This window comes from Trachypithecus francoisi, unplaced genomic scaffold (assembly GCF_009764315.1).
Source record: "Trachypithecus francoisi isolate TF-2019V2 unplaced genomic scaffold, Tfra_2.0 Lachesis_group15, whole genome shotgun sequence".
NCBI classification, from domain to species: Eukaryota; Metazoa; Chordata; class Mammalia; order Primates; family Cercopithecidae; genus Trachypithecus; species Trachypithecus francoisi.
Window position 1 is genome coordinate 88,422,182 of NW_022681460.1, and position 1,153,433 is coordinate 89,575,614.

The following is a 1,153,433-nucleotide window of genomic DNA, read 5'->3' on the forward strand; positions in this document are numbered from 1 at the left end:
ATGGTTACCCTACAGAGCAAAGGAGAAGCAGAATGTTGAGAGAGGAGAGGAATAGGTGAATGTGGATATTTCTTTTATGTTAATTTCCTGGTTTATATTTTGTTCAGGTAATAGTAGAATTTAGACTTTACAAAATGACATTTATATACTGTATCCAGTTATTAGAAACAATGATACATTTATTTCTGAAATAGTCATTAGGGATATATACTGTTTTACCTGACAGTTTCCAGTGCTAAAGAGAAAATGATTAAAAAAAAAAAAAAAAAGAACCTTCAACTTTTGAATAAATAAAAAGACTTTCTTTTAAACATTTACACTAGAAACAAGTCACTTACAAGAGTGAATGAAACATTTCCCAATGGTTGTCCCATGATGGTCCTTTTGTCATTGACTTTAATTTAAAAAGACTAGCAAATATACATGGATTAATCTATACAATAGAAACCTGGAAGATCACAGATTAAGAAGAAATTAAGTGAATGTGTGTACATGTGTGGGCATTTATAATATTTTTAAAAACCTGAAAAACAGATAAGGTGACAAGAATAAAAACAGGCAGCCGCATAATGTGTCAAATGTTCCATCTCTTTTTAATGATGGGCCTTTCATTTTCCCAACTATCTTAAAATAATAGTTAGTATATACATCATAAAGCATATTTTGAAGAAAAACATTGAGAGTTTTACAGGGAGAATAAAATGTACTTTACACATATGGAATAGTTGATTTACTCTTAATATCCATACAAACTTATCAAGTTTCAGGCATTTGTTTTAAACAAGTACAGCTGAGCGAGTACCTGAAAATAAATATACTAAGCTCATGGACTAGAATTACACAATACATTTGCTACAGGCCACAGGAGGTAAATTGGTGATACCAAAAAACATGCATGAGGAAGCCCCATGAGCCCTTGTCTGTCTTGCTCATCATTTTGTAATAACTCCCTGTGATAATATGGGTAACAAAATGGGCACCTAATAAATATTTCTGAATGAAAATAAAATACATAGGAATTAACCAAGGAGATGAAAGACATGTACAAGGAAAACTATAAAATTTTGCTGAAAGAAATTAAAGACATAAAAAATAGAAACTCATCCTATGTTTATGGAGTAGAAGACAATATTTTTAGGATAGCAATACTACCCAAAGTGATCTACAGATTCAATACAATCCTATCAAAATCCTGATGATACTCTTTATAGAAATAGAAAAATTCATCCTAAAATTCATATGGAATATCAAAGTTCCCTGAATAGCCAGAACAGTCTTGAAAAAGGAACAAATCTAGAGGAGTCACAGTTCCTCACTTTAAAACTTACCACAAAGCTACAGTAATCAAAACAGTGTAGTACTGTCATAAACAGAGAGAGAGACCAATGGAAGATATAGACCAATGGAATAGAACAGATAATTCAGAAATAAACCCTCATATATATGGTAAATGATTTTCGCAAGAGAGCTAAGACGATTCAATAAGGAAAAGAGTCTTTGCAACAACTGGTGCTGGGAAAACTGGATATCCACATGCAAAATAATGTAGTTGGACCCTTGTCTAACACCATATACAAAAATTTATTTAAATGGATCAAAGACCTACATTTAAAACCTTAAGAAACTATAAAATTTAAGAAAAAACACATGGCAAAAGCTTTATGACATTGGATTTGGCAGTGATTTCTTGGATATGATTTTAAGGACACAGGCTACAAACCAAAAAACAGAAAAACTGAATTTTATGGAAAGGAAAAAAAATTGTGACTAATTAAGTGAGACAATGGATTTGTCAATTAACATGATTTAATCATTTCATACTGTATGCATATATCAAAATATGTTGCCTACCACAAATATATATATAACTTTTATTTGTCAATAATATATTAAGCTGGGTACAATTTTTTAATATATATTTTTAAAGACAATATCAGCAGAGTAAAAAGGCAACCTACAGAATAAAATATTTACAAATCATGTATCTGATAAGATATTAATATATAGAGAACTCCTAAAACTCAACAGTGAAAAATGAACAATTTGATTTAAAAGTAGGCAAAGGACATGAGTAGACACTTCTCTAAAGAAGATATATAAATGGCCAATAAGTACATGAAAAGTGTTCAACATCACTAATCATTAAGGAAATACAAACGAAAACTTACATTGAGCTATCACCCCACACTTGTTAAGAGGGATACTACAAAATTTTTTTTTTTTTTGAGACAGAGTCTCGCACTGTCACCCGGACTGCAGTGCAGTGGCATGATCTGGGCTCACTGCAACTTTCGCCTCCCAGGTTCAAGAGATTCTCCTACCTAAGACTCTCAAGTAGCTGGGATTACAGGCCCCGCCACCACACCCAGCTAATTTTTTTTTTTTTTTTGGTATTTTTAGTAGAAACAGGGTTTCACTATGTTGGCCAGGCTGGTCTTGAATGACTGACCTCGTGATCCACTCACCTCGGCCTCTCAAAGTGCTGAGATTACAGGAAAACTTTTTTAAAAACATAGAAAATATGTTGACAAGAATATGGAGACATTGAAACTCTTCTGCACTGTTGCTGGAATGCAAAATGTTATAGCCACTGTGGAAAACAGTATGGCAAGTCCTCAAAAATTAAAAATAGAATTACCATATGATCCAGAATTTCCAAATTCTTGGTATATACCCCAAATAATTGAAAACAGAATCTTGAAGAGATATTTATACACCCATGTTACAATAACATTATTCACAATAGCTAAAACATAGAAGTAACTCAAGTGTTCACCAATGGGATGAATGGAAAAGCAAAATGTGGTACATGCCTGTAGTCACAACTCCTAGGGAAACTGAGGTGGGAAGACTGCTTGAGGCCAGAAGTTCAAGGTCACCCTAGGCAACATAGTGAGAGACCACATCTCTAAAAATATTTAAAGAAAAATTTAAAAAGGAAATATTGATGTATGCTACGACATGGATGAACTTTGAATGTGTTATGCTAGATGAAGTAAACCAGTCACAATAATACATATACCGTATGATTCCACTTACATGAACTAAATAGAGTAGGCAAAATCATAGAGACAGAAAGTAGAATAGCAGTTCCCAGGGGCTGGGAGAGGAGGCAATAGGTAATTGTTTCATGAGTATCGAGTTTCAGTTTTACAAGATGAGAAGAGTGGCCGGGCGCGGTGGCTCAAGCCTGTAATCCCAGCACTTTGGGAGGCCGAGATGGGCGGATCACGAGGTCAGGAGATCGAGGCCATCCTGGCGAACACAGTGAAACCCCGTCTCTACTAAAAATACAAAAAACTAGCCGGGCGAGGTGGCGGGCGCCTGTAGTCCCAGCTACTCGGGAGGCTGAGGCAGGAGAATGGCGTAAACCCGGGAGGCGGAGCTTGCAGTGAGCTGAGATCCGGCCACTGCACTCCAGCCTGGGCGACAGAGCAAGACTCCGTCTCAACAAAAAAAAAAAACAAAAAAAAAAAAAAAAAAAAAAAAAACAAGATGAGAAGAGTTATGGAGAAGAACGGTGGTGATAGTTGCATAAGATTATGGATATACTTAACACCACTAAACTGTACACTTAAAAAGTGGTTAAGATGGTAAATTTTATGTTATATGTATTTTATCACAATAAAATAATTGGAAAACATTTCCCAGAAATAAACAAACTTGAGAAAAAGATAATAGATTAAACTGTGACACACTCATAAAATTTAGGGTTAATGTTTGTAAAACACATATTTTGTAGCAGATACTGGGAATATTGATATACACAAAGTCTATGGAACAGGCATAGTCTGGTGGAGTGATAGCCATATCTGCAGATTATTACAATCTAATATAATAAATTATGATAGAGGCTCATACAAGATGCATTGAGAGCTGCATAGAGGTGCATACAAGATGCAATGAGAGCTGCATTAGTTAAGATTACGTGAGCGGCTATAATAGATAAATTTTGAAATCTGTGGTTTAACACAATAAAGGTTTATTTCCCACTCTCACAATGGTCCTATGCAGGAGTTACTGGTTGAGCAGCTCTCTTCTAAGGAGACTCAGGGGGCCTGGGCTCCTTTCTCTAACAGCTCTACCTCTTCAACATGTGGTTCCTGAGACCTCCTTGAGAGGGTTCTTTAGATCAGCCACCTGAATGTGGAAAACAACAGGGAAAATCACAACTGGGAGGAATTTACCCTCCAAGCCTGAGAGTGTACACATTGTTTCCATTCACCTTCTGTGGCCATTTCAAACAACAAATGAGCCTGGGAAATGTTTTGCTCTGTGCCAGAAAGGAGAAGAAATGTGTTTGGTATTCTGCAGCACAGTCTGCACAAAAGTAGAGAAACAAAGGGAAATTTCACGGGGGCATAAATTCTTCTAGCTCTTGAAAGATAAGGCCCATTTTCCAGGTGAACAATGCATATCAGAGCATTTCAGGCAGAAGTAAGAGAGTGTGAAAAGACAAGGAAACACGTACAATGACAAAAGAGCAGTCTGGAGTATCGCTGGGAGAGTTGGTTGTTTAGTGTGGCTGGAGTGTAAAATTCAAGGGTGGTAGGTCGTGAAACTTGAAAACTAGCAACAGGATCATTTAGCTCAACTCCACAAAACTTACTGAATACTATGTTACATATATTTTAAGGGTTTGAAATGAGGGAAAACATTAATAAGAATAAGTGTCATTTCTAAGGAGCTTCCAGTTTAATGGAGATCACAAAAAAAGAGAATCTTGTTTTTAAGGAAAAAAAAAAAGGTGAAGACTCTCTCTATATATTTTTTAAAAAGAATCTGTAGGACTTTGTGTCTGACTGGATGGGAGGTGGCAGGAAGGATAAAAAGAATAGAGAGATGTACAAAATGACTTTCATAGTTATTTCAGAGACTGGGTAGCTAGGAGAGGGAATAAAAGAATAGAATTCTGAGGGTGGGTAGGATCAATTAGTGAATGAAATTAATTGTTAAAGATTTGAGCTCCAAAAACTTATGGAACATTCACCTTAAGACCAGCAAGTCTTAAAATTCATATACATAGGTGTGATTAAAATTTGCTGAATCAATCTCAACTGGAATCGGGCTCCATCAGTTGTTTCTGTGTCTTCATTCTATTTGTAGCATCTCATGTTTGAACTTCTTCCCAGTTGGGCAATAAAACATTTTCTAATTCTATAACTTAAAAAAGCAACCCTCCTTAAAACTTCGTTTAGTTGTCATTCCATTAAACAAAAGACTTAAAAATTAAAAAATATTTTAAAAAGACATCCTCACCTCCTCTGTTGTACATCTCTGCCCTATCACAAGAGTGAAACTGCTTTCATTGTATGTCATTATATTTTAACTGATGAAATTCATAGATTATTTTCACTAAGTCTATTAGATTTATCTGAGAGTATGACACTGATCATTCTTTGAGACTTAAAAAATTAACCAGGCACAGTGGTGAGCACCTATAGTCCCAGCTGCTAGCGAGACTGAAGCAGGAGCATTGCTTGACCCCAGGAGATTGCAACTGCAGTGAACTGTGATCCCACCACTGCACTCCAGCTGGTTAACAGGACAATATTTCATCTCTAAAATTAAAAAATAATAATATAAATAAAAAGATAACACTATCTCTTACTTTGACTTGGGTGAAATTGCTCTCTCCTACTGTTCTTACTGATTCTTCTCAGTTTCTTTGGATGGCTCTTCTCCCCACTTCCATAATTGGCCATCTGATCTTCTGTTTCCAAACGGCAATCTCACATCTCTGGCCTTAGCATGAACTTTGTCAAGGACTCTATTACCCTTAAGCAGACTCAGTGCTCAGGTTCCTCCAGAGGGAAGCAAGTGACCCAAACAAATGAGGAACAGGTATGCACACATACTGAATGAAGAATTGGAATCATGGCCAAAGTAGCTGCTCCTCAGTTCCCTTTGATATTTGTTGTGTCAAGCAAATTTATTCTTTAAAACTCAATTTTTTATTTTTATGTAATATGTTAAAGTAGCCCATTTATTAAGATCTATTTAGGAGGGAAAAAATACACAATCCATTTTTGCATAACATCATGGATATATTTTATACTACATAACAAATCTCTGACATAAACAAATGACTCTTCAATTAATGTTTATTATGCTGACCTCTGTCATGACCTCTGTACAGAATCAGAGTTCCAGCTATAAACTGGATATATCCATTTTGTTACCACATAGGTACGTCAAATTCCACACACTCAGGCCGGGCGTGGTGGCTCACGCCTGTAATCCCAGCACTTTGGGGGGCCAAGGCACGTGGATCACGAGGTCAGGAGATTGAGACTATCCTGGCCAACATGGTGAAACCCATCTCTACTAAAAATACAAAAATTAGCCAGGTGTGGTGGTGTGTACCTCTAGTCCCAGCTACTCAGGAGGCTGAGGCAGGAGAATCGCTTGAACCCTGGAGACAGAGGTTGCAGTGAGCCAAGATTGCGCCATTGCACTCCAGCCTGATGACAGAGCAAGACTCCATCTCAAATTTTAAAAAAATAAAAAAATAAAAAAATTCCACACACTCAGCATTGAGATATGTGGAATCTGGCAAGTCCAGTTTCTAGTCTCTTCCTGAAATTTGTTTTAGGACATATTTGAAAAACATATTTCAAATCTTTCATATCCATCACTTTCATCTATATGTCAATAATAAAGTCTAAAGGTAATAAGCTAAATTCAAATCTCCAAATGACAGATGCAATTAGATCATTTCAGTGTATTGAACCATCCATACATAAGAATAAATAGTAATAGTATATGCAGTAAGAAATATAGTAGGCAGTTATCTTCTATTACTATTACTATGTAAGGCATTGTATTAAAAGTTTTACATGTGCCGGGTGCAGTAGCTCACACCTGTAATCCCTACACTTTGGGAGGCTGAGGCGGGTGGATCACCTGAGGTCAGTAGTTCCAGACTAGCCTAACCAACATAGTGAAACCCCGTCTCTACTAAATACAAAACATTAGCTGGGCATGCTGGCGTATGCCTGTAATCCCAGCTACTTGGGACGCTGAAGCAGGAGAATCGCTTGAACCCGGGAGGCAGAGGTTGCAGTGAGCCGAGACCACACCACTGCACTCCAGCCTGGGCAACAAGAGTGAAACTCCATCTCAAGAAAAAAAAAAAAAAAAGTTTTGCATGAATTAATGAAAGAATCCTCACAACAAGTACAGCAGAAAAATAATAATTATCCCCAATACATACACGAGCAAGTAAAGACTCACATAACTTCCTAGTTTGGTCTTAGTGATAAATGAATAAGTTCTGATGTTATTATTTGACTTCACATATCCAGCCATGCCTAAACCTAGGAAACCCCTGTAACTTTTACTTGAGGACACACCATTTTGCTTTTTTTTTTTTTAATGAGTTCAGATTGGAATTATGTCACTTCAAATTAAGAGAGGCCTAAGAAATACACCTTGGAAAAATAGGTACCTTTTACAGAGTACCTGAAGTAGCCTGGCATGAGATATTGAAAAACTTATGAATCAATCACAGGTTAGGAAACACCAAATGATCAATGCCCCCGTGGAAACCATTCTAAGACACGTTGCTTATGGTGTGTTACAGATGAGGTAACCACCACCCTCCAGAATATCTTCCTATATAGAACTTTAGTTCCAAGGGATAAGGGAGACAGCAGTGGGTAAGGGGCAGGGAGAAAAAGTGGATAACCCTTGTTGATTACTTGAGAACAACTTAAATTCCTCCACCAACTTTTCTACCGGTCACTGCCAACATACCCATTTTAATCTATTTGTCAGACACAAAAGGGCATGTACAAACAATTCACAAAAGAGAAAATAATTGCATAACCTCTCTCGTAATGTAAATGCCAAATAAGGCTAGTTGCCATTTTTCAGCTATAAAACTTGTAAAATCATGTAGCAATCCTAGTGCTGATCACAAAGTGTTGTCTAGCTTTCTTCCTTTTTGGTACATGGTGGATTTGCACTTCCAGGCAACTTGTAAGTGGGTGAAGCCAGATGACTTGTTATGACTAATGGGATTGTGAACTAAGTGATATTTTTTACTTCTGGAAAAGAACATTGAATAGCAGATGCAAAACCTTATACAGCTCTCCTGCGTGGGATTCCAGAGAAAGGATGATAGAGAACAGAGCACCCATCTAGCTTGCAAAAAAATATGTAGTTTGAGCAAGGTATACATCTAAGTTGTTTTAAGCCAATGAAGTTCTGAGGCTGCTTGATACTGTGGACGACCATAGCCTATCCTGACTGAAATTAAATATAAAAAGTGACAACAGCCTATTTTTAAATACATTTTAATTTAAATAAGTTTTAATGCAAGGTGGATTAAAATGTACATACTTATGTCCCATTACTGGCAGGATAAATAGGGGGAAACTTTGAAGTATACTTTTGCAGGATGTCCTAACAGATAATTTTTTTTTCTCCTGATAATATATCTCAATATAAAAAGGAAAAAGGAAAGAAGTATTAGCACTGATAACAAAAGTTCTGTTTTCAAAGAAGTTCAGAGACAAATTTATTTTAATAAATTTCCAGTACATTCTAAGTTAAGAGAACCCACTCTGAGATCAAGCCCTTGATTATGAATCCATTCTCCACATCTTTTTGGCTGTCATCTCACAATATTGGGACTCACAAAAAATGGGGCTCACAATATAACCAAAATTAATTGGACAGAATAAACACTTAATAAATATTAGCCACTAATAGTGTAAGACCTTATATTCTGTCCCCCTGCTTGTTCAAGGCTACATGCTCTGTCTTAATTCATATATTCGTTAACTGATACTTCATTTATTTATATTAGTACATCATTACAAATTTATTTTAATTCTATCCAGTCATTTAGGAAATAGAGCCGAATACTGCTGAAAGCATTGTTGAAAAACAATCTTTCCTCCATGTTCAACTTTGGGATAACATCAAAATATACTTTTACTACTAACAAAAATGACAAAAGGTATATTACTAACAAAATACACTTTTATTACTAACAAAAGTGATTGGAGACTATGACTTAGACACTGGCAGCGTGAACTTCTTGAGACTTCACCTCTGAAATGAACAAATTTTCCCCTTCCCTTCTGTCCGTAAGTACAGTGAGAAAGCGGCAGACCCACCACACTGTAGCAGGGTCTGTATCAAAGGGTAAACAGCATACAATACATCCCTTCTCCCAGCACATAGGCTCAAGAAAAAGAGAGGAATAGGCTGCGTTGATTATATCTAACTAATCCTAAATCCACCAATCAGGTAACTTTCTCCTTCTCCTACGAGTAGGTGGATATGAGGGCTGGATCGAGACTAGGGATGTGACCCCAGTGTAAATCCTTCCAAAACTACTGTTGAATGCTGACAGAAGTATCTCACTTAAACACCAAAATGGGTTTTGAGTTTCCTCAGCAGCTGTAGACCTGGATTTTTTTATTACTGGATGCATGTGGTTTATCATTCATATTGATAATTCTAAAGAATTAAAAGAATCACACAAGATAATCAACATATGTTCCCATTAACTTGTTTCTTTTTTTTTTTTTTTTTTTGAGGCGGAGTCTCGCTCTGTCTCCCGGGCTGGAGTGCAGTGGCCGGATCTCAGCTCACTACAAGCTCCGCCTCCCGGGTTTACGCCATTCTCCTGCCTCAGCCTCCCGAGTAGCTGGGACTACAGGCGCCCACCACCTCGCCCAGCTAGTTTTTTTATTTTTAGTAGAGACGGGGTTTCACCGTGATGGTCTCGATCTCCTGACCTCGTGATCCACCCATCTCGGCCTCCCAAAGTGCTGGGATTACAGGCTTGAGCCACCGCGCCCGGCAACTTGTTTCTTAATACATCCTGTTTCTTTTCAACCTAATGTAGGGCTCTCACCACTTTCAGTACTTAATCTCCCTCCCTCCCTCTCTCACTCCCTGTCTCCCTCCTTGGCCATTTGTTTTTTGAACATGCTGTTTAGATCTCTGGAGTGAGCACATGAAGTCAATGAGTTCTTTCTGTTCAAAATCATTCATAGCTGTTCACATTCACTGCCCTAGATTAGATAATTCCTCCAGAACAATAACTAACCCTGGCTTGAATTTGATGTTCTGCCTGGTTCTCTTGAAATATGCTTCCATTTGTTTATGCCTATCTTTGAAGTTCCGATTTTCTCATTTTTTGAGCATTTTCATTCAGGACACAGGACTTTCTATGGTGACTCTTCACCAGTAATAGCTTTGTCCCCTCTAAACCCATATAGCAATTCTTTGAAGAATTTATGATGCTCTTCCCCTCTCAAACCTATTCATATTTTCTGTAACCATTTGGTGTAGCTGCCTGATCATCAAGGCATGGTCCACTAGGTGCTCTTCATATATATATACACACACATACATACAGGAGAGAAGAGAAAGTAAATGGATCCCAAGACCCATTCCTGCCCAGAGGATGATATTAGTGACGTAGGACAACCCCAAATTTGCTTAAACTTTCAGTTGTCTTTACTCCTTCATCAAAGATCTAATCCAAATCAGCGTGGAACCCTCAATCACATATCAAATTCTATTTTATGTAGAATTTGGAGATTTTTACATCTATCAATTTAAGCCTTAGGGCATTTCATTAGTTAGCAGATGGTATGCAACATGATAGAAAGTGCATTAGATAAAAAGTAAAATTAACAATTATGAGAGCTTTGTGTCATGTTGTGCTTTTTATTTGATTGTTAGAGGCATTCATTATTTGTTCAAAAGACCCAAAGCCTTTAGATTTCAAGACTATTAGAAGAAACTCTGATTTACTAGTTTAAATTAAAATGTTTTTCGAAGGCAAATATAGTAAATCATCTTTATTTATTGAAATCAGGTGGTAGTACATTATATTAGCATATGTATTTTTGAATGTTTGAAATATTTTATAATAAAAATAGGTTATTTTTTAAATTCCAAACTTGAACACAGTCAACCAACAAGATGTTAGGTATCAAGGAGATAATTATACCCTTTTCCCCTCCCTAGTTCAGAAACAATTGAGAAATCGATGCAGAAATCAGATGAAGATTACAGTGTCATCTTTACTACTTGTGAAAACAGCTTGGAAAATGTTGCGTTAGCTCTTTGGCCAAATGGCCCTGCCAACCCTGACTCCCAAAATTGACTCTCATATCCAGACCCAGGCACAGGGGCACTTGCAGAAGAAAAGCTCTTCCACATGAGAGAGAAGGGCCTAAGTGAACCCTCTCTGCAGGGAAACAGATCTGAAAATATGGGCACAGACTGCTAACATGAGTGGGAAGGGGCCGGAGAGAGGTTTCTGGGGTACTGGAAATGTTTTATTTCTTGATCTGGAGTGATTTCATGGGTTTATAAATATGTAGAAACCCATCTGTATACTTAAGATTTGTGTATTTTTGTGTATTTCCCCATATGTATTAACCTACTAGCATTGCAATAACAAAATGTCATAGACAAGGAGGTTTCAACAACAAATTAATTTTCTCACAATTCTGGAAGCTGGAATTCCAAGATCAACATGTCAACAGGTTTGGTTTGTCCTGAGGTCTCTGATTACCTTCTCACTGTATCCTCACAAGGCCTTTGTTTATACGTATCCCTGTGTCACTTCCTTCTCTTATAAGGGTGTAAGTCATCTTGGATTAAGGTCCCACCCTATAGGCCTTAATTAACTTTAATTATCTTTTTAAAGGCCCTATATCCAAATACAGTCACATTGTGAGTTAAGGCTTCAATGTATGAATTTTGGGACAGAGTTCAGTCCATGACACCATTTATATGGTAAACTGTACTTCAATAACAAAAATTTTTTAAAAAGCAAATGTTCATAAAGAGTTCATTTACATTTAATGTAAATGACGAGACTGAATTTACTATATGATAATGCATTAGTCCATTCTCACACTGCTGTAAAGCTACTACCTGAGACTGGGTAATTTATAAACAAAAGAGATTTGTGTTGACTCACAGTTCCACATGGCTGGGGAAGGCCTCAGGAAACTTACAATCTGGCGGAAGACAAGGAGGAGCAAGAACCTTCTTCACGTGGTGGTAGGAGAGAGAAACAAGCGGGAGCAGGGAAACTGCCTTATAAAACCACCAGATCTCGTGAGAACTCACTTACTATCACAAAAACAGCGTGGGGGAAACCACACCCTTGATCAAATCAACTCTCTCCCTCAACACGTGGTGATTACAATTGAAGATGAGATTTGGGTGGGGACATAGAGCCAAACCATATCAGATGACTTTAAGAAAACCCATTCTTTCCTGAGAAAACTGTGGGAAAAGAGTACAAGAGAACTGGAAGCCTATGCAAAAGAAGGAAGGTGACAGAGGGACAAGGGAGGGTCAGTGAGAAGGGGAGATCTGGAAGCAGGGAGTAGCTTTTCCTGCTTTACAAGTAGGATTTAGTTTGGGAACGGCCAAAATCCTCTGTCTGGGGCCAGCTGGTGGACCCAGATGGGGCCCATCACTTCCAGTAATAGAGAGGGAGAGAGAGAAGAGAGAGGAGAGAAGTGGGAAGTGGGTGTGGGCTTGAGGGGAAAGATTGGGGACAGATGTGAAAGAGTAGTATAAAAATGGTAAGAAAGAGAGAGGGAGAGAAAGAGAAGAGGAAAGAAGAGGAGAGAAAAGGAATAAATATGACTCTACAAGAGGTAAACACATGGCTTAAAGTTAAAGGAAAAAAACTCTGGATGCCAGATTCCTGGGTTCATGTCCCACCTCAGCTATTTAAGAGGTACATGACCATGGTAACATCACTTAATCTTTCCATGCCTCAGTCTCTTAATCTGTCAAATGAAGTAAAGAATACCTGAATTATATGATCATTTACAGACACAAATGAGCTAATATATGTACAGTTAGCAAATGTCTACTATTATTATCACTCAAGTTCAAGGTTTCCATCTAGGATTCAAGAAATAAACAAGAAATGACAACCTGCCTCTGGGAAGATTCAGCAAATGTGTACAGCCTGGGAAATAGTCTGTTCCTTTTTCAGTCCCTTGTTTGCTTTTCCAGCTGGGCTTAGGGTGTGTATAGTTACGGCCAACTCTGAACATAGCAACCCTAGAAAGATTGCTCAGCGTAGCTGTGCCGAGGTGACTGGTATATATACAGTAGTTCTCATGTGATTTTACTTAAGCCTGATATCTCCTACCATAGACCTAATTTTCCATCTAGGAAATGTTGATATCCTGCCGTTCCATGATAAGGCTAAGTGAGAAGTCTGCAGTCCTCAAATGTAATTTTTCTACATGAGTTATCTTGCTTGATTTTTTCATTGAGGCAGCCAAAAAAATAAATCCAGCAAAGACAATTTTATTCCCCTCCACTTCACTGTGATGCAGGTTGATAGACCACACTAACCCCTAAGGAGGATCATTTCTGAAATGTGAGAATGCAGGTGTTTTGCTTATTTTCTACATGGGCACTTTTCTCTCTGCCAGTGCCTGTCTCCAGAGATGACAGCACTGCAAAGAAACCGGGAGCTGAAAAACCACAGGTAATGTTTACTGTGTGCATTTATTAAAAGGTGTTAACAACTAATTGCATAGCATCACCCACTTAAACACATTGCAAAGAGTATTATTACCATGAGTCTGAAGAATGCTTCCCTGGCATAGATTTTTAATAGCTTTTAAAAATAATATGGTCCTATAGGAAATGCCAAATTTGTGGCCTCATCCAGTGCATTTGGGAGACAGGATGTGGTTCAGCAGTTATGGGGGTTGCCTTGAGTCATCTATGGAGACAAATGTTTCCATGGTGACCTTCCCCATGCATTCAGTGTGAGGCCTCCATATACTCATGAGGATTAATGACATGGCATTAACACTGATAATCATAATGAAGAGAGTTGTCTGAGACTGGGGCAGCCCAACCCTGACATTTTCAAGGAAATAGGATGGAAGAATTTAACCAATGTGTAGAGGAAGAAAATATTGAACTACAAGGAGAGGAAATCCATTTCTTCCTTTTTTTATAGAATAATCTTCCTGCCAGAATAGAGTCTGCTGCTGACAGACTTCTATACTCTCCCCTCTGAGAATTCTCTTAATATTACAACAGAGTGGGGGTGGAAATAAATAACCCCAAAAATGTTTCACTGTATGTCAAAAGAACCAGGACTAGAGAATAAGGAAAAGGCACAGACTTAAACTCTACTCAGTTGTCTTATTTGTTTGTTTATTTAAATACCTTAAGATGTTCCTTAGGAAATCCTTTTAGGGAAACTCGTTTTACTGAGATACTTGCCTATTCTATAGCTTCATGGCACTACTTTTTTCCCTTCAGGGAAAAAAAACATTCTTTTCACATTGTGCTAATAGCAACATTTTATTTTAGCTCACAGAGATGTGGGGCATTGTACGAACTGATAAAGTGAAATGTTAGGAGCCTACGATCTAATTCAAATGCCAGCCTGGGTACAATTGTAGACACAAAAAGAGATTATTACACTTTCCCAGAGAAGGACGCAGATACTCATAGGCTCACAGAGGATTGTGCCTTGTGATTTAGTTAGTTGTTTGCATGGTTATGTCTTTTATTAAATTTCAAGATTCTGTAGAGCAGGAACTTTATTTTATTCACCTTTGGGATAGCCAGCTCTACCCCTAACACACACACACACACACACACAAATATACACAGGCACACATATACACAAACATACCTACGCACACACACACACACATACACACACCCCTAGCATCTTACTTTATATCCCACACACTGCGTTACTACCTACCTCTTAAATGAGTGGATTTCATCAGCAATGTAAAACCTCAAATGAGACAATTAAGCACTTGTACATGAAGTTTTAGAAACTCATATAGTCAAATTATAATGGTTTTTAAAACTATGTAACACTGTTTTGCTTTTTTAAATGTTTAGACAAGTGCATTTGACACAAATGCAATAAAACCTGAGAGGCAGTAAATGAAAAAAAAATCATGAAAAAAAAAATCAAGAGACTCTAAAGCAGCTGGACTATTCGGGTTGATTAAATGATGTCTGCAGAATGCTGATGACTGGACCTACTCTGGCATTTGTTAATCCAGCAAATATGTACTGAGTACCTATTTTAATAATTATTTGCTCTGTGCCAAACACTATCCCAAGTGCTTATGCATATTAACTTATTTAATCTCTCCTAAGAAGTAAACACTATTATGAAAATATCTAGTTTTAAGGAAAGTAAACTGAAGTAGGAGTAATTTCAGTAGCTTGCCTAAATTCACGTAAATAGTATGGAGTGGAGTTGTAAGCTGAACCAAGCAGGCTGACTCCAGGTCACAAGTTCTTAACTGCTATGTGATAATGTCAACCCCTGGTCTAGTAACTGGGGATACAACAATAGTCAAACGGTACATACATCTTCTTGCTTTTCATAAAGCTTGGAGTTTTGAAGTGGAGACATGCTTAAAACCACCAGTTGCAATCACAAGTGGCAAAGTGCCACAAGGGACAAGGAAGGGACTCTAGGAACAGGTTAGTGCAAGTCATTCTAACCTAAAGATTATGAGGCTAGTCATAATAGGAAAAGGTACAGACAGTGAGATAGGCAAGCACCACTTTCGTACTGACCTTGTTTTCTATTTGTCTTTGATGAGGAGGTATGCATAACTCGGCCAGAGATATTGAAGGAAGGAACCTTTCCAAATGGTTCCTCAGGTCAGCTGACGAACTTTGAGAGACATACCTCTGGGAAGCAGAAAGTTAGCATCTGACTAGAGAGACGCGATCACACCAGCTTGAAACTGTCAGCATGGACTGTTGGGAGGGACAGTGTTTCCAAGAGGCCAAAAGTACAGAGAGAACAGCACAGTCAACAGAAGATCCTGATAACCTTTGCTAAGGTTATAGTGAGTGCCATGGATATGAGAAACTTTGGGGAACTGGGTACCTGCTAAGAAGGTGTCTCTAAAAGTCAGTTTAAATCTCAGTGATTAATTAAACATTTTTATGCCTCATTATAGTAGTTAAGTACTTTCTATGTACCAAACTCTATGGTAAATCTTGGGAGAAAAAATATTATTATTATTGTTATCCTGATCAAAGTTATGACGTGGAAGAGCTGGCATAGGAACCAAAACCTAACTTATTCCAAAGCCAGTTCTTATGGTACTGTGGCTTGTGACCAAAATTCTTGCTGGGGTTTGCAAATGAAGCAAGTTAATACCCGTTCATAAGTAGGAACTAGTGACTCATTGGATCTGAGTGGAGAGCTTGACACAGAATTACCCTACAACTCTCAGAAGTAATTTGTCACTTAATGCCACTGATGCCCCTGTACAAAGGGTGAGAGTCAAATCTATGAGGACACACTAGAAACAAATGTAAGATTTTGTTCCCATTTCAAAGTCTGTATGAATTTCGAGTCTTGGTTGATTAGATTATTTCATTCAACATTAATTCTGGCAGGATATCTAGGGACAGGGCAAAGTAGTAATCAGGAGAAGAGCTAAAACTGAGGAGAAACACATTTTAAAATGTCAGGGAAATGGATACACACAGATATCAAGAGAATGGACATAAATATTGCAAGCTGGGAGTTGTAGAGGCCCCAGCAAACAGCTTCTGGATGATCAATAGAAATGCAAGGGGAAAAGCAAAATGTGTGCTCAAACAGGGAAGCTATGAGAAATTGTCAGGAGAGCCAAAGAAATGGAGAAAGTAGAGAGGAGACAAGGCAAGACCTATAGCTGGGTCTGAACCCTGGCCTGAGGCAACTTGCTCTCGTGCTACTAGTTCTTGAGTTCCTTGTCCCCTTGCTGAGAATGAATGAGCCATGGCAGGGTACCATATATGCTAAGAACACAGGGCAGTAACCAAGAGTGAATCAGTGGGTGAGGGCAGGAGATGATACAGCTGAGTTCATCAAAATGGTTAGTGGGGATACAAAAGCGCTGTTGCAGTATTTTTTGCAAGTCCACCTCAAGAGGCCAAAATATTTTCGATGAAAATGCCATTGGTTTTTACAAAATGATGACTGAAAAATTATTATTAAAACATTTTGAGGACTAAGAGACCCATTTGCAAGCCCAAAACATTAAAGCTTTCTAGGACTTTCCTTCTACACCTTTGGAACTGCTTTAGGACTTGCTTTCTAGGACTTTCCTTCTACAGCTTTGCAGCTGCCTTAGGACTTGCTTTCTGAATCATTTCCTGACCATCACTCGTTTCATGCTCCTCTAACATACCAAAAATGTGGCATATTTGGGCATCATATGAAGTACATATTGGATTAGGCATCTATAGGTACATTACCCATTTCCTAAATTGTACCTTTATGTTTGATTACAATTACTTTGTGGCTTATCTATTAATCTATCCTGTATCACAGCTAGGATTGCTAAATACAGCGAAAAGGGATTCTAACATCCTTTATAAAATATGGCAATGCTTAACTAAGTATATTTTCAGTTCCAGGCACAAGTCTATTTAATTATACTATTCCTTTTGTAAGTTAGGTTGAACATAATGTTATTTTACTCAAATAATGTACTTCACTACTTTGAAAATCTATACCTCAATGAGTTTCTAGAAGAGCTCTCTAAAACTAACCAGTTCACTAATAATGTGGTCCAAAAATAACTTCCTTATTTTAAAAAGAGGAAGTATTTTTGTCACCTCTAGTAACTTTTGGTGGTGCTTTTGGGAATTACAAAGTAAGAATTTCTTTCCCTACGTGCAAACCTCTATCTGCAGGTTACTGCCCTTGTCCTTGGGGCTTCTGGCTGGCTTATTACAGATTCGACATATCGTCTGTTGTCCTTTTGGTTCCTGTCACTGTCTTCTCTTTTCCATTCTTTTTCATGGTATCTACTTGGTTCTGGAATATCTTTTTGGTTGCTTTTTCCCCTTTGTACAAAATGTTGTCTCGTTCTTTGAGCATTTCAAAAGCCCTCTGCAGTGACTTGAATTTAAAGAAAGCTGCAGAGTCGTAGCTCAGTGGAAAGCTTAGAATGACAGTGAAATCCCTAAACGGGACTATTCTTTCTGAATAGGTAAACCTACAGATAAAAGCTGTCTGCAGCTGGGACTGTGTGCCAAGACAACTATCACTGGAATGCAGAAGAAATCAAAAACATAAATAAAAAACAACCTTGGTAGAAAGGACTCAAGTATTAAATTGGTGCCAAGGTAGAAACCTGGAAAAGGCCAACTTCATCGTAGTTGGTTTATCATCCACAGGTAGTTTGATATGGTGGAAGTTTGCTTTGTCCCAGAAATGTCATCCCCATGAATGCAAGGATGCTCAGCAAGAAGCTCTAGGCCAGCTTAACTTCCTGAAAAGAAATGAAGGTCCCTAGGCATCTCTCTTTGATTTTCTTCTTTTTATACAAGGATGCTTGATTTTTTATTGGCAGGTTTTTTCACCAGCAAGTCTTCGGAGTAGTCAGTTTCAATTCTGAATTTCTCCCCCTCCTCTTCTCATTCTTTCATGGACCACAACTTCACAGAATCCCCACCTTTTGCTCCTTTAATCCCACTCTACCTGCTATTTCAGCAAATTTTGACCTCCAGTTGAATTCTGCCTGACATACTTGCATAGTTTCTCTTCTTTTTCTTTTTAGTTTACGCCATACCCTGGGTTATTACTTGTTTGCAAGACTGGGCAAATCCCAAATCTAAATTTAGTAGCTACACCCAGGCTGCCAAAAACATTCGAATAAAAACCTTAAAAAACACTATACAAATGTATGGCTAATGCTGTTAAAAATTCATGTTCACCTCCTCAGCAGGACCATCCATGCTGCTGGGCAATTCTTCTATGTGTTCCTCTTTTAGCTCCCTCAACTATGAGGCGCGGATGTTATTTCAACTTTTTGCAAAGCTTTGCAATCCTCTTTATCCATCTATGCCCTATTTTTTTCTTAGAATATGCCTTTGTATAAAGAAAAGTGAGGCTCTCTGTAGCACACTAGACTACAAATTATTTCTATCTACATGGTACATCACCTCCTTTCTATCAGCCTCAGTGAAAAAGCACTCTTTCTAGTGCATTTTATTTGGTCACCCAGTTTCTGGCTTTCCTTCAGATCACACTACCGTGCTTATTTCTCTTAATTTAGCAGGAAAAACAGTCTCTCAAACATAGAATCCTTTTTAACTACCTTCTCTGCTTTCTCCTTTATTTTGCTGTTAAAAAAAAATAGCCTTTACTTGCAATCTTCCTTTCCCCACTCACTTCTTTAAATTCATATTAAATATAATTTTTTAATCATCATTAAAGGAATGCATGCACCTATTTTAAAATATCTACATTGGAAAATACCAATTTCCAGACATATCTCTGCACACTCTCCCATTTTGCTACTATTTGGCCCATCTTTTTAACTCTTAGACCAACAGAACACTGTCATTTTAATGTTTCTCTCCGCTACTGGATGCATTTTTTATTGCCTCTTTTGCATAAGGTTGATTCTCCAGTTTCTGATAGAGGGAATGAGCACTCTGAGTTCTCATATATCTGAAAACGTTGCTGTTTTACCCTCAGGCTTGAATGAAAGGTGATCAGGGTATGATTCAGTGATGAACAGCTGTTGCCCCGAGAATTTTGAAGGCATTACTCCACAATCTCTAGCATCTAATGTTACTACTGAGAATTTCAATAGTATTTCAATGGTATTCATTTATATGGTCAATTTTGAAGTTGATTTTTGTATAAAAATTTTCCAACGTACTCAAAAGTTGCACAAACAGCAGAAAGAATATTTTCCTGAACTATCTGAGAATAAATTATCAACCTAAAGCCTCAATACCTGACTTCTTTAGTGTGTATTTCCTATGAACAAAGACATTTAACATTCTTTTACAGTAATAAAATGCAGCCATCAAAACCAGAAGATCAACACTGATGCAATACTATCACTTAACTCTTGTAACTCTTTAGGCCACCTCTTTGAGTCCTATTCAAGTTTGACCAGTTGTTCCAACAAGACTTAGATTTAAAAGCTCTAGTTCAGAATCACCCCTTGCAGGTCTCTTTAGTTTTCTTCATCTGGAACAACTTCTTCGACTTTCCCTTGACTTTTATAACCTTGACACTATTGTAGAAGACAGGTCAATTATTTCATGGGGTTTCGCTCACCTTGAATTGTCTGATGTTTCCCCATGATTAGATTCAAGATACATACTTTAGGCAGGAATACCACAGAAATGGTGCTGCAGCCTTCTTAGTATATCATAATAGTTTTTAAATGCATGGTACATATATTCCAATTCTTTTATTTTTAAGTATTTCTGGATCATTACATTAAGAGTGTATCTCATGTAGACAACACATAGTTGCTGTTGAACTATGAAGATAAATCTGTGATCATCCTTACATACCTGTTTTTCCTCTGGCTAGTAGGGCTTAACACATTTGTTAAGCAAATAATAGTCCTTTGTTATCTATAGGTCAATCTTTAAAAATAATTCTTTTACATATTTGGTCCAGTTTTCTAATTATTTACAGAAAGGGGGCAATTCTATATTAGTTACTTCCTCATGAAAGAATGAATTTGCCATTCCATTTCTCAAATTCTTGTATGTTGTACTTTCATTATCATTCACTTCAAACTGTTTTTTAATATTTCTTCTGATTTCACCTTTGACCCATATATTAATATTATTTAGAGTTGGTTATTTAATTTTCAAATATTCCAGACTTTCCTAGACAATGTATTTTTTTCTAATTTACATCCATTGTGGCTAGAGATTATAGTCAGCAATACTGCAAGGTTTTAAAATTTATTTAGACATGTTTAGCACATCAACTACATTGGTGAATGTTCTATGTTCACTTAAAAAGAATGTATATTCTGCAGTTGTTGGATGTATTCTGTTGATGTTAGTTAGACGAAAGTATCTGATATTTTTGTTTTGACATTCCATACACTTACTGTTTTCTTTGCCTGGTTGTTCCACATTCATGAGAGAAAAGTGATATAATTATTGGAATTGCCTATTTCTATTTTTGGTTCTGTCAAATTTTGTGGGTTTTTTTTTTCATTGAATTTGAAGCTCTGTTATTAGCACATACACATATATAATTGGTTTTAATTTTTTAAAAAAATTTTGTGGGTACATAGTAGGTGTATATATTTATGGAGTACATGAGATGTTTTGATACAGGCATGCAATGTGAAATAAGTGCATCATGGAGAATGGGTAATCTATCCCCTCAAGCATTGATCCTTTGAGTTACAAATAATCCAATTATACTGTTTTTATTTTAAAATGCACAACTAAGTTAGTACTGACTATAATCACCCTGTTGTGCTATCAAATAGCAGGTCTTATTCATTCTAACAACAATTTTTATACCCATTATTCATCCCCTCCTCCCTTCCCAGCCTCGCGCCACTCATCCCAGCCTCTGGTAACCATTCTTCTACTCTCTATGTTAATAAGTTCAATTGTTTTGATTTTTATATCCCATAAATTAGTGAAAACATGTGATGTCTGTCTTTCTGATGTCTTTCTGAAAACATGTGGTGCCTGATTTATTTCACTTAACCTAATTATCTCTAGTTCTATCCATGTTGTTACAAATGACTGAATCTCATTCTTTTTATGGCTGAATAGTACTCTGATGTCTATATGTACCACATTTTCTTTATCCATTCCTTGTTGATGGACACTTAGGTTGCTTCCAAATCTTACCTATTGTAAACAGTGCTACAATAAACATAGGAGTGTAAATATCTTTGGTATACTGATATCCTTTATTTTGGCTATGTACTCAGCAGTGGGATTGCCAGATGATGTGGTAGCTCAATATATATATATATATATATATTTTTTTTTTTTTTTGAGGAACCTCTTAACTGTTCTCTATAGTGGTTGGACTAATTTACATTCCCACCAACAGTGTACAAGGGTTCCCTTTTCTCCACATCCTTGCCAGCATTTGTTATTGCCCATATTTTGGATAAAAGCCATTTTAACTGGGGTGAGATGATGTCTCACTGCAGTTTTGATTTGCATTTCTCTGATGATCAATGATGTTGAGCATTTTTTTATACTCCTGTTTGCCATTGGTATGTCTTCTTTTGAGAAACGTCTATACAAATCTTTTGCCCATTTTTTTTTTTATCGGATTATTAGATTTTTTTTCCTGTAGAGTTGCTTGAGCTCCTTATATATTCTGGTTGTTAATCCTTTGTCAGATGGGAAGTGTGCAAATAGCTTGTCTCATTCTGTGGGTTGTTTCCTCACTTTCTTGATTGTATGCTTAGCTGTGTGAAAGTTTTCTAATTTGATGTCATTCCATTTGTCTCGTTTTGCTTTGGTTACCTATGCTTCTGGGGTATCGGTCAAGACATTTTTGCCCAAACCAATGTCCTGGAGATTTTCCCCAAAGTTTTCCTGTAGTACTTTCAGAGTTTGAGGTCTTAAATTTAAGTGTTTAATCCATTTTGACTTGATTTTTATATATGGTGAGAGATAGAGGTCTAGTTTCAATTTTCTGCCTGTAAAGATCCAGCTTTCCCAGCACCATTTATTGAAGACACTGTCCTTTCCTCAGGGTAAGTTATTGACACTTTTGTCAAAAATGAGTTCACTGTAGGTGTGTGGGTTTGTTTCTGGGTTCTCTATTCTGTTCCATTGGTTTATGCATCTTTTCTTATGCCAGCACCATGCTGTTTTGATTACTACAGCTCTATAGTATAATTTGAAGTCAGGTAATGTGATTCCTCCAGTTTTATTCTTTTTGCTTAGGATAGAGTTGGCTATTCTGCATGTTCTGTGGTTCCACGTAAATTTTAGGATTTTTTTTCTATTTCTGTAAAGAATATCATTGGTATTTTGATAGGGATTGCATTTAATCTGTAGATTGATTTGGATAGTGTGGCCATTTTAACAATATTAATTCTTCTAATCCACGAATGTGAAATATTTTTCCATTTTTTGTGTCCTTTTCAATTTCTTTTATCAGTGTTTTATAGTTTACAGAGCTATGTCACTTCTTCAGTTAACTCCTAGGTATTTAATTGTATGTGTAGCTATTGCAAATGGGGTTGCATTTTTATTGCTTTTTCACTTTGTTCACTATTGGTATATGGAAATGCTATTCATTTTTGTATGTTGATTTTGTATCCTGCAATATCACTGAATTAGCTTATCAGTTTTAATAGTTTTCTTGTGGGGTCTGTAGATTTTTCCAAATATAAGATCATACAATCTCAAACAAGAATAATTTGACTTCTTCCTTTCCCATTTGGATGCCCTTGATATCTTTCTCTTATCTGATTGCTCTAGCTAGGACTTCCAATACTATGTTGAGTAACAGTGGTGACAGCGGGCATCCTTGTCGTGTTCTAGATGTTAGGGGAAAGATTTTCAGTTTTTCCCCATTCAGTAGGATACTAGCTGTGGGTCTGATGTATATGGCTTTATTATTTTGATGTATGTTCCTTCCATCCCCAGGTTTTTTAAGTTTTTATCATGTGGTGGTGTTTAATTTTATTAAATGTTTTTTCAGCATCCGTTGAAATGATCATATGGTTTTTCTCCTTCATTTTGTTGATATGATGTATCACATTGATTGGTTTGCATATGTTGAACCATTCTTGTATCTCAGGGATAAATCTCACTTGGACATGATGAATGATCTTTCTTATGTACTGTTGAATTCTGTTTGCTAGTATTTTGTTGAAGATTTTTGTATCACTATTCATCAGATATATGGATCTGTAATTTTCTTTTTTTTAATGTGTTTTTGTCTGATTTTGGTCTCAGGGTAACCACTGACCTTGTAGAATGAGTTTGGAAGTGGTCCCTCCTCCTATATTTTTCAGAATATTAATAAGAGTATGAGTAGAATTGGTATTAGTTCTTTAAATGTTTGATAGAATTCAGTAATAAAGCCATCAGGTCTGAGGCTTCTCTTTACTGGGAGAATTTTTATTACAGCTTTAATTTCATTATTTGTTATTGGTCTGTTCAGGTTTTGGATTTCTTCGTGGTACAATCTTGCTAGGTTGAATGTGTCCAGGAATTTGTCCGTTTCTTTTAAATTTTTAAATTTGTGGGCATATAGTTGCTCATTGTAACCACTAATGGTCCTTTGAATTTCTGAAGTATCAGTTGTAATGTCTTCTTTTCCAATTCTGATTTTATTTATTTGGAACTTCTGTCCTTTTTTTCTCAGTCTACTAAAGGCTTGCCAATTTTAACTTTTTAAAAAACCAACTTCTTGTTTCATTGATGTTTTGTATTTTTTTTTTCACTTCAATTTCATTTATTTCTGCTTTGATCTTTATTATTTCTTTTTTTCTGCTCATTTTGGGTTTGGTTTGTGTTGCTTCTGTAGTTCTTTAGGATGCCTTATTAGATTGTTTTTTGAAGCTTTTCCTCTTTTTTGATGTAGACACTTATAGCAATAAACTTGCCTCTTAGTATTGCTTTTGCTGTGTCTCATAGGTTATGGTATGTTGTGTTCCTATTATAATTCATTTCAAGACATTTTTAAATTTCCTTCTTAATTTCTTTATTGACCCATTGGTCATTCAGCAGCATATTGCTTAATTTCCTTGTATTAGTATAGTTTCCAAAATTCTTCTTGTTATTAATTTCTAGTTTTGTTCCATTATGGTCACAGAAGATGCTTGATATTATTTCAATTTTTTAAATATTTTAAGACTTATTTTGTGATGTAACACATGGTCTATCCTTGAGAATAATCCATGTGCTGAGGAAAAGGATGTGTATTCTGCAGCCATTGGATTACATATTCTATAGATATCCACTAGATACATTTGGTCTATAGTGCAGATTAAGTCTGATGTTTCTTTGTTGATTTTCTGTCTGGAAGATATGTCCAATGCTGAAAGTGGGGTGTTGAAGTCTCCAGCTATTATTATATTGGATTCTATATCTCTCTTTAGCTCTAGCACTTACCTTATATATCTGGGTGCTCCAGTGTTCATTGCATATATATTTAAAATTATTACATTTTTTGCTGAATTGACCCCTTTATCATTATATAGTGATCTTCTTTGTCTCTTCTCAAAGTTTTGGTCTTGAAATCTATTTTGTTTGATATATGTATAATGACTCCTACCTTTTTATGGTTTCCATCAACATGGAATATCTTTTTCCATCCTTTTATTCTGAGTCTATTTTTTAATAGGTGATGTGTGTTTCTTGTAGGCAAAAGACCAATGAGTCTTGTTCCTTCCATTCAGCCAGTTTATGTCTTTTGATTGGAGAATTAAGTCCATTTACATTCAATGTTATTATTGACAAGTAAGGACCTACTCCTGCCATTTTGTTCATTGTTTTCTGGTTGTTTTGTGATCTTCTCTTCCTTCTTTCATTCCTTCCCATCTTCTTTTAGTGAAGGTGATTTTCTTTGGTGTTATGATTTAGTTTCTTGCTTTTTATTTTTTGTGTCTCCATTGTATGTTTTTTGGCTTGAGGTAACCATGAAGCCTGCAAACGCTATCTTATAACCCATTATTTTAAGCTGATAACAACTTAACACCATTTGCATAAACAAAGAAACAAGCAAAAAGAAAACAAATAAAAAATCTATGCCTTAACTTCATCGCCCACCCCATTTTTAAACCTTTTGTTGTTGCTATTTATATATTATTGTACTGACTATGTCTTGGGAAGTTGCCATAGTTATTATTTTTGATTGGTTCTTCATTGAGTCTTTTTACTTAGGATAAGAGTAGCTTACACACCACAGTTACAGTGTTATAAAATTCTGTTTTTCTATATACTTATTAATACCAGTGAGTTTTATACCTTCAGGTGATTACTTATTGATCAGTGATGTCTTCTTCTTTCCATTGAAGTACTCCTTTTACCCTTCTTGTAGGACAAGTCTGATATTGATGAAATCCCTCGGGTTTTGTTTGTCTGAGAAAGTATTTATTTCTCCTTCGTGTTTGAAGGACATCTTCACCAGATATAGTATTCTAGGGTACAAGCTGTTTTCCTTCAGCACTTTAAATATGGCACATCACTCTCTCCTGGACTGCAAAATTTCCACTGAAAAGTCTGCTGCCAGACTTATTGGAGCTCCATCATATGTTATTTGTTTCTTTTTTTCTTGCTGCTTTTAGGATTCTTTCCTTACCCTTGACCATTGAGAGTTTCCTTATTAAATGCCTTGAGGTAGTCTTTGGATTAAATCTGCTTGGTGTTCTATAACCTTCATGTACTTGGATATTTATATATTTTTCTAGATTTGGAAACTCTCTGTAATTATTCCTTTGAATAAAACTTCTACCCCTACCTCTTTCTCTACCCCATCTTTAAGGCCAATAACTCTTAGATTTATCCTTTTGAAGCTATTTTCTAAATTCTGTCAGCATGCTTCATTGTTTTTTATTCTTTTTTTCTTTTATCTCCTCTGACTGTTTATTTTTTAATAGCCTGTCTTCAAGCTCACTAATTCTTTCTTCTGCTTGATGACATCTGCTATTAGGAGACTTCGATGTATTCTTCAGTATGCCAACTGCATTTTTCAGCTTCAGAATTTCTGCTTGATTATTTTAAATTATTTCATTCTCTTTGTTAAATTTATCTGATAGAATTTATCTGAATTCCTTCTCTGTCTTTTTGTGAATCTCTTTTTAATTTCCTCAGTACAGCTATTTTGAATGCTCTGTCTGAAAGGTCACATATCTCTGTTTCTCCAGGATTGGTCCCTGGTGCTTTATTTAGTTCATTTGGTGAGGTCATATTTTCCTGGATAGTGTTGATGCTGTCAGATGTTCTTTGGTGTCTGGGCATTGAAGAACTCAGTATTTATTGTAGTCTTCACTGTCTGGGCATATTTGTACCTGTCCTTCTTGGGAAGGCTTTCCAGATATTTCAAAGGGCTTAGGTTTTATGATCTAAGCTATATCTGATTTAGGAGTTACCTCAAGCCCAATAACACTGTGGTTCTTGCAGACTCATAGAAGTACTGCCTTGATGGTCTTGGACAAGATCCAAGAGCATTCTCTGGATTACCAGGCAGAGGCTCTTGTTCTCTTTCCTTAATTTCTACCAAACGAACATAGTCTCTATATTCCAAGCCACCTAATGTTGGAGTAACACAAGCACCTCTGTGGCCACCACTACTGTGACTGCACTGAGTGAGACCTAAAGTTAGCACAGCACTGGGCGTCGCCCAAGGCCTACTGTAACCACTCCCTGGCTACTGCCTATGTTCACTCGATGCCCTGGGGCTACACAATCAGCCAGTGGCAAAGCCAACCAGGCCTGTGTCCTTTTCTTCAGGGTGGCAAAGTCCCCTAGGCCCCACATGGGTCCAGAGTTGCAGTCCAGTAGTTCAGGGACTAGAGTCAAAAATCTTAGAAGTCTGCCTGGTGTTCTATTGTACTGTTGCCGAGCTGGCACTCAAACCACAAGATACAGTCCTTCCCATACTTTCTCCCCTTTCCAAAGGCAGAGGAGCTTCACCCCATAGCCACCACCTCCCCAGGCCACAAGGAGTACTGACAGACTATCTCCAACGTTCCCCAAGGGCTCTAAGTCAGCTTGTGGTGAATGCTGCCTTGCCTGGGACTTACCCTTCAGTGCAGTGAGCTCCTCTGTGGCCCAGGGAAGGTCCAGAAATGCTATCCAAGAGTCAAGTGCTAGAATCAGGGACCCCAAGAGACCACTTGGTGCTCTACCCCCCTGTGGCAGTGCTTGTACCTAAGGTGCAAGACTTTACTTTTCCCTCTGCTTTTGTCAAGCAGAAGGAGTTTTGACCCATAGCCATCCAAGCTAGCAAGATGATGAAATTCACCTGAAGTCAGAAAGTCTCAGAGACTCATCCAAGGCCCAAGACATAATACCTGTGTATCACTAATGGTCATTCAGGGCTCAAAGGCTGTTCAGTTAGCAAGTAATGAATACTGCCAGGACTGGGTCCTCTCCTTTAAGTCAGTGGGTTCCCTTTTGGCCCAAGGTATGTCTAGAAATGTCTGGGATCTAGGGCCTAGAACAAGGGCCTCTTGACTCTGACCATTCTCCATCCTGCTGTGGCTGAACTGATATCCACATTGCAAGACAAAATCCTCCCCACTCTGTCCTCTCCTCTCCTTCAAGTGGAAGAAACGGGTCTTTTTTGGAGAGACTTGTGCAGCCTAGGGTTAAGGGAGAGCTGGAGGTGTCTGGCTCAGGGAGTGCTAGCATTACTCTACCCTGTGCAGCCCTGCCCCAGCTGGTGTCTCAGTATGTACTGCACCTACCCAGTCCACTGTTCTGGGCCTAGTTCAGCACTAGGACTTGCCTAAAAGTTGCCTAGACTGCCTTTCAAGTTTATTTGGAGACATAGAGCATTGTAGCCCTCAGTGTCAAGGTTTGCAAGAACTCAGGTTTCAACTGTTGGGATCAGCAATTCCCCTCTGGCTGGGGCTGGTTTAAATGCTTCCTTTGTGGATGAACATCAGCTAAGTTTGACGTGATTTTCCTTTCTGCTCTAACAGAACAGCACTGAGTTCAATGCCTCACAATTGCTGTATTCTCCTCCCTCAGCACTGAGAGATGCTCCCCACACCACACTGCCAGTTTCTGTGGGTAGGGAGGAAGCCATTGGGATTCAGGACTGTTTTTTCTATTTCTTCCGTGTCTCTTTCAGCAATAAAGTTAAAACCAGGTACTGAGTTGCTCACCTGATTTTTGATTCTTCTGAAGATTTTTTTTTCTGTGTAGATAGGTGTTAATTTGGTGTTGTTGCAGGGTAGTGGGACAATCGTTAGAGCCTTCTATTCTGTCATCTTGCTCCATCTTCCCACATATATAATATAAGGAAGTTATACTTCCTTAATGAATCAGCAGTTTATTATTATGGAATATTCTTCTTTATATCTAATAATACTCTTTGCGTTGAAGTCTATTTTTTTCTGGTATTAAAATAGGTACCCCATATTGCCTAAGTTTATTGAATGCATGCTATAGTTTTTTCCATTATTTTCCTTCAATCAATCTGTATTTTCTTAACAAAAAGTTTTCCTCTTATAGACAGGATATAATGGGGCCATACATTTTTATCCAGACTAAAAATCTATATATTTTAATATAGCTTAAGCCCAACTTAATTAATAACTATATTTGTTATAAATAGATTAATTCTCCCCATTAAGAGATGGAAATTCTTAGCCCAGATTTTAAAAGTCAAGACCCAACTATAACTTGCTATTTCTTTTCTGTTTGTCTCACCTGTATTTTTGTTCCTGTCTTCCTTATTTTCTGTCTTCTTTTAGGTTAACTGATGTTGTTATAAAATATTCCTTTGAATTCCTCTGTTGGCATTTTAAATATACATTTTTTACATTATTTTTAGTGTATGCCATAGGGTTTACGACATTTATTATTAAGTACCACAATCTACTTACAGTTAATTTTATAATGCTTCTAATAAAGTACAAGAATTTTGAAAAATAAGACTTCTGTTTATTTACCCCTGTCCTTTTTGCTATTGTTGTCATATATATCATTTCTACAAATATTTCCTCAATCATATAGTTTTGGTCACTGTCATATAGCTTTCAGAAAAAATCAATTAAGGGCCAGGCATGGTGGATCACACCTGTAATCCCAGCACTTTGGGAGGCCGAGGCAAGTGTATCCTCTGAGGTCAGGGGTTCAAGACCAGCCTGGGTAACATGGCAAAGCCCTGTCTCTACTAAAATGACAAAAAATTAGCTGGGCATGGTGGCAGTTGCCTGTAATCCCAGCTGCTTGGGAGGCCAAGGCAGGAGAATCGCTTGAACCCGGGAAGCAGAGGTTGCAGTGAGCTGAGATTGCACTACTGCACTCCAGCCTGGGCAACAAGAGTGAAACTCTGTCTCAAAAAATACTAATACTAATAATTAATTAATTGAATACAATTTTTTATTTAATCACATATTTACCAAGCATTGGTGAAAAGGACTGGAAATATGGGGACCGAAGCACAGATCCTGAACTCTGTAATCTACCCTTTTTCTTTACTTTTTTTCATTTCTAAGGCTAGTCAAGTGAAGCAATGGGGGTAGAGAAAGAATGAAGAAATCTGTAACTGGTTGTGATCAATTAGTTGTAAACATTACTGCACTTGGGTGAGCCTCATCTACCCTTCTTGTCATCCCATGCAGAAACACAGGTTCTCTCTCTCTGTTCCATGCTTCCATTTTTATTCCACCTTAGTGGAGACTTTGTCAATGAGAAGCAAAAGCTAGATTCTGAAATGTTTTATTTCTATTTCTTTAAATATTCAGTGCATTCTGTCTAAATGAAAAAATATATGTCATATTATTGCTCTTGCTTAACTTTGTTGATTCTTCCCCTGACCATATTTTGTGGTCTGAAATCCAAACTCTCTGTCTTGTTATTATCCATTAACTAGTCCCTGCCTCACTGATATGCCTTTCTGCTTTAGCCAGACTGCACTACTTGTCATTTTCCCTGAATTCATCCTTCAGTTTCTGGCCCTCTGGGTCTCCCTCTGTAGGGAGAGCACCTTAATCTGTTAGACTATCTGGCAAAAAGCACCTGTGAACACTCAGTTCAAGCATCATCTGCACCTATAAGCCTTCTGGTTCACCACCTGCCTCCCAGATAGGAAAATCCCTACCTTCCACTGGGCCTCCAGCATGTCCTGCATATTCTCTTGTCTTTGTTCTCTTAACATTTAAGTGCACTTATTTGTTTACCTGACCTTTATGAGCATTTTTAGATCATAGAACATACCTCTTTCCTCTTTTTTTCCCATGTTTCTAGCACAGTGCTGGCACTGGAAGATACTGAATGAACAAATGACTGTTTGGCTGCACATACGAAGGAAGGAAGGAAGGAATATAAAAGCTTGTATATATTAAATTGTAGTGGATAATTTTAAGGTGATAAATATTTTAATAAGGAAGCAACATCTTAAACGGGATAAGTTAAATTGAGATAAAAATGTAGGGATTATCATGAAAATGGAGTAAGAATTGACCAAAGATCCTGAGATTTCTAAATATAAACTGAACTCTGTGTACATATTTTTCTTAGGAAATATAGATTAGCGTGTAATCTATAGATGATCAGCATAGAATTTCCACTGACAGTTGACCAAGCAGAACAGGCCAGAATGAGAGTTCAAGGGAAGGAATATCTTCTCTAGACAGATAAAATGTAAATGTGCTTAATCATTTCAGAAACTGGTAGAGAAAGATTTAAATTCCTAAAAAATTTAAGTCCAAGACAGAGGGAAAACAAAATAGTCTTTTAGAAATCAGTGTTTTAATGATGAATAATTTTGACCAATTAAAGTTTAGACTAATTGCTATGGTGATTTTGGAAAAGAATGAAGCTAATGAGTTTCTGAATGTCAACTGCAATTTTTGAGTACTTTTAATTTGCAATCTTTTTATCTAATGGACAAAGCACTGAAGACTCCCTCTAAATGTATTCAAACTGCATTTTGGTTTTTACAGCTGTATTTTAGTATAGGAATTATATTTTACTGTAATAACCACTCTGTTTTTTGGAAGTAAAGTCTTAGAAGGTCTCCTTTAGGAGTGTCAAATCATGCGATCTCTCAGATTCCAAAAATAACTGTGCTCAACATTGTGCAGGATAAGAATCTGGCCTGATACACTAATCCTACAATCTAGAGGAAAATAGTTGACCGATTGCTTGACCTAGCAAATCATTTAGATAACTCTGCTAGGAGCATTGGCCCTGTCATTTTTTTAACATAAATTTTTGATTCATATCAATTTTCACTGAAAGAAACTTTGAAGAGAATGCCTGAAGATTCTGAATTCACTATAGTTTAAATGTCTGTCTCAGGTAGATAGAAGGCAATCCTTTTATTTCTTCGTTTTTGCAGAGGCAAGTAGGTAAAATAATAATAGTGATATTTTGTCTTTTCCTTCTTGCTTTTCTAGATATTAATTACTATAAATGTAAAAGTATAGCACGACTACCTATATGTAAATCTACTTCTGTCTAGACATTTACCTGAAGATCAATAGTTAGAAATCCATACAAATGATGTGCATACATAAATAATTGTTGTTTATCCTCACACTTTAGGATTTTGCAGTTCATTTGTTAGTATTGATGTCTACAGAGAAAGGAGTGAAATGACACTACAAAGCCTAATGCACCAATCACATGAGCCCAATCATACATGGGAGAGAAGTAACAAGCTGATTCTCCTCGTTTTCCTGCCTGCATTTTCCCTTCTTGATTTTTTTAGTACCAAGGTAATATTTGATATTGGAGGGAAATGCACCAAAATATAAACATGAAAAGGAAAAAAAAAAAAGGCATCAAAACAAGGGTGACTTCCTGTGTCTGCATTTCAGATTCACCCTGCCAATTATTTCAGGCCCAGGAAACTCAGAGACACAAAGTTCGTCTACTTCAACATTATTTTCCCTTTAGTTGTCAGGATGTCAGACAACATGAAAATAAACACAATATACATACATATATATATATATGCAATATTTTATTTAGTTAATGTTTTATTTGTTCAACATTTGCTAAATCAAACTGCTGTAGAAAAATACTTGCCTTGTGATTTTGCTTTCTTTCTCTACCCTGCAGCTGAAAGACTAACGAGAAATACTACTAGTTCTGAGGCTTTTAGTTAACATACTTTGGTGGACTGGTTTAAGAGCTTTGACCTTTTCCTGCCTAGCCCAGGGGCACTGATCTATGAAATCAATTGTGCTTAAGATATACACATACACAATACAATTAGTTTAGCTGAGCGCTAGAACGCATTAAATTTAACAAATGATATGTAGATAATGGTCCATATTGTCTACAGATCTATTAAGATCAATTATATCTAATTATCTGTCTTTTACTATAAAGATTCATGTACTTTTTCCTCCATCAGTATTTGAGGGGAATACACAAGTTTTAAGGAAGAAACAGTAGCCCTCTCCAGTAATAGCTGGTCATCAGAGCAACAGTACCCTGAAGTGATACCTCTGGAATTTCTCAACATAGCAGCTCAGTATATAGAAAAATATTCAAAACATTTTTCTGTAAACATTTAAAGAATTTTAAAATATTATACCACGAGTATCTGAATGATAATTTTATATTTTAGAAACGGAAGAACTTTAAAGATTTTACAGACAAGCCTCTTCCTTTGATATAAGAGAAACAGGCTCTGAGAGCTGAAATGACCTGTCCAAGGTCAAACCTTGAGCTCCTGAAGGAGCCAGAAATAGAAAACAAAGACTTCTGGTATGAGATGGATTCATCAGGCTAACTCCTGTTGAGATGTCAGAATGTTTTCATTGTCTTTTTAAAATCTTACTTTATTCTCAGCAGTTTATGTTTATAAAAGCAGTCTTTAATGGATTATTTCCTCACCAACTCTCTGAAATACAAACTTCTATTTTCAAACTGCAGGATTTTCTTTTCAATAAAAAAGGTACTTTCTGTTGAAGACTTACGGGTTTTGTACATTATGAAAGAGTAACTTCGCCCTTAGGCGTCCCGCGTCCACCGATTCCTCATCTCTGGTAGCGGCATCGTTGGCTGGAGTCAGAAAAATAGCTACAAACTTCCTAGTACATGAGAAGATCTGGCTCGACAAATTCAAATATGAAGATGCAGAAAGAAAATTCTACGAGCAGATGAATGGGCCTGTGGCCAGCGCCTCCCGCCAGAGCTTGGCCCCGGGGCCTCCAGCGGCCCCAGTGGAGACCACAGCGAGCTGGTACTTCACATGGCCAGCCTGGAAGCGCAGAACCAGAGCATGCGCGGCGTGGTGCAGGAGCTGCAGAGGGCCATCTCCAAGCTGGAGGCCCGGCTGAACGTGCTGGAGAAGACAGAAGAGCTCGCCCGGCCAGGGTCCACAGCCCCGCAGACCCAGCACATGTCTCCCATGCACCAAGTGGAGCTCTCCCCGCCCCCCAGCAGAGGATAACGAGAACGATGACATTGATCTGTTGGCAGCGACAATAAGGAGGAAGACAAGGAGGCAAGGCGGCTGCGGGACGGGAGGCTGCGGCAGTACACCAAGAAGGCAAAGAATCCCTCGCTGGTGGCAAAGTCCTCCATCCTGCTGGACATCAAGCATTGGGACGATGAGACGGACATGACCCAGGTGGAGGCATGTGTGCGCTCCATTCAAGCTGGATGGGCTGGTGAGCGGGGCCTCCAAGCTGGTGCCCATGGGCTACGGTATCCGGAAGCTGCATATTCAGTGTGTGGTGGAGGACAAGATGGAGACAGACTTGCTGGAAGAGGAGATCACCAAGTTTGAGGAGCATGTGCAGAGTGTCGACATCACAGCTTTCAACAAGATGTGAACTCTGAATGTGTGTGTGAGGCCTGCCACGATTAAAAACAGACCGGCCAAAAAAAAAAAAAAGAAAGGAAAAGAAAGAAAGAAAGAAAGAATAACTTCGAATTCGGAAATTTATTTTAGAAACTTAGAAATACTTGTTGACTTATATGTCACTTGAAACTTAATTTGCCATTCAAGATGTTCATTCATCAAGGATTTAGGAGCACTTCATTAATTTCAGAAGTTTATCCAGGTGCAATGTGTAATCCCAGCACTTTGGGAGGCTGAGGTGGGTGGATCACTTGAGCCCAGGAGTTAAGAGACCAGCTTGGGCAACTTGGACCCTCTCTCTACTAAAAATAGAAAAAATCTAGCCAGGTGTGGTGACTGCACCTGTAGTCCCAATTACTTGGGAGGTTGAGGTGGGAGGATGACTTGAGCTGGGATGTGGAGGTTGCAGTGAGTGAGCTGAGATCGTTCCACTGCACTCCGCTTAGGTGACAGAGTGAGACCCTGCCTCAAAAAAAAAAAAAAAAAAAAAAAAAAAAAAAAAAGAAAAGAAACGAAAACCAAAAAACCAAAGTTTACATTCACAAATGAAACACTGGTGTTTGTTTTTTCCCCCTCTCCTTTTAAAGTCTAGTTTGTATTTGATAACAAGTAGAAGATTAAAAACTTAGTTGGGGGAACAGATCTTTTAAAAATAAGAAAGCAAATGACTATTCATATTCTTCAGGTGTTTTTATAAAAGATTTAGAGAAGCAGTCCCAAATATGTATTTCTGTCAACTGACTGGGGCTCACGGGCTTGATTTGCGCAGTAGTGGGTTTTTTTTTATTGTTTTTTAGACGGAGTCTCGCTCTGTCGCCCAGGCTGGAGTGCAGTGGCGCGATCTCGGCTCACTGCAAGCTCCGCCTCCCGGGTTCACGCCATTCTCCTGCCTCAGCCTCCTGAGTACCGGGGACTACAGGCGCCCGCCAACACGCCCAGCTAACTTTTTACATTTTTAGTAGAGACAGGGTTTCACCGTGTTAGCCAGGATGGTCTCCATCTCCTGACCTCGTGATCCGCCCGTCTCGGCCTCCCAAAGTGCTGGGATTACAGGCGTGAGCCACTGTGCCCGGCCACATCTTAACAAATACTATTAGTTTAATTTTGGAAGAGTATTTTGTTGATTATGTAGGACATTTTGTCTAGTGATTTATCAGACACTAAGCAAATATTAATGCAAGTTAATTGAGAATATTGTCTGACACATTTTAGTGCTACAAAATTTAAAATTTGATATTTTAAAATGCATTTATAGGTGCAAATGCCTTACAATGTACTGAGAGTCTGTAATGAATCTAATAAACACTATAGATTTAAAGATTAAACCATAGGAGATCAACAAGGCCATCAAAAGGCCCTCAATTAACAAATATATTAATTGATCTTCCTGTATGGCCCAATTTAATTGGTATTCTCTCTCTTATAGAGTAAGCAGTGAATTACACACACACATACACACACACACACACACACACAAACTAGCCTGGTGTTCTCTATTGAGATATATGCACAAGTGACTGATGTAAACTGAATAATTGTCAGCCCCTTCCCTATGTAGAGTGTCTCCAGTCATTGTTCAGTGCCAGTAGCTGCTCTCCATGGGATACAGCTTTGTATGGAAACCTCTAGTCTAACAGTTATCATGATGCTTTTTATCATGATCACAAAGCATTTAATTGCACAGAGCAATGTAGAAAACAGAGTCTAGGTCAAGACAGATCATAATCTAAGACAGCACTGATGTGGGAAACAGAACATATGCAAGGAACAAAATAATAAGCAACGAATCATTATAAAGATAAAACTTAGTAGTTTCATTGTATTCCTGTTCAGGGTAAATGCATTTTGGACAACTCACCTTTGATTGTTAAATGCTTCATAGGGCCATCAGGTGATATCATTTCCTCACTGAACTTTAATTACTCCAGAGATTATACTTTCTTCGCACTGCATCATTGGAAAAAGAAGTGTGATGGAATGGAGAATATACTGAAAAATAAGGAAATACAAGAGTTCTTTCTGTACATGAACAGTACATATACATAGCTAATTACCAAAGAACTTCTCCCCCTTTATACAGTAAGGATGACTATAATCAACAAGCATTTCTTTATTTCTTTAAAGAGCTAATTAAAAATATAAGAACAAAAATCTTTTGGAAAAGGATAAATAAGACAAAGAAATATAAACTCAAGGAAACAGTAATAGCAATGATGATACTAATAATAAAGAGTCTTTCCTTTTAAATCTTACTGTGATGCCCAACTTCTCATGTTTTTGTAAAAATCCTTTGGCACTTATCAACAAATCTGTGTTCCAAGAAGAAAATAATAATCTGGGCAATTTTCAGGTATTTATATATTACTATGACAACAGGTTATCAAAAAGAGAGAAAACTAGGTGGGAATTTAACTTTTTTCTTGGGATGTTTTCTGAAAAAGACTAATATATTTTAGTACTTAAAGCCCAGAATGACAGAGTCAAACAAAATATATCAATATGAAAACTGGCAAACATTTTAAAGGCTATTATTCTGTGATAGTGAACACCTTAGATTTGTGTGTGTTTGTGTGTGTGCTACTTAAGAGGAAACAAAATAATTGTGATTATCAAATGAAAAGTTTGCCCTGAAATAAGGATTGTAACGGTTATAAGCTGCTAAGTTTTGCTCAAATTAGTCTCAATTCTGCTTTAGTGCAACATAGGGTTTGCTAAAAATCTCTATGCAATACAAAAGAATACAATAAAAATCATAGGCCTTGGAGGATAATACTCAAAACATTTGTCAGTGGAACATTTATAGAAAGAAGGAGCTAATATACGTTAGCATACTTTTACCATTCATTAAATGATTAAAAAATACATAAATACTAGAAATATGGCACTTTATCTTGAAAACCACCTGAAGTTTGTTTGTGGAAGAGTTGCAGTTTGTATTAATAATAGTGAACTGGTGGAAATGGACAAGAAGTTGTAATAGTAGATGTGCATGGGCTGGGCCACTGATTGTCCTTGTAGGGTGTGTGTGTGTTTTCTGTGTTCTTATGAGACTCAGGTCAACTGTGAATGGTTTCTTGCATTCACCTAGTTGGTCTAGCAGATGAAGTAGTGCACAAATAAATGCAAATTTTGCCTTACACTAAATTTGTTTCCCAATGTATTAATTGCATTGAAACAGATTCCGATTTTAAAAATCATTATAGCAGAACTGACTGTCTTATGTTGGTTGTATTCAAAGTTTTATTGGTATTTACCAGAATATAGTAAGAAAATAATTTATCTGAGGCTCAGTTGTTTGACCAGACAAAATCTCAAATAGTAAGTAAATGAAAGTAAATGGGCCTGTCAAACCCACATGTAAACCAAAGTATAATAGTGCAAATAAGCATCAGACCAGTGGTTTCTAAACTTCAGCATGATCAGAATCAATGGCAGTGTTCATTAAAACTCAGATTTGCCCCATCCCCAGAGTTTCTGTTTCAATATTTGCATTTCTAAACATTTCCAGGAGATGCTGATGCTGCTGGCCTGGGAGAAAGAGCCGCTGATTAGAACTGATTGAGAACCACTCAGACCATACTAACTACTGCTGAAAGCAGTTTATGACACTGTCTCAGACTCACAAAAGCAAGAAAATAAGTTTTCATCATGGTTACCAATGAGAATGTGATTTTTTCTTCAAAATGATCCCAATAACCTTCTTCTAACTTTCTCTGCTCCATTGCTAGTAGTAAAACAGACAACAAAAAAATAAAGACAAATTTAATATTTAGGATCAGTGAAATGTGGTGGGCATTTTGATTACCTCCAAACAAGTCTTTGTCACTGTTCATTGTATAGAAACCATGCATTTGCTGGAAGAGTTGACCTCTTCCAGGGGTGCACCTTGATTAGAATAAATCAGGTTAATCTCATTTACCCCAAGCATCCATGATTGATTCCTCCAGAGAAATATTTAGAACTTCAATTCAATGGCTTGAGTAGCAATTCTCTCTTTCTTTTCTATAAACCTGAATGGAGAAACAGGTCACTTCAGAAGTTGCTGGCAGGCGTTTTATAACCATAGAACAAGCCAGACCTAGGGCAAAGCTACAACTGCAAAACCAGAGCTAAAAGAATCGCAGGGAAGTAGAGCCAGATTCTTCATTGATCAAAAGCTGAAGCCCATAATACCACGATAACTTTAATCATTTTCACTTTTTAAGCCAATTTGAGTTGGGTTCTCTGTTGCTTTAACCAAAAGTAAAACAAAGAGAAAACAAACTCCTACTTAAAAAGGCAGAGATAAAGCCAAGAAGAGATGAGAGCTAATAAATAAATCAAGCAACAAGCATATTGGGGGGGATCCACAGTCTCCATAGAAATCTATTGATAAGCTTTCTACTTAAAGTGAACTTTACCTATTTGTAGATGCAAGGACTAACCAAGATCTTGCTAATAAGAGTTCTGAAACCAACTATCAGCAGTTCCAGGTAGTAAAGCCTGGATAAGCCACCAAAGGGATCAAAAGACTCAAAACTGTGAGGCTGCAAAGCATTTAGAACAATTACATATGAAAACTAATCCCACAACCCCCTAGTAAGACCTCCAGTATCTGTACAGAGAATGAATGTAGTCTCCATTCCTAAGTGCAGTTAGCCATTCTTTTTTTTTTTTTTTTTTTTTTTTTTTTAAGATGGAGCCTCACTCTGTTACCCAGGCTGGAGTGCTGTGGTGCAATCTTGGCTCAGTACAACCTCCACCTCCCAGATTCAAGTGATTCTCATGCCTCAGCCTCCTGAGTAGCTGGGAATATGGGTGTATGCTACCACGCCTGATTAATTTTTGTATTTTTTAGTAGAGACAGGGTTTCTTCATGTTAGCCAGGCTGGTCTCAAACTCCTGGCCTCAAGTGATCTGCCTGCCTTGACCCCTGAAAGTACCAGAATTATAGGTGTGAGCCACCAAGCCCAGCCCAGTCTTAATGTCTTTTGTTCAACTTCATAAAGCCTCAAGTACAAGAATCTTTCTAACCTATTATCACACACAGACACCTGGACTGAGCATATCCTACCTATCACAATGGAGATTTGGGACAAAGAGTGGACAAAACTAGTCAGACACTTAACTTCCTCCCAACTTTCAAAATCCCACCTTAACCAGAGTTACTTTTGACTGAATGTGCTCTATTCTCACCAATAGAAAACAAACAAAAAGCAGAGTCATGGGAAGTTAAAGACTTTTTAAAAACATAGATTTGATTTGTCAGTTTGCCTATCAGAAGAGAAATTCTTTCACTGTCATCTTGTCTCAGTGCAAATTAAACCCTAGTTAACCAAATGCTAAGTAGAAAGAGCATGATCTTGGGAGTGAGATAAAACTGAATTTGAAATCCCACCTCTGTTATTTGCCTTTCAGCAAATATTATCTTTCTTGAGTAGCAGATTGCTCATCTGCAAAATGGGGATAATATATAATTTATAGAGAGTTTTTGTGTGACAATTAAAAAAGATAACATGCGGAAAGCACCTCAGTGCCTGCTACATAATACATTCACAATATATGAAAATTTCCTATCTACCCCTTACCCTGAATACCTCAATGACCCCCTAGAACAAAATACAAAAAGCTATATTTAGGCTATATTTAGGTCAGGCTTTTGGTGGAAGAAGACACTCTGAATCCTATTGGCCATAGGAGCTTTGCAGTCATTCCTGTATTGGAGGGGTTGTCATCTTGAGAGTATCCCAAGCAGTACTGGGCAGAGCACCCTTCACTGAGAATCCCCTGGCAAAGGAAACCATAATAATAGCCGGGACAAGGTTCAGGTATATACAAAAGGAATAGCAATGAGTTCTCTAGAAAGCAGATTCCTATACAAAGTGTTTCCTATTAACAAAAAGGCAGAAGCTTTTGATAGGCCACTTGAGCCCGTTGATTTCTGACAAACAGCTTTCACATTTGGCACCAGGAATGAAACCTGAGGGCAGAGTGTGTCCATGAAAAGTAAGTCATCAAACAATGAAGCTGCAGGAAAATTATAGGACATTCTAGGACTCATTTATCAACACTGTCTCCTGGAATACTTCTACGAGGCTGTTGAAATTGTGGTCCAATTTACTCCTGCTTGCCAAATAGTAATAATCACAAACTGCTGAGTATAAGAAAAGGGAGACCTTAACAGCTTTTGCATATACCATTCCTGCTGTCTTTTATGTAATAAAACCCTCACTATTGAAAGCTCTATCTGTCAAAAATAATGTACATTTCCAGCAATATATTTACAAAGTATGTATTAATGGAAGGGTGCTGGAGCTCTGTTTTGTTTTGTTTTTCTAGTTGTTTTAACCTTATTTTGGAGGCTGAAATGTACATTTTAAAACCTTGTCTGAATGACAGGTTGACTTAAGAAAATTGTAGAAAATACTCTGAAAAGCAGAGTGGGTCAGGTAATAGTTTTATGGTTTTACTGCCTGCCACTGTCACCTCATTGTTCAAACTGTATACCTGGGTATTATTTAGAATATATAATCTTATGAGAAAAATTAACTTCATGGGAAATTAATTTCTAAAGCATTTAAAAATCTCTATTATATTTACAACAAATTTTAAAATTCCATTCACCTATAAGAATATAGAAAGATTAAAGAAAATATTTGTGTTCAGCATCCACAGTTGATTTTTCCAATGAACACAGTTGGATTTTCAGTTGGATTTACCAACTAGATAAATCTGGGCAGATAATGCAACAATTCCACATCATCAGGTATGAAGATTAGAGAGGAATCAGTAATTACCACACAGATCATTTTGAAAAACAAATAAAATAATAAATATAAAAATCTTTTCCAAATTTAAAAGTACTAAGGTAGTTTTGGAATTTTTGAATATTCTAAACTCAAGCATTAGCTCTGCTACTTACACCAGTGGGATCTTGAGAAGTAATTTACTCTGTCTAAACCCAAGTTCTGCATCTGCACGCTACAAAAAAACAATAATAATGCCTATCTTATGTATCTTACAAGTTACTGTGAAATACGACAAAATTGTATTCTCTAAAAGAGCATTGTCAACTGTAAAATCTTCTAAAATCCTAAATGAATAGACATTCTTGTTATTATGAAATACACTTTGAAAAAGCCCTGGGGCCAGGCACGGTGGCTCATGTCTGTAATCCCAGCACTTTGGGAGGCCAAGGCAGGTGGATCACCTGAGATCAGGAATGCAAGACCAGCCTGACCAACATGGTGAAACCATGTCTCTACTAAAAATACAAAAATTAGCTGGACATGGTGGCAGGCACCTGTAATCCCAGTTACTCAGGAGGCTGAGGCAGGAGAATCACTTGAGCCCGGGAGGTGGAGGTTGCAGTGAACCAAGATGGTGCCATTGGACTCCAGCCTGGGTGACAAGAACAAAACTCCATAAAAAAAGAGAGAGAGAGAGAGAGAGAAATAAAGATAAAGAAAGAAAGAGAGAAAGAGGGAAGGACAGAGAGGAAGAGAGAAACAGAGAAACAGAGAAAGAGAGAGAAAGAGAGAAAGAACCCTCTCAATTACACTAACACAAATTCTTGGTAGAGAGACACTTCAGTTATATGTACTGTATTATAAACTCTGTGAAGTTAGGGATTCAGACTTTTGCTTATTGATGCACCTTTAACTCTTAGAACAATATCTGATACAAAGCAGGTATTCAATGAATATTTGTTCAATAAATGATAGTGTAAATATATAGAAAATATATTGAAGTTGATATGTTAATAGTGACAGGTTGGAAAAAGAGATAATGATCTGAATGTTACTGAGAAATCAACTGACAAGGAGAGAGGAATTTTTCTGGAGGGCAAGAAAATAATTTGAGAGAAAGCTGTGGATTTTTATTCCATGATTTACATTGGGAAAGAATAGCCATATTACACTTCCCTAGGGGCCAAGTAATACATTGATTTTCTTCCACATATGTGAGACAGGAAACTAACCAATGAAAATAAACTAGAAGCAACCATTCAGCAAATGAGATCATCTCAAGAAAGAATATGTGATGCGCTTGCTCATGTTGCTACCCACTGGCCTCATACCCTACATCTTCCTCTGCCTCAACACCTAAAGTTCACTTAAGTAGTCATTGTTCATATTAATTATTGAATTCTCAAAGAAAAGGTAAATTATATTCAGTTTTGTCGTTATTAATACAGAAAAGCATGGCATAAAATGTTTTCTAAATACTCCCTACAAAAAAGAATCATTTCTTTTTTTTTTTTTTTTTTTTTAAGATTGGGCCTTGCTCTGTCACCCAGGCTGGATTACAGTGGCTTGACGATAGCTTACCACAGCCTCCAATTCCGAGGCTAGAGCAATCCTCCTGCCTCAGTTTCCTGAGTATCTGTGACTACAGGAATGAGCTACTGTGCCTGGGTACTTTTTATTTTTATTCTTTTATATTTTGTAGACACGAAGTCTCACTTTGTTGCCCAGGCTAGTCTCAAATTCCTAGGCTCAAGCGATCCTCCCATCTTAGCGTCCCAAAATGCTGAGATTACAGGCATGAGCCTCTGTGCCCAGCCAAATCATTACTTTTTAAAGTTGTGACATTTACGTCTCCTTTCTTTCAAACATTTTAGTTAAACATCTATTATATGTTAGGAAATGTATACAATTCAAAGAAGAAATATATATTCTCCATATTGTAATGGACTTTCAGTGAGAAAGATTAAACCTCTTTTTCAAAATTATTTTATCCAGTTCATCTGTATTTCTAGACCACCAATACTTGTATATCAGGTTCACTTCCTGTAAAACTAAAAACAACCAAGTTATATTCATGAATTCTTTTCTAGTAGCTTCCAGTGCACATTTTAACCAAAATATTATAATTTTTCATTTACTTTTCTTTTTCCCCAACAACTACACTGTGAGTTTATTAGAAAATAAACATATGCTTTGTTTGACTTTGTTTCTCGAATATGTAGCATGGTTTCTGGTTATAGACATTAAATAAATGCGGAAGAAAGGAAGGAAGGAATTGATGAGGGAAGGGAGGAAGAAAGGAAGAAAAGAAATAAGGGAGCAAGGAAGGTGGGAAAGAAGGGAGGGAGGGAGATCAAATCCATGCAAATATGTGTCACAGTCTAACCCAAAATGACCACATGAACTGAACCTGGAGAATTTTTAATAGAACTAAATAAATTGACTGCAAACTTCACTAGAGATGTAAGAGCATACAAAAGGAAAAGAAACTAGGCAATGGAGGTAAGTTTTGAACTGGGAATTGGATCGTGTCTACCTCTACGCTCAAGTTAACCTCATGTATTTTCTGTCACAGCCTACTTCCTAACACAAGTCAGAGCCAGGAGAACTCAGATTTCCATTGCCAAACCAAAGCAGAACCCTGTGGTTGTTACCTCAGTAGCGTAAGCAGGAGGTGGGCAGTGCTAAACCATCCTCTCTTTGTGTTTACCTTTTGGCCTGAACTATCTGGATAACTGGCTTAACCTTTCATTTTGCCTAGAATGTGAAGAACTGTAGGACTATAAATAGAAATGTGCCCAGTGTTAACCCACAGGGCCAATCTGTTTATTATAACTCACCTCCACATTCAAAATAAACAATAACCGCTAGATAATGACTGGGAAGAGTTCTGCTGAAATTACACGCCTGCTGCTTCCAGACTTGAGAAACAGAAACTCAAAAGTGATTTACAGGAAAACCAGAGCACAAATAAAAAAAATGTAGCCTAGTGCAGTCGTACAGAGCAGGTTTTACTGGTGTCGCTGCAATCTTACTACTACATTATGATAGTGCTCTGAGGTTCTGCACCAAGGGCATGCCCCTCTGGAACTGGGGTGACTTCTCTCCACCGTCCTGTCCCAAGGGAGCATTTCACATTAGTATCTGTTAGGACAGCTGGAAAGACATCATTTTACCAAAATACACTTTTGTTATTAAAAGTTATGATTGTGCCTTCAGTACAGCTCGGCATGTGGTGTGTCAGCTTTGCTGTGCATGATTTTCCTATTACTATTCCAGGAAAGCTCTCTGTCAGGTGACTGACTGCAGGGTAGGAAAAAAAAAGTGTAAAAGGAGCATTCTAACTTATAGCCCAGAAGATTAAAATAAGAAGAGGAAGAAAAGATTAAAAAAAGAAAACAGCAAGAAAAACCTGAGATCCCATGTCTTCCTGCCCCTTAGGAAAGGGTAATGTCTACCTGATTGTGTGGCTTAGTTTACATATGCAACACTTATTTTAAAGCCCACATGAAAATAAATTGCTGCACCCAAAGAAAATTTTTTTTTTTTTTTTTTTTTGTTGAGACGGAGTCTCGCTCTGTCGCCCAGGCTGGAGTGCAGTGGCCGGATCTCAGCTCACTGCAAGCTCCGCCTCCCGGGTTTACGCCATTCTCTCGCCTCAGCCTCCCGAGTAGCTGGGACTACAGGCGCCCGCCATCTCGCCCGGCTAATTTTTTGTATTTTTTTAGTAGAGACGGGGTTTCACCGTGTTAGCCAGGATGGTCTCGATCTCCTGACCTCGTGATCCGCCCGTCTCGGCCTCCCAAAGTGCTGGGATTACAGGCTTGAGCCACCGCGCCCGGCCAGAAAATTTAAATGTACTTAAAATGTGGATGCTTATTGCCAAATTGCACTCCAAAAAATTGCTTTACTTTTATGACCCCTTCAGTCTTCACCAAACTGCGTGTGAGTCATCCTCCACACTGGCTGGTGTGCATCTCTGGAACGCTCTTTCTGCCCCCACCACCCTCTCCTGGCCACACCCTTTTTCTCCCTACAGACTTAGCTTAAATGGTCATTACTCAGAGAGACCTTCCTTGAACTTTCTGCTTGAAATACCTTTCTGCCCTCCTGGGGATCCCTATGTGATTTCTTCATCAAAATTATTACATATTGTAACTACTTAATTTAATTCCTTGCTTCCCTCTATTTCTTTCAGTAAAATTTAACCTCCCAGGAGAAACATATCTTCTGTCTTGTTAATCATTGCCTTTTCAATACCTACCTCACTGCTTGACACATATTAAGTGACTGAATTATTTTGTTGAATGAATGAACGATACGCACTGGTATTAAACAGAATAGAGTTCATTTATGGGTCGTGCCATTTCTATTAGTCCATTTTCACACTGCTGATAAAGGTATACCCGAGACAGGGTGATTTATAAAGAAAAAGAGGCTTAATGGACTCACAGTTCCACATGGCTGGAAAGACCTCACAATCATGGCCAAAGGTGAAAGGCACATTTTACCTGGCAGCAGACAAGAGAGAAAATGAGAGCCAAGCAAAAGAGGAAAACCCCTATAAAACAATCAGGTCTCCTAAGACTTACTCACTACCACAAGAACAGTATAGGGAAACCACCCCCATGATCTAATTATCTCCTACCAGATCCCTCCCACAACATGTGGAATTATGGGAGCTACAGTTCAAGATGAGATTTGGGGGAGGACACAGCCAAATGATATCACCCTTTGTTTACTGCATTATCTCGAGAGAGTTATTTACATCCCTCAATTGTTTTGCGTTCTTTCATTTGTAAAGTAATAGTATTTCTAACCACATAGAGATTCTGTGAGCATTAGATGAAATAATGTTAAAAAGCATTATGTCTAACAAAAAAGAATTGACAATAGCAATCTATGATTATTATTGCCTAAACCAGGAAGAGGGCAGGAGGATGAAGTGCATGAGTGAATCCAGCTAGGTTCTTGCTGGGACTTGTATATGGGAAGTGAGGCAACTTGAGTTTTTGATTGCCAGTTTCTTGGAAGCAGAAGACCACCACCTACTCAGCCATGATTTGCCTATAGAAAGGAGAAATTGCTGAGGATACTTCTCCCTGAAGATATTTAAGGGATAAGATTTCCATAAATTATCTTTATTTAACTCTTTCTGAATCCTGTAGTGTCTTCTTTCTGTAGCATGTGCCTGCAAGGAAGCAACTATAAAACAGTCATGAAAGGAATAGGAATTTGTGCCCAACTCCATCCTACCACCACTTTTCCTCCCATCACTACATAGCTAGAGAAGTGTAAAGGTTGGGAGAAAAATTCTGAAGCAGAGTAATGAGTTGCTCCATTGTCTTTAGGAAGGGAGCCAAGAAATCTGATGGAGGCTCGTATTTGACTTGTAACTCAGGGATATAATTACTCCATTGGAAAATGTAGAGAATTAAAAAAAAAAATTAAACCTAAAACTTGCTTTTTTTTTTTTTTTGAGAAAGAGTCTCCCTCTGTCACCCAGGTTGGAGTGTAGTGGTGCGATCTCAGCTCACTGCAGCCTCCACCTCCCGGGCTCAAGTGATTCTCCTGCTTCAGCCTCCTTCCAAGTAGCTGGGACTACAGGCACATGCCACCACATCCATTAATTTTTGTATTTTTAGTAGAGGCGGGGTTTCATCATGTTGACCAGGCCGATCTCAAACTCCTGACCTCAAATGATTCAACCACCTCGGCCTCCCAAAGTGCTGGGATAATAAGCATGAGCCACTGTGCCCAGCCAAAAACTTCTAATTTATATGTAAACTACCGTCACATAATTAAAGAATCTTTTGGTGATGAATTCCATTATAAATCATCTAAGTAGAAATTAAAAGTGTCACAAGAAGAATGTAAACTTTATTTTAATTTTGAAAAGGTATGCTCATTATCATTTAGTAACCAAAATAAAGTTAGCACAAATTTTTAATTTTTATTTAGCAAAACTTTTAAAATAGACCATTTTTATTGAAATTGTCCAGGAATTTGCTTAATTTTCCACTGTTGTTCTGTGGAGCTCTTATCAAACTATGGGAGGTAAGCTCTATTTCATATTCTACTCACAGGTCTACAAGGTTCTTGATAGAGCTCAGATAATTAAATGACATACTAAGGTCAATATTTCCACTGACAGTAGCTCTGGGTCTGCCCGAATATCCAAAGTATTTGGAGGTGGGGGTAGGCAGTGTTTGCACTGTTCTTTATGGACAGAGCACTTTGATTTTCCTTGAAGAGGCTTCTCTTATAGTCCAAGGAGTCAACTTTCGGCTTCTACTAAGGGGCCTCTCAGTCATAACATATCCAACACTCCTTTTTTATTATGCTTATTTTGTTACACTCCTTTTATGACCCTGAGATAAAACGGATGATTAATGCAACCTACCAACACACATAATTTCAAGAAAGGAAGCAAGGAAGGAGGAAGGGAGGGAGGGAGGATGCCCTAACCATACAATTTTAGAGCCATAATAGGAAAATAATTTAAAATAATTTACATTTCATCATGTAAGGACTTGTGTACACTAGAAGATGTATAAAATTTTCAAATGCATGTGCCTACAGGAAATGAATAAGATATAATTTGTGACAAGTGAGGTGAATTCATTTTGTAGAAGCCTAGGAAAATGAAACAGCAAACATGGGCATGAACACTAGAACAACAACTGGTGTTAGAAAAAATATGTTATAGGCAGAATAATGCCCCTACCAAAAAATAACCACACCCTAATCCTTGGAATATATAATATATTATATTATGTATAATTATGTTACCTGGCAAAGAGAATTTAAGGTTGCACAGGTGGAATTAGGATTGTTCATTGGCTGACCTTATAAAGAAAGATTCTTCTGGATTGTCTGGGTGGGCTCCATGTAATCATGAGGGTCATTAAAAGTGGAAGAAAGACTCAGAGCCAGAGAAAGAAATGTGGAGAGAGAAGCCAGGTGAGCGTGCTGCAGATGAGAGAAGGGCACGGCTCACCTTTGCTGGCTTTGTGGTTGGAGGAGGCCACACACAAAGGAATGCTGGCAGCCTCTAGAGGAAACACAGGAAACAGATGCATCCCTAGAGCCTCTGGAAAGGGACAGTGTCCTGTCAAAACCTTGATTTTAGCCCAGTGAGACCTGTGTCGGACTTCTAACCTGTAGAACTATCAGGTAATAAATGTTTGTTGTTTTAAGCCAAGTTTGTGAAGATTTGTTATGCAACAATAAAAAAAAATTGATGCAATAAGTAAAACAGATGAGTATTAATTCTATGATAAAAGAAAGAGGGACATAACCTTAATTGAAGTACAGATGATAAGTCAAGACAAATGACAAACTAACATAAGGGAGGAAAAGGAAATATAATACCCTCACAAATAAGCTGAGCTTTATAAAGTCAAAATATTTCCTTATATCACTGCGTGGAATGAGACAGTAACATATCATGACAGAAGGCATAGCTCATTTCTGGAAAGCCTACTATATGTCAAAGCATATATTAGGCTTTGGTGCTTAAATCTTGAAGTATATCTAATGAAGATAGGGAATAAAGGATGAATTAAGAGGAAATATAAAATATACAAACAGCCCACCTATAAAATAAGAATCTATAGAGAAATTGTAAAATTATCCTCCAGGACATTTATCTGAGTCAGTGTGAAGAAGATTGTCAACCCCAAATTATATAAATAATTTCACTGTGCTCTTTGCACAGCAGATTAATTTATCAATGAATTCCAGAATAAATAAAAAATACATAAGCTAAAAAATATGAAATTTTTTAAGATTACCTTTACTAGTGAGATGTAATAACATCCCTGACGTTGCTGTTTCACTGTTTAATGACATCCTAAATCTGTTAAAAATGAGCCACAAATCTCCTATTTAATATATTTATATGTAACAGCTACAAATGTAGACCAACACAAGTGACTTGTTGAGATGCCTCAAATACCAGCACCAGAACTAGGGTAAACCTAGGAAGCTCCTGGGACAAAAATATGTAAAGAGGTACTTACATGATTCCACGGGTGGTTGATTCCTTGAATTTTGCACTTTGGTTACCTCACTTGCCTCACCCTAATTCGCGTACTGTTAACATAGTTAATGTGACATTGTGATGTCATTTTCCAAAATGGTGAAACACTGTTTATAAAATTTGAAACAAAACATGCTTTATTTGCACTGAAGCTACAAGCCTAGAAAATTCTTGAAACGTTCTTAATTTCTAGTAATGTATTGTTTTTATTACCAACTTCTAACTTAATTGTCTTGTGAAAGAGCATGGTTTTTTAAGGGCCTGTTATATGCTTTCTGTGTCTTCAATAGAACAATGTGTATTATGCAATTGTGGTATGCAGAATTCTATGCATGTTGATTAAGTCAACTTTGTTGAGTTTATTTTCATCTCTTTTATATACTGGCTTTTATTTTCTTCACTTTGACCAACTAAAAATTAAAGGGATGTATTAAAATTTCTCATTTTGATGTTGGATTTATCAGTTTATTTCTATAGCATATTTATGGACTTTTGTTTCATATAATTGTAAACTATTGCATTAAGTATAAGCATGTTTTAAAAGCCTATATCATTGTGGAGTGCTCCTCTCTATCTCTAATGATTCAGTGTTATTTTATCTGGTCCTAACATACCTACACCTGCTATTCTTAATCGACATTATGTCCAAACTTTGATTGTTATTATGTTTTAGCTGAGCCTTTTTCTATCTTATTACAGCCTACTTCCAGCAATATTTTACCACTTCACATATAACACTTATATCTTATGCTCTTATATCTCCATGTGTTCCCTCTCCACCTTTATGCAATTGATGACATGCATTTTAATTTTGGCTAAGTTATAAATCCCCCAAAAGCATTGTATAACTTTTTAAACCATCAATTATCTTTTGAAGATATTTTGATGAGAAGAAAAATTATTTTATATGTACCTACAGTGTTATTTGTGGTTTTCTTCATTCTTGTGTCTAGATAATCTGAAAAATCTGTATTTTCACATTATTTTTGAAATATATTTTTGCTAATCATAGAACACCTGGTGCACACGTTTGTTTTTTCCCATAATTCTTTAGAGATGCTGCTCTACTATCCTCTCAGATTTGTCAATGCAAAGTCTCCTAGCATCCTTATCTTTGTTTCTCAGTTGTAATATCTATTTTTTTTTGCTCTGATTTCTTTTAAGATTTTCTCTTTATCATTCACCTTAAGCAAGTTGATTATATGTAGGTTTATGTCTTTTTTTTTTTTTTTTTTTTTTTTTGAGATAGAGTCTTACTCTGTCACCCAGGCTGGAGTGCAGTGGCACCATCTTGGCTCATTGCAACCTCCACCTCCCGGGTTCAAGCAATTCTCCTGCCTCAGCCTCCCGAGTAGCAGGGATTACAGCTGCTACCAGTCCCAGCTAATTTTTGTACTTTAGTAGAGATGAGGTTTCATCGTGTTTGTGAGGCTGGTCTCAAACTCCTGACCTCAAATGATCCACCCCCCTCGTCTTCCCAAAGAACTGGGATTACAGGTGTGAGCCACTGTGCCCTGCCAGGTTTATGTCTCTTATACTTCGAGTTCATTGCTTTTCTTTGAGCTTGTGGGTTTGCAGCTTTCATCAGATTTGGGAAATTTTTGGCCATTATTTTTTCAACCATTTCTCTGCTCCTGCTCCTTCAGAGACTACAATTACATGTGCATTAGAAAACTTGAAATTGTCTCAGAGCTAACTAGCACACGGTTCATTTTCTTTTTAAGTCTTTTTTTCTGCTTCTTTCATTTTGGATAATTTATATTGCTAAGTCTGTAAATTCACTAAACTTTTGGTTTTTTCTTCAGTGCTTGGTCTGCTGTTAATACCACTTAGTGTGTTTTTCATCTCTGAGACTGTAGTTTTCATCCCTAAAAGTTCTATTTGGTTCTCTTATATCTTCCAATTCTCTTAATATCATGTTCAATCTTTCTTCTGCTATTTTTAGCATGTAGAGTTTAAGTATTTTAATATTCTTGCCTGGTAATTACTACACTTTATCCATTCTGATTGCTTTATCAGTTCTGATTGACTGATCAATTTTGATGAACTGATTTTTTTTTTTTTTTAAATGAAGTCTCACTCTGTTGCCCAGGCTGGAGTGCAGTGGTGCGATCTCAGCTCACTGCAAGCTCCGCCTCCCGGGTTCACGCTATTGGATGCCAGGAGTCGTTAATTGCACCTTGTTGGATGTTGAATATTTTGTATTCTGAAAGTATCACGAGCTTTTTCTGAGATGCAATTAAGTTACTTGAAACAGTTTGACCATTTGGTGTCCTGCTTTTAAGACTTATTAAGCAAGAACAGCACCATGTTTGGTCTAGGGTTAATTATTCCCCACTGCCAAGACAAGATCCCTTACCCAAAGCCCTGTGAATTGTGTGGTTTACCAGCCTGCCTCGTGGGGAACAAGCACTTCCCCCCATTCTGGGTGAGTGCTGAGTCATGTTCCCTTTCATCATTTTGGGTAGTTGATAATTGATCCCTCAATTATGATTGAGATTTTTTTCTTCAAATACATGCACTGATCGGTAATTTGCTGAATATTAAAGGGCAATTTTTCTGTAGTTGTCCAGAGTTTTATCTGTGTGTGGCTATCTCTCCTCTGGTGCTTGAGTTGCCATGTTAACCTTAGCTGCATTCTTCTTCCTGGATTCTTAGCTTCATCTCCTTCACTCAGGGAGTCCGCTGGTCTCCACTTGGGTTTCCCCTTCTGATGGCCTGGAAATTCTCTTGAAGAAAATCAGAGGTCTCACCTCATTTGTTTCCTGTCTACCAGGGATCACAGTTCTGTGTTGTTTGATGCCAATGCCTTGAAAACTGTTCTTTCCTATATTTATCCGGTTTTTCAGTTGTTTCAGATATAAGGGTAAATCTGTTTCTATTGCTCCATGTTGGTCACAAGTGAAGTCCACATACTTTTTAAACAATATATATTTGTTTTTTTTAATACTCAGTTTTTCAATAATGAACTTTACACTAGTGAATCTAGTCTATTTACATTAATCATTATTACTGGTATATTTGGACATATTTCTCCAACCTTAACTTATTTTTTGGTTATGTTTACTTTTTCTATCTCTTTTCAATGCTTTCTCCTAAAAAAAAAAAAAAAGTTACTCCCTATTAAGGCAAGAAATTGGCAAATTGTTAAGTTCCTTAGTTCTCCACAAAAATCCCCATGACTTTTTTTCCTAGACTTTTAATTCTGTATTATTATTAATATTTTTCCTCTTTTTATTTGACTTTAAATAAAGGGCCAAGACAAGAACAAACTTTGCCAATCTAGTCAATCACCTTTTATTCAAATATCTTTTGCAGCATCTCTTGAATTTTTCTTTCCTCTAACTTTATCCAAAACTGTTGTCTATGTGAGTCTCCGCATGGCAAACCTGTTGATGCTTTCCATGCTTCCGAATACTTTTATTATGCTGACATCTCTGAAGACAATTTGGCTTGATAGGAAATTCTGTATTTTAAATTATTTTCCTTCAGAACTTATAAAATATCCCTTCATTATCTTCTTGCGTATAGTATTTACTGTTGAAAAACCTAACGTCTGTCTTACTTTAGATTCTTTGTTGGTCTTCTGACCTGGAAACCTTTATATGTATATATGGTATGAATTTGGCTATTCACTCCTGTTTTGTAATCTTTCAAATATCTTCCTTAGTTTTAAATTCACAATCTGTCTTACTATTTCTGCTATATGGATAGCTGTAATACAGAATATTGTTTAGAAATGGCTGTGCTCCTTAAATGTCCTGCTGTATTGTTCTACGAGCTCTTTTTCACCAGGACTGGGTCCCAAGCTTTGCTGCTCATTAGAATAAGCTGCACAACTTTCTTAAAATCCTAAAGCCAGGTCCTACTCCATAGAAATTAAATCAGCATGTCTAGGAGTAGGAGCCAGGTATCAGTGTTTGTTAAAGATGTCCAAGTGATTCCAATGGGCTATAAAATTTAGAAACTGCTTCTCTAGGAGTGTCAGCCACACTGTCAGGCAATGTGTATTTTCGAATGTGTCAGCCCAATGTGTCTGACAGTGCAAGTAGGGGATTGATGACTCTTAAGATGAAGAGCCAGAAATACCAAAATATCCTTTTTCTTCCCCACCCCCAAAATCACAGGTCAAGTCTTCACTTTCCACTCTTTACTGCCCTAAATGGAATCAGCATTTGGAGGACACACACCTTAGATTACAATTCCCTATTCCTAGGTTGTGAGACAACCACTTCAGAATCACCAGGCCATACCCTAAAGCAATTAAATCAGAAGCCGTTAGAATGAGACCTAGGCATTAGCATTTCTTAAAGTTCCATTGATAATTTCACTGTGCAATAAGATTGAGTAACACTGTCCCAAGAATTTGGAGAATGAGGGGCAGAAACACACGTGCTTGAGGTCAGATTGTCTCTATCTGTTTTTCGTAGCTCCTCAGAAGGAAAGAACCCCTTTAGTGCCCAGAATTTACTCCTGAGACACTGGGTTAAGAATTCTGAGTGGGGATTTGGAGTGGGCACTGTTTGTCACAAGATAATGGGGGTTAAGAAGAGCAGGAACAGGACTCCAACTGTACTTTCTATTTTATTCTCTGTTTTATGGGGTGGCATCCTATCCAAGCAAAAGTCACCTTCACACACACACTCACATCCTAAAAAATTGTTGAGAGGGCAATAGTGTGGGAATACCCTGGGATTTTATCACAATGCTCTTCACTGACCTATTCTACTTCCTAAAGTTTAAAAATAGAAGATGGATCTAGCAGTTGGGTGAGGACTTAGTTGGGTTGAAATTAACATCAAAATCAGTGCATATTAAAACGTTTCCAAATAATAAATAAAATCAAAGCTTTGTACATTATAAAAAACAGAGTTGAGCTCTGAGTTCAGATGAGATTTTCATGACTTTGAGTATTTTGTGGGGCATTCGAAAATCATGTAAAATGTGGGACAAAGAATTTTGTTATATAGAACTGCCCTGAACACTGTAGGAAATTAATCAGCCCTGGTTCCTGCCCTTCCCCCAAATAATAATAATATATTGTGTCAAAATGTAAAGAGTGTCAAAAGCTCTGATAAATGTGAACCCTTTTCTAAAAGCCACTGAAAGATGTTAAAGATTTTTAAAGAAGAAAGATGCAAGGTTCTATTGAACAGTAGTAAATGGGACTAGGCTATCAGTTTCTTAAGGGAGGCAACATTTGGTATCAGTCTACTATTATCAGAAATTAATGAGGAACATGGAAAATAGTAGACAATAAATATACAGGTAGACAGGTGATGAGTGGAGAGAAAGAGAAAGAGAGAGAGAATATAGTTGGCAGGAATACCATTTGGGGGCAATTATAATTATTTAGTTAATTTTTAAATAAGGCCCAAACTAAAGTAATAATAGAATAATGAGAACAGGACAGATGAGAAATTTTTTTAAAAAAATAATCAATAGGTCCTGTGAAATAGTGCAGTGCTGTAGCTAGAACATTAATTCTGTTGCCCAGATAATCACTGACTTAGGCAATAATTCCTTTAAGCAGAAAGAAGGCACAGTAATACAAGTTCAAATATAAAGCTACTAAATTCTTTGTACAAGGTATTCATAGTTTCTCAAACATGTGTCTGTCTTTTTTGTTGTTGTTTGTGTTTGTTTTGTCTTGTTTTGTTTTGAGACGGAGTCTCACTCTGTCGCCCAGACTGGATTGCAGTGGTGCGATCTCAGTTCACTGCAAGCTCCACCTCCCGGGTTCATGCCTCTCCTGCCTCAGCCTCCCGAGTAGCTGGGACTACAAGCGCCCGCCACCACGCTGGCTAATGTTTCGTATTTTCAGTAGAGACGGAGTTTCACCGTGTTAGCCAGGATGGTCTCGATATCCTGACCTCGTGATCCGCCCGCCTCCACCTCCGAAAGAGCTGGGATTACAGGCGTGAGCATGCCTCTGCTTTTACATTACACAGGAGCACACTCACATATATAATAAAACATTAATAATTACCTGCTCAGAGGGGCGGAGCAAGATGGCCGAATAGGAACAGCTCCAGTCTCCAACTCCCAGCGCGAGTGACACAGAAGACCGGTGATTTCTGCATTTTCAACTGAGGTACTGGGGTCATCTCTCTAGGGAGTGCCGGACAATCGGTGCGGGTCAGCTGCTGCAGCCTGACCAGCGTGAGCTGAAGCAGGGGAGGCATCGCCTCACCTGGAAGCGCAAGGGGGAAGGAAATCCGTTTTCCTAGCCAGGGGAACTGAGACACACAACACCTGGAAAATCGGGTAACTCCCACCCCAATACTGTGCTTTAAGGAAACAGGCACACCAGGAGAATATATCCCACACCTGGCCGGGAGGGTCCCACGCCCACGGAGCCTCCCTCACTGCTAACACAGCAGTCTGCGGCAATCGATCCTGGGGGAGGGGCGCCCGCCATTGCCGAGGCTTACGTAGGTAAACAAAGCCTCTGGGAAGCTCGAACTGGGTGGAGCTCACAGCAGCTCAAGGAAACCTGCCTGTCTCTGTAGACTCCACCTCTGGGGACAGCCCACAGCTGAGGTCCAATCGGGAAAGCAGCGGGGCCGGTGCAGAGGCGAACGACTCGGTCTGACAGCTTTGGAGAGAGCCGTGGATCTCCCAACGCGGAGGTTGAGATCGAGAGAACGACAGACTGCCTGCTCAGGTGGGTCCCTGACCCCTGAGTAGCCTAGCTGGGAGACATCCCCACTAGGGGCAGTCTGATCCACACCTCACAGGGTGGAGTCATCCCTGAGAGGAAACTTCCAAAGAAGAATCAGACAGGTACACTCGCTGTCAGCAATATTCTATCTTCGGCAACTCTGCTGCTGATACCCAGACAAACAGGGTCTGGAGTGGACCTCAAGCAATCTCCAACAGACCAACAGACAGTCCTTCTGACTGTCAGACGGAAAACTATCAAACAGGAAGGACACCTACACCAAAACCCCATCAGTACGTCACCGTCATCAAAGACCAGAGACAGATAAAACCACAAAGATGGGGAAGAAGCAGGGCAGAAAAGCTGGAAATTCAAAAGATAAGAGCGCATCTCCCCCTGCAAAGGAGCGCAGCCATCGCCAGCAACGGATCAAAGCTGGTCAGAGAATGACTTTGACGAGATGAGAGAAGAAGGCTTCAGCCATCAAACTTCTCAGAGCTAAAGGAGGAATTACGTACCCAGCGCAAAGAAACTAAAAATCTTGAAAAAAGAGTGGAAGAATTGACAGCTAGACTAATTAATGCAGAGAAGATCATAAACGAAATGACAAAGATGAAACCATGACACGAGAAATACGTGACAAATGCACAAGCTTCAGTAACCGACTCGATCAACTGGAAGAAAGAGTATCAGCGATTGAGGATCAAATGAATGAAATGAAGCGAGAAGAGAAAACCAAAGAAAAAAGAAGAAAAAGAAATGAACAAAGCCTGCAAGAAGTATGGGATTATGTAAAAAGACCAAATCTACGTGTGATTGGGGTGCCTGAAAGTGAGGGGGAAAATGGAACCAAGTTGGAAAACACTCTTCAGGATATCATCCAGGAGAACTTCCCCAACCTAGCAGGGCAGGCCAACATTCAAATTCAGGAAATACAGAGAACGCCACAAAGATACCTCCAGAAGAGCAACTCCAAGACACATAATTGCCAGATTCACCAAAGTTGAAATGAAGGAAAAAATCTTAAGGGCAGCCAGAGAGAAAGGTCGGTTACCCACAAAGGGAAGCCCATCAGACTAACAGCAGATCTCTCAGCAGAAACTCTACAAGCCAGAAGAGAGTGGGGGCCAATATTCAACGTTCTTAAAGAAAAGAATTTTCAACCCAGAATTTCATATCCAGCCAAACTAAGTTTCATCAGTGAAGGAGAAATAAAATCCTTACAGATAAGCAAATGCTTAGAGATTTTGTCACCACCAGGCCTGCCTTACAAGAGACCTTGAAGGAAGCCCTAAACATGGAAAGGAACAAACGGTACCAGCCATTGCAAAAACATGCCAAAATGTAAAGACCATCGAGGCTAGGAAGAAACTGCATCAACTAACGAGCAAAATAACCAGTTAATATCATAATGACAGGATCAAGTTCACACATAACAATATTAACCTTAAATGTCAATGGACTAAATGCTCCAATTAAAAGACACAGACTGGCAAACTGGATAAAGAGTCAAGACCCATCAGTCTGCTGTATTCAGGAGCCCATCTCACATGCAGAGACATACATAGGCTCAAAATAAAGGGATGGAGGAAGATCTACCAAGCAAATGGAGAACAAAAAAAAGCAGGGGTTGCAATCCTAGTCTCTGATAAAACAGACTTTAAACCATCAAAGATCAAAAGAGACAAAGAAGGCCATTACATAATGGTAAAGGGATCAATTCAACAGGAAGAGCTAACTCTCCTAAAATATTATGCACCCAATACAGGAGCACCCAGATTCATAAAGCAAGTCCTTAGAGACCTACAAAGAGACTTAGACTCCCATACAATAATAATAGGAGATTTCAACACTCCACTGTCAACATTAGACAGATCAAGGAGACAGAAAGTTAACAAGGATATCCAGGAATTGAACTCATCTCTGCACCAAGCAGACCTAATAGACATCTATAGAACTCTCCACCCCAAATCAACAGAATATACATTCTTCTCAGCACCACATCACACTTATTCCAAAATTGACCACATAATTGGAAGTAAAGCACTCCTCAGCAAATGTACAAGAACAGAAATTATAACAAACTGTCTCTCAGACCACAGTGCAATCAAACTAGAACTCAGGACTAAGAAACTCAATCAAAACTGCTCAACTACATGGAAACTGAACAACCTGCTCCTGAATGACTACTGGGTACATAACGAAATGAAAGCAGAAATAAAGATGTTCTTTGAAACCAATGAGAACAAAGATACAACATACCAGAATCTCTGGGACACATTTAAAGCAGTGTGTAGAGGGAAATTTATAGCACTAAATGCCCACAAGAGAAAGCAGGAAAGATCTAAAATTGACACTTTAACATCACAATTAAAAGAACTAGAGAGGCAAGAGCAAACACATTCAAAAGCTAGCAGAAGGCAAGAAATAACTAAGATCAGAGCAGAACTGAAGGAGATAGAGTCACAAAAAACCCTCCAAAAGATCAATGAATCCAGGAGTGGTTTTTTGAAAAGATCAACAAAATTGACAGACCGCTAGCAAGACTAATAAAGAAGAAAAGAGAGAGGAATCAAATAGACGCAATAAAAAATGATAAAGGGGATATCACCACCGACCCCACAGAAATACAAACAACCATCAGAGAATACTACAAATGCCTCTACGCAAATCAACTAGAAAATCTAGAAGAAATGGATAATTTCCTGGACACTTACACTCTCCCAAGACTGAACCAGGAAGAAGTTGAATCCCTGAATAGACCAATAACAGGCTCTGAAATTGAGGCAACAATTAATAGCCTACCCACCAAAAAAAGTCCAGGACCAGATGGATTCACAACTGAATTCTACCAGAGGTACAAGGAGGAGCTGGTACCATTCCTTCTGAAACTATTCCAATCAATAGAAAAAGAGGGAATCCTCCCTAACTCATTTTATGAGGCCAACATCATCCTGATACCAAAGCCTGGCAGAGAGACACAACAAAAAAAGAGAATTTTAGACCAATATCCCTGATGAACATCGATGCAAAAATCTCAATAAAATACTGGCAAACCGGATTCAGCAGCACATCAAAAAGCTTATCCACCATGATCAAGTGGGCTTCATCCCTGGGATGCAAGGCTGGTTCAACATTCGCAAATCAATAAACATAATCCAGCATATAAACAGAACCAAAGACAAGAACCACATGATTATCTCAATAGATGCAGAAAAGGCTTTTGACAAAATTCAACAGCCCTTCATGCTAAAAACGCTCAATAAATTCGGTATTGATGGAACATACCTCAAAATAATAAGAGCTATTTATGACAAACCACAGCTAATATCATAGTGAATGGGCAAAAACTGGAAAAATTCCCTTTGAAAACTGGCACAAGACAGGGATGCCCTCTCTCACCACTCCTATTCAACATAGTGTTGGAAGTTCTGGCTAGGGCAATCAGGCAAGAGAAAGAAATCAAGGGTATCCAGTTAGGAAAAGAAGAAGTCAAATTGTCCCTGTTTGCAGATGACATGATTGTATATTTAGAAATCCCCATCGTCTCAGCCCAAAATCTCCTTAAGCTGATAAGCAACTTCAGCAAAGTCTCAGGATACAAAATTAATGTGCAAAAACCAAGCATTCTTACACCAGTAACAGACAAGCAGAGAGCCAAATCAGGAATGAACTTCCATTCACAATTGCTTCAAAGAGAATCAAATACCTAGGAATCCAGCTTACAAGAGATGTAAAGGACTTTTTCAAGGAGAACTACAAACCACTGCTCAGTGAAATCAAAGAGGACACAAACAAATGGAAGAACATATCATGCTCATGGATAGGAAGAATCAATATCGTGAAAATGGCCATACTGCCCAAGGGATTTATAGATTCAATGCCATCCCCATCAAGCTACCAATGACTTTCTTCACAGAATTGGAAAAAAATGCTTTAAAGTTCATATGGAACCAAAAAAGAGCCCGCATTGCCAGGACAATCCTAGGTCAAAAGGACAAAGCTGGAGGCGTCACGCTACCTGACTTCAACTATACTACAAGGCTACAGTAACCAAAACAGCATGGTACTGGTACCACAACAGAGAATAGACCAATGGAACAGAACAGAGTCCTCAGAAATAATACACACATCTACAGCCATCTGATCTTTGACAAACCTGACAAAAACAAGAAATGGGGAAAGGATTCCCTATTAATAAATGTGCTGGGAAAATTGGCTAGCCATAAGTAGAAAGCTGAAACTGGATCCTTTCCTTACCCCTTATACGAAAATTAATTCAAGATGGATTAGAGACTTCAATGTTAGACCTAATACCATAAAAACCCTAGAAGAAAATCTAGGTAGTACCATTCAGGACATAGGCATGGGCAAGGACTTCATGTCTAAAACACCAAAAGCAACGGCAGCAAAAGCCAAAATTGACAAATGGGATCTAATTAAACTAAAGAGCTTTTGCACAGCAAAAGAAACTACCATCAGAGTGAACAGGCAACCTACAGAATGGGAGAAAATTTTTGCAACCTACTCATCTGACAAAGGGCTAATATCCAGAATCTACAAAGAACTCAAACAAATATACAAGAAAAAAACAAACAACCCCATCAAAAAGTGGGGAAAGGATATGAACAGACATTTCTCAAAAGAAGACATCCATACAGCCAACAGACACATGAAAAAATTTTCGTCATCACTCGCCATCAGAGAAATGCAAATCAAAACCACAATGAGATACCATCTCACACCAGTTAGAATGGCAATCATTAAGAAGTCAGGAAACAATAGATGTTGGAGAGGATGTGGAGAAATCGGAACACTTTTACACTGTTGGTGGGATTGTAAACTAGTTCAACCATTATGGAAAACAGTATGGCGATTCCTCAAGGATCTAGAACTAGATGTACCATATGACCCAGCCATCCCACTACTGGGTATATACCCAAAGGATTATAAATTACTCTACTACAAAGACACATGCACACGTATGTTATTGCGGCACTATTCACAATAGCAAAGACTTGGAATCAACCAAATGTCCATCTGTGACAGACTGGATTAAGAAAATGTGGCACATATACACCATGGAATACTATGCAGCCATAAAAAAGGATGAGTTTGCGTCCTTTGTAGGGACATGGATGCAGCTGGAAACCATCATTCTTAGCAAACTATCACAAGAAGAGAAAACCAAACACCGCATGTTCTCACTCATAGGTGGGAACTGAACAATGAGATCACTTGGACTCGGGAAGGGGAACATCACACACTAGGGCCTATCATGGGGAGGGGGGAGGAGGGAGGGATTGCATTGGGGAGTTATACATGATATAAACGTTATGCACATGTACCCTAGAACTTAAAGTATAATAAAAAATAAAAAATAAAAATAAATAAAAAAAAAATAATAATAATTACCTGCTCAATTTGTATATACAAACAAGGCTTTATCTCATTCACATAATCAAGCTACTAAAATCCTCAACACTTGCAGTTTCCACAATGAGTCTGTTGTTAGCTGTTATTGAATGAGCAGTATGTGTTGTATATTTATAACAATTTTAAGTTGTTTTCCTAATTTTACACTTTACAGATGTAGATTTTGACAATTCTCTTTGGAATGATCATGCTTTAAAAACAGGCACTGCTGGGCAGATTGCCTCATACCTGTAGTCCCAGCTACTTGGGAGGCTGAGTTGGGAAGATCGCTTGAGCTCCAAGAGTGGAGGCCACAGTGATTTTTGATGGTGACACGAAACTCCAACCTTCGTGACAGAGTGAGACCCCGTCTCAAAAACAAAAAACAAACAATAGGTGCACATATACATTGTTAATTACGAAAATCAATAATATGTATATTTAAAGGAAAGCCTAGGATGTGGCAAAAGAGTTTGAAGGATTTTAGATATAAAGGATATTTCTTCAGAATGTAGAATAATGTAGAAATGATTTGAGTAAATATAACAGTTTGAGATAACAAAAATCATTGGAGAATGGGAGATTACTGGATTAGGGAAAAAAAAAAGAAAACAGTCAAGAAAATTAAAGACAAGGAGGTGATAGATATCAGAGCAAAGAAGAGGAAGCTCTTAATCACTGAGAACTAAGGGCGAAGACTGGGCGTAGTTTAGAAAGAAAAGCAGAGAGGGTGATAGGCAGCTTGAAAAAAAAAAAAGAGAGAGAGAGAAACAAAAATGAACAGAAGGCTGGTCTTGATTGGTGGTAATTTGAACACCTGGTAGAAGGATGTAAAGAATATGGGCTTACTGAGGAAAAGAAAAAAAAAAAAGCATAAAAAAATTAGTGAAAAGAAAATAAGTAACCAAAGAGATGTTAGTAAAATTAACGTTATTCTGTAGAAGTTATTGAGGGAGGCAACGGAATAGGTGGCGTGCTAGCGAAATGATAACTGAACTCAGAAAAATAAAATAAATCACTTAGAGAATTCAAAATACAACAAAACTCAAAAGGAGGACACAAATCCTTATGACACGTTTTCATATCACATTTCCAATTAGCAAATTTATTTAATATATCTCAGTCCAGAATGAATATAGGCTTTCAACAGTGTCAGAACAAAAGTACCAGACCCTGACATGAAACAGGGGAACCTCTGCCTGTGCTCACAAATCAGATGGAAAAAACTAAATGATAGCAACAGGTGGGAAATAAACATTAATATTAAGGAAACTGTGGGAAAGAGTTGGATAACGGGACATTTCTAGCACATTTGGTTGGCAGGGTCATCAAAATGTGGCAGTTTGACCTTAGCACCACCCACCTCACCTTCCTTCCCTTTGAGGCCTTCTAACCTCCCAGGTTCGCTGCATTCTAAGAGCTCTATCTCTTTTCCCCAACGCTTGCACTTGGAGTGATCTTCATAGATAATCTCCATTAAAATATTAGCTGACAAGACATTAATATGTTTTGCATTTAAACAGAAAATAGTTGTTCAAACCCTTTTAGAAACTAGACAAACACATCAAATACTGGTGTTCAAAAAAGCAGCTGAAAGGATTTAACAATGTCAAAGATGCTGGCCTTGGCCAGCCCCTTTCATGCCTATCTTTAAAAAAAAAAAAAAAAAAAAGGTTGTAGCAACTCAGACCTGTCATCCCTGCAATCTGGGAGGCCAAGGCAGGTGGATCACTTGAGCCCAGGATTTCAAGACCACCCTGGGCAACATGGCAAAACCCCATCTCTACAAAAAATAAAGAAAAAAAAATAGCCAGCCATGATGTCATGTGCCTGTAGTCCCAGTTACTTGGGAGGCTGAGGTAGGAGGATCGTTTCAGCTGGGGAGGCTGAGGTAGGAGGATCGTTTCAGCTGGGGAGGCTGAGGCTGCAGTGAGCTGTGATCGTGCCACTGCAGCCTGGGAGACAGAGTGAGACCCTGTCTCAAAAAAAAAAAAAAAAAAAAAAGGAAAATAAAGAAAAAAATAGAATATATGCCATGCCCTTCCAAAGGAATATTTTATATCCCTATAATGTAGAGGAATTTGAGGAGATTTTAATTAAATCTAAGATTTCTCATCCCTCATCACCCCACATTCCTGATTTGTTTATCATAAAATTAAGGCATCTGCCCTTACTTTATGGAATTATACACAGCAGGAAGAATTCTGACATGATGGACAGTTTTCTAGGAAATAGGAAAAAAATGACTAAAAGAGGGAGATGAGGTAGAATAGATCAGTGTGGGTAGAGAGAACATACATTTTCCAGACTAACAGCATTTTAGAAACTAAATTATTTTGAGGGTTTAGTTAACTGTCAAAATGTAGAAAATGGAAAATAATTGGAACAAAGGGGAAAACAGCCTCAGTGGTAGAAAAGCAAACAGAGATGAAATGCTATTGTAATAATAATGTTTATGTTGTTTTAAAATAACTTACTGACAGCAGAAACTGTAAAATATTTCTTCCACTCCATTCTCTTCTTGCATAGTTTGTGCCTCTTATCTGTTCACAATGGCAGATAAGCTTGTTCCCATCACATGAGTAATTGAGTGTGAACATTATTTGAGCAAATAAGGCTTTCTGCAAAAAAAGGTGCCGTATTGCTTATCAGTGGATACTATCACACACACGCATACACAGACACACGGCACATACACAAAATTCAGATAATAGTTTGTGAAATTGATTAGAGTCTTTTATAAACACCCATGAGCTAAGTATCACAGAAGCTCCTCCTGACAACATCTAAAGAGAAACAACACAGTAAACCTACAAATCCTGAGATTTGACAAGTATATGTAAAACACTGATTTCAGATAGTGTTGTGACCTCTAAACACTGATTCTCCTCTATTTTATACTTCTCCAATGACACATCTGATTTTAAAAAATAAATTACATATACATAATTATTAAATTGTTTGGAATTGAATGATCACTTTCTTAAAGATATTTGTGAAGTTATAATCCTATATATTATTCTAAAATATTGCTCTCAAATGCAGTTTAGGTTGATTTTTTTTTTCCTACTACTAACATAGTTTCAATCTCTCCTATTTTTCCAGGACACTGTTTCTGATTCTTTCTCTTTTTTTTCTCCTGCTTTTTTTCCAATGTTGATTCCCTCTCCTTGAAGTAGTGTACCATCTTTTAATTATAAGGTTCTGTTTCTATCTTCTTCCCCTATTCTCTCAGTCTAATCCATGATCCTCTCTGGATCATCTATGTTTTGCTCTCTCAATATTAGGGAATTCCTAGTAGTTATAAGTAGGTTACCACAAAAGTAATTGTGGTTTTTGCCATTAAAAGTAATGACAAAACCGCGACTACTTTTGCACCAATGTGATAACGTTGCAAGCTGATTCTGGATTGTAATAGGCTGGGGTGAGAATGCAAAAGAGCAACCACTAGGGAAAAAGGCCAAGCGGGTTAATAAGTTAACAGGATTGGTACTAAGATCTCCAGCCCTAAAATTATGTGAAGCTTTCACTCAATGGTCTGTTTTATATTTGATGATTCTCTGCTTTGATAATTGCTCAAAGAATGCTTTTAAAAGAGAACACCAACTGTACTAAGTAGTTGATAAGGTGATTGTGTTAGTCTGTTTGCATTGCTAAGGAATATCTAAGACTGGATAATTTATAAAGAGAAGAGGTTTATTTGGCTTATGGTTCTGCAGGTTATGCAAGCATGGCACCAGCATCTGCCTGGCTTCTGGTGAGGCCCAGAAAGCTTTTACTCATGGTTGAAGGCCAAGGGGAAGCAGATGTGTCACATGGGAAGAGAGGGAGCAAGAGAAATACCAAACAACCAGCTCTCACCTGAACTCATTACCAAAGGGAGGACACCAAGCCATTCATGAGGGATCTGCCCCCAAAACCCTAAAACCTCCCGCTAGGTCCATCTCCAACAATGGAGATCATATTTCAATAAGAGATTTGAAGGGGACACACATCCAAACCATATCAGTGATAATGCACACGTTGCAATTTGTCTTTTCTGAACCTCAGTATTTGAGGAAAGTCAGAATGAACCTTTTTATTGTAGTACCATTTATTCACTTTAATAATTGGGTGCTGGGTAATTATCCTCTTGAATCTTATACAAAAGTAGTTGATACATCTCTTCTAGAACAGACTGTTCTCTCAGCATTGCCTGCACTCCCAGCCAAACTGTGTAGTATTAGGGCTCTAAGGACCTTAATACGTAACAGAATCTTTCTTGGGTAGGAATAATCTCACTTGACCAGAGGATACTTTACTAGTTTTCTAGTTATTCCATAACAAATACCACAAATGTTGTGGCTTAAAACAACAGAAATTCATTGTCTCATAGCTCTGGAGGCTAGAAGTCTAAAATCAAGAAGTCAGCAGAGCCACGCTCCCTCTGAAGGCTCTAGGGGAGGGTCCTTTCTTGCCCCTTCCTAGATTCTGGTTGTGGTTGGCTATCCTTCAGTTTCCTGGGCTTGTGGTAAAATAACCCTAATCTCTGTTTCTGTCTTCTCATAGCCTATTCCTATGTCTCTGTGTCTGTGTTTTTTATCCTTATAAGGACTCTAGCATTGGGATCAGGGTCTCCTCATATCCAATGCAACCTCATCTTAACTTGACTACATCTGCAAAGATCCTATTTCTAAATAAGGTCACATTAGTAGGTATCAAGGTTAGGACTTCAACATGTCTTTTTTGGTGACACAATTCAACTCATAACAAATTTCTTTCCTTTTTATTTCATTTGAAATCACAGTGATGAATTATCTAATACGATGTTATGTACACCGTTGATGTTTAATTCACAGCATTTGATTTCAGTTGCTGTACTTATAATGCTTTTTAATATTAGCCATTTTGGTAATAGTGATAATAATAATCATCAGAGAGAAAGGGTATTCTGCTTTCATCTGTAAAACACAAGTTGAAATACATGTTTTAGTAATGAGGTCTTATATGTTGCTCAAATAATAATTTCACTTTATTTTTAAATATATTTTTCGAAACACAACAACCCATATATGAATGTTACTTACAAAAAGTTACATTGAACTCTGCTAAAATATCTGGGAGTTAGTTGAGTTACTATCCTCCAATGAATTAACACTGCTGTGAAACAAAGTAATGTAACTCAGATTTCCCTTGAATGGAGAGCAGATGTAAGATCTGAATATTCAATAACCAATGAGCAGAAAGGGTAAACCTCTCTTTTATTTGCTTCCATTAATTGTGCTCATTAAAGTTAGAACTCCCACCATGAAAATGACCTGCAGCTGTGTTGTGCTTGTTGCTGTTGTTGGTGTACACTGAAAATACTCCAACAGAGGGCACCAAGAATTGCTTGTGATCAGCACGCCCACTCAGTTCTGTCACTTTGGAAGACTGCAGACAGCATAACTAATAAAGTTATTGTGCTCTTGTGTAAGAATAATAACATGTTTGAAGACAGTGTATTAACCCTGTTGTAAAGTATTGATTGTACTCCGTAGTAAAGGAAATGAAAGAACAAAGATAAAGTGTTTTTAATTCTTACCCTGTTTGCTCTTGCTTGTTTTATTCCATTTCAATTTACACCTTTATTCAAGAACACTAAAAAATGTATCACCCGGCCTCAGAGGCAGTTTTATTTTTTATACACAGTTTTGTAACAATTTGATGCTTTGAAGAACAGATGTATAATCTAACTTAGAAAGTGATGAATAGGAAAGATCATCCAATCTCAAATAGCTGTGAACTCCATTTGCTGTGTTTACTACTACAGAAAAAAAGGAAGAGAAGGAGAAGGAAGATGGGAGGAAGAGGAGAGGGAGAGAAAGACAGAAAAGGAAGAGAAGAGAGAAAACCAGTAATGGGGAACATTGTTATTTCGTTTTACTGTTTGTTAAGATTTTTATTGATTGTGCCATAACTGTACTAAGTTATAACTCTGATTGTAAACTCCTAGAGAATATAGGAATAAACAAACAATAAATACTTCCAAAATCCCAAGTTTGAAGTCAGAAGTTTTTATGTGCTAATCCTCATCAAGGACTATGAATGCTAATAATATGTTCACGAATATGAATATTGGTGCAAACCAGTACTCCTTGTATATAAGGAGAAAGTTCTTTGAAAGGTGGAGTATGAGAAGCAGGAGTAATTAAACTTATTTGGATTTTTATAATTGAAAATGGGAAATTTTTGAAATTTATGTTTCAAACTATATAATTTAAATTTATAACACTACTCTACTCCCTTGTTACCTTATTACATATAAAAATGAAACATACCTGAAAATAGATAATATGTACACATTAAGTGCCTCTATATTCAACATGTCTGCAGAGTATAGCTCAAGAGTGTTGATGTGTAAAAATAAATTGAATTCCTGGTAAATGTAAACAATGTACAAACTTTAAAATTGAAAAGTTTTTTTAACAAAAAAATTATGACAGGATAATGCACCACATAGGCAGATGATGGATATTTCACACATTATTTATTAGATATGAACTAATATTTTAAAATCAGATAAAATTATCCTTAATTGCTAATGAACATTACTTAAAATCATCCTTATATGGTGATCTAGTAAGTACAAAATCAATCACCTTTTCTGAACCACTTCTTTTAAAAGCAGAGTTTCTATAATTGCATTCCCGTATTTTTCTCTTTTCTGTCACTCTCTTTCTTTCTCTCTATCTCTTGTCCTTCTCTCTCTCTCTTTGAAGACATATCTGTAAAGACACTTGGCATCTCATCAGCAAAAACAGCAGCTGGAGAAAGGCCTTCCTACGTGCTCTGCCAAAGGAATTGCAAGTTTAGGTGGGGTTTTAATAGAAATCAAGGATTTACTGACATAACGTAGATTGCATGCTTTCATTCTATCTGTTATCTGTGCCTTTCTCTTTTAATGGAAATGAAATCAATTATAGAGCAGAAAAGATCAAGTTTTTCATTGAAATTCCTGTATTATAGTCCATGAAGAGATAAAAACTGACAAATACATATATAAGGTAGGCATTTACACCTCAGATGACAGTAGTTCCACTTAATTTCTATTTTTAAATTTTGTAGGAAACAAAGTAATGCAACTCAGGCTCTGTGAAAGCTGACCCAAGCTAAGAAATCAGCAACATCATACATAGATCGGGGACTTTTCAAAACAATTATTATTACAATTAACATTTTCTTAGAACTACTAATAGTCATCTGCTTTTTTACATTTCTTTTCTGCTTTCTTTCTTTCTTTCTTTCTTTTCTTTCTTTCATCTTCTCTCTCTCTTTCTCTTTCTTTCTTTTTCTTTCTTTTTGAAACAAGGTCTCACTCTCTCACGCAGGCTGAACTGCAGTGGCGTTATCACAGCTCACGGCAGCCTGGCAGTCTTGGCTCAAGTGATTCTCCTACCTTGGCCTTCCAAACAACTGGGATTACAGGCATGAGCCACTGCTTTTACATTTCTAATTTGGTTAATAATTTATTTATTTCATACATACCTCCATAATTTGGACTTTAAAAAATACAAACTAGACAAACATTCCCTGAATCCAGCCCTGAAGATTTCTTTCCCAAGGTGCTGACAATTCCTCAGTGTGCAAGTACTCTACAGACATCCTGCATGCATCAAATGTAAACAACAGTTCAGCACATTAAGAATCAAACCTATAACCAGAAAGAGAACTGTAAAAATATCACACTTCGTAGAGCTCTGTTGAATATATGGGATGTGGGCATTATAAAGCAATCAATTTACACTGTGTTTTATTCAGGACTAACTATAGGATCATAAAAATACATAGAGAGAGCTTGTCTTATCTGTCAAAGTCAGCATTCATATTAAAATAACTTCTTAAAGTTTTAAATTAAATCATATTCCTTATGGTAATTTTAGGAAACAGGTTTCACTCAAGTATGGTAGATTGAACTCTGCCATTTACTTCCACTCCCCCTAGCAATGGAAGTAATAGAAAATAATGCTAATAAAGAATAAAAGCGTAAGGACAAGAGAATTAGAGAGAAGATAACAGTGGACAAGAGATTTGAACAAATTTTAACATTTTCTTAGAACTACTGGTAGTTATCTGGCAAGAGATGTGAAAAGTAGATGGAAGAGTGGTAATCAAATTGTCCAAGCAAGATGAAATCTGAGACCTACAAAGGAGAATACTGAAAAGGAGCTACCTGATTCACCCTTCCAAATCCCAGAAAGACTAGGAACATTGAGGTCTGCAGTACTGGTGCAGTCCCCAGTATGCCATGGAATCCTCTGGCACTCAGATTACTGCCTCTATGGCAGCAGAAAAGCTTAGGTTTGGTCATTGAAATGAAGGCATTGGATGAAAAATGAAATCAATTAAGTGAAAGGCTAAATGTTGAATAGTTCTAACTCCCACCTCACTAACCACCAATTCTTCCATTGCCAGTGTCCAAGAACACCAGCATTAAATCCCAACACATCTGAGGAAAAACCTCCAACATTTAACACAGAGAACAAAACACAACGTTTGATCGTTTACCCTCTCACCAGGAGCATATGGTAATGCCTGTTTTTTCCCGTGCCCTCTTCAATTTTGGATATTTGTAATTATTTAAAACGTTTGTCTTTCAAGAGTTGAAAAATATTTTATTTCGCATATATTAATTTCGTAGATTATTAATGACATGAGGCATTTTTTGTTTTTATTATTTGTATTTTTTACCCCCGATTTGCTTTTTAAATGCTCTTTGTCCCTTTTTACAAGTGGATTAGTCATCTTTCCAATAGATTTGAGAATTCTATAATGGGTATACTTGGTATATCCTTCATAATAAAAATCATAGTATCAAAAACTAACTCCTACATTGTCCTACAAAATATTCTTACTATCAGTTTTTTACAACAAGAATTGAGGCCGAGTGTTTATATCAATCATCTAAAGCCTAAAAAGCAATAAAGTGGCACAGGTGGGATCCGAACCCAGTTGGTTTGACTCTAGCCTCTGCTTTTATTACCTTGCGTTCTCTGAAATATGAGTTATTCATCTTATTCTCCAATCTGTTGTTTATTTTCTGAACTTCGATATTGGCAAACTAGCTGGTTTATTGCTGTTTGTACAACTAATTTTTTGGTATTCAAATTTGTCCATCAAATGGCTGAAGTTGTTTTCCTTGTGGGTACTGCTTAAAGGAAAAAAAAAATAGCAATTTTCCACACCAACACTATATCAAATATTTTCTTATATTCCTCCCAATAATGTTATAATTTGATGCTTTTCAAATTTACTCTTTATATATATTTTACTTTTTAATATAGCCCATTTTCAATATCATTTATTAGATAATTTAGCACTTCCTCATTGGGCTTAAAATGTAATTTTTTCCTACGTTCTATGTAAATGTTTACTTATATTTTCACTTTTGGTCTCAGTGAAAATAATTTTCAAACTCAGGAAGTTAAAACCTACAAACCTTGTAAGAAGAAAATTCAACAAGCCTATACTCCTGTGAACATGACAAATAGTAGAATTAAACTTACTGTCTCTATCTTTTGAAAACTTTTTCAAAATTTTGAAATAATTACGGATTCACAGGAAGTTGCAAAGAGAGTACAGACAGATCCCGTGCACGTTCACACAATTTCCTCAGTGGTTACTTCTAACACAACGGTAGTACAATATCAACTAGGAACTTGACATTGGTGTAAAGGGTGTACATGTCTATGCCATTTTATTGTATACATAGATTCATGTAATTACCATTTAATCAAGATACAGAACCACTTCTTCACTTTAAAGACTTCCCTCCTGCTATCCCTTAATAGTCACATTCACTCCCTTCTCCTCACCATCCGTGGGCCTTAGTAACCATTAATTCACTCTTTACTTCTGTAATTCTTCATTTTGAGAATGTTAGATAAATGGGACCATATGCTATGTGACCTTTGAGTTTGGTACTATAACTCAGCATAATACTTCTGGGACTCATCTGGGGTGTCATATGCATCTATGGTTCATTCGTTTTTATTTCTGAGGAATATTCTGTGGAATGGACACACCACAGTGTGTTTAACCATTCAACTATTGAGAGACATTGTGGTTGTTTCCAGTTTGCGGTTATTACAAATAAAGCTGCTATAAACAATCATGTACAGGTTCTATGTGCACATAACTTTCATTTCTTTGGGATAAATGCCCAGGAGTGCAATTACTAGTATATATGATAAGTGTATATAGTTTTTCAAGAAGCTGTAAAACTTTTTTTGACAATGCTCTAGTAACTTGTGAAAAAGACTATCCTTCCTTCATTTAATTGTTTTTGCATTGTTATAAAAAGTCTTTTGGCCATACTTGTCAGGACTATCCATGGATTCTCAATTCTATGCTATTGATGCATATGTCTATCCCTCCACTAACACTACACAGTCTTCATTAATTTAGTTATATATATCTTGAAATTGGGAAAAGAGATTTCTCCCATTTCATTCTTTTTTTAAAAAATTATTTTAGCTTCTTTGCCTTTCGATATGAATTTAGAATAATCTTGTCTTTAAAACTAAATCTTGGCCGGGCGCGGTGGCTCAAGCCTGTAATCCCAGCCCTTTGGGAGGCCGAGATGGGTGGATCACGAGGTCAGGAGATCGAGACCATCCTGGCTAACACGGTGAAACCCCGTCTCTACTAAAAATACAAAAAACTAGCTGGGCGAGGTGGCGGGCGCCTGTAGTCCCAGCTACTCCGGAGGCTGAGGCAGGAGAATGGCGTGAACCCGGGAGGCGGAGCTTGCAGTGAGCTGAGATCCGGCCACTGCACTCCAGCCCGGGTGACAGAGCAAGACTCCATCTCAAAAAAAAAAAAAAAAAAAAAAACTAAATCTTGATAAGATAGGATTTTGATAAGAATTGTGCTGTATTTGAACATCGGTTTGGCAGAATTAATGTCTATTGTGTGTTAAGACTCTCAATCCATGAACACATTATATCTCTCCATTTATTTAGAACTTTTAAAATTTCTTCTCTTCATTTTGTAGTTTTTGGCATACAAGTCCTGTACATGTTTTGTTATGTTTACACCTAATATTTTTAGTGATTGTAAATGATGAATTTCTAATTTCGGTGTCCATATAGTCATCATTTTGTGTAGAACATCATAGCATCGCTAATATTAAAACATTTATTTATCTTTTATTTGTATGTTTTAAATTTCCTTTTCTTTTTCTTTTTCTTTTTTTTTTTTTTTTTTTTTTTTTTGAGACTGAGTCTCGCTCTGTCGCCCAAGCTGGCGTGCAGAGACGCGATCTCGGCTCACTGTGAACTCTGCCTCCCGGGTTCACGCCATTCTCCTGCCTCAGCCTCCTGAGTAGCTGGGACAACACGCGCCCTTCACCACGCCTGGCTATTTTTTTTTTGTATTTTTAGTAGAGACCGGGTTTCCCCTTGTTAACCAGGATGGTCTGGATCTCCTGACCTCGAGATCCACTTGCCTCGGCCTCCCAAAGTGCTGGGATTACAGGAGTGAGCCACCGCGCCGGGCCCTTAAATTTCCTTTTCTTAGTGTATTGACCTGGCTAGAACTTCCAGCACCATATTCAATAGCAATGGTGAGAGCAGACATAGTTGCCTTGTTGCTAATTTTAGGAGAAAAGCATTCAGTTTTTCACCCATTAAATGTGATGTTTGTTATAGGTTTTCTGTGGATATCTTTTTATCAATTTAAAGATGTTCCCTTGTACGCTAACTTTCCAGACACTTTTCATAATGAATAGGTGTTGAATGTTGTTAAATATTTACTGTATCAGTTGATAAAATTGCATGGTATTTCTTCTTTAGCCTGTAAATATTGTCTAATGGATTGCTCTCTTCAAAGAACTAGATTTTTCTGCGCTTTTTTTTTTATTTTTGTGTTTTTAATTTCGTTGGCTTATGTTCTTCTCATTATTATTTTTTATTTTTTCTTATTTCCTTCCTTTTGCTTGCTTTGAGCATATTTTTTCTTGTTTTTCTAGGTTCCTGAGGTAGAAGTTTAGATTATTAATTTGAGGTTTTTTCTTTTCTTTCTTTCTTTTTTTTTTTTTTTTGAGACGGAGTCTTGCTCTGTTGCCCAGGCTGAAGTAGAGTGGCGCGATCTTGGCTCACTGCAACCTCTGCCTCCTGGGTTCACACCATTCTCCTGCCTCAGCCTCCCAAGTAGTAGGACTACCACATCCGGCTAATTTTTTGTATTTTTAGTAGAGTCGGGGTTTCGCCATATTAGGCAGGATGGTCTCAATCTCCTGACCTCGTGATCTGCCCACCTTGGCCTCCCAAAGTGCTGGGATTACAGGTGTGAGCCACCGCACCCGGCCTCTTTTTTCTAATACCATCACCACTAAGTATCCATGGGGTATTGTTTCCAGGACCCCCTGCAGATACCCACATCCACAGATTCTCCAGTCCCTTTTATAAAATGGTATAGTATTTGCATATAACATGCACATTCTCCCAAATCCTTTAAATCATTTATAGATTACTGACAATACAAAATATAATGTAAATGCTATGTTGTTATACTGTATTGTTTAGGAAATAAGGACAAGAAAAAAAAAGTCTGTACGTGTTCAGTACAGATGCAACCATCCTTTTCTTCTCCCACAAATAGTTTAGATCCAAGGTTGGTTGAATCCATAGATTTGGAACCCATTAATATGAAGGGCAGGCTGTACTTGCATAAGCATTTATTGCTGTAAATTTCCCTCTTACGACTGCTTTACCTATGCCCCACACATTTTCAAATGCTGTTTTTCATTTTCATTCAGTTCAATGTATTTTTTATTTCCCGTGAGACTTCTTTAACTCATGAATTATTTAGAATGTGCATTGTTTAGTTTCAAGTTTTTGAATGTTTTCTTATAATCTCTTTTGTAATCAGTTTCTAGTTCGAGTTGATTTTTGTCAGAGAACATACTGTATATGATTTCAATTATTTTTAATTTGTTGAGATTTGTTCTACGATCCAGGATATGGTATATTTTGGTATATGTTTTGTGGCATTTGTAAAAAGTGTATATTCTGCTGTTGTTGGGTAGAATGACCTATAAATCTCAATTTGATCTTACTGATTGGGTGCGTTGTCGAGTTTTTCCAAATCTCACCTAGTTTTTCTCTAAGTTATTGATAGAGGGGGTCAAAAACTCCAAATTTGATTATGGTTATGTATATCCTTTCAGTTCTATGAGAATTTGCTTCACATATTTTGCAGCTCACTTTCCAGTAGCATTAAGATTACTGTGTCTTTTGGTGGATTGACCATTTTATCATTACATAATGTCCTCCTCCATCTCTAGTAACTTTCTTTGCTCTGAAGTCTATCTGATGTTAATATAGCTACTCTTGCTTTTTAACAAATTGATTTATATGGTATCTTTTTTTCTATCCTTTTTTTTAACCCACCTATATCATTGTATTTGAAATGAGTTTCTTGTAGACAGTATAGTTAGGCTGTATCTTTTTATGTATTCTGTCAATATCTGTCCTCTGTGTGTGTACATAACTTAAATTTCATGTAATTATCAATATAATAGAGTTTAACCCTGCCATTTTAGTTTTTGTTTTCTGTTTGTTGTCTCTCTTTTTCATTTCTCTGTTTTCTTTTCCTATTTCTGTAGATAACTTGAACATTTTTAAAACATCTATTTTGATTTATGTATGATATTTTTCAGTGTATTTCTTTATACATTTTCCTTAGTGACCATGCTAGGTATCACATTATATATCCATAACTTATCACGGCTTACTAGTGTTGATATTTTATTTGATTGAGTGAAGGGTAGAAACTTTACCTCTCTTAACAACCCTTCACCCATTTATAATATACTGTCTTAAATACTTTCTCTGCATAAATTTAGAACCACATCAGTCAGTATAATAATTATTGCTTCAACTGTCAAACACAATTTAAAAACTCAAGAGAAGAAAAATTATTACAATTAAACATTCTCTGTATGTTGTTCTTTCTTTCTTGCTGATATTTTAAGATTTGTCATTTCTCATTTCCTTCCTGTTAGGAAAGTTCCGTTAGCCATTATTTGGGCATAAGTCTCCTGGAAAAAAATTCTTAGTTTTTCTTTACCTGAGCATGACTTTGTTTCCACTTTATCCTTGAAGGATATTTTTGCTGAATACAGAATTTCCGGTCGACAACCCTCTTCTTTAACACTTGAAAAATGTTGTACTATTTCCTGTAGTTTTCATGGTTTCTGAAGATAAGTCTACTCTGGTTTGAATTTTTTTCCCTACGGTTAAGCCTCCAAAAATTTTTCTTTTTCTTTAGTTCTCCTATGTTTGACACTGATGTGGCTTTGTCTGAATTTCTTTGGGTTTGTCCTGATCAGATTTGACTCATCTTCTTGAGTAACCTATGTCTACTTTAAAAATTAAATGTGTAGTCAAAAACTTTCTGACAAAGAAAGCACAAGTCCTTGATGGCTTCACTGGTGAATTCCATCAAGCCTTTAATGAAGACATAATATTAATTGTCAGAAGAATAGCTAATAGATGGTGGACTTAATACCTAAGTGATGAGATAATCTATGCAGCAAACCACCATGGCACACATTTACCTATGTAACAAACCCGTATATCCTGTACATGTACCTTTGAACTTACCTTTGTACATGTATCCTTACCTTTGTACATATATCCTGTATATGTACCTTTGAACCTTCTTCACAAAAGTGAAGAAACAAAATCAATTGTCCACAGAGTCTCCTAGAAAATTGAAGAAGGAATACTTTCCAAGTCATTCTATTTTAGCAATACTATGTAAATAACAAAGCCCAATAAATATTTATGAGAAACATAGATAAAATAATTCTTAATAAATGTTAGTGAAATTGAAATCAGTATCATGTAAATAAGTTAATGTAATTCATGATATTAACAGACTAAAAATGAAAAACTCTGTGAATATCTGAATAAATACAAAAACAGCATTTGCCAAAATCCAACATCCATTCCTGACAAAACCTCTCAATTAACTTGAAATAGCAGGGAAAGTTTTACTGGGGGCAGTAGTACAAGCCTGTAGTCCCAGCTACTTGAGAGGTTAAGGCAGGAGGATCGTTTGAGCCCAGGAGTTTGAGACTAGCCTGGGCAACATAAGAAGACTCTGTTCCTCACCCCCAAAAAGAGAAAAATCATCTAATGAGGGCCACAATGTACAATTAACCTACAGCTACTTAAAGTAAAACACTGAATGCTTTCAGATTAAAATACAAAATGATAACACTACACTAAATGGAGAAAGACAGAATTCTTTCTCCCTAAGATCAGAAACAAGGCTATGATGTTTCTTGTCATTGCTACTCTTCGACATTATACTGAAAGTTTTAGTTAGCACAGTAATGCACAAAAAATTAAAGGCATCCAGAGTGGAAAGGAAAAAGTACAATTATCTGTATACTCAGGTGATGTGGTCATATAGAATAAATATTTTGAAATTTATTCTAAAAATTACTAGAACTAATAAATTAGATTAGTAAGTATAAAGTATACAAGCTCAATGTACATAAACAATTGTTTTTCTATATGCTGATAATGAACAATCAAAAGTTGAAGTTGTAAAATACCATGTACAATAGGATAAAATATAAAAAACAATAAGGAATAAATTTGACAAAAGTCATGCAAGAGCTGTACACTGAAAACTTCAAAATATTGCTGTGTGAAATTAGAGACCTAAACAAATGAAAAGATATACTATGTTCATGGATCAGAAGCTTAACATTATTAAGATGTCAATACTCACCACATCTAGATATAGATTCATTGGGATTCTAATAAAAGGTACAGCAATCTTCACTTTGTAGAAATTGACAAATTGATTCTAAAATTTATCTGGAAATTCACAGAACCTGGAATAGTCAAAACAATTTTGAGAAAGAACAAAGTTGGGAGAATTACATCACCTGATTTCCAGATAATATAAAGATATAATAATCAAGACAGGGAGATAAAGATAGAAAAATAGATCAAAGGAAGAGAATACAGAGTCTGCAAATAAATACACATACATATAATCAATTGTGTTTTGGCAAACATGCAGAAGGAATTTACTGGAGAAAGCATACACTAGTCCCCCTTTTTCCACAGGAGATACATTTCAAGACTCCAAGTGGATGCCTAACTCCATGGATAGTGCCAAACCAAATATATACTGTTTTTTAATATATACATACACACACACACACACACATACATACATATATATATATATACACCTATAATGAAGTTTTAATTTATAAATTAGGCAGAGTAAGAAATTAACAACAATAATGAATAATAACATAGAATAATTATAACAATATACTGTAATGAAATTTATGTGAATGTGGTCTCTATCTCTCTCTCAAAATATCCTATTATACCATACTCACCTCTTTTTGGAACTTGGTTTACCATGGGTAACTTAAACCTCAGAAAACAAAAGTGTGGATAAGAGGGTATTACTGTACTCTCTTCATCAAATGGTGTTGAAAAAATTGGATAACCATGTAATATTATAAGTTAACCTCAATCCACACCTCATTCCATATATGAAAAGAAAATCACAGGCCTAAATATAAAACCCAAAATTATAAAAATTCTAACAAGACATAGTAGAAAATTTGTGACAATGGGTTAGACAAAGATTTCTCAGATTCAACACTGAAAGTATCATCCATAAAGCAAAACAAAAAAATTAAAAATGGGAGTTTATCAAATTAAAAACTTCTGCTTTTCAAATGGCACTGTTAAGAGAATGAAAAGAAAAACCAAAGACTTCAAGAAAATATATGCATATTATATATTTAATAAAGGGCTTTTATACACAATTTATAAAGAGTCATCAAATCTCATAAATAAGGAAAAAACAAGCATATTAAAAATAGATATAAGCAAAATAAGGCTGGAACATCTTTTATGCAAGAAATCAAGAAGGTGCTCAAAAACAAAACACAATCCTTCATTGATGGAATTGTGTCAAAGAAATACAGGAACCAACTGAAAGAGCTCCCACTAGTCAAAGCTGGAACAATTTGAGCATTAACAACAACAACAAATTAGATTACTTAAAGAAATATAATCCAGAGTGTAAAATAAAATTCCGTCTATCAGTTTCTATTGATATGAATAAATGATCAAATAAATAATAGAGGGAAAGAGATGATAACTCTTCTGGGCAGAAGAATTCCAAATAATGTATGTAATTACTTCACCCTCAGGGAGGGTGAGCATAACTTCCCATTCATTAGGTGTGGGATGCACACAGTGACTTATTTTCAAGAAGAACATTATGGAAAGAAAAAAAGAGAAGGGTAACTTTACGGTGGACAAACTTGACAAATACTACCTTAATTGAGTGATCAAGGTTCGTATTGACAGTGATAAGTCAAATAGATAGTATAAATTCTTAATATGATATGATGAAAATGGAACTTTGCCATTGTGGTCTTCCTCCCAAACAACTGTAATCCCAGTATAACTATTAGAAAAATACCAGAAAACTCAATTAGAGAAGCATTTTACAAACCACCTGATCTGTACTTCTCAAAACTTGCTAGGACCATCAACATCAAAAACGGAGACTGAGAAGCTGTTACAGACAAGGGGAGCCTAGGGAGAAACAACTGAGTATAATATGGTATCCTAGATGGGATCCTGAAAACAATATAGAAAATCAGGTAAAAACTAAATAAATATGAATAGAGTATAGATTTTAACTAATGATAAAATATCAATATTGATTCATTAATTAGAACAAATGTACCATAGTAATGTAAGATGTTAAAGGAAACTAGGTACAGGATATATGAAAACTCTTTGTACTATATTTTCAGTTTTTCTGTAAGTCTAAAACTATTCTAAAAACTAAAGTGTATTTTTAAGAAATGGGTATAAAATTTGAATAGACATATCTCCAAAAAAAGATATATAGATGAAAAACCATCACATAAAAAGATCCACACATCATTAGTCATTAGAAAAACATAAATAAAAACCATAAATAGATACTACTATATACTTATTTGAATGTCCCCAACTAAAAGGCTGACCATATCAAGTGTTGTTGAAGATGCAGACTAACTGGAAGTTTCATAGGCTCCTCATGGGAATGTAAAGTGGTCTAACAGCTTTGAAAAGCAGTGTGGCAGGTTCTTGGAAATTTAAATATACACCTACCATATGACATATCTATTCTACTCCAAGATATTTACTCAAATGTATGTCCTTATATAGAAATGTTCACAGTAGTTTTATTTGTAATATCAAAAACTGGAATAAACCCTAACTGATTCATGAATAAGTACATGGATAAAGAAATTGTGGCATATCCATACAATGTAATACCACCCAGCATCACAAAGAAATAAATTCCCAGCGGACTCAATGCATGGATGGATCTCAAAATAATTATGCCAAATGAAGTCAGTAAAAAATCAGAAGTATATAGTGTATGATTCCATTTATATAAAATTCTAGAAAACGCTAATATTCTATAGTGACAGAAAGCAGATCTGTAGCTGCCTGGGGACAAGATGGGGAAAACAACCAGGAGGGGTGGGAGAAAGGGCTGACAGAATCTTGAAGAAACTTTTGGGGGTGATAAGTATGTTCATGATCTTGATTGTGTTGATGTTTCCACAGGTGTATACATATGTCAACATTTCTGAAATTGCTAACTTTAAATTTGTGCAGTTATTGAGCAGTATTTTATCATTTCTCTGAGTTAATTTGGAGATTATACCAAGATAGAAAGGTTCTCTTTCAAATTCCTATTTTTTCCATCCATACCAAATGTTATTAACATATGATCTCCATTTGCTTAATTGATATAATCATATTATCACTTGATACACAGCTATTCTTTTTCTTTTTTTTTTTTAGGTTAATGGATGTTTATTTTATACTTTGGGTTGTAACCAAGTACTATCATTTTGTTACTCAAATTTTTCCAGCTTTGGATGTTAGAAATTCTTTTATTTATTTATTTTTTTTTAATTTTTTTTATTATACTTTAAGTTCTAGGGTACATGTGCATAACGTGCAGATTTGTTACATATGTGTACTTATGCCATGTTGGTGTGCTGCACCCATCAACTCGTCAGCACCCATCAATTCATCATTTATATCATGTATAACTCTCCAATGCAATCCCTCCCTCCTCCCCCCTCCCCATGATAGGCCCCAGTGTGTGATGTTCCCCTTCCCGAGTCCAAGTGATCTCATTGTTCAGTTCCCACCTATGAGTGAGAACATGCGGTGTTTGGTTTTCTCTTCTTGTGATAGTTTGCTAAGAATGATGGTTTCCAGCTGCATCCATGTCCCTACAAAGGACGCAAACTCATCCTTTTTTATGGCTGCATAGTATTCCATGGTGTATATGTGCCACATTTTCTTAATCCAGTCTGTCACAGATGGACATTTGGGTTGATTCCAAGTCTTTGCTATTGTGAATAGTGCCGCAATAAACATACGTGTGCATGTGTCTTTGTAGTAGAGTAATTTATAATCCTTTGGGTATATACCCAGTAGTGGGATGGCTGGGTCATATGGTACATGTAGTTCTAGATCCTTGAGGAATCGCCATACTGTTTTCCATAATGGTTGAACTAGTTTACAATCCCACCAACAGTGTAAAAGTGTTCCTATTTCTCCACATCCTCTCCAATACCTGTTGTTTCCTGACTTCTTAATGATTGCCATTCTAACTGGTGTGAGATGGTATCTCATTGTGGTTTTGATTTGCATTTCTCTGATGGCGAGTGATGATGAGCATTTTTTCATGTGTCTGTTGGCTGTATGAATGTCTTCTTTTGAGAAATGTCTATTCATATCCTTTCCCCACTTTTTGATGGGGTTGTTTGTTTTTTTCTTGTATATTTGTTTGAGTTCTTTGTAGATTCTGGATATTAGCCCTTTGTCAGATGAGTAGGTTGCAAAAATTTTCTCCCATTCTGTAGGTTGCCTGTTCACTCTGATGGTAGTTTCTTTTGGATACACAGCTATTCTTATTGCATTTCCATAATAAAGATAAAAGTTCATTACAACTGTTTTAAATAGGGCAATATTTATGTACGTTTAACTACCATGTGGGAAAAAAGCATTGTATTTCAAGAGAAGGGCTCCATATGCATCTAAATTCCTTAAAGATAATATTCATTTGAAGGAAGGAAGGGAGAATGAAAGGGAAGGAGCGAGGGAAAGAAGGTGAGAGGGAGGAAGGAAGGAAGGAACGAAGGAAGGGGGGAGGGAGAGAGGGAGGGAGGGAGGGAGGAAGGAAAGCTCTAACATGGATCAAAAAACGTACTTTATTGCAGTAATAACTTGACTTCTGAAATCCCACATGTAGAAAATATAAAATGTTTTCTTTTATGATCAAAGAAAGGAAATATAAATGCTCTAGATATGTATGAGGTATGGTCCTAAATAGGAGTTAAATGGACCAGGACAGTAAACAATTACATGATTCACAGAGCAGGGTGGCAGAGCAGTAAGGGCCATCTATCAAAAACTTTTAAAACAGCTGGATTATGGTAGAAAATCACAGGACTTTTAGCAGTTCGTATACAGTGATAGGCATCTGCTGTTTGAGATGTGTTGATGAAATAAAACGCATACATTTAGCATTCTGTTTCCTTCAGTAATAAGGAATCGTATCTTTTCTTTTTTTTGTTTTTTGTTTTTTTTTTTTTTGAGACAGAGTCTTGCTCTGTCACCCAGGCTGGAGTGCAGTGGCCGGATCTCAGCTCACTGCATGCTCTGCCTCCCGGGTTTACGCCATTCTCCTGCCTCAGCCTCCCGAGTAGCTGGGACTACAGGCGCCCGCCACCTTGCCCGGCTAGTTTTTTGTATTTTTTAGTAGAGACGGGGTTTCACCGTGTTAGCCAGGATGGTCTCGATCTCCTGACCTCGTGATCCACCTGTCTCGGCCTCCCAAAGTGCTGGGATTACAGGCTTGAGCCACCGCGCCCGGCCGGAAACGTATCTTTTCAAATGGATACTCCTGTTTGCTCTCTTGGTGTTTGCCCCTCCTCTCTAACAGAAATAACTTCAATTCTACTTGTAATAATTCACAAGATGTCCTGAATTATTAACTCCTGATCAATTTCTAAGCACAGCTGACCTTTAATGAAATTCAAATTACTGAATCTTTAAAAATAGAAATAAAGAAAAAAAGTTGAGTTGAAACAAGAGCAATTCTAAAGGAAATCCAAGTCTACAATTTCTCCTGAACTCCATGGGTCTAGATATGTAGCAAAGTTAAGAACTTTTAGAATTTTAAAACAGTGTTGTAGTACACATACTATAGATTATATACATCCACCATGATGAAAGACATGTTAATTTTTGCATGGAAATGTAGGATTACCCATAACTGTGCAAAATAAGAGATTAGAAATAACCTACTGTTTAGCTGTGGCAGGTTTGCCATCAAATGAGTTTCAGAAAAACTTCTAGTATTCATATCATTCTGGATTTCAGATTTGCAGACAAGGCTTTGTGAACCTATAATTTTAATACCTTAAGAAGAGAAGAAAGTCATAACATAAAGCTGGAGAAGTTTAAACTTTTTTTGAAAATGCATGCATTTTCACAGATTCCTTTAACTTTAAAAGTTCTAATAATATAGAATTACAGCTAAGAGTTTCACTGTCATGTTTCAATTTTGTTTTTCCAGGGTTTTTCCAGAATGACCATGTAGTTTCTGAAAAGTGTAGCCATGGATTTATGAAACCAATATGTATATTTTGTATGTTTTATTATTTATTATTATTTATTTTTTAGAGACATGGTCTCACTATGTTGCCCAGGCTGGCATCAAACTCCTGGGCTCAAATAATCCCCCTGTTTCAGTCTCACAAGTAGTTGGGACTACGTGCATATGCCACCATTCCTGGTTACTTTGTGCATTTTAAACTAACAATTATAATCAAATAACAGCTGGCCTAGTTAGTGGTTTGAAGGGGAACCAGACGACAAAGAATATAGATGAATTAGTGTCTGTCTACCAGTGCTGCTATTTTTACAGAAAACCTTTCAAGAATTATAAATGGTGGTGTGTTAGGCAGAATTGCAAGAAATGTAATATAACATTTCAGATAGTATATTTAAGAATACTTTTATGTATACTTGCTACACTATATTTAAGATACCTTACTACGTTTCTTTTACATTGGAACCTCTTTTTGATGCTGTGATTAGGTCTATGTAGGACAACCTTACAGATAAGACTGTAATACTGAAATCTTTCAGGTCTAAAGCTTAGTACATTGTATCGAGGCCCAACTACTTGCTGTTACGTCAGAAACTTGTTAATAAAATAAATAAGAAAGAAATCCAAGTGTTTTTCATTCTGATGAATAATGTACTAGACATTTCTTTTTTTCTTTTCCTTTTTTTTTTATTATACTTTATGTTCTAGGGTACATGTCCACCACGTGCAGGGTTACATATGTACACATGTGCCATGTTGGTATGCTGCACTCATTAACTCGTCATTTACATTAGGTATATCGCCTAATGCTATCCCTCCCCGCTCCCCCGACCCCACAACAGGCCCAGGTGTGTGATGTTCCTGTTCCTGTGACCAAGTGTTCTCATTGTTCAGTTCCCACCTATGAGTGAGAACATGCGGTGTTTGGTTTTCTGTTCTTGTGATAGTTTGCTGAGAGTGATGGTTTCCAGATGCATCCATGTCTCTACAAAGGACACAAACTCATCCTTTTTTATGGCTGCATAGTATTCCATGGTGTATATGTGCCACATTTTCTTAATCCAGTCTGTCATTGATGGACGTTTGGATTGGTTTTCTTTTTCTTTTTTTTTCTTTTTGAGACGTAATCTCACGCTGTCAGCCAGGCTGGAGTGCAGTGATGCAATCTTCACTCACTGCAAGCTCCGCCTCCCGGGTTCACGCCATTCTCCTGCCTCAGCCTCCCGAGTAGCTGGGACTACAGGCGCCTGCCACCACGCCCAGCTAATTTTTTGTATTTTTAGTAGAGACGGGGTTTCACCATGTTAGCCAGGATGGCTCAATCTCCTGACCTCGTGATCCGCCCGCCTCAGCCTCCCAAAATGCTGAGATTACAGGTGTGAGCCTCCACACCCGGCCAATGTACTAGACATTTCTATGTGTGATGGTAGAAATTGTTAGCCCAAGTTTCCCTTAAATTAAAATATGCATCTATTTTTTCAATAGTTTCACTTAATTTTAGCATGGTTTTAATACGTAATTAAAAAATATTGATAAAAAAGAAATACTCGGTACACAAAGTAGTTTGAGTGTCCAGGCATGGTGCCTTACACCTGTAATCCCAGCACTTTGAGAGGTCGAAGAGGGTGGATCACTTGAGGCCAGGAGTTTGAGACCAGCCTGGCCAACATGGTAAAACCCAGTCTATACTAAAAATACAAAAATTAGCTGGGCATAGTGGCGCAGGCCTGTAATCCCACCTATTCGGGTGGCTGAGGCATAAGAATCGTGTGAACCCGGGAGGCAGAGGTTGCAGTGAGCCAGAGATTGGGTATTTATAAAAGTAAGATATTTTTAGAATGTTGCATTCCTATTCCTACTTCTCAGCAAATAAGAACTCATGATATTCTGTGAATCATCTAATGAGCAGATCTTTCTCTTCATTTTGTTAACATTCTTTCCCTCAAACTTCAAAATATTTACCCATATGAAGAAACAAAATAATTATGATTAACTTCAAAATGTAGTAGACAAATAGCTTTCTCTCAAGCATCATTACCTAAGTATTAATAGTTGGGGTGGAGAAAGGAAGAGAGGAGCCGGACGCAGTGGCTCACACCTGTAGGCCCAGCACTTTTGGAGGCCTAGGCAGGCGGATCACCTGAGGTCAGGAGTTCGAGACCAGCCTGACCAACATGGAGAAATCCCATCTCTACCAAAAATACGAAATTAGCTGGGTGTGGTGGCGCATGCCTGTGGTCCCAGCTACTTGGGAGGGTGAGGCAGAGAGAGTTGCTTGAACCCGGGAGGCAGAGGTTGTGGTGAGCCGAGATCATGCCATTGCACTCCAGCCTGGGCAACAAGAGCGAAACTCTGTCTCAAGGAAAAAAAAAATTTAAAAAGGAAAGATTACTATGAAAACCACAGCAACAATAAAATCACTTTGTTTCAGGCCCCATGTGAAGTTGTTTCACATACTATTATTTAATCTTCATCACCATTCCTCAGATATGTCCTCTTAAATATTTTGCAGATAAGTTTAAGAAATGTAGCCAGGTTACAGTCATGCACTGTTTCTCTGTCTCTGGATTGGTAGCTTTTTCTTTGTGTCAAACTGCTTTCTTTTTTCTTTATTCTGTAAAATATTAAGGGTGTAGAGTCATCTAGATATTTTTCTTAGGCATTGGTAGAATTCTCAACTAAATTCTCCACTAAAAGCTCAAAGTATACAGATACTCCCTAAAAGTTTCAGACAGCAAGCCTATCCGATTATTCCAGAGCTGTACGAAGTAGAGTATAGGAAATTGAATGAGGAGCTCAAACACTTCATCTGTGCGATTATCTACACACAGCCAGTCTTCTAAGTGGATTTTAGCTTTAAATATAACCTAATCTGCAATCTGGGGTTCTTGATGCCCATCATCTTTCTGTCTCCCTGTTAGTTTTGGGCTTTCTGAGACTGAATGAAGTTGGAAATGCTTAGGAAGCAGAATCTCTGAAATATAATTATGCCCTATTGCAACCTGTATTTCTGTCTCTTTGGCCAGAATGTTCAGGCAACTGCAAGTAGTGCCCAGATGTTTTGGGACATTTGATTAGCAGGAGTTATTCCTCAGAAAGTGTGAGGGATTTATTTTGAGATGTGTGCTGTTACTCTGACTGCTGCTGTAAAGCTGTGTGTTGTTCTTTCCTTTTTGCCATAGGAGTACTTTATAATTTCAGTAAGATTCTCTCTGCATGAAATAATGTACTTTAATGTAGATTTCCTATAGCAATCCTCAAATACTTCTCTGTGGGATTTTACGTTTCAACCCATTCAATGTACTCATATCACTTTTAAATTCATTTTTACTTACGTTTTTATAACGTTCACCCTGACTAGTAATTTTAGCCTTACCGTAGATATTTTTTGTCATGTTCTCTCTAAATCTTAAAGTCCCAGAACTCTGAACCATAAGGCAGAACGTGCTCTTCTTCTTGGACCCTAATTCTAATATGGAATGACAAGTCTTAGATTATAAAATATTAAATCAAAATGAAAATTTTCTTCAATGTTAACATGATTAGATTGGCTTAAAAATCAAACAGACTACTTTTTGCTAACTTGCATTACAGTCTGGCTGGAGGTAGAACAATATTCTGATTTGGGTATAAGCTACATACATATATTTTTCCAACTCCTGGACTGGTTCTTTCGGTTTAAGCTTTTAAATTCTAATTCCCATTTCAATAAACTTTATTGGCATGGCAAGGAATGCAAGCATGGCTAGAATCCATAAATTATGTTTGTGACTTTAGGGCAGCAGGCTTCACGGAGGTAATAGGATTTTTTTTCTTGCCTCTTCATTTTCCAATAAGTAAGGGAAATGGAAGAGAATATTTTAGTCCTAGAAAGACAGGACAGAAAAGAGAAAAAATGGATTTCTCAGTGGGGCTGCTTTTTGAAGTGAGCCATGAGCAGGAAACAAACACTGTCTTTAAAGAAATAAAGAAAATCTCAATTCAATATTTCATTTCAAAATAAAATGTATATATAGGAGAATATCCAGGTTCTGTGAGGTCTGAAATGTATACAAATTTGTGGATCCTTTTTAAGAAAAAGAAATTAAAGTTACAAATTCAAAATGAGATTAATAGTATTTAAATTCATAAAAGAAATGACAATAAAGTAAACATTTTTTAAAGCTGACAAAATGAACATTACAAAAAATCAAGAATAATATAATTGCCTAATAATTGCCTAATATACTTCTTTAATACTTTTTCGATGGCGTTTTTGGTTGCATACCTTTGGTCACTTTATTATATGACAATCCTGTATTTTCTATAGCAGCAAAAGAAAGATAATTCAGTCTGTCTTCTAGCCTGATAGATCAAAATATGTTTTAAACAAATGATAGTTTAGAAAACTTTCTTGCAGCTTCACAATCCATTTTCAGTAATATCACATCAAGATTCCTCTATATGTTGGCACACATAAAATATGTAACTTTAAAAACAGACATGCATGGTGTTCAATGTACTGCTATAGATTTGTACCCTATCATCGCAAGAGTTCTATACATTCTATTTTGCATAGTTCCCATCTCAAAAAAGAGAAAAAAATGTGGTTCATTTATAATTGTACCTGCTGCATTTTCCTGACAGAAGAGGACTTCTATAAAGGGAAGAGTAGTCATCTCCCCTTTAATTTCACATGTTTAAAGTTTGGAAAAACACTGACTAGGTCCTGGCTCATTTCAAACCTTTCTCCATCACCTTTAGACCTCTAGTGCTAATTACTGTAGAGCACGTGCATATAATGATACAATCTCTGGTCTTCTATCTTCAGATCATGACATTGGGTAACTCAGCACAGAGTATTTCTGGTAAACATTTCTGTATCCAGACAACCAGAAACTTAAGTATACCTAAAACTGCAAACCATTAAAATTCTTTCCATTAAACTGAGGTTCCTCAACCTGAAACTACTGACCTTTGAGGCCAGAGAATTTTTTGTTGAAGGAGGAGTCATTCTGTGAATTCCAGGATGTTTTGCACCCTCCCTGTCCTCTACGCACCAGAAGCGAGTAGCTCCCCTGACCACTGCCCCGGTTGTGACACCCCAGAATTTCTCCAGACATTGCTAAATGTCTCCCAGGGGGCAAAATCACCCTCAGTTGAGAACTACTGTTTATACAAATCTCACTACAGTCCCACCTCATCTTATTAATTAAATACCAAAAATGTCCACCACTATTCTCATACCTAAATATGGCACAGGAGAAGTTAATGAGGAAAGAGACAAAGTCTTTTTGCAGGTACAATATCTTTATTTGCAAATTTTACCAAAAGTATATGATCATACAAATACATTGTTAGGGCTTTCCCAGAGTTTTGGAAAAGGGTCCAAAAGCCAAGACCAACTTTCTTTCTCCTCCAGCTCTTTCATATTGACAGGTCTTGCTGCCTCTAAAGATACTCACTTCAAATTTCCTGGTCTAGACAATTTTATCTTCCCCTTTAGGAAACAACTGAAAATTGTAGTCATAACATTATCAAATTTTAAGTTCTCTGGTACAGTAAAGTGAAACTTGAGGAGGTAAGCTTTGAGCCAATGAATTGAATTCTTGTGACAAACAATAATTGAGTATACTGAAATAAAAAGTGGTGATCTACTGGTCAGTGGCTACAGCCTGCACTGAAGTGGAGGAAGGCAGTTGGTGTAATGTCAGACTCCCCAAATTGCAGGTACAGAATATAGTAACCTCCTCTGATCTCTTCTACACACTGCCATCACATTAATTTTCTTAAAACTAACCTGCTTTGAGATAAGTTTGATGACTTCCTGTTGTGTAACAGCCAAGTCTACACTTCTTGTCTTGGAATTTAAAGCAGTTAAGATCCTCCTGCAATCTGGTACCTTTCTCCCATAATTAATATTAATTATGTATTAACATCATTCACCCTATTTTACAGACAAGGAGTCTGAAGCTCACTCAGTTAGGAAAAATATTGCCCTGTGAGACATTTTTACAGATTTACATCTGGCTCAGCAACCTGTAATCACCCTTGAATTAAAGGTAAACAGTAACTTTATTTTGGTCTCCAGATCATTCCTTTCAGTCCACAATAACTCCAAGCCATGGAGTCGAATCTGTAAAAGATCTTACTCAAGTGATGTTGTATTTTTTCATTATCTCTGTATTGTTGGTGGGAAGTGGGGAAGATTTTCAAGTCCTTCATAACCAACTTCATGCTTCTAGGAAAAAAAGGAATTTTCACTGTCAAATAAGAAATAAGTGTTAAACTGAGAAAACATATTCCTTTCCTGCAATGTTATGTTTCCCAAACATAGTTGACAATGGACTCTTTTTTTCATGGAACATTATATCACTCGATACTAGTATTATTTGGAAAACAGTTCAGTGAATGCTGGTATAGTGGTAAACACATGAGATTTGGCACCAGGCAGTTTTGTGGTCAAATCTTGGTTGAGATCTTTACTAGCAATGTGGCTGTAATAAAGTCAATTAACCTCTCTAAGCCACTGAATCTTATCTGTAAAACTGGGATCAAAAAACCTGCACTAGAGTATTATTATGAGGTTCAAGTCAGTACATAGAAAGTACCTTGTACAGTGCCTTGTACATACTCCATAATTCCCCTCCTATTAATGTTTGAGTGTGTTATTTGAAAGGGCCTTCGGAGGCATAAATCTGAAGCCACAGGGAAGACATTTATACTGAGTTGTAATTCTATTCATTTTTACTTAATGTGTGTTGATTGACTTTGTAGGGAGAAAGAAATCTGCCTAGATTCGTTGAACCCTATGAAATCTTCAATAGCTATTTGTGTGAAAATTGCTTGGCTCTATAATAAGCAAACAAACAACCTTTTTCTAGTAGAGAGTAATTTGCCGTTATTTAATACAATCTTACATGAAATAATAATCTTCTTAGCAAGGTTATATACCAAGTATTAACCGTGGTTGTGTCTGAGTGGGTAGGAGTTGTGATGTTTTACAATTTTATTTTCTAATTTTTCTATAATGAACATGTATTATTTTTATAATAAGAAAAAGAGTTATTTTAAAAATTTCAAATAATAAAACCCTGAGTTTTTTTAATGTCAATGCTCCAGTACTGCTTAGGCTTCTAGTAGGAGGAGATAGTGTCTACTTAGATAGTACTATACACACTGCAATGCTTCAAAGATATAAAAATAATAATAGTCTTTAGAACTAAAAGAGATCTTAAGGATCATCTTTTCTGGAGCTTTCCTGTGAAATATGCAAATTGGATTGCTGGGTGTTTAGGGTACCTGTGAGCAGTTAGTTAATGATAGAACCGGGACTCCTGTGCTTTTCAATATGTTTATGTGTAACAAATACAGAGCTGAGGGACTGGGAGAAGGAATTGATTAAAAGGAATGTTGACAATTCATGCATTGTCAGTTTCATTATTCATACTCTAATTCCATCCGATTTATCCTACTAATCTGATCCTAACTGCCTTGTTTCTTTGCCTCTTAAAACAAGTTCTTAATGGCAAAAATTTGAAATGTTATAGTCCGTCTTACAATTCTCTCATATCCCATTCTCTCTTTAAAATTTTCTTCCAAATACTAAATCTACCTCTTCTCCCCTATCCATAATGTCTTATACTATTCTTGGTTGCTTGAAATCTCTACCTCAGCTCTCACTCAAACTCTTTCCATTTCAGCGCGTTCATAATTCTAGTTATTTTTCCCTGCTTCCCTGGCTCTGGCCAACTCCAAATTACACTCCAAGATTTACCTAAAATCTTTGGTCCTCTTTTAAGCCTTTACCCAATGTCCAGGGCAGTGTTGGCGGTTCCTCCATGCAATTATCACTTATTACAATTACAATTGTATTTCTTCCCCCAACGGGCATATGAGTCAGACAAGTCTTATTCATTTTAGAAACAAGTTAACATATAACAGGATGCTAAGTAGATAGTGGCTGAAGAGTGAATTAGCCTCCCCGGGGTAGCTCATCTCTGCTAGTTATTTAAAGCAAAATGATATGATGAAATAATTTTAACTGAGATGTAAATGACTGATGGACCCTCTGCTTTGTCCTCACGGGGTCATTTGGATGTCTAAGACACATAAAATGTTGGCATTTTAGGCAAAGTGACTCTGGAGAGTGCCTCTAAACTCATAATACATAGGCAAACAGGTCATCTTGGTACACAGACAGATCTATACTCAAAGTATAAGGCAGCTGGAATAGCCTGGTACAAGAAACTAGTGAGTTAGCAGAAGGAAAACACTGGGCAATCCTGGGAAGGGATTGGGAAGTTGGAGGAGAGAGGGAGAAATGAGAAAACCTGGCTGAAAACAATTAGTATTAGGAGTCTTAAAGCAGTAACTGACAACAGGGATGTAGGACGGTTGTGTCTTATAGAGAATTGGTCACTAAACTGCTCCTTCACTATATTAAGTTAAATACAGCAGCTTCTGTGGTTGACATCAGAATAAATTACATCCTCCAGTTTCACATTTCAGTAGCAGAAACTGACAACCCAGATCCCAAATTGTCCCCATTAGAAGTGAGAGAAACAGATGGGAGGGGAATAAGCAGAGTGAAGATATTTGTCACCCACTCTTGCTAGAAAATGACAGGAATTAATTGCCTCTTCATCTGTGTTTTCACAGCAGGTTGTTTGTACCTCCATTGTGCCTATCATTTTTGCATTTATTCCTTTTTTTTTTTTTTTTAACATAGCATTCTCCCTGTTTGCTGTACTCACCATTAGATGGTAACTTATGCTTTTGGAGGATGATATCCTGCATGCTATCTTGGTACGGGGGGTCCAGGCATTGCCCAATATAGAGCATTATAAATAGGATGGAAGGGATGGCAGATGCAGAGAGGAATTGCCATACTAGAAAGGTATGGGTTAGTACAATGTTAGTGGAAGTGGGGGCGGGGGGGGGAAGTGGGTAATTGGATGAGTTGGAGTATGGGAAACTGGAGGTTGAGGGTTAAGAGAAAAGAAAAGGAGATGATGATGTCAGACCATTTGCAAAACCTGGTTTCAAATTCACTCACATTTTCTGTGATTATTGTGGAGAGTTTTGCAGAATCTAGTGTTTCAATTTGTATTGAAGTCGTCAGGGCCAACTTTTCAATTTATTCCACTGCTAAATAATTAATCTGCCCCTTGGGCTCTTTAGTAAACTGATCAGCAGCTGGGTTGCTACTGGACAAAATATCTCTGTGATGGATCTTGTCACTTACCACCAACTCAGATATCATTTTTCTTTGAAAAATCGTACCTTTGGATTTAAATCACATAATTAATATCTTTTAAATGCAGGAGTATGCTGCAATAATTTAAAGACATTTCTGATGGCATACCTAGTCTCCTCAAGCATGTCCATGTGCTATGATTTATAGATTCTGTGTCTACATTTATTCTTATGCACAGTTTTGGTAAAAATTTGGAGAACCCAGTTGGTCATTCTAAACTCTTTCTCTCATCAAAACTCAAAGATAAATGGCAGAATGTCACATAGAACCGAGAGATACTTAAAAGCTAGTTTCATTTTGTGATTTAGAGATGAATAACCTTTGATTACATTTTAACCAATAGCCTTCAAAATGCAGAAAACACTCTTGCTCCCATTTCACCCTAAATTGTTAATTCGCCACTTGTTTAACAGGTAGTTAATAAGCCATGCTTAAGGATTCCCTCTGAAATCTTGGATAAGACACCCTACCCTCCTGTGACCTGGCATTTTTCAGCCAAAAAGATTTAAGAAGTAGGAAGGCAGAATCTCTTGATTCATTCTGTGAATGTATAAAACTGAAGTACCAGCCGGGCTTGGTGACTTAAGCCTGTAATCCCAGCACTTTGGGAAGCCGAGGTGGGTGAATCACAATGTCAGGAGTTCGAGAACAGCCTGGCCAACATGGTGAAACCCAGTCTCTACTAAAAATACAAAAAATTAGCTAGGCGTGGTGGTGGGCGCCTGTAATCCCAACTACTCCAGAGGCTGACTAGGAGAATTGCTTGAATTCGTGAGGCAGAGGTTGCAGCGAGCCATTGTGCCACTGCACTCCAGCCTGGGCGACAGAGCAAGACTACGTCTCAAAACAAAAACCTGAAGTACCTGTTTCCTTGGGATTGTTTTCATTATTGGTCTGTAGAGTTAGTTCTTGGTTAACAAAAATGAAATCAATACATTACAATACAAATAAATAGAGAAATTAAAGCGAAAGAAAAACGAGGGTAGAATAGTAAGATAATACCATTGGAAGTTCAGTATATAACAATGCAGACCAGTAAGTCATGCACAATTACTGTAACTACAAATTTAGATCTCAGTTTCCTAACAGCCAAAGTGTAAAAGGAAACCCAGATAGCTACACTATTATTTATAAAATATAAACACCCCGGATTTTGAAGAGAGAGAAAGATATATATATATATATATATATATAATATATATATATATATTTTTTTTTTTTTTTTTTTTTTTTTACACGGAGTCTAGCTCTGTTGCCCAGGCTGGAGTGCAGTGACGGGGTCTCAGCTCATTGTAAGCTCTTCCTCCCAGGTTCACGCCGTTCTCCTGCCTCAGCCTCGAGAGTATCTGGGACTACAGGCGCCCGCCACCACGCCCGGCTTATTATTTTTTTTTGTATTTTTAGTAGAGACGGGGTTTCACCGTGTTAGCCAGGATGGTCTCGATCTCCTGCCCTGTAATCCACCCGCCTCGGCCTCCCAAAGTGCTGCGTTACAGGTGTGAGCCACCGCGCCCAGCTGAAAAATTTTTTTTAATGTATGAATAACACATTCTTTTCTTATACTGAGTTAAAATGTTACTTTTGATAACATTGTTACATTGAATCTAATCTTGGTTTGGGAGCAAATACAATAAAAATCCCTCTTTTTGCTGATATTTTTCAGATATTGCAATATTAATTGTAACAATAGCAATTATTCTTTCTAGACCATTTATAGGTTTTACTTGTTTGTTTATTGTCTGTCTCCCTCCACTAGAATGTAACTGTGGGCAAAGATTTTTGTCTACATGGCGCCCTGTTATGTAAGCAGTATCTAGAATAGTACCTGGCACCTATGAGGCACACATTTACCAAATGAATATTTACCAAATAATTTTTGGTAATATTTACCAAATAAATGAAGAAATAAGGTTGTGTGGGGCAGGCTGGCAGGAGACATATCTTAGTCAATCCACCCTGAAATAAGGGTGTATAACCAGTAACTGAATCCTAGGGCCATCAATCTGATCATGATTTTTTACTAAGGTATTTTACATTGAAAGACAGCATAGTGAATAAGAGATGTGAACTTAGCTTTCCCTTCTTGAAGCTGTCTAGGAAAGGGGAAACCTCAAATACTCTGAAATCTAAGATGACTTACACCACCCTAAACTGTTTTAATATGCAATCTCACTTTATCCTGGATGCCTTGGATTTATTTATTTGTCATGTATTTATTTATTTATTATGGAGACAGGATCTCTCTCACTGTGTCACCCAGGCTATAGTGCCATGGTGCGATCTTGGCTCACTGTAGTCTCTACCTCCCTGGCTCAAGTAATCTTCCCACCTCGGCCTCCCAAGTAGCTGGAACTATAGCCATGCCTGGCTAGTTTTCGTATTTCTATTTATTTATTTATTTTGATAGAGATAGGGTTTTGCCGTGTTTCCCAGGCTGGTCCCAAACTCCTGGGCTCCAGCAATCTTCCCAGCTTGGCCTCTCAAAGTGCTGGGATTACAGGCATAAGCCACCGCGCCCAGCCCCTGATGCCGTGGATTTAGACGCAAAGCTCTCAATCCTCCAGCGGGTACTGAGTTCTGAGTATCACACAATGATTTATGAAAATAAGTCTTCAATATCTCTAGATGTAAATGAATGATGTTAACGGCTGTTTGTTATGCATAAATGATAATATTTCCTATTCAGACAGAAGGAAGAATACAAAAAGAAGGAAACCAGTAAGTCTGCATTCTTGATTAGCATTAGAGCCATAAACAAGAAAAATATTAGAAATAGAATGAAGGAAAAGATGGACTTCAGCATCTTAAATCAGAACGATACTTTTAAACTATTCAATGGCCATAGAAATTAAGATTTTCTTTCTCTGTTCAATCATTCTTAAGCCTTCTTTCAAGGGATTTCTTCCTTCATTTTCTTAAAATTCAACATCTTCTCCTGCCAGACTTCTCCAAAGCTACTTGGCTTTAGAAAGTCTACTCATGCATTCATTTCTCAACTACAGTTAATTGAACAACTATGTGACCACCGTTTTATGGGCAGGGATATAATGATAAACAATACAGAATCCTCAACTTCCATGACATTAGAATGACAGTCCAGGAACCAATGAAACAAAAGTTTGATTTTTAAAGAGGCAATGATCCTCGCATTAATGACCAACAGACTCATTATGACCTACACATGCAAACATGCACATGGGATGACATGGGTTGTGGTCCTTGTAGAATATAGAGGAAATACAGTCTCAGCTTTCTAACAGCTTACAATCTATAGAAGACATCATAATGAGAGTTATGACAAGGAAAATGTCAAATTTAAATGATGACTAATCATCAAAGTAACTATGGACAAAGGTTATCTCCTAGTTTATGTCTTCCTCTGATGAAGTAATATAATATCAAACTAATATATGATTGCTAGCATTCATAGCAAAGGAACTGTAATAGAATGCTAAGAATTGTTTTCACTGTGAATACAGAGAGGACTGAAGATATATTCAATATGGTTTTTATAAATTTGCTATCACAGTTTACCTTTGTGGAGTAATACAATATATTCTTACCATTCTAAATTAGTGTTTTTTGAAACAGTGTATTTTTTAAGGGTACAGACTCTGGAGTCAGAGTACCTGGATTTATAGTTTAGCTCCATCATTTACTTAAGCAAACTGCTTAACCTATTTGAGCAACAGTTTTCACATCTGTAAAGTGGCTATAACATTTTAAGGATCAAATGAGGTGATCCATAATACATATTAGCTTTGGATTGCTGTTGTAACAAATTACTGCAAATGTAGTAGCTTAAAACTACACAAATTTATTGTCTTTCAGTTCTGGAGGTCAGAAGTCAGAAATGGATTTCGCTAGACTACAGTCAAGGAGTCAGCAGGGCTGTGTTCCATCTGGAGGCTCTAGGGGAGAATCCATTCTCTTGACGTATCCACCTTGTGAAAAACACTTGTATTCCCTGGCTTATGGCCCCCTTCTCCATTTTTCAAATAAGCAGTGTAGCATTTCCTCTCTTCTATCCTTACATCTTCTCTCTCTAACTCCAACTCTGTTGCCTCCCTCTTGTAAGGACTCTTGTGGATTACACTGAACTCATGCAAATAGTACAGGAAAATATTGCCATTGCGAGATCCTTAACTTGATAACATCTGCAGAGTTTCTTTGGCCTGTCATGTGACATAGTCACAGCTTCTAGGGATTACATCATGGGTATCTTTTTGAGAGTGGAGGTGGGGAATGTTGTTATTATTCTGCCTACCACCCCCTGGAAAGTATTTTTAAATGTTAGCTAATATTATTTATTATGTACATTCACATTGTTCATCAAGCTTCTGTAAGATGTGTACGAAACAGTTAAGTGGCTATTATACATCAGGTGGAAACTGAAATAAAATTATGTTTTGACCAATTCAGCCTCTGATTCTTTTCCCAGACTGTTTTACTTGTTGTTCTTTGACTTTCTGCTCAGATCAGTGGACCATTAGTTTATATCAGCTGTAGTTGTCAACAAGTAAAAAAGTTAATTGACTGTTTCATTATGGCCCCAAAGAAATTGCATGTGATTTTAATACTCCACTGTGCTCGTGCAGCTATTTCTTAATGAACTCTTCTCTGGGCTTATTTAGACAGTTGCGAAGCTTTAAATGCTTATAAACTGATGTTATGAGAAATCTGTTGTGTACTTTATGCATCTTCCAACAAGGTTTCTTAGGTGATTAAAAAAAATTATCAATAAAATTGAGAATTCATCCCTAGGATGGACAAGTGTTCAGTCAATGAGAGGCACACCTTGGTCAGATACTAACAGCCAGCTACTTCCCAGAAAGCCTGTTTAAGGAAGAAGTTCAAGCTTCACAAAGTGGTTTACCCCTCAGGCCTTTTTTTTTTTTTTTTTTTTCCTGCCTGCGACAACTATCACTTTCTTTCAGATCTAGCTCAAAACTAGCCATATCCCAAAGTTTCTTCCTTCAGTTGCACTTCACCATGACTTAATACTTTGTTTTCTACTCCTTCACATTTAGGGTACATATATATGCACACACACATATACATACATACATATACATACATATTTATTTATTTATTCATTCATTCATCTTCCTCTTCCCTCAAGTGGTTTGTTGTCTCTTATTTTTATTTTTTTATTTTTGCCTGTTAAACTCAGATGTAAACTACTAATTCTCCTGTATCCCCCACAGAGTCACTAGCACTGTGTTGTGCACTTAATAAACGCTTGCAAATGACAAAATGAATTCTTGGCCTTGGTTAGAGATGACTTCAGCATGGAAATGAGCCCCTATGTTTGTGTGTAGGTTTTAATGGTTCATTTTCTTGTCAGACTTCCCCTGGTTATGAATGCTGTGGCAGCATCAGCAGTATAAAGGGAGGATTTTATTGGAGAACATTTGGAGGTTTAGAAAAATCTCCAAAGCTTTGGAAGCACCGCATCTTGTGTTCAGACTTCTATTTCTTTCTGTCTCAAGACCACAATAAGCAGAGAAGAAAGATGGCAAGATCCACAGGGTTCCATATGTGAAGTCAGCCCCCCAGCCCCACTCAGAAGTAGGTGGGAGGAGGAAAGGAGCATAATCATTAGAGAATTTATTATTCAGCTGTGTTAATTCTCATCAGGCTGCAACTTTGCATATGAGTTCTTAACCCCACAAGATGTATTTATTATTGAATGCAATGATATATTTAATTAGTTTTAAGTGATCCTCTTTCCTGCTTTTTACTAAAATAACAAACAACAACAAGAATTCCCCATGATAATTTATGCATTCAGAGCAAAAGAATTCGAACAGGATTCAATGGGAGGCTGTATAGCCAGTACCTTTATACCTCTTTACCTATAGTGAGCCACGAAAAACATAATACATTTTGGTGGGCATAGAAAATACTCACTAGTATAAAGGGAGAATAAGGCACCATTTATTGTCCCAGAAAAAATAATTTGTCAAACACATATTGGGTTACTGTGAAGACCAGGCATTTTTTTCCCTCAGAGTTTATTCTTCTATTAACATCATTAGACTAGGTTTTTTGAAAACGGGGAGAGGCTCACCAGTGGGAATCTACCAGCTCTGGAAGTGACTGTCACCGTCCCTTCCCTCCACCTCAATCCAATTCACACTTTTATGATTGGCTTCCTTTTTGACCCATGCTTGTTAATTATATCCAGCTGTAGGCAAATTGCTCTTCCAAATTGGCAATACTGAGCTCTCAAGCTGCTCACATTTTCTGCTTCCCTTGATAAAACCTTTGGAGCATGCATTTTCTTGACTAGTGTTTCTGAACTAATCCTCAGTTATGGATATTTTAAGGGTTCAAGGGACTTGCAAAATAACCCTGGTTGTGAATACAATGTATGTCTTTCCATCTGATCAGAAATTACCTAAGACCATATGGAGAGGAGAATTTCCTGAGAAATGCAGGCAAGTGGCATCACTATTCCTCTTTTTCCTGCATACCCTGTTGTCAAGGTCTAAGACCCTAGCTAACTGGACAGGTCACAGTGCAACTCCAGGGAGGAGTTAGGCTTTGTTCTACAATCCAAGGTTCCAATGCCCATCCAGGATGATAGCTTTTAAGGGTATGACAAGCACATTTTTCCACTCTGGAAGTCCCTGCTCCATTCGTGGGCTTTATTGTCAGAAATTCCCTGTCCCTCTTGTCCCCGGGGATTCTCTTGACAACACACGCACCCATGCAAGAAGTTTCCTGTAAGAAAGTGCTTATAGGTGTGTTTTTCTTCTTTCAAAGAGAAAATAGAAGCTTATTTCTACCTACCAGGTCAAGAGGCTCTGCAAGAAGAATTGGCTTGAGGATTTTGACACCTGACTCAAATAAAAATTTTTAGAGATAAGAATTAGGTACATAGGAATGGGAAGAAAATGAGATTTAGAATCTGAAGACCCAGGTCAGAGTTACAGTCCTGCTATTAGCCAGCAGCATAACCTTGGGCAAGTATTTTAATCGCTTTAAGCTTTGGTTTTCCTCCTCAGTTAAGTGAAATTAATCATACCTGTCTTGCCTCCTTCACAGAGTTGGAGTGAGGATAGATCATGATCTATCATATTCAGGTGGGTGAATATGCTTTACAAACTAAAAAGCATAATATAAGCAATTAGTTATTATTAATAAGCTGAGAATATTACCTAATTGCTTACAAATACGTGCTGTGTGTACACTCATGATCTGCCACTGGGTAAATAAAAAAACCTTGCTTCCGCTCAATGCAAATTTGTGGGTAGTCCTTCAGTGAACAAGGAAAATAACATTTACCAGCTGTTATCAACCAAGCCCTTTCATTTCTATACTTTTTTTTTTTTTTTTTTTGAAATGGGTCTCACTCTGTTGCCAGGCTGGAGTGCAGTGGCACGATCTCGGCTCACTGCAACCTCCATCTCCTGGGTTCAAGTGATTCTCCTGCCTCAGCCTCCTGAGTAGCTGGGACTACAGGTGTGTGCCACCACGCCCAGTTAGTTTTTGTATTTTTAGTAGAGACAGGGTTTGGCCAGGATGGTTTTGATCCCCTGACCTCGTGATCCACCCACCTCAGCTTCCCAAAGTGCTGGGATTACAGGTGTGAGCCACCGTGCCTGGCCTGATGTCTATACTTACAAGCAAATCTGCAGCTGTACAAGAATATATATATATATTTATATGTATATATCATTTAATCCTCTAAAAACATTATTACTTCATTTTCACGTGAAGGAAATTAAGACACAGTGGTACTAAATGTTGTTTAAGGCAATGTTCCAAAATTCTGTTCCCTGGAGCCCTGGTCCTGAGACCTACTCCTCTATTAAAGGGTTCTGTGGTCCAAAACTGAGAAACAATGCATATTTTTCCTTCTCCAATAGACTTATAGTGCACAATACCATCTTGGAAACCATGGGAAAGATCCTACAATAAAGAAGCTTGCTATATTGAAGAAATCTGTTAAACTTTGCTCAGTCCAGAGTTCTCCAAGCTAATTTAATCTTGAGGCTGTATTTTTGAATTATACTTATTTAAATCTGATAGAACTGGGATTCTTCAGAAAACACTTGCCGAATGCAGATCTAAGGTTATGATTGGAGTTAGTGTGTGGTAGATCTGCAATCAGAACACAAAGCTGTCCTCTTTCAAAAGGAATACTGTAACCATATGCCAAAACAGTAAGAAAATAGAGAAGAGCTGCCATAAAATTTTAGTATACTACATCTATTGCTAATTATATTAATATTATGTTTTGAAATTTTTTCAGCGTTCTTTTTTTCTTGGTCATAGTACACAGACTTTTGTATTCTGCTTTTGTTTATTGTTGTAAAATATACATAGCATAAACTTTATCATTTTGCCAATTTTTGAGTATATAGTTTGGTGGCATTGAGTCCATTCACGTTGTGAGGCAACCATTACCACCATCCCTCTCCAGAACTTTTTTATCTTTCTAAACTGAAACTGTAATGTCTTCTGATTATTTTACCAAACATTTGATCATAATCATTTTTCCATCTTGCAATTTACCCTTTTGTCATAACTTTCATTTCTAGTGGCTATGAGATATTCTACTATATAATGCTTATTAATCTGTCTATTGTAGAATATTTGTATTCTCCACTTTTTTGTAAACGATAAAAATCTTACTGTAAATAACATTTTCATATTTTGGATTATTTACTTGCAATAGCTTCTAGATGAAAGAATACGAAGATTTTAGTGATTTTTAATGCAGGCTGACTTTTTTTTCAAAAGTTTAACCAAATTTATACTTCTATTGATTCATGTATTCATTTATTCTTTCAAATAAACAAAAATCTACTGATTCCAAATATTTGCCAAGCACTTAGCTATGTAGAAGACCCACAAGGTTTCTACTCAAGCGATTTCAATCCATACTGGTCGGCATTAGTTATGCACAAAAGGAATAATGTACTCACCTAAAAGTTGTATTGCATTCTTTTGATTTTTAGTGAGAAAGCGTCTGTGTTGGTTTGCTGATTTCTTTTGAGAATTTCCTTTCTTCTCTTTGCATTGCCTCCCCCACTTCTCACTTAAGTATGTGTCTTTGGGTAAGTCTACTTAGTCTATAACCTTGTTTCCTTATTTGTCAAATGGGAATAATAATTGTACCAAAGTCTTCAGAATTGTTGTCTGAACTAATGAAACACTGAAAATCTTGATGTCTCAATGTGACATTGTATATTCTAAGACTAGAGCCTAGAACATTTGAAGAACTTTCTAAACATTACCTGCTATTATTACTTCCATGATAGAGAAAGTAATAAAGTTTCATGAAATGAATCTTCTATCAGCTGTCCCCCAAAATGGGCAAGGTAAGAATTGTGTGTACTTTGTCCTGGCACTGTGTGAAAATCTTTAAAGAAGTTTTTTGTTTGTGTGTTTAAACAAACAAATTACCATGTCATGAACTTCTTTTACATTTCTTACAAGAGTAGAACGGATGAATTAGTATATAGACGGTAGGATTTTGTTTGTTTTTACTGGGACAAATTGCTGCTAAATTTTAGGAAGTTCTACTGTCCTCAAAAAGAAAAATATGTCCCTCAGTTTTTTGTTACTTGGGATCTAGGAATGTTCTCTAATTAAAGAAATGGAATGGTGATGGTGTGCTGAAAGGTATAGGTTAATGAGTTAAAAAAAAAAATCTACATCGTACCCTAAGGAAGGATGAACTTAACTATGTTGAACTCAATTGACAAGTGTTGGGCTAGTCTGTGTGCTAATGAGCAAGCTACTACTCTTACAGAATTTTTAAGTCTCTTCTGCCTGATATGTATGTGTGTATAATATGTATATATACATGTATATATTTTTGTGTATATTTATTACGTTTTTATTTCCACAGGCTCTGTCATAAGTCTGCTCATTAATAACATATATTTGATTAAAAGAATATGGGGTTTGGTAAATTATGTGAATGTTATATTAAAATGAATTTCACATTGTCTTGATTTACAAAGGCTAAGATGTCTGAGAAGCTGACAGATGTCAATCAACAGACTATTGTTTTAGCAATTGTACATAACACATAAGAATTCTGAATCAAAGTTATGTTATTCAATTGTGACCATACCTATTTTTTTGGGATAGTTTACCAAAATGAATAAAGTATGTACCATACAGTCTTACCATAGAAAGTAAGGCAGGGTGGCATATGGCGAAACCACTTCAAGCTGCTGAAGTAGTTAACTGTGAAATATTTTACTGTCATAATATAGCATTATTTTCTGCCAGATGAATCATTTCAAAGAAGCTGTTTTCATGGTCAGTGTAAAAGTCCTTTTGTTAAATACTTATGCCTTAACTAGCTACTAGATATAAATACACACACACATACACACACACCCTTTCCTACCCCACCAGACCTAGGTGCAGGGAAGGGATAATAAGCTCTGATGCAGTTCTTAGGTGAGAAGTGGAAAGGGGCCGGAAGGTTTCAGAACAAGCAAAGTCAGTGAAGCAGAGTAAATCCAAATACTTGGCAAATGACAAATAAACCAGAAAGGAGACACGCCAGCTGTTCACGCTGGAAAGTTACCGATTGTTTATTCTGGTTCAAGTTTTATTTATTCTATGAATAAGGGACAAGTTTTCGATGGGGGTGGGGTGTCTTATTCTTTATTACAAGAATAAGGAAAGGGGAGTTTTCAAGGCGGGCGGGTGTTTCCTCAGGGCACTTCCACACTCCCCTTTCTATCGGCAACCGCTCGGGGGGGATCTCCACCTTGGGGGCGGAACCCCAGGACGCCTCTCCTCGGAGTGCAGGGGTTTCTCTGCGCGCGTCGTCGGTCGTCTGGCCGCACGGCTTACCGAACTCTCGCCTCTCAAACTCTGATTTCTGGAACAGGACAGCGAGCTGCGCCAAGTCCCCTTTCCCGCCCGCACCCCCCCACCCCACCCCGCGAGCGGCGGCTGGCGGCGGGGCTCAGGCAGCTAACAAAGGCGGCGCGGGGCGCGGGGCGCGCGGCCGGCGCTGGCGCGCGTCTCTCCGGCAGGAGGCGGCGGCGGCGCCGCGCCCGAGCCCGCATTCCTCAGAAGCGCCCGGAGCCCGCGGGGCGACGTCACCCCCGGCTCCGCCCCCGTCCCTCCCCGAGCAAAGTAACTCTTGACTAACAGGAGCAGCCTCCGCCGAGCATGGAGAGCTGCTGCCGCGGCCGGCCGGCGACGCTGGCGACGCTTTCGCCCCAGAGGTAGTTTGGCGACCGCGAAGAAGGAAAACGTGCGGGCGGGCGGCTGTTCTCTCCCCGTCCTCAGCCCGCGAGGCCCGGCCCGCGCCTCCGTCGTGGATTTCGCGGCGATCCCCCCGGCAGCTCTTTGCAAAGCTGCTTGAAACTTCTCCCAAACTCGGCATGGATACGGCGGCGGCGGCGCTGCCTGCTTTTGTGGCGCTCTTGTTCCTCTCCCCTTGGCCTCTCCTGGGGTCGGCCCACGGCCAGTTCTCCGCAGGTGAGTGGCCGGGGGGCGTCCCCGACTAACGCCCGGAGTCCTGGGCTCACGAGGGGCGAGCCAGGTCCCCGCCAGGACTGGGGACAAGGATCGTGGGGAGCTCTCGCGGTCCGTCGGGGGTGGGGCATACAGGGTACAAGGAGGGCTGTCCCCAGAGTTCGTGCCAGGTGGGACGTGGGACACCCATTGTTCCTCTCCGAAGCTCGCTCGGGGCGCACGCTGGCACGGTCGAGCCGGAGACTGTGGGGACCTGCTGGCTTCGGCATCTCGCGTGGCCTGCGCCGGGCTAGTGGGGAAGAGAGAAAGAAAAAGTAGTTACGACTCCGGTGACGGCGCTCTGTTGCTTGTGGTGCGGGCTTGTTGCTGTCTGCCACTTGGGTGTTTAAACAAATTTCCCGGGAAGCCATTGTCAGAAATGTGGAGATTCGAAGGGACTGACCTCGGCGCGCTTTGCCAGGTGCTTTTTGTCCCGGGAATAACCTCCGCTGACTATTGTCTAACTACTTCCCCGTCCCTCCCCGAGTCCCATTTCTCCTCCCCCAGCGCTGGGTTGCTCCTGGGCTTGCCCTGTGCGCTTGGGCACTGCCTGGAGCATGTTCTGTGTGTGTGTCGGCGGAGCCCTGTAAGATGTGTTGAAATGCGGTTCTAAGGACCCACTCCGAGCGTTCATGGGGATCGAGGTCTGGGCGCCCGGCGGAGGGAGCCTGACTCGCGCCTGGGAGCCCGCTCCTCGGGCAAAACCACCGCCAGGCTGGCCCCGCGCCCCCCGGATCCGGCCTGGGGCTGGAAGCGGACTGTAAATGACTGCCTTCCGCCGGGGGAACCCAAAAGGAGACATGTGGAGCGTCTCGCAGTAGCCCTGGGCGTTTTCGGTCAAGCGGCTCAAAGAAGTACGTGAACCCTGGCTTTCCCGGTCCCGCCCTCTGTTCCCCTCCAATTTTGTTATCCTTCATGTAGGTTGGTTGCTTCTTTCGTTCTCTCCTCTGGGTGCTCTGAAGTTTCACCAGGTGGACGCTGGGGAGCGGGCTCCCAAGCACTTGTCTACCTCCCGCCTGTCCTGACAACTTTTCTGGCCAACCTACCCAGCTTAGCTTGGCTGGCGAGCGCATCCGCTGCTGGGGTTCGCGGTGCAGATGGAGACGAAGAGGTGGCCAGAGGGTGATGGAGAAGACGGGAAAAGCGACAGCCGCGCTCCTGGCTGAAGCCGCAGGACGCAAAGAACTTACTTAGTACCTGACAGTTTCTCACGTTGTTGTGGCTGCCCTGTTTCCTGGAAATAAACTCAAATTGTTGTTTTCTGGAGTAATCGTTTATTTCCCTTCCATTGCCCTCTTATCCCCGCCCCCTTTAGAACTCTGTAAAGGGAGTTAAACAACAGATCCAGGTGGCAGCATGTGTCGTACATTCAGGCAGAGATTATGAAATGGCAGCATGCAGAGGAAAAGCCCTGTATATAGGTGATGTACGCAGAGGGTAACAGCTCTGTGCAAAGAATGATCCGATGATTTAATTGAATTCTTTCTGGAGTAAGCATTACTGCATGCATCTCTGACATATAATGCCCGTTAGTATTGAAACCGTGCTTGATGTAACTCATTATATGCAGGCAAGTTGGAGTGAGTATTGATTTCTGAACAGTGTTTGTCACTGCACCGAGAGCCTACGCTTGAAAAGGCTTGTAGTTTGTTAATTGAAAGTTTGAACTCTACCAGTTGCATGATTAAACTTACATGTATTCAAGAGTTGCAACTATTAATGTCGCCACAGCTGATGGATATATTTTCAGCAGTAAAGAAACTTTTCTTTTTCTCTTTTTAAATGTTATTTACCCTTTAATTAACAAGTAAATATTACGTTTCCTCCAGCTGAATGTGCAAATGAGCTTTTTTGATACCTGGAGTTTAGAATGTACAATAAACAATTGTGTTCTTAGATATCTAGTTCTAAGTACTTTAACTAAATATGCCTGGCTTTTCTTTAGTGACAAGCATAACATTTGATATTATGTTGTATATTTAATTAATATAATGTGCATTCCTGAAAAGTACAGTAATCACACGATTGCATCTCAAGATTTTGCCCGTTAGGAATGTATGCCCAGAAATGAATGTCTTTTATTCCCAGAGTTTAAAGTCAGATTGTGGATTTGCCTTTCTTCACAAATTATAAGTTTGTTTTGTTAATACTTCCTTTTTTCTGGCTATCATAAATCATCTGATTTTTTTGTCATAAAATTCTATGGCAGTCAGATTTGTTGCAGACATAGATTAGAGATGTATTAGAGATTGGAGGCATATTCTATTTTTCTGTTTTTTCTTATATGTTACTTTAAATAGTGAACTTTTATTCCTTTTGAGAAATTTAAATAAACACACTTTAAAAGTTCAAGACAAATTCATGTTGAGAATTTAAAAATATCTTAAGTATGTCTTTCAAATAATATTCATTGAGATCTGTTTATTTTCTGATATCATGTGGTCCCTAATGTAGTAAGCTTCAAAAGCAAATTTTGAAAGGCTGAGCATTGAAAATATATGACATGTGTCATATACTTACTTGGTTTTCTTTGTTTAAACCAAAAATGCAAGAGTGTTTTCATTATTGTGACTTTTTTCTTAGCTTTTACAGTTAAAGTGTAAAACTGCTGCACTGTGAGCCTCTTTAAAACCAGAACTTTCTGTAAATCTCAACTCATATATTCTTTCAGTTTCATCTCTCACTTAAAATGACCCCCATGTCATATCTGAGGAAACCGAGGCATAGAAGAATAAAGAAGTATTAAAGTTTATTCACTGGGTTGTATAGCTATGATATCTTGATATCATAATATAAGAAAGTTTTCTGTAGGACTTAGATGACTGACGAAACCAGATGCAGGTAAGGTGATTTGGAAACTCAGCTTTCTCATCTGTAAAATGGAGATAATAACACCCGACTTGACCTTTCCACATGGTTTTTATGATTAAATGAAGTAATTTATGGGAACTAGCACTGTAAATCGCAAAGCATTGTGCAGCTATCTGGGGTGTAATCATCAAGTGCCTTAGTTTTGGCTTTTTACTGCTTCCAAACTCTCTCTCCAGTAAGTGCAGGCTGTTTAGGATTTGTGTGTGTGTGTGTGTGTGTGCACATCTGTGTGTTTTCACTCAGCCAGTCATTCATTTTAATTGTTGTTAAACATAATTATTGTTAAACATAAACATACTAGATTGGCCAGACCATAATTTTGTCATCACAATGATCGATTATCCTTAATTTTTTTTAAAATTTACCTTGCATAAATCCTTACTTGAGTTAGACCCGTGGAAGAGTCACTATTAACATTCCTAGTGTTTCTAACTACAGAAAAAAATTATTTTTAGTCAGTTTCTTTAGCTGTTTGTTTAACTGTTGGTTCAGCTTTTCAACTCTGTGTTGAGAATAATATGTAGCTTTTTAGATGCAGTCTTATCAACGACCTAGAGAGGGACCATTGTCTCTCTTGTATGATAGGAGCCTGGAAATACAGCTCAAGATCCTGCTTTGTCTATAGCTCCTGACATGTCACCCTGTTGATGTGCACTCACCTGATCCTTAGTACCCTGTAACTCATCTAAGCAGCACCTGAGCAATAGCTGACTCCTTGTTGTCTCTTTATGTGAAATTAATTTCTCTTACACTTTTTACCTGCTCGGAAGGTGTATTGGAGCCAGCTTGCTTTAAGGTTTGCCTGTTAGTTTTTTTTGGTTTTGATTGGCTAAATATCCCTCAGTCCTTCAATTCATTAAAACTCCACATTCTAATCACTAGCAATCATATGTAGCTGGACATTTCCAGAACTGTTTTTTCTCTCTCTAGTCCCCTTGTATCTGACTGTTGATTTTCCTAGATCGTGAGATGTAGTTTTGTGTCTGGCCTACCCAGATGGAAAGAGGCAAGTCTGGCTGCTGTTTGGACATTGGCATGTGTACTGCTGACAGCTCTCTCTTTGTGTTCATAAATGTGAATTTGAAAAATAAATCAACCCCTCTGCCTCTCTGCCCCCTCCCACACTCCCTCCTACTCTTCTCTAGCAAAAACAGAGCCCCACATACATATACACAAGATCACAGCCCTTTTGGTTTTGCCAAATATATTTTAGTGCTGTACATGTCCTTAAGAACTGGAAATATGACTCATCCACTAAGCTAATGCCAGCATTCCCACCAACTCTCATATTTCTAGCATTGATGGTTTGTTACAGGTTTTTCTGGCCTTTAAAGGAATATTTAATTCATGTGATATGATTCCATATAGAAAAAGTGTGTTGGCTACTAATATTTTTAAAATGCAGTGTACCAGGTCTACTCAAACTGGTATTAAAAACAGTGTAAATCATGCTAAGTAGGGATCTATGCTGCTCCCATTTCCCCTACTTGCTTTTCATGGAGGGCAGGAAGAGAGATGCTGGACGATTGAGAGCAGGAAGCATCAAGAGAGTTTACAGATTGTTCTTAAAGACAAAACAAAGAACACAGGGATTCTGTGTGTGTGCACGTGTGTGTGTGTGTGTGTATGTGTCTTTGATCTTTTACTTAATTTTTAGAAGAGGAAAAAAAGTCCTATTTTTGGCTTGTTTATTGAAATCAGCCTTTGCCTTTGCCCAAACACATTTATTTCTAGTTCTGTCAATGTAAAAATTTCCCTCTGTGTATTCCTTTCAGTCTTTATGCTTTGATCATATGTATCTGGTCTGTGTTCCTTTATCAAATGGTGTTTCTTTTTGCCTAAAAAGATGTAATTGCTTTTGAACATGACTTGTTTTTTTAATCAAAACTCATGCTGTTTGTCATAGTACTAAAAAAAAAAAGTACAAGACACCAATTCATGATAGGTCTTAAAATAGTATTTGATAACAAAGTAAGTGAATAATACATTAATCTGGCTAATTTTTATTTCAAGTGAAGCAAAAAGCAAATGTGCGTATCCATGAACTAATCTTTTAATGTCACAGAATGTTCATTTGTTGCTGTCTCTGAAAGTCTTTGAGTTCCCTTTTATAAATGGGGATAGACAATTTCAGAACCATATTGCTTGATATTTTGAGATAAGTGAGATGAGTTACATACAACTATGCTTTGGAAAACTTAAAAAATATTATGATGTTTGACGTCATTGTGAACTCTGAATAGTCTATAAACTTCACACTCCACATTAGTGCAAATGTGTTTTGTGAAAATACTCCTAAAGAAATGTAGTTTCACATAAAAGGTTTTTAAAGTTTCATGAAGATTCTGTTGCGGGAAGTATGTTTATTTTCCTTTTGTATTCTTTTTTTTTTTTTTTGAGACGGAGTCTTGCTCTGCCACCCAGGCTGGAGTGCAGTGGCCGGATCTCAGCTCACTGCAAGCTCCGCCTCCCGGGTTCACGCCATTCTCCTGCCTCAGCCTCCCGAGTAGCTGGGACTACAGGCGCCCGCCTCGTCGCCCGGCTAGTTTTTTGTATTTTTAAGTAAAGACGGGGTTTCACCGTATTAGCCAGGATGGTCTCGATCTCCTGACCTCGTGATCCGCCCGTCTCGGCCTCCCAAAGTGCTGGGATTACAGGCTTGAGCCACCGCGCCCGGCCTCCTTTTGTATTCTTGTGGGAATTCTTTTGATCTGTATTTAATATTTTAATAATGAAAACTAAGTGTATGTAATTTTAAAACTTAGTTTTGTGAGTTTTTTTTAGATTGTTGAGGTTCTGGAAAACACTGGGCCTGGGATCTAAGGATCACATTGATCCTCTCGTGGAACATTGCCATTTCCCCACTTAACTCTGGTTGAATTTTTTGGCATTCTCCTTTGTGTGTTGATAATCCATAAAAATTACAAGTGGCTTATTTTGTCACTTAACAGTTGTTTTAGGATCAAATTAAGTTGTCCTAAATGGACTAATCCGTGTTTCCACTTAATATGATTATTGAGCTCCGATAATGAAAATGATGAACAGGGCAGTGCTGGCTGAATCCTCCAACAGGTGTCATTCTAGGAATTGTTTTAATAAGGGGAATTCAGAAACAAGGCCAAATAAAATAGTGTGTAGTGGAGTTATTGTTTGTATTTATTTTGTTGGGAAATGTGAAAGATGTAAGTATGTAGTCCCGTGTGTGAATACACACACACACACACACACACACACACACACACCTCTTAACAATGCTAGGACTTAGTTGTAGAAACATTTAGATTAGAAGGAAGGTAAGGACATCTAGACATCTAGAGATGGTATCAAAACTCCATACTTACGTTTTTGAAAAGAGTAGTGACAATAGATCATTACTTTATTTCATAGATATAGAAACAAGAGGAAAATAAGCTGTATATAATCTATACTATTTACTATGCTATACTGTTATACTTTAAGGATAAAATAATAAATCTTTCTCCAGATTGGTGTCTATTTATATAAACCCTTCCCAGTGCAGCCTGTTCCTTAACCAGCTGCTCATAGGCCGATTCTCCAAACGTTGTTCAAGGCTGCAGCTGACCAGCCACAGAAATTCCCCTAATCCTTGTTGGACAGTGGAGGTGACCTAGCAGCTGCTTAAGTGGCAGACTGGCAACAGTTCCTTGATGTGATTTTTCTTAGGTCATTCAGTAAATTCAAGAGTAGAGAGGAAGGCTTTCTAGGCTCCTCACTACCCACCCAGGGATTGATGCCTGATTGCTTCATGGTCATTGTATTCCTCGCTGCAAGGTGTCCTGGGATTTTGTGGTTCATGGACCAATATAATTAGCATCATCTGGAAACTTGTGATGATCTGTGATCATCTATCAGAGCCACCCCAGATTTACTGAATCAGAATCTGCATTTTAATTAAATCCCCAGGTGATTTGATGGAAGATTTAATTCTGAGAAACGCTGCTCTAGGACAAAGAAAGCTCAGCTTAAAAAGATTGTCACATGCACTTTACTGTAGAATTTCAAGAGGATTGCAAAAGGATTAATTATAACCTGTAATACATTTCCTTGGATTTTATATTTCTTTTTCCTTTCTTTGTCTCTTTCTTTTCTTTTCTTTTGTTTTTATGGAGATGGAGTGTCGTCCTGTCACCCAAGCTGGAGTGCAGTGGAACGATCTCGGCTCACTGCAACTTCTGCCTTCTGGGTTCAAGAGATTCTCCTGCCACAGTCTTCCAAGTAGCTGAGATTACAGGTGCACCACCATGCCCAGCTAACTTTTGTAGTTTTAGTAGAGATGGGGTTTTACCATGTTGCTCAGACTGATCATGAACTCCTGAGCTGAACTGATATTCCTATTTCAGCCTTCCAAAGTGCTGGGATTACAGGTGTGAACCACTATGCCCGGCCCCTGGAGTTATATTTCTGATCAATATTTGCTTGAGTATTATTTAGCATTCCAGACACATCAAAACAACAGTACTATAGAAGTTTTTTAAAAGAATGCTCAGACGATTTTGAAAAAAAATTTTCATAAGAGACTAAAAATAAGGCTAGTTTTGGTTATGAATATTTTGTATAAGAATATTTAAAGATAAACATACTCTTTAAGGAACCAAACATGCTATATGCAAATCATTTTTAGCATAACATTATGTTGATACAGGAAATACTATTCCCTCTGATATTACTAGTAACAGTCTTTTACTTTATAATTCTCTTTTTCATCTAAGTGTTATTTAAGATCTTTGTAATAAGGAGCTCATTTATAGGACAGTCAAATTTAATGAATGGGAGTTAGTAGGTAGAATGCATTAAATATAACTGGTGTTCTTTTTATTATCTTTTGTGCTCATATTTAAGAACAAATTCTTGTCAGTTTTCTCAAGAGAAAAATTATGATGTAATAGACAGTGTACACTATTCATGTCAAAACACAATTTTACTTGCATTTTATAGCTTGCTTTAGCATTCTTTTAGAAAATGAATTTTCCCAGAAGACCTAATTGCCTTCTTATTAATGAGCCTGTAAGTGTTTTTTGTTATCCATTTACTATTCTAAATGTGTCTACTTGTGCTAGCTGTTTCAACAGTGATGTCTCTGATTAAATCACAACTGTTATTTTTTTTTCCATTCACTAGTGATTCAGAAAATACTGGCATAATGACATGGTTATGGCAGAGACTAATAAAAAACAAGAAGTAAAAATTAATATTCACCCATTACGGTTGGCTGTATCATGAGATCAGAAGCTGGAGTTTGGGATAATAGCAACATTCTCTACATTTTTGATACTGTAAATAAAAGTCTGCCTAACCTATATTGTCTTAAATATAAAATATATAATTTATTGAATTAATTAACTGTAAATCAGTATAATTTCCGTATGTACTTAGTTTAGACACTGCCGTTTAAAGAAAGAGGTTTAATAGGAGACTGATCACTGTTAGAGGAGAAGTAGTGATGGGGAAACTCTGAGAGAGCACTTTCATATATCTTCAAGAGTTTTACAGTTACTTTTTCTAATTTTACTCCAAATTCTAGAACTTGTCTTTTTTACTAGTCCTGCTTTTATTCTTATGAGCAATAATTAGGTTCATTTATTTTTTTACATGTTGGAGAAGAGAGCTTTTCCCAAAGCAATTGCAAAAATAACAATATGAGCTGGCATTTACTGAGAGCCCATGACCTGCTAGGGCCTGTGATCAGTGTTTTACATAATTTTAAATCCTCACAATATCCTTTAAGATGAGGATCATCTCCATTTTACAAACTAAGGCCTAGAGGGTTAAGTAATAACTTGTCCCAAGTGGCTATGTGAGTCACTGGTAGAGTCAAGATTCGTTAATGAATGTACACAAATGTTAAAAGATTAGGCATTTCTTTGGTTGCATCTTGGCAGAAAATGTAACCCAGACTGGTTGCAACAAAAGGTGAATTTATTTGTCTCTCCTAACTACAATTCAGGTGGAGCTTGATTTAGAAGTTGACATAATTCCAGAGACATGATGTTTCTCTGCCTGTTCAGTTTAGTTCTAGGGTATTCCAGGAGCTTTTTAGGCTCCATACAGAGGCATGATGGCTGTGGCAGCTCCCACCCGACAAGATCCCAGGTTCAAGTCCCTTAAGGAAATGTGAATTATCTGCTGCTTGCAACTGATAAGGCTCTAAGGTTTACAGTGATTGAATCCAGTAGATCATGTATCCAGCCATTCAATCTGAGGCTCTGACTGAGGGGAAGTTAGTGGTTGATTGGCTTAGCCCAGGGTTTATAAACTTTCTGATGGGGAAGAAAGAAGGTGGGAGATGATGGGGAAGAGACAGTGGGATCAGATGGTTCCCTGTTGGGGACTACTAGTTGATCTCTAAGTGGGAAAGGGTGGAAGAGAAAGAGAGGAAAGAGGCAATTTGTGTCTGACAGGCTTGTATACATTTACAGATCACCTGTTTTTAATCTGAGAGTATTTGTTGGCTTTCCTTTTAAGGACTACTTTAAAGCATGAATTTATATTATTTCTGTTATTTTATTTTCCTTGCCTCAGTATTGAATTAGTCTAACATTAAAAATTCATAGAATTTGGTGTTAAAAAAGACCTTAGAAATTAATGACCCCTTCATTTGACATAACTTGCCCAAAGTCACACAGGTAGGAAGAACTTGAGCTCAAATTAAAGATTTTAATGTATAGGTTAGTGTTCTTACAATATATATATATCATATACCAATGTATTCTATATCTCTCTCTCTATATATATAATTTTCCTTAAGAGTAATCTATGTAGATAATTCTCATTTAAGATTAAAAAATTTTGGTTTGTATTCCAAATTTCTGAAACAATATTTCCAAATATAAACCTGACTTAATGATTGGATTTGAATAGTAATTGAATCCAATTGAATAGTAATTGAATATAAGGTGATAATATGTCTGTGAATGCAGGAGACCATCTTGGATAACTGCTTGGTTTTCAGATATCATGACAGAATTTATATATGTATGCATGTATAGGTGTTTGCATGTATGCATTTATTTATTTTTAATAGAAAGCAAAGGGTAAAGTAAGCTATGGTAAATGATATTGACACAGACAAAACCTACTAACTCTACTATTTTTGAAAAGCTCAAGAGATGATGGTGATTTTATTTTTAATTTTGATCTTCTAACCTCTGCTGCCTAACTTTATTATGTATATTTGAGCAACATGGGATATTAGGAAGAGTTGCTATAAGAAATATCTTGAGGTACTCAGTAATGAATAAAATACAGAGAAGTAGCAGCTGTTTGCCTAGCTACCTCCTCTCCTAATGAGAGATTTACCCAGGCTGTTTTAGTCACATGTTAGTGCTAGTGGATTTGACTGAGGACCATGGCTGTGCCAGTTGAGGCCAGAGGATAGTCCCCAGGCACTTTAAAGGTCTGTAATGGCCCTTCAATGGCCAGGGCAGCTGGCCTGGCACATAGGGGTGAAGGCAGTGGTTGAGAAGGAAGGTTTACTGACTTCATCATGCTTCTCTCTGTCACTGGAGGCTTGTTTTCATACACTTTTTTCTATTATCATAAATAACTTATTATAGTAACTTATGACTCTTTTTCTGTCTTATTTATGTCCTTATGTGATGACTGTCAGTCCTAAATGATGAAGTTTGTAATAATTTGCCCTAACCACCTGGTCGGTTGGAGCAGATTGCTATCTAGTGTTGACTCATTATGCCCCTTTAGCTAAACCAACACTTAAATGCTCACGAAATATATGAATGAGGTGAAGGAGCTGGCAGCAACCTACTTCAGAGCCAAAGCCTTTGGAGATCTATGCAGGAGGCTGTTGAATGCCCAGAGCATTGGCCTTGCTGCAGGATGACTTGTGTTCCAGTCTTAAGCTCTGTCACTTTCTGAGATTTGGGAGCAGTCCTTTCTGCTTGATCCTCATTTCTTTATCACCAAAATGAGAATATTACAATGAAGAATGACTTTAATGTCTTGTCTAGTCTACTGAACCAGACACTTTTAAGGTGAAAATGAATAATATATGTGAAAGTAGTTTTATATTTGTAAACTACCATAAAAATGTAAATTTTGTTAGGAATAGAAACTTTGACGATAAGGAAAGTATTGCCGAAGGCACAAAAAGTGTATATGCTGAAGAATGGAAATGAAAACAATAAATGCTTCATATATTTGCATGTTTAAGTGATACATTGCCTCTCAGTGTTGGGGAAGGTGGTATAATAAAGAAGAGTGAGCATGCTTCTTGTGAATAATGGGTGATTCTGCAATCATGTATCAAAAAGTGCAGTCTCCCCCCCAACTTTTCTCACATATATGTACTTCCTATGTATGTATAAATAAACTTTAATGCTACCAAGTAGTTCAGTAGCCCTCCCATATCTCTGGGGGATACATTCCAAGGTGACCAGTAGATGTCTGAAACTCATATAGAACCCACCCTTATATATACTATACTATGTTGTTTCAATTGACAGTGGAAATGGCTACTGAGTGACTAACAGGCAAGTGGCCTGTACAATATGGACACACTAGACAAAGGGATGCTTCATGTCTCAGGTAGGATGGAGTGAGACAGCATGTGATTTCGTCACGCTACTCAGAATGGTGTGTAATTTAAAAGTTATTTATGTCTGAAATTTTTTTGTTTTCTTTAGACGGAGTTTCGCTCTTATTGCTCAGGCTGGAGTGCAGTGGCATGATCTTGGCTCACTGCAACCTCTGCCTCCCGAGTTCAAGCGATTCTCCTGCCTTAACCTCCCAAGTAGCTGGGATTACAGGCACCCACCTCCACCATTCCTGGCTAATTTTTGTGTTTTTACTAGAGACGGGGTTTTGCCATGTTGGCCAGGCTGATCTTGAACTCCTGACCTAAGGTGACCCGCCCGCCTCAGCCTCCCAAAGTGCTGGGATTACAGGTGTGAACCGCAGAGCCCTGCCTGAAATTTTTCATTTAATATTTTTAGACCACAGTTGACCAAGGGCAGCTGAAACCACAGAAAGTGAAACTTTGGGTAAGGGGGTCTACTGTATTTGTATTTCCTCCAGATATTCAATATAGATTATGTGATTATAAAATAAGTTGTTAAAGAAATGTAAACATGGTTTAAGTACTTATATATATCGTATCTAGAAAGCTGTGTGTATACTTTTTTCCTTTTAAAATTTTTCGTGATGAGCTAGAACATGCTCTTGTCATCAGAGCTGTTCTGCACACGATTCTGATGAGGTTTATATTCTTTGATTTATTCTTTGACTTCATGTGTCTTTGAACACCTTCCTATGTGCCCATGCTGTGCCAGGTTTTGAGTGTGCTGGCAAGTAAGCCAACAGGAACTCGTCCCAGTGCCTGGGAAGCATTTATAATGTTAATGACTTTTAAGGCATGGTACTATTTGCTTCACTCCCCACTTCTAGTGATTCACAAATGAAGGGTGGGGCTTTTTTGGTAACTGACCATATATTTTGTAACTGACCATACTCCTGAGATGTGGCAAGTATCAAAGCTCTGTCTGTCTCAGTTTGCTGATTCACTTCAGAACTTGCCTAGGATAATTCTAGTCCCTCTGTAGTCTTTCCATGGTCTTGAAACTACTCAAACAAGTAAAAGCCTACCGAAAAAGAATTACAAAAACATTGCCACAATGATAGTAAAATTCCACCAAGTGGAATTTCCCGAAAGTTGAGTAATCCGAAATGTAAACAAAGTAAGGCAGAGGAGAGAGCACATTTGTTTTCTGGAGGTTTGCTGTCACTAACTCTCCCTCTGGAAGCAGGATCGGGAAGATTGGTGGACAGCCTCTTAGACTACGGTGTATGTCAGTATGCATTTACAACCTGAACATTCACATGCAGAATCCTTGGTTGTTTGGCTGCAGAATCCTATTTGCTCTGACCTGCAGCTGCTTATGAACTGCCTCTGTTGCCTGGACTTTGATCAGCCCTCTCCCTGCTATTGCTTCTGCAGCCCATTGCCCTGTGTAGTAGGCATCGACAAGAGAGGGAGGCCAGTGGCTGGCAGAGTCCTATCATCCAGGAATGAGGGTGGGCTATGACCATCACCTAATTGCCCTGGCACCTGCATCCCATAAGGCACTTTTTGGTCATTCATTATGAAGGGGACAACAGTAGTTATTTAAATACACTCATGGTCTTACCAGGAAATGGGGATTTTGAACTTCAGTCTTAAAGGAGGCCCACATGGTCTCTAGTGTGTGAATTAAGGAGAAAAAAGCAATTTTGGAGAAGTGTAAATTTTTTCTAAGCCAAATTAAAATTACCAAATTACATATACCCAAGGTTCAAATATAGAAATTTAAAAAACTATTTTGTGTTAAGTCACTGATATTTTATGCCCATTTTATGTTTAAGTAAAAGAATACTTATCAAATGCTGATCTCCACACATAGTATAGAGCATAGTGTTAAAGAATGCGGACATTGGGACTTGACTGCTTGAGTGAGAATATATGTTCCAACCTGTTATTACTACATGATCTGACCACTTTCCTTCAGTTTCCACATCTTCAAAATGGGAAAGTACCCATTTCAGATAGAAGTTTTGAGAAATATTGAGTTACAGTGCTTAAATGAGTGCCTGACACACTAATAAAATTTGTCTATTTTAGTTATTATTGTTAATGAAATTGCCAGTGTTTGCAGAATATCTAATCTCACGCTGTTATCTTTTAAAATTTCTAACTACATTATCTTTTACTTTAAAATAAAACCACCAGATAATAGATAATAGGAAGCCTGAAGTAAATCAACTCAGTATGCTGATAGCAAAGACCACAAGCATCACTTTATAGAATATAGTCCAGTGTTTATGAAAACAAGAGGCAAATTTATTCTTTTATTCTGTCATCCAGGCTGGAATGCAGTGGTGTGAACATAGCTCTCTGCGGCCTCAACCTCCTGGGCTCAAGCAGTCCTCTTGCCTCAGCCTTCAGAGTAGCTGGGACCGCAGGCGTGCGCCACCATACCTGGCTAATTTTTAAAATTTTTTTTTGTAGAGATCAGATTATTGCCATGTATAAAAACCTACCCAACATCTTTGGAAAATGCATTTAAAATTCTCTAGGTGGGTTGAGGGAGGTGGAAAGTTTTTGACCTACAAACAATTTCTTACCTTCTAGAACGATTTAATCTCAGATGATAAAATATGAAAATTCTAAATTGGGAATAAGGTTAAAATAAGAATTGACCAGAAAGTGGAGGAATGAAATCTCTGCCACTCCAAGCAGTGCCCATCCCAGTAAGTCCTATCTGGGAGTAGCACTCAGATTTAGAATGAGATAATTAGAATTAATCAACAAGATAAGAGGGATCTCTTTAATGCCTAAGAATGTTGGTATATTGTTTCCCCAATGGTTATAGAATGAGGAAGGAATATCAGTATTGCTTCTGTTTGCATTTGACACATATGCTAAACAAATGCACTGGCCTTTAGAACATGTGTTTATGAATTCTATATAACATTTTTCTTTTTCTTTTTCTTTTTGAAGGTTGTCTAGCTGTTTAATTTTCCTTAGTTCACAAAGTAATGAGGTAGTTTCAAATCTGTTTGAACCCCAAGACTTTTTCAAGCTGCTGTCCTCTGAGTAAAGCCACTTAGTCCTGGCACATGGTGGAAAGGTCTGGCTAAAGTTGTGACAATTATTAGCTCATTTGCAGAATTGCTCTTTGGCCTGTCAACACAGAGGAAAACCTTTCCAAACTTTGAGAAGGATTTTGTGTTTGACTCGAGCTTTAGATTTCTTTTATTTTTCCAACTTTTTAACACTATCTTTTCTAGCTTTAATTGACACAAACTTCTCTTTTCTTTGTGTAACACTTGTGCAGTCCAGATATTAGAAATCCCTGTTAACTTTCTTACCAGAGAAGCTCTTTGCACTGCAGGCTGGAATCTCACTGAGATAATGTCCTTACAATGTGCTTACAGTATTTGCAACTTTGTGTTCTGACTGGATGCTCCTACTAACCTAGGTCTTCTTTGTGATTGTGGTGGCAGCAACTGTCTTCATAAACTCATCTTCAGTTATTTTTTATTTTGTGTACTTGTTTATTTTTTTGAGACAAAGTTTCGCTGTTGTTGCCCTGGCTGGAGTGCAATGGCATGATCTCGGTTTACTGCAATCTCCGCCTCCCAGGTTCAAGTGATTCTCCTGCCTCAGCCTCCCGAGTAGCCTCCCAAAGTTCTGGGATTGCAGGTGTGTGCCACCACTCATGGCTAATTTTGTATTTTTAGTAGAGATGGGGTTTCTTCCTGTGGTCAGGTGGGTCTTGAGCTCCTGACCTTAAGTGATCGGCCTGCCTCGGCCTCCCAAAGTGTTGGGATTATAGGCATGAACCACCGCCCGGCTACTCATCTTCATTTAAAAATTAAATTTCTTAGACTGGGAGTGGTGGCTCACGCCTGTAATCCCAGAACTTTGGGAGGCTGAGGTGGGTGAATCATGAGGCCAGGAAATCTAGACCATCCTGGCCAACATGCTGAAACCCCATCTCTACTAAAAGTGCAAAATTTAGTTGGGCGTGGTAGTGCACACCTGTAGTCCCAGCTACTCAGGAGGCTGAGGCAGGAGAATCGCTTGAACCCAGGAGGCAGAAGTTGCAGTAAGCCGACATTGTGCCACTGCACTCCAGCCTGGTGACAGAGTGAGACTCCATCTCAAAAAAAATTAAAAAAAAGTAAATTTCTTAAGTTGTTATCATTTTGGTGTACTGTTTGACCAGATTCAGTCTTAATAAAAGGAGCATTAACAAAACTTCACAACTTCTATGGCACATCTAAATTTAAATATGAAACAGTTCTAAAAGTAGGGATGTGTACATGCTTGTCCTGGACCCCAGAATCATGGCTCACTTATTATTTGGAAAGCAGACTGCTACATATGTTCATCACGATAATACCTAAAGGATACTGAATCAGAAAATGAGTAACTGAGAATGGGAGATCTATATAATGAAAACACTAGATAGTAGTATGCTTAAATATGATAATGTACATGAGAAGCCATAAATTTTAACCAGTGTGATTCAGGCCCTGACTTTCAATCTATTTGCACTAGGGTATTGGACAAACCCACAGCCAGGAAAGGTGAGCGCCGAGATTGCCAGAAGAACCCAGGTGCCCTGATTGCTTACTCCTTAGGCAGCATTTCAGATTTTGCAAAGTACATTGTGCCCTTTCCCAGCTAATTCTTATCAGGAATACAGATCCCAGGTGAAGCCTGCTAATTGCTTTGAGGGCTGTTATTTTTACCTTTAATTTAGGTTCAGGAGTCTGTAGGGGCAATCCTTTGAATTTCTCAGTTACTTACTGTTCACTGAAGTATCCACTTGAGATCTTTCCTGGACTCCACACTTTGTTCACAATTTGGCACACCATTGGCTGAAAGTACTCTATCCTTGCTCTTTGCTCATTGACAGTTATACTACAGGCTGCTTCCAGTTGCCAACACATTTTAGAAAAGCATATAATTTTGTTAAGAGTTTTTCCTGTTGCTTTCAAATGTAGTCAAGTAAAGGGTAGGGGACAGAGAAGGGGCAGGATGTCATATCAGCATTTACCTTTCCAGAGGCTAATGCTTTGAAAGAATAAGAGGTGTCCTTTTTGGTGAAGACTCTTATTGTTCTTGTCACCTAATTTATTGGCATTACAGTTGCATCACATGTTGTCTTTTATGTGAGCAATGACAAACAGGATATATCTATTCTGTACACTTTTGCATTTATGACAGAATATCAAATATAATATCCTTCAAAGCTTGTTAAAACAAGTGATATCAGTCTGAGTTGTTAATATGGTCTTGTTGGCAACACCTTATTGGGGCAGGAACCATTGATTTGTGCATTTATAGGATTGATTACTATCCCTAATAAAGTTAGTCTGGTAGGCAAAAATAGCAAGCCCTTGTCTCTACACACACACAAAGATAATAATAACCAGGCATAGTGGTGCATGCTTGTAGTCCCAGCTATTTTGGATGCTGAGGCTGGATGATTGCTTGAGCTCAGTAGTTAAAGGCTGCAGTGAGTGATCATTGGGTACTGCACTCTAGCTTGTGTAACGGAGAAAGACCTTGTCTGTAAAAAAAAAATACATAAAGTTAGGCTGGTGAGCTAGTGGTCTCTTCATTCAGCAAAATATGTATGACAGTTTATCTGATTTCTTTCATGTTAGTTTGGTTAAGTTAATCAAATAGTAAATGCATGCTCATTGTACCAGGCAATGTGTATAGCACAGAGGGCAAAATGATGTAGTTGACTAAGTCCCTGCACTTAATGACCTTACAGACTATTTAGAAGATCTAGAAATAAGTAAGATATAATTAAGAGTGGGAGGTACAAAAAGTACCATCCGGCCATCGATTGACAAAATCCTTATGAATGGGCACAAAATGTACTTGGGAAAATGAGGAAGTAATAGTCATGGTGGTAATGTTTAATAATCCGCTCTGAAGCCAAAAAGTTCAGGTTTTTGTTTGTTTGTTTTGAGATGGGGTCTCGCTCTGTCACCCAGGCTGGAGTGCAGTGGCGCGATCTCAGTTCGTCGCAAACTCTGCCTCCTGACTTCAAGTGCTTCTCCTGCCTCAGCCTCCTGAGTAGTTGGGGTTACAGGCATGTGCCATTATGCCCAGCTAATTTTTGTATTTTTAGTAAAGATGGGGTTTCACCATGTTGGCCAGGCTAGTCTCGAACTCCTGACCTCATGATCTGCCTGCCTCAGCCTCCCAAAGTGCTGGGATTACAGGCGTGAACCACCATGCCTGGCCAAAGTTCAGGTTTTAGCACTTGTCAGTTTCCATGGTATAAATACTGCCACCATGGCTGAATTCAAAGCACCAATGTGACATCACTGAACACAAAATTAGGAAGAGATACATGGTAACACACTCTTATTTAGTATTTCCACCATACGGATACAAGAGAAGTAAATATCCTGCAAATATAATTAATAGTAATATAATTAGAAAGAGATAAGTTTTGATTTATTACCTCTGTTTTTAATATAATTCATTTAACTGTAAGTTTATATAATTTAATTTTAAATAACAGTTGTGACTAATAACTGGCCCACAAAATTCCTGAACATTTTAGCAACTGACTTTCAGGAGCTGGTATAGGCTGGTTTCAGCCCACTACTCCATGGCTTATAATTTGGGATATGGGTGTGAGGAATCCAGTGAGATAATCCTCTTTAATTATGGGATCTTTCTATAACACTTTCCTAATGGAACAGTTTAGTGTAAGAAAACATGGTCTGTTTTGAAATTCCTGGTGGGGTTTGGTTATCAAGAAACTTTAGGTTCATTGGTACAAAATGTTGATGTCAGAGGCTTTGGTGCATCCACTGTGGAGCTTGATTTCAGGAATAAGTCCCCAAGAAGAAGACTGTTTTTCTGTTTAACTCAAATTTCCCCACTGTACAGGATTGACTCTCCTTGGTCTCAGGTATTGATATGACTATTCAAGCTCTCTTTAAGGCCTGTTAACTTGAGCACTGCTAGGACTATATAAAAGATAAACTTTTCAGTGTCTTTGAATTATGGACATTTTTCATGCTAAACACCATATTTCCCAAATACTACACAGTAGGTAGTGCGTTTTCAGCAAATGTTGCTTGTAAGTTACTACATAATCTTTGTACTAACAAACCTATTGTGGCTCACAAGAACACCCAATATTTAAGTTATTCAGAAATATTGGAAGAATCAACATGTCAGTAAAAGTAGGTAGATTTTCATCCAATTCTGATATACATTGCCACTTTGATGGAATTTTATTTTGGGTGTATGTATGTGAAATTGTTAACATCTACAAAATATACATTATTAAATATAAAGCATGTTTTTTCATCTTAATACTGCATTTGAGCTTTTGATGTAATCATCTTTTATCATTATTTTCTACTGAATTATCAGTTACTTGTAAGCAGTTATTACTATTTGTTAGCTAAAGTTACTTTTGATTATTTCACTTAAATTTTAAAATTCTTTCATTATTTAATCTCTAGTAGTGTTAGAAAAGTGGAATGTTGTTTTAACATACGTTCTTATAATATTTGTTTATGTAGGACAAAAATATTTCATGTTCCAAAAAATGTCATGTAAGATTAATGTAGTACTAATTGGAAATTCCTGTGCTCCACATGCTTTGTTAGGCTTTGCCCACAAAAAACCTAGTGTCTAAAACTAAGATATTCACATTTTAAGGTATATTGTAAGAAAGTTCTCGAAATGGGCAGGTTGTGAATATGTTGTATATGTATTTTTTTCCCTTTTAATGGGAAGGGTGTGTGTGTGTGTGTGTGCGTGTGTGATTTGAGTTTAGTAATATATGACAAAGTGCTGACAGTCCCCAAGTGACCTATGACTTATTTTGGGAAAATGGATTTTCTCCATATGATTTCTCTTTGTATATCTTATATAAAATCTTTTATCTTGTAGTTGGAAAAAAATTTACTTTCCCTTATATATGAACAATTTCAAGAATTTGGAAGCATTCCAAACTTTACAGTTTAAACATAGATTTCAGACTGGGCCTGGTGGCTCACACCTGTAATCCCAGCACTTTGGAAGGCTGAGGCAGGTGGATCATTTGAGGTCAGGAGTTTGAGACCAGCCTGGCCAATGTGGTGAAACCCTGTCTCTACGAAAAATAAAAAATTAGCTGGGTGTGGTGGCACGCACTTGTAGTCCCAGCCTACCTGGGAGGCTGAGGCAGGAGGATCGCTTGAATCCAGGAGGCGGAGGTTGCAGTGAGTCAAGATTATGCCACTGTACTTATCCCAGGCAACAAGGTATAGACTTCATAACAAATATTTCCCAGACTGTGCCAAACAAAATGTAGATGATTAACTCTTCTCAGTTAGTATAGTCCTTCTCCTTGAGGAAACTGAGTGGGAGAAGACATAGAGAAAAATCATATTTAGAAATAATAAAGCTGTAGTACTAAGTTGATTGGAAGCTTTGTTTTCTGCACTTAAATGGTTATATAATAGGAAAAGACATATGTTCATATAAACTCTCAGGGACTTACTTTAAAAAATCAATCTCTACTGTATGACCTGGGGTCAGTAGATGTTAAACTCAATCTCTTACCTTTATGCCTATAATACTTTAACAATTAATTGATATTCAAAGTGATGGCTGAATTAGCTAAGCATAATCAAAGATGTAATTATGCTAGGTAAATTGTAATTCATAAGGCTGGAAAGCTTACCAGTAGTGGCCACAGTGATTGAAATGAGACTCCCCCCTCAACATTCCCCCCAAATTTTCAGTTAATCACATGATTATATTAACGAGGATGACCCATTTTAGAGCATCTGTTTTTGACAGACAACTTCTAATTTGTATTACTCTGTATTTCAACATTCTGTTTATTCAGCAGGGCCTGATAAAGATTTTTAGTTTATTTCTCACTATATTTAGCTACTCCTTCACTGCAGCCTGATGACATAATGACAACAATACATGAACATCAGGATTTTACCTGCGTCTGCATCAGACACTGAAGCCATTGGTATATGTTTCTCTAGGCTGTTTACATGTCTTGCCTGAGTATTTCAGAGGTAAACATTGTATCCCTTTTGAATGTTTTGAGTCCACCAACCTATAGGGATATAACTTTAAAAATTATTTTCAATAACTAACATTTTAGTGTTTACTGGTCCTAGCATTGAGCTAAGTATCAGCTCATTATTTTCAAATTGTATGTAACCACCCATTTGGTAAGTACTGAATTCAATTCAGTAGGTAGCAACCAGCTTAAGGAAAAAAACAGACCAACCATGAAATGAATATAACAAAAACAATAAAAAAGATAATCATACATTTCGTAGAGGAAGAGAGAAGTATTGTTTCATGAAACTTTGGTTTTAATGGAATAGATTTATATATCTTTATGTGTCTGTGTACTGAGTCACAACGCAAAGAGAACTTCTAATTGTGGGTCCGGCCAAAAATGTGGGAAAGCTACTATACTTCTTTCATACAGTGTTCACTATAAATCCTATTCACACAACTTTATAAGCTCCAAGTTTATTCTCTTAACTATTATGTCGTGGCATTTCCTGGTACAGTGCAAAGAGCACAGAGTTTGCGTAATTTGGTAAATGAGTAATTTAACTTGTATTGCCTGTTTCCTTATCCTCAATTCATGTATAATTTGTAGATGTTCACAGGGTTGTGAGAATCCAACTGGGTAATTTATGTTGGATATTCTTTTCCAAATTGAGCTACACATATGTAAGTTACTATGATTGTAATGCCTTGCTCTTTGGCTCTTCAAATACTAATTGACTACCAGGTTTGACTTGAGAAGACTGGATTGTCTTTTAAAATATTTTTCGAAACTGAAGATTTACAATTCAGTGTTTCACTTGTAGAGATCAGTCCTGTTGAGTACTTTTTACATAGTCTTTTGTTTCTTCTTTATGACAGGATGTTGTGAATAAAGCTAAGGTTTTTTTATTTTTTATTTTTTATATTTACTTTTCCTATTTTGGTGTTACTCTTGACAAAAACAATGGAAGGCAAATGTACTTTGGACATACCTGTATGAACTCATTATTCACATTTGTCTTCAAATAAAGCTGCATATTGATTTTAAAACAAAATAATACTATGTAAATAAAACTTAATTTAAAATTTATGTTGAAATACCCATGGTGATACTCAATGGAACATCGAAATAATTTTGACGAATAAAAATATATCCAAGACTTAAAAACGACAACAACAAAGGAACAAAAAAGATACACAAAACCTCCAACCAACTGTAAAACTTGTGAGTAGAGCTATTTCAGTCATTGAAAATAGCTAGCAGAGTAGCTGTCTGCTGTCTGTCTTCTCTCTCTCTGCCATTCATTCTATTTATCTATCTGTGTGTGGGCATCCAGCTGAGTTTTTTGTCAAGATAATATGTTTTTGTTCCATATTTATTCTGTGGCCTAATTCCAGAATATAATTATAAAAATGTAATTTTGCATTTTATGTATCAGTGTGGCATAACCTTGTAATTCAGTATATATCCTGAAAACTTAGAGTTATGCACATTGTCATACTTAGATATATTTCTCAACCTTTAGAGGATCAGACAGTTATCTGGACAGAGGAGCATTGATGCCACTGTTCTCCAGCATTCCCTTAGCCTCATTTTGCTAAAAGCAGAGGAGTACATTGGGATGCAAATAAAGCAGAGGAAGGGCTCTTTGCCAAGTGCTGTTTATTGAACTGAGTAAATGTCTCCCCCATGGGTTGGAGGGAGCTGGTTCGTTTAAGTGGGCAAGAAAAGCCAGTATTCTTCCAAGTGATGAGGTTTCTTAAATAAATATTTCAAATGTAGATTCTCTGGGCTGTATCAATGAGAGGCAGGCCTAAAAAGTCCCCTCAGTATCCAGGAGCCCAGGATGGAAAGGGCTCTGTTTTGAAAGTGCAAACTGTCCATAGTTTGGATGGGAGAGTGCTTGTAATGGAAGCTAGGCTATGACTTGTCTTTTTAACATTGTTGACAGAAAAAGAATGTTAAGGAAGCAGGATGACTACAGTTTCAGGGGATTTATTTACAGCTCCTAAGAAAATTAATTTTTTTTCACAATTCAGACATAAACAGTATGCTAATAGCAAGGTATCTACATCTACTCTTGAGAAAAATCCTTTAGGACGTATTTTAGTCAACATATTGTTAAAACTACTTATTGTTAAAAATACTTCATAATATACACAACTTATTATTTTAAAATGTTCTGCAATTCAGATTTTAAAGTGATTTTTAGTCCTCTCACTCCACCTCCAGTTACTGAGATTTTACTGTTTATTTGATAGCTACATCTAATAGAAAGGGAAAAGAAAAAAAACCTTTTTGATAGGTGATAATTACTTAAAATTTGGATTCAAATTAAGAGAACAGAGCTCATCAAAATATGGATGTATTAATACTGGGATGTGTAATAATGGGAGAGAAGATATAAGAATGATGGAATAAGAAATTTTAAAAGAGGGGAAATAGGACGAATTCAATCAAAACAAGGAAGCCAAGGTGTTTAATGGGTGACCTTCTCATTTTAATGTTTATCTGATTGAAATTTGACATTTTCTATTTACTCATTTCAAACTAAGATAAAAATCTCAAGTATTTAGAGCAACCTATTTTCAGTCTAGTTTGAGTTCAAATTATTAGTATTATCATTATCATTATTATTATTATTATTATTATTAAAGACAGAGTCTCCCTATGTTGCCCAGGCTGGTCTCAAACTCCTGAGCTCAAGGAATCGTCCTGACTCAGCCTCTAGAGTAGCTAGTGTATTAAGTGTGAACCACTGAGCTCAGCATAAAATGGTTATTTTTAAAGTATATATAGCCAGGCATAATTAAATTAAAAATAGTTTAAAAGTGAGCTTAATGTTACTTATTTCCTCCTCTTCCTGGGATCATAAAATTATTAATGTTAAAATTAGTGTTCTGTTACTGACTGGATAATACATGTTTATTTTTTCCCTCTAATGTGAATACTTGCTGGTAGTATATCATATAGCCATCTTCAATTCTAACAGTTGACATAAGGCAATTTATAAGTGATTAATCACATACTATTGTGCATGTGGGAGGGTTTTGGCTTGGAGTTATTTTGTTTACTTTTTGGATGTTATTTATTTTATAAGTAACTTTATGTTTGTTACCTGTAATGTTTTACTGATTCCAGAACCACTTGGCCTTCTTTGGTTTATGTAATGCCAAGCACAATTATATTTTGAGTAAGATTTTGTGAGAAAAATTATATTTTTCTTGGTTTATAAATAATTGTATTATGAGACTAATTCTAAAAGCCACACCTGAAAATGTCACATTACAACATCATTAGTTTATTATAGCTTTGTAACACTTTTGCTTTTCGTAAACCAAGAAGCAGTTAGAGTTGGCTTATACAATATTTGTTAAGAAGATAATAAATCTTACAGGATGCTAATAATTTTAAAAGCTGCATATGTTGTTACTAATGATCAAGCTGAAAGAAATTATATGATTTCAAACATGACTGTCTTTCTGATCGTTCAGTACAGGACCATGTAAGGATAACATCTGGACCTGATCTCACATCTCAAGGTCTTAAAGTTGTCACTTCACTTTGGTTTAATATTTTATCTTAAAAATGGTTATTCATCAAATATTCATTAAATGCTAACCATATTTACAACATTCTGTGAGGAATCATAGGGTTACAAAGTGTATGACAAAGTCCTTAGATATAGTATATAATAATCAGAGGAGGAATTTTATAATTAATATTCTCTATTCTCTACTTTAGTACCGGACTGGGTTTTAGGACTAGCCCCCATCCCGCTCTACTTTTCTACCTTAAGATTTAGGAAAATGTTTTTTCTGATAATCACGTTGCTGAAATCTAAGATGGACTTCCTCATCAAGTTTACTTTTTTTCCTCGAGATTTTGAAGGACACTGTCAATCTTCAGCTGGATATTGAGCAACTTCACTGTGGCATACTTTAGGGATTGAGGTCATAGTCCTTTTCATTGTGGACTTTTCTTCCTGGACTTTTACAGTCTAGGGTAGATGGATGTGAAACATATACTTGTCAATATGTAATCCTAAGTTTGGAAAGTCCAGAAAAAAAATGTAGGGGGTTTAGAAGAGTGTGTCTTACCCAAGGAGTGCATAGGAATTTTGACATTAGGAAAGCTTGGCAGGAGATACAAGCAAAGAATCCCACCTGTGTGGAGACTGGAGCGAATGCAGTGCATTGCAGCAACTGAGAGAAGCCCACCTACCATGGCGGGGGAAGAGGCTGTGAAGGAGAGTCTGGTGAGAGTGGCCAAGGCTTCAGGTAAAAGCCAGAACATGCAGGACCTTATAAATAATGGTGACGACTTTAAGGAAAAGATATGATCAAATTTTCATTTTGTAAGTATTGCCCTTAGCATAGTGTGATATAAAGGGTTTGGAGTGGTCACGTGGATTTTGGTGAAACCAGTTAGGAGGACATTGTTGCAGTCTAAGTGATTGTAGGGTGAGAGAAGTGTCCAGGTAAAGGTATTTTGAAGGTGGGAGTGATGGAGCTTGCTGGTAGATTTGTGGGGACTTAGTGAGAGGGAAGGATGAGAGATGCTGCCTGAGTATTTTGTTTGAAATGTAACATTTAAGGAACATTTTATTTTAGGCCCTTGCCTCCACGAGGATTTAAAAACAAAGTTGTGTATTACCTTTTCCTTACAGTTTACATAATTCCTTTTTTAGGCAACATGGCTATACATTCTTTTATCTTTTCCCCAAAATTACTTCTCTTTATATTACGATTTACAGTATGTGTCTATGTACATATGCATTTGTTGAAAATGTAGTCATTTAAAATTCAGTTCTAAACAACTGGGTCCTTACCCTAGGCACCTTTCTATATTGATTCTCCTTTAACTTCCTTGAGTGATAAGCTTTGCTGTTTTTGTAGTTCTTTGCCTATTCACTTTCTCTTCTTTAGACTGTGTATGAATGGATAGATACACAAACTCACCCACACAGATAGTTTGTTTTGAATTGCACAGAGTTGATGTATAAGGAGGAAATATTTTAAAAATTGTTATATTTTCTTTAATGGTTTGTCTTAGAAAATGAACACATACCTGAGAGTTGGGAACTGAGATTTTTTTTTTTTTTGAGAATCCAAAGGCTTTACAGTGTGACTGCTTACTAATGTCAGAAAAATAGCAAATCAGCTCTCACTTTCTCCCCTATATTTTCAGGGCATTATGACAGTTTTAATGTGAGTTGTAAAATGTAGGGAGGTATACTCTAATTATCTTTCACGCACATAAATCAAGTTTCAGTCTCTTTTGGAAATGTTTACTAGAAAAAACATCATGGGCAGATTTTAAAATGCTTTTGGATTGCATGACGGCGTGGTGCCACTTCCATTGAAGTCTTGTAATATTTTATTTTCCTTCCCAAAGAGTCAAGATAAATCCTGTAAACACTTTTTCTCCTTTTGTTGTTTTGGTTGTACTATTGTGTTTGGCTCTAGCCTTTTGCCCCTGGGGAAATAGAAGTGTTTTTTCTCTTCAGTGCTCCTGCTGAGTTCTCCAGCTGTTGGGCAGCAGTTTCAAAGTTGTTCCCTATTTACACACTGCAAGTCTGGCCAATCACAAAGCTTCCTACATCTTATCTGAAGTATAGTATACTAATTTCAGGGATATATTTTGTAGGAAAATTGTTATCAAAATTTACTAGAATGTAGCTTCTTTTATCTTTTAAATTTAAAATCTAATTTAGCTAAAACATATCCTTTAAAAATGGTTATGGTGAACGTCAGCATAACACGTAATCTTATAGAAACTAAAGCAAATTTATCAATTAGCAGGTTCAAGTAACTACACTTTTTTTTTTTTTTTTTTTAAAGATAAATGGTCTTGCTACATTGCCCAGGCTGGAGTGCAGTGGCTATTCACAGTTGAGGTCATGGCTCATTGCAGCCCCAAACTCCTGGGCTTAAATGATCCTCCTGCCTCAGACTTCCACAGACACCTGTTCTAGTAACTACTCTTTATCTATTTAACATTAACCAATGTGGTAAACCACTAGTGTGTACCAGGCACTATGTTACACTTAGCTTAGGTTTTGCTCTCTAGGAGCTTCAGTCTGTTTGGAGAAATGGACATGTTGATAAATGTTATAACTCACATAGGAATGAAGTGCTTCGAGAACACAGATGACAGAGTTACTGACTGTATCTGGAGAAGTTGGATAAAGCATCATAGATGTGGGGACAGTTACCTTTGGAGTTTCCAGATGAAGAGATGGAGGAAAAGTGCCTTGATGACACCAAGTCACCCATTGTGCTTGGTTACCACGTGGTTAAAATAAATCATTTGCATTTGGTGATTTCTAAACTCTCTTGCTGGTAGATTTTTTTTTGACGTCTATGAATTGACCACAGTGTTCAATGAATTGACCACAGTGTAAGTATAGTTGTTTCTCTGTGTGTGTGTGTATATGTGTATGTGTGTGTGTATGTGTATGAGTGTGTGTATGTGTATGTGTGTGTGTGCGTATGTCTGTAGGGGGCGGGGGGTACTTCTAACTGAGCTTGAGACATTCGTATGTGATAAATTTTTAAAATTTGCGGTTTTAATTTCCAGTTTTCAGTGAATTTTGGTCAACAGAATTTGCTCTTGGGAAAAAGTAAAGGAGGTGAATGCTGACTTTCTTTTTTAATAGAAACAGCCAACTCATTCATTCATTTAACATATATTGTTGAGTGCCTACCATGTGCTAGATACTGTTAGAGAGCAATAAAAATACATATTCCAGCTTCTAAAATACTTACATTTGGGTGGCATATGGGACACTACACTCTGGATTGGAAGAAAATATGGGGTATGGGTTGCCACAAAAATTAGCAAACATCAGTCTCTCCTGCCCTCTCCAAAAACTACGAGGGGGCTGTCCAAGAGAAGGGAGAAAGCAGGTCTAGCCTTGGAAAGGCTAGGTGGAAAGTGTGACACTAGCAGGGGTTTTTTTGGAAGGCAAGGGTTTCCATATGCAAAGATTGGGAGATGGGCCACTTCAGCTGAAGAGAAAACTTAAGACTATTTTTAGGCCAAACAGTCCAACTTGAAGAGTGGGTTATATTCAATAGAGTAGTAGGAGATGAATTAGATACTGAGTATGAAAATAACCACTATGAACTTGTCCTCATGCCAACTGCTGTGGCAAGTGTATTTACTTATTAAATCCTTCAAAAATCGCGTAAAATAAATATTATTGTCTCCATGTTCCAGCTTCTTTAGGGCTCATGTGAGTTCAAACTCAGGTCTGTCTGATATAGAAATACTTGATCGCAACCACCATAATATATTGGAATTTTCATTTTTGGATGGTTAGGCTACAAGGTTCTGTTGAAAATTTTGAGTAGGCAATCGCTTAAATATGTACAGTGTAACAGTATGATGAATCCCATAATAGTGTTAGATTTGGGGTATTCTGGGAACATGCTGAAGAGGCAAACTACTCAGTTGGGGGTGGATGGATGGGATTTGCCTAGGAAGGTATATCAGCATTGAGACCAAAGACATACAGCAGTTACCAGAGCCAATGAGGAGGGTTTTCTTGGTAGAGAGGGCAGCATGTGAAGGGCCCAGAAGTAAAGCACTAGAAACTGCTACTGGTGTCTTTGAAGATTCTGTAATAGAGATGAATGTGGCAATTTGTTGGGGCTAGATCACAAAACCCTTGGGTGTGATGCAAGGGAATGATGACTTTATCATGGAGGCAATCTGATGATGGAAAGGGTTTTAAGCAGATAGGCAGGGGAGTGATAGGCTCAGACTTCCACAATTAGAAGATTATGTTAAATTCATTTAAGCAAATGTGAACAGTAGTGAATCAGTTCCCAGGGGAACTTTCATTGCCAAGTATTCTTCCTGCCTTGAAGATTAGCCTGTTAGTTACCAAGCAGCTTTCATTTTTAGTGTCTGTGCTTGTGGTCGGTAACTTTTGCTGCTGTTGTTCTGCTGCCATCCGCCATTCCATTCTCCATCTATCACGCACACAGAACCCTGACCAGGATCTTGAAGGGCGATTGAAAAGGTAACAGGAGAAAAAAAATGATAGATAAATGTAAGCCTGATGTTTGTTTTAGTGGCAGATTTTGGTGTTCACATGAGTACCTGAGCCTGTCTAAATTAATCTTATGTTCTCATCACAGTCTTCTGGCTCGAGAATTGGCCGCAGGTAAAAATAATTGGAAATTATTGGTGTAGCCGAAACTGCATTACAGCTGCCAAGTGTGGATACACGGGAGCCAGGCTGCTTTTGTCTGCTTCCTCATAAACATTCTTTCCGCATTCTTTATCAGCACATAATCCTGAGACACAAAAAGCCTTTGTGTCCCACTGGGAATGTGAGAAAATCAAAGCTATCTATTGGTTTTGCTCCTGGTTAGGAACCACTAACACTTCTATATTAACCACCCAGGTTTTGAATCGAGATAGATGTTATCAGCAAGATGTGTCCTTCATTTTCCCTAAAGATATCACTGTCGCAATACAAGAAATCTTAAAGACAGACTGCAAATGTCTGTTTTCATCCACCTGATGCTGTGATTTGTGGATACTTGTTAGATATGTAAATTTAATGGAGCATAGCCTAATAGTAAGCATTTATATAGAACTTCCCATGTGCCAGGCACTTGATGTATATTAATACATCCAATCATCACCACAGTCATATGACGTAGCTATTATTGTTTTATACTGTTTGTTATACATTGGATTGTGTTCCCCAAAATTCATATGTTGAAGCCCTAACCCCCAGTGTGATTGTATTTGGAGAGAGGGCCTTTAAAGAGGTCATTAAGGTTAAATGATGTCATAAAAGTGGGCCCTAATCTACTATGACTGATGTCCTTATAAAAAGAGGAAGAGACTCCAAGAATGTGTGTTCACAGAAATAAAGACAGAAGAGCAGAAGGTGGCTATCCAGAAATCAAGGAGAGTCCTCAGGAGAAACCAGCCTTGTTGGTATCTTGGTCTTGGACTTCCAGCCTCTGGAACTATGGGAAAATTAATTAATTATTTAAGCCTTCAAGTCTGTGATATTTTGCTCTGTTGGTCCTAGTATACTAATACATACACATTTTACTATGTGGGAAAATGAAGGCACGGAGAGGTTGAGTGACTGGCCCAAGGTCACACGGCTAGAAAATGACAGAATTAGGATTCACACGTGGGGAGTGTGATTATGGAATCAATGCTGTTAATCACCATGCTGTGCTGCTTCTCATGAAGATAGAACTTCCCAGTATTGGGGCCTGGGTGGTATGACCATATACTGCCTCTGGCATTTTTCCTCCCCTTATTTTCTGAACCCAGCTCTCTGCGTTCTAGTATATAATACTCATGAACTGTTCACCTTGGGCTATACTGTGTAGGAATGATGCATCTGCAGAATCCTTTACTCTTGTCATGGTTGGCAGTTTGCTCTGGCTTGAGCAATTTCATGGCTCAGAATGAGTAGGGTCAGCAAACACTGTTAACATTTTTCTTGTCATGAATTAACTTTTCAAATAACAGCAAAACTCAGCTTCATTTTTTTCCCCAGCTTTAGTCTCATCGATTCAGTTGAAGAATGCTTTTGTAGTCTATTTTTGACTGTCATCTTTTGGAAAAGAATTTTTTTTTCTTTTTTTGTGAAGGGACAGGGAGAAAGAAAGAGGAGAGAAGAGCAGTTGTTTGTGTTAAAGTGACCATGTTAATACCTATGATTGGTCTGATGAATTGAGCACTTTTTAATTACTTAAATATGTTTAATATGTTACATTTTTAAAATAGTCTTTAAAATGTAGTAGTGTTTTTTGGTAGACACTTAAGCTTCAGCGTACCCGAGGAAATGATACAGATGTAAAAATGCAATACAATGACCATTGAGGGTGAGTAAGTGTGGGAAGCCTTCCTGAAAATGTAGATGCAGAATGGATTATACTGTATACATATCTACATTGGGGTTGACCTGGGAAATTATAAAAAGTTTATTTCTGAGCTCATGAAACATTTCCTACAAATTTAAAGTTGTGTCAGTTGTATAGGAGAACAAAACTTATAATGAATACATAGACTCTTTTCCTGATCCTCCTTTTAATGAGGTAATTAAATGAAGAACAGACAATGTATATGTGGCCATGTGCCTTTCATATAGTGTAATTTAATGCAGATACATGGGCACATATGAAAAGAATAAAATTAGATTCTATTCATTTTATATTTTCCTTAATTTTATATGACTGAGAGAGTTATATGACAAGTATTGTTTAATTTCTGAAACCACGTTACCATCACTTTAGTTATTATGATTCAGGCCTGAGCATATGCATCATTTCCAAGTTAAGTTTGTTCCAGCTCATGGATCAACCCATTATCTGCTCTGCTTGCAGGACTCTTACCAGGATAAGAATAAACAGGAGAATGCATTCAGCTTTACTCTTAACTGTGAAAATAAACATAAACTGCCTTTGGAACAATTTATGCAGTTTTTCTCCATCATGAAACCAATTTGTTATCTATTTCTGCATATTAGTAAAAATGTGTTCCATATTCAAAATAAAATATTTCTCTTTATATATTACTTTATTCAATACCTGAAGGTGCACTCCTCAACTTATGGCACTAATATTGGTTGCTGTGGAAATGTTTTCAGAAGTTTATGATTTGTGGAAAGGGTACTAGAGAATCACATGAATTATTAATTATTTTTTTAAGTATGCTTTTTTCTCCTATTAATGGTAAAAATAAAGAAATGTAAATTATGAGGAAAAGAGATTATTTTAATATACAGTAGAGATTTTTTCTTTCCCATTAGAGATCAGTGGCTTTGTAGTTTTTTTTTTTTTTTTTTTTTTTTGAGTAAACTTATCCTACTTTTAAAAGACTCTATTGGTTGGTACAAGCTGAAAAAATATTTATTGCATTTTCTTCATAGTTGAAATTTACTTTTAAGAATTCCCTTTAGGTTTCAAATAATTAAATGACATTTAAATTTATTTATTGCAAAACTTCAGTACCATTATGCCAACTTATGTATGACGCTTTTCTTCTTGAACCATACGCCTTTACTACCTACTGCCAGAAATGCTAAATACAGGCTTATTGGCAAAACTAACCATAAATATGGAGGTTTTGCTGTGAGCGCTCCAGTAAGCAATTTTAGTATGTCATTATCCAGCATATTCAACAAGAAAGGTGAGGTGGAACCCTTATTTCAAAGAAAATTATCTGCTGTTGTTTATGTTAGAAACAGCATATTCTATTGGCTCCTAGGAAGTAGGCATCTGGCTTGTGAATGCCCCGTATCTATTCTCCATTCTGATAACAGCATCCAGATTTTGCTTTGGGAATTGTGATGGTTAATATCCAGTGGCAACTTGATTAGAATGAAGGATACAAAGTATCCTTCAATATGTGTCTTTGAGGGTGTTGCCAAAGTATATTAACATTTGAGTCAGTGGATTGGGAGAAGCAGACCCTATATCTGGGTGGACACCATCTAACCAGCTGCCAGCGCAGCTAGAATGGAATTAGCAGACTTGCTGAATATTCTGGCCTTCATCTTTCTGCTGTGCTGGATGCTTCCTGCCCTTGAACATCAGACTCCAAGTTCTTCAGCTTTTGGACTCGTGGACCTACACCAGTGATTTGCCAGGGCCTCTCAGACCTGTGGCCACAGACTGCAGGCTGCATTCTCAGCTTCCTTACTCTTGAGGTTTTGGGACTAGCTTCGTTGCTTCTTAGCTTGTAGGTGGCCTATTGTGGAACTTCATCTTGTGACTGTGTGAGTCAATACTCCTTAGTAAACTCCCCTTCAAGTATACAACTATCCTATTAGTTCTGTCCCTCTAGAGAACCCTGAGTAATACAGGAATCTACACCTCATTGAATGCAGTTTTGGGGGCAGAAAGGTTTGATATCTTTTCTTACTAGTGATAAGGGTCTCATCCGACCGCTCCTGTTAAAGAAGGCAGGTTAACAAGAGAAAAGCATAACAAATGTATTTAATCAAGTTTTATGTGACCTGGGAGTCTTATGAAATGAAGACCCAAAGACCCAGGGAAAACTCTATTTTTATGCTTAGGATTGATGAAGAATGGACACTCCCTCATCACTCTGTTACTATTACATCATTCCTTTTGTGAACACCTGTCTGTTCTTTCTTCATTCTTCTTGGCCTTTCTGTAGTATTGCTTCCTCTTGGGTATGCTGCAGGACTCCCCCCTGGAATGAGGCTCTTTAGGGAAGGATGGAGAAGGGAGAGGGTGACCTTTCTGGGTTTTATGGCCTGTTTTGGAGGAAAGGAGTTGCCTTGGGGAAAACAAATTTTGTTTTCTATGACTTGCTTCAGGGGAGATAGAGGGATAAGAGACAGAAGGGTGGCAGAAAGTCAGAACAAGGCTTTGTTTCTGAGGCTGTTTTTGAGGCCTTCCCAGTTTCCCAGTGTGCTAGAGTGCCATACTTCTGTGTCATTTTCTGAAGCCCAACACTGTCTTGGAGGGACTTTCAGTCAAGGTGTCCTGCCTTCCTTTATCCAGGAGGTGGGTTCCTGAGCTACATCAGGAAAATATGAGTCCTACTTCAGAAAGCCATCCTCTCACAGGTAGTGAATATTGTAAAATTTAAAATGTGAGTGCTCATGGCATGCAGCTTTCCTGCCATGTGAAGCAAGCAGTATAAGCGAATTAAAGAGAGGAACTGGAGGTGCTCTGCCATGTTAAAATTCTCTGGTTCAGTTGTTGTTGAGAGCTAGCTTCTTTCTTGTTTATCCTGCAGTTTAATTATTCAACATATCCTTTGATTCCACAAAATACATTTTTTCTTTTTTCTGAGCTAGTTTGAGTTGAATTTCTGTCACAACCAAAGTGATCTCTATGTCAATTAAAGATTTTTTCTGTGTTCACATTCAGAAATCCCTCCCTCCCTCCCTCCTTCCTTCCTTTTTCTTTTTCCTTTCCTTTACCTTCCCTCCCTCCCTCCTTCCCTCCCTCCCTCCCTTCCTTCCTTCTCTCTGTCTCTCTCTTTCTTTCTTTTCCTTTCTTTCTTTCGACAGGATCTGGCTCTGTCACCCAGGCTGGAGTGCAGTGGCATGATCTCAGTTCACTGCCACCTCCACCTCAGCCTCCCCAGTAGCCGGATGCTACAGGCACATGCCTCCACACCTGGTTAATTTTTGTATTTTTTTGTAGACAGAGTTTCACCATGTTGCCCAGGCCGGTCTTGAACTCCTGAGCTCAAGCAATCCTTCAGTCTTGGCCTTTCAAAGTGCTGGGATTACAGGCATGAATCACCTTGCCTGGCCATATTAATAAATTATTTCAATAATTATAAACAGAGTATAGATATAATTTTGTTTTCTGCCTTTTTGAAGTAACGTGATTTTTTTCCCTAAACTTTTTCTTTATGTTTGTCATAAAAAGTCTGTATAATATATTAATTGATGTCATAGTTTCCCACTGTACCCATGTTACTAATAAATACTTGGGATTTCCAAGCAGAAGAGGGATGTTGACAAGGTCCAAGAATAAACAGAATGGTGCTTCTGCTGGAACTATGTTATTAGGTAATAAATTAACAATAATCAGACAAGCACCCCCTTTTTATTAGTTTTTTAAACTAATTTAACTAAAAAACTGTCCACCCCTCTTTATTATTATTTTTTTAAACAATTAAAAATAACAGAATTTTGTGCATTTTTAGTAGTATTCTGTGGGTTAATTTTAACAGCTGGATTATTGAGAAAAGGTGAAACTATTTAATGAACATACATTTTAGAATTCAAATAAAATTGAACACAAATGTAAACTCTGCCAGTCACTACTTAAGTGGTATTAATTAAACAATTGTTTGCTTCTTGGTCAAAATGAGGATAGCTTGTCTTCAGACTTTGTTATAGAAATGAAAAGATGGTATGTAAATTTTAAAAAGTGTATTTATCTAGAAAGACTGCTGATTATTCTTTGTTTCTACAAGTATTTTTCATAGAATCAGACATTGCTTGTCTGATTATTATTAATTTATTACTTAATAACATATTTCCAGCAGAAGCCCCATTCTGTTTATTCTTGGACCTTGTCAGCATCCCTCTTCTGCTTTGAAATCCTTTCTTTGGTGGTGATTGCCTTCAATCTTGGTCTCCTTAGAAGAGCTACTCCATCGCTCTTCCACGAGCTCTTCCTTCATTCACTGGCATTCCTCATGGGGACAGCAACTTATCTCTGTGTCTCTTCATGACTGGGAACTTGCCTTTGGAATAACAGTGATTGTTATGTATTAGGCATTATCTCTCTCTCTCTGTGTGTGTGTGTGTGTGTGTGTGCATGCATTTTCAATGAATGATTTACTAGGTAAAACATTTTAATGATACAGATCTATATAAGGTTACATTGGTATGGGATGCCAGGAAATTTTTCCATTCACTCTGTTTTCTTCCCAGTGAAAGAAATGGTTGAAAATCTGATGGCAGCAGAACTACATGAAGACTAAATAGCACAATAGCTGGTTACTTGCTTAGAACCTGATGATAAATTTGTGATGTGTACTAATATAACCAATTGTTCTACATTTAGAATGTCATTACTTAAGTGATTTTAAAAGTGATTATGGGTTGATTGCCACAAAGTCATAGGTTAACATTTTTATAGACAACTAGGTATTTCTGATAATTTTCCTAATCATACAGTTGAATTGTAATTATATAGCTTGTATTTATTTGCGAGTAGCATGAAAACTTCATATAATTTACATTTCATATATGGACCTCATTCTTCCTTTTCACTGTGGGTTCAGAGACCTCAGTCTAATGCATTTGATCCCATGTGCCTCTTGTTGAGACTGTCTGCTTGTTAAAATGGAAATTTAATTTTTATGATGTTTGTATGTGTTTTGAAGCAAATTAAAATTATAGTAGTTAGAGTTGTGGATTTGATTTGCATTTTCTGAAAGGAAAGGAAACTATTGAGTTTAAAAATGTGATTTGATTTGAACAAACTATGCTAATTAAATTTATTTTTGAGGACACTATTAGCAGAAAAAATATAAATTGGTGCAATTTTCCATTGCCTCATTTTGTATTTCAGGAGTATAATTCAATATTTTCTCAACACTTTGTTTTTAAAATAAAGCATTAACAAAATTTCAAGTGACTTATTTGTGTTTTAAAAGTTTACTTTATAAAAGATTAGTCAGGAAATAGTTTCTTCCCTAGTTTACTTGTAACCATGGGAACAAATATATGTAACTATTATCACTTGATTACTGGCTCAACAACAATGAAATTAGCATCACAAACTCAGACTTATTCAAATTTGTTGAAGCTAGTATAAAGCCTGTAGGTAGAAATTTATTGAAGGTTAATAATTTACTTTAAAAGTTAAGATTACAAACAGGATTGAAATTAACTTGTAGCAAGCATTATGTTTTCAAAATAGTTGTAATTTTACTGTTAGGAATTTAAAATCTTGCTAAGCATTTATCATTAAGGCTTCTAGAGAAGGAAGTAAAAAGAAGGGTTAGTGGTACTGAAACCTACTATTTTTGAGAAATCATAGGTTTGCAAAAAGATCACTGTACTTTAGTCTGTCTTCAGCATAAGTTAGGACCAACGGTGACGAATAAGTCCATTAATACCAAATGAGAAAAAAGGGGGATTTTTGTTTGTTTTATTTGATAAACATGGTAACCATAATATGGTGTCTATCTAGGATTTATCAGTTAATTATATTTGAAGGGCACTTTGATCGGTAGCTAGGATATGTTTCTGAGGAATTAAGGGAAACCAGGGATGCATAACAGAACCACGAAGAGGGGAAAATACTTTGGAAAGGAAATGACTGACCCTGGAAATTATTAGGACATCCTGCCCAGGATGTCATTACTAAATCTGTGTTCCATTATTTTTATGAAAAGATATCATCTATACACACCAGAGGACAATGGCAAGTAGACATAATTGGGCTGTGAACATTTCATATCACGTTAGCCCAGTACTTTTAATTAGCGTTTCAGTTTAATTATAGTATAATTCTAAACTTGTTGCAGGCACTGACAATCTGATGAGGGTGTGCAGAGATTTTATTTAGGACAGGTTAGTTCTTCATATCAAGGGATACCCATGATTGGGTGCAAAATGACATTGAATGCATTGTGTAATGTCTGTGATCTGAGATTAAGGAAATGTGTGAGTTCCTTTAGTCACATTAGAGATCCATTACTACTTTTTGTACCTTCCCTTGTTCACCTTATGAATACATAAGTCAGGTTCAATATTACTACACTTAACCTATGCAATTTTATAATATCAGAGGGAGAAGAAGATGAAAAGGAAATGAAAAATCAAAATTAATATTATTTTTGAGTTAAATTATTTTTATAAGAAACGTGCTACTTTTTGCTTTTAAACACAAAGTAGCAGATGTAAATGAATTAATAGGATAAAGCAAGTTGCTAGAAAAAAATACCTCTCATTGGAAGTAAAATCAGAATTATGTTATTGAATTAAATTATTTTAATGAAAGACATGCTGCTTTTTTGCTTTTAAACATTTGGAGTGGTTGGAAACAAAATATAAATGAATTTGTTGGATAAAAAAGGTTGTAGAAAAAATCCGACTTTTGTTGGCCTTGATAATGTAATAAGGTACTACTTTGCTCAAACTTTTGAAAATAAATAGATAAATTGCTGGGCCCAGTGTTGGTGGCATTACTACACTGTTGAGCACTTATGTCTAAATATTTAAGAGACATTCAGATTGGTATAATTTTATTTCATTAAGAATCATGCAGCTAAGGAAGTTAGCCCTTAGTTGGCCCAGCTAAGAAAAAAGGACAATGTTGATGCATCAAGTGGTTTTATGAGCAGGATACCACCTGGTTCCGTGCTCTGACTTCATTTGTTGTTGTCTGGAATAATGAGAACTCTTCATTGGCTTAATGCCTTTGCTTGTAAGAGACAGATGCTATCTGATCCCTCCTGTCAGAAGAATTCCCAGAATAAGCCATTCAACCAAGAACAATTGGTGTCTTGTTGATTGCAAACAGTAGAAGAGGGAATTCTCTGTATTTCCTAGCACCTTGCTTTTTTGGTTGGTGTGTGTTCATCAGTAGCAGAAACTGTTCACTGACCAACGAACTGAAGTGGCACATAGGTGGCTTTTGAGGCACTTTTCTGTGATTTGGCTGTTACTACTTTGAGTTAACTGCTCACTGTCTAAGATGTCCACATTGCTACTTTACTTTTAGCCTTTCCATTGAGTCTGTTTCTTAAAGTGTGTTTCTCTTCACCTCTTCTGCTGTATACATTTTATTTTAAACAGGTCTCTGTTTCTTGTCCTGCTTTTCTTTCTCCACCTCCTTTTCCTCCCATGTCTCATGTCCACATCTCATTCACAGGCAGGGTTTTCTTTAAGGCCGCTCCCATTTTGGAGTAGCTTAAGCAATACGATGTGACTAAGAACAAATACATTATTACAGTGCCATATGAACTATGAGAAATGTAAACAGAGACGCAACTCTGAGATATATTTCCAAATTCACTGTAGGCTTGGGGGGATATTACAGCCCTGTCTATTTCACTTGTACTTCACATCTTAAAAGATCTGGGGAATGTTTTCCAACATCATTCAGCACAGTTCTAGGTCTCATTAGGGCCAGCAGAGTCAGTTTTCTTGTTTGAACTGCTAGGGGCAAGTCCTAAAAACAAACGACAAAAAAGAAACAGTGTAAATTGCTAATTTGTGTTACTGCCTGAAATCCATGCAAGCAGGATTCATTCATTAGTTCTTATTTATTTATTTTTGGGTTAGCATATTTGGTTAGAACAAAATTCAGTTCTGAGAAGAAAATGTACAGTAGCCAAACAGTTCATTTTAGAACCCCCCTTCATTTAGTTAACAAGCCTTTGTAGTGTGCTTGTTTTCTGCAAAATGCTATCTATGTAGGCCTGGAAAAGATAAAATAACTCTAAGACCCAATCCGTTGAAGTATGTAAGTCTTGTTGGATACTCTTAAAATGTATATTCTTGAAAATTCTTGGTAGAGGATGAAGACTACCTATCAACAAGTTAACAATATTATAATTATAATATTTTAAATCAGAATATCTCCAAGGCAACTGAGGAATGATACTGAATCAGGTCAAGAAAGAGGGAGGTAGATTTATAACTGGAGAAGAAAAAGATGTGGAAGGGATTCTTAATGAATTAGGAGGTATTGATAACACAATCCCTGCAATACAGTGTTACAGTATTGCATGGGGAAACAGACATCATTGTAATAGGAAAATAATCAATTAGTTGGTCACTTAAAGAGTGAGTTTCCATTCATTTATCTCATCTTAGTTCATCATCTCAAAATCTGCATTGGTTAGTCTCTTGGGGAGTTTTGCAAGTTGTAGACATCCATCAATGTTAAGCAATTAAAATGCAGAGGATTTGGTATGCAACATTGCAAATACGAAAAAAGATATACAATTTCATATTCTAAATCCTGGCAATGAGGTAAGGTAAGTGGCCAGCTAACAGTTGAACCTAAATAATTGGCTTTGTATTTCATGTTAACAGCTGAATAAAATTAAACACTTTGTATGAATGAAGAAAATACATTTTCAAAATTCCTTCAAAAGATAAGGGGTAATTTGAGCTTTTATTATTATTTTTTTCTCTGAAATGAGAATTGAAAATGCAAACCTGTTTGGCTCTTTATGGGTCTTACAGCTTGTTCTCTGGGCTGTAATATGTATAAAAGTAGAGGACTGTCCAGAGTGTGGTGTGTGTATCAATCTAGTAGTGGGGTTAAGTTATGTTCGTAAGAGCGTGACAGAGAATGACTTAGGGAAGAGGGGTTATAGCACTGAGTGATGAGAAGTGAATCTGGAGAAGCAGTGAAAGTATTTTTAATGGCTTGAATAGTACAGTGTAAGATTTTAGGTTTTGTTCCCTGTGATGTATGAAGACTCAGAGTGGGCCTTGGCCATGGGTGACTGATGTGGTATTGGAAGCATTCTGATAAAATGGGCAGAACACTGGACTGGAAGTCATGAACCCTGGGTTTTGTAGCCCTGGCTTCACATCCAAGTATGTATGTAAACTTGTGGAAGTTAATTCACCTTTTTGAGCCTTAGCTTTTCATTAGGAAAATGAGGGTGTTAAACTGCTCTGTAAGATGCCTTACCTGTTGTGTGAGGTTATTCTGTTAATTCAGTACTAAGAAGAAACTGAAGGTGTGTGGGTGAGCTAGGGACTAACTAATTCATATGTGGGGAATAAGGACATGAGCTGGAACCACATGTAAAATTGAGGAGGAAGGGATAGAGCAGGGAGATATGGTGGAGGTGGAAATGGTGGTTTGTTAGGGTGAATGTTGATAAAGAAGACAGAGTCACAAATAACTTTAAATTTATGAGCCTAGGGGTTTGGGGGGACAAAAGTAATACTGAGGGAATTTAAGAACACTTGCTTATTGTTGGGGGAAGAAGAGCTCAGGTTTTCACATGTCCAAGTTTAGTTGACATGTGAGTGAGATGTCCTGCAGGCATCTGGAAGAACAAGTGTGAAAGGGGAATGAGAGAGGTCAGGCCTGGTGATGACTCCTGGGTTTCAGCCACAGTCAGGCTGTCATTAGAACAGAAAGCGAATGAGATCAATGAGCTCACTGAGGAAGGAATCAGGAAAAAGAATATTGGCATAAGGTGTGCTATTGGAGTGGTAGTGGGGGCAACGCTTTCGTGTAATTCAGAGCCAACATGTGTGAAGTTAGAAGTCAAGGGCAAACAGTTAGAGAAATGGGAAAGGCAAAGGGTATCTGAGAGGCTGAGAAAGCCACTGAGTTTAGTTACGAGATATAGTAAGTGGATTCTGGGCAACTTCCTTGAGCTTTGAGCTATTTCTTGAATATTGAAGTGAAAGAAATAATTTTGTGGAGAAAATGAAGATTATAAGAATAGAGTCCTTATTTTAACCAAAAACCAGAAGTTAGATATTCTAGCAAGTAGGAAAATAGTGTTAAGTAAAATTCAAGACACTTAATTTGTTTGCTGTGAGAAAAGAAAAGCTTTTCCCCCCTTTTAATCCTGCTTTCAACAAGCAATTAACTATCCCCTCTAATTATTTCTCTTTCAAATCCTACCTATACTGCTTTACCATCTATCCAAGTGAAGCATCTCTCTTAGGAAAGCAGAGAGAGAAAACCTATGTGTGAAACCTCCTCCTTAATACTCCTATTGCGATAAAAAATGTACCCCTTCCCAACCTGTTTACTGCAAAGAGGCCCTGTGCCAGCTTGGTGTCATCACCACCATCTGAAAACACTATGTGTGAATTAAGATGGATTTTGTTACAGTGGAATTTGGACATTGACTGGGATTGAGTCAACATGGAATTTTCTAACTCCGTTTAGTTCATACAGGCTTAAAGCAAGACTCACAGTGATCTGCATGAGGATGGCCAAAATTACTGGGTTCCTCTCCCCCTAATTTTTAGTGTCACAGTCATTTCAGAAATAAAGTGCAGATTTTTTTTTTTCCTTCTGAGACATTGAATTAGTTGCAATAACTTTGTACCAGAATCGTACAGTTTTATTGATGCTGGGGAAGTAAAGCCCTAGTGAACTGGGCCATTGAACACACTATAAACACTGTGGCAGGACAATAAGTTTTCTGGGCTAGTCATTAAGCACCCTTTTTTCAACTAGAACAATACCAGCTACAGTCTAGTAGAGTCAGTGTTTGCTGAGGCTTTATTCCAGCTTCAAATCTATCCCCCTGCCCGCTGAGAACATTTGGCTTACTTTGTAGCTCTCTAGGGAGGAGTGGGAGCCTGGGTGCACTGGGTGAGGAAGACTCAGCCAGCTGGATGGCTAAGGTAAAGTTGGTATGGAGCTGATTGCTCAACTCACCTGTGAGTCCAGGAAGAGGAAGTACTATAAGGAAATTTGTATCTTAGGAATTTTATTTTCTAGCAATATATCTTAACCTACATCTGGAGACGCTGCTTTATTTGCCTGTAAATTAGCAAAACTTTAATATCGTCTTACCAATTTTATTTTTGTATCCATAATACTGCTTTTCTCTGATATGGGCAAGTGAAAAGGAAAGTAACTGAAAATGTTCTGCTGATTAGCAAACACCCAAGGCATAGTCATCTATACTTTTGCTAAAAAACAAACAGAAAACCCCCAAAACTCACATGTATTTGAAATCATCTCTTTCTGAGAGTGGCAGAATATCATACAAATCCAAAATGGCCTCTGTCCATGGTCTTGTTTTGTAACATTGTTTTGTTTGCATTTGTCAGCATGAAGGTCATGTTAGGGTTACCTGAATATCTGTATTGCACTCTCCTGTGTGGAGAGAAGACCGAAGAAGGTTAGAGCAGTTCCAGAACTAGCACATCAATTAAAAGTACCAAGCAGTACTTGAGGTGTGGTCAGCTGCAACCTTTTGCAGCCACCAATACTTAGGCACAGTGATGGGTCCAGAACAAATCCAGTGAGAAGGCAAAAAAGGAAGGTCTCGTGTATTTGCTGGTATTCTATCAGAAAACAAGAGTTAGGAAGGAGCATGTAAGTAAGGCATAAAGGAGTCCATGAGCCGTAAGCAAAATCACATGAATTTTTAACTCTTTGATCTTTGTTCTACTTTTTTCCCCCACTGAATGGTAGATATCAGAACGCTATCTCCAAAGATTGTCTGAATTAATTAATTCCCAAGTAGGCAGGAATACCACACCCTCTCTTTCAATGAGTTTAAATGACGTTCCACACATTTGCCCTAAGTAAGGTGATACTTAAATTGTATCTTTACACTTATTGTGCAGTTCCTATCCTAGGCCTCTTCCTATCCTATCCTAGGCCTCTTCCTCTTCCTATCCTAGGCCTCTTCCTATCCTAGGCCTCTTCATTTTGGTGGCATATGGAGAATGATGGCTGGAGGAGGAGTTGTTAAATTATCCCCAAATGCCTCAGAGTTGAACACTGTTTCTTCTTTCTGTCCTATGAAAAAAGATGGCTTTTAATTATGATCTTTTTAAAATCAGGTTGGTTTTTTACTAATGAAAAAAATTGTCAGTGTTTAAATTGTATATTTGAACGTTTTCTCTCTACATTTTTTAAAATCACAAATATCAGCTACCTGTTACGCAGTTTTTCATTTTCATTAGTCTTTTAGAATGAACTAAGTAGTCGTCTTTTCTTTGGTGCTTTTAAATACTATTAGTTGAAACATGCGGTTATTCTTGAAGTTTAGCTTTTGAACTTAATTTATAGGGTACAGAAAAGAGATTACAACTTTGTGGTAAATGTTGAATGCAACCATGAAAACAATGTTACCTTTTTTCAAGATCTCTTGCCTAGCTATAATACATCTGCTAGTTACTAAGTGTAACTGTGTATATTTTCTTTAATAGACTTTGTTAGCTTCCCGAAATAAAATTAGCTTGCTTTACTTGCCATAAATTTGTTACTTTTTCTAAAATTTAGTTCAGGGTAATTTCACATCAAAATGGGTAAACATTTTTATCCTTCTTGGCTTTCATGATTGCTCTGACTTCTTCATAAAATTTGGAAATCACGTTTTAACTTGTTATTGCCTCTTTATTAAGTGCTTGGAAAACACATGGAAGCCCTTTTATTTTACAAACTGTGGTAACATCCTAGTAAGATTTTATTCTTTTTCACTCTCAAGATTGATTTTTTCTTTTAGAAAAGCAATTTAGAAAGTACCCATACTTGTTGAAATTAGTCATCATCTAGATCTTAATATCACATATCCTAAGTTCCCCACTAACTATTTGCAGATTTCCAGGACTTAAATATGTGCCGAACCTGAAAACTATGAATGTGTTTGCTGAATCAAACCAAAATGAAATTGTTTTCTTGACTATGAATGAGACTAAATAATTTTAAAACACTACTCAACCACTGTAAAAAGAGTGTTGAAATAAAACTAAATATATATATGGTATACACTTACTGAACTAAGCCTGCTTTATTAAAATGACTTTATGATTCTCCAGTGTATTGTTTATACATATTCTTTCTAAAGATTCATGCTTAGTTGATAATTCATACTGCTTACATATTTTTGGATTGGTTGACCTCAGACAACAAGGATGGTTTCCAGCACACAAGACATTCTGAACATATCATGAGCAAGATGCTACCCAAGACGTTTTCTTTGTTTTCTTAAATATTTAACCAACAAATAAAAAGAATATATATTCAAGGTACTAATATGATGATTTGATATACATATACATGTCTAATGATTACCACAATCAAATCAATTAGCATATCTATCTTCATCCAGAGTTACCATTTGTGTGTGTGTGCCAGGATATTGTTGAGGGTCTGATTACATGACTCCAGTAAAAATGATGGAGATAGGCTCCTGATATGAGGGGAAAAGTGCTGTAAACACAAAGGCTACCTCATAGGGTGAGGGTGTAGTTCTTGGGCAGCAGAAGTAAATCTGTACTGTGAATGTCCTCTTTGAATAATTACAGAATGACATGATGACTTACCTATAATGGAAAACTTGTTTTGGTAAGATATCCTTTCTAAATGTTTTTTAAGAAAAAGAATTCTAAGTGCTGAGTTCGAAGACTTAGTAGAATGCTATCGATAGAAGGATTTTAGTGTCAGTATTAAATACTGCACAAATACTTGACACTGAACATCATGTGTAGTGGATATGGCCATATACTGTCTTTTTTAAGGAAGTGCCATCTGTTTTTTTCTCCAAAATAAACTTAACATATTTTTCTCATTAGTGAAATGATGGCTCTCAAATAAACATCCCAGCCCAGTTCTTTGTGCTTCAGCCCAGCCTGTGCTTCAGATTTATCTAAGACCATAATCCACAGTGATGCCCAGGAGTACCTCAATCTCAGCATACTTAAAAGCAGTTGTATTATTTGTGCCCAAGATTGTTTCTTGTGAATTTTGCAGAGTTTTAGTTACCTAAGCCTGAAACTTGCTGGTTGACCTTGGTTCCTCCTACCTTCCTTACATCAAATCTTGCACTGTCTCTTTAAAATCTCTCGTACCTGTGCCTCCTGCATTTTCCAGTACTGCTGTAGTTAAGATCTTCAGAGTATCATTCCTAGACTGTGGCAGTAGTCTCCTGTCTTCCGCTTTGGTTGCACAAATAACCTCCCCTAACCAATGTATCTTTCACTGTTCTCTCAAAGTGATCTATCTGAAATAAAAATCTAATCATGGGAGTCCTGTCTTAAATGTTCACTGCCTCCCTATTGCCAATAGAAAGTAGCTTTACCTCTTAAATATTTTCTATGTGCAAGGCACTCTTTAAAAATATTATATTGTATAATCCTCACAGCAACTAAATAAGGTACTTACCTTTATTATCACCATTTTACAAATGAGGAAACAAATACAGAGAAAATAAGTACCTGGCCCAAGGTCACATGGCTGATAATAACAGGGCCAGGATTTGGCTCAAGCAGTCTGATGGTAGATGCCCTGTGTGTAAACACTGTGTAATGATGCTTCTAATTTCTTAGCTTCCCGTAAAGGCAGGGTTTGAAATTCAAAGTGAACCAAGAGAGGATGGGCCCATTTTATATCATCCTATACCAATGAATGTGGCCTACCTTGCCACATTGTGTAAAGGCGATTGTTTCACATTTTATGGTATAAACTTAATGCTGAAAGGCAGTAGTTCTTATCCCCTGAGTTGGTACAAGTACTAATGGTTCTTAAGCTATTTATTACATTGTATGGCTTCAGTTTCAGTTGAGACATTGGGTGGTTTTAGATGTATTCGCAACACTCATACGTGATCTATTCCTTTTAGCAGCATCTTTTCCTGCCCTTGTGTTGTTGACAGTTTGGGGCATACGTTTTGCTGTAGAGAAAAAGATAATGACAGTGAGCATTGGTATGAAGTTATTTCCCTTCTTGCTTCTGCCTGAGGCAGTTGTGAGTTTTCAGTTGCAGAAGTTCAGAAAACTTTTATATTTTGATGAACAGAGCCATTGAAAACTTTATTTCTTGAAGTTAAGTTTGATTTGAGAAAAGGAGTATACAGATACTTATATAGCCTTATTTTGGCAACTCGTTGCCATTTATTCAGTCCACAGATTGTTCTAAGCATTTATTTTATTTTCTGAGGTTATTGTTTTTTCTCCTAGGATCAGGTGAGTTAGGAAGATCATTTTTTTTTTCCATTGAAGAAGGTAGTGTTTTCTAGGACACAGTTCAAACTCTTGTGAATGCCTTAAGTCAGTTTCTAATGTTTCTTTCATATGAGAACCCTTCTTCTATTTGATGACAGCTATCATGTCCCATGATGTCACCTCTGCTTTAAATAAACATTCATGTTTCTCTTACAACATGACTTTCAGGGTTTTTTTTTTTTTTTTTTCTCACCATCCTGCTCTCCCTTTGAATTAGGAGACTCGAGGGTATGATTGAATATGGTTAATGTTACCTAGCAAAACACTGGCAGTGATCTTACAAATAATTTAGTTATCAGTCCCTACACCTTGTTTTATTATTTCTTGAGCCTAAGACAGTGGTTATTGCATGATGATCTGTGGCCCTCTTAGGTTAAATGGAAAGGAGTGATTCATGATCAGACTAAAAATTCAGATTATACAAAATATGTCAGGTTTTGTTTTTGTTTTACTTTGTCTTTAATGTTTGTTTTCTGCTTTGTATTATAGAAATTGATGCTCATTCTAGAATGAAAACAATGAAGTTTCAAAAATGTAGCTTTTTAACACAGTAGTAGCTTTACAAGATAGGTTTTGTATGCTGATGAGCAGGAGATTCTGGTTATCTGAGTCTTGAGAACATTTGTTCAGGCATTTTGTATTCTGAGAGACTAAGATCATGGAAATTAAGAGTTTTGAAAGTTCTCAAGTTCTCTGAAGGATCCTTGAAAAATAACTGGGAGGTGAGTCATTTAATATTTCTGAACATCTGATTTCTGATCATAAAAATGAATTAGGACAATTATCACTTAGCATCCATAATAGTAAACATTGATTTGGAAAAGAGTCATCATTGGATATGAAATTGGAAGTAGTAGAAATTTGACAGAGAGCAGGATATTTGCATGGTCTTAAAGCACCTCCCTACAGACATTTTATTAATTGCAAGCCAAAAGAAATGGTAACCATATAGTGGAAAAACTGAATGTCAAAATTAATATCACTGAGGGAAGGCAGACAGATATCATGTGCCTTCAGGTATGATGCTGTAAGAACACAAAACCACTTTTGTAGCATTCCGACAAAATGCATTACCTGAATCTCATCATGAGGAAGTATCAGACAAATCCAAATAGAGAAATTGTCTAAAAAAATGCCTGGCCTATATTCTTGAAGATGGCAGTATCATGAAACAACAAAGGCTGAAGAACTGTTTTGCATCAAAGGAGATTTAGAAATGTGAGTTGCAACTAAATGCCATTCAGGATCCTGGGTTGAATCCTAGACTGGAAAGTATACTTAAGAAGGACATTATTGAGAAGATAGGCAATTGAATATGGTCTGTGAATTATATCAGGTGTCTGAAAAATTTTAAAATAAAATAACAAATAAATATTTTAGAATTTGCAGGAAATACTGTTGTCTCATGCAACAACTACTCAGTTCTGCTGTTGTTCACACTGTTGCCACAAATAATGCAGTAAAGAAGGGGCATGATTTTGTCCCAGTAAAACTGAATAGATAAAATCAGGTGGTAGACTAGATTTGCTTCACAGGTTTGCCAAACTCTGGATTATATAATTGTAGTGTATCAATGTTAAGTTTTCTTAATTTGGTATCAATATTGTGATTACGTAAGAGAATATTGTTACAGTTTGGAAATACATATTATTGAATTATTGGGAGTTAAAGAGCAAGTTGTATGCAAGCACTCTCAAGTTGTTTTGAAAATATGTAGAATTATATGTAATAAATGGTAAATAGATGTAAAGATGGGAAATACATAATAGAAGATGTTGAAAATTGGTGAACTTGGGTAAGGGATATTCAGGAGTTCTTTGTGTTATTCTTACAACTTTTCTGTAAATTTGAAATTATTTCAAAATAAAAAGATAACAAATTCAGGGAGTTCCCTAAACTAAATGAGGGGGGTGTCAAAAATTCAGGGAGTTCCCTAAACCAAATTGGGGGGGTATCAAAAAACAAAACAAACAAGCAACACACAAGTGCACACACTCACTTGCCGCATTTAGCTCGGGTGCACCCACCTGTGACATCACGAACCATGTGAATAAACAGAAGCAGCACAACCAGGCTTCTGCGGCACTATTCTAATAAAACACAGAGTTCATGAGGAGAAAACCTCAAAGAATCCAAGAACAGATTAGAAGCAAAAGCTCAGCAGAATCACCTGATTTCGCTTGGCTTTATCCTCTCTGGAGGGAAGAAGCAGCCTTGGAGAGACAGCAAGGTGTGGCTGTGTTGCTGTCAACTTCTACTTTGCCCTATTTAACTGTCTCCTTCATCTCCCCATTCTCCAGCCTCTCCTCCTCCCCCTCTCTTATCCTCTCTCTCTCTCTTTTGTTTCTGCAACTGCCTTTTTTCAGTCTTCTTATTTCTTTGGCTATGTTTTATCACCTGCTCATAAGCTGGCACACAGACTTATTTCTTCTGCTATGTTCTTATTATACATTAGCTCAATTAAAATAATTGAAGAGAAACCATAATCGGCGTGACGATATTCAACTCATTTGAAACCCAGCCCAAAATACAGTATGAAAATACCCAGTGTTAACCTCATACACACTCCACATATACATGTTGGGCCATTAGTTTGTGATTAAAAATAAAAAGGAATGTGTTTTATCAGTGAGTCCATTTGCCTGGTCCATTTCACAGCCAGGCTACATTCTCTTTATTGATTGACCTGCTTTTGTTGTGTTTTTTTTTAAAGGTTGTTTTGTATCTAGTGAATGTATTTCTGATTTAAATTTTTCATTACTTTATAATTGCTTTCCTTTAAGACTTCTCTTTTCTCCTCTGTAATATCCCTGTCCATCTCTATTGCCCCAAACTCTTCCTGGAAAGTTTCTATCATTATTAGATTTTTTCTGGAACAGGATTGTTTAGCCTTTTATTCTCAATTTCCCTAATAGCTAGAATCTTCTGCCTATTCACTTCCCCCCCATTCATTTCCTGCGTCAGTTTCTACTTCCAAATGTCTTGAAAAGTAAAATTTTATTTTGTCGATTAAATGTAAAAAGAATCTCACAGTACTTATATCAGAAAACTGGATGCCCTGTAAAATACCTTGACATGTGGCATATTTATAACAGTGGTTGGGAAAATGTTGAATATATATATTTTCTGACTGTTTTCAACTATTGGCCATGACTGTCATTTACTCCCAGGAATATTAAATTCATTTAAAGCCCAGAGAACATTGTTGCATAAAATTTACTTTTAAATTATGTCTTTGGTGATATTTATTGAAGGCATTGTCATATATTCTAAGAATATTTTGATTCTCTAACTTATAGAAGGCAACCTAGCTCTTAATGTAATGTGATTTTAACGTTCCTTGTCTGGTTTATTTTCAGTTTGGTGACTCACTCTCTCCTTTAAAAAAAAAGAAAGAAAGAAAGAAAGAAATTCACTACATGGTTAAATGCAGTGAAAATGTATACTATAGTTTCTTTTTCTTTCTTTCTTTTTAACTGTAGATGTTAAGCTGTATATCGCAGACTTGTAATAGTTTACAGGAAAGGCTTCTTAGCCATAAAAAAGAGATATATTGTTTCTTCATCTAGATAATGCCTCATTGAACCTGTAAAGTCTGTATGTTAAGACTTACTTAAAAGAAAAATTCTGCACAATATTGATTTCTTTTTTTGTCTTCCCTCTTCTGACTAGAAAAAAGCTGCAGGCAAGTATTAACTGAAACATTCTCTAACTTTCAGCACCAAATTCTCTTACTTGAACTTAGTGTTTTTGAAAGACGACAGAAGTGCTGTAGTAAAGCAGAGACTTTGTTAGAGACCTAAAGTGAAAGGCACTAGGTTATTATGAATAATTTTGTGAACTTACATTGGATTGATTTTAACATGACTACTTTTTTTTTTTTTTAAAGAAAGCTCATTGGAGGTTAAGAAAACAATTTCATAGAAAAAGTCAAAGCTCAAACAACACTTCATGATTAGCATTCAGGACGCAAAAACACTTGAGTATTCTAGAAAACCTTAGAATATTCCAATAAACTCATATATATATATTTTTGAATATATATATTTATAAGTGTATATATATATGTATTTATGAAAACTGAGACCCAAGGATGAATAGCTAATTGTTTTAATGGAGTCTGAAATAAACCATGAGTTCCCCCTCCCCAACTACAAGTTATATAAGATGGTTAGTTTATTATTCTGCTTAGGAATAACAGGATGTATAATGTTTCCATTGTTGTTAGTTTGTTGTTTTGTTAGTTGTTGAAGTATGTATTATACTAGTTTTCTATGGCTGCTGCAACAAATTGCAACAAAGTTAGTAGCTTAAAACAACACAAATTTATTCTGTTACATTTCTGGAGGTCAGAAGTCAGGTGAGTCTCACTGAGCCCATAAAAAGGTCTGCAGGGCTAGGTTCCTTCTGGAGTCTCTAGGGGAAGATTCATTTCCTTGCCTTTTCTAGTTTCTAGAAGTCACCTGTCTTTCTTGGCTCATGGCCATTTTTCTCTCTCTTTAAAGCCCACACTGTCATCTGTTTTCTTTTCTGCCCCCTTCTTCCACATTTAAAGACACTTGTAATTGTATTGGGTCCACCTTGGTAATCCAGGACACTCTCCCCATCTCAACGTTAGCTGATTGTCAACCTTAATTCCCCTTTGCCATATAACCTAACGTATTCAAAGTCCCAGTGATTAGGATATAGACACTTGTGTGTGGGGGGCATTATTCAGCCTACCACAAATCTAATCTAAATATTCACATTAAAATAAAAATAGGACTTGAAGCAACCAAAGGCTTATTTGTTTGGAGGCATAGGTATCAAGTTAACTTGATCGTTTTGCTCTTCTGTTTCTTCTCCTATCCTCAACCCTCTTGCTAGAATATCTCTTTAAAGCTACTCCAGGGTGTTAGTAAATAACAATAATATAGGAAATGGTCAGCATTTTGTTTCATTGGATTTGAAATGGATCTCTATGTTGGACTATACATTATTTTGGAGGTATTTTTAGGTTATTGGAAGCTGAGTGCATCAAGCATGCTCTCTTTGTGTGCATTCTTACTTTATTAATTTTAACAGCAGCTTCCCTTGGCATGCATCTACAGCTAAGTACACAAGATAAACTTTCGTTTCTTGATAGATGGCTTAATATATGCTTTCTAGCTAGATAAAATAAATGGAAGAAAGCACTTCCTTATAGTAGTCATTTCTGTTTCTTCAAGGTTAGATACTGGTTTGTTTTTGCTCATCTGGCCATGGATATAGTGATCTTTTTTTCCTACAAATGTGAAGAGTACATTTATCATTGCTATCAAATAAATACTTTGTTTCAAAAAGTTGTGAGATTTCTTTATCGATGGGAACTTCTGTGGAAAAGAAACTTACCCTATGTTGGTGAAATTGAATACAATAAGTTTTTTTTTTTTGGAAAAGGTGTTTAATGTGCATGTTGAATTTCCCTGGCTTGGGGCAGTGTTTTCATTTGGTACAGAGATTTCAGGAAATTATTTCTCGTTGAAATAGAAACGTTGGAATTTGTCAAAGGGTTAGAGAAATCTCTGACTAAAGCAAAGTGCCAAATACTAGTTAGGTTAGACATAATTTAGGAGAAAATAAAACAGAACCAATAGAAATTTGCTTCTTGGGTGGGCGGACATGTATAAAAATGAATTACCAACAAGGAGGCAAACTTTGGGTGCTGTCCACAGAAGTCATGGAATTGCTGGAGGTTTTGGTGGGAAATTCTTTTTTGCAAATCTATTTTAGAAAAAGTTTTCTACTCATGAAAATTTATATCAAAGATAATATTTAACAGTAGTATAAACTTGAGAACAGAAAAGAAAAGTCAGTCTAAACAGAGGCAAGTTGCTTGAAAATAAACATTACTGGTAAGAAATGTTATTGTATTGTATTTTCAGGCTCTTAAATGAAGGCCCTAATAAACTTCCATTGAAGAGTTTAGTTAACTAAATACTTGAAATTCAGGATTTGTGTGATGCTGCCAGACTGAAATTTTGTCTCAGATTGTGTGTGTATATGTGTATATGCGTACATGTTTAGTAACATATGCGTATCAGCCTGTTAATATTCCTACAAAATGTGAGCCCCAAATTAGTTTGTACTGATGGCTCAATCAGCAGTTGAAGTGTTGCCCTCTCCATCGTCAACTAAGATTTCTCTAATCAGAATAGTCTTTATTTATTTATTTGATAAGATTTTGTGTGTCCACTAATTGCCATGCATTATGCTAGATGTTAGATGTAGGATACTGAATATAAGCAAATGTGGTCCTTAACCTCATGGAGTTTATAGTGACACACAAGTCAAGAAATCAATTAGGTAGTTGGATATATAGGTGTAGAGGGCAAAGGATTATGTCTAGATTATGGACTTCTAAGAATTTTAATGGGACAGTTACATTTGCTTGTAATTGAAGCTATTGATCCTAAGGAAAAATTTCAACATTTAATGGCCAATGAGAGGACTATGAATTTGCAAAGGAAACCTACGAGTGGCCAGAAAGATTGGAATAAACTAGTAGGTTTACATAATGGAAGCCAAGAATGTGAGGAGAAGTAAGTGATCACCGGTATTGAATTTTGCTGAAATATCAAGAAGAGTGAGGACTGAAACCATGCATCACGTTGGTGATATGAAAGTCATCAGTGACCTTAGACAAATTGGCTCCAATGACACAGATCTGTAAGTTTTCTTACGGATGGGATGTAATTCTTCTGGGAGCTGATATCTAAACTCACTGGAAGTGAACATTTGCTGTTTTGTAGAATTCTCATCTATATGCATGGTTTACTTTCTTCTTTTTGTATGTGATATTTATCTTACCCTCTCAACATCAAACTGAGTGACATTAGCAAAATAGGATTTGCCACTGTTAACACTGTACTGGGCCAGTTCAGTGGCTCCTGCTTATAACTTTAGCACTTTGGGAGGCTGAGGCAAGAAGTTTGAGACCAGCCTGGGCAACGTGGCAAAACCCCGTCTATACAAAAAACACAAAAAAATTAGCCAGGCGCGGTGGTTCTCACCTGTAGTCGCAGCTACTTGGGAGACTGAGGTGGAAGGATTACCCTGGGATGTCAAGGCTCTGTAGTGAGCTGTGACTGTACCACTGCAGAGCCTTGAAGACATAGTGAGGCTCTGCCTCAAACAAACCAACAAAATGCAGTTTACTGTCTGCTCTGATATAAGCATAATTTTCTTTAATCCTCATGTCCAAAATATAATAGCAAAAGCTTCTTTTGTTATTTTTAGTATCATTCAGTTTTAGTTGATTCTCAACTTCAGTCTCTGATGTTTTTTAAGGGTTTATTCATTTATGTATTATTATTCTCTTACATTTCATTTAAAATTTGTGTATATTAAATACCTTAGATGAAAAATATTCTGTGCATTGCTTTGAAGCATACTCTTCCTTTTCTGTTGATTCATTTTCATTGTATATTCAATTAAAATGAGCCATATTGTATGCTGTATGCAATATTGTATATTGTAAAATGAGTACTCACAAAATCAGTTTTTCTCATCCCAAATTAAACTAATTTATTTTTAAATGTCTAAATATCTGGCCATGCCTACTATCCCCCTTTCTATTCTATTAGGAACCTAATTGTCTTGTGTTTCTAGACTGCCATTTCAAAGACCTGAAATGCATCTACTCACAATTGTTACCCTGTGCCTGTAGGAGGCTCTTGTACATTATGCATAGAAAGTGCTTCAACTGTAATTGCTTTATTTTCTAGATTAAGAAAATCTATTTGTTAGAATATTCATCTTTGACATTCTTGCCTATGCTATTGTCTTATTTAAGCTTCAGAACTAATTTGCTTTGCACTTAGTATGGATTGTCTGACACATGAATTAACAGGTAAAATATTGTATATCCAGTGTGTTTTTTCTTCTATTAGCTTTCTTTATCTGTAATTGTGGCATTGACAAAGACTTGGCAGTAGATACTATGAAGACAGATTCAGCCAAGTAAACTGACAGTAGTTGCTACAAGAAAACATTCAGAAAAAAAAATTTAGTAATTTTTTCCCTTAGTCTGAGTAACAACTGTCAGGACTTGCTTCATAGGCAGGCAACCAGTGCAGTGACACAGGATCCCAAATTCAGAAGAGGGTCCACACTTGGGGTTTAATATCCTGTTATTGCTGTCTTGAAATTTTTATTAATTTTATCTTTGATTTTGGTTTTATAAATGAAGCCCCATGAGACAATGAGCCAAGAGCTTGAGGCTTGGACCCTCTGCTCACATATGGCCTGTCTCCCATGCCTCTTGCCTTCCTGGGGTGGGTTCTTGGCTACCCTATTCTGCTGCCCCCACCCATCCCAGGGACTATCTACCCTCTGCTCCTAGTGGGAGCTTGGCCACAGGTGTGGGGATGGTTGAGTTTGGTAAGTGTTTACTGAATTATGATACAGGGCCCTAGGCACCTGTGAGTGTCTGTAGTCACCTCATGGATAGTCCCATGCCCAAGAGAGCTTGTCATTCAATAACAAATAAAAAATAATGTGACAAGTTGAGAGAGACACCTGGGGTGAAAGATAAAGGAATTATTTTTCCTGGTGTTTGAATAAAAGGCTTGCATTTTCATTTTGTTCTGGACAGGTGACAAAGTGGGCCCTGACAATTGTTAATAGTGAACCTAGTGCCTGGAAACAAACTACACCTTTGGAACTTATTGATTGGTTTCCATAATTTTTACATTTTTTTAAACATGGTATATGAATAGATTTGGTTGTACTTAGAACCCTAAGGAATTCCCAAATGTTTTATAATAAGAATTGTCTTTCCACAGATCACATTGTTTGAAATTGAGCTATTTATATCCTTATAGTAGTAACAAAAGGAATTTGAATTTAAAATACGGATTTGCAAAATTAATATCAAAGTTTTACAATTATTTTTACCCTGAAATTGTTGAAAAAACGCAACTTGTTTAATTAAAATTCTTCGTGATCTTTTAAAATTTTCATTTTATTTCATGAGTTAGTATGCGAAGACTTTTTTTACATAAAGCTTTTCTATATCTTCACTGCCTTTCCCTGGGTCCCACGTTCATTTCAGCCTTGCCTTTACCCTCAATTGGTTTAACTTACCCAACTGCTCTTGTTGGAAATTATACATTTTATTTGACTGCTTTATTGTAGGACATATTTGCATTGCATGAGGACTTTGAATACATCAGAGTAGTGCAGGGTTGTCCTTGGCAAAATCCCAAATCTTTTTTCAGAGCGAAAAACAAACCCAAGAGAGAGAGAACAAATTGTCTTTAATCTTTCCATCCATGGCCTTTGTGACCTCTGTTATTCCCACTCCTGTAGACCTGCAGTGTTTTTGTTGTGTTGTTATTGTCTTTTTTTTTTTTTTAAACTCAGTGATCTTATTTTCTTCTAAATTAAAAAAAAAAATAGCATTGTTGTTCCGGCTCGAATTTTCTCCTTTGTCACAAGTTGGAAGAGTTGGTTATGCTGGTGTTGCAGGTAGTCACTGGGGAATGTGCTGGAGCTGTTGTGTGACCATCTGTTGTATTTTTTTTTTTAAACTAAAATAAAGCCTTTAGAGGGCTCCTGGTGAAATATATAATAACATGTTAAAATTCTTAATTTATTACTTTTGATGTAGTGTTCTATTAGCACAGCAGATTTCAGAGATCTACTTTGTTGATTTTTTCCAAATTAACTTTTTCCTTCCTTTTATATCTCCTAAGGCAGATCATACAAATGGATATTTTGGGTTGTTAATGCACTCTTTTCTTACCCAAAAGTCCTAGGGACCTTAAGTAATTTACTTTGCCTTCTGTGCCAGCTTTCATCTAGTTTATGACTTCATATTTTCTTTCCATCTAGAGACTAAGCTGCCTGTTTGACTTAATAGTTGAATTTATGACTTTTTACTTGACTTCACAGTTGAAGCAACTGTTTAGCTATATAAAGAGATTTTTTTGTGTGTATTTTTTATAATTTGGCTCATTGCCTAAAATATTATGCAATAGTGAGTAGGTGCTTTGCATTCCAGGCATAATTTAGTTTATCTAAAAGTTTGTCAAGTAATTCATGGAGGAATCATTTATTTAAAAGTAAAGTTTGGCCGGGTGTGGTGACTCATGCCTGTAATCCTGGCATTTTGGGACGCTGAGGCAGGCGGATCGCCTGAGGTCAGGAGTTCGAGACCAGCCTGGTCAACATGGTGAAACCCTGTCTCTACTAAAAAAAAATACAAAAATTAGTCAGGTGTGGTGGCATGCACCTGTAATCACAGCTACTCGGGAGGCTGAGGCAGGAGAATTGCTTGAACCCTGGAGGTGGAGGTTGCAGAGAGCCAAGATTATGCCACTGCACTCCAGCCTGGGTGACAAGAGTGAAACTCTGTCTCAAAAAAAAAAAAAAAAAAAAAAAAGTAAAGATTGACTTTTATGGAGAAGGCTGAGTTATTTTGTAGAAACTAAATAAAATTTGAATAAAATACTTCAATCTCTCACTTTCTAATAGCTATGTTAATTTTATGTTACCTAGAAAGGTACATATCTTTAAAGTATGAATTGTTTTGTATAAAACTACTTAATATAAAATACCAATGTTATAGAGCTAAATGCTGATAAGGGGGTCTTGAATGGTTGGTAAACATTGGATAGATGTGGCATTAAGGTGCATTTCACAGGTAAATTGAAACCTTTGTGGTTTGAAGAAGTGAATGTACATCACAGGCATTCAACATGTGTAAGCAGAGACCCCCAGTTCTAAACTGGTTATTAACCCTGGGAATAGCACATTGGAGGCTGCCATGTGATCCAGACACTAGCATCAAACAGACTTAATTTTAACTGTTGTAAGAGAGACGATGGATAGTATAAACAAGCAGAGAGAATATAGGACCAACTTGGAAGGGCAGTGCTTGACTTTTCTAGTTGTGAATAAATTCTGAAACTTTTCTTCCACACTTTATCTGCATTTGTCATATAGGGGGCATCACTTTCTAATGTACAGTTTTTTAAATGTTTTACCTTTTGTGATGATATGTTTATTGAGGACAGGCATGTATTGTTCCTTTTTTATAGTCCTCTTAATAACCCAATTAATTAATTTTCCAAATGTCATGCACGGTGTGATAGGTGTTTTCAGTGCAGCTAGATGTGGGACTAAAACATATTTAATGTAGAAATTAAAATTTACCTATTTTTGGCTGGGCACAGTGGCTCCCACGTCTGTAATCGCAGCACTTTAGGAGGCCAAGGTGGGCAGATCACCTAAGGTCAGGAGTTCAAGACCAGCCTGGCCAACATGGTGAAACTCTGTCTCTACTAAAAATACAAAAATTAGCTGAGTGTGGTGGTAGGTGCCTGTAATCCCAGCTACTTGGGAGGCTGAGGCAGGAGAATCGCTTGAACCCAGGAGGTAGAGGTTGCAGTGAGCTGAGATCATGCTATTACACTCCAGCCTGGGCAACAAGAGCAAAACTCCATCTTAAATAAATAAATAAATAAATTTACCTATTTTTTTTCCGTGATAGTCATCCATATTCTACTCTGTTTTCACTTCATGTTCCTCATCCTTTCTAGCCTTTCTCATCTTTCTCTGATGTCCCTCCACTCTCTAGATCTATTTTGAGCCATTAAAATATGGGTAGTCTGAATTGAGATCTGTAATAAATCTTCAGTTACATCATTGGTATAAGAACAAAGGAATGTTACTATCTCGTTAATTTTTATATTACTTACATATTGAAGATAATATTTTGGCTATATTAGATTACATAAGTATTAACATTAATTACACATGATTTTTCTTTTCTAAAATACAACTTACTAGCAAATTTAAAATTATGTCGATTTAATTATATTTTTATTGGAGAATGCTAGAGTCTTTATTGATTTTTTTTCTACTAACTGTCTTAGGACATCTTTTTGCCTATTCTCTTCTGCTCAAAAAATATTTTCATGGGGGTCTGAAATTAGAAGACTGACAAATCTAGTCAAGCACAGTGGCTCACACCTGTAGCCTTGGCTACTTGGGAGGCTGAGGCAGGAGCATTGCTTGACAAGCGCAGGAGCTGGAGTATAGCCTGGGCAACATCGCAAGACCTTGTCTCTTAAAAAAGAAAGAAAAGAAAAAAGTACCAACAAATCTTCTGAAAATTGTCTTCAAAAATGATAGATGTAATATGAAAATGTTAGATGTGATATTATTCATCAGTGATGCACTGATAAATGCAGTCACAAACATGCCAAAATAAACTAGTCAAAATAGACCTTATTCTATATAATTCCAGTTACATATGAAATGTCTAGAACAGGTAAATCTGTAGAGCTGGGAAGTGGTTGCCTAGGAGAGCAGGGAAGAGGAAGTGAGAAATGACTGCTAGTAGGCACTAGGTTTCTTTTAGGAGAGAGAAATGTAAAATCAGAGAGTGGTAATTGTTGTACAACTCTGAATATGTTAAAAGCCTCTGAATTGTACGTTTTAAAAGGATGAATTTTGTGGTATGTGAATTATATCTTAATAGCAGTTAAAACAAATTTGCCTTATCCTTTATTAAAATCAATTTAACTTTCCTAGAATTTAAGTGTATGTTTTTGCTAATGTCAATAGTGACCAGGTGCTTTCATCTTAAAAAATGAAAAAAATAGGTCAATGTGTGCTGAAACTTTTGTAAGCAGTTAATTCCTTTTTAAAATTGATGTGTGTGCAAAATTTATTTCAATGCAATTTTTCCCCCAAGGGTACTTGTTAGGCAAATGTATTTAAGTGTCCTTTTAATGCATTTTTTAGCTTTAGTTTATTCCTTTATTCCTCAGTGATGTTCCAACATCTGATGAATCATGGCTTTTCATTAGGACATCTGGATTTCACACAGACACACACACACAAATTACAAAAGATAAAACATTTTTCACAAGGTGGTTATACGTATCTATACTACAAGTATATAAATATGTATTTTTTTCTAACAAATCTTGACAATACAGGGGTTGGTGTGCTGAAGAGAAACACTTTGATTAAATTGGTCCATTTTAAGAAATGAAAGAAGGTGAATGTAAAGGAGTATTTAAAAAAATAATTTCTTTTCAGCTTCGTTTTTTTCTTCTACTATTCTTCCTTAAAGATGGCTGTAAACTGGAGTATCTTAAGTTAATATTGTTTTTATATTTACACTTCTAAGTGTTCATTATTTTATATCTGTCCTTCATTTTGAGATGGCTAATTTTAACCTTTAAAATACATATATAAATAAACCAATGTAAAACTAATATAAACTTTGATCAGCTTGACCTTAACTAAGCAAATAGTGGAGAAGTGAAAGTTTCTTACAGAAGTTTAATGTCTTAAAATGGGGAGAAGCCTTTTGCTTTCATCTGCTCCATCAGCTACACTGGGACAACAGTTGTATCTCCATTAAATTAGGTGTGGTTTGATTCTCCAAAGTAAATAATTTTCTAGACACTTGACTTATGTCAGTGACTTAATAGGGAAGGAACACCCCCAAATTGGCAACTCTGTTTGTCTTTAATGATTACTTCTTTTGGAAAGAAAAGGGCATTCTTTCCTTTTTTTTTTTTTTAAAGACAGGTCTCACTTTGTCGCCTAGGCTGGAGTGCAATGGTATGATCACAGCTGCTCACTGCAGCCTCAACCTCCTGGGCTCAAGCGATCCTCCCACCTCAGCCTCCTCAATAGCTGGGACTTCAGGCATGCACCACCATGCCCTGCTAATTTTTTATTTTTATTTTTAGTAGAGATGAGATCTCACTGTGTTGCTAGGCTGGTCTCCACTTCCTGAGCTCAAGCAATCCTCCCACCTTGACCTTCCAAATGCTGGGATTGCAGGTGTGAGTCCCCATGCTCGGCTGGAAAAGAGCCTTCTTGATGATTTTCAAACCACACCTGGGACATGCAATGAATCTATAATCAATAATGTATTATGACTCTCCACTATTGATATGGTTTGGATCGATGTCCCCACCCAAATCTCATGTTCAAATGTAATCCCCAGTGCTGGAGGTGGGGCCTGGTGGGCAGTGATTGGATCATGGGGGAGTTTTCTCATGAATGGTTTAGCACCATCCCCCTAGTGCTGTTCTCCTGGTAGAGTTCTCCTGAGATCTGATTGTGAAAATTGTGTGGTACCTCCCCAACTCTTTCTCTTGCTCCTGCTCCTGCCATGTGAGATGCTGAGTTCCCTCTTTGTCTTCTGCATGATTGAAAACTCCGTGAGCCCTCCCCAGAAGCAGATGCTACTGTGTTTCCTTCCTACTAAGCTTGTGGAATCCTGAGCCAATTAAACCTCTTTTCTTTGTAAATTACCCAGTTTCAGGTATTTCTTTATAGTAATGCAAGAACAGGCTAATACAACCTCTTTGAATTTTTTCCCATTGATTATAGACAACTGTTATCTTCATTGTGATGTTATTATCCTGATAGATAAGTACCATGATTGCCTTGTTTATTAGAAATGGCATCCCATGAAGGTTTATTACTTGAAGGAATGTAAAGAATGATAGCAACAGACTATGAGCATCTTCTTGCATTCTACAGAGGACAGGGCCAGACTTCTGGCCTGTGCTGTTTCACTGGTTGAAATGACTACATTTGTAGTTGCTGTGGGTGTCTGTGTTTTAGTAGCAACTTGGGGTACAAAGATGTCAAAACCATCACTTCAGAATTCACAGGTGATCCACAGAGATCCAGGTGGTGGGAGAATGGCTTTCAAGGTGAAACTTGGTGAGGTGGAACAAGGTGCCCTAGTGGTTGTGGGTTTCTTGCCTGTCTTCCTTTTTTCTTTTGTCCCATTGTAAGCAGTGGGCATAAAAGCTGTGGGCTATAATGAACTTTGCCAAGTTTTGGTACCATGCCCTGACCATTATAGAAGCCCGGTGTATTAATTTAGTGTGATCATATAACTATAAGAAGATGTTTTTGATATATTGGATATTAAAACTTGAAGGAACATAGAGATAATGAAATTTATCCTACTCATTTTCCAAATGAGGAATCTGCCAAAAATTCCCAACACACTTACCATTAATCTTTTTCTTCCTTTGCAATAGATTCGAGATACTTTCAACCTATAGTACTCATATTTAAGCATTCCAATTTTCAAGCCATGAGGATGGCTTTTAAAGTGTGTATATAATTTCTGTGTCAATGAATGTATTTCCAAAATTCTGTGAGCTTTAATAATAGAAAGAATATTTGAATGGCCGTGAGAAATGTTAATCGTTTTGTGTGAGTGACTTTTCACTGGTGACAGAGATGAGTATAAGGAGAAGAATAAGGAGAAGAGCATAATGGATTTCCTTCACGTACGTAAGCAACCAAATACACTGGAAAATGCTCTGTTGTTCTCTCAAATGGTACAGTTTCTTTTTTATTCTTCTAACTTTATTGAATTTTAATTGACCAATTCAAATTGTATATAGTCAAGGTGTACATCATCATGATTTAATGCATATATACATTGTGTAGTGATGTCTACAATCAAATTAATATACGGTTCACCACACAGTTGCCATTTTGAGTGTGTGTGCACGCATGTGTGCATATGCACACGCGCACATAAAAAGGGCACTTAAAATCTGCTTCAAATGGCATGGTTTCTTATTATAAGCAATTAAATGTGGTAGACATTTATTTCAAGTCATATTATACAAATGTATAGTTTATACTCTTCTGAGATTATATTTTAAATTTTTTAGTGTAGCGTTATCTTCCATATATTCTGGATTTATGGCTGCATACTCATATTTGTAAGGAGAGTGTCATCTTTTTATTAACTTCTTTTATAATAAAGTGAATAAACCAGCTGGCTTAATCTTAAGAATAAGCAATCCCTGTCAGATGATTGACTCTTCATCTGCTCTGTGTGTACTGGCCCTGTTTCCTTTTTTTGCCCCAAACATTTATGTATTTCCTGATTTTTAGTTTGGGTGGAGGTGGGTGGGGAGATCGATTTTGTTCTTACTATTCGTCTTGACGGTTTGTACCACTAAAGTAAGAGATGGAGAGAAATTTTCTGAATGCTCAAGTCCCTATGGAGACCATAGTGTTGACTCAGTAGAGAAAGTTGAGAATACAAATCGGGAGACTGATTTTCTTGCCTTCTCTACTATTTGTACGTTTGACAGTATAAGGTGTTTGAGGGCAGTACATGTGGAAATGTTAAGGAGTTAACATTAATAGTACCGTGGCTAAACAGATGGCATAATTAGCCCGCAATGGGGAAGAACAATGTTTTCGTGTTTGAATAAAAAGGGCACACTGTAGGGGGTAGAATAAGAGGTTCCAAATGACAGTACCTTATGAAGATCAGCCGAGTGACAGTTTTCATGATTTAAGCACATATCTGTGCATGTGTGCACATATATATAATCTCCAGACTTACTTTTATCTAAGTAAACTCTTGTCATTTTTAGGAAAAAAATTATCTGTATGTGAATGCATAAATGACTATTAATTCAGCTTAGTCTGGGAGACGTGGCTAAGTATTGTGGAGGATGCAGAAAAGAATTTGGTCTTTGTATTCAAGTAGTCAGTTTTCTGAGACAAATTCGTAAGCACAATGGCAAATATAGGACCTGGCAAAAATGTATTGCAAGTGATTAGCTATATGATTACTTAGCCAACTCCAGTATTCTTCATAAGGGAAATATTTTTAGTAAGACAGAGAAAGGAGTTGATGGACTAAGTGTGTCTGTCTCTTCAACTTATTCAGTATTGTTACCTACTTCTCTATGTGGAAAGAGGTTTGCTTTTGTCAAATCTGATTTATTCTGGACTTGGTTATAGATTTTTATGCAGCACAAAAAATGATGCAACAAGCAAAAAAACATAATCAAGTGAATAAAAGAATATGGTAAACTTTCCTGTTTGTATACTGAAAGTATTTTCCATAGTAAATTTGGAAGTTGAAATTGGTTGTATTCTGTGCTATTTAGATAGATATGACTCAAATTTTTATAGTAATGTAAATTTTGAATATTACCTCATATTTTGGCTGATTATTAGAGAGATATTTGCAGATTTTCCCCCTTGTCAGCCCATCTGCTCCTATGGTACAGTCATAATGCAGAAACATTGACATCTCAATTATTTCCATGGCAACAAATTGATGTCAGGATCCTACATTTGACTTCACTGCAGGACCAAATAGGATTTGGATTACAGGGGTGAGTTGGGAGTTGTTATTGAAACACAAGTCTTTAAGAAAGGGAAACAGAAACATTTTGGGAAATGTATTTTTCAAATTTAGACTTACCTTTAAAGAGGAAATTATAAAACCACACATGAAGTGAATAAATGAATGATCTTCTCTCTTTCTATATGTAAAAAGACAATGAAGGACATTTGCTTTCTCTGTGACAGTTGCAAGTAAAACTTTGAATCTGATCTAATGTTTGCTTAAAAACCGAAAAGACCCAGGCCGTTGTCCATAGTCCAAGTTCAGAACTATCATACTTTTAGTTAAGTAATGCATATGAATAAAAGTATATGTAATTATGTAATCTCTGTGTCTTTTGTTTAGAATATGATAATTATAGTTATCTTATCTTCCATACTTGAGGGACTGCATTACTTCAGAGTGTTTTGGTACTTTGCCTTCCTTTTTTTATGTCATTTTTGCTGCATTGAAGAGTATCTAGTATTTTATTAGTTACTCCTGATATGGTTTTACTCGTTTTTTATTACTCAGGGTAAACAATTAAATTTGATTCCTACTAACAAACTTTGTTGAATCTACAAATATTTCTGATACTTTTTTGTTCTGTAACCCTTGGTGTGTAACTTGTCATATGGCTGGTCTCATATTCAAGTGCATTTGGACTTCTGCCTCCCTGGTTAGAATATGAAGACAGGAAGTATGTCGTTGTTATACTCATAGTGCCTGGCACATAGTGGGTACTTTAAGTTTGTTTGTTGAAAAATAGTTATGATCTCATAACAAGAGTTTGTCAGGGCAGATTTTTAGAGTATCGATGATGTCACCCCATTCCACTGCTGAATCTTGAATTTTGCAGGGTTAACATTTTGATTTATCTGTTTTGAGGAGCCTGATTTATGATAAAACAAACTGAAAAGAGACTGACTTATCATGAATAATTGGTGATAATTCCCTGATTCTGTCTATTAACTTCTTTCGATGACTGATTTCACTCTGGGAGATCACACTGTAGATTTTTTTTTTTTTTTGAGACGGAGTCTCGCTCTGCCGCCCAGGCTGGAGTGCAGTGGCCGGATCTCAGCTCACTGCAAGCTCCGCCTCCCGGGTTTACGCCATTCTCCTGCCTCAGCCTCCCGAGTAGCTGGGACTACAGGCGCCCGCCACCTCGCCCGGCTCGTTTTTTGTATTTTTAGTAGAGACGGGGTTTCACAGTGTTAGCCAGGATGGTCTCGATCTCCTGACCTCGTGATCCGCCTGTCTCGGCCTCCCAAAGTGCTGGGATTACAGGCTTGAGCCACCGCGCCCGGCCACACACTGTAGATTATATGGCTCTTAGATGAACCAGTCCTGGAATTAGGTGTTCCTAAATTACGTATTCAAAAGGGTTGTGGTTGGCTGTACAAATTGTCTCTGGACATTTTTTCTATCCAGGTACCTGATAGCCATCTCTAGGAGGAAAGTGTTTTCTAACTCTTAACTGTGCTGGACAAATACCACCAAAAATTATGTCCTTTCCTCTTCTAAAATGACTTGTATATCTTCACCCTCCCATTAATTATTACTTAAGACATTAGAGTGTGAATATTATAAATTTATTTATGACTGTTGGTCTCCCTATTAAAACAAGAGGGAAGGAGAGGGAGAGAAATGTGCACTAACTTGCTTCAAATCACTCTCTGAAATAAGTGGAGGAGCTGAGATTTGAATCTGATTCTGGAGTCAGGTCACTTGCTACTGGGCTCATATATGGATTGATAGATCATCTTTGAAGTAGGATGTGCTGCTTATGCTTTAATTTGAACTGTTTTTAGTATTAAAAGGGGAGCGTCTTTCCAAATTCAGAGCGTATCTCACTGTAGCCCTAAGTGGGAATGGTAGTTTTCTACCTGCAGTATACCTGCTTTCAAGGTCAGGAAAGCAGCGAATTAACATGAGACTAAGAAGAAAATGAGTGTATTTAATGATAAGAATTTTTAATGAGATTTCAGATAAGCAAATGTGCCCATTTTGGATCTGTTTAATTTTTTTTTTCTGTGCAACTTAATAGCATGCAGTAAAAACTTGCTAATTTAGATGACTTATGGGCAACACCTGTTTGAATTAACTGAGTGAATCACGTAATTTTATATAAAATAAGTTTTATTATTTTTCTGATACATAATTAACATCATTTAGGATCTAGAAAAACTAAACTTCTGGGTTACTTAGAATAGTTTGTTTTATATGCTGTTAATTGCCTTTTAAAATATTTAATATTTTCTACTTAAGAGATTGACTCTTTGCAAAAGGCTTTTATATACAGTCCTACATTTAATCCCCACAGGAAACCTTATTTTTCAGATTAGTCAATTTGGAGTGAAACGAGAACAGTAAAATAATTTCTTCAGGACCAGATGGCTGGTTATATAATTCTATATCAAGTTAATATAGCTTTCACAAAGTAAAGCGAAATAGCTCAGTAAACTTATTGTGAGCAGACCTGCATTTCAAGAAATATTCAAGGATTTCCTTCAGGCAGAAGGTAAATGATACCAGGTGGAAATATGGATCTACTTAGAACAGCGCTGAGATACCTATATTAGTAAATGTAACATTTTTTATTAGGTATATCTCTTTAAAGGATAGTTAGTGACTCCTGACAGGTATGGGGTTTCTTTTTGGGGTGATGAAAATGTTCTGGAGTTAGATAATAATGATGGTTCTATAACCTTATAAATCCACTAAAATTCACTGCATTGTACACTTGAAAATGGTGAATTTTATGGTATGTAAATCATATCACAATACAAATAAATAACAAATATTTTTAAATAATGTATTGATAAAGCAAAAAGATGGCTGGTTAGCATTAGCCTGGCCTAAAGCCTGTGCATTTGGGATGTTTCATTATTACATCACAAATCTTTGCTGTTTAGATAACTCTCTTAAATTTTCATCAAAGTTTGCTTAGCAGCATCTGAACTGTCTTAGTCTGCTCAGGCTGCTATAACAGAATACCATAGGCTGGGTAACTGATCAACAACAGAAATGTATTTCTCACAGTTCTGGAGGCTGGGAGATCCAAGGTCAAGGTGCCAGTAGATTTGGTGTCTGGTGAGGGCCCTTTTTGTGGTTCATAGACGCTGTCTTCTGGCTATGTCCTCACATGGCTGAAGGGGTAAAGGGAGCTCTCTGGGGTCTCTTAAAACTAAAGGTTTTACCGTTCATTGAAGACCGTTGCTGTTGCTTTATTCCATTAAGGGTTGCAAAATGGGGGTTTTCTTATTATATATCCATATATTACTGTGTTTTGTGTCTTTGTCTTATTCTTCCTTATCCATAGAGTATCTGGAATTATTTTCTATATAAGAACTTTGCTTTACCTGCCAGGGCTATTTGGTTACCTGGAACCACAATTTATACTGGCAAGGTGGAACAATTTTCTTCCTTATGTACCAGTTTTCAGCATACTAAGTTGGTGCCCTGCATGCATCATAGTTTTCAGTTTCTCCATGTGATTCTTACATGCAGCTTGGGTAGAATAGCACCAGTATAGAGCTTGGATACATCCCAAATTCCAAAGTTTTATTACTTCTTATAAAAGCACATTTACAGGGTGGCTATTTTGTTTTTTGCCACATTATATATCCTCTTGCCAGACTTTATTAGAGTATGTGGATTTCTTTCGAAGCATTTCTGTAGGAGTGTTTTGGGAGGTGCTTCTTTATATTTGTTCATCTACAAACTAAAGTAAATGAATTGTAGAAGAAACACTCCAAAGGCAACCAAAAAATAATGTTAACATTTGTTCAGGATTTATTTTGTGCCAGGCTTTGAGCTTGGCCCTTTACAATCATTAGCTTATTTACCCTCATAACACCTCATGAGGTAGGTAATCTAATTCCTCATGCAACAGAAGCTAAAATTTATCTACTTGTCTGACGTTATGGGTCTAGCAAAGGGTTGGGTTGGAGCTAAGGGGTGCAGGGGTTGGGGCTAAGGGGTGCAGACATTGGGAGATCCAGAGCCTCTGCAGTGAGTCCCAATTCTCTGCTCTTCTCAGAGTGGGGTATTTCACATGTCGAATCTCATACCCTCTGTAGATCTGTCTACTTCCATTCTGAGACAAAGAAATGGAATGACTGTTTGTAATATTCAGATTCTGCCATAGGAAAATGTAACTATATACAGTTGTCTACAATAGTGGTATTTTGATTAGACCAATATAGCTAGCATTTTCAAAATGGTTATAAGGTGATGGGCACAATGCTATTTACGTACCTTCATGATAACATTTAATCACTAAATCTGCAGGTTAGCTGTTATTAACTCTGAGGAAATAAGCTTAAGGAAATTGAGTGCTCAATGTAACACAGTGAACTTGGAACCAAAGTTCCTCTGACTATGTAGATCTTTATGCTTAATCACATTATGCTAACTAGGCAGAGGAAGAGTTCATAGGAATTAAGAGTGTTTGGAGAGTAGCCATCTCCAGAAGCCAGTTTAAGGTTGTTTTCCTTCCAAAACAGGAGACCTATATAGCAATAACAACACAAATTTTATACAATATGACCCAATTAATTACCTCAATATGAAAACATGGTCATATCTCTATAGTGTGCTTGTTTTCATTTTTCAGTTCCTCCCTGGTGTTGGACAGTGAAGGAATAAGGTGTTGACTAATCATGATCAGTTCGGAATTTTGCTGTGATTTTTCAATAGATGTTGCTCATTATTTGGAAATGAACACTCAATAAAATTCCTTGCTGTGTCTTGCATGATTTGCCGCATTATCACATTCTAGAATGTGAATTTAAGAAAAGTAAGCTTGGATTATTTTCCCCAGTGATTGAAGCTTAGGTTGTATAGGTATATAATTTTACCATATCAAAATATTTGATAATTAAAAGCTTATAAAGAGAATGTAATGCATCCCTAAAAGCCTCTTTGGAAGTGAAGACACAGTCAACAACCAGCAATTTATTAACTGGGGAAAAAGTACCTAATGGACTTGTATATATTTTAAGTGAAAAGAAGAGAGGACTCAGATGGATGACCATGTTTAGTTACAGGGGAGGGTGACCTTCTCTATGCGAACTGGGAAATACAGAGAAAGTGAAAGGAGACCAAAATGAAAACACATGAACTAAGATGAGCTGAGATGAATGGTGGCACTGGAACTGTAAGAAGCATTTGAACAGGTAGAACAATGCTGGAGACTTTAGGAGAGGGCTCAAGCTGCCACATGACCTGTCCTCAAATAGTTCTAGAATGACTAGCATATAGTTTTACAAGACTATAAGCAACTTGAGGGCAAAAATAAAGTATATATATCTTCCATCATGAAGAATACACATGGTGCTTGGCATTTGGTAGGTTCTCTTTATGTGTATATATGAAAAGCATATTTTCATCTTATTAGAGGATTGTGGTAAAAATTCTATTGAAAACCATGCTATAATGTAGACAGCTAGACTTAGTTTGGTGGTTTCCAAACTTTTTGGTCCAAGTACCCATTTATGCTCCTAAAATTATTACTGACAGTCTAAAATAACTTCTGTTTATGTGGATTAGGTCTATCAATATTTACCATATAAGAAATTAAAACTGGGCCGGGCGCGGTGGCTCAAGCCTGTAATCCCAGCACTTTGGGAGGCCGAGACGGGCGGATCACGAGGTCGGGAGATCGAGACCATCCTGGCTAACACGGTGAAAAATCCCGTCTCTACAAAAAAAATACAAAAAACTAGCCGGGCGAGGTGGCGGGCGCCTGTAGTCCCAGCTACTCGGGAGGCTGAGGCAGGAGAATGGCGTAAACCCAGGAGGCGGAGCTTGCAGTGAGCTGAGACCCGGCCACTGCACTCCAGCCTGGGCGACAGAGCGAGACTCCGTCTCAAAAAAAAAAAAAAAAAAAAATTAAAACTGAGAGATTAGAAAACCGATAATTAAATATCCATTACATATCAGCATAAAATGAATTTTTGCAGGAAATAAAACCCCTACATTTCCAAAATAAGCAACAAACAAATTTGCTGAGAAGGCTTTTTTTTTTTTTTTAACATATTTTGCAAGTCTTCAATTTCTACCTTATTAGAAGACTAAATTTTTGTATCTCCGCTGCATTCAACCTAATAATATTTTGTTTTGTTTGAATGTATTAAAAAAAAGCTCACCCTACACAGATATGTGGTTGAATAAAGGAGGTGTGTTTTATAGACTTTTCAAATAATTGTGTATATCCTTCTTTGATGCTATACCAAAACTCTGCAGATTATAATTTAAGAGTTTGAATCAGACTCTAAAACTTTGTCAGTGAGCAATTTGTACTGTTTTGTTAAAATACATTGGTGTTTTTTGTAGTTTGGATGGATCTTTTACCTATGCATGATTTGGTAACATCATGTATTGGTCATTTGGAAAATACCAAGTCACTAAGTTATTTAGATGTTCCCCACATTGGCATATTTCGTTATGTATCAAACAATCTGATTTTTAATATGAAAGCATTTTGAGAGTTGGAAAGCTGTCAAGCTCAGGATGGTGGATTAAATTTTTTAGTATATCGTTTTTGGCTTAAAAGCTCAAATTTTATCATTGGCAACAGACATTGTCAGTTATTTTTCTTGTGGTGACAGGCTTACTCCTTTTCTCATAAATGTTGGTCATGACCACTTGGGAAGAGTTTGTCTTCAGTGAATCAGTCAAGCAAAAATGGTGTGTCATGAAAAGAGTGGCTAGTTCAGCTCGTATCTCAGTCTCTTAAGTGCTTTCGTTGAGATAACCAACCCATCTTATTTTGATATGCAATATTAAAATGACATACACAATGATTGTGATTTTAAAAATTGATTTTACAGGTTTATCAAAGATGTTGTCAGGTGAAACTACATTCTATTTACTATGATTGCATGTCAGTGAAGAGTAAAATGACTGCCAGTAAAATGTGTTGCCCTTGTCTTGATTCTTGCTAAAGGAATCAACAGTTTTACCCACCAAGAGTTTCATTGCACCATCAGTGGAAAAGGTAAATAGTGTTTTAACATGACATGGAAATAGTTTTGACCTCACAGAACCCTAGAAGGGCCCTGAGAAACCCTCACTTTGAGTATCCTTGGTTTGGGGCAGGGGAGGTTATTGTGTACGATAAAGAAATTACACTTGTATGTAAAAAAAATTCTTTTGGTATATATTTCTAAGAGTAGAATTTCTTCCATGCATTAGAACAAGTGGTTTTGTTTAATTGATTCATTAACAGCTTTGAAAAATTAAATTGCTATTACAGAGAAGAGGATAATTTGTTTTTAATTTTCAAGTAAATTAAGTACAATAATGCCTCACAGTGAATTTCTTAATAGTGATCTTGTTCATCGTCATAACTGTGTGCACATCCTTAGACACAAATATGGTTTAAGCAGGTGGCATATTTCTCTTCACTGTCAAAGTATTAATATCATTTCTCTGCTTATACAGTTATTTATTTATTTTTGTTGTTGTTGTTGTTGAGACAGAGTCTTGCTTTGTTACCCAGGCTGGAGTGAAATGGCATGATCTTAGCTCACTGCAACCTCCGCCTCCGCCCCAAGCCGGGGTTCAAATGATTCTGGTGCCTCAGCCTCCTGAATAGCTGAAATGACAGCTATTCATAGTGTGCCACTATGCCCGACTACTTTTTTTTTTTTTTTTTTTTTCATTTTTGGTAAAGACGGGCCTTCACCATGTTGGCCAGGCTGGTCTCAAACTCCTGGCCTCAAGTAATTCTTCTGCCTCGGCCTCCCAAAGTGCTGGAATTATAGGCATGAGCCACCGCACCCAGCCAACTTATAGAGTTCTCTGTCTGATTTTTGTGCTACTATAGTTTTATCTCACAAAGTAAGCATTTGGGTAAAAATAGCCTAAGTGTGAATGTGTTAGACTTTTCAGTTACTGAGTTAACATAGCACCTAATTCACATGCAAGTATCCTACCCTTGGTTAATAGTCAATTTAAAAAATTGCACCTTAGGAAAAAAAAAATCATTGTTTTTACCTAGAGAGCAGAGATGAGATTATTTTCTTAGAATTTCTGCTGGGACTTTCTACTGTTGTATTTTCCTCTTTGTTTTTTTTATCCAGGTTTCCCTTTGGAGAAAAAAGCAACATTTAAGAATGAGGTAGAGCCCTGAAAAAAAAATGCCCTTCTAGGTGTGTTAAGAATGGTTATAGAGATTGATATTAGACACCATGAGTGAGCAAAATAGTCAATTCTCATAAAATCATACATGAGTATAGGTATTGAGCTCTTTTAAATAATATCAAGTGATATAGATGAAGGAAGAAAATGTTAAAAGAGTTTTAAATAAGACTTTTTCAGTGGTATACAGTATGAGATTTGTGAAGCCCTTTCCAGATGCATATGTGTTTGCTTATGTTTAAAAAATCACTTTAGTGCAAACATTTAAACACATGTTATAAAACTGGTGGGCCGGGCACGGTGGCTCACGCCTGTAATCCCAGCAGTTTCGGAGGCCGAGGTGGGCGGATCATGAGGTCAGGAGTTTGAGACCAGTCTGACCAACATGGTGAAACCCCGTCTCTACTGAAAAAAAAAAATTAGCCAGGTGTGGTGGTGGGTGCTTGTAATCCCAGCTACTCAGGAGGCTGAGGCAGGAGAATCGCTTGAACCCAGGAGGCGGAAGTTGCAGGGAGCCGAGATCACGCCATTGTGCTCTAGCCTGGGTGACAAAGCGAGAGTCCGTCTCAAAAAAACAAAACAAACAAACAAACAAACAAAAAACCTGGCCTGGCATTGGACAGTAACACATAAGAAGCTGATTTCATCTTTGCCACTTAGAGAAGACAAAATATTTTGTTAGGTAACCCCTCTTAAATGCTCTGCTTGGCTAGTACTTATTGTGCTTGGTCTGTGATTAAAGTTGTAAATGGTATTCATAATTTCTTGTCTCTATCTCATCCCAGATTAGAAAATCTTTGATTCCTGTTGCAAGAAGCCAGCATCTTATTAATACAAAGCCTTGTGCATAAATTATTTCCAGTAATTATTTAGTGCCTAATATGTAGCATGTTTTGTGCTGAGTGCTGAGGATAAAAGAGGAATAAGGTAAGATCTTTATAGTTTAGCAGAGGAGGATGTGAGTGGGCAGAAAAATGTTATGAGTTCTATAATAGGAATATGTATAGGGGAACTTGGTTACAGTTCAGCTTGAGAGAGGGTGTGAAATGAAAAGACCAAACATTCTTGGCAGAACAGCTAAACAGGTGGAATTATAAACTCAGATGAGTTAATAATTATAAGTAGCCATCATTTATTATCTCTCTAGAACTCCAGAATCAAGGTTATAAAGAATGAATAGTTCTTTATTTAGTTCAGAAGCATTTGTGAAGTATCTATAGCATCTGTAACGTGGCAGACCATAGGGACGCTGGCATGAATAGTGGGCCGTCATCTACTGGGATAGTCAGTATAGCGTGTACATGCGTTAGAGGTGAAATGCATAAAGGGGTGTCTAATATGGCTGGTGACTGGCCATGTGAACAAGACGTTTGCGTTTGCCACAACATAAAGAAGGATATTTCTGAGTCATGAAGTATTTTATTATGTTTATTTGGCCCCAATATTTCCAAATAAAAAGAGGCCTTTGCTTTTGTGCTACAGGCGTTTCTTATGTTTAGGAGGCATGGGCCAGGTGCAGTGGCTCATGCCTGTAATCCCAGCACTTTGGGAGGCCAAGGCAGGTGGATTACAAGGTCAGGTGTTTGAGACCAGCCTGACCAATATGGTGAAACCCCATCTCTACTAAAAATACAAAAATTAACTGGGCTTGGTGACGCATGCCTGTAGTCCCAGCTACTCAGGAGGCTGAGGCAGGAGAATTGCTTGAACCTGGGAGGCGGAGGTTGTAGTGAGCCAAGATTGCACCATTGCACTCCAGCCTGGGTGACAGAGTGAGATTCCATCTAAAAAAACAAACAAAAAAAAGGTATGATTTTGAATCTGCACACTGAAAAATGGCCACAGCTTTCCCCCTACTTTAATCACTCATAATAGATTAAGCATGGGTCAGATCTCACCACTCATTAGCTATTGGGTCCGACCACTAATTATTTAGTGGGTCTCTAGATCAGTTATGTAACATCTCTAAATCTTACTTTCTTCTACTGTAAATTAGAGATAAAAAAAGTAGCCAACTCCTAGTGGTTTTGTGAGCATTTAATGAGATGATCTATGTAAAGTGCTTAGCATGGTGCCTGACGTATGGTAGAAGCTTGTTATATGTTAGCTATTATTATTTCCCCTTAAAGTACTTTAATAAACTGCATATCATTTAATCTTCAAAATAACTCCAAAATATGATTTTTCTTATTTCACAGGTCAGGTAGAAATCTTGGCATTCTTACAGGGCTCTTCACTACCAACAAAGATAACAGCTTGCTTATTCAAACGAGGAGCTGCTTTTAGTGTTGGTAATGATTTCATAGAGAGTGAGGCTATCTTTTTTTCATTAGAGTGGGATAATAAACATTTTCTAACCCCCTCACCATGTGCAAAGCACTGCGCTAAATATTTTAGAAATAAGAAACTTGAAACTGGAATCATCCTTGTCCTTAAGAAGCTTACACTTTAGTATGATAAATAAGGTAAATATTTAAGTAACTGTGCAGAATATACTGTATAGTTTGGGAAAAAAAAAATGTTCCTTAGCTTTGTCTTATTTAAGCTTTAGATATTCTGAGGGATAAAAAAGCACAATATTGCAGTTGTTAGAAAAGACCTTTGTTAAAAAGCTGTTTTGAGCATTTTTCCCCTACTGTTTTCCTTAGTTTTATTTGCAAGCTGGAGCAGGTATTAAAGATGAAGTGTTCTGGTGGGAGCGGTAGCCCAGAGCGCTTGAAGCATTGCTAATTTCAAACCTTGTAATTTAGTTAAATTGAAACATAACTGCATTTAGATGAATGGGCTGCTAGTTTTCCTTCCCAAAGCAAACATGCCAACCTCTCATTACTTCTTGTCTGTGCTACAGCTTCTGTGCTATTCAGATCTGCTCGTTTACACATAATTGACATGTAACAGTGTCACAGATTTTTTATTTTGCAAAAAGAATTTTTAAAAAATTAGGAATGCTTTCCATAGCTTGCCATATCAATTATTCTACATTTTGAAGTGAGAATGAGAGAGTGATCCAGAAACTTGGTGTTTTTGTGGAAAGTGGTTTGTACAGTACTTGGCTCATGCTTTTACAGACCTGGGAGTAAGTGACACAGTAGGTCTGATTACAAATACAGTTTATCTTCATTTGGAATCCATGACTTCTATTAAATTTAATTACTTCCCCCGTGGCTTCTATTAAATTTAATTAATTCCCCCTGCAGCTGGCATGGTAGAGGTGCTGCTGCTAAATGAAGGTGATTGCTAATTGAGGGAGTTTTCTGAAAGAGGTTTTACCCTTTCTCTTGTTTATCTGGAAATTGCTTATCCAGTCAGACATCTCAGAACATTAGTGAGATGTGCAGGTTGCAAAGTCATAGGTGAGTTCATCATCATTACTTAGAGAATAGTAGATTTTTTTTTTCTTTTTCTCTTGGATCTAATTCTGCAATTAACGTGCCTTTTGGTGGGAGGCCAGTGTAGGATTCTAAGTGAAGAAAACTGGCCCAGTCTTAACCTGTACAAGATGGAACATGTTAGGCCTTTATACACATGGAATTTTCTAGCAATTCTATCGAGGTTAACTATTGCTCAGTTTCAAAAACATAAGAAAACAGGCGAAAGAATTCAGCATCCTGAGCAGTTTATTACTCATCCAATAGTCATTATTTGGTGCACTCCATCAATGACAGTAAGCAGTCTTATTGTTAATATGGTTTATCTGGTCATACAGCTATAATGATAATGTAAATATCAGTATTCATTCCTAAGGCAAAACAAGAAAACTCAAAACATTTAAAAAAAAAATCAAATACATAATTGCCATTGCTTTGCTTCTAAAAGTTGGTCAAATGTTAGGAAGAAAAATGTATACTATAATTAGAACTACAGGCATTTAATGCATTTTTATTCTCATCCTTTTATATATATATATGTAAGTATATATATGCATATATACTTTATGTGTAAGTATATACATACTTTATATAAATTACCAAGTCTCAGGGAAGCTCTTTAGAACAGTGTCAAAAGGGACTAATACAATAGATGATGCCTAAAGCTGAAAAGTCACGAAGCAGCTATATAAGCATATTATACACATATACTTTATATGTAAGTGTATTATATATATACTTTCATATATATGTAAGAAAGGATGAGAATAAATACTACTATATAGTATTTATATAATATACTATTATATATAGTATTTATACTATTTATATATATAAAACAGCAAGAACCCATCTCTACTATTTTATATATATAAATTCCCGTCTATTTTATATATAAATATATTTTATATATGCGCGCACACACACACACACACACATATATATATATAATAGAAGAGATGGGTTCTTGCTGTTTTGCCCAGCTGGTCTCCAACTCCTGGGCTCAAGCTTTCCTCTAACCAAAATGTTGGGATTACGTGCCTGAGCTACCGCACCTGGCCCTTTTATTCTGTAATAGCAAGGAGCTCTCATTTTTTTGAGCATCAGTGTGTGCCAGAAATTATATGTATACTATACACACATACTTTATATGTAAGTATATTTATAGTATTGTATATAAATGTGGAATATATGTACATTAATTTTTCTAGCAGTCCAATAAAGTATTTTATACATGAAGAGTTGAGATTCAAATTCTTATCTTTTCCCTCAATAATTTCACCTGCTCATATAAGTGGTGCATGAAAATCCTGGCTTTGGAGGAAGATCTATTGTTCTTTGAACGGACAATAAATACTCTTTTGGCAACAAGCTCCTTAGGAAGCTACTTCCCTTTTCTTCATAATTTCATTTCCGGTTTTTCTACCTTTCTGGACACTCTGCTTGGCTCAACCTGGGAAGTCATTATCTCTTACTTACCATCTATAAACTCATTCGTTACTCTAAATTTATTACTCCAGTCCTGAGCTCTCTTTGAGCCTGTTAAAGAAAACCAGAGCTGGACAGTAGTTAAAGCAATAAAAAACAGATTTTATTCAGGAACTATTGCAATAGAGGGAAAGAGAGCTCAGCATATAAGTGGGCTTACTTCTGAATACAGCATGGACAAGTGGGAATTTATAGCCGCAGAATTAGGGTCAGGGTTAGTGAATGGAAAATTACTAAGAGGAAATCTCAGAGGATAAAGGGGATTCTGGTTAGACAGACCTAACAGGATTCTTGCTAAAGGCAAGCCAGAGTGATGAGAAATCACTTGGGGTTGGGAGTGGGGGGAATGAGGAATTTGGTTAGATGTATAATAGGTTGGAGGACTCTCACTAAACTGATAGGCAGGATTTTGCTAACATTGGGCTATTCAGGTCTGGCATACTTGGGGTCTAGTTGAGAAACGGACTTAGAAGAGCCTGAATAAATTCTGGTCTAGGAAGGCCGGGAGCGGTGGCTCACTCCTGTAATCCCAGCACTTTGGGAGACCGAGGTGAGTGGATCACAAGGTCAGGAGTTCAAGAACAGCCTGGCCAATGGTGAAACCCCATCTCTACTAAAAATACAAAAATTAGCCAGGTGTGGTGGCACGCACCTGTAGTCCCAGCTACTCATGAGGCTGAGGCAGGAGAATTGCTTGAACCTGGGAGGGGGAGGTTGCAGTGAGCCAAGACTGTGCCATTGCACTCCAGCTTGGGCAACAGAGTGAGACTCTGTCTCAAAAAAAAAAAAAAAAGAAAAAGAAAAAGAAAAAAAAAAATATCTGGTCTAGGAGAGTGTCTCTGTCAAGCCCCAGAACCTTTCACTCATTCCATATCTCCATTTGCTTATTTCCCAGGCATAGCAAATTGAAATCGTTACATTCCTGTACAAATCTGTATTTTCTTCCTCCAGCCTTCCCTGCCAGCTTTGACTCGGTTAATGATTGATATCAGAAACCTGGGAGTCATAATTCTTTCTCTCTCTCTGCCTCACCTTCAAGTATTAAGCTCTATTTAGTTTAATAACAGATCTTTCTACTTTATTGCATTTCACCCCAACCTCACCGTCTTAGTCTATGCCACTTAGATGACTATACTTGCTCCCTAATTTGGTGTTCCCTCAAATCCAGGGTCCAGATAACTTGTCCCTTTGGATTATAATTATGATAATTTTACTTTTCTTTTCCCACTTCGTTCCTCTTCCTCTTTCCCCTTTCCTCTCTTCTTTCCTCCTCGATTTTTCTAGTCTCCGCATCCATTATTCCCTCCTTCTTTTCTTTTCTCCATTCACTTCCTCACCCCTCTTCCCTTGTCTCCTTCTTACCTCTCCCTCCTCCAGGTACCTTGCAGATAGAATCATAAAGACTTGTGTGTTTCAGTAAACTGTGTTGCTTATTACTGATTTAGACTGAGCATATTTATAGACAGTGTACTGATAACCATGTGAAATTCCAAGAAAATTATGTTTTTCAGAATGACCTCAATGTTCCTGTCTGCTACCATTTTAAATAATTAATCTTATTTTGTTATCTTTGTGAAGTGTACTGTGTTATCGTGTTATTTTAACATGATTTGTCAGCTTTATTTTAAGATGATAATCAATTACTAACGTTCTGAACTTTAAAGTTCTGATAAAAGTACATATATGTTTGTGCTTCACCAATGCTATCCAAAATCAAATTCCTTTTACAATAAATCTTAGTTTTTCTTCTCAACTGGTCATTAAGTTTCCTGATTATTCTTTAGCTGATACTGTATTAATGTACTGGCTATGTTAATTACAGCCATGAAGATGCAAGGGTCCATCGGTGAATGAATTAGACTTTTTTCCTTAACCCTTTATATGCCTCTGACTGTCCTCAGTTGTTCTGCTCAGGACATAGTAGAGGCTGCATAGTACAGATTGTGCTACCATTTTTGTACAAGTTTAGTTTAAATATACTTTTCGTTATATATGAGGACACACTTTTATTCTTTGGAAGCTCACCACTGTGTGGGAGAAACGAGATAGGTGTTTGGTAGAGTACAAGTATACAGGACCAGAAATAATTAGGTATGTTTTATGGGCACTGGTGGCCAGTTTCCTACATAGGAGGGCTTATGGGTGGCCGTATAGTTGTAGGTGGGAGGGCCATGGACTTATTTTGAAGCTGCATTTGATTACATGCAAATGTTTACTTATTTGAAATATAGTTTGCCTGAGGTGAGTATGGGGTCTAGGGGGAGGTTAGAAGTTGGACCATAGATCTCTAGTCAATGCTGATCCCACCACCATTGAAGGAAAAGAAGGAGGACAGAGATAAAATGATGAAAGAGGGAGCTACAAAAGGAGGTAGGCAATGTATTGAAAAATGAGGTGACTGGTCCCAAAGCTAGAAGGATTTAACCTGACAGAGTGGAGGGAATTCGGGGAGGAAAGTCTACCAGCTTTACTTCATTCCAGAACTCTTTTGCATATTTAAACTTTAAACAAATGTACAGCTCTATTCAGAATTTTGTAAAGAACATTAAAAAGTATTTTGAAGACATGTCTACCAGTATTCGTCTTTACTTGTCTTTTCTGATATTTATTCAAATATGGAGTTAACGCCTGAGATCTGACTTTTGATGACTCCTAGGTCGGTCTGAGTTTGGAAGTCAGAGGTCTCTGGAGATTTAGTTTTGCTTGTTATTTACATGTTGGGCTTGTAGCTACTGAGTGTTAGTGTCCGCTGTGGTCTCTTCTGAACCGTTTTTCTAGGCTTTTTCTGATGGCTTCTCTTTAGAATGAGAGTGCAGACCATTTGTGCTTTCCTTATCTTTTGTTATTACTGCAGTAGTGACCAAAACCAGCTGTCTAGCTCTCTTTCATGTGTAAATCATTCTGTATATATCCTCTTAAATTACTAATCTTGTGGTTGACTCTTAGAAGTGAATCTTGTGAATCCTTGTTTGCGGACTATGTTATACTTTTGCTAGTTTCATGGAAGATAGATCTGACTCCCAAGCTTATGTTTATTAGCCTTTTTCTGCACTATTTAGAGGAGAGACGAGCTGGGAAAGAATGAAAGGCCTTAATGTAAGGCCTAGGTGAGAGGGGCCTTGAGGGCGGGCCCTGGTCCTTGACATGAAAACCAATGCTGTTTGCCAATTGTTTTAATTTTCTAATCTTTGGGTTTTTTTTTTTTTTTTTTGATTAATAAAAGAGCACTTCAAAGACATTTAGACCAGGCTAAAATATCTCTTTATTGGTTACTTTTGTCTAGTAGAATGTTCTCCCCACAACTGCCGAAAGTTTTCATTTCGCATCATGTTTTTTCAAATAGTACTATTTACAGACTAATTTGGGTGATTAAGTCTCCTTAGAAAACATGGAATGCTTTTCAGAAGTTTAAGTGGCTACCCAAAATTCATACTGTTAGTAAGATATGAACCATTTACAGAAAAGGAAATATAAACCTTTAAGCAGATTTTAAAAATGAGGCTTAATAATCCTTATAACAAAGAAATGCAAATTAAAATAATAAGAAATATCATTTTTTTCACCTCTAAGATTGGCAGATATCCAGAAATTTGATGTAGCTCTTTATTAGCATAGGTTTTGGAAACAGTAATTCTTATATGCTATTGTTTGGTGCCTAAGTTGGAACACACAATGTAGGGGTAATTTAGTACCATCCATCAAATACAGATGGGTGTATCTAACAACACCTTCCCTGGGAATTTATTCAAAATGTCTACGTACAAGATGTTCATTGCAGTATTTTTTTTTAATAGCAAAAGATTGAAAAGCCACTAAATGTCCATCAGCATGGAACTACTTAAATCAATTGTAGTCCATTTATACAGTGGATTGCTCTCCAGCTGTTAAAAAATTTAAAATAATGAAGCAGTTCTTTCTTTATATACTGACATGAAAGGTCAAGGCATTTTATTAAAGATAAAAAATAAAGGTGTCTGACAGCACATATCATGTACTACCTTCTATTAAGAAGGAGAGAAATGACATATATTTCTACTTGCTTGTGTACATACATACATGCTTACAGATATACATAGAAATTTAGGATGGATTCACAGGATACTAACGGCAGCAGTTCCTTGCAGAATGGGAAAATTTCACTATATTGCATTTAGTATGTTAAAACAATTTTTGAAACATACAAATATATTTTAAAAATTAGATTTAAAAATGATACTTTAGCATGAGTTAATTACAGTGTTTCCTTTCTAACACTCATCTGAAATCAGGCAGAAAGACTTTTGATTGAGAAAGAAAGAGGATCTAACCAATTGCAGAGCATTGAATCCTTAGGTGAGGCAAGCTCTCATCCATAACCTACCATGAAGACAGTTTGGAACCCTTGAGAGATAAGAAATTAAGTAGCAGGAGCTTCGCAAGACAGTGGAGGTGAAAAGATACCAAAGGCTAATTTATACCACAGTTGTCTCTGGGTAAATATGGGGATTTGTTCCAGAACCCCCTTGCTTATACCAAAATCCATGTATACTCAAGTCCTACAGCTGGTCCCATGAAATCCACATGTATGAACAGTTGGCCCTCTGGATATGCAGGTTTTGAGTCTCACAAATACTGTATTTTCTCTCTGGTTGGGTTGAAAAAAAAAATCTACATATTTGGACCTGTGCAATTCCAGCTCTGTTGTTCAAGGCTCAATGGTACTTTGAATATTTTCTTTTTTTTTTTTTTTTTTTTAATTTTTATTTATTTTTTTTATTTTTTTAATTTTTTTGTTTGTTTTTATTTTTTTTTTATTATACTTTAAGTTCTAGGGTACATGTGCATGACGTTTATATCATGTATAACTCCCCAATGCAATCCCTCCCTCCTCCCCCCTCCCCATGATAGGCCCCAGTGTGTGATGTTCCCCTTCCCGAGTCCAAGTGATCTCATTGTTCAGTTCCCACCTATGAGTGAGAACATGCGGTGTTTGGTTTTCTCTTCTTGTGATAGTTTGCTAAGAATGATGGTTTCCAGCTGCATCCATGTCCCTACAAAGGATGCAAACTCATCCTTTTTTATGGCTGCATAGTATTCCATGGTGTATATGTGCCACATTTTCTTAATCCAGTCTGTCACAGATGGACATTTGGGTTGATTCCAAGTCTTTGCTATTGTGAATAGTGCCGCAATAAACATACGTGTGCATGTGTCTTTGTAGTAGAGTAATTTATAATCCTTTGGGTATATACCCAGTAGTGGGATGGCTGGGTCATATGGTACATCTAGTTCTAGATCCTTGAGGAATCGCCATATACTTTGAATATTTTCTACAGGCAGCTAACTCAAAGAAAAGGAAAAGATAGGATGGGATATTCTTCTTTCTTATCTATTCTTCTGCTTCTAGTATGAGTCAGAATGTAAATCACAATCAGAATGTGAATGTAAAATAATAGCTTGGAAATAGCACATGGTTGAGGTCCATTAAAGACCAAATATATTTAATTATCTACTCTGGTCCCATTCAGATGTTTAGAAGTCTATCTATCTATTTGCAACTGCATTTTCACTTTTCAAACTTTTGGAAGACTAATTAGGGACAGCGTATAATTATCCTCAAGGTCACGGATTGTCATTCATAGTAATTGGTAGGCTTTACTCCTCGTGATACTTTCTCTTTACCCCAAAGCACAGATTTTTGAATTCTAAAACCATAGCAGAAATCATGAATAAAGCATTTTGAAGGAGATTCTATTATCTGAAACCTACTGTAATTTTTTCATTCTTGAATTAGTTCTATGTACTAAGGATTATTGTTTCAAATTACATTAGTGGAAATAGTTTTCCATTTTTCTTAATGAATTATTTTATATAAAAAATATATTGGCCAGACTCTGTTCTTAACTGGGGATTCAATGGTGAATCAAAATTTCTGCACTCATTGTATTATTTGTCGTCTTTTTGGATACAGGTGTTATCTACCCTGCTCATTCATATCCCCCCAACCCCTTTAGTAATTTCATTGTAAAATATGTGAAGCAGGAAGGGGAAGGGGAAGGGGAAATGTATAACTGTTCAATCAATTTTGCTCCTAAATGTTTGATTCCCATCTAATGAAGAACTTATGACCATTTAGTAGAATCCTGATCTTCTAAGGAATTTTTCCATTTTTTAAAAGCAATTCTTTGATCACTCCAAAGTACTTTCTAAGCAAATCTCAGTGTTTCCTTGGTATTATTCCACTGTGTAATGGAAAGAACCTAAGTTTGGAGTTCTGATTGGAATACTGATCCATCACTGAATAATTGTATGGTCATTTTTTTTTTTTCTCTAAACTTCTGTTTCAATGAGAAAGCAAAACCAGTTCCCAGAGTTCATGCAGATATTGGAAGTATCTTTTTTGTACCAGGAATACTAGGAGCTCTCTGTAAATGCTGACCATTATTTGGTGATTAATTCAGAAGCAGCTGATCAGTAAGAGCTTTAGTGGTACTGTATTCGGCAGTGTGTTCAGGTTTCAGTCTTGCAGCCTGAACTCCTTTGTCTTTAGGCTTTTCTCAGCCTAACTTGGCACCTGGGGCAGCTCTAGTTCACTGTTTGTATCTTTTTGTAAGTTGATACTCGATTGCATCTGAGGTGCATAACAGCTCTTTGATTCGATCCCCAAATCAAAAGAGGTAAGATGAAGGCAGATGAAGAGAGCTAGAAGTAGTTAGTTGGACAGAAGAAGAGAGATGAATGCTGACTGGCTCTCTCTTCTCCATTTCCTGCCTGTGGCAAGCAGCCAGCTGTTTCCTTAATTCAAAATTCTGTGTGCCCTGGCAGTGATAAAGTGGATTCTGTAAGAATTCCCTACTGGCGATTGCCATTTCAAAGAAGAAACTTACAGTAGAATTATTATGGTTTAGAGTGTTACTGTGTGTATAAGAGTAGGTAGAATGAAGAGCCAAGGGTTGGCATCCATTCAAAAGTGGCACGCAGAATCTTCATTTATTCCTTTACTCCTTAGCAGAGTTAGAGATGTCAGTGGAAGTCACCTACCGACAAGACTCTCTTTCAGAACCCTCTGTGATGTTAGGTGGGTTTGACTGAGTGAGTCAGCCCCAATGTATGCACAGTTGACCCTTGAACAACACGGGCTTGAACTGCATAGGGCCGTTTATATGCAGATATTTTTTCATGCAAATGGTGATTGAAATTGCAGTATCCCGGGATGGGAAATCCGTATATGGGGAGAAGCAACTTTTCGGATGTTCAGGTTCTTCAGGGCTGACTGTGGGACTTTAGTATGTGCGGATTTGGGTATAAGCTGGGATCCTGGAACTGATCTCTCCTGCATATGCGAGGCATGACTGTGTCCTCTTGAACCTTGACCTTCTGGGAATTGTGACAGCTTCTGGCCGAAGGTGGGAGCTGTTTCCAGTTCCATGTATTCACGCTCCTCATGGTCCATTTGCTATGCTATACCTCGGTACACCCTTCATCAGCCCTGCCCATACTTTTATTTTGGGTGTGCCTTCATTATTTCTCCGCCTGCTACTCATTTCGTTTTGTCTCATTCTTTCTAGCAAGAATATCTTTATTCTGTACTCTCCTCCTGCTTTGGGTCAGCTTAATTATGGCCTAAATAATGGCTAAGGCTTTGGAGTCCACCTGTTTGTTTAAAAATATATTTAATTATGTAATTTATTTTTATTTATTGTGGTAACGTCACTGGAAAAGTGTTCATGTCCCAGACCCCAAAAGTGGGTTCTTGGATCTCTCAAGAATTCACGGCGAGTGGCACAGTATAGTATAGTGAAGGTAACATAGTTTATTAGAGACTACTTAATTACAGAGTAGGGTGTCCTCAGAATGCAAGAGGAGGCACACCCCCATTTCAAATACAATGCTTGCTTATATAGATAGGTTTTTATGTACTTTATTATGATGGTTTGTGATTAGCTTGTGGCAGGCTATTAGTATTGTGACTTTCTTATGTTACTCTTATCTTTAAAGCAAAACCTAGTCTCAAACTAAGAATGATTTTTGTTCTTAAAGTACTAGGGCATTTCCATAAGTTCTGGGTCTTATACAGTTAGTTAACACTATTAACTCAGTCCCTCAACCATGAATATCTTGTGACCAAGAGTGCTGAACCCCAGGGAATGTAACCCAGCAGATTTGACTTTTCCCCATCTTTATTCAAGATGGAGTCACTCTGGTTAGGATGCCTCTGATAGTAGGAACACTTAACCATCATCAATTAAAAACACAAGATTTCCCTCTTAAACTATTTGTAAGTGTACAGTACAGTATCGTTAACTATAGGCACAACGTTGTACAGCAGATCTCTGGGCCTTATTCATCCTGCATAACTGAGGCTTTATACCCATTGAACAGCAGCTCTTGTTTCCCCTTCTCTTCAGACACTGGCAGGCACCATTCCATTTTCTGTTCCTATGAGTTTGACTATTTGGATAATTCAAAGCAAAATCATATCAGTCACAGAAGGACAAATACTGCCTGGGTTTTAATCCCTTTCCTATCTGGTGATCTTGGCAAGTTACCTGGTACTCTGTGCCTTTGTTTCCTATAAAATGGGAGGCTAAAATAAAATAATGCATGTGAAGTTCTCAGCATATCAGTTTAGAAAAAAAAAAATCACTCAACAGTGATTGTTAGCTCTTATTATTTAGCTGCCACTGCACCTTTTAATTTAAGTCCCATAAATAATCTCAATTGATGAAATTAGTGTCAGTATATACTCAAAGCATAGAAAAGAAAAGTTGTTTTAGAGAAAGTAGCTTTACACCAATTTCTAAAGTAAGCGACAACGTCAAAAGTTGTCTTTAGAAACTATATGTGTCTCTGAATATTCCTCCTCCACAAAACTTTCAAATCTGATTTTCTTTTAGCTCCAGTAGGTGAAATGTATTATAAAAGTTTCCTTCAGTTGGATTATTTTACTTGTTAGTATAGTTTTAATTGCTAGTATGGTTAATTTATTATTTTCCAATCTTAATACAAAAATTTAAAACTACAATTTAAAATGAAATTTAAACTACTTACCAGTCTTTTGGGGGCTACCTTGAGATTTTAAAACAGTGCTTTGGAAAAATGTTGGTTGAGACTCAAACAGCAACAAATTATCTTTTTTGATTGAAAAAAGGGATTGATTTTTTTCATATCTTTTGTTGCTTTACCTGGGATGCTCACAAACTTTTAAGAGGTAAAATTGTTGCGCTATATATACATATATATATATATATATATATATATGAAGATATAAAGATATATATTTTTTTCTCATTCTCATTTTGGCCAGTTGACTGAATAATTTGGTCAATAAGTTGAATTCTTTAATTAAACTACATCCTGTTATAATGCCAAAATGTTTATTTCTAGTGTGGTTTATCTGAGAACTTATTTTTTTATTAGAACACCTTTGATGACTAGAAAGCACACAACAACTTACTTTCATTATAATTTCTGAGTTGGGGCTTTTCTGAAAAGTTTTGTCCAGCTTCACCCAGGGGCCAAGCTGTTATCGTCATGCCTTGCTCTCCTGCCCTTTATTCATCATCTCTTTGTGACTGGTCCCTTAAGAGAAGTCTCTAACAGTTCTTTGGGTTAGCATTTTTCTTTCAAGTAACAGATAAGGAACTGCTTTAAAACCATACACCAGAAAGATAGAAAACTATCATTTTCTTCTCCTTTCATCAGCTGACCCACATTGTTCTGTGCGACTCTTGGTCTGTGCCCAGCCTCTTCCTGGGTGCTGTAGTAAATTCAGATTTAAACCACTGGCTAGTTATGTTGAGATGAATTCCATATCAAGAAAAAAGTTTCTTTTTTAAATTAAAAAAGTAATTCCACATTATTTTTTTCATCCCCAAAAGATCAACTAGTTTAGGGGAAGCTGTTTAATTACACATTCATTTGACTTACAATTTTAGACCCTGTCAGGATGTCCATTGCAAATTAAGATTTTGAAAATTATGAAATTTGAAATTGTTTTAAAAAATTGTAGAACCTATTTGGGAGCATATCCAACCTAGCATTTTCTTGATTTTTGTTATAAAGAGAGCAGACTGGGGAGGCTCACATATGAGGAATATTTAAGCCAGGCTCCCTCCCTCCCCCCTCCCTCCTTCCCTCCCTCCCTCCCCTCTCCCTCCATCCCCTCTCCCTCCCTCCCTCCCTCCCTCCCTCCCTCCCTCCCTCCCTCCCTTCCTTCCTTCCTTCCTTCCTTCGTTCCTTCCTTCCTTCCTTCCTTCCTTCCTTTCTTCCTCTGTCTGCTTACCTGCCTGCAACCTTGACCTCCTAGGTTCAAGTGATCCTCCCACCTCAGCCTCCTGAGTAGTGGGGACTACAGGCATGTACCACCATGCTCAACTATTTTTTTATTTTTTGTAGAGACAGGGAACAGTGGCTGACAAAATAGCCTTGCTGTTTTGCCAAGGCTGGTGTTGAACTCCTGGCCTCAAGTGATCCTCCCACCTTGGCCTTTCAAAGTGCTGGCATGAGCCACTATACCCAGCTAAATTCCTTTCCTGAAGTGAAATAATTCTATTTATTCGAGTTTATTCTGGAATGGACCAGCATAAAAAAGATTCTAGTACTTTAATTTTGATGCTTAGTTTTTTTTTAAACTAATTATATTTATTGAGTTCTTTGAGTGCCGGACACACTCCACATTTGTGGTCTCATTTAATACTTCAACAATAATATATGAGGCGAATTCTATGACTGAGTCGTATAGTGAATAAATAAACTGAGATTTCAGAAGGGTAAGCAGTTTGTTCCAAGTCATATGGCTATTTAGTGTTGGGATCTGCTCTGCTATTATTCACAGCTATATTCAGTTGCCCTGGGTGTTGTGTATCTTTCCAAAAACGTTGAAAGGGAGGTTCAGAAGTATTCAGTTATTTGTATTATGAGTCATTTTGAAACGGAGTAGAAAGATCATTTAGGAAAGTCCCATATGCCTTCTTGTCTGTCTATGGCTAGTTGCTCAGGAGAAAAGTCCACAATTATACAATTGTACTCAGTGATCATATTATTTTTTATCTACCTGCCTCATCAGAGACGTTGTGAATTGTCCCAGAGACAAGATAATCTTTTTGTTTCCATTCACCTGGGCTATTTTGGAGGCTAGTTTGTTATCCTCCTGCAGGAGTAATTTTATCCATGTAGTTCCTAGACTGTTGTCTAAATGGAAACAAGGTAGGTTTGTCAGCCAGTGTTGCCTAATGATGGCTTTAGGATAAAGTATCTTATCCCATATTAGCCTAAGAGATCTCTGACTTGGGATTTGGGGTGATTTAATACAAAATCATTCAAAGATTTCTTTCCGTCTTTTCTTTATGGTTTTTGGACTGCATACCTATGACTTTCTCTCCTGTGCTCAAGTATCTTCTTAGTATCTATAAGTAAAAGTTACTTACAAATGTCTGTTAAAAAAAACTCTTAGAGGCTGGGCATGGTAGCTCACCCCTGTAATCCCAGCACTTTGGGAGGCTGAGGCAGGAGGATTGTCTGAGCTCACGGGTTCGAGACCAGCCTGGACAACATGATGAAACCCTGTCTCTATCAAAAATAAAAAAAAATTAACCGGGTATGGTGGTGTGCACCTGTGATCCCAGCTACTCGGGAGGCTGAGGTGGGAGGATCACTTGAGCCTGGGAGGCAGAGGTTGCAAGGTGCTGAAATCTGAGATTGAGCCACTGCAGTCTAGCCTGGGTGACAGAGCAAAACCCTGCCTCAGAAACAAACAAACAAACAAACAAAACACAAAAAACCTCTTAGAAATGCCCTGGAATAAAAAGAATGAAATCCTGTCGTTTGCAACAGAATGGATGGATGTGGAGTTCGCTGTGGTAAGTGAAATATGCCAGGCACAGAAAAACAATATCACATGTGGGAGTTTCCAAAGTTGATCTCATGGAAGTAGAGAGTAGAATGTTAATTACCAGAGGCTGGGAAGGGTGTGTGTGGGTTGAGGGGTGGGGAGAGGGGATGAAGAGAAGTTGGTTGATCAGTACAAACATACAGTTAGATAGAAGGAACACGTTCTCGTGTTTGATAGCACAGTAGGGTGACTATAGTTAACAACAATGTATTGTATATTTCAAAGTAGCTAGAAGATTTGAAATGTTCCTAGTACAAATAATGGTAAATATTTGAGTAGATAAATATCTTACTTTGATCAATACATGTTGTATACATGTATCTAAATATCACATGTACCACAAATATGTACAAACATGTATTAATACAAATAGTTCAAGGAAATATGATGGAAATTGAATAATAAAGAATAAAGGATAAACTATTTAAAATAATATTAAAATCAGGGTAAAATAAACTATAGCTGCAAAATCATAAGACAATTAAATGAATATACCTGGATTAAGGAAATAAAATTTAATATAATAAAACTACTGAATAAAAATTAATAATAAAAATGTAAAAATAAAATTGAATAAACTACATTGAGTTAGGGGTGTGTGTGTGTGTGCGTGTGTGTATTTGTGAACACAACGTACCTGTATGGTAGGGGTAACATTGGTTTAGATTCATTTTGTACTTCATACCTGTGTTCAAAAGACTCAACCGAGCCCTTTGTGAGGATATTTTGACTTTGAAAATCTGGAATTGATGACTCACTTAAAATAGTTTTATCTTGGGACTGAAACAGGGACATAGGCATATTTTTGTATGATTCACATCAGAGCTGATAATCTTAATGGTTTGTAATGGGCTTAAATGATTCTACAATTTTATATAAAGCATGTTAAATTGTCAAGGCTCATTACTACATAACTATAAATGGACAGAGTTTTATAATAAGAAAAATGTACATTTGTTTAGCCATTGTCTCCTAGGAACTTCTCTCTATTATTACATTATTGCATTTGCAAAGACACCAAAGGTGCAGTTGGATTTATATATTGCAGTAGTAATTCCTAAAATATTTAATTTATATCAGGTTTTTAAACTTGAAAATGGAATCTATTCAAAATATATCCGAGTATTCGTACAATAAGAAGTTATCACAGTCTACCTATTTTGTAAATGAGGAGCAGTGTTTATTTTTCATTGGGGTTTTTGATTTTCTGTTTTGAGCATTTAAAACAAAATCCTTTGAAAATAGTAGTTGGTGATCGCAATGGTTTATGACAATTTTATCAAATTGTATTAGAAAACTCTAAGGAGCTGTGTTTTCAACCGTGCTTTTTCTCCTCCTGTCTTCCCTCCCTTTTTTCCTCCTCTTCCTTCCTTCCTTCCTTTCTTCCTTTTTGCATTGAGATAAGAACTTAAATAATATTACATCTTTCCACTATGTCTAAAAGAGTTGGAGGTGGAGAACAGTACATTTTCCATGAAAATGTCAGCCTGCCACATAGCTCTGCCTAGTAGCCAAACTGTTACTCATTTGGATTCTCTCTTGGCTTTACATTTGGAAACAATATTAGGTACTTATGATTGAAAAGGAGATCTCATGTTGAGTTTTATTGTGTTGGATGCACTTAAAGGAGATTTTGTAAAAGACCATTGCTTCATTAAGAACGGAAGAAAGAAAAACAAACAATTAGATCCAGCAAATGGTAGGATTTTTGATAGTTTAACATGACCATGTCTTGGGCATTTTCAGTTCATAATGAGGCTTGCCCTAACTAAAATGGCATTTCATTTCTGTTGATATGCTCTTGACATTATTGGTGACATCTGCTAAATTGTAAACTATCTATATATAGTTTACATACATATGCACATATATAGTATGCATATATATAGTTTACACATATATGTACATATATAGTATACATATATATACTTTACACATATATGTACATATATAGTATACACATATATAGTTTATATATGTATATATTAAATTGATTTCATTCTTACATCATCAGCTATGACCACCAGTTGAGCTGGAGAGATTGGAATCTAGTGTTTTATTTATTAAAAATGACGTTTTCAGACTGCTTAGCTTACAAAGATATTTTGTATTCTTTTTCAAAATATATTTTATTTATCGTGGATGCTTGTATTTTTTTTTTCAGTCTTTCATATAATTTTATTTTCTTCCTTCAACCATAATAATATGATATCCACATTTTGTCTTAACCGGTGGCTCTGTAAACACAGGCTTATCCATCCCACTTACAGGCAAGGGAAATGCTGCTTCTTGAAATGGTCCCACCATGGACCCTCTGGTCATCCAACCCAAGTCGCCTGGTTTTATCTTCACTCTACCGTGAGGCCACTTCATTGAATCTCATCCCAGACTTTAACTTTTCCATGGCTTCCATGATTTTGCCATGTTTTTCACATAGAGTGTGTCTGACCTTTACTGCATTGCCACCACCTTTGGGACCTTGAGCCTTCTTGTCAGCACTGTCACTCCCAGAGGCTGCTCCCCCTTTCCCCGCTTTTCCAGAACCACTTTTTCCTTTGGGCGGCATCTTGGAAGCTTGTTGTTGAACTCTGAACTGCTCGGATGCTTGTATTTTTAAGGCTACATATTTATTTAAAATTTATGAAGAACCCTGGAAAACATTCCCAACACAATACAAAGTCTACACATTTGCAAATAATTAAGAATATTTGGCCGAGCACGGTGGCTCATGCTTGTAATTCCATCTCTTTAGGAGGCCGAGGCAAGTGAATCACTTGAGGTCAGGAGTTAGAGACCAGATTGGCCAACATGGTGAAACCCTGTCTCTACTAAAAATACAAAAATTAGCCATGCATGATGGTGGGTGCCCGTAATCCCAGTACGCAGGAGGCTGAGGCAGGACAATTGCTTGAACCTGAGAGGCGGAGCTTGCAGTGAGCCGAGATCACACCATTGCACTCCAGCCTGGGTGACACAGCAAGACTCCATCTCAAAAAAAAAAAAAAAAAAAAAAGAAAGACAATTTTAAAAATCACGCGTTGACTCATAAAGATTTCTCTAAATGTTTATGTATGGGATGTGCTTTTTCTTTTTGGGAGACACCAGATATGTTCACGTCTCCAGGTTTCTGCCTGAGGGTGCATGGTGCCAGTTCAGAATCTAGCACACAGTAGGCTTCCTAATCCAAATTTTCCTGAATTAATGTCTCATTTTTCCTTACGTGGCTTGTTTTTTGCTAGGACAAATTCCTGCTTATATTTCAACGTCAAATCTTAAAGTCACCCTTTTGTGACTTTTCTTGTTCATTTTTTTTTAAAGCAGAATTAAATTTCTGTATGTGTGTTTTATACACTCTCATGCCAGCGCATAAGCTGCTTCATTCGTTATCGTGTCCTCTCTGTCTTTTCTGCTATTATTAAAGGTAGGTATTATATTTTAGTCTCATTGTATCATTAGTACTTAATATATTCTCTGATATAGAATGAACACTTGATAAATGCTTGTTCCATCAAGTAAAGTCAAAGACTTCAAAAGATGACTTGGGAGGACAACTAGCATCTATTGATTTCATAAAATATGTTAGTATCTTAATTAGTTACTTTATAATTCAATGCCCATATAATCTTTTAAATAATCTTTGGAGACCCAGCAGTTTGGGAGGCCAAGACAGGCGGATCACGAGGTCAGGAGATCGAGACCATCCTGGCTAACACGGTGAAACCCCGTCTCTACTAAAAAAATACAAAAATCTAGCCGGGCGAGGTGGTGGGCGCCTGTAGTCCCAGCTACTCGGGAGGCTGAGGCAGGAGAATGGCATAAACCCGGGAGGCGGAGCTTGCAGTGAGCTGAGATCCGGCCACTGCACTCCAGCCCGGGCGACAGAGCGGGGCGACAGAGCGAGACTCCGTCTCAAAAAAAAAAAAAAAAAAAAAAAAAAAAAAAAATCTTTGGAGAAAGAAGACACTATGTCTATTTACAGTCGAGGAAACTAAGGAGCTAAAAAGTATAGAATTAGGTTTTCTCCGCATCTGTCTCCTGTCAAAGCTGTATTAAGCTGCTTCCTGAGATTTTGAATTTCTATGGTTTTAGAGTCATTTCTTTCTTAACTAATTGGTAAGTGACTTGGTGGAGTGTACAATTTTCAAAACTAAGTTTCTTCCCTTAAATTCCTCATATTATATAAGCGTGCTCATTCAATATTCATCCATCAAGGTGATTCTATTATTCCCACAAGGAACCATTTCATCATCACAATTCCACCGAAAATCTCTTACAAACTGCTGAAATTTTCATTCTGATCTTTTATAAATAAAATTTCATGCTGAATAAGTGAATTCAAAAATGATAAAATGCCTATAGTTTAAAATTAACTTTATATTGCATTGATCATTATACAAATACATCTCATTATGGTTGATGTTCTCAGTCTATTTGATCTTTATTGTAAGTCTCTCAAGGTAGAAATTATCTAATTAATAATGCTCACTTCACTGAATAGAGTAAGTTTACATTCTGAGTCACTAAGGCAAACTTCTAGAAGAGCATCTAGAATTTTCTTTTTTAAACATAAATACCCCTTTACAACATTTCTCTGCTCCCATGTCTTCCCACTGGAATGCAATGGAATGCTTTGTAAAAAGATATATATTTTATGGATTAGATGATGGTGAAGTTTTTAGTTGTCAGATTTTACTTTGCTATAACTTTGGAAGTGGGACTATTACCTTTGTTTTATTGTAGTCTAATTAATAGGACAAGACCAGGAAGTATGAATCTTTATTTTTATCAAAAATCCAAGAAGATTTTTATATTGGCTATTAGCTCAGTTGCTTGGAATAATGTATTAGTCACCTGGAGATTATAGGCTTATCACCTGGTGGACCATAGCTTGAATTCTTTCTTGAGCAATCTTTGACATAGCCCCTGTCAGCTCTGTCACCAGGGAGGTAGGGCAAGGCTATGAGGATGGAAGTATACATTAATTAGCTACTTTGGAAAAGCAACTCGAAGTTCAGACTTCATGACCGTAGAATTCTAAGAATTTCCAGTTGGAAGGTACCTTAGGGTCATATGTTCCTGTCCCTCCTTTTAAGGATAATGAAATTGACATGCACAGAAGCTAAGTGACTTACCCTAGTTTACTAATAGCATAGGTTGGATTTAAGGTCTTAAATTTTCTTAACAAATGTACAGATCCTTCTTGATTTATGAAGGGATTACATCTCGATAAACCTATCATAAATGAAACATATTGTAAGTTGAAATACATTTAATACACCTAACATAATGAAAATTACGATCTAGCTTAGTCCACCTTAAATATGCTGAGAACATTTACATTAGCTTACAGTTGGGCAAAGTCATCTGACACAAAGCCTATTTTATAATAAAGTGTTGAATATCTCATGCAATGTATTGAATACTGTATTGAAAGTGAAAAGTAGGATGGCTGTATGATGGCTGTATGAGTACTCTAAGGACTGTTTATACTGAATATATATCACTTTTGCACCACTGTTAAGTAGAAAAATTGCAAGTCAACCCATCACAGGTTGGGGACCCTCTGAACTCTAGTCAGGATAGATAATTGAAATTCATTCTGAGTATTCAGTTGTTTGTAGGTTAACTTGTTGGTGTAACTTGTACTTGCTGTTAGTTTGTTTGGAATGACTGTTTACCACAGATCTTCACATTGACATATTTCTTCCAGTCATCCCAGTTCCTCCTCCCCTCTAGCACTCTGTATGACATTCCTAGATCTAACTGCCATTGCTTGTGGAACGTAGACTCCATGAACATTTCATTGTTTTTGCTGAACTCAGTATACTTAGAACAGTATCTACATTTACTATATATTTATTGAACAAGTTGAAAGAATAGATAATGACAGGCTTTAAACCTTGCTAGTCTACTAATGATGCGCATCTTTAGGTTGCTGTAATTGCTTTCTCCTAAGCTGGGGTACAATGCTTAGCCATGGAATCCTGCTATAATTCTGAGCAGCTAGTTCTTCAGTTGAAGAATGGACTCAGTCTTATCCCTGAGTGAGTAACTCCACTGAATTCTTAGGAAGCAGACTTGTCATTTCACAGTGTCCACAGATTCTCATATGATTTCTTATTTCACTGTGCATGGAAAGGATGATGCCACATGTTTTTTTGTTTGTTTGTTTTCTTGTGTTATTTTATTTTATTTTTTTGAGACGGAGTCTCTCTCTGTCACCAGGCTGGAGTGAAGTGGTGTCATCTTGGCTCACTGCAATCTCTGCCTCCCGAGTTTAAGTGATTCCCCTGCCTCAGCCTCCCGAGTAGCTGGGACTACCAAGCGCGCACCACCACGCCAAGCTAATTTTTTGTATTTTTTAGTAAAGATGGGGTTTCACCATGTTGGCCAGGATGGTCTCGATCTCCTGACCTCGTGATCTGCCCGTCTCAGCCTCCCATAGTGCTGGGATTACAGGCGTGAGCCACCGTGCCCGGTCCAAACGTTTTGTTTTATATTGTCTTGCTGATGGTCGTGGTTGGTCGTGGCTGTGTGGAGGTTACATGGAGGGAGGGCTTAAGGAGAAGGGACTACTTCTGGTGTGGCAGTCATCCAGGAATTGAAGACGATATCTAGCTTTACTTTGAGGAATACAGAAGTAATTAATCCATTCATTAAATGTATTTAATGAATGGATTAATTAAATCATAAAAAATAAAAATAATGTTCATATGTTACATTGTCTTTCTCCAAGAGGACATACTTCATTTGTCTGGGAAGGAGCACAGACATTATTGCTTTCTGATGTTGTGACATATCTTCTGTTTGTCAGCAATGGCACAAAGAAGTGTGCTTATTGATAGGGTTAATAGGAATGGCTCTTCAGCCATGAATGTAACTGCACCATATTTCCTGTGTTCCTAAATAGAAGGCAGGCAAGGGAGTGGTGTGGCTTAGAGTTTGGGATCTGGAGTCAGACTGCCTCAGTTAAAATCTTGGAACTATCATTACTGGCTGTGTGAACTTGGCTAAATTACATAACACCTCTTAAAGTATTCTTGTTTGTGGAGGTAATTATGGTGCTTTCTTTAAAGAGTTGTTGTGAGGGTTAAAAGAGATAATGCACACAAAGCACATAAGCACTCTCTGGCACATAGAGTGGCACTGAGTGTTAGCTATTACTGTTATTATTAATAAATCAATGCTAGCTCTACACCTTTAACATGTGCCTATTCAGTACTAATGCACATTAGAACACATGATGGGGAACTACATTAAAGGAAGATCATAATCTTTCAACTTATTCATGTGTTATGTTTTGAAAAGAGAACTTATGCCTCACCAGTTGCAGTGCTGGCTGTGTGGAAGAGTCCATTATCGAAAGACGGAAATTGAAGAGTACCAGGAAAAGTCAAGGCCCTGAAATCTTAAGTCTTATCAGTTTTTTAAAAAAGTGTTCCTTGATAGTTTTTACTTGAGTAGGGACATTATATATATAATTTCAGGCAAATCAAGAAAAAAAACTTTATAAGTCAACCTTATGCAGAAACAAATGTTTTTGTTTCACTTTTCCCACCAAAACATGGGTTAGAGAAAAGCCATTTTAATTACAAATGACAAGATGAGTGGCAAGATGTTCAGTCAAATGTTAGAAATACAATGTTTTTCATTGAAAATGTTACATCTTGTTCCTGTATGATTTTAAAGTTTTTAAAGATTTCATTCATTGTTTTCAAAGCAAAGAGCATTTGAAGAAGCTTTGTCTGTGAAGGAGTCCTGAGAGAGTTAGAAGAAGTTATAAGGATTAAGCTATATTTGAATTTTTCTGTTGGGTGCTGAGAAGAATAAAATGATAAGGTCCAGATGATGCTTTCAAAGGGATTATGGGATTGAATAAAATACTGTAAAAATAGCTTTAATAGAACAGTAGAAAGTGTTAGCTAATGAAAGAAAAATAGAATCAGTGTTCTCTGGGAGATGTTACTTCCAGCGACAGACCTCAAGGGGAGCTTTTAAAATGATATTTGAACTAGGCCTAGAAAACAAGTGAAGTTGATAAATACTGATATGAATTGAAGGCACATGAGGGAAAGGCATCTTCAACAAGTGACTTGAATGTGCAAGGACTAGAAATCAGAGGAGTAATTATGGGAAGAAATCAGAAGAATAATTGTGGGAAGCAGAAAGTCATAGTTTATTTCACCAAGAATACTAGTCCCAAGAGATAACATGCACACAGAGGTTTCTATGGTGATATTAGTTTTGGAAACATTGGGTACTATATCTGCCTCCTGGAAAGTTTTCAAACATTACAGATTAAAGATTCTGAACAGTCTTCTAGTAAGAAAATGTATTTAATGTTATTTATGCTAGTTTATTTAATTATGAAACCCTCTTTTTAAGCAAAATACATAAAAATGCTATGAAACAATTTATTGCCGATGCTGATTGCAAAATGTTAGCCTGTAAAGGTAGATGGAGTCAAGGTGGTAGAGTGCCTGAACATCAGAGTGAAGAGTCAGTGGGTGGATCTATGGAAACTTTCTCGTGAAAGCTTCCCAGATATATGGATGAGCCATGATCTGGTGTGTTTTTTAAGGAGGGTTAATCTGGAGACTGTGTGTGAGATGGGATGGATCAGAGACTTGGAGGAGATTTGTAGGGATGCATCCAATCGTAAGTCTTTTTTAGTAGACTAGGCTTGAGGTAACGTTGGTCTAACCTGGGATAGTTGTGGTAGTAGTAGGAAGAAAGTTATGAAAGGAAAGGAGTAGATGGAATTAGAGACTATTGTTCTAAGTGAAGTAACTCAGGAATGGAAAACCAAACATCGTATGTTCTCATTCTTATGTGGGAGCTAAGCTATGAGGATGCAAAGGCATAAGAATGATACATTAGCCTTTGGGGACTCGGGGGAAAGGGTAAGGGGTTGCGAGGGATAAAAGACTATACATTGGGGCCAGGCACTGTGGTTCACGCCTGTAATCCCAGCACTTTGGGAGGCTGAGGCAGACGGATCACCAGGACAGGAGATCGAGACCATCCTGGCTAACATGGTGAAACCACGTCTCTACTAAAAATACAAAAAATTAGCTGGGCATGGTGACACATGCCTGTAGTCCCAGCTACTCGGGACTTGAGACAAGAGAATCGCTTGAACCCGAGACGTGGAGGTTGCAGTGAGCCGAGATCGTGCCACTGCACTCCAGCCCGGTGACAGAGCGAGAGTCTGTCTTAAATAAATAAATAAATAAATAATTTTTTAAAAAAGACTACACATTGCGTATGGTGTACACTGCTTAGGTGATGGCTGCATCAAAATCTCAGAAATCACCACTAAAGAATTTATTCATGTAACCAAACACCACCTGTTCCCCAAAAACCTATGGAAATAAAAAGAAAGAAGAAAAGAAAACAAAAAAAAAAAAAAGGAAAGGAGGATAACTGGCAGTTCTTTGATGTTAGTTGTATGTGACTGATACATGGTTTTTAGATTCTTAAATGCATTTTTTTTTCACATTTTAACATATCTAAAATCAAGAAGTTTCTTAGCATTAGTCACTGTTTAACTATCAGCGTCCTTCATTCTTAATGGCGCATAAAGTAAGATTTACTGAAATATTGTTGTTAAGGATGTTTTTGAGGTAAAGCAATACAATAGTCTGAGAGTGACTTGGGGCTTAGCAGTTTCTAACAGCTGTTCTCTTTTCTGGAAGAGAAGTGACACCACAAGAGTATCCTCCAGCCTTTGGGCCAAATGAGATGCTGATTTGGATGAGAGAAAAAGGGTGAATGAACATCAGAACCAGAATTCCCTCATGACTTTTCCTGTTCTTCATAGGCTTTTTGACTTGTCAGTAAAAGAGAAGGAATCTTTCTGAACTTCCACATCTCACTTATTTTCTTACTAGCCTGATTTTATACAGCGTTGAATAGTGTAATTTTAAGCAAAATGCTGCTTTCTTGAGAGATGTGGGCTTCAGCCTTCATCTTCCAGATATTAACTTGACCAGATAAGCAAGCCTGAACTTCCTGTCTCAAAATGACTTTTCCACAACCGATATTCTTTCTCTGCACTATATCTTTGTCTGTAGCTGTAAAAATTAACCTTTAAAATTTTTATTTATTTATTAATGTTTTAAGAGACAGAGTCTCACTCTGTCACCCAGTCTAGAGTGTAGTGTTGTGATCATAGCTCACTGCAGCCTTGAACTCCAGGGCTCATGTGATCCTCCCACCTCAGCCTCCCAAGTAGCTGGGACTGCAGGCACCTGCCAGCATGCCTGCCTTTTTTTTTTTTTTTTTCTTTTTTTACTTTATGTAGGGACTAGGTGTCTCTCTGTGTTGACCAGGCTGGTCTTGAACTCCTGGCCTCAAGCAATCCTCCTGCCTTGGTCTCCCAAAGTGCTGGGTTTATAGGTGTAAGCCACCATACCCAGCCATAATAAACCTTTTTTTTTTTTTTTTTTTTGCACCACATATTATTTGCTATAGTTCTCTTAAGAGTCAATTAATCTATGTTATTTTTTAATTTTTTATTTATTGTATTTCTTTTTCGAAACAGACTTTCGCTCTGTCACCCAGGCTGGAGTGCAGTGGCGTGATCTTGGCTCACTGCTGCCTCCACCTCCCGGGTTCAAGTGATTCTCCTGCCTCAGTCTCACGAGTAGCTGGGATTACAGGCAGGTGCCACCACTCCTGGCTAAGTATTGTATTTTTAGTAGAGATGGGTTTCACTGTCTTGGTCAGGTTGGTCTCGAGCTCCTGACCTCATGATCCGTCTGCCTCTGCCTCCCAAAGTGCTGGGACTACAGGCGTGAGCCACTGCACCTGGCCAATCTATGTTACTTCTTAAAAAAGATTCAGATAAATTGAAATATGTGTTTACTATTATACATTATGTTCTTATGGTCTAAAGAACTCAAGAAATAGTTTTAAAATCGAGAATACACACGCTCATACACATACATAAAACCTAAAACAAAACTCCCCTGAACAAATGTAGATTCAACAAAATACTATAAAAAACCATAAAACATATTCAGTATAGAATTCTTAAATTGTTCTGACATATACATTTTTTGTATACCTGCGCAAATGTTACTGGCATTAAACTAATGATCCTATTTTCTTCTTCTCAAAAAAAGTCCTAGAAATCTGCTTGTGGTGGCTTGATGAAGTTTAGTAACTTCATAGAAGGTCAAGCTTTTAGAAACTTTTCCTTTATTATTTTTAGATTGTTAATGTGGCTAGGTCATGAGAAAACTCTGAAAATAGTTTTCCTTCATTGTTAATCACAGTTGTTGCATTACTAACCAGTGGTCAGATCCTGCACTAAGAACGAGAGACTAAAATTACAAATAGTTTCTTCTTTTTTAAATCAGAGATGCTGGACTTCCCAAATTTTTGTCAGGCAGATATATTCATTTGATTTTAGGTGCTTAGAAAAAGTTTATTCGTGGACAGAGTTTATAATTGCTAGAGATAGCTGAGCCTGTTTTAAGATGACTGTATGCCCATTTTGAGTTTGAACCACGTAGATTAGGGAGCGAAGAAGAGTCATTTTGAAAATTTTAGTGTTAGCTCAGTACTGGTAACTCACCAGGTTATTACGTTAGACATTTCAACCTCTTCTATTTTTTAATATTTCTAAACATCAGAAATGCTCATTTTATATATATATATCCATGAAATGTTGAAAACTATTTTGAGTTCTTTGGGAAAAAAGCATTCTCCCATGCTGTAACAAATGGTACCAATAATGTGAATCTTTTGATTATAAACAAAGATCAGACTATTTGGTAGGGAGAAAGGAGTATATTGGAAAGGTACCTGGGAATCTAATGAAGTCCAAAGATGAAGTGAGTAAAAAACAAGAAGCCATGGAGAGCTCAGGAATGCAGGCTGACCTCTGGAACAACTAGAAATGGGACACAGATCTCAATGATATCTTCATCTCACTTCCCTATTTCTCTTTGTGTGTTGGCTTCATTGTTTTCTTCTTTTTCTCCATGCGGTGGTATGACCATTGAGTTTCCTAGTGATTCAGCTTTTCACAGTAGAGTTATATTTGTTGGGAGAAGGTGGGCGAGAGTGAGTTTTTACTGATTAAAGATAGCACAATCAGTTTTTCTTCATTGTTAATCACAGTTGTTGCATTACTAACCAGTGGTCAGATCCTGCACTAAGAACGAGAGGCTAAAATTACAAATAGTTTCTTCTTTTTTAAATCAGAGATGCTGGACTTCCCAAATTTTTGTCAGGCAGATATATTCATTTGATTTTAGGTGCTTAGAAAAAGTTTATTCGTGGACAGAGTTTATAATTGCTAGAGATAGCTGAGCCTGTTAATATTTCTAAACATCAGAAATGCTCATTTCTGCAAGCATACCCATGCATGTGCACACATGCAGAAACTAAAATATTAAATGCATACCTGAAATAACATACTAAAAATGTGTGCATGAGGAAAAATAACGCATCATGAAAAATTAAACATAACCTTTCAACAACACAGTTTGAAAATACACAACACAAAAATACAGTTGTAGGCAGAGGGATCTCCCTGAAGAAATACAAAGCAGCTCTGTTGGCTCCTGGTTGCTGGCCAGGGCTCTTAGGTGGATGAGCCTTTGTATGTTGTTTAGCAATGTGTGTTTCTTACTTGAATGGACGTAGCCTCATGAATCATGAATTGTTAGTTTATTAGAGTAATGTGTTCTTATGAGCCGAACCAAAACATTAACAAAACTCAAACGCTTTTTACACCAGAAGGATTTTAAGAACACAATTTTAGCTTCTTTTAGATTGATTGCAGAACTCGAAGAAATATTATTTCATGATAATTCCATCATTTATAATTAACTCCTCTCTGCCATTTGTATGCTGATCCTTGTAATTCTGGGTAAAAGAGAAGAGCAGTACATTTTGGGTATATTGTGTAAGGTGGGAAGTGGAGAGGTGCTCTCTTGCGGAGTTACCGAGTCCTTCCTTCCTGAAATGAATTCTGATTCTGGAAAAGTGAATACTCGTGAAGAGTCATCTTGAATGATTTGTGAAAAATCTTGTTCTTATATTCAACGAGTTTTGAATCTTTGTCAGAGGAGTATTACCATTAGATTGAAAAAAAGGAAAATAAACAAATAATAAACACTTTAAAAATCTCCCTATTCTCTTATTCTCACTTTTAGGAAAAGAGACTGACTAATATCTTCTGCCACAAATACCAATGTTCTTAAAAATATTTATGGGACTGCTTTTGGCAACCAGCCCTATTTTATTTTCATATCCCCTTTTGCTCCCGTCTTTCCAAATTCATAAACTCCCAAATTGTACTTTCCAATTTTATTCCATGTGGTAAGATTTTTTCCCCCCAAACTTTATTGCTTTATGATTTTAAGATAAAATATTCTAATACGTTTCTTTACCAATTGATGTACTAAAAATACAGTGAATTTTTACTTGTTTATAAATGACATTAGGAAAAATATACCTGTCAGATTTGATCAATGTTGATTTTAAACAATATACAAAAGAAAGATTGTGTTTTTTATAAACAACTAGAAGCTAATGTAGGAAAGATGATATTGATGTTTAAGACATGCTGGCAAACCATAACATATAAATATCAAGTAGGCTATTTTACCAGGGCACAGAAGGTCTCCTCCAAATACCAAACTTGAATTTCATCATTTTATCCAGAGTTGAAATTGATTATACTGAGAATAACTGCTTAATTTCTATCTTTATCTCTGCCATTGTTTTTTGGTTCAAATCTAAGCTTCATGTTACACTGTTCTCCAGATACACTGTGTGTCTTTTTGTCTATACTGTCCCCACCACTAGAATGTCCTTCTTCAGCTTTAGTTGACAAAATCTTGTATGTTTATTCTTAGTACTGTCATTTTCATAAGTTCTTCCTGACCGTAAATGGCAAATGTAAAATTCCTGCTGCTCTCTAAATGGTCACATCACTTGGCTTGTACTTTCTGTTGTGTTAATAATTACCACGAGTTGCTTGGGTTGTCATTATGTATTTCTATGCCCAGGCTTCTCCAGGGAGCTCTAAGCATTCTGGGGGCAATGGTAAAGTCTCATTCATCAAAGCATGTTCCATATACCTAAAGTAAGGTCTGGGATTTAGTGGGTAGTAATTAAACATTTATTGATTGAAAACCAACAGTTGAGTCACAGATTAAAGAAGAAAAAATAGATATTTTAGTTTTCTGCTTGCAAGAATTTCATGCAAAATTGTGCAAATAATTCAGTTTAGAGCTTTGGGTTTATTTTATTGATTAATTTCCCTATGCGTAGAGAAAAGGATCATTCCAGGAATTTTAACCTCATTGAGACAATTTATATTTTTTCTTTCAATTTGATTCAGTTATTTGGGATGACTATTTTTCTCAACACACTTTATAGCCAAAGACAATGTTCCCATTCCTTTTTGGGGGAGAACAGGTAACACATTTTAAACAAAGTGCAAGGAAGGCTGAATACACTCGAAATAAGTTTGGAAAGGTAGTAGTCTAAACTCACAACATAGTAGATCTTATACATTTTCAATGCTTTACAGAGCTAGAGGGGATCATTACAGTGAAGTATTTCTGAGCAGGGATAGGCATCAAAAATAGGGGTGGAAAAAAAAAATGATGTAGACAAGAAAGTGGTTGAGATAAGTTCAGAGACACCTAAGCAACATTTAAAATTTGGTGGAGGTGTGATTTGTTCCTCAGTTTCCCCCTTGCTGCTTTTATTAGTGTTCTGGTCCTGAGGAGGAGGCTCAGGATCTGCATACAGTGGACATATGCTTATGGTAGATGCTTTAGGATAGTGGTCCACAACCTTTCTGGAGCCAGGAACTGGCTTCATGGAAGATCGTTTTTCCCCGGAAGAGGGTGAGGGGTTGGGGGGCTGGTTTAGGGAGGACACCGTTCCACCTCAGGTCATCAGGCATTAGTTAGATTCTCATAAGGAGCTCGCAACCTAGATCCCTCACATGTGCGCTTCATAATAGGCTTCACACTTTTCTCAGAATCTAATGCCTCAGCTGATCTGACACACGAGGCAGAGTCCAGGCAGTAATGTTCATTTGGCCAGTGCTCACTTCTTGCTGTGCAGCCCGGTTCCTAACAGGCCACAGACCTGTACTGCTCTGTGACCTGGGGATTGGGGACCTCTGCTTTAGGACATGCAGAACAAGTTTGTAATGAGGACTGGGACCTCTAGTTCAAACCACATTTTTCCTAAAGGTAACATTTTATTTGGAGTATTTGGAATTTTGAGGTGAGGAGTGCGGGGGGTGGGGTGGTTCGAAGGAACTGTGATTATGTTACAAATTAAACCTAATGAATTTTAGATGGTTAGACCTTTATGATAAATGGAATTCATAAAGCTAGCATTGGTAAAAATACATATCAACTTTTTGATGAGATACAGTGTCTAATAGAATGTTAGCATCTATCTTTGCATCTAAAAATAATTTAAAAACAAATAAATTCACTTGCACGTAGGCATTTTTACCTCTTTCATCTCTCTGTATATGGGTGGGAAGTAATGTGATACATTGCCTAGAATGTCAAGAGTGTGAGAGGAACTTGACATGGTTGCCGAGAATGTATCTGGGAATTAGACATGAAAAGGACCACGTTCCTTTTTCTTCTCATACCATGTAAGTAAGATTCCCTGTGGAATTCTGCTTGTTTCTCAGGGAGGAAAAGCAAACTCTGAGTTCCTGGCAGTATTATTAGCCATGAGAAAATTAAGGACAAAAATACCGTGACAAAAATACCGTGATGATCAAAGACATTTTCTTGTTATTAAGCAAATCGAAATAGAAGGCCCAGCTTCATTGCCTAATTATTACATGTTAGTGAAGTCAGAATGATTTATAATAGTGATAGACCCAGAAAGAACCTTTAATGACATGCCAACACATTAGTTTTCTTGTATTAAAGTGATCTGTACCTGTTGACATTATTAAATGACTCCCATGCTTTCCATTCTAACATGATTGCTTTTGAATTTGTATTATTAACCATTATATTTTTTTATGTACAAATAGTGTATAAACTTCTCTTTGGAGGTTCTGATATTTAATGGTCTATTCTTGGGAAAGGTTGCAGTGAGAATATTATGATCCATAGGGCAATTCTGAAATTACAGTTAGTGCTCTATTGTCTTCCTAGGCATGACTTTCATAGTGGCTTATCTTGTCCTGGTCTTTTAACTTCTTGGCTCTCTTATTCCTCACACATACCGTGTTTCTTTAATACCTGACTACTTGTTAAAACTAATGAGATTGTTTTGAAAATGTAAGTGTCAGCCCAAGAAAAAAAAGGAATTACTTCCCATGGCATGTAAGAATAGTATACAAAAAAAGGGGAAAATATAGATTTTAGATAAAATGTCCTACTTTACAGTATATATATACACATAAAATTATATAGATAATTATCTGAGGTAATTATAATAATATAGCGATATTACCTATATAATTATAGAATTATTATATCTATATAATTTTATTATATATAATTATTATATCTTTTATGTGTACAGCACAACACCAACAGTAGATCTGGTTTTAAACCTGAGTTAGTTTAGCTCTTTAACAACTCTTACCCAGACTATTGCTATCACATCTTTAAATTTTGTTTTTGTCCCTGTGGATGGCCTTCTACCGTCTATCCTGTATACTATTTTTTATATGTTAAAACAAGAATCTCACTGATGTACCTCACTACAAGGCAATCCAGGACACTCAGCATGGTATAAAAGCCAGTTGTTATTGAGTGTTGTTTACCTCTCCAGTTCTTATCTTAGTATTCCACTCTTCAACTTGATCCTGCTCATCAACAAAGTTAATGCTGCGTTAATCGTTAGTCATGCTGCTTTTGTACTTTTGTGTGTGTGTGTGTGTGTATGTGGTGATCGCCATTCTTCTTGCAAAAATTAGTTAATATGTCAGATCTTCTGTGAAGTCTTTGTTGACCATCCACCCAAGTGTAAGTGCTTATTAACCATGTATCCTATTGCTGCCTGTACACATGGCATATATTTCTCATAGTGTAATTATTTACTTCTATTTCTGTAGTCCTGTTTAGGACAGCCACTTTTCATCTCTGTGTTCCCCAAATTGAGTATAGTACTGATACTTTGCTAAATGTTTATTGAATTAAATTATTTCCCTTAACTAGATTTAGTGAGCTCTGATGTCACCTACAAATATATTATCAGCCCCAAACATTTAATCTCAACCATCAAAAATTTTGCACAACCACCATTTTTATCATATATATAGGAATGGATTTTTTTTATTTTATTTTCAGTTATTTTGAATAGTAATTTATTTAAGCCTTCCTATGTGTCATGGACCCTGCTGGTTTCAAACAGATTACTGTGATTGAGTGAATAAACATCAAGAATCTTTTATAGAGGGATTTAATATTATTGTAATCATAACTCTGGCTGGATTAGGGTTTGTTTATCATGCCATTATCTTCAACAAGGCTCATCTGCTGCCTCTTGGGTTCAGGTGCTGCTCAGTGGCTCCAGCCTGTTCTCTCTGAAGAGAGGAGAACTTAATAAATGGACATTATCCTCAAGAGTCATCTCTGCCAGAGGGCTTGGTGGAAGTGATTTGGGAGAATAATGTGTGTGTGTGTGTGGTTTTTTCTCACTGCATATCTCAAATGGCATGTTTTTCACCACTGAAAATAGGAAGATGATTCTTTTGTGTTTTTAAAAAATAATAGCTAACTTATTCATTAAAAGAAAAAGCATTCTTAATTGTGGCAATGGTTTTGTGGCCTTGGACATTAAGAACAAGTTATATTTTTATATGCTTCCTCATCCAGATTTTTCTCAAGATTAAAAACTAAGATTCCTAGAGAAAAACCTTTTTTTCTTTCAATTTTCACAAGAAACCTTGCCATTGGAGAATTCTGAGATCTTTGGGAGGAGCTTTGTACAGTGATCTATAGGCAATAGCTCTTGACTGTGTTTTCTGCCAGATTGTGCCAAACCTTGAATCATATAAGCAAGTGAGTGCAAATTAAAGAAATTTTATCAAAAAAAAAACCACACAAGATTACCTGATTTTGTAATACTTCCCTAATCTAGACTTATGCTTCTGAAGAGTCCCTGCCATTTCTTCATTCCGCGATGTCATCAAGACCCCTGTTACTTTTGTTTGAAAAGTACACAAGTTTTGGAATCAGATAACACGTTTCAGTTCACCAATTAATAGCTATCTGACCTTGGCCAAATCAGTGAACTGTTCTTTAAAGCAGTTTTCTGAGGTGTAAAATGAGAACTTTTTCATTGACCTTGTTTGTAAATATTAAATGAAATTGAATGTTTATATTAAATAAAATGTTAATGTTTTATATCAAGTGAAAAAATGGAAATTAATATTCATAAATATTAAATAATATATAACTTAAATGAAACATTTGTAAATATTAAGTGAAGGTACCACCTACAGTCTGAACACATAGTATGTGACTTAATAAAACTGTTTAAGTTACTTTATGAAACAAGCGTTTGGTTTCACATATTCTGTGTATCACACTTAGTAAAGCTTAGAAATGGCATTGTTACATTAGATCAACTGGACAGAACAATAAAAGAACAAGTCTCCAGAAGATAAGGTTTTACAAATAAGTGGTGGCAAGGCAATCCAACTTCTCACCTATTTGACTCATTTTTTTAAAAAATTAGGTGAATGATACACAATAGCTGCTCTAAATTTTTTTCACTCTGAGGTTATTTCATTTGTGCATACTAGCAAAAAATGTTTAAAAAATCAAATCGGTTGACAGAGGGAGCTTGAATAATTAAACATTGCAGAGTGGTGTGGTGTGCAACAGGGAAAGAACTGCTGCACTAGGAAGAAGGGGTCCCGCGATGGAGACACTCATTTACTATGAGTCTGAGAAAGTCAGTTCACCTTGGAGAGTCTGGGGTGTGAAAAGAGGCTGTGATACCTTTCCTATCTGGAGATAGGGAGCTGATTCAGGTAAAATCTTGACATTCCTTCTGGTTCTGAAACTTTAATACTAGGAGTTGGAGAAAATGCGGACTTTTTCTGTATCTATTTATTTACTATTGTAAGTATATTTAGAATGAATAGGATCTTGCCTTAGAGTTTGGGGAGTAATACATGGAATTTGTTACTCCATTCAGTCCTTAAGAATCTACTTTTATTTTTCTCCCAGTTGTGACCCATGAGCTATCAGAATTCCAGTACTATAGTTTCTCTTTTCTTTTAGTGATGTATTAACTACTGTTAGTCTTTTTTTAAATAGGGTTATTAAGGTCAATTAAGTAGTAAAGAAAGAAAAAATTAGAAGTAGACATTGGTTTGAGTAAGAAAAAGGCAACAAATTAAACCATGTTTTGAAAAGTTGGATCAGTATAGGAAGGTAATCCTTATAAAATGGTCATTCTAGGTAAGCATCACATATATACACCCGTGGACTTCTTACTAAACTGACCTAGGTTGTGGTGACTTGTGCTTAAATGATTCTTAAAGTCATTTTCAATTCTGATTTCTAGTGGTTATGTTACATTCAATAGGGTGTAGCCTTTGGAAAGATCTAATTTCTCAAACGTGCTGTGCCATTCCATCTGAATAGTCCAGTGATTTCAAAGACACCGCGGAGGAATACCATTGATATCAGAGAAGTCCTGCCCTTTCTTAAGGTGAAGAGTATGAAAAATATCCAGGCAGATGCAGAGAGGCCATCTGTCTTGAGACTCTAGAGGACATTCCTATACTGGGTGGAGAATTGTACTAAGTGGGCTTGGGAATCTTTCACAACTCCTCACATTTTTTTTTTTTTTTCATTTAAAATAAGTGATCATTTAGAATAAGTAGAACTCTGCATTTTCATTGAAAACTAGGATGGAATTCATGAAAGAAGGGGACCAACGAATGTTCTCTTCTGCAGTGGTCTGTGCAGTACTCCACGCAGACAAACACTTGACAAATACCCTTGATATTTCCTTTGTCTTCCTTTGTGGGATTGCTTTGAACTCTACAGGAGACAGTTTAGAAAATCATTGCCTTGTCCTGCTTTAGGGATACGTAGGCGGGCTTAAATACAGATACCATTCTCAAATAGCTGGTTCTAGTAAACTAAATGCCTTTCCTGAGGAAATATATGGGTTGTAGATGCTGAAATAAACTAGGTTAAAAATATTTATTACACAAAAGAGATGCTAACTGAAAGAGGCATGCATCTTTGTTCTCCCAACAGTTTCTCACTTGTAAATGGCATCTCTAAAGGGTTGTCCAAATTCCTAGTGTGGGCATGTAGAGTAGACAGCTGAGTCACAGCTGCTAAAATGAGACCATGCGTCCCTCCCGCTCGTGAAGGGAAGAAATAGGGAGAAAGGAGTGAAAGAGAATTAATGCCAACAGCTTACTTAAAATTCACTGGGTTGAGAAGTCTATGAGATTCCTGGGCCAACAGGAAGCCATTACTCTATTATGTGGAGTGTCCAAAGCATGAAATCTGCCTTTCCTTAGAGAACTCTTATCATTGGCCATAGTTTGTACAAAAATGTATCTTCTTTCTCCAGAGGTCTTTCCTGTATTGCAGGAATGCCAGTGTTCTCTGACTTATGATATGAGGCTGCTGGCCTTCCATTCTAGTTTGCATTTTTGACTTGGTAATACCTGGCCTGCTTGTTGACTTTCTCCTGAAGTTTCATGTTTCTCTTCCCCTCGCAGTACGTATTTCCATGCATCTGAAAAGAAGTTTGGAAATGCCAGCTTTGCTTGGGTTTGAACTATGGCTTGGTGCCTTACTAGCAATGAGACCTTAAACAAATTACTCAAGTTCTCCCTACCTTAGTTTCCTCATCAATAAAATGGGAATGATAATAATGCCCAATTTTTTAGGTTGTTGTGGGGATTAAATACATCGTTTCATATTAATGTACCCCCTACTAAGGTTTGGGGATTAAATGAATTGTTTGGATTGCTTAGAACATTGCCTGGCATGTCACCACTCTGCCATCAATGGCTGCTGAATATCCTGTATTGGAAGTAGCATTGAAGATGATTGGAAAGAGATATTAATTTACCAACAAATTAACACTCCATCTCATAGGAAGAGCACTAATAAATTAAGATCTGCTCCATATCACCATTACTAATATTGTTTTAGAAATTTTTATGGATTTAAGTAATTTTACACACATACAGAGGAAAACAAACAGTATTATTTAGACATTATGAATTTATACTTAGAAGGCCCAGTAGCATCAATTGTAAAATTACTAGATTTAGATCATTAGCAAAATGATTAGAGACTGCAGATTTTCAAAAAGAGGTGACTTTTCCAAATATCATCAATAAACAATAAGAAAGTATAATGTGGGAAAGGCTAGAAATAAATAGAAACCAAAATATTAGCACTTACTGCTTCTGGTTTTTGGGAATATATGTGATCTTTTAAATAAATTTAAAAAGCCCTATTGTTTACTTAGTACTTACTATGTGCTGTGAACTGTGTTAAATACTTTTTGTATTTTAAAAATAACTATTGGCCGGGCGCGGTGGCTCAAGCCTGTAATCCCAGCACTTTGGGAGGCCGAGACGGGCGGATCGCGAGGTCAGGAGATCGAGACCATCCTGGCTAACACAGCGAAACCCCGTCTCTACTAAATAATAGAAAAAACTAGCCGGGCGAGTTGGTGGGCGCCTGTAGTCCCAGCTACTCGGGAGGCTGAGGCAGGAGAATGGCGTAAACCCGGGAGGCGGAGCTTGCAGTGAGCTGAGATCCGGCCACTGCACTCCAGCCTGGGCGACAGAGCGAGACTCCGTGTCAAAAAAAAAAAAAAAAAAAAAAAAAAAAAAAAAAAAAAAAAAAAACTATTGATTTTACACTTCATTTGTGTTCTGACCAAATATTTTCATTAATCCCCTTTGAGATCCATAAAGCTTTCTGAGTTTTGTGAATTGTAATGCAGCTAAAGATTATAATTGTAAAACTGCATTCCAAATGGCACGTATTGTGATTTGCTGCTGCTTATAGCTGCTTGAAGCTGTCAATATGTAGAGAATAGATTTGATCTTAGGACTGAAGTAAAACTGCTCTCAATTTAGGAATGAAAATTGTTAAGTCCCCACCTACTTTCTCTGTGGGAAAAGATGTTTCTATTTTCTGTGTGTGTTGATATTTTCTGTATTTAATGTAGATAGTAATGTTGACTAGTTTACATCTAACTCTTATTCCAGGTAACAAGGAGATTTAGAAAAAATACAATATGGCTGGCACCCTGAGTTTTTGGAGAGCTTAACTTTGTGTCCGAAATGCTTAAGAAGAAGAATCTGTTCATTTACTGTGGTTGTGATTATGATTATAAACTTAAGGCTGGTAGGCTGAGCATGGTGGTTCATGCCTGTAATCCCAGTACTTTGAGAGGCTGAGGTGGGTGGACTGCATGAGCTCAGAAGTTCGAGACTAGTCTGGGCAGCATGGCAGCATCCTATCTCTACAAAAAATACAAAAATTAGCCAGGCGTCATGGCATCCACCTGTAGTCCCAGCTACTCAGGAGTCTGAGGCAGGAGCATCACTTGAGCTCCAGAGGTTGAGGCTGCAGTGAGCCAAGATCGTGTCACTGCACTTCAGTCTGGGCTACAGAGCAAGACCTTGTCTCAAAAAGAAAATAAACAAGCAAACTTAAGGCTGATAAGGAAGTTTTGCAACTGAAGGCCCAGCCTCAGCCAAGTGACTAGGCAGGAAGTCAGCTCTCACCCTCACTTACCCTGCAGTTCCCCTCCCCTGTGACTTCTACACCCGTATTTTATAGTACTATAAAGTTTTCTTTGACTCACACAGTTCTCACTTCACCCTTGGAGATGCAATTAATACCATTGAGTCAGATTCAGTAGACTTTCACTCATTGCGCTGTTAGGGTCTTTAAAGAAATCACAAATACTCCAATTTAGGACTGCCTGTTGTGGAGGTTACCACAGCCCGATGCAAGGCCACATGACAGATCATTCTTAGAGATTTTTAATGTTTTGGTAGAAATAATATTTCTTGAAAACATGGCTATGTTATTGCCAATATCTTCCCAGCAAAAAGTAGTTTTTGTTTCTTTTACAATATGCTCAGAATATATGAAAAACAAATCTTCATATGAAACATAGTCAATCCCTTTTATAGATTACTAAAGGGAACTGAGGGTGAACTGCAGAATCCTATAAATGGATGATGCTTGTTTTGGGGGGTACATTTACTTGTTGACCTGATCACAGCAGGGAGAGGGTGCACACATTTCCTTCTAGATACAGCAGTCTTTCACTGGTTGGAGGTTAAAAGCTGTTGAATAATAACCCAAATACATTTCATGAAAGAATCTTAGACAAATACAATTACTTGGAGTATCAGCTAATTGCTTGCTCTATACATGATTTTCATGTCTTCCTCCAGCGTGACTTCCTCCATGTACCTTCTCGGTCTGAGTAAAATCTGTGGTAATAACCAAATTGTAGACTAAAATTAATCATAATGGTGAGGGCTAAAAGGAGAGGTTAGGAAAGAACTTGACCCTGGATGGTATTTTCTTATTTTTCTTAGTACATTTAACATGTGTATTAGTCCATTTTCACGCTGCTGATAAAGACATACATGAGACTGGGCAATTTACAAAAGAAAGATGTTTAATGGACTTACAGTTCCACATGGCTGGGGAGGCCTCATAATCATGGCGTAAGGCAAGGAGGAGCAAGTCACATCTTATGTGGAATGGCAGCGGGCAAAAAGAGCTTGTGCAGGAAAACGCTCCCTTTTAATAACGACCAGATCTCATGAGACTTACTCACTATCACTACAACAGCATGGGAAAATCCTGCCCCCATGATTCAATTACCTGCCATCCGCTCCCTCCCACAATACCTGAGAATTCAAGATGAGATTTGGGTGGGGACACAGCCAAACCATATCAACATGTGACTTTACAAGTTGATTGTATTGTAGGCCACTAATTGAAAATGCTATTTCTAGGAACAGATTTTATTTTACTAATGTCAGGCTATGAGTAAAAATATTGAATTAAATAATGTTATGATTAATAGTAGGTAGGTAGTCACAGTCATAGTTCAAACATTTCATAATGAAAAAATATATATTTACGTCTTCTGGCAAAGTTATAAACCTATCCCTTCCAGATAAAGCAGCATCAGAAACACTTATGATGTGTCTACCTCGATTACACGTAATCTATTTTGCATTCTGATTTTATCTTCAGAGAAGGCCTGCAGTTACTGAAATGATAAGTGAAAAGGAGCTAAGTTATGTAATTAGATGTCAGGAGAATACTAGGAAGTTATACTTATAGCCATTTTTAAGATAAGTTTATTGTTGGCTGACTTAAAAGGCTATTGGTGTAATCAATCTTATCTTGGATAGCTTATCATAAAATGTTACTTCCCATAAGTAGTTTCCCTGCATTTATTTTCTTAATCCACTAAATTGCTAGCTGAAAGAGTTCATGGCTAGGAAGGGATACTTTTATGTCACAGATCTCCCATGGCACTTTCTTCTTTCCATTTTCGTCACTGATTCAACGTCTCTTTACCTCTGTAACATCTTTGGATCTTTTTATTCTGTCAGCAGTTTGGCCAGATAATTGCTAGATCCTATGTTATTTCTTAAAATATGCTTTGTCTTAATCAATTGATAATGTTGAATATTCAGATTCTCCACATGAATTATTATGACATCTTACTGTTATTCATTAGTCCAAAGTTTGAGGGTATATTTGCAAGCCATTTGGCTCTCGGTGCCCTTCAAGTCTGTTCTTTCAATTTTTCCCTGTAGCCATTGGGTTCATTAAAAAGACCGATAGACATTTTGCTTTTGTTTCTCGCAGTGTTGGTAGCCTTAGCTTGTGTCTGTAGGACTCAGGACTAAACATATGCCAACATTTATGTAGGGTAGAAGTGAAAGTGCTGGATTACAGGGCAAGCATGTTAACAACTTTGCTAAATGAAACCAAGTTGTCCTTAAACAAAGAAAGTGCCAGTTGTCCTTCTGTTGTTATCTCCTCTATGATCAATACTACATATTATCAATCCTTTGCTTTTTTGCAAATGATATGGACAAACTTTTCATTTTCATTGCAATTTGCCCTTACTCGAATAGTGAAGTTGAGAGATTTTTTTCCTAAGTTTATTGGAACCTTAATTAGGGGTAGTTTTTTTTGTTGTTGTTGTTGTTGTTGTGTTGTTGTTTTGAGACAGTCTCACTCTGTCACCCAGGCTGCAGTGCAATGGCATGATCTCGGCTCACTGCAACCTCCACCTCCTGGGTTCAAGCTATTCTCCTGCCTCAGCCTCCTGAGTAGCTGAGATTACAGGCACCTGCCACCATGCCCAGCTAATTCTTGTATTTTTAGTAGAGATGGGGTTTCACCATGTTGGCCAGGCTGGTCTCGAACTTCTGACCTCAGGTGATCCACCTGCCTCGGCCTCCCAAAATGCTGGGATTACAGGCGTGAGCCACTGCACCCGGCCAGGCAGTTTTATTTTTAATAATTGCTGGCCAGGATGTCCTTGTCAGAAACACATTGTAATAATTTATTTTATCTATTTTTAGTGACTTGAATATTTCAAAATATAAGGTATGGCTTGAGATGAGAAGTGAGTCATGAAAGCTATAATACTGCAGAGAAGATACCAGACTTCAAATGCTATCTTGATACTGCTAGTGCTTTTAGTCTATTCTGCAAATCTTATTTGCCAGCTTTCCTCCCCCATACTTGAAATTTAAAAACTTCTGGCTTTTTAGATTTTATTCTGAAGGACCGTGTTCACCTTTTTCAATAAACCTTACAATTTGGTAGATTTAAACTTGGTCATTATGTTTTGGAGCAAGGTCTGGAGGGAAAATTAAAAGAAGTTGAATAAATGAGTTTTATAATACTTCAGTGAATCATTTTTTCTTCTTCTTCTTTTCTTTTCTTTTGACATGGTCTTGCTCTGTCAATCAGGCTGGAATACAGTGGCGCAATAGCTAACTGTAGTCTCAAATTGCTGGGCTCAAGAGATCTTCCCGCCTCAGCCTCCCAAGTAGCTGGGACTACAGGTGTATACCACTCCTCCTGGCTAATTTTTAAAAATTGTTGTAGACATGGGGGTCTCGCTTTGTTGCCCAGGCTGGTCTTGAACTCTTAGGCTCAAGCAATCTAACCCCTCTCTCTTCCCAAAGTGCTGGGATTACTGGTGTGAGCCACTGTGCCTGGCCCCAGTCATCTAACTCTGATGAGATCAGGATATTTCAAGTCTGGAGATCTTTTCATACATACGGTTCTTAGGAACCACGAACTTTTGATATACTTGAAACAAAAGAAGGTTAACTTCTTATCTCCATTAAATTGTTGCCTATGAGTTGTACAAGCTTGATCTAGATGTTTTCCTAACTAAGATACTAACTAATGATGACTTAAATGTGCATAACACTTAGCTTCTAATATCATAGGATATTGTGGAGAAATTTTCAAATTAATTGGCACACGTTCTACGTAGTAGTTGGAAGTAGAAATCAGAAGGTCAGTCCAAATAGTTTCTTTGTTGGTATAGAAATGAAAAAATGAAAACACACACAAACTTGAATCTTAGTGAGATCCAATGTAAAATTTTATTCACCATTCCTCCCCTTTAACACTGTCTTCGTTGGGTTAGAATGGCCATTGACTTACATGTCACTTAAATGTCTGTGCAAAGCAGTGGTTTTTGCTGCTTGAGAAATCTTTATGTGGTGATACCACTAAAAGGTAACTATATGCACTCTCCTGAGGGAGGAAATTTGAGGCGAGTTACTGTGATTCAGGTTTCAGCATGGATTTGGTCAGAAGCTGGCACTTTTAAAGATTATCTTAAAAGTTTCACCAAAACTCCCTTTAAAGCCCAGAGTGCTGTCTTTATGAGAAAGGGAGCAAAGGTCCTCTACATCCAGGGTTCTGATGTCAGTCAACATCAACAAAATGATTTGCTTGTATTTGTGTGAGTGGCTTGTTTGTTCTGGACCAGACAGAAGGCTAAACTGACATTAAATTATGCTTAGAATGAGAATAACTGCATCCAGTAGCAATAGTTAATATACTGGTTGTAATGAGGATGATATCCAATTATCTATTCTAACTGAAGAAAATGACAGAAAAAACCATCATTCTTTACTCTTAAGAATTGTGTTTTAAGAAGTTTGAAAAACCCAAACATTGGCCCATACACCTTCTATGTTAACCTAGTCTAGAAACATTTTGATATGCAAGGGGTTTTATATTAATGAAAAATGTGGGGAGATAAAGTTTTATATATATAACTTTATATATATATATAAAACTTTATCTTCCCACATTTTTCATTAATATATATATATTTTATATATATATGCAATTATTATTTTTGAGATGGGATCTCACTCTGTCACCCAGGCTGGAGTGCAGTGGTGTGATCATGGCTTACTGCAGCCTCGCCCTCCCAGGCTCAAGTAATCAGTCTCCTGGGTAGCTGAGACTATAGTCACGCTTCAGCATGCTTGGCTAATTTTTTTTTATTTATTTTTTGTGGAGGTGGGGTCTCCCTATGTTGCTCAGGATAGTCTCCAACTCTGGGCTCAAGTGAGCCTCTTTAAAAAAGTGTTCTTTTTTTTTTTTAATTTCAAGATGCATTTTAATTATTTACATAAATTAATTGGTTATCTATTTTCTTGAAGTGTACTTCAAAGTCCTAGAAAACTTAATTGTTGACCTCCTTAAAATGTAGGTGAGTATATTTAAATTTCATTTGCCAGTCTAAAGTCAAACTTTAAATTCAACCCCTCAAAGCAGGCCTTTGCCCTTTCTCTAGGAGGTTGGGTCATAGAATTCTGTTTTACATCCCTTCATAAAAGAAAAATGATCTGTCTCCCATCATGCTTGAGCTAAGTCAGGAGCAACTACTGAAATAAGCTAGTGTGTGTCTCATATGGGTGAAGTGGAGCCCACCAGTAATCAATAATCTCTCCAGGAGAAACAAAACAAAACAAAGATATGTTTAAATGTGAGCTTGGGTGGTTTCCAATTTTACCAAAATGTAAATATGGCTTCAGTTGAGAATTTTATTTTTCACTACATTTAGTCTCTATTACTTTGTTCAATGAGTTTCTCTATTGTGTATCTAACAGTAAGCGAAAAAGACCTTTTACTGGAATAGTTAAAAGTATAAAAAATAGGAAAAGAAACAGGTAAATATACTCACTAATGATCTTTGGGAAAACACCTGGTTTATTCTACAGTTTGTGCAAGGGCTGCTGCAAAAATAGTTAGAACAAAATTGCTTTTAATGTTTCTAAACATAGAAAATTCACTGGTTTATACATGTTTTAGGCCGAGGTGAGGTGAAAAGTGAAGGATCCCAAGCAAGAGTGATAGGACAGTGTTAATGATCATGTAAATTTTCAGCCTTAAGTCACCCTATGTAAATTTATTTGTAGAAATTTTAATTAGCTAGACTTTTATAGCTTTTTCCAATAAAGACCCTTTCCTGTCTGTGATATCAGAGATGCCTGAGAGACGTTGATGTACTATATGGTTCAAAGTTTACCACATTTTTATTCTCATAGGATGCAGCACCAATATGCTACCAAATGGGTGGAATGGGGAATACCTTCTCTTGAGGTTGTGCCCATTGGAGGCAACTGTACTGGATAATTCTGAAAATGGCTAACCCTGCCTCACTTTTAGGAGACACTTAATGTAGTGTTTAAGAGTAAAGAACCCATTGTGCCTAAGTTCAGCCCCTGGCTCTGGTACTTTCTTGCTCTGTGACTCTTGGCAAGTTTTATTTTTTCTGCTTTGGGGTACTTTTCACTAACATGTTCCTTTTACATTTTCAAAAACTCTTTTCATCTGTGAAATCATTTCTATGGGTATTTGGCATGTAATTAATTACCCATTAGTTCCATAATGAGGTTGGATGAAGTCACATACATACTGGCAAACCTGCCCAGATCTCAGAGGCTTATTTTTGAATTCCAACTTGTATCTGAGACCTAAAGCTTAGGTAAGATTTGGATTGATCACACTTCGGGATCCCCTGCTACAATGGATGTGGGGTTACTAGTATTTAAAACAAAGGACTGCTGCCCTTTTTCCTTTTAATAGCTGCTTCGTTGATTTACCTAACTATTCTTCATTTTATTTCATTTACGGAAAGAACACTGAACTAGTGAAGCACAGTAGGAGATAACTCGCATGCATGTATACATGTATATGCTAGGGCATGAGGTATTTCCTACTGTGGTCTTACAAGCTTGAAGCATTTGGACTGGAGGCCCTTGAAAGTGTCTCTAGTTCTCACTTTTTCTAATTTCACTTTATTACTCATACTGCTTGCCAGCCAGACAACTGATTTGGTTTCAGATGTAGCACTATCATTTCTGGTTCAGTTGCTTGGCTGTGGCTCACCACTACTCTTAATATGTGAGAAAGAAAATATGGAGGTGATGCAGAAGTTAAAGATTCTTGGTTGTAAGCTTTTAAGCAAACTATATTCTGCCTACGGTTTAAGATGAGAGTGATCTAAACCAGGGGTTGGTGAACTTTGGGCCAAATTCAGAATGTGGCCTGGTTTGTGAATAGAATTTTAATCAAGTACAGCCATAGCTATGCCCATTTGTTAGGTATTCTTTGTGGCTTCTTGATACGATGACAAGATTTTTGTAGTTATGACAAAAATGGCATGGCCCACAAAACTGGAAACATTTACTACCTTGCTTTTTGTACATGAAGTTTGCTGACTCCTATGCTAAAGGGAGGTGTTTATTGACTGTTTGAAAGTATATATGATGAGTGTTCAGGTAAAACTGATTTTGGCAATATGGTAATATTGCCTTTATATAAACTATCTTTAGTCTTTCTGTGTATATTAGATGGAAACCATATTTCTCTTTTTGTTAAGGGCTTAGCTGTTAAATATGTGCATCTGTATAGCATATACAGAATAAACTGGGTAGAATAAAACACGAAAAATTAAGGATGCTTTTTTTTTTTTTGGAGACAGAGTCTCGCTCTGTCTCGGAGGCTGGAGTGCAGTGGCGGGATCTCGGCTCACTGCGAGCTCCGCCTCCCGGGTTTACGCCATTCTCCTGCCTCAGCCTCCCGAGTAACTGGGACTACAGGCGCCCGCCACCAGGCCCGGCTAGTTTTTTTGTATTTTTTTTTAGTAGAGACGGGGTTTCACCATGTTAGCCAGGATGGTCTCGATCTCCTGACCTCGTGATCTGCCCGTCTCGGCCTCCCAAAGTGCTGGGATTACAGGCTTGAGCCACTGCGCCCGGCCAAGGATGCTTTTTTAACCAAAAAAAAAAAAAAAAAAAAAAAACTGTGTTGGGTGTTACGAGTTTGACATGCATTATGACTAATCTAACACCACTGTGCTATAACTGTTATTATTTTGATTGTACTGGGGAGGAAATTGAAGCTCAAAGAAGTAAAATATGAAAGCTATGGATGTATTTAGCCATTACTCCAGGCTGTGTTTAGATATATTGTCTCTCTTCTGTCACTTGCACGGATGATGTATGGCCCATACTTAAAATTCTTTCAGCCTTATTAATAGAGATATAAGGGATTTTAATATTGTTTCTCTGTAAAGATGAAGGGGGTGGAATTGAACTTGTTATTACACTCTGGTTAGTTCAGTGAAGATTATTTAGTTGGAGTAGAGCATCTGCTTCGAATAATATACAATTTGAATAGAAGTCTTACTAGCTAAATAATCTTGGATTATATAAACATATATTCTTGGCTAGAGATGGAACTCTAGGGATGAAAAATTAGATAATTAACAATTGTGTTTGAAGTGAGTTCTCTATCATTAAGAGCGATTTCTGCCTATCAATAAATAATGGATCTGGATTTCCTGAAATGTGTCTCTAGTTCTTTTTCTTTAATGAAGGAATTAGACCTAAATAATATTTTCACACCCTCATTAACTACAAGCAGGGCAAAGGATACTTTCAGGATCTCAAGTGATTATTATTTAAAGAACTCCTATTCATAAATTTTCTGTTTTCTTCTAGTAGATCCTCTTTGGTAATGAACCAGAGCAATGTGTTATGACCAGTGACTCATAAATATGCCCTTAAAACCATTTGTTATTTGTATCGACTTGGAATTGTTCCTGTTTTAATTTCACTACTGAAATTGGAAAACAAAACTGTTGCTTGTCATTAGAGCAGGTATAAAGTACCTAAATATTTATTTTGGTATGCCAGTTTTTGGTTTGTATCTTCAGTATTCCCAGAAGTGTAGAGTTAAAAGGAAAAAAAAAAAAAAAAAAAACTATTCAGATATGCCAACATGTTTCAGAGGAAAGATGAACTTTATTTAGGACCATTAATTTCTGGCTGGGCTCAGTGGCTCACGCCTGTAATCCCAGCACATTGGGAGGCCGAGATGGGCGAATCATGAGGTCAAGAGATTGAGATCATCCTAGCCAACATGGTGAAACCCTGTCTCTACTAAAAATACAAAAATAATGGGCATGGTGGCATGAGTCCCAGCTACTCGGGAAGCTCAGGCAGGAGAATCGCTTAAACCTGGAAGGCGGAGGTTGCAGCGAGCCGAGATCGCGCCTCTGCACTCCAGCCTGGTGACAGAGTGAGACTCCGTCTCAAAAACAAAAACAAAAACAAAAACAAAACCCACTAATTTCTATACTTCTGTAAGGTGTTTTTCTGGGAATAAACTGTGTTACTCAGATTATCAATAGAACTGCATTTAAGATATTTAGTAATTTTCATTCTTTTAAAATTTTTGTGAAATATATTGGCTTTTTTTGTAATGAATTTTGGAGATCGTTAAATAGATGACAAAGTTAGTTTAACTCAGTATTGCATGTGTCCTAATGTGACATGTAATTAATCTTTCTCTGTGTCCTAAATGGAAGAAAGATCATTCCGAGTTGATAATCACTTACATGAGCAAAGTTATGTATCACAGCTTAATTCACTATTGGAGAAGGTTAATTTGTCCATTTTTGAGGATCATCAAGCAACTTTACTAAGGATATTGTATTTTCCAACATATTTTGTTTTGGACTTTCTTTTTACTTGAAAAAACTACATATATTCCAAAAATTTAAGAAAATGCTTTGTATTTTCAGCTAAATAAAGCTTGTTCTTTACAAACAATAAAGAACCATGAAAGATAATTCCATTTTGTTTCTTGCTACTGTACTCAGTCAGAAAATTAAGAATCTAGAGGTGCCATGAAGGGGAGAATGTGGAAGATCCTAGACAATCTTTTAAAAGAATGTCCTTCACAGCTCTCCGGTGATCTACTGACTTTTCATTTTTCTTCAGTTCAACTTTGTTTAAATTAACCTGAACCCAGGTTTTATTGAAAAGTTTGACTTCAGAAAGGACTTAAATTTAGCATTCATTTTTTTCCTGATTCTACAGAAAATGTCTCTAGTTCCGTGTTCTGTCACAGAACTTTTACCCTCTGTTTAAATAAGCACTCAAGAATCTAAATGCCAGATGTTTAGGCAATATAGTTTTGGGACTGGGGTACTTACTTTTCTTTACTTTTTATGTTTAATCTTTTTGGTGTCTAAAACTACTTAGTACCACATTTTTCACCGAGCAGTTTAGGAATAAAATGAAATTCTGGCAAGTTCAAATCAGCTTGATTTTTATTTTTAGATGAACAGGTTGCCAACCCCTTAAGTGGCTTGCTATCACAGAAGCAGACCATTTTGGTGATAGATCTGTCCCTTAGTTGATTGATTGGAGTAGAGGAATTAGCAATCTGTGACATGCTCTTCAGAAGTAATTTTCCTCCAAAGGTCAAGGAACTGTGGTCACCATTTCTCTGGCATGATTTGCAGCTACTCATTGTAGCCTTATCACCAGTAGCAAATGCAACAGCAGAAAATGGAACATTTCCGTGCTCATTTTTCTTTCCCTCTGCCTAACTAAATTTCTTGAACACCAATTTGGTATTACCTCTTTCTGTTCTGCCATCTACCATCCAGCTCAGTGAAACTTTAAATTCATAAGGTATGTTTTAATTTATGAATTAGGACCTTCCTATGACATTTATCTTTTAAATAGATTTATGTAATACTATACATAAAGATGTCTTGAACTCAAGAATGTGTATTGAGGACTGTGTATAACAGAGGACTTGGTGTTTAGACCTTTCTAGTGAGTCCTAAATGGTCAATAGGAACTGTATATGTTTGAATTAGTTCAGGATATGTTATGCGCTGCTCTCTGTTACAAGGTTGAAATAAATTATTTTCCTCTGTTTCCCTCCATTCCTCTTTCAACTCTACATGGGTTATTACCATTTTTTTTTTTAATGTGGCTTGAATTGCCTCATACTCTTTGATAAAATCTTTTAAAGATTTTAATACAGCTGTAGAACAAACTCTAAACTCCTTTTTCTGACATCTAAAATTTTTCGTATTTACTTGTTTCTTCCTAGTTTCCTACATATTCTGGATGCTCATTATACAGAATTATTTGAGATTTCACAACATATGATGTACCCTTAAACTTATATGCTGTTGCTCTTGCTTTTCCTCTACTTTTAATCCCATTTCCATTCTGGGTTGCCTCTGTTTGGTATATCCTTCCTCATATTCACTATGAGTAACTCAATGAAACCTTCCCTAAGCAACCCTAGTGTGGGTAGCCAATTCTTTTGTGTTCTTTGGAATTTTCATCATATGATTATCCCACAAAACACATAGTATTTATTTTGATATATATGGCTCCCGTAGTTTGTCTCATTTATTAGTCCAGTATTATTATTTTTGTATTTCCTATCGTCTACTCCAGTATACTATATTTGCCCTTAACCTCGAAATACAAAATTGTTTACAAAAAGATTTGCAAAAGATTTATTAATATGCTATATTTTACACCTCTTGGATTATACCTTGTTGTAAATTAGAAATTAAAAATTATTTTGAAAGTTTTCTTGTTACTCAAGTCAAGTAGACCAGTAATAATTTTCAAGACTCCTTTGACAAATTTCAGATAGGGAAGGGATGTGCAACAAATAGCAAGGGTTGACCCACTTATTTTGTACAGCTACTCCTAGTTGTTATTGCTAATCAGAATCCTGTAGTCTAAAATTAACAGTGGCTATGAAGGAGAGCAATTAAGGCCATTTGTCTTTCAAATGAGTCAATGTGGGTCCCGCTGGTAGTTTAAATTTATATACAGAGGGCACTCACACTATTATAAAGGGTAATGGGGGCCCTGAAGGCCTGTGCTACAAAGCAGTAAATTATTTTAGAGTTTGATAGCAAATTATATTTTGAGAAAAACATTCCCCTTGCTATGTGAAGATACATTTCCTAGCAACCTGTTTTCATTGATTAATTTTAAATTAAAAAGTACATATTTTTTAATGAGAGCATTTATAAAAGGTCTATTTTAAGCATATTTAAAAGACAGTATTAAGCTTTTGAGTTCTCGAGTTGGGTTGTTTTATAGGATTTCTGTAGTCATAAGAGTGATTCAAGAATACGCTCAACATATTCTCCTTTTGGAAAAGATTTTAAAGCTTATAGTGCCAACATGACATCTCTGATGTTTCCTGCTTTGCCTGTGACACTCACCCCTCTCTGTCATTGGTGAGGAGTGTAACTTTCACTCATACTCAGATTACCAAACTTTTGATGAGGAAAGTAAATTCCTTTTTTTACAGGGAAGAATTTACAGCATTGGGGTTTACTACTCCTTAGTCTGTTGCTTGGTCAGATAATTCACTGAGTTTCTTCACAGAGATCCCCATGGAAACTAAACAAATAAGCTATTTGAAAGGAGACAGGTTATTGGTTTTTCTCATTAAACCCACTGCTGGATTTTCATTAGTTCTAATGCATTTTCTTTCAAGATGAGACATATAGGCCAGTTCTTATTTTCATGATTTGAATAAACTAAATATGTTGAGTCATGTGTGCCTGTACACATCAGCTAAGAAGCAAAAATAATCCTTCTACTTTTGCAATACAATTACCCCTGAAAATTAAGGCAGAAAAACCATGACTGATGCAAAGGGAAAATGCTACCCCCATTTAAAAAGACCAAGTTATTAAATAAAGTAGGAGCGGTGAAAGTGATTATAGGCTAATCTGATTGGTTTTATGCTTGAGTCACCCCCTACCTTTTAAATCATAATTGTGTATGAAAGTAATCTAAATAAAGCATGAAAGATGTCACAGACCTCAAACACTTTAGACCCTAAAAAGCTTTATGTTTCATTGGCTATTATGAGATTTCAGATAGTTCTTTTAAAGCAAAGATGTTGGTAAAACTTAAATTATTTCACCTCTTTGAATTTGCATTGTAGAGAAGACAACTTTCACTCTTATTCTTCCTCTACTTCTCACCGCTAAAGTTATTAAAAATGATTTAGACTCTAGGTGGTTTGTGAGGCAGGAGAATAGGGTCTGGAGGCAGGGAACCTAAGGCTGATTCACCTGACGTCCTAGAACTAAATAGAAAGGAAAACCCCAACTTTCCGGTTTCCCTTTGCAAACTTCCTCCTTTTCTGAGTGGTGATGGAAAATTGAAAGTACCTCTGATTGGTTGCAGAAAGTACTGTAAAGTGTTGATTGTGGGCCACCACTTCATTCATATGAGGTGAACACCAAGTGGCCAATCGGAAACCTCTAGGGAGGTATTTGGACCCCAGAAGATTCCGTATCCGGGCCCTTGAGCCGCTGCTCGTGCACTCCCACACTGCCGAGTGTGTTTTCATTTTCAGTAAATGTCTGCTTTCGTTACTTCATTCTTTCCTTGCTTTGTTGTGAGTTTTGTCCAATTCTTTGTTCAAGACGCCAAGGACCTGGACAAATTGCAGTCAAGACCCTCTACCAATAACACTTTGTATATTTCAAGAAGCCTGACTTATGCATGTATCTTCTATTATTTTTAATGATTCAAAATCAAGATTATGAGTAACATATTATATATATCAATATAACATTTCCTTCTCCAGAGCTTTCATTATGTTTGGAAAATCTGTTTAGAATGTAACATTAGTCCTCTTTTCTCCTAGGTGGCTGTACTTTTGATGATGGTCCAGGGGCCTGTGATTACCACCAGGATCTGTATGATGACTTTGAGTGGGTGCATGTTAGTGCTCAAGAGCCTCATTATCTACCACCCGAGATGCCTCAAGGTGAGAGTCACTCTGTTTAGTCAATGTTAGGGGAACAGTTTTGCAGTGTCTAGGATTTTCTTATTTTAGGTGTAACAACAATAATTTAATGGTTATAATAAGCTAAATTGCTATGCTACTGGATCACATCTAAGAGCCTTAAAGTATTCTCTGCCTTTCCCTTAATAACTTTCTATAATTCTGTATTCCTCAAGAATCCTCACTATACGTATACTTTGTTATTTCTGTCTTTGAAAAAAGAGATAAGTATTAGTGTTTTTTTTCTGTTTAATAAAAACCCAAATGACAAACCAGAAATCAAAAAATAAAAAAAAACAGAATAAACAAAAAAAAAATCCTTTCCAAAAATATCTTAAATGTGGGATCAGCTCTTTTCATCGTTATTCAATTAAATTATATAGGTTGGCTCCAATCAGACTAAAGGGAAAGAATTTTATTACATTGTAGGGAGGGAGGTTTTGTCTTTCTCCCAGTGGTCATGAGCATGCCAGTGACTCTGAAGGGAGGCAGCATGGAGACAAAAGTGTCTAATGGAGATCTTTTATGTGGGAATTGTAGAGAAATAGGGGAAAAATCTGTTCTTTTTGTTTGTTTGTGTTTTGAGATGGAGTCTCACTCTGTCACCCAGGCTGGAGTGCAGTGGCCTGATCTCAGCTCACTGCAACCTCTGCTTCCCAGGTTCAAGTGATTCCCCTGCCTCAGCTTCCTAAGTAGCTGGGACTGCAGGTATGCGCCACCACGCCCAGCTAATTTTTGTATTTTTAGTAGAGACGGATTTCACCATGTTGGTCAGGCTGGTCTCGAACTCCTGACCTTGTGATCTGTCTGCTTCGGCCTCCCAAACTGTTGGGATCACAAGCATCAGCCACCGCGCCCAGCATCTTTTCGTTTTTTACCTTACTTTGTTATATCCTTTGATTTAGGGTTTTGCGAGATAATATAATTTATAGTTGTTTAAGCCAGTGTGCAGTGTGTTTCATCTTACTTAGGAAAAACACACGATTAACATAGGATGTCATTATTTACATACCATTTCATACAATATTGGACTAATAGTTGTGCTTTTCAATTCTGCATGTTAATCTGGAGCAAATTCCAAGTTCTATGCATATATGCTTAGCAATAACATTAAATTGTAACATTGAAAATGTAAACAGGAATTTAAAAATACAACATGAAAGAGAATAAACTCTTTTCCTTCCAATATTTAGAAAGAAACAAGAATAGTACATGGTACATAATTATATATTATATATAGTCAGGTATATATAATATATATCATTATGCTATTATATAATATAACGTGCTGATTACTTAGTACTAATAATTTAGGTTTCAGAATATGTTTTAGTATTTTTATTATGATTAAAAATGGTTTAGAATTAATTTTTCTACAAAATGAGTAAGGCCTTCTTGAGTGTGAATTTTAGATACGACAATTTTAGACATGGCCATTAGAAGTGAAAATGTCAGTTTTGATTATTGAGAGTGAAAATTCTATCAGCAACGTCCCTGAACTTGCTGATTAATATGATTTAAAAAAACAAAAAGTGAAAACACCAACAATAAACAATTTATCACAATCATGCAAAGCAAATAAAACAAAACCTAAAAGTTACATTTCTAAATGTAATTATTGGTTTGTACATGAATATGGTAAATATTTTCTTGAAAAAATGTTTATTGGTTCCCCCGTGATGTGTACTTTTATAGTAGAGCAAATTAAATTTGCTTTTTACTCTGAATTGTCACTTTCCGCGACTGAGTAGGCAAATGGTTATTTTTGAGGCTGAACTGAGCCATAATTTCCTTTGCAGAGGGAAAACTGGAACTGTGTAGTTGACACTCTTTGCTTCTTATATTTGACCCCTACTTTGTCAGCAGACTCATTTAATTTTGTGCCTAGATTTGTATTTTTTCTTTCAAAGGTATGTAACCTTATTTTCCTGATGCATTTTAATTAAACTACTGTAATTTTTCACCTGAATTTTCTCTGTGGTATATTTAGACTGAACTTTTCATATAAAATTAAAGGGGGTGGGCTGGGATGCACACATTTTGAATGTTTATCATCATAGAATAATAAGAAAGATGTTGATTTATGGAAATGTTACCATTGCTAATTACCATTGATGGTGGGTAATGAATAGTTGAAGAATTACTGCTCAGATGACCTTGTTGGCTCACCTTTGATGAACAGCTTAATCGGTGGTTACAGTACAGGATGATATGCACAGAAAATGAAAGCATTTGAAATTCAGCCATATCTTCCAATTAATAGTACATTAAGTAATTAATCATGCAGAGGAGGGAAAAAGGTCACGGCCACTTTGCCGAATGAAACGTGTTTAGTCTTCAGAGAGGTGAGAGAAAGCACTCATGTATATTCTTCTTTTAGTCATCTCTTTTTATAATAGATGCTATTGTTTTCATTTTCCTTCTGATATTCCTTTAAAGTGCTGACTGAACATTCCTTGCTCATAAATTGGCATAAAGGAGACATTTAGATTTATCATACTAAAATGTTATGATCTTTTTATTGTCATATAAATTAGCAAGCATGCTTATTTTCTTTATGTACTTTAAAAACACACACAAAAACAAAACAAACAAAAACCCCCAAATGTTTGGCAACTCTATAAAAGCTGGCTCTCCAAACCTAACTTGTTATTGAACTGTGTGATACTCGGTGCTGTTAACTGGCTTCCGTTTATTGACCTTTTTGGACTAAAAGCCAAGAGTGAGAGAAAAAAGACAGGATGAATAAATAGAATGAAAGAAGGTTGAAGAAGGATAGTAGAGAATAATAGACAAAAAGAAAATTGTTTCTATTCATGAAGAGATACAGTACCATCAATCATTGCTTAAAATGCGCCTGTAGTCCCAGCTACTTGGGAGGCGGAGCTTGCAGTGAGCTGAGATCCGGCCACTGCACTCCAGCCCGGGCGACAGAGCGAGACTCCGTCTCAAAAAAAAAAAAAAAAAAGTTCTGCAGCAGTTCCTACTTACTACACAGTCCCACATACTAGTTTGGTCAGATTACAATGATGATGACTGAAAGGTCTGCCAAATAGAATAAAAAATAGCATACAAAAGAATAAGTACTTCGTAAGACAGTTCTAATATCCCCAAATCATATGAAATTATGGGCACCTACTTAACTCAGTCATCAAGGAAATGCATATTTAAAACACAGTGAGAAACTACTGTACAATCAGTGGAAGAGTGAAAATTTTAATTCCAAATGTTGGTAAGAATGTAGAGTGAGTAAAACCCTCTGATACCACTGTTGGAGCATAAATCTGTACTACCTTATGACCAACAAATCCATTCTTGGGTATAAGCCCAGCAGGACTAAGTATACATGTTCCCCAAAAGACATGTGCAAGAATGTTGATAGCATCAGCATTCATAATAGTTCCAAGCTGAAAACAACCCAAATGTCTGTTAGCAGTGCAATGTATAAATAAATGATGGCATATTCATAAGGTGGAATATTGTACTGCAAATAAATGAAAGAACCATTGCTTTATACAATAATATGAATGAATTCCACAAACGCAATCTTAACGGAAAGAAACCAGATGCAAGAGAGTATATATTGTATACATTTATATAAATTATGTAAGTTTCAGAAACAGGCAAAACTAATCAATGATGTTAGAAATCAGCATATTATTTACTTGCAGGAGTGTTTGGGTAATGATAGTTAGTGTTTGTCAGGTGGCATGAAGGAGTCTTCCAGATGCTGGTGATACTCTGTTTCTTCATCTGGATGGCATTTTACAGTTTGAGGTGTGAAATCTGTAAAAAGTCATTGAGCTGTGCAATGATGAGTTGTGTACTTTTCTTTATGTATCTGATATGTCAATGTAAAGTGAAAAAAAAAAAAAACCAGTGCACACAAGCCTGGGAAACTAAAATAAAAAATAAAATGTCATGGATTAGAACAAAAGATATAAAATAGAAATCCTCAAATGGGTCCAAACTTCTTGTTTTCTTACCATACTGGATTCTCTCCTCCCTACTAAAAAATCACTGTGTTTGTTGATATCTTTGTATGGGCCTTGTGTTGTTCTCTTCCCTCTGCTGAAATATTTCTGTGTCTACTTATCCATTCATCAATCTCTTACCCATTCTTATTGTGTCTACTCACGTTCTACTAGCTTTGAGAAGATCTTCCTGACTGGCTTGAAAGTCTATTTCTTCTATCCTCATATCAGAATATGCGGCCCACTGTACTATGTACTACTTAAATTGTAACTATTTTTATAGTATATTTCTTACATGTCCTTCTGTCCATTAGACTATATGAACAGCCGGGCATGGTGGCTCATGCCTCTAATCCCAGCATTTTGAGAGACCAAGGTGGGTGGATCACGCAGTCAGGAGTTTGAGACAAGTTTGAGCAACATGATGAAACCCTGTCTCTACTTAAAATACAAAAATTAGCCAGATGTGGTGACAGTGCCTGTAATCCCAGCTACTCAGGAGGCTGAGGCAGGAGAATTGCTTGAACCTGAGAGGCGGAGGTTGCCGTGAGCCGAGATCAAGCCTGGGTGACAGAGAAAGACTGTCTTTTTTTTAAAAACAAACAAACAAACAAACAAAAAAAACTCTTATGAACATAGACCATTTTTTTGTCTTTTATTTCTCAAAAAAAATTTAATTTTTCTTAGACAAAAATGTCAACTTCTGTAATGTAAGTTTTAAAATATTTTTGTCAAGAATTAAACAAGCTCCTCTTGTTAGAAAATTATTTGAATTAAAAAATACCCCATTTACCAAACATTATATTGAGTTGAGATTTTTATGTAATTAGACCTTCACATAAAATTATTAAGCTTTGACCTTTGTCTTTATGAATATTACCTATCTATTTTGGATACACTTAAATGTTGTTAATTCTACCAAAAATTAAATTTTTTTTTTTTGTCTTTTTGTGTACTCTTTTCGTATTTCTTTCTCTCTTCTTGTTTTTGACTTTTGCTTGCCAAATCCCGATCTTCTGTTCCTCAGAAATCTATTGCATGTGCATTTTCGGAACCCATAGAGAATAAGAGCTGTTGCATGGAACTAGAAATCGTTCTTTGATCTCAAAGACATGTACATTCTTGACCTTGTTTGTCAATATTTTTTATGCTTATGACCTCATGAAGCAAACATATTTGACCATTTTACTATATGTTCTGTCCTAGATCTGAGAGTAGGGATTGTGATTGATGTCTCAATACATTTATCTTGGACTGTAATTACAACTGCTTTTTATTTTTAACAGGTTTTTGTAAAATGGCTAATTGAATTTTAGTTTAGAGTCTCTAGAGAACTTATTTGATAGTATTTAAAATTATGACTGAATCGTATCCCACCTTCAGTCTAGTGTTTTCACTGATAATAATGAAAATAATTGTACAGGATTCTTTATTTAAAATGCACACACTATATATATATATATAGTAAAAAATGAAAGCCCTTTGTCATTAAATTAATCTGAAGATTGAAGTAAGGAACCAGTCCTCCTCCCTTATGAAACTGAGTGAGTTCTGATTCAGTAGTTTAGGGCCACATGTCTGTAAGTGTTTTTCAGAGAAGCTACCCTGATGGAGCCAGGGGATTATAAAACAGATAATTCCAGTACCATTCTTCAATTATTTATTTGGAGAGATTTAGTGCGCTTTTTTATTCAGTGGGGAGCATGTATGAGTCACATGATTTTGTACCTGGCTTTCTTCTGATAGTGTGATTAAGTGAAAATTAAATAAAACATTGGTGTCCATAATTTGATTCATACAATAAAAGGTATAGGTAACATTATTTCAGCTAAGTTTTCTAAGTAATGATATTAGTCTCTTAGTTTTATAGAAGATTTAATAATAATTTAATTTAGTAATAATTTGTTAAAACAATGTTATATATGCCATGTAACACATTTTAATACATCTGAGAAGAAATTTCAAGGAAGTCCTTATGTTAACTTATGCTTGCTTTCTCTCTGGGAACAGTGATCAGTTACCAAAAGTAGTGGATCACTGTGACTAATATTTTCATCCCCCATTATAGATGATTAATGAAAAAGCATATGTTTTTTACAAAGTCGTAAAGGCCAAAAATCTCACACAGCTGAATTAACAGAATTATTTGACAGTCTATCTGCCAGAGAGAAAACATGGCAGAGAGTGGTAGAATAAAGTTCTGTGCATGTAGTATTGGCAATGAATATTGACTTGCAATATTATGGCTAGTTTTGTATTAGAAGATTGAGAAAATCAGGCCAAAATGTTGGTTTACTTTCTTTTTGTCATATACTTAGCATTGTCTGTTAACACAACCAAAGAGAGTGTGTCTGTGAACATGTGCAATTGTCCTAAGGGGAACTGAGAGATCTGGTGGTAGTAGGGAGAGGAAGGGCTTAACATGAGGCCATTAACACGGATGGGAAAACCTCCAAAAGTACTGCATATAGGTGTGAGATTCTAAGGAGCCTGAAAACTGCAGAGGTTTAAAGCTGGAAGGTTATGTATCATTCAATGATTTCAGATTTTTTTTTTTAAGTAATAGAATTCTTTTTTTAAAAAATAATATTTTCTACCGCTTTAATATTTAAAATCAATCACAAGGAATGAATGGTCCTGGAACTTACTTGTTTTATAATCCTGTACCTTCTCACCATCTACCCCTTTCTCTGTACCACCCTGGCTCCATCCAGGTGGCTTCTCTGAAAAACGCCTAGAGACGTATGGCTCCAAAGGGCAGTTTGAAAACAATGATGTTGCAAACTCAAGCACTTTTAGATAAGCATCTCTGAGATTAAAGTACTTACTACTATTAGCTACCACTTACTAGTCCCTTACTGAGTTTTACTATACTAGGGACATGACCATGTCTCCTTTAATCCTTACAAGAGCCTGGTAAAATTGTAGTGGAGTGACTATCTTCACAGCATATCTACCAGAGACAAAACATGGCAGAGAGTGATAGAATAATTGTCACCCAGGGACAGAATTGGAACTTAGATCTGTCTGTCTAATATAAAAGTTACTCTTGTTCCAGTACCACCGTGCTCCATCATTATAGTTAAGTTGATAAATTTCCTTGACTTGGGCATGGGCATTTATTTAAATCCACTATATAATGAGCTATATAATTTATTTCATTTAATCCAGAATGATCTTCTACCACTTCATTTAAAATATTTCTTTCCACCATTTGAAAGCTTTAAATGACTGTTTCTTACCCTTCGTGGGAAATGGAATCTGAGACTTGCTGTTGTTTGGAATTGCTGCCAAACTTCAGGATTTTCTCTATGATATTCTCATCCCTTGGGGAGACACTTTGCCCTTCCTTTGATTTACCTGTATGTTATTTTTAGTTATTTGATAAGCACTTGCTGCATGTCTGTTTAAGCAAACCTTTAGAAACACACATATTATCTGCTGTCTCATTAGAGCATGTATGGTAAAAGAAAAGATCGTGGATGAAAGGAATCAGACTAAAGTCTAGGGTTTGAAAATAATTTTAAGTCTTTGTTTGCGGTGAGGTATTTTAGGATGAGAATTATGGGCTTATTTTGATGTGCTCTTCCAAACCATGTTATCAACTGGCTATTGATGCTTTTGCCCTCTGCACAGAGAAGATAGTTTGCCACATTTGAGTTGCTTATTAAAAACAGTGGGAGTTGGAAGCAGTGCAAGGTGAGAGAATGAAAGGCTGTAATGGACTACTTGAAGGGTGAGCCACTTAACGAAGGCTGGTTTTTAATGTAAGGACTATTACCCTCGCGGACATAAATGCAACATGAAAAATGTCTACATTACAGTGGACAGAAATGGCATGCTGAGACTGGAATTTTTTCTTGATATTTCAGGCACATAATGCATCTAAGTTAGATATGTCCTAATATATTTCAGGGGAAAATAACAGCCTAGAATTAAAAAAAAGAAAAAATAATAATATAGGTGTCAGTGCTAGAGAATTTCCAACCTCCTAGATGAATTAAGATAAGAATACACAGCAATTTCAAAGACTATATAGTCACCTTTAACATATACCTTAAAATCAATAGATAGTCCAAAGACTCAAAATTACTTTTCCTTGGTAGCAGTGTGACTGAAAATAACAGTTACGACCTTATACTTCTCCTCTCCAAAAATAAACTTGACTCAAGATAGCTAGGTACTATCTCAGTTTAAAAGCTTATTATCTTTCAAACACAAGAAGAATGCCAGGGAAATACATACACACACACACACACACACACACACACACACATACATACACCAAAAACAAACAAACGAACAAACAAAAACCAAGAGAAGGTAAGTAACTAGGAATTATTAAAAATATATATGATATTAATTATCTCATATAGTTAATGTGAAAATATGGAGTTATGATTATATATTAGACTATCATTATATATAAAAGATGCTTTAAAATCTTGGAAGAATGTTAGTTTTCCAACATAGTTCCTGCCAAGAGTACTATAGTATGTTTTAAAGACCTCTACTCCCTCCCCAAAGAGGAAATTATTGGCTGGGATATATTTTTCAATGAAAAGTGCACATCTTCTAAATTTAGAGCATATGACAACTTAGAAATGCTCACAGCATCATGGAATCTCCACCTAGCAATGCTGATTGAAAAGATGCTGGCTTGCTTTTTCTAGGTTTGTGAGAATAAAATTAAATAGGACAGTTTTACAAACTTCATCAGGCTGGTTATGTATTTCTGTATGTTCCTCCCACCTCAGTTATTTAAGAGTTGGAGATTAAATAGGAAAGTAGGGTGGCAAATTTCAGTATTCGAAAGTTATGTTTTGAGTGTGGGATTTTTATCCATGTTAGGTCAGACTTATTGGATACTTAAAAAATGTTTCTCTGACTCCTTCTGTGTAATCCCAAGCATTTAAAATATGTCATTTCACTTAATTCTCCCAAAATGCCTTTGGAATATGTATTCACATCATTCTGTAGATGAAGGAACTGAAGTCAGGTGAGCTTAAGTAAATTGCCAATGGTTTTATGTCTTGGGAAAGGCAAGGCTAGGAATCTAGATATGTAGAGACAGAGGATAAGGATTTAACCTTTGAACTTTATAAAACAAATATATGTAGAGATCCTTCTTTAGAGACTGCAGCAAAAAGAATCAGGGCTGACTTGAAGGGGTGGCAGAAGTTGTATCTCTTATGCTTTTTCCAGTGCAGGTAATGGGAAACACAACTAGACACGTGTTTCAACCGTAAGGAAGGCTGCTTTCACATAACAAAAGGTCCAGAGTTGGCTTATTCAGTGGCTCAGTGATTTCATCAACAATTCAGATTTTTTCTTCTCTCTTTGCTTCTCCATTCCAGTAGGTCATCTTTTTACCTGAGGCTATCTCCCTTTAAAGGTCTAAAATCTATGGCTATTCCAGATACAAAACTCAGACACAACAGTATCTTGAAGAAAAAGAGGTTCTTAGTTATCTCCTCCTTATGTCTTAGACGTATCAATAAATGAACACAAAAAACGTTTCTGGGATACTCTTTGATACAGATATGGTAGTATAGATCTGTAGGTAGAATTTCAAAGCGGTGGGATTTAGAAGAATGCATAAATAAAGCATTTATTAAAACAACATTGTGTTCTCTAATGTGCAAGCTTGTCTAACCCGTGGGCCACATGCTGCCCAGGATGGTTTTGCATATGGCCCAACACAAATTTGTAAACTTTCTTCAAACATTATGAGATTTTTTTGCCTTTTTTTTTTTGTAAGCTCATCAGCTGTCATTAGTGTTAGTGTATTCTTCTCCTTCCAGGGTGGCCCAGGGAAGCCAAAGGATAGGACACCCCTGCTGTAATGCTTTGTTCAGCCTAGCATCAGGTTTCCCTTAATTTCACACATTTACTGCATCTGTACCATGAAAAGCAGAAAATCTTCCTACCCCTAGTAAGCTTACCTTACCTTTCTAACCTGCCATTGTTACTCACAAGAATTTTTCATTCTCTCTTGTTTTCCTTATGATTTTTATGACATGGAATAAATACGGGAACATACTTTATTTAAAAAGCTCCAAAACTAAGAAAGAGTCAAGTGTTATACAGTGTGTATGTGAATGAATATATGCTAAAGATAGATTAATTTATTATTGGGGTAACCAGCAGGCTAGTACGACTGGTTCAAAAGATTATAGGAATAAGGGAAACATAATCAGTGAAAGAAAAAATGGTAGAATAAGATTCCTAAATTTTATACTAAATGTCCAATAAGACAATCAAAGTGAAACCGTGAGGCTATCTTTACTAACAGACAAATCATTTTCCTCTGTACTAGACAAAATTTGTTTGCATTATTATAATGTATCATTTGTGTTGCTATAAATGTTTTACAAGTTAAGTCTTTTTTCACAGAGTTGTAAAATATCTTAATCAGTGGTATATAGTGACTCTGATGAAGTGACATACTTTTAAATATTATCTAATCCTTTGGTGAAGGATATATAGTCATTCTTGTGCTGGGTCCCAAGTTTTGAACATTTTTTCTTAAAACTTCCGCCCTAGGATCATAAATATTATCCAAGGATGATTCTTGTTAAAAACAACAAAAAAGTGATCTCCTTTAGTTTTTGTCTGATTTATTTATTTATTTATGTTTTTATGTGTGTATTTATTTATTTATTGAGACAGAATCTTGCTCTGTCACCCAGGCTGGAGTGCAGTGGTGCGATCTTGGCTCACTGCAATATTCGGCTCCCGGGTTCAAATGATTCTCCTGCCTCAGCCACCCAAGTCGCTGGGATTATAGGCATGCACCACCATGCCCAGCTAATTTTTGTATTTTTAGTAGAGATGGAGTTTCACCATGTTGGCCAGGCTGGTCTCAAATGCCTGATGTCATATGCTCTGGCTGCCTCGGCCTCCCAACGTGCTGGGATTACAGGCATGAGCAACTGCACCCAGCCTGTTTCCTTTAGATAGGTGCAGCAAGAAGTGTTTATTGACATAAACCTTGTAGTAGGATTGAAATATCCAGTGCCACTCAATATTAAACAATTAGTAAGAGTGGAAAATTAACATCTATTTGAAGACTTCATTAGAAATCTAGAATTGTGTTTTCAGTAGCCTTTATTACTTCAGAGTATTTTAAAAAGCAAATCTTGGTTTATTCTTCTTTTCAGAAGCTTAGGAACCAATTCAAAATAGCCATCTCCTTTAGGAGTATTTCCTTTGAAGTATTTATAAATGTGGGTGAATTCCTTCCTCTTTTATGTCTCCCAAATCATCTGAGCTTCCTGGCTTGCCAGGGATTGACCATTTCCTCTCAGGCTAGGACCCTATAAACTCAGACTAGGTAGACTAGGTAACAGACCCAGTTACTGGGAGGGCTCTCTATAGGTATTGATTGATTCCACATATGAAATATACAGCCTTTATCTCTTTGGTAATCTTATCATATGTGTTTTAGTAAAAAAGTTCTTAATCAAACAATTTGTACAGTTGATTTGTCAAACTATATTCTGTTTAAAAAAAGGCCTCTTCTTAGTTATTTATCAGTTAACTGCCATTGAAAGAAAAGTAGAAAAAATGTATTACTGAATATCTTAGATGTAATTAGAAGTGGATATCAATTAAAGAACCTTTATTAAGTCAAGGATTAAAGTTAAATCAACATAAATGAAAAGCTTTATTATTATACATACCAATCAAAAACACAGAACATTAAAAATATACTGAAAATCTCCCAAATAATCCGAAATTGATTCACCTCATGAGTTCATTAAGTTATATTTAACTAATTATTTATTTCATGAATTTGGGGGTTACAGTTTATTTCATGAAGTCATCAATCCCAGAAATTCTGGCTAAGTAACCTGATATATTCTGGCTGATGTGTAGGTGATGTCAGCTCTGAAGCTTAGACCCTTGAGGCTGGTCCTTGAAGACATCAAAGTTAGAAGTACCTGATCTAGTGTTTTCTATTGAGGCCAGTATTCAAGGATTTAATTTGTGGAGCCTAGAGTTGATAGCAGAGCCTTCAGGCAAGTATGGGAGGAATGCAGAAACCACCTGCTGAATGACTGAATGATTGTGATTAATTTATTATGGTAATCAACCGTATCACACTAGGAAAGAGAAAAATTCTCTATCAGGATATGACTTACTATTTAATAAGTATTTGGTTAACAGCTCCTCTGAAAGTAACAATATATGGACAGTGACTGTATTAACAGCTTGCCATGTTCTTCCTGTAAATTGAATTATTTTGGACAAAGATTTTATATTACCTGAAAAAAATTAATTCACAGAAAGTTGAACTTCTCTGATTTGAAGCTCTTTTTTATGCAAGCCTTATAATGGTGTTGAGCTAAGTAAAAAATATGGAACATAACAAACAAATTTAATTACTTTTATTGTTCCTAATCTTATAAGGCAAGGAAATGAACCCCTGTGGTTGTCCAAAGACCTATAGGAAATCACAAAGGCAGATTAGAAGAAAAGACCTCTTGAAATTTTTATTTTTTCTGAATTTATTGTTTTATCATGCAAGGAAGAATCAGAAGAATTATCACAGGAGATTGATCACTTGATTAAGACACGTGCCTAAAAATAAAGAACAATACCAGTATTTTAAAATTATTGTTTATGATAATATTAATTATATTAATATAATAATTAATTTTAATATTTAAACATAAAATAGAAGGTAACACAATGATAAGGAAACTCAGCTCTTCCAAGAAATAAAGTTGTCTTTGTTTTTAATCATCAAAACCATAATAAAATCAACTTAATGTGTATAATATTATCCTGGAGAGATACCCAATCTTTCCTCAGATTAAACAGAAGATTAGGAATAATTTTTTGTGACCTCTTTTTAAGAAGACACTGAAAATACTAAGATCAATTTGTTATTTTAACAGAGAGAAAACGTAATTCCAGTCTGTCATTAATATAATATTTGACAATGAAAGCTTTAAAAATTTTTTTCTGGTCACCAAACAATTTGTTTCATGATTGCCTTGTATTCAGTGCATTTCTTTAAATTCATTATGTTCTGCACACATTCCATTTGTAGTCACTGTACGCTTTTCAAAATACCTATGCTATTCTGATGTTTTACTAACTGTTGTATTCGAATGTAACTCACAACAAACTCTTTCCACTGGTAGTTTAATTTACATCAAGCTTATTCAACCCATGGCCCACCAGCCACATGTTGCCCAGGATAGCTTTGAATGTGGCCTAACACCAGTGTGGCCTAGGGCAGCCAAAAGGTTGGACACCCCTGATTTACATGTTATATAGAGTTTTTGAGTCATAAGTAAAAATAATTTCTCAGGAAAAAAATAGAAATATTGTCCAAAAATCTTTGTATTGAGAGGTATCTCTATTAACTTATATGTTGAGAGGTATCTCCATTAAATTTGGTTTGTAAACCAAGAAAAGGTTTTTATTGATGAAAATATGGACAAGGGCAACATTTTTTGGGCTATCGTGCGTATGGAACCTATCAACTAGAAGTCCACCTTCAACTAGTTGTCAAAGTGAATCTTGAATGAGAAAGAATATTTATTAGGAAGGGAAAAGTTAATTTGAAATTGTGTTTTTGATTTAATTGTTGGTAATGAGCAAACCTAAAAAGGTAGGAATTTATTTCCTAAATTAGCATCCAAAGCAACAAAAACATTATCCTTCTGAAAAGTTTAAGAAGTAAATTCAATAGTAGCTGTATAAAGCAGTTGGGTATTTAATTTTTCTCATGTTTCTAGTATATTACTTTATATAGGGCTAAGATATAATTTAACCTAACATTTTATAGAAAATAAAAATGTGTTTAAACTGTCAATATTTTTTCTGAATGTAATCTACTAATGATTTTGACTTATTACTTTTGTGGCTACAAAAAATGATACTTAAAACAATGTTAAAAGGTATGCTATTGTTCATGAGACCACACTGTTCTTGACAATAGAATTAAGAAATTGATGCTTAAGGCCGGGCGCGGTGGCTCAAGCCTGTAATCCCAGCACTTTGGGAGGCCGAGACGGGCGGATCACGAGGTCAGGAGATCGAGACCATCCTGGCTAACACGGTGAAACCCCGTCTCTACTAAAATATACAAAAAATTAGCCGGGCGAGATGGCGGGCGCCTCTAGTCCCAGCTACTCGGGAGGCTGAGGCGAGAGAATGGCGTAAACCCGGGAGGCGGAGCTTGCAGTGAGCTGAGATCCGGCCACTGCACTCCAGCCTGGGGGACAGAGCGAGACTCCGTCTCAAAAAAAAAAAAAAAAAAAAAAAGAAATTGATGCTTAAAATTAAGGATACGGTGAAACAATACCACCATTCAGTGTTGTGCAGTTTAGCACTGTGTTTGGCACATGGGCCTATGATAAATAACTGTTTTATGAATAGCTCAAAAGCTTAAAAATATAAACATGCTTCTCTTAACTTTCTTCTTGAAAGCATATCTTAACTATGTTGGAACTCAAGTTATTTTTGAATGAATACATAAATGGAATGATAAATTTACATGAAGGAAAAAGGAGTATTTTAGAAAATGATTTGAATTTAACTGCTCTTAATGTACTATACTATTGTAAAATGGCCTTTTGAAGCTTTTTAATGTAGATGAATGAATGGGATGAATCTGGTCAAGAGGATTGACTGAGTGGGTTTAATTCCAGCCCTGTATAACACTATAATAATATTCTACTGATAGTGTTTACGTTTTTTTCCTGCATGTTATGTGAAATATTTAGAAGTTTAGATCTTTGCCCCAGTATTGGAAGATTATATTTTTCATGTTAGGTCTTAGAGTTAACCTTTGCTATTAAGGATGTGATTGTGACAAGAACATCTTGCTTTATGTAATAGGCATTGATTTTGATTTTTTTAGACTAGATTATTCAGGCATATTCATTGCCATTGGAACCAAGAAACAGACTCTTCTTAGCTTAGTAGTGACTATTTCTTCTCTTCTCTTTGACTCAAAATTAAAGTCAATGAAGAAAAGCCAGTGGGAAGAGCTGACTGTTACCATATGTCACATTCCTTATCATAAAGTCTTTCTCCCTAGTAATAAAATTTATATAAACCCTTAAAAAAATAGGATGACATTGATGTTACTTTCTTATTTTTGCATGCTGAGCAGTTTTGGTTTTTTTTTTTTCTTTTTTACTGAACCAGGAGCAGTGGTACAAAAGTTGTTTTGAAATTGCAAATACTCTACATCTATGTTTAGGAAGTGGACACCTATAGGTCCCAAGAAATCATTAGAGTGGAAGAAATAAAGAGAAATGGATGGTCAATAAAAACAATTTATAATATTTGCCTGGGTGTGGTGGCTAACACCTGTAATCCCAGCACTTTGGGAGGCTGAGGCGGGAGGATCACTTGAGGCTAGGAGTTTGAGACCAGACTGGCCAACATAGTAAAACCCCATCTCACTAAAAATACAAAAAAAACCCAAAAAACAAACAAAAAAATTAGCCAGACATGTTGGTGTGCACCTGTAATCCCAGCTGCTTGGGAGACTGAGGCAGGAGAATCTCTTGAACCCGGGAAGCAGAGGTTGCAGTTAGCTGAGATCATGCCACTGCGCTCCAGCCTAGGTGACAGAGAGAGACTCTGTTTAAAAAAAAAAAAAAAAAAAAAAAAGGATAATTTTCATATAGGTTTTCTTTATGCTGCTTTTAAATATTTACTGTCCATTTTTAAAAGGATTTTAAAGGACATGATTATATATAGTTGAAAAGGTAGTATTCTATAATAGAAGTCATAGTTCTTTGTGCTCAATTTTCCTAGTATTTTTACACACAAAATCTCCAAACTCAGCATATCATATAAACCATTTTGGTACTAGCACCATTATAATACTTTTAACGTTACTGAAATTGATGTTTTCTTTTCTTTGCTTTGCTTTCTTTCTTTCTTTCTTTCTTTTTTTTTTTGAGATAGGGTGTTGCTCTGTTGCCCAGGCTTGAGTGCAGTGTCGCAGTCATGGCAATCCTCCTACCTCAGCCTTCCTGGCAGGTGGGACTATAGGTGCATGCCACCACACCTGGCTAATTCTTGCATTTTTTGTGGAGATGGGGTTTTGCCATGTTGCCGAAGCTCGTCTTAAACTCCTGGGCTCAAGTGATCCACATCAGCCTCCCAAAGTTCTGAGATTACAGGCATGAGCCACCATGCCTGGTCTGAAATTAATTTCTGTTAAATCTGAAAGAGACCCCAGAGATTATCTCTAGACTAAACTTTCCTTTTACAAATAAAGAATAGTGTGGAAATAGGCAAACTGACACGGGAACCTGAGTAACCTGAATTTAAATCTAGGTTTTATTGCTCGAGATTTGGTCATGACATATAACCTTTCTGAGCTTCCATTTTCCCATCAGTAAATTATGAATAATGACATTTTTCTCTCTGTCTCTGTAAATGTTGTTGTACCAGTGAAATGAAATACAGTGTGCAGCATCTGGTAGTATCTGGGATGTAGCTGATGGTGAATGAATACTATTTGCCTCCTTCCCTCTGGCCCAAGGTGACATGGCTGATTAGTAATCTCATTAATCTATAAGAAATCGATTTGAATTCCTTTCACTTTTTTTTTTAAAGTGAGGAATGAATTGCATTTTCTCATCACAATTTTTCAGTAGCTCATTAGGAATTATTTTATATCCAATTCTGAAAATTACCTTTGTTACATGATTGCTCAGTGAGTACAGTTGCTTTGCACTCTAACACATAATGGTATCTAGAAATGATTTTTACAACAAAGATATAACAATGAGGTATGGAAATAGTTTGGGAAAAGGTTTATTATTTCTCAAGTCTTAAGACTGTTTTTATGTAGTTATTCCATGTGGGTGATTGAATTGCTTTGTGATCATTCTAATTAAAAAATTTTCTAATGAAATACAACCTTTTACCTTAAATTTTAGTTAATGTTGACAACAACAGCTGCAGTCTATGATGTCATAAGGCAGAGGAAGAAGTTCTGCAACAACATTTAAAGCTGAGACACTGGAAAAATTGTTAGAAGTATCTCACACTGCAAAAACACAAGCAAGCACCGGCAAATACCTAGATTTGGAAAAAAAATGGGTCTCAAACTGTCTGATAGAGTTGGTCATATTTTTAAAAATCTGGATATTCTATTGCACAAACAGATTTTGGTTTTATGTCTTACAGTAGAACTTGTAAAGATACTTACTTGGATTCTACATATTTGAGTAATTTTTTAACCTGTTTTCAGATGTTTGGGCTGTGTCCAGATTGTTAGCTGTGAATTCTTATTCTAAAATGAGAAACCTGATTAGGTTGGCTGTCTTACCTATGCCTTGGTTACCTCTTTTGAAGAATGAGAGAAGGATAAGTACTCTCTGCTCCCTGTAGGTCTCTATTACATAGTATGATAATTAATGTGTTTTCAGTTACTTTGTATGTCAAATGCAGATTCTTTTAAACCTGCAGCTCCAGAGATGTGTTTAGAGAGTGTATAAACCCTTTAAAATTATAATATTGTGTATATGTGTGTGTGTGTGTGTGTGTGTGTGTGTATATACTTGGAATATTATGCTTGGAAATGATATATGCTTGAAAAATCACATACCTTCCTACATACAACCATATACAAATACACACACATACATATATTAGACACAGAATATCAGAATAATCACACAGAATAGTAGCACAATTCTATAGAGTACAACACTGAACAGGTCCCTAAGGCACTGTGGAGGGGGTGGGGGGTTACATTTATAAAGGGAAGCAAAACTCCCACTTTGCTCATCTCCTAGTCTCCTATCTTGTGCTGATGCAATCAAAGATGATACTTTTTTTCTACAAAGTCTCCTCTGCACCCTTTTAGTTTTATTTTCATCCTTTCAAGGAGAGTTAACTGTATCTAGAGTTTAAAGGATTTAAAATTCTTTATTCTCAAAGAATTGTAGTGTGAATTTTTTTCTCTCCTAAGACTAATATCTGTAGGTTTTTTCTGTTATTGATAAACACATCTGTTTTGTGTCCCACTTGCTATACTATTGGGATGAAAGCCCGTTTGCTAAGGTTTACTTCCAGGCTGAACAGGATTTGGAAAATCCCCTTCATCCTTTTTCTTCCATATACTTACCTATTGTCCATGGGAATGCTTAGATAAATTACTTTGAGTATTGTGTTTTTCATTTCCTGCAACTTAATGTTGATTATTACAAATAAAGCCATAAGTAAAAACAAACCAATGAGCACACAAATATTATTAAACAACAAAATATTAGATAGCAAATATTATTAAATAACAAAATAAACACTGAGAGAGTTTGTCGTCCATTCCTAAAGTGAATGCCCTGGAAGATCAAGGCTTTTTCCCTCTGTCTAGCCAACTAGTGTTAGAAAGGAACATGTGACTTACCAAATATTTCATAAGTCTGAGAGTATGTTCAACTTGTAAAGGATTTGATATTTTGGGGAATATAAAATTTTGTTCCTTTTCTTCAATACCTTATGAAGTAAAATAATGCAACTGAAGCATTTCTACCAACGAACTTCTTATTTTGGAAGACTCAGGCTCTAGACTCTACCACTTACATCACATGATGTGGACAGATTGTCCTCTCTTTCTTAAAGGTAAAATCAAGACTTTCCTATTTGTCCTTCTTTTCCCAGAAAGTAGTTGTAAGGACCAAAATAATACATGATTGTGAACAAACTTTGAAAACAGTGAAAGTATGTTTTTATAATCCCATGAAGTAACAAGAGTACTGTGTTGGTAATGTAAATGGGTTGATACTTGGATCTTTAATTATTCCATGTCATTTTACTAGTCAGCACTTCAAAGAATGAGACTCAATCACATGGTTCATGGCAGTGCATCATATAACATTTATTCGATTCATGATATTTTATCCCATGACTATAGGTAGTAATGGCAGAGTATAGAGATAGAGTAGAAAGGAAGAACTAGGTAAACTGGAGTATGAGCAAATAAAGTAGCTGAAATTGGGGTCACCAGTTTCCGAAAAGAACAGGGAGTAGGACATTTTCTTCCCTTCCCTGCCCTGCCCTGCCCTGCCCTTCCCTTCCCTTCCCTTCCCTTCCCTTCCCTACCCTCCCCTCCCCTCCCCTCCCCTCCTCTCCCCTCTCCTCCCCTCCCCTCCCCTCCCCTCCCCTCCCCTCCTCTCCCCTCTCCTCCCCTCCCCTCTTTTCTTAGTAGTGTCTTGAATAGTACTTTACTGTGATGGACATTCAATAATTAAAATAGCTTCTTAAAGTTTAATCTCTAAGGTCATTTTAACCATAGCAAGTAACTCATTTTGTTATTTTCCATCTTACTTGAACTTTGCATGGGGTAACAATTATATTGAAGTGGAGATAAAAGTAGAAGATATTTATGCATACTTGTAAAAACAGCATTTATAAGAAGAAAATAGATGAAAGTAGGAAGTGACAAAATTCTGCCTGTAAAATTTATCCAAAAATGAGATACATATATATTTTCAATTACATGGCATATTTCACATAGTATTATTTAAAATTATTTGACTTCTTTGAAAGATTATGCATATACATTAGCAGTAATCATTTTAGAATCTAATTTTTATAGTCAGATTCCTGAAAGGTGTTTTTCTCAAGACTCTATTTGTATTTTCAGTGGAAAGTTTTTTCATGCTTATTTTTTATTTTAACATTTGTACATGTATATGAATGAAGTGAAAATGAATTAGAAAACATGAAAATTATACGTGTCTCATAATCAAGAGAAAAGCAACATCAATCTTTTGATGTCATTTTTTGTTACCTCTAAGTCTATGTTTGTGTGCGTCGTTGTTTGTATGTACATCTCTGTGTGTGTCTGTGTATATTTATATATGAAATCATGACCAGATAGCAGGCCTAACTTATGTTTTACTTAATTATATTTGTTTTCTAGTTTATAAATGTAATAACTTCTTAATTACATTAGAGATGAAAGTAACTTATGGTTTATATTTATTGAAATATAACTTTCACCTTAATATTTGTGGTTAAATTCATTCTATTTTGTGAAGATTTGTGAAACACAGCCTACAAAGCAAACCGTGATCACCGATTACTTCTGAAATATAATTCTTGACTATTTGGAGTTAAGCAGAGCAAAGAAACATGTACTCTTTTTCAACATTAAGAAAGAAAGAATTTTAATGTGTTTAAAATTCAACCTACTTTATATGCTTGTAACAGTCCTGAAGTTGATTAAAGTCTGTAGAGTGAATGAAAATTACATGTAGTTCTCATTTGAGTTGACCTTCCATGTTAATTAGGACATGTTTTTTTCATTTATTTTGTAGTTAAGAACATTTTCTTTAGCTAGTAAACTTTGATTCTGTTTGATTCTGGTTTTTTTTTTTTTTTTTTTTTTTTTGGTTGCTTCTTGCTTTAATGAAGTTGATCACTTTCATATCCCTTTTAACTTTTCTCAAGTTGCTGAATATGATTTTGAAATACAAATCAAAGTACTATGATGAAGAAGATTTAGGCATTTCCAGTTATCTATTACTTACAAGTCAGTCATATATTCATTTAGCAAATATATGTTTAATGGCACATGATATGGTTTGGCTCTGTGTCCCCACCCAAATCTCATCTTGTAGCTTCCATAATTTTCATGTGTTGTGGGAGCAACCTGGTGGGAGATGATTGAATCAAGGGGTTGGGTCTTTCCCATGCTATTCTTGTGAGAGTGAATGGGTCTTACAAGATCTGATGGTTTTAAAAAAGGGAGAGTTTCCCTGCATAAGCGCTCTTTGATTGCTGCCATCTATGTAAGATGTCTTCCTTGCCTTCCACCGTAATTGTGAGGCCTCCCCAGCTACATGGAACTGTAAATCCATTAAACCCTTTTTCCTGCATAAATTACCCAATCTCAGGTACGTTATATCTTTATTAGCAGTGTGAAAATGGACTAATACAGTAAATTGGTACCAGGAGTGGCGTGCTGCTGAATAGATACCCGACTTGGAAACGCTTTGGAACTGGGTAACAGGCAGAGGTTGGGATAGTTTAGAGGGTTCAAAAGAAGACAGGAAAATGTGGGAATGTGTGGAACTCCCTAGAGACATGTTGAATGGCTTTGACCAAAATGCTGATAATGATACTGACAATGAAATCCAGACTGAGTTGGTCTCAGATGGAGATGAGGAACTTGTTGGGAACTGGAGCAAAGTTGACTCTTGTCACGTATTAGCAAAAGACTGGTGGCATTATGCCCCTGCCCTAGATATTTGTGGAACTTTGAACTTGAGAGAGGTGATTTAGGTTATTTGGTGAAAGAAATTTCTGAGCAGCAAAGCATTCAAGAGTGACTTGGGTGCTGTTATAGGCATTCCATTTAAAAAGGGAAACAGAGCATAAAAGTTTGGAAAATTTGCAGCCTGACAATATGATAGAAAAGAAAATCCCATTTTCTGAGGAGAAATTCAAGCCTGCTGCAGAAATTTGCATAGGTAATGAGAAGCCGAATGTTAATCACCAAGACAATGGGGAAAATGTCTCAGGGTATGTTAGATGTCTTCATGACAGCCCCTCCCATCACAGGATCAGAGGGCTAGGAGAAAAAGATGGTTTTGTGGGTTGGACCCAGGGTTCCCCTCCTCTGTGCAGCCTAGGGACCTGGTACCCTGTGTTTCAGTCATGCCAGCCATGGCTGGAAGGGGCTAAGGTGTAGCTCTGGCTGTTGCTTTAGAGGGTGGAAACCCCAAACCTTGGCAGCTTCCATGTGGTGTTGAGCCTGCAGGTACATGGAAGTCAAGAATTAAAGTTTGGGACCTCCGGCTAGATGACCACAGAGGATGTATGGAAATGCCTGGATACCCAGGAAGAAGTTTGCTGAAGGGGCGAGGCCCTCATGGGGAAGTGTGCTCTGCTAGGGAAATGTGGAAGGGAAATGTGGGGTTGGCGCCCCCACAATGAGTCCCTACTGGGGCTCCACCTAGTGGAGCTGTGAGAAGAGGGCCACTGTCTTTCAGACCCCATAATGGTAGATCCACTGACAGCTTGCATTGTGTGCCTGGAAAAGCCACAGACACTCAATGCCAGCCCATGAAAACAGCCAAGAGTGGGGCTATAGCTTGTAAAGCCGCAGAGGTGGAACTGCCCAAGACCATGGGAACCCATAGCTTCCATCAACATGACCTGGATGTGAGACATGGAGTCAAAGGAGCTCATTTTGGAATTTTAAGATTTGACTACTCTGCTGGATTTTGGACTTTCATGGGTCCTGTGGTCTCTTTGTTTTGGCCAATTTCTCCTTTTGAAAGGTTGCATTTACCCAATGTCTGTACTTCCATTGTATCTAGGAAGTAACTAACTTGCTTTTGATTTTACAGGCTCATAGGTGGAAGGGACTTCCCTTGTCTCAGATGAGTCTTTTGGACTTTTGAGTTAATGCTGAAATGAGCTGAGACTTTGGGGGACTATTTGGAAGGCATGAGATTGGCATTGAAATGTGAAGTTGTGAGATTTGGAAGGGGCCGGGGATGGAATGTTATGATCTGACTCTGTCCCCACCCAAATCTCATTTTGTAGCTCCCGCTCCCACAATTCCCACGTGTTGTGGGAGGGACCCAGTGGGAGATGACTGAATCATGGGGGAGGTCTTTTGCATACTGTTCTCATGATAGTGAGTGGGTCTCATGAGATCTGATTTTTTTTAAAAAAAAGGTTGTTTCCCTGCACAAGCTCTCTTCGCCTACTGCCATCCATGTAAGACATGACTTGCTTCTCCTTGCCTTCTGCCATAATTATGAGGCCTCCCTAGCCACATGGAACTGTGTGTCCATTGAACCCCTTTTCCTGCATAATTTACCAGCCTCAGGTACGTCTTTATCAGCAGCATGAAAACGAACTAGTAGAGTATGTGTGCCAGGTATTCTTCCAGGCCTTTGGGCTAAATCCATGAACAAAATAGACAAAATTCTTTGCCCTGAAAAAGCTCATACCTTGATCATACCTTGATGGGGAAGAAGATAATAAAACAGTTATCGGTAAAATATGCAGTGTTTCTAAGTACCATGGAGAAAATTAAAGACTTAAAAAATGTGGAGGAGTATCCATGCAGTTATCTAGGGGAAAAGCATTCCAGGCATAGGGATCAGCAAGTGGAAAGTCCCTGAACTAGGAGCATGCCTGGCATTTGAGGAAGAATAAGATGACCAGTTTGGTTTAAAGAAAGAGTGGAAGGTGTCATCATAGAAGATAAAGTCAGCGTAGTAATAGGGGACTGATTGTATATGGCTATTATCGGGACTTCACAAGGTTCTAAATGGAGTGACACGATTTTATCTTGGCAGGGTTATACTGAGTGCAGGATGTGGAGAGTAGACATTGGGATGGGGCGAGGATGGAATCAGGGAAACCAGCTATTAGGCAGTTGTGATAATCCAAGTCAGAGAAGATTATAACTTGGGGCCAGGATATAATCAGAGATGGTTATTAAGTATTAGGGTAAATTGAATTTGCTGATGGATTGGATTTCTGATATGAGAGAAAGACAGGAGTCATGGATGAGTAAATATTGTTTTAGCCTGAACACTTGGAAGGACACAATAGTCATGAACTGACATGGGGATGAATGTGAGAGGGGCAGATGTTTGGGAAGAACAGGAGTTAGGTTTTAGATATGTTAAGTTTAAAATACGTAATTGATATGCATGTCTGATTATTAGGGGAGAGGACCATGCTTGGGATGCACACTTGGGAGTCTTTATTGTATAGATGGTGTTTGAAACCATGAGACTGGATGAGATCACAATGGTATAGGTACAAATAGAGAGCAGAAGACTTGCAAGCACTGACACATGCATATTACTCCAGTCTTTAGAGTTGAAAGATTTAGAGAAATATACAAAGGAAACTAAGCAGTAATGGACTGTGCCATAAAAGGAATATGAACTATATTGGCAAATATATCAATAAATTTTGAGAATGATTCAGGTGAACTTAAGAGTAGAATGATTAAACATCTGTCTACCTTTCTATCTTTATCAGTGAAAGAAGGAAAATTAACAAACAAGTTGTGAGATTAATATTAAAATGCATACTGGAAAGCGACTGGAAAATCAGAGGATGGGGGCTACATCTGTGTTTCTGAGGTCTTTTTCCCCTTTCTTGTTTTATGTAGTAAGAAAAATAGAATATAATTAATTGCAATGTAAGATAAAAGATAATCAAATATTAATAGAAACAGTTTTGTTGCTCAGGATAATAACTACTGCTAGTACTGAGACTAAAGGGTACTCATAGGCAGGCAAAGATTTGTGTTATAAACAGAAATTTGGAGTGATCACTACCACAAGGGTGAATGAATGATAGAGAAGCCTGCATTCTAGACCACTGTGCATAGATACATATTGATCGTATAGTTACCTTTAGCACTTTGCAATGTTATCTGTTATTATTAGCATAATGAAAAATCAGAATACTAGGCCTAGAAGAAAAGATAATTTCAAACAACTTTGAGGCAATGTTGTAAGACAGTTATGAAACACTTGTTCTCGAAGCTGACTGCATTTTAGAAAAACCGGACATTCTTTATAATGGACTAATGCCACACCCCCAGAAACTTTTGTATGTTTGGTTTGAGTTAGGGCTAGTATTTAAAGTCCCCTGGTTAATTTTAATGTACAACTAATGATAAACATCAACGTAATGGAAGCCAAGGCAGTGTGTGTGAGGATGTGTGTGTTTTGTGTCTACCATTTGTAGCACTTTGTGTTGCAATAGGTTATCCTGATTTTGTTTGTAGATTATTGCATATGCATCTGTGTCTAATTGGTATCTGTGTGCTGCACATCAAAATGTGAACTAACATAACTTTGCAAAGAATCAAGTCCAAGGACTAAACCTTGCAATTGTATTTAAATAGTATATAGAAAAATTCTAAAAAGAATATGTGACCACTAGGAATAAATCTAATTGGTTAGTTAGCAGTTTTAGCACAATATCTTTGATAGGACCTTACATGTGCCACATAGACTTTGTGCTTTTACTGGGAAATGCTAACTAAAAAATATATTGGAATGTTTCCAGTCTTAGGTCACCATTTTTTTCTTTTTTTAATTACCTCCCTCATTAGTTCCCAGTATTACGGTGTATGGTACATTCACATATACACACACATACTCAAATATACCAGAGTACTCTGTTCTGTTCATTTCCTCATTCCATTTTTCTCTTCAAAATGTGGCAGGGCAGAATGAAAAAACTCAGGACACTGACTTACCAGAAATGTGTTTGTGATGTGCCAAAAAGTTAGACACTTTTCTGAGAGCTAGGTAGGGTTCTTGTCCATGTACTATGGAGTAGCCATTTATACCAGTCATTCATGCCTGTAAGAGTATCATGTGTGGGCACTTAAAATACAACATAATGAAAAAATAACTGTCCTTATTATCATTATCTGTCCTCAACAACCTAAAATCAAGTATTAATAGGAAAGACCAACTACAGGTATTGACCTTATTTACCCTTAGGTTTCTGGCCTGCTTTTCAACTCTTTGGAAATTCTTCTTGAGGATTAAATGAACAATGTATACAATGTGCCTAATGTGCCTCTGTCACTTTATCTTTGGTTTTTCTGATACATTGAATGTTGGAATAAACTGAATCCTAATTTTTGACTTGATTCTTTTGTTCCTGAGTGTTCTTGTGGATGAACATGATTTTAATTACCACACCCAAAACATTAAAAAAATCTTTTCCTTTCTACAGATTCTCCCTCAATTCTACTTCTTCACTTCTAATTTATTTTTATCACCATTTCCTGGTATTCTTGTGCCATGCTTTTGAGGTCCATTCCTTTGTTATGCTATAGGCAACTGCTAGCAGACCTATTTCTGAAAAGCACTATTTGACAACTTAAAATGAAAGTCTTATAGTCAGAATTTGGAAATAGAATGAGAATTTGGGCTTACAGCTAGGGAAATCACTAAGTTGATATGAGAGAAAAAGGACTAACTGGAAAGGACCAAAATAATGGACAAATATGAGTCAACTAGGCAAATGTTCATTTCATGCAGTTGTGTGCCTCAGAGCTCCTAAATCTCTAAGCAGCTTTTCTTGTAGTAAAATGCCATTGAATTTATAGCTTAAGCAGAGTAATTAAAAAGTTGAGAAATTGGTGATGAAGAATGAAGTCTGGAATGGCTTTTCTCTCTGTTTCTCTGTTTTTTTTTTTTTTGAGACGGGGTCTCACTCTGTCACTAGGGCTGGAGTGCAGTGGCACAATCTTGGATCACTGCAGCCTCGACCTCCCAGGTTTAAGCAATCCTCCCGCCTCCCCTGCCCTCAGTAGCTGGAACTACATGTGTGCCTAATGGTGCCTGGCTGCCTTTGGCCTCGCTTTCTTGAGATTAATACATTTATTTGTTTTTCAGGAAAGATAAAGATGGTGGTTGGTTGGGTGAGTTAGTAGTTAGGGTGCTTTCAGTATCTTAGAGTTGACTCTACAACCACAGTTGGAAGGAAGGAGGCTCTTTAACCAAGGTATGAACTACAGTTGAAATATGCTGATGAAGTGTGAGAATGACAGCAGCAGATTGTAATGGATTTTGAAGTGTTCCAGGTTTTAATAGTAACTGATAGTAGATCTATAGTTCAAAACCATAATGACAACATTGGAACTGTAGTCAAAATACTAAATCTAGATTGCATTAAAACCTTTTATGAGAATACGTAAAATTAACATATGCTAACAAGCTATCAATTTGAGTTGGAAATGCTTGGCAGTAAAAGTGTTTTTTCATTTGATTGATACTGAAGTAGCCGTTTGTTTTTTACTAACTTCATATTATGATACAGATAGAGGCCACACGGATGAAACAGATGTAACTAATAAAATGAATTGACAGTATAATAATTGTAAAGGGAAAGAATAGAAGACAAAGCAAGTGTTTTTTGAGTTTTTTTGCTGATTGGGTGGTGAGAGTGGAAGAATGTGGGAAAGCATGGTATACTTCTTAGACAAATCCTAGTATTTCTGTGTATTCAGTTTCATTTCACTGAGTTGTCTGATTGTAATTGAGTTGTTCATATTGTTCTCTTGAAATGTTTTGAGGCAAATGACATCTTCTAAGAATTCAATTATAGTGAAACAATAGCCACAAGACATGGCAAACTTATTGCTGATGTTAACAAAGGACAAAAAGGGAAAACATGATTTGTCTTTAGTAGTGTTAGTGCTATTGCTTGGAACCAAATATTTACAATTATTTGCAAGGCAAACAGATTTGACTTTAATGATGAATTTTGGTAATAAATCATGAAGGGAATCTTTTAATCTTTGAAGTAATAAGCTAAGCGTGCTTTTTTTGTGAGGTGAATTGACTTTAAAGAATGGTAATAACAAAAGTCTAAAACAAATTTATAATTGATGATTTTTGATAGGACTTTTATATAAAAATTTGAATTATTGTGTGATAATCTTGAATTTAAAACCTAACAGTTTTACTGGTAGAAATTTTTTTATGAGAAAAGTAATGCCCATTAAAAATGCCAACATGATATGATGAATTATCTTGATGTTAAAAGGGCACTGCTTCATGAATAATATTACTATGAAAAAATACTTGAGACCCTAAAGGCCTATAAAGGAGAAATATTTTATTTAGGAAATGAAAAAATATATATCAGAGGATATAGCTTAGGGAACCCTAGTTCTATTGCCTATTTTACTGTTTATTCTGTAGCTGTGAGCAACTAATTTAACCTTCCAAAATCTTTTCCTCATTTGAGTAAGGAATGAATAAAACTTTCCAGCTACATCAATAACAGGGATGCCCTTGTGGATGATGATGTTTATAATTTAGTATATTAAGCTCTGTGGGTGGAAGGCAAGCACTACAGTATGAACACAAGCTGTTATTGTCGAACCACTTTTTGTTTTAATACTTGTTTTAAAAATATTTATTTTGATTCTGTTATGTGCAAGGGAACAAATGATATGTCCTTTCTGTAGACTCTAAGCCTCTGAAATGCAGCTTTCATTTCTTGCTCATTATTGTATCTTGTCCATTAAAACTTTGCTTTTAATCTTCTACATCGTAAAAAATTAACAAATGTGGCCGGGCGCGGTGGCTCACGCCTGTAATCCCAGCACTTTGGGAGGCGGAGGCGGGCAGATCACGAGGTCAGGAGAGCGAGACCATCCTGGCTAACACGGTGAAACCCTGTCTCCACTAAAAATACAAAAAATTAGCGGGGCGAGGTAGCGGGCGCCTTGTAGTCCCAGCTACTCGGGAAGCTGAGGCAGGAGAATGGAGTGAACCCGGCAGGTGGAGCTTGCAGTGAGCTGAGATCGCGCCACTGCACTCCAGCCTGGGCGACAGAGCGAGGCTCCGTCTCAAAAAAAAAAAAAAAAAAAAAAAAAAATTAACAAATGTTTCTTTAGACCATAAATATTTTGGATGGTTTCGAGTTTTGAATGGTTTCAACGTTTGAATGGTTTCTCTTACAAGACTGTCAGCTTTAGAAGAAAGGAACTTCTGTTTGCTACTGTCCTCTTACCTCCCATCGTTAGAACAAAGTGCTCAGTTCTGGAATAGATGTCCTCACAAGCATAGCTATAGAATATTCTTCAGAAACATGGCACCCACATCTTTGTGGCATATGCCATGAGAGCATTTACTAAAATATGAGAGAAAGGATATAAACTAAATAAATTTCTAAAGCTTTTAAAAATTGCTCAACTTTCATAATCCAGCTTCTCAATACATGTGAGTCCAGAAGACAGTAATTTCTATAAATATATTAACATTTAACCTACTAAATATAATTCTTTGAACATGGAATACAGCTAAATTTCTTTACATATTCTTTTGTATGTCAGGAATTTAAGAATAAAGAATAGTCAATTTTCACATGCAGTATTTTGTTTTACCAGGTAAAAGGCTAAATTAAACTCCTGTTTATCAGACTGGGGTCTGATATATTTTTAATGTCTTGTAAAATGTCTATATTGTTTTTGTAAAATGTCTATCTATATTGTTCTTATATCTGAGGTTTTACCTAGGATTCCCTGCTTTTAAATGTTATTTACATATGGAATATTTTCATTTTCTCTTCAAAGCTCTTCAAGGTTAAACTGTACTTTGGAAAAGAGCTCACTCTCTATAATCATTACTGCAGTTCTCAAAACTGCCACCTTTTCTTCAGGAGTATAGAAGTGGGAAATGATTCAGTAAAACTTCAAGGAAAGAGTGGTGGGACAGTAATGGGGAAATATCAGTATATAAATGTACTTTCAGGATAACTTCTTTCCCTTGGTAAAATGTGTAGTATATCTTTTAAAGGCAGGAAACTTGACTTGTGAGGTGATGGTAGAATTTAAATTGCATGCAAAGCCAAGACTCTTTAAAAGAGCGTGAATTAAGTCAACTATGAAGTTTAGCTCTTGGGTGATTTTGTGGTTATTGCTGTTTTTTTTTTTTTTTTAAAGAGTGAAGAGTTTTATTCTTCTATAGACTCTGAATAATGGAAAGACTTCCTGGTGCCTGAATTTTAAGGACCATTATTGTAGTCTATAAGTGTATTGTACTTTGGAAGTAGAGAGCTGTAGAAACCTAGTCCAAATGCCTTACTTTACAGACATGGAAACTTAGTTGCAGAGAGGTAGGAATACTTGCTTGGGGGACAGCACATAGCTACTTGGAGTTAAGTTGACAATTGTCATGGCTCGCCCTTCACTCTAGGTTTTGTGGTCCTAAAGAGTTAAAGGAAAATTATTTCTGACTCAGATACTCCTCATTCCAGTTAGTTGCAATCTGGAGTTAGTAGCATTTATTTTGTGTTAAAAATAAATTGGAAGTGAGTTGACAGGAATGATAAAGCTTCATTGGGGGAAAATTAGGATTATTCAAAGGAAGCTCCAAGTAGTCAGAGGAAGCAACCGATAAAAAGCAGGATCTTGGTCATTGGCCTTGTCACAGATTTGTCTGCACTTTGACGTTTTTTTCTTTTTTAACAGAGTAGTTTATTGTTAAGATATCTCTCCTTTTATTAGAATTCTTCTTACATGAATTGATTTTGTTTTGTTTGTTTAAATAGAGTGAGTACTGATCATGGCTCTATCCGTTTCTTTTCATCTCAGTTCCTTCTTCAGTTTATATTCTCTGCTCTCTGTCACCCTAAATTTATTCTTTAAATTTAGTCTGTGCTTTCTGTTGTCCCTGTGTATGAACCTTTGCTTTTCATGTCTATATTTCAGTGAAATTGGGACCTGTTAATTTTCTGACACCTGTAGATTTAAATCCAGTGACTTACAAAATAAACTCCGCAGTTTTGGAATGAGAGGACATCTGTGCATTTTGCCGTATTTTTTATTGTGACCATGGGAAGGGTATGTATGCACATTAGAGAGTCAAATTTCAAAAATTAAGTACTGGATTTGCTTCATGTAATTGCTTTATAAAATTGAACTAACATTGTAAATCATTCAAGTGAGAATATTTTTTTCCCAAAGGCTCTCTCAAACTCTCAAGTAGGATATTACTGTGTAATTTTTATAGTAGTTAATGGTTTCCATTTCGGTACTGCTATTATGTGCTAAGAAACCTGTGTTTGATGTACGGACCTAGTATTAATGAGGCCCAAGTTAGTGGTTTGATTTATATATGAAACAATTTAGAAGGAGAAATGCTCTCTATCTCCATACTTAATATTATCTTTTATTGTAATGTTGGCCTTCTGCCAACACTTGACTAGGAGATTAGTCAAAGGTCAGAGGTGATCAAACTTGATGGTTTAGATTCTTTTGGAAGCTAAAAAAGCAAACTGTGCGAGGCCCGTCCTGAGACCACTTAAATTTAAATGAGGGCCAGGGTATTGGTGTTTTTAAAAGTGCTCCAGGTTATGTCAGGTTGGATAATATTGGATACATTAGGTTAAGTCACTGAATTTGTCAATAGTTGGTTTTGAGGCTTCTACTACTTTGGGCCCAAGTGGATATTCTAATGGCTGGTTTTCCATATTCCTTGGATTCTAGAATCCTGTGATATTGAAATACCTCTTTAAGTAAATGCTGACAAATTGGTTAGAATTAAATGGGGAGGGTTTGGGATGGAGTCCTGGATAATTCAGGATCGCCAATTGTCTATGTTGGAAAACCAGCATGCAGAATATAGTAGAACTGCATTTAAATTAGCCATGCATCAACAGATATTTATTAAGGGGCTACCATATACCAGGCATAGGGGTTAGAGAAGTCAACAGAGTAGTAAAATATTCTTCCCTTATGGAGTTTACATCCTTAAAGAAGGTGGCACTTAGAGACCAAGGTAATATAATGTAGTAGGTCCAACTCAGCTTGCTTCCCTGCAGCACTGGGACTGCTGAGCATCAAATGAGAAGTGTGCTTGGTGTTGGGAGCATATTTCTATGAAGACATCTATCTTCTAACACCAGAGTCATCCTCTGAATCCAAAGAAGTGAATACTGTGAGAGGTGGGAGGGAAGTAACATAATGAAGGGAATAGCAGATCTGTGTTTGCAATCTGACTTGCATGCTCATTAAATCTAAAAGCAGGCAAACTGTCACCGTGATTCTAATTCACTCTCTTTTCTGTTTCATGAACCCATGCAGTTGGTTTTATATATGTTCAATGCACACTTGACATGCCTCTACATCCTCCTTGTGTATTAATGCTGTAAATATGTAAGGCATTGTTGTCACAGTCTCTGAGATCATAGACTTGATTCATTTCTCAACTCTGTATCCCGAGGTGGATAAATTACCTTAATATTAAGCGTTTCTTTACTCAGCAATAAAATGGATACTGTGATATCCACTTTGTAGTGGTCTTTTGCATGTTTGAGATGTGTAACCCTTTTAGTCCAGTACTTGATAGAAATAGATGCTTAGTAAATGGAGATGTTTTTGTTAGTATACGAAGAGCCACAATTTTTATTTAATACTTAAAATTGAAAAATAGAGAAATTATTAAAACTTTAACATACTACAACAGAAAAGATGTGAAACATGTTTGTGTACATTCTTTCATTTAGGGTTTAAAGGTTTTAATTAAATCTGTTGTATTAGTTGAAACTTTCTTGGATAACTACAGTGTTTTTCCTTAAGGGATCCAAGTTTTCTATTTTGCTGTTTTCCAAAAGTATCATCTAACACCTACAATTTAGTTCCTAAAGAGCTAGTTAGAGTGGCATAGTACTCCCAAAAGTATCTAAGGCTTGCTTCATGTTTGTGCTTACCTTGTGCTTCTTTGTGTGACCCTTTACTGACAAGTTTTCCTAATGGTCAGGGCTAGTTCCTCAGGAATATTCTATGGAAAGGCTTCTCTCTCTTCTACTAAAATAGTTCATTCCCTGTGACTTATCTGAACTTAGAGGAAATCTGGCTCAGTTGTCACCTAATGTTTGCAGAAAGATTCAGAGATTAGTAAAACATGAGTCTGTGTTGCTTGAGACTGTGTCACAAGTATTACATCCATAGCACTTCTGGGAGCATTTAATGAGCATAGTCAAGAATACCTTAGCATTTGGATATTAAACCTGATTAGGTTTTAAACCAGTCTTATCAGGGTTTCCTTGTTACTAATTTAACTTAAACATTGCATAAAATCATTGGCTTGGAAACCATTCAACTCTCCAGCCAGGAGAGGTACCTGTTCTCTGTGTTCTAAAAGTTCAAAGACAAGGCTGATATTGATAACAAATTATGTAATAAACTCATAAATCCAGTCGAAAATGCTATCATTAGCTGAAGCTATGCATACCATGGCTGGTGGGCATATAAGATTGAGGAACTTATGGCATGTTAGTATGAATGTTCACTTGACTAGAAAAAAATAATCCCACCTCCACTTCATATTGATTATAAAAGACTTTGGAAGGCCTTTTATAGTCTAATTTTTTATTCTCTGGAAGTATTTTTATTATACCACTTCATTTCTTTTCAGTTAAATATTACCTCAGCCGTTCTTTCTCTTATCTCTTATTCAAATGATATCAAATCTCAATGACATTTCAGGCACTTAAACTTTAAACTCAGAAATGACTTTTAAACTGACCAAATGACTTTGATTGTTTATGTCTATAAAGATATACATATGATTGCTAGGAAAATTGAATATACAGACAGTACCCCTAACAAGAGCCTGAATTTGGCCTATGATGTTTACAAGTTTACAAGTGTTTATTCACATCTACTTTGTGTGGTATATTGTGCTAGATTCTGTAGGACACTTCCAAGAAATTAGAAGAGTTTGAATCACAGTGCTCATTAGACCTTCTTTGCCATTTTCAAAATATATCTAATGCAGATATATGCAGATATAGTCTACTTTACAACCCTATTCTTAAATTTACTATAGTAAATTAAAGAATAATACAGAAATTAAGAATAATACAGAAATGTAGAATTAAGAATAATACAGAAATATAGTTTATCAAACTCATACCATAACTGGGAAAAGATGAAGTCATTGATTATATTATAGCACTGTTTAGATAGACAAGATGACAGGAAAAGGAAAGTTTTAAAAACTTGATTCACAATATTAAACACTTCATGGGCCTTTGGTTTACCCTACTAGGAAAACCAGTGTGCAGGAGAAAGGTTGTGACTATTCATTACTATATTTTTCTTAAAAAAGTACAAGTTTAGGCTGTGTTTATATATGTGAAATCCTAGGTGACATTAATAATTATCCGTATACTTTAAAATACCCAAGCATTGCTGCTTAGGAGGAGGTTATTTATTTATTTGTTTGTTTTTTTGTCCGTTTAATGTGTTTGGAAGTAGTCAATGATCATTACTGTTAATAAAGCTTACTTAATGCCTCACTAAGGCCTCTGCTTTCCTTTTAAATGTTACCAATAGCTTAGCAAGACTTGGGAGATATTCATGACAATGAACTGAAGTGTTTGCAATCAGATTTCAAATCAGTTATATGTTTCTCAGTGTATGTTTTTATATATAAAAATTATTCAGTAAGTGTAATGCAAACTTCTGTAACTAATTGGCAAGTTTAGGTAGGGATCATATGTCCTCCATAACGGGACAAGATAGAAAACATTAATTGTTCGAATGCCATTTGCTTTTAAGAAATATATTAAAATTTGAAACTTAAAGTTGAGAATGTATAAGAAAAATTATGCCTTGAAGAAACTCATCAGGACTCAGAATCACAATTTCATTAGAAGTTTGTTATATATCACAGGGTAAAAAAAGTTTTCATGTTGGGTAATATAATTTTATAAAAATTGAATTATAAAATTTGAGTATGGTTTTTTTTGGATAAATGGCTATGTAACATAAAATTTTAATAATAAAACCCAAAAGTTCAGGTTTTGGCTGTGCTAATTACTAACTCTATGGTTTTGGTTCTCTCATCTCTAAAAAAATGAGATAGTAAAATATCTATTCCTTCTACTTTTGAAATGTAGCATCGACTGATATGGTGACTAACTGTGGATGTACGTATAGAAATGCCATTTGGAAGAGCGTCTTCTGTCAAAAGCAACAAGTAAAAAGAGAGTGCTATAAATCTGAGTTCTGGGCCTGAAAGTAAACACACAGAAAATTTCTCCAAATAGATTTACAAAGGAGGGCCTTCCTTTTTGATGGGTTTTAAAAAACTGTTTGAGTTGTTTTGAGAATGTTTTTACTTTGCCATGATTTGATTTGTCATTAGTGGTAAACCTAGTAGATAGAAATGACTGATCAGCAAACTGATTCCCAGATGAAACAGAAATGATGTTTATGTCTGTTTCCAGTGAGACTGCAATTTATGAGCCAAGACATAGGGGTGTGAAGGAGATTTGCAGACATGCAATATGAATGGAAGCAGGTACTGTTTTATCAAGTAGTTTAGAACAGACCGTTGATAGGGCCAACTCTTTGATTGTGAAAGGTATTCAAGTCAACTTAGGTTAAATTATATTGTAGTTCCTAATTAACCATGGCATTCAGGGACAATGACAATTAATTATTTATGTTATGTGCATAGCAAGTCATTGGGGGCTGTGTACTGTGTAGTTACCCGCAAACTCATGCTGACTGAGGCTCTACATTTTGTGGTTGCACCATTTGGAACACAGAACTTTAAATTAGTGGCAAGAAAAGACAGTAACTGGAGAACCTTCATGGGTGTTCCGAAGCCTTATATAAGGAAGTAACACATGTCACAGCTCATAGTCACAAGTGACATTATACCATCTAACTGCAAGCAGGATGAGAAATGTGGGCAGCAGACGAGTGCATCATCATGTGTAACACAAAATAAATGTTGCAAAAGAGGGTTTCCTACCTCTTTCTACCATTTTAAGTTTATAGAGTTAAGATAATTCAAGCCAATATGACTTACATTACTGTATTTGCAATGATTCTTTTTCTTCCTACCTTGGCTTCTCTGTTTTGGTAGAACTTCAGTTCATGAGGACCTATTTCATAATAGTCAAAAATGCATCAAATTCTAATTTATACTGTGTCATTGGCACATAGACATCTCTCTTTTGGGGAAAGTATTTGTACTAGGCTCTCTTTGTTGAGAAAATTTACACATATTTATATTTATATTCTGTACTTTTATCTCTTTGCAATTTATTAAAGGTGATCTATGCCTCCATTAACCAATGCTATTTTATTTTATATGAGCCCTTTTGAAATTTTAATCTAACATTCAAATTTCATTTCAGCAAACTGGAAATTCAGGGGTCCCTCATCTGTCTTTTTCAAGGTAAAAACTAGAATTTCTTTTGTGCTTTAGCAAAAAGCTGGACAGCCAATAATTCTATTTGTTGGTAAATGAGGAATCAAGGGTTGTATTTAGAATTCACTTTTCCTTGTTTTGAAATCCTCTATAGAATAGTATATACTTAAAATGATCTTATTATATCTGTGTGTCATAGATTTAAAGACAAATTGAGTACACAAATTGATAAAATTTGGATATATATCCTTGCCAAACCTCATGTTGAATAGTAATCCCCAGTCTTGGTGATGGGGGCTGGGTAGGAGGTGATTGTTCATGGAGACAGATCTCTCATGAAGGGTTTAATACAATTCCCTTGGTGGTGTCCTCACAATTGTGAGAGAGTTTAAAAATATGTAGCACCTTCTTCCTTCCTCTCTTGCTCCCACTTTCATCATGTAAAATGCCTGCTCCCCTTTTACTTTCTGCCATAAGTATAAGCTCTCTGAGGCCTCCCCAGAAGCCCAGCAGACATGCTCAGCACCATGCTTCCAGTATTACTTGCAGAACTGTGAACCAGTTAAACCCCTTTTCTTTATAAATTACCCAGATTCAGGTATTTCTTTATAATAATGCAAGAATGGCCTAATACATAAAGTGTTCCTTTTTGTGCTGTAAGATATGAAAGATAAATTTATATCAGTGCAAATCTGGTTTGTATCATACTCTGTTAACTTGTTGAGATAGTATAGTATATGATTGGGTGAGAATAAGCTGGAAACTGGAATGTGCTATTTGCACAACATTTGATTGACAAAAATGCCTTTATTTAGATGAATTAAAGAACTTTTAAAATATATTATTTAAATGTAGTCATGTGCCACATAGTGATGTTTTGGTCAATGATAGACTGCATATATACAATCCCGTAAGATTAGACTACTATATTTTTATAGTACCTTTTCTATTTTTAGATATATTTAGATATAAAAATACCATTGTGATGCAGCTGCCTACAGTATTCAGTATAGCACCATGCTGTACAGGTTTATATTGTAGGAGCAATAGACTATATCATATGTAATAGACTATACCTATTGTATAGGTTTGTGTGAGTAACACTCTATGATGTTTATGTAATTAACACCCTATGATGTTACACAACTACACAACTACAGTGACATTCTTAGAAGCTATCCTCATCATTAAGCAACTCATGACATATATGCATTTATTTGTATTAACTGAAATTTATACATTTTATAATTTAAAGGATCGTCCAGTGTGCTTGCATAGAGTCACACCTGTGCTGTGAAAAATTATAAACAAAGTAATGAAAAGTAACTGAATACTGTTTGTTTTTTAAATATAGAAAGGGAAGTTTAGTTACACTGAAGAAAACAGGTAACTATTCATAGGCACAAACTGAAAATGAGGAGAACAGATTCTCTCATAGGTGAATATTTTTCTTTCCTGAGATAGTTGTTTTATATGTATGGTTTTGCCCAGGGACTACCCAAGTATAGAGTTTGTAAATTGAATGGTTGCAGTAGTTTCTGGAATCCCCACAAACTGTGCTAAATATGAAATGTTCTAAATGGCTGGAAAGCTAGTCCTTATAAATTTAGATACTCAATACTTAGACATATTTATTTCAAGTAGTTAATGATTGTTAATTTGCTCTGAATTCTTAAGCGTAAGAAAGCTATAATGGGGCAGTGGGAGACCGATATCCCATTTTCATTATTTCAAAACAATGAAATATAACGTAATTGAAATTATATTATTTCTGAATTATGACACAGGTTATTTCATGTTACTCAGGAGCTCTGTTTGGTAGTATTTACATAACTGAAACTAAAAGGAATTTTAATGCTAGCGGTGCAATGTTGAAAACAAACTAAGGCTAGTTTTGATTGTATAGGGTGTGGAATAACATTGTCACCCCGCCCTTTTTAGTTTCCTAACTATTAATTTCATCAATGTTTATTTAAAAGCATATAAAAGTTTAATTGATGCGCATATCAACATGAAGGGAGTCACATATTGGGTCCTGGATTATGAACATTTTGCAGAATTAGTCTAGGAATTCTGCTAAGGAAAGTAGAAGACATGGAAGAATGGGTTTGGAGGTGAATTACTGGCTTCATATTCACTGTACTTATTAGGTTAATACTCTTTATATGCTTCTCAAATGCTAATCAGCGATTTGCCTTGACATTATATAATAGCAGCTGTCATCACATCTCAATGTTTTGTGACTACTTTTTTGGCTCCAGTTGATGAAATTTCAAAGAGATGGTGTTCAGTGGGGAAAAGTGTTGGAAATCTGTGCCCCATACTGGGGCATGATTTTAAGAACGTTAGCGTCTCATCTGAAATACAGAGATTAAATGAGGATCAAGTGAAATGATAATGTGTCAAGGTTTTAGTACTCTGGCCTTATAAATATTAGGTCAGTTGTTACTTGTTTTTCTCACTTACAGTGAACAGGTCCTGGGAAAGAGGAGGAGTTAAAGTTTCTTAAACTTTGATACATTTTTGTTAGAATGTTATGATTTTATGAAATGATCTCTTAAGCACTGTCATTCTCAAAAGATCATGGGATGTCTTAAGTGCTTTTTTCTGTTACAAAAGCTTGATAAAATTCAACTCTGAGCAACAACAAATATAAAATTGCCTATAAAGAGAACTAGTTTTTATTTTGAAATAGATGTTAATTGATGAAGGCCTTCTAACTTGCATCACTCAAGAAGCAGTGAATTGAACTAATGCAGTGGAAAATGCCTGTGAAAAAGACCAGCATTCCTTTGACTCTAGACCAGAGGATAATCCCACCTGAGCAAGCTACTGAATTATTGCCATGTACCCTATGGCTAATTATTCACTTATTAATTGAGCTAGTAGGCAAACGCTCTTTCACAGATGTGTTACGGATTTTATTTTGTTTTATTTTATTTTATTTTACTTTACTTTACTTTATTTTATTTTATGAGATGGAATTTCACTCTTGTTGCCCATGCTGAAGTGCAATGGCACGATCTTTGCTCACAGCAACCTCTGCCTCCCAGGTTCAAGCGATTCTCCTGTCTCAGCCTCCCAAGTGGCTGGGATTACAGGCGCCCGCCACCACACCTGGCTAATTTTTGTATTTTTAGTAGAGACGGGGTTTCATCATATTGGTCAGGCTGGTCTTGAACTCCTGACCTTCGGTGATCCGCCTACCTTGGCCTCCAAACTGCTAGGATTACAGGCGTGAGCCACTGCATCTGTCCGTGCACTTTTTTATTGAACTACAAAAACAAAAAGGTAATTTTCATTTTTGGATTACTATTAAATGTTGTCAAACTTTAGGGAAAATGGAAGTATACCACTATATAGAGAATAACGTTATGTTATACTAAAAGATAGAAAATACTGCCTTGGCTGGATGCGGTGGCTTACACCTGTAATCCCAGACCGGGTTTTGCCATGTTGGCCAGGCTTGTCTTGAACTCCTGACCTCAGGTGCTGGGATTACAGGTGTGAGCCACCGGGCCTGATGGAAATTATCCTTTATAACAGTCAACTACTGGGTTGTATGGTTGCCCTTCAAAGATCCTATGCTACATTTGAGTGCCAATATCCTGGAGGAGTCTGTATCTTAGTGAAAGCAAGGGCAAATAAGGTATTATCTACAGTATACATCCTATTTAACTGGCTGTCATGATAGAAACCGGGAGCAATAAGTATCACATAAGTAAAAGCTGTTATCACCATATATATCATTCTCCCCACTTTTCTCCTTCTGCCTTCAAATCTGAGCAGTCTATTATAATTTTAGGAGCTGCTCTTCCTAACTGAAATATGTTGCTGCTTTCCAGCTGCTGCCTGCAGATACTTAAAAACTGAAACAACCCTTTCATTTCCTATTATCTTTCTACCAATCCATGTGCTGAGATAATGCACTGGATATTTTTGTCATTCAGCTGAGCAAGGGTTGCATGATTTATCAAGATAATTATTTGCTTTGAAACGGCAGACTTAGAAAGACATCTCTCTTCTAGGTATTCTGCTACTGAAGGTGGCACTGCATTATTAAGTTATTGTACTATACTGTCCAGTGAGAATTTTTGGTGGACAAAACCTCCCAGTGTTTGGAAAATACTCAGAGCTCTGCTCAAGGTTCTCCTTTTCATGTTTTTCTTCTTACTGTACTGTGTCTGAAACTTTGGGATGCATGACCCCATCTATTAAAATTTCACTGTGGTTGGAGCAGTGTTTTCGTTCAGCTGCACACTGTTGGGTTACTCTGAATAGATAGCAGATATTGAACTCTTCAACTGCCACAAACCCCATGGCCCATGGTGAACTGAAAGCAAGGGTCTGTATGCAGAAGGGAGTGCAGGAGCACTGCCACCCCTCACCACTGATGGTGTCTGAATGGGATTGTGCAGCCTGGCCTGAATATACCCTCTCCTTCAGGGCCAAGCACTATTATAGTAAATTGTGGTTATTATAAGTCAAATGGAATTGGGTCTCTGGTTTATCATAATTGTTTTGAATTTCATTTGGCTGTTCTGACCTCTCTAACTTGTGAAGGAGGTAGCCAATGTTGATGTATTTTAGTATTAAAGTTATAAAAATATATCGAATTTAACTTTGGGATAAGCTCATGGATCTGAAGTAAAATTGTCATTGATACAGCTTCGTTGAGTGGGCCTATCCTGGGTAGATGCTAATGTTTTTCATGGAAATTTGCTGTGTGAGTAGGGATGGCAAAAGGGGTGATTGAATGATATAATGTCTATATAGCATCACTACCACTTACTGTTAAAATACAGCAGCATGTTATCTATTTACAAAGTGAGGATGTGTCAAGTTTCTAGAAAGGATGCATTGATGAAAGTAATGGTGCTAGGAATGGAAACACTGTAGCTTTCATATTTCTATCATTTTGAAAAACAAAGACAGTTGCTCTTGATTATGAATGTTTATAATTATTTGGGTGGTGTTGATTTCTTCTGGCTACAAAGAGCTAACTAGTCTATAAATATAAATAGACTGAGGCTGGGAACAACATGTAAAGTGACAGTGGCCAGAAATGCTAAATCCTTAAGACTTATAGTGGAGCTAGATGTGTGGGATCTGGAGTCCCCGCCTAGGCCTACGATATAGGTCTCCTTCCCGTGTCTCTCTCCTGCTCCTGCCTTTCTTGCCCTCTCAGGGAAGTGACTATTTCCTACATCATGTTATACAACTTGTAAAAGGCAGTTGGTAATCAGAGGTCTATGATCTCTGTATTTGTTTCTTCCCTGTGCTTAATATTGTGATATCATATGAAACTATTAAAATCTGAACTCTGATCCATAGCTGATTAAACAGTTCCTGAGATATACCTACTGAGTGAGCTGGCTTGAAACTCAGATTTAAAATAAGCATAATAGTAGCTAAATGTCTTTGTTTCACTAGGTAATTGGAAATACAGGCAAAAGAAAAGGTGAAAGAGAAAAGTTTTCTCTGTTTCTTGGTTTGGGAAGGATGGATCCCTGTGCTCTGTCTCATCTTAATGGACTTCCAGCCTCCATCCTCATTCTTAAATTGTGTCTAGAAATTCTCTTTTCTACCTCTCTTAAGCTTCCCCAGTATTCAAGCCCCAGCTCCACCATGAAGTTCTGCCTTTGTGTAAAGTTTTGGAGTTTATATTTCTTCTGCTACTTCTTTGAAATAGCATTGCTACAATTGTAGAACTAGAGAAGTTATATGCTATGTTAGAAAAAGCATAGGACTAAAAGTGGACTCAGGGGCATGGCTTATTTTACAATTTCTACTCTGATCCTGGTTGTCTCAGTGACATAGAATGAATAAAATAGTTCCAGACCCCTGTTTTTCATACTAGTTTGGAAAGTGATCTGAAGTAGAAATGTAAATTTATGCATCATCAGAATGAATTGATGGCTGAAGCCATGGGGTGTGAAAAATTGTCCATGAAACATTGCAATTTATGATATGAGAAAGAAAAGAAACCTAAATGAAAGCCATTACTTGCAGGATGGACAGAGGAAGAGACCTTCATAAGGAAGTTGAAGAGGATCATCAGAGAAGTAACAGGAAAAAGAACAATAGTTGTTTCGTGAAGGGCATGGGGGGAGGGTTTCAAGAAGACAGAAGAATTGGCAATAGTTCTCGTTGCTTTGGAAAGATACAGTAGGATGAGAAATGAAAAATGTCTGATAGATTCATTAATTAGGGGCTCATTGGTGACTCTGGCGAAACTAGTTTCAGCTGTCGAAAGGGGCAAGAATGAAGTTGCAGTGATGTGAACTTGCCATGCAAATGAGGAAGTCCATTGATTATACCTTCAATAAGCTTAATTAAAGAAGGGAGAAAGAGTAGATCTGGACTTGAATTGTTGTTGTTGCTGTTGTTGTTAAGGTGGAGGAGATTCTATGCAGGGGCCAGATTAGTCAAGGGGGTAGAGTAAAGAAACAGGAGAGGAGGGGGATAATTGATGTGGGGAGAGGGACTGGAAGAAGATAAAAGGAAATGAAACCTTGCAAATAGACAGAAGGGTTAGCCTTAAACAGGACAAGTAACACCTGGGACCTAGACGTGTCTCTATTTGGCTTAAGTTAAATATATTGTGTATAGACTGATTTTCCGTTTACTTACTTTCCCCAAAGCTATTTGCTTTTTAGTTGTCTCACTGGTTTTTAACAATTTCAGAGAAGGATGGGTTGAAAATGACTAAAGGAAAACTGCACTCAGCAGCATTCTTAAATTGTGAAATTCTGGTAGAAAATATGTTTATGTGTAGAAAAATTGGAACTTTGGTAAAGAATATTTTTTGAAAAATTTACTTGAATCTTCTTCTTTATTCCCCAGTTTCTAGAATTTTACAGTGTCTATGATACATGCACATATACCCACAGGCATGTGTGTGTATATTATTATTATTCGGTAAAGAGAGGCTATGTTACACACAATAGGCCCTCTACAAGTATGTATTGAATGTGTGTTAAAGGCACAAAAAAACATTTTTTTCTCTGCATAAGGAAGGAAAAGGAAATTAAAGGACTGACTTAATGTCAAATCTTAAGTATTTTTATTCTACTATTTTAAATTTCAAATAATTTAGATAGCATGGATAGAAATTTATTTTTTGGTAATCTTTGATAAAATGGTTTGCTAGGCAGCTTCACCTTTGTTCTCACTTTTGGACATTGCGTAATTACTGAACTCAGTTGTTCTGCATGTAGGTGTAAGAAAACTTTCATCTTCACATCAGAATATTTGGATTGTGAATCACATTTAAAGAATGTTTAAGTGCTGTAAAACAATGAAGTCAATATACCCTTAAGGATTTTAGAGTTAGCTGTTACCATAAGGGAAACCAGCTTTTTTGTTTCTGCGAATATAATTGTAACTCTCCAGTAAAGTGTTAACATTCATTAAAATTTTTACTAGATGAGTGCTGATTTCTGTAAAATATTTGCTGATGAAATAATTTCCTTTAAAACCATGCTATAATTTGCATGTAATTAGTTCAATGTGACCTTAAACAGATAAGGGCTGACCATTGGAGGCTGAAAGCATGTGTGATTAAAAGTTAGTCTAGATGAAAGTGGCCTAGGCTTGAATGTGAGCTTCATCATGTATTAGCTGTGTAATCTTAAGCAAGTTAGTTTATATTCCTATGCTTCATAGTCCATGTAAAACAGGAATAATACTAGTGCCCTCATACTGTCATAAGAATTGGATGAGTTAGTACTTATAAAATGCTTAGCACATTGCCTTACTCTTTCTAATCGTGTTAGCCATTCTTATTGCCAGTTATATGGATGCTTATGTTAGGTGGTTAAAGATACATGAATAAAAATACAACAAATTTAGAACGTGTTTTGTAAAGAAATGCAATTTATAAGAATGAGTATTTTAGGAATACAATTTTGTTTGTGGGGAAAAGAGTATTTCCATATACAGAAAAAATAAATATGTTAAAATATGAACATTTTATCTCTGGGTGATGTGATTATGAATGCTTTTAATTTTCTTATGGTATTTTTCCTTTTTTTGTATTTTCTGTAAGGATTGCATGTTACCCTTGTTAAGTATATGTATCAAATGTTATAAAATGATACAGATCTTCCCACATATGAAATATTTGGACACTAAAAGCAAAGTAAGGAGAATAGGTCTTTTTACATTTCACATGCAATTCCCTTCTAATAAACTGAAGCAGTTTCTGGATTTAATCAATGAGTATAGTAATTAAATGGGCATTGTTAGCAGATTTTACATTCTGAGATAACGTTCTTTTACCATAACATTTTTTGCCACCCTGCAGTACAATTTTGAGATGGCTTATCCTGATATCTGTAGGTATCTGTTCAAGGAGTGAAAGCCAGAATTTTAGCATGGAAATTGCTGAGTAAAGAAGAATAAAATAAAAAAACATAAAACAAATCACACCATGTATAAATGAAATTATTTCTGGAGGGTTTTTTGTTTGTTTGCTGTTCTTTTGTTATTAACCATAGATAATCATGGAATGATTTTAAACTCCAGCATTTCTTTGTGTAGTATTTTTTCACTAGAGTTCAGTATTAATATGATTATTAATACCAGTGTGATTGTGTTCTTTTCAGGCTTATTTTTATATTTATTTATTTGTTTATTTTGAGACAGAGTCTCTCTCTGTCGCCCAGGCTAGAGTGCAGTGGCGCCATCTCGGCTATCTGCAAGCTCTGCCTGCCGGGTTCACGCCATTCTCCTGCCTCAGCCTCCTGAGTAGCTGGGACTACAGGCGCCCAACAACACGCCCTGCTAACTTTTTATATTTTTAGTAGAGACAGGGTTTCACCGTGTTAGCCAGGATCGTCTCGATCTCCTGACCTCGTGATCTGCCCGCCTCGGCTTCCCAAAGTACTGGGATTGCAGGCATGAGCCACCATGCCTGGTTATGAGAGTGCAAATATATCACAAACACTCATCAAATCTCTCTAGTTATTTACATAGGAGGAAATAGGGAGGGTAGGAGGAAGAACTTTTTCCTGTGAATGTTGATATGTACTAAGATATGATCCCCCAGAAAATCAAGAGATCATATACTAGTAAGTATATGAAATAAGGACACACATGTGTTCTTCACTTGTGCTGTTTCATTGAGTCATACCAGTCCCCTAACAACACAGTCTAACTTTTAGTTACCATGATATGTTAACTGTGAGTAATTGCATGAAGGACTAACCTTATTCTTAGGTCTTCAGCCCAGAAAACACTACATAAATAACAGATGTACATCATGATCAGCGACTAATCACATAACTGTCTGCAGTCTGTTAGTGAGTGGTCACTGCTCATTTGTTGTTCGTGTCATGCGCAGACAACAAGCATTTACTTGTGTTGCCTCTGTCTCTCAGTGATAAGCTTACATGAGATTTTATAAATATGGGTAATTTACAAAGGAACTGGTTGACAAAGATGAAAGTGAAGCAAAGAAACACAAGTGATAACTTTGGAGGTAAAATTTGAATCCAACCTAAATGGACTTACAGAAGAATTTACTGACTAAGGAAATGTTGACTATCCTGCCATTCAAGAGACTGTAGGTATGTGGCCAGAGAAACCTAGTTAAGGTGAACTTATTCACATAAAGAAGGAAAGTGGTTGTGACAAAAAGGAAGAAGATGTCCCAGAAGAAGCAGCACTAGTAAAATATTCAAATTAACCTGTGGAGATGTTTCACAACATTAAACATGTAAAGGATTAAATGCTAGAGGCTTATTATGACTTAGTAAGGAATATGACAATTTTCTGAGGCATAAAATATATGCTAGCTTCCTTGTGGTAAATTTAACCGAGAAAACAAGGGTAGCATTATTCAAACTACTCTTAATTTTTAAATTCAATTTTTATTTCTGAGATAATTATAAATTCACATGCAGTTATAAGAAAGAATACAGGGAGTTTTTGTGCACTTTTATCCATTTTCCCTCAAATATTTTATATTTTGCATTAACTGTAGTACATTATCACAACTTGGAAATTGATATTGATAAAATATGACCTTATTCAGAATTTACCAGTTTTATGTACAGTCACATGTGTATGTGTATTATTTCCAGTTTCATCATGTGTAGATTCATAGTAACTACCACCATGATCAAGATATATAATAGAATTTTTTTTTGTCACCCCAAGGATCCCTTGGGCTACCTTTTCGTAGACACAGCCCCCTCCCCTTGTTCCTTCAGAACCACTCATCATTACTTCCCTGTAATGTCGCAGTTTAAGATTGCTATATAAATGGAATATATATGTGTGTATATGTATGTATGTATACTGAATGTATGTACTATGTACCTTTGGGTTCACTTTTTTCAATCTAGATAATTCCCTTAGGATCCGTGGAAGTTGTTATGCATATTAATAGTTCCTTTATTCTACTGAATAGTATTCTACTGTATGCATTATTTGTTTAACTGTTTTCTCATTGAGGGACATTTTTGTTGTTTCCTTTTTGGCTATTACAAATAAAGCTATTAAAACACTCGTCTACATGTTTTTGTGTGTACAAAAATTTTTATTTCTTTGCAATAAATGTACAAGAGTACAGTTGCTATCTAGCATGGTAAATACATGTTTAGTTTCATAAAATACTGTCAAGCTGTTTTTTCTAGTGGCTGTACCATTTTATATTCCCATCAGCAGTGTATGAGTAATCCATATTCTCGGCATCTTCACCAGCATTTGGTGCTAGCACTGTGTTTTATTTTAGCTGTTCCAATAGTTGTTTAGCGATCTCATTGAAATTTTAGTTTGCATTTCTCTAATGACTAATAATATCAAATATGTTTCCATGTGCTTGCTAAACAACTGTGAAATGTCTTTAGTGAAATGTCTGCATTTGCTAAATAAATAGTTTTTTTTAAAGTATTGAGTGTTCTTTTATTGATGGTTTTCAATATTTTTAATGTTGTGTATTTCAGTATAGTAAATAACTGTGAGTTTCATTGTTTACCTCATTTCTGTATACATTTGTAAAAAATGACAGTTTTTTAGTGTTTTGACAAAAATTTTCAAAGGACATTGAACAATCTATTTTATTGCTTATTACAAAGATTTATTTGCACAGTTTCAACTGGCATATTATTTTCATATTCCTACACTACTGAGCAAAGTGAAGACTGTTTGCAGTCATTATAAGATGTTATATATGCTTTGTTAGGGGGTACTGCTGTGGAAATTCATAGCCTTTGAGAATTTGATGACTCAATTGGGATCTGTATATGAATAAGAGTTGTCCAGGCAGAGACAGAGGGGAGGGTGGTCCTCCATGCAGTGGGAACTACATGTGCAAAGACTTGCAGGAATGAGAGTACATGGCACTTTAGAGGAAATAAAAAAGTTCAGTATGGCTGCAGCATAGACCAAGAAGGTCAGTAGATAAGCTTTGAAGATAGGAGGGGCAAGTCATAAAGACATAATCTAGGTTAAATACCTTATCTTTATACTAGGGCCAAGGAAGAGGCAATCAAATCCGGACTGTACAGTGATCCCTCTAGCTGCAGAATGGAAAATAAATTATAGGATAGTGCAACTAAAGCACTTAATATGTTATGGTAGTGTTTTACATTTAAAGTTGTTTTGTGTTTATGTTTGTTTTAGAGTTTCTGTTATTTTTACTAATGGAATATTTCTTTTTTTTTTTTTTTTTTTTTTTGAGATGGAGTCTCGCCTGTCGCCCAGGCTGGAGTGCAGTGGTGCGATCTCTGCTCACTGCAACCTTCGCCTCCTGGGTTCAAGTGATTATCCTGTCCCAGCCTCTTAGTGGCTGGGATTACAGGCGTGCGCCACCACGCCTGGCTAATTTTTGTATTTTTAGTAGAGACAGGCTTCACCATGTTGACCAGACTGGTCTCGAACTCCTGACCTCGTGATCCACCTGCCTCGGCCTCCCAAAGTGCTGGGATTAAAGAATTGAGCCACCACGCCAGGCCTACTAATGGAATATTTCAAATGGGTATATACTAATCAGAAGGCTCAATACAAACATGTAAAACTAACTGGAGTTGAGCTACATTGAAGAAAATTGAGATGGATGACCTGGACCCCAGAAATCTGATTCCCTCTTTCAACATCCAACCAGACCTTGACCCCATCCCTCTAAACCCCTACTACCGTGTTCCTGGCAGGCTAGAGTGGACTGCAAGGAGATCCTTTGTCATTTCAACTATGACGTTTAGCTTTTATTTGTTTCATGTAAGTTTCATTGCACAATTTCATTTTTGAAAAGATTCTCCATGAACAAAATATTTGAAAGTTTTTGCCCTTAGGGTTTTGGGAGTTCAGACTGGTAAATTCTAATTTCAAGAAGGGGAATTTTAGACTCTGGGGTACATTTTTCGTAAGAACTAGGTGAGAAAATGAACTAGCAGGAACATTCATTTAATCAATTTACTTGTGAAAATTACTTGAGAAGCTGATGATCTATACTTCAGGATATTTTTTCTTTATTTTTGAAACTGAAAATCTTTAACCTTTTCAGTTATCTATCAAATATTCCTTCAGATATTTAAGGAATTATAGTGATGATTTTCTCTCTCTTCTTTTTGTCTGAACATGTCCTGTTTAAATTAGCAGTTCATTTTTTACCACATAATACACACTAACCTCCCTGCCTCTATAAAATAAGAATACTGTTGATATGGATTTGCAGACGTCCTTCTCCTGTATTTATATCACCACCACTTATTTTGACACAGTAATGCCACCTTTTATTTACTTAAAGTGCCAAGATTAGGTTTAAAATCTCATTCATCAGGCCCTTGCACTTCAGAGTAGAAGGTGGTAGAAGTTAGAACTCCAAGACTGAATGAGTTATGTTTCGTTTGTAGACTGAGGGCTGTCTCTTTTAGATTCCTGGCTAATTTCAGGCTTTGTCTCACTGTTATGGTTCAGCACCTAGCAAAGTATCAGACATACTTGTTTATAGAGGTACTTAGAAATTGAAGAAGAGTTGAAGTAAACTTTCATCACTTTTTTTTTGGTCAGCTTCTTTTAGGTTAGAGGACTAAGAGTGTGACATTAAACTGGAGATAAAGACTCATTTACTTGCTCTAAAGAAGTTAATATGGTTTGCACATTTAAAGATCTACTAGCTGACAGGTAATATAAGCTTGCTTAGTGATAATTTTTCATTTTAAGAGTAAATATTAAAGTGTGTTCAAATCCCACATATTTTGGCCTTATGGAAGTATAGGCCCAGTGTTTGCATTACTTTAAGTTATTCTAGAGTAACTAGAAATGCCAATTGTTATGTTGAATTTTTCTTTAAAAAACATTGGCCTAAATATTTACAAAGCACTGTGTAGGTCAAACAAAACATATCTGGGGGCAGATTGCACCTTTCATCTATCTGTTTGGAGGCCTTGATCTAGCATACGCATTACTGGAGTCTATCAGTGGTTGTTGGATTGATGAAGACCTTTCTGTACACTGTATACTTTACCCTCTGTTTTCTTTTCCCCTTTTCCTTTAAGGGCATTTGGTGCTGTTGGTAAGTCTCCTGTCCTTCAGTTTTAACAAAATTACCTTCCTCTACTTCATCTACTTTTGCACTCCAACGTATATAATACCTGCTGATTGCTTCTTACAAAACACTGAAACCTTTAAAATTAAGAACACTTTCATATCTGACCCTGATTACTACCTTTAATACCTTCTACCTTGCTGTGAGCTAGCCTGTGGGTGCCCTGTAAAAATCTAGTGTCTTTGATCCTCCAACTCCTTTTTCTGGCCTGTTATTTCTGGTTCCCGTGCTGTTACTTGGAGTTTTTATTTCTCTCATTCTGCCATCCCCATCAAGTGAATGCATGTATCAGTCCATAGACATGGACTTAGTACATAGTTTTCTTAGTATGGATTGCCTCTCAGTGCTGCTCCACGTTCTAAAACTAGTGGGTGGATTGCCCATATGTGCTAATTTTCCTGGGACAGTAATGGTTCATACCTGTAGCCTGGGAATATTTATTAATAGTGCCCTATTTCTCTGTGCAAAACTCTGTGTTTTGCTTTGGAGGAAGACTTATATGGTCACCTGACCCATGAGTCTTCTATAATCATTAAAGAGTTTCCACAGTTGGCAACCTTGCCCAAATCCCAATGCTTAAGTAGATTTTAAATGCTTAAAATTTCCTTATTACCCAAGTAAAACAGAACAAATAGACTATAATGCCTATGCCCTTTCAACAGCACTTCTTTTCATCAAAATTTTTCATGTATTTTACAAATAAAGCCCACGATAATTCTTTTTTATTTTATTTTATTTTTTTGGACAGTGTGACTATACTTCTTTCTCTCCCCTATAACAGAATCAGCTTCTGAGGATATAATGGCTTGTTTTTAACTAAGGTGGTAAGGCAGCAGCAGCTCTTTACCTAAAATGTTGCAGTGGGCATGTCTCACCTCACATTTCATTTGCTCAATTATTTATATTTGGTACAATAAAAGAAACGATAAGGCAGAGATCACGAAAGCATTAAACTACAACGAATTTCTGTGTTTTCCTGTTGATATAATCTCTCATTCATCTGCAATTGTACATTCAATTATAAACCACTATACAGGGAGATTTAGTTCTTGAAAAAAAAATCTACTAGGGAATATTTATGGGCAAATATATTTCAGTGTTTTATTTCCTGCTTACACTTGATTAAATGAATATGCAGAAGAGGTGAGGAATAGTAACACTCCATGATTTTAGGTTTGCTATAGTTTATTTTCCATTGCTCTAGATTGACAGTGAAGTGTTGTTCATGTTTGTGGACTTCAGATTTGAGTTCTTTAGGATTCTCTTGGGAATTTTGTCTTATGCCTTATTCATACTTCTTTTCATGATTTTACCTTCATTTCTTTCTTTTCCGGTAATTGCCTTCTTATGTGGAATAAGGGAGGGCAAGTATAGTATGGAAATCTCTGTTTGCAAAAGCCCTTAGCAATTACTAACATTCTTAGATAGATGAATTTTTATTTGCTTTCTTATTTAATAAGGATGCAATCATTTCTATGCTGTGGTGCCTACATATTTTTATTCATCGGTAGCCAAATTAGTGATTATTTTGCTTATCAGTGTTCAACAGGAAGTTTGATTAACTCCACCTCCAATTTAGAAGTTAAACAAATTGTCATGGAGCTTTCAAGTTTTCGTACATATCTTATTAGAGAAATAGCTAAAAATACTTAATAAGTAACTGAAAAGTAATTCTCTTCAATTTGACTATTATATTGGATTATATTTCCAGTAAAACTTCTCAAAGAATGGAAATAGGGAAAAATAAAAATCGATCATATGTTTGTTAACAAATTAAAATATTTCAGTTTACAAAAGGAAACTTGGATTGTCATTCTTACAGAAATTATTTTTGTAAACTTATGGCTTTAGTATTCACTATGAATAAAATGCAATAAACTTAGTTTTTAAGTGCAAATATATTTTAAAGATTTGGGGAAGGGTTTTTGATATGCTACTATAATGAAAAGAAATTATTTTAATATATCTAACAACTATTATATTTGCAAGTGAAAGCCACTTTTTATTGGCCTAGAGATGGTAGATACTGAATTCAAAACTTCATCTAGTAGTCTCCATCCAGATTTGACTAAAATAGCTCATTTTTGGCAGAATTTTACAGTTTGGAGCTTTGCTTAATCAGATTTGTTCCTTAATATTGCATTCTTTCATATACTGATTTGATTAATTGGAAAATTTATTTGTGTTTTATATAAATAAGTACATACTTGGAAATAATGTAGCCTCATTTCATGTTTCTATAATAATAATGCGTTAATGACTTTTGAATATTATTATTCTCCACAGCTTTTTATAAAAGTATATGTGTTATGTCAAAGCTGCAATAGATAATCTATACTTGAAAGCCATATCTTAACATTTTTTTGTCATATCCTTGAGGTAATTGACATAATCTGATTCCCATAGGTATTGTATTTCTGATAAAGCAAGATTTCAAGAACTTAGAATAAACTTTATGAACAAAAAAATCAACGTATTGATGTTGCTATTTTATGGAATATTATGATGGTTGTACTTTAAAATTTTAATTACAATGTAGAGATTGGAGTGTTATAAATATATAAAATGTAGGAAATTTTTAGATTTCTTAAAAAGTTTATTTCCAGATAATTTAACTTAGTAGCTCAATTTGTAATGGGTTGGATATTAATGTATTTCTCTCTTTTAAAACCATATTTTACACAAGGAAAAGAACAGTAAGTGAGCTTTAAAAATATCTGAGATATTAGATTGCTTTACCTTGTATTTATCTACTACTGTCCCCTTCCCCTCATACACACACTCACATGGGGACTTCTGCAGTTTAAATGAAAAACATAAAGGTCCCTGGTATAGGTATGACTTTCCTGCTTCTTAAGAACATATAAACGAACAAATGAAAACAAATCAACATATCACATTGACCCTTCTTCACTGTAAATTCATCTCCAGTTTCTGCAAGTTTAGAGGACCCTAAGATGCTGCAATTTATTTAGTCCATTCTTTCATTGCCTGAATTAGCAGTATTTGTGTGATGCCATATGATAAGAGAGAATAGTCCTATGATAATATTCTCACAGTCTCAAGAGTATAGAATTCCCTGACTTAGCATGTTTACAAGGCCCCTCTTCTCACCTCTCTTCTCCGTGTTCCCTCTGATCCCGTCAAGCTTGCTGGTGAATCACACAGGTTTCTTTTGCAGTCAGAGATCAAGGTTAAAATATAAATTTGTATTATTGTTTCTAGTGAGATAACATATTATTCATTTATTAGGAGCTTTATTGACTGGTGTAGGATCTCAATCCAAAACATTTTATAAATTAATATGAAATAGAATAGTTTTCCTTTTCTTTTGCTGGCAATACAATGCAGATTCCATGTCTCTCAGTAAACAGGCAAATCTTAGTGTTTTTAGCATTTTAATCAGTTAAAGTATTGTCACTTAAGATCAGACTTTTGTTGCATGTAAATTATGTTTTCATTCCTTTCCTATTTTTATAGGGATAGCAAGCATGAGATTGTCATTTGTTGTAGACTTCCTATGTGTCAAATCTTACGTTTAGTGCTTTGCTGATGTTTTGCAATATATTCCTGATGGTAATCCTGTGAGGCAGGCTGTATTATCTGTGTTTGACAGATGAAGGGGCTTTCTTTCAGAACGGGGAAACAACTTGTTCAAGAGTGCACATTTGACAAGGAAGGATCCAGTAATGAAACTGGTTTGGTCTTACTCCATTCGTATTGAAGGGAACATTTACAAGTTACAAGCTGTATAAATGTTTTATCTTTCTTTAAGATCTGCCTGTTTACTGAGCGAAATAGAACTTTCACTGGATTAATTTGTTAGGAAACTAAAAAATAAAGTAATTCTATTTCATGTAATGTATAAAATATTTTAGATTGGGGATTTATATCAGACTGTTAGTAAAGTTTTATTATACTATAGAAATTGGCTGAAAACTTCAACTTTTAAAAATGACAGGATTACTTAAGATCACACAAAAATAAAAGACCGCTTCTCAATTTTCATCTTTATCTGTTTCCTTCTTTAAATTTCCTTTCTTTAATATTAATATTTTTTCTACATGTCACAAATTCTGTGCTTTTCAGATTTTTAATCTATAAAATGTATGGCACAATCAAATGATCTCCCAGGTCACTAAAAATCATAGAATTCTGTGAGATTGTGGCCACTCAGAGCATGGCAGGGAAGACATCAGTAATATAATATCCTTGTATCCTTCTTTTCTTTCCTGCTTCTGATTGTTATTCATTGGAAATTTTTTTCAGAAAGCAACTCTATACCAAGGTGAAAGGAGTTTCTTTCTTGCAAGATAAATAAGACATTTACAGCCTGAAATATATACCTTTTAAAATATAACTTAAAAAAATGGATACAAGAGATATTAAGAAAAAACACCTACCACTTTCCTTGTAGTTAAAGAAGATTGAGTGCTTCTATTTTGAGGATTGGACATATTTAATTCTAATGGAAATAAGGCTTATACATTTAGGTTCATTATCTCACAGCATTTGGTATAACACACAAGGTTTCATTAAACACCTTAATGGGAAACAAGATGTATCAGTGAGAAGGGATACAAATGCATGTAGTATATATTCTCCTTGTATGGTGATGAGCACCTATATTATCTCTCCAGCCTGAGTTATGTACTGAAGAGGAATTCTGGGCTACACTGGAGGAGAAATAAATCGGAAAATATTCTTGCTTCTCTTGAAGCTAAGCTTCACATCATAACTTAATTATTTCTGTCTCAGATGTTGGGATTTTCTCAAATGTCAGTGATTCAATTAGCCGATACTTATTGATCCCTGACCCTGTCTTTAGTACAATGCTAGATGCTGTGGTTTGAAGTAGTACAGGGTATTGCCATCAGCAAGATGACTTGTCTTCTTGAGGAGATCGTGAACATACTCAGAATAATTAAACAGATGACAGGATGAGAGCAGCTACTGTTTATTTGATACTTACATTATGCCACTCTCAGAGATTTTGTTTAATATATGTAGTGGGAACAAAAGTGCATCTTTTTGCCTGCATCTAAATGTGTAATTCCCTTTGGTGTCATATCAGAAAAAGCATGTATATTCCATATTAAAAAGTGCTTAAAAGAGCATTCACTGAAGACTCCCTCAGATGTATGTGTATGAATGCATGTATCTATGAATTTATGTTTGAATATATGTATGATATATAATAAGTGGGAAAACGTGCTTAAAAAAACTCTGACTTCTCAGAGTTCTACATCACATAGTAGTTACTCTGATTTTGTGCATCTCCACCAAAAAAAAAAAAAAAAAAAAAACTTACTTGGCTTTTATTGAGACCTACTTTGTCCCCCTATTCTCTTACATTTAGGATAATTTTCTTCTGTTCCCCAAGTAACTTTTTGCCTTTTATCATATAATCAAATTGTTTTTCTCTAGATTAATTAAAAAAATTTCCCACCGTTTTTTCTTCTTTCTACAGAGGTACCAACAAAAGCTGAGCAGTGCAGACAAAAGTCCTCTTTAGAAGTGAGGGGTGGGCCAGGCACAGTGGCTCATGCCTGTAATCTTTGGGAGGCTGAGGCAGGCAGATGGCGTTAGCTTGGGAGTTCCAGACCAGCCTGGGCAAATGTCAAAACCCCATCTTTTCCAAAAATACAAACAAATTTGTCAGTATGATAGTGCGTGCCTGTAGTCCCAGCTACTTGGGAGACTGAGTTGGGAGGATCAACTGAACCTGGGAGGTGAAGGCTGCAGTCAGCCATGATCACCATGATCTGCCGGGACAACAGAGGGAGACCTTTAAAAAAAAACCATGAGGAGTCATTGGAGAGGGTGGATAAAAGACTAAATAATCATAGTCTAATTTTGTCGAATCAGGCTGCAGACAGCCTACATTTTAGGGTATCATCTTATGTTTTACACTATTTTGATAAACACAGATCTCCAATTGTTAGCGAATTCAGCATAAGAATCTTGATGTAACTTGAGTTGACCTTTGAAAGATGAGTATGATTTCATTGACTAAATGGTGATGGGAGGGTTTCTGAGAGTGGGAGCAGTATTAGGTGGATGGTGAGAGGATGGCATAAGAAACATACTCACTTTGGTGCTATTGATCAGGATATAGCCATTTACCCATTTAGAATAGAGAATCCATGTGAGAAAGTTTAGCTTCGTTTTGGGTGAGAAGACCAAGGCAGTATTGCTGAGATATTAGAAGCCAAAGCACATTCTATCAAATGTTTGGAACACTGGATGGAATAAACATGTTCTATGTATGGCCCCAACATTCCTATAAGGCAGATAGTATTATCTCTCTTTTACAAATAAGGAACCCAAGTCTATAAACAGGGAAGTGTTATGAAAATCACTTAACTTATAAGTTATGGTACCAGGATCTGAACCAAGGTTGATCTGACCCCAGAGTTCATTCTCTTAGCTATAGGCTTAGAAAAACATACACAATTGCAGATGTTTCTTAGCTTAAGATCTGTCCTGTTTATTTCAGCTGGACTTGGGAGATATAAGGACTTTGGATTTGTATATTTTGTCAAGCAACTAAAAATGCAAACAACTCTGGTTCACATAATTTATAAAATGTTTTTGGATAAAGCATTTAACAGCTGACTTTCTATTTAAATTCCTCATTCGAATGGAGTTTGTTAATAGAACTTTAACTGTGCTATAGACTATAGTTAACCTTTATGAATAATTTTTTCTTTAAATTTATTCATCTTCTAGTTCTTTATTTTTGTCTTTAAATGCTAGCAAGCCTTATGATACTCTTATTAATGATAACAAACTATCTGTTGATTCTTTTTTCTTTTCCTTTTCTTTGAAATGGAGTTTCACTCTTGTTGCCCAGGCTGGAGTACAATGGTGTGATCTTGGCTCACTGCAACCTCTGCCTTCTGGGTTCAAGCGATTCTCCTGCCTCAGCTTCCAGAGTAGCTGGTATTACAGGTGCCTGCTGCCACACCCAGCTAATTTTTGTATTTTTAGTAGAGACAGGGTCTCACCATGTTGGCCAGGCTGGTCTTGAACTCCTGACCTCGGGTGATCCACCTGCCTTGGCCTCCCAAAGTGCTGGGATTACAGGCATGAGCCACCATGCCCAGCTGAATCTTTTTTATTTTCATATAGATGTATATATATCATCTGTCTTACTACATTACGATATCCAGAACAACATTAAATAAAAAAGATAGTAGACATCTTTTGTACATTCTTGATTCTAAAAGAAATGTTTGTGAATTTTCACCAATGAAAATGTTAAACTAATACAGTTTTTGGTAGCTATACTTTTTCAGAATAAGAAAGATTTAATTCAGACAGTCTCTACCCACCCCACCCAAAAAAGTTTCTTCTTTGAAAATTTTCTGTAATAAGCCTGTTCTTTAATTTTTAAATTGTTTTTTAGAAATGAGGCCTTGCTATGTTGCCTAGGCTGGATTTAAACTCCTGGGCTCAAGTGATCCTCCTGCCTCAGGCTGTTAAGTAGCTGAGACTACAGGTGTGTGCTACTATGCATGACTTAAAACTGTTCTTTAAAAAAAAATTATTTGTAGATATGTCTTTTGAATTTATAATACTTTTTCCCTTCGCTCTACCCTTTTAATTTTGTTCACAATATAGATTTTCTATTTTGTTCTAAAAATGGGAATCAATTTACAATACATTTTTATATAATTTATGAACACGTATTAGAGAGCCAGCACACAGCTATTCAGGGTGGTGGATGGGATGGAGGTATGACTACATAATGAGCCTTTTTTTTGGTCATAACTGTGTTTAGTTTAAATACTTCAATACTGAGATAAAAAACCGGTACCTGGCTTTAATCCTCCTTGGATCTGGCTTAGCAGTCAATTACAATTGACCAACTCTATTCACAATTTTATGTATAATTGGCTTTCGGGGCTTTGGTGAGGTAGAGTAGGCACTTACAGATACCTTGGTCTTTGTAACAAGTAGAAGCTACCTTCATATTAATTATTATTATTTAATTTCTAGAACTTAAAACAATTTTTTTTTTGGTGCTGAAACCTGGGATCTATATCTCTCCTCCCCTCCCCTCCTCTCCTCTCCTCTCCTCTTTTTTGAGATAGAGTGTCAGTCTGTCATCCAGGCTTGAGTGTAGTGGTAAGATCTTGGCTCACTGCAACCTCTGCCTCCCAGGCTCAGATGATTTGTCTGCCTCAGCCTCCTGAGTAGCTGGGATTACCAGCATGTGCCACCATGCCCAGCTAATTTTTGCATTTTTAGTAGAGACGGGGTTTCACCATATTGTCCAGGCTGGTCTCGAACTCCTGACGTCAGGTGATCCACCAGCCTCAGCCTCCTGAAGTGTTGGGATTACAGGCGTGAGCCACGATACCCGGCCGTATATACCTTCTTGTACCTTCCATTGTTGTGCAAATAATTCAGAGTTACTTATCGCAAAGATAATTGACTGCATAGCAAAGAGAAATAAGGAAAACTGACTCTTGAGCTCTAGGAATGCAAATATAATTATAAAATCAAGTCCATGACAAATAAACCTATATTCTCCAGGCAGTAAGTCTTACGTTGCTGTTCTAGGTGAACTTAAATGAGATACTAAGCTTCCTGGTAATCAACTTGAAAAGGAATCATATAATTAGTTATTTAATTTTCACTTTACTATTTTAAGGGAAGGAAAGCCTTTCCTAGCATCAAGTTGTAAAGCTGCATGCAAAGAGAAAGGCATAGAAAATAAAGTGATGATTCTTTACATGTTTTAAGGAGGTGAATCCCTTGAAGCATCTTTTTGAAAACATGTTTTTCTCCAGAAAAATTAAAGAAAGTTATGGATTTTCTTTCACAAATTTTTTTTTTTTTTTTTTTTTTTTTGAGATGGAGTCTCACTCTGTCCCTGGGGCTGGAGTGCAGTGGCCGGATCTCAGCTCACTGCAAGCTCCGCCTCCCGGGTTCACGCCATTCTCCTGCATCAGCCTCCCGAGTAGCTGGGACTACAGGCGCCCGCCACCTCGCCCGTCTAGTTTTTTGTATTTTTTAGTAGAGACGGGGTTTCACAGTGTTAGCCAGGATGGTCTCGATCTCCTGACCTCGTGATCCTCCCGTCTCGGCCTCCCAAAGTGCTGGGATTACAGGCTTGAGCCACCGCGCCCCGCCACAAAAATTAATTTAGGCCTGTATAGACATAATTTTATTCCAATGTGCCTTTTGGACTTACTCTTTTCTTAATCTACAGTTATTGGTATTGTATGTGACAAATTCTCTTTGAATCTATTACCAAGTGAGTGAAGGCAATGCTTTTCAAACTACAGTGTGAATGCAGAATTATCTGAGTTATATGAAGCTTTTTAAAAAGTTACATATTTTTACTTTATGAGTCTAAAATTAATATACATGTACTTAAGATAATCATTTCTTAATTATTGAGAAATACTTCAGAGGCATTATTTTCATTTGTGTTTACGTTACATTTGCTAAGTGAAAGGATGAATTGTATCACATTTCAGAGAACATATAGAAAAAAACAAACATGTGGCAGTTAACACATACCATAAGCATGTAAAATTTATAATAAGCTGTGAAATACCAGTTGACATCATATTGACTTTTTTTAAAGCACAGATATTGTGCAGTTCCTGATTTTGTACATATTAACTTGGAAAAGTTTACTAACAAATATAGTAAATATACAGAGAACTGTTTTTATTAAGCAGATTTAAACTTTTCCTATTATTTTGGAATGCACTATTAAATTTATTAGTCTATCAAAAGCATGAATCAGTGGCTAAAAATTAGTATTAAAGAAAAATAACAAAAATTATGATGACATTAACTCAAATGATATTTCATTATGATTAAAACCAAAAAAATCAAACCTAAAAGTGAAATGTAAAATATAACACAAAGAAGTACCTATTTGCTACTCTTAAATCTATTTGCATTTTTGGTTCCACAAAACATCATTTTATATTAAATAACAAAGGATGCTAATTTAAACTGTATTGATTTTATACATTTGTTGTATGAGTAAACTTATGGTATGTTAATACTCAGATATTTATCTGTGCAAAGTTCAACTTAACACTGCGGTCTGTGAGAAAGTTTTCTTTTTCAAAGCTTGGGATTTTACTCATGTTTGAGAAACATTGAATCAGGAGTTTACCCTTAAACTCTAAACTCTTTCCTGAAAGCCCATGGGGAATTAACAGAGCATGCTTTCTTGTACATTTAGAGGTTGTTAAGGTGAAAGTAATAATGCTTACCCAGTTGCTGGGTCTGCTAGAATGGGGGGATTCCATAAGGAAATCAGTTTACTGAGACTGGTGTCTGAAAGAAATGTTCATCAACAGAGAAAGTGTTGACGCCCTGTCTGGTTGCCATGTTTATGCTATGGGCCATATGGTTATATTCTGAGAGTTAGGACCAGTGAACTCTTAGCTATTTTTAAAAATTTGATAGAGATCCAAGAAATAGTTTACACTTACACGAAATGACTTATTTTAGAAGGCTGTTTTAGCCAGCCTCCTAAAATCCAATGCTTCTTGAAGTTTTCAATAAATCTTTTAAGTTTGTCTAAGAATCACATTCCTCAGACTTCTGCATCTTCTTTTTGCTTAGCTCCTTAGCAGCTTGCCCCTCTTTCACCACCACTCTCTTTTACTGGTTTTATTTTGGATGGGGTGGGGTAATTTTGACCTTTGGATTTTAGTCCAAATATTGACTCTGGGCAACTAGAACAGTGGCCAAAACTACCTCCATTACTAACCCTAAAAAACTTGGTTGTGGAACTGCTGCTACCTATAAAAGAAGAATCAGTGTCCTGTGGTATTATTGATGTCCCTTGTGGGACCTTTTCTAAGTCTCAATAAGTCCTTAGGGTCAAGCTGTTTCTGGAAGCCTGGCAGAAAGTTTATCTGCAGCAATTTGTCACCGTGAACTTACTTGTTAGATTCTCATTTATTTACTTATGTTCATTTTCTTAGGTACAGAAGGATTTTTTTTTTTTTCTGTGTTCCAGGAAGCAATTTTTGCCAAAGCTACTGTGGAGAGGAAAATTATGATTGTGTTTCAATCACAATTAGTTCCAATTTTGCCTCTCCAGACACATATGTCAGCTTGTCAGTTTTTCTTCCCCCAAACACATTGTCTTTTAAATTGAATGCTGATCCGGATAAATATATAATACACCCAAAGGAGAATTTTGGTCTTATATTTGGGAAAAATACATTAGTAGATGGCTACTCAGATTCAAGATGTGTTTAGTGAGGGTCGACAGGTGAATATGCTTCAGATACCTGAATTAGTTACACGGGCTTGTTAGTGCAAGATTAAATGGCTTTAATTTAACCGCTGATAGATTCTGTTGTGGGTTCCTGGAAGTCACCCAAATTGTTAATCACTATTGAAATAACATTTTGGTAAAAAATAAGAAAATTTATTATTGTAAAAGTTAGCTATGTAAGTTAGAAGTTTAGAATGAATTTCATTTCCCTTGTCCTCTGTAGTATTTTAGTGAAAAAAGGTTTGTAATCAGATTGCTACATTCCATGCTCCATAATAAAATACAGAGAAACATTATTTTGATAAAGTAAATTTACTGTGTTATATTTTATTTATAAAATATTTAAGATTTTTTTGAAAACTTCAAAAGCAAAAAACATAATAGCATTATGGGGTTTATATGTGTAAATGCATATGTAGATGATTTACAGATATGTTTGTAGCATCTTTGCTGGGATGTCTCAACAAAATTAATTCCTCCCTTCATTAGAGTGTATTTGTTATTTTTGTGTATGGCAGTTTTTCCCATATTTGGTGAATCTCTTGCCTTACGAGTTTTTATGGCCCCAGAAAGAAGTAAAAAGCTCACCTTTTCAGCCATCTTTAACTAGGATATCAATAGGTGACCAAATCACAATTCAGAATACCTATAAGAACATTGATTAGGAAGCTATTTAGTAGGAGAAGGCATCATAAAGATTTCATTCTGCAGAGAGGGGAAGCATAGACTTCTAGGGACGGCAAAGCACAGGACCCAGCCTGAGTGCTGGGAGAACGTTGTCTGCACCCAGCAGTAGGTGGGGGGGGGGGGGTAGGGATATACTTGGGTTATTATTTGGGCTTCCTAATGTTCTTTAATACTTTTTTTTTGCTTGTTTTTTTTTTTTTTTCTTTTTTTTTTTTTTGAGACGGAGTCTGGCTCTGTCGCCCAGGCTGGAGCGCAGTGGCTGGATCTCAGCTCACTGCAAACTCCGCCTCCCAGGTTCACGTCATTCTCCTGCCTCAGCCTCCTGAGTAGCTGGGATTACAGGCGCCCGCCACCTCGCCTGGCTAGTTTTTTTTTTTTTTTTGTATTTTTTAGTAGAGACAGGGTTTCACCGTGTTGGCCAGCATGGTCTCGATCTCCTGACCTCGTGATCCACCCGTCTCAGCCTCCCAAAGTGCTGGGATTACAGGCTTGAGCCACCGCGCCCGGCCTTTTTTGCTTGTTTTTGTTGAAAGTGATACAGTGGATTCTGCTGTTTACATTGAAGAACTTGAACTGATCTTTCTCCCAGACTTGATCTTCATCCAGTGTACCATGGCTCAGGGAATGGCACACTATTTATTTGGTTGTAGTAACAAGAAATGTAGTTGTACATTCTGGATACCTGTCTCTTGTATATCCTGTGCATCACCAATTTTGCTGGTTTTACCTCCTATGTAGGTCTTGATTGACTGCTTCACATCACCTCCATCATCTATTACTATATTTAAAAACATTTTTCTTCTATTGACTGCCGCAGCTACTATCTTCCTGGTCTCCCATACCTACTTTGCTCATCATTCTATCACTCATCTGTTTTATACATTGTGGCCAGAGTAATTTGCCAAAATGAAAATCTGACTTGTGATAGCAACCTTCATCTCATTCTTTTCTGTGTTTAACTATAACTTTTAAGATAAAGACAAAACTGTTTATCGTTGCCTGCAAGTCCTGCTTGGTCTGTTTACTTCTTCCATCTCTATCGTCATCTTCCCCATTTTCTCCTCTGCAGCCAAACTTCAGTCTCTTATACTTGGCCCTCTTCTAGGTCTTTTGCATAAGTGGTTTATTCTGCCTGAAATGATCTTCCTAATGACTCTCTTTCATTCTTCAGGTCATAGCTCAGACATCACTTTTTCAGAGAGACTTTCTCACCTTCCTGAAGAGGTCATATCTCCCCATTATATGATTTCATAGCCAGACTGTCTTGTGTAGAGGTCATCACAGTTTTATTTGACGCACATTTTGTTGATGGTTTGATTACTCGTGTGATGCTGCATCCGTGCAGAAGAAGCCCCATGAAGGAAAAGTACTGAAATAGTATCTGTTAGAGTACTTCAGATTCATCCTCATGGGTTTTCCATGCAATTTAAACAATCCTTTTGCCAATGAACTACTTGTTCACTTTGATAGGTGGCACAGTATAGGAGCTAAGGAAGATAAGTTTAATGTTAGATTCAAATTGAGATCTGAGCAGGTTACTTAACCGTTTTCCACTTGACATTTTCCTGTACAATATTTAGCACTTTACATATTCAGTAACTTTCTCACTGGAGGATTGGTTGAATTAAATATTTTTACTGTCTTAAGCTATTCTTTTAATGATTTATATGCCGATAAGTCACCATCAACACTTCCATTGATGGAGTATTAGCTTTCTGTAGATCACTACACAGAAAGGCCTAATGGGAGGTAATAGCCCTTAAGAAGTTTACTGCTGAGCTTGGAAAATTCTACACATTCTAACAAATACAAAGTGGGAAATGTAAAGTTTGTTAATTAACTAAAAAGTTGTATAATTGGACATAAGAGGTGATGAAGAAGGTAGGAATAAAGGTTCTTAGGGGAGAAAAGAGAATACAAGCTTTGCAAGATGGAGGGGCAAACCAGGCAAAAATGCTTATTTTCTTATTGTTATGAACCATGAACTGCTATGAGCTATGAGTTCATGCTGGTGGTTCATGGCAAGTTAGCATGGCATGGTTTTTATGGGCCAAGTTTGTGAGGATTTTTGAGCACCAGATGGAATGTGTGGTTCTTACCTGTGCTTGAGCATGCAGTTAATTGCTTCAACCAATAGAATTGTGTTGTTACTGGTGAATGTGTGTCACCATCACTGAAGCAATCACTACTAGTTCATAGTGTTTGCAGAGTTTAATCGCTGCTTGTAGGATCACTGTAAAGCAAAAGAAGTTTTTGTTTGTTTATTTGTTTGTTTAGTTACATAAACATTTCTCAGGGAGATACTTGATAATATTGTAGTTAGAAGAAGAAAATGTTTGAGATATATTCTTGCTCATGGTTATTCTCAAGGGAGAGAAATTTGATCCTGTCTGTGTACTTGAGTTGCATCCATTTAGCTTAATAAATGTTAATGAAAACCTGAAAGTATATCTCAATAATAGATTGAATGATGTGACAGTGAAAGTTTTGAAACTATTGAAAGTTTCTTCTTCCCTCCTATAAGAGAAAAATTACCTCCCATTTTCCCAGCGCCTTGGGGTGGGGGAAGGACACCTGTGCTTGATTGTTGGTCTGAGATCTAACTGTTACTTGTTTTGGCTGAAGTTGTTTTTTATTTTAGTTTCCACAGTACACCCCAGAGGGAAGCTTTAAAAAATTAGTGTGGGAACTAAAACTCTACAATTTCTCAATGTTTGTGTTTACCCATTGAGCCTTAAGTTAGCATTTATGAAAACATTAAAGTACAATTCTCAGTTGCTCTCAGGGCAAACAAAACAAAACAAAACAAAAACACAATTGGAATGGAGGTCACTTGCATCCTGCAGCTTTTCTGGTTATGTTTAAAAGGAATGTTTTGTTGAAGGAATATCTTCGGGTGATTGTATTTGCTAAGATGAAGTTGAATTACTTGTGTGCAATAATCAGAGAAGTATTTGCGTGCTCTTCCTTTCCTCATTGTTGTTCAATGTGGCATTTCAAAATTGACCAGGTATGTTTTGGCCACTTTTTAAATTTTGATTTTTCAAAATAATAACTGCATTGCCAGCACTGGAAGTAGAATAGCTTATCCCAGAGACCTGAGATGTGATTTAATATTATACTTTGCTCAATTATTGGGGACCATTAAATAATTCATTAAAGCTGATTTAAGTTAATGTAGACTCAGGGGACTTTACAAGGGTTTCAGGTTTTTTTTTTTTTTCTTTAAGTATATATTTTATACCAAAACCTTGAGGTATAGGAGATTATCTTGTGACCAAAAGCACCTGTCTCAAAATTTGAGGAGATGACACCATTCGCTTTTACTTTCTTGTATCCTAGGACCTCAGTTACTTTTATTATATTTGTATGGTTTATGAAGCTACTGGTGAGATGAAAAATAAAATAACCCTGTTTTCTCTACCGCCCTGTTCTCCTCTTTTCTCTCTTATCTTCCCAGAACTTAACATTTTAAAGTGTAAGCACTTATTTCATCTCTTTTTCCTTCTACTACTTGAGCTCTTTTCTTCATTTTGCTATGCTCAGTCTCTCATTTTTGTTGTTGTTGTTATCATTCCCTTTTGCTTTTATTTTCCTTTTCTTGTCTTAGAACCTCTAAGGCAGAACTGTTTCAAACAAGCAGACTGATTTTTGGTTTAGGTGATACTACTTTGTAAATAAAAAAATGAAAAGATGTTTTTCCTTTGACGGTTCCCACTTCTGTAATCCTCTCAACAATCCTCTCAAACAGTGCTTTTATTATATCTCGACATTTATCTGTTCCAGGCCTCCAATTTTCTTCAGTAAAATGGTAGAGAGGAGATGTGGTGGAAAGGGACAGAACGTGGCTGTTAATTTAGGCCTCTGACTTCAGAGCCTGAATTCTTAACCATTTCTTTTGTTTGTTTGTTTGTTTTTGTTTTTGAGACAGTGTCTCACTCTGTCTCCCAGGCTGAAGTACAGTGGCATGGCCTTGGCTCACTGCAACCTCCGCCTCCTGGGTTTAAGCGATTCTCCTACCTCAGCCTCCCAGGGAGCTGGGATTACCGGTGCCCGCCACCATGCCCAGCTAAGTTTTGTATTTTGAGTAGAGACAGGGTTTCACTATGTTGGCCAGGATGGTCTCGAACTCCTGACTTCATGAACAGCCCTCCTCAGCCTCCTAAAATGCTGAGATTACAGGTGTGAGCCACCGCGCCTGGCCTTAACCATTTAATAAACAGGTATCTGCTTTCGTTTGGATAATGGGCAAGATTATATTTTTCCTTCCTTTTGAATATTTCATGGAGTGTCTTTTATTATAATTAAGAACTTTAGTGGACTTAAAGTTTAATGAAGGAAGAAACTTCTTTGGTGGCCAGTTGAACTGCCCCTGTGACCTGATTATCCTTGTTCCTGAGAACTGAGTTGAAAAACTTTGTTCAATCTGAATTCTTCTCTAATTGATCATTACTTGCCATTTACTTATTTAGGAGCAGTGACCATTGTTACAGTTATAAAATTGAATAGTTACAATTGTTATTAGTTTTGAGTCACAATAAGGTCTAGTTGTTCTTCATGTACTTCTTGTACTAAAAGTACTTTAGTTCTTCTAGGTTATAGTTGTCTGAAAGGTGGGAACTTTCAGAATAATAGACTAGTTGAGTTGGAAGGAAACTTACATCATTCAGTACAACTACAGGCATACCTTGTTTTATTGAGCTTTGCTTCATTATACTTTGCAGATATTGCATATTTTACAAATTGAACATTTTGATAATTCTCAGAGTATTTCATTTTGTGTAACAAAATGTAACATTTTGGTAATTCTCACAATATTACATACTTTATTATTATTATTGTATCTGTTATGGTGATCTGTGATCAGTGATCTTTGATGTTACTGTTGTAATTTTTTCATGTAGCACGACCAGCTCCTGTATAAGATGGTGAGCTTAACTGATAAATGTTGTATGTATTCTGACTGTTCCACCTACGGCTGTTCCCGTCTTTCTTCCTCTCCTCAGCCCTCCCTGTTCTCTGAGACACAACAATATTGAAATTAAGCAAATTAATAACCCTACAGTGGCCTGTCAATGATCAACTTAACGGAATAACTGCAAGTCACTCACTTTTTTTTTTTTTTTTTTTTGAGACGGAGTCTGGCTCTGTCACCCAGGCTGACTGCAAGCTCCACCTCCCAGGTTCTCGCCGTTCTCCTGACTCAGACTCCCGAGTAGCTGGGACTACAGGCGCCCGCCACCAGGCCCGGCTAATTTTTCTATTTTTATTAGCGACGGGGTTTCACCATGCTAGCCAGGATGGTCTCGATCTCCTGACTTTGTGATCTACCTGCCTCGGCCTCCCAAAGTTCTGGGATTACAGGCATGAGCCATCGTGCCCGGCCGCAGGTCTCTCACTTTAAATCAAAAGCTAAATATGATTAACCTTAGTGAGGAAGGCATATCAAAGCTGAGACAGGCTGGTAGCTGGGCCTCTTGTGCCTGTTAGCCAAGTTTCGAATGCAAAGGAAAAGTTATTGAAGGAAATTGGAAGTGCTACTCCAGTGAACACCCAGATGATAAGAAAGTGAAACAGCCTTATTGCTGACATGGATAAAGTTTTAGTAGTCTAGATGGAAGATTAAACCAGCCACAGCATTCCCTTAAGCCAAAGCCTAATCCAGAGCACGGCCCTCAGCATTGAGGCAAGACCCTCTACTAGCAAAAAGATAACGACTTGCTGAAGGCTCAGATGATTGTTAGTATTTTTTTTTTTTTTAGCAATAAACTATTCTAAAATTAAGATATATATTTTATATACCTTATATACCTTTTTTTAGACATACTATTGCACACTTAATAGACTATTGTATTGTGTAAACATAACTTTAATATGCACTGGGAAGCAAAAAATAAAAATTTGGTACATTCAGACATAATGTGACTACTGAGTAGAATGTTTTGATTTTGATAATATTCATTTATATGGAAATCATAGACGTGTTGTGCGCTCATTCTCTTTAGACCTTCAGTTCTGGTCTTTAATGTTTAACAGTGTTGAAGTGTATCCAGACCAGGTGGGAATTGTTAGCATGATTTTTAGTCTTCAGGCAGTTTCCAGGGACCACAGGCCACACTACCTTCTCTTACCTTTAATTGTTCATTTCAATCTTGGATATTTTGAAAAGGCGAGTAATGATTACAAAATTGGCCACAGGACAAAGACTTTATTGCCTTTTGGGGTCATGTTACTCTGATTGTTTTCTCTTAAGTTGCTTTTCATTTTAACAGCTGCTTCTCAAAACTTTTCACTACCCTGTAACATAAAAGTTATGCAGGTTGGATAGCTGTTAGGAGAGTGCTATGATTTCAGACATTGGAGAAATCTTAAAACAAGAGTTCTTAAACTTAGATCTATGAGTCCTTTAAAATTGTTGGTGAAGTAAGTGTGTGTGTTTCTGGGAGTGGGCGTTGAGGCAACAATACTTTAAATTTACTTCAGATTTCAAAGAAAGAGTGAGAGAGGGAGGGTTAGAGAGGAATAGAAAGGATAGGACTGAGAAAGAGGCCTGACTCACATTGGGATGAAAGGGATAGGTAGAGTAGTGAAGGGAAGGGTTAAGAAAGATCATGAAAGTTAAGTGCCATTAAGTTGGAAGTTTTTAAAAGTACCATCCTTTAACATTGTCAACTCATTTTTAAACTTTGAAAGTGTTCTCTTCGTACGTTTTCTAGTTTTATTTTCTTTACTGTTTGTTGGAGGAAGGAATGAATATGTCTAAAGGAACACGTATTGAGGACCCATCTATTCCTCTTGTCAGTGTGGCTTGGCACATCATGGAGGCAGTCTTGTTTAGTCTGCACACTGGACCTCAGTGGGGTGGGCACTTCAAGATGAGGAAACAAGACAGAGAGAGGTTAAATTATTTGCCCAGGATAGACAAGTAAATAGATATGTAGGAAGTAGGGAAAACTGGAGTACTGGAAGGTACTGGAAAGGAACTCAAAACCTATTATAAAATTAGCCACTTTGAAATAGGAAACAGATGGCACTAATCCTTTTAACAATTTATGACATAGGTTTCCTGTGTCATAAAGATGAAACTAGCAATTTTCTTTGTCAAAGTAATGGCCAAGTACTTGCATTTTGTCTCTCTAAGATATAGTAGGGGAAGGGAATTAAACTATAGAACAATGCTTGGCCAAGTTTCTAAATCTTAATATGTAGCGGGTAAATTCCATGAGGACACTCGCTTCCTAAGAAGGAGAAATGTGCTACTTTCTACTGAAACTTTCATTTTAGTTTTTCTGTGTTGCCTGAAGGTTTTTAGAAGCTATTATTTGAAATCCATACATTTTTCTGTTTTCAAATGTAAGCTGGCTACCTAGAACACATACAAAGCACTTCTTCAGAGATCAAGAGAAATTTTATCCTTCAGACTGTGAAGGAAACAGGTTTATATTTTTACAAGGCAATGGGAGGGACATTTTAAGGAGACTAAAGTTGTTGGAAGGAGACTCCTACAAAGATGCAAATTCAGTTCATTTGTTTTGGAGTTTGGGGGGAAAGTTTACTTTTTCTTTTTCTGACATTTTGTAATATTTGCCTCATACTGTCTTAGAAACAAACTGTATGATGTAGGGATAGACTTCATTAGAAGAGAAGCATCCATCTTAAGAAATAATAGAATGTAAAAGTTTGAAGAATTAAACATAGACTGTACAAAAAGTGATGGCACTGATGTCCGTTTCACCAAATGAGTGGAATATTTTAGGGTTATTCTCAAGATTGAAAGCTTTGCTTATTATCATTTCAAATTTTACCTTTATTTTCCTCTTTAACGATCTTTGAAAAAAAAATACTTAAAAAAATGTTTTTGCTTACCTTCAGTGGAGCTTGCCGAGTTTACAGATTACACAGCCCCTCTGTTAGGGGCTGGCGAGGCCAAAGAGGTTTCTAATCTTAAAAAGCTTGTACTAGGGTTCTGGGAATGCACAGATAGATATGGTATATTTTGTACATAAAAGAGCATTATGTAAGTGCTATGGGAATGCAGCGCAGGAAACACAAATACATAGTTGTCCGACTTTTTTATAAAACATTCAACTTCAAACTGAAAACTCCAGACCTTGTTCTAGATTTTTGGATGAACAACATACATGAAATCCCAACTTTTCATGGAATTTTTCAATTAAGTAAACTATTTAATTCAGTAAGTGGCAAGTGCTATAAAGCATATAATAAAAAGTGATATGTTAGAAAGAAGCTTGGAAGGAACTACTTTATTTAACTGACCTAGGAATGCTTCACCAATAGATGAATGATGAAAATCAACCAGCTGAGGACAGAGCATTTCAAACAGAGGAAGGTCCAGTGCATGGAGACTGAGACAAGCATAAGCTTAGGTGTTTTTTTTTTTTTTTTTTTTTTTTTAAAAAACAGAAAAAGCCCATTGTATCTGGAACATCTTATGTAAGGGAAGAGAGATGTAAGAAATAATGTTGGAGAGGAAGGCAGGCACTAGATCATATTGAAGCTGAGGGGTGGGGCTAGAGTTTGGATCTTATTCTCAATGCAATGTGAAGATGAGAAAGATTTTAAAAAATTAACCTGGCTGCCTATCAGAAACGGTTGTAGGGCTAGTAGTGTGGAAATCATAAAACTTGCTAAGATTCCATTCTATTTGTCCTCCTGAGAGGTAATAGGAGTTTGGTAAAACTAGTGATTATGAAGAGACATGAATGGATTGAGGGGAGAGCTTGGAAGTAGAAACAATGAGACTTGCTAGTTAATTAAAAGAAGGGAAAAATCAAACTGATTCCTAGTTTGATTACTGAGTCCTTAGTTTTAATAATTGGTTATATTTGTTGCCACTTAATCAGATGAAAGAAAGTGGTGGTGGGAGAAGAGGCTTGAAAAAAGAAATGAAAAGATGAAAGATATGAAAAGGTGGGTAATGGCATTGCCTTCACCACAAAGGTAATAGTAACAGAAGTACTTAGAGACATTAATTTTATAATACAGAAAAAAAAAATCACAAATGGGCTGAGACCCAAATAGTGATTTCACTTGTCACTCTTCTTTCTACTTAGAGATTCTGATTATTGCTTCTTAAGCTGTCTGGGCATGAAGCAATATTATTGTATAGTGTCTTTAGTTTTTTTATACCAACAGTTTCTGGCATGTGCTTTGTTACTACTGGGAAAATCTCACTCAATGCCAAGAGCTAGCTGTTTTGCACAGTGCGTTGGTGCTTTGGTAGCTATTCAAAATGATCTTCAGAACACATAAAAATACTTTTCTTATGAGGATAGAATATTACTTAGTCCTCTGTACTCTTCTACTCATACATAACAATCTGATTCTCTGATGGTGGGAGACTAGAGTGGAAGAAAGCCCTTTGTGATGGTTAATTTTATGTGTCAGTTAGACTCAGCGATAGGGTACCTGGATATTAGGTTAAACATTATTTCTAGGGATGTGTGTGTGTGTGTGTGTGGGTGTGGGTGTGTATGTTTCTGGATGTGATTAACATTTGAAAGATACACTGAGTAAAGCAGATAGCCCTCCCCAATGTGGGTGGGCCTCATCCAATCGCTTGAAGTACTGAGTTGAATAAGGAGTAAGAATTCCCCCGTGTCTGACTGTTTACAAGCTGGGACATCAGTCTCCTGCCTTTGGACTTGGACTCAGATTGGAACTTACACCATAGGCTCTCCTGGTTATTGGACTCAGACTTGGACTTGAACTGGAATTTATACCATTGACTCTCCTGTTTCTCAGGCCTTTGGGCTCGGATTGGAATTATACCATCAACTTTCCTGTCCTGAGACTGGACTTCTCAGCTTCCACAATCATATGAGCCTATTCCTTATAATAGATCTCCTGATATATATATATATATATATATATATATATATATATATATATAGTGTGTATGTGTGTGTGTGTATGTTTATCTATATACTCCTTTTCTCTGGAGAACCCTGACTAATATATCCTTTGTACTAGGATAGAAAATTTCAGCTTTTTTCATCTTCATTCTTCAGGCATCCAACACTCCGGTGAAGGATTTTGTTTTCTAACTGATTTTATAGAGTACGTCTTTATACCCTGCAGAGACTGAATGAGTGAAGTAGACTGAACATAAATAAAAGCACTAATAATGTTCTCATTAGAGCAGAGTGATAAAAAGGTTTATGTATATTAAAATATAGGGTTCTCTACATGTGATCCAAAGATCTCTGTAGATCTTCATACTCTTTCAGGTGATCCATGAGGTCAAAATTGTTTATCAATAACACTGAGGTACAGTTTTCCTTTTTTCTCTTTTATTGTCTCATGAATAAATAGAAGAATTTCCCAGAGGTTACATGATGCATGATACTACAACAGATTGAAAGATTAAGTAAAAACGAGAATCTAATTGTCTTCTATTGAGACAGACACTAAAGAGATTTGTAAAAAGTAAAACAATGCTTATCTTCTTGCTATCTTTTTTTTGTTTATTTTGGGAAATGGTTATTTTTCATGAAAATATGATAGTAAATTATGAGATCATTGCTAATCTTAAACAAATTATTATTTTTGAATTTTTTCCATTTTAATTTCTAATGTGGTCAATATTGATGTAACTCAGAAACAAAAGCTGCTGGATATCCTTAATATCACAAGTATAAAGGGGCCCTGAGACTAAAACATTTGAGAACCTTTGTTTAATAGAAGATTTCTTATGTATACCAGCGTGGCTCTGACAAATACATTAAATATGTACTTCCAAACATTATACTTTTTCATTAAATCCTTATGTTTGAAAGCAGCATAAACTAGTTTCATTTGTTTTTCTTTTGTTGTTGTTTTGACATTTTCTGGTTATATATCTCACATATAGTTAAAGCTACTGCTGCCTCAATTGTTCATGTTATTAAATAATGTCTTTGCCTCCTCTTTCAATTGGTAATCTAACTAATCAAGTAACAAGTGTTTATTAGACTTCTATTGTATGCAAAGCCCTTGTTAGATAGGGTGCCAGTTATCAATTTATTGCCCCGGAGCTTAAAATTTATCCTTCATTACCTGCTCTGTGATAGCAGCACTTGACCCTGTAAAGCGGTTCTGCTTTACAACTGGCGCAGTGTTAACTTTTGTCAGTAGAGGGCACTAGAGAGACACTTAAGAAAGAAGGAACATCTATTCTTGGTTGAATTGTGATCCTAGGGTTGTTTTTTGTTGGTGGTACTGCACAGTGGACAGAGCTGTGTGCATGTAGCAGACATAGTCCCTCAGTGAGCTTGTAGCACCAGACCTGGCCTGGTGACCGCCTTGCTGTGGCACACACATACCCCAGGCCTCATGCCACCCTACTGCAGGGAGAATGTGTCCTGTTTCCCTTGCTTCCCTAGAGCAGGACCGGCTCTGGCCTGTGGGACCCAGCAGACTTTATCATTTCGTGAGCTGCAACTGCACCTTCTTTAAGGAAATCTCATTCTCAGCAACCTCCCCGTCTACACTGGTTTCTTTCTTGGGTACTTTGATTATTCTTTAAGGTTTTCTTTACAGCTTTAAAGTTTCTACCTTCTTATAGGTAGTAATTCTTTATATTACGTTTCCACTGTTAAGTTTACTGTGTGGCTTCTCTCTTCTAATTGGACTCTGAATAAATCAGATGCTTTCTAAGAGAACATAATTCCCCTTCTGAGGTTGACAAATGATATCCATATAAATCATTTAAAATTGGCACAAAGGCAGTGTATAATTGGGGGCCAGAATTAGACATTTAGAAACTATGAGACAGTTCGAAGAAAGAAAACTAGCATGATGTGTGGAGAAAATAGTGAGGGGTGTGTCGGACTGGAGAAGGTGGTTTGTGAAGAGAAGTGGGAGGTAAAATGACCAAAGTTACTTTGGGATAAGATCATGGAAAGTTGTGAATACTAAGCAGAGAAGTTGAAATTTTACTTTTAGTTTATAGGGCACATTCAACAGATTTTGAATAATAACTGACAATACAAATATTATGTTAGTGTACTAAAGTATACCAACACATACATATTTAAAGGAGTTTTAGAAGAAAGTATGGAAATCTATTTGTAATTAATTTTCTTTACTATTAATTGAATTTCCCATGTAAATACCTTATTCATAGAAGTGTAGCTTAAAGATAAAAAATCACTAATATATAAAATCCATAGGGCATTATATATTCATCTAGATACTAGATTATGTTATTTTCCTTGGCCATTCTTCTTAGTAAAAACTGCCATTTGTTTTAAGTCTTCTCTGCCTTTCTCTTTTTTGGTGAATTGGAATAAGTAGTACTCAATTTTTGTATTGTGTGTTTTGAATGCCAAGATGCTGTTAATCTGTAGGATACAAATAGGATTTATTTTTAAAAGACTAAAATTACCCACCTGTGTTTGTTTACTAAGTATTTATCATTATTCATTTGATTTTCCTCTTGTACGATAGTATTCGTGTAGTCTGTTTTAATAAAAAAGTGCAAATCTAATGCCTATTAATTATAGAACTCTCAGAAACTGTACATATGCAAAAACTTTTTTGAAAACCTAGAAGACAATTACAGCTCACCAGATAATATACCATTAAGATTTTGCTATATATTTTTCTAGTCATATGTACAAGTTTATGTGTGTGTATATGTGAATATACACACATTTACACAGATGTATTTATTTAAGTTAAATATGCATTTTTCATAAGTGGGTTTAATATTTTACAACCTGCATATTTTACTTAACACATTGTAAATGTGTTCCATAAAATGTTTTAAAATAATATAATTCTTAATGACTGCATTATTGTTCATTAAATTGATTTACAATAATTTTGCAAATTACTGATTATTGAATATTGAGAATACTTAATTTGTCTCCATTTTAAATAGTGTAATGAGTTAGGCATCTTTTAAACCTGTATCTTTTACACATATCTGATGGTTTATCTAATATACATTTGTAGACATGAAATTCCCAGACCAGAAGGCATGTATCTCTCTCTTTTTTTTAAATATATTTTAAGTTCTGAGATATATATGCAGAACCTGCAGGTTTGTTACATAAGTATACATGTGCCATGGTGGTTTGCTGCATTAGGTATTTCTCCTAATGGTGTGTGATGTTCCCCTCCCTGTGCCATATGTTCTCATTCTTCAACTCCCACTTATGAGTGAGAAAATGTGGTGTTTTGTTTTCTGTTCTTGTGATAGTTTGCTGAGAACTATGGTTTCCAGCTCCATGCATGTCCCTGCAAAGGATGTGAACTCATTCTTTTTTATAGCTGCATAGTTTTCCATGGTGTATATGTGCTATGTTTTCTTTATCCAGGCTATCATTGATGGGCATTTGGGTTGGTTCCAAGTCTTTGCTATTGTGAACAGTGCTGCAGTAAACATACGTGTGCCTGTGTCTTTATAGTAAAATGATTTATAATCCTTTGGGTATATACGTAGTAATGGGATTGCTGGGTCAAATGGTATTTCTAGTTCTAGATCCTTGAGGAATCTCCACACTGTCTTCGACAATGGTGGAACTAATTTACACTCCCACCTACAGTGTAAAAACATTCCTATTTCTCCACATCCTCTCCAGCATCTGTTTTTTCCTGACTTTTTAATGATTGCCATTCTAACTGGTGTGAGATGGTATCTCATTGTGGTTTTGATTTGCATTTCTCTAATGACCAGTGATGATGAGCTTTTTTTTCATATGTTTTTTGGCTGCATAAATGTCTTCTTTTGAAAAGTGTCTGTTCATATCTTTCACTCACTTTTCAATGGTGTTTTTTCTTGTAAATTTGTTTAAGTTCCTTGTAGATTCTGAATATTAGCCTCTTGTCAAATGGATAAATTGTAAACATTTTTTCCCATTCTGTAGGTTGCCTGTTCATTCTGATGATAGTTTGTTTTGCAGTGCAGAACCTCTTTGGTTTAGTTAGATACCATTTGTCAATTTTGGCTTTTGTTGCAATTGCTTTTGGTGTTTTATTCATGAATATCTCTTAAAGGTCTTTGATGTCAAATTGCTCTATACAAAGGTTGAACTTAAACAAATAAAAAGCATATACAGTTTTCTCTGTCTTGAATGATATATTTGAGAACTCTGTTGCTCAAGAGACTGTAAGGAATATTCGTAAGGCCACTTTAAAGAAGTTTTAATTAAAAGCTAGTACATTGTATGTGTGGGAACATAGATGTTTTATTAAGCCTTGAGATAACTAAACTCTTGTTAGAAATCTGAGGAATTAGTTAGCTGGTAACAGAACAGTCGTAAATAAGTTTAAATTATAACATAAAGTATGAGGGAAGTACATATTGTATAATTTCCCAAGTGTAAGGATTGGGACGCAGTTATTCTGGGAGACTACAGAAGTAATTTTTAGATGTTGATAAGAATAGCACAGTATCTTCTGTGTTTGGGATGATGGAAGGGAATACTGGGTCAGACAGGCAGCTCCCTCCCTAGTGCCTACTGGATAAATTGCCGTTATATCAAGGCAGTAGGCAGAAGGATTTAGACGGCTTTTTGGTGCTAGTACTTGATTCTTCCTGTCTGGAGCTGTGCAATAAATGCATTATTATTCCAGAGCACTCAGGGAATGTGGCAGTAGTCAGGCATTATTGAAAGTGGGCCATTTAGCAGAAACATTCTTTAGAAATGAATTATCAACACTATTTTTCTTTATTATTTAACTTGCTTGAAATGTTGAAATAGTGTAGGCTATTCACAAAGCTTTTATTTTGTGACTTTTGTATTCCTAATGATCAAATTGATAATACCTGCAAATGAATATACTTTGCCTATCCTGTTTCCTTAATAAGAAAAATAATTCTTGTAGCTTAAGAGTACAACTGACTGAAAATTCCTGAATGGTCTTTATAGTAAATATTATGCTGTATAATTAAAATGTGACACAAAGCATATTTTTACACCAAAGTTTATTTTATAATAGGAGAAAATGACTATTAGAAAGCCAGTAAATCATTTAGAGATTACAACTTTAAAGTTGATATTCAGAAGCCATAATTGATACAGACCTCTAAAAATAATTTAAATGCACTACTGCCATAATATTCCATTGAGGGGGAAAAAAGACTGTTGTAGTAGTGGGGAAATAGGCTACAGGTTTGTGAAGATGCTGAGGCCCAATAACAAACACTAAGTAACTTATCCAAGATCTCAGGGCTGGTCCTCATTAAAAGGAATAATTGGTCTGCTATGCAGTAGTGAATCTGAATGACATCTTGCTAAATCAACCATTGACTTCAGAATGTGAATATAATAAGGACTAGAAACATCCTGCTTCTATAAATTGGGTTGGGATCCAGGATGTTCTGTTTAAAAATAAAGACATAATTTCTCCAAAATATACACGGACAATTTATTCTATTAATGTGCCATCTGTGAGACTCAGAAAGAAAGAAAGAAAGAGAAAAAAAAAAGAATCCTAGCTTACAAGAGAAGAGGATAACTAGGAAAAAGAAGTGAATAATAATGTCAGCCACTATCACTATGATCTGTTTATTCTGTACTTCGATTATACTAAAGTGTTACAGAAATCTTCCCAAAAGCTCTCAACCAGAGGGTACCTACTACTCCGTGGCAATTGGTCACATTTGAAATTCAGCTTCTCAAGTAGTTGACACCATCCTCTCTGCTATGATTTGCATCTGTTGTTGAGGGTTAATTGAACAAGTTAGACTAGTAATTATCGAGTGTTTAATGTGTCATGGGTACAAATTTTGGGGAGGGAATACAGAAGATTGATTAATTTTGAATGTTGTCAGGAAGAGAAGGTCAAGTGCAACTCTTATAACACTGAGTTCTGTAACACTACATCTGATAGATTTTGGTTAAAATTACATTCTGGCAAAGAAAAAGGATATTTTACAATAAAATTTGTGTTCCATCTTCTGTGTAATAAATAGGCATATTTGCATTTTTGTGATATGTGTCTGTGTTAAAATCCACAATGACATGAGAACAGTTGGTTGTTTTACTGGAGAGTTTTCTGGGACTAAAAGCAGCAGCCCGGTGTTCAAGTCACATTTTTGTACTTTGTGGCCTTTGCCTGCAATGGAAAGTCTGTATGTGAGCTATGAGAGTCCTGTGCCTCCACATGATAGATAACCAACGAACACTTACTAAGTCAAAGGGAATGGAGTAGATTGGTGATTTTAAACTGGGTTTCTTGTAGCTCTACAAGAGTGTAGGGACTATTACAGAACTGGGGCCAATAGTAGTGGTGATTAGCTGACACCTTAGTTGGTGAGACTCCAGATGGGGAAATCTACTATGTCCTGGTCCTCAGCTCTAGGCATTTTTAACTTTAGCCCTCATACTGACACTGCAAAGTGTCCTCATTCCCTGAACTGAAGTTCAAAATTAGTATGTTACAAGTGATCACATAACTTGTGTAAATGATGATCTTCAAAATGAAATTAGAAATGGTTCCATTATCTGCACTCTAAGCACATCTCCCTACAATAATATTCTGGATAGTGAAAAATAAAGGTATACCCTCTCTGTAAACCAGACCAATAAAGTATCACTTTTGTGTATGTGTGTGTATATGTTGTGTGTGTGTGTATATATATAATATATATATTATATTAAAAGACTTGTGTCCAGTAATACCAGAGATTTAGAGTGAGATCTGGATTTGAACCCAGCTTTGAGTGTTACTAACTGTGCCTCAAATTCCTCATTTGTAAAATAGGATAATAACAGGTTGTTGTGGAGACTAAATGAATTAATATATAATGTGTACTTTGAACATTGTCTGTTACCTGGTAAGAATTTAGTTCATCTACTTATTTGATTGGTATATTTCTATGGCTGTGTTCTGGAAAACAGTCTTTTTAAGTTAAATTTAATGTTCAGAATGGATTGGCTTATTTTTGTTGTTATATGTTCCCTTTGCTTATATATCTCTTTAGCATTATTATTTGTAATGTCATTTCAGGTTCCTATATGATAGTGGACTCTTCAGATCACGACCCTGGAGAAAAGGCCAGACTTCAGCTGCCTACAATGAAGGAGAACGACACTCACTGCATTGATTTCAGTTACCTATTATATAGCCAGAAAGGACTGAATCCTGGCACTTTGAACATATTAGTTAGGGTGAATAAAGGACCTCTTGCCAATCCAATTTGGAATGTGACTGGATTCACAGGTAGAGATTGGCTTCGGGCTGAGCTAGCAGTGAGCACCTTTTGGCCCAATGAATATCAGGTAATCATCTGTACTTTTCTGGTGTATGTTTTGATGTCATCAGATCTCACTATATGTGTAATACATCGATGTAAATATGCATCTCATGGTGATGAGAGATTTCCCTCTTGCCTTCCCCACCCCCATTGTTGGGGAAGTGTTATGCACAGATATAAATATGCATCCCATGGTAATGAGAGATTGCTCCTCTTTCTTCCCCACCCTGTTGATGAGGAAGTGTTTGGAGACATTGGCACAAAACCTTTAAACTAGGGAAAATATTTCTACATGTTAAAAAAATCAAGTTTAGGTCCAGAATTTGTTGGTGGTTTGACAAAGAGCTACTTATTGACAGATTCTTTTCTATAGCTTTGTTCAGGAAGAAATAGCCTTTTTGAGTTTATTGTAATCTTCAGACTGGACTGATTTACTGACTTTTTGAAAGTAACATTTGGGAAATAAATGTGATATAGAGTTTCATGAACTATGTTAAGGGGGAGGCATTTCCATTAATTATTTTAATTTTGATTAATTAATTGAATAATGAATTAAATTTTGTCAATTAAATGACATGTAAATATAAGCCAAAAAGGATAAGTTATTCACAAAACCTTGGATGTTTATTTCAGAAATGATTCATTGAATTATGATTAAATCAGATAATCAATAGTGTCAGTACCTACTTTATGTTTCTGTGACTGAGTTTATATACTCTTAACAAAAAAAGGTTCATTTACTAGTTTGGAGAGTTTGTTCAGTAATCCTACTATGAGGTTCAGTCCCTGGATATTGTTATTTCTTTAAAAGGTCAGTTTGGTGTTAGATCTTTAGATTTAAACTTTTAAAGGACTTGTTTATTTGTAGCTTATTATAAAGCCTAATGAGAATACATTTGTGTAAAAGTATATTTTATGATGGTCAGCAAGCAGTATATAAACTAATAGTTTTATTTCTGCCTTTTAAAAATGAATTATTTCTTTAAGTGAGGTTTGTCTTTATTCTTGAAGGGAAAAAAGAATTGCTTTGCTTTAATTGCTTTATCTTGAGTTGAGTTTTCTGTTTTATTAAAATCCTCCTACATTGTAGGCATGGTTCCACAGGTAAGATTTTCACTTCAATGTTATCTGTTTATTGAGTTTTCAATGGATTTTCATTAGGTACTAGTTGATTCTGTTATTCTGGAGCATAAGGATGTTTCTCTTCAGTCTGGGAGAGCCATCTGCTTTTTCAGGGTCCACAGCCCCAGGAGGGCTGCATATATGATATGGTAGGTAGGTGGATGGGAGTGTGTAAAACGAATGCTAGAGCACTTGTTGCAAGATCAGTGGGCTCAACTCTGACAAAAGTGGGTTGATGGCTGTCATTGCCAGGCCACTCTCACAATGCATTATCATTATACTGATTTCATGAGAATCTGTCATAGGAGCACTATAACATAGCACTAGAAAGAAGTTCTGATTCAGCAGAATAAAATTATCAACAGAGTCAGCTTCCACAAAACAAATTAAAACCCCCAATAAAAATTAATCTAGCAGACTCATTAAAAATGTGGGTTTTGAAGTCAGATTGCCTGTATTCAACCCTGTTCACAACTTGTTTCCTGTGTAGATACTTCTTTAAGGAATCAGACTGTCAGTTGTACTTTAAAACAACAACAATAACAACATAGAAGTAACTGTTGATAAATCCAGCAAGTAATATATCTATGATATATTTCTGTTTCCTGGTAACTAAGAAATAACATACATGTAGTTATTTTTTCTAAGTTGTTAAAGATCTATCTTTGAATCATTGATGTTAATAACATTTTTTCTTATGGCACTGATTACTGCAGTGTTAATTCTACTGTTAAGTTACAGCACTTTGAACAGGATTAATAATTTTTTGTTCAGTCTCATTTTGCATGACAAAACCCCCTTCATTATATGTGCTTGTGGTGTATTTAAGCAAGAAGTGCAAAAAGTGCCTGGGTGAGTTTCAGCCTGGCCAGTGACATCATTTTGGAGATGTTTTGTCAGAGAAAATGATGACTAAATAAATACATGGAAGCTATGGGTAAATGTCTCACTGTTGCAGATTAAAATTTGAGCCATAGATAATTTCTTAAGTGATTATTTTGCTCTCACATATTTTTCCTTAACCTGCAAAGCTTAATCAATGAGAGCAAACAACAGAGTACTTTTTATTCATGTGCTTAGTGCTCAGTAAATTACTTGATTGATGTTTTCATCAATTTAATCATTTAGATTATTAGTTGTATCTGTACATTAGTTATTAGAAACAACCAACATAACAAACTATATTTATGTGCTTTTTTTCTCTTGGAAAGTAACATGAAAAACATTAAATCTCCCATACATTTTGATAGCTTTCAAAGTCAAATCCTGTCAAGTGTTTGGTAAGTACTGGTTTGCTGGCAAAACATGGTAGAATTTTTTGATGGGTGTTTTAGGTGCTGATGTCTCTATATTTAAAGAGAAACTCAACTGCTTTAAATATCAGATATTGGAGGCCAGTTTTGAGATTCCATCAGGGAAATTTGGAGGCTTGATTTCTTTTCTTGTGTAAGAAAGGAACCACCTCCTATGTATACAGAGGTATGTGTCAGACTTGCTTTTTGGGGACAAACTTACCGGACAAAAGTTCCTTTTCTCTCTTATTAAGCCAGTTCAAATAGCTGGATAAATTTTCAGAAATATTTCATATAATTTTTGTTAAATTTTTCAGTAAAAACGTATTAAATAAAATAATGTTATCCTTAGTGAAGAAACAAAACCACCTGACTGCCTTGACCATAAAACAATGTAGCTGTCACCCCTGTGAATCAACTAACTTCCTGTGTTGAACATTTTTTTTTTTTTTTTTTTTATTATTATACTTTAAGTTCTAGGGTACATGTGCATGACGTTTATATCATGTATAACTCCCCAATGCAATCCCTCCCTCCTCCCCCCTCCCCATGATAGGCCCCAGTGTGTGATGTTCCCCTTCCCGAGTCCAAGTGATCTCATTGTTCAGTTCCCACCTATGAGTGAGAACATGCGGTGTTTGGTTTTCTCTTCTTGTGATAGTTTGCTAAGAATGATGGATTCCAGCTGCATCCATGTCCCTACAAAGGACGCAAACTCATCCTTTTTTATGGCTGCATAGTATTCCATGGTGTATATGTGCCACATTTTCTTAATCCAGTCTGTCACAGATGGACATTTGGGTTGATTCCAAGTCTTTGCTATTGTGAATAGTGCCGCAATAAACATACGTGTGCATGTGTCTTTGTAGTAGAGTAATTTATAATCCTTTGGGTATATACCCAGTAGTGGGATGGCTGGGTCATATGGTACATCTAGTTCTAGATCCTTGAGGAATCGCCATACTGTTTTCCATAATGGTTGAACTAGTTTACAATCCCACCAACAGTGTAAAAGTGTTCCTATTTCTCCACATCCTCTCCAACACCTGTTGTTTCCTGACTTCTTAATGATTGCCATTCTAACTGGTGTGAGATGGTATCTCATTGTGGTTTTGATTTGCATTTCTCTGATGGCGAGTGATGATGAGCATTTTTTCATGTGTCTGTTGGCTGTATGGATGTCTTCTTTTGAGAAATGTCTGTTCATATCCTTTGCCCACTTTTTGATGGGGTTGTTTGTTTTTTTCTTGTATATTTGTTTGAGTTCTTTGTAGATTCTAGATATTAGCCCTTTGTCAGATGAGTAGGTTGCAAAATTTTCTCCCATTCTGTAGGTTGCCTGTTCACTCTGATGGTAGTTTCTTTTGCTGTGCAAAAGCTCTTTAGTTTAATTAGATCCCATGTGTCAATTTTTGCTTTTGCTGCCGTTGCTTTTGGTGTTTTAGACATGAAGACCTTGCCCATGCCTATGTCCTGAATGGTACTACCTAGATTTTCTTCTAGGGTTTTTATGGTATTAGGTCTGACATTTAAGTCTCTGATCCATCTTGAATTAATTTTCGTATAAGGGGTAAGGAAAGGATCCAGTTTCAGCTTTCTACTTATGGCTAGCCAATTTTCCCAGCACCATTTATTAAATAGGGAATCCTTTCCCCATTTCTTGTTTTTGTCAGGTTTGTCAAAGATCAGATGGCTGTAGATGTGTGGTATTATTTCTGAGGACTCTGTTCTGTTCCATTGGTCTATATCTCTGTTGTGGTACCAGTACCATGCTGTTTTGGTTACTGTAGCCTTGTAGTATAGTTTGAAGTCAGGTAGCGTGACGCCTCCAGCTTTGTCCTTTATTAGACTTGCCCAAATGAATTCACTTCAGAATGTGGACAGACTTAACCATGAATTGATCCATTGGATTTCATGATTTAGTATTTCATACTTTAACTTTGTTTTCATCATAATTTATGGAGATCTGTTTGTTTGTAAAATAATTGTTCTTCTTCAAGGCTTTTCCAACTCAGGAGTGGGTGAGAATACTGGCTCTGTCGAGTAGCAGATTGTGCTTTTCATTCCAGCCATCTTTTAGCAAGTCAAGGGCATTCTTTGCCTTGACAACATTTTCGCAGAGGGATATGTTCAGTTGTAAATTATTATTTGCTTTATCATTTCTAGGACTTGCCTCAATAAATTTCTCAATAATTAAAAGGCATATTTATTCTTAAGACTGGGGGAAAATTATGACAAAATGCAAATTCTGAAGTACTGCTTGCTTAGAAACTACCAGCTAAACTTCATAATATTGAAGTATGTGATATATTATATTAAGTAACATATGTTAAAAATACCTAGTTAAAAGAAGAATAGCTTTCAAAGGTCAATGTTATTGTGCTTTATGTTCTTTATTTTCGTAAGCTGTAGTCATTTTATTTTGTTCTTAGCCTTGATTGCATGGTGCTGTGGAAAAAAATAATAAATAAGTGCTATATTTTAGTAGAGAAGCACAGATAAACGCTTTTGGAAGTTTAGAGAATAGAGAGATTCTTCTTCTGTCCAGAAGAATCAAGGAAGAACAAAATTTGATGGAGGTTTGATATTTGAATCTTCTCTTGAAGATTGATGAGGAAGGATCAATGTACACAGGGTGAAGACTTTGCACAGAAAATCACAAAGGCAAAGTAATTTGAAATTGTAGTAGGTGTTGGGAGCCATTGACACGTTTAGTTTTGTTTTTCCTTTTTGTCACAGTAGTGATATAATCTTGGTCTGCTTAACAAATTTGCTAGTCATTGTCCATTTGTATTTTTTATTTAGTTTCTTCTTTTGAAATTTTTGGATCATTCCCTAACTTGTTGATATTAGTTAGCTTAGTGTGGTTCTTAAAGAATATCCCCATTTTCTTTTATTTTGAAAGCATGGCATTCTTTTCAAGTTTTTTATTTATTGTAACATCTACTATTAGACATATACTGTGAGGTCACATCATGCTAACTCCTGGGGGTACACAGGCAAAGTCCCTTTTCTCATGAAGTTTGCAGTCTAGCTTTGCACTGTAGAAGATAAAAATGTAAATCAGATGTTTGCTGTGCTCTTAAGGAGGCTAGTCCAGATGGGAAATGTGAGATATACATAGATATAACTTGAAATACCATAGCAATAGTTAAATGGCATAAGAGAGGTAAATATAAAATGTAGTGGGGAGAGCAAAAACAAAAGATAGTTTAGTTTCTAAAGTAATTTGAAGTAGAAATGAGACCAGAATTCTTTTCTGTCAATTTCTGTATTCCTAGATGCTTTCCACTGTACTGTGTATTTTTTTGTAAATTACAATTACTTAGAGCCAGCGAATGTAAATTTTGCTTTTTGACATAATCATTGCAGTGATCCACTAACATATAAGGAACAAACTGTTTTTCACCTATGTTTTCAGAACAATCGGTGTCTTTTCAGCTTAGTATACTAATTATAGAAATTATCATATTACATTTGTTTTAGTTGCTATGGTTGAAAAATGCTATTCTATGTATTTTATAGGCCACAAATAAGTACTGTAGATTCTTATATTGATTGCTAAATAGAAGTAAATAGGGAAAACCTCGCAAATCCTTAGGTATCATCTCCATGTTAAATTTCAGCTGAAGATCAGCATACCTCTAAAAGCATAATTTTCTCCACTCTGGAAGTCTGACCTGTCTTGTATTCATAAAACTAAGTTCTGCTTTGGGATTAAATCCATACTTTCTTACTGAACAGTGAGGTTGTTACTAAATGAGGCAGGCAGACTTACGTAACTTGCAAAACTATTAGTGGAAACCTAATCTGCTGTTTTCCATTAACTGGGTGCACATCATTAATCACAAAAATGATGCGTGATGAAAACTTCAGGGGTTTGGCCAGAAATTGGAATGTGATAATATAGCAGAAAGTTCCTTTTTCTCCCCCAATACATGGAGAAACAAACACAACTTTTGCAATGCATTTTCTTCTTAGCATTTTTCCATTGGTTTGAAAAAAAAGTAAGAATTGACAGGCACGAGATTTTCTGTTTTTGTCTCCTTTTAAAAGGGTTATATTAATGTATATTATATTGATATTTTGGCAGTAGAAAGACTGTCATACTCCAGAGATTCTACTGGCTTTGGATCTGAAAAGATTGGGGTTAAACCAAGTGACCATTTTTACTTGAATAAAAAGCCTCTAAAAGATTGATCTTCAGGCGCAGTAGCCTATGTAAGAAGAACATACTCATGAACCATCCATGCAAAGAGTAAAAACCATCCATGCAAAAAGTAAAAAGAGGGGATGTCCCTCTTCTGTCATAGCTCTCAAAACTCTACCAATTTTTTTGCTGATCTGCATTCATCCATATAGAGACCCACTTTAGAAAGGCAAGCAGCAGGATTTTTTTTCCTCTGGATATATCATATAGAGGTAACTTCCTGCATAAGCATTGTAAGTAACTGTGCTCATGATCTTGTATAGCAGTGTTGCGGATATTGTTTGTTGTCTATTTATAAGTCATTCTCCTCGCTTTCTTTCACAGTGGCAGGAGTTCCAACCAGCTTACTTGCTTTCCCAGCTTTTTTGTAGGTAAGGATGGCTATATGTGACACAGTTCTGGCCAATTAGTTAGGAAAGAAAGTCTGCCAGGAAACTTCTGGGAATGATGTTACTCCCTGATCATAAAGAGAGTACTGTTGTATGAGAACATGGCTCTTGGTGCCATTGTGGTCATTTTGTAACTGTGAGGAAGGAAATAGCTGACAAACTGAGGGTGACAGAAGAAGGCTTTCAAGGAGCCTGAGTCCTATTCTCAAAGTAATAATAATAAATAATAATAATAATAAAACTATTATTTAAAGAATTTTTAGATGAATATTCTCCTGTGCAGCCAAAAGCAATGTTATACTTCATGTTGTGTCTTAAGCTTTCGAGCAGTACTACCTGTCAGCACATACTGTGTGTGGGTAGCACATGTAAGACATATGGTAGAATTAAAAAAACATGTATCTACCAATGAATGAAGCAATTTTTATTTTTCAATCTAGTTGGAGAGAGAAGACACACTTACCTACTTGAAAATGTAAATAGGTCGGTAAGACAGTGGATCACTGACTAAAGGGGCTAGAAAGGAAGGAAGGAAAGATGATCTATTTGGTATCTACTGTGTGTGGGATACTAGGCTGGAAACTTTCATGTTTGTCATCTTTTATTTGTATTAATATTTGAACGTGTGCTAAGTAAATGTTTCTTACCTTCATGCACAGTTGAAGTTGTGCTTATTTAGTGGTGGAGCAATATTATTTCTCATTTTTTGTCTTTAGTAAAATAGTATGATTTTTATGAGTTTGGTCTTTAGCTATATCAGTGACTTCTGAAGTTAGCCACAGCTAGATAGACTTATTTTAGTTACGGCAACAGGATTTACCTAACATGGTCATTGTGGCGTATTTTTACACTGACAAAATACCTTTTATTTGATCACAATTCTCTTTGTTGCAAATAGAGTACCCCAAATGGGTTGAGAAGGCCCTCATATTATTATAGTCATTGTTTTCTTAAAACTTAGAACCCTGTGGAGGTGACTTGTCTCTGGTTCCTGATGGTGATTTGCTTTTTTTTACAAAATGTCTGCTCTACTTTGACCTTAAATGGTTATTGTTGATTCATTGATGAAACTTATGGTTGTGTAAATAAATGTTAACTGATGAACAAAAGAGTCCTGATAGTTAACAGAACAATTACTGTAAATATGTAATAAGCCTCTTTTTATTCTGCTCAGTCATACCTGCTTTTATGTAGGGTGGTGGGAGCTGCCACAGTACCTTGCATTGTTTCTTTTGAGAAACATTTCCATAAATTAGTTCAATTCCCTTTTAGTAACTGATTGAAAAATAATGAGCGGTCAGGAGAAATAAGCATTGTTTGTTCAATGCATGATTTTTTCTTACTTAGGAGTTTGTCTTATCTAAGGGGAATGAGGAAGACAGATGCTAAAAGGAGCAGTGGAAGAGATGCCAGTTCTTTGCTTGTGTACTCAACTAGCACTCACTGCGGTTTGCTGAATCTGAAAAAATACATTTCTGATTTCTTGTTTTGCATACTTCTTTATTAATTATTTAGCATACATTCATCAGGCAGATAAATGTGAGAACCGTTTCCTTCTAATCAGTTTAATGCTGTTTCTGACAATGCTATACCATTTCATATAATACATGACAAATAGATAACAATTTAAAATTAATTTTTTCTTCAATTATTATGTCTGCTGACTTTGATAGTTAATTGGAATTGGTCTAGTTTTAGGGCTTTCCAGTTTTTGAACAACTTGAATTTCCGTGTGAACTCTTTGTCCATTTTCATTTCAAAGAGTGATTTTTCTTCACTTTAGTCTATATATAATATGTGAACAAAATATTGGTGTTATAAGGGAAAAACAAAAATGAATATGTTTTTTATTTAAAAACATTTTATCTAAAAACTTTTGTGCTGTGGTGATTTCAGTTTCAGTTCTTAGAAAATAAATACATTTTTAATTTGAGAGAATGTGGGAAGAAGGAAATGTACAGCAAATGTCAGACATTTGTAGTCTTTTCAGTTTTATTATTCTTTACATAATATTACATAGAATCTAATTATTCTGTTGTTAGTAGGGTTAGAATATGAAGGAAAACAAACTTTGGACACTAAATTTTATTCATATAATCTAGTGGACAATTTATAGTTAATTTTAGCTGTCTTGATTTTCATAAGGTGTTCTTAAAACTGTCATTATAAAACTAGCTACTACATGTTATTTCTGCATTTAATTATAAATAGTCATTGCACACACCACTGGAATTCCCTTATGAGAATTAGATTCTTAATATTCTTTGAATGATCTGTTAAAAAAATCATTCTTCTCAGCCCTCTGGAAGCAGTAAATCAATTCTCATTTTATGTTTAAAAATAAGGTCTACAGTCAAATTTATACCAAATAATAATTCAATACAATAATAAAGAACGAAAAATTTCTAGTACCTAGAGACAAAGTTTGGTGCAAACTTAAATATCTTTAGATCCTGACATTTTGCAACAACATCACAAATATAACAATTAGAAACAGCGTGGTTCTCTGGGCTTATATTTATTAAAAGACACTTTTGGTTTGGTTGTAAACTTTAGTAATATAAGACTTACAAAGAGATGAAGTCAGTTTAGCTCCATAAACACCAAGGTGAATTTCTGTGTTTTGTTTTTGGTTGTTGTTTATTTGTTTGTTTGTTTGTTTTTTCTTTCATTTAACCCCCTCTTTCTGTGTCTTATGGGGATGGAATGAGACCCATTGTAAGCAGAACAGTAAAGAGAACCAAATAATTGTTTTTCTGGTACATATATTAGACATTGTGACATGATGTGTGAGAATTAGAAGTAGAAGGTCTCCTTTTCTTTTCTTTTTTTTTAATGGTGGTGGAGAAAAACGTAGAGGCCATTTTGTGTATTGAGTAAAGGTTTGGATTAGTTGTCATGTGACCTGTGTTTACTATCCATTGTCACGTGTTCATGTCCATTCTGTCAAGGCCTCCTTGCTCATTGAGTGACTATGTTGTGGGACTTCTTGAGTTTCAGTCCCTGCAATATGGGATGATAGCTAGTCTACTGTGATTTATTAGGTTCACAAAGTTGTCTATTTAAAGCTCTTATTTAAAAATTACAGACACCAAATAGAGCTAGTTAAGTAGAAAAGAGACAGAATTGAAAAGATTTGGGAATCACTCACAGCATTTAAGGGAAGAGGAATTCCCAGCCGAAAGAAGGCATAGGACCCAATTAGATCTGAATAAAACAGAAACACTTTCTCTCTGAAGTACTGCTGTACTGACTTATTTATTTTATCCATTTGGTGAGTGGTTATTGAGCAACCTAATCCATGCCAGGCACCCTTCTGGGTGCTGGGGTTGGACAGTGCTGAATAAGTCTCGAGGATCCTATAGTCCCAGAAATTCTACCCTATGGGTCAGAGCTAGTGGGGGAGAAAATATGGATAAATAAATGAGAAAAAGATTAGAATACAATAAGTGCTAAAGAAATAATTAAAATTAAAAAAATATGAGAGCAGAAGTCTTAGAAACTGCATTAGACCAGGTGGTCTAGAAAGAACTGTCACCTGGAGATCTGAATGAGAAAAATGAACTAGGCATGCAGAGATCAGGGGAAATAGGAAATCAGGTTAGATCAGATCTAATCAGATCTCAGGTTAGATCTGATCAGAAATCAGGTTAGAGAGAGAAAAACACCAAGGACCTAAGTATGGAAGGAAATTGGCATTGCAGAGGGACAGAGATTGGTACAGAGGTCAAAGGTTACCTGTTTCAAGATGAGATGGGCAGATTCCAGTTATGTAGAGCTTTGCAATCTGAGCAAAGAATCCTAATACTTTCAGATAATTTTTATCAAGGGACCCTATTTACTCATTCTTAGTCTTACCTTGTATGTGCTTCCCATTTATATTTTTCTTTAGTCTTTTTTTTACTGTTTACTCTGCTCCCAGCTCTGATTGTGTCTGATCTTGATAACGGTAATTTCCTATTTTCTCTCACCTTAAAATCTATTATAAGTCAATTACTTGGTGGGGGATGCCAATTTGCTGATATTGAGCTCCTCAGATTTTGCCAGTGTTTCCTTTAAAGTCAAAACACTCAGCCTTTGTTTGAGGTCCTTCATCATTTAGCGTCAGACAACTACTCCAATCTTTCTATCATTCTTTTTTTTTTTTAGGATGTAATGTATGTATGTCCTGAAATGGCTTTGTTTCTTCCTTTCCCTTGTCCAAGTTCTGTTTGTCCTTTAAGACCCAACTTTATGTCCACTTCTACCATGTAGTCTTTGCTTAACACCTCCACACTCAGTGGTCACTCCCTTCTCCTTGGATGTGTGTGGCCTGCATTGCTTATTAGACATTTTGCTTGTTATATGTATTTCAGGTATTTTTCATCCAATAGCATTATAGGCCCTCTTTTAAAAAGGTCTGGGTGTCCCATAAAGGCAAAATGACAATTAGGTGCTTTGCATTTCAGAAAGCAATTGTATAAATTTAAAAACATCATTCTCACAATAGCACTGTGGGGTCACTGGGAAAAGTACAGCTGTTTTTATTTTAGAGATAAGGGCTGAGAGAGGATAAGTGACTTGCTTAAGGTCATGTTTCTAGTGAGAAAAGAGCTAGCTCTCCTCTCTCCTGTGAAATTCTAGTCCCTCTCTCCTGTGCCAGGCTGTATATTGGTGATGATTTTCCAGTCTTGGTGTCAAGAGAAAATTGGCTTGCTGATTAAGTATTCAATGATGGTATAAGAGTAAAGTTAGAATTATTTTATATCCATACACTTTCTCAGGGGTCTTATTCTTTAATATTATTTGTTAACGTTTCTTTAAGAACACTGAATGGTTTCATGGGTTGTGTATCCAAGAATTGATTGAATGTAGCTGAATACTTCATGGAATGCTCAGAACTTTGGTGAACTGAAGTTCAATTCATTTCCACAACCACATGCTGAGTTTTTACTACACACTTAGCACTAGTCTGGGTTTGGGGACAAAACCAGCAAAAAAGTATGAAAACAATTTTATACTTTTCCTTAGGGAATATAAAATCCACTAAGACAATTGCCCATACATTGATAATTTTTAATGGAAAATAATGGTTAAATAAGACTTGGTTATACTATTATCGCTAACTCATAATATTTGAAAATGCCACAATTAAACAACGAGGGGAAGAAAGTCTTCTGAGAGAGATAAAACATCCACATTGGCAGCCTTGTATTTTGTTTCATTAAATGTTCAAAGAGTTGTTAGGAATCAGAAAACAATCTGCAAAATGAAAGCATCCGGAGCAGTTTCAGAAATAAAAATTTCTCTCTGACCTTCTCCTTCCCTCCTGTCTCTCACTTCTCCTACTCCCCCAAGGCTAGCCACTGAAACTATATTTGGCTTCTACAGGAACCTCTTCCCCATGGCAGGGCATAGAAACCGGAACCTCTCTTTTTCTTCAAAGCCAGCCATAACACCTGAAAACAATTGCTCTAACTTTCACCTGCCTTTCTGTGAAATAACTGGCCACGAAGAAATTATCTGACCTATCTTGTTTGCATGTAGATCAAAAGACCCAAATACTAGAAAGGGTCCTGCCCTGTACCCAGGAGGAAGAAATGCTGCACAAAGTGGCCAAGAAGAATGTGGACAGGCCTTGCTGGGTTTCCCCACCTCAGTCTACTAGCATTGATTAGATCATATTCTTCATGTGAAATCATATTTCTACATGGGTGTCCATACAACATTGAAACTAAGCATAAAAACTGATTTTTTGCCATATTTTTCAGTTTTCCTCCTGTTAACCTGTTTTTTTTTTTTTTTTGTGATAGGAGTGTTGGTCATGACCCTTAGATGGGAAGGAAAAGGATTAAAATATTAATATTGCGGAGAAAACAGTACTAATAAGGGAGCTCCAAGAAGGAAGAAACATGTGGGCTCTGGGATCCGATAAAAATTGACCTGGTACTCGAGAGGCTGAGGCAGGAGGATTGCTTGAACCCAGGAGTTCTAATCAGCCTGGGCAACATAGCAAGACCCTGTCTCTTACAAAATTGAGCTACTGTGGTGGGCATAAAAATGGTGGGTGTGTAAAGGCAGGAGTAAAAGCACTTGAGGTTTCCCAATTATAAGGCATAGATAGCAGTCTCAGGCAGTCTGAAATGAGAACGATCATACCGTGTAAGGGGACAGCCATACTGCTCTCTCTGGCCCGCATGGAGGGTCTTGAAATGAGGAGGGAAGGGGTATGCTGAATAAGTTGTACCTTATTGAGAAGTTTCCAAATCTGGGGTGGGAGATTTGTCTGTTTGACTCCTCGGTGCTTGGACCACTCAGAAGAGGCTAATCAGCAGAACAATGTGATGACAGTGATGATTTTTATAAGTCAATCTGACAACTGCATTTACTGGACATCCACACACTGTACAATTCAAACCCTCTCTGTACGAAGTAGACCCATGAAGTTGCACTGTTCACATTTTTAGATGATGACCTGTGGAGGGCAAGTCATATTTTTGTTACTTAGTTCCCTTTCTCTTGGGTAGAGAATTATTTATTTTGTTATGAAAGGTAATCAGGTTTTTGGCATACAAACTAATATTTTTTAAAAGTCTATTCAAAGATTATTTTGTCAACAGAATTGCTAAATTTTCTTCAATTTGTTCTTTCTGCTGGATCCCAGGGGAACTTTCCCTCATAATAAAGGCTGAAGGATGTCCAGATTGTGCTCTTCTCCTCCATCTGCCTGTTAAGTCCTTAATCTCCTACACCTGGGTGTTCTAATCCTTTATTTGCGTTAAGTACCAAGTGGTTCCAAGTCGGACAAGTTCTACGTCCAGTATGCCAAGTAAGATTCATTGTGCCATAGAAGGGCATGCTACTCCCCAAGATCTCCTGGAAAATAAAGTGGGTTGCTGTTCACAAATGGACCTGCTGGTTTTAATGCAGCCCAGTTAATAAATGGCATTCACTCAGCGTACAGCCAAGAGTACCCCATTGATTGACAGCAGGAAGCTCCTTGTTCATGTTGAGAGTTCCTTTTTGCGGTGCTGCTTGCCTCTGAGAATTGTCAGTGGGTTGCCTTCACAGTGCAGCAAAAGGTCCTTTCTACTTTTTCATTGCCATTTGCTTTCCAATTTGGAGCCAGTTGAGTTATTTAGTTATGGGCCTGAGTTGTGTAAGGTACAGCATTTTAAAATGAGTTTGTTTCTGGATCTTCCTTGTTCAGAGTTCTTTTTTTTTGGAAAAACATCAAGCAAAGGATACAGAAGGCAACATTATCCTCTGCTTCTTAGTTATCACTCTAACTGAAATTTAGTGGACTACCCTTGTCAAGAGGTTATGCCCTGTACTGAGTTTCAGCCTTGGGTCTCACTCTAGTTCAGAGAGAGCTCATGTTGCAGAAACAATCCTCTCACCTCAGGTAATAAATCCTCCTAACAAATCATCTCTACACCCATTGAGACCATGTATGTCTATCAGCTGTCTTATGGAGTGACCAGAAATCAGAAAGAGGACACAATCTATTTCCCCTGTTATCTAAGTCAAAACTTGGTCATCTATAACTAACTGAATAAAGCATGTGCTTGTTGGGTGAAGACAGAGTAGCTCACTAAGCTTACAAAAGAAAGATATAAGAGAAAGGCTCTTCATTGTCCAGTACCTTTGCATTTCTGATTAGCCTTCATATAAATGGAGGGCATTTTTTTTGTAGGCACTGAGACTGGAACTTTTCATATTATTTTTCAATCTTATTACCTGTACTACAAAGAGAGTGGATTAGGGAGATTATTTAAACCATTATTTGTGATCATATTGTTGGGAGGGAGTGAACTGGTACCAAGGAGAATTGGAAATTTTCTATAAAAATGGTGTTAATTTATTAACCATGAGAAGGAGAAATTTAAAAACCTGAGTATTTTAACTCAGAGGGAATGGTCTGGAAAATATGAATTAGAGTGGCGTTTGTAGTTCTTATTACAACCTGGCCACACATCATTATTTAACTCTTAAGTGTTTTTAAGGTTCTCTTCTGTAATATAAAACAAAGAGTCTGATGTGAAGTTATTTCAGCTGCTGATGTAACAGACTTTGGCGGCAGTAACTCCAGTGAGGGGAGGTCAGCAAGCTGCTTTATGTAGCAGCTATCACACTTCAGCATGGCCATTGCCTTGTGTAGGGTCCGAACCGTGGTTGCAGACCAGGACTCCTGTGTCTGGTCTCTAATGCTTCCCTAGTGTCTAGATGATCTCATTGATTTTTGATTACTCCTGGACTCTAGGCTCTCCCACCCCTCTCTGCCTTCAGCTTTGTTCCAGGAAATCCCATTTACACCCTAACTTTCACTTCCCACTCCTCTTCCAAGAGGAACTATGTCCCTATTAGGAAAAGATTTTGTCCCTGCACCAGAGGTTAAGAGAATTGGAGAGTAGGAGAGGTGATGCCTGTACCATGTCTTTTAGTTGGTCTCAATTTTTTTTTTTTTTTTTTTTTTTGAGGCGGAGTCTCGCTCTGTCGCCCGGACTGGAGTGCAGTGGCCGGATCTCAGCTCACTGCAAGCTCCGCCTCCCGGTTTATGCCATTCTCCTGCCTCAGCCTCCTGAGTAGCTGGGACTACAGCGCCCGCCACCTCGCCCGGCTCGTTTTTGTATTTTTAGTAGAGATGGGGTTTCACCGTGTTAAGCAGGATGGTCTCGATCTCCTGACCTCGTGATCCGCCCATCTCGGCCTCCCAAAGTGCTGGGATTACAGGCTTGAGCCACCGCGCCCGGCCAGTTGGTCTCAATTTTTAAAAAGGTCTAGTGAATGCTCAGTTGGATTAGACTGTATGGTAGGTGAAAAAAGAATGAGAAATGTTAAATCTTTGAACTAAGAAGTTGTTCTCTAGCAGGGTTGTAATTGATAACCTATTGACTTGACTACTGAGTGGTGAGGCATTTAATGTAGAGAATAGCAACTCTATCATTTACAATATAATTTATTTAAAAGTGGCATGTAACCTTAACAGTGATCTGCCTTCTCCTGTATCTTTGATTCTTTTCTCCAGGCCTACTCCAGTGTACACCATGTGCCCACTGATGCCTACCTGTCTCTCTGCAAATATGTAAAGGTTTCATTCAGCTGCAAAACTTGTTGAAAGTTTATGAAACTTATGAAGAATTGATGTCCAGAAGGACAGTGAAAAACTTTGTCCTGTCTTTCTGGATATGTGTTCTTCATAGCTAGACTTCGTAGGGTGGTTTTTACTTAATGCTTCTAGTTCCTTTCCAATTATTGTCTTGTAACTTGGTTGCTATACCTTTCACACACCTGAAAATTTCTGTCTTCTGATGAGATATCTCTGACTTTTCCCAAGTCTTTATTCCCCTTGTCTTCCATGTAATGTTTGAGATTATTGGACTCTCCTTCCTTCCTTAGATCTAAAAGCCTGTACTACCCTTTATTTTTTGGTAAACTTTTTTGATCATTTTTTCTTTTTTCTCCTTTTAAAAAAAAATTCCTCTAAATACAAGCAGTTCATATATTCAGTTTTATTTTATTAATATTGATTTTTGGTGAAATATTTTATAATACATGACTAATCAGGAAATATAAAGAATAATAATATATGTATGTTTTATAGAAATCAACTTAATCTCACCAGAACTTCTTAAAAGTTTCTCTCCATTAAAACTTTCCTTCTATACCAAGGAATGCAGTATTTTGAAGGTTTTGTTCATCTTTTTCTTTCTTTTTTCTTTAATTTACTTTAAACAAATATTTTGTTTTATACAATTGACAAATGCTTTATAAATGATATCATGATTTGTATATTTTTTTTGGCTACTTGATTTTTTTTCCCAGTCAACATCCAGGATTTTTATGTAGTGGTAATCATTTTTTCAGTGTTGTATAGCATTCTATTTTTGAATAAGCTAAAATTGATTATTCAGTCATTTGTCTATGGATATTTGGGTTGTTTCCTGGTTTTCTAGTGGTAATATTTTTAAAAATATTGTTATGAGCATTCACGTACATGTGTATGATATTGCTAAGTAGTGATATTGCTAAGGCATGTGGTTTATGTATTCAACTTGATAAGTTGACTCTAAGTTGTTTGCCAAAATGATTGAACAATTGGCATTCCAGTTGGCACTATGCATTTCTATCGATGCATATGCTGAATAACCCTTGGTATTTATTTGCACATTTTCAGATTGTTTTTCCTATTAAGTAAGGATAATATTGTGGTCCAAATTTGAATTTTTTCTAACTATCATTGAGGTTGAGCATGTTTTCAAATATTTGTTGTTTGTGTTTCTACTCCTGTCAGATTTTCATTTATGTCTTTTGCTCAGTTATCTATTGGTTTATCTGTTTCTTATCAATTGGGAAGCCTTCTTTTCTAGTCTAGATAGTAATCATTTGACAATAATACATGCTCGTCTTAGCTTGGGCTTATTTTTTCACTTTCTTATAGTTCTTTGGACGAAAAGCCTTAATTTAAATGTTGATGATTTTATTGATTTGTTTTTACTTTACAAATACAAAAAAAGTGACTTTGTTAAGAAGCCCTTCCTAACACTGAGTTTATTTTATTTTATATTTCTTCTAAAAATTTTATGATTTGCCTTTCAAATTTAAATATTTGATGACTTTGGGTTTGATTTTATATATAGCCTAAAGTAGGGTCTTTTATGATACTCTTCCTTAGTGCTGGATTCATGCATGTACATTTTTTCTGTGTCTTTTTCTTTGTCTCTCTGTGTCTCTGTCTTGTATGTGTGTGTCTATGTGTGCATGTGTGGGTGTATATATATATATATGTATATATGTGTGTGTATATATATATATATATATGTATATATGTGTATATATATATATTTTTTCTTCTGAGCTCTGAGCCCTGTATCTGTCTGCTAGAAATTTCTATGTTGATGTATATCACCTTAAACTCATCATATCTAAAATAGAACCAATTTCTCACACTTTCTTACTCCCCTTACATCTAACTGGCATCCAGATTCTTTAAACATGTCCATTGAAATGAGTTTTTATCCGATAGTTTTTTATTCCTACTACCACCCTATTTCATGCCATGTCACCTGAACCTCAGACCTCTGAAGTGTTTCAAGTATACTTCTTGCACCTCTATTTTCCCCACACAGATCACGTATAACTGACACCATGTTAGTATTAATTTTTCTGAAGTAAAACTTTGATTCTTTTAATTTTTTTCTTTTGAGACAAAGTATCACTCTGTTGCCCTGGCTGGAATGCAGTGGTGCAGCCATAGCTCACTGCAGTCTCCAACTCCTGAGCTCAAGTGATCCTTCCTTCGTCAGCCTCCCGAGTGGCTGGGACTACAGGCACATGCCACCACACACGGCTAATTTTTAAAATTTTTTTGCTGAGATGGGGTGTGCCTATGTTGACCAGGCTGGCTTTGAACTCCTGGCCTCAAGTGATACTCTCGCTTCAGCCTCCCAAAGTGTTGGGGTTACATGCATGAGCCACCACACCTGGCTGATTCTCTCAAATGAAAATAACGTTATTAACTCCTCTTTGTCATGATAAAGTGGCTGGTCCCTAAGGCTCTCTCTGTTACTTGTCTAGCCCCAGTTCTGTTTTATAACATCTGCCTTCTTAGTTTCTCTTTAAATTATGTTGTGTTTTTGTTTTCACTTACTAGCTTATTCCAGTGTATCCATTGCTCTACTTCCTGACAAATAGAAATCCAATCCATTCTATCATTCTTTTGACATTCATGATTCATTGAGTTATAACCTTCTTGAATGTTTTTGGTGAAATAAAGGTACAGATTCTTATATTGTCCTTTATTCCCTGATATGGTTAGGCTCTGTGTCACCACCCAATTCTCGTCTTGAATTGTAGTCCCCATAATCTCCATATGCCAAGGGCGGAACAGGCGAAGATAATTGAATCATGGGGATGGTTTCCCCCACGCTGTTCTTGTGAGAGTGAGTGAGTTCTCAGGAGATCTGATGGTTTTATAAGAGGCTTCCCCCTTCACTTTGTTCTGCCGCCCTGTGAAGAAGACACCTGCTTCCTCTTTGCCTTCTGCTGTGATAGTAAATTACTCAGTCTTGGGTATTTCTTCATAGCAGGGTGAGAACAAACTAATACATACTCTATAGCATCCATCATAATACCTAGCACATAACAGATAACTAATAAATACTGAGGGATTGATTAGTAGAAGGATACTGGTCTTATTCAATGAAATTGTATTTGGGTTCTTCTGGGCGAATTCTTTTAATAACAATTCATTTGTGTAGTTAGAGTTTAAAATATGCTATTAATTTTATTATGGCAGAAATGAAACATTTGAGTTTTACTTAGCATAATTGACAGATTCTATATCTTTCTGAAAGATCCAATTTTCAACCTGCTTGGAGAGCCTGTCTTTCCTAAATTACTTGTTTTTTAGATGTTAACTGTAAATGTTTCATTTCTATAGGTTTTCTTGATTTCGTTTCTTTTTGTATGTTTCTTGACTTTCTCAGCCAGAGAAAAGTAATGCTACCATAGCAATAATACATTTAGGTTCTAATAGACTTGTTTTCTTACATTTCCATTTTATATAAACAAGGCAAGTCAAGTACCTAGACTAACTATTCAAGCCTGGTGTGTTTATGAACTCTCTGTAGAAAAAAGGAAACTTAAATCCTCTAAGCTACTAATGATGTAGAAGGAGAATCCAATATTATTTGGTGATTCATATAAAGAAGAAAAATAAAGGAAGGAGAAAAATCTGGTTAAAGCCTCTTCCATTAGTCAATGTTATTTCAGATATTAATTGGTCTGCACTAAAATGACAGTGATAAACCAATGAAATGATGACTGTGAAAAGGGAATTCTTCAAAAATCTAGTAAAAAGCATATCGACTCTTTCTTGTCTTCTTTTTCAAACTTACTCTTTAGGTCATCTTTATAGCATTCAAGAAAAGAATACTTGGGTAGAATAAAGAGCTATTTTTATCTTCAGAAAAAAATTATTTGAGAAATATGGAAGTAACAAAATAGGCATGACAGAGAACTGCCATTTGCCAATGCTTTTTGAGCAGCATGCTGGTATATAATCTATTTCTTTTTTCTTCTTCTTCTTCTTCTTCTTCTTCTTTTTTTTTTTTTTTTTTTTTTGCGATGGAGTCTAGCTCTGTCGCCCAGGCTGGAGCACAGTGATGCGATCTCCGCTCACTTCAAGCTCCGCCTGCCAGGTTCATGCCATTCTCCTGCCTCAGCCTTCTGAGTAGCTGGGACCACAGGCGCCCACCACCGCGCCGGGCTAACTTTTTGTATTTTTTTTAGTGGAGACGGGGTTTCGCCGTGTTAGCCAGGATGGTCTCGATCTCCTGACCTCTTGATCCGCCCACCTTGGCCTCCCAAAGTGCTGGGATCACAGGCGTGAACCACCGCGCCTGGCCTATAATCTATTTCTTAAACTGCCATGGTGAGTTGGAGTGCCTTGTTTCTCACAAGTTTTGTTTTATTAAAAAAAAAAAAAGTTTCTTGTCTCTTTTCTATTCTAGGTTTTATCAGTCTGTTACTGTCTTCCTAGCAGGACTAGGGAGCATATGCTGATAGTATGTGAAAATGAACTCCTTGGGAATTTAGCATTCTTCTGAATTCTCTTGAACAAATAAATCTGGAGATGCTTTTCTTTGTGCACAGTTGCATTTCTTTAAGCAGGTAATACTGGTTATTAAACTTAGCAATTAGTAGAGTTATATATGTTTTAATGTGAAGGGTTTTAATGATTATTTTCTCTAACAACCTGATTTTAGAGACTCCTAATAAGCCACTTGATTTGTATGTATCACACACAGAAAGGGTTCTTAATGAGCCTTTCCATTCAGCTACTTTCAAAAAACTTAAATGTTTTATGCATTTTACAAATAACTTTTTCTCCTGAAGTCCAACCAAAGGGGTGTTTTGTATATATTTATCATTTACATCCATTGAAATTACTTGTTCTGTATGATATAATGAAACATGGGTAGTTATTTTAGCTAAAATATAGTTGGTAAAGTTGGGCCTCCCTGATGTTAAATGCTACCACCTTCAGTGGTGACATTAATGAAAGAAAACTTGTTAATTTGTGAGTTATTCTAAAATACTTTCTCTCATAAAGAAGTGTGTTTCTCCTTCTAACTAGTATACCTAGGTTTTGCTTGGCAAGACTATGTGGAAAGAGGTCTTATGTCACCCCAGCTTAACAGTGAAGAACAGAAGGCGCTGGTGTGGCTATCTTGGTCTTTTTAGGTAAATCACAGGCAAAATATGGAGCACATTTAGAATAATGTTAATGCTCCAAAATTGCATAAGTCATGGGCTCCAAAATTACTTAAGTTGTGGGGCTGTGGCACAACCATCTTCTTCCATGATTGTGTTTCAGTCTGACTGCAGTGTTGCTTTTGTCTTCATAAGGTAAACTCCTCTGTTGTTTCAACAGGTATCTAGACTTCAAATAACTGTTAAATGAGTGTTGTAATTAAGATAATCAGCCCTTGGAACTGCAATCGTTGTGAAAATTGTAGGTTCTTTAAATTCTATGTAAAAATAGTCTAAGTGTTTTAAAGAAAAACTCTTCATTTTAAAAACAGAAATTTGCTTGTACCACTTATTTTAATGGAATAAAATTAAGCAACAAATCTTCATTCCACAGCTTTAACAAGTCTTGTAGCTTAAGATAATCAACTATAGCAGGTATTATTTTAAGATATTGAGGTAGCAAAGAGTCCTATCTACTTAGAGAATGTATGATTTATAACAGAATACCATGCACTAATATTGAACAGCATCAACCCGTATGAAATCATTTCATTACAAATGTAACCTAGGCAGTAGAATGGAAGAGAACTGATGAGAAATATAGTAGGACTAATACACTAAGGGATATGATCTCCAAGTGTTTATTCTCTGTCTTGCTTCTCACCTATAGGGCCGCTTTCACTCCCTAAGGGCTTCTCAAAGACTGACAGAGACCTCAACTCCTTAAAGCAAAGCCAGTACTATGGATTCATAGGAAAACTTCCCAGAGAGTCTAAGGGGTAGAGTTTAGTGGAACAAAAAGGACGACCAGCTTTGGAAGCTGTAGTTAGGAATGGGAGAGAACAGGCAGCTGGAGTTAACCTGCTGATTTAGAGACTATAGGTCAGAGATGAGGATGGAAGACCTGAAATACTGGTGATGTAGACTGAGTGAAGTCAATTGATTGTAGAAATGGTTTGGAGATGGAACTGATAGGAGTAGAAAGTTACTGGCATGTGAGTTTAGGGAAGGAAGGAAGAGATGTCTGGTTTTCTAATTGTACAAGTGTAGTGAATAATGATGTCATTCATTGATACATGAGTTATTTGAGAGGAGACAGATTATGTGTGTGTGTGTGTGTGTGTGTGTGTGTGTGTACACTGTGAGTTATGGGGTTGAAGATGCTGGTTTAGGTGACTATGGGCATTGACTCAAAGTTTGAATATCTTAAGGGTTAGGAGAAAGATCTTAACTAAGGAGCCATTAGCATAAAGATACTGATAGAAGTGAGAAGGAGCTAGTATTGCCTAGGAAGAATAAATAGAGTATGAAAAGGGCAAATGAATATCAACATTTATGATAGTCTATAGAAGAGCCAGAAAATTGAGCCTTCAAACGGGGCCAGAGAAGTAAGATATAACGAGTTAAGTACAAACCACAATATTGAGTGACAGGAAATTTAAAGGAAGAGAATGTTTCAAGAAAGGAACAGGTAAGACTGACAAATCCTACAGAAATCTCAAAGAAGTTAAAATTTAAAAGATTTATTGACTTTAGCCTAGAAGACTGGTTTTAACTTCTTCCAAATGCATGTTTTGGGTAAATAAACAGAGCAAAGGAAGTATAGCTAGTTCTGACGCAGATGATATTCTGTTTCTTTCCTGGCTTTTTTTTTTTTTTTTTTTCTTCTTCTTTGAGAAGGAGTTTCCCTCTGTTGCCCAGGCTGGAGTGCAGTGGCTCACTGCAAGCTCCGCCTCCTGGGTTCATGCCATTTTCATGCGTCAGCCTGGGACTGGGTGCCTGCCAGCATGCTTAGCTAATTTTGTTTTTGTATTTTTAGTACAGACGAGGTTTCACCATGCTAGCCAGTATGGTCTCAATCTCCTGACCTCGTGATCCACCAACTCCGACCTCCCAGTGTTGGGATTACAGGCGTGAGCCACCTCACCCGGCCCCTTTCCTGGCTTTTTATGATGAGCTTTTCTGGTTTGTCTTTGGTTAGCTTTTTTGTTTCTTTATTTGTAATTTAGTATCAGGAGCTTACAATAAAGTTATCTCTATTATATGCTATTCTTAACAGAAGAACAGTTTTTGAATGTGCTACAAAATAATCTACCTAAAGCAGGCAAGACAATGTAAATCATTTTATTTTCGCTTGTATAGATCCATGACGTAAATCACTGAGGTAATATCCTCATCCTAAAAGGAAAAGTAAAGTAACATAGTCTTCCAGCGTGGAAGAAAGGCAGTCTAGTTATCAAATAATATATCAGCAATGATGATCTCCAACTCTAAAGTAAACTCAAACAGTGTGTATAGTCAGATGAATTAAAACCATATATTCATTTAGTATATGTGATAATTAGATGTGCATTTATAGAATTGCTTTCTTCTGAAAAGGAAAAAAGACTCTTTTTATAATGTAAGTAAATTAATGTTATTTTAATAGTGAAGATACTATATGCCTGAAATTTTAATGTACTTTAAAAAATTGATTGGATCATAGTGTGAAATCACATGTTAGTGATTAATATTAATGCACGTGCTTAACAGTTATCTCAGCTTCTTACAAGTTATCTTATATTTTAAAGCAAGTAACAAGTACAATGCAAAATTTACCGACATCCAATGTGATACATACTTTTACCTATTTTTTTTTTTAATTAAGAGAATATTGAAAAAACATCATTTTGGTTTGAGCATTTGAGCAAACAAAATAAAATTTCTAATTTTAAGATTTAAAATAGATAATGTATGAGTAAAAACTTCATTTTGGGAAAAAATGAATTGTATTAAAAGAAATACTGAAATTTTTTACAGTTGGACAAATTGCTATATTTTTGTGGCTTTATTAAAAATAGAAATAGTGATATCCACCCTCCATTAAGGAAAACTTTCACTTGTTTATTCAAGAAGTATTTTTCAAGTGTCTTCTTCATGCCAGGCACTATTTTCAGTACTTAAAATGTAACAATAGATCAGAGAAACAAGTCTTGACTCTGAAAAAGCTCTTCTGTTGGGGAAGGTGGTTACAAACCAAGAGCAGTTAACATTGTAAGTAAGACTAGATGGTAGTACAGCTGTGGAAAAGAAGATAGAGCAGTGTGGTGGGGGTGGGGGGTGTATGTTGAAATCTGGGAGGTAAGAACTGATTGTAATTTTAAATTGAGTAGTCTGAGTGGGCTTCATTGAGTTGATTCTTGAGCAAAGATATAAAGAAGACGAGGGTATATTCTGAATAGATATCTACCAGAAGAGCCAGGGCAAAGGCCCTGTGGTGGAAGCATGCCTGTCCATGGGTTGCAAGGAATCACTGTGGCTAGATGGGAGCAAGAAGGGGAGAGGAGAAAGAGGAGAAAGAGGTTAAGTCAGGGAGGGAATTGAGCCAGGTCACTTAGAAACTTGTTTTGCTTCGAAGGACTTGTCCTTGACTCAGAGGCCGTGGAGAGTCATTGGAAGCTTTTGAGTAGAGAGACTTGCTAGGAACTTGATTTCAGTGATGTTAATCGTTTTTTATGTTCTTTAGAGCACACTCTGTAAGGATGTAAGTCTAAACTTTTCTTTCTTAGCCTTTGCAACAGTAAGCTATACAGTTACAGTGTAGCCTACTGGCCATGAATAGAATTGCTATGTGACTTTATAGTGTCCTGAAGTTTAAGGTGTATTAGCTCTGCATATGTCCTGTTTCCAGAATCTTAAAAATTTAATTTTGGAGAATCAAGGTTTATTTAAAATAATCACTATAATAGGTAGATGTGGAAAACTAACTTGCCTAAGGTTACTGAACTGGATTTACCAGAGGTAGAGTTAGGGTTTGGGTCTCCTGACTATAAATGAGAATGAGAAGCAAGAACCAAAAAGTATCAACCCTGATCAGATTTGTATTTGCTGCTTTACTTATTTTGTACCAATCAAGGCTCAGTTTTCTCCACTGAAATGACATTGCTGCATGTTTTACACATTTCTTTGGCCAGGTGTGAGTAGATCATTGTTTTTACTACTTAGTATTACTTTTTAATTACTATGTAAAAAAATCCATCCTCCTTTTCCTTCATAGTACCAATTTTTAAAAAATCTTGCTTTGTACTCACCTGAGAAATACTTGTAGTCCATTTCCAGCCTATGGTTTTTCCATATCCTGTAACAAAGGTTGGCAAATTACCACCAGCAAGTCAAATCTGTCTTGTGGCTTGTTCCTCTCTCATGATCCAATAATGGTTTTTATACTTTTAAGTGGTTGGAGGGGTAGGAAAGAGAAGAATCATACTTTATGACCCATTAAAATTATATGAAATTTAATTTTGGTGTTCATAAATGAGGTTTTATTCGCACATAGCCGTGCTCAGTCCTTTACCTATTGGTTGTGTTGTTTGTGGTGCTGTCAGGCTACAATGACAGAACTCGGTACTTGTGACAGAGAGCGTATGGCCTGAAAAGCCGTAACTATTTTCTATTAGGCTTTTTAGGAAAAAGTTTGTCAATGCAGTTGTCCCAGAGCAATGCTTCTCAAGCTTTACTATGAATAGATTGCCCAGGAGACGTGTTAAAACTCACATGCGTAGGCATCACTTCCAGATACTCTCATTTCATCAATATAGGATGGAGCCGGAGACACTGCATGCTACCAAACTTTAATTCACAGATGATGCAGAGCCTGCCTGATGCAGACTGAGCACTTCCCTGACATGAGCTTTCTGGAACTTCTTGTCTATCTTAGCTTATCTTGCCCCATCTTACAGTAATTCATTGATTTTGAAGGAAGAAGGTCAAAAGGTTTTCTCTGAATTAACCTTATAGAAGTCGAGTCCAAGCAGTGAACTTAATCCCAGCATACTGAATCTTAGAAATTTGTTCTGATTATAGATATACTTAACATATATCTGATTGTATTTGAATATAAAAATATCCATTCTTCCTTTTCCAGTCTTTCCTTCCTACGTAAAATCTACTTGATACTCTTGTTTATCCTGTAACTTAGGCGTCTTTGAAGAAACCTTCCTGTTTTATACAAACGATGATTAGTCACATTAATAATATTTTACACATTAATTTTCTCAGTGATCTCTTCCTTATCTAGGGAAGCTTTTTTTTTTTCTTTTTAACAGTTAGAACAGCCGATACTATCAAGTTTTTAAAAAATTATTTTAAATTTGAAGGACAATAGTTTGAAAGTATTCATATGTTGACACATAGTTTATTGCATAGTTTGTATTTCAAATGTAAGTTAATCATACAGTTAAATTTTGAAAGAGAATCACATATTACTGACTTAAGGATTTCCAAACCGTATAATGGAATCACATGTACAATTATGTATCTGTTTATGTGGAAACAGATATGTTTATCTGTTTCCTTTTTCATACTGTAATTCTAACCATATGTATTTTTTAATTACTCCTGCTTTGTTCCTAAAAGTCTATGGTTTCTTTTTGAGTTGGTCAGCCCTCTGTTCTTTACTCATATTTACAAACTTATCATTATGTCTACATTCACAAGTTATTTAATAAAACTTATTTGAATTTGTGATAAAGCAGAAGTAGAATGTATATTATACACATATTATGAAAACTTTGCACTTAGCATGCCTTAAGTCATTATAGTGGATAAAAAAGCAAAAATTACCTTCTTAGCCAATGTGAAATTTAGGTAAATCTTAAACTTTTGTTGGTTACTGCAGATATATTTTTAGTTATTATCAGATATACCCTCTGTCTACCAAAATGATAGAGATGAAGTGCAGTAAAGTTTGCATCTTGTCCTGAAACTGTAATGTGGTAAATTAACTTAATAAAAATTTAGTATGCAAAATGCAGGCAAACATTTCCAGAATTCACTAATTATAAATGGAAACAAGATGCTAGAGTCTGTGAAACCCAAGAGGACTCTAAAGAATACCAGCTTGGTAATTCAGGTGACAGAAGAGAAATCCACATCAAACAGCATTTCTACTTCAGGGTACACTGGAGAAGGAAAAAAGAAGGACTCCTTTATGTATCATTCCAAGAGAAATAGGGAGTAGAAAACTGTTTGGAGGAAAGGCTGTGATTTTATCAATACTGGCCACCTTAGAAAGACTGATTCTTAGCACCAGGGTTAGGAATAACAAAATAATCTGCTCATAGAAGGCAGAGCAAACACTGATTTCTTCTTTTTAAGAATATTTGTTTATATGATCAAATTCACTCAAATAAACCATAATCACAGTGTACATTTAAATAATGTACTTAGTTTACTAATATATCAAACGTAAACATTTTAATCGTCCTTGTGGAAAAATATGTAAGATGATGGAGACAGGGAAGCATAAAAAAAGCAAAGATTAAAAGAAAAGAGAATCATCTACAGCTATAAGCACAAAGGCTCCATCCCAGGGATATCAATCAGATTTCCATTTGATCACAATATATGTGCAAGGAAATGAGTCTATGATATGATTGTGTGTCTCTTTTGTGCTTTTTCACCTGAGTTGTCTGTACTAGAGAGTTGCAAAACAAGATTGAAATGAATTGTACCTCTTTTCCTCAGATAGCTTTATTGGTATTGTTCTTCATCTAGGTCAGTGTTCTTCAAAGTCTTTTTAAAAAATGCATTTGGACTTTTCTAAATAAATACTATGAGAAGATGTATGTTTACAATATATGGCATAATTTCATGAGAAATGTGTGGAATATAATCAGGAAGTCAGCAATACAGAATTATCTAAAACTTATTCATATATGTATTACAGATATTTGTTTTATTTTTCTATGAGCAAAATAATTTTTCTTTGGGTATCCTCAATTGCTTTTTACAAGTCCATGTAATATATAGTAATCTATCTTATTGATACCTATGGATTTATTTAATTAAAATAGTTCTTTACATTTTTTTATTGGTAGCCGATGATACCTTCTGCAAAGAATGCCATATTTATCTTTTCAATTCTAACAGTGGCATATTTTATTTCTCTTTCATGATATATTGCATTAGCGCTAACTTCTAAAACCATAGGTTTTTCTTCAAGTGGTTGAAGGAGTTAAAAGTTATAGTAAGAGAACTTTGGCCTTTTTCAACAACAAGAGTAGTTAAAAACAAATGCCTACCAGGGCCACACTGTAGCATAAATATGTGAACAGAGACAACTGTGAGAACACACAAAATGGCAGAGCAAGAGAAATTGAGAGTATATTGTGTTAAAACACCATGCCAAACAAACACAACATAAGCTTGCATCTGCAAGCTTGATGCAGGTAAAGGACTGATGGAGGCGATCCCAGTTGAGAAAGGATATAGTACTCCTGAAGAGATTGCTTGTCATAACCACGGCAGTGGGAGAAATATCATTGTGCTGTAACAGCTGCTAAATTATTTGGTATCAATGGGTATTGATTGCAAAACAACATGGCCCAATGAAAGAACAGGGATTTTGAATGAGTTCAAATTATAGCTCAGTTCCTTACTAGTATTGTGATCTTGGACACATAACTTACAGTATTAGTTTTCTAATTTATCCCATAACAAATTGCCAAAAACTTAGTGGTTTAAAATTACCACATTTATAATCTTTCAGTTCTAGGTCAGTAGTCTGACATGGGTCTCATTGGTCTAAAACCAAGGTGTTGGCAGGAATGTATTCCCTTTTAGAGGCTCCAGGAAAGAATCTTGCCTTTTCCAGCCTCAGAAGGGCATCTACCCACCTTCTGTCTTCAAGACCAGCAACAGTAGGCTTGAGCCCTTCTCCCATTGAATCCCTCTGACCTCTTCTCTAGTTGCATTGCTTCTGAGTCTCATTTTTTCTCTTTTACTTTTAAAGACTCTAATGATTACATTGGACCCACCTGGGCAATCCAAGATTATTGTCACATTTCAAGGTCACCTGATTGGTAACCTGAATTCCTCTTTGCCATGTAACAGCATTCCCCATTCTGCAGATTCATATGTAAGCATTTTTCAAGAAGCCATTGTGTCTACTGCACTTATCTTTTAATTTGTTTCCTTATTTATAAAGTGAGACTTTTCTGAAGATTAGCAGCAAAAAAAAAAAAAAAAAAAGGTAAAAATAAATGCCTTGTTTAATGCCTGGCATATAGGCAGAATTCAATAAGTATTATCTGATGTTGTTTCCTGCATTGCTTTTCCTATTACACTCTTAGTTTTCGGCTTATAGTTATCCTTTGTTTTAAAAATCAATCTTCAGATATTTTTCAATGATTAAGAGTTTCATTCGGTATGTTGCTTTTACATTGATAAACATACAGAGTATAAGTATAAATAAGTTAGAAATTTTGAAAGCTTAAAAAATTAAATTGCTAATATGTAGAATCCTTAAGCAGCACCAGTTCTCTGTCCTAGAGAACTGACTCCTGTTCCCCTAATCCCTACACCAGCATTTCCCAAGTCTGAGGAGATATTCTGAGTACTTGGTAAACTGAAATCTCTGTGTCCCATACCAAGGGTTTCTGACTCGATAGGGCTGAGGAAGGACCCAAGAATTTGCATTTCTAACAAGTCATCAGTATATGTCATCAGTGGATACTGATGCCTTTGGTCTGTGACCACAGTTTGAGAACCAGTGCTATAGAAATAATGGGGTTAATTTGACTTTCTTCACATGTGCAGTTAAGTGTAGCTTTGTTTTTTTTTGGGGGGGGGCTGCTAGCTCTCCAAATACTGACAAAGTCTACTGGAGAAAGCCTCAAGTAGAGATTTAGAGATTTGAGTGAAGAAGCCATATCTCAGTGGGATGACAAGTCAGTTGGAGATGGTAAAAAATAGAAAGTAGGTAGGGAGTAGAAATTTGAATAAGAAGAGAATGTTTGGACAGTAGCCACAGGATAATCATGATGAGAAGGCTTTTTAAAAAATGAAAGAAGCTTCTTGAGCATATTTATAAAAGGCTAATGGAAAGGGGTAAATAGATGTTAAAGATACAGAAGAAATTGATGACAGATGGAATGAGATCCAGGAAAAGCAAATAGTCAAATGCATAGAGTTGGCCAAGAACAACTAATGTCAGCTCATCTTCCAAGAATGACGGAAAGGAAGTAACAATAGAGAGGATGCACAGAAGTTTTTAGCTTGGTGAAAAGAAGTTAAGGGCAACGGTGTCTGCTTTTGGTGGTTTGTCTTGATAAAGTTTGAAACAAGAAAGTGGCTATATTGTGGTTTGTGATGTTGAATTTACAGGTAAGAGAGGAATTTAGATGATCAACTGTGGGGTTGAAGGTAGATAAAAGTTTGTAAGTCCCTCTGAGGTGAAAGAGCAGAGAGTGAAAGGAGGTTTTGGATTATCATGCTTGGGAGAAACTCTTCTTTTGCTCATGAAAGATTAACTGCTGCAGTTGTCTTTCTGAGCAAGCGTTTTCGGACACTGGTCTTCAGGAAACACTATGCTGCTATTCCTGATAGATGAGAAACAAATGAGGTGCCCCCTATGTTTGTCCCAATTTACAGGCTCTTGGTAGTATCTGGGCCTGACAGAGGGAGAGGAACCTAAATAGGATCTAGCACTTTCACTTGATGGAAGGAGACTGAGATCAGAGCTGGGGAGGTTGACGCAGTGAGATGTTGTAGGGCAGGGAGCTGGAGAGAAAGAAGATGCACAGAAAGAAAGACCTCCAGAGATTAACAAAGGGGTCATTTCAATTGGAATATATATCAGGTAAAACTTTAAGAGGCAGGATAGAAATTCACTGAAAAGCAGAAGGATAAACAATTCTCAAAATTCACCCAGATCTGGGAACTAGTTGGCATTCCCACCAGCCAGGCTAGAAAACCTTCATAATACACAAAGTGTTGGATAGAGTGTTCAAAAAGATATTGCCTTATTAGTGGGACCAAATTGGCTTTACTCCGAAGGCCACACTAACAAAGCTTTAAATTAATCTTTGTGAGAATTACATTAATTTACACATAACAGTGTGCACCTCTCAAAAACTTGTTATTCCTTAAAGGAATACAACAGTATATAGCATCAAACAATATAAAATCTGCATGCAAAGAAGCAGAATAACATGAACTGTAACTAATAGTGGGAAACAATCAATGGAAACATACCTGCGAAAGGTGGCGGTGACTAGATTAGCAAAGGTGTTAAACAGCTATTAAAAATATGTGCCGTGTGCTCAGGAGAGAGGAAAATATGAACATAATAAGGAGAGAAATGGAAGCTACACAAATGAACCAAATGGAACTTCTAGAGGTAGTTCCTATACAAGTCATAGCAGTAGAAATTATTGAAACTGAAACTCAAACAGAAAAAAAATGTGAAAAAAAGATTCATATAATCTCAGTGCTCTGTGGGGCAGTATCAAATAGTCTGATGTATAATTGGGTTTCACAGCAAAAGGGAAGGAGAACAAAAATATTTGGAAAAGTAATGGCCAAATATTTTCTAAATTTGATGAAAACTATAAATGCACAGATCGAAGAGCACAATGAACTCCAAGCACAGTAAATGTAAAGAAAACAACACCATGACATCACCTAATAGAGTGGCTGAATACTGGTGTAAGGAGAAAATTTTAAAAGCAGTTAGAGAAAAAAGACAGGGTCGCCACTCACTGCTGTGGGGAGGGAAGGTACTTAATAGAGGCAGGGCAGGAGCCCAGTCTTCAACCTGAGTTTGGTTTAGAGAGACAACAGCTTTTAAAAGTAGGTGACTCTGGGTCTCGTATAGAGAAGGATTTAACAACAGTAGGATCTTCCAGAGGGCATGTCGATCAGGATTGGAACAGGGCAGGGAAAGAAGTCATAAGATTAAGTAGAACTTTCTGGTGCCTCAGATTAAGGATTGAGGTCATAAAGAATGACCTCAATATTTCTAACTTTCCTGTGACCGACCTTCCTTCCTTCCTTCCTTCCTTCCTTCCTTCCTTTCAAATTTTTTTTGAGACAGCATCTTACTCTGTTGCCCAGGCTGGAGTGCAGTGTCACGATCTTGGCTCACTGCAACTTCTGCCTGCCGTGTTCAAGCAGTTCTCCTGTCTCAGCCTCCCTAGCAGCTGGGACAACAGGCACATGCCATCATGCTCAGCTATTTTTGTAGTTTTAGTAAAGATGGTATTTCACTATATTGGTGAGGCTGGTCTCCAACTCCTGAACTCGTGATCCAGCTGCCTTGGCCTCCCAAAGTGCTGGGATTACAGGCATGAGCCACTATACCCTACTTTTTTTTTTTTTTTTTTTTTTTTTAGACAAAGTCTTGCTCTGTCACCCATCCTGGAGTGCGGTGGTGCAATCTCAGTTCACTGCAACCTCCTCCTCCCAGGTTCAAGTGATTCTCCTGTCTCAGCCTCCCGAGTAGCTGGGATTACAGGTGCTGGCCACTGTACTCGGCTAATTTTTGTATTTTTAGTAGAGACAGGGTTTCACCATGTTGGCCAGGCTGGTCTCAAACTCCTGACCTCAGGTGATCCGCCCTCCTTGGCCTCCCAAAGTGCTGGAATTATAGGTGCGAACCACCACGCCCGGCCTCCTATGACATTTCAATATAACTGGCTCAGATTTTCAGATCATGACCAGTGTGGCCTGAGAACATTAGAATTTGCTACAACATTTGCACAGGGATGGCAAAAGTCAGTTTTTATCTGTTCTTGTGAAATTTGGGTATGAAGACAACAGTATTCCTTTTAGTATATTTTGTGTGTATAGGAGAGTACTGGTATGTAAACTGAGAAATAATAAGGTTTCCATTTGTTTCATTCAACTTTGTATTCTTTTCGTGTAACACAATGCCTAGCCCATAACTTGGGACATAAGATATTTAATGAACTTCTCTATACTGTTTTAATTGGTGGCAGTTCTTTAATACCAGAAACAAATTAAAATTTTTAAAGTTGACAACAGACCCCACATACTTCCCAGTCAAGCATAGTAAGAATGGCAAAAACTTTTATTAAGTAATTGTATAGTAGAGCCCTACAGAAATTTGCACTCCAGTTTCCTTAGCTTTACAGGGAAGGTGATGCTTCTGACCTACTTTGTATGCATTATGAACAATAATTATAAAACATCATGTACTTTAAAAAATGTCCTATAAATACATCTTTTCTGTAAATATCATGCAGATTTTAAAAAGGAGGTCATCTTGTTTTTGTCCTTTCAAACTCTAGTGAATTAGAGAAAAACCTTTAGGAGTTTTGTTGCAAAGTAGAAGCATTCATTCTTGCACTGGACACTTTTCACTGAGTGAACATTTGAAGCGGGGTACCATATGAGACCGAGTTGTAGAAGACAGAATTTCTGTCCTCTCAGAACAAACACACATGGGTCAGTATCTATAAATAAATCAGTTTGTGAAAAGTATCATGTGATTAGTTCGGGACATGTGCCCTGATTGTGAAGGGTGGGTGGGGCCAGGGTGCTGAGCATGGAGGTGGAAATCAAATCTACATAATGTGGAAAAGATGACCAGAATGAAAGGCATTCGAATTGTTAGTATTTACCCTGGTGACAGCAGGAGAGAGACATCATAGTCACAGGCATTGGCATTTAAAAGGTGCTTTGGGATTTGAGAGATGGGCATTTTTTGTGAATTACAGAAGTCCAAATAAGTAGGAGTTGGGCTTTGTTTTGGAACAGAAATTGAGAACATAAGAGGCTGAATGTAGGCAGATTGTGAAGAGCTGTGAATGTCAGCCTAATAAGTTTGAGCGGTATCCAGTTTTTGAAAAAGAGAGAGAGAAACAGAGAGAACCTCAAATTTTAACTTGCAATGAATGCCTTCAGAGTCTTGCTTCAGAGGCCACATGGAGTCAGGCAGGCTTGTTAGTGGGTCATCGTGGTAGTCTAGGTATAGTGAGCTAATGGCCTAAAGGTGAAATACAATGCAAAAGAAAAATGAAGGATAGATACCAGAAATATTATTAGGAACTGGTGATACCATACTACAAATTGAGTGGATCTTTGGCTAAATTGCTGCTTTGTGGCTTCTTTCAGGGGCAGTTTAATTATCTCTAACTATTAAACCTATTTTCTTAATATAATAAATGCTTGTGATTTTAATTTTAGTGTGAATATATACATTACTTCTATTTATATTATTTTTCAGTCTATATACTTGTTTCTGAAAATGACAGTTTAGGAATGGTTATATTTTATAGATTGGGACATTGCAAATTATTTAATTTACCGGACAATGTTTAGGAATTTATAGTGGTAATGATTTACATATAAAAGTATATGCTTTTTAAAAAGCCCTCTCTTTCCCCCAGCATTATTACTTCTGAGATATGAGAAGGAAGAATTACCTTATATGTGGCTTTATAACTAAGACATTCTTCTCATAAATCAAAATGTACTGATTGTATTTTGAGCTCTCCTAAATCACTTTTGCTCCTTGGTTAATATATATTTCTGAGTCTTGTTTGTTGACTAGAATGGGCTGTATTTCAGAGCTTCTGCTTTTTGTTTCTGTGTCACCTTGTCATTTTCTAAATTGATTGGGGCACCCTTGGAGGAAATGGTCTGTGAAGGACAAGTGTGCACCAAGGACTCTGTAGGCAGGGCAGGTAAGGAGGGAGCCTTGGCGGCGAGCACAAGTCAACACAAGCTGGGTTCTTCCTGTCCTCACCTTCCTGGAGAAATCAGGACACTTTGCTGCCGGAAAACATGACCCGTTTTAACCCTTTGTGGTGGAGGTGTTTTGTTGCAATACTGCTGCGGGAAGGCACCACCCTTTCCTGTATTTTACGTAGGACTCATACGTTCCTATTTTTTACACTTATTCTGCCCTCTAATCTCTTTCTGCAGCTGTCCCATTCATTTTCATCCCAACTACCATTCCTTTTTTTTTACACTTATAGCTATATTATTGCCTCTTTCTTTATTTCACAAGTTGTGGTATGATAAATAAGTGATGTTTATACACTGTTTTTGCAAAAAAGCTCACAGTGCTTTCTGGAGGTATCTACTAATTAATCTTTACAGAATCCCTATGAGGTAGATAGGGCTGAATAGGGTATTCAGCACACAATTCACTAGACCATGCTGCCTCTCTATTATAATAAAGGATTATTATTATGTTAAAATGTTTATACACTGAATACATAAATTTATAGAGATTGATGTAAACCAAATCTCTTGGCAAAAATATGAACATGCCTATAGAATAAAATTGCAATTGTAAAGCAGGTTTTATCAACTTCTGGTGTTTAAAGAATTATTACAGATCTGCACATTAAACCTCTGTTGGATACCTCGTTTTCATTATCTTACCTCTTGGAGAGTGACAGGGAGCAATGACCTACTGAACTTCTGGGATTTCAGCAAGTGACAAACTCAGTTTCTTGATAGCATTATTTAAAAATTACAGCAAGCTCCTCTGGCTTGTGTGTGACTCATCTACATGTATATAATAGCTTAATTGACTTATATAATTAGTATTTTTATGTTTATACACTGATAATATTTGTGGAAACCTAGTCAGGTATTTTATGCTTTAGCAGAGTTTGGGGATTAGCTGCATTACCTTTTCTACAAAAGCAAATACCCTGAAGAGTTGTCTCCCTTAGGGAGGGAGCTTCACTCTGTTCAGTCGACAGCCATGTGTAGTCCTAAGAGGCTTTAGTAGTGTTTCCCCCACTGTAGCATATGGATTCACTGTGGAAAAACACAAATAAACCAGGCAGCAGAAAAGAAAAGCTAGAGAATCAGTTCTTTGCTAATCTTATGCTATCACTTCCCTTTTTTTTCCCCCTCACCAAATGAGTCCATGTTGCCTTTCTCTCTTTACCTTCCCGGCGCGATCTCGGCTCACTGCAAGCTCCGCCTCCCGGGTTCTCGCCATTCTCCTGCCTCAGAGTAGCTGGAACTACAGGCGCCCGCCGCTACGCCCGGCTAATTTTTTTGTATTTTTTTTTTTTTTTTTTAGTAGAGATGGGGTTTCACTGTGTTAGCCAGGATGGTCTCGATCTCCTGACCTCGTGATCCGCCCACCTCGGCCTCCCAAAGTGCTGGGATTACAGGCATGAGCCACCGCGCCCAGCCCGTTCATTTCTTTTAGCTATTGAACATGTTGAAAACTGCAGCTGCTCATGGACTCCAATTTCAGCTAAATACTCAAAGACAGCAGATTAATTCTGATAGGGATTCTTGGAAATTGAAAGCAGCTTGAGTTTGTGTATAAGTATATGGCCACTGGCCTGCACCTGTCTGCCTTCTGTTAGGATTCCAAGAGAGAGGGATGTAGAGATAGGGGGTGTTCATTAGTAGGCACAGGGCCTCCAGGAAGATAGGAAGTTCTCTAATCACCAAGGTAGAGTGCTGCTTCCAGGGAAGGATTTGTGGAAAGTAACAAAATATATATGTAGTCCCTCATTCTAGGCCTAGGGGTGTTCTTGGAGGTTTCTAAGGTGGAGAACAGGGTGACAAAAGTGAAACAAAGGGAAAACTAACTTATTAGCTTAACCTCAGAGGCTTCCTGTTTGGCTCCTGAACCCTATTTCTTCAGCCTTTGTCCCTTTCACATTCATTTGGAAGGAATATTTGAGGGGAGAAAAAGGAGTGGGGGAAGGATAATTATATTCTTCATAAAACATGAGTAAGATACAAGTCGTTTTTGGATAAGCGAAACCTAAAGATCGTTTTCTTTACCATTAGACCCTGAAGCTCAGTCGGCACCTCCTGCCTTCACTTTATTTGGAGAAGTCCACATCTGGCTGGCCTCGTTCTCAGATACTGGCCTTGCCTCCTTGGCCTTGGCCTGCCCTTTGATTCCTGACCAGCTCTGCAGGGTTCAGCAGAGTGGATCATGTCACGGGAGTCAGCAGGATATCAAACTGCCTTTCTGTACTGATGTAGAGAAATAGTTGCTGCTTTGTGCTATGATATGACCCAATGTTTGCAAATACAGATTTCTGTTTCCTCCTATAATCCTCTTAAAGGGTCAAGATAAGAAATCACTATCACCTAGATTTTTTTTTCCTAAAAAGTTTGATTCGATTAATTAGGAAAGTATCTTTTGAAAATAATTACTCAAATAATATGCTACAAAAAGTATAAAAATAGACTTAAAAATTTATTCGAAGTCCCAAACATCTAACTACAATGAATTTATTAGCATTTTCCAGATTTTTCTAAGTATATGTTTCACATACTGTGTGTACTCTCAACATATTCTGTTTGGAAATTTAAATGTTTTAATTAAATAATGTTTTCCTACCTTATTTTGGTATTGTTTTTGTGATCATAATTTTCAAAGCCTGGAACATATGCGCAATAAATTATTATAGTTGACCAAGTTATTCTCCTAATTATTCCATGTTTTTTCTTTTAAATTTTACATATATCTTTAAAACACATTTTATATTATTTCCATAAACTTAATTTCCCAAAGTTGCCTTTTGAACTCAGAAAGTATGGCCAATGGGCTGTATTGTTAAGTTGCTTTCTGAAAGCATCATGACGCCACAAGTTACTTTTTAAGCTTCTGCTTTATTAGATGATAGTATTTTCTTTGATAAAATTTCCTGATAGGATGGTCACAAGGAGGAGAAGGATGGTGATAATTTTCTGACTACTGAGATCATATAGGAACAGTCTTTTAAAATTTATTCACTGACATTGAGAAGCTACTAGGACCTCATTATTGTGAAAGATGCTCAATATCACTTTGCATTAGGGAAATGCAAAAGAAACCCACAATGAGGCCAGGCACAGTGGCTCACACGTGTAATCCCAGCACTTTGGGAGGCTGAGGTAGACGAATCACTTGAGCCCAAGAGTTCAACACCAGTCAGGGCAACATAGTGAGACCTCTTCTCTACTAAAAATCAAAGCAAATTACCAGGTGTGGTGATACAGGCCTGTGGTCCCAGCCAGGAGGCTGAGGCAGGAGAATCACTTGAGCCCAGGAGGTCAGTGTTGCAGTGAGACAGTATCGCACAACTGCACTCCACCCTGGGTGACAGAGCAAGACCCTTTCTCAAAAAAAAAAAAAAACAAAAAAATTCATACACTGCTAGGGGAAGAAAATATAGTACAGTCACTTTAGCAAACAGTTTAGCAATTACTTTTAAAATTGTTGAGTGCCAGCCTCCCAGGGATGAATATGCAAAACTCTGTCCCTAACTTTGCAGGTCCAGAGGAGACTCTGGCATAGGATACCTGGTTACCAAGAAGCTTGCTAAGTGCTGTCCTGGAGTTTTGAGTTGAGAGCTGGAGGAGGAGATATTAAATTTGATAAGGAAATAGAGTAGTTTAACTCAAGCTGTGTTTTCAGATTTAGGAGATGGGGAAGAGGTTAGTTTTGTTTCTGTTGATATTATTCATACATGCATGAATTTAAAAAATTGATGCTAATAAAGGAAAACATCAAAAACTCTTAACACAACTCATATACATACATGCATGTCCAATGGGTCTGTTCCAGTAAGTCAGTGATTAACAAAGACTTTACTGCCTGATGATGGGCTTTTCCAGGATGATGATAACTAATATTTATAAATATGCTGTCATTGAGATGGGAAATGGCTTGGGATGGAATGTGATAAGTTGTTAATAATAAAGGCATTAGCTTTGATCCACAAATACTTTCTTCCACTCATTACATTAAAATTTTAGAGGTAAGCATGTAGCAAAAATTGTGTGGCTGTTTTTGTCAAAATTAAAATAGATAATATTTTCATCTTCATTTTGGGATGCATTTTTTGCATTCCCCATTATGCCTAACTTTCTGAAATAATGCTTCAAAAGGCATTTGGTAAGAGTGTTTTCTTCTAGTGGCTTCAAGTTAAAAAAGGGAAAAAAGAATGGCTTTTTGGTTAACGTCTGGAGTATATGTCTACTTGGCTTCCAACTTCATTGATCCCTGTTGAAGTGGCTGTTGCCATAACCGATTTACCTGATAAGCAATTCTGCAGTTAGCTGAGGAAAGCCGTTCATTGGGGAATGAGTCCCATTACTTTGTTTTTAATTAAAGGTATCTAATGCTGGAGTGCCTGTTGTTTTTCCATTTTCTTAAACATCACAAATCAATTTTTTTTTTAAACTTCTCTTAATCTAGGGGCTGACCTATGTTAATTTTTTGTTGTTGTTAATTAGAATTAAGCTGTAACACATTCATAGAACAGACATACATGGTAAACAATTTTTCCAGGCATCTTTTTTTTTTTTTTAATTTACCCTCAGTAGAAATTTGGGGGACTTGTCCCTCCAGGGATTTGTATGAGTTCCAGCTCTGTTACAGTCAACTTCTAATGGCTCACACTCTGGGCTTCTATATAAGTGCTTAGGCTATAACTCAGAGTGATTAATGACTGAGTAGGAAAGCTAAACACACAGCACTTTGTGAACTAAATACCAGATCAAACCAGTGTGGGTTCTACCCCCATCCCTGGCTTCTTTGTTCAGTACCCCATCCTGGACTGTTATTACTGATTAAAAGTCATCTCTCTTTTGATGTCTGCATGTGTTGGAGTGTAACAAGAGCACTGACCTGAGAAATGAGAAGTTTGGTATTTGAACTGAACTTGAACATTGTCTCTAATACATTTTATCTTATTGGATGTATCTCATTATCATAGCCTGTTAAGAATTTTTTATACTAAGTTTTTCAGCCAGTGCATTAGACGTTTTTTATAGTCTTGTGTGTTTAAGAAGTATTAGTTATGTTTTCTTTCAAGTGTTTGATAATAATATTAAATAATAGGTAGACTAAATCTAAAGACCAAGCCCAGTGGGACTTGTGCAGGATGGCATCTTCCTGGTTGATAACAATGCATTAGTCAATTCTTTTCCAGTATAGAAGTTAGACTAGTCATAAAGTGACATTACTTTGTTATTATCCAGTTCTCATTTCTACACCTTGCCCATAAGCGGAGGGCAAGAGATTCTTTCAAATGCTTTATTGAAATGTAGACATGTTAAGACCTGGCTGGGTGCAGTGGCTCACTCCTGTAATCCCAGCACTCTGGGAGGGTGAGGTGGGCAGATCACGAGGTCAGGAGTTCAAGACCAGTCTGGCCAATATAGTGAAATCCTGTCTCTACTAAAAATACAAAAAATTAGCTGGGTGTGGTGGTGCGCACTTGTAATGCCAGCTAGTCAGGAGACTGAGGCAGGAAAATTGCAAGAACCCAGGAAGCGGAGGTTGCAGGAAGCTGAGGTCGCATCATTGCACTCCAACCTGGGCTACAGTGTGAGACTCTGTCTCAGAAAACAACCAAAAAAAAAAGACCTGCATTGTTTCTTTTACCGATTATTATGGTACTACTAGCATTTTTGGGAAAAGAGCCAGAAAGTATTCATTTAAATTGTCAATAGAATTTCACTGATAATTTAGAAACACTGATTTGTAGGTCTTTTCTTTTTAAACAAACCCAATTTATTCCATTTAAAAAATTTTGGGGCTGTATTTGTTCTCATGTTCTCATATCATGCCCATTTTTGTCAGTATTAGCAAACAGTAAATTAGGTTATTCAGCCCCTCATTCAACAAACAGTTTTAAGTACCTCGGATGGGCCAGGTACTTCTGCAAATTTTCTCCATACTTTAGAATATTCTTTGTTTGGACTAGAAGACTGGAATTAATTCAAGACAGCTATTAATTCAAACCTAAGCCTTTTGCTGAGGTCAATTCATAAATCATGTTAAAATGTTAGTCTAACTTCACATAAATTAATATGTGTCCTTTCCCCAACCTTCACTTCTTTGGTCAGGAGACCAAAACTCAACATGGACTTCCCACCCCAGGTATTGATCTCCTTTCAGAATCTGCCTCTGTATTACTGTTTCTAGAGTCAGGGTCAGCAGGAATATTGTTTTGAGAGAACAGGTCACATATTGCATTAGAGTAGCATATGATTATTTTCTGATCTCTCTTCTCTTTAACTTAATCTCAGTGTTTTGACAGAGCTCTTGCATGCCTGTTCCCTAATAGAGGACAAAAGACAATCATTTTCTTATGACAGTTTCGTATTTTATCTCAATCTAACAGCGGCTTGAATTAACAACTATTTGTACAAGTAATATTATTTTATTTGGTTCATTGTACTATGACTGACTTTTATTTAAAAGACTCATTCTGCAAATTACCTTAGTTTATACTTCATAGGTAGTTTTTATAAGCTTAGCTCCAAGTTAAACGTTCAATGTGTGTTTTATTGAATTACTTTCTATATTAACTTGAGTAGACAACTGTTTTCACGTTAGTGAGACTTTTTTTTTTTTTTTTTCAAACTGACATTGTGGTGCCAAGCTATAAGGAGTAGATTCTTCAGTTAGAGGTCACTCATTGTCTTTCAGTTAGAGATTTAGAAAAACTTTTCCAAGCTAGTGCTCCTGTGGTATTGCATGCTACAAAGTGGGGAGGCTCTTTGGGACATGGTCAAGTCTTTTTAAAGATCAAATTCTCAGTTTTTGAAAGAGTATATATATCTCATATACATAGTTTCTTAAAATTTAGGGTTTGTTGAGACACATGGGAAAAATTTAAATGCCACTGTTGAGTAATTGTATGCTGTATACTTTTTCAGGGAATAGTCTTGAACTCATTGGTGCCCATAGCTTAGAGAAATAATATTTGGGGAAGATTATTTGAAAGATATGCAGCTCCTTCTATGTTTCTTCATTATCTAAAAATCTATCCCCAAATCAAGCCAGATCTGCAGAGACTGGCACAAGGAAGACATCAGTTTACCTCCCAATGGAATTGTTTTACTGAATCACATTACACTGGGAGCTGCTTGCTGCATTCATTGCCAGAAAGCTTAGAGCCAGTTTATGGCTCTCTAATAAGAAGTATATAAATGTTTATGGTAAACATATTTGAGCTTTATTTCTGGCTCTAATTGATGGCTTTATTCCCATTTTTCTTTCTTGTTTCTGTCCAGTTTTACACTTCTGGAATTTTCTTGTCGTTAATATGTCCTTTCAGCTTCCTTTAATGTTTTCTAGAATGGAGGCAGAATCTAAATAAACAAATACAAAACATCTGTAGTAGAAAAGGATAATGAGAAAAAAATGATTTTTTTGAACTTTTGTTCTGTGGTCAAAGACAGTATTTCTGCTTTCTTAAATAAAGTGGTCTGGTAAATGCTATTAGTAGACAAGTAAAGAAATTTGTATTTAAATTACTTACAGATACCACAAAACTTTATATATGTTGCCTCAAGTAGAATCTTAAGCTCTTGTTACTGAATAATTTAGTAAATTGGCATTTATAGACGTCTTATTTTAACATGATTTTAATAGTCGATCACTTAGTATTTAATTCATGTTCTCTTATGTGCATACTTAAAATTTTTTTAAAGTTTACATATATCATCATACTAATGAGAAAATTCTATCAAGTAGGCATGGTTTATATATTGCCCCCATTTAAAAGGTGTGATTGTGTTATGACTTGCCAAAAAACAAAAGGCAAAAAATATATCATGTGGCAAAGAAAAATAAGACATTAAATTTTGAAAGAACCTTACGAGTCAGACATAATTCATCAAGTACAGTTTGCTTTTTAGTTTTATGAAATATTAATACTGAAAGGGATCTTAGAGAGTATTTTGTCCAGCCTTCTCATTTTATGAGTGAAAACAACCAACTAATTTTAGAACATTCAAACAAGTATTAGAACCCCTACTCAGTGGAACCATATTTATCCCCTGTATAAGTTCAGAGTTAAGTAGTCTAATGTATTTTCTCAAATACTACCATTAAGAACTTTAACACCTGGTTCAGTGTTTTGACCCCTTTAACCTCTCATTACTGTAACCATTATTAAAACTAAACTATACTGTCTTCAGTTAGCAATTGATTAGCTCTTTTTTCTTTACAGCCAAATAGACCCCAAATGAAAATCTTGTCACAGGCCCTTGAACTCTCAAGTGAAAATCTTGCCACAGGCCCTTGAACTCTCAAGTGAAAATCTTGCCACAGGCCCTTGAACTCTCAAATGAAAATCTTTCCACAGGCGCTTGCACTCTTTCTTTTACTCTTTCCGTGTAATATTATGGAATTTGCCTGCTGGTTATAAATAGATAAATAAACAAAAACACAGCCAAACAAATAAATGTAAATAGATTAACATATCAGGGCTCTGAACACTCAGCTTCACATAGAAAAAGGTAAGCAAACACAGAGAAGTAATACTTGCAGCATTGTGTACAACATAAAAGCTTGAGTCAGAATCCTTTGAGTTCAAATCCTCGTTCTCTGTCATTTCCTCTAAGCCTGTGAGTCAATAACTGTAGCTTTGTATCTTCATCTGTAAAATAGGGATGATACTTATATCATAAGTGTTTTGTTATGATTAAAATGAAAGTGTGCATTGTACAGTGCTAGTGAAGTATAAGGAAATATGCATGGTAAGTGTTCATTCTAGCATTTGGTATATTGCAATTGCACAGATTTATTTTTTCTTCTCTTTGGAAACAGGAACATAACTTGCTTATCCTATAATTGAGTTATAGTATTATAAGGTGTTTTCAAACAGGATTCTATTGATGGTTTTAGTTATCAGAACATATCAGCACCAAAAAGTCCGTTTTAATTTATATTGTTTTTTTGGTTAGCTGAGGCCAGAAATGTGTCTTTTGAATTTTTTCTTGATAATCTAAAATGGTTCAAACAGATATTAATTTTAGCCAGATATTCGCCATTTCAGTTTATACTCTCCTGTAATCTAGCATACAAATTTAATATTGAGACAACATACTTGTCACTTTTTGGAGGCATTTCTAAACCATTTGTTTGGATACAGAGAAAAAATGCTTTTAAGTTTATTTATATAGTGATCAATGGAACAACCTCAGTTTTTAAATCTGGGTGTAAATGCTGATGATTGCTTCTGTGGATCATCTGCTCAAGGAGCTGTGATGTAATTTTAAATTTAATTCGTGAAATTGTAGATCCCAGAAAGTAGTTTATTATGAGATGCATAGTAAATTTTAAAATGCCCTCAATAGTATTTTCACAGTATGTTTTTGATAATTGCTAACTTGTTTTCATAGGTCCATAATAGACTTACGAAAACACTGGTTTATAGTTGTAGTTTTCTGAATTTTAGAGAATGTGAGGGTTTTTAAGGGCTGGAAAACGGAATTTAGTCTGTCAGGGAAAATTCTAGGCAGAGCAAGTAAACCCTGTGTTCTGTGTTGTAGGAATGCAGTTCTTCCAGGAAATTTGAGGCAGTAACAACAAAACAACAACAATTTAGGGTTGTGATTTTAAAACCTATTATTTCTTTGAAGTGGTGGATCATTATTTAGACTTGCTATTCTATTAGCGAATATTCATTTTAATCATATTGTAAAGGTATAATTTAAATATTTTGAAGGGGAAAAATCTGTACCTTGCATAAAGAGTCTTGATCCTTTAGTTAATCTAGTAGACTCTGTTGTTTTCACTCTTACCATATTAATAAATTCAATGAAATATATTCATTAATAATAAAAAGGCACATTGCTTATCCCTATATGTATGTATTTGGTGAAAAGGGGGAGTGTAACTTTTTATAAGAGTTTTTATTTTGCTTGCTGAACAACTGTTTGATTTTGATAGTGAGGAGAAAGCATGTAAAATTCACACTATTCAGGTGCTTTTGAGACATTACAGTGATAAATTGCGACTTCTATATTGCCTAATTTTCCGTATGTCCTTTACTGGAATGTTTCTTATTAAGAAGTCCATGAGTGTACTCAATGGAGATGACTCTAGAAATTTCATTCCTGAATCTAAAATGGAAGACCTCTTGGCCCAAGACACTTAGATATCGCGGAGTTCAATCTTGAGGTGATTGTAGTAGAAGATGTTGCATCTTAGACTGTATGTCTGATGGAGTTTTAGAGATTTGGGTTCATAATGTGGGGACAGTGGATCTCAGTAGGTTGTTTAGTTTTGAGCTTCGAAGTCTTGTAAACTCAATTTTACATAGGAAGGAGGATAGATGCTTTTCATAGAATGGGTATAGGACTTCGCAAAGATTAAGTATGACTGCTTTTTGTAAACAGTTGATAGTTATACAAAATAAAGTCCATCTATTGTTTTTTTTTTCTTTTTTTTATTATACTTTAAGTTCTAGGGTACGTGTACACAATGTACAGGTTTGTTACATATGCATACATGTGCCATGTTGGTGTACTGCACCCGTTAACTCGTCATTTACATTAGGTATTTCTCCTAGTGCTCTCCCTCCCCCCTCCCCCCACCCCATGACAGGCCCCAATGTGTGATGTTCCCCACCCTGTGTCCAAGTGTTACCATTGTTCAGTTCCCACCTGTGAGTAAGAACATGTGGTGTTTGGTTTTCTGTCCTTGCAATAGTTTGCTCAGAATGATGGTTTCTAGCTTCATCCATGTCCCTACAAAGGACATGAACTCATCCTTTTTATGACTGTATAGTATTCCATGGTGTATATGTGCCACATTTTCTTAATCCAGTCTGTCACTGATGGACATTTGGGTTGATTCCAAGTCTTTGCTATTGAGAACAGTGCTGCAATAAACATATGTGTGCATGTGTCTTTATAGCAGCATGATTTATAATCCTTTGGGTATATCCCCAGTAATGGGATGGATGGGTCAAACGGTATTTCTAGTTCTAGATGGTTGAGGAATCGCCACACTGTTTTCCACAATGGTTGAACTAGTTTACAGTCCCACCAACAGTGCAAAATTGTTCCTGTTTCTCCACATCCTCTCCAGCACCTGTTGTTTCCTGACTTTTGAATGATTGCCATTCTAACTGGTGTGAGATGGTATCTCACTGTGGTTTTGATTTGCATTTCTCTGATGGCGAGTGATGATGGGCATTTTTTCATGTGTCTGTTGGCTGCATAAATGTCTTCTTTTGAGAAGTGTCTGTTCATATCCTTTTCCCACTTTTTGATGGGGTTGTTTGTTTTTTTCTTGTAAATTTGAGTTATTTGTAGGTTCTGGATATTAGCCCTTTGTCAGATGAGTAGATTGCAAAAATTTTCTCCCATTCTGTAGGTTGCCTGTTCACTCTGATGGTAGTTTCTTCTGCTGTGCAGAAGCTCTTTAGTTTAATGAGATCCCATTTGTCAATTTTGGCTTTTGTTGCTGTTGCTTTTGGTGTTTTAGACATGAAGTCCTTGCCCATGCCTATGGCCTGAATGCTATTGCCTAGGTTTTCTTCTAGGATTTTTTATGGTTTTCGGTCTAACATTTAAGTCTTTAATCCATCTTGAATTAATTTTTGTATAAAGTGTAAGGAAGGGATCCAGTTTCAGCTTTCTACATGTGACTAGCCAGTTTTCCCAGCTCCATTTATTCAATAGGGAATTCTTTCCCCGTTTCTTGTTTGTGTCAGGTTTGTCAAAGATCAGATGATTGTATTGGTTTTAACCTATATTTTAATGACTAATGCATGTGTGGATAAATCCGTTACAATCACTCATGCAAAACTTCATTATAGTTAACACTAAGATCCTTGCTTTAGGAAATTGAATTATTACTATAATAACAAGTACTATTCATATGATAATTCTTTAAATTTTCTTGATAAATTACACATTAAACCTTTCAGTTCAGTGTTAATTTTAAGTGTACTTGTTCCATCTCTTCAAAGTAAAGTAAATAAACCAGTCAAATGTGCTAAAGGCACAAGCAGAAGAATTGGCCAGAGATTATGCATCTATAGTCTTGGAGGAGAACCAAAGATACTATAATCACAATTTGCCAAGTCTGACTAATGACTCCTTCAAAGTTGAGAACAGCAGTGTGCTGCTAGTGTTTTGTGAATGCTTTAAACTTTGATTGAGAAGAGGGTCTTCTGAGGTTAGGCCAGGCTGCCAGTAGGGATTTGCACTTGATCAGACCTTTCTTTTTTTGAGTACTTAATAGCTGCTTCTGCCAGAAAACCAGATCAAAGAATAGCAGGGGAGATTAGTACATTGGTTTTATCAGCCATTTTCCAGCTACAGCTCTTATAAAGCTGATAACAGGATGGGGTGAATAAAATCATCTGCTTTCAACCTCCCTGCAGTGCTTTCATCTTGATTTAAGAACCAAGGAGGACCATGTCTACAATGGACACCTGGTCGGTCCCCTCTCCATCCCTGTCAGAGTTTAAAGCACTTAACTAGTAATCACTGCTCTGATTCTGGAGTAGTCAGGTACCATGTTTCCTTTGCTTTTGACTTGGCGACTGCTGTGGCTCCTTCAGCGCCTGGTCCTCTGCCAGCCATCTCAGTTACCTTGGATTGACTCCAGAAGGCTTTTTTGAGGTTTGTATTTCTCCCGGTCTTATGAAGGCAAACGATTGCAGCCTCTATCCCCTCCCTCAGTAGATGACAGAACACATATAGCCTTTTGTCTATCCCTTTTTTTTAATACCTTCAAGGCTACTCTTGATGTTAAGGACCTAAATAAAACAAATCTTACTTGCCCAAAGTGGACAGTTGAAGTAGTCGGAGTCATAGCTTTTTAAGATTTTTTTTTTTTTTTTTTAAGACCTTAGCTATCCAATTCTGCCCTCTCCTTTTATATAGCATATGTGCAGCTAAAAAACAAAGCAAGAGTTAGAATCTTGGTCTCTTAATGCCTGATTGATACACTGATTTCTCCATAACCAAGTGATATGCTTGGTATATTTAAACAGAATGATTCCTGGGATGGTTTTAGCTGAGAAGTAAATTAAAATTTTCTGAATAGCATTTTGAAGAAATGTGTACTATCTGAAAAATTTGCAAAAAATACATTCTAAAAGTTAAGACTGCTGGGTGCTGCGTATTGTACATTCTCTAAAGACACATATGCAATTGATGTTTCTGACATTGCTAGTATCTGTATTGTATATGAAAAGTGCTTGGAATTGAATATAGTGGAATTGCAGTTTTAGTGGAATATGCTTACTTTGTAATATATTGACTCTCCTTTTATATTCAATGTGTACTAATTATTTATGGTCACTGTATGTGCCTTTGTAATGTTAGGGGTTGAAGTATAATAAATTGTAAAATACCTTGACCTTTGAACTAGTAGAACTCAGTTAAATTTTTATTTGTCTCTAATTTAATGAAACATTTGGAATGCTATTTAAGCTATATGTGTCACTTTTCTCATCCCGGAAAATGTGTCAATCCATTTTAGATACTTTCTAAGGTTTCCTCAGTATGAAAATCCTAGGAGAGGACTTAGAATATAATCTTACTGCTCAAAATGATTATATTTATGCTGACTACGTATTTGCATTTTTCTTTTATTTTAATAATACATGGTTGATATTGTTGTAATTTATTGATGTCAAAAACTCCACCAAAATTATAATATAACTATGCGAAAGTACAATCCCTTTTACAGCTATCTTGTTTTATGAAGTGGTTTCCAGGAAATGATCTTAGCCCAAAAGCTAGAACTGCCTATTATGGGATAAGGATAATCGAGTAGCAGGTACAATCAGCAGAAAGAAAAGTGAATTTACTTGGTTTAAAGCCTTTATTGCAGTCACAGAAAATGCTAAATTGATTGTGTTTTTCTCCATAGAAAAACTGCAGCATGTTATATAAGAGGAGTTGCTTTTGGAGACTATAATACCTTTTACAGACTAACCAGTGATTTTAGGAAACATTTTTGTTGGAATTAGCTGGAAACTTTGTAGTTGGAATTGACTCAACTTTCTTTTTTTTTTTTTTTTTTTTTTTTTTTGAGGCGGAGTCTCGCTCTGTCGCCCGGACTGGAGTGCAGTGGCCGGATCTCAGCTCACTGCAAGCTCCGCCTCCTGGGTTTACGCCATTCTCCTGCCTCAGCCTCCCAAGTAGCTGGGACTACAGGCGCCCGCCACCTCGCCCGGCTAGGTTTTGTATTTTTAGTAGAGACGGGGTTTCACCGTGTTAGCCAGGATGGTCTTGATCTCCTGACCTCGTGATCCGCCCGTCTCGGCCTCCCAAAGTGCTGGGATTACAGGCTTGAGCCACCGCGCCCGGCCGGAATTGACTCAACTTTCATCACAATCTCTCTCTCCTCCTTTTTTTCATATTAAAATCAGTTGATGAATTACATTGTCTTTGTAATGTGTTTCATATCCAGTAACTGTCTCTATTTCCACCAGCATATGGATTTCTATACGCCAGTCTCCCAATTAAGTGCCCTCCCCTTTCATCAACATCCAAATGTAGGGCACCCTGCAAGCTGACGTTAAATGCATTTTCTTTAAACACTTTAGCTGACTTTGGAGAATCAAAATCTTTTGCCTGATTTTAAAGCCTCTCTAATTATACCTTTTTAAATTTTATTATTTTTTTTGACCGTCCTGTTAGTTAGGTTGCCACCCTCTTTTGGGCCTCTCCAGCTTCACCTGACAGTCTCTCCTCTGTGTTTCAGCAGATTTATGTAGGTATCTCTGTCATAGGCCATATGATGTCCTCTTGTAGCTACCTTTATTTTATCTAGTCTCTGGCTTTTTGGTTACTGGGATTGTCTTTATTTTAGCTTTGTAACCCATTGCCCTGCAGCAGTGCCTGACACATTACAGATGCTTTCTAAGAGAATTTATCTTCTCTTGATGACAGGATCCATGTATTCTACTCTATCCTGCCTTCTACACACTGCCTTGCACAGTATTGGGCGTAAAATTTAGTGCTAAAATTAAGAATTGCCCCTTAAACTCTTATCACAATTTAAGTACTTAGGTATTCTTGATTTATGCTATGTGTTGTTTTTTGTTTCACCAATATTTACCTGTTTAATTATTAGTATTATTACTTAAAATATCCTATAACTTTTCTTATAAATGTAATTGTGAAAACTTAGTATTTCTTCATGTTTTTCACTGACAGATTTACAGCGTTTACTTGTGGTTTTTGGCATGCAATTAGGCAAGTTAATCCCTATTCTAATAATAGAAGCGTTAATAAATATAATGAATGAAATAGTTATATTTTTGCAGGACATATAGATGCTAATTCTCTTTTTACATAAGATTGATAAACTCTGGAGTTTTAGAACTGAATTTTAGAAACCGTTTCATTAAACTGCCTTTATTTTATTGAAGAGAATAAATTCCTGCTCTCTGGGATTTTGCTAGAACTAACTAGCCCTTAGCATGTGAGATATGAGACACTTATTACCAGGTTGTTCTCTCCTGATTTTTACTTGACAAAGATATTATTGATTGATGTGCTCTCCCTTTCTGTATGTGACATCAGAGTGATAGCTTATTGCATATTATTTCACCTGGATCATTTCTTTCGATGGGAGTAATAGTACAGGAAATGATTGAATAAAATCATATAATAGATGAACAGTCACAAGTCATCTTCATTAAGAGTTCATATTTACAATTTATTCGTGGAAAGCCAATGATAAAACTAATAATTATTCCCTTCAGGAATGTTAACTATACAGTTTCTGTTTTCCTACTAAGGTAAGAAAAAAGCTTGAAAAGTGTCTCTCAATTGAATATTTAAATCCTCTGTGTTTGTTGGTAAATTCATCAAGAAACACTTTAGTTATCTTAGTTTATCTTAAGAGAATATATAGCTAGCAAAGAATAAAATGGTAAGAATGGATTCAATATATTGAAAGTATTTTACTTTAGATGGCTATATTTAAAGGGGACTTAGTACTCCAGATAAAGGACTGATTTAGAGGTAGGTGATCAGGTGATAGTACAGTAATTTTACTAGAGCCATTGTGTTTTAGAGATTATAAAACAAATGAATTGTTAAAAGTAATTTTACTGTTCACTGGGGCACAATGATTATTACAGAATAATGACTTTTTGTTGGTAAGGCAGTTGGACAAATATAAGTAAACCATTTTACATTTTTCGTCTGTCTTTAATGCTTTGTCTTTCTGAATATGGACCCCATTCCCAAGAAAGGCTGAAATCATAAGCATTTCTAATGGCTCTGTCTTCTTTCATATAAAGTTTAAAGAATGGTTCTCTCACTTTTTCTGCATTTTATGTTTCCTCTCACGTAGAAAATATGTCTTTTTGTGCTCAATAATTGATGACCCTTGGAGTTTAGTGACAAATGTGGGTTAATTTAAGTCATCACCATCAATTTAACAAGCACCTCTGGTAATACGTTTTTCACTTTTAAAAAATTGTATCATGAAGCAAAATGTGTTTCTCTGGGAAACAGCAATGATTATAAGATAATCACACACCTCTAGGGCATAAGAATGGGAAAGGTTCGGGTAAATGTATCTATTCATTTGACATAATGATTATTTCATAATAACTGAATGCTTCCATTTCAGCCTTCCCCACCACCACTGTCCCATTCTTCCCCATTCTCTTAGTCTGGGAGAGGAATAATATAAATTTTCTTGTGTGCTAAAATATGATACTGGTAGTTTTATGATGGTTCAGTATATATTTTAGCTGAAATGTGCATTTTCTTATAATCACTAGAAAATAAGAATGGTCTCTTCGCCCCAGTAGTTGATGTAATAGTGAAAAGATATTTATCTTGAACTCTTTTGTTCAAGCCTTTCCTGATAAATCTTATCAGATCTCCTTTTTCCAGAAGTCTCCAATTTAAACTCATATCCTGCTCCTGCTTATAATTTTGATGTACATTCATGTGTTTGTAGTTTTTTACTATTTGTAGAATATTTAAGCTAATAATTAACATTGTATTCAATATTTCAAGGACTGTTAAGTAGCCACAGTTCCAGGATCAGAGACAAGGGATTGTATATGTTGTTATACATATACAATGTTATATTATATATTTACAACATATATACTATATATTGTATTATGAACTGTATTAATTACAGTAATTGTTTTATGAACAAGAACTGTGGTATCTTGTGGCTTGTTTAGTCAATTACTCAATATAAACTTTTTTGAGGCAGTTTTTTGGGAATTGTTGGTAATAGCCAAATATTGGAGAAGGAGTTACACAGTTTTAAAGAGCATTGGCTTTAGGATCAAATCCAGTTAGAATAAAATCTCAGTGCAATCGCTTGCCATCTCTTTCCTTGTACAGCTTATTTATTGTTTCTGGGACTTAACTTTGTTCAAAAGTGCATAAGGCAATGTCTGACAGATAAGTGCTCAATAAATAGCAGTAGTTTGTTTTTTCGTTTTCATGTTTGCCATTGTGTACGTAAATGTTGTTGGAGTATGTGTGTTGGGTGGATGGTTGAATAAAGGTGGTTATTAATAGCTTTGTATAAGAAATAGGAATAAGCACACCCAGGCTTTGCTTCTAAATTCTCAGAATAATAGGAGAGACTCAAATTTCTTTAGCTAGGTCAGTATAAGTGTTTCTTTTCAATAGACTGAAAGTCTTTGCTGAGAGCTGTCACGTGTAGGAACCCTTACTAAAGATACGACCTTCGTAACAGGGACTTAATAGATAAGAATTGATTGAATGACTACTCCATGGTAGAACAGATCGCTTGTTACCGCAGGACCTCCTCTGAATAGCCCTATGTTTCAGAGAAAGAAGCAGGTCTGTGGGAGGCTGAAGCAATGTTCTTAGACTTATACATTAAGTGGAGACCCTGGGTCTTAGTCCAGGTTGGTCAAGGATAAATGATAAACTAAGTAAGAAACCCAGGCTTCCTCTACAAAGTCAATTTTAATCATGTTAGAAGATAATATCATGTTTATCAAGTTACATAATTGGGGCTATTTTGGGTTAGTATATTTTACATATATGTGTCCATGTGTTTTTATTCTCTATTTTTATTATTAATATAAGGTACAAAAATAAAAGAGAGATATTTCCCCCCATGGGATACACGGCTTTTAAATGATACAGCAGTCAATAGGTTTTGGTGAAATAATAAATTAGATAGAAGAAATAAGATAGAAGAACTAAAGGAGAGGACATAAAATAATTCATATTTTGTTGACTCGTCTAGTGATTTCTCTTCTCGGTAAATTGGTTGAAAAAATGAGTTACATTTTCGCCTGTTCAAAGATGCATTTATGGCAGGTAGATAAATCACAGACTTTATCCTTTTTTCCATTTACTTTATACTGACTCATCACTGATGCACACCCAGGAAACTAACAAAGCAGCATTAATATATGAGCCTTTTTGTTTCCGCTTATTTGTGAAACACTTAAATATCAAATTAACATTGAATTAGCTATGTGATTTCATATTTTTATGAGATGAATATAATGTTCAATATCATAATAAACAAGTTTCCTTACAGTTGTTGATGATTTCTAGAATAAAATGAGATATAATTTTCACTCAGATTGTTCAGAATTTTTGTTTTTCAGAAATTACTCTTTGCTATATTCCTCCTTCACACCCCACATCAGTTTTGGACTTTTACTTCCATGCACAAGCCCCGTTGGTTAGGCTAGCTTGGAAACATTGTTTTCAGGAAGCACACTAAAGCTTCTGAGTTGAGAGCTGTTTCAGCACCAGTTCTTTTTTGTTGTTGTTGTTTTGTTTTTTATTATACTTTAAGTTCTAGGGTACATGTGCATAACGTGCAGGTTTGTTAGATATGTATACTTGTGCCATGTTGGTGTGCTGCACCCATCAACTCGTCAGCACCCATCAATTCGTCATTTATATCAGGTATAACTCCCAATGCAATCCCTCCCCCCCTCCCCTCCCCATGATAGGCCCCAATGTGTGATGTTCCCCTTCCCGAGTCCAAGTGATGTCATTGTTCAGTTCCCACCTATGAGTGAGAACATGCGGTGTTTGGTTTTCTGTTCTTGTGATAGTTTGCTAAGAATGATGGTTTCCAGCTGCATCCATGTCCCTACAAAGGACGCAAACTCATCCTTTTTTATGGCTGCATAATATTCCATGGTGTATATGTGCCACATTTTCTTAATCCAGTCTGTCACAGATGGACATTTGGTTGATTCCAAGTCTTTGCTATTGTGAATAGTGCCACAATAAACATACGTGTGCATGTGTCTTTATAGCAGCATGATTTATAATCCTTTGGGTATATACCCAGTAGTGGGATGGCTGGGTCATATGGTACATCTAGTTCTAGATCCTTGAGGAATTGCCATACTGTTTTCCATAATGGTTGAACTAGTTTACAATCCCACCAACAGTGTGAAAGTGTTCCTATTTCTCCACATCCTCTCCAGCACCTGTTGTTTCCTGACTTTTGAATGATTGCCATTCTAACTGGTGTGAGATGGTATCTCATTGTGGTTCTGATTTGCATCTCTCTGATGGCCAGTGATGATGAGCATTTTTTCATGTGTCTGTTGGCTGTATGAATGTCTTCTTTTGAGAAATGTCTGTTCATATCCTTTTCCCACTTTTTGATGGGGTTGTTTGTTTTTTTCTTGTAAATGTGTTTGAGTTCTTTGTAGATTCTGGATATTAGCCCTTTGTCAGATGAGTAGGTTGCAAAAATTTTCTCCCATTCTGTAGGTTGCCTGTTCACTCTGATGGTAGTTTCTTTTGCTGTGCAGAAGCTCTTTAGTTTAATGAGATCCCATTTGTCAATTTTGGCTTTTGCTGCTGTTGCTTTTGGTGTTTTAGACATGAAGTCCTTGCCCACGCCTATGTCCTGGATGGTACTAACTAGGTTTTCTTCTAGGGTTTTTATGGTATTAGGTCTAACATTTAAGTCTCTAATCCATCTTGAATTAATTTTCATATAAGAAGTAAGGAAAGGATCCAGTTTCAGCTTTCTACTTACGGCTAGCCAATTTTCCCAGCACCATTTATTAAATAGGGAATCCTTTCCCCATTTCTTGTTTCTCTCAGGTTTGTCAAAGATCAGATGGCTGTAGATGTGTGGTATTATTTCTGAGGACTCTGTTCTGTTCCATTGGTCTATATCTCTGTTTTGGTACCAATACCATGCTGTTTTGGTTACTGTAGCCTTGTAGTATAGTTTGAAGTCAGGTAGCGTGATGCCTCCAACTTTGTTCTTATGACTTAGGATTGTCTTGGCAATGCGGGCTCTTTTTTGGTTCCATATGAACTTTAAAGCCGTTTTTTCCAATTCTGTGAAGAAACTCATTGGTAGCTTGATGAGGATGGCATTGAATCTATAAATAACCTTGACAAAAAGCTTATCCACCATGATCAAGTGGGCTTCATCCCTGGGATGCAAGGCTGGTTCAACATTCGCAAATCAATAAACATAATCCAGCATATAAACAGAACCAAAGACAAGAACCACATGATTATCTCAATAGATGCAGAAAAGGCTTTTGACAAAATTCAACAGCCCTTCGTGCTAAAAACGCTCTATAAATTCGGTATTGATGGAACGTACCTCAAAATAATAAGAGCTATTTATGACAAACCCACAGCCAATATCATACTGAATGGGCAAAAACTGGAAAAATTCCCTTTGGAAACTGGCACAAGACAGGGATGCCCTCTCTCACCACTCCTAGTCAACATAGTGTTGGAAGTTCTGGCTAGGGCAATCAGGCAAGAGAAAGAAATCAAGGGTATCCAGTTAGGAAAAGAAGAAGTCAAATTGTCCCTGTTTGCAGATGACATGATTGTATATTTAGAAAACCCCATTGTCTCAGCCCAAAATCTCCTTAAGCTGATAAGCAACTTCAGCAAAGTCTCAGGATACAAAATTAATGTGCAAAAATCACAAGCATTCTTATACACCAGTAACAGACAAACAGAGAGCCAAATCATGAATGAACTTCCATTCACAATTGCTTCAAAGAGAATAAAATACCTAGGAATCCAACTTACAAGGGATGTAAAGGACCTCTTCAAGGAGAACTACAAACCACTGCTCAGTGAGATAGATTGCACCAGTTTTTTTAATTCTGACTCGCTGTGAGCTTTGCTTGGATTCTTCCCTTTGGCATTGTGTGTGCTTAGATGTGTATTCAGTATCCTGCACTTTTGGACATATTGCTTTCCACTGTTGGTGTTATAGTCTTGTGATTCTATTCTAGGAAGGACCTTAGATTTTGTGGTCCAAGGATGAAAATTCATAGAAGAAGGATTTGTGGTCTGGAGAGAGTAAGTAGCATAATCAAGATTCAAACTCAGGCTTGACCTCTAAATTCAGTGTTCCTCATCTAATTGCATGCAACCTTATGCTTTTAAAACTGCGTAATCCAGTGCTTTTCAGACTTTTCCACATTGGTATACTGAGCCTCATCTGTCTGGGTCCCCAGTCACTGCCAGACCACTAGAAAGTGAAGGGAAACATACATTTGGTAGGCATTTGCTATGTGCCACTGTGAAGCATTTAGTGATATTGTCAAAAATTCAAGCAAGAGCACTTACTTCTGTGTCCTTTCCCAGCCTCAGGACCTTTTGCTCTTCTAGTAGTTTTAGCCTTGTTTGATTCTTGTTCTGTATCCGTAACCTACTGCTGTCCTTTCTGCAAGAAAATGTGTGTGCTAGCGTAGTCACTTCATTCAGCTCTAACAAAATGCCATCAACAGGATGGCTTGTAAACAACAGAAATTGATTTCTCACTGTCCTGGAGGATAGGGAGTCCAAAATCAAGGCACCAACAGACTTGGTGTCTAATGAGGGTCCATTTTATTGTTCATAAACAGTGCCTTCTCACTGTGTTCTCACAGTGCAGAAGAGGCAAGGATCTCTCATGAATAAGGGCACTAATCCCATTCACAAAGGTGGAGCCCTCATGACCCGATCGCCTCCCAGAAACCTCACTTCCTAATACCATCACTTTGGGGATTCAAATTTTAATGTAAGAGTTTTGGAGGGACACAGATATTTAGACCACAGCATGTATGAATTTTCAAATTTTTTATGTCTCTAAAATACCCTAAAAAGGAATTAAATTTTGTACCACCTTAGAGATTTAAGTACATTCAAATTTAAATTTGTAGTTCAGAACACAATTTTGAAAGATAATTCCATTTGATGAGTTCACTTATATGTGACCCTGCATAGTAAGCAAAGTGCAAGAACTGTGGCACTAGACTGTCTGGGTTAGAATCTGGTGCTGCCACTGAATAGCTGTGTGACCTTGGGAGAGATACTTACTTGTCTTTGTTTCTATGTCTTCATCAGTAATATTGGCCGCTACCTCACAGGGTTGTTACAAGAACCAAATGAATTAATATTTTAAAGCACTTGGAAGAGTTTCTAGTACATGATCACTGTTATCTATGTGTTTGTTAATAAATGACTAATTAAAAAGTTATTTATATTTATAATAAATTTTCTTTACATTGAAAGATGAGTCTGTTTTAAAAATTAATTATTCATCTTAGTAGACTGTGTGTATATTTGCCACCTCATTTATAATAATAAAATCAGTCCTAAATCATTTAATTTTTGTGATGATAAAATGATATACAGGGTAGGACAAGGTATATCAGATAATTGTGTAGATCTTTGAGTGTATTCAAAGTTTGGCTTTTAAGTGAGCTTGTCACTTAGTTTCTCTCAGCTTCATTTTTAGTATCTACAAGATGTGACTATTAAAAGCTGTTCTACACACCTGTGTTAGTTTTCACGCTGCTGGTAAAGACACCTGAGACTGAGCAATTTACAAAAGAAAATGCTTTAATGGACTTACTGTTCCAGTTGGCTGGAGAAGTCTCACAATCATGGCTGAAGGCAAGGAGGAGCAAGTCACATCTTACATGGATGGCAGCAGGCAAAGAGAGAGCTTGTGCAGGGAAATTCCCATTTTTAAAATCATCAGATCTCGTGAGACTTATTCGCTATCACAAGAAGAGCACGGGTAATACCTGCCCCCTATGATTCAATGACCTCCTATCAAGTTCTTCCCAGGACACATGGGAATTGTGGGAGTTACAATTGAAGATGAGATTTGGTGGGACAAGCCAAACCACCTAGCAAGTGTTTTATGGGGATCAAATGAAATAATGTTCATGAATATACCCTGTGAGACAGGTATGGTGGTGCATGCCTGTAGTCCCACTTATTCACTGAAGTGGGAAGATTGCTTGAGCCCAGGAGCTTAAGTTTGTAGTGCACTATGATCATGCCTGTGAATAGCCACTGCACTCCAGTCTGGACAACATAGCAAGACCCTATCTCTAAAAACATAATAAAAATAAAAAATATTTTGTAAGCTATAAAGATCTATCCAAAGTACAGTTCTTTGCATTTGCTGTAAATCTATGATGGGAAATGCCTACATAGAAGTAGCAGAACTACATGTATCACTGTTTATCTGATATCAGTATTTAAAATAGTGGACTGTTTTTCTTTAAAGAAAAACTTATCTTTGCTTATTTTTAATTTCCTTGTTAGCAGTGGGTGCTTAGTATAATACTCCAAATAATATCACTCCTGAGTTTGGAACAGACATAAAGGAGGCAGGTATCTTCTTCTTTAACTGGACCTACAAAATCAGATGTGGGGAGGACCCCTGATCTTCCTCTGACTTTTCTTCTTTTGTAATGTTTTAGTTTTGCTGCAAATCTCCACTAATGGGTATGGTTTTTTTGTTGTTGTTAGCAGGGTAGTTTGCTTGATGTAGTAATCTGCTTCATACCAACCTCCTCTATCCTCAAGGACCTCCTTGGAAAGAAACAGCTGTGCTTCTTCCAGAGCAAAGTGATTCACTACTCTGGCCTTTCCACCAGTGGTGGTCTCTAACTTTGATGCTGCCTGGGAAACCCTTAGAGTCCCAGTGCCACCTTCACAAGGTGCTCTTTCATGTGAAGACAGGAGAACCTCTTCTGTGTCCTCACGACAGCAGAGAAACTCCCACCCACTTATCAGGCACACCAGTGGTGTGCAAGAGAGGCTTGTACTGACTCTCAAGTGTTAACTGTTAAATTTTTAGGAAGTTGTGATCTTGTTGTTAACACAGTAATTACTACTTATATTATGTGATTAATTCAATAAATTGTTTTAGAAAGTGTACTAAATATGTAAAACATCACTTTCTTATTATTTTGCTGCATTTTATTATTACCTGTGCTCTTGATATTGCTTTATATCTGCTGTATTTTTATGGTAGATAATACTGTATAATGGTGTGCTACTGCACATCTCTCCTCACTCCACATTCTTTAACTTCACGCTAGTACCCTGAAATTGGCCATGGTGAGAGCATTTCTACCTCGGAAATCAACAAGTTCCACAAACCATGATCTGTCTTTCCCCGCCATTTGTTGAACATTTACCAGCAGACCACTGGGCTTGCTGTATTCTGGTCTCTTCTCGTTCTACTGTTCAGGCTACAACAGCAAGTGTTCCCTCGTTAATAGTCTCTATAATGAGAAAGAAATGGCCTCTTCTTTCTTAGGACTTTCTACCAAGTCCTCCTAAGAGCTCTCTCATGAAATATTTATCCAGAAGTCAGTTGCCAGCCTCCTCTTCTCATAGGCACCCCAGTCTTGACTGATTCTTCTAGAATCTTCCTTGTGTTTGACCCAGGGAACATTCCTATGGGATAAGCACTCACTTCCCTTCCTTCATGGAGGCAAGGAAGCTCATCACTATCAGTACTGGACTTCTCTGCCTGGTCCTCAGGGCTCAGTTCAGATCGCTGGGTGTATGAAGGTGAAGGACTGTGGTAGGCCTAGGTCTGCCATCTCCCAGCAAACACTCAAGGAAGATTGGCCCAGTTTTGTATGAATTGTCTAGAATGTAAAGCACTTTTATTTATATATTTATTTATTTATTATTTATTTATTTATTCATTCATTTGGTCATTGGTTTTGGACCCACTTAAAAATTCCTGGGGAGCGGGGGGAAAGAAGAAGTACCATTTAAATTTGTATTATAAAAAGACTGGAAGAGTATTTCATTTACAAAATTTATTTCACAAAATAGACTTTTCATATGAATGCATCACATTAAACAGAAAGGTAGGAATTTCTGATGTCTAAGTCTCTAGTCCTATAGTGATTTTCCAAAGCAACTGAGAGTTTAGTTGGTTTTGGAGACAGTGTCTGTCATTCTCTCCCTCTCCCTCCTTCTTTGCCTTGACCCCTCTATAGCTCTGTAGTTGGGTCTAGTTTAGGGTTTACCTATATGAAAGGTAAAGTAAGTAAATACTCTGTTCTTTTCTTTGGGAAGTTAGTATTGTTTTAGTGTTTCTAGAAAACAAAAAGAAAAGGCCAAAAATTTAGGATAAGATAACAGATATTGATGATCAGTGATTACATCTTAAGTTTCTCAATGTGATTCTCTTGAGATAAAACATCTTTTTTTTAAAAGAGAGTATAGTTCATAATATATTTCACTTCTGTGAACATATTTGTTTTAATAATTTAATGTTGAGGCTGTCTCACATTTTGAATCTAGGGAGAAAACAGGTTGGAAACCACATACAATTGGTGTATCAACAGTTTTGAGTTGCAGTATAACTTTTCATGATGTGGCTTAATTTGTCATCCATAAAATTGGGATGAATCCAAACCTGGAAAGTAATATTTGACTGTAATAGCAAGCCACACAGCATTGCTTGATCCACATAAAGCACACTTGATCAGTTTTGTCATTTGCACATGTGGAGAGAGTTTTCTCAGGCTGAGTAACTCCTGGTATTGGATTCTAGGCGTAATCATGTCATTCTTGCTTGTTGGTGCAATGAAATAATTAGTCCACCATGTAAGGGCCCAACTTGGCACTGTGCTTAAGAGTCGAGCCTACACTCTTGATTCTTGTGGAATTTATGTCTTATATGGAAATTTGCTTGACCTACCAGTTACTTCTTTTTGCTTTTGATTTAACTGTTAATATATCTCCAAAAGCTATTGCCCAAATTGGTCAAAATTCATATTTAAAAGTTCTGCTGTTCAATGAGCTAGCCACTAGCCAGATGCAATTATTAAAATTAAAATTTAAATGAAAAATATATTTATTCACTTGCACTACCCACATTTCAAGTGCTTGATGCCTGCAGGTGGCTGGTTAGTGGCTACCATATAGACAGATATAGAACATTTTTATTGTGGTAGACAATTTTGTTGGACAGTTTTGCTCTAGACAGAAGCTCTGCACACAGTACTTCCCCTTTAATAACTATAGACATCTGGCCAGTTTTTACTGTGTTAAAAACATGTTGCTAATTCAAATTTGGAGACAATGGGTTTCATAAAGAAATTGTAATAGAATATACCTGTCAATGTACAGTGTAGTGTTTCACCTATATTATGTAATAAAATACCTTAAATGCTAGCTTGTTAAATTTGCTGTTTTTTGTTATAGTGTTTTTAACATTTTTTGCCCTCTAGAACATTATTCTCAAATTTTAAATCCATGTAACTATTGGAAAATCTGTATGACTATTGATTTCTGCTTTTATGTCTTTAATCATATGAGCCAAAAGAAATACAAAAATGAATCATCTAATATGTTTGAATAAAAATTGAAGGGTTTTTCTTTTTTGAAAGTTTTATTTGGAGCACTGAGCTTGGAATATAAAATAAATAAAGACAACACGGAATTTAAATTTGGATGGGTAAAATAGAAAATGAAGTTTAGAGGCTTGACAGATTGACAGATCAAGAGGGGTAAAAAAGAAACGATTGCTATCTAAGCTCAGGATGAAACACTAAGTAGAGACCTTAGCCTCTACCTAAAAAGAGATGGAAAAACTAAGAAAATGCAAATCAGTTTTGCAATTAAAATTTTTATCTTCAGATCTTAGAGGACAACTATATCATTAAATGTTAAGCTTACTAAAGCAGTATTTTTTAGGTGTCTTTAAAGTAACTTACTACAACTTCATGTATTTTTGCAGCATCTTCTAATGTACATGAAAGTTCTGTGACCATATGCTTTAATACTGGAGTTGAACTGAGAACTAAGTTTGTTTTGAAATAATTTTTGTTGTACCTGCTTCCAAATTTGTTGTGGTAGTGGTTATATGAGTCTTTAATTTATTAGGAGATTAGGAAACTGCTTTCATAAATGGACATTATACAAGCATCTTCAAGAAAAATGTTCCGCTTCTCCAGCTCCAATTGGAAAAGTGGTAATCTCCATCCCAGCCTTCCGGATGGCTGGCCTCTGGCGTCTCTTCCTAACTTTCTTACCTGAACACCTCTTTATAGGAGACTTACTTACACGCCATTTGCTATGCTAGATATTGTGGGTAGCAATGATAAAGGCCATTTTCTCCATTTTATTTTTGGGCATCCACATGGTTAATGCCATCATCATTTCCTTCAACAACTGCAGTGGTCTCCTTAATATTGTCTCTGCTTCTGGATCTTGCTCTCCCACAAACCACTTCTCACAGTCCTCAAAACAAACTTCTTCAGATCTTAATTCAGATTATGTCACTCCTCTGCTATAAGCCGGTTCTATTACATTTAGAATAAAATCCAATCTTTTAAAAAATAGAATTAAAAATTATATATTTTAGGAAGCCATGTCATCAGAAGTGTAATCCAGAGAATAATATACTCTCTAGGTCTAAAAAAAGATTTTCTAAATTGTACAATTATGTTTCGATAAATACTTATAAATATTCAAATTTCAGACATCAGTAAAATGAAAAGTGAAACTCATTTCACCCATTTCATCCAATTTCTCCCCCAAGATGACTACTGTTAATTGGGTCTATATAGTTTACGGCCTTTCCTGTGAAATTACAACCATGTTGTACATTTGCTTTACATATGTTATGGACTGGAAAATGAAAGCAATTGTGTGGAAGGGTTCTTATGTTACAGAAGGAAGTCACATTTTTTTTTAGTTTCCTTTTAGCTTTCTTTAAATGAAAAGGAAAGAATGTTTTAAGTTATATCTTCAACTGCTAGAAAAGTAGTTATACTTAGAATTTTTATGGTCCTTTCCTAGGGATTTATGATTTTCACATAAAAGAATGAAAATTGAACACACACTGAATTATACTTCTAAAACATACTTGAAATTATTTGCCTGTCTCTATTACTGTTACTAAACCAGTGCAAACTTACTCTAAGTAATGAAATCAATGGAGAAATACCCAGAAAGTGAAAGTAGTCCATAATCTCACACTCTTGCTTTCTAGAGATGACTCCTAGTATTTTGACGTGTGGGACATACCTGTGCATGTATGTATATGCATATATGTACATGCATATATGTGTGTGCATGTGCATGTTAAACTTGGTATTCAATGAACTCATAATACATAATGTTTTGGTTTCTTTAATTGCAATATTGTGAAGAGCTTTTCATATTCTATTTTTATTTTATTTTATTTTATTTTATTTTTGAGACGGAGTCCCCTCTGTAGCCCAGGCTGGAGTGCAGTGGCCGGATCTCAGCTCACTGCATGCTCCGCCTCCCGGGTTTACGCCATTCTCCTGCCTCAGCCTCCCGAGTAGCTGGGACTACAGGCGCCCGCCACCTCGCCCGTCTAGTTTTTTGTATTTTTTAGTGGAGACGGGGTTTCACCATGTTAGCCAGGATGGTGACCTCGTGATCCGCCCATCTCGGCCTCCCAAAGTGCTGGGATTACAGGCTTGAGCCACCGCGCCAGGCTTCATATTCTATTTTTAAGCAACCTGTCCCGCTCTGACCACTTCTCACTCTTAGTTTAGTGGTTTTGAGCCGTGGCCTACTGGTGTTCCCTGGCAGTGGTATTACAGCTTATAGGGTGGAGCCTGGAGCTATGAACAATTGCCCATTTATTTTAAGGTGACACACAGATGTTGTCATTTCCTCTTTCTTTTTCATAATATAAAAGCATTTGGGAAGCACTGCTAAAAATCCTTACTTTCCCAGTCTCACCTCAAACATGGACTTCTCCATACTTCTGCCAACTTCCCTTGTTACCTCTCTGAGGCTCTTCTCACGGCAGACTGATCTTTTAAAAACACATGTCAGATATCAGGAAATTAGGAACTCTACCCCAAATCCTCCACTGGCTTCTCAATGGAGTCAGCAAAATCCAAATCCAATTGTCGACTAGCTCTGCATTAAATTGTCTTCTGCTCTCTGTCTCCCTCATTCAGCTTTCTGATTCTGGAATGCTCCAAGATCGTTCGTGTCTCAAAGTCTTTGTGCCTATCATTCTCTCCGCCTGGAATGGCATTCCCTCCATCTTCCCATTCTGGTCTCTACTCATACTTTGCCTTCTCAGAGGCTGACCTAATTACCCCGTCTCTACCCGTCTGTTGGTTAACTCCTTTGCCTACTTGCCTCAGCACTTTGGTCACTGTTCCATATGCTTGTGTAGTGTCTTTCTTCCACACTAGCCTGTTCCCCATGAAGGCATCAACTTTGTTTTATGTTGTTCATCTCTTGTACATATCAGGTGCTTGAGAAATAGTTATCTAATGAAAAAGTATATACACAATGAGAAAAGTATACAGTGAAACTAACATTTTTATTCCATATTTGTTTCCTTTATTTCATTTTCTCAGTGCCTTGGATTTTTCTGGTCAGTTATCTCTAGTGTTAGCATGACCACTTCAGGAAGAGGTAAGGGAGAGATATTAGCCGGTTAAACCATGCATGATTACTCTGTCATATCAGTGAGTATGTAACATATTTTTATCTCTTTTAACATACTCAAATGGATGTTTTAATACCTTGATTTGACATTATATTTTGGTCTTTATTATAGAAATGTTAAGGAATTTCACATACCCACTATTTTCTTATAGATGAATATAGGGACAAACAGAATGGTGATTTTCTTAAACGCCTTATTTCTTAAAAAGAGTAACATTTAGTTTACTTATAAAGCAAATGATTTTATTTCCAGACACTTTCCTCCCCATGTGCATCTCCTCAAATTATCACATTTAAATAATTCTCAGTGGTCCTAATTGATTTCTGAATGAAATATATTCTGGCCATTTTTCTTTCTCCCAGGATTTATTATGAGCTATGACAATAAAGTTTATGTCTATTTACAAATCAGAGAACCTTCATATTTTTGAGAACTGGAACTTTGAATGAGATTAGTTGAGTAAATCATGTTTTTTTTTTTTTTTTTGGTTACACACAATATAGAGAAAATTAAAAATGAATTTCTATCACTCTCCTATCTGTGAAAACTGAATTTAGCTTAAATTGAAAGGGGTGAAAAGTTGGCATTTTATTACATCATTTCACTTATAAATCTTAGAGTGAAGAAAATGTTTATGACATTATTTTAAGTCTGAAATTAAATTTAAGTGAAGCCTTTCTGAGACTTTTATTTATTTTAAACACTTGTTTTGTTGTTGTATTTTGGATTAAAAAATTACACACACACATTTGTTTTCCTGAATATATAATGTGTTTGATCTCTGCATAAATATGTATGTTAATATAGCACTACAATCTAAATCTTTCAGTTTAATGTAGTGTAATATAGCACTACAATCTACAATCTAAATTATTGTACAAGTAGGTATGCAATAAATATTTCTTGATTGGTTAACTAATATCCAAGCATATTTAGGTATACTATTACATGTTTAGGTCTTTCTGATGAGATTCCAATTCTTGGATCTGGTTGTTGTTAACACACTAACCTTCTTAAGGTGCAAATCATGTTATCCCTCATGTAAAATCCTTTAAAGGCATTACAACACCTTCCAAAAAAAAAAAGGCAGACTTCTTTTTGTGGCATAGAAGTCCATGCAAGATAAGGTCCCAGCTTCCTATCTCCCAAGTGTTTATTGCCTTTTTTTTTTTTTTTTTTGTCTTTGACGAAGGTTCCTTCTGTCTCCCAGGCTAGAATGCAATGGCGCAATCTGGGCTCTCCATAGCCTCTGCCTCCCAGGTTCAAGCAATTCTCCTGTTTCAGCCTCCCTAGTAGCTGGGATTACAGGCATGTGCCACCACGCCTGGCTAATTTTGTATGTTTCGTAGAGATGGGGTTTCTCCTTGTTGGTCAGTCTGGTCTCAAACTCCTGACCTCAGGTGATCCCCCTGCCTTGGCCTCCCAAAGTGCTGGGATTACAGGCATGAGCCATGCTATCTCCCAGGTTTTATATCTTCTGTTCTGTTCTTCCTAACTAGATGTTCTATAAAATTGCTTGTGCCAATAGTTCATTATGTTTCCTCTTGTCAATCTTTTGCAAATACACCTTATTTGGTCTGTAATGCCCTCTTTTTTTTTTTTTTTTTGCAGTAACTGCTTGGAATCTTTTTTATTTTTATTTTTTTGAATCATCATCTGCTTTCCCAGATAGAAAATAGTTTGCCTAGGGCTGGGCGCGGTTGCTCACACCCGTAATCCCAGCACTTTGGGAGGCTGAGGCGGGCGGATCATGACGTCAGGAGGTCGAGACCATCCGGCCAACATGGTGAAACCCCGTCTCTACTAAAAATACAAAAATTAGCCGGGCGTGGTGGCGGGCGCCTGTAATCCCAACTACTCCGGAGGCTGAGGCAGGAGAATCGCTTGAATGCGGGAGTCGGAGGTTGCAGTGAGCCAAGATCGCCACTGCACACCAGCCTGGCGACAGAACGAGACCCCGTCTCGACAAAAAAAAAAAAAAAAAAGAAAGAAAGAAAGAGAAAAAAAAGAAAATAGTCTGCCTACTCTTTGTCTTGTTCTATGTTATTGCTCTACATATGTCATAGATATTTACCTTCTAAAAGGTGTGGGTCTGCCTTTTATCCATCTTCGTATCCCTAGCGGATAGAATATTTGGTGTGTGCTCACTAAGTGCTGGGTGAATGAAAGATGTTTCAAAGGTCGCTTTCTCTGAAGTCTTGCTGTTTTCCCAGGTGGATTAATTTTCTCTCTCCCCTGAACTCTCTTAGTGTTCTAACTCTGCTTTATCACAAATAACTGTGCCATAGTTATTTCCTACCATGCTTATCTCTGCTGCCACATTGTGACTCTCTTGAGGACAGGGACCAAAAATTAGGTATTTCTTTCTGTCAGATATTAGTCCAGCAAATATTAGACACTACATAAATTTCTTTTTGTTGAATAAACACATGGCTAATTGTTCAAATTTTAAAAAATTGGTATTTTATACAGGCTTATACTTTTGTTTTAGCTGTCTATCTGCTAAAGTAAACCTAAGAATGTACTTATGGATTTTTTTTTTTTTTCTTGAAAAGGAAAATGTTCTGAAGGAAGAAAACCTATAGGATTGAAACTGTCATGTAATTTTTAGCTCAGTTTGGAGATCAGCCTAGATGAGTGGTTCTCACATTTTAGCCCGCATCAGTATCACCTGTAGGAGCTGTGAAAACATGGATCAGTGGGTCCCACCCACAGAGTTTTTAAGAAGTTTCCAGGTTTTGTTGATGCTGTTGGTGCCAGGACCATGTTTTGATAACTTTTGACCTGATCTGTCTTAGCAGTATTTTTCAGCCTTCAGCATCTTGATAATTTGTTCATACTTTAATGCCAATATGTGGAGTCAGTACAAAGGTTAAACAGGTTAAATATCTCCTGATGTCTTTGGCAAAGGCCTTCTGTTTTCATAGACAACATCTAAAATCATTTGAGTGGCTCTTTCAGTCCTCCTAAATCATTTTAGGTTAGTTTTTATTCTATATACTCTTTATTAAAGGAGGCACTTGGTCATTATAATGTCTAGTGCTTTCCCTCTCTTATGACTAAATACTGCCAATAAAATTAATGCTTTCCCTCATCTTTTTCACCATCTCCCATATTGTGTTCTCAATGAAGATGAGTTTCTCTCTCTCCATCTATCCTTAAAATCTGATTTAGGGCTGGGTGTGATGGCTCACGCCTATAATCTCAGCACTTTGGGAGGCTGAGGCGGGCGGATCACGAGGTCAGGAGATCGAGCCCCTCCTGGCCAACAAGGTGAAACCCCGTCTCTACTAAAAACACAAAAATTGGCGGGGTGTGGTGGCATGCGCCTGTAATCCCAGCTACTCAGGAGGCTGAGGCAGGAGAATCACTTGAACCTGGGAGTTGGAGGTTGCAGTGCGCTGAGATCGCGCCACTGCATTCCAGCCTGGGCGATAAAGCGAGACTCCATCTCAAGAAAAACAAAACAAAACCCTAATTTTATTCCACTTAATTATTGTTTTATATGGGTAACAAAATTGGTCTATGAATCAGGCCTATTTTAAAAGTATAGTTTCAAGCCGTTGTAAATTGTACAAAAATAAATAGGATTTATTTCTCCCTAGCATTTCTTAAATTCTCTGCTTCAGCTCATTTTTATTGATTGCTAGACACCCAGAGAGGTTATAGGTATTCTTCAAGAAGTTTGTGATATCAAAAGGACATCATTTCTTTCTTTTTTGACTAACTTCTGAATAATCTCTGAGTATTCTAGATGAAAATATTTTGCCTTACAATTTTTAGCAAGATTCTTAAAGTCTTACAAACTTCATCTTTTGCTGATTTATGACACATGAATATTTTCTTAAGCATATTGGCAAAAATTTGAGTTCATCTTCTGCAAAGAATTAAGTGAACGATATACTTTTAGTGTCTTCATCTTAAATATATGTTTTAAGAAAGAAAGACAAATATATATATATGCATAGTTGTGTGTATGCACCCATTATTTTTAGTTGTTCTCGGGTATCTCCTAAAGTTCCCCATCATTTTCTTCTGTTGAACCTGACCGTCAAACATATTGTTTGTAACATCTGTTCATAAATATTTTTCAATTTCAGCTATGCTTTTACTAACTAAAAGCACTAACAACATAAATTACATAATAATATGTAATTATATTTGTACTATTTAAATATTATATAGCTAAGGGTATCACTGTTCTTGACTATTTGTCTTGTAAAATAAAACAGAAAATAAAAGTTCACAAGTTTTCTATCCCTAAATTCAACTAAGAGTATGCAAAATAGTTAATCTTACAAACTTTATGTCAAAACCTTTCCCCTCTCCCCTCCAACCATAACTGTTTTTTTTCAGTAGGGAAAGTTCACGGTACTTTTGAAATTACTTAATTCCTGAATCAATATTATGTAAGTAGAGAGTTCTCTTACTACAAGAGGTTTAAACAAAATAATTACTTATTTATATATCTGAATTTGTGATGTGAAAACTCAAGTTTAGCATCTGGCTGAACTTTGCCTGGATGTAGACACATCCATTTATCTTATCTCTTCACGCAAAATTAATCATCTGGTTTACTAAAAGGTTGCTTTTCTTTGTAAGTGCATAGTGTCATCAGATTTCATATGTTAATAGATATTTAGTATGATGGTACATGTAGGCTGAACTACTAATTTTAATTTTCTTGAGTTTCATAAGTACAAATTAAAGCTCTTGGGAGTCGTTTAAATTTGTTAAGAACAGACTTACTCTGTTAGTTTGAAAGCATTTTTTTTTCAGATATAGTTGTGCAGGTGAAGTGATGTACTTGTGCTATATGTAAGATTGGACTGTTGGTGCTAAAATTTAAAAGGTTCTGCTTGTGGATTGTAGGAAGACAAATGGCACATCTCTGGAAGCAAGGAAAAATAGTACTGTAATTCAGTGTCATGTTGATAGAAATAGAAACCTTAACCAGTCATCTTTTATTTTTGTCCCAGACAACTAACTATAAAATATAACCCAGATGGTGGAGCTATGATAGTAAAGATACAGAAATGACATTTTGCTGATGAATTTTCTGCTGCTCTTTGCTTCCCCACTTTCAGTTTTATACCAGATCTTTTATGGTGTAAGTTGCTTGCTTATGTATCTAAGGACAGATCCATAGGATGAAAAATGTGTTTAAGGGCATTTTTAGATCTTGAATTATTTCAGTAAACTTTCATTTTCCTCTTCTAATTGCCTTTTTGGTTTTTCCTCTCTTTTTGCTAAACTCATATTCTAACATAAATTAGACTGAGCCATGAATAGTGGGTCCTATTTCAATTTTTTATTTCTGAGTTTCATATTTAAGGCATTTGGAATGTATTATTATGCTCTGCCTGTCTGTCTGCCTATATTGGAATTGGGAAGCCTCAAAAAGAGCAGGAGGTTGGCATACCTTATACTGTGGTCTCTAGTCTCTGACAGCTTCACCACACATAGGCCCTGAATTGAACTGGAAAAGGGGTCATGGAAAGGGGCTTTAGTGATAGGGATGTCAGATGTTAGCAATGAACAAGGTAGTGAGTTTGTGGTGCTGTTTTTATAGCACAGAAGAGCTAAAAGGTATATCTATGTTGAATCAGTTTCTGGCAAAGGTCAGGAAAGGGGCTGACATTTATGAGAAACCTCCTAATTTGTGTATAATCTCTTTTAATCCTTGCAATGACCTCTTGAGATCAGAACTGGGACCTGAGTTGAGGTCTGTGGCTCAGAGTTGGGGCTCTGCTGCTGGGAACTCTGGTGTGCAGTGTATTGACTGGGTATATGTGTGTGTGTGTCTCTGTCTTACCTTGAGGGTCTATATCAAAACCTTTTTGAGAAAGCAAGTATATAATCCCTTCTACCCCCAGAGCCATTTTAATGTTACAGATAATATGCAGAGAACACAAGAACTTTTTGTGGGTTTATATTGTTAAAGTTATTCATTCTCAGTTCAGGTTTTGGGTTTGTTTTCAAACATGAGAAGTCTGTCTTAGTCACTTTAAGACTAAGAAGTCACATGTTTTTGGTACATATAAACCTGTATCAACTTCTATTCTAATTAAAAACACCATTGATAATCATTTACAAGTGCAAGATTTCAGGAATGCAGAATTAATTTAAATAACTAGTGGACTATTATTATAACTTCAACATTCTAGCATATGCTCTGAAATGATTATTGTTCATTCATTTATTTAGATCTTCTAGATACTTTTAGTGATTACATTAGGGATAGTCAACTCCCTGGGCTAATTTGAAACATAGGAATGTACTATGCTTGCATATTCATTTCAGTATGGAACCTTCTGAAAATCTCCTTCTTTGGGCTTTTCTTTTACACAGCCTACTTTGGTATGAAGTCTCTTAGGTTTTATTTTCTCCTTTTGATCTGTGGTCCTGACTTTTTACAGTTACCTGGACACTGCCATGTGCTTTGACTGATGTTCTGTTGTTTATTAGGCAAAACACAGTATCATTCTTGAAAGGGTTGCAGTTGGGTGGTGCTGCAGCTGCTTTTCAAGCCACTGCACTGTGGTTATACCTGATGTCATCCCTATTAGATAATATGGTAGTCCTTCTCATCATGTAGGCAATTGGTAATGCTAAACCTCAGGATATTTTTGTAATCAAAGCCCTTGTAATTGGATACGTTGATGTTTTATTAAAGAATACCTGGTAACATTATAGTGTTAGCATTCTAAAATTAACTTGTGGCTGTAATACTAATTACATTGAAATATGGATACATAGAATTATGTGGACATGTGTATATATGTGTGTGTGTGTATATATATATGAAAGTGAAAGAATATTTAAACCTTACAGTAGCTCCTCCTGAGTGGCAGATGTTGTAACTATACAAAAGGCCTGTATGTATTCAGGTAAGAGACTGTTGGCTTCTAGACTCTCTGGAGCCCTAATTACTCCCTGTAGACAGTAAAATCCTTATGTGAAGTCTTGATAGGGCTAATCTTTCTAAGGATCCAGCCATTTTTAATCTCAGGACATCTTAAGGAAAATTGTGCATCTGAGTCATGGAAGTGCTAAGGATAGCTAAAATCTGAAATTTCATAGGGGTTAGATGAAGAATCAGTTTGGACTTGATTATATGTCTTAATTGCCTTCCATATTTAGTTGGCATATAATTAGAACCCCCTCATTACTTTCTCAAGTAACTCTAAAATCAAAGAGTTTACAAATAGTCAAATAGTTGACTTTAGCACCTCTAAACTCAAAGAGTATACACATATTTCCCTTGCTTACATATTTTATCTATGTATCTTTTTGTGATTGCAGGTATATATCTCCTTCGGGAAGTAAATAAGCAAGTAAACAACCGATAGGAAAAGGCTGATAATAATTCATCAGTTTCAGGGTCTGAAGGCCTTGACTAAAGGCCTTTTCACACTTTAGACTCTTAGAAGTGGACTATTACATAAGTCAATAGGCAAACCAGCCTGACTTGCAGGGGTCTGACGAAGAGAAGCTCCTTTTCTCTGATATTTTCTGCTGATTCTTAGTTGAGAAACCACAATTCCAAATTGACAGTGTCTATGAGAGGAGCTACAGTGATTGACAGTAACTGCTAGTTGTACATTGCACTTTTGGTATCACCTGTCAGTTATGTGTATCTTGATCTTTATGTATGAATGAAAATAGAATATTCACATTTGAAAAGTAACTATATTCTAGAATTTTAAGTTTTCACGTAGCTACTGGACTTACTCTATAGAAAATCTTCTGGGGCCTATCAGCAGAAATTTATGCCTTAGAGCATTATTTAGCTGTTCAAGGGAGGTTTGTGTTTTCATGATTTCTAATATAGTTTGGGAAAATTATCTAGAACTTTCTCAAAGGAGTGTCATTGTATTATTTCAACACAATTTTGTGAGTTCAGTAAAAAGGAGCTAAATGTCTATTCCCATATTTCCCTTTCAGGCAAAACAGTTAATCCACATATTGTTTTCTGTGACATATTGGGACTCTTTGAGCCCTGACTCTCAACAGGATTCATATGGTTCAATGATGTTGTGAGGAACATGACAAGCCATTGCCCTCAATGAGTTTATATTTTAGTAAAGGAGATAAACATCAATTTTTTTTTTTTTTTTTTTTTTTTTTTTTGAGACGGAGTCTCGCTCTGTCACCCAGGCTGGGGTGCAGTGGCTGGATCTCAGCTCACTGCAAGCTCCGCCTCCCGGGTTTACGCCATTCTCCTGCCTCAGCCTCCCAGGTAGCTGGGACTACAGGCGCTCGCCACCTCGCCCGGCTAGATTTTTGTATTTTTTAGTAGAGACAGGGTTTCACCGTGTTAGCCGGGATGATCTCGAACTCCTGACCTCGTGATCCGCCCGTCTCGGCCTCCCAAAGTGCTGGGATTACAGGCTTGAGCCACCGCGCCCGGCCCAAATGTTTACTTAGAGTTAATCATGTAATTATAATCATGATCTGTTCATGGCTATAGCCTACAGACACTTTTTCCCAAATGTTCTCTAAGAGAGAAGATATTAATTCCCAAGTAACTTAGGTCAATGCGTAGTGTATTAGTCCATTTTCATGTTGCTGATAAAAACATACTTGAGACTGGGAAGAAAAATAGGTTTAATAAGTTCACACTTCCACGTAGCTAAAGGCCTCACAATCATGATGGAAGGTGAAAGGCACTTCTTATGTGCCTTGGCAAGAGAGATTGAGAATCAAGCAAAAGTAGAAACCTCATACCTCCTGAAAACCATCAGATCTCGTGAGACTTGTTCAATACCATGAGAACAGGATGGGGGAAACCGCCTTCATGATTCAATGATCTCCCACCAGATCCCTCCCACAACATGTGGGAATTATGGGAGCTACAATGCAAGATGAGATTTGGGTGGGGGCGCAGCCAAACCATATAATGTAGGAAATGTCTTTGCACCTTTTAGTTGTTTTTTTTTTTTTCCCCCTTTCAACCACATCATCATCCTTATTATTAGCTTTCACTGGACCTGAAATCATTTTGTCTACTCATCATGAACTTGGGTACCAGCATAATTTAGAGTTGCTATCTCCACTTTCGAGGCTCATCATCCTGCTGACAACATCAGTATATGTGTGGAGAGCACCTGGATAGTTTTTTCACCTCACCACTTCCAAAGGTCACCCCTCAGTTTACTACTCTGGTTACACAGATGTTGTAATATTGCACAACTGTTCTAACTTTATTCATATGTATCATACTTCCCAAGCATAAACCTATCTTCTTCTGCTATACTCATTTTGCTTAGATCATCCAGTAACTTCATGGAGAGCTCCAATCCATCAAACCATCTGTCTTTAGCTAGTTCATCAACTTAACTTGCTTATCATCAAATGAAATCAAAATTTGATTGCATTGTGATAACTTTTGTTATACAATTGCTGTTTCCATAAACTCGTTACTGACTTTTATTCTATCCACTTTTTCTGGGCTTAAATTAAAAAAAAAAAATACTGAAAAATCACACCACCTGATAGATTTTGATCACCAGAAATTCAGGGTTATCAATTTCAATTGGGTTCAAATATAACTGGAAATTCTACTACTATATTTTTCTGTTCAGTTCTTTTTGTTCTTCTACTCTGTATTTCAACTCCTTTCAATTTTCTCCAGACTTCAACCACTCCTTCTTTTCACCAGTCCATTACTTATAGCTAAGAAAATTGTAGCCATATAATGGAAACTTCCTTAGCTACCAGTCCTAGAAATTACATTTTTATGCATCTTCTCATTTCTTCTTACTATAAAAAAGGCAGAGAGAGCCCCTCTTACAGCCTGTAATTTGGATTTTATCCTGCTTCACGCTAATAGTTATCACTTCTTTCATGTGTGTATGCAAATATTCACTACCAAGTTGAATTATCCTCATCAATATCTAAACATGTTTAAGTGTTTCTTACCTTAAGAGTAATAAGAAAAATAAAAAAAAAACCTAACCTTTCCTTGATCCTATATCTTCTTCTATCCTTAGTCAAATTTATCTTTATCCATTCAGACAAACTTCCTATCAGCATTCTTAACCTTGCTGTCTCTGTGCCTTCACCGTGTTCTTCATTGCCCAGTATGGTTTCCACTTCTATTCTTCATACAGACCGCTCTTTCTTTGGGCATTTCTGAGCTCAATGTCACAAATAAGGGGCATTTTCAATAACCATTTTATGTAGTATTTGACCAGCATTGGGTTCCTGACATCTCTTCTCCTTTAGATACGCTTTTATTAGCTTTTGTGATGCCATATAATTCCATTTTCCTTTTGTAGTTCTACATACTTAAATATATATTTTTTCATTTCCCTCTGTCCTCATCGTAGCCTCATCTTCCTCAGTCGTGTCAGAGTTGAAAGTATAGGGCAAAGAGAGAAAAAGACTGAGGATACATCTTGTGGAACTACAATGTTTAAGTTTCACATGGTAGAATTCAATTATATGTAATGATGTTTATATATATGCACATCTATGTAATGTGTATACACACACACACATATATATACACACATACACAGACGTATATAGTCCTGTTATCATTTGTTGAATGTCTGCTTTTTGATAGACAGTATTTGAGCTTTGAGGACACAAGGTTAACTACAGTTCCTAAATTGGAGGTCGCACCTTGTTATGAGAGATGCAGATGCATGTGCTTTACTGGTACTCATAGAGTTGGATCTGTAGCGTTATTCTATCTTTGTGTGTGTTACAGATGCCTATTTTATTTGTTAATGAAATTTGGGCATCGATATTTAGAAACAGGTTTTGATTTGAGCACATTTTTTCCTTGAAGGCAGATGTGTGATTTATTTTGAATGTTAGCAAAATTTAATGTTTAAATATTAAAATAAAAAACAGGAATTGAAGGAGGTTTATAGGAATCAAATACTAGTTTATTCATGTGTTTCCAAACTGGGATTGGGGGGTTAGGTTTTTATTGGAGGGAGAAGGGAATGGAAGAAATATGATTTTAGTACATGTATCTTTTATGGCTATTTTCTGCTCATAACAGTGGTGCCCCTTAACATAGGATGCTTACTGTGTGTGAGGAGATGTGCTAAATGTTTTATGTGCATTAACTTATTTAATCTTCCCTATAAAATTTCCTTTATAGAAGAGGAAATTGAGGTTTACATTTTACATAAGCTAAAGTTACAGTTAAAGGGTATGAGCTAGGCTGGGTGTGGTGGCCCATGCCTGTAATCCCAGCGCTTTGAGAGGCTGAGGCAAGCAGATCACTTGAGGCTAGGAGTTCGAGACCAGCCTAGCCAACGTGTTGAAACACCGTCTCTACAAAAATACAAAAATTAGCCAGGCGTAGTGGCATGTGCCTATAATTCCAACTACTGGGGAGGCTAAGAATTGTTTGAACCTGGGAGGCAGAGGTTAGAGTGAGCCCAGATCATGCTACTGCACTCCAGCCTGGGTGACAGACGAAGAGTCTGTCTCATTTAAAAAAAAAAAAAAAATGAATCAAATATATATCTGACTTTGGAGCCTGGGCTCTTAACACTATGATAGATTGAAAGAATATTAAGGGGAATGTTTTTTCAGATTTTTCTAGTATCTGTAATATATTACATATTTCATATATTATTTAATCATTTCACATATACCATTCAGTCTTCACAAGAAATCTGTGATGTAGGGAAAGGCAGTGTTGTCAAGAGGAGACTACAAAGACCCAAGTTATTAATAACTTGCTTGGGTTACATGTGTTAGTAGACCAACAACCAGACCCCAGGCTTCTGGACACCCAGTTCAGCTTTCCATTATAGGAGACACTTCTGGACTCATTCAGTTTGCTAGAGGAAAAAGTTGTCCTTGTTCTTTAGGATTTCCCATCTCCCCCAAGTGTAATTCAACTTTATTTCACTTATTTAGTTAATAATCCAGGACTGTTGCTGGAGTAGCAAAAATTTGATTAGAATCATCACCTTCGGTGTTTCAGGTAATGGAGTGAAGTAAAAACGGCTTAGAAAGCAGAGCCCATTCATTCTGCTCCTAGGCTGGCCTCCTGGATGGTTTAAAGTTGACATCTGGTGTGGCTTTCATTGCTCTCTTCTTCTGGGAAGCCTGGTTGACTACTTGACATCAAGCATTAGATCTGACCTGAGCATTAGCCCAAGCTCGCTTTGCGTAATTAAGCTATTGAGATTTGTTTCCCCTGACTGGACAGAAGAGCCCTACAAGTTGAGGGCTCTGTTGAAGTGATAAAGCTGATTAGATCTTTAGCAGTAAAGGAATCTGATCTTAGAAATTTCTTCTAGCTCTCGTTAATGAGGCAAAGACAACGTTTAGCAGGGAAAATGAGGTCACTAAGATGAGAAACTTTTTTTTTTTTTTTTTTAAATAAAGAACCAATTTTGCCTCCTTTAAAATCAAGGCTTCAATTTATTGTCCTGAATAAAGCTCAATTTAAATGAACACATATGAAACTTTTTCTCAGGGGTGTAGTAATCTTGTTTAAAGTACAAGATTAAAGTACAACAATTCAAGAAAGTGAAGCTAAGATAGACCTAGAAGTTAAAATAATTTAATGAATACTGACAACAAAACTGAAATAACCAACAATGATGTATATTTATTATTAGAATGTAATTTTTTTAGCAAATGATTTTTAAAAACTTTTTTCTGTAACTTCTCTTTGCTTAAACCACTAATCAAACATATAAAACTTATTTTCCTAAGATACATTTATACAGACTTCAAGTATTAACACTGTTGACAATCACACTTTTTAGTTTAGATAGCACCTTTCCGTATGCTACTATTTAATCCTTAGAAAAGTTTTTCTGAAAGCTGTATTATATTCATATTAGGGGGTTAAGACTTAGCTCTAAAAGTTTCAAATCTCAAATTTATGTGAATCCTTAAGAATCTGTAAACAGGAGAGCTTGGAGTATAATACAGGTATTTTTTCGCTCCTGAGAAAGTGGTCTGTACCAGTGTTGTCTCAAGTTATACATTATTTAAAGTCTTTGATCCTATCCTTATTTCTTGCTAAGCTCTTGTTCCAGTATTTAGAAAATGGCATAGGAATTACGTTCCCACCAATACATTTATGTGAAATATAAACCATATGCATACACATATTGTGCACCCTCCTGTGTTCATAGATAGCCATCCTTCCATCATGAAGCATTCTGCTTACCACAAAGACCCCATCCTCCATCTCACTCTCATTTTATTCCAGTAAAAAATCAATTGTCATAAAGGGCAAACTTGGAGTAGAAAAGAAGTAACACAGGTGGTTTATGATTGGGACAGGTGAAGGGGAGATGAGCCATCCATTCCGGCGGCTTACCTTGTCTCATTGTTACTAACTTTGGGGTGGTTGTCAAGGGTATGATGTGAGACTGGAAAGGGTTTAATGGAACCATACTGCTGTCTTATCAATATAATATCTAGTCAGTGTGCTAGTTAAAATGAAATTCATTTTTTGAATTTAAAATTTACTTAACATTTTAGACATTTAAAGGAAATTTAAACTCTAAAGTCTACTTAAATGAAATACTCTGTGTCTTCTTTTTCTTGAGAGGCAATGTAGTAAAGTTTTCAAAAACAACCTAGAGGCAGGATAGCTCGGGCCATTCCCGGCTTCACCACTTGTTAGCTTTTATGCCTTGGTTCAATTACTTTTCTTTAAAATGATCATGAAAATAATACCTACCTCATATGATTGTAATGAGGATTAAATCAATTTATGTGTATGTATGTGTGTGATTGTGTATAGCTTGGGACAGTCTACTTTATATAGTAAGTGCTTGAAAAATGTTACTTATTATCAGCCCAGTTAATCAAGGTTCTCCTTCTCCACCACAGTAAAAATGTCCTGGCAGAGTTTACCGGAGAATACCTAAGAGCTAACCCCAAGTGATGCTTACTAGTTTCGGTTTCTCTTGACCTCTTTCTTATGTTAGATATTATTTGCCTTTACCTATGTCTTTTTGGAAAAGTCACCCTCCCAAATTTTCAAATTGCTGTTCTATTTCTGCACAACTGCACCAAGCTTTCATGGTTTTCACCTCCTCCTACTAGAGGTTTTCACCACTTCCTAATAGAGATTTTCAGGCTATACTAAGCTAGAACCATAGCCTGATCTCAGAATTGGCAGATACTCCCATGGGAAAGAATAAAATGGCTGGAGATTATTAGATAGCATCAGAGAGGCTCTCACCTCGTAAAATGTGTGTGCATCTGGATGCCATTGTTTACACACATATCTGAAATCTTTAAATTATTGTTATTTTAATATGCCTGGCCTTTTCTAATCCTTTTATTAGGAGTGTTGACCTGCTTGAAACCTCCTGGTACCACCCTTCCTTTCTTAACCATTCGATGTTGACTTTATATCCGTTGGTGGCCTTTTCAGTCTTGACCTTTCATTTCCAGTAGTTTTCTTCTCTTATTTATCTTCTTATGCCATCTTACTCACCAATCACTTTAACTTTCAAATCGGTAGCTTATTCCCTTCCATGGAGTTAACTGATATCCTTCATCAGATAACTTTGAAATTTATACCTTTATTTTACACTGATAATCTTCTCTTCCAAATCTATCTATCTAGTTATTACTTAAGCATTTTCCCCTGTGTGTATCATAGGCCAATCAAATTTGAAATGTTCTAAACGTACTTCATTACTTTCTCCCTCGTTTTCTTTCCCTTTCTGTATCAAGTTTCCTTGAAACTTCAGCTATTTAAAACTCAGATTATTTTATTAATATGTTCAGTGGTTTGCATACTGCTTAGAACATAGTAGGTGCTCCATGTATGTTAAGTAAACAACAAAAATGGAGAAAGTCAGTAGGCGAAAGTTTACTTTTAAAGAGATTTTCCATGTCTGCCTAGTCATTCTGTTCCTATATATTTCCTCTTCAGGAAATATAACAGTACTTGATAATAGCTACTTAAAAAATGTAAGCTGGTAATCCCAGCACTTTGGGAGGCCGAGGCGGGCGGATCACGAGGTCAGGAGATCGAGACCATCCCGGCTAACCTGGTGAAACCCCGTCTCTACTAAAAAATACAAAAAACTAGCCGGGCGACGTGGCGGGCGCCTGTGGTCCCAGCTACTCGGGAGGCTGAGGCAGGAGAATGGCGTAAACCCGGGAGACGGAGCTTGCAGTGAGCTGAGATCCGGCCACTGCACTCCAGCCTGGGCGACAGAGCGAGACTCCGTCTCAAAAAAAAAAAAAAAAAAAAAAATGTAAGCTGTTTAACCTCTGTAATGTAATTGTTCTTCAAATTTTGTTTTTTGATTTGTTTACGTATACAAGATTTAGGAAATTACTTACGTTCAAAGATTAAATTTTTAATTCTTACTGAACAAAAATTAGATTCACTTGTGCATATATTTAGCTATTCCCCTCCACTGTAGACATTCTTTGAAAGTGATTGTTGTACATCTTTTCTGTTTCTTTTTGACAGGTAATATTTGAAGCTGAGGTCTCAGGAGGGAGAAGTGGTTATATTGCCATTGATGACATCCAAGTACTGAGTTATCCTTGTGGTAGGTTGTGATTAAGAATTGTATTTTTCTATGTCCTTTCAACACTTGCCTTATATTGGCAGTGACGACTGTTTGTGTATCACTTGGTTATTGCTGTCTCTCTTGTTATTGTTAGTCCTAGCCTTCTATAGAGTTTTAAAAGAAAACGGATATATTTCTAGAGTTTTTGAATCAAATATTTTTCAGACTTGTAACTAATTGTATACATATTAGGAGATTCTTTTAAATTATTTCATTACTGAGAACAAAATATACACGCAAAGGCAGCGGTCAGGAGGACTTGTTCATTTTTTTGGCACTATTAAATTGTCTAGGAAAACAGAAGAATAACAAATCAGTTCAACAGAAAGGAAAATATAAAGAAGCCTCATGAAGCTATTTGATCTGCTAAGTTGAGGGCTGGGTTGAAATTAAGAGAAATAATTAGTTCATCTTATTCCAAATTTAGGACTACTTTTTTTCCTCTGTCATAATAAATACCTGGCTAACTCATGAGGTCAGGAGTTTGAGACCAGTCTGGCCAAAATGGTGAAACCCCATCTCTACCAAAAATAAAAAAAATTAGCCAGGTGTGGTGGTGTGCACCTATAATCCCAGCTGCTCAGGAGATTGAGGCAGGACAATCACTTGAACCTGGGAGGTGGAGGTTGCAGTGAGCGGAGGAGATTGCACCACTGCACTCCAGCCTGGGCAACCGGAGCTAGACTCCATCTCAAAAAAAAAAAAAAAAAAAAGAAAAATAGAAAGCAAATGAAACAAGAAACTCGGTTTATTAATACACAGTTTTGTTATGCCCTTAGATGCACCTTGGTTGGCCTTCAGACGGTGTACCTAAATTTGTGTTTACATCACATTCCATGAAAAACAATTACTGCCTGCATTCAATAGAGCCAGGCAAAAAACAGCTGGCATAAATTCAGTCTTTGCTTGTATTTCCCAACAGCAGCATTTTATAGGGCCTGTGAGTTCTGGATTATCTGTTCAGCAGTCCTCTCTAAGAAGCATCTCTAACACATTGTAAGCAGCAGGCAGGGGCCCCTTGTGAGGGCCAAGACCTGTGCTCCTGCTGAGTGCTTGTCAGACTCTAGTGTGCTTCAGAATCACCTACAGCTGTGGTAAATCACAGATTGCTTGGCTCTTCCCCTGGTTCTGATTCAATAGGTCTGGGGTGGGGCCTGACAATTTGCATTTCTGATTCCAGTGCAGCTGATGTTGCTGGTCTAGAGTTCGTAAATTGAGAACTGCTGCTTTAGCTCATGTTCCAACTCAAGAATTCCTTATTTTAAATCTCTTCCTGAGAGGTAAGGCACTAGAGAAAGATGTAGCCAGTAAGCGTCAGATTATATATACCATGTGGTGGTTGGTAAGAAAAAAGAGAACAATGGTGGTTGGTAAATTCTAAGAAAAAAGAGAACAAAATCATCTCACTTAGAGTTCAGGTGGGTTTACTAAGTTATTTCAATCTGTAGTTTAAGAGAACTGTGTTTTTATCTACTGTTCATTTTTCACTTCTTGAATGATAGGTGTTAAGGAAAGGCTTTCATAAGTATGTAGAAAATTGTGAATTGAGCACAGCAGCAGTTTTAGGGTGATATGGTCCTCCATGAGCTTTTCTTTTTACTCATGAGCATTAGCTTTTGCTGTTTATATAAATTTCCTTTCAATGGGAAACATGGATAAGGCTTCAGTTTTAAAAGGTAGTTTCAGAGAATACTTGATAGTCATAAATCTCACTTACATTTTGACTGCAGTCATGATTTTTGTTAGTCTAGTATGGGTATTTATTTTGGATTCATATACTATGGTTATAATGGAACAGGAATAAACTTACCAGTTTCTATTTGCAAGAGACAAAAATATTCCCTTGTTCTTTGAAATGCTGGAGGGTTATAACTACTGATTTTTTTTTTATAAAGATCTAACTGTTTAAAATGTAGCCTAATAAGTTCAATAGCCGTGTAACTGTCAGTAGTTTAGAAATCATTATATGTTTTCATTATATCTTTATATTAGGCTCTGATTTCATGTCAATTTGATCTCTTTTGGTTGCTTTGACTTGTAAGCTTGTAACTGTTTTATTACCATCCATATGCAACATGCCATGGCAGCAGTTCAGCAGCAGTTGTTGAGTGCTCACTCTGTAGAGAACAATACTCCAGCAATTATGGACAGTAAGTAACAGAGCTCCTGAGAAAAAGAGAACCATGAGAGTCACAGAGGAAATGGTGTCTTCCGGCACAAAAAAGCCCCTCAGTTTTCTTCTTTCTGATGTTAGTCTTGACCAAAGGTAAAAACACTAGCGATAATATTCAGCTGCAGAAAAGTAACATGGCATGTTTTCTTCGTGTGAAAACAAATACATTTTTTTTTCCTCCCTTCACAGATAAATCTCCTCATTTCCTCCGTCTCGGGGATGTAGAGGTGAATGCAGGGCAAAACGCTACGTTTCAGTGCATTGCCACAGGGAGAGATGCTGTGCATAACAAGTTATGGCTCCAGGTAAGGCCAAGTTGGCAGCTGAGCTAAAGAGTATACTTTAGGTTTTAAAAAAATTACAACAGGACTGTTTGTGGTCTCATCCTTTTGAGTGTGTGCATGTGAGTGCGCGTGCGCGTGCACGCATGTGGTGGGACAGGCTGTCTGCATGAGTTTAATTTAACTCATGTTAGAGGTTTCCTTTTCTGAAATAAAATACACAGGAAAATAATAAGTATTTTTGTTAGTATCTACTGAAACATAATAATTCTCTCTGTTATATTCCAACTGCAAAAAACTCTAAATCCATTTGAAATATGAATAAGAATGAGATATTTTCTTATTTAATAATATTTTTAAAACCGAAGTTACAAGAGTTAAGTAGGAACTGTCATACTCTGATAAATTTTTTAAAGTATTTTAAGAAGCCCTTGGGAATATTTCAGGAACTATGTATTGGAAGAGAGCCAATTAAATTTTTGAGTTTGAAGGTTAATCCCAGATCTGAGGTGAAGACATTTGCCTTGCACATATTAAGTCCTTAATATATTTGTGTTTAATTATGATTTTACATACATGTTGGGGGAACTGTAAATGGTGCATATAAGCAGATTTAAAAGAATCAGAGAGAACTAGAGACTAAGAAATATGCCTTGCCTTCAGGGAATTTACAGAAAGTCTACCTGTCAGTGCTAGAGTGCTGGGGGCTGGAAAGAGCTGAGAGCAGCTCTAAAGCCAGGAAACTGGGCCTAAAAGAGATGGCTATTGAGCTAAATATTTGAAGCTAGATGATATGTAAGTAATAATATTATCTGAGCACCTCTATTATTATTTTTTAGGTTCTCTGCATCAGAATGAGGAAAGTGATTTAATTAGTTGTGAATTTTAAATTCATGGGAATGCCAATAGAAACCAAAAAAAATCCTGATAAAATGAGCTTAGTTTCTTTAACATAGTCATCATGATTTATTTTACTACATCCTTTAGATAGGTGAAGGTAGTGTTGGGGATAATTATTAGTTTGCGGGTGGTTTTAATGAAGGTTATAATAAATGAATATTGAAATAATACGTTATAGTGTCTGATACTGTGCTGGATGTTCTATGTGTGTTATTTCATCAAGTTCTTACAGCATTCCAATTGGAGGTTACAACAGGTGTACTTCATATTAATCTAATTATTACTACTTTTATAACTCATTTGATTTTCAGATATCAGGATACCATATTTTGTGTCCAAATATGAAAAGGAAATGAGGGTCCTTTTTTTCTGTGATTATGGTAATTTCTCCTACAGAGATTGAAAAATAGGATAATTTTTCCTGGAAAGCGTATTGTATGATGTACAACCTGTCTTATCAACTAATTGTCAAGTCAGTTTTCTTATTTCTCTCTCTATGCCTAAATAATAGTTTAAGAATGATTTTAGATATATGTTTTGCTAGTGATTTTTTCATTTAGATGGGAACATTAGCTGGCATTTAGCTTTAGTTGTGAGCTATATGGTCTTTTCTTGGAGACTAGAGGCTCTGTAGGTCTGCCCTTGGTTTTATGCCTCAGGATTTAATGTGACATTGAAATAAAAAGGGTTTTGTATCCTCAGTCACCAGCTGCCTTGTGGCAACAAAGACTTTCTGGACCCTGCTGGTCTGAGTGGGTGGTAGTCCAAATACTGCTCATTTTTTTTTGTTTGTTTGTTTGTTTGCTTTCTCTTTTGTAGATAGTCCATTTCATGATGGTTTAAAAAAATTTTCCTCCTGCCATTTTTTCTAACAAAGATGAGAGGTAAAATATTCTATGAGACTTCTATGCTGCTTTCTCCCCTACTTCACCTCCTCACCTCTCTTTTTTTCTTTTTTTTTTTTGGTGTCTGCTACAGAACGGTGAATTTGTGTATTTCTCTTCCACTTTGACATGGACATTGCCTCATTCTTCAGTAGTGTGCATATTCATCTTAATTTATTCAAAAGCTATTTTACCTTTTTCAATTATACCACATCAATTACCTTAACTTATTCTTTTACATCACTCTTCTCAATGTACAAGAAATATTGAAATCTATCTTAGGGTGTTTTCAAATTAAAATAAAAACTTTTACTATGAAATTATGTGAAAATGAACCAGATAAGATTGATCATTACATATCAATCAATTAGAAGGTGGCAGTGACTTAAAAAACTTGCCCACCTTTTGCTGAAAGTAAAAAACATAATAAAGCAGGAAGAATTCTGGTTCCAAAGTAAATCTACCAGCTAACTCATGCAAACAGATGTCAGATTATTTTCATTTCATGTAGAATAACAACCTAGAGTTCAGGAAGCCCAGTTCTTAATTCTAACTTTAACTCTAACCCTCCTAAACCTTTTAACCCTGTTAATGGCAGTGGCCTTAGAGATTTCATTTATGTGTTCTGGGACTCAATTTGCTTATTTATAAAAGGAGATTCTGAATAGACACTAAAATCCCTTCCAGCTGTAAGATGCTAAACTAGGTGTTTAGGTTATTTTTGGTGGCTTGAAACATGGCCTTGATAACCTTTTTGTGTGGAAGAATGAAAAAGTCTTGTTATTCATTTTGCATGGGGAAAAAATGGTACCTTAAATTAAGTATCATTGTGAGAACAAATGCTCAAAATATCTGCTGCTAGTACTGAGAATGAATGTACTTGAAGCACTCAATGAAAGGTCATTGCAGTCTATCACAGAAGTAATGGAATAATACAGCAGTTGTTATACCTGCCATGGTCAGGCAAAATACCAAATGGCAATCAACTTTGTATGTCCTCCAAATAACTTACATTATGTAGTATTGAGTTTCAATTGGCAAAATGTTGTCTAAATATGGGCTAAAGTAACAAAGACTAGAAAAACAGCCAATTTTCTATTTAAAAGGAAAAATGATACACTATAACTCTGTGAAAGGTGTACAGAATGTAATGCTTGATCATATTTGATATTTAAAATAATTTATTATGAAAAAACTGAATAATTTATCTTACTTGTGTATTCCTTCTAGGTTATAATTAATATATCAGTCATTGTTGTCTAAAATGATATATAAATTGAGTAAATTGAAAAATGCAGGGAAAAATGCAAACGATGAGTGGCCAGAATTAATCTAGGATAATTTCATAATGCACATTATGGTGGTTCTGAAAATGTCTATAGGAAATGATCTTTCTTGTAAGAATTGGATTATACAATTATAGAGTATTTGAAGTAGGTTTTCTGTATTTGTAGGTATGTAGGAAACCATGACAAACTACATAAACCAGATCAACCTTCTTGTACATGCTAAATGAAGTCTTGATACATAAAACCACATCAAATGTTTTTATAAGTCTGAGTATCAGTAGACTAAAAATATGGTGAAATCATGAGGTTTTCTGGAACATGGTTTTTAAAAGTATGTTATTCAGTACATTTATGCACTAAAAGAAATTTAGAATAAAGTCTTTACTCACCCTTAGAGAATTTCCAGATTATTTTTCAATTGAGAGCTCAGTGAAGTAGCATGTATTCTTGATGTAAACATAATATTTTTTGGTTAATGATTTGTAAATTTTTTCCACATGAACAGACATTTTTCAAATCTTGTAAGTTGTAGAACTAAGCCATTTTAATTTTATAGTAGTGTTCTCCTATCCTTGGGGGATACATTCCAAAAAGCCCAATGGATGCCTGAAACCGCACATAGTACCAAACCCCACATATACTGTTTTTTTTCCTACATATACATACCTATGATCAAGTTTAATTAATAAATTAGACACATAACAATAATAAAATAAAGCAATTATAACGATATACTGTAATTAAAGTTATATGAATGTGATCTCTCTCAGCATCTATCTTTGTACTTTACTCACCCTTCTTAGGATGAAGTAAAATGATAAAATAACTCACATAATGAGAATAAGTGAGGTGAATGACATAGGCAGTGTGATATAGCATTAGGCTACTATTGGCCTTCTGTCAATATGTCAGGAGGAGGTTTGCTTGGGGCTATCCTGGATCACTGAGCCATGATGATTTTGATGGTTGGGATGTCAGAAACACGCAATGTCAATGACTAACAAATGAGGGAAGGCACAAGATTTCATCACGCTACTCAGAGTGGAGTGCAATTTGAAACCTATGAATGGTTTATTTCTGGAATTTTTCATTTAATATTTCAGACTGTGATTGACAGAAGGTAACTGCAACTGCCCAAAGTGTGACCTTGGATAAGGAAGAATTTCTGTATTCCTGAGAAACTTTCAATGATACGGAATTTGTGATTCATAACTTGAAGCTATGATAAAGCTCTACTTATGGGAAATAAAATCAAAAGTGAAATTATAACATATAATTTACACTGGAATGAAATAATAAAAGCATCTGGTTATATTCCTGAGATGTGTCAAATAATTTTCTTACAGGAAAAATAAAAATTAGGTTGTACACTTTTATAGGCTAGAAATGTTGATTATTTTTAAAATTTGAATTTATTTTTGAATTATTTTCAATATTTATTGAAAATATTTAAAATTCAAAACTTTTCAAAAATATTCAACTATTTCAATATATGAATATTTTAAATATTTTTGAATTATTTTTTAATTTTTAATATCAAATTATCAATACATACTTGTACATATTTATGGGGTACATGTTATATTTTTGGAACAAGCATACAATGTGTAATGATCCAATTAGGGTAACTGGGGTATCTATAACCTCAAGTATTTATTATTTCTTTGTGTTAAGAACAGTCCAATTCCACTCCTTAAGTTATTTTGAAATATATGATAAATTGTTTATTATAGTCACCCTATGGTGCTATTGAACACTAGATTGTAACTCTTACTATTATGAACACTGGATAAACTGATTCTAGGAAAAAGCAAATATATAGGCAACAAATGAACACATGGTGTAGCAGTTCCATACCTAAGTATTTACCCAAGAGAAATTAAGACATGTGCCCACCAAAAGACTTGTACAAAGAAGCCTATAACAGCTTTATTAATAATAACTGATAATTAGAAAAAACCTAAATGTCCATGAACAGGATAATAGACAATTTGTGTCTCATTCAAACAATGAAATACTGCTTAGCAATAAAAGGATGAACTGCTGATAATGCAACAGCGTGAATGGATCTCAGCATTGAGATTTTGGAAAGAGGATAGACATGAAAAGCTTATATACTTTATGATTTCATTTACATGAAGTTTCAGAAGAAACAAAACTAACCTGTAGTGATAGAAATCAGAACACCTGTTGCCTGTGGGGACTAAGGATTGACTGGATGTGGGCAGGGGGAAATTCTCTAGGGTAATGTTAATGTCATGTATATTGACTGGGGTCTTGGTCTATGAGTGTACATATATTTGCCAAAGATTAAGATCTGTCCAATTTACTATATATATATATATATATAATTTTTTACCCGATTAAGACACAAATGAGAAAAAAGTGAATAAGTGACACATTTTATCAAATAACAAACTTACTGGCAGTGCTAATCAAGCCATAGATGGTAATAGCCTACAGGCATTACTTGCGTTTTTGTCCTTCTTGTCTATTTCAAGTGATTTGATTAGGTTCAATGGTAATTTGTAATCATTAGTCTAACTTGAAATAAACATGTTCTGAGTTTCTGCTTTAAGAACACCTTATAACTTGAGGATATGAAAGGGTTGTAACTGGGTTTGGACTGAAAGTTTTGTATTAGTATTCTGTCATGAAGGTCCAGTATAAGTAGACACCTACATGGTAAATCAAATAGAGCCTATTGCTGCAACATCTGTCAGACCATATGCTTTGGCTTCAGGTTCAGTGTAGAAACTAAAATGCTAATGACCCCATCCATCATTACAGCACTTGGCAGGCATGCATCATTGAATTGGGCAGAGAAATTCAACAGTGGAGTTATTGAAAGTAGGGAATTGTGTGGGTAGATTTGGTGGCACCATTTGTTTTGGTGAATTGAAATGAGGCTGTTTAATGTGTGACTGGTAATCCTATGCAGATTGCCATCAAAGCTGTGGCAATTGGGCCAATCTGTCAGTAGTCGCCGCAGGTGCTGGCACTGTGCCTCCTCCGTGGGCCTGCCAAAACAGGAGAGTCAGCCGCCGCTTCACCCTTGGTGAGGCTCATGATTGCTTAGAATAGTATGATACAGCTAGTTGCTCAGCCAAAGGAAATGTCATTCCTTATGGAGCAACACATAATTTAAGCAATGGCTTGAGAGTACTAATTGGAGAGTGAAATCAGTAAAATGAGATGCAAATTGCTCTCAAAAACAACTAGAGAGAGGCTGACCCCCTACGGTACCAACCGTTGTCAGTGAAAGAGCAGTGAAAGTGGTTGGTCTAAAACTTCTGACTACATAGTGTGTTACCTGTTCAGGGAAACGCCGAAGCCTTGTTCCTGTACTCCATGCAAACATCACGACATAGTAGTGGGAATCTAAAGCATGATTTCTAAACAACTGAGTTAATTGGGAAGCACAAAAACTTTAGCTGATGACAACATAGCACTACACGCTTTCAGAGGCCAAGTAGTTATGGCTCACAGTGCTCTTTCTGATGCCCCCATGCTGTAGTATTTTTCTGTGCTTATTTATATTGCCATTTGGCAGGCCTAGATGTTTGTAGAATATTTAATTTCTGCAAGAGATTTTACTATCCTGACACTATGTATTTTAGAAAAAAAATTGATAATTTTCCATTTATTATAATGAAGGTAAGCTTCCTGAAGAAATTACTGCATGCTTCGGAACTGCAGTTTACAGTGAGAAATTCTTTGGAAACTAATTTGAGAGGAGGTTTTTAAAATCACCTTGATGAATACATAATATGTGATCAGCTCACGCTAGGTAACATGCATAAAGAAAAAACAATGCAATGCAATACAGTAAGAGTTGCTCTAATGTCTGGACATGGTCAAAGTTCTGACATTTTCTAGGTAAAAGACTTTAATAATGACTAACACACTTCTACAATATTAAAATAACAAAAGGTAGCATATAATTACAAAGATAGTAAGTAAACTTGAAGAATGATGTCAGAATTGCTAAAGGCACATGGCACAAATATATCTTGAGATTTGTAGAAGACTACGTAAGTGACTTACTACCTTGTAATGTAAGGAATATACAAATGGATTTATTTTGTTCTTTATAGATCCTAAAGTATAATAATGACATGATTTGAAGCTTATGGTGAGAGCTATAAGCTGATTATAAGGGAGAACTTTGTAATTGTAGGGCTGTTGAAAGCTACAATGAGCTGCTCTAGGAGGTAGTAAAATTACAATTAGTCCAAGTATCCAAGCATAATCTGGATAAGCACATGCTAGAGATGTAGAAGACATGCAAGCCTGAGGCTACTTTTTAAGATACTTTTGGCGCTGACACGTGATTCTATAACTGCATATTGGAAGTCTGTATAGAATCTAAGGACTGTACTATTTCAGAGATGAGCATGAGCAACGCAGACGGGAGTGTTTGGTGAAATCATTAGAGAAGACTTGATTGAAACTTTGAAGTGTACATAAGACTTGAATAAGCAAAGGTGGGCATGGTTACTACTGCAGATTCAGAAGGCAGAAAGCACACCGTATGTATGTGTGGGGACGTGGGATAGGAACCGAAGGAGAAGGATCTTACTCAAGTGGAAGGTTCACCATGAGGAGTGGAGCTAAGTAGAGTTTATGGAGAAGTTGGTACTAGACCGTGCTGGAGATTGCTGGAAGAGGAAGAGGCTTCTGTTCTTGGTGCAGTCGTCAGGGAATGAGGGCCTGATTCTGGACAGTTTCAGTGGAACTGGAAAATCGTGAGTAGGAAAGGGGAGGACAAATTAAGAAACAAAACGGTTTGCGGCCTGGTTTGCACAATTTTAGAGAATTTGGGAAGATGTGAGAGTGAAATAATAAAGACAGTTTTGTACATTTTCTCAGAGTTTATTTTTAAAAGATAGTCAATAAGTTTGTTTTCTTAGTTTCTATTTTTGGAGCTCTTTTGTCTGTTAGAACCATTGTTTTACTTTTTACCTTTTTCTACCTTTATAATTTCATGTAAGTGATCCTCGGTAGGAGTGAAAAATGAGGAGACATTTCAATTCCTTTGGACTCTTTCTAGCTTTAATAAAAATTTACCAAGACAATTTGAAGCTTGTGACCAACTTAAACCTCTGAGTGGCCCAGACGTCACTGCGGAGAATTAGTCTATGGGAAAACTGTTGGTGCCTTCAGCCTTGGCTGCTTCTGTAACTTCTGGCTCACAAGACAGGAGTGTGAGGAGTGCAAACCATGTCCCTCATGCTTTCCTAGTTTATTGTCACCTGGTCTAAACCTTAGCTGACAGATGAGTACTAACTTGCTATTTAATTCTAATTTTCTCTGCTTATCTTTCGTTTAAGCAGTAGTGATTTTGCCGTGTATATATTGGTTTACAATTAATTCTGATCCACTTAAGAGACCATGTTCTCTTTGGTAGCTAAGGGCCAACACTCTTGACAGTCCTGCTTTTCCTTGGGCCATTGGTATATTCTAATTCATGGCATTATCTTCTTTCTGCATAGTTTTATATAAAGAATTCTGCTTATAGGTCTTGAGATAAAGTCACCGATCTCACATCATGGATTATAAGGTTTTCCTTCTACTTTCTGGCATTTTGGATATGTAACGACGAGCATCATAATGTTTAATCATACTTATTTTTTAGAATTATTAAATACTCCTGAGGTCATTTTGGTTGATTTTGTGTGGCTTTCTACCATAAAGAGATCAATGCCTTGCAGATATAAAGCTTTCTTTTCCTTCTTTAATAATTTATAAACTCTGAATTTAATGTCTACAGATTAATCAATTCATAATTGATCATAAATGAATAATGTATATACTATTCTTTACCTTCCTTATCTATTCTCGGAACAGGACTATACAAGCCTGGCAGTCATGGAAGTTGAAGGATTGCTTTTTATCGATATCTAGAAATAATTTACTTCTCTTTCTGTGCAAGAACAATGTGCTCTCCTACTGTTTGTAGAACTGCCCCTTCAGTGTGTTTCTAGGTGTGTCATGTCTAGCACTTTATAACGTTCCCGTTGAGCTCCTGGGATCAATATTACAACATGGAGCATTGGCAGGTCTGGTTTCTTCTTTATGAAAAGTAGTCTGCTGGAAAGATCTAAAATTTACAAAATTATTTTATTGTAAAATAAAACAGAGGTATAGAAAACCATATAAAAATAAAAACTATTATGACTCACTATTGGGTAAACATCACACAGGACAAGAAAGAGAGCTTGCCAGCCATCCCAGAGGCACCTTCCATGTGCTCTGTGCCAGGCATAACAGAGCTGTCTCTCTGCCTCTACAAATAACCGCTCATGAATTTTAACCCTTGCAGGTTTTTTTTGCAGTTGTGCATGCATCCCTAGACACCATAGTCTTATCAATTTTTAAAAATAGACATCTTTTTAAGTGGCTTTTAATCTGTAGGTTTGTCCTTTATTCCTTTCCTCACAATTTATCTGTTGAGCCTAAGATGTTTGACTTCTAGCTTCCTCTGTCCACATTTTGCTGATTGCATACTAATGCCCTCTTCAGTTCCACATGTCCCTCTTTCCTCTCTATTTCCTGCAAATTGGCAGCCAGATCCAGGGTCAAGTTTGATCCTTTGGCAATGTCATAGGTGGTGCTTGGTATAATAACAGGAGGAACAAAATGTGTCATCTTTCTTTTTGTGATCTTGGCAGTCTCTGATGATTAATGCCCATATTTATTCCTGGGGGTAGAAAATTGTGATAGTTTATATTTTTTTTTTGTTTATTTCTTTTGTATTTGTTTAGTTGCTGAAAAGATACATACTCCTCTTAATCTACTATTTGGTTACCCAGTAACACAATTCATCAAGGAAAGGGTAAATACATTCTCCAATCTTTGCTATATTTACTAGTTTTTAATATGAGTTGGTTCCCTGTTATCCTGCAAATATGACTTATTTTTTTCTTTTAATATCATTATATTAACTCATGGATTTAAACATATTTAATGGAGTTTAATTTGTTGCAATTATTATTTCTATTAAATCTTAAATTGTCCCATCTTTGCTTAGTGGGCACCTCTCCAAATTTGCTCCTGATTCTTTTTGATATGATTATTGTAGGCGTTGAGAGCTTCCTTGGTACCTGGTACTGTGAGATGTTTCAAATATTCCTCTGGATGTGGGATCAGTCATTTTTCAGTGATGCCCTGTTTAGTTTTAGTAAGAAATCATATTTCAAGATCATGATGTGGGTTCTGAGGGGTACTCATTTCTAGATCTTTTCAGTGAATAGAGCTAAAAAATATGTACACATACATTTAATGATAAAATACCTAATGAGTTCATAGGGATATTTCAAGTTGAAGCCTAAAGTTTTTTACTAAATGTTTATCCTATTACAACTTTTCAAATACATTTTATTTCCACACCGATATTCTTGGTTGTCAGTGACACAAGGGAAGATGGATTTAGAATATATCATAATTATACATTGGTTTTTATTTCATATTATTTTGAAATTTGTACTAAAGCTCCATTGTCAGCATATAGCTATTGCATGGATAATATACTCTCTTCTACTTAGCTCTTATTTAGTCTTACTTCTAAATGTAACTATGTTTTTAATATTCAATATTAGTCCACCTGTCGTATCTAGTAATTTTGAACATCAGAGACACCTCTTCTGCATTTCAAATTCCTTAGGATCTGCTCATGGGAATAATATTCCCTGAGTTCTTAGAAGTTGATAATAGTCTTTTTGTGCCCTTGATTCTTAAGTCGATTTTGCAGTATATAAAATCTTTCATTCATATTTTCTTAAGTAACTTAAATAATGTTACTTCATTTTCTTTTACAGACACAATAGGTACAGTCAGTCACCATAAAGCCGTGGTGGCTGTCTACCTCTTTCTTCTAGGTACGCAAATAATTTTTGTTTCTAACTAATCTTATCAGAATATGTATCACAGTAAGTCACTCTGAGTTACTATCATCATGTATGTGGTATTTTCTTTATGTAGTTTATACACTTTTTTTAAATTTTAGAAGTTTTTTTTTTTTAAATTATAATTTTTAGTACTTTATCTGTTCCCTTGATCCTGTAGAGACTTCTGTTTTCTCTGTGTTTGATCTTTACCTATCATCATTGATCACTTTCAAATATTTTTATTCTCCTTATTCTAAACATTAAAAAGTACTCCTTTTTTCGCTTTTGTCATTCTTCAGGAATCATCTGTTGAGTTTACTGTAGTTACTCATGATTTTTTTTTTTCTCTCTCTATTTCTTTCTTTTTTTTTAAAATTAGACTTTAAGTTCTGGGGTACATGTGCAGAACATGCAGGTTTGTTACATAGGTATACACATGCCATGGTGGTTCGCTGCACTCATCAACCTGTCACCTACATTAGGTATTTCTCCTAATGTTATCCTTTCCCTAGCCCCCCACACCCTGACAGGGTGTGATGTTCCCCTCCCTATGTCCATGTGTTCTTATTGTTCAACTCCCACTTATGAGTGAGAACTCATAATTTCTAAAATGATATTTCTTTAATTTCTAATTTTCCTGAATTGTCATTTCATTTCTGAGTTTTATTGTTTAAATTAATATTGTTTCATCTCATGAATCATTTCCTTAATATGTTTTAGTTTATCTTGAAATATTATGTTGTGGTTTTGATCTGGTTTGTGGACATATTTTTCTGATTGACTTTCATTGACACTAAGGATCATACTCTGTTTCTTATTTTCTTTTAATCTTATAAAATCTTTATGTGGGTTTGATCTTGATACTTTTAAGTTATTCATTTTTATGTGAAATAAGTTTTCCTGAAGTTTTAAAATGAGGTGGGGTTCAGGAAACTTTAGCTGATTTTACAGATTTCCCTCCTCTGTTGCTTTGAGTTATGTTTTAAAATATGGCGGCTTGCCTTTTGGGATTTCTGGGATTTCCCACTTTTGTTTAGTCCTTCTATTTCCACATTCTCTTGTTAGTCTATCTGTTATGTGACAGGTTCAGAAAGATTAAAAAACTACGCTACTGCCATCAGCTTCCCAGAATCCCTCAAATCTGATGGTTTCATTGCATTTGTCTTCTGGCTTCACCTGCCTTCCCTCTCACTGTGAATTGCATGGTTTTATAGTTGTGGACTCATATGCTTCACATTTCTACTTTCTACAGTGCAGTGTGAAGCAACCAGCCAATCCCATTATGTTTCTTTGTTTGACTAAAATGTTCTAAAGTAGCAAATACATAGTTACCAAAACGTTGCCTTCTATAGATACTTGATTAGGAATATATCTAATAGTGATACTTTACATGCCTCTACTGCTACATCATGTCATGGACTAGGAGTGTCTTCTTTGCCACTGGCAAGAGAGGTTATAGGTACCTTTAAATCTAATCAGATTGAAAAATAAATTTCAGTAAACCCAGAATCAGAACCAAATCAGAAAGTTCATCCATAAAAATCTGATTCTCTAGAAGCACTTCTGGTCCTAAAATCATCTCTATCCCTCAGGCTTCAAGAAGTAAAGCAGAACACCAGTAGGAGATAGATTTGATTTTATTGAAAAAAAAAAAAAATATATATATATATATATATATACACACATAATTATAAGATTGTATATAGTAGGATTTTATTTACAAAATTGAAGAGATTTACTGCACAGAATTGGTTTATGTGCTTGTGCAGATTGGCCAGCAAGTCTGTAGTCTGTAGGGCAAGCCCTTGGGCAGGGCAGGCTAAAACACGCATGCTCAGATTGAAGGTGTTGTTCACTAGTAGAATTTCTTCTACTTCAGAGAAGCCTCCCCTCTGGTCTTAAAGCCTTTTAACTGATTTAATCCAGTCCACTCAGATTATCTAGGATAATCTTATTTACTAGATTTTGGATTTTAAGTCCATCCACAAAATGCCTTCACAGGATCACCTAGTTTGGTGTTTAATGAAATAGCTAGAGATTGTAGCATAGGCAAGTTCACACATCAGAAGACTAACACAGTTATCAGGCAGATTATTTGCTTAGATATTGTTCGGATTATCATCTTCATAAATTGTGATTATCAGTATTTGCTATGAATACTTTTACACAGTAATCTCATAAAGTATTCTCATCGTCACTGTTGAATAAGCAGGTACAAATACATATCTCCAATGTTAGATGAAAAGGTAGAGATTTGAGAAGTAATGAGAAATGATTCAGTTCACAAATGGTTGCTTCAGGGCTAGAACCTGGGTATCATCCCCAGCAGACATGGTTCTGTCTACTTACACGTGCTCTCTCTTTGTGGCTCCTCTTATTGGTCACCTTTTCTCCCCATTGCAAAGATACCCATGCTTCTTAGGGTGAAATTCCTTTTCTTGTTTAATGGCTGACTTTACATTTTGTTATACTTGATTAATAATTCTGATTCTAGTATTTGCTATCTCCAGCACATTTTTACCCTGCCTTATTTCAGAATTATAATATTTACCACCTTTTCTATCTCTGTCAAATACCATTTACCTTCTTCCATCCTTCCATTGCCAGAAAGTCAGTACTTTGAAGTTATTATTGTCATTTCAGTGTAATTTTTTCTAGGAGAACACTATTTACTTACTCTATTGAAATAAATATAATAATTTCTATGACCATAAATAAGAATAAGTGCTTCTCTCAAAATAATAACATAGTATTTTTAATTTTAGAAATTTCTAAATTATTTTAAGTTTTCTATGAAATCCTTTCATGTTTTTAAAATTGTCTTCAAAATTATTTCATATTCTTAGAATTATGGAATTATTTTGTTCTTCAATAATAGTGACTGTGATGATGATAATATCTTTATCATCCTGTGAGACTGAAAAAATTTCATACAAATCTTATAGAGCAGACAAACTCCAGTAAGGAACTCTCAGGTCCTTGGGATTAATTTGGCTGGAATATTGTAAATTTCATGTCAGCCTCACTTGGTCATAGTTGTGCAAATTTACTTTGGAATTAATTTTGACAACTCATATGCAGTCTTCTTGATGCTGTTCAACAGGGGCCTAAATACCAAACATAAGAAAATAGGTTCTTTCTAAGTCTTACAATTTTAAGAAGATGAGAGAATCATATATCATTATGTTCCCAGGAAAGTCAATGAAGAAGTAAACATATAAATAAATGTAATTTGATTATTTTCAAGTCAGTAGGCTTGAAATAATCTCGGCATGTATTGTCAGTGTGGCTCTTTTTAGTCTGAAATGAAACTGTATTAATTTTATTCCTCAAACTTTGAAAAGAGACTCTGAAGTAAAGTGTAGCATATTTTAATTATACCACATTTCTTTTAGGATACTTTCAAGCTGAAAGTGATAGAAAACCAAATGTATTATTTCATTTAACAAAAAGTCCAAAGAGAAGTGGGCTGTAATAATTGTTGGTGTCATTTCAGAGATCTAATCAATAACTTCCTCTGTCTCTCTACCTGATATGCCATCCTAAGTGCATCAGCATATCCCTTAGATTGGACTGCCTCATGGTGATAAGTCAGCTCTTCCAGGTTTAGGCATGACAGTAAGCAAAAGCAAAGGGAATCCATTTCCTTATATGTCTCCTTAGAAGTGAGGAAACCTTTTTAGAATAACTTGACCAATTCTTCTCATACCTCCTTGGCCAGAATATGGACACACACCCCATTTTTAAAACATGTCACTATTAGTGGAAAGAAGAATCACGTTAACCTAGTGTTGATGACCCAGTGTGTTTCCACGTGTAACATCTTGATGCATAACCTAGGGATCTTGTTAAAATGCAGATTTTGATACAGTATATCTAAAGTGATCTCTTGACTCTGCATTTGTAACAATCTGCCAGTTGATGCTGATGCTACTGTTCTGTAGACCACATGGCAAGGTGTTTGGTTAATACCCTGGTTGGTTGAAATAGATGTTGGAGAATCAACCATTATTAGTACTATATTCCACTAGGAATGGGACTTGTCAAATGAACACTGCGTGCACTGTGCATGGTGAAGCTTACTGTAGTTGAGGAGAGGAGTGATAACATTGAGGATAACAGTGACTTGCCCAGGGTTACTTGGTAAGTGGCAAGTTTTATCCAGCAACTTGTGTTGGAGAAAAAATAAATACAGAAGCCTGAGATGGATTGGGGGGCAGGATGGGAAGTAGGGAAAAAAAGTAGTGCTACGTTATAATCTCTTGGATCATATGTTTGTGTGATTCATTTTTCAGTACTTCTCAGAGTTGGATATATATTTGCAATGGAGAAATCATATATAAAAAAAGCAGAATAAAGAGCCTATAACTGAAAAACATAACAGAAGCAGAGAACTATATGCAAACATTGCTTCATAAGAGAGAAATTTACCATGACTTCTTACATTGTCCTTCACTAGCACTGCCTTCTCTGATAAGTTGATGGTGTGTAATCAGGAAAAGAGCTATTATTTTGGATTTTAAAAGGAAAAGTTATTTTTGACTTCTAGAATGTACATGTTTTAAATTGTTACCTTTAGCTCTGATGAATTATTGGAAGCCAAGTAAAGAAAGCAATGTCTAATATAGATTATATTAGCCCATTGGAACAATGCCTTGGTTAAACCTCAACACCAAATAATCAATTTGTTGGACAGGAACTGTAATCAAAATGAACATAACAGCTTTGGTTTCGTTTAGAGGAAAGTCTGCTGGATTTTAGGTCCTCAAACCTAGTTTTGAGTTTTAGTCCTGCTAACAGGCTATGCATCACATTTCTAATCTTAACTTTAATTGGATATGACTGTATCACAAGAGTTCACAAGAGAGAGAAGCCACAGAACCAGTAACAGCTGACATAATATAAGGTATATGGAGGTGCTTATTAAATGACTATTGAAGATAAAGCTGAATATTATGACTCTGTTAATTTTGTTTGTTATTTTATTTCAAGAAATAAATATTATATAAGTCTTTTGTACTCATTACTTGTATAATATGCATCCTATATAAGCATATGTATTTATAGTTATATTAGTATATTAATACACACATATAAACATCATGTAATATATCAACTTGGTGATACCTTGACTGGATGAGCTTAAGTATACCCCTCAGCCTCTCTGAGTTGTGGTATAATTAATTACTTCTGAAATAGCTTGGTGTCAGTGATCTCTTGGTGTCCTTGAAATTCAATGTTTTTGTAACCTCCCTTTATTATTAATTTGGATTGATGATTAATATGTATTTTATTGTAACTTATAAAAGCCTAAGGAGGATTTATGTGACTCTTGTCTCTAACATGTTCAGTGAATTTAATTCATTTTAACAAAGTACTTGAGCCACCCACTAAATAAAGATAATATATATTAAATCTTATGGAGGAAATATATATATATATATATATATATATATATATATATATATGAGAGACATGAAACCCTACCTTCAGAATGATTTCAGTATACAAACAGATGAAAAGACATTTATAAATATATCATAGTAGAAAAGATTTAAGATAGAAAAGCCAGTTAATAAGTTTTTATAATCTTTTATAGAGTTTTTGAGGCAGTATCCATGACCCTGTCAGCAGGAGTAGAAAGGGAAGAGTATATATGAGCTGATGGAATGTGAACTTGGGGCAGAGGGGAAGGAGCTAGATACCATAGATCAGGTCACTGTGGAAATCAAGTAGGAATGTGTGCAAGTTTTTAATCTCCATTTTTGGATAACACAGACATTTTCCATAAGAACAAATGACCAGTTTCTGCAAATGTCAGTAGTTTTAGAATAGTTGATAAGATAGTGCAAATTCAATATTGGCAATGCATACACAATAGAAAGTTGAAAGAATCTGGAGCCCTTTCAGGCTAGAGAATGTTTCTTTGAAATGGCTGCTGTAAAGTAAAGGGTCACAAAATAAGGTCTCACTGCCAATGTAGAGGATTGACGGAGTGAGAGACTGAATTGCACGGGCCATTGTGTTTCAAGAGGAAACTCTCACAGAACAGGAACTTGGATGTTGTAAGGTGGCAAAGGAGGCTGTTGGGGATCACTGAGGCCAATGTGAGTTTGAGGATCAATGGAAATATTCACTGGACTGGGTTAGGGAGGATAATTTGGTATGTGAATATTCCCAGTGATGGTAATGATATGTGAGCATGCTGGGAATTCCAAAAGGTGAGAGTTTGTTGAGTGGGAAAGTGGAAGAGTTGTCTTCAAGTTAGGAACCAGGAAAACAGTGGCTCTCCCTGAAAGAAGGTGTAAGGTACTATAAAATGTACCCTTCTTTGAGATAGAAGTGTTGTGAGAGGAATGCCAATTATGGTGAAAAGATGGAATAATGATTATTGAGAAGGAAACATTAAAGATACTCAGAATCTCTTCACAAGAGAAGGGTTTTGAAAGGCATAGTGTGAAAAGACTTGAGTGAGTGTGGACATGTGCAAGAGAATTTGGAAGTCAGTACAGGCAGTGGGAATTGGCTAGTCTTGCAGAAGAACTGAGAAATACATATGGCAGGGAGCAAGGAGACAGTTTGAGAACACACCTGGTAAGATAAGCTAGAGGAAGCCCAGATGAGGTTGTATAACAAAAGTAAGGAGCGGGGAGTCATGGTGGGCCTTCCAATTAGGAAGATTGTATGGAAATGATGTGCTAATTGAAAAAAAAATGCAATCTGAGGTTTGCATGTATAATGATTTTTTTTTGGTGTATGCGGTTTGTAGGGAAAGAGTTTAGGCTGATTTTATGGATTTATATTGAAGAGCTTTTGAATATAAGCTACTTTTCCAGTTCCTTATTATCCAAGGGAATGAGCAGGGTTCTTGCTGCAAAAATCATGAAATAGGTTGGTAAGCAGAGAAAAATTAGCGAAAGCAATGAATAAAAAATAGCAAAATCTTAATTTGGATTTGATGTCCTTAGGTATTTTTGTATGCATATGCAGAAACATATATGCATTTACTACATAATATGCATATGCATGATTTAAGATATGGAGAAGGGTATTTAATGATATAGTGTATTTAGGATTTAGAAAATTATTAAAACAATAGAGTATTCTTTTTATTATTTACTTTAAAAATATAAATAATTTCAAATGTACAAAAAATAATAGAAAACAATAAAACAGCCATTAATGTACCACCACCATAATTTAATAGAAATTAACAGTTTATATTCTTGTCTCATGTCATCTTATTCTTAAGGAATTTTTTAATTAACATTTAAACATGCATACATGTAGTACTAATCAGTGGAATGCTGGAACCAATGAATACCAGAAATTTGTTAAGTTTTCAGAAACTTTGAATGATATCACACTGATAAACTGAAGTTGCTATAGTGGAATATTTACACCGCAGAAATGGACAAATACTACAGAATGCCATTTCATGTTTCTTGTTGGAGAACTAACAGTTCCAAATTTTACCAATACATTGCTGGGTTTTCTTTGCCTAGTTTAACTGTCCCATCGCATTTTATTGAATGAATAAAATTCAGTTTATTTATTTGCTACTCAGAAATATTTGGATATTTTCCATATTTCACAATCACAGATAATTTAGAGTTCAACATCTTGTACATATCTCCTTGATCCCATATACACTGGTGGTTCACATGTGGAAACCTAGAAGTAGAATTGCTGGGTCCTGAGGTTTATGCATCCTCAACTTTACTAGATAGTAACAAATCATTTTCTAAAATCACGCTAGCAGTTTACACCTCCAACAGGAATGTTACCATTTTTGTTTCCCATATACAGCCCTATGAAATGATATTTCAAGTAGTATGAAAGATACCAGGGGTAGTTAGCATTTCACCAACAAGAAATGAGGTTGTAGATCATGACCAATTCTTTCTCAGGGTTGTGGGTTTTCTTTGTCCTTTTTGCTGTCTTTGACATATAGAAGTTTTAAAATTTAGATTGACAATCTCATTTCATGGTTGTTAGACATACACATTTTCTCTTTTTTATACCCTATTCATTTTTTGATTGAGTTATCTTTTTTTTCTAATTGTACTATAGAAGATCTTTACATATTCTGGATATTTATTTCTTGATGGGCATTTCCTTGACAAATAACTTACCACCATTTGTGACTTGTTTTTTCGCCTTTATATATGATGTCTGAACATATAGAAATTACAAATTTTTTATAGTTGAATTTTTTTCGGTCATTTCCTATTAGTTTATGCTTATTACTCTTGTCTGGGATATGCTGATATCATAAATATGGTTTCCAGTATTTCATTTTGAAATTTGACAGGTATACTTTTAAAGTTTAGGCTCTTTTGACTAATTCTCTAAAATGTATAAATTGGCTGTCATTCATGCCAAAGAGAGAGTTGTTTGCAAAGAGAACAGATTTTGGTTTGACTCTAAATTATTCATCATTAGTTTATTATCTGTGGCCAGCATATGCTACACATTTGGAATACAGAGATGCACAGGCAATGCTCTTCCTCTTCTGGTGGGGACAAACATACTACAGCACAGGCAGTACAGCTTAAAGGCTAAAAGAAGCTTGTATATATTACTCTGAGAGCATGGGACCAATGAATCATTTGCCTTGGACCTATTAACTCTCCTGTTAATTCATTTACTCTGGTGTAGTAGCAATTTATGGAGAACTGAGATTACTACCATAGTGCCAACCCTACACCTTTTGGAGCAGGGGTCTCCAACCCCCGGGCTGCAAACTGGTACTGGTCTGTGGCCTGTCAGGAACAGGGCCACACAGCAGGAGTTGAGGAGTGGGTGCACAAGCATTGCCACCTGAGCTCTGCCTCCTATCAGATCAGCTGTGGCATTAGATTCTCATAGGAGCGCGAACTCTACTGTGAACTGTGAATGCAAGGGATCTAGGTTGTGAGTGCCTTGTGAGAATCTAATGCATGATGATTTGAGGTGGAACAGTTTCATCCCAAAATCATCTCCTCACTGTTCCATAAAAAAATTGTCTTCCAGGAAACTGGTCCTTTATGCCAAAAAGGTTGAGGACCACTGCTTTAGAGCATGCCACTATTTACTTATATCCTTTTCCAGATTGAATGACAGTGGAAAAAATTTGTGGATCTTTTGCAACAAGAATAATTTATCACAGATATTCCTTGCTAAGATGCTTTATAGATCTTAGCAGGGTAACAACCTGTTTTTAAAGATTGGTTTCTGTTTGCAGAGACGAAATGGAGAAGATATACCAGTAGCCCAGACTAAGAACATCAATCATAGAAGGTTTGCCGCTTCCTTCAGATTGCAAGAAGTGACAAAAACTGACCAGGATTTGTATCGCTGTGTAACTCAGTCAGAACGAGGTTCTGGTGTGTCCAATTTTGCTCAACTTATTGTGAGAGGTAAGGTAAAATTGTTTTCAATTTACAAATTTGCATGACTTTATTAGAACAAAAGCAACTCTGTAGATATTTTGATTGATTTTTAAACCATAGTGTTTCTGATGTCAAGTCACTATAAAAATATATCATCATAAAATTTCTCAGGCCGGGCGCGGTGGCTCAAGCCTGTAATCCCAGCACTTTGGGAGGCCGAGACGGGCGGATCACGAGGTCAGGAGATCGAGACCATCCTGGCTAACACGGTGAAACCCCGTCTCTACTAAAAATATACAAAAAATTAGCCGGGCGAGATGGCGGGCGCCTGTAGTCCCAGCTACTCGGGAGGCTGAGGCGAGAGAATGGCGTAAAAAACCCGGGAGGCGGAGCTTGCAGTGAGCTGAGATCCGGCCACTGCACTCCAGCCTGGGCGACACAGCGAGACTCCGTCTCAAAAAAAAAAAAAAAAAAAAAAAAAAAAAAAAAAAAAAAAATTTCTCAGAATGTGTGAAGGTAAAATTAAGACTGTTGTTTGCAAAATTTTTTGAAGTTTCTAATAAGTGTTTGCCATTGAAAGAAATCTATTTTATAATGCTCTAAGTGGACTAAATATATCACATACTTTATTTCGCATTGTCATCACCTCGTTTGTATTTTAACTTTAGATCAAGAGGCCGGGTGCGGTGGCTCAAGCCTGTAATCCCAGCACTTTGGGAGGCCTAGACGGGCAGATCACGAGGTCAGGAGATCGAGACCATCCTGGCTAACACTGCGAAACCCCGTCTCTACTAAAAATACACAAAAAAAACTAGCCAGGTGAGGTGGCGGGCACCTGTAGTCCCAGCTACTCAGGAGGCTGAGGCAGGAGAATGGCGTAAACCTGGGAGGCAGAGCTTGCAGCGAGCTGAGATCCGGCCACTGCACTCCAGCCTGGGCGACAGAGCAAGACTCCGTCTCAAAAAAAAAAAAAAAAAAAACTTTAGATCTAGTTCTTCCTATTTAAAACAGTTCTGCGGATACTACCTTTCTTCGAAGCATTGTGGCAATGATGTCAAGGTGCAAGTTTCTATTTCCATGTAGTCCTACAAATTTTATTGGTATCAAAATCCAATAGTGAATTTTCACTGATGCGTGTCTCTTATATAATCTTAGAAAGTTAGAACTACCAAACAGTCCTCACTAATATTCTTGGATACTAAAGTTACTAGAAGAATGTCAGGGATTATGACATATCAGTACATACTTGTAATGAATACTGGAAAAATACAAGTACAAAACACATATTACATTCATTTAAGATGTATAGAGTCCCTCTTATATTTTAAGCACTGTTCTAGGTTGTAGATATTAGAGATACGATTGTAAATGTAATACAATGTCCCTACCCACATGGAGCATCATACTGAGTTATGTTAGACAGACTATATAGACAGGTGTTGAAAACGCAGTATCAAGTCACGGTATGTGCTGTGAAGGAAAAAGAGACACAAAAGGATGGAAATTGATATTTTAGTTAAGGCATTCTGGAAAGCCACTCTGAGAAGGCAACAACTGAGCTGAAAGCTTTAAAAAAATGGAGACTTCAGCCATATGAAAATCTAGAGGTAAAGCAGCTCCATTGAGTAGGATATCAAGCGTCAATCAATATTGACACAAATGAAAGTAATCGTAACCTGTTTAAGTCTCTTCAAGGAGAAGTGTGAGAGACCTTAGCAAAAATATCTAAACTGGGGCTGAGACTGTAAACATATCATGGAAGGCATTTGCAAGTGAGTTTTCTTTGAGTAAGGATCTGAAGGTTCAGAGAAAGCTGCCCAGTTAGGAGTATGGATGTTGGGTCAGGGGCAAGAGAAAGAAACACCAGCAAGTAGAGAGCACAGCACATGCCGAGGCCTATGGGCTGGAAGGAAAATATGAGATATGTCCATATTCTAGTCAATATATTTTATAATACTTGGCATCAAATATCTTTTACATATATTATTCAATATTGTCTTGTTTTTAATACTTTAACCTTTGATATTTTTAATGAAAAGAAATTTGAAATTCAGACTTTATGATAATTTACCCAGAGCAAATTAAATCTATTGATTGACAGCCGGAATATAACCCATTGTTTCTTGATTCTTAGTGGTGAGCTCATTCTTTTCCACTACAGTTTTCCCTCACATTAACATTATTGGATAGTGCTATCAACCTCTTGTAAACTTCTGTCTTGGAAGACTCTATGGCTCATTTTTTTTTTTTTTTTTTTTTTTTTTTGTTTTTTTTTTTTTTTTTTTTTGTTTTTTTTTTTTTTTTTTTTTTTGAGACGGAGTCTCGCTCTGTCGCCCAGGCTGGAGTGCAGTGGCCGGATCTCAGCTCACTGCAAGCTCTGCCTCCCGGGTTCACGCCATTCTCCTGCCTCAGCCTCCGAGTAGCTGGGACTACAGGCGCCCGCACCTCGCCCGGCTAGTTTTTTTGTATTTTTTTTTAGTAGAGACGGGGTTTCACTGTGTTAGTCAGATGGTCTCGATCTCCTGACCTCGTGATCCGCCCGTCTCGGCCTCCCAAAGTGCTGGGATTACAGGCTTGAGCCACTTATAGATCAAATATGACTATTTTCAGTGTAATTTCTCTGATGTCTCCATAGTCAGCTCATATCACCTGTACAAGTTCATGAGATCACAGCTTCAATTAAGAAAATATGATAGTATTTGACTCCCATGTTTAGGCAGAGAAACAATTTATCGCATGTTCACATATGCATCTTTGTCAAGTCCCAGTCCAGCATCTCTCTCACCTGAGCCTAATTTTGAAAGCCTGAAGGTGTCCTTGGGTAATCTTCAGGGTGATTATGCTATGGATACAGGAATGTGGGTGTGCTACTGAATTATCATGCTCACTGGATCTTCTTTACCATATATGCATTCACAATTTGCAACCAGTGAAGGAGATGGTACCTAAATAGTGTACCTAGAATGCTTTTGAATAAGTTATGTATAATACATAGTTATATATGTTCTATATAGTTATCTATACATTTTTTTCCAGAAAAGTCACTCTTTCTCAAAAGATTGTAGAAGACCTGTTGATGCTTTTATCCAGGTGCTCTCCTTATATGTATAGTTCCTTTTTTCATGCAAACATTTTCTGCTTGTTTGTTTTAAAAGATAATCATTTTGTCATTACTAGATCTCTTTTGTTTATCTTAATTGATAAGTAGATTTTATTATTTTATCCAAACCTGGTTTTCTTTACCTGGAGACAACAACATTACAATGCTGTTCCAGCAGTATTACTTGTTAAATTAATAATTATTTCAATAAAATTTATAAAAAAGAGGATCGTTAAATTTCATTGAAAAATTTGACCTATTTTTCTTTTTCTTTTTTTTTTTTTTTTTTTCTTTTCTTGTTTTCTTTTTTTTTCGAGACAGAATCTCACTGTCACCCAGGCTGGAGTGTGGTGGTGCAATCTCGGCTTACTGCCACCTCTGCCTCCCGGGTTCAAGCAATTATCGTGCCTCAACCTCCCACATAGCTGCGACTACAGGTGCGTGCCACCGCACCCAGCTAATTTTTGTATTTTTAGTAGACAGGGGGTTTCTCCATGTTAGCCAGACTGGTCTTGAACTCCTGACGTTGTGATCCACCCATCTCAGCCTCCCAAAGTGCTGGGATTACAGGCATGAGCCACTGCACCCAGCCTTATTTTTCCTTTTTTTTAAAAGAAAGTCCTGCCATACGTTTTATGATTTTTATGTTGGAAAGGTTGAGTTTAAAGATGATGGCATTTTGAATTTGTTATCCAGAGTCTGCTATCATTTTAGAAATATATTTTGTTAGTTTTGGCAATTTTATTTTTCTTTCAACACATTTTAGGTTGTTCTATATTTAATACTTACAGGTGATACTTTGCTTGCTGTTTTATTTGAAAACCAATATAGAGGAATAAGTTTTCTTGTTTGTAGAGATAACCACCAAATAAATATTACTACCAAAAACATACCCTCGGGGATCAGCTGTCCTGGTGTTGAAACAGTGCTGAGAATTAACTGTGCTGACAGGTCCTATCTCTCATTGGCACTTTTAAAGCTGACATCCTGTTACATGGATACAAAAGATGGTAATTTTAAAGGAAATTTTTGGGGCAGTGATATGAATAGTCTTTAATAAGAGCTGGCATGGTATTGCCTGTTGTCAAAGATGACCCAAGGGTAAGAGTTTATTAGTGCATTTTCTCCTAAACTGAATGTGACAGGGCACGCTTAAGGCTTTTTTGTTGCTGTTTGTTACAAATGAAAATTTAACTGCAAAATTTTCATGCTGAAGAGTATTGATCTATGTTTTCCCACAGCCAGAGGAATAAAAAAAAGTACGGAGAAACAGAATTTACTTTGTTATGATTTTAGCATTGCTTCCTGATCATTTTGAATGATGATAATAATGTCTTCAGCTCATGGGGACCAATCTTTATTGACTAAGAAGTTTTTATAGAGACGAGATGAAGAGCAGATATTTTTGCTCAATGTTTTACAAACTTGAAGTGTAAAAAATTTGAAATACAAGTTGAAGTCATGTTTATAAGCTTCAAACTGAAAGCACCAACTTTGTAGTCTAATTATGCTACAGAATATTTTGCCATTCCTCACCTCAGTTGTGGTCTCCTCTGTCCGTTTCCATCTGTCTAAATCGAAGACCCACTTACATCTCGAACCAGCTGACCTGAGTAAACTTCTATAAAATTCTCTGATTGCCACACCTCACACTCAATTTCTATTCCAAATTGTTTGTTATATTTTTATATCTATCATTTTTACCTGTGAAACTACAATTATGTTTTAAGTACTTCAGTTTGAAAGCACAGTTTTTGGTTTGTCATTGTTAATGGCTTGAGCTTTAAATTTTAGTGTCAATTACTAGTCATTATCAAAATGCTCTGGATACAAAAGTATTTAATTAGTATTTTAGTCTGTTCCTAATGAATAATAGTGACCACTATAAATGGGGATTAGTATCAATCACTTTACGTAACCTTACTCAGGGTAGTTATCCAATCTTATTCAGAGTTGGTGTTTAACATCATAAGAAATTCAGACAGATGTCATTACTTTCCGTTGTAAGACAATATAAACTAGCTTATACATAAGAATATTTACTCACTTTTGTGACTGGGTAATGCAGGATAGGCTTCAGGGTTTGTTGATCAAGTCATTAAAGATCTACGTTCTTTCCAATTCTTCACTTTGTAGTCTATGATTTTGGCTTCTATCCTAAGCCAGGTCCACTTCCTAGTCATAAGAGAGAAATATGACTACATGCTTCCTTGGTCTTATCCATTTAGGGGTAAAGAGGGCAGTACCTACCACAACTATCAAAAAAACAAACAAACAAAAAAGCAAATAACACATCACTGGTTATTGGATAAACAACTAGTATGTCCAGTAGACAGCTTTTGTACATAAGACTCCAGAGCATAAACAGTGTTACTCAGAGATAGTTCTTTATTTCATTCAGATAAGATAGTGACTGAGGAAATAATGTCAAGAGAAGGTACAACTTAATCTTGAAGGACATACAGAGTTAAGAATATTGTACTATTGGAGAAGGGTGTTACCATACTAAGTCAAGTAGCAGTATAAATCATAGGTAATTAGTAGGATCATGGCTTATTTGGTCGATGGTGAACTGTCCATGGAATTACTTGCTTTATATCAGTTATTTACTATGCATATGGAGAAGGAAAGCAGTCAAAACCTATTAGAACTTTTCAGATTCTGCTTTTACTGTAATTGTAGATTATGTCCTATCAGAACCTGTCTAGTTCATCTTTGTTTGCTTCAGCACCTAGCAAAATACTTACATGAAGAAATTCAGTACTTTTCTCAAAATCAACAAATAAAATTGTTTAGTTGAAACCAGAGGAGTGGGACTGACCCTGGCATATGTAGGGGATGAGTGATGAACCAGATATGTTTTCTCACCTACAGATGGAGTCAAGTTTGCTGGCATAAAGGAAGTGATGATGACAGTTGCTTTTTGTAGTGTCTAAACCAGACTCTTTCCCTTCTCAAGTGGACTATTAAGGGTGACTTTTCAGTTTAGTGTAAATATTTTTAACTTGAAAAATAATATTGATCTGACCAGTATTCTATTCCAGTACTTTAATCTTTTTACACATAAAATTAAATCCATTTTTTTTTTTTGGTGTTTTTATATAAGAAGCCAGGTCATTTGGGAATTGGAAAACACTTTATGAATACTTTTGCTAGTTGGTGGCTAAAGGCCATGGAATTTCTAGCTTGAGACCTTCAGCAAGCTGTTTAATATCATGCAGTATTGGTTTTTAACTAGTTTTCCTAGCATAGCTTTCAGGCTCATGAATTCATATAAAGATCCTTTTCCTTAATGGTGGCTTGAGATCCCTTCTCTTCTATTGTGAAAACTGGTCACCTTGACAGGAAGTTTGGAGTTATCTTGGAGAATGTAATTTAAACGGCTATGTTTTCCTAAAAAATGAAATATAATGAACATTTCAGAACACACTGAATCACATACTAATTTTACCCCCACCCCCAAACCCCTAAATATTTTTTAAAAAGCCCATGCAGCCAGTGGATACCAAATGTGTCAAATTTGGAGGAGTCTCCAAATCTATTTAAAAATGTTACTTTGCTCCCCTTGAGTATGATAAAAGAAACATTTGGAGTCTCCTCTCATTCATAGTACCTACTTATAATTCAGGTGATTCAGTGTTCAGGATGTCGGGTACATATTTAAATTCTAAATGAGCAAAAGAGTGCTAGATGTTCTTATTTCAGATAGTATATTGTGGTGCAACCAGAAACTGGATACTCATTTGAATTGTTCATGTAGTCCATTAAGACATACATTTTCAAAGCTGAAAAGCATTAAAAAAATGATAGTATCTACGTTTAAGAATAGTAGAAAAATTATGTTTTTTTTTTTTTTTTTTTTTTTGAGACGGAGTCTTGCTCTGTCGCCGGGGCTGGAGTGCAGTGGCCGGATCTCAGCTCACTGCAAGCTCCGCCTCCCGGGTTCACGCCATTCTCCTGCCTCAGCCTCCCGAGTAGCTGGGACTACAGACGCCCGCCACCTCGCCCGGCTAGTTTTTTTTTTTTTTTTTTTTTGTATTTTTGTATTTTTTTAGTAGAGACGGGGTTTCACAGTGTTCGCCAGGATGGTCTCGATCTCCTGACCTCGTGATCCGCCCGTCTCGGCCTCCCAAAGTGCTGGGATTACAGGCTTGAGCCACCGCGCCCGGCCAAATTATGGTTTTTAAATCTAATATGAATATTCACTGTGACTTCATATTATTACTGAAACTCTACTTGATCCACTTCTGTACACCATTATGCCAAATACTTTTTTCTATTAATTTTCTCCTTTTCTGAGTTTCCTTATAGCTACTCTATAAAGATGGTAAAGTGCAGCAGTTGTTTTTGTCAGAGTGATTTTTTTCATTTTATTTATTTTCTTTCAGTTTGTTTTTAAAATAAAAATGCCATGAGAGTTCTTTCCATAAAGGTTTCTCAGTTTATTTTCCTAGGTAATTCATGTGTTGAGTGAGTAGGGTACTGGTCACTGCTCTTTGGAGTAAATCTTGGGGGAGTTTGCTTTTGATGGAGCTTTCATCTTAAGAATTTGAAAAGGATCAAGGAGGAAGCAGAATCATTTGCATAGTTAATCATTATTTCTGTTGAACTCAAGGGAATTTTATTTCAGAGTGCTGATAGTAGGCCTATACATGTTTTCTAAGTTTCAATTCTTTTCTCTTGGAGTTTGTGATAAATATAATTTGGGCCATTTCTGTGTACCAACGGACTTTTATCTACTACATGGACTGAGTGTCTTCGTAGTTTATATTCCCCCACCTGTTAACCATTTTTTTTTTCTCACCTCAAACCAAAGATAAAACAACAGTGTCCATTCGAACTAAGATTTTTTAGTCTTTCTGGGTTTATTTGCAACTTCATTGAAAAATCAGCTAGCAGCCTTTATTGAATTCTTAATGAGGTAATAGGCAAGTGCATGTTACTATGTTAGTATTCAATAAAGACAAATGCCAAAGAAATCACATACATAGTCTCAGTGCTTAAGAATCTCATAATTTAATTAATTCTATAGGAAATGTAGAATTATTGAGTATCATGGCACAGAATTTTGACTTAGGTTTTGATCACATTCTAAACTCTGTAAGAATAAAAAATGTTTCCTAACAAATAAAAAATAGTCTACCTATTTTCTAACTTCAAAGAAATAGCAACTATTTCATTGAAACCCCTTATTAAGCATCAATTTGGCTTAAAAAAACTTACACTGGGAGAGTCTTATAGAATGTTGATTGAACAGAAGCTCTATAGTTGAAAAATTGGAATCAGTGAGGGCAGAGAGATAAATCAGAGTGTTTAGTGGTATAATGTGTAAGGATGGCAATAGAAGTGTTGTAGTAGGACATTACTTCATTAGTTTGAGTTCTTGAGTCTCTCCCACTCTCCCCTCCACTTCATCTTCAAGAGAGTCATTAATAGCAGGGTTCCCTACCAGTGTATGACTTACAGGTGAGTTTTTGTGTTTAGCTTTGCAGTTAGCATAAATTATTTGCCACTTAAGCAGTACATCTTTTAAAAAGCTAGCTAATATACATTCTGCTGACCAGTAAAGCATGATCAGGAACTAAGAATTAAACTGTTACTAAGAATTAAAATGTTTCTAAGAATATAAACAAGGAAATACACAGAAAACAAACAAAAATGCATAAAATGTTGTGTAGAAGCCTTACAAAGAAAGCAAATAATATGTAATTATTTATTAATGTGCTGATCAAAACCGGCTTGTTCCAAGTTTATGATAGTACCACAGAAATTGCCTCCTTTCCCATCTGTGTTAAGATAAATGATATTTTCCCTCTTTCTAGGAAATATTTAATCTGACAAGAATTAAAACCAAGTATAAGGTCAACACAAATGAATACAGATAAATAATCTTTGTTACTCCTCAGCATGGATTGTGTTTAGTTCATTATTATTAATTTTTAGAAAAAAAGTGGAATATTGTAACATTTCAGTATTAAAAGTGAGAATTTGGCGACAGAGAGCGGGACAGAAATTAAATAATATGGCAGAAAATATGGCGGCTTTCCTCAACATATAAATGTACAACAATCTCTTCTTGTACAGGCTTTACCTTAACTCTGATGTTTGTTTTTAGAGAAATTACGGCCTATAGATGTGTTCTCATCTCTTACAAGGTATATAAACACGGCGACTTTTACACTTTAGGATATAATTTGTCTTAGTTATAGGCGTATAACTTTCTTTTCTCTCCAGTTTCTGCTGAGCCCTAAACTGAGAAAATATTTTGTTGTTTTTCTTTATTGTTGCTTTATTTGGAGTCATAGATTTAGCTATGATGACACAGAATCTGTCCTTGTGTTAAACAATGAAACAACAAATGGGGAATTACTTGTACCTTCGTTAGGAAGAAATTTTACCCACTTGGTTATTTACATATTGCTGATTACCCTTGGATTTTCATTAGTCTTTCTTATACATATGGAGGTACCATGGCTACTCTCATGTTGCCATGCTACCTCCTCCAATAGTTTCCCTTCACATTAAGGAAAAAAAAAAAAAAAAAATCACAGTTCTTTTTGTTCTAAGTGGCCTTAAATGAAATGTCCCCTGGCTGCCACTCCAAATTTGTTCTTTGTCACTCACCTCCTTCCTTGATCCACAGCAGGCAAAGCTGGCTCTTCTAAGTATACTTCTGTCTCTGGGCTTTACACTTCCTGCTCTTTCCACCCTCACCTGTTTTTTCTTGAATAGATGCATGCTTTTACATTCTTATTCCTTTCAGCTTTCTTCTCATTTCCGCTCCCCAAAATACCTAAAGGCCAAATGGCAATTATTTTCTAGTACAGAAGGGAATTCATTGATTTTATTTTACCATTTTTTTTCCTCCAGAGTTATTTAGGTCAAAGTTTTTGAAAGATCTTTACGTAATGCCTACTATCAGTAAGTATATGAAGAACAAGACAGTGTTCTTAAAGATTTTTGTGCTGTTGGAAATGCAGTGAATAGAAATCTGTATGTCTGAAATTGGTTTGTAATATGTATATAAATAGATTCCTTTATTCCTATTTTATTGCATAGCTTTCGAGTGCCCAGCACTTTTCTTTATTCTCACTGCCACCACTTGTCTCTGTCATCATCTTCTCTTTCGTGTACTTGTATAAAAACCTCCTTATTGATCTCCCTCCATGAGCACTTACCTCCTCCAAGGCAGTCTTCACACAGAAGCCAGAGTGACTGTATGACACAGTAAGTCAGAATATGCTTCCCCTGGCTCTGGCAGCTTCCTGTTCACGCGGTATAAATTCCAGATGCCTCATCACAGCTCCAAGGCCCTGCTTGCTCATAGGCTTTTAGCTGTGCTCACCCCCTTCAGTCCTTCGTAAGACTCTCCTTTGCTTACCAAACTGTAGCAACACTGGTTTTCTTTCACTTGCTTGAACATACCATGATCTCTCGTGCCTTAGGGTCTTGGCTTTTTCTGATTGCCCTGCTCCTTCAAAATATAACTGCATTCATAACATCTGCCCCCTCCATGAGACTGATGTACTTAGGGACCCTTTCCTTTTGCACGCTCATGATTGAATCTCTGTAGCCAATACCATGATCGAAGTCTAGCAGATCTCATCAAATATTTATTCTCAAAGAAACAAAAATATTGAGGTATAAAGTGCCATATCAATGATATGAATTTAATGTGTAGAATGAGGAGGGCAGCTACATGGCTGCTTTCTAATGGTCAGGGAATGTGCTGAGGAGGAGAAGAAGTTCCAACTGACCCTTGATGGGTGGGTAGCATTTGGATAGTGGAAGATAGGTAAAGTCATTCTGGGCAGAGGGACTGGCACTGGAAAACATGTTCTTGTGGACTTAGCAGTAAATTTTGACCATAACACAGTGTTTTCCAGTGAAAACATCTGAGATAATCCTGAAATTGTACTTTGAGCCCTTACTGTGGAACAATTTGAGTGCCAGACTAAGAAATATAAATGGATTGTGTATTTAATTTGGGAAGCTTTAGGAGTTTTGAAGTAGGTTACTCACATGTTATCTGTCTCAGAAAACCAGGAGAGCAGATGATTTGGAAAATGGTGCATTTTTAGGGAGTAAGTTAAGGGGGCTCTTACAATTTTAAAAGCTTTAGATGCTAAGTGTTCCTAGGGTAGGAGACGGTTATGGTAGAAAGAATGAGTCAAGGATGAGAGATGAGGCAGCAGTGTTGGTAAAGCATTGTGGAATGACGGTAGGAGGAGGAGTCAAAGGAGACTTCTAGATTTTTGTTTGGGATATTGGATAAAATATGGTATTATGGTCAGAGATTGGAAGCCTTGCAGAAGAAGTCATTTGAGAGCATAGATGATAAGTTTAATTGCAAACTTTTGATTGGGGTGCTAGGAACATATTCAATTTTAAAATCTTCAGGAATGTGAGTAAGCCTTAAACTAATCACAGGGCATTAAGTAAAGACTCAATACGTGATGAAATGAATAATAGGTGCCTAGTGCATAGAAATTATTTGTATTTCCTAAGCTTCAATTTCATAGCCTTTAGCCTATATTGTTGGAATTTTTCATGTTGTTAAACTTTGGATGAAAGCAGAGGTTTTTAACTAATGGAGAATTTAGAAAGAGAAACCAGACAGAGTTTAATATGATGTCTTTTTTTATTGCTGACATTATCTGCATATAAAAACACATGTAAGATATATCATGTGTAAGTATTTCCCCCACTACTTCATGTAGATTCCTGACTATATTTGTGGTTGTCTGTTAAGTAGAAATATTTTTCCTCTTCTTTGTAAGACTTTTTACTTCATAGAAATAAAGTGAACTCTGTAAAGGCTTCTCTACTTTCTCTGCTCTTCAGAATTTTATTGCTCCTGATAATAATGCTCCTAGACCTATCTCTTTCTTACATTAATGTTTTAAAGGGTTGGGAGAGGGAATATATATATATTTATTTTTGCGGGTAGGACTTTTGGCTAACAGCATTTCTCATTCTCAAAGAATGTCATTCACTATAGTGGGTGGTTTGAAAATATTTACTTAAGGGTAGATAAAGAGTTCCCACCTGACATAATCTTCCTATGTTAAAATCCCCACTCAATTTGACATTTCTGTGTACTGTGCAGGATTGCTAAAAAGTAGTTACCATGACCAGACTGGCTGATGCATGGTAATGATGTAAAGCAGGGTGTTTGGAATTCAACATGGATGGTAGAAATGCGAGATGTCAGAGAAGCCATATATTAAAGAGATTTTGAGTTGGAAACTGAATCCCAATCTGCCACTGAGAACATTTTGATCATTTTGATTTATTAAACTTTTATAACAGCATTCAGATAGAGCTGAATTAAAACCTTTAGTCTTGGATAGTTTATGGGACACCAACCACTGTGTTACTGGTATCATTTTGAAGTTTCTTTTAGCATCAGTGAAAAGGGGAAAAAATGGGTGGGTAAGATACTTATTTTAAAAGGAAGTTTTCACTTACATTCTTGTATCTAACTTTAAATCCCTCTTTTGTTTGCATTGTGTCACTGTTAAACATATTTTATGATTTCAACATATTAGATACTTTAAAGTTTTGAATTTTACTGTGAAACATTTTTGAAACTCTAATAATTTTCAGATTGAAACAGTGCTTTTGTATATATGGTACAGGCTATCTTTTTAGTGTATATCTGTACACTCAGAGGCTTCTGTGTCTGTCTTTGTCTATGTTTGTGTTGCTGAGGTTTATAGATAAATATTCAAATAGAAATACTAATGAAATTCCGAAGCCTATCTTGCAAGTAAAAGAGTGCATTTTCCTACAACTATTGGAATTCTGTACATCGAGTTTTTTAAAAAATCAGCCATCAGCATCAGCAATCATGGATAGTCTTTTCTGAACAGTAGCTCCATAATAAAGAGAAGTCAATTATTATTAGAGAAGCACTGTAGGTGAAAGGCAATATAGATTCACACTTGGTTTTGTAGCAGGGAGAGGGGACTTAGCTGTGAATCAAGTATGATGCAAAAGATGGATGAGACAGAGTTCAAGAAGCAGTAATATGAGAGTCCAGGACAATCATTTCAAGCTGTCTCAGCAGTAATGATGGATGGTTTGGTGGCAAGAAGTAATAATACCAGATGATGAAAGTTACATCTCAGCACCTTGAGCCCGAGCACACCATCTACCTGTTGGGGTTCTGGGTTATAATGATTCCTGATTTGCAACCAAAGGGGTTTGCTGCACTTAGCAACCTAGATTTTTGGCGGCTGTGAAGGAAGCAAGTAGCATATCAAACACTCCTGCACATTGTAAATTTAATTACCTCATATTTATGCATAGTAGTTGTTGACAGGAACTTGTAAGCTATGCTAATATGGAAGGTAATTTGTTACCTCCAGAAATCACTTTCCATGTGTCTTCTGATCATTATCATGAAACATGATAAATGATCTAGCCCATGAGGTATAAATGAAAATGAAATGGATAATTGGATTCTATGTCTACATTGTGGCTGGAATAGTCACAGCAATTATAATTGAATTTATCTCATAAAAATGAGTTGGCAATACATCAGTGACCTTTCATCATTTTGAGCCTATGGTATTATATGAAGCTACTTTTGAGATGATCACAAAAAAATGTATCATAATTCTTTTTAAAGAGTAATCTTTAACACTTAAATTTTCTATTTTCTTGCCTTATCTGCCTAAATATTTTTAAGTATCTAGTTTATCTACAGAGAGTTTTAACAATTAATACTGATAATTCTTTTTTATGTGGAGAGTAAAGTGCTTTGTTGTTACCAATGCCTTGACTGAATGGCTTAGGAACAGTGTAAGACACTCTGATTTTTTTTCTTTTTTTTCTTTTTTTAATGAACACCTTTTATTATTACCAGCATGTATCTTTCTGCTGGGTGATAGAAGTGTGCTCTCTTGCTGAATGTGTGTGTTCGCTTTGATTCTTATAATGTGTTTCTGATATACCAAAATAAAAAGAGTTTGTTTTAAATATCACCAGATCTTTTTCTCTTTACCTTCTCTCTAAGTCACTTTAAATAATATTATTTTATTACAGACAAAAACCCTATATATTCATTGATTTGATTACCATATTTGAGGATCACCATGCGTCAATTATTGGATTCATTGCTAATAAAATGACTAAGATACACACTCTTTAGGATGTTATAGTGCCATATGTAACTATGGTAATATCTAGTTTTAAAATTGTAACATAATTCCTTTTTTCTCCACCAGGCTCTTTTCATGAGGGTCCAAGAAGCAAATAAAGCTGTTTATGTTTTTCTATTTCTAACTAAGGAAGTCTATTCCAGATTCAGTTACTAATGAGTATATGGAAAATGAGAAGCTATCTGGAAATGTGACTTTTCTTTTGAATGAAATATGTCAACAAGCAGGGCATGTCCCTAGGGACAGTTTTCTCCCCTCTTATATTTTTTAACTTGAAATTTCTTTCTTTTTTTTTTTTTTTCTGTGACACAGAGTCTCACTCTATTGCCCAGGCTGGAGTGCAGTGGCACAATCTCAGCTCACTGCAACCTCCGCCTCCCAGGTTCAAGCAACTCTCCTGCCTCTGCCTCTCAAGTAGCTGGGATTATAGGTGCTCCCCACTGCTCCCGGCTAATATTTTTGTATTTTTAGTAGAGGTGGGGTTTCACAATGTTGGCCACGGCTGGTCTCAAACTCCTGATCTCAGGTGATCCACCCTTCTTCGCCTCCCAGAATGCTGGGATTACAGGCATGAGCCACCACGCCTGGCCTTTGCTTGAAATTTCTTCGCTTTCTTTCCTTTTGTTTTTCTTCCACTTTTAAGTTTAGGGGTACATGTGCAGGATGTGCAAGTTTGTTACATACATAAATGTGTACCATGGTGGTTTGCTGCACAGATTGTCCCATCACCTGGGTATTGAGCCCAGAATTCATTAGCTATTCTTCCTGATGGTCTCCCTCTCTTGCATACCTCCATCCAACAGGCCCCAGTGTGTGTTGTTCCCCTCCATGTATCCACGTGTTCTCATTATTCAGCTCTCACTTTTAAGTAAGGAATGTGGTGTTTGGTTTTCTGTCCTTGCATTAGTTTGCTGAGGATAATCGCTTCCAAGTCTCTCCATGTCCCTGCAAAGGACATGATCTAATTCATTTGTTTGGTTGCATAGTATTCCATGGTGTATATGTACCACATTTTCTTTATCCAGTGGGTCATTTATGGGCATCTAGGTTGATTGCATGTCTTTGCTATTGCGAATAGTTCTGCAATGAACACACACATGCACGTATCTTTATAAAAGAATGATTCCATTCTTTTGGGTGTATACCCAGTAGAGGGATTTCTGGTTCAAATGGTATTTCTGCCTCTAGGTCTCTGAGGAATTGCCACAATGTCTTCCGCAAGAGTTAAGCTAATTTACATTCCAACAGTTTATAAGGATTCCTTTTACTCCATAACCTTGCCAGCATCTGTTGTTTTTGACTTTTTGATAATCACCATTCTGACTGATGTGAGATGGCATCTCTTTGTGGTTTTGATTTACATTACTCTAATGATCAGTGATGTCGACCTTTTTTTTTTTTCATGTTTGTTGTCTGCATATATGTCTTCTTTTGAGTAATGTCTGTTCATGTCCTTTGCCTACTTTTTAATGGGGTTGTTTTCTTCTTGTAAATTTGCTGAAGTTCCTTATAGACTATGGATATTAGACCTTTGTCAGAAGGATAGACTGCAAAAATTTTCTCCTGTTTTGTAGTTCGTTTGTTCACTTTGATGATAATTTCTTTTGCTGTGCAGAAGCTCTTTCGTTAGATCCCATTTGCCAATTTTTGCTTTTGTTGAGATTTCTTTTGGTGTCTTCATCATGAAACCTTTGTCCATGCCTATGTCCTGAATGGTATTGCCTAGATTTCCTTCTAGGCTTTTTACAGTTTTCAGTTTTACATTTAAGTCTTTAACCATCTTGAGTTAATTTTTATATATGTTGTAAGGAAGAGGTCCAGTTTCAGTTTTCTGCATTTGGCTAGCCAGTTCTCCCAGCACCATTTATTAAATAGAGAATCCTCTTCCCATTGCTTGTTTTTTCAGGTTTGTCAAAGATCAGATGGTTGTAGGTGGATAGTCTAATTTTTGAATTCTCTGTTCTGTTCCACTGGTCTGTGTGTTTGTTCTTGTATCAATGCCATGCTGTTTTGGTTACTGCAGCCTTATAGCATAGCTAGAAGTTGGGTAGTATGATGCCTCCTGCTTTGTTCATTTTGTTTGAATTGTCTTGGCTATTTAGGATCTTCTTCGGTTCCATATGAATTTTAAAATAGTTTTTTTTTTTCTTCTAATTTTGTGAAGAACATCAGTGGTAGTCTAACGTGAATTCTATTGAATCTGTACATTACTTTAGGTAGTGTGGCCATTTTCATGACATTGATTCTTCCTGTCCATAAGCATGGAATGTTTCCCATTTGTTTGTGTCCTCTCTGATTTCTTGGAGCAGTGGTTGTAGTTTTCCTTGAAGAAGTCCTTCACATGCCTTGTTAGCTGTATTTCTAGGCATTTTATTCTCTTTGTAGCAGTTGTGAATGGGAGTTTACTCAGAATTTGGCTCTGTTCTTGCCTGTTGTTGGGGTATAGGAATGCTAGCAGTTTTTTCACATTGATTATCCTGAGACTTTTCTGAAATTGCTTATCAGCTTAAGAAGCTTTCAGGTTGAGACAATGGGGTTTTCTAGGTATAGGATCATGTCATCTGCAAATAAAGATAATTTGACTTCCTCTCATCCTATTCAACTACTCTTTATTTCTTTCTCTTGCCTAATTACCCTGGTCAGAACTTTAAATACTATGTTGAATAGGAGTGGTAAGAGATAGCGACCTTGTATTGTACTGGTTTTCAAGGAGAATGCTTCCAGCTTTTGCCCAATCAGCATGATATTGCCGATATTGCCTGTGGGTTTGTCATATATGGCTCTTACTCTTTTGAAGTCTTTTCCATTAGTTTATTGAGAGTTTTCAACATGAAGAGATGTTGAATTCCATTGAAGTCCTTTTCTTCATCTATTGAGATAATCATGTTTTTTTTTTGTCTTTAGTTCTGTTTATGTGATGAATCACATTTATTTATTTGTGTATATTGAACCAACTTTGCATCCCAGGAAAGAAGCCAACCTGATCATGGTGGATAAGTTTTTTAATATGCTGCTGGACTCGGTTTAACAGTATTTTGTTGAGGATTTTTGAATAGATGTTCATTAAGGATGTTGGCCTGAAGTTTTATTTTGTCTGTTGTATCTCTGTCAAGTTTTGGTATTAGGATGATGCTGGCCTTATAGAACGAAGTGGGGAAGAATCCCTCCTTTTCAATTTTTTGGATTAGTTTCTGTAGAAATGGTACCAGCTCTTCTTTGTACCTTTGGTAGAATTCAGCTGTGAATCCTTCTGATCCTGGGCTTTTTTTTTTTTTTTTTTTTTTTGATTTGTAGACTATTTATTACTGCCTCAGTTTCAGAATTTGTTATTGGTCTATCCAGGGATTCAATTTCAAATTGAATTTCTGAGTTGACTGAACCACAGAGATAGCAACCACCCCTTCCCTGGGGAATTCCATTCTTCTTAGGTGGACTCCAGCCTGTCACCACTGTCTGGCTGGAATTCCAAGCCAGTTGGTCTTAACTTGTGAAGTATCCTGGAAGTGGGGCCTGCAGAGCAACACTGCTTGGCTCGCTGGATTCTGCCCCTCTCCTAGGATTATGTAGGGACCCTCTCCCACTTTGCTGGGAATCCTGGGACCAGAGTATACGAAACTCCTAAGTCTCTGTGTGTACTTAAGCGACTGCTCTGCTGGGACATCACACAGCTCTGTGTATTGGACCTAAGGCCCTAGCAGCCTGAACTTACAAGGGCATCTCCTGATCCTCAGGTTGCAAATATTTACGGGAGAAGCATGGTTTCCCGGGCAGGGTTACATAATTCCTCATCGCTTTCCCTGGCCGGGAGTGGGGCTTCCTTTGGCTCCATGTCTCCCCTAAGTGGGCCATAGCCCCACCCTGCTTTTCTTCATTCTCCCTGGGTCGAGTTGTTTGCCTAGTCAGTCCCAGTGTGAGAACCTGGATATTTCAGTGGAAGGTGCTGAATTCACTCTCTGCCTTCATTCCTCTCCTTGAGTGCCACAGATGGCATCTGCTTTTATTTGTCCATTTTCCAGGGCCTATATATCAATTTCTTCACTTTCTATACTCAGTGGTAGTGATATTCCAACTAATAAGATTATTATTAATTTTATTAATAATAATCTTGCTACTTGAAGCAAGTTTTACATATGAAACAGATTTGTGAGATTTACACCTTAAATTTCAATGATTCTTACTACTTGTTACTGGGATCATTATCTTGACTCTTTAGAAACAATGCATTTACTTTAAGTTGCTTGGCTGCTATTTTTAACTGATTCCTGCCCTGACAAGTACCATGATAGTTATTACCTACTATTTTATTTTATATTTTTAATTTTTAGACTTTAATAAAAATATATATATATTTTAATAGAGATGGGGTCTCACTATGTTTCCCAGGCTGTTCATGAAATCCTGGCTTCAGGCGATCCTCCCATCTCAGCCTCCCAAAGTGCAGAGATTACAGGAATGAGACATCACGCCGGGCCAAACCTATCATTTTATAGCAGATTCTCAATACAGGAACAGGAGATGTGTGTTCCTTTCTAAATCAAGTGTAATTTATATTTGAAACTATTTAGGACTACCACACATGTCCTTTTTTTAGATTCTGATGTACTACTATAAACATGCACACACTCATGCACACTCACATGTGCATGATGTGCTCTCAACCTTGATTTCAGCATGCCTTTGTTAGAATCTAGGCAGAGCCTGGCATAAGTGTGGTTTATGAAAAGTTAAGAAATTATTCTGCTATTCCTCCTGCATTGTTCTTCCCCCCTGAACATTTTTCTTGGGTTTTATGTCAAGAATTATGAATTGCCTTTGTAGCTCTAAGAAAATTTTATAAGTATTTTCAATGTCTTTAATAATATCATGAGATTCTTTGAGTTTCTGCACTTCCCTGTTTGTAGAAAAAATAAATTACATAGAATTTAATAGCCTGTCCTGTTTTAAAGTCATAGTGCTTAGTAATCAAAGAAAGTCCATAAGCACTCATTTTTAATTTAATATGAAAATTAAAAACACCTTCCAGGGTAGGCTCAGTAAGGTAGGTTTTTTCAGTGTCCCAATCGTCTTTGATTAAGTACGAAGAAAATTTTGGACTGTCTTTCTTATTTCTGTTCTTTTCTTTTTTCCTTTCCTTTCCTTTCTCCTTTCTCCTTTCCTCTTTCCCCTTTCCCCTTTCCCTCTTTCCTCTCCCCTCTCCCATGTCCCCTCTCCCCTCTCCCCTCTCCCCTCTCCCCTCTCCCCTCTCCCCTCTCCCCTCTCCCCTCTCCCCTCTCCCCTCTCCCCTTCCCTTCCCCTCCCCTCCCCTCCCTTCCCTTCCTTCCCTTCCCTTCCCTTCCCTTCCCTTCCCTTCTTTCAGACCACTCTATTGAATTCTCATTTTCAGATTGATAAAATAGGATTAGAAAACTTTTATTTATTTATTTATTTATTTTATTTTTGAGACAGGGTCTCTCTCCGTCACCCAGACTGGTGCACTACAGCCTCAGCCTCCCAGATACAAGCAGTCTCACCTCAGCCTCCCAAGTAGCTAAGGCTGTAGCTGAGCACCACCACACTGGCTATTTTTATCTTTGTATTTCGTAGAACCAGGGGTCTTGCTATGTTGCCCAGGCTGGTCTTGAATGCCTGGCCTTAAGTGATCCTCCTGCCTCAGACTCTCAAATTGCTATAATTATAGATGTGAGCCCTCTACCTGGCCTAGAAACCTTTAAATGTATGCTGTGGAGGAAGTTTGCTCTATTTTTGTATCTTAAGTAGGGATGTAATCTAAATATCTCTTCATGATAAAAGTCAAATCATGAGGTAAATCCCCTTGTCAAATGACTCATTTGTGGAGTAGCTCCATTTCTACATTTGCTTACCTTACCTAGAGAGATGTTAATACATGAGTTCAGAATTTTTCTCTGAACTAACAGTGGCAATGCAATCAGAGTACAAATAATATCAAGACATTAAAGACCTAACTTGGCATCATTCCAGTATAATGTTACATAAAGGAAATGTATTCTCATAATAGACAGATACTCTGGGAAATGTATGAACTATCATATATAGATGAATTCAAATAAGTAATTCTAATGAACTTGTAGTTACAAAGCAGAAAATAGTTTACTTGATGCCTTTATGTGGTATAATCACATCACAATATATGTAACATACAAAGATGGCTGTAGAACTCAACTGCTCCTCTAACCTATACCTGATCTGTCTTATAAGCAAAAACATTTGAATGCCTAAACTTTTGCAGATGGCTATTCTTCATGTTTCTTTTGATTTCAGGGGTTCTTATGCTTTAGAAGGAAAAAATCTGGTGCAATGAAGCATTTAAGGAAAAACATAGATGCCCATGTTTGTGATTGATTTAGGAATTTTTTTTTTTTTTTTTTTTTTTTTTTTTTGAGATGGAGTCTCGCTCTGCCGCCCAGGCTGGAGTGCAGTGGCCGGATCTCAGCTCACTGCAAGCTCCGCCTCCTGGGTTTACGCCATTCTCCTGCCTCAGCCTCCCGAGTAGCTGGGACTACAGGCGCCCGCCACCTCGCCAGGCTAGATTTTTGTATTTTTTAGTAGAGACGGGGTTTCACTGTGTTAGCCAGGATGGTCTCGATCTCCTGACCTTGTGATCCGCCCGTCTCGGCCTCCCAAAGTGCTGGGATTACAGGCTTGAGCCACCGCTCCCGGCCGATTTAGGAATTTTCAAGAGGAATTTTGAAGAAATTAGATTTTGCCATATATGCTCATTTTATATGTTAAATCTCAGGATGAGATTCCACTTGTACTTAGTGGCTCTTGTAGGGGTTGGTGGATTTTCTGGTTAAGAGTTTAGTTTGTTTCCTCCCTTTCCCTACCCTTTCCCTCCCTCCCTCCTCCCTCCCTCCCTCCTCCCTCCCTCCCTCCCTCCCTCCCTCCCTTCCTTCCTTCCTTCCTTCCTTCCTTCCTTCCTTCCTTAGTATATTGTAGGCATATGGAAAAATGTATGTTAAATATATAGTTTGATAAATGTATAGCTAGTTGAATATTACCAGCACCCCAGAAGTGCTACCTCATTCCATTCTAGTTAATAACCTCCTCGCCCAGAGTAACCACTGTTCTTGGCTTATAACATTAATAAGTAACAAGTATATGTCATCTTACATATGAATAGTTTATACTCTTATCTAGTTTCTCTTATTTATCATTAAGTTTGTGAAATCCATATTGCTGCATGTAGCTATGCATCATAGAACATCATTGTTATGAAATCTGTTGTGTGACTATGCCACAATTTATTCATTTTTCTGATGATAGACATTTGGTTCTTTTTCACCTTGAGCTATTTACAATAGCAGTATATTAATATACTAGTATATGACTTTTCAGGAACAGACAGGCTCATTTTGGGGTAGCATGTACCTGAAAGCAGAATTGCTAGGTCATAGAGTATATTTGGGTCCCGAGCTGAGAAGTCTCAAATTGAACAGCTAAAGGTAATTTAAACTCCTGGAGGCTATAATCGTCTGGCACAAGTCTGGCACTTGAGTTGGGATAATGCCACTGGCTAAGTGAAAATTGGAAATGGTGGCACCTAGAACAAGTGTTCTAGGTTCCAGTGAACAAAGGGAAAGTTACTTTTTTTTTTGACTAGCCTCAGAGGTCTCATTACATCACTTCCTCTGTGCTTTACTTGCTGAGGCAGGCATGAGGTCTTTCTGGATTGAAGGGGATCCAGCCTCTCTATGCGAGTGCTATCAGCGAATTTGTAGCACATTTTCAGACCACTGCAGTGACTAATGTTATTTTGTGCCTTTATTTCATGTTTTTTTTTGTTATCTATTGTAATAGTCACAAAATCTATCTAGAATAGTTTGATTGTCCCCCCTCCCCAGCCATTCAGACTGTAATTTGAATATCACTCAGGGGACACCTTGGTTGAGAGAGCACAGTCTTAACCGTTGATCTGTTTCCTCACATAATTGACATTGGTTTTATAAAGAAGAAAATATACAACGAGTACATTTATATCTCTGTTTCACATAGTTTTCATTTATACATTAAAATAAAATAACTTTTGAAAGTAGATTTTAAAATATCCAGGTACAAATTAGTGCCTTTATAGTTGAAGGAAATTATTATGCCGCATAGTAATGATACATCTGGTATACTTCTCTGATTAATTTCCAAGTTTAGTGTCTTGACATTTGTTCAATGTCAGACTTTTAACTTAAAACCTGGACATAGACATTTAAAGATAGCTAATGTATGAGGGGCTTAAAACTCAGATGACAGGTTGCTAGGTGCAGCAAACCACCATGGAACATGTATACCTATGTAACAAACCTGCAAGTTCTGCACATGTACCCCGAACTTAAAGTAAATTTTTTCAAGCAAAAAAAAAAAAAAAAAAAAAGAGAGAGAGAGAGATTTAAAAACGTAATTATATGGCACTGGAGCAGGAATTGATACCCTTCAGTTACAATATGAAGATCTCTCAGCTATCAACTTCCATTAGTGCATCATTTTACAAAATTTCATACCAAAGAAACATGGTACCTTCTTCTTGCCTTCCTTTCTCAATTCTTTATTCATCTTACACCCACTGATTGAGATAATATTTTCAAGAATCTTCAATATCTATGAAAATATTAGTGCCATTTTATGTCTTATGGTTCTTTTCTCAAGCAAATTTTCAGCTGATCTGGCTGAGTGTGGAAAAGGATAGGGAATTTGAAATTCACAGAAAAGAACATGTGAATAGTCTGGATTGGTAGCCGTTTTATGTCCTTATTTTTTAAAGGCATGATATTCATCAAAGTAGACTAGGAAGCTCTCTTGCTACTTAGGAACAGTAGCTGTGAAAGAAGATCCCAACTCCTTAGCTGTGTAATTGCATTACTCGTGCTCTAGAAACTCTTTTACTAGTCTAGAAGCTTTCTCTTCTAGACTAGTAAAGATGGATTATAGAACTAGGCTGCCTTCCAGTATTTCATATTTTGGATGATATGACTTACTTTGATATTATGAAGGTGTGAAAGTGAATGTGTTCAAGGGGAAATGAAATAAAAGGTCTTTTGCTGGCTCAGCTGACACACTGGTATAAAATGTCTTTGAACAGGTAACTATTTACATGGTTAAGCATCTTAAAAACATTATTAACCTGTTATTTTGTCAGATGAGTCTATGATTATTGCTTACCTTCAGCTTCCATCTATTTATAAAACTAGGTGTGGTGATTTTGATAGCACTTTGACTATTGAGGACAGGGATTTTTGGTCCCTAAAGGAATGCTAATGGAATTAGATGATTAAAATAATTTTTCAGAGGTCCTTATAGTACCGTATTGATAGATCTGCTTTTACTGCATTATCTTTTTTCCCCCATCATTAAGTCTATATACTCTCCAGTTACCCACGAAAACCTGCCTTTCTTAGTTGAAAGACTTTTTAGAAGTACCTAATAACCTGTCCTCTGGTTCCCAGGTCACGTCCACCTGATGTTTTTATATCATTGCCACCAGGATAGCTTACCTAAAGACAGTGACTCCCTGTAGTGAACTCATGTCTCCTTAAAAGTTCTCTCTCTCTTAATTTAATCCAATAAGACACATGGTTGTTTTTTTGTTTAATTCCAAAATTGAGGCTATTTTTGACAATTGCTAATTTATGTCATTTGATGTCCCTGAGTAAATATATATTGGGAATTTTTATGTTATAAAACTTAGTTGGATCTATATAAGCTAATGAGAAATTTTCTTTGCTATGAAGATCTTAAAGTCTCTGAAGATATATGGTTTTTTGACCTAAAGAGAGGCTTATAATTATGACTGCTCTGGAGTTAGTAGTACATACATCAATCTTGTTATCTAGTGGAATTTTATATTGACTGACATCTTGTTCCATTAGTTTTACTATGTCATCACAATTCCTTTTTCATAAAAAAGTAAATATATTAGTAGTATGTACAGGGATGTTCCTGGACAAGTCATCATGACTCTGTACCCTACATAGACAAGTAGAAATAATATGTAAATAATAATTCCCCTGATTAACTTAGGGTAAATAAAGTCTTGCATTTTACCTGACTGGAAACCAGGGTCATTGAGTGGAGGATGCAAGTAGTGTGTCCTGTTTTACTGCAGGTCTGAGTCATTACATTTTAAAGTGGTCATCAGTTGTTGGTTTCATGTACTTAATATTGACTTCATTATTTGGTATTGACTTGAAATGATTACAAAGTATGTATTTATAATGAACATATGCTTGTACATTGTATGTTACAAAGACAACACAATGGAGTGTTTAGACCTGGGGAGCAAGTTGGCAAACTTAGATTATGTTTGATTATAACTAAGTGTAACAAAAATTTTCTGATTATGTAGTTTTAAAATTTCTTAAAATTTGGAATTTAGGCTGATGACATTTTACAAATGTATTCTAGATGTGGAAGATTCAAGATATTTTTAATAATATTTTTCATTATATATATCACATATATTTACATATATGTATAGGTCTGTATATATGTATACTACACACACACATCTATAAATAGAGATTATATTCTCATTATAGAGATTTTTGCAGTGGAATTTTTTTTTAAATTGATATCTCCTTGTTTACTGGATTCAGCCATTGTGTCTTAATATGTATTAACATAAAATGAATGTAAATAGTGTTATTGTACTCCAAACCCTTTTGCCTATAATCTAGAATGGAATAATAGCCAGTACTATATAATCTAGGCATATTCAACAAGTAACTGGGACATATATTGCCATTGACAAACACAGTTCCCCTCCTTTCCCCAACCATATTTTTTAAATATGTCACCTTTGTTTTTAAAGAGTCACCTTTAACTCTTAACTTACAATTTTTTAAAGAGTCACTTTTAACTGTTTAAGGTGACTGATGATATGCAGAGGACATCACCTGTTTATAGCCCTAGACTTCAGTGACCTGAACAGTTAAAGGCTTTCCTGGTTTTATTACTTACTTGATTGTTATTCCTGGAATCAACTGGATGTTCTTTTCTTGAAATACTATGAACAGTTTGAGCTCTGACAAAGCTGAAATGAGGTATTAAATGGCCATGAGAAAAATCTCTGTATTTATTAGCTTATGACTCATTCATAAGGATTCATAACTTTCATCATATCATGGTTTGCCACCATGTTGACTGTAGTACTGAGAGAGGCTTTTGTAAAGTTGTTAAAATTATTGCAGTAATTTATAATTCTAAACCAATTCACTACATGGATATTAATGAAGAAGAGAGTAGTTTTGGACAAAATGAGACACAATTTTTTAGTTTCCTTATAGTTTGATTATGAGCTAAAGGACACATAAACTTCACTTTTTAAAATTCCATCACCTTTTCATCCACCCTAAATATGAACCTAACCTTGTTTTAGTTTCTGCTGACATCTAAAACAGTGTGCTGCAGCTATGCCTTTTTATTTCAAGCAAGTAATAAAGTTATTACAGCAGTGTTTTCAAATCAAGGTGAATAAAACGCCATGGTAATGCATAGGATATAAAATTCAGTATGCAAAATTTGCAGTTTCATTGCTGAAATGATTCTTCTTACTTCAGCACTTTAGACAGCAGGAAAAAGCCATGTTATAGACATTAAATACTGTAATTCTACAGATCTTGCATTTCAAAAACTGAATACATATCACACAGGGACTTGAGAGACAAAATCATTGTTGAATATGAAGAGCAGCGTATTTAGCATCAGAATTTTCTCCTACCCTGAATTAAATTTTTGTTCAAGGGACACACACACACACAGACACATATACACACACACACGTATTAGTACAATTATATACAATTTCTTATGGATCTTGTATATTCGAATTAGTTTTAAAATACATAAATCGGAGTGTTTTCTTCACATGGAAAATACTTAAAACATTTTAATTGATGTGATTTGTTGAAAAGGCAAAAAAAATTAATGCTAGAATTGTAGCTGTGCCTTTTTTTTTTTTTTTTTTAACAGGCTGGGTAAATCATATGATTCTACTTGGTCAGTAAGCAGTTGCTTAGAATGTGTTCTTTTGTTCCAGTCAACTAACTCATTTAATTAAATAGTAACAATTTGTAGGCGCTATGTATCAGTGTCAGGGCATTTGGCTTGCTACATGGTTCAAAGTGTGAGGTGTTAAATCTTACTTTTTAAGGGCTTAATGTTAACACCTGAAAATTAGATAAGTACATAAATAAAGTTTTGGTATTGTGTTCTCCAAGTGTCGATTCTTACACTAAATTGTACGTTTTAAAATAGGGAATAGGTAGAATTTACGTAGTTTTTTCCTTCCTTCCTTCCCTCCTTCACTCATTCCTCCTTCCCTCCTTCTCCCTTCCTCCCTCCCCTCCCCTCCCCTCTTCTCCTCTCCCCTCTTCTCCCCTCCCCTCTTCTCCCCTTTCCTCCCTTCCCCTCCCCTCTCCTCTCCTCTTCTCTTTTTCTGATATAGGGTCTCACTCTGTTGCCCACATTGGAGTGCAATAGCATGATCCTGACTCACTGCAACCTCAACTTTCCCAGGCTCAGGTGATCGTCACATCTCAGCCTTTCGAGTAGCTGGGACCACAGCTGCCACCACACCTGGTTAATTTCTGTATTTTTTGTGAAGATGGGTTTTCACCATGTTGCCCAGGCTGGTTTCAAACTCCTGGGCTCAAGCGATTTTGCCCCCCTCAGCCTCCTAAAATGCTAGGATTACAGGCATGAGCCATCCCAGGTGATAAGTTTTTCTTACAGTGGCCTGGGTATTTGGGGGCATTGTTAAGGCAGTCATTCATTCTATAATAATAGTATTGAACTTTGTCAGGTGCTACAAGAAACACTGGGAATGTAATGATGAGAATGTTTTATGGGCACATAACAAATTGTACTGAAAAACAAGGATAAAAGAAAAAGCTGTCACTCATGGTCCTGGAGTTCCCTGGTCACTGCTATTAACTTTTTGGTATATTTTCTTCTGTTTTTGGTGGTTGCTGATTTTGTTTTTTCAAGGATATACTTTTTACTGTTAAAAGTGAAAACTAATGATATTTATAACTTGTGTTCTGTTGAGAAGTTACACCATGATTTACCTCCCATTTCCCCATCATTGATTATTTTGATCACATTTTTACTTTACTTTTAAGCAAAGACTGAAAGTATCTCCTTATGATAAATTTCTCTAATTGTTATTACTTTACACATATCTATTTCCTGATATATAAATTATTTTCCAAAAATATTGTTATCAGTTCACTTGCCTATGAACAATTCATGTACTCACATGCCCATTTACATGTGTTTGCCTGGCCACAGTCAAGCTCATGTTAATAAATGATCACTCCCACAGCCACGGAACTTGTACTCTCCTCAATATTCTGCTTCATTGCCCTTTTGAGAAATGGAAATATAAGTGATGTAGATTTAGGTAGGGATAAGTGGTGAATTTATTATTTTCAACATTGCTAAAATTATTTTCTATATTGTCGAACTGTTCAAGAGGAACCTATTATTGTTTTGGACTAGAGAATTTTTTTTTTTTTTGCTTCAGATTTATTAAGTTATAATTAACAAATAAAATTGAATATATTTAAGTTGTACAATGTGGTCTTTTGGTATATGTATGCAATCTGAAATAACTATCAAGCTAATTAACATATATTTATCATGTCACCATTTATTTGTGGTGAGAATATTTAATATCTACTGTCGTAGAAATGTTGAAGTTTACAATACATTATTATTAATTATAGTTACCTATAGTATAATTATAGTAGATCTCCAAAATTTATTCGTCTGAACAAATTCCGTACGCTTTGAATGTTTCTCCATTTCCCTATAAACTCCCCGCCCTGCCCTGCCCCAGTCCCCATGGTAACCACCATTCTACTCTCTGCTTTTATGAGTTCAAGTTTTTTAGATTTCACATATAAGTGAGATCATGCAGTATTTGTCTTTCTATGCCTGGCTTTTGAACAATTGCCCCCAGTAGGGAGCCATTGGGAGAGAATGAAGAAACTTTGTTTAGCTAAATATAATTAATAGTAATAAAAATATAGTATAAACAAATATTTATAATATCCCATTAAATGGACACTTTATTATTTGTAAATCTTTTTTCCCCTTTTATCTAAAGTTTTCTACCTACTTACCATTGTGAAATCATATGTGCTTATTTGATGGTTCTCAGAAGTTATTCGTGTGTGAAATATTGTAAGCATAGGTAGTGAGGCACAGTACACACTCTTTCCTTAGTTCATCATAGCTATATGCAGACACCTATCTAATTTTCATAGAGATCGTAATACATAGTAGTAGCTCCTTCTGATTGATACCTACATAGGTGCTGGCATGAGGGCCTCAGGTCAGCCAACATCCATACTTTGTGGTGTCTTAGCATTAACTTTATTTGACCAACAGTACAAGCTTATGAGCCACCTAAGTAATATGATTTGAAAAAGGTCTCCAGGCCAGGTCTGGTGGCTCACAACTGTAATCCCAGTACTTTGGGAGGCCGAGGTGGGCGTATCACGAGGTCAGGAGTTTGAGACCAGCCTGGCCAATATAGTGACACCCCATCTCTACTAAAAAATACAAAAACTAGCCGGGTGTGGTGGTGTGCACCTGTAGTGTTGGCTATTTGGGAGGCTGGGGCAGGAGAATAGCTTGAACCCAGGAGGCAGAGGTTGCAGTGAGCCGAGACTGCTCCATTGCACTCCAGCCTGGGTAACAGATGAGACTCCGTCTCAAAAAAAAAAAAAAAAAAAAAAAGAAAGAAAGAAATATGATATAGATAAATTATTAACTTTTAATGATCTGCTACTCTGAACCCAGCTCAGAAACTTTCAAACTTTCATAGGTGAAGTATTTTCTGCTCACAAGCATTCTATCAAACTAGAGAAAAAGTGGAGTTGAACTATCTGGCAGGAGGAAGGATGAGATCATAGTCCATGTCTGTGTTAGGCTGAAAAATGCCCCTCAAGTAGATTCTAATCCTTGGAACCTGTGAATGTTCCTTATATGGAAAAATGATGTTTGCAGATGTGATTAAGTTAAGGGTGTTGAAATGGTGAGAAGATCCTGGATTATACATATGGGCCCTAACTGCAATCACAAGCATCCATAACCATATGGAAGTCAGAGGGAAATGTGACTACAGACAGGAGAGGAGAAGGCAGTGTGAGCAAATGAAAAGAATTTGGAAGGATGTGGCCACAAGACAGGAATATCAGCTTCATCAGAAGTTAGAAGACTCAATCAACTGATTTTTTCCCAGAGCCTTTGTAGGAAGTATGGCCTTCTGACAGCTTGATTTTAATCGAGTGGTACTGATTTCAGATTTCTGGCTTCCAGGACTTGGAGAGAATTTCTGTTGTTGTAAGTCACCAAGTCTGTAGTAATTTGTTGCAGCAGTCATCAGAGAATAATGTAATATCATTGCCTCCTTCTATAGTGGTAGGACTAATCCTAGGATACTTTATGTCAAGGCCCCATTGACAAATAAAACCCTTAGGAAGGAGGTAGGATTGAGAGGTATTTAATTTATCTAATTGGGAAACTAAATGTAGAAGTGTCTTTTGCCTTGACATTTACTTCGTGCTGACTTTTCCTGGATTTGTAGCTTCTATTTCTTATTCTGCATTTTATTAATTAACTGAATTTTGGTAAGTGACACGTGTGTTTGTAAAATAGCATTATATTAGGAATAACGTAATGGGAATATTCTTTCATAATGATTTGCTTGATTTCAAGACACTTTTAAAAATTATTTGAAATAAAAACAAAACAATTTGAATATATAATTGGGTTTTATAATAGGTTCAGTTCTAGAATAATGAATATAAGTCATTAATTGAAAGTTAATTGGTAACATCGGCAAAGTTTATCTTATAGTTTGGGGATTGCATGCTTCAGTTGATACCTCCTGTACAACTGGGATTTATTCGCACCACACCTCTGGGTCTGGTTGTGTATTGAGTTATGAAGAATATTAATATTGCTGCAGAACAATTACTTGTTCATTTGTGAACTGATTAAAATTCATGCATAATTTATGGAAATGAATAGAGATTTTATAAATAAGCCCCATTGTTCTCAAGGGCCTGAGAACAAAATACATATGCTAATATAAAGCTACTTTTTACCTCCAACATAAAAATGTAATATGTAGTGGTATATTAACCTCATTAATGCTAGATTTTACATCTGAAAATCGTGCTGTTAATCAATATATATGCTTTTAAGCCTCTCTTAACATTGCCACATTTCCAATGAGCAATTGCTTTGATTGCTGGCCTTCCCCCCATTTTTGGCCTCACCATGGCAAGTAAGATGGAAAACTGGCCAGAGTGAACTACTACCCTTCTGACCAAGTCTTGACTGATTACATCAAACTCATTTCTCCATGTACAAACAACACTAGTGTTGAATATTAATTTTCATTGTTAAAATGTATATGCTCTGTGGCAAAACAGAACAAAGCAACCTAGCATCACATAGGGCTTGTTGGTGTATTTAGGAGTTGAGTCATTAAAAATTCTTCAAATAATGCCTAGTGCATGAATGAGGAAATTATAATATGAAGGAGTTAAATAATATATTTAAGATTACACCACTATTAATATGTAAGCATTTTTTCTAATTAGGTTTCCAGACTACAAATTTTTGTTTTCTTTTATATGTCACTTCCCTAAAAATAGAAATGTTGGAATTAATGTGATGCTTTACTTTTTCACTTATTTCTCTTCTTTCTTTCACTTGTTTCTTATGTTGTGGTATGGCTATTTTTTCTTTCCTTCCTCTCTCATCTTCTGCTCTCTTAGGTTTTCTCCTTATTTTCCATAGCAATAGTGTGCAGAGTTTTGATTGGTGAGATTCAACATTTGATATACACACATAAGTTCAGGTTTCAGAATATCTATAAATTTATGATTAACTATGTTTTGTTATGTATAATTCACTTGGCACATTGTTCCTGTTTATTCTACCCCTACACTGGGGTAGAACCCTAGTGAGTTGTAAATTTAGCATTCTTTCCTACTTAAATTAGTTAGTATATGAGCCATCTGGAATGAAAACAAACATTGCACATATGAGACAACTCAGTTTATTCACAAAATACAGACTGCTTCTTAAACTATGTGCAGCATTTAGGTAATCTCGGAAGACATTTACATTTTTTCTGTTATGTTCATTTCTCGATTCAGTTTCATTTTAGTTCAGGGTTTGAGAATGCATCAACTTTCTCCCTGTCTATGAAAACTTTTTAAAACTCTGAGTATAAAAGTTGTTAGAGCAGTTGGTAAAATTTCATGGTATGAAATGTCTAGTTCTGTCTTTCTGTAGTTCATAAATGAAAATTCTAAACTGTTTATTTCATTCAAACTTTTTTCTTTTGTGAATAACTTCTCCATTGAATTCAGTTGCGAAACTGGAAAGAGTTCACCTGCTATGCAATTTTGACTGCATATTGTTTAAACAATTTGCAAACTATCAGGAATGTATGTTGTAGTTAAAGTTTATAAATCATGTGTTAACCACTTTTTTATAGAAATTATAAATGTTTGCACTTCATATAGCATATGTTATCATCTTTGATCTTAGTTTTGTTTTTGTTTTAAACATGAGCACAGTGAATCCCAAGGTCATGTGGTTCTACCAATACTTAGTTTAAAAGTTATTGCCATAATGAGCCATGAATACTTGTGAGGAGTAACTTATGTCCTTCAAGTGATTTTGGACAGAAAAGTATTGATGTTACATTCATGATTTATCAGTCTTTTTTTCTATATAAATTTCAGTTTAAAATAATGAATTCATTGATTTCTTTTTACAGTGTCTCCCCTACAATGTTATATGGATACCCAATGTGTAGGACAGCCTAACAATTAATAGCTACTCAATTAATATTTGTCCATATGAATTTTGAAAGAATCTTCTTGAAAATTACTTTAGCCTGTGTAGCAGTACAGACCAGGTAATCTTATTCCTAATTTTAAGGTTGTTTGTAATTCAGAGGCTTTTGAGCTAGAAAACTATACTTTTATACAGTCAAGTTTAACAAGAAAATCCTGGTCTGCACCTGAACATTCTTGTTTCATTTAAACTGACATACGAAGGTAAAACCTGTCTACAGGCCTTGTTCGCATTATATTTTTTCATGCAATGCATTGCCATTGAAATAAAAAATCCAACTAGAAAGATATTGATTATGTGCTCATGACTTCCCTCTATTTGTGCCTTCTTCAGTCCACTCCATACCTGGAGTGGGTTGGGATGAGGGAGCATTTTGTGGTTGTGTGTAATAGTTTTACCTTATGTGATTTGCTCCAACTCTTAAAAAAAACTTTTAAATCAATTTTTGAGCGATTACTACTTTATTAAGATTAACACTTTCTTTAGATCTTTTGACTTTCCCAAGAAAAATGAGAAGTGTTCCATGAATTCAGAGAACTTCTTGACTTATTACTCCTTTTGGAAAGACCATACGAACAGAGCTATAGCTGTTGAGTCCTTCATAAAGTTCAGTGTCTCATTTCAGCGACATTGTTCTAATGAAAGAAAAAACGTGCTTTAATATGTCATTCATAATTTCTGTAAATTCAAGCGTTGAAGTAATGTTTTCCAAAGTTTCTTTCAAGCAAAATATCTTAAGATATCCAAAATTAAATTATACTGTGCCTTTGACATTTGAGTTTAATAGTTGGTGAATTGCCTTATCTTATGCTGCTCCCTAAAGCCAATGATGTTTAGTGATTTGTGATTGTGCCTGGGTGTAAATTTAAGTTTGTCATACTGTGAGGCAGGTTTGTGGAAACAAGTTAGCACTGGGCATCAGTTTCTGAGTTCAGTTATGCTATTCTTTCTTCCTTTACTCATCTGTAGAAACTGTGGAGAAGTAGCAAGGAAAGCAAACAGAAAAATACCTCTTGGTCATAGTTCATGAATGAAATAAATTGTGAAAGATCAACTCTACTCTCTTAGAAGCTAATTAGAGCTATCCATGTCTAAATATTTTCTTTTTATTTCCTTTGTATACTGTGCCTTTACAAGATTATCTCTTGAAAAAAAAATGTGTTTTCAATAAAAGAAAAATTATGTTAAAATGGTCATATGTACCTGCAAACTTATATGTTCTTTAAAAGTACAATTGTCACATCATGCATGTTCTAGTTTTCTTTTAAGTATTTAGTATGCATTTCTGATGAATGATCCATTAAGCATTTAGGCCTTATTAGACATTAATATATCTATGATTATTTTAAATCTTACTAATTGAAGTGCCCACTCATCTTTCCTAGAACCACCAAGACCCATTGCTCCTCCTCAGCTACTTGGTGTTGGGCCTACATATTTGCTGATCCAACTAAATGCCAACTCGATCATTGGCGATGGTCCTATCATCCTAAAAGAAGTAGAGTACCGAATGACATCAGGATCCTGGACAGAAACCCATGCAGTCAATGCTCCAACTTACAAATTATGGCATTTAGATCCAGATACCGAATATGAGATCCGAGTTCTTCTTACAAGACCTGGTGAAGGTGGAACGGGGCTCCCAGGACCTCCACTAATCACCAGAACAAAATGCGCAGGTAAGACTGAGTAGCAGGCCTTTCTACCTTGTGAAGGAATCTAGCATAAGACACATTAATACATGCAGTATTGAAGGTTCTCCTTATTTGATATATGATATAGTCACACTAGTAAGAGTTCCAATGAATTAGGTAAATCATCACCTTGATTATGTCATAATTTGACTGATTTGAGAACATGGGAGTGCTTCTCTATTATCAATCCATGATTATTATGAATCTAGAGCCTTTTATTGGCATGGTAATTTTGGTGAGCCTGCTACATAGTCCAAAAATCTCTGATAGCTGTAATTGAAAGTATTATTAGGAGAAAAAATCAATTTAGTTCAAGCAAATACCGAATACTTTTTTTACCATGTGGAAATTATGTCCCTCGGTAATTTTGTTATAGTCAGTGTAAAGGCCACATCTTATAATATGGATAAGAAAAGTTAGTCTGGACAATGCCTCGGTGAGATACCTATTTTCTTCAGAATGTCTGTTGTTGAGGACAACCTCAGGAGCTTGACACCCGGCTGCAGATCACAGGGAGATTTTCCTTACATTTTAAGCCTTTCTATTGCCCTCCTCATGACTAAAACTGAGTAGTGAAAATAATAGCATATGGAGAAAACACAAAAAATAAAAATTAAAAATTGTATATAAGCACACATCATGGTTCTTTACTATGTTATAATGGGAGGAATTGTTAGCTATGAATTAAAAGCCAAGAGTTTAAATATCTAAGTTACTTGAGTACAGTTTTAGTGTAGTGTTTATTTTGTCTTTTGTTTCTTGAGCATCTGTTTATCATTGACAGTATTGTTGGGCTACCCACCAGGGGTACTGAGCTACAATCCAAGCAAAATCCATTCGGTTACCTGATGTATTAAAGAATAAAAATTCTTTAATCCAGAATAATACTTATATATCAAAAGCTCTTGCTGAAAGATATTCACTAATAGGAAATTTAACTTCTCAACTATTAGCCTGAGACTTAGATGATAGAGAGTCCAATAATTTGCTGATTGCTGTGTACATTGATCTGGTGGTTGAAAAGGAGCTTAAGATAGAAGATGTTGGGTAAATCTCCATGGCTCAGCCTAAATCTCACAATTTGCTTTTCAAATATTCTGTATGACTATGTTCTTTCAATCGAGGTCATGTGACAAATTGTTTCTATGATAGAAGATAAACTTTCCAAGAGAGAGGCAAGTTGACTCCATAATCTCAACTAGTCAGAGAAATCATTTAAAGAGGAAGCAATTTGGAAACTAAAAAGTAGTTCACTCTCTATTCCAAAATTAATATCCCATGCTAATATGCAAAATTGAATTACAGAGTCAATTCTACTAAAAATATTGCATAAGTATGTTTTCTAATAAAATTACAGTTTTCTACATATACATAAATTTATAATGTATATATAAATTGTAACAATGTTGACAATTTGGTGTTCCATTGGTTTCCCTCTTGACTTCCTTTGCCCAAACTACTTTCTTTTAAGTATTTCACCTGCTTTATTGTTATTTTTGTCAAAATAGATCTTTAAAAAGTTAGCATTACCACGCAGTGTATTGTTTATATAAAGTAAGTTTTGTTTAACTTAGGAATTATTTGAAATTTGGTTCCAGATGTGAAAGCCATGGAGATTGCATGTAAATAATGTTGTGTTTTAAAGCCAGTTATACTGTGTTAAGTGGATAAAACATGTTAATGAATATTGATTTATCCCTATGCTTATGTTCTGAGTGGACGTTGGACTGTTTAAGTAAAAATATTACTATAAAGTGCTTTGAAGTATTTTATTCTGAGAATAGCCTTATCTACGTGAGAGGGAATAGAGGATAATTAACTTACACTCATAGCTACTTTCTTGTCTCACTCTGTTGTCCAGGCTAGAGCGCAGTGGCGCGATCTTGGCTCACTGCAACCTTTGCCTCCCACATTGAAGCAATTCTCCTCTCTCAGCTTCCCGAGAAGCTGGGTTTACAGACACGCACTACCATGCCCGACTAATTTTTGTATTTTTGTAGAGATGGGTTTCACCATGTTGGCCAGGCTGGTCTCGGACTCCTGATCTACAGTGATCCACCCACCTCGGCCTCCCAAAGTGCTAGAATTATAGCCGTGAGCTACCGGCCCTTAGCTGCTTTCTAACTTATAAATGCCTTGATATTTTGGAGTTATACTAGTCTTTTTATCTGATTCCTTTTCTGAGAAACATTTAATTTGTGTATTCTTTGTGGCATAAAATGCTTTCAGGCCCAATCACTTGTAGTTTTACTCCCAATGGTGTTAAGTTTGTTTTTAAAACTATCTTTCGCATGTAATGAGTCTTTATCACACATGTTTACTGTAGCTAATTAATGTCCTCATAAGGTATGTCTGCAAGATTTTGGGGGAGGGAAGTACTTATAGACTAGATTTTTCTGCAAATTTGAGAGAAACCATGGTTACTATTTCATCAGGAATGTCTACTAATCTTGCTCTATTATTAGAAAAGAAAGAGAAGCTTGTGTAAGTATATGTTGTATTAATTTTTAAACAGTCTATAAAAAGGAGAAATGGAACATAATTGATGTATATAGTATAATTAAATAAAGAGTCAGTGTTAGTTAGCATTATGATGTATGTCCATCTACTTCCCTTCTTTAAAATCCATTTCTCTTTCCCCAAATGTCGGGTCCCCCAGACTTGAAATTACCAGTACCACTATTGGCCTCAGCCCAGAAGCTCATATCAACGAATAGAACACAGTTTATGTTAACTATGATATTAACTAAATTTTAGTACAGATTGCAGAAACTTTAAATGCTTCATAATCTTGGGAAATACCTCTGAGACTCCAAACATAAACTTTGGAGGAAGTTACCATCTAATTCTGTTAAATTCTGCATGCCTAAATACTGGTTCTATAAGAGGAACTGAATACTAGATTGATAAACCATTCTTTTTTAATTAGGACTGGGACTATTCCATGTTACAGCTGTGGAATTTGCCATTAATATCATCTGACTGAATAAATGTTGATTATTTTGAAGCAGCTGTTTTAATAGTCTCAGCATGTTAGACTAGGTGGCTTTAAAAATAAGTACCAATCAAAAAGTAAATTACTTACAATTTACTGTTTTTAAAATTCCATTTTAAGGTATTTGAGGCATTGACCTTTTATTTCTGATAATAGTAAATGTTGTTTATCTGACAGAAATCTGTCAATACATAATTTTCTAGCAAGTCAATACAAGGTTTTCCTTATTTATGTTAATAAATGTTACATTTTCAAATGAAAATGTAGATTTTTTTGTGGCTAAGTATTAATACTACTGTAGAATCAACATATGAAGTGAATCTATCATGATATTTTATTTTCACACTAATCCTGTGATTTAGATATATTATTTTCTCACTTTTTAGTTGGTAAATTTAAGGAAAACCCAGGAAACAAAAACCAAACAGTGACTTGTCCGATATCAGCCAGATGGGCCTCAACTCCTTTTCTCAGACTTTAATGGCCTTAATATGTATTCCTCTTATTCCTATCATAGGTGATTTCCTCCCTCTTATAATAGTATAGCATGAGTAAATAACAGCACAACAAGTAAGATCTGGAAGAGATGTACATTTTAAAAAATGGAGTCTGCATGGCTAACTTATTCTCTGAGAAAACATAGGTTAATATTTGCAACTTCAAATTTATTGAAAGCCCTATTGATTAGTGCTTAACTCTCAAATATATGCTGTGTTTTCAATACTTTAAACGGTTAAAGTATAGAAGTGTATTATTTTATCCTTTTCTGAAAATATCCTGTCTGGTTGCCAAAGCTATTTTTTTTTTTCCTTCCAAAGTGCATTATAATCATTTGGTAACTGCAATTAGTTGCTTCAGGGTCTCTGACTTAGAAGTGGTAATTACAGCCTCCGAAGGCTGAAACCACTGAGGCCTACCTCATGCTTCTCTAGGAACCTGAGAGATATGATTATTTCACTGTTACTTTATACTCTGACCCATGCTATTGTTCACGTAATGTTTCTTCAGGCACTTCAGAAATTTTTAAAAGGGTATAAATGCAAAGCTGTCTTAAAAGGGAAGTAATTCAAAAACTCCAATGAACAATCAGAGAAAGTATGCTTGCTTTTTTTCGGTGTGTCTGTTTCCTCTGGGTATACCATCTGGTATAGAAGCTAGGCAAATACTGTTTCTCTTTCTCTTATTAAATGGAAATAAAATATGCCATCATCAGAAATTGTCTGTGTTGCATGCTTTGGCAATTGCATGTTAAAATTGCTCTTTTAAATTGCCTTCTGCTTCTGGGTAACCCATTGTGGAACTGCTTTATGATTAACTGACGTTTTAGCAGCATCTCTCTCATAGGGAAGGTCAATAGTTCAGAGTGTCCAGAATATAATACATTTACGCAGTTGGGAAAACTACTCTCTACTCTTGTATTGAAGTTCAATGCTCTTGGCAATTTTCAGTGAAACATTTAGATCTATGAAGCAGTGAAAAGGAGAGTGTCTTATTTTAAAAGTAAGCATTTACTAAAAATGCATTTTTTTTCTTGTCCTAAATCCAAAATGGAAGGAAAAACAAAACAAAATAATATTCAGGCATATACCAGAAACCACAAAGTGAGAAGTTAAATTTTAGCCTTTAGTCTGTAGCACCATCAGCAAAATGGTACCATATATTGATATCTAGCGTGGTTTAAGATAGTTACCAATCACAAAGACTAGTAACCGTTAACACTCAGCCTAGAGGTTGAAACAAAATAAACAACTCTTCCAAGAATTGGTTCAGTTTCACAATATAAGGATGACTTACTATTTGATTTAAATTGTTGGCTTATATCAATGCTTGCTTTAATTTTTTTTGAAATGTATGAACTGCTTATATATGATCTTTATATGGCTTTTTATTGTTTTTGAACAAGAAATTTAAAAGACAATGCTATTATTATTACTGAATTCAAAAAAACTAAAGGTAAAAAGCCCTAAGAAAAGTAATGGAAGCAGTTCTTTAATTTTCTTAGGAATCTAAGAATAAAATCCCATTTTAGATTTATTTTTTGTGAATAATAACCTAATTTTTGGTTTTTAGATTCTGTAGAGAATATTTCTGTTTGAAAAATATTTATTCAGAAAAGAACTTCTGTTGGCTTCTTTCTTCGTTAACAGTACTGTGTTAATTAATAGGTCTTCAAAGTTACACAACCAATGTCTTGCACTTAAGCTCCTAGAAGTCACTAGGGACCAGACCTATAAGAAGAGTAAATGCAAAGTGAAATGAATAAAATGAGAGCAAACTGCATGTTTTTACCTCCTAGTAAACACTGGTGATATTTTTGGGTTTCTGAAAATAGATGGACAGGTGGATTACTGGCTAACTCTGCGCTTGTGGTAGAACTGAGGCTGGCAGGTGAGCTGCAGCTAAGTATAACATAATCCACCTGTTGCCTAGTTGTTTGTATGATACAGACTGACATTACTAGATTTGTTTGTAAAAGGATCATCCCATCTCTGGAAGTTAAGGAAGGACTAGAAGCAGAGAGATCGTGAAAACATGCTTACATATATATAAATAAGTTGTAGTTTTCTCCATAGCATCTTTCTCATTTCAAATCAGAAACAGGAAATCCATAAATTCCTAGAAAATATTATTCATAATAATCAAGAAGGTACTTTTATAAGAGGATTTTAACGATATGTTATAAGTGAATAACTTCATTGTTTGAATTACTTTTTCAAATATGTGAATTGAGCAATATTAATACACATGAAAAAATGGTATAATACATTATATTAGAAGGGAAAATCATGAGAGATTGGAGATAAATTCAAGAGCTACTGTGTATCAGATGGTATGTTTAATTATTTCACAAATTTTAGTGAGGGCCCCAGTTGTACACATTGTCACACACAGGACTACAGAAGATAAAACATTGAGAAGACAACATTCCTACACTTAAGGAATTGACAGGCTAGTGTTATAACCATAGCAAAAGATCAGATGGCTGTAGATGTGTGGTATTATTTCTGAGGACTCTGTTTTCTTCCATTGGTCTTTATCTCTGTTTTGGTACCAGTGCCATGCTGTTTTGGTTACTGTAGCCTTGTAATATAGTTTGAAGTCAGGTAGCGTGATGCCTCCAGCTTTGTTCTTTTGACTTATGATTGTCTTGGCAATGCAGGCTCCTTTTTGGTTCCATATGAACTTTAAAACAGTTTTTTCCAATTCTGTGAAGAAACTCATTGGTAGCTTGATGGGAATGGCATTGAATCTATAAATTACTTTGGGCAGTTTGGCCATTTTCACAATATTGATTCTTCCTATCCATGAGCATGGAAGGTTCTTCCATTTGTTTGTATCCTCTTTTATTTCACTGAGCAGTGATCTTTGACAAACCTGAGAAAAACAAGAAATGGGGAAAGGATTCCCTGTTTAATAAATGGTGCTGGGAAAATTGGCTAGCCGTAAGTAGAAAGCTGAAACTGGATCCTTTCCTTACTCCTTTTACGAAAATTAATTCAAGATGAATTAGAGACCTAAATGTTAGACCAAAAACCATAAAAAACCCTAGAAGAAAACCTAGGTAATACCATTCAGGACATAGGCATGGGCAAGGACTTCATGTCTAAAACACCAAAAGCAATGGCAACAAAAGCCAAAATTGACAAATGGGATCTAATTAAACTAAAGAGCTTCTGCACAGCAAAAGAAACTACCATCAGAGTGAACAGGCAACCTACAGAATGGGAGAAAATTTTTGCAATCTACTCATCTGACAAAGGGCTAATATCCAGAACCTACAAAGAGCTCAAACACATTTACAAGAAAAAGACAAACAACCCCATCAAAAAGTGGGAAAAGGATATGAACAGACATTTCTCAAAAGAAGACATTCATACAGCCAACAGACACATGAAAAAATGCTCATCATCACTGGCCATCAGAGAAATGCAAGTCAAAACCACAATGAGATACCATCTCACACCAGTTAGAATGGCAATCATTCAAAAGTCAGGAAACAACAGGTGCTGGAGAGGATGTGGAGAAATCGGAACACTTTTACATTGTTGGTGGGATTGTAAACTAGTTCAACCATTATGGAAAACAGTATGGCGATTCCTCAAGGATCTAGAACTGGAGGTAGCATATGACCCAGCCATCCCATTACTGGGTATATACCCAAAGGATTGTAAATGATGCTCCTATAAAGACACATGTACATGTATGTTCACTGTGGCACTATTCACAATAGCAAAGACTTGGAATCAACCCAAATGTCCATCAGTGGCAGACTTGGTTAAGAAAATGTGGCACATATACACCATGGAATACTATGCAGCCATAAAAAAGGATGAGTTTGTGTCCTTTGTAGGGACATGGATGCAGCTGGAAACCATCATTCTTAGCAAACTATCACAAGAAGAGAAAACCAAACACCGCATGTTCTCACTCATAGGTGGGAACTGAAGAATGACATCACTTGGACTGGGGAAGGGGAATATCACACACCGGGGCCTATCACGGGGAGGGGGTAGGGGGGAGGGATTGCATTGGGAGTTATACCTGATGTAAATGACAAGTTGATGGGTGCTGATGAGTTGATGGGTGCAGCACACCAACATGGCACAAGTATACATATGTAACAAACCTGCACGTTGTACACATGTACCCTAAAACTTAAAATATAATTTAAAAAATAAATAACCATAACAAAAATATAATAAATGATACAATAAAAATATGACAGTAATCCAAAGAATAGAGGGATAATTTCTGACCAAAAATAATTTTTCCCAAGCACTATTAATTTTTCTAAACAGAGTTGGTTTAATGTTTCCGTTGAACAAAGCCATGGCCTTATCCATAATTCCTTACTTGTGAAATAATGCATAAAACAACTTCCAGGCAGTAGTCACCATAAGGATGGTTTGCCTTCCCTCTTTCCTTTCTACTCACAGATAGGAAATCTATATGGACAGATGGAGGTATTAAAATGAAAGATATAGTTCATATTCTAATTTAAATCATCAAAGTTGTTTGTGTTTTTTTTAAACTTCTGGGGTTCATGGGAGTATAAAAATGTTATTCTAAATTTCTATGGAAATTGAGAGACAGAGACAGACAAACTGACTTATAAGGTAATCAACACCTATACATTCTGCTAATGGTCTATTATGTAAGGAGTTCCCAGCATAAGAGTCGTGAAAGTTGAACAAATATGAAATAACCTTTCCCAGTACCTTTTGGGTTTTACCTCAGGAGTAGGTTGTACAGTTAGTCATATATTCCAATTCATGGCACATTTCCTTATAAGTGGTATCATCAGTAGCAATGTAATTATCTTTACTAATAGAGTTGGGTTGTTTTCAGCTTAAAATTGTGTCATCTGACTGACTTTTTGGTAAAAAGCATTTGGTAACCAGTGTTAATGACACTGTATTTATTTGTTCATAGTACTGTACCACATGCTGAGTCTGTTAACCGTACCATTAAGTACTCTTTTTATTGGCTTCATTTGTTTTTATTGAATTTTGTATAACTACAATAAATCTTCAGGTAGAAATGATTTGAATAACAGCATCAGTCTCGTGAAATGTTCTTTCCCCTCAAGTCCTAGGTTTTTTATTTGATATCAGGAAGTAGAAATGGCTTTAAAAGTAAAATGGTATATTTATAATATCTTAAATGATGATAACACCAGGAGGATATGATGAAGACAATGACCTAGATAGAATTTTAAAGATGTAGATCCAAGCATCAAACTCTAAGGGATGTGTTAGTCACAAAGACAGGTTCAAGAGATCCAGCCTGTGAGTTTGAGACTTTTCTTTGATGGGGCCATTGGGGTCACTATGAGGTACAGACTTGCTCTTGAATTTCTTTTCTTTTTTTTTTTTTTTTATTATACTTTAAGTTCTAGGGTACATGTGCATAACGTGCAGGTTTGTTACATATGTATACTTGTGCCATGTTGGTGTGCTGCACCCATCAACTCGTCGGCACCCATCAATTCGTCATTTATATCAGGTATAACTCCCAATGCAATCCCTCTCCCCTCCCCATGATAGGCCCCGATGTGTGATGTTCCCCTTCCCCTTCCAAGTGATCTCATTGTTCAGTTCCCACCTATGAGTGAGAACATGCGGTGTTTGGTTTTCTCTTCTTGTGATAGTTTGCTAAGAATGATGGTTTCCAGCTGCATCCATGTCCCTACAAAGGACACAATCTCATCCTTTTTTATGGCTGCATAATATTCCATGGTGTATATGTGCCACATTTTCTTAATCCAGTCTGTCACAGATGGACATTTGGGTTGATTCCAAGTCTTTGCTATTGTGAATAGTGCAGCAATAAACATACGTGTGCATGTGTCTTTATAGCAGCATGATTTATAATCCTTTGGGTATATACCCAGTAATGGGATGGCTGGGTCATATGCTACCTCCAGTTCTAGATCCTTGAGGAATCGCCATACTGTTTTCCATAATGGTTGAACTAGTTTACAATCCCACCAACAGTGTAAAAGTGTTCCGATTTCTCCACATCCTCTCCAGCACCTGTTGTTTCCTGACTTTTGAATGATTGCCATTCTAACTGGTGTGAGATGGTATCTCATTGTGGTTTTGATTTGCATTTCTCTGATGGCGAGTGATGATGAGCATTTTTTCATGTGTCTGTTGGCTGTATGAATGTCTTCTTTTGAGAAATGTCTGTTCATATCCTTTTCCCACTTTTTGATGGGGTTGTTTGTTTTTTTCTTGTAAATGTGTTTGAGTTCTTTGTAGATTCTGGATATTAGCCCTTTGTCAGATGAGTAGATTGCAAAAATTTTCTCCCATTCTGTAGGTTGCCTGTTCACTCTGATGGTAGTTTCTTTTGCTGTGCAGAAGCTCTTTAGTTTAATTAGATCCCATTTGTCAATTTTGGCTTTTGCTGCCGTTGCTTTTGGTGTTTTAGACTGCTCTTGATTTTCTTTCTCTTTACCTAGAGAACTTACTTCTGTCTTCAATTTTCACTCCCTATTCATATCTTTTTTTGTTTTTTGTTTTTTTTTTTGAGACGGAGTCTCGCTCTGTCGCCCAGGCTGGAGTGCAGTGGCTGGATCTCAGCTCACTGCAAGCTCCGCCCCCCAGGTTTACGCCATTCTCCTGCCTCAGCCTCCCAAGTAGCTGGGACTACAGGCGTCCGCCACCTCGCCCGGCTAGGTTTTGTATTTTTTAGTAGAGACGGGGTTTCACCGTATTAGCCAGGATGGTCTCGATCTCCTGACCTCGTGATCCGCCCGTCTCAGCCTCCCAAAGTGCTGGGATTACAGACTTGAGCCACCGCACCCGGCCACTCCCTATTCATATCTTTTGTTGAATTGTGATTTGTTTTCTTTGCTTTGAAATACGAAAGAAATCTCTAAATCAGGTTCTGACAGAAATAAAATGCAGTCATATTTTCTTGGTAGAGGTTGTTGGGGGAGAAGGACAGCTTCATATTTACTTTTTGGTCTCACTTATCCATATCCATCCTAGGTATAATTAGCATTTTGGGGGAGTATTGGTCATTCTGTGCAGTTTATTGATGGAAAAAACATGAGATATGGATGAATCTCATTATTTTCATCATTTAATTTGACTCATACCTACATGGAATCATCAGCTTAGGATCTCACTTTCTGATCTTCATTGTCTTCCTGCAAGATATGGCCTTATCATAGCTAATAATCACCAGAGGATAACTCTTCAATCCTCTTTCCTCTCCACCAACCTGAATGTAAACTGCAGAAGGAAAAAACATACTCAAAGGAAAGAGAAAATGAGTGAATTCTAATCCCATGTCTTCTAATTTATAGTAGACTTTGTGAACCCAGTAAAAAATGAACTTCAAAGGGCAGAAATTCATGCTGTTTATGTCACCCTAAGCAAGATCTGTGCAAATTCAGCTGTCACTACATATGATATGGCCTAGAAATCATTGAGTGATGTCCATTTTAATTGTCTCAGCCAAACCATCTCAGTGAAGTTGAGTTTAAAGAACTCATCTTTCATTCTTTGGCTGTGTTATTATTTCCCACTTCTACATAGTCCCTTACTACAACAAAATAATAATAAGCAATCAGAAAACAGTGTATTATTACCTGTTGGTTAAATTATTTTAAGCAGTTGCTATATTCTGTCTTGTTATTCAACCTACCCAAAATTTACTGAAAATCATGTTTTTGTTACATATGAACTTATAATACCTTTTGCTTATACAAGGAATATACACACATATGCGTATATATATCTGCACACACTCTCCGTTTAAGAGTAGTTAATGTTAAAAATTTAGATACCACCTTAAAAATTATATTAATGAAGAATATTAAAGCAGAGTAATTGTTCTAGAGTCCTCCTTCCTGCTTCTCCATCTCTCTCCTCCAGCAAATTTTGCATTTCATGCATGTGTGTGCATTATGCATGTTTGGATGTTGTGCTTTTATTTGGGGTAGGGGGCAGATACTGATTTAGAGTTTTCTTTCTACAACAGCCAACTCCATTCTGTTTAGGTGGGGAAAATGTAACATGGGTGAACTAGCTATCCGTAAGCTTGATTTCTTTGGAGGGCCCTTGCTGGAAGTCCCATATTCTGTAAAGACTGCACAGAGTTTATGTACTTAAATTATTTTTATAAATTATCTATGTATTAAAGTAATACATCAAATGTTGCAACTAGAATTTAGAAAAAACTCATTATTTTAGAATGTTTATAAAGCTATCGTCATTTTTGTCAATGCACTATTATTTTTCTCTGTGCCTGGGAGTATTTTAGTTGTAAAGTACAAAGTATATACAGTTTTATATTCTGCTTATTGTAATTGCCATCATGCCAACCCATTTCCTGTGTTACTACAGGACATTATCACCATCACTTTAAATGACTGTGACTGCTTAATATTCTGTTGGATATATACATATATATCTGAATGTGTATCACCATTTTTATGTCACTGAAAGTTTGGACTAACTCCCACGATTGGCCATTGTAAACGCTGCGTGAAGATCATGAATGTACCTTTTTTCCACATAACTGAAAAGTTCTTGACAAATACTGTTTAACTACTTTTTGAAAGTATTGTATCAATGTGCTTTACTGACAGCATCAAGGTCAGTCATATGGTTTTAGTGCAAGAAAGTGCTTTATAATTAATCAAGTCCAACTCCTTTATTAATCATCATTCAGGGCATTTAGTCTCAATAGGGAAGTGATTTGATCAATATCAAACAGCTATTGTATGAGAAAAACCAAGACTATCATTTGTATTGCATTTTTCAACTTTTCTTTTACATGAGTATCTCCTGTATTCCAGACTCTGTCTAAATTACTGGATATTCTAAGATGAAAACTCTGTTCTGTAGCTACTCAAAGTCTAGAGAATATGATTACAGTAGCTCACAAGTACTGAGTACTTGCTATGTGTCAGGCACTAGAGTAAACTCATAAATGCAAACTGAGGCTGCCTGAATGCATTTCTGTGTTGAGCTGCCCAGAAAGGTTAGAAGGTAGACATGCAAGTTAATAATTAAACCAGTAAGCTATATAATAGATGGGCTTTTAGGCTCACAAAAACATCTCTAAAATATGAGCATAATGTCATCAAGCAGCGAATCAGTAAAATTGGTGGTTATCTTAAGGTTTGAGAGCCAGTAAAGTCTAGGTTCAAATCTCGCTGTAATCCTTACTAATGTACAAGTAATTTAATCTAATGTTTCACTTCTTCATCTATAAAATAAAAATCAATAACTGATCCTGCCACAATTTGATATTTTTGAGCTAGTTGGGCATGTACTAAAGCTAACAATCAATTTATTAAATTTACAGGAATTTTGCTAGCTGGTTTTTAAATGATTATTTTGAAATAAATTATATATATTTACAAGTATATTTTAAACAAAGGAACATGCACTTAAACCTCCTAGTTATTTTAATATATTATACCATTATTTCTATTCTTGGGTTATTTATGTTTATCTGTACATTGGAAATACTATATAATGATCCTCTAATTCTCACCTCTTCCTAATTTTTACCGTAGTGACAACATTACAGCACTGAAATTTTAAGTGCTACATAATGAGGGTTTCTTTTCCCTCCCACTCCCTCTTCTTTCTGTATAGCCACAAACGTGTTTACAATATTAAACATTTTTTCCTTCACATCGATGAAGATGACTCCTGCAGAGTGCTTACTTAGCACAATATATGACACATAAGAAGTCCATAGTAAATATTAGCCATTACTACATTAAAAGTCATTTCATTAACGATATTTGTTCTCTAATATTTTAAAAACTACAAACATGCAGAAATCTGAAGGAATTATACAGTGAACACTCAGACATCCACCACTCTAATTTACCTTTGCGGTATGTGCTATATCACATGTTTATCTACCTTTACATCTTTTTATTCATCCATCAGTTCATCTTAATTCTTAATTAATACGTTAAAATATTTTTTAAATAATGAATTGTTTGAATTTTTATTGGAATGCTTAGAATAATTTGGGTTTTATAAAGATTTCTCTAGTGATAGTTTAGGAAAAGGACTGAAAGGAGATTTCAGAGAGATTAGAAGGCTGCCACTTCAGTCTAAGCAAAAATTGATCAGTGCTTGAACTGAAGCAGAGGAGATACGAATTCCAATGAGGAGACAGGTGTTGAAAGAGGTTTGATAGGTATCAGTAGAATTTGGTGACACATTGGAAGTGAATTCTGGCTTGGAACATTAAGATATAGTGACAGGTTTTAACTTGAAGGGCTCAAATATTGGGGAAAGTTTTAGAAGGAAAATCTCTGTACTTATTTTTAGAAATGAGGCATTGGGTTAGGCAGTTATTTTTCTGGGTTTATGGTTCATAGAGAGGGCAGAGAGCAGGATATACAGATTTAAGTGTCATCATCATTTAATTCCTCTTGTGAGAGTCATGAGTATACTATAATTTCCTTGAATTGGAAATTGAAGTAAGTTTCTTTCAACCACATTTTTAGAAATTATACTCTTGTAGGAAAAATTGCATTGTGTATGTTAGTATCTTATTGCATGAAATATTCTGATTACTCAAGCCTCCCTGCTCAAGGGCAGAAACTGGTAATGATTTTACCCAGAGACAACTTAAAAATATGTGGCAGATTGTTTTGTGTTCACAAGTATTTAAATTTGTTCAATATGTGATTTATGAAGAGTGATCGGTTTGTTGAATTGTGATTTCTGTAGCTGCATTTTAATTGTTCCCCAGAATGGGTAGCTCAGAGCATTATGTTAAGGGCAGAATCAAATATAGTTTACTGTTGGTTTTCATCATACAATCCCAGCATACTTGCAAGTAAACTAATGTATGTTGAGCACATTTCTATATTCTTCCCTTTGTTGCTCTCTTACTTCTTATTGTCTCTCACCCTAATGGTTCCTGGTGCTCATATGCTGTATATGCACTCTTCAGGTATCTCCACAGGATGACAGGAGAAGGACCTGAGCATATGGCCCCATGATTAGCAGTGCTGATGTGCCCATTCTTTGGAATATATTGATATACCTGTAGTGTGTGTGTGTGCATGTGTGTGTGTGTGTGTGTGTATATATATGTATCTATACTAGATATAGAATATATGTGTACATATGTATGTACATGTCACATACTTACATGTACATGTGTGCATACGTATATGCACATCATATACATATACATAGTATATATATTGATATACATATATCTATAGTATGTGTATATATATACACACACACATACTAGATATTTCTACATATCAGTATTATCTTGATATCTTACTATACAACATCCAATTAGAACAACTTATTTTCAAACTTTTTTTTTATCAAGTTCTACATTTGAGTGCTTTGGTAATGAGCAAAAATAATTACCCTGATTTTTTAAACCCTTGAGTCAAAAGCCTCTGTAGGATGAACTTAAATATTTAGACTTTCCAAGGATTTTCAGTAACACAGGGGAGATAAAGCACCTATCTCCCTTTCAGTGAAGAGAAGAAAGTAAATGTTTCTATCCTTTTAGATTTTACTGGAATGTTACTATAAACTAAAAAGTAGGTCAGCATGACAGTTGTTTTATTAAGAACAGCAGTACAAATATCATCTTAAGAAGATGACTGTACAACTGCCTATTATTAAAACAAAGGTAGGGAGAATTGTTAGTGATTCTCTCCCTAAGCTGTTCCAGTCTTTGAGTATGACGCTAATTAACCTGGGTAGGTTAATTTGATTTCTACTTTTTTAGCTGATTTCCTTTCATCTCAGTTATAACATTTTTATAATTATAGTTTTGTAAATAATCAGTAAGCCCATTTTTAAAACTCTGCCTAGTCAAATCAGCTATTAGTTGTGTAGTGAAAAGATTTTCAAAACATACTCCAGAATTGGTTGATCAGTCCCTTATTTTTTAAGAAGATGAGTTAGAAGTGCCTCAATTATGAAATTGGCTCTAAGAGAGTCAAATTTGGAATTCTAAGCTTTTAGAAACATATTTTTGACAGAAACGTGTATACATATACTTGTAACAATAAAGTTAAAATGGGGTTAATGTTACCTTTATCTTAAATTTAACATCAAGAATTGATCTAATGAAATTCATCTAGAATTAAAAATATTCTTCTATAAAACAATAGGGCATACTTATAGCCCTTTAATATACAAATCATCAGAAGTCTCTAAATAATATAGAAATCAATGTCTACTTCATGCAGCACAACAGCAAAACAGAGCTGCTCCCTTATAACAAACAGTACATAATAGTTTAATTTTCATGGGACTAGTAACGCATTTGTTGTATTGTGGTTTTTAGTGAGGAATATTGTATATGTCCTTAGTTAAAAATATATTCTCAGCTTGGACAGGTGGCATTTAAAGAGTATGGAGTGAGAAATGATTTGGCAGAATAACAAGGCATATTACAAGTGCCTGCCTTGAAAGGGAAGAAAGAGAGTTAGACATTTTCCATTACTACCTACTGTTAAGGTGCTCGCATTATCCCCTAAACAACCTCATGCTTGTGGCAGTAATCATGCACTGTCGGGTTTTTGTACTAATACGAAAGTGCAGTTCAATCTTTTTGACAAATACTGCATCATTTCTGGCTTGACGAATTTTTGTCACTCAAACCTAGTTGATGTGTAAGTAGGTTGTGACATGCTGGCTGAAATGACTTTGGATCCACTGTATTGAAGAAAGTAAAATTTTAATTGAAGTGTTTCTTCTTTCCATTTCTCACTCTTCTCTGTACTCCCCCCGGACCTCATTCCTTCCCTGAGTTTAGATTCACCCTACTTCCTTTGTAAGGTACATCATTATACATTATATGGGAGAAATGTCTTATGGTGAAACTGAAGGAAGCTTTTCCTGGAAATGATAATTTACTTCTTTTATTATTTTCTCAACTGTGTATTTTCATGTGTATCCATATGCATCACTGCAAAATCTAAGTGTTAATAGTTTTTTTTTTTCTTTCTTTCTTACTAGGACTTATGTCTAAAAATGCTAGTTTGCAATATCTATAACCCTAGCACTTTAAAGTCATTCATAGTCTGTCAATTGATATGAAATATAAACATTCTACCTTTCTTTTATTATTTTAGTGATAAGTTTTGTACTCCTTAAATGTTCTCTGCAATTCTGTGCGGTTTGGGAGGAATTGTTTTAATTTCTTTTTCTTTAGTGACAACATGTGCATCTATTATGGAAAAAAATGAAAGGTAACAACATTGTTAATTTAAGAGATGACCATGAATTCTCAGTGCTAGCTCCCAACGTGGCACTCCTCAGAAAGAGGTCATTTCTCAAGTAAATAATATGCCAGGTGAGATCTGTTTGCATTTTAAATAAAGTGATTGATTTAGGAAATATTACCTTTAGAAAGTGCAGGTTCAAATCAATAGGTTTTTTTAAGTCCCCCAAATAAGATTATAAAGGAATTACCCATGTCATGAGTTTTTTTGTTGTTCTTGTTGTTGTTTTAATCATTCTTTCCTAGTAAAGTAGGCTTTGCTGAGTAAAAATATAGAAATAGACTTATCAATGCAGAAATGAATAGGTATAAATTAAACATAGATGTAGAGACAAAAATGTAGATATCTTCTCAGTCACTTATTTGTGGCCTGCAGGGGAGTTTAACTCATCCCCAACACTCAGGCTCCTACAGGCAGTATTCAGGATCTGCCTTGATATGAAATATAAACATTCTACCTTTCTTTTATTATTTTAGTGATAAGTTTTGTACTCCTTAAATGTTCTCTGCAATTCTGTGCCGTTTGGGAGGAATTGTTTTAATTTCTTCTTCTTTAGTGACAACATGTGCATCTATTATGGAAAAAAATGAAAGGTGTTTCATGGGTAATTCCTTTGCGGTGTTTGTTGCATGAAATTTCTTATTAGGCTTTGTGTTATTCAAAATTAAAATTTTACATATGATAGTCCAACTAATAATTTAAGAAATCATATTGCCATTATTAAAAGTTGCTCACAGTCTAATTAATAAAATTTGAGTTAAAAAAAACACAAAAGGAAGATGCCTACTATAATTTGAAGATATTCATTCACTAAGATTTCAACATTTGTTTTGTCACCATTAATTTATTTTGTTTTTCAAATAAAAAGTAAAATGTACTATCCCATATTGTTCTGGAAAGTGCCTGGTGTTTATCATAAAATTATGTATATTATTTGTCTCCATTGTAATAGTGGCCTTAAAATAATACACACACACACACACTTTTGAAAATAACATGTTTAAGTGGGAATTGGAAAGAAATTAAATGCTTAAGAATAACAAGATGGTTTCATAAGTTCTGTTATGTCTATGCATTAAGCATTTTTTAGCCATTGAAGTTATTTGTATAACGTCTTAATCCAATAATGAACATAATACAATGTTAAATGAGAGAATCAAGGTATGGTGAAATAACGATAAAAAATACCTTATGTGATAATTGTTAAGATCAGGAAATAATTGTATGGATAATTTTCTCATCTATTAACTTTATTTAAAGTCATTTCATCCGTAAAAATAAATACTTTTAAAAGAGAAAATTTGCAAAAAGAAAGTAAGAGATTGATCTATAGCAATAAGCATGAATTTAACTAACACATGGCTTACTTAAGCTTTCTTTGTTTTTTTCTTTTAAAGATACGTTTTTCTAACTTAGGCTTGGGGCTGTTTTTTTTTTATTGTATATGGTAAAATATATAGTGTGTTTTGATATACATGTAGATGCTGAAATAATTACTATAGTCAAGCAAATTTAGATAGATCACCTTCAATAGTTATCCTTTTGTGGGGTGTCAGAGTACTTGAAATCTCCTTTTGCAGTGCTTTCAGTTTACAATAGGATATTATTAACTATAGTCTTCATGCTGTACATTTTTGTCTCTCCATTTAATGTCCCTACCTAACTGCAGATGTATAGCCTGTAACAGATTTCTCCAGATTTTCTCCCCCTCCCTACTCTCTGTTTCTATTTATGTGACTTTAAGAAAAAAAGATTCCACATTTAAATGAGGTCACAGTATTTTCTGCCTGTGTCTGGCTTATTTCACTTAGCATAGTGTCCTCCAGGTTTACCCACGATGTCACAAATGGCAGGATTGCCCTTTTTAGGGAAGAATTGTATAGATATATGTCACAATTTCTTTATCCGTTTACCCATTGATGGACATTTAGCTTGTTTTCATGTCTTGGCTATTGTGAATAATGCTGTAGTGCAGCGGTCCGCAATCTTATTGGCACCAGGGACCGGTTTCATGGAAGATAGTATTTCCATGGACTGAGGAGGTGGTGGGGGATGGTTTCAGGGTGCAACGCTGCTACCTCAGATCATCAGGCGTTAGTTAGATTCTCATAAGGAGCACACAAGCTATTTAAAACATTGTGCACAGTTCACAATGATGTTTGCGCTCCAATGAGAATCTAAGGCCGCCACTTATCTGGCAGGAGGTGGTGCTCAGGCGGTGGTTCTCCCTTGCCTGCTGCTCACCTCCTGCTGTGCAGCCCAGTTTCTAACAGGCCGTGGACCAGTACCAGTCTGTCACTAGGGGTTTGGGGACCTCTGCTGTAGTGAACAAGGGAGTACAGATATCTCCACAAGGTGCCAATTGCTGAGTCATATGATAGTTATACTTTTCGTTTTTTGTAGCACCTCCATGCTGTTTTTATAATGGTTGTATGAATTTACATTTCCGCTTGCAAAAGAGAACAAGGGTCCCTTTTCTCTACCACCTCACTAACACGGCTGTTTATATTTTGAGCAAAATCCTTTTTCACTTTCATTTCAATCAAAATGCTTGAAAAAATTAAATTGAGCTGCTGCTTATTTGGGAGATGTCACAAGATTTACTTCCTAAGAGTATGTGAGAAGAACACATTTTCTGGCATTTGCTGTTCATCCAGAAGCATTTTCATTCCAGTGACTTCGTCTGGAGATTTTAACTTCTGAGTACTATTATTTTGCTCAGCTTTTAGGATAATGTTTTAAATACGATTTTTAAAGTTTCTCAAAACTGAAAACATTTTTACCTCAGACTAGAACCGAGTTAAATTTTTATTTAAAAGTAGGTTTTTGGTAACAAAAGTTTTTACAAATTTTTACTTAATAATTAATAAAATGCTACTAGGTCAGGTGCGGGAGGCAAAATTGGTCCTAAATTGAATTTGAGGAAGGCATATAAGTAGAAGTAATATTAAGAAGGTGAATCGTCAGTTGTGTGATAAACCTGTTACTAATAAATACAACATGTTGTAATTACAAGAATCAAGTTCATGAAATGTCTATTCAACTTTAAAATCTTGCCCTACTAGAGCACTGATAGGGAACCTTACTGCAGTTGGACTGCCTGGTATGCAGTTTAACTTAAAATTATCTAGGAATTATTTTTATAGGAAATTTTGCTATAATCCACCTGGTTAATATGAACTGTATTACTCGTGAGCAGCAACCAAGTAATTCAAACTGCAATTTAACCCTATTAACGGCGGGAAGTAATATGGAAATACTAAAATTGACATTTTACAAAGTCGATCCCAATATATCTCAGATGGAAAAAACTGGAATAATGCATGAGAAAACAATTTTATATATTCTTTTTGTTCAATTTAGATGTAAGTCATTATAGATATTCTGCATGGCAAATATTAATGCAATTAGCTTTTTTAACTTCTGAGATTATTTTTAATTTAAATTTGTATGTTTAAGATTTATTTTGTTTGTTTAGAGTGCTTGCCAGCAAATGCTGTGTTAATGTCATCTTCAGTATTAAAATTGGATTTTTTTTTCTGGCTGTGTACATATTTCAGTCATTTTGCTTTCTCATCAACCAGTTAAAATATTTTTTTCTGTTCATGTGAGTTTTTCATTTATATTTCTGTATAAGTCATAGCACAGGCTGTGTTTCAAGTAAAGCATCAGACTGATTTTAAGGAAGTTTTTTTTGTTTCTATCATTTTTAATCATTTTGAGGGAAGTTGAATATTTTTCCACAAGTGCTATACTTTATTCCTAATACTTTCCAGATGATATTGATAACTCCAGGAACCCCAAGTAAAAGAAAACATAATAGCAATGTTAATTTTATAGACTATAAAATGTTATTCAACTAGCCTTTATTTTATTTACATATTTACATAGTAATATGTGTGTAATTTACATCCTTCCTAATTTCAAGAATAATTCTAAGCTATTTGCTAAAACACAAAAGGATTTAACAGAAGAATACTAAGCTGATAAGTAATTTTGGGAAAAAGGTGATACTAAAGGTAAAATATAAAATAAATGAAGAATACTAAGTTGATAAGTAATTTTGGGAAAAAAGTGATACTAAAGGTAAAATATAAAATAAATGAACTTGGGGGATGAGACTAAACAAAAATTTATGTTTTTACAGTTTTGTTACTAGAGGAGAGTGTTATGTTATTAGAAGACACCATAGATTTGATGCTAAATTTACTAGTAATAAAAGCAAAATCTGTATCGATTACTACCATATTTATTATTTATAATATAGCAGCTAATGCTTACCAGTCACTCATAACATTCTAAAAACTTTGTCCAGCATTTGATACGATTATCTTATTTAGTTATTGCAAAGACCCTGAGAAGTCCTGATGTTGTTATATTTTACATTTGCAGAAACAGAATCTCAAAGAAGTTAAGTGCCTTTCCTGAGATCACATAACTATTAGCTGGTTGAGCTGGGAAGTCTGAGTCCAAAATCCATGCTCTTATTACAGAATAAACATTTTTAAGGGGATGAAATATTAATAAATCAGAAAAGCATACCTTGTCTTAATTCTAAGGATAAGAAAAAAAAAAAAATGTCTGTGGGGATTTTGCTTGGTTCAGGGATAAAATGGAGCCTATCTAGGGGAATGTCTGTAATGCATAACCTTCAGGCAATCCTCGTGAAAATCTCTTTGCTCTTTGGTGTTACCAAATTATTTTGTCTTAAGGCTACGAGCAAATTGACTTTCTAAAAGCTGTGTCTCCTATGAACAGTTAATACTAGAGCCAAGGGGAAGACTTACTGGTCAGAATTATAGTAACTTTATCCTTACACGTATCTAGAAGAAATACTCTTGTAACTGAGAGCTAAATCTAGAAATTCTTCTGTCATGCAGAATTTTGATAAATGCCCAATGCTATTTTTAGTTTTAAATGTTTCTTACATTATGTTTTACTTTTATATAATCTTTCACTTAACTATTGAACTACAGTTTTTCTGTGATGTAAACTCTTACAAAGAATATAGATTTGGCATTAGTTTCATTAATTTTTCATAAATGCTTGAGTATGATAAGTTTATTACAGATTTATTCAGGCAGAAACATATTTGAAAATTTGTAGGAAAAAATCATGTTATGAACAGCTCCATAATTTTACTTTCTAATTGTGTATACCTTTTGGGTCTACTTTATATTATGTTTATATTGGTAATTACATATTAATATAAATCCCTATTATATATTTCTATAGGAATAGTGCAAAGCCATGGTTAACTTCGTAATCCAGGGACACAGGCTTACCAAAAGACTGAGATCTCATCATAGGATAGAATGATTTTCCTCCTCCCCGTATAAAAAGTAAAGGAAAATAACCAAAACCTCTATCATGTAAAAAGAAAACATTATTAACTTTTGGTGAAATTCATACATTTCTTCCTTTGTGCATACTGTATGTAAAGAGGAAAAAGGGGGAGAATTAATGGTTGGACAAAATTAATGTACATAATATACTTTATATGTACTACTTCCTAATAAAAATTATTTCTTTTTTATGTAACAAAATTGGAAACTAAGGTAAAACTGAAATAAATACTGTGGATTAGGGAAAACTTTCCCATCACATGTGTTTCTGTCATTTCTTTTGTTTCTGCCTTGATTTAAGTTTTTTAAATGCAGTAGGCCAAAGTCTTGGGTGATTTGATAGTAGTTTTAGCATAATTTGCACACATAGAATTCACAGGAGATATAATTTTGTGCAAACATGTAAACTTTCAACTGTGAAATTTGTATGAAGGACTGTTATGTTTCTTATAATATGGGGAGACCGCTTTAGTCAATGAAGTCTTTGTACTTCCATTGTGATAATTTAGATAGCTTTTATTTTCTGAAATGTGTTTGAAAATGTGGAAAATATTTGAATATTTCCCTGTTTTTTTCCAGCGAATTTCGTGCTAATATATACATACATTCTAATGTATATTACATTCCATATAATGTATATTTTCTGCCACTTTTCAAATGTTCTTTTCCTCTGGCGTTTCTTCTACCCTCCAATAATTTGTTAAATGTTTTTAATCTCCCCCCCAACCTGTATTTTAATTTTGTGCATTTTAAAGCAGTACTGGTTATACGTACTTCAGCAAACCAGTTTATGCCAGCTAAAGATTGAAAAGGAGAAATTAATTTAAGATTTAGTTCTGTGTTTTTTAAAACCTTTTTAAAGATGAAGATATTAATCTTGTGTTACTAGTATTGAAACAAACTCATATTGTTTAGTTCCTTATCATAAGTTAGAGGTGTTGGAGGGTTAAAGTTGTTTTGTTTTGTTTTTTTGAGATGGAGTCTTGCTCTGTCGCCCAGGCTGGAGTGCAGTGGCGTGATCTCCACTCACTGCAAGCTCCGCCTCCCGGGTTCACGCCATTCTCCTGCCTCAGCCTCCCGTGTAGCTGGGACTACAGGCGCCCGCCACTGTGCCCGGCTGATTTTTGTGTTTTTGGTAGAGATGGGGTTTCACCGTGTTAGCCAGAATGGTCTTGATCTCCGGACCTCGTGATCCGCCTGTCTCGGCCTCCCAAAGTGCTGGGATTACAGGCGTGAGCCACCGCGCCCAGCCGGAGGGTTAAAGTTTTACCAAAGTAAATCATAATAGAACTGGACAATTTAATAGGAATGTCATATACAAAAGCCCAATTAATAACTCTATACAACCAGTAGGTGAAAATTTTATTTTATTAATAAAGCATCTGAAAATGAGCATAGGGTGATAACTCTTAAGAACCAGGATTATAGGGTCATGTTTTCTTCATGAACGGTAGACATGCTTTCTCTATAGTGAGCTAAGCTATACTTCTGAACTTGAACGATTGTCTTAGTGTTACCTATATCTCTGATTCATCATTCATGTTCCTTTTCAAATATCTTTATCTTTGTATAGATATTTATGTGTAAACACAATATTTGCTATGTAATAGTTTCCATTTTGCCATTAATTGGAGATGCATAATTAGAGTTGGTGATTGCGTATCTTCTAGAAGAAAATGAGAAGGAGTGAGGGATTTGGGTGTGTCGAAGGAAGATGATAGAGAGGACTGGAAATAATTCTTCTAAAATGAGAATTCTTAACATGCATGTCCATGAATTGTATTTAGGCCACAGGAGAACTTGTACAAGAAAGTAGAATATATCCCATTTCACTACTCTCTAATTTAGCATTTCCTTTTATCGCAAATAGTCCACAAACTATAGTAGTGTTAGTAGCAACAATGACTTCATCTCCAACAAACATTGCAGATATTTTTATGTCACAATACAGATGTTTCAGATAGCTTGGAATATGATTTATTGTTCACTACTTTAAAATTACAATATTTATTAGACTTTCCTCTACTTAATGCATTGGTAAAGTAAAATAGTTATGTATTATAGTTTCTGTTGGAATTCTCTGCATTTTATTTTAAGCATTTTTTAACCTTATTCTCACGAAGGGAGACTGCCAAAGGAATCCATGATATAAAAAATATAAAACTGTTGCCCTAAGAAGTAAGATAATTCAGCTTGTTATTAACCTTTATTCTATTCCAAATGTGACAACATTTCTCCATTTTATCTGCCATCGTGCACAAAGTTATAAGGGAAATTGCAAAATATTTTTCTACCAAGCTGTTTAATCATGCATTTTTCTTTTTATAGAATAAATCTACCCAACAGAAGGGGGAAAATGAAAAATTGTTAACTCATTTAAGCCCATCCCAGTCCAAAAACAGTTGAAACATCACAATGAGGTAAAGGTAGAATAACTGCATTTACAAATATTTCTTGGTAGGAAAAAAGTATTTTATTCTAATAAATAGAAACATATTAAGCATAATGTTATTTATATTAATAATGAATATTAAACATATTGACATTAAATATTATATAAAACATTAACATATTAAACATAATAAATAAAAAGTTAGGTTTCATTTTGATCTTAATAAGTTAAGAGTAACAACTGGCACAGAGTTCAAGTAATAAGTAGCACCTAGAATTGTGCTAAGCACATAGAAAAACAGAAAAACAGAAGGCACAAAAGCCTGTTAGTGTTGATGTCCACATTGCTGTTTTCAGAGGATTTGATTACTATCTCTGAGCAAGATTCTGTACAGATCTTATCAATATTTGTGGCTTCCTGCAATTTGTTTTACTACTCAAAGTTCACGATTAATGGACCTCTCCCTAATAGATTTAACTAAGTATGTCTGCTCTTTCTTTCATTAATTGAGCACATGAAATATGTGGCTCATTCTTAAGTTGAAATACAGCCTTCAGCAAGGATTTGACAATCAATTATTTCTAAATACATTTGGATTAATTGCTTTCACCTCAGACTCTTTCTGTATATATGAAAAGTGTTAAGATAGTTTTAGGGAGTGTATGAGCTGTACCCACATTCTGGCTTTCCCAACACATACAGACATGGGAAGGCCCAAAAAGAGCTCAGTGTCCTCTCTTTTTCTCTTTCATGCACAAACGTATAAACATACCCAAAGACACAGAGGACAAAACAAGATAAAATGGAGTAAACTTAGTTTTAAAAAAAAGTAAGATTCAGTTCACTGGTAGCTGTAGTATATATCATATATTTTTAGTCACACATGTAAGATTTATGTCTTGAATATAAAAAAGTTCATCTGCTTGTAAAATGTAAGTCTTATAGTTCAACATAATAGATAAACATCAAAACTAGTATCCTCATTAGGTTGTATAATGGTATATTGGCACTTACTGTTATTTAAATGTCATCCCCATTTCCTTTTTGTAGTGCTGATGTTAACCTTGTAAGCTCTAAATTGTATGGAAGTTAATGGTCTGTTATATGAGTTTAATAGTTCTTAGTGAAAGAATATTAGATTATATTATGCAGTTTGAAATGTAACTTGATCTCTACCTCATAATCATAAGTAATGACATAGTCTTGGTTGAAATTAGGGATGTTGGGTTTATTTTCTGCTGATGCTGTCCATAGTATAAATGATAATTTTTATTTTTTTGTTTTAAATCGACAGATAGGTTTATTTGCCCATTCATTACACCCAAGTTTATGAGGGTTAGAAAAGAGAACAAATATGAGCATATAAGAGTACAGTGTTCTTTTTGAAAATCAAACTTGGAAATTTATCTTATTAAAGTTGGTAAATTCAGAAGCATTATATTCTGTCAGGACCCACATATACCCTTGTCTGGCTTTGAGAGAGTTTTATTTTTTTTAATTTTATCCGGAAGGGGAACATCACACACTGGGGCCTATCATGGGGAGGGGGGAGGAGGGAGGGATTGCATTGGGGAGTTATACATGATATAAACGTTATGCACATGTACCCTAGAATTTAAAGTATAATAAAAAATAAAAAATAAAATTAAAAAAAAAAAAAGAAATTTGCTAACCATTTTCCACTCCCACAATGCTACAATAAATATTGTTGTTAAAAAAAAAAAAAAAAAAATAGTAACATGATGCTAGATAAGAGGAAGAGGGCCAGAGGAAGGATTTTGTGTATAGTGAGCATAAATCATTTTCTGCTTTTATTTTGTGTACTATATGGCCAAATGGCCAGAAATAAAACTCAGGCACCTAAAAAAAAAAAAAGAGTTAAATTTGAATTGGAGCTAATGTAACTGACAAAAGGGAAATAGAAGCAACTGGCTTGCACTAAACAAGTTTGAATGGTTGTTAATGTGAATGACTTTCAGGCAGTGAATGTCAGAGAACAGTAGATTACTTTCTTTACCTCAGGCATTTTAAACCATCTCCTGTGGTAAGACTGACATAATTTCTCTCTCTCTCTTTCTTGAATCTAGGAAGCAAAGTAATTGGAGTCTGGTAATTTTGGCCTGTGGGTGATGAAGATAAATCATAACGAGCTGTGGAATACACACTGACAATTCACATAGGGCTACTAGAACATGAACTTTCAGTAATGCATTAATCAAATATTGTTTCTTTCTGATTTATATTCAAGAAAGCCATGGAACTGTTAATTATGAATGCAGTTATCGTTTGTTATTTTTGACTAAATTCACATGCAAAACAAATTGTTTCAAAATATAAGCTATTTTGTTCTTATATATGGGCTAAGAAGTTTTATCTTTTCTATATATGATTTTGAGTGAGCTTATTTGTTTAACCGAAATTATTTGAGGTTTTAAAATAATAGAGGTGGAAGAGAATAAAAGACCATCTGGTCTAGCCCCTCTCCTTAAGGCTTATAAATGTGTTAATCATCTTGAGCAGATGGAGGCGTACTCACCTAAAATTTTATAAAAATAGAGGTTCTACAGCTTTATTCAATATCTTATTCTTGAATTTTGCCACTAAAGTGTTAAAGGATCCTATTTTATATTCAGTTTATTTTAGTATTAAGTTCATCTTCTAACATGTTTTAGGCTTTGGAAGGTTAGCCTTAATGTTTTTATTTGTCAATATAAATTTATATTAAAATACATAGTAATACTTATGTCTAACATATTATTTTCAGTGCACTGTGCTAAGGATTCACCTCCATTATTACATTCAGGTCAACAACCTGATGAGCTTCGGTTTTGTTATCTCCATTACAGATTTTGGAAGGCAAGATTAAGGATAATTAAGTAATGTGGCCAAGCACATGGCTAATGAAAAGAGTTGCTGTAACTTAAATTTTTTACTAAACTTTTTCCTTCTGACCTACCTCCTCAGTGTTAGAGTACAAACTCTTTCTCTCTTAGGGCAAAATTTCCATCACTTTGTTGTTCATCCACTTTGTATCATCTTGTAGTCCTCTTTTCTCAGGTAATGGGAGTATATCTTGTGTTTTTCAAACTTTTGTTCATTATCATCCATACCAGCCATTTTAGAATTTGTTTCCTAATTTCTTCTGATGAATTTTTATACCACAAATATGCTGTGTATCTGTTTATTTGTGTGCGTAAAAAGAGTAATATTTTTTGTCTCCTCTAAGCATCAGTTACCCCCTTGGTGCTGATATTGCTCCCATTTAGAATGAATGTAGTATATCACTATTACTCTACCTTTTTGATTGCATAAGTATACAATTCTTTTACTTAATATGAAATGTTAATTTGTTAAGAGTATGAAGAATATTAAAATATCAACAGTAATTATCCTTTTTTTAAGTTACGTGAGCTATCCAATGCCCTGAAACAAGAATAATTTTGAAGAAGTATATGGATATCAAGTTATAAATGAAGTTTACTTCTTTTATAATAATATATAATTTGTGCTACTAAAAAAACTTCAGGATGTAAGTAAACATAATCTTGCCCATTTTACCTGATTTTAGATCTTTTGCCAAATTTTTTGTTTATCCAAATGTATCCCATCTTACAGTAAATCTGTATTGCTCTCTGTTTTGACATCACAATCTATTGCCATGGAAGTGATTGATGGCTTACATTTATCTTCATGTCTTCAGAGTAAGTTCATAAGGAGACAGTCAGGAAGAAATAGACTTTATTGGTGTCAGCACCAGCAGACTTTGAAAGATCATGCACAAGTTTTTACGTCATCTTTATTTTTTTTTAATACAAGAGTTGCAAATTGGTACTTTAGACTTTGCTTTTCATTCTGTAATTTCCTTCAAAACCATATTTGATTATGATTCTTTCTAAAATATTCAAATAATGGGTTTTCCACAACTTTCATACTTTAAATATAAAATGAGCTTACAACCCAGGAGTAGGAAACTGGTAACTGAACATATTCAGCTTTATCATGCTATGTAAAAATACAGCAGTTAAGAATGAAACCTCATTGATAAGTTCTTCTACTGGGAAAGAAACCAGAAGATGATGAAAATCACTTGGCGCTTTTATATGTAGTTTGTAGAAAGTTCCTAGTCTGGGACTCTGATTTACTTCTTTGTATCAAAACATGATAAATTGAATCTTGAAACTTGCTATATCCTTTTGGAATTATACCTAATATTGAATTATTCATATAGAAGAAACTGATCATTTAGGTTTCTTAATTTCTTTTTTTCTATAATGGTTCCAGTTGTTTTTTTTTAATGAAGTTTTTTTGTTGTTCTATACTGAGTTTTGCAACCCTTCAGATATAAAAGAGACATTTCTATAGTGTCTCTTGTCACTCAAAACTAATTTTGATTTCAATGACTACCCAATATATGTTCAGAAATTAAAATAATTTCTATATAGTCAATTAATTAAGGGAAGGGGTTTTTGAGCCCTAAAATGATTTTGATCTGTATTCGTCTTGAGGAGGTAAGAACTTCAAAAATAATTACCTGTGAGGGAGTCCATGCCAACCATCACATTTTCTAGGTACAAGTAGAAAAGAATGATACTGAATATAGAAGTAGAGGAATTAAACAAGCTTCCTATTCAAATGAAGATTTTTTAAAAAGCTGTAACTATTAACTATTTGATAAAGGTTTTGAAAGGAAACATGAAGTGGCCACTGTGCAGCTATGGTTTGAGTGACTTAATGGATCACGTATTTGGCAGCAGTAATGCTTCATGTGGTTTTTATATGAAGGAAAAAAAATGAAAAATAGGAAACAGAAACCAGAAGTTTATGTAGACCTACATAAATTAACTCTTCAATGATTTATTTTATTTTGAAGTGTCTGTGTATTGTGGATGAAGCAAGCATTCAGACTTTCTTCCAGGGCTCTTGACCCTCCCCTATTAAATGTGTGTCTTGTTTCCGTTACAGAGTACATACAGCTTAGTCAGTAGGAACTAGAGAGAGAAGCCATTCACTTAAAAAGTTGTCATTTCCTTATAGATACTTTACATATTATTTTTCTTGATATTTATATTTAACACACTTGGAAAAGAAATAAAATTAGAAATTTAAATGACTGTGGAATGTTTTTAACCATTCACAAGCTGTATAATAACCTATAATAATCCAAAACAAATATCAAGTCACTTCAGTAGTTAGAGAAATGTTATTCTTTATAGATTTGTGGTTTATTTAGTCAACTGTGATGTGCTTCATAATATTGATATATAGTAGCAAAAGATAATAAAAATCATTTATATGTTTTAAGAAATGAGAGAATCCTGAGATTCTTGAAGTATCTTTCCCATTTAAGAAAAAAGTAGAAGCAAGTATTGAAAGGATGCAGTAGTGTTTACAGACATTTTATGAAAATCAATAGCCTATGCTCACACATGAAAGCTTATTAATTCTCTAGTGGAATCTAGAACAGCTTCCTGTGATCAGACACATTACTATCCCTGAAGCAAAAGCAAGAGGGATTATTAAATACTATAAAATGCCTCATCACAGTTTAGAATTTGAATAAATTTTTGGTCTTCAGAGCTTTTATTCCTGATGTCGGACAAATCATGATGGGCCTGTGTTAACTCATTTGCTATATGCTATTATTATACCCATTTTAAAGGCATAGAACCCCAAAGAAAAAGGAGTTAGGTAACTTCTTTTGGGTCACACAGTTATTAAAATGATTCAGACAGTCTGACTTTACAATTTGTGTTCTTAAACATGATACTACACTGCCCATAGGACAGACATGCATGTGTATATACATACAGACACATGTATAAATACGCATTTAGAACTATTTAGAAGTGGATCCCAAAAATTCTATACATTTATATAATTTCTTTAAATAAAGGTTATTTTCTTAAATAACTATTGTATATTACTCTTATCTTTTTGTCACCAGTGTGATGTGGTTTGGCTGTATGTCCTCACCGAAATCTCATTGTGAATTGTAATCCCCACGTGGGAGGAAGGGCCTGGTGGGAGTTGATTGAATCATGGGGGTGGACTTCCCCATTACAGTTCTTGTGATAGTAAGTTCTCAGAATATCTGGTTGCTTGTAAGTGCATGGCACTTCCACCTTCACTCTCTCTCTCTCTCTGTCTCCTGCTCCACCATGGTAAGATGTGCTTGCTTCCCCATGATTATAAGTTTCCTGAGGCCTCCAAGCCATGCTTCCTGCTAAGCCTACACAACTGTGAGTCCATTACACTCTTTTCTTGATTAGATAGTTCAAGTAGTCTCAGGTAGTTCTTTACAGCAATGTGAGACCGAATGAATAGCCAGTATGTAGTATGTTTTTTATTCTCCATATTATTATCAAAGCTTGTATTTAGCTGGATATTTAAGAAATTCCATGTTTTTTTTTTAATTTCAGGTCTAATTTATAAAATATTAGCTTATATTGGGAATATCAACTTTGTGACGTATAGATTAAAGAAGAATACATAGATAATGAAACACAAACACTCATGGTAAATCATGAGAAAAAAATTAGTCAAAACTATAAAATTTAAGTTGTAAAAAACTTACAATAGTTGCCACATCAGTACAGAACTTGTGTTTCTTACACTTGGTGTTTGTACCCTGGAATGGATAGGTGGACAGCAGAATTATGTTTACTGCTATCCACCACAGTAGTTAGGAATGCTTCCCAATATTTTTATTACTGATCTTGCACTTTTTAATTTATCCAAACTTTTGTGACTCTTTGGAGCAATGACTGATACCACATCTGAACGAGGTATACACTGGAGCTTGAAACATCTCATAACACTGGAAAATAAGGAAGGTTTCAAAGCTTACTAAAGTTCTGTCACACGAATTGAGGAGCCAGCTTGAAATTACTACCACTAGCCAGTCTAAGGTAAAATAAAAAGGTTGAAACAAAGGAAGAAACTGTAATGGATTGAATCACATAAAATATGTTTTAAAATTCTTAGTATTAGGTTGGTACAAAATATTAGGTTGGTGCATTCATTGAACTTAATGGCAAAACCTGCAATTACTTTTGCACCAGCCTATAGAGTATAAAATTGATATCACTGATAATCTTTGGAAGATAGTAAGAAACCAACATATTCTGAAACCTATAGAGAAAGAAATATTTAACCTGCCTTTCCTAAATTAACCATAACTCAAGATAACTAAATAGCTGAAGAGTGAAGACTCCCTTTATAGAATTATTCCAACTAATGAATAAAGACAAAATGGTAGAATTATAATATTTCCACTAAGCAAAACTTAAAAAATGGATTTAGGTGATCATTAATGGTTGTTAATATTCCAAAAAAGGGAGCACTGAACATTCTGAGCCTCCTGGGAGAAGTATACAACACCTATGAAATATTTTTGCCAAAAATATTCAATCCTGAATCTTATCGAACTTGTAGTATAACCACCAGTTTACAGGATATTCTGGACACTGAGAGATGTGTAAATAATACTAAGCAAAAAATCTAGAATGTAGGAATCTCTATTATATAATGTATAAATATTATTAGGATGTACTAATACTCTAATACTAATACTCATGCTTCTTTAATCACTAAAGTGCTTTATTAGAATGGAGGAGGAGAGAAAGGACTTACAGACTAAAAGAGACTTAAAAGGCTTATCAACTAAAACGCAATGTATGGACATTATTCAGATCCAAATTTGAACAAATCAACTAATATATTTAATGAATCTAGGTACATGTGGGTTTGTTACATTCTTCTATCTACTTTTCTGTATGCTTAACATTTTCCAAAATAAACATAAATATGGAATATAACTTGGTACCTCTACCTGTATTTTCATCTTGCATCACTATGTAATTAACAAATTATGTGAATTTATAACAGCTGGAAATTGGGTTATCATTTTCATTATTTTTGAAATTATCTCTAATTGCATTTTATTTCCTCTTTGATGAAATAATTCCTTAGGTGAGCCATTAAAAAAATCTCCCATTGGTTTTGATTATTGTATTACATGTGATCAAAAAATGAGGTAATGTCATTTGTACGTTTTTGAAAAATTTTAAACCTCACTAACCAGGTTCATGTTGATATTTTTTGTTGTTTACAAAGATATAGAGACTATTAAAGAAGAAATTCTTATCTAAAATATCAGTGTTTACCATCAGTAAACCTTCTTTGTCATTTTATTATTAAAGTCAGCGAGATCATTTAAGGTTGCAGTGATTATTTTAGAGATACTAATGGTTGACATCAATAAAACTGAATTTTGCTCAATTTTTTTCCTCATATTTTTTACTATTGACATTTGGATGCTGTATGCTTCAATAGAGATTCATATTTGTTATACCTTCTTTATGAATTGGATTTTCTCTTTTGTCAATATACAAATTCTCAATTTTAATTATTAATATACATCAATTATTTATTAACAAATACCTAGATAAGATGTGACATACAACTGAGATCACTACATTATTCATAACAATTAACAACTCTTAATATTAAGTCTTAGGAAATAAACCTGTCTTAGCTTTTTCTATCCTTCTTCTTTAATTCTTCTATCACAATCATGGCCTGCTCTAATCATAAATCTGTTCTTAGCTAAAGAATACATGCTTCTGAATTCCTAAGCTTCCATCATTATTATTGATAGTATTTGTGGAGTTTTACTTTTTTCTTGGGACCATGGAGAGTGAAGCACATTTTGATAAATGGAGGTCTGACCTATACCTTTATACTGGATAGTATAAAAGCCTTTTTAGCTGTTTTAATATTTCAGGGGAAAAGGCCATTTTGTCTTGGGAATATTGAATGAATAAATTTCCATAAAATGAAATGATTAACAAAGTCTTGCTGAATTTCATGCTTTTTACTTAGCAGGTATTGTATCTAAAACATTGTCATTGTCTGTCAGAACAGTGTTATAATGCCTTTATCTTAAATTCTTTATAAACTAGCTGATTCTTGAAAGGGAGGACAGTATATTTACTTACATTCATTGTTAACTTGAAAGATGGATTTCAAGTTGTAGAGCTACCGTGAAAAATGTAACGCTAATTGTAATTTGAAAAGACCAGACACCTCCTGAAAGTACACTTTTATACCCAAGTAATTTAAATCAAATTCTGGAAAACACTTTTTTTTTCTTTTGATAGCAAATATGTAATATGCCTTAACTAATAGGAAAACCCACATGCTGGAGAATGATGAATATGATTAAATAGATTAAATTACTTTTCTTATACTATGTATTAATAACTTTCTCAACCATGTCCCAGTGGCTGCAGCACATGTGCTATACCTTACTGAGGAAATTGCCTGCTTTTTTTTTTCTTTTTTTCTTTTTTTAAGTCAGTCTTCACTATCTTGCCATTTTTACCATTATCATTCTAACTTAGTGAAATCCTGGTTTTCTCATGTGTTGGTCTTTCTTTGATTTTAATTTCACATATCATACACATCAGTTATTTCTATTTTGTCTTGTCAATCCACTAATTTCTTCACATAGTTTATTTTTCTTCCCAAACACATTCTTGTTCACCTTGAAGGCAAAAATTGTCCTAGGTTCTGGATCATTTTCCTCATGGCTCTCAGTTGTAGAGAGATAGAAGATATGTGACAAATTCTAGTTAAACTGAATTCTGTAATTTAAAAAAAGTGGTGTTACAGAGTCAGTCCTACAGATGTTTGAGTTCCAGACCATTCCAGGCAGGTCACCAGGTACTGCCTCTAGACTTAGATGATGTCTCCTGATAATTCTGTCACTCTTCTTCTGCAAGTTGCTCCACCTTTGTGAGTCACATCATATAAATGCTATTAATACTTCCTCTATCACTATCTATCCACTGTAAGCAGACCTTATTTATTTTTCATCACCCTTTTGCCACGTGGGTCTGCTTTTTCCCATTACTTTTCACTTTATTACTGTCTTAGGGAACTTAAGTAGCCAAATGGATAACCTATTTTCTTGTTTTTCTGTTTTCATGAGCCCTCATGCACTGTTCAGACCCTTTGATTTCTAGCATTAAACTTACCAATTCAAACTCTTCCTCCTCACTACACTGATTTTTTTTTTTTCCTACCCAGCCTCATTGTAAAACCCAATTCCTTAGTCTCTCTAAGGTTTTCTCCTCCCCACCCTGTCAGGATCTGTTCTTGGAGTATCTCACCAGTGTACTCACTCCAGCTAGGGCATCTCTCTGCTGATATCCCTCCTTTTGTCAGACTTCATTGAATAAATCCCACAATCAATGTGACCTGAAGTCCTGTCACTGTGCTGATTGGTTCTAGTAGACATCTAGTTTACCATCAGTCCTTTGACTCATCTCTTTCCACTTCTTATTTCTGAGAGCTGGTGGCTCTGACAATTTCCCATTCTTTAAAACATCTAACCCCTCTCTTAACTCTCAGCTACAAATCTTTCCTTTGATTTTAGTGAGAAAAATCAAAGGCATTTAATGTCAACTCCACGATTACTGTTTCTTTCCTCAACACAACATTTTTTAGAATGTCCTCCCTTCTACCTTCTTCCTGACTCTGTGGCATTTATATCCTGTGCCTTTTCAGAGATAATAGCCCCTTCCTAGGCCTCCTTAATCTTTGGTGCTCTGGTCTCTGCAGGGACCTTTTCCATCAAACAATTCATCTTAAATATTTATCTTCATTAAAGCAGCCACAAATATTCATATTCTTAAATCTCGTCAAGGAAAAAAAAAAAACCTTTGACCCCAGTTTTTCCTGATTATACTCTATTTTATTTTTCCTTCATTAATAAAAGTTTCAAAGAATTGCCTTTTTATCGTTCTTGCCTCTATAGTATTTACTCATTAATCGTCTGTTATTCTGTTTCCTTGATCACTCCATTCAAACTTCTTTTTTAGAAGTTTGTGATAACCTTCTAGTAGGTAAATCTAATTTTTCTTAGATACCATGATACCACCTTCTCTACAGTGGAAGCCTTTGCATAATGTACAAGAAGCATAGATTTATAGAATCTAATTTATTTGAATGTTACTTATATTTATGCTACCTTCTGACAAATAGGCATGTATTTGTGTGTGCGTGTGTGCTTTTTTTTTTTTTTTTAAGAACTATCTAATCTGCAGTTTTCATCTATGAAGAATTTATGGTCTTTCCTACTACTTCTTGCAGTTGTATGTTTAACGTTTAACTGTGTATGGGCTCTTTTACCATTTATATCTCCTCATATTTAGTAATCATCTACCAAAGAGATGTGTAAAGCTATATAGATTAGGATTAAGGACTATCTTTAAGAATGCCTAGGCCGGGCGTGGTGGCTCAAGCCTGTAATCCCAGCACTCTGGGAGGCCGAGACGGGCGGATCACGAGGTCAGGAGATCGAGACCATCCTGGCTAACACGGTGAAGCCCCGTCTCTACTAAAAATACAAAAACTAGCCGGGCGAGGTGGCGGGCCCCTGTAGTCCCAGCTACTCGGGAGGCTGAGGCAGGAGAATGGCGTAAACCCGGGAGGCGGAGCTTGCAGTGAGCTGAGATCTGGCCACTGCACTCCAGTCCGGGCGACAGAGCGAGACTCCGCCTCAAAAAAAAAAAAAGAATGCCTTAATTTTTCTTCCCCTTTCTCTCCTACCCTTAGCTTAATTTTTTGTGGCTATATACATTCATAAAATAAAATCTGATAGAGCAATCATGTAGGATTTTTTGATATAGTTCCAAGTACATTGCACATGGACAAAAGGAAAGCTGAAATCCATAAAATGGGGTAAAAAATACTCCTCCTCCCTATTTTGAATTTTTAAATTTTTTATTTATCTTGAAATTCTGGTTTAATTTGCAACAGATCTGGAAATTCAAGTCAATTTAACAGACATTTGTTGAATTCGGTAAGGCTTCACAGCCTGACATCTCAATCAAAATTACTTTTTTACCTTATATTCCTTTAATATTTTGTTTTTGTCCTACAATCCCCTTGTAACATGATATGCTATATTTGAGTTATTGTCAATAATAACTGACATTTTAAGCCATAATTGTCTTTGCCAAATACTATGCATGCTAATCACCTTACATACTTTATGACTCATCTTTTATAAAAACCTAAAACCCAAAACGAATGTTTTCATCCTCCTATAATGATGAGTAAACACAGAAAGTTTAAATAAATTTCCCCAATTCTGTAGCTAGAGCCAGGATTTGACATTAAATCTGTGTTTTTCATAGCGTTGCCCTTCCCTTCTTCGGTAATTTATACTTAGACAATTGGGACTTCTCAACGAAAATGCAATATCCAGGAGGAAAGGGATAAACAGATGTTTATATAATGTTATAACAGGGCACGTTTTCAAAGCATGAATAGCAGTCAGCTGTTTGAAAGTGTCAAGGAAGCAGAGAAGTCTTGACAGAAGGCGTAACATTTGGAATGCCTCTAGAAAGATGAGCAGGGAAGGCCGGAGAGGGAAAAGGTGGTATATTCCTGAGTGAGGGAACAGTGAGTTCAAAGTGTGGGCCCTTCAGGGTCCAATGAGGCTAGAATGTAGGACATATACCAGTTATTAGGTTTTATTTGTTTGCTTCATAAGCAATGGAAGAGTTATATAGCTCCTCTCTTGAATCCAGTTTTGTTGGAATTGTTCATTTATTTGGCCTATTGCCCACTATGTATTTGTGTAAGTCAAAAGGAATAAAATCAGAAATAATTTTATGTGATATTAAAAGCTTTAAAAAGCAACACTAAACCTAGTGCAGTAATTATAGATCTGTTACCCCACCCCCACTCTTACCCCTGGAGTTTTGACTCTGGCTTACTGCTATATTGATTGTAGCTAAAATCACAGCCAAATCCACTGAACTTCTGGTATTCCTTTTAACCCAAATTGATTCTAATGAATGTCTTAAGACTACATTGTGCTTCCATCTCATGAGCAGACATTATGTCTGTTTCATCTTCCAGTAGAAAAAGATTCACTTAGGGTTATTGAGGAAGATTCCGTAATTGTAATGAAATCCTGGCATGTTGTAACTCCCGGAATACTATTCCCCATAGTGAACATCTACAGTTAGTTGTAAGTAATCTCAGTTCTAAAGGCCTTCAGCAACGACTACCTCTTACCTATCATTTACATGCACACAAATCCAGTGCTGATTTAGTTTGGCAGGAACAAGGAGGAAGAGAGGAGTGATGAGAGCAATATGAATGGGCATCCATATATCAAATTAGTTATATTACAAACATTATATACAGCTTCCATTTATTGAGACCTTACCAACTGCTAGGTTCTTTACCAAGTACTCTGCATGCAGACCTCATCTATTTTAATTCTCATAACTACCCTGTGATGTATGTATTATTAAGCCCATTTAAAATAAATGAAGAAATAACCTTAGCAAGATTAGGTGTCACACAGTGACTACTAGATTAGAACTGGACTATATGCCTATCTAATTCCAAAGCTGTCTACTGCATGTTTGCAACATTACAATGTGACTGCAATATAACAACTATTCAAAAGTTAAAATATTAATTAATTCAGACAAATCTAAAGCACCATTTTAGTACATTTCAGGTTTAGTATATTCTGTTTTGGAATTATTATCAATATTATTATTATTTCATTAACCATGATATGCCATATTTTCTTTATTATTATTATTATTATACTTTAAGTTATAGGGTACATGTACACAGCGTGCAGGTTTGTTACCTATGTATACATGTGCCATGTTGGTGTGCTGCACCTGTTAACTGGTCATTTACATTAGGTATATCTCCTAATGCTGTCCCTCCCCTCTCCCCCCACCCCACGACAGGTCCCAGTGTGTGATGTTCCCCAACCCTGTGACCAAGTGTTCTCATAAATATTTTCTTATTAGTGATAGTCTACACCCTTATATCAAGCAGACTGATTTGGTTCATGGTTCTCTTTGATGAAAACGTATCAGTCATTTATGTAAGATATGGTCGATGAATTACGCTTGAAATCATGGAAACAGGTAATAAAATTCTGTCATTTTCCCAAACCTTGGCTTTGTTCTTTCCTTGGAAAGACATAATATGATCCTAGAGTAAACCAAGTTTCATTCCTCCAAAGCTAATGAACATGCAGATAAATTTTCTATACACTAGTGATTGTTTTTGCTAAGTACATCATTGTAGCTGGACACATCATTTTTAAGCAGAACTTTTTTTATTTTTATGTTTTGATAACTCTAAAATGTTTTAAAAGTTTGCAAAGGTAAGAAAAGAAAGGCTAATGTATTCTTTTTGGGCAATCAGCCAATCCTTGGTTTTGATCTGATTGGTATATTGAAGAAATGCTAATAGTATATCTGTAACCTGTTAAGGAGTATTCAGGTCTCAGGAAAGGAATAATAAAATGCTAATGATCAGCATTAACCATTTGAATTGGAAAGTATTATAGAGGAATGTTTCTGTCCTTTCCCTGTCAAAAGAGGATCACCTTCTACGGTAATCCCAACATAGCAATTATTCATACCTTCCAAATTCATGCTGTAGTAGCTATTCTTTGAGGGAAGAAGTATATATTATTACTATCTGGAATTTCATAATGCTTTGCATAGCATTTTGCATAATATATGCTGAAGATATTTTTCAATGAATATTTTAAAATTCCAATAATCAGGAATTCTCTACCTCACAAAGCAACCCTTTTTATTTTTAGGCAGCATCTACCTACTTAAGTAAAATGTATTCTCCTCATCCTTCTGGTACGAAATAGCAAAACCCTGCTTCTTCTACCTTGATGGCTCAGCACATACTCATCATTCAAATAAATTCATCAGTGCCCCTCTTAAAATATGATATGGGCAAGTGAACTTCACATGCTGTGGTTCAACCAAATATGGACTATGATTGTTTTTCACCCCCCGTTTTCTGGTCACTACGATTACATTCTTGCCAGCCTTATCTTAGCTAAAGTTTAGCAGTCAACTCAAATTCTTTTGTGGGTTTTTTTTTTTTTTTTTTTTGTCCCTCACATTACTATTATACAAATTTACCTTTTAGCTTTCTCCACAATAACAAAGAATCTACTGTACATTTGAAGATTACTGAAACGGGAGAAAATAGAGCAGGCAGAAAAGCCTTTGTTTTATTGGTTGGAGAGAAGGAAAGGAGACACTTGTAAACTTAGGTTAATCATTTTTGGTCCATCAGATATTTTATTTTGCAGAGCAGTTCCTCGCTTCAGTTTTTATTGTTTTATCCTTTGTTGTTTTCATATGATCTATTGTTGAGCCAGGATATCCTCACATGTACTTGTATGATAGAGTTTTAAAAACATTTGCAGCAATCTGTGGCCAACCCTCACATTAATGATGTGCTACTGATAGGAAGAAGTCTCTGTATGAGTATTGAAAATTATTGAGATTTACTTATTGGATTCATTTTATTTATTCCATTTGATTCTTAATGATATTAAATTTTTTCTATTTTATAATTTAAGGGTAAAAAATGTATAAATATTTGGAAATAGCTACATCCATGGTAGAGAGACACTGATGAATGAGTTTGAATATGAATATCTGACTGTCTATCCTGAAAGAAGAATTAAAGTTTTTCTATTTACTACCAAAGGTGATGAATGGCTTTTCTGAAACCATAAAATGCTACTAGTTTCTTGTAATTCCAACTAAAAAACTCTGTAAAAAGCTATTGTAGCTATTTAGCTTTAAGCAGATTATTATTCTACCAGAATATTTAAGCATTTCTAAATATTGTCATCTTTATTCATAAATGTTTCCAATATCTGTTCATATAATATCTGTATAAATTTCACATACTATACAGCATGCATTTATATATGGTAACTAATAACATTTACTACTTAGAACACAGTTAGAAATGAATGCAATATTCATTTTATACAAGACAATATCTCAGAAGATAACAGGAGAGCAAACTGAGGTAGAAGAATGAGCTAATTAGATTGGAATAAGAGAAACGTTCCCACTTTAGTTCTCTAGTACCTGTTTTACAGGCTATTCATTTGTATTAAAACATGTTCCTAAGTGAAACAATTATATGATACTTGTAGATTTTGCAAACAGGATATGAAATTGTTGAGTATTATACACTGCTCCACAGAATGATTTTAAATTATTAATTTTGTACCTTGACATGGTGTCTTATGTGATATTTGCAGATTAGAATGCAAACAATAGTGTTTTACCAAATTGGTATGTGTGTGTGTGTGTGTGTGTGTGTGTGTATATATATATATACAGTTTTAAAACAGTATGTAGGCTGGACATGGTGGCTCACGCCTGTAATTCTGGCCCTTTGGCAGGCTGAGGTGGGCAGATCACGAGGTCAGGAGATTGAGACTATGCTGGCCAACATAGTGAAACCCCATCTCTTCTAAAACTACAAAAATTATCTGAGTGTGGTGGCATGTGCCTGTAATCCGAGCTATTCGGGAGGCTGAGGCAGGAGAATCACTTGAACCCAGAAGGCAGAGGTTGCCGTGAGCCGAGGTCATGCACTCCAGCCTAGCAACAGGACGAGTCTCCATCTCAAAACACACACACACACACACACACACACAGTATGGTAAAATACAATAGCAACAAGCAACAAATTATTTAAAGAAGTACATTGGAGTTTTGAATTTTAAAATCAGGTTTATTGAAATATATAGAGTAAAATTGATCTTGTTAGTATATAAATGAGTTTTTGTAAATACAGAACATTTTCATTACCCCCAAAAATATTCCTTCATGCCCCTTTGTAGTCAAATACCAGTGTCACTAGCCTTTTTCTCTCCCATCCTGCAGTGCCACTGTCAGAAAGGGATTGAACCACTAACCCTGGATCTGCTGAAAGGCCCTGATTTGGCTGATCTAGGGAAAGGGCTACTTCTAGACCCTTCAACCCCACTTAGCAGGCTGGGGTACCACACCTGACCCAGCTGTAGGTGAGATTGCATTTGTACAGAGAAAGATGGAGCTGCCATCAGACCAAATGGAGGAAGAAGCATTTTCCAGAATACGGCTGCTGTTCTCTAAGCAGAGTCTTGGAGTGCTGGGAACATGAAGTAATGGGTGCCCATATTATACTAATTTGATAAAAATAAGTAATAACTTTCAATAAGATAGTTAAAAATCATTTTTTAAGATAGAAATGACTTCTTAATATGCTAACTGTAAGATATATATGTTGTAAGATAATAGAATACACACTATACCTAATGGAATAGAAAATATTCAAGGCATAAATATAATCTGAAATAGCTTATGGTTAATTTTTTTAATAAAAGTAATATTTTTTGATCATTTTTAATTCCTCAAAACAATACATTTTGCACTCCGGTGTTTTAAATCTCAAGAATAAGAACTCAATTATTTCTTCAACTTTTTTTCTTCATATTCTGAATTTCACCTATATATATATATATTTATTTTTTAAATGAGGGAGTACACAGTAATTCAGTTTTGAACTAAATTAAACTCAGATCCCTTTGTAAATGAAGGAGCATTAACGTTTTTATTAAATCACATTGTTGAGACAAGACTGATATGTAATAGCTGTATATTTTTAATATATACAACTTTATGAGTTTGGACATAAGAATATACTCATGTACCCATCACCACAATCTATACCATAAATCTTTCCATCAACTCCACAAGTTTTCCCTCACCATTTATATTATTATTATTATTATTACGTGTGTGTGTGTGTGTGTGTGTGTGTGTGTGTTTGTGTGTGATAGGAACATAAGAACTACCCCCTTAACACATTTTTAAGGAACAGTAATATTACAAATTCACCTGTAGCTTTCTTGAAAGGCAGTGCCTTTTAGTTGTTCATGCCTTCATTTCATTAGGAGTTTCTTCTGTCTAAAAACTTATTCCGATTGATTTTCCCCTAAGCGCGTAAAACAATTGAAAAATCTTGTTATTGTGTATCTGTTGGGAAGTCAACTTTATTTTAAACAGCATATATGACGGTTAAAATTTAGCCCCTACCACCACAGTATTGCCCTTCCTGAGAGAGAGTTGTTGTTGATTTTCCCCCTAATTTTGGGACACATGGTAGAGAAGCATTGAACATGTGTTATTGTGACAAAATCCACACATGGATATTTAGGAAACTATAGAAACCTTTTGCAGTTCTCCAGAAACCTGTGATAATGACATTCTAGTTATCTTTGGTTATATTTTTGGTGCAATATATGCATTTATTCAGCACTATTAAACACCTACTTTGCAGCAAATATAATTTAAATCCTGAGAACTCAGTAGTAAACAAAGTCCTTGTCTTCATAGAATTTATATTGGAGAACAAGCACTACACAATAATTATATAAGAATGCCATGTGAATTTTAAGTGCTATTGAGAAAAATAGTGCTAGGTGAGGAAATGGAAAATGATGGCAAGATCTTATTTTGAGAAAGACGATAAGGTGGTCAGAAAGATCAGTCCTCTCTTAGGGGATTACTGAGGTGAAAAAGATAAGAAACAAGCCGTGTGACTCTGTGAGAGGAATGTTCCAGCAGAGTAAACAACATGCCTTAGACCTGCCGTGGGCAATATTTGATGAAGTAGGGCAGGGCTACTCGAAGTGTGCTCACCATGTTGATCATTTGTTACAAATACACAAAAAGATTTAAAGCAATTTAATGTAATATTTATATACATTGAACTGGCAATTGATACAAGTTGCATTTCTTACTTTTTTATTTCATTATTTGGTAAGTTATTTTTATTGCATTTTACAAATGTTTAGGCTCACACTCAATTTAGGGAGGGGTCTTGTCCTTCACTATAGAGAATCTGAGAAGCATCATGTTTGAAGAAGAGAAGAGGGACACCTGGGTGAGTTAGGAGAGCGAAGACCTTGGTTCACTTAGCTGTGGTGGGACAGTGAGGATATTCTCTTCTGAATGCAAAAAGAATCAAGCTGGGCTGCTAAGAGTGAGAATGGGATGAAAAATAAGAAGAGAGGAGATATAAAATAGAGTAAACAGTTCAAGGAAGTAGAATTCTTGACTGTGGGGAACACCCACCTCAGTCTAGTCAAAAATTGACTACTCGGGTGTAGTCAAAAATTGAATGTGAACTAGTCATTATACTTTTGTCGTTGTTGTGAAATCCAGCCACTTTCAGCTGTTTTATTACAAGTGCAGAGTAGGCAGAGGATAAGATTTAACTCAGATTTGGGTTTCTCCAGCAAAATATTAAGAGGGGAAAAAATAGCTGAGAGCTTATGAAAGGATGTGATTAGAATGATTCGCTTGGAATCTAAGCTGGGTAAAGAGTGAAGTGAGGGCAGGGGATGGCCAATGAAAGGCTAGCGGACTAGAATTGCCAATGAGACCAGTGAATCCCTGAATGGGAGCACTAGAGTCCATGAACTGGAAGGTAAGGGCAATAACTCTGTGAGAGGAATGCCCAGATTGGTGTTTGGAAATGGTGCAATTATTGGTAATGACGGGTGTGGAAAAGAAGTCATCTCATTGTGGTAGTATTCTAAAACACTAATAGGAAGCCTCATTTTCAGACTTACATAGGTCAGAGTAGCATTTTTATAGTACCATGTTTTAGATGAAATCAGTTACCACTTGAAATAAAACATTCATGTATTATGATATTTAGCATTTCAAATCAGATAATTACAAAGGTTTTCATCAAGTCTTTTTCTTAAGTGAATGTATAGTTCCCTTCCTTTTCTGTATATGGTGAGAGGTGAACTTATTTGGAGAGGAATATATGGAGATGAGTCAAAGTACTGGGAGAATGGAAAGGGTGGGGGGTTGCTGAGTTATTATATTAGTGTCTGCTATCTTGTAGTTCAATGTCAATCTCTTGCTGTTGCCTTTAACCTCTCTTCTGCCTGGAAGGTGAAAAGAAGGCATTTATGGACAGATCTACATTATAGAAGAGAAAGGGGAGAAGTGTATTAAGTCTCAGGACCAATTAACTTTAGATAAACTGTTGAATATTTCAGTTCCTTTAACGTGGACGAATTTTGAAAAGTATTTGAGAAATAAGTCAATATTTTAGATCAAACACCATAAATATCTTAGTTATATTACAATAATTTGAAATTATGTGAAGAAGCAATGTACCAAATTGTCTCTACTTGGTTTTGGTTTAAAATATAGCATGCCCTATATGTGATAGTACCAAAGTTTTCTTTTGTGTGTAGAAATGCATTTTATATACATGACACCAGGATACTTAGATGATAAGGCATTGCATGACTAGAAGGACAATCACTCCTTATTAAAATTATTCTTTATTTCTGTTGAAATGTAAGACTTACTGGTATTTTTTTCTTTACACATTCTAATTTTCTTGAGTCCACTTCTTTATTTAAAAAACTTTTTGCTTTAAATATTTATCTGTAAGAATATGTTTGCATTTAGAGGAGACATGTCTGTGGAAACTACACATATGTGTGTGTATATAATATATATATTTTATACACACACACACACACACACACACACACACGGGAGTATTTATTTTCTTAACTTCCAATGGAAGGCTATAGGGTACTTCTTATGTTTGACTTGTCTAGCTGAAAGCTATGATGGATTTCTTCATCCTAGATGATATGTATTCCCTTTACTTCATTACACTTAATCTATCTGCGCAAAATCTTACGGCCTGTGGTAGACTTTATACTCTACAAGACAGCTTATCAGTTTCTTCGCAGGCCTCTCACTTTGAATTTTAAAGTAAAAATGAATAAATTTGTGTTGCTTGTTTATACTTTGTTCTGAAAGAATACTGCTCTCTGGTTCTAGGGTGATAAGTAGAGAAAGCAAGGTCATAGATTGTCATTTACAATGACTGTATTGTATCTATGTGGTCTATATATATATACACATATATGCATATATAAAGTATATATAAAGTATATGCATATATGTATATATACATATATGCACATAATGATAATATGTAGCTAAGTACACATATACATTAAAGTATAATATGCATTTACAAAGTAAGAGAGGAGAGTTGGTTGCTGATTATCAGAAATAATTTGATGTTTGGAAGGAAGAAAGATTTATCTTAATTTAGATGGGGCAATATATTGTACCATCTGCTGCTTAAAAATGAACAGTCTTATAAAATTGAAAGCAAAACCAGAAAATAATTTAAATATTCTTCTGGCTTCTATATGATGTGAGGATTGAACACATTGCTAAATTCATCCCAGTGGGTCAAAAGGGCAGTTTGAGAAACCCAAGCTCAAGATGAAATGGAACAATTTTATAAACAAAGCAAATAAATATAAAATGCTTTTGCTATCAAAATTGAGTTAATACACCTCTAGCTGCTCAAAACAGTTGCTTTAACACATAGTGAAGCTGTTTAAAAGATAGTCAAAATGCTATTCCTCAGGTTTGCACTCAGATCAATTTTTTTAATATTCCTTTTGCTGTATGGAGGACTCCATACTCCAAATCTCAACAGGATTTTAGGTGAGGAGTTTTGTTTTGTTTTGTTTATGCTTTTATTTTTCTTTCCAAGTTATATGTGAATGACTAAAGTATTCTAAAATCTCCTCACATATTTATGTCTTTTAGAAGAGCTTATTTCACAGTGTTCTTTGTAACTCTTTGTAACTTTTATGAAGGCAGAAATATAACGATTTGTTCCGTGTTAAACTATAATATATATTTTTTCCAGTGTTTGTTAAAAGATACTATTATTTGTCAATAATTTGTACTGAAATTTTATGTTTCTTTGTCAAGACTGTTCCCCTGACCTTTAAGGAAATTTGTATTACTATAACAGAATAAATTTTTAGTTATACATTTACAAGGTTTCATTTACAGTACAATAACTCTGAACACTGTCATAAAATATCAAGCAAAATAAAATAATCTAGATCTTCCTTTGTACTTCAGTTCCATCAAGAATCAACTCTTGCTGTGCATAAATTTTTCTCACCAATGAAGAAATCAAGTTGTGTTTAATAGGTAATCAAAATTCATTATGTATAAAGGTACAAGTTATTAGGTTTACCAGAAGAAAAGAGAGACACAGAGATAGTCTTGAAGCCAAAGAAATAATTCTTCTTTATACATGGTACTGAACAAAGTCTTCTGCTTTTGGGTAAAAGCAAAATACTGTAGTCCTCCTTCATCTTTGGATAACTAATCCTCCACATTTAAGGGATATTAAGGATATTAAGGATAAGGGATATCCTGCCAATATAAAACAATTTATCTAAAATGAAAACTAGGCCTTTGTGTGAATTTAAAAGTATTGTCTAGTGTGAAAACTGAGGAAAAATTAAGTCTGAAAAGTCAACTGTGTATTATCTACCTTCTTTATTTTGATCTGGCCTTTTCTTCTGAAAATGTTTATAAAACGGGCATCCTGATGACGGCCATGATGATGATGATAATTCTGAGCATAAATCCAATAGCTCAAATAATTCACCCTTTCTTGAAATAATATTTTTCTATAAATTGTTTGGAAATTGCCTATGTTTAAATCAGTGGTTAATGTATTCAAATCAATTTTGTTGCAAGAATAAGGGAACTAAAGTCACTGTAACAGCAATTCAAGCTAGGGATGGACCTGGTAAAGTGGAGGTGTTGTAGACAAGTTCCTGACATTTATTATGAGATATTTGACTACTAAAAAGCATACTTTGAGGTATTTATTTTAAAGGTAATGCTTCACATTAAAGGGAAAATTATTGTTTATATATTCTTTAATTTTCAAAGGCCACTTGTACAAATTCTCTTTTACCCGTATAGGATTTTAAATATATTCTCCTCAATTTGTTGATCTGACTGTAAATAATGCCTTAGGCTTAGGGTTATTCTTCAGAGTAATGTAAAATAACATGTTTAGCTGTCATAAATGTTATTCATATAGGTTGCCAGGTATAGAATGAATTCTAAACAATGTGAGTGCTAAGGAGTCTGGAGGCAATGTTGCAACTTGTGTATCTGGATGCAAGATAGGGGTGCAATAGCATTTTATACAGGAGATGAGCAAACATCTTTCTCTATTGCAGAGAAGGAGATTGGATGACAGTGTCTGAGTAGTCCAACACTGTTCCCAGCATCTGTTGGCACCCTGCTTTCTGGTGTCTCAATTTTCTTTTTAATAAATCAATGCCAGTGATTTGGATTTTAAAAAATGTTGCCAGCGAAGTAAAAGCAAAACCTTAGCACTGTTAAGTATAGAATTGAAACCAAGTTATTAGTATCTGACACTGTTTAGATTTGGAAAAGCAGAATAGAGTCTATTCTCATGGACTCTTCAGTACTGCGTGGTTTACTCAGAGCTCCTGGATGTTGATTCTGAAGTCCAGATGACTCATCAGAAACTGGCAATGAAGGACAACCTGGATTTAGATATGTTTGTACATTCAGATTAGTGTTAAAGAGAGGCAGAGATTGATGGAGAGAAAAAGGGAAAGGAGAGAAGAGATTTATTGACTTCATTGATTATAATTAAAAGGAACCCTGATCATTCAAAAGACCTTCCTCAAAGTTTCACACTTCTTTGTTCGTGTTAAAACCTGTTTTTGTATCTAGGTTCTGACTAGGGTACCTTTAAGCAAAAAGAAGAGAGGAGCCTTTTAAACTATAGTTTTGTGAAATTTCACTCATTTTATATTAGTGAATTTGTGTGTGTGACATTTTATTCTTAAAATGTCTGAGATAGCTTTTAGCTATTGGGTTCTCATCACTTCACAGATGGACTATTGCAGCTACTTTTTAAATACTGTTTTTAACATTCTTGATTCCCATACTCAAAACCTGCAGAGGTTTACCGCTGCTTGCAGGAAGTTCAAATTCTTCATCCAGTGTTTAAGATTCTCCATAATGTTGCTGTCCTCTGTCCATCTAATTTTACCTCCCATTGTTTTCTCACCAGATCATAAACTCCTGCTAGACACATTCTCTTTCATTCCTCACTGTCCTCTGACCTCATGCTATTTTTCTCCAGGATGCTTTAGCTCATTTTATTCCCCGCTTCTCTGAACTTTCACTGATAGATTCCACCGTGTGTATTCCTTAATTGCCTATACACCATACCTCATTTTATTCACCCCTCTTGGGGGTGCATAGGCCTCGTGATTTTCCTTTGTATTTCCCATGTGACTTGTATGATGAGGAGTGCTGTCTGCCGAGAGAGCACTCAAGTGATTATAGAACATGTCCATTAAGTTTCCCAAATAGAAGACTCTTCATATCCTATTATGCTGCCACTCTGAAAACTAAACAGAGGTTGTGAAAGGCCCAGTATTGCTGATGCTATAAAGACAGGACACCTAGTTGCTTGAAGTCCCAGATGATTGATAGAAATAGTTTTTGTATAAAAAAGTGAAATTGATTGGGAAATGAAATAGAAATAAAGACAAGTGAGGGTGATTTAACTTAATTGAAGGAGAGATCAGAAAAATCAGAGCTTTTTTTTAAAAAAATAAGAATAAAAAATCAATGTGGTGAACACACTAAGGAGAATTTCAGAGGAAGATTTAGATAAGTCCATAGGACAATAATCTTTAAGGTGTAGCAGAAACATTGAACCTTCTTGAATAAGGAATGAAATTATGGAATTGTCACATACATAAACCTGAGTTCGTGAGGATTACCCCATCCTTGTTGATCACTGCTCAGTAAGCCAGGTTGCACATCTGTTTTTTCCTGTTGTGAGGCAGGAAATAATTAGAAAGAGAAATAATCAGGTTTGTAACTTAATAATATGGTTTGTATAACTACTTTATGTTCATCTGGGGCTGGCCAGAAAAACATCTCTACTAGACATCATGAAATTATTCTGACAATTCTCCAGTATTTATAGTGAAAATGCATGTTCAATATCTCTTTTGTTTCATAAAGTCTAAACAAGAACATGTGGATTATTTCCATCTTTAATTCGGGGACCAGGTATATACTAACTCTTTTAAGGAAATGTCATTTGGCACAGGTCCAAATACACATCTTCACTTGATAATAATAAGCCTTTGGTTTTATAAAGCTGTATATTTTGTAAATCAAATATCTGTGTCTTTCTAAATATGTGCCAGGTGTTTATATTTCAAATGGGCAAGAAAAATACCTGATGTGGGATATACCTGTTTTATGGGATAATCTTCATTTATTTATTTTTATTAATACTTGCCATTATTTGAAATAATTCATAAAAGCTATTTAAGCTCTACCTTTACTGCTTGGAATGTTTCATATGACCAACTAAATTTTGTATTACTGTATTATTTTAGCTAGTGGGAACATTTGATATAATTACTTTGGCTATTTTTTATTAGATTATGAGCCTCCCATTCTATCTTGGATGCTGTTTGGGTTCAGTAAATAACTATGTATTGCTGCAAAGGTGTACTGAGATTTCTATTTTAAGTGGTGTCTGGATAGCAGCCCTGGACACAGCCTTCCAAAAATTTCCAGTAAATTGACTATGAAGACACGCAAAGAAGTATCTGTTCATAGTATGGAAAATATAGACTGATTGTCGGCTTACTGCCAGAATTTGGGAGGAATTCTGGAATTATTTTCCTACATTTAGTTACATAAAATTTCAAAACTATAGCAATTAAGATAATCTTGTAGTGGACACTTGCACACCCACCACCTGTACGTTGCTATTATCATTTTATTCCAAATGCTTGTCTCCAACTCCATTGATGGAGCTAGATTTTCAAGTGCAATTGGTGGCTTACTGATGTACACTTTTGGAAATAGAACTAAGTTTGCCCTAAAATGCTGTAAAATGCTGCATGGCTCAAAATAGAAGGTTTATTTAAACTGGGAACTGGAAGCTTACTCATATATTGTATAAATTTTACTTTTCAAAGCAAACTCCTTCTGCAAGTACCTATCTGTTTTCATATGTATTCAGAAAGTAATTAAATGATAAATAGGGAGGAGAGGACATGGTTATATTTTGTCCCCTGCAGAGTATAGCTCTCACAAGTGGAACCCTACAAACAAAACATATAGGAAGAGGCTAGGTAGTGGTTTATGTAGCAGTATCTAGTTTTATACGCATTCCAGCAGTTCTGAACATTAGTGCACTGGACTATTGGAGAACAGTAAGGTCCACTTTAGAACTGTGGATGATCCCTAGAGGATAGATTCTGGGGTTTGGATAGAAACCCAAACCCCAGAATCTACGTGGGCTAGCCATCCAGCTCTGAGCAATGGATTCGGACATCACAGAAGGGCATATGAAGTGGGGCAAAGAACAAAGTGCATTTTCTTTGTTGACTATCACCCAAGTTCAGTATAGCTCCACCCTTATCTAGAAATACAGAAACAGAAAGAAATAAGATAGGGGTTTTTTAAAAAATACAAATACTTCAGAATTATGCTACAACAGTAAAATCCTAAAGAAAATACAACTGCATCTACAGTGTTTTGCAGTCAGATACCTAGCCAAGAATTTTATACCACATTAAATAAGTCTTCACATGAGAAGGCAACAAAAAGGCATTTTTTAAAAAGCTAAAGTTGAGGAAATATACCCTTATGCAACTTCATAAAAAATACTTGAATCAAAAGTAAGAGCCTAAGGATGCCATCTTATTAAATGAATTGTGCATCTTCCCTTACACATTCTGATCCTAGATCACAAAAACTTAGATGGGATGTGTGTTTGATCAGTAGATAGTGCAGCTCAAGGAAGCACCTTAATCCCTGTATGTAATGCTTTTCTTAGATGTTTTGTTTCTTCATTTTTTGATGCCATATGTATTTGTCTACCTAGGATGCCATAACAAAATAGTACAAACTGGGTGACTTAAACACCATGGTTCTGGAGGCTGGAAGTCTGAAATCAAAGTGTCAGCAGGTTTGGTTCCTCTTAGGCCTCTCTCCTTGTCTTGCAGATGGCCACTTTATCACTGTGTCCTCACAGTGTTCTTTGCTAAGCGTATTCACATCCCAGATATCTCTTTCTCTTCTTATGGGACACCAGCAATATTGGAATAGGACCCTATTCCACCCTTAAATCCTCATTTAACTTTAATATCTCCAAATGAAGTCACATTCAGAGGTACTAGGGGTTAGGTTACGGCTTCAACATACGAATTTTGGGGAGACACAGTTCAGCTCATAACATCATATTCGTTGGTATATCAGATGACTTCTTAAAACTCTACCAGATGCTTTTTTAAAATTATTTATTTATTTATTTATTTTAATTTTTTTTTGAGTACTTGATCACAATGGCCCAACCTCTAAATGTAAACATGATTGTGGCACTCAGGATAAATCCAATGCACATCTCATAGACTTAGTTTCACTGTTATAAATCAACAGCATTTGGAATTAGCAGCATTTTGAGGCTCAGAGGACACAGGGATATCATAGTGCAGGATTTAGCTAAGAAGGCCTTGTTTCTAAAACAGAGTGAATGGAGCAAAGTGCATGAGAATGCAGTGGAGCAGCCTGGCTATACACCTTTCATGCTCACTCCCTAGGCTGAATCCCAACCACATTGAAAAACAGTTCTGGGAATCCCCAAGTTTCATGTACCTGTGATAACAAGCCAAAAGTGAACAGGCATTTCTGTTGTACAGGCAGCATAAAGTTGCTTAGACACAGCAATTCCTTATATCTAAGGGAGCCAAAGTGAAAGGTGGATCATGGCACAGTGGCTTTACCAAACCAACAGGGAAGAGCACCCCTGCTCTTGGGTCCAGTCCTGTCCTTCAACCAGTCCCCCAGCTGGTCAAGAAACAGAGTTCAACAGTAGTTTAAGGAACAGTGAGAGTGGAAAAAAGGAAACCCCCACATATTCACATTTTTTTTGTGAACACACATCAATCATGGTTAGACCTTCCTTATCTGAGACTAATAGATAAGAAAACAAAATATGGTGATATATTAGGGTCCTCCAGAGAAATAGAACTAAATTATTAGGAGGGGTGTGTGTGTGTGATTGAATGATTAATTTTAAATTGGTGCACAAGATTGTGAAAGCTGGTAAGTCTGAAATCTGCAGGGCATGCCAGAAATTCTTGCAATAGTGGATGTTGCAATCTTGAGTCTGAAGGCAGTCTAGAGGCAGATTTCTTCCTCTACTGGGGACCTTGTGTTTTCTCTTAAGGCCTTCAATTTATTTGATGACGTTCACCCATATTATGGAGGGGAATCTGTTAACTCAAAGTCTACTGATTAAGTGGTTGATTTGTTTATTTGTTGGTTGGTTTTAAGATAGGGTCTTACTCTGTCACCCAGGCTGGAGTGCAGTGGTACAATCACAGCTCACTGCAGCCTCACCCTCTTGGGCTCAATCACTCCACCTACTTCAGCCTCTCGAATAGCTGGGATTATAGGTGTGCACCACCATGCCTGGCTAATGGTGGTATTTTTTGTAGAGATGGGATTTTGTCATATTGCCCAGGCTGGTCTTGAACCCCTGAGTTCAAGTGGTCGGCCTGCCTCAGCCTCCCTAAGTGTTGAGATTACAGACATGATGAGCCACTGTGCCTGGCTCTGCTTAAGTGTTAATCACATCTACGAAATACCTTCGTCAAACACCTAGTCTAATGTTTGACGAAACCCTGGGCACCATAGCCTAGTCAAGTTGACACATGAAACTAACTATCACAGGTGACTATAAAATGTTCTGAAATTTAAGTTTTGAAAAATACAGTTATCACAAGGCAGAGTAGAACGAGATGTTTAACAAATCTCTCTAGAAAAGATCATTTTTATATCATCAGTAGAATTCGAAAAATACGGGCTCTGAGACAAGAGATAAGACAGACCAAGGAGCGGTTCAAGCACAGGAAAAATTTTTAAATATATGCATGTCCTAAGAAAAGCTATAAATATACAAGTATGTTTGTTTTGTATTATGTAGATGCATTTGACTATGGAAATAGAAATATATCCTTCCTCACAAATATTGTTTCCTCTATTGCTAATTATTGGTAAATATATTTATTTGATATTGCAATAACAGTATTATTAGACCCACTTAGGGCCAATTAAAAGAAAAAAGCTCATAGGTTGTCAAAACTGTTTTGTCACTTTGGTTGCAAGGGGCAGAATTTTAATCTTAAAATGTTGGAATTTTATATTATTCTTATAAATTTGGGGGAAATAAAAGATAAGGAGTTGCCATCAATATTTGAGGGCCCACAACATCAATGTATTTCTTGTTGTTGTATAAAATCTTTCTTTAGGGTAGGTGTGGTGGCTGATGCCTGTAATCCTAGCACTTTGGAAAGCAAGATGAGAAGATCATTTGAGCTCAGGAGTTCAAGACCAGCCTGAGCAACATAGCGAGACTACTTCTCAGAGAGAGAGAAAAAAAGTGTCTTTCTTTAGTTATTATTTCATTCAGATAGTTATGAAAGTAGTTTTGGTTTTTGCTTGCTTGTAGCTTTTCTGTTTTCTACTATGCAAAAAATCCAATTTAATTTTGGCTTTGTGAAATGTGTTTTACCAAAACATAAGTCTTATGTGTCTTATCTTCCAAAAAATTTAAAAATATTAGCTCAGATGTAACTTTGATCATAAATGATTAACATGTAAACTTAAGTTGAATGTAACCACTTCTTGTGGATGTTTCAAGGTAAAAAATGAAATCTAAAATATCTGTACACTTTTAAAATTTTGTCCGTAAAAATGAGAAATACCAAGATTCCTTATATTCTCCAATTTATTTCATCATTTATATATGTCATATATGAAGTTGTGTTCTTTTTGATATTTACTTTAGATATCAAACTAGTACAAATTTTGAAGTTGGAATAAATCTTAGAGATCCATTGTCAGGATTATATCTTATAAGTTACATCATTCTATTCATCTTGTCTAGACTAATATTGTTATATAGCATAACACAAGAAAAAAATCAAAGTATAAATTACATGTCAAAGTTCTGTTTGTTTTTCAACATACAATTTTAAATAGATGTTATTTGTCTCTTTCTGTATAAATACCCTGAGCAGAAATTGTCAGCATGCATGTATCTTTTTTCTGGTGAAATTTTTGACTAATGAGTTTTTGTTAGAAATGTAGCAGTTCTACTTCATTTTATAGTTGAGGTGTTCATGTGAGTCAGTATCAGTAATTTTTGAGTGTCTTTCTGTAGAAAGTTGCTCTCTTACTAGAATGGAAGATGTCGACACCTAGGTGTTCAAATGGGGCTGATGGAAAAAAATCAGGACAGTTTTGTATTTTACATGGCAACAGGGCATTATAAAAGGACATGAAAGATGGCTTGTCATATCCATTAGTTTTGGCCGTTTTATCTATTAGACTTGCAGTAGCATATGTAGAACACAGGTTGTGTGTGGTGGGAATAGTTTGTGGAGGATATTATGAGTATGATATTCACATGCTAAATGAAAGTCAAGTATGCCATAAATTTAACTAATGCCACTTATGTTTTGTTCACACAGTAGTGGTGTCATTAGTGTAATACAGGAAAGATTTACAGTACAGCCCAACGTGACTATTGTTCTCTAGTGTGGGCCCCGGTTGGGGAAAGGGAGAATCAAAGGAAGAGACTATTACTGATGGCACTAGTTTTCATTTTTAAAACACACAGCCTGTAACTATTTGACCTTTTGTCTTATATAGTATTGCAGTGTGCTTTTATTTCATTTTATTTTATTTCATTTTACTGAGCATTTTTATTTCATAGCTTTAAGTACAAATGTGGAAATTTTAGGAGCAAAACGGTTTGTAATTATTTGTCTTAAAAAAAATTGATTTGACCTTTAAAGACATAGTTTTTGTGCATCAATGGGACTATTGTTTAAATAATTTATAAACAAATTATTAACTAGTATGATGTTTTTCTTAAAGAGATCAGAGCCAAGAACAATAACAAAAAACTGATGATGACTCATTTTTCAACTTTCAATTTATGTTACAAAACATTATCACAGCATTCTTTGGCTCTAATTTGACATTAAAGAAACACAGTGAAAAAAACAATCTTTGAAAAGTTATTCATGCTTTCTTATAAACAGAGAGATGGTGGTTTGGAGATACCCCTTTTAAAACAAGCACAATGACACAACTGTACTTGACTTGAAGGAGGGCATATTGTTCTGCAGGCGTCCTAATTTTATTTCTGGTCAGAGGGACACTGGAAGATTTTCAGCCAGAACTGCAGTGGGAAATGAATTTTTGTTATATGCTGAGATGCTCAGATGCCTGGAAATAGGAAAGAGCTAACTTTACTGTGGAAAAGTAGTTAATAGGCTACCTGTTTCCAAATATGCACCTGCCATCCCCGACCACCACCACCCCCGCCAAGTAGATGCAGACTAGAGCATTCATAGTGGTCGCTCATCTGATGTGGCTCCCCATAGATTTTTATTGAGTCAGGCATGGTTTTTGTAGCCCTCCCCACCCCTGGAACTGATCACCCATGTTTTGCTACCAGAGAAGTAGTTTTTCAAGCAACACACAGCTTGTATTTGGAAGATTTCCAAAGTCACAATTGCTTCTTTATCTTCCAGTGACTTTGAAAGAAAGCCCTGGCATGAATAGAATGCTCAAAGCTCTGTCTCTGCACAATCTGTAGTCCTTTATTTCGGCTATGCTTTTTACTGCTTCTTGGGAATTGATTTTTCTTTTCAATGTACCACACCCCTTTCAATTCTCTCTCCGTAAAATGGAAAAGAGAAAGAAAATGGTGCACAAGGTGTCTGAGAAGTAGAGCAAAAAGTAGACATGCGTAAATCCATAAGGATATGAAATGGATGGAAAGTATAAGACACAAGACAAACATTACTCATTCATGCAACAATAAATGATATAATTCTGGAGAGGAGGAGCTAGCCCAGAACTTTGCAGCATTCAGACCACATTCGTTAGACTCAGTTGTTCAACTTTTTTTATATCGGTACTTCCTTATTCCTTAATGTGTCTGTTTTCAGAGCTTTGGGTATCTGAATCAGAGGTGAAATCTCTCCATTTCTATTCCAAAACAATTCCATTTTTTGGTCAAATAGTCCCTGAGTGTTTAATGTGATTGCCAAATGAATTTTCAAAATGTGCCTTGAAGAGTTACAATAAAACATGTTCAAGGCTCACAAGTCTTATGGTGATCAGGATTAAGTTGTTTAACCAGCATTTCCTAAATAAAACCCTTTTACTCCATAATACCTATTTTTATCTCACTACCTTGGATTAATGTGTAGATAGAGGATTGTACAGATTCAAAAGATAAAGGGAAAAAATTGTTGGACTTGGTAAGAGAGGAATTATAGGGTTAGGTGAGCAAGGCTTCTGGGTTTCTAGCTTGTAACTCAGTGGGCCCATTCACTGAGATGAGACATTGGAGTATTTTTTTAGGACTTTCATATATGCCCCGGCAACAAAGTATGTCTCGTATTCTTGATTTGAAGAAAGACAGGCTTTCTGTTCATTGCAAGATTTATTATTGAGGGCCTATCTTTTGAGAAAATACAATGTTTGCAGAAATATATTTGATATTCTAGCCATGTAAGGAAACGAAACTTTAAAATATGAGAGAGAAAAATTATAACCAGAATAATTAGAACAAATTACATTCCACATCAAGATGCCTTACTGTTTAGACTTAAGCAGTTATTTAATGTCTGCAATATTGTTATCAGAACTCATTCTATAACTTAGAGAAAATATACCATATCGTAACTCTAACTGTATTCTTATATCTTTTTGCCAAGCAATACAAGTAGAGTAGTACATTCAGAACTGGCAAGATGATTGTCTGAATGTGACATTATCTGATGACACTCAGAAAGCCTTTAAACATAAAAGATATAGAGAAATGCTTCATTGCTTTCCTTGGATGGCATTTTTTCCTTTCAGCCTAAACAAGATTAATGTTCTCAACTGACATGATGGCACATCTAGCCGTGAAATGACAATAAAGTATATACAAAATGGGAGTAGGGACATGCTTAATAAAATACAATACCTTAATTTTTTTCTAAATACTATTAGTTTGAGATCTTTCTGAAGGTAATGATGTTCAACTTGTAAATGTGTTGCATATGCCATTGTGTTTATGCATTTGTGTGTATACACTGTTTTTATTAGGAGTGATATATCACCTCACTTTTGCTTGCCTTCCGTATCTCAGAAAAGTGATGGCATTTCTTATTCTCTTCAGTTCTATTTAGCAGACATTTACTGAGTATTTTGTTGTTGTTGTTGAAGGTACTGTGTTGTTTCTAATATGAATGTAACAAAAAGAACCTAAGAACCTCAATTAAATTTAGGTGAATACTTAATTCCTGGTGATCAAAGCTAATTGGTGATCTGATGAAAAAAGTCTAGCACTATCATGGAATAACAGTAGAATCTGATGTAATAAAGCAAGACATAGTTTTATTTTTTAGACAAGTCACGTTATTAATGAAAACATGCACCACACATGTATAACATTGGTGAATATTACCTCTTTCTTGAATAGCAGTGATGAGATAGATGGCTTACTCTGAGAGGTACAGAAAAATCAATTGAGGAGATTATTGAGTTTAAGTGTGTAATAGTCAGATTGAAAAGAAATAAATACATGTAGTCAGAATTACAAGCCAACTTAAACAGATAATTGATAAGTCAGGGCAAATTGTATAATATTCAAAGCAAGAAAGAAGACCTAGAATACGTCAAGATCTCTATCTGTGCAAATCATGGTTCACATAAGCAGTATGTGCATTTAGTGGAAATATGTCCTGATGAAATCAATAAGCCTCTTTTGGCCTTACTTTTCAAAATGGGCACTAGTAATATGTTTGGTAGAAAGAATTCTTGTTGCAATACATTGAAGTATTGGCTCATGTCATTTCTGTGCAGCACTCGTTTATCATCTATTTCAAATGCATCTTTTTGGTACTTCATATAGCTTGTGAACATACAAAAGTATCCTTCCCATCAAGTAACTCTAGCCTTAGAAAAGAATGACTGCCTCTGGAGAGTTGAGTGTATAGCTTGATTTCTTCATCTGTAACAGAAAAATCATTTCAAAAGTATTTACTGTATCTTAAAATTTTGTTGGAATTCTGTATTCTTTCTTCTAGCATCTTATTGTGATTTCTGCCTTAACTGTTTAGAATCCAGAAGAGGTTCAGCAAAGTTTTCTTGTGGTTTCTCCTTTCTCCTGTGAATACGCAAGTACTTTCTTTTAGAAGCACAGTGTTTTGCAGATTTTGCTCTCAATGAATTCGCCATGAGGTGCCAAAATGATGTTCACCCAAAGTATTCTGGGAATCAAGGGAAGAGAATTGATGCTGTGCTTGTGTCCATTTGAAGGGCAATTTGGATAGGAGTGGTTTTGGTAAAACGAGGAAAAAGAGGAGGATCTTCTAAGCTGAACCACAGTGCCTATGCTTGTATAAGCAGTGAGCTGGAGGGTGGGGTGAAATTCTAAAGAAGAAGATGGAAAGATAACTCGAGATCACCTTGTCTGACCTGCTATGCAAACTACAGATTTTGATCCTCATGTATTACATTACTGATTCTTTAACATTGAAAGCTACTTTAAAAAATGAAATTAGTATGAAAGTTCAATAAATACTTTATAAATATATAATTATCTTAAAAGTTTATAAAATTTCCTTATAAGCCAATAAGTGAAAGAGTATTTTGATAAAAGCAAAAACTAAACCTCATTGGTTTTAGATGACAGCAGCCATCATATATTGGCCTCAACTTCTCATTAATTTCTACATTTTGTTTTGGTTTCATGGTGTCTGGAAAATCCTTAGTATAAATAATACACATAATTTTAAAAGGGTATATTAATAGTTTATTTTGAAATCACAGGACAGTCTCTTAGTAAGCTGATCCACAGGCTTGAAAGAGGAATAATTGGAAATTATTTTAATGCTGAGTCATTAAGAAAATTTAACTGCTGGTTACCAGGCAAAGAGTTTAATTTAGATGGAGTATGCCAATCATTATTAAAAGATAATATTTTGAAGTTATCTCAGATATTTCAATATTCTGCTTAGTCAGACATTGAGAGTTTGTAAACAGCCATTTTTCCTTTAGTTTGCATGCTGAGTCTGAAATGCAAGTTCTAGTTTCATCAACGGCATTCTCCCTACAGGTAACATTGTGACCTTGCATAAAGAAAGTGAGCTTGTTCAGCTACATAAAATTCTAGGTCATAAGCAGACCAAGACATTGCATCCGTGTTGTAGTTGTTTAGGTGTAAAGCTAATACAGTACATATCGGGTCTGTATGGGGAAAACTATAAAACACTGATGAAAGAAGTAAGAACACACTTAAATAAATGAAGAAGAGATATTCTGTGTTCACGGAATAGAAGATTCAATGTTGTTAAGACGTCAGTTCTTCCTAACTTGATCTTAAGATTCAACAAAATCTCAGTCTAAGTCCCAGTATCTATTTTGTAGATAATCAATAAACTGATTCTAAAGTTTATCTAGAAAGGCAAAAGACGTATAATAGCCAACATAGTAGTACTGAAGAAGGAAAACAAAAAGTTGGAGTACTACAACTAGCCAATTTCAGGAATAACTGTTAGACTACAGTAGTTAAGATAATGTAGTATTGGAGAAATACTAGACATATAGACCAATGAAATGTATCAGAAAACCCAGAATAGACACATACAACTATAGTTTACTGCTCTGTGACAAAGACACAAAGATGATCCAATGAAGAAAGTAGTGTCTTTTCAACATTGCAAATTAGCAAAACATCATACCACTCTAAACCTATTAGAGTGACTAATATCCACCAAAAAAAAAAAAAAAAAAAAATGAAAGTACCAGTTGCTAACATGGATGTGACACAAACAGGAATTTTCATTTATTGCTAGTGGCCACGCAAGTTCGTACAGTTATTTTGACATTTCTTACAAAATTAAACGTAGTCTTAAGATACTATCTAGCAATCACATTCTTACCTAATTGGTTCAAAATCTTATTTCTGGGCCGAATGCCATGGGTCACCCACATAACCTCAGCACTTTGGGAGGCCAAGATGGGAGCATTGCTTGAGTCCAGAAGTTTGAGACCAGCTTGGGCAATATAATGAGACACTGACTCTCCAGATTTTTTTTTTTTTTTTTAATTAGCCAAGTGTGGAGCTGCACACATATGGTTCCAGCTACTTGGGAGGATGAGGTGGGAGAATCGCTTGCACCCGGGCGGTCGAGGCTGCAGTGAGCCATGATCATGCCACTGCACTCTAACCTAGGCCACAGAGGGAGACTCCATATGAAGAAAAACAAAAACAAAAGCACTTATTTCTGCAGAAAAACATGCATACAAATATGTATAAGCAGCTTTATACAAAATCACCAAAAACTGGAAGCAACCCAAATGCCCTTTGGTAGGCAAATGAAAACAGAAATAGTGGTATATGCACACAGTGGAATACTATTCAGTAATAAAAAGGAATAAAAAGAAATGAGCTTGTCTCACTCATATGTGAACAATGAAAACACATGGACATAGGGAGGGGAACATCACATGCCAGGGCCTATTGGAGGGTTGGGGGGCAATGGGAGGGAGAGCACTAGGACAAATACCTCATGCATGCGGGACTTAAAACCTAGATGACGGGTTGATAGGTGCAACCAACCACCATGGCACATGTATACCTACGTAACAAACCTGCATGTTCTGCACATGTATCCCAGAACTTAAGGTGAAAAAAAAAGCCTTAAAATAGGAAAAAAAGAAATGAGCTATCACGCTATACATAAACATGGTTAAGTCTTAAATATGTGTGGCTCAGTGAAAGGAGTCAGTCTGAAAACACTAAATATTGTATGATTCAAATTATATAACTATTTTTTAAAACCCCAAAGGCAGACAGGCACATTGGCTCACGCTTGTAATCCCAGCACTTTGGGAGGCCGAAGTGGGTGGATCACGAGGTCAGGAGTTCGAGACCAGCCTGGCCAACATGTTGAAACCCCATCTCTACTAAAAATACAAAAGTTAGCCTGGGATGGTGGTGCATCCATGTGATCACAGGAGGACGAGGCAGAAGAATCGCTTGAACCCGGGAGACGGAGGTTGCAGTGAGCCAAAATCGAGCCACTGCACTCCAGCCTAGGGGACAGAGTGAGAATTCATCTCAAAAAACAAAACAAACAAACAAACAAACAAAAAAAACCCAAAGGCAAGTGTATTCGTCTGTTTTTGCATTTCTGTAAAGAAGTACTCGAGACTGGGTAATTGATAACGAAAAATGGTTTAATTGGCTCACAGTTCCACAGGCTGTACTGGAAGTATAGTGACTTCTGCTTTGGGGGAGGCTTCAGGAAGGTTCCAATCATGGCAGAAGGCAAAGGGGAAGCAGGTGTCTTACATCTCAGGAGCAGGTTAGGGGAAGGTGCTATATACATTTAAACAACCAGATCTCATGGGAACTCCCTATCATGACAATATCACAGGTTATGGGGCTAAACTATTCCTGAGAAACCACCACCATGATCCAGTCCCCTCCCACCAGGTCCCGCCTCCAACATTGAGGATTACCATTTAACATGAGATTTGAGTGGGGACACAAATTCAAGCTATATCACCAAGTCTGAAGAATTATATGACATTTTTTAAAAGATAAAACTATGAAGACAATATGTGAGTTAGGATTGTACAGAAAAATTGAAACAATAGAATGTTTCTATTTGTGGAAAGGGATTAATTATAGAAAGCGGCTCATGAAATTATGTCGGCTGGTAAATCCAAAATCTGCAGTTTAGCAGGTTTGAGAACCAGGGGAGTCAATGGAGGCTCTAGTTAGAAGGCTGGCAGCCTGGAGACCCAGGAGAGCTGATGGTGCAGTTTCAGTTCAAAGGCCAGCAGGCTCATGACTCATGGAGGAGCCAGTGTTGCAAATGAATTTTTAAGGGCAAAAGTTGCAGATAAAATCTGAAGGCAGTCTGCTGGAGAATTTCTTTTTGCTGCAGGAGGCTGATCTTTTTGTTCTATTCAGGTCTCCAGCTGATTGGATAAGGCCTGCCCACATTATGGAGGGCAAAATGATTACTTAAGCATATTTTAAATGTTAGTATCATCCACAAACAACTTTTAAGCTTTTAAGTTGACAGAAAAAGAAAAAATAATAACCATCCCAGAAGGTAAAGGGATCAGTGGTTGCCTGAGGTTTGTGGAGGAGAAAAGGTTTGAATAGGTGAGGCACCCGGGGATTTTTAAGGACCATGAAACAATGATACTGTAATTGTGGTGTAGCGGATTGACTGATGACCCCCCAAAAGGATATGTCCACATCCTAGTTCCTAGATAATGTGATTACATTACATGGCAGAAATGTGAATATCACCTTATGTAATATCTAATGTGTTAGATGGATATGTTTATATGATTAAGGACTAAGGACAGATGTGATTAAGAATTAATGAAGACCTGACGTGGTGGCTCACGCCTGTAATCCCAGCACTTTGGGAGGCCATACGTGGGTGGATCACCTGAGGTAGGTCAGGTGTTTGAGACCAGCCTGGTCAATGTGGCGAAACCCTGTCTCTACTAAAAATACAAAAATTAACTACTCAGGAAGCTGACACAGGAGAATCACTTGAACCTGGGAGGCAGAGGTTGCAATGAGCCGAGATGGCACCATTGAACTTCAGCCTGGGTGACAGAGTGATACTCTGTCTCAAGGGGGGGAAGAAGTTTTAATGAAGGGGTTATTTGAAACTATCTGGGTGGGCTCTGAAGGACTAATTCAGCCAGGTAATGAAGGTCAGCATCCACAGTGATAAGTCATGTTGTTAGTATATGCTCTTGCTATGGTATGATGAAAATGGCACTTCACCTCTCTGGTTTCCCTCCCCAAAATTCATAGACTCAGTTTATAATCACGAAAAAAATTCAGACAAATTCCAATAGAGGGACATTCTGCAGAATACCTAATGACTATTTCTCATCAAAACTGTTAAGGTCCTATAAACATGGAAAGTCTGGGAAACTCACAGAACTGAGAAGATGAAGGAGATATGATGTAATTAATTTTCTTGGTTGGGAACCTGGAACAGAAAAGGACATTAAGTAAAAACTAAGTAAATCTAAATAAGTCTGAATGAAATGAGGAGTTTAGTTAGTAATGATGTACCAATATTGGTTCATTAATTTTGACAAAAGTACCATGTTAATGTAAAATGCTAGTACGAGGAAATGCTGTATGGATGTAGGGGAACTTTGTACTATTTTTGGAAATTTCCTGTAAATGCATAACTATTCTAAAAATTTATTTTTACAAAAGTAATGTTCTTCCTTGAGCAGTGTTATTGGAGTGTACATGCAGGCCTGACCTTAAAAAAAAAAAAAAAAAAAAAAAAAAAAAACACTACAAATTTCCTCCTAAGCTGTATATTAGTTTCCTACAACTGTTTATCAAAGTACCACAAACTGAGTGAATTGAAATAACCTAAGCTTGTTCTCTCACAGTTCTAGAGACCAGAAGCTCAAAAATCAATGTGTCTGCAGTGCCATGCTCTCTCTAAAGGTTCCAGGGACAATGCTTCCTAGCCTTTTTCAGCCTCTGGTGACTCCTGGCTTTCCTGGGCATTTTGGGACTTCCAGATGCATCACTCTAATCTCTACTTTCATCTTCTCATGTTCATCTTTCCTGTGTTTCTGTTTTCTCCTTTTCAGATTCTTAAAAGGATGTTCATCATTGAATTTAGGGCCCATCCAAATCTAGTATGATCTTATCTTAAGATCCTTGATTACCTCTGCAAAGAGCCTTATTCCAAGTAAAGTCCCATTCTGAAGTTCCAGGTGTCCACATCTGTTTCGGGTCCCACTATTCCATCCACTCACACAATGCCGTATCTATAAAGTGTTCAACTCTGCATAAACTGGGCAAAAGAAGCCTGCAGAAAAATAATCTACAGTGCAATTGAGTGTATTATTGGTGTTAGAATAATAATAGTGTTAGAATTTTCTTAAAATGATTATAATAATAGGCAATAATTTTTGAACTCTTACTATATGGTATGCACTGATAAGCATGCTCTCTATATATACTCTTTTAATTTTCATACTGCAGTTTGTAGGTGATAAAACCAAAGCACTGAGTAGTAAAGAAAGTTGCCCAAAGTCATACAGCTGGTAAATTTCCTCCCAGTGTTAACAGCATTTATTGCCATTAAAACTGCAAATAAAATGTATATCAAACATTTGCAGAAATTCAGAATCCTTCTGTGGAACCTGAGGATTCTGTTTGAAGGTTTAAAGTCATGAAAGAGAGATTTTTCAGCTTTTGGTATGAAGTTTTGTCAGTCTCTTTTGCTGAGGGGTTCTTATAGTAGAACTCAATAGTGCCTTTTTAATTTATAGGATTTCAGGTAAGATTCCACCTCTGTTATCCAGCTATCTTCTAATATACTCTTATCTTCTCTATTAAATGTTTCTCTCTGAAAATGATTACTTTCTTATTCAGGCTTCCTCCTCAGTAGAATAACCCCAAACTCCACCCCACCACTATACATGCACACGTGCTATTTTATTCATTTAACTTGTGTCTTCCCCCAAAGACTTAAAAATTCCTTCTCAATAATGTAAAAACTTACAAACTCTGCTACAAGCAGATGTAGCATTTCTAGAGGCTATTAAAAATATGTAGATGTCAGGTAAATGTATATGATGAAGTAAGTGATTCAAATAGAACAATTAACAGATGGCAGCAACAATTATATGTTCATATTCCTGGCCAACAGCATTTGGTAGATATAATTACCTTCCAGGTGTTAACTGCCCTTTATGGAATGAGACATCTCTGAACACTAGAGAAACACAGTTAAATGACTGATGGTCACAAATTAGTAAAACTTCTATTGACTTATTTTTTAGACAAGAATCAGAAAGCTAAATTTAGTTTTTGGAGTATAGTGCTAAGTTCAGAAAAAGTAAAACTTAAACAGGAGAGCAGGTGTGGTGTAATCTTTAAGTTGATTGCTGGGATGGGAAAAAAAAAAAAAACGCACATTAAAAGACATTAAAATTCACTCAACATTTGGAAGGTGTGAAGCCAAAAAGGCAATCATTTAGGGAGAAGGAAGCAGCTGTTATGACTTACTCCTTTGAGTTTCTTTAAATTACGTTAGTTTCATATGCAAAAGAGTATTACCATGCCTTTTTCAAAAAAAAAAGTTTTCTGTGCAGATAAGTTTGTACTTATGTTTCTTTATAGCCTTTAGATTATTATACTAGAATGAAGACAAATATAATTTTAATGTTACTGTTTATAATGTTTCAATCATTTGACCAGAAATATTTGAAAATCTAGATAGCCACCCACACACATACACAAATTATGTCATTCAAGTGTTGTCATTTTATTTTATCAGGTGTTTATTTCCTACTGTGAACAGTAAATATTTGTTAACATTTGTATCACTTGCAGCTATCTGTCCAGGGAAATGTTAAATGACTCTCAGTCCCTACTGGGAATGATATTGTCTGATTAAAACTGTAAATTTCCTCCCTTCTATTCTACATTGGAGTCATCTCTAAATCTCTGAATTTGAGCTATGCACAGCACTATAATTTAAGGCTTATGTATGTTACCTTTATTTTTTTAAGTTATGTTTTCAAAGTTTTTGATTTTATTGTTTTACATAGTAATAGTTTTATAACTATTTTGTACAGTTCTTGAAAACAAGCATGCCTCTTCTCAAATAACTTATTTATTGCTGAATAGTAGTTATTACTCAATAAATATTTTGATTGATTAATAAAAACATATTTCAAATAACTATTTTCTAATTTTTTTTTTCTCTTCCAATTCTGAAGGAAGTAAAAGATAATACACAGAAGCGGATTGTTATGGGGAAACATGTTTATTATGCTATAGTCCTCTTTTCCCCTATAATGAAAAGTTAGGTTTTTAGTAGTAGAAATGTCATTTTAGTGAAATATGCCATAATTTTCCTTTAGCATTATATTCCCTGTAACAATTGAAATTAAGTACATGTTAAAATATTTTCTTAAAAAAATTTAAACTGGAATGTAAGTTTTGACTTCTTTGAGATATTCTCCAACAAACTTGATGTTTCATTTTCTTCTTTTTCTTGTGCAGTTAAGAATATTATGCTTTTCTGCCTTTATCATGATTAATATTCAATAAGTAAAGAAATTTTTCCATAAGCAATACATACATAAAATACAACCATTAGCAAACACTTTTAATCTTCCCTGGTTTCTGGCTTATGAGTTTGGTAATTCCTTACCATTTAATGTTTGTCACAAATTGCCACATGGCGGTGTGTATGCATTGTCTTTTTGATAGATTTCCAGTAGTGGGATTACTATATTCAAAATAAATAAAGAGCCTCAAATTGAGATAAAGAGTTATGTTTCATGATACTCTCATTTTAGGTTGGAAACATTCAGAAATTTCTGAGGTGGGAATTGTTAAAGAAAAAAAAAAAAGTTGTCCTTCTACATAGAATACCTTTAAGAAAAAATTTTTACATATTATTTGAAACATCAAAATTAATATTAGTAATATAGTATCAATTCTAACCATATCTATAAGAATAGATTTGCATAGGAAGAACTAGAATTGACATGCAAAAAATTAATATTAGTCATGCTTGAAAGTAGGATTAAGTTTAAAATTGTATAATGACAAAATATTATCAAATTGAAAAGTTACAGGAAAATTAGTTAACAATGTTTATTTCAGTTAACTTTTTTTCAGATGTCATTGGATTACAAAGGAATACTGAAGAATCAGACTTCTTCCTGAAACACTGAGACCGGAAAAAATGTCTAACCTTATTTTTAATACAAAGGGGATAGGAACTATTTTGTGTGGTTGTTGTAGGAACCAAAGAAATATGTCCATTGGTTCATTTGAAAATACAGAATATCTAGCATAAATATTTTAGAAGCTGTTCTCATAAGCATTGCAGTTACTGGTTTAATGTTACACTTAATCTCATCATGATATCCTGGAGTTAATGTGGAAGGAGAAGTAACCATGATTGAGAAACCTATATAAAACAGAAATCTTTCTCTTTTGCGATAAAGTCAATTTGGTCCTTGAATAAATTTACTTTTTTAGCTATTATTTTATCAGAGACAGTTTTAGCTTACTCCTGGAAATAACTGTCAAAGTCAGCAGCTCTATTACAAATAAATCCTTTGAGAAAATATTTTCAAGCTTCTATTATATAGTTTTGAATTTTTCATTATACCTAAAGTAGTTTGTGAAATATATTTTAGCAAGAAGGTTAATATTCAAAACCTTTTATATTTTAGGAGATGTTTGCATTCTTCGTTGGAGAGTAAAGTTGGGACTTAAGTAACAATATCTAAAACAATTCATTTTGATCTTTGAAATTTAATGTAAAGAAACAGGAATCAAAGGAATGTAAGGTTTTTTTTCTGTTTTTTTGGGTTTTTTTTGTTTGTTTGTTTTTGTTTTTTTTAACACTTCCATGGCTTGTGTTGTTTGTTGTTTGTTTAGTTACATTTAAGTTTTTTTAAGTATGTTTTTATTACTGAAGAGATTCAAGACCCTGTGAATATGCTTTACTAGCTTAGATTTCATTTAATTATGTTAGTCTAGCCAATAGGTGAAATTTAAATTTCTGCATGTCACTTAATATATTCACCTGGCTTTTTAGAAACAGTTGATTTATGCTATTAGAGTATTTAAATAATGTTTCTGACTGTTCTTTTCAAGACTAAATAGAACCTCACTTGAGAGAAATCCATTAAATGAAGTCAATTGGCAGATGTTCTATGGGAAAGAAAATTCTATTGCAGTTGAGACTTCCAGTGTTCAGAACTTCCGAAAAAGGTTTTTACAGATAAAGCTAAGGAAAGCCGATAACCAAGGATTAAGAGGAAAACGTTCTTCTCAGATTAAGACAATAGAATAAATAGGAAGCAGCTGAGGAATGTGTGGCAGATTTCTCAAGTGGAAAAAGGTTAATGTTGGGGGTCTTCTCAGGATGAGTTTTAATACTGGTAGCATGAAATCTATTAATGAGTCAGAAGACAAACAGGAGATATTTTGCTGATGTCATTTTGTCTCTCATACCAATGACAAAGATAGATTAAGAACACGGCTAAAAGAAAAAGCATATTTTTTTTTAAGTTCAGAGGTCATTATAAACATCAAACTCAAAACAGTCCTTTCCAAACATGTGGCTTTCCTTGTTCATGGTTCAAAGGAAATTGATAAGGGAAAACTTCTTTAGCTTTACTGTTAATATAAAAAGTGGTGTAAAATTCAACATTCTTCCTGCTTTTCTGAATTCTATGTCCTGTATTTGTCAAGCAGAAGTGGCCATATTAGAGAAAAAATATATGCATGCGTAGTTTCTTCCAAAATAGGAACCGAATGGCTAAGGCAGGTGCCAGGGTATTTGTGCAACACAGACACACCACCGTGTAAGTCCACGGTGACCTAGCTTTGTTCCCATTAGGTGTAAATCATGCTATAGATCCCTTTACCAAAAACTCGGATGGATAGAAGAGCAAATGAAGTTTTGAGTCATAGGTCACTATGACTATTATGTATTGATATTTTTGTTGTTTGCCTATGAACATTTCATAATCAAAGAATCTTTGGATAATGAGTGGATTTCTTGTGTCTTCCATAATGCGGATGACTTCTTGTTGAGTTTGTGCATTTATTGGTTCTTGGATCATATGACCCTGTCACAAATAAATAAATTATAAAATACAAAAATTTTTAGCATAACATGGGCCGGGTGTGGTGGCTCAAGCCTGTAATCTCAACACTTTGGCCAACGTGGGTGGATCGACCTCAGGAGTTTGAGACCAGCTTGACCAACATGGCAGAACCCCATCTCTGCTAAAAATGCAAAAATTAACTGGGCGTGGTGGCGGGCGCCTGTAATCCCAGCTACTTGGGAGGCTGAGGCAGGAGAATCACTTGAACGCAGAAGGCAGAGGTTGCAGTGAGCTGAGATCATGCCACTGCACTCCAGCCTGGGCGACAGAGTAAGACTCTGTCAAATAAATAAATAAATAGATAGATAGATAAATAAATAAAATGAATATTTATATCCTGAAAACTAGATTGCATAAAACAAAAGCTATGTAAATCTTAATTGATAAAAATGAATTAAGCTGCAAACTAAAAAATACAGAAAACTCTAGCATTTAAATATAGCAGATTATAAAATGTTGTATTAGGGGAAGAACTATTTCTGTTGCCAATGGATTCAAACTTACTAATTTGAGATTCTTCTAACGTTTATGTCATGCAATTGTAAATGTTATACTCCTTGTGGAAGCATTACCTAATCAATTTGATTTGTCCCATTGTTATTGAATATATGTTGGTTAGCCCTCCAAATTACAATCTCTCTAACACTAATATAGGAAAATGGTTTTCAAACTGGATTTTACAGAACTTATTTCTTCTTAGAGGAGCTTTAGGGGATATTGAATGCTGTAATCCATAAATCTGGAATTGACATATCTTTGTTCATCAACATAGCTTTGCTATTCCCATTAATTAGTTTATATATTAATGGGAATATTTTGAAATTAGGTTTCAGTAATGAGAATTTTATCTCTTCATAAATGATTGCTCAACACAAGATCTTTTCTCTTCCTGCATTTTACAGACGAATGAATTGAGGCTTGGAAAGATGACATATCTTGCCAATGTTCACCTGGTTTATTCGTGGATCCAGATTGGAATCCAACAAATTCCACAACTCTTCTCTTATCCATTGCACCGTACAGTTGATTGTTGGTATAGGTATAGGGATGTGGATTTCCTTTGCAGTCTTAGAAAGAATAAATTATTTTTACCCAAGCTTTGGATTCTTGCTTCTTTGGTTGCACCATATCTTATCTGCCAATTCTTATCTGTCCCTCTTTGGTTGTGACACATCTTATCTGTTTAAAAGATTTTGTGAAGATATCTGATTTTTCCAGAGATATATAGTTATCAGGACATTCACATCTATCTGTAGCATGACCTTTTCATAATCCAAGAATGAATCAAATGGCCTGATATTTCAGATAAGGGTCAGATTATATCTGTACTACATTTCAAAGATTAAGTATAGATAAAACTAATTAATTCTAAATTAAATAAAGATAAGCATGGAAAATTCATTTCAAAGAGGTTGTAGGTCGTAAATCTAAATTGAGATAATACTGTGTCCCTGTTAACCTTAATCCATCCCTGACCAGTAACTGATATTGTAAATAAAAGACAGATTAGACCATCAAGTATAGAAGATACAATTAGGAGCATCAAGTGTAACAGAAGTAGAAGAAATCTTGTAAAATGTGACACATGGTTGAGACAAGCTGTGATTTTCACATATATTAGCAATAGTCTGTGATTCGTTTTGGGGAGGAATGTTGACGAGGGCTTTAGTGAGGATTCAGGGTGAAGTGGAGAGGTGTTTGCTTGTGACTGTATACCACTCTGTGTGTTGATTTTGCAGATAAGAAGCACATTTTCAAGTTAGTGACTCGTATGCATTAAATATGGGAGAGTAAAAGATGGATGTATTTAATAGGAAATTCACTTATTTCCCATCTGTATCTGACTATCTTAAAATAAGACTTGTTCACTATAATACTGTATGAACATTAACATTCAGATTTTAATTACAAGTTATAAACTAATAATAAACTGTATATCATACATTACTTTTTGAAATCCCTTTTATATCTGTTATTCTAAGTCATACTCATTTTAACCTTGAAAGCTTAAAATATAGGGATTAGCATTTCCATTTTATTGATGGTAAAAAGCATCTATAAAACTTGAGTGAGAAATTTATCTCTTCACTCTCTCAATTACTCTTATATGGCTTTTATTATATACCAGGTGCTTCCGAATTTTATTTTTATGATTAGCTTTTTAAAATAAAATCATTACTCTTGTAGCTGTATACCTGTCTGTATGTTTTTGGCATTCTGTACATTTTTACCTGTGTGTTTCAGTTGTACCAAAGAGACATGTGGGAAAGTGGAGAAAAAGTGAGCACTTCCAATTTTATATGTGACTATAGAAGGTACATTTCCTAGAATGCTTGCTACAGGAAGTGGGACCTTGGTTCTGAATGTCCTACATGTTTGAGCCAGAGGATCCTAGGGGACAAGTGTGTTTGACTTAGAAACCAAGACTAAATGACTGTGTCCAGTCAGGGACACTGAGCTGTTCAGGCTGGCTGGAGACCTGTATGATTGTGGGGTACGGTGCAGGTGCAGTCCAGTAGCTGGAAGTTGGCCAGAATGCTGAGTGCTTGGTATACGTCCTGGGATAATTGACATTATCTTGAATGTGACAGAGAGTAGAGAAGTGACATAACGGGATTGCATTTTAGGAATATCATTCTGGGGGACTGTGTTTTGGTTTAATTTTTTTTTAAATCACAGATTAAGACACATGTATAAACAGAGGAATGACTGAAGATAAACAAAGTCTGTGATACTTACATATATGGCACAAGTTGACATCAATGCCACTTGTACCTGCCTTTCTTTTTGCTCCTGGCATGCCTTTATTTCAGTGGCCCCTCTGGGTCTGCTCTGCCTCTGGGTCTTTACTCTGAGCTGTATACCTATGATATGTTTTGCTCTGTGTCCCCACCCAAATCTCATCTTGAATCGTAATCCTTACATGTCGAGGGAGGGACCTGGTGGGAGGTGATTGGTTCATGGGGGTGGTTTCCCCTAGGCTATTTTTGTCATAGTGAATGAGTTCTCGCTAGAGCTATTTTTTTTTTCCTTTGAGACTGAGTCTTAGTCACCCAGGCTGGAGTTCTGTGGCACAACCTTGACACATTGCAACCTCCACCTCCTCCCGGGTTCAAGTGATTCTCCTGCCTCATCCTTCCAAATAGCTGGGATTACAAGTGCATGCCAACAGCCAACATGCCTGACTAATTGTTTTGTATTTTTACTAGAGACAGGATTTCACCATGTTGGCTAGGCTGGTTTTGAACTCCTGACCTTAGGTCACCTACCCACCTCGGCCTCTGAAAGTGCTGGGATTACAGGCGTGAGCTACCACGCCCAGCCGAGCTGATGATTTTAAATTGTGGCACTTCCCCCCTCACTCGCTCTCTCCTGCTGCCATGTAAGACATGCCTTGACTCCCCTTCCCCTTCCGCCATAATTGTAAGTTTCCTGAGGCCTTACCACCCATGCAGAATTGTGAGTCAATTAGACCTTTTATCTTCGTAAACTACCCAGCCTCAAGTAGTTCTTTATAGCTGTGTGGAAAAGCACTAATACAACCTGGAACACACCCCACAAACCTCTAAGTAATCAACTCCTGCCTCTCAGCCTTCAAAATGCAACTCAAATGATCTTTCTTCAAGGAAGCCTTTCTCGATGCCTTATTATCAATCAAGATTTTCTTGTTATATGTCATCATAGTTCCTTACAGTTTTCTTTAATAACATTAATCACAATTTTACTCAAACACTGTTGGACACCATAAAGATACATTCTGTTATTAAGGACAGTATATATATGTGTGTGTGCACTTATGTATACATGTGTGCATGTGTGTCTACTTTGTATGTACTTAGAGGACTGTGACTTCTTCCCTGTAAGGTATTTTTTAAGTACACAGAAGCATTTGTTTACTGAGATTTGAAAATCATCTTGCCAAGGCAGGAGAATTGGTATTTATATTTACAACTGTCTTTCAATATACACAAGGAATTAGTTCTAGGACCCCCATGGATAACAATATCTGCAGATGCTCAAGTCCATTACACAAAATGGTGTAATATTTTCATATAACCTGAACGTATCTTCCTATATACTTTAAATTTTGTCTAGATTATTTATAATACGTATAAAATGTAAATGCTATGTAAATAGTTGTTATACTGTATTTTTATTTGTATTTTTTAAAGTTTGTTCCAAATGTTTTCAATCCATGGTTGGTTGAATCTGTAGATGCAGAACCTGCAGATATTGAGAGCTGACTATATATATGTTATTTTATATATATATATAATTACTTATATATATTTATGTAATTTATAATACTAGAATTTATGTATGTGCACAAAGCAACAGCTAACACTGTTAACACTGGTATAAGTCTTTCAAGTCTTTTTCTTCTGTCTGTGTACATATGTGTATTCTATCTGTATATAGTTACTTGGCACAATACCATAGATACATTTTGTGTCCATCTTTATGTAACTAATATACTAAGTATTTTCTGGTGTAATTAGAAACAAAGGGAAGGCTGATAGAACTGGAGATGAAGAGATTAGTTAGGAGGCTATTTCATTCCTCTTCATGAGATCTCAGAATTGTGAGGATGGATGATTTCAGAGTAACAAATGGCAAGATTTGGAGTTTTATTTGATGTAAATGTATGGGAGAGGGGAACAACTAGCATATGCAGGATGACTCTCAGGTTTGAGTGAGTAGGTGACTGTAGAAGGAAGAATCCTTTGGAAAAAGAGATAGGAAAGATGACTTCAGTTGCCGACATGAGTTTGAGTTGCCTGTAAGAAATCAAACTGCATTTACCCAATTAATCAGGCAATTCTAATTCACCAATGAAGTGAAAGCAAAAGAATATGGCCTCTGAACTTTATGTGCTAAACTATATTTAGCTCCCATGTTAGGAAAGCTTAGTGAATTATTAAGGAGGATTATGACTCCTCTTCCCCTGGAGATATTTTGTAAGTACACACAAGTATTTTTGTCTGCTATTTTGAAAATGAACTTGCCTGAGTTCTTCGTAGATTCTGGATATTAGCCCTTTGTCAAATGAGTAGATTGCAAAAATTTTCTCCCATTCTGTAGCTTGCCTGTTCACTCTGATGGTAGTTTCTTTTGCTGTGCAGAAGCTCTTTAGTTTAATTAAATCCCATTTGTCAATTTTGGCTTATGCTGCCATTGCTTTTGGTGTTTTAGACATGAAGTCCTTGCCCATGCCTATGTCCTGAATGATACTACCTAGGTTTTCTTCTAGGGTTTTTATGGTATTAGGTCTAACATTTAAGTCTCTAATCCATCTTGAATTAATCTTCGTATAAGGAATAAGGAAAGGATCCAGTTTCAGCTTTCTACTTATGGCTAGCCAATTTTCCCAGCACCATTTATTCAATAGGGAATCCTTTCCCCATTTCTTGTTTTTGTCAGGTTTGTCAAAGATCAGATGGCTGTAGATGTGTGGTATTATTTCTGAGGACTCTGTTCTGTTCCATTGGTCTATATGTCTGTTTTGGTACCAGTACCATGCTGTTTTGGTTACTGTAGCCTTGTAGTATAGTTTGAAGTCAGGTAGCGTGACGCCTCCAGCTTTGTCCTTTTGACTTAGGATTGTCTTGGCAATGCGGGCTCTTTTTTGGTACCATATGAACTTTAAAGCCGTTTTTTCCAATTCTGTGAAGAAAGTCATTGGTAGCTTGATGGGGATGGCATTGAATCTATAAATAACCTTGGGCAGTATGGCCATTTTCATGATATTGATTCTTCCTATCCATGAGCATGGTATGTTCTTCCATTTGTTTGTGTCCTCTTTGATTTCACTGAGCAGTGGTTTGTAGTTCTCCTTGAAGAGGTCCTTTACATCCCTTGTAAGTTGGATTCCTAGGTATTTTATTCTCTTTGAAGCATTTGTGAATGGAAGTTCATTCATGATTTGGCTCTCTGTTTAACAAATATACAAGAAAAAAACAAACAACCCCATCAAAAAGTGGACAAAGGATATGAACAGACATTTCTCAAAAGAAGACATTCATACAGCCAACAGACACATGAAAAAATGCTCATCATCACTCGCCATCAGAGAAATGCAAATCAAAACCACAATGAGATACCATCTCACACCAGTTAGAATGGCAATCATTAAAAAGTCAGGAAACAACAGGTGTTGGAGAGGATGTGGAGAAATAGGAACACTTTTACGCTGTTGGTGGGATTGTAAACTAGTTCAACCATTATGGAAAACAGTATGGCGATTCCTCAAGGATCTAGAACTAGATGTACCATATGACCCAGCCATCCCACTACTGGGTATATACCCAAAGGATTATAAATCATGCTGCTATAAAGACACATGCACACGTATGTTTATTGCTGCACTATTCACAATAGCAAAGACTTGAAATCAACCCAAATGTCCATCTGTGACAGACTGGATTAAGAAAATGTGGCACATATACACCATGGAATACTATGCAGCCATAAAAAAGGATGAGTTTGTGTCCTTTGTAGGGACATGGATGCAGCTGGAAACCATCATTCTTAGCAAACTATCACAAGAAGAGAAAACCAAACACCGCATGTTCTCACTCATAGGTGGGAACTGAACAATGAGATCACTTGGACTCGGGAAGGGGAACATCACACACTGGGGCCTATCATGGGGAAGTGGGAGTGGGGAGGGATTGCACTGGGAGTTATACCTGATATAAATGATGAATTGATGGGTGCTGACGAGTTGATGGGTGCAGCACACCAACATGGCACAAGTATACATATGTAACAAACCTACGTGTTATGCACATGTACCCTAGAACTTAAAGTATAATAAAAAAATAAAAAATAAAAAAAAAAAAAAGAAAAGAAAATGAACTTGCCAAGGCAGAGCAATTGCCAGCCCGGATAACCTGTCAAGAGCTCTTCCAGACATCTGAACCTGTGATACTCAGATTTATGTTTCCTCTGTCACATGCTTTTAGTGTACCACAGTTTTCATAAGTGTGTTCCCTTTGCTGAGCCAATAAGAATTCATCGTAATTTACTAAATTATGTTCGCTCCATCCTAAAATCAAATGCTGAGATCTCATATTCACATAAAAAGTCCTGATGATTCAATACCTCATTTTTCTTTTTAATGTGTTTCCATCCAAGAAAGTTATAATATTCACTTGAAGAAACTCTATCATATGTACTAGCCATGCATGCAGTGTTTACATATTTTTACTTATTTTTTTCCATTCTCTTTACTAAATTTCTCTTCAGTGTGATTCAAACTAAGTGCTGAAATAAATGTTTAGTGTCATTAAAATAAAATACACATTAAGAATGCTATAGTAAAAAGTTTGGATACTAAGTAAAAGTCAGCTTCTAAAATTAACGTATTTGTTGAGCAAATCTGTAATTAGCCCTGACAACCAGCTCTCTGTCTTATCAAGATTTACTTCACTATTCATGCTGAGACGTGGATAGTAAGAGTAGTAATAACATTAGAAGAATAAATTCATTAAAGCTATAAAATCTTTTTCAGCACCCTCCCCTCCATCCTCACAGCTAAAATTGAGCATTCATTCAATCATAAGTCATTCACAGGTACACCTGTTATGTGTTAGATATCATGCTAGGTTCTGGAAATATAAAAATAGAAAAGAAATGAGAAGTGCCCTCACTCCAGTAGTAGGGACAAGCATATAAACTGATCATCTAAAAATGCAAGATCCATACCCATATCACAAAGCATTATAAAGGCATCTAACTGAGCATGGAGAAGATGTGGAATCAAATAAAGAATCCTGGAGAACACCTGAGCTGAGTGATATTAAAGGATAATTAAGAAGAGTTAGCCAGATGGGGTGGTTGGGTGAGAGAGGGGAACTCTCATGGAGGGAGGTGTGTTCCTATAACTTAGAAAACCCAGTTATAGGTACATTTTAAGTGAATATAAAACTGTATTTCTTTTTTTTTTTTTTTTATCTTTTTTTTTTTGAGACGGAGTCTGGCTCTGTTGCCCAGGCTGGAGTGCAGTGGCCCGATCTCAGCTCACTGCAAGCTCCGCCTCCTGGGCTTTCACCATTCTCCTGCCTCAGCCTCCCGAGTAGCTGGGACTACAGGCGCCCGCCACCTCGCCCAGCTAGTTTTTTGTATTTTTTAGTAGAGACGGGGTTTCACCATGTTAGCCAGGATGGTCTCAATCTCCTGACCTCATGATCCCCCCGTCTCGGCCTCCCAAAGTGCTGGGATTACAGGCTTGAGCCACCGCGCCCCGCCAAAACTGTATTTCAAGATAAAAGTGATATTTGTCTCCTATCAGAAAATGATGTAAATAATAGCAATTTTCACTGTCATTTGTATGCAGATTTAAGAGGAATATTCTGAGATACAGTTTAAGTTTTATAGCTAGTCTGTTTTTTCTCTGATTCCTTATTTCCTCTAACTTAGTAACTATTTCCATAATTGCAGGTCACTAAGAATGATCTCTAGCAGGTATTTAATTACTGGTAGTTCTGGATGTTTGGATCTAAAGTTAAACCAGAAACAGTGAAGAGATATTTTACTGGAAAGTACTTTTGACAAACTGTCAGCATCTAAGTTGGCAAGCATGTCTGACTCAAAAGCTAGAGGGTTAAATTTATTAGGATGTAATGATAAATAGATTTTTACATGGTCTTTGGTTGCATTCAGGAGTTGTAGTTTTTTTTCATACTTGGTTATAGCATTGGATTAATTTTTAAATATGCCTACCCATAGGACATCACTTTCTTTCTCAAAAATATAGAAAACTATTGTGATGTTGATATAGATTAGAGTTAAACTTGCAAGAATTGTGTCATTTGAACTGGTGATCCTCATGGTCAAACCTGGTAATATATAGGTCCTGACATTCAGTAAACTGAAAATATTGCTGAATTGGACTATTTGGACACACCACCTGAAACAATTCGAATGGTCTTAAATAGCATTTATGTCAGCAAGAAATGTGTTAATTTCAGCCTTCCTTTTGAAAACCCATGTGAGCTTGTTTCCACTTGATAGTCAACATTCTTCAGTTTGGCAAGGCAACCTTGCATTCATTGCCCATTTTTTCGCTCAATACACTGAAAATACATGGTTAGATTCACTGTTTTTGATCATTTCCTTCAACACTGAATCAAGATCAGAGAGGACTGTGCTTGACTCTTGGCTCTTCTCAAATGAATGAAATATCTGTATTGACATTTTTTTAAAATTTGATTCTATCTTCAAAGTGCCAACTTTCCCTTCTGCATAAATATCTGTGCTCCTCTAATGTTGAATCCACTGCCTCTTTCCTGCATATGTAGTCCTGGGTCTATGGGATGACTGGTACCAAAAGATATGGAGCCTTTTGCCCTCAAGCTGATTCTACACATCTATCAAGAGCATATCCTCTGCACATCAGTGGCTTGTTCAACTATTAAATGATAGGTAGGCTACTACTTCCAAAAGACAGGGATTGATTACTTTTCCACATTGTATGGCTCCTCCACCTTGACATTAGACAATGTCTAGCATTGTTCACTGATGTAGACGTTTTGTCAATAGCGTGTCCTGATTCTTTGAGTGCATAATATTTATCATTAATTTTCTCAGGGGCCAAATCAAAAGTAGTGTTGATAGGTTGGGCATGGTGGCTCACACTTGTAATCCTAGCATTTTGGGAGGCCAAGATGGGAGGACTGCTCGAGGCCAGAAGTTTAAGACCAGTCTGAACAATATAGTGAAGCCCTGTCTCCACAAAAAAATAAAAATAAAAATAAGTAGCCCGAAAAAATAAAATAAAACAAATTGGCATGGCGATGCATGCCTGTAGTATTAGATACTCAGGAGGCTGAAGCAGGACGATTGTTCAAGCCCAGTAGTTCTAGATTAAGGTGAGCTATGATTGAGCCACTGCTTTCCAGCTAGGGCAACAGAGCAAGACCCTGTCTCTCCAAAAAAAAATGTTGTGTATACACTTGCTTTACTTATGAGAGAATCAATTGAAGTCTCTGTTTTTCATCCTTTATCATTTTGGGGGAATAAAATTATCAATTATATTATGGAAAATGTTTTGTTCTTGTTCTATAAACAGTTGTTTGCTTTACTACAGAGGTTACTGGGCTTGTTTTGAAAATGGTGAAATAGTCAATAGATTTAACCCACTATTTCAAAATATTTTATTATGAACAGTTCACTGAGCTGCAGGTATGAATGGATCACCAGTATAAGAAAATCCAAGTTTTCAAGTATTTAAGTTGTGCTTCCTTTCTTGTCTATCACTGCTTGTTCTAGCACAAAGAGATTCACATTATATTTTGACACTTGACTCTGTCGTTATAGTAAGGAGCTAGCTTATGTTCATTACCATTGTTAGTCCCTGATGAACCAATTCTGAGACACTGATACCTTTTTAAATTGTCGTCATATAGCAAGAAAAGAGTAATAAGTTTAAAAAGACATTTAATGTATGTAAATAATGAATACAACTTAAAAATAAGATAGATAAGACAACTGGACCAGAACAATCCTTGTGGCAGGTGTGAGCCATTAATAATGTAACAGTTATTAATAATGTATGTGGGTTACATTGAAAATCATAATTAATCTTACACTTCAAACTTTTGAAACGTGTAAAAGGGCAAGTATGACAAGCATGGGGCTCATTTAGAAGGCTGATTAGGCTGTTCATTTGCATTTTGTTGCTCTAATATCGTTTTATTTTTTTTTTTTTTCGTTTTTTTTTTTTTTTTTTTTTTTTTAATTTTTTTTATTTATATTTTTTATTATACTTTAAGTTCTAGGGTACATGTGCATAACGTTTATATCATGTATAACTCCCCAATGCAATCCCTCCCTCCTCCCCCCTCCCCATGATAGGCCCCAGTGTGTGATGTTCCCCTTCCCGAGTCCAAGTGATCTCATTGTTCAGTTCCCACCTATGAGTGAGAACATGTGGTGTTTGGTTTTCTCTTCTTGTGATAGTTTGCTAAGAATGATGGTTTCCAGCTGCATCCATGTCCCTACAAAGGACGCAAACTCATCCTTTTTGATGGCTGCATAGTATTCCATGGTGTATATATGCCACATTTTCTTAATCCAGTCTGTCACAGATGGACATTTGGGTTGATTCCAAGTCTTTGCTATTGTGAATAGTGCCGCAATAAACATACGTGTGCATGTGTCTTTGTAGTAGAGTAATTTATAATCCTTTGGGTATATACCCAGTAGTGGGATGGCTGGGTCATATGGTACATCTAGTTCTAGATCCTTGAGGAATCGCCATACTGTTTTCCATAATGGTTGAACTAGTTTACAATCCCACCAACAGTGTAAAAGTGTTCCTATTTCTCCACATCCTCTCCAACATCTATTGTTTCCTGACTTCTTAATGATTGCCATTCTAACTGGTGTGAGATGGTATCTCATTGTGGTTTTGATTTGCATTTCTCTGATGGCGAGTGATGATGAGCATTTTTTCATGTGTCTGTTGGCTGTATGGATGTCTTCTTTTGAGAAATGTCTGTTCATATCCTTTCCCCACTTTTTGATGGGGTTGTTTGTTTTTTTCTTGTATATCTGTTTGAGTTCTTTGTAGATTCTGGATATAACAGAGTCCTCAGAAATAATACCACACATCTACAGCCATCTGATCTTTGACAAACCTGACAAAAACAAGAAATGGGGAAAGGATTCCCTATTGAATAAATGGTGCTGGGAAAATTGGCTAGCCATAAGTAGAAAGCTGAAACTGGATCCTTTCCTTACCCCTTATACGAAAATTAATTCAAGATGGATTAGAGACTTAAATGTTAGACCTAATACCATAAAAACCCTAGAAGAAAATCTAGGTAGTACCATTCAGGACATAGGCATGGGCAAGGACTTCATGTCTAAAACACCAAAAGCAACGGCAGCAAAAGCCAAAATTGACAAATGGAATCTAATTAATCTAAAGAGCTTTTGCACAGCAAAAGAAACTACCATCAGAGTGAACAGGCAAGCTACAGAATGGGAGAAAATTTTTGCAACCTACTCATCTGACAAAGGGCTAATATCCAGAATCTAATATCGTTTTAAAAGCTATTGTTTTAACAATATAAATTAAATATAATCATTGACACATAGTAGTTCTTATTTTAAATGTTTTTGGAAATTATAATTCTGTTCTGTGTATTATGAGGTAAAGGTTTATGTTCTCCCAAAATCCATATGTTGAAGCCCTCTACCCCATTGAGATGGCATTTGGAGGTCAGGGTTTGGGGAAGCAATTAGGTTTAAATGTAGTATAAGGATGCGGCACCTGTGATATTAATGTCCTTCTCAGAGAAAGAGATGTGAACTAGTTCATTCTATCATGTAAGGATAAAAACAGAAGGTAGCTGACCGTAATCTGGAAGAGGTACCTCACCAGAACCCGCCTTGCTATCACTCCAGTCTCAGATTCCCAGCCTCCAGAACTGTGAGAAATACATTTCTGCTCTGGAAACCACCCAGACTATGACAGTTTATGTAAGCCCAAGCAGACTAAGACTGGAAAATTCTTCATATATCATTATTTACATTTTCCAGATTTTTAAATGTAATCTCTGTACAGTGTTAAAGAGAATATTGTTTTTGCATCTGTCAGAATTGAATTTGAATTCTGACCAGGTGAGGACAGGTTATGGCAAGGTACCTCACCAAAGGTACTATCAAGAAATTATTCAATCCCCTATCAGTAAGTTACTCAATTTCCTCTTCTGTAAAATTTATCAAGGGAAATCTGCCTTTTAGAGTTCTTATGGGCATTAAATGAAATAATATATATATAAAGCTTTTTCCATGGCACATAGTACATACCGTGTTGCCTCTAGTCTCTTTTTCTGCACTAGGTACAATCAAAAGTCAAATTTTTTCTTCTTTTGTTATTTTATTGCATTTTTATTGACAATGTCTTACCTATTTTTTATTCAGTAAAATAACTGTATTAGCTTGTTATTTTAGCTTCATATGAGGGAAACACTAAACTTAGTATGATTTTTAAAAAGTCAGTACGGACACTAAAACAATGTTGGCACTTAAAGAATGTGCTTTAGAAATAACTAATTCTGAGTAAAATTGTGTGTGCGTGTTTGTGTGTGTGTGTGTGTATGTGTGTTTGCTATTTATGGATTTGGTTTGTTTTTGGCGTGACCTGGGACATAATCAAATGGTTGAGAGATCACTTTCTGATCCATGTAAAATTAAAAGCAAATTGCAATGATGAGATGGTTGACAAATGAAAAGAAATACGATTATGTCAAGGAGAAAATAGAGGCCTCTCGTGACACAGTCCTTGGCATGTCCCCATGTAGGGGACTGCTGTCCTGCTCATCAGGAGGTGCCATCTCAATTATGCCTCTCCATGTGAATCCTTGTCCAGTGATGCAGATCCACACTGAGAGAGTCAGGTTTTCTATTGGAGACACCTGAAAATTCTCATCTCTCAAAGTGTCACAATTATTATGATTTAATACAGATATTTTTGTTACATTTTTAAAAGAAGTTTGATGAAATAGTGTGTATGTAACTTAAGGCAAATTGATATACAAACACTTTTTATTTATTTTAACTTTGATGAAATAACTGATCATTCTTTTACTTAAAATTATATTTTTTTACTCGTATACAAATAATTTTAAAGATCTTGAAGAAATACAATTTATTTCTCCATCACTTTTTACATTTTACAGCTTTGAGCTAGAGGAATTAGTACATTCTTCTGCTTTAGGGGAAGTGTTTCAAAATATTTTTAAAATATGTATTTCTGGCCGGGCGCGGTGGCTCAAGCCTGTAATCCCAGCACTTTGGGAGGCCAAGACGGGTGGATCACGAGGTCAGGAGATCGAGACTATCCTGGCTAATACAGTGAAACCCCGTCTCTACTAAAAAATACAAAAAACTAGCCGGGCGTGGTGGTGGGCGCCTGTAGTTCCAGCTACTCGGGAGGCTGAGGCAGGAGAATGGCGTGAACCCGGGAGGCGGAGCTTGCAGTGAGCTGAAGTGAGCTGAGATCCGGCCACTGCACTCCAGCCCGGGTGGCAGAGGGAGACTCCATCACAAAAAAAAAAAAAAAAAAAAAAAAAAAAAAAAAAAAAAAAAATGTATTTCTGCTATACATTATTCCTTGGTGAGTCAGAGAACTGAATTACAGTTTTCCTTAGAAAATGTATACAAAAATGTATTCTCAAAGCATGTAAAAGAAGAAAAGGAAAAGAGATGAAACTGTCATACTGTAATTGCTGAGTATTACATTTTCATGATTTTCTTAAGGCCCTCCATTTATGCCATAAAATTTTTCTAAAAACAGACAATTTATATACTTATATATGATATAATACTATATGAGATAAACATATATACTAATGAATTATGAGTAACCTTAGTTGTTGAAGTACAATTACATGGATTGCTTAATTTGGGTTATTTATCAGAATGTATTAGTAAATGTCTAGCTATGTTGTCCTGTATTTAAGACAAATCATTCTAATTTTAAAACAATCCAAAAATTAGCCATATGGATATTTCTTTAAACCCAGTTTTGAAGAATTTATAGTAAAGTACCTCTGTCAGACCCTCAGATCATTTATACTTACCAAATGCTTTTTTATTTACCTTTACAAAAAATATACTAAAATATTCCAAGAAAGAATTTATATTGGAATGTTATAAGCAGCCACAGTTTGATCATGACATTTGGGTGCTAGAAATGTTCTTGAGCTCTCATTTATATTGAAGATAAATAAGCAACTAAATTTTTAAAACAATTCTCCCTATAGTTTTACATTCAAAAGAATTGTTGAAATATTCAATACTAATGTTTAATGATATATTGAAAATTTCACTTGTAGATAAAAAGACAGTTTGCATTCATGTATGAAAATGAGTGGGTAGGCCCAGGGGATTTGGTTTAGAGGAAAAGCTTTGTGTTTAGCAGCATTGTCTATTCTTTTGTATGGTTTTCTATATGTCAGATTTCTATTAGATTTTAGTGCTTTTTTTTTTTTTTAAGTTAGATGTTTTTCCTACCACCTTACATGCACATTTTTTCAACCACCTGAAAATGGGCAAAGTAATCCAGAAATCATGCCTTTTTCCCAAAATTATTTAGCTTGACATTTTGAAAATTAAAACTCTATGCTTTTATTTTCTACAGAGGGAGTAGAAGATGGATAAACATCCAGGCACTTAATTGGGTTTGGAGAAAGAAAAAGAAACAACAACAAAAAACTAAACAATTCTTCCCAAAACTCTCCAGAGTTTTATTCTTATAAGTGATAATGCTAGTAGACCACTAATAATACAACTACAATAAAGTTAATAACCACATTTTATTCATAAAGTTTGCCGGATAATTTTCTATGTACTCTGCATTATAGCATCTTATTTTATCCTTAATTCAACTCCATAAGGTAGACAGTAGTTTTTTGTTTTTTGTTTTTCTCATTTCATAGATTTGGGAAGGATGTCTGGATGTTAAGTAATTTGCACTAAGTTACCTGTAGTCTGATTCCACAGCCTACTCACTAAGGCATTTCATAAACATGTATGACCTTTTCAGCAACGGAGGAAAACACATAGAAGCCAGGAAATACTCTTGTGAAACTTGTTCTAGGCTATTATCATAATCACGTTGGTAAAATTAAAAGCAGTGTACAATGGGACTTGATCTCCGGAATGATAGAACTTAAGTGACATTAAACTCAGGGTAAATGGTAATGACTCAGGCTCTAAAGAACTAACTCCTTAGGTCTCCATGTGAATGAAAAAGATGTTTAATGTGCATTTAATGGCAGCATCTGTTCTACAGTGTAACCTGAAACAAAATCAGTTGTTTATGAATTAAACTTAATTTATGCAGGGCATCTAATTTTTAAATGGGAATATCAAGTAATCTAAGACACCAAAGATCTGTTCTTCCTATGCTATGAAAGTAACATCCATTGACTTCAAGAATTTTCTTTCTCTGTCTTCATGAGGTTTATTTTGATATTTTATGCTCAAAGCCCTTAAATTTCATAACACCTCCTTTAGGGTAAAATTGTTTAAAGTTAATATATTCATTGCTTTCTTACTCTACACTTAGCACTGAATAAGAAATAAGTGAAGTAATAAATATGTGTCTTGCCCTGGAGAAACTTGCTCTCTATTTGAGAAAACAAGAAAAGTATTTGAAAGATCAAGAAACAATAAAAGGCAGTTAAAAACGAATATTATTAAACTAGTCTAATATTAATGATAAATAAAATGTTTTAAGTACTCTTCAAATTTTCATCTTTATGTGTAAACTTTCTTCTGTCCAATATTTTTCACCTTTGAAAAATTTCAAAGTTTCTCGATGACCTTTTCCTCTTCTCTCAGTTGATCTCACTAAATAATTTGACATTTTTGTTATTCTAATTAATATTTTTACTTTGCTTCTTTAACATTAAAACATGTTAAGTCTTTTTCTAGAGCATTACCTTGGTCAGTTGTTTAAATCTCATTTTATAACGACATTGAGACATAAGCTTTTTTTGATGGCTTTTCTGTTACCAAAAAGTAACCTTCAATCAATAAAAACGTATAGGTCACTTATATGCCAGGAACTTACTGACTGAAGAATACACAATGATCCGTTCTATTTATTCAGTCAGTTATTTATCAGCCCAAATATATATTGAGCAATGATTATGTACCAAGTATTTTAGTGTGGAAAGACAGAATGTAGGCCTGGCACCGTGGCTCACACATGTAATCCCAGCACTTCGGGCGGCCAAGGCGGGCGGATCACGAGGTCAGGAGATCGAGACCATCCTGTCTAACACGGTGAAGCCTCGTCTCTACTAAAAATACAAAAAATTACCCGGGCGAGGTGGTGGACGCCTGTAGTCCCAGCTACTTGGGAGGCTGAGGCAGGAGAATGGCGTGAACCCGGGAGGCGGAGTTTGCAGTGAGCTGAGATCGCGCCACTGCACTCCATCCTGGGCGACAGAGTGAGACTCTGTCTCGAAAAGAAACAAGAAAAATAAAGACAGAATATAATGAAGGTAAGTAAAATATAAATGATTTTAGATGGCGATAAGTGCTTGGGAGAAAAATGAAGAAATAAATGGATATCGAGGAAAGCTTCATTAAGAAGATCACATTTAGCCGTACAGGAGGCGAGGAAAGGAGACACATGAATATCTGGTAGAGTAACATTCTAGGCAGAGAGAAAAGCATGTGCAAAGGTCCTACCTGGGGCAAGAAGCATAGCTGGCGTGTTTGAATGGAGCGAGCAAGGCTGAGTAGTAGGTGATGAGGTCAGTGAAGGTGAGATGAGGTGGGGAGAAACAATCTGCAGGACCTAGCCTTCCACTCTTACTGTGATTCAGATGGGAAGTCACTGGGGGCTTTTTCAGGATCCCTGTAAAAGAACTGTGGCAAGACAGGTCAAAGAGGAAGCAGGGTTCATTTGATATGGTATGGAGAGTTTCACTGATTGCAGCCCCAGGTGATAATGGCTAAAATGAAATAAATGGCATTGGTGGAAGTCATGATCAAGTGGACAGATTATAATCTAAACATGATGCAAGGGGAAAAAAAAGAATTGACTGATGAAATGGATGTAATGTGTCAGATTGAAATGGGAGAGTTCTCTGACCACTATTGCAGGATGTGCAACAGGGGTGTGGCTCAGCTGTAACCCCTTACAGGAGGGGGAACGTGCAGATGGGCAGGTGCAGGAACCAGGGCGAGCACTTTTGGGCTCCAGCCCCACAGTAGCCACTAGGGGTGTGTGCCTGTGACTCCTGTAGCCCCAGTGGGTATGTTATTGTGCTCCTTTAGCTCTGCCATCTGCAGACAGCTTAAGTGTTAACCAGCTCAGTGCCTTCTTGGTACCCGGGTCTTTGTCTGGTGTCCAGGAAGAATCAGGTCACACAAGGACTTGAAGTATGGTGAATGAGGGGATTTTATTGAGTGGTAGTGGCTCTCAGTGGGATGTATGGGGAGCTGAAAAGGGGATGGAGTGGGAAGATGATCTTCCCCTGGAGTTTGGCTGTTTCATGGCTGATCTCCACTCCAGCCTTCCACAGCCAAACTCCTCAATGTTCAGACACTCCTTGTCTTCTCTCCTTCTCTGCTTTTCCACTCTTCTGTTCCTCTGTTCTTCTGCTCATCTGCTCATCTGCTCATCTGCTCAAGGAACCTGGGGTTTGGGGTTAATATGGGAACAGGATAGGGGGGCAGGGCAGGCCAAAAGGCAACATTTCGGTGCAAAAACAGGAATACCTGTTAACATTTAGGGCCACGTGTTTCCAGGCTTGAGGGTGGGGCCTTTGCTGGGGAACTGCCCTCTTCTACCCAGTATTTCCCTGCCTCTCTTCTATATCAAGATGAAGGAAGGCCTTTGGATGATTCTCAGGTTTTTGAACTGAAAAACTGGAGTGATTTTACTCAGATAGGAAAGCCTGGCCAGGGAACATGCTATGGAATCACATTAACTCGGATTTAGAGATTTTGTTTGAGATACTCATTAGACAAATGAGTTGAAATATTTGGTAGGTAATCAAATACATGAGTCTGGAGTTCAGGAAGAGGTTTAGCTGGAGATTAACATTAAAAAGTATTTTCCTTCCCCATGCACACTTTTTTCCACCTGGAATGAATGAATATAGTAGTAGAGAAATATGGCAATTTGAATAGAAGTTCTTTCCTGTCTAAAATGGCTGGGAGGATTTTCTGCAACCTTATTATTTCTGAAGGTCCTTCATACCCCCTCACTTTACAATGAAAGCATGTAGTCATGTTTTGGAAAAGAGCTGATTGGTAACTCCTGTGGGGAAATGCCCTATTTTTCCTGTCTTTTAAATTTTTATTTACTTCTTTTTTCCAATAGTGCTTTGACTTTATTACATAAAAATACAATTTACCTGCCTGTGAGCCTTCACTTTTATCACATAGGGAGTTACATAAGAAAAGGAGTCATGTCTTATTCGTCTTTGAATCCTAAGCAAATGATCTGGTCTCTGTAATTTCTTGGTAATTATTTGATAAAGATACTTGTTCTTGACACTATATGGCTACTAGGCAACTGATCTTGGAATTTATTCTATTTTTTAAAATCTGCTATATATTGCAAGCATATTAGCTGCTTATTGTAACACTTACTGAGCTCTATTTCTTCAAGACTCAGTTTACATAAACCATTTATCTCTAGATAGGGCATATGTGTTAATGTAGGAGACCCAAACACCCAAATGAATGGAAGACATGATGCATTAAATACTTTAATAGAGGTATAGATGAAAACACTGTTTATCACATTGTTACTTTGTCAGACTTCCTGACCAAGCTTTCACTGAAAGAATAGTATGTTCTAACTGGACATTGAAGTCTTTCAATAGGGAGATCAATAGTGGGGAATGTATTCTGATTAGATGGAATGAAATAGATAATGGTATATGTTGGACAGTGCTACATTAGTTTGGTAGCAGATGAATACATTGGCAGAAGTGCAGGGCACTGGGAGAATACATGAGATAAAGTGGTTAGAAGATCTTTGGGCTCTAGGGCAAAGGAACTTTACTGTATTTTGTTCATCCTGGGAAATCTCTAACAATTGTTTGGATGTGCACAGGTTATTAGAACTGTACTTTCAGAGGTCTAGATGAAGAATACACTACAAATATTGGTGGTAGCAAGATTTCCTAAGAGTTCAGGTGAGAGAAAGTTAGGACCTGAATTAAAGAAAAAGACATAGAATTGCTAGTTATTCTATTAAAGGATGTATTAAGTAGATTTGGTAACAGATGAGGGACTATGTGGGAAACAGAGGAGCCAATGGTGTCTTGAAGGTTTTAGTCTGGAAACTAACATCCTTAATAGAAGCAGTAAGGTTAGAATGAGGTGCTTGTGAAAGATGATGATGAATCTTGTTTTAAACAGTATGTTAGCATCCAGATGGAAATCCACAGGCAGTTTGAAATTCAGAGCCAGAATTCAAGAGCTAGGTTGGAACTGGTAATATAGATTCAGATATAGGAAAAAATGTGAATACTAAGTATATTCATAGAACAAACATGAAATAATCCCCTAGTTCTTTTACACTTTTACACACTTCCATCTTTGTTTACTGTTCTTCTGTGAATATACAGATCAGAATCTTCTACATAACACTTCACAATGTAGCCCTACCAGGACATATTTATGGAAACAAAGGAAACCAGTCTTCTAGGTTGTCATTTCTATGTGTTGTTAATATTTTATGATTTCCTATGGAATGGAACCCTTTGAAGACAGTAGTAGATTTTAATAGAAAATATCTTCATTAAATACTTTGTATAAAGTATTTGATACATAAATTGCTTTTTTACTTTTATGATTTAAGGGGATTTTATTTTCTTTTAAGGCCAGTATAAAACACACTGGAACATTTGACTAATTCTATAGACTGGCTTGAGCCAGTCCATGCTCTAACATTTATTTTTGAATACCTTTTCAAAAGTAAAGAAATGAATTATTTAGGTTTATATCAAGAGGAATTTCCTTTTATTTATTTATATTTTATATGTCATCATATATAGGAGTTATTCAGCTCTGACATATAATCAATTAGAATAATGAAAGAGATTTCATAAGGAACAAAGGTCAACTAATGTTCAAAAAATTACAAACATGGAAAGGTGAGATTTTGACACTGGAAAATATTAGGCTCCTCTAATGTTTCAGTGTATGGATGTTTATTAAAATGTTTATTAAAATTTTTCTGGACAACCTCAGACCTTAAAATTACTGGACATAAAATATATAGCGGTACTATAAAAGCTTTTAAAGTGAGAATATTCATAAGGCTGAGTTTGCTATGATTGTAAATAGTCCCTAAGTTATTTGCTAACTTTCAAATGACCATATTTATTCTAGTAATTAAAAAAAATTTGTCTTCATTCCATTATCTCAAAAAAGATCATGAATCTTCCATTTTAATATGTGCTCAGATTTTCCAGGTAGAAGTTAAGGAGTTCATTATTCTTATCTCTGTCAATTTCCTAATTTACCAATGAGCTGAAGCAATTAATCCTTGCAAGTCGCCTGTATTAATTATAGTCTAAGGCAGGTTTATTTGCAGTTTTGTAATTCTTTTTGTCACATTTGCACTGTGTTTACTATCTCAGCTTGATGCTTGTTGACATGCTGATTCATGTTTTAGTGCACTAGATAGGTTTTATTCATCTAGAGGAATGAGTATAAAGAGATCACACCTTATAATCACACTAACATTTCTAGTATGTGCAGGCCATATATCTCCTTTTAATTTAATCTCTGAAAAATGTACAGGGATTTCTGCAGCTAAGCTGTACAAATCAATAAAATTTATAATCAAGGCTGTGTAATCTCTAAACCTAATATAAGACTTCACAACTATTGATTATAGGTGAAGGATCCGCAAGCTGTTAATCATGCATGAAGGCATAGAATAAATGGTGACTTCAGAAAAGAAAATGGACAAATAATCATCAACCTTGCAGTCCTTATCTGTCTTTCTATTCCCTGAAGCAAGCATGTTACCACTTACATTTTATAAAGTCAAATGAGGTGTAAAAGTGTGTATCCATAGTCATGCTGACTTTTGTATACTATATCCTGTTTCTGTTATAATTTACGATTGTCCTCTTTATCTTCTAGATGTGTAATCAAAAGCAAATCAGTCTTTTTAATAAGTTTCTAGAAGGAAAGAAGGACCTAAGCTGACATATTAAAATCATAATCTTAGGAACAAAATGAGAAATACATACTTGGAATATCATTATAATGTAATTTTAATGGTTTATTTGGGGGCGGGGAGAGGAGCTCCATGTCACAAGATAGTCTCACTTAAAACTGGGGCCTCTTAGCATTTTATTAACTAGTATACTTCATGATGATTTTCCTAGACTGAATTGACTGACCAATTCAAGGGGAGATATAAAATATTTACAAGGGATTTATGTAGTTGAGAAAAACATGTACTATTTCTGTACCTCAGCAGTATTAGAGGGATTTGGATTTATATATATATGTATTTTGTCAGTCCTCTTCAAGAGTGAAGAAATTCCAATTATATTACAGATTCTGTTATGTATACCTACAAAATCATATTGACATAAAAAATTAAAAAAATTAATAAATGTTATGTTGCAGTGCTGGAGGAGTAAGTTACTGGTAACCTACTACAGTTTGTAATAAAGTATTGATATGTCTTATTATTTATAGGATAATTATTATTCCAATATTTAGTTTATTATTCTCTGTGGGAGCATAGTGAGGAAATTAACCCCTCCTCAAAGAGCATACAGCAAACGAAGACAAAAATATATCCATTAAAGTCGTTTTAAGGCATATACCATACTACCATGGTATCTGGGACATTTAAGCACTTAATAAGTGTTTTCTATTATTAAAAACAGGATACTATTTAAGTTCAGCACAACACATTAGTAGAGAAATGCAATTCTTAAATTACTGTACTGTTTCGTTGTAGATACCACCGATAGAATCTTCACATAAATATTAAGGTAATTTACCAAATGAAGATATTAGAAATAATGCCTGTATTACAATGCTGAGTAACAACTAACCACAAACTCTTATCAGTGGCACAGAGCACGCATATATTAATTATACTTATGGGATGGTTGGCTACTAGCCTCTGATGATCTTGACTGGCTTACGTATCCATGGATGGACTGGCTATTGGCTGATATAGGTTGGCTTCTTCTGGTACAACTCGGGCAACTTGACTCTGTTCCACATGTATCTCATATTCTAGAAGAGGTATGAGCAAGCAGGAGAACAGGGGACTTTTTGAGATATAGGCTGACAACTAGCACACCCACACTTTTGCCTTATTCTGCTGACCAAAATAAGTCACACAGCAAGGCCAAAATCAAAGCATGGGGAAGCAGACCCCATTTGGTGTGAGCAGTTGCAAAGTCACATGGCAAACAGTGTGACTACAAGAAGAAATGAATAATTGGAGTTATTTCAACTGCCACAGAGAAATGGGTTTTTAGGTTTCATTTTCATTAGCTTTTAAGTTTGAAACATATTGAAATTACCTGCTTTATTGTTCGGAAAATAAAAATTTCCAACCATATACTATGGATCAACCACTATACTTGGCATGCAAAATATTACCTCCTTTTTCAGAACAACCTACAAGGTAGGTAATCTATCTTCTTTTAGGGATAAAGGAAGCATTGAAAATTCCCCTTAGAATTTTGTCATTGCTATGTACAGCTCCTCTAAAGTCACCTTACTTTTTACACTGTATATTATGAAGCAGTGTTTTCCATATTACTTTTTTTAGGGTTGTACACAAATCACTCTACCTTTTTGTGTCTATGATTTATACTGTTGTTAAAAAGTTTATGAAAAATAAAGCTTGATCTTACAGATGTAGATTATTCTCTTCTTATTTTCTTCTATAAATTAAGAAAATATATTTTTTATTTTATATTTTCTCCAAGTATGCACAGTTACCCATTTTTAAGATTTATTTAAATAACATATGAATGTGATGTGCAATATCAGAGATGAATCAAAGTGGATTCATTGGTTGTAGTTACATATTTTTCAACAGTCTAATAACATTACCAAAAAATTTTAAGTGAAAAACATAAAAGGGTCTCCAAATTTTCAGTCACCCTCATTTTGGGAATTAGGTCTGATGATAAGACATTTAGTGGAATTTATCTGTCTATTGGTAAAAGAATTATCTTTGCCTTTTTTTCCATGTCAGTTGGGTAATACTGTCCTTTAAAATCAAACAATTTCCCTGGCATTAATGCAGAGAGAATCCAAGTGTTAATTTTATTAGAATTATCTGATAAACTTCAGTAAGAGTGTTGAGAGCAGTGGTGATGACCTGTTTTGTTTTAAATTGATGATGTGCTTAGTGTGGTTCTGATGGCACTGGGTAAATATTACTGTGATTCTGCAGGAAAGCTGAGTGAGCCATCCACCCTCTGTCGCTTTATATCCCTCGAGTCCAAGCATGTCATTTCAGCAACACAGCCAGAAAGCCTAAAGAGCTGACAGTTGGCTTGTGATTATTCCTGGACCTGAGGCTCCCTCATGTTACAGTACTAATCAAGTCATCTCAGCGACTTATCATTAACTCAATTTGACCCATGGGAGCAGAGATGAAATCTTTTTGGCAAGACTAATGTTGCTGTAACATTGAAAAGATGTGAAATGTAAAACCTTGATTATCCTCAACCCTTACCATGAGGAAAAGAATAAAAATTACAAAGCACCTAGAGGTAAGAGTAAAACACAATGTCTTTCGAAGACCTTAAGTTTTCCTTCCCCAAGGTGCAGCACTGTTTTCTTTGCTTTTATTTTCACTTTTTTTATTTCACCTTTGTCCAGAAATTTCATCTCAATTATTTTTTTATTTACACTAACAAATATTTTCTCTGGCAGTCAGAAAATTCACTTTTCTTGTATTTGTTTTGATAAATGGAATGAAAGTTGTATTTTGCAGTCAGCTTCTAAGATTTCTGATGAAAAGGCAGCCAGGAGCACGAAGCTCCTGTCATGCTTCATCGTTCTTAGTTTGTGTACATCTTTGACAAGATCTTTCTCTTTTTTTTTTCCTTGGCATGAGCTTTGGGACATCTTCTATTTTTCTCTGACTGACAGCTGCATAATAAGTTTTATCATTAAAAACTGATTCTAGGAAAATATGATCCCTGCCTTCCATTCCCTTACAGATGCTAAAGCTTTTGTTTTCACAACTCTTTCAGAATAACTACAAATTATTACTACAAAAGGACAGGGATCTTGACCTGACATGTCCTGAGTTGTTTAGCACGTGCCAAAAACAAAATTAAATTCCCTTTTCTCTGTTATCTAGAACCATGTGTTAAATCATCTTGCTCTTGAGAGGTGACTCAAAGTCAACAGGTTCTGTTTGTTCATGTTGTCTTTACTTTTATTAACCTTTAGAGAATTATTAAGTAGTTCTTCATTTTAGCCTATCAAGTTGGGTTAAACATTTAACACATAAATTATTACAGGCATAAATACCATACTTGATCTATTTAGAATTTAAGTGAGGGCAGTGATATGTTACTTCTTTATTTACTTGCTAATTATGTAATACTGGTCAAAGACTCAATATATAAATTTTCAGCCATTTCTTTATATTTCATCTTGATTTCCTATAGCCTTTCTCACTGTAACAATTAAGAATTAATTGGACAATAAAAGGTGAAAAAGAAGTGGGAAAGGTTAGTAAACCTTGCTGATGAACATTTGACAGGGAAGATAAAGAAAACCAGGTAATGCTGACAGTTCCTATTGAATATATGTATTTTTAATTTAATAGTTAACTGTTTTCCTTGGACTTACTGGAAATTAAATAATGGAGGAGAGCCTTATGCCTTTTGTTTGTAGATAAGAACATATAATAAAATAAGTCAAGATGCATCAGCTAAAGAGTATAATGGGAAGAGCACTGGATTTTACTTCTAGTTCCAGTCCTTTTACCAGCTTCTTAATGTTCTATCTGCACTTCCCCTAGCCCCTGACTCTGTTCTTCAAGTATATGAAAACACACAGGACCTTCAGCCTTCTTAATTCCTCTGCTCAGTCCTGTGTCATAGCTTTTACCCAGTCTTCACTCCATGATTGATGGGATGTCCAAGGGAAATAAACAGTCATGTCATGAGTTCTTAGTTTCTGTTTCTGGTTGGGTCAATAAACCCCTTCCTCTTCCCTCTTTTCCACTTATCACTAGAAACAGAAACTAAAAACCATGGCTTCAGGCTGCTAAAAGCCTAAAGCAAAACAGAACAGAACAACAACAACAAAATGAGGCAGGTTAGACAAGCTTGAGTACACTGAACACAAATTTCAAAAACAGAAATGTAGAATGATCTGAAAAAGTGACATCATGGTGTTTCTATTTTAAAGTTATAAGTTGACAATTTATAAATGTATAAATGTATGGGATACAAAGTGTGTTAAAATTTACGAATACAACACGAATAGCAAAGTCAAGCTACTTATCCATCACCTCACACACTTAATATTTTGTGTGGTGAGATCGGGTTTCTGGTACTGACCTCTGCTTTTGACTTAGTGGGTCTTTTTAGAAAAGTCAGCTTGCCTTCATTCCAATTCTTTTTTTTTTTTTTTTTCATCTGAAAGAATGGGGCAGACACTAGATTTTATGCAATTCTCTTTGGTCTCTCTTGTGAATGAATTTGTAACATATGTGCTTACCACCACCTTCCCTTTAAGCTCACCTGCCCCCGTCATGCTCACTAGCACATGCTCGTCTCTGTCTCTGTTCTGTTTCCTTCTTTCTCCCTCTCTCTCAGAGCATCCTTCTCTCCATTTCTCCTCTGCCCTCTCCTTTTTCTTTTTCTCTCTTTTCTCTCGCCCTATCCTTATCTGTTACCTTCTCTCTTGTTCTTCCTCTTATCTCTGAAAGGATGAGAGTACCCCAACTCCTGACTTAGGTGAACTGATGCCTCCACTTAGACCTCTTTCTCTTTTTAATGTTCTCCAAGTTATCTAAAACACATATATCAGTTCAAGTACTGCTTGTATGCCTTGCTTCCCAGCCAGGGACATTGTCAAATTGATCTTTGCCTCCTTAGTTTCTAGTATACTTTTTGGCCAACAGAAAGTAATAAATAAGCAGTAAGAAATTGTTGGATCATTTTACCCTCCAATCTGTGTCTCTTCTTGAACTTTCTCTGTTCATTTAAGAGAACCTTAATTTTCCTTGTGATTTGGTATGAACACATTAGCTATATTGTATCCATTCACATAACTCAAATCCAAGTAAGCACCAAGTTTTTCAGTTGTCCTTCCACATCAGTAGCCCCTATCCTGAGTGTTCCTGCTGTCCCCCTCCTTGCTTAGCCCCAGTCTCTCTGCTAACACATCACATTCTTTTGATTTCTCTACATTCAGTGTCTCCACAGTTGACACAGCCTCCAAATGTATCTTGTCAATGTTGTTATTTTACTATGTTAACTTCGTGCTCAGAAGCCCTAGTGACTTCTCGTGGTCTATTAGCTAAGTTCGCCTCTTACCATGACATCCAAAGTTTACCCCTTCTTTTCCCAACCAACCTTTCCTGTATTATCTCCTATATGATACTTGTACAGCAATCAAGTGGGATTACAAATTTTCTCCAACTGTGTTCTATATTGTTATTCATCTCGTGTCTTCCATTTTTTTGTATTATTTACCCAAATGAGGTCTAAAGACCTTGCTTCTATCCATTGAGAGCTAACACAAATGTCTACTCCATTTGAAAGGTGGAAGTTATTTATCCCTCTTGAATTCCTATAGCATTTTATTCTACCTATATGCCACTTATAAATATACTGTTTATCTTTTTTTCTCTTCGCTTATTTTAATAAACAAATGGAACCTCCTTGAGGTCTAATATTATGCTTTATTTACTTTAGTACCTTCCAGAATACTTAATACTTAGGATAGTACAACTGTATATAGTAATAAAGTCTTTTTATGTTTCATTATAGACGGATGACTTGATCTAAAATTGCATGAAGATCACTCTATTACTGTGTTTCTTTTTTCTTTCTCTTTTTCTTTCTTTTTCTTTTTTTTGAGAAGGAGTCTGTTGCTGTGTCAGCCAGGCTGGAGTGCAGTGGTGTGATCTCGGCTCACTGCAAACTCTGCCCCCAGAGTTCAAGTGATTCTTCTGCCCCAGCCTCCCAAGTAACCAGGACTACAGGCGCGCGCCACCATGCCTGGCTAATTTTTTGTATTTTTAGTAGAAACAAAGTTTCACCATGTTGCTCAGGGTGGTCTCGAACTCCTGAGCTCAGGCCATCTGCCCACCTCGGCCTCCCAAAGTGCTAGCGTTACAGCGTGGGCCACCACACCCAGCATTGCTTTGTTTCTTTCCAAGTTTTAGATAAAATTTTGCCCTACAGCCTTTTCCAGTTCTTTCTTGTTACTAGAAATGCAAAAAAAAAAAAAAAAAAAAAAAAAGGAATAATAATAATTAATTAATTTTAAAAAAGGAAATATATAAAATTACAATATATGGAGTACCCAATAAAGATTTGAAAAAAGAAAGTCAAAAAATTGAAGAGGAGGAAGAACATGTAGCATATTCCAAAACAATTGACAGATAATGAATTCATGACTGTGTTCTCTATTGTTTCACCACCATTATGGTTTTTTATTTGTTATAAATACGATTTACTATAGTACCTCTATGAGTGACTGACCCTGCTAGGTCGTATCTTGAAGTTATTTAATACTTATAGTAGCCCTTATGGCCAGCTCATAAATATCAGTGGTTTCCAAACAATATATTTTTGCTTTCAGTTATTCTGTGGCAATTCAAGTAATTATTTTGATTTTAAATGTTAAATTTTTATTTATGTATTTACACCTCAGAAATACAATGCAGTTGTTAGTTAAGCATGAGAAATAATGGATTAAGGTCAAGAATTTAGGCAATTTTATTGTTGGATTCTTTGAGAAAAATTTCTTTGAATGGATTTTATAGTAGTAGAACCATCTCAAGTCACTGCTGTTTATAGTGAGCCGAGATCGCGCCACTGCACTCCAGCCTGGGCGACAGAGCTAGACTCCGTCTCAAAAAAAAAAAAAAAAAAAAAATGCATATGCATATAGTTATCAGCCTATGTCTAAGTGAATAGTATTCAGAGAAGTTTGTGTGGTATACACCTTTCATATGTATGTGTATACACACACATAGAGATATACATGTATGTACTGCATATGTGTATATTTATATGTATGTATATACACACACAACCCTGAGAAGTTCCCAACACAATAAAAACTGAAAAAATTTAAGGTGCATGCCAATTAAGAAAAAAATACAGTTATTCAATAACTCCCTCTGAGTTATTAATTCCACACAGCTCAAAACAATCAAGTTCTGATTTTCAGTCTGTGTGTGTATGTGTTTACTTTGGTTGTGTATATGTTTCTGAAAACTATCCTAAAGTGAGTGCAGAATTATGTCTAAGTCACTATTTCATCAACAACAGGGCCCTTTAAAACATACATTCAAACTGTAGAAAAAAATGTCAATTTCAAATAACATATTGACTTTGTCAATTCTTAGAAAGCTATTTCTTTCCACAACTCTTTGTTTTTCTATGTCAGTTAATAAAGTATTGGTCACTGAAATTATGATTGTACTTTATATACATTGTGTAGGACTAATAAAGCTACTCTATCTCGATTTTAAATGAGTTTTTAATAAAATGAGTGCCAAAGTAAGCAGCATTTAAAGACACTAAAATAAAATTCTCACTTAAAGTAAATCCTATGCATTTTCTGCATAACACACAATAAATAAATCATTTGCCCACTCTTAGATATGTAAGAATTGAGGATGCAGAGCTACTCTGTCTTCTTTACAGTGTGTAAGATGTCTAGGTATGCTTTCAAAATGATATTAAAATGCAGAGTAAGTGCAGACTAAATAGACAAAATAAAAAGAACTGACAAGAGAGTGTGATGACTTAGAAACAGAGAAATGTATAAAAGGGGAAAATGTCAGATTTAAAATGAGGGGTGTGTTAAAACAAGTGTATAAGTGCTAGATCTAAAAAAATAAAAAATTTAAAAAACTAGGGGATTAAATATTTGTGGTGTTTTCTCTCATTGCTGTATAGGCATTGTTTGTTCATCTACTCTGGATATTTTCATGGGAAATCTTACTTTCTCATTCTGTATAATTTTAGAACAAGGTATGGCTGAATCTGTCCATAGCTACTAAATAGTATCTAGTTGCTACCTAGGAGGAGCAAGATCGCAGTTTACCTGGGAATTTTTAGGGTGATCCTAGTTCTCATTGCCTGGTTAGCTGGTGGGCAGTCATAGCAAAGACTGTGTTTTCAGTCTAACTAGACTAAATTGAAAGTATCATCACTTTACTCTTGTGTCATGTGGGGAAAATCTTAGCATAGAGCTAAACATATAAAAAGATTTTTAAAATAATTAGAAAGCCATGTCTTTCTTCCAGGCTGTGGGCTTCAGGTAATGTCTGAAATGAAAGTGGTAAAGTTGGGAGGCTGGATACTGTGAATAGTCATAAGACTGGCAAATAACATTTAAAACCTAAGCATTAGATTCTACTGAAGATTAATTTGCATGTATGTAGATTTTTTTAATCTACGATTTTAAATGAAATGGCCACCAGAGTTCATTTCGGATTGCACATTAAATACATTGAACTAGAATCCCAGTTTGGGCTTGCCATCTGTGTAGCATGCTGAATATTTTTACAGAACTGTGATTTTAATAGCAAAAACAAAAATTTATAAAAGCCCCCAAGTCAGACTTTTTTTTGTGTTATTTTCCCTACTGATTTCCATTTAGCAAGAATTTGACTATCTTTAATGAGTTAAGAGAGGCATCGGAAATGCCTTGACTTTTTTCCTTTTGTTAAATCTATGAATTAAAGTCTTTGTTGTGCATTAAGTTTCTTTACTATTATATGTTGCCATGGCCATGACTTTCATAGGGTAATTATGTTCATTAAGCTAGATGATTAAAGTTAGTCTTGAATGAGGAAAGAATACACTTGGGAAGCAGTGAGGGATGGATTCTAGTCTTTGGAGTGTTCAGTTCTGCCAGTATTTTCCAGCTGAATGGAAAATTCACCTCCCAGTTTGGTTTGGGTGACAGTGAATGCATTGTCAGACCTGAATATTTTCTAGAAAAAGAAAGAGATCAATAAGGAAAGAAGACAATGTGAATATCTACATATGTTCTTGTAATTTTTCTCCATTGTTTTTTGCTTTGATGAATAACATCACTATGGAAATAATTAATGTTAATTAATATGTGTGTCATTTCTTGTAAATGGTAGTATATTATTGCTACAATTAGAATAATTAGTATACAGCATAGCTTAGTGACATGATAAATCACAAAGTAGAATGCGTTGACTCTTATCCATTTTGATATATTAGCTAATTCACTTGCTCAATCAAGACAAAAGAAAGGCAGAGAATTGGGTAGTAACAACAGAAATAACTATAAAGGCATGGTGGCTACATTTTCAGGTTTTTATTTTTCTGCCAAGTTCCTGAGTACTGTGGGTTGTTGACATTTTATATTTCTTTTCTTTTCCTGTTGTTAAATCTTAATCCCTGATTGAAATCTTCAAGAATAGGATCATGAGTAAATAAAGCAAATGAAAATCAGACACGACTTCCACATTTTCTAGATTTGCATATGCTATATTATACTTGGTGTTTTACTTTTCCAAGATTATTCATGATATAATTGACAGCTGTCTGCAACTTTGATTTATTTTTCAGAACCTATGCGAACCCCAAAGACATTAAAGATTGCTGAAATACAGGCAAGACGGATTGCTGTGGACTGGGAATCCTTGGGTTACAACATTACGCGTTGCCACACTTTTAATGTCACTATCTGCTACCATTACTTCCATGGTCACAACGAGAGCAAGGCAGACTGTTTGGACATGGACCCCAAAGCCCCTCAGCATGTTGTGAACCATCTGCCACCTTATACAAATGTCAGCCTCAAGATGATCCTAACCAATCCAGAGGGAAGGAAGGAGAGTGAAGAGACAATTATTCAAACTGATGAAGACGGTATGCGCATACTTTGCTGTTTAAAAGGGGGAATTCTCTAACAAGAGTAATGTGATTGCTTACGATTTACTTAAGATTGCCCAATACTGAATTGGTTTCTGAAATCATGTAAATGTTATTAATGAGGTCAACTCTGGAAAACAATTGCCTTTTACAAAACCTAACATTCTTCAGACAAGCATCCAAGTACTCAATGAAATGTACTTCTGTTGTCCTCTCTTCTTATACAGAAGTGGCAACTACACTAAAAACCTAAATGAAGGGGTTTTTTAAATCAAAGGTTCAAAAATAATTTTTACTATCCATGGCACTATATAAATTGCCTATTGGTAAAATGCATTTGATAAAAAACTTAAGGTTTTTGTATTTTATAAACCAATAGTAGCTGTTTTTATTTTTCTCATATATAAACAAGACTGTTGGGCTGGGCGTAGTGGCTCACGCCTGTAATCCAAGCACTTTGGGAGGCCGAGGCAGGTGAATCACCTGAGGTCAAGAGTTCAAGACCAGCCTGGCCAACATGAAGGAACCTCATCTCTACTAAAAATACAAAAATTACCTAGGTGTGGTGGTGGGTGCCTGCAATCCCAGCTACTCAGGAGGCCAAGGCAGGAGAATCACCTGAACCCGGGGGCAGAGGTTGCAGAGAGCTGAGATTGTGCCATTGCACTCCAGCCTGGGCAACAAGAGCAAAATTCCATCTCAAAGAAAAAAAGAAAAAGAAAATACTGTTTATACTGTTTACCATTTCTATTCATTTTAGATGGTTTTATGTGAATATAAATATAAAAGAAAGCAACAGTTCATATCTGTAAGTCTAATATAATGGCCTTTATTAGACATTAGCAAGCTGTTCTTTATATATCTTGTTGCCATCCAAGTAACTAAACTGTACTTTGTCTAATTTATGTGTGTTACTTCTTAATAAATAATATGAACAAATATTTATATTAGTATTTCAATGTTCACATACCTGTTATAGCACTACAGTATATTATAATTTGAATGAGAATATATTTCCTAATTTAGCAAAAACATATAAAAATTCTGCAAATGATAATCTAATAATAACAATAAGTCACTCTTTAGATGTAAGATATTTCCTTTCAAAATTTCCTTTTAAGAATTAAGACATGTAGAAATAAAAGTGTGCCATATGGTAAACTAAGGCAAAGCTAAATTAGGAGTCGGTTCTCATCTTTAAATGAAGGGCTTTAAGGGATATGTGAGGTTCCACCCCCTTCTAAACTCTAAACTTCTCCTTAAGTAGCTTGACAGTAGGGATATATATATATATATATTTGTTGTTGTTTATTTGTTTTTGGGAGACAGTTTCGCTCTGTCCCCCAGGCTGGAGTGCAGTGACTTGACTAGGCTCACTGCAGTCTCCACCTCCCAGGTTCAAGCAATTCTCCAGCTTCAGCCTCCAAAGTAGCTGGGATTACAGGCACCCGCCACCATGCCCAGTTAACTTTTGTATTTTTAGTAGAGATGGGGTTTCACCATCTTGGCCAGGCTGGTCTTGAACTCCTGACCTCAAGAGATCTACCCGCCTCGGTCTCCCAAAGTGCTGGGATTACAGGCGTGAGCCACCGTGTCCGGCTGGACTACATTTTTATTTGGGTTTCATAAAACAGGATGTATTTTATAACCACGTATTCCCAAGGTCCCTCAAGTTCTGAATTTTAGATCAGGTGTGTCTTTTTAGCTTGCCATAAAATAGGTTATTATGCTATAGTTTCTACAAATACTTATAATTTCAAACTCTTCCACTCTGAAAGTGGGAATGACCATCATTTCATTTGCCTTGCTGTTTTTGTTGCAATAAGAGAAGTGAGAGCCCTTTAACGACATTTAGCTCAAAATTTGAAGGAAACAATATAGTTCGGAAACTATACATGGAGTTACTCATGGTCCTAAAATTTCTGAGAATAAACCTAAGACTTACTTATGATGAATGTACTTTTGTCATATTTGAGGTAACCAAACATAATTACTTTAGATACCATGTTTGAACTGGCACCTAATTGAAGCAGCAACAACATTTAAACAACACCCCTTTCCTAATTTATAAACATACAAACATCCTTGTATCTTACCCCTGCCACACGCACACAACTCAATGCGTATTTATGCAAGAAAGAATGATTAGGGGTAATTGTTTCATGGGCACATGATAAAAATGAGAAGTATAAGTACAGATTCAAAAGCTCCAAAAGATCTCTATCTTTTCTTTTAAAATGGTATAAATGTTACAGGGTCTCTGTCACACTAGGCACTTTGTAGTCCATGTTTTCAGTTATTAAAGTATGTTCACATGTTTTATTGCCTACCCTTAAAAAAAATCATGTCCTAATTGGTAATGATACACTCAGTTACATAGTTTTGTGCTGCTTTAGCCAGTCACTCTCTAGTAATACAATTCATTTTGATGGTATTTTTTGATATGGTTTGTTAGTTTGCCCTTCTTTCCCACAAACAAAAGAATGCAGCCAGGCTTATATAATCTTTTTCATATTGCATTAAATTTTTAAATGCATTTTTCAGTATGCATATGACTAGACTAATAATCAAGGAATGGTTTGCTTTGGAATTTTAAATTATGCCCTACATTGATCAAACTCATGACTGTACTATTTATTTTATCTAAAATAGTTTTGTAAAAATACAATGGCATTAACTATTTTTCAAAATATTTTGAATTCTAATATCATTTTCAATCCTAGTTTTATTTTAATCTCTGATTTGAAGAATTTTTTTTTACCAGTTTTAATGATACTAAGTTTCATATTATTATTTCATAGTATTGTCACAAACTAGTCCCTTCTACTATGAGCATAATTTTTTCTTTTTGTTTTATATGTCATATTTAATGATTGATATGTAAACTCTTCCATGAAGTATTTGCAAGTAACTCCGTCTTCAAATCAGCGCGTGAGCTTCACTTCCTACATAGAATACTTGACGTATCTTAATGTTCCTGAGCAGGGAAAGAAAACCTAAATCATAATCTGTTGTTGCAAAGATAGATGGATTATGATGATCTGATTAAGTCAGTGTTACTAAATTATTGCTGCCCTATAGACATAGAAATAGAATAAATTATCAACCAACTAATAAAAGGACATAATTTTATAAAAAGAATTCTGGGGACATCCATAAATCATGAGAGCAAAACTAGAACCATTTCCCACCAGAACCCTAGGGTAGAATTTATATTTAATTTATTGCATACATTTTTTCATGCATGAACAGAATTTTCTGTACGAGTTTTTGTTTTCATTTTTTATTCCAGCATTCATAAAAATCAATGTTATGAAGTTAGCTCAGCAGAAAGACCTGGTTTGGGGACATTTTTTTGAGACTACAAAGCTATTTTTAAACATACATTTGTTACATGTTAAAGGCTATAATGCTTATCTAATATAATCTTGCCCCACCCATATTTTATTTCCCCCCCTCTTTTCCATTTTGAGAGTTATATTATAAAAGACTTCCAAAAAACGTAGCTGAAACAGCTGTCATAAATCTCTCAGGCAGGGAAACAAAAGTCAGCATTCTGTTTCCATTAAAAGTTGTTGATGTGGAAATGTGAAGTGGCATTCCCTGCAATCAGACTGCCATGATAATGGTTTTAGTAACTTCATATAGTATTTACACAAATCATAGCTACAGACAGACATTTTCTGTCTATAATTGTACACATGGTCTTCCTTCAAATGTAGAAAGTTACTGAATCTAATTTGTTTGTGCTCACACCTCACCTCACCTGTTTATGTGTGTTTTTTAGTTCATCTAAGTGCAGTTCCTTCTCTCATCTACTATGTTCATCCAAGTACACAACAAGTAGCGTGACACTCTCTTGTCCACAACTTTCCCACAAACTTCTCTTACAAATGCAACCTGTAGGTACTTGTAGTGAATTCTATTGTCAAAACAGAAAAAGTGTAAGAGCATAGAAATACAAAACTTCTAGGGAAGATACTTTCCAATTCTACCCCTTTTTCAATGCAGCATTATACAAATATTTTAAACCATCCCTATTATTGAACATTGTTCAGTAAAATAAATCCATGCCATTTTATAGTATTTGTAGGCTAAATTGTGTTAGGTAAACATAGGCAGTTATTATAATTACAATGCCATCAAATCAACATTTACTCATTAATTGGATATTTTACTCCTTTTTCCCGCCATTAGCCACATTCTGTGAGAGATATGTAAGGATGAAGAAATACATTTTCCTTCAATATAATCATAAGTGTATGTCATTTGCATATAATGGAAACAACAGGTACTCCTGCAAGACAAACCAATACCCATGGCAGCCTTAGCAGTAGCCACAGATGCGTAGAGGTGCTCTCACTGACCCTCTGTGCCTGGATCAGCAGCACAGCCTTGCTGATACTGTGGAACAGGGAGGGAACGGATGCCACCTTCTGTTAACTTCTGAGTCTTCAGCTGACAATGGCTTGAACATACCCTCTGAAGTTTAGTGCTGGCATCTTTTCTGTTTACTGTGGGTTCCTTTCCTCAATGTATCAAATTATGTTGCCTGTCTCAGAGGTCATAATATCATTCATAGTCTCCTTGTAGATTGAAATAAATCCTGCTCTCATGATATATCATTCGGAATTTCTTGATGCTCCTAGCCACAATGCAATGTATTTCCCTTGATCCAGTGATTTTTAATTTATTTCAATCCTCACAAAATTGCTATATACTTTGAAACTACATTTCTAGATAATGTCATGTGTGAAGTTCACTGAAACGTTAGATTAAGGGAAAATATTAATTAAAAAGTATGCTTTGCTTGCCCAACATTCAGTTGACATTTTCAAACAGAAACACATTTTTGAGCCAAGTAGGATAGATAGTATATATTTTAAAACATCAGAACTAGAAATGGGATATTCATGTAAATAAATAGCAGCTAAGTATTTAAATAAAATATATAAAAGAAAAAAACATGATAACAAAGAATTTTTTATCTGGTATTTTGTCAATAGATGCTGGTGCATCATTCACTGTTGCCATTGGGTATGGCCAGTTATATGACATTTGAAAGTAAGGACTGAAGCGAAGGTTCTGCAAATATGGTCATAGCTGGGGATACTTCAAAAGGAGTTGTGCAGATTGTTGAGTTCTAAACAAGTCTGACATTATAAACTAGTTAATTCTTAGCTTTGAAAAAGTGAATTTCCTTTAAAAGGCTAAAGCAGTGACATTTGAACCTATCAATCTGTAATAACTCTTTAAATATGGTAATAATCAATACTGCCTTTTTAAAATTGCAGAACATTTAATAAGTATAGCTATAAAAGTAAGGTTGGCTATTAATGGACATTTCAATTCATTGCTGTGTAATTCGGCTTTCCAGACCAAAGAGTGTTAATTTTATCGTAGTTTTTTATTTTATCAACTTTGTTTATGGAGATTCTTTGGGGCATTCACATAATCTTCAAAAAAATCTTTCAGGGAAATACAGCTCTATTCTTGAAACAAATTACAAATAAGATCTTCATGTCATTAGAGGTATACAACAGAGAAAACTAGACTACATAATTTATGCAGCTCTCTAAGGTGATAGAATATTCTTTTGAATAAAAATAACTTTGCATTTCTACATTTTCTGCATCAGAACCTTATAGATTTTCTTTAAATTCCCATATATCAAAGTAAAATCAGAGAACTAGTCATATAGTTTATTTTGTTTCTAAGGACACATTTTAATTTATTTTTCTTTATATTTATTTTTAATCCTGTTTATCTAGCTTATCTGATTTACTTTTTCTGTTTCTCATGTAAGCATTTTCATAACAAAAAATTCATGTGTTTTGTAGTGCCTGGTCCCGTACCAGTAAAATCTCTTCAAGGAACATCCTTTGAAAATAAGATCTTCTTGAACTGGAAAGAACCCTTGGATCCAAATGGAATCATCACTCAATATGAGGTATTGGGAGAACAAGGAAGTAAATTGAAATATGAATTGAAGGAATAAAAGGGAGAAAGAAAGGAAAAGTTAGAGGGAAATACGGAAAAGACGTAAATGAGGATTAGGGGATTAAAATCATTATTCTCCTTTGTTTTAATTTACAAATTCTTTGATTCCAAAATTAAGCATCAAAATAAATAAGTATTTTGTATGGCATCTAGAATTTTCAAATTCTTAAAAAATGCATGTTTTTTGTTGCTGTTTTTTTGATGGGAAGCAGGATAGTCATTATCAGATATGATGGTTATAGTAATAAATAATCACATATTTAAAAATCATTTTCCTTTTTATAAAATTAAGAAACTCCTATCATACTGTGATTTAGGAGAAGTCATTGAATTTCAGTTGTTTCAGAGTAAGGAATAATATCTAAAAAGCAAAACAGATATTAAAGCTGACTTTTCCAGAGCTTCATTCCAGCTTTGAATATAAATCATTATCTTTTCAAATATGAGAAACTAAAAAAGAAGAAATGAAAGAATCGTTTGGATTACACAAATGTGTAGTTCTATTCCTACATATGGTTGATTACAGCATAAATGCTTACATTTCTAATGGCTACAGAGTGAATTATGGAAATGAGAATCACTAGTGCAATGTTATATTTTCCAACTGTGTTTGCATATTTGAGTACTATTTACATGAAATTTGTTATATAATTTGAACAAAGTATAGAATATGTTAATAATAAGGCCGGGCGCGGTGGCTCAAGCCTGTAATCTCAGCACTTTGGGAGGCCGAGACGGGCGGATCACGAGGTCAGGAGGTTGAGACCATCCTGGCTAACATGGTGAAACCCCGTCTCTACTAAAAAATACAAAAAAAAACTAGCCGGGTGAGGTGGTGGACACCTGTAGTCCCAGCTACTCGGGAGGCTGAGGCAGGAGAATGACGTAAACCCGGGAGGTGGAGCTTGCAGGGAGCTGAGATCCGGCCACTGCACTCCAGCCTGGGTGACAGAGTGAGACTCTGTCTCAAAAAAAATAAAATAATAATAATAAAAATTTGTTGAACACTTTCTGTGTTTCATATACATTAAAGTATATAGCTGTAAAATTTTTTATGTATGCATAATTTATTGTGGGTTTTTTTTGGTGGAAGAAAATAAGTGTATATTGGTTTGGTCAGATATAACTCCAGGTGTATCTGTAGATAGGTAGACGATTGATTGATACATAGATAGAACTTCAGCATGACAGAAATAACAAAATCAACATGAGAAGGAAAAGAAAAAATTACCATTGACTCCACATGGATCCCCTTGCATACTGCCTTATTTATAAAGAGTTTATTTACAATTTCTTATGATGGATACCAGATCGGTAATAAATGTATTTCTTAAAACAGATCAGCTATAGCAGTATAAGATCGTTTGATCCTGCAGTTCCAGTGGCTGGACCTCCCCAGACTGTATCAAATTTATGGAACAGTACACATCATGTCTTTATGCATCTCCACCCTGGAACCACGTACCAGTTTTTCATAAGAGCCAGCACAGTCAAAGGCTTTGGACCAGCCACAGCCATCAATGTCACCACCAATATCTCAGGTATGCAAATTAATAAATTACAAATAGGATTGATTATGGCATTGGTTTATAATGGCACATCCTGGAGAATCACATATAAACCAAGTATAGTTCATCTTGCTTGTCGAACCTTTAATATAGTTATGCATAATTGAAAGCACTGGAAAGAATTATTTGAATATGAATTATATGTCCAAACCAAAATGCATCTGAAATAGTCACTTTTGATTGACAGTGGTCTTAAAAAATTTATGCTAAATCTGTATTAAAAATCTTTTAAAATTCATTATAAATCCTAATAGATCTGATGATACTTTTGAGGAGTTGATAATTACTATGGTGTCAGACCTTTACTCTAAATGAATGTTGTCAAAAAAATGGTAGAAGATCCTTTCTCTAGTATTATAGTACTATATACCTTGTTTCTGTTTCATTTTCCCTGACACTATGATAATTTTAAACAAATATGGGCTCTTCTTTCACACTTAAAAATCTTACATAAATACATGTAAGTTTCAGAATGGGAACATACAGGAGAATTTTAGGTTGATAAACAAATTAAACTTTACATTCTATTGTATTCACAGTTGCATGGTTTGTATTTGACTAAATTGTTTACAGAGCTTATTTCTCCTTCAGTGCGATCATCAGTTAAACCTGATTAAATTCTTGCAAGGAATTAGCTTTGTAATATGGCCTAAATCTGCTAAAGCTTACATAATGTTTTTTCTTATTTAAGATTACTAAAATAAATACATATTGTATATGTAACTGAAGAGTTAAATTTGAAAAATAAATTATTTAAAGGTCAGCCACACAATGTAGAAAAGCACAAATTTTTGACTTTGTAAATTCTTTTTGTTCATTTATGTTCATTTTTATTATAGTTCTACATGGCAAATATTAATGTTACATCATTAATACCCATAAAATATGTCTTTAATGTTTTGAATCTATACCATTTGCAGCAAAAGGAAGACATGTACTTTCCAAATTATTTTGAGTCTGAAATGTTATTTGCAGATGTGTTGAATATAATACAAACTTTAAAAATTTATACCATGAATAAAATTAGCTATTCCATTATGAGTTATAATTCCTTGGAAGAATATTTTGTTTATCTTAATATTCCAATAAAAAAACATTTAAAATATCATCCATTATATTATAAAATAATAATGTTTTAAAATTGCAATTTTCTTTCCTGAGAACATTACAAATCATGAATTTAAAATGTGAATTGAATCACTTTACCAGAAAATAGGACTTGGTGATGTTACAATGTACTGAGATAGGTTTTCTACCCTCTGGAATTAGCAGTAGTGCTATAATTGAGTAAGATCTTTCAAGAGAGACAGCTACAAAATTTACATAAACTTACAAAACTGAGAACAAATGTAAATTTTTGAGAACCATAAATGTGTTTGTGTGTGAGTATGTGTGTCTCTCAAGGCTCAGATACTGTGTTTGTGTTGAACATAAAGTTTATAAAAAGGACCAGAACATCCATCTGGTTTTTTTCATTTAATTATTCAACTTCAGTTTCACATGTATTAACCTAAGTGCAATGAGTACTTGATTGTACTTTAAAAACTTGGTTGCAATCACGTTATGTTGAGAACAATTAGTAATCACATTAAGATTAATAAAATTATGGTTAGTGTGATTCTCAGCATTACTTGAACTTTTCAGATAATTTATTGTTAAATTTATTCCCTGAGTCCAGTAATTACATTGCTCAGTATTTAAAAAGAAATAATTTAAATGACAGTGGAATCGAGTTATTGAAGGCATAGTGGTTGGGGAAATTATTGATATACACACATACATTCACATACACATATATACACACATACATACTACATATTGTGCATGTATTATATTAATATTTGTTGGGTTTGCTTCCTAAAAAAACTGTCAGATAATAATCTCTTTCTAATGTCACTGCTCCTTTTCTTCCATCTGGACAGTATTTTAAACAGATTATTGAAATATCTTTCTAAGTGGTATCCCTACCTTCAGACTTATCCATCTTCACTGTATTTCTACATCTATCTTTAATCCACAGATATTTCCTTCTTAAATATTTTCACAGTCTTGTATCTTATAATCAGCGGGATGAAGTCTAATGATCCACTCGGTGTTGGCATTCAGGGTCCTTCTTTGCATGACTCCTCCCATCCTCCACTTCTCCCCATGAACCCAAAGTTCCCAGCACAGCCAACAGCTTATAGCTGTTTAAACATACCATGCCCTTTCATATTTTGTTATCTTCAGATATTCTGTTTCCTCTTTCAGAATTTTAGTTCATCCTTTCTCTTCCTGATGAGTTTTTACCCTTCTTTTTAATATTTGGCTTAAACATCATTAGACACCCTGAGCCTTCTGGTTTCATCATTCCACTGCCAATACTAATGTAAAAAGTGTGACCCCCCACCCCCAGACCATCATCATCAACATCACCTGAGAAGTGTCTATAAATTAACATTGCCAGGTCCCTCCCCAGAAATACTGAATCAGAAACTCTAGGAGAGAGGGGCTGTAATCTGTGTGTTAGCAAGCCCTCCAGGTGCTTCTGATCATACAAGTTTGAGAACCACTGTTTTGGCAAATAGTCTTCCACTTTTGTCCCCTAACATTTTGCTATAATTTTTTGGTTTTAAGACTCTTTTCATAAAATGTGAATTCCTACTTTTAATTCTATAAATATCAGAGATATGCTTTGTCTTTATATTCATAGCATTTCTCATAAAACTTGGCACATAGTATATATTCAGTAAATGTTCAACGGATGGATAGAGATAATGCACACATTTCATTGAGTATATACTTCTTAAACAGCTTTCTACATGGAAGTCATCCAAAGCTATTTGAAGTAACTCTCCCCCTCAAGATCCCAGTCCCCAATTAAGCATTATCAAATATTGTAAAAATTTATAAATTTATTCTTTTCAAGAATCTGGCACCTAATATCCCTGATGAACAAAAACTAAGATTTCCATTCTCATTCACCACACTTCTTGATATGTTTCTCTTGTGATCAGAGTTGTGAAAAACATTAGGATAAGAATACTGGGTCTTTCTACGCTGTAAGATCATAAATGACACTGTTTCACCAGGCAGCCCTTGACCTCAGCTCCTGCTGTTCATAGCTCCTGATCTTCATTATGTGACTCCATAATCACTGCTGCAGAATCTTCTCGGTTACTACCTTCCCTTCCTCCCATCATTACTCACTTGAAGGTCTCAGGAAACTAAAAGGAGAGCATCTTCACAAAATATTTGGAATGTGTGCCATAAATTGCCAGATTATTATTTAAATTTCTACAACAAATCTTGATTTTCTAGCTTTTGATGTTTTAAGTTCCCAGAGTTGAAATTCATTTGGAGATGTTACGCTATAAAACAAGATACGTTATAGATAATTAGGTGAATTTTTTTTTCCTAACTTAAGATCATCTCTTCATTCTGACCTATAATATGTTACTATAAATTAATTGAACCTTTTTTTGTCTCATTCATCACTCATCAGCTCCAACTTTACCTGACTATGAAGGAGTTGATGCCTCTCTCAATGAAACTGCCACTACAATAACCGTATTGTTGAGACCAGCACAAGCCAAAGGTGCTCCTATCAGGTAAGAGGAGAAAACTGCAATAGTTCTGCCTTATCCACAGGTATATACATCCCAAGACGCCCAAGTATGCCTAAAACCAGAGAAAATAACAAACCCTATACAGACTGTACTATGTTTTCTTCTATATGTGCACACCTGTGATAAAATTTAATTTATAAATTCGACACAGTAAGAGATTCACAACAACCAATAACTAATAATAAAATAAAACAACTGTATAATAAAAGGTGATTGTGTTCTCTCTCTCTCAAAATATCTTATTGTACTTACCTATTTTTGGACGAGTTTGACTGTAGGTAATTGAAACACAGGTAACTGAAACTGAGATATAAGAAACTGGGCAGGCAGGGGGAGGGATTTTTCTTTTTCTATAAAGAGTTAAAGAAAAAGGAATCGGGGGAGAAATATTTTCTCAAGGTTACTTAGCAGCTAATAAAGTGGCTCATTTCTAAGAGACATTCATTGGAGAATTTCTGTCAGGAAAGTTTTATTTTTGTTTAGTTTAGTTTGGTTTGCTTTGGTTTGTTAGTTTTTCATTTGGACAAAGCCTGCTGACAGACCTGTAGTTAAGAGCAAAATTCTAAGGGCATTTTTGAGATATTCATGCACTGAACCATTCACCTCTCTGTGCAGTTTGACTTAAGAGCATTGCCCTTTTTCCCCCGTCTAGTCCCATTTCATTTCACGTCCTCTCTTGGTATCTGTGTTGTAAGAGCTTTGAAGATATTTGTCAGAATGAGAAAATAACTCCTGTAAAATGCAGTAAATCAGTTATGAATAATTTCATATGAATGATTGAAAAATAAGAAGCTTTGAGGAAATAAAAGCAAAATAGTTATAACACATGAAGCCTATGGGACCTTTTAATTCCTGAATTGTTCCTTATCAAGCATTCCATAGTAAACTGAATGTTCAGTTTGCCATTTTCTTTTTCTTTTCAACAGTAAAGTCTCATATTATCTAACATCCCCATCTTTCAGAAAATCGTGCGCCATGTGGTTTTTAGGAACTGAGTCAAATTGTTTCAACCATTTTAATTTCTGCACATTTGTAATTAGATGAATATCCAAAACTTAAACAAGTTTCCATTTGAAACATGTGATTTTGTGGACATTTCATTATCAAACTTCTAATGAGAAATAAATAAAGGCACAGAAATCCATGTAGGCACTTCATACTTGGTTTATATCAAGTCGTTTACACATTCAGTTGAAAATAAAACTAATCTTTGTTCTTTGTGTAAAAGGTATACATTTGACTTCATGAGCACATATTAGCCATTCAAATAACCAAAAACAATCCTATATCACTGGAAATGAAGAAATATTTTTTCTTAATTTAAAAGAATGTATTGATAAAATAATACAAGTCATAAAGGAAACTCTTGAGTCTTGTCTGGCTAAAAATCATGAGAACACCATACCAGAGAAAAAGAGATGGCTGAGGGTGTACTTATAATATAAACACTTATGAAACACTGGCTACTTGAAAATTCAAAGTAAGTATATAGTGCTGTTCATGAATCAGTGATCTGTGAGTGAATCTGATTGCTGATCCAAAGTAATCAGGGTCATTCACATGTTCTTACCTGGGACAAAATTTACTTTTTAGGTGTTCAGTTCTGTTACTGGTGCTTAAATCAGCTACCAGCTATTTGCATTTATCCTTTAAAAGTTAGATATTTGGGTGAATTCAACTTTATTTTGCGTAAGTTGCAAACACAGCATATTTTTTTATTATTTTTGCATAACTGTACTATATAATGTAACTTACATTAACTATTTATTCATTTAATCAATTTTTTTCACAAACATTGATGATCATTTATTACGCCAGTCACTGTGCCAGGTATTGTAAATCAAAAATAAAATGACCACAAGAAAACACAGAATCTTTGCCCAGGTTTGTCATAGACTATCAGACGTGGCTGCAGCCTTGTAAATCCTTTGCTCATAGCTGATGTTCAAGAATTTTGTTAACTTAATATGTTATTGATACATGTTTGTAAATTTAAAGTCTTTTACTTTATTACCTTTATATAATTTCTAATGACCAATTAGAAACACTCCTCTTTGTATTTGTTGGCAAGATTTTTGAAATTTTCTGGAATTGAGCCAGTGACTGAGAACTTCAAATTATATATTGTTGGAGATGAGTGCTCAGAAAAATAAATTTAAATCCTGGAATATTACAAGAAGAAGTAATTTAATAATAATATAAACAAATAACAGATTTTTTTGAAGTGAATGTTACCACCAGGAAAATAAAATCTGCTTTCTAACTGATAGGCTAATCCCACCGAGTCCATCTTTAGTTTTTGTAATGACTTGCCCAGTTCACCCACAGGTGGGTGCCAGGTGATGGGACCAGACAGGTCTAGTCAAGTAATCTGACTTCAGATGAGCCCTGCCTCCTTTACCCTCTGAATCCTTCAGTCAGGTAGTGCTGTCTTCCTTTCCTCTGACCATATTCCTACTTTCGGTCTCCCTACCAGCAACTGTAACCTTATCATGAGGCTTATCTAATCCAGTGCCTTAATTTTTTAAAAATGAGGATTCAGTTTGATGTAATCAATTTTCCTACCATTGAATTTATGGTCTGGTATCTCAAATCTTTGATTGGATTCCCATCACTCACTTCAAATGTACTTGAAGCAATTTTACTTTCCAGTCAATTTTTTCTTCGTTTATGTCAGTCTATCAAAATCTCTTCTCTGCTAATGCTCGATGTTATTCTACTCTGTGACCCTTCCCCCTGCCACCCCTGTTGCCTTCCCAAATAAACCAGAACTACATATTACCCAACTAAATCTTCTGAGAGCATCCAGGAGTTAGCTTACTGGCTATCATAGAACCTAAATACTGGGTTCTGTCCTTCCCTAATTATAGCATTACTAGCCTCTACCATTTTGCATTTCACCATCTATTCATCCTACCTCCAGTGGAAATATGTATTCTTTCTGCTTGGTCTTCCTAATATCAAACAAACTCCAGTTCTACAATTGTCTGTCATAGCAACTAGGAAATCTTGTTATACAGAGTTAGTTTTATTAGGAAAGCTGAAATCGGCAATGGTTTCTATAAATTTGTTGATTTAATAGCATTCTATATTTGCCAGGAGCTGAGCTGCATACTTGAAATAGAAGTCTTAAGGCGAATAGTATGTGCACCCATGTGAGTGGTAGACTCCTAAATTAATGACTGGTAACAATGATGTATGATAAGTGCAATCATAGGAGCTAGAAAATGTGGTGCTAGAGCTGAATTTGTGAGGAGAGGAAGAAATGAGCATGGCCAAGGGTCCCTTGATGCATTTACGAATTGCAAATAGCTTAGGTCATTGAGAGTGAAGGGTCTGTGGGAGAACTGACAGCAGCTGATGCTGGAGAGGTGAACAGGGAACAAAGGGAGAGGCTGTTTAGTGCCAGCCCCAAAACTGAAGGTGGGCACAGAAGGACCGTAAGCAGAAATGACCATGGGCAGTTTTACATTTTTAGAAGCTCACTCTGATAGAAACATAGAGAATGGACTGGGGATAATCCAGAAGGCTGGAGTAGTCCCTGTGAGAAGTGCTAATGGGCCGTATTAAGAAAGTAGCAATGGAAATGCAGGAAGGGCTGTGCCTCCTACATAAGGTTTTAGATCAGTAGAATGTGAAAAGCTTCGTGGGAAGAGAGTTTTAAGTGGAGACTTTAGGTGAGAGAAAATGGTAGCTTTTATATTTGAAGTGATAGCAGAGCAAAAAGACATCTCAGAATTCAAGGTTTTCTTTTTTGAGGTTATTAAGTGATAACAAACACTTTAGTATTGCTACCCAAATCAAAAAAGTAATGGTCTCTCTGTGAAAAGAGGGGTTATTTTGTAAATTTTGTCTACCTCACCAATATTTTCACCAAGTTTTAATCTCTAAGAGATCATGGTGTTTACATAAGAAGTAATGACCACAGTGAAAAATCCCGTTCTGCAAAATGCAGCACTAAGTTTCACCAACCACGTTGTCCTTCTGTTACCCATTGCAGCCTCCCTATGCTAATGTAGAACATGTGCGATGCAGTGCTGGCAAGTATGGTTCTTTGACAAAATTAATTTTTGATTTTATAATCCTTCTAAAAACTGAACATTGTTGCCTGACTTAAGTAGAACTTTGAATCTCCTTACCAACTTTTTGAGATCTATCCTTACAACTGTCATCACTTGACAATCATTACTGTATTCAAAATGAATATTGTCTACATTTAGAATCAATTCCCTAGAATACATAATTCCTTTTCTTTTTTTCTAAAAGGTTTCTTCAAAAATGAATTAAAATTCTAACCTGCGGAAATATAATTACAAATTATAATACATAGATCATCCCATTTATTAAAAGATTGACCCAATGTAGCTGTGTTTTCAAAGAATGAAAATAACAGCAGCATATTGTAAAAACATAGTTTCTCGGTGGTGAGGCTGTTCATTGTAAAGTTAATAAATGAATATGTATTGTATTTCAGCATTTTCCAAATAGAAACGCTACCAATTTTGAGCTGCAGGAAGCTACCCATTCTAGGGTTACTTTGATTTACGGAGAACATCTAATTTGCATTTCATAATATTAAGCACCACCTATTTAGTTTGATAATTAAAATATAGTCATGAAATAAAGTCAAAACCACCATTTCTTCCACAGTTAAATTAGGAAAAGAAATTATCCGATATTCTAAGTTCACTGATAGCTTAACAGACAAATGTATGTTAGGGTTGTATGTCTTCCTTGGGTCACATAGCTTTAAAATTTGGGGCCATCCTCATCCACCTGCAGAATAGTCTGTTTCATTACATACATTTAAAGATATCAAATAGTTCTGATTTTCCTAACCACTATCCTAACCTAGAGCTTACTTGAATTCCAAATAAAACCATCTTGAAATTTAACCAGAGATTGAAATAATCTTTTTGCCCTATTTTATGGGCATAAAGGTCATATGGTCCAATTAGATCAAATAGATGTTACTTTAATTTATGTTTATTCTCTAGAATCATAGTAGGTAGAATTGTTAGAATTTTTCTAACCAAAAATAGGAGGAGGTATGCCCTTCTTGTTAAATCTTCTTTCCTGTCTCTAGAATTCCATAGTCCCAACCCACAGCTTGCTTATGACCTTATGAGAAGCCCTGGGCCAGACTCATCCTAGCTTAGCAACTCTCGAATTCCTGACCCACTGCAGCTGTGAGATAATAAATGTTTGTTGCTTTGAGCTACAGAATTTTAGAGTAATATGTTATGCAGGAAGAGATAATACATGTACCCACGTAGTATAAATATTTTCTTTCTTCAGATTTCTGCCCAATAGATACTTTATCACATAGGGATTTTGTGACCAACCCATATAAAGTAGCACTCTGCATTCCCATCATTCCCTCTTTCCTTTAGCCTGATGTATCTTTCTTTAGAGCACTTACCCTTCTTGATGTGTGTTGGTTTTCTGAATTTAATTTTTTATTTGTATCTCCCCACTAGCATGTAAACTTCATGAGAACAGAGACTTTCACTACTATCTTCATTATTTTAACCTCAGTACTTAAAATAATGCATGACATGTAACAGATACTCAATAAATATTTGGTGAACAAATGAACTGGAGCTAAAAATAACAGCTACATTCTATAGTAAGCTTATAATCTGCTAAAGAAAAGACATATACCTAAAAAACTATTTATAACAGTATAATATCAAACATATTTGTAATGTACCATGTTGGTACTTGTAATGTGCCGCATTCACATACTGATGTATCATATAAGCAATAAATATTATAAGACGGTAATGCTAGGCCTTTTGTTTTTTCCACCCCAGAGTTTTTGAGAATACTATTTATGGTTCTGATCAATGGATCTTTTTCATTATAATTGTTGTCATTGTGTTAGGAAAAAGATTAAACATGCATCCATGTGATTATGACTTCTACCCCCATGTCGCCCTTCAATCATCCTCACTTCAAAAATTACTCCATTGTCTTTAGAAGACAGAGTACTGAGGAATGAGATAGTTCAGGAAGGCTTCATGGCAGAAGTAGAAAAACTAGACAAGCAAGTCAGAAATTCTTGACTGTATGTTTAGTATATTTGGGTAACAATGGTCATACCAGCTTCAAATGGAAAATAAATATCAGGAGATAAAACAAGAATGGAGATATAAGGTAAGGAATGTAGTAATTTATCAACCCCAGTGTAAAAAGTACAGAGTTTGACTTATGAAGGAATGGAAGAAATGAGGATAGAGAGAAATAGTATATTAAAAGGCATTATTAAGAAAAATTACAGGGAGATAGAACTTGGTTAAAGATAGGAATTATTAAAGTTAATGCTGGGATTTTGAGCTGTGTTTATTTGGTAACTGTTAGTTCCTTTTACAGGGAGATTAGTCATGAGAGAAGTGACTTATGTGTTTCAGGTGTGTAAAGGTGAAAAACAGGGATTGGAAAGACAACCAGGGATGACAGTTAAATCTTTACCCCCTGGAGCACTAAAATATTGGCAGTAGAAGCAACCATAGCTTTGGGACATTGAGAAGATTGTTTGTAAGAGAAATAGTAAAATACTGGAGCTAGATAATTTCTCCTAAAGCCTTAAGAAGACATTTTAGATTAAATTTGAGGTTGTTTATATACCACTGTATAACTTGTTATTTTGCTGTCACCAAGAGGTTGTGCAAGCTAAAACTATAACCATGTTCACAGAGTATTTACTTAGTAATGGGTTTTTAAAAAAATCTATGGCAGACCATTATAGGTAATTTGGGGTTCAGCCTCATACTTTGTAAGCATTAAATTAAAAATACTGTCTACTGTATGTATCACATAGTCTCTTTTTGAGTTAACGGCAAAATCCCCTTATCCATTTTCTTTCTTAGTCTTACAACTAAGGGGAAATTATATGATGAGAAGTCATTATTTGGCCTCTCTAAAACCAAAAAAATGACTACATACCAATGTTTAATCAAATTAGATTACAAATGATCCTCAACTTTTGATGGTTCAATCTATGATTTTTCTTTAAAATGATGATGCAAAACTATTGAAATTTGAATGTACTTCAAATTTTGAATGTTGATATTATCCTGTGCTAGTGATATGTAATACATGAGATATCAAACACTTTATTATAAAACAGATTTTGTATTAGATGATTTAGCCAACTGTAAGGTAATGTAAATATTCTGAGCACATTTAAGGTAGACTAGGCTAAGCTATGATGTTCAGTAGGTTAGATGTATTATATGCATTTCAATTTACAATATTTTCAACTTGTAATGAGTTTATTGGGACATAACTCCATCATAAGTTGAGAAACATCCATATAATATAGTAAAATTTGTCATTTTAATTTTTTAAAAAATAAGGAAGTCATATTTTGTGTATTGAATGAAGATTCATGATACCCATATATTGATTTAACATAATTTAAATTTAACAGAAATATTTTTGAAGTTTATTAAAAGGAATGGGGAATGTATGAACTATGTGTAGAGTGATTAAAAATATTATGATGACTTTGGAATATTTTTAATTACTAAAGTACCGAGCTCACATAATATTTAGATCTAGCTAGAGTTTAGTACCATTAGGTAATTAGACAACCAGAAGAATGAAGAAGCACAAGCCCATTTCATGTAATTAGTCAACTCACTTCTAATGCGATTTCTCATTTCTTATTTCTGTCTTTTAATAAATTTGTATTGATAAATAAGAAAATAATAAGGACAGAAACAGATTTAAAAATTGGAAACGTGATTAGAGAACAACCTCTCAGATTGAACGATGAAGTAAAGATAGTTTCTTTTAAACATAGACTATTGTGACTTTTTGTTATTTTTATAGCTGTTTTTCACTAAATGTAAATACTTCTTAAAGACTCACCATGATTACAATTGATCTCTGTATGAGTTATAAAAATGCCTCTTCAATGGGCATGAAAAAAGGTAGAAATAGATACACAAAGTGATGCATTCAGAAAGACACCTACTAAAGACTGAGCCCAACTAAGAAGAGTAAAATGCCACTAGAGGATTTTGAGGGATACTGGTACAAGGAAAGGTACTTTTCATATTTTCAGTATCCTGAAAAGGTAGCATGCTGAGGAGGTCCAGAATGGAAAGATAGCAGTACAGCAGACAGGTGTGTATCAAGATTTTAAACTGAAGGGGTATTTCTGGGTGATGTTATAGAAAAGAAGTACAATTTCAGTTTGGTTTGGGTATAATAGCAAAAGAGAGTATGAGAGATGACTTTAAAAGACTCTGAAGATCTGCTTCTGGGTAGCTGTCTCAGTCATTTTAAATGCTTACCATGGACAGTCACAGGTTCATAAGTGGACAGAGTTTAAAAGAAAGTATATATTTTAGTTTTGTTGTTGTTTTAAACTGTATCAAACGTGAGAAGGGCAGAAAGCATTCTAAAAATGGTAGACCACTAGAAATTTCAATAAATAAAAGTGAATATAAGGTCCGTGAAAGCCAGGGTTTTTTTTTTTTGTTTTTTTTTTTACCTCTCTGTCCTCAGAGCCTACATGATAACTATTAAATATATAATTGTTGAATGAAAATGAATTAATGGATACAATGTCACAGGAAAAAAGGTAATTGAGAAAATTCTTACTCTTCAAATAATGTTCAGGATTTTTCAGGTGAAAAATGTACTTTCATGAAGAAAGAAAAAAAATATATTGGAAATGTCCTAAGCAAAAATATCAACAGAAAAGGCAAAAGCGATGTATTCATTTCACAAACACTTAAATGCCCATTATCCTGTTTGAAACCACATATTCAAGTGGTTTCAAATAGGATAATGGGCATTTAAGTAAGTATAATATGTGAAAATGTAATGGCTATTGTATCAGCTTTTGGAGTTAAACATATTTGGGGTTAAAAAATATCTAGAAACTGAGCTGAATGTTATATCATGAAGACGTTTCTCCTGGTATGGGTGGTGGTAGAGTGGGAGAGGTATAGAGTGGGATGATCAGGTTATCTCCAACTAGCTTTCCATCTAATGTCACTCATCGTGCAAAGAATGTTTTAGAAAGTATGCTTGGAAGCCAATTCTCAGAAGTCTTTTTGTATGCATATGTCTTAATCTGCTCAGGCTGATATTACAAAATATTAGGTGGCTTAAACAAGAAATATTTCTCACAGTTCTGGAGGCTGGGAAGTCCAAGATCCAGGTGCTCTTGGATCTGATTCTTGATGAGGGCCCCTCTTCTAAACCTAATTATTTTCCAAAGGCCTCATCTCCAAATACTATCACTTTGAGAACTAGGGTTTTAACATGAATTCTGGGGGAAGGGGGCACAAATATTTAGTTGGTAACACTATAGTATAAAGTAGAGAATGAACAAAGTGAGGCTCCTGGTTTAAGTTTTAATGGAGCTCAATTTCTCTGCTTCAGTTTCAATAGTAACAAAAATATAATACTTCATTTCCGTAATGACCATTCAAAGAATAAATGCATAATATTGGTAGAGAAAAGATATATAAGATTAAAGTGCATTGCACTGTAATTTATATTTGTATATATGTGGAAATCATTTTCTTAATTTATTCTTTTTGAAACAAGCATGTCACTTGTATTTTAGAACTTATAAAATTGAAATAATTTATCTTTCATTTCATTGAGAATAGGGCCAAATCTGAAAGTTCAACCCAAGGCATTGATTTTTATTTTCTATTGGACCATACTTAAGGCTCTTTCCCAAGGAGCCTATTGCACCTTTTCTTCCTTCACTCTTCTCCAACACTGGCAGTTTACTTTGCTCCTCATAGATCTGAATAGACAAGCTGTCTTGCATGAAGTATCCTTAATTTGTAATGTAGAATCTCTGTCAATGTAATAGAATTAGTTAAGATTGAACATTCACTAGATTTTCTGTTTTTTTTTTTTTTTCTAGAGGTATGGGATAATTAATGAGGAATCTATTTTTAAGGATTAGATTAATGATTAACAAGGATAGGTAATTATCATTATTATTCTTTAGGGCGAGAATATAAGGTTACATTTGTTTGGAGAGCATGTATGAGGGAGTTTATATGCATATGTGGATGCATCCACAGGACAGGAAAATGTATAATATACAAATATGAATTATAAATTTAAAATAAAACATAGCATATGTCAGCTATGATCATTCTCTTCTTTCTCCAGGGCAAATCTTATGTATTTTCTATATCTTAAAATTGACAAGCGCCTGCTCCATGGATGCCTCAGAGACCATGCATCTTGTCAGTAGCATTCTTAGAAGCTTAGCAACCCAACTTGGCAAAGGTATAGGGAACGATGCAGCACATATAATTTGAAATAACATAGACTTCTGCCTTGCTTGCTCAAATCTCAATTTCTGACATTAATACAAGTTCTGTTCGCTTTTTATGGGAAACGAGATGGATACCAAGCTGCTGATTTATTAGCAATATTTTAATGGAAAATGGGAGCTTGAATAATTAGGAAGAAAAGAAAATCTTTATCAGTTAAATTATGATTTAACTCTTTCTTTTGATGTCCTTTTGTTTAATCTATGAAGATCTTTTATTTGTAGGTATAAGAGTTTATATTAAATTAGAATTTTATACCAGAGTCTAAACTGTTTTAATTTTCATAGACACATGTTCAGTGTATCTCTCTCTCGCTCTCTCTCTCTCTCTATATATATATACATATTTCTCTATTCCCCTCTCCTTCTCCCTCCCCTCTACCTACTCACCTCTTTCTTTTTCATGGAAATCTTTTAAAGAATATATTCTATTTCTCCTGGAGATCCATTGAATATCAATATGCAGCCCTACATACAATTTATGTTCAACTTACATGAGATACCACATATATTTTTCCAGAATTTTAGGAATTTTAAAACATTTTAAATTATATTTATAATATATAAAATATAATTATGTCAACTTTCATGGTAATATTTTACCTGAAAAAATTTTAACCTAAAGAATTTTCTACTGAAAAAGAATATTATTAATATACCAGTTTCAGAGTTGTTAAAAAATATTGGTAGAGATCAGGGGGACCCTTTATTTTAAATTTGCCTTTTGGTTGTTGTTGTTGTTGTTGTTGTGTGTGTGTGTGTGTTTTCTCTCTCTCCTCTGTAAAGTAATTGCAATTATAGAAAAGTTTTAAGACTTAAAGATATGAGAAGGTTTAGGTTAGAGCTTTAATAGGCCAAATGCCATCTGTTTCTACAATTTGTAACATTTTATTATTAACAACTCCAGAAGAAGGAGGCGGTCTATTTCGGTTGTGAGGACAGATTTCTGTCCATCTGTGCCCGTATTGCCGCATGTCACTTGTATTTTAGATCTGCATAGCTCTGAGCCAATGTAGATGCCATGGCAAGGTCAAGAGGTGGAGAAGCCTGTCAGTACATTCTGTCTCTCTGGCTGTGACAACCACAAATGGGTGCTTCTAGCACCACCCTGAGGCAGTCATTCTGTTAGACCTTGGAGCTGGACTTTCTGTAATCTCATTTCAAGGGAAAATGTTAACTTTAAACATTTAAAAATATCAGACAAAGAACTGAATCTATGATGTGTCTCTGGTTAATGTCAGAATCCTTATTAGGGTGGCTCATTCCTCAACATTTAAAAATGTTGAAAGTCCTAAGGTGACTGTTCTTATTTTTATCAGTTTCTTTGTAACTACGGTGATGTTAGGGACAGCAGCATCTATGTGAATTTTTTATTTTATTGCGAAATAGCTGAAAAGAGTGTAGCAGGTTAAGACTGACTTTAAATACTTTGAAATGTTGTATGTTAATAGTCAACCCCTTAAACCCTTTGTTCCTTTAAAAAAAAAAAAAAAACTTAGTATCCCAAATCTCTAAATATGTGTGTCTATATGTGTTGATGTGTTGTTGTTGTTGTTTTTTCTTTTCCCCAAAGTGCTTATCAGATTGTTGTGGAAGAACTGCACCCACACCGAACCAAGAGAGAGGCGGGAGCCATGGAATGCTACCAGGTTCCTGTCACATACCAAAATGCCATGAGTGGGGGTGCACCCTATTACTTTGCTGCAGAACTCCCCCCAGGAAACCTGCCTGAGCCTGCCCCATTCACTGTGGGTGACAATCGGACCTACCAAGGCTTTTGGAACCCTCCTTTGGCTCCGCGCAAAGGATACAACATCTATTTCCAGGCAATGAGCAGTGTGGAGAAGGTGAGCTTCCTCCAGGATTTGCTTTTTCCCTGCTTTGAAGAAAAGCTGAAGTCAAATTTTATAAATACTCAGTAGCATCTGTCAAGAAAAAAAAAGAAAGAAAGAAAAAACATTTGCATGTAGGGGGTTTTGTTCTCAACAGTGTGCACAGTTTGGGGCCTACTGTAGGGCTGAGGCCGCACGCCAGTTCCATTTCACAGGGTTCCTGTTTCCTAGTAACTGCTTCTACTGGAGGCTTCCTCAGGAAAGCCTACAATAGCAATTGAGAGTAAAATGATTTGAAAAGGTGGGTGTGCTGCTGCCGGAACTCCACCCCCAGTAACGATCCGGCATTGTTCTGTCTTCCTTGCTCAGTGGTGGCACACTTCAAGAGATTAAATTTACTGCAGGATAAACAGAATGCGTGTTCCACAGCAGGCTAATAAAACCTTATAAACTTTTCAGGATTTTCAAGCCAAATAGTAAATAACAAGTAACAATCCTCTGATTACAAAGTAATAGGGCGCTTGTGGTATATCTGACGGAACCTAAACAAAAGGCAGCCTGGTGATGACTGGCTGCTGAGCCATTACAGAAGGCTGCTCTCTGTTTCCCTGGTTGCCCCTCCTTTTCCCATTTTGGACACAGTTGTTTTTGAACACTGCCGCTGATCCCAAATGAATATTGAAGAGGAAAACACAACAGGACATTAGAAACGACCAGCAGTTCCGTATGTGAGAAAACAACCTGGCCTTTCATGCCTCATGCTGTTCTCTTTGGAAGATTTTCTTTCCTAAAACTTACTGTTATTTATTTATTTACTTATTGGCAGACAGAGATAGAGGGAAAACAAATGTTGAGGATAGAAATATTCACAATTTAAAATCCAATAAAATGATGACATTTTAATGGACTTGAAGTCGTATAGGAAATTGCTGGGTTTATGTAATTGAGTCTCCAAGGTGAACACCTGGGAGTGCTACATAATATACAATTGCATCAGTATATTATATCTTGGAAGAGTTTAATTGGAAGACATAACAATCTGTTTGCATTTATGCAGGGGCCGTGAGAGCTTTGGGTATTGATTAGCTGCTTTTGAATGAAAGCTTTGTTGTTTGCTTGCCTATATGGTTGGCTTGTAGGTAGCAAAGAAAAAGGTCACAGCATCTTCTAAGATGTGCTCCAAAGTCAGAGGCTGCTCCCGGTTGAAGATGCTCTTCTCCTCTTCTGGTTTACCTCTAAAGAACAGGGGTCTTTAGAGAGTAGTCCAGTGTCCACTTCCTGCCCACGCATCATTCCATACCACTGTTACAACTGAGCTGCTCTAAAAACAGAACACTAAGGAAGTTATTAGTCCATTCTGGATATAATGTAGCATTGAGCAGGAAGCATAGTTTTGTCTGAGGGTTTTCATCTTTAGAGAGCTTCCAAATTAACTTTGGTTATTTGGTCTGTTATACCAGAGGAGTGTTAATGAATGTCTGTTACTTATAAAGGATTTTCTCTGCATTCTTTAAAAGCTTCTTGATATGAATTTTCTCTTCCAGTTGTTGATATATCTACATTGTGGTTTAGTCAAAGTACAGAATAGCAACAATATATTTCACAGTTATCTTGGCAAATAGTTTTTTTTTTTGAGAGGAGTCTGACTCTGTCGCCCAGGCTGGAGTGCAGTGGTGTGATCTCAGCTGACTGCAACTGCCTCCCAGGTTCTCACCATTCTCCTGCCTCAGCCTCCCGAGTGGCTGGGACTACAGGTGCCTGCCACCACACCTGGCTACTTTTCTTGTATTTTTAGTAGAGACGGGGTTTCACCGTGTTAACCAGGATGGTCTTGATCTCCTGACCTGTGATCCACCCGCCTCGGCCTCCCAAAGTGCTGGGATTACAGGCGTGAGCCACTAATCCCAGTCTGGCAGCAAAGAGTTTTAAAGTTGATGTGGCTTCTACCAACAGAGATTGGTAATGCCAATAGAAAGTTAACAGCAATTGCTTTTAGGAAATGAAAATCCTTTTGGGCCTTTATGGGAATGTGAAATAATCTCTTGTAGGTTACCATGAAGGTCTCAGGCCACAAGTAATAGAAATGCAAAATTTTATTTTTAATTACTAACTCCCCCCTCGCTACTTTATTTTAATTTAAAAATAAAAAAAAAATGCTTAAGTGGAAATTGTAAACTCTTTTATAAATTATCAACATATAGAACTACTCAAGATGGAGTTATAAATGCATCTTGCAAACAGATCACCTCTGTTTTGTTTACTGGCTTCGATACCTTTTCTCACCTCTTGTATATTCAAGGATGTATACTGACTCAACTAAGTCCTAAAGGAGGAAGAGTGGGGCCAAAAGTAGCTGGCGGGGACATGTGTCCCCTACTGCGACCCTACAACATTAAAAATAAGAATGACATTTTTTCTTGTCGTTTCCTACTGCTTCTACTTTGTATATCTGCTCTGTCTAGCAAGAGGAGGAAAATTATCTATGCTGAGAAACATTTAACTCCTAATAGCTAAATTAAAAGGAAGAAAGAAGAGATAAATTACACCGCAACTATGATGCAATGTTTTGATAATCTTTCTTTTTTTTTTTTTTTGAGACGGAGTCTTGCTCTGTCGCCCAGGCTGGAGTGCAGTGGCCGGATCTCAGCTCACTGTAAGCTCTGCCTCCCGGGTCTACGCCATTCTCCTGCCTCAGCCTCCCGAGTAGCTGGGACTACAGGCACCCGCCACCACGTCCGGCTAGTTTTTTGTATTTTTTTTAGTAGAGATGGGGTTTCACCGTGTTAGCCAGGCTGGTCTCAATCTCCTGACCTCGTGATCCGCCCGTCTCGGCCTCCCAAAGTGCTGTGATTACAGGCTTGAGCCACCACGCCCGGCCGATAATCTTTCTAACTGCTGTCATTTAGCTCTTTGGTCATGCTGAGATTCAAATGAAAGTGTGTAATGTTCGGCTTTGGTCTGAGTCTACAGTTCTCAGATGAAAAATAAATTTATATTTGGACCTGATTTTTATTAGTTTTGCAAATACATTTTTCTTTCTGATAGTTTACAAAGTACTGTATATGAAAATAGAATGCTATACTACTTGTCACAAACTAACCTGTTTCATTGCAAGATAAAAACAGATATTTACATCTCTATAAAAACTAAAATATTTTTCAAAGTTCTTATTTTAGATTTTTAAGTATCCCTAGGGAGGCATATTTTAAAAGTTTTCTTAATATTAAAATTCTGTTGTTTATAATCCCTTTTTATGATCCCAGATGGATCTTCGTAATATTATAGTTTATGAAACAGGAAACACTATCTATACATTGACTCTTTTTTTTTTCATTTTTCCTCTATCAGGAAACTAAAACCCAGTGTGTACGCATTGCTACAAAAGGTAAGAAGTTTGCTTTTTTTGCTTGCTTTAACTACACTCACCACCTTTCTAAAATGGAAGGACTTTGTTCCCTGCTTCAGGGCTAATTAAATATGGCATTTCTATTACAGTTAGTTCTGTGACTCACTTGGGTGTCTTTAACAAGTATTGGGGTGCTACTTCCCATCCTCTAGTACTTAACTGAAGGAATCTTGTTATGATAATAGGAAAGATCTAGAAAACCTTAGAAGGACTTATTTCTGTCATTTAGTGTCTGAAAGGTCTTATGCTGCTGATCAACCAATATCTTAGGAAAAGGTCAGCAGTAGCAGATGAAAATAGCAAGTCACCTATTTAAAAACCTCTATTACTTTCCATCGTAGACAATCAAATGTAAAACCAAGCTAATTCATGCTTATATAAGATTATAGGGATAGAGACTGGCCATATCTTCATCAGTAGTGCATTTAGATTGAAGGTCATTTACTTTTTTTTGAAACTTACTGTGAGAAATCAGATCTGTGATGGCTAGCTAATAATCAGGGCAATTCCTCCTGACCAGGCATATTATGACTTAGCTGCTTAGTTTCTTTGACAAGAGAAAACACTTGCATCTTTGAATGAGTATTTAGAGTTCCAAGTGGGGGAAAGTCTCCTGCATTCTCTGCGTTTTTGATTCTTCATTTAAGAGTTACTTGATTGTGCCAACAAAGGAGAAATTGCTACTTGGTGTATCCTAGCAAGAGAAACATGAAAAAGTTATCTGCATGCAGACGTGGGCCTCCTCAGAGGGTTGGTTCTTTGGGTGTTTGTTGCTGGAATTAGTAGCAGATCCACATTTGTGACTAGTAGTTGATTCATTTGGGGTAAAAATGAATGGCAATATTCTGTTTGTACTGGCAACTTTCCTTTCATTATTTTTCTCCATCTAATCATCAGTCTGCTCAATCAGCATTTGTGCTTTACTCCTGATTTGTAAGGCAATAAAGAAAGACTTTCTCCTTAACTCTTGCGAATAATAAAGAAGCTTTGTGGAAGAGAAAATATATACTTTTTTCAATTCACATATGAAGATTCCTTTTGATAGTTTTATTTTAAAAGGCAATTATTAAAGAGAAAATATACACAGATACATATGGTGTATAAGGATTTTACTTTAGCTTACAGATTAGGAACGAGAGTTGAAATTTTTGAAAGATAATAGAAGAAGGCATTTAGGTCTATATCACCTGTGTTTTTCCAGATTTAAAGTAGAACCAAAATTGTAAAAGGGTCCCACATTGACCTCTGAAGTTCCTTAGACATGTCATGCTATATTTCTGTAACTGAGAAATGATAGATATATATTATCCTAACATAACTTTTTTATTCAGTTATTTCATTATTTGCTCTTGGCTGAGATGTCTGTGTTCTTTTATCTCTCTCTCTCAATACAAATAAAAACATGACAAATATCATATGACATTTAAACTATAGGAGGATTGAGATCCTGGAAACAGTCTTACCATGTGGCATAAAATAATTGCCAGAAACTTTGAAGTGGTAAAAAAAAAAAATAGTTCATTATTTGTCTAATAATCTAGTTCTGCTACACTTCTGGGTCTCAGTAATGCAGTGTAATGTACTGAGTAAGAGAAAGGACTCTGGCCTTGTACCATCTGATTTCAAATATTGACTGTGTCCCTTAGGAGTTTTTTAGTATTGAGAAAATTATGTAAACCCTCATTCCAAAAATTAAATAATAGAGTACCTACACCTTCTTATTGTTGTGAGGATTAAAATAACATATATAGGCCAGACACCGTGGCCCCTGGCACTTTGCAACACCAAAGTGGGAGGATAGCTTGAAGTCAGGAGTTTGATGCCAGTGTGGACAACATAGCAAGACCCTGTTTCTACTGAAAATAAAATAAAATAAATACTAGCCGGGCTTGGCGGAGCTCGCCTGTGGTCCCAGGTACTTGGAAGGCTGAAGCAGGAGCATCGCTTAAGCCCAGAAGTTCCAGTGTGCGGTGAGCTATGATCGTGCCACTGTACTCCAACCTGGGTGACAGAGTGAGACCCTGTCTCTAAAATAATAAAATAAAATATATATGAAGTGCTTAAATAGTGCTTAGCATATTATAAATAGTACATGTGTTAACTATCTTATCATTATACTAATAATTTTATACTTAAGAGGGACATAATTTAGGTTAGACAGTGATGAATGAAATATGTATAAAAACAAAACTAAATTTTCATGATTGAGGTTGCGAGAACAGGGGAGAAACTAAGGGTTTTTTGTTGGTTTGTTTTTAATGTTTCTGCCCAGATCTAATATATTTTCTTCTCTGAACAGTTAGCAATTTTTCCACATATGAAAAGCCAACCCTGTTTCTACAAAAACTAAAAAAAAAAAAAAATTAGCCAGGAGTGGTGACATGCACCTGTAGCTCCAGCTACTTGGCAGACGGGAGGATTGCTTCAGCGTAGGAATTGGAGGCTTCAGTGAGCTCTGATTGCACCATTGCCCTCCAGTCTGGGTGACAGAGTGAGACCCGTCTCAAAAGAAAACAAAACAAAACAAAACAAAGAAATGAAATGAAATGAAAACGGAAAACTACTGCATTTATTAAAGTAGCATCAACTTATTGCCTGACTACATTTTAAACTAACATGCGAGTATGGTCGGCTTTGGTGTGAAATTTTTCAATATGAAAATGAAAAGTTTTCTGACAGGGCATTTTCAAGACACATTTAAGAGTCAAAATAGCATAATCATATGACCGGGAAGAGGCATGAAAGAACCTTCTGGTGAAGGAACGATTCAGTATTTCACAGGTGCATATGTAGGTAAAAATCTGTTGAACTGTATGTTTAAAATGTGTGCACTTTACTCTTATAAATTTGTGTGTGGATATGTAGGTAGATAGGTAAGGTATTTCCCAGTATTAAAAAATGAATTAAACATTAAAAATTGCATGACCAGAGTTAGAAACAGCACTGAGTATATTATAGGGGAGTCTGGAGTTCGAAAGACTCCCCTTGCTAGCTTCAGTGAAAGTTTCCTTCTATGGGACGAGGTGCATTTTCAGTACATAAGCCACTTTCAGTGAGAAGGACAACCCTGCCCAGGAATCCCTGGGCTGAACGGAAAGGGCGTAGAAAGGTCCTTTCTTCATCCTGGATGACTCCTACGGGCAAGTCTTGTGTTCCACCTGTCCCACAGTCAGACTCTCTCCTGCCCTGCCCCTGACCCTCTTTCCAGTGTCAGTTGTGCATACTGAAGAGCTGGAACCTTGCTTTCCTAATATCCTTTGTATTTAGATCAATTTTACTGAAAAGAACTTAGTTCTGGTGTCCCTCCATAAGACATTCCAGTTTGCAGTGTGACCTTTTACCACACAAATTTTCTGTTCAGGCCGTATGCAATAGTCTGTTGCTTTTTTCTCATTTTTTTGAAAACTTAAAATGAATACTTATAAACATTCCAAATGTGGTCTGGGACAAAGTACCTTGAACGAAATGCGTGTTTCTCTTACTCACTCTGTCTTTCTCTGGAAATTGTTTTTCTAACCCCTTTATTTAGAAAAAGTTGTATTTTGTATGGAGAAACCAGAGTTCATTGTTACATATTCGTATCATCTTTATAATAGAAAATAAAACATTTTACTAAAACAAAAAGAAAATGCTTCTTTAGCCAAGTTTGAAGCTCTCTCTCTCTATATATATATGTATACATCACTATATGCCAGGGACAAGTACAGAGTGAGAGTCCTATTAGATACAATAAATATTTGTTGAGTTGATAATTGAATTTGAACAAAATGTAAGGTAGATGCTTCAGCTTTCATGTTTAATCAAACAAGTTACAGTACTGTCTGCAATTATGAAAAGTATCAGAGCAGTTTATATGTGAGTTAAGACAAATTTATTAACTAACTAGAGTTGTTTTTATTTCTTTAACTGTGAATTTATATTGTGATATATATGTCATATTCTAATATAGAATACTTTTGCCAAAGCTAAAACTTTATTTTAGTAACAAAGCAGTTAAAAATATTATCTATAAACTAATGTGAATTAAATGAAATTGAGTCCTAGTCTGTGTCTATATCGGTTTTATTCAAATGAGTTTTCTTCTGCTGAATTCTGTGATAGGAAGACAGTTTAGCTCAAATTGTCTTTTCATTGTAATCACCGCTATTCTTATGACTATATTCTATAGCTTCTTTGCTTTCCTGGTACTCACATTTCAGTGTGAAGGACCTATTCGAGTGAGTTAATCAGAATGAATGAGTTGATGTATTAGAGCACAGAGTATCAGGGGAACCCGCCCCCAATATTTCAATGTAGGTTCTTTCTATTTCCCATAATTGTTGACCGGCTGAGAAATAAAGAGAAAGAGTACAGACTTGACACGGTGGCTCACGCCTGTAATCCCAGCACTTTGGGAGGCTGAGGCAGGTGGATCATGAGGTCAGGAGATTGAGACCATCCTGGCTAACACGGTGAGACCCCATCTCTACTAAAAAGACAAAAAAATTAGCCGGGCGTGGTGGTGGGTGCCTATAGTCCCAGCTACTTGGGAGGCTGAGGCAGAATGGCGTGAACCCGGGAGGCGAAGCTTGCAGCGACCCGAGATCGCACCGCTGCACTCCAGCCTGGGTGACAGAGGGAGACTCCATCTCAAAAAACAAAAAAGAGAAAGAATACAAAGAGAGGAATTTTACAGCTGGACCTCCGGGGTGACATCACATATCAATAGGACCATGATGCCCACCTGAGCCTTAAAGCCAGCAAGTTTTATTAAGGATTTCAAAAGGGGAGAGGGTGCAAGAACAGGGAGTAGGTCACAAGATCACATGCTTCAAAGGACAAAAAGGAGAACAAAGATCGCATGCTTCTAAGGGCAAAATCTCAAACTCCTGATAAGGGTCCAACAAAGATCACAAGGCAAGGGGCAAAACAATGATCACAAGGCAAAGGGCAGAAGCAGAATTACTGATAAGGGTCTATGTTCAGCAGTGCACCTATTTTCTTGATAAACATCTTAGACAACAGAAAACAGGGTTCGAGAGCAGAGAACTGGTCTGACCTCAAATTTACCAGGGCAGGGTTTTACCCCATCCTAGTAAGCCTGAGGGTACTGCAGGAGATCAGGGCATATTTCAGTCCTTATCTCAACTGCATAAGACAAACACTCCCAGAGCGGCCATTTATAGACCTCCCCCTAGGAATATATTCCTTTCCCAGGGCAATAATCCTTGCTAGGAAAAGAATCTAGTGATGTCTTCCCAACTTGCATGTCCGTTTATAGATTGTCTCCAAGAAGAAAAATATGGCTCTATTTTTCCTGACCCCACAGGCAGTCAGACCTTATGGTTGTTTTCCCTTGTTCCCTAAAATCTCTGTTTTACTGTTCTTTTTCAAGGTGCACTGATTTCATATTGTTCAAACACATGTTTTACAATCAATTTGTATAGTTAACACAATTATCATAGTGGCCTTGAGGTGACGTACATCCTCAGCTTATGAAGATAACAGGATTAAGAGATTAAGGTAAGACAGGCATAAGAAATTATGAAAGTATTATTTGGGAACTGGTAAATGTCCATGAAGTCTTCACAATTTATGTTTCTCGGCCGCAGCTCCAGCCGGTCCCTCCATTCGGGGTCCCTGACTTTCCGCAACAACAGAGTCCAAAGGGAATCTAGCTATTATTACCTCTTATTACTTAAATTTGGGATGCAGGACATTATGATGAGAGATTAAAATTCTATCAAGTGTCATAAGGATGGACATAACTAAGTAGCATAAGAATGTACCATGTTTTGCTAATGAGGACCCTGACTTCATTGGTGGATGTCTTTAAATTTTAGTCAAAGTAGAAATAATAGTTCGAACATTTGTGTAGTTCTCAAGCATAAGATCAGAACTAGAAATTAAAAAGGAGTAACACATTCAACATTCATCTTTTCCCAACATTTTGAATTCTTAAAGTTGGTGACAGTTAGCCCATTACTACTGTATATCTGGAATACACTGTGTCTGACTGGTTTCATCTTAATTCACTTCAAATTGGACCCGGAACCTCTCTTTCTGCTCTCATTGCTAGTATAAGTAGACTCTTCTCCACCATGTTCCTAGAGAAATAACCAAGTCACCGAAACAGAAAAGATATGAGTTGAGGACCTTCAAAGGTTCATGATCACTATTTTCATCCCAACCCCAAGTTAGATGTAAGTTAAATATTTCTTTGCTTTAAAAGTAGCAAACTATTATTGTTTGCGTATGGAATATTACTAGTCTAATTATTTTTGGCAGAATGATAGTAACTGGGATTCTAGGATAAAGAGAGAAATGGAAAAAAATAGAACTGACCTGAAGGTGATTCAAGCATTTTGCTATTATGGAAATTAAACTGTTTTATGAGGTTTCTGACCTATTACCCTCTCTTTCCTGAGAAGCCTGTTGCAGGTACCTTACATTTATGGCCACGTCTACAGGAGAGAAGTGATGACATTCATTCATAAACTGATCAAACTGTCACTGTTAACTGTGGAAAGGATAGAGTTTCTAACCTAATTTATAATGCTGTAATCACATACTTAGAAGAGACTGGAAAAACAAATTGGTACAACCTAAAGGAACTAATTTATAATCCATTTCAGAAAAAAAATTCACTAAGGTGGGTGGTTATATCATCATTATTCAAAAATCAGTAGCGAAGCAGCAACAAAACAGTATTTTAATATGATGCCATTTATAATGTATCTTTAAAAATTAGAGTAGGAATATGTCTGGTGAAAGATAGATTACACCTCTGCACTGAACACTACAAAACCTTATTGAGAGAAATTAAACAATACCTAAATTAATGGGAAGACACACCATGTTCATGGATTAGAAGATTCAATATTGGTAAAATGTCAGTTCTCCTACATTAATGTGTAGATTTAAAGCATTCAAAATCCCAATTTTGTTAAAAAAAATTGACAATCTGATTCTAAAGACAAAATGAAAATGCAAAGGAATAAGAATATACAAGGGTACTCTTAAATCAAAATACAGTTCCTGGATGTTATCAAGGCCTATGATAAAGTTATAGTAATTAAGACAGTGTAGTAATAGCACAAGAATAAAAATTCTGACCAGTGAAAGAGAAACTCCAGTAATAGATGCACACACACATTCACCATTTTTTATGACAAAGGTAAAACTGTAGGGAAGAGGGGAAAGGATACTCTTTTCAATAAATGGTACTTTTTCCATATCTATATGGAAGACATTATATCTTGACCCCTAACTCACACTATATAAAAAATATACAGTTGCATGTAAGAGTTATAACAATATAGCTTTTAGAAGAATATAGGAGAACATCTTTTATGATGCTATAATAGGCAAAGATTGATGCCTGCATCCTCCACCAAAAAAAAAAAATAAAAATTTCAACAATTTTTTAAAAAAATAATAGGCAAAGATTTCTTAGATAGAAGACAGAAATATGCTGAACAAAAGGAATAAATGATGAATTCTACTTAAGACCTCTTTCCTTGTGAAAGATACCATTATGAGAGTAGAACAGAATTTACAGAGGAGAAAATATACTTATAATAAATATATCTGAAATAGAGCATATCAAAAACATATTGAAAAATATTAAAACTAGTGAGAGACAAGAGACAATCCACTAGAAAATGGAGAAAACACTTGAGCAGACACTTAAGAGAAAAGGAAATACAAAATGATAAATTAACCTATGAGATGGTGCTCAACAAGAAAATACAAATTGGAACCACAATGTGATTCTACTATACCTATACTAAAATTAGTAAAATGAAAAAGTGTAGAAAATACCAAGCCTTAAGAAGGATGTAAAATAACTGGAAATCTCATACCATCCTGCTGGTGGGGGTATAAATTTGTACAACCACTTTGGAAAACTGTCTAGCAAAATGGACTGAAAGTAAACTAACCTATGTCCTAACAATTCCATTCCTGGGAGACTCGCCAAAGAAATATGTATGTCAATACACTCAAAAACACGTAGTACAAAATTTATAGCAGCACTATTTATAAAAGCAACAAACTAGAAACACTCCAGCAACAACCAATAGTAGACTGGATAAATAAGTTGGGTATATTCACATAATGCCATGCTCTAAAGCAAAGAATACAAACTATGACTACACAAAATAATATACATAAGTATAACAAACATTATTTGAGTGAAAGCCAGACAACAAAGAATATACACTGTATTGTTTAATTTGTACAAAAAAGAGATAAAATAACTAATAAAAATTAAAAGGTATATGCGTAACTATATAGATGTATTATGATTTAAATATTATATTATCTAGAAAGGTATCTGTCTCAGGGGTTCCCGAGACTACCCTCAGATTTGGTGATTCACAAGGAGGACTGTGATCATCCTGTGAGCTGTCCTGTTCTCGTGGCTATGACTTATTACAGGGAAAGGATACAAAGCAGAATAAGGACAGGGAGAAGTCACATGGACAAAGTTCAGAGGAAGCCTCTTCCTGTGGAGTCACACAGCACATGCTTTATGTCTCCAGGACGGAATTGGGAAAGCACATGTGCAATGTTGTCTATCAAGGAAGCTTATTAGAGACTCAGTTCCTAAGGTTTTTAGTGGAGACTAATCACATGAACCCCTTCCTGCTATCATCCGCCAAGATTCCCTACTCCCAGAAGGAAACTAGACTTTTAGCATAAAGCACAATTTAGGTGCAATGAACCACTCTTCTCAGGGAATGATGGGAACCCTCCCCAATCCGAGTTCCCGGACATCAGGCCAAGGTCAACTTTGCAAGCAGCCCTTTCCAAGAATTTCAGTCTTAGTCCTGCTACGTTAACTCTTTTCTGTACAATATCTATATCAAGTGTCTCAAGGGCTAGCTAAAAGAATATTTGAAGAAATTAGAGAAAATCCCAAAAATTATACATACAATTAAGGAAGTAGAAAATTTGGATGTATGAAAAATAATTAGAAAATTAATTATTGACACTAAGAGAGAAATCTGAGTGATGATTTAAGGACCTCCTTTAGATAAAGAGTGATAACATAGGATAAAGTCACCCATAGCCTGTATCTCCCCCAAATCCTTCTCTAAGTAGAGAATATGGGCCTACTTTATTTGAACACTTCTGAATAGGATTTCTTGAAAACAATCTTTAGAACTTTCTAAGAAATGACAGCTCATTTAGTCATTTGCCATTCAGATTGTATACCAGCTTATATAATACCTTGATTCATTCATTATTTGCTGAACAATCCTAAAAATTATGTTTATCCATTCATAATTTTACTATCTTTCTACACCCAATATGTATGCAGTTCAGGTTTTCAGACTCTTACTTGAGTAAATAAGAACAGGTATTTAAAAGCATATTTCTAGCCAGGTGCCGTGGCTCACACCTGTAATCCCAGGACTTTGGGAGGCCGAGGTGGGCGGATCACAAGGTCAGCAGTTCAAGACCAGCCTGGCCAAATAGTGAAACCCCGTCTCTACTAAAAATACAAAAAATTAGCTGGGTGTGGTGGTGGGCACCTGTAATCCCAGCTACTTATGAGGCGGAGACAGGAGAATCACTTGAACCTGGGAGGCAGAAGTTGCATTGAGCCAAGATTGTGCCACTGCACTCCAGCCCGGGCAATAGTGTGAGACTCCATCTCAAAAAAAAAAAAGGTATTTCAAGTATGTTCAGGTATGGATAAAGAAAACAACAGGCCGGGCGCGGTGGCTCAAGCCTGTAATCCTAGCACTTTGGGAGGCCGAGACGGGCGGATTGCGAGGTCAGGAGATCGAGACCATCCTGGCTAACACGGTGAAACCCCGTCTCTACTAAAAACTACAAAAAACTAGCCGGGCAAGGTGGCAGCGCCTGTAGTCCCAGCTACCTGGGAGGCTGAGGCAGGAGAATGGCGTGAACCCGGGAGGCGGAGCTTGCAGTGAGCTGAGATCTGGCCACTGCACTCCAGCCTGGGTGACAGAGCGAGACTCCGTCTCAAAAAAAAAAAAAAAAAAAAAAAGAAAACAACAGAAAGATTAAGGAATAAAAATACATGATGACATAAAGTCTGTGAATTGTGGTGGTAAGTAGATATAGCATTGAAGAGAATTTTAAGGAAGTATACAAATCTGACCTTAGGCCCCTTAAAAACCTGACCTTAGGCCCTTCTCATTGACTACTCCTTAACCATTAGATATGTGCTGAAAAAAAAGCTGGGAAACCAGAGAAATTAAAGAGGAAAGAGGGAGGGAAAAACAAAGTGGGAACATCACAGAGGCATCCACTGGTCATTACAAAACTGTAGTATTATGCTCACTATTAGCGACAATCTAAATGAAGAAAAAGAGAAGAAAGGAAAAGAAAGACCACATTGGTGGAGCTTAGACAAGTCTAATTCCAAGATTTAAAAAAAAAAAAAAGGAAGGTGGGGGGCTTATGTCCTGAATAATGGACACTTCTGGTAAAGGAGCCAGAAAAACTTTAAAGACACTTTAAGCATGGCCAGATATGGTGGCTCATGCCTATAATCCGAGTGCTTTGGGAAACTGAGGCAAGAGATCCCTTCAGGCTAGGAGTTTGAGATCAACCTGTGCAGCACAGTGAGACCCAATCTCTACAAAATAACGTTTAAAATTAGCCAGGCATGGTGGCACACACCTATAGTCACAAGTACTTGGGAGGCTGAAGCAGGATGATCACTTGAGCCTGGGAGTTTGAGGCAGCAGTGAGCCATGATCACTCCACTGCACTCCAGCTTGGGCAACAGAGCAAGACCCTGTCTCTAAAAACAAAACCAAACAAAGCAAAAAACAAAAAGCAATGCAGGAAATGTTTAGGCAACAATCATGGCAAATACAAAGACGTTACGAAAATGAAGAGGAGATAGGAAAAAAAACCATGTATAAATGGAAAAGGACACTGCTAAGGAATTTAGTAACCCCAAATTCATGAACGGTTATAATCCAATAGAAAAAATATATCCAACTCTATACCTATTACTTAGGTCTTAAGCCATATTTAAATTATAAATATAAAACCAAGTATCACAGGGCCAGTTCATTTATATATATTAGTTGTAGATCATTTTCAGGTTAAAATACCCCTTTTTAATTGTTGCTATTATTTTAGTATGTTTTTCTTATTCTTTGAGTCCTATAGAAAGTGCTTTCAGGGCTGTTTACTGGAAAAAGTGAATTCAAATTGTTCTTTGTCAAAATAAACTTTGTACCTTTTCAGTTCTCTAAAGATAATAATCAAATTTGACTTTTAATGAAATAGTTTATTAATATTGAAAGTGCCAAAGAACTTTTAAATATATGGAAAGAGAAAGATGGATGTGATAGGATTTTTTTTTTTTACTCTCATGTTTAAAGTTATTATTTATTAAATCAAACAACTCAGGGATTTAATTTGGATAGAGATAAAAGTCATGCAGTCTTACCACCACAGCCTTTTAGAAATATAGAATCCTAGGATCAGGAAAGTTAAGTGTCTATTTAAAGTATCATTTCATATCCCCATGACCTGTGGCAAAGCGGGATTATAAGCTGGTCCTCCTGACCCCCTAGTCCATGGTTCATTCTTCTCTGTGCTAAGGGTTCTCCATGGTCAAAGCTCTCTGATGGTAGGGATATGAAATTAAACACGAATGAACCTGTCCTCAAGGAGCTTTTATTCTTTTAAGTAATATGCGAAACAAGTAAAGTATGACACAAATGTGCTATGGTCAAAATGAAAAAGACAAAGTGCCTGGAAAAGTGTAGTGAGCAATGCTTGTGTCCCACTGCAAATAGCATTAGACTTGGATTCAGACTAGAATCTAGATTCAAATCCCCCCTCTGCTATTTATTGGCTGTTAGGATTTGAACAAGTCATCTGAACTCTCCGTGCTGATGTTTTGTTATTGTATATAAAATAAAATTGGAGTTGAAAATTATTAATTTTCAGAACTAACAAAAGACCAGGAATAATAGACGTGAAATTTCTAGTAAAGTACATGTGAGACATTTTTAATACAACTCATTGCTATTTTGCTGTTATTACTATTATTCATAATTGCTTTTGGTGGAGAAGCTAAGAGAAGAATTTTATGGAGGAAGTAACATTAAATCTTACTTTCCAAGATGGACGTTATTTTGACAGTTGGAAATGAAAGGGAAGATAATCCAATTAGCAGTAATGAGGTAGAACAAAAGCCGTAGGACTAGAAAACATGCTTTACATCTAAAGAATAAAAGTTTTCTGTCTCATTCATATCAATGCAGGGAAATAAAAGTTGGAAAGTTTATGTTCATATTGGACAGCACCTTGAATTCAAATTAAATTGCAAAGGCAACAGTAAATCACTGAAAGCCTTTGAAGTGAAATCAGTTTAATCCCAGCTATATGTAACATTTTGGGTTAAAAAAATCTCAATGTCATATATGTTAGATTGATGCAGTGAAATAGTAGAGGTAAAGAAACGAGCTGAAAGCCTGGTATAGCTCTTTTTTCTCCGCCTTTTCTCTTTTCGTCTCTTTTTTCCTTGACAATTCATCTCATAACCATTGTGGTGGGGCAGAGCATGGTAGGACCCACACCAGTGGGAACGGGTAGAAGCAGCAGTGGCCCCACAGACCTTGTGAGAGCCTGAGCCGGATGGAGGAGGCAGTCTCACAAAGTAGCCTCGTGTGGCATCTCAGAAATCAATCAGATTCAGAAGCTTGTCTTCATGGGGACGGTGGGTGGCACGACCCCATGTGGGAAGTAAGAGCTTGAGCAGGGAGGAGAGTGTCCACATGTGGAGGTGAACTGCTGGGGTTTTGGAGCCCAACTAGGGCGAGTGAAATATCAACACACGGCCGGGCGCGGTGGCTCAAGCCTGTAATCCCAGCACTTTGGGAGGCCGAGACGGGCGGATCAAGAGGTCAGGAGATCGAGACTATCCTGGCTAACACGGTGAAACCCCGTCTCTACTAAAAAATACAAAAAACTAGCCGGGCGAGGTGGCGGGCGCCTGTAGTCCCAGCTACTTGGGAGGCTGAGGCAGGAGAAGGGCGTAAACCTGGGAGGCAGAGCATGCAGTGAGCTGAGATCCGGCCACTGCACTCCAGCCTGGGTGACAGAGCAAGACTCCGTCTCAAAAAAAAAAAAAAAAAAAAAAAAGAAATATCAACACACTAGGCAATCCACCTTGGGAAATGAGAGCCCAAGTGTAGTGAAAAGGGGACCTGTCGGGGACACATGGCATGGTGTGAGGTGTCAGAGTCCAAACAAGATGAAAAGCTTGGGGGTGGGGAGTCAGACTCTGCGGGAGGTTAAGAGGGTGACCACGCAAGAAGGTGGCCCATGCAGCATATCAGAGCCTTATCGGTCTAGGTGTGTGAACTTCCAGGCAGAGGTTGGTCATGTGCAGGGTGCCTGAGTCTGCATGGAGTGAGGAGCACAGCCACACAGGGAAGGAGGTGAAAGCAGAGATGGCAGAGATTATGTGTGTGGCAGGGTGGGTGTGCGAGGGAGAATGTTAAAGAAAAAACACAGATGAAACTGTGTGTATAGGTGTCTGTGTGTGTTTGTGTGTGTTCCATACACATAGTCCACTGAGAGAGCCTGGGAGCAACAACATATTGGTGGTAAATATGCCTAACATCCAGATTTTGGTGTCTGAATACCATTATCCAACAAAAGTAACTGGGGCTCTTTGGATAAACGGCTCATTCCAGGACTGGAACAAGGAAAGTACAACATGAAACTAGATTTTTTTTTTTTTCCAGAAAGCGCTAAAAAAAAAAATGAGGGCATATCAAGAGGACACAATTGCCAACCTCAAGGTGCTCCCTCATTGGCTGAACCAGAGGCCTATTACTTGAGAATCAAAATGAAGATGGTGATTGATTATAACACTGAATAAAACAGGAAAGCACAAGTTCTTACTGATATAAATAAATATAGAGAGAAAGATGGATGAGAAACCAGGTATTTACATAGTTTCAAAGTAGCTCCCAAAAACTTAATATTTATAAAAGGGAACAGATTAACCTCACATTGGAAGAGCCTAGCAGATGCTTTGACCAAATGATGAAGGTGAACAGTATCCATGTTGGGAAAGTAATTGTGGTTTCCCACTAGGATGCAAGAAAAGTACAGCATCACTTTTGTGATATTCAGGGCAAAGATGCATATCCTTAATCTAAGCATTAAAAAAAACAGACAAATCCAAATTGAGGACATTCTACAACGTAACTGAGCTACAATTTTCAAAAACGTAAAGCCTCGAAAGTGAAGGGAAGGCTGAACTGTGAAGGCTGAATGGGACCAAAGAGATATAGCAACTAAATATAACACGTGATTCTGATTAGATCATTTAGATACAAAGGACATCATTAAGACAGTTGCAAAATTTGAATAGGATCTGAAGTTTAGACGGTAATTTTTCTTAAGTTTGAACATCATTTTGTGCTCTGTAGGAAAATGTTTTTGTTTATGAGAAATACTAAAGTATTCTGGATAATGGAGGCATCAGGGCAGTAACTTACTCTTCATGTTTAGTAAAGTGAATGAAGAGTAGTGTATTTGCAAATTTTCTGTAAGTTTGTGTGTTTTTCCAACAAAAAGTTGGAATTTTAAAGCTGTTGTACTAAAATATGGAGAGGAGATGAGTGATTTCATTAAAAAATAAGAAATAAGGCTATGGAGGATGTGATGGTGGAGTACAAATTAACATGTCTCGGTGAGTATCTCCTAGGAACAAGGAAGCTGAAGACTTAAATATGATGCTGAACTTCTGTCCTGAACCAACCACACGAGGAAGATGTGATGTCAGTCACAGAGACAGAAAAGACTAGAAACAAGGGCTGATTTTTAAAAGAAAAAAATCATTTATTCCATTTTGGAAAAGCCAAGTGTAGAGTACCAAAAAATAGCTAAGATAAATGCAATTGGAAAACCAGAAATAAATGTTTGGACAATGTCTGGAACTAGAGAACTCAGACTAGGAGCTTTGGGAGTGGTAAAAACATATAAACAAGATAATATAGAAAGACAAGGAACGCTCCTTGGAGGACACCTATGTTGAGACAGTAGGAGGAAGAAAATGAGGTAAGAGAGAAGCTAGAATAGAAGTGACCGGATTGAAAGGTGCATAAACAGTGGAGTGCCTTGTCACAACACTGAAGAAAGGAAGATATACCAAGAAGAGGCTTATAAATGGTAGTTAATAGTTTTAAGCAGCATAGAAAGCTCAAATAAAATAGGATGAGAAGAGGCAACTGGGTTTGCAAATTGTGATGTCTATGGTTGAGTTTAGAAAAGGGAGCATTCAATTAGAGTGACTGGGCGAAAAGATAGCAGATAGAAGCAAGACTTTAGCATGAATAGGAGCTGAGAAAATAAAGTGGTTAGGGAGACTTTCCTTTCCAGAAATGCATTACTGATAGAAAGGAGATTCTTTAATTTAGAAAAGAATTATTAAGCATGGTAGAGACTTGAGCATATTTTATTTATCAGAGGAAACCTACCAATGTTGCAAAAATTATTGAATACAGATAAGAAAGAATAACTTTCTAGACAAAGTAAGCAGTGATAGAAGTGGACAAATGCAGAAACATATCTTTTAAAACAATTGGGAATTATTGAACCTGTGAGGGCAAATGGACAAGTGACACCAACAAAAAATTGAGAAGTTTATTGGATGATCCATTTAAACAAATTAAATGAGGTCCTGTGCAGAGAATACAAGTATCAGCTATGGAACAAGAGACCAGGAAATGTTTAAAAGTTTGAAAATTCTTGAAGGACAATGTGAAAGAATTTAAATCTAAGAACAATTAGCATACATACTGAAATAACATCATTTTGAAAATTTTTGAGCATGTGAGAATCATTCTAAAAAATTCCCAGTATAGGCTGTATGCCGTGACTCATGCCTGTAATCCCAACACTTTGGGAGGTGGAGGCAGGAGGATTGCTTGAGCCCAGGAGTTCAAGACCAGCTTGGGCAATATAGCAAGACCCATTTCTATAAAAAAATTAAATTAAAAATTAAAAAATGCTTTGTGTAATAGTTTGTTTCCTGCCTTCTTGAAATTTGTATCTCTGGTGGCAGCCAGTACATAAAGAGAATAAAGACATTGGCTTGACTATTAAAGAAATATGTTAATTAAATAATCAGTATCATCATGTTTAAAATAAATAGTCATGCGGTTACATATTTTGATGCAAGAGAAGAGATATTCTGGGAGTTATGTTCATTGCAGTTGAGACAAGTGGTTCTGCCTGTTGATTCTTTTAGGCAAGAAGTCACTGAGAAGATATGCTTCAAGAATGGAGTAGAAAGGTTTGTCTAAATTGTACTAGAAGTCAAGAAAGGCTTTCCATTTATAACATAGTCTGTTCAAAACCAGGATTGTTTTAACATGTGAAAGGGAATTTGGTTAGCTGTATATTTGAAAGCAAAAAGGAGGATAAGTCTCAGGAAAGGTTGGAGCAACACTAGAGAGTCACTTGTACAATGAGACAGGATCATTGTGCAACTTGCATGCTCATTGTCTTTAGGTTCAGTTCTCTCTACTGAAAAAATACTGTTTGAGATTGTTTGATGTTGATTTGCTCTATCTTTTTTTTTTTTTCTTGAGACGGAGTTTCACTCTTGTTGCCCAGGCTGGAGTGCAATGGTATGATCTCAGCTCAGCGCAACCTCTGCCTCCCGGGTTCAAGCGATTCTCCTGCCTCAGCCTCTGAAGTAACTGGGATTATAGGCATGCGCCACGATGCCCGGCTAATTTTGTATTTTTAGTAGAGATAGGGTTTCTCCATGCTGGTCAGACTGGTCTTGAACTCCCGACCTCGGGTGATCCACCCACTTTGGCCTCCCAAATTGCTGGGATTACAGGCGTGAGCCACGGCACCCAGCCTATCTTTGTATATATAATTTATATGGTGCCCTAATTCATTACACACTCATATACACACACAATTATTTGTAAATTAGCAGCTAAGAATTTTGTGCATGATGCCATCAAGAATTTATACTGCAATTATTTTTTTCTTAAGCAAACGATCTTAACAAGTAACATTTTTGTGGCTGGATTTAAATGTGCTGAATCATGCAAATATATAAATTATATTAAAATTTACTTAAAGGATCTTCAAAAGTATTTCACTAGAAATATGCTTTATCCATATTAAACTAACAAAAGAGGCATTTCAATTGAATTTTTATTTTATATTGTTTGATAATATTTAGCATATTATGTCATTTAAAATTTTCTCAATGTATAAATAGTTTTTTGTGGACCCATGTACTTATTTACATAAAATTATTCTTAAAGTAAAGCAAGCGGGCATTGATAAGAAATCAAGATGCTGAATAATCCTTAGACTAAAACTAAGAAACAAACCCAACGGTATGGGAAATTGCAAGAATTGTAATCTGTTTATGTAAGTAGTTTACATTTCGAAACTACTTTGGTTGTACCTAATTTCTCCATCCTGTGAATTTCTGGATTTTTTAGAACAAACCTTGTTACTTAGCATTTACTTTTGGCAGAAGTTTGTATGTTAGTCAAATCTATTTCTTAAAAAACCTGACATTTCCATAGATAAAAGCTATGAAATCTGATAGAATGGCAAAACTTCTAATATAGGTAAATTTATTTGAACATAATGTTTATGGTGAAAGATGCTTTTTAAAAATTTAATAATGTTGCTTGTCTATTCATGAGCCATTTTTTGATTTCTAATTTCATTTGGATATCAATATTTCTATAGCAGATATTTATTTTATGTCCATAGTATACCAGACAATGTTGTAGGCCCTGGGGATAGAAAAGTGAATAAGTAGAGCAAAGCCTTTGCTCTTATGGAATTGAAATTCTAGTTGAAGGAAGTAGATCAAACACAAACAAGTAAGTACAGTCATTCCTTAGTATCCAGAGAACTGGTTCCGGGACCCTGAGGATACCAAAATCAGGGATGCTCAAGTCCCTGATATGAAAAGGCTTAGTGTTTGCCTGAAGGGAATGAGGGCATCACCCATGTGAGGGAGGAACACTGGAGGCAGAGGGAACATAGGCGGAACCTTGAGGAGAATTTTTCCTTATCTGCTCAGAGAAGGTGGGTCAAACCCAGGATATGAGCTAGAATGTTCTAAATCAGCTCTTCTCAAAGTTAAGCTTAACTCAGAATCACTTGGGGGCTTGTTAAGCAGATTGCTGGGCCTCAGCTCCACAGTTTCTAAATCACTGGGCCTGTGAAGAGGCCCATTTGCATTTCTAACAAGTTTACCCCGACACTGCTGGTCAGGTCAACAGCTGGTCTAAGCAAGTCCGATTCACCCACTGCCAGTGATGGGTTTAGCGTTGTAGATGTAATCCAGTCTTGGCATGAGAGATCTAAGGCTACATCTTCTTAGAATGTAAGCCTTCAAAGAAATGTTTTCCTTCCTGATTTATAAACAGAGAGGTGGTAAGGACAGCCCCCAACTTATCCTTTTTACCTAGGGGCATTGTTTATCAGGATATGGTGTTCAGAAAGTTGAGCCAAATTGTCTAAACAAATTAGCCAACTCAGAGCCGTAACAACCATGAGGTTCTGAGATTTCCATTGCTGGACTTCCTTAACTTTAGATATCTGTATTTGAAAAAAAAAAAAAAAATCGGGAAATCACTGCTAGTAGGTAATCTGTTATTTGCAGCATATAATGTCTGAACTGATATTAGGTTTTTATTTTCCTTTAGGAATTTTAGTAAAAATAGTGGCTTGTTTCCAATATGAAGTGTAAAGGTTCAGATATTTCACAAATGATATCAAGAAAGCACTTACAGTTCATGTAACCTAATCATTACCATGATATTTTTTAAATAGTGAATCTCCTTCTTGGTGTCAGTCTAGAATACCAGAAACACTTTGGCTGCCTTGCCATAGGTACTTTGGTAGAACTTATCCTCACTGGCACCAGATATAGCTGGAAATCAGTAACACAGACAGTACCCCTAGAAGGCATGGAAAGAAAAAATTCCAGGCCGGGCGCGGTGGCTCAAGCCTGTAATCCCAGCACTTTGGGAGGCCGAGACGGGCGGATCATGAGGTCAGGAGATCGAGACCATCCTGGCTAACACGGTGAAACCCCGTCTCCACTAAAAACTACAAAAAACTAGCCGGGCAAGGTGGCGGCGCCTGTAGTCCCAGCTACTCGGGAGGCTGAGGCAGGAGAATGGCGTGAACCCGGGAGGCGGAGCTTGCAGTGAGCTGAGATCCTGCCACCGCACTCCAGCCTGGGCGACAGAGTGAGACTCCATCTCAAAAAAAAAAAAAAAAAAAAATTCCCAAAGCTAAGGCATACACGTGTGCATTCATTTTTCATTTAATATCAGTTTATTCATTTATTTGATAAACCTAAAGTTGATGTATAATTACTAAATATTCATATAGTCTGGAGTTTACCTCTTCATTTTGTATATATATATCCTGGGACTGTCTAAGTCAGATTATTATTTATTCAGAATATTACTTATGGTAAGCAATGATGATAAGTCCTTCCTCACTCCCTCTACAAATCTTTGACTTCAGTGCTAGTTTGCATTTTAAACATGTATTCCAATATTAAGAAAAAAATCACTTGTTACAAAAGAGTAGAAGTACATGGTAGATTTTATCCAAATACATAAGACATACCAGCACTGATCATGTTTTGTCTAATGTATCCATTCTTCTTTCTTTTGTGGTCTGTTCACTAATTACTTGATGAAGACTTTATTGTTTCAAAAGCATTTTCTTCATAATCTTAATTTTGTCTGATGCTGCTTCTGTCAAATCTTTCACTGGTGCCCTTTTCTCTGTGCAGATGCATGAAATGCTTTTATAAGTGACAGACATTCAAAAATAACAAACCTGAGAAGAAAAAGAACATTTTATCTGTCAAGAAGTTACAGTAAAACTGTGGAAGCTCCATTTGGTTGTACTCCATGTGTTTAGAAATTGTTTGACTGAATTCATTCCCATCATAGTCACCACTGGTGAACTTGAAAAACTCCACAATCTCCACTCTTAAATTGTACTCCTGTGTTTCATCCCTCACAGAATTTACAAAAGTGGAGGGTGGTTTAAAAGCAAGGGTTAAAAAGTAATAATAATAATACATATTTAAATGGGCTTCAGGGTCTGAAATCCTAGTCTTAATTTCTTAAATTGTACTAAGATGCTTTATTTGTAGACTACTGCATGTTGAAGGAAATAGGAAAGCATTAACAATAAATTTTCAGATACTTTTTTACCACTTTTTTTAAAAAGGGATGGAAGTTAGGATTAACTGTGGTAGGTAGCCTAGCCATTCAGAAACTTTGGGCAGGTGTGTGGCTTTCCTTGGTCCCTAGGATGGAATTAGCTTGGGGAAAGCTCCTAGCCCTTCTGAAAACTTGTAATCAATGAGCAGAATTTTGTAGTTTTTCCTCTGAGTGCCTAAGCACTCTTGCTGACAATCACACTCTTTTCTCCTGCAAGGGAACAAGTGTGTATCGTTCTTCCTGCCTGTTGGACCTATGCACAAGTTGTCAAAAGTTAATCTGATTTAAAGTTTTTCTTTTCCTGAACTTAGAAGGGAGGAAATTACAGAAAAGTATATTAGTAATAGACTACAGCCTGAGGGAAATGAAAGCATATCTAAGCAAAGCCAAGCCAGGAACAAGTACAATTTTAATGAAATGCAAATCAGTGTTCATGAATTAGAACTGACTTTTGTTAGGCACTAATATTTCCTGCTTTTCTGTCAATATCCTTATCATTATAAATTCTTTTTTGTTTAAATATAAAGGTACTAAAAAGTTAACAGCTAATAGATTTTTTTCAACCTGTTTGCAAGGCTAAATTCTCTCTTTGCCTTTGAAAAACTGGAGTAGAATAAAAATGTTGTATTACCACAATGGATTCAAAGGCTAATGAGTGGTCAAATTGTTAATTATTCGGGAATTTCTTACTGAAATGAAGAGCTGTCTGGATGGACTGTAAAGTTCATGAAAGTATCAACCTCCTTATAATTGTCTGTGCCTGATATTTCAGATATGTATTCATCTCTTTGGACTGGCTTAATTAATTAATATTCTTATTCAGCATATTATTTACTACAATAATTCATAATTATTCTTTTCAGTGCCCTGAGATGTATCAGTGTTTTTTTCTGCTATGTTTTAATTTTATTGACATAATTTAGAAACAATGTGGAGTGGTCATTTTTCTTTTAATCTAATACAGAAAAAGAGAAAATATTTATGAATAGAAAGAAGCTCAGGCCGGGCGCAGTGGCTCAAGCCTGTAATCCCAGCACTTTGGTAGGCCCAGACGGGCGGATCATGAGGTCAGGAGATCGAGACCATCCTGGCTAATACGGTGAAACCCCGTCTCTACTAAAAAAATACAAAAAAACTAGCCGGGCGAGGTGGCGAACGCCTGTAGTCCCAGCTACTCGGGAGGCTGAGGCAGGAGAATGGTGTAAACCCGGGAGGCGGAGCTTGCAGTGAGCTGAGATCCGGCCACTGCACTCCAGCCTGGGCGACAGAGCGAGACTCCGTCTCAAAAAAAAAAAAAAGAAAGAAGTTCTGCCTTTACTTTTGCTTCTGCACCCCCATAGCCTTTAGAATGGACAAAATACAGAAAGAAACCTTTTGCCTGAGTTCTTAATTTCATTACATCTTATATTAATTTTCACCTTTTTTTGTGAGAAAAATAGGTTTAAAAAGTAGTTGATTTTTTACCTTGCCTCTACCTACTGGATAAAGAGTAGTGTGATTACTGTAAATAGAGGAAAGAAATGATATAGAAGCCCATGACTTCAAGAAGTTCGTGGTCCAACTCATGACACATAAATAAGATCTGAAAAAAACTAAAGTCTAGAAAAAAAAAACTCAAAAATGTGTGTATGTAATATAAGTATGTATACTATATGTAAGTATTCTACTAAAGAGATAGGAAGTTTTCAAGAACAGCGATGATGACTTGTGGAAAATTTCTGGGAAGTCATTAAATCTCATCTACATCTTAAGAGGTCAGTTGAACTTTCAAATGGGACTAGGCATAAGCAGAGGCAGAAAGGTTGTAACAAACAGGCTGTATGAGGATTTCCCCCAACAAATTTATTCATTTATTCAACAAAAAAATTTTAAACACTCCCTGTGTACCAGACATGATTCTAGATGACAGCATTAAAATGGTAAACAAGACGTATCACTTCGAGGAGCCTATATTTCAGATGGGGAAACCAACTACATATATACACACACACACACACACACACACACCACACACACACACACGCCCACACACCCACATATACAAATTAAGTAATCAAGATAGTTTTGAAGTTTTGATACATAATTCAGTGAAGAAAAAAAGAGCAGTATAATGTGATTTTGAGTGAGTTTCCTGAGTAAAACTAATTTTGAAAGGATTTCAGATAAATCTTCACTGAGTTGATGTTTCAGCTGAGACTTAAATGAGAAAAAAAAAAAAAATTAGCCTGTCATATAAGTTGCCAGAAGAGCTTACCAAGGAGAAGGAACAGCAGATGCAAAGGCTATAGGAACAAACTTGGGATATTCAAGGAATAAAGAGGATCATGAAGACCTACCTGGTAAACCATGATAGAGAATTTGTATTTTAAGTGTGAAGGAGAGCCACTGGAGCATATAAACAGGGAATCGTGATTTGATTTGTGCTTTTAAGGATCACTCTGGATACTCCATGGAGAAGAGATTGTAAGCTCGTCAGAGTGTATTTAGAGCACATACTACTACAATGGTGGCTAGGACTAAAGGAGTGGCAGTGGCGTGAGAGAGAAATGGGCGTATTTAATACTTTTAGATACAGATAGGTAGTACTTGTTGATAGGTTAAATGTAATGTAGGAAGGAAAGTAAAATGAAGAATGATAGGTTTTTGGCATGTACTACTACGTGGATGAGTTTGCTATTTCATTTGGTTTTGTGACATTGTGCAAAAAATAAGCTCTTTGGCTGGGCGCGGTGGCTCAAGCCTGTAATCCCAGCTCTTTGGGAGGCCGAGACGGGCGGATCACGAGGTCAGGAGATCGAGACCATCCTGGCTAACACGGTGAAACCCCGTCTCTACTAAAAAATACAAAAAACTAGCCGGGCGAGGTGGTGGGCGCCTATAGTCCCAGCTACTCGGGAGGCTGAGGCAGGAGAATGGCGGGAACCCGGGAGGCGGAGCTTCCAGTGAGCTGAGATCCGGCCACTGCACTCCAGCCTGGGCGACAGAGCGAGACTCCGTCTCAAAAAAAAAAAAAAAAAAAAAATAAGCTCTTTGAAATCTAAGTAAGTTGAAATCTGTGAGTTCTTTCATGGATAGGATGAGGATTGAAAATGTTGGATTTGATATAGTATCAAAATCAATAGTCATTAGAAAATAGAATTATTGAATTTTCAAATTTGAGTTACTTAGCATTATATATTCCAAATATTTTCCTAGTTTCTTTTGCAGGCATTTTAGGGACTTCAAGAGCATTTGCCCTACTTTGTAATAAACTATTTTTAAAATTAAAAACAATGCTTAAATATACAAATGTGTCATATACAGAATACTAACGAATATGGTCCCTTAAATTTTGCCATAAAGTTTCTTTATTCCTAAACAGATGTAAAAAAAAGTTTTTTTCTTCTAACTCTGTTATACATAAAACTTGAAACTACAATGTCAGTTACTAAGATGATAGTATGTAATATATTTAGATTCCATATATTGATAACATGCAACCAAATTGAATATTAAATAGTTTCTATAATATCACAGCTATTGTTCTCCTTTTTTGCCCCCTCAAGCAACAAAATGTGTTATTTTTAACCCTATGCAACCATCTTTCTTAACCCTTGGTTTCAAATTTAGAACACTTCTTTTCACTGATTGGCTTTATAGTAGGAAATGCAAATGGTATTGGTCATAAGTAAGTTTAAACTTATCAACTTATTAATAAGATAGTTATACTCCATTTAGTATTTATTTTTCAAAATGATTTCATACTAAAAAGTTTGGAATCCCTGACCTAAGTCAATGCCCTCTTGCTATGGATGAGGAGACTGATATTCATTGATGATTTGATTTCTGAGGCAGGACAGACAGTTGAAAGTGTGGAAACAGAAATCAATTCCCTGTACTTTTTTCAGTGCACTGCAGTTATTTCACACTGTCCATGTAGAATCGTCAGTTAAAACTCATATCTGTTCAACCCCTATTTTCGTATCAAGAGTAATATGAGTATATAATTACCAGAGGTCTATCATAATAATTTCTCTAATGTGATTAAAGAACAAGCCAGATATTTTTTATTTGATAGAGTATACCGATAGCATCAAACTGAGGATGTCATTTGTTTATTAGGGAGAATTTTATAATTTAGAGTTTTGTTCAAATAATATCAACGGTAAAGTCTAAATTACTTATTGCCTTTAATTCTAGGAATGTTGCATTGAGTGACTAATGAAACAGAAATAACTACTACCCATATAAGATCTTCATAGACATTTATGTCAGAGCAAAGATGGCAAAATACTTGATGAGATTATCCTCCCTCACAACCTTTATTTTAATGCTGTCAATCAAAACTGAGCCAGTTAACATTTCTACAGAATCATATTGTATCAAATAGATAAGTTATTTGTAATAATGATAATTCTTGGTTGGGGCTTCTGCGATAGGCTGAATAATGTCCTCCCACAAAGATGTCTACATCTAATCCCCAGATGCTGTAAAGATGTTAAGTTCCATGGAAAAAGAGAATTCGCAGTTGTGATTAAGTTAAGGATCTTGAGATGGAAAAGTTATTCTGCATTTTCCAGGTAGAATGAGTGTAATCACAAGAGTGCTGATACATGTGAGGTAGCAGAATCAACAGCAGAGAAGGGATGTGATGACAGAAGCAAAAGTGGGAATGACCTGCTTTGAAGAAGATTGGGGCCATGAGCCAAGGAATGCAGGCAGCCTCTAGAAAGCGGAAAAATCAAGAAAACAGATTTTCTCCCTTGAGTCTGTAGAAAAACAAAACCCTGCCAACACCTTGATTTTAGTCCCATAAGACTCATTTACGACTTCTCTTTATATATCTCTCAGATATGTAAAATGATAAATTTGTGTTGTTTTAACCCACAAATTTGCTGTAACTTGTTATAGCACTTATGCCTAATGAATACAAATTCTGGCACCTGCAAATGTGGTCTTACTGTAATTGATATCTAAAAACATGAAAATGACTTTGGAATCGGACAGTGGGCAGAAGCTTGGAAAAATTTTGAGGCACATGACACACAGCCTAGGTTGTCTTCAACAGACTGTTAGAAACATGAATGTTCAAGTCTGTGTGGCAAAGATGCAGAAGAAAATAAAGAACATATTGGAAACCTGAGAAGAGGGTATTCTTGTTAGGTGGCAGAAATTTAGCTGAATTGTGCAGTTCTGGGGAAAGCCAAATTTATAAATTATGAAGTTGTATATGAGGTAAGGTGATTTCCAAGCAATGTTGAAGGTGTAAACTTTCCAGACACATACACAAATGTATATTACATATACATACTTTTATAAAACTATATATATAGCTATATATACACAGACATTAATACACAAATGTGTATTACATATATACCCACTTTTATAAAACTATAGATATATAAAACTGTGTATATACACATACACATTCAAACATATACACACACATATATATACACATATATAATATATAATTTGTTGATACTATTATCTTTATGTAGTGGCAGTTCAACCTCCACTTTGATTATGAAGCAGGCAAATGCTACAGAAAAGTCTTAAGTATTTCTATCCTTAGCAATTAAAAACAGGCCTTTATATTGAATCTCTACATGAAAATGATTACATTAGTTTTATTGCAGTATTATGGTGACGTGATTTCTGCCTCTCTTTTTTCTATATTTATCCAGTTGCAGGGAAAAAGTATTAAAATCCAGTTTGGCCTCAGTGAAGCACATTTGCAGAGTGTTATATAGAGCATTGGTTTATGATTATTGCTCTATAATAGACAAAGTATTCTTTATCCTCTATCAGTTTAGTGACTGAAATTATGAATTCTATTCAGTTTTTAATGAAATGTGGGTTACTTCAAAGATTATCTATCTGATTTAATAAATGCATTAGAGTAGAAAGTTAATTGGATCTTTCTTGAATGAATGGTGACCACTATGTGTGTGATTGATGGGAGTGAAAGATAGAATATGATATTCTTTGAGTTTGTTTTATGTGTTTAAAACTTTTAGATTAGAAAATTAATTTTTGTGTGATCAGTTTTCTCAAAAAAATTATGTAACTCCTATTGAAATCATGGAGAAATTTTAATTCATTTTAAAATAAAAATATCTTAAATTTTGTAAAAATGGATTATAAAACATGCCACATACTGGAACACATGTTTAGTTTATTGTGTTTTTAGTTTGCAGGCAGAGAAAATGAATTTTACTCCGAACATCTGCATAGTTTTAGATTTGTCACCTCCTGTTTTTGACACAGATCTCAACTGAGCTTCTAATTTTGGAATCTTGCTCCAGTTCTTGTATTTCGTGTTCAGTATTCAAGATCTCATTCTGTATTAACTGGTAAAGAGGTTATCATTTCGGCTTGGTTTATGTAGACACTATATTCTTCATTGTTTAACAAAATGTAGAGATTCAGGTGCTTGCAAATATGATGGTAGAGGTGACAAAGTGATCCTCACCACATTTTGTATATCGTTAGTAATGGCAGGAAGAGGTTTACAGTATGAGTATTACTAACCCTTATGGACAAATACAGATTACCTTTTAGTTAACAATGTTACTGTTCCTGAGCGATGTTCATGTGTGCAGGTGTGCCTTCCATATTTTCAATTCAGACAATGTTGTAATTGCTGGCTGCAGCTGTTATTTACAGCACCTGGCTTTGCATCTGTGCCTCTTACAATTCCAATGTTGCCCTTTGTTTGAGGATAATTCCCAGTTCTTGTATACCTCCTGCTATTTGCTGCTATTTCCCAGGTGAAAACCCAACTGGGCTATGCTTCTAAGGTAGGGATAGTTTCAGTGTCCTAGTAAATTTTTCCTCTGTTCACCCTGATGACTAGCATCTTGGTTTTGACTCTTTTATTTAAAAAAAAAAAAAAAAAAGACTGCTTTGTATTATGCAGCTATCATTTTTCTGACAAGTTCAGCCACTGTGGAGACAATGTGAAGTAAATGTGACTCATTGTTGGTGGTCTAGCAATGTCTAAAGACTAGAGCAAATAAAATGATAGTAAAGAGAAGGAAAACAGAGGATAAAAATTAAAGTTCCTGAGAAGTATGTAGCTAAAATTTCGCCTTATCTAATTGAAGCATTTTCTCTTGACTTTGCCAGCACAACACTTCTTAGCAATGATAATAACAGCAGCCACCTTATTAATTTGCTTTTTTTTAAATTTAGAATTCACATCATCATGGTAACAACAGCCATCCCTTGAATATATCTTTGTTAGTTGCTTAATTTCCTACACCTAACTCTTCCACCAGTTGCTAAATATTGGGACTATTAGTCATGCATTCAGAAAGTATTATGTGCTTCCTGTCTGTAAGGCACTAAATCAGATATTGTGCTCCAAATAAGAGGGTCGTAGGAGGGAAGGCATCACACCTGTATGCAGTTACTACGCAGAGCAGGTTTGGGATAAAAATAGACATTGGCCACATCTTTGTGAAATCATGAGCTGTGACCCTTCTCATGACAGTTCCCCAGCTGTGCCAGTTCTTTGGAAGAAGTTGCTTCACTTTTTGTTTGGGTAGAATATATACAGTCCAAGTTATAGATTTCCTGTAACTTAGAATTTACTGACACTTCCTTTAAACAAGTATATGATTATCCAAAATGTATCTAGGCTGTTTTGATTCCGGTTTTATAAAACAAATCACTAATCCAATGTTGTGTTTTAAATAGGAACTTTTCTGTTTGTAATTTCAGTTGGCATTCATTATATATTTACTTAATGTGGGCATCTCTTTTCAGACTTATTTATGGTCGTAGACCCTATCTATATTTCTACATCTACCTGAATATAGAAAAATACACTGTTTTTAAAATTGTTATCATCATAAAATAGTGGTCTGAAGCTTGCATTTTTGAACTTAAAATAGTGTCTTTAACTTATTTTCAAGTATGAAATTATAAGCATTCCATAGCATGAGTGTATGTTTATTCCTTCTTATATTGATGAACATTTAGTTTATTCAAATTTCTTGGGATTACATGCAATGATGCAATAAACATCCTTGGCTAAGATCTTTACATTGTCTGTCATGGGATAAATTTCTAGAAGCAATATTGTCAGGTCATATAATATGTATATATTGTAAATAATTACAGCCTCAAAATAATTATACACTTTTACATTCCAAACAATATGTTAGAATACTTATTTCTCCATGTCCTTATCACTACTAATTAGTGCCAATCTTTAAAAGTTTTGCTTATGTGATGGGCAGATATCATTAACGTTTTGTGATGTTTCATCATAACATGATTCAGTTAATGATAACACTGCTTATTGTAAAATTGTTGCATGAAGAATGAAGAGACAGTCGTAAAATTGTTGCATGAAGAATGAAGAGACAAACACAGTTAACTCTTCAACTTGTGTGGTGCATTTTGTTGCACTTTGAAAAATGAAAAAAAATCAAACATTTAAAGTTTTTTTATTGATGGTTGCTCCTTAAGAAAAGCCTGGAAATACTTTAGTTTGTTTTGGAATGTCTTTAAGTGCATAGTGGTTCTGTCGCATTTCCTGAGCTGCAGTAGATTCTAAATCATCTTGGTTTAAGATAGGCTTTTTTGTAATCACTGACAGTCTCTGATTTCAGATTTCTGCAGACATTGTCATTGAGTGGAGCGGTATCTCTAGAAGTTATAAGAACTGTACTTTTTTACTCTTAATAAAAGTAAAGTGTGTCAAAATAATCAAAGTAGAAGAAAGCATGAGTAGCCATACAAATAAATTGAGATTCATTAGCTAAGCTAGTTGGTAGAGGCAAATGTGAAGAATATTTTTTAATTAACTACTAAGATAAATTTTTTAAAAAATGTTAACTTAAAGTTGCTGTTTTTAAAATTTGCATAATGCTTTGAATGAAAGTAAGACAAATGTCATTACAATCATAAAAAATGTATATAAAGTACACTAGTATTTTAAATTTCTCCTGGAAAAAAAAAAATTGCCACATGTCTTCCAAAATATATAACCAAGTTAGAAAAAAAATTTAGATAAATATGCATATTACCAGTTAAGTTCAGTTTTACTTCTGCTTACCAGATGTTTTGGTAGAAGTCTTTTTCAGTGTTCAATATGATGCCTGTTTCTCACATTGCTGTGAAACATCTAAGCTCTATATATTCTGTTTGTTGATAAATAACATATGGTTTTGAAAATCAGTGTTAAAACCACACAAAAATTTTTAAAGTGAAAAAATTAAGTTTTACCCTCAATATAATAATTGTTTTAAAAATCTTTAAAAAAAAAATGTTAAATTTCACTATGATATATACAGCTGTCTAAGAAGTTTATTACAGAGGCAAACAGAAGAATGTTATACATTGCTCAACTCAAGATTACTTCCTTTTTTTAGTTTTAGAAGAATTCAGTTTTAGATTTAACCAAATAACCAGTAATGTACACATCTCCCTGATCTATTGTCATGAGCATGCAATTTATTTACTGACATGATGCTAAGAGGTTTTCTACAGATATTCCAAATCTGACTGGGTTTTGCTCCATTTTTCTTTTGCTAATCAAGACTTCATTGAAATAAATACATAGTAAAATTCTAATAATGCTAGAATCATTTCCTAAATGTCTTGATGTTAAGTGAAAAATAAACTCCAAATCTGATTTTGTAAATAGTATTTTAAGATATGCATTCTTAAATCTTGATAGGCAGATGTTCTGGGAGGCTCCAAGAAGAGAGCTCAATTGGGTAACTCTCTCAGAGGACTGACTTGCTCCATATTTGCATCATGCTTTTGTTTGGTTTCATTCACAGACACAGTTGCCCATCATGCAGGGTATCACAAAATGACCTAAATTAACTTTTCTGCAGGAAGTAGAGGAATCTCAGGATAGGAGAATCCAGTTTTAAATTCCCCCTGAGACTTAAATTAATTCAGTCTTAATCTGGGATGACTTAAATGACTTAGTATATAATGTGTCCTGTTTCTCTAAAAGCGAGTCTATCAATGACAGAGGCCTAAGTCTAGAGATCAAGTATATAGTCCTGTTGACTGAGAAGAGGCAGAAAAATCTGATTAACCCAAAGGAGAAAGGTGAAGGAGGTGGCAGCACAGTGAACAAGATTTGCACCCAAGCATAACTAAAAGAATGAGTTAGGGAGGGCTGGGTGTGGTGGCTCATGGCTGTAATCCCAGTACTTTGGGAGGCCAAGGCAGTCAGATCACCTGAGGTCAGGAGTTCGAGAGCATTCTGGCCAAGGTGGTGAAACCCTGTCTGTACTAAAGATACAAAAATTAGCCGGGCATGGTGGTGTGTGCCAGTAATCCCAGCTACTTGGGAGACTGAGGCAGGAGAATCGCTTCAACCCGGGAGTCAGAGGTTGCAGCCAAGATCGCGCCATTGCACTCCAACCTGGGCAACCCGAGCGAAACTCCATCTTAAAAAAATAAAAAAGAACGAGTTAGGGAGGAGACGGAAAGAAATCGGTTCATTTATTTTCAAAATGATTAAGGATGAGTGAGTGGTAGGTTCCTTTACAATTTTTGATGTATCTATTTTTTACCAACCCTTTATTTTCTACATTTATTTCAGTATTTTAGTTTATTAAATACTTGCAATGTTATTAAACATAGAGAGACTGAAGAATAGAAATATGAGTAAGATATATGTATTAATTTTAGGGCACTCACATCCTAGTACTTTTCTATGTTCCTTTTTTTGCCTTTTTCCGTTGATAAAGGTTATCTTCTCTCTTACTCATGGCTAGTAATTTTCACTTTCTCTCTTAAAATTATTTCATTTCATTATATAAAGTTACTATTCTCTGTACAACTCTGTTGCTAGCAACCATCTTATAATTCGGTTGTATCTTATTCATAAGACCAAATTTGGTTTCTAAAATATCTCCTGGGTGTAGCTGCTCCCATGAAGATGATATCGCCACAGTGGAGTATGAAACCATATAAAACTCAGTAGTTTATTGGGCTTATTCTCTCACAGCCATGGGAGAGGCCTTGGTTGCCTGTGTCTCTTTCTCATATTTTGAGGCATGCTTATATTATATAAAATATCTCATATTTTGAGGTTGGGAACAGAGGTTTCCCAACCCTATCAGACTCCAAATATAACAACTGTTTGTAAGACCCTCTGTACTATGAAAAAGCAAAAATCCATTGCATTCCATTTACCAACATACATCATTTCAAAAGATAACCAAAGTTACCTAAATTTTAATATTAAAAAGAGCCAAAGGAAACAAAATATATGCTTATTGCCTAAACTACTGAACACAACCACGTTAGAACATAAAGAATACTCTGATGTTTGCCGCTATTCTGAGAATCACAGAATGCAACTCCTAATTATGCAGACTGTCCTGCAGATCTCAGGATGTCTATCAGCCCTGCCCTTTCCCAATAAACATTATAGAGCCTTACTCTAATTGGGAGACCTAAGTGTCCCTACACATTTCCTAGATGACTCCAGAAGGCACTATCTGCTATACTGAGAACCATTGCTATAGAACTTTACCTTCCATACCTCTTCTTATTTGTAATATCTGTCCCTGGTGGCTCTGAAGAAGATTTTGCTCTCAGTCTTCCATGAGCACATAGAAACTTGGAATATTTTTTTCTGTTTCCTAAAATAGAATGTAGATATGTCCACACTTGGGAATATGATATATTTTTATGAATATATCTTCAAGTGGCAGATCATAACATGAAATCCCAACTTGTCTCATGTTGTATCATTACCATGTTGTTTTGTGTCCAGATGACATTGGCAGTAAGCAATGAAGCATTCAGTAATATTTTGATAAAAAGAGTATTAATGTAATTTTTTATTTTATTTTTGAGATGGAGTTTTGCTCTGGTCACCCAGACTGGAGTGCAATAGTGCAATCTCGACTGACTGCAACCCCTGCCTCCTGGTTTCAAGCGATTCTCCCACCTCAGCCTCCCCGGTAGCTGGGATTACAGGCACACGCTACCACGCCTGGATAATTTTGTACTTTTTGTAGAGCCGGGGTTTCAACATGTTGGCCAGGCTGATCTTGAACTCCTGACCTCAAGTAATCCACCTGCCTTGACCTGTCAAAGTGCTGTCAGGCATGAGCCACCATGCCCAGCCAATATAATCGTTTTTAACACGCAACATCTTTTGAATAGAAAAACCTTTTAAACATAAGAAAATGACCACTCCCTAAATTTTCTTGAACCAGCATAAATGGATGTAAACTAAGTAGCTTGCAAATTTTCATGTCTGCCTCACTTTCATCTTTCTCCTTGATAATATGTTTTCTGACATTGCTATGAAACATTTAATATGACTTAAATGTGTATCTTTAACAGATTTTTCACTTTTCAGTTTAAACATTTCACTCAATCCACAAGTATTTACTGAGGACTTACATATTTCACATAACACCATTTGTTGTTTCAATCATCAAATCTTGAACACCTACTTCTGATTGCCTAACACTTCTTCTTCAAATTAACAACAAAGCAAACCAAAACGACTCTCTCATACAACTACTCCATTCTCCAAAGAGACGTTGTAAATTATAAAACTTTAACAGTCTTATTTTTTCTTTGATGGCCTACTTAATAAATCTAAAGGGACTATAGGTTTACAACCTTGGAGTGCTTGCTTTTGATTTTTTTCCCCCCGTATCATTCCCTAAACCAAAACATTTACAGCACTGTGTATGTTTAATAATCTTGTACCGACTGCGTGAAGATATAAATGTGCGAATGAATACAGCTTCTTAAACATGAAAGTATATTTCTTCAAAGAAGATTTTATGGATTCTTTTTCCTTAGCAAAGGGAAGTTGCATTAAACCTTGTGATGGTTGAAATGCTACTAATCAAAAATTGGTCATCGATTTGAATACATCTTATAGCTTTTCCATCATGTTGTTGCTTTATTTCTGAAAACACAAGGGAGAAGTTGATTGGGCTGCCTTAGCTACCTTTGTCTATACTGAGAGGCATTTAGACTTTAATCCCTCTAACTGTACACATAGATGTTTCTGGTGAAAAGAATGTACTGCCCTTTGTATAAAAAACATAATAATGTAAGTTTGAGAACGGTTTAGTCTACACAGTTAGTGACAACAGACACAGCTTGTACTGGAGGACCAGTTTGGATTCAAGAAGATGGTCCTAAGTGTACAGAAGTATATCTTTTTATATGAAGATATAAAGAGTAGAAATATGAGTGATACCTGAGGTGTCCACATCCTCTTTGGCACTCAGAGGACTCTAATCAAACCCAGTATTGTAAACCAGTACTAAACTATTCCCGACTTGTGAAATTCATCTTTTATCCCCTATTTTTTTTTTTTTTTTCTCGAGACAAGGTCTCATTCTGTTACCCAGGCTAGAGTGCAGTGGCACTGTTAACTACAGCTTCCGTCTGGGCTCAAGCAATCCTCCCCCATCAGTCTCTCAGGTAGCTGGAACCACAGACACAAGCCACCACACTCAGCTAATTAAATAATTTTATTTTTTGTAGAAACTAGATCTCTCCACTTAGCCCAGGCTGGTCTCAAACTCCTGGGCTCAAGCAATCCTCTCATCTTGGCCCCTCAAAGTGCTGAGATCACAGGCATGTGCCACTGTGCTCAGCTATGCCAGTTTTACCTTTTAAACACAAAAGCTTTCATTAAATGTAAAGCCACCATTTCATTTGACTTCCAAATCCATGTATCAGTAAAACAAAAATTTATTTGAATGCAGTAATAGCAGACATATGCTGTTCTACAATCCTCAGAAATCTGGCAGTGAAAACTGTGAAGATAGTTATGATCTCATGAAGTTTGAATATAGTGCTAAACTCTTTGGAATGAGAGATTTGTCAGCTGAATTTTCATGCTCTAAATCTGACTTCAACAACTTTCACTTTCTGCCAAGATGTATCCATTATACCTCAGTATCTCCTGATACTCCCTAACAAAATCCACTGTCATGCGGATGGATCATGAGGTCAGGAGATCAAGACCATCCTGGATAACACCATTTCTACTGAAAATACAAAAGATTAGCCAGGCGTGGTGGGGGGCTCCTGTAGTCCCAGCTACTTGGGAGGCTGAGGCAGGAGAATGGCGTGAACCCAGGAGGCAGAGTTGCAGTGAGCAGAGATCGCGCCGCTGCACTCTAGACTGGGCGACAGAGCCAGACTCTGTCTCAAAAAAAAAAAAAAACTTAGGTCTGTCATTTGTGCCACCCTTATATTCCAAAATCAGTAGTGCTTTTTCCAAGTTATTACTCAGTATAACCAACTAGAAAAAAAATTTAGAAATACTAGAAGCACATTCTCCTAGATTTCCCACATCTATCCCTGCCAACTTCCCAAAGAGCCCTTCACCTACCTTCCTATCAGCTATTCAGACATAAAAACAGTTGCTTTCTTCCTGGGAAGATTACATAATTTAGAACTGGCTTGAGGTATACCTCTGGGTTACCAAAAATGATTTTTAAAAAGTATCTGTCATTCAAGAAAATAAGATCTGGGGTCAGGTCCAGGCAGTGTTGTTCTGAGGGTGCTTTTCTTCTTCATGTGGCTGATGTTCCCACAGTAACATATGATATAATATGCACTAAGCTGATACTGCTTCAGTAACCATGTCTATGTCTGTGACAGGTGCTACTGACTCCTTTCTTCATGTTATTGATCTAAAATATTTTTTAAAATGTAGAATCTACATAACCTTGGAGGCCTTTCATCCTTGGAAGCTGGAATTACTGCATCTTTTCATCCTTCTTAAAGAGGGGAATTTTTCACCCTTACGGTTAAGTTGACTGTTCATATGCGATGTTTACTTGACTTTATATGTCTAGTTATAATCAATGTATAGGCTGTTAACACATAATAAATACTGACTCATATATTTGATTTAAAATTTCCTGGATTATCTAAAATCAGAGTTTAGACACACTCCTAGAAGTGTGTCAAGCTGAAGCTATTAGAGCTGTGGCCTTTACAATCCTTTAACAGAATAACCCATCTCCTGTTGTCGATCTGGATCGCATAACTGGCAAAACTAGTGCAGGCAGCATGATTCTTCACACAGAACCAGACGCCAGAAAGAAGAAAACCACAAAGGGGCTGAAAAATACAGCACAGAGCCCAGCAGCAAGAGGGTAAGGTGGAAACCAGCAAGCAGTGATTGGAAGGGAAGATTAAGTCAGGAGGCAGGGCTCCGAGGGCATCTGTAGGTGAGAGGCGGCAGCCGGAGGATGCCTCAGGAGTCTGCATTGTACAAGAAGCTGGACATTAGAGATAGGTCGCAGGTCAAAATCAGATAGATTTTTGAGATCAGAGCAGACACAGCAAACCAGAAGCACTTGAACTGTTCAAATAGCACCTGCCTTCCACAGGAAGTCCTTGCTGTTGTGACTGCGACTACACTGGTCCACTGAAACCTGTGACACTTGCAGCTTCAGAGCTTATGACAGCCAGGGGACCCTGACACCAGGTGAGGGTGCAGGAAAGACAGGACATGAGATTGAGGATGCTGACTCAGACAGGTCACTGGACCGTCCCAGTGTTTTTCTTACAGGGAAAGAGTATAGGAGGCAATGCATCTCTTTGTCTTTGTCACTTAAATTTTAGTGTTCTTTAAACTGTTCTAAATTAGTTCAAGATCTACAAATTGAAAGCTAAAGAAGGGGGATAAATAAAGCCCAGCTCAAGCAGTTTTGATTGTAGAAATATTTGGAGGTATTTGGGTTGTTAGGGGAAAGGAGCATAGTTAATTTTATAAAATGGATTTGGAGTTTGGTTATTTGTCATTTACTCATTAGTTACTTTCTTCCCCAACAATAACAACAAAAGATAATTACCATAGTCTGTTCTTACATGGAACACTGAGAAATTTTGTGTAGACATTGAAATTACTTCATCAGTTTCTTCTGTGAATGATTCATTTCACATTTCCCAGTCTTAGCATTAGTGTCACACAATTTGTATCATTATTGAACATTTATTTTCTTTTCAAACAAAGTGCAAAGTGCCAGAGGACGAGAAATATATCTTTAGCTGCAGTTTGAAAGAAAATGTACCAAGCTGGGTGTCGGATGACCTGGGTTCTACAAAGCAGTTGTGTACCCTTAGTCAAATCACCTGTTCAAATCTAGGTTGCCCAAACTATAAATACACTTGAATGAGTGATTTTCAAGAATATGAGGCGAAATGAAATCAGAGCATTCAAGGCTGGGGTGTCTTATGTCTGTTTTAGCTACTGTGTCTGTGCTCTCAGTGTTTCATATATCGGGTTCCTGTGTGTATGGTTTTTTTAAAATTTCTACTGCTAATAAAAGTTTCACAGATATGATGTTTCATTTGATTTAATCATTTTGTCTATCATGTCATTTAGTGTATTTTTTTGAATGTAGTAAGTGTCTAATAAATATTTGTTGGGGAAAAAATGAATGCTATGGTTCAATCATGCAATATTCAGATGTGCATAACCACTTCCATGTGAAAAGTTTAGTATAGGCTGTAGAGAATGACATTTTAGACTTTTGAGGAGAATCATTGTTATGTCAGCTTGAAATTCTTCTTGAACTTGATTTCTGACTTGGGGGCAAAAAAGCAAGCCTGATGTGCACAAGCTTTATACAGAGAATCATCTGCTTTTGAAAGAATAATCCAACTGCAATCTGATCAGCCAGGTAGGACTTGTTCTGTGGAAATGAAGAAGCCGTCCTTTTTCAGTCAGAGTCACGCATATAAAGGCTTTGATAAGATTAAAATAATCCAAGAAAACAATTTCAAGATGCACAGCTAGAAACAGGAACGAAGAAATATCCATATCTTACAGGACACAGCTAAGGGAAGAATCAGAAGGACCATCTACAGATAATGTCAAGATGTACAGATAAATATGAGTAACTGCTGATTGAGCTAGAAGCACTGCTGGTTAAGTTATAAATCTTGTGATTTTTACCCTTCAAAATGCCTCTTTCCTTGCTGCTTTATATATATATATATATATATATATTTTTTTTTTTTTTTTTTTTTTTTTTTTTTTGAGACAGAGTCTTGCTCTATCACCCAGGCTGGGGTGCAGTGGCCAGATCTCAGCTCACTGCAAGCTCCGCCTCCTGGGTTTACGCCATTCTCCTGCCTCAGCCTCCCGAGTAGCTGGGACTACAGGCGCCCGCCACCTCGCCCAGCTAGTTTTTTGTATTTTTAGTAGAGACGGGGTTTCATCGTGTTAGCCAGGATGGTCTCGATCTCCTGACCTTGTGATCCGCCCGTCTCGGCCTCCCAAAGTGCTGGGATCACAGGCTTGAGCCACCGCGCCTGGCCTATATTTTTTTTAAAGAGATGATTATGTTGTCACTTGGAGGTTGTGCTTTCCTGTGACTTTAGTCACCTTTGGTGCCCTGTCCAGATCCCTTTTACCAAGTCTGTAAAACCTCCAGTTTCCGTCAGTGTTAGCTGCTAATGGCTCACAGTCCTCACTTCTCTTCAGAATCACTTGTGGCTGAAAAACATTTACTTTGCCCAAACCTTATGCGCCCACCTCCCAACACTATCAGCTCATATCTGATGACTAACTGACATGGAGAATACAAAAGGCCAAGGCCCTCACTTCATGATTAGGTCAACTCTGGGGCAATTCATGCTCTAGAGCTCCCCATGACATCAGGCTGAAGTTAGACTTACACTAATACCACATTCTCACTTGGCTGCTTTCCCTTTCCTACCCTACTTTCCTCTCTCCTTTTCACCTGACAACACTTCCTTAATAAGTCATGGGCATCCAAATCCTTGTCTCAGGCTCTGCTTCTAGGAAACCTAACCTAACACAGTGATATTTTTGAGAATAGACTCTTCCTTCTTTTATCTTTCATCTTCAATCTCCAGCACATCTGGATCATGATGCTTTACAAGTATTTTGAAGAGTAAGCAAAGTAGGAAATTTGGCTTTCATTTGGTGTGTTAGTTTGTCCTTGCATTGCTATAAAGCAATATGTGAGGCTGGATAATTATTATTATTATTATTATTATTATCATCATTATTATTATTATTTTGAGATGGAATCTCACTCTGTCACCCAGGCTGGAGTGTAGTGGAACTACAACCTCTGCCTCTTAGATTCAAGTGATTCTTCTGCCTCGCCTCCCCAGTAGCTGGGATTACAGGTGCCCACCACCACACCCAGCTAATTTTTGCATTTTTAGTAGAGATCAGGTTTCACCTTGTTAGCCTAGCTGGTCTTGAACTCCTGACCTCAAGTGATCCACCTGCCTCGGCCTCCCAGAGTTCTGGGATTACAGGTGTGAGCCACTGCACCCAGTCAGAGACTGGGTAATTTATAAAGAAAAGACGTTTAAATGGCTCATGGTTCTGCAGGCTGTAGAGGAAGTGTAGTGCTGGCATCTGCTTTTGGTGAGGGCCTCAGGGAGCTTACAATCATGGCAGAAGGTGAAGGGGAGCCATGTATCACATGGCAAGACAGGGAGACAGGAGGGGGAAGGTCCCCACTCTTTAAACAACCAGATCTCACAAAAACATTCATTACTGTGAGGATGGCACCAAGGCCTTCATGAGAGAGCCAACCCCAAAAACCAAAAACCTCCCACCAAGTCCCATCTCCAGCATCACGGAATACATCTCAACATGAGATTTGGAGGGGAAAAACACCCAAACTATATCCGTTGACCAAGAGCTGATCATGGAAGATGGATAGTTGAAGTCACAAGCAGTCCAGCACAGTTCTAACCTTACCATGAATCTGAATTCTTAGCTCACTAAAGACTTTGGAACATGGCAGATTTGGGGAGTAGAATTATGGTCATGTAAAAATGGAGTCCGTTTAACATCCTAACCTTAAATCAGAAACCATCAAAGCATCATATCAAACAAAAAAAATTGTTTTCACTTATGAAAAATATGAATATTAAATCAACACAATTTTGTTGCACACTTACTCTCTGCCATATGTCCTAGGCTAGGCATTGAGAAAATATTAAAAATTCGTAGGATATGTTCTATACTCTCAAGAAGTTGTGAATGGTGAAAGAAACTGATAGATGAAGTAATAATTTCATGCAGTGTGCCTAAACATGAAATAGAATTCCATACAAAGTGACATTTAAATGGGTGGAAGAACCGGAGACCATATCCACACTGGTAACAGCATGGGCAGAGGTGTGCAGTTAGACATGAAAATTAATGCAGTGTTCAAGAATATATTGAAGAGTTAGTAAGAAATTAGGCTAAAATGTGTGTTGATACAGATATGAGAAAGGGCTGTAAGACTCAAGATTGACTTTATCTTGAGAGCAGGGTGGCAGCTATCAACAGTGCTAAAGCACTTTCTCTTCTACTTTAAAAATTAACAGTATAGTAACCTTAAAAGGTGTTCTGAAACAATATTCTAAACAACTATTATCACTTTTGCTTTTCCTTTCTTTTATCAAGTGCTTACTTAAATATTTCTCATTATTGCAATGATTGTGACTTGTAATTATTTGTAGTTACTATTTTACCATGAGCTTTACCCACATTTTTATGTGTTTTAATTTTAAGTGGCTAAATATTATTATAAATGGTGTGTGCACTATAATTTACATTCCTCATTTTCATTTTCTCTGAAATCTTTGTAGGCTATTAAGCAGGACAATGATAGGAACATATCGAAGTTTTAGAAAAATGACACCTTAAAAGCTACAGGTAGATTAGGATGAGTAGGACTTGGAGTCAAACTTCAATAAGGGAATGGCTGCAATATAGACTAGGAAAGAGGTGATACCAACCTGTCAGTGTCCTCATCTGTAAAAGAAGATACAGCTGGGTGCATTGACTCCTGCCTGTAATCCCAGCACTCTGGGAGGCCAAGGTGGGCAGATCACTTGAGGCCAGGAGTACAACACGAGCTTGGCCAGCAGGGTGAAACTCCATCTCTATTGAAAACAAAAATTAGTCAGGCATGGTGGCACACACCTGTAGTCCCAGCTACTTGGGTGGCTGAGGTAGGAGAATTGCTTGAACCCAGGAGAAGGTTGCAGTAACCTGAGATTGCTCCACTGCACTCCAGCCTCGGTGACAGAGCGAGACTCTGTCTCAAAATAAATAAATAAATAAAAATACAGCAAGCCTCATAGGTGCTTGTGAAAGCTAATTGAAATAATATATTAAAAGAGTTTGGCATTTACAAAACTCTGAAATGATCATTCATTTAACAGAGGAAGCTATGAACAATTTTTTTTTTTTTTTAAAGGTCAGTTTGACTTTTAGGCACCTGATTTCCTGAAGGACTCTTTGAACTCTTTGAATGTGGGTACTGTTTTACGCATTTTCATGTGATAACTAACTGCCCGACTGACATTCTTGCCCCATATACATATTTCTTCAAATAATGAACTAATGAATTCCCAGGCAATAAATACCTTTTTGTTAAATGGACAAACAATTCTGTTCAGTGGGAAACATGCTAGTAGAGTCTGCTTTTAAAGGAATTGCTATATGCACTATTCTAAGAAATAATAAGGAATTAAAAAATAATTTGATCCTAATATGGTGATAGGTATTTTCTTCTCTGGCCAGTGAAAGTGTGCGTTAGCTATGTACATTATGGGGCCAAACTTGTGATTGTTGCTAATTAGGAGATATGTGGTTCGGTCTATCAAGAATCCCAGTTTTCTGGGTACTGTGAGCTATAAGTCAAGTCATAAAAGAGTGAATTGTCCTTTTCATATATAGCACTGAAATTGACTGGAGTTAATTATTTGTTTAATGTCTACCTCTCCTTCTAGACTACAGGCTGTGTCACACACCTCCCTCAGCATCTAGCACAAGTGGATTTAGTAATATTTATTGAATGGATTAAGAAATACAGAGTGAGTAAAATAGGACACTGGTTGGGAGTGTTGGGTCAACCACAATTTTCGTGTGATATATTCTACATATCACGGTGAGAAGGAAAATGATATAAAATGAATAATAGCCTCCTTAAAGTACTATACAAAAAGAATGCTTCTTATATGTTTTCAAGATGATGTAATCTTGCCAAATATATAATATGTTACATGCTAGTACTTTCTTAATCCCTAATAGCAATACCAGTAATTGTATATTAAGTTCCTGCTGTGTGCCAAATACTTCTAGGTACTTTAAATGTGTATTCAGTAAATTTCAGAACAAGCCTAGAGAGCAGAATCTAGTTATTTCACTGTAAAGATGAGAAAAGTGGGTCTCAAAAGAAGCAGATAACTTCTCCCAGATCACACAGTACTTTTTCTTGGTACCTGGAGTGATTGTCATCCCTCTTTCAAATGCAACCCTTTGGCCATTAGGAAGTAGCTATTACAACTGTAGTTTTTTTTAACTTAATGTAAGGGAAAGGCCACTTTACACATATACAAATAGGAGAAAAGTAATGTTTGAACCAAGTTGCCAGGCCTTCTGCAGCTAGTGTTTACATGAGTGAGTAGAGAATTGTAAGAAGTTCTGGTAGCAGTAAAAACAAATAACAAACAACGGAACACGAAGAGAAGATGTTGTCTACCAACATCTGTCAAATGTGGCAAATGATCATCTTTGTCTTATTTTGTTCAGTACCCCTCACTATCATCACTTAGGTGTCTCTCTCTTACCATTTAGATCTCTTGGGATTCTCTTAATTTTTAAAACCTATACCTTGAAAAATTCTGTTTAAAAATACATTGGAAAGCATATGGATTTTAGTAGGCTGAATAATGGCTACTGGAAGATACCATGTCCTAATCCCAATAAGCTGTAAATGTTACCTTTTAGGGAAAAGCGGTCTTTGCAAATGTGATTGAGTTAAAGGATCTTGATGAGGTAGATTATACTGGATTAACAGTGTGGGCCCTAAATCCAGTTACATGTTTCCTTATAAGAGCAAAGCAGAGGAAGATTTGACACACAGAGGAGGAGAAGTCAGTGTGACCACAGAGGCGGAGACTGGAGTCATGTAACCCCAAGTAAAGGAGTGCCAGCAGCACTGGTAACTGGAAAAGGCAAGGAATGAGTTCTCTTCTAGAGTCTCAGCAGCAAGAGTAACCCTACTGACGCCTTGATTTTGGCCCAGTAATACTGCTTTGGGCCCCTCTAGTTCCCAGAACTGTAAGAGAATAAATGTGTGTGGTTTTTAGCCATCAAGGTGTGGCAGTTTTCTGCAGTGGCCATGAGAAACTAATACAGACATAGAAAATTATTTTATGACTTTTTCTCTTACATGCAGTTGTTTAGTCAGCATTTGAGCTTTTTTTTTTTTTTTTTTTTTTTTTTTTTTTTGAGACGGAGTCTCGCTCTGTCACCCAGGCTGGAGTGCAGTGGCCAGATCTCAGCTCACTGCAAGCTCCGCCTCCCGGGTTCACGCCATTCTCCTGCCTCAGCCTCCCAGGTAGCTGGGACTACAGGCGCCGCCACCTCGCCCGGCTAGTTTTTTGTAGGTTTTAGTAGAGACGGGGTTTCACCGTGTTAGCCAGGATGGTCTCGATCTCCTGACCTCGCGATCCGCCCGTCTCGGCCTCCCAAAGTACTGGGATTACAGGCTTGAGCCACCGCGACCGGCCAGCATTTGATCTTATTAGAGCTAGATAGAACCAGGGTTTTCTAATCTACAAACCATTGATTTTCATCTTCATTTAAATGTGTTTACTTATTCCTCCTCTATAAGGTAGGACAATTTTGCAAAAGATGTATAAGAATGTGTTGTCTCCTTTCAGGTTCAGCCTAAAAATCTTGATATAACGAAAGTTAGAGAAAACAATCTGTCTGAACCAGAGAGTTCAGAATATGAATTCATACAAACTAATGAAGGAATACAAAACTTGGCCTCACAGGGAGAAAGCAGAGTGTCTTATGCAAATCTTTGTTGTCAGCCGCATTCCTACATGCAGAATGCAAAAGCCACGGTGTTTCCATTTGTTGAGGATTTGGAAATAGCTTGAGATAATCTTAATTTAAAAGGACTGGCAAATTCTTTCAGCTTTGCAGAATTTATTCCACATATGTCAAAGACACACTTCTTGTACTGCAAATTAAACCAGTAGTGTGTGACCTTAGTTGAAAAGGTAAATATTACAATTTACATTCTATTCTCTCATACTCATTCTTTTGGCACATGTTAATAAATTGCAAAACTGTATTGCTGATCCTGAAAAATCTAATGATAAATTCTAGAAATTATCAGTGATTAAAATATAGGCCTCGTTTGTTGTTGTTGTTGTTGTTGTTGTTGTTGAGATGGAATCTTGGTTTGTCGCCCAGGCTGGTGTGCAGTGGCACGATCTCGGCTCACTGCAACCTCCGCCTCCTGGGAGATTGCAATTCTTCTGTCTCAGCCTCCCAAGTAGCTGGGATTATAGGTGCCTGCCACCACGCCCAGCTAATTTTTTGTATTTTTAGTAGAAATGGGGGTTGGCCAGGCTGGTCTTGAACTTCTGACCTCAAGTGATCTGCCCACCTCAGCCTCTCAAAGTACTGGGATTACAGGCATGAGCCACCGTGCCTGGCCAGAGGTCTGGTTTTGTACACTAAGAAAATGTCAAATTACTAATTTTCATGCTTAGTGCTAAATTTACATTTATCTTAAATATAAACATGTAATAGGGAACCAGTAATTTTTTATTTTCCTTAAAAATGATCCTGGTAAATAAGATAATTGATTCGTAAGATCATGGTTTGTTGATGCCATTGCAACATAATCTTATATTGAGAACATCATCTGTTACAATGCACGTAGTTGTGGCCATGTGCTTAGAATAGACTTAGTTATTAAAGTACATTGTGATATGATAGAATATGATTTCTCCAGATGTTTACAAAGCTCTTACAAGGAATTATTTTAGTCTGTTTCTAAATTATTTTAGTGTGTTCATCTGGATTGAAATGTTATGTGCTTAAAGGATTGAGTTACTGTGATGACTTGGAATATTTAAGTATCTTTGAATTGTGCGGGTATGTTAAATGCCTGTTTGGGAAAGAAAAATAGTATAAGTGAACAGAGATTAAAATTTGTGAATTATCCGATTGCCCTAGAGATGTCTCTATCTGAGTTAAAAATAAGAGATTGGCTGGGTGTGGTGACTGATGCCTGTAATCCCAGCACTTTGGGAGGCCAAGACAGGTGGATTGCTTGAACCCAGGAGTTCAAGACCAACCTGGACAACATGGAGAAACCTCATCTCTACCAGAAAAAAAAGAAAAAAATAAAAATAAAGAAAAGAAAAGAAAGAGAAAGAGAAAGAGAAAGAAAACATTAGCCAGGCATAGTGGAATGTCCCTATAGTCCCAGCTACTCCAGCGGCTGAGCTGGGAGGATCGCTTGAGCCCAGGAGGGTGAGGCTGCACTGAGCCAAGATAATTCCATTGAACTCTAGCCCGGGAGACAGAGTGAGACCCTGTCTCAAAAAAATAAAATAAAATAAGGGATCGAATAGTCTTGTTTTAAAATAGGCTAGGTGAGAAATGATTGTTTTTTTGTTTTAATCATATTGTTTAAAAGAATACTTCCCAGTAGAGTTTTATGGGGAAACCATACCAAAATAAGGAACATGCTGGGAGCAAATTAAGTGGTAAAGAGAATCTGAACATTAAGAAGAAAAACCAGGCAACACCAGCTCCAGGGCAAAAGGAGAGTTGAGAAAGTTAGGAGGGGCTGTCACTGCCAATCTAGCGTCCAGAGAGGTTTGATGAAGAAAATTTGACTTTAGGGAGTTGTGAATTGAAGGTCAGAAGTGAGTTATGCGTAGAAAAGGATTTTACATCAAAAAAACAGTGGAGTGGTATCTGAGGTCTGCTGCCCTCTAAAAAAGAGTGTTGGTTACCGCATCTCGTTTAGGCCACCCAAATTCCCAATAGACTGGTGACCACTGATCTCAGATAGAGGTGCTTTGCTTTCTTTCCATTCCTAAATTGTAACACAAATATGGCTAGGCACCCATTTTGCTCTTGCCCAGAACTGGGTCTTTTCACTCAGCTGTGCCGAATGAGCAGAAGCTTTTATTATTTCTGAGGCATGTTGCCTAGAAGACTAATCTTTATGCTTGCAAATCTGAAGGAATTATTATCTCGCAAAAAACTAATAAGAAAAACAGAGTAAGGTCTGTCATTTCACCTGATTCTTGTAACTTCAGCTTGAAGTTTCTAATTTCAAGAAAATTAGAAATCACTCTTCAGCTAAGATTTGGGGAAAACCGTTAATAGTCACATGTGATGTTATTAACAATTTATTGGATAGCTTTATGGATCCTGTTTCTGAAATTATACTTGGTTTTACAGATTTTAGCCTTTGGTTTGACTCTTCTTTTGCCCCATTTCTCTTGGCTGCTCCAGCTCCACTGCTGAGTTCACTACAGGTCAAAGAAGTGTTCAATATTTTTAATGCAGAAAATGCGGTGAGGATGGGATTTTGTAATTGAAGTTTTTAATCTCTATATCTGAGCATTTTGGTTCATGCCGTGATCCCAAGTAGCTGAGGTGAGCCAGGCTTCAGTATCTTAACCTACTAAGTATGTGTAAACTTGATAGAGAACACAATTTTCCTTTAAATATCTTAGCTCTCTAGTCTCCCAAATTGTGAAAACATATTGGGGGCAGATTGTGAAAGAAATATGTTCATAAAATATAAATTCAGTGCTATCCATGGAAAGAGCAAACTCAGAGTGAGGCAGATGGAAGAGGAATAACTCGGATCATCCAGGTGGGTTAGGTGTTCCAGGAAATACTGAGGACCCCCAGCCAGCTGTGTGCTCTGGCAATACTGGAGGACAGTGCCTCAGTGATCTCTTCAAAATCAATGAAGATTTTTCCTTTACTCCGTAAGCTAGGGGTCATTGACAGTAGTTGGAGTCATTTGGAGTGAGGTGCATAGAAACTGGCTTTTAGGAATTCAAAACTCTACATGGAATATGTGAACCACTTGGATTCAGTGCATTTGAAAATAATCGAAAAAGTAAATACACTAAAAGTCAAAGAAAAATGAAGTCACTTGCTTAAAGGTTGCTGAGTATTAGATTTTAAGAGAGGAAATGTAGGGGACCAAAAGTTTTCATGGCAAAAAGACAAAACAAGCACCATTCTGTCCCCCCACCTTCCAGCCCCGCTACCGACACACACAGTGTTTTATAAAGTGGTCGCAGGAGAATCTGAAACAGCCATAAAGAAGAAAGGAGGATGAGAGATCCAACTGTGCCACTAACAGGCACTTAATTTCTTCTGAGAACTAATTTATACCAACTACTCTGGCTTTTGAAATAGCAGGCAGGGCCGGGCGCGGTGGCTCAAGCCTGTAATCCCAGCACTTTGGGAGGCCGAGACGGGTGGATCACGAGGTCAGGAGATCGAGACCATCCTGGCCTACACGGTGAAACCCCGTCTCTATTAAAAAATACAAAAAACTAGCCGGGCGAGATGGCGGGCGCCTGTAGTCCCAGCTACTCAGGAGGCTGAGGCAGGAGAATGGCGTAAACCCGGGAGGCGGAGCTTGCAGTGAGCCGAGATCGCGCCACTGCACTTCAGCCTGGGCGACAGAGCGAGACTCCGTCTCCAAAAAAAAAAAAAAAAAAAGAAATAGCAGGCAAAAGCCAATTTGCATTTACATTGTAGAACTCTGTTTTCCAAACAGTGGCGTACAGAATGTCGGTGGTCCAATCTCTAATGTAAGCGAGGGATTTGGGGATTAAATATTTTCTGAATTCTTACTCTTTGCTAGAGAGTCAAGACAGGTGCTGGTATGTACCCTCCAAGAGGAAATAAATGGAAAACACACAAAGGAAACAAACCTTTATAAGCTTTCTTCAACATGATCTCATATAATCCTTAGAATATATATGAAAGAATATTACTACTCCATTTTATAGGCAAAGAAACTGATATTCAAGTTATGTAACTTCCCCAAGTCTATACATTAGTGAATGGTGACTTCAGAAAGCCTTGCTCCTTCTAAAACTCCAGCCTACCTCTATTAGACTGTGATTTAGAGTTCAAATGAGAAATACAGCCAACAAGTGCATAGAAATTCCGAAGACCCTTGGGGGATTGAGGGCTGGAAAAGGCTTTGTGGAAGAGATGAAACTTTCTTATTAAAAGGGTCCAATTTAGACAAGGGGAAGATGTTGAGTATAAAAAGGTTGATCATCTAGAATTGGACAACTTACAGCCCATTGAAGTATTTTGGATGTAAGCGTTTGTTAGATACTTTGAGAATTAGAAACTGTGAAATGTAGTTATTAGATAATTTTAGAAAACCAAGAATCATTTAAAAATAAGGCTCCCATCTTTTCATTCACTCAAGGCCAAAAAACATTTTAGGATTAAAAACCAATCTCAAACTCTAAAATATTTATTAATAATTTAGACTTTATACTAAATTATCTTGGAAAAGCTAGAGCTCAACTAAAATATTTTTTTAAATCTGGTTCATCTGTTTAATATTAAGGCAGTCTCTAATTTAGTAAATAAACACCTCTGAAAATTGCAGTGCAACCTCTATTAATGTGATTTAAACCATGTTGTATGTTCTCCTGAGATATGCCAGATTAATGAATTATCGAAGCCTTGGTGGAAAATGACCTGCTCAAAATGAAAATGAAATTCATAACTGAAAGCATCCCAAGAAACAGCTAGTCTTAACCCTTCATTTTGTAAATAAGATCAGTGGGAATAGGTTAAAAAGTAGACCATCTTTACTATTTTAGATCACATCACATTCTTATAATTTGAGCACTAGTAAAGGTTTTATTTGTTTTCTATTTCTTTCTCTAATATTCAAATGTGATTTTGTTTCTGCTTGTGCTTAGAATGGCGTGTTTGGGTTACTGGCCCAGATCTGGCATTCTGAGTTTGTGCCAACAAAAATGTCAAGTGCATTTGCCTTTTAATTACATACAGTGCCTGGATTTTAATATTTTAGATTTTTCCCTGAAGAAGAGACTTTTCTGGTCCTGTAGTTGGTGGAAGGGAAAAAATATCACTGACATTATCATGAAGCTTTTTTTTCCTAACATCTCCATATATCCACATTTATCATTTCAGAACAATTTCACTTTGGGTCAGGTTTAGTTGTTCCGTAGCCTACTCTCCTATAAACACTATGTTTAGATATATAATTCCACACTGTTTGAACTTCTTTCTCTTAATTCCCATTAATGTTCAGCTCAGCTTGTTTTACTCTTAATAGGCCATTACTACTTGGATGTCACACATGTAATAATCAGTATGTAGAAGGTGTAGTTTCTTGTGATTTACACTCCTTTCCTTCCTTTACGTTTGGCATAAATGTGAACCAGCTCATTATTTTCTAGGGTATTTCTTTTTTTACTTCCCCAAATAAAATTTTAATTTCATCCTATTGTTATTCTCTGATTTTTGTTATTTCACGTGGGCAAAAAATGCTCATTTGTCAATTAAACAACTCCATAATCACTCAACTCCTTTTAGCACCTACTACATAGACAAGGCACTTAAAGCATTTTTGCTTTTGAGATGATACAGTTCCTTAACTTAGTAAAAAAAAAACCACCACCACCTACCTCCATGTCTTCTTCAGAAAGGTCTTCTCTCAGCTCCAAATCTAACACAGTCACCAAGGCACTCTACCTTGTCCGTCTGTTTTAATTCTCAGTATAGAACTCCTCACTATCAGGTGATCCTTGTTTACTTGTCTGTCATTTACTAGACAGCACAGACATGTAAACTGCACGAGAGTGGAAATATTCTCTATTTTGTTCAGCGATGATTCATTAAACCCTAGAAGTGTGCCAGGCACATGTCAGGGACACCAAATAATTTATTTAATTAACGAAAGGAAGGAACCAAAAAAAAAAAAATGTTTTCTTTGTGGATTTAAGATGGGGCATGGAACATTTATTTTTTTTTTTTCTTTTTGCTTCTAAGGCTTCCTCTCAGAACCCTCCCAGATTCCGTTCATTCGTCTATCCATTTAAGTCTGCTTTTATTTCTCCCCAAAAGGATTTGATGTGACTGACTGCCAATTTATGTGTATTTATATCTCCCCAACTTTTCCTTTCTTTTTCTTAGGTAGTAGTTGAGTCTGACACCTCTATTGTATCTCCCACTTCACCCCCGTGTTTTGAACAGGCAGTGTTAAAAATTACTCCTAATATAGGTGGCTAATCACATTTCTCCCGAGTGAAAGTGCCAGATGGGGGTCAGGAAGCATGGGCTGTATTTTTAATTGTGTCAGAAGTTAATACTAGAATTATGAAAAAACCACTTCCCTCTCCTGAGTTTGTCTGTCTTTATTTGAAAACCACAGTTGGACTTTTTTGTTGAATGATTCTAAGAAATGTTTTAGGATGTCAACAAATCAGATAGAAATTCATCCCCCTATGGAGGAGCCTTATCTGTGCCTCTTCTGTAATACTAGTAGCCATGGTATGTATTGCAGTATTCTGCTAATAAGTACAGTCATTTGAGTAATTTCCATGTTCTTCTAGTTTATACAGTCTCTAAAGTAAGAACACTTGTTCATCTTTCTGGTTTTCTAGCCTAGTACAGTGTTTTGTACCCATCAGATACTCAACAAATACCTACTAAATGATAAATAATAACAGATTCTTGTCTCTGTATTTTTAGAAAGTACACTTCCCTCCATCTAATGCTGCTTCTGTGATGCTATAATATTTATGGTGCTGAAATCCAGATTTAGAAAGAGAACTTTATCCGAATCTGTTTATACATTCCCTAATACTTACTGAGGCTTTATAGAGTACTAGATATTGTCCTTAGCACTTTACATGTTTCAGTACATTTAATCTTTGAGTCAATCTAGAAAGTAGACTCAATCTCCATTTTACCAATAAGAAAAGTGAGGAGCAGTGGTTAACTTACCTAAGGTCAACTTGTGACAAAGCTGGAATTCAAACTCTGATTGATGGTTTGGTTTTATCAAAAAAAAATTTAAGGCCACCTGACGAGAATGTTCACTGTTAGTGTTTTTCCAGAGGTGGTTAAAGCTCTTTACCAGTTGATGCTATGAAGAGCAGAATTTTTCTCTTAAAGAATGCTGTAGATTTTATAAATTAGTTCAGTTAACCCTAGCATTAATGTATTTGTTTCAAAAAAAATTTTAAACTTTAACCAGTATATTATAGTTGATAGACGCTCTTATATAAGTAACATACCTTGACAAATTATGAGCATTTTTCATATTTTACCTACTCCTTGGACAAATATATATTAAAAGTTAATAATAGATTGGTAATTATGTAAAAATCATTAGCCATAAAGACATGAATGAGATTATATCTTTGCCCTCGATTCGCTCCAGACCTAGTGTGAGTTGTAGACTTGCTGAGAAATACTTGCAATACAATTTTTATTTGGGTTACAGGAAAATAATTAACTGGTGTTTAGAGGTGAGAGGGTAGCTAAGGGAAAGGTGTTAGGAAAACTAAAGAACATAAAAGCCCATGATCCGTCTTCCCATTTTGGAAGTCTGGCAAATTAAGTTCTCAGAGGACCTCTGCAGAACAGTCCTACCCTGGATAGGACACATCTTTGGATACATTACTGGACTTACAGTGGCTGGTAGAGATATGTCAGGACCCACTATTCTGCTCTCTCTCTATATATATATACACACACACATATATATGTATATAAAAAATATATAAATATATAATATATATTATATATATGCGCCATCCCCATTTAAATTATATCTTACCACTTTGTATTCTCAGCCTTCTTGATTTTTGTCACTTGAGCAGTAGTATATATATATATATATATGTAGAGAGAGAGAGAGAGAGAGAGAGAGAGAGAGAGAAAGAGAGAGAAGGAAAGAGAGAGAGCTGAAAACAGTGAGCAACAGGCAGAAAGAGAGGTTGGTAATCCCTGAAGGGGGATGCTAAAACTATATTGCCCTTGAGACTTTTATCTTCAGACTGGTAGTAAGAGTGTTGCCTAGCCTGGGACTCCCATATGGAGCTGGCAGAGTTGGTCTGAGGTATGGGACACCTCATGGCTACTGGTAGGAGATGTAAATTATCTTTGAGATGAAAGCATGATCAATTTAGGCCTGCAGGGTTCCCACAGACTAACATAAAGCAATTAACTCACAATCAAAGGTCATCAAGCATTATTGAAAGTAACTCACTGTGAGAGTTAGCAGAAACAACAGATGTAAATCCTCAAAAAAACTACAGGTATGGAGATTGTCAAATACAAATCCTTGTACAAAACCTCTAAAGAAATAAAGTGCAAATCATAAAGATTAACATGGTGCTATCAGAAATAACTAAACAAAGAACCGTTTAACAAGAACCAAATGGAACTTGTAGAAAGGTAAAGCATAATTGTTCAAATTTAAAAATAACCCTTTGGATAGACTTAATAGCAGATTTGGCAAAATGAAGAGATAATTTATTAGCTAGAGTTTAAATCTGAAGAAGTTACCCAGAACAAAACAGAAAAAAGGGCTAAGATGCTCAAGAAGAAGAGAACTATGCCTGGGGATATCTCCATCATATATACAATATATTACAGAACTATAGTAATTGAAATCATGTACTATCAGCACAGAATAGTTTATTTCCTCCAAGAATATGATGGAAAATCCAGAAAGTGACTCATGTACTTATGTAATTTTGATATAGGACAGAAGTGGCTGTGTAGATCATTGGATCAATTCAAAAGTTATGCACAGGTAACTGGGTATGTATGTGGGGAGGGAGGAGGACCTGAAACAGCTTTCTACTATACATCTTGGACTCTCTTAAAACTTTCAAATAAAAAAGAGAAATTTTTAAAAACTCAGGTTTGAAGGGGACTTCTTAAAGAATAGACCCTAACCATAAAAAAGATTGATATATTTGACTTCATTAAAATTAATAGCTGTTATTCATGCCATAAGTAAAGTGGGAAGAAAAGCAACTGATGGCTTTCAGGACACCTTACCCCAAAATATGGCACCTTAGCATACTGAATATGTTAACCTGAAAACAATTTGAGAAAGTGACAGAAACAGGAAGATCTCTCTGACCTTCCCTCGAAGCAGATCATAAGACCCTCATATGAGAAGTGTCCTCCTTATAACTAGGGGGGAAAAAAAGCACCCTTCTTTCCAAAGATAAGGGACACAGAGAAGAATCTGAACAAACAGGCCTTGCTAAGTTTTCTGCGGTTTACTGTACTAACTCATACTCTTTACCCTGTCATCGTCCTTTATAACGTCACCCTTCATGAAACCTACTATAAAAACACTCGGGTTTAACTGTTGCATTAGTTCTTCATTTCCTTATGAAGTCTACCATGTCTTGTAAAACTTATATTAATAAATTTGTATTTTTCTCTTCTTAATCTGTCTTTTGTAATAGAGGTCCTAGCCATGAACTTTTAACATCTTAAAGGGAAAGGATGGTTTTCATCCCTTATGCAGTCTGATAGGAGAAGATATTTGTAATACAAATTTCAGTCAAAGCTATATACTGAACATTTCAGAGAAAAAAACAGGTAGAGATGTTTCAAGTATCTCAAAAAGTCATTTAATAGTAATCAAATATGTATTACATATCATTTTCTACTGCTCAAGTAGAAAATCAAGAAGGCTGAGAATACAAAGTGGTAAGATATAATTTAATATAATTTAAATGGGGTTGGCATACACTACTGTGGTAAGATATCATTTAAATGGGGTTGGCATACAATGCTGGTGGGTATATAAATTGGTAACAGTTTGGTGTATTATCTTGTAAAGTTTAATATTTACAATCTTTGTTTCATCAAAATGAGCTGGATACAACCCAAGGACCATAGTTTGCCAAGTCCTAAAATAGAGTAAATAGTATTTGAGAAATGGTGGAAGGATTTTTATGATAAGAGTATATGAATGGAAGTGTCTCAGAGGACGAGGTTGAAAATGCTGATTGGAGCCTGCTTGTGAAAGGCCTTATGTGTCAGAACTTTTGCCTTTTCCTCTTGAATGTAAAACAATGTAGTCATTTCTTCACATTTACATTTTAGAAAACTCATCCAACTAGCAATATATAGGACAAATCTGAGGTAGCCAACATGGGAAGCAGGAGGACTAGTGAAAAAACAAGACTGGGTCCTGAAGGCAGTCGAAGGTGGGGTGGAGAATTCAGAACCAGTTTCAGAGAGAACTAAGGAGATAGAATCAACTGTGTTTAAGAAGTAAGACAGTACACTAACGCTCTATTTTACCTAATTGAATGAATTTAATGGGAGACTTGATGAAAAATTAATATGCACATTAAAATATTTATTCTTCATTACTATGAAACAAAATAATATTTTACATGTTTTTTTTACCATTATATACATTCCTAAAACATACTTACTTTATTGCTTTCTTAAAACATATTTCTGTCACTTCAGAATTTTATATAGCATTTTGAGCTGTGTTTTTAAAACCAAAACTAATTTAGAGACTCTTAAGACTAGAAGATGCCTTAAGCAGTGTAAAATTAATTTCCAATATCTGCATTATTAATCTGTAATTTTATTTCTTAGTTGTTTAAAGTCTTCATAGACTTTTGCACTATTTTCCACATTGGAAATATTTGGGTTGCATCCATATCATTATTAAAGGAGAATAAATTATTTTCCAACTACTGTTAAAGCACATGGCATTTAGCTGCTCTCTTTTCTCACCAATAAAATCTCTGGTGGACCCTGTTTTAGTCCGTGATCTGATACTGGGCAAGTTTCATAAGATCACATGCGATGAAGAAGCCACATTACTTAAAAGGATCATTGAGTTAAATAATACACACTTCAAGACATCCATAAGGTTTAGGCTTCCACTGTGGCAGCCTGTGTGATAAGTAACACGTGCTTTACACAACCTGTCATTGTATATTTATATAATAGGGAGCTAAGATATTTTTAAAAGCTGTTTGTCGATAATTTCATTTTTCCTATTCATAGTTTTTCATTTCTATATAATGGACCCAAAGAACTGACATCTAGGTTATCTCTACCTAGAGCAGCAGCATCTACTCCTATTTCTACTATCCCATGTGTTTTAGTTTATGGAAACCTTTCACACCATTATGTTACTTGATATTCCTAAAAGCTACACAAGATGGGTAATGTTATTAATTTTATTTTATAGATGAAGGCATTCACTCTAAAAGATTCTCACTTGCTCATTGTCACACAACAGATAAGAGAATGAGATAAGAATCAAAACAGGGTCTTGCTGATCCAATCCCTTGTGCTTTTGGTGACACTGGACTTTTCTTGCACAGTGGCTTGGCGATAGGTGGTGACAGATGGTGGAAACGGTTAGCTCTATAAAGGAATGTAACAAAGGGGCTTGAAATTTCCAGAGACGACTCAAAAATGTTTGTGTCAAGTTCACCTTATGTTAATATCCACAACAGTAAGAGATTTGTCTGATCAGAGACATCCTTGTGTTTTTTAAGGAGGTAACTGATTTTCTATATGCCAATATAACCTACCTTAGGCAGGCATAGTGACATTCTTTCATTTATACAGCTAATATTTTCTGTTGTATTGCTCCTTTTTAGGTCCTACTAGAAATTCAATGGTGAGCAAAATAAATATGGTTTCTGCTTTCATGGGCTTTACCTTAACAGCAATGGGAAGCTATTGGAGGGCTCTAATCAGTGCAGTGATATGATACAGTTGAAATCCTAGAAAATACTTGTGCTACAATGTGGGTTTTTTTTTTTTTGAGACGGAGTCTTGCTCTGTCGCCCAGGCTGGAGTGCACTGGCCGGATCTCAGCTCACTGCAAGCTCTGCCTCCCGGGTTCACGCTATTCTCCTGCCTCAGCCTCCGGAGTAGCTGGGACTACAGGCGCCCGCCACCACGCCCGGCTAGTTTTTTTGTATTTTTTAGTAGAGACGGGGTTTCACCGTGTAGGCCAGGATGGTCTCGATCTCCTGACCTCGAGATCCGCCCGTCTCGGCCTCCCAAAGTGCTGGGATTACAGGCTTGAGCCACCGCGCCCGGCCACAATGTGGGTTTTGAGGTGGAATAGGCAGACAGTATATTCAGAGATTAAACATAGGTGGCTGCTGTGTGATCTGGCTGAGAGATGATACTGATCTGAGTGAAGGTAGTAGCAGTGGGAATGGGAAAAGTGAAGACAAAGAATATTTAGGAAGTAGTAATTTTGTAACTCATTGTGTGAGAAAGTGACTGTGCATTCCAGTTTGCCCAAGATAATTCCAGTTTTTGTTTTCCTTCAAAAACATCCCAATTTGAATGATAAATGTTAATCCTAGAGATAAGCAAAGTGGAGGATTCAAGAATGATGCATACATTTCTGGCTTGAAGAACTGTATGAATAGTTTTGCCATTTACTGAAAGGGGATACACTTGAAAAAGAACTGGCATGAGATAAAATTATGAGTTCAGGTTGGACATGGTGTGCTTAAGGTGACTGTCATACATTGACCTGAAGACATATTAATCACATGACTCCTTGGGTCAGGAATTTGGGTTGCAACTTTTATTCAGAGATACATCGATTAGAGAGTGATCAGGTATCAGGACAGTAACTAAAGAGATAAAAATGGATAAGATCACCAAGCCAAAAAGTATGGAACACAGTGTCAAGAGGCATAGGTCCCTGAGGAACTCAAAGGGGCACCTATTTTTAAGGGATGAGCAAATAAAAATCTGGAAAGGAGAGACCAGAGTCCAAGAAAACTAGGAGGTACCCAAGTTCGTGGAAGTCCCAGAAAAAGGGTATTGCAAGAAAGAGGGAGTAGACAGGAATGTCACATGCTATTAAGAGGTCACATAAAATAAGAATAGAAAAGTACACATTGAATCCAGAAACTAGCAAGTCATTAGAAACATTGGTTATGGTGGTTTGGCATGGATGGGGACATAGCCTGCTGGTAGGATTTTAAAGAATGATTGGGACATGAGTGGGAACAGTTTCTCAGATCTATAACTTAGAAAGGAAGAAAGTGCTAATGAAATATCAGGAGTATTTGCAGAATTTGAGTGACAATAATATATCCAAAGACACAATAAGATTACTTAATACATTGTACTTAGAGGCTTCTATCTCTAATGTCCATTATGAAAGTAGAAGAATGAATTTGTCTAATCACAGCTATTAAAATAGTTGTAATTTGTAAGGTAAATTTGTGTGACTTTAAAGCTATTTCATTTTTAAGTACTGGGGGAAAAGACACAATTGATGACATCACTTTGGCTATTTTTGCCCCCCCAAAATGCATCCTAGAAATTTGCTCAATGAAAATAAAATTGTGCCTTAGTTTTTTTTCTCACTATACAAAGAATTATGCTGCTCTTCGCTTCTGAACACTGGGGATTCCTTATATGTTCTTTGACAGATAAAAAAAGGTAAAGATTTATGGTGAAGGAAAGCTTTTCTGAAAACGGTGCTCCACATTGTCTTTGTGTATGTGCATAAGTTATAAACAGAAATCAGGGGCCCCACCACTATTAATAGCTTTTTGCTCTCTTTGAAGAAAATGGAAAATGCTCACTTAGGGGCTACTGGTTGTATTTCCTTTAATGAATCTTCTAAGCTTGAATGATTTTAAATAGGATATTTATGTTCCCCGATTATAGCAGGTCAAGAACTTTAAAAGATACATGTGATTAAAATATCCAAACTAATAAATCTATACAGACATATTTAGTGAAAACTACTGTTCATGGTAGTAATAGTAATGATAATAATAAATGTCACCGCTAAAGACTTTGAGGAGAATTCACAATTAAGGAAAACAACCACCAAATCACGTGTACTTGGAGAATTTGATTAGACTTCTATACTTCAGTTTAATAATTATGTTGAAGATTAGTGAACAACTCTTGGCACAAGAATTGTCATCATGACAGACAGGCAGCCTTACCCAACTCAAACAAATAACTTAATGGGCTTTTTTTCCTTCATTAACCACATGGTGAATGTGAATTGAAGTCCAGTCTTTAACAAAGACATATAGACTATGACTTTAAAGTAATATCTCTGATTTGCTCAATAGATTATGAAAGTCTTAATGCTTTGTACTCTTGGTACACTTGCAAGCGTTTTAGTATCTATCTATGTTAAAAAAGTTACTTTCAGATTTGGCTTTTTATTTCTGGAAATATGTTTACATGAATTCATTAACCTATCTGTATTACTTGTAAAACCTTAAAAATTTCTTCATCCCCTAACTTTGAAATTGTTTGACCCATCACCCTCATGTCAGCTTTGTTATTTTATTACTAAATCTAGGTAGTAGTATTAAAGCTGCTGTTCTTACTTCATGATGATAGTTTTACATAATTATATATATTATGTTTGTACCCATATACATTATCTGCTTCTGGTGGGGAAGAAGCATCTCTGAAGATTTTTGTAAAATGTAGCATATGCCACTCATAGTATAATATATTTAGAAAATTATACCATAATAGCATGTATTTTAACTGTTATGAAAAATGCTGACCTCATTAAGCAAGAACTGCTCTTCCAGAGAATTTTCAGAAACATTTGATTCTATAACTCAGATATGTCAGAAAATCACTAAGGGATCATTATCATTAGCCCCTGAAAGCCAAGTGTCTCACAGAACCTGAAGAAAGTAGTCTTTGATTGGTGAATAATGATGATTTGTTGCATGGACTAAGGCTTTTTTTCTAGGGATTTCTACATTAAACATTCTGTTTCTCTTCCTATTTGAAGTAGTATCTCTGCCAAACCAATGTAATTTAAGAGTTACAAGCAATGACTATGTTCCTTTTAGGTTTTTTAATTCAACTTTGTAATATATTCCACCTGTTTTCAATAGCTACATCTATAGAGATATAGATATATGTATTTATTTCTAAAGTTGCCCTGGAAAGGAAAAGATTTCTAACATATTTACTACATGTTTTGGTAAACTGAACCATAAAATAATTTGAAAGCCTTGAGGTACCTCTGTTCATAATTATGAGGTTAGAAATTCCCTACAGCCAGAATATATGGAAAGTGTCAAGTCAGAAAGGGAATCTTCCTTAGTTTCCCAAAATATACCAGCCAAAGGCTTGCTTTTTCAGCTTGAGAATAATAGTTACCAAATCTAGTCTATGGAGAAGTTTTTATGCAATTGAAATAAGATAAATTAAGACAGTTATAGTGAATTGTTTTACAAAGTTAACGGTTCTGATGCTTTTATTTGAACTATGTCTTTCTCACCGGTTTAGCTTTAAATTACCATTTTATATAACAATATTTACATTAGATGTATTTTTTCTGTTAGATTTCTTACTTTGAGAAATTAATAGTTAATCTCAACAGTCTCCTTTTGGCAGAATCTGTGGCTGGTGGGAAAACTGTTTTCTGAATAATTTAAGAAATAAAACAGAAATTAAAAAAAAAGAAGAAGAAAGGATCAGAATGTAGACAAATGATTGATTTTTAAGAGCTAGTTAACAAATTGTCGGCCGGGCGCGGTGGCTCAAGCCTGTAATCCCAGCACTTTGGGAGGCCGAGACGGGCGGATCGCGAGGTCAGGAGATCGAGACCATCCTGGCTAACACGGTGAAACCCCGTCTCTACTAAAAATACAAAAACTAGCCGGGCGAGATGGCAGGCGCCTGTAGTCCCAGCTACTCGGGAGGCTGAGGCTGGAGAATGGCGTAAACCGGGAGGGGGAGCTTGCAGTGAGCTGAGATCCGGCCACTGCACTCCAGTCCGGGCAACAGAGCGAGACTCCGCCTCAAAAAAAAAAAAAAAAAAAACAAATTGTCCATTGGAAAGATACGAGGTTAGGTTTAGAGATTTCTTTGTGTGTCTGTTCATGTGGACACCATCTCTTGACTCCAAGTGCAAGGCGCTGTGCTGGGTGCTTCAAGGCAGTTTCCCAAATGTGTCTAATCCTGCGAATCACCTGGACTCTTGTTACACCAATTTTTAGCAGTAGGAGCCATGGATTTGGAAACATTGAGAAATTGTGCATTAAAAAACAGAAGATATATTAGATTTTTTCTTTGCTCTGGAGCAATTTATAAACTATCCTTATCTTTCTAAGCCTCAGTTCCTTTATCGATAAAGTGTAGGTAATAATACTTTCCTTGTCAATTTTCAAGGTAAATGAGGTAAAAGGAAAATGTCCGCAGAGAGTTACTGGGGCTTGTAAAGGAGTTAAAGTTTATAATTTTAATTGATTGTGTGTATGATGAGTAGTCAGATGGTTTTCAGGAAGAAAGGAAGTTAGGGCATACAAAGAAGTTTTTAAAAATAATCATCTTCTCCAAGTTGTTTCTCAAGTTTATTATCTGGGTTTTATTTAATAAAATAATGTGAAATATTCCTTGATGTGTTTGTTTTTCTTTGCCTATTCTCCTCTTGTGCCAACTCAACTATTCATCTCAAATTATATATATTAAATCATAAACTCATGCTTCTAGCAGTTATACTAGACATTTATTAAACTTAACCCTTCTGTCCCAAACAAGTGTCATTACTACTGCCTTAAAGCACCAAGCATACCACCTGGCATTTGAGTCAAGAAGCATTTGCTGAATTGACTGATAAACCTCTAAATCTGACCCCATTTCTTTCCAATATACTAGTTGCTAGAAAACTTTATGTTCTGACTTTCAAGGACACCTGGGGAAAACTAGTTCATCATTCTCTTTGATATTTATTTCGGAGGTTTGTTTTATTTTTTGTATTAACAAAACCTCTTGTCAGAAAGATTTCCTTACCTCGACCCTAAATCTCATATTGTATTTTAGCATGCTTCTGTATTTACATTGTGAAATTATTTTTATTAATATACAGTAAACAAGTTGTGTTTATTGGGGGTGATTACTGGGAATAATTTTTTTTCTGTGATTATTAGCTTCTTTCCGTAACTGATTTTTTTAAATTCATTTAGCAGCAGCAACAGAAGAACCAGAAGTGATCCCAGATCCCGCCAAGCAGACAGACAGAGTCGTGAAAATAGCAGGAATTAGTGCTGGAATTTTGGTGTTCATCCTCCTTCTCCTAGTTGTCATATTAATTGTAAAAAAGAGGTAAGGCCTAATATTGTCCGGTCCTCCTCACGTACCATTTATGTCACTGGTTTTAAAAACCTGTTTTTCTCAAGATCCTTTAAATTAGAACAAACAAGAAGAAGAAACTTTTAATTTTAACAATGTTGTCAGCACCTGAGTCTATTGGACATGCTCTCTAATAAATTCTTATTTGGTTATTCGCAATTTAATTTTGGATATAAAACATATGATTTTTGTTAAGTTGATCTAGAAATTAATATCTGAATTTAAATTTCTCAAATGCAAAGGTACTTGAGATAATTTGTCTTGTATTTGAAGTGTTATTATTAACAGTGGCAAAATATGGATTTATTGTGATACTTGGGCTGTGGTCTAGGAATTATTTTATGCTCTTTTAATGTATTTTTCTACATCTTGGCTACAAATAAGATATGAGAAGAATATAAATATTATTTAGTAAAATTGTACATTAAATATTCATTGACTAAAAATTTTAGCCTTTTAAAATAGAGAGTAAATTGTTTTAATTGAACACTAACTTTTTATACTATATCAACCATTATCACCATCTTCTGGAATTACTTGACGATATTAAGACCTGCTGGAATTTAAACTGAGCTTTGCTCTGGAGACCAAAGTATATTCCTGATGAAAAGCCTTTCAAAGTACACAGTTTTTGTAATTTCAGCTGTTTTACATTATATAAAATGTCATAAATCTGTAAGGCATTGTCTTGGAAACTAATATAGCACTCTAATCCTTCCCATTGTGTATTTGGAATAATGCTACAATTTGGAAAGACTTTAAAAAAAAATCTTTATAAGCAAAAGTACAGTCCTAAAATAGTGTGGTATATAGAAGTGGTTGTAATCAATGAATTCTATTGAAAAATATAATAAATGGTTTCTTATATTACATTAAATTATCTAGTTTACTATTATACTTATTTTATACTTGAAATAAAGCATTAACATTATAGATAAGACTCATACTACATGTTTTAATGATTCCATCAGAGTTTATTTTAATATATTGCCTCTTTACGATTATCCCCTGGAGATATATATGTTGGAGAAGACACATCTGCATTAGAAACATTAGGTATGCATTATAGTGTTTTGTGTTAAATTAGCTACATACGTGCTTTCCCCAAATAGTGCTTTCTCTTGCTGTTGTCTCCCTCTGTGGTTGGAAAATACATCATATGTGAGGCAAAAGTTTTAAGTATTTTAGCAATAAAAATTTGCCAGTAAAGATCAATAAAAATCACCAAATGTAACCTTCAGACCTTATGTCTCTGTTTAGTTTAAATTTGTATTTGGAGACTTAAGTAAACAGTTTAGAGAGCAAATTTAACAAACATTGTTTAACAATGTTCTTCAGATTGGATATAAACATGAAAGTGACTTCTAATTATGTCCTCATATTCAGTTAGAATTGGGCTGTTCAGTTTTATTTGAAAGCATTCATTTGTCTTGATAACCCTCCCTATCCAGGCCTCTGATTTAGCAATAATGAAAAAAAAAATTGAAAAATAAACTTCCTAAAGTATGCTAAAACCATCACTAAGCAAGATTTTGGGGGAAGATAAAATGCTCTGACAGCTCTCTAAAATTGTATAATATGACAACTTGATTTTCTGGTTCATATATTAAATGGTTAAGTTAATGAGCCTCTCTATTAAAATATTTAACATTTGAGCTTTCATAATTATGCTTTGATTGTCTTTTGATAGAAAGTATGCTAGGGCTTTTGCTTCTGTTCCTCACCATCACCTTTATATCCAGGAAAACCTGCACTTTTATAGAGAGATCAGGTTTCATTATTTAGATATGTTACCTTCTAATATATAGTATGTATATCTATATTACTTGAATTTCTTACTTACCAAAGCCACTTTGTAATGACTTTTACTCATATGCACCATGTGTCACACATGTAACATGTATGCTTTAATCACAAGTATGTTTATCATACATATAAAAAAGTATAGATATAGCAGCATTGCATTGGATATTATCATCAAGTATAGCTTAAAACTATTAATATAAAATGTTTCCCTTTTAATATATAAATTTATAATAAAAATAATGGAAAAACAAATTACTTTAGTCTCTTATCTACATTTAGTGTTAAGTTTGACTTTATCCCTCACTGGGATGAATATATGTAGATATATTTCTTGTGGGGAAAACAGTTCCATGTCTTTTTGGTTGTTTTGCAAAAGGATGGTGTGTAATTCAATTGAGTAAAGTTTTACAGCTAAGGATATATATAAAGTAAGTTTTTAGGCTAAGAAAAGGGATATTGCATCTTTCAAAACGCAATGTCATTTTTTTAATTTAATCGCTATTCAATTATTTCCAAATGTATGCCATTTTTCATTGGTTGTGTATTATATTTTACATGCACAGCATGAACACATTAATAACTCAAACATAAATTTGAAATTATGTTTCAATACAGTAAATGTTTGTGTATGATATTATGTTCACATGCATCTACTGTAGAAGTATCTTTGTGTATATATAGTATATGGTATATATGTATATTCACATAACGTATGTATATACCTATGTACCATTAAGATATAATAACTTGTTTGTAGAAATTTAGGTGTTATTCTGTATATATGATATATTAATGTGGTAAATCTTTATGTTTTGTATCTAAAGAAAAATAATCTATATAGTACACAAGTTCTATGCACAGCTGTTCCATCTGTCACATATTTAGATGGTAATGGATATTATGCTTAACTGCATGTTGAAAATACACAATCCATTTAATTTTTCAATTTTTTGGCAATAAGAAATATCAGCATGTTATTTTTTCCAAATTATGTATTTTAAATTTTGTTTTTAATTGCATATGTCTGTTTAATTGCATGGCAAAAAAAAAATCTAACAATGCATGAGCAAATTGAAATGCAAAGCAAAAAAAACATGAATTTTATTTTATTTTCTTTTCTTTTTTAACGCACATTTTTCTGCTTTATTGAATGTGACAGAGTCACGCTTTTCATTCACCATTGCTTCTCTTTTTCCACTGTCTGTGATTTGCTTGCCAGGAGGAGCTACTATTCTTACTCCTACTACCTGTAAGTAGAAAATGGGTGATGTACAACTTTACATGTGTTAAGGATGCAGTATCCCTTTTCAAAAACAAAACAGAATGTTTGCAATTTTGGTGACATTTAAAAAAAAAGTTTTTTCAGACTCTAAAACTATAAACTTTATTACCTATTTTGCCAATCTTTTTAAAAAGGGATATTGTATTTCTGTTTGTCCAGCTACTTTTAATTTATTTATAATTTTCCATAAGTAGCTTTAGTCTAGAGCCAAAAACATCATTTATTTACTAAAGTTAAACCTGTACCTTATCTTAGCAATATGACACTTCACTCATCTGGTAAAGAAGAGATAGTGGTTGTAACTCACAAATCACTATCTTTATGTAGCATCGTTATGTCTGACAAAATGAGCCAAGTGGTGTATTTATGGAACACTCAAAATGCCTTCATAGGATGCAAATTAGTTCAGGTCTGCATGTGATAACATCTCTCTCTGTATTTCTAGGAATCCAGGATGGGTTATAACTTCAGAACATCTTTGGTCTGGCCATTAAGGCAATCATTGTGCTTTTGTTAAAGAAAAAAAAGGTAGAAAAATCATGGTGTTGCAGCAACAAAGAAATAAAAATTCTTTTTAGAGAAAAAAAAAATGAGTTTATTGTAACTTAAGTAGGACAAATGTTTCCTAAAACTAGAGCCAAAAAAACCTTTGTCAACTAGGAACTAGGAACAGATACAGGCATCGCCTTGCTCCTTTTCTCTTCCAAAGTCTGTAACTCTTCCGAGACTCAAGCATGGTTTGTTCATTTGGATAAGGATGGAGAAGATGGTCCATTCTACTTCCTGAGTCATTTTCAGCTTATCACCTAATATGCCGGAGTAGTTTTTCATCTAAATCAAGGGAACATTACAGCAAGGCATTCTTGGACTTTGCTTGACCAGTATTTGATCCACCACCTTTCAAGGTTTAAAGATTGAAATTAAGTATGTTTGGGGCACATATCCCACAGCATTTAAATCACTAGGTAAATTTAAGCTAGCTTTACAACAAAACCTTTGTAAGAGTCTTGATTCTCCATGACTATAACACAATTCTGCCAACATTTCAAATATTATAAAAGTTTTGCTTCCTAAAATCTGCTAAACCAAGCAGCTGTACACTAATAGTGCTCCTAACTTATTGTGATGAATCACAATATCCTTGTTAAATTATGTTTGATGAAGCCAGAGATAATCAACTGTACCGTTTCATACAATGATGGAGCACTTTCCCCCTTTATGGCCCACCCATACATCCACCTGCAGAAGTTTATGCTGTTGGCTGCTTTGATAATGAAAGTCATTTGCACATCTGTCAAACTCAAACTAGTTGCAAAATGAATTGCTTAACTGTTCTGAAGTGCACATTATATATGCTCGTTGCTCAGGAGGAGACAAAGCATCAAACATACTGGAATCAATAAGTATTTCATTATGAGACTGTCAATAGCTTAACATTAACCACTGATGCAGCTCTGATGTTAAAATGGGATTCCTTTTTTGATGGATAGACAACATTTCTGTGTTCCAGACAATGTAACAGGTTATACTAATATTATTGTAGTACATAGGGTTACTGGCAATTTTAATCATAACTACAGAGATTATCACAGAGATATGCTTTTAAAGGCTGCTTAACCATACCTAGTGATGCTTATCTGGATTACAGGGATTTTTAAAGATAAAAATAGATAAAAATCAGAGTAGAGCTTAAAAGAAAATCAGATGTGATCTTTGAGCTAATATTCATTGGCATTGTCATAGTAACTATCTGTTTTTGATCAAAACACTTAACACTGATGTTAATTTTTCTTTGTTTTAGAAGAGCCTGAATGAAAGCCTACCTCACAGGGTTGTTGTGAGGATTAAGGTATAAAAACCAAGCTCATAATTCATGGCTGGCAGATATTAACAAAGGTTATATTCCCCCATAATTTGTCAACTAATCTAGGTTTGTGAATCTGAAAAGTTAAAGTCCTTCATTGCATGAAAATTTAAACCTGTCATGTATTTAACAAATTCATTACTTCTTGTTTTTCTCCAATCATGAAATACATATAAATTACACATATTTTAAAGTAAAGCCTCAGGGTTTAAATTTGTCTTTTCTATTGACTTTGAACTGCCCATCTTCAAAATTTTAACATTATTTTGAATCCAAATTTCAGTTTGTTTTTTATTTCAGTGCTATTTTTATTCAGTTCAGTCTCTTATATTTTTTGAGAAATGAATTTATTCTTCTTATCCTAGAAACATAGATGGGAAGTTATTTCCTAAGGCAATTTTTGCTGTTTTAAAATTTACAAATGGCAAAATATTTTTTCTGCATATTTTGCTGAAATTTATAACAACTAGTGTTCAACTGCTAGAGTAAGTAGTGGTGTGTATTAACTAGTGTTCAACTGCTAGAGTAAGTAGTGCCACTTTGAAATGTGGCAATTTAAAAAGTGTAAGCAACCAGATACAGTGTAAGAGCTCAGGCTTTAGAACCAAGTCATTCTTCATTGCTTATTAGATAAATAACCTTGGGCAAGTTATTTAACTCCCCTGAGCCTCATTGAACTTATCTATACAATTAGAATCCTTGTGCCTTTTTCAGCAGATTGATCTGAGAATTGAGTTAACAAATGAAAAGTGCCAAGTATATAACAGGCCTAATTCATCAATTCAACAAGTATTTACTGAAGCCTGTTACATGCCGGACACAGAGTCAAGTGCCAAGGCTATGCAGATCATCCTTCTCTTTGTGGAGCACATAGTGGGGAAAACAATGGAAAGATATTCGCACTTTTCAGTCAATAACACTCATTACAGGGGAAGAATGTGGTAGTATAGAAAATACCTAGCCTAACTTGAGAAAGGCTGTTTTAGAGTCAGTCATGTAAAACCTCCCTGATGAAGTGTCTATTACACTGAGACCGAACAGATAGAAGTTAGCCAGATATTACAGGCAAAAAAATGTTGCAGGTTAAAGAACAAACATCCTGTATGATGGCCTAGCGGGAAGTTTGGAAAGTGAAAGTCCGTAGGCTAAATGTGACCTTAGGATGTTTCATGTGGCCCATACACTGTTTCAAAAAATAGAACCACTTGAAAAAATCAAGAAAGTTAACATCAACAATCAGATTCATGACTTGTCTTTTTTTTTTTTTTTTTTTTTTTTTTTGAGACGGAGTCTCGCTCTGTCTCCCAGGCTGGAGTGCAGTGGCCGGAGCTCAGCTCACTGCAAGCTCCGCCTCTCCGGTTCACGCCATTCTCCTGCCTCAGCCTCCCAAGTAGCTGGGACTATAGGCGCCCGCCACCTCGCCCGGCTAATTTTTTATATTTTTTAGTAGAGACGGGGTTTCACCAAGTTAGCCAGGATGGTCTCGATCTCCTGACCTCGTGATCCGCCCGTCTCGGCCTCCCAAAGTGCTGGGATTACAGGCTTGAGCCACCGCGCCCGGCCATGACTTGTCTTAAAAAATAAATAAATAAGCCAGAAGTTCAACACTGGGATCAAATACCAGTAGTCACTTAGGCAAGTTGCCCCTAAACTGCTTTCCGGTTCTTCATTACCCTTCCTTATGGTATCTTGCCACTGACAGCAGCACTCATTTATACTACCTGTCTGCAACCCACATATTCATAAAGGATTTTTACCCTCAAACCTAGAAAAAGATTAATAGTTCTTTGAATATGTAGCGCAAATGTTGCTAATAAATGATGGTGGTGATGGTGTCGTGGTAGTTATGTTGGTGGTGGTGATAGTTCTTGTTACACTTTGTCGTTGTTTTCTTATTACCGATACTGTGATTCTGTGATTATCGTTATTTATTATTTCTAAAATAGCCATCTCCATCCTCAAATCTTAGCTTATGACTATCTTAAACAACATAGTGTCAGATCTGCTGTGTATACGTGTCGTGTGTGTTGTGTATGTACTGCCTTGAGGCCAAGTACTATAATTCTCAGAGAAAAATATCCTGCACTGGAGCAGTCCTCCAATTGCTAGATTTATGTTTTAAAGGAGAAGCCTTCATACATAAGCTCAGTCTATTAAATGAGCCTTTGTAATGTTTGTAGTACATTTACTCTTGTTTGGATATTAATATGAGGATCAGAAGAAAATGGCTTAGCTTATAATCTAGTGGAGGATTGGTGTTCTTAAAACAACTAAAGAATATTTCCAAGGCAATATAAATTGCTGCCATAAACTTAGTAACATAATTTGTCTATTACAGGCTTTTAGAGTACCTTTATTTATATATAAATTTTCTTGTTAGTGTGATTTAAATATTTTATGTGCCTTTAATAGCCCTTTTTCTTGGATGTTTCATGTGTAACATTCACAAAGAACTAAAATATATTTTACATCCATGACATGTAAGATGAACATGCCAATATTTGAGTAGTTCATAATTCTAATGCTGTTATTAGCCAATCTCTTAAATCATATGCCTTTCTGCATTTATAAAGCATTGCTGTAGTTAGTTGATAGTACGTCATGTGGTTCTAATTAAAAAACACATTTTTAATATTTGACCATGTGAGTATTCCAAGATGATAATTTGCATACCATTTTTTAAAACTTTTCTCAGTACTTTTCTTACACAGTATATGATTTAATCCCATATATTCATGTGTACTAGAAATTTTCTAGCAGTGGTTTATTCTAAAAGTCTTCAGATTAGCTTCTGATTAATGCTGTAAATATATTGCTAAATATATTAATGCTACACATTGCATTTTTAATAATAGCACAGAGAATGAAGAATGGGACATGTCTTTGTTTTAATTTGGTGGCTACAGTAAAACAGATTTGAAAAGTTAGTCATGTTATTTCTAAAAGGAACTAAAAGTTGATCAAAAGAATTAATTACCCAGGAGGAATATCAAAACTTGACTTTAGCTTAAATATTTATTGAATTACTCTAGTAAGGAGGTATTTATTTTGCTTTTAATAAACATAATTATATTTTATGATATTTAAGAGAATAAAATACAGGAAATGATGAGAGATTTGGGTTGACAGCTTGAATATTGAAGTATGCATCTGACAAAATACTTCTATAGCAAGGAACAAATATAATTGTTTGAATGTCAAACTTAATTCCTGAAATTGTGACCAGTGCTTGGGGTTTCTAAACCATGTTTGTAACATTATCCTCGGGCTCACCTGAACTACTTATTGCTGGTGTTAGCTCTCCTTCAAGCCTCAAACACTAAGGATTCCGTTTTGTATTTGCCTTGGCAGCAAACTTGCTAAAAAACGCAAAGATGCCATGGGGAATACTCGGCAGGAGATGACTCACATGGTGAATGCAATGGATCGAAGTTACGCTGATCAGAGCACTCTGCATGCAGAAGATCCTCTTTCCATCACCTTCATGGACCAACATAACTTTAGTCCAAGATGTAAGTTTTTCATTAAAGTTTTAATAAATGATGTTACGGCTCATTAAGTTCACTTTGAATTCTGCACATTACCTTTTGAATAATGAGAGAGAGTAAGGAAGTCAGGGGAGAAGCAGCTAGAAAGAAGAGAAAGAGATGGAGGATATTATGGAATTTACAAGAAAGGTTCTCATCAGGATTGATATTGGATTTAGTTTAACTTCAAACTCTATGAATTTTATTACTGTATCATAAGAGATATTCCAAACATATACCACTCAGTCCATAGCACATGTCGTTGCTTTAAGTGAAAATACATGATTGCCTACAAAAAGTTAGTTCATGTCAGAATTTATAATTCTTTTTCCATTTGCATCTTCCTTTGTGTAAGATGAAAGACTCCTTTGAGATAAGAGGAAACGGTAATTCTGGGAATTATTGACATAGGTAAAATCATGCCATTAAAGTAGTATATTGTAGACTCCTGGAGAATTGCAATACTGAAAAGTTAACTCAGGGAAACGTTAGTCTACATGCTCTCAAGTATCTGCTGTGAAGTCCAAAAGTGTACTTGAATTGGGGGATTTGCAAGGAATAGTGAAATTCATCCATCCATCTGTCTTGAAAATTCCTAATGTTGGTCTATGAAGGCAAGGCTTTTAAAATGTTTCCACTGAAGTACCGTTTAAAAGCAGATGACTTTAATAATTACCCCAGAATCAATATGACTGTTTATTTTCAAATTTCATATGAATGTTATATTCTGTTCTATAGTGCATCTGTTTAAGAAAATTAAGTTTAAGTGAAATTGCCTAACTTTGTTTCTTCAAATCCTCAAGTAAAATTGATGCTTGAAGCAGGCAAATCACGTATATCTCTTGAGTATACTGGCCTTGTATAACTTGGGCCTTATGACATTTGGCTCAGATCTCAGAGATATGCACACCCCAATTTGGAAAACATGGGTATAAGCAAAGAAACAATAGAAGTATTATCTCCTATACAAACTATGAACATATGTAGTAGTAAGATTGAAAACAAAGTAGTTGTAGGTTGTATGCTTGTATGTCTTTTCAGAGAGGGAAGGCTTTTTCTGAATTGTTCAGCTTGGTGAAATTTTTCAGTAACTATTGGATCTAAAATGAAGCCCATCATTTTCTATGTATATATGTATACCAAATTAGTAGTTAGGAATGCTATACGTGAGTCATTTTGGAATTTAGTTATAATCATGACAGTGCCTTTCAGATCTATTTTATTTTTATTTCACTATAGATAAATGATGGAGAAAAATGTAAAATACTATTACTGTTGAAAGTAAGTTTTGCTGAAAATAAAGATGTATCATCTCCTTAACTACTAATTTAATATTTAATCACTTAAGGGTTTGAAAGCATTCATGCTTCACAAACTTGTCTATCTATTGCCTATGTTAGGACCTTATTTGAAAGTTTGAATTCCGCAGTGTAACTATAAATATCCACTTACGAACTTAGAGAAAGGATTAAATCTATTTCCCACAGCTAACTGAAAAAAAATTGTTTGGAATGAATATGAGATAATTATTTCTTTAAATACCTTACATTTGATAGATCTAAAATACATGTTTTTTTTCCTTAATTTTTGTAATGTCAGGTTGGATCTTCTGGCTTTTTAAATTAAACAGAGTTCTGAACTATAATTATAGATACACCTTTCTTGATGTTTAGATATAACGCAAGCTGGGAGAGAAAATTTTACATTTGCAGAATACAGTAATCTGAGAAAATTTAATAATTATATTTCTTAAAAAAGCAAAAATCTATTTTAAAGAAAAAAGATTTTAAAAAACAATTTTAGAGCAATATATTCCTTCATGAGCTTTGTTTTCCTGCAGTGCCCAATGATCCACTTGTACCGACTGCTGTGTTAGGTGAGGCCCTAAATCTTTATCATCTTTTCATTGCATGGATCACACCTCCTTGCATGGGTTTGCCCACATACAGATTATTTACAGTGCAGGAGGCAGCTTGATTTTGAAAATAGACAGCCATAATATTATCAAAGAGAGCAACTGTGTTCAACCCAATATCAGATCTAGTGGATTTCAAATTAACAAGGCATGCTATTTAATGTATTCTTTAATTCTTGGTTGTTAGATTTGGAGCAGAAGTACAATGGCCCTTAATGTATAACTTAATATTAACATGTCAAAATTAGTAGAATGAAGCCAAATGCATACATCTCAGGGTCCAGTGTTGCTTGAATAACTAGTTTATATGTAAAAGTCTACCTAATGGAAAGGAATGTTTCTAAATCCTCCTAATTTATAACCACAAAAGAACAAATTTACAAGTGAACATTAGGATTATGTGCATTTGCTTTAGCTTTTGTCTTTATTAAGACTATTTTAATGTAGGTAAAGTTGCTAAAGTCTTGATGTGGGGTTAGACATTCTACATGAACCTTATCTGATAAGTAGTGTTACCTTTCAAGAAATTTAGAACAAGCTACTTGGGTTACCACTGTATAACATCTAATAAAACTGCTATTGCTAATGACAATTAAGGCTTTTACAGATGTAAAATTATATTATTTTTTAAGTCTACCTATATATTTAAGAATGGAATGGGTTTCATTCCACCTTGCACCCTATTCCTTGACTAATTATACACCAATGATTAGTAACCAGTTTGCCTACATGTTCATAGGTTCCATATCAATTTTACCAGTGTTTCTAGTTAAGCTTTAACCAAAGAAATATGGAAATTATCACATAAATATATCTTGTAAATTCCCAAATGTCATGTTTGTTATTTATATTTAATATTTCTTGTGAACATAAAACTTTAACTCATATTTTATGCTTGTATTTTTGTTATCCATACAATCAAAGTTAAATTGAATTTTTAAAATATTTTGGAACAACACAACTAACTCAGGTAGAATATACCTCTCATTCACTAAAATAAATATTTAAAATTATAATTTTATAATTACTATGAAGGATATATATTCTTAAATAATCTGAAAAGTCAATGTTCTTCATCTCGACTTGCACTCTCCCTTTGATGTCCACCAATAATGGTTAAGAAGTGAACTGGGGATTTGCCCCAGGGAGTGATCTGATCACACAGGGAGGAGCCATAAATGGTGATCACTGGGGATCATTAAGGAGACATCAGATGCCTCCGAAAATGTCATCTTCTGCTAAGCACTGTAGAATGCTGTCAGTATAAAGTTAATACATTTCAATTAAAATATTGATAACTAATTGGAAAAAATTAGTTGCTTCAATGCTAAGTTTCATTACAATAATTTTCTACACATATGTAAAGTCCAAGTCTCATTCCTCCTGTAGATTTACAATATGAACTCATACAAATACCTTACATCTTTGTTTTCCCATCTGTAAAACAGTATAATAATTCCTACCATACCTTTTTCACAGGATTTTATTATAAAGAGAAAATTAGATCATGTGTATGAGTTTTATAAACTATAAATAATTATTATAGTAATTTTCCCTGTGAAAAAGGATTTTCATGTTTAAGGAAAGTCAGATTTAACACAATAGAGTCATGAAGTCTAGTTATATAAACATTCATTATACATTTTATTTAATTTTGAAAGTCAAGCGTGTTTTAAAAATATATTGGCATTCTTTAAAAGCTAATTATCTCATTAATCATATTAGATGTAGAAATGATATGTTGTATTTTTCATCATTCTTAGGATTGTGGTCTTTAGAGTTTTGCATCCAATCGTTTTTGTATTTATAATGCAGTTTCTGAAATCACTTCAAATATTATTTAATGCCAATGCTTACTGATTTAAAAGGGCTTAGAAACTTTTCATATTGATTCATATTTTTGGTTTTTGTGTTTTACTGCTTCATTGGGTTTAAGTTCCTATAACAGGTAAGTGTATTGCAAAGAACTCTAGAAAACCTTTCAATCAAGGATGTATTTCAAGTTATTATTCTTAAATGTATAATAAGGATAATGATTAGTACATGTACCCTCACTACTAGTCACATTATTAGGTGGTTTAATGAGGCAGAAATGTATTGAGATTAATAATGCATATGTGATGATTTTAAAGACCTTACTGCTCATTGTACTACTGTATTAAAGTTTAATGCAAAACAAATGACACTGTCTATTTTATGTTAGGACACAATCATCTGTAAGATTTGGAATATGGGTGAATTCTGTGTTTCTCACTAAGCCTTTTTCAATTGTAAATATTCTGCTACTCCAGCAGGTAAAAGTGAGCTCTGGGGCTGCTCCACTGAGCCCTGGGGCTGCTCCACTGAGCCCTGGCTACCTTCTTCCAGCTTGAGTGATTGCATTTTGCTTCTCTGACATTATCTGTTCTCTTTACTTTTCATCCTTAACTGTATATTCTGCAGCAGTGCCCAAATCAGTTGCTTCTGAATTTAATTTTTCTGGGGAGATGTATTTATTCTTTATGTCGGTCTGTTGATTGTAATATTTTAATAGAAGTAGATCCATTAACTTCGGTCTCATATTGAGAATAGGAAACTCAGGAATCATGTTTATTAGCCAGTGTTTTTGTGTAAAGGGGTGGGAAAAATCTGTGTAAAAGACATGAATTCACTTAGGTGGTTAGGTCACAACAGAATCTATCAGGGATTTTTTGATTCAGTGTGGTATTTTTAGGAATGAATGCAAAAAATAAGCATTCAGCTTAATAAGAGGGAGTAAAGATAAATGCAATCAAGCTAAATTACAGAGGCACACAAATCTGATTGTAGGGTTCTTTTTTTTTTTTTTTTTTTTTTTCCCTTCTCCAGGAAGAAAAAATGTTTATCATGGGGACAACAATTCATTTTTTGCCATATCCTATTTGTAGAGTTGGTGATAGAACAGGCAAATGTACTAGCCCTTGAAATATGTTTTTCTGTTAATGAAATATCGTTCTCTACAGTATGCATTATCGTTTAAAAAAAAAGTTCCCCTAAGAGTGTATTTTCTCTTCTGTTAATGAGTATGACGGTATAATGCTTTTCAAAGTAACACCCCTTAAAACATTTGTTTTTTGTTTTTTTTTTTAATTGGTAAGTTTAAATGTGATAAATATGAGCATGCTTCTCATTGTAATGTTTAGTACTTCGGTCATTAAAATACTGTTTATTCTTCATAGGCAAAAATGTTCTTGTTCTTTTCTTCTTATGACAGAAAAATAATTTAAAGTTTCTTTTCTTTTAAAGCTAATGACACAATTGGGAAGGGACTTACACTTAATTGTGGGTGGTCAGGGATTCAGTTGACTTTTTAATTCATTCATTGGAATATTTATTGAGTGACTTATGCATCAGGCACTAGGAATAGAAAGAAAAATATTCTGTCTCTGTACTCTGTGTTTGGAATTTAGTGAGGAAAATAGCCAAGTAAATAAATGATTAAAATATGGATTAAGTGAAATCACATGTAAAAATGAATAAGAGATCATGGGAACATAAAGAAGGAGCATTGTAACTCAACCTGGAGGGGCCAGAAAAGACTTCCAGGGGAGGAACCCACATTTTGCTCCAGAAGCACACCCTGCTTTCTCTCACAGCGTGGCCAGGAGACTCAGAATGTGTTTGCAATAAAAACAATAATAGTAATAAGTCAAGGTGGCAGAAGTTGAATATAATTGCACGTGTAGTCTGGCTAGCAGACAGAGTGGCATCAGGGGGTGATCATGTGGAATGCCCATGTTTCCTAGTGCAGAGGGTGCTATGGTAAGAAGCCTCAGAGAATAGGGCCACAAGAACAAGAAGAGCAGCCCTTTGGGGATGGGCCACCTAGATCGGGTGTCTCTGAGGGAGGTTGGGATATGGGTGGGAAGGAGTTTGGTCAACTTAATCGACCATGAAAACACCCCTCCACTTGACAGCTGGGTCCTCTGGTCCCACTCTATACTGCTATGACTGCAGATGCAAGAAAAAGAACTCAGCAAAATTTCCCACTTAAGCTTTTAAAAGGTCTATCAGATGTCTCCCCGCATCTCACAGGATCTGTTTTCTTGCTGATCCACACATAATATACTCTCACCTCAAACCTTGAGTTTTATCTTTGGGGATACTGCCTAGGCCTATACTGTATGATATTTCTTTCCCAGAATTCCTCTTGTTATCAAAAAGATCTTAAGGTCTTAAAATGCTCATTGCATAGATATATATATTAAACAAGATAACTTTGTCTCTTTTTTAACTTCTGAAATCTGAAAAATGCCAGATGAGAACCACAGTGCTACAGCAGAGTCCAGTCGCCTTCTAGACGTACCTCGCTACCTCTGTGAGGGGACAGAATCCCCTTACCAGACAGGACAGCTGCATCCAGCCATCAGGGTAGCTGATTTACTGCAACACATTAATCTCATGAAGACATCAGACAGCTATGGGTTCAAAGAGGAATATGAGGTGAATAAGTTTCGATACTGTATTGAATTTGATTTTTAACTAGGATACTCAGTGGAATTTAATATTTTTTCCCGTCTTTAACACAACAAGGAGGGCATTGCTCTGTAGGCTCTCTAATCTAGTGTTTATGAGTGTACAAGCAAGTGTGTACATGGGAATGGGAAGGGAATGGGGAAAAAGCACTTCCCAGAGATATATCTGAGTCTAAATTTATTACAAGAATCTTTAATGTTGGATTCCATAATTTATTTTACTATGGCATTAAAAAACACTTTGTGTATCTTCTCGTGCAAAAATCAAGTAGCAATACACTTTGGTTCCCATTGTTCCATTACAGATTCTATCATTTGAATGAATCAAGTAGCAGGTACTTCTCTGCCTCTTTGTTTGTTGACCTTATGATTGAGAAATCAAATGAAGCTTTGTGCTCTAAATGTACTACTTGCCACTCTCAGTTTAATTTTATGGATTATTGGTTGAAGGTGGCTGAGAAAAAAAATAGAGTACTGCAAATCTGGTAAACAACACTGAGAAGCTGAAAGAAGGCAGCAGGAAATTCTTCTTCTAACCTTATTTCCCCTTCCTACTCAAACCAAAATACCAGGACTTATCTTACAAAGGCAGTGATTTAAAACCAAACATTCCAACAAACATAATATAGCAAAAGGGAAATAGTTCCTTTGCCACCCTTCACTTACTGAGAAATACCAATCTGGGGCATGGAAGGAAGCCAGCCCACTCCCCATGAGCACATCACAGTATGCACACATTTAAAGTGAAAGAATCCAAGTAATAGTTTGCTTTGAAAAGACCATCCAAAATACATCCAGTTTCATGAAGAATCTTTTAAACTCCATATTTTATCTATAGATTACTTGAATACCTTAAATTAGGAGTGTTAATTATCTCTGAATTTTGAAAGTTGACTTTAGATATATGCCAGAAACACTATGCCATGGTAACAAAATAAGTACAAGGAATTAGACTATTCTGTCAGAGCTGGTTCTTTTTGTTCATTTCATGTGTATTCCTGTGTACCTTGCTTCAAAGATCATTGGCTCTTTGAAGACCCCATTTCCTGTGTTGAGCAAAGTTTAAGTTCGTTTGCAAAATGAAATTTACACCCGTTTTAAATAGCTGTGTATGGTAATTAAACTAGTCAACAAATTCATCTGTTCCCAGATTCTTGAAAAAAGGGACTCTATTTTAATTTTTATATGGTCCCTTGTTGTAAAGACTCAGTCCTTTTCATGATCTTCAAAGAAACTCAAATGTGATGTATTGCACACAATTTAATGAATAATTATGGAGGGAAGCAGGTTTTCTTTCTACTGTTATAAATGCTAAATGATGCACATTTGAAATATACTCATTAAAAGTTTTTTTTGCAGTTTTGATGCATTATTATTCAATACGTTTTGAAAAGAATGATACTTTTCTACTTCTACCTCTCATTATAGTGATCTTAAATTTAAAATACTTTCAAGGTCCATTTTTTTTTTTTCTCTAAAGTTATTTTTTTGTCTTAATTTGACCTCAATCCAATTTAAGATGAACAAGTATGAATCCAGCAAAGTGGCTTTGAGGTCTGAGAATGAAACTTGTTTACTACTGTGGGATTCCTTTCCTCTCTGAGAAAGTGGTTTTTACTATTTGGGGCTTCCGAACAGATAACCTGATTTTTAAAAAGGAATTAAATTCAGTCTGCTTATTCATTTTGTTTTCCCAGAGCTTTTTTGAAGGACAGTCAGCATCTTGGGATGTAGCTAAAAAAGATCAAAATAGAGCAAAAAACCGATATGGAAACATTATAGCATGTAAGTTCCCATACAATTCTTGGTGAATGTAAATATTATATGTTTATATGGTTTTAAACCTTAAGAAAAATCCCAGAGAGTGGTGTGTCTGTTTATGAAGTAATCTATTTCATATTAAGACAGCATTTACAGTCAGGCTCAGGGGCTCACGCCTGTAATCCCAGCACTTTAGGAGGCCAAGGCGGACGTATCACCTGAGGTCAGGAGTTTGAGACCAAACTGGCCAACATGGCAAAACCCTATTTCTGCTAAAAATACAAAATTACCCAGCTTGGTGGCACGTGCCTGTAATCCTAGCTACTCAGGATGCTAAGGAAAGAGAATTGCTTGAACCCGGGAGGTGGAGGTTGCAATGAACAGAGATTGCTACTGCACTCCAGCCTGGGCAACAAAGCGAGACTCCATCTCAAAAGCAACAACAAACAAAAGCAACATTGGCTATTAGCAGTGATTCTGAAATTGTCATCATCCTCATTAATCAAATTGACTCAGCCACTTCACCCTGTGGAGATAACTTGCTGTTTGATTTCATGTTTGTACATAAATGCATGGGGTGTTACTGAACAGCTAAGACTCTCAGGATAATGAAAAAATAAGATATTTTCAGTTATAAACTGTTTTAACACCCCCATCAAACATATTCAAGATTGGGGTGTTATTCTTTCCACATGCCTTTAATTCTTACTTGGAGGCACTGTCTAAACTCCAGTTGTTCGGTATTTATCATTAGGGACTTCCTCCTGAGTAAGTCCTCAAGATATACATGGGATAATAAAGTCATTATCAGACAAAACCACAGATCAGTAAGGAAAGTAGCAGGTAGTTTAACTTGTAACTAGCTGCTGATTTACCTAGACCACTCTATTCTGAATTTAAATTATTTTAAAGTATCTTATGAATAGCTCAAAATCTAACCTTGATTTTCAGGGAGTAAGAAACGGAGAGCAGGAATTCAAAATTCACTTTTTAATTCTGTGGCTCATTTGCTGTAAAGTGCAGAAGAAAAGGATCCAAGCCATTTAAAGTCATGACTAAGAAGCAAAATTAGAAGTTAAGTCTAGTTCAGTTATGTGGACAATTATATGACTCAAATGATTACTTACCAGACAATTTCATGTCTCCTAAACACTAACTATGAAGGTTCAAGTCAGTGACGCTTTAGTCACAGAGTATTATAAATGTAATAGCAAGGCTCACTAAAGTTCTTATATTTCTTCAAAGGACTGATTTGGTAGTAATATACTATGGATAGACTATGGGCAACCACTGAATTATTTAGTCTCAACCAATGACATTGCCTCAGAACAGGGAGAAAATTTAACAGATTATATTTATTATTTAAAATTTTTAGATGATCACTCCAGAGTAATTTTGCAACCCGTAGAGGATGATCCTTCCTCAGATTATATTAATGCCAACTATATTGATGTAAGTATTTTTATAGTTAAGTATATCTACTTTATTGACTTATATATATGAACCTTTTTGCCTATTACCTATAAAGTGATTGCCAGCTTTTTAAAATTTAAAAGTACAAACTGTACACTTTTCCTTGTTCTACGTCCTAGTACTTACTGATGTTGTTGTGCTTTCTTTCACACCTGACTTTGGTTTGGGCTGTAGATTTGGCTGTACAGGGATGTAAGTACCACTATATGTAAATAACAGCACCCTATTATAAATACAAACGTTCTTAATTACAGTTATTACTAATGCTCTCCTACTACTAGTTATTTCTGCATGCTTCGCCTAATTCGCTTCATACAATGTATCTCTGTTCGTTTTTTTGTAATTCTTTCACATGCGTAAAGATCTATTTTACCTCCTTCCCTTTTCTTGTGTAGAAAAACAGGACAATTTTTAGCTTTGACAATTTATTATGTACTCGAGTTTTATTTGTTGATGATTTCTGTTTCTGGCTTTTATTCTTACCCTTCCCTAAACATATGTGAGAAGCTGGATAGTATGATGTGTATTAGTGTGACTGAAATTTTACTTTTTACATTTGACTTCTGATGTTAAAATGAGTAGGGAGACTATTTTGTGATGTGTTGTATTGGCTTCTAAAGTAAGACAATTACTCAGGCAAAATAATTACTAAATTTCAATTGTAAAATACACATATCACACATATATATCGAATCACAGAAATGAAAAAGTTTGCTTCGATCATATATTTCACTGTTAAATTTTGATTGCATATATATCTACATGCAAATTCTTTATTTAAAGGAAGTAATTATCAAACAAAATATAAAACATTCTTAAAGGGCAATATATTACATTACCTTTAGGGAGGACAGGCTCTTTGTGATACCACCTGGTTCATAATCACACTGGAGAGCTTGGGAATGTTACTTCTCTCTCTGTACCTCAGTTTCCTTATCTTTACAGTGGGGATAATAATAATAGTACTAACCTCATCACTTTGTTGTGAGAATTAAATGAAGTCATGCATGTTGAGCATTTTGCCCAATGCCTAGCACTCATTAAACTTCAACTTTTTTTTTTTACAATTAAAATTTAGGTATGCTGTAATTAAATTGATTCATAATATGTGTAATTATAAGACAAAAGGTGGGGGTATTAAGTATGGCAGCATATGTATACTTTTATAGACATAAAAGATATGAAAGCTAGAACCCAATATTTTCTAATTTCCATAAATAGGAAATAATTTTCATTATATTTATTAAGTTCACATTTTAGAGTTTATGTTATGAATTGTATGTATTTAGTTGAATTAGTATATTTTATAAAGCATAGTATATGAGTATATGGGTTCAACTTCTGATCATAATCTTACTCTTATTCATTAAATTTATCAAACATGTCATTATTTAAAACTAAGCTAATGGTGTAATTTTTAGAATAAAATAATCAACAGTTCTATGAAAAATTTGTAATTGTTCTTACCTATTTACTTTAACCTGGGTTTTTTGCCAGGACATGTACACTGGAGCCTTGTTATAAAACTATTTCATGGTTCATACCGTAGGACTGTATTTTAAGTAAGACTTGTTATCCAGTCTTTCTGTTAAGACCCCAGTGTATTTTGGTATATTTCTATACAATTTCATAATTTTCCCTCTCCCATTAGTTTATTATATGTAAAAGATATAAGTATATACTTTGGCAATTGGTATTTTTTTAAGAACTGCAAATACATATAAAGCTTGGAAAAATTTTTCCATAAAACATTGTGCTATTTTCCATAAAACATTGTGGTATATTAAAAAGGTGAAATCTTCCAAATTTGCAATGTCATACTCCTGCTATTAAATTTTAGGTTGGAGATCTCAGTTCACATGTATTTATATGTGTATTGAGTTGCCCTCACCAGTAAGTGGACAAATTGTACCACAGACTTTCACTAAGGCTCATTTGTAAATATGCAACAAATTCAGAACTTAGGATCATATCATCAACATTTTTGCAACTTATGCTCTGTTGGTATTCAAACCAATTGAGAGCAACTAACAATCTATTCCTCCTCAACAGAACTTTTAGCACACTGAAAAAAAATACTAAATTTTTACTCAGATAAGATGCATTCTTAAAAACTCTTCTTTCCCTATATATATATGTGTGTGTACCTATAATTATGTGTGTGTAAATTAACATTGTGAGCACGCACAAAATAGTTTTTACATATCCCTGAATATATTATCGAACAGGAATATTCTCTAAAAATCTCAGCAGGACTTTGATTGGATGCACACATGCATTGTCCAGCTCTAACATTGGAATGTTCTGTTATTTTTTTTATGGTTCTAATATGTCCTCGTCCATTTGTAATGCAGTGTGTTGTACTTTCGGATGATAAAATGAGAATTAATATTTTTAAACACTATTTTACCAGGAATGAATGACTAAACATTTACATGAAGGCATAAACATTTTAGTGAAACCAAACAAAATCTATGAGGTTATATTCCATGGCAAACAAAAATAAATTATACAATATATATTCTAATCAGAGCCTTTAAAATATTTAATTTTTGTTTTATGTTTACCTTTCAGATAACGTAGGTTTGAGAAGTGAACTATGTGTTCACTACTCACTTCTGGACTTTTTATTATAACTTAATCTTAACAGGTGGTTGTCTTCATCTTTTTATGCCTTCATTCATTTATTTCTGATATTGATGTAAAATGATAACTAATTTGTTCTCCTATTTTAGGGCTACCAGAGACCAAGTCATTACATTGCAACCCAAGGTAAAACTTTGCCTTGTTAAATGTTATAGAAAAAACAAACTTGCTTATTCATCTATATGGTGGTTTTTATTTTTTTTAATTTTATCTTAGTAACCAAAAAATCAGCCCTTCTGATTAACACTGCTCCTTACTCATTTGTACAGTACAAATTTGTTATGTGTGTAAAGCTTATATAAATTTACGCTTGATTTACTTTTAATTAAAAGTAAAAGAAAAGCTGGTAGTGGTTATTATGATTTGATCCTTGTTATACAGATAGGTCAGAGCACTAGTCCATAGTGCCAGCCAGAGGAATTACTCATTTTTGAGAAAAGGAAAAAGAAGTCTCATATAAGAGGCCTGTCTTCTTGCAGCAAGTTTGTTAATAGTACCCAAGACCAATATTGTTATAATGAGCTATTATACTGAGCAATTTTTTGACAAGTCAAGACTGAGACAAAACAAAGAGATGGAATTTAGTCAAGTTAATTCTTCATGGAAAATAATAAGAAAGTAGAGAGATCTGGTTATAGTGGTACACTGGGGAGTAGAAGTATCCAAACAAACAAAAAACATCTGTAGTTATCTCTCTAAATTGACTACTGGCCCTCAGAAGAGAAACCTGTACATCTATTTTATATAAAAGGAAAGTAAAACAAAAGCTAGGTTTACTCTTTTGACAAGGGTCATTTTTCTATGTTTTCACATGTTTGGAGTAATTGAGTTCAGTTGTATACTCTTTAAAGTTAGAAAGATCAACCATAGTGTGAACAATATTCAGTTTTATGGTATTCAGTAGAAAATAGCCCAGCACATGCTTTTGCAGTTTGGAGATTATATAATGATAAGATTAGGGTATGTCCTTACGTGTAAGGATATGTTTTTTTTTTTGATCCCTAAACATGCACTATTTATAAATAGTGGGCACTTATTTAATTGGTAATATATGCTGTCTGGTTGATGGTGGTATAAGAGTTCTAGTTTTTACATATATTTGAAGATGTATTAAAGTGACTTAGTGACCGATATAAATACCCGAGAGACTAGTGATAGTTTCTTCTAAATTGGGAAGTATAGAGGGCAAATTAAAAAATAAAAAAGAAGAAAAAAAAAAACTTACATATGCCTATGTTTTTGTCTATTGTGGAAATTTAGATATGAACTGAATTTAAGTATTTTCAGTGACATTTTGTGCTAGACCTTTTTTTTGGAATTATTTCGTTTACTCTGCTTCTTATCTTAGCTAAACTTCTTACTAACTACAAAATTCCTTTGATAACATAATATTCTGATTAATTTCTTCATAGGTCCCGTTCATGAAACAGTATATGATTTCTGGAGGATGATTTGGCAAGAACAATCTGCTTGCATTGTGATGGTTACAAATTTAGTTGAGGTTGGCCGGGTAAGAGGAAGAAAAAGAATTTTTTTGTCATAAAAATGAATATAGTTGAGCGGCAGCATATAAGATACTCAAAATAGAATATCATCCAATTGTTTAAAAAAAACTTATAGGCACAGCATTTTAATTGAGTACTTCTAAGTAGACCTTGAATGGCTGAGAAATTATTTGATTTCTCATTGAGTAACAATATAAGCTTTAATTTTGTACTAGAATCTAATTGCATTATTAGGCTTGTATATTTTTTGTGAGACTATATGAACTCTGTTTATTGTATAATAGATTTTTTTTCTCATTTAGAGATTTTTAACTGAGTTTTAATTGTGACCTAAAGAGTTATTGCTGGAATTAAATCAACTTGGCTAATTAGTATTATGTATTCAGGTCTATCTATGTATTCTTTTTGTCACTTAGGTTAAATGCTATAAATATTGGCCTGATGATACTGAAGTTTATGGTGACTTCAAAGTAACTTGTGTAGAAATGGAACCACTTGCTGAATATGTAGTTAGGACATTCACCCTGGAAAGGGTAAGTACTCTAAAATTCTATTTTAAAAAGCTATATCAGAACTGCTTTTTCTCTTAAAACCTTTGTCAAGTTCTGTTTTCTTGATGCTATAAAATCCATTCATTCACGTATTCATTCCACAAATGTTTATTTGAGAGTTTACTATGTGCCAGACATGTTTCTAAACCTTGGGACACATGTTAAAATCTCCTCTTGTCGATCTTATAGCCAATTGAATTAAGACAGCAATAAAAATAAATAAATCAACTAATATACATCATGACAAGTGCTATAGAGAAAAATAATGTTAGGAAAGGAAGTAGGGAATATTATTGAGGCAGGGGGAAGAAATGGTTTACAATTTTGAAAGGATGATCAAAGAAGAACTCATTGTTAAGGAAGTAATATGAGTAGAGACCTGAAGTAAGTGAGGGAGTGACGAGTTATGTCCAGGGCAATAATGTTTCTGACAGAAGGGAGAGTCATTTCAGAAGCCTGGAGGCATGTGTAAAGATGTTAGAATGCCAGTCAGCAGGCCAAGATATTCAGAGATCCATAAGTGAAGGGGAAAGGAATACAAAATGAAGGCAGAGAAATCACAAAATTGGATAAGTGGTGCCTTGTAGGCCATGATGATTTTAGTTCATACTAAAATTGAGTTAGACTGCCATTGTAGGGTTTGTGAGCCCAGGGATAACATGGTCTGATTTTTATTTCTAAAAGGATCACTCCAAGTGTTACATTGCAAAGAATAATGTGAGGTGGCTGGTGTAGTAGACTGAAGTGGAATATAGTAACAGTGAAATATATTTTGTGGTAAAGCGTGGTAAATTTGACCACACAAAATTGTGAAATTACCTGTGACACAAAATTTTATCAAAGGCACATACACACAAAAGAACCTCATGATTATTTATTAATGTCCTTAATTTATAATGTTAATACCGGTAGAAGAAAAAAACACTAGAATCTCTGAAGAAACACAATTGTTAACATGCCTATTAAAAATGTTTAACCTAGTGTACTGATATACCATTTTGTCCTTTCAAATCAGCTAGAACTTTAAAAAAGAATAATCCTCATCTAGTGTTAGAATGTGTTGAAACATATTTTTATACACTACTGATCATAGTTAAATCACTACAAACCTTCTTTAAATCAATAAAACAATGTATCTCCAGAGCTTTAAAATATTTATGTCCTTTGAGAAGTTAACTTTCATGAATCTTTCCTAAGGAGTTCATTTAAAATATAATGAATTCATTTATAGCATTAGAAACCTATAGATAACCATAAATGTCCAACAATAGAGAAATAGTTGAATAGTATTTTATAAAAAATATTTGTGAGTTATCCTACCAACACGAAAAAATTAGGCAAAATATTAAGTTGAAAGTAGCATTATACAGAACAACATAATCATGATTATTGTAACTCCAAAATATGTATGAAAATGTCTTAGACAAATCAAGTAGAATAAAATAAGCAATTGATATGGGAGATTTCACAGAGATCCATTAAGCTTGATTTAATAAATAACTCGATCATATTATTAAAAGAAAATGTAGAATATTCAGTCTCTTAAGTTCATACAAGTCTTATAAAAATCAGTGATGAACTTAGTAATAAGGAAAATCTGAATATGTAACAAAAAGTTGAGATATTTCCAAATTCCAAGAGAAAGCAATAACAAACCACTGACCAATGACCCCAGAAATTAGCCTATCAGAAGTCACCAAATCCTCTTCTGAATAATCCTTGAATGATTTCCTCAAAACTAAAATTATATTGTATAGATCAACAGTTTTATATCAAAATTTACCTCATTATTCTATAAGAAAAATTTATACCCATAAGTGATTTCTGTTTTGAAATGTACTCTGAAATCATGTGAAAAATTGTAACATTGGAAAATCAGGAAAACTAGAATAGAACAAAGGAAAAATTAAATATAAAAAAGAAACAAATGAGAAAAAAGAAATAAAAACCTTGTTTATTGAAAATATCAATAAAGTAACTAAACCACTATCAATTCTAAATGAGGTACAATGAAAACAAAATACGCAATATTAGGAAACACAGAGGGTTTCTACTTGCCCGTTATACTTGCTATTAGAAAAGCTATAGAAAATATTATGTATAAACCTAAAAATATAACTTTTAGTCTAGGACACTGATTTTCTAGCAAATGCTAATTCTCAAAAATTAGGTCACGAAGACTTAGAAGCACGAATAGATGGTAGAAGAAAATAGAATGATTGTTAAACTTTATCATTAAAATTGCACTATGGTTTTAAAGTTAAAGTTCCTTTATCCTTTAAGGAATAGCTAATGTCTATGTTTTAAAAGTTAGCATAATGTACTTGGAATCCTAGGCAAGAGAATCACTGGAGCACGGAAGGCAGAGGTTGCAGTGAGCCAAGATGGAGCCACTGCTCTCCAGCCTGGACAACAGAGGGAGACACTGTCTCAAAAAAAAAAAAAAAAAAAAAAAAAAAAAAAAGAAGAAGATTAGCATAATGGTGATAACAGAATCAGATAATGATAGCATTCTCTGGAGCACTCATTCTCTCTTTCACAATCTCTTTCTTCTCTCTCTTCCCCATGCACACACACATTGCAGACCAGTTTCATTCAAGAACATGAAGACATTCAAAATAAAATATTGAAAATTTGGATCTAGGAGTGAATTAAGAAAATATCACTACATGAGCTATTGTTTTTTCCCTAAGAATGCAAGAAGATTTCAACTGTAATGGGAAATCTAACAGGATATTTCATTATGTCAGTACATTAAAGGACCAAAACTGTATGACTTTATTAATAGATAAATGCATTTAATTTTATTTTCAAAATAAATTAGGGAAGTTAAGAGACATCCTAAACCATGATAAAGGTGATTCAACAATACCTAGTAGCAGCCATGTTAAGGAATGAAGAACTAAAGACTATTCATTTATCATAAAAAAAACTAGTATAAAGATTATATTACTGCTTCTATAATCAAGAATGGTATGTGGATAATCAGTGTCACTAATATTAAACATTTTTGGAAGTTTTAGCAAATGAAATAAGGCAGCAAAAGGAATAAACTGTGTAACTACTAGAAAAGACAAATTATTTTAAGATGAAAGGATTTCTCAAGCCTGTAATCCCAGCACTTTGGGAGGCCGAGACGGGCGGATCACGAGGTCAGGAGATCGAGACCATCCTAGCTAACATGGTGAAACCCCGTCTCTACTAAAAAGAAAAATACAAAAAACTAGCTGGGCGAGGTGGCAGGCACCTGTAGTCCCAGCTACTCAGGAGGCTGAGGCAGGAGAAAGGCGTAAACCCGGGAGGCGGAGCTTCCAGTGAGCTGAGATCCGGCCACTGCACTCCAGCCTGGGCGACAGAGCCAGACTCCATCTCAAAAAAAAAAAAAAAAAAAAAAAAAGATGAAAGGATTTATACCAAGAAAACTACAGATAATATTTTTAAATAGGATGTATAAACGTTTATTTAAATGATTAATATGCATAAATATTCATAAGTTATAGCTTATCTTTATATTAGTGATAAGCAGAAATAAGAAAATATTACTGGCCGGGCGCGGTGGCTCAAGCCTGTAATCCCAGCACTTTGGGAGGCCGAGGCGGGCGGATCACGAGGTCAGGAGATCGAGACCATCCTGGCGAACACTGTGAAACCCCGTCTCTACTAAAAAAATACAAAAAACTAGCCGGGCGAGGTGGCGGGCGTCTGTAGTCCCAGCTACTCGGGAGGCTGAGGCAGGAGAATGGCGTGAACCCGGGAGGCGGAGCTTGCAGTGAGCTGAGATCCGGCCACTGCACTCCAGCCCTGGCGACAGAGCAAGACTCCGTCTCAAAAAAAAAAAAAAAAAAAAAAAAAAAAAGAAAATATTACTAAATAATCTTTAAAAATAAAAAGTGCCAAACTATCTCAGAATGTATTTAATAAGAATGATACAGTTCCTGATTGAATAAAAACACAAACGTGTACTTATGGATACACATAATATGTGAATGAGTGGAGACATGCACCATGTTCCAGAATATGAGAGTACTTGATATGAATAACACTGTATGGATATAATGCAATCCTATTTGGAAAATTGTTGAATTTTTTTTTTCTTATTATTTAGAACAAGAAAAGAGGGGGGTGGTTTTATTTTTTAACCATATATTTGAAAATCACTCAGAAAAACTTAAAAAAAACATTAGGGAAATAGGCGCTGACATATGAAAATGTACTAAAAAGAGCAAATCCTATAAATGTAATAGAAAGATAAAGGGAGCAAGGCCCATCCAGCAACTCTAATGAAAGAATTAATATAGAAGGAGTAAAGTAATACCTAAAATCATGCCTTGAAACAATTTTTGACCTTCCTTACTAGAGTTGAAAAGTAGCAAAAGGTGATTTTCCATTGGGGTGATTCCATGGTGATGCTTATCATTGTGATTGTTACAATTATTTGTTCATCCCTGCTTTGTGTAGGGCATTGTGCTAGGAATTGGAATTAAGAAAACCTTTAAGAAATGATCACTGACTTCCAAGGTTTTGGTGATACTGGTCTGTATAAGATTGAATCTAAAGATAAACTTTTCCTCAATTTTGTTTATTCCATGTAATGTGTCTACCTTTTCTGATTGAACAAGTGAGACTGAGAGTTTACAGATAATTCACAGTAGAATTTGAATTATATAGATTATAGTGGGATTTTGTTTTCTTTTGCTACAAATGTGAGTTCTTAAAAATAAATTCTGCAGTATTTAATCTATACTTTCCAAGCTGTCCTACCTCAATCTACAGCCTTCTTCTAACACAAAGGAAGGAGAAAACTTTGAAATGTGCATTTATGTAGGGTTCTCTTAAATCAACCCAATGGGAGAGCAGCACAATAGCAGATGCTTCACTTCCTTCATTTTGCATTGATGTTACTATAATACTGTGCTGACTTATTTCACAGACCTAAGAAAAATAGTTTGCCCAAAGAACAATTTAGCTGCCTGTATATTTTCACAAGCCAATCTAGAGCAGCACTGTCCTGGAAAATCCCTACATGCTATGCTTCAAAACCATTTTCAACATGGATAAGCAAGGCATTAAAATCTCTTTGTGAGGTGAGAAGCTGGAAAGTTGCTTTTATACACCACTTGAGAACTCAATGCCTTGGGTCAATAGGGCTGCATTTTAGCTTTCCTATTTCCTTCTTTTCCCCTAATAATTTAATGTGTTGTCATTTCCAGCAGAAACAAGCTGTCAAAGTAAATAAAATGTAGCCAGACTTTTAGAACTGAGCAAGACTTCTAATTTTCTTTCTTTGGCAGTTGTCTGACAATAAAGGTAAGCTCCTAGTCCATGTTAGGCCTTCTTTTTTTTTTTTTTTTTTTTTTTTTTAATTTTAAGAAAAGGCATAGTCTTTGGTAAAGTTTTATTGTTATCATTGTCAGTTGGGTCTGTACCCATAATTGTGTTTAATGGCTTTATTTTGGCCATTAAAATGGCTTTTGAAAACATTTATTTCCATCTTTGCACAGAGGGGCTACAATGAAATCCGTGAAGTTAAACAGTTCCATTTCACGGGCTGGCCTGACCATGGAGTGCCCTACCATGCTACAGGGCTGCTTTCCTTTATCCGGCGAGTCAAGTTATCCAACCCTCCCAGTGCGGGCCCCATCGTTGTACATTGCAGGTGAGTGGTGGTCCAAATGGTGTTGACTTTATGCAATCAGCTTTTGTTAGAGTGTCAAGACAAGGCTTTTGAGCACAAAAGCTAATGTGTGCTTACAAAGTTCCAGCTTGCTTGTATTACAGATAAAGTAAAACAGCAATAAAATAAAAGTTGTCTGTAAGTAGTCTATAAAACAGGAATTTAAGAAATACATACATTCATCTTAATGTGTGTAGTGTTATCCACAATTTAAAGTATAGAAACTCTGCCTTTTAGTGGCAACATCTGTGTTTTTTGTTTTTATCACTTTCGCAAATCCCATATTGTATAGAATGCTAGGTTGAAATAGACATTTCTTGCCAATCTAGAAAATTCCCAATAGAATTCCAGCTTTTAAAACTAAATTTCAGACATACAGAGTTACTAAATGGCCTAAATTGCAAGGATTTGTGCTGCAAAACAGCTATTTAAAAAAAAAAAAAATCTAAAGACTTCACATTAGAGGACCTTGAAAACTGCATCAGTGAGATTCAGCAAATATGTGCCAAAAAACACGAATATTATATCCAGACTTTCTTCTGATTAGAAACTTCTCTTAAAACAAGCATTTATAGATACTAAAAGCAAATTACATGGCCTCATTTTGAGGTGTGACCAGAAAAATAAGTACTGAATCTAAAAAGCGTTTCCTAAATGATGCTGCATACCATTCTCAAATGCTCTTCCCTCCAAGCTACATAATAGGTTGTACCTAATTATTTTTTGCTATCTGAAAATCCAACCTAGTCAGGGTTTAAATAACCATGTGTAAAAGAGGGGAAAAAAAGCGAGAATGAAATAAAGGTAAGACATCCCATAGGATCAGATACTATGTACCCTGAAAACAAAAAAATATTCTTCCTTTCAATCCTCCTCATGAAATCTGATGTACTCTTAAATTACATTCCTGTCTCCAACTCTGGGAACAGTGATTGAGAAGATGGTAGGGGACAAAAATAAATAGAGATAGCCACAATATGTTTTGTTTAAATTTCTAAAAGAACAGTGAGTTTAAGAGAAGTGACCGAATCTGGATAACAATGAAATAATGTTACTAGCCTATCTAAGCACTTAGAAAATGAGATAAATGGGTTTTCAATTTAAGGATTTCTTGATTTATCAGAGAGGCTTACTTTCTTATGAATTGCTTGCTTCAGAAGTGCTCCAAGAGTCTTAGATACTCTCTTGAAACAGAAGTGTCATTTTCCACTTACACTGAAGTATCTCTGGACTACAAAGTGAATTCCCCACTCCCCCCAAAAAATCTTTATTTTGTTTTCTCCATTGACTTCTATATATAAAATTGGAGAAACATTCCCCAGGGGCAAAATAATCACATTATATTATGATTAAAGGATACAAAATACAGTGAGATAGAGGAATACATTTTAGTGTTCTATATCACTGTAGGATAAGTCCGGTAAATGATAATGTTTAGTTGGAGAGAGCCAGAAGGAGGATACTGAATGTTCACAACACAAATGATACATGTTTGAGAGGATTCATATGCCCATCACCCTTTTCTGATCACTATACATTATATGTATTGAAATATCACTATGTACCGAAGAGTATGTACATTATTATTTGCCAATTAAAGAATAAAATATAATTTTAAAGAATACTTTAGAATTAAGTATAGTAAGATAGTGGCTACCCTTGTGACTTGCTGGGAATCATATTCTACACTTAATAATTCATTTTCCTTTCTCTTCAGATCATGATTCAAATAGTCTTTACACTGTTACTCTCCTCGCTTTATATAACCATCATTCTCTTGCCCACCCCCACCATTTGCATTTCCTGTGAATCATGGCTCCTCAGATTTCCCATTTAAAGGTTTGGGAATTAATTTTCTTTTGCCTTGGTATTTACAAGAGACGAACACAGTGAGTGAGCCAACATTCTCACATTGTTGCCAGAGGACACACAGCTAGATGAATCTAAAAATATTCAATCTGAAGTTAAATTCTGAAGCATGAATCTGCCACTTGATCAATTCTATGAACTTGAAATTATGTGTATTAAATTTACATAAAATGAAAATTGTGAGAGAGGTATGGAATTTAAATAACGTTATTTTCAATTTGAAAATAATTTCGAACTCTTGTTCCAATCTTTAGTTTATACCAAAGCAGATACTCTGCATGAAGTTATTTGTACATTCACAAGCTTTTACACAGCATGGACAAGTGCTGTGCGTTGCACTTTGTTAAATCAATTTGATTCTACCTGACAGTGGAAAAGGTCCTTCTTTAAGGTTATGAAGACTAACATGCGTCTTGCAATTTGTTAATTTTTTTCAGTGCTGGTGCTGGACGAACTGGCTGCTACATTGTGATTGACATCATGCTGGACATGGCTGAAAGAGAGGGTGTTGTTGATATCTACAATTGTGTCAAAGCCTTAAGATCTCGACGTATTAATATGGTCCAGACAGAGGTATGTAGATTTACCTGTATGGACATTTTTTTCTTTTTTTGCAAACAAAGAGTAGATGTCTCTCATATATACTCTACTCAACCAAAAGAGTAAATGTTTTTCATATGTAATCAATATTAGCTCAGTCATATAGAAAAATATTGGTGTTTTAATTCATATTTCCATATAGAGAAAATTTTCTGTATTCCCTAACTTCGATGACAGAGAAGTGATACTAAAACTAGTACAAAATTTTCTTTTTCATTCTTTTGGTAGGAACAGTACATTTTTATTCATGATGCCATTTTAGAAGCCTGCTTATGTGGAGAAACTGCCATACCTGTCTGTGAATTTAAAGCTGCATATTTTGATATGATTAGAATAGACTCCCAGACTAACTCTTCACATCTCAAGGATGAATTTCAGGTATTAACTGTTTCTAAAACCTCTTTTATGAATTACTACAATTTATTCTGGGCACTAGGAATCCTTTTAAAGAAGGTCTTTCAAGTCAAATTTATAACCTTTGATCCTGTTTTAAATACAATACATATCTCTTTCATTATACATATTATATAGTCATTTTTCTATTAATGAATTCATATCTACTATATCCAAAGTGACAAATAAGTTCAGACTTAGGGAAGAGCAAAGGGGAAAGGTATCATAAAAGTCAAAATTAGGCCAAGCACCATGGCTCACGCCTGTAATCCCAGCACTTTGGGAGGCCGAGGCGGGTGGATCAGGAGGTCAGGAGATCGAGACCATCCTGGCTAACACAGTGAAACCCTGTCTCTACTAAAAATACAAAAAAAGTAGCCGGGCGAGGTGGCAGGTGCCTATAGTCCCAACTACTCAGGAGGCTGAGGCAGGAGAATGGCATGAACCCGGGAGGCAGAGCTTGCAGTAAGCCGAGATCACATCACTGCACTCTGTGCGGTGACAGAGCGAGACTCTGTCTCAAAAGAAAAAGAAAGTCAAAATTAGTGGTGATTTGTGTGTATTTATAGCCTTTTTTCATGCAGCCATACAGATTTTGACCTGGTCACTCACAGTGTGACGAGATCAAGCACATTAATTACTACTGAGTCTGGGTTCAGTGGCAGCTCACACCTATAATACTAGCACTTTGGGAAGCCAAGGCAGGTGGATCTTGAGGTCAGCAGTTCGAGACCAGCCTGGCCAACATGGCAAAACCTCATCTCTACAAATAGTACAAAAAATAGCTGGGCATGGTGGTGCATGCCTGTAGTCGCAGCTACTCAGGAGGTTGAGATGGGAAGATTGCTTGACTCTGGAAGATTACTTAACCCTGGAAGGCTGTGATGAGCCAAGATATCACCACTGCACTCCAACCGGGCAACAGAGCAAGACCCTGTCTCAATAATAATAATAATAATAAATGAAGTTTATAGTAAATACTATTTCAAAACAGCCCTAAATGTTTTCACTGCCCTTAAAACATCTCTGAAGGTGGGTGAAAATAAAATCAAGAGCAGAGACCAAATTATTTGATTGTTGGTCCAGGGCTCTTTCCAACGTGCCATAGCTTATCTTCAAATATGGCAAGCCCAGATGGTACTACAAATGATACCGTTTCCCACTGTGATGAATGAAGGGTCATCATCATCATCATGGACTTCCTGATTGTATTTTCTTTGGTTAAGGCAAGCATTTTGAAGGTAGCAGTGTTGTTTAGCGTCCCTTTTCCTTTTAAGAAGAGGAGCACAGAACAATGTGTGTCTTGTTTCTTTGTCACTTCTCAGGCTTCATTAACTTTAACTACAAAGTCTATCAGCCTGTCATAGTAGCAAATGCCATTGCCTTGCACAAATCCTTAACTTTCTACTTGGCCTTCTAAAAGCCTGATGGATCTGTGTTACACTGCTAAATGGGTCACACTGTCTTTTAACCTGGGTTCCCTTTTCTTTTTAGACTCTGAATTCAGTCACCCCTCGACTACAAGCTGAAGACTGCAGTATAGCGTGCCTGCCAAGGAACCATGACAAGAACCGTTTCATGGACATGCTGCCACCTGACAGATGTCTGCCTTTTTTAATTACAATTGATGGGGAGAGCAGTAACTACATCAATGCTGCTCTTATGGATGTAAGAGACTGCCCTCTTTGTTAGTGTAGAGTACCGTGTGAAAAGCTACATAATGCAACTGAACACTGGCTAGTTTTCTTTTCAAGGAAATTAAAATAACCTAAAAAGGAAAAGTGGAAACTTTTATTGAAATATATTTTTTTTGGTAAATGATTTTAGGTTTTCCCTATAGGGATTCTTAAGAAGTATCATTTTTAAGGGCCGGGCACGGTGGCTCAAGCCTGTAATCCCAGCACTTTGGGAGGCCGAGACGGGCGGATCACGAGGTCAGGAGATCGAGACCATCCTGGCTAACACGGTGAAACCCCGTCTCTACTAAAAAAATACAAAAAAACTAGCCGGGCGAGGTGGCGGGCGCCTGTAGTCCCGGCTACTCGGGAGGCTGAGGCAGGAGAATGGCGTAAACCCGGGAGGCGGAGCTTGCAGTGAGCTGAAATCCGGCCACTGCACTCCAGCCTGGGCGACAGAGCGAGACTCCGTCTCAAAAAAAAAAAAAAAAAAAAAAAAGAACTATCATTTTCATAGCCTTATTGTAGATTTGGAGCTTAATTGTCAGTTATTATATTGATATAGTAAATATTGCAGATTATAAATGTCATCTTAATTATTTTCAGAAAAGAAAATCATGCCTTATCTATTTTGAATATGATTAGAAATGAATGTTTTAAATCGCAGCATGCCAAATCCTACAAAAATTGTGTTAATTTGGGAAATTTTTATTTCTGACATTTAATGTTTCAGTAATTTGTAATTAATTTGTTGGCCATTAATCAATAAAGACTATTATAAGTAACTAGAGAAGGGGTGGATGGTATTAGGTTAACACATCCATCATAATGAAAGAATGATCTTGCCCCATTCAAAATCTTAAACTGCAGAATGTTGTAGCCCATAGACAAAACAATATGGAAAGAAAGTTTTTTGTTTTAGTTTGTTGTTGTTGTTGTTGTTGTTGTTGTTGTTGTTTTTGAGAGAGTCGCACTCTGTCGCCCAGGCTGGAGTGCAGTGGCATGATCTCAGCTCACTGCAACCTCCGCCTCCCAGGTTCAAGCAATTCTCCTGCCTCAGACTCTCGAGTAACTTGGACTACAGGAGCGTGCCACCACACCTGGCTAATTTTTTTTGTTTGTTGTTGTTTTTGAGACAGAGTTTCGCTCTTGTTGCCCAGGCTAGAGTGCAATGGCACAATCACCGCTCACTGCAACCTCCGCTTCCCGTGTTCAAGCTATTCTCCTGCCTTTCCCTCCTAAGTAGCTGGGACTACAGGCATGCGCCACCACACCCAGCTAATTTTTTGTATATAGTAGAGACGGGGTTTCACCATGTTGGTGAGACTGGTCTTGAACTCCTGACCTCAGGTGATCCACCTGCCTCGGCCTCCCGAAGTGTTGGGATTACCGGCGTAAGCCACCGCACCTGGCCTTTTTTGTATTTTTAGTAGAGAGCAGGTTTCATCACATTGTCTAGGCTGCTTTCAAACTCCTGACCTCATGATCCGCCCACCTCGGCCTCCCAAGGAAAGAAAGTTTTAAATTATGACTTTGGCCACTTTACTTTGATTACCTTAGAAAGAAGCAAGAAAGCTATCAAGGTTTAGAATCTTTTTAAACAGTTACTGCCTTCATTTCTAGCTTTTGCCCTTTCTCCCATGAAACAATAGCAAGGAGAAATTAGTAGCCACAGTTCATTTCTTTCTGACTGTAATCAGGCTTTCTAAGTTGTTGTTCCTATTAAGCCCAAATTCTATTTCTACGAGCAATCTTCACTAGTTACTTTACTCTTTTTGGTGCTGCAAAGTGGAATAGTCTAAAGGCAGGTTCTCATCCTTGCTGTGATCGCTCTTGCCTGTGAAAAGCTGTCATCCTTGCTGTGATCGGAGTCTTGCCTGGCCATTAATCACACCCACTGAAATCACATTAAATCCTAATTATACCTTTTATTTTTATATTAGGTGTCTGGAAAGGCAAATATAGAGATGGCATACAATACCTTTTCATTTCTGCATCTAAATATGGAATGAAAAAAGGATGTCTGAACAAGAAAAGGAGAAAATAATATTTAGAAAAGCATTGATGCCTTTGAATTTTTTGCCATTGGCATCTTTGTCAAATTTTTCTCAATTTCCAGATTGTCGCCTTTTCTTTGTTTTTGTTCTTTTTGAGACAAGGTCTCACTCTGTAGCACAGGCTGGAGTGTCATGCATGATCACAGCTGACTGCAGCCTCAATCTCCTGGGCTCAAGTGATCCTCTCTCCTCAGCCTACCAAGTAGCTAGAACTATAGGTGTATGCCACCATGCCCAGCTAATTTTTTTTTATTATTTTTTGTAAAGATGGGGTCTTGCTTTCTTGTCCAAGCTTGTCTCCTTTTCTGTATGAAGGTTGAACCTTGTAATCCACCTGCTCTTACTGCCTGGTTAATCCCCTGTAATTCAAAAAGGACATTTCATAATTAAAGATGTTCTAGGGATTTAGTGGTGCAAATGAACCCTCGGAGAAGCCCAGGTATACCTTCGGAGAAGTAAAGCTGGTTTGATTTATAAGAATAGGGTTTATTGTTCAACACTTCCTCTTTCTCCATACCCTTTTTTCCCATCATTAGTGTGATACCTTTTTGCCAGGTCTATGAGGGATTAGGAGGTAAGGCCAAGGATTCTGTAATTTCAAAGCCTTACATATATTCCTGCATTTAGAGAGAAAAAGAAAAGGAAATTTTCAGTCGTCTTCTCTCTTGTCAGCTCCTCCTCATGCATGTCCTCTCCCCTGTGGCTCAAAAAATGAGTAGATAGCCATCAGTCTGCTTTGACTTATCTTTCCATGGAGCAGACATTTGATTGGAAAGAGAGCTTACTTTCTCCTAACTTTTCTCATTGTATTAGTTCATTCTCACACTGCTAATAAAAACATACTTGAGACTGGGTAATTTATAAAGGAAAGAGGTTTAATTGACTCACAGTTCCACAGGGCTGGGGAGACCTCAGGAACCCTGCAAGTATGGCAGAACGGGAAGCAAACCCGTCCTTCTTCTCGTGGTGGCAGGAAGGAGAAGAAGTGCCAAGCAAAGAGGGAAACCCCTTACAAAACCAGCAGACCTCATGAGAACTCACTCACTATCTGGAGAACAGCAGAGGGGAAACTGCCCCCATGATTCAATTATCTCCACCTGTTCCTGCCCTTGACACCTGGGGTTTATTACAATTCTAGGTGAGATTTGGATGGGAACACAGAGCCAAACAATATCACTCATGAACCTTCATACCTTTCTTAGGAGACCCTCATCCCAGCTGCATGTGTAACTTGGTAAGGTTTTGAGGTCATTTGGCAGTAGCCAGGTAAATTATTATTGTCATCTACTCAGATTTATCCTGCAGTCTTCAGTCAGTGCTGAATGCCATGGTTAGCAGCATTTCCCAAATGGTGGTAGCATCAGTGAAGTCCAAGAACCAGTTCCTGTTCTGATGTTAAGATTCTTGAAGGACTTAAATAGTAATGTGATACAAATGAGCGATAAGATCATTGAAATTTTTTGTCAGCATTAGGGAACTCTATAATCTACTAATTATTACTATTATTATTGCATAATTAGTTTAATTCAAATAATTAGTTTAATCAAATGACATTGTCCAGGTCAGATAAATATTGTTTTTACTACTTCTCCCTTTGGAAACAGATAATATATTGTGTTCTAATCAAGGAGCACTTGGTAAACAAGGAGCTATCTCCCTGCTTATGTGGGGACAGTAAGTGTATTGTTGTTACTCTTCGGTGCTTCAGTATCTTCAGTGGTTGAAACTGTCATTATGACCTTTGATATATGTTAGAAATGCCCAGGAAGCTGTGGAAGGTGGATTGCCTGCGAGATGTGCAGAATATCCTGGTAGTGTCCACATAATGTAAAAGCACAAGTGTTTGAGCTATTTTTCTTATTTGGAGTGATTTTACTTGCACGCACACATACTATCCACATACCCAGATGATTGATAGACATACCAGGGGTTTTGTGCTTACTTTGCCTTCAGCCTCTCAAAGACTGATTGGGTTTAGAAAATTGAAATAGCCCAACAGGTACCTTACAGAGGATGTTAACCTCAGGAGCTCTTTAGTTTCTTCTTTTGTGTTTGTCCTGTATTTACATCTTTCAGTAAAGCAAAAATTCAGGTATTAACTTGAATTGCTTTGGAGGCATTGAAGTCTTCCACCAAATTGATTCATTACTGTACTAGTTCAGTTCATTCCTGTGGTCTGAATCTCTTTATTCATGGCTTAAGCATCACTCTGTCTCCCTCTGCATGTGAAGCTATTACATCATACTGGTCCTACATTGAAGTGTATTGTATCTGTTTGTACAACTGATCATACATTTTAAGTTCTTATGTTTCTCTGTCTACCTTGTTTCTTCACAGAGCTACAGGCAACCAGCTGCTTTCATCGTCACACAATACCCTCTGCCAAACACCGTGAAAGACTTCTGGAGATTAGTGTATGATTATGGTTGTACCTCCATTGTGATGTTAAACGAAGTCGACTTGTCCCAGGTTAACGGCTATGGGTTGCTTTTGTGTACTTATATACAACTTAATAGAGTAGTAATGAAATGCTAAAATCTGCTTTATACTATCCTAATTAGAAAAAATAATGCTTTTTTTTTTTCTTTCAAAACATTCATCATTTAGGGCTGCCCTCAGTACTGGCCAGAGGAAGGGATGCTACGATATGGCCCCATCCAAGTGGAATGCATGTCTTGTTCAATGGATTGTGATGTGATCAACCGGATTTTTAGGATATGCAATCTAACAAGAGTGAGTCACTATTGGATCCTTTGAGCTGATCTAGAATAGGTCGATCATAACCAAGATGTGGTATGATTTTATTCAGACAACAGGGAGACTAGAATTAATAAGCACTATATCTTCCACCTCAAAGCTAGTAACCATCTTATGCCTTAGTACTCGAATAAAAACATAAGAAAGCAGAAATGCTGGAAGCTAGGTTTTTTGGTCAGTCACTAGACTAACATATTCCCTCTGGAAATACAGATGCACTGGCTCAGTCAAGTTGGATAGCCTAGGCCTGGCCTCTGAGTGTATGTAGACTTATCTTAAGGATGACTACATGCTTTATTAGTATTGACATCTAGGCCAGAAATGGCATGTGATAAAAAAAAAAATGAAAACATTGCAAAAACAATAATGACAGAAAAGTTATACTGCAGGAGGAAAGAGACATGTTGGATCAACCATTATAGAAGGGTTCCATGTCACTGTTCCAAGTTCATTATTGATTCTCCTACCTGCAATTTCATCTCCCTAAATGTCCCAACCTCTGGCTCTACGCAGATCTAAAGGTAGAATCAATCTGCTTTCCACTACATGACAAATTAAATCTGGGTGGGGAGGATCTTCAAAAAAAAAAAGTGCTAATAAAGGCCAGGTGCAGTGACTCACGCCTGTAATGCCAGCACTTTGGGAGGCCAAGGCGAGCAGATCACAAGGTCAGGAGTTCAAGACCAGCCCAGCCAATGTGGTGAAACCTTGTCTCTACTAAAAATACAAAAATTAGTTGGGCGTGATGGTGCATGCCTGTAAGCCCAGCTACTCTGGAGGCTGGGGCAGCAGAATCATTTGAACCCGGGAGGCAGAGGTTGCAGTGAGCCGAGATCATGCCACTGCACTCCAGCCTGGCGACAGAGCAAGACTCCATCTCAAAAAAAAAAAGAATTGGAAAAGAAAATATTAGTAACTTTCATGGAATTAAGCTCTTTTTAGAGAGAAAGATTACTCTGTTTTTTAAAGCACCAGCTCTATGGGTGTGTATTATTTTAAGTGTGTGATTAGGATTGTCATGTTTCAGTGTCTCTTATCAAAATGACTACGTGTGTGCCTGGCTAATAAGTCTATATGTATATAACTGTGAGCAGGGAATAGAATCATATCGACTCCTATTGCTCATTTCAGTGGAGGAAAAAAGGGTAACTTCAATCATTTCATAATATTCATGCATATCTTAGATGTTAATTTAAATGGAATCTCATTATGTCTGCACATCTGTTACATTATGGTTCTAGTAATATTTTAGTTGAAAAAAAACAGAACTGCTGAAGACAGTAAGGCTTGTCTGTTAATTGAGCAGTTTATGTGAAAAATATTCTAGGAACAGGAACTGATATGTTATATTTTTGTCAGCATATTTATTTATTTGTTTGCTTACTTATTGAACTGCCTCTGTGTTTGGTATTCTGGTCCTTATTAGTACATGATTTTTTTTTCTGTTTTCACTGTCAGCATTTAGTATACTTACTATATTTCACTGCATCAAATATTCAATATGTACCAACAACAAGTTTGTAGAGTACCAAGTAGGGCTTGTCAGCTGCCAAAAGATGCATGGGCCCTTGCCAATCGGATATGATTTACTCATATATTACTTGTTCTTCCCGATATTTGTATTTCAAGGTTTAAGGTTTTGATTCATTGTTTCAACAATACTACTTTTGGGGAAGCATTATGCAAAGTTCTACTGATACAGAGTGTAGGAAAAAAATATTTCTGTGTACTTAAGGAATCTTTATTTTTTTCAGGAAGAAAAGCATCACATGAAAATTGTATAATCCTTTTTGTATAAAAGTGATGCATTTTACAGCAAAAGAGTAAAGAATATAGAGTGTTTAACTGAGTGATCTGACATAACTGTGTGATCAGAGATGACCTCTTTGAGACAGTATTTAAGCCAAAATTTAATGAATCAATAGAAATTACTTGGGGGTTGAAGTAACCCACCATCCTGGTTTGTCCAGGGCAGGAACTTACCCAAGACACGCAGGCTTCAGTGCTAAGACCAGAGAAATCCCAGGCCAACCTGGGACAAGTTGGTCATTCTATTTGGGATTGAGAGGAGCAAGCAAGAAAGAAGTATTCAAGGCAAAGGGTACAGTATATGCAAAGTCCCCAAGGCAAGAAGTGACTTGATAAATGGATTCAAAGAAGACCAAGAGAAAATTGAAGAAGGGGGTGGAGCCAGATCACATAAGTTGTTTTAAGACATGACAATTTGGATTTTATGCTAAGATCATTTGAAAGTCATTAAAGCAGGAAATGACAAGATTGTATTTGCAGTTCAAAATAATCATGATGCCTATAGTAAGAATGGACTGGAAGGAGATCAAAGTTTATTCAGGGAGCTCAACTAGGAGGTAATTATCAGAGCCTGTGACTGGTACTGTATTGATGTCAGTGGTGACAAAGAGAAAGCAATGAATCTGAAAGTTATTTAGGAAATGTTATCATAGTAATGAATTACTGGATACATAGTGTGAGGGAGCAACAGGTATAAAGGATGATTACCTTGTTTCCTGCTATTGTCACTTACAATGTTTTTGTAGTAGCATGTACAAATTGAGGATTTATATCAGCTAGACTCAATCCAGTGTAGATGCTATTTGTATTGTAAATTGTATGCACCTTTTACTTTTTTTGTAAAAATTGTAGTCCCAGCTTATTTACATAAAAACACTTTTCCCTCTACAGCCACAGGAAGGTTATCTGATGGTGCAACAGTTTCAGTACCTAGGATGGGCTTCTCATCGAGAAGTGCCTGGATCCAAAAGGTCATTCTTGAAACTGATACTGCAGGTGGAAAAGTGGCAGGAGGAATGTGAAGAAGGGGAAGGCCGGACGATTATCCACTGCCTGTGAGTAGGGCAGTGCAGCCTGTCATTCATAGGGCCTTGGTGCTTATTTTCTCATTTTCAATGTTAAAGACTATCCGACTTGCATCTTATGGACCTCCCATAGATGTTATTTTTAAACAGTCTTCCTGTCTCATGAGTCTATAATTAACTACTAAGTTTATTTTGTATATTTTCCAAATATTGATTATTACATAGTTATATTATTTAAACTCTTTGGAACACTACTCTTAACAACTTCAGGTTTACACAGTTTACAAATATATCAGAATCTCAAAGTGTAGATTGCAGCAATCTATGTCTATAGCATATTCCTAAGTATAAGTTGCTGATCTAATTTCATCCTCAAGTTGCCTCCTCTCTGCCTTGTACACATAAAGAAAAATTAAGACACAAATGGAAAACAATTAAAGCTACAGTGTTTTATTTTCCCAAACATATATGATAGTGTGACCTGTGGTCACTTGGTACTGCTATCTAAAATGCTTGTGCTTTCTTTGCTTTCAGAAATGGTGGCGGGCGAAGTGGCATGTTCTGTGCGATAGGCATCGTTGTTGAAATGGTGAAACGGCAAAATGTTGTCGATGTTTTCCATGCGGTAAAGACACTAAGGAACAGCAAGCCAAACATGGTGGAAGCCCCAGTGAGTCACAGCGTCTTAGACTTGGAAGGCATCTTAGAGATTAGTTAGTCATATACCTACTTATTGATTTGACTTCATACACACATAGGGAATCAGATGTGAAAATGAGACGTTGTGGGGACTTTCCTGCCTAATTAATAGATTGCTGAGCACCCCCCTCTACCCACAGACACTTAATCACATATCACATAAGCGAAACTATCTTCATTTCATTTGGAAATTTGTAGGATTTTTTTTTTTTTCTGTTAGAGCCGAAAAATATTTGCTGCAGTAAACTTTGGTAAATGGTCCTATAAGAAGAATAAATCCTGTATCGAGGCTGTATGTCTAAGGTATATAGGTTTCATAAGTACCTTAGACAGCCAGTATTTTTAAAGGGCAACTGAAATTTAGTTTTGTCAATATCTATAATTATTCATTTTCTGATCAAATTATAAATGGTTAAACTATCATTGTTAAGTTTTCAGCTTTTACCAACTGTAGAGGGCAGTTCATATCATGCTACTTGAGCTTTTCAAGGCTCATGAAGTCAGAACATAGCTTACAAAATAAGAGCTGATAGGTATGTGTGTGTGTGACAGTTCATCTAGGTGAAGCTATATGCAGAGTAAGAAAGAAAGTTACACTTATCTAACACATTTTACTTCTAACGATAGGTATCAGTGGGTTACACGTATGTATGGGCATGATGGGATCAGGTTGGGAGCAGCTGTGTAGTGTATGCTCACAGAGAAGTAAACCAGAAAAACCAAGGCATCATTGTTGCTTGCCCTACATTTATCAAGATGATCAGATAACTAGAATGAGCAATTCAATAAACCTTTAAAGTATTTCACCACTTCCTGCTCGTGGATTGCTCACACAAGAGTTGTGTTACTTCCTGAGACAAAATCTGAAGGCTTAGGTTTATACTGTTTCACTTTTGCAAGAGGTACTAGACTTCCACCCTTTCTACAGGTGCCCTCAAACTCCTTCTCTACACCGCCTCATTTCCCTGGGTTGTTGCAGCTGTCTACACAAGATTACATTGATTTTGATTGGGGTGCTGGCTGTGGAGATGAGAAAGGGGGCATGAATCGGAGGGATTTTTGAGGGGGAACTCTCAGATCGTCTTAGCAACTGAATGAATAGTGGTGGTGTCTTTAAACTCTTTGCAGTTTGAAGATCTGTTAATGTAAACTGCCTCCATTTTTCAGATCAAGTCTTCAAGTCATCAGTGGGATCACTTCTGACTTCAGAATTCAATTTTTACCTTCAAATTTAACTGACTTCCCACCCTTTTTTAATTTAAAAAAAAAAAAATCTATGGTTAAACTCTGCCCTTCTGGAACCTTCCAAAAAGTTACTGGTTTCCTTTACATTTGTGTCCCATGAATCCTGAACACTCCGCCCTCTGATTTGTGTTTAATCAGTGTTGATGATTAGTTTAGTGGGCTATGGAGTTGAGCTGACAAGTTTGGTGAGGAGATTTAGAGTGTAGGCAAAATTGCTGGAAACTGCTTAAAGAGACATAACTATTTCTAGGCACATTTTGGTTCCTTGAATGCACTCGCCACAGTGGTAGGTGAATTTGAATCATAGCTACTTGGTAAATAGTGTTGGAATGATAAAGACCTCTTAAGGGAAGTTTTATTACCCTAGTTTATTGCTGGAGACACCAAGAACTTCTCTTCCAAAATAATATGCCTTTTAGACTGTTATCCAGCCTGAATTTTACCCACTTGAATGAACTGAGTTGGGAATTTTTAAATGAATTGCGTATTATAAGTAATAGTTTATTATATGGTCTCTGAATTTTTCTAAATTCTTATTATGGAGCAAGTCCATAGATGGGCTTAGAGGAAAGGCTGTTTTAACTCAAAAATGTTATTGCCAATATGTTGTCTTAAACATATAAAGGCAGCAGAAATAAATGTTCAGGTATAAGTAGGCTCAAAATTTAAGGACCACTAACCATTCTTGAAAAATTTACTTAAATACTCTGATGGACAAAAACAGTGTCAAAAATTAAGAACTTGAAATTGCATAAATGGCTGTTTACAATGGCTGAAGTTTTTTTTCTCAAGGAAATCATCTGAAATATATGGAGAAAAACATCTGCAGTTGATCACTATAGCATTATAAAATAGAGGAAATAATAAAAGCAACTTAATAGTTAAACAATACATATGTTTGATTTTTATGTGGTATTAAAAGATGTTAAATAACGTGGAAAAAGAATTGTAACAATGTTAAATTTTAAAAGTTACATTTAAAATTATATTTTGAAGTACACAGTTATATTTATTCTAAGATAATTATTTCAACCATGCACAAAAAGAACTGAGGCAAACTAAGGTGATAGTTTAACAATTTCTTCTGATAGAATTATAGCTCTTTTTCTCATTCTTTATATTTGTTCAGAATTTGTATATTCTTTAGATTTGTATAGAATTGTTCTGTAATGATTGAGTATTACTATTATAATCAGATAAAAAATTTTAGACATTTAAAAATTGATGGAAAATATGCATCTAAGATAAAATGTCTTTTTATATAAATTTCCCTTTTCTTAAATGGATCGTTAGACTCAAGTATAAAATATGTATGCCTAGATATTAATCTCATATATAGAAAAAATAAATTGTAATCCTTGAGTTATCTAAATTGATTGTCAAGTTTCATTTGGTAACTGTTATTTAATGTTAGTCTCTTTCTTAACTTTTCTCACTGTTTGTGTTTTGACATCTTTCAGGAGCAATACCGTTTCTGCTATGATGTAGCTTTGGAGTACCTGGAATCATCTTAGTTGGGTGAGATTCTTTAATGTGCATCTATGAAGAAACCTGTTCATCTATTGAGCCAGCAACTGTTGTACCTGTTACACTTGTGCAGAAAGATTTTAATGTGGGGGGTGGGAGACTTTTACATTTGAGAGGTAAAAGTATTTTTCTTATGAAGTTGTGTATCTTAATAAAAAGGACTGAATTAGTTTTTATTACTATATTAAAGCATCAACATTTCATGCCACATAAATTATATTTAATAAGAACCAGATTGAAATGAGAACTTATTGGTGTTTGTACAGTGAACATGCCACCTTTTTTCTCATGGTTTCAGTAGAACCATATGTTGCATGAGTTCATACTTTCTACGTGGCATTTTTCTCCCTTTCTAAAATGAAAGCTGATGAATCTTAAAAGGAAGAAGAAATGAAAAGCTGTGCAAATTCATAGTAAAGTTCATTTTTTATATGTTTCCAGTGTAGCAGATCTCTATATAAATATATAAATATATATAACTGGCTTATTTTCTTTTAATGTGCAATGATGGCTGGATCATTTAAAGTTCTTTTTAGAAAATAACATAAGCCAAAGACTCAAGTGTAAATATGTCTATATGGAGAAAGCACATTATATTTATTGGTTACTTACATTCCTTTTTTGATGGCTAAAATACTACCACCACACAATCATCTTTTTTTTCTGAAGAAAGCTTTTTCTTTAGCTAAAATCAATTGTAAACGATTTTTGTAGATTATTTTTTGTATGTTTTAGTGTACGTAGAGGATAAACTTTTTATTCATAAGCCAGGAAGCAATGTTCTTTATAGTGATTCTCTTGTGTACATGCTTGTGAATTAAATTTGTGTAAAATCCTTTGGCAATTGGGTCTTTTAATATAGGACCAAATTAAAACATTTTGCTGAAAATGTATAGTTTTTCACAATTTCATTAGGTAAATAATGGTTTGGTGATCATACATAAGAAATGTACACATTAAAAGGCCTTGCTGACAACTTACACAATGTTGAACACAGCCTTTAAGCATCGTTTAAGTTTTAAAGGAATTGATTTTTTCAGCCTGTGGCCCAGCACTGGTCAGGAAAACAAGATGGCAACATATATGCTTTCAGGGTCAAATTTTAGCAAACTGTAAACTGTTAGGGTGATAAAATGTTTCTCTTGATGTTTACATGCGCAAGCTTTGGATTCTGACTGTAAAAAGTGTGAACAAATCAATGCCAGATTCCTGTTTTGAGCATTGTCATGGGATTCTTAAGTGAACGTTTCTAAATGTGCTCTTGTTCACATGCTCCATGTAGCTGTAACTTCACGTCATCAGCTTGCAGTTTGTAATTGACTAAAGCATTCCAGTGTCCTCTTTCTAGATTGCCAGCTCATGACATGGTGCTTATAAAGATTTAATTAAAGTAAGAATGAAATAAAGTTTTTATAATTATAACAGTTATTGTTTGCACATCATTTTTTCCTCTTAATGTTCATGCATTCACTACTAAATGAGTAGCTTATTCCTACACTCGTTGATACGAATAGGCCACAAAAACTCTACTCAAAGTAAAACTAATTTCCAATCTCCAGTTTCTTTTATTTTTATTTTCTTAATTGAATGCCAAAATATCCAGTAGCTGGAGGTGGAAAAGGCAGGGAGATTGACATCATTTTTTGTTTGTTTATTTCTGTATCCATGTATGTAACACACATTTTCCATTTATGTGTGTCACTATCCATTTATGTAATATACATCTTACTTTTTTCTTATAACCAGCTTGACAAATGGTACTTATCATACCTGTTTTACAGATGATGAAATGGAAGCTAATGAGAAAGTACATGATTTGTCAACAGATTCATTCTTACTTAACAGCTATGTCTTTACCACTAAACACATTGTTTCCCAAATGTCACAAAGATAGACAAAAAAAAGAAAATGTGTGACTTTTAAAACAATTCAGGTAAAACAACCTTTTCCTAGGAAAGCTGATTTTCATTTAGACATGGAGGCATTGAACAAAAAAAATCCACAAACTCGCCCAAGATTTTTTTTTTTTTTTTTTTTTTACCCAGGAATGTTTATTGTGTTATCCTATAGAAGATTCTGTTTCACTGTGTGACCCTGACTTCATTTCTACTCGTGATTGCACCACACACCAGCAAAATTATCATGAGCACAACTGTCCACAAAGCTCAGAGGTCTATGTGGCCTCTGAAATTCAAAGAACAAGAGTTCTCTTTCTTTGTAACAGGAAATTGAAATATCATGCTTGCTATTGAGAGGGGTTGCCTGTTGCTCTCAAAACTCATACTCAAAAGTTCATATCTTATACCCTTAAGGGGCTCTGTAAGTAGTCTTGTGCATGACTATGCTCTCCGACACCCCTGGCTGTGTCCCTCTGGGCAGATGTCCTGGTGCTGGCTGGGGATGGGGTCCCCTTCCACTGGCAGAGCTCTTCATGCTTTTCATAGTTTAGGGCTTCCTAGTCCTAATTTAGTTATTCCTTAAATGGCTGTCATGTCATTGAATTTTACAGACCCCCGTCTATAATTATCACTAAGGAAATGTTGGAAATGTTTGGGCCAGAGACACACCAGCAACTGGGAATTTTTGAGTTTTAAAACCATTCTTGAAAATAAGTGTTAGCTCTCTTAGAGCTGTCTCCTAGCCTTTTCTAATACTTAGGCTTTGGAGTCTTGTATTAGGGTTCTCTAGAGAGACAGAACTAATAGGATAAATATATAAAGGAGTTTATTAAATATAAACTTACATGATCACAAGGTCCCACAATAGACTGTCTGCAAGCTTGAGGAGCAGGAGAGCCAGTCTGAGTCTTAAAACGGAAGAACTTGGAGTCCGATGTTCAAGGGCAGGAAGCATCCAGCACAGGATAAAGATGTAGGCAGGGAGGTTAGGCCAGTCTTGTCTTTTCATGTTTTTCTGCCTGCTTTGTATTTGCTGGCAGCTGATTAGATTTTCTCCACCAGATTAAGGGTGGATCTGCCTTCCCCAGCCCACTGACTCAAATGTTCATCTCTTTTGGTAACACCCTCACAGACACACCCAGGATTAATACTTTGTATCCTTCAATCCAATCAAGTTGACACTCAATATTAACCATCAGAGTCTTTATATAAAGGTGTTGCTGTGTTGCAGTCAAATGATGTGACATTTAAAGATAAACAAAATGGGAGATATTTTTTGCCTGGACATGGAGAGGCCACATGTTTATCTCCACACTGATGTGCTGATGTGCTGATGTACTCATTCAGTCTTCATCTTACCACAAGAATCTCTTGAGTTCCAGGCATTCATGTCGTAAACTTGGAATTCAGACACCAACAGCTGCTCCTTCTCATATCCACTCTGTTCCCAGAAAATGGTGTAAAGGAAGAGGTTCTTGGCATCTGAATTTAATAGATACCAGTAAATACTAAAATGCAGAAGAGCAGCGGCTGGTTGTAGCTCAACTGAAAATATGAGATGGGTAGTCTACTAGCTTCGGAAGACCACCTTTGAGATTTGCCTTTTTTTTTTTTTGGAAATGAAGTGTTGCTCTTGTTGCCCAGGATGGAGTGCAATGGTGCGATCTTGGCTCACTGCAACCTCCACCTCCCATGTTCAGGTGATTCTCCTGCCCCAGCCTCCCAAGTAGCTGGGATTTCAGGCACCTAGCACCACGCCCCACTAATTTTTTATTTTTAGCGGAGACGGGGGTTTGCCATGTTGGCCAGGCTGGTCTCGAACTCCTGACATCAGGGGATCCACCCACCTCAGCCTCCCAAAGTGCTGGGATTACAGGTGGGAGCCACCACGCCCAAAGATTTGCCTAACTTTCATAGGGGAGTGACAATTGAGCATTTATATTTAATTTCTGTGCACTTTGGCAAGCATTCTTTATAATAACAAAATAGCCAGAACTCAATAATCTATCACATATCCTGGGTATAATATGTAATATTTACCCTATAAAATGTTTCCATAGGCAGAGACTCCACATCCTTCCTAGACTTATTTCCGTGTTTTAGTAAACACCCCTATTATAGAGTCTGTGTGCCATTTCATTCAACACTAAGTGAAGACAGAAGGCAGCTGGCTGTGCCTCCCTTAATCATTTCTACTCACATATTATTTCATAGTCTCACAGGTTAGGGAGGTTTGGAGTAAAAGACATATCTGAATTTATTCACACCTCCGGTCTATTCAAGCAGTCTGCAGAGTATTCGAGTATTATTATATGTCTCTGAAACTAAAAGGAAAAGCTCTGTCTTGGGATCTACTTTAATTAAGCTATAAGTGGCTTTTGGAATATAAATTCTCCAAAAATCAATGGAAATGTGGTAGGTATATATGACACTTCTGAACTTCCAGCTTCCTCCAAAGTGAATTGAAATGCTAACCTGGAAGATAACGAACAACACGGAGACCCTGTTGTTACCAAATCCAGAAAGACACCAATAGACAGTTTCTAAACCACTGAAGCAAACATAGGTCACTATGGAATATCTGAAAGCTCCCTCTTTAATGTTAAGACTATGTTGAAACTAATCAACTACATCAGAATAAGTCAGCACTCAATTTTCTGTGTTAGATGTTAAGTATTGTCAATCATTTAATACAATTGGCAAGTCCATCATCATGAGATATTATCCGTCATAAAATGCCTTCCACCTCATGTCCTTTGGGCAGATTTGATCAGTCTTTTAGGTTATATTAGTCTTGATTCAGTCAGGAATATGTAGCACTTAGGCCATAAGAATCCAACCCTTGGTATTTAGATGTTATCTATGCAGTCTATTCACATATAGAACATGAAGAACAGGAATATCTAAATTGAGTCACCAATGACTTCTTGTTTTGTTTTTATATTTATTTTATTTTATTTTATTTCATTTTATTTCTTGAGATGAAGTCTCACTCCATCTCCCAGGCTGGAGTGCAGTGGCATGATCTTGGCTCACTGCAACCTCTGACTCCTGAATTCAAGTGATTCTCCTGCCTCAGCCTCCCGAGTAATTGGAATTGCAGGTGCACACCACCATGCCTGGCTAATTTTTGTAGTTTTAGTAGAGACGGGGTTTCACCTTGTTGGCCAGCCTGGTCTCAAACTCCTGACCTCGTGATCCGCCCGCCTTGGCCTCCCAAAGTGCTGGGATTACAGGCGTGAGCCACCGTGTCCGGCTTCTTTTCTTAAATAGAAATTAGAATGTACAGCTAGGCAAAGGCCATGCATGTAGACGATGCTGCATGGTTGAGGAGACACAATGTAACTGAGAAAGTAGAGAAAAATATGAATGGCATGGCATCCACCTACTATTTGTTGAGAAAGCAGTGGGAAATTCATGCCTGCAAGACCAGCAGGGACCATGAGCGTGGGAAGTGGCCATGTATATTTAAGAATGGTCACTCAGGTCATATTATTACAATGAATGTCCTTAGCTTGTGTGTTTCCTAATAGGAATATTTTTCATCTCTACAAAATATTCTGCCTCCTGGTTTTATTAAAACACATGTTCCTATTAATTAATCTTGCATTTTCCCACTAAATGGATACTAGATATTCTGCCACATTCAGCTGTACTGTAAGAAACACGAAATATGTGAGTGATGGTAAATGGTACCTGCTGTTTGACATGGGGACAAAAGGGAGCAATGTGGGGAGGGCTGCCCCCACTGGGACTCGAAAGCACATTGAACACCTGCAGCAGCACCACCTTCCAGCAGCCTTTGCTGCACAGGGATATAGACCCAAGCATGGTCCAGTTTCCAAGAGAATGTAGAAATCAAAATGTTTAGATTAATTTGGAAAGTTCTCGAATGTTGGTAACCAATTAAGTTTAGAAATATAGACGAAAACAAACCTCTGGTCCAACTCTGTGTAGAACAAACAAACCCTGTCTGAAGGCTACACTTGCTGTAGTTGTGTAAGAGCTTCATGCTCCCAGTCTGTGACCTCCGTCATGGAATAACTGGTTTCACTGTTTTGATCTTTTTAAAACATTTAAAAGAAATATGAGTTTTAGCTATCTTAAAATAGCTATCATAACTGTTTTCGTACATGTTCTTTTTTCCTATTTGCCTTGTTTCCTCACTTATTTTTCTGTTTTAAAAATGCATGTAGATGAATCTTGACTCCTAAGATAAAAGCAAAACAACAACAAAAACAACATCAGCTTCTCTTTCTGCTCATTTGCACCTGGTCTAACCTCAGAAAAGCATATTTCAGAAAATAATTCACACATTTTACCTAGCAAGCACTCCCCAAAATGATGAGTAGGAGATAATTCTTCTGGAAATAATAATACTGAGAACTCAAAAGGGGAGCAGTTGTTCTGTGAGCCATGGGATGGCCAGAACCATTTTAGTCACAAGTGCAGAATAGCATCTGTGGAAGCATCGCATTTCCAGATTGTGATGATGCCTGCTGACTTCCATGGCAGGTGTAAAGCAGTGTGGGCTCTTGCCAGCTCACAATGGGAACCTGAACTCTAGTTCTATAAATCTAATTACCTGAAGCACAGTCAGCAGACCGAAATTGATTTCTCTTCACCTTCATGTTATATTCTTGGAATGATAAAGTGAGTATGTATTCATTAAATACTTATTTTTCAATGTCAAGTTTTTTATTGCCTGTGATCAAATGTGGTCATTGAGGAAAAAGAATCTCATTTTCTCATAAAAAATTAGAGGACTGACTTTTTTCTCATGAAATTGTAGAACATTAGAGGGGCATTAGAAATTATCTAATCCCATGCCCTTGTTGTTAAGCTTAAGAAATTAAAACCTAGTGAAGTCTTATGTCTATCTAAAGAGGGCCATCTAGTAAATAGTTTAAGCTTTGCAGGCTATTGGCTTATGTTACCTTGTTGCCAGGAGACCTTCCCTTGAAGATTTGCTGAAGAAGTTCTTCAAACAGGAAGTAAATGATAGAAGAAGGAGTTTTCAAGTATCAGGAAAGGAAAAAGAACAATGGATAGTAGAATTATGGGTACCTACAAAAACATTGTTTACATGTATTTGTCTCATAGGTCATTTTTGATGATTGAAACAAAAAAATTCCAACACCGTCTGAGACTCAATAAAATGATAGTTAACAGTGGGAAAGAAAAGACATCTAAGTAGAAGTAAGGTTTTTATGCTTCATTGGACATAGTAAAATAGTGATACCACTAGATTGTGATACATCACATGTTACAGTATAATCATCAAAAAAAAAAAACACTGACAAAAGTATAGGAAAAAATATGCTCAAATGCACTATAAATGAATCAAGATGGAATCCCCTACATGTTCACATAGCCCACAGGAAGGTAAGGAGAGAGAAACAGATGAATAAGAACCAGAGAAAATAAACAGAAAACAAATAAATGACAATTGTTAAAGTATCAATAATTACTTTAATTTTTCTCTAAAAGCCAATAAAACATATAATTTGACAAACTAGACAAAAGCCAACTACAAAGAGCATGACCCACCTATATAATATGTACAACAATCTCAGTACATATTCAATGAAATGGGTAGGTTGAGAGTAAAGGGAAGGAAAATGGTATACACCATGCAAACAGTGAATTTAAAAAATCATGAGTGACTATAGTAACATCTGTTAAAGTAGACTCATGCAAAAATAAAATTACTATAGACGTAGAGAGTGATTAATGAGAAAAGGATCAATCCACAAGGAAGACACAATGGTGCTAACTATACACACCAAAACACAGAGTCCCCAAATGCATGAATCAAAAACTGATAGAGAGGAAATTAGAGAAATCTACAATTATGGTTGGAAACTTCAAATGCCAGCTTTCTGCAACTGGTAGAATTACTAGACAGAAAATCAATAAAAATACAGAAATCTACAGTATAATCAATCACCAGATCTAATTGATGAAATATAGAATACTCAGCAACAGCAAAATATACTTTATTCAAGTTCCTATGGAACATTTAACAAGATAAATTATATCACGGACCATAACATAAACCTCAACAAAACATTTTCAAAATAATTCTATAGAGTATGGTCTTTGGCCATAAAGGTATCAAACTAGAATTAAGTAACAGAAAGACAGTAGGAAAGTCTCTAAATACATGGTAATTAAGCTATACTCTCCTAAGTAATTCATGAGTTAAGGAAAAAGTTTCAAAGAAAACTTTTTAAGGACAGAACTGGAAGAACTGTAAGTATCAAAATTTCTGAGAGACAGCTGAAGTAGTCCTGAGCAGGAAATTTATAGCATTAAATGCTTACGTTTGAAATGATGGAAGCTCTCAAATCAATTACCTAAGAACCTATCTCAAGAAAACACAAAAAGAAGGAAAACAAAAGCAAACAGAAGGAAGGAAATAACAAAGAAAGAGCAGAAATCAATGGCAATGAAAATAATAAAACATTGGAGAATATCAATGAAAAAATATTCCAAAAATATTGATGAAATCAATAAATCTCTAACAAGACAGACAAAAATTAAAATGAAAAAGTAAGTATCAAGATTGAAACAGAACATCATTATAGATACTGCACACATTAAAAAGGTAGTTGAGGCCAGGCACAGTGGCTCACGCCTGTAATCTCAGCACTTTGGGAGGCCGAGACGGGCGGATCACGAGGTCAAGAAATCGAGACCATCCTGGCTAACATGGTGAAACCCTGTCTCTACTAAAAGTACAAAAAAAATTAGCCAGGCGAGGTGGCGGGCGCTTCTAGTCCCAGCTTCTGGGAGACTGAGGCAGGAGAATGGCGTGAACCCGTGAGACAGCACGGCTTGCAGTGAGCCGCGATCGTGCCACTGCACTCTAGCCTGGGCAACAGAGTGAGACTCTGTCTCGAAAAGAAAAAGAAAAAAAAAAAGATAGTTGAGCCAGCAATCCCATTACAGCAATCCCATTATACCCAAAAGAAAATAAATCATTCTGCCAAAAAGACACATGCACTTGTATGTTCATCCATATGCTGTTCACAATAGCAAAGACATGAAATCAGCCAAGGGGCCCATCAGTGATAGCTTGGATAAAGAAAATGTGGAAGATACACACGATGGAATACCATGCAACCATAAAAAAAGGATGAAATTATGTCCTTTGCAGCAGCACGAATGGAGCTGAAGGCCATAATTCTAAGCAAATTAATGCAGGAACAGAAGACCAAATACCACATGTTCTCACTTATAAATGGGAGCTAAACATAGAGTACACATGGACATAAATATGGGAACTATAGACACTGTGGAGTACTATAGAATGGGCAGGCATTACAAAACTATCAGGTACTATGCTCACTTTTGGGGTGACAGGAGCTGTACTCCAAACTTCAGCACTACACAATATTCCCATTTAATAAATCTGCACATATACCTACTGTATCTAAAATAAAAGTTGAAATTTTAAAAAAGAGAATACTGAAAAAAAAACTTTATATTAATAAATTGGACAATTTACAAAAAAAGGGGGCAAATTTCTGAAACACTGCTAATTGTTAAAACTCAACTAAGATAAAACTGATATTCTGGAAAATACATAAAATAAAAGCAACCCAATAAAAGCAGTACCATTAAAGAAATTGAGTTTATAATTTACAAATCTCAAAAAAGAAATACCTGAGCTTAGACTGTTTCATTGGAAATTTCTAATAAACATGTAAAGAATTAGCACTAATTCTACACAATCTTTTCCAAGAAAACAGAAGAGGAGAAAAGACTTTTGAACTTCCAAGATCTGGACAGGAAAGCACACAGATTACAGCTTTGCAGAGGACTCAGTTAAGGCATGCCTAGACTTCCTATCCACAGAAACTGTGAGATCATATATGTATATTGTTTTTTAAGTCTTTGAGTCTGTGGTAATTCGTTACATTGCATGGAAAACAAATACAAGAGGAAGCGAAAGTGGAAAAAAATAATTAATATATATAAAAATATACACTACAAACAATGAAAGAAATACACATGGCTCCTATAATCCTCATTTCTGTAACGGGCCGCGAGACCATGGTTAGTATTTATGGTTTCCCTTTTATGGGATACAGGTCCATTGCCCCATTGCCCTCAACTAGCACGTGAGGGTGGGGGTAACCCAAATCTTAATATCTGAAGCATCTGGAACTGCTTTTATTGGGCTGCTTTTATTTCCCGTTAACCATTAGTACTGGACATGAAAATACAGAGAGGTTTCTTCAGTTTTCTGTGGCTGCTATAACAAGTTACCACAAACTTGGTGGCTTCAAACAATGAAACTTTATCCTCTCACAGTTCTGGAGGCCAGAAATCAGCCATCATGGTATTGGCATAGTTGATTCCTTTTTGAAGCTCCTAGGGAAAATCTGTCCCATGTTTCCCTCCAAGACTTTTTGGCTGCCGGTGGCCTTGGACATTCGTAAGATCTTTAACGTTCTTGACTTGTAGACATATAACTCTAATCTATGCCTTCACCTTCTCATGGACTACTCCTCTGCATTTCTCCTCTTCTGATCCATGTCTTCTTCAAGGACACCCGTCATCAGATTTAGGGCTCACCCTGGTAATTCAGGACGATCTCATTTCAAGATCTTTACCTTAATTAAAAGTGAAAAACAAACAAAAAACAAACAAACAAACAAAAAACCCTTTTTCCAAATAATATTACATTCACAAGTCTAGATAGCCATACCTTTTTGGGGTGAGGGGTGGGGAGCACCATTCAAGCCACAACAGAGGTGCTCCAGAAAAGCCCTTAAATTCTAAACAGTCATCCTGGTCCCAGCAACCGTATACTTGACAATTAGTATCAATCACCCAATCAGTACAAAAACCCGACAGCCCTGTCCACTCCCATGTCTATTTTTTAACTCAAAAGGAGCCTTGAAGCCCAGGCAGCAGAGTCAACTTCCAGCTCAATGAAACCATTATTGGGTCCTCTGAGAAATAAAATTCCAAAATCAGTAAAGCCAAAATGTCAAAGATGGAAAGCAGAAAACTGTGATTGCTTCATTGATTGTAATATTGAGAAGAACCTCTCCTACTTTCATTCCTTATTTCAGCTGCCTGTATCACTGATCCAGTCAAACAGGGCCAGGAAGCACAGGCACAGCCATGTGAGAGACCAATCTGGATTCAGGAAGCCACAATTTCTAGGAGGCCAGGGATACACGTGCACAAGTGTATGTATGTTCAGATACACACTTCTAACATGTTTCCAAAGATATGCCCCACTACATTTATGACCTACCAGATCATCCAACGATATCCAATATAAAATCACAAAATGTGTGGACCACCCTCCAGTAGTAGATGATTCAAATAAACAAATCTCATATATTGAATCTAGAGAAAAAAATATTATATAACCTTTAATCCCTGAGTCCATAATCTCTTTTTCAAATGGAAAAAGTACCCTTTTGCATATAGTCCTTTTCTTACTGTTGGGGTATTAAGTTAGTGCAAAAGTAATTGTGGTTTTGGACCATGAATTTTAAACCAGGCTCAAATACATCTTTATTAATCAAAATCAGAACCATTATAATCAACACATTTTTGCCAACGATAAGTTTGTTTATTCCTGTAGTGTAAAAATTTGTAGTGGAAAGCATTTTCTGCATTCTGCTGATTGTGAAAGTGTTTTCCCTGCATAATGTTGTTGAGCTATTTGAAGAAGAGGTAGTCAGTTGGCAAGAGGTCAGGTGAATATGGCGGATGAGGCAAAACTTCGTAACCCAATTCATTCAACTTTGGAAGCACTGGTTGTGTAACGTGCAGTCGGGCATTGCCATGAGAATTTGGCCCTTTCTGTTGACCAATGCCAGCTGCAGGCATTGCAGTTTTTGTTGTATCTAATTGATTTGCTGAGCACACTTCTCAGATGTAATGGTCTTGCTGGGATTCCAAAAGCTGTAGTGGATCAGACTGGCAGCAGGCCACCAAACAGTGCCCATGAACTTTTTTTGGTGCAAGAAGCTTTGGAATTTCTTTTTGGTCCAACCACTGAGCTGGGCTTCTCTGGTTGTCATATACAATCCACTTTTTATCACATGTCACAATCCGATCAAGAAATGGTTCATTATTGTTGCATAAAATAAGAGAAGATGACACTTGAAAACGATGATTTTTTTTTCACTCAGCTCATGAGGCACCCACTTATTGAGCTTTTTCAGCTTTCCAATTTGCTTCAAATACTGAACGACTGTAGAATGGCCAATATTGAGTTATTTGGCAACTTCCCATGTAGTCGTAAAAGGATCTGCTTCAATGATTTCTCCCAGTTGGTGGATGTCAACTTCCAATGGCCAGCTACTACACTCCTCATCTTCAAGGCTCTCTTCTCCTTGGCAAAACTTCTTGAACCCCCACTGCGCTGTACGTTCATTAGCAGTGCCTGAACCAAATACGTTGTGGATGCTGCAAGTTGTCTCTGCTGCTTTACGACCAGTATTGAACCTGAATAAGAAAATCGCTCAAATTTGCTTTTTGTCTAACATCATTTACATAGTCTAAAATAAATAGCAAGCAACAAGTCATTAGCAAAAAAAGCACATAAAGCCAGAAATACCCATTAAAATGTTATATGGCATAACCACATTTATTTAAGAATGTATTCCAATATCAAATGGCAAATTCCAACAATGCAAAAACCTCATTACGTTTGCACCAACCTAAGAGAAGTACGCAAAGGAAAGGGAATATGAAACAGTGTTTAAATCAAAATCTTGTGCTGTCTAAAGCAATGCCCATGGAAATAAAACCAGAGAAGGAAAGTAGAAAGAGCAACAAAATATGTACATCAAATAAACAAGACAAATGTGGGATAGTGATACGTGCTAAGCAGAGTGATTTCAAAAAGGGTGATGTTTCGACAAGTAACCTGGATCTCCCAAAAGAATTAGGGAAAGGATCCTTTCAATCCACAGCCCTAAAACAGGAAGAGGTTGGATGTGTACAAGAAAGAGCAAGTGGCTAGTAAGGCTGGTGCACACTGACAGTAGCACATGAGGTCAGTGAAAGTGGTCCACGGTGCCCAGAGCTTTGTAAGCCAGAGACAGGATTTTGAATATATTATTCATCACTGTCTTCCATTCTCTACATCCTCACACTGCATAATCCAGAGCTTAATTTATTGCATTGCAAATGGTAAGTTTCAATAAATGTTTATTAGATATAATTTAAGCCAGGCCTAGAATCCAGGCTTCCTTCTTCTCCTGTGTTTTCCCTACTACATCATACAGTGTTTCTGCTCCTAAAAAATCAGACAAATAAATGAAACCCCAAGGCATCGGCTCCTGGGAACTTTCCAGGATTATCCTTTGAGTACAGTGGATAGCGCATTTGCCTAAGTACTTTGGCACTTCATTTATAGTATTTCTGAATTCAATGAGCTCTTTAGTAAGTAAATTGACTCAGGACCATGAGAAACAAAAAATAAATCTGGGCCTAAGGAGACTATGGCATGTATCCAGTTCAATATCACGGATTGAACATAAACAAAATCTTCTTCCATTCCAGTCCAAACTCATAAATGATAGCAACACACAAACATATTTTATAAATGTAGAGCCTACTGTGAAAACTAGAAAGATAAATCTCATAAATCAGAAATAGAGAGGCTTTTCCAAAAAGAAAAATGGAGAAAGCCATAGCAGTGAGCAGGAGCTGAAACTGTGTGACCTGGGGGGTGCCAGAGAAGATGGGAGAGAATAGAGCCAAACTGTGTCTGCACAGCTGGGGCCTGAAGCACATCAGCCAGGAAAGAAATAGATGCCCTTGACTGAAAGATCAAGATGGACTGAATCATCCATCTGTACCCATCAGAGCCAGATAGCCTCGAAGCATGTCACTCATCTTGCCTTAAGAGTCCTGAAAGTTTACTAGACTTCCAGCACTGCCATTACAACATATTGCAGACTGGGTGGCTTAAAACAACAGAAATTTATTTTTTCAGTTCTTAGAGGCTAGAAGTTTGAAATCAAGGCATTGGCAAGGCCATTTTCCCTCTGAAACCTGTAGGGGAAGAATCTTTCATTGCCTCTTCCTAGCTTCCAATCCTTGACATTCCTGGCTTGTAGCCACGTCACTCCAATCTCTGCTCCCATCTTTATGTGCTGTTTTCCCAATGTCTCTTCTCCTCTTATGATATTAGTCATACTGGATACTGATATAAGTCATACATAGTATCACCCCTTTTTAACTTAACTAATAGTATATGGTATGACTCTATTTCCAAATAAGGTCACCTTCTAAGGTATTGAGGATTCAGACAACATATATTTTTGGAGGACACAGCCCAACCCACAAAATACAGCAATATAAAACACACCCAGCCAAATTATTCAAGTTGTGAGAATAGAGTGGGGATATTTTCAGACATATTCCACCCATAACACTAATGTATACAGAACCGCATTCCCAGCTGCAAGAATATCTTTTTCCTCCATATTTAAATATCCATAAAATATGGTTTTACTGGATTGTAAATGTTATATAAATGTTAGACTGTGGGTATCCTGATGCTGCTTGCTGTTTTTCTCTTAATATGTTTTTGAGATTTATTTACATTGGAAATCTAGTTCATTTTAAAGATTAATGTATAATATTTGATTGTAGAGATATAACCTGTTTTATCAAAACTTTCTCTTATGGATGAATTCTCTATTTGCCTCGTAAGCATCAGTCTCTGCCCTTCTCTACTTGGCTCTCTGTCATAAGAGGCTAACTTCTTGGATCTGCATCACCTGGGGTCCCTTGCTGTCTGCCTGAGAGTTGGTTTGGCCAAGGCAAGGCACCAACAAAAGATCAACTGGTGGGGGGGAAGAGACATGGTACATTCCCCATACTGGTCCACATTTTTTAAAAATGGCTGCAATTCCTCTACCAATGTCCTGGGAGGCAGTCATTTGCTACATAGCCTCAGCTCTCCAGGTTCCAGTAACACTGCTTTATTCTTGTCTCCATTCAGGCCCAGGGATGATAATAGCTTATAGCTTTTGTTACTTCCTGGTTGTTTTACCAACTCTTATTGGTCACTCAGCCTTTCTAGTACTACTGTAAATAGTCTTTAAAAAAAAAAAAATCCCTCAATTAACTAGTTGAGTATGCCATCAATTTCCTGCTGAACCCTTGACTTATAATGTAATTGGTTCCAGAAGTTCCCCTAAAACACAGTTCATCAAATCGTATATAGAGTTGAGTCACATATATTTGATAAGTTGCATAGACAGACTTTTTGCCCTAGGGAAATTGAAACCTGGAAATCTGAGGCAAGAAATGGCTGGTACCTTTACTAAAACACATCAGCCTCTGGCATGCAATGTGAACCTACTGACCTAGCAAATGCTTTCTTTTTAGTTTCTATCAGCAAATATAACCCAGAACATCTCACCTTTGCCCAGAGGGTCAGCAGTATAACTTTGCTGTCTTTTATCAAGACAATATCTGATCTCTGTCATGTTGAGGTCTAGACTAGAGCAGTGATCCTTAAAGTGTCATCTGTGAACTGGTTTCTGGTCCATGTTTCTTATTTGTCCCCAATGAATTAGGAAGTTTGCACCAGAATGTGAACTATACCACTAAGCACACTGGCTCAGGTGGCAATTTTTTTCTTTCAAAGATTTTTTTGATGAAGGAGTAATGCGTTGATTTATATTCTGGTGGAAGCTCCTTACCTCATTGTTGCAGGCACATAATTTGAATAGCTGCTTCCTGGTCTAGAGGGATCTTGATTGTCTCAATATCCAATAGAATACCATGTTGGAGCATATTAATTTTACCATGTCATCAGGAAGAAACTAACAACCTGATGCCTTAGGAGGACAAACACATGACCAGGGAAGGGAGACAAACCATGTGAAATTTCATAGACTTGTGATCATATGAGGTTTCTAGTGTGACAGTGCTGTGAAAATGACAGAATATTCCTTTTCAAATGAGGGACAAGTTGTCTCACTTTGCACAACCCACAGAAGAAAGAGCTCTAGCATTCAGTATGTCTCATTGAAATTGGGACACAACAAATTCCATATTTGGGTATACTACTCTGGCCCATCCACCAGGTAACCTGTTCCAAGGGATATTTAGAGCAAGGTGGGGTTATGCAGCAGGTCCAGGCTTCTGCGCACGCTGACCCATCACTTAGACCTGTGACCTAGCAGAGTGAATTGTACTTGAAGTATTTGTGGCAGAAAGGGATAAAATCTGTTGCCAGCAACAATGACATCACAATGCAGACCCCTGAGGTTTTAGAATAAGGCTAATTCCTCTTCTGCAAACTACTATCCTCCATTGGTAAGGCTACTTTTAATTTGCTACTTGGCCATGGTAGAAAAGGAGCAGCTGACTATGATATGGAACACCAGTGACTATAGGAATAGAGAACTGAGTGCTATCTGATCCACAGAATTATAAAGTGGGATGTGTGCAGCAGTTTTTCATGACTAAATGTAATTGATATATATTAATATAAGACTGAGTCTAAGAAAGTCAAGAAACCACAAGTAAATTTCAGGAGTGGTAGCTCAGAATCCTCTAGTATCTGCTCCTGCTCTTCACCTCCTCTTCCTGAACTCACATCTATGACATCGCTGAGATGCTAAAACAATTGTAGTTTTGTTAGCTGCAAGATTAGCGACATGTCAGTACCACTTCCACCCTTCTTGCTTTGCAGGGTCTAGACCAGTGGTTGGTAAACAACTCCACATGGGCCAAATCTAACCTGCCACCTGTTTGTCCTGCTCACAAGTTAAAAATAATTTTTACATTTTAAAATGGTTTAGTAGGGCCAGGTGCAGTGGCTCACATCTGTAATCCCAGTACTTTGGGAGGCAGAGGCAGGTGGACTGCCTGAGATCAGGAGTTCAAGACCAATCTGGCCAAAATGGTGAAACTCTGTCTCTACTGAAAATACAAAAAAATAGCTGGACATGATGGCAGGCACCTGTAATCCTAGCTATTCAGGAGGCTGAGAATTGCTTGAACCTGAGAGGTGGAGGTTGCAGTGAGCCGAAATCATGCCACTGCACTCCAACCTGGGCAACAGAGCAAGACTCCATCTCAAAAAAAAAAAAAAAAAAAAGGTCTGGGGGAAGAATCAAATGAAAAATAGGAGTTGTAATGTGTAATCATTATCCAAAACTCAAATTTTAGTTTGGTTGCTTTCTGTACTACAATAGGTAAAGCCTAAAATATTTACTATCTGGCTTTTTGTAGAAATGTTTGTCAAACCTGTTCTTGAAGCCTCTGAACTACATTGCCTAAAATGCTTACCAGCAGATTAGATTCTGGTAATGAGAGGGGGTTACAAGAGATTTAGACAGGAGAAAAGAAGCAGAAGGTAGTAATCTCCTATGGCGTGTAAGAGAACTGCATGGGCTTTGGCAGATGGCTCATAGGAGGTTTTGCCAGCAGCTTCTAGTCATTAGCTTGCAAATTCACCACAGAAGCTCGGCCCAGATCACAAGTGACTCCTGCACTTTATGGGCTCCTGAATTCTGATATCAGTTTCCTCCCAGGCTTTGCTCTTCCCGCCTTCCAAAGTCTTGTGTGAGCCTTACACTCCTATATTTAGTCCCTTCCTCCTCAACATACCTAAAGTGGGTATGTCTTTCATTGTTTTGTTTTGTTTTTGAGATGGAGTCTTGCTCTGTTGCCTAGCTAGAGTGCAGTAGCGTGATCTCAGCTCACTGCAACCTCCACTTCCTGGGTTCAAGCGATTCCCCTGACTCAGCCTCCTGAGTAGCTGGGACTACTGACCTGTGCCACCACGTCCAGTTAATTTTTTGTATTTTAGTAGAGACGGGGTTTTGCCATGTTGGCCAGGATGGTCTCGATCTCCTGACCTCATGATCCACCCGCCTTGGCCTCCCAAAGTGCTGGGATTACAGGCTTGAGCCACCATACCCGGCCTAAAGCGGGTGTGTCTTATTTATTTATATATTTATTTATTTGTTTATTCATTTATTTTTGAGATATGGTCTCACTCTGTTGTCCAGGCTGGAGTGCAGTGGCATGAACATGGCTCACTGCAGCATCGACCTCCTGTGCTCAAACAATCCTCCCACCTCAGCCTCCTGAGTAACTGGGACCACAGGCACAGGCTACCATTCCCCACTAATTTTTTGTATTATTTGTAGAGATGGGGTTTCACCATGTTGCCCAGATTGGTCTCACACTCCTGGGTTCAAGCGATCCACCTGCCTCGGCCTCCTAAAGTGCTGGAATTGCAGGTGTGAGCCACCATGACTGCCCTAAAGTGCCTATTTCTGATTTTCTACCCAAACCTTGACTAAGTCAATAAGAAAAGCACTAAATAAGAAATACAGGGTAACTGTTTTGACGAACAGAGGCAAGATGGTGCATTTCCGGGTTTTTCATCACCAACTTTTCCCCGTGTGCGCGAGGATGCAGCTGGCGCCCGGGAAGGTGCAGACCAACCAGGCATGCGCCAGGTGATGTCAATCCGAAGAGATCAAGATATACCTGGTGGCACCTGCGGCGCCTTCCCCCCCGCCCCCGACGCGTCCGTGCCCCGCCTATTGCCCTTCCACTCCTAGAAAAGCCACTCCGGGCAGACGCACGGGGCGGGCTTCCTCAGCCCCTACCTTTGTCGGGACTGCATTAGGAACTCTGCCCGAGCGCTCTACTGGGTGACTCTCTCGGCCTCCTTTGCTGGAGGCCAACAGACTTCACCCCCATACCTTTTTCTCTGGAGCTAGATGACCAAAGAATAAATTTGCAGTTTTGCTTTTAGCCTTGCCTACTCGCTGGTTCTTTTGTGCTCGCTCTGGTGGTCTTAGAAAAACAAATCAGTTGGTGCCGAAGACCCAGGAGGAGACCCCTCCTCAGGCCTCTAAGGGTTGAGGAACCTCCTCCTGCTCCCACGGGCAGACGGACCAGGACCTGAGACCCGCTTCCCTCACTCTCACGGCCTTTCTGGGGTAAGTGCCCTTGTCTCCTCTTTACCTCCCTCCGCCAGAAATCCTGCGCAGGTCCGAGGTCCATTTGGAGCCACCATGTGGCTGGGGAGACCCGTTCAGGACGGAGACATCCGCCTGAAGGTAATCTCCATTTTGGCTTCAAGAGCCTCCAGTTTGTCTCTGCTGGTTCCAAAGGACGCTTTGAAGCCAGGCAGGGATCCATTTCCATTTCCATTGTGTCCATTGTGTAAGTAAAGAGGAAACAAATGGGAAACCCCCAGTCCAAATTTCCAAAGAGCACCCCCTTAGGGTGCCTCCTAGCCAATTTAAAAAACCTTACAGCTTGAACAAGACCTTAGGAGGAAGCGGTTAATTTTCCTTTCCACTGTGGCGTGATCGACCTCAGCAATTTTTGCCAGCGGCTAGGCAAGTGGTCCGAAATTAATTAGGTACAAGGCTTTGGGCCTTATGCTCTCGTCCCGACTTGCCCTTTACTCCTCCTTCTCTCCCCTCTCTCTCCAACCCCTCCCTTCCTGCCCAGACTCCTCCTTCCTCCTCCTTATCTACTAGTAATTCACTCGGTCCCGTGCCTCCTTCGGGGCCCCCAACTGGCTGTCTTGAGTCCCCTATCTCTGCCCACACCCTCCTACAGTGTTAGCACCTTTGCGAGAGGTGGCTGGGGCGGAGGGGGTAGTCAGACTACATGTCCCTTTTTCATTGGCCGATTTTTCCAAAATTGAGAAGCATTTAGGTGATTTCTCAGCTAATCCTACCATATACATAAAGGAATTTAGATACCTTTGTCAGGCCAATGACTTAACTTGGCATGACCTTCAGGTTATCCTAACCTCTACCCTAAACTGACTGAGGTTCTAACCCAATATACCCGGTTAGATCTGGCCTCCCCCACAGGGGCCACTATTTTGGCGTCTTATTTCATTTCTCAATCAGCTCCTGACATTCGTAAGAAACTTCAAAAGGTAGAGGATGGTCCTCAGGCACCAATACAAGACCTGGTTAAATTAGCCTTTAAGGTCTATAACTCCAGAGAGGAGACGGCAAGCTCGCCTTGAACAGAAGTTACAGCTCCTAGCAGCGGCTTTACAGCCCAGTTGTAACCCCAGGCCAGAGAGTACACACTCCGCAGACTCCAAGGCTACAAAAGGAGCCTGCTATAAGTGCGGCAAAGCAGGACACTATGCCAACAGGTGGCCGCAAGGTCCCCGAGCCCCAACGCAGCCTTGCTATAAGTGCAAAGCATCAGGACATTGGACCAGTGAATGTCCTAACCCTCGTCCACCAGCAACCCCCTGCCCTGCTTGCCAGCAGGGAGGACACTGGAAGTCTGATTGCCCCACCCTGAGAACAGGTGCTGCGTCTCCACGTGACCCCCTTTCCCAGGATCCTGGGAGCTCCTTCCAGCTCCTACATCTAGACGACGACAACTGAAGGTGCCGAGACTCGGGGACCCCCATCACCCTCGCCGAGCCGCGGGTAACTCTCCTGGTAGCGGGTAAGACAATCAATTTTTTAATCAACAGCGAGGCTACCTATTCTGTTTTGCCGTCCTTCTCTGGACCTAGCCTTCCATCCAATATCTCTGTAGTAGGAGTAAGCGGAAAGCCATCCACTCCACAAAAACTCCACTCCTTAATTGCTGCCTGGCCAACAACTACTCTGCGCACTCGTTCCTCATTCTCAGCTAAAAAGGGCCCCTACCGAAAGCAATCAGTGGAAATCAGTTTGGCTTTCCCCCACTCGCCTCAAACTTACTAAATTTTCTTAACTATCTCATACTCCTCAACCTTGCTGGGACCTTCCTTCTGGGTTTTGCCCCTATTCCAACAAATGCTTCCATTCCTCATTCCTATACTAATACTGTGCCTTATTTTATTCTTCATCCGTACGTCCAAATGCCAACCATGGCCCCGACCTTGACGACGCCCCTTAACAGCAGGAAGTAGCCAGACAGACCACGGTGCCCCTTATCACTATTACCAATAAAAGGTTGGAATGTTTTGACGAACGGAGGCAAGATGGTGCATTTCTGGGTTTTTCATCACCAACTTTTCCCCCTGTGCGCGAGGATGCAGCTGGCGCCCGGGAAGGTGCAGACCAACCAGGCATGCGCCAGGTGATGTCAATCCGAAGAGATCAAGATATACCTGGTGGCACCTGCGGCGCCTTCCCCCCCCGCCCCCCGACGCGTCCGTGCCCCGCCTATTGCCCTTCCACTCCTAGAAAAGCCACTCCGGGCAGACGCACGGGGCGGGCTTCCTCAGCCCCTACCTTTGTCGGGACTGCATTAGGAACTCTGCCCGAGCGCTCTACTGGGTGACTCTCTCGGCCTCCTTTGCTGGAGGCCAACAGACTTCACCCCCATACCTTTTTCTCTGGAGCTAGATGACCAAAGAATAAATTTGCAGTTTTGCTTTTAGCCTTGCCTACTCGCTGGTTCTTTTGTGCTCGCTCTGGTGGTCTTAGAAAAACAAATCAGTAACTAGAACATAGCTACAGCTATAAGAAGAACTATGTGTTCTGTGAGAGCACATAACGGAATTCTTACCTATTCTGGGAAATAAGGTAAAGTTTCCCTGAGGAAGTGAAAACTGATATTAGATCTGAAAGAATATGAGGAAGCTCTTGCAAAAGACTAGCGCTTCCAGGACAGAAACAATGTTAGAAGTATGAGGAAAGGCATGCAAATAACCCTTTGGCAGGAAGAACGTCGGTTCTACAAAGAGAAAAATGTGAATGGGACTGAAACTCAGAAAACAACGTGCCAGAGAAAGCTGGTGCTGGACAGAGAAGCTGTCCCATACACGACCTTCCAAGCTGTGGGAGGGATTATGGTCTTTCTCCCATAAGCAATGGGGGCCCACCACTCTGTTTTTCTCTCTGTTGGTCACACAAAACTTCATCACAGATGATATAAGAGACGGGGCTTGACTAATGGGTGGAAGAGTTGTGAGAGAGGAGAGTACTACAAAAAAGGGACAAGATAGAAATTGTATACAAATCCGTTTAGCGGGATCGGAGTGGAGATTCCTTTAAAAACAAAGCACAAAGGACCTAACATTGACAGAAGTTTGGACTTTATTTTGTTGTCAATGAAAAGTTATCCAGGCAGTCAAAAAGGACACTTTTCTGGAGACTTTTTTCTCTGGTAGAACTTAAACTGAATTAAGGTTGAGAAATACTGTTGGCGTTTGTTAATGATTGTGTTTTGTGGTTCTTGAAGTGAGACAAAGGCTTAAAAGTACAGGAAATTGGTGGCTTTGGTAAAGTAAAAACTGAGTTGTTTCATATTAAAAGGGGCCATCGCAAGGTTTGTCTTTATGCCATTACTGTAGCAATAGAGGAACTAGATCATGGCACTTTTGAACAGTAGATGAGAAAATGCCAAGTTTCCTCAGTTGTGCCTGTAGGTACCCAGGTCTGGCAATCTTAGGAAAAAGGCGAAGGAAAGAAGGCTCAGCAGAATTTGACACCAGGCCTTCAGGGGACATCAAAGAATTATTTAAATATGAGTTTAAAAGTACTATTTATTGTCCGAGAAAGAATAACATCATGTATACACTTATAATGAGTAGGTGAGAAAAAAAGGGAAGTATTATTCTAGCAGAGTTGGTGAATGTTGCAGGTTAGTTTCCCCAAAAAGAGACCTGGAAATGGAGATTAGCATGCAGGCGGTATATTGGGTAGTGTTCCTGAGAACTACACACATGCTGGTTGAGGGAAGCAGGATTGAGCAGAAGGAGTTTAATCACCAGGCAGTTCTAACAGGGCTTGGATGCCTCTTCAGGGTTGCCTCCACTGGGGCAGAGGCCAGGCCTTTGTATCGCTCCATGAACTGGTCATTGGCTGCAGGGTTACCCAGAGGCAAAGGACAGAACCTTAAGTGAGGAAGCTTCCACAAACCATAGGTGATATCTGGAGGGGCGTTCAGCTAAGTGCGGTCAATAGTCAACAATTCTGGCAGCTGAGTGACGGGTGCATGGCCTTAAAGAAAGTTCTGGATATAATGCTATAGCATTCACTACAGTTCACTCCTGTGTGTCTCTGGATCCTTTTACTTCATATAATGTAGTGAGTTCACCCTGTCTGGAGGTAGGTCCTACAAGATTATGGTTGGTCTTTAACCCCAGGGAAATATACAAGAGGAAGATTAACAGTACAAACTCCAGTGCTGTGGCTTATTTCAAGGATATTTATCATTTTAAATTTGCTTCACCCTTAACTAGCTCCTCTGCTTGTCTTGACGGCTCCTGTGGTTGAGTGATGCAGACCTTCATCCATGAGGAGTGAGAGCTCCTAATCCCCATGTATTTCTCAAGCACGGCTGCTCTACTTGACTATTTCCTGTTAATAGTGGGCACCAACAGATACCCCAGTGCATCACTTGGATGCCAAATGAATCCTTCCCTGCCCGGATTGTATACCATCAGCCTTGTCTCCCCCTGAAGATCAGGATCAGTTATACCCGCAAGGATGTTGACACCATTCTTTCCCCACCGAGCTCTAGACAGGGTGAACTCACTACATTATATGAAGTAAAAGGATCCAGAGACACACAGGAGTGAACTTAATAAGTTACTCTATCACTCCATTAAGCTGGTGGTTTCTGGGTAGTATAGAAGGTAAGAGGACCAGTGAATCCCATGACCATGAGCTTACTGATGAACTTCCTTTGCTTTTAAATGGTTCCTTTGGTTTTATTTACTGTTATGTGGGATCCATATTGGTGGATCAAAACTCTATAAACCTTTGGAGAATGGTACTGGTTAAAGCCCCTCAAGCAGAAAAGGTAACCCATACCCAGAATAACTGTTGATTCCAATCAGCATAAATCACTGGTTATTCCAGCACAGATGAAATCCAATGTACTCAATTTGCAACCACCTGTCAGTGGCTGTCACCCTAGTCATTTGGCAGTGGCTAAGAACAAAAGCTGTGTAACCATCAATTAGCTATATAATTCTGTCCACTTGGTTTCAGTGGACATTCTCTAGCATTAATATGTAATATAAGGATTGTCACACTCTATGCTTTCTCTGATAATTCTACCCACAGATATAGTCCCCAAATCTCCTTGTCTGCAATCTTACAATTTTTTTTCATTCCAGGGCCTCAAACAAAGATCCAAGCCACTGGTCATTATCTTTGAATCCATGCATATATGGCTACTTATATTTTCATGCGAAGTACATGACCAGAGGCATGCCCAAAACTTTACTGAGTGCTGTAATTTCCTCTAGCCACTGTCTTTCAAGGCCACCACTAAGTTGGCCTGCAGTAGAATAGCAGTCTATTGTCAACATGCACCCATGTGCTGAACCAACCAATTTATGAACTTTGCTTGGCCCACTGCCTCCTGTGTCAGCTGGCCATAAGAGACTTTTCATTTACTATAGCCGTTTAATGAGAGAAGGGTACTGGTGCAACAATTTTGGATGGCACAGATTTCTGAACTATTTGTGCAGTTGACTTCACTACTATTGCTTGCTCCAAGTGATACCAATTTCATTTTACAATGGATTGATTACTGCTAGGTCTGCTTGACTCTATGACTTGGTGGGTCTGAGATAACCCAACTCAAGGTGGGTAGCTCTGTCACTGTGCATCCAGGTTCAGGTGCTCCATTTCTACCAGGACCCAGTCAAAAACCACCATCTATTTTTATAATGATGCTCAATCATCTAAACATCAGACAATATGGAATTGCTCCAGAACCCATACTGTTACTCTTCTATTTGGAGGTACCCTAAATGCCATATGGCATCTTTTGCACCGCAGATAACTTTAATGTAAGAGGGTCTGCCAGATCGCAGGGCCCAAGCAGCAGGAATGCTTGTATGCACTGCAGCTTGGAACTATTGCAGTGCCCTTTCCTGCTCTGGACCCCATTTAAAGTCAGCAACCTTCCTTATTAGTAAATGTGATGATATAGTTTTCCCAAGCATGGCATATATATTGCCTGCAGAATTGGGAGAGTTCTGCTAGGCATTACACATCCTTCTACTTTAGCGGCTCAAAAGGCAATTTTTTTTTTTTTTTTTTGAGACGGAGTCTCGCTCTGTCGCCCAGGCTGGAGTGCAGTGGCCGGATCTCAGCTCACTGCAAGCTCCGCCTCCCGGGTTTTTTACGCCATTCTCTCGCCTCAGCCTCCCGAGTAGCTGGGACTACAGGCGCCCGCCATCTCGCCCGGCTAATTTTTTGAATATTTTTAGTAGAGACGGGGTTTCACCATGTTGACCAGGATGGTCTCTATCTCTTGACCTCATGATCCACCTGCCTCAGCCTCTCAAATTGCTGGGATTACAGGCTTGAGCCACCGCGCCCGGCCAATGCAATTCTTAGTTCTCTAATTTGGGCAGTTCTTTGTTCTTTATATTTGTATGTCTCAGTCTGACCTGCCACTAAACTCTTTTTTTCTTTTTCTTCAAAGTGATGGTCTTGACAGGATTCCAACCAATCCCTGCCTCTTTTTTTCTTTGAGATGGAGTCTGGCCGTGTCGCCAGGCTGGAGTGCAGTGGCCCAATCTTGGCTCATGGCAACCTCCACCTCCCAGGTTCAAGTGATTCTCCTGCCTCAGCCTCCTGAGTAGCTGGGAATACAGGCACCACCCACCACGCCTGGCTAATTTTTGTATTTTTAGTAGAGACGGGGTTTCACCATGTTGACCAGGATGGTCTCTATCTCTTGACCTCATGATCCACCTGCCTCAGCCTCTCAAATTGCTGGGATTACAGGCGTGAGCCACTCCACCTGGCCGGCCTCTTAAACTCTTAAAATCTTTACTGATGTGGCATGTCATTGATTCTTTGTAGAGTTTCTCTGCCGCCATCAGAAGTGATTGTTTCTTATCAAAGCCTACAATGTATTTGCCATTTCTTGTTTATCAGGTCTAATTAGCATTTTTTCATTAAATTGAACTGAACGAATTTTTTTTTTTTTTGAAATGTCCAAATATGCAGGTTGTTTCCAGCTATATTACAACCGAGTGTGAGAAATACTGCAGCTCTAGGCAAGATCACTGCAGCTCTAGCTCAAGTGAATATGAACTACTTTCGGTCCTCTTCCCTGACAGACATGAAAAGAACAAATTTACTAGGTCAATGGCTATATACCATGTTCCTAAGTCCATGTTAATTTGTGCTAGTAAAGATAATATATCTGAAATGCCAATTTTAATTGAGGTTGCTACTTAATTGAGTTTGCAGTAACCACTGTTACCTGGAGGATACATCTGGTTTCTCTAGGTGCCAGATTGGTAAATGAAATAGAGATATGATAAGGTGTATCTTCTAGGTGTCTAAAGGTAACATTACTATATGCCATTTCCCCAAGTTGCAATTTTAAACATTTTAATGAGATATTATTAACACATCATACTATTCACCTATTTAAACTGCATAATTTAATGTGTTTTAGTACGCTCATTGAGTTGGGCAATATTAATCTTGACTTACTCTCTTGTGAGGAAGTTTCCGAGAAATCCCCTTGATTTCCCCCACTACACGTAGTTCTCATCTCACAGATCAAGAAACCAATGTGGAGCTTTTTCCAGCCACCAAGATATCCATTGAATCAGACATTTGGAGACTAGAGAAATGACTACAGGATGTGTCCATGGAATAAGTGATCTCACTGTGAGTTGGATCCAGGACAGGACTACACTTAACATATTACTCCTATACCCATCAATCTAATGAGGGTAGGGAATGTGGATACTTCCTACAGTCCTCTAATATTTTGAGTATTCTCATTTTTCCCATATGCAGGTACTTAAGTAAATGGTAGTGGTTCCCTTTGGAGAGGGACCAGGGAAACTATTATCTATATACCTGCCATGGTGCTGCAGGTTCCTTTCTTATGGTCAATCAGTCTCTCCTTCAGTCAGTGGTTTCAGACCTAAGAACTAGCTCAGGTCTGGAAACTGAGTAGTGAATTGTGACTTGTTATCAGGGTAGACTATGAACACTAACATGGTACTTTTCAGCTCTTTAATTCTTTCGTTCACCATTCATTCTGACAGTTTCCATTTCACTTAGTGTGAGTCATCACTTTTTCCAAGCATCCAAGCATCTTAGGGCCAGTCTAGCAGTATAGCAGTACCATCTTCCAGGGTTCCTGCCAGTGTATTTAATCTTATGTTGGAGAGTGATCCCATATGATAAACGTGTCCTTGCCCAGTTTTGCATTCCATCCCTCTTGTTATAGCACTGTCAAGATTCAGGCTCACATGTAATCTCCCAACTACAACCCATACATGTTGCCTAGGTCCTTTGGTACCTTTGGTATATAATGACTTTCTTCCTTTAGAAGGCCTTGCACTTTCCTGGACTGGTTATGGCTAGGGAATATGGCTTGGGTTATAACCCAATCCCAGTTATTTTCTAGCAGTCAGTAGAATAAGTGGTGCTATATCTTGAGTAGAGAAACTGGTCTTTCAATTAAAAATCTATACATTGTCTTCAAAATAAGGGGAGAGTGATGGTTATTAAGGATGAGAAGTGAGACATTTCTGCCGTCTATGGGTTCAGAGGATTACTGAAATTCAGAATCCTTTAGTATATTGTCCCAGGATTTTACATTCCAAGTTTCAGGGTCCCCCTGTTTCTCAGTCAGTGCTCTGACCTTGGCATATCAGACCTGACAGGGTTGAGAATGCAACCTACTTTGGAGCAGGTTCTCTTATAATTAATTCCTGGGTCTCGTGCTCAGCCTTTTCTACTTTGTAGCTGATGGAAATGAGAGCCTCTATGTGGTGTCAAGGAAACTCTTGGACTTTACCATTTTACCTTCTGTTGGTGATTAATCACCTTCATCTTTCCACTGTTTTTCCAATATGTCATTTGTCTCATCAGTAACTGTCTGATCCTATCATTCTTATAAGTACTACTTCTCCCAAATATCTAAAAATCCTAAGATATTACACCTGCCAGTGCATTACATTTCACAAGTATCTCATCCCCATTCATCACTGGTATAAGTTTTAACTGTACTGAAAATATGTGCCAGGGACTCTGAGTGCTTCATCTACCTCCAGTTATGGTGTCCTTATTACCATATGACCCACAGCGAATCTAGCTCTAAAATCACATTTATGGGGTTTGCTTCCTATGAACATTCCCAGAACCAACTCTCTTATGTTGGATTCCCCAGAAAACAGACTCCAGGACTCTGGGATTTAAGTGCAGATTTATTTTCAGTGCATTTACTAGAGACCAACACAAGTAAGCAATGAGGGAGGCAAGATTGGGCAGAAGATAAAATTGAACTGCAATGAATTGCACCAGAGGCTTCAACCGATCCTGTGGAGCTTCCTGTAACTGGGATATCCCTTCATGATTGTCTGTGTTGAGTCAGGGGATCAAGATCTTTGTACCACAACTCTGACTACTCATTAAATTCAAGCAGCCTTCAAGGAACTGTCTTAATCTTGACTGAGGCAACTTCTTTCAACGAAGGACAATTCCTAGAGATAAACTCAACTGGGAGCCCTTGGCAGTAACACTCCTAGCAGCTTAGGGAACTAATGCATTAGTTCTGAACACTTAACATTTATATCAATTGGTGTGCTGCTAAAGTAATAATCAAAAACATGACACAATGTATATTCAAGGTTTTAGATAAGAAAAATATGCAGAAACATGTATTCTTGTAAAATTGGTATTACTAGAAGTAAGTGTAAAGATAAAAGAACAGAAACACCAAACCTTTGGGGCCAGTCCAACTTTAATGATTAATATTTTCCCTGCAGCTAAATTTGACTTTAAAGGAATCCCTGCCCACCATACTGTGTTTGAAAACCCAGAAGAGACAGGCATTGAGAATTTTATAATAATGTTATAATCAACTTTTGGCAGAGGAAATTTTTCAAAACTGACACCTCTGGCATTAGGAGTCTTGGGCTCTTACGGAAACACAAGGGAGTAACTCTCTTATAATTTCATCTCAACTTTTGAAGAATTTGGGCTAGTTTTGTTTTGCCACTTAAGACATCTCATTTACATAAATATAAGAGGAAGCATAGACTAAATCCTGTCTGCCACTTACTAGCTGATAATTTTCTTAATCTCTTCCTTCCTCAGTTTCCTCTTCTGTAAAATAGGATTAATAATGAACCTACCTCATGAGTTTGTTGTGAGAATTAAAAAGTTAGACACAATAGTTTTTTACTAGACTGGCATAACTCAGTCAATGATAGTGGTCATTATTTTGTATTTATGGAGATGTTTCACTGTACCTTCATATACAATCTTGGTAATCTTATGGTCTCTTAGCAGATACATATGATATTAACCGCGTCTTCTATGTTAAGTTGTTCTTTACTGTATATTTCAGATTTCACATATAACTATTGAAGCAGATGCAAAATTGAGATTAAGTGTGGAGTCTGTGTCCAAAATAATTTATTTGTGCCAGGACTGACACCAGAAATCTAGACCCTTGGTATCAAGCTAGAAAACTGGACTTCTCAGCTCAGATTTTGCAATATCTTGGTGTTTTTAAAGATCATGAAGATTATTTTATATTCCTTTGTAATTATTTATTGCATAATACATTAAAGGCTATATAGTATGAACATCATCATTATAACTTGTTTATAGAGTGATTTAATCTTAGGGTAAAAGTGAGAAAAATTTTCTGCTTGCTTTTAACATGTTTGTTTTGATCTTGCCTTCTTCATTCCTTGATATCTGGAACAAACAGATAGCTTGGATTTCTGATAACTTTCAACTAAAAGAATTTTTTAAAAGAGCTGTATACCTTTCAGAAGAGACTGCAAAAACATGATTTAAATATTAATTTAGTTAAAAGCAGCTATCTTCTCTATCCCACCTCATGCTGACTGTGGGGCTTGTGGCCTTGCATTGGTGGAGGACCCATTCATTTATCCTCCCTCCTTCCTACCTGACTTAAAGGAAATCTGAAGCAGCACAATGGAGAGAAGAGATTAGAAACAAGCATGTAAATGTTTTATTTATTTTTACTTCTTTGGTCTTGCTCTTTTATTTTCCTTTGGCTACCAACATCCAATAGACTGTCGATGCCTGCTTTGGGGCAGACATCCAGATGCCAGCTTGTATCACATTTAGATCCTTGGAAGACTTGTGGGGACTTCTACACAGCATAGTTTTCTGATATTGATGATTTCTTCTCTGACTGACTTCTGGTCATGCCTAACTCAGATCCAGCACCTGGGAGTTTTTCCCATGGTCTCTACCTGCTGACCTTCCACTGACCCAGCAGTCCATCTTAATAAACAGAGGCCTTCAAAATGGATTAATCCTGGCTCTGTCAAGGCAAATTGTTGAAAGTGGTAGCCAAGTATGGCTCCCTGTCTTCAAGTTCTGCCATCAGGGGCCGCTTCAGTTATCAGTTTAACTCCAGCATGATGCAGTGCAAGGCAGATGTCTCATTCTACGGTCATGCATGCTCCCAAGCTTCACAGGATACCAGTGAAGCTACTGAGAATTCTCTAACTGCACTTCATCTTAGTGCAGTGAGTTAGAGCTTGTCTGTGAGTTTTTGAAGCTCAGCAAGTATAGGAGACAGATGGGTCATCTCCGGATTGTTCTCTTGGGCAGCATGACCCTTGGAAGATGATTCGGGGAAGGAATAGGGAAGATGGGAAAAGGCAAAAGCCACAGTCCCCTTTACCAATCTACTAATGACTACCTGAAAAGACAACATAGCACTTTACTTTCCAAATTCCTAGCTTCCCTTTAAATACTTTGGATGTAGGTGATGGTCTGATGACGGTGATATGGTTTGGCTGTGTCCCCACCCAAATCTTATCTTGAATTCTCACTTGTTATGGGAGGGGCCAGGTGGGAGGTAATTGAATCATGGGGTCAAGTCTTTTCCATGCTGTTCTTGTGATAGTGATGAGTCTCATGAGATCTGATAGTTTTAAAAAGGGGAGTTTCCCTGCGCAAGCTCTCTCTCTTTGCCTGTTTCCATCCATGTAAGACGTGACTTTTACTCCTCCTTGCCTTCCACCATGATCATGAGGCCTCCCCAGTCACGTTGAACTATAAGTCCATTGACACTCTTTCTTTTGTAAATTTCCCAGTCCCAGGTATGTCTTTATCAGCAGTGTGGAAACGGACTAATAAAGATGGTAAGACTGATATACTTTCCAAAAAGTTTTACAGAGATGTGTATATTGGCCCTGCTTTAGAATGAGTGGGTTCCTATCATTTATAGTTTATAACTTTGATAATTGTATTGGAAATTTAGCCAAAATTATGAGAAATCAAGAAAGGTCCAGTTTATCTGCAGAGGACATTGGATAATTTAACCTTTTTCTTTAATTTTCTCATTTTTTAAAAAAGGAGCACCAGTAGTCCCTACAGTTGTTTTGAAGCTTAAACAAAGTAATCCACGCAAAACCTATAGCTGTTCAGCACAGTTTTACAACATAGTAAGAATTCAATCAATGTTGGCTACCATTATACAATATTGTATATCCAAACATAACTTTGATAAATATACATATATATTAATTCATCTAGTTAACATAGATTTACAAAACATTTAACTGCTGTAAGAACTTTGGGAGGAGTAATGAATTTAAAGAGATAGTTCCGTGAAGCTTACATTTTAGAGGACAGAGTCAATTAATAAAGCATAATGTTAGAATATGATATATCAAACAAAGACACAGGCTATGGAGAAAAGTAAAGCAGGGACCATGAGTCAAAAGTTTGGAGAAATGCTGCTATTTTAAGTGATGGAAGAACTCACTGATGAGGTGACATTTGAGCAGAGATGGGAGGTAGAGAATATTATTCAGCACATCAGCACAAAACATGTTCATTAAATTCAGGAGTACAGCCTCCAAAAGTTAAATACTATTTATAAGTCAAACAAGTAACTAAGCCTTATACCCAATGAAGAAAAGTTATCTTAAGTTGGGTAAATTAATTCACTGTTTCAGGAGATGGTTTATCCTATATACATAACTTAACACATTACATAACAATACATAACATAATTTTCTTGCTTCTTAGCATGCTTTGTGATATTTTGTTGAAAGTCAAATATGAAGTAATAGAAACTGAGGGAAATAGGACTTTAATGTGAGACTCTCTGTTAATCTGACTAGGAGTCGAGCTGTGTTTAATGTTTGCTCTAGTTATAGGTGCCACACCTTTAGATTCCTCCCGTGTCCTTGTTTTCACATTTCTGTTGCTTCTGAGCCTCCCTAAGAGCTCTTCCTTAGACAGAAGCTGCACATTGCAGCTCGGTCTGCTGTTATCTGTTGTGACCATACTGAAGTTCTGTTGGTGTGGCAGTAAGGTGTGAGCGAAGGGAGGTAGACTATAATCTTACGATTAAATCTCAGTTTTTCAAACTGCGTCCCTGGGCTTTGACCTTCACAAATGTTTCTTGGCTTTCTTCTTTTCCACTGACGTGGAACAGGAAGACTAGAAGGAGCTAGAGTCAGATAAATTCCCTTCCTCTTAGCTGGGATAAGGCTCTGGTAAAGTCTTTCCCCTTGGTGGGCAGTATGTCTTTGTTAAAAATAATAGCCTAAGTGTATTTTTTTTTTTTTGAGACAGAGTCTCGCTATGTTTCCCAGGCTGCACTGCAGTGGCATGATCTCGGCTCACTGCAACCTCCGCCTCCCAGGTTCATGCCGTTCTCCTGCCTCAGCCTCCACCATGCCCGGCTAACTTTTTGTATTTTTAGTAGAGACAGGGTTTCACCGTGTTAGCCAGGATGATCTCTATCTCCTGACCTCATGATCCACCCACCTCGGCCTCCCAAAGTGCTGGGATTACAGGTGGGAGCCACTGCACCTGGCCCCTATGTTTATTTCTAATGGTTACATTTTTTCCTCCCCATATCAGAACCAGGATGGGATATTTTTTGGCTCTTCACTGTAGAAACCCAATAAGGTTTCTGGAGGTAAAACCCATTAAACTATAGGGGCAAGATCTTAGTTGTAAAGTAATTATTACTTAAAGTATAGTTTACATATAGATATTTAGAAATCGTAAATGTATAGCTCAATAAATTTCATGAAGAAAAAAAAAAACCATGTAACGAGCAAAGTGATGAAAAAGTAGAATGTTTGCAACATCCCAGAACTTCATTCATGACCACTTCTAGTCATTACCCTCTCCAAGGTAACTATTATCCTAATTTCTAACAGTATAGCTTACTTTTGCCTGTTTTTAGTTTTATATAAATAAAATCAAATAGGAGAGATTCCTTTTTGTTGGCTTCTTTCAATCAACATAATGTTGGTGAAGGTAACCTGTGCTGTTGCATCTTGAAATAGGTCATTCCTCCTCATTACTGCATAGGATTTCATTGGACAAATATAATGTAATTTGTCCATTCTATTGTCATGAACATTTGGATCGTTTTTAGTTTTTTGTCTATTAAGAATAATATTGCTATGCACTAGAATACAGGTCTTTTCATAAGCGTATGTAGTTGTTTCTGCTAAGGGTTATACTGAGTATATACCTAGGAGTGGTATATACATGCTTGCCATTAGTAAATAATGAGGGCCAAAAAGAATTGCAAAGTGGCTGTAATACTTCAAACACCCCTGAGCAGCATGTGAGTTTCAGTCACCTGTGCACTCACCAATACTCGGTATTGTGTCTTTTTCAGTTTAGCCATTGTGATGTGGAAAAAGCAGTTAACACAATTAAAAACCTATCTGTTAATCGTAAGTGTTAGTTCCGGGCAGTCTTGAACTCCAAATTTTGTCTCTCTAGCACTTTGATATTTTCAAAAGTGTTTTAGGTTCTCTGCCTCCTCCCAGTTGGCCTCTCATTGTGCTCTAAAATTTGGCAAATGCCCTGAAGGAAGTATCTGTTTTCCTTCTTTCCAGTATCTCAGATCCTCAAGTTCTATGTGTCTTAGTAGCTCTCCAGAGCCTTCAAAAAATATGTTACTTATTTATTTAATGCAGATGATTCTAGTTGTTCTCAGTGGAAGAACTGGTCTGCCCTAAGCTGAGCTATCACACAGCTTGTGTATGTGACAGAAGTGAACATGGAAGTCTTATTTGATGAGCTTTTATTTATTTGTTCCTAGGAAAACTTACAATGGCTTTTCTGAAAGAAAGAGGTTACTATGATCTTGTTTGCTTTGTTTTTTAGAAAGAAAATTCTAACCATAATAATCTCCAAAGATTATACTTCCTCTAAAGTAGAATCAATATAGAATTAAGGTATTCCAAGATGTATAGATTTCCCAGTCTAAATAAAGTATGATGAATTCATACTTGTAGCTTTTGGTATAACCCATTCTCAGAAGAGTTGAGAACCGCACTTATAATCTACAGTATACATCAAACACTCTGAGTCCATCTACAATTTAGTAGAAAGGCAGATGGATAAATGCTTTGACATTGTTTTGCCATCCACAAGCATATCACTAAATGTATTTCTGAAAGTGTTGAAAAGAGCAGAGGACGCTGTAATTTTATGAATTGTAACTACTATATTTGTGTTGAGAGCTGATGGGGGAAAAGAAGAAAATAAAAAGCTGGAAATGTGCTTTAACCAGGAGGCTGTGGGGTTACAAAACAAACCAAAAAAAAGCCAAACCCAAAAACCATGAGAGTTAGTTGCCTTAGGATCACAACACTCACAGAAATAGTGAGTCAGCAAAATGAAAACGAGGTGACTCATCAGGAGGAAGGAAATAATGAACAGATATAGGATATTTTTTGTTTTTCTAGTTTTACATTTTTCCAAATACTTTGGAATTTAAACAAATAAAATCTACTCAAAGGGTAAAGATATCTTCTATATCTCTTAAAAATATCAAATGTCACACATTGCTATTCTATTATTAAATTTCTGTCTCTAACCATAATTAGAAGGTGCTGAAAATTTAAAACATATTATACTAAAACATAAAATGATCTATAGGTTTCACAATTTAAGAAAAAAAAAGGATCTGGTACTGCAAAAGAATTTATCGGGGTTTTGTCCCTTTTTCCTTGATCAAAATGTTACATATAGGAGATATTCATTATCAGTGGTGCATAGGAAAATTGTTCCCCTCTCTTGACCCTGGCAATGCTCCTCTTTTTGCGCTTCATAAAAAAAGTTCCTCTGCTCCTTATGGAATCAATATTTAATGCCACTATTTATTTTTCTGTGCCTGCATCATTGGGTGAGGAGTATCTGTTACACATGGGTATGTGATTAAAGCTTAATGGTTTAGCAGGTGCCTACCCTTGCCAAGAACTCTCTTTATGTGCCCAGGAATATTTGTGTGTAGCCATCCTGTGCACCCCCAGATCTCAGAGCTTGTACTTAGACCCAAGTGCATATTCTGAAGTTGGGGAATGACCTGTACCACATTGTCAGTTTCTGAGGCACTCTGGCACTTTTTAGATCACTAGGCCTGAGAATTGGTATCAGAAACAGAGGGAAGGCTTTCCTCCTACATCCCAGGAGAGACGGGTCTTCAAAGAGAGAAATCCCCTCCAACTTCCTCAGTATGGAATCAGGGACGTTCCAAGGCCAAAACTGTTTTACACTCAAAAGGCTAAAGCATTTTTAAAATTATAATACTAAAGCACTGTCATTGCATAATATGCGGTGTACAGTGAAAAATAGGTGATAGTAACAGCATTTGAGTGCCTTAGCTTGTACAACAGACATGACATAGGAATCATTATTAACCCCATTTTACAGATGAGAAAATGGGGACACAGAGATGTTAAGTAAATTGTGTAAGATCATAGAAGGCAGAAGAATTGCTCATAGTAAATAATTACCATTACTGATGGTCAAGTTCAGAGAGTCTGGTTGAATTACCCAATTTCTGCTGCTAGTGCAGATACTTCCAGCATCACGAGAAGGGATAAGTCCACCCTTCCAGAGACAGTCTGTCAAATAACTCCATGCAAAATCTGGCCAGGGCTGTGAGCTCTTTAGGTGCATTTACTCTCCCAGAATGCGAGTCTGTTCTTAGTCAGCTCTTGTTCCAATTTTTCCAATTCACAGATCAAAAACTATTTTCTTTTCCTCCAGGCTAAACCACTGCTTCTGTTCCTTGTGATTATTTTATTTTAGAGACTCAATTGCCCTTCCCTGTGACAAAACCTTAAGTAGGGCTTCCTTTGCCTTTTCCAAAAGTTTTTCTTATTTTATAATTTTCTCACTGAATGGAATTCAAAAGATGATGCAGTGAGCAACTAGACGTAACATGATATGATGATGATGATGGTGATGATGATGATGATGGAGATGATGATGATGGTGGTAATGGTGATGTTGATGATGATTTCTGCTACAATAGAATTTTGAACCAATTCATAGTATTTAACATTCCAAATATAATAGTACCAGTCTCTTCTCTCTGTTTTGAGCTGTAACTCAATAAAATAGTAGTAAACACAATTACATGGGGGTTGGATAGATGAATTTGAAGTTTATTCTGGTTGTAGAAGAAAGAAGAGTGTTAATTTCTAAGTTAACAAAGAGCTACACAAAGTTCTTGTTGCTTCATATTTGCTGCACACACCAATTGTTAAATGTTTTCTTGCCACACAAATCTTCCCTGCTCAAGTACTCCTAAGAACACGTGGCAGTTGTTTTCATTCCATGGGCATTTTTTGAGTGCCCGTGTGTGTTATGTATAGTATTGGGAGACACAAACGTGAATAAAGCAGAGTCTCCAAAGAGCACTTTTGATCTGTCTGGGTATTAGTCTGTGAGTCTGTGGGTGGGAGATGTCTAATAAAGAATAAGAGCCCTCCCTTAACTAAATTTCATCTAACAAATGAAGACATACATACCAAAAAGTGAGATCCCTGATTTTCAATAGTTAGCAAAAAAGCATCTAGGTTTAATAGCTAAAAATATTTTGAGATGTAGAGTTGCCGGATAAATACAAGATATCTAGTTAAATTTGAATTTCATATAAACAATGAACGATTTTTATTTTACTTTATTTTATTTTGTTTTTGAGACAGAGTCTCACTCTGGTGCTCAGACTGGAGTGCAATGGCACTATCTCAGCTCACTGCAACCTCTGCCTCCTGGGTTCAAGCCATTCTCCTGACTCAGCTTCCCAAGTAACTGCGAATACAGGCATGCACCACCACACCCAGCTAAGTTTTATATTTTTAATAGAAATGGGGTTTCACCCAGTTGGCCAGGTTGGTGTTGAACTCCTGACCTCAAGTGATCCACCTGCTTTGGCCTCCCAAAGTGCTGGGATTACAGGCATGAGCCACTGAACCCAGACAACAATTTTTATTTTTACTTACCAAATTTGCCCACCCTAATAAGGTGAATTTGTGTGCTGTTTTCTGTTTATGTTAAATTGTATTGTTTTTGAGGCAGCAATGACACAGTAGAAAAGGAATGAGGTTTGGAATGAACCAGATATGAGTTAAATCTGACTTTATCAGTTATTTGCCAGGTGGCAATGGAAAAGTAATTTAACTGTCTCTGAAGCTCAATTTTTTTTTATAGAAATGGTAATGATTACACTTGAGGGTGGTTGAAATGGCTTATTAATAATATATAAAAATGACCAGTATGTTTCCCGAACGGTATGACTTCTACTGGCCAGTGGTAATAATAATTAATGATGATAATAATGACTAACATTTATTTAATACTACATCTTAAGGAGTGTAAATGTATTATCCATTTCTTTCTCACTATGACTTCTTAAGTTAGATAAATATTTTATTCATTGAAGATGGGATAGGATTTGAACCCACTCATAATGTCTCCCTCTACATACTATTTAGAAACATAGTCTACATATTACAGACCAGATATGTTATATATATGTTACATATTATAGACCAGATAACTATAGTCATAGTCTAGATATTACAATATAAAATATATATAAGTAATAAGCAGACATGAGCTAGGCCCTCGCTTTTCAGACTAATACATTGGAATAGAGCTCTCTAGAAAAATTTGATAGACATAATGGCTCTTGGCACTGCCTTTGGGCCAAATTAGCATATTCTTGTTAGCTGTTTTCATCCAAATATTTATTCTTCATTCAACAGGGTTTACCTTTGGAAAGTTTAAATTAATTTTTAATTTTTTCCTTTCCCTAAATGCTGAAAGTGATTGTAGTCCTCGGCTTCCATTTTATTTTTAGGTCATCTACATCATAGGTAGAATGATCCCATTATTTTTCCTCTTAGCCATCATAACCAGAACAAGTTTCCCTGAATTCTGATACCTTCATCAATGCTTCCATCTCAGACTCTCACTTGTCCCCATCCCAGAGAAATTACTTTTTAAAAATCACACAAATTATTTAAACCTTCTCACTGCTTCCTAGTGAGGAGTGGAGGGAAATTTGGGACATGAACAGGGACATAATGAGAGTATAGAAACCACCAGGACTTTAAATGTTAAAATCAACAAAATATGCAAAATGCCTTGAGGCAATGTAATATCACTGTCTCGCAGAAGGCACAAAATTACTAAGAGAAATTTAAATGATGTGCTGGAGAATGTCAACTACATTTGGAATGGAGCTTTGGATTTTTATAGGAATTGAATACACATTTCAGTCATTAAAATGAAACACTCTGAAATTGTTTCAGATTGAACTTTACATAGGCCGAGGAAGAAATTACAATTAAATATATAATGCCAAGTTTATAATTTATGACATGAACCATGGGGCTTTCTGAGAAAGGAAGTAAAATTCAAAGTTTGTTTCTAGAACCCCTTCCATTCCTAGGGTATCAAAGTTTTGTACCACAATTGCCCCTCCATAGCCACCCCTTTAAAATCTTATGGGGATGATGTGGGGATGATCTTCACAGCCTTCTAGAAGGTGAAGTATAACCGAAAGCAAACAGATACTAACTCTTTGCAGGGATCTGGTTTTGGGTGTTCTTTCTTACTTGCCTGGAAACAAAAACCATGATCCCTCTGCTTCACCACACCCTTACTGCTGGGGTTACCTCGAGCTTCACTTGGTTACCACATTGTGCTTTTCTACTTCTGATTTTATTGTGTTTCTCTTTTGCTGATTATACTTCCCTTCAGATAGAGGTATTTTGTTTCTAACTTACGTCCATTTCTTTGCTTCTTTAAGTGATGATTTGAATGTGGCATTCTTGACCTTGGTTGAACCACCCAAACAGTTAGCAAGAGGGGCCTAGACCTTTTCTGGGGAGTCTCATGAGACATCCACACACGAACTGGGCCTCTGTAGCTCCTGTTTAGAGATGCATGAGACATGCATAAGATGTCTCAAAGACAAACAAACAGCAGGATTCATCACCTCCTTTTGCCCTGCAGATAGTAAGGGCTTCAAGCTTGACAAACAAGAATAATTCAGCAAACCCCATTTGCTACCTCCAAATATCTCTAGATTCTAATCTTCATGTTTTTTCATATCATGTTTAATAATACAATACACAACAATTAGAGTTTTTCTTTAACTGTGGAAAGTGACTACTTCCTTCAGTTAAAAAAAAATACTCTCATAATTATTATATTAGAATCTGGGTAAATGAGACAATGGCCTTGCTTCTGAATAAACTTAGTCTTTTCTATGCCTCTTCCTTTTTTCAATCCTGCCATTCTCTTCTCACACCTCTGAGACTCAGTATATTCATTTATCATTGCTTTGCTCTGATAGGGAGAATTAGAATATTATATCAAAATAATTTAACAACATAGGAATTCACATGATGCAACTGGTATAGTAACTCTATGATGTCAATAGGACCGCGTTCCTTCCATAATTGCTTTTCTATTAAATACATTTTTAATTTTAGAATAGTTTTAGTTTTGCAGAAAAATTGCAAAGATAGTACAGAGGATGCTCATATACATCACATCCAATTCCTCCTGTTGTTAATGTATTACATTAGTGTGCACATTTGTCACAACAAACAAAAATATTGATACATTATTATTTTTTATTCAGATTATCTTAGTTATTTCCTAATGTCCTATTAGAGTTCCAGGATACCATATTTTACTTACTTTGTTATGTTTTCTTAGATTTACCTTATATTTGATGATCTTGAAAGTTTTGAGGAGCACTGGTCAGGAATTTTATAGACTGTTCCTCAATCTACAAAGGTGATTTGTCTGATGTTCTTCTCATTATTAGACTGGAGTTATGGAATTTTGGGAGGAAGACTATAGAGGTAAAGTGCTATTCACATCATATCATATTGATAGTGGCAGGAGGCAGACAAATGTGTAGGCAGATAAGGGTGGGTCCCCAGTGAACCTTGACCTACAAGCTGAAGACAGTTTACAGCCTGAAAGTCAAGCCATAAGTCAAATCCACAGACCAGATTGACAGCCTCTCTTCCCATTCGGCTTGCTTTCCTCTGATTGATCTTCACCCTTTACTTATTTTACATATATCTACTTTTCCCTAATTAGTTTTTTACACTGCCATGGCCACTTTTGAATGGCACCTTTGTTTTAGCCTTTTTTGCATACTCACAAACCAATCAGCATGCACTTCCCATCTGAGCCCACAAAAGCCCTGGCCCAGGCACAAGGAGAGTGAGACCACTCAACTTCAGTTTGGGGCCCACTCTCATGTCCTCTCTCTACTGAGAGCTGTTTTGTTGCTCAATAAAACTATTCTCCATCTTCTTCACCCTTTAATTGTTAGTGTAACCTTATTCTTCTTGGACATGGGACAAGAACTTGGGACCAGTCAAATGCAGGGGGATGAGTGTGCAGTTACAGTGGCCACGGGATTCGCACTAGAGTGCAAGACAGGTGCAGCCCGGTCGCCTGAGTAGACCGGGCATCTCCAGCAATGAAACTGGGTCCGAGGAGGGCCTGGGCAGAAGTGTGGCTGGCTGGAGGTCTCCAGAAGGGAAAGTGGCCAAGAAAAATCCTGCGTCAATATTGAGGGTACATGCTATTCATGTGACTTATCACTTTTTGATGTTGACTTTGATTACCTGATTAAGGTAGTGTTTGCTAAGCTTCTCAACTGGAAAGCTAAACTTTTCCCACCTTTCCATACTGTACTCTTTGGAAGGAAGTCATTATGCACATGCCACATGTAAAGTGTGAGGAATTATGGTCCATCTCCTTGAAGGAGTCAATATCTATATAAAATATTTGAAATTCTCCTGCCTAGGATATTTGTCTATTTTCCCTCATTTATTTATTCAATCATTTCTTTATATTAGTATGGACTCATGAATATTTTGTATGTAGTGTTATAACCTAATACTATGTTATTAAGTTTTTGCCCAAATTTTTCCAGATTTGGCCACTGACACTCTTTCAGTTGGGTCCTATGTCCTGTTGACATATCCAATCAATGTTTGTGTGTGCTTTGTTTTATTTGTTTTTTCAAGTATTTCCTTTCTAGCATTACAGAATACTCCAGGCTTCTTGTACATTTTTTATCCTAATTCTAAAAGCAACCATTTCTCCAAGGAACCCTTGTTCTTTTGGGGAATGGTGTAATCAAGATCTGAGTCCTATATGTGCTCATTGTTATTGGGGTGTTCTTGCTTGTAGGCCTTTTCAGATGTCAGGGCAAAAAAATATATATATGTGCATATATAGCATCCCATATGCCCAAACACATTTATAAATATTTTTATATATATCTGCATATATTAAGCTAAACATGAGTCCATAAAGATATTACCACATGAAGCATTATAGTTTTCTCCCCTTGCTTATCTCTAGCTTCCTACTCTAACATTGAGAAACCGGGTTCCTACCATCTGCCATCTATTTACTTAATTGTTCAATATCAGTATACGTGTGTAACAATACTAGATTTGTTAAGCAATACCTCTATGAGAAACAACTTTACCTTCAAGAGTACAGTGCTTGTATGCAGTTCCTTTTGCTTTTAGTCTTACAGAATCCACTCATTTCCAAAGTTATTTAGGTCAACACATTTGCTCCCTTCAGTGAGGGTTGTTTTGTATCACTATTCCTTTTTGCCATCCTTAGCATGTGGGTTTGCATTTATGGCTGCAGGATGGTTGTTCCATTTCCTGGTCTTATGTTACTTATTCTTGTCAAGAACAAGGAGTGAAAAACTAGAAAGTTTTTGTCACAGAAATTTTATCTTTAAAAAAGTTTTCTAAGAATTGCATATGATATTATCCACTTACCTCACATTGTCTAGAGTTGGGTCATGTGGCTACCTGCAGAGCAATCATTGAGAAATAGGCAGGAAGTAAGATTTTCTTAATTGGTGTAGGGTCAGCCAATTAGCAGTGTCTGCTACAGTTACTCTAAAAGAATGGAGGTCATGGGAATAACATTCACTCCTTCCTTCACTTAACAAATAATGTGTCTCAACTATATGTTAGGCAATATTCTAAGTGGCATGTAGAAGAGAAAATATTCTTTCATGACACATATAATCTAATTTCTGAGGAGACCAAAAATGAAGTGAACAAATTAATAATTTCAATTGTCATGCATACTATGAAGAAAATAAAATGCAGTAATGAAACAGTGACTGAGGTGGATGTGAGATATGAGCAGATGGCGTTAAAGAGTGGTCAGAGAAGGTCTTTTAAAGAAAATACCCTTTGAATTTAGTACTAAATGATAAGGAGAAGTCAACAACAGGAGAATCTACATGAAGACATTTCCATTCCAAAGGGAAAATTAATGAAAACCCCCAAGCTAGGGAAGCATTTGGCTTGTTCAAAAAACAGAACCTAGTTGAATAAAGCTAGATAAGCATGAACAAGGAAGAGAACCAGATGAGTTGGGGTTACAGTGTGACTCAGAGCCAGATCATGTAACAACTTTAGACCATGAAAAAGAATTAAGATTTTATTTCAACTGCAAGGCAAAAAATTGGAAGGTTTTAAGCAGGAAGATAAGTGACATAATTTACATTCTAAATGATTACTCTGTGGACTGTATGAAGAATAGATTTTATGGAAGCAAGCATGGAAGCTGGGAGAATAGATAGGAGTTTGCCAGAGAAAAGATCATAGTGGTGTGGACTAAGGAAGTAGGTGAGAAAATGAGAAGTATTGGGCTTCAGTTTATGTTTAGTTAAGCTAATCCTTAATTATATTTGAGGAGAGCGACGGGCAGTGTGTGCGTGCTTCATGGCCTAGTTCAACTAAGCACTCTATTCTTAGTTTACTACTAAATCCTCCTTGGACTCTTAAGTTTCATAAGAGTTATCGTGGGTTTTCTGTAATAGAAAATGTAGCCCATTTTTTCCCAGCTCATAGGCTACACCTTGACCTAACGTTTTTGCGTGGGCATTTGTGCTTACTTTATATCTCTTGTTGAGGTTTGCTGAAGATGGCGGTATATAGGCTGAGCGAGAGAATGGGCTGTATTTTCTAATGCTTTGCATGTGGAGTAAGAAAAAAACTTGGTGGGTAATGTTATTGAGATAAGGAAAGCTGGGTAGTCAGGTATCTGTTGCTACCAAAAAGTGTGTCTTTCAACTACTACTTTATTATCTCACATTGTTTCCGTGGGACAGAAATTCATGAAGGCCTTGAAGGGTATGTCCTGGCTCAGGGTCTTTCATGTAGTTGTATGCAGTCAAATGGTGGCTGGAGCTAAAGCAGCTGAGACCAACTAGCTCTCTCTTTCTCTCTCTCTCTCTCTTTCCATAAGGCGTTAGGAATTCTCCATGTGATCTCTCTGTGTGGGCTAGTTTGGACTTCCTCCCCGTATGGCAACCCAAGTATAGTCAACCTGCTTCATAGAAGAGTTTATGGCTTCAATGAACAGGATTGAAGCTAAAACCCTTGTATCACTACAAGGTTCTGAGTGTATCACCTACACTCAGAAGTCACTCAATGCCATTTCTACATCATCCTATTGGTTTTAAGTGAGTTTGTGAGTCACAAGCCCACCTATATTCACAAGAAGAGACATCAGACCTCCCCTCTTGACGGAAGAGTGGTAGGATTGTATAAGAGCAAATGGAATGAAATATATCCTTGCAGTCATCTTTGAAAATATAGTCTGCCACAGAGTGACCTCTGACCTCTACTTACATCTCTCCTACATGCAAAATACACTCATTCTCCCTCCCAAGACCTGCCAAAATTCTCATCCCATTACAGCATAAGGCTTCGGTTCAAAGGTCAGGATCTCTTCATTTAAATCAGGTCCACTGGCAATTAAAGGTTGTCAGGTGTTTGGATTTGGTCCCTTAAATACTGCTGTCCCCCTGAAAACCAATGAGCCAAAGAGAGGTCTTCTCTTCCCCACGTAGACCCAATGTACAGTGGTGGGACAGGTGTACAAGAGCTGCAGTGGACACTCCCACTCAAAGAGGGGGCAAAAGGGAGGCACACAACTGTCACAGATGTGTGGCAATTCTGGAATCTAGCCAGACACACAATTACAGCTCTTTGATTAGATTTTATTTCTACCTCCTGTGAGTTGTTCTCTATGTGGCTTGGTCCTCTACCTAGGCTTCTGTTTTCTATCTTTGGAGTCATCTTTCCTCTTCTAATTAAAGTCTCTTGTGTTTGCTGTTGATTAGTTTTCTCTTCCTGCTTTCTGCCTTTAGAAGTTTCAGAGTCCAATGACCTCTTTTAATTTTGAGTTTTCTCTAATACAATTCTTAAAATTGTGTAGGTTTTTTGTGCATTAATTTATGATTTACCTCATTTGACAAAAACCATACCCACATACCTCTTTCAGATACACCCTTTTCTGTTTGGGTTTACCTGTGAGGCTGCTGAGGGGCAATGCTTATATGATTCTTAGAAACTCTTTTGTGTAATTGAAAAGATCCATGAGGCATACCTTTAAGGCCCTTTAGATCCTTTTTGTCTGTCTGAAAAGTGTCTTGAGGGTCCGCCTTAACTCTTTCTGATAATCTCATAGTCACATTTTGGATTTGATCTTTGGCCTGAGGCACATTCTTATTTTGGAAACTTTTGCGAGCTGAAAAGACTACTTTTGGGATCTTTGCAAATTATTCAAATTTCAATTCAAACTCTGAATAATTTGTTTTTTAGTTCATGTCTTTCTCTTCATTTTATTATAAGTGGCTGGAAGAAACTAGGCAGCCATCTCAACATTGCCTGGAAATCTCCTTAGATAGATCACCCAGTTCATTACATACATTTTCTATTTTCCGTGTTACCTCAGATGACAGCTGTGCTTAGGTTTCTGTCACTGTATGAAAGGATCTCTTTTCCTTAACCTTCTGATAATGTTCTCACTTTCCTCCGGGTTTTGATTGACAGCCTCCTTGAGATCTTTTAAAATTCCGCTAAGTTTTTCTCCAGGCCCTTTATGCTTTTGTTAATAGTTCACAGGGTTCTTCCACCTTTTGCCTGATCCCAAACCAAAAGTCACGTATTTCTGATATATATTATGGCACTCCACTTTCAGTTCCAGTTATCTGTATCTGCATAACAATTTATGCATCAAAAATGATAATAATTATTTTATTACCTCATGGTTTCAGCCAGTCTGGAATTGGGGAAGAATTTGACTATGTAGTTCTAGCTGTGGGTTTCATAAGTTGCAGTCAGAGGCGACAGAAGCTGGACCAGAGAGCTGCACCTCTCTCTGGCTCTTCATGTATTCTTAGTGTTTCTCTATCGGTCTCCTTGTGTGCTTTAGTCTGGCTTTCTTGCAGCGTGGTGACTGCAGGGCAGTTGAACTGCTGCAGTTGCAGTTCAGAGATCTAATGTGGGAGTTCAAGCAAGTGAGAAAGAAGATGAATTAATTGCTTGTAATCATTGAGCCTCAGAAGTTGTCCAACATCATATCTGCTACATTTGATTGGTGTCAAGTGTGTCATAAGTCTACATAGATTCAAGGAGAGGAAAATTATATTTCATCCCTTGATGGAGAAGGGAAAGGGCATAAAGGGACAATTTCATCTGGTACATCTGTGATTAGCACAAGAAGTCTTTGTTGGCCAGGCGTGGTGGCTCGTGCCTGTAATCCCGGCACTTTGGGAGGCTGAGGCAGGCGGATCACCTAAGGTCAGGAGTTCAAGACGAGCCTGGCCAACATGTCAAAACTCTGTCTTTACTAAAAATACAAAACTTAGCTGGGCGTGTTGATGTGTACCTATGATCTCAGCTACTCGGGAGGCTGGGCTGGAGAGTTGCCTGAACCTGGGAGGTAGAGGTTCCTATGCTTCCTATGGCCTTCCTATGCAGTGAGCCGAGATCGCGCCACTGCACTTCAGCCTGGGCGACAGAGCAAGACTCCGTCTCAAAAAAAAAAAAAAAGTCTTTGTTAGCATGCAAAGATACAGAGGCGGTGGACCTGCTGAAAAGGGCAGCTCAGGATCCTCTGAGAAGACCACCTCTCTGCTACCTGGGAATACACATTAGAGATAATTTCTATAGTAAAATATAGATAGCATAAAATTTCCCATTTAAATGTACAATTCAGTGGTATTTTATATTCACAATGTTGTCCAACGACCACCACTCTCCGACAGATAATTATTTTGGGGGAGGACCAGGTTCAGGAAGAGCTGAACCATGTTCAACCACAGAAAGAAACCACAGCTCCCAAAAAGAAACTGGAATAAGATGGGGAAATGATTTGGGACTGGGGGCCTACCCTTAGTGCAGGGTTGGGGAGGGATTGTTCTAGCCATTATGCATTGATAAGGAACCCTGCCCTTAGCAGCCACAATGGCATGATGACGCCAGGCCATCCCTGTGTAGTGGGAAAGCATCAATTGCTGGGATCAGGACCAATTTTTCACAGTGATGCTTTACAGCAGAAGCCAAAACAATGAAGATCATGGGCTGTTTAAACTTCTCAGTTCTCTTTGAGTACAAAGGTTGGCCTTCCTATGCTTAAGTAAACAGTTTTGTTGCTGAGATTAAGTCATATGAAACAAAACGGGCTTCTCTCTAATCAGGTGATGATCAGTTGAAAAAGTAAAGTGAATATGACCACATTTTCTCTAATGTTGTATAACTAATCATACTGGATGCTTGTAGTTAGGAATGAGTATACTGATCTTCAAAAACTAGAGAAATTTGACTTTGAATTTACGTTTCAATTTAACATATTCTGAATAACTGTGTTACTGGGATGGGGTTATTACATTTCTGACTTCCAGTAACTCAGATATTAGAAGAGATAAGGAAAGTGACAAACCCGTTTTTATTCTAGTATTATTATAATTCTTTGCTGTCAGGAAAGCCAGGCTGTTTTGCCTCCTTTCTGTAAGAAATTGTCAGTTGATAGGCAAAACTTCAAGAATAATTAAAGAAATAGGATAGGTACATTCCCTTGGGAAAATCAATCTTCCGCAAATGTATTCAAATGAATTCAGTATCCTTTCCTTTTAATAGTGCTTATCTAGGTGAAAACATTTATTTTAGATTTTGTTATGGCACCCAGAAAACTATGATGCCTCTTTAAAAATAAATTATAGGGTAAAAGTCACAGAGGAGGATGATTGAAAAGAAAAAGTCTCAGGAACATTCCCTATGTGTCTCCCTCTGTCTTCTGTGCACTCAAAGCATGGCAAGTCAATCTCAGAACACTTCCTGTTACCTGAGACTCTCTTGAAGTGTCTTCGTAAATGTTTAATGCATCCCTGTCTCTTATTCAGTATACCAGGAGGAGAGAGATTTGTTTTTGGCAGGGGTTGGCTTTGGTAAATGCCATAGGTTAATTCAGCAGGTGCTGTTGCATCTGTGTAAATTGGGAAGATTTGACAGCTGCCCCCAGAATACTGGCCATTCTCTTTGGGAAGCCAGACTTTGACACTTGGATTAAGGCAAAATGAATGTCAATTTGTCTGTTTACCTCGCCTCCTCCTCCACAAAACACTAAAAGATTGTTTTTATCAATATAAAGATCCCTGCTTTGAGAATCCTCAAAGCTGTAGTGTATGTGTTTTGAACTAGAGATGGGATGGCAGAGTTGTTTAGAGGACTGACATGAGGCTAGTGATACTGATAGCTACTACCCTGCAAAGTTTACCATGAACTGGTGCACTATGGATGTATGCTATCTCATTTAACTCTCACAGCATTCATAAGCATTTGTAAATTTTCATTCGTAAATTGTATCTCCCCTGGGGCACAAACAATTACTATCTTTTTTTTTTAAAGATGAGAAAGCCAAGACTTGTAGAATTTATTAGTATTGTTTTATTCTTTTGAAAAACAGCTTTATTGAGACATAATTCACGTATCACACAATTCATCCATCTAAAGTGTATAATCAATGATTCTTCTTGTGTTCGCAGAACTGTGCAAGCATCACCACGATCAATTTGAGAACATTTACATCACAGGAAAAAGAAACACCATAACCATTAGTAGTGATCCCTCCCTCTCCATCTATCCTCTTCTCCCTACCCCATCCTACACACTCACCCCAGGCAATCACTTATCTACTTCTTACCTCTATACATTTGCCTATTCTGGACACATTTTAAAATATTCCTCCTACTTAACTGTAATTATATATCTTTTGACCAACACCATCCCTGCTGCCTTTTAGCCACCCATACCTTTGGGAAGCACCATTCTACCCTCTAATTCTGAGAGCAACTTTTCTAGATTCCACATATGAATGAGATCATGCAGTATTTGTTTTTCTGTGCCTGCCTTATTTCTCTTAGCACAATATTCTGACTTGGAGAGTTTAAATGACTTGCTGAAGCTCTGCCTAGTGAGGTGCAGAACTGGGACTATATGGCTTCATCGTCTAGGACTCTACCTACCACAACATATCATGTTGTAAAACAAGCAGACAGGAGGGATAATGGAATTAGTGAGCTTTCGTGCAGCTACTCATCAACCTCATTTAGTACCTATTTATTTGGAGCAATTTACCGTGTAGTAAAACATGGAAGGAGTTAGATTTGCATAGCTGATTTTATATAGTTGCCCTCAAGGTGGAGAGTAAAGGAAAGTAGCAGTTGCTCAACACTAAAGTCCAAAGGTTTGGATTTCATTTTCAGCTCTATTACAAGCTAGTTAAGTGAACGTGGGTGAGCTACTTAGGCTCTTTCATGACACACAGAGAAAACAAAAAAGAAAGATGGAGACAGCACACTTCAAGTTCCAGAGGCTTTCAATTTGTGGTTCCAGTTTTTACCTGATCCACAACAGCATGCTTGCCTTTAACCTATTCTGAACTCTTGTAATAATTTTAATCTTTAGGTTAATCTAACTGGAATTGGTTGCTGTTATTTCTAGCTAGCACAGCAGGAAATACTGAATCTGGTACAATATGGGTTTAACCACATCAAAATTTAGAAGCTCCACCCACTTCATAGACACAACAGGTTCACAAACAAAGTGTGCTGCAGACTCAAGGTTTATAATTACATTTACGAGATTTATATTTACATCAGTCCCTTTGGCTGGTGGGTGGGGGTGAGAGGCTCTTCTTGGATTCCTTATTTTCTACAGGAGAGGAGGAAAACACCTGGGATGCTCCAATGCTCTTACGCAGATAATGATCATTAACTTCAGCCTCTCTGATCAAAGGTACAGCTCTTTGTGGGATAATACCTCTTGCATAAGATTTTATGGGCCAGGGTTATCACTAATTATGTATATGCTCTCAGGGTTTTCTTACTTTAAATGGTCAGTTATAAAGACCTAGTCTAGAAGAAAATTTCTCTGAAAAATATCAGTTACCGGAAGGGTCAAGTTGATAATCCTTAAATTATCTTTCTTTTTTTTTTTTTTTTTTTTGAGGCGGAGTCTCGCTCTGTCTCCCGGACTGGAGTGCAGTGGCCGGATCTCAGCTCACTGCAAGCTCCGCCTCCCGGGTTTACGCCATTCTCCTGCCTCAGCCTCCCGAGTAGCTGGGACTACAGGCGCCCGCCACCTCGCCCAGCTAGTTTTTGTATTTTTAGTAGAGACGGGGTTTCACCGTGTTAGCCAGGATGGTCTCGATCTCCTGACCTCGTGATCCACCCGTCTCGGCCTCCCAAAGTGCTGGGATTACAGGCTTGAGCCACCGCGCCCGGCCTAAATTATCTTTCTTTAGGATTAGAATGGTAATTGCAGGCATGCGTTATACCTGGGTTTGTTTATTTTTGATGTTGCAAGTCTGTGCCTTGGAGCCTTCAGTGCTTAGTTATTAATGGGTCACTCTCTATGCTGGGATTAGGACCTATCCAAGAATTTACCTAAAGAAGAATGGCTTCCAAATTTACTCTAATTGTCCATGATTCTCAAAAATCAATACTTATCCTTGCAATGAGGACTTTCACTAGTGTATTGATTAGGGGTCTCTCAAGTAAGAGTGAAATAAGCTGACACATGCAAATGTAAGTAGTAGAAAGGAGAAATGTATTAGAAACCTATTATAATATCTCATGGAATCCAAGGAAATGCTGAACCACTAGACTCTTAGAATGAGGAAGTCAAGGAAAGTAGCAGCTTCCTCAGAAGCAGGAATTTGTGACTAGTTTTGTCTTTAATGACACAATTGATGATTTCCAGTATATCTTTTAGTTCAAATTCTAAATTTCTGGGAAAGAGAATGTGATTGGCCCAGCTTGTTTCAGGTGTTGGTCTCTATTCAACTAACCAGGGTCTTGAAAGTGATCAGATAATATAAATGTGGCTGAAAGGGACATCCCTGCTGATTACTTCAAGAGAAGGAGAATTCTCATGACTAGGAGCTGGGCAGATAGATTAAAAGTACCTAAAACAAAGGTCATAAAGAGGAACTTTGACACAGGGAAGCACTTCTCACTGCTGATTTTGGAGTTAATGTGAAAGACTAGGTTCAGTACTCACACATTCCAGATTCTACTGCCCTGGCTCCTGTCCTGTTTTCAGCATCCTATCAATTCTGTATATCCTATTCTTCCAATAAATTCCCCAGATTTCTTTAATTATTGTTGGTTTATGTTGCTTGCAACCAAAGGATCCTAACTGATACAGAAGTTGGTACTAGAAGCACTTATTGCCTGTCTACAGACCCAAAATGTAACTGGGGGACTGACTCCATTCTGCTCTCTTTGACTTCCACCTACACCTGAGATAGTGTTGAAGACCAACCCATTTTATACTCATTCTCCTATAATTTGTGAGACTTGGGAAGATCTTAGCAACTGAATAATCCAGTACTTTGTCAAGCTTAGTTTTCTGTGGAAATACAACTCTTAAAAACTTTTTTGGTTTGTTTTTCTCCATTCCCTTTTTCTAGACCCTATATACTGAATGTTAACATCAATGCTTTTGCAGAAGCAAACTCTTTGATTCTAGTCCTTGTCTTGAAGTTTCTGATGCTTCTCAGTGGACTTGAGCCTAAGTGTACTGTCCATTAACATAATAGCTTCTATTAGGTTGGTGCAAAAGTAATTGCAGTTTTGCCATTACTGTTAATGTGTTTTAAAAACTACAGTAACTTTTGCACCAGCCTAATAGCTTGTCCTATGACTCAAAGCAATAGGAAATAATTCCCTGGTAGTATATTATTTGAGGTCCTTGGCTGTGAGCAACGGAAACCGACTCTGGCTTAAGCAAAAGGAAATTTATTTTATGGATATTAGAGAGTTCACTGGCTCTGTCAGAATGTGGAAGTATGAGATTTAGAATCGAACAGCATGGCAAGCAGTAATTCACTATTTTGTTTGATCATTGTCAGCCACTGAAATGAATACATTCTATCCATTTCATTTTTCTTACTCTCTTTGTCTTATTGTACTCAATATTTAAGTTCCCCACAGAGAGGATACAGTTCTAATTTGGTCACACCCCTCTTAAGCCAGGCAGAAGGACCTCTGTGTCAACTACTGCAGTGAACAGAGGTTGGGATAGGAAGGTACCATTAATCGTCTTCACCTTATCCCAGGCAGAATTCCAGTTGTCTCTCTGCCATGACAGAAGGAACCACAAACAGAAATTGGGGTTTGATGGAGGACAGTGGTGGCGACTGGGTGGGCAGTGATTTTTTATTGTAATATAGCCATAATTGTTTTCAATACAAGTTTTTTATTATAAATATATATGTGTATACACGCATATACATATATATCTATATAATTATTTCTAACTCATTCTCTAGGTTTAATTTTTATAGAAGTATTTAATTATAATATAAAAAAATTAAATTTTTTCTAACTCTCTAGGTTTCATAACATAAAATCATATTTTTAGTTAAACAAATATAGGGCTAATTTTATAACTTTGGGTAGACTTGCATTGCTCAAAAAATAGAAAGTTCTGACATCTAGTTTTAGGGGGGAAAACCAAATTTGGTCATTCTTTTTTCCTTTATTATTACTTTTGAGACGGTGTGTTGCTCTGTCACCCAGGCTGGAGTGCAGTGGCACAATCTCAGCTCACTGCAACCTTTGCCTCCTAAGTTCAAACAATTCTCCTGCCTCAGTCTCTTGAGTAGCTGGGATTACAGGCATGTGCCACCACACCTAGCTAATTTTTGTAATTTTAGTAGAGATAGGGTTTCACCATGTTGGACAGACTGGTCTTGCACTCCTGACCTCTGGTGATCCACCCACCTTGGCCTCCCAAAGTGCTGGGATTACAGGCATGAGCCACCACACCCAGCTGCTCATTCTGTTTTCTCATGTGCTTCTACCTGAGAAGTTTCTTTTCTTGCACAATTGCTATAAAGGTTTATGTGTAGCTCAAGTTTCTCTCTCTCTCTCTCTCTCTTCCCTCTTTCCCTCTGACCCTCTCTCTCCCCACCCCTAACTCCCTCCTGCCCCAAGCAGAGTACAGAGCCCATCATCTTTATTTGCCCTGCCTTTACCTAGTAAGCATGACCAAATCAGGGCCCAATAGCAATAGGCCCGAACAAGGCCTGTGAAGTCTGAATGTTCCTAAGTGTAGAATCTGGAACTTCATCTCTTTCAGCTGTCAATACCAAGCCACAGACTTAGGGGATAGTGGTTGGAAGCTCCAATTTTAGCCCATGATTACACATATGGTCTTTAGCCCATGATTACACGTATGTCCTTTAGCGTAGTTGTACCCAAACAAACAAGCAACAACAAAATGATACTATACTGTAATCGTTTTGCTTTTATGTCTGTTTTCAATTTTGTTTTTTTTCCAAAGGGGAAGTATGATAAACCTCCTTCCACACCCCAATAAAAGCTTCAAAAGTGTTTTCTGTGGTTCTTTTAAAAGTGAATTTCCTAAAAATAGGACAAAAATGGATCATCAATGAAGAACAGTTACAATGGGACCTCAGTCTGTATAAGATTAAAATTATATAAACTTCATTCTAAAAAAGGTTCAATATCAATAATTAGCAGCTTTTCAGATTCACTAGTAATATGTAAAATTAGGTCAAAGTATGTTTCTATCAATTACTCTTGTGATAACCATAGCATGTACACATAAAATATTTTACTTGGCACGTTACCTGTAATATTACTTTGTTTCAAACAAAAGAGAACTTTATGAAGATTATATAGTTACCTCCTGGCTCTACTGTAGAAAAGCATGTAACTTTACTATAAAGTGGGAACAAAGGAGGCAAATGGCATTTACATACATTTGAAAGTTCCTTTCATTCCTTATATTAATGTTTTGGTCAACAATGGACTACATATGGGATGGGAGTCCCTTAAGATTATAATACCATGTTTATACTGTGCTTTTTTCTATGTTTGGATATGTCTAGACACACAAATACCACTGTGTTGCAGTTGCCTACAGCATTCAGACAGTAACGCACTATACAGGTTTGTAGCCTAGGAGCAATAGGCTGTACCTGATGGCCTAGGTGTGTAGTAAAAGTACACACCTAGGTTTGTGTAAGCACACTCTGTGATTCACACAACAATGAAATTGCCTGAGGCTGCATTTCTCAGAACATATCTCTTCATTAAGTTACATATGACTATGTTTCATAATGAATTCATCCCTTAGGAATTTATGAAGCGGCAAGAAAAAAATCTATGTTTTTCTTAGTATCTTCATAGACTTGCCTTTCCAGGAGAGCAATACAGGTTGAACATTTCTGATCTGGAAATCCAAAAATCCAAAATGCTCCAAAATCTGAAACTTTTTGAGCACCAACATGACAACACAGTGGAAAATTACACGTCTAGCCTCACGCTGCAGTCAAAACTCAGTCAAAACTTTGTTTCATGCACAAAATTATTAAAAATATTGTATAAAATTACATTCAGGTTATGTGTGTAAGGTGTCTATAAAACACAAATAAACTTTGTATTTAAACTTGGACCCCATCCCCAGGATATTTTATTATGTATATGGAAATATTCCCAAATCTGAAAAGAATCTGAAACACTTTTTGTCCCAAGCATATCAGATAAATTTTCAACCTGTATAAGACTTGGCCTCCACCATTTTATGCACTGTTTGCTAAGGAGTTTAGGAGCAATATTTTCTTCCAATTAAGTTCTAGCAAACACACAGTCCTTGATCATCATTACCAATCAATACTGGTATTCTGAAATAGAGTACTTGTGATTGAATTCTAATGCATGAACTATAAAATGTTACACAGGAGAAAAATATTCAGCTTCTTTATGAGATTGATATTTACTTCAAATACAGATTAAATAATGCTTTGGTAATTAAAAGCCTGAATTTACAAGTTACTTCAACAGAGAAATCTCTCAGTGAGACATACACTCTAGCACTGACCTGTGTCCAGGTCTGGTCATGATTCTATTCTGTCATCTTGGGGAGGAGAAGGTAAGAATGTAGGTAGAATTTAACCTGGTTTGGTTTCACATTATTCAATTAAATACAACAAATATGTGAAGGCCATTCATTTTGGTTTTTTTTTTAACAACAACAAAAAAACATTTCTTAGCATAGTGCTGGTGCAGGTATTTGGAGCAATTGAGTGCATCCAACCAAAGTAGACCCAAATCTCCTTCACCTAAATGTAGAATTCAGGAACTGAGGATAAAGCGTGCAAATGGACACATAATAAATATTCAGCAAATGGAAACTCTGAAAAGGAAGAGCGAATTTTGAAAATAAAGATTACTCATAGGTGGGAACTGAACAATGAGATCACTTGGACTCGGGAAGGGGAACATCACACACTGGGGCCTATCATGGGGAGGGGGGAGGAGGGAGGGATTGCATTGGGGAGTTATACATGATATAAATGATGACTTGATGGGTGCTAATGAGTTGATGGGTGCAGCACACCAACATGGCATAAGTATACATATGTAACAAACCTGCACGTTAAGCACATGTACCCTAGAACTTAATAAAAAAAAAAAAAAAAAAAAGAAAAGGCTTCATGGAGGTAAAGGAACTAGAACTTAAACGATGAGTATAAGAGACTTTTTTTTTTCCATCCAGTATGTATTTCCCCTTTTATGAGGAATTACTTGATGCTCCGCTCTGTGTCTAGGCATTTCATGTCCAATGTCATAATGGTCCTGTACCTAATCTGGCCAGCAGAGCGTTACATTCACTTGGCCACTGATGTCATTCAGGCATGGAAAAATATCCTAGTCAGACCCCTGAGAAAAGTAATTAATAACAATCTTTTCTCACTGCATTAGGGATACAGATGTGGAAGAGCAAGTCATCCACTTTGCTTAGACAAGAAGATTCATGGTAGAAGCATTGGAATTCAGGCTAAGATCTGGAGGTTTTAACTTCAACATTAAATCAGTTGGACTTTGTAAGGCAAAACAAACGGCATTTGGCTTACAGGCACTATTATAAAATACAAACAGGTATATAAAATCTGTCATATTTTCAGGAAGATTATAGATTTCCCTCTTATATTTGCTTAACACCTTAAAACTTTTTCAGTTGTGTATTATGTGTATTAATAATTTAAGTTAGGCCATAGAAGTAGGTCATATTCCAGATTAAGAGGTTTGAGAATTCTCAAAGACAGGTTTGGGTTTCTGGTGGCACTTCTCAGACCAATTCTGGATACAAGGCATCCCTGGGTCTAAGATAATATGGAAGCTTGGAAATAACAAGGTAACTTACACAGCTCTTCAATTATCTCAGCCTATATATGTGACTCAGAACTTGAGTAAGATGCAGATTGACTTCCAAAAGTTCCTCCCAAAGTTAACTCAGCCTATTCCCAGGAATGAACAATGACAGCTTGGAGGTTAGAAGCAAGATAGAGTTGGTGAAATCTCTTTCACTGTCTCAGCTACAATTTTGCAATGGCAGTTTCAGCCTCATCTGAAACAAGACAAGTTCCCTCCACTTATGAGCCTGTAAAATCTAAAGCAATTTAGTTACGTCCTAGATACAATGGGAGTAGAAACATTGGGTAAATACACCTATTTTAAATGGGAGAAATTGGCCAAAACAAAGGGGTTACAGACCTCATGCAAGTCTGAAATCCAATAAGGCAGTCATTAAACCTTAAAGTTCCAAAATGATTTCCTTTGACACCATGTCTCACATCCAGGTCATGCTGACGCAAGAGGGGGGTTCCTATAGCCTTGGGTAGCTCTGCCCCTTGACTTTGCAGGGTATTGCCCATCTTCCGGCTGCTTTCACCGGCTACCATTGAGTGTCTGTGGCTTTTCCAGGTGTGTGGTGCAAGCTGTCAGTGGATCTACCATTCTGGGGTCTGAAGGACGATGGCCCCCTTCTTATAGTTCCACTAGGCAGTGCCCCAGTGGGAACTCTGTGTGGGGGCTCCGACCCCACATTTCCCTTCTACATTGCCCTAGCAAAGGTTCTCCATAATGCTTCTGCCTCCACAGTTAACTTCTGCCTGAACATCCAAGCATTTCCATACATCCTTTGAAATGTAGGCAGAGGTTCCCAAACCCCGCAACTGGAGTGGAAGGATAGAAATAAGCAAAGGAGGAAGGCTAGAATGAACCATTAAGTATTGGATTAGAGTAGGCAATATCAGTGTAAACTTATGTTTACATTCTTACATAAATACAGATGAAGACATGTAGAAATATTTTATGTGTGTATACAGTGATCAAAGCTGAAACAATTTGAGCACAAAATAAGTTTTAAAAGTTGTGTTAGATTATAACTTAAAGTATAAAATACATATCCATGAATCCATGCTAATATAAATAAAATCATGATTAAATAAATACATAAATGAAGGAGAAGACAGAAAAATCTCCTGTAAAATTCTCCAAATTATTTATGTAGATATTCCTCCCTCAAGGAGCTACAGTGTAAGTTCCTACCCTTTAAGTGTAGGCTACACTTAATGACTGGCTTTCATGCAGAACAGTGTGAAAAGAGGGGAAATGTAACAATACTGTGGAGAAACTTGGCAAACACTAAGTTAGTCAGATAAAGTTAACATTATCAGTAATAAATTATGTTGAGAGCCTATAACTTTGATATGACAGAATGAGAACTGTAATTTACCTCTGTGGTCTTCCTCCCCAAACCCATAACCCAAGGTGAACCATGAGAAAAACATCAGACAAACTGAAATTGAGGCACATTCTACAAAATGCCTGATCAGTATCACTCAAATTGTCAAGGTCATCAGAAACAAGGAATGTTTGAGAAACTGCCACAGGTCCCAAGAGCCTAGGGAGACATAATGGCCAAAGGCAATGGGGTATACTGAATGGGATCCTAAAAAGGAAAAATGACATTAGCAAAAAACTAATAAAATTTTAGTGAGTATGAAGTTTAGCTAATAATAATATCTCATTATTGGCTTCTATGTTGTGACAGATGTATCATCATGATCTAAAGTGTTAAAGGCAACAGTTGTTTGTATGGATATACAGGAAATCTCTGTACTATCTCTGCAACTTTTCTATGATTCTATAACCTATTCTCAAATTAAATAATTATCTTTAAAAATTATGGTTGCTGTATTTTATAAACTCCATTTCAAATGTGCAGTCATCTAATTATCTTCCCTAAGGCACGGTGATAGTAAAAACAGATTCTCCAATTCCTTGCTCTATTCAGACAGCTTTATTGTGGAAATAACATTGTGGGAAAGGATAAAAATATTCAATTACTTTTGAATATGTGCTATCAGAAAACAATACTTACATAATAAGATTGTAACTGTTTATAGCAAGAATTTTCTTCCCTAATAACAAATTCTTGAGGATAAATATGTAATTCCCAAGAATGAAATAAATACATCTTCTAAGACAATGAGCTTACAAAATGATGAGGCTTATTGCAAGGCTTTCAGAGTTTAATTGGAAAACAGACACTGAGAAGGTAGTCTGAACTATGACTATAATTCTTTATAAAAAAATCATTATCTATAACAAGCCTTTTACTTAATTTAGTTTTAGCTAGTTTATATATTTAAAAAAGGAAATTAGATGCACTAGAAAGTAATGAAAGCTAAAGCTATTATTTTTCTATAAAGTGAATCTATAAATCTCTTCTGTTGTTACCTTTTCAATATGTTTGAGATTTTTTTTTTTACTGAGAGTTTCTCAAGATATTAAATTTTGTGGGTAAGTGTAATAGTCTCTGCCCAGATTTTTCTGTTACTGGATCTATGACTTTTCCAACTTTGAAAATTATCTCAGGCAAATTGTGTATCTTTATCTTAGTTTGTAAAAGAGGAGCACTTTTGAGAAACAAAATGTCCTCGACCATGTATTGCTGATCTATCAAGTGAACAAAGTAGATTCTTCAGGTTTTTAAAACACCTTGGAAATAAGAATCCTGACCAACCTGCATCCATCACCATTCTCCCTTGTGTGTGTAGTTGTTGTTTTATGTTTGTGTGTTTGTTTTTGTTGTCATCTCTGTAACTTTTCCCCATAATCCATTTGACTGGGACAGTTAAATATGCTGTTAATATTACAAAGCTTTGATTACCTAGTGCATTAGTCTGTTCTCATGCCACTATAAGGATACCCAAGACTGGGTAATTTATAAAGGAAAGAGGTTTAATTGACTCACAGTTCTGCAGGACTGAGAAAGCCTCAGGAAACTTACAATCATGGTGGAAGGCGAAGAAAACATGTCTTTCTTCACATGGCAGCAGGAAGGAGAACGAGTGCCAAGTGAAGGGGGAAGCCCCTTGTAAAACCATCAGATCTCGTGAGAACTCACTCACTATCACGAGAACAGCATGATGAAACTGCCCCCATGATTCAACTGTCTCTACCTGGTCCCACCTTTGACATGCGGGTATTATTACAATTCAAGGTGAGATTTAGGTGGGGACACAGAATCAAACCATATCACCTAGTAACTTCCCTGAGTCAGTCTAGTGGCACCAGGTGAAAAAAAGTTATTTATAACTCACAGTTTGATGTATACATTTGTCAGGTAGGCAAATGGTCTGTTGCCCAATAAACTAAATGATTAAAGAAATACATATCCTAAGTTGAATTTACTAAACTAGATAATTTGTATTTAATGCATATTTTAATATTTTATTTTTATAATATATACTTAATATATTATTTAATTTTTAGATCTGAAATCTAAAAGGAAAACTTGATTTTTTTGTAAACATTTGGCAACTTATCAGTGCTTAATTTGTAATAGATAACTATTTTAAATGTTTTAAACTCTATTTTTAATAATGCAGGATTGAATTGTTTCCGTGAGGTTCTAAAATGTTATCACATCAAAACGCAAATGACATCTTTAAGTTTCTCTCAGTTATAAGAGATAACAAACGTGCAAAAAAAAAAAAAAAGAGAGAGAGAGAGAGAAAAGAGCTGTTAAAGTGGGCATAGCCTTTCTACAGGCATATTGCAGTTCAGTTTTTCACAAATGCTGTATAAAAGTCAGAGGAAAATGTCAGAGTTACATCACAGGACCTCCACCATTTAAAGAGAAAAACTAGAAAATCTCTTATGAATATAAGGGCTTCCTTTTTTATTTCATGGTTCTGAGGAAACGTTGAGTCCTACAGCAAGGGAAAAGGTCAGGGCAGAATTCATACAGTAACACCAACATTCACATTGCACTTTGCAAGACATTTCAACCTGTGCTCCTATTCCGTGGCACCAAGCAATAGGCAGAACCGAGTGTAAAAAATACACAGATCCACTCATTTGAGTAAAGTCTCCTTATGGTGAGCAGGCTCATCTACCTGACTGCTTTTTACCCTTTAAGATTCATCTGAGGAACACTCTTCCTGGGGAGACCCCTTCCTAATTCTTGAAGTTCCTGAACAGTATACATTGGATTGTGATTCTTAACTTGTGGGCATGGTTGGCTAAAATGTAATGTCTCTAAGGGCTTATTTATATTCTCAGTGCCTTGTATAATGACAAGTGTAGACGAAGAGTTCAGTGGTTTGCTGAAAGAACAATTAAACATTAATTTAGACAAAAGGATGATCAGAAAAATAAACTGATATGGGAAGAAACATGAATCCTATATTGAGTTTCATTCAAAAGGAAACTAAAAGTGCTGGGAGGCAGGAGCTTCTTTGAAAACCAGGTGGTGATGAATGAACACGTTAATAGGCTGTTGCATTTTGTATGTTGCATTTTGACAAAACAAACTGTTGTGTTATTGTAGGATTTATTTTTTTCATTTTATTTTTTCTTTACTAAAAATATAAAAAAAAATTAGCTGGATGTGGCACCAGAGCAAGACTCCATGTCAAAAAAAAAAAAAAAAAAAGAAGAATGTACAGATGGTTGGAGACAGAAGAGAATGGTGATCAAGGTATTTCAAACGGAAGCCATTTATGGCATTGGGAACATTGATGGTGGGTGTTCTATGATTTTGTTAATCATACACCCTTTCCTTCTCTTTTGGGTAGTTAGCTCACTTATTTTCTTTGAGATATTTCCTTTTCCAACTTTTTTTGTGATTTAGCTGAGATAACTGCCTAATAAAATCCAAAGTAGAGCCCATGAACCTGAAATTATGGCAAATTAGTGTATTTCATTTTCTAGTCATGATGATTGGCTGAGACATATACCTGTGAGCCAAGTTGGATCAATCAGAGCTTATCCTGGGACTTTTCCCAGTATGACTAGGAGAAAGTAGTCTCTTCCATTGCGCTTGAATTTATGAGATACAAATCTTGAGCTGCCAGGTGTCACACAACAGCAGGATCTCCCCAAAATGTTGCTCATGCAAAAATAAAAGCCGAGCCTAATGCCCTAATGATATTGTATGATTCCCCAGAACAAGTTTATTTTGTAGGTAGAAATACTGTAAACCTTTCAATGATGAACCAATAAATGGCACATTTTGGTTAATCCAAAATCACAGGAATGATTCCTATAAGCCTATTTTTTTCTTCTTTAGAAATAAACAATGAAAAGAAAGTTTCAGAGAATGAGTGATTTCGATTCCAGTTAGAATAACCTCTAAGGTTTCTTCTTCTTCTTTTTTTTTTTTTTTCTGATACTGTCTACTTGGAGATAAGGGTTTATTCTTTACTCAGAGAAATATTACATTACACTCAGATATTATAATATAGTTTTAAGCCTCTACTGTTGAAGTTTATTTCTCCACTTGTGATTATTATTATTATTATTTTTTTGACATTCAGCCAGTTCTGCTTACTTTTTAGGAAAGCAGCTATAGATAATTTAGCAAAGGAATTGGTATCTTATGTAAAGTTTGCTTTGAGCCATTTTTCTTTTTCTTTTCAACAATACTTCTCTTGGGATAGAAAACATTGGCACTAATGATACTAACCATAACTTAATCATAATTTGATGGTCAAGTCCATCTCTGTTCTTTAGTGGAAATTTTAAGAAGATGCATTAAGTGGTAGCAAGCCTGGTGTGAGGACAAGATTTTTTTTTCAATAGGAACTTCCCTGTTTGAATTATTAGGGTAATGTGAACTGCATTTTTTTTCTTTTCTTTTCTCCTCCTTTTTTTGGTCATTAAAATAATAAATGCTTCAGTTGATGGTATAAATAAATCTTTGTGTGTATCTGATTATATCTAAATGTGAAATTGCTACGTCAAATTGATTTCAAGATAGATCACAACAGTTTGTAGTACATATGAGTGACTAAATATTGCACTCTTAACAGTATGAATTTTATGAATTAAATATTTGCTTTTTCTGTCAGGTTGGTTTTTACTCTGATTCTGTTCATTTGATTAATTTTGCTTTAGATATTTTTAAGCTATATTATTTAAAGCTGTGAATTTTCTTCAAGAATTGGTTGGCTTTTCATTATTAAACAAATAACCTTATTATCTTTTATAACCTTCTTTTCTTTAAATCTCATGTATCTAATATTGATGTAGTTTCACGAGCTTTCTTTTACTTAATGTTTTATGGTATATATTTTCCCATTTTTTCATCTTTAGACTTTCTATAAACTTGTAATTACATTGTATATTTTAAGTAAATTTATGTGTTTAAATGTTATCTGCCAACGTTAGTTTATTATTTGAACTATTAAACTATTTACTTTTTATTTGTATATTTATTTCATTTCAATTATTTTAAGAGTATAATTGAGTTTATGTATACCATCATACTATATGCTAGCAATTTTGAGGTTCTCTTTCCTTTCTTTCTCGTCTTTTTTGGATTAATTTTATCATCCATTTACTACATTTTAGTGGCTTTCCTGGAAATTACATGTGTTTTCATTCATTTAACTCTGGTATTAAACATTACTTTTGCAACTTCTCTAGAAGTCTAGTGCTTTAGAACATTTTAACTTCATTATCAGTTTTGCTTTTGCATTACTGCTGTGTTTTACAATATATTTCATGAATTATATATAGTGCAAATATATTCCGAACTCCATAAGCCATTAATTATTGTTTTGGGAACTCAATATATTCAATTCACTGACATATTCACCCTCTTCATTCCTTCCTGTGGTCTTGATTTTCTGTCTGAGATCATTTTACTTTCGCCTGAAGAACACCCTTGATAGCATTGCTTTTAGTGAGAGCTTACTGGTGATGAATTTTCTTAGTTTTTGTTTGTCTGAAAATGTCTTTATTTTGCTGTTGCTTTCATGCTCTTCTGGATTTAGAATATCGAGTTGGTAGTTATTTTCTTTCAGCATTTTAATGATGCTATTCCACTGTTTTCTACCCTTATTGGTTTTTGTTAGTAAGTCAGCTATCATCTTATTGGTGATCCTTTGAAAGTGACGATTTCTTTCCTTCAGAATGCATTTAAGATATTCTCTTTGACGTTGGCTTTTTAACGTTTTAGTATGATGTTCCTTAGTGTGCCTTCTTTTGCATTTATCCTCCTTGGTGGTGTTGGCAGGTCTTGAATCTGTGGATTGATGACTTTTTCAGCTTTGGAAAATCTTCAGCTATTATATCTTAAAATATTTCTTCTCCCACTATTATTTCTCCTCTCATGTTGGGACTCAGTTTACATGTAAGATCTTTCCACTATGGCTGAAATATCTCTCTGGAGAGAGAGAGACAGAGAGAGAGAGAGAAAGAGAGAAAAAGAGAGCAGATCTTTCCTATGCTCCCATTTCCAGTTCAACAATCCTCTATTACTGTATGTCCCATTTGCTGTTAAAACCAATTATTGAATTTTTAATTTCAGTTACTGTATTTTTTAACTCTAGAATTTTCATCTGATACTTTCTATAGATGGCAGTTCTTTTCTCTTTCTTGTCTTCTAGTTTTGAACATGTTTATCAAAATTACCTTAAATTGCAGGACTAATAATTCCAATATCAGAATCACCCCATGAGTTTGTCTCTGTGGTCTCCCTTCTCTCTGTCTTTCTTTGTCCTATCTTTTGGCATTCCTATTCATTTCATACTTAATTATAGATGTTGTATTTTTAAATATTATAGAAGTTCTGGCTGCTTTTCCTCAACGGGAGGATTTACATTTGCTTCTATCTGGCAGCGAGAATAGGGGCAGACCACTTTAATCCAATGAGGGATTGAGCTAATTTTAGTCTAAGCTTCAGTTTTTGTAAAGCTTGTTCTATTTATAGGCAACCCTTTCTCTTAGGAAGCAGCCTTCAGGAGCCCCAACTGAGAACATAAGCATTCTCCTACTTATACTGCTTCCTCCTTGGCTGGCCCTGGCTTCCCAGTTCTGCAAGACTGCTGAAAGCACTCCTTGGCTTCTTCAGCTTCATACCAATCATGCTCTTGTTTGTGTCTCATACAATCAACCCTGTAGTGCTTTCAATGGGCAAAATTTTTTAAGGAGAAAAAGTGGTGCTGAGCAACACATTTCTCTGGCTTTGCCTGGAGGACTTGCTAAGTCCCAAAGTCCAATTTATTTTGGTCTCTTTTGCTGTGTGAAACTGCCAAATACTCAACTCAGGTTCTCTCCTCCTGAGCCACCAGTTTTTGCTCTGCTTCTCAGACTCTCTCGGTGCCAATTACTAACCCATAAAAGCCTTGAGGGAAAAAAAGTGCAGAATATGGAGTTCCTCTAATGGTTCTGCTCTGCTTTACAATATCTTACCTCTCATGTTCTGCACCCTGACAGCTCTCTTGTTTCTTAAAACAGCTTTTTAAAAAAGTATACAGTTCTTCCAGGTGCCTTTAGTAGGAAACGTGGTCAGATACAATCATAGCCAGAAGTAGAAGTCTTTGAATATTTTTATTTTGCATATTGACTAATAAGTGACCTTTACACACCTAAACTGTTGTTTATTTGAAATATATGCTTTTTTTTTCTATTTTGTTCAAACTCCTTTTTGATTTACAAGAGAATTTCATAAGTTAGTTTTCAAATATATTATTAGTTTTTTCCTTGAAGACTTCAATTAGTACTCAAAAATAGTTATTTTCTTACCCTTTTCCAGCCATTTTCCTATTTTTCCCCTCTGGTTTATTTTTATTTAAATTTAATTTTAAAATTTACCTAACTTTAATTTTGCTGCATGGAAAGTTAGGAAAAAATTTTCCCCCAATTATTTAACAACCGTTTGTTGAAGAAAACATTCTTTCCCACTGCCTTGGAATTTTACCTTTTTCAAGTAGTAAATTATTATATACAGTCTGTTTTTTTTTTGAATTCGCGTTAATCTATTATTATACCTATAATGTGCTGTTCTAATGACGGAACTTCAGTAATTCATTTTACAACCTGATGCTTCAAGTACCTTCTCATTGCTCTTCTTTGTCAACCTTGTCTTGGCTGCTCAAATCAGGATTTTTTTGCCTGTGTGTCACAAGTGATTATGATCTGGTCTAAAGCAGTAGCAGTGGGGATATAGAGCAAAGACAGAGTGAGTGGTACTGAGTATTGTCATCCATAGGGCCTGATGGACTTAACGGGTGGAGAAAAAAAATGGCATCTCACATGATTCTAAGCCTTCCGGCTTGGGAAACTAAGAGAATAGTAATGTCATTAATTAAGATTGAGAATACAAAGAAGATTATCACAGAGGGAGTGTCATCTGTTGCAAGAGCAGAAGCAGATGGAGCCTAGTAATTGTAAGAGATTGCTGATACGAAATGGCTGTTTGGCTAGTAGGATAGAAATTTGACTTGGGAATATTAAAAAAAAAAAGTGAAATCCAGCTTACATTAGATATCAAATGAAATTTATTGTGGTATCAATTCTAACAGATTCATGATTTTAAAGGAGCAGTCCACAGAAGCCTCTTTAATATATTCATCCACATGAAATACACTACTAGGCTGTAAACTTTGGGGAGGGGTATGGAAGGCAGACAAATCAAAGGTAGGAAATTTTTGGACAGAAAGGTTGCAAGTGAGGAATTTGAATCTAACGATAGTAAGCCTGTTGATGTGGTCAATCGTACATTCTACTTTTATAAAGAAAGAAATAAAGCTGGACAGATTATTGAAAATGCCAAATAGGATTATGAAGAGTTGAAACAACTTTATAAGCTCCATATCAAAACTAGGCAGTATTTATCTTTCTAGGTCATTTACATGATGGCCATGGTAGAACTGAGATGTCCCCTGACCCTCTGTATCTGGCTATACTCTCTGCAGCCTAAGGCCAAAACAGTTCATAGACAAGAGTCTGGAGTTTAGTTACTAAAGAGAATGTGTAGCTTCCTGACATCTTTCAAGTGTATACATACCAACCACTATTCTTTTTTTTTTTTTTTGAGATAGGTTCTTGCTCTGTCATTCAGCCTGGAATATAGTGGCATGTTTACAGCTCACTGTAGCCTCAAACTCTTGGGTTCAAGTGATCCTCCTTCCTCATCCTCCTCACAGCTAGGACTACAGGCATGTGCCACCATGCCTGGCTAATTTTTAAAATTTTTCGTAGTGACAAAGTCTCGCTATGTTGCCCAGGCTGGTTTTGAACTCTTGGGCTCAAGCAATTCTCCTACCGCAGCCTCCTAAAGTGCTGGGACTACAGGTATGAACCACTGTACCCAGCCTCAACCAATATTCTTTGACTTTACCTTAAAGAAACTTAGGAACTACCACTTTTAATTGTACATATTCTAAATATTGTTTCAGTTACATGCAAAAAATAGAGAGGAACAGGATTTTGAAGAGATCGATGTTCATGAAGTTTCTCCTGCTTCCTTTGATGCTGGTAATTTCTCCTCCTAAATTTCAACAAGAGCAGAATTGTGGAATTGTGAACTTGGAAGAAATTACAAGATTGATTGGACTCTTCTACTTCATCTCCATTTAGTAAATAAAACAAATGAAAATCAGAAAAGACAAGGCTGAAGTTAGCCTGTAAATCAAAAGCAGAACTAAACCCAGAAAACCCAGGTTTCCTGACAAGTAATTTTAATACTTTCTACTATAGTGTAGAGATTAGAAAACTCATTTTAACATACTTTGTTAATTTACTGTATCACTTTGCATATTCTATCCCTACCCTACCCTCCTTTACGATTCAGCAAAATTTTTAATGTGGAAGGATAAAAAGTGGTTTCGATACTCTCTCCAGAGTATACTGTCAGAATTCTAAAAAGAGCTGACACAAAGCACTTTTATTACCAATTTTAATGTAAAGGCACTGACAGTATGCAAATAAGACACAAAGCCAAGCTTTAGAAATGAACTAGAGAGATAATGAATTCACATGGTGCCATTTTTAAGATTAGACTTTAGTCCTATGTTCCTGTTCTTTGTTGGTGGGCAAGTAACAAGCAACTCTGACCTCAGTTTTGCTACCATAGTAGATGCGCACCTGGATTAACAACGGACAGAATGAGTTACTTAGCACGTCTCATTTTTTGGGCAGTGTCTGTTCACCCCACCCCCATCCTGTTCAACTTCAATGTCAGAAGGAAATGAAGCCACAATGTGAACAAAAAGAGCTGTAACATTTTTTGTCTCCTGCCTCCTCCCTCCCTCTTCACTGTCCTCCCTATATAGAGCTACTCCACCCCACTCTGGCTGTGGTGTGACATTCCTGCCTGCCTGAGGAAGAAATGGTGAGCAGGGGCTCTAATTGCAGACAAGTGTCACCCAGAAGCCACAAGTTTCTGTGAGCACCAGGTCTACAAACTACCCAAGGCATAGCAATGGCATTATCCCTGGAAGAATTCGTCCACTCTCTTGACCCCAGGACCCTACCCAGGGTTCTAGAAATCCAGGCAGGCATCTATTTTGAAGGTAAGCACTCTTCAATACCTTTACTGGCTAGAACATTCTTGTAAAGTATACACTCTTGAAAATTGGAGGGGGGTAGTTTTAACAGCAAATATGTGAGTTCTGGTAAAGGAAAGGCGATCACAAAAGAGAGAAAGTAATGAACTGACCAATGAATGGTCAAAAGCCAATGGTGTTGGAGAGGGGAGAAACTAGACAGGACTCTAGGATAGACAGAAATAAGAAACTGAGTGAAGATTCTTGAGCTTTCTGTAGGCCTTGAATGGTGAACTATTTCTACCTTTGCTTCGAAATTGGTTGCAATCAAGAATAATAAATTTAGTTAACAACATTTATGTTTCTACAATATAAAAAATAAAATTGAGCTTGCTAAAACAAAAACAACTATCAAAGGCACAGTGTTTTGGAAGAAGTATTTCCAAATATTTCCCAAACTTTTAGCTTCTAAATGTTGCTTATACTAATGTTTTTCTCACTCTGTAGTGGCCTAACTCTGAATTCCTTAAATAATGAACATTTTAATTTGAAGGTATAGAAATTATTACTACAAGATAATTTTTAAAAAATTGATGTAGAAAACTCAGAATTCAATTAACTTATTGAATAAGACAGTGAGTTTTGGTGTAACTTACTATGTTAATTCAGGTAAAAGAACATTAAAATCTCCAATATACAACCTAGAATCTTTACATGGTTAGTTTGAATATACAGAATACAATGAATAATTTGTAGGTGATTTCTGGCCTCAAGAGTGGTAGAACTGAAGTAATTGTAGAATCAGATCAAGACAAAACTACCAGGAAAATAGTTTTGGTAGGCAGGTCTTTCCTGTTCATAGATAAAATAATGTATTACATGTTATGTTGCAAAGTAAAAGAAAGATTAACATGTCAGCTCCAGTTTATACACACACACACACACACACACACACACACACACATACACATACTTGCAGGCGATGAATTGATATGGGCTGTTACCAGCTTAGCATACAGTTTTATTTAACTAATTTGTAAGCTGATTTTTGGAATCAGACTATGTTTTGCCATGTGTAATCATATTATCAGTGTCTCTATTTCTAAGCCAGCCCCAAATCATTTTTGGTCTCATGGTTTGTGTTTTTTAGGCTTTATGTAAAAAGTCTTTCTTTATGTCTACCTTAAAAAGATATTTTCCTATATTGTTTTTATCAACTTTACAATTTTGTATTTTGCATTTAGTTTTCAGTCTATTTGGAGGACACCTATGAATTGTACAGGGATCAAATTTTAGTTTTTCTTTATACAGTTCACTTGATTTCCAGGTACCATTCGCTAAGCTGACAATCTTTCCGCCATCGATTTTTGTTGCCTCCTTTAAATCATATTATATGTTCACCTCTGTATCAGTTCACCTCTGTATCAAACACACTATTTCTGTAACTATGGCCTTGGAATACGTGTTAATATAGAAATGGTGTATAGACCAATCCCTGTTTTCAATCCTTTTTTCCTAAATTGGCTTAAATATTCATAGACTTTAAAAAAGTTTTTATAGATACATAATATATATATACATATTTATGGGACACGTGATATTTTGATACAGTGTATAATGATCAAGTCAGAGTAATGGGGTTATTACTCATCACCTCAAACCTTTACCATTTCTTCATGTTAGGAGCATTCCAATTCCACTATTCTAGTTATTTTAAAATACACAGTAAATTATTTTTAGCTATAGTCACCCTATTGTACTACCAAACACTAGATCTTATTCCTTTTAACTGTGTTTTTGTACCCATTAACCAACCAACCCATTTCCATCCCCCTCCCACTACCCTTCCCAGCACTTGGTAGCCATCATTCTACTCTCTGTCTCCATGAGAGGAGTTCTTTTTTTTTTTTTTTTTTTTTTTTTGCTCCCACAAATGAGTGAGAACATGTGATATTTGTCTTTCTGTGCCTGGCTTATTTCACTTAACCTAATGTCCTTCTATCCATGTTATTGCAAATGACAGGATTTCCTTCTTTTTTATGGCTGAATAATATTCCACATTTTCTTTGTCTATTCATCTGTTGATGGACATTTCAGTTGATTTCATATTTTGGCTATTTCTTTTGGAAATATACCCAGCAGTGGGATTACTAAGTTATGTGTAGTTCTATTTTTTTTTTTTTTTTTTGTGAAAACTTCACACTGTTTCTCATAGTGACTATACTGATTCACATTCCCATCATTGGGTATAAACGTTCCCTTTTCTCCACATCCTCTCCAACATCCATTATTTTTTATCTTTTTGATAAAAGCCGTTTTAACTGAAGTGAAATAACATCTCATGACTTTTAAATGAGTTTTTATTAAATCAATTCATTCTGTAAGAAATCTAAATGGGATTTTCTTTGGATTTATTGATTTGGTAGATTAATTTGGAAGGAATTGACATTTTATGTTGTTTTAAGAAAGAACATAGAATGTCCCTCTGTGTGTCCAGACTGTCTTCTTCATACCTTATTATTTTACTACTATGTTATACTTCAATTAAGAGGGAAAAAAAGTAAATACCTTGATCATTCTCACAATGTAAACACATTAATGTAACCACCACCCTGGTCCAGAAATAGAAAACTCAAAGTATTCCAGAAGCCCTATCCTGTGCTCTTTCTTAGTCATTATCTACTATCTCCCTCAAGGGTAACCATCGTCATGACTTTTGTCCATTTATGACCCTTACATAAATGGAAATTATAGTATGTATTCTTTTCTGGTTAGTATATCTATTTAACATTATATTTGTGAAACTAATCCATGCTGTTTTATATAGTTCATTCATTTTCAGTATGTATGTTATTCCGTTGGATGAATATACTACAATTTATGTATTAATTCTACTGCTAATAGGCATTTGGATTATTTCTGGCTTAGAGTTTCCAGTAATTTTGTCATGAAAATTCTTGTACATGTGCACCTACATGTATATATATTAAATAGGGCATAAAAGTAAGTGGGATTGCTATGTCATGTGTACATGAGAGCCTTGGAAGGTAATGAAAAACAAGTTTCTTAAGTAATCCAATTTACTTTCCTACAAGTGGTACATGTGTGTTCCAATTAACTCATATGCTTAGTAACACGACATTATCCGTCTTCTTAATTTTAGTCATTCTGGCAAGAGTATAGTGGTAGCTCATGGTTTTAGTTTTCATCTCCCAGATGACTAATAAGATTGAGCACCATTTCATATATTTCTTGGATTTTTGGAGATACTCTTTTTTGCAGAGGTGGTTTATATCTCTTGCTCATTTTTCTGTTGAATCTTATACATTTTTGTTATTGATTTGATGAAGTTTATGTGTATATATATTTGGGACACTTTGTCAGTTTTCTGTGTTGCAAATTACTTTCTGAGTCTATAGCTTCATCTTTTATTTTCAAAATTGTGTCTTTTAATGGATGAAAGTTTTCCACTTTAGTGTTACTATAGTCAATTTTTATTTTCCTTTTTCTGTGTTGTCAACGATTTTTTTCTTTACCTTGAGTTCATGAAAATATCTATTATCTTCTAGAAATCCTGTTGTTTACCTTCACCTTTAGATCTGCAGTCTACCTGGGTTTATGGTTTTGTATATGGTTTGAAGTTGAGAGCAATATTTATTTTTCTATTCTATAGAGTCAATTGGTGCGGTGACATTTATTGAGAAGCTGCCTTTTTACTATCATCTTACTCTGTTAACCTTACTCAGAAATAGTGTCCATACATGCCTGGGTCTTTTCCCTTTTATGCTGTTCTATTCATCTACTGCTATCCTTACATCAATTTTTCCTGTCTTAAGTAATGTGGATATGCAATATCTAATATATAGTTTCTATTAGATTATATATAATAATATGCTACAGAGTCATGGTTCTGAAACTTGGTTGTGCATTAAAAATACCTGGATTGATTTTAAAATATAAATGCCTAGGTTTCTCCTCAAGAGATAAAGATTTAATCGTGTAAAAGGTAAGGCATTACCATCAGGTTTTTGAAAATCTTCCTGATGATTATAACACACAGCCAAATTTGATAACTACTATTTTAGAATAAGTTCTCTTGATTTATTATTCCCTTTTAAGTTTGGCACTGTGAATTTTCACATACATTTTAGAATTAACTTATCAACTTCCTCAAAAGTCCTCCTGGAATTTTGATTAGCTGTGCATTGGTTTGGAGAAAATTGGCATCATTTTAAATTAAGTCTTCTGACCCACTAATCTAGTATAGCTTTCTAGTTATTTAAGGCTATTTCATTTCTGTCAATAACATTTTGTAATTTTTTGTGCAGATCTTGTATTTTTTCAGATTTATTCTTAGTAATTTGACTTTTTCATGCCATTTTAAATGGTATCTTTAAAATAATTCATTTTCTCTTTGTTGTACTTATTGAATTTTAAGAATATATCTTTAACTTATTTTGGATATGTTATGTGTACATTTGCGTTGTCTGTGAATACTGATGGATTTTGCTTCTAGTATAATACTGAATAGAGGTAATGATATAAAAAGATCTCTGTATTTCATTCATGACCACTGAGAGCAATTTTCAGTAATTCACCGTTACATATGTTTGTTTTAGGTTAAATTAGTTCTAGTTTTCTAACAGGTTTTAAAAACTTGAACATATGTTTGACATTTATCAAACATTCTCTTTGTAACTTTTATGATAATTACATGGGTTTTTTACATTAAAAAAGTGTTAAACAAGCTTTTAATTGTGGAATACAACCAAATGGGTCATATTTCACTGAATTTGGCTTACCATTTTTTTTGTTGTTGTTGTTAGAATGTTTGTATCTCTTTTAGGGAATGATATTGGCTTATACATTTTACATTTTTTGTAATATCCTAGCCAGGTTTTATTATCAAGTTAGTTGAACTTATGGAACTTCTTGGTTAGTCTTTTGTTATTTTCCTAAAGATTTTATGTAACTTTGGTGTTGTTTCTTATTTAAATATTTAGTAGAATTTTCAATGAAGGCCTCCTGAGCTGAGATTTCTAATATAGAAATATTTTAAATTATGACTTCAATTTTTTAATAGTAAAGGATTTTCGTCCATGAGCATAGTTTATCTCTTATTTAAAAAAGAGAATAAAATATCTTCTATGTAATTTATCACAGTTTAAAAAATTGCCTCTATAGAGTTCTTATGTATGCTAGGCTAGTTCCTAGAATGCACACACACATACTTATATCATGTGTGTATATATATTGCTATATTGAGATCATATTTTGTCTGTTTTCCCATTGGTTGTCACTAAAATGAAGAAATGCAGCTCAATGTGATTCGTAATATTTATAAATTCCCTTGTTAATTCTATCAGTCTGTGTTTTTTATTGGTTTTCTTAAATAGATATTAATATCAGAAACATCAAGTTATGTCTCTTTCATACCACAAATGCTTTTTCTTACCTTTTTATTATAGACTAGAGCCTTCAGTATTATATCAAGCAATAGTGGAAATCCTTGTCTTATTCCTAGTCATAAAGAAAATCATCTAAAGTTTCTTGTTAATATATAATGTACTAAATTTTGGTGTTTAACCTTTACTCAATTAAGGAAGTTCCCAACTATTCTTTACTTTCTAGGTGTTTTCATAATAAATAGGTATTGAACTTAATCAATGCTATTCCATCATTGATTAAGATAATAATGTGATTTACTTTCTTTAGTGTGTTTATGTGAGTTAACTTTAAAGATTTTTCAAATGTTGGAGGATCCTTTCATATAACTATATATAATATATGAATATATATTCATGTAAATATATAATATATGAATATATATTCATATATTTCATATAAATATATATATTTTCAAAAATGATATACTTTTTGAAATACAATGTAGGAATTTGATGTTATATTTAGGATTTTTACATTTAATCATAATTAAAATGAGCCCACAGATTTATTCATTTTAGATTTAAGATAACATTAGCTTCCAAAAATGAGTTATATAAATTTTGTTATTTTTATTTTCTGAGATAATTTTCTAAAAATAAGTTTAACAATCTTCTTAAAAATTTGTTAGAGTGCTCCTGGATGACCTACTAAACATGGAATATTTTTGGAAAGAAGCCAGAATTTGGTTTTGTTAATACTCTCTCTGTCTTGTATCTTTTATTATTTCTGATTCAATCTCATTTGTTTTCTTGTTTGTTTGTTTTCTCTCTTGCTCCTTTTCCAGCCTCGTATGTTGAATCAGCAGCCATGTTTAATACCTTGTTTGCCTCTTGATAAGTGTGTTTACATCTATAATTTTCTCTAAGTATTTTTAAACTGTTTCCTATAAATTTTGCCATGTAGCATTTTCATTATTCCTCAGTTCTAATTATAATGTATTTCTTTTTAAATCCAATAGCTATGAATTTTGCTTATTTAGTGATCAGATAAGATTTGTTTGCTATCCTTTTGCTTTTAATTAATAATTTTATTGTATTTTGTTGGAGATCGATGGTCTTTCTTTGGAATTGATTGTGGTTTCCTTTACTTTGTGGTATGAAATATGTTCTACTTTGGAAATACTTCCTGTGTGCTCAAAAATAGTATGATTTGTTTTTTGGCATAACACCTCTCTTTATATGCCAAATAGCTTGAGTTTTTGTTTGTTTTGTTCAGATCATTTCTCTCCCTGTTTAGTTTTCATATGCTTAATCTGTCATTTACCTTATCAGTTGTACATCTATCTAGTCCACTCTTCATTTCTGTCTTTTATTTCATCAGATTTTTTTTGAGGTTCAGTTGTTCCATGTGTTAGAGAGTTACATCTTTTTACTACATTATCATCCTTTTTCCTTGATGATTTTTTTTTCTTTAGGTTCTATTTTGTTAGACAACGTTACTACTTCAGCTATCTTTTGGTATATCATTTTCTAAGCATTTGTTTCCAATATTTTGGGGTTTTATTTTTTGTTGTATGTGCAAGGAAACATATTATTTGTCCTCTTTCTGCCTTTTGTCTTAGTTCAGGCAATGGAGCCAGGTTCCAACCATCCTGTGGTGATGGTGACTCTGTGACACATTTTGGGGGATGGGAGGTTTGAGGGAATTTGAAAAAGGCTGATGTCAAATCATGTGATGTTCTGTGGTATTGGATTGAATACTCCCCATTGACAACCACAGTGGTAATAGGGAGAATGTTTTTCTCAAGAACATGTTGCTCAAACATTTATTATTTTAAGAGCCCTATTGATGCTAAGCATTTATGCCCTATTGATGTGAAGCACAGAATTATATCCACTCAGGACTCTGCCTCCTGGATAAGTTATAAATGAGAAGTGATTCCATGGTCAACTTAAAACATTGAACATTTGTCCTCTGTTACGAAAAATAGGTTTTATCATAACCCTGAGGTTGGATGTAAAGACTAATTGAGCCATGGTATATAAAGAATTCAGCAAAATGGCCCAGAGTAACCTTCCAGTAAATCATAACTATTATTATTATTACCTTAATGCTGGCATATTGTAAAGAAACTGGGCAATTATTTCAAAAATTAAAACAAAACTGATTTGAATTTGTCTAGTGCTACGTACACCAACATAAATTGAATATGAAGAAAAATAGTAAAAAGTAAAACATGAACAATGAAACCACTTAAAGAAACCACATAAAAATGTGAAACTGAAACTTTAAAAAGTGAAAAAATTAAATTTATAAAAAAAAAACTTCCTTATTCCAAAAAAAACCCAAAACACATAAATGTGGAAGAAAGACTAACTCTACACTAGGGGAATATTTACGTAATATAGAGCAGACAGACCGTAAATATCCTGAATGTATAAGGAATTACTAACAATAAACAAAAGTGAATATAAAGATGTAAAAGGCAGTTTACATAACACCCTAATGTTAAAAAATTCAAATTTACTATAAAAAATGCAATGAAACAATAAATCATTATTTCTCTTTCAGGTCACAGGTATTAAAAGATTCACAAAAGTCATTGTAGGCATGACTGTGTGAAAAGGAGCTAAGGCACACTTGGTAAAGTGTAAACAGTTACAGACTTTCTAGGTTGCAACTGGGTAATATGTATCTACAGAGAATAATGTTTATAAACATCCAATGTTTAGAAATTAATTTTAAATATAATTACAAAAAGCAAAATAATGATTATATTAGAATGCTCATAGAAGCATGTTTTATAGAAAAACATTAAGCAAGCCTAGAATGGAATAGCTTACATGCATTCTAATAATGCAATATCAGGCATTGTCAAGGGTCTAAAATTACAATTGGGAAAAAAAGTAAAGCCCTCCCCTCTTGGAGCTTATATTCTAGTGAATGGGACAAATGACAAACCAATGATAGATTTAGAATATGTACAAGTGTCATGAAGCACCGACTGGAGAGTAAAGAAAGGTGAGATGAAAGGTGATCTTTTGATAGGGTGACCAGGGCAGATTATCTCTGATGAGATGAAATTTGAGCAGGGACCTGAATAAACTGAGGAAATAAACCTTGTCCACACCTGGAAGAACTTCCCGGCTGAGGACAGAACAAGTGCAAACTACTGAAGAGCTTGCTTTGTCTAAATAAGAAACAGGGAACAGCCAAGTGGTGCTGAAGGCAAAGACTTGGGAGAAGGCTGGTAGGAGAAAGACTGAGGAGTGGGCAGGCCCAGTTGTAGGCCTTGAAGGCTAGAGTAACACTGAATGTGGTACACAGTGGGGCTGAGAAACAGGTAGGACCTGTAAGATAATGTGGTCAGGGAAGGCCACTGTGAAGAAATAATTTTGGAGCAGAGATTGAATATTGAGAAGGAATCAGCCAAGGAAAGATCTAGGTTCTGGAGTGTTCCAGAGTGAACAGACAGTGCAGACCTCTGGGGACTAAAAGGAGCTTCGTCTGTTTGAGGAAGAGAAAACATATTCCTGTACCTTGAGCATGTATAAAGCAGGGAGAAGATCATATGAGAAGAAGTTTAAGGAGTGGGCAAGAGCCTTTCAAGGAGTTTGGGTTTTATGAGATGCTAATGACCAGTTTGAGGCAGCAGACTGACAAGACCTGATTGCCATTTGAAGAAGATCATTGGCTACTTTGGGGAGAACAGGCAATAGGTAGGCTAAAGTGGAAGGACATATTAGGAGACTGCAATAATCTAGAGAAGAGGTGATAGTGCCTTGATTTAGTGTGAAGAGAAAGGAACAGCTCAAGAGATGCTTTGGAGGTAGAAATGTCAGAACTTTCTTTTTGCTTTCTTTTTTTTTTTTAAGATGGAGTCTGTCTGTCACACAGGCTGGAGTATAGTGGCGCAATCTCACCTCACTGCAACCTCTGCCTCCCGGATTCAAGCAATTCTCCTGTCTCAGCCTTGCGAGTAGCTGGGACTACAGGTGCCCGCCACTAGGCCTGGCTAATTATTATTTTGTATTTTTAATAGGGATGGGGTTTCACTATATTGATCAGGCTGGTCTTGAACTCCTAACCTGGGGGGATCCATCTACCTTGGCCTCCCAAACTACTGGGATTACAGGTGTGAGCCACTGCGCCTGGCCGAAATGTCAGGATTTTCTAATGGATTTGAAATTGAGGTGAGAACATAAAAAGACTAAAGGATGAATTCAAGATTTTGACTTTAACCACTGGGTAAATGTTTGTGTATTTGAAAGAGTAATGAAGACCAGGGGAAGATGAGGTTTTAGTGAGAAAAACAACAGTTCTGTTTTGGACATATTAAATATAAATATATATTACTCAGCCAAGTGGATATTTCAAGTTAGGCAATTAAAAATCCGGTTTGGGCACAGAGGATGCTTGTGGTTGGAATGCCCCATCCATTACTTAATTGATCAGGACTTTATTTGATCAAAAACCTCATCAATTTAAAAAAAGAGGATGCAGCTTTCCATATGTGTATTTCTCTGTTGATATTTATATTCATTCCGAAGCATATGTAATAATAAAATTATAAAAAAGAGAAAATTGATATCTTATACAATTTTAATTTTTATTAATAATATACACTATTTTTCTCACAAAAGCTATTAACTCTATTGTAACAATTAGCTAGTTTTAAAATTAATATATAATAATTGTATATATTTATGGGGTACACTTAATATTTTGATTCATGCATACGATGTGATCAAATTAGGGTAATTAGGATACCGTTCACCTTAAACATTGATCATTTCTTTGTTTTTGGAGTATTCCAAATTTTTTCTTACAGTTATTTTGAAATAGACAGTAAGTTATTATTCACTATAGTCACCCTACTGTGCTATTGAACACTAGGCTTCATTTCTTCTATCTAACTGTATTTTTGTGTCCATTAACCAACCTCACTTCACCCCCTTCTCCCCTCTATGTTTTCTAGCCTTTGGTAACCACCATTCTACTCTCTTCCCTCCATGAGATCAGTATTTTTAGCTGCCATACATGAATGAGAATAAAACATGTTAACTATTAATCTATTTTTAGTGGAAGTCATATTATTGAAAATATTACATATTTTTATTACTGAATATTGTTTTGGAGAAGGCTGATTAGCATGTGACACAGTGATTCAAATGGTTCTAATTAATTTATTTTAGTTTTTGCTTTGAATGACAGCTATTGAAGATACCTCATCAAGGTCCAATATACATTATATGTAATCTACTCATAGAGCAGGTTTATCATTAATATTTGTGGCTATCATTCTATATGTGAAATAATCTTCATAAATTTCATGTTATGAAATAATCTTCCTAAATCTGATTTTGGCAGTTTTGTTAGATAGCAATTGTACGCAGACAATGACAAGTTTGTGCTAATAGAAGACGTGTCACTCTGTCATTTTCTTCTTGATAGGGCCTGCAATCTTCAATTCTCAAATGTCTGTGTTGGCATCTTGTGACGTTATGTCTATTTTGTGAGAGTGAATATAGATAAAATTAGATTATAACAATTCTTAAATCAACTTAACTTCAACTACATTATGTTGTAGTATATTGAAAGTAAATGAGTGAATTAAAACAATTCTTTTAACTCATTTTTTGAAATTCCCAATCTGTCTCAGTATGTGACTTACCATACATGTCATATGACTATCTGATGCAAAGATAAATTAGGATTTTTGATATTAAATACTAGCAACTTTGAAATTAAGTAATAGTAAATCTTTCTGTTAAATATTATTATAGTTTAGTTTTCTTATTTCTTTTATGTAGAAATGAATACGAAGTTCTAATATTTTCCACTTTAACCTCACATCTTGTAATACTCTATGGAATATGTGGCCCAATTTAGAGATCCCTGCAAGGAGCTAACACAATGGCTGTCATGAGTCCCTCTCAGATTAAAAATTCTGGGTAATTATGTATGACCTATGTCACAGATAAATTGACTTGTGCCATCTTGTCCTCTTCAGTTCTTTAAGCGAGCAGTTTATAACCAAGGAACAAATTTGAGGAAAAAAATGGTGTTCATGTATTCCACTTTTCCACCTTTTTTGAGTACATGGTATGCTTGTACTTCCCAACCCATTTGCGGTCACATGATCACATGACTTGTACTGGCGAATGTACTGAGAACAAAAATAATATGCATAATTTGGTATAGATGCTTTAAGAACCAGTTCATTATTAAACATATTTCATCATGGTAGACTATGTCAAAATGAAATCTTCAATAGCCTGTGTTGCTAAGTGACTGCAATTAGCAGAGATCATGTCCTCACCCACCTGCATTGGACATGTAGTGAAATAAGAAATACACTTTATTGTTTAATCTCTAAGATTTTGAGGTTGTTATCTTAATATAAGCTACACTTCTCTCACTGATACAATAAACTATTTTTATTATGACTGGAACTGAAGTTATTATCAATTTCAAAAAATTAGAAACTAAGCATATTCTAAAGAGAGTCATATAATGTCAGGGAAGTTACTCGGGTAATAATGCTACCACATGTTCATAAGAAAGTGATTTTATCACTCTATTCAGGAAGCATGTGTTGCTTCTTTAACTACTCTTCATATTGTAAACATTGCCATTTACCACTGTTGACTTTGTGCATGTACCCATTTTGGTGTTGATTTAAAAATTTGGCAAAAAACAAAATTGGTTTGCATTATGATCTTTTTTGATGAGTTGGATATTAATTTTTTTTGCTTTAGAAAAACACATGTGCATGGTTGGTAATTTTATAAATGCAGAAATGCAAAATTACCCATAATGCCACCTAACAGAGAGAAATATGGTTAACATTTTGATGTATTCTCTTGTAATTTTTATAAAAATATGAATTAACTTTCAAGAAAAGAAAATTGATGCCTAAATTCCTTTTCCCCATGTTTTATAGGGAACCTCATCATTTCCCACAACTTCCATTTATCCCCTTAGTTCAAGCCATCATAATTTACTGCTAGGATTATCAAAATCTCCTAAATGCTCTTCCTTCTTTCATTTCTAAAATCTATTCTCAACATAGCATCTATAGTTATGGATGTCAGATTGTGTCACTCCTCTGTTAAAAACCCTTGATTTTTTCTCAAAATAAAAACCTTATATGGGTAATAAGGCCCTACATTGTCTCTATGTTGCATTATTTATCTGAGTTTGTTGCTTATTAATCTGCTTCTCCTTCTAGCCACACTAGCCACTTCACTGTTCCTCAAATTTGGAGATATTCTCCTGCCTTAAAGCTTTGTTCACACTCTTCATCTGGAAAATTCTTCTTCAGGACATTGACTTCACTAACTCCCTTCTCTAAGAGATTTACCCCAGCTACCTCTTTATTCTTGCAATTTTTCTACTCTCCTTTCCCTGGATTCCCTGTCTTCCGTATTCTGGTCTTCATTTTCTTCTGTACTGAAGCACTTAGGTCTTTCTTACGTGTAAGTTATGTATAGCATGTTTTTATGTCCTCTCTTGTAGATTTTTCTTACAGTTTTATCAAGGTATAATTTATATACCATAAAATTCAACCACTATAAGTATGCAACTAAATGGTTTTAAGTAAATTGATAGAGTTGTATAATCATCATCAATTTAAGATCATTTTCATCATCTTAAAGAATTAGCCTGGGTTCTTTGCCATTAATTTCTGTGGACATTTCCAGCTCCAGGCAACCACTGATCTGCTTTCTGTCTATAAATTTGCCTTCTATAGACATTTCACATAAAGTAAGTCATACAATATGTAGTCTTTTTTATCTGGCTTCTCTCACTTAGCATGTGTTTGTGGTTCATCTATATTGTAGCATACATCAATATTTTGTTCCTTTTTATTGGTAAAGAGTATTTTATTGTATGGATATACCATATTTTGTTTATCTAACACCAGTTGATGGACACTCAGATTGCTTCATAATTGGAAGTATTATGAATAATATGTCATTTTACATTTCTACCATTAATGTATAAGGATCCCAGTTTCTCAATATCCACACTAAGACTTGATATTTTCTCCTTTTACAGCCAGTGGTATCTCATTGTAGTTTTAATTTGCATTTCCTTAATGACAACTAATGTTGAGCACTTTTTCTTATACTTATTAGCAGTTTATTTGTCTTCTTTGATCAAATGTCTCTTCGAATCATTCACGCATTTTTAATTGCATTGTCTTCCTTTTATCGAGTTAGAATTCTTTTTGTATTCTGGATATCTGATTTGCAAATATACTAGATATACAATTTGCACATATTTTCTTTCCTTTGTGGCTTATGGTTTCATTTTGTTTATGTTTCCTTTTGAAGCAAAAAGTTTTACATTTTGACGAAATCCAATTTATTTATTTTTTGGGGGGCTGGGGGACATGTTTTTGGTATCATGTTACCTAAGAGCACAAAACTTTTCTCCTCTGTTTTTCTGTTGGGGGTGCCAAAGATGACCCTCACTAACTCTCTAGAAGGACCCGAAATACATAAGCTATTATACTCATGGCTATGGTTTATTACAGGGAAAAGATAGTCAGCAAAGGAAAATGGCAGTATAGGGCAGAGTTCAGGAGAAACCAAACGTGAGCTGTCAGTTATCCTCTCCCAGTGGAGACATATGGAGAGTGCTTAAATCTCTTAATGATGATACGTGACAACGTCTACAAAGTAGTTCCAACCAGAGAACTTCCTCTATACTTTCATGTCCAAGGATTTTTGTGTGGAAAGTCTCAGAAACATGGATTGCCCATGGGACTGACCTCAGCTACTCAGTCTTCAGCCCCTACAAAGGTCAGACTTACACAGTGTGGTCCAGAACCTCAAGTGAACAAAAACAGGAATTTACCAGAAGTCATGTTGTTAGCATAAACTTTCTGGTGTGGCCCAATGTTCCAGATACACAAAAACACTTTTATGCTCCAAGGACTGTCAAGAGCTAATTTTTTCTTTGGAATATGTAGGGGTTGAGTACTCCAAGTCCGTGGAGTTAACCCTTTGCTACATGGTTTTATTCTGGGAGAGTTTTATCTCTTATCTTTGGGTCTATAATCCATTTTGAGTTAGCCTGAATTTTCTTCATCTGTAAATCCAACTGATGGAAAAACTAACCCAACTATGAATCCATTTAGAAAGCATACTGGGAATGACTCAGGTAAAAAAGGCTATCTCTACTTGGGAGAAGTGACGGAGTTAACCAAAGAAATATCTGGGTGGATGGTGTTTCAAGTTGAGGGAAACATCTTTAGCAAAATGTTATGGTAGGAAGGTGTTGGGATATTATAGGAAAAGTGAGAAACCAATGAGCCTGGAAGGAGGGGGTGAGTGATCAGAAATGATATGAGAGACAAAATGTTGGAACCAAATATGGCTCTTTTGGACACTGTAATGTCCAATGGGGAAGTTGTAGATACCAAAGTAAATTAGCCAAAACCACCTAATCCAGTGGTAGAACTTTTTTCTTAACTATGAATTTAGAAAGCATAAGTCACTTATTTCTACTGTTTATTAAAAAGAAAAATGTTGATGAAGCCACACACACATTTGTAAAAGTCAAAGCATAGTTGTGTTTAACTCAGCCCAAAAGTATGATACTCAAAAGTGTTTCTTGTAACAATTTGTGAATGCCAAGAAGTTGTCATTCCCCTCTTCAGAGTTAAGATTTTTAAGTACTGTATTTTGAATGTATTAAATGTTAACTATTTCTTGTTCCTGCAAAAAAAAAATGTTAAAATCTTGGAAATTATTCCCTAATACTGTTTATCTCCCTTCGTTTCTTCCTTCTTTTCTTTCTTCTTCTTTCCCTCTTTAGTTTCTTCCAGTAAATGAATAAAGCAAGATCTTTACCCTTAAAAATTCCAATGACTAGTGAAAGTAGATAGTTGTTTTTGTTTTTTATCAGTATTAATAATACAATGTGAAAGGTGCTCTGTCATAAACTGTTTGAGAACACTGGGGAGAGTATAACTCACCGCTCAGAAAAGTCAGAGAAAGCTTAACAAGAAGTGGTGATAATTTTGCTAGGACTTGAAACCCAAATAGAAGATAACCTGGTAACTAAGAAACTTTCAGAATGAGAGAAAATTGTTTAGAAGGTTATGCAAGTTTTAAAGTTCAAAAGGGGGTTCAAAAACTTCTCAGGGAATAGTAGAAAATCAAGTCATTTATGGTCATATTTTAAATGGCTCTTGAATGATAATGAGGATTTTGAATTTCTAATCAATAGGCAACTACAAAAATACATTATTTCTATAACATATGTTACAGGCTGAATGTATTCTCCTCCACTCCAATTTATATGTTGAAACCCTAGTGTGACTACATTAGGAGATGGGGTCTCTAAGGAAATGATTAGGTTAAAGGAGGTAACACAGGTGAGGCCTTGATCTGATAGGATTAGTGTCCTTATAAGAAGAGACACGGAAAATTCTCTGTAAACATGCACACATGCATGTGCACACACACACACAGTCAATGAGGAAAGGCCATGTGAGGTCATATGAGCACAGACAGAAGGCAGCCAGTATGCATGCCAAGAAGAGAGGCTCACCAGAAACTGAATCAACGAGAACCTTGATCTTGGACTTCTGGTCTCCAAAATTATGAGAAAATAAATTCCTATTATTTAAACTACCTAGTCTATGGTATTTTGTTATGGCAGTACGAGGCAAAAAATCATCTCAGATGAGTATGTTAGACATCCACTGTAGTAGATGTTTACTAGAAGGGTATGAGAAAGAGATAATAGCAAGGAGTTAATAGCAGCTGTGGAGACAGAAACCATGTTCCCTTTGGGTAGAAAATTCTGAACTTGACAGTTTATGAAAGGCAGTGAGCAAAAGGGGGAGTTGAAGAGTCTAGACTAGTAGTATGGCAGATGATAAAAACATTAATTGAAAGAGTAACTAAAAGAGGGGGTGCATAATTCAGTTATATTCCAATGAGTTTGAGGCCTTTATATGACATTCACATGCAAATGAACCTTAGCTGAAAATGCTCGTCTAAAGTAAAAGGAATATAGAGTTGTCAGGGCTGACATTGTGGATTTGTAAATGAGTGAAAGAAGTCTTGTGACTTTAGGAATTGTCCTATTGTCCATGTGCCACATCAGAAGAAATACTTGGGTCCCAGAGAACACTGACATGGGAGGTATGGATAAAGTGCAGCCTGTAACGCAAAACAAACAAACCAAACAATCAGTCTCTGTGTTGGAAGAGAGGCAGCAGAGAGTAGGGTAGTTTGTTGATGAAAAGAAATGGCAGAGAGCACCAGATTGAGAGAATGTCAGGAATAAATGTTTGGTTTTAACAGGTGATTTGTAGTAGGGTATTAATGATAATTAAAGCTGTATATATTGAAGGCTTACTATGGGCCAGGCAGTATGCCATGTTCTTTTTTAATATACATTTGTGTGTGTAAGCACATATTTTACATATATATATATATATATATATATCACAGATGTTCCTCAATTTATGATGGTGTTACGTCCTGTAACTGTAAACTAAAAATATCATTGTAAACTGAAAATATCATAAATCAAGCCTGCATTGAACACACCTAACCTACTAAACATTATAACTTAGTCTAGCCTACCTTAAATGTGCTCAGAACCCTCATATTAGCCTACAGGTGGGCAAAATAATTGAGCACAAACCTTATTTTATAATAAAAAGTTGAATATCTCATGTAACGCATTGATACTGTACTGAAAATGAAAAACAGAATGGTTCTATTGGGTACTTGAAGTATGGTTTCTACTGAATATGTACTACTTTCAAACCATATAAAGTCAAAAAATTGGTAAGTCAAACCAAGTATGGGAGTGCCTGTACATATATTTTATATGTATATGCCTATACATAAATATGTGAATCTATATAATGCAACATATGTAATTAAATAATGTATATGCTTGTCTACATGTAAATTTAGTGTTCATATGTATATATGTATACATATATATTTACTCTTATTTAAGTTAGTTAATTTATATGTTTATAAATATATTTAGCCCTTGAAGATCTCTTGTGAGACTATTAATATTATTTGCATTTTTTAAGGGTCTCCTGTTTTTCATATCACCTACCTCAGCCATAGGGATAAAACTTACAGTAAAGTTCATTATTGCTCTGCTCTACTGAAGAGTTTGAATGAGAAATCCTATAGGAAATGCTATCATCATAAAACCAACAATGTTTTGTAAGATATTTTAGGACAATTTATTGATGGCAATTTGGCTACACAAATTTAGTTGCTGAAGTAAACATGCATAAGAAATAACTAGTAGTAACTACATTTGTCTTGTCTTTTAATAACATTACTAATTGCAATTTGATAAATATGACATTGAAGAATTAACTCTACAACTGATTGAATAAGTATATTGAATAACGATACTTAGTGAATTATGAATTATATGAACATGACTTCTATGGATCTGATGCATCTGAGAGTTTATGCAGCAAAAATCATGCCTACTTTAATGCTCATATACTTATTTTATGGCTAAATGAATTTAATGTTTTCAGGCTCAATTAAACCAAGCAGTGACGCTGTAGTAAAATCACGGCAAATTTGAAAATCACAGTATTATATCCTACTCGCATGTATTCATGTTTCACAGGTTTTAAATACTTAGATAAAACAAAAGCTTTTTTTAAAACTTCTTAAAATTTACAACATTGATATTGTTTCATATAGATTCAAGTGGAATGAAATTATATAGAGTCTAATGAAATCTGGTCTATCATATTTAAAAAAATTAATTTCAACTAAATGAAAAGAGAGCAACAGTATCTTTCTACATGAGCTTGTATTTGTAAAGATTCATTGAAGACAAACATTACATTTCTAAAGCAGAATTTTTTTTTTTATGTTTAAGATAGGCAGGACGTCCTAAACTCACACATGTTGGAAACTGTCAAATTTTTATATCTAAGCTTGTAAAGTACGTAAAATATATTATATCCTGAAACTTACAACACTTTATTAAATAATTTTAAATTTGCTCTATTTGTGTCAATTTTGTATGGTTGGACACTAAAATGACTGTCAGAATAGAATTTGGAAACCTTAAATATTCAATTTCAGTTACATGCAAAAATAGTAATTTTAGCTACATACTTAAAAAGATAATCTTGTCTCAAGAGACTTTTTTCCTTTAAAAACTTTGAGACCACTTTTTTTGCTGTATAAGATGACACTTCAGCTACTGTATAACTTGTCTACTGGAATCTCTTCAAGCAATATATACTAGAAGTCAATAAAAAGTTAACCTTTTAGTGTGGACATTGTATTTTTAAAAATAAAAATAAAAATGTGAAGTTTAAGAATGTAAATTTGAAGTTTAAAAGTTTAGTGCATTTTTGTGTATGTGCTTGAATGGAACACATTTCTCCCCAAAATTTAACTTAAGCTTAAGCAGGCCTTACTGTAGAAAAAAGCCCTAAAACAGGTGCTTTGAAAACAAGCAAATAAGCTTAGATAAAAGCAATTCCAGTTGTATTATTTTCAAAAGCTGTAGAGGAAAATAACTGCCAGAATACTTTTTGTGTTATTTACTTAAGTGAAGATGTGCCAAAATGTGGACATTTTTGTACAATGGAGTATATGACTTACATTTATAATAGAGTGTTCATACTTAAAGATACCTAAGTTCTTTGTTGTTAAGCACCAACTTTGACCGTGCAATACAAAGGTACAAATTGGAGTGCTGGAAAATGTTTTCTCCTGCAATCCTATAAATATAGATTATATATGTGCATCCTTCATTTTGTAAGTATAAACAAATAATGAGGAAGAGATTAAGTAAAATTTTATTTTTTATTTTCTGCTAGATTTTCAAATGCTGTGAAAAGAAAATTTTGGTTCATTTTTAACAAGTACAAATTGTTGGTCAATTATTTAACATTAAAACATTTACTAAAGAAAAATCAAAAGCAAGATTTGCTTTAAGATTCGTAGTTTTATGGTTTTCTATATTATGATACTGGTAGATTTTGTTAGGCATTGCTAAATGACTAGTGAATAAGTGTTGAGATGGGAAAGAAAGTGACTTCAAGTTAGCATGCAAAAACAGATGATAAAATCTGGGGTTTAGAAATGTCTGCTTTGATGCAATATTTAAGTTCTTGAATTTAAAAACTTTACATTTTAGTTGGAACATCTAATTTGTTTCACACTCAATAAATACTTGGAATCATTGCATCTTTTAAAACCAAAAGTTTTAGAAAAGTTGTGAAATGAAATGTCTTTAGATGAAATACTTTTTCACAGGAAATAAAACTTTTTACATGGAAATGGTCAGTCATTATTTAAAAATACATTTTGTTATTATTTTTAAAAATAACTTACTAGAACAAGTTTTTGTGGGAGGCAATTTTCAACTACTCTATATAAACAGATTAGCTCTCTGATTTTCTAGTTCTTACAAAAAATAAATAGGACTCAAGAGGGTTTTTGCCTACATTAGAAGGGTTGGTTTTAGTGATTCAGCGTTTATGTCAGTTAAGAAAAGAACACCTGCCCCATCAGCAATGTGTGAATTCTAATCTTCTAACCACAGACCAAGTGCTTTAAAAAAAAAAAAAAAAAACAACGACAACTTGTCTTTTGGCATCAGGAAAAGCTTAAAACTTATTCAGAAAAGTATTTTTTTTTTCCTTGGGACTCCTGAAATCAAATCATATGAGTTCAGAAATAACCGTTCATGAGCAGAAACCATCTTGATTTTTAAAATTACTGACAGTTGTCCTAACCCTTCTACCTAAACACAGCATATGTATTTATTCCAGTATTTAAATAAAAATCAGCATCTATTTGGCTTCCTCAAAGAGTTTATGGAATTTTAAAATAATGGTAATTTGAACTAATCTTAGATCAGATACAGTCTTGCCCTCCTTTTCTCCCTCCCTTCTGTCCTCCTTTTTACTTTAGACAAATGAGAATGGATAATTTTAACGTATTCTGACTCAGATTTACTTTGAGTACCTGCTGTGTGCTGTTGTGAAACATGATACATGGAAAAGGGGAACATATGAAATAAAACCCCCAGCCATCAAATTTTTCATTCAAAGAAAAGACACATAATAAAATTAGAGGATAATAGAGATGGTACCGAAAAATGGCAGATCAACTGTACCTGCATTGCATGCCTTAAAAATTGAGGAAAACTAGGTGGCTGTGACCCGCGTGACTGGGCTACACCGGGTGGAGGAGTCTGGGCAGGGTGGGCTCCGCAGGTGGGAGGAAGTCAGGTGCCCGAGGAGGGTTAATGGGAAAATACCAAACTGTAGAAGTGGCCTAGGCAAGGCCGGGTTGTAAATAGTTGAAGACCAGCTCAGTGAGACCTTGGGTTAGGATCCAGTCCAGCAGCTCCAGCTGGCGGAAGACCAGAAGCAGCTTCTCCACCCTTCTTCCCCAACTGCACTAAGTCTTCGTTTTCTTTTTCTTTCTTTCTCTACACCCTGCCCGCAAATAATTTGCTCATTAAAAAAAAAAAGTAATGTTCTACACTTCTAGTAAATCTGCTGTTTATTTTTTTTTCAGAGTGACACAGCATTCTAGATCACTGAAACTAATCTCATTTTACAAAGGCATTTACACACATTTTTAGAAAATTATTCCATTCAGCCATTATCAATAAAGAGAAGATTAAAACTTTCTTTTCGTATTAACAGGATCAGCAATTATCTTTCTTCATGATACTTCAATATGAGGAAACAGATAATCACTGAGTAAATGAGTGTCCAAGAATATTCATTTATCCAGCTGACACTCTTTGAGTGGCTGCCTAATACCTGTCAGGATGCTGAATTTGGAGCAATAAAGACCACACAATCATCATGGCCCTAACTCTCAAAAAGTCCAAGCCTTCATTGTAGAGTTAGACGTAAGAGTTACAAAGGCATTTTAAGTTATGCTATTTGTTAACCTATGCTCAATAGGTTAGAGACTCATTCCTGAATTGATATTGTTTCTGTCAACAATAATTAGATCACCTAAATTTTTATGCAATATACCTCAGAGAACATTTTCCTCTGTGCATTAGAAATAGTATTCTTTTGAAAAAGATTTTTTTTCCTAAGTTGACATCTAGCAAGTTACTTCTTATTGTAACAGAGGCTTTACGTTTAAATGAGTATTTTAATTCACAAAGATGTAAACAAGAATACAATTTTTAATTTCTGCTGTTCAGAATTTTCTCTTCTTCCGACTGGGAAAAATAAGCAATTCGTTAAAAACCTGACAGTGCAGATTAACTACTGATAGATGCGATTTCGGCTCACTGCAAGCTCTGCCTCCCGGGACCACGCCATTCTCCTGCCTTAGCCTCCTGAGTAGCTGAGACTACAGGCGCCTGCTACCGCACCCGGCTAATTTTTTTTTTGTATTTTTAGTAGAGACGAGGTTTCACCGTGGTCTCGATCTCCTGACCTTGTGATCCGCCTGCCTCGGCCTCCCAAAGTGCTGGGATTATAGGTGTGAGCCACCGCGCCCAGCCCGCTAGTTGCTTTTCTTTTTTTATTTTATTTTATTTTGTTATTATTATACTTTAAGTTCTAGGGTACATGTGCATAATGTGCAGGTTTGTTACATATGTATACTGGTGCCATGTTGGTGTGCTGCACCCATCAACTCGTCCTTTACATCAGGTATAACTCCCAATGCAATCCCTCCCCGCTATCCCATCCCCATAATAGGCCCCGATGTGTGATGTTCCCCTTCCCTAGTCCAAGTGACCTCACTATTCAGTTACCACCTATCAGTGAGAACATGTGGTGTTTGGTTTTCTGTTCTTGGGATAGTTTGCTGAGGATGATGGTTTCCAGCTGCATCCATGTCCCTGCAAAGGACACAAGCTCGTCCTTTTTTATAACTGCATAGTATTCCATGGTGTGTATGTGCCACATTTTCTTAATCCAGACTGTCACTGATGGATATTTGAGTTGATTCCAAGTCTTTGCTATTGTGAATAGTGCCACAATGAACATACGTGTGCATGTGTCTTTATAGCAGCATGATTTATAATCCTTTGGGTATATACCCAGTAATGGGATGGCTGAGTCATATGGTACTCCTAGTTCTAGATCCTTGAGGAATCGCCATACTGTTTTCCATAATGGTTGAACTAGTTTACAATCCCACCAACAGTGTAAAAGTGTTCCTGTTTCTCCACATCCTCTCCAGCACCTGTTGTTTCCTGACTTTTGAATGATTGCCATTCTAACTGATGTGAGATGGTATCTCATTGTGGTTTTGATTTGCATTTCTCTGATGGCCAGTGATGATGAGCATTTTTTCATGTGTCTGTTGGCTGTATGAATGTCTTCTTTTGAGAAATGTCTGTTCATATCCTTTTCCCACTTTTTGATGGGGTTGTTTGTTTTTTTCTTGTAAATTTGTTTGAGTTCTTTGTAGGTTCTGGATATTAACCCTTTGTCAGATGAGTAGATTGCAAACCTTTTCTCCCATTCTGTGGGCTGCCTGTTCACTCTGATGGTAGTTTCTTTTGCTGTGCAGAAGCTCTTTAGTTTAATTAGATCCCATTTGTCAATTTTGGCTTTTGCTGCCGTTCCTTTTGGTGTTTTAGACATGAAGTCCTTGCCCATGCCTATGTCCTGAATGGTACTACCTAGGTTTTCTTCTAGGGTTTTTATGGTATTAGGTCTAACATTTAAGTCTCTAATCCATCTTGAATTAATTTTCGTATAAAGAGTAAGGAAAGGATCCAGTTTCAGCTTTCTACTTATGGCTAGCCAATTTTTCCAGCACCATTTATTCAATAGGGAATCCTTTCCTTATTTCTTGTTTTTCTCAGGTTTGTCAAAGATCAGATGTCTGTAGATGTGTGGTATTATTTCTGAGGACTCTGTTCTGTTCCATTGGTCTAGATCTCTGTTTTGGTACCAGTACCATGCTGTTTTGGTTACTGTGGCCTTGTAGTATAGTTTGAAGTCAGGTAGTGTGATGCCTCCAGCTTTGTTCTTTTGACTTAGGATTGTCTTGGCAATGTGGGCTCTTTTTTGGTTCCATATGAACTTTAAAGCAGTTTTTTCCAATTCTGTGAAGAAACTCATTGGTAGCTTGATGGAGATGGCATTGAACCTATAAATTACCTTGGGCAGTATGGCCATTTTCACGATATTGATTCTTCCTATCCATGAGCATGATATGTTCTTCCATTTGTTTGTGTCCTCTTTTATTTCACTGAGCAGTGGTTTGTAGTTCTTCTTGAAGAGGTCTTTTACATCCCTTGTAAGTTGCATTCCTAGGTATTTTATTCTCTTTGAAGCAATCGTGAATGGAAATTTATTCATGATTTGGCTTTCTGTTTGACTGTTACTGGTGTATAAGAATGCTTGTGATTTTTGCACATTAATTTTGTATCCTGAGACTTTGCTGAAGTTGCTTATCAGCTTAAGGAGATTTTGGGCTGAGACAATGGGGTTTTCTAAATATACAATCATGTCATCTGCAAACAGGGACAATTTGACTTCTTCTTTTCCTAACTGAATACCCTTGATTTCTTTCTCTTGCCTGATTGCCCTAGCCAGAACTTCCAACACTATGTTGAATAGGAGTGGTGAGAGAGGCATCCCTGTCTTATGCCAGTTTTCAAAGGGAATTTTTCCAGTTTTTGCCCATTCAGTATGATATTAGCTGTGGGTTTGTCATAAATAGCTCTTATTATTTTGAGATACGTTCCATCAATACCAAATTTATTGAGCGTTTTTAGCATGAAGGGCTGTTGAATTTTGTCAAAGGCCTTTTCTGCATCTATTGAGATCATCACGTGGTTTTTGTCTTTGGTTCTGTTTATATGCTGGATTACATTTATTGATTTGCGTATGTTGAACCAGCCTTGCATCCCAGGGATGAAGCCCACTTGATCATGGTGGATAAGCTTTTTGATGTGCTGCTGGATCCGGTTTGCCAGTATTTTATTGAGGATTTTTGCGTCGATGTTCATCAGGGATATTGGTCTAAAATTCTCTTTTTTATGTTGTGTCTCTGCCAGGCTTTGGTATCAGGATGATGTTGGCCTCATAAAATGATTTAGGGAGGATTCCCTCTTTTTTTTGATTGAAATAGTTTCAGAAGGAATGGTACCAGCTCCTCCTTGTACCCCTGGTAGAATTCAGCTGTGAATCCGTCTGGTCCTGGACTTTTTTGTTTGGTAGGCTATTAATTATTGCCTCAATTTCAGAGCCTGCTATTGGTCTATTCAGGGAATCAGCTTCTTCCTGCTTTAGTCTTGGGAGAGTGTAAGTGTCCAGGAAATTATCCATTTCTTCTAGATTTTCTACTTGATTTGCGTAGAGGTGTTTATAGTATTCTCTGATGGTAGTTCGTATTTCTGTGGGGTCGGTGGTGATATCCCCTTTATCATTTTTTATTGCGTCTATTTGATTCTTCTCTCTTCTTTATTAGTCTTGCTAGCAGTCTATCAATTTTGTTGATCTTTTCAAAAAACCAACTCCTGGATTCATTGATTTTTTGGAGGGTTTTTTGTATCTCTATCTCCTTCAGTTCTGCTCTGATTTTAGTTATTTCTTGCCTTCTGCTAGCTTTTGAATGTGTTTGCTCTTGCTTCTCTAGTTCTTTTAATTGTAATTCAGATCCCTTTGAAAAACAAAGCAGAATTGTTCCAAAATCATCATGTTTTTATAAAACCACAGGCTTGCTGCTCAGTAGTATTCAGAAATTTCCATTTATTAAAGTAATTTATTGAGAAGTATTAATCTCATTTATTAAGAGTTACTAGAAAAAAAATCATGCCAGACTTTCTGGAGAAAATGACTTTTGGTGCAAACTGACCAGAATCCATTTTGTCATTCACCCTATTTTGGTTATTTTTGGTCGATACCAATAGCTTTCAGTTCTTGAAAGTAGATAATAGCTATAAGCCTCTTATCCCATAAACTTGAAGGCCTAGTACAACCAAGAAAAAAATGCCTAACATCAAATTTTGCCAAATGTGGAAAGCATTTTTTTCTTTTTTGCAAATAGACTTAATAACAGCTGTATGGCCATGTGTCAGCTTGATGTAGTCCCAGCTGTCTTTTGAAGCTCTCTGACAGTACCTTGCCTAAAAAGTTCATAAGAGACTTCTGCAACTGTGTTTCAGCAGCAGGATTCAGCTACCCTTCTAGTTAGCATCAGGTAACAAAACTGTTTTGAATCAGCTGCTGAGCTGGAACTGTAGAGCATAGGACCCATATTGGGTTCACAAGATTCTTACACCTATTTGCAAGAACAGGAATGCCTATGTTATATTTGCAACTAATGAACACATTTTGAACACCATTGATTTCACCCATGAAGCAGCCTTACTAAAAACCATTATTCTAATTAACAAAGCCTGTATTAATAGGAAACAAAAGCATGTGATATCTGCAGCAGTAGTTTTAAGAGCATGGACCTCTGATTAGTCTTTGCATATTGTCTAGCCACCCTGGATTTTATTTCTGATTGGTGTATCTCAGATGCGAACTAGCATTTTCCTGATCCTTTCCCTGTGGTTAAAACTCTTGAACAGATACATACAGGCATACTTCATTTTTTTGTGCTTCACAAATATATATAAACAAATTGAAGGATTGTGGCAAACCTGTATTGAGCAATTCTATCGGCACCATTTTTCCAACAATGTGTTCTCCTTTTGTGTCTCTGTGTCACATTTTGGTTATTCTTGCAATATTTCAAACTTTATCATTATTACATTTGTTGTAATGATCTGTAATCAATGATCTTTGATGTTCCTATTGTTATTGTTTTGGGACACCACAAACCATGAGTATATAAGATGGCAAACTTAATAAATGTGTGTCCGACTGCTCTCTCGACCAGCCATTTGTTCCCCATCTCTTCCTCTCCTTGTGTCTGCCTATTCCCTGAGACACAACAATATAAAAATTAGGCAAATTAATAACCCTAAGCTGGCCTCTTAAATGTTCAAGCGAAGAGAAGAGTCATACTCTCTCATTTTCAATCAAAAGCTAGAAATGATTAAGCTTAGTGTGGAAGGAACGTCAAAAGCCAATATAGGCTGAAGGCAGGGCTTCTTGTGCCAAGCGGTTAACCAAGCTGTTATTGTAAAGGAAAAGTTCTTGAAGGAAATTAAAGGTACTACTCCAGTGAATACACGAATGATAAGAAAGAAAAACAGCCTTATTGCTGATATGAAGAAAGTTTTAGTGGTGTGAATAGAAGATCATATCAGTCACAGCATTCTCTTAGCCAAATCCTAATTCAGATCAAGGCCCTCAACATTAAGGCAAGACCCTCTACCAGCAAAAAGATTATGACTCTCTGAAGACTCAGAGGATTGTTAGAAATTGTTAGCAGTTTTTAGCAATACATTGTTTTCAAATTAAGATATATACATTATTTTTTAGACACAACTGTACTGGATACTTAATAGACTACAGTATACTGTAAATATAACTTTTATATGCACTGAGAAACCAGAAAATCTGTGTGACTTGCCTTATTGTAATATTCATTTATTGCAGTGGTCTAGAACCAAATCTGCAATATCTCTGAGATATGCCTGAATGTATCTCATTATCTAGTTGAAGTATTTTAAGTAAATTATAAGGGTATTACAATAATCTTAAACATTTATTTCCACATATATCCAAGATGCTTTATTGTCACTCTGAGTGGAGGCAGATCTAGCCATAGTTAATTGCTTTCATTCAGTTTTGTTTTCACACTATAGCTTTAACTAACTCCTAAATCCATATACTATTCCAAGTTGATTTATGTTGTCTCCTGACTCCTTTACCTGCTTAATGTGCTACAATATTTGCAAACCTAACCTAACGAAGGAACTTTAAAATATTACATATTCGTGGGTTTCACCATGGAGAATCTGGTTGAGAATTTTGGAAGATAACCCAAGAATCTGTATTTTAAAACTTTCTCCAATTGATTCTAAGGCAGTCTGTAGGAAAAGAATTGTTGAAAAGGAACTAGACAGGACCATCTCTGCTTAAGGATGACCAATTGATACAAGAAACAATATATCAAGAACTGAACTCTTTGCTTCCTTCCCTATTTTTCTGCATCAATGATTCTTAGTGCCCTATCATTCTCCTAATACCCCAGCACCTCGATCTGGAAGTCAGTTTGATCTAATTTTTTTCACTTGAAATTCACCAGTGCCTGGTGGTAGATCATTTTGATATTTGCAGCTGTCATCTTATTTAGACACTGTGCATGCCTGGTTCACTCTGTAACACATCTCATTGCCTCTAGTGTCCCTTGTACTCTGTGACAACTCAGGAAAAATTTCTTACAACAATAATGCTGTATTGCCTGCATTTCCAATATATTCTTCTTGGATTTTCTCCAACCACTAAATTTTTGTTTTGTAATCAGATCATGTAGGAAAACACTGGATATCAGATAATATTTTAGCACATTAATTTGTTCAAATCTTAAAAGTGGTATTTTTACTTTCTGGAATGCTCTTTCTATCAATATTAATAGGCAGACATCCAGACTGACCTCATTTAGCTATAATCACATGTCAACTATGTAGAGGACTATACTTTGATTTGTTTGTTGGTAACTTCATTGGCATGAGAGGACAATCAAGGTGACACATGACACATAGATGACCAAATTACCAAAGCTCTGAAACAGTCTACCAATTGCAAAACTGCAGCTCTCATTTTTGTTTTTAATCTTTTTATAGCACTGTGCTGTTCACTACAGTAGTCGCTAGTCATATGTGGCTCTTTAAGTTTAAACTAAGTGAAAGTAAATGCATTTAAAACTTGAGTTCCTCCATTACATTAGTTACATTTAAGTGCTCAAGAGCCTCACGTGGCTATTAGCTGCAGTATTGGGCAGCTCAGATTATATTTCCAACGTTGCAGAAAGTTTTACTGGACAGTTCCACTGTGGAGTCCCTCTGGTGGGACTCAAGGTGGGAAGAGGCTCACATTTCCAATATCAATAAAGCCTATTTGCCTCTCTCGCTGCTGTGTTGACTTCCTTAATGGCTTTCTGCAGTTTTGGGGTTTCTACATTGTGCTGCGGCTTCTACTTTTTCACCTTAAATGCACATGCTTCTGTGTTTGACAAAGACTTTCTCTATCACTAGTGTCAAAAGTTGCACACATACACACATCTATTTAAGTTAATTTAAACAAATAAAATAAACTATGTTGAGATGAATGCAGATTCATATGCAGTTGTAAGAAATAATACAAAGAGATCCCATGTATCCATTACTCTAGTGGTTCCCAAATTTTTTGGCACCCGGGACTGGTTTCACGGAAGACCATTTTTCCGTGGATTGCAGGGGCAGAGGTTTTTGGGATGTTTCAAGTACACACTATGTTTATCATCAGATTATTAGATTCTCACAAGGAGCACACAACCTAGATCCCTTGCGTGCACAGTTCACAACAGGGTTTCTGCTCCTAAGAGAATCTAATGCCCACTGATCTGACAAAAAGTGAAGCTCAGCTTTGCTGGCTCTTCAGCTGCTCACCTCCTGCTGTGCGGCCAGCACCAGTCTGTGGCCCAGGGGTTGTGGACCCCTGCTTTACTCAACTTCCCTCAATGGTAAGGTCTTACAAAACTGTAATACAATATTATGACCAGGATATTGACATTGTTACAGTCAAGAGACACAATATTTATATCATCTCATCACTCGTTGCTTTTCTATAGCCATACCTACTTCTTTCCCACTTTCCCACCTTCTTCTTAACTCCTTTCAAATTTAAGTTCATAATCCATTTTGAGTCAATATTTGTGCGTGTGTATAATGTGAAGTTTAGTACACTTAACTCTTGAACAAATAGGTTTGAATTTCGTGGGTCCACTTATATGCAGATTTAAAAATATATATATATGTATAGATTTTTCTGGAGATTTGAAACAATTCGAAAAAAACTCACAAACCACGTAGCCTAGAAATATCTAAAATAAAAAACTGAGAAAATTAGGTATGTCATGAATCCATACAATATATGTAGCTATGAATTTATTTTATCATATACTACCATAAAATACACACAAATCTATTATAAAAAGTTAACAGTTTTCAAAACTTGCACATGCCTTTACAGACCGTATATGGTGCTAGTCACAGTTGAGATAAAGGTAAACACATGTAACAGATGCAGTGTTAAATCACAACTACATAAAATTAACTATAGCAATATTGTTCTACCATAATAATTTTGTAGCACTGTTCTGTTGCTATTGTGGTAAGCTCAAGTGTTGGAAGTGTCCGATTAAAACACCCTGTCACACTAATCATCTCCTTTTAAGTGCTCATCCTCTCTTACAAATTGTGAATTGCAGTAAAAAGTGAGCTCATTCTCGTGTACGTTCCATCGTAGTGCTATACCGTAAACCTTGAAAAACAGCATAACACCTACAAAGTGCTATTAGTGATGCTATTGGTACTCCCAAAAAGTAGAGAAAAGTCATAACATTGCAAGAAAAAGTTGAATTCCTTGATATGTACCATAGACTGAGGTCTGCAGTCGTGGCTGCCCACCATTTCAGACAGATGTTATAAACAAAAGATGTAAACTTATGATATCAATAAATGCAATACTATGAATGCATTTTCTATTCCTTGTGATTTTCTTAGTGACATTTTCTTTTTGCTAGCTTATTTTATTGTAAAAATGCCGTATGTAATACATGTAACATACAAAATATGTGTCAATTGACTTTATGTTACTGGGAATACTTCCAGTAGCCTATTAGTAGTTAAGTTTTGGGAAAGTCAAACGTTGTAACATGGATTTTTGACTGCACAAGGCCAGAGCCCTTAACTCCATACATTGTTTAAGGGTAACCTGTACTAGGTTAATTATTTTAATTATTTTAATTCTATGGATATCCAGTTTTTCCACCACTTTGTTGTTGTTCTTTAAAAATCTTACTTTTGAATTGCTTTTGCAACTTTGTCAAAAATCAGATGGGCTTATTTCTGTGGTGCTGTTTTTGGGGAGTACATTTTGTTCCCTTAATACGTGTATCTATTCTCTGCCACTAACTATACAGTTCTGATTACTTTAGTTAAATATAAGTCTTGACTTGGGTAGTTGAATTCCTAACTCCTTTATTCTTCTTTTACAAAATTGTTTTAATTGTCTAGTTCCTTTGTCTTTCCATATTCAATTCAGAATGATCTCATCTACATCTACAAAAAATTTACAAAGATGTTGATAATAATTATATTAACCTGTATATCAATTTGAGGAAAATTGACATCTTTACATTGTTGAGACTTTCAATGAACGAAAACAGTATGTCTCTCCATTTGTTAAGATCGTTAATTTCTCACATCAACATTTTTTAGTTTTCAGCATACAAGTTCTGTACATGTTTTATTACATCCATGACTAAGTATTTCATTTTTTGAGCAATCACAAATATTTTATTTTGAATTTCATTGTCCACATGTTCATAGCTAGTTTTAGAAATAAAACTGATTTTTGAATGTTATTCTAGTATCATACAACTTTGGTGAACTCACTTAATTGTTCTAATGGTGTTTTGTTTGTTGTTTTTAGATTCCTTTGGATTTTCTGTGTAGATAATTATGTCATTTGGAAATAGGGACTGTTTTATTTTTTGCTTTCCAAGGTGTATGACCTTTATTTTATTTTCTTGCTTGATTGCACTGGCTAAAATTTCTAAGACTGTTTGCATAAGAGTGGTTAGAGTGGATAGCCTGGACTTGTTTCTGGTCTTAGGGAGAAAACATTCAGGTTTTGACCACCAAGTATAATTTTATTGGTAAGGTTTTTGTTTTTGTTTTATTTGTTTGTTTTATAGAGTCTTGTTATCAATTAGAGCAATTTCTCTATACTTCTAGTTTTTCTGAGAGTTTTTGTGTGTGTGTGTGTGAGACAAATTCTCACTCTGTCACCCAGGCTGGAGTGCAGTAGCGCAAACTCGGCTCACTTCAACCTCCGTCTCCTGGGTTTTCCTGCCTCAGCCTCCCAAGTAACTGAGATTACAGGTGTCTGCCACCGTGCCCGGCTAATTTTTGTCTTTTTAGTAGAGATGGAGTTTCACCATGTTGGCAACGCTGGTCTCAAACTCCTGGCTTCAAGCGATCCACCCGCTTCAGTCTCCCAAAGTGCTGGGATTACAGGCATGAGTCACCACTCCCGGCATGAGAGTTTTGTTTTTTAAATACATAGGTGTAAAATTTTATCTAATGATTTTTCTGCATCAACTGAAATTATCATTTATGCTCCCCTACCACGCTTTTTTTAGCCTGTTAATGTAGCAGATTACATTGATTGCTTTGCTGATATTGAGCAAGCCTTGTATTCCTGGCATTAACCGTACTTGGTCATGGTATATAATTCTTTTTATATATTGCTAGATTGAATTTACTAAATTTCTCTGAAGAATTTTTGTCGATATTAATGAATTGGTTTATAGGATTTTTTTTTTTTTTTTTTTAATGTGTGCTGTCTGTCTGGTTTGGCTATAATGGAAATACTAGCTTCATTAGCTAAATTGGTGAGTATTCCCCCATCTAGAATTGTTGAAAATATTTCCTTAGAAGTTTGGCCGATTGTCTCCACTGAAACAGTCAGGGCCTGGAGATTTCTTTTTTGGGAGTTTTATAATATGAATTAAATTTCCTTAATAGTTGTTGGACTGAACAAGTTATCTATTTCATACTGGATGAGATGTAGTATATTTTGTTGTTTTTGAGGAACTGGTTTATTTCAACTGAATTGTCAAATGATGTGGTAAAGTTGATTCCCTTATTACATTTTTGATGTCTGAAAGTTTTGTAGTGATACTCTCTTATTGATAATTTGTATCTTTTCTCATTTTTTTCTTTTTCAGAATTGCTAGTGTTTTGTCAATTTTATTGATATTTTCAAAGAATCTTCTCTTTGCTTCATTGATTTTCTTGATTTTTTTTCTGTTTCTTTTTCCATATTCTTGAATTATGAGCTTAGATTGCTCATTTGAGGCTATTGCTCTTTTCCAATATAACCATTCAGTACTAAAAATTATCCTCTCAGTACTGCCTTAGCTATGTCCCACAATTTTGATATGTTGTATTTTCATTTTTATTAAGTTCAGTGTGTGTATATAAATATATGTATGTGTATGTATATGCATATAGATATAAATATGTATTATATGCATATATAAAATTTTTTTTCTTAAAGTTTCTTTTTCCCTCATGGATTATTTGAAGGTGTTGTGTTTAGTTTTCAAGTGTTTGGGGAATTTCTTGGTATCTTTCTGTTACTGATTTTTAGTTTAATTCATTGTGGTCATAGAATATTATGATTCAATTATTTTAAATTTGTTGAGATTTGTTTTATGGCACAGGATATCTCAGTATACGTTATTGTGGGTATTTGAAACCAATGTGTATTTTACTATTGTTAGGTAAACTGTTCTATAAATGAAGATTTGATTCTCTTGTTTGATGATGTTGTGGAGTTCTTCTACATCCTTACAGGTAATCTGTCTAGTTTTTCTATCAATTATTGAAAGAGGAGTGTCGAAGGATCCCACTGTAATTGTGGATTTGTCTATTTCTCCTTTTCGTTAGAACAGTTCCTCTTTTACATATTTTTCAGCCCTGTTCTTTGGTTGGTGTATACGTATTTGGGATTCTTTATCTTCCCAGTAGATTGACACTTTTATCATTATGTAATGTTTTTCTTTGTCTCTAGTAATTTCATTTTTTCTAAATTTTACTTTATTTGGCATTAATATTGCTGCTTCTGCTTTCTGCTGATAAATGTTCACGATATTCATTTTCCATCCATCTTCTTTCAATCTACCTATTTCATCTGAAGTGAGTCATAGCATGTCTTTGAGTTATGTTTTTTAATTCACTCTACCAATCTCTGTTTTTTAAAAAAAGGATTTAAGTTGTGTACATTTAATGTAACTATTGATATGGCAAGGCTTACATCTCCTGTTTCATTTTTAATTTTCTGTTTGTTCTCTGTTTTTTGTTTCTTTGACACTGTTACAGCAGGAAGCAGTGTCTCATTATTGCCAAGTGGGGTAGAAATCCCAGGTTTCTCCTTCAGCTCTGTGACACCTTAGGAAGACAGGATTCTCATTATTATGTGGAGTGGGAGGGCTGACCCCCCACTATGGCTTCATTGACACTACCCATGTTGGGAGGGGTACGAGCATTGCCTCATTACTCGGCACTTGGCCACCCCTTACATCATGCGGTAGGGAAGCTGCTGATTGTGCTGGGCACAAGGCCCTGATTTTTCGGTAGATATCTTCTGACATCACTTAGTGGGAAGGAGAAAGGATGTATCAGTGCTTCTGAGTGGGAGTGGAAGTCCAGGCTCTCCTCCTGGTTTCCCTGACAGGGGTTGAGGAACTGTTATTGCCTTGAAAAGATGTAAGACCCAGCTCTCTACTCTGCCTTTTCTGACACTACCCCAGAAAAAATGGGGGAGTGCCTTCTTACAGCCAGGCAAAGAGCGAAGCCTAAGTTCTCTGTTCAGCCCTTATTGGTGTGGGTGAGCATAGAGACAATGTTTTTCTCTTTTTTTTTCTTTTTTTCCTGTGATGTTTGGCTAGAGTAGAATGGTTATTGTTTAACAGGTTTTCTGTTGTTGTTGTGTAGGATGTTCTTTAGGATTTTCCCTCTAGAAGAAAGAAAGGAACAGTCTTTAGAAAAGAGTACCTACCTCCTTTTCTATAGCAAAGAAAACTTTTTTTTTCTTTCTTGGCGACTGAGTTCTATCAAAAGTAATAAATAAATAAATAAATAAATAAATAAATAAATAAACATAAAAATCTTAGTAGCCTTAGCCAAAGCTCTTTGTGCCTGACATTAGTGTCTACTAGCTTATTTGTTTTTGTTCTTTATATTTTTGTGTGTGTCTTCTTTCTCCAGCTACCTAGAATGTAAGTTTCTCAAGAAAAGGGATCTTTTGGCTTTTATTGGTTATTTCTTTGTGTGTATATCTTTTGATAATATCTGGTTTTGTGCCTTTTTTTTTTTTGAGATGGAGTCTCGCTCTGTCGCCCAGGCTGGAGTGCAGTGGCCGGATCTCAGCTCACTGCAAGCTCCGTCTCCCGGGTTTACGCCATTCTCCTGCCTCAGCCTCCCGAGTAGCTGGGACTACAGGCGCCCGCCACGTCGCCCAGCTAGTTTTTTGTATTTTTTAGTAGAGACGGGGTTTCACCGGGTTAGCCAGGATGGTCTCGATCTCCTGACCTCGTGATCCGCCCGTCTCGGCCTCCCAAAGTGCTGGGATTACAGGCTTGAGCCACCGCGCCCGGCCAGGTTTTGTGCTCTTAATTGGATGATATTAGATCCTCAGTAGATGATAATTGTTCAATAAGAGGGAGTATTGAGTATTTTTAAATATTATATCTCTCAGTTCAATTTGTTATGAAACTTTATGCATTGGTTTCAAACGTACAGAAATATGGGGAGAGAGAACTCATCCACCAAAGGGCAATTTAATTTTTTAGAATCTTTAGAATTTATTTATTTTAAAATTTCTCAGTGACTCTCTTGAGTAAAACGTTTTAAAATATTTGTCTTCAGAGTAAATGATAATGAAATTCTGTTTTCCACTTGATCTGCTAAGAAAAGCATTCAAAGAGAAAATTTGACTGCAAAAATAAACTACTAAGTAACATAACTATAAAATTATGTTCATCACTATTTGTTTTAGAATTTTTAGTTATTGAATAAAACTATAGACACTATGTGTAGGTAGCTTATAGTGAATAGTACACTTTATAATGGTATGGTAAAATTTAACGTATTTTTAAGAACAAGCTAAATTATTAATCTATCTTTATTCTTTCAATTAAAGAATCTTCAATAAATCAGAAAACTAGGGAAGAAAAAGCAAAACTAAAAAAGATATAAGGAAGAAAATCTAAAGTATAAATCAAGTACAATATTCTACAAATAACAGGAGTGTGAGTTACATCACTGCATTTCCACTCAAATGTAAATATTAGAGATTTTCCTTATATTATCAACGCATTTCTGGGACTCAAGGATCCCACTCTGTTACAAATGACTAAACTTATTGAAAAGAACATTCAAATGCTGTCCAACTAAAATGAGACTGATAAAAGTTTTTCACTTAATTAAAAACCTCACTGCCAAATAAACATAAAATGAATGTGCAAATAATTTTAACTCATTAAATGAGGGAATCAGTGAGATGTTAAATCCAGTTCCAACACACATACATACTCACAAGCAAAAGTAAAATCGAAATGCCAAAATGAATTATAGTATAGTCAAACCTGATTATCAACCTCAAACATGTAATGTTAGTGTATCTTTTCTACAAGGCATAGATCAATTACTTATTTACTGGAAAAAATCATTTTATTGCAGTGAAAAATAATCATTTATATTACTATGGATAAGAATAATTTACATTTCTATCAATTTTCTACAAGGCAGTACAAGCTGTATACCTCTGTAGAATCACGTAATTCCCAAAAAGGTCTGCAAGACAATATCTAACTCTCCACCGAGAGAATATGTAGTAATCTTTTTTGTACTTTTCAAGTCTTGGACAACTTTTTTCCTGAAAAGCTTTAACAAAGTCCTGAAACATGGTATTTAGTAAAGGGTTAACTCAGCAGGCTTTGGGTGTTCAAACTTTATGTACATTCCAGAGAAAGGACTGGTCTTGGCTGGCTCCTTAGAGATACCTTATAAACCCTTGGATCATCCTGCCCGATGAGTGTTTTGTATACTTTGGACGTTTGGCCACTCTAACATCTGTTAGCATCGATAGCTCGTGCTAACAAGGTGATTTTTGATGAATATCTGTTTTTTTTTTTAGTTTTGTTTGTTTTGGTTTTCACCTGAGGTCCTTGGGCCACACTGTTTGAGTTTGACTTCTGAGGGAGTGCTGCATATTTAGTAGTTAAGGTCAGTTGTGTGTGCACTCCATGCTTCTGTGATTGACCTCCAGTAAAATCCCAGGACTCCAAGGCTCAGGTAAACTTTCCTTGTTAGCAACTGTTTGTAGATTTTGTCACTCATCATTGCTGGGAGAATGATGCTCTGTGCATGTGACTCCACCTGGAGAGGACAATTAGAAGCCTGTGCCTGGTTTTTCTTGGGCTCTGCCCCATGCACTTTTTTCACTGGCTCATTTTAATCTGTATTCTTTCTCTGAATAAATTGTAACCATGAGTATAACAGCTTTTCTGACTTCCTTGAGTCCTAATCAATCATTAACCTGAGGGTGTATATGCAGACATCCATATGATATGCAGACATCCATATATGCAAACATCCATATGTATATGATACATATGGATAAACATAATTTTGCTGGACGTTCAGGTAAGTGTTGATGGAGGCCTTCAACAAACAGAACTGAGAGGCTGAGACACTGATCTTGTTTCTTCAGGTCGATTTAGTTGTTAGGATAGTCATTTGTCAAAATCTACAGTGACAGCTTCCTAAATCTGATCACAGGGGATGCTGAGTAGGGTATTTATAGAAATCTCTGGACTTCTGCACATGGCGTCTTTAAATCAGACCCAGCTCATCTTCTCCAAGATGCCTCTCTATTGAACTCACCTCTCTGCTTCCCTGGTACTCTTCCAGAAGATAGTCTAAGATTATTTTATTCCCTTTCAAACTAACCGCAAAGCATAAATTCTATGACCTTCCTCAAGACCTGGCTTTTACTTCTCTCAATAAGAAACAGCTCTTGTAAATCAAAATCTTTGATTTTAAAACTCTTTTTTTCTGATCTGGCACAAAGAGTAGATTTTGGAAATAAAACATAGTATTCCTTATTTTTTCTCTCTGTACTAAAAAAAATCCCAATTTGTTTTCAACAGGGTGGTAAATTCCTTTATGTCATGCACTGCGCCCCCCCTTGGTCTATAATCTACTATAGATCATCTTTCGTTATTTGACTCTTATATTCTTATGAAAAGATTTTGACAATTGTGAAAAATGTTGTTCAATTTTAATAAAGCCTATCTTGTCAAGACAATTATCTCCCTAAGTATTCAAAATGTCTTTGAGTCTTAGAGCTAAACAATTACTAAAACTTTCTTTCTTCCCTGGGGAAATAATCCTTATGTCTTGGCTTTAATGGTAGAAGGGACACGGCAGAAGAATCTAGCTATTGATGAGGTATTATTTCCCTACCTTTGCTGCTCAGCTTTAAGACATTTGTACTTTTTCTACTGTAGGTACTACTTTGACCATTGATTGGCAAAGTCAAATGTTGCTAGTATGAAATGGCTGTTTTTTCCTCACACAAATATTTTTAGTTTTCTGGCAGGAAACTTGCTTTGGACATCTCTGAGAGCTACTATTTAGTCTTTCCTGGAACACTTAAGTGCACATATTTTTGAGAAGTAGGATTCCATGTTCCACAACTCCAAGGATGCCATTCACATCCATATAAGTTGTGGTTCAAGCAGTTTTATAATGAGCAACCTATGCAGTAAGCAGTGGCCCTGAATATACTCCAATTGTTTGACAGCTTTGTTTGTTAGAAAGAACAGCTGTCTTCAACTATGTTAAGGCTTCTACATAGAAGAGTTAAGATAATTGTTTTCTGTATGATTTCAAAGGCTAAAAAACTGTTCGAGTGTGTATATCCCAGATAAGCACAGATAAAGGTTAATAAAATGAAGAAATTTTTAACAGTAAGTGCTGCTCAAAAGTAAAGCAGATCACCTCAAAATAATGGAATTCCATCACTGAAGATGTTCAAATAAAATCTGGACACCTGCCTGGTACAGATACTGTATAGGGATTCAGTTATCATAATACATTAACAGGATAAAAGAATATTTAAATTTTCCTGTCTGAGATGCAATGATTCACGAGATCGTTAAAGCTGCTAGCACTCAGAGATGTAAATGGAATTTAAACTCATTCTACAACTGCCATTGGGTTGTATACAATTGTGATTATTATCAAGTTAGAGTTTTATGCCTCAATTCAGACAACTGACCTGGAATAAATTATTGAATGAGGAGTTCTGTATTCTTCTGCCAGATTTCATTAGACCAAGCCTTTGGGAGTAAATTAGCCCAATTTGAGGTTTAAAGTCTTTAAAAATATTAGCCAAGGAGCTTAAAGAAAGCAAGATGAGTCATAGTGCAGGACTGGGCTGGGCATAATTAATACCTGGCATGCCATCTTCAACTGATGGATAGTCACCTAGATCTTGAGGTTGAGGATTATTAGGTCATATCTAGAGTCAGCTCAAAATATACCTTGGATGATTAGTGATGGGAGGGACAAATGGTAGAATATACTGCACATATTTGCTGTCTCTCTCATGGAGACTACTTGGCCTGTTATTTAGGTAGAAGGCATAGAATTCATCTCCTGGGGCTGGGCAGGGTGGTTGACACCTGTAATCCCAGCACTTTGGGAGGCCGAGGTGGGAGGATCACTTGAAGTCAGGAGTTCAAGACTAGCCTGGCCAACATGGTGAAACCCTGTCTCTACTGAAAATACAAAAATTATCTGGGTGTGATGATGAGCGCCTGTAATCCCAGCTATTTGGTAGGGTGAGGTAGGAGAATCACTTGAATGTAGGAGGCGGAGGTTGCAATGAGCTGAGATTGCGCCACTGGATTCCAGCCTGGGCAACAGAGCAAAAAGAAAAAAAAAAAAAAGAATTTACTTCCTAGGAGATTTCACCTGCTTATGGCTTTAGAACTGAGCTGTGTAGGTCCAACAACTCAAAGCATCCATAGTCAATTAGGATCAGCATTAACTCATACAACTCAGAAGAATAGAAGGTAGAAATCAGAATGCCAGTCCAATAACTTGCAATTAGAATTATGACTGTCAAATTGATTAAAATTCCTGTGTCTTTTAGCTAGGACACTCAGGCTGCTGTGTCATTGAGATAGATGAGTTAATAACACTGATTAAGACTTCATGTATTACGTTATTACTTTCCTTTTTCAGGATATTGAAATTTACTCTAACTTTCTAACTCCTTGAGACTACATCCTTGTTTCCTGCCTTGACTGTGGTCATATGTTTGCACTTAATTCCTTCTGGAAGTGCTTCCAAAACTATTTGTGGTGAAGACCTAATTCATTTTCCTTTTCTGAGCCATCATGAATTAGTACTTTGATAAAATGCAATAAAATGAGTTATAAAAATAAAATTAAATAACGCAAAATATAAGCACAATTTCAATGAATGACCTCCAAATTTTTTATTAAAAAATTTAAGCCTTTACTGTTTCCTTTCCTTTCCTTTCCTTTCCTTTCCTTTCCTTTCCTTTCCTTTCCTTTCCTTCCCTTCCCTTCCCTTCCCTTCCCTTCCCTTCCCTTTCCTTTCTTTCTTTGGAGTCTTACTCTGTCATGCAGGCTGGAGTGCAGTGGCACAATCTCAGCTCACTGCAACGTTCACCTCCTGGGTTCCAGTGATTCTCCTGCCTCAGCCTCCCCAGGTAGCTGGGATTACAGGCACCCGCCACCATGACCAGCTAATTTTTGTATTTTTAGTAGAGATGGGTTTCGCCATGTTGACCAGGCTGGTCTTGAACTCCTAAACTCAGGTGATCCACCCACCTCCGCTTCCCAAAGTGCTGGGCTTACAGGTGTGAGCCACTGTGCCCAGTCTTTATTCTCAATTTCTAAACTATAATTCATAAGCAGAATAGTTAATGGAGTGTTTAATTAATGCTAACAAAGTTAGGGAAATATATAATAGCATGAAGCTTTATTTTGTATGTATTGTGCGAACACATTATACCCCATTAGGGTCCCTGTGTAATCAATGCAATCAGTACATTTGTATTCATTAAATGGAAATACAGAAGAAGTTTATGATTTTAAATGACTATAGATGTCTATATTAAATTTATTTAACATTTAATATATAAAATGTAGGCAGAGATGTTGATGTGTATAAAATGTACTTCAAATCAAGTCCTTCCTAAAACAATAAGCCAACTCCCAATGCAATACTGTTTATACATAAAATTATGATATTATTTATGTTATTTTGAGTGTTAAAATTTGGGTGAAATATGGGAAATATTTGATCAATAATAGTGTCAGAAGATGTACAATCACTGATTTGTTCCACAATCATAGACAAATGTTTTGTGAATACACAGGAGGGATATTTATTTCATACACACACCCTCAAATCCCTTTGCTCTGATAATGTTGACTCGATAAGCCACAATGATGACTTCTATCATGACAACCACTTGTAAGCCCTCTTAGTACAGTTTTATTAATCTATTAAATTAATAAATTTGCCATTAAACAAACACATTTGTAGCTAGTGCAGGAAACAGTGATTTATTATTCTTCTATCACTGAAACTTATTCATTTGAATTTCTTGCACATCACTCAGAGTGATTGAAATGTTGTGCTTTTCTAGATTTTGATCCTAGTACTATTTTAATCTGATTTTATTTATTTATTTATTTATTTATTTTTGGCTCTCAAGCCCCAGCATTTCCAATTTGTAGGAACTTTTATTGCTTCCCCGTGTTCAGATGTTTTAAGTAAGACTCACCAACATTTACTACAGTCTTTTGCATATTTCAGTCTTTAGGCTTGACTTCCTGGATGATACTTAAGCCCCGAATTCACAAGAAAAATCCTGTATTCTTAGAGGTCAGAGAGATTTTACCTTAGTTCTTAGCACAGCCATAACTTTTCTTATTATGTAATCCCAATGTTTTGCCATCTTAATACTGATTTTTTTGGGGATGAGAGAGTCTCTACGGCCTAGAAGGATCATCCCCTAGCATTACTCAGATGTACCTCTTAGTGGTGTATCTAGTGTCCAACTGGGAGAATCCACCCTTAGTAAAGCTGAAATCTTGCTTTTTCATGTCTACTTACACGTACACTGCATTAAAATATCATGCTCACTTATTTTTAGACACATTCTTCATAGAGTGGGAATGACATTGTCTCTGCCTTACAGAAAATGCAGACCATCTCTTTATGGAAGACTGGCCACATAAATGTCTATTGCAACCATGGCCTCTTCTGAACTTCATTCCTGTGGCTGCCTATCTAGAAGTTCATTTGGAAAACTGAATTTATCACTGTAATGGTTGCAATGTCATATCAACTTCCATGTCTAGGTACACAATTGCCAATAAAATAGTTTTACACTTAAACATTTCCTTTAGAGGGATGCTCCTTCTTGATAATTTGTGCTATCCTGAAGCAAAAAATAATCACATCTATTTATAATGAGAAAAGATGCATCTCCACTGGCAACCCCACTGGATATGGTTCTGTCAGACACTATCAGCCATACTTTGCAGTTATAATTTCCTAACTGATAAAAACATATCTCAGATGATCACATGAGCTCCCTCCTTATGCAAACTTAACAAGTAGAGATTTATATTATAGAACCACTACCCTCATTATTCCTTGTGTAGGGAATTCACAACGTGGCCAGCTTGTATATACTTTGCTTGTATATTAGATATCAAACATACCAAATAAAGATATAACCGATTCAAAAACCTTTGACTTGACCATGCTTTAAACTGCTTATGTAGAAGGACCACTATTATATTCACAACAATTAATTGTCATTTTACAGTGAAACAAAATTATAACAACATTCTCTAATGATCTAATAAGTGATAAAAACTGTTTTACTAGCTGTGGGGAAGGTATACATACAGTTAAGATAATGTCTCTTCTCTAGGAAATCATAATAAATTCCAAAATGTACATAACACTCCAATTGAAGCAGTGATAATAATCACATAAGGGCTATAATGGAGATACGCATGAAGTGCTAGCAGAGCACAGAGGACAGGATTAATTCTTACTTACGTGTAGGGATCATGGAAGGCTTTGAAGAAGATGATGAATATGGGTTGAAGCTTTGGAATTGGTTGGACTTTGAAAAGTTGATGAGGATGTAAAGGGATGGGTGGCCTGGTATAGTGGCAGGGGGTGGGAGGGCAGGCAATAGTGGAGGGAGAATGCATTTGAGTAAAAGGGAGAAACATCCAATGCAATTTCCTCCTTGCTGACTGTCATACATTTTTAACTTTGGAGGGAAGATGTAAGAAAATCTATTGAACCAATTGTTTTGGCTGCTCTGATGTGATCACAACATTGCTTATATGGATTGTCAAACAAGGGATGAGCTCATAAAAGGATATTAATGTGTCGTTTTTATTGAGCAAAGTAGCATTACAGAAAAGGTGATTTCAAAGGCACATGGCTCTTTCATTACAGCCTTCAGGGCAATGTTTGATCACTGAAAACAGGCTGCTTTGTTCCAGCTTTCTCTGATGTTTGGCATTATCCTGAATACATATGCTCTGACTTGGAAAGAATCAGTCTGTAAAGATTTAATAGATTTGAGATTTGCATATTCAAAATACATGTTTTATGGTTAAAATGAAATGAAAGCCATTTTAATATGTATGTCTATATATACACTGATATATTTCAGAAACACATGTCAGCAATTTTTTAAAAGCAATTACACATATTATGTGTTTGTTTTGAGATAATGAAAGTTGGCTATTTTTAAACTCACCATTTTAATTTATCATGAAGGAAAAAATATATTTTAAGACATGTTATATTGGTGTTAACAAAGTACAAGATTTCCAGTTTTAGGGACTTGAGCTTTGCTATATGTCCCTGTCACCTATCGTAGACATAACTTTCTAGTGCTGGACGTCTCTGAACACTTTCTTTATTAAAAATGAGTTAACAGCTTTCTTGGTTGAAGAAAATTGGAAGTCACAAAATATTAAGGAGAAATTATAAAAGATTAGCATTTACAAGATGTTCTTCTCCTTATGTGATTGAAATAAGTCATCTTTTTTCTTCCAAAAGGAAAGACTTGCTTGGAAAAAGACCTGAAGGGTCAAAAACTTTTCTTGTGGTGACCAAGACTCATGAAATTTGTTTTTATAGAATTCTCTGGCTTCTGTTCCATGTGAATTGGTATGAAATCTCACACAAATTTATCTTCTTATTTTGAATTACAATTGAACCTTTAAAAGAAAGATGACATTCCAACTCAGCCAATTTGATATGCATTACATTTGCAATTAGATAACCATTGCACTGAAATTAAGCCCGACAGACTTCAGCTGAGATGGGCTAGGTTAAATTATGTTCCATTTAATGTGACAAAGAAAAATTTTATTTCTTGCTCCTTTCCTTAAAATCCTTCCCTTTCCCTCTCTCCACTTATAACATCCTCTAACTCAATGACGCCCAGTGCTTTCTCTGCTTAACACATTCTCCCCTCTCTGTTAGTTTTGCAACAATTTCAAAACAGAGACTATTTTGTTATCCATTTGTTGCCTAGGCCAACGTTTGCAAACCTTAATGTACTTACAAATCATCTAGGGTTCTTGTTAAAAACACAGGTTCTCTTCTGTGGCTTTATCGCTTTTACTTTAAGTCAGTCTTGGGGTTGTCTTTGGTAAGACGAAATAATTATCCCCTAAAAAACAGAAGAAACTCACTACATTTCACCTGCCACCATTTGGCTTGGCTGTCCCCTCAAACATGGAGCCTTATTAGGGGATAAAACAATCCTTCTTGTGTTTTTTCCTGGAAATCATGGTATTGCACAGTGGCTCTAGCCAGTCCAGTCTTACTAAGGAGCTTTATCCTTGATCCATATGTCTAGTTTTCCTGGAGAAAAATGTTTTCATTTAATAAATAAAAGACAATGTAATATAAAAAAAAAAAAAAACACACAGGTTCTGATTCAGCATGTCTGGGGTCTAAGATTCTAAGAAGCTCTCAGGTGATGTAGTGGACCAAGGTTTGTATAGTAAGCACTTAGAGTACAAATAACCTGTCTTTAAATGTGTTCTTGGACCATGATAACTGGAAATGTAGATTATCTGACTTTGAGGTTGCTTCAGACTTTGAATTGCTTTTTTATTTATTGATAATGAATCAATAATGAATGCTCTGAACCATCTGGACTCCCTCTACTTCTCTAGTCTCTGTTTTTACCACTTCCTCTTTCTTACTTTACATTTTAGAAATAACAAAGTACTTGAAGTTTCCAGAATGTATCAGGCTCTTTCACACCTCAGTGCCTTTTCAAATACTATTTCCTCTGCCTGTCCTGGTGTCCTCTGACTCTTCCTTAAAACTCAAATCTGCCGTCATCTCCTCCATGAATCCTTCTCTAATCTCTTTTTCATGTAATTGCATAATTAAATGCCTTCAGTATACTCCCACAATGCCCTGTATTTCCTTTATTACACCTTTCTCATAATCTGTCACAATTGTCTCCTTAAATGTTCTTTCCCTTCAAGACAATGCTTCTGGGGGGAAGAAATAATGCTTTTTATCTCTGATTCCTTTTGCCAATAAACAACATAGTAGGTTTTTTTTTTTTTAATCAAAGTTTGCTGAATGAATGAAGAGGGGAAGTTGATGTGTTGTAGTCATACAAGAATGTAATTCGATATTTCTTCTCATGAAGTTTAAAATTGAATTGGGAGTCATAAAAACAAACATAAAAAGTTAAGTACAGGCTGAGATAATACTAAAGATATAAAATGTTAGTATGTGATTAATTGCCAAATGAGGATCATAGCAAATAACCATTCAGAGTCAATTGGAGGAAAATGTTACTGTGGATTTATTAGTATTTTTAATATCTCAATTTGTTCCACAAAGGACTTGAGCTGGCTGATAACACTATGTATTAAAGTTAATGAAAATATGAGCACATGTGTAGTTAAGTATGAGACAAGGAGAGGGTTATGGAAATATGTGCTCAAAGCTTGAGGAATGGATAGACTATCTTTAAGATGTATTCTGTAGATGTATTCTTCTTTTTTTTTTTTTTTTTGAGACGGAGTCTCGCTCTGTTGCCCCGCTCTGTCGCCCGGGCTGGAGTGCAGTGGCGCAATCTCAGCTCACTGCAAGCTCTGCCTTCCGGGTTTACGCCATTCTCCTGCCTCAGCCTCCGAGTAGCTGGGACTACAGGCGCCCACCACCACGCCCGGCTAGTTTTTTTGTATTTTTAGTAGAGACGGGGTTTCACCATGTTAGCCAGGATGGTCTCGATCTCCTGACCTTGTGATCCACCCGCCTCGGCCTCCCAAAGTGCTGGGATTACAGGCTTGAGCCACCGCGCCCGGCTTAGATGTATTCTTCTTGTCTGAAAAAGTGCTTCTTGCTAAGATATGGACAGTAATGTGGGTGTGCTGGATTTTCATACCTACTCTGCCTGGGAGACTGACTTCTGTGGGGACATTAGCAGCTCGCTTGTCCTCTGGCTTCTGGCAGAATTTGGTTAATGGGATGCCTTTGGAGAAGAGTGAGGTCAGGACATTTGTTTTCTTTGGTTGCTTAGAACCGTCTGTGCCTCTTTTTAAAGATGGCCCTATGATAAACCTTCTGAAATTATTCTAATTTGAGTGTGCCCTGTCACCTACTGGGACTCTGGTATGGCCTCAGAGTTGTTGTTTAGAGCTACATTGGATGTCAGGCTTAGTGACTTTTCTGACAACCATTAATGCCATAAAAACGTTTTAGGTGCATGTTGTATATCAGGAACAATTCTATGAGGAGGTGGTTCAATACAGAAAAATTCAGAAAACAAATTAGCAAACCTAAAATGCTGTGCTCATATACTTTACATTTAGTATGGCAAAGGCAACGCAAACCATCTTGGAAGTCAGGAACAATTGATATATATAAAAGTTCACAGCCCTGTATACCAGAATTAAGTTTAGTGTTGAGTTGTAAAGCAATAATATGCCAGAGATGTCGTTTTTAGGTTGTGTCTTTTTCACTGGGGGTAGATTATCCAGAATTTTTGCCTCTGCTCTTGCCTGTTGCTCATCTTCTGGTTATTATACTACTCACTGTTCTTCCATCAGGGAATATTAAAGGAAAATAAGTGAATGAAAACTTAGCTGTAGCACCCATGATAAAAGGTTTGTCAAGAAGAAGACTGAAATCCTAAAATGAAGCTTTTCAGTTTATCTGGGTTGGTCTGCCCCCTATCGCCATAAAGATATTCAGAATAGTTTCTAGCTTGTCAAAAACTAACAGATAAAAATGGGCAAAAAGTTTTACTTTCATGCTAATGAAGAGAACCAGATCTAATAAATAAATGTGATCCTCTTAATATGAAGCCCTAGTGTGCAACCCTCTGTCTCTTCATATCTGATTGTATGATAACCTTGTTTGCAGTCGTTACTTAGATCATTGTTGAGTCACATAAGCTTAATTTTGTGACCCAGCAAAAACAGATCATAAATCTCAGTTGTGGAAGATATGTTTGTAGTTTGACCATGGTAAGATGAGCTAAGGGCGCTAAGGAAACCATAAATTCAATTTACAAAAATAAAGAAAATAAGATTATTTATACTTGGCTCAGTGGATAAAGTGAAAATCTAATATTTTTCTGGTCTATGCTGTACATTTTGCCAAGCTTGATTAAATTCCTGTTTAGCAGGTAGCTAAGACAGGAACTGAATTAAAACACTTTATATGAAGCTTTTGAGTCTACTTTGTTTTTCACTGTTTTCTTTTTAAAAAGCTGTTTTAACTTTTCTTTCCTTTTAGGCTCTATTTATGAAATGTTTGGAAATGAATGCTGTTTTTCAACAGGAGAAGTGATTAAAATTACTGGTCTCAAAATTAAGAAGATCATAGCAGAAATTTGTGAGCAGATTGAAGGTTGTGAGTCTCTACAGCCATTTGAACTGCCTATGAATTTTCCAGGTACAGCATATTGCAACCACTTATCATTTGTACAACTATATTGTTAATATGATGCATATATACACAACTGAAAACAAGAAAATATGGTCTTTTTTTCACTCTAGGACAATGGGTGAAAAAAATCCAGAATTGTTATAGTTTGATCATTTTAAGAACAAATGGAAGGCAACTATTTTCTCCTTTTTTAAAATGAAAGATGTTTATCTTGTACTTAAGAAGTAATCTTTTTGGTTAACAAACATTTAGTGAGTTCCAATTCTATACACACCACTAGTTGTGCTAAATAATGAGAACCAAGAAATCAAAGATATATTTTCATAACTTCTGTAGAACTAAGTAATATCATTTAAGCATAGCCACCCTGTTCGCTATTCTTACTGTCATTACTCTAGCTCCTTGGATCACTATTGACCTTGCCCGTGTAATATTACTGAAAAGTCTCCCTGGTCTTTTTTTATCTAATTGACTCTACTCAGCCTTCCAAAACTAACTCAAGTATCATGCCATCTAAAAGACTTTTGCTGACCCTCTAACCTAATCTAGATTTTTCTTTTATGTTCCCACAGTATCTTGGGCCTCATAGCATACACCTCATTGGATAGTCATTGATGACTTTCTCATTTGTCATATTTTTTACACTAGGAGTTGGCAAACTTTTTCTATAAAGAGCCAGATAGTAAATCTTTTAAGCTTTGTGGCCAGAGGGTCTCTGTCACAACTATTTCACTATGCTATTTATGTTGTAGCACGAAAGCAGCTCTGGATAATACATAAACCAATGAGCACGGCTACGGCTCAATAAATCTTTATTTACAAAAACAAGTGGCAAGCAGGATTTGACTCATCAACTGTAGTTTGCTGAACTCTGCTCTAGACTAAAACTCCTTGACTTGAAATATGAACATGTGATTTTGTATTTCTGATACCAAGCACAATTTTTGGCACAGAGTGTATGCTCAGTAATTGTTAACTGGATGAATGAATGAATGACTAGTGGAAGAGAAAAATCTCGTAAACCTTTACAATATAATATGTTTCATGGTGTGATGGAAGTATACTGTGTTCTTTGTGGGGCTTGAAAAGGAGTATCAGACTATAGTTGGTTGTGTTTCAGAACAGGAATTCTGGAGCCATTGTACTTGAATCCCAGCTCTGCTACTTCTTAGCGGGATAACTTTGACAACTTATTTACCCTCCTTTCATGTAAAATGGGAATAATAATACTATCTATCTCCAAGCATTATTGGGAGGGCTACGTATTGAAATGTATTTAGTGCTTAGAATGGTACATGGCATACTGCAAAGTGCATTAAAAAGTGTTAGCTTTTATTACGATTATTAAGGTATTATGACTATCATTGGGGTCAGGAAAAGCTTTTTAGGGAATGTTTTAATTGAGCTGAGGTTGGAAGAATGAAAATATATTAGTTATATTGAAGTGAGGATTTTTTTTAAGTGCTCTAGTATCCAGTCCCCTTTCAAGTGAAACTTTACACATTGTTCAATTCTGTGTCTTTCTTACTTGTCTTTTATAACAATGATTCTCAAATTTGGCTGCACATTAGAATCACCTAGGGAGCTTTAAAAAATTCGGATGTTCAGGCCACTTACATGAGATATTCTGATTTGTTTGCTCTGTGGCAAAGTCTGGTCATCAAGGTTTCTTAAAGCTCCCAGTGTGATACTAATGAGCAGCCAGTGTTGAGAACCATTACTTTATAAGATGCCTCTCTTAAGTACTCTAATTAGATGTAACAATTCCCTTTTTAAATCACTATAGTCTTTCATGCCTTAATCATTGCATTTGTCACATTTTGCATGTAATTGAGGTTATTTGTGTACTTGTCTGACTACCACCATTTGTCTAATAGATCACAAGGTTGCTGAGGGCAGACTCTGAATCTTATTTATTGCAATAATCCCTAAGGTATTTAGAAAAAGATGAACATAATAAATAGTTAGTAAGTTAAAATGACTAGAATCTTTTGGTAGAAAGAGTTTTTCTTATTAGAATGGTGCAAACACTTAGTTTTTGGCTAACAGTTTAACTTGGGGAGTTGCCATTTAGAATATTCTTTTGAACTTCCAATTGGCATGATAATCTTGCATCTATTAAGCAGCAAATTGAAAATGATGTTTATAAAACAGTTTTATTGAAAAGAACAGGGTGAAAATGGAAGGGTAAAATGATTGGCACTGGTCAGGGTATACTTTCTTTTTTCAAAGAGAACTCCTAGATAATGACAAAAGGGATCCCAGATACTGGGATAATTCTTCTACATCAGCACTAGCGAGAAAGATAGAAATCAAGGACACTAATATTATTCAAAAATTTTAATCGCCGCATCTCTTTATTTATGCTATATTTAAAACTATTTAAGTTCTCAATTAGATTTTCAACTTAAAAAGTCAAATAGTATTTTAAAACATTCTTCCTTATTTGTGAATTTCCCAAATTTCCTTTTGCTGTTGATTTCTCATTTTATTCTATTATGGTCAGATGACATATTTTGTATGACTCAGTCCTTTTAAATTTAGTGAGACTTGTTGTTTTAGACTAATATATGATCTAGAGAATGTTCTGCATTCACTTGAGAAGAAAATATATTCTGTTTTTGTTGGGTAAGTATTCTACAGATGTCTGTTGGTTTATGTGTATTGTTCAAGTCTTCTATTTCTTTGTGTATCTTCTATGTACTTTTAGTCATTATTGAAAGTGAAGTGCTGATGTTTCCAGCTACTATTGTTGAATTGTTCATTTTCCCTTCAATTCTGTCAGCTTTTGCTTCATGTATTTGGGGGCTCTGATGGTAGGGGTATATGTATTTGTAATTGTTATCTCTTCTTGATAGAGTGATCCTTTTATCATTATATAATATCTTTTGACTCTAGCAGCAATTTTTGTTTTAAAGTCTATTTTGTCTGGTATTAGTATAGTCACTCCAGTTTTCTTTCAGTTAATATTTACAAGGTCTCTCATCTTTTATTCTTTTACTTTCAAACTACAGACAGTCCCTGACTTATGATGACATGATTATATTTTTTCAGCTTTACAATGATGCAAAAGCAATATGCATTTCATAGAAAGCATACATCAAATTTTGATTTTTGCTTTTACTAACTGCAGGCTAATGTAAGTGTTCTGAGCACATTTAAGGTAGGTTATGTTTTGAACTCCTTTGGGTAAATACCAAGGAGTGTGATCGCTGGACTGTATAGTAAGAGTATGTTTAGTTTAAAGAAACTGCCAAACTATATTCCAAAGAAGCTGTACTATTTTGCATTCCCAAAAACAATAAATGAGAGTTTCTTTTGTTCCACATCCTCACCAGTATTTGGCTTTGTCAATATTTTGGATTTTGGACATTTTATAAGGAGACACTTATGGTATATCATTGTTTTAATTTGCAATGTCCTGATGGCATGTATTCAGGATGTGCTTTTCATGTGCTGGTTTGCTATCGGTACATCTTTGGTGTTCAAATCTTTTGCTCATTTTTTTTTTTTTTTTTTTTTTTGTGAATTTAGCATTTTCTGCACCTATTTATTTTTCCAATATCGTAAACATTTTTTTTTAAATTATACTTTAAGTTCCTTTTGCTCATTTTTTCTAAAAAAATGGGTTCTTGTTTTTCTTGTTATGTTTCAATAATTCTTTTCATATTTTGGGTAACAGTCTTTATCAGATTTGCCTCTTGCAAATATTTTCTCCCATTCTGTGGCTTGTCTTCTCATGCTTTTGAGAGTATCATTAGCAGAGAAGTTTTTAGTTTTAATGAAGTCTAGGTTATCAATTCTTTCTTTCATGGATTGTGCCTTTGGTGTCGTATCTAAAAGTCACCACTAAATCCAAAGTCATCTAGGTTTTCTCCTATGTTATTGTCTAAGAATTCTGCATTTTACATTTAGGACTGTGATTCATTTTGAGTTAATTTTTATTAAGGGTATAAGGTATGTGCCTGTATTCATTTCTTTGCATATGGGCATCCACTTGTTCTAGCATCATCTGTTCAAAAGAGTATCTTTACTTCCATTGTATTTCCTTTTCCTTTGTCATAAATCAGTTAACCATATATGCATGAGACTATTCCTGGGCTCTCCATTCTGTTGTGTTGAACTATTTGTTTATTCTTTCACCAATACCATGCTGCCTTGATCACTGTTGCTTAGTAGTAAGTGTTGACATCAGGTAGTGCCAGTCCTTTAAACTCGTTTTTCTCCTTCAAAATTCTGTGGCTTTTGCATCTCCATATAAATTAGAGAATTCGTTAATATTCACAAAATAATTTGCTGGGATTTTTATTGAGATTGTATTTAATCTGTAGATATAGTTTGGAATAACTAACATCTTGACAATGTTGAGTCTTTCTATGGATGAACATAAAATACCTCTTCATTATTTCGGTTTTCGATGTTTCTCATCAGAATGTTATAGTTTTCCTTATGTTGAACTTGTACATATTTTGTTAGATTTATATCTAAGTATTTTATTTGGGGGAGTGATAATGTAAATGGTATAGCTTTTGTTTTTTTTTTTTTTTTTTGAGACAGAGCCTCGCTCTGTTGCCCAGGCTGGAATGCAGTGCTACAATCTCGGTTCACTGCAACCTCCACCTCCCAGGTTCAAGTAATTCTCCTGCCTCAGCCTCCCGAGTAGCTGGGACTACCGGTGCCTGCCACCACAACCAACTAATTTTTGTATGTTTAGTAGAGATGAGGTTTCACCATGTTGGCCAGGCTGATCTCGAACTTCTGACCTCGTGATCCACCCACCTTGGCCTCTCAAAGTGCTGGGATTACAGGCGTGAGCCATCATGCTCGGCAGTGTTGCATTTTAAATTTCAAATTTTCTTCTTTATTGCTGACATATAGGAAAACGACTTTTGTATCAATCTTATATCTTGTAAACTTGCTTTACTTTATCATTTATTCCAAGTGTAACTTTGCTATAATTACTTACTACTTCTAGGAGATTTTTTATGATTCTTTCAGATTTTCTACATAGAACTTGGTTGAGAGTTTTTCCACTTATGTTAATGAGAGATGTTTTCTTATAACACATTTGCCTGGTTTTGATATTAGGATAATGCTGGCCTCGTAGAATGAGTTAGGAACTACTCCCTCTGTTAATATTTTACAGAAGACATTGTAAAAATGTGTGTAATTTCTTGCCTAAATATTTGTTAGAATTTACCAGTGAATCCATATGGGCCTGGTGCGTTTTGTTGTGGGAAGTTATTAATTATTAATTCAATTTATTTAATAGGAATAGTCCTATTCAAATTGTGTATTTCTTCTTGTGTGAGTTTTAGCAGATTGTGTCTTTTAAGGAGTTGGCTTATTTCATACAGGTTATCAAACTTGCTGGCATAGAGTTGCCCCTGGTATTCCTTTATTATCCTTTTAATGTCTATTGGATTTGTAATGATGGTCCCTTTCATTTTTGATTTAAAAATCTGTGTCTACATGCCTTTTAGCTTAGTTAGCCTGGCAAGAGGCACATCTATTTTATTGATCTTTTCAAATAAACAGCTTGAAGTTTTGTTGATTTTCTTTGTTGGTTCGCTGCTTTCAGTTGCATTATTACTGCTCTAATTTTTATTTTTATTTTTTCTGCTTACTTAGGATGTAATTTGCTCTTGTTTTTCAAGTTTCTTAAGGTGGAAGTTTAGATTATTGATTTTTACATATTTTTTCTTTTCTAATATATACATTTGATGCTATAGATTTCCCTCTAAGCACAGCCTTCTCTGTATTCCACACATTTTGATGTTATATTTTTATTCTCAGTGAGTTTAAAACATTTTAAATATTTCTCTTGAGATTTTCTCTTTAATCAATGGTTTATTGAGAAGTATGTTGTTTAAAATTTCCAACTATAAGTGTGTTTTATGGCTTAGAATGTGGTCTATCTTGGTGAATATCAAGGTGAGCCTGAGAAGAAAGTGTAATCTGGTGTGGTTGGTTGGATGAAGTCATCTATAGATGTCCATTATATCCAGTTCACTGGTGTTTCTGTTGAGTTCAACTGTACCCTTAGTTTTTCTGCCTGCTGGATCTTTTCATGTCTGTAAGGGGATGATAAAGTCTCCAGTTACAATAGTGGTTTCATGTATTTCTCTTTGCTGTTCTCTAAGTTTTTGTTCTATTGACAGATGTGGTGTGCCCATAAACATAGATTTGTAATTGTTGTTTATGCAATTTTAAATCAGGTAGGACAAAAGATTTTCAAACAAGGCTATGTATTTAAACTGTCTTTTATATTTACCTCTGTAGTTATCTTTATTAGTACTCTTCATTTCTTCATATGAAGAGAGTTCTCTCTCGTGTCCTTTTATTTCAGCCTGAATGATTTGCTTTACTATTTCTTGTAGGGAAGGTTTGACAATGTCACACTTTCTCAGTTTTTGTTTATCTAGAAATTTCTTAATTTCTCCTTAAGTTTTAGAAGACAGTTTTCTTGAATAGAGAATTCTTGGTTGATAGGCTTTTTCTTTCAGCATTCTAAATATCTCATCGTACTGCTTTTGGCCTCCATAGTTTCTGAGTAAAAATTAGCTTTTAATCTTATTGAGGATATCTTGTACATGATGAATGGTTTCTGTTTTGCTATATTCAAAGTTTTTCATTTGCATTTGATTTTTGTTTTCCTTTTTTTAAAATTTAATTTTTTTTTTAAGTTCTGGTATAAATGTGCAGGACATGTAGGTTTGTTACATAGGTAAACGTGTTCCACAGCAGTTTGCTGCATCTATCAACCCATCGCCTAGGTATTAAGCCCAACATGCATTAGCTATTTATCCTGATGTTTTCCCTCCCCCAATACTCCCAATATCCCCAAAAGGCCGCAGTGTGTGTTGCTGCCCTCTCTGTGTCCATGTGGTCTCATTGCTCAGTTCCCACTTACAAGCGAGAACATCTGATGTTTGGTTTTCTTTTCCTACGTTAGTTTGTTAAGGATAATGGCTTCCAGCTCTATCTATGACCCTGCAAAGTGATCTTGTTATTTTTTATGACTGCATAGTATTCCATGCTATGTATGTACCACATTTTCTTTATTCAGTCTATCATTGGTGGGCATTTGGGTTGGTTCCAAGGCTGTCTTTGATTCAACCATTTGATCATCATGTGGTCTAGGCGTGAATCTCTGGGTTTAATCTACTCGAAGTATGATAAGTTTCTTGAATGTGTAGATTGTTTTTCATCAAATTTTGAAAGTTTTTGTCATTAGTTTTTTTATGTATTCTTTCTATACCTCTCTCTCTCTCTCTCTCCTCTCTCCTTTTAGGAATCCTATTATTCGTATATTCTTATGCTTAATGGTGATCCATAGGTCTTTGAGACTCTGTTCTTTTCTATATACATTTTTCCTCTGCCTCTGAAGGTATAATCTCAATTGAATTTTCTTCACATTTGATTTAAATTAACTATTTGGTAAGACATAATTCTCATACTTTTGTTCTAGTTATGTAGACGTGATTGTCTTTAGTTCTTTGCATATATTTAAAAAAGCTAATTTAAGTTTTTCTTCTCTAGTAAATCTGATATCTGGGCTTCCTTAGAGACAGTTTATGTTATTATTATCATTATTATTGTGATGATTATTACCATAGATTTAGGGGTACAAGTAGTTTTTGATAACATGGAGAAATTCTTTAGTGGTGATTTCTGAGATTTTAGTGCGCCCATCAACAAAGCAGTGAACACTGTACCCACTATGTAGTCTTTTAATCCCTCACCCCCTCCCAACCTTCCCTGCTAAGTCCCCAAAGTCCATTTATCACTCTTATGCCTTTGTGTCCTCTATGTAGCTTAGCTCCTACTTATAAGTGACAATATATGATATTTGGTTTTTCATTCCTGAGTTATTGCAGTTGGAATAATTGCATCCAACTCCATCCAAGTTGCTGCAAAAGACATTATTTCATTTCTTTTTGAGGACAAGTAGTATTCCATGGTGGGTATATACTACATTTTTAAATCCACTTGTTGGTTGATGGACAGTTAGGTCAGTTCCATATCTTTGCAATTGTGAATTGTGCTGTTATAAGCATGTGTATGCATGTGTCTTTTTCATATACTGACTTTCTTCCTTTGAGTAGATACACAGTAATGGAATTGCCGGATTGTTCTACTTTTAGTTCTTTAAGGAATCTCCATACTGTTATCCACAGTGGTTGTACTAATTTACATTCTCACCAGCAGTGTAAAAGTGTTCCCTTTTCACCAGATTTATGCTAAAATCTATCATCTATTTTTTTTGACTTTTTAATTATGGCTTTTCTTTCAGGAGTAAGGTGGTATTTCATTGTGGTTTTAATTTGCATTTCCCTGATTATTAGTTATGTTGGGCATTTTTCATATGTTTGTTGTTCATATGTGTATCATCTTTTGAGAAATGTCTATTCATGTCATTTGCCTACTTTTTGGTGGGGTTATTAGTTTACTTCTTGCTTATTTGTTTGAGTTCCTTGTAGATTCTAGATACTAGTCCTTGGTTGGATGCATAGTTTGCAAATATTTTCTCCCACTCTGTGGGTTGTCTGTTTACTCTGCTGCTTATTTCTTTTGCTGTGTGGAAGTTCTTCAGTTTAATTTGGTCCCATTTATTTATTTTTGTGGCATTTGCTTTTGGTGTCTTAGTCATGAATTCTTTGCCTAAGCTTATATCCAGAAGAATTTTTCTGATGTTATCTTCTAGAATTTTTATGGTTCCAGTCTTAGATTTAAATCTTTGATCCATCTTGAGTTGATTTGTGTATAATGTGAGAAATGGGGATCCAGTTTCATTCTCATACATGTGGATTTCCAGTTTTTCTAGCACCATTTATTGAATAGGGTGTCCTTTCCCGAATTCATGTTTTTGTGTGCTTTGTTGATGATCACCTGACTGTGAGTGGCTTTATTTTTGGATTCTGTATTTTGTTCCATTGGTCTATGTACATATTTTCATACAAGTACCATGTTGTTTTTGGTGACTATAGCCTTGTAGTATAATTTGAAATTGAGTAATGTGATGCCTCCATATTTGTTATTTTTGGTTAGTATTGCTTTGGCTATGTGGGCTCTTTTTTGGTTCCATATTAATTTTAGGATTGCTTTTTCTAGTTCTGTGAAGAACGATACTAGTATATTGGGAATTGCATTGAATTTGTAGATTCCTTTGGGCAGTTTGGTCATTTTCACAATATTGACTCTTCCCATCTGTGAACATGGGCTGTGTTTCCATTTGTTTGTGTTATCTATGATTTCTTTTAACAGTGTGTTTTAGCTTTCCTTGTACAGTTCTTTTACCTCCTTGGTTAAAATGTAAGGTTGGTTTTTGTTTTTGTTTTGGCTTTTGCAGCCATTGTAAAGGGATTGAGTTCTTGGTTTGATTCTCAGCTTGCTCATTGATGGTATAAAGCAGTGCTACTGACTTATATACATTGATTTTTAACCTGAGACCTTGCTAAATTTGTTTATCAGATCTAGGAGCTTTTTGGATGAGTCTTTAGGTTTTTCTGGATGTGCAATCATATCATTGGCAAATAGCAACAGTCTGCCTTCCTCTTTTCCAATTTGGATGAGCTTTATTTCTTTCTCTTGTCTAATTGTTCTGGCTAGGACTTCCAATACTATGTTAAAGAGAAGTGGTGAAAGTTGGCAACCTTGTCTTGTTCCAGTTCTCAGTAGGAGTGCTTTCAACTTTTCCCCATTCAGTGTGATGTTGGCTGTGAGTTTGTCATATATGGCTTTTATTATTTTAAGTTAAGTCCCTTCTATGCCTATTTTATTGAGGGTTTTTATCATAAAGGGATGCTGAATTTTATCAAATGCTTTTTCCACATCTATTGATACGATAATGTGATTTATGTTTTTAATTCTGTCTATGTGATGTGTCACATTTGTTTACTTTTGTATGTTAAACTATCTCTGTATCCCTGGGATGAAACCCACATGATAATGATGTATTATCTTTTTGATATGCTATTGGATTTGGTTAGCTAATATTTAGTTGAGAATTTCTGCATCTATATTCAGGGATTTTTATCTGTAGCTTTCTTTTTTTGTTATGGCCTTTCCTGGTTTTGGTGTTGGGGTGATACTGGCTTCATAGAATGCTTAGGGAGGATTCCATCTTTCTCTATTTTTTGGAGTAGTTTCAGTAGGATGGGTTGTAATTCTTCTTGGAACATCCGGTAGAATTCAGCTGTGAATCTATCTGGCCCTGGACTTTTTTGGGTTGGTAATTTTTAAATTACAGGTTCAATTTCACTGCTTGTTATTGGTCTGCTCAGGGTTTCTACTTCTTTGTGATTTAATCTAAGAAGATTGTATGTTTCCAGGTATTTATCCAATTCCTCTGGATTTTTCTAGTTCGTGCATGTAAAGGTGTTCATAGTAGCTTTGAATGATCTTTTGTATTTGTGTGGTATCAGTTGTAATATCTCCAATTTCCTTTCTAATTGAGCTTATTTAAATCTTCTCCTTTTCTTGGTGAATCTCGTTCTGCAGGGACAGCTTCTATTGATTGCTTGCCCTACCCCACTGTGTACAGGTCATACTTTCTTGTTCCTTTGCCTTTCCATAATTTTTGTTTGAAACTGGGTATTTTAAATGATATAATGTGGCAATTGTATAATCAAATTGTTTCCTTTTCCCAGGACTTGCTGCTATTAGTAGTTGTTTGTTTAGTGAATTTCTTAACTAAATCTGTAAAGTCTGCATTCTCCATCATGTGTGGCCACAGAAGTCCCTGCTTAGTTAGCTTAGTGCACAACTGATGTCTGAACAGAGATTAACTTACACAATTGAAACAACATTTTGAGTATGTGTTGAAGGACTCTGTTGTTCATTTGGGACCATTCTGTCAACATTCAGTCAGGCAATTGAAAATTCTAGCTTAGCCTTGAATTTGGGCTCAGGAAGAGCTGCAGTCAGCCAGAATTGAGAGGTAAAGGCTTGCGTGGGTCTTTCTTGAGTATGCAAACAGTCCTGGGCATGTGTTTAAAATTACTCATGTGACTTCTGGATTCTTCGGAGTATGTTGGAAATTTTCAATATCCTTATGGACATCTCATTTCCCAGATACTCTTTTTAAGCTTTTGGGTTAGCCAATTATTTTTTTCCCCACCAGTGCAGTTAGCCGCAAAAGTTAAACAATTTTCTTTTATTATTTTTGGCAACTGCTCTGAGGAAAAGCCTTTCCCCAATAATGAGTTCAAAATGAGATCAAAGAGACAACAATGCAAGTATGATCTTCCAGAGAGCCACCAGATATGTCAAATAATAACAATTCTCTGGGATTGAGCTTTGAAGATACTTCAACCTTCAACCTCTTACTGTTTTCTCCTGTGACTGTCAGGATGATGATTTTTTCATGATTACAGGTTGTTAGTTTTCAAGGTTACTGTGGACCTGAGTGTGGGGAGGAGAGAATGAGAATACAAGTTAAAGTGCCACAAACTTTGCTGTTCTTACCAAGATTCAGCCATTTTTCTTAAATAAATGCTTCCCAGATTGCTCCAATTCTTTTGTTAGTTTTTAGAGTTTTGAAAAAGATTGACCTGCTCTTCTGTATTAAAGTATATAAACTCATATATCCTCAATTTTATGATAATTTAAAAGTATTGAAGATGAAAATACTTTGGCAAGAGTGCACAGAATTACTTCTTTGTAAAAAAAGAAAATCTACTGAGGAAAGATACCCAGCCTTTGACCAATAAACATAGCTTTGTATATGCAGCTTCAGCAAATGCAAGCTCAAGAAAAAGTCAAGAAGGTAAAGGTTTGCCGAGTTTGACAAGCACACTTTCAGGGGACAAACTGGAGCCTTTTTTTTTTTTTTTTTTTTACTAAAATGCGAATGGGGAACTACACTCCAAATATATACACCACTGGTTGCATCCTATATTAATATTTTATTTCCATATGTCTCTTTTGTCAGCTCAAAAATGTTCAAATATTTTAAAAGAAATAATAAGCAATCATTTCAGTAATAAATGAAACAAACATACTGCTTTAGAAGCACAACTTGTTCTTTTAGAAAACAGCCCTTCTAGCTGAATCATTTTATGAGCTAGAAAACATGCCAATCTGGCAAAACACAACAAAAATATATCCTATTCGGTAGTTGATTGCATTACCTCCATAGATTGGTAAATCATGTCATGTGTGGTTTACAGTGAAGTTCCAAATTTCTGGATTACCTCCTGGAAAGATTTGTCCCTCTTTCAGAGTGTTATGAAGCATGAATAATACATGTATTCTCTTAGTCATGAGAAATAGCCTGAGAGTGTTTCAATACTACTTTTATGACAAACATAGATTTTTTTTTTTTTTCCCCAAAGAGCAAGTTCACTTTGTCTCTAAATGATATGGTCAAGGAAGACTGTAGTTGCATCTATAAAATCACCCTTAAAATTACAAGGTCAGATAAAGACATTTTTCTGTTTTAATATTTAGACCATACCCTATGAATTTTGTTGCTGTGTAGGAATTTTGTTTCAGGAGGTAGCAGACATGAAGAAATGTTTGACATGGAACATCCTCTACTACCCTTTACCCTATCCTGTCCATAACACACACTCAAATGAAGATATAAATGATGTGCCAGATATTGTTCTTAATATTTTTACATATAAAACTTTTCTAAACACTTTTATGTATATATAAATACTAATTGAATTCAGACTTTACAGATGAGAAAACAGAATCACCAAGTAATTTGCCCAAAACCACATAGCAAGTGGTTATGCTGAGTCTGCCCTAGCACTGTCTAATAAAAATATAATATGAACCTCATATGTGATTTTAAATGTTCAATATCCACATTTACTACTTATATATATGTTCATAATAAGCTGTGTCTAAATTCAGAAACTTAAAACAATGAATGTTTATTATCTCACGTAATTTATGAGGGTGAGGAATCGGGGGTGCTTTAGATGCTATAGTTCTGCCTCAGGGTCTTTTATGAAGTTGTAGTGAAGCTGTAGGCAGGGAATAGAGTCTGTGAAAACTTGACTGTGATTTGGAGATCCATTTCCAAGTTAATTCACATGACTGTTCTGGGAGGCTTCAGTTTTTACCACATGGTCCTCTCCATATGGTTCTCACTGACTTAGTGTTCTAAGAGTGAGAGCAGGCCCAAGACTGAAACCAGTCTTCTATGGCCTAATCTCACAAGTGACATACCATCACTTCTACTATACTCTTTTGATCAGACAGTTCAATGCTAGTACAGTCTGGGAGGGGACTGAACAAGGGTGTGACTACCAGGAGGGAGAAATAACTGGGTACCACCATCTTGGAGGCTACCTAGCACAGATATCTTTAAAAGTTAAAAAAGAAAGGTGACATTAATTTTAATATGTTTTATTTAAAAATGTGTATCTAGGATATTATACTTTCAACAACTTATTGATATAAAATTATTGAGATATTTTATATTCTTTTCATGATAACCCTTTAAAATCTGATATATTTTCCACTTATAGTACATCTCAATTAGACTGTCCTAATTCAAGTAGCCACATTTCAAATGCTCAGCACAATGGCTACATTAATGGTACTCTATTGGAAATAACAGATCTGAACAGTATGTATAGGTCCAGGTTTGTGTTCTGAAGCACTTCTTGCTTAATCATAGAAAAAAAAGAGGTGATATTTTTGTCAATCAACATCAATGCCATAATAAGGAATTTTTCTACTGTATACAGTAGCATTGTAATGTTAAAAAGATTTGAACTAATATCACTCCTAGAGCAAGAAGAAACAGAAATTTTTAGATGAATGTTAGAAAATTTACTAAATTCACTAAATATAAAATTTCTTTCATATGTTTCATGGATTTAAACCATGTATTAAAAACAAGCTTTGGGCCGTGTTTCCTACTTAAATTAATTTCTACCAGATACAAGGATTTTATCTATCAAGTTGTCAAGGAACCCTTAAGCAGCCAGGCAGCTACTAGACTAATACCACCCTTCCATGAATTACATCACTAAGGAGACAGTGAGCCCAAGGTGCACAGCAGGCAGCTTAAGCTTCATGTCTCAGAGATTGTCTTTGACCCCCAAGACCCCCAAGGTGACACAGGGGATTGCTGAACATGTAATTGGGGAACCCTGAACTTACAAGCCCCAAACATGCAAGGGGTTGCTAGCGAACTGCCAACCTTTGCCCTCCATGAAAAATTGTATTTATTACCCTGGAATGTAAAATAATTCCTTTGAGGCGAGGAGAAAGATTTTACTATCCTAGAATGTCTCTGGGGAGGGAGACAGTCTCTTTCATTTTTATACTAGTTGAAAAGAAACCTGCTCCTCTAGCTCCCGAGGCATATAGAAATGCCATGGAGAATTCTCTTCCAACATGACTATATCCCTTAAGCCGTAAGACTTAAAAAAAATCACCTTTATTATACATGTGAAAAATTCAGAAAAGTATTACAATAACTTATGACAGAAATTGAATTAATAGAATTGTTTCTGTAAGAAATTAATTAAGGATAAATGGCTAAAGTTTATAAAGTCTGTTCCTTTATGCCCAGGTACCAAATATGTAATATATTAACATTGTTAATTGTAACACATTAACAATGACCATTGTTTCATTTGGAGAATTATATACTGCATTAACAGAAAATATGTATTACATTCAATCATCATTCATTGTATTTTCATCTACTATTGAAATGACCAATCTTTCATCCTTAACTATTCTATAACTGTAGCTGATAGTTTTATTTGACTAAAACGTAAGTTTCTAAAGGACCTGATAGGAAAATTATTATGCAAAAAAATATACATTTGCTAGCTTTAAATAACCTTTCAATCTTCTGTTTCTTTAGGGACTTTTGTTAAAAGAAGCAGGGAATGTAAGTCAGAAGTTGCTACTGTTTTTCCATCTGGATGTTATGATAAAACATGACTCAGAGCAGCTCTAAATAAAGCTCCCTGCCTTTTAGATGGATTCACTATCCAAGGAATCAGGGGCTGTTTTTCCAAATTTTCTGGGTCAAGATCCCTTAAGGTACCTATTTCCCACTGTGCTCACTTAAGCAAAGTAAACTCAGCTGTGTCTACCTTACAACATCTTTTCCTTGACAAAAAGGGGTATTTGTATAAACTATGCAAGAAAACGAATTAATCAGTGTGCAAAAGAAATTCAGACTTTTAAAATAATTTTAAGATCTGTTTCTTGGCCTAATATTTTTTATCTTGCTTTTTAGTACATGATCAGATTATTTCTCTGCATCTTTGGTCTTTGGATAACTACCATATATGTTAGCCAAAAGACAAACAGATTTTGCAGTTCTAGGTTAAAATTATTCTGTTACTCACCTATGTGCATTTTAATATCAGATCAGAATTCTGTCAGAAAGATCATTTTAAAGGAGACTGTTCCACAGCTGGTGCTGTTCTATACGTTTTCCTTGTATTAATGTTTTATTTCCATCTTCTAAAATCTATCTCATCTCTCCTGGTCCTTACCATCCCTCTTTATTACAGGCACAATTCTAAAAGCTTTTTATGATGTTATCATAACAGTACTAGCAGGGAAGGACTCTCATGAGAGGAACCAGACTGCCCTTAAAGAACTGGATCTTCTGTTTCTTGCATCTTAACTGAACATTGGTTGAGCACATTTCTATAATTATACACAGTCATATTTTGGGTATTTAGAGTTTCTGCCGTGGGAATGTAAGCAGAGTTTCCCTATACTTCCTGACCCCCAACACACCATGCATGGCAACCTCCCCCACCACCAACATGCAACACTAGAGTGGTACATTTGTTGCAAGTGTGAACCTTCATTGACACATCAAAGTTTTATATTTGTGTTCACTTTTGGTGTTGTACATTCTATGGGTTTTGATAAACGTAGAATGACATGTATCTATTTTGATAGTACCCACCCTAAAAATCCTTTGTGCTTTGCCTACTCATTCCCCTCTCTCCTCGAACCCCTGGTAACTACTGATGCTTTTCCTGTCTCCATATTTTGCCTTTTTCAGAGCATCATATAGTTGGAATCATATAGCATGTAGCCTTTAAAGACTGACTTCTTTCACTTACTAATATGTATTTAAGGTTCTTACATGGCTTTTCATGATGTAATAAGTCATTTCTTTTTAGCGTCAAGTAATATTTCATTGTCTGGATATGCCACAGTTTATCCATTCACCTACTGAAGGACATCGTGATTACTTCGAAGCTGTGGCAATTATGAATAAGGCTGCTATAAACATTCATGTGCAGGATTTTGTGTGAAGATAAAGAACCCAAGTTTTAAAGCTATAAGATGTATTTGTTTTTCTGTTTTATGAGTAACATGTGCATCTTGGAGACAATTAGAAAATGGGAGAAAAAGCAGGGAAGTATATAAAACTCACTATAATATCATCACCAGAGTCATCCAGCATTAATGTTAGATACATTTATTTCTGTTGTTTTCCAGTGCATTGTAAACGTGCATACATATAGACACATGTTTTAGTATAATGGAGAAAAGAATCTTATTCTGAGGACTTGCCTGTGTCATTAAATATTCTTCAAAGCATAATTTTTATTTTCTAGATAATAGTCCCTCATATGCATATTCTGTAATTTATTCAATCCATCCTGAACATGGCCATTTTTACAATTTGTACTGTGATGAACAGCCTTTTAAACTAAAATTTTGTCTGCATTTCTGATTATTACAATAATCTTATATACATAGAAGGAAAAATGCTTCTAAAGATCTGATACATATTGTCAATCACATTTCATAAAGGCTCTGCTAATTTGCATTCCAACGAGGAACTTTTGAAGGGGCCAATCTAACTGCTTTTTTGAGGGTATGACTTAATTGTTTGTGTTTCCCATCTCATTTTTTTGAGTTAATAGCATTATAACAATTTCCACATAACAACATTCACCTGTTTAAAATATACAATTCAATGGCTTTTAGTATCCCTGTCTCCATTTTTTTAGAAATATGAAATTTTAAATATTCAACATCCTTGAAAATGACAGGGCCTGACAGAGCTAGCAGAAGGTCACACTGTCAATGATGTCCTGCAGTCAGGTAGGGGAACCAAGATGTGCAGTGCTTAGGTGAGTGATGAAAGGGAAGAGTTGTTCTTATAAAGGTGTTTGTTTTGACCTGTGTAACTTCTTTCTAGAATTGTAAGTAAATATGACCAGAAATGAATGAATTTAAAAACGTTTAGGAATGAGTTGTTAATTGGTTGGGCATAGTGGCTCATGCCTATAATCCCAGCTCTTTGAAAGGCTTAGGTGGGAGGATGGCATGAACCTAGGAGTTCGAGGCTGCAGTGATCTATGACTCCACCACTACACTCCAGCCTGGGTGAAAGCAAGACTCTCTCTCAAACAAATTGAAAATTTAAAAAAAAAGAGGTGATAATAATTATTTGCAAATAGTAACATTACCCAGGAAAAGAGAGTATCAAATGAGACAAAATATTGAAACTTGGTAAGATGACATGATGAACAAATACGTAAAACAACTGTAGGTACGTAAAGGAATATATTCTTCCTTATAAGAATACATATAGTTATAATTTTCCATTTATAAGCACTTAGAATATATAGGGGTAACATATTTTATCATTTTAACTCATTTATTTATTTAAAAAGTATTATACAAGTTTACTTATGAAAAATAAACAGACTTATGTGCTTGAATCAGAAAACTGAATATTATAAATATATCAATTGCATGTGAACTAATTTATATTCAACATATTGCAGAATAAACTTTCCATATTATAATCATCATTATTATTATGTTGCCTCTTGAGAGAGTAATTGTAAAAATCACTTGGGAGAATAAACAAGTGAAGATATTCAAGCAAATATTTTAAAAATAAGATAATGAGGGAGTACTTGTCCTGCCAACATCAATGCCTGATGCAAAGTTAAAATAAATGGTACTATATGTTGGTTACAGAAAATCAAAAACCGCATTAATAAATTACTTTAACAATAGTTGTACTAGTAGTTATAGAAGTGTTATGGCAATATTTTTAATTTGACTCCAGTGCCATGCACTTAAGCATTTGTTTATAGCTCAGAAACAGACTTTAATGTAGAGTATTATTTTGTGTTTGATAAAGATTTTACCACACAGTTGGGTTTAAAGGAATAATTATTTAGTACATTGTTCTGGTACAGTTAATAATGTAGCAAACAATAGATCAAATTGGATCATCAACATTATACCAGATAGCAAAAGAAATTTGAAATAGATGGAAACATTAAATTTTGAGGAAAACTATCTTATGTCTATATTTGAAACAACTTTCAAGTTGCAAATATAAAACCATAAAGTAACAATATATTTGAATACATAAAATGAAATTTTCTGCCGTAAAGGAAGAAATGTTTAATAGCGAAGGAAAATAACTCAATTTTTAAGACTAAATGTCACTAAAATGAAAAACAAAAATCAATAAAAATTCTGATAGAACACTAATAAGAAAATGGACAAAGCTTAGAAGAAATTCAAATGATTTATAATTATGTAGAAATCAGCTTGTACTAACACAATAACAACTTTTCCACCTATATAGCTAGCTAAGCTTTTGCAATAGTGAAGTTGGGAAAAATATTATCAAAGGGTCACTCTTAAGCCTAACTGAGGAGTGTATCTTTCCCGAAAATAAACTTGATAATAGATTGAGTAGCTTCTTTGAAAATACATGTAATATATTTTGAATTCCATCTACATCTTAAGCATGTACAGAAATAATGATTAATGACACAGGTACACTTAGTCTTGGTTCTGCCTTCCTGGAACCAGTACTCTGCTGAGAAAAGAGCCTTTATAATGTTTAAAGCTTTAACTCAGTGCTTCAACTTGTCAGAATTAACTCCAAAGAAATAATCATTTTAGAATTATTAGTAATAGTAAAACAATAGAATCAACTTAAATGCCCAACAGTGAGGAATCGGTAAATTATAATACATTCCTTACAACATATTCATCTATTAACAACTATATTTGTGAAAAATATTCGAAAGTATGGGGTTTATTTGGGGTTCAGTATTAAATGAGACAAGTAGGATTCAAATGAAGTGTCTATAGTAAAGTTTTTGATATTGTTTAAAACATTTTTATCTCTCTCTATATATATATCAAGTTAAAAAGGTCAGAATTTTAAAAGCAGCTGTTTCAGTCCAGTGAGAATGAGTGATTTTAATTTTATTTTAAATTTGTTAAATTTTTTTCAGAATATATGTAAATACATGCATATATATATACACATACTACACACACATACATTCAGAGAAACACAAACACACAAATAAAAATTTAGGCTGGGTTCCTTGGTGTGTTTCAGTGCTTTGATTTAACAATTTTCTCATTTATAAAGTAGGGAAAACATTAATAGTATTTATCTCACAAAATTCTTCAGAGGATCAAATAAATTAAATGAGGAGATTAGCTCACTACAGACCATGGCACATAACATGTACTCAATAACAGTGTTAACATTGTTTTTCTCATTATTATAATCTTTTAAAAATTTGGAGGAGCTCCTCTTTTCATGAGCGCCAGCGTGGGTAGGCCTTGAATATTCTCATTGCAGCTCTATTCTCCTTATTAGGAAGTGACTTCCTTCTGGCATTTTGTAGTAGTTGGTCTATTATTCTTAGTTTTTGATGATGTGGTAAGTTTTCATCATTTTCTATCATTTTTGGTGTCTTTTTGTGTATACTTTATATTGGAAGGTCAGGGACGGCCATGTCCAGGGCTGCTAGACAGCCAGCATTTAAGCCCCTCTTAATCAAACACAAACCTTGGAAAACCCCAATTTGTTTATCTTCAGTGTCTAAAGTGATCAACAATAGCAGCTCCAAACGCTGTGATTTTTCCTGGAAGCGACTGTCTGGGCCGATCTCTGAATAGCTTTGAGGCAGTTCCATAGGAGTTACCTGCACGAGATCCCCCAGTGCTCTGAAGAAATTCATCTCAGAGCTATTCAGGAGTTCCTGCGGACCGGGTACCAGGTCAGAGCTTCCAGAGATGACTGTCAGGGGCCAGTGGGCTCCTTTCCAAGTCAAATCCACCGGGATAGTGGTGGGTTAGCCAGTTCAGGAGCTCACTGCCAATTTTAGGTGGGATTTTCAAATTCATGCTATTGAAATTAGTTTTTATTGCCTAGTAATATGGAACCAAAATAGTGTGCTTAGAGAGAAAATGCTCCTTCTTCTTATGCTGGTGAATTTAGAATAACAAAAATTCAATTTTCTTTATTGTGCAAATCAAAATCTATTTAAATCCTAAGCCCTGATATTCATTTAATACTTATGGTTACATCGGGAAATTATACCTTTTCCTAATTTGAATTTAATGTAAACTGATTTGTAATTGTTTTGTATAACCATGAGTAACAGATTTTTTGAACACTGCATGGTAAAAATCAGCAAATATGTCAGACAAAGCACAATGTTACAAGGAAACACCACAGCATATGTTGACAGTTATAGAAGAATTGCTGCTGTCTTCACCCTTCACACCAGAATAATTTTTTCAATATTTACCTCCCATGTGTAGAGAGAGAAACATATGGGGCTTTACATAATCATGAGCATAAACAGGTGGCTACTTAGGTACATTTAATTTGCAGGCAACATCAATACTGAACAACACAATCAGCTCCACATGGCTCCCAAACTCTTTCTACTAACATTCCATTAACAAAATTAAGATCATTAAAATAGAGGGAGGGTATAGTACTCCCTTAGTTGGCTTCAGCTCCCTTTCAGAGTCATGGATAAAACACATTTTCAAAAATGCCTTGGCATTTTGCTGTTTCCTTTGTTCAAGGGAACGTCAGTAACTGTGTGTAATGTATACTTTGTGAATAACAACAAGCAGCATAATATTTGCATTTAAAATGTGCTTACATCTTTTATTCTCCCTATAATCTGCTCATTATGGGCATAAAATTATGATGGTTAAATTCTAAGTAATTTATCAAAGCATGGGGTCAGACAAGCTCCTCAAAGCAATCTGGAAATATTTCTCCAAAGGCAGTCCACCTAAAGAGGTCACCTGAAGCTCATTTCCATGTTCAAACATGCTGGTGAAATCTGTGGAAATTATCATTGCTGGAAATTTTTGCTCAATCTGTGCCAGATGCTGAGCTGTAGATTCCATATATTTTGTTATCTCGATTTTGATCCAGACTAGAATATCTCGTTTGTCCTCGTTGGCACTGAACTTCCATAGGTACTAATTTTTCTGACCTTATAACCATCCTACAATGGCTTAGAATCCAAGAGTAAAGGCAAATGAGGAGATTTAATAAACACTATGTTTTTAATCATTTGGTGCTTACTAGGTGTTAAGTACTATCTAATCATGTTACCTGTATTAGCTTATTTAATCACCACAATGACTTTATGTGGTAAGTGATAGAATTTTTCTCATTTTATGAAAAAGGAAATTGTAGCCATGAGACTCTGAATTCTGAAGTTTACACATGAAGGAAGGGACTGAGGCCAGAATTAAAACCCAGGCTAATAGGAATTGGAAAGCCATAATCTTAACCACCCCACTCTAGTTGTGTTCCCTTTATCCTGAAACTTCTACACTGCCCAAAAGCACCTAGGGCCAGGAATCCTGAAAATTCTACTACCTAAAATCACCTAGGGCTAGGAACAGCAAATATGTGGTATTCTGAAGACTTTCTTAACAATGCTTTGTGAGAGGTTTGGGGGTGCCTAAGGTCTGTGGAGTTTCATTCTAGCCCTCATACCTCTATGTGTCTTCTCAAAACCCGAGGAGCAGTGCTCTGCAGAACTAATGAGCATCCAGGGAGCTGTGTTGCCAGCAAGGTTATGAAAAATAACAATTTCTCACATTCTCTCTCCTCATCCTAGGTCTATTACTCACTCTGCCTGGGAGAGAGGAAGTTTTAACATGAACAAGTGTGTGTATGATGTGTGGCAAATTTATTAATAAGCTATGATTACAATAAAGCTTTAGGCCTAGATATCAGATTGTATCATTTGATCTTAAGAGCTAACATTATTAATATGTTATTTGTTAAGCATCCCAAATGTGTTAGGTTTTGCAGTCATTCCTTTCAAGTAGATTAAATGTTACTGGGAAAATTTGTTTGTTTTCCCCATGCAATGGTTGAACCAAAGAGATAAAAATGAATTGAAAGATTTTATGATATATTCTTTTACCTCTGCAGGTAAAATAAATATGAAAAACTATAATAGCTATTGCAGACAGCTTCAATTCAATTATTATCATTATTACTACTTTTATTTCGAGATGGAGTCTCACTCTGTTGCCCAGGCTAGAATGCAGTGACATGATCTCAGCTCACTGCAACCTTTGTCTCCTAGGTTCAAGCAATTCTCCTGCCTCAGCCTCCCTAGCAGCTGGGAATACAGGCACGCATCACAACACCCAGCTTTTTTTTTTTTTTTTTTTTTTTTTTGTATTTTTAGTGGAGACAGGGTTTCACCATGTTGGCCAGGCTGGCCTCGAACTCTTGACCTCAAATTATTTGCCCACCTTGGTCTCCCAAAGTGCTGGGATTACAGGCGAGACCCACCATGCCCGGCCCCAAATCAATTATTAATGTAAAGACATTTGAACATAAGCATTCTATAGTTTCACTTAGTTTCCCTCAACATTTTAAGAAACTTCATCACCATGTTTGACATATGTTCTGCCCTCCCAAATACTCAGTTAAATTACTGTGTATCATTTCTTTATCACAAACTTTGACTTCCCCCACACTGCTTATTTCTGCTCTTGAAGACTCTTCTATGAAAACGGTTGGAGTCACTCATTAGTTGATGATGTTCAAGGATCTATAATTGACACCAAAATCTGGAGACTCTTCTCAGTTCAGGCATTGTTATTTTATATTCCAATACTTTGAGGGTTTTGAACGTTTTGCTTTGATGGATTTGTGGAATATACCGACCTGAACATCCTTGTTATTATATATTTGTCATATATAATTCTCATTTCACATGTTTCTGTGGCTTTTCTATCATTGTGTTACATTCCCAAGACAATTTTTAGGCTGGTATATTCTACAAATGTATCTTTTTCAAGACTACCCCAAATCCAGTGTTTCTGTTAGAAGTTCTAGCTCAAGTATCTCTATTCATCTTTAGATTGAAATGGTGTGCATGAAATAACCCATCAAAGCCTTCAAAGTAGGACGAGGAGATCATTATTGTTTTTCTCACACTGTGGCATTTGAGGAAGGCTGATCCATGTGAAGAGAGGGCTGGCTGGTAAGACCTATAAACATGTTCTTCTCATGAGCAATGTCCTTGTAAGTCATACATGCAACAGAGAGGCAAGCCTGGCTTGTGGCAGGATGCAAAACTTGGATGTCAAAGTTCAGATTGCGATTCCAGAGCTATGACAAATTTCAATTGTTATAATTACTGTTAATAACAACTGCAAATCATTAAAAATGGGTTAAAAATATAAACTCCCTCAAAACTTAAGATTCAAGGAAAAGACTTGAAAGACTACATTCATTTATTAATTAATTTTTAACCACTCAATCTATTGCATTTCCCATGATTTTGTTAGTTAAGTGACATGTTTTTTAAGAGCAATGTCTCCTAATTCAAAAATAACAATAAAATTCCTTTTAAGAACTAACAGGCCAGGTACAGTGGCTCACACCTGTAATCCCAGCACTTTGGGAGGCTGAGGGGGGCAGATTACCTGAGGTCAGCTGTAAAAATTGCAAAAATTGCAACTATTTTCATATCCCCCTATAGTAATAATATTTCTTTCATTGTCCTCAAAAGATTATTGTAAGGATAAATGATGCATATGAGGCCGGGCGTGGTGGCTCACACCTGTAATCCCAGCACTTTGGGAGGCCGAGACGGGCTGATCACGAGGTCGGGAGATAGAGACCATCCTGGCTAACATGGTGAAACCCCGTCTCTACTAAAAATACAAAAAATTAGCCGGGTGCGGTGGCGGGTGCCTGTAGTCCCAGCTACTCAGGAGGCTGAGGCAGGAAAATGGCGTGAACCTGGGAGGCGGAGCTTGCAGTGAGCCAAGATTGCGCCACTGCACTCCAGCCTGGGGCACAGAGCAAGACTCCTCAAAAAAAAAAAAAAAAAAAAAAAAAAAAAAAAAAAAAAAAATGATGCATATGAAAAAGTTTTCAAACTTGTAAATTTCTAAACAAATTTCAATTGTTATAATTACTGTTAATAACAACTGCAAATCATTAAAAATGGGTTAAAAATATAAACTCCCTCAAAACTTAAGATTCAAGGAAAAGACTTGAAAGACTACATTCATTTATTAATTAATTTTTAACCGCTCAATCTATTGCATTTCCCATGATTTTGTTAGTTAAGTGACATGTTTTTTAAGAGCAATGTCTCCTAATTCAAAAATAACAATAAAATTCCTTTTAAGAACTAACAGGCCAGGTACAGTGGCTCACACCTGTAATCCCAGCACTTTGGGAGGCTGAGGGGGGCAGATTACCTGAGGTCAGGAGTTCAAGACCAGCCTGGCCAACATGGCTAAACCCTGTCTCTATTAAAAATACAAAAATTAACTGGGTATGGTGGTGCACACCTGTAATCCCAGCTACCCGGGAGGCTGAGGCAGAAGAATCGCTTGAACCCGGGAAGTGGAGGTTGCAGTGAGCTGAGATCGCGCCACTGCACTCCAGCCTGGGAGACAGAGCAAGACTCCATCTTAAAAAAAAAAAAAAGAGATTTGACAATCCAAGGTGGAAATAGACATCTATTTTCATCTGTTAACTTGTTTTATAAAGGTTGCATATTGGCTTATTTTAATAACTTGATTACTTAACTCTTGGAATGTGTCTTGTCTTTATTTGGAAGAATAACAAAGCATATTTTTCCCAGTATAAAACTATTGTACACTTTGAGAAAAAAATGAAAAAAAATTGGTCACATTTAGATCTAATCAGTCCCAATGGTGCTTTAGTTTCTATTTAACTTTCTTCATGGTAAAACTGAAGTTCCAATATGACATCATATGAAGACAACAACAACAACATGCCCTAGTTTTATGGCTTTCAATGGCTGTTTTTAAAAAGAATTATTTGGATTGGCTGCAATAGTATATGAAGAGATAAGTTAATCAAATATTTTTCCTATATTGTGCCACTTTAGTATGCTAAACTGTGTACTTCATCATCTTTTAAGGAAAAGCACACAGATTCACAGACACATTTTTCTTGCAATAGAGACATCCAGCAAGACAGCTCGGAATAGCGTGATTAACTGAAATAATGGTGGCCCTTAGGGTTTTAGTCTTTTCCTACTTCATAATATTTTAGGTGTGTTATTACCTTAGGTGAGCTCTATTCCCCAAGAAAGATGACGCCAAATTAATTCTCTGTGACTTATGTCATCGATACAGCTAGGATAAAAATAAAACTATGTGTCTCTATCCTTTATGAGATTTCAGGTAAGTATTTTTTTTTAAACTTATTTCACAAAAACTGCTGAATTTTCTATACCCTGATAATGATTGTGGACTCTTAGAAATAAATCTTCACACACAGACAAATGAGATTAAACACACTCAGGCACAGACACACACACAAATTCATTTACTGTGGTGAATTCAAGAACACTATTTTATTGAATTCTCCCTGATACAAGATGTAATAAAATGAGAAATTCTTTCAAAGTAAATGTGTCTTTCCCTTACTTCAGTCAAGCATACCATGCAGTGAATGAACACTGTTCCATTTCTAAGTTTTTAGGATAGGTTGCATTTGCTACCTTGCTCATTCCTGCCAACATTGCATCAGTCACAGTTTTGCATGAAGTTTATGTCTAAAAATCACCAAAATTCCTTTTGTTTGTATGAGTAAAAACGACTTCAAAAATAACGGATTAAAATAATCTTTGAACAGTAACCAAAAATATACAAAAATGACACTATAATTTGGCTAAAAACGATTTGATATATAGATAAATTTCATTGGAATACACTTGTTGGTGAAATAATAAAAGATTTTTTGAAGCTGTATAATTTTACTAAGTTTTTAAAAATACACTATCTTCTTAGAGCATGCTAGTATACAATATTCTTAATTACTTTTGGTTAAGAAAGCAATTAACTAATTTCTGCTTTGTTCTCATTTTCTCTGGATTTTATTAAAGTCTATTCAATAAATGCATTTCTGAGAGTGATACAAAGCAGATGTGCCCATAAAATAAAAATAAAATAAATCAAATGGAACCACTTAGACATATATTATACAAAAAGCTATATCTTAAGCAGTAAAATTTTATTGTAGTAGTTGGTTATCCTGATAGAGAGAAAACATTTTAAATACTGAAATTGGTGAAATATAAATGAAATAGTGAAAATAGTGCAATTTTCTAATGGAAAAATTAGAGAAGTAATGAGAGAAAATGAGAAGAACAATTGAAATATAGTCAAGAGCAGTCAGTCCAAAACAACTACAGAACCTGGTGTTTTCAAGGAGGGTTATGTGATGTAGTATGTTGCGGTTTATTAATGTGTGTTTTCCACAAGGGTTTTATAATCAAAGTAATTTGGGAAATTCTGCATCTCATATTCTTCTCTTGAGAGTCACAGTGTATTTAAAGTTTCTAAGAAGTCTTACATTATTTGGACCTGTGTAGATACTTTTCATTGTGGTAAAATACACGTAACATGAACTTTACCATTTTAAAGTGTACAGTTTAGTGGCTTTAAGTACATTTGGAATACTGTGCAACCATCACTGCTATCTATCTAGTCCAAGCTATATAGCTTTATTTTATTTTATTTTATTTCATTTTATTTTATTTTTTGAGAGGCAGAGTCTCACTCTGTTGCCTAGGCTGGAGTGCAGTGGAGTGATCGTGGCTCACTACAACCTCTACCTCCCGAGCTCAATCAATCCTCTCACCTCAGCCTCCCAAGTAACTGGGACTACAGGTGCATGCCACTATGCCCAGCTAATTTTTGTATTTTTTGTAGAGATGGGATTTCGCCATGTTGCCGAGGTTGGTCTCAAACTCCTGGCCTCAAGTGATCCTCCTACCTCAGCCTCCCAAAGTGCTGGGATTACAGGCCCAGATATATAGTTTTTTAATCATTAATATGACTACAAATCCATTCCCTTTGGGAATATCTTTTAATTTTAGTGTGTCTAGAGCATACATTCATAAAAAAGCTGACCAAATCCAATCTTCTCATTTTAAAAATAAAAAATTTAAAATACGACTGAGAAGTAAGGTGTCTTGCTTGAGATCACAAAGTAGTTGGAACAGAGCCAGTGTCGTCCAGATTTCCCATTTCCAAGAACAGAGTCTTTTCTATTTCAAGGTATTTTCCCCTTATCTCCATTTGTATTGTCTGGTTTAATGACCTAGTGATCTATAAGCAATACTTCATAATTTTACCTAGAAGAACTCTGGATAAAAACAAGCATCTTTTATCTTTGAAAAAATATCACTTTAAAAACGTACACAGTATTTGTATTATAACTCTCTCATTGTGATTTTCTTGTGAGAGATTTCATTGTAAGAAGTCTCTTTTTAATTCACATAATTCTGTTCTTAGGTCTTTTTAAGATCATGGCTGATAAAACTCCGTACCTTACTATGGAAGAAATCACAAGGACCATTCATATTGGACCAAGTAGACTAGGGCATCCTTGCTTCTATCATCAGAAGGATATAAAACTAGAGAACTTCATCATAGAGCAGGGTGAGCAAATCATGCTCAACTCAGTTGAAGAGATTGATGGAGAAATAATGGTGAGCTGTACAGTAGTAAGGAATCATCAAAATCACTCATTTAATTTGCCTTTGTCACAAGAAGGAGAATTCTACGAATGTGAAGATGAACGTATTTATACTCTAAAGGAGATTGTTGAATGGAAGATTCCTAAGAACAGAACAAGAACTGTAAAACTTACAGATTTTTCAAATAAGTGGGACTCAACGAATCCGTTTCCTAAAGACTTTTATGGTACCCTGATTCTCAAGCCTGTTTACGAAATTCAAGGTGTGATGAAATGTGAGTATCCACTGAGAATGGTGTTCTATGAGCATGAACATTGTGGAGTTTGGGAAAGAAAGGTTTAAAGGCTGAAGAGTGAGAGTCTTTATTTCAACTATTAAGCCTCTGAGAGTTAGATTCTTCATCGACCAATAGGCAAACCATATATCCATTCCAAGGATCAAGTTGAATAATGAATATACAAGTATATTGTAAATTGTACGGTACTATTCACATGTGAGGTGCTATAACTATCAGGAACAGACAGATCAAACTACTAATTTTTTTTTGTTACTGCCAGTTAAATATGACTAGAAAAAAGCTACTTTTAAAAGATAGAACATATTTAGTGAGAATGAGGCTTTCTTGTATGGAGGTGGTCAACAAAAGAAGTAAATATGGAAAGTTTCCTTAATGCGTCCCTTACTTCTATTTTTCTGACAGTCTTTTTTTTTGTTCCATCCATCCATTATTGACTATAAATCTCTACTATCCCAGAGCTCCTCTGTCTTAAGGAAAAATGATATGATAAATTAATTCACATATAGGCATGGTGGGTGTTTTTTTTTTTTTTTTGAGACGGAGTCTTGCTTTGTTGCCAGGCTGTAGTGCAGTGATTCTCCTGCCTTAGCCTCCCGAGTAGCTGGGACTACAGGTGCCTGCCACCACGTTCAGCTAATTTTTTTGTATTTTTAGTAGAGACAGGGTTTCATCATGTTAGCCAGGATGGTCTCGATCTCTTGACCTTGTGATTAACCTACCTTGGCCTCCCAAAGTGCTGGGATTACAGGTGTGAGACACCACGCCTGGCCCAGCATGTTTTAATATGCAATCTTCATAGAATTATTTGCATTTTGAAATAGGAATATCTGGAGAGAGCATTGTTACTTCAAAGGTGTTAATACCTTGAGTTTTCAGGATTATGACACATGAGTAGGATGGATAATAAAGAGTTCTGGACTTGGAGTCCTAGATTCTAACTCTGGGTCAATAACTTAATAGGTGTTGGTTTTCAGTGCACCATTTAGACTCCCTGTTTATGCAAAGAAAATGGTGATACTCTTTTGCCTACCTTTTAAAGTAGTGTCGAGAGAGAAATTAAGGTTTTATTAAGGTACTATTATACTATACACTTGAGAACAAAAAACAGTATGTAAAAATATTTGTTCAAAAGGTCCTCCTTAGGTATCTTTTTAAAAATCTGTTTTTCTCTGGACTCATTAATATTGTTGGCCACATACAATTATTGAAAAATCAATATAAATCTTTTGGCAAGTATTAGAATTGTGTCCTAAATTCTGTCACAAACAAATATTTAATCAGAAATTAATCAATTCAATTTGAACTGAAGGTATAGGCAAGGAATTCCATTTAATGAATGCTAAAAATGAGTATTTTTAGTATTACAAAAATTTGAGGTAATGGCAAATTGTAGACCCCACATTAATGTTCTGTTAGCGATCCCTAAATGTGCAGTTGAGATGAGTAATTGAGATTTCTTTGATTTTCATAAATAATAGTGTTTTCCCATTTTAAAATGTGTTACTTTCTACAACTATTGGCATCTCCTGCCTATCGCATAGTTACAAATGAGGGTAAACCTACAACCTAAGCAGCATATGGATAAAGTGGTTACAACATTTAATAAATTGGGAAGCAAGAAAGGCTACTCTGCGGAAATGTCATTTAAATGAAGCGTCAGGCCGGGCGCGGTGGCTCAAGCCTGTAATCCCAGCACTTTGGGAGGCCGAGACGGGCGGATCACGAGGTCAGGAGATCGAGACCATCCTGGCTAATACGGTGAAACCCCGTCTCTACTAAAAATACAAAAACTAGCCAGGCGAGGTGGCGGGCGCCTGTAGTCCCAGCTACTCGGGAGGCTGAGGCAGGAGAATGGCGGAAACCCGGGAGGCGGAGCTTGCAGTGAGCTGAGATCCGGCCACTGCACTCCAGTCCGGGCGACAGAGCGAGACTCCGCCTCAAAAAAAAAAAAAAAAAAAAAAAAAAATGAAGCGTCAAAGGATGCATAGGAGGTAATCAGGCAAAAAAGAAGGGGACAAGGTTGGAGAATTCAGCAGGTGAGCAAGGGAAGGGAGCGCTAGTGTAGCTGGTGTGAGAAAAAAACGGAGAGGGCAGGTTGAAACAAATATGAACACATGCAATGGGGAGTGGAATCAATCATGGAGGGTCTTGAAGTATATACTAAGAGGCTAAAATGTGTCATAAGGGCAAATCAGTAAAGGGCTTTAAGCAGGGAAAGACAAGAACAGAGGAGAGTAGTGAGGCCAGTTGAGTGCCAGGGTACAGAAAATTTATACAACAGAGACAACAGTGGGAAAGACAGAGAATCATAGTTGGGCTTTATGGGTATTTAAGAAGTACAATGAGCAAAATGTGAAGGTCTGTTGGAAGGGGAAAGATGCCAAACTTCTTCCCAGCCTCCTGTCTTGATGCACTGGATGGAAGTGCAATCTATTGAATGTCATCATCAGAAGATCAGGGGATATTAACATATTTGTTTAGGTAGGACTTAACTGTGAATTTATATTAACCAAGACCCAGAAGAAAACCCTTGGTTGAAATAATACTGTTTACAAATTGTTTTAGTCTGATTCCCAATATTTAATGCTATTTAAAATAAATTCTCATTTTAATTATAGTGGATATTTAATTTCATAGGGATTATTTTAAACATTAGTTCTTATTGTATAGCAATTTCAGGACAAAAACTGCATGAGACTGGATTGCATGTGTATTGACTGCAGAATATTTCCTGGAAATAGAGGATGGGTGTCTTATCACAAATACCTAACTTAAAATATTTTTATTGTTGTAGGCATTTTTGCTCTGAATATAAAATGTAGACCATGCTTTGAATCCATTGTGGTTTTGTTTTACATGATTCTTTCTTAAACGGAAGATTCAAACTTGCCTTGAGGTCAAGGAATGTTACTAAATTGCTTTCCACAGGCCTTGAGTGTCAGTCCAAACCCTTCTTGGCTAGAATGCTTCCTTTCCAAAGTGATAAGAAAAAGAGTAGGTGTGAGCAGGGAATTCGAAGCTTTACAGAAACCTTAGGGGAAAGAGCAAGATGAAAAATAGTGAGAACTACAGGGAGCCATGAAATACTGATTTGCTGAAAAGAGAATATAACAAATACATACAGATAAGAGAAAATATAAGATATTCTACTCCTATTACTAGTTTTTTATTATTAATGTGAAATTTTGAGTTTCATAAAAAATAAAAGTGTTTAAATAAAGTATTTTTTCTGGAAACTTGACCAAAATCTCTGTTATAGATCTGAAAGTCCCTAACCCTCATCACACATTTAATGATTTAGAAAAAATTATCCTTCTTTGGAAAATAGATACACATGAGAGTGCAAACTTCAAACTACTAGTCTTATATAAGTCACTTCACGATGTGTATTGTGCCTTTCTCAGGAAGATGAAATTCATATTAGCCTATTAAATGGAATACATAATATTTGCAAATGAAAAAATTGAGTGAGCTATTTAAATTTGCCTCTGAAAGAGAGAGGTCTTGACCATGAAAACTTTTAAAATAGTGTCATGTTTTGACATATAGATTGATAATTATTTCTTCCCTAAGTGAAAATTTCAGAGTTGTATAACTTTCTTTTATGAAAAAACCTCAATGCCTGTCAAATTTGGGGGGAATGGTTTTAGCCCAGATATGAAAAAAGTTAATTCATTTTATGAGCAGAGGGCTGAAATCACACAAGTGAAAAGTGGTATCAGAAAGGTTGTGTCTGCATATTGTATAATCAGTGATACGTGAATAGCAGAAAAATAACACTGGTCTTTAGAATACTAAGACTTCCTCTTTCTCTCATTTAATTTTTAAAAATAATTTTAATGTTCATCAAAGTCCAAAAAGTCAAAGAGTAAAAGGAATTATAACAACATTATCAGCAAAACTTTGTGCCCTTGACACGAGGGCCAAATTTTCCTCATATTCTGTTCTTCTGAGGTAGTGCCTTTAAATATTTTTCCTCTACTTTCTGGCACACTTCTAAATAATAAAGGAATATTGCTCTTTTTCAAGTCATCAACTTTAAGATAGTAACTATTGACTTTCACATATGACAATGAAGACTTAATTCTCTTATATTCCTACTTCCCCTTCCCTATATTTTCAGTACAAGTTATGGCTAAGCATTAATATTTTCATTATTGTGACAATTCACTGCTCAACCAAGTGGTGTATAATGAGTATAATTCCATTTCTCCATCACTGTTTTTCTGTGATGATGACCTTATCATTTTCTTTGCTTGATTTTCTTCAATTTTATCCTAAGTCTTAAAGCATTCTTCAACTCTATAAAAAAAGGCCACTCAGTGTAATTTTCCAAAGAGCCCAAACTGTCAGGAAGGCTACCTTTTCTATTAATTTGTTTTCCTGAATGTATTCCTTTGTAACTTCATTCTCATGTTCCAATTGGAATTGCTTATTCTTGAGACCAACTGCATAGATGCTGTCCTGGGAATTCCATTTAAAATTATCCTGATGATTGCCTGTTGACTTGTGTTTCTGTTGACTAACTGTTTCTGAAACCAAATAACTATTTCCTTCTTGACTTTCTTCCAATTTTGATGGAGACCAATCTTCACTTGCTTCCTGAGAACGGTGCATGGAGTATCAAGTCTTTAGAAAGCCTGAATGTTTGCAAAATATTCTATACACATATAAGACTGATAGTTTGGCTACTTACAGAATTCCAGGTTGAAAATAAATTCCCCTCAGAATTTTAAAAACTTTACTCCCTTATCTTCCACTATCCCGTATCGTCTTGGAGAGATTATATGTGGTATTCTGAAGCTTCACAGTAATGTGACTTCTGGTGGGTCTGTTCTTTCTTTGTGATGACAGTTTTCAATCTGAATATTTAGGTGCTTCATGTCTGGAATAACTTCTCTCATAATGTCCGCTCAATTATATTTTCTCTTCTCTCTGTCTTTAATTTCAAATCTCATACTGAAATTCCCATACCGATCTTCTAGGGCCTTTTTTCTTTTTCTATTTTATATCTTTTTGTCTTTTGTTTATCTCCAGGGAAAATTTTCTTAACTACATTTCCAACTGTTTTAATGAATTTTTAATTTTAGTTATATTTTTAATTTCCAAGAGTTATAATTTTAATTTCCAAGAGTTATTTCTTACATCATTGTACATATTTTACACTGTTCTTGTTTTTAAAATACAACATTTTATCTCTCTGAGAATAGTTTAGATAGTTTTTTTTTTTTTTTTTTTTTTTTATACGGAGTCTCCCTCTGTTGCTCAGGCTGGAGTGCAGTGGCGCGATCTCGGCTCACTGCAAGCTCCGCCTCCCAGGTTCACGCCATTTTCCTGCCTCAGCCTCCCAAGTAGCTGGGAATACAGGCGCCCGCCACCCGGTGACTCACGCCTATAATCTCAGCACTTTGGGAGGCCGAGGCAGGCAGATCATGAGGTCAGGAAATAGAGACTATCCTGGCTAACACGGTGAAACCCCATCTCTACTAAAAATATTTTAGATAGTTTTTTTAAGTTTTCATTAGTTCACTGCCTTTTATCTCCCTCCTTTTGGGCTCCTTTTTTTTTTTTCTTTCAAGTTTTGGTGTATCATTTCTTGTTAAATGTTTTTATCAAATGCTTTGTGATTACTTGTCATATGTTCATATTTACAGGGGTCAGTTGAAACAAAAATGTACAAGTAAGGCACTGTTTCTATATAAGCTCTATGTTTATGAATTTTAGATATTATCATACCAGCTTTTTCACTGCAGCGGCCCTCAAATTTAGGTTTTGTGAGTCTTTCCATTTTGAGTTCAGTTTCACCTGAGAAGAATCTTTGTGGTGTCTTCTGGGGATTATGAAACTTGGAGCTAAGTAGGGACGGAGCTAACAATCTCACCACTCCCACTTACAGATTTATAATTAACTACTTCACTTTCAGTCCCACGCTTCTCTCCTGCTCACCTATGTCTGGTTTCTGAGGTTCTGAGATCCTGTATATACTTTTTACCGCAGAGAGAGAGGTGGAAGGGTTGGTCACCTATCTTCCCTAGAGTAGAGTGGAGACCTGGGTTTAACCATTTTTCAGACATCTGAATAATCCCTGTGTTTTTAGCCCCCTGGCTTCACTTTGCTTTCCAGGAGCCTTATGTCTCCAAATTCTGTCTTTGGAGGTCTTATGGGACAACAACGGTTCACTTTTCTTTGGATTTTGCCTCCTCAGGTGCATAGGCATTTCTTTTTCTATTCTGTCAAGTCATTTATCGTTCTTCCCTCTGATTTCTGTCTTCATTTAGATTAAGGATTGCAGATATCTTTTAGATTTATTGAATTTTTTTTTTTTAAACCTTCCTTGTTTGACTTTTTACCCCTGTGGTAAATTTGATGGGAGAAAGGATTGAAAAGGTATAATTTTAGCCATAAATCTCACTATCCAATTAAATTAGTTTTAGCCCAGAGTTTTGCCTGGATCTATTATAATCTCTCAAAGGACTGTTTGCTACTCCTGCTAAATGATAACAAGTGTAATTTATAAATTTAATATATTTAGTAAAACGCAATTTTCAGTAATTTTTAAAAATATCACATTAATTTCTTATGTATGTATTTGTGTTTTCTCAATGCTTGAGATAGAGTAAATGTTCCATAAGCATTCAGTAAATCAAGTGAATGAAAGAATGAATTAAGCGACTAACACATTGTTTATGCATGTATATTTATTTATGTTTCACAGTACAAAGCTCCTCTTTAGGTAACAAGAGGGTTTTCTCACTAACCATATCCAGATTTGATTTATTATGATGACATATTTATGGGTTCAGTAGCTAAGAAAAATATGAACTTAATGGTACCAAAGTTTATATCATCTATATTTGTATAACAGGTTGAATTTTTGTTAGTGATGCTTTTCGTAATGTGTCCATGAAAATACTATGACGTGATATTTAGAACCAGTGGATACTCTAGTCAGCTCCCATTTCATTTTGTTCCTTTAGGCTGCAGTTTTATTGCTAATAAAAGTATCATGCAGCAAGCAGAGAAAGGTACCTATTTTGTATTGGGTACATATTTATTCTTACATTACCAACTATTACTGCCTTATTAGGATTTTCCAGAGAAACAGAATATATATGTGTGCTAAATATACCTAATTATACATTAATATATACAGTGTTATTTATTTTAAGGAATTGGCTTATGCGAGTATGGGAGTTGATAAGATCCAAACCTGTAGGACAAGCTGCAGAGGCTCAAAACTTAGGCATGAGTTAATGCTGCAGTCTTGAGGCAGAATTTCCTTTTCTCTGAGAAATCTCAGTTTTTGCTCTTAAGACCTCCAACTGATTAGTCAGGGCCCACCTAAATCATGGAAGGTAACATTCTTTACTTAAAGTCAACTGAGTGTAGATGACAGCTGCATGTACGAATACCTTCACAGCCTCACCTAGGTTAGTGTTTGATTAAATAGGTAATATAGCTAATCAAGTTGCTATGTAAAACTAACCATTACAAACATCAATGGAATACATGTTAAAAGTGTCTAAAAAAGTGTTTATTTGCTTTTCTTAGATTTTATGGACTAAATTAAAATGTAAAAGGCAAAGTAGTATTATGAATAAACTCATATAAAATGCAAGTGTATTCATTTTAAATAACTCTTAATTTCTCAGTGAGGTTTATGATGATTTTTTCTAATACAAAAGTTACAGAGCCATTCAAAAGGCTTCTTTGTTTAGAAATATGGACAACAGATGAACCAGAGGAGAACCAGCTAAGAAAATAGAAATTCACAGTATAGCTTCTCTTAAGTTGAAATGAAGTTAAATAAATTTAAAAAATTAATTCACAGAATATCCATAAAGAAAATTGAGATCAAATGAATGAACTGTAAAGCAAATTTTAATTTAAAAGAAAAGTGGAACAAGGCAGAGCTCAGAAATTATTAGTAAATCTAATAATTGCCCTATAATAAAGATTGGAATGCAATGCAAATATGTAACTAAACAGTACATTGAGTGGATGAGAGATGAAGATGAAGTTCATACTTTTGAGAAAAACAACCGTAGTCTTAGAAAGTAAATGACAAAGATTAGACAGTAAAAATGTCTAACAAATTTACAGGTTATTATCATTAAATAATAATATAGGAGGGGCCGGGCACGGTGGCTCAAGCCTGTAATCCCAGCACTTTGGGAGGCCGAGACGGGCGGATCACGAGGTCAGGAGATCGAGACTATCCTGGCTAACCCGGTGAAACCCTGTCTCTACTGAAAAAAATACAAAAAACTAGCCGGGCGTGATGGTGGGCGCCTGTAGTCCCAGCTACTCGGGAGGCTGAGGCAGGAGAATGGCGTGAACCCAGAAGGCAGAGCTTGCAGTGAGCTGAGATCCGGCCACTGCACTCCAGGCTGGGCGACAGAGCAAGACTCTGTCTCAAATATATATATATATATATATGAGGAACTAGAAGTTGGGAGAAACTGTAGCGCTAGGATTTATACAATTTCTTTGGAGAAAAATATGTAGAAACAATCATCTTGTCTTCAAGTCTTGAATAAGAGTGTCTCAGCGGATTTCCATCCCTGTACTAATGTAGGCCCAATCGCAAAGGATTGGTTCTCACTTCGTGAGTTGAGACCAAGAGTATTCTAGAATTGAATATTAAATATCCAAGGAAACGTATGTTGCCCATCACCAACCAAGTTTAAAGGTAATTCTTTATTTTCTCTTTAAAGGCAATTTTAGTGGCGTCCCCCAAATTCAAACTTAGTTAAGAGGGTTGTTACATTGGGAAATATAGAAAAGCACCACATTATGATTAGCGTTCACCCTGTGAAGGGACTTTTTTGGAAAGAACTTAGTGAAACTACTCAGCAACATACGGAAGTAACCTGTTGCCCTTTCAGAAAAAAATGGAATGGAAATTGTTTTTCACAGGAGCTCGCTTTGGATAGCAAGAAAACATACCCAGCAAGGATAATTCGTGTTCACTCGGGAAGAAATTCTGGGAAGTCTAAACTAAAGTTTGATAAGTACATAACGTTTTCACTTTGGTTTAGTTTGGAACAGAAAAACTTGTAATATAAACCTCCAGGAATATTTCTCATTCTCATGCTCTCAGGTGTTGCCTTCTTATCTATCATTTTAGAGTCAAAAATAACTTTTTTGGAAAATGACATTTTCTAATTTAGCTTGTACTGTTTGGTCTTTTTGGGGGGAGGAAATTCCATTTTCCCAATTGCAAAATAACAAATGCTTCTTTAAAACAATTATCTTTCTCTCTGTCACACACACGCACACAAACACACACACACACGATTAGAGCTATATATACCACAACATAAGCAATGGTAATCTAAAATTTTATAAATCTGTAAAAGATTCTAATTGTTTTTCTTGTCTTATATTTTATAATATTTCTATAAAAACATGCAACTTTTTGTTTTATAAGAAAGCAACACTATAAGTGTTGGTGTCTTTATCTTTCTCTAGGAGAGATTTGTAGATATAATATTTGCCATAAAAATTAATGAAACCTATTTCAGTTTAAAGACTTGAGGATGCCATTGCCAAATTCTAGGTAACTTTAAGCAAATAATGAGTTTTTATTTTAACTTTTGACTATGGAAAACTTAAAACACATGCAAAAATCAACAGAACAGTATAAAATAAAGGTTTCATTTTAATGTTTTAACAGACATGAGAGAATAATATAAAAATTCAAAGTTCATGCAAAAGTAATGAGGCTGACTGAGTTGCCAGTAAATTGTATGTCTATGGGCTTCATGGCACTTAGTATAGAAAGAAAGGTAGACTCCCTGGTTTCAATCTCTCCTCCCATTGAGTTATCAGATAATCTGCCAAATTGCTAATTGTAATTTCATCTTTCTTGATCTGAAATATTTTGGATTTCTTCCTGAAGTAGTTATACATTCCTCAGCCTGGCATTCAAAGTGTCAATTCATTTTCATGGTGCTTCTTTCAGTGAGTCTCCTGTCCAGTCCCCGTGCTCTAATTTAAAATCCTGAGATGCTAGATTTCTTGTTAATTACTGACAATTCTCAAGTTCCCTTCTTATCATTGATCACAGTGTCCTTGCCATCTGGATTATACCCTCTCCTATTCTATCTTAGCTTGTAATTTCTTTTCACTCTTAAGTCTCGTGTTGTGGCCATGCCTTTCATAAAATGTCTTTATCCTCATCCTCAAATTAAATGTGCTATTTTTCCCCTTCTTTGTCTGCCTACTGTAGTTTTAATTGAGGCTTTTATATGATTCCACTTTCTCTTTTCTCTTAGCATATAAATTATACTGTAAAAAACATTTTTAGTTGTTACCCTAGAGTTTGTAATATATATTTACAACTAATACATGTCACTTTCAAATAACACAAATAACTTCATGAGTACTGCAGTTACCTTACATGAAAGTAGTCCTCATTCCTCCCTCCTGTCTCTTAAAACAGTACTGTCATTCATTTCACTTATCTATGAGCTGTAATCATCCAAACTATTGCTACAATTATTATTTTTAATACACTGCTTTCTGTTAGATCAATTAAGAATAAGAAAAATAAAACATTTTATTTTGCCTTCAATTATTCTTCTCCAGCACTTGTCCTTTCTGTGTGTACATCTGAGTTTCCGACCTTTATCATTTTTCTTTTCTCTGAGGAATTTAAAAAAATATTTCTTGCAAGGCAGGTGAACTGGTGACAAATTCCCTGAATTGTTACTCATATTAGTAAGTCTTTATTTCTCCTTTACTTTTGAAGGATGATTTCACTGGATACAGAATTCTAGGTTGGTGGGTTTTTTCCAACTCTTTAAATTTGTCCCTCTATTCTCTTCTTGCTTGCATGGTTTCCAAAGAACAGCTCATTGTAAATCTCGTCCTTTTCCTCTGTTGGTAAGGTGTTTTTACCCCTCTGGCTCAAGTTTTTGCTTTGTCTTTGATTTGATGAAGTCTGATTATGATACTCTTCAATGTAGTTTTTTTTTTTTTTTTTGCATTTATCCTGCTCAGTATTTTGAAGCTGCATTAATTTTGGAAAATTCTCAGTCTGGTTACTGCAAATATTTCTTCGTTTCATGACCACTGTATCCTCCTTCTGGTATACTTGGGATATACATGTTACATCTTTTTCAGTTGTCTCACATTTTTTTTTTTTTTTTTTTTTTTGAGACGAGTCTCGCTCTGTGGCCCAGGCTGGAGTGCAGTGGCCGGATCTCAGCTCACTGCAAGCTCCGCCTCCCGGGTTCACGCCATTCTCCTGCCTCAGCCTCCCAAGTAGCTGGGACTACAGGCGCCCGCCACCTCGCCCGGCTAGTTTTTTTGTATTTTTTAGTAGAGACGGGGTTTCACCGTGTTAGCCAGGATGGTCTCGATCTCCTGACCTTGTGATCCGCCCGTCTCGGCCTCCCAAAGTGCTGGGATTACAGGCTTGAGCCACCGCGCCCGGCCAGTTGTCTCACATTTCTTGGGTATTATATTATGTTCTTTTTTTTTCATTTCTCTTTCTTTTTGGTTTGGGAAGTTTTTAGTTGACATATCTTCAAGCCCATTGATTCTTTCCTCAGCAGTGTCCAGTATAATTAGAAATCCACCAAAGACTTTATTTCTGTTTCTGTGTTTTTAATTTCCTTCTTTCTTTTCTTTTTCTTTCTTTCTCTCTCTCTCTCTTCTTTCTTTCTTTCTTTCGACAGAGTCTCGCTGTGTCACCCAGGCTAGAGTGCAGTGGCATGATCTCACATTAGTCTAACCTCTGCCTCCCAGGTTCAGGCGGTTCTCCTGCCTCAGCCTCTGTAGCACCTGGAACTACAGTCACATGACTCCATGCCCAGCTAATTTTTTGTATTTTTATTAGAGACAGGGTTTCACCGTGTTAGTTAGGATGGTCTCGATCTCCTGACTTCGTGATCCGCCTGCCTCAGCCTCCCAAAGTCCTGGGATTACAGGAGTGAGCCACCATGCCTGGCCTTGTGTTTTCAATTTCTATCATTGCCTTTCAGTTTTCCCCTAGAGTTTCCATTTCTCTGCTTATATCACCCATCTTTCCCTGCATGTTGTCCCCTTTTTCCATTATACTCCTTAGCGTTAGTATTAAATTTTAAGTTCCTGGTCTGATAATTCCCAAATATGTGCTATATCTGAATCTGGCTTTGATGCTTGATTTGACTCTTCAGAGTGTGCTTTTTGCCTTATAATATATGTTGTAGTTTTTTTTTTTTGAAAGCCGGACATGATGTTTCAGGTAAAAGAAACTGATAAATTGTCTTTTTACGTGATTTTTCTGTTTATCTATCTAGAAGTTAGGCTATGTTTATAGTTTACTATAATGGTAGGTGTCAGAGACTACATTGTCATATAGTGCTCTTGCTTTTGTCTGCCTTATTGACTTTAGTCTCTAGAGACTCCTTCTTAGCTACAGTCTTAAATGCCATTCTTTGAGTTGTAATTTCCTGTTATTATACAGTAGCACTGTTGATGTGGTCCTATGGTATGGAGGGGGGATTTCTATAATTTTATGATTAGGTTTCAGTTATTAGTGAGCCTGTGTCTCTAGGCTGTGACCTTCACAAATGTTTCTCAGCTTTTTTGTATGCTTTGGGAGAAACAGAATGGCTAGTGGAGGCTTGAGTTGGGTATTTCCCTTCCTTTATGTGGAAGTACAGAGGAGGTTGGAGCTGAGTATTGCTTTTTCCCTACATAGAATATTAGAGGTGGTTTGGTTGGGTAATTCCCTTCCCCCATGACAGTTAGGCTCTGGTAAAGCACAAGTTGGTTGGGCTGTGCTAAAATAGTTTTCCTTGAGGACAGGCATTTTTAAAGGAGAACAGAATGCTCTGGGTATATTTCAGAATGGTTGCTTCTTCTCTCACCCTGCCAGAAGCACAAGGAAATTTTTCTCATCTTCATCCCGAGAACCTGGATGGGCCCCTGAAAGTAAGACTCAGAAAAGTGTGGGAGGTCCTCCTAACCATGCTCTCCCCACCCTGGGAGTTTTATCTCTTAAATGATTCTACTGTGAGTCCCCAGTTACCCTTGTATTCTTCCAGGTGCTGGCTTCAGCAGTGGTTTTTGCTCCCAGTGAGCTATGACTGTTTGTACTCGCCTACCTGTCTAGTTTTTGGGGTGGTGGTTTGCCTGTGACCTCAATTCTCTGGTGAATCTAAGAAGAGTTGTTGATTTTCACTGCATTCATGTTGATTTCAGTGCTATTTCTTTGTACTGAATCTTCTCTTTAGGCATATACATCATGATTTTGCCTAATCTTTTTTAATTAAAAAAATTGGATGAAAGTATTTTACTTTGCTCATATATTTATACCTCAATCTCTCTATTGTATTGAAGACATTAAAAACAAATATTTACTGCATTGAACAGGCCGTTGATTAAGTTAAACTGTAACCTTAAGAGACATGTCTTAAATAAAATATACAATAGCTGCTATGAATAGTAGCAGGAATTTTAACATTGAAAACTTTTTTTCTCCAGTGAAATTTTATATAGAATTTATTTACTGAATTGCTTCCTTTAGTGCTCACTCATGTACTTTGTTCTGGCAATTATTTTTTATTCATTAATTCATTTATTGAGTGTCTACTATGTGCCAGGAGCCATTCTAGACATTCTAGACATTGATGAAGAAAACAATGAAAGACTGCTGCCTCTGGGAAGGCATATATTTCAGTTTAGGGAAACAAACAATAGAAAATTATCATAATATAAATAAGCAAGTGATATGGAATGATAGAAGGTGAAGGGTGACATGAAATAGAGAAACAGAAAAGGGCAAATGGAAGAGAAGCTTGCAATTTTAAATAGAGCATTTAGAGTAGATCTCACTGCCAAGATGATATTTAAGCAGACTTGAAGAAGAAGAGAAGTTGGCTGTGAACATATCTGGCTGAAGAATGTAACAGGCAGAGGAAACAGCCTGTGCAAAGATCTGACTGACAATGAGGAGGTCTGGGAGACAATGGGGAGTTAGCGTGAGTCAAAGGAGTAGCAGATGAGACCCAGGTGGTGCCAGGGGCCAGGTAAGGACTTTGGTTTTTATACTAAGTGAAAGGAGTGACACTGTAGGCTTATAAACAGAAGACAGATATAATATGTTTAGCATCTAAAAATAATATTTGGCTTCCCTATTGAGATTTGACTGCAGGGATACTGGTTAGAAAGCCATTGCAACAAGCCAGGCAAGAGATAATGTGGCTTAGATCAGGATAGTCCTGATGTAAGAGATGTCAGGTGTTAAAAAAGAGAAAAGCTAAGGATGTCTGTGAGATTTATGGACTGAACTGAAAAAAAAGAGTTTCCAATAGCTGAGTTTGGGAAGACAGCATGTAGCTTAGGTTTTGGGGGAAGATTAGATTTCAGTTTAAGCATGTTAATTTTGAGACATCTATTAGATGTCCAAGTGGAGATCTGAAGTAGACATACAGCATTCAGGAATATGTTTTGGCTAGAGCTATACTTTGGGTAGTCATCAGCATAAAGATGATATTTAAAGACATGAGACCATTTAAGATCAGAGTAGGCGTGAGTGTAGATAGAGGGAAAAAGAGAACCAAGACACCCTAAAAGGTGTGTGTGAGGGGTGGGTGGTGTATAGGGAGAAGAAACCAGCAAAACTGAGAAGAATCACAAGTGAGATAAGAGGAAAATAAGTGAGAAAAATGTATCAAAGAGGAGGGAGTCTAATCTACTTTGTCAAATGCTGCTGAGAGCTTAAGTAAAATAAGATAGGCTAACATTATTTCAGTGGATATAGGCACAAAAGTATTGAAGATAGGTCAGTAATTGAATACAAAAAAATTAAGAGTTTAGATAACATGATCCGTAGACTTTCTCCAGCAGCAATGCCGTCCTCCAATGCATTAAAGCTATTCCTAGCCCACAGCACCCACCATGTACAAAGAAAGATTGGGATCTAGCTTGCATTGAAACTGATGTTCTGAGTTCTCAGGAAGTCCTTGATGGCATCTATTCTACTACTCTCTAGCTGTTCCCTAGACTTGAGGAATCGCATGAGCCTATCTAGAGCTAGCTCTAGGATTCTTAAACCTAGCTCATTTTGAGTCAGACAACCAGAATTTTAGTTTCTAAACTTACCTTGAGGTTCAGAGAAGCCAGTAGGTATAATGTCAAAAGTTAGTGTGTGCTAAACTTTATAAAATAACTTATTAATGTAAGAAGTGCTCTTTCAACCCTGCTTTTTTTTCTAAAAATTAAAAATCTTTACAATTTTGCAGACCTTCAGCCTATAGGCAACCACTGATTTTTTGTTTTTTTACAAGAAGATAATACTTTTTCATTGCTGCATCTTCAGAAACTCTATAATTACACAGGATATATAAATAATATTACATAAATCACACAGGTTTTTCGATGCAGTTAATAATATAAAAAGTAATATATATGTAATGTTTTATAAGAAGATATTCTGTCTTACAAATCTTCCAAATTGTTCATTTTCAAAAGCATGGAAGGAAGAAAAAAATGACAGAAGGGTGGCTGGAGATATTGAAAATCAATGCCATATCATGAAAATGCTGTAACATTTATGTTAGTAAGTTATCAAGAAAATATAGACTATTGTAATACCCTGTTAATATTAACACATAACTTTATTTATTTTTTTTTATTTTTATGTTTTGAGACAGGGTCTCACTCTGTCATCCAAGCTGAAATGCAGTGGGTGTGATCATGGCTCACTGCAACCTTTGCTTCTCAGGTTCAAGTGATCTTCCCACCTCAGTCTCCTGAGTAGCTGGGACATGCCACCAGGTTCAGCTAATTTTTTTCTAATTTTTGTACAGAGACAAGGTCTCACTATATTGCCCAGGCTAGCCTTGAACTCCTGGGCTAAAGCAGTCCTCTCACCTCAGCCTCCCAAAATGCTGGGATTATAGGAATGAGATACAGTTCCTGGCCAATACGTAAGTTTATTCAGGACCATTTATAATGATACTATGTTGGGTAGTATATGAGGAACAGGTAAATAAATGCAGGACAATATTTTAAGCATCTCTGCAGTCTCAAAGGAAGACTCATGAGACAGTGGATGGTTGGAAAAAATACAGATATCCATTAACCCCAGTGACGCATGAGGCAATTAATACATTGCTGAGCACCCACCAGCATACCTAGGGCTCCTGAATGGCTCCTCTGATTGTGACCCACTCTGCACCACTCCTTTGGTAGGTAGGGATAATATAACACCAGTGGAGAAAGAAATAATTTTGACATTGGAAAAATACTGCATCTTGTTATTTATTTTCACGTATTAATCTCAAATAGCTTGTATCTCATGACTTTGCAATATTGTTTCATCTCACAGGATAAGATGTGGTATAAAGAATGTATGTTGCCGGGTGCGGTGGCTCAAGCCTGTAATCCCAGCACTTTGGGAGGCCGAGACGGGCGGATCACGAGGTCAGGAGATTGAGACCATCCTGGCTAACACGGTGAAACCCCGTCTCTACAAAAAATTACAAAAAACTAGACGGGCGAGGTGGTGGGCGCCTGTAGTCCCAGCTACTCGGGAGGCTGAGGCGGGAGAATGGCGTAAACCCAGGAGGCGGAGCTTGCAGTGAGCTGAGATCCGGCCACTGCACTCCAGCCTGGGCGACAGAGCGAGACTCCGTCTCAAAAAAAAAAAAAAAAAAAAAAAGAATGTATGTTTTGGGTCAAAACTTTCTTCTATGATAATTTGATATATAAAGTCTGGCCCTCAAGAATGTGACTTAAAATGACCTAATAATTTATAAACTTTCGTATAAAATTTATGAACACATTTACATACGTATTCACACACATAGCTATATTCATGTATGCTATGAATGATAAAAGTATAAACATAAACACAGGAATATTTAACATGAGAATCAGGAGAGTGATTGTACGTCAGTAGAAGTGAGGTTGTGATTTTGAGGAGGTTCCCTAGAGCTCCAAGGTACTAACTAATGTCCACTTCTTAAACTGAGTATGGGCTTATGAGTGTTGGTTTTATATTCAATCTCTTTCATCTTACAATTTGGAAAAAGGAAAATTACACATAAGAAATGATATGTGATGATCATCTGAGTTCTTTATTTTGTAAAATAAGTTTATTTATGGCATCAGGAGAGTATCTTGCAGCAAACATTTTGAAGTACAAAATACCATAGTGTTTTTTTTTCTTTTCAGTTCGAAAGGATATAGTCCGCATCCTCCCCAGTCTAGATGTCGAAGTCAAAGACATCACTGATTCTTACGATGCTAACTGGTTTCTTCAGTTGTTATCAACAGAAGATCTTTTTGAAATGACCAGTAAAGAGTTCCCCATAGTAACTGAAGTCATAGAAGCACCTCAAGGAAATCACCTGCCCCAAAGCATTTTACAGCCTGGGAAAACAATTGTGATCCACAAAAAGTACCAGGCATCAAGAATCTTAGCTTCAGAAATTAGAAGCAATTTTCCTAAAAGACACTTCTTGATCCCCACTAGCTATAAAGGCAAGTTCAAGCGGCGACCGAGGGAGTTCCCAACGGCCTATGACCTAGAGATCGCTAAGAGTGAAAAGGAGCCTCTTCACGTCGTGGCCACCAAAGCCTTTCATTCCCCTCATAACAAGCTGTCATCTGTATCTGTTGGGGACCAGTTTCTGGTGCATCACTCAGAGACAACTGAAGTCCTCTGTGAGGGAATAAAAAAAGTAGTGAATGTTCTGGCCTGTGAAAAAATCCTCAAAAAGTCCTATGAGGCAGCACTGCTCCCTTTGTACATGGAAGGAGGTTTTGTAGAGGTGATTCATGATAAGAAACAGTACCCGATTTCTGAGCTCTGTAAACAGTTCCGCTTGCCCTTCAATGTGAAGGTGTCTGTCAGGGATCTTTCCATTGAAGAGGATGTGTTGGCTGCCACACCAGGACTGCAGTTGGAGGAAGACATCACAGACTCTTACCTACTCATAAGTGACTTTGCCAACCCCACGGAGTGCTGGGAAATTCCTGTGGGTCGCTTGAATATGACTGTTCAGTTAGTTAGTAATTTCTCTAGGGATGCAGGACCATTTCTAGTCAGGACTCTGGTAGAAGAGATCACTGAAGAGCAGTATTACATGATGCGGAGATACGAAAGCTCAGCCTCACATCCCCCACCTCGCCCTCCCAAACACCCCTCAGTAGAGGAAACAAAGTTAACCCTGCTAACCTTAGCAGAAGAAAGGAAGGTGGACCTGCCCAAGTCTCCCAAGGTAAGGCTATGGTTTTGCAATCTTTCCTCTGGAGTGTGTTCCTTGAGGCAGTTTGTTTCAAGTCTTTTCTGAGTGTGTTTTGCTTACTTTTCTTTCTTTCATGCCATATTTGCAATGAGCTTTTCTGATGTGCAGTAGATGAATGAACATCAACAGTGCGTAAGCTGTTGTGGCGTTTTATATTTTGATGTGGCATGAAGTTTAATACTGAAGTGGAAATAACAGAGATGACATTTGGAAATGATGACCCAAATTGCCTTTTCAGTGGGTTTGGGTAATAAGAATATTTTATAAACTGCCTTGGAAGCAAACCCCTTTAATTTTAGAAGTTCTGTTAATTTTTTTCTAAGTAAAATTTAATACCTCATCCAGGATATTAACATAGAGTAAACTCCCTTCTTATGGGGATGGGGGATTACTGGTAGCATGCATCTATAGCACACGTCTTCATTTTGTTTTATGTGCAGAAAGATGTAAAAATATCTTGGCAGAACAGTGAGTGAGATTGTGAGCATCTGCCCACATTCTGCTTATCTTAGAATCGTAATCTTTAACAGTTCTATTGAAAAACAAAATCAATAAAATTGCAGACAGTATGAAATCATTACAGAATCAACAACTCCATAACCACTCTAAAGATTTTGGAGGGTGATTCAGCTTCATTTCCACTTGAAGTCTTTGCCTCTTGAAAACTGCCTTCTGGCTGCCTGCAAAGCGCTTGCCCTTACACCATGATGTGTAGGTCGTTTATCCAGCCGTGGTTCTTTGGTGTGTGGAAGGAGTGCATTCTGGTCTGGCAGATGTTGTACTTGCAGCTTAGGGAAACAAAGCAATTAGTAAAACAAAGAGATGCTGTGTTCACTCTCTATGCTTAGAAATAATAGCAGCCTTAGGCTTCAAGTATATGGATATGGAAATGCTTTTATTTCTACATCTCAGAGATTGCATTCTGATGATAGCTGGGGAAATCCAGTAAGGATTTCCAAAAGCATCTTTAGAAAAAGATAAAACCAGCAGAAATTTTCTTCCCAGAAAAACAATTTTGAAAGAGTCATTTGATATAATACAATGGTTTCCAAATAATGTTGATTAACGTGTTGCTATTATTTTGAAAGGTATCTTTGGTTTCTCCCATTTAACATAGTTTTATTACTGAACTGAATAATGAGAAATGAAATGTCGTCTTTGCTTTTTAGTGGTAGGCAGAATAATTCCCCCCTCACTCAAATATTTATATACCTAAATTCCCAGAACCTATGAGAACCTATGAATATGTTACTTTGCATGGCAAAAGAGACTTTGCACATGTACTTAAAATTAAGGACATCGAGATGAGGAGAGTATTCTGGATTATCCAGGTGGGTCCAATTTAAACACAAGAGTCCTTACAACAACCTTTCCAAATAAGATCAGGGTTAGAGGGACATGTAACTACGTAAGAATGTTCAGAGATCCAACATTACTGAATTTGAAGATGGAGGAAGGGAATCATGAACGAAGGAACACAGATGGCCTCTAGAAGCCAGAGAAGACAAGGAATCAGATTCTTTCCCAGAGTCTCCAGGAAGGAGTGCAGTTGACAGCACTGGTTTTAGCTAGTGGGACCCACATCAGCTACTAACCTATAGGACTGTAAAATAATAAATTTGTATTATTTAAGCCACTAAGTTAATGATAATTTATTATAGTAACAATAGAAAGATAATACAAGACATCAACTTGAGAAAGAGGAATACTTAAAAACCATAGACAGTAAAATGTATATGCAAGTCACTTCTTGTTTTACTGGAAAAGTGTTTTTGTTTTTTTGTTGTTGTTGTGTTTTTTTTTTTTTCTTCTTTAAATGAATTTATTAGCTCATGTACCCATGGACAACCTAAGGGTGTAGCTAAGCTTCAGGAATAGTTGGAACTGGGATCTTGAAAACGGCCTAAGTTGTTTTTACTTTTCGTTACATATTGGCTTTCTTTTCCCAGGCTAGCTGTCTCAGGTTTTTTTTTTTCCAGCCTACTGCTAAGAGTTCCTGCATCTCACATCTCATTGTTTCATCTCTAGAGAAGAAGATAATCTCTTCGGCTCAAAATTTAAAACCGAAAGGGCCTTGATTGGATTAATGCCATCTCCTGACTCAACCAATTTATTACTTACTCCAACTAGAGGCATGATTGGAGGGTATCTGTTTGTGCTATTATAACATAATACCACAGACTCGGTAATCCATAAAGAACAGACATTTATTGTTTTAGAGTTCTGGAGATTGAAAAGTCCAAGATCAAAATGCCAGGAGGCTCTGTGTCTGGTTCCAAGATGGCCTCTTATTGTTCCATTGACTGGAGAGAAGGAATGTTGTGTTGTCACATAGCAAAAGTGGGGGAACCCTTTCCACAAGCCCTTTCCTTAGCAGCATTAATCCATTAATGAGGGCTCTGCCCACATAATAAAAACACATCTCATTAGGACACACCTTCCAACAATGTTGTGTTAGTGATTAAGTTTCCAGCACGTGAATTTTGGAGGGAATAAAACAATTTAAACCATAGCATTTGGGAGGAGAATGAGGTGTGGTTGCCTCTAGTATCTAGCAATATAGAATTGCAGGATGTGAAGACATGGAGATACAAATAATAAATGTCCACTACCATCAGAAAGAAAGGATTAAGAAAAAATACCAAATCACAAAAAAAGCACTCATAGGAAAAATAAAAGGTTAAAATTTTAAAAAATGGTTCTTTGCCAGACATTAGATGAAAATGATCTAAGTGTTTTATTAAGAGAGAAACTCACGGAACAACATTACGCCTAGACTACTAAACTGAAGTGAATGCAATCTTTGACTAAACCCGTACATGTAGGATTCCAGATACTTAATAATTCCTAACTATTTTTTACTGGTCAGACCCCACATGGATTCTTGGTGTTCCAATTCTGAGTCTCACTCTTGAGACTATTAACTGGAGTTTGTAAAGAGCCGTTAAAGATGTTAAGATGTTCTGGAGCCATTTTCATTTGAGGAATAGTTGAAGACATTGAGTGATAATCTAGAATTGGAAGACTTGATACTAGATGATATTAGTTATTTTATACATTTAAATAGTTGCTTTGTGGCAGAGTGCAGGCTTATATTCCGTTACAACATCTTCAACACTGGTGAAAGTTAAAGGAAGGACAAATTTGGTGTAATATGTTGGAACACGTTTCTTCTCCCAAAAATGTTTACAGCAGAAGATAGAAAATCATGTCAGTGATGTTGTCAGGGAATCCTTGCTCTGGTTGAGAATTTATCAGACAGTTGAGAAGAGTCTACAATTCTTTGTTTATGAATAATTCCTTTAATTCTAATGTGGTAGATAAAACATTATATTTTCTCTGAAATCACTTTAAAATGTCAGAGGATGCTATAATCTACCTGTATTTAGACCTACTGACCTCCTTATTTTCAGCAATTATTTTTCACCATGAAGGCAGGAATCTGTTTAGTACATTGTTTATAGAATGTAAACAGAAGCGCTCTTAGTTTCTCCATAATCTACTCCAAAAACAGTAATATTAGTACTATTTCTTATTCTCACAAAGTCATCCTTTCATATATTCCTTTTATGTTTCTTCTGATATTTACATGAAGCCTGTTCTATCATGTGTGCTTTTAAAGAACATTTTTTATGCTTCATAGGTAGAAAGCAGCCATTGAAAACCAGCCTCTAAGATTATGGATTATATATGGAATATTGCTTTAAATTTGGATAACAAATAGTAAGGATTATTCAGAGTTTAAATATTCAAACTCATTTAGCTCATTAAAATGCTGTTTTACATGCACAGAGAAGAGTCCTAGATGCTTCATTATATGAATTTACTTTTGCCTTCCCAATGGATCATTAACTTTGCTAAATCATTTCTTGCATTGTTAAGTAACAGACAGATGTATGGGCAGTCTAAGAGAAAGAATCTAAAATTCACTCTGCATTAGCCAAATTAACATACAGCAGGTATCTGTTGTTGGTTATGAACACTACAAGCTCATCTAAAATGTTTGAAAATTAAGAATATATGAGGACAGGTTACAGGAACTAGGAGAAATAGAATTATTTTTCAAAGTAAGATTGTCAACAGTTCTCCAGCTTTAGCAATACCTAAAAAGAAAAAAAAAAAAAAGATTGGTGTAGAAACTTTAGAATTATAATTCAGTTTGGGCAGGGACAAGAGTGGGGGGATGGTTACAAACAGGATTACAGCCTATTTCAAGACCTATGAGGTTTTACGTGAAATAATATTATAGTTGTTCTTTAAATGTGCTAGTTAACTGTTTATAAGAATAATGTATGGGATCTAAACAAAAGAGTGGGAATAGGCCAGGGGAATCCTCAACATTTTCTTTAGGTTTTTGACATAATGTGGAAATAATGTCGTTAGGATCTGTGCATCTGAATATTTAATCTGATGGAAACAACATTATAAAATGACTAAATAAATGAACCTGGGCCTGAAATTGTATTCTAAATAGAAATGTTGTCAGGTAGATTCTCCTTCCTTGAAGGTTGGTTTCTATGTTAGAAGTGGTTTCAGATAGTTTAGAAGAACATGTACTCACTGGGGTTTTGCCTGTCATGGATATATATAGCTATGACTTCTGAGTGCCACATAGGAGAAATGCAACTTCTGTATTCTGATGAAAGGGCCTATAACCAGACAGAAAAACAAACCTTTGGTTGAAAGATGAGATATTCCATGTCTTCAGAGACTGCAGCTGGGACCAGAAATCTTGTATTTCACTAACTCTATTTGGCCTTTTAATGCCCAAGTGTCCACTTTGCTGCCTGAATTTTTAGATTTCTGTCCGACAAGAACACCCATAGGAGACATTAAGGCAAAGAGCAAGGGAGGCAGTAATGGCAAGGTACTGTGAAATGAGCAGAAAAATATCCTGCACTAGAATTAGAGTGAGGGCTGGAAAAGGCAGAAGGAAAGCAATGGTTCCTGGGGAGTGCAGAGAGAACACTTCAGCAGCTGCTGCTGGTGCTAAATTGTCACTTCTGATCTGGTGTGACAGTTACAGTGGCTGAAATGTGTTAGAGAAACCCACATTACTGGACTAAATCTAGATCATTAGAGAGCAGTATTATACCCCCTTGTTTGTTATCAACAGAGTTTGGTCACAAACGATGTGACTTGTTTTTGTTTTTGTTAACCTGATGTAGTATAAATACATTAAGAGTGTTTGAATTTGTAGCTGACACTGAGCTTCTGAACACTCCCACCTTTCTACTCACGGTAGGTCCTTTTCATATAACATAGAAGCTGTAATTCTGATTTCCCTCTGAATAGGGAAGATTACTATTATAGCATTTTTCAAAGACCTAACAAAATGAAGATGGAATATGGACATATTTAAATATTGGGTTTTTGAATCTGAAAATAGGAAAAATAAAGGAAGCTTTTGAACTTCCTTTAAAAAATTGACAAATTTTGACTGTGAGATACAATTTTAGCTTTTTTTTTTTTTTTTTTTTTTTTAAGTCTCACTCTGTTGCCCAGGCTGGAGTGCAATGCTATGATCTTGGCTCACTGCAACATTTGCCTCCCTGGTGTAAACAATTCTCTGCCTCAGCCTCCCAAGTAGCTGGGATTACAGGTACCTGCCACCATGTCCAGGTAATTTTTGTAATTTTAGTAGAGATGGGGGTTTCACCATCTTGGCCAGGCGGGTCTTGAACTCTTGACCTTGTGATCTGCCCACCTGGGCCTTCCAAAGTGCTGGGATTACAGGCATGAGCCACTGCACCTAGCCAATTGTAGCATTTTTTTTAGTAGCTATTTGGGCTTTCCTTAAGGCGAGACATGTACAGATAATAAATCATGATTTTTGAGTTGCCTGAGGTCTGTTGTCTAGTAAATGACATGGACTATAAACAGACAACGAAGGATGTAAAAAAGATGGGAGAAGAGGGCAAAGGATGAATAAAGGAAGTGCTGGGTTGAAAGTTAGCCAAAATTGAGTTATAGCTGAAACCTCGAAGGTACAAATCTGTGCCCAATGGCATATGCAGAATATTTATAAGCTCTTTTTATGCTTCTGGAATGGGAGAGGAGTGATCTGAATTTGAGTTTTGCTCTGGTCATGACATGTAGTGTGTTGACACTTCCATCTGGATAGCTGAATTGGTATAATTGAGTTTTAAATGAAAAAGAATTGGTTAAACTAAAATATTTGCAAATATCACCTGATTTTAGGGAAATTTCAAGAAACAGTAAACAAGTCATCAGATTAATAATAAAATACTGATTTTCTCTGGATAATTTATGGCTAAAGAACATGATTTTCATTATGGCATGATTGAAGTACACTTCCAATGGGAAATATTTGAATAAACTAAAATTTTTGCCCTCTCTGAACTTTCTAACAACTGAAAATGTTCTCATCTGGGGGGCAATGATGAAAAACATTAGTTGATACTGTTCCCCACTCCTTACCTATAGTGTCAGGAACAAAAATGCCACCAAATATGTGATGTCATATTTTCAGTGTTACTGAATGTTACTTTTTTAGCAGGAAAAAAATTTGAATTTATAAAATTTATTTATTTTCTCAATAGATTAGCTAAAGACTTGAGCAAAATTTGGACTAAATTACTTTGCATTAGATTTCTGACCTTTCAGAAAATTAGAATAGTTTTCACTTACTTAAGTGCCCACTACATAGAAATTCCTTTTTGAAATGGTAGCAATAACAGAAAAAATGATCAGTTCATTACATAGTATGTATTAAGTGAGGGCATTTGAATTGCCAACTTCCTATAATCTCTATAGAAATTCTAGTGACTGTAATCACTAAGTTGAGCGTGGGCTCACTAGATATTTATGTTCCTTTCTTTGAGCTTATTACCTTCAGTTTTTCTTTTAAAAAAAATCAAAAGAGCAGTTGAAGAAAAGTAGAGGAGATAAGTTCCAGTTGGCTATGCAGTTTTGAAACAGATTTATCTGAATTTTCCATTACTATATTTGTCAGTTGTGGATTTATTTTAGAATAAAAGCCTTGCCTAAAAATAAATTGATAAGACATAAGCTATATATTTGAGCAAATAAGTTTTGCTACAACTCCCCAGTTTCTTGCAAGCTAACCATTACTTTTAATCTTTGGTGATGTTTTCACTGATATCAGACCTACATCAACAAATATATTTTAGGTTTGCTTCCCAAACCAAATTTTGCTGGATAAATATTAGGACAGAAAATGAGCACAAGATGGCTGTGAAAGAATACATAAAAATAGGCTTCCAAAAATCAGTATTTTTTCCAAATTTTGAAAAGTAAACATAAGAAGAAAAAGATTTGTCTTAGAAATAGAAGAGAGTGGAAAGTGAAAATGAACTTTAAGAGACCAGAGGGCCCATAGATACTCTAAAAATTCATAGACAAAGAAAAGATTCGTGCATGCATTATTTAAGGAAGAACTCTCAGCAAACATTTTATAGCCCTAAACTTTTTCATGTACTTTGTCCAGAATCTAACTTCAATATAATCATGATGTCTTAGAAACTTTCTAAGCAATACTTAATTAAGATACACTTCTAATAGGACAAGTTGCTTTTAGCCTCTTTGTAAGAGGCTAAAATATCTCCAATGCTCTCATTTGAGATATTTACCATAAGCCAATTACACAGACGATTTTAGATCTGATGAGAACAAAATAAGAGGGAATTCTGTAAAATCAGAAGGAGATTGACTACAAAATTAGACAAACAAGAATCAAATTGTACATTAAAGACCACAAGAAATGTATAATAAATCCACTGTTATTTATGAAGGCACACACAAAATCAAAAAGGACTGATTATAAAATTATGAAGTCACACAATATATAAAAGGAATAAATATTTGTTATTTTAGTGTAACTGAAAAGATACAAATATTATTCCGACTTGTGAGTTTATGCTCATTCAGATCACTAAACTTTACATACCATTCGTCCTTAATAAAAATTTGTTGTTGCTATCAAATGCTTTTAAAAAATGTAATTAATGTCTTAAAAGTGTGCAATTACCAGTTGTGAAATAGGATAAAACACAAAGTTATGTAAGATGTGTTTTCTCAATTGTTATCCAAGGCTGAGAACTAGCCTATCCAAGCTATCGTTTTCTTCATTGGTTCTGATTTCGGCTTTTCTCCTGAGGTAAAATCATTTCTGTATTTTCCATTCGTACTAGACTCCGCTCCAACCAAATTCTCACAAGGTTGTCAGACATCCTGTGTTCAATAATAAAATATCCGAAGGTCTGTGATCCAGACTGATCTCAATCTTCTGCAATAAAAACACCAGCTGCTCATTACTGAGCTGGCACTATACCAGGTGCTTACATGTATTAATCTCTTATTTAATCTTCCACATTCCTCCATGGATGGATGCTGTGATTATCTCTATTTTGCAAATAAGGTAATTTAGGCTGAGGAGTATATAAGGTGTGTCATGGTTACCAATGATACTCAGGTTGCCAGATTTTATGGTCAATCCTCAGTCCTCATATTATATGAATACTAGGTGGTATGTGGCACAGTTGAACACTACCTACTTTTTAAAATCCTTTCATAGAATTCTGGAATATTATGCCTTCCTGATTTTTTTATACTGCAGTGGTTGTATTTTTCTCTCGTCTTTTTTGGTGGCTCTTGTCCAATCTCCGTTAACTCTTAATGTTCAAGTGCCTTTGAGCTCAGTCTTTGGTCTCTTTTCTACCTATGCCTACTTTTAAAATTCCTATCCACACTCACAAATTTCTTATTTTATGCATATAAAATGGCTGTCAGTAGAATTATTTATGTATATGGATTCATTAAGGAAAGCAACCAGAAATGGTGTCATATTTTTCTGTTAAAATCTGCTTAAATATGTGTAAATGTCATTTTTTTAAGGAGAGTTCAGCCCCTGGGGGATGCTAGCTGTATCACTATGTCTGTTCTGTAGCAGTTACAGTTTTCAACTATACCTTTGGAAGAGATCAAAGGTCAGGGAAAATGATCAGGTAAGGAAAGAGACTTCCTACTGACATGCTATTTTTTTGAATGTAGGCTTATCATGCTTAGGACTTTTCTTTCCTGATTCAGTGATGAGAAGAAAGTTGAGAATATCTTGAACTCTCTAAGAGACATTACAATTTTAGCTGATGAACTTTGGCATCACAAAAACTCTTTAGTAACAATTCAGGATTTAGCTGAAATAACCTTCAGGAAGTAGAACTAAGAATAGAAGTAGAACTTAGGACTATTAATTTGAATACCATATTGAGTAGGTGATAATATAAGATCCAGAGAGAATATGAAGTCTTCTCTTCATTAAGGTAGACAGGGATGTATAACAGGAAAAAATTAATAAAGGGTTAATGTGTTCAGGAGCACAGAATAATGAACACTTTCATAATAAGCAAAGAAAAATATAGAAAATTTTTATTTTACTGCAATTACAGGGTTCTAGTTTTACATCCAGTGATGGTGGTTACATAGAGGAAAACTAGAACTATGTAATTACAGTAAAAGACTGAGGTAGTGAGTACAGACAGAAAGCAGATCAGTGTTTTCCTGGAGAGATAAGTAGGCATAACACTGCTTACTTAACGACAAACAGACATGAGGAATGTTTTTTGGGTGATGAAAAGGTTTTAAAACTGTATTATGATAATGGTTGCACAGATCTATAGATGTATTAAAATCATTTCATTGTACACTTAAAATCATCAATCATACCTGAATGCAGCTATTAAAATACTCTAATTATAGCACAGATAATCAATTCAAACAGAGGCAGAGAGACAAGTTAGGAAACTAAAACAATAAGATAAGAGAGAGGATGCCTGCCTCTGAATGGAAGACCCATATTCAAGAACATTTTAGCATACGGTAGGTGTAGGATGTATGGTTGATAAATTGTAGAAAATAAAAAGGTATGACATAAGGAAAGTATCCAGATTTCTAACATAAGCATCAGAATGGCTGGTGGTGAAATTGATTAAAACACATTCAGAAAATTTATTAAAATAAAAAACAGAGAACATAGGTAGAAGAATAGCGTATTATTTAGGGTTCTCTAGAGGGACAGAACATTTCCCTTTCCACAATGCACAGTTACCCAGGTTAAAGGCTAGAGGTCTCCTTGGGGAAGGATGGGAGAAAGATTCACTGCATAAATTGTCAGTAATGTAGTAGGGTCCTTCCTCAAGAGGTCCTGCCTCCCTTTCATTCAAGGGGTTCTGGCTCTGTAAACCGGCTCAAGTCTGGAAATTTATTGAGGGGCTGTGATTCTCCATTTTTTATAATTCAAGTTAGTCTTTTGCTCATTCGACCTGTAGGTTTTCTGTTTGTATAATTTAAGTAGGAATGCAGTAGGCTTCCTATCAATTTCACTTCTAGGAACACTGTGATTAGCCATGCCAGTGCTCTACACAAGTCTGACTATTCTGATTGTCTCTTTGCCTCTGCTGTCCATTATGCTAGCTACACTCACCTTTCCTTTGATGATTGAGTGGTGCCACTTGGCCCCTACCACCTCAGGATCCAATTATTCCCACTATATTTAAATTTTGTGGTTAAGTGACTGTGGTTCCCCCATTAGATCTGACATATAGAGAAGAACAATTACAGGGCTCTTCAAATATGCAGGTGCTGCCCTCATAAATCTGTTTTGCAAGGCATTGGTCAAGGGTATATCTTCTGGACTTTCCCAGCTGGGATGAGTAGTTCTCAAGTGACCAATCTGCTCCACCATCCCATTCTCCCTAGGCCTTTTGATTCTTTCCTTTACATTAAACCAAGGGAGATCAGGCATTTCCAACTTGCTCACAGTGGGCTATCTTTTAATCTATATTTCAGCTAACCAAGCAAATAAACTATTAGAACCTTTTCTTAACTCCCCGAGCTGGAACATTAAATGCAGAGTTCCTACTTAGTGGGCCCAAATCAACAAATTATGCCTGATCCAACACTATGTCCTTCCACCATTATCCCACACGCTTAATATCCATTGCCATGCCTGTTCTCCAGATTGCTGTTTATATAAATTAGAGAGCTCAAGCACTTCTTTTCAAGTGTAGTGCACCTCCTCATGGGTCACACTCTCAACCTCACCTCTAGGGTCCACTGGTAATTTAGTCTTGTTATAGGTCTGGAAGCAAACGGAGGTGTTGAGCGTGGCTTCTGAGGAGAATCAACATTATCTTGCCTGGCAATTGCCTCAGGGGAGGGCATCACTGTTGCCTCAGGCAGTGCAGGGTTTGTCTTCTTAGACAAAGGTGGAAAGGCTGATGGCAGCATGGATGGAGGAGGGGATATTGTCACTACTGAGGATGGGGAAGCTATTTCTCCTGGCAAAAAAGCAAAAAAGACCCATGAGAGTTTACAAACTCAGTGTCTCCAGCTTTTTCAGGGTCCTCCCACTTGTCCTTATTCCAAGTTGCAGGGTCCCATTCTTTTCCAATCAATGCCCTCACTTTAACAGTAGACTCCTGGCAAGGCTGTGCATGTACCTTTCATTGCAGGTCAGCCACTCACATGATAAGATCTTGTGTCTGGTTTTCCACAATTTCAGCTCTTTCTGTACAGGAGACTCAGGGCAATCCTAGCAGATTTGAGGCTTTGCATCTACTTCTGAGGCCAGGAGATAGAATCTTAGATTTCATTAGTCACTTCGCCCACTGAACTTAGGAGCAACCAAGGAGCTTCATTATATTCTCCACATATGGTCAAAGGTTCCTTGGTTCTCCACATATGGTCAAAGGTATTATGCACAGAGTCACTAAACTCTTTGCCTCTCATGAGTGTGTATCAGGAACGTCAAATGCATTTATTTTGCATAACTCTCTAAACAGTTCATGCCAAGGACTATCACTGTTCTCCACACTATTAGAAGTAGAGTCCTTAGCATTTTTGGATCTAATCATATTATGCAGTCAATTCCAGAAACCCCAAAACCAATGGAAGAACTCCATCCTTAATATTCTGTTCCTCTTCCCCTAGAACCGCTCCTGGTACCAAAATCTGTATTAGCCAGAGTTCTTTATAGGGACAGAACTAATGGAATATAGTCCCACAATAGGCCATCTTCAGGCTGAGGAGCAAGGAGAGCCAGTCCAATTCCAAAACTGAAGAACCTGGAGTCTGATGTTCAAAGGGCAGGAAGTATCCAGCACAGGAGAAAGATGTAGGCTCAGAGGCTAGGTCAGTCTCCCCTTTCCCATTTTTCTGCCTCCTTGTATTCTGCTGCACTCTAAGCTGATTAGATTGTGCCACCTAGATTAAGGGTGTGTCTGCCTTTCCCAGCCCACTGACTCAAATGTTAATCTCCTTTGGCAGCACCCTCACAGACACACCCCAAATCAACACTTTGTATCCTTCAATCCAATTAAGTTAACACTCAGTATTAACCATCACAGATGGTTTTACAGAAGCAAGGTTACAGTTTAGTTTAGTTTGAAATTTCTGAGCTGAGATGCCTAGTATGATGTTTACCATGGGCCTGTACTTTAGGAAAGAAATCTAAGCTAAGGATGATGATTCAAGTGTCAACAGATAAGTGATAAATAATGTTCTTTGAGAAGGTGAGATGAAGCTAGAGTGGGTGGCCCATGAGAGAAGAAGATGGAATTTTTTTTCTGAGAAAGTCCAAAATATAAGGAACAAAGGAAATATACTAAAAAATTTAAAAGGTAAGAACCAGAGGGCTTTATTAGCTGAGTGCTAACAATGAATCAGTCACTATCCTGTTTTCTATATGTATCAACTCATTTAGTCCTCATACAAAACTAGTGAAATTAATTCCATAATTATTATTATCCCAATTTTTACAGGTGAGACAAAGCTCATCAACAACGTATAACTTTCCAAGATCACATGCAATGTACCATTGCTTTTCAGATATAAATAATGAACAACATTTTAAGGGACTCAGTACTATGAAGAAGATTTGTGACTTTAGAATGAAAATTCAAGTCATGGCTAATTGATGCTTTTTTTCCCCTAATAAAAATTATAGACATCATTATGACTAAATTGGTCACTTAAGATTTCATGGATCTATAACTTGTCAAAGAAAAATTTTCTGAAATACATCGTCCTCAATTAGCTCCTTCTTCCAGAATTGACTTGTTATCATGGTATGGGTAAAGGACGGTGGAGAATCACAATCTACTAATAACGCACAAATGTGAGATCTCTATCTCTATCAATTGCACTTATTTAATTGGCCAGAGAAATTCAGAGTCCATGTCTGTGCTCGAGTGTGAAAGTGTAACCTTCCCTTAAGCCTGAAAGTAGAGGGAAACTGGGTACTATTGAACAATATAAGAACTATTACACAGTCCAAAAACAAGAAAAAAAAAAAAAAAAAGAAAGAAAGAAAAAGAAAACAAAAATCAAACAAACGAAAAAGATTAACAATGGGATGGTAATCTTCCTTCTCTTATTTCTTATCTTTGCAAATGCCACCACCATCTATTGACTTGCCTAAACCAAATATTTAGGAACAGTGTTTCCTTTTTTGTTCCTGTTTCCATTTGTCAATCATCAAATCCTGTAGATTCCATTTCTTTGATCTCTCTTGAATATATATACCTACTTATTTCAGATCTTCATGATTTCTTGTCTGAATGTTTGAGACCATCTCTTAACTAGTCTTTTTGTTTTTGATCACCACTCTTAAATTTATTATCCACATTACAGACAATTTGATCATTCTAAAAAGAAAATCTTACCATGTATCTCTCTTGATGAGAACCTGTTGTGGCTTTCTTTTCAATAGTTTATCATCCATCTATTATTTATTTCTCAAGCTTTTCTGTCTCCATACCTTGCCTCAAGTTTATACATTTAGTATTTGGCTATATTAAACATTTGCAGCCTGCAAATACTTTATTCTCTTCTGAGTCCTTAATTTTTCAATTGAAATTTTGTTACTTCTTTAAACAACCATTTATTGGGGGCTCACTAACATTTAAGTAGCTAAATCATTCTCATTCAATTCTTTCCATATCCCTATGAGTGTTATTAATATTCCCAAGACATGAACACTGAAGCTCAGAGAGTAATTATGAATCTTACTTTAAATGTGTGATTTTAGTTCATAAAAGATCTGAGGAAAGAGAACTACTACTCAGAGTGCGAGCTAGAATTCGAGACCATCCTTTATTTAGACCACTCTTTGTTGTTACTTGTTCTAGAAAATTTCCCAGGTGCTCATCTGCCTCTCAACCCACGGCTTGCAAGTCTGATTTTGGTGTTCTTAATGTGGGTTTTCATTCCAGGCCTTACAAATTACTACCATAGCTCTTACTATAAAATGTTATAGTGGGCTATTCAAAACAGTCACACATTGCTTAACGATGGGAATACCTCAGAGATATGCATCTTTAGGTGTTATTTGAACATTAAAGAATGTAGTGTACTTACAAAAACCTCAATAGTATAACCTGCACTACACCTAGGCTATAGGGCATAGCGTGTGGCTTATAGGCTACAAACCTGTACAGCATGTTCCTATACTGAATAGTGTTACATGGTACAATTATAGGCAATTGTAACACAATAGTAGTGCCTGTGTATCTAAAAATAGAAAACATACAGTAAAAATACACACCTGTATAGGGCACTTATCATGAATGGAGCTTGCAGGACTGGAATTTGCTCTGAGTGAGTCAGTGAGTGAGTGGTGAGTGAAAGTGAAGGCCTAGGACATTACTGTATGCTACTGAAGACTTTATAAATACTATACTCTTAGCCTACACTCAATTTATAAAAAACTTGTTCTTTCTTCAATAATAACTTGACCTTTGTTTACTGTAACATATTTACTTTATAAACTTTTTAATTTTTTAAACTTTTTGATGTTTTGATAACACTTAGCTTAAAACAAACCCTTGCACAGATATAAATAAAAATAATTTTTCTTTTTTTAATTCTATAAACTTTTTTCTATTTTAAGGTTGTTTATTAATTTTTTGCTTTTTAAGCTAAAACTAACATACAAACACACACACATTAGCCTAAGCCTACACAGGGTCAAGATCATCAATATCACTGTCTTCCACCTCCATGTCTTGTCCCACTGGAAGGTCTTCAGGGGCAAAATCACCATGATGCTGTCTCCTGTGATAACAATGCCTTCCTCTGGAACACATTCTCAAGGACCTGCCTGAGGCTGTTTTACAGTTAACTTTTTTTTTTCAATAAGTAGAAGTACACTTAAATGTGATTAAAAAGTATAGTAGAGTAAATACATAAACCAATAATGGTCATTTATTATCATGATCAAATATTATACATACTTGTATGTGCTATACTTCTATATGACTGGCAGTACAGTAGGTTAGTTTACACCAGCATTACTACAAAACAGTAAGTAATGCGTTCGTTACATGACAACATTATGACAGCTATGACATCGTTAATATAGGAATTTTTCAGCTTCTTTATAACCTTATGGAACCGTAGTTGTATATGTAGTCTGTCCTTGATGGAAATGTTGTCATGAAGCAAATGGCTGTATTTGCATTTCCTTCCTCAGTGTTTTGTAAAGTTTCTGGTATGTAGCAGTCACTCAGTAAATGTTTGTAGGAAGAAGAGATAACGTTATAATTTCTTTTTTTTTCCAATTCAATTCTTTCACAGACCATATATTAAAAAGAGTGAAAAATTTGTCACATTTTGGGATATTTCCAGAAAACTTGAATTTTTCCACTTAGGCACATGGAAATATTAAATTTTTGTGCACCTTTTCACTTGTGCTTGCTTCTAAATTGCTTTTAAACTTATCTTCATTCCAGTGAATAACATGTGCATCACATATATTTATTTCTAGTTTTTAAATAATTTATCTATATATGCACACACACATATATATACATATGCAGACCATAGGCATATACATGCATTTATACACATATATAGTGTGTGTGTATACATATATATACACATACACATTCATATAAAGCGTGTATGTATATGTGTGTACCTGTGTGTATATATTATACACTGTTGAACTCATCTGGTATTTATGAAAGTGATTCCAAAATATCTCAATATCACTTATTAAATGATTCTTCTCAATTTTCTGATGCTTTTTTAATCACATAAAAAACTTCTTTATATACAAGTCTGTTTCTTAACTACTTAGTCATTTCCAGAGATCTTTTATTGTTTTTAACTAATATCACAACTTTAAAATAAGATCCACTGTTATGTGCTTGTATATAAATATACACTTTTGTGGTTTTAAAAGTAAGGCATGCTATTTTAGAAAAGAGAAAAAAATGAAAGAAGAAAATAAAATCAGGAGCAATTTCATCTTATTAATATTTTGTACTATCAATATTATATTTCCATTATTCATATGCATATAGACTCAGACACACATATGTACATGATTCTGTATTCATCTGTGTCTGTGATAAAGTGACATATGAACACATTTGCATATGTACACATGTGTGTAGTCTAACAGATTGTTTCATTGACTCTTCATCCTGGGAGCCCAAAGCCTGAGAACCCAAAGCCTGAGAACAAAATGCAGGCCTGTGAATCCCCACATTTTAAAGTGAGCTGCAGAACTGTGTATGCAGGACTTGGAAGGTGAAGGTCCTATAATTGATGCCAGCAGTATTAGCTAGTTTCCCATCTTGGAAGCAAGGAGTGAGTGTTCTTTAAGTGCTAGGGCTTTTCTTTCACTTCAGGTCAAATAAGATAAATATTGAGAAGTTAGCAAAATGAAGAGAGAAGATTGTTTGACAGATGGTTGTTAACCATATTGTGTGAATTTTTAGTCCCTGGCATTATGGGTTAGAGAAGTTGGGTTCCTCTCCCTCCCTTCAAGTTATGTGATGGGATCTTCAAGTGATCCATTTGGAGGTCTTGCCAATGAGCTGTGGGAGTTGGAAGAAAATATGAACTGGCCGTTGATCCATATCTGCAAAATCCAAAGGTGAGAGGCTGTGACTAGAGCTTCCTTTTGCCTGGGGTAAGTTATATTGAAAGAAAACTGCACTTCTGTCAATAGCAGAATGAAGATGTGGGTTCTCTGAAGACATGGTGTGAACTTGAGAGATGGAGAGGGACCTTGACTAGTGGATATATTTCCTGAAATAGAAGCACTGAGGGTGGTAGTAGTACATTCTTAGCCTTAGTCAAAGAAACTTGTGTGGTTCCCAATGGGATGGTTTCCCATTAATCTGAAGAAGTGGTCTTTGAATAAAAGGGTTAGGTTTTGACTCCTGCTGTTTCAACATTACAAAGATGTTAGTGATTCAAGAGTGTGTATCCTTTCTTCTTACTCCACTTTCTCCCAAGGCCCTAAGCTAGAGAAGTCAAAAAAGAAAAGTTAGTGCGTGGATGCAGGAGTTGAAGAGAGCCCATCATTAAGCAGCCAAACATACTTGCTTCTCTTCTGTAGACTTAAAAATCTCAAGTGGGATTAAGCTACAGCAGGAAGACATCTTGACTTAGAGAAGGATTCTGAGCTTTGTTAGCATGCTAAACTGAGCTGGAGTCAAGTGGATTTTTATGAACCATGTGCTCACTAAAGACTATGGGATTTCCCCATGATTTTATGCAGAGTTAGAATAACTACTAGTTCACAGAGATTTGAAGGGATATAAAAGAGTGAGAATCAAGGTGGCTCTTGTATATACATTATCAAGTTCAGCTTACTCAATAAATTGCTGATGAGTATGCATGCATATGTGTTCTGCGTACCAAACATGGGTATATACTATATATACCCATGTATTTATGTGTATCTATATATATTAGTGTTTATGTGTACGTATGTGCAATGCAGTTATCTCCAGTCATTCTTTGAATGTCAAATTTTGCTTTAGTGTCTAAATAAAATCAAATAAGCTCTTATTTTCATATAATTTTGGCAATGCTTCCTCCATTATTTCCAAAAAGTTATGTAGGATCTTTATGTTTTCTCTTTTTGTCTCCTTTGCTTTCTTGCTGTTTACTCTTCTTTAGTTTTCAGTCACCTTTGATCATTTCAATACAGGTATTCCAACTGCATAAGGTTGCTCTCTGGTCTTTAGTACCTCAAACTGTCAATTAAATTTGTCCTTTTTATTTTTTAAGGAACCACTAAAAATGCACTTGTAGGTGAACATAAATTTGGTGAAGGTTTGTTGATAATAGCTAGGAACAGGAAGTAAAAGTTCTAATCCCTAATGACTGATGGCCCTTAATTCTAAACCTTAACCTTCTTCAAGGTTTTTCATCTCACAAAATCAATGCTTTTCTACCCAGGATCAACCCACATTGGTTTTTTGCCTAATAATGATGATAATATTAATAAAACAAATGCATTAAAATGCTCATTCTCATATTTAGTTCTATACTTCTAATCTTAAAAAGCTTTACTTGCCTTGAAATCAGATCCACTATAATGTATTCTAAATTTTTATTTTCTTCTTTAACCTTTTATCTGTGAAAAAATTTATTTTGCATATAGTATGGGTGAGGATCAAACTATTTTCATAAATGGTTAATATATTTCCCCAGTACCACATATTGACTAAACAATTCTTTACCTGTCTTTTCTGGAAGCAGTTTCTCAACTTTTTACTCTGTGCCTTTGATTTACCTAATTGTCTTAAACCAGTATCAGTTACTCACAATGTAGGACTTTCTAGTACATCCTAATATGCATATGTATTAGGTTGGCGCAAAAGTAATTTCAATGTCGAGAACTGCAATTTGTTTTGCACCAACTTAATTTTTTTCTTCTTCTCCTTGGTATTAATCTTTTTTATCAGTAATTACTTAGATTCTCAGCTTCCTGTTCTTTCAAATGAGCCTGTAAAACACTTTATTAACTTCTAAAAAAATCTGGTGAGATATTTGATTGAAATTATATTAAGCATATTAATTTAGGAGAATTTGAATTTTTATGATATTTGGTTTTCCCATCTTTGCAAATGATTTTGTATTCTATTTAGCTAAATCTTCTCATGAAAGCCATGTATATGTTTTCTAACAATTTCTGGTGTACTTCTGACATACCTATAAATGCATGTTGGAGATATCAGGTCATTTTCTTGAGCATTAGGAACTTTCAATGCTGTGGAACTGTCTATGGTACAGAATTTATATTCTCACATCTGAATAAAACCAAATATTACGTATTATAACATGATGAGACTCTGCTTTCAGCCAAGTCTTTCTTCCTGCAAATATCTGTTGGTTATTATATTTTACATACTGTTTTTTTGTATTACATTGTCATCAGTAACAAAACTCCTCAGTAAATGGTTTGATACTCCTCTTAATGTTTACCTTTACTTGGAAGTAAATGATACAGGTAAATGATCAGGTAAATGTTAGAGCATTAAGAGTACTATAAAAATAGAGCAAAAGGAGAAGGACTAAGAGTTTGAGGGGTGTAGAATAATTTCTGAAAGAATGTCAAGGTGTACCTTACTGAGAAGATGACAGTTGTACAAAGACATGAATGGGTAAGATGAAATATGCATAGTGAGAGGAAATGTTCCAGACAGAGGAAAGAGATAATAAACACATTAAGGCAGGACTGTGTCTAATGTGTTCAAGACAGGCAGAGCCAGGCATAGTGGCACAGTCCCAGCTACTCAGGGTGCTGAAGTAGAAGACCAGCATGGACAACATACTAAGACCGTGTATTAAATAAAAATGATTCAGCCAGCAGGTCAGAAGGCTGAAATATTGTGACTGAAATGGATAAAAGGAGATGACACCAGAGAGGAAATTGGAGAAGCAGATTGTTTAGGTCCTTGAGGTTGTTGTCGTAATCTTGGCTTAATTTTTCATGAAAGATGAAACAATTAGAGAATTGAGTGGAGAAATGCCATAAACTGACTTACATCTTAGAGGGCTCATCTTGGCTTTTGTGTTGAGGTTAGACACTAGTGGCGCAAGAATGGAAACAGAAAGGCCAGTTAGAAGGACATTGCCATCTTGATACTGTCATGGGCTAGGAGGATAGCAATGGAGATAATAAGAAATGGTTAATTCTATATCTGCTTTGAGTGCAAAGCCAAAAGTGTTTCTTTCTGGTTGCATTTTCCCTCTTATTCTCCTTAAGTAATCTTCATTTTATAACTTTTCCAACTCTGACTTAAAATTTAGCTTATTTCTACCTGGGTCCTGTTATTAACAGAATTATCTTCTTTTAGGCTTTAAATATGATGCCTTTTAGGGGGGAAATGTTGAAAGTTTAATCTGGAATTAGATAATGATAGTGAGAAAGCCAACAACTTTATCTGGAAATTTGGAGAATATGGTTCTCGTACTGACTCTAAATAGTTTGCTCTGTGGTCTGGGATAATGTTAGTGTCCTTGCTTATAAAATGAGTTTAGAGTAAATGATCAGTACTATTTCTTCTAGCAAAATATTCTACCAATCTGTGATTCTGTACTTATGCACTGGCCAGTTAAGAGTTGAATAATACATTTTAAACAAAAAATTTCAGTTGAGTTCCTTGAAATATCAACAGGTTGCTTTTTCATAGCTGAAAAATTTTAAAGACAAGAAACAGCAAGTGAGCCTGTGGTATTTTGGGGAATGGTAGTCTTCTTGGTGACACTCCCTGTAAGTTTCTTTGTCCTTGGCACCCAAATAGGAGCCCTTATCTATAATGCTTGATTTCATGGGGCCTGCTTTCGCTTCTTAATCCTGCATGTAGTAGAAACTTGGTTCCTGTTTTCATCTTTTCTTACTTTCTCTGGGAGGATTTTCCCAGGAACTGCCTCTGTTCAGAATCACAACTCCTCCACTTTAGTCCTGCATTTCAAAAACCTGATTTACTGTGGTTGTGTTATTCTATTAGATATGCACGTGGAGGTTCCCCACCAGCTTTTTAATCCATGTGATCTTAAAGTTTTCCCTTGTTTGTCACTCTTGTTGAGATTCCTCTTCATGGCTGCCAAATCCATCCCAATGTTTCCCCAACTGGGACCCATTGTCTGCACATAGCTTGTCCCTGTTCTCTCCAGGATCACACAATGCTTTTGATTTCGTGCAATAGTGCAGGCTATTCCTTCCTGAAACTAATTCAATTTGTTTTCAACCAAATATCACAATACTGTTTCCCTTATCTCAAGGGGTTACATTTGTGACTCTATTTGCCATTGAGAAATGAGAATTTAGATGTTGAGAGGCTGTGGAGTGAAAGGCGGAAATGGCTTGTTTTTGTAAATGGAAAGAAATCTACCCTCATTTAGCTAAAAGCACAACACTTTTCTAATCAAGCATTTGACATCATGACCAGGCTTGGGAAAAAGTGTACCTGTTCACTTATAATTGGTTCTGCTCACAGACGCGCTTTCTCATTGTCTGTGCAGCTACAGGAAATATGGTTAGTAAAAGCACATGTCAGCCTGATTGAAGCTGTTCTTTAAAGCCCTGCCAGACCATGCTGCAAAACTGTTATTTGCTATTATGAAAACTAAATCTCGAATCATGGTTAAAAGGTAATCAGTTTTAGGGAGAGTGGCCTGTATAGGCAGGCAGTAATTCAGCTTTGATTGGCAACATGAGTTTTTCAGGGAATGGTTAAAAATGAGGAGCATTTTGAAGGCCAGAAACACAATCCAAAATGATGATTCTCGGAATTTTTCTAACATCAGGTTATTGGTAAACTATATTACAAAATTTTAAAATCATGTCTTTCCCAGAAACTATAATAATAAAAGATAGTGTTTTTATACATTTCTTATTTGACCCATGTAACATAACCTGTGAGATAGGTATCATTATCACCATTTTTATAGCGAGAAAACTCGCCCAACGTTCCAAGGTTTACAGTGTCATGGCCATCCTGTCTCTCCGGTCTCTTGCCAACAGAACACAGGTACTTATGGTCCCATGATGCCTACTGTAAAAGCTGTTTAAGAGTGTCTTTTTCAACTTCACTCTGCTTTTGTTCCTTATGTGAACACTATGTTTATTGTTTCTGTCATTGACAGAGCAATACTGATGGCAGCGGCGGTCCACCTGGAATGGCCGCTGCCATGACCCTGGCTACAATGGGGGAGGCACAGCCAGGGCTGAGTGCTCCATAAAACTGGTGGGAGCTGGGAACAGGTGAAAGCCATGCCCTCTTCCAAGTTGGAGGGGCTGGAGCCCTGTCCTCCCAGGCGCAGCTGTAGCAGAGCAGCCAGCTGTGGACCCAGGCATCTCTGCACTCTCAGGGCCCCAGGAAACACCCTTGACGCTCCAGGCTGGAAAGTGCCTGCTCTCGCTGCCTGGCCTCTCCCCACTCCCAGTGCCCACTCCAATTTCAGAGCAAAGTTGTGGCCAAGTCTGGGCACTGTCACGACCCAGCCAGGTGTGTGCATGCTAGGGGCAGCACTGAAACACCAGCCTCCTATCACCTCGGCCCCCTCCAGATTTTGGGTGCCCACAAGCATGGGAGGGAGGGTGAAGTGGGGACTAAGGGTGGCTCGGTGCAGTCCTGCAGGCACCCCTTGGCACAAACAGCCAGAGTGCCATAGGCACCATGGACAGCAGGTTAATGGTGGTAGGATGCAAAAAGGCTCCTGGGCAGAAAGGAACGGGTCCCCAGTAAAGCCCCACCTTCAGGCCAGGGATTTGCTGAAGCCTGCGGGAGGGTTGCCATGGAGTGAGAACTTAACAGAGCTTTCTCTAGGGCCTCCCATGACTGCTCATGGGCCAATGAGCACCTACTTTCTCCCCTCTTAAGCCCATAAAACATTGGACTCAGCCAAACTTGGGCAGATGATGAGATGACCTGCCTGCAGAAAGGAAATACCCATCGTGGGTCTCCTCTCTGCTGAGAGCTGAGTGGACAATAGGCAATCAGCCTGTGGAAAGGAGCTACCCACTATGGGTCTCCTTTCTGCTGAGAGCTGAACAGACGTTGGGATGATCTGCCTATGGAGAGGAGATAACCACTGTGGGTCTCCTCCAAGCTATTCTGTTGCTCAATAAAGCACCTCTTTACCTTGCTCACCCTCTACTTGTCTGCATGCCTCATTCTTCCTGCATGCAGGACAAGAACTTGGGACCTGCCAAATGGTGGGGCTGAAAGAGCCGTAACTCAGACAGGGCTGAAATACAATCCTTGCTTGCCATGTTGCAGGCAACAAGAAAAAGAGAAGAAAGAAGGAGAGAAGAGCTTCAGCCCTTCAGACAACCCAGACCTGGGAGCACCCTGAGCCAGGGCTGTGACACCCTTTTTGGGGTTCTGTGGTTCCTGGCATCTGCAAATTTCTGGGTGCCACCACGTTCCCTGGTGCCAGCCATGGAAGCTGCTTACAGTACGCCTCATCCAGCCACAGTCTTGCAGGGAACCGGTGCCTAGAGCTGCCCACCCTGCTGCAGTCAGAGTGCCTGGCTGTGGGCAGTGTCTGGACCCCATGCTTGCTCACTCACACCCACCTCACCACTCTGTGCTTACCCTTGGCAGGCATGGGATCCAGCTTTGTAGCACAAGCTGAATGCAACCTGCCTGGCTGAGTGGGCACATCAAGCCCAGTGGGCCAAAGCAAATTCAGACAAAGGCACCACCGGCCACAGAGGTTTCTGGCCATAAAAGCGACACCTGAAGGATCCTATGAGAAGAGCATCTTCCGTACAGAATGCTTGTAAAGACAAAATTGGCAGAAATAATATATGTCAAAAAACATATATCAAAAGAAAATTAAGATTACCTCACATAAAAGATAATTTAATTTTCGTGTTTCATATGAAAATGTCATGATTTAAAATAAAGTTGTTTCTTCTAGGTGAAAGGTATTGTGATCAGGTACATCAATAAAAAGTTTAGAAACAAGTGCATTTTTATTTTCATCCAAAAACTGTGTTGCTGACACTGTTGGAGAGACAGAGGTTTGTTTCTTAGTTGTCTCTATAGTTCTGTATGCTAACCGGCTAAACCAAGACTGAGCATTAAGCAAGTACATCTGGATTCTATGGTGACATTACTATCAACTTATTTTTTAATTTCGTAAAATTAACATAACTCATATCTTCCCTATCTTCCTTTAAGCAGATTTAGGTTTCTAGATATTCCTTATTTTACTCATGAGAATTTTCCTGTTTAGATCAAGTGATTTTGACCACCATTGGCTGGAATTTGTTAGTGTTTAATTATTTCTTTTGATGCTTTATTTGGTATATTAATAATTATGTTCATGTCATATCTCCTTCCTAGACTGGGATATTCTGTACACCTAATACTATGTTTTCAATGCATGCCTGACTATCTTCAAAGGATTTTGAAGATAGTCTTTAAGTCTATCCTTAAATAGTCTTTGTCTAGTGTTGAACGAGATAACACATTTTCACACTTGAAAAATCTCCCAGTGAAAACATTTGAATTATATATAGAATTCATCCAGTTTCAGTGCAAAGCTAAAAAGCTTTAAGACTTCTAAGCTGCATGCTAATGGTACTCAATTGTTTATCAAATGATCTTTCAGTTGGTTGGAATATGTAGATGTCACAAAAGAAAACCATCAAAAACACCAATTGCTACCCAGGACAGGTAAGCCATGTAGGATATTATAGGACACTGAAAGGACTCTGATTTTTTTCTAGATGCATATGGAAAACCATCAAAGGACTTGGGGCATAAATGTGACAGGATATGATTTATATTTTAAAAGCATCACTATGGCTCCAAGAGGGTCCTAAAGGATTAAGATCCATGTTGGTTAGGATACTGAAGCTTTGTTCCTACAGTGTGATCTAAATATTCAGGCCATTTTGTTTTGATTTTGAAATTTACTTGAAAAAAAATATATACTTTTTATTATACTTTAAGTTCTGGGATACATGTGCAGAACGTGCAGGTTTGTTACATAGGTGTACACCTGCCATGGTGGTTTGCTGCACCCATCAACCCGTCATCTACATTAGGTATTACTCCTGATGCTGTCCATCCCCTACCTCCCCACCCCACAACAGGTCCCAGTGTGTGATGTTCCCCTCCCTGTGTCCATGTGTTCTCATTGCTCAACTCCCACTTATGAGTGAGAACATGCAGTGTTAGTTTGCTGAGAATGATAGTTTCCAGCTTCATCCATGGCCCTGCAAAGCCCATGAATTCATCATTTTTTTATGGCTGCATAGTGTTCCATCATGTATATGTGCCACATTTTCTTTATCCAGTCTATCATTGATGGGCATTTGGGTTGGTTCCAAGTCTTTGCTATTGTGAACAGTGCTGCAATAAACATACATGTGCATATGCCTTTATAGGAGAATGATTTATAAGCCTTTGGTTATATACCCAGTAATGGGATTGCTGGGTCAAATGGTATTTCTGGATCCTTGAGGAATCACCACACTGTCTTCCACAATGGTTGAACTAATTTACACTCCCATCAGCAGTGTAAAAGTGTTCCTATTTCCCCACATTCTCTCCAGCGTCTGTTGTTTCCTGACTTTTTAATGATCGCCATTCTAACTGGCATGAGATGGTATCTCATTGTGGTTTTGATTTGCATTTATCTAATGACCAATTATGATGAGCTTTTTTTCATTTGTTTGTTGGCCTCCTGTCTTCTTTTGGATGTATCTGTTCGTATCCTTTACCCACTATTTGATGGGGTTGTTTTTTTCTTGTCAATTTGTTTAAGTTCCTTGTAGATTCTGGATATTAGCTCTTTGCCAGATGGATAGATTGCAACAATTTTCTCCCATTCTGTAGGTTGCCTGTTCACTCTAATGATAGTGTCTTCTGCTGTGCAGAAGCTCTTTAGTTTAATTAGATCCCATTTGTCAATTTTGGCTTTTGTTGCCATTGCTTTTGGTGTTTTAGTCATGAAGTCTGTCCATGCCTATGTCCTCAACGGTATTGCCTAGGTTTTCCTCTAGGGTTTTTATAGTTTTAGGTCTTACATTTAAGTCTTTAATCCATCTTGAGTTAGTTTTTGTATAAAGTATAAAGAAGGGGTCCAGTTTCAGTTTGCTGCATATGGTTAGCCAGTTTTCTCAACACCATTTATTAAATAGGGAATCCTTTCCCTATTGCTTGTTTTTGTCCGACTTATCAAAGATCAGATGGTTGTAGATGTGTGGCGTTATTTCTAAGGCCTCTGTTCTGTTCCATTGGTCTATATAATCTGTTTTGGTCCTAATACCAGGCTATTTTGGTTATTGTAGCCTTGTAGTATACTTTGAAGTCCGATAATGTGATGCCTCTAGCTTTGTTATTTTTGCTTAGTATTGTCTTGGCTAAATGGGCTCTTTTTTGGTTCTACAAAATTTAAAGTAGTTTTTTTTCTAATTCTGTGAAGAAAGTTAATGGTAGCTTGATGGGGATAGCATTGAATCTATAAATTACTTTGGACAGTATGGCCATTTTCATGATATTGAGTCTTCCTATCCATGAGCATGGAATGCTTTTCCATTTGTTTGTGTCCTCTCATTTCCTTGAGCAGGTGTTGTAGCTCTCCTTGAAGAGGTCTTTCACATCACTTGCAGGTTTTATTCCTAGGTATTTTATTCTCTTTGTAGCAACTTTGAATGGGAGTTCACTCATGATTTAACTCTCTATTTGTCTATAATTGGCATATAGGAATACTTGTGATTTTTGCACATTGATTTTGTATCCTGAGACTTTGCTGAAGTTGCTTATCAGCCTAAAGAGATTTTGGGCTGAGACGATGGGGTTTTCTAAATATACAGTCATGTCATCTGCAATCAGAGACAATTTGACTTCCTCTCTTCCTATTTGAATACCCTTTATTTCTTTCTCTTCCTGATTGCCTTGGCCAGAACTTCCAATACTATGTTGAATACGAGTGGTGAGAGAGGGCATCCTTGTCTTGTGCTGGTTTTCAAAGGGAATGCTTCTAGCTTTTGCCCATTCAATATGGTATTGGCTGTGAGTTTGTTACAAATAGCTCTTATGATTTTGAGATATGTTCCATCAATATCTCGTTTATTTTTTGAGAGTTTTTAGCATGAAGTTGTGTTGAATTATATCAAAGGCCTTTTTTACATCTGCTGAGATAATCGTGTGGTTTTTGTCATTGGTTCCGTTTATGTGATGGATGACGTTTATTGATTTGCATATGTTGAACCAGCCTTGCATCCCAGGGATGAAGCCGACTTGATTGTGGTGGATAAGGTTTTCGATGTGCTACTGGATTCAGTTTGCCAGTATTTTATTGAGCATTTTTGCATCGATGTTCATCAGGAATATTAGCCTGAAAATTTCTTTTATTGTTGTGTCTCTGACAGGTTTTGGTATCAGGATGATGTTGGTCTCTTAAAATGAGTTAGGAAGGAGTCTCTCTTTTCCTATTGTTTGGAATAGTTTCAGAAAGAATGGTACCAGCTCCTCTTTTTACCTCTAGTAAAATTCAGCTGTGAATCTGTCTGGTGCTGGGCTTTTTTTTTTTTTTCTTTCTTTTTTGGTTGGTAGGCTATTAATTACTGCCTTATTTCAGAACCTGTTATTGGTCTATTCAGGGATTCAACTTCTTCCTGGGTTAGTCTTGGGAGGGTGTATGTGTCTAGGAATTTATCCATTTCTTCTAGATTTTCTAGTTATTTGCATGGAGGTGCTTATAGTATTCTCTGATGGTAGTTTGCATTTTTATGGGATGAGTGGAGATATACCCTTTATCATTTTTTATTGTGTCTATTTGATTCTTCTGTATTTTCTTCTGTATTAGTCTGCTAGTGGTCTATCTATTTTGTTAGTCTTTTCAAAAAATCAGCTCCTGGATTCATGGATTTTTTAAAGAGTTTTTCATATCTCTATCTCCTTCAATTCTACTCTGATCTTAGTTATTTCTTGTCTTATGCTAGCTTTTGAACTTGTTTGCTCATGCTTCTCTAGTTCTTTTAATTGTGATATTATGGTGTCAATTTTACATCTTTCCTGCTTTCTCCTATGGGCATTTAGTGTTATAAATTTCCCTCTAAACAGTACTTTAGCTGTGTCCTAGAGATTATGGTATGTTTTTACTATATTAAGGTAAATAAGTTAATTGTATTTCTGTAATATTTTGTCTTCTTAGAGAGTAGGGAGGGGTTAGTGAGGATTAAGTGAAATAGCCTTGTCTGAGTATAATTTATGCACTATAATAATGTATTGCCCCTTTAATGATAAAAGAAATAATTTCTGCTGATGTGATCATTTTTGTTGTGCATTTTCAAGAAAATATGTGGGGCTAAAATGTTAAAATAACTTATTTTCAAGTAGAGTACTATAATCTGAAAATAATAATAATTGAGTACCTTCTTACTGTCAGTAAATGAATACTCTCAAAAATTCTGGTGGTTTGAATTAAGGTAATAATTATGAATTTCATTCATTTGTTTAATGAAAATGTCAATATTGGCAAATAAGGCATTTTAATTTTTTCCTGTGGGATGGGAAGCTTCCTTTGTGTTAGTCCTTTAACCTTCCATTATTCAATAACCAAAAGCTGTAGAATAAATCAGGAAAAGTCACTAGGCTGGTGTCAATCCCTGGATCTGATTATTGAGAGGCAATTCTCCATGAATACTTTCAGATTACCACATAGTCCAATTTTTTGAAGAAAGACCACTGGCAAACTTCGTTAAAGTATGGTTGAATAGCAAATATGTCTTGGAAGATAGAGATAGTAGGTTGCTTCAGAGAGGTTTAGAGACATCTCTCCTATCAACATTTGCTAACATCTCAGAATAAAGGACTCTCCCTCACCTGAGGAGAGGATGGGTCAATGTGCCAGCCAAACTCCAAGTGTTATAGTTTTGTGGGTCCATGGTGGTATGCTTACTCTTTTTGTGCAGGATAACCTTAGGCTGTCATAGCTTCCTCAGTGCTAAGATGCTCTGTGAATATTCACCTATCTGTTTTCTAATCTAGAGACTTTGTGTTTATTGCCAGAATAGTATCTATCTATCTATCTATCTATCTATCTATCTACCTATCTATCTATCATCTATCTACCTATCTACCTATCTATCACTGTGGCAGGCTGACTTTTTAGCTTATAGGGTTGGTATTTAGACTTAATTTTAGATAATACAGATGTCATTCCTTTATTAACCTCATGCCATGCTGATGTTTGTAATGATGAGAAATGAGAATCATTTTATGGTATCCATTGTCAAAATATTCTGTATACCATGTGTTCTCTATGATATATTCAAAAAACAGATCATGGTAATAATATGTGTACAGTAAAGAGTTCTTTACACACACTTACTTGCAGGACAGTTGAGATAGAGAGATGGGAGCATTTCCTCGGTGGCAGTGGTAGGTTTGAATTTCTTTAAAATATATCAGGATAAGGTGATGTCATGCAAAGAACATGGTGACACGGGTGCAGCAGGGTGTCAGCTAGGAGCAAACTAGATTCATCTTGGCAGACCTAGTGGACTAGTGATTTCTGATGCCTTCTATGTGCATGAGTAGATCTATGCAAGTTTTCTGGCTAAAGGAAGAAGGTTGTGTGTGCATGTGTTTGTGTATGTGCATGTGTGTGTGTGTGCGTGCGCGCGTACGTGCACATGTGCAGGCAAGGGTGCTGGAAAAAGACAAAGATAAACAGAAAAGTTGGGAAAATTTAGGACGTGAAAAAATAACCTATATTCTTGTTTGCCACAATTATATCACAGCCTCTGGAAGATGCAATGGTTAATAATTGCTGCTCATTCTTTGATATGGCTTTTCCTGGGGACAGTATGGAGTCAGCTCAAGTAAAGACAAGTCCTAGAAAGGGTGCTTTTTCAGGGAGATTCCTAACAGTTAACATAGTGGCAATGCTCTTGGAATCAAGTCTTTTTGAGGAGCTCCAAACCCAGTGTCCGGTTGCAAAGTTGCTTTTTTTCACAGCTACTGTGATTGTAAGACTGCTGGTTTTCAAGGCTATCATGGAGCTGAGAAGAATTGCTATACGACAATTCAAAACATCATAAAGCTCACATTCTTATCAAGATTTAGTCACTTTTCTTTAAAAAAGATTTCTTTTTAGTTAATTTCTAGAGTTCTGCACAAGTTCATTCTGACAAATTGTGCTAGTGGTCATTGTTTTTATGCTGAAATAGATTGTCAGAAGTCCTTAGCCTGCCATTACTAACTGTTGGTCTTGGGCAAATTATTTAACCTCCCTTTTTCTCAATTTTCTAATTCATAAAACAAGCATAGTAACATGCCTCAGAGAATTGTTGTGAGGCTTAAGAAAGCTCATTCAAGAAAAGAACTTAGAATAGTACCTGGTACATAACGAATACTCACACAACACTGGCTGTCAGTATCACTATATTCATTTTAAATACTTAAGTTTAGATATAAACAAACCTACCCTTTATTTTCCCCAAATTTTGGTTTTATATTCACTTTTTATTTTTTTGAATTGGTTTATCTGTTTACAAAGTTTTACAGATTCTATTCCACAACATTTCAGACCATAGCAGTTGATAATGTTTTTCATTCCATTACACAGAATATTCCCTCAAGCTTTTTGGAACAATAGCAGATGGCCAAGCTGTTGAAGCTATTATGATTTTACTTACTGTTCAAATATGTAGGCTCGAACAGGGTAATTTTGTTTTCTGTTACCTGAGGAAAATAAGAATGCAACATTTATTTATGCACTTTTATCCATGTGGTTTATAAAATTTCACTTTTTGAGAGGATTGTCCCAGGGTGCAAATAGTGCAAAATATCTTATTGAATACCTAGAGCTATCAAAGTCATTAATGTTTTATAAAATATTTAAGCTTTTAATAATAAATAAAGCTTCTTCCTAAAACGATCTCCTACTAAGAGAGAGTACATACGAGAAGATGAGTTACTTTCAGTGCCTTAAATATCAGCAAACTTGAGCCTGTCAGAAAAAGAAAATGAGAATTTCATAAATTGGTATAATATGTAATTACAATGGCCAATTCAAAATGTTTAACAATAATTAATTATGAGAAATAAGTAGTTTTTTGCCCTCTCTTCTAAAGGATATCAATATTATTTATGATAATATTAAGCATGGTACTCATATAATGAGTCAATTCCTTAAAGATATTCTTAGCTTTTTTTTGTCTATATTTGTAATATTCTTAAGGCTCTGGTTTTTGAATAAGCAGGAAAAGATGGCTAGCCTAGTTCACCAGTTGTTCTTTAACTTTAAAAGTGAACTGAGATATTTTAATGATTATATTTTTATAATCCTTTTATATGGTAAAGATTAAACCAAATAAGATCTAAAGAAGAGAAATATACTCCACACAAAATTCTCTAGTTAAATGTATCAATCTGGAGAAAGTATTCTTTCTTAAGGACCAAAATTTCAATTCAATTTTATACAATTGTTCCTGTATACCATGGATATCAGATAGATAGAAAGATAGACAGCTAGATAGATGACAGGTAGATAAGTGGTAAGTAGATAGATGATAGATAGATAGGTAGATATAGATATAGATAGATATGGATGGATATGGATGGATAGATAGATAGATAGATGCGTAGATAATAGCTAGGTAGGTGGATAATAGGTAGGTAGATAGATGATAGGTAGGTAAGGAGATAAATAGATCGATGATAGACAGGTAGATAGATATAGAAAAGTAGATAGGTAAGTAGGTAGGCAGATAGGTAGGTAGAAAGACAGATGATAGATAGATAGATAGATAGATAGATAGATAGATAGATGATAGACAGAGTGACTGCCTTTGCTATCTGAAAATTTGGAATTAGAATGCCTGTATAGATAAACCTTATGAAAGTTAGATCTCTTTCAGTTGTTAGAGATAGAAATATCCTCTCAAACAGGCCTAAGTTTTTTAAAAAGGTAGGTACGTGTACATATAATCTGAGAGGTCCAGGGGCTGAGCTCTTTCAGAAGTGCTAGATTAAGGAGCTCATCACAGACTCTATCTCAGCTCTACCTCATCTGGGTAGTTCCATTCACAGTTCCATTACAGTACTCAGTATCTTCAGAGCCATGGCATTAAAAAACAAAAGAAACATTTCTGCTTCAGCAATGACTCAAACAGAAGCCACAGAACTGAGTTTTGTTCCCCTGATTGGCCTGCTTTGGGTCATGCATGAATCCCTGAATTGTGTGTGTGAGAGAGGATTTAAGGTGCTGATGGACCAGTCAAGATTATACATTCTGCTCTGGAGATAGGTGTGTACTTCATTCAGTTCAGGTGGACTGAGAAGCAAGAGGGATATAGCCTAAATGAGAGTCTGGACTTTGCTGGAAGAAAGGGAAATGGAATTTGGGGAGATAAACTTTTTTTTACATATACTTTAAGTTCTGGGATACATCTGCAGAACATGCAGGTTTGTTACATAGGTATACATGTGCTGTGGTGGTCTGCTGCACCCATCAGCCCATCATCTACAGTAGGTATTCTCTTAACGCTATCCCTCCCCTAGCCCTCCACCCCACAACAGGCCCCAGTGTGTGATGTTCCCCTCCCTGTGTCCCTGTGTTCTCATATTCAGCTCCCACTTATGAGTGACAATATGCAGCATTTGGTTTTCTTTTCCTGTATTAGTTTGCTGAGAATGATGGTTTCCAGCTTCATTCATGCCCCTGCAAAGGACATGAACTCATCCTTTTGTATGGCTGCATAGTATTTCACGGTGTATATGTGCCACATTTTCTTTATCCAGTCTACCATCGATGGGCATTTGGGTTGGTTCCAAGTCTTTGTTATTGTGAATAGTGCTGCAATAAACATACACGTGCATGTGTATTTATAGCAGAATGATTTATAATCCTTTGGGTATATACCCAGTAATGGGATTGTATTTCAGGCCTAGATCCTTGAGGAATTGCCACACTGTCTTCCACAATGGTTGAACTAATTTACACTCCCAACAACTGTGTAACAGTGTTCCCATTTCTCCACATCCTCTGCAGCATCTGCTGTTTCCTCACTTTTTAATAATTGCCATTCTAACTGGCATGAGATGGTATCTCATTGTGGTTTTAATTTGCATTTCTCTAATGACCAGTGATGATGAGCTTTTATTCATACGCTTTTGGCCACATAAATGTCTTCTTTCGAGAAGTGTCTGTTCATATCCTTTGCCCACTTCTTGATGGGGTTGTTTGATTTTTCTTGTAAATTTGTTTAAGTTCCTTGTATATTCTGGATATTAGCCCTTTGTCAGATGGATAGATTGCAACAATTTTCTCCCATTCTGTAGCTTAACTGCTCACTCTAATGATAGTTTCTTTTGCTATGCAGAAGCTCTTTAGTTTAATTAGATCCCATTTGTCAATTTTGGCTTTTGTTGCCATTGCTTTTGGTATTTTAGTCATGAAGTCTTCCCATGCTTATGTCCTCAATGGTAATGCCTAGCTTTTCTTCTAGCATTTTTATGGTTTTAGGTCTTATGTTTAAGTCTTTAATCCATCTTGAGTTAATTTTTGTATAAAGTGTAAGGAAGGGGTCCAGTTTCAATTTTCTGCATATGGCTAACCAGTTTTCCCAACACCATTTATTACATAGGGAACCCTTTCCCCATTGTTTATTTTTGTCAGGTTTGTCAAAAATCAGATGGTTGCAGATGTGTGACGTTATTTCTGAGGCCTCTGTTCTGTTCCATTGGTCTATATATCTGTTTTGGTCCTAGTACCGTGCTCTTTTGGTTACCGTAGCCTTGTATTACACTTTGAAGTCAGGTAGCATCATACCTCCAGCTTTGTTCTTTTTGCTTAGGATTGTTTTGGCTGTGCAGGCTCTTTTTTGGTTCCATATGAAATTTAAAGTAGTTTTTTTCTAATTCTGTGAAGAAAGTCCATGGTAGTTTGATGAGAGTAGCATTGAGTCTATAAATCACTTTAGGCAGTATGGCCATTTGTACGATATTGATTCTTCCTATCCATGAGCATGGAAGAGGAGGTGTAGTATGACTAAATAGGAACAGCTCAAGTCTGCAACTCCCAAGGAAATCAACGTAGAAGGTGGTGATTTCTGCATTTCCAACTGAGGTCCCTGCTCATCTCATTGGGACTGGTTAGACAGTGGGTGCAGCCCATGGAGGGCAAGCCAAAGTAGGGTGTGGCATCGCCTCACCAGGGAAGTGCAAGGGGTCAGGGAACTCCCTCCCATAGCCAAGGGAAGCTATGAAGGACTGTGTCATGAGGAATGGTGCATTCCAGCCCAGATACTATGCTTTTCCCGTGGTCTTTGCAACCCACAGACCAGAATATTCCCTTGGGTGCCTGCACCACTAGGGCCCTGGGTTTCAAGCACAAAACTGGGCAGTCATTTGGGCAGACACCAAGCTAGCTGCAGGAATTTTTTTTCATACCCCAGTGGCACCTGGAATGCCAGTGAGACAGAACTGTTTGCTCCCCTGGAATGAGGGCTGAAGCCAGGGAGCCAAGTGGTCTAGCTCAGCGGATTCCACCCTCATGGAGCCCAACAAGCTAATATCCACTGACTTGAAATTCTACCTGCTACCAGCACAGCAATCTAAAGTTGACTTGGGATGCTTGTGCTTGGTGTGGGGAAGGGTGTCCGCCATTACCAAGGCTTTAGTAGGCAATGTTCCCCTCACAGTTAAACAAAGCCACTGGGAAATTCGAATTGGGTGGAGCCCACTGCAACTTGGCAAAGCTGCTATATCCAGACTGCCTCTCTAGATTCTTTCTCTCTTGGCAGAGCTTCAGCAGACTTAAACGTTCCTGCCTGCTGGCTCTGAAGAGAGTAGCAGATCTCCCCACACAGCTCTTGAGCTCTGCTAAGGGACAGACTGCCTCCTCAAGTGGGTCTCTGATCCTGGTGCCACCTGACTTGGAAATAGCTCCCAGGAGGGGTCGACAGACACCTCATACAGGAGGGCTCCAGTTGGCATCTGGCTGGTGCCCCTCTGGGACGAAGCTTCCAGAGGAAGAATAGGCAGTAACCTTTGCTGTTCTGCAACCTCTACTTGTGATGCCAGGCAAACAGGGTCTAGAGGGGACCTCCAGCAAACTCTAGCAGCAGAGGGGCCTGACTGTTAGAAGGAAAAATAACAAACAGAAAGGCATAGCATCAACATCAACAAAAAGGACATACAGACACAGAAATCCCATCCAAAGGTCACCAACATCAAAGACCAAAGGTAAATAAATCCACAAAGATGGGGAGAAATCAGCACAAAAGGCAGAAAATTCCAAAAACCAGAACACCTCTTCTTCTCGAAAGGATCACAATTCCTCACCAGCAAGGGAACAAAACTGAACGGAGAATGAGTTTGACAAATTGACAGAAGTAGGCTTCAGAAGGTGGGTAATAAACTCTTCTGTGCTAAAGGAGCATGTTCTGACCCAATGCAAGGAAGCTAAGAACCTTGAAAAAAGGTAAGATGAATTGCTAACTAGAATAACCAGTTTAGAGAAGAACATGATGATCTGATAGAGCTGAAAAACACGAGAACTTTGTGAAGCATACACAAGTATCAATAACCGAGTCGATCAAGCAGAAGTAAGGATATCAGATATTGAAGATTAACTTAATGAAATAAATCATGAAGATAAGATTAGAGAAAAAAGAATGAAAGGGACCAAACAAAACCTCCAAGAAATATGGGACTATGTGAAAAGACCAAACCTACATTTGATTGGTGTATCTGAATGTGACGGGGAGAAGGGAACCAAGTTGGAAAACACTCTTCGGGACATTATTCAGGAGAACTTCCCTAACCAAGCAAGACAGGCCAACATTCAAATTCAGGAAATACAGAGAACACCACAAAGATAGTCCTTGAGAAGAGCAACCCCAAGACATATAATTGTCAGACTCACCAAGGTTGAAATGAAGGGAAAAAAAAAGGCAACCAGAAAGAAAGGTTGGGTTACCCATAAAGAGAAGCCCATCAGACTAACAGTGAATTTCTCTGTAGAAACTCTACAAGCTAGAGGAGAGTGGGGGTCAATATTCAACATTCTTAAAGAAAATAATTTTTAACCCATAATTTCACATCCAGCCAAACTAAGCTTCATAAGTGAATGAGAAATAAAATCCTTTACAGACAAGCAAATGCTGAGAGATTTTGTCACCACCAGGCCTGCCTTACAAGAGACCCTGACAGAAGTACTAAATATGGGAAGGAAAAACTGGTACCAGCCACTGCAAAAACATACCAAATTGTAAAGACCATTGACACTGTGAAGAAACTGCATCAACTAATGGGCAAAATAACCAGCTAGTATCATAATTACAGGATGAAATTTGCACATAACAATATTAATCTTAAATATAAATGGGCTAAATGCCACAATTAAAAGACACAGACTGGCAAATTGGGTAGAGTCAAGACCCATCGGTGTGCTGTATACAGGAGACCCATCTCACTTACAAAGAAACAGATAGGCTCAAAATAAAGGGATGACAGAATATTTACCTAACAAAGAGAAAGAAAAAAAAAAAAAAAAAGCAAGCGCTGCTATCATAGTCTCTGATAAAACAGACTTTAAACCAACAAAGATCAAAAAAGACAAAGAAAGGCATTACATAATGGTAAAGCAATCAATGCAACAAAAAGAGCTACTATCCTAAATATATATGCACTCAATACAGGAGCACCCAGATTCATAAAGCAAGTTCTCAGAGACCTACCAAGAGACTTAGACTCCCACACAATAATATTGGGAGACTTTAACACCCCACTGTCAATATTAGACAGATCGACAAGACAGAAAATTAACAAGGATATGCAAGGGAGATAAATTTTTGATAGAAAAAGTTATCATGGAGTAAATATCCCTTTAGAGCTATTCTTTATGAGACAGAAAATTTTGGACTATTAGGAAAATTGAAGCTATATAAAACAGTATAATTAGAACATTAAGCTTTACAGGTGATCTCTTCTAAATGTCTCTTACTGGTGGAGCAACTGAAGGCCAGAGAGGTTATGAAATTTTTCCTATATTTCACAGCTTTAACTCATTTGATTTGCAGATTGACAAGCTCCACTATTTTTGATAAAAATGAATTTTGAGCTTCAATTCATACCAATATTATAACACTTACTACACCACATTAGAAATACTATTTTTCATTGGAGTTCTTCAATTCAGGGAGAGTATTTTATTCTGTGCAATATAGTATATTTTTCAGTGACTTAAAATTTTGTTTGTTAAATGAATGAGCAAAATAAAATGAGTGAAGTAATGAGTGATGATTAACCCTATATATATGATTGGCAAATTCAGAAGACTATGTTAATCTCATTATCTCTTCTCCAATATTGACTTGAAAAAGCTACTTCTATGTCTCTGTCTCTGGAAAATAATGCGTAAATTCAAACTTGACGTTAAGTCACTGACAGATCTGAGAAGGGTGTGATGTTAAAGGGAATGTATCTGAAGTTAAACTCTAAAGATACAGTTTACCATTGTTTAATGCTTAAGGAAGGATCAGTCAGGGAGAAGGCTTTTAATTCCTTCTGAAAGATGATAAAGTCAAAAGTAAGTGAGATGGGGCACTTAGAGGAATATGTTGAACCCCAATGTGCTCAGTAACTATCTTTTTGACAGATTGACTGATCATCACATGTAGATAGTCTATAGTTTCAGTTTTCTGCAGAAATTTTCCTTCATGGGATCTTTGCCTATGTTTCTCAGGAGAGAGAGAATGTTGTAATAACTCAGTATGTACATCCTGCAGATATAACATATGAAGTTGCTCCTGAATTAGATGAATCTGCTTCTGTGCAGTGTAATAAAATTAGCATCATAAAATGAAAACTTGGGTTCAAGCAACCCAATAGGTATTATTTCTTTATTCTCCAATTCCTTCCATTTTTTTTTTAGCAAAACAAAGCAAAAAAACACAAAAAGTCCACTTGAATGACTTTTAGAACTAAACTTTAATAAACACTTCAATATAGTCGAACTGGATGAAGTACTGGCATATATAACTTACTAAAAATAAAATACAAAATTGCACACATAAGGAAAATGAAACATTATGCCCTGGGAACTTCCTTTTTAATGAACACATGGCTTATATATGACAAAAAAGATCACTGTTATGGTAAACCTTAGGATGTCTGCCTGCTCTAAATGGGCTGGCAAATTTAAAACAGTTAAACATGAGAAATGTTCAAATGTATCCAATAAGTAGATTCCCTGAAGGAGGTGGCATCTATAATCACATTAAATATAAATGGGTAAGCACTTCAATAAAAGGCAGAAATTGTTAGACTGAATAAAAGAAATTAAGACCCAACTACATGTTGTCTACAGATAATGTATTTTAATTATGAAAACACATGTTGATAGTAAAAGAATGGAAACAGATGTTCGTTGATTATATATAAATCTACCATTGAGAATGAGGAAAACTAGCTCATTCAAAAATCCAATTCAGTTCCAAATTCATTTCCTATATTCTGTGCTATAGGGAAGATTGTCAGAAGGCATCTTTCTTTTTATATTTGCTTCTGTTTGTTAGATAGTACTGACTGATTTGCTACTTCTGAGCATTGGTTTTGAAATATACATACACACACGTATAATTATTTCTTCACTGAATAATTCCTCCAGCATTTGCTCAAAAATCCCTTCAGCACTGAGACTGCATTGAGATTTCTACACTCAGTTTAGGTATATCCTCAATTAACCAAATTCTGGAAACCAACCCTGTAGTGTTTTTGCATTTGTACATTTGTCAAGTTCCAGCCTTTGTAATAGTAAGTAGAACAGCACTCCTGCACTCTTGACTGCACAAAGAGTAGATTCTTGTGATTCATATATTGGGGAACCTAGTCACTCCTCTGGAAACGATTATAGAACTCTAGATGTCTGTGGCCTTTCCACATGTACTCTAAGCTGAAAAAGCAATCTTTAGCAAATCATTCTATTCAGAGAACCCAAATGGTGTTTTAAAAATAATAAATAACCACTCTTTTAATCATATAAATAATTCTTAATTAAATATGGAAGCCTGGAAGAATGTAAAGGTAAGGGAGCACAGTGGGTTTGTCCATTATCTGGTAAGCAGTCTTTTCTTTCCAGCTCTCAGTCCAGCACTAAAAACAGTTTTCATAGTCTAAAAGAGTAATTAGCATGCTATTGCCAGATAGCCAAAATTGTCTTTTTAATTAACAATATAATTGTTTGAATAAAGACTTAGTCCTTATTAGGCTGTGTAGTCATATGACAAATGTTTTCTCTGTCTTATATTTTCAGCCCTGGAAATTTTCATTGAAAAATGTGCTTTCCTGAATGTAATGTCTCAGGTATTATTATGAAGAATGGCCTATATATCAAAGTGGCATAATATTATTTGAAACATCTCTGCCACAAATTACAAATCAATATTTGTATCTAAAAGTAGATAAATGAGGTAAAGCTAATAAGATAGTTGTGTAAATAAAACAAAATCTGAAAATATTTGCAATTAATGTAAGGCAGGAAATCAGCAGAAAAGTAAAAATGAAACAAATGTAAAAAAAACCCAAGGTGTTAAATTTAAACTCAAACACATCAATAACCACTTTAATGTAAATGGGTAAGTACTCCAATTTAAAAGCAGAAATTTTCAATGTAAATAAAAAGTACTCAACTAAATGCTGTCTACAGAAAATGTATTGCAAATATAAAAATGCAGAAAGGTTAAAAGTAAAAGAATGGGAATATATATATATAATTGTAACATTACTCAAAAGAAAGCTGGAGAGGCTACAAAAAATGGACTTTAGGGCAAGGAATATTACCAGATATAAAGGTGGAAATTTTATAACAATGATGATCAATTCATCAAGAAGATATCACATTTCTTATATATGCATGCAACTAATAAGAGAATGTTAAAATACATGAAATAAAAACCAATTAATGTAAAAAAAACAGGGAAATTCACAATTACAGTTGAAAATTTCAACATTCCTCTAACAGTAATTGACAGAAAAAGAAAGTAAAAAAAAAGAAGTCAGCATGTAGAATAATTGAACAAACTCTCATCTGAATTGACCTAATTGATTTTACGAAACATTGCACTCAAAAAGAATGAAAAAAACACACTCCTTACAAGTAACAGAACATTCACCAAGAGGTATAACTAATATCTATGTTAGTTATCTATTGTTGCATAACAAATTTTACTGAAACTTAATAAGTATAAACAACAAACATTCATTATGGCACAGGTTCTGTGAGTCAAGAATCTGGGAGCAGCTTAGCTCAGTGGTTCTGGCTATGGGTCTTTTATGGTGCTACTGCAGTCAATGTGTCGGCTGGGGCTACGTTCATTAAAATTGCTGACTCAGAGGGGTTCTGCTTTCAGGGTAATTCATCTGCCTTGGGGCAGACCCCAGATTCTCTGATCCAGGGTCAGTCACATGAGCCTCTGCACAGAACTGTCTCTCAAAATGGCAGCTGGCTTCCCCCGAGAATGAGAGGTCCAAGAAAGAGTATCTAAGACAGAAACTGTAGTCATTTTATAACCTAATTTCAGAGGTGAGATTTCATCACATCTGCCTTATTCTATTTCCTAGAAGCTAGTCGCTAAATCCGCCTACAATCAGTCAGGGGTAACACAAGGACCTGGATGCAGGAGCCAGTGATTATGGGTGGATCATCTTAAAAGTTGCCTACCTACCACAGAATATATCCTGGAGCATAAAAAAGTCTTGACAAATTTAGAAGCGTCAATGAGGTACACTCATTGACGAATGAATTGATTAGAAATAAATAACAGAAAGTTATACAGAAAAATCCCCCATTATTTGGCATTTGTTCAATACACTTTTAAAGAATACATGGGTCAAAGACAAAAATCACAAGGAAAATTAGAAAATAATTTAAACCAATTGAAAAAACACAATATTCTATTGAAAATGAAAACAAAGGTGCCAATCTGAGAGAAAATGTTAGAGATACATATATCTGGCAAAGTGCTTGTGTTTGTAATAGACTAAAAAACCCCTTGACAGCTTGACAATAAGACAAACAAACGATTAAAAATAGAAAGAAAGATTTGACCAACCATTTTACAAAAAAAGCATAAATGACTCTGAAAAGCATTGTGCTTAGCCAAAGAAGCCAGATATTAAAGAGTAAATACTGTATCATTTCATTTATATTATATTATAGAAAGGCAAAACAGATCATTTGTTGCCAGGGGTTGAGAACATTAACTGCAAAAAAAAGCATGAAATAATTTTTGGGGGTGATGGGAAAAAATTCAGGGAATGAGGTCAAACCCAGGGTGCTGCCAGTAAAATCTTTGGCCTCAGGCTCACAATCAAACCAAAGCTATGGTTGTAATTTGGTTGAGATTTCAGGAAATTGTGGAAGAGTGTCTCATTTTCCTCTCAGTAAAAATTGCTTTTAAGAATTTTAAGGACAAGACTCTTGGACCCCCTCTGCTGTGAGGGTCTTCACAAGTAACCCCAAATAAAGGAAGACTCCATTCAGAGAAATAGGTGGATGCCACTGTTGTCTAGTGAATTCGATTATCATTTGTACACAACAAGCCCACATATTTTAAAAGGAATTTTAATAGCTTGGACTGAAAGGAACAGACACTGCTCAAAACATAAAAATGATTTTGCATCCCCAACTTCCTATGGGCAGGAAGCAGGCTAAGAACATTATGCAGCTGCAAACATGTGTCATTAAAGAGTTCATGGTGTGCGGCCAGGAGCCAAGAAGAACAACCCCAGGAAACATATATGGGTTCTAATCAACATATGCCCTGCCTCCTGAGCAAGGTGAAATGGTAGCTCGTTCTTACTGGATCTCAGAATTTTCTCATCCCAGTGACCGCAATGTCACTCAGATTGTCCTGCCTCTTTTTAAGTGATGGTATGTATTGTGGTTCTCTTGATCATGTCTCCTCATTGTAAGGTGGAAATGTGGGGGCATATAGTTGGTTTCTTTATTTCATGGCCTTCTGATCAAGAGGAAGTTCCGCTCTCACCCTACTAGCCTCATTCTATTTGCTTTAGAAGACAGTTGCTAAATACAGCAGCTTGACTTGATTTACATGATGAGATTCTGAACTTAAAGTATATGATGGTGATGAGACTTTGGGGGTTTAGGGAGATTGGTAAGTGTATTTTGAAAGTGAGAAGAAAACGCATCATCCTTGGCCAGAGGACTAAATGTGGTAGCTACTCTCCCAAAATGACCCCAGTGGACCAGCTCTCCTGGTCTAAGTTCTACCATAGTACATATGTGCTATCTCTGTGATTTGCTTTAAGCAATTAGATGTAGTACAAGTGTCTCTGGACCAGTTTCTGGTGTAAGCCATAAGAAGACTTGGAAGGTTCTGGCTTGGTGCAGTGGCTGACGCCTGTAATCTCAGCACTTTGGGAGGCCGAGATGGGTGGATTATGAGGTCAGGAGATAGAGACCATCCTGGCTAATACGGTGAAACCCTGTCTCTACTAAAAACACAAAAAATTAGCCGGGTGTGGTGGTGGGCGCCTGTAGTCCCAGCTACTCGGGAGGCTGAGGCAGGAGAATGGCATGAACCCGGTGCACCACTGCACTCCAGCCTGGGCAACAGAGTGAGACTCTGTCTCAAAAAATAATAATAATAAAAATTAAAATATTAAGAAGGCCTGGTATGTTCTGCTTCACTTTTCAGGATAGCTCCATGCCACCATGTAAAAATGTTGGCTATTTTGTTGGAGTGTCGATTTGGAGATGCAGTTGTCACAGCACCCCAACAGCTGAGCTGAGATACTCAGCTTTCTTCACCAAAGTGCCAGGCGTGTAGTGAGCCATCTTGGATATAGCAGACCCAGTTGGCATCACATGGAGCTGGGCCTAGTTGATTCACAGAATAGTGGAGATAATAAAATGATGTCTTTTTAAGCTACTAAGTTTTGTGGTGATTTTTTATTCAGCAATACATAACTGGGCACCTAATATAAGCCATTAACTGTATGAGACCGTAAGACGACGCTAAATACAAATGAATAAATTTGCTAATTTTGATTTTCTCACTTTGAATTTTAGCTAACCTTAAATTTTTTTCTCTGACATAAATTTATTGTTGGTAGCCACCAATATTAGAGTTTCGTACAGTTGTTGCTATATTGATTATTATTCTTTAGGTTTTTTAGCTTCTTTATTAAGGTTGCTTTTTTCAAAGTTAAGAGACAGTTTAAGCCATTTATAGATCTTGGCAAGAAAGAAGATACCAGATGTCACATATGTAATGAAAATATTCACAATCTTCTTGTTGTCATGAAAATGTATTTTTAAAATCCTTTAGCGGAAGTTTAGATATGTAGTGGCTTATCAGTCATAGGAAAACAGATAATTTTTTAAGTACATAAAGCATTTTTAAGATTTCTAAACATTTTTAACAATGTTCTAATTTTAATGGTAAAAACTGAATAAAAAGATTCAAATACTCCCTAAAAATGTAAATTCTTCTTTTGGAAGTTTCTAGCATTAAAATTTGGCATATTAGCCATGCTGAAATATATCTGGAGTCTTTATGATGATCAAAAAGAGTGATTCTTTAATAAGCTGGTACTCTAAAAACTTTCTGATAGGTCTCAATGCTTCCATATCAGTTTAATTATATGAGACTATTATAAAGAGCTACATTCTTTGTCTTACTCCCCAAGGAAGTACATTCCAGGGCATCTCTTATCAGCAAAATCTTGGGATTATCTCTAGCTTCTTAATTATTTTTCTATCCTCAAAATCATACAAAAAGTTACTTAGAAGCTGTAGGTACTTAGTTTGAGTCAGCATATCTTTGTATGCATACAGACATTGCATTCTGGAACTTATCCAGTGCTATCAAGTTGATTTAACATAACTTCATTTTTATGCTAAGTAGGTCATGACTGGCAGAGCCAAGAGAAGTCTAATAAACAAACGTTAACTTTCTATAGAGCAAGAATTCTTTCAAGACTGAGCTGCCCCCTAAACGCCCTCAAAATGAAAAGAATAAACCTCTAAATTATCCACCAGAATTTCTTAACATTTTCAGACTTCTCTGGGAGTATAAATATCATAATAATATCAGATTTGAAAGACATTACTTTTCTTTTAAGGGAAGAGCCATCAGAATTAGAATCTGTTTGCAAACATGCCTATTAAGTAGGTTGAGTGTGTGTGTAGTCTTTGGCAAGACAGAAACAAGAAGATATGTGAGTGATTCTGGCTGTACAAAAATGAAGCATCACGTCCAAATTCTTCCTAGAGGATCACACCAAGACCTTGATTTTTAAGCAATTAAACTTGAGAGGAAATGCTTTTTTTAGCTCAGATACTAGAACTTTTCCTTAAACATTCTTGGTGAACAGATGAAGATTCTGAAAAGTGGACAAATGATCCTGTTTCCCCATCGTATGTTGAGGAGAAATATACAACAAATAGAAAATGTATAGAAATCTAAATGACCAATACATACACAAAGCCCTACCTAATCTCATAAAATTCAAGAATATTCAAAATTTAAAGTAAGACATTTTAATTCACCAAGGGCAAAAATGAAAAAAAATTTTAATCAAGCAGAGAGTGTGAGAAAAAATTATCTTGTGCCTTGTTTGTGTACTTTTTGACCTAGCAATTCCATTTAACACTATGTGTCTTATTAAAAAACAACCATATGTGCACTCATGAGAATAATCATTGTTGTGCTATCTCACATAATGAGCACATGGAAACAATCTAGATATCTATTAATAGGAGGATGATTAAATAAATCAGAAAAATCCATATTATAAAGCATTTTAGAAGAATGTGGCAGAGACAGATTTACATATACTGAAATAAAGGTGCCCAAGATATATTATTAAATAAAAAAGTAAGTTGCAAAACAAAATACAATCTTCTTCCATTTTTTAAAAACATAAAACTAAATCATACATTTCCATATGATCATATATGCCTTATGATACATGTATATGCTGTGATATACATGTCCCATACTGATTGCAGTAACCCTTGGGGAAGGAAGAGGAAGATATAGCAGGGTGAGGGCTATGCATATACTAACTTTGTAATTATGGAGAAGTAAAAAGGATGGGAGAAATTTCACAGTGTAACTTGAAATAATTCCCTCTTTGGTTTTAAACAATCAATGCTTAAGTGAATTGTAATTAATTGTTTTCACAGTTCTAACTTCCAACTTGACATTGGTATTTGCTATAGAATATAAAGGTAATTTTTCAAAGATCAGAATGTTGTAGATGTGTGGTGTTATTTTTGAAGCTTCTGTTCTGTTCCATTGGTCTATATCTCTGTTTTGGTATAAGTATCATGCTGTTTTGGTTACTGTAGCCTTGTAGTATACTTTGACATCAGGTAGCGTAATGCCTCCAGCTTTCTTCTTTTTGCTTAGGATTGTCTTGGCAACTCAGGCTCTTTTTTTGTTCCATATGAACTTTAAAGTAGTTTTTTCCAGTTCTGTGGAGAAAGTAGCTTGATGGGGATGGCATTGAATCTATAAATTACCTTAGACAGTATGGTCGTTTTCACGATATTGATTATTCTTATCCATGAGCATGGAATGTTCTTCCATTTGTTTGTGTCCTCTTAGTTTGTTGAGCAGTGGTTTGTAGTTCTCCTTGAAGAGGCCCTTCACATCCCTTGTAAGTTGGATTCCTAGGTATTTAATTCTCTTTGTAGCAATTGTGAATGGGAGTTCACTCATGATTTGGCTCTCTGTTTGTCTGTTATTGGTGTATAAGAATGCTTGTGATTTTTGCACATTGATTTTGTATCCTGAGACTTTGCTGAAGTTGCTTATTAGCTTAAAGAGATTTTGGGCTGAGATGGTAGGGTATTTTAAATATACAATAATGCCATCTGCAAACAGGGACAATTTGACTTCCTCTTTTCCTAATTGAATACCCTTTGTTTCTTTCTCTTGCCTGATTGCCCTGATCTTTGACAAACCTGACAAAAATAAGAAATGGGGAAAAGATTCCCTATTTAATAAATGGCGCTGGGAAAACTGGCTAGCCGTACATAGAAAGCTGAAACTGGATCCCTTCCTTACACCTTATACAAAAATTAATTCAAGATGGATTAAAGACTTAAATGTTAGACCTAAAACCATAAAAACCCTAGAAGAAAACCTAGGAAACACCATTCGGGACATAGGCATGGGCAAGGACTTCATGTCTAAAACACCAAAAGCAATGGCACAAAAGCCAAAATTGACAAATGGGATCTAATTAAACTAAAGAGCTTCTGCAGAGCAAAATAAACTATCATTAGAGTGAACAGGCAACCTACAGAAAGGGGGACAATTTTTGCAATCTACTCATGTGACAAAGGGCTAATATCCAGAATCTACAAAGAACTCAAACAAATTTACAAGAAAAAAATCAAACAACCCAATCAAAAAATGGGCAAAGGATGTGAACAGTCACTTTCCAAAAGAAGACATGTATGCAGCCAACAGACACATGAAAAAATGCTCATCATCACTGGTCATCAGAGAATGCAAATCAAAATCACAATGAGATACCATCTCACACCAGTTAGAATGGTGATCATTAAAATGTCAGGAAACAACAGGTGCTGGAGAGGATGTGGAGAAATATGAATGCTTTCACACTGTTGGTTGAGTATAAACTAGTTCAACCATTGTGGAAGACAGTGTGGCGATTCCTCGAGGATTGAGAACCAGAAATACCATTTGACTCAGTGATCCCATTACTGGGTATATACCCAAAGGATTATAAATCATGCCGCTATAAAGACACATGCACACATATGTTTATTGCGGCACTATTCACAATAGCAGAGACTTGGGACCAACCCAAATGTCCATCAATGATAGACTGGATTAAGAATATGTGGCACATATACAACATGGAATACTATGTGGCCATAAAAATGGATGGGTTAATGTCCTTTGTAGGGACATGGATGAAGCTGGAAACCATCATTCTGAGCAAACTATCGCAAGGACAGAAAACCAAACACCGCATGTTCTCACTCATAGATGGGAACTGAACAATGAGAACACTTGGGCACAAGGCAGGGAACATCACACACCGGGGTCTATCGTGGGGTGGGGGATGGGGGAGGGATAGCATTAGGAGAAATACCTAATGTAAATGACGGGTTAATGAGTGCAGTAAAACAACATGGCACATGTATACATATGTAACAAAACTGCAGGTTGTGCACGTGTACCCTAGAACTTAAAGTATAATTAATTATATATATATGTATATTTTTTTTTAAAAGAAAAGAATATAAAGGTAATTTTTAAGGGCCTTTGTCTAATGGAGCAGAAATAAAACTTTCATAAGACAGAACAACAAGCATGATTGGCTGTAGAGAAAGTGCCTGACTACTTAAGTTTTGTGACTTTTAGCAGGTTGCTTCATCTGTGCCACTCTCTCCTCACGTGTAAAATGAAGGATGACATGTATTTAGTAAGCTCCTGGGAAAAAGCAGAGAACATATTGTAGGACAACACTTCATACACTGCCAAGCAAGATACTAAAAACAACAACAACAACAACAACAACAAAACTGGTCTATTATCATTTGTTCACAATAAATACAGCAATCTTAGAAGTTTAAAGCAAGTCCTTCAATGACTGACTGGAATAATATGAAGAAAGCCAAGGAGAACCAATTCAAATGACTTACCCAATTAAATGGCATCCTAAAAATGTTTGATTGTAGACTGTTTCTTTCTTCTTCATGTCTTTCATTTGAAGTGTGGATTTAAGAAATCAAAAAGATGGACCCAAGTATAATTAATGTTTCATATTCCTGCAGAATCCAAAGTTAACCAGAATCCAGACAGTCAGCTAGCAAAGGAAGTTTGCAAAGTAAATAGGAAATGAATATTGTCTTTTGGTGATGTGTTTGAAACGCTGTAACATTTGCATTTTAGATTAAGCTCAACATTATGTTTTCTCAGGTTGTAAGATCTTCAGTGTTGATCTTCAGGATAAACAAGAAAGATCGATTATGTGCACTGAGAGCTAAGAACAGGGATGCCAAAAGGATTAGAACCTGTTAATAGAAAGCAAAGCTAATATTTAAAAGGTGATACTTTTGCATACATCATCCAGCTACATCGAGGTAACTGTACAAATGATGAGAGGAACTTGGGAACTTCTGTTTACAAACATTTTAATTTTTGGAAAATATTAAATACCTGATCTAAATAACTGTCTGAATGCATAAGTAATTCAGCTAATTGCGCTGTCTGATTTCAATAATTTGAATTTAAAAAATATAATTAATAATATTTGAAGGTCTGTTTCACATGTTGCCTTTATTCTTTTATAAAAGAAATTTTCCTTTTTGGAGGAAAAGGCATACATATTTTAAAAGGAAGCATTGATTAGCATCTCTATTCTATTGTTTTTGTTGCAAAGTATGGTTTCTCTTTAGGTAAGCCAACTCTCCCTTCAGACTGGAAAACTGATGATGAAGCAAAAATATTTACACTTTGAAGTCAGAAGGAACAGCTTGCAGGGTTGACAGAGGCAAGGGGAGGGAAATGTGCTTGGAGTTGTTAACGAATCCAGAAACACAGCGTGGCATTTCAGTTAGTTAGAAGGGAGTGAAGCTGAATCCCTGAAATACAAATAAGGTTAGTTAACATTTATTTTACTCTGAAAGTACACTTCTTCAATTAAAGAAGTATTGCATTGTGCATTAATTTATAATCTGTGTGAATTTAAAATTATTAAATATCTAGGCTCAGAAGTAGAGTAAATTGTGTGTTTGTGTGCATGTGGGTGTATAGCTCAGAGAAAGTGATTGTAAGAAGAAAGGGGAACATGTATTAATGAATATTTTGGAGGGCCTCTATCATAAATCATCAATAGCTACTCACGAAAGATTGTATCAGACCCACTGAACAAATAGTCAACATGCCCCATAAGGACTTTAGATCAACTATGGACCACATATATACATCGTCTCGTTATATTATAATGATGCTGAAAAACTTGTATCACCTAGTGTTACAAGTTTTTGTAGCTGTCATAACTTTGTAGTGCAACACATTACTCACTTGTTTGTAGTGGTGCTGGTGTAAATAAACCTACTGCATTGGTGGTGGTATAAAAGTATGTACATACAATTATGTACAGTTTATAAAACCTGATAATTATAATAAATGACAATATCACTGGTTTATAATATACATTTTATCATTATTCTAGAGTGTATTCCTTCTACTTATTAAAAAATGTTAACTGTCAAACAGTCTCAGGTAGGTCCTTTTGGAAGTATTCCAGACAAAGGCATTGTTACCAAAGGAGCTGACAGCTTCATTTGTACTACCCTTGAAGCCTTTCCAGTGGAACAAGATGTAGAGGTAGAAGACAGTGATATTGATGACCATGACCCTGTGTAGGCCTACGTTTATGTGTGCTCTTGTGTCTTAGTTAAATAGTAAAAGTAAAAATAAAAATAAAAATTTTAAACATTGAAAAAAAGCTTATAGAACAAGGATATAAAGAATATATTTGGCCTGGTATGGTGGCTCACGTCTGTAATCCTAGTACTTGGGGAGGCCGAGTCCGGCAGACCACTTGAGGTCAGGAGTCTGAGACCAGCCAGGCCAAAGTGGTGAAACTGTGTGATTACTAAAATACAAAAAATTAGCCGGGTGTGGTGGTGCACACCTGTAATCCCAGCTACTTGGGAGGTTGAGGCAGGAGAATCACTTGAACCTGGGAGGTGGAGGTTGCAGTGAGTCGAGATCGTGCCACTGCACTCCAGCCTGGGTGACAAAGTGAGACTCCGTGTCAAAAAAAAAGAATATTTTTGTACATCTGTACAGCGTATTTTAAGTTATGTTATTAACAAGAGTCAAAAACTTAAAACATTTATAGAATAGTAATTTTACAGTAAGCTAAGTTTAATTTATTATTGAAGAAAGAAAATTTTTTAATACACTGAATGTAGCCAAAGTTTACAGTGTTTATAAAGCCTACAGTAGAATATGGCAATATCCTAGGCCTTCATAGTCACTCACACTATTCACTCACTGACTCTTGCAAAGCAACTTCTAGTCCTTCAAGTTTCATTCATAGTAAGTGCCTTATATTAATGTATAATTTTTAATATTTTATATCATACTTTTACTGCATATTTTCTATGTTTATATATGTTTAGATACAAAAATACTTACCATTGTGTTACCACTGCCTACAGTATTCAGTACAGGAACATACTATACATACAGGTTTGTAGCCCAGGAGCAATAGGCTATCCCATATAACGTAGGTGTGTAGTAAGCTGTACCATCAGTGTTTCTCTAAGTATACTCTGTGGTGCTTGCACAATGACAAAATTGACTAACGATGCATTTCTCAGAATGTATTCCTGTCATTCAGTGATGTGTGACTGTATTTTACATTTTTACTTACCCGAGGAAGAAAATTATGTTGTATAGAAGTAGAATACAAAGGAAGTTAACTCTAATAAATCATTATTTGGTTCAAAAGTATCACCAAATTAAACATGTTTAAAAAACAAAGATTTTCAAATGCTACTTAATAGTTCATGCTTCATGTTTCATTCAACAAAACTGTTGGTTACAACATCAAACAGACAAAAAAAGATACATGGAATGTTTGAAATTCACTTTGGGGATTTCCGGTATGCATTAAAAAGATATAAAGATATAAGCAAGTATTAAAGGAGTAAGACTGCAATATAATGAACCTGACTAATGATGATTGAGAGTTTGTTAGAATTGTGATACTAAGGCACCATGGACAGAGAGTATTAGACCGCAATTTCAAGCAGATGCTTTGAATTTGGGGTACTAAATTTTGATCTGTTTGCTTCTACATTAGCCAGTAGCCACTCGATAAACTCTTGCTCTAGGTTATCAATAAAAATTTAAGAATAATTGAACATTTTTCCAAGGAATGTTGTATTGATCAACTAGCATTCAAATACATTTATGCAACAATTATTGACTATGATATGTTCTGAGAAATGCATCATTAGGCAATGTCATTGTGTAAATATTATAGAGTGTACTTAAGCAAACTTAAGATGATATAGCCTACTACACATCTAGGCTATATGGTGTAACCTATCGCTTCTAAGCTATAAACCTGTACATTATGTTATTGTACTGAATACTGGAGGCAATTGTAACACAGTGGTAAGTATTGTGTATCTAAATTTATCTAAACATAAAAAGGCACATTAAAAATATAGTATTATAATCTTATGGAATCACCATTGTATATGTAGTTCTTTGAAATGTAATGTGGCACATGGCTGTACACTCAGTCAATTCAATTTTGATTAAATAGCTTGGGTAGTAGCTCCTTACATTTGGCATTACAAACTTCTTTTCATTGTTTACAAACAATCCTCATTTGCAATAACTTGTAATAATTCATAATTTACCACAACTGAAATTGAATCTCTGCTTCACAGCTAGTGAACTGGTGTCAGCTTCCTCATCTATTTTTTCTAGTTTAAATTCATCCCAGTTTGGGCTTTTATTGTTTTCTCTTTATCATCTTCCATACAGCTACATCCATGACATGATGAAAACTTTGTCGCATTGTGAAATACTTCCTAGACAATAGTCAACCAATAAAGTTGATGAGCATTAAAGAGGCGGAAGAAAATAACAATTCTTATCTCTCAAATAACTTTATACACAATTTTGGCTTTGTGTTTCTAGAACCATTGAGAGTCTGAAGAGACCTCTTATACATTTTTTATTCTGCATTAGTGAATTTTTAAGAAAGAAATTATGTGCTATGATGGTGTTCTTGACTTTGAGAATTCTTGAAAGTCTCAAGAGGTATCTCTGGAGAATGTAAGGGTCTCCTGTAACAAGATTAGATTTATGAGACACTTGTAGTTTATATGAAGCTTTCAAATTCACAGTTAATGAGGTTTCCCTGGTGGTGGCCCATACAAATGAAGATGTCAGAACAAAATGAAGCATAAACTCCTACTGCAACTGGGGAGGGCGGAGGGGTCTAATTTCATGATAATGTGGAAAGAGAGAGAGAGCAAAACATGTAACAACATTTATATTAATCTTCAGGAAAAGCAGAGTTAAAATAACTTCTAGATATTTTAAGTAATAGATAAGAAAATAAAGATACTCCAAAATCTAATGATAGATAGGGAAAAGTAATGGGAGTACAATACACAAACTGTTCTTGAGCCACAGCCTAATTATCAAATGATTACCGCTGTTTTAGGGTAATGCCAGCATGCAACACCTGTCTTGGATCAATGTTATTACCAACTGCATTATTTTAGAAAATAAGGCCTGAAATAGTCAAGGAGTGGATAAGGAGACGTGTTTGTGGCCTAGTGTCCCATTTAGGCCTTCTCTGTGACTGTAATATCTCTGTATAAACTTAAGAAACATTTTCTTTTATATTTTATTCTTATTGATTACAGCAGTCTGCTGCAGACATGCATTTCATAGCCACTTTTCCTTTTTAATGTTTTAATGTTTCTTTAGTATTAATTCTATATCAAAATTAAATGGAAGTTACTAGAGTTAAAAAAAAAACCTCAAGTTTATAGACTTCAACCAAAGGGAAGAGAAAGAGAGGCTAAATGTTGGCAAACGACTGTGGAAAAAAATACGGAAAATGGGTTTCACCTTATTTAGTCTCTATCTCATGGGGGTTTTATAAGTATTAAATGGGATAAAGTATGTGAAATGCCAGGTACCTAGTAAACACTAAGTAAATATTACCAATCATAAAGCCTCTATTACCGACTTTCTCATACAAAATATCTTGCACACTTTCCTGTGTCTTTCTTTCTAAACTTGGGATAAATCTCATGATACTCTCATTTGTTCCTCCCTCAATGATGTCTAATTAAACCAGAGTTTAGGAATCTGTAAGTTATACGATCTATTGAATATAACTCTGAATGATCTATTAAATAATAATATATTGTGAGCCACAATTTTGAGTCATATATGTTATTAAAATTTTCCTAGTAACTCTATCAAAAAAGCAAAAAGAAACAGGGAAAAACTTATTTGAGTGATATACTTTAGCATGATATTTACACAATATCATCAGTTTCATTGACTTACATGTAATCAATGTAAAATTATTAGACAAAATTTACCCTTTTACATTAAAAAAATCTAGTACATATATTGTACACATCTCAGTTCAGACTACCCACATTTCAATAGTTCAATAGCTACCTGGACAGTGTAGATTCATATGAAGAGAAAATGAAGTTTACAGTAAAGAAAATTATCTCTAGTTATGTATTTTCAATCATTTGCAAGTGGATAAGGTAACTTTTTTCGTGGATCATGATAAGTAAGGAGAGTAGCAAAGCTAGGACAAAGACCTTTTTTTTTGGTTTGTTTTTGTCTTAAATCGCTTCTAATTATAACCTACTTTATTATGCAGAAGTCTAGAGTTGGGCAGAAACATCTGTCTCAAACAGCCATCAATTCCTTGGAGTATTCAAAATTAACTTTTGCTTAGGATGATGTTAGTTAGTTAATCCAGTCATAGCTGCAATACAAATCTTGATTTTTGATGATTCAATGAGATAATGTACACAAAAGCATTCTTTAAGTTATAAAGCGCTATAAATGCATAGTGAATATCAAGACTATTTTAATCACATAGAGAATTCATTGGTAAGTGCACCTAAATTAAAATATAATGCTTTCCCTTTCCTTTCTAAATTGACTTTCCCTGTACAAGTTATTCATGGAAACCAGACACATTCTTTCCTTTCTTAAACTCTTAGGTCTCGAGTTAATAGGTAAGAGAATAAACCCTGGTTGGGATTAATTTTTCAAAAGGAATACTTAAAAGCATTCCCTTTGTCTTTCCTTTCATTTTCCCAATCCAATTATTTCATACTTATATGATGGTTGTATGGGTCTCCAATTATCTACCTTTTTTTCAGTGCAGATAAGCAGCTGATTAAATCTTTCTTTGATTTTTATGACATTTAGTAACTTGGTAGACAACACTGAATGTATTACGTCTGTGTACGTAGCCTAGAAATACTTAGAACAATGGCAGCAACAACAGGTAATGCAAGGGAGATGATAGAAATGAGAAATTAAAGCAAGGTCAATGCCCATTCCATAGGCTAATTATAGTTTTCAGTGCATTATGAGTATTGAAAACAGTTTAGTTTGAGTAGAGGAAATAATGGGGATGGTGACAGTTATTTTAATAAATTAGAGTGGCCAGGGAATGAAGTGAGCAAGACAATCATGTCTACTTCTGAGAGAAGAACCTTTCCAGGTAGAGGGGACTGACAATGCAAAGGCCTTGATGTAATAAGTTTCTTGTCATGGCTGGAATAGAGATGAGTGGTAGTATATTTTATCTGAGAGCTGGCAGAGAGCCAGAGTGCATAAGGAATGATAAGCACTTTAGATTTCTTTTCTGAGTAAGACAGGATGCCAATAGAGGATTCGTTTTTGTTTTTGTTATTGTTTCAGTTCTGGTAAGAAGACATGAGATCTATCATTGTAACAAATTTTTGCCAGTACAATATAATATTGTTGAATATAGGTACAATATTGTATAGAATATCTTTAGCGCTTATTCATCTTCCCTGACTGAAACTTGATACAACACTCCTCAATTCACTGTCTTCCCACCTGACAACCACCATTCCATTCTTGAATTCTATGAATTTGCCTAGTTTTAGATATGTCATATAATAGAATCATGATATATTTATCTTTCTATAACTGGCATATTTCAGTTAGCATAATGTCTTCCAATTCATACATGTTGTCACACATTGCAGAATTTCCTTCTTTTTTAAAATATCTGAATAGTATCCCCTTGTATCTTAGAGAGTACATTTTCTTTATCCATTCATTAATCAGTAGACATTTAGGGTGTTTCCACATCTTGATTATTGTGATTACAACTGCAATGAATATGGAAGTGCTCCTATCAGTTTGAGATACTGATTTCAGTTCTTTTGGATAAAAAACTCAGAAGTAGGATTGCTGGATCATATGGTATTCTATTTTTAATTTTTTGAGAGTCTCCATACTGTTTTCCATAATGGCTGTGCTGCTGGCACCTTGGGTTCTTGTAATCTCCCAGTATAGAAATGAAGAGACGTCACCAGACATAGCAGCAAAGAGAAAGATTTATTTCACTTGTGCACAAGGAAGTCAGCACTGCAAAAAGAAAAGAGTGGGCTGCTCCCTGAGAGTAGTATGTGCACTAGTTTTATAGGTCCTTTCTATAGGGAACAGTTTCATCAGGTCCTATATAGCAGGGGTTTCTCTAGTGCTTGTTCAGTGGCCTTATGTACTTCTTAACACATTGCATGGAACATATGCATTTTAAATCTCCACCCCTCGGCATGATTTTCAGCATTAAAATGAGGAAGGGGTAACTGTGAGTTGAAGTTCAAGTCTATCTGCACATGTGGAGCCCAAGGGAAGTCCCTAGCCCCCTAAAGCAGAAACCTGTAATAAATAGCTTCTTGGGTCTTTATTTGATGATTGACTGTAACTTAGGTCAGCTATAGCTTGAGAGGCATTTTTTCTTTTTCTCTAAACCACGTCAAAACTGGAAGTCTGCCAGCTTGCCTGTCTCAGCTGTACCTGTGCATTTCCACCAAGAGTGTTCTAGTGTTCCCTTTTCTTCACATCCTTCCCAACACTTGTCTTTTGATTTTTTTGGTAATAACCATCCTGACAGGTGTGAGGTGTTATCTCATTGTGGTTATAATTTGCATTTCCTAGTATGTTTTATTGGCAGAAGTGTCACTAAGTCCTTAGTCCATTTTTAATCAGTTTTTTTATATTAACCCTTATCAGGTTTATGATTTGCAAACATTTTCTCCCATTCCATAGTTCGTTTTATTATTTTGTCAATCATTTCCTTTGTTGTGCAAAAGCTTTTTTAGTTTGATGTAGACCCATTTATTTTTGTTTTTGTCGCCTGTACTTTTGGTGTCGTATACATGAAATAATTGCTAAGACCAATGTCAATAAGCTTTTCTAATATGTTTTATTCTAGGAATTTTACAACTTCAGGTCTTACATTTATGTCTAGAAGAATTTTCTTTTTTTTTTTTTTTCTCCCTCTCTTTTAAGAGACAGGGTCTCACTCTGTTACACAGGATGGAGTGCAGTGGCATGATCATAGCTCACTGCAACCTTTAACTCCTGGATCCAAATGATCCTCTGGGCCTCAGTCGCTAGAGTACCTAGGACTATAGGGGTACACCACCATGCCTGGCTGGTTTTTAATTTTTTGTAGCGATAGGGTATTGCTATGTTTCCTTGGCTGTTCTTGAACTCCTAGCCTCAAGTAATCCTCCCACCCAAGCCTCCTAGAGTGCCGGGATTACAGATGGAGCCACTATGCTGAGCTTGGAAGATTTTAAATTGTTAAAATATTTGTATTACCCAAAATGAAATATAGATTTAATGTAATACCTATCAAAATTTCAATGGGAGTTTGTACAGAAATAGAAAAAATAATTCTCAAAGTCATTTGAAACCATGAAGGCCATGAATAGGCAAATCACTATTGAGAAAGAATAAAGCTGGAGGCACCATATTTCCTGATTTCAAAATATATTACAAAACTACAATAATCAAAACAGTGGTACTGTTATAAAGGCAGACATGTAGCCCCATGGAACAGAATACAAAGCCAAAAAGTAAATCTACACATATATGGTCAATGTATCTTTGATAAGGATGACAAGAATACATAATAAGGAAGAATTATCTGTTCAAAAAATAGTGTTGAGAAAACTAGAAATCCATCTGCAAAAAAAAAAAAAAAGGAGATTCAATATTTAGCTTACACTATACATAAATATTGTCTCGAATGAGAAACTTAGACGAAAGACTTGACACTGTAAAAAATCATAGGGTTTTCAGTTGGGAAGCTACATAATCTAATTTACATTTCGAAATGATCCCTTTGGTTATCTTATGAACAACAGATTATGAAGGGATTGGTAGGGAGGAAGGAAGGAAGGAAGGAAGGAAGGAGGGAAGGAAGGAAGGAAGGAGAGGAGAGGAGAGGAAGGAAGGAAGGAAGGAAGGAGGGAAGGAAGAAAGGAAGGAAGGAAGGAAGGAAGGAGAGGAGAGGAGAGGAAAGGAAAGGAAGAAAGAAAGAAAGGAAGGAGGGAGGAAGGAAGGAAAGGAAAGGGAGGGAGGAAGGGAGGGAAGGAAGAGAAACAACATACGAAAAACCTTTTAAATAATGCTGTGAAGAGGGAGTGGTGACTTGGGCCAGGGATGTAGGGATAGATGTGATGAGATGTGGTTACATGCTGGATGTGTTTGAAGACAGAATCAACATAATTCAGTGATGAACATATGTGAGATAAAGTGTTAAGGTTGACTCCAAGATTATTAACATGTGTAGCTGGAAGAACAAATTTTCCACTTACTATTATGGGGAAGACTGGTATGGAAATATGTTTGAGGAGAAGTGAATAATTAAGTTTTGGAAATATTAAATTTGAAATTAAACGTTCATACCCTTTGAACACCCAACTTCACCCCTTGGAGGGTAGTTGAATATATTCAGTTTATATGAGTCCAGTGATTAGGGAAGAGGTTACAGTTAGAGATGTAGATTTTGGTGTCATCAGCCTACATATTTGTGACTATGGACCGAGCAAACCTCAAAATTTACCTATGCTATTCTTTGATTAATTTGCTTAACATTTTTGAGAGCATTGTGCTGTGTTCTAAAAGTTTAGTATATGAAATTTTCTTATAATCAAGCCTCTTTATTTAAAAGTATTACTTCATTTCCCTGTATAAATTTATGCTTAAATAGCAAACTCCTCCTCTTTACTAATTAAAATAAAGGTACTCTTCCTGAGTTCTGAAAACACAACAAATTTCTGTATGTAATACACAGCCATTTCAAAATAGAATATCTAATATGACTGTCTTGTAGTATAATTCTTTCCATACTTCTTGACATGTCTAGCATTGAGTTATTTTGTGGGTTAATTATTTTGTAAGTTCATAAATTATACATAATACTGCACCAATTACCTAAGTATCTGGTTTAAATTACACAATTTTGGATTCAAAAGTCTTGTAAACTTTTATCATAATTCTGATTGTGTTACTTGCCCAATAAAGAAACAGATTCTTTTTCACAAAATGATCCAATAATTATTTCTTTCTTTCATGAGTGATTACCTGTATCACCTGTAGTTCATTCATTCTTCTATATACTCTAAACATTTTTGTATTAAATCACACAATTAGAAATCTTGATAGGCATACACATATTTATATAGTTGCCTTCTTGTAAAAGATCTTTTACTTTTTTCAGTTTTAGTGTTACACCTTTAGCTTACATTAAATCACTTTTTTATCTTTCTGCTATAGGAAGTTGACATTTCTGCCTTTCTTTTTTTCATTCAAGACATATTTCATTCAAGAAATATGCATTGGGCACCTATGAGGCATTAGGGCTATTCTTTTACTGTAGTATTAAATATTTATAATATATTTAATATATATGTAACATATAATATGTTACATATATAATATATATTTATTATAAGGTAATTGTTAAGGAATGGGTTTTTCATTATTACAAGGTATTTTCATAAATTCTTCCAGTTAAGCCATGTTTCTCTAAGAAATTGATCTGTTTGTGGGTTATGATTAATATAAGTGTAGAAATTGGTTATATATTTCCTCTTTTGGGATACTAGAAAGTTCAGACTCCAATTTACAGTCCAACTCTATCAACTGTAAAATATCTTATGATTTGTTATTTGTATACTCCCTCCTTTTAAATTACATCTTATTTTATTCTTAATTCTTTATTTTTGTAATCTGTTAATTTTATGTATAATTATTAACCAGTTCAAATCTCTTTTGTTATGAACATGTATAAGTATGTAAACACATATACTGTTATATACATATATGTGTATTTATATATAACATATATCTATGTGTGTATATATATATACATATATATATTTGTAGGTGAATATAATTTATCTATCTGTATGTATGTATGTACCTATCAATCTATAGAGAATAATTATTGTCTAAATATTTACTGCCCTTTATTACCTGATCACTCTCTACCAGGTAATTCCTGTAGATAATATTCTTACCTATACTGATATCAGACTTGTCTATATGACTTGACTTGGCCAATAAAATGTGACATATGGGCCGGGCAAGGTGGCTCACGCCTGTACTCCCAGCACTTTGGGAGGCTGAGGTGGGCGGATCACGAGGTCAGGAGATCGAGACCATCCTGGCTAACACGGTGAAACCCTGTCACTACTAAACAATACAAAAAACTAGCCGGGTGAGGTGGCGGGCACCTGTAGTCCCAGCTAGTCGGGAAGCTGAGGCAGGAGAATGGCGTGAACCTGGGAGGCAGAGCTTGCAGTGAGCTGAGATAGAGCCACTGCACTCCAGCCTGGGCAACAGAGCGAGACATTGTCTCAAAAAAAAAAAAAAAGTGACATATGTTACATATGTTACTTTCACTTACGTACTTATGTATGTAAATATATTTCTACGTCTATAGCTATCTGCCATTTATCTATGCATGGGTGAATTAAATTCTTTTTACGTATAAAGTACTTAAATATATTAGTATCTCTAGAGATTATCACATTTTAAGTACATTTTTGTCTATTCAAGAAAAAATTTGTATATTTATCCAAGGCTTAGATATATTGTCAGTACTTCAAAAATACTTGCAGACATCCATGGCGTAAGCCACGAGCCACCTGGGGCTTTTAAATTTAAATTAGCTAAAATTAAAATTTTATTTACTTATTTGACCTAGTCACATTTAAAGAGTTTAATGACCACATGTGGCTAGTATAATGGAGAACATAGATAGAGAACATTTTTATCACCAGAGAAAGTTCTATTGAAAAACTTTATTATGGACTAAAAGGATTGTTTTTTTACTAGAAGTACAGATATTTTTGATTTTCTACTTTTTTTCTAAAATAAAGAGATTTTTTAATGTACAATACTAATTTATTATTGTTGTCACAAAATCACAAATTGACAGAAATGTTCTAATGAGAAAATACATAAGTTGAAAAGTCATAAGTGTCCATTGATCAGAAAAAAAATCCCAGATTAATTGTGGTAGCATTTTTTATTAGGATATAAATACTTGGATGGCAAACTAGTTGCATTTTGGAGTTCAAATCGACATTACTGCAGCCTCGTAAAAGCTAAGCAATGAACCACTCTGATGAAACTCACTTTTGGAATTAATTTGATCTGCATATTAAAATACTAGAAAGACGTAATCTCTCTAGGCTGTATTTCTTCAGCTAAGTACAGTAGCTGTCATATTTGTAAACAGCTAATAATTAGTGAAAAGTAATAGATGATGCAGTTGAGTGACAGAGGATTTAGAGGAAAGAAACAAAAGCTTCAGTTCAAAGTGCCAAAATGGTTTCTGTAATGGTTTTTTACATTGATCATTTTCATCACTTTATGTTTATTATTATCTTATCAAAAGTAGCCGTTAGAGGAAACAGGTATACAGCCTCCTTGAATAAAACTGAATTTGGTCATGGAAGCATTCTGTTAGAGACTATCATACAAACTATTGTTTCTATCTTTTGTGCTGCTGCAAAAAAAGTGAAATTGATTAGAAATGACATTAGGTATAGTAAAATTGACCCATGATTTCATAGTTGCATTTGTGGCATTGATCTATAGATTAAGGAGATGTTTGTGTTCTACCTTTTTTTATCCTACAGTCTTGTATAATTATACTTGTAATATAATGCAAATGAGTACTTACTTGCATACCAATGCTTGTACATGTAGATTTTTAGAAAATTAAACAGTGTTACAATAAAATTTCTGGGTTTTTTTGGTTTTGGATTTTTTTTTTTTTTTTCTTTAGATGGAGTCTCACTCTGTGGCCCAGGCTGAAGTGCAGTGGCGTGATCTCAGCTGACTACAATTTCCACCTCCCGGGTTCAAGCAATTCTTCTTTCTCAGTTTCCTGAGTAGCTGGGACTACAGCCATGCACCACCATGCCAGGCTAATTTTTGTATTTTTAGTAGAGACAGGGTTTCATAATTTTGACCAGGCTGGTCTTGAACTCCTGACCTCAGGTGATCTACCCGCCTCCCAAAGTGCTGGTATTACAAGTGTGAGCCACTGCGCTCAACTGTAATTCCTAATTTTTTAAAGACCATGATGATAAACCCTTTTTTATGAAAACAAAAAGGTTGCTTAATGACACACTTTGATTACATGGATCCTCTTTTGTGCTTGAATGGGTTAGGGTTGAATATTAATTGCTAAAGTATAGAGAATGAGAATGTTGCTATTTTCTACTGTTACTTTAATTGTGCAAAATGTTTATACAACACAGAATTAAAATTTATAGTAAGTCGATAGCAAACTAAAAAGAATCTTTAAAAATGATGCCTTGATATGCCAGATGGTTACTTCAAGCATTCTGTAGGGTAATTTAAAAAATGTATATTTTGGATCAAAATGTGAAACATTAAGCATTTTATTGGAAGCTTCACAATTCTTATTCATTGACTTTTCTGTTGTTTTCTCAGTAGAAGTGCAAAACTTCTTTAGGCTGGGAAGCCAAACTAACCAGTCCCCAACAAGAACTTCTAATTTAAAAGTATTTAAGTATTTTTTAAATTTAGGGATTCAATGCCTAATATAGGCTGTAGCCACCAGTTTTGTCTTCAAATCTAATCGATGATAATGACACTAAAGCTAGATATAGTGCAAGAGCATTATATTATTTTGGAACACATGTTCTGTAGATGCTGGCAGTTTTCAAAGGAGGATGTCTTGCATACAGCAGACCAAGATTTTTATTTAAAGAATTTACCCTAATAATAAGCTGCCAAATAGTTTTTAAAGGAGGGTTTAAAAAAAAAAAAAAAGAATGAATGTGATGGAGCTTTATGCTAATTCTTGCCTGATTTCTTGGGAAAGTTCTCCAATGAGTTGCAATAATTTCTAGAAATTTCACCTTCCATACATATTCTGTGTGAATATTATGAATATCCATTAAATGATCAACAGATAATTTATAGACAGTTTACTAATTTGAACCATTGCTACCATTCACCCTTTGCTCATCTGTTTTTATTGTCTCCATTGCTGTCCCCAAATCTCTTTGTAGTCTGATACCCAGAAGACATTTGCTGTCCCTCTTTTTCCTTATATAAACTTCTCTTTTTTATACCGCTATCATGACTCTTAGGGTTATTTTCTCATTACTTAAAGGCAATTCCCTAACAACTATTATTAGTTTGAAGATGAGCACATGATCCAAGTTTGCCCTGTGAGACCGAATGGAGAAAATTGTATTATTTCATCGAGAGAGAGTTTCCCTGTGTTCCAATGTATATGAACAAAGAAGCGTTTTGCTCAGTTGTTTCTGGTAGCAGTTTTGTGACAATGAGAGGAACTGACCAATGGGCAAAACTGGCATGCCAAGAATGGCAGAGTGGTGAGAGAGTAAGAATCTGGGTCCATCACAGCAACATCAGGCCACAGCAGCCTGAGTTTCAACTGTATACACATTTCACAATTTTACCATGAGAATTATGTACTAAATATGAGTTCGTTTGAAAATAATATTTGTATTAAAGCTCAGTTACATTAAAGCAACTGTTGTGGAAGAGGCTGGGTTGAGAATGCTTTGTAGAAAAATTGTCCAAAAGCCCTTTATCCAAATGTAGAAATGCAACCCTTTTGTAAGTTGTGACTACTCGTATACCGTATGCTTTGTAAAGCACTTAAAAAATGTGAGATAAATATTAAGCAACTTTTTCAAGATAACAGTTTATCGAGGTATGATTGATATGTAAAAATCTGCACATATTCAATGTATACAACTCAATGAATTGAGGATAAGTATAAACCCATAAAACCATCACCACCATTAAGGCCATAGATATATATTAGTCACTTCCCAAAGTTTCTTCTGGCCTCTTTGTTATTATTATTATCATCATCATCATTTATTACTGTTATTATTATTATAAGATCTATCCTCTTAGAAAATTTTAAGTATAAGAATACAGTGTTGTTAGCTATAGGCACTATGCTGTACAGTAGACCTTCAGAACATAACTTGCAAAATGAACCTTTGTACCCTTTGACCACTGCCTGCCCACTTCACCCTCCCATCAGCCCCTGGCAATCAACATTCTATGATAGTCTATATTCTATTATATTCCAAAACATATATGTTAAGATGTTTTGTTAACAGCTTTGTTTTTCTTTTTCAGGATTGATTTAGCTATTCAAGGTCATGTGTGCTTCCATATAAATTTTAGGATTGCTTTTTTTTCTATTTCTGTGACAACTTTCTTCTATTTCTTCTACTACATGAATGTAGACATCTTTTAATTTATTTTTGCCTTCATCAATTTCTTTCAATAATGCTTTATAGATTTTAGTGTACAGATCTTTCACATACTTGATTAATTTTATTCTTAAGTATTTTTATTATTTCTGATGCTATTGTAAGAGGAATTGTTTTATTAATTTCTGTTTCAGAAAGCTCATTGCTAGTGTATAGAAATGAGACTGATTTTCGTATATTGATTTTGTATCCACATATTTACTGAACTTTTTTACTATTTCTAACAATGTTTTACTGGAGTCTTTACAGTCCCTGTTCTTGATCTTAGAAGAAAAGCTTTCAGTTTTTTACCCTTGAGTATGATGTTGGCTGTGGGCTTGTCATATGTGATCCATATTATATTGAGGTATGTTCCTTTTACACCTAATAAATTAGTTTTTTCTTTTTTTTATCATGATGGGAAGTTAGATTTTGGCAAATGCTTTTCTGAATCTATGGAGATGATTATGTGATTTTTAATCATCATTCCATTAATGTGGTGTATCATATTTGTTGATTTGCATATGTTGAACCATTGCATATGTTGAACCAAGGGGAAAATCTTGCTCATAGTGAAGGATTTTAAAAATGTTATTGAATTCAGTTTGCCAACATTTTGTTGAGAATTTTGCATTTATCAAGTATTTTGGCCTGTGCTTTTCTATTTTTTTGGGTCCTTGTCTGACTTTGGTAACAGAGTAATACTGGTCTTGTAAAATAAGTTTGAAAATATTTATTCCTCTTTAATTTTTTAGAAGAGTTTGGGAAAAATTGGTGTTAATTTTTCTTTAAATGTTTGGTAGAATTCACCAGTAAAGCCATCAGGTCCTAGACTTTTCTTTGTTGAGAGGTTTTGATTACTAATTCAATCTTCTTACTCATAATTGGTTGGCTCAAGTTTTCTATTTTCTTCATGACTGGGTCTTGGTAGTTTGTATGTTTCTAGGAGGGCAACCATACATTTGCTGTTTCTAGAAATAAATCTCTTTCTTCTTGGTTTACCAATATGTTGGTGTATATTTGTTCATCATAGTCCATTGTGATCTTTTGTATTTCTGTGGTATCACTTGTAATGCTCTGTCTTTAATTTATATTTATTTTTATTTGAGTCTTCTTTTTTCTTAGTTACTCTAGCTAAAGGTTTGCTAATTTTGATTATTTTTCTTAAAAAAAAAAAAAAACTCTGAGCTTCATTACTCTTCCCTACTTTTTTAGCCTCTATTTTATTTATTTCTGTTCTAAATCATTTCCTCCCCTCTGTTAACTTTGGGGTTATCTTATTCTTCTTTTCTAGTTCCTCAAGGTGTAAATTTAGGTTGTACACTCAAATCTTTCTCTCTTTTTTTTTAAATATAGGTATTTACTGTGGTAACTTTTCCTTTTACAATGACTTTTGCTGCATCCTATAAGTTTGGATATGTTGTGTTTTCATTTTTGTTTGTCCCAAGACACGTTTTGATATCCCTTTTAATTTCTTTTCTTACCTATTGGCGATTCAGTAGTGGTGCATTTAATTTTCTTCTTGTTTCTAATTTCATACCATTGTGATTAAAGAAGATACCTGATATGATGTCAGTCTTCTTAAATTTATTATGACTTGTTTTGTGGTCTAGCATATGACCTATTTTGGAGAATGATACATGTATGATTGTGAAAAATACACATTCTGCTGCCGTTGGATGGAAGGTTCTGAATATTACTGTTAGATCCTTTTGGTCTATAGTTGTTTCAGTTCACTATTCTCTTGTTGATTTTCTGGCTGGATAATAAATTCATTGTTGAAGGTGTAGTATTGGAGTCCCCTAACATTAGTGTATTGATGTCTATTTAGCCTTTCAGTTCTGTTAGTATTTGTTTTATATAGTTAGGTGCTCAGATGTTGGGTGCATATATATTTACAATTGTTATAATCTGTCAATAAATTTACACTTTTATTTTTATTGATGGTCTTCTTTGTCTCCTGTGATAGTTTTTGACCTGAAGTCTAATTTGTCTCATATAAAGTATTGCCAACACTTCTACATTCTTTTGGTTACTGTTTGCAAGGAAAATCTTTCTTTGATTACTTCCCTTTGTCCTTAAAGCTGAAGCGAGTTCTTCTGTTCCTTTCATCTGTCTTTCTTTGTGATTATTTTTTTTTTTTTTTTTTTTTTTTTTTTTTTTTTTTTTTTTTTTTTTTTTTTTTTTTTTTTTTGAGGCGGAGTCTCGCTCTGTCTCCCGGACTGGAGTGCAGTGGCCGGATCTCAGCTCACTGCAAGCTCCGCCTCCCGGGTTTACGCCATTCTCCTGCCTCAGCCTCCCGAGTAGCTGGGACTACAGGCGCCCGCCACCTCGCCCAGCTAGTTTTTGTATTTTTAGTAGAGACGGGGTTTCACCGTGTTAGCCAGGATGGTCTCGATCTCCTGACCTCGTGATCCACCCGTCTCGGCCTCCCAAAGTGCTGGGATTACAGGCTTGAGCCACCGCGCCCGGCCCTTTGTGATTATTTTTATAGTGAGATGCTTTCCTTCCTTTCTCTTTATTTTTTTCGTATCTGCTAAAGGTTTTTCTTTGTTATTACTATGAGACTTACATAAAAGATCTTGTAGTTATAACAGTCTATTTTAAGCTGATTACAATGAACTATGATCACAAAGAAAACCTCTACAATTTTACTTCTTGCCCTGACACACATTTTGTTATTGATGTCACTATTTATAACTTTCATTCTGTGTTTCTATTAACAATTTATTATAGCTATAGTCACTTTCAATCCTTTTGTTTTTTAACTTTTATACAAGAGTTAAAAGTTATTTGTGTACCTCCACTGTAACGTAAGTATTTTAGACTTGACTATACCCTTACCTTTACCGGTGAGTTTCCTACTGTCATCTTTTCATGTTGCTAATTAGCATTCTTTCATTTCACCTCGAATACTTCCCTCCAGTACGTCTTGTAAGCTGGAGAGATGATAAGATCTTTCAACTTTGTTTGCCTGGGAAAGTATTTCCTTTTTTCCTGAAGGACAGCTTTGCCTGGTGAAGTATTCTTGGCTAACAATTTTTTCAGCAATTTGAATATGTAATCTTATTCTCCTGGCCTGTAGGGTTTCTGCTAAGAAATCCACTGATGGTCTTATGAATGTTCTTTTATATGTCACAAGGATTTTCTCTTGTTTAAGCAGCTTCTTTATTCTAGTTTAATGTTCTCATATATTTTATTAACTTAAAATTGCATCAGCAACTATGTAGTCAATGTTAGAATAAGTAGGTTTTTCCTGTCTTAAATCAGATAAAAAGATCTAGTTTGACTATGTTTTGTGCCATTGTTATGGAAATCCAAATACATAGCTTTACTAAAATAATAGCTCTTGTATTAATAATGCATTGACTTCCTGGCTTCAAATTTATGATGAGGCATGAATTAAACTGTGCCTATAATTAGTAAGTTGGTTTGTGTTTTCTTTTTTCTTTTTCAAATTGATCATATAAAATATTATATGAGGTATGTATAAAAATAAATAAAATCAGTGCTTGTAATGTCTATATGAGGGGACACTTTACTTATAGGCCAAGACTATAAAAAAAGAAAGGAAAACATGCCTGACTCAATAAAATGAAACACAAGCCATATCATTTTCTTGTTTTTCTTTGTTGTTTGTTTTTTGTTTTTTTTTTGTTTTTGTGTGTGTGTGTGGTTTTTCTTTGCACTCAAGGGAAAATATCTTTTCTCAGCCACAGATGACCAGAATATGTTATTAATTAGAGTAGGAATATCAGTAATTTTTCTCACTTCTGTAAGGATAGCCTTCTCATTACAACCTAGGTCCAATAAACTTAGTTGATTGAGATCTGGACAGAGGTGTGATAATACTTCCATAATAACAATGATTGTAATGAATCCATTAACATTTAACTGTTAAAGCATGTCTGATAAGCCTTTCTAATTGATCTAGGATGCAGTATCCCCATTCTATATGGAAATGAGCGGTGGTTAGGAATGACTTTTCATTAATGCCTGAGAAAAGATGAAGCAAAGTGCCTGCCTATTAATACCTTGTTCTACTCAAAACTCCAAATCTACTCGTATATTCTATAAAACTCATGATGTGGTGTTTTTGTGGTCAATGGAGCTAGCAGTAATTCTGTATGATGTATTTTGCTCTAATAAACTTTCAGTTCAGCTATATGTCCAGGGTATAAGGCCTGTTTTATGGCTTAAACTTCATCTTCAATCTAGTAGAGTCCAGAAACACCTAACCCTATGATCCAGTAATGCTTTGCCAGGGTCTTGCAGAATAAGTTTATTTAATTGGGGTCTTCAGCACCTTTCACAAATTCTCTAAAAAGTCACTGGCCCTGTCATAGCATCTATTTCTGACTTACCTGTAAGTTTACTGTTACATTAGGGATGCCACATCCTACGAAGGCATATAGCACACACAGCAAAAATGGTAAGGGAGAAATGAAAATGTGATAGAACATTTTAAAAAATAGATACGACCATTCATTTCTGCTCCAAATGTTCTTTCAAAATAAGCTGCTGATGTGCAACACTGCATATCTGGTTTCATGAAGACTTTCCTTCCCTGCTAACTTGATATAGAAAACATCAATCCTGGAGTTTTAATAAATATTGAGCTCAGTTTCTTTGCTTACATTCAGTTTATAATCGCCACATATCTTTATGCTCTTGTCAGCTTTGAAAAATGTATACAAAGGAAGTTATACTGGCCACAGCCATAACAATAAGAGGCTTTTTCAGATAAAAGAAAAATAGCTTTCACCATACAAAGAGCTCTAGATCCAAAAGGCATAATATCCTTATGGCTGGATCAAGTTTTAGTATGAGATTTTTGCCAAAGGCAATATTCTGGCATACAAAATTGTTATAGAGGCCATACATGAAGAACTGTGGAAAGTTAAACTGAATGGAACCTTAAAGTTTGTCTTATCCCACTCCCTCATTTATAGATATACTGTGAATTCCTGACACACTGTCGAATCTAATATCAATAAAAGTTCAGAGTGGAACTGAGATGGGTGCTTACATCTTCTGGCTTTCAACCAGGGCTGCTTTCACTATTAAATAATTTGAAGTGTGGATATCAAATTTTAACTCCATAAAGCATCTAAATAGTATATAATTATATTATTATAGGTTAATCTGGAAATTGAGTTTCTGAGAGATTGTAACTTTCTCAAGGTTTTGTAGTAGTGGTAAGAGAACTGAGATTAAAAACTTTAAAGTCTTGTTTTTTTATTCCCATTTTGCTGCAGTATCCATGACACCTCAATTTGGCTATCAGATCTTGAGTATATGTGTTGGTAAAGCAGAGCCTTTGTTATGGTTTGACTGTCTCCTCCAGTATTCATGTGTTGGAAATTTCATCTCTGGTGTGATGGTATTAGGAGGTGGAGACTTAAAGAGGTGATTAGGTCATTAAGGGGAATTAACACTGCTCTTGCAGGACTGGGTTAATTTTCTTAAGAGTGAGTGAGTTCTCGCTGTCATGGAACTGGATTCGTTACTGTGAGAGTGGGTTGTTAGAAAGTGAGACTACCGCTGGTATTTTGTCCCTTTTCACACGTGCCCACTTCCCCCTTTTCACTTCTTCTCCATGTTTTGCCCCAGCATGAAGCCATCACCAGAAGCTGACCAGATGCAGCCACTCATTTTTAGACTTCCCAGACTCCTGAACCATAAGCCAGAATAAAACTCTCTCCTTTCTAAAATATCCAGTCTCAGGTACTGTTATAGCAACAGAAAATGGCATTCCTCAAGTGAATAAACCCAAATGGATGTAACCCACCGAACAGAGGCAAGCTATTGTCCTAACAGCAGCAGATCTGCCAGCCATTAGCTCCACTTCAGCATCATTGCTAATTGCAAAAAGCAAAGTGGAAAAATTGAGTGTCTTCTTGTATGTGCTATCTTCATAACATGTAACATTTTTTGAGACCATTTTCATTTTCAACAGTTGTTATGGTTTCCTTGGAAGTTGATTCTTTTTATTCCTTTCTTCATTTACAGTTAACTTGCTTTTTGTGTAAAAGTGTATGTGTGTGTTGTAAGGATGTTCAGAAAAAAAGAAATGTCTAAAAGAGAATGGGAGAAAATCAGGGAAACACACATAATAAATGAAAGTAAGATACAGATTTATTATGTCAGTTAAATATCCTTTGGCTGGCCTGTGAAGAATATTTAGTGTGAATTATAAACGCTATCTTCTTTTGATGCTAACATTACATATTATCCCAATATATTTTTAAAAATAACTTTATCATATGAGTAGTCTTTTGTGAAAAAATGATTATCATGGGAAAAGATATTTTTAAAAGAGATAAACAAACATGAACATAAACTTCCCTGTAATTCAACAGATGGTTAATTACCTTAGTAATTTTGATGAATCTTCTTTCAGTTTCTTTCCCTCTGCTCAATCTGATTTGTAATTCACTCTTTTCAATTATTTTAATATAAATTTAACATTGTCTAGGCATAATATATTTGCCTAGATATGCTGTAAATATATCTATAATTTATATCTACATCTATAATATATTATATATAATTGTATCTATATATTATATAGATATAGATATTTATAATTATATACTGCTAACATATAGATAGCTATAATATGCATATAATATAATTTGCAGATATAATAGATATCTAATTATAAATAGCTATACATAATTGTATATAATATAATTATAGATTTCTACAATATATAATAAAATATATGTATAGTAAATCTATAATATATCTATAATATATTAATATATATAATCAGTCTCGGTCTTTTTTTGTTTCTAATTTAATTTTTTAGTATTAAAAACAATAACAATGTACAGTGTACCCTTGTTAAATCTTTTAGCACATCTTTGATTTGTTAGTTAATATAAATAACTAGATCATATTACCAAATTTGTGATTGAATAATCTTAACTCAGTTGAATTAAATTTTAAAGGTAATATTAATTAAATATTTCTTGTGCACTTATTTAGTGCAAAGCACTGTGCTAGATACTATAGGAATATAGTGAAGAGCAGTGTCTGTGTGGCAAATTGCTAACAGTTTCCTAATTGTTCTTTGCTTCCTCCTTAGTAGTATAGAATCCCTGATTTTTAGGGTATGGCTTCTAGCATAAATACTGTCTTTCACAGCATCCCTTGTAGCCTACCCTGGACAGCCTACGTCTATTGTATTTTTCTGTGAAACAGAAATAGAATATCTTCATTAAGCCATTAATATTTTGGGTTTTCTTTCAAACTTAGTGATATTTAATAGATAATTATTCCTTGGAAGTAGAACAAGTCAAAGAAATACTTGGGAAGAAATGGAGAAATAGCTGGGTATAAACTGAGTTGGAAACAAATAGTTTCAATGTTCTAAACATGCATATTAATATCAAACATTTTATGCCTCTAACGCTTATTCTAATAGTATGAATAATCTTTGAGAATTCTACTAATATTTATAAATCAAGGAGAATAGGTTTAAACAACAAGTTAAAAACTTTTCCCTTTAAGTAAACATAATGTGTTAAATTCTTCAATGCAAGAGAATTCACAGGTAAGATTCTTACCTTAATAGAAACCAAGCAGGTCTCTTTTGAGTGTACATATTCTGTGGAGTAACCAAATTTTTGCACATCTATAGCAGTTAGCTAATTATCTATGTTCCACAACTATAGAACTAAAACAAAAACAAAAACAAAGACTAACAGCAGAAGATTGAACTGGTGTGGATGTTATTTAACTCATGCTTCTGTCAGGAAACAACCTGTAGTCTCACTAATTTTTTTCCATTGCACTAAAGAGAACATAGTTGAATATGTTCAAATAGAACTGGACCCCAAATTCACCCACAGGGCATCATACCAATATATTATGTTGACAGCAACAGACCAGTACTTGTAGTTTGATATAGTAGTGCAGGTGCATTGTATAGCCATACCCATACTGTTATTTGCTTTTTACATGTAAAATTTTAGCATAAAGATATTTACATGTAAAATCATAGCATAAAGATATTTATAGACATCATATGTCATCTTTTTTGATGACTTTAAATATTTACCTTATGAATTCACCACAATTTCCCTAGTTATTCTGCATTATTTGGGTATTTTGGTTGTCAATTGAATGATTGTTTCTAATTTTTCTCTATAAGGCATTTTAAATTTAAGATTAATTACTTAGGCATATTTTCCGCAAGTAGAATTATTGGTCAAGGGTTCAGTCATATTAAAGTCCTTGAGGCACATTTTCAAAATGCTTTCCATTAAATTATTGGAAAATAATTTAAGCTCCTCAAAGTTAGATTTGTATCAGCATGGCTGATTGTTTTGTGGCATTAAAGAGAGTATTATTTAAATATCTCTAAGCTCAGGAGCCATGTTGACATAAGTTCCATTGTTTCATTTCTTTTTTCTTTTGGCAGCTTTTTTGAGGCATAATTGATATACAATCAAACTGTACATATTTAATGTATATAATTTGACGAGCCTGGTTAGATAAATAAACACCCATGATATTGTAATTATACCTTAATCAAGGTGAGAAACATATTATTCACTCCAAAAGTCTCCTTGCATCTTTTTGATTATGTGCGTGTGTGTGTGTGTGTGTGTGCATGTGGGTTAAGAGCACTTGACATGAGATCTACCCTTTTAAATCTGTAAATGCACAGCATTGTATTGTTAACCATAGGCACTATGTTGTACAGCATATGTCTAGAACGTACCCATCTACTATGACTGTAACTTTATATCAATTGAACAAGAACACCTCATGTCTCCTCTTATCCCCTGGCAATCAGTATTCTTTTTCCTGTTTTCACAAGTTTGACCATTTAAATACCTCATATAAGTGGAATCATGCAGTATTTGTCCTTCTGTGACTGACTTATTTCATTAAGCATGATGCCCTTCCAGGTCCATCCATGTTGTCACAAATGATATGACTTGCTTCTTTTTAAAGGCTGAATAATATTTCACTGTATGAATATATCACATTTTCTTTCTTAATTCATCTGTCGATGGATATATGGATTGTCCCCCAATGTGACTATTGTGAATAATGCTGCAGTGAACAGGGAAGTGCAGATGTCCACTGTTAGTCTTCACTGTCATTCTTTTCAATTGTACATTTCTTGGAGGTGATGTATCATGAAGAGCCTGGGGGTAACATAAGAATATTAAGAGAGACTGAGGAATTGATAGAGACAAAATGATCAAGAAGAGACTACAAAAGACACATATGGTTTCCACCAAAAATTTCCAAAAAGTAAACCCCTCTTTAACATCCTGAACAAAGTGACCAGATTCTGGTAAACCAATAAAGACACTTGAAGTTGCTGCAACTCATTGGAGAATAATTTCCTGGTGCACTCAATAAACAGTCTGTCCTAGGGTCAACACTGATCCTTGTACCTGATATGAGATGTTGAAAAGTTGGTCAATTTTAATATTTAATAACAGTCATTTCCAGATTTCAGTTTTTGTCTTTACTATCTACTTTTTCTGGACCAAAAACATTTTAAAAGATAATATATTTTATTGTTCAAAGTAAATCTAGTGAGTTGCTCTTTAACCTAAGGAAATACCTGTAGTTATAATATAGAAATGACTAGAAAAATGTAGGAAAAAAGGCTTGCTTTTTACTATTTATGTATTGTATTCAACAGAAATAATTCTAAATAAAGGATTTGCATTTATGATGCATTGTATACCTGAGGAATTTGGGATAAGATTTGTAAAATGATTTGTTTTAATCGTCATCCTTTTCATCATCACATATATGTGAAGCAGCCTAGGGCACAATAAGATGTTTACAATTTTGTTTGAATTCAGCATCTGCCTGCAAAGCTAATACCATAGCAACTATAAAAACACTGGTACATTTTCCTTAAGAGACTCTATCCTAAGGAACCTTTTATACTCCCATTACATTTAAGGACTGAATGGTGTATCCTCTGAACATCACCATTCTGTCTTACTCTTTTTCCAGAGACCTCATTCTCTTACTCCCCTTAAACACCAGTCATATTTCTAAATGAACTTTTTCCCTTCATTTATTTCATTCACATCTATAAATTTCTAAATGTCAAGTCAACATTTTCATTTAACTTGGCTTTGGGTGTGAGACAAATTGAGGGTGATGGCATTTTCCTAGGCTTAGGCTTCATATCTGGCATGATTTATGCCCAGAAGTGTAGCAGTCAAGTGATAAAAGTAAGGGACTCTAATGCAAAACCATCACTGGATCTGAGATATCATTATTTTAACCAGAAGAAGACAGTCACCTAGTGGTGATTTTGCCTTTTAGTGTTCTTTGGACCCACTACTTATTAGCTTGCTTGCCCTCCTCAGAAGAATAGCCCATTTTCTCTCTCATTTTCCTTTAATGAATCACCTTTTGCGTGCTATATACTATTTCTAAAATAATTTGTTCTTCTATATGTCGGTCTTTTAATAAATTATTTTTTCAAAATCCAAGAAGAAATATTCTTCATATTCTTTTTTATTCGTGGTAAAATATACACAACACAAATTTTTACCTTTTAACAATGTTTAAAGGTGTACAGTTTCAGTGTATTAAGGATATTCACGTTGTTATGGAACCATCACCACCATCTCCATCTCCAGAACATTTTTATCTTCCCAAACTAAAATCTGTACCCCTTAAATAATAGCTTTTTATTTCTCCCCCACCCACAGCCCCTGACAACCACCATTCTACTTCCATCTCTATGAATTTGACTGCTCTAGTATCTCATGTAAGTGACATCGTAACAATCTTTGACCTTTTGTGTCTGGTGTATTTCACTTACTCTCATGTCTTTAGGGTTCATTCATGTTGTAGCATGTGCTAGAATTACCTTCTTTTTTAAGTCTGAATAATATTCCATTGCATCTATGGAAAATATTTTGTTTATCCATTCATCCATGGATGGTCATTTGGGTTGCTTCCCCATTTTAGCTGTTGTGAATAATACTACTGTGAACATTAGTTACAAATATCTGTTAGAGTCTCTGCTTTCAGGTTTTTTTTTTTTTTAAATACATAAGCAGAAGCAGAGTTACTGCATCATTTGGTGATTCTATCTTTGTTTGCTTGTTTGTTTGTTTTGAAACAGAATCTCACTCTGTCACTCAGGCTGGAGTACAGTGGCATGATCTTGGCTCACTGCAACCTCTGCCTCCCGGGTTCAAGTGATTCTCTTGCCTCAGTCTCCCAAGTAGCTGGGACTACAGGCACACACCACCATGCCTGGCTAATTTTTTTGCAGTTTTTGACAGAGATAGGGTTTTACCATGTTGGCTAGACTGACATCAGGTGATCTGCCTACCTCAACCTCTCAAATTGCTGGGATTACCGGTGTGAGCCACCATGCTCAGCCTGGTGATTCTGTGTTAAATTTCTTGACAGACCTTCATACTGTTTTCCACAATGGCTCATATCCTTCTTGCCCACTCTCCCTGTATTTCATGTGATCCTCTTGACTGTCCCACCTAGAACATGTTTAAATTGTCTTCACTTGTTCTGCAGCAACATCTTTTATCATTTTCGCTACTGCCAGTTGCTTGGGACCAACTGTCTTCTAATGGATTTTAATTATTCCTTCTTTTATATCAGGCCTGAGCAGCCTCATGTAACCTTGACCCATTATTTTGGCCAGCCAGTAGCTGTTACTCTTATATTGCAGATTAATAAATTAATTCGATCTCTGTTATGAGAATGAGCTGGTGCAGCAAAGGATTAACTGAAAGGCAGTGTAACCATAAATGACTTCCACAGGTTACTTAGAGAACTGAAGAAATCAAAGTTTCTAAATACCTAGTTGAACACTTTCTGCTGTTCGTCTGGATTTTTGTGTGCTTCAAACCTTAATAATTCATTCTGAAGCTGTCATATATCCTTAGTTGGTTTATTCTCCTTCTTCGGTTTATTTTTGCATCTTTATTTTGTTATGGAGTTTGCGACATAATATATCTAGCAAATTTTTCCTCCTTCTATGATTCTAAGTCTATAATATTGCAAATAAAATTTGATAAGCAACATCAAGCAATGCTGTTCTGTCAGCTATTTTCAAGATCAGAAAAGATATCAAGAAAAATAAAAATAATTATTTAATTTTAAATGAGGTACACACCATTATTTGACCCTTAAAAGGTATTGAAAATGCACTAGAAAAGTTAACAGCAAGTTTAAAGGAAATGGTAAGCTTACTCATAGGTTTATAACTTATGGGTTGTGAACTGCTAGCTTTTGCTGCTTCTGTGCCTATAAACCACATGTTTGCTGAGAAATAGTAAAGTTGGATACTATGTTTGCAGATTTAAAACAGAATTTCCTACAGAGCTACAGTATAGAATTTAAGTACTTTTCAGGTGTGGGGAAGCAAATGTGCAAACGTTTCTCTGCATACAATGGAGGGTAAGAAAGAAGTGGAAATATTTTCAAACATTGTTACAAAAACAAAATTTTTATAAAGCTTTTTGAATTTTAGAGCACTTGTTGGTAATATAAAAAATATATGTCACGAAGTGTCCCCTAAATTTTTATTTATTTTTACTTAAGAAAAGAAAAGATAGTAGTAAGTGGTTTATAGTTTAGATAGTGGAGTTCTAGTAACTCATAAATGCTCTCTGGAGGTATAATGCTATGTTCATCACAGATTGCTTCAATATATAAATTATCTTCTCCACAGCCATTTGTAAGCACATACTAGCTTTATTTTCAGATAGCTAAAGAAAAAAATGGCCATTATTTATGTTCTCATGCCATCCAAAGCAGGTCAGCAAAACAAGCCTGGACTTATATATGGTCACCCTTTATGATGACATTGGGAAGTTTCAGGCCAGTTAAGAACCACTTTCAGGAGAACCAGTTGGACTGACTATGCAGTTGAGTTTGATTAAATCCCATTTGTTGCATTTTAAAAATAATCACTGGGATATGACTATGAACAGTTTGAATTTTACATCCAATAAAGTTTTTTTTTTTTTTTTTAGCAACATTCAAATCCACTAGAGGCTATCTACCAGGGGTCTCAAACTGGTAACTGCAGCTGTAGAATCAGTCACAAATATGATCCTTACTTTTTTCTCCATTCTCTATCTTGAGCCCTGCCTCATGGGTTCTGAAGGTGTTTGAGTTTCCAGCAATTAATTTCACAGGGATTTTAAATGATTTTAAATGTCCTTTGTTCCCACCTGCCCAGAAAAGACCTACAAAGCAGGAAAAAAAAAATCAATTAGGTTCCTGTTGCCACTGCTCTAATTAATTTCCTACTTATTTCCCTGGAGGAATCAGGGGAGAATTATTTCTACCTCAAGGTCCAGGTCTTTCTTCTCCAATGGCTCTATTCCAACCCTGTCCTTACATGCCCGTGGGTACAGCCGGAGATGATTCTGGAGAAAATTGACATGGGCATTGGCCAATCAGAGCCCGTGTTATTGAGAATGGATGCATGTCTGCTCTGCAACAGTGCACACCAACGAATGTCAGCCCTGCAGTTAATGATATTAAGAACGACTCTGTGTTTTGGCTATTCATATAATGGAACCTTAGAGTCCTGGAATATCAGAAAAGTAGCAAATTGCTGATTCATACCAAATCTCAATTAAGTGACATGCTTGCCACGATTTGTTAGGGTAACAGCATTAAATAGGCGACCTAGGCCACCTGTGTTTCACATGATCACCTCCTCCTCCCAACTGGTTGCTTCTTCGTTGATTCTGAGCCCTCAAAGGCAGTTGGAAATAATTTCTTTTTTTTCTTTTTTCCTTTCTTTTCTTTCTTTCTTCTTTCTTTCTTTCTTTCTTATTTTATTTTATTTTATTTTTTCTTTTTGAGACGGAGTCTCGCTCTGTCGCCCAGGCTGGAGTTCAGTGACACAATCTCGGCTCACTGCAAGCTCCGCCTACCGGGTTCACACCATTCTCCTGCCTCAGCCTCCCGAGTAGCTGGGACTACAGGTGCCCGCCATGGCGCCCAGCTAATTTTTTTGTATTTTTAGTAGAGATGATCTACTTTAGCCAGGATGGTCTCAATCTCCTGACCTCGTGATCCACCTGCCTTGGCCTCCCAAAGTGCTGGGATTACAGGCATAAGCCACCGCGCCCAGCCTGGAAATAATTTCTTATTTTTTCCCCATAATTTGTTCACTCTTGCTCTCTGTCTCTCTCTTAACTCTTTTGCTCCTTGGAATTGAAATTCATTTTTTATCTTGGACTTCTTATTCACCTTCTGACCTAGTTCCCAAACATTTCTCTTTTGACTCTTCTTGATTATTCTCTTATATGGTAAAACATGTAATTAAGGATCTTGAGAAGGGGTGTTTGCCATGGAGTGGTGTGTGGACTGTAAAATGCCATCACAGTGTTCTTATAAGAGAGAGGATGAGGGAGGTTAGACACATACAAGCACAGAAAAGTCAATGTGAAGATGAAGACAGGGGTTGCAATGGTGCAGCCATGAGCAAAGGAATACCAAACTTCCGACCTCCAGAACTTTTAGAGAATATACATATTTTTAATTAGGCTACCCTATTTGTGGTAATTGGCTATAACAGCCCTAGGAAATTAATATAATACACAGGACTTACCAAGGAATTAGCTTGGAATTATCAGCTATGAACATAGCAGTTCATATCAATATAAATATAAATATATATACACACACACATATACATATATGTATGTATATATATTTTTCCAGGCATTTTAAAATTCTACAGAAATGTCTTAGACAGAAAACCTTTCATGAGTTACGTAACTGATTAATTCACCACATGTGTATCAAGGGCTCAATGGAAATTTCCAAGGTGAACAAGTAGAAAGACTTCCAAGAGCACAGGATCTAGCAGGACAGACTTGAAAATAAGCAAAGTCAGGGCTTACTCAGGGAATTACAAAGCAAAGCGTAGAAGGGGAGGCGTGAAATGGGGTTGCACAATCATTGTCAAGGTCATAGGTAGTAGTTTGGAATTTACAGTGTGGGCAATAGAACTGGAGTTATAGAGGAGTTAGAGAAGTTAAATTGACAACTCTAATTGTATATGAAAAACGCTATAACTCTTTGCTATTGAAATAAGATAGAACTTTCTCAGTTTCAACTGCTCTAAACCGCACTAAGGCCTTTCCATGTTGCTTTGTTTATTTAAATAATTTGGCCTCAAAATCTCCAGCCATAGAAAATTTTCTATGCATGATTGTATCCATATATGCTACATTATTTGGCAATTGGATTACAGTCTGATTCTCTGTGGATCACAGTGAATTTAGTTCTAGGTAATGAGTATTTTTTACTTAAATTTATACTGAATTCTTGCTTTATATTATGCATATTAAAATGTCTTATATCCTCTAGAATTACAGTATACTATATTATTGAGTGAGAGTGAAGGGAGTGAGACCTTAGACCAGAGTAGGATTTACCTGTAGCTTTGTTCAATAGCTTATGTTTCTATTAGTTGTAAGTAGAACAAAACCAAGGTGAGAAGGATAGAGGCCCACCTCAGATGTATCTCCCAGAGTCACCATCATGCCCTTCCTTGAAGTCTCTTTCCCTGAAGCCCCACCCTTTTTCCTGCACAAGCACCTTGTATAAAGTATAAGCAGTATCTAAGATTGTGTGAATTCCTGTCTTGAAAACGCCATCCACTAGTACTGATCCATGTCAGGGGAATGAATTTGTTAGAGGTATATATTACAAATAAGTAAGTCAAAAAACACATTAAGGTTCTCTCTAACAGTAAAGAGAGTTGATTAATTCTCAGTTGCTTATGACTTCTGAGTCCAAATGTCAATGATCATTGTGATAAGACTTTTATTCTTGAATTAGTTTATGATATATTTGTGCCCATTTAGTTAGTGAGTAAAATCCTCGAATCTAACACATTAGGCAAGATCTCAGGGAAATATGTATTAAAAAAGGTAAAATTAAATGTATTTACATAGCTCTTTGCCAAGAAAATGAAAATGTTTTAAGTAAATATTCCAGGAGCTAAGATTAGATGAGAATACTTGAGATATGGGTGGCATTTGAATACTTACTTGGCTCTGCTTTAAATACTCTGAAACATTCACTAGTGCATTTACCAGTCTCTTGGAGTCCTGAACATCAAGAAAAGATGCCAACTGTGATCTTGAGAGGCTCAACTTAAGCCTGAAGTTTATGTAAATAGCCTTTGTCCTGAAGGTATATGTATGACTTGAAAAAATAAAAACCTCTGCCCATGGAAGTCTCTTTTCAAATGAGAGACATTTAATCCTAGAGCCATGGATTCCTGGCAGATTTCCCATATTCAAACTCACTGCACAGATACCACACTGCTTCCTCAGCGAGGAATAGCTACACTCTGAAAGGTAGTTGCCAAGAGCCAGGGAAGACTGCCATCTGGTGGGAATTTAAAATTACTACCAAAACACAAGTCACAACCTCCTGGTTGCTTTGGTATTTGTTTATAGCCTAACTTTAAAGGCAAGAGTGAAAAGAAAATTTAAACCAAACACTACAGGCATCAAATGAACAACATTTTAACTCATAAATAATGGTTATTATTGTTTTAGAAGTTTTATCTATTATTTTGTTATTTTACCTTTTCTATGCCCTTCCTCAGCGAGGAATAGCTACACTCTGAAAGGTAGTTGCCAAGAGCCAGGGAAGACTGCCATCTGGTGGGAATTTAAAATTACTACCAAAACACAAGTCACAACCTCCTGGTTGCTTTGGTATTTGTTTATAGCCTAACTTTAAAGGCAAGAGTGAAATGAAAATTTAAACCAAACACTACAGGCATCAAATGAACAACATTTTAACTCATAAATAATAGTTATTATTGTTTTAGAAGTTTTATCTATTATTTTGTTATTTTACCTTTTCTATGCCATGTCAAGGAGAGGCTGACAAATATTTTTTCTTTCTTTTTTTTTTTTTTTTGATCATTTGGTTTTTCTTTACTTATATCATAGTTTTCAAAAACTGGGTTAATCCCTCTTGTTATGAAAAGGGCAATATGATACACAACTCAGACTACATTAGGGGATAGAAGAATATGGAGAAATTAATTAAATGACAAATAATGAAAGTAATCCAAACATAGGTATGAAAATGATGAGTCTTGAGGGCCGGGTGCGGTGGCTCAAGCCTGTAATCCCAGCACTTTGGGAGGCCGAGGCGGGCGGATCACGAGGTCAGGAGATCGAGACCATCCTGGCTAACACTGTGAAACCCCGTCTCTACTAAAAAATACAAAAAACTAGCCGGGCGAGGTGGCGGGTGCCTGTAGTCCCAGCTACTCGGAGGCTGAGGCAGGAGAATGGCGGTAAACCCGGGAGGCGGAGCTTGCAGTGAGCTGAGATCCGGCCACTGCACTCCAGCCCGGGCGACAGAGCGAGACTGTCTCAAAAAAAAAAAAAAAAAAGAAAATGATGAGTCTTTAGCCTAGACTCTAATTTGATTTGCATTTGAGGATATTGTTTAATCCTCTTGTACCTGATAGATTTATAGTTCCTCTGTGAGCTGGGTATCGCCTTGGCAAGTGATAATGCTAGATCACATACTTGCATAGAGATTTTAATGTACTTAAAGTGCTTATGTGATCTGGGGGCTAGATCTGGGTGTTAGAAAACCATATCAATAAATTCTCATCTCTTAAATATCCCCTATTATCAATTTTATTCCCTATTTTACTAAATTTCGCTCCCTTCAAAGTGAATGTGGGAATGGGTTGAAACATTTTCTGCAGAGTTTCAGATGCTATATATGTGTTTGTGTTTGTGTGTGAGAGAGAGACAACTATACTTGATATGAAATATTTTCTCAGTATAAATTTGTCTCTCTACTGAATTTATAAATTATGTATAATAAAAACAATTTTCTCTCAATATGCAATTCTAAACATGTATCACTAAAACCCCAAAAGAGAAATGAAATGTCTAAATGTTTTGTTCTTGACTAAGTGAGAATTTCAGATATAGGTAAGAAAGACAACTGGGCCAAACAGCCTTCTCTCTGTCACTGCCTATAATTCACCAAGCACAAAATCCATGATGGATGGTAAACGTGGTCACACTGAAACACATGGTCAGTGTTAGTGCCCATTGGCAAATCCTTCCAGGTTCATATGACTGGATTGACTTATGATGATCTGCTTAACAAAAATAATTTATGTAGTTTCATGAATACTTTTAGGATTTGGAGCTGAAAATTCTCAAGAAGAGCATATACTAGCTGATTTCTCTGATGTTCCTTGGCAGAATCATCGATCATCCTTAAATAAATAAATATACCTGTTCCAATATCTTGTAGCAAGTGGCACAGAGTTGACCATGTGTGACACCCTAATGCTGACCCGCACATTTAGAAGAACTGCCCTGGCAACTGTCATTCCAGGGCTTTCTGACGTTGCAAACATACATGGCAGATTGTTCCTGGTCTGTAGTACCCGGGCTTCTAGATGGCAGTGTCAGCTGATTCAGAAGTTATTCATCCAGGTTCCTCTCATGATCCACAACGTTGACTTTGAAAACACCATGTATTCTCTAATTAAAGGCTACAAATCCCAAACATACAACCCTAATATGCAATCACTATTAAATAAAAATCATGTGTATCCAAATTATCTGCTAACTATGGATTATCTTTTCACTGAAAGTCATTGCTCCCTTCAGATACAGTATGAAGTTCAGGAAAGCTGAAGTTGCTACAAAGGATACAGACTAATGCTTTCTCTCAACACACACACACACACACACCACACACACACCCTTATTTGTAACAGATTTAGTCTTGAATTATCAAGATGTTTCTGAGAGCAAGTTACAAAGGTTAGAGGCGCCACATTCATTTGCTCAGTTTTGTTGTTAGATTGGGACCTTAGCCCTTGTCTATTCCTTGCAATAATGTCTAAACTATAGCTTCTGTTTTAGTTTCTGGAGTAGTACAGAATCAAGTCTCTAAAATTCTCATCTGCTGAGACTATAGATGGAACAATACCATCCTAATCTAGTAATTATCTTCAATTTTGACTTTAGAAGGGAGAGATTATTTAAGAAACAATATCTTAATTCCTGAACTCCAGTATAAGTGTGTGTGTGTGTGTATATATATATATATTTTTTAATCTTTTAATTTTTTTTTTTGAGACAAAGTCTTGCTCTGTCGCCCAGGCTGGAATGCAGTGGCATAATCTTGGCTCACTGCAATCTCCACCTCTCAGGTTCAAGCGATACTCCTGCCTCAGCCTCCTGAGTAGCTGGGACTACAGGCGTGTGCCACCACACCTAGCTAAATTTTGTATTTTCAGTAGAGACAGGTTTTCACCGTGTTAGTCAGGATGATCTTGATCTCCTGGTCTTGTGATCTGCCTGCCTTGGTCTCCCAAAGTGCTAGGATTACAGGCATGAGCCACATGCGCCCTTACGTCATGCACAAGCAAATTATTGTCTTGATTTCAAGCCTTAGACCAAATGTTGTCTTACAAAAAATTCCAAGAATACACAAAAAGCAGGAGAATAGCATAATAAACCTCCAGATACCCATTACCTGACTTCATCAACCATTAACTCAAGATCAATTTTGCTTCATCCATATTCCTCATTCTTCACCCTGGCTGGATTTTTTGGAAAAAACAAAACAAGACAAAACAAAACAGATACCATTTCACATAATTTAATCAGCAAATTCTTCAGTAGATAACTCTAAAATGTAAGGATTATTTAAAACAATATAGTGTCACACCTGAAAACTTATCAAGTAAAGATTCAAATTTGTATGGTTGTCTCATAAATGTTTTCTTACAGTTTCAATCAGGATCTGCGTAAGGTGCATACGTTACAATTGTTGATCTTTTAAAATCTTCTTTAATCTATAAGTTTCCTCCTATTTTTTCTCAATTTGTTGGAGAAACGATTTGTTTTATAGAGTTTGCCACAGCATGAATGTTGCAGAGTGTATTCCAATGGATGCAAGTGAAGAGGAGTAGAAATGATTTTCTTTTTGCCAGTTACATACAGCCACTCATGCAGAAACCGGAATCAACTGGTGATATTTTAATGTCCTTTGTTGTTTTCCAAACATCTCCTGTTGCTAGATTCCTTACACTTTACAGGATTTTCTTATATGTCAGTTTCTTTTCTGTTTACTACATGTCATATATACTAGACATAGTCTTTTCTGGACATCGTATATTCTAGGATTGTTTTGTCTGTGAGTGGGCTTCCTCCCAAAACGTTCTTCTGTCTTATTTTCCTGAGAATTGACAGTTAAATCTTGAGGCTTGATAGATTCAGATTTGATACTTTAGGAAGATTACTCCATAGACAGTGTGATGTATTTTCATCAGGAGTTACATAAAGTCTGGTTGTTTCTTTCTTTCTCATAAAGCTGGTAGTTGTTTATAATCATTGTTAACTCAAAGTTAATGGGCAGTTGTAGCTACTGGATCTTGTTTTTAGTTTCCAGAGACTGAGTGTCTCTGAGGCTGGAACCCTCACCTAGGGGTGCACAGTGGCACCCTTGATGTCAGGGAATTGTTAGGCTGCAGATTCAAGGAACCTGGTTAAGTTCTTTGAACACTGTATTAGCTAGTTTAAACAAAACCAAATCTCACAAGATGGACAAGCAATTTTTAGAATTACTGAAAACAACCTGCGGATTAAAGATTACTAGAGACAACATTAATGAAGTGAAAACACAAGCTACAAAGCAGGAGAAGCTATTTGCAAAATAGATAAGGGATACCAAAAAGAATTTGTATTCAGAATATATAAAGAAATGTTATCAGTCAATATAAAAATACAAATAGCACAGTAGATAAAGTGGGCAAAAACTCAAATAGTTACTTCACAAAGTAGGCATTTCACAGTAAGTACTTCCAATGAGCAATATAACATTGAAAAGTTATTTAATCTCACCAGTCATCTGGGAAATGCAAATCAAACCAGTGAGGAGATAACACGAACACCAGCAAATCCACTAGAATGGTTAAATAGATTGAGAGTACCAAGTCTTAGCAAGAATATGGAGAAACTGCTACTTCACATACCCATGTAGAGAGTATATTAGTCTGGGAAACTGTCTGCAGGCTGTACTAAAACTGTCATGTGACCCAGCACTGACCTGTCTACAGCAACATATTCATTTGTGCTCCCAATAGAAATGTGTGACATGTGCACAACAAGACATGAACAGGAATATTCACAACAGCATTATTTGTAACAACTAATACTTGGAAATTACTCAAATATTCTTCAGTAGTAGAGGAAGCAAATGCATTTTGGTTTATCCATACAATGGAATGATGCTATGAATCTAAAGAAGGAAGCCAGATACCAAAGAATATGTCATATGATTCAAAGCATATAAAGTTCCCAAACAGGGGAGAAAATTAAACTACGATACTAGGTGTCAGGATAAGGATTAGCTTTGGGGGAAAAGCACTGGAAATGTGACTAGGTTGAGGCATGAAATAGCTGCTGGGATTATTAATATTCTATTTCCAGATCTGTGTAATGGTTACATGGAACATTCAATTTATAGCAAGTTATTGAGCTGTGTCCTTATTATTTGTGCATTTCATGAAAGTATTATATACTATTGTAAATAAAATATTGTACTTATGAGCAAAAGAGAATCATTTAAAAAAACCTGACAGTTTTCACACTTCTAGTATTAGGAGGTATAAAAAGCAGATGAACAAACCGTATCCATCAAGATGTAAGCCAAAAATTTGAAATCATAAAAATGATTGAAATGAGCATTTATAAACACTCATAGTGACAAAAAACTTCACTGTTATGTGATATTAGCCACTGGGAAAATGAAACCATAATGATTAACAATATACTTTTTAAAACTCAGAAAACAAGTATTGGAAGATACTTGCCTATAGTTTTTCAGCACTGTATAAAATTATGGTATACTCAACCCAATACTGCATAACATTTAAGATTCACCAAAATTAATATTAACTCTTACGAGTTTAAAGAAAAAAAAAATAGCTAGGCGAGGTGGCTCACGCTTGTAATCCCAGCACTTTAGGAGGCCGAGGCGGGCGAATCATGAGGTCAGGAGATTGAGACCCTCCTGGCTAACAGGGTGAAGCTTCATCTCTACTAAAAAAAAAAAAAAAAAAAAATACAAAAAATTAGCCGGGCATGGTGACATGCACCTGTAATTCCAGCTAGTTGGGAACCTGAGGCAGGAGAATCTCTTGAACCTGGGAGGCGGAGGTTGTAGTGAGCCAAGATCGTGCCACTGCACTCCAGCCTGGGTGACAGAGCGAGACTCCATCTCAAAAAAAATAAAAGAAAAAGAAAAAAGAAAAAAAAGTACCAATAAAGAAAAAGCTACATATTATGGAAGTACATTGGTTCTTCCTAAATATGGCGAAAATCACATACAGAAACAATATGGTGATGAATTAGAACTTTTTTTTTTTTTTTCTGAAAATGCCCTTGACAAATGCTTAGGAAAAAAATGCTGAAGATTTCAATATGCTAATACACGTAACAGTTTAGAATAATGCCTGACACTTAGCACAAAATCAATGTTAGCTGTTATTATAGTTTGTATGAACAAATGACTCAGTTAAGGGAGATTTTTCTATAAGTTGCATGAGAATTCTGGTTTTTTTCCCTGACATATCTGTTTATTATATTTACGTGATTGTGTTTCAATGATGAAATACACAAAGAAATATTTCTTATGCATTGGAGAATCCATTATTCTATCCCTTAATGACTTCTTTAGTGAAAGCATTTCTTTATGGATAAGTTGAGTAAGTACAACCACTGATACAGTAGCTGCATTGCCCAGAATTTTTGAAGTGTTTATGAAAAAGCCTGGAGAAATAAATTCAAATATGAAATCCCCGGTGTCATTAGAGACATGTTATTGCAGCAAAGAAATTATAACCAGAGGTTTACCAAATTCTGCTGGATGTACTAAATATGTTTAATTTATAGAAGCAAAGGTTTAAAAATATGTAGAACCCTCATGATATTCTGTGAGAAGGGGAATGACTATGGCATTATTTTGCATCATCTAAAAACTTGCCAATAATCTCATGAAAGAACACTTTTTACAAAATTAAGGACATATTAGTTTTATTTTACAGAATGGTGAGCATTCAAATTTGCCTACCTCATCCAGTGTAAGTACCAGGAACACACACGTACACACTTGAGCTGGCCCTTTAGTTAAAAGATAAAAATGTAACTTTAATAAAAGAATCATTCTATGGAGAATATTTTGAAAATTGATTGTTTTGGAATATTTTTGATGTTATATGCTGTCACTGCTGAAAACAATGTGCAACCTGTAAAGCCTGTCATATTGTAAACCTTAAAAACATGGAAGGAAATTTTCTAATCTTTGATAAAATCTTCCAAAGAATTGCAGTGGATTTTAAACTCAATAATAAAAATATTAAATGATTAAATATATTATGTCAAATCTTCCTTTCTTCCTTCCTTCCTTCCTTCCTTCCTTCCTTCCTTCCTTCCTTCCTCCCTCCCTCCCTCCCTTCCTCCCTCCCTTCCTCTTCTTCCTCTTCATCTCTTTCTTTTTTCTTTCTTTCTTTGTTTCGTTCGTTCTTTCTTTCTTTCTCTTTCTTCTCTCCCTCCCTCCCTCCCTTTCTTCTTTCCTTTCTTTTGTTTTCTTTCTTTCCTTTCCTTTTTTCTTTTCTTTTCTCTCTTTCTCTCTTTTCTTTTCCTTTTTCTTTCCTATAGAGACAGGGTCTCTCTCTGTTGCCTAGACCTGGAGTGCAGTGGCACAATCATAGCTCACTATAGCCTTGACCTCCTGGACTAAAGCCATCCTCCGGCCTCAGCTTCCTGAGTAGCTGGGACTGCAGACACCCACCACCACTCCTGGCTTTTTATTTATTTATTAGAAATAGGTCCTCACTATATTGCTCAGGCTTGTGTCAAACTCCTGGCCTGAAGTGATTCTCCTGTCTCAACCTCCCAAAATGCAGGGATTACAGACATAAGCCACCATGCTCAGCCAGTTTATGGTTTAAAAATAATTTGACATCAAGGTGGATAAAACTTTATTAGCCATTTTCAACACATATTTGCACAATTGGTAGATAATTTTGAAACATATTCATCATGACTTAGAGTGATTAACAATATACTTTTCCTGCTGGATCCACATGGCTTTGTGGCACTTCATTTTCAGTGGTGATAGCCATGAAAACTAAGTACACAAATGAACTTAATTATAAAGCAAACAATTGAATTGCTGTATCATAAAGTGTTAAATCAAAATTTAAAAAAGTATTAAAACCATTCCATTGTTTTCTCAATATATTATTAATACATGAAATAAAATTTTGCCTTAAATATTTTTTAAAAATTTCCATTAAACAAAATATTTTATTTCAATTTTACCTCTCTGAAATTTCTACTTTGAGTTTGTTTTATAATACACATACTATATTAGTACAGCAAATGTATACAACTACATATGTTAAATACATGTGTATCACTTTATGTTTATATACATGTATCATATTTATGTTTTACACTTAAAATTTTTATTAATAACATGCAATCAGAATGGTTTAGAGATCACTAATTTAGAAGTTGTTAGGGAAGAGAAAAAGTAGTAAAGAGATGAGTGCATAAGGATCCCGGAGATGAAATACTGGAGACTGAGGGGAAAATGTCTTTAAAAAACGGTGAGTTGGTTAACAGAGTTATATGCAGTAGAAAACTTAGGAACCACAAGGTCTGAAAAAGCACTTTGGGATGTATGACTTATGACTAGAAAGTGGTTGGTGAAAGTATTGTTGGTCAAGTCGTAGGAACAGAAACCAGATTCTATTCTGTAAATACCCAGATAAGTGAGTGAGAGGGAACAAAAGGAGCAGTAAGCGGATTGCTCTTGTTAAAGCTTGGCAGAAAAATGAATGATGCAATGGAAGAGGAGAGTCAGAAAATATGAGAGGTTGGAAGAATGATTGATTAAGTATGTCATGGGAAGAGGGGAAGTGAAAGGGTCATATTCCAAGGGGAAGGCATGCACATGGAAAAAGGACTGGACATTTTGTGAGTCTGTAAGAAACAGAAGAAATCAAGTGTTGTTTCTAAGGAAAGAGAAGGAGAGCTGTGGGCATTGATTTCAGATGGCCACCATATCAACGAATTAAGTGACTGAGTAACATTCTAAAATGAGGAATGCTGAATTTCCATTGTGAACTTTGATAAAAGAGAAAAAGCCTTGAAATATCTTCCATAGAACTCTTGAAAGGAAGGGAAGCAGAGATCCTCCAAAAAACTGAGCAACACTGAGGACCCACATATCACCAGGTAACATGAATGCATGTCAGAAACAAATAGAAAATTTCAAGTTTTTTTTTCTTTTAAACCAGCAATGAGCTTGCTACCTTTGGGTATGAGTGCGAGAGAGAGAGAGAGAGAGAAAGAGAGAGAGAGAGAGAGAGAGAGAGAGAAGAAGTTGGCAAAGGGGGTAGAATGGAAATTGAGGATGTGATATCTGATAATCACAGTAAGAAAGTTTTTAATATGAAGGTTTTAAAGCCCCTTGGGTAGGGAAACAGTGAGGCAAGGAAGAAGTCAATAGGTAAAAATAAATGAAAGAGTGATAGGGGGTTCAAGTGTATTTGAAGATACAAATGTAATCAAAGGAAAAAATATTTTCAGTTCAGATCTTTGCTCAAATATAATGAAAGCTCTTCTCATTCAAATCTTTGCTCAAACATCAAACTATCTAAAATTGCAACCTTGTTGCCCTACTCTACATTGTCTCTCCACTTCTCTGTTTCATTTTTTCCCATTGAACTCATTCTGTATATCTTCCTGATGTAGTTGTTATTGGCTCTTCCTCCCTGCCACCTCACCCCAAATCCCAACTCACCGACACAGGATGTAAACACAAGGAGGGCAGGGAATTCTTTGCCTCTTCTTTCTTAGTACTATATCCCCAATACGTTTGCATAGTTGTTGCTCATTATATGCTTGCTGAATGAATGAATGATCATACAACAATGGAAAGGGAATGAATTGGTATAAATTAACTAAATCTTTATCTTTTATGTTAATATTTGAAAGTTAGTAATTTAAGCTGATAAGTCACAATGTGTAAAGTAAATGTTACAGATGTAGACGCCAGCAAAACTAAAAAGCAGAAATAGTAAGAAAGAAGTTGCTCTGAGGGATTGGAAATGTTGGGATAGGAGGCTTTTGCTTTCCCTTCTAAGTCTTCTGCACTGTTTGATTGATTACAACGTGAATGTGTTGCTTTGATGAAAAATAAAGCTAAAACAATGCCAGAAAAAAGAAAGTAAGACCAAGAGGGAAGAGCAGTGTTAGTAGCAGCAAGTGAGAGCACAGAGGAGAGTGTTAGAATCCAAGATCGTGAGGATGGAGAAATTCTGATGAACAATGAGGTCCATGTTCTGACTGTACTTACAAGAGTCTAAAAAAGACTAAAAGGAAGTTCAACAGTGGTGCAAACATTAAGATCTGTTGATGTCATGTTTGGAGAGGAAGAGCAAAGAGGAGAACATGAGCTAGAGGCCATTCTGAGCAAAATGGAGAAGGATCCTGAAGATGAAGGGCCATGCCTGGAATCTATAGAAATTTCAAAAAGGTTTTGGGTGGGGGTGCCAGACAATGCCTTAAAAGGGGAATCAGAAATAGGGCTTGTGAATTAGAGGAGGTCGGAAGAGCAGCCTTTATAGGAAGAGATTTCAAAGAAATGTTACCAGGCTTAAGCTGAGCTGAGGAAATAGAAAGCAGGCTCAAGGACCACATCCTATGCAGGGCACCTATTCACAACAGCACACATTTTGTATTTTAGCAACACTTTGGTAGCAAGAATGCCATTCAATAGTTTATATACAGTAATTTGAAGGCGTGAAGAAATAGTGAGATGAGTCATACTCATCAAAATCATTTCTAGCTCAAATAATAATGCAGCAATGTTTTAAATCAGATTGCCAGGACGTATACCTTTTAAAGACTCATGTGAAAACCTGCATTTTAATACCCAGAAGGCTAAGATGATTTCAAAGGTAATTTTTAAGAAATGAATTGAGAATAATTTTCCTAGATACAGACAGACCTATTATAAAGTATACCACAGTTTCCATCTGCCATCTGCAGCAACTGTCACCCTGCTGGACACTGTTCAAATGCTATTCATATGTCCACTAATTCAAAACTAATTTCACCAAAATCTCATCTAACAAAAAATGTGTCACATTGTTGATTCTACTGTAATTTCTGTTTTCATAATTTAAAATAAGATTAATTTTCCTGCCCTTTGGCCACAGATTACTCTCACAGACTCTAAGAGTTATGATTTCCCGTTAAAATAGGAGCTTTGAAAGTTATGACAATAATCATGCAAATTAATTACTTCCAAATTTTCAGGAAGACAAAATAAGGAAGAAGATTTATCGCTACACAAAGAGCTGCTCCAGTGTGCATTACATCAGCATTTTGAGTAAGCCAACTTTGGCATTTTGAAGAGGAGGGACTTGCCACAGAGTCTCTAAAATAGCAAATTCTTTTGCATGATTGTCCAATATCTGGAGTGACAAGGCTAACATCTTTGAGGGTAGAAGGAATTTTTGTTTATCTCCTTAAGAATAATAATTGTACAGATTAGCTGCCTATTCAGATCTCATTTTAAAGTAAGAAGTGTTGGCTAAGCCTTGCTTCAAATCTTCATTTCATCTTTGGCTAAATTCACAGAATGTTAGAGTAGCAAGAAGCACATTGATTTGAGCTTGATGGAAGTATGTGAAGAGGTTCTCCACCTAAGTATTGTAGATGAAAATACTTTAACTCATTTCAATCAAAGTATGTGATTATATTGAGTTCTTCCCGCATCCATGAACTAGGATTTGGTTTTTTCCAAGAGGGTGATTAAATCAACATAAATCAAGATGGTGGGACTTCTAGATGTCAAATTACCTAGATCCCAGTTTTCATCAGGGAAAACAGAGGACGATGCAAGTGAAATCTATATCTGAAATATGAGTACTGTTAATCTCTTACTTTAATGCTTGATATAGTCTTGAAACATATCTTGAAAGTGAAGTATAAAATAATCTTAATAGTAATGAAGAACTTCTTTCCCAGAGGACACAGTAAGATATTTGATATATGATATGTGAGACGATTTCTAATCAGTTACAGCAAGGGTGGTTTTTCTTGGGTCTGGTCCCAGCCAGTCCAAGAAGAAGAGGTCTTTGTAGGATTCAGATGGGGTGCTGTCTTCTCTTATTAGAGCAACTAGGGAAATAGATTCAGGCATCTTTCTTTTCCGTAGGCTTACTGTCTGTCCTCCAACCCAAGGAAAGGTCAGGGTAGATACCAGCTCTATCACATGTCTGACTTTCTGGAGGTACTTGGAATAAGCACAGAAGGAAGAGTCTGTTCTTCTTGTTAACCACTACTGGGCCCAAGGATGTCTTAGCGTCAAGCCACATGCAAACACCTGTGACTGCTGGTGAAGTTCCTGACCAACTGCCAGCCCAGACCTAGCCAGCAAGGTCACATTTGAATAAGAAGGTGTGAATGGTCCAGGGAGGAGGAGCACTAGCCAAGGAGGGTAAGTGATGCCAGCAAGGAATCTCACCTGGGAAGGTCACAGCCTAAAGCTCCAGGAGGAGCAGAAAAGGGGAAATGAGCTTCTGATGAGCTGATGAACCAAAGCCTGACAAACACAGGCTTGAGCAAACCCTCTGTAAACAACATAAGGCTGCAAGGGACAGGAAAGGGTCAAAAGATAGCATGTCTTTGGGATAGGGTTGAACAGGCTCAGAAGGATCTCTCTGAGTTGGTGTAAAGAAGACATTCTGTGCAGAAAGGGCAATTTGAGTATATATGAATCATAGTAGGAAACCTCAGAATATTGCCCAAAAGAGATGCCTGTCTATCTGGATGGTCAGTTTCAGATTATTTTTCAGTTTATATTCTTGCTTTTTAAAAAAATATTTACCTCTATTATATTATGGACCTTTATAATACACAATGAGAAATTAATTAGTTTTATATAAAACACTTATTTATCTTCTAAATTATTTATGGTGATTCAACTATGTAATAAACAGAAGAGAACACACACAGAGACACACACACATACACAGTAGGAGACAGATTACATACAGAATGCTTTTTTAGAATGATAATTTGCATATCCCTAGCAAACCTGTATTCTCTTTTATTTATGTATAGTCTCTGAATTATTGCCATTGTTCTTATTTTAAGTAGAATTTAATTCTCTGGAAGAAAGTTAGTTAATGAGAGATTTATTCTCAAATATCACTTGAAATTTGTTCACTTAAATGTACTTTCTGAAGTGAAAAAGTACAGGCAGTGGAAAGTAGCAGTGTTTATATAAGCAGAGAGGGAGGTTGCTTTTTATAGTCAGCAGAGGATTGATTTTTTTACAAAGTAAAAAGTAAAGTACTTTATCTAGGATACTTCATGTTGCTTTAAATATGAGTGATGTATAGTCCCTGGTTAAGACAGGTCCTTTGTAGCTCTCTAAGGAAAAACATGCCCATTTGCCCTTGGGGAGAAGGGGCACAAATAAACACAATCATGAACTAGGAATCTCAATAAATTGAAAAAGTATGATTTTACTCAACAGCATGGCCTTAGTTATGAGGTGAAAGATTTGAAGAGCTCTTTCCATTTTTTTTTTCATGAACATCTTGGTTAACTTTTTGGTAACATTTATTTGTTCCTTTCTTTGTGAGACAAATAGTCAGTACCTTATAATTGCATCATTACCTTTAGCAGGAACATTAAAAACAACATGCAAACTACAAGCCAAGAAATACATAAAAATGATTTAATAGTCATTTCAAATTAGCAGACAGGATAGTAATGATTCATTTCTAATAACAAGTTAAATGGAAATTACATAGAATAAACAGAACCTTATTTTTGAAGTACAACTACAGCGTGATCACAGAGGCCTGATGCATGGCAGTTCACATTTATCTGTGTTCCTCTCCATTCTTTGCAGACATTTTAATTTTCTCATTTTCCTCTGGACCCAACCTTCAGGTTGAAGACTTGACATCACAGAAGCAGGACCTGACAGAGGGTTTTATTTCTCCAGTTGTTGTCAGACCACATTCTCACACCTAGGGTAATAGAGGCCGCTGTGTTTACATACTTAGTTCTCAATTCTCACTTTCTCTAACATAACAATTCTCAGATTTATAACTTCCGTAGATGGTTGACCAATGTAATTTGATTCAGAGCTTTATGGGATACCGTATAAATATAGTTCTGCATGATTTCAGTAATGAGTTTATTTAAAAGCACAGGATTTGGAATATGTGTTTTTTATAGATAAAACAAGGTAAAATGTAATTGCATTTTATCTACCAATATATAATGATAAGCAGTACTGTTAGGAGTGATGATATACACAAACTTGCTTATGCATGGGAGTGTGGCTATACAGTGGCTATTGATAACTGGCTAAAGAAAAAGTCATAAAAATTAAGTCATGTTTTATTCATGAATTTGCCTATTTATTTAATGTGTAGTTTTTTAATGCCTACTATATTTAAAACCCTGAGATAAGAGCTCGGGACAGTGAACAGGGTATGCATAGTTTTTACTTCCAGGGAGTTTTATTTTAGCCAGGGAGATAGACATTAAACATGAAAACAGCTATTATTTGATTGTAATTATAAAAATTGCATTACAGTAGAAGTACAAGGTGCACAAAGACTAGAAAATAGGGCACTGGCTAAGGTTTATACAGTGAGTGATACTTGCAGGAACCCAAGCCTTCGTAATATTAAGGGGGAAATTTTACTAAGAATGTCCTAGGCAAACAGAATAGCCAAGCCTTCAGACAGGAAGGAAGTGTGATGAGATTGTGGACCTGAAAGGATGTTAGAATTAGAGTCCAGAGTGCTTACTAAGGCATACAAGCTTCTGCCTCTCTACACCTCATCTCATTTCATAAATCTCTACCTCCCCACTGGAGTCATAAACGTACAGGTGGTAGATCAAGCCACATGATTGCTGAAATTATCTAGGAATGGTAATAAGAAAACTGGGAGAATAACAGAACCTTGAGACCTCTTGACACTCAATGTTTGGTTAAAGAAGGATACTCCAGCAAAGGAGACTAAGAATAAGCACTCAGAGTGGTAGGAGGAACATCAGAAGCCAAAAGAAGGAGGTGACCAGACATGTCAGATGCTGCTGAGAGGTGAAACAAGTTGAAGTCTGGCCGGTTATTGGCCAGATTGAAGTTTCTGAACAGAAATGGATGCTGGGCAGAGAAGAAAGGAAAAAGAGCAAGGGGGTGATGGATATAGAGAAAGTAAAGGGATTAGTGGATCTCAGATCCCAGTGAAGTCCACAAATAGCCTTGGCAGAAATTGTGGAAAAAGCAGTCTTGGAGAAGGCAATTTGGCTGGAGTGGAGGGAATAAACGAGGATAGGAGAAGAAGTGAAAGAGGAACACACTTAATATTGGAGGTGGAAACATTTCAGCTGATGATAGACTTCAAATGTGATCTTGGGACTGAAAGCATGAGTTAGAAAAAATGAGAAGTTCATTTGTAATAAGGAGATCCAGGGATGAATAAGATAGAATGTTTATGTAGATGTGGATATTGTCCAAGATCATGGTGATGCTGAGGCTACATCAGATGCTGGACAACAGTCCAGGTGCCAAAGACTTCTTTTGAAAGATGCATAGAGATTAGTAGATAGATGATACCAACAAGAAGAGAGATGGCGCATAGCTAGACGACAGGAATATCAAAGCAGCAGGCACATTTGCAAGGAGGTAAGGTGCAATGGACAACACTCAGGGAAGGGGATCCTCCACTTAAGGGTAACGGGGATGAGGAAGAATAAGCAGCCGGTATCATTCACAGAAGAAGTGGTGTCTTCAAAGGAGAATGAGATTTTAGTCAGGGTAAGAAGGTAGAGACAATGTTCAGAAAAGGAGTTGAATATGTAGTGAAGTTTGCAAACCATGAAGCAAAGTTATCAAGGCATGGTGGAAGAATTTGAGAGATAAGAAAGGGGTGAGGGAAGAGACAATTGAGGGTTAGTGGAGGGCAGTTGCGTAATTAAGAATGAAACACTGTAGGAATTTTATTGTAGCAGAAAAGAGATGCCAGGATATAATGTGCAGACCCAGGGAACTAGATGGAGGGGCTAAGTAAACAAGGAAGAGGAGTGTGGCAGGGTCAATAACTTAAGAGACACCTACCTCCCTTTACGTTAGGATCTAGGAACAGCAGCTTGGCTATAATATGTAATGTAAAAGAGAAGTTGGAAAATCTGACAGGGCTTACTTAAGAAGAGACTCCACTGTGGGAACTGTTTCTTGGAAAATGAGGCTCTTAATTACTGAAATACTAATATGTTTATAAAATGTCCAGTCTGCCAGAGGTTTGCACCAGGAAGCACAGGACCTTTACAATTCAGAACCTATTCTGATCAAGGGGTTATTTTCTCTCTCAGACTTTCACAAAAATCCTTTCATGAGTAAATAAGCTCAGCATTTCTTTTATTTTCAGTCTGGAATATATTAGAATATACGTAACTTGCATGAATTCTTAACTTTCCCTCAATGTTTTAATATTTTCAATTGAATTTGGTATGAACAAACATGAAGCTTATTCCTTCTTTAATCTATTGCATCGCTCAGTTTTGAGAAACTATGATTTAATATTCATGTCATAACTTGAAATAATAATATACTTTTCAAAGGTGTCTAATTCAGAATCAGGAAAGTAGTTGGATACTGAAATCTGCTTCTTTCCAAAAACTACGTGATAATAGAGGCCTGACAATAAATTTTAAAAATTACAGTGATGGACTTATGTTTTTGTGGGCTGTGGAGGAGCTAAAAATAAACAAGCGGGGTGGTTTAGTTCTAGTCAATACCAACATCCAAACTGATCTTGTGAGCCGTCTTTTATAGTATCGCTAGGATCCCTTCCTTTGCCATTAGAAAAGCAATTTGAGAAATATCTGCAAATGACTTACCACACTCTATTTTAATTATCTGCATAAACAATGTAAGAAATTGTGTTTTAATAATTTGGAGTCTGAGAGAATGTCATGTTATGTTTGTATTCTCACACCACATCCATTATCTGGGATACTATAGATAGATGGTGGTTGAATGTACCAGTTGTCTATCAGCATACAGTGCTGCATAACCACCAGAGAAACATAATGGCATACAACCAAAATCACATTCATTTTGCTCACGAAGCCGTGGAATTCAGCTGACTTGCGCTGGTCTCAGATGATCTAGACTGGTTTCACCCAAATGTCTGGGGCTCCTCTTGCTGTTGTTTGCTTCAGCTTGGACAACTGGGGTGACCGAACTCTGTCTATCTCATGTTCAATCTGTGGCCAGCTAGTCTAGGCATCATCTCATGGCATGGTGGAAGTTAAGGAATGAGCAAAAACAATTGTGCAAGCCTCCTTCAAGCCTCTGTGTCAATATCCTGTTGGGCCAGAAGAAGCCACGTTAATAGGCCAAAAGTCAGAATAGGAGGGCACTGCAAAATTCTGTAGAAAGGACATGGATATAGAGAGGAGTGAAGAGTAGGGGCTACCTGGGCATCCAGTCCACTGCATTAAAAATCTCAAGAAATCAGTCATGAAGAACACTGTCCAAGGTTCAGGATTCATATTACAAGGCTCAGCACTGTTCATTTTGTTAACTCAAGTGAATTATTTAATCATTCTAAAGCCTAATTTCCTTATTGGCCTTTCTCAAGCTTTAAGAGTGGCTGATTTTATAAAATCAAGCTTTCAATGAATTTCATGCAATATACGGTCTATAGGAGAAACTTTACAGGAAAGGTGTCCATTATACTATCCTTTAGTGAGTCAACATGGATAGTCTGAATGGCCATAATTGATGAGATAATATTGACTCTAACAATCTTCACGTATTCTGTAATCTTATTCAAATTGATAAACTTCCAGTTTGGACTTGGGTATGAATTAATTAAGTGCTGGAAGTTTAATTTCCAATTGAAGTCTTCACTTTTTGTTCCCATCTGATGATTCTTTTGAAGCATACAGTGTGTCAGTATAATGTCAAATGCTGTGACATCTCTTACATGTGAGATGAGTTATAGGGACCATTGATGCCGTTCTTTAATAATTCATTGTTATGATGAATTATTACTCTGAAATTGACTAGAGGAGCTTTGTCAAATTTGCATAATGCTGATAAAAAAGTCGGTTAATTTATAGTAGATGTTATGATTTGTTTTATATAAAGAGTACGATGATACATAAATGAAATCTGCTTTTGATCATATAATATGAAATTATGTAATATATAATGAAGTGCTGGATTAGTTAACTATAAGAATAAAAACTAAATAAAAATGTTCTAAATGAAAAATATTTTATAAGCTTCACAAGAAGAAAGTGATATACACAAATGGTCTTTGAAGATGGTTTTCTATGCCTAAAATTATTTCTTATTCTACTTACTTAGATTGCTTCAAAAATTGTACACCTCGATTTCCAAAATATATTGATGAACATATAATTTGTAACTTGCTTTGACATCTCAAATGTTCTATTTCAGACATACAGAAATGAATTGCCATGTGATAAATATTTCATATTTCTGCGAAGCATTTATTTTGGACTGATAATTTACTTATGAAATCAGTCACTCTGACCTGTGTCATTTCAGCGTCATCACGTAGACATAACCAAGAAACTTCACCCAAATCAAGCTGGCCTGGATTCGAAAGTACCGGTTGGTAGTCAGAATGATTTGGTGGATGAAGAGAAAGAGAGGAGCAACCGTGGGGCCACGGCAGTAGCAGGTACTGATGTGACTGTAGATCAGTTAAACCACGGTAGTTTGACTGTCCACATGACAAAGGTGCAATGGACAGATTCTTACTGTTATTTTGTTTGGAATATATGACTCAGCCAAAGTGATCACCCTGCTCTGCAGATCACGATGGAAATAAGTTTTATGTGAAGCATGATGTTGAACACTCACAATAATAATAGTCATGTTTATTGTTTTCCATTATTAGATTTTTCACCTCATATATGGTTTTCATGGCCGATTGCTTGTACTTTTTTGATAATAATATTTTGATTTTTTTCTAGAACAATGAAAAAGAAGAATTACTGTCTTGAAAAGAGGTTGAAATAATTGAGATATTTTAAATTTAAAGAAGTGTCAGATAAGTCATTGAATGCAAGCTTGAATTATGATGGTTCAGTTTATAGAGATTGTGATCTGAAATTTTTCATCTCCACTGAGTGCAAAACAAAAGCAAATGGACTTGTGGAGGAGTTGATAGCATTCAATTAAGCTACCCATACTAACTTCCATATGGCGGAAATTTGGGATGAGCTAGCAAGGGAAATAAGAAGTTTGTTTCTTGCCAATATTTTAGACACACCAAACCCCCTCAATTTCTATTACACTTTATCTTTGAAACTTCACATGTATTTCATATGAAAATTGAAACCGTAATTATTCTTAAGCATACGGTTTCCTCCTTTCTCATCCTTATTTGGTTTTGTAGCTAGCACGCTTTCTTCTCCAAGGACATGTAAAAGTCAAAATACTAGATATAAAGTCTCTGAAGTGTTTCTGCTCCAAACGCTGTCTGCACGATCTGGGTTCTTTCATGTAGTTAGCTTACTGGCTTCTGACACTCCTATAAAAATGTCCCAGAGAGCTTTTCTTATTACCTTTTCATTGACTCTCTCCTAGTGAGAAAAATGAAATTTTGTAAAGGGCTTTGAAAACCATGCATATTGCAATTCCTCCATATTTCTAATACTAATCAAGTGTGACTATAAAAGAAACAACCACTGCAGTGAAAATAGCTGCAGCGCATTGAGTCTCAAGCCATTATTAATTCATTGGAACCTGTTTTTTTTTTTTCTTTAAGATTGTGGATTTTAAAAAGTACCAGATAACACAATTCCTGAGATCAAAGTTTTTGTTTCAATCAGAGGGAAACGTTATCTAATCTTCCCTTGTATGTGAATCTTTCTGGGATAGTACAGCAGTAGTCCCAGCTTTGTGCCCTGAGTGAGTAGTACAGCGTATGTTATAGACCAGAGCAGCACCAGCTTTGAACATATTACTTGTAAGTGATGATTTTAGGGACAAAAATGACCTGGAATTAAAGCAGTGGTTCTAGGCAAGTGAGACTCCCTAACTTCATTCAAGAGAGTAAAATGGAATCTCCTTTCCTAGATAAATTTGATTTTAACATCCATTTATTTAGAAATTACCCAGTGTGAACATCTTGGCAATATTTTTATTTGCTTTCCCATTTGTAAATGCAATAATTACAGTCTTTCTTCCTTATGGATTATAATTGTGTGATAATTCTATATATAAAAATACAAAAGTAGAGTAGAGCAAGAATATAATTTTTCAAACTTTATTTTTATCTTATATCATATAGTATATGTTCTTCATTTCCAAAAAAAAAGACTCATTGAAGCCATACTTAACATTTACCATACTTCATATGGATAGTTTATGGAATATGTAGTGGCCTTCTTTGAGTTCAGGATGGGTAGATTAGGCCTTTTCTGAGCTTTCTCCTCTTTCTAATGTTTAGACATAAGTCAGTCATTTCCTAAATTATCTTTGATGAGAGTAACAGTTGCAGAGACTTTGTAGCATATCACAGACTTAAAAAAAAAAAAAAGCCTAATTAAGATGGGGTGCTGCTTTGCTTTTCTAGTGTTGCTCTTTTGGGATACCCAGACCTAATTCTTTCAGTTAAATGGGGTGGAACCTTTTCAAATATGTATCTAATAATTGTACTAAGGAAATTATTTATCTTGGTATTCAATGTCAACAACTAAAATTTTGCTGGGAATGACTGAACACGAATTATGTAATAAGACTCTATTCCAGCTAAGAGTACAGTAAATCCTCACTTAGGAACAGTGCTACCAGCCACTGACATCTTCACTAAGAAATTGATGAAAACATTTCACCAGATTCTAGATGACCTTGTTCTGTGGGTCCTTGATTCACTCTGGTTGCTTGGTAATGCCCATGACTTATTTTAAGAACATTGTTATTAATTCTACATGTTATTTTATCCATAAATTACTAAAATATGTTATCTGAAAGTAGGATGATTAAGTGATAGAATGATAAAGCACAGACCTTTAGAGGCTGAACTGAGATTTCTGAGTTTACATTTTGGTTTCCCCATTAGGTAGCTATGTACCATGAGCAATTCGTTATTTAAGACTATTCCTTTATTTGTAAAATTGAGTTACTAGTAGTGCTATACCATGGGCTTTTTTTTTTTTTGAAGATTATATTAGATCAAATAGGTAAAAGTATAGCACATAGTAAACTACAATGAAGTCAAGCTATAATAATTAACTACTGAATCTTTATGAATTGATTGCTAAGGAAAACGTTGTTTTCCTATGATATGCTCTGTAAATTGCTGGCTGTGGCCACTTGATGTTATGGATCTTTTAGTCTCTGAGTTTCTGTCTGCATTTTTTGCCTTTGAGAACAGTATGCTCTTGGAGATGTAATGGCCTTTGTAATGCTATGAACATTGGAGGGGATGAGAAACCCTCTTTGATAATGTCACTGATTCCTCACAGTAAAAGAAACACTCCAATTGTGTAGAGACATGGATGCCCTGATTCTCCCTAATGGACTCTTTCCCCATCTTATCTCAGCAGCAATAGCCGAGGAGGAGCACAGGACTTCAATGTTTATTCAGCTTAAGGTCTATTTTTAGTAATAACACGTGTTAAGTGGAAATGTTTTCATTGTACTATTTGCTGTATCCAGTTCCCTGGGCTGATTTACATGTGGAAAGTTGGTTGGGAAGTGCTCTCAGGAACAGCACTTGAGGCAGAGTCCCAGAAGCAGATCTGGGCAGAGGGAAAAATTGAATCATGATACAGTCACAACAAAGACCTCAACTGATCCCATAGGGAGCTCTGGAGTTGGCATGATTCTTCAGGGTTGTCCTGAATTAGCGGGTGGGGAACAGACTTTTATACCCCCTGCATCATACAATCATTGGATGCAGCTGTCCCTGAGGAGAGTCTGTGGTTATGGGCAATGTGGCTTTTTTCAGCCAAGGGCACAGCCATTTGGTACAAGAGGATGATTATTCAGTTCTGAGGAGGATCTGATTATTATGTGGGTCACTCATTAATTGCTGCCATTGCTTCCGGTTATCTTCCGGGCTAAACAGGGGGCCATTTTCCTTTTTCCTCCTTATGTCTCTCTAGAAACTCAGATCATTGCCAGGAAGGATGACCTTTTAAATATGCTTATTTGTTTTTGCCCTACATAAACATAAATGTTTTCTAATAAGCAAATGTTACACTCTCCTGATCCTTATTTTCTAATGCGATTTTCTTCCTTTTGTAACTTCGACTGTGGTCTTTGAATTTTCCCTACAACTTTAGACTAAATCTGTGCTACTGTTTGTCCTTCATAAATTAGACCAGTCAGGTAGTAAGACAAACCCTGGGCTAGAAAATGAAACCCAAGCACTCCCAGTTTGAGTCCCCGTTCTACCACAACCTGGATGCATAGCCTTTCAGAAGCCATTGCATTTCTCTGAGCTTGACTTTCTCCATCAAAATAGTGGGTATACCAGATAATCTGTAGGCCCTATCAGTTCTGAAAGCCTGTGATCCTATGGCTTACTCTGAGTTAGAGCATTGAAATTGTTGGACTCAAATGGTCTTATCTTTAAGTGAGACTCACATACAGGTAATTCACCACATCTAAGATCCTACTTAATTTGGGAATTTAAACAGGTCAGAAAAAAACAAACTCTCTGGGAAAGCTCTCCACTTAGGCCAAGGTCGAAGCTACAGAATAAAGAATGATTCTATAGCTTTAGTTTAACCTAAATGCTTAACATAAACTTCAGATCCTATTTGTATCATGGAAAATAAAACATAAGTAGTTTCCTATCAGGACTATTTTGAGGATTAGACAAGTTGGGGGTTCTATATTAAAGACCTTAATTGAAAGACTGATTATATGGGATCAAGAGGTAGGTATTTTAGATCATAAAACATATTGTTGTCTCTTAATTTTAAAGAAGAAACACCTCAATAGTTCAGTTTTATTCTAAGTAGTGTTTTAAGTGCAAAAATCACTTTTATTCCAAAGTCTAGAAAATCTGTTACTTAAAATATTGTATGATTTTCAACCAATGATTTAAAAATCTGTCCCTTCATCTTTATATTTAACATCAATGCAGATTTTTAATAATATAAACAAAATAATGATATTAGTAGAATTTATTTTATATTTCTAGATAAGGCTATTTTAGTTTGGAAATACTGACACCCTAAAGAAAAATGTTATAAGATTGCTCTTCATTTTATAGCAACCTATCTCCCTCTTCTCAGATGATTTAAATGTTTAAGAATGTGCTGCAAGGACAACCCATAGTCATTTCATTCTTTGAACAATTCTGAAATATCATTTCCTATTAGGAAGTTGTGTGAGCACTGACAACCTCGCCCCTCTTCTTCCCTAGAGATTAATTTATTTCCTGCAGTGCTTGCTTTTCATGGAAATCTTACTCGTAAACCTTCACCAATGGGAGAGCTCATCAGCAGAATGCTTATTATAAAACAAAACCGTGTACCATATTGAGAGGGAAAAACAGTTCTCTAGGCAAAGCAATCTTTTTGTTTTCTTTTTACTCTGCTCTGTGCTCCATCTATGGTTGAACAGAAATATTAACCCCTGGGAAAATATTCCACGAGGTGCTGGAGGATGGTAGAAAGTGCAAGTTTTGCAATGAGACAGACCCAAGACTAAGCTCTAATTCAAAGGATGTCACATTTGTTTGTGATTTTGTTTTCTTATCTTTAAAATTAGAATAAAAATACTTATCTTACACGGGATTTCTTGTGTTTTAAAATATCGCTTAATGTGTATGCTAAAAATATATATTCTTGGGATCTATTCTCTAGAGCAGAGTTGGAAAATCATCATGGCCTACGGTTAAAATATTAATAGTTCCCATTGCCTGATTTTTATGGCTGGGGAGCCAGGAATGTTTAATGTTTCATTTTCTTTTTTTTTTTTTTTTGAGATGGAGCCTCGCTCTGCCACCCAGGCTGGAGTACAGTGGCCAGATCTCAGCTCACTGCAAGCTCCACCTCCTGGGTTTACGCCATTCTCCTGCCTCAGCCTCCCCAGTAGCTGGGACTACAGACGCTCGCCACCTCGCCTGGCTAGATTTTTGTATTTTTAGTAGAGACGGGGTTTCACTGTGTTAGCCAGGATGGTCTCGATCTCCTGACCTCGTGATCCGCCCGCCTCGGCCTCCCAAAGTGCTGGGATTACAGACTTGAGCCACCGCGCCCAGCCTAATTTTTCATTTTCAAATGTTAAAGAATATTTAAAAATAATATTTTTGACACGTAAAAATTTTATAAAATTCAAATTTTAATGTCTATGAATAAAGTTGTATTGGAACACATCTACATTTATTTAAACATTGTCTATGACTGCGTTAGTGCTCTATCGGCACGGTCAAGTAATGGTAACAGGTATTTACTGTCTAGCCCTTTAGAGAAAAAGTATGATTCAGGTATACCACGGGGATGAATTTCAATGTATCTCAGGTGAGTCTGCTGTAGGCGTTCTATGGATCACATTTTGAAAAATAATGCACTAGAAGAATTGTGAACAACCTTCACTTCTTCTCACTTATCACACCCACTGTACCAGAAAGTCTGGTTGGCTTTTTCTTCAAACAACATCTAGAATATGCTCATTTCTGTTTTCCATGGCTAATGCTACCAACCAAGTCTAAACTATCTGCTGCTATCAACCACTGTCTCTCATCCGGATTCTTGCACTTGTTTTCTAACTAGTCTCTTTGCTCCTGCACGTGGCCCATAGTGTCCATTCCCAACACAACAGCCAAAGTATAATAATCTTAAGTCAGATTGTGTAACTCCTCCCTCAGTATCTTCCAGTGGCCTCTCTAGTTCTCCTTTCTCACTACTCTGGATATGTTGGCCTCATAGCTGCTTCTCAAAAACCCTAGGAGAGCTCCATCCCCAGGCTGTCACAGACTATTTTATCTAAATGGCATAATCTTTCCCCAGAGATCCATGTGGCTTTCAGATTCACTTCCTTTTGGTCTTTATTCAATGGTTACCTTCTTGGCGATCACCTTATTTTAAAACTATAACCCTCCTCTCTGCACTATCTGCCTCCTTTATACTCTCTAACATGTTTTGCAGTGTCCTTTTTATTTTGGTTATTGGTCACCTACTCCACGTAAGGTCACTACGAAGGCAGGGGTTTTTATCAGTTTTCTCTATCCTCAGGTTATAGGAAAGTGTCTGGCCCATAAGAGGTTCACAGTAAGTATTTCTTGAATACAGAAATGAACCCCAGACTCCTACCTTGTGCTTGACAGATTATGTGTGGATTCTATCAAACATTTTCTGTATTCAAAAACAGTTGCCAGGAGTACAAATAGAAGACTTACCTCTGAAACATGATGCAATACTCAATCACTTCAAATGAGAGGGGAAATAAAGCAGCTATTAACTTGTATTATTTGTTTGTTCAGTCTCAGCCCACAATTTGATTACAAAAGATACTAAGGAAAGGGAAGTTAATTGTGGGTAGAAATGTGAAAACATGAATGAAAATCCAGTTGAAACTGTTCAGAAGAGACTCCAAGAAACCACAATCAAGTTGCATCCTAAAAGAGAAAGATGGTTCATGGCAGGTTTGAGTGTTCACCATCACATTGAGCAATTTCAGGGTACAGCACTCAAAGTTCCTCAAAAGAAAAGTGAAAAGGGAATAGCTTTCCTTCAAACTAACACTTTAGGAAACATCAGGTTTATAAGAGAATGTAAATTACTTTTAAACATACTTCAGCTTGATTCTTCCAAAATATGAGGAAACTGAAATTTTCTTTCACTTTAACCTTCTTATTCCAATAATTACCCATGTAATTTTATGCTTATAACTTTAGTTTGCTTATAACCTTTATATGCCTCGCCCGGCGCAATCTCGGCTCACCGCAAGCTCCACCTGCCGGGTTCACTCCGTTCTCCTGCCTCAGCCTCCTGAGTAGTTGGGATCAAAGGTGCATGCCACCACACCCAGCTAATTTTTGTATTTTTAGTAGAGACGGGGTTTCACAGTGTTAGCCAGGATGGTCTCGATCTCCTGACCTCGTGATCCGCCCGCCTCGGCCTCCCAAAGTGCTGGGATTACAGGCGTGAGCCACCGCGCCCGGCTGATTCAGTTATTATCATGAAAACGTCTTCACTGATAAGGAAATGGAATTCAGAGAGTCCTCAAGACACGCAGCCAGTTAAGTTGTAGACTCAGGAATCAGACCTAGGTCTTCAGATTCCGATTCTCTGTACTACAATTCATTTATTTCATTTTCCTTCATCCCATCCCCCTGCTCCCTAAGAAAAGCAACACTGCAAGGAAGAAATATTGCTGTTACTCCTTTTTATAGATAAAGTCACAAAGATAGTAAATGATAGAAGTGGGAATTAAATCTGGGCATATTGCCTAAAAATCTTGTGTTCTTATATCTAAAATGTATATTCTGCAGTGTGTGGTTTTATTACTGTTTGTCATATAAGAAAGATCTAAAAATTTAAAGGCAGCCATTGAGGACAGTGGATCATGAGGAGAGGGAAGGAAATCTAGGAGAGCATGCAGTCCAGGTTCCCTTCTGCATCAACCCACTGACCACTCCAGCTCCCAGTCCCAGTTAGTACTGATGGGAATGTTGACAGAGGAAAGTAAATTCAGACCATTAGGAGAATTAACATGGTATGTGGAGAAATTCCTCTTCCTTCTCCTTTGACATTACGTTTCTTCTTTCTCAATTAGTCTGTGACCTCCTCAGGAGCCACGAAACTGCATATTTTGTTTCTGTGTTTCACACACATCATGAAAATCACTTAGAGTTGGTGAGATAATTTTAGTCTTTTTACATTTATTGGCATATTCTATCTTTGCAACTATTCCATTCAATGGGCATTATTATCCTCTTTCTCCTTCTCCTTAAAAAAATGAGAAAATGAGACATATAAAGGTTTGGTAAATTACTTTAGGTTATACAGCTAGTGTGACAGAAAAATAATTCAAAGAAGAAAAGAAGAGAGGAAGCAGGAAGAAAAAAAGAAGAGAGGGAAAGTGGGAGAGGGGAAGAAGGGAAGGAAAACAAATGGAAGGAAAGAAGGAAGGAAGGAAGGAAAGGAAGGAAGGAAGGAAGGAAAGAAGGAAGGAAGGGAGAAAAAGAGGGAGGGAGGGAGGGAGGGAGGGAGGAAATTATAGGCTATTGAGTGCTCAGAAGGAAGACCAACAAGGACCAGAGACTTTCTCTACAGGTCCGGGCAACTAGCACTTAACTAACCTCTAGTACAATAGAGGCAGGGGAGGGTCACAGAGATTTCTGGTTTTCTCTTCCTCTTGACCACTTGTAGTGCTTACTTTTAGGTCTTCTTTTAATCACCCATCCATCATGCTCCATAAAGCCGTAGTAAAAAGGAATAAAGTGTCTTACTGGAAGACAGGTACAATTCCTATTCATAGCGTAGCTTGCTTTATTTGAGAGTCTGACATGATTTTGTGTTAATGCCAGGTCTGTGTATATGTTAACTAGGAACTTTAGATAGTACAACTTATGCTGGAAGCCTGTTGATTTTTCTTCAGTCTAACAATTATTAGGCACCCTTTTCCTCCTCTGTAGTTCTTAGAACTCCACTATACTTGCATTCTATTCTGTAGGCATAGTGCCACAGCCAAAGACTGTTGAGTCTGGAAATAGACGTTTTTAGACATAATCAGCTTCATCTTCTTACTAGCTGTGTGATTGCTGGGGAGGTCTCAACTTCACTGAGGTCTCAGTTTTCTACCTTACATTACCCATATGATAGAGCTGTTATAAGGATGAACTGAAAGGCAAAGAAAAGCATTTTGTCCATGGAAAAGCACTTATACATCTAAGCTATTATCTCCTACCTCATCCAAGTATCTACCTTGTTTCTGAAGAGTGAAGAGCTTACTTTTTCTGTTTGTTTGTGTTTTTGTTTGTTTGTTTTGTTTTCGTTTTATTTTGTTGGCTCTTTCTGCTTTGCTTCCAACCATTTCTCAAAAACCATACATGCATGTGAGTGTCAACAGTATTTGAAAGCAGGCAGTTTCCTTTCTGGTTATTTTCAATACATTTTTCTGATAAATGCTTCTTATTTTTTTATTTATAGAAACATTCAAGAATGAAAAACATCAAAAATAACAAGATGTGACAGAAGCCACTTAGGCAACAAACATAAATGTTGGAGGGAAAAAAGAAGCTAGCCTTCTAGCTGAAAAACAAATATTCCCCAATGGACTCCAGAAGAAACTTGACTCATCGCTGCAAAGGAGAGAACAACCTTAAAACTTTTAACAGCTAAAACTTAGAGAAACCTAAGACATAAAATTCGTATAGTCTATTCTGTTGTGTCTAAATCTGTATGTATTGTTCTGTTGTTCTTTAGGACATATTTATTTAACGTGCACATTTTTTTCAGGTTCATATTTCTACCACCAACAACTAAGTAATTGAGAAATAATTTTGTATTTCAGTTTCTGAGTAAAACCAGTCTGAAATAGGATAAAAGCTCATCAAATATTTTCTTTTTTTCCCAGAATTCGTTTTGCCATTTTTTTAGTGCTATCATCATTCCTAACAAGACTAACTTACAGAAAAATAATTATATCTGAGTGATTTAAAATGTCCAGGTTTCTTATCCAAATCCCTTGGAACTGGGATCCCTACCTATCAAGGGTGGAAGAGAGTTTGACTTCACATTCAGTGTATTTACAAAATACACTTTGTAATAAATATGTTTGAATTCCAACAGCCAAAGACATTGAGAGTCATAGGAGTTTTCCATAACCTCTTCTATGACTCAACAACAAGTTCATGACTGAAATTTCACTGGATTTCTGAGAAGATGCCTTTGTATTTTATGTACTATATACCACACAATTCTTTAGATGAATGTTTCTTAGGATTGTAGGAAAAGTATCTAGTTAATCATAATATTTGATGTAAAGAAAAAGGCAATAAAATTGTAATGAGATATAATAAATTTGGCTGACAATAAACCAAAGTGATTCTTAATTAGTGTACATTAGAATGATGCTCTTATAGTTGCATCATCTATAAAAATTATTTTAAGAGCTCTCACATTTTGATAATTTATCTTATTATGTATTAAGTATACAGGAGCAATATTATTTTTCCTCTAACAAAATGAAGAGACAGGCTATCTGGTTAATGTTACACAGGAATTTAATAGTAACGCTTGAACTTCATCCATAGATCATACCCTGTACAAAATCTGTTAGCTAACATCTTATCTCATAATTATTTTATGTTACTTGGAGAAATTTGTTGATTTTGTACCAAAGTGTTTCTGAAGACAATAAATTGTGAGTCAGCTTTTGAACAAAAAAAATTAGAGTTTTTTTCAATGTTTATATTATAATTAAGCTCACTTTACCTTACTTTTTTTCTAAGTGACAATTAATCCTGATTTCTAATGTCCTAAATATTGCTTAGTGATTTGATTGTGGTAATATCATTTCTTATCTACAATGTCTAAACTTTTATGGGATAGTTTTACTTTTATTTATTTTGCCTGTTTGTGCAGATTAGAGCAGAAACTTTTCTAAGCGCCACATTTGGTTATTGAAGGCCACAGCGAATCTTAACCTAACAACCTTGGCAAACTGCACAATAGGTAATTTTAGACTCACATAATTTGTTATTTTTCAGGTAATAGTGAATAATTAATATTTTCATTTGGAATATGAGAACGATTAAATTTGTACTTTTAGTAAGTACCATTCTTTGATTAGAAAATTAAGAGAATGCATATCTTCCTTTGGTCATAAATTATCAAGGACTTTCTAATGGAAATCATATATAACATTTCTAAATATAAGTCCTTTCACATACTGCGTTTCCAGTTGTCTTGATATTGAAAACTGTAATAAACTTCATGCTCACTTATTAGAGATTTGGGAAGGTTGAAAATAAATTTCCTAATTTTTATTTGTATGTGTTCTCTTCTGTGTTTAACTCTAGAATAACTATCTTCCTGTAACGATTAGGTTAAAATAGTCTTTAACTAGAATTGAAATAAATTGTTAACTAAGGAGGGGATTGCTTTTGCTAAAAAAAAAAAAGCCAGGAGGAGAGAGATTTCCTTCCTTCCCTCTCCATCCCCTATGGACTTACAGTGCTGAGCTCAATCATAATGACCAAATTTCAGAACATGGTCAAGTTGCATGGACAGGGGCCAAGACTACGAAGTGTTAATACTGGCTTCTTCCTAATTGAATCAGCCAAGCAGTTTTGGAAAAGGCTGCCAGAAAGGAGTGAGAAATGGAAAGAGGAAAATGTGATTGTTGAGATAGTCTAGCTCAACTCTTATATCTGGGATTTTAATATAAAAACTGTTTGTTTTAAGGTCAGAGTCAACATGTAATGAGACTTTTAGGTGTTTATCCAATGGTTCTTGGTTCAAGTTGCTTCTAAAAGGAAAATAATGTGTAAAACACAGGGGGAAGTCAGAATTAGGATCTAATTATAACCCCAGGAGGCTGGAATACTAAAAATGAAATCCAGTAGAATAAAAGTATTCTTTTGATTTTACCATGAAAATATTTCCACAATTGTAAAACTTCTGACTGCTTCTACTTCTACTGCTGTGGTCCAAACTTCAGTCATCTCTGTTGGATTATTGCAAAAATCCTGTAACAAGTCTTCCCGTTCCTGCCCTTCCTACCTATCAATCTATTCGGATTGTGAGAACCAGAATGATCTCATTAAAATATGTGCTATTATTACACACCACAGTCATGTCCTATCTCATTCAGACTAAAAGCCAAAATTCCTAAAATGATCCCAAAAGGTGTACCCAATCTATTCCCATTCTCTCTCTCTGGACTCTTCCTATTCATTTTGCTCAAGTCATACTGATCTTCCCATTTGATGTGGTTTGGCTGTGTCCCCATCTAAATCTCATCTTGAATTGTAGTTCCCATAATCCCCACATGTCGTGGGAGGGACCCGGTGGAAGGTAATTGAGTCCTGGGGGCAGTTTCCCCCATGTTCTTCTCCTGCTAGTGAGTGAGTGAGTGAGTTCTCATGAGATCTGATGGCTTTTATAAAGGCTTTTTCCACTTTTGCTTGGCACTTCTTACTGCCACCATGTGAAGAAGGTTGTGTTTGCTTTCCCTTCTGCCATGATTATAAATTTCCTGAGGCCTCCCCAGCCATGCTGAACTGTGAGTCAATTAAACCTATTTCCTTTATAAATAACCCAGTCTTGGGTATGTCTTTATTAGCAGTGTGAGAATGGACTAATACACCGTTATTTATCAACCATGCCAGGGCCAGTCCTACCCTGAGGCCTTTGCATTTGCTGTCCTCCCTGCCTGGAACACAGTTTGCTCTCCTCTCCACAGAGGTCACTCCCTTACTTGCTTCAGGCTTTATCCACATATTACCTTCTCAGTGTGGCCTGCTCTGGCCACCCTATCTCAAACTGCAACCAACTCTTATTAGTCTTTCTATCTCCTTCCCTGCCTTAATTTTCTCCATAATAGTTTATTCTATCTAACAAGTTATGTCTCTTACATATCTTGTTTCTTTTCTGTCTCCTTTACACTAGACTATAAACCCCCTGAAGGCAAGATTTCTTATTGGTTTCTACACTACACCCAGGCACTTAGAATAGTATCTGGCATATATCTGGCACTCAGTATATGTTTGCTGAATGAACTGATTAAAGTTAGGAATGTGAGAACTCAGACCAGACTGCCCAGGTCTGAATATTGATTCCCTGTTTACTGGGTTGCCTTGGGTAGGTGTGTGAGCCTCCTTCTGCTTCAGATTCCTACATATACATAAAATAGAACTAAAATAGAATCTACATTGTAGAGTTGTTGTGATACTTTGATGAATGAATATATGTAAAGTGCTTAGAGCTTTGGCAAAAAGTAAGTCCTCAATACATTTATCTGTTATTATTTTATAATATATATATGTTCTAAATTATATATAAAATGTTAGATCAAGGATTTTTAGTTCTGGAGTTTTGCATATTTTCTTCTTTGAGTTTTCTTTCTTTCCCACTTCCACTCTTATGTGCCATGACATATACTCATCTAGTCCTTATTATCTTAGCTCAGGTTCCCTAGAAGCACAGGTTAAGGGGGAAGATACTCGTTCAGTGGTTTATTGGAGTGTTTTTAGGAGAAATCTGTATGGAAGTGGAAGAAGCAGAACCAGGACAGGAGAATGATCCAGATAAATATATGGTTTCATAAGAACTCCAACCTAATCTTTCCAGCCTGATCCTAAGGGTACCCCAGAGCATGGATTATACTACTGTGCTGATCCCTCAGCTGAACCTTCAAAAATTTGTTCCAAATCCAAGAGGCCAGCAGGTTCCAAATTCTGTACCATATGACAGGACAAATGAGTCCAATAGGTATATCCCACTGTTGCGTCTCCCTTGTGACAAATTGTGTCACTTGATCTGAGATGATATTACACAGCGTATCATGTTGGGAGAACAGAAATCCTGTGACCCCTCTGTGGCAGTGCTGGCTGAGGCACCGTGGAAAGGAAAAGTAAACTGATACCTGGAGTATGTTTCGATTTCAGTTATGAGAAAGCATAGATTCTTCTTGGGTGAAGGATTCAATGTAATAAAATTATTACCAACTGACTAGGTTGTCTCTTCAAAGGATGCTAACTTATCAGGGAGAGGGACAAACACCATTGGTCTTTGTGGCAGGCAAGTTGGAACTTCAATAATAACAGTAACTAGGTCAGCCTTTGTGAGAAACAGTTCATGCTGTTGGCCTGGGACTTACAGTAATATGTGCCATCATGGTTACTCCGCTCATGAGTCCATTGTGCAAGTACCGGGGTGACTAAGGACAGAGGCTAGTTGATATCTACTGACTGAGTCAACCTATCTAATTGATTTTATAGTACAGATGCTCTCTGTTGAACACTAATTTGCTATACAAAATTTTCACACCTTTTCCCAATTTTCATAGTCATCTTCTTCTTCAGATATTTTTATCCACCATATTCAGCTCTATCTGTATCCAAGTATTGAACTAATCAGCTAAGTCATTTGCTATTAAAGCCGCTTCCCAAGGAGTTTATGTTTATCCTGATTATAGGCCATTTTCTGTTGACACACAACGTGGACAACCAGATGCATGCAACTCTGTCCACTGGGAGGATTTCACTTCACCATTGTCTTTCAGACCCACTCCTAAGTAGGGCTCTAGTGCAACAGTAATCCATTTGGGCCTCTGCTAATACACCAAGTTGACCCATCCATGAACGGATCCACTTCATTTTATTAGTTGTTTACAGAGAACTGCACCCTGAGCTCTGGAAGTGTAAGCTGAATAAAAAGTGCAGGTACAACAATGTGGGTGAGTGATTTGAGGGTCTCATCGGTCACTCATTGGCACGTCTCATTTGTATCATCTGGACCTGCTCCACCCCAGTCCTGTATGTGCTGCTTCTACCTTGCAAAGTGCTGCTGCTGGGTTTACTTAATCTTATGAATTCCTGTGTCTGATAGCAACCAGCCCAAGAGGGCAGTTTCAGTCATATGATTATACAATGTTCTATTGTCATATATCAGTCTCCTACTTGGTAAAGTAGCATGGTGACAGCTGCTTTTCAAATGTTGTATAGGTCTGTGATAAAATGTCATGGCCATGTTCCAAGGATTGCACAGTAATTCTCCTATTAGAGCTTGCCAGTGATTTTATACACTATATCTATTAGATACTCATCAGCTATATATCTAGATACCCACAGTACCACAGATCGTTCAAGTAATATGGCAGAGATGCAAGTCTGTTGTAACCACAGACTTGACCTGCTGTATCACCCCTCCTTCCTCTGGGCCACATACAAAACTGTCAGTCATTTGAGTCCTCTCATACATGATTCAGAGCAGCATACTCAAGTGTGGTATGTACTGCCTATCCAACCCCAAAAGTCTTAGTAAATGCTTTCTTAGTGGAAAGAGGTGTAAAGGACATGTTATGATCAAAATGTCGGTGTCTTCCAAAATTCATATGTTGGAAACCAATACCCAATGTGATGATATTAAAAGATGGGCCTTTTAAGAAGTAATTATGTCATGATGGCTCTACTCTCAGGAATGGGATTGGTTCTCTTATGAAAGAAGCTGAAGGGAGTGTCCTTGCTCCCCTCTGCCATGTAAGGATGCAGCAAGAGGTGCCATCTTTGAAACAAAGCAAGCCCTCACCAGACCTCAAATCTTCTGGTACCTTGATCTTAGACTTCTTAGCCCACAGAATGGTGAGCAATACATTTCTATTCTTTATAAATTACCCAGCCTATGGTATTTTGTTATAGCGGCCCAGAACAAATAAAGATAGTGCCAGAACCTGTTCTTTGTCTGAGAAGATATCCTAGCTTCCTTAGCTCACCGGAATCCTAAAATTTTTATCCATATGGCAGCATCTTGAATTTTTGCAAGGTTTAATTTATTCTGCTATTAATGGGCCAAGGTGTTACTAAAGAATGGGAGCTAGATACATACCCTTTTAGGTGAATAGCAAGGTACTTAAGCTATGGGACCCTGGTCCCTGTGGCCTGTGTTTGCTGATGTGACCCTCATTCAATATATTCTTGTCATTTCTTGAGAACAGTGCAATGGTTGGGCACATAGGAAGCTGCAGCTTGGGTCTGAACCCTCCAGGATTTTCTTGCCCCACATAGTACTTGCTATCTGCTTCATACCCTTTATTAAAGCTAAGTAAACTTGGTGCTTGGTGTACTTATTGTTTCTTGTATCTTTGATTGACAATATGAAATTAAAACTTATTCTAATGGTCTTGTTTTTGCAAGATTACAAAATAAAAATAAAATACTAGAAATAATAAATATGGTTTGGCTGTGCCCCTACCCGAATCTTATCTTGAATTCCCATGTGTTGTGTGAGGGAGAGTTGTCCCTACCCAAATCTTATCTTGAATTCCCATGTGTTGTGTGTGTTCAATCATGGGGGCAGGTCTTTCCTGTGCTGTTCTCATGAGAGTGAATAAGTCTCACAAGATCTAATGGTTTTAAAAAGTGGAGTTTCCCTGCGCAAACTCTCTTCTCTTCTCTGCCACCATGTGAGATGTGCCCTTCTCCTTCTGCCATGATTGTGAAGTCTCCCCAGCCACATGGAACTGTAAATCCAATAAACCATTTTCTTTTGTAAATTGCCCAGTCTCGGGTATGTCTTTATCAGCAGCGTGAAAATGGACAAATACAATGATGATTATGATAGCTAAAAAAAAGAAAAAAGAAAAATCCAGGTTAGGCACAACAGAAGAGAAAGTTGCTGAGATGGTAGACCTTAATTAATTACCCAGAATGCAGCAAGGAAAGACAGGACAGTGGAAAAGAGGTGTTAAAAAAACACTGAGAAGAGTTTAAGAAGGCAGAATATTTACTTAGAGTGAGAGCACGAGAAATTCAGAGTGATGCAAGGCAGAAGTGAAGCAATATTCAAAGAGATGATGTCTGAGAACTTTCCAGGAATAATAAATAATACAAACTTCAGATTTAGGAAATACAGCAGCATATTTCAAGAAGAATAAAGAACTAATTTCCTTACAACTCCTAGTGAAATTTTAGAAGAAGGATATAAAATAGAACTGGGACATCAATTGGACAAACAGTTGACTTTTCTAAGCCTAGTACAACAGCTGGAAGATGGGATGCCAAGGGAAAAAGCTCTCCAGTGAGAACAGTTAATCCAGTTAAAATATTTTCAAAAATAAGAATAAAATATTTCTTACAGATAAACAAAAACAGAGGGGGTTTACAGTCAATTGAATTCTTGGTAAAAGAATATCTAAAGGGTATACTCTAAGAAAGAAAATAAGTCCAGAAAAGAAAATCTGAGAATCAAGAATGGGTAGGATATTAAAAAATAATTACAGACTGGAAGATATTTGCAATATATATGTCCAATAAAAAAATGATATCCGGAATGTATAAAAGCCTCCTTCAAATCATTAAGTAAAATGCAGACAAGCTAATTTGAAGAAAGGGTAAAGAACTTAAGCAGGTACTTCATAAAAGAGGATATTCGAAAGGATAATGAACATAAAAATCTGCTCAAAATCACAGCAATCTTTAGGCAAATGCAAATTAAAACTACAACAAGATATATCATTATAAACCTACCAGATGGCTAAAAGTTTTTTTCAAAAAATGAAAAGAACAAGTTTTGAAGAAACTGTGGAGCAGCCAGAACTCTCACATGTTACTGGTAGGAGTTTAAATTGACAGATCTATTTGGAAAACTGTTTGGCACTGTCTCCTAAAGCTAAACATACACCTACCCTATGACCCAGAATTCCTATTTGTGTAAATCCAACAAAACTAAATGTAAACTAATTTAGCTACCAATAAGACATGTACAATGATGTTCCTAATGACTTTATTCAAAGTAGTTTCAAACTGGAAACAATCCATGCCCAGGAGTAGTAGAATAGGCAAACACATTGTAGGGTAACCATGCAACGGAAACTGATGTAGCAATGAAAAAAGATAAACTACACAAAAATGCAACAGCATGGATGCTTTTACAAACCAGAATCATCAAAATTAGACACAAAATAGGATTTACTGTTTGAATCATCAAAATTGGACACAAAATAGGATTTACCACAGGAATCATCAAAATTAGACACAAAATAGTTTTCACTGTATGATTGTTTATATAAATATTAAGAAAAGACAACAGTGCTTTATAGTAATAGAAAGAAATATGTTTTCATTTGGTTTGGTTATGACTGGCTGGAGAGGCACACAAGAGGTCTCTGGAGGGCTGAGAATGTTCCATATATTAATCTGTGTTATGGTTATATTGAAATATACATAGGTTTAAATTAATGAAGGTTTGCACTGTAGAATTACGCACTTCACTGCCTATGTGTAATAAAGCAACAGAATGGTAAGCACAAGTTTCAGAATAGTACTTATCCCTGGAGTAAAGGTTGAGGAGCGATTAGGGATGAGAGCCTAAAGGACTTAAAGTGTACTGACCGTGTTATATTTCTTATTGTATATGTAGTATACATTTTGTACATATAAATATTTTATATATACAAAAACAAATGGAGGAAAAAATGACCTAAGGGAAACATTACCATTTGATCTGGCTGACAAAGAATGCAGATATTCAGCAAACCTCCCATAAAATACATATTAGAATCCCCTGTGTGCAGTTTATCTCATCAAATGTAATGTTGTTAGGCACATACTTTAGCTCTGCTATCTTGCTAGAATGCATTTTTCCATTGGGATGATCTCATAAATATTTTCTTATATTTATCTCACATGCTAATAAAAGATAAGAGGTACATTTTCTTCAGTATGTTCCTTGAAATGTCCCAACCTGGATTGACATGAGCAAGACTCGGGCAGCCAGTTCTCACTGTCAGGCAGACAAAGGAGTTAAGAAAAATGTGTGAAGAAGTCAGATATTCTCAAAATGTTAGAAGGGCTCTGGATTCTCATTTGCCATGTGTTCAAGTAGTTGATGTATGTTTACATAAATCCCTGAGGAATAGAAGACCCCTGCTGATGTCTAGCTTCCCTTTTTACTGAATTCATGTAATTTTACAGGCTGCTTTTAATCCTTTCTGGCCCAAGTGAGATCATAAAAGTAAGCAAATAAAGAATTCTAAAATGATGTGGAAAAGGGTGCTGCTTATAAGTTGGGATTATAATGTTATCAAAACTATTCGTTGGGGAAAAATAACTTAAAAGGAAATATGTCAAAATAATCAACTATGTTTGGTAGTGGGGTTGTGAGTAACTTTTTTTCGAACATTCTGTAATATGGTTAAATTACTTTGGTTTTAAATTTTAAAAAGGTAACTATGAAGGCTATTTAACAACATGAGGAGTTGTTCATGACAGAATGTTAAGATTAAAAAGTAGAACAGAAGTAGTACTTCAGTATGTCTGCAATAATGTAAAATAAAAATACATATAGACGGGAGGTGGAAGGGATCTTAAAAGTTGTCACAGTTTGATTTTTTTCTAGGAGACAGATTCTAAGACAGAGTTGGATTCAGGATGTTTATCAGGAAATACCCTTAGGATCAAGACCTGTAGAAAGAAGGAAGAGGAATCAGGAATGGGCAGAGGGAGAAGTCTAGATGAACTGGCCCATTAGAGTTGTCCTACATTGGGCCAGAATACCTGGTCTGTATACTCCCAATCAGTCATTGGATGTTGGCCGCCGAGGGAGAAGGTGAGCTTGGGAGAGTGAGTTCTCTCCCTCCAGGGGCTGCCAGCTGAAGGGTGTCTGATAACAACACTCTTAGGAGCTAAGGCAACAGGTCCTTCCCTGAAGGTCCATATTCAGGACACACGTCCATATTCAGGACAAAATAAAAACACACGTCCATATTCAGGACAAAATAAAAACATTTTGTATAGAATGGTAGGCTAAAATGTCATTCAAAATTTTTTTTGTAAAAATCATTTTTAATATTGCTATCTCATCTTTTTATAGCTATAAAATGAGGATTTTTGACTGAGGCAGGTGAATTGCTTGAACCCAGGAGGCAGAGGTTGCAGTGAGTTGAGATAGTGCTTCTGCACTCCAGCCTGGCAACAGAGCAAGACTCCGCCTCCAAAAAAAAAAAAAAAAAAGAGGATTTTCATAGTATTACTCTCATAGCACTATTGTGAAGATTAAAAAGATGACAATTGTAAAGCACAATGCTTGACACAAAGTGCACAATATTATTACTGTTCATTGTTTTAACATTTGCCAAGTTATACTACCCTGAAAAGTTAGTGCTCTTCTTGTAACTAGTCAGTGCCAAATCACTTTTTTTTTTTTTTTTTTTTTTTTTTGGGCACCTGCCCCTTATATTTCTGCTTCCTGGCATTGACAATGATGTAAGGATGTAATGTAGGAATTGTGCTATCTTGTGAACATACAATGACAACCAAGGGGACAATAGGCCAACACTGAGAATGGTGAAGCAAAGGAATAAAGATCTATGATGGGCATCTTGGAGGTACCAAACAACCATGATGCCACCTATATCATTCTAGACTGCTCATTAAATAAATAATAAATATCCTTATGATTTAAGCTACTCTTAGTTGGGCTTTGTTACGTAAAGCTAAAAACATTCCTAACTAATATGTAGGAAAATAGAAATATATGAAAAATTGGAAGGAAATAAATGCATAAAATTTATAAGCTGGCATGAACTCTGTAAAGTAGTAGAATTGTGTGAATATGGAAACATAATAAACATCACTTGATGATAAGGTTACTTCTGACTGTGTCTGTTTCAAGTTTATTCATGATTTAATTTTCTGAATACCTCCCTTTCCATGATACAAAACAAATTAATCCCCACTTTGCCTCTAAGCCCTATAGAGCAGGTGTGTGGGAAAAAGAAAGGATGCTAATGAGATTTTCTGTTTATTGGTATATACCAGTGTGGCCATTAACAATAACAACAACAAAACAACCTTCATTTGGTAAAATGCAGCTGCTAGAACTTTCGTAAAAAGACCTGCATCCTGACAATTCCCAATTGTACCTATAGTAAGTAGTTCCTAAATATGAGCCATTTATCCTCTTTATTATTCAGCAGGTATGATGCCTGTGGAGTTGGAAAGACACTTTAATTTCCATTTCTTAGGAAAGCTGTATGGACATGACACACCTGGTGACTGGTATAGCTCACAGGAGAAAGACATTTAGGAACCATGGGCAAAAATCACTTTCCAGAATATTCCCAATAGGTGTGAAGTGGAGAAAAGAGTAGACTTTAGTGTTTCCCAAATATTTATTCTTCACCCTCACTGTCTAAGTGATGCTGCTTATCCCAGGTAAATTGCAAATTTTTATATTGTCCACCTCATATATTTAAAAAGCTACAGAAATGATTTCCTGAATTACTATTTTTGAGGAGTTTTAAGAACTGTCAAGTTTTGAATTGGAACACTATGAAAAATGAGACTGAGTGTCTGAGTTGGCTTTTAAGAATAAGGTGAATCTGTTCCAAAAGAGATGGATAAAATGATCCACGCCCAGGTCTATTGATCACGGGCACTAATACACATAGGGAAGATGGCAATTATTTAGCAAGGTATTTCCCCAAATTGGTGTCACATTTTTTATTTACTTATATCCTAAATTCTGTTCTGTTATGGCTCTTAACTTTAAGTGGATGACTGCAGATGTGTCCCAGCGAGATGATTTCTCAGTTCATGGTTGAATTCCACAGGGCTAACAGAAAAGCTTCCTGCCATTCTCTGCTGGAGTTGTGCTTCTCTTCCAGATCACACTTTCCAGCTCTGACACACTGGCATATCTTTCCAGACCTCTCTGGGCTGCTCACAAGCTTGAGCATTTATCTTTGACCCATCAAAAGTCATGCAAAAACCCATGCATATAATGCCTGTGTAGCCTGTCTCTCCTCTCAGGATCTGTTTGCTGCTTTATCTCAGCACATTCAGTGAATCCTGAACTGCGAGGGCAGGCACAGAAGCAGCTGGCAAGTCAGGTGCCACAAAGCCTCTATAGGAACCAAATGCCTCTGTGCCCAACCAGCTCTCACTTCTTTTGATCATGCTTCCCTCAAGTCCTCTGGTCATCAGAAATGACTCAGAAATACCCAGCATGAAACACAACTTAAGCAAGCAAAGTCCTTAGCTTCAGGGAGCCTATGGGGCCCTAAATCGGACTAAGTGATCAGAGGTGGCAAAAAGGCTGACATAGCACAATCATGAAACCCTGAACAGATGCATCAAATGTATAATGGACTGGTGAGTTACTTTTTAAACTCAAGCCAAAGAAATTGGCATAGAAAGGACCAATTTTAATGGATGAGAAAAAAAAATACTTGGTAGAGAGATTAAATTATTCCCTCTAATTGATACATTGCATGAATTGGTAGCAGAAACAAAGCTATTGAACATTTTCTACTAGATTAGTGACTATTCCTAGAGTTCTCTTTTTAGTCTAAATAAGGGTAACACAATGTTGGGCAGTGTTTTCCAAAATGTAGGATGACAGCCCTTTGCCCAGAATCACCAGGGAAGTGCTTATTTAAAACCCAATTGTTCTGACACCATCCTAGACCTTAGTCAGATTCTCTGGGGGATAGGAATGCTAGGAGTGTGTATTTTAACCAGACCCCATATGATTGTTGTGTGTCCTCAAATTTGAGACCTACAGATATAGTAGGGAAATGAAATTTTACTAACATCATCTCTGTTTCCCAAATGTGTCTAGAGCCCTGGGCCCCTCATCTGGAGATGCAGTTTCAGTAGGTCTGAGTCAGGGCCCTAGAATCTGTATGTTCCATAAAAGCCCCAGGTGATTGTTATGATGGGCAAGTTTGGGTAATTCTGATACAAGATGATTGCTTAGAGCGTATCTCAGTTATACTTCATAAAAACAAAGCTGACATTTATTGAGTCCTTACCACTAAACACTCTGTTGAATGTTTTACTGTATTAGCTCACCTCAAACCAATCTTATGAGGTAGGTACTTTTATGATCCTTATTTTTTAGAGTAGGAAGATAAAACTTAGCAAAAGTAACTCAAGGTCACATATCTAGTAAGTAGTGAAGACAGAATTTGAACTCAAGGAATCTAGGATTCCTGTTCATTCCCATGGGACTATCCTGTGTCTCTTTATACATCAGACAATCCTAGAACTGAGTCACTCCACCTTAGTTTTTCTACTGTATTTATACCTGTCAATTTTCATTTTCTTGGTTTTTGCAATTTTTTTAAAACAAAGCTTAATACTCCAGGTCATAAAGCCTATTCCTCTTTGTTTTATGAAGTGTTTTTCTAACCAAAGCCTTACTGTTCAATTTTTATTAAAAAATTTTTTCTGTTTACAATATAATACCAAATTCACTTCTTTGTGGGAACACTGGAAGTTTCTGTACTATTAGCTTCTCCTTCAGTGACCTTATTGACTCTGCTTCTATGTCACAGCATAGAACTCAGGATTATTACTGCCAAGGGACTAAAATGGATGTCCCAAAATCTCTCTCTTAGCAGCTGGAACAAAAAAGCTTTGATCTTAGGTGTTCCTGATGATTTTTTTTTTAACTATGTCTATTGTTTGCACATAAATTCTGAGTCAGACGGAGCTCTTGAGCCATGAACTAATTTTGAAATCTGTTGAAGTCTTTAAAAAAACAATTCTCAGAAATCAACTTTCTGTGTGCACACATTGCCCGGGACTGTGGTACTTCAATGAATGGATTGTGTCAGGGTTAGAGAGGGACATAGTGAGGTCTCGGTGGGAGGAGAAGGGAGTGGGGAAAGGGCAAAAGTTAGTTTTATACCAAATTAATGGACATGATGAGACATTTTTTTCCATATTCATATTCAAAGGTAGGAAGAGGAACTTGATGGTGGCTAAAATTAATGGGCATACTAAGCCTGATTTGGAGAGTGGTCATCTTCCTGAAGGGTTATTTATTGGTTGGCAGTCCGTAAGCAACCAAGCAACGGATCATGAACAGTCCAAATGGGCAGGAAACACATTAGTAATTGTTCTTAAAAAGTAATTGCATTTTGGTAACCAAATGAAACAGTGTTCTATTTAAGTATTGAAAATGCTTAATGTACCACTCAGATCTGAAAGCTTCACAGTCCTTTTTTTTCCTTAAAAAAAAAATTACAGTAGCTTTATTGAGGCATAACTGACATAGAGTAAAGAGCACATATTTAATGTACACAAGTTCATAAGTTTTGACATATGTATACAATCATGAAACTATGACTAACATCAAGATAGTAAACTATGCATCACTAGCAAAAGTTTCCTCACGATCCCTTGTGGTACCTCCCAGCCCATCCCCTTCACTCCTTGGCAACCACTGATTTGCTACTCTCTGTCACTACAGATTATTTTGCATTTACTAACATACATGAATGGAATCATAGAGTATGTACTCTTTGCCTAGATTCTTTCTCTCAATTTTGCAATTCAATCCCTTTGTGTTTATTCATAGTTAATTCCTTTTTATTGTTGAGTAGTAGTCCATTGTAAGGATGTATCAAAATTGTTTATCCATTCATCTGTTGATAGACATTTTGGTTGTTTCCAGTTTATGAATAAAGTTCCTATTTGTTTACATGTCATTGTGTAGACATATGCTTTCATTTCTCTTAGGTAAATATCTAGAAGAGTAATGGTGGGTCCTATGGTGTATATTTTTATTTTTTAAAAACTTCCAACTGTTTCTAAAGTGTTTGTATCTGTTTACATCCCTACAAGCCATGCATGAGAGTTCTGGTTCCTCCACATCCTAACCAACACCTCGTATGGTCAGTTTTTCTGTTTTCTGTTTTTTTTTTTTTTGTAATTTTAGCTCTTCTAATAGATGTGCAGTGGCATCTCACTGTAGTTTTAATTTGCATTTTCTTAATGACTTACGATGTTGAGCATATTTTCATGTGTTTGTCATCCACATACCTCCTTTGGTGAAATGTTTGTTCAAATTCTTTGCCCAAGTTTTGAGTTGTGTATTTATTCTCTTCTTTTTGAGTTTTGAGAGGTCTCTTTTTACATTCTGGATACAAGTTCTTCACCAATTACGTGATTTGCAGCAAGTAGTTTCTTTCAGACTATGGCTTTTATTTTTATCCTCAGAGTTCTTTATGAAGCCTATTAATTAGGGAAAGCAGATCTGCCAGGAGCCTGGGTGTTGCCTGTCCAATGCTGCAGATGCCCAGCCCCATGTGAGAAGAGCCAGAGGAAGCTGCAGCATGGTATCAAGGTCAAGGAGTAGGGTGGGACAGCAGAGGCTGTCGGAGGAGAGATGGCAAGGGCATCTGTTAGAAATGGGCAGTGGCTGAGAGGCCTTCTCCTGTTATCTTACTTCATTCTCGCACTCACTCCTAAGAATTAGCCATTGTTACCCTGATTCTACAGCAACTTCCCTAAGTCACAGAGCCTGAAAGTAGCAAGATTTAAAAACAAACTATGTAATGGGTGAATCTCACAATCAATAATGAAGGAAAGTCAGAGTCAAAAGAGTACATAGAAAACGGTTCCATTTACTTAAAAACAAAAGCAGGCAAAACTAACCTATGCTGTTAGAAATCAGAGAGGGGAGTAATGACTGAAAGAAAGGACAGTCTCTTGGTCTGCACACTAGATTGCTAATGGTTTCTCGGTTGTAACTGTGTATCAGTGAGTGTGGTACAGTGTTTGCAGGTTGATGAACTGCTACTTACGTTATCCATTGACAAATGCAGCAACCCTAGGATCTTTTCAAATGTTACATTTCAGTTTAGTTACTGGCATTTTCCTACTTACTTACTTACACAAAACATGGCGGTTAGGGTGTGTGAAACTTAACTATTTTAAGATACTTCTTCTATAGTGATTAGGCCCTATCTCTAGGCCCTAACAGTTCCATGAGATTTCTTAGGCCTCCAGGTGCTTATTTAAGACAACTTTTCCTTTATTTCAACTCTGAAGAAGAACATCATCCTCATTAACAGCTCATAGGAAATAAAACATATATAAACTGCAGGTATTATGGTTTAAGCAGGAAAAAGAAAGGTTTGTAACTGATCCAATTAGAAATTACTTCATGTCTCAGCCAACATGACATGATGTGACTAACTCAAATGTATAATAATTACACATGTCTATTGAATAAGCTGCAGCCAAAGGTTATGGGCATTCGAGGGACAAGTCCTCTCAGATAACCCTTGCAGTGTCTGAACAGAATATACACTAACCAGAAAGGAAGATTGATTAATCATTTTAGGCAGGTGACTATTCTTAACTGGTCAAGATTTGTAACATAATCATAATAACATAATGTTTATTCCCAGTCTGAATTTATTTTTCTTACCTTCCTCTGTTTTGCTCTTGTGAGTAATTTCTGCTGTTAGAGACTGCTCTTCCCATCTTTTTTCTGATAATCTTTGATATTTCTATATGGGTGGAAGGATACCTCATGAAAGTTACATTTGAATGGCAGTTGTTTTACTTGTCCTAGATGTGAAAATTTGTGTTCCCCAGGTAGGATGGTCTGTCTCAAGATACAGCCAGATGTGAGCCAATGTGGAGAATGAAGCCCATCTGTGAAGAGCCAGGACTTGGGTCCAAAGAGCTGTACAATGGGGCAGGCAGGTCTGGGGAAAGAGGCTTCCCCACCCCCACTCAAACTGGAGTCTAACAGGCTTCTAAAGGCCAGCCAAGCCATGCTGTCCTTATGTACTTTTACATTTATTTAAAAACATCTATAAAGAGCTTACTGTGTGCAAAGCACCATTCTAATCACTTCACAAAGACTCACTTATGGAATTCTCATGACAATCCCATGAGGGTAATGCTCTTATGATCCCCATCATACAGAGGAGGGGAACAAAGGCATTTGCCCAAAGTCAGCCCACCAGGAAGTGGTAGAGTCAGGCTAGGAGGTAGGTTCCGGAGTCCACTCCCTTCTTTATCCTTATCTTGTACTGCTTCCAAGAAAAGCCCAACCTGAGATAATGGGTTATGTCACGTCAGTGAAGTCAGATAGGAGCAAATGGCACTCAGAAGTCCAGGCTAAACAGGGCATAAAGAAAGTCTAAGGAAAGGTGGCCGGGGGTGCTGGCACATGCCTGTAATCCCAGCACATTGGGAGGCCGAGGTGGGCAGATCACCCAAGGTCAGGAGTTTGAGACCAGCCTGGCCAACATGGTGAAACCCTGTCTCTACCAAAAATACAACAATTAGCTGGGCGTGGTGGTGGGTGCCTGTAATCCCTGCTACTCGGGAGGCTGAGGCAGGAGAATTGCTTGAACCCAGTAGGCAGAGGTTGCAGTGAGCCAAAATCGCATCACTGCACTCCAGCCTGGGCAACAAGAGTGAAACTCCGTTAAGAAAGAAAGAAAGAAAAGAAAGGAAGGAAGGAAGGAAGGAAAAGAAAGAAAAGAAAGGAAGGAAGGAAGAAGGAAGGAAGGAAGGAAGGAAGAAGGAAGGAAGAAAGAAAGAAAGAAAAGAAGAGAAAGAAAGAGAAAGAGAGAAAGAGAGAGAAAGGAAAGAAAGAAAGAAAGAAGAAAGAAAGAAAGAAAGAAGAAAGAAGAAAGAAAGAAAGAAAAGAAAGAAAGAAAGAAAGAAAGAAAGAAAGAAAGAAAGAAAAAGAAAGAAAGAAAGAAAGAAAGAAAGGCCAAGGAAAGGTAGGAATAGCACTCAGGCTATCAGGGTCAGAATAGCCTGGGGTTAGGAAGGAGGCTCTGAACCAGGGGTGGCTGTCTGCCAGGGCATACATATTCAAAGGATCATTCTTGTTTCTAATTTGTCATCAAATATGCGTATAGCTAAACTCTTTTGATTAAAAAAAACATTCATTCACCCATTTACTCATTTATTCACTCCCGTACGCATCATTTATCAGTCAGTCATCCAAGAAACATTTACTGAGTACGTCGTATGCACTTTGCTGAATGCCAGGGGAGAAAATAATAAACCACAGATCATACACTACAAGGTTAAGATTTATTAATATCCCTAACTGAAAGTACAAGTTCGTTCTGAGAAGCCCAGTGAATAATTTACATTCAAACTTGTTTAAAAGTGAACAAATGCTAAATTGTAAGTTAGAAAAGAATAAGTTTGTCCATGATCTAGTAGTAAGGCACATTCAGTGTGGATCTTAACCATTTTAATCGAATAAGTCAACGTTTTCCTATTGCTAAACTGATATTAAAAATAAAAAAAAACCAGGAAACAAAAATATAAATTTTGACTTCAAATTCCTTAAAAAGAAAAAAAAAAAACTGTAGGTACTATTTGAACCATATATTTAAACTCCAAATCAACATTATTGCTTAGGTAATTGTTCTTTTATGAAAAGGATATGTTGACTTTTATTTCATTAGTAGGGTATATATATATATATATATATATATATATTTTTTTTTTTTTTTTTTTTTTTTTTTTTTTTGAGACGGAGTCTCGCTCTGTCGCCCAGGCTGGAGTGCAGTGGCCGATCTCAGCTCACTGCAAGCTCCGCCTCCCGGGTTTACGCCATTCTCTCGCCTCAGCCTCCCGAGTAGCTGGGACTACAGGCGCCCGCCATCTCGCCCGGCTAATTTTTTGTATTTTTTTAGTAGAGACGGGGTTTCACCGTGTTAGCCAGGATGGTCTCGATCTCCTGACCTCGTGATCCGCCCGTCTCGGCCTCCCAAAGTGCTGGGATTACAGGCTTGAGCCACCGCGCCCGGCCAGTAGGGTATATATTTTTAATAGACAAGGTAAATCAATAGGCAATTTAAATCAAGGCATCCATTAAACAAATTGGGTAAATTAGGATTTACTTTAGATCCGTGGTTCTCAAATATTTTGGTCACAACACCATTTTACAACTCTTAAAAATCATTGAGGACCCTAAAGAGTTTTTATTTCTGTGGATTATGTTTATCAGCAGTTATCATATCAGATATAAAACTGAATTTTAAAAATATTTGATTGATTTAAAATAACAATAAGCCAATTGCATGTTGACATAATTAACATGTTTATGACAAATGAGTTTTCTAAAACAAAAACATTTAGTGACAAGAGTGGCATTGTTTTACATCTTTGCACATGTCTTTACTGTCTGCTGGATTCTCATGTTTACTTTTGCATTCAATCTGTTGCAATATGCTATTTGGGTTGAAAACATTCAAACTTTACGGAGATATATAGTTGAAAAGGATAGAAGCATTTAAGTAGCCTTTTATAACTGTGGATAGTCTTCTCTGACATAACATCAAATTTCAACAAGCAGTAGTTTCTGAAAGGTAAGCTTCATTGTGGGATGTGAAATGATAACAATGAACTTTTTGTACTCTGTAACATTAAAATCCACTGGTCTATCTTACACTTGGAATGAATGGATCTTTACCTATGCATATTTTTTACAAGATTACATATTGGTAAATATCAGTTCAAATATTCATATCAAAAAGTAAATGATATGAAAAAAATCACATTTTTAGCCGGGCACAGTGGCTCACACCTGTAATCCCAGCACTTTGGGAGGCCGAGGCAGGCAGATCATTTGAGTTCCAGACCAGCCAGGCCAACATGGTGAAACCCGTCTCTACTAAAAATATAAAATTAGCCGGGTGGGGTGGTGGGCGCCTGTAATCCCAGCTACTGGGGAGGCTGAGGCAGGAGAATTGCTTGAACCTGGGAGGCAGAGGTTGCAATGAGCTGAGATCACTCCACTGCACTCCAGTCTGGGTGACAGAGCCAGAGCGAGACTCTGTCTCAATAAAAAAATAAAAAAATAAAAAAAATAAAAAATAAAAAATACGGCTGGGCGCGTAATCCCAGCACTTTGGGAGGCCGAGGAGGGCGGATCACGAAGTCAGGACACCTAGACTATCCTGGCTAACATGGTGAAACCCTGTCTCTAATAAAAATACAAAAAAATTAGCCGGGCGTGGTGGCGGGTGCCTGTATCCCAGCTACTCTGAGGCAGGAGAATGGCTTGAACTCGGGAGACGGAGCTTGCTGTGGGCCGAGATCGCGCCACTGCACTCCAGCCTGGGTGACAGAGTGAGACTCCGTCTAAAACAAACAAACAAACAAAAATTCACATTTGTGAATACCTATAAATCTCACAAAAATGTCTTCAAGCGTTGTGAAGCTGACAAATTCACAGTGGAGGATCAAAGTTTTCCAAAATTCTTTTTTTTTTGAGAGGGAGTCTCGCTCTGTCGCCCAGGCTGGAGTGCAGTGGCCGGATCTCAGCTCACTTCAAGCTCCACCTCCTGGGTTTGCGCCATTCTCCTGCCTCAGCCTCCCAAGTAGCTGGGACTACAGGCGCCCGCCAGCTCGCCCGGCTAGTTTTTTTGTATATTTTAGTAGAGATGGGGTTTCACCGTGTTAGCCAGGATGGTCTCGATCTCCTGACCTTGTGATCCGCCCGTCTCGGCCTCCCAAAGTGCTGGGATTACAGGCTTGAGCCACCGCGCCCGGAAGTTTTCCAAAATTCTAATCTCTAAAAAGTTGAAACTTTATCATTAGCACAAAACACAAAATCAGCAAAATTAGCAAAAAATGTTAGTTCTGGCAGTGACAGTCTACTTTGTTAATTTTCCAGAAAATATCTGCCAAAATACACGACTGAATAAACATAGTTTGTATTTTCCTTGTTCATTCAAGTAAAAATGGTGTTCTGTAAACAAAGCAGCTAGCTCAGCTTGCAACTCCAGTTGATTTTCCTGAGACAACCATCTTCCTTCAGAATGCAGCAGAAGTGATTTTCACTGAGTTGCTGTAATATTGGAAAGTGTTCCTGCTGTAATGTCTTTTATTTACTTTTCATCCAGCAGGCATTCAGCAATATTTGACTTTAAAATTGTAAAAGGTCTCTCAGTTATTGGTTATGCTCTTATGGTTAATGCAATATGACTACTTATTCCTAGAAGATGCTTCAGAGAGTTTTCGTTTCTAGTTCAAAAATGTGTAACAAATCATTTTTGGCATTTAAAGAGCTCATCAAGTCTACAATTAAAATATTCAATTTTTCTTTTACTTTTCTTTTTTTTTTTTTTTTTTGAGACAGAGTCTCGCTCTGCCGCCCAGGCTGGAGTGTAGTGGCGCAATCTCGGCCCACTGCAAGCTCTGCCTCCCAGGTTCATGCCATTCTCTTGCCTCAGCCTCCCAAGTAGCTGGGACTACAGGTGCCCACCACCATGCCCGGCTAATTTTTTTGTATTTTTAGTAGAGTTAGGGTTTCACCATTTTAGCCAGGATGGTCTTGATCTCCTGACTTCGTGATCCACCCACCTCGGCCTCCCAAAGTGCTGGGATTACAGGCATGAGCCACCGCTCATGGCCTCAATTTTTCTTCTTCAAACTATGAGGCATTGCCCTCAAAATTGACCACAATTTAATTGACATGCTGTATCATCTGAAATTTTTCTTTTTCATAAGACCTGCTTTGGCAAATTATTAAATTATTAACATCTAAAAAGTGAGGGAAACATAGGTTTCATCATTTGTTTCATTTAAAATTTTGCATGATTTCTTTAGAAAGTCAGAATTCTCTGTTACATCACTTGTCACATTTTTCAGTATCTTTAGGCATAGATGGTACAACTGTGGTTGAGAAAGCAAGTCTTCTAATCTCCCCTTTGTAGACCGATAATCTTTCCTTAAATACAAGAAAAATATACTATAATTTTAAAATTCTGTATTAAAATATTATTGGACTCTAAAGTAAGTTTTAGATACAATTTAAAATATAAAAGTTTTAATAAGATTTAAAAATTATAAAATTGCATGGATATGATCCCATTTATGCAAAATTATTTGTGTGTATATATAAACATAGAAAATATATGTTAGAATGTTCACTGACATGTTCATGGTGATAATCTCTGTGTGGTGGGAATTTAGCCATTTTTGCTTTTTTCCTTTATACCTTGAGTATTGACTATGTTTTCACATGTATTATTTAGAGCATTTTAAAAGACATTTTCTTTGTTTGTTGCAGGGAGGGAAGCCTATTCCCTATGGTAAGCAGTCATTGTGCAAATACCCTAGGGGATGTTATAACTGCCCTAACGAATGCCGCCTTGTGATGTGATGTGGTCAGGATGAGTGGGACTAGTCAGATGATTTGATAAATTCGTGTGGAAGTGATTTGGGAGAGAGAATTGTCCATGCTAATCAGAGCCTGCAAATGTGGATGTGAATGCCAAAACATGAATATTCTAATTTAATTTATTAAGAGAACTATAACTGTCATAACCCACTGGATTATCAACTCATTCTCTTCCAAATCACAGAACTGATTAGAGAAAACAAATTTTAGTTATAGAATACCAGAATTGGAGAGGAACTTAGAGATCATCTGGCTTACTCCTGTCATTATTACAGACGAGAAAACTGGGCCCCAGGAAAAAGTATGTCTTCTAGGTCACATGGAAATTTAAAACTCTGTGTGTGTGTGTGTCTGTGTGTGTGTGTTGAGGAGCAGCGTCATTTGAGAGACCTGGCACCAAGTCCACATTGGAGCCATGATTTATCAGCCCTGGAGAAACAGTGACCCACCCCTTACTCTCCATGTCTCCCTTATCGACATCTCCAAAATTTTCTGTAAGCCTCTTGTCACAGTTTCCAAGATAGCTGCTTATCCTTGTTTCATTACATTTTACTATATGACTTTCCTGTTTCCTTCAGAGGGGCCACTTCATTCTCACATATGCTATCTAAACCTTAAGGCAGAGGGAACAGCAATGTACGCTGTGTTCACGCATATTAGTATCAACCGCAGACTAAATCTTATGTGCAGACTACAGGGATCAGTCTCTGTTGAATTCATTGTCTATTCTTTTAGTGTATTTACTGTAAGGATCATTAGATGGAGCAGCAGTAGCCTGGGGACTGTAGGCAATAGATTGGGAGAAAATAAAGGTTGACACTCAAAAGTCTATTGAAGGTACATTCATTGCCCCCAAAATTGCTTAAAGCTACAAAATGTAAAGCCAGATTGAACTGAATGTGGCTGCTTAGCAATCTCAAAATCCTTTTGGAAACAGTTGGGGTACACATTAGGATTCTTCAGAGAAACAGAACTACTAGGGGGGTGGAGAGAAGAGGAGAGAGCGAGAGAGACTGCACACCTGGCTTTTTCACGTTCTTGTATTTGCTCCCCAGTATGTCCTCAGCCCTGACCATCAAAATCCTACTTCCTGACAAAGCAGTTCAAATACCAAATCCATTCAAAATCTTCTACAAATTTTGAAATCTAAAATAACATGTTATTCCTCTGTGTTTCCCAGAAGAATCGGTTTCTTAATGATTCTAAAAAACAAAAACGAAAAACATTCTCCCTTATACATAGACCATTTAAAATGCATTCTTCTGGATGTAAGCATCCTGAGGACCGGGACCGTCCCTACATCTTCACAGCACAGGCACTAACGTATTCAATTCATTGCAGAGCTAGAGAAATAGGGAAGTAGAACAATTTCTCAAGGTCATCCCGCAGGACAAGAATACTTAGAGATAACGCAAAGTCTTGTTGTAATTATCCACCCCCCACCTACTCCTGCACTCTGCCATCTGGGGTCACCTCATCCCCACCTGTATATCCAGGCTGCCCTCATTCTGGCCTTAGCTGAATGAATATAAGGGGTGCAAAAATCAATGTATTAGCTCAGCCTGAGTTCAGCTAACTTTGTTCTTGCCTTGGACTCGTAAGTTCAGACCTTGAAGGGCTAGATTTTCTGCTCTTCAGCTCATGCCCTCATAGCCAAGGTGAAACAATTATGAGCTTATGAGAGTTTCACAAGACCACGGCCTTGGGTAGGGAATGAAGCTGTGGGCTCAGGAGTCAAAAGATCTGGATGTGAGTTCTAAATGTTACTCCCACCAGCTGAGGAACTTGGTTAATTATGCAACTTCCCCTAGCATCTATTTCCCCATCTGCAAAGTAAGAATTATTAATACAATGCAGCTCGTAAGGTTTAGTGAGGAAGATATGAGATGCAGCTTGTGAAAGCGCTTTACAACATTGCTACAGATCTCAGTTATTCTTGAGATCAGGTCCCCCATGGACTTCTCACTCCAGCCCTTGAGCCCCAGAAGCACTTTAAATGAGGGGCCTGGTCCCAATACACTAACCTTTCAACTAGGGCCAGATTAAGATCTTTATATAAACTAATGTAAGTGTAAGGAATTATAACACAACATTCTTGTATTTCCTAGGACAATAGCTTTGAAGCTATTTTTGAAATAGAACGTTCTTTCAATAGGATGCTCATGGCCCCAGCTTTGCTGCCCCGAGCACATTGTGGGATCAGCCTAGTGGTGAGTCAGCATGGCCTTCCTCTGGCTTTCATGACCTGAGGCCTGGCTTTATCATGACTAGATCAGCTGAAGCCTCCATCCCTGACCACCCTGGTCTGACTCACTAGTTCTAGAAATGATGAGGTAGGAGAAAAGATCAGCAAATGGCACAGTTTAGATGGGAAGAGAGTTTTTATAGATGGGAAGAGTTCTTACCTTGACATCAGTCATTTGATACAGGGCAAGCCAGTCAGGTGAGATGAGAGCAGACGGCTCATACGTGGAGTGACTCTGGTTGAGTGAGGCAGAACTGTTTTCTCTAGGTGAGATCTGAGAGTTTGATTTGCGTCTTCTGTGCCAGAAGGCACGACCAGCTATTCCAATTCAGAAAAGTTATGCTGTGCTACTTACCCTTCCTTTCCTCTCCTGCCTCCTTTCTCATGACTGGAGCATTTTAGCAGATGGGAACACTGGGTCCTCCATGTACCTGGCCTTACTGCCTTTATAGAGCTCCACCAATCCCTTCACTCCTACGGCCTTAACTCCTCTTACCCTTTGATATGGTTTGGCTCTGTGTCTCCACCTAAATTTCACCTTGAATTGTAATAATCCCCATTGTCAAAGGCAGGACCAGGTGGAGATAATTGAATCATGGTGGAAGTTCTTCCTGTGCTATTCTTGTGATAGTGAGTTCTCACAAGATACGATGGTTTTATAAGGGGCCTTCCCCTTTGCTCGACACTCATTCTCTCTCCTGCCACCCTGTGAGGACGTGCCTTCTGCCATGGTTGTAAGTTTCCTGAGGCCTCCCAGCCATGTGGAATTGTGAGTCAATTAAATCTCTTTCCCTTATAAATTACCCAGTCTCAGGTATGCCCTTATAGCAGCATGAGAACAGATTAATACATCCATTTACCAGTCTGAAAGAGCTTTCAGATAACCTTGCCTGAAGGTAAAGCTAACCTTTATAACTTAAGCTTCAGTGCCTCCTCCAGGAATCCTGGAGGAGGAATTATGGAATTATGGAATTATGATTCCTTAATATGGAGTGAGGGATTCTGTCTCTACCTCACTTTTTGCATATTTCTGACGTAGCATTTATTATGATGCACCATAATAGCTGCATTAAAATAAATAATAAATAATAAATGTGTATTTATTTGCATGCCTAATTAAACTAAGAACTTTTTCATTAACGTAAAAAATTAAATTACACTGAAGGATGGAACTATCACCCCAGAGTAGACTCAGAAGACATCAGAAATTCTAAGACATCAAAGAGATCAGATTGATGGGTGACAATACAGATCTATATAAACAAGCTCTTCCAAATACTTCCATATCACTTAGGTGCTTGCCAATGCTGGAGAAAGGGAAATCCATATTATCTGTGGGTTTTGACTACGTGTGGGTAGAGGTTCATCAGCTTGGCAAAGTGCCAAATGCTAAAAGAAGTCAGCCCATGGACTATGACTTGGAAATAAATTATGTAGATAGTCATTGCTTTCTTATTTTCTTTTCACTTGCCTACCATGCTGTGATTTAGCATTTATGAGCTCTGCAGTGAATCACAGTATTTTTAAGAAAATAGAAGATCCTTTTCCTCTTTACTCTAAGGTTACATAGAAATTTGTTATGAAATAAAAACAACATTAATGTTCTCTGAAAATATTCACTTGGAACATACCTTCTAGGGCTCTCCAAAAGCTCCAAAGAAGGGTTTCTAAATGTTTCCTTTAAAGAATAACTTGAGTCTAGCACTTCTCAGAGGAAATGCCAGCCTCAATTTTTCTTGGCTCAACTTCATTTCAAAAATAGTACACTCTGTTCTTCCTCCTCTGAAGCTCTGCTCCCTAACCCCAGGAATAAAAGGAGTCACAGCAAAGCAGCTGCATTTCATAGATAATAAAGGTAAGAGCAAAAGTAATGATATTGAAGACAAAAGTACATTAGAGAGAATTGACAAAACCAGAGACTCATTATTTAAAAAATGCTAATAACTAAAACTTTGAAAACACTGATGAACGAGAGGAGAGAGAGAGAGAGAGAGCAGGTAAACACTACAAATAAAAAATGGCTTTAACTGCAGATATAGAAAGAATATCAAAAATAAGAAAATAATTTGAACAAATTTTTTGCCAGTAAATTAGAAAATTAGATAAAATAAACCATTTTCTAGGCAACATGCTAGCAAAAATGATTCAAAGAAAAAAATCACAGAACAAAATAGACTTAAAAATATTAAAGATAATCTATAAGGAATTTTTAAAACTCTGCCCATGGGTTCGGGGAAGAGTGCTGAAACAATTTTACAAGTGAGATCTGCCAACTGTTAATGGAGCAGATTCCTGTCATGTAAGAATTATACCTTAGATTCTTATGCTGGAATGTCATAGATATGTGTTTCTCACTTTCATTGGGCCTCATCTTCCATCTATCAAAGTATAGGTTTATCCATGTATAAGGCTGGCTCCTAGAAATGTGTTCTAGATCTTCTCTAGGACAAGGAGGGACCTTGTACCCTATGGTGGAACACCTAGATCCTAGAAGAGACCAGGTTTGAGTTTTTTTTCCTCTGTTAACAAACAAACAAACAAACAAACAAAAAAAGGAGAAACAGGAGAAAAAAACCCAAAACCTGGTCTGTTCTAAGATCCGTGTGTTTCCTTAAAGTCTTAGTTTGCTTATGTCACAGGTAGTATGAGTGACTCCATTTTGGTTTAGTCGACTCTGTTGGGGCCTTGTGCATGAGTTCAGTCGAAAACAATAGCCTCCCATAATTTTGTTAAAAAATTCCCCCTTTTTCATCAGGTTCTCACTTAGGTGAGAGTGTGACCAAAAATTAAGGCTTTTGTGTCACTCTTAGTTACCATCATTTTGGGTTTCTGGTCTCAGCATGTCATTCATAGGTTACAGTGCCCTCATGGTCACACATTTCTTTCAGCTCTTGTCATTCCAGTTGGAGAGACCATTTGACATTCTAGAGATGGCTGAATGCAAACATTTAAATCTTTTGAGAGAATACAGCAGACCAGAGAGACTACTATTATGAATATTAGGAGCATAACACAAAGAGTTTCCCAAGATCCCCATAAACCAAACCACCTAAAATTAAATGATAAAAGAATAAGCTAGATAAATATTCTGCCTGCTTAACTAAGCTGTCTCTTCGTTAATCCCCTACAACTGCATCTCTTTAATAGCTGGTGTGATGTATTTCTCCATAGGCCCCAAGTGCCAGCAGCTGCACAGATACTTCTCTGTTTAGCCAGTAAGTACTCTAGAGCAATTCTATTATTTAGCATAACTCTCACAAGATAATTTAAAGTCTGCTTTGCAACCATAGCCTTTACAGTAGAATCTGCCATAGAGCTTATCATGAGGGATACATTTCTAATCATTGTCTCTTTTGCTCCAAACAATGGGGGAAAAGGACTAGATACATAATGCCCTTCTAGAAGAGTGAAGGCCTCCTGGCAATGTTCTCTTTAACCCATGAAGTGGGTTAAGAAGAGTGAACCAATATGTTGTTTCTGACTGATTATGAGGCCACATATGTGTCTTTAAAATTTCTCACCTTCATTGGGCCTCATCTTCCATCTATCAAGGTATAAGCTCATCCATGTATAAAAGCTGGCTTCAAAAGCCTTCACAAATAAAGTATACACAATGAGTGCACACAACAAACCCCCTTTTCACTTCTCTTGTTCACAGAGGCCTAAGCAAGGGAAAAATATTCAAAGATAAGAGTCTCATGATAGTAGAGAAGTCTTGATCCATGATCTTGGGAAAAAGCTGTTCATATCAAGGATGCAATCTTCTTCTGGGGAGAAACTTCCCTGGTTAGCTTTACCTTAAGGGTTCCAATGGATATAGTTCCAAGAGTGTGGATGAACCCTTCTCAGTTGTGAAATTATGAGCCCAAGATTCAAGGTCCTGAAGTTTTGCTGCAGTGTGGATGCCAAGGGCAGTCTTTCTCTGATGTTCTCAGAAGATCTGATCTTCAGGTTCTAAATTATGAAGGGGTTGATGGTCCTCAGTAAGTGAACCATGAAATGCTTTCCTTACCTGGTGAAAATACATAGTGGTATAATAATCTACTGTTATAATGTCATCCCTCTTGCATGGGAAAGCTGTTATACAACCAGAAAACATGCATTGAAAATGACAACTGAATAAAATCCCTCTATAAATGTCTGAATGGCCCATCAAGTTGCCAAATGTACCTAAAGCTTTGTCTTCCAAGGAATATGGGTTTAACAAACCAAACATTGGTCATAAACTATTTTAGCAATTTAGAAATCACCACACCAATATATATTTAATTTGGATCATTTTGTCTTTTCCATGATGAGTCACAAAATGCAGAACTTTTAGTAATAAAAGTTTTGAGGACTCAGAAAGGACAAGGCAGCCCTCCTGGTTCTCCATGAGTCCATGCTTAATGTTGGACTTATGTTCTCTTGAATACCAGTTGTTTATCCAATTTAGGTGCATAGCACTGAGAACTAATGGGTTATCATAGGTAACTTGACTTAGACCATGGAGTTCATTCAAATTGTATATCTAAACAATTTCAGTATTGGTTGATTGAGCATGAAAATCTGGCAAAGTATTTTCTTGGTATTCAATTAATTTTTGTTCTACTTGGGTTAGTAGTTTTATAAACCAGTCAGTCTTTTCATTAAAGTTCTAGGAATTCTTACCTGCATTCAAGAGTGCTTTTCAGGGTCCTTTCCATCCTTTCATAAACTTCCTAAAAGATATTATATTCTAGGATTTTGAGTGCTTGCGAAGTTTTCAGAAGCTGCATCAGAATTAAGCAATTAACTATGGAAATGGCTTTAAACAGTCATAAAGACACAATTGACATGGGAATTTGGTTATTTCTGTGACCTACAATAACTGACATAATACCTGATATGGTTTGGCTCTGTGTCCCCACCGCAATCTCATCTTGAATTGTACTCTGATAATTCCCATGTGTTGTGGGAGGGTACCAGTGGGAGATAACTGAGTAATGGGGGTGGTTTCCCCTATACTATTGTCATGGTAGTGAATAAATCTCACAACATCTGATGGTTTTATCCGGGGTTTCCGCTTTTGCATCTTCCTCATTCTCTGTTTGCCTGCTGCCATCCATGTAAGACAGGACTTGCTCCTTCTTGCCTTCCACCATGATTGTGAGGTGTCCCCAAGCCATGTGGAGCTGTAAGTCCAATGAAACCTCTTTCTTTCGTAAATTGCTCAGTCTCAGGTATGTCTTTATCAGCAGCATGAAAATGGACTAATACGATAACTGTAATTACGATTGATAGTATATATATAGTCACATTAGAATTTTAGGAATCTCATACAATTTTGGAACATATATTAACATTCACTAAAATATAACCTGAAGAAAATTAAGCATTAATTTTTATTTTGACAATACTTCCCACGTAACTTAACATGTCAAAAAATCCTGTTTACCTCTCTTTTGGATGCTTCAGGGGCTCTCTATAGCATCCCAAAGTTAGAGGTTGGAAAAGAAAGACAATTTTGAAGCTGAAATTTGATTTTGGGAAACCTATCAAATATGTTAAAGATTTCAAACACTTGATATTATAAAATAGAATTCCAGGTCACCATAAGTCATTTATTTTGCCAAAATAATGACTCAAAAATTTCAAAAAGGCAATAACCTTTATTTATTGATAGAATAACATTTAGCTTTCCAATCTGTCTCTTGTCTTTCCCTTCTTTTTCCTGTAGTTTATTTAAAAGGCAGGCAAAAATCTTTCATTATCCTTTAATATTAGATGAAAATCTTGTTCAAGAGAGAAAGCCAAATTTCACCCTTGCATTAGTGTACTATTAATGTCAACCCCAATCTTCAATAAAACTTTACAGACAAATCTATCCAATCTTAATCAGTTTTTTTTTGTTTGTTTGTTTTTTTACAATAGCTACAAAGAAAATTAAATGCCTAGGAATTAATTTAACCAAACAAGTGAAATATTTCCACAATAAAAATTATAAAACACAGGTGAAAGAAATTGAAGAGGACACACACAAAAATGGAGAGATTCCTTGTTAATAGATTGGAAGAACCAATTACATTTAAATGTCCATACTACCCAAACCAATCTAGAGATTCAATGCAATCCTTATCAAAATACCAATGACATTCTTCACAAAAGAAAATAAACAATCTGAACATTTTTAAGGAACCACAAAAGATCCAGGATAGCCAAAGCTATTCTGAGCAAAAAGAACAAAACTATAGGAATCACATTACTGCTTCAAATTATACTACAGAGCTATAGTAACCAAAACAGCATGGTACTGGTATAAAAACAGACACATAAACCAGTGAAACAGAATAGATAATGCTAAAACAAATCTATACATCTTCAGTGAACTCATTTTTGACAAAGGCTCCAAAAACATACATTGGGGAAAGGACAGTCTTAATAAATGGTGCTGGGGAAACTAGATATCCATATGTGGAAGAATGAAAGTAAACACTTATCTCTTGCCATATACAAAAATAAAATGGATTAAAGATTTAAATATAAAACCTTATACAAAGAAACTCCTACAAGAAAACACTGGAGAAAATCTCCAGGACATTGATCTGGGGAAAAATTTTCTTAGGTAATGCCCACAAGCACAGACAACAAAAGCAAAAATGGATAAATGGAATCACATCAAGTTAAAAAGCTTCTGCACAGTGATGGAAACAATAAAGAAACAACCCACACAATGGGAGAAAATATTTGCAAATTGCCCATTTGACAAGGGAGTAAAAACCAGAATATATAACAAGCACAAACAACTCAATAGAAAAAGAATCTAATAATGGGTAAAATACTTGAATAGACGTTTTTCAAAAGACAACATGCTAATAGCAAACAGTTATATGAAATGGTGCTCAACATCACGGGTCATCAGAGAAATGCAAATCAAAGCTGCAGTGAGATATCATCTCACCTCAGTTAAAATGGCTTTTATCCAAAAGATAGATGATAACGAATGCTGTTGAAGACATGGACAAAAGGGAACCCTTGCACATTGGGAATGTAAATTACTACATTGGTAATTGGTGGGAATGTAAATAACTACAACCACTAGAAAATAGTTTAGAGGTTCCTCACACAACTAAAGATAGAGCTACCATATGATCCAACAATCCCACTGTTGGGTAATACCCTAAAGAAATGAAATCAGGATATTAAAGATATATCTGCACTTCCATGTTTATTAAAGCACTATTTTCAATAGCTAAGATTTAGAACCAACTTAAGTGTCCATCAGCAGACAAATGGAAAAGAAAATGTGGTACATGTACATGATGGAGTACTATTCAGCCATAAGAAAAGAAGACCCTGTCATTTGCAACAACATAGATGGAACTGGAGGTTATTATGTTAAGTGAAATAAGCTAGACACAGAAAGACAAACTGTGCACGTTCTCACTTATTTGTGAGAGCTAAAAATTAAAACAATTGACTCCTGGAGATAGAGACAAGGATGGTTACCATAGGTTGGGAAGGGTAGTGAGAAGACTGGAAGGAAGTGAGGATGGTTAATGGATACAAAAAAGTAGAAAAAAATGAATAAGACCTAGTGTTTTAAAGCACAACAGGGTTACTACAGTCAATAATAATTGTACATTTAAAAATAAGAGTGTAATTAAATTGTTTGTAACACAAAGGATAAATGTTGAAAGTGACAAATATTCCATTTACCCTGAGGGGATGATTACATATTGTATGCCTGTATCAAAATATTCCATATATCCCCAAAATATATATACCTACTATGTACCCATAAAAATTAAAAATTAAAAAAAGAAAAGCACTATAGAAACATGAGCCATTATTATTGGCCAAGAGAACAAAAAATAGAATATTTAGGTGTGAACACACCTCCAAGAATGTTGCTCTACATCTCACAGAACACCTCTTGCACAAATGTAAGGCCTTCCTCTGCAGCCCAAGCTTGTATGTTGGGGCTTGAGGGAACTGGTAGTTATCTGAGAGAGTCATTCTGGCACAATAGGACAGAGCTCCAGGGTTTCATTACTGAGTGCACAGGTGGCACTTTCTCATAGTACTTTTGAATCTGTACTCTTCCTGAAACTACCTTGAGTGCAGGAAACCCTGTCTTTGGTTTCCTTTGCCATTTCCTAACTAGTTGAGGGAGAACGTACTTTCTCCTAACAGTTTATTGTGCAGAATTTCCACCTCAGTTTAGAATAATAAATTCAATATTTTAAAATATGACAAGTATATATATTTAAAAATACCACAAAATATATGAAATGTAACAAAACCTAGATGTTGTGTAATGATTTTCTGTGATTTTTTTCCTCAAGTAGGTGGCTATTCTGAGAATTGCCTGTGACAATTCTTGTATAAATAAATAACTTGCTCAGAATGTGGAAACCCTCAGCATAACAAACACTTGGATGTATTTTACTAAAAATTTCAGGCTTTTCCTTCACACATGTTTAAAGAGCAACTGCAGAGCACAAATAACTGCTTTTCTCAGCATGTTTTAAATGAGGAAATAGAATTGTAATGCAGTATTCTCTCTCTCTCTCTCCAATTTCATCTCCGTCTACTTTTCTTGCTTATTTTAAGGACATCTACACAGGCTGACTGTGTAGATGTGACACTACAATAAAAACAGTACCCTTGCTGTTCCAAACACCATGGCCAAAGAGGGCTAATCAGAAAATCCTGTGTCAGAACATAAACTCTGAATTTGAAAAAGAAAGTTGCCAACACATTTTTAGCTTTACTTCCAAGTTCCCAGTTGATATAAAGCTGTGAAAGAAAAATAACTTGGGACCCCAATTCATTATGCCAAAAGGAACAAATGAAGCTGAAAGCTGAGTCATGCAAGAAGCTGCCTTTCCTTTTGGTCCCAAGCAGATAGCTGGAGATAAAAAGTTAAATATCTCCAGAGGTTGCTTATCTTACATAAAGTGCCAATTTATTGAGCATGAGATGAATACATAATTGACTATTCCTGTACCTGCTCCTTTTCTCTTACAACTTGGGGATTACTATACCCTACCTCTCTCCCCTCCAGCCTACATTTTCCCTTAAATATTGAAGCCCTCAAATTTATCTTTGGAGAAAGACTCAGACCACAGACTGTTCCTGTGGGTCCATGTTATTTTCTTCCAGGCATGTCTTTAACCTTGGCAAAATAAACTTCTGAATTGATTGAGACCTGTCTTGGATATTCTTTGGTTTATAAACTGGTGGCCAGTGGAACAGACGAGGTGGCCTGATCTTTGACAAATCTATCCTTGCTTGGTACCAGCTTGGCCTATCTTTACTGCTCAAACCATAATACAATTTGCTGAGGTCTGGGAGGTCCCTTCAGAGAATCATTCCTCTCCCCAAATTTGGCTGAGGTCTAAGGTTCATTTTGCTTTATAATTCCTTTCCTGAAGTTTTACTCACTTCCAATAAGGAAGGTTAGTTTTCCTGTTTCCATGATGATGGAGGGCCAGCAACTCCTTTCTGGAGTTTCTGCTCCCTTCCAACAGAGAAAGCGAGTTTGAATTTTTTCTTGCTTCATAGATGGTAGAGAGCCGTGTTCAACCTGTGCTCATTCCTAGGTAAGTAGCTCAATTGGAGTTTTGTCTTGAAAATTCTCTTTAGTGACTGAAAGTTAAGATTAACAAGTAACTGGTCTTAATTTCTCCTTACCATTAAAAGTCCTCAGTAATCATATTTGTTTTGTTATTTTGGTCTTCTTCCATCAGATTTGATTAACTCTACCTGACTTGGTCATATTTGAATGAGAATTCCAAATTATGGGGAACAAGGCCTCTGGATTCACTAAAATTCCATGCAGCTGCAAAAAAAAAAAAAAAGGCACGTGGTTTCTCTGTTCACTTCCTTTCTTTAAAAATTGTCCTCTCATTTACTTATCTTCTACTCTATTTGTTGTTATAAATAAAGTTTTGGTGCCACAAAAGAAATAGCACTCGAATATAACATTTTCTTTTTAATTCTCAGCAAGACAAGGTGCTCCTATAGAAGAGTGTGCCCTTACAGATGGAGCAATGGTGAGGGACACTTGGACAGGGGAGAGGAAGGGGGTCTTATCCCTGATGCATGTGGCCCCTGCTGCTGTGTCGTTCCCCTATTGGCTAGGGTTACACTGCACAGGATAAACTAATTCCAATTGGCTAATTTAAAGAGAGTGACAGGGGTTAGTGGTTTGGCGGGAAAAATGGTTCTGCAGGGTAGAGAGTCAGGGTGGAACAGGTAGCAGGTAATCAGAATGAGTCAGGGTGGAGCAGGTAAACGTAATGCGTCAGGATGCAGCAGGTGATTGAAATGAGTCAGGGTGGAGCAGGTAATCGAAAAAGATTACTTTAGGAGGAAGGCAAATAATTGAACATACTGGCATATTGATTATTTGAAAAGAAATTTAGAACTCATATCTAACATCTCCTCCTTTTGCCATCTTCAGTACCAAGTGAAAAAAAATACAGAAGATTTCTAATGACTCAGACCCCTTGAGGAACTCAGAATTAAGGTGCCAATCACCCCTTTTTGAGCTGTTTTGCTTTCACTGTGGAGTTTCAAGAGTCATGTGCTGATTCTTCTCAGGTCTAAAGCTCTTCTTTCTTGTATTGCATAACCTGATTTTTTTGTCTTTTGGGAGTACCAGAGATCACCTTGTACTGTGAAAGTATTTGCCTTTGGTGTATATAATGCCGTATGAGAGCTACAATGTTAGGGGTGGCTGAGAGTAGTTTACAGGAAATGGTCATTACTATAGGGGACGACTACTCTTTCTGTTTTTAATGTTTAGATAAGAAAATCCTGCATATTTTCTTCACCCATTTCTTAAAGGCCAGTAATCTAATTAAGTAGCTAAGTTGGAAATACCACCTATCAAACCAAATCACTTTAATAAAATTCTTTGTAATGGAAATTTATATCTTTAAAGGAAATTTCCATTTTGTAAGGGCATCTCTGTCTCTGCACCTAAGCCATTAGGAACTTTAACTAGGGGTAAGACAATAGCTTAAAGTTTACATAACGAAAATGGTCTTTGTTTACATCTAATTCTGCGCCTTTAAGATGTGCATCTTCTACCTTGTTTCACCTAATTCACATCTTTGGAGATGCAAATTTAGAGTTACCTAGTTAACAATTATTTAGGACATGGAACAGATAATGAAGAAGTTAATAGTCTAAAGTAGGGAAGAGAAAATTTTTGAATACAGGCAAATGAAAAATTTTAAACTTATAAGATCTGCCTCTGAGTCTGTTATGTCTATATGTTCATATGTGTCATATGAAAATAATATTTCAGTACCAGTTATATGAAAGACATTTAATTAGTTGGCTTAAAGAAAAGTAAACATTTGTCAGACTAATAGAAGCTAGCTCAGAGGCACTTCAGTTCACATAACTTTAGTAATCTTTGGTAAGATTAATTTGGTTAGTCTCAAAATTTTCTCCAGCAATTTAAAATCTTAAGGTCATGTTATGTTAAATTAAGTAATCCTATGTTTTCCCTGGGAATTAGGGTTACTGAGAGTTAGAACAGTAGGAGAATAAGATGTGGTTTTGGTGAAGTTTGTAAAAAAAAAATGAGGATGTGATTTTTGCTTAAGAAAAGGTACTTTTTTTTCCAATTTAAAGGACCTTTCTACTGGTGTTGAGACAAAAACCACTATTTGCATCCAGCCATTTTGTGGTAAACTGGTAAGTCTGTATTAGTATCTCATGGATAGAGTTCTGAAGTAAAAGCTATAGGATCTTTATTTGTATGAGTATGTATATGTGCTTAGATGTGTTTATCTGTACATATGTGTATGCATGTTTAGGTGAGTTAAGGTGTACATACATGTGTTTTGTTATGTGTTGTGGCCACAAGGTAGCAAATTGGATTAGAAATAAAGGACTACTCAGGAATTAAGTAAATGAGCCAAAATGCTTTGCAAGTTCACATGACATAAGTAAATTGCTAATAAAGAAGCTGGCTTTAAAGTTATTGGTAAAATCAAATTAGAAATGTCTTCAGAATTGTCAGCCTACATTATTATTTAGATTTATTGGCTAGGAAGTGTTCTATTTATCTCTGCTAAATATTATGAGGTGTCAAGATTTGGCACGAGTTATAAAGCTGTAAATGCAGCCCAAAAGAGAATTTTATCCTGTGTAATTTTATGATAAATAAGAAATTTAATATTACTGTGAGAGAAGAGAGAAAGAAATCAACTAGGCAGATAGTTAGGACGAAAGTCCTCAGTAGAGTTCCCTTCTAACAAAAAGCAGCTTCTCTTCTAACAAAAAGCAGCCCAATAAGTCATTTCTCTTCTAGCAAAGAGCAGCCTGAAAGATCAGGCTGCAAACACAGATAAGGCAGGCAAGTTCTAACACAGAATGGGACCTCGTGTGTGATCTGCAAGTTTTGCTGATATATATTGAGCCCCAGTAGAGCACCCTCTCCCTTCTTTGAAATACTCTAGACAAGGAGGCTTGCACAGGGGATGTGCCTGCAGCAGCACTGATAAGAAGAGCAACCCTGGACCAGGCACATCCACCACGGAGGGTTATGACCCTTTTTTTTTTTTTTTCAAACATACACAGTAGGAAGAGATAAACAACATGGAGTAACTCAGGCTAAGGAGCCCACATGTGCACTAGAAAGGTTGGGGTGAAGACTGTCAGAAATTTGTGCCTTATGCAAATGATACACCTAGTCCTGACTTTTTTTTTTTTTGTGCACTACATAAATGAAACACACCTCCCCACCAGTTTGTCTATAAAAACCTTCGCATTTCACTGTAAAATTGCAACCCATTTTTCTAGGACCCCTCTTGGTACCAGAGAGCTTTCTTCCTTTTGCTTATTAAAATTCTGCTCCAACTTCACCTTTGGATTGTCTGGGTCTTTGATTTCCTCAGACATGAGACCAAGAAACTTTGGGTGACACCCCAGACAACAAGGCTGGTTTCAATTGGTTTAACTGAAACAGTTAAATCTTGAATTATTGGCAACTCCTCCACCACCCATTTATTTAACCTTAAGGTTCTTACTTAGGTAAACACCTGAAATCCATGGGCTACAAAAATGGATAAGGGAAATAACTTTAAATGATGATTATCATAGTTTTCATAACGAACCTAGGTAAACTATTAAGAGATTAATTGATTAGGTAAGTATAATGGAATAAATGCTTACAAAAAACATATAATTTAGAATCTGAAGTTAAATTAACAATAAATATTAATTAAGTGGGTCATTTCCAGTATTTTTTAAAAATTATAGGGAAACACTTTTCTAAAAAATAACATGTTCTTATTAAAAAATAATTTTTGTCTACTTCAAAGGTTATTTAAAGATTATTTATAAAACAACGTTAAAAGGAATCATTAAGAAAGATGTCAAGAAAGTTGTAAATATAAAGAGGTATTTTTGGTAAGGAATATTCAAAGGAATATAATTTTATATGAGAAACAATTTCATATTATAAATTTTTTGCCCTAAAATAAAATTACTGGTTATTTAAGAAAAAAGAATGCTTAGGATAATATAGGAAGTCCAAGCATGTCATAAATGGTTTGTGTAAATTGTAATAGGGTTTGTAAAAACAGAATTTATGAAAAAAACCTATGTGATCAAGTTGGCTATAATTAAAAGGAAATTGATTTACTCTTAATAAAAGATATTAAAAGGTACTGATTTATTTTTAATAAAATTACAAGAGATTTTAATTTTTTAAACCCAAAAGTTAAACTTTTATTGCATCTCACTGTGTTTAGCTTTGTTTACCCTTTGAGAAGGCCTGAGATAATAACTTTCTTCTTCAACTCTTTCATCAGCTCCTGTAACCTTTTTTCCTTAGGTTCTAACTGATGTTGTGGCCTGATGCTAAAAACATTTTATCTTAAAGTTCTACAGGAAATGTTTTCTTCTAACATAACATTCTGGGCTCTAGACTTTATGAAATCAAAAACTTTCACTTATGACCCAGGATACACTCTTCTGATGTCTAACTAATTCAAGTACCATCTTCATTCATTTTGACTTGCAGATTATCCAAATGGACTCCCCATAATGAAAAGCAATCACACTGCAGAAGTTCTTTTTTTTTTTTTTTTTCCTTTTGGTAACCAACCTAGCAGATTTTATTTTTTATTGAAATAATTCCTATGTCATTGTTAGTAAATTTTTTATTGCCTAGAAAATTGAGATTAAAAAATAAGTTTATTACATCCATATAACTTTCTGTATTGCTTTTAAAGTCCTCATGCTGTTAAGTTATAGGGCTTTGACTCCCAGATCTTAAAAGGACACCAAGTCCTGCTAAATCTTAAACAGTGACAGCCGTTAAATTATCATCTTCAGACTTGAGAGAAGATGGCAATCAAATAAAGTACATTCGTGAGACACAGTGCCATAAATGAAAACTATTCAACCCCTCTAGGCCCAGGGACTATCACAGAAGTGGTGGGTGTGTGAGATTGTAAGGGCCAATTTTGAGAGATAACGTTAGTTCAGAGTTTCTCTATGAATTAAACATTAATATCAAAGGCACACTGATGAAAGATCAGCATCTGGGCACCTGTCTCAGATTAACAGGGTTTTCTTGGAGCATTAACTGACAACTGACTTTTTAATAAAAAACAAAGGTTATAAAAATGTTTATAGAAATTATATGTTACGGTCAAGATGATTAAAGTTTCATAGACTTTTTTATAAGATTTGACAGATTTAATTGGCCTCATGCTGTCTTTCTTATGGCTTATAATTTGGGAAAGTAAGTCTCCTCCAAGTTTTTGCTTTTTTTTTTTTTTTTTTCCAAATCTTTCAATTGTCACTTTGGCTAAATGAATGACTTATTTTACAATGACCTGTGATCCTATTTTGTGATATCAAGTGTTTTAAACTTTTGTTTTTTGAAAAATATTCCAAAATCAAATTCTAAATTCCATCTTTTTGACCTCATTACTTTTTTGATATTAGGTCCCCTGAAGTCCAGAAGAGACATATTTGGCTTACTTGGTATAATAAAATCATACAGGAAGTATTGCCAGATATGAAATGGTGTATTTAAGGAGTATTCTTAAATGTAGGTTTCTGATATATTTAGAAATTGTGCCATTGGGCCAGGAATGGTGGGTCATGCCTGTAATCCCAGCACTTTGGGAGGCCAAGGTGGGTGGATCACCTGAGGTTAGGAGTTCAAGACCAGCCTGGCCAACATGGTGAAACCTTGTCTCTACTAAACATACAAAAAATTAGCCATGTATGGTGGTGGGCCCCTGTAATCCCAGCTACTAAGGAGACTGAGGTAGGAGAATCACTTGAACCCAGGAGGCAGAGGTTGCAGTGAGCTGAGATCACGCCATTGCACTCCCATCTGGGCAACAAAAGTGAAATTCTGTCTTAAAAAAAAGATTAAAAAAGAAATTGTGCCATTGGAATAGAGTGAAAAACTTCCAGAACTTCTATGGAGAGCTGAATGTATTCAAGAAGTTTACTGATCCAATATCAAGCAGAACAGAACTGAATAGAATACTGAAATACTATTTTATAACTTGTTTAAAACATTTGCTGATTCTTTTTGTTTTGTCAGAGTCAAGAAAACTTTCTCTTCTTTTAAGCTATTTATAGCTTTTAAAAATTGAGTAAGTATACTCTAATAAGCAAGATTTAAAACATAATTTCTTTCTACCTAATTCCTCAAACATTTGGAAACTATTTGTGAGTATTCTTAACTTATGGCAATATAGTTATTTGCATAAGTTCAATAAAAATTTATTTCATAACCAGACACAATGGGACACATGGTTATTTTTTGGAGATTTTGACTAGAATGACATAGTTTCAGATGGCCTTGAGAAAATGAGGCTGACTTATGGAACTGATTAAAGCCCCTTGGAAAAGCTGGCCTCATACCTTGTCCTTTATAGGGTTCTAACTTCTGGTAAGTAAGGAATGTCACTTTCTGACAGGTCCAGGAACCTCAAGTTTTCTTGGGACCTCAAAAAGGGAGGAAATAACCCAATTCATTCAGGTATCTGTGGGCACAGATAAAAAAAATTAAGCTGCACTTTTCTTAAAGCCCAGTGAACTGAAGCTAGACAACTTAAACTTCAATGGAAAATAACAGCAACATATTTATATACATAAACCATTTTCATACCTGCCTACTGATATATGGACTTCAGGGTAATATGCCTATATCAGTTTTCTAGGATTGTTCTCCCTTTTTTGTTTCTCATTTCCTCCTTTTTTCTCTGTTCTCTTTCTCCCTTACTCCCCCTAATTCTACTTCATGGGATGTGGGCTTTCACAACCTACTAAAAATGAGCTTGCCTAACAACATAGGACCTATCCATCTAGGAATAAACTGTCATAGTCATAAAAGATCAGGCAAAAGCCAAGACCAGAGAATCAGTTCTTTTAACATGCTTTCTCTGAAAGATTTTAAAATGAAAAGGGGGTTAAATGTGAAAGGAAAAGAAAAACTTGGACCCCAATTCACTATGCCAAAAGGAAAAAATTAAGCTGAAAGCTGTGTCATGCAAGATGCTACCTTTCCTTTTGTTCCTAAGCAAATAGCTACATATAAAAGGATAAATATCTCCAAATAGCTACTCTGTGTTCACCTTATCTTAGGTAAAGTGCTGATTCTGAGCATGAGATGAATACACAATTGACTATTCCCCTACCTGTTCCTTTTCTCTCACAACACAGGGATTACTATCCCTTCCCTTTTTCCCCTGCAGCCCACTTTCCCCCTTTAAATATTTAAGCTTTTAAATTCATCTTTGGAGACAGGCACAGACCACAGACTGTTTCTGTGACTTTGTGTTTTTTTTCTTCTGGGCATGTCCTTAACCTTGGCAAAATAAACTTATAAATTGATTGAGACCTGTCTCAGATACTTTTTGGTTTATAAAGCAATGAACAAAATGTACTACAACATGTAAGTGGTTTGTTTCTCCTAACCTAGCCAAGCTTATGCAATGTCTGTATGTTCTTTGCCTTCATGGCTAGAATTATGACTTACATGATTTAATGTGTATATTATTTGACCAAACTTGGTGTCTCATCATGGCCCTGTTTGTCATTAATTGCTTACCTTTCAGGTCTATCTGCTCCAAAAGTTCTCCCCACTCTGCCACTGGAGTTCTTCCTTGTTTCAGTTATTCACACATCAGCTTCAGAGTTGCTGCATGTACTATTACTTATTTTACATTTTTATTTTGGTCAAACTTAAATTGACACATTTCTCTAAGCTTATTCTTGAACTAAGCATAACAACTGCAAAAATGCATGTAAGATTTATCACAAATTCAAATAAAATGTTCACAAAACATATCTGACCAAGGTCTTGTATCCAGAATACATAAAGCTTACAACTCAATATAAAAACAACCCAATTAAAAATGGGCAAAATATTAAACAGATATCCTACAGAAGACAATATACCAATAGCCAATGAGCATGTGTTAACATGTTCAACTTGGTTAGATATCAGACAAGTGCAAATTAAAACCAATGAGAACAGCTTTGCTCTTCCTCTAGGATCTTTGGAATGATATTCCTCCTTTCCTTATATGTTTGTATTATGCTAGAATAAATCCTATTTTGGATTTTTAAAATTTGCTCAGTTTTGAATGAGGAGTAACCTCACCCTGATCTTCTCAACAGACAGGTATATAAATTGTCTTTGGCCCTATTCTTTGCCTGTTTGGGTGCTGTTCTAATTCCTTTTCAGATGTATACCTAGATGGGTCATGTGTACAACTCGTAATTAAATTCCCAGTGTTTACTTGTTTTTTTCCTAGCATGGATTATCTAAGATATGATTTTCTCAAGCCTGGTTTTCTCACATTCTAAAAAAACCCTGAAAGCATGAATGTTATAAACCCTTAGCATAAACTGCTAATAACCCTCTTGTTCCTGTTTCCCCTCATAGAACTTTACTTAAGGAAACTACACCTTCCAGGACTCATGTTGCTTCTGATAGTCTTCCACCTGGTTTATATACAATTATTTTGGGGAGTTAACAATCTTTGGCTGTAGAGTGAAGTACTAGTGGATAGGACAGAAACTGTGATTGCCTTAAAAATCAGTCTTACAAAGAAGAGTGAAATCGCCATTTTCTCCTTTGGAAAGATCTTGTGGCCTGGCATGGTGGCTCATGCCCATAATCTCAGCACTTTGGGAAGCTGAGGTGGACGGATCACCTGAGGTCAGGAGTTCGAGATCAGCCTGGCCAACATGGTGAAATCCTGTCTCTACTAAAATATAAAATTAGCTGGACATCATGGCGCGTGCCCGTAATCCCAGCTACTCAGGAGACTGAGGCAGGAGAATCACTTGAACCCAGGAGGCAGAGGTTGCAGTGAACTGAGATTATGCCATTGCACTCCAGCCTGGGCAGAAAGGGTGAAACTCTAAGAAAAAAAAAAAATAAATAGGAAAGATCTTGTGTGGTCTGACTAAACCATGAAGGAGGTAGTATTGTGAACCTTTGATTCCATCTCACAGCCCAGTTCTCTGGGAGTTTAACTTAGTGAAAATTCTTCTCAAAGCTTAATAATAGTTTGATCAGCAGAGCTAATTTTAATCCACTTCACCCCAGAAATATTTAAATGGAAAATACAGAGAGACTGAAGACTAGATGACATTTTTTATTATGTGTTTGCATTATTTCACATCTTCAGAATAACAATACTAATACAACCACTGCTAAAACTACTGAAATAGTTTAGCATATATCTATACTCTTTCTTTTTTACTCTCATTTTGTTTTAGTTCTACAAGCTTAATGTTCTCCACCAATCCTTTTATTGATGACTCTCTAGTCTTTCTGGTTGTTTAAAGCTTGTTCTTTTGTAGACTCCTTAGGAAAGGCTTTGGAAAACAATTATTTCCCAAGTTTTCGCATTCTATACTGGTTTATGCCTTTATATTCACAATTAAGTTTTGTTGGGTGTAAAATCCTTGGCTCACATTTTTTTCCCATCAGGATATCAAACGTGGTATAACACTTTCTTAAGGCATAAGGCAATGCTGTTGAAAAGTCTGGTGATTATCTAATTTTCTTTCCCTTTTTGAGTAGTTTTTGTTTAGATAACTAAAGGCATTTGCTTTTTATGGTTCAGTAATTTTATTAAAATTTATATTAATGTTGGTCTTTTTGGATGAATACTCTCTGGTGCTCTTTCAACATTAATTTCAATTTTTTTTGTTAATTTCAGGATTTTTCATTAAGTCGAGTTTTTAGTATTCTTTTCCTTTGATTTTTGTCTTCAAGGACTACTATTATTCATATGTTGGATATTCTTAACCTATCTTCACTATTTACCACTTCGTCTAGAATCCTTTTTATTTGTTTTATTTTTTAAGATGTAGTTTTGCTCCTGTTGCCCAGGCGGGAGTGCAATGGTGCAATCTCCGCTCACTGCAACCTCCACCTCCTAGGTTCAGGCAATTATCTTGCCTCAGCCTCCCAAGTAGCAGGGATTACAGGCATATGCCACCACGCCTGGATAATTTTGTATTTTTAGTACAGGTCCAATCTAACCACATGAGATCTTAAAAAGCAGTGAACTCTCGCTAGGGCAAGAAAGATATGGCAGAAGGGGAATTCAGAGAGACTGAAAGCGTGAGATTCATCTACCAATGCTGAAGAGGCCCACAGGGGAATTCAGAGAGATTGAAAGCATGAGATTCATCTACTAATGCTGAAGAGGGCAACACAGAAAGTATGAAAAGGAATGTGGGCAGATTCTAGAAACAAAGACTAGCCCACAGCTAACAGCCAGCAAGGAAATGGGGAACTCAGTCCTACAACTGCAAGGAACTGAACTGAAATCTACCATCAACCTAAATGAAGTTGAAAGAACTCTTATCTAGGGACTTCCCCTTACAGCCTCTAGCTAAGAGCCCAGCTCAGTTGACAATCTGATTTCAGCCTTGTGAGGCTTTAAGCAGGGGACCCAGTTGAACCATATTGTGCCTAGATTTCTGTGCCATGGAACTGTGAGATAATAAATGGGTGTTGTTTTAAGCTACTAAGTTTGTAGTAATTTGATCTAGCAGTAATAGAAAATTAATATGTAAACCTTTTTTTTTTTAAAAAAAGCTGAATTTGCAAGCAAATGTGACTTTGAGCATAATTCTTTTTCTTCATTGCAAATATGTGATGTAGGAGTCTTTGAGTTATTTGCTTGGGAATAACAGTGATAAACTATACTTCTATCTGTGCTCCTCAGTATTTGGTTGCATTAATTGAAAGATTGAGGCTCTACTTAGGGGATTTTTTCCTCCAAGTCGTTCTAGAATACCCTAGAATGGAGAATGAATTTTAGGAGATCAGGACTGCAGCATGAAGATGAATTATCAAGCTACTGTATTCATTCAGCTGAGGGATGATAGGACAGGGTTAGCTGGTATGGAAGAGTCAGACTGGAGAGGGGGACATTTATGTTGATTCCTAATAGTTCAAGAATGGCTTACTAGGTGGATGGTGGGGTGGTAAGGAGGAGGTAAATGGATATTGAAAACTGAAGCTCTGCTGATTCTCAAATTAGTCACTCCCATTTGGGAATTAACATGTAAGTTGATAAAATCATGTCAGTGGAGATTACCCAGGAGATACTTATGGATTTGTTTTAAAATATAAAACATAAAAGGAGGAATGAGGAAGTATTACATATAGCGATCAATAGAGAGGAGATTCTGTTGCTTGGGACTGGAGAGAGAAAAATGAAGAGGCTTAGAAAAGATGAGAAAGATGTTGGCTAAGTTAGATTTGATACATCGCAAATGAACTTAAAAAAGTGGCATATGGTCACTTTTTGTATTAGTCCATTTTCACACTGCTATAAAGAACTACCTGAGACTGGGTAGTTTATGAAGAAAAGAGGTTTAACTGACTCACAGTTCTACATGGCGGGAGAGGCCTCAGGAAACGTACAATTATGGTAGAAAGCAAAGAAGCAAGGACCTTCTTCATAAGACAGCAGGAGGTGGGGAGGAAGTGCCACACTTTTAAACCATCAGATCTCATAAGAACTCACCATCACGAGAACAGCATGGGGGCAATCACTCCCATGATCCAATCACCTCCCACCAGGACCCTCCCTCGACATGTGGGAATTACAATTTGAGATGAGATTTGGGTGGACACAGAGCCAAATCACCTCACCCTTAGATGGAAAAAAAATAAGTAGTGGGAAGGCATGAAGCTAGAAAAAGTTCTTGTTAGCTACCAGGGAACACTGCCAGTCCAGGACAGCTAGATTCCTGTCTTTGTGAATAATGATGATGGTGGAATTGGCTACAGAAGACAGAGGCACAGGGAAAAGTGATAGTGTTCAAACCAGTCATGTGCACATAGGAAGCTTCACAAGCTGGTGTCTGTAATTTGGGGAATATTAATATTGTGTTCCTCTTGGGTATATTATTCATTCAGTAAAAATTTAGCTATTTACAAAATCATTTACAGAGAAACTGGAGATTCTTTCAATCCCCTATTTCTGTGAAAACATTGCAGTTGTACTAAGACTGAAAAATCCTAGTTAGCTTATACAGGAGCTACCTATGCATTGAACAGTTTCCTCATGAGAAGCTCACAATGACTATTCTTGATACCCTTTGCTGATCTGAATCTGTGAAAGTATTTGACAGTTGCACAAAGCAGCAGAGAGAGAAAATAAGTTGCCCACACACAAAAACCTAAGAGGGCTCCCTGCTGAACCACCAGTTGCGGAGAAAGCAGCCAACCAGGGGAAGAACCATTCAGGACAGAATGTTCCTCATTTTTCCAGCTGATTTAGATGGACTAAAAAAGAATTAAAATTCAACCCATTCCAAAGCACCAAATAAAATTTTAGGCTGTGGAACTAGATGCTATACTTTCACTCTCTTTCCTAACGTCTTTGTTTTTGGCTAAGAATAAAAACAGCTGTCAAGGTTCCCTCTTTCAAGCTCTGTTAACACACCTAGTCCAAAGGCGCATGTGTGTCATGTCTCTAATATATTTTATTGCTGTCTTTTAAAATTCCCCTTAAGACGCTGGCCCAATATTGTTGCATTCAACCACATTTCTATCACAAGGATTAAAAAGAACTTAAGTATAATTTTATTCTATTCTGCATCAGTGCCATACACACACACAAAAATGTTTGGATAAGTTAATAAGTTATAACATTCTATGTTTTAATATTAATAACAAGGACATAAATGATCATTTCCTGAGTTAACAGTGCAATGTAAAATTTAATCTGTATTGCTTATAAGACATTTTACAGCATAGAAATATGATCGAAGTCATCATTTACTTTACCATATCATAAAACACAAGTGCTTATTGTAGAACAGTGATATAATTTAAATGGCAAGGAAATTTGTGATTCATAACAAATAATCCTGTATGTATTTGTTGCCATGATTAACTGTCCAGGTCAACTATCAGTAGTAAAATAAGTTATGGTACAAAAGAAAGCCAAGAAGTTACCTATACAGAAGGAACATTTGATTTCATTTAAGAAACGGAAGCCTGGATTCTAGTTAACCTTTTATTATGTACAAAAATGTTCTCTTAAAAAACCCTAAGCAATCACAAATTTAGATAAACTAGTTGAATAAAGGACAATGACAGCTCTTCATTATGCTGTAAAACTATGGATCTCATTTTTGGAAAAGTTGAGATCCTGCAGCAACCTGAAAAGCAAACAAAAAGCACATGTTTCTAAGGGAAAATGTTTTAAAATGAAGGAATAAGAGCGGCTTACCACCATAATCATGATACTTTTTCATTCTCCCCATTTACTATGCAGTTTTGTTTAATAAAAAAACACTATCACTTCTTAAAAAATTAGTGATTAGTAACTCCTAAATATCATGAAATATCTAAGCAGTGCTCAAATTTTCAACTATATCATAAATGCCATAATTTAAAAAAATAGTTTCAATCAAGACCCAATTAAAATTTACTCATTATGATTGGCTGATAAGTCTTTCAGGCATCTTTTGATCTATAAGATCCCCCAGATCCCCACTCCATCCTGCAATTTATTTGTTGACAAAAATCAGATTTTTATTTGTTGAGTCTCCTAAAACCTTCATTTTTCTACATCCCTGTGGTATTGCTTAATAACATGTATCTACGTCCTCATATTTTCCATAACTTAATAAATGGATCTAGAGGCTTGATCAGACACAGGTTCAAATCTTTTTGACAAGACTATTTCATAGGTAACGTTCCTCTATCTGGAGGCATGTAATAAATGGTTGCCTCTCTTTTTGGATGCTAGGTACCATTATGATCTATATACAGAACCATTAGTCAATTAAGCACTGCAATTGGTGATATTCTACTTCTATCATTCTTTATTCATTAATCAGCTGAGGAATCCTATAAAGAAAAATGTCTGCTGATTTATTATGTGGTTATTCAGTAGTATGGCTCATATAGCAAAGGGAGCATAAATGTTTGATTTTTTTCCCCTTTATTCACCAGTTTTCAAAGAAAGGAATTGATTCCCCTACTATTCTATCTTCATTCTCCCCCTACTGAACAGGAAAAGTAGAAATACTGCATATTACTCAACTAGGAAAACAGTACAATAACTACTTTTTTACCAATTACTCTATTATATGTAGTCACTTTGCTAGGCACTTCACATACTTATGTATTATTATTTATTCATTTTTACAGACAAGTGCTCTAAAACTTAGAAAGGTTAAGAACTGCCCTAGGACACCCAGCAAATGATTGTAAGATGCCTGTAAGTGGTAGACCTGGGATTTAAACTCCAGCTGGCAGCTCCCAGAGGGGATACACATACTCACACAAAGGGCCAGTAGGGCACAGGAGTTGAGGCCAACACAGTGCAGCAGTAAAGTCTCTCAGTGTCTGGGCCCATGCTACCATTCTATCCTGTTCTGCCAGGCAAGCAGCTTCACTCGAGCCAAACCAGTCTAGGCTTTTGTATAAATCTGGACCCCTAACGCATCTGTTAGTTCTCTCTGCCTGTACTATCCCCTTCTCCATCTCTCTTGACTGCTAGATTTTAGTCCACATGCAGTGCACATGACTTTTTTGACCATTGCAGCTCCTGTCTCTCTAACACACACATCGCTACGTAAAAGTAACCCATCTCTCCCAGAATTCCCATAACATCTTGATTTTATCTCTAGTAAGATATTTATGGTGTTCTGAGTCATACTTTAGTTATCAGCATGTGCATTTGTTTCTACCACTAGATAGTGTGGTCCTTGAAAGGAGAGATTGTTTTACTAATCTCTGTAATAAAGTACATATTTAGTGGATAAAGAACCATTATTGGTCAAGTAATGATAAGCTGCTTATCTCTATTTTTTAAAAAATAGGTTTCTGAGTCTTTCTCTGTTATCATACCATACAAATTGACAAATGTTCACCAAATATGGAGAATATGTCTGGGATGGCTATATTTATACTATAATCTATGTAGCAGACATGAGATTAACTTTGGAGAACTCTAGGAGTGGACATTACAAGAAAGACTCATTTTTCAAAACAGCAAAATCTATAATAAGAAACCCATATAATTGCCAATCAAGAAAAATATACCACATCCATTAAGATGATGAGGATAAGGAAACCAAAGAAACGAGTCCTAACTGAAAGTTACATGGGTAGCTACTATGAATTTTAAGTACTGATTTGAATCAAGTTACATCTCAAAATGCAACTCTATGTAGTATGTTCAGGAGTGAGTAATAGCAGGAATCCATATGTAATTAATAAATACTCCTGAGCAACTCTGGGTAAGCCAGTTAGCACAGCACTGAAAGACTGGCTCAGAGGTAAAACTGAGAAAAGAAAACTATATAGGTTCTGGTCAATTTTTTTTTTTTTTTGAGATGGAGTTTCGCTCTTGGTACCCAGGCTGGAGTGCAATGGCATGATCTCGGCTCACTGCAACCTCTGCCTCCTAGGTTCAAGCGATCCTCCTGCCTCAGCCTCCCAAGTAGCTGGGATTACAGGCGCCCACCACCATGCCCGGCTAATTTTTGTATTTTTAGTAGAGACTGGGTTTCACCATGTTGGCCAGGCTGGTCTCGAACTCCTGACCTCAGGTGATCCAACTGCCTTGGCCTCCCCAAGTTTATGGTCAATTTTAAAAATGCAAAAATGATTCTAATTATTTAAAAGTATTATTATACTGCAATCTATAAAGTACTCACTATTTCTAAAATAGCAGAAGCAATACAGTAGAAGACAGTACAGCTCTTAACCTTTTTTCCTAAAAAAAATTTTATATTCAAACTATGTTAGTCTTCATTGTAATTTTAATAGTTTCCCTAGAGCTTTAAAAGAACAAAAGTTTACATAGAAACTCGAAAAATCTTTTTAAGTTGAGAGTTTAACTAAAAGAACATTTTTCTTAAAGCATTAAAATACAGAAATATATTTAATTAAAAATAAAATACATTTTAAATTCAACATGGAAGAAAAAAAGTTTTTAATGCCTTTATTTATTGATTGGGGTTCAATCTTTTCTATAATTAAAATTTTAAATAAAAAAGCAAGATACAAGATTATCTATGAGGACTAAACTCTGATTTTTTTATCTTGCCCAAATTCCTATCTAAGGGGTCTAGGAAGTCATGCCCTACAAACTATAAATTCTCATCAGATGTGTTTTATTTAACCCTGTACATCATGACTTACTTTCCAACCTGACTCTGGCATAACATGACGAGACAAGGAAGAAAATAAAAACATTTTACCCCAAAACAAGTTTCTTTGCCATATCTCGAAATGGCCCTGCAAATCTGTCCTTTATGGGGGAAAATCTGCATCTGTAAAGAATCCTATCAAAATAGCTAGATCTTTTTCTTCCAGGCCAGTCCAATCCTGAAGAAGTTAACTAGAGTCTAGTACCTTTTAAAGGTCTGAATAGGAAACACTGTCATCTATTATCTCTAAGGGCAGCCACCGTAAGACTTCCAAAGAACCTTGGTCTCCACAATCTTTTATCTTAACCTGAACATTCCCTTTCTATGGATCTCAGGTCTTTAGACAAACTCAGCCAATTGTCAACCAGAAAATGTTTAAATTTACCTACAGCGTGGAAACTCATGCTCCCTGGCAACCCAGATTTGAGTTGTTCTGCCTTTCTGGACCAATCAATGTATTTCTTAAATGTATTTGATTGATGTATCATGCCTCCCTAAAATGTATCAAACCAAGCTGTGCCCTGACCATCTTGGGCACATGTTCTCAGGACCTCCTGAGAGCTCACAGGTCATGGTCACTCATATTTGGCTCAGAATAAATCTCTTCAGAGATTTTAGAGAGTTTGACTCTTTTTGCCAACATCTAGAAATGTTAGGCTTAGTCACCTACTAAATAAGAATAGGGCACTTAAAACAGCTATATTTTAAAATCATCTAGAAATCCAACAGGGGCTATCTTTAACCAAATATTTTAAAGTGCCATTTTAAACCTAAATCACATCAAAGTGAATTTCAAACAGGATCGCCACTACCACTTTTTCATGATCCAGGCTTCAACTATTAGTCTTGCCTTATTTGTGTTCTAGTCTCCCCTTTTTGTCTTGCTGCTTGGCTTTTGACCACATATATTATTTACTAACTTTCACTCAGTTACAGAGAATGAAGATCAAAAGCTACAATGAGATGAACATTCCTTATTAATTACTATATATTATAAAGCTTTGATGGAAGAAGAGGTTGGGCCTAATGTCCCAAATAAGATTGTGGCACCAATCTTGTGAGTGTATCCATACTGGCAGCCATTAGCAGAGAACACTGATTGCTAGCTGTAACTTACTTTTGTGTTTTATCTGACAATATGCATAATCCTAGCTTCCAACTCAAACTATACGAAGATTTAAAGACTTTGTTATTTTCTAAAACTATAAGATTATTGAAGTGCAGGTTCATATAAATAGGAAGAACTGAGAGATGCTTGTCATGAAAGATCTTCATTTCAGTATTGGGCAGTCTGTTTCCTACTACACTGCTACTCACCTTACTCCTTGTTCTGTAAATGGCACTGGTCCACAAATGCAGACAAGAACTTTGGATTTGTCCAAATTTCTTTTCAAAAATTCAGAAAGAAGAGCTGGTGAAATATGTCCCTGTTTGCCATTCCATTCAGAAATAGGTGCTGAGAGAACAAATTCAACATCCAGTCTAGGGAAAAGAAAAACAGTTTTTTAAAGTTTATTGTTTTAAACATATTATTAACATGTTTCAAGTTCAATACTATATTTTTCCCCTAAAGAATAATTTAATATATATTGATACACTTGCTAGAAAAACACTGAAAAAAATTATAAGATTTAACAAAAACATATACGTAAATCTATATTTACTAAGGATTAGCTTTTCCTATACATTAAGGAATGTAATTTGGCATTTTTTTTAAGTTGAACTAATTAACCAAGCATGGTAGCTCACACCTGTAATCCTAGTATGTTGGGAGGCCACAGCGGGAGGATTGTTTGAGAACAAGAGTTTGAGATCAGCCTGGGCAACACAGTGAGACCTAGTTTCTACAAAAAACAAACAAAAAAACAGAAAACCCCCCAAAAAAACAAAATAAAAAAACTGTTTAAACTTAGCCAGGTGTGGTGGTATGTGCCTATGGTCCTACCTATTTGGGAAGCTGAGGCAGGAGGATCGTTTGATCCAGTGAGCTATGATTGCACCAGCTTGGGCGACAGAGCAAGAACCTGTCTCTTAAAAAAGAAATTAATTAAAAATAAATATATAAATGAAATAGAGATTCCAAGGGATCTCAGAGAACTCCACATTTCTATTAATAATTTACTGGTATTGGAAAAAAAAGAACAAATACTGCATGTTCTCACTTATAAGTGGAGCTAAACCCTGTGTATACAAGAACAAAAAGGTAAGAATAGACACTGGGGACTCCAAAAGGAGGGAGGTTTAGGGAAAGGGGCAAGGGCTGAAAAACCTCCTAGTGTGTACTATGTTCACTGTCTAGGTGACAGGATCAACAGAAATCCAAATTTCAGCATCACACAATATATCCTTGAAACAAATCTGCACATTTACCCCCGAACCCAAAATAAACAATAATAATATGCTGGTATAAATCACAGTAAATAGCAATTACCAGTGACACATGTATTTTAATCTCTGGCTCAAACTTCTCCAATGATTTCCAGACCCTTACAACCAGTTTGATTAAGAAGCCTATTTGACTTTTTACTGTTACTGTCTCAAAGGCCCTCAACCTCAACCTCAACCTCATCATCTCTGTAACTGGCACCACAGTCTGCTTGGTTTTACAAGCCAGAAACCTGGGATTTATCCTGGGAACCTCTCTCTATCTCACCCTCCATATCCAATTCATCACCAAGTCCTGGCTCTAACTCTGTTTACCTCTTAGCCTTCACTGCCATATAACACTGCCTGTTCTCTTTCTTCTTTCTGTAATGAGATTACCACTCCCATTCTTCAGTTTTCAGCTCAAGCATCAGGGAATCCACAGGGAAGTATGGCACCTCCACAAGGCTGAGGTCCTTTGTTTCATGTGTTGTAGCAATGTTTTCTTTTTCCTTTTCTTCATAGCCATTTACTTCAGATTTTAAATATGTTGTCACTAAGCTGATTACCTATTGTCTACCTTCTCCAACAGACTCTAAACTCCATGAGAACAGGGACCATGTCTGCTTTGGCTATCACTGTATCCCTAACACACAGGAGGTACCCACATACTACGGAATGAAACAGATGAAAGCAAAAGAGTCCAGGATTAAAATAAAGTCTCACAATGTAACAACAGACCGTTTCTTCCCATGGGCTTAGTAATCTATTATACAAATTGCTCGTGAAAAGCCACAGTAAATTCAAAATTCTATGTTGTACCTGCTCTGTCTACTCTGTTTTAGCAAACAAAACTAATTCTTACCATTTCAACAGCATCAAATCGAAAGCAGTTCTACATGTTCCAGTGAGTAACTGAGTAGCAGGAATTCATGATACATTAATTTAAACCACATGAAAAAGCTGAAGTGAACAGTTTCTCTTGTGAGGGGACAAAGGAAGTAAATATGAAAACAGAAACAAGGTATGGCTGGTACAGCTGCCCTCACATCGCTGTGCCTTAGCTGGATTAAGTTTCCCAAGAACTAAGGAGCCTGGCACAAGCAGCACAGACCAAATAAGAGACCAAATAAGAGCAGCAGCAGCAGGGGGCGAGAGAACCAGCCTCAGCTCTCCACACAGACTCCAGCCTCTAGGTCTTGTCCATCTGTGGAATGAGGTTGGGAAATGAGTCATCTCTTACATTTCTAATATTCTTTGATTTTATATTAAAAACATCTACAGAACTATGTTTTATTTCTTATCTTCAAGCTTCCCATTTAGTATCAGCAGCAACGCTAATCCACTCTATAGCCTCCCCAAAGGCTAAACCACAAACTAGCCTCCCCAAAGATATTCGCTATTTTTACCTTCCAAGCATTTAAAACTAAGATAGTTTTAAATAACCTCAGGATGTGATATTTGCTTACTGCTTCATGATGGCAAGGTCCTTGTCTGTCTTGTTCAATACTGTATCCAGGCTTTGCTCAATAAATTACACAAAAAAATGCCTTTTGAATAAAGAAAAGTATTTACAAAGAGGTCATGTTGGCTAAAAATAAAAATTGTACTTAAAAGAACAAAGCCATGTGCTGGCATCCATAAAATTACATATAAAAATGTATATGAATTCATAAGTGTGTTTTTCTGGAAAAAAAAATCATAATCTTTCTTTCATCAGATCAAAGGGCCAAAAGCAGCCATAAAACCACTGTCTTAAATTTCCAATTACACATAGATATTTGAATAAAATGTGGAAACTGTACTGTTAAATTAAAGGATAAAAGATGCTCTCCTGTGGCTCTATTTCAAATGAGCCTATAACTGGAATAAAACTGCTAAATTAATACTGAAGTTTCTGTAGTCTGCCATAAGTACCTAGTCATAATTTTCCTTCACTGGGATGCTTTATAAAAAAGCCTAATCAGTGATATATTTTCTGCAGGTATCTACTAAATGGTGATAAATACAGATCCTTACATAAATGGTACAAACTTCTCATGTATTTTGTATTTATTCACATAATGGTCTCTTGACTATAATTTATGCACTCAATGGAAAAGGTGAACAGAAAGCATGGCTGCAATTTAAGGATATTGTAAAGAGGCTGTTATCCTGCTTATCTCCTTTTCATAGGCTGAGAAAAGAGCTTAATCTGGAACAGGAGCATTCCCAAGTTAAGACTCAACAATTCTTTCATGAAATATTTTTTATATCAAAATACAGATAATTCCTGTGGAATCCTCTCTCCTGGGTTTTCTGAATGAAGGTCAACTTACTGTCTAAAGTAATTACAGCTTTGAGATGCTGGAGACATGTGAGGGCACACAGTAAACATCCTGAAATTCCTCTATAATTTCAAAAGTGCCAAAAGGGGTTGGGACTCTTGAAAAGGTTACCTGAAAATACATTCAGATTAACCCATAAAATACAAACTAATATGAAAGAGGGAGAGAACAGACCTGCTTCTGATGAGTGCCTATGCGATCTTAAATGTCAGTCTAAGTAAGCTTGTCAAAAAACTTATTTTAAGGTAGGCTGACAGTGATTTGAAATGACAAGTCTTGAAATACAAACGTATTCATTTAGTCCAAATCATTAGCAGTCATCCAACGACTTATTCCTTCCTCCTCTAGCCAATCAGCTTCAGCAACTTACCTCCTTCATATTTCTCACACAGTCCCTTACCTTCCCATTTTTAATGTCACAACTCCAGATCAGGTTCTTATATCTCTTCTCTAAAATATTACATTAACAGCCTTAGCCCTTAATCTATTTGATATACCATTGCCATATTAGTTTCCCTAAAAATCCTGATAAAACTTTGTAATCTTTTTGCTTAAAAGCTTCAGTGATTCCTCACTGCCCACAGATTAGTATTTCAGCTTTTCCTATTTTTTTTTTTTTTTTCTAGCTAAAGAAAATGTCTGCAACTGTAGTAAAAATTGCTATGTGCTCACAGGAAAAAAATCTCACAAAACTAGGAATCAAAATTAGATAAAACATATATAATTATGGAAACATTTTTTAAAAGGAATCTAATGAAAGGAAATACTACTATGCCTCCAGATGTTCGCAGTTATTCCATGAAAGCAGGCTAACTATCAAATAAATCTGTGACATACTGGGTTCAAAAAAGTTAAATATATTTCCTTAGAATTTCAGAAAGCCTTAAATATGCTAAGTTCAGAGTAAATCTTCAAGAAGGCATATACTGTTTCCCAAATGTATTCAATCATAGAGTCCATTCCGGGGAATACATTAACATTTCAAAGCACATATTCCAAGCAACACAACATCTGAGGAACATCTCCTGGAAGAAACCAAAAGTGCTATAAGGTTCCAGATTAGTGGGCTGCCTATCTGGGTACATAAGAGGTTAGGGAAAAAGAAACAGTTTCAGGTATCCTGTTTCATTTACTTCTGCTTCTGGCATCATCAGCTTTTGCTATCTTAAATGGAACTGCCATATTGCTAGCCCCAATACTGACATCAGAAGACAAAAACATATAGTTTCACAGAGCCTGTCAGCACTACAGGGAGATGAGCCGCAGAGTGTCACTGTGCCTTCTTCCTGTGTCTATCTGATATACAATATTGACTTCACATATGGATTATATTCAAGGTCTTTCACCACCTGATTTTAGCCTAGCTTGTTTCCTCAACTGTAAACAAAAAGGATCAGAAATGATAACTATGAAGATTCCTTCTAAAACTGATATAAGGTTTAATGGGTTTATTTTTAGTTATTCTGCATCATTCTCCTTCATTCACAGTATTTATTTCCAAGAAACGACTCTACTCTGTTATTAAAATACTAGAATAAACTGGCCCTCATGTCTTATGTAATCCCACTACCCAAATTTATTTTCCCACTCAAAGAAATGCTAATCATTTCCCAAAGCCCAGCTCAAAAGCCCCTTCTTCCATGAAGCTCTGATATTACTACCCTCACAAAAATGGAATAAAATTCTTTTCACTAGATAGCTATGGTATGTTTTTTGTTCCTCTCAAGGCACAGACTTTACAGTCACTGATGTACTTTAGAACTTCACCACCACTAGGGTAGTCTTACTGATTTCTTATCTTTTTGTAATGTCAAGCACATTTTGCAGATAGTGAGCACACAAATGTTTAAAGTGATGTAAATGGCCTTCTATCTTCTGTGGGTGCACATAAGTGGGTAAATAGTCCCCTTTCCTCTGTGACCCATCTCCGTGCTGCTTAAAATCCCTTTTTTCCTTCTCTTTCTTTTGCCCCAACTAACTTCCCAATCCACTCTAGTGTAAAAATAGTGACACTAACAACATCACTGTTAATGACACTATCAGTGTTAATGTCATCATCAATGACAATGTAGGCTGGGTATAGTATTCTCTGCTAAGTGCTTTCATTTTTCAGAGGCTATTAGTCAAAATGTAACAGATGCTGGAGAGCATGTGGAGAAATAGGAATATTTTTACACTGCTGGTGGGAGTGCAAATTAGTTCAACCACCGTGGAAGACAGTGTGGCGATTCCTCAAGGATCTAGAACCAGAAATACCATTTGACCTAGCAGTCCCATTACTGGGTATATACCCAAAGGATTATAAATCATTCTACTATAAAGACACATGCACGTGTATGTTTATTGCAGCACTATTCACAATAGCGAAGACTTGGAACCAACCCAAATGCCCATCAATGATAGACTGGATAAAGAAAATGTGGCACATACACACCATGGAATACTATGCAGCCATAAAAAAGGATGAGTTCATGTCCTTTGCAGGGACATGGATGAAGCTGGAAACCATCATTCTCAGCAAACTAAGACAGGAACAGAAAACCAAACACCCCATGTTCTCACTCATAAGTGGGAGTTGAACAATAAGAACACATGGACACAGGGAGGAGAATGTTCCACACTGAGGACTGTTGTGGGGTGCGGGGGTAGGGATAGAATTAGGAGAAATACCTAATGTAGATGACGGGTTGATGGGTGCTGCAAACCACCATGGCACATGTATACCTATGTAACAAACCTGCATGTTCTTCTGCACATGTATTCCAGAACTTAAAGTATAATAGGTATCAAGAGCCTTAAAACACTTTGACCTAATACTTCTTCTGATACATCTTCATCCTGAATAGTTAGAGAGGTATTGAACAATTTCTAGTCACTATGTCAAATAATACAGAATTGGTTAAATAAATTATGGTATGCTCCCATGACTGAACACAATGCAGTTATTAAAAATCATGGTATATTGCAGGATTTACTAACTGGCACGACTGGCACTTTGGGCTGGATAATTCTTCATTGTAGGCAGGCTGTCCTGTGAATTGTAAGATATCTTGTAGCAATCCTGGCCTCTACTGACTAGGTGTCAGTAACACCTCTTCCCCCAGTTGTGAAAATAAAAAATGTCTCCAGACATAAATGTTTCTGGGGTGGCAGAGTTGCTTAAGGTTGAAAACCACCTGTTGAAAATATTCTTTATGTAAAAAACACACAATACAATAAGTAGAAATGTAGTTATAAAAATTATAGTTAGTATGACTACATTATTTTAAATATACAAAACAAAAAGATAGGTATGCATATGAATAGAAAGATACAGACCATAACATTAATAATTGTTCTTTGGGTGGTAGGATTATGGGTGATTTTTTTCTTATACCTTTTCTATATTAACATGTATTAATTTTATAAAGAGAAGGGAAAATCAACAAATACTGTTATAAAAAAAGTACCACTACCTTTACTAAAGATTAATGGTCTCCAAGAACGACTCATTTGAAACAAAAAGGAAAATACCTGTTATATTTATATACCACAAAATGTTTTCTAGAAGTCAACCTCATTGTCAAACTGTCCCACCTGTCCCACCCCTCAAAACTCACTCTACAAAAGCAGAGACATCACAGAGTTAGGGCATTCTGCTGATGGGAGCAGGTGGGCCAACGTGTACTGAATGAACTGAGCCTCAGAACACTGATCACATATTTGGGAGAAGGATAAGTGGAATTTAGTTTGATTTCAGTTTACATAATTAGTTAAATCCACTACTGCACATATTTGCCTTATGTTTTGTCTCATTTTTCATAAGAGAAAAAGTGTAAGATTTTGCTAGACTTGGAAGGTGGTAAATGGAATCCCAATTGTTACAACAGTCAAGTTTAATAACATATTTGGACAAAATTTGGGTACACATTTTTTTCTGTTCAGATTTCACACTTAATGACATGAAAATGAGATTGAAATAGAAAGAGTAATACTCCAAAAAGTATTTATAAAGTATCTGTATTTTTGCAATTCTGAGGGCAGTAATTAGGGAAAATAAAGAGATGCATTCCCTGGGCTGCATGAGAAAAAAAGCAAACACAATATCTTATCACTGCTGGATCCATGTGTACAGGCACATAATAGATGTTACACATATTTCACAAATGAATGAATGAATGTCTGCTACAAACATACTAATTCTGGGCTAGGCACCTACATAGGCTAACTCACTGATTCCCATGTCCAAATGATTCTGTGGTGTAGGTATTAATGTTTGTTTTATAGATGGAAAAACTGAAGCTCAGCCAGATAAAGTAATTTGCCCAAGGCCAAGAGATTAATAACCTTTCATTATACAATTTTATTTTGAAGAATTCCATTTGCTAATTATATTATCTAGATAAACTCTGAGGACAAGCATAGCATGCTTGCTGAAAATATTCGATCATATGTCAGCCTCAGAATCCATAATCCTTATCCTTCTCCTTGTTCCACAAAGGATGGAGTAGAAGACTGGGACCTAATTATATAGAGAGTAGGGTATTTCTCTTAACTACAAAATTTGTTTTTTAATATTTACAATTCAATGATAATTTAACCACAGAAGTGTGAAAAGTGTCTGTTCATATCCTTCACCCACACTTTTTGATGGGATTTTTTTTTTCTGGTAAATCTGTTTAAGCTCCTTGTAGACTCTGGATATTAGCCCTTTGTCAGATGGATAGATTGCAAAATTTTTCTCCCATTCTGCCGGCTGCCTGTTCACTCTGATGATAATTTCTTTTGCTATGCAGAAGCTCTTAATTAGATCCCATTTGCCAATTTTGGCTTTTGTTGCAATTGCTTTTGGTGTTTTAGTCATGAAGTCTTTGCCCATGCCTATGTCTTGAATGGTATTGCCTAAGTTTTCTTCTAGGGTTTTTATGGTTTTAGATCTTAAGTTTAAATCTTTAATCCATCTTAATTTTTGTATAAGGAAGGGTCCAGTTTCAATTTTGTGCATATGGCTAGTCACTTTTCCCAATACCATTTATTAAATAGGGAATCCTTTCCCTATTGTTTGTCAGGTTTGTTGAAGATCAGATGGTTGTAAATGTGGGGCATTATTTCTGAGACCTCTATTCTGTTCCACTAGTCTATATATCCGTTTTGGTACCAGTACCATGCCGTTTTGGTTACTGTGGCCTTGTAGTATAGTTTGAAGTCAGGTAGCATGATGCCTCCAGCTTTGTTCTTTTTGCTTTGGACTGTCTTGGCTATACGAGCTCTTTTTTGGTTCCATATGAAATTTAAAATAGTTTTTTTCTAATTCTGTGAAGAAAGTCAATGGTAGCTTGATGGGGATAGCATTAAATCTATAAATTACTTTGGACAGTATGGCCACTTTCATGATATTGATTCTTCCTATCCACCAGTATGGAATGTTCTTCCATTTGTTTGTGTCCTTGCTTATTTCCTTGAGTAGTGGTTTGTAATTCTCCTTGAAGAGGTCCTTCACATCTCTTGTAAGTTGGATTCCTAGATATTTTATTCTCTTTGTAGCATTTGTGAATGGGAGTTCACTTATGATTTGGCCCTCTATTATTGGTATGTAGGAATGCTTGTAATTTTTGCACATTGATTTTGTATCCTGAGACTTTGCTGAAGTTGTTTATCAGCTTAAAGAGTTTTTGGGCTGAGGTGATGGGGTTTTCTAAATATACAATCATGTCATCTGGAAACAGAGATAATTTGACTTCCTCTTTTCCTATTTGAATATCCTTTATTTCTTTCTCTTGCCTGATTGCCCTGGCCAGAATTTGTAATACTATGTTGAATAGGAGTGGTGAGGGGGCATCCTTCTCTTGTGCTGGTTTTCAAAGGGAATGTTTCCAGCTTTTGCCCATTCAGCATGATATCAGATGTGGGTTTGTTATAAATGGCTCTTATTATTTTGAGATATGTTCCATCAATACCTAGTTTGAGTGTTTTTAGCATGAAGGGGTGTTGAATTTTATTGAAGGCCTTTTCTGCATCTATTGAGATCACCAGGTGGTTTTTGTCATTGGTTCTGTTTTTGTGATGCATTACATTTATTGATTTGTGTATGTTGAACCAGCCTTGCATCCCAGGGATAAAGCCAACTTGATCATGGTACAAAAGCTTTTTAATGTGCTGCTGGATTCAGTTTGCCAGTATTTTATTGAGGATTTTTGCACTGATGTTCCTCAGGGATATTGGTCTGAATTTTTCTTTGTTTTGTTGTGTCTCTGCCAGGGTTTTGGTATCAGGATGATGCTGGCCTCATAAAATGAGTTAGGGAGGATTCCCTCTTTTTCTATTGTTTGGAATAGTTTCAGAAGGAATGGTACCAGCTCCTCTTTGTACCTTTGGTAGAATTCAGCTGTAAATCCGTCTGGTCCTGAGCCTTTTTTGTTTGGTAGGCTATTAATTACTACCCCAATTTCAGAACTTGTTACTGGTCTATTCAGGGATTCAACTTCTTCCTGGTTTAGTCTTAGCAGTGTGTATGTGTCCAGGAATTTATCAATTTCTTCTAGATTTTCTACTTTATTTGCATAGAGTTGTTTATAGTATTCTCTGATTGGTAGTATTTCTGTGGGATCAGTGGTGATCTCCCCTTTATCATTTTTTATTGTATCTATTTGATTCTTCTCTCTTTTCTTCTTTATTAGTATGGCTACCAGTTTATCCATTCTGTTAATCTTTTCAAAAAACCAGCTCCTGGATGCATTTATTTTTTGAAGGGTTTTTCATGTCTCTATTTCCTTCCGTTTTTCTCTGATCTTAGTTATTTCTTGTTTTCTGCTAGCTTTTGAATTTGTTTGCTCTTGCTTCTCTAGTTCTTCTAATTGCGATGTTAGGGTGTCAATTTTAGATCTTTCTCGCTTTCTCCTGTGGGCATTTTGTGCTATAAATTTCCCTCTACATACTGCTTTAAATGTGTCCCAGAGATTCTGGCATGTTGTATCTTTGTTTTTATTGGTTTCAAAGAACTTATTTATTTCTGCCTTAATTTCGTTATTTACGCAGTAGTCATTCAGGAGCAGGTTGTTCAGTTTCCATGTAGTTGTGTGGTTTTGAGTGAGCTTCTTAATCCTGAGTTCTAATTTGATTGCACTGTGGTCTGAGACACTGTTTGTTATGATTTCTGTTCCTTTGCATTTGCTGAGGAGTGTTTTATTTCCAAATATGTGGTCAATTTTAGAATAAGTGCTATGTGGTGCTGTGAAGAATGTATATTCTGTTGATTTGGGGTGACGAGTTCTGTAGATGTCTATTAGATCCACTTGGTCCAGAGCTGAGTTCAAGTCTTGAATATCCCTATTAATTTTCTGTCTCATTGATCTGTCTAATATTGACATAGGGTGTTAAAGTCTCCCACTATTTCACATTGTGTGAAAGTGTCTCTTTGTAAGTCTTTAAGAACTTGCTTTTTGAATCTGGGTGCTCCTATATTGGGTGCATATACATTTAGGATAGTTAGCTCTTCTTGTTGCATTAATCCCTTTAGCATTATGTAATGCCCTTGTCTTTTTTGGTCTTTGTTGGTTTAAAGACTGTTTTATCAGAGACTAGGATTGCAACCCCTGCTGTTTTCTTTTTCTTTTTCTTTTTTTTGCTTTCCATTGGCTTGGTAAATCTTCCTCCAACCCTTTATTTTGAGCCTATGTGTGTCTTTGCATGTAAGATGGGTCTCCTGAACACAGCACACTGATGGGTCTTGACTCTTTATCCAATTTGCCAGACTGTGCCTTTTAATTGGGGCATTTAGCTTCTTTACATTTAAGGTTAATACAGTTATGTGTGAATTTGATCTTGTCATTATGACGCTAGCTGGTTATTTTGCCCATTAGTTGATGCAGTTTCTTCATAGTTCTGATGGTCTTTACATTCTGCTTCATTTTTGCAGTGGCTGGTACCAGTTTTTCTTTTCCATATTTAGTGCTTCCTTCAGGAGCTCTTGTAAGGCAGGCCTGGTGGTGACAAAATCCCTCAGCATTTGCTTGTCTTTAAAGGATTTTATTTCTCCTTTGCTTATGAAGCTTAATTTGGCTGCATATGAAATTCTGGGTTAAAAACTCTTTTCTTTAAGAATGTACAATATTGGCCCCCACTCTATTCTGGCTTCTAGGGTTTCTTCAGAGAGATCCCCTGTTATTCTGATGGCCTTCCCTTTGTGGGTAACCCGACCTTCCTCTGTGGCTGCCCTTAACATTTTTTCCTTTATTTCAACCTTGGTGCATCTGACGATTGTGTGTCTTGGGGCTGTCCTTCTCAAGGAGTATCTTTGTGGTGTTCTCTTATTTCCTGAATTTGAATGTTGGCCTGTGTTGCTAGGTTGGGGAAGTTCTCTTGGATAGTATCCAGAAGTGTTTTTTCAACTTGGTTCCATTCTCCCAGTCACTTTCAGGTACACCAAACATAGTCCCATATTTGTTGGAGGCTTTGTTCATTCCTTTTCATTATTTTTTCTCTAATCTTGTCTTCTTGCTTTATTTCATTGAGTTGATCTTCAATCTCTGATATCCTTTCTTCCGCTTGCTCGATTCGGCTATGATACTTGTGTATGCTTCACGACGTTCTGATGCTGTGTTTTTCAGTTCCATCAGGTCATTTATGTTCTTCTCTAAACTGTTTATTGTAGTTAGATATTCCTCTAACCTTTTGTCAAGGTTCTTAGCTTCCTTGCATTGGGTTAGAACATGCTCCTTTAGCTCAGAGGAGTTTGTTATTACCTATCTTCTGAAGCCTACTTCTGTCAATTCGTCAAACTCATTATCTGTCCAGTTTTGTTCCCTCGCTGGCAAGGAGTTGTGATCCTTTGGAGAAGAGGAGGCATTCTGGTTTTTGGCATTTTCAGCCTTTTTGCATAGGTTTTTCCTCATCTTCGTGGATTTATCCAGCTTTGGTCTTTGCTGTTGGTGACCTCTGGATGGAGTGTTGGCTTGGTCATCCTTTTTTTTTTGATGTTGATGCTATTGCTTTCTGTTTGTTAGTTTACCTTATAACAGGCCCCTCTGCTGCAGGTCTGCTGGAGTTTGCCGGGGGTCCACTCTAGACCCTGTTTTCCTGGGTATCACCAGCAGAGGCTGAAGAATAGCAAAGATTGCTGCCTGTTCCTTCCTCTGGAAGCTTCATCCCAGAGAGCATCTGCCAAATGCCAGCCAGAGCTCTCCTGTATGAGGTGTCTGTCGACCCCTGCTGGGGGGTGTCTCCCCATCAGGAGGCTCGAGGGTAAGGGACCCACTTGAGGAGGCAGTCTGTCACTTAGCAGAGCTCAAGTGCTGTGATGGGAGATCCACTGCTCTCTTAAGAGCCAGCAGGCAGGAACGTTTTAAGTCTGCTGAAGCTGTGCCTACAGCCGCCCCTTCCCCCAGGCACTCTGTTCCAGGGAGATGGGAGTTTTATCTATAAGTCTCTGTCTCTGATTGGGACTGCTGCCTTTCTTTCAGAGATGCCCTGCACAGAGAGGAGGAACCTAGAGAGGCGGTCTGGCTATCAGGTTATTTGGCACTGTGGTGGGCTCCACCTAGTCCAAACTTCCCAGTGGCTTTTTTTACACTGTGAGTGGAAAACCACCTACTCAAGTGTCAGTAATGGTGGACGTCCCTCCCCCCACCAGGCTCGAGTGTTCCCTGTTGACTTCAAACTGTTATGCTTGCAGTGAGAATTTCAAGCCAGTGGATCTTAGCTTGATGGGCTCCGTTTGGGTGGGATCCACTGAGCAAGACCACTTGGCTCCCTGGCTTCAGCCTCCTTTCCAGGCGAGTGAATGGTTCTGTTTCCAGGTGCCACTAGGGTACAAAAAAAACTCCTGCAGCTAGCTTGGTGTCTGCCCAAATGGCCGCTCAAGTTTGTGCTTGAAACCCAGGACCCTGGTGGTGTAGGCACCCAAGGGAATCTCCTGGTCTGCAGGTTGCGAAGCCTAAGGGAAAAGCGTAGTATCTGGGCTGGATAGCACAGTCACTCATGGCACAGTCCCTCATGGCTTCCTTTGGCTAGTGGAGGGAGTTCCCCAACCACTTGAGCTTCCCGGGTGAGGCAACACCCCACCCTGCTTCTGCTCACCCTCTGTGGGCTGCACCCACTGTATAACCAGTCCCAGGGAGATGAACCAGGTACCTCAGTTGGAAATGCAGAAATCACCCGCCTACTGTGTTGGTCTCACTGGGAGCTGCAGACCAGAGCTGTTCCTATTTGGCCATCTTGCCTGGGAATCAACCAGTTTAAATTCTTTTAAACATTTACTTAAAAAAACAGAAGCTGTAACATCGAAGACAGAAAACAAACATGTATATAGGGGTCCTCTATAACCACAATTCAAATGTCTGAGAGAGGGCTTCACAGGTTCCAAAGCATTTACATTATCTTCTCCAAAGCTCACAATAGCTTTATGAAGTAGAAAGATGTCATTATTTTCTTTTGAAGTTAAAGAGGCCCCTAGAGGTAAATAATTTGTGAATAAAATTTCATGCTGGTGAGGAGTAGAATGACAACTCGAATTTAGGTCTTTAGATTTATTGATAAACGCTTCCAATTTTCTACTTTGAAAATGTGTTAAAAAATACTTGAAAAACTAAGAACTTGAACTTCTTTAAATAATCTCTAAAATGCCACACAACTACTTAAATACAGTAAATATTCTTAGGTTTATGTTTTTAGTATGTAGAGAATAAATACTTCAAGGATAAATACGTTCAGGTGTCATCCTTAAGACTGAAAGCCATTTATTAAAAGACAAAGTGGAGGATGATGGGAGACAGCAGGCAGGGAAAAATGGGAAAAGACCACAGCATTTTCTTATTATGGATATGCAGAAAATATTTAGAAGAACCTCGAGCCCCTGGACAGCTAACAAAGTTCTAAGGGCTTTACTCTTTCAAAAAGCCTAGAATTTTATCTATACCATCCTATCATACACATATGTATTTACTTCAGATCTTCTGTATAATTTATAAAGCCCTAAAATTCTTAGAAATAGCTTTTAATGAATATAGAAATGCTTTAGGAAGTATGATAGCTTATTCAATTCAGTTTTTATAAAAAGACTGTTCTGAACTTCCTACTGCTATAAAATCATTTTAGGGGAAATGGAGCACATATTCATTTAAATTATCTTCTTATTTTAGTTTACTGGGCTGGGCTCTTTAATCAATAAAATAAGTTTTTACTTTTGTTATCCTTTCTGTCCCATTCCACTACTGAGTTCAGCTTGACTAGAACTTTTTTTTCTATTGTCTATACCAGCACTTCCCAAAGTGGGTACCAAGGATCACTAGTGATAGAGCGAAGAAGTGTTAATGCAAACACACAAAAGTAAAGGGAATTTTGCTAAACAATGCATAAAAAAATTCCTCTCTTGGAAAGTCACAAAGGATACTAACATATAAAAAGCTTTAGAAATCCCATCCCATGTTTAATTTTGCTTAATCTATTCTCACCAAATTTTTATTTTATTATAACAAGAAAAATCTTGCATTACCAAACTGGCTACATTGGAAAATTTTCAGTGAAACCCAACTCAGTATAAACCACATAACATGATCATAAAGTCCAACGTGCATCTTAGTGACACATATATAAGGTTGCCTAGATCTTGCCAGACAGTGTTTCTTTGAGGGAAGAGGAACATTTAACATGATTTCCAGTTAGAGAATTATCGGTTTATTTTTTTTCTTTGAAGGAGCTTCCTGGCCAATCAAAGCTCCAACCAGACAAGTTAAGGCCAGACTTACTACACAGCTATAAAAAACTAAACACAGAGCTAATATCAGTTTAATACCTTTTATCTTTAAATGCTAATTTCTCCAACTGGCGTCTCCAAATTATATCATCCTCTGTTTTATTGAAGAACATCAGCTTCACTTTCCTTAAAAGAAAAACAAAAACTCAGAAATAACTAATTAATTACATGTAAAATATGAACAAATAGCAAGTCTAAAGTGAACCAGCATGAATGTTTTAGTGCCCAGTAGGTAATTAAAAATCATCAAAAACTGAAATGAGATAAAAGAACCTACTTAATACCTAGGATTAGAGGAGGCAGAGTAAGAAATGATGAATGAGGAAATGGTAACATGTCTATTAAGGTCCAGTGAGTAATCAACTTAGAATACCTTATACTAATATAACAGCCTCAAAAAGGATAGTAATTAGAGACAAAATTACATACCTGAGACTGGGTATATCAGTCAAAGCATAATTCAGTATTTTAACCATTGGTGTGAAGCCTGTTCCAGCTGCCAACAAAAAGAGATCTTCTAATTCTTGGAACTTGGATATTTTAAAATTGCCCTCAGGACTGCTTACAGAAACAAAATCTCCTAAACAATGAAATACAAACTAAATCAGAAAAAAAAAACACAAACAAACCAAAAAACCCAGCCGGGAAATTAAGAAGCCAAAAGTAACTGAATTTAAAACACTGAGGAGTAACAGTATAAATACTTAGCTTGCAGACTATGTATCAGTCTTTAAGATAAATAAGTAGTCCTAAGGATACTCATTAGACCCCTAAGTATGTCTGAATTATATCATTGCAGTCAAATTAATAATGAGGTTTTATGGTATAATTTCCCACCACTATTTTCCCAAACCATCAGAAGTCTGAAATTTACAAACTACTGCAAAGTACTTATCCACAAATTATCAATAAAGGATTGATTGCTAAACTAAATTTTAAGTACCTCAAAAGCAGAGTCCACATATATCTGTCTTACATGGTACAGAGTAAAGAATAGATATTCACTATTTACATATTGATTATTAACCACAGTAACAGGATTAGTAGGAGAGAAAATTGAAATAGAAATGTATTCTAAAATCTTATGTTGATAAACACACCAACTTCTCTTCCACCAAATTTCTGAAAAGACCTATTAATTAAGAAAGGCTGTTCTGAGTTTAATTCCCATAAAAACAAAGCAAGATCAGAAATGCAGTCAACTATACTTGGAGCATGCCACTTTCCAATCTAGCATCAACACAGTTGAGAAATCAGTGCCCATTTTCTACAGTTCAGTTGATATAATCACCATGTACCATTCATATAAGAAAATTATCTTTAGGACTAGATTCAGAAACTTGAAATGTAATCTTAAAAATGAAAAATAAAGCTGTGTATAATTTTGAATGATTTAAAATACTCTATTTTAAAATGCTTGGATGCTCACAATTTTTCCTTTGTTTTCCATTGCAGGATAGTAAGAATCTTGCAGTAGTTGATCAAGTAAGTATTTGAGAACAGGGCTGGGCGTGGTGGCTCACGCCTGTAATCCCAGCACTTTGGGAGGCCAAGGCAGGTGGATCACCTGAGGTCGGGAGTTCAAGACCAGCCTGACCAACATGGAGAAACCCTGTCTCTACTAAAAACACAAAAAATTAGCTGGGCATTGTGGCACATGCCTGTAATCCCATCTACTCGGGAGGCTGAGGCAGGAGAATTGCTTGAACCCAGGAGGCGGAGGTTGCTGAGGCAGGAGAATCGCTTGAACCCAGGAGGCGGAGGTTGCGGTGAGCCGAGATCGCGCCATTGCACTCCAGCCTGGGCAACAAGAGCAAAACTCTGTCTCAAAAAAAAAAAAAAAAAACAATAGAAGCTCCTTGTTATAGTTTGAAAAACACCGTAAGATTAGAATGTCCTTAGGAAAGCCAGATGGTTGTTTACTAAAGAAGCCTCAGAGGACAGTATTAACTTGGTAACTTTTACCCACAGCCCAGTCTTTCCAATGCTAACAAAATTGATTAGACTCATGTAAGATAACTGATGCTAATCATATTCAGAAGAGATTAAAGCACACATGCCAGAATGGCACAGCTGGGATTACATGTATCTAGTAACCTGAACATTACATGTCCCGCTGGGGATATCTTGTTTCCAGTATCAGAACACACGGAAAGCCAAATTAATCATGTAAAATCATGCTGCTTAGTGAACATGGGATTGAAAGAGAGATGGACAACTGCATGGGTTCATTCATTTAATGTACAACTCTCTAAGTGACACAAATATTTGTGCCATGTTGAGCCTCCCTAAATGAAGCTGAAATAATACTTCATCTTATTCTTCGAGCTTTCCCTTTCCACGCTCTAGGACAACTCTTTACCCTGCTATGTTTACAAAAATCTCCGTAAATAGGCTGTAATACCATTCCTTAAGTTTCCACTTATTGTATTATAATTATGTGTCAGTCCTTCTTTCACAAGGTGATAGTCACCTTCATTAGATTTGTAGGTACTCCAAAATACTTCAGGTTCAAATTCATATATAATATTTTGGTTAACGTAACCAAAGATGACTAATCATATCTCTCACGTGAAGTAGATATAATTAGCAGAATCATATCTACTACATTTCAGAAAGTAATGTAATTTTGTTTATTTCCAAATTTCAGTAATCCACTTCACTGATATCCCAAAATATTGCTACTGCTGCCTTGGAAAGAGGAACATTTTTGCCATTAGGTAAAAAGCAGTGAAAAGAAAATACAGAAAAAGGAGTAAGAGACACCAAAAGGGAGCAGAAGCAAGAGAAGTTTTTAAATCTTAATATATCTCATTATAGTTCTTTATTTATTCTTTCAAAGTACCTTTACTGGCTGGGCACAGTGGCTCACACCTGTGATCCCAGCACTTTGGGAGGCCAAGGTGGGCCAATTACCTAAGGTTAGGAGTTCAAGACCAGCCTGGCCAACATAGTGAAAACTCATCTCTACTACTTAGTCAGCATGGTGGTGTGTGCCCGTAATCCCAGCTACTTGGAAGGCTAAGGCAGAAGAATCACTGAACCCAGAAGGCAGAGGTTGCAGTGAGCTGAGATCAAGCCACTGCACTCCAGCCTGGGTGGCAGACCGTCTCAAAAATAAAACAAACAAACAAAAAAACAAAGTACATTTACTGACAGCCTATTATGTACCAACTGCCATGCCACGTGTTGGAAATACAAAGATAAGACAATTTCTGCTCTTAAACTCAGTCTTCTAATTGAGGATATATTTATTCTTATAATAGAGCTTTGAATAAACTGTTGTTATTGGGGGTTTCAGGGAAGGAGGAGGGCTCCATAAAGTGATATTCTGTTTGGGTCTTTTTATTTATTATTATTTTTATTTTTTTGAGAGTCTCGCTCTGTTGCCCAAGCTGGAATACAGTGGCATGATCTTGGCTCACTGCAACCTCTGTCTCCCGGGTTTAAGTGATTCTTCTGTCTCAGCCTTCCAAGTAGTTGGGATTACAGATGCCCGCCACCATACCTGGCTAATTTTTGTATTTTTAGTAGAAACGGAGTTTCCCCATGTTGGCCAGGCTGGTCTCAAACTCCTGACCTCAAGTGATCTGCCTGCCTCAGCCTCCCAAAATGCTGGGATTACAGGCATGAGCCACCACACCCAGCCCACATTTGGGTCTTTTTAAAAAAGTACTTGACAGGTAAAGAAAAGGTTGATGGGCATCTTGGGTGTGACAACTGCATGTACCTGTGAATGAGGATGACAAATCTGTGGAACTCTGAGTAGCACAAGTATTTTTGTATAGCAAGAGATGAAGCTGGAGAGATTATCAATGTCTTTGTAGGTCATGCAGTATAGATAATGGGGACCCATCAGAGGTTTCAAAGCTGCAAAGCAGCTAGGGTCAATTGTGAGAAAACAGTTAGAAGCCAACAAAGATGTGATGAAGGCTTACTATAAGACAGTGGCAGAAGAGGTAGCTGAAAAAGCCATTGAGATGTATACTCAACAAAACTTAGTGGCTGACTGGACTGGGAGAGAGAAAGTGGGAAGAAACAAGGCCGACTTGAGTTTCCAGATTGGATCAAGGATGAACAGTGATGCTGCAAATAATAAAAAAAGGGAATATGGAGGAAGGCCATGCTGGGTGGGACAAAGAGAAGATAACTTTGGTTGTAGACATGTTGAGTTAAAGATATTTGACAGACTCCTACATGGAGATAATGAGAGGGCAATCTGATCCAATCTAGAGCACAAATGAGGTTACAAAAATGTAAAAATACTAACCAATCTGAAGACGATCAAGCTCTGGTGTGAAGAGTCCAGTGTGATAGATTTTTATCAAAAAATAGATGTATTTATTGTTGGGAAGAACTGGTTCCTTGAACTCTGACAGTAAGGAACCAGATACAGGTGTATATGGCTTTACTATTTCTGTACCTAGAAAAAAAAAATCACAGCAAAAAAATTAAACTCTAAAAATCCAAAAATCTCTTAATGAAGATGAAACGTCCAAATGTTATGATACCATCAGTATATATTTAAAACTATATACCTAATGGGTATATAATTTTAATGATTTTTCTATAGGTATATAGTATATATGTATATATACCCCAAGCCTATATGTGCCGAAACAATTTTCACAAATATTGTACCCATAATATAAACAATCTGTTTTTATTATGTACAGTCTAATTTAATAGAAATATACAGTAATAAGTTTAGACAACCATCTATTCCATCAGCAAATAAACTTTGTAATGGGCCACAACAAAAACTGCATCAAAAATTTACCATGGAGATGTAGAATAAAGTATTTACCTTATAATTTTAATTATACACCAAATTTTAAAAAACGGTTACTGATGACCAGTGGGATCATTTAGGGGAGAAAAAGGAAGAAATTTCACTTTTTACTTTATGTACTTTAAATTGTTTTAATATTTTAACATATTACATATTACTTTGGTAACTGAATAAAAAGAATGTTAATCCAGCTACTTCTAAGAAAACATTATTTTCTTAAAGAGTAAAATAAATAACTCATTTTATTTTAGGTAGCCAAATCCCAAAGAGAAGAATCATCACATGTTTGAAAGACCAAAAATTTTATGCATGGCTCCTTAATGTATACAAAATACATATATTAATTAAAATGCACTGGCAATAACTGGAGAAGATACCAGCTCTTGAATTAGGTAACCAGGCATTAGTGATGAAAAAGAGAAAACCAGCCATTAGTGATGAAAACCAGAAAACCTTAACAGTGCCTCATCATAATATATCATATCTACTAAGACCTAGCTGGTAACATTTTAGACAATTGCCGGAAACACTACAGCTGACAGGAGAATTTTACTGTTCGCAGCTTCAAAAGGTCAAGAAAATGTTGGACATCAATAACAAGGGTATTCAAAATAAGTGAGGTAAATTTAGGATAAAAATGAAAGAAAGAAGAAGTCATATTTATACATTTATAGAGCTTCTGATACTGGTAGCACATAGAATAAAATCATTTCCAATCATTCACTCATTTTAAATTTTATAGATTCAACTTCATAAATGATACAACCCTAAGTAGCTACTAAGAGACACCAGTATGAGCTTCTAGTAGTTGTCTTCACAGAGGACTATTTGTGCAGTCTCTCATCTCTTTCCTTTAGGGTTTTGTTAGTAATAAATTACAATGCTGGTGGAATCACCTGTCTAAACTACCGGCAAATATCTTTGTTCCACATGACAGTATGGTACAGCTATAGTTCCAACATGTAGAACACGTTGCAGTCACAAACCTAGATTCTGACTATCACTAAATCTAGCTGCCTGGAAACATTTATTAATAACTTAAATGGTTGTTTTCTAGAGAGAATAGTACTGATTTTGAACTGCTTATAAAAGAAGAAAATGTGTCCCAAAGCCTCTGTTCACCTTACCTGTAATAGGTAGCTTGAGGTAAACATGTTGCCCAATGGGCACTTGAAGATGAGTGCTTGGTGGCAGCATCAAACAGAAAAGCCTCGTATCATGAGTAACATTTTCCTTGGAAATTAACTGGCACTTTCTGTAGTACAAACCTAAAAAGTGATTCATTTTCTCTTATTGATACATAAATTAATAAGAAGCAATACTAAACCACTAAGAGAAAGCACATACTCAGCTTCTGTTTTCTAGAAAGCTTCAACTTCACTAAAATGCCTATACATTTAAAAAATTAATCAATATTTTAAGGTTACTTTTTCCATTTTATTTCCTGAGATATCTGTTGACCAAGACCTGTAAATACTTCTATAACTTGAAAGATGAACTTAATGAGTGTTATTTCCTCACATCTGTTATTATAGCATGTTAAGCCACTATGCTCTAAAAAAAAAAACACCTAATTTTATTTGATAATGAATAAGTTTACATTCTAAAGTCTTTTTAAAAAAATTTTTTTTAAGAGATGGGGTTTCACTATGTTGCCCAGGCTGGTGTCAAACTTCTGGACTCAAGCAATCCACCCACCCTGGCTTCCCAAAGTGTTGAGATTACAGGCATGAGCCACTGTACATTCTAAAATCTTTTCTTACACAATGGAAAAGTCCTGAAGCTCAAGCCTTTAAGGCTTAACAACAGTAGCACTATGAAGCAATTTTAGAATATCTTTTTGACAAAGGCAAGAAGATATACATTCTTATGTCTCTATGTTTGTGTGAATATATTTTATATATATGATTAGAGAACATTTTAACTGTCACAAATGATTAAAATAATTTTTATGCTTAAAGGTGTAGGTTTTGGTATCTGGAAAATTAATACAAGTGAAAAGTTGAAGATGGTAGGATTAGGATTTTGGTACTAATACACAAATAGATAAAACGAATCAAATATTTTTATAAATACTAGAGAAATCTGAAATTAATATCCCAAGCTCAGAAAATATTGTTTGTATACAGAGCAAATAATACCATTTGAATTAGAAGAATTTATTATAGAAGTTCTGAAATAATTAAGATTTTCACTTGTAAATTCTCTTTGAACATAAATAGCATATCAGAATAATGTGAAGATATTAACTTTTTATTTCCTCTCTCAAAATAGTATTTACAGAGATGTAAAGGAATAAACCCTAATATATTTCTTATTCTAGTTATTCTCTTTTTTTAACCCCAAAATATTCAAGTAGGTGCAGAAATATTTTCTCTAGATCTTAGAAAGTGAAGAGCCAACAGCTAATAATCAATGCTTAGTGGAAAACTGAAATTCACATATAATCCTAAGAAATCATTTTAGTCACAAGTGAATCCAACTCCCCTTCTCCCTTTTGCTCCCCACAGATCAGTCACTCAATTTTCCACCTGCTATCATGGTAGCAGTAAGTATATAAGCTTAGACTACATCACTTTATGCAAAGACCCTGGAGTATCACTTGAGGTCACCTCACTCTAGTGCTAGGGCACAGGTTTGGACCAGATTATGGCTAAGAGTCTACCCTAAAGTTATCCTGGAAGGCCTAACAAGCACTGGCCTAACCAAAGGGTCAAAGGACACAGGCCCATGCACAAAGAGAAATGAAGGTGCAAATGATCTCTTTCTTTCTTTCTCCAGACCCTTTCTGGAACCCACAGTAAGAATACAACTAGAGACCCACACACTATATACATATAAATATTTAACAGTTATAAATCAGACAAATAACTGTCAAAGTATGTTCTATGCTGTATTTTGAAATATACAGCTTCACAAGGTCCTAGAAGGCTAGGTTCAAATTTGGGATTCTTAAACTCCTCAGAATATCAGTGAGATGGCAGAGGAATGAGACCTGTACTCCCACTGCCTGCCCCCATTGTCTTCTCATCCTTGGCTGTCTGACTCTGAGTAGGGGCTTAAATGGGTGTGGATACATTAACCCACAGGCTCAAGCTCATGCACTAGCTTTTCACATAAACAGCCCTGGCCACTCCTTGGATAGAAGTAGATTTGGGGTCGTTTGGGCAGGGAATTCCATGGTTCTAGATACCTAGAGGGTGAAGTCGAAAGAAAGAGGATGAGCTCCAGGTGGATACTTTTTGTGGTCTTGCAATACTCCTTACGTTGTGGGAGGGGTGTGGCTATGACTGGAGATAGTCACGTGGGGCTCTCCAAGTGTGGAACCCAGGGCAGATGCCCTTCTTGCGCAGGTCTAAGGACCACAGTGTTGTTTTCTTCTAATAAAATGTAGTGCATATCATTTTGATAACTTTACAGCTAGATGAAAATACTCACCTTCTGGACTGACAATTTTTACTCTAGTATTTGCTAGAAAAGTTTGCTATAGTAACTATGCAACTCTCCAGTGATATTTAAAACACAAGGAAATACTGGGTTACAGTGATTTACTGACTTTCCTTGTTAGAGAGTTGACACAGCATTCTTGTTATTTAACACTACTGAGATAATTTCAACGTTTTACCCACAAAAGGCTGACTATAATTTCAAAAGAACATCCTAACTATAGGTTCCAAGAATTTTAAGAAGGATTTAAGAAAGTTTTCATCTTTCAATTGCATCAAGGAGAAAGATAGCAGAGACAGATGGGAACTGCAGTATATAAGGAAAAAGTATAAAGCAGATGGCACTGACTACTTCAGTCTACACAATGCCATTATTTAACTGTCGGCTTTTTGGCTTTCTAAGCACAGGTAATTATACTAAAAAATGAGAAACTGAAAATAAAGACAGTAAAACAAAACCAAGACAGAAACATTACTGCCCCAAATAACTAACTTATTTGAATTAAATACATACAATTAATATTGAGATACTCAGGGTAAGGCTGAAATACTGAGAATACTAAGACTATCTGAGCATACTTTTTTCTTAATGTTAAAAAGAAACTCTATTTTCCCTTTTAAAAAATTGCATTTCACAAGGCCAAAACAGAAAACACAGGTAAAGTCTTCAATGGGAGACAGAAGAGAAAGAGCAGACTGCACTAGGAGTCCACACTGCCTTCAACTGGCTTCTCCTTCTTGCACTTTTGAAGCACTTAGTTACTCTTACTTTCCCTGCTGGAAACAGAAGCTTAGCGAAGTTAAAAAGCTTGTCCAACATCTCAGGGCATCTAGAAAAGATGTGGGATGGAATAAGAAGCTATTAGAGTTTCTTGTCCCAACTCAGTAGGCCTTGTTTAAAAAGTTTGAGAACATGATTAGTAATTATTAGTAGCCAATCACTATAGACAAGTTGTGGATGCAATGAAAAAGCTCTCGAAGGAAATTTAAAGTCCTACTTCAGTGAGCACACGAATGTTATGATAAGAAAGCAAAATAGCCTTATTGCTGATGTGTAGAAAGTTTGAGTGGTCTGGATAGATGAAACCAGCCAGAACACTCCCTTAAGCCAAAAACCTGATCCACAGCAAGGTCCTAACTCTCTTCAATTCTAGGAGGGCTGAGAGAGGTGAGGAAGCTCTAGAAGAAAAGTTGGAAGCTAGAAGTTGGTTTATGAGTTTTAAAGAGAGAAGCTATCTTCATGACATATATATCCACCAGAGTTCTTGGGTGCATTGTCAATGAATAACAACAATTCGAAAGGAATCTTTTTTTTTCCACATAGTAAGTCTCAACAGTGGGCTTCAAATATAGAAGTTTCACCACTCTAGATGCCATTAAGAACATCTGAGATTTATGGGAGGCAGTCAAAATAGCAACATTAGCAGGAATTTGAAAGGTGATTCCAATTCCCACGGATGGCTCTGACGAGTTCAAGACTTCAGTGGAGGAAGTAACTGCAGATGTGGTGGAAATACAGCAAGAGAACTAGAATTAGAAGTGGAGCCTGAAGATGTGACTGAATTGCTGCAATCTCATGATAAAACTTGGAACACATGAAGAGTTGCTTCCTAGGGATGAGCAAAAAATGTGGGTTATTGAGATGGAATCTACTCCTGGTAAAGATGCTGTGAAATGTTGTTGAAATGACAACAGACAATTTAGAATGATACATGAACTTAATTGATAAAACAGCAACAGAGTTTGAGAGGACTGACTCCAATTTTGAGGGCAGTTCTACTGTGAATAAAATGCTATCAGAGAATCTTTTGTGAAAGAAAGGGTAACTGATGTGGGCAAACTTTATTTTTTCTTAAGAAATTGCCACAGCTACCCCAACCTTCAGCAACCACCACCCTGATAAGTCACCAATCATCAGCATCGAGGCAAGACCCTCCACCAGCAAAAAGATTATGATTCACTGAAGACTCAGATGATTGTTAGCATTTTTTAGCAATATATTGTTTTTTAAATTAAGATGTGTAAGTTGTTGTTTAGACATAATGCTATTGCATACCTAACAGACTAAAGTATAATGTAAATATAACTTTTACATGCACTGGGAAACCAAAAAAATGGTGTGACTTGCTTTATTGTGATACTCCATTGCAATTGTCTGGAACCCAACCCACAACATCTCCAACATATGCCTGTAAGTGGCTGTTCACATATCAAAATTGTGAGACCTTTTTTTTTTAAATCTTGTTTCCTAAGACAATTGACTGGGTTATTTGTTGGCAAATCTTTAAAATTACCTTTGTTTGGTGATCCAAGACTCCACATTAAAGACAATTATCAATTAAGATAAAATGCTAATGTTACCTTGTGTATAGAAATAGCAATTCAATTATTTATCGATTTCTGACCCTTATTAGAGAAGTTCCTCAGCCATCTCCTTCTCTATTGCTTTCTCTCCCCCTGCCTCTTTCTCCCACATAACCCCCACAGCTACTCACTCATAATCTTCATTTCCGGGAAGAAAAAAATTAATTGGAAGCATCACACTTATAAATTATATTGGTTCAATTCATACAATTTAAAATATTGACCTACTACATTTGGACTGAAGGTAAAAATGAAAGTTTCTCTTCTCTGGTTGATGTTCTTTCTGATATATGAATCCTTCATGTAAGTATCTTCTAGATTTGACATGAGAAAACATTATATTAAAAGTTTTTCAACTTATATGCTTGTTTTCAAACAAATTCTTTTAGCTAAGAAAGTAGTAAGACACAGCCAGCATGCTATTGTCATGAAGTCAATAATTACAGCAATACATATTGAAAATCTAGGAACCACATAATTGGCTATAAATCTTTAAGGCATCCTTTCCCCATTTCTTGTTTCTCTCAGGTTTGTCAAAGATCAGATGGCTGTAGATGTGTGGTATTATTTCTGAGGACTCTGTTCTGTTCCATTGGTCTATATCTCTGTTTTGGTACCAGTTCCCTATTTAATAAATGGTGCTGGGAAAATTGGCCAGCCATAAGTAGAAAGCTGAAACTGGATCCTTTCCTTACTCCTTATACGAAAATTAATTCAAGATGGATTAGAGACTTAAATGTTAGACCTAATACCATAAAAACCCTAGAAGAAAACCTAGGTAGTACCATTCAGGACACAGGCATGGGCAAGGACTTCATGTCTAAAACACCAAAAGCAACGGCAGCAAAAGCCAAAATTGACAAATGGGATCTCATTAAACTAAAGAGCTTCTGCACAGCAAAAGAAACTACCATCAGAGTGAACAGGCAACCTACACAATGGGAGAAAATTTTTGCAATCTACTCATCTGACAAAGGGCTAATATCCTGAATCTACAAAGAACTCAAACAAATTTACAAGAAAAAAACAAACAACCCCATCAAAAAGTGGGCAAAGGATATGAACAGACATTTCTCAAAAGAAGACATTCATACAGCCAACAGACACATGAAAAAATGCTCATCATCACTTGCCATCAGAGAGATGCAAATCAAAACCACAATGAGATACCATCTCACACCAGTTAGAATGGCAATCATTCAAAAGTCAGGAAACAACAGGTGTTGGAGAGGATGTGGAGAAATCGGAACACTTTTACACTGTTGGTGGGATTGTAAACTAGTTCAACCATTATGGAAAACAGTATGGCGATTCCTCAAGGATCTAGAACTAGATGTACCATATGACCCAGCCATCCCACTACTGGGTATATACCCAAAGGATTATAAATCATGCTGCTATCAAGACATATGCACACGTATGTTTATTGCGGCACTATTCACAATAGCAAAGACTTGGAATCAACCCAAATGTCCATCAGTGACAGACTGGATTAAGAAAATGTGGCACATATACACCATGGAATATTATGCAGCCATAAAAAAGGATGAGTTTGCGTCCTTTGTAGGGACATGGATGCAGCTGGAAACCATCATTCTTAGCAAACTATCACAAGAACAGAAAACCAAACACCACATGTTCTCACTCATAGGTGGGAACTGAACAATGAGATCACTTGGACTCGGGAAGGGGAACATCACCCATCGGGGCCTATCATGGGGAGCGGGGAGGGGGAGGGATTGCATTGGGAGTTATACCTGATATAAATGACGAATTGATGGGTGCTGACGAGTTGATGGGTGCAGCACACCAACAGGGCACAAGTATACATATGTAACAAACCTGCACGTTATGCACATGTACCCTAGAACTTAAAGTATAATAATAAAAAAAAATTCTTTAAAAAATAAATAAATAAATAAATAAATCTTTAAGGTTACTCAAAGCAAGTTAATTATAATACTTTGCTGATGTAATCATTTGGCTTTGTTAGTGAATAAAATAACCTACAGTTTTTGTCATGATTTAAGGAGAAGAAAGGAGAAAGATGAAATTATCTTCGTTAATGCAGTGAAATAAACAAAAATATCTCCTAAACTCCAAGTCATTTTCCAAAGTGGAAAACCTTCACTGAAAAACACATTACAGCTCCAATTTCAACCAACAAAGCTAAACCTTTCTTTTTTTATGGTGGTTCAGGATTCAAGGAAAAATTTACAGCAGAAATAAAAGAATTAATGGAAAGCCTCAAGACATTACAGAGAATATCCGAATGATGGTTGTTCTAACTAGTTATTTCCAAATGGAGGTCAGCCCAGGTTCTCAGTATCATTTATTTCTTCGACTTGGCTTTTACCTGGTTTGCTATGATTTTTCAATCACTAGATAAGAAAGGTAATTTCAGGGAAAGAGATTTCACCCTAAAAATACCTTTTCATTTCCATTGTCCCTTACCTATTCTTTTCTGATCTGCTTTATCACACTATCATTTCTCTATGTCCTCTCTCCTTACCTAATACCAAAAAATTCAGACCTCTTGCTCTGGTAAAATTAACCCACTAGAACTTTCCTACATGCCACTTATATTTTTCTCTCTCTACATCCAACAAAATGCCTGGCATAATATGCAACCAGTAATGACCTGTAGCTCTACCTGGAAAGTCCAAAATAGTTTTTGTTTTGTTTTTTTCTGAAAGCCATGGACCTCACTTTGAAAATACGGCTTCAAATTCACTTCCCTGAGGCAGTCATTCAAGGCCAAATTCATCTGTGTCTATTCACTTGGGGCTACCACAAAACATGTTCGGTTTGTACTGTATAACTTGTCCTTGTCAGCCTATTTCCTTATAAAAGTGTTCTTCAATTTCATGTTTGCTTATTTTCTATCTTCCACCTGGGAAACTAAATTTCCCATACTCTTTGTTTCATTCCACAGTGCCTAAAACAGTCTTCCACACACAAGATGTACTCAAAATAAGGCTGCCTCATACTTTTCTGAAAATTATCTACAAATATATTTTCATAAGTGTGAATTAAAAAGAAATACTGGTCTGTGTCCCTGGTTCCTGACACACAACTCCTAAAATCCTGTAAACAGAGACACTAAAAGAATCTTCTGTTCTAATATTTGGTCTTTAACCCTGGTTCCTGACACTGAGCTCCTAAAACTTTTTGTAATTTCCTAAGTACTATAAGTGTCTTAACAGAATTCCTAAATCCCTGCAATTTCCTGGGTGATAGGAGCATCCTTTCGTTCTAATGGGGAGACTTCTGATAGGCTCCCGGATAGCCTCAAGATGGGACCTGTCTGCCTGGGAAACCAACCATGTGATTAAAGGATTGGAACCTGCAGCCCCCTTCCTAGACCTCTGAGGACAGGGCAGGCTGAAAGTTAAGCTGCTCACCAATGGTCAATGATGTAGTCAATCACACCTACATAATAAAACCCCCATAAAAACCCAAAATGACACGTTTTGAAAAGCTTGTGGAAAGCTGAACACATGAAAATGTTTGGAGGATGATGCAATCACTGAGGTCATGGAAGCTCTGTGCCCCTTTTCACATATTTGCCCTATGCATTTCTTCCATCCAGTTATTTACCTGTATCCTTTGTAATATCCTTTATAGTAAAATGATAAACTTACACGTTTCCCTGAGTTTTGTGAGCCATCCTAGCAAATTTTTGAACCCAAGAAGGAGGTTGTGACAACACTGATTTATAGTGTTGGTCAAAAGCGTAGGTCACAACCTGGAATTTGCAACTGGCATGTGTAGTAGGGGACAGTCTTGTGGGACTAAGCCCTTAACCTGTGGGGTCTGCCCTAAACTCCAGGATGTATCAGACTTGAGTTAAATTGTAGGACAGAGAGTTGGAGTTGCTGTAGAATTGGTTGTTGGTGAGAAGAAATTTCACATTGTAGTGTTCTGAGTGGAGCAGTAAGACTAGGAAAAAGTTTGTTTTTTCCTATCTCATGCAACGAATTATATACGATAATTTTATATATTTAAAGAAGATAAACTGAATACATGCAGTTAGTTCCTTCTGAATCCCCTAAAATAACAACAGAAAGGGTTTTTGCATGTGTGTTTGATTTTTAAGGCACAAGCCCACACAGACAGAAAGAATGGAAATCAGAGACAAAGGCAACAAACTTTAGGAGCTGACAAGGCAGAGAGAAGACTGGTAAATGACTCAACAGACTGAAGATAGCCGAATGCTAAGCCCAAAGTGTAGAAAGCCAAGAACCAACACGCTGATAATACAAAATTCCTTTAAGGCTCAGAAACTGGCAGGACTAAGCATCTCTGGCATCAGAGTCAAGAATTAAAATTACTTTCTCAATACAAGTTCATTTAAGAAGCTTGGATAGGTCTTCCCATCCCCTTGAAGTCCTCCCTACTTAGCACAGTCACATGACTGACACTTCCCCACATCAGCAAAATATAAGAAGCTTGCGCTCTAGAGGGTAAACAAGGGGTATCCGGATTGGGTCTATGCTATAGACTGAATTGTGTCCCCTCGCCAAATACATATGTTGAAATCATAACCCCCAATACCTCAGAATGTGACGATATTTGGAAATGGGGTCTTCATTTAAAAGGTAATGAAGTTGGTTCTAATTCATTGTCACTGGTATTTTTATAAAGAGAGGATATTAGGACACACACAGAAGGAAGACCATCTAAAGAAACAGGAAAAAAGGAGGCCATCTACAAACTAAGGGAAGAAGTCTCAGAAGAGACTAACTCTGCCAAAGACACTCAGTCTGTAGTAGTTTGTTACTGCAGTCCTAGCAAACTAATACCATGTTCTAAGAAAAAAAAAAAAAAGAAAAAAAAAAAAGAAAATTAGTGACGCTTACAGATATACCAGAAGCTAGGCCCAGCCTTCTTTCCCACATGGCTTCTGAAATGCTGGGTACAAGGTAGGAGATTGTTCACTCTAGGGACTCTTGGCATTGGACTTTTCCCAAAGAAATGTTCCAGCCATATAGTGAATATAACCGTTGACAAGCCACACCCACATGCACAGTTTCCAATTAGTTTTACAGTCCTGCCCTGAAATATGAGCAGATAGTAAAAGATTAGGAAACATTCAAAGAAAGCATTTAATATTAAAGATACCATAACAAACAAAAAACAACGAACCTGAGGGACACAGAAGTTACACAGTGAGAAGAAAACATTACCAGTCATTCTGTAAAAGATAAGCTAATAAGAATAGGATGCTAAAACAAAGGAAAAGAAATCAAAGGAGTTACAGAAGTTAAAAATATGAGTAGAAATGAGTAACTCAATAGAAGAGCTAGAAGACACAGCTGAAGACATCTCCCAGAAAGTAGAACAAAAGGACAAAACTGAAAATAAGAGAGAAAAGATAAGATAATTAGAAGACTAGTTAAGGAATTTCAATATGTAGAAAGTAAAACAGACCATGGGGAGAAGTAAAACCAATAATAGTTTCCAAGAACTGAAGTTCATACGTTTCCATATTGAAAAGATTAGTACAAAAAATGTATGCCCAGTAAGAAGGATAAAGAATCATCCATGTTCTGGCACATCATTGTGAAAGTCCAAAACACTTAGAACAAGGAGTAAATACTACCAATTTCCAAAGAGAAAATATAGGATATGTTCATTTTGCAAAATATCATCAAGTAGAGCACTTCTAATATGCACCCTTTTCTATATATACGTTAAACTTAGGTAAAAAGCTTTTTAAAAATGAAAAGAAATAAATGGTACCATCTTTTAGAAAAGATATGGTTTGGATCTGTGTCCCCATTCAAATTTTAGGTTGAATTGTAATCCCCAGTGTTGGAGGCAGGGCCTAGTTGGAGGTGACTGGAGCATGGGGGCAGATCCTTCATGAATGGTTTAGGAACACCCTCTTAGTGGTGTCCTCATGACAGAGTTCACACAAGATCTGGTTGTTTTAAAGTGTGTAGCACGTCCCCCATCTCTCTCCTCTTCCTTCTCCAGCCATGTAAGATGTGCCTGTTTTCCCTTCACCTTCTGCTATGATTGTAAGTTTCCTGAGTCCTTCCCAGAAACCAAGCAAATGCCAGCACCATGCTTCCTGTACAGCCTGTGGAACTGTGAGCCAATTAACCTCTTTTCTTTATAAATTATCCAGTCTCAGGCATTTCTTTAAAGCAATGGGAAAAGAGACTAATACAAGAAGTAAACTGAGAAACTAGTTTAATTAAGAAGAAAAATAGTAAACATATCTTCCTCAATAGGAAAAACTTCAAGCAGACATACAAAGCATAAACTTAAACTTGTTTTTGTATCTTTTACAAAAGGGGACCTGAAAGAGTAAATGGTTGATCAACAGTCTAAGCACAAGTGGGCTTCTCCATTCAGGTATCATTATGTAATGACTTTACTACGCCTACACATTAGATAGTAGAGTCTGAAATTTACTTCTATGGGGAAAAAAAGCAGGACAACAGACACAATGTCCCTTTCCAACTTCCTAGAGGTAGATACCAGGGTCCTTCAGCTCATTTCAAAGCAGCCTTCCAAACTCTGGTACATCTGTACAACAATTTCATGAATGTGAAATTAACATAACAAAAGAACACAGCATACCTGTATCTTTCCTTGGAATAAGTGAATTATGATTCTCCAGGGGATGGCCAAGAAAGTCCCAAGAAGTACTCTCTTTTTTTTTTAGAACAATCTCTATTTTTCCCACACTCTCAACAACCCGCACTGAAAAGAAGATAAATTCCATTTGTATTCATCGATACTAAATATAAGATTTTATTTTAAAACCAGTATTTCTCAAATAGTACAAGTGTCCTGATCTAATATGAATGGTACTGATTATCAATGGGATAAATAAGATTCTGTTTACATATTCAATCACAATCATAATTGTTTATGCTTTATATGCTTTAATTTACTTTATTAATAGATTCAGATTAAGTTCTTTCAAACTAATTTATTAAGGGTCAAACTACTATGTGTTGCTGGTTTTCATACAAGCTCAAATATAGCCATGGCAACTAACTGACATAAAGCTTAAAAAAATTAAAAAATTTAAAAAATTAAAAAAAAAAAAAGCTGAGATGTACAAATTAGTATCGAATGCCCCCACAAAAGGATTCTTATGAGTAAATTCAGTAGACTAATACTGAGTCTAATAAACACAAGAAGAGCCTCATGAGAATGAGGTCCTAGTAAATACAGAGTAAATTGATAAAGTGCATGTGAATCTTTAATAAAAATATTTTAGATTACCTTTTTATTTATTGAATAATTAAAATGTTTATAATATATGGGTATAATAATAAAATACATGCTTTCATATGCTGATTTAAATTTTATGAATTGAACATGCTTTTAAAGATTTAAAGCATATTTAATTTTTCTTCTGAAACAATGTTCTGCTCTCCGCCACTGTGAACACAAAACCCAGTAACAATTTAACAACTTTTAAAGATAGATAGGTCAAATGAATTCAATTTGATGAGCACTGATTTGAAGCTTAACCAAAATAAAAACATGGTCTTTGTCTTTAAAGAGCCTGATTTATATAATTTACAGAGCCTATAATGATATATGGAAAAGAGGAAACATTGGACCAGCATAAGGTACCATGACAGTACTTGAAAACAAGAAAACACCATTCTATGATGAGTCTTCTATTATTAAATAGCTGTGTAAAACCTATGCTGCATGTTTATATGTAGCAATATTCATAATTTAGTATGCTCTTTATTAAACATTTAAATATATAGATGAAGGAAAAATTTTGCTAATATAGTATATTTCTTTTTTCTTTTTTTTTTGAGATGGAGTCTCGCTCTCGCCCAGGCTGGAGTGCAGTGGCACAATCTCTGCTTACTGCAAGCTCTGCCTCCTGGGTTCACACCATTCTCCTGCCTCAGCCTCCTGAGTAGCTGGGGCCACAGGCGCCTGCCACCACGCCCAGCTAATTTTTTGTATTTTTAGTAGAGACGGGGTTTCACCATGTTAGCCAGGATGGTCTCGATCTCCTGACCTCGTGATCCTTGGCCATATAGTATATTTCTACAAGCTGCATGTCAGGAGTAGGGCAGATATGAGGAAAAAAGAATAAAAAGGAGACAGAATGTGTTTTTTTTGTTTTGTTTTTTTTAAGGAGGAAAAAAAAGAAAGGTTAAAGAGATAAAAAAGAATAAGGGGGGCCAGCCAGGGCAACATGGTGAAACCCCATCTCTACCAAAAAATTAGCCAGCTGTGGTGGTGTGTGTGCACTGTGATCTCAACTACTCAGGAGGCTGAGGTGGGAGGATCACTTGAGCCTGGGAGGCAGAGGTTGCAGTGAGCCAAGATCGCACTGTTGTTGTCCAAGCTGGGTTACAAAGTGAGACCCTGTCTCGCACACAAAAAAGGAATAAGGGGGAAGAAAAAATAGGAAAAAACCTGAAACCAGAGGGAGGGGAATATTTAAAAATTAATGTATTTGTATCTGTACAACAAACCCCCATGACACACATTTACCTATGTAACAAACTTGCACATCCTGCACATATATCCCAGAACTTAAAAGTTTAAAAAAAAAGAGAAAACATCATATCTTTGTTTTGCAACATGAAAATACACATATGAAAAATGAAACACATGCTAATTTTTCAATTTTTTCTTCTCTCTCTCTCTGTAGGTATGTGTATATGTACATATATACATAATTTTTGGTTTTTGGTAGCTTACCAGAAAAATCTTCCTGAACCTCATGGCTTAGCCCTAGGACAGACAAATTTATTTAGTTAAAATAGAACTTCAATTCATACAGTTTTTGAACACCATATGTCATTTAAATGGCTCTTTTATGAATTATTTCAAATCCCTCAAGACAAATAAAACATGTTCTGAGAGACCCAAACAAAGAAATTGTACACAATCAAAATGAAGACTCAAATTATTTAAATATATATATTTTCAATTGTTTCATTTTTCTCCCTTTTAACTAAAGAGCAAATACTCAATTGCCCACAAGTGGATAACCCACACTAGTCCAAGCATGGATGGTTCCAGACTGAGAATCCTACAAACCAAGAGAGGAGCAGGCTAGGGAGAGGCAGCACCTAAAGCACGCAAGCCCCAGTGTGTGTGTGTGTGTGTGTGTGTATACACAGGCCAGGTCTGGGGCTAGCTTACCTTTTCTTATTGTTCTCCAAAGTTGACTATCCATTCAGTTATTGAAAAAAATCTTACTGAGCATCTACATGTGACAGGTATTTTCTAGGTATTATGGACACAACAGTTAATAAGAGAGAAAAATTTCTGCCCCTATGGAACTTATATCCCAGAAGGGGGAGATGCAAGAAATATGCTTACAAATGTCTGCTATACATTTCACTGTGTTCATATGGTTATCTAGAATTTACAATTTTGCATTATTTCAGTCCTTTCAACGCAATATTGGCACTCGAGAGTTTCATATTTTTAACTGTGGAATTTTTAGTTTTTTAAAATATGTGTGCTAGTGTAGGGTTCCCTGGTTTCTACCACTTTTTTCTCCGTCCTGATAAAAAAAAATACAAAGTTGGTCTTTAGCCATGAAGGGATGGACAGCTAGAAGATACAATACAAATTTGTAGTCCAGGCTGCTTTGCTGCAGTCACTGACTTCCTGTGGCAGAGCTGGTAAGGAACAGGCCAGTGGAACGGGCCATCTAGCAAAGGACAGTCAGTAGGACATGCAACCAATGAGTCTTGGAAGACTTCTTGTAGGTGTCAAGTATGAGAGATTTTACAAAGCTGGGCCAACAAATATTTTATATTATTGATTTTGATTGCATCTAATTGCTTAAACTTGGAAAGGTGAGGTCACACTGCCACTGCTAGTACTTTTATTAGTGTAAAGAAATTACAGGAAAAAAACTGATCAAAAATGACTAACCAAAATGGTAACAGCAGATAAAATATTACAGTTACCTAGACTGTAGACCAAATTATAGCCATATTTAAAGAAAACCAGAGCTCTTTCCATTAATAATAATAAAGTACTCACCAATATGTATAAGATATAAACAATCCTTAATAATTGTTTCTGCTCTAAAGGAATCATCCTGATGATCAACTATTATTGAGTCTAAATTGATATCCTTAAACAGAAAGAAAAAATAGAAAGATTAGAAAGCAAAAATTTCCCCCAAACTTCTACAACTATACTTTTAAGGTGCTCTGTGGTAGTTCATATGGTGCTTCTTTATTGAACCTCCAAGCTAAACAAATGTGACTACTGTTTTTCTCCCTTACAATGCAGTTCTTCTCCTTCAATGGACATATCAAAATTTCAATTACTACCTATTTGTCTCTGTTTAATATCTACCTTATCCACTCATCTCTAAGCTCTAAGGTTAAAGGACCATCTTTAGAACACTGTTTGGTATCTAGTAGGTGCTCAATAAATATTTTTTGAATAAGCAATATGGAATCCCCCCACCCCCTAGAAAATAACAATCAGAGCAGAAACCAACATATTTTTGTTCATCTTTATCTTTTCTGTAATGTATGATCCTGGGCAAATTACATAACCTCTTGACCTTAGCTTATAAAAAAAAATCAATTCACTAACATATTTTTAGGTGTCTCTAACTTCTACATAGCCTTGGTGTAAGCTATGTATTATTTATATTATTCACTAAATACATTATTCCACAAGGAAACCTTTTCTTTTCCCTTAGCCATCCATCCTCTCTGTCCCATTGATATTACCAATGCAAGTGGACCTTCCTAGAGCCTGTGCTCTGGGTTTTGAACTGTGTGATGAAAAGACAATATCAAGAAAGAGTGGAAAACAGGGTAAGTAGTGCCTCTGGCCCTCTTGGCTCTTTCCAGGCAGAGGCTGGTCAATCCTGCAGAATGGCCAAATCATGCTACAAGAGTCAAAAGAACCCACTGGTTCAGACATGGTTCTGCTACTATAGAAGTAGCATGAATTCTCAAAAATTCCTAGCTGCCAGAACTTGTCTTTAAATCTACATATCCCTCAAAGTGTGGGAACCTCAACAGTTGCTGGAGGATGTGCTTGGAGATATTTTAAATTGTCTGCATATTTATCTGATTTTCCAGCTGGACTGGAAGCCTTTTTGAAAGTCAGGTCTCTAAGTATCTGGTCTATCATTAGATCCCTGATATCTAAGGCTGTGTTCTACATGAAACAGGTTATAAATACTTAGCGAATGAACTATCTCCCTAACTTTAGTTTCAATGGTGAATGAATTACCTCCCTAACTTCAGTTTCAAATGGGGATCCGAACACCATTAGTGGTTTAAACATACTAAGCCACAGCCACAGCAAAATACCTTCTCCAATCCCAGTTTATGTCTAGGAAATTTGTTCTTATGGTGAAGTTAACTGAGATTCATTTTTTGTTATCCATACTTTACACACACACACACACACACACACTCACACACAGAAAAACACATAAAATACTTCCTACTCCAATTTTTAAGAGGCTATAGGAATGGCTGTTAAGAGCAGATGCTCTGGAACCAGACTGCCTGAGTTCCAAATGCCAGATTTGCCACTCACATGGGTGAATTACTTAATCTTTTCTGTTTCCTCTTCTGTACAAAAGGGATAACAATACTATCTACCTCAAAGAATTGTAATGAGAAGTAAATAATATAAAAAAGTGTTTAGAAAAACACCTGGTACATGAAATTAACATTTATTATTTACTTCTTTTCTGATTTAAAAGACATATTTACCTTCTGTTTAGTATATATGGCAATGGTGACTAAAGAGTTTGTTTGGAACCAATCATAGCTGTAAAATATAAAGAAAAGGATGAATAATTATATTGACAATCATGTGCATTAACACATATTAATCATTAAATGTTTAAAATTTATAGTGAGACATATCTGTATTTCTCTAGGTTAAGCTTTTTTTCTAAATAAACAGTGGTCTCACCATGTTACATTCTTCATTATACAGCTGACAACTATTTCTAAATTTAAAATATCTATACTTCCATGTATTCCCACTGGAATAAAAACAAAATATCCTCAACAAGACACTTTTTATAAAGGTTACACATGTCTTTACTAAAATCTTCTTTTATCAGAGCAAAATCAAAGCAACATATTTTGTTAAAGAGCATGAAAAAACGTACCTGTTTATTATCTTCATTTCTCCCTGTCACAAATATATTAGTACTGAAGAAATGAACTCATCAAGGTTGTTTAATGGGTCCACAGTAAAACTTAAAGTAAAACTAAGTCTTCTGTTTAGTTATAGCTATTGATCAAATTGATCCTCTTTTTGGACTTATCACCTATATAGGCGAATCTACAGGGAGCATCCTTAGTCCCTAATTTAAAATTTTATATCAAATAATTTAACAAATATAGCAGGATGTTGACATTAGAATAATACAGACTGGTGGTGTGGAGAAAAGGCATAAGAGAAAGAACTACAGAGAACACACCTGAAGGCATTTTAAGTGTCATTAACAAAATATATGTGTATTGCTTAAGTTACTATTAACTGTTTAAGACAACTGTTGGCAATACATTCTGAAAAATTCCCATTAAAAATTGATAAAAGCGAACTAGATATATAAAAAAAGAATATTTAAATACATTATGGCATGGTCATATGATGGAATGAAGAGAAAAAATGCTTTCGCAGAATATTTAATGGCATAGAAAAATGCTCATAGAATATACTGTCATATCAATATTATAAAAATAGAATAATATGGAAGTAGGTATTATATTAATCTAATTGGAAAATATAAATAATAGTATATAACTAAGGATGGTGAGATTACAACTGATTTTATCAATTCCTTTTGTATTTCTCTATATTTTCTAAGTTTCCTACCATTAATGTATTTTTTTATAATCAGAAAAATATTTTAAAATAGTTTTTTAAAGTACTGGTGTTTAAAATGGATCAAACTTTAGTTATATTTAAAATTCACATTTATGGAACAGCTCATTCTCCAACAACATCTCCAACGTCTAATAAACAGCTCATTCTCCAACAACATTACAGTTCTCATGTCAAATATGCATGACTAACAGTAAGCAATAAATCAAACCCAGAGCTACTTTATTTTTTAAATGTGTACATTTTTGTATATAATTGATTTAACTTTGAAAATTTTCAATAAGAATGCATACCTTGGATAAATAGGACCTTCTTTGGCAAGTGTATCTGTCACTTGGCTCTTGGGAAGCATGCCTTTACAAAGAAAGATAGCTATAGTTCATCTACAAAGTATTTTTAATATTTTGTCTTTTTAGTTAACATCTTATTGAAATATCACATATATTCATAGAAGGATACAAATCACAAATGTACTACTCAATATATTTTCACTTGATCTTTGCTAGAAGGCTCAGATAAAGTAAAACATACCCTTGCAGTCAGCCCTCTCTTCACACTCCCTTTTCAGTCACCACCCCTGCCTCAAGAGTAACATGTATTCTGACTACTAACACCATGGTTAGTATTTGCCTGTGTTTGATCTTTATATAAGTAGAATGATATGTTCTCTTTTAGTCTGGCTTTTTGTCCAATATTCCAGACATTACAGTTCTTATGTGAAATAAGCATGATTGGTAATAAGCAATAAATCAAATCTAGGCTTTCCGAAATTTTATCCATGCTACTGAATTCATCAGTAGCTTGGTCCTTATTGTAACTGAGTAGTAAACATTATATGAATAATTCACAATTTATTCATTCTTCTGTTGATAAACATTCAGGTTGTTTCCAGTTTGGAGCTATTATACACAGTGTTGATATAAATATTCTTTTGCAGGTACATGTATATTCTTAAAGAACACATATCTACACTTTTGGTTACTATGAAGGGTGTTTATATGTTTAGCTTTAGAAGATACTACTGAGCAGCTTTTCAAAGTGGTTGTACCAGCTGCTCCACAATCTCACCAACATGTGGTTTCTATCTTTTCCCTTTTACTCACTCTTGTGGGTATGTATCCTTGTGGGTATGCACACCTACAAAATGCATCTTGGGTGTATGATGCAGTTTAAAAGCCCATTAAAGCTATGGTTTTTAAGTCATTTCAGAAAACTGAGACATGGAAGAACTCAAGATATTGCAAACATTATTTCCCTCCTACAACAGGAGTGCATTGTTTGTATATAGTAAGATTTAGTTTGGAAAAAAGAAGTACTGCTGCTACCTGACTTTTGAAAATCATTGCATCAATTATATTACTATTTCTCAAACTATACAGGAACAAAAATTAATGGTTAGTATCTGCTGAATCTTGGGTGCACAAATTAGAAATCACAGTATTTTATATAAATTTAAGAGTTGCAAGATACCTTTGGGACAAGACAGTTTAGAGATTTTCAAGATTCTTTTTAGACACAAACCTTCAAGACAAGCTCAAGTGCAAGCAAGATGTAAAACAGTCATATTTTTCTGAACCGGCTGATGGTGAGCCCTGAGTCCAGGCCTTACTCATTCAGCTTCCATTTCTTCCCACATAACTCTGCAGAATACTATTTTCAGATAAACAGAAAGCCTCAGAGATGTAACAACAAGGTCAGAGTTGTCAACTAATAATTAGCAGTGGGCACTAAAAGAAGAGTGCTCTACTACAAAACCACAGGTAAAACAAAAGAGGACTACAAGAATTAAACGTATTTTTTTCTAATATGGTAAAAGCAAAACAAAATAATCTTACTAAATTAAGAAGCACTGAAAGATTTCATTAAGAGATCAATGTTGTTTCTCTTTTGGAAGTCTCTTAGGTATATAAATAAAAATCAAAAGCATCAAAATCTAACAATTTCTGTAAGAAAATGTTATAAACAGAATTCATAAATTGTAAGTCAATACTGATCTTGTATGATCTAATTAGGACCAGAAAATCTATAATTAAGCTCAGCGCCAGTATTGCAATTTTATGCAAGACACTGTTTCCTCTTCCTCAAATTGTAACTATTAATAGCAATGAAATGCTCCCTGCAATCTCATGGGTGAGCAAATGAGACAATAATCAAACATTCTAAAAAACGATTTAGTATCATTAAGATATATCTTACTAAAACAGAATAATAAGTCATGGAATGTGTCTTAATTTAAAACTAAAAAAAAAAAAACCCTCAAACTTTATATAATATTATTCTGAGTAAGTTGAAAGAATACGGGGTGAATGTGTAGTGAAATAAAATAATTAAGTAATGCAAGGTGGACTGAATGCATGTTCTCCCTTCCATAAGTGTTGTTGATTGAATGCTGTCAATCTGAAGGGATCGGGTCTCTAGTGGAATAGGAAAGTAGTCCAACCCATTCAGTATTTTAAGTAGCTATTGGAATAGTAACACAGAATGCAGGCAGATCACATTTGCAAATACAGAGACTTATCACATAGACTTAAATGAGCCAAAAGGGAAAAGCAGCTAATAAATATAGATAGATAGGGTTCAGGTCACAAGAGGTAACAGGGTCCAGGTCACAAGAGGTAACAGAGCTAACCACATCACTTGTGGAGTGCTATATTCCATACTTAACGCCACCTTTTACTGATAAATTAGTCAAATGCAGTGCATCCAAAGAAGACAACAGAAAAGTAAAGGTTCTGGAAGCCATATGTGGTGGAAAGGAAATGCCTAGTCTATCAGTAATCAATCATTAAGCAATGGTTGCTTTTGTAGTGTCACAGAAGAGTCAATCAACAGATGAAACCAAAGATCACTCCCTCATTTAATGGAGTGTTATATTATCCGATGAACAGCTTCAGGTACTATACATTGCATAAGTTAGTCCACAATATAGAATATTTCCTCCAGTTAACAAAGAAAAAGGTAACTCATCTGGCAATCTAGCTTGTTAGTTGAATTTCTGTAACTTTCTTTTGCAAACGAAAGAAAAAAATGTTTCTAAATGTACATCAATATAGTTCAGTCAGAATTAGCACTGTGTATTTTATGTCAGTAGTGACCATCATGCCAAACTTTTTTGTGGGGGAGAGGAAGTGTCAGTCATTATTTGCAAGTCATCCAGAATGGCTGGATGCACCACTCAGTTCAGAAAATTGTAGAGTAATAAACTATTTGGCATGTGTATGCAAACATTGGAGGTGAGCTCACACCTAAGAAAACTGACTTGTTTTGTCTTGTTTCTGAGGATGAAACTCCTAATTGCTACAAGTATTCAAGCTGAGGGAAGATAACATGTATTCAGGGATGTCACAGAAGGCAGGACTATAAGAGTAATGGCTGGAAAAAGGAGCCTATAAAACCCTACAAAAGACTCTTAAGTTTGGGCCAGTAATGCTATCTTTCACACTTAAAAAAAAATTTAGACTGGGCATGGTGGCTCACGCCTGTAATCTCAGCACTCTGGGAGGCCGAGGTGGGTGGATCACGAGGTCAGGAGTTCGAGATCAGCCTGACCAACATGGTGAAACCCTATCTCTACTAAAAATACAAAAATTAGCCAGGTGTGTGGTGTGCACCTGTAATCCCAGCTACTCAGGACACTGAGGCAGGAGAATTGCTTGAACCCGGGAGGCAGAGGTTGCAGTGAGCAGAGATGGCGCCATTGTACTCCAGCCTGGGTGACAAAGCAAGACTCCATCTCAAAAAAAAAAAAAATCTAAATGCCCCAGACAATTCTGTGAACCAATACTGTTCATAAGCATGTGAATACAATTCATTTATTATAAATTTATAGACTTACCATTTAAGACTTTCTTTTCTTCCTCACGATAGTCTGTATAGCAATTTAGAAAAAAAAAAGTCAAATAAGAATACTTCAATGTCAAAGAGAACATCAGTCCACATTACTGATTTCAAGATAACAGTCCTTTTTTGAAGGGCTTTCTTCTAAGGTCTGAGGAGAGAAACAGGTTAATATAGAAATGGCCTTTGTTTTGAATAAGTAAGTTTCATCTCTGAAGACTGCCAGACCATATTTCTCCAGATGTCTGGCTCTCATTTCATTTGGATTTTTTCTAATTCTTTGGTCACTTTTTTTAAACATCTTGGTTAATTTCTTTTTTTTTTTTTTTTTTTTGAGACGGAGTCTTGCTCTTTCGTCCGGGCTGGAGTGCAGTGGCCGGATCTCAGCTCACTGCAAGCTCCGCCTCCCGGGTTTTACGCCATTCTCCTGCCTCAGCCTCCGGAGTAGCTGGGACTACAGGCGCCCGCCACCTCGCCCGGCTAGTTTTTTTTTTGTATTTTTAGTAGAGACGGGGTTTCACCGTGTTAGCCAGGATGGTCTCGATCTCCTGACCTCGTGATCCGCCCGTCTCGGCCTCCCAAAGTGCTGGGATTACAGGCTTGAGCCACCGCGCCCGGCCACATCTTGGTTAATTTCTATACAGAGCATATGTAAATGCCAGGTTTCATCCAGGTTATCATATTTTAAATCAGTACAAGTTAACCAGAATTTATTAGATTATGTGTCATAAATGAAACATGCACATTAACAACTCAAAGAAAGATGTCTTCTTATCTTTCCCTCTTACTGAGTTCAACGCGTAAAATGATCGTTATTACAAGTTTAAAATATGTTCAGATTTTTGTATGTATACCCAATGCAATTATTAGTGTTACAAACCCAGAAAAAAAATTAACAGGGCCAGGCGCGGTGGCTCACGCCCGTAATCCCAGCACTTTGGGAGGCCGAGGCGGGTGGATCACAAGGTCAGGAGATCGAGACCACGGTGAAACCTCGTCTCTACTAAAAATACAAAAAAAAATTAGCCGAGTGCGGTGGCGGGCACCTGTAGTCCCAGCTACTCAGGAGGCTGAGGCAGGAGAATGGCGTGAACCCGGGAGGTGGAGCTTGCAGTGAGCCGAGATCGCGCCACTGCACTCTAGCCTGGGGGACAGAGCGAGACTCCGTCTCAAAAAAAAAAAAAAAAAAAAAAATTAACAGGTATTTTCTCTCAGGATGGCAGCCAACTCACAAAGCTATGTTATATTCTTTTTTATTTATTTATTTATTTATTATTATTTTTTATTATACTTTAGGCACATGTGCATAACGTGCAGGTTTGTTACATATGTATACTTGTGCCATGTTGGTGTGCTGCACCCATCAACTCGTCAGCACCCATCAATTCGCCATTTATATCAGGTATAACTCCCAATGCAATCCCTCCCCTCTCCCCTCTCCTCCCTCCCCATGATAGGCCCCGAAGTGTGATGTTCCCCTTGCCGAGTCCAAGTGATGTCATCGTTCAGTTCCCACCTATGAGTGAGAACATGCGGTGTTTGGTTTTCTGTTCTTGTGATAGTTTGCTAAGAATGATGGTTTCCAGCTGCATTCATACAGCCAACAGACACATGAAAAAATGCTCATCATCACTCGCCATCAGAGATGCAAATCAAAACCACAATGAGATACCATCTCACACCAGTTAGAATGGCAATCATTCAAAAGTCAGGAAACAACAGGTGTTGGAGAGGATGTGGAGAAATAGGAACACTTTTACACTGTTGGTGGGATTGTAAACTAGTTCAACCATTATGGAAAACAGTATGGCGATTCCTCAAGGATCTAGAACTAGATGTACCATATGACCCAGCCATCCCACTACTGGGTATATACCCAAAGGATTATAAATCATGCTGCTATCAAGACATATGCACACGTATGTTTATTGCGGCACTATTCACAATAGCAAAGACTTGAAATCAACCCAAATGTCCATCAGTGACAGACTGGATTAAGAAAATGTGGCACATATACACCATGGAATATTATGCAGCCATAAAAAAGGATGAGTTTGCGTCCTTTGTAGGGACATGGATGCAGCTATGTTATATTCTAATAACTGCAAGTGCTATATACCATTATGGTCAAAATAAACACCTCAGCAAGTTGTCAAAATTTTTTTAAAAATGGGTTAGGCTAACAAAAAATATTCAAATAGTCAAATTGAAAGACATAATTTCTTAAGCTGACATCACCTTGTTTTATACAAAAAGAAACTAACATATTTAACATCAAAGCTTTCAAATTTTTTATGTTCCAATATTTAATCACCAGAAATTCCATAATTAACCCCACTTCACTCATCCATCCCAAACTAACAATCATTAAGGAAGCCAAATGACCATCCTTTTCCTTTTCCTCATTTTACCAAAATAATTTTACAGCTGAAAGGAATTTCAACAACATACAGCAAATTATCACCTGATCTACTAATAAAGGCTGAAAATCAGGGGTCAAAGGACTTGAATGAAATCCACCACTCCAGCAAAAAAGCCAAAATTAGATTTGTCTCCCCTGAAACACTGTCCTATTTTTCTTTGCAATCCAGGAGTTAGTATTTCCTAAAAAGATAGCAGGCCTAAAAACCATTTAAACTATACTTCAGAATGAGTTTTGTTTATCAACTGCTAGATACAAATCTGGCCATTACAGTTTGCAAAGGATCACTGATGTCACTGCTTGGTCATGTACTTTCATCCAGTCAGTTTTATCTGTCTTTGCTGTTGCAGTTGTGATTATTTGTTTTATCTTAGAAATTCACAGAACATATATCCATTTTCAGTGTACAATAAGGCCAACAGTTTAATAAACCTCATTTGTCATGTAAAACAAGTAGTTTTTATCTAAGAGGTTCACAGATTTTGAAAAATTGTCCCAGGTAATTCGTTTCTAAGAAGAAAATATTATCTCATATGATTACTTCTTGCCTGATATGAACACATTTGGATTTGTCAGAACTTTCCGGATTCTGCTAAATTAGTAGTTTTTTTTTTTTCCCCTGAGTCTTTTTTTAATACAAGAAGCACTAGCAGAAAGATAACTTCCACTTAAAGAATCTGGGTTACATTTAAAAATTCTCCTAGTCTGTTTTTACAACTCTTTTCAAAAGCTGAGTTATAGAAATGGAGGAGACTACTTTACAATCTTAAGCATATTTACATCTGAATCATTTTAGTCACAGGATATACTTTCCTCTCTGAAAATAAATCTGATGTTTTCTCTTGGTAACTAATTCCATCATTTAGTTGGCTCCATGGCCAATCAAATTTGTATCTTCTCATAATGCTGGTTAAACTGCTTTACTCTGATAAGCATCTTTATTTCCGGAGAGGTCAGAGTCATTTAGAAGGCTGGTGTTGTGATCTAATAGCACTCAGCTCTTCCTTGGTAAGGATCTTTAATTATGACCCAAGTCTAGTTTACCTCTGCTGAGCAGAGGCACAGGAGGATACCCTGGAATAAAGAAAAATCTAGCAGGAAGATCTTTCTTTTACCAGTATGTTCATTCTTTAATAAACATCTATTGATCACCTTAATAGGGATATTGATAAAAAGTTAGAAAAATAAGAAAATATATTCAGTCTGCTTATAATACATAAAGATAATTCGGAAAGACAAAACAACAAAAACATGTCCTTGGTGTGTGCATGGGAGAGAAAAACAGTAGGTGGGAGGTAGAACTATGATAAGGGTGCTTCTTCTTGAATCATCTGAGTGCAATACGTATACAAAAAACACAATAAACGGAATTAAAAATAAAGTTGATAGTTTTTTTTTTTTTTTTTTTTGAGACAGGGCCTCTCTCTGTCACCCAGGCTGGAATGCAGTGGTGCTATCTCAGCTCACTGCAACCTCTGCCTCCTGGGCTCAAGCAATCCTCCTGCCTCAGCCTTCCAAGCAGCTGGGACCACAGGCATGCACCAATAGGCCTGGCTTTTATTTTATTTTATTTCTATTTTTGTAGAGACAGGGTTTTGCTATGTAGTCCAGGCTGGTCTTGAACTCCTGAACTCAAGCGATTCACCTGCCTTGGTATCCCAAAGTGCTGGGATTACAGGCATGAGCCACCGTGCCTGGATGATATGCTCTTTTTAAGATTGCATGTGGCAAGTGCTGTAAAAGAGGTATACAGAAGGTGTTATTGAAGAAGCACAGAAGAAGAATGTTTCTACTGGAAGAAATTTGAAAGGACTCCATAGAAGAAGTAGTATTTTAGCTAAGTTTTGAAAATGTGTAGGCATTTGTCAGGAGTCCCTAAAGAAAAGCATTCCAGGGGAAAAAAAAAAATGCTGAGCATTAATTGAATGTTTTACAATTATCTTGTAACTATATTCCTCATCTCCCTTCCTTATTCCAAAAGGGTGGTATTATGTCACCATCAGATACAAGCTCAGTCTTGTTGCCAGGGATCTTATTCACAAAGTCCTAAATTTACTGTTCTATATTCCCTTACCTGCTTAGCCTCGCCAGAAGACTTCTTGGTTCTGTATAATGTGTTTAATAACCATTTTAATAACCATTTTTCCTCTAGAAATTCCTCCATATCTCTAAACAGAACTCTTCGTAACACAACTTAGGCCTTATTGTTTTTTTAAAAATTAAACATTATTATTTTTTAATTTTTGTAGAGACAGAGTCTCACTATATTGTCCAAGCTAGTCTCAAACTCTTGGGCTCAAGCAATCCTCCTTCCTTGGCTTCCCAAAGCGCTGAGATTACAGGCATGAGCCACCGCACCTGGCCAGGCCTAATTCTTGTTTTTGATTCAGAAGTCATACTTATTTCTCAAATCTTATAAAACTTAATAATTTCTGCAGCTTTAAACTATCTTTACCTTACTTTCTTCTGTTCATCTTTGTAATCACCTTCTGAATCATCTTTCAATTTTGTGCATCTCTCTAACTTCTAGCTCACTAGCAGAATTAAAATGAAGATTTAATAGTTCAAACCCACATATTCTGAAAAATCCAAGGATTCAAAAGCTTTAAAAATACCAGAGTATTAATTTTTCCTAGGATCAGTTTCTCCTCCGTTATTATTTAATCACAGCATACGCTGTATTTTTAGGAGTTCATATTTCTCCCCAAGTTGGCTTCACTTGTCATTTTTTTATCAATTCTCCAATTTGTCAGTTATTTTCCATTCCTGTCCTATCATCGGAGGGATTACGATTCCTTTCTTATTTGGAATCACCTGCACATGAATATACACATGTTCAAAATTCCTCTTTCTATGAAAACAAAACAACTACTAACACAAACAAAACATCAGTCAGTCACACCACTACAGCAAAACACACTTTCTATTTAGGTCTGTATCTGCACCCTAACCAGTGACTTCTTACCTCTACCTCTCATTCTTAATTACCTTTCCCTTAAATCTTTCTGGCAAGAATTACCCAGACAACGGACTCTATAGCAGAAGGAGCAAATTAAGGCAGCCAGGCTGAGATAGCAAACATGTCTGTCCAGTAAAGCCCACTTCAGAATGACTCCCAGCCTCCCTCTCTCCACCAGTAACTGTCTTACTTCTCCCCTATCAGTCTCTGAGCTTGTGCTTTGTCTACCTAAATTGTCCCCATTTTACCAATGAGGAAACTGAGGCTCCTAGAAGAAAGAACTTTGACTGACTTTACAAAAGCTGAACTTCCAACTGGCAGGCAGCCCATTCAATATTTGTCTTGTCCTTGCTCACAATGCTGTGACAGTAAAAGAAATCTCTGAAAGTAGTGTCTCAGCCCACTATGAGTCCTGGTGTCTATCTCCATCCTCAGCCCTACAGGTGCCAGAGTTTGCCTAGGAGGAACCAAAGAGCTGTCCGATGTGTGCATACCAGCTTAACACGTATGTGCCACTAATACCGTCATTTTTAATAATAAAAAACTAATGCATATAAGATGGTTTCTCTACTTCAACACTATTAACATTTTAGGCCAGAAAATCCTTTGTTGTGGTAATCTGTCTTGTGCAACATAGGATGTCTAGCAGCATCTCTGACCGCTATCACTTAGAATGCCAGTAGCATTTACTTTCGTTCTAAAAACCAAAATGTCTCCAGACATTGCCAAATGTCCCCTCGAAGAGCAAAATCAACCCCAGTGAAAAACAACTGGCACATACTAAAAGAAAATACATTACAAAAAATCAGGTAACATTTAATGAGGCAACTCTCTGCCTTACAAAAAGTTTGTTTATCCATGGTTTCAGTGGGCTTTTTCAATTAAATAACTCTGTAGTCTTTAGTAAGATACAATACCTACAAGCCTCAATATCTTCACTTTTAAACTGCTCTAAATCCCTCTTACATAAAATTTATTCTATTAATGTATGGTTCTAAGTGCGTTATAGTTATTAACCGCCAGACAGAGAGGGCATGAAACCTAAAAACACAAAATATTAGAAACTACAACAAAGCAATGAGAAATTATGAAGAAACATTCCTGAGACTGCACTATACCACTGAAAAATATAATCACTTAAAAAATATGGCATATTGATTTTTTAAAGTACACTTATGGTCTAGAACAGTACTGCTCAAAAAAATTATAATGCAAGCCATCAAGTACAATTTTAAGTTTTCTAATAACCAGATTAACAAAGCAAAAAAAAAAAAAAACAGGTTAAATATTTTTATTTAACTCAATATACCCAGATTATCATTTTAACATGTAAACAAGTAAAAATTATGAGATATTTTACATTCTTTTTTTCATATTGTCTTGAAATACAGTGTGTCCTTTATCTACAGCATATCTGAATTTGCAATAGGCATATTTCTAATGCTCAATAGCCACATGTGACAAATAGCTACAATAATAGCCAAAGAATAAGGGCAAAGAGTGAACACTCATTTTTCATCTTTACCAGAGAATGAAGTGTTCCACATATATAAATTATCAATAATTGAAGTTGACCTTTTCAAGCAAAATTTCTTCTTTCGTTCATTATTAATACATCTTTTTAAATAATAATACAAACCATAATACTTTTTATTTTATTTTATTTTTTAAATTGAGACAGAGTCTCACTCTGTCACCCAAGCTGGAGTGCAGTGGCGCCATCTCGGCTCGCTGCAACCTTCACCACCCGGGTCAAGTGATTCTCGTGCCTCAGCCTCCTGAGTAGCTGGGATTACAGGCTCCTGCCACCACGCCCAGCTAATTTTTTTGTATTTTTAGTACACACGGGGTTTCACCATGTTGGCCAGGCTAGTCTCGAACTCCTGACCGCAGGTGATCCACCGGCCTCAGCTTCCCAAAGTGCTGGAATTACAGGCATGAGCCACCTTGCCCAGCCTACCATAATACTTTTTAAACAAAGGATTATGATAAACACAACTCGTTATTTGCTTGATAATAACACAACTGTATTATATTTTATATTCTCAGTCTGTTAGCTTTTCTGATTTCTTCCTAGATACCCAGGCGTTTTACCATTGCCAGACTAGAAACCATCAGATGAACTGAAAACTAACTTCCCAGAGCTGTCCAACTGTGAGACGCCCAAAAAAAGTCAGGATTCCCTGCTTTGGGGGGGATGGCAGGTCACCTCATTTAAAAAACTGTTTCAAGCTTTGGGTTTAAGAGCCCATGTGTAAAATTCCTCTTCAATATATCCACCATTTCCCCCAACAACCCCCATGTTAGGAACAGTCTCTTTTCAGCGTTGATTCCCACTTCATCCTTTGTTTTCATCCATCCTCTGTTCCCATTTAATCTAGGAGTTCTAATTGTAGGGTGAACACATGCCCCGATTTGCCAGAGAGTCGTAAGTTTATCCACTATTGTTCCAGCATAATTACTAAAATTGTCTTAGTTTGGACAATTACACAGTTACCCCATCTAATGGTCTCTATCGTTAAGTCTTAAGACAGCAGAGACTGATGACCAATCCTTGCCTACAGATGAAGGGTATATAAGATACTATTAAAATAATACTTCACCTTAATTATTATAAATATTTCTTAATGACTGTAATATTTCCATACTGCCAATCAAAGTCTGTGTCAATAAAGCCTTGAATTACAAAACTCGCTAAATGAAGTAGTGAAAGACTCTGGCTGAAATTTATTCCTAATTTTAGTAAAAAGGTAAGAAGTTACTCAAAAGTAACAACTATCATTCCTTCACAGAAAAGGGTTATTAAAGTATTCCTGCTACTACAATTCCATGTCTAAAATTTTCAAAAGGTGATCTTCTGAGAGAGGCTTATTAAGTAAAGAGATGACCTCAAACATCACCCAGATTCTAGAGTCCCATCTCAGAGCTAGGGGGAAGAAATTGGTTATACTTTAGAAGAAGTTTGAAGAACAGGGATTATCTATAGTGAGGGGGCAGAGTCGGAAGGTTCATGGCAAATGGGAGAAAAAGCTGGAAGGGAAAATTTCACTGTCTAACTTTTTATATTTTTTAATTTTTGAATCATGTTACTATATTATTCAAAAAATTAAATTCTAAAAAACTAATCTAAAAATCAACCCTAAGTGTTGTACTCCTCACACTGAACTTTCTCTAACAGTCGAACTTTTAAAGGAAAGTCACTATATGATTCTAGAGAGGAAATGAAGGAAAACCTTTGGAGTGGCTAGACTAGGAGGACAATGAAAATGACAAAACCATAGTGATTTGCACGCACATAGTTGTTTAAATCCAAATTAAAAAAAAAAACACATGTGTACCACACTTCTATGCTGGTTTAGCACCAGCACCACTTACCTTTCAGAACAGCAGGTTTAATTGCCATTCTGCCAACGAGGCATTCTTTCAGCATGGATTCATAATTGACCCAACGATGAACCTGGTATGGAAAACAAATGATGGAAAAGAAACATGACTAACTCCACAGGATGCTCTCATTTTAGTATGGGCAAAACTAAACTTTCTGAAATCACTCTCAACACACACCTGAAAACTAAGAAGCATATTCAATTAGTCAACCAGGGAGTGAAAGAAAGGCTGCACAGATAGGGATTGTTTAGAACAGTATTCTCAAAGTGTTGGGACCTTTGGAAGTTCCTGACACCCTTTCAGGTCCCCATGAGGTCTCAATTTGTTTCATGATAATACTAATAAAAAGTTACTCACTTTTTTTCAGCATCAGAGCAATAAAAGCAATGGTGGGCAAAACTGCTAGTATCTTGTATTAATCAAGGTAGTGGGTCCAAACAGTACTAGTAACTATTATCTTCTTCACCACCATGGACAGTGGAGGGAGCATGATTAAGAATACTTAAGAATATCCTTCATGAAGTAGAAAAATTATTAGTTAAATTTTGACCCTTGGGTACATATTTTTATTATATTTTGTGTGACAAAGTGGGAAATTCTCAAAAAGATTAGTGTTATAAAGTATGATGGTTTCCCTGTGAAGAAACACTTAGACGATTGTTTGATTTGCAAACGGAACTGGACTTTTTTCATGAAAGGCCATTTGGCACATGTTTACCTATATAACAAACCTGCACATCCTGCACATATACCTCAGAACTTAAATTTAAAAACGAAGAAGACATACATGCAGTCAACCAGCAGTGAAAAAAGCTCAATATTACCAATCATTAGAGAAATGCAAATCAAAACCACAATGAGATACAATCCCATGCCAGTTAGAATGGCTATTAATAAAAAGTCAAAAAACAACAGATGCTAGCAAGGTTGCAGAGAAAAGGGGACATTTATACACTGTTGGTGAGACTGTAAATTATTTCAACTATCATGGAAAGTGATACGGTGATTCCTCAAAGAGCTAAAAACAGAATTACCATTTGACCCAGCAATCCCATTACTGGGTATATATCCAGAGGAATATGAAGCATTCTACCACAAAGACACAAGCACACGACTGTTCACTACAGCACTATTCACAATAGCAAAGACGTGGAATCAACCTAAATGCCCATAAATGACGGACTGGATAAAGAAAACGTGGTACATATACACCAGGTAATACTATGCAGCTATAAAAAAGAACAAGATTATATCTTTGGCAGGAATGTGGATGGAGCTGGAGGCCATTACCCTTAGTAAACTAACAGGGAAACAGAAAACCAAATACTATATGTTCTCACTTATAAGTGGGAGCTGAATGATGAGAACTCCTGAACACAAAGAAATGAACAACAGACGCTACTTAAGGGTGGAGGTTGGGAGGAGGGAGAGAAGCAGAAAAAATAACTGTCAGGTACCAGGCTTAGTACCTGGATGATGAAATAATCTGTACAACAAATCCCCATGACATGAGTTTACATATATAACAAACCTGCACACGTACCCCTGAACCGAAAATAAAAGTTAAAAAAAAAAAGAACAAAAAATGAAGGGCCATTTATAAGAACTACTAGTAAACAAACTGATTATTCAGACTCAGATATTTAACAAGTATTTTCTTGAAAATAAACAAAGCGACTCTACTGCTTCCAGGAAAACAACTGATGGTATTTGTTGTCAGATGCCACTGGCGGAAATTATATTTAAACAACCTTTCTGCAAGGCACCTTCTCAATATGCCTTAAAAGTCTTAAAATAGGCCAGGAATAATTTTAAGTGGGGTGGCTCACTCCTGTAATCCCAGCATTTTGGGATGCTGAGGTGAGAGGATCGCTTGAGCCCAGGAGTTCGAGGTTGCAGTAAGCTGATCATGCCACCCCATTCCAGCCTGGGCAAAAAAGCAAGACCCTGTCTGAAAAAAAGGGACTTAAAAATCTGCAGCTATTTTGTTGGTGGGGTAGGACACTTTGGCTTTGATCCTGGGTATGTGCAGTAGTGTAGTCTCTATATGATTTCTTCAGGTGTAAAGAGCATCAAGGATGACTGTGACTTCCGTAGTGTCTTAGGGTACAATTATTGGTGGAGGCTGCAATGAAGTTTTGCTGGTTACTAGGACCCCAGGTAGGTTAGTCTTTGGGCCCCAGTGGTGGGAGCAGAATTCACTCAGATATTTAGGAATTTACCTGAGAAAATATTTGCATGTATATAAAGATGTAGGTACCAGGATACTCATCACAACACTACTTAAATTAGCAAAATATTGGAAACAATCTAAATGCCCAATTGTAAAAGACCGGCAAAGGAAAATCAATACATAACGCTGTTCAATACAATACTATATAATCACTAAAATAATCAGCCAAAAAATACTGATACTGGAATCTTTATGGTATATTCCAGAGTAAATAAGCATACACTAAAATAGTAAGTATGTAAAGTATAGAAAGAAGACAGTTGACTACAGGTATTTCATACTTGCCTCCATGAAGAACCAAGAAAATGAATTGATAATCACATTCTGAATACATCATCCAAGAGAGAACACTGAAATTCAACAGTAAAGTGACAGGAGTTACCTAAAGCAAGAAATGAAAAGGAAGTGAGGCAACCTACAGGGCTGGGATCAGCTGGGAGCTGAGAGAGACTCAGATTGGAGAACTTTAGCAGTCCACATTCCCACCATGGACTCCTGCAGTCCTAGCCACAGACGAACCCTTTGACCCTTGCAGGCCCTGACACCAAAAGAGAGAGCTGCTAGGAGATTGCGTGATGGCACTGCTCCAGGGAGGAAGCTTGCACTGGGTCTCACAAGCTCCCTGAGACCTAAGCAGCTACAGTCAACGGTCATTTCAGAGCCCTAGCCCCAACAAACTGCACACCGTACTAGAACCCAGCCGCACCCAGACTGAAGTGCAAAAGAAGCATGGCTGCTGCCCCAGGAGTTTAGGTTCAAGGAACTGCCAGCTACTGCAGGCAGAGCTAAAAACAGAATTATCATTTGACCCAGCAATCCCATTACTGGATATATATCCAGAGGAATATAAAGCATGGGCTGAGGCAAGAGCAAGTCACCAGGGCTGAAGAACAGGTGGTACATTCACTCCCCATCCACTGGCCTAGGCTGCCTACCACTAAAGGCATCACCACTCTGCCCAGGGGCAGGGTATCACCACAATTGCTGTCTCCCTCCACCTGAGCATTCCACTGGTAGCCTGGGAATCGCTCCTGCCTACCATGCCTACCATGGCTGGCCTCACCCGTCTCTGCCTATGTCACAGCACAGTTTGAGGGCCAGGAGGTTGCCCAGCCCAGTCCGACACACTGGCACCTGAACACTCCTCCCAGGGGCCTGAGGTTGGACATACCAACCTGGCTGCTACTGCCACAGCTAGCACCTCCTTGCACATGCCATCTGAAGGGTTAGAGACTGGCCTGCACAGCCCATGACAGCCTCCACCAACATAAGCATGTACCACCTGGGACCCAGAGGTCATCCGGCCACTGCCACTGTCATCACCCATGCCACACCACCTGCCCAGGGGCCCAAGAACTCACCCACTGTTGCCACTACTGGGATCCAACTAGGCCACCAAGAGGTCCAAGAATCAGCTTGCCTTGATGCAGTAACCCTGGTGCCAGCATATGCCATCCTGGGGCCCAATGACATACACGCTTAGCCCACTGCTCCCACCACTGGGGCCCAAAGAGTAACTTACCTGGGGTGTCCTAGTAACCAGCAAAACTTCATCGCCGCCTCCACCAATAATTGTACCCTAAGACACTAAGGAAGTCACAGTCATCATTGACGCTGTTTACACCTGAAGAAATCATAGAGACTACACTACTGCACACACCCAGGATCAAAACCAAAGTGTCCTACCCCACCAACATCACAGATATATCTACAGGAAAAATTTCTCCCATATGAAAGCAAATTAAAAAAAACTGAAAAAGGGCCAGGTGCGGTGGCTCAGCACTTTGGGAGGCCGAGGCGGAGGATCACCTGAGGTCAAGAGTTCGAGACCAGCCTGGCCAACATGGTGAAACCCCCTCTCTACTAAAAATACAAAAAATTAGCCAGGCGTGGAGACACGTGCCTGTAGTCCCACCTACTTGGGTGGCTGAGGCAGGAGAATCGCTTGAACCCGGGAGACAAAAAGGTTGCAGCGAGATGAGACTGCACCACCGCACTCCAGCCTGAGCAACAGGGTGAGATTCTGTCTCAAAACAAAACAAAACAAATGATATACAAAACACATTCAAAAGCAAATTATTATTTGATCTAAAGAGAGAGATAAACTCCAATACAATAATAGTGGGGGAGTCCAAAATCCCATTCTCAGCATTAGACAAAATCCCATTCTCAGCATTAGACGGATCATCTAGAGAGAAAAATCAACAAACATTGGATTTATTTATTTATTTATTTATATATTTATTTATTGAGACGGAGTCTCGCTCTGTCACCGGGACTGAAGTGCAGTGGCCGGATCTCAGCTCACTGCAAGCTCCGCCTCCCGGGTTTATACCATTCTCCTGCCTCAGCCTCCCGAGTAGCTGGGACTACAGGCGCCAGCCACCTCGCCCGGCTAGATTTTTGTATTTTTTAGTAGAGACGGGGTTTCACCGTGTTAGCCAGGATGGTCTCGAACTCCTGACCTCGTGATCCGCCCGTCTCGGCCTCCCAAAGTGCTGGGATTACAGGCTTGAGCCACCGCGCCCGGCCCAAACATTGGATTTAAACTGGATTTCAGACCAATGGACCTAGCAGACATTTATAAAACATTTATCCAGCGATTGCAGAATACACATTTTTTTTCCATCGGCACATGTAACATTGTCCATGACAGATATATGTTAGGCTACAAAACAAGTCTCAACATATTTTTAAGCACTGAAATCCTCTCGAGTATATTTTCAGACCCCAGTAAAATAAATACTAACAGGAACTTTCAAAACCATACAAATACATGGAAATTAAACAACATGCTCCTGAATCACCATTCAAAGAAGGAATTAAGATGGAAACAAAAAAAATTTCTTGAAAGAAATGAAAATGGAAATGCAGCATACCAAAACCTAGGGAAATACAGCAAAAGCAGTATCTAAGGGGAAGTAGCAATAAATGCCTACTCCAAAAAAGCTGACAGATTTCAGATAAACAATCTAACAATGTACCTCAAGGAACTAGAAAAGCAAGAAGAAACCAAAGGCAAAATCAGCAGAATAAAAGAAATAATAACTGTCAGAGCAGAACTATATGAAATAGAGTTTTAAAAAAAGATACAAAGGATCAATAAGACAAAAAGTTGATTTTTGAAAAGACAAAACAAAATTGATATGCCACTAGCTAGAATAACCAAAAAAAGAGAAGACCTAAGTACACAAAATTAGAAATGAAAAGGAGACAACACAACTGATACCAAAGAAATACAAAGGATCATCAGAGACTATTATGAGCAACTATACATTAACCAACTGGAAAACCTAGAGAAAATGGATAAATTCCTGGAAACATACAACCTATCAAGATTGAATCAGGAAGAAATAGAAAACATGAACAGATCAATAACCAGTAGCAAGATTGAATCAGTAATAAAAAATCTCCCAAAAACAACAACAACAACAACAACAAAGGACTAGATGGATTCACTGTAAAATTTTACCCAATGTAAAAAGAAGAGTAAATCCCAATCCTCCTCAAATTATTCCAAAAAATTGAATAGAAGGGAATTCACCTTAATTTATTCTACAAGGCCAGCATTACCCTGATACCAAAACCAAGTAAGTGTACAAAAACAACAACCCGAAAAAAAAAAAACCCACAAAAACTACAGTATCACTGATAAACATAAATGGAAAAATGTCAAGAAAACACTAGCCAAATGAATTCGACAGCACATCGAAAATATAATACAACATGATGAAGTGGAATTTATCCCAAGGAGGCAGGGATGGTTTAACATACACAAACTAGTAAATGTGACACATCACATCAACAGAATGAAAAACAAAAACTGTATGATCATTTCAATAACACAAAAAAAGTGATAAAGTTCAACATTCCTACATGATAAAAACTCTCAACAAACTAGACATAGAAGGAATATACCTCAAAATAATAAAAGGCCATATATGACAAATCCACAGCTAACAACATATTGCACTGGGAGAAGTGAAAAGCCTTTTCACTAAGAACTGGAACAAGACAGGATGCCCACTTTCACTACCCCTATTTAATATAGTACTGGAAGTTCTAGCCAGAGCAATGCAAGAGAAAGAAATAAAAAGCATCCAAATTGGAAAAGAGAAAGTCAAACTGTCCCTTTTAACAAATATTATTTTGTATTTAGAAAAACCAAAAGACTCCACCAAATAACTTAGAGCTGATAAACAAATTCAGTAAAGTTGTAAGACACAAAATCAACATACAAAACTCAGCAGTATTTCTATACGCCAATAATAAAATAGCTGAAAAAGAAATCAATAAGACAATCCCATTAGCCATAGCTACAAAAAAAGAAAGAAAGAAAGCTATAGATAAATTTAACCAAAGAGATGAAAGATCTCTACAAGTAAAACTACAGAACACTGGCGAAAGAAAGTAGAGGACACAAATGGAAAGATATACTATGCTCATGGATCAGAAGACTTAGTAACAATCAGAAGGAACATACAGCCCAAAGCAATATAAAGAATCAATACAATCGTTATCAAAATACCACTGTTATTTTTCACAGAAATAGAGAAAACAATCCTAAAATTCATAAGGAACCAAAAACCCACTAGAATAGCCAAAGCAATCCTGAGCAAAGAGAATAAAGATAGAGACATCATATTACCTGATTTCAAAATATATTCCAAGGCTATGGTAACCAAAACAGCATAGTATTGGTATGAAAGTAGACACATAAACTCAACAGAATGGAACAGAGAACCCAGAAATAAATCCACATATTTATAGCCAACTGATTTTCAACAATGATGTCAAGAATGTACACTGAGGAAAGGACACCCTCTTCAATAAATGGTGCTGGGAAAATTGGATATCCATATGCAGAAGAATGAAGATGAACTCCAATCTCTCACCATATTAAAAAATCAACTCGAAACTGATTAAAGACTTAAATATAAGACCTGAAACTATAAAATCACTAGAAGGAAACACTGAAAAAACACTTCATGACATTGGTCTGAGCAAAGATTTTATGGTTAAGACCTCAAAAGCACAGACGACTAACACAAAAATAGACAAATGTAACTATATTAAACTTAAAAGTTTCTACACAGCAAAGGAAACAAGAGAGTGAAGAGACAACATGTTGAACGGGAGAAAATATCTGCAATCTATTTATCTAATAAGGACTGATATCCAGAATATATAAGGAACTCAACCATAAAAAAAAGTAATCCCATTAAAAAGTGGGCAAAGAACACGAATAGACAATTCTCAAAAGATGACAAGTAGCTGATGAGTATATGAAAAAATGCTCAATATCACTGATTATCAGGGATGTGCAAATCAAAACCATAATTAGATATCATCCTATCCCAGTTAGAATGGTTATTACTAAAAAAAAAAAAAAAAAAAGAAAACACCCAAGAAATAATAGATGCTGGTAAGGATGTAAAGAAAAGGGAACTCACACACTCTTGTTGGGAATGTAAATTAGTACAACCATTATGGAAAACAGCATGGAGATTTCTCAAAAAACTAAAATATTAATAGAACTATCATGTAATCCAGCAATCCCACTACTGGGTATCTATCAAAGTAAAATAAATCATTACATCAGAGATACTTGCATTTGCATGTTTACTGCAGCACCATTCACAATAGCAAAGATATGGAATCCACCTAAGTGTCCACAAACAAGGAATGTATAAATAAAGAAAATATGTTATAATATATGCATACAATGGAATACTATTTGGCCATAAAAAATAATGAAATTATGTCACTAGCAGAAACATGAAAGGAACTGAAGATCATAACATTAAGTGAAATACACAGACACAGAAAGACAAATACTGCATGTTCTCACTCATAGGAGCTACAAAATTTGATGTCATTGACGTAGAGAATAGAATGATAGATTATCAGAGGCAGGGAAGGGTGCAAAACAAGATGCATGTTGGGAATATTTATCCTGATATATTCTTTTAGGACCTCAAATGCCAGGCTAACGAGTGTAAATTTACTTCCCTGTCAGTGGTGAGCCACTGACAGTTGCAGAGCAAGGTGCTAAGACGATTGTCTTTAAGAAATCTAATCTAACTGTCATGTTACCTAAATCGGTACTGAAGGTAAAGATATCAAGACAGTATTAAAATAATACGGCTACAGAGGGTGAACTAAGGCAGTGGGAAGGGAGAAAAAGGTGTAATGTTTAAAGACAGATCATAGGATTTGGCCAGTGATCGGATACTGGGGCACAAGGAGAGATGAAAAAGATTTCTCAGGGGCTTCAAGTCCCTATTACAAGAAACAGGAAACACAAGGAAAAAGAAGAAAGAAAATGACTTGATATTATTTGAGGGCATAAGGAGTTGAAGTACAGGGCATCAAATTGCCTATTAGGTATTTGGAAATGCAAGATAAGAGGTCAGTAGTGGGATAAAAACAGAAATAGGACAATAAGGAAATTACTTACTATTTGTGCAGCTAAAATACTGACACAAGTAAATTCTCATATTGAAAAATGCAAGCGTCACTACAATTGCTAGTTTACTTCTGTGGTGAGCAAGTCATAAATAATTAAACATCACTGGTCTTATCAAAGCCAAGAAGAATGCAATCTAATTGTTTTGAATCTAGCAATCTAGTAAATATTGTTTTAAATACTAGAAAACTTAACAATATAGTACTTCCTGTGAATTCTCCAAAACAAGCTTTCCTTAAATAAGGTCTACATAACCTCATAACACTCAGGAACAGAAATAAGACTAGACTTTATTGGAAATTCTTCTTGTGGCACAGTACATTCAACATTAGGAGGTTACAAGGTGGATTCAAGGGAAAAGTATAGCAGATAAGTTTTTAGGCAAATGTTCCTAAACCTTTCTATTTGGCTTGCATTGCGAGATAACAAAAACCAGGCCAGGCACGGTGGCTCACACCTATAATCCCAGCACTTTGGGCAGCTGAGGCAGGCAGAGTACTTGAGGCCAAGAGTTCAAGACCAGCCTGGTCAACATGGCGAAACCCCATCTCTACTAAAAATACAAAAATTAGTCAGGTGTGGTGGCACACTCCTGTAATCTCAGCTACTCGGGAGGCTGAGACACGAGAACTGCTTGAACCTGGGAGGCGCAGGTTGCAGTGATCCGAGATCATGCCACTGCACTCCAGCCTGGGGGGGGGACAGAGCGAGACTCTGTCTCATAGATATACAGATAGACAGCAGGCAGGCAGACAGACAGAAAGCAAATACCAAATGACAATGGGAACTTGCTTTAAAACAGCAATAAAAACCTTCCAAAGAGAATGCTGTCATGACCAATATGTAAACATGACTCTTCTCCAACCCAGGAAGAACGTTAACAGCAAATGAGATTCTGCCATTTAAGCAAATGCACCTAAGTGCTCTCAAACACAATGGGCCCTTGAACAACACAGGTTTGAACTGCAACCGAGTCCATTTATATATGGGTTTTCTTCTACCTTTGACACTTCGACAGAAAGACCAACCCTCCCTATTTCTCCTCCTCCTCCTCAGCCTACTCAAGATGAAGATGAGGATGAAGACCTTTATGATGATCCACTTCTACTTAAGGAATAGTAAATGTATTTTCTCTTCCTTATGATTTTCTTAATAGCATTTTCTTCTCTCTAGCTCACTTTATTGTAAGAATATAGTATATAAGGCATATAAAATACATATATATGTTAATTGACTATGTTGTAAGTAGAGCTTCTGGTCAATAGTAGGCTGTTAGTAGTGAAGTTTTTGGGAAGTCAAAAATACATGAATTTTCTACTGCGTGGTAGAGTGAGGGTGTTGGCACCCCTAATCCCTGTATTGTTCAAAGGTCAACTATATAAAACAAATTCTATTTCTGGCAACATGGTCAAAAACCAAATCCTATAATGGATGAGAAAATAGGAAGAACAGAAATTAAATTATATTTCATCAAAAAAACAGCTATAATATAACCCAACCTGATTCATCTTATCTTGAATGATAAAAATCCAACATTATAACATGGTTAATCATCATTAAAATATAAAATAAAGCATATATGAGACAGGCAAATTTCCATCTTTCTAAAGACTATTGTCTCAGAATAACAGTTCAGCAAACTGATAGTCATCAACATTCTGTATAACTTATAAATAGTTTAAGAGCTAATGCTAGTTTTTAGTAAATATAAGGGGAAAAGTGACTAATTTAAATATCTTTTGAGATAACCTATTCAGAATCTCTGCCATCATGCTAGGAAAAATAAGTTTCTATTCATTAATCATCCTCAGCTAACTTTCTACATGACATGCAAATGCGCTATAGAGCAGTAGGCTGAATATACAGCAATCCCTAGGTGACAAAGGACTAAGAGAAAAGAAGCTAAGTTACTTGTTTAAAGTGATTCAGCAAGTTAGCAGCAAATCCCAATGTTCCTTCTTCCAACTGTCACTACCTCCCATAAGCCAATCATTATCAAAACTAATCAAGACTGAATAAACACTTACCAACAAAGGAGGCAGCAAACACTTAAGACCCCTAGACACAGATTTGAAATATCTCCAAAATTTTAACAACTCAAAGGGCAAATTAAATGAACAGCCGCTACTTGTGAGCATCTTCCCACACTTCAAAATCCAAGCCAATACATCTGGATTTTGTGCAACTATTTTCTTTCTTTCTACAAATGTCACACTGATAAATCTAAGAGTACTCTTCCACTGGAATACTTTGGTTACTTTCAGCATACCTTACCTGATCAAAAAGTTCAGTACCATCTGATCCTGCTGCTCTCATTAGTTCATCTTCTCCACCAGGATGATACTCCATATAAGGGCTGACATTATAAACGAAACCTGTATCAAAGCAAGCAGAAAAAATATCCTAAATGAACTTCTCAAAAACTGTAAAACTTATAAATAAAAGTTTCAATGCATCTTTCCAAGTACATTCCATTTAATTAATCACTGTTATTTCAAAGTATCAAGAATTAACTGTAAAGGATCTGAGATTTCATCATATTTGCAAGCAAACAACTTAACCTGCCACTTTCATGGGTCCTAGCAGATAACAAGAGACTCCTAGGTCAGAGACAAGGAAGAGTTTAGCACCCACATCAAGAGCAGTAGTCAGAATATAAGTATTTGTGTCAGTTCACTGAACCCGAATTCCCAAGAGTGCTACGTGAAGAGGGCCAGGTAATACCTGCACACTCAATGTGCTGCATTACAGGAGAGGAACTCTTGAGCTCAGGAAACTTGAATCTTTTACAAGCATGCCTGCCCTTGTTCCTGAGGGAGATATTTACTATACAGAAGAGTAAGCAAATCTGCTTTGTTCTAGAGGGAGACAGTAACATTCAAGGCTGTTCACAATGCAAATATCCTTTAAAAGATTGTCCAAAAAGACAGTGCCTCTGCTCACAAGATGTGCAGAAATGCAAAAGAAAATTGCCTCCCAACACAAAGAAATGAAATACTGTGTATACAATCTTTGAAAGTACACACACACACACATGCAGAGAGAGAGAGAGAGAAAAAAAAAAAGTGACTACTACACAGTCATAACATTTCCACTATTGCCCTGGTAGAAGAATCTGATGAAAAAAGAATCAAGTTCTAATCCACGTTTCTGATCATCTCAGCAAAGGTTAAGCAATGGTGACCACTTAGGCAAGCTCTGTGAAAAGGAAGCCCAACTCTTCTCAAAGATTATTATTCAGATTTTAATCTTTTTGTCTTCTCCAAGTATTTCTTTCATCTGTTCAACTGTTATTTATTTTTATGTTTTAAGAAAGAGGAATAGGGAACAACAAATACAAAACATCTCAATGCATAGCTCTCCCAAGGAAGTTGCTTTTTCATTCTTGAAAACTAGATAGATACTAGACAAATCTAGCCCTAAAGACATCACAAAAGTGCAGTAAGAACAATTGGTTTTTTAAAAAATATCCAGGACTATTTCCTCTTTATACGATGACTTTCATGAATTTAAATAACCTCAGATAACTTTAAATATTCATCCTATATAACAATCTTGAAAGAAAAGAAGAGGTTGGATTTCAGACCCAAGAAAAGTACTGCAGTTTTTTGACCAGCGATATTTTAGAAAATAACCAATCAGTCCAGATTTCTCTATAAAATCTCTTAAAGGTAAGCACAAAAGGAAGTAAATCCACAGAATTTCTTTCAGCAGCATTCCAAATAAGTCTGAACAAAACTAGTTAAGCTCCCTCTTTTTTCCTTCCCCATATGCCTAGAGTCTCACAAGATTTAGAAGAATTTTTTCCCATTGTTTAATGCTCCAAAATCCAGAGACCAAAAATGTGAGTGGTAATGATTAGGATCTGAATTATTCCCAATAGGCTTTTTAAGACAGAGGATGCCTCCCAAGCAAGAGTTCTAAGCTTTCTCTACGATCAGTTCCTGACTGGAGTTGCTACAGTTTCTCAAGAAGAAGAAATCTACAACCCATTATCATTTGTGACGGAATTTCATGAGTTTCAGCAACCAGCTTTTCCGGCAGCTTAAACAGCTATCCATGATGAGCACATAAAGCCTAAAACATTCCATACACGTTCTCTGCTAACCTGCTAGCCCTTTACATTGACCCTTATACTGTCACAGTCTTGTCTTTCTTTCTGATAGGGGCTAGGATCACTCTGTGGACGTGAAGAGCATCCCATCCTTTCCAGATGAAAAAAGCTAGGAATGTCTATCCCTTACTACAAGGAATTAACACTGTTAAACAGTGTCTCAGTCCAAGATGCATTAGATCAAAAAGCACTCGGCTGTGTTAGTAATTTGCTAATTATGAAACTTAAACCTAGCCCCAAAACAGAACAGGTGCACTTCTTCTGATTCAGAGCCTCTTCTTTGCTCTTTCTCTCCTTCCTTCTTATCTCCCTTTTTTCCTTTTCAGAAGTATTTCCGAACAACTAAAAACTTAGACCCCTGGATGTGGCAGAGAAACACAAACACACAAAAAAACAAACTTTATGCTTTTTCTTCATGCTTTATTATATAGGTGTACCTCAGAGATATTGCAGGTTTGGTTCCAGAGCACTGCAGTAAAGCAAATAAAGCAAGCTACACTCATGTTTTGGTTTCCCAGCGCATATGAAAGTTATGTTTAGGCCAGGCATGGTGGCTTATGCCTGTAATCCCAGTAGTTTGGGAGGTCAAGGCAGGAGGATTGCTTGATGCTAGGAGTTCAAGACCAGTCGGGGCAAACTAGTGAGATCCTGTCTCTACCAAAAAAAAAAAAAAAAAAATTATCCAGGCATGGTGGAATGTGCCTGTAGTACCCCTGCTACTCAGGAGGCTGAGGTAGGCGGATAGCTTGAACACAGAAGTGTGAGGCTGCAGTTAGCCATGATCATGCCACTACACTCCAGCCAGAAAAACAGTGAGGCCCTGTCTCAAAAATAAATAACAGATGTTTATGCTATATTGTTGTCTATTAAGTGTGTAATAACATTATGTCTAAGACACTAATGTACAAACCTTTATTAAATATGCTGTGATAAAAATGGTAACATCGTCTGAGCCTTAAGTGAGTTAAACAGTTTGCTGGTGAAGGGTCTTGCCTTGATGTTGATGGCTGCTGACTGATCAACATGTTGGGTACTTAAGGTTGAGGTGGTTGTGGCAATTTCTTAAAATAAGTCAGCAGTAAAGCTGGCCATTCAACTGACTCGACCTTTCATGAGAGATTTATCTGTAGCATGCAATATTGTCTGATAGCATTTTACTCACAGTAGAACTGCTTCCAAAACTGACATCAATCCTCTCAAACCCTGCTGTTGTTTTACCAACTAAGTGCATGTAATATTCTAAATCCTCAGTTGTCATTTCAACAATGTTCACAGTATCTTCCACCAGGAGTAGATTCCATCTCAAGAACCACGATCTTTGCTCATCCCTAAGAAGCTACTCTTCAACCATTCAAGTTTTATCACACAGCAATTTCAGTCACATCTTTGGGCTCCACTTCTAATTCTAGTTCTCTAGCTGCTGTCACATCTACAGTGACTTCCTCCACTGAAGGAGGAACCCTTCAAAGTTACCCATGAGGGTTGGAATCACCTTCCTCCAAACTCCTATTAATGTTGATACCTTGACCACCCCTCATAAATCACAAATGTTCTTAATGGCCCAGAATGGTGAATCTTTTCCAGAAGATTTTCTTTTTTTTTTTTTTTTTTTTTTGAGACGGAGTCTCGCTCTGTCGCCCAGGCTGGAGTGCAGTGGCCGGATCTCAGCTCACTGCAAGCTCCGCCTCCCGGGTTTACGCCATTCTCTCGCCTCAGCCTCCCGAGTAGCTGGGACTACAGGCGCCCGCCATCTCGCCCGGCTAATTTTTTGTATATTTTAGTAGAGACAGGGTTTCACCGTGTTAGCCAGGATGGTCTCGATCTCCTGACCTCGTGATCCGCCCGTCTCGGCCTCCCAAAGTGCTGGGATTACAGGCTTGAGCCACCGCGCCCGGCCTCCAGAAGATTTTCAATCTACTTTTCCCAGATCCATCAGAGGAATCACTATCTATGGCAGTCATAGCCTTATAAAATGTGTTTCTTAAATAAAAAAACTTGAAAATCAAGATGACTCCTTGATTGATGGGCTGCAGGATGGATGCCATGTTAGAAGGTGATACAGTTTGTATATCTGTCCCAGCCCAAATCTCATGTTGAATCGTAATCCTCAATGCTGGAGGTGGGGCCTGGTGGAAGGTGTCTGGATCATGCGGGCAGATATCTCATAGCTTGGTGCTGTCTTCATGATAGTTCTCACAAATCTGGTCATTTAAAAGTGTGTGGTACCTCCACCCCTCCTCTGTCTTTTTCTTGCTTCTGCTTTTGCTATGTGATGTGCCTGCTCCTGCTTTGCCTCCTGTCATGAGTTAAAGCTCTCTAAGACTTCTCCAAGAAGCCGATGCCAGCACTGTTTCCTGTACAGCTTGCAGAACCATGAGCCAATTAAACTTTTTTTCTTTATATATACCTAGTCTCAGGTATTTATTTACAGCAATGCAGGAACAACTTAATAGAGAAGGCATGATGTACACTGCTATCAGACCTCTTGGGTGACCAGCTGCATTGTCAATGAGTAATAATTTGAAAAGAATCTTTTGTAATGAGCAGTAGGTCTCAACACTGAGCTTAAAATATTCAGTAAACCATGCTATAAACACTGATGTACTGTCATCCAAGCTTTGTTGTCCCATTTATAGAGCACAGGCAGGGTAGACTTAGCATAATTCTTTAGGACCCTAGGATTCTTGGAATGGTAAATGGACACTGACTTCAAGTCACCAGCTGCATTAGGCCTTAACAGAGAGTCAGACTGTCCTTTGAAGCTCTGAAGCCAGGTATCCCCTCTCTAGCTGTGAAATTCCTACGTGGCATCTTCAGCCAATAGAAGACTATTTAATCTACATGGAACATGTGTTGTTTCGTGTATTCACCGACATCACTGATCTTAGCTAGATCTTCTGGATAACTTGCAGCAGCTTCTATATCAGCACTCGATGCTTCACATTGCACTTTTATGTTATGAAGGTGGCTTACTTCCTTAAACCTCATGAACCAACCTTTGCTAGCTTCTAACTTTTCTTCCACAGCTTCCTCACCTCTCTCAGCCTTCCTAGAATTGAAGACAGTTAGCATTCTGCTCTAAATCAGGTTTTGGCTTAAGAGAGTTGTGGCTGGTTTAACCTATCCACATCACTAAAGCTTTCTCCATATCACCAACAAGGCTATTTTGCTTTCTTGTATCATTCATATGCTTACTGGGATAGCACTTTTAATTTCCTTCAATAACTTTTCCTTTGCATTCGCAGCTCAGCTAACTGTGTGGCACTAGTGGCGTAGCTTTCAGCCTTTTTCAGCTTTCAACATGCCTTTCTCACTAAACTTAATCATCCCTTGTTTTTTATTTGAAGTGAGAGATATACAACACTTCCTTCACTTGAACACTCAAAGGCCAATGTAGGGATATTAATTGTCCTAATTTCAATATTGTTGGGTCTCAGGGAATGGAGTGGCCCAAGGAGAGGGAGAGACAGAAATTGTCAGTTGGGGAAGTAATGAGAACATATACATTTGTCCATTCAGTTTACCATCTCATATGGGCTCAGTTTGTGGCACTCCAAAACTATTACAATAGTTAACATCAAGATCACTGATCACAGACCATAATAAGAGATACAATAATAATGAAAAAGTTTGCAAGAACTATCAAAGTGTGACACAGAGACATGAAATGAGCACAGGCTCTTGGGAAAATGGTGCCAAAAACTTGTTAGACACAGAGTTGCCACAAATCTTCAATTTGCAAAAAAATCCATTACCTGCAAGGTACAATAAAGTGAAGGACAACAAAAGAAGGTATGCCTGTACTCTATTTGTACCATACATGGCTTTTAGAAATCAAATCTCTCATGTGCAAGGTTCTAGCCTTCTTTTTCTTTTTTTTTTTTCTTTTTTTTTTTTTTTATTATACTTTAAGTTCTAGGGTACATGTGCATGACGTTTATATCATGTATAACTCCCCAATGCAATCCCTCCCTCCTCCCCCCTCCCCATGATAGGCCCCAGTGTGTGATGTTCCCCTTCCCGAGTCCAAGTGATCTCATTGTTCAGTTCCCACCTATGAGTGAGAACATGCGGTGTTTGGTTTCTCTTCTTGTGATAGTTTGCTAAGAATGATGGTTTCCAGCTGCATCCATGTCCCTACAAAGGACGCAAACTCATCCTTTTTGATGGCTGCATAGTATTCCATGGTGTATATGTGCCACATTTTCTTAATCCAGTCTGTCACAGATGGACATCTGGGTTGATTCCAAGTCTTTGCTATTGTGAATAGTGCCGCAATAAACAAACGTGTGCATGTGTCTTTGTAGTAGAGTAATTTATAATCCTTTGGGTATATACCCAGTAGTGGGATGGCTGGGTCATATGGTACATCTAGTTCTAGATCCTTGAGGAATCGCCATACTGTTTTCCATAATGGTTGAACTAGTTTACAATCCCACCAACAGTGTAAAAGTGTTCCTATTTCTCCACATCCTCTCCAACACCTGTTGTTTCCTGACTTCTTAATGATTGCCATTCTAACTGGTGTGAGATGGTATCTCACTGTGGTTTTGATTTGCATTTCTCTGATGGCCAGTGATGATGAGCATTTTTTCATGTGTCTGTTGGCTGTATGGATGTCTTCTTTTGAGAAATGTCTGTTCATATCCTTTCCCCACTTTTTGATGGGGTTGTTTGCTTTTTTCTTGTATATTTGTTTGAGTTCTTGGTAGATTCTGGATATTAGCCCTTTGTCAGATGAGTAGGTTGCAAAAATTTTTTCCCATTCTGTAGGTTGCCTGTTCACTCTGATGGTAGTTTCTTTGGCTGTGCAAAAGCTCTTTAGTTTAATTAGATCCCATGTGTCAATTTTTGCTTTTGCTGCCGTTGCTTTTGGTGTTTTAGACATGAAGTCCTTGCCCATGCCTATGTCCTGAATGGTACTACCTAGATTTTCTTCTAGGGTTTTTATGGTATTAGGTCTAACATTTAAGTCTCTAATCCATCTTGAATTAATTTTCGTATAAGGGGTAAGGAAAGGATCCAGTTTCAGCTTTCTACTTATGGCTAGCCAATTTTCCCAGCACCATTTATTAAATAGGGAATCTTTTCCCCATTTCTTGTTTCTCTCAGGTTTGTCAAAGATCAGATGGCTGTAGATGTGTGGTATTATTTCTGAGGACTCTGTTCTGTTCCATTGGTCTATATCTCTGTTGTGGTACCAGTACCATGCTGTTTTGGTTACTGTAGCCTTGTAGTATAGTTTGAAGTCAGGTAGCATGACGCCTCCAGCTTTGTCCTTTTGACTTAGGATTGTCTTGGCAATGCGGGCTCTTTTTTGGTTCCATATGAACTTTAAAGCCATTTTTTCCAATTCTGTGAAGAAAGTCATTGGTAGCTTGATGGGGATGGCATTGAATCGATAAATCACCTTGGGCAGTATGGCCATTTTCACGATATTGATTCTTCCTATCCATGAGCATGGTATGTTCTTCCATTTGTTTGTGTCCTCTTTGATTTCACTGAGCAGTGGTTTGTAGTTCTCCTTGAAGAGGTCCTTTACATCCCTTGTAAGCTGGATTCCTAGGTATTTGATTCTCTTTGAAGCAATTGTGAATGGAAGTTGATTCCTGATTTGGCTCTCTGCTTGTCTGTTACTGGTGTATAAGAATGCTTGTGATTTTTGCACATTAATTTTGTATCCTGAGACTTTGCTGAAGTTGCTTATCAGCTTAAGCAGATTTTGGGCTGAGACAATGGGGTTTTCTAAATATACAATCATGTCATCTGCAAACAGGGACAATTTGACTTCTTCTTTTCCTAACTGGATACCCTTGATTTCTTTCTCTTGCCTGATTGCCCTAGCCAGAACTTCCAACACTATGTTGAATAGGAGTGGTGAGAGAGGGCATCCCTGTCTTGTGCCAGTTTTCAAAGGGAATTTTTCCAGTTTTTGCCCATTCAGTATGATATTAGCTGTGGGTTTGTCATAAATAGCTCTTATTATTTTGAGGTACGTTCCTTCAATACCAAATTTATTGAGCGTTTTTAGCATAAAGGGCTGTTGAATTTTGTCAAAAGCCTTTTCTGCATCTATTGAGATAATCATGTGGTTCTGGTCTTTGGTTCTGTTTATATGCTGGATTACGTTTATTGATTTGCGAATGTTGAACCAGCCTTGCATCCCAGGGATGAAGCCCACTTGATCATGGTGGATAAGCTTTTTGATGTGCTGCTGAATCCGGTTTGCCAGTATTTTATTGAGGATTTTTGCATCGATGTTCATCAGGGATATTGGTCTAAAATTCTCTCTTTTTGTTGTGTCTCTGCCAGGCTTTGGTATCAGGATGATGTTGGCCTCATAAAAAGAGTTAGGGAGGATTCCTTCTTTTTCTATTGATTGAAATAGTTTCAGAAGGAATGGTACCAGCTCCACCTTGTACCTCTGGTAGAATTCAGCTGTGAATCCATCTGGTCCTGGACTTTTTTTGGTGGGTAGGCTATTAATTGTTGCCTCAATTTCAGAGCCTGCTATTGGTCTATTCAGGGATTCAACTTCTTCCTGGTTTAGTCTTGGGAGAGTGTAAGTGTCCAGGAAATTATCCATTTCTTCTAGATTTTCTAGTTGATTTGCGTAGAGGTGTTTATAGTATTCTCTGATGGTAGTTTGTATTTCTGTGGGGTCGGTGGTGATATCCCCTTTATCATTTTTTATTGCGTCTATTTGATTCCTCTCTCTTTTCTTCTTTATTAGTCTAGCTAGCGGTCTGTCAATTTTGTTGATCTTTTCAAAACACCAACTCCTGGATTCATTGATTTTTTGGAGGGTTTTTTGTGTCTCTATCTCCTTCAGTTCTGCTCTGATCTTAGTTATTTCTTGCCTTCTGCTAGCTTTTGAATGTGTTTGCTCTTGCCTCTCTAGTTCTTTTAATTGTGATGTTAGAGTGTCAATTTTAGATCTCTCCTGCTTTCTCTTGTGGGCATTTAGTGCTATAAATTTCCCTCTACACACTGCTTTAAATGTGTCCCAGAGATTCTGGTATGTTGTATCTTTGTTCTCATTGGTTTCAAAGAACATCTTTATTTCTGCTTTCATTTCGTTATGTACCCAGTAGTCATTCAGGAGCAGGTTGTTCAGTTTCCATGTAGTTGAGCGGTTTGGATTGAGTTTCTTAGTCCTGAGTTCTAGTTTGATTGCACTGTGGTCTGAGAGACAGTTTGTTATAATTTCTGTTCTTGTACATTTGCTGAGGAGTGCTTTACTTCCAATTATGTGGTCAATTTTGGAATAAGTGCGATGTGGTGCTGAGAAGAATGTATATTCTGTTGATTTGGGGTGGAGAGTTCTATAGATGTCTATTAGGTCCGCTTGGTGCAGAGATGAGTTCAATTCCTGGATATCCTTGTTAACTTTCTGTCTCGTTGATCTGTCTAATGTTGACAGTGGAGTGTTGAAGTCTCCCATTATTATTGTATGGGAGTCTAAGTCTCTTTGTAGGTCTCTAAGGACTTGCTTTATGAATCTGGGTGCTCCTGTATTGGGTGCATATATATTTAGGAGAGTTAGCTCTTCCTGTTGAATTGAACCCTTTACCATGATGTAATGGCCTTCTTTGTCTCTTTTGATCTTTGATGGTTTAAAGTCTGTTTTATCAGAGACTAGGATTGCAACCCCTGCTTTTTTTTGTTCTCCATTTGCTTGGTAGATCTTCCTCCATCCCTTTATTTTGAGCCTATGTATGTCTCTGCATGTGAGATGGGTCTCCTGAATACAGCAGACTGATGGGTCTTGACTCTTGATCCAGTTTGCCAGTCTGTGTCTTTTAATTGGAGCATTTAGTCCATTGACATTTAAGGTTAATATTGTTATGTGTGAACTTGATCCTGTCATTATGATATTAACTGGTTATTTTGCTCGTTAGTTGATGCAGTTTCTTCCTAGCCTCGATGGTCTTTACATTTTGGCATGTTTTTGCAATGGCTGGTACCGCTTGTTCCTTTCCATGTTTAGGGCTTCCTTCAGTGTCTCTTGTAAGGCAGGCCTGGTGGTGACAAAATCTCTAAGCATTTGCTTATCTGTAAAGGATTTTATTTCTCCTTCACTGATGAAGCTTAGTTTGGCTGGATATGAAATTCTGGGTTGAAAATTCTTTTCTTTAAGAACGTTGAATATTGGCCCCCACTCTCTTCTGGCTTGTAGAGTTTCTGCCGAGAGGTCTGCTGTTATTCTGATGGGCTTCCCTTTGTGGGTAACCCGACCTTTCTCTCTGGCTGCCCTTAAGATTTTTTCCTTCATTTCAACTTTGGTGAATCTGGCAATTATGTGTCTTGGAGTTGCTCTTCTGGAGGAGTATCTTTGTGGCGTTCTCTGTATTTCCTGAATTTGAATGTTGGCCTGCCCTACTAGGTTGGGGAAGTTCTCCTGGATGATATCCTGAAGAGTGTTTTCCAACTTGGTTCCATTTTTCCCCTCACTTTCAGGCACCCCAATCAGATGTAGATTTGGTCTTTTTACATAATCCCATACTTCTTGCTGGCTTTGTTCATTTCTTTTTCTTCTTTTTTCTTTTGGTTTCTCTTCTCGCTTCATTTCATTCATTTGATCCTCAATCGCTGATACTCTTTCTTCCAGTTGATCGAGTCGGTTACTGAAGCTTGTGCATTTGTCACGTATCTCTCGTGTCATGGTTTTCATCTCTGTCATTTCGTTTATGATCTTCTCTGCATTAATTAATCTAGCTGTCAATTCTTCCACTTTTTTTTCAAGATTTTTAGTTTCTTTGCGCTGGGTACGTAATTCCTCCTTTAGCTCTGAGAGGTTTGATGGAGTGAAGCCTTCTTCTCTCATCTCGTCAAAGTCATTCTCTGACCAGCTTTGATCCGTTGCTGGCGATGGGCTGCGCTCCTTTGCAGGGGGAGATGCGCTCTTATTTTTTGAATTTCCAGCTTTTCTGCCCTGCTTCTTCCCCATCTTTGTGGTTTTATCTGTCTCTGGACTTTGATGATGGTGACGTACGGATGGGGTTTTGGTATAGGTGTCCTTCCTGTTTGATAGTTTTCCGTCTGACAGTCAGAAGGACTGTCTGTTGGTCTGTTGGAGATTGCTTGAGGTCCACTCCAGACCCTGTTTGCCTGGGTATCAGCAGCAGAGGTTGCCGAAGATAGAATATTGCTGAACAGCGAGTGTACCTGTCTGATTCTTTCTTTGGAAGTTTCCTCTCAGGGGTGACGCCACCCTGTGAGGTGTGGGGTGTCAGACTGCCCCTAGTGGGGGATGTCTCCCAGCTAGGCTACTCAGGGGTCAGAGACCCACCTGAGCAGGCAGTCTGTCCGTTCTCGGATCTCAACCTCCGCGTTAGGAGATCCAGGGCTCTCCCCAAAGCTGTCAGACAGAGTCGTTGGCGTCTGCACCGCCCCCGCTCTTTCCCCTAATGGGCTGCAGCTGTGCGCTGTCTGCAGAGGTAGAGTCTACAGAGACAGGCAGGCTTCCTTGAGCTGCTGTGAGCTCCACCCAGTTCGAGCTTCCCAGCGGCTTTGTTTACCTACTTAAGCCTCAGCAATGGCGGGCGCCCCTCCCCCAGCCTCGCTGCTGCCTTGCGGATAGATCCCCGCAGACGGCTGTGTTAGCAGTGAGGGAGGCTCCGTGGGCGTGGGACCCTCCCGCCAGGTGTGGGATATATTCTCCTGGTGTGCCTGTTTCCTTAAAGCGCAGTATTGGGGTGGGAGTTACCCGATTTTCCAGGTGTTGTGTGTCTCAGTTCCCCTGGCTAGGAAAACGGATTTCCTTCCCCCTTGCGCTTCCAGGTGAGGCGATGCCTCGCCCTGCTTCAGCTCACGCTGGTCAGGCTGCAGCAGCTGACCAGCACCGATTGTCCGGCACTCCCTAGCGAGATGACCCCAGTACCTCAGTTGAAAACGCAGAAATCACCGGTCTTCTGTGTCGCTCGCGCTGGGAGTTGGAGACTGGAGCTGCTCCTATTCGGCCATCTTGCTCCGCCCCCCAAGGTTCTAGCCTTCTATGAGTTCCACCTGGTTTTTAGAAACTAATTTTGAAACCATCTAAAATTTCCCAATGACACAATTTTAATTTATTCCCACATCTCTAATTGCTCTGGTGTGGCAGATCTGAGCATCCAATTACTCATTAAATATAAATTAGTAATAATTATGGGCCAACAGACATAATCTCAAATTGATACTAGGTTCTTAGTGAGTTCTGCAAAACCTATCCTAATAATAACATTAAGAGCAAAAATTGGCTTAAACAGATTCATGAAACACCAATCTCCCACGGTGCAAAACTGGACTGTAACTAAGGACTCCTGGTCACAATCCAACTGGTATTTTTAGATCACTGACATGGGTGATCTTCACTGGCAAAGGGGGGATTCAGGGAGACAACCTATCTGTCCGTCCGTCCATCCATCCATCCATCCATCCATCCATCTATCCATCTATCCATTCACCCACCCACCCATCCCCTTTTCTATGCTGAAACTTTTTTTGTGTGTGTTTTGTTTTTTAAACTCTAACCAAGAACAGACAGAAAAAAGGACTGACTGAGAACTGTTCAGAAGAGCCACTTATTAAAAGTAAAATACAATGGTTGTATTAGGAAGGTATACTCCAATGTTTAAACAAATCATTGTTTAAACAAACCCCTAGCAATATTAGGGGTACGCTGTATAGCTAATTCATCATAGCAGAGACGCAGCACAATTTAAAACACATATTCAGAACAACAATTACACTGAGTTTCCCTAGGCAATGTATTGGTAGTACCTGTTCTTAACATTTTTTTCATACTAAATTACCTCTTTTGTGTTATATCTGGAATTCTGAGCTCTCAAACAAGTTATCTGAATAAAAATTACCCATTTTAAAATTACCATTTAGTACTTTGTAATGTCAGAAATGTATACTTCAAAATCACAGAATGACAGTCTTAAAGACTAGAACTTTAAGGCAATGTTTAGCCTCATCCAGTACAGGCTTTATCTCTATAGTATCTTACAGACAGAGCATCGTGCAGCATCTGCTTGAACAGATCCAGTGCCTAGTAGCTCACCACTTTTTTTAAAAGCTCAGTTCAAGGCTATCATTTTTATACCTAGAAACGAATACTGCCTTTTTATACAGAAAGAATTCCTTCTCTCTTGAAAAACACTGCCTATAGTTTTTCATTTGTGCATTTTATATTTATTTGTTCTTAATTTAACTCCAATTGCCTCTGATAAAGACTGTGGGCATCCTACAATAAAATACTTAAATGTGAAAGTGTGTGTGTAAAAACTTTAAAAACCCACAACAAAATGTGTATTAGAAAAGAAAGGATACCAATTGTCCAACCTCACTAACAGTGTTACTGTGAGCATTTAATATAGTCCTGAACTTCCTAACGGCCAAGGCCAACAGAGACACTAGTAACAGTGGTCTCATTATCTAATTTTAAAAATTATTAAAAATAAAACAGACAAAGAAGACTCGCTAGGTCATAAGTTCTTTAAAAGGGAGTAACTCTTGATATTGTGAAGAATTATGAGTCCTTATAAAGGGAACACTAATCACATAACAGATACTACAATTTAACAGTACACAGAAACATTCCTCAGGTGGCATTACGCTCATCCTCCCTAACCCTAGGTAACCACTCGTCTACCTTCTGTCTCTATAGATTTGCATATTCTGGAAATTTCATATAAATGGGATCATACAATATGTGGCCTTTGTGACTAACTTCTTTCAATTAGCATAGTGCCTTCAAGGTTCAACCATAATGTTGCATGCATCAGTATTTTTTCTTTTTCTGGATGGACAGTATTTCTTCTATGGATATACCACATTTTATTTATCTATTTATCAGTGGATGAGCATTTGGGCTGGTTCCACTTTGCTATTGTTTAAATATTTGTCCCCTCTAAAGTTTATGTGGAAATTTAATCCCCAATGTGGCAGTACTGAATGGCAGGGCCTTTAAGTCATTGGGTCATGAGGGCAGATTCATGAATTAATGGATTAGTGGGTTCATGGGAGTAGGACTGGTGGCTTTATGAAAGAGGAAGAGAGACCTGAGCTTTGCTCAGCCCCCTTACCACAGGATACCCTATACTGCATCAGGATTCTGCAGGGAGTCCCCACCAGCAAGAAGGCTCTCACAAGATGTGGCCTGTTGACCCTGGACTTCTCAGCCTCTGTAACTGTAAGAAATAAATTCCTTGTCTTTATAAATTACCCAGTTTCAGGTATTCTGTTATAAGCAGCAGAAAATGAACTAAGGCACAGTTTTTGGCGATCATGAAGAATGTTGCCATTAATGTTCATGTACAAGCTTTTGTGTGGACTTATACTTTCGTTTCTCTTGAGTATATATAACTAAAAGTAAATTTGGTGGGTCACAGAGTATTCTATATTTAACCTTTTCAGGCACTGCCAGACTGTTTCCCATTCTTACCAGCAACAGACAGAGCCTCCAAATTCAGAGAGCTCTTTTTTAGTCACTATTCCAACTCTCCACAGAGAAGAAAAGCCATCTATAGAACCTGAATCACCACATCACAAATAGCTCAGAGGACCGAATTCAGAACTGGATTACAGCATGCTCCAACTTAATCTCACACCCAGCTCTACATGATAGGGTTTGGTTAAACGCAGCACAATGTAAGACTAAAGCAACATTTTATAACTACTAATCTATCTTCTAGATGAAGTTCCCACAAATTTTCAGGTTAGGTAACCATACATGTGAACCATAACAGCTCACCAATAAGGAGTGAACTGTATCACTATGGTTCAGGCCACACACATCTACTAATTAATACTTTTTCATTTCTTCTTTGTTTACTTCTGTAAGTCAGAGAGTCTCAAAATATGATCTAGGGACTCCTGAGGGAGTTTAAGACCTTTTTGGTGGCTCAAGGTCAAAAATTCTTCATAGTAATACTAAGATATTATTTGTCTTTTTCTATTCTCATTCTTTCACAAGTGTAGCATTTTCAAGATACTACATGACAAATAAGATAGAATATCGAGCATGCCATGAGAATACAGTCGTCATCTATAAAGCCACACATTAAAGATTATTTGCCAAAATGTAAAACAATGCTGCTTTTCTGTTTTTCATAAACATAGGTACTATTTATAACATAGTGGGCTCACTATTTGTAAAATTATTTTTAAAAATTATTTACATTTCTTAATTTTTGAAAGATAAATATCAATAGATATGCCATAAACAATAGCCCTTTGGAGTCTTCAACAATTTTTAAAAGAGTAAAGACATTTTAAGACCAAAAAGTTTGAGAACCACTGCTGTAAGTAAAAGTAGTATTTCTGTAATAAGATTAAAAAATAATTTTGGGTTTTGAAATTCAAACAAATATTTAACTCCAAAAGCCCATTATATTCATTCAACAAAAATTCATTTAATGTCTATCATGTATGTACCAAATATTATGCCAGTATACTGTAGCATTCTTGCAATTATTCACCACTGTTCATTTCCTGTCTATAAAATAAATGAGGGGAAAAGATGTGTTCACATGATAAAATTATGGCATATTTCACTGTATTCAAATGCACAGGTCGATTGTTACAACTACTGTGACTACTTTGCCATCTTGTGTTCAGTAAAGAAATTGCACATTACTATAATTACTTCCTGTCAATTACTTCCTGTCAACTGCTGAGGAAAGGTGTTAAAATATGCAACTGTGGTTGAGGATTTTAATTCTACCCCTCAATTCTATCAATGTTAGCTTCATTCCTTTTCAATCTTTGCTATCACAGGCATAAACAGTTTTCCTAATTAAATGACCCTTTTTATCATTTTAAAATGTCTTTATCTCTGGTAAGATTCTTTGCCTCATAATCCTTTTTATCAGATATGAATATAGTCCAACCAATAATAAAACTTACTAGCTGGATAGCATACTTTTTCCCAAACATTTACTTTAGCCTACTTGTGTTTTTAAAGTATATCTCTTATAGACATCATGTAATCAGGTCTTGATAATACATCTACACATGGGTGCACACAAAGAGATAATCTCTGTCTTATCTATAATTAAGATAATTATCAATAATCATTATAATTACATTATATTTAATTATAAACTATCATTTAAAATAGTTTTAATTGGAGTGCTTGATTCATTTACACTTAATTATTAATGTGGGAGATTTTACTAATCTCCCTCCCAGCCCCAAGTTTTCTGTCATATGTCTTGGTTTCTCTTTCCCTGCCTTCTTTTGGGTTAACCAAACTTTGTTTAGAATTTCATTTAATCGATTGGCTTTTTGGCCTTCCTCTTTAAATTACTTTTTAAGTGCTTGTTCTAGGAACTGTAGTATATATCCTCAACTTCTACCTGCTTACTTAAGAGTTAATATTGTATGCCTTCCCATGTAATGTAAGAACTATTTACTGCTCTCTAACTCCTATCCTTTAACTCCACAATACAATGTTATAACTTTTATAGTCATGTATTTTTTATACATGTATTTTTATAAAATGGAGAGGACAAAAAGTAGTATTTTCTCTTACTCACATATTTACCACCTCCTAAATATCTGAACTTCTATCTGGTATCACTACCTTTCAACCTGATGAACTTCTTTTAGCATCTCTTATATTGTAGGTCTACAGGTAATAAATTTCCAAATAAATTTCCAGTTTTGGTTTATCTGAAAAAGTCTTTACTTCATCTTTATCCTTGAAGAATTCTGTCTCTGTATGGGTAGAGAATTCAGGGTTGATGCTGTTACTTTTTCTTCAGCAGTCGTTTTTACTATTTCCTACTGTGTTTTCTCTGGCAGCTTTCAAGATTTTCTCCTTATTTGTTAGCTTTTAGCACTTTTAAATAGGATGTGCCTAGATGTTATTTTCTTTGTATTGATTATGTTTAGATTTGCTAAGCCTCTGAATTTACAATTTATGTCTCTCACTAAATTTGTAAAATATATGGCCACTATTTCTTCAAATATTTTTCTGCCCCATTTTAAAATTCCTCTCCTTCTAGAATTCCAATGACACATTTATTAAACATTTTTATTTTGTCTGATAGGCCCCTTAGTCCCTGTTCATTTTATTTCTGATAATTTTCCTGTCTGTTCTTCAGATCGACATTTCTATTCATCTATCTGCAAGTTCATTAAGTCTTTTCTGTTACCTCCAATCTGCTATTAAGATCATTCAACAAATATGTTACTTCATATATTTTTCAATTCTAGATTTCTATTTTTTAGTTTCTATTCTTCTGAGAGTTTCTATTTTTTATTCATTATATCCGTATATTCTTTTGTTTGTTTGTTTTTTGAGATGGAGTATCACTCTGTCACCCAGCCTGGAGTGCAGTGGCGCAATCTCGGCTCACTGTAACTTCCGCCTCCCAGGCTCAAGTGATTATCCTGCCACAGCCTCCTGAGTAGCTGGGACTACAGGTGTGGGCCACCATGCCCTGCTAATTTTTTGTATTTTTAGTAGAGACGGGGTTTTACCATGTTAGCCAGGATGGTCTCTATCTCCTGACCTCATGATCTGCCCATCTCAGGCTCCCAAACTGCTGGGATTATAGGCATTAGCCACCGCGCTGGGCCTATATCATATATCCTTTAACTTACTTAGTACAGCTATAAATAGTGCTTTAAAATACTTGCGAACTAAGTTCAACATCTGGATCATCTCAGAGTCAGACTCCAATAACTGCCTTTTCTCTTGAGTACATCTGGTAACTTTGGATTATATTCTGACCCTATAAATATGTTGTAGAAACGTCGGATTCTGTAATATTCCTGCAAAGATTATTGACTGTTTTAGTAGGCAATTAACTTGACTGGACACAACTCCAAACTGTTTACCCTTTGCTGGGGTGAAAAATGAAGCCTCTGTTCAATGTTTTTAGCCTTCAGGTAGCTTAGAGTCTGTCTCATATATAAGATTTATATAGTTTATACCCTTCTCTGAATCTTTTTCTGGATTTTCTCCCTCATTTTCCAGTTACTGCAGATGTCCCAACTTCTGACATCTAGTTATTCAAGCCAGTAAGACTTTGAGTCTCCACCTGAGTTTTCACCTTCACAGCACCAACACACAAATAACCTCAAGTTCAATGCCATAAAAAATGGGAAACTCACACAGTGACATCCCTTCTTCTATATATAGATGACTGTTACCCTCTAGTTTCTGTCTGCTTTTGGTTATGCACCAGTATCTTTAGAGAGGATTTTAAAATATTTTGTCTGAGTTTATAGTTGACATTTCCTGGAGTCTTGGTCTAATGGGAAATGCCAATTTCAATGAAGACAAAATGGAAAATAAATTAATGAAAGATACATTGATTTTATAATAATTTAAAGTAAATGTGGTCTCAGTATACTCAAGAATGGTAACTAGAAAGGTTTAAAAGCTGTTAGGACAATAGAGAATTTAGGGCTTCTGAATTAAAAGCGTTAATTTGTTTCCCACACGCCTGAAAACTTTCTAAAATGACTGTAAATGATAAATAAGATATAAAATCACAGAGCTACAGAAATCAGAAGAGATGATAGCAACTAAGTTCTGGAAGCCTGAAAACCAAATGGATGAGTAATAACATACTTAGAAGTATGAAGAAAGATGAAAATAAAGCTTATGTATAAGGTGGAGAGGAACTCCTGTAAAAACCGATTTGTTAACAGAACCCCAAAAGGTACAGGAATTAGAGATTCCAAGTAGTTCTGAAAGTCATCGTGTAGGAATGTATCAAATTCAATATAAGAAGCAGTATGAGACTGGGTGTTACGGCTCACGCCTGGTAATCCCAGCACTCAGGGAGACTAAGGAGTGGCGGACTGCTTGAGGACACAAATTCGAGACCATCCTGGGCAACAAAGCAAGACACTATCTCTATAAAAAATTTAAAAATTGGCCACGCATGGTGGCATACACCTGTAGTCCCAGCTACTCAGGAGGCTGAGGCGGGAAGACCACTTGAGCTCAGGAGTTTGAGGCTGCAGTGAGCTAGTACTGTACCACTGCACTCCAGTCTGGGTAACAGAGCAAGACCCTGTTTCTAAAGAAAAAAAGCAAGCAAGCAAGCAAGCAAGCAAGCAAGCAGGCAAGGTAGTATAATCCCCAAATCCTCTCTGGCATATCCCATATAACCAAGCAACAACCCTCCTACCCAACCCTGTGAGAAGTGTAGGTGTGCTCTCTGGAGAAGATAAACCAGAGAGACATTACACTCAGGGGAACAGACATACTTGAAGTGAGGAAGGGGAATAAACTAAAAACAAGAAGCAAAAAGTCTACATGTCAAAACATGATCCACCTCCTACCACTACCACCCATTCCTAAACAGCTCCCAGGACACTTACTTGCAGATAACTGTAGGAGTCTTCTTAGTGAGAGTAGACCAGTCCAACATTGATGCCAATGCAGGAGGAAAAATATGTTTAAATAGCTACCTCCTTAATAAATAGAATGTGATAAAGGTCTCTAAGCACTTCAGAAGACTAGGCATAATTATCAAAGATCATCTTATGTGACATTATTAGCACTATGAAAAAGAGCCCTGACATTTAACTGAAAGGAAATTGACCAGTAAAAGCATAAAAAATTAATCAGCAATCTAAGCAATCAGTTACACTCAAATGTTCTGAAAAAAAACTTATAAACTTCTCCCAGGCAGACTAGAAGTCATTAGCAATAGCCACATTTACAATAATTATATCAGATTTACAACTTACATCAATATTACACAAGTATTATCTTAAAAAACAGATCAGTTTCCCTGCCTTCCTCCATGTCTTTTCAACTCCATGGGTTCATTTTCCTGACTGTCTATGCCTTAGGTTTAACAGTGACAGTTAGCAGCACTTAACTACCTTTGCTATTAGTCACTTGGATGGAAAAAAAATTAAAGCCAATGAGTCCTTCTGCTCTTGGCTATTTCCTATTTTCCAAAACAAGTCAGCTGCAAAGATTCATTAAGATAAAATAAACTTGGCCAGGCGCGGTGGCTCACACCTATAATCCCAGCACCTTGGAAGGCCAAGGCCGGCGGATCACGAGGTCAGGAGATCGAGACCATCCTGGCTAACACGGTGAAACTCCGTCTCTACTAAAAATACAAAAAAATTAGCCGGGCATGGTGGCAGGCACCTGTAGTCCTAGCTACTCGGGAGGCTGAGGCAGGAGAATGGTGTGAACCTGGGAAGTGGAGCTTTCAGTGACCCGAGATTGTGCCACTGCACTCCAGCCTAGGCAACAGAGGAAGACTCCATCTCAAAAAAATCAATAAATAAATAAAATAAACTTAAGAAGTAGATTGTATGTTCCCATCACAAAAAATGATAAATATTTGAGGTGATCAATAGCTAAATACCCTGATTTGATCGTTACACAATGTACACATGCACTAAGATGACATAATGGTAGCCCATAAATATGTACAATTATGTGTCAATAAAAAATTAAAATTTAAAAAGTGGGAAAAAAGTAGAAAGCCACAAGAAAACACTGCTCTCACTCTTAACAAAAAGGCAGACAATTCATTAAAAATCATAAAATTTTGAGCCCATCAGAGAGGTGAGGTCATAAGGCAGCCAGATGATCTAAATTCCAAAGGGTGACACGCCCCTCTGAGGAGATGAAGCACATGAACCATTTCAGCTTCAGCAGACCACAGAAAAATGAGACGTCACCATAAAACAACTGAAATTTTAACAAACTTTAAGGGCCAAATATGCACTAGAGCCAATTTAGAATCCCTGAGAACCTCAGACACAAGGGGATTCTGTCCCCACTTGCCAACTCTTTTTTCATAATCTTTCACCTCTTGAGATGCTCATGAGAAATACTACAGGCAAAGCAGACCTGAGAAAGGCCCACTGGTAGCACAGCTGTGTAATACCTGCAGCAAGACTGGAGGGTAGTAGCAAGAGTACAAAGAAAAGTCCATCCACACTTAAGGCCTACAGGAGTACAAGGTGTTAAAGAGCTACTGCCAGTGTAAAGGGAAAATTTCACCCACACCACAGATCCAATCTTGAGGCAAAAGCCATCTATTGATGAGAAGGGGCAATAAAGCCTCCCACCCCTGGTCTTGTACTGACAGGAGGCAAAGACTAACTGCTGCTGGAAAGAGTAGAAACACACACTTTCCCTTATCCTGCGCTGACACTAGGCAAATCCTAGCAACATACTGGGAAAGAACAGAAAATGTACTCATACCCAGATTTGGTATGAATACAAAACAGTGATACTCCTGCACTGGAAAAGAGACAGGGAAACTGCTCACATCCTAGACCCCTTGCCCTGCCCTCCCTGCCTGATACAAGGCAAAGTCCAGCTGCCACAAAGGGAAGAGGTATGAAACCTGTCTGCATTCTAGATGCTGCATTGAGTAGGATGCAGGGGTTATCTGCCCTTGGGGAACTACAGAAGCAATGAGAAAGCTCAGCCCCTGGGGCTCAGATGCATAAAACCTGTCTAAGACTGAGGCTGAAACAGGAAAACTGCCAAACCCCTACTGCCCCTACTACAAGTCTTACAGCAAGTCATAAATAACAGCATCTGCCTTTTGGAGAGGGGGAAGAGCAATGGAGAAAGATCCTACAATGATATATAGGGTAAGGTGTCAGCTAAGAGTAGAACAAGAACAATGGGGAAAAAAACCTCTCGCACTGCAGGCCCTGAATTAAAAGCAAGGTAGTAGTGGCCCACCACTGGAGGAATTTGAAGTCTATGGTACGCTGATGGTAACCACAGCAAAATACACTCCAAATCTAGCTCAACTACTTACCAGATTGACTTAACCTAACTACATGCCAGGAAAAAAAAAATGTACTACATGTCTGAGTGTAAATACTACTATTCCTCTATACGTAATATGTGACATTCAATCAAAAATTACAAAACACATCTTTTTTAAAAGATAAAACAATTCATTGTCAAAAGAGAAAACAGCAACACAACCAGAATGTGTTGGAACTATTAGACAGGCATGTCAAAATACCTGTGATTGGTTTTTTTAAATCTAGTGGAAAATGTGGATGACATCTAACAGATGAGAAATTTCCAGCAGAGAGATGGGAACCATAAAACAAAATCTAAAGGAAACACCAAATTGAAAGATATGATATTAGAATGAAGAATTTCTTTAATGGGCTTACTGGCAGACTGGAAATAGAGGAAAGACTCTGAAAATTTAAAGAAAGATCGATAAAATGTATTCAAACATAAACAAAAGAGGAAAGAGTGAGAAAATATAATGATGCATCTAAGAACCCTGGGACAATACCAGGTTAACATGTTCATAATTGAAAGCCCAGAGGAAGATGCAGAAGAAATATTTGAAGAGATAATGGCTGAAAATTTCCCAAATTTAATTTGGAGAACCCCAAGCAGGAAAAATACTGGGAAAACCGTATCATAGTCGAACTCCTAAAAACCTAAAAGAAAATCTTAAAGGCAGTCAGAGAAAAAAGAAATCTTACATGCTGCTGTGATTTAGATATTTGTCCCCTCCAAACTTCACGTTGAAATTTGATCCCAGTGTTGGAGGTGAGGCCTAATGGGAGGGGTTTGGTTCCTGGGGGTAGATCTCTCTTGAACACATTAATGCCCTCCTTTGTGGGAAGTGAGTTCACACTCTGTTAGTTCCTGTGAAAGCCGATTGCTAAAAGGAGCCTGGCACATCCTCCCCCACCCACCCACTCCTGCTCTTCCCCTTCTCTTGCCATGTAATCTTTGTACACACTGGCTCCCTTTCACCTTCTACCTTGAGACCCTCACCAGATGCAGATGCCCAATTTGTTTTTGAGATGGAGTCTCGCCCTGCCGCCTAGGCTGGAGTGCAATGGCGCATGGTCTCTGCTCACTACAAGCTCCGCTTCCCGGGTTCACACCATTCTCCTGCCTCAGCCTCCCAAGTAGCTGGCACTACAGGCGCCTGCCACCATGCCCAGCTAATTTTTTGTACTTTTTTTTTTTTAGTAGAGACTGGGTTTCACCATGTTAGCCAGGATGGTCTCAATCTCCTGACCTCGTGATCCGCCCACCTCGGCCTCCCAAAGTGCTGGGATTATAAGCATGAGCCACTGCGCCCGGCCCAGATGCCCAATTTTAAACTTTCAAGCCATCAAGAATCATGAGCCAAATAAACCTTTTTTCTTTATAAATTACCCAGCCTCAGGCATTCCTTTATAGCAACATAAAATGAACTAAGACACATACTATGGGAAAAAAAGAATGATGGCAGAGTTCTCATCTATGCAAACTAGAAGATAGAGTGACATATTTAAACTGATGGGAAAAAGAACACTATCAATCTAGAAATGTATGCCCAATAACAATATATCTTTAAAATGAAGGCAAAATAAAGACATTTCAGAAAATAAAAGTGACAAAATTCATTGCCAACAGATCTGCACTATAAAAAAATGTGGAAAGGGCATGGCGCGGTGGCTCACACCTGTAATCCCAGCACTTTGGGAGGCCAAGGCGGGCGGATCACAAGGTCAGGAGATCGAGATCATCCTGGCTAATATGGTGAAACCCCACCTCTACTAAAAATACAAAAAATTAGCCAGGCGTGGTGGCACACGCCTGTACTCCCAGCTATCAGGAGGCTGAGGCAGGAGAATCGCTTGAGCCCGAGAGGCGATGGTTGCAGTGAGCCGAGATTGTGCCACTGCACTCCAGCCTGGCAACAGAGCGAGACTCTGTCTTAAAAAAAAAAAAAAAAAGTTGAAGTTCTTCAGCAGAAATCTGGATCAACAAAAAGGAATAACAAGCACAGAAAATGGTAAAATGTGAGTACATATAAAAGATAATTTTTTAAATTTTATCTCTTTGAAAGATAAGTAACTGTATAAAGCAAAAACAGTAACATACTGTGAGATTTAGAGCTTATATAGAAGTAAAATGAGTAACAACAACAGCATAAACACAGAAAAGGGAAATGGAAGTATATTATTAAAAGGTTATTATACTACATGTGAAACAGTCTATTATTTGAAAGTAGACTGATAAATTAGAAATGTATATCATAAACTCTTAGAGCAACTGCTAAAAAAAAGTAAAGAAGTATAAAAAATAATAGTGGAGAAAAAATGGTTTCATTAAAATATAATGATAACTATGTCAACAATGGATGAATCCAGGCAGTTGAAGAATTTATGGAATTCACTGCATCACACTTGCAACTTTTTTGTAAGTCTGAAATTTTTTCAAAATAAAATGCTTAATTAAAAAGTATTTAATGAATGACAAAAATGACCCTTAAGAAATCTTCAATATTTACCCAATTCCCACAGTGTGCAAAGTCTACAAAAGAAAATACAAAGCTATACAAAGGAGAGAAACCATATGAAACCTATCAGGCTGTTGCTTACATTTGAATTAATAGACCATGAATCTATATCAGAGAACTGTCCAGAAATAACAAAGTTTCTTATTAAGGAACTAGTATGTTCCCTAATTCCAGGAGCCAATAATATGGAAACATGAAAAAATGAAAGTCCCTCAGCTGGGTTCTATCTTGTGATACCATTAAAATATCCCTACTGTCAGAGGTGTTCGAACCAGAGTGACTCCATTTTGACAGCGGGCTAGGAAAATGAGGCTGGGACCTGCTGGGCTGAATTCCCAGAAAGTCAGGCATTCCTAGCCTCTAGATGTTTGTGGTTAAGAGAACAAATTAATAGTACCCACTAAACAGACCCAGACTTGGGAGTGTCCAGATATCCTGATACCTGGAGAACAAAAGCATTCCTAATTTTGCTTCAAAGATAATGATATTGATTCTTGCAAAATGTAGTAATTAAGAAAATTAATCCTTTATCACAAACCCTTGTAGCAGAGCACATCTCCACATGTATACAAGCATTGTACCTAGGGTGGATGTGTTCCTCCTCTCACTCTCAGGAACACCCTACTCTGTCCTATACAGTAGCTGTACTTTCACTACTTTACTTTCTTAATAAACTTGCTTTACTTTGCACTGTGGACTCATCCTGAATTCTTTCTTGCACAAGATCCAAGGATCCTCTCTTGGGGTCTGGATCAGGACCCCTTTCCTGTAACCACAGAAGGGAATATAGTGCAGAAATCCTGACCCAACGGCTACCTTTGGGTAAGTTGTGGTGGTCCTGTAACACTACCATAATGTGGTTTAAAAGTCCTGCACATCCTGTAGTCCCAGCTACTCAGGTGGCTGATGCAGGAGAACTGTTTGAGTCCAGCCTAGGTAGCATAGTGAGACTCAATATCTAAAAAAAAATTAAAATTTTATTTTAATTAAAAAACAAAAAGGCTTGCACATATCAAAAATCTACACATGCCTCAAAGAACATTTACTGAACACTAACCGTTAGCTATGCCCTCTGCCAGATGCAAGTGATATAGGGAGAAAAGTGATACATTAGTATCCTGAAACTTATGAAGACGGCCGGGCACAGTGGCTCACGCCTGTAATCCCAGCACTTTGGGAGGCTGAGGCAGGCAGATCACGAGATCAGGAGTTTGAGACCAGCCTGGTTAACATGGTGAAACCCCATCTCTACTAAAATACAAAAATTAGCTGGCCGTGGTGGCACACGCCTGTAATCCCAGCTACTCAGGAGGCTGAGGCAGGAAAATTGCTTGAACCCAGGAGGCAGAGGTTATAGTGAGTCGAGATCGCGCCATTGCACTCCAGCCTGGCGACAGAGTGAGATCTCGTCTCAAAAAAAAAAAAAAAGAGTAAAGACAAAAATATAAAAAGTGGCCAAAAAATGAAATAGATGTTCTAACAGAAGTCCTACATACCAGGTACAGAGGAAGAAAGCCTCGAGGAAGAAGCAGTCACGGAGGGTCAGAGTCAGGTTTTCAAAGATGAAGAGACTGAAGGAAAGAAGCTGTTGGAATAATGAAAGGCAAAAATTGAAGATGTCAGACAATAAAGGATGAGCAATGGCCCAACATTATAAAAAAGGCTGGAAAGGACTGATAAGAACACATAAAGGGATTAGCCTTAGGAAAAAATAAAAGGTCTTAGAAAGAATGAGGTCTTTGAGGCCTGGCACAGTGGCTCATTCCCAGCACTTTGAGAGGCCAAGGAAGGAGGACTGCTTGAGGCCAAGAGATCAAGACTAGTCTGGGCCACACAGTGAGGCCCGGCTCTACAAAAAATATAATTTTTTTTTTTTTAAAAGTAGCCAGGCGTGTTGGTGTGCACCTGTAGTCCCAGCTACTTGGGAGGCTGAGGTGGGAGGATTACTTGGCCCAGGAGGTTGAGGCTAGAGTGAGCTATGATCATGCCACTGAGCTTCAGTCTGGATGACAGAACGAGACACTGTTTCAAAAACAGTAAGAGGGAGGGGAAAGGAGGGGAGGGGAGGGGAGGGGAGGGGAGGGGAGGCAGGCAGGCAGGCAGGAAGGAAGTCTTTGAAAGAAGTGTCTTGCTCAAGCCTATAATCCCAGCACTTTGGGAGGCCGCGATGGGTGGATCACAAGGTCAGGAGATCGAGACCGTCCTGGCTAACACGGTGAAACCCCATCTCTACTAAAAAAAATACAAAAAATTAGCCAGGCGAGGTGGCAGGCGCCTGTAGTCCCAGCTACTCGGGAGGCTGAGGCAGGAGAATGGTGTGAACCTGGGAGGCGGAGCTTGCAGTGAGCTGAGATGCCGCCACTGCACTCCAGCCTGGACGACAGAGCGATACTCCGTCTCAAAAAAAAAAAAAAGAAAAAAGAAGTGTCTTTCTGATGATAAAGAGAAGACAGAATATGGCTACCACTTCAAGTTCCTTATATTCACTGTAAACACTTTCATGTGTACATAATTTCTTTTATCACAAAGAAACCACACACAAACACACCACCCATCCTTTGCATGCTTTTTCCCAAGCCTGGAATAATGTTCCCATTCCTCTCCTTGCCTAGTTAACTTCCATGTATCCTTCAGATCTCAGCTCAATCTTCTGCAATCTTCACTCAGCACAGCACACCTCTCCTTAACAACACCTAACAGACTGGATTAACACTTTCTGTTCCCCGAGCAGATTGTAAATTCTATGAGAGCACAGCCCATCTCTATTTTAAATTTACCCTGCGGAACCTGGTGTAATGCATAACACATAGCAGACCCTTGAGAAATATTCATTAAATGAATGAACCAACAAAGGAAACTTAAAACCTGTCTTCTCTCTATTTTACGAGCGACAACCACACACAGTCATACAAAAAAAGCAAAAACTATGTTTCATCAAATTACTAAAGATAAAAACTGTCTCAGAAGGTGGCTCACGCCTGTAATCCCAGCACTCTGGGAGGCTGAGGTAGGTGGATCACTTGAGGTCAAGAGTTCAAGACCAGCCTGGCCAGGGAAACCCCATCTCTACTAAAAATACAAAAATTTAGCCAAGTGTCGTGATGGGTGCCTGTAATCCCAGCTACTTGGGAGGCTGAGGCAGGAGAATCACTTGAACCCAGGAGGTGGAGATTGCAGTGAGCCGAGATCATGCTACTGCACTCCAGGCTGGGTGAGAGAGTGAGACCCTGTCTAAAAAAAAGAAAAAAAGGAGGGCGGAGCAAGATGGCCAAATAGGAACAGCTCCAGTCTCCAACTCCCAGCGCGAGCGACACAGAAGACCGGTGATTTCTGCATTTTCAACTGAGGTACTGGGGTCATCTCACTAGGGAGTGTCGGACAATCGATGCTGGTCAGCTGCTGCAGCCCGACCAGCGAGAGCTGAAGCAGGGCGAGGCATCGCCTCACCTGGGAAGCACAAGGGGGAAGGGAATCCCTTTTCCTAGCCAGGGTAACTGAGACACACAACACCTGGAAAATCGGGTGATTCCCACCCCAATACTGCGCTTTAAGCAAACGGGCACACCAGGAGAATATATCCCACACGTGGCCGGGAGGGTCCCATGCCCACGGAGCCTCCCTCATTGCTAACACAGCAGTCTGCAGGATAACCACAAGTCAGCAGCGAGGCTGGGGGAGGGGCGCCCGCCATTACTGAGGCTTAAGTAGGTAAACAAAGCCGCTGGGAAGCTGGAACTGGGTGGAGTTCACAGCAGCTCAAGGAAACCTGCCTGTCTCTGTAGACTCCACCTCTGGGGACAGGGCACAGTTAACAACAACAACAATAAAAGCAGCAGGAACCTCTGCAGACACAAACGACTCTGTCTGACAGCATTGAAGAGAGTAGTGGATCTCCCAACATGGAGGTTGAGATCTGAGAAGGGACAGACTGCCTGCTCAAGTGGGTCCCTGACCCCTGAGTAGACTAACTGGGAGACATCCCCCACTAGGGGCAGTTTGACACCCCACACCTCACAGGGTGGAGTACACCCCTGAGAGGAAGCTTCCAAAGTAAGAATCAGACAGGTACACTCGCTGTTCAGCAATATTCTATCTTCTGCAACCTCTGCTGCTGATACCCAGACAAACAGGGTCTGGAGTGGACCTCAAGCAATCTCCAACAGACCTACAGCTGAGGGTCCTGACTGTTAGAAGGAAAACTATCAAACAGGAAGGACACCTATACCAAAACCCCATCAGTACGTCACCATCATCAAAGACCAGAGGCAGATAAAACCACAAAGATGGGGAAAAAGCAGGGCAGAAAAGCTGGAAATTCAAAAAATAAGAGCGCATCTCCCCCTGCAAAGGAGTGCAGCCCATCGCCAGCAACCTATCAAAGCTGGTCAGAGAATGACTTTGACGAGATGAGAGAAGAAGGCTTCAGTCCATCAAACTTCTCAGAGCTAAAGGAGGAATTACGTACCCAGCACAAAGAAACTAAAAATCTTGAAAAAAGAGTGGAAGAATTGACAGCTAGAATAATTAATGCAGAGAAGGTCATAAACAAAATGACAGAGATGAAAACCATGACACGAGAAATACGTGACAAATGCACAAGCTTCAGTAACCGACTCGATCAACTGGAAGAAAGAGTATCAGCGATTGAGGATCAAATGAATGAAATGAAGCGAGAAGAGAAACCAAAAGAAAAAAGAAGAAAAAGAAATGAACAAAGCCTGCAAGAAGTATGGGATTATGTAAAAAGACCAAATCTACATCTGATTGGGGTGCCTGAAAGTGAGGGGGAAAATGGAACCAAGTTGGAAAACACTCTTCAGGATATCATCCAGGAGAACTTCCCCAACCTAGTAGGGCAGGCCAACATTCAAATTCAGGAAATACAGAGAACGCCACAAAGATACTCCTCCAGAAGAGCAACTCCAAGACACATAATTGCCAGATTCACCAAAGTGGAAATGAAGGAAAGAATCTTAAGGGCAGCCAGAGAGAAAGGTCGGGTTACCCACAAAGGGAAGCCCATCAGACTAACAGCAGATCTCTCAGCAGAAACTCTACAAGCCAGAAGAGAGTGGGGGCCAATATTCAACATTCTTAAAGAAAAGAATTTTCAACCGAGAATTTCATATCCAGCCAAACTAAGTTTCATCAGTGAAGGAGAAATAAAATCCTTTACAGATAAGCAAATGCTTAGAGATTTTGTCACTACCAGGCCTGCCTTACAAGAGACCTTGAAGGAAGCCCTAAACATGGAAAGGAACAACCGGTACCAGCCATTGCAAAAACATGCCAAAATGTAAAGACCATCGAGGCTAGGAAGAAACTGCATCAACTAACGAGCAAAATAACCAGTTAATATCATAATGGCAGGATCAAGTTCACACATAACAATATTAACCTTAAATGTAAATGGACTAAATGCTCCAATTAAAAGACACAGACTGGCAAACTGGATAAAGAGTCAAGACCCATCAGTCTGCTGTATTCAGGAGACCCATCTCACATGCAGAGACATACATAGGCTCAAAATAAAGGGATGGAGAAAGATCTACCAAGCAAATGGAGAACAAAAAAAAGCAGGGGTTGCAATCCTAGTCTCTGATAAAACAGACTTTAAACCATCAAAGATCAAAAGAGACAAAGAAGGCCATTACATAATGGTAAAGGGATCAATTCAACAGGAAGAGCTAACTCTCCTAAATATCTATGCACCCAATACAGGAGCACAAAGATTCATAAAGCAAGTCCTTAGAGACTTACAAAGAGACTTAGACTCCCATACAATAATAATGGGAGACTTCAACACTCCACTGTCAACATTAGACAGATCAACGAGACAGAAAGTTAACAAGGATATCCAGGAATTGAACTCATCTCTGCACTAAGCAGACCTAATAGACATCTATAGAACTCTTCACCCCAAATCAACAGAATATACATTCTTCTCAGCACCACATCGCACTTATTCCAAAATTGACCACATAATTGGAAGTAAAGCACTCCTCAGCAAATGTACAAGAACAGAAATTATAACAAACTGTCTCTCAGACCACAGTGCAATCAAACTAGAACTCAGAACTAAGAAACTCAATCAAAACCGCTCAACTACATGGAAACTGAACAACCTGCTCCTGAATGACTACCGGGGACATAATGAAATGAAGGCAGAAATAAAGATGTTCTTTGAAACCAATGAGAACAAAGATACAACATACCAGAATCTCTGGGACACATTTAAAGCAGTGTGTAGAGGGAAATTTATAGCACTAAATGCCCACAAGAGAAAGCTGGAAAGATCTAAAATGGACACTCTAACATCACAATTAAAAGAACTAGAGAGGGAAGAGCAAACACATTCAAAAGCCAGCAGAAGGCAAGAAATAACTAAGATCAGAGCAGAACTGAAGGAGATAGAGACACAAAAAACCCTCCAAAAAATCAATGAATCCAGGAGTTGGTGTTTTGAAAAGATCAACAAAATTGACAGACCGCTAGCAAGACTAATAAAGAAGAAAAGAGAGAGGAATCAAATAGACACAATAAAAAATGATAAAGGGGATATCACCACCGACCTCACAGAAATACAAACTACCATCAGAGAATACTATAAACACCTCTACGCAAATCAACTAGAAAATCTAGAAGAAATGGATAATTTCCTGGACAATTACACTCTCCCAAGACTAAACCAGGAAGAAGTTGAATCCCTGAATAGACCAATAGCAGGCTCTGAAATTGAGGCAATAATTAATAGCCTACCAACCAAAACAAGTCCAGGACCAGATGGATTCACAGCTGAGTTCTACCAGAGGTACAAGGAGGAGCTGGTACCATTCCTTCTGAAACTATTCCAATCAATAGAAAAAGAGGGAATCCTCCCTAACTCATTTTACGAGGCCAACATCATCCTGATACCAAAGCCTGGCAGAGACACAACAAAAAAAGAGAATTTTAGACCAATATCCCTGATGAACATCGATGCAAAAATCCTCAATAAAATACTGGCAAACCGGATTCAGCAGCACATCAAAAAGCTTATCCACCATGATCAAGTGGGCTTCATCCCTGGGATGCAAGGCTGGTTCAACATACGCAAATCAATAAACATAAGCCAGCATATAAACAGAACCAAAGACAAGAACCACATGATTACCTCAATAGATGCAGAAAAGGCCTTTGACAAAATTCAACAGCCCTTCATGCTAAAAACGCTCAATAAATTCGGTATTGATGGAACGTACCTCAAAATAATAAGAGCTATTTATGACAAACCCACAGCTAATATCATACTGAATGGGCAAAAACTGGAAAAATGCCCTTTGAAAACTGGCACAAGACAGGGATGCCCTCTCTCACCACTCCTATTCAACATAGTGTTGGAAGTTCTGGCTAGGGCAATCAGGCAAGAGAAAGAAATCAAGGGTATCAGTTAGGAAAAGAAGAAGTCAAATTGTCCCTGTTTGCAGATGACATGATTGTATATTTAGAAAACCCCATTGTCTCAGCCCAAAATCTCCTTAAGCTGATAAGCAACTTCAGCAAAGTCTCAGGATACAAAATTAATGTGCAAAAATCACAAGCATTCTTATACACCAGTAACAGACAAACAGAGAGCCAAATCATGAATGAACTTCCATTCACAATTGCTTCAAAGAGAGTAAAATACCTAGGAATCCAACTTACAAGGGATGTAAAGGACCTCTTCAAGGAGAACTACAAACCAATGCTCAGTGAAATCAAAGAGGACACAAACAAATGGAAGAACAGACCATGCTCATGGATAGGAAGAATCAATATCGTGAAAACGGCCATACTGCCCAAGGTTATTTATAGATTCAATGCCATCCCCATCAAGCTACCAATGACTTTCTTCACAGAATTGGAAAAAACGGCTTTAAAGTTCATATGGAACCAAAAAAGAGCCCGCATTGCCAAGACAATCCTAAGTCAAAAGGACAAAGCTGGAGGCGTCATGCTACCTGACTTCAAACTATACTACAAGGCTACAGTAACCAAAACAGCATGGTACTGGTACCAAAACAGAGATATAGACCAATGGAACAGAACAGAGTCCTCAGAAATAATACCACACATCTACAGCCATCTGATCTTTGACAAACCTGAGAGAAACAAGAAATGGGGAAAGGTTTCCCTATTTAATACATGGTGCTGGGAAAATTGGCTAGCCATAAGTAGAAAGCTGAAACTGGATCCTTTCCTTACTCCTTATACGAAGATTAACTCAAGATGGATTAGAGACTTAAATGTTAGACCTAATACCATAAAAACCCTAGAAGAAAACCTAGGTAATACCATTCAGGATATAGGCATGGGCAAGGACTTCATGTCTAAAACACCAAAAGCAGCGGCAGCAAAAGCCAAAATTGACAAATGGGATCTCATTAAACTAAAGAGCTTCTGCACAGCAAAAGAAACTACCATCAGAGTGAACAGGCAACCTACACAATGGGAGAAAATTTTTACCATCTACTCATCTGACAAAGGGCTAATATCCAGAACCTACAAAGAACTCAAACAAATATACAAGAAAAAAACAACCCCATCAAAAAGTGGGCAAAGGATATGAACAGACATTTCTCAAAAGAAGACATTCATACAGCCAACAGACACATGAAAAAATGCTCATCATCACTGGCCATCAGAGAAATGCAAATCAAAACCACAATGAGATACCATCTCACATCAGTTAGAATGGCAATCATTCAAAAGTCAGGAAACAACAGGTGCTGGAGAGGATGTGGAGAAATAGGAACACTTTTACACTGTTGGTGGGATTGTAAACTAGTTCAACCATTATGGAAAACAGTATGGCAATTCCTCAAGGATCTAGAACTAGATGTACCATATGACCCAGCCATCCCACTATTGGGTATATACCCAAAGGATTATAAATCATGCTGCTATAAAGACACATGCACACGTATATTTATTGCGGCACTATTCACAATAGCAAAGACTTGGAATCAACCCAAATGTCCATCAGTGACAGACTGGATTAAGAAAATGTGGCACATATACACCATGGAATATTATGCAGCCATAAAAAAGGATGAGTTTGCGTCCTTTCTAGGGACATGGATGCAGCTGGAAACCATCATTCTTAGCAAACTATCACAAGAAGAGAAAACCAAACACCGCATGTTCTCACTCATAGGTGGGAACTGAACAATGACATCACTTGGACTCGGGAAGGGGAACATCACACACTGGGGCCTATCATGGGGAGGGGGGAGGGTGGGAGGGATTGCATTGGGAGTTATACCTGATATAAATGATGAATTGATGGGTGCTGACGAGTTGATGTGTGCAGCACACCAACATGGCACAAGTATACATATGTAACAAACCTGCACGTTATGCACATGTACCCTAGAACTTAATGTATAATAAAAAAAAAAACTTAATTGGAGCCAAAAAAAAAAAAGAAAAAACAAAGAAGAAGAAGGAGGATATCCTATATGATTCTTATCTAGCAATGTTAATTAACATGAGAAGAGTTATAAGTAACAGACACCCTGTGATAATTTCTTAATTTATGTTATGTCACTCAAAGTGATAAACACACACAAATGCTAAACCATGATTAACTTTAGAGCTGAATATAGTAAAACAGGAGGCAGCACCGTCTATAGTTTAAGTGTAAAAGCTTAGAATCAGGCTGCCTAGGTTGAAACAGTGGCTCCATTCTCATCAGCTATGCCTTTGGCAAGTTACCAGACTCGCTGTGGTAGATATTAATGTTTTCCCCCAGCATCCAATCCCTTCTAGCAACAGTATCACTTTTTGTTCAGGGAACTACTCCCTGTTATATACGCTTCAGTTTGGTTCCACGCTAGGCTACAGGATGCAGTTCGTGACCTAGGTTTAAGTGAGTAAGCATACCACTTTCCCTTAAATAGAATTACTGTACCAGCAATGGGAACATGATCAAAACTGTGACAATCAAAGCCAAATCCAAGACCTTTATCTCAGCTATTAGAGAAACAGAACATAACTAGAAAATAACTAGGGTTGGAGTTTCTGTGGTCATCTTCCAGCTATGAAGTTAGAGTTAATCCTAAAACAGAGTGATCTCAGAAGGGAAATCAAAAGATAATGTGAAAACAGGTCCTGGGGACTTGGTCTGAGCCCCTGCATCAATCCTCACCTGTAACTTTTTAGTAAATTTGTACTTCAGCTTAAGCCAAGATAGTTTTCTATCAGTTACATCTATGACTCCTCACTAATACATTCTATCAACTTCAGTTTTCTTATTTGGTAAATGCGGATTCTCTAAGCTTCAGTCCCCTCAATCTGTGAAATGGAGGACCTACCTCACTGGTCTGTTGTGAAAATTAACACTTAGCACATAGCATATAATTGACACATCAATAACCCCGCTAGGGTGTTTGAAAACAGAAAGCACTTACTAAAACGAATATTTATATGTGAGGTTTTAATCTAAAACTTGAGAATTATGTGACTGGGTAATACATTTGAATGTGCAAAAAGATAATGGCAACAGCCAAAACATAAATAGGAGTAAAAATTGCCACTTCAAGTAATTCAGGCAATAACCAGGAATATAATGAGAGTTACTGCAAATTATCTCTATAAATTTAACAATGCAAATGCTGAAGGAAAAAAATCTTAAAGTAGCTACATCACTAATAAAAGTAATGAAACAGAAAACAACAAGTAACGAAGCAACAAACAATGAAACGGAAAAGAAGCAACAGAGAAAATACGAACCAAAAGTAGTTTCTTCAAAATGTTAATAAAATTGATAAACTTCTAGTAAGACCGATCAAGAAAAAAAGAGGGAAAAAATTAGCAACACCAGGAATGAAAAAGGACATACAGGGTATATCACAGAACTTAAGACATTAAAGAAATAAAAAGGGAATATTACAAATAAGTATATGCCAATATATTCAATAACTGAGACGAAATTAACAAATTCATTGAAAAACACAACTGACTAAAACTGACACAACAATAAAGAGAAAATTTAAATAGCCCCGTATCCTTTTTAAAATTAAATTTGTAATAAAAAAGAAAAACTTTCCCACAAAGAAAATTTCAGAATGTTGGCTGCAGTTTGTAAAGCACTGTGTCAACCAAACAGAAGACCTGAGGGTTAGATGAGGCCCTGAGATCAGCAGTTTTTCCTTTCCACTAGATTTTTAATGAATGGGAGAGAAGTACAGAGAGAGAAAAAGTAAAAAAAAGGAGAAGGAAGAGAGTGAATGACAGTTTAGGAGATAAAGACAGGGTAAAAGTAAGAGACAGCTAATAATCTTAGATGTCAGAGGCAGCTTGAAAAATCTGTGGGTTAGGTTAGAAATCAGTGAACGGGCCGGGAGCGGTGGCTCACGCCTGTAATCTCTGCACTTTGGGAGGCCAAGGCTGTGGATCACCTGAGGTCAGGATTTCCAGACCAGCCTGGCCAACATGGTGAAACCCTCATCTCTACTAAAAATACAAAAAATTAGCCGGGCATGGTGGCAGGCACCTATCATCCCAGGTACTCGAAAGGCTGAGGCAGGAGAATCGCTTGAACCTAGAAGGTGGAGGTTGCAGTAAGCTGAGCTGAGATGGTGCCACTACACTCCAGCCTGGGTGACAAGAGTGAAACTCTGTCTCAAAAAAAAAAAAAAAAAAAAAAAGCAAAAGCAAACAACGAATGAAGGGAAATGTACCACTAAAATAATTTTGATTTTCTTCAAGGCAGAACATTGTTGATTTGTTTTCAAGGCAGAATATTGCCTTCTTTGTCCTCAGCTAGGAACCTGCATGTTGGGCGACAAAGATTTTTTCACTGCTCTGTGTGTGTCTTTGAATGTCTAAAAGTACTGAGAGTACTGAGTTTGAGGTTACAAATAGAGTGGGTTTTAATCTAACCTAACAAGAAAGAAGAGAGTTGAAGAGAGTTGTTCAAAAATCTGTCAAGAAACTAATGATGATAGCACACAAAGTAAACTATAGAATGGTTGAACTAACAGTAATAATGATACATTATTATTTAGATAGTATATTACTGGGTTAATATATTCTATTACAAATTGAAACAATAGTTCCAAATTTGAAAACCTTTCCCTGCTATGGACAAATAATACTGCAGTTTCTGAAAACAGAATTGAACCAGGGAGCCAAGGAAACCTAGGGAAAAAAAAAACGGTTAGATAAATCAGCTCTATTTTTGGTGGGTCTGAATTTAACCTAAAAAGTATAAAGCTTTCTTTATCATTACTGCAGTATAAATAAAAGATAATCTAAAGAAATATAGTTGAATGTCCTTATTAATGGCAGTTATTTCCATAAAATTGTTGCAAACACTGAATTAGTAAATACTGACCCATTGCTCCTTGGAAAAAATACAAAATTGGGTTCCTGTATGCTGTAAACACTGAATTAGCGAATACTGACCCATCGCTACTAGTAAAAAATACAAGGTTGGGTTCCTATGAGCCTATAATGACAACATGTTTGTCAACCAATCAATACATAACCTTGTTTAATGTGTGCTGCTGTTTAAAGACACCTTATTTAATACATATTGTTGATTCATGAACATTGAACTCTACAGCCAACAGCTGTAACTCACTACAACTCATGTCTGAATGAAGCCTATCTGACATATATTTTCTCCATAAAGTATACTACAGCTTTCTTGCCACAGCACTTCAGTACTATTCTTGGGGGCCATTTTAAACAGTGAAATCACCAACCAAAAACACAAAAATGTAAAAATTATGGCACTAAATAGATCTCAAAAAAAGACACCCCCCCTTTTTTTTTTTTTGAGTCAGAGTTATGCCCTTGTCGCCCAGGCTGGAGTACAGTAGTGCAATCTCGGCTCACTGCAACCTCTGTCTCCCGGGTTCAAGCAATTCTCCTGCCTCAGCCTCCAGAGTAGCAGGGATTACAGACATGTGCCACCATGCCTGGTTAATTTTTTATATTTTTAGTAGAGCTGGAGTTTTGCCATGTTGGGCAGGTTGTTCTCGAACTCGTGACCTCAGGTGATCCGCCTGCCTCGGCCTCCCAAAGTGCTAGGATTACAGGCGTTGAGCTACCACACCCGGTCAAAAAGACACTTTACAGTGTAAAAACTAAAACAAGAAGTCAGAACATTGCCTTGTCTAACTTCAGCTAGCAGTGTGAACGTTGGGCAACAAAGATATTTTTCACTGTTCTGTGTGTGTCTTTGAATGACTAACAGGCACTGAGTACTGAGTTTGAGGTTATGAATACAGTTTAGCAAACAGGTAAACTCGCAAATATAAAGTCCATGAATAATGAGGATCAACTGTATTCACAAACATTTACACTACCATCCTATGAGTAAATTTTAAAAGGTTCGTTGTAATGAACCCAGAAATCTAAATAACTATAATGGAAATATAACAGGACTAAATACTACTTCTTAGGATCCACTTCACAAGTCCTAAGAAGTAGTATTTAGTCCTGTTATATTTCCAATCAGCATAAGGAGAAATCAAAATACATTCATTTCTAAATAAGTGAAATCCATAAAATACCATTTGGAGAACCTAATCTGCTAAATTTTTAGCAACAGAGACACTAGTCCTTTGGCTGTAGTCAACCTTTTTTGAAATACCATTTATTCAAATAGACTGTTATTGAGTATCAAGCCACACTTCCCTCACCCTCACTAAGATAAAAGGCTGAACCATGCTGCCCAAATAATGATTTCACTACTTAATGCATCATTACTAACACTGACTATACTACAATAAAACGTATCATACTACAGTAAAAACAATCTGATCTAGGCTTGACAGAAGAACTCTCAGATGAGTGATTTACCTACTTGCTCAACACTTTACATGTTTGTAAATCTTTAGTTCTTGAGAAAGGGAGGGAGAAACAACAGTAAAAGAGAAAAATATAAAAGCATGAATTAATGGTAAATTCGACAAGTTTTTTTAAAAAGCAGTAATCCTCCTACCGACCCATTTCTTCGGCATTCCAATTAACTACTACTGCTTTACAATAATTACACACTTTACAGAAAATGGTGAAAATTAAATGAACAAATTAGGAACTCGATACATACGTCTTACAGATCATTCCAAACTGATGCTCATTTTTTACATCCCACTGTCAGCCAAGTGCTGTTTTTATACCATCATTTTAAGGTATGTGACCAGGCTCAGCACACCTGAACATGAAGCAGAAATGCTGCTACTTATTCAAAAAGAGAAAATAGTTCCCAAAATATTAGCCATAAAAACCCACACCAAATTGTGTATTTTCTAAGACTTCCTGAAGAAACTGATTGTGTCTCCCATATTGTGATCAGTTGAATTCAGATCTAATCTAAAAATGGGGCAGTTGTCACAAAATGAAGGAATTAATACTTTAAAAAAGGGAAAAAAAAAATGGCACTATCATACCATGCTTCCTTGTGGCACAGTTTTGATTAAAACTTGGGTCCAAACACTATCTCTGACCTTCAAGACTAAAGTTGGCACTCACATTCCCCCATTAAGAAGCTATCAGTAATATTTTAAATTAGAACAGCTGTGAAGAAAAAGATAATTTTGTTTAGTCATGTTGTCAGGTTCTGAGGTCTGAGGGGAGTGGGTGGGCAAGTGGCAGGTAGCTGGAAAAACACTCAAGGAATCGTAGAGAGTTTCAACATGGCTTTACTCTCTCTCTGGGTGCGAGCAAGCTGTATGTACAGCATTAAGCAGGGTAATTATACTTTTTACAGACAATAGTGACTCAGAGCCAAGCAAAAGCTCACACGGCATGGTTACATAATGTGCGAGGTTGTGTGCCTGCGCTCCAAACCCGCTGAGTCATGCTGCACAGAAAGGCCACTTTGGCCTATTCCTGACTAAAGCAGAGCCATTTCCCCTATACAAGTATTTTTAGTTTCATTTGGGATCATGTTAGAAGTTACCAGTAATCTGTCTGTCTCACATTCACCCTGTTATTCCATGACTTTTGTCAACATCCTGGTTCACCTCCTGTTATCATCTGAACTTCTGTAAGAAGATAAATGCTTTCCTTATCCCATTTCAATTCACCACACCTACCACCAGATTAATCTTTCCAAGGCATACTCTTATAACACTGCCCCCACATTCAAATCCCTTCAAGAGTACACACTGCCATCTATATGAGGAACACATTTCCCAGTCTGGCTTTCAAGGTTGTCCACAATCTGACCTGACATACCTTTCCAGCCTTCTTTCTTATAATTCTCCAACAATTAACCTAAGCTCCAGAACATCTCAAACTTTCCTGTTTTTGTTCCTTTGTTCAGGCCTTTCCTTCCATCTGAGTGCACTTCCTCATTTCCTGTTGAAATCCTGCCTACTGCTTCAAGGCTTATCTCTACCACAAAAGCATCCCTGATTTTCCTAACTCATGTGTCTCCCTTTCAACAGTCTGGTATCACTTATACTTTGTAGCCCTCGTAAGGAGCTTCACTCTGCCTGCTAATAGTCATTTATCCTTCTTCCATCAGCAAGGTCTAAACTGAGTGTTTCTTGATAAAATAAAAGACCAAACTGTCAAAAAGATAAAAAAGACACATCTTTTTTCTACCAAGAGGGGAAAATGTCTTACTGTTGATAGAGTAGAACATGTTCCCCAGAAGCAACTTCTAAAAAATTCATGGCCAGGTATGGCAGCTCATGCCTGCAATCCCAGCACTTTGTGAGGCTGAGGCAGGAGGACTGCTTGAGACCTGGAGTTCAAGACCAGCCTGGGCAACAGAGCAAGACCCTATCTCTAGAAAAATATAAAAAATAAATAGCTGGGCATGGTGGTGCACACTTGGCATCCTAGCTACTTTGAAGGGTGAGACAGGAGGATTACTTGAGCCCAGGAGGTCAAGGACACAGTGAGCCAAGATGGAGCCACTGCACTCCAGCCTAGGGGACAAAGCGAGATCCTATCTCCTTTAAAAAAAAAAAAAAAAAAAACATGATTAAACCAACAGCCTTATCAGACGAAGTGCTATACGTTCAAATCATTACAGAGGATATGGAACTGGGAGCAGTGTAGAGGTTGAGCATCCCAAATTCATAAATCTGAAATGCTCCAAAATCTGAAACTTTTTGAGTTCCAACATATTTAATAGAAACACTCAATAGAGCCTTTTAGATTTCCAGTCTTTGGATTTGGGATGCTCAACCAGTAAGTATATAATGCAAATATTCCAAAATTTGAAAAAAATCTCAAATTCAAAATACTTCTGATCCCAAGCATTTTGGATAAGGGATATTCAAACTGTATTACTTTTCAAACACAGCAATCCAGTCCCTTGTCCCCATCAATACATCATATGAATAATAAAGTCTAACTATATTCTAATAATGCCTCAATTATCTAATATCATTAGGACATGAGAGGTTCACATAATCGAATTTTTGAATAAGTCGCTTCTTAGTGCAGAAACAGAACTCAGGCATGCCTGCAGCCTAGGCCAGCTGAAAGGTGTTCTTGGGAAACTAATCTTGACTTCACCCTATCTAGTGGAAAACACTCAGGCACAATGGGGAAGTCATTTTGTACCAGTTACTTGCAGCTGATAAACAGGTAGGGAGCATGAAGGAAGGATAAAGAGGGCGGCAAAAACCCTATAAAATGTCAAAAGGATCTTTTTGCACCTGCCAGAATCCTCATTCCAGATTGTTGGTACCATTCACATTTGTATGTCTCTGAGGAACTTTGGGTAGCTGAACACCTATTATGTTTCAATACAAACTATGTCATCACCTGCTGGAAGTTTCCATACCCTTTGCCACTGAAAATTTCACACTCTAATTGTGTCTGTTATGGGTTGAACTGTGTCCCCGTAAATTCATAGGTTGAAGTCCTAACCATCAGTAGCTCAGAATATGACCTTATTTGGATATAGGGTTGTTGCAGATGCAAAATTATATGAGGTCACACTGGAGTAGGGGAGGTCCCTAATCGAGTATGACTAGCGCCCATATAAAAACAGAAAATCTGACCACAGACAAGCACATAGGGAATATGTCATGTGAAGATGAAGTCAGATATTAGGGTAATGCTCTATAAGCCAAGGAACTCCAAAGATTGTCAGCAAACCACCAGAAGCATGGAACAAATTGTTACTCAGTCCTCAGAAGGAACCAACCCTGCTGACACCTTGATCACAGACTTCTAGCCATCAACAACTATGAGACAAATTTCTGTTGTTTAAGCGACCTAGTTTGTGGTCCTTTGTTACAGGATCCATAGAAAATTAATACAGCATTTACTGGTGTTGATATCTGTTGATATCACCAATCCACTGTGAAAACCACCAGACACCTCTTTAAGTAACCATACTTCTTAAAGTGTTACACTCGTTGAATAAATACAAGTCAATGGCCTCTATGTGCCAGCCACTAGTGACAGAGCAGTAAGACCGACAATGTCCCTGCCCTCATACAGGTTATAGTGTAGTCAGGATGACTGACAACAAACCAAAACTACACAGTGATAAAATTACAATTGCATTAAGAACAAAAATGATATATTTGTCTTCCTCTCTAAACAGATGGTAAACACAGTTAACCATGTATGGAGCCTCATGGTATAGTTGGATGCCCTTCATTTTTATTTTTGTTCCCCTACTAGATGTCAGGTAGTTGGCTACTACAAAGTCAGCTTTTATCAGCTACCCTCTTGTCTGTCTGCTCACCTCCTCCAATACATTTATATCAAATTTGGAGTTTCTAATGCTCTCTGAGCTAAACAAAATCAAGTAACTAATATTGCTAAGAAACATATACCATGTAACAAAACTTGCTGCAAGTGAAAACTGAAGATCTGACTTTAATGCAGGACTTTCAGGTTTACTTTAGATTCTCAGATTTTTTTTTTCCAACAGAATTCTGTTATAAGGCTCTGAGACAGAAAGTTATTGCTACATAAACTGGATTTTACCAAATGATTTTGTACTATGTTGCCTGGCAAATGCTTGTTTCCTTTCAAAGGAAATGCAGCACAAGGAAGCAAGAAAAACTTTTTCATATCAGAAGTTCACTGTTTTCTGTATCAGAATATAATGGTTACTTAAGGAAGAAATACTTTCCAAAGTCAGAATTATATAAATTATTGTCAAGCACAGGGCATATTTTTGTTAAATAATTGTCAGTTGTTTAAAATGACATGACTATGAGGTTATATAGCATCATAATTGGAAAGTTCAGTCAACATTTTTTGAAGGACTTAATAAATACCACCTACCTCTTATGCATATCCAACAATCATCTTTTTTGTTGTGTTTCTTAAGTTCTTCTTCAGTTACTTCAATTAACCTGCCTTTTAATCCTGTTAGATCCTTTCCACTTTTGGTCAGTCGAATCCAATCCATAAGGCTTCTGCCCTGTTTTAAAGGTACCTAAAAATGGAAAAAGAAAGAATTAAATCTAGCTTCTTCATTACTTTTAATTCCATTTTAAAAGATAATAAAACTCAAATCTAACAATTCTATAAATCCTTTTACAGCTTTAAGAGGCTGTCAATATTGTTTATGCTGTATTTGAATGATAAAAGGTAGGGCTTAGAAATTCTATCACACAAATTTTCACCATATTGATGTCACAGTACAGTAGTCCATCAGTATCCACAGGGGACTGATCCCAGGACTTCCCCCTACCCTATATCAAAATCCAGGATGCTCAAGTGTCTCATATAAAATGTTAAAGTACTGACATATAACTATGAACATCCTCCCATATACTTTAAATAATCTCTAGATTACTAATAATACCTAAAGCAAAGTAAATGCTATGTAAATGGCCATTGTATTATATTATTTTATAAGTCTTTTTTTTTTTAATTCTTGTATTGCTCTTTTTAACTTTTTTTCCCCCAAATATTTTTGATCCACAGTTGGTTCAATCCTTGGAGTCGGAAAACAGGGCTACACAGGGCTGATCATACAACAAGAATGATATTGAACCAGAAACCAGAAAACAGGTTCTGGTCCTGGCTCTGACATTAATATGTTACAGTCACCAGTTTGGACCAAAATTTCTTCACCTTAAAAATCAAAAGAGATTTGACAGAAGAAAAGATAAAGAAACAATTAACTATAGTTGATTTTCTGAACTGTCAGTATAAACAGACTTAGAAATCATTAGATAGCAATCTTATCTAAGAATCCATTGAGTAACAAAGTTTATCAAATAATGGAAAATAAAACTGTAACACTGTAGGGAAGGGGTGGCAAACTATGGCCTGCACCTGTTTCTATACAGCCCTTGAGCAAAGAATTGTCTTCACATGTGGTGGTAAAGAGCCTGAAATCTTATAAGGCCCCTTGCCCAGGGAACTTAATAACAGGATGGTTTGGGTTTTTATTTTGTTTTATAAAACACATTTTCAACGTTTTCAGCTGAGACGTATTATTAGTACTTTGACCAGAACATTTTCAAGATATCTCTATGGAACTAAGCTTGTCTGACTAATTTGTAATGTAGTAACAAAAGAATGTTTAATGTAAAAGCAGACACATTCAAGGACGTTTACATATTTCACGTACCTGAATCATACCTATTTTAGATATCCATTTACTCCCAAACTAACCAAGTTAATGGGTCTGTGGTGCCTTTCACATTCCATCCTATCAATCTACCTCATTCCATTCTGGCTATCACTGAAACTCTAGGTCTTTTGATAAATGAAGTGTGAGAAAATGACCTTTCCCATCCCAAACTAAAATCACTCACCTCTCTCTATTCATAATCCACAGGATAGTTAAAGCAAGCTTTCTGAAATGCAAATCTAATCATAGGCTCTCCCTCCCTCAGTGGCTCCTCAGGTTACCTTAATTCCCTAGGGATTTACCAGATCTTCACAATCTGGTCACAGTTGACTGCACTAGCTCCATGTTCTAACTTTTGCTCTTCTCCATTATATACTTGGCCAAATGGGAACTGATTATTTGATTCCTTGATTGCTGTCAAGTACTGGCTTATAGCAGCGCTGCTTCCTCTGCAGGGATCAACCTCACCCCAACTCCCATTAATTCCTCTGGAAGGCTTCTCTGATCCTCAACTCCTTCGTGGTCGTAACACCCTATTGTAGTACTTATGACATTATAACTGAATGTTTACTACTTCGTGCAACCTATGAGACTAAACACCTTGAAATCAAAGACCACAAACTCCAGCATATAGTAGGTTCTCAATAAGTATTTGTTCACTGGTATTAATAGAAATAATAACTATCATATGTTGAGTGCATATTCTGTGTTACACTCAAGTCTGTGAGATCTAAATAAAAGCCTCAGGACAAGTAGCATTTACTGGGTGCTTACCAAGGCTGTGCTAAGAGAAACATTATGTCGCTGAATCCTATGAACAATCCTATAATATGGGTACTGTTATTCTCATTTACATCTGAGGAAACACACTCAAAGAGATTAACTGGTAGATATGGTGGAAGAATCTAGGTCTTTCTCACTTCAAAATCTGTGCCTTTAAAAAATTACATTAAGTCCTCACTTAAGCTGGTCAATAGGTTCTTGGAAACTAAACTATGTACAATGAAACTAATTTTACCGTGGGCTAACTGACATAAACAAAAGTTCCTGCAGCATATTTCTGGTCACAAAAACATCACCAGACTTCTAAATAAAGACCAAAATACTTCTAATATTAAACACTGAAAGAAATGTTAGCTATATATACATTTAAGGAAGATTAATTAAAAAACAATAAGATAATTATTTCCCAACTATTCCAGTTCAATGTCACAGGTAGTCAGAGCCTATCCCAGTAGCTCAGGGCGCAAGGCAGGAATCGACCCTGGACAGGATGCCATCCTACGGCAAGGCACACTCATAGACACCCAACATTCATGCAGACTGGGACCGTTTAGACACACCAATTAACCTAACTTGCATATCTGTGGGTTGTAGCAGGAAACTAGAGTACCCAGAGAAAACCCACGCAGACACAGTTAGAGGGTGCCAAAGACAGTGGCCCTGGCTGAAACGAATTTTTTTTCTCATCAATATTATAACTTAATGCTGTTGAATGAAACAACATTATTTGAGAACCTGCTGCATGATACACAACCTTCCCAACTAGGTTCTATTTTCTCAACTTCTACCATTTCATCCAAACCTGACTCAGTTTTTACACTCTCAGCATCATCTTGTTTCACAAAGAAAAGAGGAAAAAGAGTGGAGTCTGAGTTTTCCTTAGAATTGCACAAAAATCTTATTGTGTTTTCTTTTTGGACCAAAGACTCACCTTTGCCATCGCCATCTGTGTGACTTTTGGTCTTTGCGTCTAAGTGTTCTCCTTTAAATGGATGCTAAGAACATAGTTGGTATTTTTAACGAAGAACGGCAGCAACTCATATTCTAATTCAGAGATTCTCTCTGGAAAGACTATGTTATTCAGTCAAGTATTTAGCTTCAAGAAATAGGTCAAAAACCAGTGAGAAAAATATACTTGACTGGATGGCTAGATGATTGATATATGAATCAGTAAATGAAATTTCACAGCAGAACCACAACACAAGTCTAAGCAATTTAAGGCAACATTTCTTAGCCAGTTTCCTTTTCTGTGAAATAGAGACAATAAAAGCTTTCACTTCACAGGATAATTGTGAAGATTAAAGTTAATACATGTAAACCACTAAAAATATACATGGCCTCCTATAAGTACTTAAGAAATCTCTGGAAAGCTAATGAAAACTACAGATCCCTGAACTTATATTCATTCTGAACTAGAATCAGAACGCCAAGTCTAAGTGGAGAAAAATAAGAAAATCGATAAGGGTTCCAAATGATGCTAAGACTCAAGAGTTAACCGAGTGGCCCAAGTAGGTGGAAGTGTCACAAACAAAAGATAAAGATATGGTTACAGAAAGAGGAACTAACACAGAAACAGGAACAAACAACATTCGCAAAAGAACAAAGAACACAATTTTTATTGAATTTTGCAAATACAGAATATATCTGCACAGTATTCCACCTGTTGCTAACAGTAACTGTGCTCAACAAAAACTCAAGAGTATTGTATTTGCTTCAAAGTTAGCAAGTGATAATAGTAGAAAAGGCAGTGATAAAACAATCAGGTACCCGGGGAAGAAAGAAAGGCAGTATGACTTGGATAGTGTCTGTAAACCTGACTTAGCTCCCCAGCTCAAGTCCCCATCCTTGCACAGACGGTCACTGTCGCCACTGCCAAGCCTTTCCCTCCTGCAAGGGAACCCACATCGAGTGATGTGGTACAACTCCTTCAGGCAGTGAAGAACAAAAGACCAGCGAGGAGATGAGGTTGAGGGAAGGAGGCTAATACCGAGCGCCTATAATACCGCAAGCACAGTGCCTGGCTCTGTCATATAAATTTAAATCGCGGGAAAGGACTTGAAGGAAGGGAACAGATAGAGCGGGATAAAGGACCAGAAAGAAGAGGGGCTACTAGCGGAAAGGGAGGGAGATAAGCAGAGTTTAGGGACTGTAGACAGAGTGGGATCAGAAAGAGGTTGCAGGCAAGGACAGCAGGGAACGACAGCTTAGAGAGGTGTACAGGAGCTGGGAGCTGGGGCGGAAGAAGAGAACAGACTGCCTGTGCGCGAAACGCAACGAGGGGAGAGACTCACAGAGCCACCCGCTTACCTTGCTACGCCCCCCGAAGGCTACACGCTGCTGCGACCTGGGGGCCGGGAAAGACTGAGAAGGGACGTTCAGCATCTTGAAACCCCAGCCCGGGGTTCGCCGCCGGACGGGATAGTACCTCCACCTCCGGCTCTGTGGCCGGGCAGTGGCCAAGCCCCCGACCCACTTCCGGGGTCGCCAGGGGTGAGACGCACTCTGACGCAGCACGTCCGCGGAGGGCGGAGCCAATGGGGCGGAGGGAGGGCCGGTAGGGAGGAAGTACGCATGCTCAGTTAGTTCCGCGTCCCGCACTTCAGCACCGGAGCAAGGTGACAGCTATTTCGTGGAAAGATTAGAGAGTGAAGCTGTTCCTTAGCCTTGGTGCTGACCGAATCTGGGAACAAATTCTTAATCCTGCTAACCCGGAACAGCAATGTGTGTTCATTGTTAAGCAGTACCATCGCACTACTTGAAATATGGAATAAAATACACTACTTGAAATATGGACAAAAACGCATTTTAGTTTCTCTGAAATGCTTTCCTGCAAGGCACTAGACTGTACTGGAAAAAGCACCTCACACCTTTAAGAGCAAAAATATCAAATGTCAACAGCCACTGTGGGGTAAGAAGAAAACCTCACCTTTAAGCATCCTTAAACCTCAACTTTAAGCATGCTGGGGGCTAATGAATGCGGGTAAGACGTTAGTAAGGTCTCCTTCTGCTCTATTCACCCACTCACAAATTCTCCCTCCTTATGTAACTTCCTGTCTTCCCTGGGAATTGTGTACTGATGCAGCTCACCTCCAGCTGTGGTGATGAAGTAACGTTTAAAAGTCAGATTTGGTTTGGATGCCATCTCTGCACTTAATGACTGAGCTGTCTTATGCAAGTTACTTTAGTATCTCAAAGTCTCATTTTCCCCATCTGCATAATGGGTTTATTAAAGATTAAAGGGTCATATGTAAACTACATACTGCAGTGCCTCGTTAATATTAGGTACTGAATAAGTGGCAGTGGCTGTTCGTACTATTCCAACATATTAATGGGAAAAGGACAAACACTGTAGGTAAACACCAGGTTCTAATGCTCAAAGTCTGATTTTACTGTTAATGTTTGTTTGTTTTGTGTGTCCCTTGGGGAGCACATAGATCTTCAGAGTAGAATTCAATAAGAGAGAAAGTTTTCAGAAGAAACATAGTTCTAAATAGTCCTCCCCATCCTCCTTTAATTACTAACTTTTCCTAACTCTGAACATATTATCATGCTTTAAACTTTCTCTGTTTAACTACTTAGTTCTTAAAGTGCCTAAAAATCAAGGTTATGTTTGTAGAATCTTTTAAATCAGAAGAAAAAGTGTGTGACTATATGTGACCATTCAAATAAGAGGCATTTATTAGCTTGGTAGCCACCTATGACATTCATTTCTATCCATTTTTATTTGCAATTGAAATGCTTATTACAAGAAGACTGAATTTGAGCTAAAAGAACCTCATGACTATAATTAACTGTATTACTTTGACCTTGCAAACTGCTGCAGTGTTCTCTCTCTCTCATTAAATGATGACATATTCTTCTAGAGTCTACATAAGAAAAACTAACCACTGAGACTTATTTCACTTCTCATGAGAAAACTTTTACATAAGAATAACAAAAGCAGAGAACCAGAACAAGGATAAGTTAATATTGTTGAAGAATGTTCCATACTTTCCAAATGTCTTAGCTCCCCTACAGAAATGGAAGATACTATCAACTTCTGGCCTTTAGACTCCACTTTTTTAGACTCCATAACAATCACTCAAATTTAAACATTTTATTTTAATTCTAGGGATCCCTCGATGTAGTACATTAAGTATTAAATATCCATACTATTTTACTACGGGATTTAAGGACTGAAAAGGAGTATTAACATAAGAGTTACTCTGCTCATCATTTATGTAAAATATCTATAATTAAGAGCCCTAATATTGATTCCCTTTTTCAATTACAGATAATGATTTAATGTGTTTTTTCCACCTGCTAAGAAATCTTTACTAATAAATGAGTGATTTCTAACATAAGGCTATTTTCTTCATTATCTAATAAGATAATATTAATCTGTAACTACAATATCCAACTGGCATCAGTAGGAAATAGCAGATGTTAAAAGATTTAGTCTTGAGAATTAAATACTGTCATTCTTTGCAAAATTATAACTAAATATAAATTTGCAATTTAATGAAGAGAAAAATTTATTCTTTGTAAGCCGCAAATATTTATAATGCAATCAAGACATTTGTAGATGGCACCTATTTTAGATTCCAACATTCAATTCTAGTGTAGGGATAAAAAAAGGCCAAATGCCAGATTAATTATAAAATATTTCACTTTATTAATAATTTATATACAAATAAATTAGCTTAAAATAATTATGATACATTTGTACACTAAATTTAAACCCTAAAAGCTCTGGATATAATCAAAAGTAGCTAATCAGATTAATTTTCACAGGTCAGCTCCTCAATTTCATCTTCACTATCAGAATCTTCGTAAAATGAAATTGTGGCTTGAATTGGAAAATTTTTCAGAAGAGCTTCTGCTTCTTGATATAAGTAATCAAAACACTTTGATTTTGGCCAAAATAGTCTGAAAGAAGCAGACAACATGTTTTATTTTTCACATTCAGAATCTTTAAACTCATGAAATGGTCAAATTTTCAAGAGCTCCATATATTTAACAATTGACTTAGACATTTGGATATAGCCTTAAGATATAGAGTTAAAATATGCTACTATCACAGTTTTCATGGAATCTACTTGCCCAAGTATCAATAACTGTTTGATTATTTTAAGTCTTTATTCAAGCTGTAAATTGGATCAAATTCACACTAAACCCTGGATAAGCATAAGATCAATGTTTATCTTACTTTGTGTCTTATGGATATATTTATTCTTATAATACATAGAAGATTTGTCTTACAGTTTCTAAATTTCTTTGGAAAAAGTGAATTGAGTTCTACCAGTACATTAAAAACTCTGATGATAGCCAGCTTTATAAAGATGATGAAATATTATGCACCTTACAAAAAGGTGGAAATTACCTATTATCTTACTTAAAACGCACAGATTTAACTCTTACAGTAGTAGACAATGTAAGTTTAGAAATGTATAAAAAACAGTATTTTTAAAATTTTGTCTATACACTCACAACTTGAGGCATAGAAAGACTACTTCTGGCCTCAACTTTGATTCTGTCTGCCTGTCTTCTCCTCATTCAACTAAATTTGTGAATACCATATGAAATATTGAGAAATTATATATGTTTTATACAAATAACTGGCATGTAAGTATGATTACCTCAGAATTTCAAAAATCTGACAAATACTAATCTTGCCTTCTGGTCTTCATCAAGGAAAAGAAACAGGAGAGATAAGGCTGAATCACCAAGTACAGTGCAGTCATTTTCGTGTAGGATAAACAGCCCATATATTCATACAACCGAGTCATTCCAATAAATGAAAGATTGCATTATGTTCAGTATGCTCCACTTTAAAAGGCAGAAAAACAATGTAGTTTATAAATGTTTCCAGCAAAAATCATAAAAAGTTTATATTTTTGATGCTTAAACAAGTAACTATCAATTATTCAGTCATTCAATAAATATTTCAGTGATCCCTTGTGCCAACATAATTCACAATTTAAAGATGAATAAATCATGGTCCCTACCCTCAAAAAATTGACAGCTGAATAAAAAAACACATCACATTAGTCAAAATATAAATGAATAAAAATAAAATGTAAGAGAAGCACAATTAAATTGTATCCATACTTCAGAAAAGAAGGGAATTTCTTATATAAGAAACAATTTATTTTCTAATGGGTAACTGGAACTGGCAAAGCCAAAGAATGCTGTTTAGTAATTATGATACTCTCTCCAGAATTTCTCACTGTGGGCCATTTTTCTCCCAGGGCCCACATACTTTTCTGAGTTTCTTTCTGTTCTGATTCTTCTCAGTCTCCTTTGCGGACCTCTCTTTCTTTGTGTACTGGTTAGATGCTGGCCTTCCCTCAGGTTTTCATTGAGAACGTCGGCCCTCTCTCTAAACAAACTAGGATGACCTGGCCCACTGTCATGATTTCCCCACCCTACATTTACCATGGACTCCCAAGTCGGTATTTCCACTTAAGATCTTGACTCTGGGACCCTAACTTACATATGCAGCACTCTACTGGATATCACTCTTCGGATGCCCCATAGGCACATTAAATATGATAAGTGGAAAACTTGACTCATGGTCTCACCTCCCAAATCTGTTTTCGGCCCTAATTTCCATTCTTTTAGTACAGCATTCACCTGATCCTCAGCCACAAACTTAGGAGCCATTCTGGTCTTTTACCTCTTCTTCATCTACCATATCCAATACATTATAAAGCCTAATCTATTTTGTCATCTAAGTATTTCCTAGATTCATCCAGTCCCATCCTCACTTCCCGTGTCTTACAATGGTTCGTCATCATTTCTTACCTGAAAAATTGCAGAACTTCCAGTTTTACTTTTGATGTCCTAAGCTTAATCCCCAAGACTACCTTCAGAATAAAGCCCACGGGTTCCCAACACTACAAACAGGATCAAGACAAAACTCTGTACGAGTGTGCAAGATCTGGCATCTGATTACCCTGCTGAAATGACCACAACTTCACACACCTAAACTCCTTGGAGTTCCCACAAGGAGCCACACTGTTTCATGATCCTGCTTCTCTTTTCCAATGCTATTTCTTTTGCTCCCACTTCCCATTCATCTGATTAACTTCTGCAAGACTCAGCCAGGTAACCACTACTTATAATATACACTTCCCTGACCCTTCCCCCTACCACTCACAGATTTAGGCACTTCGTGCCATGCCCATACTTGTAAAACTAACCAAACTAAACTTCATTACAACACTTGCCATGTGCTTTGACTACTTTTTTCTGTATCCTTCACTAGTGCTAGTACATGGTAGGAAATTATATGTAATGACTTCTATGTGCTATTTATCACCACGGACACTTTACAAACATCATTCAGCTCTTCATTTAACAGCTCTGGGAGGCAGGAAAACTGCAGAATTATTAACATTTCACCTGAATAAAAGTGACAAAGACTCTTAGATAAAGGCTGACTTCCTGAAGTGGCTAGGAACAGTAAACTAGCTCCTCACGTTAAATAATTTTTGACCCTTTCTATAACCACCCTCAGTAATCTTTAGGATTTTCATTACATTTCTATTTTCTCCTACACGGCAAACTTGATTTGCTGTAAGACTGTAACTGCTAATCCCATTCTTCCTTCCAGATTGCAAGACAAAAGCAGCATACACACTGCCTGATGCCAAGTCAACTTCATTCGAACCCTTTAGGATTTAAAAACAAAAACTGTTTTGCCACCACAAGAGGACACCGCTCTTTTACCATAGCATCCCCTTTCCCTCTTCGTAATATATTCATCAAGTTCATTGAGTATGTATTGATCATGGTCCCTTTACGTGAGACCGTGAGCCCCTACCTTTTTCAATTTGATGAGTAACGGGTCTCTGCGAGTGAGAAGATAAGTAACCTTGAAGCCAGATTTTCAGAGAGAGAGAGGCTGCAGGACCAGCTGCGGAGCTGGGCTGTGCGATGCCCCTGGCTCCTCCCTGGGGCTGGAGAAGCAGGAGACCTTTGGGGAGGCCTGTCACTCACCTGACTGGGTGCCTGAATTGCGAAAGCTTTCCTGGGGCTGCGGTCATTCCAGGGCCATCGGGCATCTGAAGAGGAAAGGAAGTGAATCCAGTTATCACCCACCTCCTTCTAGAAAGTGGAAACGTGCACGACCCAGTGTTCCTCGTGCCCGCTGGGAATGTAACCCCAGGGCTCTCAGCAGCCTCGCTCCCGGCTGGGTGCCTGTGGCCCATCGCTCCAGAGGACGCATCCGCCGCGTCGGCACCGTTATGGCCACTGGCAGGCAAGATGTTAAGCGTGAGGCAGGACCGGTGTCTCGCATATCTCTCTCGGGCACTGCGTCCCGAGAGCCCTGGTCAATCTTCTGCACCCGCGGGAGGCGCGGCCTGAGACGCGTGGCTCACTCACCGCCTCCGCGGCGTGGTTCGGCGTCTCCTCTTCTTTCTTGCCTCCGGCGTCCACCCAGGGTCTCCAGAAGCCCGCGTATCTGCCGGATGGATAGCACAAGGCGCGCAGAGGAGACGTGAGCCCAGACCCGGGAGAATCCACCGAAGCCGAGCACTGGCACCTGGGAGTGGGGGATGGAGAGTGGAGGGGAGGAGCTGGGGAGGCGCAGGCGGGAGGGACGGGGGAAGCTGGGAGGCACAGAGCAGCGCGGAGAAGCCTACCCGGAGTCTGCGGCCGCGCGCCGCGTAGTGCGGTCGGTGGCGGTGCACTCAGCGGCTCCACTCTCTGCGCCCTCTGCGCCTCCTGCGGTCTCCATGGCGCCGCGGAGACTGGCGTAAGGCCGCTGCCAGCTCGCGGGCAATCTTGGCTAGTTCCAGTAGGTCCGAGACCCGAGCTTTATATAGCCCTCGCGGCCTGCTGCACATTGAGAGGTTCGCTCCTTCTCCGCCCCTCTCCCTTGCTAACCGCATAAACAAAAAGGCTGCGCGTGAAGGCGCACCAGGCTGAGCCCCGGGTGTGAACGCGTGCAACTTCCAAATGGCCCGGGATGGAGTTTTGTCGAGCGAATGTTAATCGCCCTTCGACACATGGCTGCGGTGAAAAACAACATTCGCCCGAGGAACCAATTTCCGTGTGAAGAGGAGACGGAATTAAGCGAGTCTACACGTTTTGTGTATTTCTGCAAAAAGCCAAGTAACTGGTTAATTACTTGATTCGCTGGAAACTCAGGACTTGCTTGGCCTGTGGCAAATCAACTGGTTCTGCATCCCCTGTTCTAAAAGCTGGGATGCAGACTAGAATTCAAAGGAATGAACTTAATTCCTCTTCCTGGAACAATTTTTTAAAAATTGGGTGAATGGATGGACTCCTTAAGAAAGGAATGTCAGTTTTTTTAAAAATGTGTTGATAAACTAGGTTCATACGCCAGTCTATTATTATCTGACGATAATAGAAAATTATTGGCAACAAGAGGTAAATTGTAAAAGATTCAGTGTTCTGGCTAAGAGAGCCAGAGACTGGAGTCATGTGATTTGCTCATATAACTCTAAATTATCTTCTCGTGTCTTTTGTGATTTTTCCCAATATTTTATCAGTATCCTCCTACAATAACTTTTGAGTTCGTCTATACACCTCTATCACTACTTGGTATTTTGTCACTCAATGGTAATTACAAAGTTCTTTTTTGAAGGCAGGTGTTGTGGAATGATAATGAAATCTTGAAAAGTTATGATGTGAGACAAGTTAATCAAATGTCTGCACCCGTTTCTCTGATTTGAGTTACCCCTCACTTATCTACCACTAAACTGTGTAAAAAGTGTTATGCATTGAGGGAAAGATGATATATAAAGTTATAATTTTTTTCAAAATGTTTTAAATAATGAAACTGGACTTTCTCTTAAAAGTTTAGACAAAAATCTTGATTGTAAACTATAGTTGTCTCTGCTCTTCATTCAGCTACTGTATAGGAAAATAATTTAATTATAATAGTAGCTAAGAGCCTATAATGATCTATCTGCCAGGAAGGTGAGATTTGGGTTGCTTCTGATAAGAAAATCAGTAAGGATAGACACCTAATGCATGTCTCCATCCCGTACAGTTATTGTTAGGCTAAATAAAATAAAACTTATGGAATGCATTTTGCAGTGCCTGACTTATAGTAAGCCTTCAACGGATTTTACGCTCTGTAAAAAACATAAGACCTTAACAGATGTTAACCTTTCTGATAAAATGTCTTATTACTTCCGTTCCATAATGTAAATTAGTTCAATCTTTGTGGAAGATGGTGTGGTGATTCCTCAAAGACCTGGAACCAGAAATACCATTTCACCTAGCAATCCCATTGCTAGGTATATACCCAAAGGAATATCAATCATTATTTTACGAAGATGCATGCATAATGTTTGTATGCATATGTTCATTGCAGCACTATTTGCAATAGCAAAGATAGGGAATCAACCCAAATGCCCATCAGTAATAGACTGGATAAACAAAATGTGGTACGTACACAACACAAAATACTATGCAGCCAAAAAGATCATGTCCTTTTCAAGGACATGGATGAAGCTGGAAGCCGTTATCCTCAGCAAACTAACGCAGGAGCATAAAACCAAACTACTGCACGTTCTCACTTGTAAGTGGGAGCTGAGTAATGAGAACACCTGGACACAGGCAGGGGAAAAACACACACTGGGCCTGTCAGTGGTTGGGGTGGGAGGAGAGAGAGGATTAGGAAAAATAACTAATGCATGCTGGACTTAATACCTAGGTGATGGGTTGATAGATGCAGCAAATCACCATGGCACATGTTTACCTATGTAACAAACCTGCACATCTTGCACATGTACCACCGAACTTAAAATGAAAATAAAAAATAAAAAAAATCTTTTTGAGGTGGCTGTAATGTGCTAATTACTGTGCTTTCCAGATAAGGACAGTAAGGTATTCTTCCTAACCTTGAGAAGACTACAATTATTACAAACTCTGGCCACTACAATAAACACATAAGCAAAAAAAAAAAAAAAAATTAAAGTGACACATTCGATAGTAAAAGCACATTTTAGGCAGATAGATGGGAGGAAATTAAGTCTGTTTGGGATAACCAGGAAAGCCTTCTTAGAGTAAATCAAATCTAAGTTGATATTTTTGGAAGGATTAATCAAAGAATGGTATTGTCTGGGTTGTTCAGGAGTGGGAGGAAAAGAAACTGGATATCTCTGGAGCAGAGATGCTGAAGAGATAGAAAGGGTTTGGACTATCAAGAGCCTAAAATGCTATGCTAAGTCATTTTGACTTTATTCTGTAAGCACTGATGAAAGATTTTAAGCAGGAAAGTGGAATGACATTTTATAAAAATCACTCTGGCAGCCATATGGAAAATGGATTTAGGAAAGGCTAGAGACAGGGAGTCCATTTAAATGGCCACTGTAATAGTCTGGGCAAGAGATAGTAAGATGTGCACTAAGAATGGAGATGAAGGGATGGATTTGAAGGATACTTAGGAAATAGAACCTGAAGAATTACTTGAGTCATAAGATGTAGGTGGACTTGAAAGTGGAGTCTGGATATATTCCCAGGTTTCTAGCCCGGTTAAGTGAGTAAATGGTGATGGTTCAACTACAGACACAGAAAACAGGGAGCATAGGATAAAGAGCAGGTGAGGTCCTCTTATGTTGTTTTATTCTGTTCATGATGTGCAGGAAAAAAATAATGAGTTTGGTTTTGAATCTTAAATCAGTCAGATGTGCTGGGCTATTTGGTGGTAACAAATAACTCCAAAATCTCACAGGCTTGAAATAGCAAAGGCTTATTTTTCACTCATGCCCTATATCCATTTTTGGTTGGTGTGAGAGGTCGGCTCTACATCGTCTTCACTTAAGGATGTAAGCTGATGGAGCCTCTTTCCTCTGGAATGTACAAGGAGAAAAGAATACAATTATTTGAGTAAAAGGTTTCAGAGGTTTCTGCCTAGAAGGGACACACATTTCACTGGCTAAAACAAGTCACATGACACACCAGTTTCAAAAAGCAAGGAAGTGCAATTCTGCCATGTGTTCAGAAAGAGGAGAAACAGAAATAAACAACATATAGGAGTGCCATCATCTGCCCTTCTGGCTACTAAATATTCAGTTCATCTTCCTTCCTACATGTAAAATACAGTCATCCCAAGGAGAAGAACTGAGAATAAATCTAAGACTTTGGAAGGCTCAGTAACATGTAGGTGGAGAAGATATTCAGAGGACAACTGGAGACATGAGGTCTGGAGTTTAGTAGAGAATTGAAGGCTAAAGATTTAAATGTGAGAGTCATCAGCAAAAAAAAATGGCCATTAAAACAATAGGAATTGATTTGTTTTCCCAGGGAAATTGTGTAGGTTGAGTCCAGGACCAAGGACAGTAGCCTAGAGATCAACATTTGATTGTAAGGTGAGAGGATATGCAAAATAAAACAAACAAACAAACAAAAAAACCCATCTCATAGAAAAGGAGTGGTGAAGCTGGTAGAAAGTGCCTCAGTAGGCCAGTCACAGTGGCTCACTCCTGTAATCCTGGCACTTTAGGAGACCAAGATGGAAGGATCGCTTGAACTCAGGAGTTCAAGACCAGCCTGGGCAACATAATGAGAGCCCATCTCTATAAAACAAAATGTAAAAAATCAGTCAGGCATGGTGGTTCATGCCTGTAGTTCAAGCTACTCAGGGAGCTGAGGGCAGAGGATCACTTGAGCACAGGAAGTTGGGGCTGCAGTGGGGTGATAAAGCACGACTCTGGAAGGAAAGAGAGAGAGCAAGAGAGAGAGAGAGAGAAGGAAGGAAGGGAGGAAAGGAAGGAAGGAAGGAAGGAAGGAAAAGGGAGAGAAAGAGAGGAGAAAGAGAGGAAAGAAGAAGGAAAAGGAGAAGAAGAAGAGGAGGAGGAGGAGAGAAGAGAAGAGAGAGTGTTTCAGTAAAGCAAGGTGCGAAAGTGTTTCAGTAAAGCAGGTGTGGTGGAAACATGGGATGAAAGAACTCCAATAAGGCAGGAGAGGTCCAACGCAGCCAGGGCTACCAAGAGGTCACAGAGATAAGGACAAGTGTTCATTGGATTTGGCAATATAACTCCTTATAAGGGGTTATAAGTGACTTTAGAACAGTATCGTTTGACTGTATAGGGACAGAACCTTTTTTTTTTTTTTTTTTTACAGTAAGTTGAGTTGTAGATTAGAGGTGAAGAAGAAGTCAAAATAGTGAGTTGAGCAACTCTTTTGAGAGGAAAATTAGAGAATGCTGGGTCCATTAAGGGATCTTGTTTTTAGGGTGCAAAGACAAAAGTGTGCTTATAAAATGAGGAGAGCAGTCAGGAGAGGAGATGTTTCTGGAGAGACAGGGGCTGGATGACGGTTCATGGTCTCCAAAGAGGAAGGAAAAAATGAGAGCAATAGCCCTGAAGAGAATCCTCATAAGAATGGAGTGTTTGAATCAGTAATGACCATAATCCAGGTCTGGGAACTCCCAGGAAACAAGTTTAATCAAGGTGACTAGTTCTGGCATGGAGAAGGAGGGATCTACTGTAATGATGAGACATGAATCTGAGAGAATATCAGTTTTCTTAAAATTGTGAAAAAAAATGCATTACTGGAAAAAAGGAGAGCCAATTAATAAAAATATGGCCAGGGTTTTACTTGATCAAATTTAAGTAAACTGAGAAATAGAAATATGAATTATTAGAAAGACCCTAAACTTACCTTTTATATGTTAATTTAATGTATGCTACCTATTTATAGAGATCTTGAAGCTGATTTTCATGAGGCCGAGATCAATATGCTATTTTTCTTTTAGCTTGTTTTTTTGCATTGTTTATCATTTCCATCAAAGATGGAATTTCTTAGCTAAATCATTAAGGAGGATATTAACTATAAGCTGTACCTAAAGAAGAGAAAACCAGTACAATTTTCAGCGACATTGTATTTATTTTAGAACGTAGATATGTAATTCTTATCCAAACTGTGTGCAATATGAGGATGTAAAGCTCTGTAAGATAAATATAAAGAAATACAGCATCATAAAATAACATAATCTGAGGTATAACTTACTCATTTTACAGTTTTAATTTACTTTAGAATTGTATACTGAGTTCCACTAGTACATTTTTAAAATGTATTTTATGTAACATATCAACACACTTTTCATAACACACCAATGAGGTGGATCAAACTTAATAGTCCATTAGGACAAGCATTTTTAAAACTTCATTTATTTAACAAGTATTATTGAACACCTACTATGTGCCAGGCATGAGTTTAGGATCTTGGGATATGTTAAATGCACAAAACTGACAAAATTCTTATATTTTTATGGAGCTGCCTTCTAACAGACATCTGTGCCACCAAACTTTATATTTTACTAAGAGAAAGTATTATAAATTTACCTTATACATGGTGCTTGTGGGCCTAACATGCTTTTTAATTTTTATTTATTTATTATTATTATTTATTAATATTTGGCTCTTTGCATGACTATAATATGTGAGAAAGGAAGTATACTCTGGCAAAAGGGTACTAAATGATGGTCCCTGAGGAGGAAAAAGAGAAGTCAGGACCACATTTAAAACATTCATATGCAAAAACTACCCGGGCGAGGTGGCGGGTGCCTGTAGTCCCAGCTACTCCGGAGGCTGAGGCAGGAGAGTGGCGTAAACCCGGGAGGCGGAGCTTGCAGTGAGCTGAGAACCGGCCACTGCACTCCAGCCCGGGCGACAGAGCGAGACTCTGTCTCAAAAACAACAACAACAACAAAAAAAAAAAAAACAAAAAACAAAACAAAAAAAAACATTCATATGAGCTTCTATATAATCCAGAAAACAGTAACCAATTAAAAGAAAAATTGGAGCTTGAACTAGGCTCCCACTTTGAATGTAACCTGGTGTTGCCCCACCCATTTTGATGACCTCAGCCTGAATATGACTGATTCTCCACTTAGAAAGTAAGGTGAAAAACAGAAGTGTGAAGGAATGAGAGGAGTATAATGACTCACAGCTGCTGTTGCCACCATGTGCCTCCTAAGTAATATCAGATTTGCTTATAACAAGAGCAGAGCTAGTCTCAGTTCATACACATCTCCTCTTATTCATGATCTTATGAATATTATTTAAGGAAAACTAGTATCTGCTTAATTAGCTAGACTCCTTTTTAAAAAGTTGTACATACAAAATTTGCTATTTTCCAGGCAAATTATTCAGTTGTGTCTGAATGCCAGCTGTCAAATTTATTAACATTTGTGGTATTCTATTTCAATTATGGCATTATGTTTTCACACAGAAAAGCTGTGGAAAAAATAAATAGAAAACCCTAAACATAATGCATGTGGGGGATCTTTTTGGGGTGATGGAAATCTTCTAAAATTGAATTGTGTTGATGGTTGCACAATTCTGTAAATTTGCAAAATGTCATTCACTTGTACAGTTAAAATGGCGATCTTTATGATATGCAAAGCGCAGCTCAATATAAAAACCTTAGATATGACAATAAAGGATTGATTCTTAACTGCACTCAATCTGGGCTTGCAGAACTGAACACCACAGTCAAAATCAAGCCTACTCTAAATGTTCCTGATTTGCAGGTTTTTAAAACACATTGTTGGTAGACAAAGTGATTGTCATAATGTCTCTTGTAACTTTAGAATTTGTTTAAAATTTACATTGTGTTTACAGTTCTCTGGGCAGTTCCAGGTAATTTTGCTACAGTGCAGTATTCCGGAAATTCCACTTGAATGCTCTGATTCATGGTGATCAGAACAAGTTCTTTAGAAAAAAATTGTACCAGGTCTGCAGTAAGGACCTAGGCTGTCAAGCTATGGAGTAGGTTATTTACTGCCAAGTCTTTTCCAGAAAAGTCTCCACTTCTGCTGATTCATCAAAACCCAGGACCTCACACTGGGGCCACTATAAAGAGAGGTTTGTGTCACTCTAACTTGAAGTTGAGCTAAAGAGAAGCAAGCGAGCTCAAGTGACTAGGAATTTCATTTAGGATTGTTAGAATGATAAACACATGAATATGCTCTAAACTAACTGGTAAGCTGAATATTCTCTATTTTTTTCCTTACAAATGCCTTAGAACTTTTGTGGTCAACACTTCATGCCAATAAAATCTCATTTGAGATAGTTGATTTAATATAACTCTTTTTTCAGTTTAAGTAAGGTTCAGATCCTTAGTGAAAGGTGGCATTTCCAACCTTCAGGCATTTGAGAATCTTCCCAGGTTTAAGATAAAGATAACAGTTGTGGTAAAAACTGACTTAGAACTGAGCAGAGCTAGTGTGTGTTGTTTTAAACCAAGAAGGTGCTCACAGATGGCTCAGAGAGAGATTTAGCAAGTCTGTGCTAATCACACTCATACATGGGAATATCTCCACTGAAAACAGCCAGATTTCACTGTGCTTCTCATGTAATTTTCCTGTGTAGTTAATAACAGGAATAAAGTAGTTAATGTATTTATTTAATAAAATACTTAATGCCTTAAAATAGTTCATATTTCTTATTATTAGTTACAACTGAATATTTAAGAAAACCACAATGAGAGTTAATGAGAGGTGGTTTCAATTCAAAGTATGTTGAAGACACAAAATATTTGCAAAGTTCAGCTTTGGCCAAATAAACTATCATGGTTCTTGATGGCTTCACTTCTAGACATTTTAAAATTTCTGTGCTAACCCCAAATAGATTAATTTATCATACCTAATAAATTATGTAAAATAAAAATGCAGTGTATAAAAAGGTACCATCAGACATAAAAAGAGATTTATCTGTTCCATTATAAACTATTTTTTTACAATGTTTTACCACATCTGACACTTTATGTTAAATGTTCATTAACTATAGAAATTTAATATCCTGTATTATTAAATACCATTGACCAAAATATGATAAACATTAAGATTTATTTTAAAATTTCTTTCAGAATAGAGCATAAAATGTTTCAGTGAGAGGTGATTCGGGAAAGAAAACTAAATTCAATTAACAAATATTTATTGATCAGTCATTATGAGCCGGCACGAGATTAAACTTTGAGCATACAGTATAGAATAAGACTAACACGTTTTCCAGCTCTCACAGTGTTTACATTCTAGTTGGGAAATAGAAAATAAATAAATACATTAAGGAGGTAATTGCAGATTTGCAAGACTTCTATAGACAGAATTAGAAGATTGATTTAATAGAAAATAATTGGATGAGGCATCTTTTAAACAAGGTGGTCAGAGAAGGCCCCAGAAGAGATGACATTTAAACTGAGACCTGAAGGAAAAATGACAGAGGATCATTTTCTAAATTAGCTGCAAATTAACAAAATCCTAGCAGAAAATATCTCCCAGCCCTAGTTGGCTCATACTATTAGTAGTAGAGCAGACAGCTGGTATGTGGGTTGTTCCAGAGAAAGAAGGCCATATTGGATAATATATTTCTGTATTTGTTTCTGACTTTTATTAATTACTTAGATTAGATAATTACTTGGCTTATAGAATGAAATTTATATTTTTAAAACCTATAAATGACCCCAGTTTAACAAGAGAGACCAATTTTAACTGGAAGTATTAAGTTTAAATGGTAGGATACTATAATGTCGGCAATGACAAGTGTATGATAATTTAAGTAAGGAAACAAAAATGGAGTAGTATGAGATTGAATAGAACTGACTTTTTGTTATTACTGAATGAAATATATATGAGAACTTACAGAAAACTACAAACTAAGAATGAGCTACCAATGAAGATTTTTTAAAAATGAAACTACAAATTTTTAATGCTGTTAGGCATTTATTATATTAATTGACAGAAGGAAAACAGGCAAATATTATCTTCATAAAACTTCCCTGAATTATTATTATTCCATGATAGTCTTAGTTATTGCAATGAGACATTCCAGTTTTTGTAATTGTCGAAGACCTTACTGATTACTCATCCCATAGCTACTCCCCACCTCACTCTTATTCTTACTAAGAGAACAGCAATTTTGTGCAGGAGTGCTTTTGGAAAAGCTGGGTCCTTCCTCAACCACAAAGAGAGAATCATGATTTGTCTAAGCCAATCATGATAACCTCGTTCCCCCTACCAGTGATTAATTTGAGCAGTCATATGATACAGTTCTGACCAAGGATACTTGAAAAGGAACCAATGTTAAGGTGCACCATGCTTCTGGGAAGTCTTTCTTAACAGCCTAAGAGAAAGACTCCACTCAAGAAATACATCTACCCCATGTTGTGTTTACTTTTGATGTCAGGATTTGGAGCTCATGAAAGGAGCCAGTTTACATGAGCCAAGAGGCTGAAACCAGCAGATTGGAAGGATGTAAAGATCCTGGGACTATTTTGATGCTGTCACACCTATGGAATAGCCATCTGTGGAAATATCCAACACCTGGACTTCTTGTTATATGAGAATATAAAACTGCTTATTTTAATTTTAGCCTCTTTTAGGTAAGTTTTAGTCATGTGCAGGTGCATGGATCCTTATTCAGTGACTAGCTCCTGGTCTCAGGTACTATTCAATGGATTAACTGAACATACTTTCTTGCAATCCAAATATGCAGTAGATTTGGTGTTTCAGGATAGATAGGTCAAACTACCTTTCCCAGTAATTAGATGGGTTTTTCACAATGCCCTGTTCTTTGTGTACATAACTACAAGTTGTTATAATTATGCCATTGGTCGTTAAAATCTTTCAGAGAAAATGTTATTTAGTAGTTACCTCCTTTGAAAGACTAAGTTGAAATTTACCAAGCAAGGTGTTATCTAAGATACTGGTCCTCAAACTTTTGGTCTTGAGAACCCTTTAAATTCTTACAAGTTAGTGAAGAAAATTAGTTCAAAACAAAAATTATTAAGGACCCCACAAATCCCAGGTTTATGTGGATTATATCTATCAATATTTACTGTATTAAAATTAAAATAAAAATCTATATACATATTCCTTTAAAATACCAACCATTTATTGCATATTAACATAAAATATGTATTTTTAAAATTCCTGTATTTTCCCACAACTGATTTCTTTGAAAATCTCTAAAAATATTTTGCCTAATATGAGGTGAGTGGATTCTCATGTCTGCTCTACATTGTTTGTTACAGTATGTTGTCTTGGTTGAAGTACATGGAGAAAATACAGTGTCAAACAGATGAGTTTGGAAAAAGAAGGATTTTGTGGACCTTAACTGCATTTTCTGGAGATTCCCTCAGAATTTCTGCACACTTAAATCACTGATCTAAGATAACATAGTCAAACTACAATGATAAGACTTTGAAAAGTCATACTGATTTCTTTTTATCATCAGCTAGTTACAAGATAATACTGACAGATTAGGAGAGTTAGATCTAATTCTCCAGCTTCTCAGGAAAATTTCACTTTCCATAATCAAAGTGAATATAGCTGGCTCATTGTATTAGCCAACCAAATCTTTCTTACCTCTAAACTTTATTAAAGCAAATTTAGAAGACTGAAATGAGAAGATATGAGCTCAGAATTACTTGTGGGATGCTGTATCTGGTAAGTAGTATTATCCAGTAATTCTGGGGTATTCATCCTGAGTACATGGTAGGATTTCACTGTCTGCTCCTTGAAGTTAGATATGACCATGTGACTTTAGTCAATGAAATATGAGTGGAAGTGATGTGTCTCATTTCTGAACAGAAACCTTAAGAACCAGTGGGCAATTTATCATGTTCTCTTCCTTCTTGAAGGAAAAGATTCCATGGGCCTGAACATGGAAGATATGGAACAGAGCTTCCTGCTCACCTGAAGTAAACCTTTGTTGTTTGAAACAGGCCATGTGACTTCGGTCAATGAAATATGAATAGAGGTGATGTGTCTCATTTCTGAATGGAAATTTTAAGACCCAATGAGCAATTTGTCATGTTCTTTTCCTCCTTGAGGGAAGAGATTCCATTGGCCTGAAAATGGAAGATAGGGAACAGAGGTTCCTGCTCACTCGAAGTAAAACTTTGTTGTTTTAAACAGTGAGATTTTGGAGTTGTTATTGTGGTATAACTCAGCCTGTACTTTATGCTTCACCTTACTTTATGATCTATTAATGAAGAGTTCTATGGAAGCAATGATATAATAAAAAATTATCTTCATAATTTCAACCAGTTAGAAGATCAGATAGTGATTATATTGTTTTTGACCAAAGATTTATAGGGAAAGAAATGTATTGAATTTGCTCTTTGTAGCAATTTATAATGCTCAAAACAGTACCAAACAGAGATGAATTTCTAATGTTGTCGTACGTAACATTTTGAAATTGTTTTTCTAAAAAGAAACTTTGTTTTTCTAAAAATGTTCATCAACTGAAACTATGTGAAGACTGCTAGGTTCTAGGAAGATACATTGATGGCCTCCACCCTCATGGAGTGAACCAACTCCCAAAAATGTCATTGGGGTTAGAAGTCTAAGTGAGACCTTAGTCCCCACCTTTTTTTCTCTTGGAAAACCATCTGTTTTGTGATATATAATAGAAACTCAAATTCACCGTGACTTACACAAAATAAAAGTTAATTTTTCTCTCGTCTAAAATAGTCTACCAGGTTGACCTTCTAGGGTTGGTATAACAGCTCTTTTTAAATCAGGTTCTTCTGTCTCTCTTTTTCACCATCCCTAGCGTATGGACCTTGCCTGTGTTGCCCATGATAACTGCTAGAGATCCAGGCATCACATTTATACTCCAGATGATAATATAGTAGCAGAAAAAAAGAAAGGTAAAAGGACCTGTGCCTGATGTCTTTTAAGGAGGTGTCTTGGAAGTTGCCATATTACCTTTCTTTTTGGTCTCCTTTGTTAGAATTTAGCAATTTAGCCACACATAGCTGCAAGGGAAGCTGTCAAATTATAGCCTTCATTGTGAGCAAACTTACCCCTACCTAAAAATCAGGGTGGTCATTACCAAGGAAGAATCAAAGAATGAATATTGGAGTGGCAAATAGCAGATTCTGCCACACTGTTTTATAGAAGATATTACCTAAAACTACTTGCAAGAATTTTACTGGAAGAATAATTTTTAAAAAATTGGTTCCCTACCTTCATACTTACAGACTTAGTGGATTCTGGGAGTCTAGAACTATTTTCTTTTGTTCATAGCACTGAGCCTAGTTTGAGCAAGTTTTCTCAAGCACTGAGCAAGGTTTCTTTAAGTTTGGAAATATGAGATAATGGGATAAATTGATCTACTGTGGTCACCTGAATCATCTAATGCCACCTGGAGAAGATTATATTTGAGAGGTAATCTTTTGGCCATGGCACTTTTTTAAACTTTTAATATTGTATAATTTCAAACTTAAGAAAAGATTACAAAGTCTCCTATATGTCATTTGCCCAGGTTCACCAATTATTAAACATTTTGCCCTGCCTGATTTGTTGTCCTATCTCTCTATATACACACACGTATTTTTCTCTACTACTTGAGAGTAAGTTGCTGACATCGTACCCCTTTATCCCTAAATATTTCAGTATGTTTATGCCAAAATCGACAACAATCTCTTTCATAACCACAACATAATTGATAAAATCAGGAAATTCTACATTGATACAATAACTATTATCTAATCCCCCTAGTCAGTATTCAAATATCATCAATTGCTCCAATAATGTCTTTTATACCTTTTTTCTTTTCCTAGCCCAGGATTCAATCCAGGATCATGCATTGAATTTAGTTGGCATGTTTCTTTAGTTTCCCTTTGTCTGTGACAGATTCTCAGCCTTTCTTTGTCTTACATAACCTTAGCATTTTTAAGAGTACTGCCCAATTATTTTGTAGAATATTCCACAACTTGAGTAAATCCAATTTTTTTCATGATTAACTCAAGTTATGCAAATTTGGGAGGAATAAGTCAGCTGTGACATTGTATCTTTTTCTTTTTTTTTTTTTTTTTTATTATACTTTAAGTTCTAGGGTACATGTGCATGACGTTTATATCATGTATAACTCCCCAATGCAATCCCTCCCTCCTCCCCCCTCCCCATGATAGGCCCCAGTGTGTGATGTTCCCCTTCCCGAGTCCAAGTGATCTCATTGTTCAGTTCCCACCTATGAGTGAGAACATGCGGTGTTTGGTTTCTCTTCTTGTGATAGTTTGCTAAGAATGATGGTTTCCAGCTGCATCCATGTCCCTACAAAGGACGCAAACTCATCCTTTTTGATGGCTGCATAGTATTCCATGGTGTATATGTGCCACATTTTCTTAATCCAGTCTGTCACAGATGGACATTTGGGTTGATTCCAAGTCTTTGCTATTGTGAATAGTGCCGCAATAAACAAACGTGTGCATGTGTCTTTGTAGTAGAGTAATTTATAATCCTTTGGGTATATACCCAGTAGTGGGATGGCTGGGTCATATGGTACATCTAGTTCTAGATCCTTGAGGAATCGCCATACTGTTTTCCATAATGGTTGAACTAGTTTACAATCCCACCAACAGTGTAAAAGTGTTCCTATTTCTCCACATCCTCTCCAACACCTGTTGTTTCCTGACTTCTTAATGATTGCCATTCTAACTGGTGTGAGATGGTATCTCATTGTGGTTTTGATTTGCATTTCTCTGATGGCCAGTGATGATGAGCATTTTTTCATGTGTCTGTTGGCTGTATGGATGTCTTCTTTTGAGAAATGTCTGTTCATATCCTTTCCCCACTTTTTGATGGGGTTGTTTGCTTTTTTCTTGTATATTTGTTTGAGTTCTTGGTAGATTCTGGATATTAGCCCTTTGTCAGATGAGTAGGTTGCAAAAATTTTTTCCCATTCTGTAGGTTGCCTGTTCACTCTGATGGTAGTTTCTTTGGCTGTGCAAAAGCTCTTTAGTTTAATTAGATCCCATGTGTCAATTTTTGCTTTTGCTGCCGTTGCTTTTGGTGTTTTAGACATGAAGTCCTTGCCCATGCCTATGTCCTGAATGGTACTACCTAGATTTTCTTCTAGGGTTTTTATGGTATTAGGTCTACATTAAGTCTCTAATCCATCTTGAATTAATTTTCGTATAAGGGGTAAGGAAGGATCCAGTTTCAGCTTTCTACTTATGGCTAGCCAATTTTCCCAGCACCATTTATTAAATAGGGAATCCTTTCCCCATTTCTTGTTTCTCTCAGGTTTGTCAAAGATCAGATGGCTGTAGATGTGTGGTATTATTTCTGAGGACTCTGTTCTGTTCCATTGGTCTATATCTCTGTTGTGGTACCAGTACCATGCTGTTTTGGTTACTGTAGCCTTGTAGTATAGTTTGAAGTCAGGTAGCGTGACGCCTCCAGCTTTGTCCTTTTGACTTAGGATTGTCTTGGCAATGCGGGCTCTTTTTTGGTTCCATATGAACTTTAAAGCCGTTTTTTCCAATTCTGTGAAGAAAGTCATTGGTAGCTTGATGGGGATGGCATTGAATCTATAAATCACCTTGGGCAGTATGGCCATTTTCACGATATTGATTCTTCCTATCCATGAGCATGGTATGTTCTTCCATTTGTTTGTGTCCTCTTTGATTTCACTGAGCAGTGGTTTGTAGTTCTCCTTGAAGAGGTCCTTTACATCCCTTGTAAGCTGGATTCCTAGGTATTTGATTCTCTTTGAAGCAATTGTGAATGGAAGTTGATTCCTGATTTGGCTCTCTGCTTGTCTGTTACTGGTGTATAAGAATGCTTGTGATTTTTGCACATTAATTTTGTATCCTGAGACTTTGCTGAAGTTGCTTATCAGCTTAAGCAGATTTTGGGCTGAGACAATGGGGTTTTCTAAATATACAATCATGTCATCTGCAAACAGGGACAATTTGACTTCTTCTTTTCCTAACTGGATACCCTTGATTTCTTTCTCTTGCCTGATTGCCCTAGCCAGAACTTCCAACACTATGTTGAATAGGAGTGGTGAGAGAGGGCATCCCTGTCTTGTGCCAGTTTTCAAAGGGAATTTTTCCAGTTTTTGCCCATTCAGTATGATATTAGCTGTGGGTTTGTCATAAATAGCTCTTATTATTTTGAGGTACGTTCCATCAATACCAAATTTATTGAGCGTTTTTAGCATAAAGGGCTGTTGAATTTTGTCAAAAGCCTTTTCTGCATCTATTGAGATAATCATGTGGTTCTTGTCTTTGGTTCTGTTTATATGCTGGATTACGTTTATTGATTTGCGAATGTTGAACCAGCCTTGCATCCCAGGGATGAAGCCCACTTGATCATGGTGGATAAGCTTTTTGATGTGCTGCTGAATCCGGTTTGCCAGTATTTTATTGAGGATTTTTGCATCGATGTTCATCAGGGATATTGGTCTAAAATTCTCTCTTTTTGTTGTGTCTCTGCCAGGCTTTGGTATCAGGATGATGTTGGCCTCATAAAAAGAGTTAGGGAGGATTCCCTCTTTTTCTATTGATTGAAATAGTTTCAGAAGGAATGGTACCAGCTCCTCCTTGTACCTCTGGTAGAATTCAGCTGTGAATCCATCTGGTCCTGGACTTTTTTTGGTGGGTAGGCTATTAATTGTTGCCTCAATTTCAGAGCCTGCTATTGGTCTATTCAGGGATTCAACTTCTTCCTGGTTTAGTCTTGGGAGAGTGTAAGTGTCCAGGAAATTATCCATTTCTTCTAGATTTTCTAGTTGATTTGCGTAGAGGTGTTTATAGTATTCTCTGATGGTAGTTTGTATTTCTGTGGGGTCGGTGGTGATATCCCCTTTATCATTTTTTATTGCGTCTATTTGATTCCTCTCTCTTTTCTTCTTTATTAGTCTAGCTAGCGGTCTGTCAATTTTGTTGATCTTTTCAAAAAACCAACTCCTGGATTCATTGATTTTTTGGAGGGTTTTTTGTGTCTCTATCTCCTTCAGTTCTGCTCTGATCTTAGTTATTTCTTGCCTTCTGCTAGCTTTTGAATGTGTTTGCTCTTGCCTCTCTAGTTCTTTTAATTGTGATGTTAGAGTGTCAATTTTAGATCTCTCCTGCTTTCTCTTGTGGGCATTTATTGCTATAAATTTCCCTCTACACACTGCTTTAAATGTGTCCCAGAGATTCTGGTATGTTGTATCTTTGTTCTCATTGGTTTCAAAGAACATCTTTATTTCTGCTTTCATTTCGTTATGTACCCAGTAGTCATTCAGGAGCAGGTTGTTCAGTTTCCATGTAGTTGAGCGGTTTTGATTGAGTTTCTTAGTCCTGAGTTCTAGTTTGATTGCACTGTGGTCTGAGAGACAGTTTGTTATAATTTCTGTTCTTGTACATTTGCTGAGGAGTGCTTTACTTCCAATTATGTGGTCAATTTTGGAATAAGTGCGATGTGGTGCTGAGAAGAATGTATATTCTGTTGATTTGGGGTGGAGAGTTCTATAGATGTCTATTAGGTCCGCTTGGTGCAGATATGAGTTCAATCCTGGATATCCTTGTTAACTTTCTGTCTCGTTGATCTGTCTAATGTTGACAGTGGAGTGTTGAAGTCTCCCATTATTATTGTATGGGAGTCTAAGTCTCTTTGTATGTCTCTAAGGACTTGCTTATGAATCTGGGTGCTCCTGTATTGGGTGCATATATATTTAGGAGAGTTAGCTCTTCCTGTTGAATTGATCCCTTTACCATGATGTAATGGCCTTCTTTGTCTCTTTTGATCTTTGATGGTTTAAAGTCTGTTTTATCAGAGACTAGGATTGCAACCCCTGCTTTTTTTTGTTCTCCATTTGCTTGGTAGATCTTCCTCCATCCCTTTATTTTGAGCCTATGTATGTCTCTGCATGTGAGATGGGTCTCCTGAATACAGCAGACTGATGGGTCTTGACTCTTGATCCAGTTTGCCAGTCTGTGTCTTTTAATTGGAGCATTTAGTCCATTGACATTTAAGGTTAATATTGTTATGTGTGAACTTGATCCTGTCATTATGATATTAACTGGTTATTTTGCTCGTTAGTTGATGCAGTTTCTTCCTAGCCTCGATGATCTTTACATTTTGGCATGTTTTTGCAATGGCTGGTACCGCTTGTTCCTTTCCATGTTTAGGGCTTCCTTCAGGGTCTCTTGTAAGGCAGGCCTGGTGGTGACAAAATCTCTAAGCATTTGCTTATCTGTAAAGGATTTTATTTCTCCTTCACTGATGAAGCTTAGTTTGGCTGGATATGAAATTCTGGTTGAAAATTCTTTTCTTTAAGAACGTTGAATATTGGCCCCCACTCTCTTCTGGCTTGTAGAGTTTCTGCCGAGAGGTCTGCTGTTATTCTGATGGGCTTCCCTTTGTGGGTAACCCGACCTTTCTCTCTGGCTGCCCTTAAGATTTTTTCCTTCATTTCAACTTTGGTGAATCTGGCAATTATGTGTCTTGGAGTTGCTCTTCTGGAGGAGTACTTTGTGGCGTTCTCTGTATTTCCTGAATTTGAATGTTGGCCTGCCCTACTAGGTTGGGGAAGTTCTCCTGGATGATATCCTGAAGAGTGTTTTCCAACTTGGTTCCATTTTCCCCCTCACTTTCAGGCACCCCAATCAGACGTAGATTTGGTCTTTTTACATAATCCCATACTTCTTGCAGGCTTTGTTCATTTCTTTTTCTTCTTTTTTCTTTTGGTTTCTCTTCTCGCTTCATTTCATTCATTTGATCCTCAATCGCTGATACTCTTTCTTCCAGTTGATCGAGTCGGTTACTGAAGCTTGTGCATTTGTCATGTATTTCTCGTGTCATGGTTTTCATCTCTGTCATTTCGTTTATGATCTTCTCTGCATTAATAATCTAGCTGTCAATTCTTCCACTTTTTTTTCAAGATTTTTAGTTTCTTTGCGCTGGGTACGTAATTCCTCCTTTAGCTCTGAGAGGTTTGATGGAGTGAAGCCTTCTTCTCTCATCTCGTCAAAGTCATTCTCTGACCAGCTTTGATCCGTTGCTGGCGATGGGCTGCGCTCCTTTGCAGGGGGAGATGCGCTCTTATTTTTTGAATTTCCAGCTTTTCTGCCCTGCTTCTTCCCCATCTTTGTGGTTTTATCTGTCTCTGGACTTTGATGATGGTGGCGTACTGATGGGGTTTTGGTATAGGTGTCCTTCCTGTTTGATAGTTTTCCGTCTGACAGTCAGAAGGACTGTCTGTTGGTCTGTTGGAGATTGCTTGAGGTCCACTCCAGACCCTGTTTGCCTGGGTATCAGCAGCAGAGGTTGCCGAAGATAGAATATTGCTGAACAGCGAGTGTACCTGTCTGATTCTTTCTTTGGAAGTTTCCTCTCAGGGGTGACGCCACCCTGTGAGGTGTGGGGTGTCAGACTGCCCCTAGTGGGGGATGTCTCCCAGCTAGGCTACTCAGGGGTCAGGGACCCACCTGAGCAGGCAGTCTGTCCGTTCTCAGATCTCAACCTCCGCGTTAGGAGATCCAGGCTCTCCCCAAAGCTGTCAGACAGAGTCGATCGCGTCTGCACCGCCCCCGCTCTTTCCCCTAATGGGCTGCAGCTGTGCGCTGTCCGCAGAGGTAGAGTCTACAGAGACAGGCAGGCTTCCTTGAGCTGCTGTGAGCTCCACCCAGTTCGAGCTTCCCAGCGGCTTTGTTTACCTACTTAAGCCTCAGCAATGGCGGGCGCCCCTCCCCCAGCCTCGCTGCTGCCTTGCGGATAGATCCCCGCAGACGGCTGTGTTAGCAGTGAGGGAGGCTCCGTGGGCGTGGGACCCTCCCGGCCAGGTGTGGGATATATTCTCCTGGTGTGCCTGTTTCCTTAAAGCGCAGTATTGGGGTGGGAGTTACCCGATTTTCCAGGTGTTGTGTGTCTCAGTTCCCCTGGCTAGGAAAAGGGATTCCTTTCCCCCTTGCGCTTCCAGGTGAGGCGATGCCTCGCCCTGCTTCAGCTCACGCTGGTCAGGCTGCAGCAGCTGACCAGCACCGATTGTCCGGCACTCCCTAGCGAGATGACCCCAGTACCTCAGTTGAAAACGCAGAAATCACCGGTCTTCTGTGTCGCTCGCGCTGGGAGTTGGAGACTGGAGCTGCTCCTATTCGGCCATCTTGCTCCGCCCCTCCTGAAATTCTCCATTGTATCTTTTTCAATGCATCCCAACAGGTGGCACATACTGTGGCTTTGTCCTACTATTGTGATATGAACTTTATTCACTTGCTTAAGTTAGTGTCTGTCAAGTTTCTCCATTGTGAAGTTATTTTCCCTTGTTAATTAATAAGTAGTTATAGGAAGATACTTTGAGACTTTATAGCTACCTTGTTTCTCATTAAACTTTTACCACTAGTTTTAGCATCCATTGATGATTCTTGCCTAAATGTATTACTATGATGATTGTTTCAAAATTACAACTTTCTAGCTCCATCATTCCTCCTGAATGCATTAGCTGGCATTCTAGGTCTTAGTATTTTGATTTGTAAAAATACAGCAATCCTATCATTCAGAATTCTGTTTGATATTTAAATCTATGGGTGTGGAAAAGAGTAAAGCAATCTGTAGTATTTGTAAATGAAGCTCTTGAAATTCTGTCTTTGACAGCGACATAATTTGAGTTTTTTTTTTTTTAATAGAAAACTGAGGTGTGTCCCAGGCATACTATAATAAAGATTTGGAAGAGGCCAGGCACTGTGGCTCATGCCTGTAATCCCAGTACTTTGGAAGGCCGAGGTGGGTGAATCAACTGAGGTCAGCAGTTTGAGACCAGTCTGGCTAACATGGCAAAACCCCATCTCTACTAAAAATACAAAAATTAACCAGACATGGTGGCATACATCTGTAGTCCCAGCAACTCAGGAGGCTTGAGGCAGGAGAATTCCTTGAACCTGGGAGGTGGAAGTTGCAGTGAGCCGAGATCGCGCCACTGCACTCCAGCTTGGGCAACAGAGCAAGACGCTGTCTCAAAAAAAAAAAAAAATTATTTTAGATAAAGAAACTGAGGCACTGAGGGAAGTTAAATAACTTGTCCAAGATTGCTTAAGGGATAGGTAATCACAGAGCTTAAGTTTGGATTCAAGCCATTCAATTCCACAGAGTTACTGTGCTCTGTAACTACTGTGTTATAAATAATCAGTGACTAGAGTGGAGCACTGGAAGTACATACTAGACCACACAGCATCTAGGTGGCTGGTCTATGAAAAACAGGGCTTCTTTTCTGGGCTGGAGTTTATGGTCATGTTTTCATCCAGTTCCCAGAGCAGATTATCAGGAGCAAGGCTGGTCACACTTCTGCCAGACCCTGAAGTTGTATTTGTAAGTGATAGCTAAGAAAAGTTGTATTAAAATAGATACCTAGATATTAAAAATTCTGGAATTTATATACCCATTGATTATTTGCAGTCTATCTAAAATTTTTGGAGTATAAGGTACTTCCTTGTACTATATATTTAAAACGCCCTTCATTTCAATATGGTGCCTGACCCACACCTCAGCTGTTTCTATTCTCAAATCCAGAATTTGTCAGAGTTGACCTTTCCAATCTTCAGCTGTGATCAGGAAAGGGCATTTACCTGGTGTATGTGCTGGGGAGGAAGAATCTAACTCCTGCAAATACAGATTTTCAGCTAATTCTGTTGTTAGCATCTCCACACTTTCTTGTCTTCAACAGTACTGGGTGCCTCCAATCCCTAAGCCTTCCCAGGGCTCTGCAGCATGAATCAGCTTGTTTCTGGCTGTTTCCTTCTCCCACTGCTGGTTTAGGTATCAGCTTTCTTCAGACTGATGAGTCAGTAGCTGGTCCTTCATCCACTCCTCTTCTCTTTGACCTTGAACATGTGTGCCTTTTTGTTGTTGTTGTTCCTTTACCATCATCTGAGCAGGATTCATGAGAGACCTGAGGCAAATACATGGGTTCAATCCATGTTTCCAGAATATCTCTTTAATCATATGACTGAAGTTCATTTGGACTGAAGCAAAACCAAAAAATCTCTAGGTCAGTATAAAATCAGAAATGTGTACTCTTATTCTGATAGACTATTACTGATAAACTGCTGAGGTAGAAGCTACAGGGATTTTTTTTTCTTAATGTTAATTCTAGCAAGATGGTGTCAGAGCTGGTTTCTTTTGACAATTCTACTGACAAATGTGCCATAAAATTACTTCTCAACCTTTGCCCTGCTAGTCGCCCTGTCTTCTATCTTATTTAATAATTGTTATCTCAGAGTCTGGCTTAAAGAAAAGATAATTTATTGGGATAATATCAGGGGCTCATAGACTCAATCAGAGGCTAGAATTCAAGCTATGGAATGACAAGAACACAGAAACTCAAAATGGCTGGTACTGGAAACAGGAAACAAAGACTGTGTCCTGGAACAACTTGGTCAAAATGCCACTGCCAAGGTCACCACTGTATAAGATTGACTACCAAATTGCTCCCGTCCTTTGCTATATACTCTTGAGAGACACTCAAGGTCGGAGGATGTCCTCTCCCTGTCCTAAGCTACTATAAGGGGATGTTATTAAGTTGTGCACTACTGTGGGAAACTGGACTTGATCCTGCCAGGACCTTCTGATGCGTGTGTAACTTACCTCTCAGACTTACTCACTCACCAATAAGGTGAGCTTAGTCAGGCTGAGAATGCATCTCTACCCTTGGGTTTCAGCTTCTGAGCAATGAGACATCAGAGCCAGGAATTCCTAGCCCCCTAAAAATCCCCATAAAGAGATCAGGGTGCTTTGGGGAAGGGGGATGTGCATCACACACCTGCTTCACATCCTTGCAGCCTCAGCACTGTTGGCAGCCTTGGCTTTGGCAAACAGTATTGTGTAAGATTCAGATGGTTTCACACTGACAGCACCTTGCCTCCAGCATGCTCTGAGCATCTTTTGCTCTCCGCCTGGGAGAAGCTGTTTTAACACCGTGGAAGACAGCTCAGCATGCTCCAAGCACGGCCCTGAAGTCAGGGGAGTCAGTGCCTTCTGGGGCCACCTCAACCAGTGGGTGATGGATAAATATTTCTCCCTGTTGAGTTGTCTTCCTTCAGTAGAAATTCTAAAACAGCCTCTGCATGCTTCAGCAGATTCTGTTTGGATCAAGCCCCAGCTGCCCACTATGGAGAATAACTTGGTATAAGACCCTTGGGATAGTTTTCCTCCTTCCTTCTTTTATAATTCTGGTCCCTTTCTCTTGCTTCCTATGATCACATGCTAGATAAGCCTCCTGTACACAAGTCCTTGTTTTATTCTCTGTTTCAGAGAAAACCCAGGCTAAGACAGACTAAATGTTTAGGAGACCAAACAAAGTCTGATCAGAGATCACGTCCATGGAATCAGTGAGCAACATTTATGTGGGTCCTGTTTATTCTAATCTTAAATATTATAAACATAATACAATGTAGCCAAGATATCAGTAACTGGTGTCCCATCTCAAAGGAGTGTGGACAGTTCAGTCTTCCCAAGTACAGATGTTAGACCTTTCTACCATCTCACTACCTTACTAGGTATCCAGGATGTAACTCCCCTTGGACCCAGAGGCATCTTAAGTGCAGTGAGGTATAACCAGTAGATAATCAGAAGGAATCTCATAACATTATTTCTTACCAACATGTCCCATCTGCTGTGTACTCACTGGGTATGATGCTGGGGACCCTAGAGTGAAGTTCTCAGGAATTAAAAGTAAAATCCACTGGGTTTTAGTCATGACAGGCTAAGCTATGCTGCAGTAACAAGCCCTAACATTTACTGGCTTTACACAATAAAAGTTTATTTCTCACTTAGATGAAATCCAATGCAAATGTTCCTCATCAGGCAGCTTTCCAGCGCAGGTGTCTTCCAAGTGAAAGGGAAAGCAGGATCAAGCATAGATAATTTCTTATGTTCCAGGCCGGGAAGTAGCCTTCATTATTTCCACTCACATCTAATGAGCCAGAACCAGTCATACCACCCCACCCAGATCCTTGGGACTAGAGACTCTGTGTGAGCCCGGGAGGAAATCTCTGGTAGAATGCTTTTGTTCAGTGAGGGCTGGACCATCATAGAAGAGGACTCCTGTCTCTCCTCTGGCCCACTCTCTTAGGACTGGGCATTTTTCCTTATTGGGCTGTTTCCCCCAGGTCAATTCCCCAGGCTTCTGGGGTCCTATCTACTATCTCTTATCTTTTGCTCCTTTGCTCTTCAGTCTTCCCCATCCCCGCAATCTCATTATCCTTCTCCACACCCTGTGTTCTCTCACAACAGACTTCAATAGCTCATTAAATCTAGAGCCTAGATTAAAAGTTGCAGAAATAGCCAAATCCCTTTCTTCAAGGGCATGAAGGGCTCAGTCTTTGAACTCCCCCAGGGAGTAAAGGGAAATTATTATATTCCATCCTTCTAATTCAGCAAAGAAAGGAGAAAGAATAAAACAGTTTTCATTCTGAAAAGGACTGAATATTTGTGTTCTACTGACTGTTTAATGTTCTCCCTTTCCCATTCCTCACCGTCTCTCACTTGGTCTTGTCCTGAGTCTTCCCCTCCACCCTACAGGTATTGTTATCTTATAAAATGAAATCTGACCAAGGTTAGTAACCTATAATAGTTCCCAATAATCTTAAAGATATATTATTTTTAATATATCTCAAAACACTCAACAGGATATCTGTGGTAGACAGAATAATGCCTCCTCACATCATGCCTTCCATCAAGCCAGAGCAGGGTATCCACATCCTAATCTCCAGAACCTATAAATATGTTACCAGACATGATAAAATGGACTTTGCAGATGTGACTAAGAACCCTGAAATGGGAGATGATTCTGGATTATTTGGATGAACCAATGAAATCGCAAGAGTTCTTATAAGAGGGAGCAAGAGGATAAAAGTCAGTAGAAAGAGATGTGATAACAGAAGCAAGAGCTGGGAGTGATGTGAGAAAGGGGCCGTGAGCTAAGAAATGCAGGCAGCCCCTAGAATCTGAAGGGGGTAAGGAATGGATTCTCCCCTGCAGTCCCTAAAGGGACCAGCCCTGCTGATAACTTAATGTTACCCCATAAGACTTATTTTAGACTTCTGACTTCTAGAATTGTAAGAGAATAAAGTTGTGTTATTTTGAGCCAGTAAATTTATGGTACTTTGTCACAGCAGTCATAGAAAGGTCACATAGTACCCAACCTCTTTCCATCCTGGTTTCAGGCTACTTTTCCAACATCATCTCCAATCTCTCTCCCCTCTATATCTTACAACTACTGTAGAAAAATCACTGTTTATCAAATATCTTGAAACTCTGCCTTTGTTACTCCCCTACTCCCACTCTAATTCACCTAATTACCCCCTGGTTAAACCTCTAATCAGGCTCCAAGGCTCAGCTCAAAACTCCCTTTGCTCAGGACAGCCCAGCCTATTTTTTCTCTCTCGTTGTTTCCATGCCACTGTGAATATACCTAATCATTTATTTAGGTCGTTCTCCTTGCCACAGCCTGAACTCATCTCCAGAAAAGATCATTTGGGTACTTTCAGTTTTGAAATCAGTGCCTAAACTACAAGCTGTATTAATAAATGTTTGGTGAGGGGAATTCAGTTTTATACACTTGTCCATGTGAAATGTTTTAGATGAAAAAAAAACCCATTTCAATGTGATAAGGAGAGAATTTTCCAGGATATAGACTTCAAGTTCTGGTCAATGTTAGACAGTCTTCTTACCAATACTACCTTCCCTCATTTTAAAATTATCATAGAATCAATAATAATAATGTGTATTAGTCCATTTTCATGCTACTAAGAAAGACATACCCAAGACTGGGCAATTTATAAAAGAAAGAAGTTTATTAGACTTATAGTTCCACATGGCTAGGAGGCCTCATAATCATGGCAGAAGGGAAGGAGGAGCAAGTCACATCTTATGTGGATGGCAGCAGGCAAAAAAAGAGCTTGTACAGAGAAACTTCCATTTTTAAAACCATCATATCTCGTGAGACTCACTCACTATCACAAGAACAGCATGGGAAAGACCTGACCCCATAATTCAATTATCTTTCACCAGGTTCCTCCCACAACACATAGGAATATAGGAGTTACAAGATGAGATTTGGGTGGGGACACAGAGCTAAATCTTATCATTCTGCCCCTGGCACCTCCCAAATCTCCTGTCTTCGCATTTCAAAACCAATCATGCCTTCCTAACAGTCCTCCAAAGTCTCAACTCATTTCAGCATTTACTCAAAAGTCCACAGTCAAAGGTTTCATGCAAGACAAGGCAAGTCCATTCTCCCTATGAGCCTATAAAATCAAAAGCAAGTTAGTGACTTCCTAGATACACTGGGAGTACAGGCATTGGATAAATACAGTCATTCCAAATGGGAGAAATTGGCCAAAACAAAGGGGCTACAGGTCTCATGCAAGTCAGAAAACCAGCAGGGCAGTCAAATCTTAGAGCTCCAAAATGATCTCCTTTGACTCCAGGTCTCATATCTAGGTCACACTGATGGAAGAGGTAGGTTTCCACAGTCTTAGGCAGCACCACCCCTGTGGCCTTGCAGGGTGCAGTCTCCCTCCTGGATGCCTTCGCAGGCTGATGTTGAGTGTTGTGGCTTTTCCAGGTGCACAGTGCAAGCTGACAGTGGATCTACCATTCTGGGGTCTGGAGGACAGTGGCCCACTTCTCATAGCTCCACTAGGCGGTGCCCCAGTAGGGACCCTGCATGGGGGTCCCCACCCCACATTTCCTTTCTGCATTGCCCTAGAAGAGGTTCTCCATGAGGACCCTGCCCATGCAGCAAACTTCTGCCTGGGTATCCAGGTGTTTCCATACATCTTCTGAAATCTAGGCAGAGGTTCCCAAACCTCAGTTCTTGACTTCTGTGCACTCGCAAGCTCAGTACCAAATGGAAGCTGCCAAGACTTGAGGCTTGCACCCTCTGAAGCCATAGCCTGAGCTCCATGTTGTCCCCTTTCAGCCACAGCTGGAGTGGTTGGAATGCAGGGCACCAAAGTCCCTAGGCTGTACACAGCACAGGTACCCTGGACCCAACCCAGGAAACCACTTTTTTCTCCTCCGCCTCCAGGCCTCTGATGGGAGGGTCTGCTGCAAAGGTCTGACATGCCCTGAAGACATTTTCCCCATTGTCTTGGTGATTAACATTCGGCTCCTCATTACTTATGCAAATTTCTGCAACTGGCTTGAATTTCTTCCCTAAAAATGGGATTTTCTTTTCTACTGCATTGTCAGGCTGCAAATTTTCCAAACTTTTATACCTTGTTTCCCTTTTGAAAACTGAATGACTTTAACAGCACCCAAGTCACCTCTTGAATGCTTTTCTGCTTGGAAATTTCTTCTGCCAGATGCCCTAAATCATCTCTCTCAAGTTCAAAATTCCACAAATCTCTAGGGCAGGGACAAAATGCTGCTGGTCTCTTTGCTAAAACATTACAAGAGTCACCTTTGCTCCAGTTCCCAACAAGTTCCTCATCTCCATCCGATACCACCTCAGCCTGGATTTAATTGTCCATATCATTATCAGAAATTTGGTCAAAGCCATTCAACAGGTCTCTAGGAAGTTCCAAACTTTCCCACGTCTTCCTGTCTTCTTCTGAGCCCTCCAAACTGTTCCAGCCTCTGCCTATTACCCAGTTCCAAAGTCGCTTCCACATTTTTGGGTATCTTTTCAGTGGTACCCCACTCTACTGGTACCAGTTTACTATATTAGTCCATTTTTATGCTGCTGATAAAGACATACCTGAGACTGGGCAATTTACAACAACAGAAAGAGGCTTATTGGACTTACAGTTCCACATGGCTGGAGAGGCCTCACAATATTGGCGGAAGGCAAGGAGGAGCAACTGACATCTTACATGAATGGCAGCAGGCAAAAAAAGAGGGCTTGTGCAGAAAAACTCCCATTTTTAAAACCATCATATCTCATGAGACCTGTTCACTATCGACGAGAACAGCACAGGAAAGACACACACCCATAATTCAATCATCTTCCACCAGGTGCCTCCCACAACACTTGGGAATTATGCAAGCTACAAGATGAGATGTGGATGAGGACACAGAGCCAAACCATATCATAATGTATTGGATAAAATCATTTAATTAATCTGGATTAAATTATACATCTATTTTAAGGTAATAAATACTTTTTACATATAGTTTTGTTGACATCTACATCACATTTAAATGTGAAAGTATGCAAGGTCTTCAGGGCAATAATCATAGCAAAGTTTCATGTAATGAAGTTAACTAATTTCTTTGAGTGAACATTGTAAGCACTTAAAGCCCTTCTGAAATTTAAACATGTCAACTCTAATTGAAAGATAAGTTTCTGTATAGGCATTATGCAAAGATATAGGCATATAACATCAAACCATGAGGTTATATTATCTAGACATAGCTGCTAAGGAACTGATCTTGGGCAAAAATTTTCAAGCCTGTGACTTAAAAAAAGAACCCTAAAATTTTATGCAATACAACTCAGAAGAATATTTGGAGCTTCCATAGTGTTATCCCTTCCTTTGATTAAACAAGACAGGCAAATTTGGTAACATGCTCCTGTAGCAATCTGATGCTTTAAAAATTTACAGGAATAGCAAGAAACATTTCACAATCTCAAATTCATCCATAGAATCTTAGAGGTATATTTTAATGATAATTTTAGTGCCAACTTATTTTGATGAAAAACTCATAGCTCTGTTAATGATGAAGATTGGATAATGTTAGGATTGAGTAGGACATAGAGAAAAATGGAAATGGTTACCTATTTTTAAATACATACTTGGAAAATGAATTATGAATATATATCTATTAATTTTTGATTTTTCCCATTCTTACAGACACATATATGCCTAATACCAGTTTTGGGGAATTTTTAGTCACATGGATGTGGATTCTGGTCAAAGTCTATGACAATTCAATCATAATCCTAGCTTTATGTTACAGGTTACTCAAATTTTCTATGTTTAGTAATATGTTTGCTTAGACATGGCTCTTTGAAATGCTCAAAGCATTTCTGCATACACTATATGATATAGATGTTTGTTACCTATGGCACAGATATAAAGAGAATGAATTTTAATGCTAAATTGATCAATTTCCACTATCACACTCACCTCCTTGGTGACATGAGAATTTTGACCATTTCTGTATCAAAACCTTGTGGCATGCTGCAGCAGCCTCTCCCCTCCCTCCCTCTCTCTTTCCCTTTCTCTCTCTCTATCTGTCTCTCTCTCTCTCTCTCCCCCTGTCAGTCTCCACCTCAAGAACTGATTGTTAACATTTGACTAGCTAGCTGTTAAACCACTGGTAGCTTGAAATCCAACATAGCAGGACTATCTACACCATGGAAATTGGCAAATTCTACAAAGCAGGGTCTTCTTTTCTTTCTTTCCTTATTTTTGGAAGGCACAGTCCAAAAAGCCTGTCCACAGCACACCAACAAAAATCTAACTCCAGTTTCAGATCTTCACATTTGCAAGCTAATAGAAGACCAAGAATCTTGGTATAATAGTTTTTAGCTAACATTTTCCCCTAATGATCTATAAAGAATAAAAACTGATACTCCTAATTTTTAGATGGAGAAATGCAATAGAGAAAGGATAATGTCATATCATCATTGTTGAATGCAATAATGCAGCCTAAATCTTGAGGCTCTTGTTCAAGTGATTACTAGATAGAGATCTTGGAATATACTAAATTAATGGGGATTTTATAGAAAGCCTACATGTTTATTCACAGAAATGTATTAATGCCATGCATACATGTGTGTGTATCATCTTGGGACTGAATATAGAGTCAGTTTAAAAGTAAAATTTATATTTTAAGTCATGACCCAGAATAAGGATTTTTGTGTCATTTTATAAATCTGTGTCATTTGTATTCAATGTAGTAGAGGACATAGCTCAGAGCAAGAATGCAATAGTTTAGATTTTTTAAAAATTTACTATGAGACCTAGCAATAAAAACATGAAGATAGAAAAATATCATAATAGAGAAAAATCTAAAAGACAATATGACATGTTGGGCTTATTGCCTGCCTAATAACAATAAAAGCAGGATCCATCACTGTAGAAAATACAACATATTCCTATGGAAATTTCTTGCAAAGTCTTTCGGTATAGCAAGCACCTTTTAAGTAGTTTCCAAAAATAATGGATTTAGAGTATACTGAATTAGCTGGGATAAATGTTTTGCAATGAATTGAAAGTGCTCCTTAGAATGTTTCTTGACAATACTCCACAACCAAAATGGATCTCTCTGCTTTGATTTTAAGCTGAGGTAAATATGATAGTGGAGATAGACTGGGTTGGAGAGGGTCATAACCTGCCTGACAAAAAATATTTCTCTACTTTCATTTATTTCCTCCAGACATTTCGTAGTAAAATGTATCAATCTATGAAAACCTAAGATATAGCCAGTTTATAACTTGTACTATTAAAATATAATGTGGAAACCAAATATTAATTGGGGATCAAGAATAACCCAAAATATATATTATGTCATGTGTCTGGATTAAGAGAGTCATTCTGGGAAAGGAGGATGAGATCAGTGCACCTGTAGTAGAGAACAAACTGTCCTCAGGAGAAACCAGTCTAGCCAGGGGAACAATTGTGCATCCAGTGGGAACGCTGAGGTAAAGATGAAACCAGGACAATGGATAGCCCAGACAAAGTCCTTGGCCCAGAGAATAGAAGACTAAAGATAGTGGGTTTGGATGAGATTCAAGGGACAAATTCAGAGTAGCTTTGTGCTGTGACAACCCTTCACTGGGGCATCTTCTTTAAGTTGGAGGGAATGGGCAGAGCAAAGTATGGGCAAATATTGGTTGATATTAGTTGTAGTTTTAGAATACACAAAAGGTGGGCCGTCCAGAAACACCTGTCTGGATCAGATCAGCTGCTATTACAGGACCAGGAGCTGCCTCCGTGATGCCAGGAGTCTGGGATTTCCCAGACCAAGTGTTTCAGTATTAACATTAATTCACATAGGTCTTTCAGCTGAGTAAACTAGATATCATTATCCCTATTTGCAGAGGTGGAAACTGAGGCCTAAGTACATTAAATAATTTGTCTAAGGTTGTGGAAGCTAGTATATATCCAAAAATGAATCCCAGGTTCGTCCAATTCTAAATTTTCTGCTTTTAAACTCCATGTTATATAGGTTTACAATTACATTCTATATGACTGTGTTTTTATAAATGTGTGTCCACTAAAGAGGCTGTGAAGCCAGTATCTTGAAGAAACCCACATGCTTGTCACTAAAAGGATAATCTGCAAACCAGCAGCATCAAACTTATCTGGAAATTTGTTTAACTTGCAGAATTTCAGATCTGCTCAGATTTGCATTTTAACAAGATTCCCCTAGGAGATTCACAGACACATTAAAGTTTGAGAGAAACTGCTCTAAGAGACTTCATGGCCTGAAAGGTATAGGCTTTGAGCCTTGATTACCACCACATAGCCTGGCAGGTTCCCTTTATAATCTTTGAGAGTATAAAGCTAAGCATGCTCCAAAAGCTCTGATAGGCACCTTCAAGCATCAACCTGCTTATCAGAATCAACATTTGCTGAAGGCTTCTTATGTATCAGGCCCTGATCTAAGGCCTAGAAGACATTGCATACTCTTCAAAACCCTTGAATAAGATTTTATTAGTATCTCCACTTCACGGATAAGGAAATTGGAAAAAGGAGGCTGAGCAACTTAACTCTAGGTCCCACAGCTGGTCAATGGCAATGCTGGAATTTGAGCTCAGTCAATCAAGTCAATTCCTATCGTCTCAACTATGAGGCAGCACAGCAATAGGCCTGTCTGTCACTGCCCCCGAACAGGATCACCGTTTTCTAGGTGACCTCCCCAGGAGGGTGGCTTCTAAACACCCCAGTGGTCACATTGAATAGGTAGGGGTTGAAATGGGCTAATCAGAACATGGCAGGTGTGAACACTCCTGTCTCTATTGTTGGCCAAAGCTGTTTGGGGTTTCAGAGGTCACACTGGAAGATCCAGGGGCTCAGGGCCCTTATGAATGTCTCTGTGCCCCCAGTGCTGACTGCTGCAACTGGAGGTTCCTGTCCCCAGACGCATGAGTGGTGTGTGGGAGTGTTCTTTCTGTGACAAATATAATAGACTCCAGATTCCACTCTCTAAAGCATGTCTGCTCCATGATATTAGGTTTAATTATTTGAAGTTAGTTTGTTAATAGATAGAAGTTTAATTTTTAAAATAAAGTGGATTTTATTAATGAGGGTCTAACATATTCAAATTTTTAATAACCATATTTTACTCATAAAATTAAACAGAAAAGTATAATTTTTAAGAAATCCCTCACCTTGATGGCATTCTTGCCCTAAATAACATTTCTGGGCTCTCATTACTGTAAGCCTTGACAGTGGAACTAAGGCCTTTCGGATCTACAGGAGGGTGCGGACAGCAAAGGCCAAATGAAACTCCATCATAGGATCAAATTCATGTCATCTCTGAGGGTTGAATCTTTGACCTGGAAACACTGTATTCCTAGGCTTGAACTTGTCTCTAGTTTAGGAAGCTTTCCATGGGCTAGACGCTTATCCACAACCTTGGGCTCTGGGGTGGCCATGCTTAGCTAGTGGATATTTGCTCTGGCAACCATTAGTACCTGGCTCTGAGGTCAGACATAGCTTAAGGGATGCACTGGAAGTCAGTGTTTGGAAAGACCAGCATACCAGGTTCAGGAGCACCTCCTCCATGACCCTTTTCCTAGTCTCCTCACCCCTCAAGCAGAAATAATATAACTCACTTCCTGTCTTGTGCCTCCCCCATTCTATACACATTCTTGACCTAGCACCAACCATGTGATATTATAATCATTTGTTCACATCTATCCCTTTATAATAGATAACGAACTTCTCAAAAGCAAATACCATGTTTTTAGCTTATTCTATCCCTGCTGCCCAACAAGATGTCTGAAACTAAAATTATGGAGCTACTTAATAAATGTGTGATTGATGAATGAATGGATGAATGAATGGATTTTGTAGGAGATCCCCTCCACACTCCCACCAGGATTTCCAGGAATAAGAATTTGTGAATGATGGATCTGCATGACAGGGCATCCATCCATCATGCTCACCTGAGGCAGGCTGAGCAAGTGGTTGAAGCAGTTCTACTGGAAGTCCAGTCTGAGAATGCTCAGAGGCAAGAGGTAAAATGAAACTGAACCTGGCAGCTTCTCCTTCCTCTGCCCTCTAGAGGCTTTTTGGCCTTGAAACTATCTCCTGGAGGCAGAAACCAAGAGCCTACTCTCTGTACAGGCTGTTTGAGCTTTTTACACTAGAAATAGGGCCAGATTTTGGCCAGTGTGGCCAGTGGCAACCTGCTTAATAGCTAAGGCATTAAGCCACTATTTCAGCAGCGATGTGCAGCAGGAGGGTGACTCAGTCCCCTCCTCCCCACTAGTGCTGTGACTAGCTATGCTCATGTTCTCTGATTTCAGAATGACAATGGAGTGGGAGAAGGTTGAGAGACATCTTCTGCAGCTTTTCCAGGAATCCTGTTCTGTCATTTCTGAGTATGGAGAATGGAGCTTACCAGAGTTTGTTATTTTGCCCTTGACTCTACTTAATAGTTTGTAAGAACTGTGTTCTCAGTCTGCAAAAGAGAAACCTCTTCCCTCAGAAAAGGACTAAGTGTAAAGTTAGATCCATGCTTTACATTCAGTTAGAGAGAAGATGCAGATAAATAGGCCAAAGCCTTATACACAATGAGCATAAAAATGTGCATACAAGAATGTACACAAACAAGTAAGTGGTGAAGTAAACTATGCAACATCCAAATTTCAGAATGCTACTATAGACTTTTTAAACGAGTGAGAAACTTTGTTGACTGACAAGTAAATAAGTCCACAATATACTTTTAAGTAAAAAAGCAAGTGATCTAATTTATGTTCAAAAAATATCTTATAGACATGCCTGTAGGTCTGTGTATTTTGTAAAAGTAAATGTAATTGCATAAAAATATGCATACAATGCTGTTGGGGTAGAAGTGAAGGGTAATTTTGACATTTTTATTGTACATAATTATAATTCATTTGAGTTTTATAATGAGCATTTATTTTTAGTTTAAAAACCAAAAATGAAGAAAAATATCAAATTAACAACAAAAAATAGGCAAAGGAAATAAACAATTTTTGAAAGAAAACATACAAACTGATACTCCTCCAATTACTGTCATTATTATTCGCTTTAGAGACAGGGTCTCACGCTGTCACCCAGGCTACAGCTGGAGTGCAATGGCGTAATCATAGCTCATGACAGCCTCAAAACTCCAGGCTCAAGTGATCCTCCCACTTCAGCCTCCCAAGTAGCTGGGAGTACAGGTGCATGACACCATGTCTGGCTCATTCTTTTTTTTTTTTTTTTTTAATGTTTTGTAGAGATAGAGGTCTTGCTGTGTTGCCTGGGCTCGTGTTAAACTCCTGACCTCAAGTGATCCTTTCACTTTGGCCTCCTCAAGTGCTGGGATTACAGGTGTGACCATGCCTGGCTAGTGGTGCTATTTTTTGGCATATCAAACCGGAAAGTATTTTTAAAATGTTAATAATTAAATCTGGATGAAAATGTGCTGCAACAAATAGGCCCATTCTTTTCCACCAGTGGTGGGAGTTAATGCAATTTACATTTATTCAAAACAGTAAGGGAAAAACATATCATGAACTTTTAAAAGGTTTATATTTTACTCACCAATTCCAGTTCCAGAATCTATCAAAAGAAAATAATCAGAGATAGGATCTAAAATTTATGTATCAAAATACTTATCACTGTATCTCTTACAAGAACAAAAAATTAAAAACAACCTACATGCTCAATACTGTTGAATTTGTTAAAGAATATTGTGTAGCCATTTAAAATCTTATGCTCAAAAAGTATTTAGTGACATGTTAATATCTCATTTTATAATGTTGAGTGAAACTGGAGACAAAAAGTATTTAAGGTGTAAATTCAACTTTCCAAGTAGATATCTAGATATTACGCATATGCATTAATGCAAACATAGACAAGAAACTAGAAAAATAGACAAAAACATTAAAATTTGTTATAATTGGGGTTACAATTTCTGCAATGTATTTTTTCCCCTTTTTATTTTTTCTACAATGTTTATATTTTCTATCTATAACCAGAAAAATATGATAAAGTTAGACCAAAATGATATAAAAGTAAAAGAAAAAACATAGCTCTTTTTGACTAGCATCAAAGAGATAAACCCTTGGCCATGTTTATATTGTGTGCGACTCTTAGTGAAATATGTTTTAGGGGTGAGAAGATTTTTAAAAGTCAGTCATGTTTACTTCTAATTTTTCATAAACTTCAATGTAGACTATCATTTTATTTTTTGAATTTGGAATTGCATAGTTCAAACACACATGTAAAACTGCTTCTGACAGTTCATACATTTTTATAACCTCCAGGGAGTTCAAGTCAATTCAGCTCGATTATACCCTCCATGCCACAGCCAGTCATATATGGAAAGATCTTGTTGGGAATGATCTGTGCATTCATGGTTTGGGCCCGTCTTTGATTAAGCCCTGCACTGAGACAGGGTTTTGAGTCATGTGTATTTTGGATGGAGAGGACAAAAGAGCTCACTTTATCTCCTCACACTCTGCAGGAAACAAATGCTGCAGATATAGGCCTGGCACCAGCAAATGCTTCCCAGTTGTTTCAGTAATGCCTCTTTTAAACATAAATGTTACTTTTGCTGAGAGGTTATTTTATTATAATTTTTTTTAATGAGGAGAGAAGATTCTTGAAGAAAATGTTTTTTTAAAATCACTGGCTTTGAAAAGTATTTATTAAAAACATAATGCTGTATACTTAACACAAGTGATGTTACACAGACACCATTCTTGATAGGAAAATTCTTGCCAATTTCCTCACCTTTCCTCTGGGAAGCAGAGATCATAGGAAAAAGGAATCTGAGTGAATCTTGCTATTTTCTGTCCCATTGCTCTACTCATGTCAAAACACATTTAAGAAAACAGAAATCACAGCCAAACTCGTTTGGAGACCAGGCAGTCTAGTCCAGATTTGGTAAACATTTATACTTTGCACTTCTTTTAAAGTAAACAGAAAGCTTTAGTGTTGCTAGAGATTTGCCTCTGCGTGCTAATGAAAACACCCCACATGGCTTAAGGTATGTGACAGTGTTACTTACACAAGTACCTTGGAAAATACAGTGCTCCCACAGAGCACAGGCAGCGAGCTTTGTCCCGTTCATGTGATTCACTAATGCACTTTAAAGTTACCCAACATTTAAACCTTTGGTTTCTCTAACTAGTTCTGAAGTATATTTGATTCTCTTTGACTCTAGTTTACAATGTCCTGCCATGCATCACTTTAATACTACCTCACAGAGAGTGAAATATTATTCAGTATTTGGAATAAAATAGACCGGAACTTAAAATCCTACATTTGGCTCAATCTCCATGTGACATTAGGCATCTTTTTACCATGGAATGCTCTACCTAGAAGCCACTATATCAATGGCACTTTGTAGGAATTTTCTTTATTATTTGTGCATTATTTAATTTCCAAATTATATAATCAATGGCAGAATAATCACAAGGCATGTGTAAAGCCTTAGCAGTTGCTAATAATAGGTGGTGTGCCAATGGCATGTCTTTGTATGTAGCATCCATATAGGTGATACGTGTGGCACATCTTGGTACACAGACTCCCTTCTCATGGGCTGTCAGGTCAGTCTGTGCATTAGGAAAGTACTGGTCCCAGGACATATGTTCTTTATTCACCAGTCCCATATCAAAGCTCTTTGAATATCCTAAGTGGTCAGAAACTCTTTGAAACACTGGATTTTGTTCCTAGTGGGTTATGTAAGTCTAACTTCTTCATCTTTTACATTCTGACCACAGTGACCCAGTTAGTGAAATAAAACGGTATTTTACGGAAGATATTAGATCTTTGTGTAATTATGATAGGTGGTGTCAGTTGCTGCTGCTGTTGCTGCTGTTGAATAAAAATAAATTTTCAATGGCCTATAGAAGCTCCCAAAGCCCCTTTTGTGAAAGCTGAATGCCTCGGGTTAACACATTGAGCAACTGGTGCAGAGACCCAGCTGTGTGTGGCCTCTCCACTGGATGCCTTGCTTCCCAGATCAGTTGCTTCCCACATGACTTTATTGAAATGACACTGTCCTTGGAAGTCTTTCTTAACCCGAGAGGACTAGGTACTCTTTATAATGCAAGCCCATCACGTTTTGGGCTTATTTCCCCCATTCCCAGAGGGTTAAATATATGGGTTTGAACTGGATTCTGCCTGACTTTCAACAATTTATTTCACCTTATCTATAAAGCCTTGGTTTACTTATCTATAAAATACCTGTCAAGTCTGTGGTAATAATTACATGAGGTAAGGAATTTAAAATTGTATTACAAAGCTATGCAACTGGCCACCAAATGTATGAAACGTTGTTCAACCTCATTAGTCATTAAGGAAATGCAAATCAGAACCAAAATGAGGTATCACTTTGCACCACCTAGAATGGCTAGGATTTTTTGGAAAATGAAAAATAACAAGTCTGGTGAGGGTGTGGAGAATTTAGAAACCTCATACATTGCTGGAGGTAATGTAACTTGGAAACTGAAAAACAGCTTGTTGGTTCCTCAATCAGTTAAATATAGAATTATGTATGACCTAGCAATTCCATTCCTGAGTATATACCACAAATGATTGAAAACAGGCGCCCAAATGAAAATGCGTGCATGAGTGTTCAGAGGAGTACTATTCACAATAGACAAAAGATAGAAGCAAGCCAAGTGTCCACCAACTGACGGATGATAAACAAAATGTGGTATATCTATAAAATGGGACATTATTCAGCCATAAAAAGGCATGAAGTACTGATACATGCTACAACATGGATGAACCTTGAAAATATCATGCTAAGTAAAAGAAGTAAGACCCAGAAAGCTACATATTGTTTGATTCGATTCATATGAAGTATCCAGAATAAGCAAATCCATTGAGACAAAATGCCGATTAGTAGTTGCCAGAGGATAGGGGAGAAAGAGAAGTGTAATGGGCATGGGGTTTCCTTTTGGATGGGTGAAAATGTTCTGTAACTAGATAGTGGTGGTGGTTGTACAACACTGTGAATATACCAAATAACACTAATGATAAATTTTATGTTAATGTGTGTTTTACCACAATAAAATATGCTTTTACAGAGTGAGCATTCAATACACATCAGTTATCATTACTAAAAAAAAAAGCCTTTGGCATTTTTATATGCTCTCAGAACAATATTATCATCCATTGGGTTTTAGTCCATCATTGTCTAATTGATACATTTCTTATCTCTCCAACTACACTCTGCTCCTTCAGTTTTCAATAGGACCTCATTACTTCTTGCCAAGCCATCCCTGTACGTAGACAGAACTGCCTGTGTGATTTGATTTGTGAAATGTGGAACATCTTATCTTCCCCAGAGTCTTTCTCCAATGGGCCCACTCTGAGCTCTGAAATTCCAGCATGAGAAGGACTCCATTGTGTAAGGCATGATGTCACTACAGTGCTCCTCTTGAAATGCAAGCTTATTCCCTGGAAGAGTTAAGAACATGTACACACTGACCAGAAAATTTAACACCTTAGCATTAATCAAGCCAGTCACCAAAAAACCACCTGAAGAAATGGGAGCTTGCACAGGAGACTTTTGGTGGGGATGACTGAGGTGACAGTTTGTCTGTTAAGGTAAACTCCAGTGAGTGATTCTGAACCACCAGGGCAGTGGGGATAACAGTACTCTAGACCAGGGATCCCTAATTCCTGGGCGGTGGAAAGCTACTGGTCCCTGTGAGTTGCAGGCCAGTAAACATTACTGCCTGAGCTCTGCCTCCTGTCAGATCAGTGGGCATTAGATTCTCGGAGGAGGGCAAACCCTGTTGTGAATTGCTGCATGTGAGGAATCTAGGTTCCGTGCTCCTTATGAGACTCTAATGATAAATGGAATGCTTTTGAATCATCCCCAAACCATGGGGACCACTGCTCTAGAGGAGGGCAGCTGAAAGAGCGAGAAGGTTTTAGACACAAACATCCCCTATTTGAGAATCTTACCAAGATCTTGTGTTGTTCCCAAAGCAGTTATGTCTACCCCAATATAGTGGGCATGCAATATGACAATCTGTATACTTCTTTTGAATGAAGAAATAGATGGATGATTGATGTCTGGAATAGGCTATAAAACACTCCCTTTTGTACCCCTCTCTCCTATTACTACTATGACTAAAATAATATTAACAGTAGTTGACATTTGTAGAGTTTACCATGAGCTAAGCACTTTCCCCATTATCCACAGTTTAGCTTTCTGTGGTTTCAATGGTTTTCATGGTCAACTGCAGTCTGATGATATTAAATGGGAAATTCCAGAAATAAAAAGTTCATAAGTTTTAAATTGCATGCAATTCTGAGTAGCAAATGAAGTCTCACACCATTCTGCTTTATCCCTTCTCTACCATAAGAAAAAGGGTGAGAACAGTACAATTAGATACTTTGAGGCCAGGCACGGTGGCTTATGTGTGTAATCCCAGCACTTTGGGAGGCCAAGGCGGGTGGATCACCTGAAGTCAGGCGTTCAAGACTAACCTGGCCAACATGGTGAAACCCTGTCTCTACTAATACAAAAAAAAGTAGCTGGGTGTGGTGGTGGGCGCCTGTAGTCCCAGCTACTCAGGAGGCTGAGGCAGGAGAATCGCTTGATCCCGGGAGGTGGAGGTTGCAGTCAGCCGAGATAGCACCACTGCACTCCAGCCTGGGCAACAAGAGCGAAACTCCACCTCAAAAAAAAAAAAAAAAAAAAAAAAGATATTTTGAGAGTGAGAGACCAACCATATCTACATAACTTTTATTACACTATATTGTTATAATTGTTCTGTTTCATTCTTGGTTATTGTTAGTAACCCCTTACTGTGCCTAATTTAGAAATTAAACTTTATCATAGGTATATATGTATAGGAAACAACAAAATGTATATAGCGCTCCATACTACCCATGATTTCAGACATCCATGGGGGTCTTGGAACGTGTTCCCCACGGATAAGGGGGACTCCAAAGTATACGATTTTATTTTTAGTTTTTATTTGTTTTTTGAGACAGAGTCTCACTTAATTGCCTAGACTGAAGTGCAGTGGTGTGATCACTGCTCACTGTAGCCTCAACCTGCCGAACTCTAGCAATCCTCCCATCTCAGCCTCCTGAGTAGCTGGGACTACAGGTGTGTGCCACCATGCCTGGCTGGTTTTAAAATTTTTTGTAGAGACAGCATCTCCCTATGTTGCCCAGGCTGGTCTAGAACTCCTGAAATCAAGGAATCCCCCTGTGTTGGCCCCTCAAAGTGCTGGGATTAAAGGCGTGAGCCACCATACCCGGCCTATTTATGATTATTTTGTTCAGTCTGCCCATAATCTTATAAAATAATTACTGTTATTATGCTAATTTACACAAAGGAAACTGAGACTTAGAAAAGTTAAGGAATTTACCCAAGCTGCCAAGCCCAGACAATTTGCCAACCCTAGTGGAACAGAATTTCAACCCATTCAGAACCTCCATGCCAACACTATACTGACTGCCCTAATGCCCTCTGTCACCCTCAGTGGTAAACATTGGCATGGGTTAAATGGCTCTAAGAAAATGAATCAGAGCCAACAGTAGCAAATAGCAAAGTGAACACTTTTGATCGTCCTCCTCTCTGCACCTGCATCACCCCATGCTCCCCACCCAGCTTGGCAGCTACAGTTGTTAATTTAAGTGTAGCCCCTATGAGAAGAGCATATTAAGTGCTCATTCCAGTTTAGGTTTTCATTCTTTCTTCGTGGAAAACAAAACTAAACTAAAAGGTATACTGAAATAGCTGATTAAAAAGTAAAACTTATGGTTGGCACAACTCTCATTTGTTGTTGAGTGATATTCATTGCAAGTGCTACGTTTGGCTTGTGTGAAGTATCTATATCCTATTTTGTTTCATGTATTTTATTTCAACATACATATGGAATGGCTTTTCATGAGTTGCAGTATGTCTGCTATGCAATCTAGATCTCCTCAGTGACTTCTTAGGACAGTCTTATAAACTGCAACTTCAGACAATCCAAAAACTCTGGGTTAAATATTTTCTATCTTTGGCATTAATTAAAGTATAAATTGGACCAGTCCTCCTTTTATCTATGAAGATTTGTTTATCACATGTATGTAATTTCAAAACAGTTGAAAGAAAAGTAAAAAGCTAGATGCAAAACATCTGGGTGCAATGTCATATAACCAAATAAGGTGGATGATTTTTGGAATTTTTCACTTTCCATTCCAATGTTTGGGGATTATGTACAAAGTAATCTGCATATACATAATCTAGGAATACACATATAGACTGAAACTATTTTGCATGCATTTTTCTGTATTTTTCTCCCCACTGGCTCCAAAGCTCTGTGTAACTTTCATCTTGAGTTGTCATTATTTCTGTAAACTGTAGAATTTTACTTTCAGAGCTGAGGAATTGCTAAGCTATAGCTTTTCATTGTAAAACATGTATATCTTCCATGCTTGATGCTCTCTGGAGACACTAAAATAGGGATGTATCAGAATTTAAACCCAAGAATGTTGCGACCAGAAGCAATTGTCTTTTTCTTGCTTGAGCACAGTGGTGAAGTGATAGGGTGCACGTTACAAACCTGACCATGCACATGTGGTAACGTGTTACTCCAAACACCCAACAATCCTCTGCTGCCCCACACATCCCTCACTACACACACAAACGCACATGCTGGCAAATGGCAAAATCAATCCAACCAGATGGAAGAGTGACCTGAGAGTAGCTCAGACCATATGATGCAATCAGAGATTTTACTTGATGGAAGTATTAATTACTTTGTGTTCAGACAAATACTATAATGTATGGATAGAGGAACTGTTATTTGGGATTGACTCCTGTTATAAAGAAGCATGAGACATCAGAAAGCTGCTCTGGGTGGTAGCTTTAGGATCTACACCCTCAGCAAGGCTTCCTGAAAAAGATAATTAAAGGACTCTTAGTTTAGCTGAGTACATAATGTTTACATCTGGCAGATGTAATAAAAACAATCTTAGTCTCAAAATTTGTATTTTGGCTTCTGAATTCTGTAGGAATCTATACAAAGTGTGTTAAATGTATGTGTCTGTTAGCTCAGTGTGCTGCTGAACTTCTTTAAATATTTATTTATTTATTTATTTGAGACAAGAGTCTCGCTCTCTCGCCAAGGCTGGAGTGCAGTAGCATGATCTTGGCTCATGCAACCTCTGCTTCTCAGACTCAAGCGATCCTCCCACCTCAGCCTCCCAAGTAGCTGGGACCACAGGCACAAGCTACCACGCCTGGATCATTTTTTGTATTTTTTATAGAGACATAGTCTTGCCTTGTTGCCCAGGCTGGTCTCAAACTCCTGAGCTCAAAGTGATCTACTCATCTTGGCCTCTCAAAGTGCTGGGATTGCAGGTGTGAGCTACCACACCCGGCCTGAACTTTTCATATTTACAAAATAGGTAGCTGTTTGTGACTCTGAAAAGCACCTAAAATAAAGACATAATTTGAGGGCATAGGAAATGTCCCAAACACCAGTTAAGGATTCAACCATCAAACACATAATTACTGAGTGACTGCTATGTTTTTAAGACCACTGTGCACTCTGGGGGATAAAGATGTTATTTCTTCCTTCAAGGAAAATACAATCATGAGTAAAAATGCAAGAGTGGGGCAGATGTTCCCTAAGCCTATTCAAGAGCCATGTCTCTCTTTCCCAACAAGATTCCAATTTTGTTTGGATAGCAATATACTCTACCCTAAGTGATGAATTGTCTGAGCCAATCATGAAATCTCTCTTCTCCTTTCCCAGACATTCCTTTTTCTGGTCTCTCTAGCTAGGGATGACACAATTGCCAGGGATACATTTTTACACCTGGGGGCAATTATATGAAGATATAATGCCTGGAGCTACAGCAGCTATCTTGTGATGGTAAGTAAAAGTACCTTAGCTGCTCTTTCACTTAGGTAAATGGATGAAAGTCCAACAGGCTGAGAATGGTGAAACCAAAGGGAAGAAAGACATTTTTAAACTGTTGATAAAACCTTGGAAAAATACAGTAAATATCCCTAGGGTTTAATCTTCCATAAATGTGGTATTCTATGATATGTGATAACTGAAGGTTTTCTAAACTGATATATATTCATAAACTAATTATCAATCATGCAATAGACAGTTTTAAAATGTGATTCTGAATATCAGAGAAAGAATGACAAAGACTGAAATATTTATAAAACACTTACCTCGAGCCAGACATTATGCTTGATACTATTGAATATACATATTGCAAAAGCACTAACCCTATGAGGATATTTAAATTTAAATTAATCAAAATTAACTAAAATTTAAAATACAGTTCATCCATTGTACTAGCTACATTCCAAGTGTCACATGTAGCTAGTGACCACTATAGTGGATGGAATAGATTATAGAGCATTTTCATAATTACAGATAGTTCTATTGGACAGTATTAGTCTGTAGATTCAGGGGATTATATTTTTACAGGGTAAGAACATGCTACATTTTCTATCTACAGATCTCAATGTCTCTGTGTAATGCCAGAATAATCTGATAATTTGTTCTTTTGCTTGTGTCATTAATTTAAATTTCTACCTAATTGAATTACTATTAGATATAGTTAGGGCAATTTTCCACTATTTTAAGATGTCTCTGGCAAGTATAAATGTCTATAAAGTTGCTGTTACCTTGTCATAATATTTTATTCATATTTTAGGGTCCAGATTCCCTATGTACTCCTTGAATATCAAGCCTCAGTTTATAATATGACATAAAAGGAGAATATGAGTGTTCACCAGGAAACCAAAATTTGGTGTTCATGCTTTTATCTGACTTGAGTATCTAAGCACACTGTAGAGGTAGCATGCTTGCATATAAATAGAACGCATTCTCTGTCTTAAGTACATGCCTAAGAGTCAGTGTCTACTAGACTATAGACAAAGAGACATGTGGTGCAGATAAAATTAACAAGAGCATTAAATAAATAATTGAAACATCTTAGACTAAATAACCAAGCAAAGTAAATCAATAAACCCTAAATTGGCAGGATATTCTTGGCAATCCTAAGTCCAATCAATGTTTACTGATTACCAGTATTCTTGATGGAATTAAAACACTGTAGCATTCATATGTTGTACTCTAATTTTTATAGGAATGCATGTTTTTCTAGCAAAGGATGATGATTTAATGTAATGCTTGGATTATGCAAAATTACAATATGCAACCCTGATACTTTTGCTGTATATTGCTCTTCTATTATAATCATCTATATGTTTATATACTTTCTGTCTTTATGATGTTTCTCTCCAAAAATATAAAAGAGAAATACATAAGAAGCCTGGTTATAAATATTCATGTTTCATTTTCCGAGGTCTATGACTATACCTTTCCCCTTTACATATACACACTCACATACATGCATATATTCACACATGTACATACATCCTGGAGTTACAGCTGGGAAGAAAACCTCCAGACAAATGCACTTACAATGTAACAGCATTATTTCACACTTCCTCATGTACAGACCCGAGAAAACTATCAGCATTTCTGTTTTCTTCAGAACTTAATGAGTATTATTGAGTGGTGACTGTGGGAAGACATTTTCCATCCCCCTTCTCTTATCTCCCTATCTTTCAGGATGCTCAGAAAAAGAATGCTATGCTTATTTTTCAGTTTAAAAATCATCCAGTATTTCCAGTGAGTCATCAGCTGGAGGTGTAATGTGATTCCATCTTATGGCTACGTAAACACAGAGATCTGATTTCAGGCTAGGGACAAATTTCAAAGCACAAATATAAATCTCATAGTTAATCTTTTTTTTTTTTTCATCTTCTGAGCAGTCCTGCCAGGCATCCAACAAGAGGGTGAAAATCACACTTCTTACTTAGGCATGTGATTTCCT

At 36.4% G+C, this 1,153,433-nt stretch overlaps 4 protein-coding genes, 1 long non-coding RNA gene and 2 pseudogenes across 16 annotated transcripts; 3 read left to right on the forward strand and 4 right to left on the reverse strand.

Moving 5' to 3' along the window:
- Positions 1-5,751: 5,751 nt before the first annotated feature.
- LOC117097412 lies at positions 5,752-34,287 on the forward strand (annotated as a pseudogene).
- A 68,694-nt stretch (positions 34,288-102,981) lies between these two features.
- Positions 102,982-675,779, forward strand: PTPRK (protein tyrosine phosphatase receptor type K). 7 transcript variants are annotated; one of them, XM_033235516.1, is made up of 32 exons: positions 102,982-103,560; positions 227,326-227,448; positions 305,599-305,870; positions 385,752-385,833; positions 388,217-388,332; positions 408,497-408,671; positions 442,193-442,486; positions 542,933-543,235; positions 549,079-549,188; positions 550,578-550,779; positions 554,291-554,396; positions 566,312-566,585; positions 569,919-569,955; positions 630,039-630,174; positions 638,505-638,665; positions 640,521-640,556; positions 644,872-645,056; positions 646,786-646,873; positions 648,225-648,301; positions 648,497-648,514; positions 651,058-651,094; positions 652,381-652,478; positions 652,890-653,006; positions 658,526-658,680; positions 661,005-661,140; positions 661,396-661,545; positions 663,055-663,228; positions 667,631-667,762; positions 667,901-668,026; positions 670,751-670,914; positions 671,419-671,554; positions 674,289-675,779. In XM_033235516.1, exons 1-32 carry the CDS (start codon positions 103,464-103,466, stop codon positions 674,340-674,342), a joined length of 4,371 nt encoding a protein of 1,456 aa, XP_033091407.1. In that variant the 5' UTR covers positions 102,982-103,463; the 3' UTR covers positions 674,343-675,779. The 7 variants fall into 7 exon arrangements, with proteins under 7 accessions (XP_033091407.1, XP_033091406.1, XP_033091408.1 ...); XM_033235515.1 differs by having other exon boundaries at positions 102,983-103,560; positions 630,036-630,174; XM_033235517.1 differs by lacking the exon at positions 648,497-648,514 and having other exon boundaries at positions 102,983-103,560; positions 630,036-630,174.
- Positions 193,418-194,027, reverse strand: LOC117097552 (annotated as a pseudogene).
- A 65,397-nt stretch (positions 675,780-741,176) lies between the features above and the next one.
- THEMIS (thymocyte selection associated) lies at positions 741,177-944,412 on the forward strand. Of its 4 annotated transcripts, XM_033235523.1 has the most exons (6): positions 741,184-741,529; positions 788,474-788,632; positions 816,212-816,670; positions 833,870-834,918; positions 932,863-932,998; positions 942,438-944,412. In XM_033235523.1, the coding sequence occupies exons 1-6, from the start codon at positions 741,439-741,441 to the stop codon at positions 942,467-942,469; spliced, it is 1,926 nt and encodes a 641-aa protein (XP_033091414.1). In that variant the 5' UTR covers positions 741,184-741,438; the 3' UTR covers positions 942,470-944,412. The 4 variants fall into 4 exon arrangements, with proteins under 4 accessions (XP_033091415.1, XP_033091416.1, XP_033091417.1 ...); XM_033235524.1 differs by lacking the exons at positions 932,863-932,998; positions 942,438-944,412 and adding an exon at positions 836,925-839,070 and having other exon boundaries at positions 741,177-741,529; XM_033235525.1 differs by lacking the exon at positions 932,863-932,998 and having other exon boundaries at positions 741,179-741,529.
- Positions 944,413-957,656: 13,244 nt separating this feature from the next.
- Positions 957,657-972,142, reverse strand: LOC117097554. The gene is made up of 3 exons (XR_004442989.1): positions 971,815-972,142; positions 970,962-971,176; positions 957,657-959,259 (listed from the first exon to the last, which is right to left on the reverse strand). It is a non-coding gene; the product is annotated as an uncharacterized LOC117097554 (long non-coding RNA).
- Positions 972,143-989,225: 17,083 nt separating this feature from the next.
- Positions 989,226-1,103,225, reverse strand: LOC117097555 (cytochrome b5 reductase 4). Of its 3 annotated transcripts, XM_033235527.1 has the most exons (17): positions 1,103,028-1,103,225; positions 1,098,635-1,098,788; positions 1,056,281-1,056,381; positions 1,045,293-1,045,374; positions 1,036,535-1,036,567; positions 1,032,993-1,033,053; positions 1,031,571-1,031,628; positions 1,029,862-1,029,955; positions 1,028,560-1,028,592; positions 1,026,451-1,026,573; positions 1,020,081-1,020,170; positions 1,015,174-1,015,314; positions 1,013,525-1,013,677; positions 1,009,684-1,009,834; positions 1,009,294-1,009,380; positions 994,153-994,317; positions 989,226-989,829 (listed from the first exon to the last, which is right to left on the reverse strand). In XM_033235527.1, exons 1-17 carry the CDS (start codon positions 1,103,100-1,103,102, stop codon positions 989,775-989,777), a joined length of 1,656 nt encoding a protein of 551 aa, XP_033091418.1. In that variant the 5' UTR covers positions 1,103,103-1,103,225; the 3' UTR covers positions 989,226-989,774. The 3 variants fall into 3 exon arrangements, with proteins under 3 accessions (XP_033091418.1, XP_033091419.1, XP_033091420.1); XM_033235528.1 differs by lacking the exon at positions 1,020,081-1,020,170 and having other exon boundaries at positions 1,103,028-1,103,218; XM_033235529.1 differs by lacking the exons at positions 1,015,174-1,015,314; positions 1,020,081-1,020,170 and having other exon boundaries at positions 1,103,028-1,103,218.
- A 2,133-nt stretch (positions 1,103,226-1,105,358) lies between these two features.
- On the reverse strand, positions 1,105,359-1,110,107 carry RIPPLY2 (ripply transcriptional repressor 2). Its single transcript, XM_033235530.1, has 4 exons — positions 1,109,351-1,110,107; positions 1,109,091-1,109,169; positions 1,108,704-1,108,768; positions 1,105,359-1,105,628 (listed from the first exon to the last, which is right to left on the reverse strand). Exons 1-4 carry the CDS (start codon positions 1,109,443-1,109,445, stop codon positions 1,105,481-1,105,483), a joined length of 387 nt encoding a protein of 128 aa, XP_033091421.1. The 5' UTR covers positions 1,109,446-1,110,107; the 3' UTR covers positions 1,105,359-1,105,480.
- Positions 1,110,108-1,153,433: the final 43,326 nt, after the last annotated feature.

Excerpts from the sequence above, each read along its gene's own strand:
- PTPRK (XM_033235515.1), top strand. The coding sequence starts at position 103,464 with ATGGATACGGCGGCGGCGGCGCTGCCTGCTTTTGTGGCGCTCTTGTTC. Across the intron at positions 103,561-227,325 it reads CCACGGCCAGTTCTCCGCAG|GTGGCTGTACTTTTGATGAT; the intron begins GTGAGTGGCCGG and ends CTTTTCTCCTAG. Across the intron at positions 670,915-671,418 it reads CGGACGATTATCCACTGCCT|AAATGGTGGCGGGCGAAGTG; the intron begins GTGAGTAGGGCA and ends CTTTGCTTTCAG.
- LOC117097555 (XM_033235527.1), bottom strand. The coding sequence starts at position 1,103,102 with ATGCTGAACGTCCCTTCTCAGTCTTTCCCGGCCCCCAGGTCGCAGCAG. Across the intron at positions 1,056,382-1,098,634 it reads TTGTTGGATATGCATAAGAG|GTTTCGTTTATAATGTCAGC; the intron begins GTAGGTGGTATT and ends GCTTTGATACAG. Across the intron at positions 1,029,956-1,031,570 it reads CCATATATACTAAACAGAAG|GATATCAATTTAGACTCAAT; the intron begins GTAAATATGTCT and ends TTTCTGTTTAAG.
- THEMIS (XM_033235523.1), top strand. The coding sequence starts at position 741,439 with ATGGCATTATCCCTGGAAGAATTCGTCCACTCTCTTGACCCCAGGACC. Across the intron at positions 816,671-833,869 it reads AATTCAAGGTGTGATGAAAT|TTCGAAAGGATATAGTCCGC; the intron begins GTGAGTATCCAC and ends TTTTCTTTTCAG. Across the intron at positions 932,999-942,437 it reads TGGGGCCACGGCAGTAGCAG|AAACATTCAAGAATGAAAAA; the intron begins GTACTGATGTGA and ends TTTTATTTATAG.
- RIPPLY2 (XM_033235530.1), bottom strand. The coding sequence starts at position 1,109,445 with ATGGAGACCGCAGGAGGCGCAGAGGGCGCAGAGAGTGGAGCCGCTGAG. Across the intron at positions 1,108,769-1,109,090 it reads CGAACCACGCCGCGGAGGCG|ATGCCCGATGGCCCTGGAAT; the intron begins GTGAGTGAGCCA and ends TTTCCTCTTCAG. Across the intron at positions 1,105,629-1,108,703 it reads CAATTCAGGCACCCAGTCAG|ACTATTTTGGCCAAAATCAA; the intron begins GTGAGTGACAGG and ends TGCTTCTTTCAG.